Genomic DNA, 1,153,433 nt, shown 5'->3' with positions numbered 1-1,153,433 from the left:
AATATGCGCCAACTGCAGTGAGCCAGTTTTTGCAAACTCTGCCCTCACTAAAGATGGCACCCAATCAGACAGCAGCCCACCTGATGATACATACAGAAGCATTAGAAGATTGGGTATTCCCCCTGTTCTCCACTCTCCCTGCAATGTGGATACAACAACACCACCTGTGTAGGGAGGTCAACCTGCACCTGCCTACACACTGCTGCTCTGCAAGTAGTGGTCCTCTATTTGTGACTTGCAATGAGAAGGCCCTCCATTCAGGGTTTTCTCATTTCAGGGGCCAGTGAGGGCAACCAGTGGACCATAACTAGCTTGTGGTTATAGTATGGGGAGTGCTGGTGTAGATGAAAACATTTTATAGTATTAAAAATAATAAGAAAATCTCTATGTGGCTTACCAGTTCCTTTTATACAGTGTCATGAGTGTGTTCCTTTACTCTTTTTTTTTATAATTCTTTTTTATTTGAAACAGTTTCAACACAGTACAGATATAGGTACAGAAACACATTCCAATGGGTGTTACATAAGAACCAATACCAGATACATATTAAAAATATATAGGATTAAACCAGCCTATATCCCCGCGCTCAAGAAATGGTGAAAATATTGGTATAAAAAATTAAATTAAAATTAATAAACCAGTAATTAAACATTTAAACCAAGCTGCCATTTTAAATAACAAAAAAAATCTATAAACAGTGACTAAATAAAGTAAACATAAACAGCGCTATGTGAAAACACAATGTCCAATTGATATAAATGGATAAAAGAAAGAAAAAAACTTCCACCAAAAAAATAGAAAATAAAAATATAATGTGAAAAAGTTCAATTCATTCCAGTGGTAAGTGTCTCTTTAAGATAAAGTGATCCACCATCCATGTGATCCTGCAATGATTAACACCCCATTGGATTCAACACTCACCAGAAGCTGGTGCGTAACCAGCAGTGGAAAATTAATAGGAATTAAATCTCCTTAATAACGAATGGTTGTGCAATCTCGAACTTGATAATCAGCCAGCAGCCCAAAAGGACCTCCAATCAATAGATTATTAGTATCTCATACTTCCTCATTCAGATTGGGAAATATCAATTCCATATGTGGGCAAAAAAAAAACAGCCACATAGTGTGATACCATAAAAACAATCATTGATTCCCATAGAAAAGCCCCCTTAAGAAAAGCACTCACATTGAGTAACATGGTATTGCACATTGTATATATACTTCCAATAAAATGGCCGCCGACCACAGCAGCTAGTGACAGTCTCACCGCACACTGTAACTAAGATCTTAAAACAACGATCACACGCTCTCACCACGTGGTCCCAGCGTGCGTGCTGACGTCACTGATGGTCACGCCCTAAATATCAGATACAGAACAGCATTAGCCCAAGGAAGCCTGCAAAAAGCAAGGCCAGTGAGCGTCAAGATATCGCAGCCAAGGCCACGAGCGGTACCAGATCACTGTCACGGTAAAAAAAAAAGGTCAACTGGTGTTCTAATATTCTTTATATTTTTGGGTAATATCTAAAATTGATGGTCACCGGAGGAGGAGAACGGAGAAACTAAACTAATCTATTGGATAGGATGTTTGAAAGCAAAGGTATTGAACTCTGAAATGTAACTGTTGTGTTGATAATAGCTGACTCCGTTTATGTATATCATACATTTCTGTATTATTTTTCAGTAATGTCATAGACTTGATAGATTATAGTAACATTGTATGTATCTTGAAGTGTTGATATATTTTGCTCTATTGTAACAATACTTCCTCTCATCTCTCTGTAGACCCTTTTATTGTGACAAATAAAAATTCATATGTGTACCATTCTCTGTGGCCTGGTGCTTTTACCTTTTCATTTCATATAAGGTGACTTTCCCAGGGACTCTGTTATGTCCTCATTGGACAATATAGAGCTGCCACAGGTTAGCAATCATTTGATTTCTTCAGAATTTCCACCAATGCTCCAGCACCCTCATTCCGAAGTGCTCTTGTATACCTATACCCAGGGGTGGACTGACAACTCATGGGGACCCCCGGGCAATAGGGGATCATGGGGCCCCTGTTTCCTCACCAACACCCAAAAAAGCCTATGAAAAAGCCAATGAAAGGTACCAGGGGCATCTCATAGGGCCCCCCACTGACCCCAGGCCCTCGGGCAGTGCCCGAGTGTTCGAATGGTCAGTCCGCCCCTGCCTATACCTACCTAAAATATTTAATGATTTTTAAGACACAATTTGTAAAGCACTTCTGCTTGTAAAAAGGAATGGTCACAAATATTTGAATTTATGTCAGTTAGATTTGATCTTCTCTAAGAGCTGAAGAGGCTCACAAGAGGTGGAGTCGTGAAGTGCTGTTCATTGGCAAGAAAGTAGCATGCCCATAACAAATATGGTTACTACAGTCAAATGAACAATTGTGTTGTGGTAATGTTTTCTCCAATGTTTCAAAGTCCTCCAATGTACTGCCTTCTGCTGTCATACTCATAGTATACATTATCTGCATCTCAAAGTAGAAATTAAAGTAGAACTAAAGGCAAAACTTTTTTTTCCATTTTGGATAGAGTAAGCAAGTAAGTAAAAAAAAAAAAAAAAATCTGACAGGGGTTATAACCCTATAACCCCTGTCAGATTTTTTTTTTTTGCCGTCTGTGTTCAATTGCAGTGCTTTCCCTTCACTACGTGTTCCATAGCCAAATAGGAGGTAAGCGGCAATCCCTGCATATTAGGGGAATTCATTGGGGTCCCCCAGGTCACCAGAACTAGTGTCCCCATAGGAAGATTTCCCCTTTATTATGTTTCTGGGGACAGCCCAAAATTTGGGATTTTTTTTTACCTTCACTTTCAATGATAATGGCAAACAGGTCAAATAGAGTGGGTGAATCTCCCTAACGGGGGCACAGACACCAATACAAACTGACAAGTGATCTAATCCATCTCCATTCTATCCAAAACTAAAAAAAAAGTTTTGCCTTTAGTTACACTTTAAATCTGAAACAGACAAACTTGTGTTTTCATCTATATGCTGAAATGATGAATTGAGAATTTTTTTGGATATTGGACTTACTGCTGCCTTCTGTCACCTTGTGAAGTACAAAAAGGAGCACTGACTTGCACCATGCTAGCTTCCAAGGAGATGGCTTGAGCTGAGCAACCAAATACCATTATGCCAGTTACACAAACTCTAACCCTTAGGGCTCGTTCACACTAGGCTGTTTTGCCAACGCTTGCCAAACGCCCCTATAGCGTTTGGCAAGCGTTGGTCCGGTGTTTGCGGAGCGTTTTTAACGCTCGGCAAACGCTCCGCAAACGCCGCATGCGCGGTTTAGCGGCGGTTGCTAGGCGTTTGCCGAGCGTTAATAACGCCCCACAAACGCCTATAATGCATTTGAGTGGTGTTACCGCTCCGCAACCGCGTCGCAACCGCACCGCAAACGCCGGCCGGGCGTTTGCGGAGCGGCACCATAGACGAGAATAGGAGGCTTCAAAGCCTCCTGACTCGACCAGAGGCGTCCGTTTTGCCGCGACGCAACGCGACGCGACGCAAACGCTCCTGTTAGAACAGCACCATGTGCTGTAATGTGCAGAATTGGCAGAGGCGTTTGGGAAGCGGTAAAAACGCTTCCCAAACGCCTCTCTGCCGCCTGCACACAAGGCTAGTGTGAACGTAGCCTTAAAGTTGAACTACAGGCAAAACTTTTTTTTCATTTTGGATAGAGTAAAGAAGGGTTATAAACCCTGTCAGATTTTCTTTTCATCATCTGTGTTCCATTGCGGAGATTTCCCCGCACATTCTGTCCCATAGTCAAACAGGAAGTTCGAGGAAATCCCTGCAAATTAAGTGAATTCTTTGGGGACCCCTAGGTCACCAAAACTAATGTCCCCATTGGAAGATTTCCCCCCTATTACTTATCTGGGATTTTCTTTTGCTTTCACTTTCAATGATAATAGTAAACAGGTCAAATAGAGAGAATGAATCTCCCCAATGTGGGCACAGACAGCAATAAAATCCAACAGGTGTTCTACCCACATGAAAGAAAAATATATTTGAAATATTCTTCCCAAATATATTGCCTTATATTTGAAATACTACAATTCTGGCCATATTCAATATATTTCAAAATCTATTTCAATATATATATATATATATATATATATATATATATATATATATAAATCTGCATTTTTGTAATGCATTTACAAATGTTTAAAAATATATATTTTTTTAATATATTCTTCAGATTTTTTTTAACATAAAAATTTTAACATATATTTTTACATATATTTGTAAATACATTCCAAAAATGTAGATTTGTATTTTTAAAAACATACAGTATATTTGAAATGTATTTTTAAAAATATTTTTCATATATTTTGTAATAAAAACGCATTTCAACATGCAGTATATATATATATATATATATATATATATATATATATATATATATATATATATATATACTGCATGTTGAAATGCGTTTTTATTACAAAATATATGAAAAATATTTTTCTACAAAAACTACAATTTTGGCCATATTCAATATATTTCAAAATATATATCAATAAATATATATATATATATATATATATATATATATATATATATATATATATATATATATTTATTGATATATATTTTGAAATATATTGAATATGGCCAAAATTGTAGTATTTCAAATATATTTTTCTTTCATATGGGTAATCCCTCTCCACTCTATTCAAAGCAAAAAAAAAAAGTTTTGCCTTAAATTATATTTTAAGGATTGCATAAAAAAACAGTAACTTCTATGTTCTCTGTATCTTACCTGACAGTGCTCCCTTCAGCTTTTTAGGCTATCCCTATCTGTTTTTGTTAGAACCAAGAATTCAGATGATAATAACATCTAGTATTTTGGGGGAGATTTACGAAAACTGGAGCACTCAGAATCTGGTGCAGCTGTGCATGGTAGCCAATTAGCTTCTAACTTCAGCTTGTTCAATTAAGCTTTGGAAATAAAACCTGGAATCTGATTGATTTCTATGCACAGCTGCACCAGATTTTGCACTCTCCAGTTTTAGTAAATAACCCCCTATGTTTCCTCCTTCAGACAAACTATTAACCACTTGCCCTCCAGAGGATTTACCCCTCTTCCTGAGCAGGCCATTTTTTGCGTTACGGCACTGCGTTACTTTGAAAAATGCGTGGCCATGCAACCCAAATTACATTTACGTCCTTTTTTCCCATGAATTGAGCTTTTTTTTGGTGGTATTTGATCAACTGTGCAGTTTTTATTTTTTGCGCTATAAAAAAAAAAGACCGACAATTTTGAGAAAAAATTTTGAGAAATTCAAAAAACGTGTATATATACGGGATTTTGTGCACAGCTGCTGCCCTGTAGCAGTATTTCTGCTAAGGGGCAGAGCTGAAGCAGTTAAATATTCCAAGTCTATGACTACCAATAATATATGGGTACCACATCCCAAAATACTACATAACAAAAAGAAAAGAAAAGAAGCTTGGGGTTCTCTAGGTACCAATCAACAACACAATTAGAGTAAAAAATTCAATATTTTATTGAACAAAGTTAGACATATACATGTGACACAAAATAGACCAATTTATATTTTTTTATATCACTTATAGAATAAGTTGATTGGGTTCCAACTGGAAAAATATCTTTAGATGGAGAGTAGGACCTTGAAACCTCAGCACGTTTCAGCTGTTAATGAGCCTTCATCAGGATGGAAAGATATGGTCCACAAAGATAGTGTATAAAAGATACAAAGAGAGATGTATGTTCTATATCAGGGGTCTCTTTATCTGGCCCTTGGGGTACTATTCCTCCCACTGAGACCAACAATGGAGCAGTACTTCCTCCATTGAAACCAATGATTGTGTACTATTCTTCCAGGAACTATTCCTCTTACTGACCATCAACCCTGAGGCCATGTTTATTCTCACTGATGTCGGGAGCCAGGACATTTTCTGTCCTTGCTGGTCTTAACCTGGTCCTCTTAAAGTCTGAAGGACAGTATACTGGCCCTTTGCTTGAAAAGTTTGGAGACCCTTGGTCTATATGGTGAACCTCCAGTGAGATCAGGTGAAGTGCAAAGAGGATAAACCCATCCAAATGAGACAACGGGCCTTCCAGATTGAGAGTGTCATAAGATATAGTTTTGAGGATTACAACATGGTCCCTAAAGTAGTAAGTCCACCACACTTAGAGCCTCACAAAGTGTAGCTTTAAGGGTCACACAGATGATTACAAAGGAACCACGGCACTGAATAATACTTCTGCATGCACCAAAACAGGCCACTTGGTGAGGTCCCAGAAGGAACTCAGCAACTAATCCATCATCATGGAGGGAAAGCATCTTAAGCTGTCAGAATATCAGCATAGAAATGTGGAGCTTCCTGGACCACCTCAATGGTTCCAAACAGAGCCGTAGCTTCAGACACTCTGCCTTTTGAAACTTGCACTCCCTTTAAACCAATGATTTTGATTTTGTCTAAAGTTCCTCTCGTTATGACAGCTACCCATCGAACACTGGGGATAGATTGCTACGATGACCAATCAAAATTTTATGAAGAGTTATTGCTTCATAGAGGCAGACATCTTAGTTAGGCAGTTCAGCTAACTGCAAAAAAGGTTTGCGGCTGAGTGGAGGAACCATTTTAATACGCTGGTGTGGCTAATACGACTGATCTGCTACTTTTTTCCTTTCTGGGGAGCTTCAGCCAATTTGAAATATTGGTATTAATTTACCTGGTAGCTTCAAATGTGTTTTTCTTTTCTTGTAGTTCACCGGTTTCTGTTGGATGGGGGAAGAATGCAGATCTGTCCTTGTCAGGAATGAGCTGATTACTGTGATAACTGGTGTATGGTGGAGAACACGGTCATTTCTAGTGTTAGATACCGGGGAGGCCTGAATGGTAGAATTCAGGTAAAAGCCTATTGCATGACTGTGTTAATGAAACTATGAACATCGAGTGATAATACAAGTCAACACTGGTCAATACCTTTGACCACTGGTGCTTAGTATTTAGAATCAAAGGAATTTCCATGTTCCTTGTTGTAACCCATATGGAAGAAAAATATATTTTAAAAATATTTCTATTCTTCCCAAATATATCAACATACATTTGAAATGCTACAATTTGGGCCATATTCAATATATTTCAAAATATGTAGCAATATATATATATATATATATATATATAAACTGTATGTTGAAATGCATTTTTATTACAAAATATAGGAAAAATATTTTTAAAAATACATTTCAAATATACTGTATGTCTTTAAAAATACAAATCTACATCTTTGGAATGCATTTACAAATATATGTACATATATGTAAAAATATATGTTAAAATGACTTATTTATATGTTAACAAAATCTGAAGAATATATTTAAAAAAATATATATTTTTAAAAATATATATTTTTTAAAATATATTCTTCAGATTTTTTTTAACATATAAAGAATTCATTTTAACATATATTTTTACATATATGTACATATATTTGTAAATGCATTCCAAAGATGTAGATTTGTATTTTTAAAGACATACAGTACATTTGAAATGTATTTTTAAAAATATTTTTCAGTGATGCCTGTCAATGCCCATCAGTGCCACCTACCAGTGCCTCCTCATCAGTGCCGCCTATCAGTGCCCATCACTGCAGCCTCATTAAGGAGAAAAATTACTCATTTAAAAAATTTTATAACAGAAACTAAGAAAAAAACTTTTCTTTTTCAAAATTTTCTGTTGTTTTTGGTTTGTTTATAAAAAAAAACCCCAGTGGTGATTAAATACCACCAAAAAAAGCTCTATCTGTCTCAAAAAAAAATATAAAAGTTTCATATGGGTACAGTGTTGCATGACCGTGCAATTTTCATTCAAAGTGCAACAGCGCTGAAAGCTGAAAATTGGCCTGGGCAGGAAGGGGGTGAAAGTGCTTGGCAGGCAAGTGGTTAAGGACCATTCTTTTGCTGCCACTTTCTGTTCACACGTAACAATAATTTTTTTTGCTAGAAAATTACTTAGAACTCCCAAACATTATACTGTACATTTTTTAAAGCAGAGACCCTAGAGAAATAAATTGGTGGGTTTTTCTATTTTATATGTCACATGGTATTTGCACAGTGGTTTTTAAAATAATTTTTTTGGTGAAAAAAACCACACTTTTTTTCATTTTAATGCAAAAGAAAAAAACCACATTACTTAACCCAATTTTATTGTAAAATATAAAAGTTGATGTTACGTCAAGTAAATACTGTATATACAAAACATGTCACGCTTTAAAATTGCCTGGCGACAAACAAAGAAAATTTTGCTGTCCATAGGCAACACTTTAAAAGCCTTTACAGGTTATCACATTAGATTTACAAAGGAGGTCTGGTGCTAGAATTACTGCCCATGATTTGACATTTGCTGTGATACTTCACATGTGTGGGATGATCGTTGTTTGCATGCATACGGGACCAACATGTGCCTTCGTCTTTCCACGCAAACAAGGGGGAGGGGGGAGCACAGTTTTTTATTTTTTTTTTTTACATTGCCACTTTTTAAAAAAAAATCACTTTTATTGCTGTCACAAACAATGTAAACATCCCTTGTGACAGCAATAGGCCTGTGACAGGCATTCTTTATGGAAAGATCTGGGGTCAATAAGACCCCAGATCCCTTCTCTGCTCTTCAAAGATTTCAATCACACCAAGATTGGTGTGATTAAATGCTTTTATTTTTTTTTTTTTAAATGGCGCAGATTATTTTCCAGTAAACCAGAAGTGATGTCAGGTCCTGGTGGGATGGGAGATGCTGTGAAAGCAATGGAACGTAGGGGAGTCCCCTCCCGCTTCTTGTAATAGCAATAAAGCGGCAAGTTAGCTGCTCCAATTGCTATTACAAGAAAGCCAACCGATGGCTGTGAATAATGGTACGTGGATGATGCCACTTGAACTCCGGAGACGTACCAGGTATGTAACTGGTGGGCAAGCATTGTTTAGCTACCGGTGTCTGTCACAAGCAGTTGCATAATCAGGATTACAGTGAAGAGTTGGTCCTTAATGTGAATAATGAACAATCAGTCTATCAAATCACAAGAAGTGTTGTGGTGGATCAACAGTTCATTTCCTTTGAAATATGTCAAAGCCACCTAAAGACAGTTGACACTTCATGCTGGAGATACATACAGAAAACAACAAAGCAACATTCCCAGCTCACTTACCAGCCAGCCTGCAACAAACTGAATTAACCCTGCCTAACAGTTCACATAAAAACCAAGGGGTTTCGTTTGCACACATTTGCAAATATATGCGTAAACTTCAGAGGTCATGTCACGGCATCCCAATGTACAATTTGAGAGTCTTCTGAGTTGGAGCACATATATAATAATGGATAGATTAAGGGCAAGTATGTCTGGAGGGAGCCCAACCCCCCTTAAAGGTATAGGGATACAATGGACACCCAGCAATAGCACAATGGCAGCGAAGGTACCCAGTGCATCCCACTCACCAATTTACCAACGGTAGAAACAAATGACAACCACCCCAACCTATAACTGGCCTTTGCAGCACATGGAGCACATGGAAGGGTTATACATGTCAAAAAAGAACAAACAAAAAAAACCCAGTTCACTTACCAGCCAGCCTGCTGAATTCACCCTCTATAACAGTTCACATTAAAACCAAGGGATTTAGGTTGCACACATTTGCAAGTATATGGGTAAACTTCAGAGGCCATCCCAATGTACAATCCCAGCTCACTTACCAGCCAGCCTGCAACAAACTGAATTAACCGTGTCTAAGAGTTCACATTAAAACCAAGGGGTTTAGTTTGCACACATTTGCAAATATATGGGTAAACTTCAGAGGTCATGTCATGGCATTCCAATGTACAATTTGAGAGTCTTCTGAGTTGGAGCACATATATAATAATGGATAGATTAAGGCAGGTATGTCTAGAGGGAGCCCAACCCCTCTTAAAGGTATAGGGATACAATGGACACCCAGCAATAGCACAATGGCAGCGAAGGTACCCAGTGCATCCCTCTCACCAATTTACCAACGGTAGAAACAAATGGCAACCACCTAAACCTATAACTGGCCTTTGCAGCACATGGAGCACATGAAAGGGTTATACATGTCAAAAAAGAACAAACAAAAAATCCCAGCTCACTTACCAGCCAGCCTGCAACAAACTGAATTAACCCTGTCTAACAGTTCACATTAAAACCAAGGGGTTTCGTTTGCACACATTTGCAAATATATGGGTAAACTTCAGAGGCCATGTCACGGCATCCCAATGTACAATTTGAGAGTCTTCAGAGTTGGAGCACATATATAATAATGGATAGATTAAGGCAGGTATGTCTAGAGGGAGCCCAACCCCTCTTAAAGGTATAGGGATACAATGGACACCCAGCAATAGCACAATGGCAGCGAAGGTACCCAGTGCATCCCACTCACCAATTTACCAACGGTAGAAACAAATGACAACCACCCCAACCTATAACTGGCCTTTGCAGCACATGGAGCACATGGAAGGGTTATACATGTCAAAAAAGAACAAAAAAAAAAACCCAGTTCACTTACCAGCCAGCCTGCTGAATTCACCCTCTATAACAGTTCACATTAAAACCAAGGGATTTAGGTTGCACACATTTGCAAGTATATGGGTAAACTTCAGAGGCCATCCCAATGTACAATCCCAGCTCACTTACCAGCCAGCCTGCAACAAACTGAATTAACCGTGTCTAAGAGTTCACATTAAAACCAAGGGGTTTAGTTTGCACACATTTGCAAATATATGGGTAAACTTCAGAGGTCATGTCATGGCATTCCAATGTACAATTTGAGAGTCTTCTGAGTTGGAGCACATATATAATAATGGATAGATTAAGGGCAGGTACAGTATGTCTGGAGGGAGCCCAACCCCCCTTAAAGGTATAGGGATACAATGGACACCCAGCAATAGCACAATGGCAGCGAAGCTACCCAGTGCATCCCACTCACCAATTTACCAATGGTACAAATAAATGAAAACCACCCCAACCTATAACTGGCCTTTGCAGCACATGGAGCACATGGAAGGGTTATACATGTCAAAAAAGAACAAACAAAAAAATCCCGGCTTACTTACCAGCTAGCCTGCAACAAACCTAAGTAACCATTTCTAACAATTCATGTTAAAACCAAGGGGTTTATTTTTGCACACATTTGAAAATACATGCATAAGCTGCAGCAGCCACGTCACAGCACACCAGTGTACTGCAGTCCTAATTCTATACATTTGTGAGTCTTATGAGTTGGAGCACATATATAATAATGGATAGATTAAGGGCAGGTATGTCTATCCGTCACCTTGCCAGATAGCATAGCCAGGTCTTGAGCATCCCCTGCAGTATACACTGCAGTTAAGTAATACAGCCTACTCCAGCCTATGACTATGCAAGAAAGGAGCAGCAGCACACTACTGAGTTCAATCCTGTGCTCTTCCCACCTGTAAAAAATGTTTAGTGTTACTGACAGCTGCATGTATTGAAATAGATTAAACTAATTGGTTCATAGTGCTGCCTCTTTCTCTTCCAGTGTAAGTGCAGTGCAGACTGTTGCATGGTCTGATAACAAGACCAATTCACATTTATATATGCGAGGCCTTTTGTAACTGTTAGTAATTTTATTGGTTTTTACTGAATGTGTAATTTTGCATGTCGGAAAAGTCCTTACAAGACAAATAGATGTTTAGGATCTGCTTTGGATTTTTTTTATCTCTTATATGAACCATGATCTTGACTCCACTGTAGACATTTTAAAAAACAATGAAGCTTCTTGATCATTTCCATTCTTTTGACATCTACAAAATAGGAGTCTTGTATGTCAGGGAATGACAGGCGAGTACTGTTGTGCTTGTAGCTTTTGTCTCATCATTTCCATATTTTACCTCCAATAATTTGTGTTATGTGTAACTTAGTGCCTAATTAAAGAGAATCAGTTACAATGAAATTAACATGTGGTACACAGCAACTGGGTAGCCTTAGCGAGAGTCAGTCTCATGTTGGTTCATGTTGGTAACCCTTTCAACACAGAACATAACTTTCCAGTCTCAGGGAAACTCCTGATGAAAAAATATTACATCTACAACTCATGGTGCATTAGTGTGATGATCAGTGGTAAGAAAGCCCCTTACACTTGTGGTCATTGGAAGAGGCTGAGACCAATAGGTGGTACTTTTTTCAGTCAAGAATATACAGTATATACAGTATAATAGATCAGAATTTCTTTGTCAGCCAGAGTTTAGTTTCACTTAAATCCTATGTGATTGCACCTACTTAAAAACTGGTTATTGACACATATTTTATGACTGTACTCTTGTATAGTTGTCCTTTAATCAATTCTTCCTACCCCCTATAGGTTGGTTCGCCTAGACAAATACATACCTTCCTCTGCAATCCAACGATTTTCACTGTACGGGCCAGGGGCAGACTGGGTCCATGTGCTTTTCTAAGCAATACAGGCAGAATAGGCTGGTGGGGAGAATCAGCAGTATGCTGTACATAATATCACAGTGCCCTGCCTTAGTAGTCCCCTCAAGAGCCTTAAGCCTTAATGTTAGCAGGGGGTTGGGTCTTGGGAGTAGTTGGAGGAGTGGCAGGGGCGGACTGACAACTCATTGGGCCCCCAGGCAATAGGGGATCATGGGGGCCCTGTGTCCTTGCCCAAACTCAAAAAAGCCTATGAAAAAGGTACCAGGGGCATGTCATGGGGCCCCCTACTGACCCCGGGCCCTCGGGCAGTGCCGGAGTTTCCAAATGGTCAGTCCGCCCCTGGTACGGGCCTACCTGGCACTGTGTGGCCTTTCTAGCAAAAGCATCCTTACCAGGTCTTCCTTGCAGTGACCATGTGAGATGTAGCCCCTTTTCTTCGTATGGGTAAGCCATACTAGTGGTAGCCTCCAAACTTGCTGAGATGAAGATAGAGAGAATAATTTTTGTAAGAAAGACTGTGCAACACTGTGCAGAGCCGCATAGGAAAGAAAACCATATTCAAGAGGAAACTAAGCCTTTTTTCCAAGTGGTCAGCACCAATAAAATGTCTTCTGTTTTATGATGTACATAGGGTTATCCTTCCTAGCCTCTTTTCTGTCTCCTCACTGTAAATGTATAGGCTTCATGCACTGCCAGGGTATACAATCAACTAGAATGAGATATATCAAGCAGAAGTTAAGGGGGATTATCATTTTCACAATGAAGTTGTAGCAAGTCAGAGAAAGAATTTTGAGTTATGACCCTGACCATCCTCTAGGTTGGATGAACAAGATTAAATATCTAAGTATTACCATCAAGCCCACTATTTATGACTTTTGTGAATTGAACCTACAACCCTTGTTGCAAAACATGTTGTCTAGGATGAAAGTGTGGGCTATTTTACCCCTGCCCCTGGTGGGACATATTAATCTCCTTTGAATGCAAATTCTGCCCACCATTTTATATATGCCAAAGTTATTTAATTTGACTATCACTTCCTTTCTGTGAGGCTCGAGACACTAGCAGTTTAAGATGGTGGTGCTTCAAAGGCCCTGGACGCAGGAAGGTTTAGTTTTCACCAACCTTAACAAATATTTCTCAGCGGCCCTGCTCTACCATGTTTGTAATTGGCTGATCTTGAACGAATCTAATGCTTTGGTAGTCCTAGAGGTCTCTTGCTTAGGTTCTTATGAGGCTCTGAAGAATCTCCTATATTGGGGTCCTGCTCGGCCCTCCCATTAATGACCTCAATGAAAGACGCTCTGAAAGCCTGGTTGGTGGTGCACCCAGAGCAGACTACAGCTAGTAGACAAGTTTAATTCCATACTCCCCTCTGGTTGAATCCTAGGCTATTGGAATTTCTGTGATATCCCAATCACATCTGCCAGGGGGGGCACATTAAAACTCTTTGATAATCTTAAACAGCAGTTTGACCTCCTGATCATGTCACTTTGTCATGCTTTCCACTCAGCTTGGTGCTCACCACTTCTGCAATGGAATCCCTTCTTAGAGATGAGGCATTAATCAAACCATTATCTAACAATTATAAAGCTCTACTCCCCTCTGTACATGAAGGGCTTGAGACTTTTGGATCTAAATGGATTACAGATGTCCCAGAGCTGGATGGAGAGGACTGGGAGGAGATGTGGGAATGCTCCTTCCTTCAACTGGTTTCAGCTGGAGATAAAATGATAGAATTTAGGATCCTGCATAGGATTTACCTTACCCCAACTATGTTAAATAAGATATACCCTGCTGTGCCTCCCAAGTGTTGTTGGTGTGCGGTGGTCTCAACAGACTACATCCATATTTTTTGGGTGTGTCCTCAAATAAAGGCTTTTTGGTTGGTCATCTTAACTTTTGTTTCCTCCGTAACTACTATTTAGATTTCACAGACTGTGGATGTTTGTTTGTTGAGATTGGTGAACCCTCTGGCTTCCCACATGGGTTGCATCCAGAACTCTCCTGGGCCTCCTTGTATTATATGCCAGGAAGGCAATTGTATTAAAACTGATTTCTCCTTCTGCTCCCACCTTAGATTTTTGGAAATGGCTGGTTAACTCAGTCTTTCCACCTATTACTCCAAAGGCTGCCTGAAAAAAATCGATAAGCTTTGGGACATATGGTTAGAATCTCCATCTGCTAATGCCTCTTCCAAAACCCCTTTTTAATACTTCCCTCATATGATGAGCATTGGATATAATGAGAGCCTCCGCAGTTCCTTTAACACTGTTTGTGGTCTCCCCTGGATGGTATTTGTATTGAATGTGTCTTTCCTACCTACTTTCTAAATTGGACCGGAACCCAAAGCATTTTTTAAATTATACCCTTTTAACTACTCCTAATTGATGGTCTCAAGCGTACTTATGGTATTATCAGTGAAGTTGTCACCTAGTATATTTTGTTTTTGTTAGTTTTACTTGTATGTTGTTTATTGTGTATGCTATGAGCCAGGGTATGCCCAATTGGCTATATTTTGTACTTAAACATTTTTACTTTAAAAATGACTAAAGCGAAATTAAGTAAAAAAAAAAATCTGAGTTGGCCTTGGGCAGTTTAAGCAAAACCGAGGTCTCAGTCAGGCAGAAGGTAGGTCAGGAAGGTCTGTATAAGGGCACTACAGGGAACATGTAGAAACACAAACCCATATACAGGCACATTTCCAGTTGAAAATGGTAAATCCATACAAAGCCTGGGTAATCCAATTTGGGTTTTTTGGATTAAAGTGGTTGTAAAGGCTCAAGGTTTTATACCGTCATACATTCTATGCATGAAGGTAAAAAACCTACTGTGTGCAGCAGCCCCCCCTAATACTTACCTGAGCCCCATCACGATCCAGCGATGTGCATGAGAGCCTCAAGAGCATTGGCTGAGTGAGCATTGGCTGAAACAACAGTGGGAGTCATTGGCTCTCATTCTTGGCAATCACAGACCAGTGAGCCAATGAGAAGAGGTGGGACAGGGGCCGGGCCGCTGCTATGTATGTGAATGGACACGCAAAGTAGTGTCTCAGGGGCGAGTCTGCTTGGGTACCCCCCTAGCAAGCTGCTTGCACTGGGAGCACTTGGCAGGAGGTAGAGGCCCGGAGTGCCAGAGGGGGACCTGAGAAGAGGAGGTTGGGGCTAGTCTGTGTAAACGCACTGCACAGAGCAGGTAAGTATGACATGTTTGTTTTTTTGGATTTTTAAATGCCCTTAATATCACTTTAAGGTATTAAAAAGAGATATATAAATGGACTTGTTATTATGTGACGGGAGTGACTTTTTGGGGGTGGGGGGACCCCTGTTGTTCCTCTTATGTGCAACCCACCCTGTGCCTGTTAGGGGTACAGGGTGGTCTGTCCTGATATTGTGTATTGGTGCGGGGGTTGTTCATTGTTCACTGCAACCTGGTTGTTTCATTGTTCTATTGTGTCTTGCTTGCCAGAAAACTATTATGGGATCAGGGGCGGACCGACAACTCATGGGGCCCCCGGGCAATAGGGGATCATGGGGCCCCTGTGTCCTCGCCCACACTCAAACCACACCCAAAAAAGCCTATGAAAGGTACCAGGGGCATTTCATGGGGCCCCCTACTGACCCCGGGCCCTCGGGCAGTGCCCGAGTTTCCGAATGGTCAGTCCGCCCCTGTATGGGATGTATGTGTCCCTGTATTGTCTGCTGCCAAGTGGTGTATCCCTTTGTTCTATTGTGTGTCTTGGTTTGGTGGGGGGTGTTTCCGCCAGCCCCTCCCCCTGAAGGGATGACCTGCTGATGTGTTTCCTGTTCCTGGCTGTATTTCCCCGCCCTGTGTATATATCTTGTGTTTGTGTTAAAATAAAGCAGTTCTACTTCCTGTCTTAAGAAGCCTGGTGCTGTCTATTTCCTGTATGGTCAGCGGTGGTGTCCGTGGATAATGTTCAGATAGGGAAGCGAGAGTCTAACAGAAATACCCTAGCGCAGTCGGGGTCCGGTTCCATTACACTTGTTATATCAGTTTGGATAGAAGGATTTAGTAAGATTTTTTAATAGCACCAGAAATAATCAGAATCTTGAAAGACAATTTTAAGACATGGAGGAGTTGAATAAATTCCTAGAACATTATATTTGACTGTCATGGCTGTCAAGCTTGCCTATTGAAGCCAATGGAAATGCTCTGCAACCTCATACCAAATGCAGATATGGTGATTGCAGTGTGGTATTGAATGTAAAATCCCTATTGGGACAGATCAAATCCCCCTGAGGATCAATCTAACAGGCATGCAGAAGGTGGCAGTATTGCTGCCTGAATATTAGTAAACTGGCTGTCATCTATAGTCTAAAAGTGATCTATTGAGGATCACTTTTCAGAGGATAGCAAAGTCTGCTGGCAGAGTAAAAGAGGCCAAAGTAGAGGACCTGTGCAGGCTTGTTGTATTGAAGTTGATCCATTGATCAGTTTTCAGTACAACCAGCCTGACAGGTTTTTTTTTTGCCGAATTCCTGCCAGCCGCTTTAGCCTCATGCTCCCTGCTGGCAGAACACAATAGCATTGTGGGAGGGATTTCCCCAGCAACACTAATTGTGTTGATGAGGGAACCCAGCAATTTTCTTTCCTGCAGCCCATGGTTAAAAAAGAAAATGACATAAAGTATTACTTGCCTTACACAAAAGGCTGCTTTCCTTTTCCTGTTTCCACCATCACCACTGCAAGGTGTCTGAGCTGGCAGCTTTGTCTAGGGTTTGTAAAGAACCCTTCCTGACCTTATACAAAGATAAGGTGGTATTTTATTGGTAAAATTGCCAGTATAACTCATTAAGATCAATCCGCATGGAAGTAACAAACAAACAGTCCGGACTTACAAAGATGGCCGCCGATTCAAATTCTGGAATTCGGATTGGCGGCCATCTTTGTAGGTCCGGACTGTTTGTTCCACGAGGATTGATCTTAACGTTTTATACTGACAATTTTACCAATAAAATACTGCCCTCTATACCTGTGTTTGGGCTCCGTGGTGTAAGCTCCCTTTTATCTAGGGAACCTGACTGGTGGCCACAGATGGGAATGCTGGGGAGATGGTCTGGGTTATACAGCAATAGCTATACTACATGCCTCTGTAATTTAGCTCTCTGGTGAGTGCATAAAGGTGGAGAACTGTACACGGATTGGTAGAGTAGAGAGCTCATTTCGTGTACCTGGGGACTTTTAGCATGTCGTATCGGAAAGGATCTGATACAACTCTCTAGATATATATGTATATTTTGGGTCACTGTACTTTTGAAATAGCACTTTATGGCTGATGTATTTGTGGCACTGCCCCCTTAGGAGTCGCTGAAGTTTTGGATGCCCCTATAGTCCTGCACAGCCAGGGAACACACATCCTCCCATCCAGACTTGCATCCAGGAGTCAGTAACCAGTCCTAGAGCTTGTGTTTTGGATTTTATTAGGGGAATTGAACTTGGATAGGATAAGGGGTGTATGGGAAATCCAAGGGTATGGCAACAGAGGGCAGTCTTTCTGAACTGTGTACAAGTCTCTTTAACAGCAAAACAAAATATATCCTTCTTCTTGGAGAGCTAGCCAGCATCTCCTGTAGTACCACCCCAGACCCTAGATACTCCAAATCCAGCTGTTCTGGGTGAGTCCCTGGGCAAGGGATCCAGTGCCTGTCACTTTAAGGGAAGACAGCCTCAGGTAGTAGCTAATCCAGTTTCCCACCAGAGTGCTCCTTCCCTTTACTGGCCCAAGGGGGTACAGGTCTACTCACTTAGTCCTTCTTCTATGTTGCTGGTGGGTCAGTGGCTGCTCTCAGGCCTTCTGCTGAGCCTCTTCTTCTTTGCAGCATAGATGGTACTCACTCTGCGGGCCAGTGAAGCCCTGAGTTTCCTTCTTCCAAGCTTCCCTGCCTGTAGGTGAGCCCCTCTCTATCTGGGCTCCTTCCCAGGCTCCTACTCTCCATCCTCACTTCTCCATCTACCACCCAAACTCTCCTGCTGCTGAGCAGGCTCAGAAATGCTTAAGGGTTGTCCTTGCCTCATGCCAAACCTCTTGTTGGGGATTGGCCAGGATCCCTTGAGAGTGCAGACCAGCCACTCCTCACCTCCGCCCACTGCTTCTGGAACTTTCTCCAAAGTTCTAGTGCAGGGGAAGTCTCAGAAAGCTGGTCTGCAGAGCCTCTCAGCTCTGACCGCAATTTGACCTTGCTCTGACTGTTACACCTGGGCTGCTACTCAGCCCCGATCTACAAATTAAAGTTTAGCTCCCCATAGCTACCTAGGAGGGTGCTACATATTTATATTGCACTATATGAGGTATTAACCCTTCATACACTTGTACACACCATAATCCCCCCTCCACCAAACTACACTTGGCACAATGCAGTCAGGCAATCACTGTTCTCATGGTAACTGCCAAACCCCGACACATCCATCAGATTGCCAGAGAAGCATGATTCCTCTCTCCAGAGAACACGTCTCCACTGCTCTAGAGTCCAGTGGTGATTTGCTTTACACCACGGCATCCAACGCTTTGCATTGCACTTGGTGAGGTAAGGCTTAGATGCAGCTGCTCGGTCATGGAAACCCATTCCATGAAGCTCTCTATGTACTGTTGTGCTAATCTGAAGGCCACATTAAATGTGGAAGTCTTTAGCTATTGACTCTGCAGACAGTTGGCGACTTCTGCACACTGTGCGCTTCAGCGTGCGCTGACCCCGCTCTGTCATTTTACGTGGCCTACCACTTTGTGGCTGAGTTGCTGTTGTTCCCAGTTGCTTCCACTTTGTTGTAATACCACTAACAGTTGACCGTGGAATATTTAATATCAAGGAAATTTCACGGATGGACTTATTGCACAGGTGGCAACCTATCATGGTACCACGCTTGAATTCATTGAGCTCCTGAGAGTGACCCATTCTTTCACAAATATTTGTAGAAGCAGTCTGCATGCCTAGGTGCTTGATTTTATACACCTGTGGCCATGGTGGTGATTGGATCACCTGAATCAAATGATTTGGAGTGGCGTCCCATTACTTTTGGCAATATAGTGTGTACATATGTATACAGTATCTCACAGAAGTGAGTACACCCCTCACAGTATTCCAACATGAAAACGACCCCAAACACACCTCCAAGATCAACACTGGCTTGCTAAAGAAGCTGAGAGTAAAGGTGATGGACTGGCCAAGCATATCTCCAGACCTAAACCCTATTGAACATCTGTGGGGCATCCTCAAACGGAAGTTGGAGGAGCGCAAAGTCTCTAACATCCACCAGCTCCGTGATGTGGTCATGGAGGAGTGAATGAAGACTCCAGTGGCAACCTGTGAAGTTATGGTGAATTCCATGTCCAAGGGGGTTAAGGCAGTGTTAGAAAATAATGGTGGCCTCACAAAATATTGACACTTTGGACCCAATTTGGACATTTTCACTTAGGGATGTACTCACTTTTGTTGCCAGCAGTTTAGACATTAATGGCTGTGTGTTGAGTTATTTGGAGGGGACAGCAAATTTACACTGTTATACAAACTGTACACTCACTACTTTACATTGTCGCCAAGTGTCATTTCTTCAGTGTTGTCACATGAAAAGATATAATAAATATTTACAAAAATGTGAAAGTTATACTCACTTCTGTGAGATACTGTGTGTGTATATATATATATATATATATATATAACCACTTTGTTAATTCAAATGATTAAAGTGTTACAATAAAAATAAGTTTATAATCTAATATGAAGGCTTTGAAATGAAAATTATGTGCCAAAGATATTTGTGGCTTTCAAAGAAGACTTTTTTTATTGTACCTTTTGTTTTCACCTAATAACCATCCCCCTCACATGATTCATGGTCATTACAACAAAAATGAGTGTACACTGTGATTTAATATGACAGCCACATACAAAATAAGGTTAACATGTGACAGCTGTGACATTTGAAGTCACGTAACAGAATACAGCACAATAGAATGTATTGAGGACATGCAAATTTCAACCCTTCCTGAAATGTATTAACTGACGACAAAACTGACACCCATAGAATACATACGGGATGAAGTTGACTTTCCACTATTCATTATGTAACCTAGATAATACAAAAAAAAATATATATATATATATATGTTCAATTATTGTTTCTAATTGAAGTTATTATGATAAAATAAAAATACTATCAATGTCCCTGTTGAATGACCACTGTGACTAAATCAGTAACAAAATAACCCACTTAAACGTGAACTTCAGGCAGATATAAAAATTAGAGTTGCACTGATGCTGGTATTGGTGCCAACAGCAAGTATTTGCACGAGTACTTATACTCATGCAAATGCTCCAATACCTAAAACATATAGCTTCGCGGTGCTATTTGAGCACATACAAAATAAATGGGCTCAAAACGAACTGCAAAAAATAGCAAGCAATTTAAACTGAAATGGGGTGCGATTCCTGTCCCATTCATTTTGTATGGGTTCAAATCGCATTGCAAAGGTATTGGTAATTGGTATCAGCGAGTACTTGAGTACATGTATCTGTACTCATACTCGCTGGTAAAAAACAGGCATCGGTGCATCCCTAATAAAAATGCGGTTGTGTATTCCTCATAATGAAAATATTTAAAGCAATATTAAACCAAAAATATATTATATTGCAGCTTACCAGTCATTAGATGTGGTGACTGCATTAGTTTTCTTTTCTTTGACTTTTTTCCCCCTGCTTTCACCTACTGATTTGGCCAGCAACACACGTCCCGTATTAGTGAGACACCACTCTGGAAGAATGAGCACAGGACACAGCAGACATCAGTATTGTCAATCTGGAGGATGGGGAGTGTTAAATGTATTAGCAGATTTGAATACAATAACAAAGTGAATCCAAACTCCAGCTAATACTTTATAATCAGTTACAGCCAGTAATGTATCTAGGTTTTGTGCTGCCCTAGGCAACACAAAAATCATCTGCCCCCATGGACATTGACCAACACCCCCCCCCTTCCCTCTCCTGCGGAGAGAGCTTGATATTGCTGACAATGACCAACAACACTCCTGCCCCCCTCCCGTGAAAGCCTTCCACTAACCCCCCCTCCGGCGATAGAAAAAAAGACACTCATCTTCACAGCTCCGGACATCCCCAGGAACGAGAGTCAGGCTCTACATACACCATCAAGCAGCTCGCAGCCTCTCTTGGATCCCACCTGGTTCCCATAGCGCATGTGTCCTTACTTTCATCCCTTCTTCTGGGGGGAGATGCTGCTCCCCTGAAAACTGCCGCCCTAGGCAAGTGCCTTGTTTGCCTTGTGGTAAATACGCCCCTCGTTACAGCAAACAGTTTTTTTTTCCTTTTTGGATAAAGATTTTACATGAATAAATAAAAGCTGATCATTTTAATCACCCCACATCAGTGGTAAATGGATTGTCTCATCCATGTAAGAGAGAGATTCCGCTGGAGAGCTTGGACTTCTGAAAAACAGCTGGCTAAATCACCAGATGAAAATAGAAAAAAGCCTAAAAAAGGAAACTAATACAGCCTAATGCAAGTAATCACATATAAGCAGGGGCGGACTGACCATTTGGAAACTCGGGCACTGCCCGAGGGCCCGGGGTCAGTAGGGGGCCGCATGAGATGTCCCTGGTACCTTTTTCATAGGCTTTTTTGAGTTTGGGCAAGGACACAGGGGCCCCATGATCCCCTATTGCCGGGGGCCCAATGAGATGTCAGTCCGCCCCTGCATATAAGCATTAGTAAACTGCAATATAATACATTTTTGCTTTTGGGTTTAACCACCTCCCGTCTGGCCGTTGTATATAAACGGTCAGACGGTGGCAGTGCAGGGTCGGGTGGCCGTTTATAAACGGCTTTCTCGGCCCCCTGCTTGTGCACGCTCCCTGGGAGCATGCAGCACTGCGATCGGGTGCCTGCTGTGTCCTCCGGACACAGTGAAACACCAATCGTCGGAGGGACCTCCGTGTGAGGTCCCGATCATGTGATCACTGATTGGCCAATCAGTGATCACATGCAGAGTAGTAAGCATTATGTCATTGCTTACTATTCACAACAGCCTTGTACCATGTGACAAGCTGTGACTAATCACAGCTCACTCAGTAGTTCTCAATGGCTGCAGGAATGCAGCTAGAGAGAAGGAGAAATGATTGCTTTTACATCCTTTATAAGTGTAAAAGCAATCAGTGTAAAAAAAAAAAAAAATCTTCATCACCCCCCACAAGTAGTATAGTGTCACTATGGTGACACTGTACTGCTAGGGTGACAGTATGTAAAAAAATAAAATAATTAAATAATAATATTAAAAAAAAAAATTTAAGAAAATTAAAATTTTTTTTTTAAAAATTATAATTTTTGGTTATAAACTAATTTGGGTTATTTTTTTTTTTTACTAAAAATATAACAGAATACATTTTTGGCCAAGATATATGATGAAATAATATTTATTTGCAAAGTTTTATAAGAAAAACACTTTTTTTCCAAATTTTTGGACATTTAATTTACATAGCAAAAAAAATAAAAATCCCAGTGATGAATAAACACCACCAAAATAAAGCTTTATCTGTCTCAAAAAAAATGCTAAAAAATTCATATGGGTACAGTGTTGCATGACTGCGCAATTGTCATTCAAATTGTGATGGCGCTGAAAGCTGAAAATTGCCCTGGACAGGAAGGGGGTAAAAGTGTCCGGACTGGAAGTGGTTAATACTACTTTAATGTATTTTTACATCTAGCACCTAAGTCTTGAATTCAGATACTGCCTTTCTTTGCACAGCAACACTCAGACTGGGAAAGGGATGGGCAACGCTAAAATTAGCCATACACTATACAATTTTCTGTTCAATTTCTGCCCAATTTCCTTCAGATTTACCTTCAACTATGTAGTGCAAGAGCCTGCCTAACTGGATACAACTGAAAGTGTTGTCAGATTTGACATATTATATGGTTTTTGGTAAATCTAAACCAAAAATCTCGAGACAATTGTATAATGTATGGCCAGCCTTAGAGCCAACCTCCTATATACAGGTGTGCGGATCTATCAATGTGCTGTTGCTCCTTCACTTTCTAGTCAGCAGAAAGGCAATGACACCACTATTTCTAATAGAGATAGTAGTGTCACTTTCCTGGCTGTGCTGTCTGGTAGAGATGTATGAATCTTAAATTTCGACAGATTTGCAAATCTTTTGTTAGATACGACAGTTAACAGATACATATTTCAATAGTGTAGCTGTTGGCCTGGAGTTCAACTTCAAGGCTTAATTCACTAAGGTGGGTGACATACTCTACCATAGTTTATTACATATCATCTCTTAATCATTTTCTCCTAAAGATGTTCAGCTCACAAAGATCAATATAGCTGTGGAGAGTTCTCGTAAATCGTAATATTATCTCACAAAATGTTATTTTATCACCACCACCAATGGTTCCTTTTCCTGTCCTCCATCACTAGACAGGGAAATTCATGGTTATCACCAACCTGGAGCAATCATCCATGCAATTATTTTTGTGAATTGACTGCTTGATGAGCTTTCTATAGAAAAGATTGGAAAAAAGCAATACATGCTCAGTGTAGTGGCCCAAGAATACAGAAGTAGATCTCAGCGTTATTCAGGGGTAGACTGCAACTTCTGCACTGAGGAGTTTATTATGTACACTGGTGATCGAGCTGGTGTGGGGGGGGAGCCCAGATGAGTGCATTTAAATGACTAATACTTAAAGTGTTACTAAATCCCACACCCGGCATTCACTATATCTGGTCTCCCACAGTACACACAACATGGACATACAATTATTTTAGTAAATATAAACTGCTAAATACCTTTTCTCATCAGCAGTGTTGTGACTTCTATCAGTGTCCAGCCGAGCACTGGTTAAAGTTTGTAGGAGGAGTTTTCATTCTGCCCTGATTGCCCTGTAAGGCTGCATAACCCCTGACCTCTGTCTGGACAGCGCTGATTGGCCCTGTGCCGATCACATTCACCCTAACAAAGAAAAATAAAACTCTTTAGCCGTACACACTAAACTAAGCATGTGCAGAGTGACTTCTAGAGCTCTGTACTATCAGCAGATGGATTGGGGACAGTAGAGGAAGGGAAGGATCAGAGAAGACAGGTTAAAGCTTGCAGGAGGAGTTTTCATTCTGCTGTAGGAGGATGCAGGACTCCTGACCTCTGTCTGGGCAGTGCTGATCACATGCACTCTCCCAAGAAAAAGAAAAACCTCTTTAGCAATACACACCAAACTGAGCATGTGCAGAGTGAGTCCACACGATATGTCTTAGCAGGAGATAAGAGGGAGACACTGCTGCACTATAGCGCACGATGAGCACAGCAACAATAGTGCTCACTAGTAGCCAAGTAGACAAGAGGTGAGAAATGAGAATGTATGCAGAATTGTACATTGTAATGCAACCATACAGCAAAGCTCAAGTTTGTTAGAGTTTGTGCTTAAAGTGTTACTAAACCCCGGACCCTGCATTCACTATTTCTGGTGTCCCAGGACCCTGCATTCACTATATCTGGTGTCCCAGGACCCTGCATTCACTATATCTGGTCTCCCTGGACCCTGCATTCACTATATCTGGTCTCCCCGAACCCTGCATTCACTATATATGGTCTCCCCGGACCCTGCATTCACTATATCTGGTCTCCCCGTCCCTGCATTCACTATATCTGGTCTCCCCGGACCCTGCATTCACTATATCTGGTCTCCCCGGACCCTGCATTCACTATATCTGGTCTCCCCAGACCCTGCATTCACTATATCTGGTCTCCCCGGACCCTGAATTCACTATATCTGGTCTCCCACAGTACACAGAACATGGAAGTGCAATTATTTTAGTAAATATAAACTGCTGAATACCTTTTCTTATCAGCAGTTAGAGCGGTCTTGTGACTTCTATCAGTGTCCAGCTGAGCACTGGTTAGAGCTTGGAGGAGGAGTTTTCTTTCTGCTCTAGGAGGATGCAGAACCCCTGACCTCTGTCTGCACAGTGCTGATTGGCTCTGTGCTGATCACATGCACTCTCCCAAGAAAAAAAAAACCTCTCTAGCAATACACACCAAACTGAGCATGTGCAGAGTGAGTCCACATGATATGTCTTATCAGGAGATAAGAGGGGGACACTGGAACAAGGGGGGGATCAGAGAAATCAAGATCAAACAGCCATTTTTACGCAATACAGAGGATTAACCCCTTAGGTTCCATAGTGTAGCATGTACAAATGTAACAAGCATGCTTTACTGCATATACAGACTGATTTAACTGTTGTAGGTATAGTAACACTTTAAGGAAGAGCTCCTGGAAACAGTGTTTGTATCTAAACTGGTTTTGCAGAAAGAGCACTTCTTATTTTTGGGATTCTCTCGGCTATAATTGTCCCTGAGGAGCCGAAAAAAAAAAACATTAAACGTGTATGTGAGTACCCTCTTTCTTTGCATACCATTACAAGAAGCTCTGTGTCATACAGTAACACACAAAACTTAGTATTCCTTCTGTACTGGCTATTGCACGGTCACGCAACGCTGTACCCAGATTAAATTTATACAATATTTTTCACACAATTAGAGCTTTCTTTTTGTGGTATTTTATCACCACTGACTAATTTACATTTTATTATACAAAAGAAAAAAGACCAAAAATTAAAAAAAAAATTTTTTTTTTTACTTTCTGCTGTAAAACATATCCAATAATAAAAAAAAAATCTTCATAAATTTAGGCCAAAATGTATTCTGCTACATGTCTTTGGTATAAAAAAAAATCCTATCATGCACATATTAATTGGTTTGTGTGAAAGTTATAGCGTCTACAAACGATGGTATATATCGGGACTTTTTATCTATTTATTTTATACTAGTAATGGTGGTGATCAGCGACTTATAGTGGGACTGTGATAGTACGACGGTCAATCTGACACTAACTGACACTTTGAGGGAAATTACTAACTGCCACTGACATCTCCAGTGACACTAATACAGTGATCAGTGCTAATAATATAAACTGTCACTGAATGGGAAGGGGTTACCATCTAGGGGCAATCAAATGGTTAACAATGTGCCTATCAATGTGTAAAGTGTATAAAGTGTGCTGTTTTTACTAATGGATGTGCAGGGGAAAAAAAACAGTCACATCTCTACACTGGTAGAAGCTCTCTTCTGTCATACGCTCAGCCGATCAGTGGCTCCCGGCCATAAATCATTGGCCGGGACACACTGATCGTCTTGTGGTGTAGCGATTCATAGCACAGCCGGGGCACCAGGCGCACCTGCCCCCCTACCGGGAAATGCTGGATCATGTACATGTACGTAATCCGGCACAGAAGAGCTGCCGCTCCGCAATGCAAATACATGGGGCGGTAGAAGAGCTGCCACTCCGCAGTGTAATACATGGGGCGGTAGAAGAGCTGCCACTCCGCAATGTAAATACATGGGGCGGTAGAAGAGCTGCCACTCCGCAGTGTAATACATGGGGCGGTAGAAGAGCTGCCACTCCGCAATGTAAATACATGGGGCGGTAGAAGAGCTGCCACTCCGGAGTGTAAATACATGGGGCGGTAGAAGAGCTGCCACTCCGGAGTGTAAATACATGGGGCGGTAGAAGAGCTGCCACTCCGGAGTGTAAATACAAGGGGCGGTAGAAGAGCTGCCACTCCGGAGTGTAAATACATGGGGCGGTAGAAGAGCTGCCACTCCGCAATGTAAATACATGGGGCGGTAGAAGAGCTGCCACTCCGGAGTGTAAATACATGGGGCGGTAGAAGAGCTGCCACTCCGCAGTGTAAATACATGGGGCGGTAGAAGAGCTGCCACTCCGCAATGTAAATACATGGGGCGGTAGAAGAGCTGCCACTCCGCAATGTAAATACATGGGGCGGTAGAAGAGCTGCCACTCCGCAATGTAAATACATGGGGCGGTAGAAGAGCTGCCACTCCGCAGTGTAAATACATGGGGCGGTAGAAGAGCTGCCACTCCGCAGTGTAAATACATGGGGCGGTAGAAGAGCTGCCACTCCGCAATGTAAATACATGGGGCGGTTGGCAAGTAGTTAAAGATTATGTAAATCCAACATTTCATATTCTTGATTTTTGGCTGCTGTACCATGTACTTTTATGAAGAAGTATTCAATTCTTTTTGTATTGCTTCCTTTGTGTGTGAAATATCTGGCATTCCTACCAGTCTCTCTGCTTTCCTATCAAAAACTGACCACACTATGCATGAGAGAGTGGTCAATTCTCTAGCTGTGCTGGGAACTCAGCACAGCAAAGAGTATGTGATTACTTACAAAAAAAAAGTGGGGGGAAGGGTATTTATAATGTATTTTCTATTTATTTATCATCATCAAAAATGTTTTACCATTCATTTCTATCACTTGCCCTCCAGAGGATTTACCCCCCTTCCTGACCAGGCCATTTTTTGCATTATGGCGCTGCATTACTTTAACTGACAATTACGTGGTCCTACAACACTGCACCCAAATTAAATTTATGTCCCCCGCTCCAAGAATAGAACCCTCTTTCGGTTGTATTTGATCGTCTGTGCAGTTTTTATTTTTTGCGCTATAAAAAAAAAAACGACAATTTTGAGAAAAAACTATATTTTTGACTTTTGCTATTAACCGTTTTCCCGCCACCCTATAGCAGATATACTGCTAGAGGATGTCAGAGATGTGCAAAATCACGTATATATAGGTGATTTTGCGTATCCGGGTAGGGGATGCACGTGAGCCCTACCCGTGCTATTCGTGGCCTTGGCTGTTAATCATCGGGTCTCGGCCAGTGATTACTCGCCGGCACCCGGTGACTGAGGAGCATTACCGACAGAGGAAGAGAACTGTAGGTAAATAATACAGTTCTCAATCATGCACACTGCTTTGTATGGCTTTGCATAGCAGAGCCATAGAAAGCAGTGTGTTTACAGTGAAGCACACACACACAGCACAAAGTAAAACAACACACAGTTAACCCTTTGATTGCCCCACATATTAACCCCTTCCTGCTCAGTGCCATTAACGCTCCGCAAACGCCTCGCAACCGCGTCACAACACACTGCAAACACCGGTACAAGAGGAAACAGAGGGCCCTGTTCGTTAGAGCTTACAATCTAGGAGCATGCTCCTCGATCACCGGGTGCCTACGAGTAATCACCAGCCATCCACAACACTGCTCCTAGCTACATCGCCAACCTCATCCACAGATATCGGACAAATCGCTCCCTCCGCACCTCCCAAGATATCTTCCTCTCTAGCTCCCTCATAACCTCCTCCCGCACTCGGCTCCAGGACTTCTCCAGAGCCTCTCCCATCCTCTGGAACTCCCTACCACAGTATGTCCGGTCAGCCCCCACCCTGTCTGCCTTTAGGTGATCTTTGAAAACTCACTTCTTCAGGGAAGCCTACTCCACCTCCAATTAAGAACCGTACTTGAATCACCTCCGCCAGATCATCCCCCGCAGCTATCACCTTTTGTGTCACCCAGGGGCAGCCTGACCATTTGGAAACTCGGGCACTGCCCGAGGGCCTGGGGTCAGTAGGGGGCCCCATGAGATGCCCTGGTACCTTTTTCATAGGCTTTTTTGAGTTTGGGCAAGGACACAGGGGCCCCATGATCCCTTATTGCCCGGGAGCCCCATGAGTTGTCAGTCCGCCCCTGGTATCCCCTCCCCCTTCCTTTAGAGTGTAAGCTCCACAAGCGGGGCCCTCCTATTCCTTCTGTACTGAAATGTATTGTAATTGTACTGTCTCCCGTTATATTGTAAAGTGCTGTTCAAACTGTTGGCACTATATAAATCCTGTATAATAATAATATAATAATTATGTATACTGTATATATCAAAAAAAAGTTAAATACTGTTAATATAACTATATTTGTTAAATTGAAAAGTGTCGTGGCCTCCCGGCTTTTGCTACAAACCCTAATTTTATTAGTATCATAAATCTCAAATTGTAGCCTATTCATATGCTAATTCATATTATTTGTTAATGCTGATAACAGATCTGATGAAGGGCACACAGCCCACAACATTGTTTCGTGTGTTTGCCATGTTTGTGCTATAATAGATTGGCCTCAGGGGAGAAGCAGTAAAATAGTAATATTGCTTTAAATAGCTAGCGACGTGGTGTGTTTCTGCATCTCATTACATGTCATCTGACAAAACCGGACTTGGTTGCTCCAGCCCTGATCAGAATGTGCCAACAAAGCAAATGTGGAGATTAGAATTTCTTCCATTGTTACAAAATTCAATTATACTGCAAATCAATACAGAGCATTAGTAAATGTGCTGTAAAACACTGACATCTTGTGGTATCGGATAATCCTGGGAGATTAATAGGACATTGTTTAGTGAAAGGTTGGAAAGGTGGAAGATAAAGCCAGTGACACCCCGGTCACACTGGATGCAAATTGGCATGCGATTTGCATGCCATGAAACTTGGAAATCGTATGCCAATTCGCACCCTATTGTCTGTAATTACAGCGGTCATATTGGTGCGGTTCAGAGCCGCACCGATTTCTAAAGTAGTACATGCACTACTTTTGGTGCGATCTACATAGACATCTGTGTCAGATGTCTTGCAAATCACACCTGAAATCGACGTGTCACCTGACTTTGAAATCATGCGACTTCACTGTAAACCGAACGATTTCAAAGTCGAGTTTGGGTGTAATAAACATTAGATGGTAATTAGTTATCAGGTCTGTATTGAGTCAGTCATGGACCAGTGCCTTAGGTATTAGGGATACAGGGCTCAGTATCGAGACTAAAAACACACACTGAAAACATTTTTCCTCGTTATGTGTCTCTTATCTGACTATACATGGAAGTTTGTGCGCAAATTCAGCAAAACAATTGTAGGTAGTATAATGGTGAAGGATATGTTGAATGTTCTTAAAGCGGAGTTCCACTCACTCTGTAAAAAAATAAAAGTCAGCAGCTACAAAAACTGTAGCTGCTGACTTCAGCAGCACAGTGGCTAAATGGTTAGCACTTCCACCTGGCAGTACTAGGGTCATTGGTTCAAATCCCAACCACGGCACCACCTGCCTGGAGTTTGCATGTTCTCCCTGTGCCTGCGTGGGTTTCCTCCGGGTGCTCAGGTTTCCTCCCACACCCCAAAGACATGCTGGTAGGTTAATTGGCTCCTGTCTAAATTGGCCCTAGTGTGTGTATGTATGAATGTAAGTTAGGGACCTTAGATTGTACACCTCTTGAGGGTTAGGGACTGATGTGAATGTACAATATATATGTAAAGCGCTGCGTAAATTGATGGCATTATATAAGTACCTGAAATAAATAAAATAAAAGTTTTTCTATAAGTACCTGAAATAAATAATAAATAAAATAATAAAACAGCCATTATCCTGCATTGCCCCCCATCCTGTATACCAGGTGCCAGCATCTTCAGTGTGGGCACCCGGCTGTGACAGCTTGCAGCTTCACAGCCGGGTGCCCACTGCGCATGCACGAGCAGCGCTGTGCCTCCTGAACAGCCCTGTCGTCTCCTGGGACATGTCCCACAAGACCTTGGGGAGGGAGGGTAGGAGGGCAACTTCCGCTTCTGATCACCTAGGCAATCACAGCAGAAGTGGGAGCGGATACCTGTCAAATTCAGGTATCCGTCCCCCCCCCGCTCACCAAAGGTTCTGATCCTTTATGGGGAGCGGAGGAAACCAATCTTTAAAGCGGAACTTCCCCTTTTGGCTGGAACTCCGCTTTAAGCTATATCCTCTGTAGATGGAATGTGTTAATGGAAACCACTGTATTGTGGCCACTGGATAGAGCTGAGGAGCATACTTATTTCCTAGAATAGGTAGCGCCACCTAAAGACCAAAATGCAGTACATTCGATCAGCAGAGAAAATAGACTGACCATTTGATTTTGCCCGATTGCCACAAAAATAATTTACATGCAGTTTCCATGGAAATGAAAGGCTATACATATATTTAAAAAATATACAACCAGGTGTCCATAAGCCAGCATTATGTCTAAATAAAGACCTTGGAACATTATCAAGCTGCCTAATTATCCTCTCTTTTTCAAATCATTACACAATGAAAAAAAAAAGGATTTCTTTTAGATACACGTTAATAAAGCATATTCAAAATTTTACATATAAAAAAATCAATTATTATGATTGAAATTTTTAAAAATATTTTTTCTTATTTAACCACTTGATCAGCACGTTAAACCTCCTTCCTTTTTAGGGTATTTGTTAATTTTCAGCACTGTAATATTTTTACTGACATTTAGGCTCCATTTACACTTGTACGACTCCAAAGTCGTGCGAATTACATTGCGACTTTACATTGGGACTTTGATACAACTTCAGATGGATGCGACTTGGATCCATCTTCGGGTGTTGAATTTGGCTTTGACTGTTGCACAACTGTCGCATTGTTAACATTAAGATGCAACTTTTATGTGACTTGAGAGTTTACATTGTAGTCTATGACACTTGAGTTGCATGAAAATCACTTCAAAGTAATGCAGGAACCTTTTTTAAAGTTGCCGTGACTTTAAGTCGCATAGATTTGATCAGCTTTTGTTGGAATACATGGTCTGCAACTTGTCATGCGACTTTATGGGGTTTATTTACTAAAGCTGGAGAGTGCAAAATCAGGCTCACTTCTACATGGAAACCAATCAGTTCCTAACCTCAGCTTGTTCAGTTAAGCTTTGACAATAAAACCTGGAAGCTGATTGGGTGAGCCAGATTTTGCATTCTCCAGCTTTAGTAAATAAATCCGTATGTGTCCAAAGTGTCATAACAAGTCGCACAAGTGGAGTCTCACTCGATCATGCAACACTGTACCAAATTTTATATCATTTTTTTAGACTGATAAAGCTTTCATTTGGTGGTATTTAATCACCACTGGGTTCTTTTTTTATTTTTTACTATATAAAGGAAATCATTGACTCAAAAATCAGAACTCCAGAAATCAGGCAGTACAGTAGAAACAGGCCCACATTCGGCCTGTGTGTATAGTTGCCCATCCGACCGACTTCCAATCAGCAGCAGTCAACCGGCTTCCATTCAGCAGCAGTCAACCAGCTTCCATTCAGTAGCAGTCAACCGGATTCCATTCAGCAGCAGTCGACCGGCTTCCAATCAGCAGCAGTCGACCGGCTTCCAATCAGCAGCAGTCGACTGGCTTCCAATCAGCAGCAGTCGACTGGCTTCCAATCAGCAGCAGTCGACTGGCTTCCAATCAGCAGCAGTCGACCGGCTTCCAATCAGCAGCAGTCGACCGGCTTCCAATCAGCAGCAGTTGACCGGCTTCCAATCAGCAGCAGTCGGCCGGATTCTAATCAGCAGCAGTCGACCGGCTTCCAATCAGCAGCAGTCGACCGGCTTCCAATCAGCAGCAGTTGACCGGATTCCAATCAGCAGCAGTCGACCGGCTTCCAATCAGCAGCAGTCAACCGAATTCCAATCAGCAGCAGTCAACCAGCTTCCAATCAGCAGCAGTCGACCGGCTTCCATTCAGCAGCAGTCGACTGGCTTCCATTCAGCAGCAGTCGACTGGCTTCCATTTAGCAGCAGTCAACCGGCTTCCAATCAGCAGCAGTTGAGCGGCTTCCATTCAGCAGCAGTCAACCGGCTTCCAATCAGCAGCAGTCGACCGGCTTCCATTCAGCAGCAGCCGACTGGCTTCCATTCAGCAGCAGTCGACCGGCGTCCAATTAGCAGCAGTCGACCGGCTTCTAATCAGCAGCAGTCGACCGGCTTCCAATCAGCAGCAGTTGACCGGCATCCAATCAGCAGCAGTTGACCGGCATCCAATTAGCAGCAGTTGACCGTTATCCAATCAGTGCTGTCAGCCAATGCTCTTATATTGATATGGTGCTCCACTTGACAGTGCTGTCTGTGCCCTACATGGACTTCCACTCACCCTATGTTGGTGACCAACTATCACTAGTATGGTCAGCAGCACTTCCCCTATACAATCATCTCTGTTCCGTTATCCAGGAAATGTGCAGCATGCCAGAACGAATTCACTCAGGAGAAGAGTAACAGGAAAAAATATCCCATAGTGTAAAACCAATAAGTATTTTTATTAAATAAAATCATACTGTAAGAGTTTGCATGTTCTCCCTGTGCCTGCGTGGGTTTCCTCCGGGTACTCCGGTTTCCTTTCACACTCCAAAGACATGCTGGTAGGTTAATTGGATCCTGTCTAAATTGGTCCTAGTATATGTATGTATGAATGTGAGTTAGGAACTTTAGATTGTACGCCCCTTGAGAGTTAGGGACTGATGTGAATGTACAATATGTATGTAAAGCGCTGCGTAAATTGACAATGCTATATAAGTACCTGAAATAAAGAAATAAATAATTAAGAGTTACACTCACATATAGTATTGCCTTTGGACCAGCACCTAGTATAATCAGTTCATATACAGGGGGAAGATGGCTGCTAACCACTCCGATACCAAAAGCAGGACACATTCCACTGTGCGGAAACCACATGACCGGACGTTGTGTCACCAAGTCTCAACGCGTTTCAACCTGATTGGTCGTCCTCAGGAAGCTTGGTTTATGCCATTTTGCTTACTGGTTTACATACCCCTCAGGCATTGACCCTTTAATTTCCAATTCTGATAGACCGGGAATTTAACCAACCATATGTTTTTTTAATGTTTTTCATACCTATATTTTTTTCACTATAAATAGATATCCTATGTCAAATTTACAAATATCTGCTCTCAGCCAATGGCTGTTGCCACTGTTCTGAGTGGTCGCTCTGTCAGAACACAATGGTACAGCAAAGGAAGATTGCACATGTTTTGTTTTGGTACAGCGATATGTCAGTTTTTGTTGTTCAGCCTGCTGGGTTGAACAAAACAACCCTTAGTGTGTACTAGGCTTTACATCTGCTCAATAGTCATACAAATACGAGGAAAGCAACAGGTAAGTAATATCTACAGATCGACAGGTGGTTCGTACAGAGTCTGCATCAAATAAGAATTCCAGGTGTGGAATTTTTTTCATAGTTACATTGTACCAGCTTGAACCAATGTATCTATGCATACAGTTGCAAAAAAAAGTATGTGAACCCCTTGGGATTACGTGGAGTTTTGCATGAATTGGGCATAAAATGTGCTCTGAATGTCATCTAAGTCAGTGTTTTTCAACCTTTTTTGTGCAAAGGCACACTTTTTTCATGAAAAAAATCACGAGGCACACCACCATTAGAAAATGTTAAAAAAATTTACCTCTGTGCCTATATTGACTATATATAAAGTAATTCTCTTGAATAGGAATCAAACACAAAGAAATTATTTTATAATTACTTTATTATGAAATAATAAAGTATTTTATAATTGGACCCGGGGGCCGGACCAAGAGTAGATGAATGATGTGTATGTGTCATCCATAGTAAGTATAGTAATATTCCCCCATAGTAAGCATAGTAATTAATCCCCCATATAGTAATTCATCCCCCATAGTAATTAATCCCCCATATAGTAATTCATCCCCCATAGTAATTCATCCTCCATATAGTAATTCATCCCCCATAGTAATTCATCCCCCATAGTAATTAATCCCCCATATAGTAATTCATCCCCCATAGTAATTCATCCCCCATAGTAATTAATCCCCCATATAGTAATTCATCCCCCATAGTAATTAATCCCCCATATAGTAATTCATCCCCCATATAGTAATTCATCCCCCATAGTAATTCATCCCCCATATAGTAATTCATCCCCCATAGTGTAATTCATCCCCCATAGTGTAATTCATCCCCCATAGTAATTCATCCCCCATAGTAATTCATCCCCCATATAGTAATTCATCCCCCATATAGTAATTCATCCTCCATATAGTAATTCATCCCCCATAGTAATTCATCCCTCATATAGTATTTCATCCCCCCATATAGTATTTCATCCCCCCATATAGTATTTCATCCCCCCATATAGTATTTCATCCCTCATATAGTAATTCATCCCTGATATAGTAATTCATCCCCCATATAGTATTTCATCCCCCCATATAGTATTTCATCCCTCATAAAGTAATTCATCCCTCATATAGTATTTCATCCCCCACAGTACTATTCCCCCCCCCCCCTTCTAGTAAGCCAAGTCCCCCGTGTCAATTCACTTACCTTTTGCGTTCCTCTCGCTGTCTTCCCGCGCCGTTCGGGTCTTCAGGGCGGACTGTGAGAGGAGCCTAGCTCCCCTCCCCTCACGTTCGGCACGCTGCCCCGCCTACACACATCCTGACAGCCACATCCGCAAGCCGGATTAAAAGGTCCGCGCGGACTTTTGGGGCTGCCAACCGAGAGGAGGCAGGGGAGCGGCCGACCGAGAGGAGGGAGGGGAGCAGGCGCCCGGCACACAGAAGAGCCGCATTAGACTGGGTAAAGAGCCGCATGTGGCTCGCGAGCCGCGGCTTGCCGACCACTGAATCATTAGATTCTAATGATTGGTCTATTTGTGAGCCGAAGCCACATGTTACAGATGAAATTGGAATTTTTCCCACGGCACACCAGACAATATCTCACGGCACACTAGTGTGCCGCGGCACAGTGGTTGAAAAACGCTGATCTAAGTCACAACAATAGAAGAACACAGTCTGCTGAACATAATACTACACAAACATTAGATGTTGCCATGGTTTAATTGCACATAAAATGTAAAAATTCACAGTGCAGGGAGGAAAAAGTATGTGAGGCCCTAGCCTAATGACTTCTCCCAGGAGTGAGCCAACCTTGACTCCAATCAGTGTGATGATATTGGATGTGTTGCTGACAGCTGTCCTGCCCTTAAAAAACACACACCTGTTTTGGGTTTACTGGTTTCAAGAAGCACTGTCTGATGTGAACCATGCCTCGCAGAAAAGAGCTTTTAGAAGGCCTACGATCAAGAATTGTTGACTTGCATGAAGCTGGAAAGGGTTACAAAAGTATCTCCAAAAGCCTTGATGTTCATGTGTCCACGGTAAGACAGACTGTCTACAAATGGAGAAAGTTTAGCACTGTTGCTACTCTCCCTAGGCGTGGTCGTCCTGTAAAATTGACTGCAAGAGCACAGCGCAGAATGCTGCATGAGGTAAAGAAGAATCCCAGAGTGTCAGCTAAAGACCTACAGAAATCTCTGGCACATGCTAACATTTTTGTTGACACATCTACAATAAGGAAAACATTAAACAAGAATGGAGTACATGGGAGGACACCACGGAGGAAGCCATTGCTGTCCAAAAAAGAATATTGCAGCACGTTTGAAGTTTGCAAAAGAGCACCTGGATGTTCCACAGCACTACTGGCAAAATATACTGTGGACAGATGAAACCAAGATTGAGTTGTTTGGGAAGAACACACAACACTATGTGTGGAGAAAAAAAGGCACAGCACACCAACATCAAAACCTCATCCCCACTGTAAAACATGGCGGAGGGAGCATCATGGTTTGGGGCTGCTTTGCTGCCTCAGGGCCTGGACGGATTGTTGTCATTGATGGGAAAATGAATTCCAGAGTTTATCAAGACATTTTGCAGGAAAACGTATGACCATCTGTCCGCCAACTGAAGCTCCGCAGAGGATGGGTGATGCAACAGGACAATGACCCAAAGCATACAAGTAATTCAACAAAACAATGGCTGCAACAGCACAGAATATGCCTTCTGGAGTGGCCCAGTCAGAGTCCTGACCTCAACCCGATTGAAATGCTGTGGCATGACCTTAAGAGAGCGTTTCACACCAGACATCCCAGGAATATTGCTATACTGAAACAGTTTTGTGAAGAGGAGTGGTCCAAAATTACTCCAGATCATTGTGCAGGTCTGATCTGCAACTACAGGAAACGTTTGGTTGAGGGTATTGCTGCCAAAGGAGGGTCAACCAGTTATTAAGTCCAAAGGTTCACATACTTTTTCCTCCCTGCACTGTGAATGTTTACATGTTATGTGCAATTAAACCATGGCAACATCTAATATTTGTGTAGTATTATGTTCAGCAGACTGTGTTCTTCTATTGTTGGGACTTAGATGACATTCAGAGCACATTTTATGCCCAATTCATGAAAAACTCCACGTAATCCCAAGGTTCAAATACTTTTTTTGCAACTGTAGGAGGTCAACTGTTTAGCATAGGTGCCATTCAGAGAATGATTTGCATTTTCTCAACAAATGCAAAGCATTCTCTTTTTTGGACAAGGTGAAGAGTGTGACATCATGGCAATCTACCTCATCCAATCAGAGATTGCTTTGCATAAAAATACTATACCTGGAATTCTTCTTTAAGCAACTTACAGGGTAATATTGTAATAAACTTACATAGATATATTTCATACAGTCATTTAGTCAACCAGATGGATAATAAAGTCAGTTACTTATGTCTATTGTTTGCTAATGAATTTAATTAGATCTTCTTGTAGATGTAAGCAGTAATATCAATAGAAAGGATGGTGTTTCATCTGTTCTCCTTTTTGCGTTTCTTTCATCTGTGTGTGTGTGGTGGAAGAGGGAAATAGATGTGGAGTCAGTGAGGAATGGGAGGTGGGAGTGCAGGAATAATATGGAGATCAGCTTTGTTTGAGAAGGTGAAAGAATGGGGAGAAAGAAAGAGGAGAAAAGGGGAGTAGGAAGGGTAGAGTTACAGTGCCCTGGCAGGTAATGTAGGCTTCCCTTAGACAACATCTAAGTGACAACTGGTCTTCACCAGAGCTCCTGAAGGTGGAGATGGGCTGGAGACCCTAGTGGTCTTGGTTTTCTTGCTTGAAAATTGTTGCCAGGTCACATCCCTTGGTAATGCCCCACCCAGGAGATAGCAGGAACTGAACTGCTACAACGTTGAGACTGTACACTAGGTGTCAGGCAGAATAGTAGTCAGGTCCAAGCAGACAGTAAATGAGAGAGTAGTCAGGTCTAGGCAGAGGTCAAGGCAGGCAGTACATGAGAAAGCAGTCAGGTCTAGGCAGAGGTCAAGGCAGGCAGTAAATGAGAGAGTAGTCAGTTCTATGCAGAGGTCAAGGCAGCCAGCAATCAAGTGAATTGTCAAGTTAAAACAGGTCAGCAACGGTCAAGCGATTTTGCAGGTAGCTAACAGAGCTCTTTGTAACAAGGAGTAGCTGGTGAGAAGACACATTAGACCTTTTAAATGCCGGAACGTAACCCCTTTGCACTAGCGCCTCCTGGCCCTTTAAGGGATTTGTGATGCTGGGAGGCAGGGCAGGGTTTAGGGTCATGATTGGCTGTCTGTCAGGGTCCTGTCCACGCAGGAGTTCTGGAAGATCTCACATTTCTGCCAATACTCTACATGGCCACAGAAGTACACATCAGCCTCAGTCTGGTGCCAGACGGCCTTTATAAGGAGGCTCATCACTTCCTCTTGTTGCTGGATGATCTATAGCTCCCCGTACCCTGTTCCTGTTTCTTGTTTCCTGTGATTCTGACTTGTGATTTCCTGTTACCAATTCGGCTTGCTCCTGGACCTGTCTACTCTGATTTACCCCTGATCTGACCTCGGCTTGGCTTACGGATACTCTCTCTCTCTTGCTCCTCTCTGAATAACCTCGGCTATCCCATCTGACTACGACCGCTCTGATTCCCACCTGGTACCTAACCTTGGCTTGAACCAGCTATCCAGTAAACATCCAAATCCCGGAAGGGCTTGCATACCACTCACAGGCGCCTCCTGTCTGCAGACCTATCTCCAGCTGTGCTTCTGAGTGGACCACCAACCAGCACTCCTACAGGCGACCTGTGCAACTTTGGGCCAGACTCCTGTTGTCCCACTCTGAGGGGAGTCCGGAACTTAGCCGCAAGGGAAGCCCTCTCTCCATTGGCCTCCATCACCAAGTACGTGATACTGTCATAGCAGTCACATGATCGGAAAAGCTCATGATCGCTGCTACCTTTCCGTGAGGTGCCAGTGAATGTGCCGGGAGGGCACAGGGCATGCGCTCTCAGCACATGTTTGTTTACACTGAGTACGCAAATATTTGGCCTCTCTGCATCAAGGCCCAGCCACCAAGAGGTCGCATGCTTGCATACCATCAGCGCCAAAGAGTTAAAAACCATTTTGGTCAGAGGATACTCCTGGTATGGGGAACTCTGGAAATTCTTGCAGGGTTGCTGCTGTGCCATTGGAAATCCTAGCAGGAATTCTATGACAACCATTTGAAGTGCTGGCAGGGATTCTGTGACTGTCATTGGAAGCGCTGGCAGGGATTTTATGGGAACTGTAACTGGCAGTCAGGAAAACAAGAGGAAGAAATAGAAAAAAGGGGGTACCAGTCAACCATCTGGGTGGTGTTGATGCAGGTGAAGTATGTCAGAATTTCAATGGCTCTCTGCCTGAGCTTGGGTTATGGAATCTTTGAGGAGGTGCCAGGGTGTCTAAATCTATAAGTACTTTTATTTTTATTTTTTCATGGTTAAAGCGGATACTCCATTTGCTGGATCTCATTTACCACTGAGTCTTATTAGGTGGTTCCATTTTTTTCTACATTGGAAGTATGCAGATCTTATTGGAATAAAGGAGATGTTTGAGAAGTGAAAAAAGATCCTTTTTTTTTTAGAAATATTTCATTTAAAATAATATGAAAGAGAAACATTAATATCTATAAAGTTGTAGACAGTTGTACACAGGGGCGGACTGACAACTCATGGGGCCCCCGGGCAATAGGGGATCATGAGGCCCCTGTGTCCTTGCCCAAACTCAAAAAAGCCTATGAAAAAGGTACCAGGGGCATCTCATGGGGCCTACTGACCTCGGGCCCTCGGGCAGTGCCCGAGTTTCCAAATGGTCAGTCCGCCCCTGGTTGTACAGTATGTACAGTATCAATTTACAATGAATATATGTTATGTATACTCTGAACCCTCATTCAGCTCTCTGATTTGCATATTATTATTATTAGGATTTAATTTGTGCCAATAGATTGTGTAGCACTTTACTAAACTGAGGGAGACAGTACAGTTACAATAAAATTCAATACAAAATGGATCAGGGGCCCTGCATATTATTTTCCTCTTTATCCTTACACTCCTTCTTTGCCTTTAGGCAAGGAGTACCAGTGGGACAAGGAGTTCCTATCGCATTTCTCAAAACATAGGTCTGCTTCATCAGGAGTCATAGGAGTTATCTTAACCACTTACCCTCCAGAAGAATTACCCCCCTTCCTGACCAGACCATTTTTTGCGCTATGGCGCAGTGTTACTTTAACTGACAATTGCGCAGTCATGCAACGCTGCACCCAAAATTAATGTACATCCTTTTTTTTCCAACAAATAGACCTTTTTTTCTGTGGTATTTGATCACTTCTGTGGTTTGAGGACAAATATTTTGAGGACAATTTTGAGGAAAAAAATCTATATTGTTATATTGTCACTCTGCAGCTGACCGTCTGTACGACAGTATCCTTCCACTGTCATGCCCTGACCTGGCCACTACTGCGTATAACGACTCGCTGTCAGCTGCCTTAGACTCCTTAGCACCCCTAACCACACACAGCATTAGACCCCAACTGCTTCAACCCTGGCAGAACGACCACACTAAAAATCTTAAACGACGCAGTCGCGCGCTGGAGCGATTACGGCGCAAAACCAGATCCCCTCGAGTGTTCTCCCGCTACAAATCCGCCTTCCTCACCTACACCTCCTCCCTCCACGTCGCCAAACAAGCCTACTTTATAACCCTCATCAACACCCTCTCCACCTGTCCTCGCCGGCTCTTTTCCACTTTCAACTCCCTACTCTCTCCCCCCCCCCACCTCCACCCAGTACCTCACTCACCGCCGTCGAGATTGCCAATGACTTCCAAAACAAGATCGATGCAATCTGTAAGGACATCGACAATGCTCAATCTACCTCCCCACCTAGCCTCCCTCCCACTATAACCCCATCAACTCTCCCCTTCTCTGACCTCGCAACCACCCTGCCCCCCACCACACCTAACATCCCGCACACTATAACCTCACCAACACTCCGCTCCTTCAGCCTTGCTACCACTGAGGAGGTCACTAAGGTCTTCTCAGAAGCCCGCCCCACCACTTTCCCCCTTGACCCTGTCCCCACACAACTCATCCGGTCACCCTCCTCCTCCATCCTACGCTCCCTCACCCACATCTTCAATCTCTTCCTCTCTACTGGTGCATTCCCCTACCCCCTAAAGCACGCGCACATCACCCCCATACTCAAAAAACCCTCCCTGGACCCCGCCGCCTGAACAACCTTAGACCCATCTCCCTGCTGCCATTTACATCCAAGCTCCTTGAGCGTTTAGTCTACAATCGCCTAAGCTCCCACCTCACTGACAACAACCTCCTCGATCCCCTACAGTCTGGCTTCCATCCCCTACACTCCACCGAAACCGCCCTACTCAAAATCACTAATGACCTGCTAACCACCAAAGCTAATGGCCACTACTCAGTCCTCCTACTCCTCAACCTCTCTGCGGCCTTCGACACAGTCGACCACCCCCTTCTCCTTAATAAACTACACTCCCTTGGCATCAGAGACTCCGCTCTCTCCTGGCTCTCCTCCTATCTATCCCAACGCTCCTTCAGCGTTACCTATAACGCTACCACCTTCCCCTCTCTCCCCCTCTCTATTGGAGTCCCCCAAGGCTCTGTCCTCGGCCCCCTTCTCTTCTCCATCTACACCTCCTCCCTCGGCAAACTGATACACTCCCACGGCTTCAACTACCACTTCTACGCCGATGACACGCAAATTTACCTCTCCACCCCTCACCTCACCCCTCAGTCTCCGCCTGTATCACCCACCTACTGAACGACATATCAGACTGGATGTCACTCCATTTCCTCAAATTGAACCTTTCCAAAACCGAGCTCCTAATTTTCCCCCCCAGCCCACGCCCCTCCCCCATCCTCTCCATCACGACCAACAACGCCACTATCAGTCCCACCCCACAAGCCAAAGTCCTAGGTGTCACTCTAGACTCAAACCTGTCCTTCCAACCCCATGTCCAATCACTGGTAAACTCATGCAGGCTCTACCTCTGCAACATCTCCAAAATACATTCGTTCCTAACCCCAGACACTACTAAACTACTCGTTCACTCCCTTATTATCTCACGTCTGGACTACTGCAACTCTCTTTTCACCGGCCTATCCCAACACAGGCTATCCCCGCTTCAGTCTATCCTGAACTCAGCGGCCAGACTCATCCACCTTACCAACCGCTCCGCTTCTGCCACCCCCCTCTGTCATTCCCTCCACTGGCTTCCAATTGCCCAACGCATAAAATTCAAACTACTAACATTGAAATACAAAGCCATTCATAATGCTGCCCCAAACTACCTCACCGACCTGATACCCAAATACCACCCAACCCGTAATCTTCGCTCCTCACAAGACCTCCTACTTTCTAGCTCCCTGGTCTCCTCCTCCCACGCCCGACTGCAGGACTTCTCCAGGACTTCCTCCATCCTCTGGAACTCACTACCCCAATCCATCAGACTGTCACCTACCCTCCTCACCTTTAGGCGCACCCTAAAAACCCATCTCTTCAGGGAAGCCTATCCCACCCTCACCTAACAGCCGATCTCCTCCACTCCTCCTACCACTCCATCCCCCACAGCCACTTCCTCCCGTACCACTATCCCCTCCCTCCTAGATTGTAAGCTCGAAAGAGCAGGGCCCTCGAACCCCTTGTGTATTGTTTTGTTACTGTATTATCTCATGTACTGTCCCCACTATAATGTACAGCGCTGAGCAAACCTTTTGGCGCTATATAAATACTGTATAATAATAATAATAATAAAATTGTTGACTTTTTAAACATGTCCAGTAAAAAAATTTTAAAAATCAAATTTCAACATAAATTTAGGCCAAAGTGTATTCTGCTGCATGCCTGTGCTAACCATCTACAAATGGTGGTATATATACTGATTTTTTACTAGTAATGGTGGCGATCAGTGACTTATAGCCGGACTGCGTCGGGCATTCTGACTCTGTGGGGAACTGACTCGGTGTCACTGACATCTCCAGTGACATCAATACAATGATCAGGGCTAATAAAAAGCATTGACACTGTACTTATGGCACTGGACAGGAAGGGGTTAACATGTGCGGCGATCAAAGGATTAACTGTGTGCTGTGCGCTGTTTCACTGTGTGCTGTGTAAGTGCTTTATACTGTAAGCACACTGCTTTGTATGGCTGTGCTATGCAGAGCCATACAAAGCAGTGTGTGGGAGCTGACAGGGGAGAGATCTGTGTTGTTTATACACAGGTCTCTCTCCCCTCGGTAATTTTTGTAGATTGCTGGGTGCCGATGGGGAATCACTGGCCGAGACCTGGTGATTGACAGCTGAGGCCACGAATGGTGGTGAGGGTAGGGGGCGCACATATATATATATACATGATTTTGCGTACTCATGCCACCCTGTAGCAGTATTTCTGCTATAGGGCAGTGCAGAAGTGGTTAATCAATAAATATACATACTGATATTATTAAAGACCACCAATAAACAAATTAATTGTCAAAATTGTCTTAACATTTCCAGCCTAGTGACAGCTCTGAGTTTGCAAATGCAAAACCTTTTTTTGGTGAAATATAAAAGATGAGGTTTGCCGAGTAAATTGACACCGAACATGTCAAGATTTAAAATTGTGTGTGCCTGTGAAATGGCAACAATATTTGGTTCTTAAAATATTTCCATAGATAACAGTTTACAAGCTCCTACAGGTCACCAGTTTACGGTTACCTGTGAATGATGGCCCCAGAATGATTGCTCTCACTCCTGCATGAACAGCAATATGTAAGCTGTGTAGCAATTGACATTTTCATACATAGGTGCCCCTGACAAGTGCATTTATGTATATGTGTGTATGTAGGGGCAGGGGGGCTGCAAATTTTTTGGAGGGGGCTTTAAGTGCTTGGGCGTACCTTTCATTTTTACACTTTTTTGCTTTAATGAGACAACTCATCTATTAGAACAGATCACACTCCATTAGCTTTTTAACCGTCCACAGTCCAAGTAAAGTGACAGTGGAAACCAACAGTGACTAAATCCTTGTCGCTTCCAGGTTCTTACTACCCAGAGGAAATAAGCAAATAGTCACTTATAAATTTCACGTATGATAAACATATACCATTGTTTGTAGAATCTATAATATAATCACACAGTATATTCTAAATAGTATACACTTACTGTATTTGGGCAGAATGCATGTAAACATGTAAATTAATTGGTTTATGTGAAAGTTATAGCGTCTACAAATGGCGGTATATATACTGAAATTTTTTTTTTTATAATAGTAATGGCAGCGATCAGAGACTTATAGCGGGATTGCGGGACTGTGGTGGGTATTCTGACACTGGGTATGGACTGACTAACTGCCACTGACATCCCAATGACACTAATTCAGTGATCGGTGCTAATAAAAAGCACTGACACTTTACTAATGACACTGGGCAGGAAGGGGTTAACATCTGGGGTTAACTGTGTGCTGTTTTACATTATGTGCTGTGTATATGTAGGGAGACATGCTGCTTTGTATTTGCTGTGCAGAGAAATACAAAGCACCATGTTACTGCTGGCAGGTGAGAAACCTGTGTTGTTTACACACAGGTCTCTCCCCTGTCAGCTTTGCCTGGTGCCGGCGGGGAATCTGCGGTATGGACCCGGTGATTGACATCCCTAGCCGCCAATGGTGGCACAGGTAGGGCAGCGCACGCCCCCTACCCGGAAATTCAAATCACGTATATACAGTCAGGTCCATAAATATTGGGACATCGACACAATTCTAACATTTTTGGCTCTATACACCACCACAATGGATTTGAAATGAAACAAACAAGATGTGTTTTAACTGCAGACTGTCAGCTTTAATTTGAGGGTATTTACATCCAACTCAGGTGAACGGTGTAGGACTTACAACAGTTTGCATGTGTACCTCCCACTTCTTAAGGGACCAAAAGTAATGGGACAATTGGCTTCTCAGCTGTTCCATGGCCAGGTGTGTGTTATTCCCTCATTATCCCAATTACAATGAGCAGATAAAAGGTCCAGAGTTCATTTCAAGTCTGCTATTTGCATTTGGAATCTGTTGCTGCCAACTCTCAAGATGAGATCCAAAGAGCTGTCACTATCAGTGAAGCAAACCATCATTAGGCTGAAAAAACAAAACAAACCCATCAGAGAGATAGGAAAAACATTAGGCGTGGCCAAAACAACTGTTTGGAACATTCTTAAGAAGGAACGCACCGGTGAGCTCAGCAACACCAAAAGACACGGAAGACCACGGAAAACAACTGTGGTGGATGACCGAAGAATTCTTCCCCTGGTGAAGAAAACATCCTTCACAACAGTTGGCCAGATCAAGAACACTCTCCAGGAGGTAGGTGTATGTGTGTCAAAGTCAACAATCAAGAGAAGACTTCACCAGAGTGAATACAGAGGGTTCACCACAAGTTGTAAACCATTGGTGAGCCTCAAAAACAGGAAGGCCAGATTAGAGTTTGCCAAACAACATCTAAAAAAGCCGTCACAGTTCTGGAACAACATCCTATGGACAGATGAGACCAAGATCAACGTGTACCAGAATGATGGGAAGAGAAGAGTATGGAGAAGGAAAGGAACTGCTCATGATCCTAAGCATACCACCTCATCAGTGAAGCATGGTGGTGGTAGAGTCATGGCGTGGGCATGTATGGCTGCCAATGGAACTGGTTCTCTTGTATTTATTGATGATGTGACTGCTGACAAAAGCAGCAGGATGAATTCTGAAGTGTTTCGGGCAATATTATCTGCTCATATTCAGCCAAATGCTTCAGAACTCATTGGACGCCGCTTCACAGTGCAGATGGACAATGACCCAAAGCATACTGCAAAAGCAACCAAAGAGTTTTTTAAGGGAAAGAAGTGGAATGTTATGCAATGGCCAAGTCAATCACCTGACCTGAATCTGATTGAGCATGCATTTCACTTGCTGAAGACAAAACTGGAGGGAAAATGCCCCAAGAACAAGCAGGAACTGAAGACAGTTGCAGCAGAAGCCTGGCAGAGCATCACCAGGGATGAAACCCTGCGTCTGGTGATGTCTATTCGTTCCAGACTTCAGACTGTAATTGACTGCAAAGGATTTGCAACCAAGCATTAAAAAGTGAAAGTTTGATTTATGATTATTATTCTGTCCCATTACTTTTGGTCCCTTCACAAGTGGGAGGCACATATGCAAACTGTTGTAATTCCTACACCGTTCACGTGATGTGAATGTAAATACCCTCAAATTAAAGCTGACAGTCTGCAGTTAAAGCACTTCTTGTTCGTTTAATTTCAAATCCATTGTGGTGGTGTATAGAGCCAAAAATGTTAGAATTGTGTCCATGTCCCAATATTTATGGACCTGACTGTATATATATATATATATATATATACACCTGATTTTGCTCAGCCCTGTTGCAGTAGTTCTACTATAGGGCAGCAGGACATCAGTTAAGTGTTTGTAAATGTATGTATTGGATTGAAAATAAAGTACTATAGTTTTGATTGCCACTCAAATGCTTAATTACGTTTTTCCTTTTTGTTTCTTACAATTGCATACCTGTCCTAACCTCCTCCTGTGCAGTATGTTTGTAATAAATGAAAGGTGCACTTTGAATAATGGAGGTGAACACTTTGCTGCCCTGACATGAAACATGCAATTTTTCTCAAATACGCAAAAAACAATCAGCAAAAAAAAAAAAAAAAAAAAAAAAGGATCACATGCTTCAAAATAATTAGTTTCCCTTAAAGCCTACCATCCTCTCCTTCCACATATGGTCTCTTGATATGTGCTGCAAAAATAAAATCTAAATATGCTTGACACATTATTTTGATATGATTGAACAGATTTCCAATCTCTAAGTAAGGTAAGTGCTATGCACAAACAATTACACAGAAGTGTCAAACTGTAGACAGATTATAGCTCGGTCTGCATTTGTAATGTTATTTGCTACATTTTGACAACACTTTGCCACATCATTCATTTTGCTTTCTTCAATCCCTAACAGATTTTCTTTCCTAAAAAAAGATCTAGCAAAACTGACACAGAAAAACGTTTGTTTATGGTGGAAATCCTAAACAGAAACAAGCAAAAAGAAAACACTAAAACAATTATATTTCGGAGTGAAAAAAGGGAGTGGATTTTTGGCTAAGAGTAGTTCTTCATATTAGTCGGCAGTTATAATCATTAGGCCCTCTTCAGATCTATGTGTATGCGTAGAAATGCATTTTTCCCAGAAAACTACAGGAAAACTACGGGACCATCCACAAAGAGCAGCTCTACTTGCGCATGCAATCCGATTCTGCACATCGCACTGCGTTTTGCAGACCGATTTCTGGGTCTTGTTAACTTAACATACACACCCGCAGTGGTTTGCATGAACGGGGTGCGGTTCTGAATTCGCACAGAAAACACTGCAAATTCCGCACTGCATCAGTGTGAACCCAGGCTGAGCCGTTTCTGCATTGCGTTTTGCACTTGTGTTTTTGATGCGTTTTTTTTTTATTTTGAAAAAAAAGTTCTTGTTGCTAGGCAGATTTACACTGTGTTCCAAATTATTATGCAAATTATATTTTTCTTATTTACCTAAATAATTGATGTAAATAACAGTCAGCATAATTCTCATGTTATCAACTATTAAGAGTACAATTCACATTTTATTGAACAAACCTCCTAATGAAAACAGTATTTTTTTTAAACATAAAACATTTACAATGCAATGTTCCAAATTATTCCGCACAGAAAGTTTCAAAACACGTTATAGGCTGTAAAGAACTGAAGATTGTCATTTGTTGTGTTTGCAGCATATTTACAGAAATCCAAAGCTATTTCAATCAATTTTTAACAACATTTTAACTTTTTAAACATTTTAACGGGTCACGTTACATTGTAACATAGGACCCCTTATTTGATAGCAGCTTCACAAGTCTTGCATCCATTCAACTTGTGAGTTTTTGGACAGTTTCTGCTTGAATTTGTTCGCAAGATGTCAGAATAGCCTCCCAGAGCTGCTGTTTGGATGTAAACTGCCTCCCACCCTCATAGATCTTTTGCTTGAGGATGCTCCAAAGGTTCTCAATAGGATTGAGGTCGGGGGATGATGGAGGCCACACCATGACTTTCTCTCCTTTTATCCCCATAACAGCCATTGATGCAGAGAAATTCTTTGCAGCATGAGATGGTGCATTGTCATGCATGAAGATGATTTCATTACGGAAAGCATAGTTCTTCCTTCTGTACCAGGGAAGAAAGTGGTCAGTCATAAACTCCACATACTTTAGAGAGGTCATCTTTACACCTTCGGGGACCCTAAAGGGGCTGACCAGCTCTGTTCCCATTATTCCGGCCCAAAACATGACTCCACCACCGCCTTGCTGACGTCACAGCCTTGTTGGAACAGGGTGGCCGTCCACCAACCATCCACTACTCCATCCATCTGGACCATCCAGGGTTGCACGGCACTCATCAGTGAACAGGACTGTTTGAAAATTAGTCTTCATATATTTTTCTGCCCAATGCAGCCTTTCTGCTTGTGAGCATTGGTTAGTGGTGGCCGAATAGAAGGTTTATGCACAGTTGCAAGACTCTGGAGGACTCTACACCTTGATGTCCGTGGGACACCAGAGGCACTAGCAGCTTCAAATACAGTGAGGAACAGAAGTATTTGAACACCCTTCGATTTTGCAAGGTCTCCCACTTAGAAATCATGGAGGGGTCTGAAATTCACATTGTAGGTGCATTCCCACTCTGAGAGACAGCATTTAAAAAAAAATTCAGGAAATCACATTGTATGATTTTTACAGAATTTATTTGTCTTGCACGGCTGAACATAAGTATTTGAACACCTGAGAAAATCAGTGTTAATATGTGGTGCAGAAGCCTTTGTTTGCAATTACAGAGGTCAAACGTTTCCTGTAGTTCTTGACCAGGTTTGCACACACTGAAACAGGGATTTTGGCCCACTCCTCCACACAGATCTCTTCTAGATCTGTCAGGTTTCGGGGCTGTCGCTGAGCAACACGGAGTTTCAGCTCCCTCCAAAGATGTTCTATTAGATTGAGGTCTGGAGACTGGCTAGGCCACTCCAGAACCTTGATATGCTTCTTATGGAGCCACTCTTTGGTTATCCTGGCTGTGTGCTTCGGGTCGTTGTCATGTTGGAAGACCCAGCCAGGACCCAACTTCAATGCTCTGACTGAGGGAAGGAGGTTGTTGCTCAAAATCTCACAATAAATGGCCCCATTCATCCTCTCCTTAATACAGTGCAGTCGTCCTGTCCCCTTCGCAGAAAAGCACCCCCAAAGCATGATGTTACCACCCCCATGCTTCACAGTAGGGATGGTGTTCTTGGGATGCAACTCATCCTTCGTTTTCCTCCAAACACAAGTGAAGTTTAGACCAAAAAGTTCTACTTTGGTCTCATCTGACCACATGACTTTCTCCCATGCCTCCTCTGGATCATCCAGATGGTCATTGGCAAACTTAAGACAGGCCTGGACATGTGATGACTTGAGCAGGGGAACCTTCCGTGCAATGCATGATTTGAAGCCATGACGGCGTAGTGTTCTACCGACAGTGACCTTTGAAACAGTGGTCCCAGCTCTCTTCATGTCATTGACCAGCTCCTCCCTTGTAGTTCTGGGCTGATTCCTCACCTTTCTTATCATCAGTGATACCCCACCAGGTGAGATCTTGCATGGAGCCCCAGTCCGAGGGAGACTGACAGTCGTCTTTAGCCTCTTCCATTTTCTAACAATTGCTCCAACAGTTGATCTATTTTCACCAAGCTGCTTGGCAATTGCCCCGTAGCCCTTTCCAGCCTTGTGGAGGTCCACAATTTTGTCTCTGGTGTCTTTTGACAGCTCTTTGGTCTTGCCCATGGTAGTAGTTGGCGTGTGACTGACTGTGGGGTAGACAGGTGTCTTTAAAGACCTCAGACAGGTGCTACTAAGTTAGATTAATGAGTGGAGTAGAGGTGGACTTTTTAAAGGCACAGTAACAGGTCTTTGAGAGCCAGAATTCTTGCTGTTTCTTAGGTGTTCAAATACTTATGTTCAGCAGTGCAAGACAAATAAATTCTTTAAAAATCATACAATGTGATTTCCTGAATTTTTTTTTTAATTCTGTCTCTTAGAGTGCGGATGCACCTACAATGTGAATTTCAGACCCCTCCATGATTTCTAAGTGGGAGAACTTGCAAAATCGCAGGTGTTCAAATACTTCTGTTCCTCACTGTATGTTTGCTGCTATGTAATGGTATTTTAGCAGCTGCTCTCTTGATCCGATGCATGGATCTGGCAGAAATCTTCCTCAATGTGCCTTTATCTGCACCAACCCGTCTGTGCTCTGAATCAGCCACAAATCTGTTAATAGTGATATGATCACACTTAAGTTTTCGTGAAATATCTAATGTTTTCATACCTCGTCCAAAACATTGAACTATTTCACTCTTTTCGGCAGCAGAGAGATCCTTTTTTCTTCCCCATATTGCTTGAAAATGGTGCTCTGCTTAATAATGTGGAACACCCTCCTTTAGTAGTTTTTCCTTAAATTGGGCTCTCCGGCCAATCTAATTATCACAGGTGTCCCAGATTGTTTTCAGTGATCAAAAGAGCCCTGACACACAATGCCATCCATGAGTTAAACTGAAAAACAAAATATTTAATCTTTGTGACACTTAAATAGAATTTGCATAATAATTTGGAACAGGGTGTAAAACGCATAAAAAACGCACTAGATGCTTTCCCGCAGCATTTCCATTCAGGTCTATAGAAACAAAAACGGAACTTTTTGCGATCAAAAAAGTCCCTGACCCTTTCCAGAAAACGCACAGGTGTGAACATGTCCCATAGGAAATCATGTTAAATGGACTGTACTGCATACCTGCAAACCGCTTAGGTAGGGCAAGTCCATAGCCAGTGTAGTGGGCTACTTGGTAGCAGGGACGGACTGACCATTTGGGAACTCGGGCACTGCCCGAGAGCCCGGGGTCAGTAGGGGGCCCCATGAGATACCCCTGGTACCTTTCATAGGCTTTTTTGGGTGTGGTTTGAGTGTGAGTGAGGACACGGGCCCCATGATCCCCTATTGCCCAAGGGCCCCATGAGTTGTCAATCCACCCCTGGTTGGTGGCATATATTTGTACTCTCTCTGGGGGGAATTGACCAAACCTGGAGCAGATTTGCATATCAACCAATCAGCTTCTAGCTGCAGCTTGTTTCTAAATGAAAGCTACATGCTGATTGGTTGCTCCAGTCTCAATAAATCCCCCTCATTGTCAGATATGGAAAGTTCCCCTTCCCAGCTGCAGACAACAAGCATGCAGCTGATAAACCTTCTCTGTCACATGGTGTAGACCCCGCCCACCCTGCCTGGGGAGTAATACACAGAATCTGCCAGTCATTCAACACGTGGTTGTCACTTAGGAAACAAAACAACGTGACGTCATCGGAGTGGGCCGGAGCATGACGGGGCAGAACCGGTGTAGAGAGCTGGAAGGTTCTAGGCGGAAGATGAGTCGGCAATTCAGGCCGGTTACTCAGCATGGGGGCGGGCGGCTATATAATACTGAATGTGGGCGGCCGGGCCCGGAGATACCGAGGACTGCTGGACCACAACGAGGTAGGAGAGTGTCCTGGATATGAGGGGTCTGTGTGTATACTATGTGGTGTCCTGTGTAGGAGGGATCCCATGTACAGTGTGTGTGGTGTCCTGTGTAGGAGGGATCCCATGTCCAGTGTGTGTGGTGTCCTGTGTAGGAGGGGTCCAGTGTGTGTGTGTGGTGTCCTGTGTAGGAGGGATCCCATGTCCAGTGTGTGTGGTGTCCTGTGTAGGAGGGGTCCAGTGTGTGTGTGGTGTCCTGTGTAGGAGGGGTCCAGTGTGTGTGTGGTGTCCTGTGTAGGAGGGATCCCATGTCCAGTGTGTGTGGTGTCCTGTGTAGGAGGGATCCCATGTCCAGTGTGTGTGGTGTCCTGTGTAGGAGGGATCCCATGTCCAGTGTGTGTGGTGTCCTGTGTAGGAGGGATCCCATGTCCAGTGTGTGTGGTGTCCTGTGTAGGAGGGATCCCATGTCCAGTGTGTGTGGTGTCCTGTGTAGGAGGGATCCCATGTCCAGTGTGTGTGGTGTCCTGTGTAGGAGGGATCCCATGTCCAGTGTGTGTGGTGTCCTGTGTAGGAGGGATCCCATGTCCAGTGTGTGTGGTGTCCTGTGTAGGAGGGATCCCATGTCCAGTGTGTATGGTGTCCTGTGTAGGAAGGATCCCATGTACAGTGTGTGTAGGAGGGATCCCATGTCCAGTGTGTGTGGTGTCCTGTGTAGGAGGGATCCCATGTCCAGTGTGTGTGGTGTCCTGTGTAGGAGGGATCCCATGTCCAGTGTGTGTGGTGTCCTGTGTAGGAAGGATCCCATGTACAGTGTGTGTAGGAGGGATCCCATGTACAGTGTGTGTGGTGTCCTGTGTAGGAGGGATCCCATGTACAGTGTGTGGTGTCCTGTGTAGGAGGGATCCCATGTACAGTGTGTGTAGGAGGGATCCCATGTACAGTGTGTGTAGGAGGGATCCCATGTACAGTGTGTGTAGGAGGGATCCCATGTACAGTGTGTGTAGGAGGGATCCCATGTCCAGTGTGTGTGGTGTCCTGTGTAGGAGGGATCCCATGTCCAGTGTGTGTGGTGTCCTGTGTAGGAGGGATCCCATGTACAGTGTGTGTGGTGTCCTGTGTAGGAGGGATCCCATGTACAGTGTGTGGTGTCCTGTGTAGGAGGGATCCCATGTACAGTGTGTGTAGGAGGGATCCTATGTACAGTGTGTGTGGTGTCCTGTGTAGGAGGGATCCCGTGTACAGTCTGTGTAGGAGGGATCCCGTGTACAGTCTGTGTAGGAGGGATCCCGTGTACAGTCTGTGTAGGAGGGATCCCGTGTACAGTCTGTGTAGGAGGGATCCCATGTAGTTTGTGTGGTGTCCTGTGTAGGAGGGATCCCGTGTACAGTCTGTGTAGGAGGGATCCCATGTAGTTTGTGTGGTGTCCTGTGTAGGATGGATCCCGTGTACAGTCTGTGTAGGAGGGATCCCATGTAGTTTGTGTGGTGTCCTGTGTAGGAGGGATACCGTGTACAGTCTGTAGGAGGGATCCCATGTAGTTTGTGTGGTGTCCTGTGTAGGAGGGATACCATGTACAGTGTGTGTGGTGTCCTGTGTAGGAGGGATCTCGTGTACAGTCTGTGTAGGAGGGATCCCGTGTACAGTCTGTGTAGGAGGGATCCCGTGTACAGTCTGTGTAGGAGGGATCCCGTGTACAGTCTGTGTAGGAGGGATCCCGTGTACAGTCTGTGTAGGAGGGATCCCGTGTACAGTCTGTGTAGGAGGGATCCCGTGTACAGTCTGTGTAGGAGGGATCCCGTGTAGTTTGTGTGGTGTCCTGTGTAGGATGGATCCCGTGTACAGTCTGTGTGGTGTCCTGTGTAGGATGGATCCCATGTACAGTCTGTGTGGAGTCCTGTGTGGGAGGGATCCCCTGTACAGTCTGTGGATGAGATGTTTATGTATGCACATGGTATTCTGTGTATGAGGGAACCCATGTAAGTATATGAGGTATTCTATGTCTATATGCAGGGCTTGGACACACTACATGGTTTGCAGGTGTGGCAGTGACGACATGTTTCACGTTGAAAGTGATGGAACGTACTTTTGTCACTGCTGTGTGATGAGACACCAGGTGGGAAGGCTCACTTTCATCATTCACTGTGTGCGCTGCTAGTAATATGGAGTCATGTCAGAGCTTACTCGGCTTCATGGAGGGTGAAGTGTTGGTGGCGGCTTAGCTGGTGCCTCTGTGGCTGAGGTTGGCAATTCATATGCCATGTTGTGAGGTCCAGGATCAAAGATTATGACGGTATAGACAGGTTCTGGGAAATCGATGTCTGATAAGCATAGGCATGGTTGGCGTGGTCAACTGACCGAAAGAGCCACAAAGGACATTGTGCAGGATTGTGACCCGGAATAAGAAAACAACTGCTGCAAAAGTGACTGCAGAGCTCAATCTCAGTCCTGGGAAGACTGGGCCCTTGGAAGACTGAGATTGAGCTCTGCAGTCACTTTTGCAGCAGTTGTTTTCTTATTCTGGGTCACAATCCTGTGCAATGTCCTCTTTTTGTGTCTTTCAGTCAGCTGACCACGCCTATGCTTATCAGGCAGCATTTTCCCAGAAACTGTATGTCATCATAACCTTCAATATTGTACCACATGACACGGCAAATTAATTGGCAACTTCTACTTTTTCTATAGAGATGCATTGATGTCCACATATCAGAGGTATTTTTTTTTTTTTTTTTTAAAGTACTAGATCAATGCTTTTTTTTGATCTAATGCTTTACATTGTAGAGGAGAGATGTGGGGTCTTATTGACCTCATAATCTCTCCATAAAGAGAACCTGTCACTAATTATTTCTATCACAAGGAATGCATGCATTCCTTGTGATAGGAAATAAAGTGATGACTTTTTTTTTTTTTAAGGGACAGATAAAAAAGTTCAAATTGTCCCCCCGTGCACGCACGTAGTGAGGCCACGCACACATATGTAAACTATGTTCAAACCACACATGTGAGGTATCGCCACGAACGTCAGAGCAAGAGCAATAATTCTAGCTCAAGAACTCTTCTGTAACTTTACACTGGTAACCTGTAGAAATTTTAAAAGCGTCACTCATGGAGATTTTTAAGTACCGTAGTTTGACGCCATCCCACGAGCATGCGCAATTTTAAAGCATGACATGTTTTGTATCTATGTATTCAGCATAACATAATATTTCATAATAAATTTTATAAAAAGTGATTATATATATTCTGTTTTTCCTTTTTTCCCTTCATGCCGGCGCCTCCTGGCCCTTTAAGGGGTTTCTGACGCCAGAAGGGGGGTTTAGAGTCATGTGACCACCGTGGTTGGCTGTCACGGCAGTCACATGATCGGTAATGCCCCGATCGCAAGGAGAGATTGTGACCTTTCCGTGGGGAACAGACACAAGTGCTGGGAGCGTACAGGGCGCGTGCTCTCAGCAAATATTTGTTTACAAATTGTATGCAAATATGCGGCCGCTCGGCGTCATGGCCCAGCCGCTGAGAGGCCGCATATTTGCGTACTGTTGGCGTGAAGAGGTTAATCATTAAAATCTTCCTCCCAAAAAATTGCCTTTGAAAAAAATATTAATTTAATTTTCGGTCAAGTGCATCCTGAATTTTCGGTACCAGAATTTTCATTTCGGTGCATCACTACTTTCTATAGTGTGCGTGCGTGTCTGTCTCTATCCATCTCCAGTCATACAGTTGCAAGAAAAAGTATGTGAACCCCTTGGGATTACGTGGAGTTTTGCATGAAGTGGGCATAAAATGTGCTCTGAACGTCATCTAAGTCACAACAATAGAAGAACACAGTCTGCTGAACATAATACTACACAAACATTAGATGTTGCCATGGTTTAATTGCACATAACATGTAAACATTCACAGTGCAGGGAGGAAAAAGTATGTGAGGCCCTAGCTTAATGACTTCTCCCAGAGCTAATTGGAGCCAGGAGTGAGCCAACCTTGACTCCAATCAGTGTGATGATATTGGATGTGTTGCTGACAGCTGTCCTACCCTTAAAACACACACCTGTTTTGGGTTTACTGGTTTCAAGAAGCACTGTCTGATGTGAACCATGCCTCGCAGAAAAGAGCTCTCAGAAGACCTACGATCAAGAATTGTTGACTTGCATGAAGCTGGAAAGGGTTACAAACGTATCTCCAAAAGCCTTGATGTTCATGTGTCCATGGTAAGACAGACTGTCTACAAATGGAGAAAGTTTAGCACTCTTGATCATAGGTCTTCTGAGAGCTCTTTTCTGCGAGGCATGGTTCACAGCAGACAGTGCTTCTTGAAACCAGTAAACCCAAAAGAGGTGTGTGTTTTTTAAAGGCAGGACAGCTGTCAGCAACACATCCAATATCATCACACTGATTGGAGCCAAGGTTGGCTCACTCCTGGCTCCAATTAGCTCTGGGAGAAGTCATTAAGCTAGGGCCTCACATACTTTTTCCTCCCTGCACTGTGAATGTTTACATGTTATGTGCAATTAAACCATGGCAACATCTAATGTTTGTGTAGTATTATGTTCAGCAGACTGTGTTCTTCTATTGTTGTGACTTAGATGATGTTCAGAGTACATTTTATGCCCAATTCATGCAAAACTCCACGTAATCCCAAGGGGTTCACATACTTTTTCTTGCAACTGTATCTCACAATTGGCAATGTCTGATTCCATAGAACTTTCTTGGTGAGTTTCCTCAACCCTCCCGAATTGCTCATCTTGGGACCAGCATGCAGAATATGATAACACATGCATAGTCAATTTATAGACACAAATAAGGACCAATTTACCTACCACCATATCTTTGAAGTGGGAGGGACCTGGAGCACACAGAGGAAACTCCTGTAGGCACAGGAGGAACATGTAAATTCCATGCAGGTAGTGTTCTGGTTGGGATTCATAGAACCTCAGTGCTGCATGGCCGTGGTGCTAACTACTATGCCACTGTTCTATCCCTGACTACAATAACACTCCCTCATATGATCAGGTAACGTTACACTGCTCTAATGCTTCCTGTTCATTAGCATTAAAGGAATAGGAGGGCCCTGCTCGTGGAGCTTACAATTGAGGAGGGGGAGATGGTCCAAAATGTATTAGCTGTGGTGGATGATCTGATGGAGGAGACTCAAGTACGGCTTTTTAGGTGGAAGTTGGGTAGGCTTTCCTGAATCAGTGAGTTTTTCAAGAATCGCCTTAAGGCGGACAGGGTAGGAGCTTACTGGACATACAGGAGTAGGGAGTTCCAGAGGATGGGAAAGGTTCTGGAAAAGTCCTGGAGGCGAGCATGGGAGAAGGTAATAAGAGAGCTAAAGAACAACCACATTTTGGGAGGACCAGAGAGGACAATTTGGGCGATATCTGCAGATAAGGTGGGTGATATAGCTGGGGGCAATGTTGTGGATAGCATTATATGTTGTGGTTGGTATTTTGAACTTTATACATTGGACTAGTGGGTGTCAGTGAAAAGCTTGGCAGAGGGAGGCAGGAGTCATGGATCGGTTAGTAAGATGTATAAGCCTGGCATCCGCATTCATATTAGAACAACATTCATAATAGCATTCATAATATATCATTAAAAATGTTTTCTTATATAATTTCAATATGTGTTGATCCTGCCAGAAATCCGGTGTTCTGTGAACCCTAAAGTGTATATCAGACTGTCAGCCTTGCAGCACAGGTTACCACAGAACCCCCCCTCCCCCCCATGTTATGGATTTAAGAATAGTGGGAGGGATTCCTTAGTCCTGACACACTTCCTCTCCTAGGGTGACATTGATGCGCCTTAATAGATATAATTTAGGGAGTGAGCATTGTCATCCTAGGACAGGAAGTGAGTTACTGGCAGGATCACCAGTTGAAAGTAAAGGGAGAAGATGCTTTTCTTGAATATATCTTGTGTATTCTATAACATGATTGTGGGCTTCTCAGCCCTCTGCCTTATAATGTGCCATCTGGACCCCTGTGTGGGCCTTGTGTATTCCTGTGTCTCTGTATGGTGCTTCCTTGACCTCTGTTGTCTAGTGCTGCTTTGTATGTGAGTTGTCTTGGTTTGTATGTTTTTCCCACTATGTTTAATAAAACTTTTGGTGCAAGAAAGTAAAGGGAGAAAAACCTGAAAAAAAAATAAAAACAAATGCAGCCACCACATCTAAGCACTGGTAAGCAACAATATGTTACATTTTTGTGCTTGGGTTAGGATCACTTTAACTATGAGGGATGGTTATATTGCATACATATGCTAATCTTTCTCCTATTTCACTTAAATGTCTTTTATTTTTACAGGATTTTCAGTTGCCAAAGAAAGTAACAGCATTGCAAAATGGAATTTCCAGACTTGGGAAAACATTGCTCAGAAGTCACCTGCAAACAGCTAGGTAAATGATCATTTGCTTCTACCTGTCGGTCTCCTGTGATTAGATGGTGTAGGTTAGGGTGGCCATAGATACATTCATCGTAATGGGTGGTGAGAGTATTTCACACTCTCCTTGAATTGCGTGGTCCTGAGATCCCTTCCATAATAGCCAGGGGCAGACATGGTTCAAGGCTTGCTCTACTGTTTGATTATTTCCATGCTGTTAAAGTTGAACTCTTGGAATTACACAAAAATACCTTTTGGCAGTGGGACCCCTGTCCTCCCGTATGGCAGGGGTAAATGTTCCTTAACCACTTCCCGACCGGCCGTTGCATATAAACGGCCAGACGGTGGCAGTGCAGGGTCGGGTGGCCGTTTATAAACGGCCTCCCCGCCCCCTGCTTGTGCGCGCTCCCTGGGAGCGCACAGCACCGCGATCCGGTGCCCGCTGTGTCCTCCGGACACAGTGAAACACCGATCGTCGGACGGGACCTCTGTACGAGGTCCCGATCATGTGATCACTGATTGGCCAATCAGTGATCACATGCAAAGTAGTAAGCAAGATGTCACTTGTGACATCATTGCTTACTACGTGTGAAATCTGTGAATGATCACAGAGGTCACATGGTACAAGGCTATTCACAACAGCCTTGTACCATGTGACAAGCTCTGACCAATCACAGCTCACTCAGTACTTCTCAATGAGTGCAGGAATGCACACAGAGAAAGAGAAATGATTGCTTTTACATCCTATATGGGTGTAAAAGCAATCGGTGTAAAAAAAAAAATCTTCACCCCCCACAAGTAGTACAGTGTCACCATGGTGACACTGTACTGCTAGGGTGAGAGTATGTAAAAAAAAAATAAATAAAAAACAATAATTTAAAAATGTAAAAAAAAAAATGTTTAAAAATTATAATTTTTGGTTATAAACTAATTTTTTTTTTTTTTTCTACTAAAAAGATAACAGAATAAATTTTGGCAAAGCTTTATGATGAAATATTATTTATTTGCAAAATTTTATAAAAAAAAACACTTTTGTTCAAAATGTTTGGACTTTTTCATTTACTTAGCAAAAAAATAAAAATCCCAGCGGTGAATAAATACCACCAAAATAAAGCTTTATCTGTCTCAAAAAAATGGTAAATTAATTTGGGTACAGTGTTGCATGGCTGCGCAATTGTCATTCAAAGTGTGATAGCGCTGAAAGCTGAAAATTGCCCTGGACAGGAAGGGGGTAAAAGTGTCCGGTCTGGAAGTGGTTAAGTCTAGGGGTAGAGAAATAAGCTATGATGCTTGCCTTATTCCTCTCTCCAGCAGGCGTTTGTTCGACACTCTATACTGTGGGTGAGCCGTCACCATATTTTCATACAGTGCAGGACTATTGGTCCTGCATTGTGTTTGATGAGATCAGCGTGCACCTGTTGACACGAATGCCACAGAGAAGAGGCTTCATAGGACTGTTTACACACATGAATGGATCTTTCCGGAGTGAGGAATGAGGTTTTGTAACATTTTCAACCTGTGGTTATAAGGCCTCCCAACAGGAAAGGGATGCTTCATCCTGAGATCTTTTGGTTTCTCTGTCTATGGTTACCTTAAACTCTAGCCCCCTCGTCCCCCCCACTCTTATGTTCTAGCTAGAGTAGGGAAGGCTGTGATCTATTGTGTTTTTATTGCTGTGATTCCCTTTTGGAAACATATGCACTCATTTCGTGTTCTGTGGACACAGCGGGATATAAGGAAATCTTACCATCTGGAATACACTCAGCAACAAAAACAGGGAAGATGTTCTAAACATTCCCCAATCTTCTAGTAAGATATTTTTATTGAGGTCTATGACGAGACCTATTGGTGACAGAACAGGAAGTGAGGTGAAATCTCCCCAAATGGGCTACAAACAGTAACAAGAGCCTGACAGGTCTGAAATGTTTTGACTAGAACTATTTCAAAATTCTAGGAAGATTAAAAATTGTTGGGGAATTTAAAATGACAGAATTTAAATTGACAAAAATGCAGTCTGGCAAGACCATACAGATTTAAAAGATTTGATTTCCCCTTTTTTTTTTTTTTTTTTTTCCCCCCAATACTTTCCATAATCTTCTGGGAAGATTGTTTTGGGAAAAGTATTAGTATGCATACAGAATATAGAATTAGTGTTTGTGTTGATGGGCTTGTCAGTTCTACCTCTCTACCTATACAAGTCTATGGGAATACAAAATAAGCTGAAGGTTAACAGCACTTGTAGTGATTTCTAAACGATGTCTGAAGCATTCTTCATTTGTGCTTTGAAGCCTGTCAGAACAGGCTCTTATGCAGGCCATAGATGGGTCGAAAATCGGACGATTTTTCGGCCGAAAATAAAATCAGCCGATTTTCGGATCGTTAATGGGCTAATTGTTCAGCTGTTTTTTTGTATTTTGGCAGATTTTTTTTTTATCGGTAAAGTTGGAAAAAAATCATCCGATTTTGCCGATCGGCTGATTTTCGCGGCAATTATGGGCAAATCAGCCGATCTTTTTACTGATTAAAAAAAATCTGCGCATGAGCAGTGACCAGCAACAGGAAGACAAAAAGAAGAAGAGGATGATGAAGAAGAGGAATTCCAGTCCTGCAAAAAGTGTCCCTGCACAGAGCTCCGCTATTTCTTTGACAGTTCCTTGACATTTATAGCGGTTGCAACAATGTATCTATTTGTTTCCGAATAAAAACATCCGTATCCTAAATGGATACAAATAGATACATTGTTGCAGCCGCTATAAATGTCAAGGAACTGTCAAAGAAATAGCAGAGCTCTCTGCAGGGACACTTTTTGCCGGCTGTAGATGGGATGAAAATCGGCCGTTTTTTTTTTTTTTAAACCGTTCCTGGTAACATCGGCCGCTTGAACAACAGATTTTTAGTTTTTTTAAAGAAAAATCGGCCGATTTTCAGCCCATCTATGGCCTGCATTAGTCTGTTAGACACTCCATCTTGTAATAGCAGTGGCTGGTTATGGGCTTTACTACTTGTCACCTAATATTCACAGCTACCAAAAATGTAGTACTGTGTTTTTTTTTTTTTTTTCTCTAATCTGATTGACATTCTAATGTTTTCTTTGAGCCTTGGCACAAAATGCATAAAGATCCAAAAACCTGTGCTGCATTTCGATCCATTAAAAAAAAAAAAAAATCATGTGCATGCACATAAATGCTCTACATGTGTAAGTACGTAAAATGCAACCTACAAGGCTTTGATGTCTCTCTTTTTCAGATTTTCTTCCACTGAAATGTGATTCTTGTGGGGACCTATTTTGCAAGGACCACATAACCTATGACCAGCATAAGTGTGCTTCTGCATACAAGAAGGTATGTTTGCTGTGGTTCCCCCAAAATACATATGTGATTGAATGTGCTTACCAAGCCTAGACAAACTACAGCTCTCAGGAATGGTCCGAATAAACCAACTTGGATGATTGTGATAAATCTACCAAATTAATGGATCGTAGAAAATGGGTAAAAACTAAAAGTACTAAATTAAAAAAAAAAAAAGAAGGGATGAAAATTGTGAAAAAGTGAATGACAAAACGATTGATGTATCAACAGTATTAAAAGGTTTGCATAGGATAGCGCAAAGTGCTAAATATAGCTAAAACTAGGAGCTGCAGCTAGAAGACCAGAGAGGGCGCTCTCTATCCAACCACTGGAAGAAACCAAAAGAAACCGCGGAACCCTATAGCGTAGCAAAAAAAAGTATGACGTGCAGGGCATGGGATAAAGGTGAGTTGGCACCAGAAGTGTACGAAGGGCAGCCAGAGGACAACCAACCTTGGCCACCGGCTGGGGATGAAGCGTGCTGACAGGATCAGCCTGTTTATGCTAATGAAGATCCCGACCAGCTTCAAAATGCTTCCAGTGTCTACACTTTGCACAGTTATTAATCAAGTTGTATTTTTGAGGATTATTTCATTATTGAACAACTACAGTGCTCTCGGTCAATCCAAAATGTTAATAAACCTCACACCTAAATACTAAAGAAAGTAAAAGTGAAGTTTTGGCTTTCTTATGCATGAAGAAAAAAGTTTCCCATCTCACTTGTTGGTTTTCATCTGTTTAACCATTTCAATACCGGGCAATTTTACACCTTCCTGCCCAGGCCATTTTTCACGTTTCAGCGCTCACACACTTTGAATGACAATTGCGCGGTCTTACAACATTGTACCCAAACTAAAATTTTATCATTTTCTTCACACAACTAGAGCTTTCTTTTGGTGGTATTTAATCACCGCTGGGGTTTTTATTTTTTGCTAAATTAACAAAAAAAGACCAAACAATTTTTTTTTTGAAAAAAAAACACGTTTTTCTTTGTTTCTGTTATAAAAGTTTACAAATAAATAATTGTTCTTCATAAATTTTAGGCCGAGATGTATTCTACTACATGTCTTTGGTGAAAATAACCCAAATTAGGATGTATTATTTAGTTTGTAGGAAAGTTATAGAGTTCACAAACTATGGTATAGTTTGAATATTGGTCAATCCTGAAGTACTGACAGCCAATCTAATTTCTTGAGGTCCAAGAATGTCAGAATAGTACAGATATCCCCCAAATGACCACTTTTTGCAGAGTAGACAGTCCGACGTACTTCATAAGAGGAATGGTGAGTTTTTTGAAGTTGTATTTTTTTTTTTGTCACAATTTTTCGGAAAATGAGATTATTTTCACTATTTATTTATTTATTTTTTTACATACTGTCACCAGTGCAGTACAGCGTCATCATATAAATGGCATGGCGGTGAACAGGGACACTGACTGGTGACAGTATGAAAAAAAATTATATTTATATATAATGTATATACATTTTTTTTTATTTTTTTATTTTTAATTTTTTATTACATTTTTTTTGTTTTTTGTTTTTTTAAGATTTTTTTTTTTCATATTTTACTATGACCAAAGTAGTATAATGTTACCATAGTAACATTGTACTACTTTGGGGAAATGATCAGTATTTTGTTTTTTTTTGTTTTTTTACACAATTTGCTTATAGCAAAGAATTACTTTGCTATAAGCAAGCGTTTACCTGAATGACATCGATTCATTCAGGTGTTTGTTTTTTTTTTTTTTTGGTTTTTTTGTTGTGCTTAGCTGTGATTTGGCCACAGCTAATCACATGACATGTGCATGTGACCTGCTGTGACCATTCACAGCTAGGCACTAGTATACAATGGGTGGCATGAATGAAGCCATCCATTGTATACAACTGTCATGTGACCTGCTGTGATTGGTCACAGCAGGTCACATGGTACCGGCAACAGGGGCCGGTTCTCAGATCTGTCATCGGCCGTGTCCGAGGTACACGGCCGTTGACAGATCGCTCCGCTGCGCGGCTCTGCAACCGTGCGAACTGCGCATGTGCGGGAGGATGCCAAATGGCGTGCACCCGGAAAGCTAGAGCATTTTTGCGGCCGCCAAACGGCTATAGGCCGGGTAGCTAATGGTTAAAGTGAGAATAATAAACATCAATGATCAACTTTTTGTGCAGCAGCAGCTACAGCCTTGCAGACACTGTTCAGAGACTTTTTTCCTTCACCGTAAATCTCCTGCTTTAAGAAGGACTCACAATTTCAAAATAGGGTTTAGGTCAGGTGAGGAAGGGGGCCGTGTCATTATTCTTTCATCTTTTAGGCCTTAACTGGCTAGCCACGCAGTGGAGTACTTGTATACTATGATGCATGCGCAGGAGCATTGTCCTGCATAAATATCATGGCCGTCTTGAAAGATGCAGACTTAACTGTGCCACTGCTGGAAGAAAGTGTCTTCTAAACACTAGCAGTATGCTTGGGAGTTGATTTTGAGTCCATCCTCAACCTAAAAAGGTCCATCTAGCTCACGATCAATTATACCAACCCATAGCAGTACCCCACTTTGCTGGCATCTGAGTCAAAGTGGAGTTCTGTGCCCATATTTGATTCGGCCACGGGCCCATCCATCTGATCTGTCAAGAGTCACTCTTATCTCATTTAGTCCATAAAACCTTTGGAAAATCTGTTTTCAGATATTTCTTGGCCCAGTCTTGATGTTTTTCTACATATGTGTCTTGTTCAGTGGTGGTCAGGTTTCAGCCTTCCTTACCTTGGCTGTGTCTCTGAGCACTGAACACCTTGTACTTCTGGGCACTCCAGGTAGGTTGCAATTCTGGAATATGATGGCACTAGAGGATAATGGGTTCCTGGTAGATTCACGTTTGATTTTTCTCAAATCTTTTGACAGTTCTTTTTTCTTTTCTTTTTTTTCTCAACACATTTCTTGTGACCCTGTTGACTATTTGCAACAAAACACTTGGCTCTGTGATCATGCCCCAATATTTTAGCAGTTTCAAGAGTTTTGCATTCTTCTGGAAGACCTTTTTACAATTTTTGACTTTTCAGTCAGTTGAATCTCTTTTTTGGCCCATTTTTCCTGAGGAAAAGAATAATTATGCACACCTTGATATAGGGTGTTAATCTGTATAGGCCTCACCCTCCCTCATTACAAAAATACACATCATCTGATATGCCTAAATCCAATAAGTATTCACGTTTATGCAGCTTGGAGTTGGACAGTATGCATAAAAATGATGATTTGGTCATAATACTGACTAGCCCAGCAATGGGCAAACTACGGCCCGGCGGACCTTTTAATCCGGCCCGCGGAGCTAGGCTCCCGCTGGGCTCCTCTCACAGTCCGCCCTGAAGACCGGTGTAGCATGAAAATCTGTCTCCTATGAGGATCTGTCCCCCTCGACGTATCTGCGCATGTGACGGAGATCGCTGATCGACTGCTAATGCCTGAAACTGGCACATGCGCAGATACGTCGAGGGGGGCAGATCCTCATAGGAGACAGATTTTCATGCTACACCAGAACGGCGCGGGAACACGGCGAGAGGAACGCGCGGAGCAAAGGTAAGTGATTTGACACAGGGGGGACTTGGGGACTTAATATGGGGGATGAATTACTATAGGGGGGATGAATTACTATGGGGGATGAATTACTATATGGGGGATGAATTACTATGCTTATTATGGGGGAATATTACTATACTTACTATGGATGACATATACACATCATTCATCTACTCTTGGTCCGGCCCCCGGGTCCAATATATGAACCCATTGCGGCCCTCAAGTCAAAAAGTTTGCCCGCCCCTGGACTAGCCTAATAATTGTGCACAGGGTGCAGTATGTGTGTCTACACTGATGTTGAGGATTCCAGTCGTGGGTTGATCACCCACGCAGTGACAAGCGACTTCCTTTACCTTCAGCATGCATCATCCCCAGCCGATGTCCAAGGCTGCTGGATTTCTGGCTGCCAAGTCCTCTGTATGCCATGCCATGCCATACACGTGTAAATTTGTGAGTGCATTTCTGTTTAATAAATTGCCATTTATTTTTAATGCTACATTATGGGGTTGCACTTTTGTCTTTTTTTTATAAAACCAAAATATTAGCTTAGTTTACCAAGGTATGGTATTTTTTTTTTTTTCCTGCTCCTAGAAGCTAAATAGTGTTAGCCTAAGTAGTGTGCCTGTTCACATAGGATATTAGCATTTTTTTGAGCTTCAGTGGCTAGTAGCAGAAAGAGAATTTTTTTTTTGTTTACTTTTTTTTTGAGAGTTTTTCCATCAGAAAAAAAGCTAAATGTTCCTAATGGCTTTTTTTTTTTTTTCCCCTCTGTAGTGTTTTATTAGCATTTTTACCGTACATGTACTCTTAAATACTACTAAAACGATGCTAAAAAAGCTAGTACTAGTGGTGGTTTTTTTTTTTTTTTTAATCGAGTTTTTTCCAGCATTTTATTGAGCCTAAAAAAATACTAGTGTACGGAGCTTTGTATATATGTCTGGTATAAGATATAGGGGTTGATTTTCTTAAGGCAAATAGTGTGCAAGGCAAATGATGTGCAAGATCTGAGGGGAAGCTCAAAAATTAAGGAAAGCTCTGCTGATTTCTTTCATCCAATCATGGGCAAGCAAAACACGGTCTTATTCTTGCATGTTTCTCTCAGATTTAGAGCAACTGCACTTGCAGTGCACAGACTATTTGCCTTTAGGAAATCAACCCCATAGATAGTGTGGGCCTAAGGAATAAAGATCTAGCCTGTTTTTTTCCTGTCCTCTTTTTCCTAATTCCCAAACATTCGCAAGTGGTGAATTACTCACTTTTTATAATAAAACAGTCACTAGGAAGATTCATCTGAATTGAATGTTTGGTGAATGTCATATTTACTGCTCCAGTAATGTTGTCTCTAGCAATACACATGTAGAGTATGCATGCCATGCATCAGTGTTAATATTTTTTTTTTTTTTTTTTTTCTCTCAAGGATGTGCAAGTACCTGTCTGTCCACTGTGTGGCGCCCCTGTACCAGTAAAGAAAGGAGAGCTGGCAGATATTGCAGTAAGCCAACACATGGACAGAAAGTGCAGTTCAAAGCCAAAACAAAAGGTTTGTTTTCTTCACTCTGGATTACAACTTTGCATCTGGAAACATTACTTCTTACTAGAAATATCTGCCCTGTTATTTTAGTATTTTTATTTTATTTTCCGTGTGTGTGTGAATTCATGATGAGATCTCCAGTTTCAAGCTTCCTCCTCTAACCAACATACCAGGCTCAACAATCTCCTCCTTCAACCCCGTTACCTCCAAGGAAGTTACCGAACTCCTTTCCAAGGCCCACTTCACCACCTGTCCCTTGGATCCTGTCCCCTCAAGACTGTTGCACCCTCCTTCCTGCTCTATCCTAAACTCTCTAACCCACATCTTCAACCTCTCACTCTCCATGGGCACCTTTCCCTCCCCACGCAAACATGCACTGGTTACCCCCATCCTCAAAAAAACCCTCGCAGCACCCCACCTGTTTGAATAACGTAAGACCTATCTCCCTGCTCCTGTTTGCCTCCAAGCTTCTCAAGCGCCTTGTTCACAACCCTATGAACTGCTACCTCACCGACAACAACCTTCTTGATCCCCGACAGTCTGGCTTCCGCCCACAACATTCCACAGAAACTGCCCTACTAAAACTCACTAATGACCTACTAACTGCTAAAACCAATGGCCATTACTCCATAGTCATACTGCTTGACCTTTCCGATGCCTTTGACACAGTCGACCACCCTCTCCTCCTCAGTAAGCTCCACTCCATCGGCCTCCATGACTCTGCTCTCTCCTGGTTCTCCTCTTACCTTTCTCAGCGCACTTTCAGTGTCATACAACTCCTCCTCTTTCTGTTGAGGTACCCCAAGGTTCTGTTCTTGGGCTGCTCCTTTTCTCTCTCTATACCTCCTCCCTGGGCCAACTGATAACCTCCCATGGCTTCCAATACCACCTCTATGTTGATGACACCCAGATCTATCTCTCCACTCCCCAGCTCACCCCCTCAATCTCCTCACGTATCACAAATCTACTAAGCAACATATCAGCATGGATGTCACATCACTACCTTAAACTCAATCTTTCAAAAACTGAGCTAGTAATATTTCCTCCTCCCCGATCCCCCACTCATGACTTTACCATTAAGATCAACAGCAGAACTCTTGGTCCTTCCCCTCATGCCAGGGTGCTAGGCATAATCCTAGACTCTGACCTCTCCTTTGGGCCCCACATCCACTCACTGGCTAAATCCTGCCGCCTCAACCTCCGGAACATTTCCAAAATCTGCCCCTTCCTGACCAATGACACCACAAAACAACTCATCCACGCCTTGGTTATATCCCGCCTCGATTACTGCAACTCCCTCCTCACTGGTCTACCGTTACACAGGCTATCCCCCCTTTAGTCTATTATGAATGCTGCCGCTAGACTCATACACCTTACCAACCGATCAGTGACTGCTGTCCCTCTCTGCCAATCCCTCCACTGGCTTCCACTAACCCACCGTATAAAATTCAAAATACTAACCACAGCTTACAAGCCATCCACTGCACTGCCCCTAGCTACATCACCAACCTCATCCACAGATATCGCCCACTCCGCTCCTCCCATGGTATCCTCTTCTCTAGCTCCCTCATCACCTCCTCCCATGCTCGCCTCCAGGACTTCCCCCGAGCCTCTCCCATCCTCTGGAACTCCATACCACAGCATGTCCGGTCCGCCCCCACCCTGTCTGCCTTTAGGCGATCTTTGAAATCTCGTGTGTGATTTTTGCGCACCCCTGCATCCTTGTAGCAGTATTTCTGCTATAAGGTGGTCGGTAAGCGGTTAACATATATTTCTACGTATCGCATTGAAAAAAAAAAAAACACTTCATTTGTAAATAACTCTCCAGTGCTTTGTGCCAGAATTATAATTATGTAATTTTAAACAGGACAAATTACAGAATAAAATGCACACTTTTTATGTGAAGTAACAATATTTATTTTTAAACTAACAATACTCAAAGAACCGCGTTTTGTTACATTTATTGTCTAATGATTGCGAAAAATCAATCATTTGTTGCAAGACCATATTCACGAAAAGAAGACCTTGTTTGTACTTAACAACGTAATACATATATTTTGTTTTTTTGTTTTTTTTATCTTAAGTATTGTAATGACAAAGTTATCACCAAATAAACAGGTCTATATCAGAAATGTAAAAAAAATCCTCCATAAGGGGTGAATAGGTGTGAGAGGGGAAGTGGCTGGCTCTCATTTTTAAATTTGGATGTATTTTACTTTTACCCTTTTTTTTGGAATGAAAGAAAGAGAGCATTACATTATGACACTCTTAATAGTGAAGCATTGTTCTGCCATGAAGGACTTATTTGGAGGGCTTAATAACTGAAATGCAATCCCAGGAGTCGTTCCATTCAGCTTCTGATCTAAGGGTTGGACTGTGGCTGGGCTTTATAGTAGCTGGTTACAGCACCATAGCCATTTGTGTGCACCACTAGTATAGACACTGGTAATTATTGTGAAGGTTTATTACCTATACAGGAAAAATGTTTTCTATACCTGCTAATTTCTATAGGAGTATATACTGAACCCTTATTTTTTATAGAACGGGAACATTTTACCCAAACCGGTTACTGTTGTAAGTCAATAACCGGTCAAAACATTATCCACTGTTATAACTCCAGAGGACTTCTTCCTACTTGCTATAGCCATTGTGAGGAAAATTTGATATTAGTATACTGCTAGCTTCTATGCAGAAAATATTGCATTCATAACCATTTGCTCACACACAGTGCCAAGGTATTACACAGAATGATCTTATCTTTTTGTGGTTTTCATAATTTTTTTTTAACTTCTCAAATTTACTTAATCTCCAGATTTTCACAAATCGTTGCTGTAAACCAGGATGCAGAAAGAAGGAGCTGATGAAGATTGAATGTGATCAGTGTCGCAATAATTTCTGCCTATCTCATAGACACCCAGTAGATCATGACTGCAAGACCACAGGACCAGCACTTTCAAAAGCTGGGTGAGTCTGCTCTGTCATTTTCCAGAAAGAGAAGATGATTGGCTACAGAGTTTGCACTCAATATCCACTCTATTCCTAAGGTAGGATCAGCCTAATGGAAAATCAAAAGGAAGGCTTAAACAGAAGAGAAATTTGAACATATGTAATATAACATAAGGCTCTTTACAGAAAAAAGCTAGCCTGTCATATCCATTGGATGGATAGATATTTTAGTTAGATTAGTTTTCTGTTTAAGTGAACTGTATAGTGTTTGCTCAAATATGTAAGGTGTTTTAATTACATGTAAACCAAATCATGAAAATGTCATATGAGCTTTAAAGTGTTACTAATCTCATAACTGTAAACTCAGTCTGTAAATGCAGTAAAGCATGCTTGTTATACTCACTGTAGAACCTAAGGGGTTAATACTTTGTGTTTAAAACAAAAAACTGATCCTGTGTTCTCTGATCCTCCTGTCCTTCTACTGTCCCCAGTCTATCTGCTAATAGTACAGAGCTCAAGAGTCACTCTGCACATGTTCATTTTGATTTGGGGTTATGCAGCCTCATAGGACAGTCAGAGCAAAATGAAAACTCCTCCTACAGGATTACCCAGTACTTGGCCGGACACTGATAGTCACAAGACGGCTATATACTGCTGATGAGAAAAGGTGTTTATCAGTTTATATTTACTAAAATAATTGTATTTCCATGTCCTGTGTACTGTGGGAGACCGAATATAGTGATTGCAGGGTCCTGGGTTTAGCAACACTTTAACAAGTTAGTGTATTTTCAAAAGGTCAGTTTGCATTGCTTCAAATATCTGGTGATCCATCCCTCCTGTGTTACTCTGTCACACATGTTTCTCAAGGAGTCTTCAATTGGTCTTTTAAAGGTATATTATGCTGGCATGAACTAAGAAATGCAATGCAGCTATCACTGCAATTTGTGCATTTAGACAGGAAGTGGCGGCAGGATATTTGCTTCGAGATGCAGCGAAGGGTGCAAAAATTAAAACATGAAAACAAGTATTTTATTTAAAAATTATTGCAATTGTATGATACACAGTAATTTAGAAAACAAAATGTAATTCAGTAATGGTTACTTTGAGACCCCTTTCACACCTTTTTTTTAGTGTTTTGCAGGTTATAATTCCAAAAGGCATGAGCTGAAAAATCCCATGGTATACAGTTGTGCATGTTCACTTGAAGTTGAAGCTTGTAGCATGAAACCGTACAGGAGTTTCTTTTGAGCTACAAGCTTCAAGCTCTTTTAGCCCCAATAGACTTCAATTGAATGGCCAGAAAAAACATGTAAACGTGCAAATCAGAAAATAGTTAAAATAAGAAACCATCAAAGACGCCAACAAAAACACATGTGCTAAGTCTGTAAAAATGACCGAAGAGGCTCAGCTCAAGTGTGAATGCAGCCTGATTTTAGCTTTGGATTTGAGGTTTCCAAAAATGTTGTTTACTTTTTTTTTTTTTTCTTTTGCAAAGACTGTAGTTACAGTACTTACTTTTTACTGTTTGCAGATATGCCGCTTTGATGCGATATCAGAAGGCTTCTGAACAAAATATAGCAGCAGTTAAAAGACCGTTAATTTCTCAGAAAGTGCCTGAATCCTGTGGGGTTGAAGCAAAAAGGTAATGAACAACTTATGGTTGCAAAATGCTTCTCACATAGTGATCTATACAATTGTGACTGGCCATCACTTTTTCAATAAACGAGGCCTCCAGCATATAACTTTCGTCTGTGATCAGCCTGCTGTTGCAGCTCAGTGAGCAGTGGATGCCAATCATAGTTGTTGGTGGCTCTGGTTAGAGGCAGTTATCTTATGATAGAGCCAGCTATTTGTAAGCTCTTAAATTTTGAAGCATCTTAATAAGCAGCAAAGTAACCGTATTGTAATACAATGGGCACCGTAGGGGTGCCTTCTAACCTGACATTACTACCTGCTTGTCACGCTTAGTTCTAACACAGGTGGTCAGACACTATAGCTGGCTTCGGAGTTTTTTTACCTATAGCATTAGAAATTCTGAAAGAACCCTCTGCAAACTGCTATATACCCTTTCCAGCAAACTTCAATAAAAAGTAATCCCTTTTGGCCAGTCCTTCTCTGCTCTGCCTATGCAAATGCTACTCTGAACACAATGCCAACATAGGGCAAACAGACACAAGGTGGGGGAGAGCTACTGGGTTTAGGTCTGGCTACTGAGCTTCTTTACCTCTAGCAGCCCCCTTTCCCACAAGGCAAATGGGCCTACCGGTACTCTGTTGCTCCCAGGACTTATATACAGTGCCTGGCTACCACGCTGGGGCAAGCAAACTGAGCACAGCAAACAGGTACTTGCAGTTCGCAGACAGGCAGAGTGCCTGCCTTGTACCTGGACTGTCACTGAACCAAAGTTCAGGAAAGTCCAGAGTCAGTTTCGTAGTCAAAAGGCAGGTGGGGTTCAGAGAGAAGTTGATATCCTAACCTGGGTCATCAATGAGGGAATCCGTACAGCAGGACAGACAGACAGGGAGCTTGCAGCACATTTTGCAAACACAATATCACAAGCATGAGACTGCAGGCTTGGCTGGCTTAAATCAGGTTTGGTCTCTACCCAGAGACTGGCCCCATCAATCACCTTGCAGGTGGACATGCAGGGTGAATGTATCGCAGCCAAAACCAGGATGCTGGAGAGGACCAGCAGCTGTGATGCATCAGGAGCACTAGATGAAGCCCCTGCCCTCAAGGAGCTTGCAATCTAAGGACCTACCTGCATGTTTTTGGAGTGTGGGAGGAAACCCTCGCTGGCACAGGGAGAACATGCAAACTCTGTGCATGTAGTACCATGATTGGGATTTAAAGGAGAAGTTTAGTCAAAGCTATTTTGGCTATTCTTCTCCTGTAGGTCATAAGAGTGCAGTTCATTCTGCACCCTAGTGAACGTTTTCGGACGATGGCAAGCTAAAGTCTGCTGTCAGCTGACATCACTCAGTCGGTCCAGGCTCTGAAAAGATCTTGACCATATGGTTGGGATCCACCCTGAAGCCTGGACCAGCACCTTGCTCAAGCTCTTGGATATCTGCTGAGAGCCTGAGCCAGCCCTTCTCACCCCCTTCACTGCCCTTCAGTTCAGTTCCCACCCCCTCCACTGCACTTCAGTGAGCACTGGAGGGGCAGAGCATAGAGCCAGAAACTGACAGAGTGGTGGGGAGAACTGAGCAATCAGCAGGGATTTAATCACTCAGGTCTCACTACAGAACTGGTGGGGAACGGGTAAGTATAAGTTGTTTGTTTTTATTTATTTTCTCTGAATCAAATTTGCATTTTTTTTTTTTTTTTTTTTTTTTTTTCCGTTAGGGACCCTCTTGAGACTTCTGGAATAGCTGATCTTCACAATGGACTGGTAAGCTATTTCCTCATCACCCCTGAATTTGAAGGGGCAAACCGTTAGATGAGGCTCTGTCTGTGCCTTCACAAACTTGTGTATATTTTTCATTAAATTGCTGAAGTAGGGTTCTACCCAAGCAATGTTTGCAACTAAAGTTATGTTGATCCTGTAGCAGCACCAAAGTATTGTGTATAAATATTTAACTCGCATAAGAAGCTGCCACTCCCAAAACCACAATCATCTGGTTCTGCTCACAGGTGCCCACTCCTCTGAAGACTACTCCTTCCACACAATTCAGCAACATTCTGGAGCTGCTCACCACTTTCAAAGGGTAAAGTCAACTTTATTGTTCAGCACACCCCACCCAGGATCCTCCCTCTCTTTCACCCCGTATTGGGCCTTAACCATACAGCCTCAGAAGGGGGTGTATCCTTAGAGGGAGGATCCTGGGTTGATTGTCTGTGCTTGTGCTGAGCAATAAAGTTGATTTTATTCTATGGAAGTGGTTTGTGGCTCCAGAACTTTGCTGAATAAGGTATATAGGTAGTTGCGTTTACTGACAACAACAAAGCAACAGTAAGTACAAGATATAGAAGTCCCCATGGTTACATCCAACAGAGTACATGATGTACTACTTGTTACATTTATTAAAGAGAACCTGTGACCAGAAGAAAGTGTTTAATGTGCGATTTGCAAATAAGTAGCTGGCTCCTCTCAGAGGGAAAGGTGGGTCCCATTTGCAAGTTTTCAAGAAAGTAGGTCTGCTTTTGATTTGGATAGATGGGAATATGTGCAGATTAAACATTTGAGTCTATTTTATACATACCAAACAGAAAGTGTCTGTTGGATGACTGTACCCCATTTGGGAAACCTTGCCCAGAAGCGGCTCTGGTCAGCAGAATTATTTGTAAGATGTATGGATGGATAAATACACGTTTTTGTCTGAACTTCCTAAATTACTTCAGGAATGGGAGAGAGAGCTGTTGAGAATTCTATTGGATAAGCAGTGGTATAAAATATTTAAAGTGGTTGTTAACATGAAATATGAAAAAGCATATCCCTCTATAGTGTGTACTTGTCTCAAGAGCACGAAGGTGTCCTTTTATGAAACTGAGATCAGCGACGATCCTGGTGATCTCTGATCATTAGTGGGTTAGGAAACTGAGATGATCAGTGGAGAACATGTTCTCTGATGATCATCTCAGCACATAGACGGCCAGTGTATGAAGGAGCAATGCCATCCCTTCACTGGTGATCTATGGGCAAATTCTCCCTCCAGATTCCCAGAGGTGGAGAATCGGGGGAACCGCAAACGAAGCAACAGTAATTTACCACTGCTTACTAAACTGTATTTGACTGATCTTACTGTAATCTCGCGAGATTACACTAACAGCAGCTGTTTTCAAGTGTTTGTAGATTGCTTCTCTCCTCATTAGAAGAAGCGAGCTACACCGCTTCATGAACAGGCATTCAGAGGAGAATGGTCTCCTCTGAGAATGTCAGAGAACTGAGCAGTGGTTCCTTTACCACTGCATGATAAAAGGACACCTTTTAGTGTCCCTTCTATCTGCTGTCTAATTCCTTTTTGTTGTCAGCATGAGTCACTTCTGACAAGTTTTCCTGTGTGGGAGGGGGGGGGGGGTGTCTCTTCCCTTCAACTCCCAGAACTCTCCTCATTGAGCTCTGCAGAGTGTAATTCTTTATTTTTTTTTTTTTCCTGAACTGTCAGACAAGCTTTATAAATTCAGCACTTTGGCTGTAAACAAGGGAAGACTACTAATAAGCAGCTACAACTTATGTAAGATGATTTGTTTTATCTGTGTATCACCTGAGGCCAGTCACTTCACTGGGTATATGTAAGGTTTGCAGCCACTTTAAACTTTCATTTAAATCTTTTATATCTTCTAGAATACAAGGGAGTAGCTGTACATTCCTTTTTCTGCAGCAGTACACGCTGCAAAGATTGCATGCAATTTTTGCAGATCTGAGTGAAAATTGTTGGCAATATAACATAGGCCCAGGACCCCTTGTGCATATGTTTTGGTCTTTCTCTAATCTAAAGCAGTATTAGATTTCTGTAGTAAACTTTATGGTAAATATAAGTGGGAGGAGGGCCCCCTTTTAGATGCAGAATGCCTACTTTTATTTCCTAATGAAAATGTCCACCTCCCTTAATGGTACACACAATGCCCCTCAAGAGTTATCTTTAAAGTGGCTGTAAACGTTTAAAATGACAAATGAACAAAGCATATCTCTCTCTATAGTGTGTACTAGCCTCAGTCCAAAGCATCTAATTTGGTTTCTACGTGTTCTCGCCCTTTTTTCTCTCCATGAGTCACTTCTGATAAGTTATGCAAACACCATCTCTCCAGCACACAGAATGTGATTGATAGCCTCGGCAGAGCATGTTTCATTATGAGACTTTGTAGAGGGCGGGATGTGTGTTTATTCCCTATACTCAGCTCTCCGATTACACTCTTCTCCCTGCTCTGCGGTGTGGCCTCAGATCCCCACCCCCTACTGGGTAGAGAATTGAAATGCTGTGTAAAAATCTGTTTTTTAAGATGTTGTAGAGAAGAGATTGCTGAAGATAAACTGGTACAACCTACAGTATGTAGGAAGATTTGCTTCATCTCTGTAGATCTGAGGCCAATCACTTCACTGGGTATATGTGAGCATTTACAACCACTTTAAAGAACATTACTCGTTCGAGATGTCCTGCTCCCACATCCTAGGCCTATGTATTGGTTGAGAAAGTCATCCGTCAAAGTACTGGGTCAGAAAGATTTCACATGCACCTCGAAGAAAATTTCCAGAGGCATTGTACAGTATCAGAAAATCACAGCTGGCTGCAGAATGGTCTCCAAATGCCATTTTCATGAACTCCAAAACTGCAGACAAAGCATGTGTAGCAATTATGCACATCCCCTTTTTATTTTAGATTTATACAAAGTGGGGAAGACATAAAACCCCTGTCAGGGTCATATATAGCCTGTTTTATTGTCATCAGTATCCCAAGTGGGGAGATCCCTTTCTGTCCCCATAGGTAGTATGACGTAATGAGAAATCTTAGCAGTGTGGACCCAGCCATTGCCTTCAGTACAGTGGGGAAGGGTCACACCCTCTGAGGTTGGTGTTGCTGACCCACCATGTCCCCAGCCTCTTCCTTCATTTCCTTTCCAGCTGCCTAGGCTCTTGGAGGGATGATAGGTGAGGTGAAATGTTTACAACAGGGTCACAGACCTGCTAAAAGGTTGAAAAGTGTTTAGTCTTCTTTAGTTCTTCTGGAAATAATGTTTTGGTTGGTTATAGGCTTTGTTATATTTGTTATGTATTTGCAATTAGGTGGATGTGCTAAAAAGGTAAGATCCTGACTTACAAAGACGATTTATAGAAATCCACCATTTTTTTTTTTTTTTTTTTCTGTATTCCAGAGTGAAGATGAAGCTCTGCAGAAGGCTCTGGAACTATCCTTACTGGAAGCTGGAATAAATAACCTCTTGACGATGAGGCAAGTTATTTTCGAAGTTCTGCCTGGAATTCCATTGCCTGTCTGTCTCAGCAATTCCAGGTTCTGAGAAAATTAGGTTTAATAATTATTTGCATAACTTTTTTCTTGAAGCATTCTCTTCTAGGAATACCATAAAACACACAACTGTCATTTTTTGCATGGTTCTGTTTGAGCACTCTTCCTGATATGTAAATTTACTAAGGTCAGCTTGGGTAATCATGTTTATAGCTCATGTTTTTGATATCTGTCAAAAAGTTGAATTCAAAACCAGCCATAGACGAGCGAAAAACCATACGAAAATTTCTAATTGTTCGTTTTTCGCATCATGTGCCAGCTACAATGTGCTATTTTCGTGCCGCAGTCGAAGGTGCCTGATCCAACATTCTAGATTTTTTTTTTTTTTTTTTTTTTAGTAAAATGAAACAAACGATGGCACAATCTTATATGCTATTTGGTGTTCATATTTTCTATGGCCTGCCTAACTACATGATTTGCCTTCATAAAGCTGAACCTCATGCTGATGGGGCTAGGTAGTCTAACCAACTTCCCTTCTTCCTAAGGACACCTAAAAGCTGGCTATAGATGGTTCTGTCTCACACTCGCTGTCAGAATACACTGATCAGCAGCTGCAGATTCAATGACAAAACTCTTGCACTAAATACTTGCTTAAAAACATATAAATAATCTCATATAAGTGATAATGAACCAATATTGGACACTGCTGCCCCCTTTGGAATAAAATGAAGTAACTACATAAATAAACACAAATAATCCAGTGACGGTCTAACGAACTAGTAAATGAAACACATTCTACAGTGACAAAGTGAAATGAAATAAAACCGTCATATAATATAAATCAATCCATTAATGTGAACATAAAGTCCATAATAACATATAGAAGTCACTTCCAGTGCTTTAATCTTCCTATTACTCAGTATCCAAAACCAAAATACCACGTGCTCGTGATACAGCCTTCCCTTCCAATCGCTGTACGGGACCTCTGTGTGAGGTCCCGATCATGTGATCACTGATTGGCCAATCAGTGATCACATGAACAGTAGTAAACAAGATGTCACTTCTGACATAATTGCTTGCTACTTGTGAAATCTGTGAATGATCACAGAGGTCACGTGGTACAATGCTATTCACAACAGCCTTGTACCATGTGACAAGCTGTGACCAATCACAGCTCACACAGTATTTCTCAGTAGCTGCAAGAATGCAGCCAGAGAGAAGGAGAAATGACAGCCTTTATGGGTGTAAAAGCAATATGTGTGTAAAAATAAATAAAAAAATAAAAATCATCACCCCCACAAGTAGTAAAGTGTCACTATGGAGACACTGTACTGCTAGGGTGACAGTATGTTTAAAAAAAAACCCCACTAATAATAATATAAGAAAATAAAATGTAAAAAAAAATTATAAAATTTGGTATAAACTAATTTGGGTTTTTTTTTTTTTTTTTCTTTTTTACTAAAAAGATAATTGAATATATTTTGGCCAAGATTTATGAAGAAAGATTTATTTGCAAAATTTTATAAGAAAAAACACTCTCAAAATGTTTGGACTTTTTCATTTATATAGCAAAAAAACTAAAAATCCTAGTGCTGAATAAATACCACCAAAATAAACTTTTATCTGTCTCAAAAAAATGCTAAAAAATTCATATGGGTACAGTGTTGCATTACCGTGCAATTGTCATTCAAAGTGTGACGGTGCTGAAAATTGGCCTGGGCAGGAAGGGGGTAAAAGTGTCTGGACATGAAGTGGTTAATTTGCATTTGGTGTCTGTGTATGGTCAATGAGTTTTTGCTCACACGCAGATGCACTGAGCAGGCTGGATACTGAGCCATGAGGAGCACAAATAAAATACCTGTGTAACAAGGTAATGAAACTGTATAGAGATGGAAAAGGATCTAAAAAAAAAAATATCCAAAGCCTTGAATGTGACAGTCAGTACTGTTAAGTCACTTATTAAGAAGTGGAAATCTCAGGGATCTCTTTATACCAAGCCAAGGTCAGGTAGACCAAAAAAGATTGCAGCCACAACTGCCAAAATGTTTTGGGATACAAAGTCAAACCCACAGGTAGCCTCAGGAGAAATACAGGCTGCTCTGGAAAAAGATGGTGTGGTTGTTTCAAAGAGGACAATACAACGATACTTGAACAAAAATGAGCTGCATGGTCGAGTTTCCAGAAAGAAGCCTTTACTTCATGAATGCCACCAAAAAGCACGGTTACAATATGCCTGAAAACACCTTGACACGCCTCACCAGTCATTGTTTACAATAATACTGCAATGTACATAGGGGAGCACTGGATTTCCATCAGGATTAGCATTTTCTTTACACTTTGTAAATGGGTACAACAAAATTCTTTCAATGGTATATTTTAGCAGATCCCAAAAAGGGGGGGGGAATAAGGAGTTAATTGTTGGTTTTATTGATTCATATTTATTAACCTCCTTATTTATTTTTTCCCCCACAGACATCCACCCATGAATACAGTAAAAACAACGGGATAATGAACTCTGAGATGCTTTTGATTATTAAAAAAAAACAAAAAAAAACACTTCTTTTTTTTTTCCAATTTTGAAGAGTGATTGCATTTGATTTCCAAGCACATTCTCCCATGAAATGGCTGAACTTGTATATAGAACAGCAACGGCTTGAAACTGGTTGGATGCTAGCAGCCACTCTGGATACATTCAAATAAACTGTAATTAAATTTGTCCGTATTGGAGGCCCTGTCAGCACTGCAACAAGGTTTGCTGAGGACTCTTTAAAGTGGCACAAGTGACACAGCTCCCAGCAAGGGAGTGTTCCATAGTGCTGACTGGGTACCACAAAATGGAGAAGTAAACCATTGTAATCCCTCCACTGGCTTCCGATTGCCCAACGGATAAAATTCAGAATGCTAACATTGACGTACAAAGCTGTTCATAACACTGCCCCAAACTACATCACCGACCTGATATCCATTTACCACCCAAAACGTACTCTCCGCTCCTCGCAGGACCTCCTACTCTCTAGTTCCCTGGTCACCTCCTCCCATGCCTGTCTCCAGGACTTCTCCAGGGCCTCCCCCATCCTCTGGAGCGCCCTACCCCAATCCATCAGACTATCACCTACCCTCCTCTCCTTTAGGCGCACCCTGAAAACCCATCTCTTCAGGGAAGCCTACCCCGCCCTCAGCTAATTGCCGATCTCCTCCACTCTTCCTACCATTCCATCCCCCACAGCTATTTCCTCCTGTACCACTATCCCCTCCCTCCTAGATTGTAAGCTCCAAGGAGCAGGGCCCTCGAACCCCTCGTGTATCGAATTGTATTGTTACTGTACTGTCTCGTATACTGTCTCCCATTGTAATGTACAGCGCTGAGCAAACTGTTGGCGCTATATAAATACTTTATTATAATAGTTTTTCATCTAGGCCATGTTTTAAGGACAGGTCTACCTTCAACTAAAGTATTGGTAACCAAACCCCCCCAGTCCAGCTAAGCTGCACTAATACCCCCACATCAGCTGTTTGCTTCCAACTATTACATAGTCGTGACCCGCTCCCTTTGTTTCCATCCTTGGTGGTGAAAACTCTTCAGTGTTAGCAATACCTATACACTGAGTCCCCACTGATTTTTGAATGGAGCTGTATGCCAAGTATTTCTAGTCTCCATATAAGTCTCCCATTCAGGTCAGTGACTTTTATCCCCAATAATGTAAGAATTGCAGCTTTGCAATTTAGTGAAGTATGCAGGTTGGGGTTTAATGCAGTTTAATTTACAGTGGCTAGGGCTGGATTATCAATAGTTTAGTTAAAGGTTGACCTATCCTTTTTATGATGCGTTTTGAACTGCATCCAATCTTAAATGTGAAATAACATTGCTTCCTACGGTGCCTGTTCCCGTATGTCCGGTGCACTGGCAATGTGGATTGAAAAAGAGTCCTGTCCGATTTCTGAGCAGCGCAGTTCGATTCAGGTGCGGTTTACAGGCTATTGACTTCTAGGGTAACTGCTTCTGAATCGCACGTCATGAGTTTGTGAACACTATTTCAGGCTGGCTTTCTCTCTTCATATCCTGACCTGAACTGCTGAACGATCGCTTTTCAATGCGCACTGAAAGTGTGGCTGTCAGGCTGCACTGCACATATGTGAATCGACACTGAGTTTGACCCATGTAATTCATTGTTGCTGGTGAATTCAGTTTTCTTATTGACTCGCTTTGTTTGGTCTGAAAGTAATATCTAGTGTTACAGGAAACTTGTACTGAGAGAAATGTGTAGGCTGCCACCGCTGGGCTACTTCTGAAAATGCTTGGTGCCTGGCTGTCTGCTTCCACAGTTTGTGTTGCTGATCAACCAGAAGTACACAGATTACAAAATCAGAAACCAGATCTGCTAATCTGTATACTTGTACTAATCCGATAAATTAGTACTTTTCAGGAATAAAAGCTACTGTAGAGAAATGGTATTTTCAGAAGGCTAGGCTGGCAATGGCAGCTTTCATATAGGGTCCATTTAGGGCCCATCTGATTTAGGGCCTACCAACAGTCTACAAACGATCAGTCAACTTTCCTTCTTGGGACATGACTGCAAATTTTTCACTTTTTTTTTTCTTGCTTTTTAAGGGCTGTTTTTTTGCTTTTAAATCAGTGTATTTTTTTCTAATGTACTTTATTGGATGAAATTTATATTTTCAAAAGTGTAATAAAATATTTTATATTTCCATATTTTGTGTGTGTGTTTATAGATTGGTCTTGCCAAGTCTGTGAACAATGAATTCTTTATGGCTAGTTACCATAGCTGATATTGATAGTAACTGGTCTCACAAAAAGCTATTCTGGGCTTATATATGTCTTAGCTGACTACACAACCTCCAGTGCAGATTTACAGCTGGAACCTTTTGTATAAAAGGAGCTGCTCTGTTTATATAGCGTCCACGTGTAACATAGCGCAGGTACCAGATCAACAGTTGACATGAAGCCTTTCTATATATCGCTTACTGATATTAAAAATCTTCCGCAGCAGCAGAGCGGAATTACCAGCATTGTATACCAACAAACAATGCTACAGTGGGCTTTGGGGGGGTCTTGTCTAAATACTGCTCCAGCAAATGGGCAGCAAGGAATGGCTGTGTGCATTGCGTCTGAATGCTGCTCTGTTGGGACCATAAGAGCCTGTCGCTAATGGAAAATCATTTTGCAATGCATCCTACACTGCTCCAGGATAGGTAGAAAATGAGCAGTGAAGAGGAATTGCTGGCATTGTACACAAACTATGCTAAAGTGGACTGCAACACATCATTTGCATTTCAGATAATCACCCCAGTAAAGGAGCAAATCACTGTGTATATGAACACTGCTCTATTGGGACCACAAAGAGCCTACACTGCTCCAAAGTGGGCATAAGGCAGTGGTAAGGGGGAATTGCTAGCACTGTATACAAACAAAGCTACAGTGGGCTTTGGGGGGGGGTCTGTCTAAATACTGCTCCAGCAAATGGGCAGCAAGGAATGAATGTGCATTGTGTCTGAATGCTGCTTTGTTGGTAGTACCAACGGGAAATCATTTGCAATGCACTGTACACTTTTATGTAAAATTTTATAAAAGGTTGTATCAAGTAAATAGATACCAAACATGCCAAGTCCTGAAATTGCTTGTATCACAAAAATCTCCATAGATGACACTTTAAAGCTTATACAGCTCATCAGTTTAGAGTTAACCAGATCTTGTGCTAGAATTATTGCTCTCACCCTGTGACACCCTGGGCGTGCGTTTGTTCATGTGTGCAAGGCAAAGGGGGTTACAGTTTTTTTTTTTTTTTTTTTTTTTTTGTGCACATATAATTTGTTTGCTAGCAAAGGGTAAATAAACCAAAAATGTTATTTAATTCATTTTTATCATGTATTGAAAGCAAACTCCCCCATCTATCCATGTCTTCATGCTTTATTTTGCAGAGAAATCACTTTGAAAAACATCCCCTAGCAGTTTTGGCTGCAGCCATCTTGCTGGCGGCAGATAATTGATGTAGCATTTACTTCCCGGAATCCATCTGCCCTTAAGCTCAGGCATGCAGGCAGGAGGGTGTGCTTAGCTGACCTTACATCAATGCAGCAGGAGATCTCAGAATTCTTCACTCTTGATTGTCATAGTACAGATCCAGCCATGAATTATTTTATGTTGGTATGCACGGTGTAAGAATCCATTTTCTGTGATGAAAACGCAGCAATCCTTTAACAATCATGTAGGTTTTGTAACCTTTTCAGCCAATGGTGATGAGGGCTTCCAACACTTATCCATGTTTTAAAGCATGTTGAACCTGTATGTAATGTTGAATTTGCAAGCGACGTTCAATCCTGAAATGCTCTTTAAACCTTTACAATCTATGGTCTCCTCTTCTTCTCAAAACAGAACTCCACCAGAGTAGGAAAGCTTGAGAGCATCTGTCTGTTTTCTCTTTTTTTTTTTCTCCTGTATGCATCCCCCTTGGGGAGATTTACCTTTGCTTCTTAGCGCACCCCTTAAATAGCCACTGGTGTATTTGGGCCTATTTCCCCCTTTTTAGAGCGCACACACAGCCAGGTACAAAGAATTTTTGTCATTCTTCCTCTGGCTCAAGAATCAGTCTAGGGGTTGAGGAAAACATGAGGCCTGCTTAACTTCTGTCTGCTCTTCACAACTCTTGAAGGCCTGGCACAACTTTGACTACACTGTACAACTCCTGACTGTATTGCACAACTGCTTAGCTGTACTGCAACTTCTGGTTGCACTTTCCTGGCAAAGTCCCATAGAATCTCCAGCTGCCTGTGACCTGTATTTCACCCAAAGTACCTCACTATCAGCCTTGCAGCACTGGGGTCTTGTGCTCACTTGGCCACCAGGATGATCGGATGCCTCCTGCCAATATCCCTCCAGGCTTCTCCTAGTGATGGAGATAGAGACGCACGCTGCCTCTGAATAACTTGGGCTCTTTCCAACAGCTTCCTACTGGCTCTCACCCATGAGCTGTCTCCTGACCTTCCTGATTTGTGGGTTCCATTGTGACTAAGCCTCCCAGATAAGCCTAGCTGGGACCGTGGTGTCTTCAGGCTGGCTTCCTTCCCTGGCTTTTGCCTAGGAGTGCACGGCACCTGCAGCCTCGACTCAGCAACACTGCCTTACACCCACATATACTGCAAGCTGTCCTTGCTGCTCAGGACTCAAGCTATTTATGGGCTCTTCCCCAACTCCTCCCCAGGGATTGGCTGAAGTGCCATAAATATTCAGGCTGCAGCCTCCCTCCCACTATGTTCCAGAACACTCTGGAAGACAGGAGGAAGTGGCAGAGCAGCAGCCTGTGAAACCATGAGCAGGCTCAATTAATCATGCCCTACTCCTCTGATTACAGAAGAGCCAAAACTAAATTTACCATCATGCAAGCAGTTAACTTAAATATTCAAGTTTAAAATGGATCGCATGTGGTTCCCCATGTGACCAACATACATATATTACTCATAGTTTAATTCAAAAGGCTGCTTTGTGCAAAACAACACTATATTGCCAAAAGTATTGGGACGCCCCTCTAAATCATTGGATTCAGGTGTTCCAATCACCTCCATGGCCACAGGTGTATAAAATCAGGCACCTAGGCATGCAGACTGCTTCTACAAACATTTGTGAAAGAATGGGTCATTCCCAGGAGCTCAGTGACTCTAAGCGTGGTACCGCGATAGGTTGCCACCTGTGCAATAAGTCCTTCTGTGACATTTCTTTGCTACTAAATATTCCACGGTCAACTGTTAGTGGTATTTCAACAAAGTGGAAGGAACTGGGAACAACAGCAACTCAGCCATGAAGTGGTAGGCCATGTAAAATGACAGAGTGGGGTCAGCGCATGCTGAAGTGCACAGTGTACAGAAGTCGGCAACTGTCTGCAGAGTTGATAGCTAAAGATCTCCATACTTGGTTTGGCCTTCAGATGAGCGCAACAGTAGTGTGTAGAAAGCTTCATGAAATTATTATTATACAGTATTTATATGGCTCCAAAAGGTTTGCTCAGCGCTGTACATTATAGTGGGGGACAGTACATGAGACAATACAGTAATAGAACAATACATGAGGGGTTTGAGGGCCCTCGAAATGGGTTTCCATTGCCGAGCAGCTGCATCCAAGCCTTACATCACCAAGTGCAATGCAAAGTGTCGGATGCAGTGGCGTATCTTTTTTTTTAATTTAAATATTTATTCATTTTCCATATAAAATACATGTTCCATCATTACTCTCATATAGTATTCAAAACCATCAATTATATCCCTTTCTGTCACTATTACCATAACCCCCCCCCCCACCTATCTAAATCCCAACCCCCCTCATAAACCACCCACTCTGCATTTCTCCACTATATCTCTCCCTAAGCAAGGGGCACTTTCACATATCCCACTCTACTGCTTCATGTATTTCACCTTGGGCACAAAATCTTCCCATTTTCCCCACCTCATATAATATAACCCCATCTTGTCTTCTTGCATATAATACAGTTTCTCCATCCTACATATCTGATTCACTCTTTCCACCCAATCCTCCTTGCTCAGCACCTCTGACCTTTACCAAAACTTAGGTATCAGACCCTTTGCTGCATTTAAATAATACCATATACCCGAATCCTTATATTTGTTCACTGATAGTTCTGTACTATGTAATAGACACATCTCTGGATCCAATCCCATCTTTATCTCAGTAATTATCCCAATTAAGTGAACTATTATCTTCCAAAAACCTTGCATTTTTGGGCACTCCCACCATATGTGATATAACGTGCCTATCTTTCCACACCCCCGCCAACACTCTGGTGAATTCTCTCCACTCATCTTGTGTTCGATATTCGGTGTAATGTGCCATCTTTTTAAACACTTATAATTTACCTCCACCTCTCTCATGCTTACGTTCTCGTGTGTTAGTCTATATATCTTCCTCTGTTTGTCCTCATCTATCTCCTTCCCCAAATCCCTTTGCAGTGACCTGTCTGATGGATGTGTCTGGGTTTGTTGGTTAATAGAACGGTACTTGCCTGACTGCATTGTGCCAAGGGTAAAGTTTGGTGGAGGGGGGGATTATGATGTGGGATTGTTTTTCAGGGGTAAGGCTTGGCCCCTTCGTTCCAGTGAAGGGAACTCCTAAGGCATCAGCATACCAAGACTATTTCATTTCATGCTCCCAACTTTGTGGGAATAGTTTGGGGATGGCTCCCTCCTGTTTCAACATGACTGCACACAAGTGCACAAAGCAAGGTCTATAAAGACATGGATGAGCGAGTTTGGTGTGGAGGAACTTGACTGGCCTGCACAGAGTCCTGACCTCAACCCGATAGAACACCTTTGGGATGTCTGCAATCCATGCCTTCACGTCCGACCTCAGTGCCTGACCCCATAAATGCACTTCTGGAAGAATTTTCAAGCATTCCTATAGACAGAAGCCTAAGCCTTGTGAAAACAGCCTTCCCAGAAAAGTTGAAGCTGTTATAGCTGCAAATAGGGTTTCCACCTCATCCCTTTAAAACCGAACACGTATCATTTACACAGGTTCAGTGGCTGATTAAGGTTCAGGGGTGGACTGACCATTTGGAAACTCGGGCACTGCCCGAGGGCCCAGGGTCAGTAGGGGGCCCCATGAGATGCCCCTGGTACCTTTTTCATAGGCTTTTTTGAGTTTGGGCAAGGACACAGGGGCCCCATGATCCCCTATTGCCCGGGGGCCCCATGAGTTTTCAGTCTGCCCCTGTTAAGGTGTTAATTAAACTCACTCCTCATCTGCAATAAATTAGCCTCAGAACCTGTGTAATTAATGTTTGGTTTTAAAGTACAGCGCTGAGCAAACCTTTCAGCGCTATATAAATACTGTATAATAGGAATAATAATAAAGGGATGAGGTGGCAACCCTACCTGCAAAGGGTGGGCCAACTCAATATTGAACCCTACAGACTAAGACTACGATGTCATTAAAGTCCATGTGTGTGTAAAGGAAGGCATCCCAATATTTTTGGCAATATAGTGTATGATCTGGCTAAATCTGAGCTTTAACCGTTTCAATACCGTGCAATTTTACACCTTCCTGCCCAGGCCAGTTTTCAGGTTTCAGCGCTCTCACACTTTGAATGACAATTGCGCGGTCATACAACATTGTACCCAAACTAAAATTTGATCATTTTCTTCACACAACTAGAGCTTTCTTTTGGTGGTATTTAATCACCGCTGGGGTTTTTATTTTTTGCTAAATTAACAAAAAAAGACCAAAAATTTTGAAAAAAAACACATTTTTCTTTGTTTCTGTTATAAAAGTTTACAAATAAATAATTGTTCTTCATAAATTTAGGCCGAGATGTATTCTGCTACATGTCTTTGGTGAAAATAACCCAAATTAGGATGTATTTTTTAGTTTGTAGGAAAGTTATAGAGTTCACAAACTATGGTATAGATCTGAATATTGATCAATCCTGAAGTACTGACAGCCAATCTAATATCTTGAGGTCCAAGAATGTCAGAACAGTACAGATATCCCCCAAATGACCCCTTTTTGCAGAGTAGACAGTCCGACGTACTTCATAAGAGGAATGGCGAGTTTTTTGAAGTTGTATTTTTTTGTCATAATTTTTTGGAAAATTAAAAAATTAAAAAAAAGTATTTTTACTATTTATTTTTTTTACATACTGTCACCAGTGCAGTACAGCGTCATCATATAACTGGCATGGCGGTGAACAGTGACACTGACTGGTGACAGTATGAAAAAAAAATATATATATTTTTTTTTTATTATATTTAATTTTTTATTACATTTTTTTTTTTTTTTAAGATCTTTTTTTCATATTTTACTATGACCAAAATAGTACAATGTTACCATAGTAACACTGTACTACTTTGGGGAAGTGATCAGTATTTTTTTTTTTTTTTTTTTTTACACAATTTGCTTATAGCAAAGAATTACTTTGCTATAAGCAAGCATTTACCTGAATGAAATCGATTCATTCAGTTTTTTTTTTTTTTTTTTTTTGTGCTTAGCTGTGATTTGGTCACAGCTAATCACATGACATGTGCATGTGATTAGCTGTGACCATTCACAGCTAGGCACTAGTATACAATGGATGGCATCATGAATGAAGCCATCCATTGTATACAACTGTCATGTGACCTGCTGTGATTGGTCACAGCAGGTCACATGGTACCGGCAACGGGAGCCGGTACTCGGATCTGTCATCGGCAGTGTCCGAGGTGCACGGGCGGTGACAGATCGCACTGCTGCGTCGCTCTGCAACCGCGCAAACCGCGCATGTGCGGGAGCACGCCAAATGGCGTGCACCTGGAAAGCCGCAGCGCTTTTCAGCCGCCAAACGGCCATTGGCCGGGCGGCTAATGGTTAATATATACATAACTACCGTGTTTCCCTGAAAATAAAACATCCTCCGAAAATAAGACCTACTTACAGGTTTCCTTCTGGGTGAAATATAAGGCATCCCCCCGAAAATAAGGCCCCCCTAGGCTCTGTCTCAGAATGAAAATTAATTTACCGTAAACTGGTTGCTAGGGCCGCCCCAACTGGCGTCTAGCAACCAGTGACGTTACGTGGAGTCCTGACGTCACTGCTGTGTGGAGGCGGAGCGGAGGTCGGAGTGAGCGGTAAACGCAGGGCGGGAGAGAGGAGGAAACTTTCGCAGATGCGTGTAGAAGAACAGGAGGATCAGAGCGGACGGGACGCGGCGAAGGTGGTGAGTGCTGGTCTGTCTCTGGTGACACTGCCTGTTATGATGATTGTTATGATGATGTTCCAGAAGATGATGACATGATTGTCATTGAATAAATGAGTTAATTCTTGATACTGTAGGATTCACAGTTTGTCTGGTTTGTGTTGACAACTACCGTACTACCGTACCGTATACAGGTAATAAATTTCCTTTATTTTCATTTAACAATAAATGTGTACCGTATTCTTCTTCATGGAAAAATAAGACATCCCCTGAAAATAAGACCTAGTGTGTTTTTTGAGCCAAAAAAAATATAAGACAGTGTCTTATTTTCGGGGAAACACGGTAGTACATGAATGTTATGTACAGGATATGTGATAATACTACTTGTGCAAGTACCTGTATGTCCACTATGTGGCGCCCCTGTACCACTAAAAAGAGGAGAGCTGGATTGCAGTAAACCAACACAGAAAATGCAGCTCAATGTCAAAACTAAATTTTAATTTGTTTTCTTCACACTTCACTCTGCTTATTGATGTACATTAAGACCCCATTCACACTATGATGAAAATACAAATAATGTCCTATGTATCAGTAAGTCATTCAAATGATAGTTGTGTGAAAACCAAACAATAGGTGAGCAGGTGCTGTGCAATTAGTAACAGAAAAACAGGTGATCACATCCAGGTGACCCCACTTGGATTTCCCACAATCATTTTGTCTCTTCTGCGAAAGGCATGAGCAGACTTACCCAGCTCTTGATAGTGATGGTCCTTACAGTCATGATCCAATGGGTGTCTATATTGTGTAATATAGTGTGTGTGCAGAAGGCTTAGGCAGCAAAGGTTCCCTTCACACTTTATTTCTATCATTTTCATTCATTTTGCCTAAAGCTATTATCCTGTTCACATTCACATATTTATTTGCTTAGTCTCAAGACATACAGGGAAATCCTTAGGTGTCAAAAATTACTTTTTTCTATTTTTCTTTTTTTCCACTTACATCCGTTTTTATTTTTCTACAGATTTTCAGAAATGGTTGCTGAAGAAGAAAAAGGAGCTGATGAAAACTGAATGTGATCAGTGTCACAATAATTTCTGCCTGTTTTATAGACACCTATTGGACCATGACTGTAAGACCACAGGGCCAGCACTATCAAGAGCGGGGTAAGTCTGCTCAGTCATTTTCCAGAAGAGACATAATGATTGGCTGTAGAGTTTGACTCCAGCTCCTGCCAGCTTGCTTCCAAAAGGATATTAGTAATAGTTCACATCATCAATGCAGACTATTGTGGGACTGGGGTGATTAAACTAAAGCAGTAGATGTGTTTACAATGAGTTGCGCCAGTCGGAAACTGTATTTTACACATTATGCACAAATGAAAATACCAAGCCACCTGGCTCACTTGTTGGTAGCCCTGCTGCTTCTCTCACCAGTTGCTTTGACTGTGTTGTCCAGCTTTCCTGGATACTTGGCTCTCTAGGCTTGAATCACAGCACCCTGTTGCATGGTCCACCTCTGGCCCATAGATTGGGGGTCTCCTGACACCCCCATAGGAGGAGCAGACCTGACTCTTGGAACGAGACCTGCTGTCTCCGGGGTTCTGGCATGGGCACCTCTAATCCCTCAGTTAGACCCACTGTTTCTTGGCATCTGGCTGAGGCCCCTTGACCCCAGGTGAGAACTTCTGTCTCCCACACTGGGAGTGGCCTCTAAACTGGAAGTTGTCTCCAAACTTGGAGCTCTGATCCTCAACCCTGAGTATATAATGATCCCGCACACCTGTGTACACAGATTGCAGGCACCTGATAAACTCCAGCCACAGGATTGAAAGTCCAAACCAGAACTACAGAATCTGGAGAAATGATAGTCCAGAACCTCGCATTAACCCTTAATTCGAATCCTGTGTCACATTTTCCTGTATTCTCTCAGTGGCAGAGCCTCCCTCTGTCACACTATCTATTACTAATATCCTATTTCCAAGTTAGGTTCAACCTATGAAAATGGACAGGTTAAGGAAGGCTTAAAGGAAAGGATTAAAAACATGTAGGCAGGTGCTTCACAATCTTTAGGTGCATACTCATGCAGATCCAAATCAGTAAATCAAACCTTCAAAACAATCGATTTCCAAGGTGACTCCAACTCCACCATCTCTGTGCCGCAGTAGACTTACTGTATATGTTTAACAAAAACTTTGCAATCACTGAATGAATGATAGTTCCCTATGGTTGTATTTGTAAGGTTATTTAAACTATACCTCCTTAGGTGGAATCCTGGAAAGAAAACATTCTCTGGATCACTGTTAAAGCTTTCTCTGTCATCCTTGTCTGATACTTTAACCACTTCAAGACCGGGCACTTATACCCCCTTCCTGTCCAGGCCAATTTTCAGCTTTCAGTGCTGTCACACTTTGAATGACAATTGCGCGGTCATGCAACTCTGTACCCATATTAATATTTCAGCATTTTTTTGAGACAGATAAAACTTTATTTTGGTGGTATTTATTCACCACTGGGATTTTTATTTTTTGTTTTTGCTATATTAAATGAAAAAATTTGAAAAAAAGTGTTTTTCTTATAACATTTTGCAAACAAATAATCTTTCTTCATAAATCTTGGCCAAAATGTATTCAGTTATCTTTTTAGTAAAAAAAATAACCCAAATTAGTTTATAATTTTATAATTTTTCAAAAATATTTTTTAAATTTTTTTAAATATTATTATTTTTTTTAACATACTGTCACCCTAGCAGTACAGTGTCACCATAGTGACACTGTACTACTTGTGGGGGGTGATGAATATTTTTTTTTTTTACACTGATTGCTTTTACATTTTTTTTTATATTATTTATTTATTTTTTAACATACTGTCACCCTAGCAGTACAGTGTCACCATAGTGACACTGTACTACTTGTGGGGGGTGATGAATATTTTTTTTTTTTACACTGATTGCTTTTACATTTTTTTTTATATTATTTATTTATTTTTTAACATACTGTCACCCTAGCAATACAGTGTCACCATAGTGACACTGTACTATTTGTGGGGGGTGATGAATATTTTTTTTTTTACATTGATTGCTTTTACACCCATGTAAAAAACAATCATTTCTCCTTTTCTCTGGCTGCATTCTTGCAGCCATTGAGAAATACTGTGAGAGTTACGTGGTGCAAGGCTGTTGTGAAAAGCCTTGTACCATGTGACCTCGGTGATCATTCACAGATTTCGCACGTAGTAAGCAATGATGTCAGAAGTGACATCTTGCTTACTACTATTCATGTGATCACTGATTGGCCAAATCAGTGATCACATGATCGGGACCTCACACAGAGGTCCCGTACAGCAATCGGTGTTCCGGATTGTGGTGCCGCGTGCTCCCAGGGAGCGTGCACAGCTTGAAAATGCGGGTGCTGTTTATGAACGGCAACCTGCTCCTGCATGCTCCTGTTCGGCAGTTTATGTACATGGGCTTGACGGGAAGTTTTTAATAATCATACTTTTTTTTTTTAAATCATTTTTTTTTTTTCTGCTATAAATTATTTTGGCAGTGACTATCTTACCTGAAACTCACTGTCAGGTTCAGACATGCAACCATTTTTGTGTGGGCTAACAAGGCTTTCAAATGGCTGGTACTCTGAATGAAACCCAAGGCAGTCTGTGCTTGTAGACCTTGCACTTTGTTGATCTGCTTGCTCAAGAAGTTGATATTCAAAAGCTTGGCAGACAGATGTAAAATCATATTGTTGAACTGCTTGGTTCAAATGTTGATGTTTATCCACTTTGCCTACATAGGTAGGAGCACATTGTTGAGCTGTTTCATTAAAGATTTGGGATCCAGAAGCCCTTTGTTGATTTTCATCAGAACTTTCAACTTGACACACAGGGGATGTAGGACTTTGTTGAATTACTTGATCACAATGGGAGGAAAATACTGGGTTTTCACAACTTTGTATTGTGGATTGTGAGATTTTAGATTTTGCTGTTATATTTGTTGGACAGTTCTCTTCCACGGTATGCGATAAATGACAGTGCTTAGTATTGTAATAACAAGTATTATGTGAATTTTCCCCTAAATGTTGGCAAGTAGGTTTGTTAGGTGTGCTTTTTGAGAAACTGTCCAAACAAATCATGGATATGGAGCATTGTTCTGAATTTGTAGTAGCTTCCACTAGAGTAGTATTAAAGTTGTAGTTAAGACATGCCTTCTCTCCACACTCCAATGGGTAGTCCTTTTCAAGACTGAAGAGTGAATCAAAATAAAGAGTCTTAATATCATCTAACTTTGTTTGAAAATCATTAGATGAGTCACAATAACAATGATACCTTAATTCTGGGTGCAATTCATTCTCTTCCATTTGGTCTTGAGTATAGCTGTTCAGTTTATTTGGCCAAAAGATTCCAAATGTATTTTCTACATTTAGGTCACCCAGTGCTTTCAAGTGTAAATCTGATGAATCACATAAAATATCACAAAACATCCTGGCTATAGACAGATCTCCTTCAAGTAGGTGATCATCAGTACTGTCTTGTTGTTTCTGTTCTTGGACAGGGTTATCTTTGCTGTTTACTTTGGGGCACAGTTCCACACTGCTCTCAACATCATCATCCTTGGGTTCAAAAACTATTTTGTTCAAATTAGTATTTCCATTTGGATAGTGTTTGCTGTTAGTTTGAGGTTCTGCTTTAGTCTTCTTTGTGCCATTGATCAGTTTGCTTAAGCAGCTACTGCTTAAGGAGAGAGAGAGACAATTAACCTATGACTTACAGAGTTACAAAATTAAACATACTGGAATATGCAAAAACTTACCAAAAAATGTTTGGATTGTTACCATCTGCTTTGGATTGTTGCTTCTGAAAAAACATAATATTCTAGTCAAAAAGAATATATTTTAAAAACGAGGGTCTGGCACAAATGAGGGTGTCTTACAATGTATAGGTTTTTGTATATTGCCTGAGAGTGTCTTCAAGCCACCCCCATATCACCTTCCCTACTAATTATTCCAGTCCTCAAAAATCCAGTAAGTATGCTGTCTGAAGTGAGTTACCCATTCAAAATCTTTAATACAGACCAAATATTGCATATTTCCCAAAATATTGTTGTCATGGGTGTGACCAGGGGTGTATTTACCACAAGGCAAACAAGGCATTTGTGTAGGGTGGCATTTTTCAAGGGGGGGGGGGGGGCAGCACTGCCCCTCAGAAGAAGGGACAGAAGAAGGGACACACGTGGCATGGGGACCTGGTGGGTTCTGAGAGAGGCTGTGGGTTTCATGACGGTGTATGCACAGCCCGACTCTCATTCCCAGGGATGTCCAGAGCTATGAAGGTGAGTGTCTCTCTCTCTCTCGCCATGGGGGATGGTGGCTGGTGTATGGGGGCAGTGGTAGCAGAAGGCTTTCTTGGGTGGGAGGCAGGGGTGTTGTTGGTCAATGTCAGGCTCTCTTTGTGGGGGGCGCCGATTTTTGTGTTGCCTAGGGCAGCACAAAACCTAAATACATCACTGGGTGTTACTTGAGACTATCTTTAGCGCCAACTTCTAAAAATCATCTATACAGGACAAAATATTGCAATTGTGCAGGACTTTCAAAGCACTAGATTCCACAAACTACCAGAAATTAAAAAAAAAAAATTAAGTCTTTGTTATCATGACATTAAAACCAAACATAGATAAAAGATCATGTGTAGGCTATCTACCAGGCATACATTTATGCTTTCCTGAACACAAATGTACAATCATGACTTGTTCAAACAATATTATTGCATTAATAGTGCCCTATTTGCCCCATATAGTGCCCCATCACTGTTTGAAGAATTTGTAATTGTAAGTTTGCGTTCCACAGAGTATGAATATATGTCTGATGTCCTGTCTACACATGATCTTTTATCTATGATTTTTAATGCCATAATAATAAAGGCTTAATTGTTTTTAAAATTCTTTTTGTTTGTGAAATCTAGTGCTTTGAGAGTCCCACACACCTGCAATATTTTGCTCTGCATAACTCCCAAAATGTTCAGCTATAAAATAAGGTTTATTTTGCTCTGATTTACTCAAGCTGCACCCCATTCTGCCCTTTTCTGAGCAAAACTGCACCACTGGTGGACACACTCTATAGAGAACTCCTGTGTATAGTAACAGTTGGAGTGCCTGTTTGACAACTATCACATATTACCCTGGTGCTAGAATGTTATTTGACACCATTTGTGTCTGAAAGCTATGGGCATGATCCCACCTTGTCACCTTGGTAATGCCATTCAACCTTTCTCGATTGTGTCGCCCATTATTATTATTATACAGTATTTATAAAGCACCAATAGTTCGCTCAGCGCTGTACATTACAAAGGGGGACAGAACATGTGACAGAACAATAACAATACAATGCAAAACATGAGGGGATTGAGGACCCTGCTCTTTCGAGCTTACAATCTAGGAGGGAGGGGATGGTGGCACAGGAGCAGATAGCTGTGGTGGATGGAGTGGTAGGAAGAGTGGAGGAGGTCGGCAGGTTAGCAGGGGGTGGGGTAGGCTTCCCTGTAGAGATGGGTTTTCAGGGTGCACCTAAAGGAGAGGAGAGTAGGTGATAATCTGATGGGTTGGGGCAGGGAGTTCCAGAGGATGGGTGACACCCTGGAGAAGTCCTGGAGGCGGGCATGGGAGGAGGAGACCAGGGAACTAGAGAGAAGGAGGTCTTGTGAGGAGCGGAGTGTGCGTGCTGGGCGGTACTTGGATATTAGGTCGGTGATGTAGTTCGGGGCAGTGTGGTGGACGGCTTTGTACGTCAGTGTTAGGATTTTGAATTTGATCCATTGCGCAATCGGAAGCCAGTAGAGGGATTGGCAGAGGGGGGTGGCGGAGATGGAGCGGTTGGAAAGGTGAATGAGTCTGGCTGCCGTATTCAGGATCGACTGAAGCGGGGATACCCAGCGGCGAGGCAGGCCAGTAAGGAGGGAGTTGCAGTAGTCGAGTCATGATATGATGAGGGAGTGGATGAGCTGTTTAGTGATTTCTGGGGTTAGGAACGCGCGTATTTTGGCGATGTTGCGGAGGTGGAGTCTGCACGAGCTTGTTAAAGATTGGACTTGGGGCTGGAAGGATAGGTTGGAGTCCAGACTGACATTAAGTACTCTGGCCTGCGGGGCGGGTTTGATGGTGGCGTTGTTGGACATGATGGAGAAGTCAATGGGGGGTGGTGTCCAGGCTGGGGGGGAAGACAAGAAATTTGGTCTTGGAGAGGTTCAGTTTAAGGAAGTGGAGCGACATCCAGTCAGATATGTCGCTCAGTAGGTGTGTGATTCGGGCGGAGACCGAGGGGGTGAGGTGGGGGGGTTGAGAGATAGATTTGTGTGTCGTCGGCATAGAGGTGGTAGTTGAAGCCGTGAGAGTGTATGAGTTGGCCAAGGGAGGAGGTGTAGATGGAGAAGAGAAGGGGCCCGAGGACGGAGCCTTGAGAGACCCCAACAGAGAGGGGGAGTGAGGGGGAGGTGGTAGCATTATAGGTAACGCTGAAAGAGCGTTGTGACAGGTAGGATGAGAGCCAGGAGAGAGCAGAATCTCTGAGGCCGAGGGAGTGTAGTTTTTTTTGAGGAGGAGGGGGTGGTCGACTGTGTCGAAGGCCACAGAGAGGTCAAGGAGTAGGAGCACTGAATAGTGGCCGTTATGTAACATTGTGGTTATGTGGTCATTATCAGTTCACCTCATTCCTCCTGTTCACAGCATATAGATTTGTAACCCCCTCCCACTGACAGCACTGGCTGTCCTTAGTGGTCTTCATTAATATCCCAATGATCAGATTATACTTTTGGGTTTGCGTGCATCACCTGTGTAGTATGTTCACTCTCCCAGCCACATCCATTTTTATAATCATCAGCCTGCTTTGTGTTTAATCGCAAATGGTAAAGACTTATGCGCTGCTATGTTCCAATTAAAGTGATATCAGGGAAGAAGATTGCTGCACTCACTACTCTGGTGTACTCACACTCCAAATTAAATAAATGAAACAAATGTGGTGTGCTGTCGCCTCATAAAAACCCCCCATAAATTTTGAGAACATAAAGTGACAGTGATAATGAATGTCCAATCCATTATATATTGTGTTAACATCCAGCAATAATCAACACCGTGCTTGAATTGTGGTCCCACTCCCTGCTCACCTTAACCATTGACCTATAAGTTATAATAGGCCAAAAACACTTTATAAGGAAAATGTGTCTCCAAATTTCTGATCCGTGACATGTTCCTTCCACATATTATGCCTCTTTAAACTACAGATCCGTGCAAAATAAAATAAAAACACCCTTACCCTGAAGAAGTCATGTGACCTGTGAAGCAACGCATTGAGCGGGGCCTAGTGATGTCACATCCGGTCATGCTCAAACCGCCACGCACGAGTGAACCATTTTGATTGATGGCTATGATATGCTTTTGATTCATTACCTTTATGAGTGCACATTTTTACTTGAATAAAAGTGTTTACATTTTATGGATTTGCACAATCTATAATCTATTCCTTTTATCTTTGATCATATACACCTTAATCCCACTGGATATCTGAAAGTATGTTCCGTTAAAGGGCCAGAACGAATGAAGTACCTAATAAGCACTGGCAGCGGATAAGCAGAATTTGGTATCATCCCTAAGCGTGTATGACCTATCTGTTAGGTCAGGGAAGAAGGTGAGTGCATGGTGCACCTACCCGGTGATGGGAAACACCACACTATAGTCGGCACGGTGGAATTCTACATATTATTGTTCACCCTAATTCGGAGTAACATATAATTTGCTTAATGTGAGTGGATATTGTAGCACGTTTAATTTTCGGTTATACAAAACCGTATTGCACTATTGTATGTTTTTCTTTTATTTTGCACGGATCTGGAGTTTAAAGCGGAGCTCCACTCAAAAGGGGAAGTTCCGCTTTAAAGACTGGTCCCCTGCTCCCCATTAAGGATAGGCACCTTTGGGGGGGCAGGGGGGAGCGGGCACCCGAATTTGACAGGTACCCGCTCCCACTTCCACTCCAATCGCCTAGGTGATCAGGAGTAGAAGGTTTCCTCCCTCCCCGTAGTCTTTTGGGACATGTGACAGGTTCCAGAAGACTACAGGACCATTCAGGAAGTGCAGCGCTACTTGCACATGTGCAGTGGGTACCCGGCTGTGAAGCCGCAAGCTATCACAGCTGGGTGCGCACACTGAAGATGCCAACACCAGGGAGAGAAGACGGCCGGCAAAACGGGCTGCAGAGGACACACTGCGGGACTCAGGGACAGGTGAGTGTGTGTTTTTTTAACTACAGCAACTACAGTTTTTGTAGTTGCTGACTTTTATTTTTTGGCAGCGTGAGTGGAACTCCGCATTAAAGAGGCATAATACGTGGAAGGAACACATCATGGATCAGAAATTTGGAGACACGTTTTCCCTATAAAGCGTTTTTGGCCTATTATAATTTATAGGTCAGTGGTCAAGGTGAGCAGGGAGTGGGACCACAATTCAAACACGGTGTTGATTATTGCTGGATGTTAACACAATATATACTCGATTGGACGTTCATTATCATAATTCTGTCACACATTTCTTTGGACTGTCACTTTATGTTCTCAAAATTTATGGTTTTATTTATGAGAAAATAGCACACCACGTTTGTTTCATTTATGCTTTGTGTTTAGTCCAGATTAGCTCTTGGTACATCAGTCCAAGACAACCTAATTGTCAGAAGCAGTCAAAGATAATGTACTCAGCGTATTTTATTTATTACAGGTACTTGTATAGCACCATCAATTTACGCAGCACTTTACATACATATATTGTACATTCACATCAATCCCTAACCCTCAAGGAGCGTACAATCTAAAGATTCTGTGATACCATCTGGTCTAATCCTATTTAATGAATGTCTAAACCTCCTTTACTCATCAGTGTTCTCATGTTTCACCAACTCACCAATCTTAATCTATCCTGGTATATCTTGCTTTTTGCAGGATCTGGAATACTATTCCACCATTTCTTTTTGCACCTGAATATAAAGGAAACAGAAATGTATGTTTGAATGTGTACTGTTATTGATAAAGTAGGGAAACACTCTAATGTTACCTTGCATTACTTTTATTTTCACACAACCAAATTCTTTAGACTTCTGTAACAAGGACCTTAACAACATTTGAAAGTCATGCCAGGGGTTTGGGAGGGGGAAGATTTATTCTGTAAGGGGGATTGTGGGGGTATAAAAGTATTTGTGCTAGAAGAAGGTATTGGGGGAGAGAAAAGGATTTGTACTTGGAGGATTTGGAAGATTCATACTAGGAAGGATGATCGGGGGGGGGGGGGAATTTGGAGGATTTGTGTTGGTGGTGGTGGGGTGGGGGGAGTGGAAGAAGACTTGTTTCAGAAGGTTGGATTGGGGGATGATTTGTGCTTGGGGATTTGGAGGGGAAGGTGTATTATACTAGAATGGTGAATTGTAGGAGATGGAGGAGGATCTGTGCTGGGAGGGAGGATTGGGGGGATTTATGCTAGAGGATGAGGGGATTTGTGCTGGGAGGGGGAATTTTTAAGGAGAAGATTTATGCCAGAAGTAGGGATTAGGATGGGGTAGGTGGAAGAGGTGATAAGATTTATGGTGGGTGGAATTTGGAGAACATTTGTATTGGAAGTGGGGAGAGGATTTGTGCTTGGAGTGAGGGAATAAGAATTGATAAAAATTGTGCTAGGAGGGGTTTTAGGGGGATTTTTTTTGCTGGAGTGGGGAATTTGGGGGCAAGAGGATTTGTACTAGAAGGAAGGTTTAGGAGGGAGATTTGTGCTGGAAGTAAGGAAATGGATAATGTAAGAGGAATTGTGGTAGAAGATTACACTGGGAGGGGAGGGGGGAGGATTGGTGCTGTGGGAATTTGGAAGGGAAAAGGATTGATACTAGAAGGGAAAGTTGTGGGGGACAGGGAAGGGATTTATGTTAGGAAGAGGGATAAGAGAAGATTTGTGATGGAAGCAAGAATAGGGGGAGAGAGAATTTGTGCCCGGAGGGAGAATTGGGAGGTGAAAGAGATTTGTGCTAAGAGGGTTGATTCGGGGAAGTACTTGTGCTAGAAAGAGGAGTTTGGGGGGCAGATGATTTGTACTAGAGGGGAATTTGGGGAGAGATGATTTATCCTGGGAGGGGAAGAGGGTTTATGCTGGAATGAGGGGGGGGGGGGGGTTGAGGAAAGTAAGAGGATTTGTGCTAGAAAAAAGAGTTGGGCAAAAAGGAATTGTGGGGAGAGAAAAGGATTTATACCAGAAGGAAAATTTGAGGGGAGGATTTGTGCTGGCAGGGGATATTTGGGATGGAGAAGATTTGTGTTGGCACAAGGTATTGGGGGGATAAGCGGTTTTGTGCTGGAAGAAGGAAATGGAAGCAGGAAGATTTGCAAAGAAAAAGAGGATTTGAGGATTTGTACTAGAAATGGGATGGAGGAGAGAATTTACAGTATGTTTGGAGGAAGGATTGGGGGGAATTTGCGCTGGGGGAATTATGGTAGTGGGAGGACTTGTGTGAGAAGGGTAGAATGGAGGGGGGGGGTTTGTACTAGAGAGGGGATTGGTGAAAGGCAGAGGAGAATATTGATGGGAGGGGGATTTCAGGAGATTTGTGTTTGAAGGGGGAGAGGATTTATGCTCAGGGGAGGAATTAGGAGAAGAGGATTTTTGCTGGGAGTAGGGATTTGAAGAGGTGGAAGAGGATTTGTACTGGGAGGGAGGACTGGGGGAAGAGAGAATTTGTGCTGGGTGGGGGGATTTGGCAGATATAAAATTTGTGCTTGGGTGAGTTTGGATGCAAGAGCATTTGTATTAGATGGGGAGGGAGTATTTGTAGTTGGGATGGGGGTTTGGGGCTAGGACAATAACTGGAATTGTGCTAGAAGAAGGGATCTGGGGGGAGGATTTATGCTGGGAGGGGGGATTGGTGGGGTGGAAGAGGATTTGTGCTGGTGGGGAATTATGAGGACTAAGGATGATTAGTGCCCAGAGTGAAAATTGTGGGAAGGGAAGATTTGTGTTAGAAGGTGGGATTAATGCTAAGTGGGGAGATTTGTGCTGGGAGGAGAGATTTGTTGGGAAAGAGGATTTGAGGGGGAGAATGTCTGTTGGAAGGGGTGGGGGAATTTAGGGAAATAGGACTTGTGCAAAAAGGAAAGTTTTTGTGCTGGGGGAGAGGGTTGGGGAATATTTGTGCTAGATGGGGGGAGGATTTGAGCTTGGAGGGGGATTTATTTGGAAACGGGGTTGGGGTGGATTTGTGCTGAGATGAGAGGAAAATTGGGGGGGATAGGATTTGTGCTAAAAGGATGGGTGGGGGAATTTATGCTGGGGGGGGATTTGGAGGGGAAGAGATTTGTATTAGAAGGGGGATTTGTGGGAGACAGCAATAGGATTTGTGTTGGGAGGGGGAATGGTGGGATTTCTGCCACAAAGGGGGATTTAGGTGGGTGGAAGAGGCTTTTGTGTTGGGAGGGGGGGTGAGAAACGATTTGTACTGGGAGGGAGAATTGGGGAGGAGAGGATCTGTGCTGGGAGGGTGGCTTTGGCGGTAATTGTGGTAGATGGGCGGAGGATTTGTGCTGGGAGTGGGGACTGGGAAGCAGAGGTTTTATGCTGGGAGGGGGAAATTGGGGGGGATGGAAGAGGATTTGTGCTAGAAGGGTAGGGATTTGTGCTGGGGGATTTGGAGGGAAAGATTATTTGTGTTAGAGGATTTGGGGGAGGCAGGGAGATGAGGGATAGTATTTGTGCTGGGAGGGGACATTGGGGGTAGATTTGTTTCAGTAGGGTAATTTGAGAGAGGTAAGAGTGGACATGTGCAATTGCACAGGAGAGGAATTGCGGAATTGCAGGGAAAGGATTTGTGCTAGGAGGAGGGAGAGGGGGAACTGGGGAGTGAAAGAGGATTTTTGCTGGAAGGGAGATTGAGGGGATTTATGCTGAGAGTAAGTATTGGGGGAGAGAAGAGGATTTGTGCTAGAAGGGGGATTGGAGGGAGTAGATTTGTGCTGGGAGGAGGATTTAAGTGTAGAGAAGATTGTGCTGGGGGGGGGGGGCTTGAGCTAGAAGAGTGGGAATTTGTATTAGAATGAGGATTTTGGGGATGCAGGAAGATAATTTTTGCTGGAAGGGGGAGGATTTCTGCTGGAAGGGGGGTGGTGAATTGGGGGGGAGAATGTCTGATGGGAGGGCGATGGAGGGGGGGAAGGAGTAGGGTGGAAAATTATATTTGCTGGGAGGAGTGTTTGTGGGGATTTGTGTTGGGAGGGTAAGAGGATTTTCTTGGGAGGGGAAATGGGGGGGGGGATTTGTGCTGTGAGGGGGGATCAAGGGCAAGATAAGAGTATTTGTCCTAGAATGAGGGGTTGAGGGAGAGGATTGTGAGGAGAGTACAGGATTTGTACTACGGGGGATTTGTGCTGGGAGGGAGATTTGGGGGAGAGAGGATTTGATGGGGGGGGGGATTTGCTCTTGGGGATTAGGAGAGCAAGAGGATTTGAACTAGTAGGGAGATCTGGGAAAGGCAAGAAGAGGATTTGTAGTGGGAGGATTTAGGGGGAGAGAAGATTGTGCTGGGGGGGCTTGAGTTAGAAGGGTGGGGATTTGTATTAGAAGACCAGAAAACAGTGATGGCTAATCTTTTAGAGACCGAGTGCCTAAACTGCAACCCAAAACCCACGTATTTACCGCCCACACTGCATTTAAACCTGAATACTGAGGTTTTGGTTTTAGAAAAAACAACCCATACATTAACATGTTTTGTCTTAAAAGAAAAACACGATAACAGAGCTTCCACTGATCACCAGCACATGGGGGCAAAGTTCCACTGACCACCAGCACAGAGGGGCAATGTTCCACTGACCACCAGCACAGAGGGGCAATGTTCCACTGACCACCAGCACAGAGGGGCAATGTTCCACTGACCACCAGCACAGAGGGGCAATGTTCCACTGACCACCAGCACAGAGGGGCAATGTTCCACTGACCACCAGCACAGAGGGGCAATGTTCCACTGACCACCAGCACAGAGGGGCAATGTTCCACTGACCACCAGCACAGAGGGGCAATGTTCCACTGACCACCAGCACAGAGGGGCAATGTTCCACTGACCACCAGCACAGAGGGGCAATGTTCCACTGACCACAAGCGCAGAGGGGCAATGTTCCACTGACCACAAGCGCAGAGGGGCAATGTTCCACTGACCACAAGAGGGACAATGTTCCACTGTCCACTGACCACCAGTACAAGGGGACAATGTTCTACTGACCACCAGCACAGAGGGACAATTTTCCACTGACCACCAGCACGAAAGGGCAATGTTCCACTGTCCACAAGCACAGAGGGGCAATGTTCCACTGACCATAAGAGGGACAATGTTCCATTGTCCACTGACCACCAGCACAAGGGGACAATGTTCCACTGACCACCAGCACAGAGGGACAATGTTCCACTGACCACCAGCACAAAGGGACAATGTTCCACTGACCATCAGCACAGAGGGACAATTTGCTACTGACTACCAGCACAAAAGGGCAATGTTCCACTGTCCACAAGCACAAAAAGGCAATGTTCCACTGACTACCAGCTTTTGGCCTGCTCTGAAAAAGGAATCTGATTGCATTACCTACGTTGTGGGGGCTTCTGCTAAAATCACAGCCAGTCCAAGCAAAGATATACAGTATATATAATTTCCTTGGCAGCACACTGACCGGCCATGCAAAATCTTGGAAGTGTCGCAGCAAATGAGTCGTGGCTGGTGACGTCATTGCCTAGTGCTGCTACTCCTTTCTGAGCATGTGCATTGGCCCCTATGTGTGCTGCTATCCGATGATCGGCTGCTGGGCGACTTGGCTAGCGACTTGGCTAGCGTGCTGACAGAGAGGACTGTGTGTGCCCACTGAGGCACACGTGCCATAGGTTCGCCACCATTGGCCTAAGAACTCCTCAGTCTCAGAGCTACACCACTGGGCAGTGAGATGAGAGCAAGGAGAAGCTGTCTTGATTCCTGGTGAGCACTGTACTGAGACTGAGGTGTGAATTCTAGGCAGACTGAGGGCAAGGGGACATTTCAGTTCTAGACCTTTTCTCTCCTCCTCAGAACCCCCCCACCCCAAGATCCCCTTAGCTTCCTCTCTCCCTTAGGGCTTGTTAACACTTGTGATAGCCCCCCGAGTGATCTGCGGTGGATGGATTTTCAGAGAGCCTTTGACAGCCGGGGAGGAGGTGTTATGTTGCCTCCTCAATGCCTGTTTTAACCCCTAAAATCCAAATTTGCTGCTTGCACCACTCTTAAGCCTAGTACACAGTATTAGTTTTTATTTTTCGTTCAACAAAACGGGCTGAGCTGAAAAAACTGACAGCTCAGGAGAATCCGCTGTACTATCCGTTGTTAGTACAGAGATCTCCCCTACTGTGCTATTGTGTTCTCATGGGGAATGGGGGGGGGGGATTTGGGGTGGCACAGCTACCCCGCCAGAACACTCTGCTCAGTGCTCTCAGCCATTGGCTGAGAGTGATGATCGGGAGCCGATCGGCAGACCTCTTTTTGATCATGCCCCTTTGACAGAAGCCGGCCGAACAGCTTGAAAGAATATCAATACATTGGCATTAACATTGCCAAATTCCCCAATTTTCCCAAACATGCACTTATTAGAAATATACTATACAGTACGTTGCCTTCTCATGTATAAGAAATTAACAGTTGCTTGTATCAATCAGACTACTTTTATAGCTTTTTGATGCAGAAGGAAAGTAAAAGCTGATACCTGCTGGTTCCCATTGAAAACATTAATATTCTTCTGCTCTATAAATTTGCTCCAGTGTGTGTGAAAGTATTACTGAAGTTATTCAACAAATATTTAGTTCACACTTCTTTTTATTATTACCTGGAAAAACAGAAGTAGCTTGGTAACATCAGGCATAACATAACTAAACAGAAAACCGGGATAAGGATGTTTTTTAGTTCCACTATGGTAAGACTGTACTCTGTATAAAAGAAAACAACAGTGAAATTTCTTTAATTATATGGATTTAGAGTTTTTATGTTTAAATGGGAAATATATCCCTTTTCAGATGCCAGTGTACAAAAACATGATAGCACAGGTGACGACTCTTTTTTTTTTTTTTTATTGACACCTGTTTATACCAGTGGTGGTCAACTTTCTCAATGTAGGAGTCTAAGATCTGGTCCCTGATATCTCCAATGCATATGATATTCCATGAATGTTAAACTACAGAAAACTGTCAGAGACTGCAGACATGTAACATGAGCTCATCAGATTTTAAACATGCTGCAGGTGATGGTCAGAGACCATGAATATGTTATAGGAGTGTTTGAGGACTAGAGACATGCTTCAGGAGAGTGATAGACTGCTAGAGATCACTACTATTACAACCCCTTTACAAATCAATGCTTCCACACAGGCCTGGACTGGGACAAAAAATAGGTCCTGGCATTTTAGACTGAGCAGCCCCAAGGCTGAGGGTCCTTCCCTTGGAGACCGGCGGCAGAATGCCAGGTTCTGGTCACAAGTGCAACCTTCGTGACCCTGGTAGTTCCACCACTGGTGTCAGTTTTTTTAAAATTTTATTTTATTTTTTTACAATTTTATTTTTTATTATTATTTAAAAATGTTTTTAGGAGTTCTGTGAGGGGGCTTTGGTTAGATATCAGGGGTCTAAACTGACCCCTGACATCTCACCTGTGAGACAAAGAAAGGAGATTGAGGACACAGCCTTCAATCTCCTCATCTGCAGCCTCAGCTGCCCAGAATGTATGGACAGGAATAACTCTGTACAGAGCTTCATAACCTCACGTATAGTAAACACATACTGGACAAAGGAATGGATAAAGTCAGTGATTGGTACCAACACTTATGACATATTTACTTGCCCCTTCCCCACTTTACAGATCCCCCGCAGCAGACAGTGGGATGAGGAGGGGTGGCAGCTGAAGTTGGATAGGAAGGGCATTGGGGCAGCATATAGAGGAACCAATCTGTCCATTACTCTTCTGCAGCCTCTGAATGTCTGCATGAAGGAGAGGAGGAGAAGTGGGCACTCAGCACCTGCAGTAGAGAACTGGACAGATTGGTTTCTCTATATGCTGCCCCGCCTCCCCTCCTATCCAGGCAGCCCCGGCCGACAGGCAAATGCCTGGTGTGCCTATGGCCAGTCTTGGCCTGCTTCCACATGTGTGCTCCCACCAGTTCATTTAGAAATTATTTGTGCAAGATTCATTAGAAAAAAAAACATAGAAAAGAAAAAATAAATAGGGAAAAGGAATAGACAGCATAATTCATAATAGCATAAAGACAATAAACCAAACTATACAGTGTATGTACTAGAAACCAATTTAAAGAATCTTTTTTTTTTTTATCTGACCTGAGTAAGCAGCTAGGTAAGGAAAACACTGACTACTGTCTACAGGGGTTCCAATGGCGCACAATAAGTGCTGAAGGGACTCCTGCTGGGAACTAGATGCCTAAACAGTCATGGACATCTCAAACGTTTATGGGAAATTCACCACAACAATCTTAAACTGACTATAGTTATAGTATAGAGTCATTTTTTAGGTTTCCTGTGCGAAACCTTGCATCTTGCTTACCCCATTTGGGGTGCCATTAACAATGTCATACATTTCAAGCATGGCATGCATTTTTTTGGTGCGCATTCAGGAGATGATTACACAAGATTAAATGTAGGCTTACATGGAATTATTGTGTGATAAAGGAGTAATACCCACATTGGTTGGTCTCACACTACAGGGAGCTCAGTGTCACTATCAGAGGGTTCCTAATATTTGTGTGGCATTCACCCAATACATTTCCAGTTTGGTATTGAGCTGAAAAAATAGACTGGCTGATAAGTAACAGCTGAACATAAAAATTTTCAAAGACTTCATAGACTTTTTTTTTTGACTGTTTCTAGATTGTTGAAAAATTGTCAACCCTGAATTCTCACTTTTAACACACTACTTGTATAGTATATCTCCAGCCAAAACACTTGTTCCTGTTTGTGTCCCTGCTGACAATAGCTAACATTACCACTTTTCCTGAGGACCATTGTCACCAAAATAGTGCATCAATACGCTGATCTGGCTCTAATTAGTGTGCCACATCCTTATAATGATGAAGATATCACAATGAAGGAGGAAAATTGGTTGGACTTTTGAGGCACTCCATAAATTAGAGATAATTTTCTTCAAAGGCCCCATTGCCTGCATATAGAGATGAGCGAATTATTCAAAAATTTGATTCGGCTGATTCGCCGAATTCGCGGAATAAATTCGATTGGAGGCGAATATATTCGCTGCGAATTTAACTTATAAAAAGGGTGTTTCTAGGCTTCAGAGAGCCTTTATATTAGTGCAGAACACTGTACCTTTAATTTAAATGCCCTTGGAGTCTGCTGGGGAAGAGAACTAATACTGTCAGTCAGTATGACATGCAGATGAGTGCCGTCGATCTTAGAATCACCGCACACTTCACTCATTTGGGCAGTCACGGGGCCAAAACCAGAGTGTGGAGCCACAGTGTGGCGGTGGAGGCAGCAGCAATGGGAGGCCATACAGCACCCTATGACAAAATGGAACCCATCAGCAGTGTGAGGAGACCTGAAAGTGGCACATGGCAGAGTGTGGCGATGGAGACAGCAGCAATGGGAGGCCGTACAGGGACCCATGACACACTCTGGACCTGGCAGCAGCATGAGGAGGCGGTACAGGGGCCCATGACAGATTACGGGCCTGGCAGCAGCAGTGGGCGGGCGGTGGATGCAGCAGTATTTGGAAGCCAAACACAGGCCTCGGTTAAAAAGCGGAAGCCGTCAGCAGCGTGAGCAGACGACAGAGGCACATGGCGCAGGGTGGTGGTGGAGGCAGCAGTATTCGGAAGCCATACACAGGCCTAGGTTAAAAAGCGGAAGCCGTCAGCAGCGTGAGCAGACGACAGAGACACATGGCGCAGGGTGGCGGTGTAGGCAGCATTATTCTGAAGCCATACACAGGCCTAGGTTAAAAAGCGGAAGCCGTCAGCAGCGTGAGCAGACGACAGAGACACATGGCGCAGGGTGGCGGTGGATGCAGCAGTATTCGGAAGCCAAACACAGGCCTCGGTTAAAAAGCGGAAGCCGTCAGCAGCGTGAGCAGACGACAGAGGCACATGGCGCAGGGTGGCGGTGGAGGCAGCAGCAATGGAAGGCCATTCAGCACCCTATCACAAAATGGAACCCACCAACAGTGTAAGGAGACCTGAAAGTGGCACATGGCAGAGTCTGGCGATGAAGTCAGCAGCAATGGGAGGCCGTACAGGGACCCATGACACACTCTGGACCTGGCAGCAGCAAGAGGAGGCGGTACAGGGGCCCATGGCAGAGTGGCGAAGCGTAAGCAGCTTAAATTGAAGGCCATACAGAGGCCTATGTTAAAAATAATAACATGTTTGGGGCATGATTCATGGCGGATTTAGTCAGTTGTGTCAGGAACTGGTAGTTTGAAATCCAGACTAATCCACGCCTGATTCATTTTCACAAACGTGAGTCTCTCCACACTTTGGGTGGACAGTCGTGTCCTCCGCGGAGTTACAATACCTCCTGCCGCACTAAACACGCGCTCCGATGCCACGCTACTGGCCGGGCATGACAGCCTTTCAAGGGCAAATTCAGCTAGTTGGGGCCAAAGGTCAAGTTTCGTTGCCCAGTAGTCAAGGGGATTGTCTACCTCGGTTGGCAGGGTGCTGTCCAAGTAGGCCCGAGCCTGTTGTTTGAGGTCCTGCTCCAGGTCCACCTGATGCTGCTGCTGCTGCGGCTGGTTAGTAGTTTCCTCACTGCGCTGGTGAAGAAAGCTACTCATCATCGACTGCAGACTGAGGCAGCCGCTGCTGGTGGAGCTGCCACTGCTCCTACCACCCCACCCCTCCCCTGCTGCCATGGCAGCGGAACGCGAGCGCACAGGGCCCACAGTGTCTGAGGATGGACGTTGGCGCAGAAAGGCAGAGACCAACTGACTACATAGGTGGTTTTTATAGTACTTTATTTTGGCCTCCCTCTCAGCAGGTGTGAAAAAGGCCACCATTTTTGAACGGTAGCGAGGGTCCAACAAGGTGGACAGCCAAAAGTCATCCCTCTGTCTGATGGTTATTATTCGGCTGTCGCTACGCAAGCAACCGAGCATGCTATGGGCCATTTGTGCCAAGGAATGCGAGGGACTCCCTGCCTCCATCTCCACAGCATACTGCCACGGTGCGTCTGGGTCCTCTGTCTCCTCCTCCTCCTCCTCTACCAGATGCTCCTGCTCCTCCACTCCTGTCCGCTGAGTGGAAAAACCACCCATTTCACTCAATAATTCCTGAGCACCAATGTCCTCCGCTACCTCCTCCTCTTCTTCCTGTCCTGCCCCCACAGGGGTCATGTGGCGTTGAGATCTGTGCGCCACGTCTACCGCACCCTGACCAGCCATTGTTAACAGCATTTGTTCCAGGACGTGCAACAGAGGATTGACGTCGTTCATCCCATAGTCCTGCCGACTCACGAATAGCGTGGCCTCCTCAAAGGGCCTGAGCAAGCGGCAGGTGTCACGCATGAGCTGCCAATGGCTGACATCTAAGTTACACAGGGGAGTACCTTTATCCGCTTGTAACATCAGGAAATCGGTGATGGCCTTTCGCTGTTCGTAAAGGCGGTCTAACATATGTAGGGTTGAATTCCACCTTGTTGCAACGTCGCAGATCAGGCGATGCTGTGGAATTCCGTTCTGCCGCTGCAGCTCAAGGAGGGTGTGCTTTGCGGTGTAGGAATGGCTGAAATGCATGCAAAGTTTACGTGACATTTTAAGGAGGTCTTGCAGTGGGATGGTGGATTTTAGGAACCGCTTGACAACCAGATTGAACACGTGAGCCATGCATGGCGCATGGCACAACCTTCCTTGACGCAGAGCAGACACCATGTTCTTTCCGTTGTCGGTCAACATGGTTCCGATTTTCAGTTTGCGCGGAGACAGCCATCTGTCGATTTCTCTGTTCATTACACTCAGAAGTTCCTCCCCTGTGTGACTACGTTCGCCAAGGCATACCAGGTGCAGCACAGCGTGACACCGTTGCGCCCTGCACATGTGATATGCCGGTCGGGTAATGGGACTTGGCACGGGGGTGGCGGCTGAGGACACGGCGGAAGAAGAGGTGGTAGAGGCGGACATCTTTGCTGGACCAAGGACGTGCAAACGTGGAGGCAAAAGCGGCGTGACCTGTCCAAGTTGCTGGTGCGGCTGTGCCGGCACCACGTTCACCCAGTGGGCCGTAAATGACATGTACTGTCCCTGACCGTAGTTACAGCTCCACACGTCGGCGCTGCCGTGCACTTTGGCAGAGACCGACATGCTCAAAGACTGGCCCACCATCTCTTCTACATGTGAATGCAGGGCTGGCACTGCCTTTTTGGCGAAGAAATGCCGGCTTGGCACTCTCCACCGCGGCTCGGCACAAGCCATCATTTCTCGGAAAGGTGCTGAGTCCACCACTTGGAAAGGGAGGGACTGCAGCACCAGCAACTTGGACAGGAGGACGTTCAGCTTCTGCACCGTCGGGTGCGTGCTCGCAAACTGTTGTCTCTTGGAAACGGATTCCAAGAAAGACTGCTGACGGAATCCGTGAAGAGGAGTAGCAGGAGAAGGAGCATCTGAACGAGCGGAAGATGCCAACGAGCGACAACTCCCCTCAGCAGAGGTGTTGGAGCCTTGACTGGCTGATAGAGGGCGATTGACGTCGGGTGACGGAGCAAGTAACGGAGCGGGTGATGGAGCGGGGGCTGGGGCAGGCAGAACCGCCGTATCTTTATCACGGTTTTCCCAGGCCACCGAATGGCGACGCTGCATATGCTGACGCAACGCTGTAGTCCCAACATGGGCCCCCTGGCCACGCTTGACTTTCTGGCCACATAGTCGACATACGGCTACGTTTACTTCCTCGGGCGGCTTGACGAAAAATTGCCACACCGCCGAGTAGGAAACTTTGCCCCCGCTACTCCTCACTGGCTGACTGCTACTTCCTCCGTGCACACCGGCACCACTACTGGCCGTGGTGGTAGGCTGCAGTGGAGCTGGTGCTCTACTCCGTGGCCGTTTGCCTCCACTGACACTGCTGCGACCCTGCTGCCTCCTGGGCAACCCACCGACTGTTTTGCTCGCTGCCAAGCTGCCACCCTCTTCTCCTGATGATGCGGAAGCAATAGCCTGATGACGACGAGGCTGCCAAGTGCGATCAGCCTCATCATCATCAATTAGGGTCTCTGCGTCACTACTAGCCCCCTCGGCTGCGTGTGGGTCAGGAGACAGACCTGTCTCTAGACCGGCTACCGAGCCACTCTCCTCGCCAGTACTTCTTCGCCTGGCTGCTGAAGAGGCGGATGTCTCCCCCCGTTCCTGACCGCCCTCTGTTAGCTCTTCCTCACTGTACAGTGGGGCTGAGCCCACAGCATGCGATACTTCGCTTGGTGAGGGAACACCAAAGGACAGGGGCAGGTAGAGGACACGTGATTTCAGTGGGCTTGCTCCCGGGCCATGCCAACTAACGGTTGTGTCTGACGTACCCACCGACCGTTGGCTGAAGGTGTCAGAGGTGACCTGGGAAGAGGAAGACGACCGAGTCAACCAATCGATGACGGCAGGGTTGTCGGTGGAGACACGACCGCTGGATGACACCGGGAGCACTGGCCTCTGGCTGCGACTAGTGCTGCCTCGACCCCTTCCTCTGCTGCCACGTCTGCTCACTCCTGAAACATTGCCTCCTCTGCCACTCCTCTGCGTGTTGTCTGACATACTCTTTAATTCAATAGTGGTTGTGAAGCAGAAAGTAACGATTCTGTGTCCCTGAGTAACGATTCTGTGTCCCCGAGTAACGATTCTGTGTCCCCGAGTAACGATTCTGTGTCCCCGAGTAACGATTCTGTGTCCCCGAGTAACGATTCTGTGTCCCCGAGTAACGATTCTGTGTCCCTCAGTAACGATTCTGTGTCCCTCAGTAACGATTCTGTGTCCCCGAGTAACGATTCTGTGTCCCCGAGTAACGATTCTGTGTCCCCGAGTAACAATTCTGTGTCCCCGAGTAACGATTCTGTGTCCCTCAGTAACAATTCTGTGTCCCACAGTAACAATTCTGTGTCCCTCAGTAACGATTCTGTGTCCCTGAGTAACGATTCTGTGTCCCTGAGTAACGATTCTGTGTCCCTGGGTAACGATTCTGTGTCCCTGAGTAACGATTCTGTGTCCCTGAGTAACAATTCTGTGTCTGTCCCTGAGTAACGATTCTGTGTCCCTGAGTAACGATTCTGTGGCCCTAAAGTCTCTGTGGCCCTAACTCTGTCCCTAATACAGACAGGTCTGTCTCTCTTGAATGACCGGAGGCTAATGGAGAATTCTAAGATGGCCGCGATTTATAGCTCCACCATTACACAGTGCTGGCTGGCTGGCTGCTGATTGGCTAATGCGATCACATGTCATGAATGAATGCTTTATGGGTCAGCGCGCCTTGTCTGCGCGCCTTCCCAGAGATCCCCGCTCCGTCGCCACACATGTCGCCGCATTTTTGGGAAAATTCGATTCGTGCATCCGAAGTTTGCTAATTTTCGGATTCGGCGCGAATGGAATTTTTCCTAATCTTCGAAACGAATTCCACTTCACCATGTTCGATTCGCTCATCTCTACCTGCATATGTCAAATTTGATGAAGGGTAACAACTAATATCTCTCCTTGTAGTGCATTCCAGGACCCCATAATATGCTTGTGCTCCACATCAAAGGTGCTCTTTTGTCCACCGCACATGTGCTGCCACAGTCTGCTAGCCATTATAATGGCTTGTAGTTAAAAAGTTGGATGAAACCAATTTATAATATTGTCAGGTTGCAGTAGACTGTGTCAGATATTATTGAGTACAAAACTCAACACATTCCTCAGAAGACTATAGCAGCTACAGGCTAGATGCTGTCTTTATCTGGGAACAGCATTTAAAACTTGTCAGAGGTGCTAACCTTCCTAATTTATCTAAATATCAAATTTGTTTGACTGGAGTTGCTCCCTTTTATTTGTACAGTGTGATTCCTGTAGCCCCTAGAGTTCATAGCTTTATTTCAAAATTTTTGTCAAATCTTGTACTGAAGCATAGACTTAAAATACAATGATTTTCCACAGAAGACTTTGTGTTTCCATCACTGTATCTCTCTCCACCAAGTACTGTAAAGGACAGTGAAATGAAGGTCCTGCTGTTTGGAATTGTGAGAGGTGGAAGCCAAATAAAAGAGATCATGTATTATAGGATACCCTGCCAAGCAGAATAATTGACAATTTTACCATTTCTCCACATGACTTCTTGGCTCCATTCACTCCAAAATCCTTTTAGGTCCTTTCCCTCTGCAGGCTTTGCTCTAACTCTTATTACATGATCTTCTCGTTTCAGCTGCCTCTTACTGAACAAATATCGGAACCTTCCTTGTGTGAGGGTGTCCTCTAAAGCCTGGCAAAGCAAATATAACAGCTTGGAATAGAAAACAGACCTTGTGTGAAATAACTCAATGTGTTCAGTAATGTTAAGCATGTATAAAATGCATTCATGAAATGAATTTAAAGTACACCTGTGTCCAGACTATGCAAATCCAGCTATTTACAACATTTTGACAAGTGCTAAAAGAACTTTAAGACAAGCCATTGTTCACCTGTGTAGGTAGAAGCATTGAAGAAGAATTTTCAATTTTCACAAAAACTCTTGCTCCGTTAGCAGTTACCGGAAGGACTTAAAAAAAGAGGCCATACCTCTAAAACAAGTCATCCTGACAACTGCTATCCAATAAGGTATCTTGGACATCCAGTTGAGGTGGAGAGTCCAGACATCACCCTTGCCTGAGCCACGTGTGCAATATACATCCTAAACAGGTTAAGAACCAGAGGTAGCAGGAAGAGGGAAGGAACATTTTTAAACATGGTTAGGGTTAGGGAGGAATTCTACTTGAAGAACCATTGACAATGGGAAATTGTAGTGTATAGTAGCGGTGTGCAAATGCATAAAAATTAAAATGCTGCATGAATAATGTAGGCATTGCCATTGGAAATAGTCAGGGCAATTTATTTAGCAGTTAAACAGTTTAAGAGAAGAAAATATGTATGTACAGTTAGATTTTTAGTTACCATTTTACGGTCTTCCTTGGAGAGGATTTGGAGTTGAAAGGATAGGAATGTTTTTATAAAATTGTATTCGTAGTTTACGTCCCAGGATACTACACCCATCTCAGGATCACTTAAATTAACGTGCACATTGGATGGAGGCTTTGGTTTGACTGCAGACAGCAAAAAAATCAATATCCTTGTTTAATAGCACATTAAGACAAATGGGAGGAGATGGGAATACACATTACACCATGTAAAACGGGAATATCGGACATTCTAATTTTCTTTAGTACATACTGTATATATTAACTAACACACCAAATAAAAGGAGAATTCAGAAACTAGTAAAATAAGTTCAGACAATATTCAATGTTGACTTGAGTTAACTCCTAACCCTGGTATTATAAGTCAACAGAATATTATCACAATATACACAATGCTATCATGACATTGAAGCCACAAATATAACTCCTGATACTGAGAAAGTCTGAAATGATAATGTGTTTACCATTTTACTGTTGGCAGTGAAGGTGAATATTTCAAATAAGATGTTTCTATTTTAGAGTATCATTAACCAAATATGTTATTTGTGGACTAGCAGTGTTCAGGATTGGATTGTGTTTGTGTGTTTTTTTTCTGTGGGTTTTTATAGTGGGTTGTGGTATGGTATGGTGGGTCACGGATGTTGTTTATCGTGATTGACACGGACCTGCATCTTCGTTCAATGTGATTGATGATGGATTTAAATTATGGGACTTTTTTGTTTTGTTTAATAAAGGACTTGTCAAAAACTGTGTGTCTGCTTTTATTGACTTTTTTTGTAAGTGAGTAGGAATGGTCTAATTAGCGTATTACACACAGAGCAGATATTTTTTTGCCACCCCCCTGCTCTATATAACAAAATAATTTCTAGTAATAATTTTGAAACAAAACAATTGTGATGTCCCCTTTTATTAGTTGAGTGACCCTTCTATTAGTGGTTAGTGCAAAATTGTCCATGTAAACAAAAGTTGTACGTGTAAATGGCATATCAATTCACCATACAATTCATCACACCTTACTCTCATCCTCAGGGGGAACTCCAGATTCCTCGGAACTCTGGTTGAGAAAGGTTGATATACATCAACATTGGAAGTTGTACACATTTTTTTTAATGGGAGAACCATAGCTTTACTCTATGTGAATGACCAAACTACATGTTATCAAATACATACTAAAGCAAACTCCTACTTATCTTTACCTTTAGCGTACACAGGAATGGTAGTTTTGTTCACAGACTGGCCATGAGATTCAACTTCTATTGGGATCTCTTGTGATGCTATAAATGCTGCCAGGGTTATGTTGCATACGCATTTGTTTAGAAGCCTGAATCCTTGATGATGATCATTTTCCAGAGTTTGGCATGTTTTTGTTCTGGAAAATCAAAATGTAAATTGAATGTGATAATAATAAGCTTTATAGATGTTAAGAGTGATTGTAAACCTTTTTTTTTAATAATAAACACATCATACTTACCTGCTCAATGCAATATTTTTGCACAGAACAGCCCTAATCCTCCTCTTCTAGGGTCCTGGTACCACCTCTTTGGCGACTGCCCCCATCGGAAGCAACTTCCCATGGGGGCACTTGTGCAGGCTTGATCCCAAGCCACACTGCTTGTCAAAGACAGTGCGGCTCAGCCCCAACCAACACTCCCTCATCACAAAATTTGATTGACAGCAGCAGGAGCCAATGACTCCTGCTGCTATCAATCTGTCCTGTGAGGAGGGAGAAAGAGATGAGAGCTTCTGCTGCGCACAGTGCAGGAATGGGATTGGGTTCAGATAAATATAAGGGGGAGCTGGGGGGGGGGGGGTTCCTGTGGCACAGAAGGTTTTTGGTAAAAAAAAACCTTAAGCCTTAAGAATCAGTGTAAGAGATGTGCGGAAAAATTTTAAAGACTTTAGGTTTTTTTTGGACTAGGGTTGTAGTCTAGGATTGAGCTCAGGTAACCCATATAAAATACCACTTATTTTCTACTCTATTGAAGGTTACTGTGGACTCACTTGACTTGAAGATTCTTGGGCATTTTTAAGATGCCTACTAAGTTTGAGCAATATGGAAAATTTTTATTTTCTCAAAATGTTGTATAAAATTGGGATATTTCCATACAATGTTGTTTCAAGGGTCAAAATTAGATTTTCTCCCTTTCTGCCAACATAGGTGGTCCAGAGAACATGCAAACAACAGAAACTAAAATAGTGAAGATGTAAAAAGCTCACATTTCAGGTTTTTGGTGCATTAAAAATGTCTCCTTAATAATAAAATTCTCCTTAATAATAAAGTAACTCCTTTTAAAATTCTGTAAAAGAGGATCAGGAAGTGAGGGAAAATATTCTTACTGGGGACACAGCAACACAAACTGAACTATTGTTCTAACTCTTCCCATTCTTCATCAGACGTATACTATTCTAAAATCCATTTCACATTTTATTGAGAGAGCTATCATTTAGCTGTGGACAGGAGGTGAAGGAGGGGACTCTGGTAATATAGTAACAGTATAGTATATAATCTGATTACTACATTAAAATCCTTTAAAAAAGAAAACATAAATTAAAACTTACGTTCCATTGTAATCTGTGTATTTCAGCTGAAAGTCTTCCCCACAGCTACTACTTGAGTTAACAACTTCCCAGAAGCAAACTAATTGCTTTTCATAATCTGTGAAACAGTCAAAGTTTGCAATCTTCTTTATGTTTTTATCTGAAAAAAAAGTAAAATCTCATTGGCCTGTATAAAAAGAAATCTACAGAATGTCTTTGTTCCTTCATATTTTCATTTCCGATTAGCCAAAAAAATGGAAGAATTTGATTGGGTTCTAAGGACAGCTCAGGTGATTATGTTTTTAAACATATTTCTAGATTATTAATTTTTTCCAACCATATATCTAAGTATTTCCACCTATTTTTTAGAAAATGTTACATAGGATGAAAAGTTATTGGCAAGTACACTTATAGTTAGGCTTGTTCTGAAATTTATAATTGTACAGACAATACTCACCATTACTTACTGCAGTCATCAGAACAGTGAACCACAGAAATCTGACGTTTGCAATTCTGTTAGACTCCATCCTGAGTGAATATTTCTCATCTAAACATCCTTCAATGACTTGTGGATAAGAACTGGACAGTTTTGAGTGATATGTTTGCCTTGGAATATTTTAGGGCTAGATCACTCTGGGCAAACAGGATATTGATGTAAAATGAAGAGCTGATGAAATAATTAACTACAACCAACTGACGCTCTTATCACCTTTTCCTGCAAAGGGGTGCCAACCGCATTTACTTCATCACACCGAAAGACATCAGCTTATAGATATTTAGGAGCTGAAGTTTTTTTTTTTTGGTCCAGAGCCACTCAACTATTACTTCCTGAGGAGGAGTTACTACACACTAAAAGGATAAGTTTGTTACTTGCGCGTGACAATTTACATAATCAATACAAAAATAAGGCTAATAAATGTAAAAGAGTAAATATAAAGATGATACAGATAATATTCTAATGTGTCACATCATTAAGGTAGCATTACATCTTCCCCTTTTTTTAATTTTCAAAATATTTTCTTACCTCCAAGCAACCTGCAGGATCAACTATTTTTGGAGATCTCCTAATACAACAAATTGTGGTTGGGACCAGGGGCGGACTAACCATTTGGAAACTCGGGCACTGCCCGAGGGCCCGGGGTCAGTAGGGGGCCCCATGAGATGCCCCTGGTACCTTTTTCATAGGCTTTTTTGAGTTTGGGCAAGGACACAGGGGCCCCATGATCCCCTATTGCCCGGGGGCCCCATGAGTTGTCAGTCCGCCCCTGGATGGGACTTTAGAGGTACCACTAAAATAATGCAAAATATATACGTTTTTATCTTAAAAACGTATAAGTTTATTACAAAAAATATATAAAAATTTCGCTTATAAGCTTTTATACAGTAGATAAAAATTATATTTTTTTTTAGGGTTAGTCCCAACCGCAATTGCTTGTATCTGGATTTCTACAGGATTCGGGGATGTGGTTACCCAAGAATATGCAACTATCCTGGTATTTTTTGCTATTTTGGAAAATATATATTCCCAATGTCTTAGTTTTTCTTGTCACTCGTGCCTTGCTCATCTATGCTACTAGCTTGAACTTCAGTTTGGTTGGGACATGGAGAGTGAGGAGTGCAAACTGTAAAGTTCACATGACTAGTCATGTCTACAGTATTACATCATCCCACTGATAACACAGCTCATGTGTGCCCCCGTCTCAGGCTCACCCTCATCAGATGTACATACTATAGCTCACTGTACAGGGTATTCTGATCCTTGTCCCAGACCCACCCATGTCAGCTGTACACATTGTCACTCATCCCTTTGATAAACTAGTACATTCATGCATTGCACCCACATTGAAATGCATGCACATAGTCGTTTCAACATGATCACATGACCACGCTCACCCCTAGTATTAGGATAACAAGGCAGGTGTACTTTGCCACAGGCTGAATTGTGCATGTAAGGGTGGCTCCACGGGACCCCGCAAGGTAGTGTAGTTCCCTCAAGAAGTAAGTGGAAAATCCAGAAAATTCTAAGGCAGAATGCAAATAAATTTCAAGCTGCAGAAAGAAAACAAAGAGCAAACATAGTGAGTGCTGAAATAGTCTCCAGTATCCCATTCTGTTACAACTTACCTGTTACAATACTTCCAGAATTCTTACAAGACCTTTCAAAATCCTAGCCAGTACTTCCAATGGTACTTACATAATCCCTGTTAGGACATCCAGAATTCCTGACAGTACTTCCAATGGTACTTGCAGAATTTCTGTGAGAACATCCATAGTTCCCTGAATGATGCTGGGCATTTCCTGTTACCCAAAAAGGCTGTTTAGGTTTCAGCCTGGTCTGTGTCTTTGAACTGGCTACTGATGAGCAAGAGCAAATACTGAAGCCTGTTACCTGTTGTTGGTGATGGATTGCCAGGCTATTCCCTCATCATTTGCCTTGTCTTCTGCTTTCTTTGTTGGTGCTCCATACTGTCTGACTTTCCTTTACTTGCCACCTGCCAAGACCCCTGCCTGAACTTGACTACTCTCTCGTCTCCAGCTTAGTTTACCCCCGACACATTGCTGACCTGGACTGTCGGGCTTTTTTCTGCTTGCGAACTGCTTGATCGCATCTTCCCTCTGGTCTCCTGTCTCTGTAGCTCTACTATACCATCCATCTGTGAGGCAATCCCAGGGGCCTGATGCCAGATGCAGCAGTTTTGAGGACTGCTAGGGTTTCAGACCCATCTCCACCATCAGGAGTTCTGTTGAGACCAGCTGGTATTCCATGCCCAGGGAGAGTACATATTACCTGCCAGAGGGTATTGTAACACATTAAGGGTTAAATAACATTTAAATTCAAGTAGTTCCTTTTCATTCAGTTAAAACATTTTCAGGTGACATGGAAACCAGAAAACAAAATATCCTCCCCCAGTTTACTCATTAGCAATCTTTTGTGGTGTGTTAGGTAGCACATTAATGTGTGTTGTGTTAAGGAAACCAATTCATTATGAATGGCCTGCAATGAATGAAAAAAATGCACTTGACTCAATTCTAGTAATGCAGCACATCACAACATTTGGGTAAGTAGTGCCCTCCTCTAGTTAGGCTGCTAGGCCAAATTTAGTTTTTTACTTCACTGCAGTCAGTAGAGCAGTGATTGACTGTTTTTGTCTGGTCAGGGTTTCCTAGGCTGGGTGTTTGATTTCCACCATCTGTTTCTGGAAGAAACTTCCAGAATATAGGTCAGGGAGATTCAGAAGACCAGTGTGAATATTTAATATGCCCCAGCCAATCCCTGGAAGAAGGCATCCAGGAGGTGGCTAGGAAGGTGATAAATGTTTGGGAAGCCTTTCCAGGGTGTTCTTTCCTCTGCAGAGAGGGTTCCAGGTCTCTTGAAACGTAACATTTGCATATCTATATAGTACCTGTACCTGTGTGCTTAGACCTGATGCCAGCAACTTTGTCACATACCTGTATGCAGAACCTGAGAAGATGAGGGTGGCTTTTTGCACAGCTCCTGTCCAAGCACCCCTGGTCATTGAGACAGGGTCTGCAGAGGAGAAGGAATGGCACAACTGCTAAGGGATAGACATTGTGGGCAGGAACTTGGGAGCACTGGTATCTGAAGAGCAGAGATAATGCTGATGATGTACCGTGGAGATGCCAAGAGCAGTTGAAGGTGGAGTCAGGCCCCAAACCTGATCGAGTGCTAGCCGAGTGGAAGGTCATCAGGATATGAGCTAAATCGGAGTCCGGAAAAGGCAGAATCATCAACAAATGGGCAGTGATGTACCAGTTCATTATACAAAAGCATGGTTAGTGGAAGCCGAGGTTAGTAGCGGAGGCAGATGAACATGAACAGAAAAAGATCATTCTAGAGCAAGGTCAGAAAGGAAGCTGGCTCAGTAACAGAATCAAGATGTGTATCATGAACTAGATAACAGGTACAAGAAGACCATTGAAGACCATTCAGCAAAGGGCTAGTGCAGAGTTCAGGTTTAAATGTACAAGCATGTGCACATGCTTGTACATGTGAGCTTCACATGTGATCTACGTGAAGTCTGTCTACTATACCTGACGTCTGGCACCATCTTCCTGCCAAATTCCTTATATGCAACAATTGTAAAATATATTACAGGGTACTTTATTTACATGGATCTCATAGTGAAGATCAGACATTACTTTAGTTTTCTTAATAATATCTTTTTTCAAAAAATAAAAGGGGTTAATACAGACATTTCAGTATAACATTAAAATGGTGTGGTACAATTTCTGTTTTGGTAAATAAAGAGTCATTGCTCATCAAACTTGCCTGAAAGTGATTTCTTTTCCCCAACACTGATTTTATAGATAGAACACACACAACAGATAGGGAAGACTAACAAGACAGTAAGGTCAATAGAGAGAGTAGGGGTGGGAAGAACTGGTCTGCTGGGGGTGGTAGGGAGGAGAGGTGGACAGGGAAGATTAGGATAAACATGCAAATCATATTAAACATTATACAGACTACAGGAAAATCACATGGTTGGTTCAAACAGACAGTATAATTACCTATTTTCAGTACATGGTTCTGGTTCTGGTTCTTGTTATTTGCGTTTGTAGGGACCTTAGTAGAGGTGAAGTGTAGTCAGATTGGCCAGATATCATGGAACTTGTCATATTGGTCTTTACAAAGCTGAACCCATCTCTTAGCCACCATGTTATTCACTTTATAAATCCATTTAGAAATCATAGCTGCTTTCTTCTTGTCTGCAGTGCAGGAGGATAAGACGTTTTGCTGCATTTGGCAAGTGGTGAAGTGAAGCTACATTTATATGCTTCTAAGGAGAGGGGGAAAGATGAAAAGGGATAGGTACAGGATCAGAAGGCAGGGGCTCACCAGTAATGTCTCTTACTAAAGATCAAATAGAAGCCAAGAAGGGTTTAATTTTGGGTCTCACCATAAGGAATTCACCACATTGGGCACAACCTGTCCAGCTGCTGTCTGAGATAGAAGGAGATATCCATAATATCTTGGTCAGAACCTTATACAATCTGGTAAAGAGTTTAGAACAGGATTTCTGTTTTCAGCATTCCAGGGAGGAAGCATGGATCAGGTGAATGATTTTGGCTTTCTAGAGATTGGTGAGAGGGAGGCTCAATCTGGACTCCCACTACCTGAAAATGTACAAGCAATGCCCATGAAGAGCCAACTTAAATGAGAGAGATAAGAGGACTTTGTAAATTGGTTCTCCTACAATGAGGGATTTAAAGGGAGTTAGAAAGTCCCTAGACCTTGGGCCTTGCATAGTGGAGATAAAACAATTCAGTTGTATGTATGTGTTGTGTGTATGTCCATGTGTTTAGTGCTACCCTACCCTTAGGTATGCCAAAGGGAAGCACCTGCATGTCTCTGACAAATTTACCACAATACATCTTTTCATCCCTGGCCCAAGAACAGAAGAATGACAGGTGTTCCCTAGGGAAACCAAGTCTCTTCTGCCATAAGAAGCTTTCGCTCACATTTTTTAAAATAAACTGACTTAAGTTCTATGCTAGGAACTGAGAAAAATTTTCAACCAAAATTCAGCTAGGAGATTCTAAAATGAAAAAAAAAGTCTTCTGTTGCTAAGCTTTCTTCTGCAAATACTGGCCACCAGTCTATCATTCTGATCCATTTAATGTATACTGATACATGAAGAAGCTTACACTTTATTCTAACTTTCTTTATCTGCATATTTGCCCAGTGATTCAAAAAGTTCTGAACTCACTGGATCAGCGTAACAGCCAGATGACTAGCATTTTCAAAGATGATCAGCAATGGTAACGTGCATATTACTCCCATAAGAGCTTTACGTTAAGCCAGATGCACGCTAGGCATTTAGCCTGTGTGTGCCAGGAAGGTGAACTGGTGAAAAATAGTAAAAGGATTAAGGACCCAAAATGGAACCAGTGTGTGGTGACAGAGGTGGCCATTCTATAAAAAATGTGCTTCCAAATGTATTTCTTCAATTTTGGGACCTTATCCTTTTTACCATTTACTCACAGTGTTATTCTGCAGAGAGCAGCACTGACACCATCACAACGACACCACTCTCTGCATCATCTGTCCAACACCAGTGTATCATATGACTAACCTGAAAATATCATGAAAAGGTAATAATAAAATAAAACATAACACAATACCAGAGTCACGTTGGGGGATAGAGGGCAATTTGGGACAAGAGGCTGCAAATGCCCTTCAAGTTTCAATTAGAGACAGAAAATCTGAAGACAAACAGCTTCTGCTTTGCTCTTTCTCTTTTTAGAAAACTCATAACTGTAAATTATGGAGTTTGAGGCATTTTGTGCCCAGAACATTTTTAAGGGCATAAAATTAACCAAATCTAGGTGGCAAGTGACATCAAAAAGTAATATGCCAATGCCACTTAGCAAACATTGCAACTGTTAAAATCAGAAATATTGCTCCATTTACCTTAATGCACAGTAAATTGTGTATAACCTGAAATGTATCAGTTTTCACAATGGTAAGGACTGCAGGCTCTTATCATATGATTATTTGTGGTGTAACCAGTAGACGTCCTAGTCCTTGGCCTGTATTAGGAGTATTAGGATGTGGATTTATGTATGGAGCAGCCAGGTAAAAAGCTAAATTTCAAAAGTAGAAGCTGCTTAGCAGGCAGTCTGTGCTCCTTGGGTCATTTTAATGTAAAATATTCATCTTTATTAGCAACTTCCTCTGCGCCTGGCATTTGCAGAATATTTAGATGTGTCTGATCATTTGACCATAAGCACATGCTTGTATTTTAGATGATAACAAATCACAATACAGATATGAAAGATTGGTATCTGACCTGCACTCTGCACATACACAAACATCCTTTGCAGTCTAATCATTAACTCGTCTCCAAGTAAGTCATTTGCCCACACAAAAACAAGCATTTCCATGGAGCAGAGAAGTGTTTCCCAATTTCTGACTTATAAGAGATAAAAACATTTCATGTGGTTAAGCAGATTTCTGTTTCCTATTTCACACCAGAACAATTATGCATAAGAGATAAAAAAAAATGTACAACAGGGGTGTCAATAGGAAAAGGGTCTAAAATGTAGTGAATTTGGTAATGCAAGTGACAAAGGAATTGCTGCTTATAAAAATGAATGTGTCCTCCCTCTTTCCTAATACATTTGGTGCACATCAGTGCACCAAAAGAAAAACAAAACTGTCCTAGAGGTTACAATGAATTCCCCCTACGATCAAGTGAGGAGGGAACACAGAGCTACATGTAGCAAACCGCCATATTCAATGCCTTATGCTGATCAATCCTGCCGGCAAAAAAAAGGCCTTTACCACCAAGTGTGACTTGGTGATAAATCTAGCAGGCTTTTCTCCATATTATTTATATTATATACCATTTATTATGGTGATACGGTACTTTTCCCTATTTATTAAACAGGTACATTCCTATTCCTTTCTCTGTTATTATCACCAAGAGTACCTGGTGAAGAGAAGGGATGAGATATTCTCTGTTTTTAACCTCTATCTGCAATTCTGCAATATTACTCTTTATTAACCTCCCTGGCGGTATGATTATTTCAGATTTTTGGTGCTGAAAGCGGTACCATTATTTTGCATGGAAATATGTAGTTTTTTTATTGTAGGCTGTAATATTTAGGAATAACTCACTGAAATCTGTCCGAACAAGAGTCTAGTAAACATCCCAGGTATGATAAAATTTTAAACACAAAATCATAAATTATAATTTAATAAATAATCATAAAAAATAATAATATAATATTAATACATTTAATTCAATAATATAATCAAACCAAAAACACTGAAATCTGAAATATAGCGCCAAGTTCACACATCACTGAGCAAAGTCTCAAAATTGTTTTCAGTGTTTGATGACGAATTTCTCCACGAATCATTATCACTCAATTCTGCAAGTGGTTCTGATTTACTATCGCTGTTCTCTAGCTGGTCTAAAACCGCTTTTGACATAAAGGGACGCTTTTTGGACGCCATGGACTTTTTTAAGTTTCCAGGCAGAAAGAACAGTCAAAATGCAGGCAGGGCACAAGACAAAGCACTCGGGACAAAATGTATGTGAAATGGTTTTAAACAGCAATGTTTTACTATGTAAAATTTGTTTTGAAAAAAATTACTTTTTTTTAAATTTTCAAATTTTCCGCCGGGGGCGCCCGTGCGTCCCGACGTCACAGGGACCGTAACACAGAAGCCGCATGCCGGCATCAGCCAGAGGAGATGGCCGGGGACGCTGCAGGGGACACATCGCGGGAGCGAAGGACAAGGTAAGCTCTGCAGGGACTCCCTATGCAGCGCCGCATGGTAAGCCCGAGTGTAGCTCGGGGTTACCGCTTTTGGTACTGACATTTTACCCAGAGCTACACTCGGGAATAGCACTAGGGAGGTTAAAGAATAGGTTCACTTAAAAAAAAAAATAATAAATGCACATTTTTTGCAGGTAGAACATGTCCATTTACTACTCTTTTTTTTGTAGGAGCCTAGAAAGCATTGCACCCGAGATCAGCTGATAGCGGTTGCCATGTAGGACTCCAACAGACAGTCAGTGTAAGTTGTCTGCCCCTACATTATACAGGTAGACAGTTTCACACTGACAGGGACAATCAATGAACTACCAGAGTGCTCAATAGTGCTCTGGTAGTTCATTGAGAACTAGAGGTCAACAGCCGCAAAGGATTTCCCATTCACAGAATGTTTTTTTTTAAATTGTGACAGCAAGGGGAGGAGAAGATCCCCCGCTCGCTATCACAATGGGGGATGGGGGGTTGTGGGGGTCAATGCTACAGTAACATGTTGCATCCTGAATATGGGTGTAATATGTAACATGTTACCATAGGTAAATTTATCCTTTAAGCACGTGTAGCACCCTCTTAGTTGAGTGCTTGGATGTGTATAGTTAGGTTAAGCATAGCTGTGTTTCTCTGCTTACCAGAGAGGCTGTCAGGTAAATTCAATGTGATAGTCTGCTTAACAGAGTGTTGTGATGGATTAGTCAGGTCTGCTCATGCTGCTCTGGTGCTGTTGGAGTTGGTCTGAGTTGTGCCTGCCTTCAGGAAGCTATGAGAACCTTCCATAACATGGGTTTGGGCTAGGCAAATGCACAGCATGAATATGGATACAGCCCTGGCCAACTGCAGGGGAAGGCAGTCCCACTTCATGCTAGGAGTGGTATTTATATTCTGAGGACACATCGATTCAGTATCTTTCCCGGGAGTGAATTGCACCAGCTGGGCTGGAGGCAGGCTGCCTTGTGGCCTCAGATGGATTGACCTGAGGGCCTGAAGTTAGAGAGAGTGACCCTGGTTCTTCAGTAAGCTGACAGAGGGGAGCTGTCTGGTATCATTGGAGGGTTTTGCTTAGAAGATTGGAAGGAGGTAACCATTCTGTTCTTGGGCCTTGTGAGTACTGACCATGAGGAATTTGGGAACACTGTTTGCTTGCTACCTCCCCTGGTGTTTGATAGTCACTGTGGGTCTGAGGAAAAAGGGAACACTGGCTAGTGTTCTGAAGAGCTTGTCCAAGTGTTGCTACTGCAAATGACTTTGCTCAGCTATGTTACCTTTGGGCTGTTGCAGTCTGTCATAACTGGCTTATACCTGAGGAGCTCAGCCCTGTGACTACTACTACTGCAAAAACGGACTTTGCTAACTCCTAAAACTATTTGCTGCTATATTTTACAAGAGAAGACTTTATAGGTGTTCAGCTAAGAGATCAGCTAGATGTCCTCAGTGTGAATATTTATGATTTTGGAGTATCCTACTGAATTCCCCATCCCTATCCCCAGTTCTACAGTAAACTCAAAAAACAAAACATCCCCTAGACTGGTCATTGAAGACAATGAGCGGAAGTGTGTGTGAATGTGTTTGGCTGCATAAATACACTGTGCCTTGCTGCGAGGCGAAGCAAGGGAAGCCCATGGAAAAAAATACAAGTGGCTCCTTTGGGGGTAGTGCTACACACGTGACTAAGGGCTTATGACATAATGTCATAGAGACTTATATCATAAGCAGTAAAAAGTGTTATCACGTGGGTAGCACAGTGTCTTAGCGGTTAGTACGCCTGCCTAGCAGCAATAGGGTCATAGGTTTGTATCCCAACATGACACAACCTGCATGGCATTTGCATGTTTTTCCTAAGATTGTGTAGGTTTCCTCCCACACTCCAGGGACATGCTGGTCGGTTAAATGACTCCTGTCTAAATTGGTCCTAGTATGTGTATGTATGAATGTGAGCTAAGGACCTTAGATTGTAAACTCCTTGAGGGCAGGAACTGATATGTACATTGTATATATAGGTAAAGTGGTGTAGGAAGTTGTTGGTCCTATGAAAATAACTATAATAATATCACAGACTTTTCACCTAAGTAGGACAATGTCACTCACGCTTTGCACATTTAAGGATCTGTTTACTCAGTACTGTCAGTAAGTAGTAACGTCAGGAACAGGGGTGGACTGACAATTTGGAAACTCGGGCACTGCCCGAGGGCACAGGGTCAGTAGGGGGCATGAGATGCCCCTGGTACCTTTTTCATAGGCTTTTTTGAGTTTGGGCAAGGACACAGGGGCCCCATGATCCTCTATTGCCCATGGGCCCCATGAGTTGTCAGTCCGCCCCTGGTCAGGAATAAAAAAACCTGCTGACAGTCAGGGTTTTTATACCCTAGAGGTCTTTTCTGTCATAAATGTCACCACTGCCTGTGAGCCAGTAATGTGATCTGAGTTGCACATGTGCAGTTCAGACCACGTTTACGGCCCACTCTGTATGCTGCACATGCATGGGAGTGACGTCACTTCGGCCTGGCCATTCAAGTGGCTGAAGATTCCAAACTCGTAAGAAGTAAGGGTGAAGATGGAAGCCACTGGGGATCAAGAAGACCTGTGACAGCGCAGAGCCAGAGGACTCTGTTTGTAGGTAAGTCTGTCATAATGTACTAGTATGCAGTGCATTCTAATACATTATGACTTAAACTTGCAGGGTTTCAATTGTGAACATGGCTTTACTATTGCTTTAATGGCTATATCTGGCCACACATATAGGCTCAATGCAAAGTAGCGTTTTTTATAAGCTCAAAAAAATGCTAGAAAAAAACTCTGGATGATTTTGTGCCAGCTTGTAGTAGTGTTTAGGAGTGTTAGCAATTTTAAAGTAGAAGAAGAAAAAAAACGCTTGAAAAAAGCTGTCAGGGGCGTCTAGAAGCATTAAGGAGCTTGTAAAATGCTTATAGCCTAAAATAGTGTGCATGGACACAAAGGTTAATACTATTAGCTTCTGGGAGCAGAAAAAAAAGCTCATAATAGCTTCTATTAGCTTAAAAAATGTGTGTATGGAGCCAAATAGATTTCTTTCATTCTGATTGGATGCAAGCACTGTTTTATGGAAATTTTCCTTTTCCTTTCCACTTGTTTTTTTATATTGATGATCAATACTTGTTAATTGACCCCACAAATATGTGGCTTTACAATAGTGATGATTTCTGTGAACTTGATACCCATAAACTTCTGCAGTTGTTGGGTGAAGAATGTGGATTTCTACATTACTCATCTTATCACAGGTCTGCCCAATGCTGGCCTCCAAATGGAACTCTCTGAGTTTTAAACCTGCAGATGCAGGAAGGTGCAAGCACCAGCTGTGTCATTTATTATCAGGGCTGACACCAGTAGTAAGCCTAAATTCTCCTTGGCTGCAGAGCAGGGGCGGACTGACAACTCATGGGGCCCCCGGGCAATAGGGGGTCATCGGGCCCCTGTGTCCTTGCCCACACTCAAAAAAGCCTATAAAAAGGTACCAGGGGCATTTCATGGGGCCCCCTACTGACCCCGGGCCCTCGGGCAGTGCCCGAGTGTTCGAATGGTCAGTCAGCCCCTACTGCAGAGTTGTTCAGTGGTATAGATGAGAAAATTTGCTAAAAAATATTCCTAATTTGATCCACTGATCTCCACTACAGAAGGTCAGATATGATTTTGATACAGCACTCAAGAAATTAAATCCAAAGCACAAGCCCAGTTATATATAGAGTAATGATCAGCAAGGGTATCAAGCTGTAGGCAGGGCAAGGTCAACAAGCAGGCCAGGATCAGCAATGGATGGAGTACCAAATCACAAGCCAGGGTTCATCTGTTAAATCAGTTAAATAAATTGGTAGAGAAGCAGAAAAATAAATTATTATTATTATTATTATACAGTATTTATATAGCGCCAACAGTTCGCTCAGCGCTGTACATTACAAATCCAAGCTCCCATAACAAGTCTGCTCACAACTGGTATCAAGATAGAGAAGAAAAAGAACAAAGGTACAAGGAGAAGGTGAGGATCTGACATCAAGGCTCACTGTAAAACACCAACAAGAAATTATGCGTTACTGAGCATTTGGCACCTACTTCTTATGCTGATATATATAAATAATAAGTGGGCAGATACCCATTAATACACAACATGCATGCCTCGAGACATTTATACTTTAAATATGCATATAATATATGTAGGATCAAGAACATAAATTAATCAAAAATGTTACTCAATTGGTGATATGCAGAAACCTCTGTTAACCACAGAGAAGAACAGTAATGGAAGCAAACTATTTTTTGACTGTGGCTTTCTTGGAACTTCACAGATATCCTTAGTACCTGGAATAGATCAGAACTAGTAAACACATAAAACTTTACAATCAGAATATTGATTATGTTTTTTCCTTCTCATGACTGTTCACCAACCACAGTTTTCTCTTTTGCTGCTCTCACCACATCCTAAGGTTTTCTATTACTGCAGATCAAAGGCAGGATCAACTAGCCTACTATATTTTTCTTGTTTCCTTTTGAACTGTGTAATCACAAAATTTCCCAGTACTGACAAGCACATGGTGAGTGGGAACATGGAGAATTTACACCGGAGCTCTGGAGACTTTAGACCAGAGCCTCGGTTTTGTTAAAAAAAAGTTAAATATTGTAATACTGTACATATACTGTAGCTGCTAATTTTAAATAAAATGCTCTTACTAGCTCAGGGATCCAGCTCTGTCTTCACCGAGGATGGTTCTTCACTGGTCTTCAGGTCCATGGTGACGCCATGTTGACTACGGGAAGCTGACCGAGACTTCCTGCTGGCTCACAGCCGGCTTCCTACTTTTCATGTGTGAGATGCTCTTGTGTCTCCGGAGGTTGAGGCCAGGGAAGTGGGGTTGAGCCTCTTCCTAGGTGAGACAAGCGGATGTGCGAGGAGGTACCTGTGAAAACTAGGCACCGTTCCTCCCAAAAAAACAGAGTGTACAATGAGCAGAAAGGAGGGGTGGAGAAGGAGGAAAGCAGATCTTTTCCTTTTCAGGTGAATATCTGCTGCTGTACGACTTCAGTCATTCACTTCAGTTAGCTTTTTTCATAATTCAGACTTGGCAATGTCTTCAAATTCCCATTCATAATGTGGACCTAAGTCTCCTAGGCATCCTATTACTTATTTTACAGGGAGCTTTTGATAGGGTAATTCAAACTGAATGTACTGTATGCAAGGTATAGTAATTCATAATTAGATCTTAGAGCACTTTTTTGTATTTTAAATCCCTGCTGCTTGCAAGCAATAAATAAATAGACAGTGCACTATGTAATAAATAGGTCCAATGCGGTCAGCCCATTCAAGTCTATTAGGATGGAGTGACTGCAGGGACACAGCTGCTCATCCTAATGTGACAGGCATGCAGGTGCATGAGGGACACTCACCTGCACCCGCAGAAGATTTTAATACCTATGTTGTGAAATTTGAAAATTAATTTCTCCTCAATTTATATAGATGCAGAACTGTTTAAGACCCTGTTCACACCTATGCATCACAACATGTGCATTAAGATGCATCAAAATACATGTTGCTTAGCATACAATTGTTTTCAATAGGTCTGGTGCACATAAAATATGTTTTACCTTGCAGCATGTCATAGAACAAGGTTGAAGTACACTTTTTCATTCGTCAAGGAGAGGCCCAAATAAGTCAATGGCTAAATATGAAAATGCATGATATGAATTTTCATGTGATGACAGTACATGGTTACTGAGACCTGTTCCTGGAAAGTGGCAGGCTCTTCCTATACCTCCCTAGATGCTGAGTACATAATTCCAAAACACTCTAAATGAAAACGCACAAAAATACGTGAAAATACACAATGAAACATGGATGAAAAACCATGAAAACAGAAGCGAATAGGGCTAAAGCCTGCCTTAAAGTGCTACTTCCGCTTGTCCAGAATGCGGTGTAAATAACTTACATACATGATATGGCAAAAGGTTCACTAAAAAGCTGAATTCCAGGTGTGTTTTTTTTGCATAGTTGCATTGGTCCAGCTTGGGTTAATGTAAGTATGTATGTGCCATACCTGGCCAATCCCAGTAAAAGCTTGAAATCACTGTAGTAGGCACTGAATGGGCAAGGTGGAGAGGCGGGGCAGTGATGTCATGATCTCCACCTCATCTAATCAGAAAATGCAAAATGTCCTCTGAATGGCGCCTTTGCCTAGCATGTGACCTCCTGTGATTACACTGCTCATCATGGAACCCAAAAGCTAGCAGCAATCAATGGAGTAGCAATGTCTACTAGAGTGATTTCCAGCTTGCACTGGGATCCCACAAGTATGGCACATACATACTGACATTGGTCCAAGTTGTGAAAATTGCAATACCAGGAATTCAGATTTAAGGAAACCTTTATTGGGAGGAATACAAAGCCTGACATTACTGATCATCTTCAGAAAAGGGCAATAAAATTGCAAAGCTGAAATTACCTTACAGTGAGGACCTTTGAAGTATTGAACTTTGTGTACAGTGACCAGTGCAGCGCTACAAAGTAAAAGAAAAACACAACCTAAATCAAAATATCAATGAAAATATTAAATAAAAAGTCCAAGAATCTTCTTTATAGTACTTCCATCCTTCTGCAATCACCAAGTGCTCCAAGCATAAAAGTGCAAGATTCCACCACCAGATGTCTGCTCACCTCCAGCAGTGTGACCTCACATAGTAGTATGTTTGGTCTAACTGCACTTTTGGTCCCAAAATGGACACTGAAGATCAGCTTGAGGGATTTCAACTGTGGATCACACCTTGTTCGGAATACAACTCCCACCATCACTTCACCTCATAAACAAAAGACTCCATATAAACTGCATAAAATGTTTTAAAGTGCATAAACTTTAAAACATTTTAATATCAAAATAAATACAAAATGCGCACTCACATGTATAAGGTGCCCAATCGCACAGAGTGTATTAAGCCTCTGATATAAATTGCTCCGCAAAATGGAGAAACTGTGCCATGAGGAGTCAGCAGTAATAATGCTACAGCAGTGTGCCCTCCGATATTACAGTCCTTCCATATAACAGATCAAAATAAACTGCAGGTGCGGTAATGCTCACCGGCTCTCAATGGCAGTGTGTCCTCTGGTGTAATCGTATATGGATCAGTGTGCCCCACTACCGCCGTAGTATTTGCCGACTCCGTATTGCGTCGGGACATCATCCAAAGCTACTTTCCAATGCGTTTCGGTGCTGGACTTTCTCAAGGGGAACATGATTGGACTGTCCGATGCTGAACTCTTATATATATAGACCTCAGCGCCATTTTGTTGTGGACAATTAAGTCACACCATTTTAAAGTAGTGTATACTCTATCCTAATAGGACTTAAACTGAAATGAAGGATTTATCCAATTTCACTGAGACTACACCTATATTATTACCAGGGGCGGACTGACCATTTGGAAACTGCCGGAGGCCCGGGGTCAGTAGGGGCCCCCATGAGATGCCCCTGGTACCTTTTTCATAGGTTTTTTTGAGTTTGGGCAAGGACACAAGGGCCCCATGATATCCTATTGCCCGGGGGGCCCCATGAGTTGTTAGTCCGCCCCTGATTATTACTCAGAAAGGGATGAGCCGCCACTGCACAACACAGAATCTCAGATGGCCAGAGCGGACAAACATAAAATAATGTGAAACTTTATATATGGAATACATATCTTATCTTCCCCCTCCAATTAACAATGACGCTCATCATATAGAACATCCAGAAAAGAGAAGAAAAAGGGTTTCCTGATCAGTAGCCAACATCCCCAGAATTACAAGATAAATAAAGGGAAAAGACCCCCTATAGGACTTGGAACTTTGAAGGCATAAATATATACTGAAAAATGTTTTATAAAAAGTACAAGCTTTTTATTCTGTAAAAAAATTATTTTAACATGTAGACATACCATACAATGCATCATCCAAAGTCATAGTACAGCATCACCATCAAAGTATTAATTGCATGATAAGGATACCCAGTATGACTATGTTAGACTAGCCATTAAAAATGTTGTAACATCACCATCCAAACATATGATTAAATAGATAATAGCTCTGTAATCATATGTATGGATGGTGATGTTACAGGGTCTTTTCCCTTTATTTATCATATGGAACGTCTATTCTTAAAAATTAATTTTATTTTTAATAATTGTATTTGTAGTGATAATCCCCACAGTGACTTAGGGCTTCGATGAAACTAAATATCAAAAAACCCCAAGTCACTGTCATGAATGTAAAGGGATATTCAAAAAACAAAAACTACCTCTTTTACATGAAATACAAAAATACAGAATATAAAGTAATAAATCAAATGTTAAAGTAATACAATACAAATAAAACCCGTTCCCTTTTAATAATCACTTACAAAGCAATTTAAATCAAATTCTTTGTTCATTCTTTGTTTTTTGTTCATTCAAGCTTATTGCTGAACCATAAAAATGCACAAGATTTTATTTATTTATTTTATTGACCTTTTTAAGCTGTCCTGTGGGCCCAATGGACTTTGGGGCTCTGGGCAACTTTAATATAATCTGTCACTAGTTTCTAAGCCTTGGTTCACATATATGCGGCCATGCGGGCCGCGTTTTGCACGTGCACGAGAGCCCATTCATTTGAATGGACTCCTGTGCCCCGTGACATGCAGAGAAGAAGTCCCTGCACTTCTGAAAACGCAGCCTGCACGGGAACCTTGGTTCCCAGTACGGTTACGTTTTCCAGTGCGGGCGGCATGCAATTAGAACTAATGGCACCCACCCGTGGGTCCGCATTCCTCTGTGCGGGTGGTGCGGCTGCATGGATTTTCGCGTGGATCCGCAGCAACACCACCCGCACAGATGTGAACCTAGCCTAACCCTTGTGTCCCCACTGCAGAGATTGCACTCACTTCTTGTCCTGGTGTCCACGTGGGAGAGAACGCGGACTTGAGTACCACAGTTTCGGTATCATCGTCACATTTGCCTATGCACAGACTCACTAATTCTGATACTGAATGGTAATACCCCACACTTTAGGAAATTCTACATCCCTTTGTTATAAACAAGAGTCACAAAGACATAATAAAACAAGTCATTACATAGCTTGCGGTTTATTTGGTGGGAAATATTACAATGTATATAAGTTATCAGTGTACAATATCTTTCTTTTTCATTTTTGTGACAATTATATGAGAATCTTCCCTGACCTATAATAGTGATGTGCACAGTTCTGGGTTTTCCTGTTCTGTGGTTTCCTTCTATCACCTGCTCTGTATTTTTACCTACAGTTTTTGTAGAATCCGCCTACAGGAGTACAAATGCTGATACATAAGGGTGTAGGATGAATTTTTACTCACTTCTTTTTCTTGTGGAAAGTGAAAGTTTGGTTCATTGTATATTCATTTCATATTGCCACCATAGTGACATTAAACTCTGGTTTGAAAAAAAATCTATAAAATGGAGTATGTATTCTTACAGCAGATTTAAACCCAGGAGCAAACATTTGCAGCTTACCAATTCTTAGATGTGATGACTGTATTAGTTTTCCTTTTAAGGATTTCTTTTTTTTTCTATTTTCATCTGGTTATCCATCCAGTAAGTCTGTTGTTTTTCCAAAGGAACACACTTTCTTTTAGATGTATCAATTTACAGGGATAAGACAAACAACTTAACACTGGCGGGTGTGCTTACAATTAGAGATGAGCGAAGAAATGAAAAATTCGATTCGACTGATTCGGCGAATTCGTGGACAATATTCGATTCGAGTCGAATAAATTCGCTGTGAATTTAACTTAAAAAAGGGTGTTTCTAGGCTTCAGAGAGACTTAATATTAGTGCAGAACACTGTACCTTTAATTTAAATGCCCTTGGAGTCAGCTGGGGAAGAGAAATAATACTGTCACTCAGTATGACATGCAGATGAGTGCCGTCGATCTTAGAATCACCGCACACTTCACTCATTTGGCCAGTCACGGGGCCAAAACCAGTGTTTGGAGCCACAGTGTGGCGGTGGAGGCAGCAGCAATGGGAGGCCATACAGCAACCTATGACAAAATGGAAACCAGCAGGAGTGTGAGGAGACCTGAAAGTGGCACATGGCAGAGTGGGAGCAATGGGAGGCGGTACAAGGACCCATGTCACACTGTGGACCCAGCAGCAGCGTGACGAGGCGGTACGGGGGCCCATGGCAGATTTGGGGCCTGGCAGCACCTATGGGAGGCCTGTAATCTGACAGCAACCTATGACAAAATGGAAACCAGCAGGAGTGTGAGGAGACCTGAAAGTGGCACATGGCAGAGTGGGAGCAATGGGAGGCGGTACAGGGACCCATGTCACACTGTGGACCCAGCAGCAGCGTGACCAGGCGGTACGGGGGCCCATGGCAGATTACAGGCCTGGCAGCAGCAATGGGAGGCCCGTAATCTGCCAGCACCCTATGACAAAAAATGGAACACACCAGCAGTGTGTGAGGAGACCTGAAAGTGGCACATGGCAGAGTGTGGCGATGGAGACAGCAGCAATGGGAGGCCGTACAGGGACCCATGAGAGACTGTGGACCTGGCAGCAGCATGAGGAGGCGGTATAGGGGCCCATGGCAGATTAGGGGCCTGGCAGCAGCTATAGGAGGCCCGTAATCTGCCAGCACCCTATGACAAAAAATTGAACACACCAGCAGTGTGTGAGGAGACCTGAAAGTGGCACATGGCATGAGAGACTCTGGACCTGGCAGCAGCATGAGGAGGCGGTATATAGGGGCCCATGGCAGATTAGGGGCCTGGCAGCAGCTATGGGAGGCCCGTAATCTGACAGCACCCTATGTCAAAAAATTGAAAACACAAGCAGTGTGTGAGGAGACCTGAAAGTGGCACATGTTTGGGGCATGATTCATGGCGGATTTAGTCAGTTGTGTCAGGAACTGGTGGTTTGAAATCCAGACTAATCCACGCCTGATTCATTTTCACAAACGTGAGTCTCTCCACACTTTGGGTGGACAGTCGTGTCCTCCGCGGAGTTGCAATACCTCCTGCCGCACTAAACACGCGCTCCGATGCCACGCTACTGGCCGGGCATGACAGCCTTTCAAGGGCAAATTCAGCTAGTTGGGGTCAAAGGTCAAGTTTCGTTGCCCAGTAGTCAAGGGGATTGTCTACCTCGGTTGGCAGGGTGCTGTCCAAGTAGGCCTAAGCCTGTTGTTTGAGGTCCTGCTCCAGGTCCACCTGATGCTGCTGCTGCTGCGGCTGGTTAGTAGTTTCCTCACTGCGCTGGTGAAGAAAGCTACTCATCATCGACTGCAGACTGAGGCAGCCGCTGCTGGTGGAGCTGCCACTGCTCCTACCACCCCACCCCTCCCCTGCTGCCATGGCAGCGGAACGCGAGCGCACAGGGCCCACAGTGTCTGAGGATGGACGTTGGCGCAGAAAGGCAGAGACCAGCTGACTACATAGGTGGTTTTTATAGTACGTTATTTTGGCCTCCCTCTCAGCAGGTGTGAAAAAGGCCACCATTTTTGAACGGTAGCGAGGGTCCAACAAAGTGGACAGCCAAAAGTCATCCCTCTGTCTGATGGTTATTATTCGGCTGTCGCTACGCAAGCAAGCGAGCATGCTATGGGTCATTTGTGCCAAGGAATGCGAGGGACTCCCTGCCTCCATCTCCACAGCATACTGCCACGGTGCGTCTGGGTCCTCTGTCTCCTCCTCCTCTACCAGATGCTCCTGCTCCTCCACTCCTGTCCGCTGAGTGGAAAAACCACCCATTTCACTCAATAATTCCTGAGCACCAATGTCCTCCTCTACCTCCTCCTCTTCTTCCTGTCCTGCCCCCACAGGGGTCATGTGGCATTGAGATCTGTGCGCCACGTCTACCGCACCCTGACCAGCCATTGTTAACAGCATTTGTTCCAGGACGTGCAACAGAGGAATGACGTCGTTCATCCCATAGTCCTGCCGACTCACGAATAGCGTGGCCTCCTCAAAGGGCCTGAGCAAGCGCAGGTGTCACGCATGAGCTGCCAATGGCTGACATCTAAGTTACACAGGGAGTACCTTTATCCGCTTTTAACATCAGGAAATCTGTGATGGCCTTTCGCTGTTCATAAAGGCGGTCTAACATATGTAGGGTTGAATTCCACCTTGTTGCAACGTCACAGCATGAGGAGTCGGTACGGGGGCCCATGGCAGATTACGTGCCTGGCAGCAGCAATGGGAGGCCCGTAATCTGCCAGCACCCTATGTCAAAAAATTGAACACACCAGCAGTGTGAGGAGACCTGAAAGTGGCACATGGCAGAGTGTGGCTATGGAGACAGCAGCAATGGGAGGCCGTACAGGGACCCATGACACACTCTGGACTTGGCAGCAGCATGAGGAGGCGGTATAGGGGCCCATGGCAGATTAGGGGCCTGGCAGCAGCTATGGGAGGCCCGTAATCTGCCAGCACCCTATGACAAAAAATTGAACACACCAGCAGTGTGTGAGGAGACCTGAAAGTGGCACATGGCAGAGTGTGGCGATGGAGACAGCAGCAATGGGAGGCCGTACAGGGACCCATGACACACTCTGGACTTGGCAGCAGCATGAGGAAGCGGTATAGGGGCCCATGGCAGATTAGGGGCCTGGCAGCAGCTATAGGAGGCCCGTAATCTGCCAGCACCCTATGACAAAAAATGTAACACACCAGCAGTGTGTGAGGAGACCTGAAAGTGGCACATGGCAGAGTGTGGCGATGGAGACAGCAGCAATGGGAGGCCGTACAGGGACCCATGAGAGACTCTGGACCTGGCAGCAGCATGAGGAGGCGGTATATAGGGGCCTATGGCAGATTAGGGGCCTGGCAGCAGCTATAGGAGGCCCGTAATCTGCCAGCACCCTATGTCAAAAAATTCTACACACCAGCAGTGTGAGGAGACCTGAAAGTGGCACATGGCAGAGTGTGGCGATGGAGACAGCAGCAATGGGAGGCCGTACAGGGACCCATGAGAGACTCTGGACCTGGCAGCAGCATGAGGAGGCGGTATATAGGGGCCCATGGCAGATTAGGGGCCTGGCAGCAGCTATAGGGGGCCCGTAATCTGCCAGCACCCTATGTCAAAAAATTCAACACACCAGCAGTGTGTGAGGAGACCTGAAAGTGGCACATGGCAGAGTGTGGCGATGGAGACAGCAGCAATGGGAGGCCGTACAGGGACCCATGAGAGACTCTGGACCTGGCAGCAGCATGAGGAGGCGGTATATAGGGGCCCATGGCAGATTAGGGGCCTGGCAGCAGCTATGGGAGGCCCGTAATCTGCCAGCACCATATGTCAAAAAATTGAAAACACAAGCAGTGTGAAGAGACCTGAATGTGGCACATGGCAGAGTGTGGCGATGGAGACAGCAGCAATGGGAGGCCGTACAGGGACCCATGAGAGACTCTGGACCTGGCAGCAGCATGAGGAGGCGGTATATAGGGGCCCATGGCAGATTAGGGGCCTGGCAGCAGCTATGGGAGGCCCGTAATCTGCCAGCACCCTATGTCAAAAAATTCTACACACCAGCAGTGTGAGGAGACCTGAAAGTGGCACATGGCAGAGTGTGGCGATGGAGACAGCAGCAATGGGAGGCCGTACAGGGACCCATGAGAGACTCTGGACTTGGCAGCAGCATGAGGAGGCGGTATATAGGGGCCCATGGCAGATTAGGGGCCTGGCAGCAGCTATGGGAGGCCCGTAATCTGCCAGCACCCTATGTAAAAAAATTGAAAACACAAGCAGTGTGAAGAGACCTGAATGTGGCACATGGCAGAGTGTGGCGATGGAGACAGCAGCAATGGGAGGCCGTACAGGGACCCATGAGAGACTCTGGACCTGGCAGCAGCATGAGGAGGCGGTATATAGGGGCCCATGGCAGATTAGGGGCCTGGCAGCAGCTATAGGGGGCCCGTAATCTGCCAGCACCCTATGTCAAAAAATTCAACACACCAGCAGTGTGTGAGGAGACCTGAAAGTGGCACATGGCAGAGTGTGGCGATGGAGACAGCAGCAATGGGAGGCCGTATAGGGACCCATGAGAGACTCTGGACTTGGCAGCAGCATGAGGAGGCGGTATATAGGGGCCCATGGCAGATTAGGGGCCTGGCAGCAGCTATGGGAGGCCCGTAATCTGCCAGCACCCTATGTCAAAAAATTGAAAACACAAGCAGTGTGAAGAGACCTGAATGTGGCACATGGCAGAGTGTGGCGATGGAGACAGCAGCAATGGGAGGCCGTACAGGGACCCATGAGAGACTCTGGACCTGGCAGCAGCATGAGGAGGCGGTATATAGGGGCCCATGGCAGATTAGAGGCCTGGAAGCAGCTATAGGAGGCCCGTAATCTGCCAGCACCCTATGTCAAAAAATTCAACACACCAGCAGTGTGTGAGGAGACCTGAAAGTGGCACATGGCAGAGTGTGGCGATGGAGACAGCAGCAATGGGAGGCCGTACAGGGACCCATGACAGACTCTGGACTTGGCAGCAGCATGAGGAGGCGGTATATAGGGGCCCATGGCAGATTAGGGGCCTGGCAGCAGCTATAGGAGGCCCGTAATCTGCCAGCACCCTATGTCAAAAAATTCTACACACCAGCAGTGTGAGGAGACCTGAAAGTGGCACATGGCAGAGTGTGGCGATGGAGACAGCAGCAATGGGAGGCCGTACAGGGACCCATGAGAGACTCTGGACCTGGCAGCAGCATGAGAAGGCGGTATATAGGGGCCCATGGCAGATTAGGGGCCTGGCAGCAGCTATAGGGGGCCCGTAATCTGCCAGCACCCTATGTCAAAAAATTCAACACACCAGCAGTGTGTGAGGAGACCTGAAAGTGGCACATGGCAGAGTGTGGCGATGGAGACAGCAGCAATGGGAGGCCGTATAGGGACCCATGAGAGACTCTGGACTTGGCAGCAGCATGAGGAGGCGGTATATAGGGGCCCATGGCAGATTAGGGGCCTGGCAGCAGCTATGGGAGGCCCGTAATCTGCCAGCACCCTATGTCAAAAAATTGAAAACACAAGCAGTGTGAAGAGACCTGAATGTGGCACATGGCAGAGTGTGGCGATGGAGACAGCAGCAATGGGAGGCCGTACAGGGACCCATGAGAGACTCTGGACCTGGCAGCAGCATGAGGAGGCGGTATATAGGGGCCCATGGCAGATTAGGGGCCTGGCAGCAGCTATGGGAGGCCCGTAATCTGCCAGCACCCTATGTCAAAAAATTGAAAACACAAGCAGTGTGAAGAGACCTGAATGTGGCACATGGCAGAGTGTGGCGATGGAGACAGCAGCAATGGGAGGCCGTACAGGGACCCATGAGAGACTCTGGACCTGGCAGCAGCATGAGGAGGCGGTATATAGGGGCCCATGGCAGATTAGGGGCCTGGCAGCAGCTATGGGAGGCCCATAATCTGCCAGCACCCTATGTCAAAAAATTCTACACACCAGCAGTGTGTGAGGAGACCTGAAAGTGGCACATGGCAGAGTGTGGCGATGGAGACAGCAGCAATGGGAGGCCGTACAGGGACCCATGAGAGACTCTGGACTTGGCAGCAGCATGAGGAGGCGGTATATAGGGGCCCATGGCAGATTAGGGGCCTCTCAGCAGCTATGGGAGGCCCGTAATCTGCCAGCACCCTATGTCAAAAAATTGAAAACACAAGCAGTGTGAAGAGACCTGAATGTGGCACATGGCAGAGTGTGGCGATGGAGACAGCAGCAATGGGAGGCCGTACAGGGACCCATGAGAGACTCTGGACCTGGCAGCAGCATGAGGAGGCGGTATATAGGGGCCCATGGCAGATTAGGGGCCTGGCAGCAGCTATAGGGGGCCCGTAATCTGCCAGCACCCTATGTCAAAAAATTCAACACACCAGCAGTGTGTGAGGAGACCTGAAAGTGGCACATGGCAGAGTGTGGCGATGGAGACAGCAGCAATGGGAGGCCGTATAGGGACCCATGAGAGACTCTGGACTTGGCAGCAGCATGAGGAGGCGGTATATAGGGGCCCATGGCAGATTAGGGGCCTGGCAGCAGCTATGGGAGGCCCGTAATCTGCCAGCACCCTATGTCAAAGAATTGAAAACACAAGCAGTGTGAAGAGACCTGAATGTGGCACATGGCAGAGTGTGGCGATGGAGACAGCAGCAATGGGAGGCCGTACAGGGACCCATGAGAGACTCTGGACCTGGCAGCAGCATGAGGAGGCGGTATATAGGGGCCCATGGCAGATTAGGGGCCTGGCAGCAGCTATGGGAGGCCCGTAATCTGCCAGCACCCTATGTCAAAAAATTGAAAACACAAGCAGTGTGAAGAGACCTGAATGTGGCACATGGCAGAGTGTGGCGATGGAGACAGCAGCAATGGGAGGCCGTACAGGGACCCATGAGAGACTCTGGACCTGGCAGCAGCATGAGGAGGCGGTATATAGGGGCCCATGGCAGATTAGGGGCCTGGCAGCAGCTATAGGAGGCCCGTAATCTGCCAGCACCCTATGTCAAAAAATTCTACACACCAGCAGTGTGTGAGGAGACCTGAAAGTGGCACATGGTAGAGTGTGGCGATGGAGACAGCAGCAATGGGAGGCTGTACAGGGACCCATGAGAGACTCTGGACCTGGCAGCAGCATGAGGAGGCGGTATATAGGGGCCCATGGCAGATTAGGGGCCTGGCAGCAGCTATAGGAGGCCCGTAATCTGCCAGCACCCTATGTCAAAAAATTCTACACACCAGCAGTGTGTGAGGAGACCTGAAAGTGGCACATGGCAGAGTGTGGCGATGGAGACAGCAGCAATGGGAGGCCGTACAGGGACCCATGAGAGACTCTGGACCTGGCAGCAGCATGAGGAGGCGGTATATAGTTGCCCATGGCAGATTAGGGGCCTGGTAGCAGCTATAGGAGGCCCGTAATCTGCCAGCACCCTATGTCAAAAAATTCAACACACCAGCAGTGTGTGAGGAGACCTGAAAGTGGCACATGGCAGAGTGTGGCGATGGAGACAGCAGCAATGGGAGGCCGTACAGGGACCCATGACAGACTCTGGACTTGGCAGCAGCATGAGGAGGCAGTATATAGGGGCCCATGGCAGATTAGGGGCCTGGCAGCAGCTATAGGAGGCCCGTAATCTGCCAGCACCCTATGTCAAAAAATTCTACACACCAGCAGTGTGTGAGGAGACCTGAAAGTGGCACATGGCAGAGTGTGGCGATGGAGACAGCAGCAATGGGAGGCCGTACAGGGACCCATGACAGACTCTGGACTTGGCAGCAGCATGAGGAGGCGGTATATAGGGGCCCATGGCAGATTAGGGGCCTCTCAGCAGCTATGGGAGGCCCGTAATCTGCCAGCACCCTATGTCAAAAAATTGAACACACCAGCAGTGTGAGGAGACCTGAAAGTGGCCCATGGCATAAGAGACTGTGGACCTGGCAGCAGCATGAGGAGGCGGTATAGGGGCCCATGGCAGATTAGGGGCCTGGCAGCAGCTATGGGAGGCCCGTAATCTGCCAGCACCCTATGACAAAAAATGGAACACACCAGCAGTGTGTGAGGAGACCTGAAAGTGGCACATGTTTGAGGCATGATTCATGGCGGATTTAGTCAGTTGTGTCAGGAACTGGTGGTTTGAAATCCAGACTAATCCACGCCTGATTCATTTTCACAAACGTGAGTCTCTCCACACTTTGGGTGGACAGTCGTGTCCTCCGCGGAGTTACAATACCTCCTGCCGCACTAAACACGCGCTCCGATGCCACGCTACTGGCCGGGCATGACAGCCTTTCAAGGGCAAATTCAGCTAGTTGGGGCCAAAGGTCAAGTTTCGTTGCCCAGTAGTCAAGGGGATTGTCTACCTCGGTTGGCAGGGTGCTGTCCAAGTAGGCCCAAGCCTGTTGTTTGAGGTCCTGCTCCAGGTCCACCTGATGCTGCTGCTGCGACTGGTTAGTAGTTTCCTCACTGCGCTGGTGAAGAAAGCTACTCATCATCGACTGCAGACTGAGGCAGCCGCTGCTGGTGGAGCTGCCACTGCTCCTACCACCCCACCCCTCCCCTGCTGCCATGGCAGCGGAACGCGAGCGCACAGGGCCCACAGTGTCTGAGGATGGACGTTGGCGCACAAAGGCAGAGACCAACTGACTACATAGGTGGTTTTTATAGTACGTTATTTTGGCCTCCCTCTCAGCAGGTGTGAAAAAGGCCACCATTTTGGAACGGTAGCGAGGGTCCAACAAGGTGGACAGCCAAAAGTCATCCCTCTGTCTGATGGTTATTATTCGGCTGTCGCTACGCAAGCAACCGAGCATGCTATGGGCCATTTGTGCCTAGGAATGCGAGGGACTCCCTGCCTCCATCTCCACAGCATACTGCCACGGTGCGTCTGGGTCCTCTGTCTCCTCCTCCTCCTCCTCTACCAGATGCTCCTGCTCCTCCACTCCTGTCCGCTGAGTGGAAAAACCACCCATTTCACTCAATAATTCCTGAGCACCAATGTCCTCCTCTACCTCCTCCTCTTCTTCCTGTCCTGCCCCCACAGGGGTCATGTGGCGTTGAGATCTGTGCGCCACGTCTACCGCACCCTGACCAGCCATTGTTAACAGCATTTGTTCAAGGACGTGCAACAGAGGAATGACGTCGTTCATCCCATAGTCCTGCCGACTCACGAATAGCGTGGCCTCCTCAAAGTACCTGAGCAAGCGACAGGTGTCACGCATGAGCTGCCAATGGCTGACATCGAAGTTACACAGGGGAGTACCTTTATCCGCTTGTAACATCAGGAAATCGGTGATGGCCTTTCGCTGCTCGTAAAGGCGGTCTAACATGTGTAGGGTTGAATTCCACCTTGTTGCAACGTCGCAGATCAGGCGATGATGTGGAATTCCGTTCTGCCGCTGCAGCTCAAGGAGGGTGTGCTTTGCGGTGTAGGAATGGCTGAAATGCATGCAAAGTTTACGTGACATTTTAAGGATGTCTTGCAGTGGGATGGTGGATTTTAGGAACCGTTTGACAACCAGATTGAACACGTGAGCCATGCATGGCGCATGGCACAACCTTCCTTGACGCAGAGCAGACACCATGTTCTTTCCGTTGTCGGTCAACATGGTTCCGATTTTCAGTTTGCGCGGAGACAGCCATCTGTCGATTTCTCTGTTCATTACACTGAGAAGTTCCTCCCCTGTGTGACTACGTTCGCCAAGGCATACCAGGTGCAGAACAGCGTGACACCGTTGCGCCCTGCACATGTGATATGCCGGTCGGGTAATGGGACTTGGCACGGGGGTGGCGGCTGAGGACACGGCGGAAGAAGAGGTGGTAGAGGCGGACATCTTTGCCGGACCAAGGACGTGCAAACGTGGAGGCAAAAGCGGCGTGACCTGTCCAAGTTGCTGGTGCGGCTGTGACGGCACCACGTTCACCCAGTGGGCCGTAAATGACATGTACTGTCCCTGACCGTAGTTACAGCTCCACACGTCGGCGCTGCCGTGCACTTTGGCAGAGACCGACATGCTCAAAGACTGGCCCACCATGTCTTCTACATGTGAATGCAGGGCTGGCACTGCCTTTTTGGCGAAGAAATGACGGCTTGGCACTCTCCACCGCGGCGCGGCACAAGCCATCATTTCTCTGAAAGGTGCTGAGTCCACCACTTGGAAAGGGAGGGACTGCAGCACCAGCAACTTGGACAGGAGGACGTTCAGCTTTTGCACCGTCGGGTGCGTGCTCGCAAACTGTTGTCTTTTGGAAACGGATTCCAAGAAAGACTGCTGACGGAATCCGTGAAGAGGAGTAGCAGGAGAAGGAGCATCTGAACGAGCGGAAGATGCCAACGAGCGACAACTCCCCTCAGCAGAGGTGTTGGAGCCTTGACTGGCTGATGGAGGGCGATTGACGTCGGGTGACGGAGCAAGTAACGGAGCGGGTGATGGAGCGGGGGCTGGGGCGGGCAGAACCGCCGTATCTTTATCACGGTTTTCCCAGGCCACCAAATGGCGACGCTGCATATGCTGCCGCAACGCTGTAGTCCCAACATGGGCCCCCTGGCCACGCTTGACTTTCTGGCCACATAGTCGACATACGGCTACGTTTACTTCCTCGGGCGGCTTGACGAAAAATTGCCACACCGCCGAGTAGGAAACTTTGCCCCCGATACTCCTCACTGGCTGACTGCTGCTTCCTCCGTGCACACCGGCACCACTACTGGCCGTGGTGGTAGGCTGCAGTGGAGCTGGTGCTCTACTCCGTGGCCGTTTGGCTCCACTGACACTGCTGCGACCCTGCTGCTGTCTCCTGGGCAACCCACCGACTGTTTCGCTCACTGCCAAGCTGCCACCCTCTTCTCCTGATGATGCGGAAGAAATTGCCTGATGACGACGAGGCTGCCAAGTGCGATCAACCTCCTCATCATCAAGTAGGGTCTCCGCCTCACTACTAGCCCCCTCGGCTGCGTCTGGGTCAGGAGACAGACCTGTCTCTAGACCGGCTACCGGGCCACTCTCCTCGCCACTACTTCTTCGCCTGGCTGCTGAAAAGACGGATGTCTCCCCCCCGTTCCTGACCGCCCTCTGTTAGCTCTTCCTCACTGTACAGTGGGGCTGAGCCCACAGCATGCGATACTTCGCTTGGTGAGGGAACACCAAAGGACAGGGGCAGGTAGAGGACACGTGATTTCAGTGGGCTTGCTCCCGGGCCATGCCAACTAACGGTTGTGTCTGACGTACCCACCGACCGTTGGCTGTAGGTGTCAGAGGTGACCTGGGAAGAGGAAGACGACCGAGCCAACCAATCGATGACGGCAGGGTTGTCGGTGGAGACACGACCGCTGGATGACACCGGGAGCACTGGCCTCTGGCTGCTAATAGTGCTGCCTCGACCCCTTCCTCTGCTGCCACGTCTGCTCGCTCCTAAAACATTGCCTCCTCTGCCACTCCTCTGCATGTTGTCTGACATACTCTTTAATTAAACGATTATGTGTCCCTGAGTAACAATTCTGTGTCCCTGAGTAACAATTCTGTGTCTGTGCGAGTAACAATTCTGTGGCCCTAAGTAACAGTTCTGTGGCCCTCAGTAACAATTCTGTGTCCCTGATTAACGTTTCTGTGGCCCCAAGTAACAGTTCTGTGGCCCTCAGTAACAATTCTGTGTCTGTGCGAGTAGCAATTCTGTGTCTGTGCGAGTAACAATTCTGTGGCCCTAAGTAACAGTTCTGTGGCCCTCAGTAAAAATTCTGTGTCCCTGATTAACGTTTCTGTGGCCCCAAGTAACAGTTCTGTGGCCCTCAGTAACAATTCTGTGTCTGTGCGAGTAACAATTCTGTGTCTGTGCGAGTAACAATTCTGTGGCCCTAAGTAACAGTTCTGTGGCCCTCAGTAACAGTTCTGTGTCCCTGAGTAACAATTCTGTGTCTGTGCGAGTAACAATTCTGTGTCTGTGCGAGTAACAATTCTGTGTCTGTGCGAGTAACAATTCTGTGGCCCTAAGTAACGGTTCTGTGGCCCTCAGTAACAGTTCTGTGTCCCTGTGTAACAATTCTGTGTCTGTGCGAGTAACAATTCTGTGGCCCTAAGTAACAGTTCTGTGGCCCTCAGTAACAATTCTGTGTCTGTGCGAGTAACAATTCTGTGTCTGTGCGAGTAACAATTCTGTGGCCCTAAGTAACAATTCTGTGTCTGTGTGAGTAACAATTCTGTGGCCCTAAGTAACAATTCTGTGTCTGTGCGAGTAACAATTCTGTGGCCCTAAGTAACAGTTCTGTGGCCCTCAGTAACAATTCTGTGTCTGTGCGAGTAACAATTCTGTGTCTGTGCGAGTAACAATTCTGTGGCCCTCAGTAACAATTCTGTGTCTGTCCCTGAGTAACAATTCTGTGTCTGTGCGAGTAACAATTCTGTGGCCCTAAGTAACAGCTCTGTGGCCCTCAGTAACAGTTCTGTGTCCCTGAGTAACAATTCTGTGTCTGTGCGAGTAACAATTCTGTGTCTGTGCGAGTAACAATTCTGTGTCTGTGCGAGTAACAATTCTGTGGCCCTAAGTAACGTTCTGTGGCCCTCAGTAACAGTTCTGTGTCCCTGTGTAACAATTCTGTGTCTGTGCGAGTAACAATTCTGTGGCCCTAAGTAACAGTTCTGTGGCCCTGAGTAACAATTCTGTGTCTGTGCGAGTAACAATTCTGTGTCTGTGCGAGTAACAATTCTGTGGCCCTAAGTAACAGTTCTGTGGCCCTCAGTAACAATTCTGTGTTTGTCCCTGAGTAACAATTCTGTGGCCCTAACTAAAGTTTCTGTGGCCCTAAGTAACAATTCTCTGGCACTCAGTAACAATTCTGTCTGTCCCTGAGTAACAATTCTGTGGCCCTAATAACGTTTCTGTGGCCCTAAGTAACAATTCTTTGGCACTCAGTAACAATTCTGTCTGTCCCTGAGTAACAATTCTGTGTCTGTGCGAGTAACAATTCTGTGGCCCTAAGTAACAGTTCTGTGGCCCTCAGTAACAATTCTGTGTCTGTCCCTGAGTAACAATTCTGTGTCTGTGCGAGTAACAATTCTGTGGCCCTAAGTAACAGTTCTGTGGCCCTCAGTAACAATTCTGTGTCTGTCCCTGAGTAACAATTCTGTGGCCCTAACTAAAGTTTCTGTGGCCCTAAATAACAATTCTCTGGCACTCAGTAACAATTCTGTCTGTCCCTGAGTAACAATTCTGTGGCCCTAATAACGTTTCTGTGGCCCTAAGTAACAATTCTCTGGCACTCAGTAACAATTCTGTCTGTCCCTGAGTAACAATTCTGTGTCTGTGCGAGTAACAATTCTGTGGCCCTAAGTAACAGTTCTGTGGCCCTCAGTAACAATTCTGTGTCTGTGCGAGTAACAATTCTGTGTCTGTGCGAGTTACAATTCTGTGGCCCTAAGTAACAGTTCTGTGGCCCTCAGTAACAATTCTGTTTCTGTCCCTGAGTAACAATTCTGTGGCCCTAACTAAAGTTTCTGTGGCCCTAAGTAACAATTCTCTGGCACTCAGTAACAATTCTGTCTGTCCCTGAGTAACAATTCTGTGGCCCTAATAACGTTTCTGTGGTCCTAAGTAACAATTCTCTGGCACTCAGTAACAATTCTGTCTGTCCCTGAGTAACAATTCTGTGTCTGTGCGAGTAACAATTCTGTGGCCCTAAGTAACAGTTCTGTGGCCCTCAGTAACAATTCTGTGTCTGTGCGAGTAACAATTCTGTGTCTGTGCGAGTAACAATTCTGTGGCCCTAAGTAACAGTTCTGTGGCCCTCAGTAACAATTCTGTGTCTGTCCCTGAGTAACAATTCTGTGGCCCTAACTAAAGTTTCTGTGGCCCTAAGTAACAATTCTCTGGCACTCAGTAACAATTCTGTCTGTCCCTGAGTAACAATTCTGTGGCCCTAATAACGTTTCTGTGGCCCTAAGTAACAATTCTCTGGCACTCAGTAACAATTCTGTCTGTCCCTGAGTAACAATTCTGTGTCTGTGCGAGTAACAATTCTGTGGCCCTAAGTAACAGTTCTGTGGCCCTCAGTAACAATTCTGTGTCTGTGCGAGTAACAATTCTGTGTCTGTGCGAGTAACAATTCTGTGGCCCTAAGTAACAGTTCTGTGGCCCTCAGTAACAATTCTGTGTCTGTCCCTGAGTAACAATTCTGTGGCCCTAACTAAAGTTTCTGTGGCCCTAAGTAACAATTCTCTGGCACTCAGTAACAATTCTGTCTGTCCCTGAGTAACAATTCTGTGGCCCTAATAACGTTTCTGTGGCCCTAAGTAACAATTCTCTGGCACTCAGTAACAATTCTGTCTGTCCCTGAGTAACAATTCTGTGTCTGTGCGAGTAACAATTCTGTGGCCCTAAGTAACAGTTCTGTGGCCCTCAGTAACAATTCTGTGTCTGTGCGAGTAACAATTCTGTGTCTGTGCGAGTAACAATTCTGTGGCCCTAAGTAACAGTTCTGTGGCCCTCAGTAACAATTCTGTGGCCCTAAGTAACGGTTCTGTGGCCCTCAGTAACAATTCTGTGTCCCTGTGTAACAATTCTGTGTCTGTGCGAGTAACAATTCTGTGGCCCTAAGTAACAGTTCTGTGGCCCTCAGTAACAATTCTGTGTCTGTGCGAGTAACAATTCTGTGTCTGTGCGAGTAACAATTCTGTGGCCCTAAGTAACAGTTCTGTGGCCCTCAGTAACAATTCTGTGTCTGTCCCTGAGTAACAATTCTGTGGCCCTAACTAAAGTTTCTGTGGCCCTAAGTAACAATTCTCTGGCACTCAGTAACAATTCTGTCTGTCCCTGAGTAACAATTCTGTGGCCCTAATAACGTTTCTGTGGCCCTAAGTAACAATTCTCTGGCACTCAGTAACAATTCTGTCTGTCCCTGAGTAACAATTCTGTGGCCCTAATAACGTTTCTGTGGCCCTAAGTAACAATTCTCTGGCACTCAGTAACAATTCTGTCTGTCCCTGAGTATGAATTCTGTGGCCCTAACTAGCGTTTCTTTGTCCCTAAGTAACGATTCTGTGGCCCTAATTAACAATTCTGTGTCCCTGAGTAATAGTTCTCTGTCCCTAAGTATCGTTTCTCTGTCCCCAAGTATCGTTTCTGTGGCCCTAACTCTGTCCCTGTCCCTAATACAGAGCGGTCTGCCTCTGTTCAATGACTGCAGGCAAATTAAGAATTCCAAAATGGCCGCTATTTATAGCTTGACCATTACACAGTGCTAGCTGGCTGGCTGCTGATTGGCTGATGCGATCACATGTCGTTGAGGAATGCATTATGGGTCAGCGCGCCTTGTCTGCGCGCCTTCCCAGACATCCCCGCTCCGTCGCCGCACATGTCAGCCGCCATTTTCGGAAAAATTTCGATTCGCGCGTCCGAATTAGGCTATTTTTCGGATTCGGCGCGAATCGAAATTTTTCCGATATTCGACTCGAATTCCACTTCGGCTACTTCGATTCGCTCATCTCTACTTACAATGATCAGCTTTTATTTATTCATGTATATCCTTTGTCCTAAAAGGGGAAAGACTGTTTGCTGTAACTGATTATAAAGTTAGCTGCTTATATAATTTTTTACTGTATCTAAATCTGCTAGTACATTTAAAGTGGTTCTACCTTCAAGCAGAGTGTGTTTAGCAGCCCCAACCCCCCATAAAACTTACCTGAGCCCCATCCCGATCTATTCTCTCACTCCTGATTGGCTGAGGCAGCAGGGGGAACCATTGGCTCCAGCTGCTGTCAATCACAGCTAGCAAGTCAATCAGGAGAGGGTGGGGGTGGGTCCGAGCTGTGACTCTGTGTGAATGGACATGCAGACCCACGGCTAGGGAGCACGCCTGCTCGGGTGCCTTGCTATGGGGTTACCTGACAGGAGGGAGGGGTCAGGAGCGCAGGCAGGGGACCTGAGAAGAGGAGGATCCAGGCTGCCCTGTGCAAAACCACTGCACAGAGCAGGTAAGTATAACATATTTGTTATTTTAAAAAAAACAAGACTTTAGTATCACTTTAACACTGCCCCCCCCTTCCCAGACTGACAATGCTGCTGTCTGCTGTGCCCCCTCTGCTCCTTCATCCAGAGTGGAGGCACCCTAATACAGGAGGTGTCCAGATCACTAGGTGAAAACAGAGGGGAAAAAGCCTAGGAAAGAAAACTAATGCAGCCACCACATCTAATGATTGGTAAGCTGCAATATATTCCAGTATATATATATATATTATTTTTTGGTTTGCATTTAATTCTGCTTCAATTCTCTCTATTGCTCTTAGCCTCCTCCAGATTTCTTTTTTGGTGCTGTGATCCATTTTCCTGTTAAGGGGCGCTATGTTCATTCTCCATGGTCCCACTATATGTAGGAACATAGCCACCCTCTTTTGCTCACTCTTGAAATGGACAATGAATTATGGGATGTAACGTGTGTATAGAGCAGTGCATTTGACTGTAACTAACATACACTTCTTGTTTCTAGTGAGCAAGGGGGGAAATTGAAAGGTTTGGGAGCTCATAGGAGACATTACAAGCAGGTGTAAAACACTGTAAGAAGCATTTGTAGAGTGTCTAAGTGGTAAGCACTTCTGACTGGCAACACTTGGGTTGTTGGTTTGAATCCCAACCACAATTCTACCTAGAGTTTTCATGTTCTCTCTTTGCTTGTGTGGGTTTCTTTCCACACTACATGCTGGTAGGAAAATTGGCCCTAGTATGAATGTGAGTTAGAAACATGGAACAGTGAAGGCAGAAAAAGACCAAGTCCCGTTTCTGTCATATTTATATAGTATTTTTATGTTTGTTTAAACTTTTTTTTGTGCGAGGATAGATCCATATTTGTCCCAAGCATATGTGAATCTACCAACTGTTAGGGCCCATTGAATGTAAGCTCCTTGTGGGCAGGGACTGATGTCATTGTACAATATACAAATAACTGTGCAAATTGTGCTATATCAATACCTGTAATAAATACAATTCATGAAAAATAGATGACAGGACTATTGTAATAGGTATGTTTTTTTTTTTTACGATAAGGATATCATTTGACGTCTCTTTTAAACTTTCATTATTTGGTTAAAGTTTTAATATTTTTAATAACACATTTTTAGAATTTAGCTTTGTATTTTGATATATTTATGATGGCATCAAAATTGGAACAATTAAGGCTTCGTGCACACTATATTCTTTTGATGCTTTTTTCTCTTACAGGAGTTTAGTAGCAAAATATGGTAATTTTTTTTTTTTTGCATTTACGTTCCCATGTCTAGTGTTAATACATTCTACTGACCAGAATTCTTGACATTAGGATGAAGTAATGTGGAAACTCTCCTGAAGCTCCTCTCCTGAAAACACAAGTGATGGTAGAAATGCCCCTGCCTCTGCTCTCCTATGTGTGTATGGACACATGGTTTAATATGGAAGGGAATTTAGAAGCAGAAAAACAAAAGATCAAAACACTTGTAAAAGCAGCATTTTGAGCTCAAGTGTGCATGAGGCCATAGAGATATCCAGTTGTGTTCTATTGGTGAAAGGAGCAGCATAGTGGTTAGCTTCGACCTTGTACCACTAGGGTTGTGGGTTTGAATCCCAATCATGACACTACTTGTTCAGCATTAAATAATTGTCAGTAACAAATAAAGTTTGACTTTTTTTCTAGGGACTATCAGGGGCCAGTCTGTGGATGGGGCCATACGCCCTGCACATGGAGAGTACGTTTGCCATGCACATGCTCACCAATGCCTTGAACCAGGTGGGACTGCGTTCATGTGAAAATCAAACGTTATGGCAGTACCCTGGCTTAGAGATGAGCCATACGCCCTGTGTAGCTGTGTGACCTACAGAGTTCCTCTGTGAAATCTTCTGTCCTGTGTCACTACACACACTACTTCATACTTGAAGTGTATTGTATTTAGGAGGGACACCACTAAACCCATGTCCTGTCTACCTGTCCTGCATACCTCTGCCACCTCACTCCAGGTGACAGCATCGTGTCCCGCCGAGCACGTGTGAAACAAGAAACAAGATATCCCAGAGGTGTTCTATTGGATTTAGGTCAGGCGACCGTGGGGGCCATTCAGTGGTATTAATTCCTTCATCCTCCATGAACTGCCTGCATACTCTCACCACATGAGGCCAGGCATTGTCGTTCACCAGGAGGACCTCAGGACCCACAGCACCAGCGTAGGGTCTGACAGTGGGTCCAAGGATTTCATCCCGATACCTATTGGCAGTCAGGGTGTCATTGTCTAACCTGTAGATGTCTGTGCGTCCCTCCATGGATATGCCTCCCAAGACCACCACTGACCCACCACCAAAATGGTCCTTCTGAACAATGTTAAAGGCAGCATAATGTTCTCCATGGCTTCTCCAGACCCTTTCATGTCTGTCACATGTGCTCAGGGTGAACCTGCTCTTATCTGTGAAAAGCACAGGGTGCCAGTGACGGACCTGCCAATTCTGGTGTTCAATGGCAAATGCCAATCGAACTGTATGTTGCTGGACAGTGAGCACAGGGCCCGCTAAAGGATGTTGGGCCCTCAGGCCACCCTTATGAAGTCTGTTTCTTGCACAAAGGAGCAGATATCGGTCCTACTGATGGGTTAGGGATCTTCTACAGCCCTGTCCAGCTCTCCTAGAGTAACTTCCTGTCTCCTGGAATCTCTTCCATGCTCTTGAGACTGTACTGGGAGACACAGCAAACCTTCTGGCAATGGTACGTATTGGTGTGCCATCCTGGAGGATCTGGACTGTCTGTGCAACTTCTGTAGGGTCCAGGTATCGCCTCATGCTACCAGTAGTGACACTGACCCTAGCCAAATACAAAACTAGTGAAAAACAGTCAGAAATAATGAGTAGGGAAAAAAATGTCAGTGGCATCCACCTGTAAAACCATTCCTGTTTTGGGGGTCATCTCATTGTTGCCCATCTAGTGCACCTGTTGTTAATTTCATTAAAACTAAAGCAGCTGAAATTGATTAACAACCCCCTCTTACTACTTAACTGACCAGATCAATATCCCAGGAGTCTAATTGACTTGATGCTATACTCTGATTAAAAAGCGTTCTTTTCATTTTTTAGAGCAGTATATATATATATATATATATATATATACATACATACTGGAATTTTTATTTATTTATTTTTATATTAGTATTGGCAGCGATTAGCAAATTATAGTTGGACTGCCATAGTACGACGGACAATATGACACTAACTGACACTGACCTCCCCAATGGCACTAATACAGTGATCAGGGCTAATAATATGCCCTGACACTGTACTAATGACACTGGGTAGGAAGGGGTTAACATATGGGGCAATCAAAAGGGTTAACTGTGTGTTCTGTGTGCTGATTTTACTAAGGGATCTTGTTGTTTTTTCCCTGCTTAGCATACACCATACAGAGCTCTGTCTTTGAATGACTGAGCCAATCAGCGGGTCCTGGTGGTCATTCATTGGCTGGGACCTGATGATCAGCTTGTGCTGTAACGAATCACAAAGCCCGAGGAGGTTGACCCACTCCTAGACCTGCTAGCTGACATCTAACATCTCAGAGCCGCAATTTGAGGCTGGAAGAGATAAGTAGTGTAGCACCCTCTTCGGTTGTAAATGTTTATTAGATAAACTTAGTTGGCTCCTCTGTAGGCAGAGGAGCAGTGAGTGGTTGATTAATTAGGGCTGCTCAGGGTTTCACAGGCTGCTGCTCTGCTACATTCCCCTGTGTTCTGGAACTATTAGGCCTTCCAGTACATAGTGGGTGGGAAGGCAAAAGTTGCAGCTTGAATATTTATGACACTTCCACCAATCCCTGGGGAGGCGGTGCCCAGTAATTGGGGGAAGAGCCCTTAAGTAGTCTGTGCCTGAGCAGCAAGGGGTACCTGCAGCATCCTGGTATAAGGAAGCATTCCAGGGCCCAGCCAGGAGGAGACCCCGGTTGAGAGGCCTTGCCCTCCTGGACAGAAGCCAGGGAAGGAGCCAGCAAGAGGAAAAGAAAGTCACAGGCTTAGCTGGGGGACCTAAAGAAGTGGCATTCCCAGGAATCCAAGGATCCAGGAGAGAGCTCACAGGAGGAAAGCTGGAAGAGAAGCAGTGGGAGAGAGAGCCCAAGTTGTCCTGGAGGCTGAATGAGTCTGCATCTCCCTCACAAGAAAAAGGCCTGGTGGATATGGGAAGGAGGCAACCTGGTGGATATCAGAAGGAGGCAACCCCAGTGCTGCAAAAGTGACTGTTTAGTGCTTTAGTTCCAGTGGGAAGGAGTGAATAGGCACAGCCAAAACTCCAGGGTGGGATCTGCAGCCGGAAGGTATGTTGGATTCCACAAGAGTTGTAGGAAACCTGCAAATGGCCCAACCTGCAAATGACCCAACCTGCAAGGATCACAGACAGCATAGAGATTCTTTGGGGACTTGCTGCTAAAGCAAAGTACAGATTGAAGTGTGCCAGTACAGCCAAACAGGGGTGTAATACAGTTCAGGTGTTGAACAGGTACAGCTGAAGGAATACAAATTCTTTTTTGCTGCTTTTCATAAAGTATACAAGCTCAGCCAGAACGTTAGTAGTTCTCAACCTGTTGAAGTTAAAGTGTCTTCAAATTTGGAGTATCCCATGCTCCCATCCCGATCCAAGAACAAAACCCCTAGACTAATTATTAAGCCTGTGGAAGAGTGTGGAAAGTACCGTGTGCCTGGCTGTGGGTGTTGTAGAGGGGGAAAAAGGTCCAATCACCAGCGGCTCCTGGGGGGTAGCGCTACAGTAGAGATGACCTTGGGGGTCTTCCCAACTCATTTCTATCTAAACATCATAATTGTGCTTATTTTTTTAACTCCAACAGTTGACTGTTGGCCAGGTCATTCCCTGCCCCGCAGCACACATAGACAAAGGGGTGGGATGCTGGCAATCTCAGTGTCCATGTCTAAACACATGCTCATATTTAATCAATGTTATTGGCTGATTAAAAAAAGTGCAATTTTGATGTTCGATTTGAGATGAACTAGTAGGACATCCATGCTCAACTCTAATGGCAGGTCTGACCAGGGATCAGATATTTAAAGAATACCCAGCAGCTATCACTGACTGCAGGTTCTGGTCTTATTGAGGTCCACATGGGAAAGTAGCTTTACTTAGGTCCACTAGCTCAATGTATATTATTCTTAATTGTTCAGGGGCAGGATGCATTTCTTCATACAGTATGTAGGTCTACATCTTCTATTAAGTCACTGTTCTGACAACTTGCTGTTTTACTGGGAGAAATGTGGATGCAATAATTGATGGTTTCTTATTCTCACAGTCAGGATGTGGGCTGGATGATGATGACTCTGGCTTTATCATTTTGAATTAATAAAGGAGAATAATTACACATGTAGACAAATGTCAAATGTATACTGTATGCTGTTATTGTATTATGTTTCCTCATGTTATTAATTTTGGGTGTGATGTAACTGTCAAATTTCTTAATTGCTACAGGGTCAGGTTGTTTATGACTTATTTCCTCTGAAGATGTGTCATATCCTCTCTTTTCTGGGGAACACACAAATCAGCCATAAATTTATGACCATTGACAGGTAAAGTGAATAACATTGATTACAGTCAGGTCCATAAATATTGGGACATCGACACAATTCTAACATTTTTGGCTCTATACACCACCACAATGGATTTGAAATGAAACGAACAAGATGTGCTTTAATTGCAGACTGTCAGCTTTAATTTGAGGGTATTTACATTCAAATCAGGTGAACGGTGTAGGAATTACAACATTTTGCATATGTGCCTCCCACTTATTAAGGGCTCAAAAGTAATGGGACAATTGACTTCTCAGCTGTTCCATGGCCAGGTGGGTGTTATTCCCTCATTATCCCAATTACAATGAGCAGATAAAAGGTCCAGAGTTCATTTCAAGTGTGCTATTTGCATTTGGAACCTGTTGCTGTCAACTCTCAAGATGAGATCCAAAGAGCTGTCACTATCAGTGAAGAAAGCCATCATTAGGCTGAAAAAACAAAACAAATCCATCAGAGAGATAGAAAAAACATTAGGCGTGGCCAAAACAACTGTTTGGAATATTCTTAAAAAGAAGGAACACACCGGTGAGCTCAGCAACACCAAAAGACCCGGTAGACCACGGAAAACAACTGTGGTGGATGACCGAAGAATTCTTTCCCTGGTGAAGAAAACACCCTTCACAACAGTTGGCCAGATCAAAAACACTCTCCAGGAGGTAGGTGTATGTGTGTCAAAGTCACCAATCAAGAGAAGACTTCACCAGAGTGAATACAGAGGGTTCACCACAAGATGTAAACCATTGGTGAGCCTCAAAAACAGGAAGGCCAGATTAGAGTTTGCCAAACGACATCTAAAAAAGCCTTCACAGTTCTGGAACAACATCCTATGGACAGAGGAGACCAACATCAACTTTTACCAGAGTGATGGGAAGAGAAGAGTATGGAGAAGGAAAGGAACTGCTCATGATCCTAAGCATACCACCTCATCAGTGAAGCATGGTGGTGGTAGTGTCATGGCGTGGGCATATATGGCTGCCAATGGAACTGGTTCTCTTGTATTTATTGATGATGTGACTGCTGACAAAAGCAGCAGGATGAATTCTGAAGTGCTTTGGGCAATATTATCTGCTCATATTCAGCCAAAAGCTTCAGAACTCATTGGATGCCGCTTCACAGTGCAGATGGACAATGACCCAAAGCATACTGCAAAAGCAACCAAAGAGTTTTTTAAGGGAAAGAAGTGGAATGTTATGCAATGGCCAAGTCAATCACCTGAACTAAATCTGATTGAGCATGCATTTCACTTGCTGAATACAAAACTGTAGGGAAAATTCCCCAAGAACAAGCAGGAACTGAAGACAGTTGCAGTAGAGGCCTGTCAGAGCATCACCAGGGATGAAACCCAGCGTCTGGTGATGTCTATGCGTTCCAGACTTCAGGCTGTAATTGACTGCAAAGGATTTGCAACCAAGTATTAAAAAGCGAAAGTTTGATTTATGATTATTATTCTGTCCCATTACTTTTGGTTCCTTAACAAGTGGGAGGCACATATGCAAACTGTTGTAATTCCTACACCGTTCACCTGATTTGGATGTAAATACCCCCAAATTAAAGCTGACAGTCTGCAGTTAAAGCACATCTTGTTCGCTTCATTTCAAATCCATTGTGGTGGTGTATAGAGCCAAAAATGTTAGAATTGTGTCGATGTCCCAATATTTATGGACCTGACTGTATCTTGTTACAATTGCACCTGAAAGTGGGTCGTATCTATTAGGCAGCGAGTGAACATGTAGTCCTAGAACAGTGGTTCTCAACTTTCCTAATGTCGTGACCCTTTAATACAGTTCCTCATGTTGTGGTGACCCCCAACCATAAAATTATTTTCGTTGCTACTTCATGACTGTAATTTTGCTACTATTATGAATCGTAATGTAAATATCTGATATGCAGGATATATTTTCATTGTTACAAATTGAACATAAAGCATAGTGATTAATCACTAGTAGTTGATGATTTTACAGTACATGATTTTACTTTTACCCAGTAATTATAATTCACGAAGTGTCGTTTTACCTCCAATACTGCTGCTTTCAACACAATAGCTGCTTTTAACAGAGTAGCTGCTTTCAACACAGCAGCTGCTTTCTACACAGTAGCTGCTCTTTACACATGTGTGACTGGTCCACATAAGTACATTATGGCGCCAACCCTGTCACATACACCTGTATTTGTACGTGGTGTATGTGATGGGGTTGGTGCGATGATGTCATTACGCTGGGTACTCGTATGTGGGCGTATCTGCATGTGGGCAGACCCGCCTAGAGACGGATAGAAGAGCGGTGTCTCGGTTCCTAAGACCATCTGAAATATGTGTTTTCCGATGGTCTTAGGCGACCCCTGTGAAAGGGTCATTCGACCCCCAAAGGGGTCACGACCCACAGGTTGAGAACCGCTCTCCTAGAAGTTTGATGTGTTTTAAAGCTGAAAAAAGGGGCAAGTGTAAGGTTTTGAGCAGGTTTGACAAGGGACAAATTGTAATGGCTGAACAACTGGGTTAGAGCAACTCCCAAACTGCAGCTGTTATGAGATGTTCCTGGTCTGCAGTGGTCAAGACCTAACAAAAGTAGTCGAAGGACAACTAAACTGGTGAACAAGCAACAGGGTCATGGGTGGCCAAAGTTCATTGATGCACATGGGGAACGCAGGCTGGCCCGTGTATTCCGATCCAATAGAAGCACTACTGAAGCTCAAATTGCTGAGAAGGTTAATGCTGGTTCCAATAGAAAGATGTCAGAACACACAGTGCATCGCAATTTGTTGTACAGGGGGCTGCATATCTGCAGGCCAGTCAGGGTGCCCATGCTAAAATGTGTTCACAGCCAAAAGTTGCTACAATGGGCATGTGAGTATCAGAACTGGACCATGGAGCAATGGAAGAAGGTGGCCTGGTCTGGTGAATTACATTTTCTTTTACATCATGTGGATGGCCAGGTGCGTGTGCGTCACTTTTGCCTGGGGAGGAGATGGCACCAAATGCAGTATGGGAAGGCAAGCCGGTGGAGTGATTGTAATGCTTTGGGCAATGTTCTGCTTGGAACCCTTGGGTCCTGCCATTCATGTGGATGCTTCTGTGCCATGTACCACTTGCCTAAACACTGTTGCTCACCAAGTACACCTCTTCATGGAATCAATATTCCCTGATGGTAGGCCTCTTTCAGCAGGATCATGCTCCCTACCATACTGCAAAAATGGTTCAAGAATAGTTTAAGGAACACAAAAACGAGTTTGAGGTGTTGACTTGACCTCCAAATTTTCCAGATTTTAATCTAATTGAGCGTCTGTGGGATGTGCTGAAAAAACAAGTCTGATCCATGGAAGCCCTACATGGCAACTTACAGGACTTTAATGATCTGCTACTGATGTCTTGGTGCCAGATTCCACAGAATACTTTCAGAGTTCTAGTGGAATCCATGTTCAATGGATAAGGGCAAAATGGGGACCTACTCAATATTAGGTTGGTGGTCATACAGTTATGGCTGAGCCATGTATATCTGCAGGGGACCAACCTCTGAAAAAGTCCAATGGGAGTAGATCTGTGAGGACCAGCTTCCTTCTCATGTTTGCCACTATTCCTTCATCTGTCCAGTCTTCAAGGACTCTGTGTGTCATGGTGTGTGGTTGATATGGACATTTCCAACTGAAGTATGGGCTGCACTGAAATCTCTATGCATCTATCCTATGTAAACTGCTAGGGACAGTATATCACTTTAGAAGCACAGCTAATCTACCTCAGCAATATTTCACAGCCAGTTGTATGCTCATTAATTGTACATGTATAGGAAGATGTATTGAAGAATGATGGGATGAGCTATGTTAAAGTTTCTAGTCTGCAAGTAAAGAGGAGTTTATTTAAGTAAAGAAGTTGTCCATGTCTCTTACTGGGATGAAGTGTTTAAGTAAAACACAAGTGTATGGTGTATCAGAAGAGCAATCTCCTTGGGAGACAAAGCCATTGTGCTGCTGCAGAACATTTGTACCAGGTTAACCCGTGGTTAAAGCGAAACTATAATTACATAAACTCCAGCGATGTGCCATCCCAGAACTTCCCGCCCAGCCACTGACATCGTAGGCCGGCTTCCTGATCTTCATTTTATGGTTTGGTCAGCACATTGAAGCCTACTGTGACACAGGTTCAGCTCAGAGATCTGGTCTGAAAAGTCACAAGAGCAAGGCCTTGCAACAGTAAAAGTACAGTGGTTTCCAGTGGTATGTGCGTAAAACGGTGAAGTGAATTTCAAATACAGAGCAACACTCTTGAATCAGGAGTAGGTTGTCAGGAGGAGACACAAGAAGCTGGTGGAGATTGGAACATGTTCTGCTTTCCCATTTTTTTAAAGTTAAAGAATTCAGAGAGAGAGAGGTTGGGTCTACAATATCTGTTGGTTCCGGGCATGAAGAGATTAATGACTTAGGAACCAAAATGTGTAGTGCTACTAAAATGGCTTATGGTTATCCAACCTGCAGCTAGCTGTTGATTCCCCCTCAAGCAGATAAGGAATTCCAAGGTTACCCAACTTTCCTGATCTGCAGACTCAACGTATTGGAACCAGTTTGGTAACATAACAAATTGTCATCATTAGGCAAAGGAGTGAGAGGAAATCTCCCATATCGGGACACAGGCAGTAAAAAACTAACAGATGTTGTAACTCTTCCACAATCTACTAAAATATTTTTTTTTATTGCTGTCTTGAGATCTCCCAAACAGGGACACAGACAGCCAAAAAAAGTTGACAGAGGTTCTAACCCTTTCTTATTTGATATAAAACTGAAAAAAAATGTTTTGCTTGGAGCTGAGCTTTAGCCTGGGTTCACACTTTTGTAGTTCATGGTGTTATTGCACAAGCTATTATGTGCATTTCAGCCAGGGGTGGTGGTAGAGGAAGTGGTGTTGCAAGCAGCACAGCTTTTGTGACACCTCATTAGCTGGATACCTCTTCTTCACTGATTGGCTAAAGTTTGCAGGAGACGGCTTCGTTTTCAGCTGACATCATTCAATCCTGTTTGGGGACAGTGACAGCAGGACCCAGAAGTTACTTTTTATATGTTTCATCAGGGTCATTAACAGGAAGGGGAGATCAGTGAGCATAGTTAGATAGTTAGTCTGGCTAATAAAAAGACAAAAATTCATCTAGTTCAGCCATAAAATAAATAATTATAAATAAATAAATGTTATATTCCTATACCCACAGTTGTTCCAGAGGAAGGCTGTTCACTGATCTCCCTTCTACCGGTGGCACCCACCATGCAGGTCTAAGGTCCACTGATGGTTGCGGAGCCTGAGAAGCATGGCAGGGCACATGAGGTTTATGGAAGCAATCTGGAGGCTGTACAACTGTTGGATCATTTTACCATGATGGTCAGCCTATTAGATTTACACACACTAAATGAGATGCTTCCTGTTAGTTCTTATTTACACTTGTGTTTGTGGGACATCGCCAACCAGGGGCGGACTGACAACTCATGGGGCCCCCAGGCAATAGGAGATCATGGGGCCCCTGTGTCCTTGCCCAAAGTAAAAAAAGCCTATGAAAAAGGTACCAGGGGCATCTTATGGGGCCCCCTACTGACCCTGGGCCCTCGGGCAGTGCCCGAGTTTCCAAATGGTCAGTCCACTCCTGCCCCCAACCACTCCCCATTATTCTGCAAAGGCACTGCGACCATAGTACGGCAGTTTTGGGGGGGGGGGGGGGGTTTACACACTGCCTATTGCCATACTAAGGTAACAGTGCCTTTACAGCATATTAGAGAGTGGTTGGGGGATAGTAATAGTGTGGCTCATTGCACATGTTTAATGTTCCTCAAACAAAAGTGTAAATAAGAACTAACAGGAAGCATCTCTGTGCTTATGTGATCATCATTTTCATGATGATGATCTCACAGTACAGAAGGTGCTGTATGTCTCTCTTTATACTGCGTATGGCTGTATCTCTGCCTGTGCCTCAGAAAACAGAAATTGTGAGATTGCCTAGGCACCAGCTTTCCATTGCCTGTGCCATCAGCCAACTCTCTGTTGAATCACCTTCCACCACCGGGCAGCTTCGCCTTCTGGTTTCCACAGGGGAGGAAGGGATAACCACTCTGCCAGTGAAAGTCTGTGAGCAGCCGCAGGCGACTGCCTCTGATCAGCGTTGCAAAACACCCAAAATTAAAAAAGAGTCCCTCTCTCCTCCTCGCCTCTTGGGCCCCTCTGGTGAACTGTTGTGGCCCAGTTGTGGCCTCTGGTGAAGTGTTGTGGCCCAGTTGTGGCCTCTGGTGAACTGTTGTGGCCCAGTTGTGGCCTCTGGTGAAGTGTTGTGGCCCAGTTGTGGCCTCTGGTGAAGTGTTGTGGCCCAGTTGTGGCCTCTGGTGAACTGTTGTGGGCCAGTTTTGGCCTCTGGTGAAGTGTTGTGGCCCAGTTGTGGCCTCTGGTGAACTGTTGTGGCCCAGTTGTGGCCTCTGGTGAACTGTTGTGGCCCAGTTGTGGCCTCTGGTGAACTGTTGTGGCCCAGTTGTGGCCTCTGGTGAACTGTTGTGGCCTAGTTTGCCTAGTGGTAGCACCGGCCCTGATAACAGCACACATTAGTGCGTGTTGTACTAAAGCAGCCCATTCATTATGAATAGATTGCTAAAACACAGCAACAGACAGAAAATTGCCATGGAGGGCAGCAGAATGCAGGGCATATTTGCTGTAGGGCGCAGCAGCATTGGTGATTTTCCTGATATTTTATTAGTGCAGATTAGTGTGTCATGGTGCAATTCAACACGCACATTGCTGCATGCTGTGGCAGTACCGCTACACATACACTATATTGCCAAAAGTATTGGTTGGGACACCTGCCTTTACATGCTCATAAACTTTAATGGCATCTCAGTCTTAGTCAGTAGGGTTTAACATTGAGTTGGCCCACCGTTTGCAGCTATAACAGCTTCAACTCTCCTGGGAAGGCTGTCCACAAGGTTTAGGAATGTTTGACCATTCTTCCAGAAGCGTATTTGTGAGGTCAGGCACTGATGTCAGATGAGAAGGCCTGGCTCACAGTCTCCGCTCTGATTCATTCCAATGGTGTTCTATCGGTTTGAGATCAAGACTCTGTGCAGGCCTCCCACAAAGTTGGGAGCATGAAATTGTTCAAAATATCTTGGTTTGCTGATGCCTTGAGAGTTCCCCTCACTGGAACTAAGTAGCCAAGCCCAACCCCTGAAAAATGACCCCACACCATAATCCCCCCTCCACCAAACTTTACAGTTGGCACAATGCAGTCAGGCAAGTACCGTTCTATTAACCGCCAAATCCAGACACATCCATCAGATTGCCAGAGAAGCATGATTCATCACTCCAGAAAACATGTCTCTCCTGCTCTAGAGTCCAGTGGTGGCATGCTTTACACCACTGCATCCGACGATTTGCATTGCACCTGGTGATGTAAGGCTTGGATGCAGCTGCTCGGCCATGGAAACCCATTCCATGAAACTCTTCATGCACTGTTGCTGTGCTAATCTGAAGGCCACATGAAGTTTGGAGGTCTTTAGCTATTGACTCTGCAGGCTGATGGCAACTTCTGCGCACTGTGCGCTTCAGCAGTCGCCGACCTTGCTCTGTCATTTTATGTGGCATACCACTTCGTAGTTGAGTTGCTGTTGTTCCCAGTAGCTTTCACTTTGTTGTAATACCACTGAAAGTCGACTGTGGAATATTTAGTAGCAGAGAAATTTTACATATGGACTTACTGCACAGGTGGCAGCCTATCACGGTACCACGCTTGAATTCACTGAGCTCTTGAGAGCGACCCATTCTTTCACGAATGTTTGTAGAAGCAGTCTGCATGCCTAAATGCTTGTTTATGTACACCTGTGGCCATGGAGGTGATTGGAACAACTGAATCCAATGATTTGGAGGGGTGCCCCAATAATTTTGGCAGTATAGTGTATATCCAAATGGGCCCCAAATGTTACCAAAAATTATACATTTCAATCTGCAGCCTGCTGTGGATTTCTCAAACTACCCCCTTCACTTTCATTTTGGCTGAGATATTTTAGAAGGCTTTTTTATGGCTAAAGGAATGCTGATAATGATCTAATTACAACACAGATTTCTTAGTTGCTAATGATGTAGGTAGACCTTCCCACACCCCAGTCTGAGTAAGAACATAATGAGGCAAACATTACATTCTGCAGAAAAGAGAAGATGACAAAAATTTGCTAAAAACTTTGCAATATATTGTTTAACCAAGCAGAATGTTTCTTTTTTTTTCTTTACAAAACTGAAATTTTAATTGAGCCATCCTATATTATTACTATAATGCAGTCAGGCTGCATAAACAGTAATTAATATGAGCCTCTTTTTTATTTTTAACACTATTTTTGGTGCAGCAATAGTTGAAATATCCTGTACTAGCGGCATGTTAGAAAACCAGGCCTCTGCTCTACACAACGCGCAGCAGTCGGGGTCTTGAGTGGTCCAACACATCCCCTGCCCAGTGCTTCAATCAATGCTTTGCTCGGGGAACATGAGCATTGTTGATTATAGTAGTGAGTAGAGATGAGCGAATCGAACTTGGCGAAGTGGAATTCGTTTCGAATATTAGGAAAAATTCGATTCGCGCCGAATCCGAAAATTAGCAAACTTCGGATGCACGAATCGAATTTTCCCCAATCGGCCGATTTTCATCCCTTCTACAGCCGGCAAAAAGTGTCCCTGCAGAGAGATCCGCTATTTCTGACAGTTCTCTGACAGTTCCTTCACATTTACAGCGGTTGAAACATTGTATCTATTTGTTTCCATTTAGGATACAGATGTTTTTATTCGGAAACAAATAGATACAATGTTTCAACCGCTGTAAATGTGAAGGAACTGTCAGAGAACTGTCAGAAATAGCGGAGCTCTCTGCAGATACACTTTTTGCTGGAATGGAATTCTTCTTATTTTCATCCTACTTCTTCTTCTTCTTCTTCTTCTTCTTCTTCTTCTTCTTCATCCTCATCTTCTTCATCCTCATCCTCTTCTTCTTCATCATCCTCTTCTTCTTCTTCTTCTTCATCCTCATTCTCTTCTTCTTCATCCTCATCCTCCTCTTCTTCTTCATCCTCATCCTCATCCTCTTCTTCTTCTTCCTCATCCTCATCCTCTTCTTCCTCATCCTCATCCTCTTCTTCTTCTTCCTCATCCTCATCCTCTTCTTCTTCTTCCTCATCCTCTTCTTCATCCTCATCCTCTTCTTCTTCTTCTTCATCCTCATCCTCTTCTTCATCCTCATCCTCTTCTTCTTCATCCTCATCCTCTTCTTCTTCTTCTTCATCCTCATCCTCTTCTTCTTCTTCTTCATCCTCATCCTCTTCTTCTTCTTCTTCTTCATCCTCATCCTCTTCTTCTTCTTCTTCCTCATCCTCATCCTCTTCTTCTTCTTCTTCCTCATCCTCATCCTCTTCTTCTTTTTCTTCTTCTTCTTCCTCATCCTCTTCTTCTTCTTCTTCCTCATCCTCATCCTCTTCTTCTTCATCCTCATCCTCTTCTTCTTCATCCTCATCCTCTTCTTCATCATCCTCATCTTCATCCTCTTCTTCATCATCCTCATCTTCTTCTTCTTCTTCTTCATCCTCATCCTCTTCTTCTTCTTCATCCTCATCCTCTTCTTCTTCTTCTTCTTCATCCTCATCCTCATCCTCTTCTTCTTCTTCTTCATCCTCATCCTCATCCTCTTCTTCTTCTTCTTCCTCCTCATCCTCATCCTCTTCTTCTTCTTCTTCCTCATCCTCTTCTTCTTCTTCTTCTTCATCCTCATCTTCTTCTTCTTTTTCATCCTCATCCTCTTCTTCTTCTTCTTCTTCTTCATCCTCATCTTCTTCTTCTTTTTCATCCTCATCCTCTTCTTCTTCTTCATCCTCATCCTCTTCTTCTTCAATTGAAGCTGCTTCTGCTCCGCCACTCTGCCATTGGACTCTTGATAGTCGTCTCCCCACACTGCTGCTGGGGGGACTTTTTAACATAGGCCTCTGTATGGCCTTCAATTTAAGCTGCTTACGCTTCGCCACTCTGCCATGGGCCCCTGTACCGCCTCCTCATGCTGCTGCCAGGTCCAGAGTGTGTCATGGGTCCCTGTACGGCCTCCCATTGCTGCTGTCTCCATCGCCAGACTCTGCCATGTGCCACTTTCAGGTCTCCTTACACTGCTGGTGGGTTCCATTTTGTCATAGGGTGCTGTATGGCCTCCCATTGCTGCTGCCTCCACCGCCACACTGTGGCTCCACACTCTGGTTTTGGCCCCGTGACTGCCCAAATGAGTGAAGTGTGCGGTGATTCTAAGATCGACGGCACTCATCTGCATGTCATACTGACTGACAGTATTATTTCTCTTCCCCAGCAGACTCCAAGGGCATTTAAATTAAAGGTACAGTGTTCTGCACTAATATAAAGGCTCTCTGAAGCCTAGAAACCCTTTTAATAAGTTAAATTCGCAGCGAATAAATTTGCATCGAATCAAATTTATTCCGCAAATTCGGCGAATCAGCCGAATTGAATTTTTGAATAATTCACTCATCTCTAGTAGTGAGCAGCAGTCGTGTCATTACTTTAAATCTAATCATTAAAGGAAGAGTATATTGAAAAAATGTGCTGAGGGGTTTGATCTAACAATGTTTCTGACTTTCAGTAGTTGCATAGGCAGTTTCAAGGACATTCAAGAGGCTCAGCATATTCAAGGGGAGGAATATTCGGGAACCTTATGGGGTTTACGTCTATATGAAAGACTTGGTGTATACTGTCTTTATCATTACACATTTACGTAAGGAATTGCACTAAATGAGAATATGCAAAGTGTAATAATTAATAGCAACCAACAACACATCTCTACTGAAGGATGAGACCACAGTAATCATAAGGACCTGTGCCCGTAGCAGCATGAATCAGACAGATGCAGCTTAGAAACAGGTCAATAAACTGTGAATAAAGTGTCTCAAACTGGACTCCAATGTAAGTGGAATGATCCTGAAAGCGCACTGCATTTTCCCATCTTCGCAAACTCTAGTCCTGTCCACACAGGCCCTAAATCTGTTTGGTTGCAGTGAATTGTTGCATTTTTGACAACATTGTTCTTTGCACTGAATGTAAATCCTTTTGTCTAAAAAGCCAATTGTTTGGAACAGCATTGTTTGAACATGGTCTTATGTTCTGTCAAGGGTATATGAATTTACTGCACTGAAAACAACTACCCTTAGAATTGGAAAACACTGGCTGAAAGCGGTTTATATTCTGCAAACAGAGTACACCCCGGTACACGGCTTACACAGTCACATGAACAAAATCGTTAATCTTGCAACTCAGTGCTTGTTGGGTAGGTGCAGTGTGGTGCGGCAGCAGTAAACAAACAGAGGCCCAGAATGAAGTATACAATGTATTGAAGAACTTGTAAACAGTACAACAGCCTGGTGGGAAAGCCTCCCGACTGGGAACTTACAATCAATGGAGCAAAGAGTCAGCGGGGAGTATGCCTGAACTGAAGGCAGCATCTGCCAAGGGGTGTGGAATGTGGCTTGGCTGGTCCAACCAAAAAGGGGAGCTTTCAGATGTTGCAGACTTAGGCCCTGAGCTTTTTCCTACTCCTCCGGAACCTCTCCCTGATGCTAGTGCTGTCCCTGACAGATGGGTGTGCTCTCTCTACACTAGCCACTTTGCAAATGCATTCCAAAACCTGGGCACAAGGACTAAAAAAGACTTTGCATGACCAAGATGGCCATCAGGGTCACATGGATGCAGCGTACTCTGAATCAGGGAACTGAGGGAACTATAAAGAAACCAAGTTTCTCTTGACTTCCCTTCCAGCTGTATTGCCTCTATGGACAAGTGCCACCTGCAGTGGAGAGATAGGCTGCACCTGCCTACATGCTAAACAGGTGATCTTGGTAATATTAGTACAGTACATTGGAGCAATAAAGCAACACGATAGAACTGATGAAATTGTTAAGTGTCCTTTTAATAAAGTTATAATTTAAATACTCACTTCCCCCCTCATAAATCCCGATTCCTACACTTGCCTGTCTCCACCCTTTATAGACCTTTACTGTGTAAAAATGCCTTGGACCACACAGCCTCCTTAGTAAAATCCTCTATACTTGCATACATAATGGAATGGCCATTCAAACGTCATCCATCAGGATACAGTGAATGGTGAAATCGAATAAATACAAAGGCCTCATGCATACAGCACATTTTATTTCCTTCCCTAGATGCCTATGCACCATGGGAGGAAAAAATCAGCATTAAAACTTCTCCTAAAGCCACATTTTGCAAACACGTTTAGGCACGTCAAGTGCTTGAGCGTACATTCATTCCATTGTCCAAAATAATAATTTATTCTCACAATTGGAATGAATGAACGATCAAGTGCTAAATGCACCTAACACTTAAGAGCATTTACATAGTGCTTACGTGCTCCTCTCCTGAATTTGCTGGCTCTGTAAACACCTATGTGTGCAAGGACACATAGGGGTTATTTACTAAAGGCAAATAATCTGTGCACTGCAAGTGTACTTGCAGGTGTACTTGCTCTAAATCTGAGGGTAGGCTCTGAAATGAAGAGAAGCTCTGCTGATTTCTATCATTCAATCATGTGTAAGCAAAAAGGCTGTTTTTTTTTTAATTATTCTTGCATGTGATTGGGTATTCTTTGCAAAGTGAAGCTTTACCTCATTTACTAAGCTCTGGAACAACTGCACTTGCAGTGCACAGTATATTTGCCTTTAGTAAATCAACCCCATAAGCCAACATAGAGGGGCATAAATGTCAAAAGCCCTAAAAGTGGCATTTTTGACTTCCTGTGTGCATGAGGCCTAACAAGCTAGACAATTTTATATGTATATATATATCAAACCTACATATGTCTATAAAAAGTGCAATATTGTATGCAAAAGAATAATCATGTACCCAAAAAAGAAGGTAGGAAGTGGATACACTGGGTGAAGAAAACCATCCCTGCCTATTTTTCACCCAGCATATCCAAGCTGATGGTAGAGGCGTGGGGGTGAGAGCTAATGGTGGACAGCAAGGATGGAAGTTGATGATGGGGCAGGAAGGAGGAGCTGATATGGGAGGATGGAAGTTGATGATTGGGTATGGAATGGCTGCTGATGGTGGAAGGGAGAAGATGAATGTCGCTGGTAGTTGGGGAATACAATCTGATGCTGTGGGGAGGAGGATGGAAGGTGATGATGGGGTAGGGAATGGTTGCTGATTGTGGAGGAGGAAAAATGGAATTTGATAATGGACAGGAGAATGAGAGGTCATGCATGAGGAGAAGAGTAGTCGATCGTGGGATAGGGAATGGGAACTGATAGTGGAAGGGTGAGAGCGACAGGACCTGATGGTGCTAATTTGATGGGAGTTAAGAGAATGTGCAGTCATTTTTTACATGATTATATTCACCAAACAGGTGCAGATATGGGCTTCTTTTTTCATGTGTTTACTATTCTATTTTTACCTGCTCTGGTAAAAAAATACTTTGTTTACCATGCACAATATCTCAAGCTGAAATTTACACATTCAGTTAAATGAGTCAAAGGATTTACTCATCTCTGTTCTCTTCTCCTCTCTACCTGGGCAATTCAGATAGGATCATATGAAGTTTTAATCATAGAAAAAATCTAAAAGCAAATGGCCTCAGTGTCAGTGGTGCAACCTGTATTAAATATTATTCTACATGCATACTATAAAACAGATATAAAACATTAGATTCCGACACTTCATGTGCCTGTGTCTGCAGCAGTGTCATATTTTGTATTACGTATGGGTGAGGCATTTCATACATGTTCTGAAAGAAGACAATAATGATAATGGGGATAGAGAGAGATGGGGTGCTAAGAGATAGAGCACAGAGAACTTTGGAAGAAGGGTACAGAAGAGGAGCATTTAAAAAAAAAACACCTTTTTTGAGTCGGAAATGCGGGCACAGCAGCCCATTGAAATGAATGGGTTGCTGTACACAGGCAAACGTGAGCCACACAGTTTGCAATAGTGTGAACCAAGCCTAAGACGGAAAGTGTGTTACTGGCAAGAAAAACGTTTGTTACTAAAAGGAAAAAAAGCCTAACAAAAGAAAACTAATACAACCATCACATCTAATGAGCTGCAATATATTGCATAATTGTTTGGGGTTTAAAACTATTTAAAATGTATCTAAACCCAAAAACAAGAACTGAGAGTGTTGCTGCTTACTTTTCTTTAATGTTAATAGTTTTCTTTTTTCGCAGTGGTCACCCTGCCGGGAACACACTGGCATTCAAGAACGGTATCCTCAAGAAAGGAAGTGTGTTAGGACTAGATAACATCTCCCTCTCTCCAGAACATGGAGGGGGGGAGGGGGCAGGGGCGGACTGACAACTCATGGGGCCCCCAGGTAATAGGGGATGTGTCCTTGCCCAAACTCAAAAAAGCCTATGAAAAAGGTACCAGGGGCATCTCATGGGGCCCTCTACTGACCCCGGGCCCTCGGGCAGTGCCCAAGTTTCCAAATGGTCAGTCCACCCCTGGAGGGGGGGGGGTAGTCAAATGAGATAGTGGGAAACAATGCTAACTGATAACAGTCCAGAAAACAGAGATCACTGAAAGTTATCAACTTACAGCTTTTTGGCTGGATGAACAGATTTTTTTTGGATTTGTTAAACAGACATAACAAAATACTTTCATTAGCAGACCATAATGGAGCATATAGGAAAATTTAGCACATAAGGGAAATGTATTGTTAGAGTTTATATACAGTGCATAATTTGTTAGACATGCATTTCTTTTGAATTTTTAGTTGCTATTCTGTCTCTCAGTGTTACAATACACCTACCATTCGATTTTTAGACTGATCATTTCTTTGTGAGTGGGCAAACATTCAAAATCAGCAGGGGATCAAATACTTATTTCCTTCACTGTAAACTTTAAGAAGCAATGCTGTAAAAACTGGAATGGAAGACAAAGGGGAAGAACAAATAGAGAAGATACGCATGTTCCTTGAGGGTGTAAAACTAAATGTATACAAAAACCCTCTACCAACACTGATAGGAAAACACCAGAAGGGGTGCACTAGGACCACGCACCAAACCCACCATGACCTAAAACGTAACTTTTCTTAAAAAGCTATAAAACCCATGGGGTTTATAGCTATTTTATAAAAGTTAAGTTTGGAATTTAAAATCCTAAATGAAACCTATCATAAAGAAGGTCATGCTCATGCAGTGACTTTAATTATGAACCAATAGAAAGAGAAATGGGAAATGTTGAATTTTTCACAGTTTTTGTTTGCTGCTTGTTGTTTTGGGTCAGTAACGTAAAAGTATAAATGTCAAGCAACTAATATTACTAATTCTGTCTTTTACAAATGTTCATGACAGATGTGTCCCAAAAATATATTATGTGTTTAATTGCATCAGACTTAGTTTATTACTTATGCTGGGTACTGCAAAATGGCAGATTTCCTGTGTTGACACCTGTCACTTCAGGGCTGGTAGCAGAACTGGTATCTATGTTGATATTTAAAGTCTGAAGTCATTAACTATTTATAACGAGATCACGAGTTTAATCATTGTGTGTATACACCATTTCTACCTGCAGAGTATGTAGGTTCCTTGTCTGCTGCTCTGTCAATGTTCACACAAGCATCAATGTTCTTCAAAAAAATAGGGGTTGATAATAAAACAGTTCTGTAAAACACAAACATATTTCCTAAAATAATACTAAATATAATATATTGGCAATTGGCCATAGAATGTAAATGCATCTTCAGCCATCATTCTGCAACTGGAGATTTGAAAATGAAATGAAACATTTTTTCTTGTGGGTCTAGTGAATAGTAAAAAAAAACTTAAAAAAAGGCACAAAATACATAAAATAGCATTTTACAGGGGTATTTACTAATGTGGAGACTTACATAATAAAGCTGAACCGCAGGCAGACATAAAACACCATTTAATGCAATTGTCTATTCCTTTAATGTGATTAAATTTTTAGTCCTCATGCGCACTGGACGTTTTTACAGCGGCTGTTTTTGGCTTTTGACGTTTTTTTCTACAGCCAGTAAACTCCCCAGCATGTTATCCTATGTGTCCATGCACACATGGACTGTAATCAACGTTTTTTGGCAGGGACGGTTGTTGGCTGGAATAAACCCCAGGACTAGAGGGTTTCTAGAGGAGTTTATTAGCTGTAAAAACGCTCTAATGCTGAAAAATGCAGCAAAACACGGTAAATTGCAGTAAATCATGGCAAACCAGTGTTTTTGGACTTTTTTTTGGTAAAAAAACATAAATGCAAAAAAATAAGGCAAAATGCCGCTAATGCAAAAACGCTGAAAAACTCAGGTTTTTGACATGGCTATACACATGGCATTAAACACCCAGTGTGCATGGAACCTTACAGATCACATTAGTACCTGAATCTGTCTTGATATCAGCCTGTATCATCCCGTGCACAGCAGCATTAAGTTTGGTAGAGGGAGGGGTAGAGACTTTAGCCAATCAGACTGTGCTGCATGCACATGTGCAAAACAGGAAAAGTAGACAGGAAGAAAGAGAAGAGAAGAGTGAGTAACATGATAAGTAGTAATAAAGGTGGATCGAGGTGTGCAGCCGCTCGGAGTATTTCTTTTTACATCACTGTGTGTAGCTGACAAGCTGGGCTGAGTACAGTTACCTGGAGCAGTGTTTCCTATACATAAGCAAGGTCTACACATCTACACAATTCACAACTTGTTTCCTGTCTGCATAGAAGTTTTGGGTTTTCCCAACTCCCTTTGCTTGTTCCAACTCATCTAAATGCATTCTACAGAACAGGGGCGGACTGACCATTTGGAAACTCGGGCACTGCCCGAGGGCCCGGGGTCAGTAGGGGGCCCCATGAGATGCCCCTGGTACCTTTTTCATAGGCTTTTTTGAGTTTGGGCAAGGACACAGGGGCCCCATGATCCCCTATTGCCCGGGGGCCCCATGAGTTGTCAGTCCGCCCCTGCTACAGAGTATAAAACAACAAATATGTAGCACTACCCCCTTAGGGATTGCTGATGAATTTGGGTCTCCCTATAGTCCTGCACAGCCAGTCAGTTAGCATTTTCCACACAGCTGTGATTTACAGACATAAATCAGGCCTTTAGTGTTGTTTTTTTTTTTATTGAGGGGATTAAACTTGGATAGGGTTTAGGGATGCCCTAGGGAACTGAAGTCTGAGGACAACCTCCTGAACTATTCACACCTTCTTCTCTCTCTAACACACAGTCTCTATTGGAGTGCTAGCCAGCAGCTCCAGTTGTACTACCCCAGACTCTAGATGACTCCTCTTCACCCAACAATCTGAAAGTGTTCTTCCTGAGCAGGAGATCTGGCTCCTGTTCCCTTAAGTAAGGTGCACAGTCACTAGCAGAGGGCTAATATGGTTTCCCACCAGAGTGCTCCTTCCCCTATCCACGCAGGGGGTGCAGGTGTACTCACTCAGATCCTCTCCTGTACAACTTGTGGAACGGCTGCTGCTACCAGCCCTATCAGCTGCTCCTTGCCTGCCATACAGGTGGTCCTTGCTCAGGGGACCAGTGAGTCCTGAGATTTCCTCCTTTCCAGCTCCGGGCTCGCAGGAAGGTCCCATCCCAGCAGGCTTCCTGGCAGCGTTCTTGCTCCATCCTCACATCTTCCTGACTCACAGTTCTCTCCCACCACCATTCTCCAACTCCTTCTACTGAGCAGACTCTAAGACCTTTTAAGGGAGTCCAGCCCTTGCCAAGCCTCCTGTTGGGGATTGGCTGAGGTCCCTTAAAGGTGCAGCCTACCACCCTCAGATCCACCCACTACCTACAATGCCCTCCTTCGAAAGCCTCAGAGCAGGGGGAAATTGCAGGGGAGCTGGCCTGCAGAGTCTCTCAGCCCTTGACCTGAATTGTACCCCTCTGGCTATTGCACCTGAGTTGCTATTCAGCTCCTGTCTAACCATTAGGAATCTAGCTCCACCTAATGTAACTAGGAGGGTGCTACAAATACAACATGGAAGGTAGGACCCCATGATAAAAGTCCACAACAAGTATGCAGACCTGGGAACTCAAAAGCTCTCCTACAGTTATAATAAATTGCTAGGTTGCTTTGTTTCCCAGTAATGAAACCTCCTAAAGGGAATTCTTTCTTTTGTACTGTATGAGAATACATTTTCATGACAACATTTTTATGTTCTCTACAACCTAAAATTTGTTAAAATTCTGCTCAGGGCAGAAGTTCAGTCTGGAGGACAATGTTTGTAGTAGGAGCTGAATTCCAGGTATGGATATGCTTCCATACATCAGTCCAGCTTGAACCAATATACGAATGCACATTCTATACCTGGGCAAACGCTGTGGAAGCTGGAAATCACTTTAGTAGGCACCCCTACCAGAGTTATCACTTCTAGTTTCTGGGTCCCTTGCTGAGTTGTTGCCCTGCTGCCTAGTAAACCAGTTGTTCACTCGGCACATGTGCCATACTGTTATGATCCGCCAGGTGGTGCCTCAGGCTGCCAACTGACAGGCCTACCCAGAGCGTGGGGTCTAAGCCCGGGCTGTGCTTTCACCAGGGCCCCTGATGGTGGGGATGGACTTGTAACAGACCCGGGCCAGGTCACGACCTCCGAGCAGGCCCACCAGTGGCAGAGGAAGCCTTCGGGGACGTATGCAGGTACCGGGAGAGCCAGATGTGAAGAGAATGGCGGCCCTAGCAGGGTGGTAACGGACCGTGGTCCCGAGGGGGTAAGCGGGGTACCGAATCGGCGGGCAAAGAGTAGTCAGGTCACACGCAGGATCAGCAGGGTAAGTCAGTCCGTAGAATGGTCAGACAAGCCGGGGGTCAGGATAGGAGAAGGCAGAGTAGTCAGGGCAATCCGGGTCAATCACAGGAGAAGGCAGCGTAGTCAGGGCAATCCAGGTCAAATCACAGGAGAAGGCAGCGTAGTCAGGGCAATCAGGGTCACTAGAACGGATACAGGAACTCAGGATCACAGATAGACCTTGCGGCAATCTGTGACAGTGCAGGGCATCTTTAAATAATGCACCCTGCACTGTCATTGGCCGGCCAGGACGCGCCCCCGGCTGCTATTGGACGCCTGAGGCGCGCCCGCGGCTCCTACTGCGCATGCGCGGCATCCTGTCAGCCACGGCTCGCCGGGACCTAGTGCCTGTGTCCCGGCGTGATCTGTCGCCAGTACGCATGCGCGGGGAAAGAAGCCGCGATCCCTGACCCTGGAGCCGTGATCCCTGACACATACAAAGTGTAAATGCAAATTCATGCAAATGCAAAGTGTTCTGTGAATGGTACCTGTTCAGAGCAAACAACCTCCTGTGTTCACTAAGCAGCAGGAGTGACGCTTGGCACAGGACCCAGAAGCTAGCAGCCATTACTATAGTAGCGGTGTCTACTACAGTAATTTCCAGCTTCCACACGGATCCACCTGGTATGGAACAGGTATACTTACGTTGGTCTACTGTAACTATGCAAAAATATTCAAACCTGGAATTTTAGCTTCAAATTAATAATTTCCAGACTGCGTTTTATTTATCAATGCTGTAATGTAGGTATGCTACATTTGTAAGCAGGTACTGCTGGTGCAAACAAAAATATTTTACGATATGAAACAAAAAAAAACAATAAAAGAGAGAGTACAAAAATAATATTAATGACCCTAAATTAATATTTATTAACACCTAAACCTAAAACAACCCTGTGCTTTTCCTATTCGGTTAAATACAATTAGAATTTATTATTATTACTATTATTATTATACAGGGTTTATATAGCACCAACAGTTTGCGCAGTGCTTTACAATATAAAGAGAGACAGTACAATTACAATACAGAAAGTGTACAAGAGACACAGGAAAACTCTGAATTTCTAACATGATCAACAGATATAACCAAACACATTAAAGTTTACAAATAAACCACTAATTTTCTCCCTTTTGATCTGTTAAGTATAAAATTGAAAGTGTTTGGTTATATCTGTTGATCATCTTAGAAATTCAGAGCTTTCCTGTGTCCTTTGTACACTTCCTGTGTTATGTCAAGGAATACTCCCAGTTCTTATCTTGCAACTACATAAAATTTACAGTACATTTTATAGCACCTTCTGTGTCTTGTTTTCTCCGTTTCTATAGCTGGGCAAAGTGGAGGAGGGCAAGGAGGTAACACGGTGCAGTGTTCCTTGCTCAGAATGCATTCTTGCAAGGTTGAAAAGAGGATCCAGCTCTGACTTGCTATTGGAAGACCACTGCAAAGACTGACCCCTGTTGGACCATTTTTTTTCTTTGTATAGGGCCTGTCTTTAGCTTCCAGTTGACTGGCTTGCCAGGTGGGAGCCCAAGAACCCCATCAGTTCTGCTGATGGATTTCAGCATACATATCTGCCAGTAACATGAGGCAGGAGAGGGGAAAATAATTATTGTAAATAAAAAGAAATTTTCTCCATGTGGTGCCCCTCTTTCTTTCTCAACCTGCCACCAATGGCACCAGTTCACAGGTGCCATTATGGTAAAGAGGGCCATGGTGCCAGCGCTAGTTGAAACTTCTCCTTTCCACTCCTTCCTATTGGCTCATCATAGTAATGTGGGACATTACGGGCTAATTAATAGGTGCTGCATCCTAGGATGGGCTTAGTGCCATTACCATTACTATCAAAAATACTTTAAATAAGAATTCCAGACTAAAGTAAGCCATAGAGGATACAATTTTCTTTCCTTCCACCATGGGTGGAAGGAAAGAAAATTGTATGATTCCCCCATCAACACAGTCAGCGTTGATGGGGGAATCCCTGCAGCAGCGCTATTGTGTTCTGCCGGCGGGGAGCCTTCCCTACTGGCAGTCCATATGCAATATGCACATGCATAACGCACATGTTCCTGAAAGTGGCTGTTCATTATTGCTGGGTGCTGTAGTGATCATATGCTAGGAACAATCAAAGTGAATAAATGTCACCAGAACGCAAAGAATACCTCAAACGGGTCCAACGCTTTATTTTGTGGTCACATGGTAAATACAAAGGCAGTGTTTCAGAGCCTGCTGGCAGGTCACAATGATCACTGCTAGTGGCTATAGCCACAGCAATGAGCACATGCAAAAAATCTAACAGGCTGCTTGTATTGAAGTTGGTTGATGGATTGACTTCAGTACAACCAACTTTCCCAAAGATGGATCGAATCCCAGCCGGACCTTGCTGAAGAGATTCAACCCATCTATGACCAGCTTAATGAAATTTAAAAAAAGGTACATAAGGAAACATTTTTAAACATTGGAGTTGGACACACTGTTCATTTGAGCTTGTATTTTATCTGTCTGTTGTTATGATAGAATGCTTGGGACAGGTTGGGGACTCAATCATCATTGTAGATTATGTAAGATTTACCCTGTTTTCCAAACCATGCTGTAATTTACATTTTATTATCCCAGGATTATTTATTTGCTTTCATTGTAATTTCTAATCTAAGCTTTGACTGATCAAGCTCCAAAGAATGAGTGCAGTAAAGCATAACAGTAGCAGTCATGCAGAAAAGCAAGGAAATGGATTCTGTGCAGCAGTTTTAGTAAATCTCCCCCACAGTGACACCAACAAGGCAACAACTCCACTAGACAAACTCCAGGGTCCACTAGACCCCGCAGTGACATGGATCCCGGAACTAATGCTTTTCTTGAAAGACAAAAAGGAAAGTGGTCAGTCTGTTATCTGCAATGTTGCCAGTGCTGCGGTATTACTCCTGAGAAACCAATTTGAAGGTGAAATAGTTCTTCGCTGTATCAGAATGGTATATGACCATTTTCTGATAATATCTGAGCCCACCATTTTCTTTTAGAGACAGTAAATAATGTCAAATATCTTCAGGTTTACCAGCAGTCAAGTGATGATTATGACTGCTTAGTACACTCAGTTACCAACACAATTGACTCCTGGCAGAAATCCAAATTTTTCGTAAAAGAAGAAGCTCATGAAAACATCTCATCAAGTGTCGGGACAACAAACAATCACAGGTTTGAATTTTTGTTTTTGCTCATTATATGGTAATTTTTTATTGTTAGGCAATTTGTTTTATCTATCTGCATTTTCTCTTATCATCCTCAACTAGGAAAATTATCCTCCCACTCCTCGAAATTAACCTGTGATTTACCCGAGCAGGAGAACTGAACACGTGTTCCTAAACCTAAAGCAGTTGTTCATCATCTTATATTTCTGATTTTCATTATTCTTTATTACATCTCTGTTTGCAGAAAATTCTTGATGGAAATATTGATTAGACAGGTTACAACCCGATTGCTATGCTCTGTGAATTTACAGTCATAAACTGAGTGGAAGGACTCACATCTTTTGGATTTCTGCCATATTATATCACATGTATCTAAAAAATAAGTAAATGGTGCACTGTTCTCTTAAATCAAACCACAATCCATACTAAACTAATCAAAGCAATGCTAAATATTTTCCTAATGTGCTAATATTGAAATATACTCCTGTGTTAAAAACACATAAATAGTACCATGTTCAAGCGCTTCAACTTATCTCTCTTATTGCATGCAAAACCCAAACCAAAAATAAAACTCTAAACTCAATCAATTACATGTTAATCCAAAATAAATCCTTCAATAAATGTTGATTTGTCATTATATTCATTGTTCAAATTGTCCAAGTGTTTCTGGTACCCTGATGAAGTCACATGACTAGTGGCATCACTTCCTGTCATTCGTATATCGGACGTGTGGTGAGATATTCCATGTTTTTAAACTGTGTGAGCAATAAAGGCTTTCTAATTATAATACGGGGTGCGCTATGAGAACATTTTTTAAATTTTTACTAACTAATATACTTGTTCATTTTCATCTTTTTATTAAAACTCACAGTGCTCTTCTCACTCTCTCCTCTTCTTTTCTCTACTCTTCTCCAATATTTCACACCCGTGCTATCATTGTCCCCCTGTATTATCCTTTGACTTATTCCACCAATTGTCCTGTGACCTCCTTCCACATCTTTCCACTACAAATATAATTACCCAATATATCGTGAAAGCTTAACTTGGTAAATTTTTTAATATGGCCTCTTAGAACTGTACCCAGAATCCTGCAGTCAATCAAAGCTTTTACACCTCCATTCCTAAACCTCCCACCAAAATAATCACTTGGAATGTCAGAGGACTTAATATCCATGAAATGCATTTTAGAGTTTTACGGGCTGATGGAGAAAGTACAAGTAGCCTTTTCCGAAAAATCTTATTTTCAAACTGTAAAAATCCTGAAATTATGCAAACTACTATTTCCAACAGGATACTTTTCCAAACTGTAAATTAAATAGGGTAAGCGCTCTTATAGCTTGGAATGCTAACTGGGTATTCCTAGATCCACAAACAGATGAGCAAAGTTGCTTTCTCTTTCTGAAAGGCACTCTAGAAGGTTCATTGGTGGCCTATTACTAACCAAATAGGTTTTCTAGAGGCCTGTCTGGACAATCTTTCTGGAGTTGTGAATGAATCTCTAGAATTGGTGGAGACCTAAATGCTGCATTGGACCCACTTCTTGATATTTCTGTTATGCATCTCATCTATTCCATTTGTCTCTTCATTAATTTGAAAAGCTACTACATGTGGAATACTTGGTAGATATATGGCGTAAACATGAAATAGATTATATTTTCTACTCCACTATACATCATTCTTATTCCAGAATTGTTTATCTCTTGCTCAGACAAAAGGATCTTCACCACATTCAGTCAACATCAATCAGGATGAGTACTCTTTCAAGTCATGCCCCAGTCTACAATGAAATTTGTAGGAACTTTGATGAACTGGCAATGAAAACTTAACTAATCCCTCCTTCATGACAAACAAATCAAATCTATAGTGAAGTCAGAAATCTCTACTTTCGTAGAACTCCATCGGCACTTACATGTCTCTCCATTGCCAATCTGGAGGCCTGCAAATGCTATGTTACATATATCTTAATCTCCCAAAGTGCTAGACCTAAAGAATTAAGATCTAAACAAAATTCAGAGCTTCTGACCAAAATTCATAATTTGGAAACAATACACAAGAAATCTTTTGCACTATCTGTTCTATCTGAATTGCAAATCTTAACAGGAAAGTTTAACAACATAAAACAAAAGATCAGCCAATCAAAACCAGGAAGCTTTTTTGAATGGGATAACATACCCAAAGAATCTATATTACAGTCTTTCATCCAAAACATAGATGCAGGAAAAGAGGAGCTATTCTAAAGAGATTGCCAGAGGCTTAAAAGAATGTTATAGCGACTTAGGTAAATCATCTCTGACCTTACCACAGTTCATACTAAGGGCATAACTAGATAAAATGAACACATACTTACTTCAGTTGTGCATGCCTTGCATAAAACCCAAGGAAAGAGAAATCATAGGCATCCCAATTACAGAAGATACATTGGATGGGTTGCATAAGAGATTCTAAACCGCATAAACCCCAGGTTTAGATGGTTTCACTGGATTATAATTTTAAAAATGTTAACAAAATATTAATGTTGGGCTAGATGTTTGACTCGAACATCAGCCATTCGGTGAATACATGAACAGTAAGGGCTGTTAGATGGCGGGAGCCAGCATCAACAGCGGAGCATTTCTTTTTTCAGGTCGGCGGTGGCAGCGGGCATCGTGATTGACATTGGATCTACTACAGGGGACATTTTTTTCTATTTTTGTTTTTAACAAAGGACTTGACAAAGACTGTCTACTGTCATTTTTTACATTAAACTTTTTTTTTATTTGTGAATGAGTAGCAGTACCATGTACCCCATACTCATTCATGTGAAAAAGGGGCTGGATCTGGGGGATCTTGTTAAAGGGGGCTTCCATATTCCGATAAGCCCCCGCCCGCAGAACCCCATAACCACCGGCCACAGTTGTGGAGAAGAGGCCCTTGTCCCCAGCAACATGGGGACAAGGTGCTTTAGGGGGAGCCCCCTGCCCCAAAGCTTCCCCAAAATTTGAGGGCATGTGCCCTGGTATGGCACTCACTCATCCCCCCCTTCCTGACCTGCCGGGCTGCATGCCCGTGGTTATGGGGTGGGGGGGTCCACGCCGTTTAAAAAAAAAATTTGTCATGGGGGTTCTATTCAAAATCCATACCAGACCCGAAGGTCTTGGTATGGATGGGGGGGGCACGCGTTTTAAATTTAAAAAAATTTTAATTGCCGGGCAATGCTGCCACCCCTGCTGACAGCTGAAACCTGAAAGAATGTTTTTAGTAGCTGTGTGGTATCTTACCAAATACTCAGATGTAGTAAGATACAGCTTAGTGAACTGTCCCCTTTGTTCAAAGTTCGAGGTCGAACTTTTGTTAGGTTCAAATGTTCGACCACGAACCGAACTACATTACTACAAAAATATGTTGAAAACCAACACTTTCCTCCAGACACATTGAGGGCCACAACTTATGTTATTTTTGAAAGAAAGCAAAGATTTGATCCAATGCTCTAACTGTCCAATACCATTCATAAATATAGATTTAAACCTGTTCACAAAAATTCTAGCCAACAAACTGATTCCAAAAATCCAGGGAGTCATCCATAAAGTTCAGGCAAGTTTTTTCCTCAAAGGGAAGTGAAAGATGACTAAATGTTATAGACTAAGCTGACTGTAAAAAAAAAAATTATACACTTCTTTCAACTGATGCCCTTTACGACTCCCCTAACCAGATTCTTTTACATTTCAGATATCTGTTGAAGATGCCCTACTCCCTGTCCAATACCATTCATAGATGTAGGTTTAAAACTGTGCACAAAAATTCTAGCCAATACACTGATTCCAAAAATACAGTGAGTCATCCATAAAGTTCAGGCAGGTGTCTCCACCAAAGGGAAGTGAAAGATGACTAAATGATATAGGCTAAGCTGACTGTAAAAAAAAATGATACACTTCTTCTTTCAACTGATGCCCTTTATAACCCCACCTAACCAGATTCATATACAACATTTAAGATGTCTGTTGAAGATGCTCTTCTCCCTTTCCATTTTTCCCATGCAGTTTTCCTTGTTTATTTATTTTTTTAATGTAGTTAATGTTTTATTTGCTTTAAAAAATATTGCAAGGTGCCCAGCAGTACAGTTAAATTATTTTATAATATATACCAAAGTATTCTTACAGCATTTATTATTGAGTTCAACTGATATTCATCTTCTGTTACCAAATGAAATGAAACTGTTCATTTAACATTTAAAAATGTGTCTGTAATTACTACAGCTCTTCTCCTTGACAATGGCCATGCACATGTACAGTAAATGTATGCTGTAGACTTGTGAATTCAAAATAAATAAAATATATAAAAAAACAGTGGAGCTATTAGATATAAGACCTTTTATTTTTTGTTACACAACCAGTCACCTCTCTTCCAAACCTCCTCTTAAAAAGAAATATAGTACATTTTCTGGTTTTAAAATTAAACTTTAAAAATTGGAAGCACTAAACATTAATATCCGTCCAAACACACCTGATAATATGAAACTCACTTTTCTTTCAAATGGGCACAAGATCAAACTAGGTACTTAGGTGTTAACCATACATCTTCTATTGATTCATATTTGCAGAAAATGTTTCACCTTTTTTTTACAACAATAAGACCTCAGAAAATGGGACTCTGATTCCTTCTTGTGCTTTGGAAAAAATAGTGTCTTAAAAATAAATATTATCCCATGACTTTTGCATCTGCTTCAAAAACTTCCCACAAGTATTCCAAAGGCTTTTCTTAAAAAAATTTGTGGGGAATTTAGATAGTTTCTTTTGTCACCATTAGAGATGAGCGAATCGAACTAGGCGAAGTGGAATTCGTTTCGAATATTATGAAAATTTCGATTCGCGACGAATCCAAAAATTAGCATACTTCGGATGCGCGAATCGAAATTTTTCCTAAAATGGCGGCGACATGTGCGGTGACGGAGTGGGGATGTCTGGGAAGGCGCGCAGACAAGGCGCGCTGACCCATAATGCATTCATTCATGACATGTGATCGCATTAGCTAATCAGCAGCCAGCCAGCCAGCACTGTGTAATGGTCGAGCTATAAATGGCGGCCATTTTAGAATTCTCCATTTGCCTCCAGTCATTCAACAGAGGCAGACCTGTCTGTATTGAGGGAGAGAGTTAGGGACACAGAAACGTTACTTAGGGACACAGAAACGTTAGTTAGGGACACAGAAACGTTACTTAGGGCCACAGAAACGTTACTTAGGGACACAGAAATGTTACTTAGGGCCACAGAAACGTTACTTAGGGCCACAGAATCGTTACTTAGGGCCACAGAATCGTTACTTAGGGCCACAGAAACATTACTTAGGGCCACAGAAACGTTACTTAGGGCCACAGAATCATTACTTAGGGCCACAGAAACGTTACTTAGGGCCACAGAAACGTTACTCAGGGCCACAGAATCGTTACTTAGGGCCACGGAAACGTTACTTAGGGCCACAGAAACATTACTTAGGGCCACAGAATTGTTACTTAGGGACAGACACAGAATTGTTACTGAGGGACACAGAATTGTTACTGAGGGACACAGAATTGTTACTGAGGGCCACAGAACCGTTACTTAGGGCCACAGAATCGTTACTTAGGGCCACAGAAACGTTACTTAGGGCCACAGAATTGTTACTTAGGGACAGACACAGAATTGTTACTGAGGGACACAGAATTGTTACTGAGGGCCACAGAATTGTTACTTAGGGCCACAGAACCGTTACTTAGGGCCACAGAAACGTTACTTAGGGACACAGAATTGTTACTCAGGGACAGACACAGAATTGTTACTGAGGGACACAGAATTGTTACTGAGGGACACAGAACCGTTACTTAGGGCCACAGAAACGTTACTTAGGGACACAGAATTGTTACTCAGGGACAGACACAGAATTGTTACTGAGGGACACAGAATTGTTACTGAGGGACACAGAACCGTTACTTAGGGCCACAGAAATGTTACTTAGGGCCACAGAATCGTTATTTAGGGCCACAGAAACGTTACTTAGGGCCACAGAAACGTTACTTAGGGCCACAGAATTGTTACTTAGGGACAGACACAGAATTGTTACTGAGGGACACAGAATTGTTACTGAGGGCCACAGAACCGTTACTTAGGGCCACAGAAACGTTACTTAGGGACACAGAATTGTTACTCAGGGACAGACACAGAATTGTTACTGAGGGCCACAGAACCGTTACTTAGGGCCACAGAATCGTTACTTAGGGCCACAGAAACGTTACTTAGGGTCACAGAATTGTTACTCAGGGACCGACACAGAATTGTTACTGAGGGACACAGAATTGTTACTGAGGGCCACAGAACCGTTACTTAGGGCCACAGAACCGTTACTTAGGGCCACAGAAACGTTACTTAGGGACACAGAATTGTTACTCAGGGACAGACACAGAATTGTTACTGAGGGACACAGAATTGTTACTGAGGGACACAGAACCGTTACTTAGGGCCACAGAAACGTTACTTAGGGACACAGAATTGTTACTCAGGGACAGACACAGAATTGTTACTGAGGGACACAGAATTGTTACTGAGGGACACAGAACCGTTACTTAGGGCCACAGAAACGTTACTTAGGGCCACAGAAACGTTACTTAGGGCTACAGAAACGTTACTTAGGGCCACAGAATCATTATTTAGGGCCACAGAAACGTTACTTAGGGCCACAGAAACGTTCCTTAGGGCCACAGAATTGTTACTTAGGGATAGACACAGAATTGTTACTGAGGGACACAGAATTGTTACTGAGGGCCACAGAACCGTTACTTAGGGCCACAGAAACGTTACTTAGGGACACAGAATTGTTACTCAGGGACAGACACAGAATTGTTACTGAGGGAAACAGAATTGTTACTGAGGGACACAGAACCGTTACTTAGGGCCACAGAAACGTTACTTAGGGACACAGAAACGTTACTTAGGGCCACAGAAACGTTACTTAGGGCTACAGAAACGTTACTTAGGGCCACAGAACCGTTACTTAGGGACACAGAAACGTTACTTAGGGACACAGAATTGTTACTCAGGGACAGACACAGAATTGTTACTGAGGGACACAGAATTGTTACTGAGGGACACAGAACCGTTACTTAGGGCCACAGAAACGTTACTTAGGGACACAGAATTGTTACTCAGAGACAGACACAGAATTGTTACTGAGGGACACAGAATTGTTACTGAGGGACACAGAACCGTTACTTAGGGCCACAGAAACGTTACTTAGGGACACAGAATTGTTACTCAGGGACAGACACAGAATTGTTACTGAGGGACACAGAATTGTTACTGAGGGACACAGAATTGTTACTCAGGGACAGACACAGAATTGTTACTCAGGGACAGACACAGAATTGTTACTCAGGGACACAGAACCGTTACTTAGGGCCACAGAAACGTTACTTATGGACACAGAATTGTTACTCAGGGACAGACACAGAATTGTTACTCAGGGACAGACACAGAATTGTTACTGAGGGACACAGAATTGTTACTGAGGGACACAGAACCGTTACTTAGGGCCACAGAAACATTACTTAGGGACACAGAATTGTTACTCAGGGACAGACACAGAATTGTTACTGAGGGACACAGAATTGTTAGTGAGGGACACAGAATTGTTACTCAGGGACAGACACAGAATTGTTACTGAGGGACACAGAATTGTTACTGAGGGACACAGAACCGCTACTTAGGGCCACAGAAACGTTACTTAGGGACACAGAATTGTTACTCAGGGACAGACACAGAATTGTTACTGAGGGACACAGAATTGTTACTGAGGGACACAGAACCGTTACTTAGGGCCACAGAAACGTTACTTAGGGACACAGAATTGTTACTCAGGGACAGACACAGAATTGTTACTGAGGGACACAGAATTGTTACTCAGGGACAGACACAGAATTGTTACTCAGGGACAGACACAGAATTGTTACTGAGGGACACAGAATTGTTACTGAGGGACACAGAATTGTTACTCAGGGACAGACACAGAATTGTTACTCAGGGACAGACACAGAATTGTTACTCAGGGACACAGAACCGTTACTTAGGGCCACAGAAACGTTACTTATGGACACAGAATTGTTACTCAGGGACAGACACAGAATTGTTACTCAGGGACAGACACAGAATTGTTACTGAGGGACACAGAATTGTTACTGAGGGACACAGAACCGTTACTTAGGGCCACAGAAACATTACTTAGGGACACAGAATTGTTACTCAGGGACAGACACAGAATTGTTACTGAGGGACACAGAATTGTTAGTGAGGGACACAGAATTGTTACTCAGGGACAGACACAGAATTGTTACTGAGGGACACAGAATTGTTACTGAGGGACACAGAACCGCTACTTAGGGCCACAGAAACGTTACTTAGGGACACAGAATTGTTACTCAGGGACAGACACAGAATTGTTACTGAGGGACACAGAATTGTTACTGAGGGACACAGAACCGTTACTTAGGGCCACAGAAACGTTAGTTAGGGCCACAGAATTGTTACTCAGGGACAGACACAGAATTGTTACTGAGGGACACAGAATTGTTACTCAGGGACAGACACAGAATTGTTACTCAGGGACAGACACAGAATTGTCACTCAGGGACACAGAACCGTTACTTAGGGCCACAGAAACGTTACTTAGGGACACAGAATTGTTACTCAGGGACAGACACAGAATTGTTACTCAGGGACAGACACAGAATTGTTACTGAGGGACACAGAATTGTTACTCAGGGACACAGAATTGTTACTGAGGGACACAGAATTGTTACTGAGGGACACAGAATTCTTACTCAGGGACAGACACAGAATTGTTACTCAGGGACAGACACAGAATTGTTACTGAGGGACACAGAATTGTTACTGAGGGACACAGAATTGTTACTCAGGGACAGACACAGAATTGTTACTGAGGGATAGACACAGAATTGTTACTGAGGGACACAGAATTGTTACTGAGGGACACAGAATTGTTACTCAGGGACACAGAATTGTTACTCAGGGACACAGAATTGTTACTGAGGGACACAGAATTGTTACTGAGGGACACAGAATTGTTACTCAGGGACAGACACAGAATTGTTACTGAGGGACACAGAATTGTTACTCAGGGACACAGAATTGTTACTGAGGGACACAGAATTGTTACTGAGGGACACAGAATTGTTACTCAGGGACACAGAATTGTTACTGAGGGACACAGAATTGTTACTGAGGGACACAGAATTGTTACTCAGGGACACAGAATTGTTACTCAGGGACAGACACAGAATTGTTACTCAGGGACACAGAATTGTTACTCAGAGACACAGAATCGTTTAATTAAAGAGTATGTCAGACAACATGCAGAGGAGTGGCAGAGGAGGCAATGTTTTAGGAGCAAGCAGACGTGGCAGCAGAGGAAGGGGTCGAGGCAGCACTAGTCGCAGCCAGAGGCCATTGCTCCCGGTGTCATCCAGCGGTCGTGTCTCCACCGACAACCCTGCCGTCATCGATTGGTTGGCTCGGTCGTCTTCCTCTTCCAAGGTCACCTCTGACACCTACAGCCAACGGTCGGTGGGTACGTCAGACACAACCGTTAGTTGGCATGGCCCGGGAGCAAGCCCACTGAAATCACGTGTCCTCGACCTGCCCCTGTCCTTTGGTGTTCCCTCACCAAGCGAAGTATCGCATGCTGTGGGCTCAGCCCCACTGTACAGTGAGGAAGAGCTAACAGAGGGCGGTCAGGAACGGGGGGAGACATCCGCCTCTTCAGCAGCCAGGCGAAGAAGTAGTGGCGAGGAGAGTGGCTCGGTAGCCGGTCTAGAGACAGGTCTGTCTCCTGACCCACACGCAGCCGAGGGGGCTAGTAGTGAGGCGGAGACCCTAATTGATGATGATGAGGCTGATCGCACTTGGCAGCCTCGTCGTCATCGGGCTATTGCTTCCGCATCATCAGGAGAAGAGGGTGGCAGCTTGGCAGCGAGCAAAACAGTCGGTGGGTTGCCCAGGAGGCAGCAGGGTCGCAGCAGTGTCAGTGGAGGCAAACGGCCACGGAGTAGAGCACCAGCTCCACTGCAGCCTACCGCCACGGCCAGTAGTGGTGCCGGTGTGCACGGAGGAAGTAGCAGTCAGCCAGTGAGGAGTATCAGGGGCAAAGTTTCCTACTCGGCGGTGTGGCAATTTTTCGTCAAGCCGCCCGAGGAAGTAAACGTAGCCGTATGTCGACTATGTGGCCAGAAAGTCAAGCGTGGCCAGGGGGCCCATGTTGGGACTACAGCGTTGCGGCAGCATATGCAGCGTCGCCATTTGGTGGCCTGGGAAAACCGTGATAAAGATACGGCGGTTCTGCCTGCCCCAGCCCCCGCTCCATCACCCGCTCCGTTACTTGCTCCGTCACCCAACGTCAATCGCCCTCTATCAGCCAGTCAAGGCTCCAACACCTCTGCTGAGGGGAGTTGTCGCTCGTTGGCATCTTCCGCTCGTTCAAATGCTCCTTCTCCTGCTACTCCTCTTCATGGATTCCGTCAGCAGTCTTTCTTGGAATCCGTTTCCAAGAGACAACAGTTTGCGAACACGCACCCGACGGTGCAAAAGCTGAACGTCCTCCTGTCCAAGTTGCTGGTGCTGCAGTCCCTCCCTTTCCAAGTGGTGGACTCAGCACCTTTCCGAGAAATGATGGCTTGTGCCGTGCCGCGGTGGAGAGTGCCAAGCCGTCATTTCTTCGCCAAAAAGGCAGTGCCAGCCCTGCATTCACATGTAGAAGAGATGGTGGGCCAGTCTTTGAGCATGTCGGTCTCTGCCAAAGTGCACGGCAGCGCCGACGTGTGGAGCTGTAACTACGGTCAGGGACAGTACATATCATTTACGGCCCACTGGGTGAACGTGGTGCCGGCACAGCCGCACCAGCAACTTGGACAGGTCACGCCGCTTTTGCCTCCACGTTTGCACGTCCTTGGTCCACAAAAGATGTCCGCCTCTACCACCTCTTCTTCCTTCGTGTCCTCAGCCGCCACCCCCGTGCCAAGTCCCATTACCCGACCGGCATATCACATGTGCAGGGCGCAACGGTGTCACGCTGTGCTGCACCTGGTATGCCTTGGCGAACGTAGTCACACAGGGGAGGAACTTCTCAGTGTAATGAACAGAGAAATCGACAGATGGCTGTCTCCGCGCAAACTGAAAATCGGAACCATGTTGACTGACAACGGAAAGAACATGGTGTCTGCTCTGCGTCAAGGAAGGTTGTGCCATGCGCCATGCATGGCTCACGCGTTCAATCTGGTTGTCAAGCGGTTCCTAAAATCCACCATCCCACTGCAAGACATCCTTAAAATGTCACGTAAACTTTGCATGCATTTCAGCCATTCCTACACCGCAAAGCACACCCTCCTTGAGCTGCAGCGGCAGAACGGAATTCCACAGCATCGCCTGATCTGCGACGTTGCAACAAGGTGGAATTCAACCCTACACATGTTAGACCGCCTTTACGAACAGCGAAAGGCCATCACCGATTTCCTGATGTTACAAGTGGATAAAGGTACTCCCCTGTGTAACTTCGATGTCAGCCATTGGCAGCTCATGCGTGACACCTGCCGCTTGCTCAGGCCCTTTGAGGAGGCCACGCTATTCGTGAGTCGGCAGGACTATGGGATGAACGACGTCATTCCTCTGTTGCACGTCCTGGAACAAATGCTGTTAACAATGGCTGGTCAGGGTGCGGTAGACGTGGCGCACAGATCTCAACGCCACATGACCCCTGTGGGGGCAGGACAGGAAGAAGAGGAGGAGGTAGAGGAGGACATTTGTGCTCAGGAATTATTGAGTGAAATGGGTGGTTTTTCCACTCAGCGGACAGGAGTGGAGGAGCAGGAGCATCTGGTAGAGGAGGAGGAGGAGGAGGAGGAGACAGAGGACCCAGACGCACCGTGGCAGTATGCTGTGGAGATGGAGGCAGGGAGTCCCTCGCATTCCTTGGCACAAATGGCCCATAGCATGCTCGGTTGCTTGCGTAGCGACAGCCGAATAATAACCATCAGACAGAGGGATGACTTTTGGCTGTCCACCTTGTTGGACCCTCGCTACCGTTCAAAAATGGTGGCCTTTTTCACACCTGCTGAGAGGGAGGCCAAAATAACGTACTATAAAAACCACCTATGTAGTCAGTTGGTCTCTGCCTTTGTGCGCCAACGTCCATCCTCAGACACTGTGGGCCCTGTGCGCTCGCGTTCCGCTGCCATGGCAGCAGGGGAGGGGTGGGGTGGTAGGAGCAGTGGCAGCTCCACCAGCAGCGGCTGCCTCAGTCTGCAGTCGATGATGAGTAGCTTTCTTCACCAGCGCAGTGAGGAAACTACTAACCAGCCGCAGCAGCAGCATCCGGTGGACCTGGAGCAGGACCTCAAACAACAGGCTTGGGCCTACTTGGACAGCACCCTGCCAACCGAGGTAGACAATCCCCTTGACTACTGGGCAATGAAACTTGACCTTTGGCCCCAACTAGCTGAATTTGCCCTTGAAAGGCTGTCATGCCCGGCCAGTAGCGTGGCATCGGAGCACGTGTTTAGTGCGGCAGGAGGTATTGTAACTCCGCGGAGGACACGACTTTCCACCCAAAGTGTGGAGAGACTCACGTTTGTGAAAATGAATCAGGCGTGGATTAGTCTGGATTTCAAACCACCAGTTCCTGACACAACTGACTAAATCCGCCATGAATCATGCCCCAAACATGTGCCACTTTCAGGTCTCCTCACACTGCTGGTGCGTTCCATTTTTTGTCATAGGGTGCTGGCAGATTACGGGCCTCCCATAGCTGCTGCCAGGCCCCTAATCTGCCATGGGCCCCTGTACCGCCTCCTCATGCTGCTGCCAGGTCCACAGTGTCTCATGGGTCCCTGTACGGCCTCCCATTGCTGCTGTCTCCATCGCCACACTCTGCCATGTGCCACTTTCAGGTCTCCTCACACTGCTGGTGTGTTCCATTTTTTGTCATAGGGTGCTGGCAGATTACGGGCCTCCCATAGCTGCTGCCAGGCCCCTAATCTGCCATGGGCCCCTGTACCGCCTCCTCATGCTGCTGCCAGGTCCACAGTGTCTCATGGGTCCCTGTACGGCCTCCCATTGCTGCTGTCTCCATCGCCACACTCTGCCACGTGCCACTTTCAGGTCTCCTCACACACTGCTGGTGTGTTCCATTTTTTGTCATAGGGTGCTGGCAGATTACGGGCCTCCCATTGCTGCTGCCAGGCCCCTAATCTGCCATGGGCCCCTATACCGCCTCCTCATGCTGCTGCCAGGTCCACAGTGTCTCATGCCATGTGCCACTTTCAGGTCTCCTCACACTGCTGGTGTGTTCCATTTTTTGTCATAGGGTGCTGGCAGATTACGGGCCTCCCATAGCTGCTGCCAGGCCCCTAATCTGCCATGGGCCCCTGTACCGCCTCCTCATGCTGCTGCCAGGTCCACAGTGTCTCATGCCATGTGCCACTTTCAGGTCTCCTCACACTGCTGGTGTGTTCCATTTTTTGTCATAGGGTGCTGGCAGATTACGGGCCTCCCATAGCTGCTGCCAGGCCCCTAATCTGCCATGGGCCCCTGTACCGCCTCCTCATGCTGCTGCCAGGTCCACAGTGTCTCATGCCATGTGCCACTTTCAGGTCTCCTCACACTGCTGGTGTGTTCCATTTTTTGTCATAGGGTGCTGGCAGATTACGGGCCTCCCATAGCTGCTGCCAGGCCCCTCATCTGCCATGGGCCCCTGTACTGCCTCCTTATGCTGCTGCCAGGTCCACAGTGTCTCATGGGTCCCTGTACGGCCTCCCATTGCTGCTGTCTCCATCGCCACACTCTGCCATGTGCCACTTTCAGGTCTCCTCACACACTGCTGGTGTGTTCCATTTTTTGTCATTGGGTGCTGGCAGATTACGGGCCTCCCATTGCTGCTGCCAGGCCCCTAATCTGCCATGGGCCCCTGTACCGCCTCCTCATGCTGCTGCCAGGTCCACAGTGTCTCATGCCATGTGCCACTTTCAGGTCTCCTCACACTGCTGGTGTGTTCCATTTTTTGTCATAGGGTGCTGGCAGATTACGGGCCTCCCATAGCTGTTGCCAGGCCCCTAATCTACCATGGGCCCCTGTACCGCCTCCTCATGCTGCTGCCAGGTCCACAGTGTCTCATGGGTCCCTGTACGGCCTCCCATTGCTGCTGTCTCCATCGCCACACTCTGCCATGTGCCACTTTCAGGTCTCCTCACACTGCTGGTGTGTTCCATTTTTTGTCATAGGGTGCTGGCAGATTACGGGCCTCCCATTGCTGCTGTCTCCATCGCCACACTCTGCCATGTGCCACTTTCAGGTCTCCTCACACACTGCTGGTGTGTTCCATTTTTTGTCATAGGGTGCTGGCAGATTACGGGCCTCCCATTGCTGCTGCCAGGCCCCTAATCTGCCATGGGCCCCTGTACCGCCTCCTCATGCTGCTGCCAGGTCCACAGTGTCTCATGCCATGTGCCACTTTCAGGTCTCCTCACACTGCTGGTGTGTTCCATTTTTTGTCATAGGGTGCTGGCAGATTACGGGCCTCCCATAGCTGCTGCCAGGCCCCTAATCTGCCATGGGCCCCTGTATCGCCTCCTCATGCTGCTGCCAGGTCCACAGTGTCTCATGCCATGTGCCACTTTTAGGTCGCCTCACACTGCTGGTGTGTTCCATTTTTTGTCATAGGGTGCTGGCAGATTACGGGCCTCCCATAGCTGCTGCCAGGCCCCTTATCTGCCATGGGCCCCTGTACCGCCTCCTCATGCTGCTGCCAGGTCCACAGTGTCTCATGGGTCCCTGTACGGCCTCCCATTGCTGCTGTCTCCATCGCCACACTCTGCCATGTGCCACTTTCAGGTCTCCTCACACACTGCTGGTGTGTTCCATTTTTTGTCATAGGCTGCTGGCAGATTACGGGCCTCCCATTGCTGCTGCCAGGCCCCTAATCTGCCATGGGCCCCTGTACCGCCTCTTCATGCTGCTGCCAGGTCCACAGTGTCTCATGCCATGTGCCACTTTCAGGTCTCCTCACACTGCTGGTGTGTTCCATTTTTTGTCATAGGGTGCTGGCAGATTACGGGCCTCCCATAGCTGCTGCCAGGCCCCTAATCTGCCATGGGCCCCTGTATCGCCTCCTCATGCTGCTGCCAGGTCCACAGTGTCTCATGCCATGTGCCACTTTCAGGTCGCCTCACACTGCTGGTGTATTCCATTTTTTGTCATAGGGTGCTGGCAGATTACGGGCCTCCCATAGCTGCTGCCAGGCCCCTAATCTGCCATGGGCCCCTGTACCGCCTCCTCATGCTGCTGCCAGGTCCACAGTGTCTCATGGGTCCCTGTACGGCCTCCCATTGCTGCTGTCTCCATCGCCACACTCTGCCATGTGCCACTTTCAGGTCTCCTCACACACTGCTGGTGTGTTCCATTTTTTGTCATAGGCTGCTGGCAGATTACGGGCCTCCCATAGCTGCTGCCAGGCCCCTAATCTGCAATGGGCCCCTGTACCGCCTCCTCATGCTGCTGCCAGGTCCACAGTGTCTCATGGGTCCCTGTACGGCCTCCCATTGCTGCTGTCCCCATCGCCACACTCTGCCATGTGCCACTTTCAGGTCTCCTCACACTGCTTGTGTGTTCCATTTTTTGTCATAGGGTGATGGCAGATTACAGGCCTCCCATAGCTGCCAGGCCCCTAATCTGCCATGGGCCCCTGTACCGCCTCCTCATGCTGCTGCCAGGTCCACAGTGTCTCATGCCATGTGCCACTTTCAGGTCTCCTCACACTGCTGGTGTGTTCCATTTTTTGTCATAGGGTGCTGGCAGATTACGGGCCTCCCATAGCTGCTGCCAGGCCCCTAATCTGACATGGGCCCCTGTATCGCCTCCTCATGCTGCTGCCAGGTCCACAGTGTCTCATGCCATGTGCCACTTTCAGGTCGCCTCACACTGCTGGTGTATTCCATTTTTTGTCATAGGGTGCTGGCAGATTACGGGCCTCCCATAGCTGCTGCCAGGCCCCTAATCTGCCATGGGCCCCTGTACCGCCTCCTCATGCTGCTGCCAGGTCCACAGTGTCTCATGGGTCCCTGTACGGCCTCCCATTGCTGCTGTCTCCATCGCCACACTCTGCCATGTGCCACTTTCAGGTCTCCTCACACACTGCTGGTGTGTTCCATTTTTTGTCATAGGCTGCTGGCAGATTACGGGCCTCCCATTGCTGCTGCCAGGCCCCTAATCTGCCATGGGCCCCTGTACCGCCTCTTCATGCTGCTGCCAGGTCCACAGTGTCTCATGCCATGTGCCACTTTCAGGTCTCCTCACACTGCTGGTGTGTTCCATTTTTTGTCATACGGTGCTGGCAGATTACGGGCCTCCCATAGCTGCTGCCAGGCCCCTAATCTGCAATGGGCCCCTGTACCGCCTCCTCATGCTGCTGCCAGGTCCACAGTGTCTCATGGGTCCCTGTACGGCCTCCCATTGCTGCTGTCTCCATCGCCACACTCTGCCATGTGCCACTTTCAGGTCTCCTCACACTGCTGGTGTGTTCCATTTTTTGTCATAGGGTGATGGCAGATTACAGGCCTCCCATAGCTGCCAGGCCCCTAATCTGCCATGGGCCCCTGTACCGCCTCCTCATGCTGCTGCCAGGTCCACAGTGTCTCATGGGTCCCTGTACGGCCTCCCATTGCTGCTGTCTCCATCGCCACACTCTGCCATGTGCCACTTTCAGGTCTCCTCACACTGCTGGTGTGTTCCATTTTTTGTCATAGGGTGCTGGCAGATTACGGGCCTCCCATAGCTGCTGCCAGGCCCCTAATCTGCCATGGGCCCCTGTACCGCCTCCTCATGCTGCTGCCAGGTCCACAGTGTCTCATGCCATGTGCCACTTTCAGGTCTCCTCACACTGCTGGTGTGTTCCATTTTTTGTCATAGGGTGCTGGCAGATTACGGGCCTCCCATTGCTGCTGCCAGGCCCCTAATCTGCCATGGGCCCCTGTACCGCCTCCTCATGCTGCTGCCAGGTCCACAGTGTCTCATGGGTCCCTGTACGGCCTCCCATTGCTGCTGTCTCCATCGCCACACTCTGCCATGTGCCACTTTCAGGTCTCCTCACACACTGCTGGTGTGTTCCATTTTTTGTCATAGGCTGCTGGCAGATTACGGGCCTCCCATTGCTGCTGCCAGGCCCCTAATCTGCCATGGGCCCCTGTACCGCCTCTTCATGCTGCTGCCAGGTCCACAGTGTCTCATGCCATGTGCCACTTTCAGGTCTCCTCACACTGCTGGTGTGTTCCATTTTTTGTCATAGGGTGCTGGCAGATTACGGGCCTCCCATAGCTGCTGCCAGGCCCCTAATCTGCCATGGGCCCCTGTATCGCCTCCTCATGCTGCTGCCAGGTCCACAGTGTCTCATGCCATGTGCCACTTTCAGGTCGCCTCACACTGCTGGTGTATTCCATTTTTTGTCATAGGGTGCTGGCAGATTACGGGCCTCCCATAGCTGCTGCCAGGCCCCTAATCTGCCATGGGCCCCTGTACCGCCTCCTCATGCTGCTGCCAGGTCCACAGTGTCTCATGGGTCCCTGTACGGCCTCCCATTGCTGCTGTCTCCATCGCCACACTCTGCCATGTGCCACTTTCAGGTCTCCTCACACACTGCTGGTGTGTTCCATTTTTTGTCATAGGCTGCTGGCAGATTACGGGCCTCCCATAGCTGCTGCCAGGCCCCTAATCTGCAATGGGCCCCTGTACCGCCTCCTCATGCTGCTGCCAGGTCCACAGTGTCTCATGGGTCCCTGTACGGCCTCCCATTGCTGCTGTCCCCATCGCCACACTCTGCCATGTGCCACTTTCAGGTCTCCTCACACTGCTTGTGTGTTCCATTTTTTGTCATAGGGTGATGGCAGATTACAGGCCTCCCATAGCTGCCAGGCCCCTAATCTGCCATGGGCCCCTGTACCGCCTCCTCATGCTGCTGCCAGGTCCACAGTGTCTCATGCCATGTGCCACTTTCAGGTCTCCTCACACTGCTGGTGTGTTCCATTTTTTGTCATAGGGTGCTGGCAGATTACGGGCCTCCCATAGCTGCTGCCAGGCCCCTAATCTGACATGGGCCCCTGTATCGCCTCCTCATGCTGCTGCCAGGTCCACAGTGTCTCATGCCATGTGCCACTTTCAGGTCGCCTCACACTGCTGGTGTATTCCATTTTTTGTCATAGGGTGCTGGCAGATTACGGGCCTCCCATAGCTGCTGCCAGGCCCCTAATCTGCCATGGGCCCCTGTACCGCCTCCTCATGCTGCTGCCAGGTCCACAGTGTCTCATGGGTCCCTGTACGGCCTCCCATTGCTGCTGTCTCCATCGCCACACTCTGCCATGTGCCACTTTCAGGTCTCCTCACACACTGCTGGTGTGTTCCATTTTTTGTCATAGGCTGCTGGCAGATTACGGGCCTCCCATTGCTGCTGCCAGGCCCCTAATCTGCCATGGGCCCCTGTACCGCCTCTTCATGCTGCTGCCAGGTCCACAGTGTCTCATGCCATGTGCCACTTTCAGGTCTCCTCACACTGCTGGTGTGTTCCATTTTTTGTCATACGGTGCTGGCAGATTACGGGCCTCCCATAGCTGCTGCCAGGCCCCTAATCTGACATGGGCCCCTGTATCGCCTCCTCATGCTGCTGCCAGGTCCACAGTGTCTCATGCCATGTGCCACTTTCAGGTCTCCTCACACTGCTGGTGTGTTCCATTTTTTGTCATAGGGTGCTGGCAGATTACGGGCCTCCCATTGCTGCTGCCAGGCCCCTAATCTGCCATGGGCCCCTGTACCGCCTCCTCATGCTGCTGCCAGGTCCACAGTGTCTCATGCCATGTGCCACTTTCAGGTCTCCTCACACTGCTGGTGTGTTCCATTTTTTGTCATAGGGTGATGGCAGATTACAGGCCTCCCATAGCTGCCAGGCCCCTAATCTGCCATGGGCCCCTGTACCGCCTCCTCATGCTGCTGCCAGGTCCACAGTGTCTCATGGGTCCCTGTACGGCCTCCCATTGCTGCTGTCTCCATCGCCACACTCTGCCATGTGCCACTTTCAGGTCTCCTCACACTGCTGGTGTGTTCCATTTTTTGTCATAGGGTGCTGGCAGATTACGGGCCTCCCATAGCTGCTGCCAGGCCCCTAATCTGCCATGGGCCCCTGTACCGCCTCCTCATGCTGCTGCCAGGTCCACAGTGTCTCATGCCATGTGCCACTTTCAGGTCTCCTCACACTGCTGGTGTGTTCCATTTTTTGTCATAGGGTGCTGGCAGATTACGGGCCTCCCATTGCTGCTGCCAGGCCCCTAATCTGCCATGGGCCCCTGTACCGCCTCCTCATGCTGCTGCCAGGTCCACAGTGTCTCATGGGTCCCTGTACGGCCTCCCATTGCTGCTGTCTCCATCGCCACACTCTGCCATGTGCCACTTTCAGGTCTCCTCACACTGCTGGTGTGTTCCATTTTTTGTCATAGGGTGCTGGCAGATTACGGGCCTCCCATAGCTGCTGCCAGGCCCCTCATCTGCCATGGGCCCCTGTACTGCCTCCTCATGCTGCTGCCAGGTCCACAGTGTCTCATGGGTCCCTGTACGGCCTCCCATTGCTGCTGTCTCCATCGCCACACTCTGCCATGTGCCACTTTCAGGTCTCCTCACACACTGCTGGTGTGTTCCATTTTTTGTCATTGGGTGCTGGCAGATTACGGGCCTCCCATTGCTGCTGCCAGGCCCCTAATCTGCCATGGGCCCCTGTACCGCCTCCTCATGCTGCTGCCAGGTCCACAGTGTCTCATGCCATGTGCCACTTTCAGGTCTCCTCACACTGCTGGTGTGTTCCATTTTTTGTCATAGGGTGCTGGCAGATTACGGGCCTCCCATAGCTGTTGCCAGGCCCCTAATCTACCATGGGCCCCTGTACCGCCTCCTCATGCTGCTGCCAGGTCCACAGTGTCTCATGGGTCCCTGTACGGCCTCCCATTGCTGCTGTCTCCATCGCCACACTCTGCCATGTGCCACTTTCAGGTCTCCTCACACTGCTGGTGTGTTCCATTTTTTGTCATAGGGTGCTGGCAGATTATGGGCCTCCCATTGCTGCTGTCTCCATCGCCACACTCTGCCATGTGCCACTTTCAGATCTCCTCACACACTGCTGGTGTGTTCCATTTTTTGTCATAGGGTGCTGGCAGATTACGGGCCTCCCATTGCTGCTGCCAGGCCCCTAATCTGCCATGGGCCCCTGTACCGCCTCCTCATGCTGCTGCCAGGTCCACAGTGTCTCATGCCATGTGCCACTTTCAGGTCTCCTCACACTGCTGGTGTGTTCCATTTTTTGTCATAGGGTGCTGGCAGATTACGGGCCTCCCATAGCTGCTGCCAGGCCCCTAATCTGCCATGGGCCCCTGTATCGCCTCCTCATGCTGCTGCCAGGTCCACAGTGTCTCATGCCATGTGCCACTTTTAGGTCGCCTCACACTGCTGGTGTGTTCCATTTTTTGTCATAGGGTGCTGGCAGATTACGGGCCTCCCATAGCTGCTGCCAGGCCCCTTATCTGCCATGGGCCCCTGTACCGCCTCCTCATGCTGCTGCCAGGTCCACAGTGTCTCATGGGTCCCTGTACGGCCTCCCATTGCTGCTGTCTCCATCGCCACACTCTGCCATGTGCCACTTTCAGGTCTCCTCACACACTGCTGGTGTGTTCCATTTTTTGTCATAGGCTGCTGGCAGATTACGGGCCTCCCATTGCTGCTGCCAGGCCCCTAATCTGCCATGGGCCCCTGTACCGCCTCTTCATGCTGCTGCCAGGTCCACAGTGTCTCATGCCATGTGCCACTTTCAGGTCTCCTCACACTGCTGGTGTGTTCCATTTTTTGTCATAGGGTGCTGGCAGATTACGGGCCTCCCATAGCTGCTGCCAGGCCCCTAATCTGCCATGGGCCCCTGTATCGCCTCCTCATGCTGCTGCCAGGTCCACAGTGTCTCATGCCATGTGCCACTTTCAGGTCGCCTCACACTGCTGGTGTATTCCATTTTTTGTCATAGGGTGCTGGCAGATTACGGGCCTCCCATAGCTGCTGCCAGGCCCCTAATCTGCCATGGGCCCCTGTACCGCCTCCTCATGCTGCTGCCAGGTCCACAGTGTCTCATGGGTCCCTGTACGGCCTCCCATTGCTGCTGTCTCCATCGCCACACTCTGCCATGTGCCACTTTCAGGTCTCCTCACACACTGCTGGTGTGTTCCATTTTTTGTCATAGGCTGCTGGCAGATTACGGGCCTCCCATTGCTGCTGCCAGGCCCCTAATCTGCCATGGGCCCCTGTACCGCCTCTTCATGCTGCTGCCAGGTCCACAGTGTCTCATGCCATGTGCCACTTTCAGGTCTCCTCACACTGCTGGTGTGTTCCATTTTTTGTCATAGGGTGCTGGCAGATTACGGGCCTCCCATAGCTGCTGCCAGGCCCCTAATCTGCAATGGGCCCCTGTACCACCTCCTCATGCTGCTGCCAGGTCCACAGTGTCTCATGGGTCCCTGTACGGCCTCCCATTGCTGCTGTCCCCATCGCCACACTCTGCCATGTGCCACTTTCAGGTCTCCTCACACTGCTTGTGTGTTCCATTTTTTGTCATAGGGTGATGGCAGATTACAGGCCTCCCATAGCTGCCAGGCCCCTAATCTGCCATGGGCCCCTGTACCGCCTCCTCATGCTGCTGCCAGGTCCACAGTGTCTCATGCCATGTGCCACTTTCAGGTCTCCTCACACTGCTGGTGTGTTCCATTTTTTGTCATAGGGTGCTGGCAGATTACGGGCCTCCCATAGCTGCTGCCAGGCCCCTAATCTGCCATGGGCCCCTGTATCGCCTCCTCATGCTGCTGCCAGGTCCACAGTGTCTCATGCCATGTGCCACTTTCAGGTCGCCTCACACTGCTGGTGTATTCCATTTTTTGTCATAGGGTGCTGGCAGATTACGGGCCTCCCATAGCTGCTGCCAGGCCCCTAATCTGCCATGGGCCCCTGTACCGCCTCCTCATGCTGCTGCCAGGTCCACAGTGTCTCATGGGTCCCTGTACGGCCTCCCATTGCTGCTGTCTCCATCGCCACACTCTGCCATGTGCCACTTTCAGGTCTCCTCACACACTGCTGGTGTGTTCCATTTTTTGTCATAGGCTGCTGGCAGATTACGGGCCTCCCATTGCTGCTGCCAGGCCCCTAATCTGCCATGGGCCCCTGTACCGCCTCTTCATGCTGCTGCCAGGTCCACAGTGTCTCATGCCATGTGCCACTTTCAGGTCTCCTCACACTGCTGGTGTGTTCCATTTTTTGTCATACGGTGCTGGCAGATTACGGGCCTCCCATAGCTGCTGCCAGGCCCCTAATCTGCAATGGGCCCCTGTACCGCCTCCTCATGCTGCTGCCAGGTCCACAGTGTCTCATGGGTCCCTGTACGGCCTCCCATTGCTGCTGTCTCCATCGCCACACTCTGCCATGTGCCACTTTCAGGTCTCCTCACACTGCTGGTGTGTTCCATTTTTTGTCATAGGGTGATGGCAGATTACAGGCCTCCCATAGCTGCCAGGCCCCTAATCTGCCATGGGCCCCTGTACCGCCTCCTCATGCTGCTGCCAGGTCCACAGTGTCTCATGGGTCCCTGTACGGCCTCCCATTGCTGCTGTCTCCATCGCCACACTCTGCCATGTGCCACTTTCAGGTCTCCTCACACTGCTGGTGTGTTCCATTTTTTGTCATAGGGTGCTGGCAGATTACGGGCCTCCCATAGCTGCTGCCAGGCCCCTAATCTGCCATGGGCCCCTGTACCGCCTCCTCATGCTGCTGCCAGGTCCACAGTGTCTCATGCCATGTGCCACTTTCAGGTCTCCTCACACTGCTGGTGTGTTCCATTTTTTGTCATAGGGTGCTGGCAGATTACGGGCCTCCCATTGCTGCTGCCAGGCCCCTAATCTGCCATGGGCCCCTGTACCGCCTCCTCATGCTGCTGCCAGGTCCACAGTGTCTCATGGGTCCCTGTACGGCCTCCCATTGCTGCTGTCTCCATCGCCACACTCTGCCATGTGCCACTTTCAGGTCTCCTCACACTGCTGGTGTGTTCCATTTTTTGTCATAGGGTGCTGGCAGATTACGGGCCTCCCATAGCTGCTGCCAGGCCCCTCATCTGCCATGGGCCCCTGTACTGCCTCCTCATGCTGCTGCCAGGTCCACAGTGTCTCATGGGTCCCTGTACGGCCTCCCATTGCTGCTGTCTCCATCGCCACACTCTGCCATGTGCCACTTTCAGGTCTCCTCACACTGCTGGTGTGTTCCATTTTTTGTCATAGGGTGCTGGCAGATTACGGGCCTCCCATAGCTGCTGCCACTCCCCTCATCTGCCATGGGCCCCTGTACTGCCTCCTCATGCTGCTGCCAGGTCCACAGTGTCTCATGGGTCCCTGTACGGCCTCCCATTGCTGCTGTCTCCATCGCCACACTCTGCCATGTGCCACTTTCAGGTCTCTTCACACACTGCTGGTGTGTTCCATTTTTTGTCATTGGGTGCTGGCAGATTACGGGCCTCCCATTGCTGCTGCCAGGCCCCTAATCTGCCATGGGCCCCTGTACCGCCTCCTCATGCTGCTGCCAGGTCCACAGTGTCTCATGCCATGTGCCACTTTCAGGTCTCCTCACACTGCTGGTGTGTTCCATTTTTTGTCATAGGGTGCTGGCAGATTACGGGCCTCCCATAGCTGCTGCCAGGCCCCTAATCTGCCATGGGCCCCTGTACCGCCTTCTCATGCTGCTGCCAGGTCCACAGTGTCTCATGGGTCCCTGTACGGCCTCCCATTGCTGCTGTCTCCATCGCCACACTCTGCCATGTGCCACTTTCAGGTCTCCTCACACACTGCTGGTGTGTTCCATTTTTTGTCATAGGGTGCTGGCAGATTACGGGCCTCCCATTGCTGCTGCCAGGCCCCTAATCTGCCATGGGCCCCTGTACCGCCTCCTCACTCTGCTGCCAGGTCCACAGTGTCTCATGCCATGTGCCACTTTCAGGTCTCCTCACACTGCTGGTGTGTTCCATTTTTTGTCATAGGGTGCTGGCAGATTACGGGCCTCCCATTGCTGCTGCCAGGCCCCTAATCTGCCATGGGCCCCTGTACCGCCTCCTCATGCTGCTGCCAGGTCCACAGTGTCTCATGCCATGTGCCACTTTCAGGTCTCCTCACACTGCTGGTGTGTTCCATTTTTTGTCATAGGGTGCTGGCAGATTACGGGCCTCCCATAGCTGCTGCCAGGCCCCTAATCTGCCATGGGCCCCTGTATCGCCTCCTCATGCTGCTGCCAGGTCCACAGTGTCTCATGCCATGTGCCACTTTTAGGTCGCCTCACACTGCTGGTGTGTTCCATTTTTTGTCATAGGGTGCTGGCAGATTACGGGCCTCCCATAGCTGCTGCCAGGCCCCTTATCTGCCATGGGCCCCTGTACCGCCTCCTCATGCTGCTGCCAGGTCCACAGTGTCTCATGGGTCCCTGTACGGCCTCCCATTGCTGCTGTCTCCATCGCCACACTCTGCCATGTGCCACTTTCAGGTCTCCTCACACACTGCTGGTGTGTTCCATTTTTTGTCATAGGCTGCTGGCAGATTACGGGCCTCCCATTGCTGCTGCCAGGCCCCTAATCTGCCATGGGCCCCTGTACCGCCTCTTCATGCTGCTGCCAGGTCCACAGTGTCTCATGCCATGTGCCACTTTCAGGTCTCCTCACACTGCTGATGTGTTCCATTTTTTGTCATAGGGTGCTGGCAAATTACGGGCCTCCCATAGCTGCTGCCAGGCCCCTAATCTGCAATGGGCCCCTGTACCGCCTCCTCATGCTGCTGCCAGGTCCACAGTGTCTCATGGGTCCCTGTACGGCCTCCCATTGCTGCTGTCTCCATCGCCACACTCTGCCATGTGCCACTTTCAGGTCTCCTCACACTGCTTGTGTGTTCCATTTTTTGTCATAGGGTGATGGCAGATTACAGGCCTCCCATAGCTGCCAGGCCCCTAATCTGCCATGGGCCCCTGTACCGCCTCCTCATGCTGCTGCCAGGTCCACAGTGTCTCATGCCATGTGCCACTTTCAGGTCTCCTCACACTGCTGGTGTGTTCCATTTTTTGTCATAGGGTGCTGGCAGATTACGGGCCTCCCATAGCTGCTGCCAGGCCCCTAATCTGCCATGGGCCCCTGTATCGCCTCCTCATGCTGCTGCCAGGTCCACAGTGTCTCATGCCATGTGCCACTTTCAGGTCGCCTCACACTGCTGGTGTATTCCATTTTTTGTCATAGGGTGCTGGCAGATTACGGGCCTCCCATAGCTGCTGCCAGGCCCCTAATCTGCCATGGGCCCCTGTACCGCCTCCTCATGCTGCTGCCAGGTCCACAGTGTCTCATGGGTCCCTGTACGGCCTCCCATTGCTGCTGTCTCCATCGCCACACTCTGCCATGTGCCACTTTCAGATCTCCTCACACACTGCTGGTGTGTTCCATTTTTTGTCATAGGCTGCTGGCAGATTACGGGCCTCCCATTGCTGCTGCCAGGCCCCTAATCTGCCATGGGCCCCTGTACCGCCTCTTCATGCTGCTGCCAGGTCCACAGTGTCTCATGCCATGTGCCACTTTCAGGTCTCCTCACACTGCTGGTGTGTTCCATTTTTTGTCATAGGGTGCTGGCAGATTACGGGCCTCCCATAGCTGCTGCCAGGCCCCTAATCTGCAATGGGCCCCTGTACCGCCTCCTCATGCTGCTGCCAGGTCCACAGTGTCTCATGGGTCCCTGTACGGCCTCCCATTGCTGCTGTCTCCATCGCCACACTCTGCCATGTGCCACTTTCAGGTCTCCTCACACTGCTGGTGTGTTCCATTTTTTGTCATAGGGTGATGGCAGATTACAGGCCTCCCATAGCTGCCAGGCCCCTAATCTGCCATGGGCCCCTGTACCGCCTCCTCATGCTGCTGCCAGGTCCACAGTGTCTCATGGGTCCCTGTACGGCCTCCCATTGCTGCTGTCTCCATCGCCACACTCTGCCATGTGCCACTTTCAGGTCTCCTCACACTGCTGGTGTGTTCCATTTTTTGTCATAGGGTGCTGGCAGATTACGGGCCTCCCATAGCTGCTGCCAGGCCCCTAATCTGCCATGGGCCCCTGTACCGCCTCCTCATGCTGCTGCCAGGTCCACAGTGTCTCATGCCATGTGCCACTTTCAGGTCTCCTCACACTGCTGGTGTGTTCCATTTTTTGTCATAGGGTGCTGGCAGATTACGGGCCTCCCATAGCTGCTGCCAGGCCCCTAATCTGCCATGGGCCCCTGTACCGCCTCCTCATGCTGCTGCCAGGTCCACAGTGTCTCATGGGTCCCTGTACGGCCTCCCATTGCTGCTGTCTCCATCGCCACACTCTGCCATGTGCCACTTTCAGGTCTCCTCACACTGCTGGTGTGTTCCATTTTTTGTCATAGGGTGCTGGCAGATTACGGGCCTTCCATAGCTGCTGCCAGGCCCCTCATATGCCATGGGCCCCTGTACTGCCTCCTCATGCTGCTGCCAGGTCCACAGTGTCTCATGGGTCCCTGTACGGCCTCCCATTGCTGCTGTCTCCATCGCCACACTCTGCCATGTGCCACTTTCAGGTCTCCTCACACTGCTGGTGTGTTCCATTTTTTGTCATAGGGTGCTGGCAGATTACGGGCCTCCCATAGCTGCTGCCAGGCCCCTCATCTGCCATGGGCCCCTGTACTGCCTCCTCATGCTGCTGCCAGGTCCACAGTGTCTAATGGGTCCCTGTACGGCCTCCCATTGCTGCTGTCTCCATCGCCACACTCTGCCATGTGCCACTTTCAGGTCTCCTCACACACTGCTGGTGTGTTCCATTTTTTGTCATTGGGTGCTGGCAGATTACGGGCCTCCCATTGCTGCTGCCAGGCCCCTAATCTGCCATGGGCCCCTGTACCGCCTCCTCATGCTGCTGCCAGGTCCACAGTGTCTCATGCCATGTGCCACTTTCAGGTCTCCTCACACTGCTGGTGTGTTCCATTTTTTGTCATAGGGTGCTGGCAGATTACGGGCCTCCCATAGCTGCTGCCAGGCCCCTAATCTGCCATGGGCCCCTGTACCGCCTCCTCATGCTGCTGCCAGGTCCACAGTGTCTCATGGGTCCCTGTACGGCCTCCCATTGCTGCTGTCTCCATCGCCACACTCTGCCATGTGCCACTTTCAGGTCTCCTCACACACTGCTGGTGTGTTCCATTTTTTGTCATAGGGTGCTGGCAGATTACGGGCCTCCCATTGCTGCTGCCAGGCCCCTAATCTGCCATGGGCCCCTGTACCGCCTCCTCATGCTGCTGCCAGGTCCACAGTGTCTCATGCCATGTGCCACTTTCAGGTCTCCTCACACTGCTGGTGTGTTCCATTTTTTGTCATAGGGTGCTGGCAGATTACGGGCCTCCCATAGCTGCTGCCAGGCCCCTAATCTGCCATGGGCCCCTGTATCGCCTCCTCATGCTGCTGCCAGGTCCACAGTGTCTCATGCCATGTGCCACTTTCAGGTCGCCTCACACTGCTGGTGTGTTCCATTTTTTGTCATAGGGTGCTGGCAGATTACGGGCCTCCCATAGCTGCTGCCAGGCCCCTAATCTGCCATGGGCCCCTGTACCGCCTCCTCATGCTGCTGCCAGGTCCACAGTGTCTCATGGGTCCCTGTACGGCCTCCCATTGCTGCTGTCTCCATCGCCACACTCTGCCATGTGCCACTTTCAGGTCTCCTCACACTGCTGGTGTGTTCCATTTTTTGTCATAGGCTGCTGGCAGATTACGGGCCTCCCATTGCTGCTGCCAGGCCCCTAATCTGCCATGGGCCCCTGTACCGCCTCTTCATGCTGCTGCCAGGTCCACAGTGTCTCATGCCATGTGCCACTTTCAGGTCTCCTCACACTGCTGGTGTGTTCCATTTTTTGTCATAGGGTGCTGGCAGATTACGGGCCTCCCATAGCTGCTGCCAGGCCCCTAATCTGCAATGGGCCCCTGTACCGCCTCCTCATGCTGCTGCCAGGTCCACAGTGTCTCATGGGTCCCTGTACGGCCTCCCATTGCTGCTGTCTCCATCGCCACACTCTGCCATGTGCCACTTTCAGGTCTCCTCACACTGCTGGTGTGTTCCATTTTTTGTCATAGGGTGATGGCAGATTACAGGCCTCCCATAGCTGCCAGGCCCCTAATCTGCCATGGGCCCCTGTACCGCCTCCTCATGCTGCTGCCAGGTCCACAGTGTCTCATGGGTCCCTGTATGGCCTCCCATTGCTGCTGTCTCCATCGCCACACTCTGCCATGTGCCACTCTCAGGTCTCCTCACACACTGCTGGTGTGTTCCATTTTTTGTCATAGGGTGCTGGCAGATTACGGGCCTCCCATTGCTGCTGCCAGGCCCCTAATCTGCCATGGGCCCCTGTACCGCCTCCTCATGCTGCTGCCAGGTCCACAGTGTCTCATGCCATGTGCCACTTTCAGGTCTCCTCACACTGCTGGTGTGTTCCATTTTTTGTCATAGGGTGCTGGCAGATTACGGGCCTCCCATAGCTGCTGCCAGGCCCCTAATCTGCCATGGGCCCCTGTACCGCCTCCTCATGCTGCTGCCAGGTCCACAGTGTCTCATGCCATGTGCCACTTTCAGGTCTCCTCACACTGCTGGTGTGTTCCATTTTTTGTCATAGGGTGCTGGCAGATTACGGGCCTCCCATAGCTGCTGCCAGGCCCCTAATCTGCCATGGGCCCCTGTACCGCCTCCTCATGCTGCTGCCAGGTCCACAGTGTCTCATGCCATGTGCCACTTTCAGGTCTCCTCACACTGCTGGTGTGTTCCATTTTTTGTCATAGGGTGCTGGCAGATTACGGGCCTCCCATAGCTGCTGCCAGGCCCCTAATCTGCCATGGGCCCCTGTACCGCCTCCTCATGCTGCTGCCAGGTCCACAGTGTCTCATGGGTCCCTGTACGGCCTCCCATTGCTGCTGTCTCCATCGCCACACTCTGCCATGTGCCACTTTCAGGTCTCCTCACACTGCTGGTGTGTTCCATTTTTTGTCATAGGGTGCTGGCAGATTACGGGCCTCCCATAGCTGCTTCCAGGCCCCTAATCTGCCATGGGCCCCTGTACCGCCTCCTCATGCTGCTGCCAGGTCCACAGTGTCTCATGGGTCCCTGTACGGCCTCCCATTGCTGCTGTCTCCATCGCCACACTCTGCCATGTGCCACTTTCAGGTCTCCTCACACTGCTGGTGTGTTCCATTTTTTGTCATAGGGTGATGGCAGAATACAGGCCTCCCATAGCTGCCAGGCCCCTAATCTGCCATGGGCCCCTGTACCGCCTCCTCATGCTGCTGCCAGGTCCACAGTGTCTCATGGGTCCCTGTACGGCCTCCCATTGCTGCTGTCTCCATCGCCACACTCTGCCATGTGCCACTCTCAGGTCTCCTCACACACTGCTGGTGTGTTCCATTTTTTGTCATAGGGTGCTGGCAGATTACGGGCCTCCCATTGCTGCTGCCAGGCCCCTAATCTGCCATGGGCCCCTGTACCGCCTCCTCATGCTGCTGCCAGGTCCACAGTGTCTCATGCCATGTGCCACTTTCAGGTCTCCTCACACTGCTGGTGTGTTCCATTTTTTGTCATAGGGTGCTGGCAGATTACGGGCCTCCCATAGCTGCTGCCAGGCCCCTAATCTGCCATGGGCCCCTGTACCGCCTCCTCATGCTGCTGCCAGGTCCACAGTGTCTCATGCCATGTGCCACTTTCAGGTCTCCTCACACTGCTGGTGTGTTCCATTTTTTGTCATAGGGTGCTGGCAGATTACGGGCCTCCCATAGCTGCTGCCAGGCCCCTAATCTGCCATGGGCCCCTGTACCACCTCCTCATGCTGCTGCCAGGTCCACAGTGTCTCATGCCATGTGCCACTTTCAGGTCTCCTCACACTGCTGGTGTGTTCCATTTTTTGTCATAGGGTGCTGGCAGATTACGGGCCTCCCATAGCTGCTGCCAGGCCCCTAATCTGCCATGGGCCCCTGTACCGCCTCCTCATGCTGCTGCCAGGTCCACAGTGTCTCATGGGTCCCTGTACGGCCTCCCATTGCTGCTGTCTCCATCGCCACACTCTGCCATGTGCCACTTTCAGGTCTCCTCACACTGCTGGTGTGTTCCATTTTTTGTCATAGGGTGCTGGCAGATTACGGGCCTCCCATAGCTGCTTCCAGGCCCCTAATCTGCCATGGGCCCCTGTACCGCCTCCTCATGCTGCTGCCAGGTCCACAGTGTCTCATGGGTCCCTGTACGGCCTCCCATTGCTGCTGTCTCCATCGCCACACTCTGCCATGTGCCACTTTCAGGTCTCCTCACACACTGCTGGTGTGTTCCATTTTTTGTCATAGGGTGCTGGCAGATTACGGGCCTCCCATTGCTGCTGCCAGGCCCCTAATCTGCCATGGGCCCCTGTACCGCCTCCTCATGCTGCTGCCTGGTCCACAGTGTCTCATGCCATGTGCCACTTTCAGGTCTCCTCACACTGCTGGTGTGTTCCATTTTTTGTCATAGGGTGCTGGCAGATTACGGGCCTCCCATAGCTGCTGCCAGGCCCCTAATCTGCCATGGGCCCCTGTACCGCCTCCTCATGCTGCTGCCAGGTCCACAGTGTCTCATGCCATGTGCCACTTTCAGGTCTCCTCACACTGCTGGTGTGTTCCATTTTTTGTCAAACGGTGCTGGCAGATTACGGGCCTCCCATAGCTGCTGCCAGGCCCCTAATCTGCCATGGGCCCCTGTACCGCCTCCTCATGCTGCTGCCAGGTCCACAGTGTCTCATGCCATGTGCCACTTTCAGGTCTCCTCACACTGCTGGTGTGTTCCATTTTTTGTCATAGGGTGCTGGCAGATTACGGGCCTCCCATAGCTGCTGCCAGGCCCCTAATCTGCCATGGGCCCCTGTACCACCTCCTCATGCTGCTGCCAGGTCCACAGTGTCTCATTGGTCCCTGTACGGCCTCCCATTGCTGCTGTCTCCATCGCCACACTCTGCCATGGGCCACTTTCAGGTCTCCTCACACACTGCTGGTGTGTTCCATTTTTTGTCATAGGGTGCTGGCAGACTACGGGCCTCCCATTGCTGCTGCCAGGCCCCTAATCTGCCATGGGCCCCTGTACCGCCTCCTCATGCTGCTGCCTGGTCCACAGTGTCTCATGCCATGTGCCACTTTCAGGTCTCCTCACACTGCTGGTGTGTTCCATTTTTTGTCATAGGGTGCTGGCAGATTACGGGCCTCCCATAGCTGCTGCCAGGCCCCTAATCTGCCATGGGCCCCTGTACCGCCTCCTCATGCTGCTGCCAGGTCCACAGTGTCTCATGCCATGTGCCACTTTCAGGTCTCCTCACACTGCTGGTGTGTTCCATTTTTTGTCAAACGGTGCTGGCAGATTACGGGCCTCCCATAGCTGCTGCCAGGCCCCTAATCTGCCATGGGCCCCTGTACCACCTCCTCATGCTGCTGCCAGGTCCACAGTGTCTCATTGGTCCCTGTACGGCCTCCCATTGCTGCTGTCTCCATCGCCACACTCTGCCATGGGCCACTTTCAGGTCTCCTCACACACTGCTGGTGTGTTCCATTTTTTGTCATAGGGTGCTGGCAGACTACGGGCCTCCCATTGCTGCTGCCAGGCCCCTAATCTGCCATGGGCCCCTGTACCGCCTCCTCATGCTGCTGCCTGGTCCACAGTGTCTCATGCCATGTGCCACTTTCAGGTCTCCTCACACTGCTGGTGTGTTCCATTTTTTGTCATAGGGTGCTGGCAGATTACGGGCCTCCCATAGCTGCTGCCAGGCCCCTAATCTGCCATGGGCCCCTGTACCGCCTCCTCATGCTGCTGCCAGGTCCACAGTGTCTCATGCCATGTGCCACTTTCAGGTCTCCTCACACTGCTGGTGTGTTCCATTTTTTGTCAAACGGTGCTGGCAGATTACGGGCCTCCCATAGCTGCTGCCAGGCCCCTAATCCGCCATGGGCCCCTGTACCGCCTCCTCATGCTGCTGCCAGGTCCACAGTGTCTCATGCCATGTGCCACTTTCAGGTCTCCTCACACTGCTGGTGTGTTCCATTTTTTGTCATAGGGTGCTGGCAGATTACGGGCCTCCCATAGCTGCTGCCAGGCCCCTAATCTGCCATGGGCCCCTGTACCACCTCCTCATGCTGCTGCCAGGTCCACAGTGTCTCATGGGTCCCTGTACGGCCTCCCATTGCTGCTGTCTCCATCGCCACACTCTGCCATGTGCCACTTTCAGGTCTCCTCACACTGCTGGTGTGTTCCATTTTTTGTCATAGGGTGCTGGCAGATTACGGGCCTCCCATAGCTGCTGCCAGGCCCCTAATCTGCCATGGGCCCCTGTACCGCCTCCTCATGCTGCTGCCAGGTCCATAGTCTCTCATGGGTCCCTGTACGGCCTCCCATTGCTGCTGCCAGGAGGCAGCAGGGTCGCAGCAGTGTCAGTGGAGGCAAACGGCCACGGAGTAGAGCACCAGCTCCACTGCAGCCTACCACCACGGCCAGTAGTGGTGCCAGTGTGCACGGAGGAAGTAGCAGTCAGCCAGTGAGGAGTAGCGGGGGCAAAGTTTCCTACTCGGCGGTGTGGCAATTTTTCGTCAAGCTGCCCGAGGAAGTAAACGTAGCCGTATGTCGACTATGTGGCCAGAAAGTCAAGCGTGGCCAGGGGGCCCATGTTGGGACTACAGCATTGCGGCAGCATATGCAGCGTCGCCATTCGGTGGCCTGGGAAAACCGTGATAAAGATACGGCGGTTCTGCCTGCCCCAGCCCAGGGTTCCATTTTGTCATAGGGTGCTGGCAGATTACGGGCCTCCCATTGCTGCTGCCAGGCCTTAATCTGCCATGGGCCCCTGTACCGCCTCCTCATACTGCTGCCAGGTCCACAGTGTCTCATGGGTCCCTGTACCGCCTCCCATTGCTGCTGTCTCCATCGCCACACTCTGCCATGTGCCACTTTCAGGTCTCCTCACACTGCTGGTGTGTTCCATTTTTTGTCATAGGGTGATGGCAGATTACGGGCCTCCCATTGCTGCTGCCAGGCCCCTAATCTGCCATGGGCCCCAGTACCGCCTCCTCATGCTGCTGCCAGGTCCACAGTCTCTCATGGGTCCCTGTACGGCCTCCCATTGCTGCTGTCTCCATCGCCACACTCTGCCATGTGCCACTTTCAGTTCTCCTCATACTGCTGGTGGGTTCCATTTTTTGTCATAGGGTGCTGGCAGATTACGGGCCTCCCATTGCTGCTGCCAGGCCCGTAATCTGCCATGGGCCCCCGTACCGACTCCTCATGCTGCTGCCAGGCCCGTAATCTGTCATGGGCCCCTGTTGTCGCTTGTTGGCATATTCCGCTCGTTCAGATGCTCCTTCTCCTGCTACTCCTCTTCACGGATTCCGTCAGCAGTCTTTCTTGGAATCCGTTTCCAAGAGACAACAGTTTGCGAGCACACACCCGACGGTGCAGAAGCTGAACGTCCTCCTGTCCAAGTTGCTGCTGCCAGGCGCGTAATCTGTCATGCGCCCCTGTACCGCCTCCTCATGCTGCTGCCAGGTCCAGAGTGTGTCATGGGCCCCCGTACGGACTCCTCATGCTGCTGCCAGGCCCGTAATCTGTCATGGGCCCCTGTATCGCCTCCTCATGCTGCTGCCAGGTCCAGAGTGTGTCATGGGTCCCTGTACGGCCTCCCATTGCTGCTGTCTCCATCGCCACACTCTGCCATGTGCCACTTTCAGGTCTCCTCACACTGCTGGTGGGTTCCATTTTGTCATAGGGTGCTTTATGGCCTCCCATTGCTGCTGCCTCCACCGCCACACTGTGGCTCCACACTCTGGTTTTAGCCCCGTGACTGCCCAAATGAGTGAAGTGTGCGGTGATTCTAAGATCGACGGCACTCATCTGCATGTCATACTGACTGACAGTATTATTTCTCTTCCCCAGCAGACTCCAAGGGCATTTAAATTAAAGGTACAGTGTTCTGCACTAATATAAAGGCTCTCTGAAGCCTAGAAACACCCTTTTATAAGTTAAATTCGCAGCGAATATATTCGACTCGAATCAAAATTTTTTCACGAATTCGCCGAATCAGTCGAATCGAATTTTTGAATAATTCGCTCATCTCTAGTCACCATCTTAACCTGGAACTTTTATCACAACCCAAACAGAGTGGCGGTATCAGTTTTCCTGACCTTAATAAATACAAGTAAATTAGATTGACACAGTAAGGAAAAAACAAACAATTGGTCCAACTGAAATAATCATTTACCAAGATAACACTTAGCTGTCTCCCCTGAATTAGTAAGGGGCTCCCTCATCATATCAAAAGTCACACCTTGAACTAAACTACTCTCAAACTCTTTTCCAATGACAAACTGTATATATTTGGTTAGCTAGATTTATCTTCCACAAAGACCCTAATTATTGGTAACCCTACATTTCCACTTGGTATACAGATTTAATCCTATTTTCCTCTTCTTAAAGTGGTAGTAAACCGTACCCTAAAAAGTTAAAAAAATCCCCTGCAAGGTAATGCCTTAATGTGCTAGTATGCATTGCATATTAGCACAATATGAAGGATTTATCTTATCCTCCCTAGCGGTATGATTATTTCAGATTTTGGTGCTGAAAGCGTTACCATTATTTTGCATGGAAATATGTATTTTTTTTATTGTAGGCTGTAATTTTTAGGAATAACTTACTGAAATCTGTCCGAACAAGAGTTTATTAGACATCCCGGGTAGGATAAAATTTGAAACACGAAATCATAAATTATAATTTAATAAATAATCATAAAAAATAATAATATAATAATACATTTAATTCAATAATATAATCAAACCGAAAACACTGAAATTTGAAATAGAGCGCCAAGTTCGTACATTGCTGAGCAAAGTCGCAAAATCGTTTTCAGTGTCTGATGACGAATTTCCCCACGAATCATTATCACTCAATTCTGCAAGTGGTTCTGATTTACTATCGCTGTTCTCTAGCTGATCTTAACCCGCTTTTGACCTGAAGGGACGCTTTTTGGACGCCATGGACGTTTCTCAGTTTCCAGGCAGAAAGAACAGACAAAATGCAGGTAGGGCACAGGACAAAGCACTAGGGACAAAATGTATGTGAAATGGGTTGAAACAGCAATGTTTTACTATGAAAAATTTGTTTTGAAAAAAATGACATTTTTAAAAATTTTCAAATTTCCCACCGCCGGCGGCACCCGTACGTCCTGACGTCACAGGGACCGGAACACAGAAGCCGGATGCCGGCATCAGCCGGAGGAGATGGCCGGGGATGCTGCAGGGGACACATCACGGGAGCGAAGGACAAGGTAAGCTCTGCAGGGACTCCTTATGCAACACTGCATGGTAAGCCCGAGTGTAGCTCGGGGTTACCGCTTTTGGTACTGACATTTTACCCCGAGCTACACTCAGGAATACCGCCAGGGAGGTTAAAATGAAGCCCTCCAGTGGCACGCTGTCAAACATTGCAGAGGCTTCAGTCTTCCCTCCAGGTTCTCAAGCTCCGGCTGACTGACTGGCTGAGCCACCATGGCACAGTGCTCTGAAAGAACAGCACGGGTATGCTGTTCCTTCAGAGCACATGCGCCGGCTGTTAAAAAAGAGCAAATATATTTATTATAAGCTTACTTGTAGGTAAAAGTATACAAAAAGAGTTTACTACCACTTTAGGTTTAAAATCCTTCTCTAATATAAGAAAAATGATGCTTCTTAGAAAAGCTGTTTTTTTTTTTGTGAGATTTCTTCACATAGACCTTTGGGGAAATACAACCCTCGACACCTCCAACCTCCTTTGAGGAAATCTATTTGTATTCCTCTCTAATGCAACATGGTATCTCAAGATTCCTTCTCCCCACCTTACCTTTAAATGAGGGCAAGACATGGAAATCAGCTTTACAAAAGAGCAAAAGGCAATCATACTTCAGTTTATCCATGATGATGCATCTATGTTGAGCAAAACCTAAAAATCAGGTTTTAAGATCTTGTCTTGTGGTTATAGGGTACCAAACATTTGCACCTTTGGATGTCTATTGCTTGCAAAAAATCAATTTGTAAAAACCATCAAAAAACAAAAAATGTATAATAGTGACGGCCTCAGCTTTAAACATACACTAAATCAAACACAGTGTACCATAAGTGATCAAATGTAAACCAAGCATATCACAGACATTGTGATATGTCGCAATATTGTGATTTGAAAAATAATACAACAGAAATGATACATAAGAAAAAAGTCCAAATATAAACCCAATGTGTAAAACATGCCAGTGCTCTTATAAGAGTATAGTGCTCCACTTGACTGTGCTGTTTGTGCCCCACATGGACTAATGCTCACCCTAGGTAGGTGACCAACTATCACTAGTATAGTCAACAATGCTTGTGGGGCATTCCCCTATGCAGTCACCACCATTCTATTTGTCCAGAAATTATGTAGCATACCTGCATTTCCATGTTCTGTGTACTGTGGGAGATCAGATATAGTGAATGCAGGGTCCTGGGTTTAGTAACACTTTAAAACCATTCAAATGAATCTAACTTAAAGACATAAAATTACATTCACATATTGTAGTGACTTTGGAACCGGCACCCAGTGTAATCAACTCGCGTAATGGGGGAAAGATGGCTGCTATCCATTTTGGTACCGGAAGGAGGATGCGTTCCACCATCCACAGAAGGTGCTTTCTTCAGATGTGGGAGATGTAGCCCTGAGAAGTAGCAGACTCTCAATTGTATACAGACAGCCCTGATCCTGCCCTCAGCATCCCTATACAGACAGCACTCTGACCACATGGCAGTGTTTTGTTTGAGGTGGAAAAAAGGTTAATGCTATCTATTCTTAAAAATATTCCCTTCCCTTGATCCTATCTATCCTGCATACCCGTGTACTTTCCTATGTGATCCATCAGCTCTGACTCCACTATCAGTGATCAGCTGCTGCAGGGGAGAGGAGGAAGGGTTGACAATGACTCGGCCATGGAAGCGTATAGGTGATGTCATGGCTCTCAGAATTGTCAGCCATTGTCAGGCTCTGAATGATGAGGACTGGTATAGCTGGCTTTCGTTATACCGAATAATAAAATTTATTGAGTAAGTAAAATGTGCATGTAAAATGGCTTATGCATTTCAGCAATAAGCCTTAGTTATAGTCATGGCTATTACTAAGGCTTATTGCTGAAACGCGTAATCCATTTTATATGCACATTTTACTCGATCAATAAACTTTTTTCTTTTTTTTTTTCCAAAAAAGTATTTGATCAATTAACTTTATTATTCGGGAAGACGAGTGCCGGCTATGCCAATCCTCATCATTCAGTTGCATCTGTGCTCAGAGGACACACAGAGCCAGAGCACCGACATTCCACCTCCGTGAGGATTATCTCTGCGCGAAGCACCTACTTGCTCATGATTGTCAGGCTATCCCGTACACAGGGGAGCTAAAGCTGCTGAATCAAATGACCTGGCCAGATTAAAAAATGATAATTACACACATTTTTTTTGTAGAGAGTATTCAGGATAGGCAGGATAGTTGGGAAAAGTGGGGAGAGAAATGTTTTTAAGAATAGTTAGATTTAGCCTTTAGGATTTTCACTTGAAGGGGACATTGCAAAGGAATTTTCCCTGGGGCTTAGTGAATTCGGTGAAATTTCTGTATACCCCATCACATGCATGGAAAAAAAACAGTATTTTTTTCCCCTTGATTGGATGATGGAAGACTCCTTCACTTAGCTCTGGAGAAAATTCTATTTTCCTTTAGTAAATCAACCCCAATAGGTCCTCACTTTGAATTCCCCTAATAATAAGGTCCAGAATTGTATTTTTTCCCTCAGTGCAACAGATGGTATCCTATCTCCCCATACTTTTCCATCCTTGTTCTAATCCACCCCCTTTCCCTCTCTTATACCTTTTCTGCTTTCCCCTCATTTTACATTCCCGTGTTCCCTGTTTTAAAGGCAAATTTGTCTTTATTAGGTTTTGTAGCAATTTAAACAGTACATAGCAAGAAAATAATAAGAGTATCAACAACGGAATGGGCAAAAAAACAACAACATAGATATCAGTATGATCCATGAGGATGAAGGAATATGAATCCAAACATAACTACAAAGGGGGCATCCCCAGACAGGCGGTGTTCAACAATAATGAGATAATTCCATAAAACCATGAGAATACACCCAGACGTGTTCCCTGTTTTAAGCGCAGCAACCCAACAGCTCTTGCAGAAAATACTGTGATTAACAGCAATGACAGTGCAAACACATTTGGAGCTGCTGGTTATATCAAGCCCTCCAAGCCTGTCTAAGGTGAAACAACTCCATAGCTGCTAATAACACTTACCGACCCACCAGTGGTGACCTATAAAATGACTTCCACAATGCTGGTCTTTTGCTTGCAGAGAACTTATTTAACAATTTTTGAAGGAAAGAGGGTTAGGACACAGGACAACACCAAGGTCACAGCAGACTTTGGTATTTATACAAAAAAGCACAAAATGTACTCTAACCTCCAACAGGTAAAGAAACTTTAGGCCAAACTGGCATCTTCAGAGTTTAAGCACTGGACTGTAGAGTAGTTGCGGTAAGCTCTGGGGCAGGACCTCATATTTCTGACAAGGTCCCAAATTTCCTGTCTAAAAGTCTTCCACGGTTGCTACTTGTTCAGACACAAGTACACATCCTCTGGGAAGACCAAATCCAGCAGGGCAGTGCGAGCCTAGGCCCAAGACTCCGGCCTAGTCTCCTGTCCTAGTCTCCCTTGCCACCCACAAACAGCAGGCCTAGGAGCAGGAGACACTTAACTCAGATAGCAGCCCAGGGGGAAAGAGAGTTCCAAGGTCACACCAATATACTTCTGTCTTCTCCCAGTCTGCACCACTGGCAATAAACCTCCTAGTGGTTTGCCAGGGAGGAACATAAATATCCATAACCCCCCCCATACACACACATACACAGTGCCTAATGCCCCTGGCACTCGGAGAACAAGCCAAAAGATGCCATGCATGCACAGTAATGTGCAAGCCTCGCATTGTGATCAAGGGACACAATCGTCATGGGACAACAGACCATAAACAGCACTGTCCTGGCAGGTCCAGATTAGTTGGAAAGTATTGTACTGCACATTTTTACCACTAGGAGCAGCAAAGGCAAAGAGAGGAATGAACTATGCATAGATATTTTCCCTTACAAAAATTGGAGTTTCGTCGCTTTGTGGATGGAGCCCTAAACTGATAAAGTGTATGGGATGTTGTTGATCTTTTCTATTTATTTCAGGTACCTATATAGCACAGAACTTTACATTCACATCAGTCCCTGTCAGGGGCGGACTGACAACTCATGGGGCCCCCGGGCAATAGGGGATCATGGGGCCCCTGTGTCCTTGCCCAAACTCAAAAAAGCCTATGAAAAAGGTACCAGGGGCATCTCATGGGGCCCCCTACTGACCCCGGGCCCTCGGGCAGTGCCCAAGTTTCCAAATGGTCAGTCCGCCCCTGGTCCCTGCTCTCCAGGAGCTTACAATCTAACTCATATTCATATATACACATACTAGGGCCAATTTAGGCAGGAGCTAAGTAAGCTACCAGCATGTCCTTGGAGTGTAGGAGGAAATCCACGCAGGTATAGGGGAAACATGCAAATTCTGGGTAGGTAGTGTCACTGACCCTAGTGCTGCCAGGCAGAAGTCTTATCCACATAGTTACTGTGCTGGCTGATCTTTATGTGTTTCCTTGCAGGTGATAATAGAGTCTACTAGAATACACATTTAAAGATACACAATTTGAAGTTATTGTGATTTTACACTATACGTTAGTCAGCAGTAGGGCAGTAGGGATACAATGTGCAATTTAGTCATTGGAAATAGTGTAATGCATATTCATGTCTTGTCCCCCTTCTCTGTTTTTCAATAGGACAAGAATTTAAATAGTCAGAGAGGAGCTCAGCGACACCCCATCCCATAAAATATACTGAAAACAAGAAAAAAGAAGAGAGACCTTCCCAAATTAAGGGGAGGCGGTGGGATTTTTAGGGTGCCATCAAGGATAAACACACCAACACATAACTTCTTTATGGATCAATAAAAAATAGTTAATTTTAGTTTTTTGTTGTGTTTGTCATTGATGGCACCCTAAAAATCCAGCCGCCTCCCCTTAACTTGGGGGGTCCCCCTTCTTTTTTCTTCTTTTCAGTTTTTCAATAGTTTAACTTCCCCCATTCCAAAGAATGGTATTTTTCAGGTCTGCAGGGATAATCTGTATCACATTACCTGCCAGATATTCAGATGAGAAGGTTTCAAAGTCCTGTGTTAGGGGTAGGTACTGTTTTCTCTTTCAGCTGGTGAGCCTCTGGTGGGCTTGCCAATAGTGGGTTTGGCTTAGCTTTGATAAAACAGGGAGACAATATTCTAAAAGGATTCTTTTGTAGCTGTCCTGATTAGGGACTACTAGCTGAGGAGTTTTGGGAGCCCCTTGGAGTTTCTGGTGTTCCTCCTTCTCTTCTCCTAACTTTCTGCTATAAAGTAGGAATAAATATATATTATCTACCCAAGTTTGGACCTGCAATCCTTCTTCTTACCAACTCAAACAGAGCTACATATAATTTGATTTTTTTTGTTAGATTAAAGTGCAATGGGGGACTCAAAGAAGGGCCTGGGGTATTATGACAATTGTTAAACCAGAGTTCCTTTTTAACTTCAATTTTATACTCAGAATTATATAAGTAACTTTTTCTTCATATTGGGTGTATAAGGGCTGTCAATAGTTTTTTTTCCCCAGGATCGAAATGTATTCAAATACATCTTCTGCAGTTCCTATTTAGCTGTCAGTTTCCGCTTTCTTGCTGGTGGCAAGATTTTGCAGATGGTATTTCAGTAGTCTCTCTAGAGGATTGCAGAACTTGACATCCTGTTCTCTCTATCTTCTGATATAACATTGTGAAACATAAAAAAAAAACCTATGGGTTGATTTACTAAAGAAGCTAAGAATCTCATAAAATGTTAGGTGTATCCTCTTTGAATACACAGTCATGTGCAGATAAAATAAAGAAACTGGAATTTTATTTTCATGTGATTGGATAATTAGTGAATTTATTGAGTGAATATTCTCATATCCTTTACTAAATCAGCCTCATTGTATTATATCTAGAGGTGCCTTGCAGTGTTACACAAATTTAGTTTTTGCATGTGTAACAAAATATGGAAAAACATATTTGTGCGTAAAGTTAATTTTTAAACTTACAACATGCAGCATCTAGTTAGATTTTTATTCCAGCTTCTAGACATGCTTACATTTAAAAAAAAGAAACATATTGCAAGAATGGTTTGTTCCTGGAAAGGTAATCATTATAGCAGAATTCCAGAATAAACTAATCTTAAAAATTACCTTCTCCTAACACTTATGATTTTTAAGCACTTCTAGTCCACGCCAATTCTAACATTCCTTTTCTATGTGTAAAAATCAGCATTTTTTGCTAAAAAACTACTTAGAACCCCTCAAACACTATTTATTTTTAAACAGAGATCCTAGAGAATAAAGTGGTGGCTGTTGCATATTTTGTTGCAGCGTTTTTTCAAATGCAAATTATTTGGAAAGTATATATTAAATATACTTTAATGAAATTTAATGTGCAAAAACACAATATAATATGAGAAGGTGTTACACTGGGTAAATAGATACCAAACTTGTCATGCTGTAAAATTGTGTACGCCTGTGGAACGACGCCAAAGTGACAGTCTCCATAAGCATTGGTTTATAACCTTTACAGATTACCAGTTTAGAGTTACACAGGAGGTCTGGCACTAGAATTATTGCTCTTCCTCTGATGTTCATGGTGTTACCTCACATGTGCAGCTTAATCACTGTTTACATATACATATACATACGGGCCAATTTTTTTGCTGTCACAAGGGATTGACAACTTACCAAAGGATTACCTTATCATGCTCCTCTACTCATAATGTTTGTGAGTAGTTTTAATACCCTATGTTATTAATAAATTAATAACCCTCTACACTCAGATTGGCGCCCCCTTCTTTCCATGTTTTGTTATATGAAGAATGTGCCCTAATGCTTGCTAAAAAATGCGCAAATAACACCACCCTAAAAGGTGTGAAGGCTTGTTTGGCATGTTTCTTGCTGCAAGAAAAATGCAAAAAAAAAACTGATTGAGGGAATGCGCATTTCCATAATGCTTAGTGTGAATGGGCCTAAAAGTTATAGCCAGCTGTGCGGATATTGTTTTGTTTTCCAGTGTGCTGTAATGTTCATTATTGTAACTACTACAACTCTGCACTGTTACTATAAAACTAGTACAGTGCTAAGACCATGCATGTGCTAAGACCATGCCTACAAACCAATACTTTATATGTCTGTACAGACTAAAACAGGAACAACTGAGTACTGTCCGTGATACTTTTTTTTATATTTGCACAATAAAAAAAGTATCACGGACAGTACTCAATTGTTCCTGTCGCAAATGCACTAATACGGCTACAATCACCTCATACAGACTAAAACCAAACGAAGTAATCTCAAAGCTGCCAAAGATACATGACTCCCTCAAACAACAGACCTCCAAGTAACTGCACGCCTCTTTAGGTTTCCTATTGAACACCCCTGGAGCCCCACACCCCTGGAAGCTTGGGTATGTTCTAATGGTATCAGCTTGGATCTAACTCTTACTACTTTCCTCATATTACTACGGGTCTATCCCTGTGATGGAGGTCTTGCCTGGTTAATGGTAATGCGCAAGAAGCAGAAAGAGGAGGAACCAGACTGTTGTTTATTGAGTTGTGTAAAATAATAGCCCCCTGAGATTTGGGGTTCTAGGGTCAAACAGCAGGTAAACTACAATGACATATAGGCACCTGGATATGCCTGATACGGTAAAGCACTGGAGCTTTGATGGTTTCAGTCACATCCACAAAGTTGGAATTACACTTTTGTTTTTTGATCTTTTTTAATTCTCATTAGATTCTTTCTGGAAAGGGAGTGGACACATCCGTAGATTTATTTTTGTACTAGAAAGCAGCCTAATCAAATAAACATCAACAAAGTGATGGGTCTGCCTACAGCTACTGCCATAAAACACAGAAACATCTTCCTGTTCTTTGACTAAAACTATGCAAAAGACAATTCAGATAGCTTTAATCATGTTCATCTCAATCATGTGACTGTAGTTTTCAAATTTCATTAAAATTAGCTGAAAACCCACTGTTTTAAAAAAAAAAAAAATGCTTACCCTGGTGTGTTAGCCTCATGAATTGTCCCTATAGCAGTCATTTTCTCTGCCTAAAACTTTGATAGTTCAAAAAAATTATGATACTTCCCATAAAGGCAAACTCATTTTGAATTTAAAAATTGACAAACATGTAGAATAATAGATATGCATAAATATTATTTCCTGATGGGAAATGGGCAAACATTTCATATATATATATATATATATATATATATATATTTACATTTATAGATGAAAATGGTCTAATACAGATAATTCCTATGAAAATTCTTAGACAAGTAAATACTGACTTTCATAAAACCCATTTTGTCAGACTGCTATTTTGCGTGTCAGAGCTGAGAAAATTACTTTCTCCAGCCTGCAGGATGAATGAAAAAAAGATTTAGCAGATTCCTCCATCTATGCTAAACAGTGCAGATGTAGTATTCTCCTGCAGCAGTTACATTTTATAAAGAAGCTGATGATGATGTATTCATCAGCAAATATTTTTAATAAAAAAAACAGCGCTATCACCTCATAATTAGTGATGGGCCGAACACTCCCCTGTTTAGCTTGCGGTCGAACATTCGACGGCAAACTTTGATCCGGGACAATTGTGTATTTTCTCGCATCCGAGTATGTGGTAAGATACCTCACAGCTACTAAAATACTGCATGAGTTATATTATTAAGTCATGCAGTATTTTAATAGTGAAAACATTAATGTTTTTAGCTGTGTGCGGGGTTCCTCACTGACAGCAGAATGTAAGAATTGCCAGCAATTAAAAAATTAACAAGAAAACAGTGTGGGATCCACATCCATACCAAGCCCTTCAGGTCTGGTATGGATTTTGAAGGGAACCCCCACACCAAAGTTTTTTAAAAAATGGTGTGGGGGTCCCCCCCAAAATCCATACCAGACCCTTATCCGAGCATGCAGCCCAGCAGACCCCCATGTGAATGACTATGGGGTACATGATACTGCTACTCGTTTACAAAAAAAAATTGTAGTGTAAAAAATGACAGAAGACAAGTCCTTTATTAAAAACAAAATTAAAAAAGGTCCCCTGAAGTAGATCCTATGTAATCATGATGCCTGCTACCACTGCTGACCTGAATAAAGAAAAAAAAAATGTTCCACTCTTGACGCTGGCTCTCACTATCTGACAGCTGTGCTGGCCTGACAGTTCTTAATAACCTAAATATCACCCAATGAAGTCACTCCACCCCCTTGTGACGTCATCATGTGCTGTGAATCACAATACACTGTCAGGGGGCACACTCATACCATTCGTGTGTTCACCGAACACACGAATAGCTGATGTTTAAATCGAAGTTACGTTCAACTCAAACATCAATTTCGACTCTACTCATGATACACCATTTCATAGAATGCATCAATGTAAACTCTTAAAATATAAAGTGTGTATGAGCAATCAAGTGCACAAAAATGGAAAGTGCAAAATTGTCCTGTGCTATCCCTGAATGCAATAAATAAATTTAAAAAACAGTCTGGGACAATAGATGTATGAATTTTTTCCGTAATTGTAGTACAGAAAAATCCGACTTCTATTGCATGCTTCATCTTCAATGCAGACTCCACCAACAAATCTACAAATCACTCAACAGAACTCCAGGATCTTTGTTGACGAAATGCGTAGGGAGGGGCTATGGATGTAATGTCACCATGTCCGTGCTCACGGGCAGAGGATGCAGCTGGAGATGGTTGGGTATCAAGAGATTGTGCACTATACCAGTGCCAGTTGTGGCACTATTCTTTGTAAGTATTTGGTTCACGGATTTTAAAAATAAAAATTGTGATGGTTTTACACTATGAGATTTTTTCCTGCTGCAGATCAGGTCTGTATGGTTGAATGATCACTGAGGGGAAGTGCTAGTCGATGACAGTGCTGTGAAGAGATCCATTAAACCCTGAAGAGAGGTATGTGTTATTGCTGGTTTTTCACATTACCAGCCATGAGATCTGTTGAGTGATTTAGTGGATTTGTTGGTGGAATTTGCACAGAAGGTGAAGCATGCAACAAAAGTGGGATTTTTTTGCACTACAATTACAGAGATAATACCTTTATGCAGGGGACACTTTATTGTATTGAAGAGAAGATATTCATACATCTATTGTCCGGGACTGGTTTTCAAATGCATTTATTGTGTTCTGATAGCACAGGATAACACTTTTTTGCACTTTTTATTTTTGTGCACTTGATTGCACATAGGCAGTTTATAGTTCATGAAATTATATTGATGAACGTTATGAAATGTTATATTATGAGGTCATAATGCTATAGGTCATAGGTAGAGATGAGCGAATCGAAGTAGGCGAAGTGGAATTCGAGCCGAATCCGAAAAATAGCCTACTTCGGACGCGCGAATCGAAATTTTCCCTAAAATGGCGGCGGACATGTGCGGCGACGGAGCGGGGATGTCTGGGAAGGCGCACAGACAAGGCGCGCTGACCCATAATGCATTCCTTAATGACATGTGATCGCATTAGCCAATCAGCAGCCAGCCAGCCAGCACTGTGTAATGGTCGAGCTATAAATAGCGGCCATTTTAGAATTCTTCATTTGCCTCCAGTCATTCAAGAGAGGCAGACCGCTCTGTATTAGGGACAGAGTTAGGGCCACAGAAACGTTACTTGGGGACAGAGAAACGTTACTTAGGGACAGAGAAGCATTACTCAGGGACACAGAATTGTTAATGAGGGCCACAGAATTGTTACTTAGGGCCAAAGAAACGCTAGTTAGGGCCACAGAATTGTTACTCAGGGACAGACAGAATTGTTACTGAGTGCCAGAGAATTGTTACTTAGGGCCACAGAAACGTTAGTTAGGGCCACAGAATTGTTACTCAGGGACAGACACAGAATTGTTACTGAGGGCCACAGAACTGTTACTTAGGGCCACAGAAACGTTATTAGGGCCACAGAATTGTTACTCAGGGACAGACAGAATTGTTACTGAGTGCCAGTGAATTGTTACTTAGGGCCACAGAAACGTTAGTTAGGGCCACAGAATTGTTACTCAGGGACAGACACAGAATTGTTACTGAGGGCCACAGAACTGTTACTTAGGGCCACAGAAACGTTAGTTAGGGCCACAGAATTGTTACTCAGGGACAGACACAGAATTGTTACTGAGGGCCACAGAACTGTTACTTAGGGCCACAGAAACGTTAGTTAGGGCCACAGAATTGTTACTCAGGGACAGACACAGAATTGTTACTGAGGGCCACAGAATTGTTACTTAGGGCCACAGAATTGTTACTCAGGGACAGACAGAATTGTTACTGAGTGCCAGAGAATTGTTACTTAGGGCCACAGAAACGTTAGTTAGGGCCACAGAATTGTTACTCAGGGACAGACAGAATTGTTACTGAGTGCCAGAGAATTGTTACTTAGGGCCACAGAAACGTTAGTTAGGGCCACAGAATTGTTACTCAGGGACAGACACAGAATTGTTACTGAGGGCCACAGAATTGTTACTGAGGGCCACAGAAACGTTACTCAGGGACACAGAATTGTTACTGAGGGCCACAGAACTGTTACTTAGGGCCACAGAAACGTTAGTTAGGGCCACAGAATTGTTACTCAGGGACAGACACAGAATTGTTACTGAGGGCCACAGAATTGTTACTTAGGGCCACAGAAACGTTACTCAGGGACACAGAATTGTTACTGAGGGCCACAGAACCGTTACTTAGGGCCACAGAATTGTTACTCAGGGACAGACACAGAATTGTTACTCAGGGACACAGAATTGTTACTGAGGGCCACAGAACCGTTACTTAGGGCCACAGAAACGTTACTCAGGGACACAGAATTGTTACTGAGGGCCACATAACCGTTACTTAGGGCCACATAATTGTTACTCAGGGACAGACACAGAATTGTTACTGAGGGACACAGAATTGTTACTGAGGGCCACAACCGTTACTTAGGGCCACAGAATTGTTACTCAGGGACACAGAATTGTTACTGAGGGCCACAGAACCGTTACTTAGGGCCAGAGAATTGTTACTCAGGGACACAGAATTGTTACTGAGGGCCACAGAACCGTTACTTAGGGCCACAGAATTGTTACTCAGGGACAGACACAGAATTGTTACTGAGGGACACAGAATTGTTACTGAGGGCCACAGAAACGTTAATCAGGGACACAGAATTGTTACTGAGGGCCACAGAACCGTTACTTAGGGCCACATAAAAGTTAATCAGGGACACAGAATTGTTACTGAGGGCCACAGAACCGTTACTTAGGGCCACAGAATTGTTACTCAGGGACAGACACAGAATTGTTACTGAGGGACACAGAATTGTTACTGAGGGCCACAGAACCGTTTCTTAGGGCCACAGAAACGTTAATCAGGGACACAGAATTGTTACTGAGGGCCACAGAACCATTACTTAGGGCCACATAAACGTTAATCAGGGACACAGAATTGTTACTGAGGGCCACAGAACCGTTACTTAGGGCCACAGAATTGTTACTCACGGACAGACACAGAATTGTTTCTTGAGGGACACAGAATTGTTACTGAGGGCCACAGAACCGTTACTTAGGGCCACAGAAACGTTAATCAGGGACACAGAATTGTTACTGAGGGCCACAGAACCGTTACTTAGGGCCACGTAAACGTTAATCAGGGACAGACACAGAATTGTTACTGAGGGACACAGAATTGTTACTGAGGGACACAGAATTGTTACTGAGGGCCACAGAACCGTTACTTAGGGCCACAGAATTGTTACTCAGGGACACAGAATTGTTACTGAGGGCCACAGAACCGTTACTTAGGGCCACAGAATTGTTACTCAGGGACACAGAATTGTTACTGAGGGCCACAGAACTGTTACTTAGGGCCACAGAATTGTTACTCGGACAGACACAGAATTGTTACTCAGGGACACAGAATTGTTACTGAGGGCCACAGAACCGTTACTTAGGGCCACAGAATTGTTACTCAGGGACACAGAATTGTTACTGAGGGCCACAGAACTGTTACTTAGGGCCACAGAATTGTTACTCAGGGACACAGAATTGTTACTGAGGGCCACAGAACTGTTACTTAGGGCCACAGAATTGTTACTCGGACAGACACAGAATTGTTACTCAGGGACACAGAATTGTTACTGAGGGCCACAGAACCGTTACTTAGGGCCACAGAATTGTTACTCAGGGACACAGAATTGTTACTGAGGGCCACAGAACTGTTACTTAGGGCCACAGAATTGTTACTCAGGGACACAGAATTGTTACTGAGGGCCACAGAACTGTTACTTAGGGCCACAGAATTGTTACTCGGACAGACACAGAATTGTTACTCAGGGACACAGAATTGTTACTGAGGGCCACAGAACCGTTACTTAGGGCCACAGAATTGTTACTCAGGGACACAGAATTGTTACTGAGGGCCACAGAACTGTTACTTAGGGCCACAGAATTGTTACTCGGACAGACACAGAATTGTTACTCAGGGACACAGAATTGTTACTGAGGGCAACAGAACCGTTACTTAGGGCCACATAAACGTTAATCAGGGACACAGAATTGTTACTGAGGGCCACAGAACCGTTACTTAGGGCCACATAATTGTTACTCAGGGACAGACACAGAATTGTTACTGAGGGACACAGAATTGTTACTGAGGGCCACAGAACCGTTACTTAGGGCCACAGAATTGTTACTCAGGGACAGACACAGAATTGTTACTCAGGGACACAGAATTGTTACTCAGGGACACAGAATCGTTGAATTAAAGAGTATGTCAGACAACATGCAGAGGAGTGGCAGAGGAGGCAATGTTTTAGGAGCGAGCAGACGTGGCAGCAGAGGAAGGGGTCGAGGCAGCACTATTCGCAGCCAGAGGCCAGTGCTCCCGGTGTCATCCAGCGGTCGTGTCTCCACCGACAACCCTGCCGTCGTCGATTGGTTGGCTCGGTCGTCTTCCTCTTCCCAGGTCACCTCTGACACCTACAGCCAACGGTCGGTGGGTACGTCAGACACACCGTTAGTTGGCATGGCCCGGGACCAAGCCCACTGAAATCACGTGTCCTCTACCTGCCCCTGTCCTTTGGTGTTCCCTCACCAAGCGAAGTATCGCATGCTGTGGGCTCAGCCCTACTGTACAGTGAGGAAGAGCTAACAGAGGGCGGTCAGGAACGGGGGGAGACATCCGCCTTTTCAGCAGCCAGGCGAAGAAGTAGTGGCGAGGAGAGTGGCTCGGTAGCCGGTCTAGAGACAGGTCTGTCTCCTGACCCAGACGCAGCCGAGGGGGCTAGTAGTGAGGCGGAGACCCTAATTGATGATGAGGAGGTTGATTGCACTTGGCAGCCTCGTCGTCATCAGGCAATTTCTTCCGCATCATCAGGAGAAGAGGGTGGCAGCTTGGCAGCGAGCGAAACAGTCAGTGGGTTGCCCAGGAGGCAGTAGGGTCGCAGCAGTGTCAGTGGAGCCAAACGGCCACGGAGTAGAGCACCAGCTCCACTGCAGCCTACCACCACGGCCAGTAGTGGTGCCGGTGTGCACGGAGGAAGCAGCAGTCAGTCAGTGAGGAGTATCGGGGGCAAAGTTTCCTACTCGGCAGTGTGGCAATTTTTCGTCAAGCCGCCCGAGGAAGTAAACGTAGCCGTATGTCGACTATGTGGCCAGAAAGTCAAGCGTGGCCAGGGGGCCCATGTTGGGACTACAGCGTTGCGGCAGCATATGCAGCGTTGCCATTTGGTGGCCTGGGAAAACCGTGATAAAGATACGGCGGTTCTGCCCGCCCCAGCCCCCGCTCCATCACCCGCTCCGTTACTTGCTCCGTCACCCGACGTCAATCGCCCTCCATCAGCCAGTCAAGGCTCCAACACCTCTGCTGAGGGGAGTTGTCGCTCGTTGGCATCTTCCGCTCGTTCAGATGCTCCTTCTCCTGCTACTCCTCTTCACGGATTCCGTCAGCAGTCTTTCTTGGAATCCGTTTCCAAGAGACAACAGTTTGCGAGCACGCACCCGACGGTGCAAAAGCTGAACGTCCTCCTGTCCAAGTTGCTGGTGCTGCAGTCCCTCCCTTTCCAAGTGGTGGACTCAGCACCTTTCCGAGAAATGATGGCTTGTGCCGCGCCGCGGTGGAGAGTGCCAAGCCGTCATTTCTTCGCCAAAAAGGCAGTGCCAGCCCTGCATTCACATGTAGAAGAGATGGTGGGCCAGTCTTTGAGCATGTCGGTCTCTGCCAAAGTGCACGGCAGCGCCGACGTGTGGAGCTGTAACTACGGTCAGGGACAGTACATGTCATTTACGGCCCACTGGGTGAACGTGGTGCCGTCACAGCCGCACCAGCAACTTGGACAGGTCACGCCGCTTTTGCCTCCACGTTTGCACGTCCTTGGTCCACAAAAGATGTCCGCCTCTACCACCTCTTCTTCCGCCGTGTCCTCAGCCGCCACCCCCGTGCCAAGTCCCATTACCCGACCGGCATATCACATGTGCAGGGCGCAACGGTGTCACGCTGTTCTGCACCTGGTATGCCTTGGCGAACGTAGTCACACAGGGGAGGAACTTCTGAGTGTAATGAACAGAGAAATCGACAGATGGCTGTCTCCGCGCAAACTGAAAATCGGAACCATGTTGACCGACAACGGAAAGAACATGGTGTCTGCTCTGCGTCAAGGAAGGTTGTGCCATGCGCCATGCATGGCTCACGTGTTCAATCTGGTTGTCAAGCGGTTCCTAAAATCCACCATCCCACTGCAAGACATCCTTAAAATGTCACGTAAACTTTGCATGCATTTCAGCCATTCCTACACCGCAAAGCACACCCTCATTGAGCTGCAGCGGCAGAACGGAATTCCACATCATCGCCTGATCTGCGACATTGCAACAAGGTGGAATTCAACCCTACACATGCTAGACCGCCTTTACGAGCAGCGAAAGGCCATCACCGATTTCCTGATGTTACAAGCGGATAAAGGTACTCCCCTGTGTAACTTCGATGTCAGCCATTGGCAGCTCATGCGTGACACCTGCCGCTTGCTCAGGCCCTTTGAGGAGGCCACGCTATTCGTGAGTCGGCAGGACTATGGGATGAACGACGTCATTCCTCTGTTGCACGTCCTTGAACAAATGCTGTTAACAATGGCTGGTCAGGGTGCGGTAGACGTGGCGCACAGATCTCAATGCCACATGACCCCTGTGGGGGCAGGACAGGAAGAAGAGGAGGAGGTAGAGGAGGACATTTGTGCTCAGGAATTATTGAGTGAAATGGGTGGTTTTTCCACTCAGCGGACAGGAGTGGAGGAGCAGGAGCATCTGGTAGAGGAGGAGGAGGAGGAGACAGAGGACCCAGACGCACCGTGGCAGTATGCTGTGGAGATGGAGGCAGGGAGTCCCTCGCATTCCTTGGCACAAATGGCCCATAGCATGCTCGGTTGCTTGCGTAGCGACAGCCGAATAATAACCATCAGACAGAGGGATGACTTTTGGCTGTCCACCTTGTTGGACCCTCGCTACCGTTCAAAAATGGTGGCCTTTTTCACACCTGCTGAGAGGGAGGCCAAAATAACGTACTATAAAAACCACCTATGTAGTCAGTTGGTCTCTGCCTTTGTGCGCCAACGTCCATCCTCAGACACTGTGGGCCCTGTGCGCTCGCGTTCCGCTGCCATGGCAGCAGGGGAGGGGTGGGGTGGTAGGAGCAGTGGCAGCTCCACCAGCAGCGGCTGCCTCAGTCTGCAGTCGATGATGAGTAGCTTTCTTCACCAGCGCAGTGAGGAAACTACTAACCAGCCGCCGCAGCAGCAGCAGCAGCAGCATCAGGTGGACCTGGAGCAGGACCTCAAACAACAGGCTTGGGCCTACTTGGACAGCACCCTGCCAACCGAGGTAGACAATCCCCTTGACTACTGGGCAACGAAACTTGACCTTTGGCCCCAACTAGCTGAATTTGCCCTTGAAAGGCTGTCATGCCCGGCCAGTAGCGTGGCATCGGAGCGCGTGTTTAGTGCGGCAAGAGGTATTGTAACTCCGCGGAGGACACGACTGTCCACCCAAAGTGTGGAGAGACTCACGTTTGTGAAAATGAATCACGCGTGGATTAGTCTGGATTTCAAACCACCAGTTCCTGACACAACTGACTAAATCCGCCATGAATCATGCCTCAAACATGTGCCACTTTCAGGTCTCCTCACACACTGCTGGTGTGTTCCATTTTTTGTCATAGGGTGCTGGCAGATTACGGGCCTCCCATAGCTGCTGCCAGGCCCCTAATCTGCCATAGGCCCCTATATACCGCCTCCTCATGCTGCTGCCAAGTCCAGAGTCTCTCATGGGTCCCTGTACGGCCTCCCATTGCTGCTGTCTCCATCGCCACACTCTGCCATGTGCCACTTTCAGGTCTCCTCACACTGCTGGTGTGTTGAATTTTTTGACATAGGGTGCTGGCAGATTACGGGCCTCCTATAGCTGCTGCCAGGCCCCTAATCTGCCATAGGCCCCTATATACCGCCTCCTCATGCTGCTGCCAAGTCCAGAGTCTCTCATGGGTCCCTGTACGGCCTCCCATTGCTGCTGTCTCCATCGCCACACTCTGCCATGTGCCACTTTCAGGTCTCCTCACACTGCTGGTGTGTTGAATTTTTTGACATAGGGTGCTGGCAGATTACGGGCCTCCTATAGCTGCTGCCAGGCCCCTAATCTGCCATAGGCCCCTATATACCGCCTCCTCATGCTGCTGCCAGGTCCAGAGTCTGTCATGGGTCCCTGTACGGCCTCCCATTGCTGCTGTCTCCATCGCCACACTCTGCCATGTGCCACTTTCAGGTCTCCTCACACACTGCTGGTGTGTTCAATTTTTTGACATAGGGTGCTGGCAGATTACGGGCCTCCTATAGCTGCTGCCAGGCCCCTAATCTGCCATGGGCCCCTGTACCGCCTCCTCATGCTGCTGCCAGGTCCACAGTGTCTCATGCCATGTGCCACTTTCAGGTCTCCTCACACTGCTGGTGTGTTGAATTTTTTGACATAGGGTGCTGGCAGATTACGGGCCTCCCATAGCTGCTGCCAGGCCCCTAATCTGCCATGGGCCCCTATACCGCCTCCTCATGCTGCTGCCAAGTCCAGAGTCTGTCATGGGTCCCTGTACGGCCTCCCATTGCTGCTGTCTCCATCGCCACACTCTGCCATGTGCCACTTTCAGGTCTCCTCACACACTGCTGGTGTGTTCAATTTTTTGACATAGGGTGCTGGCAGATTACGGGCCTCCTATAGCTGCTGCCAGGCCCCTAATCTGCCATGGGCCCCTGTACCGCCTCCTCATGCTGGTGCCAGGTCCACAGTGTCTCATGCCATGTGCCACTTTCAGGTCTCCTCACACTGCTGGTGTGTTGAATTTTTTGACATAGGGTGCTGGCAGATTACGGGCCTCCCATAGCTGCTGCCAGGCCCCTAATCTGCCATGGGCCCCTATACCGCCTCCTCATGCTGCTGCCAAGTCCAGAGTCTCTCATGGGTCCCTGTACGGCCTCCCATTGCTGCTGTCTCCATCGCCACACTCTGCCATGTGCCACTTTCAGGTCTCCTCACACTGCTGGTGTGTTGAATTTTTTGACATAGGGTGCTGGCAGATTACGGGCCTCCCATAGCTGCTGCCAGGCCCCTAATCTGCCATGGGCCCCTATACCGCCTCCTCATGCTGCTGCCAAGTCCAGAGTCTGTCATGGGTCCCTGTACGGCCTCCCATTGCTGCTGTCTCCATCGCCACACTCTGCCATGTGCCACTTTCAGGTCTCCTCACACACTGCTGGTGTGTTCAATTTTTTGACATAGGGTGCTGGCAGATTACGGGCCTCCTATAGCTGCTGCCAGGCCCCTAATCTGCCATGGGCCCCTGTACCGCCTCCTCATGCTGGTGCCAGGTCCACAGTGTCTCATGCCATGTGCCACTTTCAGGTCTCCTCACACTGCTGGTGTGTTGAATTTTTTGACATAGGGTGCTGGCAGATTACGGGCCTCCCATAGCTGCTGCCAGGCCCCTAATCTGCCATGGGCCCCTATACCGCCTCCTCATGCTGCTGCCAAGTCCAGAGTCTCTCATGGGTCCCTGTACGGCCTCCCATTGCTGCTGTCTCCATCGCCACACTCTGCCATGTGCCACTTTCAGGTCTCCTCACACTGCTGGTGTGTTGAATTTTTTGACATAGGGTGCTGGCAGATTACGGGCCTCCTATAGCTGCTGCCAGGCCCCTAATCTGCCATAGGCCCCTATATACCGCCTCCTCATGCTGCTGCCAGGTCCAGAGTCTCTCATGGGTCCCTGTACGGCCTCCCATTGCTGCTGTCTCCATCGCCACACTCTGCCATGTGCCACTTTCAGGTCTCCTCACACTGCTGGTGGGTTCCATTTTTTGTCATAGGGTGCTGGCAGATTACGGGCCTCCCATAGCTGCTGCCAGGCCCCTAATCTGCCATAGGCCCCCGTACCGACTCCTCATGCTGCTGCCAGGCCCGTAATCTGTCATGGGCCCCTGTTGTCGCTTGTTGGCATATTCCGCTCGTTCAGATGCTCCTTCTCCTGCTACTCCTCTTCACGGATTCCGTCAGCAGTCTTTCTTGGAATCCGTTTCCAAGAGACAACAGTTTGCGAGCACGCACCCGACGGTGCAGAAGCTGAACGTCCTCCTGTCCAAGTTGCTGCTGCCAGGCTCGTAATCTGTCATGCGCCCCTGTACCGCCTCCTCATGCTGCTGCCAGGTCCAGAGTGTGTCATGGGCCCCCGTACCGACTCCTCATGCTGCTGCCAGGCCCGTAATCTGTCATGGGACCCTGTACCGCCTCCCCATGCTGCTGCCAGGTCCAGAGTGTGTCATGGGTCCCTGTACGGCCTCCCATTGCTGCTGCCAGGCCCGTAATCTGCCATGGGCCCCCGTACCGACTCCTCATGCTGCTGCCAGGCCCGTAATCTGTCATGGGCCCCTGTACCGCCTCCTCATGCTGCTGCCAGGTCCAGAGTGTGTCATGGGTCCCTGTACGGCCTCCCATTGCTGCTGTCTCCATCGCCACACTCTGCCATGTGCCACTTTCAGGTCTCCTCACACTGCTGGTGGTTTCCATTTTTGTCATAGGGTGCTGTATGGCCTCCCATTGCTGCTGCCTCCACCGCCACACTGTGGCTCCCCACTCTGGTTTTGGCCCCGTGACTGCCCAAATGAGTGAAGTGTGCGGTGATTCTAAGATCGACGGCACTCATCTGCATGTCATACTGACTGTCAGTATTATTTCTCTTCCCCAGCAGACTCCAAGGGCATTTAAATTAAAGGTACAGTGTTCTGCACTAATATAAAGTCTCTCTGAAGCCTAGAAACACCCTTTTATAAGTTAAATTCGCAGCAAATATATTCGACTCGAATCGAAATTTTTCCACGAATTCGCCGAATCAGTCGAATCGAATTTTTGAATACTTCGCTCATCTCTAGTCATAGGTCATAAGTGCTGTCTTTTTAATTGAAAATACCAGCTATATTTTGCAACTTGGTGGTGCAGGGTGTCAAAACACTGTATCAGATTATAGGCAGCCACTGTTTGGCCAACAATTTTCTTCCTGACTCCTTCAATTATTTAATCAAGAATGTTGGATGTGGGGGTGCTGATAGGGCCATCCACAAAGCAAATTTTGTCTGGTTCAACAGGAACCGGAAATTCGAACAGTATATGGCCAGCTTAAGATTCTGATGGTGGACATTGGGGTAATGGCCAAATATGCCCTCTGGGGTATTTACAAGACATCTGTTTTACTGAAGCAAACCTAATGATCACTACCTAATCGTGTTTGACTACTTCCACAAGATATACCTTTTGATTGGAACAAAGGATGATACTGAGATGTTATGATCTTTTGGATAGCCTTCCTTAAGGGACAAATTGCTGGGACCTGGCCATGGAAATTGTTCAAAGGTGGACCATGTGTGTGTACTGTTGAGAGGGAGGGTGGTTAGCTATGCCTTGCTTTCCCCTTCCTTTACCTATTACCTTAAATGATTTGCGTTGTATGTACACCCCTATTTTATCAATAAATCAAACCCTTATTTTAACAATCCAATTGTCCACCATTTATGTTGTTACCCAAAACAGAGCACATTCTACTTTATGTCTACAGGTAGCCTGTGACTGGCTATAGATGAATAGACATCTTAACACGGGCTATGAGACGTGAGATACTGTATGTGCTTATCCTCTGTTGCTTCAGAGGACCCCCTAGAGGACCCCCTAGACTGCCTTTATCTCCATCAAAGAGATATAATCAGTGCATGGACAGTTTTCACTTCCTTCTCTTTTCTCAAAATCATCAGCACCAGGGTGCATATTTGGACAAGCTCTGTGCACAATAACACACACTTTTGGTAGCTGAAAAAGAACACATGAAAGCCTAGATGGCCTCCTGAAAATGATCCAAACCATGCAATGATACTCATGTATGGTCAAACTACGAAATTCCTAATAGAATTATTGTATTATTTTGTTTGCTCTGTACATTGGAAATGTGAAAATGTGTTTTTTTCTCTCTTGTTCATTATTATGATTTTTGTTTAGTATTATGATTTTAGAGGCACTGGTACATGTTTCTCAACTGTAATATATCATCTACTGTATATGTCACACAACATCTGCATATCATATCATACAACTCCAAGGGTGTAATTATATTTGTAGTGGCCCAGACAGCTGCTATGGAGCCCTAGGACAGGGGAGGGTTTGTGTGGAAGGTAGCGGACACTAGTTAAAAATCATCAGTGGTGGATAATAAAGACATGCATGGCTGCACAGGAACACATTCTGTCCTTTTCCTAGCCTGAATTACCTGCATACAATTAAATGTGCTCAATAGTCACATGGTTACCCGTGTTCAAGTATCACCGAGCATGGCCCCACAGTTCAGTAACCAAGCCAATCTGCAATACGAACTCTCCCACCCAGAAGGGGAAGCCAGTAACAGAAATCTGAACTAATGTGATCTGGGTCTCCTACTTCCAGCTTTTTTTCTCATTCATTTGAATGGTGATGCACATTTGTAATGCACATCACTGTGTATTTTTTAAAAACATATATTAATGGAGCCCTTCTTGTCAGTATCACTTTTCTGGGAAGTCTCTCTAAGTTCCTGTAAGGCAGTCCAGGGTAGATCTTCCAATGGCAAGCTCCCACTGTTTACTGGCGCATTTGGCATTTGAGTACTCATCACCTGATATTCAGCTCTTTCCCATTGAAAGTGTTGGACATTTATTTTTTATGAACTCCAATAATTTTTAGTTACACTACAAACCAATTACAGAGTAGAAGAGGTGGAATAAAAATTATCCGATAAAAAAAAAAAATTAGGTGTTTAGTAGGTGCCTGTGAGTTTACCTTTCTCTCTTTTGGTCTTCACCGCAGGAGAACTCTCTGGGGATACTGCCTGGTACAAAGTGCATTGGTCGGGTTCAACAATACATCTTTCTCAATTAGGCCCTGACTGGGACAAAAAAAAGCCCAGGCATTTTAGACTGATTAGCCAATTTTACCAGGGAGAAAGGAGTTCGCGAGAGCAGATGATTATGGAATATTCATGGAGTCAATCCTCCGCACTATAATTTAAAGAGGCACTGTGATATAAAGAGGACTGCACTGTAAAAGGGTACTGTATTGATAAAGTCCCCTTTATATCACAGTGCTCCTTTACATTACAGTGCACCTAGAAATCACAGCCCCCCATCACAGTGCCCCTTGCAGTCATGCCCCCCTCCTTTTCTCTTTATTCACAGTGCCCCCTATATATTCAGCAAAGAGATGGCCAAATCCAGCAAAGAGACATCCAAATCCAACAAAGAGACATCCCCATATAGCAAAGAGACAGTCCAATCCAGCAAAGAGTCATCCCCATATAGCAAAGAGACAGCCTAATCCAGCAAAGAGAAATCCCCATATAGCAAAGAGACAGCCCATTACAGCAAAGAGACATTCCCCATCCAGCAAAGAGACATCCCCATAAAGCAAAAAGACAGCCCAATCCAGCAAAGAGACATCCCCATCCAGCAAAGAGACATCCTCATATAGCAAATAGCCAAATCCAGCAAAGATATATCCCCATATAGCAATGAGACAGCCAATCCAACAAAGAGACAGCCCAATCCAGCAAACAGACATCCCCATCCAGCAAAGAGACATCCCAATCTAGCAAAGAGACACCAGAATCCAGCAAAGAGATATCCCAATCCAGCAAAGAGACAGCCCAGTCCTGCAAAGAGACATCACAATCCAGCAAAGAGGCATCACAATCCAGCAAAGAGACATCCCATCCAGCAAAGCGATATCACAGTCCAGCAAAGAGACATCCAGTCCAGCAAAGAGACATCCCTTCCAGCAAAGAGACAGCCCAATCCATCAAAGAGAGATATTCATCCAGCAAAGAGGCATCCCCATAAAGCAAAAAACAGCCTAATCCAGCAAAGAGACATCTCATTCAGCAAAGGATCGAGGAAGTGAGGGTGGCTATGTTCCTACAAACAGTGAAAACAAGAAGAAAAACATAAATCATCACTAACAGCAGCAAAAAAAGAACTTTGGTGATTTGGAGGAGGCTGAGAGCAGTCAAAGGTACTTTTTGAGTTAAGAATACTTGAATATAATTTTTTGCTATTAAACCAGAGTTTAGTGTCACTTTAAGGGAGCACTTTATGTTCAAACCGGACAATGGACAAACTGAACAGAAATTCATAATCTGCATCCCTGTGTTGTATCTCCAATGTCCACAGTGGCAAATTAGCCAAGATCAAGGGTGGTTGGTGCTTTACTCTACTCCAGTGAAGTGATAATGCCATTTTAACTGCTTCTCGTCCGCCCTACAGCAGAAGTACTGCTACAGGGTGGCACGGTGCGCAAAATCACATATATATATATGTATATATATATATATATATATACATATATATATACATGGTTTGCATTTCTGGGGAGGGGACACGCACGAGGCAGGCTCACGCTCTACCAGTGCACACAGTTAACCCTTGGATTGCTCCACATGTTAACCCCTTTCTGCCCACTGCCAATAGTACAGTGTCAGTGCTTTTTATTAACACTGATCACTGTATTGGTGTCACTGAGGATGTCAGTGACACCAAGTCAGTTCCCCCCAGTGGCAAAATGTCTGCCGCAGTCCCGCTATAAGTAGCTGATCGACGTCATTACTAGTAAAAAAAAAAAAAAAAAATTCCAGTATATATACCGCCATTTATAAACGCTATAAATTTCACGTAAACCAATGAATTTACATGTATTGGGATTTTTTTAGCACAGACATGTAGCAGAATACATTTTGCCATAAATTTATGATGACATTTTTTTTTTATTTTTTTTTTACTGGACATGTTTTATAGCAAAAAGTCATATTGTTTTTTTCTCAAAATAGTCTTTTTTTAATAGCAAAAAAATAAAAAATGCACAGGCGATCAAATACCACTGAAAGGAAGCTCTATTTGTGGGGAAAAAAAGACATAAATTTTATTTGGGTGCAGTGTTGCATGACCACGCAAGTTGTCAGTTAAAATAATGCAGCACGGCAACGTAAAAAATTGCCTAGTCAGGAAGGGGGCAAATCCTCAGGAGGGCAAGTGGGTACCCCCTTGGCGCCGGTGCCCCAGGCCCTTTAAGGGTTTCAGAAGCCGGGAAGCGGGGTGGGGTTTTAGGATCATGTGACCACCGTGATTTGCTGTTACGGCGGTCACATGATCGGGAAAGGTCCCGATCACAAGAGGAGATCAGGACCTTTCCGTGAGTATCGGACATGTGTGCTGGGAGTGCGCAGGGCGTGCGCTCTCAGCACATATGTTTTTATTAATTGCACGCAACTGTGCGGCCAGCGCCAAGAGGTTAAAGTGACGTGTATGATGCAGCCTATCACTAACAATAACACAGCAGTTTATTCCTTGTCTGAGAACCCCCTGTAACCCTAGGTACACAACTAAGCATTTTCTGCAGCAATTTTCAGAAATGTACTACAGTCCATTTAACATGATTTCCTATGGGACATGTTCACATCTGCGTGTTTTCACCCGCTGCATTTTTTGGAGAGGGTCAGGACTTTTTTAATGCAAAAAGTTGCATTTTTTGTTCTGTAGACTTCAATGAAGATGCTGCAGAAAAGCATGTATTGCGTTTTTGATGTGTTGTTTATGCCATGTTTTTGAGTTTTGTGTTTTAAAACTGCCTAGGAACAAGAAAACAACAAAACCAAAATGCATTAAAAAAGTGTCAAAAACGCAGGTGCAAAAATGCAAAACGCAATGCAGAAACTGCTCAAATGCAACCTGCATAGGTGTGAACCTAGCCTAACTGTAGTTTAGGTTGAACAAGCTTAACAAGAAACATAGAGCCATTTTACTGTAAATGTCATTTGAAACCTGTCTTAGATAAATGTGACTGGGCAGACGGGAACAGTTCATTCAGTTGACTGTCCAGGATGTGTTGAAAGAATGTGGTTTTCATGAGACTGCATTTTGAAAGACTTTAAAATTAATTTACCAGCAAAAGTGTGCTTTTATCAAAGATGCAATTGCATGGTGGTCAGCTTGTCTGAGTCCTGAAAGATGGGGAAAAATGAGCAGACGCTCAGTGACTAACAGGTTAACTGTAATTGAAAAAATATTCCATTGACTGTACGGTGATTAGCTGGGAGAGATATTTAGGTAGTTTTAGGGCTCACGTACACGGGGCGTTTGGAAAACTCTTCTGAATGACGGAAACTGACTGCTGGAAAATGTAGGTTAAAAAACGTTAGTTTAGCCGCGTTTGCATACCGCGTTTATGTACGTTTATGAACGTTTGCGTTTAGAAGCGTTTTTAAAAGGTAACCTCAGGAGACCTTCCCAAATGCCCAGAATGCCCTGAGAAATAGTAAATAATTAACTATTTCAGACATTTTGAGAGAAATAGAGAGAGCAGAAGCAGAGAGAGCAGTATGTGTTGAGATGACCTGTCTTTTCTGGTTGTATTCACTATGGATCCCATCATGAGCATAATGCACCACGTTCTACCATTTCTTCCTTCACGCAAAACCTGGAACTGACTGCATTGGTGTACTAGCTCCATTTGAATACATGGAAAACGCTTTGCATGCATTTCTGATGATGAAAAACGGCTCTGGACAGCATCTGGACATGGAACAGTTAAAAACCACTTCTAAATGCAAACGCTTATAAACGCAGTTAACTGCGTTTATAAGTGTTTACACATGTTTACAAACGTTTGAAATGCCAGTAAAATCTACTCCTGAACGCAAGTTGGTGCGTTCAAAAAAACGACTGTAAACTCAACTGCCTGTAAACGACTATGAGTACATGGACACATAGGAAAACATTAGGGAGAGTTCAGGGGCTGCTGAAAAAAATGCTGAACAGCTCCTGAACGTCAGTTTAGCAGCTGCAGAGTACATGAGCCCTTAGTTTCAGACAGGTCAAAAAAAAAAACATAGTCCTAAAAGTTCAGAATCCAATTGACTGGGCTGTCTCTTAAAGCAACCCTGTTGCAGAAGCAGCCTCAGGTAAAAGAGGAATGTTCACCTTCCCAGTGGACAGTACATTAGGTCTCCACTCTTTTGCAGAGGTCTGTGCACAACTGCTATTGGACAGTGCTATAAGACATCTCAGATAGCATGTCCACCAATGGGTGCTATGTATTGATGTATTTAGGTCTTGTGCTGCCCTAGGCAACACAAAAATCGTCCGCCCCCACGGACACCGACCAACACCAACCCCCACACGTTGTCCCTCTTGTAGAGAAAGCCTGGCATTGACCAACAACACCCTGCCCCCTACCTGGGAGAGCCTTCCACTACTCTTCCTGGCGAGAGGGAGAAAGACACTCATCTTCATCTCCAGACATCCCCGGGAATGAAAGTCACGCTCTACATACACCATTAAGCAGCCCGCAGCCTCTCTCAAATCCCACGTGGTTCCCATGGAGCATGTATCCCTTCTTTTATCCCTTCTTCTGGGGGGAGGTGCTGCTCCCCTGAAAAATGCTGCCCTAGGCAAGTGCCTTGTTTGCCTTGTGGTAAATTTGCCCCTGGTGCTATGGTTCTTTCCACTGATCCACATTTTTTGGAGTTCATTGAGGGACGCAGGAATTGAGAGACTGTTGGGTTATATTGCCACCCATAGAAGGATTTGGAGGGAATGTCCTTTGAATAAAGTCCCTCTGCTCTCTTTCCTCCTCATTTGTCCTTCATTTTGGTCCTGTATAAAACATGTACTAGTTATCTATCAAAAAATGCTAAACCCTATTCCTTCTGTATTGAACTGTAATTGTACTGTCCCCCTTTATATTGTAAAGCACTGCATAAACTGTTGCCCCTATATAAATCCTGTATAATAATAAAATTTATAAACCTTTCATCTCATTTCTAACAGGTTATATTTGTAAATTTCAAAAGCCAGTATATAGGAATAGTAGAGGTGGAAAAAGCACTTTGTGTGTTTAACTGATCATTTTTTTGTGTATTAATTCTTCATGTAACAGGAGTGTGACAGGATCTGTCCTTTACCCACCTACTTTTTGCTACTAGGTGGCCCACTTTCCTATCATAAAAAGTTGGAAGGCATGGGTAAAGGGGCCATTTATCAGTCACATACGGGAAGATTAAGGAGTTAATGCTAAGATAAGGGAGGTGAAGAGACTAATGTACAGTTTACATAGATGCTGCATGGGGCTGAGATATATAGAGGAGGAGTTAAAAGGGTTAAAGTATATTTACATAAAAAACAGGCATATATTCAGACCGGTCACTTTATTACAAGTCGTCTGATATATTACACCCCCTAGCTGACACAAACAGGAGAGCAGAAAATTATATCTCCTTAACCATCCCAGCAGGTATGGTATATTTCATATCTAGACGTTCAGCAGATGCGTCTGCATGTTAATCTACTAGTGGCAAGGCTGCTAAATGCACCGAGAGTAAGTTATCAACCAGGACATCAACTGGGAGGGTTTTCGGTTCTAACTTGGGTCTCCGCCCCAAAACCCCTCCCCAAATGAGGCGATTGGTTCTCTGCTGTAAGGAGACACCCTGCTGAGTTCCTAGAAAAAGGCTGTTATGCTTGAAGCAAGCTAAGCTGAGTTGAGCTAAGTTAAAGATTCTCCCTTTTAACATCGGAACTAACTTTGTGAGATAAGGCACCCTTTTGGCTCAGGAAACTTGATCTGCTTAAACCAGGACATTTGGCAAGTACTTTACCTCCCTAAATTTCTTTCTGTTATCTCTTTGCTGTGTTATTGCTCTCTGTATATTTATATATATATATTGGCTACATCTTTTTCTGTAAATATTTTTATTGCACCCTTTTTACCTTTTAGTAATAAATCTTACTTTCTGAAAGTGTTGAACTGTTTCTAAAGCTCTTTAATGCAAACTAAGAACCCCTGTCCCTAAAGAGCACTACTGTGTGTTTTAAACGTCTGCATACATCTGTCTGCGGTGACATTGCGTATACAAACGATTATTCAAACATCATAATGTTGTTGCTGATATTGCCGAGTTTCCTCTTTCTCTGTACAAAAAGGAGGTGGTGGCAGTGTGAAGGGTTAATTGCGTAATTAACCTGACCCAGTAACAATCGCTCCCAGTACACAGATTGTGGTCCATTAGCTGGAAAATCTTTGTGCAGGGTGCAGCTGGGCATGGCATTGTTACGCACGTGACAGCACGGTTTTAGATTGGCTAGTCCTTCGGTCACGAGTTTGGTGAGAAGGGCTGGGATCTGACGCCGCGATTGTCACACCCATCACAGATGGCGAGGGGCAGGGGAGGGTCAAACTAGGATGCTGTGCAGGCAACTGATGATGTAATTGGTTGTCAGGAAGCCAGTGGCTAGAAGGTCCTAAAGGTGCACAATGAAAACCTGTGACTTTGTATAACTAAAAGGCAGGCTTGTTCCACCTGCTGGCTTGTATACAAGTTTTGAGCAATTTTTAGACATTTTGCTAAGGCACCCCTGAAGAAACCTCAAGGCACCGCAGGGTGCCTGGGCACCTGGTTGAGAAAGGCTGCACTAGAAAATACCAATAAAAATTTGATTTCCTGTCATACTAAAGGAAGTCTTTGGTCACAGCATACACTTTTATAACGTCAGTATTGTAATAACAATACAAACAATAGTTATCTTTGACAATCCAATGTAAGCCTGCTAGAAAAATGTCCTTCATGTTGCGAGTGCTGCCTGTCTGCTGGTCATTTCTTTCCACAATTTCCTGGGTTCTCTGCATGCATTATAGCTGTTCCTCTGCTATTTCTAAGGACTTCTGTAAGGTAAACCGTATATGCAGGATCAGAAAACCAATGCAGACTTATGCTCGTGCTCATGCGCATTACACATTTGCTCGTATTTCTATGCAAAAAGGCAATATCAGATGTAACGTGCCGGTCCACCATATGTGCATGTAGCAATTAGCGTGCACACTTGGCACCCAGTGGCCTATTTAAACTGATCTGTCACTGAGAGAAGTTGCTGAATGGTCTTCAGCTTGTTGCGTTCCTGAGACCTGATCCACTATATTTGCCTACCTGTTTATGACCCCCAGCTTCTCTCTGGACTTTGCCTCTGCCTGCTGTCTCAAAACCTGCTCATCTGGTTCCCCTTGACCCTGACCTGATTACTGGACTCTCCTATGCCTACGGATTCTGTACTTCTATGCCCTGCTGTTACCGACCTTGACTCGCTTCCTGGACTTACTCTGCCTGCTTAGTCGATCCCTCGTTGCACATTTGTTGCAGACTGCTGCCTGCTTCCCGCCTTCCACTACCACCTTCTGCTCTGGCACCAAGTTTGTAGGCAGGTGCAGTCCCAGTTCTCCAATGTAGGTTACACTTTGCCAGAGCGATATTACAGCTGGAGAGGAAGTCAAAAGAAGCTTTCTTTATGGTTTTCTTGGTCTCCTAAGGTAGCGTTCTGGTTGACTACGCTGCTTACAGGGGACCCTGGCAGATCTTGGGTCAGCAGAGCCTTTTTAAGTGCCTTCTTCTAGGATTTGGCCCATATGTGGATGTGGATAGCATAGGTACAGTGCACCCATCTGTCAGGGAGAGGGAACAGTGGTAGGGAAAGTTTCTGGCCAAGGAAGGACAGGCTAGTGACATGCCATCTTTCTTCGGAATCCTCCCCTTTGGGCTCAGACTGGCCAAGTCAGAATCCATCCACAGATACTGTTGGTGCCTCAGAACAATCTACAAGTTTGCACAGAACTGTGACTGTCCTCAACTGGGCACTCTCCCAATGGGCTGTTTATATCTTTGGGCTGTTCCTTCAATACAATTTTGTTCATTGCCACTACACCACGCTGCACCCCCTCACAAGCTGCTTCTGAATCCTGTCCCAAGGACTGAGACTTCCAGCTCTACCCACCTAAAGAGCAGACAACAGCAACCAGCTACTCCGGCACTCATGCCACTCCCTGCCCTCAGACTCTCTGTCTACATCTTCAGGAGTGCTGGGCAGGAGGTACAAAAGATGTTCAGACTAATAAGAGTAGGCTAGAAATAATTGAAATAAAATGTAGAAATGGATGTAAGATTTTACATTTTGACCATGGATATTCTTTTAAAAATATACTTATGCCTTAATATAGCCTGGAGATGATTTGATTGGGGATGTTTTAGATAAAAAAAAAAAGTACAGGCTAAAAGACAAGTAGGAAACCACAGAACAGGAAAACAAATCACAATACATATGTCTGGTTTAGGCCGGGACATTTGATCAGCAGCAGTGTTACAATAGTTGAATAAAAGATGATTGCAGTAGATAATAATTATTTATGCAGACACCTTTTCTTATCTGTTCAGATAAACCCAGAATAGCAAGTTACAGAGGACTTTCAGTCCTTTTATTTTTTTTTAATTTTATTTGATTATTATACAAATAAATATTAATACACAAAAACATTAAATATACAAATATTTCATACATGATCAATTAACCCCTATCTCTCCCCCCCCCCCACCTCCCCTTATCCCTTAACCCTCCCTCCCCCCATCCCCTCCATTCACAATCTAATATTTCTATCATGTCTAGCTATATCCAAGTCATCTCTTTCTCGTATGTGCTATTGTGGCTATTTTTTAGTTTTTAAACTTCCCCTTTGCTCTAATCAATTCTGTGTATATTTCCGTTTTTTAAAATTTCATCCAGCTACACCATGTTTTCCTAACTTTTTCCATCTTATCCTCTTCCATATGACACAGTTCCTCCATTTTAATGATACTCTCCACTTTATCTATCCAGTCTCCAATCCTTGGTGCCTCGATCTCCTGCCAAAACGTAGGGATTAAACCCTTTGCCTCACTAATCAACCCCTTCACGCCGATGCCTCCTGGCCCTTTAAGAGTTTCAGAAGCTGGGAGGCGGGGCGGGGTTTAGAGACATGTGACCGCCGTGACGCGCCGTCACGGCGGTCACATGATCGGGAAAGGTCCCGATCGAAAGAGGAGATCGGGACCTTTCCGTGAGTACCGAACATGTGTGCTGGGAGCGTGCAGGGCGCACGCTCTTGGCACATATGTCCTTTTTTAATAGAACGCAAATGTGCAGCCACTCGGCGTCTAGGCCCAGATGCCGGGAGGTCGCACATTTGCGTTCAGCCGGCATGAAGAGGTTAAATGATACACTTCCCTATTTTTATGTGAATCCAATGCAGGCTCAAAATAATAAAATAAACACTTCCACGGATCTCTCTGAAAATGTATCTCATATATTTTCTGAATAAGTTGGATTATTTCCCTCCAATAATTCTGTATTTTCGGGCTAGGACCAGGGGCGGACTGACAACTCATGGGGCCCCCGGGCAATATGGGATCATGGGGCCTCTGTGTCCTTGCCCAAACTCAAAAAAGCTTATGAAAAAGGTACCAGGGGCATCTCAAGGGGCCCCCTACTGACCCAGGGCCCTCAGGCAGTGCCTGAGTTTCCAAATGGTCAGTCCGCCCCTGGCTAGGACTTTCAGTCTTTAACGTTCTGTAAATATACACATGAAAAATTTAAATGTAGAAAACCTTATCAATGCATTCTAACCTTTTAAAAGTTTTGTTGATGTGCATAGCTTGTAATTGGATATGAACACAGGAGCAGCCATAAGGCTCCATTCACGCTTTGTGGTTTTGAATCATGGGCAGAATCGCCGCAACTCCAAAACATGTGGCAATCATGGCACAATGCGCGGCACGCACTTGGGTGGCGTTTTCCAATGATGGCACGCCAAATGCAATGGCAAACCGTACCTTAAAAAATCATGTAAAGCTTGCTGCCTGAAAAGAGCTTGAGATTTTTTTGTTCGACAAACGCGCATAGGGCAGCCATTTAAATGAATGGGCTGTCCTACGTGCAGCCCACAAAAAAAGTGCAAATCGCTCAACCAAGATTGCGAGATGGAATGCGAATGTGTGAATGCAGCCCAATAGTTGTAACTTGCTGGTACTTTTATCTCAATGCAAATCTCCCACACAGTGACTGTGAGAAAACTAGCACTATTTAGTCTTTAACGGCATAAACACCCATAATGCTCCTGGTAGCCAGAGACCATGTGATCTTAGTAAAACATGTATCAAAACACAAAACTAAAAAAATTTATTTATTGCAACTTACCATTCTTAGATGTGGTGGCTACATTATTTTCTTTCTTCAGTTTTTCAGGTTTTTTTCATTTATTTTCAGTGATCCTGCCAGTAACACACTTCTTGTCCTAGGGTGACAATGGCAACTCACTGTACAAAGAGTTTCCAGATATTTAATGGACACTTGTCATGCATGAGCCCAATGTTCTGAAGAAGCTGTGTTAACCACAAAACGTGTCAACGACAACTTTAACTGATACTATGTTTTTGGTTTTGAGATCAATATCTATATTATATATACAGTGGGGCAAAAAAGTATTTAGTCAGACACCAATTGTACAAGTTCTCCCACTTAAAAAGATGAGAGAGTCCTGTAATTGGCATCATAGGTAGACCTCAACTATGAGAGACAAAATGAGAAAAAAAATCCAGACAATCACATTGGCTGATTTGGAAAGAATTTATTTGCAAATTATGGTGGAAAATAAGTATTTGGTCACCTACAAACAAGCAAGATTTCTGGCTCTCACAGACCTGTACCTTCTTCTTTAAGAGGCTTCTCTGTCCTGCACTGTATCAACGGCACCTGTTTGAACTTGTTATATAAAAGACACCTGTCCACAACCCCAAACAGTCACACTCCAAACTCCACTATGGTGAAGACCAAAGAGCTGTCGTAGGACACCAGAAACAAAATTGTAGACCTGCACCAGGCTGGGAAGACTGAATCTGCAATAGGCAAGCAGCTTGGTGTGAACAAATCAACTGTGGGAGCAATAATTAGAAAATGGAAGACATACAAGACCGCTGATAATCTCCCACGATCTGGGGCTCCACGCAAGATCTCACCCCGTGGGGTCAAAATGATCACAAGAACGGTGAGCAAATATCCCAGGACCACACGGGGGGGACCTAGTGAATGACCTGCAGAGAGCTGGGACCAATGTAACAAAGGCTACCATCAGTAACACACTACGCCACCAGGGACTCAGATCCTGCAGTGCCAGATGTGTCCCCCTGCTTAAGCCAGTACATGTCTGCGCCCGTCTGAAGTTTGCTAGAGAGCATTTGGATGATCCAGAAGAGGACTGGGAGAATGTCATATGGTCAGATGAAACCAAAATAGAACTGTTTGGTAGAAACACAACTCGTCGTGTTTGGAGGAGAGAGAATGCTGAGTTGCATCCAAAGAACACCATACCTACTGTGAAGCATGGGGGTGGCAACATCATGCTTTGGGGCTGTTTCTCTGCAAAGGGACCAGGACGACTGATCCATGTACAGGACAGAATGAATGGGGCCATATATCGTGAGATGTTGAGTGCAAACCTCCTTCCATCAGCAAGGGCATTGAAGATGAAACGTGGCTGGGTCTTCCAACATGACAATGATCCCAAACATACCGCCCGGGCAAAGAAGGAGTGCCTTCGTAAGAAGCATTTCAAGGTCCTGGAGTGGCCTAGCCAGTCTCCAGATCTCAACCCCATAGAAAACCTTTGGAGGGAGTTGAAAGTCCGTGTTGCCCAGCAACAGCCCCAAAACATCACTGTTCTAAAGGAGATCTGGATGGAGGAATGGGCCAACATACCAGCAACAGTGTGTGCCAACCTTGTGAAGACTTACAGGAAACGTTTGACCTCAGTCATTGCCAACAAAGAATATATAACAAAGTATTGAGATGAACTTTTGATATTGACCAAATACTTATTTTCCACCATAATTTGCAAATAAATTCTTTCCAAATCAGCCAATGTGATTGTCTGGATTTTTTTTCTCATTTTGTCTCTCATAGTTGAGGTCTACCTATGATGCCAATTACAGGCCTCTCTCATCTTTTTAAGTGGGAGAACTTGCACAATTGGTGGCTGAATAAATACTTTTTTGCCCCACTGTATATATACACACACACACACACACAGTGCTCGGCATAAATGAGTACACCCCAACAGATTTGTCAGAAAACCTTTCCTTTCCTTTCAGAATCAACATTTTCTATGGGACACTGTACTACAAAATAATCCCACAAATGTGGGCCATTGATTGCAAACAAGATTTGTTAATTTGCACACACAAAAAAATATTTTTCCTAACAAATTCATTCAAGATCATGTTGCAAAAACAAATATACCCCAATGAAAGTCTTAGGAGCAAAGCTAAATTTTAGACATCAAAATCCTAATTAACTAGAATTCAACTACACTATTCATTAAACAGGTGTCCAGCAGACAGTTGATTATAAAAAGGGGTTACTTAACAAAAGAAAAAACCCTCCCCATTTCATGTTGTCAGCAATGGCACCACATGGAAGAGAAATATCACAAGGCCTGAGACAGAAAATAATTTCTTTACACGAGAAAGGCTGCAAGATGATCAGTAAAGCTTTACTTATCAGTCAGAATACTGTAGCTAAAGTGATACAAAAATTTAACATGGAACTGCAGCCATCTCACAGAGACGTCCAGGCCAGCCACGGAAGTTAACACCTCGACAGGAGCGTTTTCTGATGAGAAGAATTGCCACCTATGGGGAATTCTGAAGAGACAAGTGAGCATCACTGTCCATCCAGCATCCAGGCTCTAAAAAGAGGTCGTTCTTGGAGAATGGAGAAACATTGATGTTGCAATATGTCGCCAACTTGTTCATTCCATGCCTAGAAGACTTGCTTTCCTTACAAATCATGGTCATACAAAATTGAGTCATTTTTGTTGTGGGGTGTCTTCATTTTTGCATCAACTAATTTGAGTAAAATTAAAGATTTTGTAACCTGAGTTATATTATTAACCTTACTTTCATGTAAGGAGCATGTTACACTTTACACCCATATGTCACTTTTTGAGTTCAGGCACTGATGTTGGACGAGAAGGTCTGGCTTGCAGTTTTTGCTCTAATTCATCCCAAAGGTGTTCTACCAGGTTGAGGTCAGGACTTTTTGCAGGCCAATCAAGTTCCTCCACCCCAAACTCGCTCATCCATGTCTTTATGGACCTTGTTTTGTGCACTGGTGTGCAGTCATGTTGGAACAGGAAATGACCATCCCCAATTTGTTCCCACAAAGTTGGGAGCATGAAATTGTCCAAAATGTCTTGGTATGCTGATGCCTTAAGAGTTCACTTCACTGGAACTACCCCTGAAAAACAATCCCATGCCATAATCCCCCCTCCACCAAAACTTTGCTCTTGACACACTGCAGTCAGGCAAGTACCGTCCTAGCAACCACCAAACCCTGACACATCTATCAGATTGCCAGACAGATAAGCGCGATTCAGAGAACTCCAGAGCATATGTCTCCACTGCTCTAGAGTCCAGTGGCGGCGTGCTTTACCCCACTGCATCTGACGCTTTGAATTGCACTTGGTGATGTAAGGCTCGGATGCAGCTGATCCGATATGAAAACCCATTCCATGAAGCTGTTCACTGTTTTTGTGCTAATCTGAAGGCCACACGAAGTTTGGAGGTCTTTAGCTTTTGACTCTGCAGTTGGCGACTTCTGTGCACTGTGCGCTTCATCATGCGCTGACCCCGCTCTGTTATTTTATGTGGCCTACCACTTCATGGCTGATATTGCTATTGTTCCCAGTTGCTTCCACTTTGTTATAATACCACTAACAGTTGACTGTGGAATATTTAGCAGCAAGGAAATGTCACGGATGGACTTATTGCACAGGTGGCAGCCTATCACGGTACCACGCTTGAATTCACTGAGCTCCTGAGAGCAACCCATTCTTTCACAAATGTTTGTAGAAGCCGTCTGCATGCCTAGGTGCTTGATTTTATACACCTGGGGCCATGGAGGTGATTGGAACACCTCAATTCAATGATTTTGAGCGGTGTCTCAATACTTTTGCCAATATAGTGCATGTTAATCTTGGCTGTCTGTGAGCTGTTTCAATATGTGATTTGGTAATTCCATGTTGATTAATGTACAGTGGTCATTTAATGATAGTCTACTATAGTGTATAAAAGTGAGCACCTTTATATGAAAGATTACCTCCTTTTTTTTACATTTCTGTATGATAGTAAGAAAAACAGACCAACAAACACATCAGATGATAATATCTATAGGTTGTTTTTCCAAGATACTGCATGCATTGCCATTTGTGCAAATTTCCTGGCTCTGTTACAAGCAGCATGCAAAAAACTCACAATAAGCTTGCTGTAAACCATACAGGCTTAAACCAGTAGTAACCTCAGGTAATGGAAATCCAACAAAAATGTCCCCTTGCAGTGTTATGTCATAATTTACTAGCATGAGATGCATACTAGCTCATTAAAGCAGACTTATGGAGCAGAGCCCTCCAGCACTGCTCTGTCTCCATTCCCGCCATTCCATCTTCACCCCATCTTCCGTCTGGTTTTGCTCTGACCACTTGAATGCATGGGCCACGATGACACTAAACCCGCGCATACATGCAAGAATCACAATCTACATTGACAGCACACTCAGCGGTAGATTTAATAAAACTGGTGCACTCTGAATCTGGTGCAGCTGTGCATGTTAGTCAGTCAGGTTCTAACTTCAGGTTGAAATATGCAAAACCTGAATTTGTGAACCCGACTGAAATCTATAGGGCGTGAACCTTGATACTAACTTTTGGCCATTTTTAAAACTAATATGCAAACTATTATCAAAAGAGGTCAAGGTGAGCTGGGTCCTGCCACTGGCTGACTCATTTCAGACTACTACTCAACCTCTATCTAACAAAAAAAAAAAATTATCTAGCTAACCTGGAGGGCATTACATTTTAATAAAAGCTAAAGATATGAAAAAGTGCAATGACTTTTAAAATGACATTTAATGGTAAAACTTTTATGGTATTTTAGTGATTGGGTTTCCATGAACTTTAATGAAAATTTTAGACAGATAAATTGTTAGTTTGTTTTTTTCATTTCATATCCTTTTCACTACTCAACTCATGGGATGTTTCTAAATGAATACAGATACTTGCTACAAGTTTTGAGTTCAGGTTAGGCTCAATTATGTGTAACACATTCCTAGATAGGTGTTAGAATTTGTATAGTTAGGATGAGTATAGCGGTGTTCCTCTGCTTAACAGAGAGACTGTTAGGAAAATCTAATGGGCTCCCAGGACCTGGGAGGGAACTAGGCAAATGAACAGCATGAATATGGATACAGTCCCAGCCAACTGCAGGGGAGGGTGTCCCCATTACATGCTGGGAGTGTTGTTTATGTTCTATGAGCACATGAATTCAGTGTCTTTCCCTGGAGAGGATTGCACCAAGCCAGGCTGGAGGCAGGCTTGCCTCGTCTGGCACTTGCTGCCATGCAGGCCTCAGGTGAGCGACCTGAGGGCTTGAAGTTAGGATAGTGACCCTGGTTCTACAGTACGTTGACTGAGGGGAGCTGTCTGTCAAAGATCTGTCTGGTATCACTGGAGAGAGAGTCACTTGGAAGACTGGAGGAAGGCTGTCATTCTGTCCTTGGACTTGTGAGTACAGATACTGAGAGATCTTGGGGACCTACCCCTTCGGTGCTTGATAGTCAGGGGTCTGAGAAAAGGGAACACTGACTGGTGTACTGAAGAGTTTGGCCAACTGTTGCTAATGCAAAGGACCTTGCTCAGTTCTATACCTTCTGGACTGACAGTCTGCCATAACAGGCCTGTATCTGAAGAGCTCAGCCCTGCAACTACTACTAATGCTAAAGGGACTTAGCTCACTCCTAAACTAAATTTCCCATTCCTATCCCCAGTTCTACAATAAGACTCCTAAAACAAATATCCCCTAGATCCCCATTGAAGACATCGAGCAGAAGTGTGTGTGTACCTGGCTGTGAAAAATACCTTGTGTCTGGCTGTGGGGCTAAGCAAGGGAAAACCTGGGAAAAATATACAAGCAGCTCCTCCAGGGGTAGCGCTACATATGTTCATTTGAAAGTGCAAGTATTTAATGTTAATTTAATATAATTTAATGTGCAGGGGTTTACAAGGTTGTTCTGAGACAGTAGCCTCTATAGGGAAGATACCGACACAGTTTAGCAGCTAAGAATTCCTAGAAATTATTTTGAGATTCTGGAGACTGTGAAATTTTGATCAGGCAATGCAAAAACTCTCCTAATAAAATAAAAAAACACACAGACTGCTCAGAACCAATAATAATTGTATTTGAACTGTATAGTAGTACGAGTTGTATGCCCAAGCTATGTGTGAGAAATATCCTTTTAAATTGGCAACTTTGTGTAAAAAAAAATAATTTAAATTTTCTTTACGCATTTTCCAAAAACTTTAGGCAAAAAATTAAGTCTTTAAAAGACTCACCATGTCTCTTAAAAATACCTTGGGGAGTTTACTTTCCAAAATGTGTTCAATTTCTGAGTGTTTCCACTGTCCTGGTTTTCCAAGGCCTCCAAAAATGTTGTCAGGAAATTAGACGTGTAATTTATGCCCCTAGAAAGCCATAAGGTGCTCCTTGGAAATTGGGTCCCTCTGTTTGGCTAGGCTGTGTAAAATTCTCATGCATGTGGTATTTCCATACTCAGGAGGTGTCAGGGATGCGGGTGTGACCAGAAGTGTGTGGACTGACACAGGGAAACGTAGGCTTCAGATATAGTAAATAATATAATTTATTAAGACTAACAATACAAACGCAGTGCAAAACTAAACATAACACAGTGCAAACAAACTGAACCAAACCTCCAACAGATAACAAACATACAATACAAGAGTAGTCAGGCAGGCCGGGTCGGTAGCAAACGGGCAAACGGAGTACCAGGAGCAGGCGGGAGAGTGGTCAGGACTAGCCGAGGTCAGTACTGGCAGAGTTCAGGCAGCGTCAGGACAGCAGAAACAGGATCAGGAAACCAGGGCCAAGCAAACAGTACAACAAGGCACAGACTGCAGGTCTGGCCATCCCTTAAATACACCACCTGCAATCAGCCCCAGGTGATAGCTAATTGCCGAAGTGAGCCTCTGGTTGTTGAGAGCACCCGCTGGCCAGCCCTGGTACTGCAGCCCACAAGGCAGGTGAGTCCCACCACTATTGGCAAGTCCATTCCTGACAGGAGGAGTAGTAGAATGTGTTTAAGGGTATATTTCTCAGTTTGCCAATGATGTGTGTTAGAAATATCTTATAAATTGACAAACTTTTTATTTCCACATTTTCCAAAACTTGTGGCAAAAATGACATTCCTAAAAGACTCACTATGCCTTTCATAAAATACTTTGAAGTGTTTACTTTCCATAATGGGGTAAATTAGATGCGGAAATTATGCTCCTTGGATTTTTTGCCCCGCTGAGCATCAAAGCTGTGCAAAACGCTCACACATGTGGTATCCCCATACCAGAATGTATTTTGGGGAAAATGTAATTATGCCTATGCTGTGTGAGAAATAAATTAATAAAATTACAACTTTGTGAAAAAAACTATTTTATTTAATTTCTTCATTTTCCAAACAAATTTTGACAAACAATAATAACTTTGAAAACCTCACCATGCCTCTTACTAAATACCTTGGGCTGTCTACCTTCAGGGGCATTTGTACTGTCTTGCATTTTAGGGCCAAATGAGAAAGGCAGTCAGTACATGAGGACTGATCCAGTTTTCTAATATATATATACTATAGTTTGTAGACTTGATAACGTTTACACAGACTAAATAATACACACTGATTTGGGTTATTTTTACCAAATACATGTACAGGAATACATTTTGGCCTATATTTATGAAGAAAGATTATTTATTTACAAAGTTTCTTAACAAGTAAAATGTGTGGGTTATTTTTTCGAAATTGTAGGTATTTTTTTATTTATATAGCAAAAAATAAAAACAAAAACAGTGCTGATTAAATACCACCAAAAGAAATCTCTTTCTAAAAAAAATTATATAAAATTAATTTGGGTACATTGTTGCATAGCAAGTAATTATCATTCAAAGTGTGACAGCACTAAAAAATGGCCTGGGCAGGAAGGGGGTTAACAGTTTAGACTATGAAGTGGCAGGGCTCCGGGTATGACCAGAGGTGTGTGGACTGACACAGGGAAACGCAGGCTTCAGGTATAGAGTAAACAAGACAATTTATTAAAGACTAAACAACACAAACGCAGTGCAAGGTAAACATAACACAGTGCAAACAACCCAACCTCCAACAGATAATCATATATACAAATCAAACGTAGTTGGGCAGGCCGGGTCGGTAGCAAACGGGTAAACGGTACCAGGAGCGAGCGGAAGAGTGGTCAGGAATGGCCGAGGTCAGGACAGGTGGAGTTCGTTCAGAGTCAGGATCAAAGCAGAGTCAGGATCAGGCAGGAAGCAGACAGGATGCAGGTACAGGGGCTCATGGGAAACATACACCAAGGCACTGACTGCAGGCCTGGCCACTCCTTAAATACACCTCCTGCAATCAGCCTCAGGTGATGACTTGATTGCAGGAGTGAGCTTCTGGCTGCTGAGAGCACCCGCTGGCCAGCCCTGGTACTGCAGCCCACACGGCAGGTGAGTCCCACCACCAGTGGTGAGTCCATTCCTGACAGGCTAAGGCAGTGTTTTTTTTGTTAATTCTTTTTATTAAAATGTGCAGTGTAATGCAAAATTACCACGTATACTGTAAAATGTACAAGTATTAGCAGATACCTGTAACAGTCAACCTACTGTTCTCCACTCCTACCTGTCACACGAAACTCTTCATATATTATGGAAGAACTGACATAACAAAGTCAAATGCTTGGGGCCAATAGAAGCAGTAATTAATCCCTAATACTAAGGTAATATGGTGCATTGCGATCTCAACAGCAGACCATGTTCCAGAGGAAAACACAAGTGAATCAAAATGTAATAGGAGGTGTGCAGTGAAGTGGGAACAACTTACATTAGAAGTAGATGTAATAATTATTTAACTAGAACATGAGACTTTCCAACCATGAAGACTGAAATTTGTCAAGTTGGGCTGAACATCCCCTGCAGTTATATGCAGCTTTATAGACTGGAATTGATTGACTATTTCAATATATCCAAAAAAGGGGGAGCTTGAAGTTTCCAAAGAAGCATAATTGTTTTCTTAGCATAGATTAGCAGCAGGCTAAGTAGTGTTCTGGTCACTTTTCTAACGGCTAGGTGTTCCACCAGGCCCAAATGACAGACCCCTGGATCCTGAGGGATCATAATCTTGGTCAAAGAAGAAATATATTTCAGAACTTGAGACCAGTAGGTAACTATCTCACTACAAGTCCATAAAAATATGAATGAATCTGCAACTGCAGAGGGGTATCTCCAACATACAATAGAAAAACTAGCTGAGAATGTTTCCAATCTTGTTGCTGTGAGATAACAATGATGAACAATTTTAAACTGTATAAGTCTGGCCATGGCTGAGATCAATTGTTAAAACAGATAATCCCAGATGCAGTCCTAGTCATCATTATCTAGATTGATTAAATACTGTGTCCCTTTATCTGCAGAGGTTTTAGGTAATGACTCAAAAGGGATTCCAGTCTCGTAGTAGACAAGCTAATTTTTTTTTAAATGACAGGTGTAATTTAATGAAACAAAACAGGTATCAGCTTGCATAAGAGTATTGAGTTTTAATGCAATAAACAAGAGAAGTTTATAATTTACAAACAAATCTTCCAAAACCTTAATGCCCCTTGATGCCAAAATGACTAGCCGTGATCTGAAAAAAATGGGGAAATTTAGGATTGTTCCACAAAGGAGTATGAGAGGACCATTAGTTAGAAGAAAGTTTATGGAGGACTTGAGTCCTGTTCCATGGTTTAATTGTAGTTCTCATCATATGGGTGAGGTTGTCAGGAGTGTGGCAACCTTTGTATAAAAGTAACTGTTGTACCTCATAAGGCTGAAGCTTCCATTACATCCGAAGCATTGTCTTTCTTAATCATAAGCTAGTTGTGAGCACCACTAAGAAATATTGAAATAAATTTTGGAGAGCCAATTCTTCAGATGGTAAGGGTTGTCTCCTAAAGTAGCTAATAAAGCAGTCTTTTTAGAATTCTGGAAATCCAAACATTGGCTTTCAAAAACATTTGCACACCATTGTCCCATTGGCATGATATCCATTTTAACTCTTGCTGTTTTGCAGACATTCCAGTCTCCCATCACTTCCTGCTCTGTTCAGCAGTTAACCAAGAGTCATTAGGGATGATTTATTAAGGGATGTACAGTTGCAAGAAAAAGTATGTGAACCCCTTGGGATTACGTGGAGTTTTGCATGAATTGGGCATAAAATGTGCTCTGAACGTCATCTAAGTCACAACAATAGAAGAACACAGTCTGCTGAACATAATACTAACAAACATTAGATGTTGCCATGGTTTAATTGCACATAACATGTAAACATTCACAGTGCAGGGAGGAAAAAGTATGTGAGGTCCTAGCTTAATGACTTCTCCCAGAGCTAATTGGAGCCAGGAGTGAGCCAACCTTGACTCCAATCAGTGTGATGATATTGGATGTGTTGCTGACAGCTGTCCTGCCCTTAAAAAACACACACCTGTTTTGGGTTTACTGGTTTCAAGAAGCACTGTCTGCTGTGAACCATGCCTCGCAGAAAAGAGCTCTCAGAAGACCTACTATCAAGAATTGTTGACTTGCATGAAGCTGGAAAGGGTTACAAAAGTATCTCCAAAAGCCTTGATGTTCATGTGTCCAGCACTACTGGCAAAATATACTGTGGACAGATGAAACCAAGATTGAGTTGTTTGGGAAGAACACACAACACTATGTGTGGAGAAAAAAAGGCACAGCACACCAACATCAAAACCTCATCCCCACTGTAAAACATGGCAGAGGGAGCATCATGGTTTGGGGCTGCTTTTCTTAGCTCTGGGAGAAGTCATTAAGCTAGGGCCTCACATACTTTTTCCTCCCTCCACTGTGAATGTTTACATGTTATGTGCAATTAAACCATGGCAACATCTAATGTTTGTGTAGTATTATGTTCAGCAGACTGTGTTCTTCTATTGTTGTGACTTAGATGACGTTCAGAGCACATTTTATGCCCAATTCATGCAAAACTCCACGTAATCCCAAGGGGTTCACATACTTTTTCTTGCAACTGTATCTATACACAAACTCATCAGTCATGTTTGGGTAACCAAATCATGTCCTCGTAGTATTTATGATGTGCCTGAGCTATAAATGTACAATGCACCATTTGCATTTATAAACAAGTATACACACCAGTGTCCCAAAGTACGCTGGCCTAGCCATGGCCGGCTAAAAATAAAAATGTAATTTTCTCTAATGTTTTTGTATCCACTGCTAACTTATTTTTATGTAGAAATAAATGAAGCACCCTCCTAGTTTAGCTAGGGGGGACTAGACCCTGATGGCTAGTGAGGAGCTGATTCGTAGCTCAGGTGAGATAGTCAGAGGGGTCAAATTTTGTTCAGGACTGAGGGACTCTGCAGGCCAGCCCTTCTGGAATTTCCCCCTGCTCAGGCTTACCATTGTCTTTGTATTCACCATATAAGGTCCCTTTCATATGAGCTGTCCGTTTTTCAGGCGGACCCTCCACTCTCCTCTATGTGCAGTCGGATGTAAACAGACTTGTATTCATTAACCCTGCCTACCTTCCAATCAGAACCGATCCGGCAAAAAAATTTAAGGAAATTCATTCCCCTGCCGAATCGGATCAGAGGGCAGTTGGGTGTACTGCCGTTTGTGGTCTGTTTACATCTGACTGTCCATAGAACAGAGCGGGCTGTGTCTGCTCTGCATAAGCGGAGCGGACAGGAACCTGTCATTCAGCTGCTCTGCTCAGCTCAGCAGGAGATCAGCGAACAGATCCCCTGCTGAGCAAAACAGATCTGGCCTGTCTGAAAGGGACCTTACTTACATTTTAGCATTAATATTAATAATATTACTCAATATTAATTTTCTGCAAGCTTTTTCTATTTATTAATAAACATATTTTTTCCTGCAAGCATATGAACATATAGGGAAAAAAAATTAAATAAAAACAGAATCACTGAGTTGGAAAATGGATCCTCCACTTGTGTCAGTGTTTTTTGAACCACCTTTTGCTTTAATTACAGCCCTTAATCTGTTGGGATATGTCTCCAATAACTTTACATATCTAGACTTTGCAATATTTGCCTTTCTTTGCAGCACTGATGAAGTTCAGTCTAATTTGATGGTGACTATTTGTTGACTGCAGTCTTCAAGTCATTCCAAAGATTCTCATTGGGATCTAAGTCTGGGCTCTGATTAGGCCATGCAAGGACATTCACCTTTTTCTCCTCCAACCACTGTATGGTCATTTTTGCTGTGTGCATTGGGTCATTGTAATGTTAGAAGGGAAACCTTCTTCCCATTGGCAACTTTCTCGCAGAGGGCAGCAGATTGTCCTCAAGAATTTGACGGTATTTCCCCCATTAATTTTCTTCTATCCTGACAAGTGCTCCAGTCCCTGCTGCAGAGAACCCCTTGCCCCATAACAGGAACCCACCTCCATGCTTTACTGTAGGAAAGGTGGTATTTGGATGGTGAGCTGTACTTGATCTCTGTCACACATATTGTTTAATGTTGAAGCCAAATTATTAAATTTTATTCACATCTGACCTTACCACCTTTTTTCATGTGTCCCAGAATCTTCAAGGTGCGTTTTGGCAAAGCTCAGTCACGACTGTATATAGGCTTTCTTGAGGAGTGTTTTTTTCTTGCATCCCTCCCATACAAGCCACATTTGTGAAGAATTTGTGATATTGTTGTTACATGCACACAATGACTGCTCTTTGTCATCAATTCCTGCAACTGCTTCAGAGTTGCTGTAGGCCTCTTGGTAGCCTCTCTGACCAATTTCCTTCTGGCTCTTTCATCCAGTTTGGAGAGATGTCCTGATCCAGGGAGGGTCTGTGTTGTACCAAATACCTTCCACTTCTTATTAATAGACTTCACTGTGCTTCTAGGCATTGATAGATTTTGAATTTATTTTTTGTATCCATCTCCTGACTTGTGCCCGTCCACAACTTTATCCCGGAGATCTCTTGACAGTGCCTTGACACCCATAGTTGATTGTTTGCTTCAGTTGCACTACCAGGGACTGAAATGCTCCAGAAAAGCTTTTTTTCATGCTGAGTTAATCAAAATAACCACAGCTGTCCACAGTTGAAGGTCAAATGGCTTTGTGTGCCATTGAGAAGGTGAATAGCTACACCTGATTTAGTATACATGTAATTTTTAGTGTGGGGGGGTGATCCTTTTTCCAACTCAGTGTTTCTGTGCTTGAATTTTTTATATTTTGTTCCTGACATGTTGGTGTTATATCTTTCACTTGGATGTAATAAGTTGCACTGAGCAAATACAGCTGGATAAAACAAAAACTGCGTCTTCATTTCAAACTGCAAAGCAACAAAATGTGATTATTTTAAAAGAGGGGGAGGTTCTTTTTTAAACCCTCTGTATATGTGTCCAGGGGCGGACTGACCATTTGGAATCTCGGGCACTGCCCGTGGGGCCTGGGGTCAGTAGGGGGCCCCATGAGATGCCCCTGGTACCTTTTTCATAGGCTTTTTTGAGTTTGGGCAAGGACACAGGGGCCCCATGTTCCCCTATTGCCCGGGGGGCCCCATGAGTTGTCAGTCCGCCCCTGTATGTGTCTCAAAGGTACATGAATCAGGCACAAGCACCAACAATTTCCGTGCTGTGTGACCCAATTGAATTCTAAGGGGTGTCCACAAATTCCCCCACCATCTCCAACACACATTTGTGTACTACTAGGAAAAGAAAAAAAAATCAACTAAACAAAAAATAATTACATTTTCTTTGTTGTTGACCAAATAATCTTAGTTGTAGTCAGATTCTAGCACATTTTCCTGATTCAGACTTCCCTGCTGCCAGTATAAAAACAAATAAAACTATTGCTTTGCTGTTGGCCAATAAATTATAATTTTGAAGATTACTTTTTCCTAAAAGTTTTTCCACCACAAATTAAATTTGTATTAAAGGCAATTTTTTTTCTTCAAATAACAAACATGTTATACATACATGGTTTGTGTTGTGGTTTTGTACAGAGCAGTCCTGATCCTCCTCTTCTTGGGTTGGCACTCCTGGCCCATCCTTCCTGGCAAGTACCCCCAGAGCAAGCAGCTTGCTATGGGGGCACCCAAGCAGGCTTGCTCCCAAGCCGCTGTTCTGTGTGTCCATTTACACATGGAGCCATGGCTTGGCCCCGACCCCTCTCTCATTGGCTCACTGGCTGTGATTGACAGGGAGAGTCCCCGAGGAGCCAAGGCTCTCCTGCACATTGCTGGACTGCGATGGGTCTCAGGTAAGTATTAGGGGGTGCTGGGGGGGCTGCTGCACACAGAAAGTTTTAAAACCTAATCCTTTGCAACCACTTTAAACCTGAACTCCAGGTAAGAATCCTCCCATGTCAATGCTATATAAATACCTGTAATAAATAAAATATTTGTTACAAGGACAGAAACTGATGGGAAATCCAACATTTTACAGTTGTGCAGAACAGAAATAGGGGGAATCTTTATTCTCATGGTGACTGTCACTTTGGAGAGATGTTCTGTCACTTCCTGTTGTTTTTCCAGAAAATAAAGGGAAATCTCCACAGTGAGACAAACAACTGTAAGCTATCCAAAACATAATAATTATTATATAATATATTGTAGCTCACCAATCATTAGAAGTGCTGGCTGCATTAGTTTTTTTTAGGCTTTTTCCCCTCTGTTTTCAACCTGTGATCCAGCCAGTAACACATCTCCTGTATTACACTTGGTTCACATCTGTGAGGGTGGTGCCGCTGCAGGACCCGCACAAATACCTGCAATCGCATCACCCACACAGAGGAATGTGGGTGCCATTAATTCCAATGGCACAAGGCCCTCACTGGAATTCACAGCCATACTGGGAACCGAGGTTCCTGAGCGGGCTGCGTATCCCAGGTGATTGGAGTCCATTCAAATGAATGGGCTCTCATGCCTGCACAAATCGCAGACCACACGGCCACACATATGTAAACCTGACCTTAGAATGCCTCCACTCTGGGTGAAGGAGCACAGGGGGCACCTTTGGACAGCAGCATTGTCAGTCTGAGGAGAGGGAAGTGTTAGATGTACTAGCAGATTTAGAGACACTAACAAATCAAAACCAAACTCCAGCTAATACTTTATAAGCAGTTACAGCAATTTTTATTTTCCTTTTGAGATAAGGATTTTACATACATATGTTGATCATTGCAGTCCCCTCTGCCAGTGTTACATGGTTTGTCTCATTCCTGTAACTGATATATTTGCTGGAAAGCTTGTTCTTTTGAAAAACAACAGACTTACTGGCTGGATCACCAGATTTAAAAAAAAAAGAAAGCCTACTAAAAGAAAACTAATGCAGTCATCACATCTAAGAATTGGTATGCTGAAATATAATAAATGTTTGCTTTTGGGTATAATTTATTATTTAAGGTACTTTTATAGCACTGTCAATTTACGCAGCACTTTACATATTTGTTGTACATTCACATCAGTCCCTAACCCTCAAGGGGTGTACAATCTAAGGTCCCTAACTTACATTCGTACATACACATACTAGGGCCAATTTAGACAGGATCCAATTAACCTACCATCATGTCTTTGGAGTGTGGGAGGAAACCAGAGTATCCGGAGGAAACCCACGTAGGCACAGGGAGAACATGCAAACTCCAGGCAGGTGGTGCTAATAATGCTTTAAACTCCCTGGTGGTAATCCTGAGTGTGACTCAGGGTTAATTTACAGTACCAAAAGCGGTAACCCCGAGCCACACTCGAGATTACACTATAGTACTTCTCCTGCAATCCCCCCGAGTCTTACCTTGTCCTGCGATCCCGTGATGTCCTCCCGCTGTGTCCTCCGGCCAATGCCGGCATCTGTCTTCTGAGTTCCGTTCCCTGCGAGAGTCAGGATACAGGGGAGCGGAACCAGCGAGAGATTCAAAAAAGTAAAAATATGACATACACACAATACATTGTGATCTGTTAGGATTACATTACTGTATCAAACCATTTCACATACATTTTGTCCCGAGTGCTTTGTCCTGTGCCCTGCCTGCACTTTTACCGTTCTTTCTGCCTCGATACTTGAGAACGTCCATGGCATCCAAAAAGTGTCCCTTTAGGTCAAAAGCGGTTTTAGACCGGCTAGAAGACAGCAATAGTAAATTAGAACTACTTGCAGAATTGAGTGATAATGATTTGTGGGGAAATTCGTCATCAGACACTGAAAACGATTCTGCGACTTTGCTCAGTGATGTGCGAACTTGGCGCTCTATTTCAAATATCAGTGTTTTTGGTTTTATTATATTATTGAATTACATTCATTATTATATTATTATTTTTTATAATTATTTATTATATTATAATTTATGATTTTGTGTTTCAAATTTTTTTCATACCCGGGATGTTTACTAGACTCTTGTTTGGACAGATTTAAGTGAGTTATAACTAAGAATTACAGGCCTACAATATAAAACAACAAATTTCAATGCAAAACAATGTACCACTTTGACATTCAAAAATATTGATTAGTTAGACCGCCAGGGAGGATAATAAGTCCAGTCTGGAGGAAATAAGGGAAAGGGGAGACATGGCCAAAACCTTTAAATATATCAAGGGGTGAATAAGGTTCAGGAGGGCATATGAAGCCAAGTTCAAGAACACGGGGGCAAGACCTCAAACTAGCAGGGGGAAAGTTCACAACTGATCTTGGACAAATATACCGAAAAAGAAGTTGATGCTGGGAACAGGCTTCCGGCAAGTGGATTCAGACCTGCTTAGGACAAATATACAGTAGATCTCTATTCAAGCAAAACTAAAAAAATAAAAAGGGGGCAGACTTGATGGACCACTTGGTCTTTCTTTCTGCCGTCACTATTCTATGTTTCTAATTGCAGGATCCTCACTCATCTGTTGCATGCATGCTGCTTGGCTCCTAGGCGCTCTGCCAAGTTCATTTCCTACAAGGGACTTCTAATGAAAATGTTTAGCTCAGCCCAGCTGCCATTGTAGGTGAACTTTGTTCCCAATGATACTAGTTTCGAAATGTCCTGATATCGCTCTTCCTAGGAAGTGTGTTTTGGAGAAGATTCGCTAGGGGAATTCCAGTATGTGAGAGACGTAGCAGCTTTCCAAGCTGGAGGAGATGAGATTTGCATAGTGTCCTGCCCACGATATGTGTCAGTGCTGGGAAGCAGTGTGATCACAAAGTACAGAAGGAAAAAAAAACAAAACAAATTTAATATGGTAGGCTGGGCAATCCTGCCTGAGAGCTGAAGAGGAAATACGTGTGATGTTTAGATAAGAACTGTAAGAAACGCATCTTCGGCCCATGGAGAGATATAACGAGAAAAGAACAATTTCGCGGAAGGCTATTGATCCAGGTAACAGCTGCTCCATGGGCAGATTGTAATGTAAGTTTACCAAATGTCATCTGACATGACTATAGATCAGTGTTTATCAAAAGCAACAAGATTAATAAGATTGTGTCTGATTAGAGGAATTGTGTGAGTTGAATAGATGCAATCGTGAGACAATCTGATTGTGTATGGACACAAGCAGGGGCGGACTGACAACTCATGGGGCCCCCGGGCAATAGGGGATCATGGGGCCCCTGTGTCCTTGCCCAAACTCAAAAAAGCCTATGAAAAAGGTACCAGGGGCATCTCATGGGGCCCCCTACTGACCCCGGGCCCTCGGGCAGTGCCCGAGTTTCCAAATGGTCAGTCCGCCCCTGGACACAAGTGATTTCAGGAGATCAGCTCCAACTATAAGCAGGTTATACGAATTTGTTTTGGGGGATCCTGACTGCTTGCACAGAGGTAAGAAGATGGCCAATATGCCACTCGCTGCGGAGAAGTTGCATTGGGGTGTTTTACAAAAGGTTGTACACTCCTAGATTGTAAGCTCCCAGGATCAGGCCCTCCTATCCCTCTTGTATTGAACTGTATTATTGCTGTATTGTCTCCCGTTATATTGTAAAGCGCTGAGCAAACTGTTGGTGCTATATAAATCCTGTATAATAATAATAATATTGCTTGTAAATAAAATGAACCCGTGTTCACTTCGAATACCCAATCATGAGCACGGAGAGTAAAACAATTGGATTTATGTTAATATGTAATTGGGTATCCAACGTGAACACAGCTTTACTTTATTTACAGAATAGATGGCAGAAAAAAACATGGTCTCAAATGTTTGTGTATTTATTTATTTATTTTTATTTTATTTTTTTCTTAATATTTTTGTAGAAGTACAGTAGAGTTGCTTTACCCCAGGTTCACTCCTAAGCATTTTCCAGAAACGCAATACAGTCTATTTAATATGATTTCCTATGGGACACGTTCACATCTCCGTGTTTTTTGGAAAAGGTCAGGGACTTTTTTTAAAGCAAAAAGTTGCGTTTTTGGTTCTATAGACTTCAATGGAAATGCTGCAGAAAAGCATGTAGTGCAATTTGCATTTTTAATGCGTTTTGCATTTTGATCTGCTTAGCAACAAGAAAATAAATAAATAAAACCACAAAATGCATGAAAAACGCATATGCAAAAGCGCAAAATGGACCACAAAAAGCACTGCAGAAACGGATCAAACACAAACTGCTTAGGTGTGAATTTAGCCTTCTCCAAAGCATATTAAATTCACTTTGCTGTTTTCTGATTCAGTGAAGCTGATTTTCTAAAGGAGTTGAGAAGGTTCACTCAAATGTTCAGATGCAGTAAGTAACCAGGAATTTGATTTTCATATGATTGGAAAATTGAAGTGAATGTTTCACTTTTTCTTTTTTTGAGTGACAATTCTCAACCGCTTTAAGGTTTGTTCACATGTGCAGCCAGCGGTCAGTAAAGCCAATTGGTTGAGCCGTGGTTTTACTGCCTCCCAGCCACCCACCTGTACACAGACATGTAGCTGATCAGGGCTGTACACATGCCATAGCAATAAAAATTAACTAACATATCACATTCAGGTTACTGCCACCGAACACAACCCATGCAAGTCTATGGGGCTGTGCCGCAACTGCATGCAATGCACACAACTGCAGCACAGTGGTGCGACATTTACAGAGTAATTAAATCAGGCAGTGAGGAGGCACCATATCAACTCATCAACACCTTTCAAAAACCTCAGTAAAGATATCTAGTGCTTTTGGGGGGGGGGGGGTGGCGAGAACTGTTGCTCATGTGAATGAGCCCTCAGACTAAGTTCAGACAGCCTGGGTGTGGCCAGGGGCAGCGTGATCATTTGGAAACTCGGGCACTGCCCGAAGGCCCGGGGTCAGTAGGGGGCCCCATGAGATGCCCCTGGTACCTTTTTCATAGGCTTTTTGGAGTTTGGGCAAGGACACAGGGGCCCCATGATCCCCTATTGCCCGGGGGCCCCATGAGTTGTCAGTCCGCCCCTGGGTGCGACCAGCAGCAGCTGTCAGATTTTCAGATTTGTACTCTGCCCAGCACCACTGCTGTTCACATACGTATAACTACTCATCTCCAACTGACCCTGGACACAGAGCCCATGATCGGCATTTCTATGGAGTTTTGTTCACATACACACTGGCTAATCGGCCACTGTGTATCAGGCTATAGCACAAAGTGTTGCTGTGTCCAGCTTTCTACCTCTGCTGGATACCAATTGTAAGTACTTAGTACTCTTTCGATAGTTTGAGGTCATGTCACCATGTTCTTGATCTCATCTTCTTACTGAAAATACTACCTTCCTGAACTTTATTTACACCCTTAGTGTATTTAAACAACTTAATCATGCCCCCTTTTCCTTCTTTCCTTCTAGCTGTACATATCAAGCTCCTGCAATATCTCATGATATGTTTTTCCTTTAGACCAGGGGTCTCCAGACTTTCTAAATAAAGGGCCAGTTTATGGCCCTTCAAACTTTAGGGGGGCCAGAGGGAGTGAGAATTTTCCTGGCATCAGTGGTGGTAAACGTCGCCACATCGCACATCATATTAGGGGGAGGAACAGTACCTCATCGTTGGTATCACTGGGAGGAATAGTGCCCCATTATTGATGTCTGTTGGCAGAACAGTGTCTCGTATTAAGGTGAGGAATAGTGCCCCATTATTGATGTCTGTTGGCAGAACAATGTCTCGTATTAAGGTGAGGAATAGTGCCCCATTATTGATGTCTGTTGGCAGAATAGTGTCTCGTATTAAGGTGAGGAATAGTGCCCCATTCTTGATGTCTGTTGGCAGAACAGTGTCTCGTATTAAGGTGAGGAATAGTGCCCCATTGTTGATGTCTGTTGGCAGAACAGTGTCTCGTATTAAGGTGAGGAATAGTGCCCCATTCTTGATGTCTGTTGGCAGAACAGTGTCTCGTATTAAGGTGAGGAATAGTGCCCCATTCTTGATGTCTGTTGGCAGAACAGTGTCTCGTATTAAGGTGAGGAATAGTGCCCCATTATTGATGTCTGTTGGCAGAATAGTGTCTCGTATTAAGGTGAGGAATAGTGCCCCATTATTGATGTCTGTTGGCAGAATAGTGTCTCGTATTAAGGTGAGGAATAGTGCCCCATTCTTGATGTCTGTTGGCAGAACAGTGTCTCGTATTAAGGTGAGGAATAGTGCCCCATTATTGATGTCTGTTGGCAGAATAGTGTCTCGTATTAAGGTGAGGAATAGTGCCCCATTCTTGATGTCTGTTGGCAGAACAGTGTCTCGTATTAAGGTGAGGAATAGTGCCCCATTATTGATGTCTGTTGGCAGAATAGTGTCTCGTATTAAGGTGAGGAATAGTGTCCCTTTATTGATATCTGTTGAGAGAACAGTGTCTCGTTTTAAGGTGAGGAATAGTGCCCCAAGGGCCAGATAAAGGCAAGTGAAGGGGGCATCCAGTCTCCTGGCCGCAGTTTGGAGACCACTGCTTTAGACCTTACACAATTTTTTTTGCCAATCTTTGGACATCTACCTTATCATTGACCTATCTCATCAAAAACACACCTTTGCTAAGTAAATGTACACTTTGAACAGCTGCTACTTCTTTAGTAATGGGAACATGTTATAAAATCTGTGTGCCATATTTTCCATTTAACCCCTGTCCATCCCAATTGTTATAAATGATGCCATGGTATTGCTCTGCTTATGGTTGACCAGGCTGTGATATAATCAGAAAGAGTTTGTAGTAAATGAAGGCTTGCTTGGTAGTTTATTTCTAAAAGATCAAAGCACCAACATCTTACTGGTTCTGATGTAGAAGAAAATCAATCCTTGCTTTAACTGTTGTGTACCATAAACCTGAAAACAATATTATGACAGGCATTTTTTTGGCAAACATACAGTTAATACACCACTCCCTTATCGTGAGGAAGAGAGAAGAATACTTAATCGGTCACAGCTGTTTACTTCGGAAGGGTGCTGTAGAGTTTCATGTTGTGATTGTTTATTATCTCACCCAGCAGACCTCAGCATTAGTGATCAATTACTCACAGCACATAACCCTAGGTTCACACTTATGCAGCTTGCGTTTGAGCCATTTCTGCAATGCGTTTTGTGTTGCGGTTTTCGTTTTTGCCGCGTTTTGTGGGAGGTGTTTTTCATTTTTTTAAACTTTTCTTGTTGCTAGGCAGATTTAAAACGCATCAAAAACGTGGCAAAAACGCAGCAAAAATGCAACAAAAATGCACCGCATGCTTTTCTGCAGTGTTTCCACTGAAGTCTATAGAACCAAAAACGCAACTTTTTGCATTCAAAAAAGTCTCTGACCCTTTCCAGAAAACATTTCTGCAAAACGCTGCAGATTATGCTTTTTTTCCCCTTGGAAATGGTTGGGTATTCTATGCATTTAGAGCCACCTCGTTTACTATGCTAAGTGAAAATTTGCAAAGTAAACACACTCAACTCCTTTAGTAAATCAACTCCAGTGTGTTCACATTGTAACAATTGTCTCTTAAATTCCTACAGTGACACTAAACTTAGAATTCTTGACACTAAATGATATTCTAAGAGAAAAAAAAAACCTACATACACGTCCACTGCTTAAAGCGATTGTAAAGGCTGAAGGTTTTTACCTCAGGGTTGCCACCTCATCCATTTAAACCTGACCACATATTAATTACACAGGTTCTGTGGCTGATTAATGTGGTAATTAAACTCACTTAGGGCTCGTTCACACTTGGCTGTTTTACCAACGCTTGCCAAACGCCCCTATAGCGTTTGGCAAGCGTTGGTCCGGCTTTTGCGGAGCGTTTTTTAACGCTCAGCAAACACTCCGCAAACGCCGCATGCGCGGTTTAGCGGCAGTTGCTAGGCGTTTGCCGAGCGTTAAAAACGCCCCACAAATGCCTATAATGCACTTTGAATGTTGTTACCGCTGTGCAAACGCCGGCCGGGCGTTTGCGGAGTGGCACCATATACTAGAATAGGAGGCTGCAACGCCTCCTGACTCGACCAGAGGCGTCCGTTTTGCCGCAACGCAATGCGACGCGACACAAACGCTCCCGTTAGAACAGCACCATGTGCTGTAATGTGCAGAATTGGCAGAGGCGTTTGGGAAGCAGTAAAAAGGCTTCCCAAATGCCTCTCTGCCGCCTGCACACAACGCTAGTGTGAACGTAGCCTTAGAGCCTTATCTGCATTAAATTAGCCTCAGAATCTGTGTAATTGTTATGTGTTCGGGTTTAAAGGGATGAGGTGGCAACTCAATTTTACCTTAAAGCGGAGTTCCAGTCATCCTGTCAAAAAATAAAAGTCAGCAGCTACAAAAACTGTAGCTGCTGACTTTTAAAAAACAGCCACTTACCTGTCCCTCGGTGTGTCCCCCGCAGGCCATTTCACCAGCCATCCTGTATTCCAGGAGGCAGGCATCTTCGGTGTGGGCAGGCCGGCTGTGATAGCTTGCAGTTTCACAGCCGGGTACCCACTGCGCATGCGGGAGTAGCGCTGCACTTCATGAATGGTCCTGTAGTCTTCTGGGACCTGTCACGTGTCCCAAAAGATGACAGGGAGGGAGGACACCTTCCGCTTCTGATCGCCTAGGCGATCGGACCATAAGTGGGAGCGGGAACCTGTCAAATTCGGGTACCAGCCCCCAAAAGGTGCCAATTCTTAATGAGGAGTGGGGGAGCAGTCCTTAAAGCGGAACTTCCCCTTTTGGGTGGAGCTCCGCTTTAAAGTGGAACTATAGGCAAAACTTTTTTTTTTACTTTGGAAAGGGCAAAGGAGAGTTATAAGCCCTGTCATTTTTTTTTTTTTTCTCACTGTGTCCCATTGGTGGGATTTCCCTTCACTTCCTGTCCCATAGCCAAACAGGAAGTGAGAGGAAATTCCTGCAAATTAAGGGAATTCCTTGGGAACTCCCAGGTTACCGGAACTAGTGTCCCCATTGGAAGATTTCTTCTCTATTACTTTTCTGGGGACAAGCCAATATTTGGGATTTTCTTTTACTTTCAATAATAATGATAAACAGTACAAATAGAGAGGGTGAATCTCCTTAACAGGGGCACAGACAGCAATAAAAATTGGCAAGAATTCTAATCCCTTTCCACTCTGTATAAAACTAAAAAAAAAAAGATTTGCCTTTAGTTAGACTTTAATGCATTCTCTGCATTAAACTTTAAAAAAAACTTCTATTGTTAGGCCCCTGTCCCCCAAATACTTACTTGAGCCTGATCTCGATCCAGCACTGTGCCTGAGTGCAGCAGTTCTCTTTCTCTCCCTTCTCACTGAACTCAATGAGAGCAGAGGAAGCCATTGGCTCCTGCTGCTGTCAGTCAAATCCAGCGATGAGTGAGGGGAAGGGCCAAGCCACACTGTGTGTGTCAATGGACAAACAAAGCAGGACTGAGGATCGAGCCCACATGAGTGTCTCCATAGCAAGTGGCTCCCTATGGTGGCACACGAAGAAGGGGAGGAGCCCAGAGCACCAGCAGAAGAACCCAGAAGAGGAGGATTAGTGCTGCTTTGTGCAAAACCATTTCACAGGTAAATATGACATGCTTGTTATTAAAAAAAAAAGTTTACAATCATTTTAAAACTTTGTCATCTATTTTTTATTAAATCATTTCCTACTGTGTTTTTCTGCCTTCATGTAATATTCTCTGTAAGCTCCTCTTCCCCCTCACTTGCATTTGTTTGTAACAAGCAGTGCACAATGGTTTCAGCCATGTTCAAAGCAGTGCCCTATGTGCACTACACATTCCATAGTCCATCTCAGGGCAAGCAAGAGAGGGTTCCTACATACAGTGGGGCCATGGAGAATGAACATAGCCACCCTCTAAGTACAGATTCACACATGTCCGGTGCAAACTGAAGTTCCATTTTCACAGCTAATTGACAAAGTAGTTGTTCAGCGGTTCAGGTCTGGTTTAGATCAGGATCAAGTCAGGTTTATATCAGGATCAGGAGAGAAAACCGGCCTGAAATTGTGTTCACAAACTCATGAAATGTGCGATTCAGAAATGGTTCCCATAGTAGTCAATTAGCCTGTAATTCGCACCTGAACCAGACCGCACTGCTCAGAAATCGGACATGACTCTTTTTCAATCCGTACTGAATCCGCACTGCCAGTGCACCAGACGTATATGACAACATAGGAAGCAATGTTATTTTGCATGTTGTGGATTGGATGCGGTTCAAACCGAAGCCAAACCAAACAGAAGCAAAACAAATGGAGATTTGGAAGAAGCTGAGAGCAATAGAAAGGACTTTTTTGATTTAGGAATATATACTTGAATAGATTTTTTTAAATCCAGAGTTTAACATCACCTTAAGCAAATGACAAAGTAAATGTTATAGTTAATAACTGCAATACTAAACACAGTACAGGTAAGAGTGTTTGGTCACATACGTCATCTTATTGTCTGTTGCGTTGCTGTTGATGCTAATAGGAGTGTATTCTACAGCACAAATTGTGAATTTGTTTGTATCAATCTGATAACTTTAAAACAACTTTTCTCAACTGGAGTTCTTTGGAACCCTGGGTCCTCCAGATGTTGCTAGGTGTTCCATGGGCAATCAGTAATTTCTACTTCTCAGATAAGTTCCCACTGACACAATGAACTTTTCAATTATCTGTAAGAGGGTAATTCTTCCCAATGACCACAAACGTAAGGAAAATATTTCCCATGGAGCAGCCTAGTAAAGTACAGTGAGTTGTAGGCACAGTAATTATTATCAGGGGCTCCTGGATACCAAAACATTTTTTCAAGAGTTTCTCTGTGTTTTAAACAGGTTGAGAAAGGCTGCCTTAAAGACAAATGTTAATCAGAAGCAGGGCTGGAATTCCCAGTAGGTACTGTGCCTACAGGCACCCTTCCTAGAGAGGCGCCCCTCTAGGGGCAGACTGGGCCAGGGGAAATGGTGACAATTGCCCCCCCCGGGCCTCTCTGATGCCCCATAAAAGGCAACACAACATGCGGTCAGGGTCGGTGCGCAGGTGACATTGCACAGGTTGTGGATTCATAAATGCAACACACCGCTCTCAACATCCAAAGCAGCTCTTGCCGGTGGCAGAGGCAGCGCCTTGGACAGCACTTTACGAGGGTCCGAGGTCAGTATGGGGCCCCATGAGAGCCAGAGATAATTCAAGCAGCAAGGACTAGAGCAACCATGGAGGAGGCTGACTAAGATCCCTGGATAAGGGAAGAGATTGGAGAAGAGGAACCAATGATGGGACTGAGTGAGTAATCCTTCTTCCTTATGTAGCACCCTCTAGTGTTCTACTAGGATAGTGTAGGTTAATTTATTGTGTATGACTCATGGTAACTGTGTGAGTATGCAATTAGGTCGAGTTACTGCAGGTCAGGCTGGATGGCTTAACAGATTGGGACTCTATCGCCTCCACCTGATTCTGGAGGACCATGTAACCTTCCAGAAACCAGTGGTTGGAGACCTAATCTGCATATTTATGGGAGTCTAATCAATTCCAGGTTTGGAAGCCCAGGTAGAGTGATGAGACCAACCCATAAATATTATTATTATACAGGATTTATATAGCGCCAACAGTACAATTACAATACAGTTCAGTACAGAAGGAATAAGATGGCTTTGCTCATAGAGCTTGCAATCTAAATATGGGAGAGTCAGGCTGGAAGGGGAGTTGGACTTGGAGATCTTCAGAACAGCCAGGAGGGCTAGTAGTGTCTGCAGGCTGTGGAGCTGGGAGCAGTTCTACATGGGAGATGAGACACTGTATGTCTGCAAGTAGTTTGCAGCAAGCTAAGCTAACTTTTAGAGGAGCTGCGAGCCCCTAGCCTGTAAGGGGCTGTTGCTGCTGATCCGCAAAGACTGGCTGTTTTCAAGGAAAAGAACAGATCAGGATCTGTTTTGGTAAATAGGAAGGACGTTGTCCCCGTGCACTGATTTAGTCAATTTGGTGTCCCGTAATCCCTATTACCTTATCCAAGTTATTTCCCCTTATAAGATAACAAAAACCAAGCTCATAGACTGTTCACTGACTGTGGATGCAGGTGTGGACAATGCATGTTGCCTGGCTGTGCGGGACTTAGGGGTATCTAGAAACACAGCGGCCCTCATGAGGGTAGCGCTACACTTACAATACTCAGCACTGTACACGGCTCAGTCCAGGTACACACACACAGCACATGCCATTCCCTCAGATGAAGTCTCAAGCTGTGCTATCTGTGTCCCCAATGAGGATGACAGTGCCGGCTGTGTGCCTGGACAGGATGTGCAGGAAGCAGCTGCTGAGGAGTAAGGGGCCGGGGGAAGATGAGGAGGGAGAGTCTCACCCCTCTCTCTTTCTCACCTCCCCCACCACACTCTCCCCGTCTCTCACCCCCCCACTCTCTCATAATCCCCCGCACCTCCACCCCCTCTCTCTCACAGTCACCCTCTCTCTCACCTCCCCTCCTCCCCCTCTCTCATCACTCCCTCAACACCCACCCCCTCTCTCACTCACTTCCCACTCCCTCTATATCTCACCCCCCATCACCTCACTCTCACCCCTCACCCCCTTTCTCTCTCAATCACCCTCACCCTCCTCTCTCTCTCACTCCCCCACCCCCTCTCTCTTTCTCACCCCCCCACCCCACCCCATCCCCTCTCTCTCTCACTCCTCCCTCACTCCTTCTCTCACGCACCCCCCAACCCCCCTCTTTCTCTCTCACCCCCCCGTCACCCCCACCCCCTTTCTCTCTCAAACCCCCACCCCCTCTCAGTTACCCCCCACCCTCCCCTCTCTGTCACCCCCCACTCCCCCCTCTCTGTCACCGCCCACCCCCTCTTTCTCTCACCCCCCACCCCTTCTCTCATCCACCTCTCCCTTTCTCATCCCCCTCCCTTTCTCCACTTCCTCTATCTCTCTCCTATTTTCCCATTTCCCCCATTTCTCTCCCTCCTATTTTTATCTCTCCTCTCCCTCCTCCCTTTTTCCCTCTTATGGCGAATTCACACTGAAACAGCATGAAATCGCAGAGCAGCTGAAGCGATTTGGCACTCCAGCCACTCTGTGTAGGCTCTTAGGGGGCAGTGTGATGCATTGTAAGGGGAACCCTGCAGATTCTGATGTAAAGTAGAACTTTGGGGACTCTGATGTAAGGGTATCTCTGGGGATTCTTGTATGTGGGGGGGGGGCTCTGGTGACCAGAGACCCCCACACATCAAAGTTCCCCTTTATATCACAGTCCACAGTGTTCCCCTTTACATCAAAGTCCATAGCATTCCTCTTTATACCAAAGTCTGCAGCATTCTCCTTTACACATGTGAATATTTATAGAAAAATATTTTATCAAGAAAAAAAAAGTTGGCCTCCCTGTCCTTTTTTTATTGGGGGGCTTCAGAATTCTCTGCCTATAGGCTTCTAAGATGTAAATCCGGCTATTATCAGAAGCTGAACTCGGTTGAAAGTCCCTTAATATATTTATCAAATTAATGCCAGGACAAATTGATTACATAGAAATGATGAAAATTATTTCCCAGCCCATCCAGCCAAAGTCAACTTTGACTTCGACCTACCAGTTCCATTCTGCATTTGCCCTTTGGCTTCCTTTAACCTGCCATTTACGGAGCTAATTTCAGCTGCTGCCAACGTATGCAGGTGCTGGCTATCAGAATGCAGTCGTTGGCAGTAGGGAATTGCTTCTCCCACGCTGGTTAACGTGAATGGGGAAAAGCGACAGATTCCTCTTGTTCAGCCAAAGGCCTGAGAAAGAAAAATCTGAGAGTACATAAGCTAGCTTTAGCCAGATCTTTGTAGAGTTGAGCAAAGGGGCTGAGTATGTTCTACTGTTAGGCGAAGATAGTGGCAGCTGCCAGTGCATGTGTGACTTGTTTCTGGATGGGCAAATGCAGAGACATAGCAGTGTGTGATGAGGCCCCATGGCAGACCCATTAAGGAGTCCCCATCTCTGTATTCTACATCCTGGAGGCACTTCCTCTACAGAAAAAGCACTGTGTAGCAGAAAACTCCAACCACCCCCCCACAACCAACACCGTGCATCTGGGCCCCATAGCAATTTGTAGAGTTGAGCAAAGGGGCTGAGTATGTTCTACTGTTAGGCGAAGATAGTGGCAGCTGCCAGTGCATGTGTGACTTGTTTCTGGATGGGCAAATGCAGAGACATAGCAGTGTGTGATGAGGCCCCATGGCAGAACCATTAAGGGGTCCCCATCTCTATATTCTACATCCTGGAGGCACTTCCTCTACAGAAAAAGCACTGTGTAGCAGAAAACTCCAACCACCCCCCCACAACCAACACCGTGCATCGGGGCCCCATAGCAATTTCATGGTCTTCTTTGGTGCTATAATTGATCATGGAAGAAAACAGATCAATAAAATGCATTTGAGATGGAGTTCAGATGTACAGATATAGCCATACCAGGGTCTCCAGCCTGGTGTTTTTTTTAAATACAGTAACCCAGAATATTATGGGCAACTCAAAACTTTTACAGACATTTCACTATGAAAAATGTAGGATATCTATAATTATTGTCTATATTCTATTTTCTAGTCTGATGCTGTATGGCTACATGGAATCAGATTTTTCTTAGTTTTCATCTGTTAAGCTGACCATACACTGCTTGGATTTTGGTTGATTGCTGCTGAATAGACCAAAATGTGAGCTGTGGGTGGCCCTGTCAACCAACCCCTTCACTGTACTTTGATTTGTGGCAAAAGAGCTGGTCCAAAATTCTCAAACTGTTCATGTATTCAGCAGTCACCAGAACAGAAGTTGTTGAATACAATAGCCAGCCACTGACTTTCCTCTATTCAAGCTTACTATGTATGGGAAAATAGACCGATTTCTATCATTTCACCCAATGGGACTGAATGAAAGAATGTAAGCATGTGCACCAGCTTTAGATACTGTAAGCCAAATTTAGCAATAACTGTGTATGAGAATTACCATCATTGAATATTACTGAAATGCATTGTCAGGCAAGTTGTAATTTTTAAGATCTTTCTCTTTTTTTTTAGTTTTTGTTAGTATAAAAATATGTTTGTCCCATGCATGTTTGAAGTCAGTCAAAAGTAAGATTCAAACATCCTTTGAACAAACATGATTCTGTACTCTGATAAAAAAAAAGGTGTTTTGGCAGGAAATGTGCAGGTTTTTCAGAGACTAGAGCATGTACAGTGCATGTGTTTGATATGCTGCCATTTTTTGCAAAAAAAACCATCAAAAGTTTTCTAGAATACAGCACCGCTTATACTTGCTCATCTCAATGGCCACTGGCAACTTTTTGTTTTTAGTTGCCCATTCACACCTGAGCGCCCTGCGGCGACTTATCACCTGAAAAAATGCATGAGCTTTTTTGGGGAAGAATGGTGCATTTTTTGTACATCTGAAAATGCAAGACACAACATTTTTTGCTTTTTTTTGTACCTAACAGCCTGTCTCCTTCTTGCAACCTCAGTCCTGTGAACACAGTGGAGTATTCGGGATGGAGGATAGTTTCTGTGCTGCATTTGGTGATTTTTATCCACCTGGGAAGGGCCCACAAGAACTTCTATAACACCAGTGATGGCCATTACAAGATATGTGGCAAGTGGCAGGGGGCCTGGGAAGGAATTGGCATTGGCACCATTGAGTTTAAAGGGAATCTTCATGTTAAGTATTGTTGCACTTCAGGAAATGCTCAACACAGCAGTGCAAACAAGGCTTGGACAGATGAGGCAACAGTTTTTAGAGAGACTATTATTATTATATTATTATACAGGATTTATATAGCGCTAACAGTTTGCTCCGCGCTTTACATTATAATGGGAGACAAAACAGCAACAATACAGTTCAATACAAGAGGGAAAGGAGGGCCCTGCTCCTTGGAGCTTACAATCTAGGAGGGAGGGGCTAGTGGTACAAAAGGTAGTAACTGTGGGGGATGGACTGGTTGGAAGAGTAGAAGATTCCATTATTAGCTGAGGGCAGGATAGGCTTTCCTGAAGTGATAGGTTTACAGAGATCGCCTAAAAGTGAGCAGAGTAGGCGATAGTCTTGATAAATTGGGGTAGAGAGTTTTAGAGGATGGGGGAAGCTCTGGAAAAGTCCTGGAGATGAGCATAGGAGGAAGAGACAAGGGAGCTAGAGAGCAGGAGGTCTTGCGAGGAGCGGAGAGTACGGTATAGGTGATATTTGGAGACAAGATTGGTGATGTAATTTGGGGCAGAGTTATAAATGGCTTTGTATGTTATTGTTAATGTTTTGAATTTTATCCGTTGGACAATGGGAAGCCAGTGGAGGGATTGGCAGAGAGGGGTGGCAGATACAGAACGGTTAGTAAGGTGGATAAGTCTGGCAGCAGCATTCATGATAGACTGAAGAGGGGATAGCGTGCGATGAGGTCGGCCAATGAGGAGGGCGTTGCAATAGTCAAGGCGAGATATAACAAGGGAGTGAATAAGTTGCTTAGTGGTTTCCGAGGTTAGGAACGGACGTATCTTGGAGATGTTGCGGAGGTGAAGTCTACAAGATTTGGACAGTGATTGGATTTGGGGGTGAAAGGACAGATGGGAGTCTAGGATTACACCTAGTATCCTGGCATGAGGGGAGGGAATGATAATTGTGTTCTTGATGGAGAAGTCTGGGGAGGGGGCATGGGCTGGGGGGAATACTAAGAGCTCAGTTTTGGAAAGATTGAGTTTGAGGAAGTAGAGTGACATCCATGCCGATATGGATAGTAGGTTAGTAATGCGAGAGGAGACTGAAGGGGTGAGGTTAGAGCATGTACCTGTGTTTCATGTGCTGTCATTTGTTTGCAAAAAAACATCAAAAGTTTTCCATAATAAAACACAATTTATACAGTACTTGCTCATCTTAATGGCCACTTGCACTTTTGTTTTTAGTTTTTGAGTAGGAAAATGTTAGGACCTTTGTTGGGTTTTGATAGCTGTCTGTGCTCTCGGTTTGTAGATTTCCTTTCACTTCCAGTCAAGTCTGACTAGGGTTGCACCAATCTTCCCAAATTATTGAGATGAGAAAGAGAGACACCTTTTGGCACAAAGTATGGAGGCAAAGGATTTGCAACTGCCACACCTTCAGTTATGCAAATCATGAAGAAATAAAAGGACAGACATGATTGGTTGAGCCCACCGCTACTTTCCCTGACTTTTTACAACAAAAAATGCTATCATTTAGAGATTGTATGTAAGGCCCATTTCACTGTAGCAGAATCTTTCCTCTAATTCTGGCTGAGAATGCGGATGATAGCTCCGTGTCTGCTCTGAATATGCAACGTGGGCAAAGCCCACTGTCCTCTATGGGGTGAATGTAAGTGAACTGTTTGTCCATTTACATCCGACTGTCATCTGATCCAATCTGCTAGATGGATGGGGAACAGGCCCTCGTCTGTCTGATTTTTATCAGATAGGATTGGGTGCAGGGCCCTCCATAGAGGGCAATGGATGGTCCAGTTGGGTCCGCCTGAAAAACAGATAGGTGGACCTGATCAGTCCACCCGTGTGAAAGGGGTCTAAAGGTTAATGCCTCTTATAGGTAATTATAACAATATTTTCTTTACAGGGTTAGATAGAATAGCTTTAGAATGAAGGTGGGAGTAGGTTTAGCATTAGTTAGGTAATCACTGGAATTCCACTTTAACTGTCAGAAGTTACAGCTAACAGCTCAGCCTGGGACCAGACCAGAGTGGCTTCAGTATAGGTAAGTATAGTGATCTTTTCTTTACATGGTTCGATAGAACAGCTTTAGAATGGGGATGGGAGAAGGTTTTGCGTTAGTTAGGTAATGATTGGAATTCTGCTTTAAAGTGTATCTATGGTCAAAATGTAAAATTATACATTTATTTTCACATTGCAATTATTTCTAGCCTACTCCTTTAGACTGAACAGTCTTGAAGTTGTTAAATTTACTTTGTGAGGATCGCCACAAATTTCCTTCTTTGAATTCTGTGATACATTTACGTATATTCATGAAAGGAGATTTTTCAAGTAAGCTTCTATTGGATTTTCAGATTTAATTGTTGTTTGTATTGTTATTACAGTGCTGATGTTATAAAAAGAAATTGTTTGCTGTGACTATAGATTTTCTTTAATAATACATTTTTTTATACCTGGCTTCACAATTAACCAAAAACTAAGGAGGAATGATGTGAGAGATATGGTTCCTAAACACAGACAGTCCATGTAACATGTAGGCAGCACAGTGGCTAAATGGTTAGCACTTCCACCTGGTAGTACCTGGGTCGTTGGTTTGAATCCCAACCACGGCACCTCCTGCCTGGAGTTTGCATGTTCTCCCTGTGCCTGCATGGGTTTCCTCCGGTTTCCTCGCACATTCCGAAGATATGCTGGTAGGTTAATTGGCTCCTGTCTAAATTGGTCCTAGTATGTGTATGTATGGATGTGAGTTAGGGACCTTAGATTGTACGCCTCTTGAGGGTTAGGGACTGATGTGAATGTGCAATATATGTAAAGCGCTGCCTAAACTGATGGTGCTATATAAGTACCTGTAATCAATAAATGAGTTAGAAGCTATGGATGCACTTTTAAGTCCCCAAAGTCTAGTGGTGTTTAGTTTAACTATTTAAGCTCTTTCACCATACTACATGTCACAGAGTCACAATATTGTCAGGATGCACCAAGATTCCTGATCGGCAGCTTGCTCAGCATTACAGTGCTGCCCTGAGAGTCACCGTTCTTTGCTCAGAGTGGGCTTGAGAACTGAGCGATCAGTGTGGAACAGCTGCAGCATCTGACTGAAGCTGCAGCCATATAGGTAAGTACAGTGAAGGAAATAAGTATTTGATCCCCTGCTGATTTTGAATGTTTGTCCACTTACAAAGAAATGATCAGTCTAAAAATCGAATGGTAGGTGTATTGTAACACCGAGAGACAGAATAGCAACAAAAAAAATTCAAAAGAAAATCTCTTCTGAGATGTGTGCAAACCTGGTGGCCAACTACAGGAAATGTCTGACCTCTGTGATTGCCAACAAAGGATTTCCCACCAAGTACTAAGTCATGTTTTGTGAAGGGGATCAAATACTTATTTCCCTCATGAACATGCAAATCAGTGCATAATTTGTTAGACATGCATTTCTTTTAAATTTTTTGGTACTATTCTGTCTCTCTCTCTGTGTTACAATACACCTACCATTCAATTTTTAGACTGATTATTTCTTTGTGAGTGGGCAAACATTCAAAATCAGCAGGGGTTCAAATAATTATTTCCTTCACTGTATGTGTGTTTGTTTTTTTTGTAATGGTTCCCAAATTCCCCCTTTAACAGCTGAAGTATCTGACTGAAACTGCAGCCATATAGGTAAGTATGCATGTTTGTGTTTTCATTGTTTCCCAAAATTTTCCCTTAATGCAAATTAGGTATAAATTACGTGTAATAGGTTATCTAGCGAGCACTACCTTAAAAACTGTTAATGATATGACAGAAAAGCAGCTGGAACACCAAAAAAAGGTAACCAATACACCTTCCAGAAAAATATAGACAGTATATAGGTGCAGCGCTATGAATAATATAGACATGTAAGCCCTGCACCCTATGAATACGTGCTTAGCACGAAACGCGTCAGAGGGCTACAGCTTCTGGACATCTAGCCACCGCTGGTGGCCATCCTGAATTTTTGGTCAGTATCTGTCTTTTCTTATCTGATTTACATCAATAAAGTTCCTTAAACAGTATCACACTATGTGATGTCCCTTATTGGGCTCTCTCTGGGAGCGCAATCCTCTGCAGTGCCTGCTGTAAAGGTGACTTGATGATGCTGTGAATGAATAAGGAAAAGTTGAACCCCAGGATCCTGTCCTATGACCAGATAGTTGGTAGTGAATGCAGCTTGTTCGGAATATAGAAGGACCTTCACGTGCCAGATAAGACGGATGATTTTCCTAAGGCGGATTTAATACGCACTTCTGGTGAGTGCGCATTCTATTTCATTATCTATCACCTCTGGATCACGTATTCCCACTACAAATTGGGATTCTACAGGATCTTCTTATCACATCGTTTTATTTGGACGTTATACCATATATCTTGTATTACTTTAATCACCACGCTATTGCACGCTGATTATTGTCATTGGTTTATTACATGTCTATATTATTCATAGCGCTGCACCTATGTACTGTCTATAGGTATAAATTATGTTATTTGATGTTTGGATGCTGCCTTACCGTGTTCTTGAATTAACAGACAAGTGCAGGAATTCAGGTCGAATTACGTCTTTGTGGTTAAGTATTCTTATGTGTATTACACAGATCTCAACAAAGCCTGCCAAACAGAGGACCCCACCAAGGCTTAAGATGGGATTAAAAAGAATTGCACAGATCAGCCTAATTTGGGTTGCCATATCACTAACTGCATTGAGCAGATGTAAGTATATTTAACATAAATGTCAGGTCAAAATAAAAAAATAAACAAACATATACAGTACATCTCTGCAATACATGCACATTTCCCCGTGTCTGACCCCTTAGAAGACCATGCAAATAAAGCAAAATATCTATGATCTTCAGAAATATATTCCAATTTCCTCTTGTGAACTTATAATACAAGCCTTTTTCTGGACTCAAATTGTAAGGAATGGTGTCAGCCCTACCCAGTTGTCTGTTGGCAGATTATTGAATCCCGCCCTCTCTTTTCATCCCCACAAGGAAGGCTCCTTTCACACTAGTGGCATCGTTTACCCATGGTGGATCGTGGGAAAGTGGTAAAACTCCTATTAGTTTACTTTTTCTTCTTTTGGAGACCTGGCAGGAAGAGAAAATCTCTATAATAGACAAGGGCGACAGTTCATCTTTCAACAGGACAACGACCCTAAGCACACAGCCCACATAAGAAAGGAGTGGCTATGGGCCAACTCTGTGAATGTCCTGGAGTGGCCCAGCCAGAGCCCAGACTTGAACCCGATTGAACATCTCTGGAGAGATCTGAAAATGGCTGTGCACGAACACTCCCCATCCAACCTGATGCTTGAGAGGTATTGCAAAGAAGAATGGGAGAAATTGCCCAAAACTAGGTGTGCCAAGCTTGTAGCATCATACTCAAAATGACTTGAGGATGTAATTGGTGCTAAAGGGGCTTCAACAAAGTATTGAGCAAAGGCTGTGAATACTTATGTACATGTGTTTTTTTTTTTCATTTTTTAATTTTTAATAAATTGCAAAGATTTCAAAATGAACTTCTTTCACATTGTCATTATGGGGTATTGTTTGTAAAATGTTGAGGAAAAAAATTAAATTAATCCATTTTAGAATAAGGCTGTAACATAACAAAATGTGGCAAAAGTTAAGCGCTATGAATACTTTCTGGATGCTCTGTACTTGCACTGTGCATGAGACAGAAGGAGGTAGTGGAGAAATGTGCTACTACACTCAAGAAATGTGCTACTACACTCAATGCAAATAACCATAACATTCATTTTATGTTCTCAACTCTACAAAGACCCCTTTTTGAATTTAGCCACTAGTATTTAAACACAATGCCTATGCAATGCCAAATTTACATAGGAGAGTATACAGTATATATGTAAAATTCCATTGAAAGGTGTCCTATTGCTGAAAATGTGATAACTGTTCAGTCATTCATCCGAACGTTGCAGCCACTGGGATGTCTGACCTGTTCTAAGCAGAAACAAGGTGGATATTTAAAGAGCTGCAGATCCTATTCAGCCAGCAGAATGTGTTCACAGGTATTATGCTCCACAGACCTACAGATAGCAAGAACAAGGGAAAGCCTTGACCATGGGTGCCATCCCATTAACAACAATACCAAGGAGTACCTTAGGTATGAAAGTTTGACAGGAACTGAAGCCTCATTATTCTGTATTGCTATAACTATGTGACCCCCAATTGGATTAGCACTGTCCCTTTTACCAGACAGGCATTGCCGATGGTCAAAAGTGTGTTAAAAGCTCACTGGGAGTACCCCTCTTTCATTTTTGTATGCACCAACTCATCATCCACTTTGTGGATGCCAACCTGTAACCTAAACACTATTAACAACACAACGTGGGGTTCAATATGCAAAGCAAAAAAGAAGTGCAGTATAAACTATAAAGCATAATAAAACAATTTCCATATTCACTTACCCCATTAATAGTTACAGTTATAGTGTTGTCATAAAACCACCTCCAAGTATTGTTGACCCTGCCTCCATTGTAGTTGCTTCCACACTCAACAGGACCTTGGTTTCCAGATAACCAGGGATACACCTCACCTTTTTTGCAGATATGAGCTTTCCCCCTTGCCAGGCAAGAGTTAAAATGAAGCTGATCTAAAAGAGTGGAGATTTGCCATGTTATAGGGAACATTCCGAATTGTGCCTTAGCAGTACCCTGAAAAAATAACTAATTGTCTAGAATTACTCCAGAAAAGTAGCAGCATTCTTCCCTTTATGTGAGGGTGCCTAAGCACTCCTGTGCCTAATGCCTCATTTGCTGTGTGAAACCTATGGCACTGCTGCCTCTCACTGCTATTATTAGGAGTGAGATTTGGTGATGTACCTACTGTACTGCTCACTGTTATACTTCCTGGAGGCTCTGACATGAGGAAGCAAAGGGTTGTCACTAACAAGATGGCCACCTCTACACAGATACACCATGCATAATAAGGCATCAAAGCCTGTAATGGGGAAAAGAACATCTGTAGGGAGACCACAGGCAATATTGATGACTAGTTGACATGTACCTGTTTGGAGAGAACAAGATAACAAGGGTAGCCGCTGATGCAGTTCCCTTCTAAGAACCCCTGGAATTTGAGACAGGGTCTGCAGATGTGAAAGAAAGGTACGAGTGTTAGGAAGAACCTTGTAGACTAAACCTTGAGAGCTCTGAAATCAAATGAGCAGGGTCAGCTGGTAGCACACCGTGGAAACAGCAGGTTCAGTTAAAAGTGGAGTTGGATCACAAGCCTGTTCCAGTAACAGCTGACAAGGCATCAAATCGTAGGCATGATCAGAGTCAGAAACAAGCAGAGGTTTGCAAAGTGCAAGGCATGTGGTACAAAGGCAATCAGCAGAATCTTGGTCAAAAGTGTAGGCCGAGGTTGGCAATGGAGATGGACAGCAAACACAGCCAGACAAGAGTAATCCAAAAGCAGGTCAGGTGGAAGCCAAGTCAATAACAGGGCCAATATGCATATTGGGGTCAGGAGCACAGGAGCATAGACTGAAAGACCATTCAACAATGATCCAGTGCAGAACTTGGGTTCTTACATGCATCTCAGGCAGTGTGAGGTTCTCAAGGCTCAGGAAGATTTTTCTACCTATTGGTAAATCCCCCTGCAAGTGTATACTAATCTTTCACAATTTTATGTACAGTGCGTGCCCTTGCTGTCAGGTGGGCATTGCAGTGAATGAACACATAAGGATAGCCAGACATCCCACACTTTCTTCTTTTTGGGATATAACTGTAGCACCCCTCTAATTAGCCAGGGCAAGCAAGCTAGGTTTTTCAGTTAGAAGCTGAATAGCACCCTGGTATGAGTCAGCCTGGGATGAGTCAGCCAGGTTACTCTGGGTCAGGGCTGAGGGCTCTGCAGGTCAGTTTCCTGATATCTCCCTCTGATCTAGAAGCTTGAGAAGTTTCTAGAACTGATTGGGTTGGGGCGAGGAGGTGGTGATCTGCATACTCAAGGAATTTTGACCAAGCCCCAAGGAGGAAGCTTGCATTGGGGTTAGAACAGCCCTTAAGTATGAGAGAGCCTGATGGTCAATGTTGGGTGGAGAATGATGTTACAAGGGTGGAGTGTGGAGCCTGGGAGGGGGTCCAGAGAGGAGCCTACCTGCAGGCAGGAGCTGGAAGGGATGATCCCTCAGCCTCAACTGTCCCCTGAGAGAGGACAGCCTGGGAAGCAGGGAGGAGCCAGCCCAGCATAAGGCCTGAAGGCCACCATTGACCCATAAGCTTGCAGGAGAGGACTGAAGGAGTAATCCCACACCCCCTGGGCTAGATAAAGAGAGAGAGGGGAGTGAGGTGGCCAACCCAAATAGATCCTCATCTGGAGTGTCAGTTTCTGGGTCACCTTGCCCAGGGATTCCCTCAGTCAGCTGAGTGAAGAAGAGATTTCATCTGGGTCTGAGGTGGTACACCAGGAGAGCTGGAGAGACTAAGAAGAGAATCTTGGTCTGTGGACTTGTACATAATTGCTAAGGAGTTGTCCTCAATTTGTAGTTTCCTTGGGCATCCCATACACCCCTCAACCCTATCCAAATTCAATACCCCTTATTAAAACCAAAAAAAACAAGCTTAAGGACTATTTACAGTCTCCAGTGTACAAGGTCTGAAGAAAATGTGCGTTGCCTGGCTGTGCAGGATTATAGGGGGACCAAAAACTCAGCAACTGCTAAGGGGGTAGTGCTACATAATGTTTCTATTTGTGGTCCAACTCAGGCCCCTTGCAGAGCCAACTTAAAATTTTACTCTTGCCTCATGACAGATGTTGCTTGAGTTTAAGGATGTTCCTTCAACCTGTAGATGTCTGGAAGTGGAAGGTATTTGAAAAAATTGATAACATAAAGTCTTTCTTTCATTTCAGCTCAGACCATTCCAACCATTAAAAATTTAGGCTGCTTCAATGATTTTAAAGAGAAAATGTTTTGTTTTTGGGAAATTGTTGGTTCAAGCAGCAATTGCAGTGAAGATTTTACCTTAACATATGTAAACTTTCAAAAAACGTAAGTTCATATTGAAGCTCTTCTTTTACATATAAGAAAAAATGAATTATAATCACAGATATACATTTCTATAAACATATTTGAATACAAAATTGTTAAATAAGCAATTTAAAAGGGCTTGTTCACACATGTGGTCAAGGAGGGCAGTAAAAACAGGTGGTTGAGCCCCGGTTTAAAATCCCCTCATCCACCCATCTAAAGAAGGGATGCAGCTGCTCAGATCTGTACACATGCCGCAGCACAAATTATACCACGTCACATTTGGCGGGCGATATACTGTGGGGAGTAAGCTGTGTGTGCTTAAGCACAGATCTCACTGGTAGTGGGGATACTAAGGAATGTGCTGTACATGCTGCGGTACCAATTTCACAGGTGGAATGGACACTAGAGAGTGAGCTGCACATATTGGGGTGAAGGTTTAACTGGTGGTGTGGATATTGGAGAGTAAGCTGTGTGTGCTAGCGTGCAGATCTCTTTGGCAGTGTGGATATTAGTAAGTTGCCAACCATCAGTATTTTTACTGGCAGCCAGTAAAAGGCACTTGTCATCTGCCAGTAAATGCCTGTAACAGGAAAAGTTTGCCAGTTCAAAATATGACTGTGACGCTCGGCTCGGAACTGTACATGTTCAGTTCTGGTCTGTTGCTAGCCGAGACCAACTGAGCGCCTGCTACAATGCGGTGCCAGCAGGGGGAAGGCAATGCCGAGCATGGTGCAAGGGAGCCGTGGGGGAGTTGCTGAAGCCACATGTGCAGGACTTGAGCAGGGCAAGCCGGGAACGGGGCTGTTAGTGCCCTTTGGACTGGAGTGGACTAGAGGGACCACCTGGCGTGGAGAGAGACTGTTACTGTGACTCAGGAGGGAACATGTCATATCTGAGAGGTGTCATCATCATCTGTGCTGCTGCACACTGCTGTCAGTGTGCAGCAGCACAGTCAATTTCATGTGTGTGTGTGCCTGCCTATTCTAATTTATTGCCCTCCTTAGTCCTGTCCCTGAGCTACTATATTGAAACTAAAATAAGAAATATGTTTTTTACCTTAATATCTACCTTAAATCACATTGCTAATTGCATAATGTACTTGTTTGTAGCCTAAATACTGAAATTTGCACTTAAAACTGTAATTTTTTACTTTTAGAAATGCCAGTAAAAACTTGGCTGTGCTATTAAAATTTGGGTGTTGTGTCAGTAAATTTCAACCATGTAGATTGGCAACACTGATACTAGTGTAGCGCAGACCCAGGACTGGTCTGGCTATTTGGCCCCAGGTTCTATTCCCTGATAGGCACATGACAGCCAGGCACACAATAGTTCACAGTCACTCAAGTCAGTCTTTTTGGAGTTTATTTGCTGATTAAATCTTGGATGGAGTAAGGGTGAGCCTTAGGATATGCCAAAAATGTCTAACTAGTGTAACAACCTCCTAGTTAGCTAGGGGGAGCTAGAGTCCTGATTGTTAGAGAGAAGGGCTGAGTAGCAGCCTAGGTGTAATAGTCAGGAGGTCAAATTATGGTCAGAACTGAGAGGCTCTGCAGGCCAGCCCCTCTAGAATTTTCCCCTGCTCTAGAGCTTTGGAAGAAGGTCTAGAAGCAGTGGGTGGATCTGAGGAGTGGCTGGCTTGTACACTTGAGGGATCCTGGTCAGTCTCCAACAGGAGGCTTGGCAAGGGGCCAGGACAACCCTTAAAAGTAAGTGAGCCTGCTCAGCAGCAAGAGAGTTCGGGTGGAAGACAGAGAGGAAGATTTTAGACTGAAGGCAGAAGCCTGGGAGAGGGCCCAGATTGAGAGAGGGTCTCACCTAAAGGCAGTGGAGCTGGGAAGGTGGAAAACTTGAGACTTTACCGGTCCCCTGAGAGAGGACCACCCATGTGGTAGGTAAGGATCAGCCCAACTAGAAGGCCTGGTAGCAGCCACCAACCCACCATCCGCATGGGAGAAGGACTGAATGAGTAGACCTGCACCCTCTGGGCTAAATATGGGAAGGAGCACTCTGGTGGGAAACCAGATTTGCCACCTACTGAACTGTCTAATCTTTTAAAGGGACAGGCACCGGATCCCCTGCTCAGGGATACCTCCAGCTGGGTAGAGGAAGAGGAGTTTATCTGGGGTCTGGGGTGGTACATTAGAAGACGCTGGCTAACTCTCAAGCAGAGACTGATTTGCAGTGGAGGCTTGTAAATAGTTCCAGGAAGTTGTCCTCAGTTTATCGGTTCCATTGTGAATCCTGTACACCCCTAACCCTATCCTCATTCAAATCCCTTAATAAAAATAACAAAACAAAGCTCGAGGACTGATCTCTGACTGAGCACAGATCTCTCTGGGAAGTAAGCAATGCATGTGTAGAAACCAGATACTAGGCAGAAAAGAACGTGGGTGGTGAGGATGTCATCTGTAATGTGGAGCATGCTCCTAACAAGTGGAAAAATAATCCAGTTAAAAAACAATAGTTACAGGACATTAAAATAAAAAAAACTTTGATTAACTCTTCTACTAAAGTAAGTTGTGGAATACATTTATTTAATTTTAGCCACAAAAACTTCTTCATTTTGGATTTATGTCTTTTCAGCAAAGAAACATGCCCTGACCTGCAAAATGAGCAGCTGGATGGTTCTGCAGTGCCTAATAAATGTATATGCAATATTGCTCGGCCTTTTTTTATATCTGGTGAATTCTATGAAATAGAAGTGAAATCACATGGACAACCAGTGGGCAATACAAAAATTGACATTAACTCCACAGGTAAGTAAGAACTGTTGGGGCTCTGGGTGGAGTCCAGAAAGATAATAAAAACATTTATACAAAAGCTGCATACTCTGACAGATATAATCATCGTACAATCTTTTATGTCACCAAATATATCAACATCATGTCGTACATGCAGTTTTTAACTTATAAGATTCTCAAAATTGCATAACAAAGGAAATCACTTGTTCATGTTATTGGAGAAGCACTAGTAGACTGATTATATATGGGTGTACCTAAAAGGCAACTCCATCCAAAACTGTTATATCACCATAGCAGTGCACACAGGGTGTGCCAGCACAGAATCCTCCTGCTGCCGCTGATCTACTGACACAAATGTCTGCCCTACTGACCCATCCACTGCAATACTAACACCATTCACAACCCTTCTGACTCCATCCACTGCTCTTCTGACACCATCCACAACCCTTCTCACTCTGTCCACTGCCCTACTGACACCATCCACAACCCTACTGGCACCACCCATTGCCCTACTGACACTGTCCGCAGCTCTACTGACACCATCCACAAGCCTACTGACTCAATCCACTGCCATACTGACACCGTTTACTGCTGTACTGGCACTGTCCATGTTTTAATACATTTTTAAAAATGTGTTTATATTTATTTATGAGTATATATATATATATATATATATATATATATATATATACACACTCTTATAAATAAATATATATATATACACAATGCCTTAAAAAAGTATTCATACCCCTTATAATTTTCAACATTTTGTCACGTTATAACCGAAAATGTAAATGTATTTTATTGGGATTCTATGTGATAGACCAATACACAGTGGCACATAATTGTGAAGTGGAAGGAAAATGATAAATGGTTTTCAAAAGTTTTTACAAATAAATATCTGGAAAGTGTGGCATACATTTGTATTCAGCCCCTCTTAGTCAATACTTTGTAGAACTAACTTTCACTGCAAATACATCTGCAAGTCGGGGATGTCTCTACCAGCTTTGCACATCTAGAGAGTGATATTTTTGCCCATCCTTCTTTGCAAAATAGCTCAAGCTCTGTCAGATTGAATGGAGAGCAGTTCTGACCAGCAATTTTCAAGTCTTGCCACAGATTCTTAATTGGATTTAGGTCTGGACTTTGACTGGGCTATTCTAACACAAGAATTTGCTTTGATCTAAACCATTCCATTGTAGCTCTGGCTGTATGTTTAGGGTTGTTGTCCTGCTGGAAAGTGAACCTCCACCCCAGTCTTTTGCAGCATCCCCACAACATGATGCTGCCACCACCATGGTTCACGGTGGGAATGGTGTGTTCAGGGTGATACGCAGTGTTAGTTTTTCACCACACATAGCATTTTACTTTAAGGCCAAAAAGTTCAATTTTGGTCTCACCTGACCAGAGCACCTTCTTTCACATGTTTGCTGTGTCCCCAACATGGCTTCTCACAACCTGCAAACAGGACTTCTTATGGCTTTCTTTCAACAATGGCTTTCTTCTTGCCACTCTTCCATAAAGGGCAGATTTGTGGAGTGCACGACTAATAGTTGTCCTGTGGACAGATTCCCCCACCAAAGCTGTGGATCTCTACAGCTCCTCCAGAGTTACCATGGGCCTCATGGCTGCTTCTCTTACAGGTGGACTCTATTTACTAATTGGGTGACTTCTGAAGGCAATTGATTCCACTAGATTTTCATTATTGGTATCAGAGTAAAGGGGGCTGAATACAAATGTACATTACACTTTTCAGATATTTATTTGTAAAAAATGTTGAAAACTATTTATCATTTTCCTTACGCTTCACAATTATGTGCCACATTGTGTTGGCCTATCACATAAAATCCCAATAAAATACATTTACATTTTTGGTTGTAACATGACAAAATGTGGAAAATTTCAAGGGGTATGAATACTTTTTCAAGGCACTGTATATACACATACACACGCATGTGCGTTTGAACTTTGGGGTACACATTCTAAAGCAATAGGCTGTGCACATCTACGTATATCACCCTTGTTAGCCAGTACTGGGAAGTCATGTAGATACCGTATATAGATTCTCCTAGAGATATAACAAATAAATTTCCTTCAGCTGGCCATAACCCTGCAAATTGAAAATATCCTTTAAGGTGGAGTTTACCTTAAAAGTGACAGTCCACCTCAAAAAATGTTATCACATTTGCGGTCTTATATTAATAAATGCTTAAAGGGTAAAAGGTCTTTAGGCAGCCTCATGAAGTCCTTGGCTGCCTTGCAAACAGTATATAAGTGTTGTAAACCTCAGACATAAAATATGGACAAAGAATATCCCTGTATAGTGTGTACTTGTCTCAATCCGGAGCATTAAGTGCCATTTCTCTCTGCTGCTTCGTTTCTCTGCCATTAGTATGAGTCACTTCTGATGAGTTTTCCTGACACCAAGAGAAAAACAGTGACAGGGGAGGACATGGTCTTCCATTGATGGCTCTGTTCCTGTGTGCTGTATAAAGGGTGTGTGTCTCTTCCCTCCAATCAGCTATCAGAGCTTTCTTCATTGATGCAACTTCAGCTCCCCACCCCGTTTTTCAGAGCTGAAAGATCCGATGTAACTTCTGCACTTTAAATGGATGTAGGGTAAAGATGGCTGTAGATAGACAGGTACAACTTATGTAGGAGGATTTGTTTTATCTCTGTGTATCACCTGAGGCCAGTCACTTCACTGGGTATATGTGAGGGTTTACAACCACTTTAAGGGCCAGACCCTTCTGATACCCTGCGTCTATTTTGTGTGACCTGCTTGTCTTCAGAAGCTACACAAGTAGACAGGGTCTACCTTGGCCTGGACATTTTTTCTAGAAGGCAGCCCCAGGTGGACCCCACCATTTATCCACAACCTTTTGACTTTGCTGGGTGCATGTAAAAGGGGCAGAAAGGAGTGGCTGCTAGTACTGCATGCCATGCAGTGCAACAGACCTGCTTCTAAGTAAATATTACATAACTACAGTATACTGTTTTTCAAGCCAACCAAAGATTCATTGAGGGCTGTTTCTTCATTTGTACAGTTGCACTTTAACCTCCCTAACGGTATTCCCGAGTGTAGCTCGGGGTAAAATGTCAGTACCAAAAGCGGTAACCCCGAGCTACACTCGGGCTTACCATGCGGCGCTGCATAGGGAGTCCCTGCAGCACTTACCTTGTCCTTTGCTCCCACGATGTGTCCCCTGCAGCGTCCCCGGCCATCTCCTCCGGCTGATGCCGGCATCCGGCTCCTGTGTTCCGGTCCCTCTGACGTCGGGACGTACGGGTGCCACCGGCGGCGGGAAATTTGAAAATTTAAAAAAAATGTAATTTTTTTCAAAACGATTTTACATAGTAAAACATTGCTGTTTCAACCCATTTCACATACATTTTGTCCCTAGTGCTCTGTCCTGTCCCCTGTCTGCATTTTGAATGTTCTTTCTGAATGGAAACTTAGAAAAGTCCATGGCGTCCAAAAAGCGTCCCTTTAGGTCAAAATCGGGTTTAGATCAGCTAGAGAACAGCGATAGTAAATCAGAACCACTTGCAGAATTGAGTGATAATGATTCGTGGGGAAATTCGTCATCAGACACTGAAAACAATTTCGCGACTTTGCTCAGCGATGTGCGAACTTGGTGCTATATTTCAAATTTCAGTGTTTTTGGTTTGATTATATTATTGAATTAAATGTATTATTATAATATTATTATTTTTTATGATTATTTATTAAATTATAATTTATGATTTCGTGTTTCAAATTTTATCATACCCGGGATGTTTACTAGACTCTTGTTCGGACAGATTTCAGTGAGTTATTCCTAAATATTACAGCCTACAATAAAAAAACTACATATTTCCATGCAAAATAATGGTACTGCTTTCAGCACCAAAAATCTGAAATTATCATACTGCTAGGGAGGTTAAAGAAAACTGTATTGAAAGAACAATGAATGCTGCCATTGTTAACCTCTTCTAAAAACTCCAAATGTTTTCATCTTTTCTGTGCAGGATCACTTTAACCACAAACTGACCATACTTGAAAAACAACTGCAATACTGCTAATCTTATCTTTGTGCTGTATCTACTTCCTCTGTAACTTGTTTCTGTGGAAACAATAGTATTTATTGTATGTTTTGCACAGTTAAACCAAGGGCTCCATCAAATGTCCAAGTTGAATTTCAAGAGGAAGTGAACGGTCTAGTGCAATGGAATATCGGTTATGAGGGCAACTTTATCAAAACCAAGCTGTCCTTTCATGTACAGATCCTCTTCAAGCATGGCAGAGAAGTGGTAAAATTATATTTTTTTTGTTTTCTTGTGCACATTGCAATCACATAGAACTGACCACAGAAGTTGAACTGCCTTTTCTTTTTTTTTTTTTTGGCTCCGCCGTCTTCTTTAATGTGATCCTGCCACCAGACTATTTATTTCAACAAAAACTTTCCATAAGATAATATGTACTTTTAACATATTTTAGACATGTCATTTACCTGTAAAAGCCTCACTTGTGTAAACATCCAAATGGTCTGCTGCTGGGTGCCACCATTTCTGATGTGATATCAGCAGCCCCCGCAGTTCCAGAGCTGGTCTAGATCTAGAGCAGGGGTCTCCAAACTTTTCAAATAAAGGGCTGGTTCACTGTCCTTCAAACTTTAGGAGGGCCGGACTATGACTAGTGAGGGTAGAGAATGTCCTAGACCCAGCATCAGTGAACATAAACATGTGGTACTATTCCTCCCATTAATACCCATCATTGGTATTCATGGGAGGAATAATGCCCCATCATTGGTAACATTGTAAGAAATAGTGTCCCTCTGTTGGTGTCAGTGGGAGGAATAGTACCTCATTTCATTGGGAGGAATAGTGCCCCAAGGGCCGGATAAAGACTAGCAAAGGGTCACATCCGGCCCTTGGGCCGCAGTTTGGAGACCCCTGATCTGGAGTATGGAAGTAGCTTCTGCTTTTACTTTTAGACAACAACATGGATGAGCACTAAAATTGTTTCATTTTATGTTTTATGACCTTGTGTAGCACCCTCCTAGATAGGTGCTAGGTTTAGATAGATAGATTTAGTGTGTGTTTTGATAGGTAAATTTAGGTGTCACACTGTAGACAATGTGCTTGCAATTGCTGTGTTCTGCTAGGTAGGTCTGCTCAGTGTGTTCAACTACTGCCAGCCTGATAGCACCCTCTGCATTCAGAAAGCTTGAGAAGCTTCTGGATTATAGGGTATAGGTTATGCAGATGGCAACATGAATGTTAATACAACCCTGGCCTATCCTAAAGAGAAAAGCTTTGAAGGCATGTTGTGTAACTGTATTTTGTGAGCACACTGGGCTCTGGGTCTTTCCTGTATAGGATTGTTCCAGCCTGGGGAGGGCACACTGTCTTCCCAGGAAATGCTGCTGGATCTACTGCTGTACACCTCAGGTGGGTGACCTGAGGGCTTGAATGCCAGGACCCAGGTTTTGCTAAAGCTAACTGAAGGGTTGTCTACTGAAGATCTGGTCTGGTATCACAGGGGAAGGCAACCTGCTGTTCTTGGGCCTTGTGAGTACAGACACCTCTGAAAAGCTCATAGAGACTGTGTGCTGCTTATCCCCTTCTGGTGCTATGGAGTCAGCTGCAGGTCTAGCTAAGGGGGACACTGGCTGGCGTTCCGAAGCTTTGTCCACTTAATCTCCTACCTAAAGGGACTGTGCTCTAGTTGCTACTACTACTACTACTGCCTTAAAGCTGAAGTCTACTGCTTGTTTCAAGCACAGACTTTGTAATAGTTTAACTGAAAGAATACATCAAGTCCTCAACTATACATAGTTTCTGTTTTTGGAATATCCCACCTAATCCCTCACCCCTATCCAACTTTTTCAAAAATAAAAAACAACAAAAACAACACCCCTAGACTGCTTATTGGAGAACCGTGTGAATGAGCCTATGTGCCTGGCTGCAGGGCAAAACTTTTGGGAAAGACCTGAACAGTACTCCTGCAGCTGATACGGAGTAGCCCTACACTTGTATAATAATAAAAGTAATTATTTTTATTATTTAAAGCTGAACTCCAAGGAAAGAAAAAAATCATCCCTTGCACTGGGGATACCCTGGCAATGCAAAGGTTAAATGCTTGTTTAGGTCTAGAGGACATGAAAAAGCACTTTTACTTACCTGTTACTCTGCTCCCTCAGATTATCTCTGCACTTCTTGATCGGTCCCCACAGGCTTTTTCCCCTTATGTTTCTGCAGTTATAGGCCCTCAGACATCATCAATAGAATGCAGAGTCCATAGCCTTGCACTGAAAAAGACGACACCAAGGAACAGTCCCTCACTGGAGGGTTGGGTAGAAGAGGAGAGAGCTGGCTGCTGGGGTAGTAGCAGGGGTGGACTGACAACTCATGGGGCCCCCGGGCAATAGGGGATCATGGGGCCCCTGTGTCCTTGCCCAAACTCAAAAAAGCCTATGAAAAAGGTACCAGTGGCATCTCATGGGGCCCCCTACTGACCCTGGGCCCTCGGGCAGTGCCCGAGTTTCCAAATGGTCAGTCCGCCCCTGGGTAGTAGAGATCTTGGTAAATAAAACTGATTTTTCAAGCCCCTAGACCTAAATGAATATTTTACCTTTGCGGTGGTAGTGGTGGGGGGCATCCCTGCTATAATGGAGTATTTTTACATTCCCCAGAGATAGGCTTCAATGTAGAAGTCTGCAAATAGTTACCTCCCGTTAATTCATCCAGGTGACAGTTTTTAGCTGCCATGATTGGCCCCTGCGGGATAATGCGGCAGTTCAGTTATCCCAGCAGCATGCCAAAAATGTAAACTGATCTGCATATTTGCTTCATCTGTTTGCATCTGGAAGGTCCTTTTCATATATATAGACAAACATTTATGTGACTGGTTCAATCTGTTCTGCCAGGCAAAAGAGGATTGGCTTAGACGACTGGAGCCCCGATATCAATTCAGCAAACGGCAACTGAAACGAGGGGAAGAATATGTAGTGAGGGTCAGGTCAAAGCCAGCAGAAAACCTAGGATTCCAAGGAAGTTGGAGCGAATGGAGCTCAGAAGCTAACTGGAAAAACGGTAACATTCTGTGATTGAACCTCTTTAGAGTATTATCTAGAACAGAACCATAAGGCCTCACACACACTGGGAATTTGGCTATCTCTTCTAAAAACCTTTTTCCTGGTAGGAAAAAAGCAACTTAAAAAACACGCCTAAAGTAATGTTTTTATAAACGTGTTTGGGTACATTTAACTGCGTCAAGCGTTTGGGTGTTTATTCATTTCAGTGGCCAAAATATTTATTCTAACCATTGAAATGAATGAATGCCCAAGAGCTTACTGCCCCTAGCGCGTAAGCATGTTTGGACACATTTATGTGTGTTTTAGGCACACCGGGTGTTTTCTCTGCCTGAACACTGTGGCTCCTGAATGCGATGGCAGAGGATTTTTATTTCTGCTTCTAAAAGCCTGTAAACGTTCTTTGGTGCATGGACACATAGAATAACAATGAAAGAGCAGCGTTTATAATGCCCTGTGTGCATGAGGCCTTAAAATGATGATGTTGGTTTTACTGAAAACCTTTATGGTTGAACATGAAATTGGATGGCCAAGAGTATAAACAAAATAAAAACACACTGTTGATGACGCATTGGGGGTCATTTACTAAAACTGGTGTAGCCAGTGCAAAATCTGGTGCAGCTCTGCATAGCAGCCAATCAGCTTCCATTTTTTGTTTTGCCAAAGCTTAATAGAACAAGCTGAAGTTAGAAGTTGATTGGCTACCATGCACAGCTACACAAGACTCTGAATGCTCCAGTTTTAGTAAATCTCCCTTAGTCAGTCACTAGCATTACTGCAGTCATTATTTGTTTTTCTCAATCTCCCACCGTAAGATTGTTTTATTACCTGTTCATTCTGCCAATAAAGCTGCTATTTTTCACTTTTTTTAACAGGGTGACAACTGCTTGTTCTGCAGTAAAAATTGCACAGTAGCATTGTCAGCCTGTGGACAGGGTAGTCTAAGATGGACATGTGTTTTTCATATAGAATTTAAGTAAGTGATACACAAATTAGGCCCACACTAAGATTTTTTTTTTAAACCTTTTAAAGCCTATTGTTTACTATTGGGACACAGCAGTTGCAAGGACAAAGCCGATGTGGATGCCAATGCTTGTCCCAAACTCACCCTGGGAGCTTTCGGGGCCGTACACCTTCACCCACAAGGATGTCATATTGGGCAGTGTTTGTGTCTGTGAAGCCATTGCATCCCAATGGAAAACAATGGGACTGGTTGCACTGGGATGAACGCAACACCTGTGCATCCTCATGTTGAAAAAACACAACCCTGAATGGGACACAGATGTACAATAATCGTTCCATGTGAACAAGACCTAAAACCACAAAGGTGATGGATATATTTCAATTCAATACAGGACTTTTTAAAATCGTTATCAGTTGTTTGAACATGTAACCATGCTAGAAATGCTAGTCATCCCACTGACACCAATGATGCGCCACTATTCCTCCCTCTGATATAAATAATTGGGAACTATTCCTCCCACTGAAACCAAAACCTTTTCACCGCTGGCCACAGTCTGACCCTCCTAAGGTTTGAAGGGCAGTAAACTGGCCCTTTGTTTATAAAGTTTGAAGACCACTGATTTAGACCATAGCCACAAAAAGGTACCTTACTAATGCCACATTTATTTTACTTATTTATGAAGCCATGACATTATTTTTTTTATTTATTTCAGGTACTTATATAGCGCCGTCAATTTACGCAGCGCTTTACATATATATTATACATTCACATCAGTCCCTAACCCTCAAGGGGTGTACAATCTAAGGTCCCTAACTCACAGTCATACAGACACATACTAGGGCCAATTTAGACAGGAGCCAATTCACCTACCAGCATGTCTTTGGAGATGTCTTTGGACATTATGTTATTTTATTGTGAACATGACCACATCCTAGAAATATAGATAGCGTGTACTCAGGAAGAAATAAAAGGATTATGAGTAGATGAAGCACTGCTGTTATGTGCAAGAGTTGCTCTGAAAATCAGCCTATATAAAATATATAAATATATAAAATAACACTGAAACTGTCAGAAGTGGTAGAAAATTAAATTTTCCTACACTTTTCTATTTAGTACTGTGAACATTAAAACTGTTCTTTTTTTTACAGATTACAGGCTTACCATACTGGATCTGAAGAATGTCATTATCCCAATCACATGTATAATGTCATTAGGCATGATTATTGCGACCTTTGTCTGCCTTTCCAGGTAATCAAAATCATTATTATGTTTATTACTTAACCACGTATTTAGTAAGAGGCATGCTGAGTTTTTTGAAGTTGTGTTTTTTTTTTTGTCACAATTTTTTGTAAAATGAAGAAATTAAATAGAATTGATTTTTTTTTACATACTGTCACCAGGGCAGTACAGCATCATCATTTGATTGGTTTGGCGGTGATCAGGGATACTAACTGGTGACAGTATGTTAAAAAAAATTATTGTAATTTTTTACATTTTTTTTTACACTATGATTGCTTATAACAGTGGTGATCACTGTTATAACCAATCATTTTTATGAATAGCATCCATTTATTGTCAGTGTGTACTATTTTGATAGCTGTGATTGGCCACAGCTATCACATGATACAGATGCACTGTGATTGGCTGTGTCTCTACCAATCCGTGCCTAACCACAGAGATTATCACAATAGTGTACAATGAAAGCCTATGACTGAAATCCATTCATTGTGTACAACTGATATGTGATGGCCTTGACTGGTCACAGCGATTACATGGCTGTTCTGTTAAACAATCTCAGTCATCACACAGATTGACAGCAGGTGATAGATAAAGCCACAATGCAGCTGCTAGAGTGTGCAGGGGGTGTGTGCCTGGAGGATGTCATATGACATCCACCCAGGATAACACTGCTCCCACTCAGCCATTTTTTTTTCCATAAGCCGGGTGGGAAGTGGTTAAAATGAGCACAGTGGAGTATTAGCCCATTCTGACATGGAGATACCTGGTCAGATTCAGTCATTGTCAGAGGCAGGGTCGGACTGACCATTCAAGCACTCGGGCACTGCCCGAGGGCCTGGGGTCAGTAGGGGGCCCCATGAAATGCCCCTGGTACCTTTTATAGGTGTGCTTTGAGTGTGGGCAAGGACACAGGGACCCCATGATCCCCTATTGCCCAGGGGCCCCATGAGCTGTCAGTCCACCCCTGGTCAGAGGGTTACATTTATAGCACATTGCCCTCTACATAGCTGCCCTTATACAGATCTTAAACCTAATCTAATTTTCTCCAGCTGTACCCTCACTGGTATGACTAGAATCATTCAATTATTTTCTTTGACAATAATGGCATTAATTGAATCAGTCTTAAATTAGAACTATGGCCTCCCATTAAAATGTATTGTTGCAGCAATTAAAGGAGTTTGTTGGCATAGGGGTTAAGTCCAACAAGGTGCTTTCCATTTCCTGTAATGAACTCTTTTATTGACTTTCTTTTTACTGAGAAACACATATGGGCTTCAATGCTTGACCTTCAGGTCTCCAATCCTGTAGCTGCCGAATCGCATGCAGCCGCTCTTCCCCTCTACCCCTCCTCTCCTCTTGACTAGTCATGAAAGAGTTTTTATAAATGACACCATGCACAAAACTCAAAGTATTCTGTGAATGTACAATGGAAGAGCAGCCACCCAATGCAGTTTTCTGTGATGAGGTGGGCAATGATGCCACACTGTCTCTGAATTCAGGCCTGCTTTCCCTACAGTGGGTAGGAAGATGTTTTAGGAGGGTGGATATCAGCATTGTCACAGCTGATTCACAAGCCTGTAGCTTCTCAACGTATGATCTCCTACTATTATGCAGTACTTGGGCATTAAGGGTCTATTGTCACGCTTTTTTTTTTTCTAATGAAATCGTGGTGGTGCAAAACAAAACACCTAAGGCTAGGTTCACACTGATGCGGTGTGGTATATCGCATGTGATTTGCACAGGATCCGCACCGCATTCCTGTGCAAATTGCATCCGAATTGTGTGCGGTGTGATTGGAGCCATACATTTTGTATGGCTCTAATTGCACCGCACCCGCACCAGAAACATACAGGACCCTTTTTTGGGACCGCACTAGAATCGGATTGCATGGGTATTCACACCTATACGATTCAATTGTGAACATCGCACCTCGTTTTACGGACCGATTTCAGGGTTTTGTTAACTTAACATACACACCCGCATTGGATCGCATGAACGGGGTGAGATTCTGATGCGGTGCGGAATTCGCACAGAAAACGCTGCAAATTCCGCACCGCATCAGTGTGAACCAGGGCTAAGTGTACAAAAACAGTGCATTTAAAAACCAGACAAAAAAGTGCACTTAAGAGTGTGTCTCTAGTCCATCTCCTGAAGAAGTAGAACTCTACCCTGACCCCCCAGGGTGCAAGGCCCCTGACAGAGACAAGACACACTTTGTTTCACCTGGCCCAGGGGTGTCCAAACTTTTTTCAAAGAGGGCCAGATTGGATGAAGTGAACATGGTGGAGGGCCGAACATTTTTCCAAACATTCTTTGAACCATTACAATTAAATGCAAATAAATTATTTTATGCCAAGTTAATTGCAAACGACATACTTTTCATTTCATAACATTAAGATCAATTGACAGCTGAGTTTTCACAAAGTATTGAAAATAAATTAAAAAAAAAAACTTACCTGCACCAATGTGAAGGGTGAAAAAGGTAGCTGGAGCTGAAGTCTCTGCTCGGCAGCCGGGAGGGGAAGAGAAACACACTTCACACTGGAAGCCCGGCCCTGACGTCACCGCCCTCTGTCGCTCCCAGCGCGGCGCAGTCACGCATGCGCACTGCTCTCAAGCAGAAGAGTGTCTGCCACAGAAGGGAGGGCCGTGCGACAGCCACATTTACACAGACCAGGGAGAACGCGCTGCAGTCAGGCATGCGCACTGCCCTCTGCTCTCAAGCAGAAGACTGTCTGCCATAGAAGGGAGGGCCACATTACACAGAGCAGGGAGGGCTGTTGGAGGGCCGTATTAAACCGACCCCCGGGCCGTAAATGGCCCGCGGGCCGGACTTTGGACATGCCTGACCTAGCCAAACCGCCTGGCGGAACCTGTCTTCATGGTTAGCCAAAGCTGACCACGAAGTACTAGGAGTTTAAGGGGGTTCTGTGTCTCCACTGTGGAGCAAGCATGCACAAGTGCCACCATTGCAAGCAGCTTGCTAGGGGGTCACTTGGCAGGGGGGAGGGATCAGAAGCGCTAATGCAGAACCCAAGAAGAGGATGATCAGGGCTGCAATGTGCAAAACCATTGCACAGAGAAGGTAAGTATACCATGTTTGTTATTTTAAAAAAAAAATGGTACCTTTAGGGCTCGTTCACACTACAATGCAGTGCTGGAGAGCCACAGTCCCATTTGGCTTCCTGCACCGCTGGGGGGTTCAGTTAAAAGTTAACACCACCCCAAACACAGGTCACAAACGCATTGCGTTTGCCCAGACTAGCCTGAACCAAATCGCAAGGTAGAAAGTACAATACGATACAGTTTCTGTGCATTTCAAAAATTAGTGCATGCACTACTTTTGGTGCGCTGCGATTTCAGCCCATTCAAATCAAAGAGCTTGAAATTGCACCTTACAGAGCTGCAGATGAATTGCACAGGAATGCACAGTGTGTTCCTGTCTGATTCAGCTCGGGGCATAGTGTGATCCAGCCCTTAGAATCACTTTCACAAATCCCCATGTGATAGCTTTGGGCAGGTGACAGGTACTCTTTATGGAGACATTAGGGGGTCTAATAGACCACAATGTCTCCCCTGTTCTCCTGAGCGACTATCCAAGCAGAGATCTGTGCCACTGGGCAGTAAAGAGAAACAGGGCACAACCTAATGGTTGCTACTACAGTCATCAGCATGTTCTTAGCAGCTTGCTTCATTGGCTGTACTATGCATGTCCAAAAACCTAAGAATAGGTTTAGTCATTTTGTTTTATTTAAGTTTTTGGTACCTTTTGCAGATCTGAGTGTTCTGCGTTCAACTGACCTGTCCAGATCTCTAGTACTAGCTGCACCTAAAAAAGAAGTACACACGTATAAGGGTATTTCAGTATGATGAGCTGTACAATATGTTAAGTGTTACAGATCTGTTTAGTGTGTGCCTTTGTATGCTCTGGGATTTACCTGAATATTTGTTTATTTATTTATGTACTTACGGTATATAGCGCTGTTAATTTAGCAGCGCTTTACATATATATTGTACATTCACATCAGTCCCTAACCCTCAAGGGGCATACAATCTAAGGTCCCTAACTCACATTCATACATACACATACTAGGGACAATTTAGACAGGATCCAATTCACCTACCAGCATGTCTTTTGGAGTGTGAGAGTAAACTGGAGTACCCAGAGGAAACCCACGCAGGCACAGGGAAAGCACGCAAACTCCAGGCAGGTGGTGCCATAGTTGGGATTTGAACCAGTGACCCTAGTACTGCCAGGTGGAAGTGCTAGCCATTTAGCCACTGTGCTGTATTTATAATAGAATTCATACTAGAAAACACCAAATTTACAAATACTATATGCTGTCTGTTATTCACAATACACATGCTTCAAAAGCATTCTTAAATAGACTACCATTATTATTAATTTTACAGTATAGAAGTAGTAGTAGACATTTTATGTTCTTGTGTTTGTATTCAGATGCAAAAAGAAGTGGTGGAATAATATCCCCAATCCAGCAAAAAGCAAGCTTGCCCAGAGCAGTCTACTACAGGTGAGTTAGGAATAACCAGACGATCAGTTTTATTACAGTGGTACTATAGCCTTTTAGATGTATTAATATATAAATTTGAAAAGATCAACTTTGTACAAATAATCTAATAATTGTGTGATCATTTATGGTTAAGTCGGCCATATGGGGATTGAAATTCGGCCAGTTCAGCATTGGTTGAATGAAATAAAACTGTATCATCTATGGGTTGCTTTAGTAAATTCATATGTGCACAGAGGAAGCCATATTTACTATTTTAGATATAAAATATGCAGGCTACCTGGTCGATCCTTGCTGAACCACTGGTCTCCCAGTAAGGGTCTAAAACAGCAAAAGCTCTGTAGACTACTGTAGAATGATGAAAAACATCCACAATGCTTCTGGTACTCAGAGACCATGTGATTTTTGCCTAGTCATCAGGTCCCATGATTGCGATCAGGAGCAAAGATTTTTTTATTCATAAGAAAAAAAAAGGTATTTCTTTCCAAATGAATAATGTGACATGATAATACTGACTATTTCACATTAAATTTAAAGTAAATGATAGGTCCTCTTTAAATAGTAGACTGTCATTCGCAAGTCAAAAGGAAGATTGTGAGACCTGGAGACCACATTTAGGCTCCATTTGTTCACATGAAAAGTTGCAGCCCATTGTTTTCAATGGCACTTGTTCGGATCTATGCAACTTAAAGTTGCAGCAACTTTGAAAAGGTTCCTGCACTACTTTGATGCGACTTGAAAATCGGGAAACTTTGGAGTCGCACAATTGTGAACTGAGCCTCAAGAACATTTTTTTTTAAATTCACTTTCACTATAAAAATGATAGAACCTTTAAAACTGCTGATTTGTATTTAAATGTTAAAACAAATGACTGTTTTCAAAAAGTGGCAAATGATTTAAACTATGCTAAGCACGGTAACACTGGGAGCATTCTGTACTATGTTCCTGCATAGATTACTGGGTAGCAGGGGCAGACTGACCATTTGGAAACTCAGGCACTGCCCGAGGGCCCGGGGTCAGTAGGGGGCCCCATGAGATGCCCCTGGTACCTTTTTCATAGGCTTTTTTGAGTTTAGGCAAGGACACAGGGGCCCCATGATCCCCTATTGCCCAGGGGCCCCATGAGTTGTCAGTCCGCCCCTGCTGGGTAGGTTCCAGAGATCTCATTACTGCTTATGTATTTTGCTCACTGCTTTTGCCAGAAATGTGCATAGGTTTGCAGGCACAATTTCAAGCCTCCTAGCACTGTCCATAGGTTGACTTCTTTAGTTTTCAGTAAGTTGCAGATTTTCTCTCTGTACATCTGTAATGATCTGTTAAAATTGTCAGCTATCTAGTGCTCTGGATGCAGTTCCCAGCTCTAAATATCCAAATATTCTACCTCTTTACGTCTGGAGGAAAAGAGTGAGGATGCAAATTCCCCCAGAAACCCCCGAAATCACCGCAGGCAGACATTGGGATCACCTGGGGGCCAGCAAAGGGAGCAAAAGAAATCAGAAAAATGAATTGTATATTTTATAATATCTGAAAGCAGTTCCAAAAAATCCACCTACCTGAAAGGTATGGGGGGAGAGAAAAAAGAGACAGAAGAGGGACTTCAGAACATCCAGATGGCAAAGAATGCATTCCGCAATTGCATGGATCTTCCTGACTCTGTTATCCCCCACATTAGGGTCTGTAAACAATTATAATGCAATAAAAAAATAAACAACCTGAAAGTATTCATAAATCCAATAAATTAACGCTATATTTATAATATTAGTTCCCCCAATTAATGTATTCAATACTAGAGAGCCATTGGGGCGTCCATGTAAGGGTAAAAGTATTAAACAAAATCCCCAAAAGGTTCAGCAGGGTGGATGACAGGGGGTCAGCAAGGCAGAGAATTAGGTCAGCAGGACATAGGACCGAGGTCAGCAGGGAGGAAAATGAGGTCAGCAGCGCAGTGTGCAGGGATCAGGGGTCTTCAGGAAAGAGGATGGGGTCTACAGGGCAGGTGTCAGTGATGGAGCAGGGGATAGGGGTCAGTGGGGCATAGAACAGGGGCCTGTGGGACATGGGACACAGGATGGGGTCAATGGGCAGAGGACCAGGTCAACAGAGCAGAGAATGGGGTCAGCAGGGCAAAAGATGGGGTCAGCAGGGCACAGGACAGGGGAAAGTAGGGTAAAGCATGGGGTCAGTGGGGCAGGGGATGGGGTCAGCAGGGCAGAGGATGAGGTCAGCAGGGCAGAGGATGGGGTCAGCGGGGCATACGACGGGGTCTGCGGGCCATAGGACATGGTTAGCGAACATTGGACATGGTCAGCGGGACATATGATGGGGTCAGCAGGTCAGAGGACGGGGTCAGTAGGGTATAAGACGGGTCAGTAGGGCAGAGCATGGGGTCAGTAGGGCAGAGGATGGGGTCAGTAGGGTATAAGACGGGTCAGTAGGGCAGAGCATGAGGTCAGTAGGGCAGAGCATGGGGTCAGTGGGCAGGGGATGGGGTCAGTGGGACATAGGATGGGGTCAACGGGGCACAGGACATGGTCAGCGAGCATTGGACATGGTCAGCATAACATAAGATGGGGTCAGCAGGGCAGAGGACGAGATCAGCAGGGTAAAGAACAGGGGTGAGTATGGCAGAGCATGGGGTCAGCGGGCAGGGGATGGGGTCAGTTGGGGATAGAACATGGTCAGCAGGACATAGGATGGGGTCAGCAGGGCAGAGGACGGGGTTAGCAAGGTATAGGACAGGGGTTAGTAGGGAAGAACATGGGGTCAGTGGGGAAGGGGATGGGGCCAGCAGGGCACATTATTGGGTCAGTGGGGCAAAGGATGGGATCAGCAGGGTATATGACAGGGGTCAGTAGGGCAGAGCATGTGGTCAGTGGGGCAAAGGATGGGGTCAGTAGGGCATAGGACAGGGTCAGCAGAGCAGAGAATGAGGTGAATAGGGTATAGGATAGGGGGTCAGTAGTGCAAAGGATGGGGTCACTCAGCAGAGCTGCTCCTTCCCATAGCTGAGGTTGGATTTTTGTACAAACACAGCCTCAATCTGTACAGTGTGTAGCTGGCTGTTTCAGCTGTGAGGAAGGAGCTGAGGATATGAGGATTTCACAGGTCAGAACTGCAACAGCCAAATACACACAGTGCAGATCGAAGTTTTATCTGTACAAGAATCCAGGCTGTGGAGGAGGAGCAGCTCTGCTGCATGTCCTGTGTGAGGCTAAGTACAGTAGGAGAATGGGGGGAGGAACTTACCGATCCTGGCACAGCATCCATGGGGAGGTTAGGGGGCACGCACGACCCCCTAGATCCAGCTTTCCTCAACACCGCTTAAGTGTCAGCTGCGAGCAAGCCAAATGAGGTAGGCGAGAATGGAGACAGGTGGCAAATGAAGTGAAGGACCAGCCGTGCTCCCTCCTATGTTGCCAGCTGCAACTGTCAGATGCCTTTGCTGATGTGTGGGAGGTGGGTGAGCCAAGTTTCTCTCACCTGCGTGCCTTCCCCTGCAGGAGATTGAAACTCTAGTGACAAGGAGGAAGTACGGGAGCATGGGCCCCCCCTGGAGTGTGGGAGAGTTCACCATTGCCCTGTGACCCCTAAAGCTACACCAATGCATTTATTCCCCTGCCAGCTGTTGTATTTAGCAGCTGGTTCTCCAGTGGTTGCATCCGATTATATGCAAGCACTGTTCAGTCGACAGTTTTCGGACTGGCTTCTTTGGCAAAAGTCAATTTAAAAAATCAACTTTTGTTGAGTGAATTTTGTCTATACAGCAAGAAACATCTGAAATTCAAGCAGTGTATGGACATCTTTAGCAGTCTGTTTAGGAAAGTGTAAAAAATCTGGAATGAAGTTTGGTCAAATCTTTAAAATGTATATAACTGACTCAAGGAGGTATTTTTTACCTAAAGTACACTTTACTTTAAAACAGAAAATGAGTTTAGTGTTTTTTTCTTGTCCTCCATTCTAACATAGGTCATTTAGAAAGTTTGGAAACTTCTATTATTCATTTTATTGTCCCGCACTAATAGAAAAAGCTATTCCTGGCAATGTGCTTTATACACTATGGGCCTGATTTATAAAGCAGCAATATAGCCTTATCTTGGTCATTATTATTATACAGTATTTATATAGCGCCAACAGTTCGCTCAGCGCTGTACATTACAATGGGAGACAATACATGAGACAGTACAATAACAATACAATGCGATACACGAGGGGTTCGAGGGCCCTGCTCCTTGGAGCTTACAATCTAGGAGGGAGGGGATAGTGGTACGGGAGGAATAGCTGTGGGGGATGGAGTGGTAGGAAGAGTGGAGGAGATCGGCAATTAGCAGAGGGCGCGGTAGGCTTCCCTGAAGAGGTGGGTTTTCAGGGTGAGCCTAAAGGAGAGGAGAGTAGGTGATAGTCTGATGGATTGGGGTAGGGAGTTCCATAGGATGGGTGATGCCCTGGAGAAGTCCTGGAGGCGGGCATGGGAGGAGGAGACCAGGGAACTAGAGAGAAGGATGTCTTGTAAGGAGCAGAGAGTGCGTTTTGGGTGGTATTTGGATATTAGGTCAGTGATGTAGTTTGGGGCAGAGGTATGGACAGCTTTGTACGTCAGTGTTAGCATTTTGAATTTGATCCGTTGGGTAATCAGAAGCCAGTGGAGGGATTGGCAGAGGGGGGTGGCGGAAACGGAGCGGTTGGTAAGGTGGATGAGTCTGGCCGCCGTATTCAGGATCGACTGAAGCGGGGATAGCCTGTGCTGAGGCAGGCAAGCGAGGAGGGAGTTGCAGTAATCGAGTTGTGATATGATGAGGGAGTGGATGAGTTGCTTAGTAGTTTCTGGGGTTAGGAATGGGAGTATTTTGGTGATGTTGCGGAGGTGGAGCCTGAATGAGTTTGTTAGCGATTGGACTTGGGGCTGGAAGGACAGATTGGAGTCTAGAATGGCACCAAGTACTCTGGCTTGCGGCGTGGGACTGATGGTGGCATTGTTGCTCGTGATGGAGAAGTCGGGGGGGGGGCGCAGGCTAGGGGGAAAACTAGGAGCTTGGTTTTGGAGAGGTTCAGTTTAAGGAAGTGGAGCGACATCCAATCTAATATGTCGTTCAGTAGGCTAGTGATTCGGGCGGAGACTGAAGGGGTGAGGTGAGGGGTCGAGAGATAGATTTGCGTGTCGTCAGCATAGAGGTGGTAGTTGAAGTCATGTTGCTGCTTTTAAAGAGACTCTGCCTCTGGACCATTCATTTTAACATCAGTTTTCCTACAAAATAATATGTGTCTTAAACATATTATAGGCATGTCATTTATGATTGTAGATGCGCAAGCCTCCCTAGTGTACCATAAAAATCCAAACGCCTGTCCTGGTTGTGATGTCAGCAGACTTAGAGCTGCCACTCAAGTTACACTCTATAGCATTGCCCTTCTTTCCTCCCTTGGCAGCTACTGAAAAGTTTATGCATGGAGGCAATAGGCAGAGAAGATAGACAGTATACAAAGAAAACAAACAGAGGGCACACCGGCCTAGTGCATTATCGTAAACAAAATGTATTGAAATGATAAAAAATAGGTATCGTACTCACAATTTACATTGATGTCAAAGGCACATAACAAACAACAGCACTGTCCAATTCACACTACATGTAAATCCGCAATAGGAACCCTGGGCTTCCAACAGCCTAACGCATTTCGAGGGCTTAGCCTCTTCCTCAGAGCCAATGCCAGGTGTTGGCTCTGAGGAAGAGGCTAAGCCTTCGAAACATGTTAGCCTGTTGAAAGTCCAGGGTTCCCATTGTGGATTTACATGTAGTGTGATTGGACAGTGCTGTTCTTTGTGATGTGCCTTTGACATTTATGTCAGTTGTGAGTATGATACCTTTTTTTTTATCATTTCAATAAAGGTTTTTTACGATAATGCACTGGGCCGGTGTGTCCTCTTTTTGTTTTCTTTGTATCCAGTGCATTTGGACTACCCTGGTCCATTGAAGGCAGCAAAGAGTGCATATTACAGGACATTCGAGATGTAGCATAGTCGTGAGTCCATCCCCAAGAACAGGAGTATTTGAGCGTGCTGTAACTCAGACAGTAGTTGGACACTCCCAGAAAAGGAGATGGTTGTGACGTGCAGGGGGGGGGGGGAGAAAGGCAGGTGCAGTCTGAATTCTCCACTGCAGGTGGCCCTGGGCTGTAACGGCAATGCAGAGGGGAGAGGAAGTGGAGGTAAACTGATTTTCTCTATGACTTCCTCAGTCACACGGGACAGTGATCTGGTTGGATGCTGGTGGCCATCTTAGGTCAAGCAGAGTCTATTTGAAGACTTTGACCCTGGGTTTTGGCAGGTTTCTTGTGAGTGGCTAGTGTAGGGACAGGTTCCCCATCTGTCAGGGACAGCACTATCAATGGGTAAAGCTTCTGGTGGAGTAGGGGGAGAGCAGGGACTACCTTCTTAGAAAGCTTGTCCTTTGAGTTGGACCGACCAGGCCACACTTGTGCCAGACATTAACGGCAGTATTTAGTCTACATACCACTGTCTCTATACTGCACTGTTGTGAGTGTTCCCAGTTGGGTGAGCCTCCCTACCAGGCCTTGCAGTACTGTTGAATAATTTATACAATATATCATCTTTGGCTAATCGAGACTCTGTGTGGTTACTGCCCGCCCCACCACGATGCACCTTCCCAGCAGGCTTGTGCTAGAAAATGGACCCTTCCTGAATAAATCAAATATTCTAGTACGTTCGAAAGGCAGAATGCAAATGAATAAACAAATACTTGTCTCTGTAGTGCTATACAGAGAACATTTCATAGAGCACTACAGGTTCCACAAAAAAACAACAAAACAAAAAAGTGTATGAGTATTTGAATTTGCTTTGACCCTTTATTTTTCATGGCAAAATAATGTGTTTTATTTCCTGTTTAGAAACAATCTTTCAATCCAGATGAAAAATCTGCAAAAAAAGTATCTTGGTAAGTCCAAGCTTCCTATTATACAATGCCTTTAAAGCCTATCTCCACCTGTTGCAAAAATAATACATGCACTCATATTTACTGAACAAAATGTGCATTTTTTTGTATTTTGCATATGAGCCTGTAATGCATTGCAAAAATCTGTGGATCGTGGTGCAATGTACAGGTTCCTATAGACTCTTCCTCGAGCTCTATGTTAATAACAAAGTACGAACTTGTAACTTTTAATATTAGTTCGGTGATCATTGCACTTCTGTACTATTCAGATTTACAAGTCTGTCTGCAGCAGTAGCAGATGGGACTTGTGACTTATTCATATGCAGATGACTGACATGAGGGACATGGCTGTGTGAGCTGAGTAAAACTAAAGGTGACAGCTGTCACGGGGGAGAAGAACCTCCCTTGCTGTCAGGGGGGGTCAGTTTGGGGGTAGTGGAGGGTATGTTTGTAACCATGTTACATGTTAAACTCTAAAAATTTGAATAACTTTAAATTTTGATTTAATTTTTTTTATAGATTAACACACCTCTTTCTCTTCTCAGTGCAAGTTTTATTAGCAGAATCGTCAAAGCCCACAAGTCCAGATGTGACATGCTCACCCAGCAGCAAAATGCCGAAGGCTATGTCAATATCTGTGGAGGTCAGTACTATAAAAAAGTTTTTTTTGAACCTGAGGATGAAGATATTGAGAGATGTGAAATGTTCCTCATAAAGAAAAATGAAAACCCAGCTCAAAAAGACAAAATGGAACTTAAGGTCGAAGATCACCTGTTGGAACTTGGAGACCTGTCTATTGCTAGGATGTTTTTTGATATACTTTGTGATTCATCAGGCATAAACGTAGACACATTTGAATCCTTTAACACAGGGAACTCACTTGGTTGTTCAGGCTGGATGGACAGTTTTGGCAAAAAGGAAATACATAGGTGCAATTCAGATATCTCAGCATATCAGGAATCAGGATATAACAGTTATGGCTTACATGATTCTCCAATTGATTTTTTAGACATAGATAGGCTCAATACCTCATACTTTTGCCAACTGTCTGACAATGAAGGAGACTGTATTCCTAAATCTCCACCAAGTAGTGTCAAGGATAACTGTTTATATCAGAAAGAAGAAGAGCATTCAGAAAGTCCTGGCTATAACAACTTTGCCAATATTCTGTATGCAGGAAAGGATTTCATTATTGATACATCCAAAACCTCTTGTCTGGATAATTTATCAAACATAATGCTTTCCAAAATAAACAGCCACAAAGGCCTTCTTACTAGAAAAGGTAATCTCTATTATAATACAAAATATTTTTTTTCACACGAGGACCGATTTCAATCAATCATAAAACCAAAGCCTGAAGAGGTTTCTGAACTTACATTACAATTCTATAAAATCAACTGTAACCCAACATCTATCTGTCATGTATCCGAATATCAAAGCTTTGATCAAGCTGTTCAAGAAAATGATCCAGAGTTTGGCAGCCACATGTCTGGATATAAAGGTTTTGATCAAGCAGTTCTTGAAGGTGAACCAGATTCTGGGTGTCAGGTGTCCGGATACCAAAGCTTTGATCAAGCAGTTCAACAAGGCGATATGACTTCAGTTTTTCAGGTTACTGGATATCAGAGTTTTGACCAAGCAGTTCAGCAAAATGAAACCCCAGGATCAACAAATTGCTCTGTGGTTGAGTCAGAATACAAACCTTTAGAAGATCTTATTTTCCAAAACAGTGACTATTCGGTTAAAGATGTGTCTGAAAATGATAGACAATATAACTTGGGAGATAGTCACTGCCAAAATAATATAGAATATCAACAAACAAAGAAGTTAATTAATGGTACAGATAACAATAACAACAAGGCCATTCACAACAGCCAAAAACATGAACTTTCCTTTGCCTCAACCCAATTATGGTTGGAGAACTTTCTAAATTCAACAACGGAAAAATACCATCCATCTAAAGATTTTTCAGATAAATCTTTTGAGGCTTTAAAGCTAGAAATGGACACTTATCTTGACAATGACCTGGCAATAACACATGAAAATGTTCCTTTGGCATTGACTTTTGACATATGTGAGCATTTGAAGAACTTGAAAATCATGCATGGGCATTGGGTGCCTCGCAACAGCTTAATATTTCCCTGCCATCTTGATGATGTTGAGTTAGTTCAAGAAAAGCTCACAAGTAACAAAAAGCTCACTAGCCAAAAATGCCCTTCAACAAAGTTTGACACTTTTGAGAATTTGTCATATTTCTTTCCTTTCTGTGAGGCCTTGGGTCCAAACCAGCAAACTAGACACTTATTAGTACAGCAAATCAATGTAGATAAAGATGGCAACTCATACATGAAGTTAGCATTACCGTAACACAATGTCAAAGATATTTGGGGATTTCCACTTTTTAGATTAAGAGGACAACCAACTGAAACAAAATGCAGTTATCATTCCATCTAAAATCCTAATCCACCCGGTCAGTTTCTACAGCCTTGGTTTAAGAAAGATAAGGTTTCATCAAGATCAGTGTTTCTGGGTATATCTGTTTTGGCAGCCTTTTTTCATGATATCATAAATATTGGGGCACTAAATGAAAAGAGCATGCTCATTTGGCAAAGTGGATGTTGATTTTGCAAAGTGAACGTTCACAATACTTAGTGAATAAGGTCAAGCAGTGTTCGTTTCGATCGTCCAATTGTATGCAAGCAAAAATCCTGTGTTTTTTTATTTTTCTTTGCACATGAATGGGTTTTCAAGTTACGGTAATGTTTTTTTCTTATTTTTTTTAAATTAAGTGAACATACACTTTGCAGAGGGAGCAGTCACTTTGCTAAGTGAACAGCATTTATATTTTTAGTAGATCAACCCTATTTGTTTCATTAGCATGGACGCATTCAGTCCTTTCATAATGTACATGGTAGCAGGGAAATAAAGGGAGAGAGGTTAGAACTGGTGGTCAACTTGTAAGAAGTGATAACCTCCTTTGATAGCTTTTTATTAGTATATTAAAGAATGTTTATTTTCTATTGATTTTTCTTGAAAACAGCCCTATGAATGTATTGTTAAGTGGGCAATGCACAGAATGGGCTTTTCCTAATATAAGCATTGAATGAATCAAGATGTGAAGTTAAATTCAGCCTATGTAGTCTCATACATGGCTGAGGATATAGGTAGAATGTAGAAATGTAACATTCACCTTACCTTGAACATCTGCTGTTCTACTACTTTACACCGACCTTCGGATCCAAAGTACAATAACCCCTAGTAACCAACTAGTGCTCTGGTTTCTGCAGTCAGATGATAAAAAATTAAATCTTAATTAGTTGCTTAAGTTACTTCATATGCACAAAAAGATTGCATACTGCCCTGCCTAATTTATGTCTACTACACAATTGTTTTTTTAACTTTCAAGCCAGCTTTAAGATCTCACTCCCATGCAGGGGCGGACTGACAACTCATGGGGCCCCCAGGCAATAGGGGATCATGGGGCCCCTGTGTCCATGCCCAAACTCAAAAAAGCCTATGAAAAAGACACCAGGGGTATCTCATAAGGCCCCCTGCTGACCCCGGGCCCTCGGGCAGTGCCCGAGTTTCCAAATGGTCAGTCCGCCCCTGCACCCACTCCTTGTCCTGGCCCTGTCTGGGTCTATACAGATAGATCTGAATTGTTGGCAGGATCTCTACTCTTCTAGTGATCAGTTCTAGGGTCAACTGCCACTTGCAGTCACTTAACTCCCAAATTTGGTCCACCTTGTGTGCCTATGGCTTCTAAATTTGTAGTGTATGCAGAGTACCTGTTCTCTGCTATCAAAATGTAATTGTGGGATGTTGGTACCATAACAGACATGTTTGGGGCGATATGTCCATATATACTAATGAAGTATTTTTTTTTAGTGTGATACCAATGTTGGCCAGACAACTGGAGCAGGAAGCCATCCTACATACATGTGTACCTTCTAAATACAGCTCATCATGGGGAAGCATTAATGAAACTCCAGTATGTTTTCACATCTTTTCAATTCATAGTTCTCTTATTTCTAGCTAAGAGCTCATTTAATTATCATATACATATTTTATTTTTTTTAGCATTAAAAGGCTGCAAAAATATAATCATGTAACGTTCCTGAAAGAGCCTGCAGGTGCATATTTTGGACAACAATAGGTCAAGAAGTCTTTTTTGCAGACGTTAAAAGGTCATTTCAAGCTCTCTTAGTAACTATATTATTTGTCCTTTCAAATGTATTTGTTAATATTCAAAACCCACAAAGGGAAATCAGTTGTAAATGCAATGCTAACTGCCACGTGGGAACTTTAGATGCAGCTGTAGTGTCGTCTGCACATATTTATATTTCATAGGGACCCAGAATTACTACGTGCCCACATTTGTTCCATTGCAAAAAGAAAAATGTGAACATTTCTGTTTGGGCGCAAATGATTCTTTGACAGAGGCGGAACAAGATGACTGTTACTTCACAAAGTATAGCTGGCCATACACTAGTAGATTTTCGAACAAACTTTTGTACATTCATATAAAAATTTGTACAAAGATTCTCTGTACATTCGGCTTGACAAATGTCCTTCAAAAGTATTTCATTTGCTTGTAACATGATTATGGAACAAATGGACTTTACTGAACAAAAACCACTTATACTTTTAGAAATTAACCCATTGGTGCCGGCGCCTCCTGGACCTTCTACGGGTTTCAGAAGCCGGGTGGCAGGGTGGGGTTTAGGGTCATGTGACCACCATGACATGCCGTCACGGAGGTCACATGATTGGGAAAGGTCCCGATCGAAAGAGGAGATCGGGACCTTTCCGTGAGTACCGGACATGTGTACTGGGAGCGTGCAGGGCGCATATGTTTTTCTTAATTGCACACAAATGTGCGGCCACTTGGCGTCAAGGCCCAGATGCCGGGAGGCCGCACATTTGCGTGTGGCTGGCGCCAAGAGGTTAATTTGTTTGAAAAACATTTTCCATCCCGCACTTTAAAAATTTCTGGTCACTGTGGTTGAAAACAAACATCAATTTGATCCCACTAATGATTAACAAGTTGAAGGAACGTTCTTAGATCCTTCCACAAAAAATGAGAAGGGGGCGTCCTTGTTAACCTCCTTGTAAAAATGCTAACTGGAATTTCTCCTCTTAACGCATGCTTCATGAATTATTTTTAAGACTGCGAACACTGTTTTTGACTCATGCACTTTTTTACATCAGCATTCGCTATGTGGCCATAGATCTCTATTAGTTGCCTTTTGTTGCTTTAAAGACTCACATAGCAAAATGCTAAATTCTTGTATAGATGACTGACACTACTAATTGGTGATCAATATAACAAAACTCATCTTTGCAGTTGGATCTGTAGCTATGGTTTGGTTCAAATCCTTTGTGTGGTGTTTGTGTTATTTTTCCCACTCTAATGTTATCAGTCTATTCTCTTCCCTAAAGCTGGCTATGCAATATCATTATATCAACCAGGAAGCTGAACGAAAAAAATGACCAGATTTCCCAAAGCACACCTTCCCCTGTGCTATTGTGTTCTGACAGTAGGGAGCCATCCCCGCCATCAGAACACACTAATCAGTGTTGCTGGCTATAGCCAGTAGTTGTTTTTGTAGAACAGATGAAAACTGCAATGAAAAGCTTTGGCAAAGCTAGTGTGAAGAACATCTTATGCATATTGTACTAGTTATTTAGTGTCAATTGTAATGCAAAAGCACTGTACAACATTGTACTTCAATAAAAATTATATTAAAGCCATTTGCAACAGCAAATTATTTTTCAGGAAACCTTCTTACTAAAGACTGATGCTAAGTATATTTTGTTTTTTTAGCATTTAAAATGTTTCTTTGGAAAAGCCTGAAAAAAATAATGTACATGCTGTATATGCCAAGTATTGGTAAAAAATTTAACACAGGTTCTCTGGGATTGTAAAATCATGGGTTCAGCATATTTTGTATCTTGTTTGGGTCAGTTTCTGTTGCATAATACTGTAGTTGCTTTCTCATTCAAAGCAATGGATATTAACTTGATATCTGGTTGTATTTTATGTTTTTAAAATAAAACTTAATTAAAACAAGAGACTATATGAATAATCTGGTACAGCCTTTCTTAACCATTTTACCCAATGAAATAATGTTCAGCTGGCATCTATAGTTCATGGCACAAAAGTGTTATCAGTATACTGTAGATATAGGAATAAATCAAAGAATACAGAATTTGGCGTATCTAGAGAATCTGATTCCCAGAGCGTATTGTTAATGATCATCATGAACTGAAACAGTGGAAAAAATCCCGTTTACAGTTTAGGAGATGAATCTAGGAACTATATAAGGAACCCCTAGCACCCTTTGGAGCAGGGGCGGACTGACAACTCATGGGGCCCCAGGGCAATAGGGGATCATGGGGCCCCTGTGTCCTTGCCCAAACTCAAAAAAGCCTATGGAAAAAGGTACGAGGGGCATCTCATGGGGCCCCCTGCTGACCCCGGGCCCTCGGGCAGTGCCGAGTTTCCAAATGGTCAGTCCGCCCCTGCTTTGGAGAAACCCTAGGGTTCCACAAAACCCTGGACAGAAAGGTTGGTTTAGTGAGTGGCCCAGTAGTCAAATACTTTAATAATTTGTATCTGTTTCCTGTATTGCCCTCCATGAAGACAACATCTCATGATAGGGAAATTATTTATTGTGGTCCCACTGATGGCAATCAGACATATTTAAATGCATGAACCATATATTTTATGGCAAGCAGATACAAAAGTTGTGAACAAAATAATTTTAGAAGGGAGAATGAAAGAAATTAAGGCTGATATCACAGCAGCAATCCTCTGGTAGGCAACAACTCACCCGAAACATTATCACTACCCATATGGAAGAAAAATATATTTGAAATATATTTTAAAAATATTCTTCCCAAATATATTGCCATGTCTTTGAAATGTAACAATTATGGCCATATTCAACATTCAATATATTTCAAACTACATGTTGAAATGCATTTTTATTACAAAATGTATGAAAAATATTTTTAAAAATACGTTTCAAATATACTGTATGTCTTTACAAGTACAAATCTACATTTTTGGAATGCATTTACAAATATATTTAAAAGTATATGTTAAAGTGACTTTTTTATGTTAAAAAAATCTGAAGAATATATTAAAAAAAAAAATAAATATATATATATATATATATTTTTTTTTTTTTAATATATTTTTTTCAATATATTCTGCAGATTTTTTTAACATATAAAAAAGTCATTTTAACATATATTTTTACATATATCTGTAAATGCATTCCAAAAATGTAGATCTGTATTTTTAAAGACATACAGTATATTTGAAATCTATTGTTTAAATTTTTTTCATATATTTTGTAATAAAAACGCATTTCAACATGCAGTATATATATGTGTGTGTATGTATATATATATATATATATATATATATATATATATTTATTTATTGAAATATATTGAATATGGCCAAAATTGTAGCATTTCAAATATATGGCAATATTTTTGGGAAGAATATTTTTAAAATGTATTTCAAACATATTTTTCTTCCATGTGGGTATGCAGAACAGAGTATATACTAACCAGGTTCCACGGGTTGCTCCAATGCTGCTCAGAGCAGAAACCATATTCTGCAGGGTTTTTCTCTGTAATAGAGCATTGGATTGGTCATTCAGCGATAGAGCAATGTGTGGAACCAGGGGAGTATTTACTTTGCTCTGCAGAGATATAAATGCATCCTGTCCTGGTAAGTTGTTACCAGCAACAAGATTGCTAGTATGAGATGTTCCTAAGCTATGAACGAGATAGGAAGTAGAAAAAAGTATATACTTAAAGGGAACCAGTAGTTTATTCAGGGCAAATTACAAGATTTGCTTGATAGCCTTCATGCTTAGGTATTGATGCTTACCTTAGCTGACCTCCCCCTCCTTGGGAAAAAGACCTGCATTTGATCCCGATCACAGCTTACAAAGCACTTATGATCCATCCCCACATAACAATACTGAAATAAATGATTTCTCAGGCAATTAATGCTGCATTGTAGAAGAAAGGAGAAAGAGTCACATGTTCAGGTAGTTCACATAGTTCTAGTGAGCAATTGAGGCAGTGGTGTGGTGTCGGGAATATGGAGGTAGAAGTGATACAAGAGAACACATGCTTGACAAAGTAACATTTTTAGGGTATCCTACACACTTGTTCCAATGATCTAGCTTCCAAACATCAGGTACATCCAAATGTTAAAGTTTATGGAATGATCAATATTATTACCTCCAATACACAATATGGGACTTGCCTCGTCCCCCATGATATCAGTAACTCAATCCATCATATTAAAATATATATATATGTTTCTTCACAGTAAGAGCTGTGAAAATGTGGAATAGATTCCCTCAAGAGTTGGTTCTGGCCAGCTCAGTGGATTGCTTTAAAAAAGTCCTGGATTCTTTCTTGGATACACAGAATATAACTGGATATAATATTTATAGGTAAAGTTGATCCAGGGAATATCTGGTTGCCTCTTGGAGGATCAGAGGATCAGGAAGGAATTTTTTTTCCCTGCAGGAGCAAATTGGATCATGCTTTGCTGGGTTTTTTGCTTTCCTCTGGATCAACTGTGGGTATAGGATTATAACTTTTTTTTTTTTATGGTTGAACTGGGTAGACTTTTGTCTTTTTTCAGCCAAACATACTATGTAACTATATTTTTTTTTTTAATAAATAAGGCTTAAAATTCATACAAAAGCATAACAAAAGCCAATGCAAGTTCTAACACAAGCAATGAATAACAACGTCTTCTGCCAGCAGTGTCCAACATAATTACAGTGATAAATCACTATACACTTGATGCAGTGTGTTCGATCTCCATGGATGGAGACTACATTTCTTTACCGTGGGTTCACTTACTCAACAAGATGAAGATGGGGAGGAAGAACACAAAGATTAAAAGGGCACAGGACTACAGGCTGCTTGGATGAGTTGTTAAATCTCTTTTTTGGGAAAATTAATTAATTTAAAAAAATGTAATATATATATATATATATATATATATATATATACTGCTGTACATAGGATTAATGTGTGGCATCGTGTGTACAAAATCTAGCTGCCTAAAACAGGAGGAAGTCCCTGGTGTTGCAAACTGACATGAAATTTGTTTCTCGAAGAGTTCTACATCCTGTAATGACCTTTGATGTCTGAAAAGGAGAACAGAAACCTAAGTTGAAAGAAGAGAAAAAAAGTTCTCACTATTTTCTATCAAAAAGCTTTATTTTATCATCATCTTAAATCATACGTCTGCACAAGCCAAGAGGAGAGGAATGGGGAAGACCACATAATATCGGCATGTAACATCATAAATAGCCCTGGACACAGCTGGAAGCAGATACACCCCTCCCTTCTGCTTTAAGCCAGTCACAGAAATGTTGCTAAGCTGGATAACGCTATAGCTGCCTGGGATGCGGACGCTGATAATAACGTTGGAAAGAATTCAGGGCATGTTTTTTTTTATTTTTTTTAATTATTTTAAGAAGAAGAACAATAATAGCTGGATTGACCATGCAGGGGCCAATGTAATTGCACAAGATAGGTGAAAGATAACAGGCAGTTGAGCCCAAAGCACATGCTTGCTAATAGTAGGCTTGGATTCAGTTAGGCCCAAGAAGGCTAGGTAACCACACCTGAGTATTGAACAAAAACAAGGAATTTGAAGCACCTTCTAAAGCTGGCCATACACGGTTAGTATTTTTTCATTGAGCCAATGAGCTGACAGAAAAAAAAACAGATTCCTCCATCCAGGGTTGCTGACAGAAGCCATGGGGCCCCATACAGCAAACCAGACAGGGCCCCACCCCGCCCCCAAAAAAAAACAATTTACTATGCTTCAGTTACGAACGAACACAGCGAGTGATCAGTACCAATCACTCATTGTGTTCATTCAAGAAAGGAGGCGGCAATTATTGGAACCAATCCCCTGTATGGCTCTCTCTGCAGCAGCTGAAATCCAGCGGGAGGAAGAGGAGAAGAAGCCGGCTTTCAGCTGCTGCAGACAGAGCCATACAAGGGATTGGTTCCAGTAACTGTCCCCCACACTGTGCTGATCACCTTCCCTGCCCATTTCCGATTCACATAGCTGCCTGGGCCCCACTGCTGGCCTGAGCCCCATACAGGAGGGCTGGTAATACCCCCTTATCTACTGCCCTGCCTCCATCCACAAAAATGAAGTGAATGGAAGATTCCCCTTGCCAGGACATTAATTCTGACAGCTGTACCCGTTGCTGTCAAAGTACACTGATCAGCATCTGCAGCTGATCAGTGAAAACATTTTCAACTTGTCAGATCGACAAAAATCAGTCAAATAATTGACTTCTGTTGAGAAGGGTTTGCCACACACTGATTGGAATTTCTATAGTCTCTCCTGAACCAGTCAAATTTTGGCCAGCTTACAGCTTCGTCACTTTCTATTTGATATAAGGGGGACAGGGCATATCTCAAAGTAAAGAAAGCTGGCTTTTATTATTTAATAGCACCAATATATAAAATGCAGCAGTGGTATGAGTGTCAGAATTGTGACATGTTCCTTTTACCTTACTGTGGAAATCATATCCAGCACAGGTAATAGAAGATATAATCGTAACTGATTTCATTGGATTGTCCATTAATTCCAAAGAAAAGCCCATACTTCAGAGTATGGACCTTTCACTGAAATGATTTGAGATTGTGGCGAACATGCACAAGAGGAGCATAATCTAACAATGAAGATCTCCAAGACATCCCAAGCAGGCTGCACAGTGAAAATCTTGGTAAAATGCTGACAGGTATGCATGTCACTTGGCAAACGTGAGGAAGGTGGACTTGAACTTTTATTTCTGCCATAACAATACCAGGAAAATGTAAGCATGAGGGAAGGTAAATGTCAGGGATCGCTGCGGCGCCTCTCCCGGCGCACGCGCACTAGCGGCGGCTCACGCTGGGACACAAGCACCAGGTCCCAGCGGGCCGCAGCTGACAGGACGCCGCGCATGCGCAGTAGGAGCCGCGGGCGCGCCTCAGGCGGCCAATGACAACCCGGGGGCGCGTACTGGACGGCCAATGACAGTGCAGGGTGCAATATTTAAAGATGCCCTGCACTGTCACAGATTGCCGCAAGGTCTATCTGTGATCCTGAGTTCCTGTACCTGAATATTGACCCTGATTGCCCTGACTACGCTGCCTTCTCCTGTGCTTTGACCCGGATTGTCCTGACTACGCTGCCTTCTCCTGTGTTTGACCCGGATTGCCCTGACTACTCTGCCTTCTCCTCTCCTGATCCCCAGCTTGTTTGACCAATCTGCGGATTGACTTATCCTGCTGACCCTGCATGTGACCTCACTACTCTTCGGCTGCCGATTCTGTACCTCGCTTACCCCACGGGACCACTGCTCGTGACCCGTCCTGCTAGGTCCCGTCGTCCTCCTCACATCTGGCTCTCCCGGTACCTACATACATCCCCGGAGGTTCCCTCTGCCACTGGTGGACCTGCTCAGAGGTCGTGACCTGGCCCTGGTCTGTTACAAGTCCATCCCCACCATCAGGGGCCCTGGTGAAAGCACAGACCAGGACTTAGACTCCACGCTCTGGGTAGGTCTGTCAAGTGGGCAGCCGGAGGCACCACCTGGTGGATCATAACAGTATGTGTGCATGAAGGATCCATGTTGGATGTGAGCATCGAACTCACACGGACCTAAAAATTCACTTTTATTTTTTATATTAACATTAATTGCTGGGGAAAGCACCTGATTTAACCACTGTACACCCATGCTTCCTACAGAGAATTAACAGATATAAGTCTCTGCTGACTGCCTTAATGTCTCTTTTTGAATAACTTTTCCATCTGTTCAATGGAAATTTCAAAAAATAGAAAATGTTAGTGCCAATCAATGTGCTCCACAATGAACATGTTTCTTCTTTAACAGCTTAATCAGGGGTGATATAATGTAATGTTTTTTGCTGTAAAGGGTACAGCAAAAGTAAACCCACACAAATAATGGCCTCATCTCTAGTAGTATAGAATAATTCATAGTGAGGTATGAAGTGTACATTGAATATGGAATGGAGGTTGGGTCAGACAGTCAACTAAGGAGAACAGGCCTCCCGTGATTTACTGTGTACTGAGATAATGTCTGCGGTTCTCACTAATGCTGGTCTTCTGAACGGAGATATCCCCCAGTGGAACTTTTGACGTTAACGAAAGACCTCATCACACCCGCCTACAACAGGAACCTCAAAGGCAGCATGACAACTCCTAAGGAGCATGCTTTGACCCAGTGCTGTCTCTATTGCTTTGATGAGAAGTATTTTCATGTCGAAAAAATCCAGGAGGAAGGTGGGTGAGTTCCATTTTGTACAGGAGACCCAAGAGAACTGCTAAAAACTGTGTGAGAAGTGTTTAGGAGAGGGATACCACATGCCATACTTCTTTTATCTGCTGCACTTTCCATTACAGATGACAGGTACTAATCACTTACCAGAACAAAACATTACAAAGAATGTTTACTTATATGAGGCAGAAGGTTTCTTCCATACAACAATCTCTGACACTCTGTATTACATTCTTCAGGGCCCCTTTCTTTGGGCGGAGTGCAGAAAACAAGACTGCAGCTATGTTTGGGAAAACCGCTGAGCAGTTATTGGCAGTGTACATAGATACGGCACTGTAGGCCTATTGTAAAATGCAGTTTCCTGTAAAGAGCAGAGTTACTTTGCCCTGCACCCAGAAAGACTCAAAACCCCTGGAGGAGCACCATGTTCCCTCTGAAATGGGGAAACCCTGAATAGCATCTGCATAGTGTCTTCTCATTTGGTGTTCTTTTTTACATTTTGGAGAGGGTGGTTGGGTATTTTATTCCTATCCAGAGTTTAATTAGAGAGTTTTCCTATCATTTCCTGTCCAGCTGACAATGGTTTTATCAGATAGGAAGTGAAGGAAAATTTGCAACAGAGACATAGAGATAAAAAACACATTTTTGTATTCCTTGTGTAACCGATTGACATGTTATTACTTGTATGTAATGTAATGTATGTAATGTCCATTAAGACGGACATTACATGACGGTGGCCTGCCATTCAGGGTGACTCACATGGACAGAACAGCCCTCTGAAACTTGTATGCTGAACAGCAGGACTCAGCTGGTGAGAAAGGCGGTCAGTGACTACATTTCCCAAGAAAGGTAGCATGTGGTCAGGGGCATATAAATATTCAAAGAAGCTGTATGCAAAGAAACAAACAGAGGGTGCACGGGTAATGCCTAGTGCATTACCTTCTAAAAATTAGATTTATTGAATAAAAAGTAGTATACTCATTGTGAGCTGTGCTCTGAGGAAGAGGTTCTGCCTTGAAATGCGTCAGCCATTTGGAGGCCTACAGTCCCCCAACAGCCACCATCTAGGGAGACTGGACCATGCTGTCTTTTTTGTGTTGTGCCTTTGATTTTATTCTTTTGTGAGTATACTACTTTTTATTCAATCAATCTCATTTTTAGAAGGTAATGCACTAGGCCCGTGCGCCCTCTGTTTGTTTCTTTGCACACAGCTCCTTTGGATTTCCCTGGTCCGTTGAGGGCAGCAAGGCTTGCATTCCCAAAAAGTACACCATGTGGGGTTGCTGACATTGTAGAGCTCATCCTCTAGAAAAGGAGTTTCAGCATTCATTTGCTCATGCTTTTTTATAAAAATATTCAAGCCCAGGAGATTGGACGGGAGAGTGCGGGGAGAGACTGAAGAAGGTGGTGTTCTCATGGCTGAAGTGCTGAACTAAAAAGAAATAATCTTTCTTCATTAATATAGGTCGAAGTGTATTCTGCCATATTTCTTTGGTAAAAATAACCCATATCAGTGTTTATTATCTAGTCTGTAGGAAAGCTATAGAGTCTACAAACTATGGTATTTATATTTGAAAATCGTTCAATCCTGATGTGATGACAGCCATCTCATTTCTCGAATGCCGAAAATGCCAAGACAGTAGAAATACCCCCAAATGACCCCTTTTTGGAAAGTAGAAAGTGCAAGGTATTTAGTAAGAAGCATGGTGAGTTTTTTGAAGTTGCAATTTTTTGTCACAATTTTTTTGAAAAATGAAGAAACTAAAAAAAAAATCATCATATACCTGGTGTGGCAGTGATCAAGAACACTACCTGGTGACAGTATGTAAAAAAAATATATATATTTTTTAATTATTTTATTTTTTATTGCGTTTTTTTACAAATTTTTTTACACTGTGACCAAGGCAGTACAGTGTTACCATAGAAACACTGTACTACTCTGGGGAGGTGAGCAGGCTTTGTTTTTTTGGGGGTTTTTTTACACACGATTGCTTATAACAGTGATAAACAACCATTTGTTGTGAATGAATCCATTCATCAAGTGTGTATTATTGTGATTAGCTGTGGTTGGCCATAGCTAATCACATGGTAAAGATGGGCTATGATTGGCCCTTTCTGTACCATGTGATCACTGTGACCAATCACAGTGAGCAACACAATAGTATAGAATGAATGGCTATGAATGGAAGCCATTCATTGTGTGCAATTGCCATGTGATCTGCTGTGGTTGGTCACAGTGATCACATGGTATTGGCAGTCGCCCAGTACACTGATTTGTCATCTGCTTTGTCTGGTGGACACAGAGGGTGCAGATCACTCCGCAGCGTGATCCGTGGGGCGTGCGCAAGGCGTGATCTTTGGAGGACATCAAATGACTTCCACCCAGGATGGGAGAGATTCCACTCAGCCGTCAATTGACTATAGACTGGGTGGGAAGTGGTTAACCTCCCTGGCGGTATTCCCGAGTGTAGCTCGGGGTAACATTTCAGTACCAAAAGCGGTAACCCCGAGCTACACTCGGGAATACCATGCGGCACTGATCCGGCAAGTGTTCTTCACTTACCTTACCCTGCGCTCCCGCGATGTGTCCCCTGCAGCGTCCCTGGCCATCTCCTCCGGCCGATGCCGGCATCCGGCTTCTGTGTCCTGTCCCTGTGACGTCGGGACGTACGGGCGCCGCCGGCGGCGGGAAATTTAAAAATTTTAAAAAATGTCATTTTTTTTTTTTTTCATTTTACACAGTAAAACATTGCTGTTTCAACCTATTTCACATACATATTGTCCCTAGTGCTTTGTCCTGCGCCCTGCCTGCATTTTGTCTGTTCTTTCTGCCTGGAAACTGAGAAATGTCCATGGCGTCCAAAAAGTGTCCCTTTAGGTCAAAAGCGGTTTACATCAGCTAGAGAACAGCGATAGTAAATCAGAACCACTTGCAGAATTGAGTGATAATGATTCGTGGGGGAAATTCGTCATCAGAAACTGAAAACGATTTTGCGACTGAGCTCAGCAATGTGCGAACTTGGCGCTCTATTTCACATTTCAGTGTTTTTGGTTTGATTATATTATTGAATTAAATTTTTTATTATTTTTATATTATTTTTATGATTATTTATTAAATTATAATTTATGATTTTGTGTTTCAAATTTTATCATACCCGGGATGTTTACTAGACTCTTGTTCGGACAGATTTCAGTGAGTTTTTCCTAAAAATTACAGCCTACAATAAAAAAAATACATATTTCCATGCAAAAAAATGGTACCGCTTTCAGCACCAAAAATCTGAAATAATCATACCGCCAGGGAGGTTAAAGTATAACTAAAGGTAAAACATTTTTTTTTTGCTTTAAATAGAGTGAGAAGGTATTAGAACATCTGTGAGGTTTTCATTGCTGTATGTGCCCCCCTGTTGGGGAGATTCCTCTCTGTTTGTCCTGTTTACCGTTATCACTGGGATTGAAAGTGAAAGAAAAACCCAAATGGGTTGTCACCAGAATAGAAATAGAGGGGAAATCTTCCAATGGGCTCACTAGCTCTGGTGACCCTGACTTTTCACTGATTATGGAGGGATTTCCTCTAATTTCCTGTTTTAACTATGGGACAGGAAGTGAAGGGAAATTAACCTTATGGGACACAAAACTGACAATGCTTATAACCTTCACTTACCCTATCCCAATACCAAACCTGACCACTAGGGGTATTGTGATGTCCATCTCAATACCAAACCTGACCACTAGGGGTATTGTGATGTCCATCTCAATATCAAACCTGACCACTAGGGGCATAGTGAGGTCATATCTCAATACCAGACAACCAGTTTTTTATTGAACAATAAGGGACACGGCATGCTGGGGAGGATGAGAGGAGATGTCACTATACACAGGCAGAGGGCACTCCATCCTGACTGCACTCTCTGGTATCTAAGTAACCGGGACAGTCAGTGTGTGTGGGGGAGGGGAGCGACTCGCTCATCAGGATAAGATAAGAGCCAGCAGTAGGAATATATACTAAATCACAGATTACTCCGCCCTCTATATAGTGAAACTAACCAAGTATAGTTGCTGCATATAAATCTCCCAATTTATTGAAATATTCTGGGCTTGTTAGTAATTAAAGGGTTAGTTCACCTGCTTATGTAGATAAGGGGAGTCTGTAGATAAAAACAATCTGTGCAGCTTTGACTAAAGTTAAAGTGGTTCTAAAGGCTCAAAGTTTTTTACGTTCATCAATTTTATGGTATAAAAACCCTCTGTGCAGCATCCCCCCCAACCCCCCTAACACCCCTAAAACCCACCTAAGCCCCCCTCTCAATCCAGTGATGTGCAATGGAGTCTCGGCTATCCAGGGACTGGCTTATCCCAATCACGGCCAATGAGAAAAGGAGAACAGAGAGGAGGTGGGGCCGAGCCGTCGGCTGCTTGCTGTGGGGGCACCAAACAGGATGGAAGGGCTAGGAGCAATGGCGGGGGACCCAAAAAGAGGAGGATCCAGGCTGCTCTGTGCAAAACCATTACAGAGCAGGTAAGTATAAATATGTTTTTTTTTTTTTTTTTTTATTTAAGCTTTTATAATCACTTTAAATAATAATAAATAATGCCCTTGCTATAGATGTAGGCCATTTACATATCATCTGAAGCCTGACCTGAAAACTCCCTGCTAGGACGTTGCTAACCACTTAATGACCCTGTAATCTATTTTTCATGCATTTGTTTATTACTGTGTTTTTCTTGCAAAATCCTATGTGATCTCCTGAACTTCTCCTTTTCTCTCTCACTTCTGTTTGTTTGGAATGAGCAGTGCACATTACTACTAGTACTAAGTGTACTCTCTGGAGGTACAAAGGATGCACTCTGGATGATGTAAGGGAGCACTGTGGTAGTACTAAGTGTGCACTCTGGAGACACTAAGACATTCAGGAGGAGACATTGATGTAAAGGGACACTCAGGAGGATGTAAGGGTGCACACTGCAGGATGTAAGGTGGGACTCTGGAGACTGTAATGTAAGGTGGCACTCTGGGGACAGGGATATAAGGGAGGACTCTGATTTATAGGGGGAATGCTGAGGAATTTGATGTAAGGGTGATGTGAATGTGGAGCTCATCCTGACTGCTGCACTCTATATGTTGTTTGGTTTGTTACTTATACCTGTCTCCTGCTGCCTTCCTCCTGGGTAAATGCACCTTTCTCCTACCTCCACTCTTAACTCCAAAACGCATTGTCTCCTGCTATATTCAGAAGAAATGGTGTATATATATTTGTGTATGTTGACCAGTTCTCACCTCCAGCTGCACCCGTTTTATGATCGTGTCTGTTTCCTGAGAGAATCATCCCCCCACTACTCACTTGATCCTTATCAGCTTCTAATTGGGGTGGAGTTGAATGCTCATTTGAGCATCCCCCTATAAATTTAGATCAGCTCATGGGGGGAGATCTCTGATGGGGGTGCTGCTTCAGAGTGAGTGCGGCTTAGAAGGAGTGCATAGAAGAAGCAGTTAAACACAGCAGTTGAACTAAAGCAGGAGAACTTAAGCAGCAGGAAGACACAACAGCAAGAAGCTCTACTGCATGCTGGAAGACTGCAAGCAAACACCCTGGGAAACATCTTACATACCTGAGACCCACTCTGTGTACCTTTATATAATACGCCCCTCTTCTCCTTATCATATTACTATCCTCTGTTCCCAAATCTCATTTCTTTACCACTCTGCTCCACCCCACAACCTGTACATCTCACCCTCACTGCTATCATCTCTCTACTATTGCTCTCTTCACCTCCCCAAAATGCCTCTTCCACTCCTCCTTCTCATTTTCCTCTCCTCCATTCCCAAAATCCATTCACTATATCCCTCTGCCCCTCCCAAACAATTGTATATTGTGTCCTCACTGCTTCCTTCGCCCCTCTATGGCACCCACCACCTCCTCCTATCACTCCACTCTCCCACTGACCCCAACACCTCCACTAGTAGTTTCTCACGCTCCTGCACATCCTGCTCCCATGCCACCTTTCTCACCCTTCTCCTCCTCATAACCGCGGGGGACATCTCCCTGAATCCTGGCCCTCAACCACCTCCCTCACCCGCACAAAACCCTCCCGCCTCCACGTCCTACTGCAACCCCCACAACTTAGTATCTGTCCCCCTGCTCCCTAAAATCTCCCCCCCGTTTTCATGTGCACTCCTGAACGCCCGATCGGTGTGCAACAAGCTTACCGCCATCCACGACCTCTTTGTTTCCCGCTCCCTCAACCTCCTAGCGATCACGGAAACCTGGATCCAGCCCACTGACTCTACCTCCCCTGCTGCACTCTCCTACGGAGGTCTCACCTGGACCCACTCACCCAGGCCTAACGGTCGTAAAGGTGGTGGGGTTGGTCTGCTCCTGTCACCGAAGAGCACCTTCCGAGTCCTCCCAAACCCACCCTCCCTATCCTTCTCCTCCTTCGAGGCCCACTGCGTCCGACTATTCTCCCCAACCCCCCTGAAGATTGCTGTGATATACCAGCCTCCTGGATCCATACCCCGCTTCCTGGATGACTTCTCCTCCTGGCTACCCTTCTTCCTCTCCTCTGAGCTACCCACCATCATCCTTGGGGATTTCAACATCCCTGTCAACCTCGACAACCCAGACACAGCCCGTCTCCTCCACCTAACCTCCTCCTTTGCACTTGCACAGTGCATACAATCCACCACCCACTCCGACGGAAATATCCTCGACCTTGTCTTCTCCAACCGCTGCGCTCCCCACAACCTCACTAACACCCCCTTCCCTCTCTCTGACCACAACCTGATCACCTTCTCTATCTCCTCGTCCTCCAATGCCTACCCCTCCAAATGTCACACTACTACCAGCCGTAACCTTCGCAACCTTAACCCTGCCTCCCTCCACTCTGCAGCTGATCAACTCCACGACCGCATCCTCCCCCTGTCCTGCCCCGACTTGGCTTTGACCGCCTACAACAATGCGCTCTCAACAGCCCTTGACTCACTAGCGCCTTTAACCACATGCAACATCAGACCCCGACCGCTCCAGCCCTGGCAGACTGATAACACCAAAACCCTCAAACGACAAAGTCGTGCCCTGGAGCGACTATGGCGCAAAACCAAATCCCAACAAGCTTTCACCTGCTACAAATCTGCCTTCCACACCTACACCTCCTCCCTCCATGCTGCCAAACAGGCCTACTTCTTGACCCTCATCAAGGCCCTCTCCTCCAATCCTCGCCGACTCTTCTCTGCCTTCAACTCTCTACTCTCTCCACCCCCCCCTCCACCCAGCACATCACTCACTGCCCTTGAGATTGCCAATCACTTCAAAAACAAGATTGACACAATTCGCAAGGACATTGCCGCAACTCACACACCCTCTCAACCCGTCCCCTCTCACACAGCTACCCCCTTATCCCCCCTCCCCCTCGACATAACCCGCAGGGACTTCGTCGCTGCTCAAACTCTCTCCAACCCCCTTCACCCTCACTCAGCTACCCCCTCATCACCCCTCTCCCATGGCCCCACCACTGCTCTGACCTCCTCTTCCACCCCACCCTACATTCCTCATACCGAAGCTCCCCCCACACTCCGCACCTTTGACCTTACTACCATCGAGGAAGTTTCCAAGATCCTCTCTGATGCCCGCCTCACCACCTGCCCCCTCGACCCTATCCCCTCACAACTCCTACGACCTTCCTCCTCCTCCATCCTACGCTCCCTCACCCACATCTTCAATCTCTCCCTCTCCTCAGGCACTTTCCCCTCCCCTCTGAAACATGCACACATCACCCCCATACTTAAAAAGCCCTCCCTGGACCCCAATGACCCGAACAACCTCAGACCCATCTCCCTGCTCCCATTTACATCTAAACTCCTCGAGCGCCTAGTCTACACCCGCCTATGCTCTCACCTCAACGACAACAACCTCCTCGATCCCCTACAGTCCGGCTTCCGTCCCCTACACTCCACCGAAACCGCCTTACTCAAACTCTCCAACGACCTGCTAACCGCCAAAGCTAATGGCCACTATTCAGTGCTCCTACTTCTTGACCTTTCTGCGGCCTTCGACACAGTCGACCACCCCCTCCTCCTCAAAAAACTACACTCCCTCGGCCTCAGAGACTCTGCTCTCTCCTGGCTCTCATCCTACCTATCACAACGCTCCTTCAGCGTTACCTATAATGCTACCACCTCCCCCTCACTCCCCCTCTCTGTTGGGGTCCCTCAAGGCTCTGTCCTTGGGCCCCTTCTCTTCTCCATCTATACCTCCTCCCTTGGCCAACTCATACACTCTCACGGCTTCAACTACCACCTCTATGCCGACGACACACAAATCTATCTCTCAACCCCCCACCTCACCCCCTTGGTCTCAGCCCGAATCACACACCTACTGAGCGACATATCAGACTGGATGTCGCTCCACTTCCTTAAATTGAACCTCTCCAAAACCGAGTTTCTTGTCTTCCCCCCAGCCCGGACACCACCCCCCATTGATTTCTCCGTCACATCCAACAACGCTACCATCAAACCCGCCCTGCAGGTCAGAGTACTTGGTGTCATTCTGGACTCCAACCTATCCTTCCAGCCCCAAGTCCAATCTTTAACAAACTCGTGCAGACTCCACCTCCGCAACATCGCCAAAATCCGCACGTTCCTAACCCCAGAAACCACTAAACAGCTCATCCACTCTCTCATCATATCACGACTCGACTACTGCAACTCCCTCCTCACTGGCCTGCCTCGCCGCTGGCTATCCCCGCTTCAGTCCATCCTGAATACGGCTGCCAGACTCATTCACCTTTCTAACCGCTCTGTCTCCGCCACCCCCCTCTGCCAATCCCTCCACTGGCTTCCGATTGCGCAACGGATCAAATTCAAAATCCTAACGCTGACGTACAAAGCTGTCCACCATACTGCCCCGAACTACATCACCGACCTAATATCCAAGTACCACCCAGCACGCACACTCCGCTCCTCACAAGACCTCCTTCTCTCTAGTTCCCTGGTCTCCTCCTCCCATGCCCGCCTCCAGGACTTCTCCAGGGTGTCACCCATCCTCTGGAACTCCCTGCCCCAACCCATCAGATTATCACCTACTCTTCTCTCCTTTAGGCGCACCCTGAAAACCCATCTCTTCAGGGAAGCCTACCCCACCCCCTGCTAACTTGCCGACCTCCTCCACTCTTCCTACCACCCCATCCCCCACAGCTATCTCCTCCTGTGCCACCACCCCCTCCCTCCTAGATTGTAAGCTCGAAAGAGCAGGGCCCTCGAACCCCTCGTGTATCACATTGTATTGGTATTGTTCTGTCATATGTTCTGTCCCCCTTTGTAATGTACAGCACTGAGCGAACTATTGGCGCTTTATAAATACTGTATAATAATAATAATAACTAAAACATTTCGCTTTTGATTTTATCTGTATCCTAAAAGTAATATGAATAAACTTTAGGATTACTTCTTTTTAACATGTTATATTGTGTCATCCCAGGTACCAGCAAAATCTGTATAAATCCTTTTTTTTAAATGTTCTACTAGGACGTGGTACAAATGGGGGTAAGCGTTTTCTTTTTGAGTTGCAGAATATGTAAACCCGACATTTCATATTTCTGATATGTTCATTTTGCACCCAGGGGCGGACTGACAACTCATGGGGCCCCCGGGCAATAGGGGATCATGGGGCCCCTGTGTCCTTGCCCAAACTCAAAAAAGCCTATGAATAAGGTACCAGAGGCATCTCATGGGGCCCCCTACTGACCCCGGGCCCTCAGACAGTGCCCGAGTTTCCAAATGGTCAGTCCGCCCCTGGTTGTACCATGTACGTGTGTTCTCTTTGTATTGCTTCCTTTGTGTAAAAGCCTTGGTGCTCCTACCAGTCCCTCTGCTTTCCTATCAAAAACTGACCACACTAGGCAGGACAGCATTTCTCTAGCTGTGCTGACCCCCCCACACACACACACAACCATTCACTGGGAAGACCAGAGTAAAGTTGCTTCTCATTCCCCACGTCTCTGAGATCCTTCGGTAGCTGAAAACGGAGGGCGTCTGATCACTTATAAAAAGGGGGAAAAAAAAGTTTTTTATACATTTTTTATATCTATACACAAATGTTTTACCTTTCATTTCTATTTTAAACTTAGTGGATTGTTTTACAAGGTTAGTATTCACATATCTGTATAGGCTCCATGCACACTGGGCTTAAAATAAAAATGCAGAAAACTACATTGATATAGAGCGTTTTGGTACACAGTTTAGGCGAGTTTAGGAGAATTAGCGTTTTTTTTCTGCCATAAAGCTCCAATCAAATACACAGACCAGAAGGGTTTTTTTTCCTGCCTCTAAACGTTGAGATTAAAATATGCGTCTAATCATCTGAATGTGCATGGACACAGGATATCACTGAGCTGATGCTACAGGCAAAACTCCTGTAGAAGCAGCGATTTTTAAGCCCAGTGTGCATAGCGTCTAACAGTAAGTCCCTGTTCACACTAGTTGTGATTTATTGTGCATGTGCCATTGTGCTGGTATACAGGATAACAGAAATAACATCATTCTCTATGGTATTTATTCATTCACATCAACACAACACGGTGCATCTGCTTCCTTGTGTGTTTTTGGCCCCATAGTCTTTACCCGCTTTTAGTCCGCCCGCCTGCAATGTGCTGCGGATGGGCGGCAGCAGCAGAACTAGCGACGTATCTGTACATCATTTCACTCTTCCAGGTTTAAAGCATGCGCGCTCCCCACTGGCTGACCCCCGGAGTCATTTGCTATGAGAGATGCATGTCAGCGGGTCTCGTCCAGTGATTTTTGGCTGGGACTCTGCTGATCTCCTACAGCGAATGCAGAAGCAGAGCTATGTCTGTATTTGTAAATACAGGCACAGGATATAGCTGGATCTTCTTTCCCTGGAACCATTTTGTTCCAAGGAGAGAAGAAAGAGTCATTACACCTGAGTAAAAGCAGCACATTTGCACCCACACTTTAGATAGACACATTTTAACGTCATGTTTAATCTTTTGAGTGCATCCTGTCACCCTGCCAGTGCCATTAGTACATTGTCAGTGTACAGTATTTTCCACTGATTGCTGTATTAGTGCCACTAGTGATGTCAGATAGTACATGGGTCAGTTAGCGCCCTTCCCAGCCAGGGTCAGTTAGCGTTAGATTGCCCGCACTCTACTGCACTCACGCTATAGGTCGCTGATCACCGTCATTTCTAGAATAGTATTTGTACGGATCAATATATTGATCACGAACAGAACTATACCAGTGCCCCCTTAGTATCAGTGTCTCCAAAAATGCAGTGTTAGCAGGATCACCCGTTTGCTGCCAGCTCTAGTGTTTAGCCCCAACGCTCCCCCCCCACACCCCTAACAAGAAGTGCAGTGTCAGCGTCATTTTTTATCACTGTCGCCTGTGATACATTGCACACAAAACTGCAGCGTTAGCAGAATCAGGCCGGATCTCTGATAGCACTAGCAGGTGAATTTTATTGGTAGCGGTTTAAGCAGTTCCTGACAGGCAGGTGCACTAGATACCTGTAAATTTAGAGCCCAAAATGTCCCAAAAAAGGTACACTAGGGAAAAGGCCTACAGGATTCCGAGCATGTCAGATGAGACCGAAGGGGAAGTCTTTCTGACAGAAACTGCCTCAGATTACAAACCTGTAAAACAGGTGCACCCGACCCCATGAAGCTGAAGTGCTAGGAACACATGACTTTTCTTATATGCAGCAAAGTGCCAGTACTAGTGCCGCACTACCTTTTGGTGAACTGGCAAGAACCAGCAGCCTAGTACATCCTGGTCTTTTTCATACCAGCACTGCCATATCACTTTGTGATGTGGCAAGTCCCATAAGTGCAGTATAAGCTGGTGAGGTGGCAAGCACAAGTAGTGTCCCGCAGCCACCAAGAATTCGAACACAGGCTCGTTAGAGCCCATAATATCCTTCTGGACGTGCATGCAGATCCTGATTGGCAACCCACAGATTCTGCAGCACCGTACTGCCCAACCCGCAATTCAGGTGGAAACAGAAAACGTAAGTACTCCCCTTGATTTTTTGGAGCTCTTTTTCATAGAAGATTTGTATAATTTGATTATGGGCCAAAGCAATATATACACACAACAATATATCGCGGCCAACCCAAATTCAGCTCTTACCAGAGCATTTGCATGGAAATCTATTACGGTTTCTGAATGTAAAACTTTTTTGGGCAGAAACCTCAACATGGACATTACAAAAAAGAATGAGCTGCCTTGTGTAAGTGAAGTAGAGCCCCTTGACTTCCCAGACTACATGGAAAGCAGTGGCAAGATAGTATGGGGCTTGGTGTCATCTTTGTTCCGCAAAGGGTACCACTTAAATGTGGACAATTTCTATACAAGCGTGCCGCTATTTAAACATTTGTACAATCTTGGAATTGGCTCATGAGGCACTGTGTGACCTAATCACTGGAGCTTTCACCAAGGGCTTGTAAACACCCGACTTAGAAAGGGGAAGAAAGCCTGCTTGAGAAATGATGAATTGCTTGCAGTGAAGTGGAAGGATAAATGTTATCTTCCTGTCTTCCATTCACACAGACATGATGACCCAAATTAGCATGGCATCTAGCGTTGTTGAGAAAACTGTCTGTGTCCACGACTATAACCTTAACATGGGAGGGGTGGACTTCAACGACAAAATGATGAATCCGTACCAAGTTCGACACTGGTACAGAAAGGTGACTATTTATTTATTTCATTTGGCTATATATAACCCTTTTGTAATTTACAAAGCAACTGGATGAAGTGGATCCTTCCTAAAATTTCAGCCCTTTTGTATCCAGAAGGTGCTGTGGCCCAATTCCCAAATCCAGATGCAGTGAGGCAGCTGCATGAAAGGCATTTTCCAGATGTCCACTCTGGTACCCCAACCCAAAGGTCACCCCAAAGAAGATGTTGTGTCTGTAGCAGATACGGAATAAAACACAACGCTTTTTTTTGCCCCTTCTGTCCAGGCCAATCTGGGCACATATTCACCATTTTCATACAGGGTCTCGAAAGATGTTAGATAGTCAGGAAACTGTCTATCGCATTTTGAGAGACCTGAAAATCAGAGCCTGTTCCTAAAAGTTACAAAAAAGTTGAAAAAAACATTAATAAAGTAAAAAAAAAAAAAAAACCCATTCAAATAAACATAAAACTCCAAAAAAAAGTTGTCATTTTATTATCAGTTAAAGCGGAGTTCCACCCAAAAAGGGAAGTTCTGTTTTAAAGATTGGTCCCCCGCTCTCCATTAAGGATTGGCACCTTTGGGGAGCAGGGGGGGGAACGGGTACCCGAATTTGACAGGTACCCGCTCCCACTTCCGCTGCAATCACCTAGGCGATCGGAAATGGAAATTGTCCTCCTACCCTCCCTCCCTGAAGTCTTGTGGGACACGAGACAGGTCCCAGAAGATGACAGGGCCATTCAGGAAGTGCAGCGCTACTTGCGTATGCGCAGTGGACACCCCGCAAGCTGTCACAGCCGGGTGCCCACACTAAAGATGCCGGCACCTGGAATACAGGACGGCCGGTGGAACAGACTGCGGCGGGGGCAACGCGGTATCGTGGGACAGGTAAGTGGCTGTTTTTAAAAAGTCAGCAGCTACAGTTTTTATTTTTTTACAGAGTGAGTGGAACTTCGCTTTAATGTTCTATTGTTACTGTGTTTTATTGTTAACTGTTGTTGTTTGCTTTGCAGGAACACCTTTCAGCTGCAGCACCGATCTGTTTATTCTGACAGCAACAGGGTTTTGCTCTCAGAATATATACGTGAGTGCGTGCAGCTCTACTAGATGAGATTTTTCATCCACAGTTAAAGAAAACAACATATATATATGCCCAAGCATGAAGGCCAGGGGTGGTCAGTGGGTGAAAAAAAAAAGAACATTACATATTCCCAACAAGGTCCAGTGATGTACTGGTATGTAACTGCACTGTGAGTAGTTGTATCTGGATGATTCCTGCAGCTACCGGCATCATCCTGGTATCGTTTTTTCAGCTAGCGGCCAGCTTTCATGTAAAAAAGCAATCCTAGTTGCTAGTTAGCCACTGGATTGCTTTTACAAGCAGCGGGAGGGGTGGTGCCAGCCTTCCACGACTTTCCCCGGGGTACCAAAGAATGCAGCCAGTGGATCTGCCTGCTGACCATAAGGCTGATTATAGACCAGAACGGCTCCAATCATCTCTAACAAACCGGAAGCTCCGAACATTTCATCACTTTGGTTGCACCGGATATAAACAGCGCCATTTTTACATTTGGAAAGCATTTGACACACTAATCTTGGTGTAATCAGATGCTTTAAGGGCAGTGGAGAGATCTAGAGTCTAATAGACCTCAGATTTCGCAGAAAAAAGTACCTGTCACTGCCTATTGCTATCATAGGGGATATTTACATTCCCTGTGATAACAAAAAAAGTGATTAAATAAATAAACAAAAGGGACAGTGCAAAAATAAAAAAAATTAATTAAAAAAAATAAATAATTAAAACACTCCTGTCTCTGTCATTGGCGCTGTGTCAATATGTAAACAGTGGTTGCACCATGCATGTAAGGTATCGCCGCGAATGTTAGATCGAGGGCAGTAATTTTAGCACTAGACCTCCTCTGTAAATCTACAGTAGTAGCCTGTAAAGGCTTTTAAAGCATCACTCATGGATATTAAAAATGTATGTAGTCTGTTGCACGGGTCTTGTGCAGTTTTAATGTATGTCATGTTTGGTATCTACTTACTCCGCATAATATCATCTTTTATATCTTACCAAACAATTGGCCACTATATTGTGTTTTTGTGCACTGCAATTTAAAAAAGTGCATTTTTTCCAAAAAATATGCGTTTGAAAAATTGTTGCGCAGGTACTGTGTGACATAAACATTTGCAAAACCCACAATTTTATAGGGCCTCTGCTTTAAAAAATATATAATGTTTGGGGGTTCAAAGTAATTTTCTAGCAGAAAATACAGATTTTTTTTTCATATGAACAAAGAGTGTCAGAAAAGACCTCGTCTTCAAGTGGTTGGAAGAGTGGGTGATGTATGCTAATGCTGGGCATAAAATGCCAGGATGGCACACCCACCCAAATGATCCCTTTTTGGAAAGTAGATACCCCAAACTATTTGCTGAGAGGCATATTGAGTCAATAGAAGAATTTATTTTTAAAGTTTTGGGAAATGACAAAAAAAATGTATACACAGTATAAATGATATATTGCTCACACATGCCATGGGTATATGTGGAATTAAACCCAAAAATACATTCTGCTACTTCTCCTGAGTATGGGGATACCACATGTGAGAGACTTTTTGGCAGTCTAACCAAGTACAGCACCTTCAGGCTTTTAAAGAGCTTTATTTCCTCATTACACTTCCTGACTACCTATCACGGTTTCAGAGGCCCTGAACTGCCAAAATAGTACAATTACCCCCCATCCCCAATGACCCCTTTTTGGAAAGTAGACACTCCAAGGTATTTGCTAAGAGGCATGGTAAGTATTTTGCAGATCTCATGTAGCAGAATACACTTTGGCCTAACTTTATGACTACATTTGATTTTATTGGATCTTTTTTTATAACAGAAAGTAGAAAATGTAGTTTTTTAAGAATAATTCAGTCTTTTTTTGTTTGTATCACAAAAACTAAAAAACTCAGTTGGTGATCAAATGCCACCAAAAGAAAGCTCTATTTGTGTGATAAAGAGGACATAAATGTTATTTGGGTACAGCGTTACATGATCGCACAATTACCAGTTGAAATAGCTCAGTGCCTAATAGCAAAAAATGGCCTAATCATTAAGGGGGGTAAATCTCCTGGAGGGCAAGTGTTTAATGGGAGCACAAAAAAACTGCATTTATGTGCTGTTTTGTGCCTATATTTCTGATAGCAGCAAGATTGCAACAGATATTACTAATCTCCGTCCAAACCAAAAATGCATACAGCATGAAAATGCATAAAAATTGCACAAAAACACTAAAATGCACTGAAAGAAGCATGATTATGCAGCAACACTAGTGTGAACATAAGCTAAGTGAATTTAAACATGCCTGGGACAAATATAGATGAATACTCAAACACAAAGGCTGATGACACATGGGGAATTTTTTTTTGCAGAGATTAATCACTTCTACAGATTGCTAATGCCAGCAATTAGCTGTGATTTGTAGCCAGGGATTTACAGAGTATGTAGACTGAACATTTTATATTTCTGATATGTGCCTGCTGTACTATGTTCTTGTATGAAAAAGTATCCTGTTCTCTTTGTATTGCTTCCTTCGTGTGAAATCCTTGGTGTTCCTGCTAGTCCAGAGGTGTAGATAGGGGGGGGCAGGGGGGTACATATATACCCGGGCGCCAAGGTACAGGGGCGCCAAAATGAGGTCACAAGATCACTGCAGCGGCTGAAGCAGACGTGTCATCTGATACGTCTGCCATCCACAGTGAGTTTTGAGAGGAGAGAGGAGCCGGCCGGAAGAGGAGAGGAGAGGAGGGCAGTGAGCCGGGCATGTGCCGGAGGGGACGAGGGGAGAGCCGAGCCGGGTGAGTAGTGCCATGGATGAAGGGGGGGGGGGCAATGTGATCAGGACGGGGGGGTGTCTACAGGGACCATATGAAGCGGGGGGGGGGGGGGCATGAGGTGGCCGTTTGTCCTCGGACGCAAAATATCCTAGCTACGCCTCTGTGCTAGTCCCTCTGCTTTCTTATTAAAAACTGACCACACTTAGCATGAGAGCACAGCGTGGGCAGTTCTCTAGGTGTAAAACAATGGCTATATGAGCGCTGGGTAACATAGAGCAAATATATAAAATCAGCCGCCAGCAAAAAAGGAGGAAATACCTAAATCCTCTAATGGAATGTACAATAATCAATAAAATGCAGCGCTTGATATTGCAGATAAAAAAATTACATAAATAAATGGATGAATGAAAGTCTTAAAGAGTGCAACGTGACAATCGTGGTTCTTTAGGTGGCTGTTAAATTATCGTGACTTCCGTGGTTCGTAAGAAGTGAGTTTACAATGCACTAACCAGATAGCACAAGGTTTTGTGCGTTGGAGTAAATAAGACCTACTCCAAGGTACTCTGGGAACCGGAAATCTGCAAACAGGTGAAGTCGTCAGGTGGGGTCATCAGAGATCATCATCTCTGGACTGAGGCATTGAAGACATTGAGGCACCTTGCTACAGCCCCCCTCCCTTAAGGTGCTCCATGGTAGGAGACTTACACTAAAGTGCATGATCCCCCCGGTGGCTGAAATCCATACTGCATGATGTATCCAATATGATGATTACACACTATATTGGAATGAGGAAATCTGCACTGGTCTGATGACATCTGGTGACTCAACCCCACCTGATGACTTCACCTGTTTGCAGAGTTCCGGTTCCCAGAGTACCTTGGAGTAGGTCTTATTTACTCCAACGCACAAAACCTTGTGCTATCTGGTTAGTGCATTGTATGCTCACTTCTCACGAACCACGGAAGTCACGATAATTTAACAGCCACCTAAAGAACCACGATTGTCACGTTGCACTCTTTAAGAGTTTCAGTTCTCTAGGTGTGCTGCTCTCCTCCAATGATCAGACTTCTGCTGACACCCTCCCCCCCTGCACAGCCTTTCACTGAGAAGATCAATGTACTTATGTTTCTACTCTTCCAGCTCTTATGCAGCTGAGAACAGAGGATATGTGATCTGATATGTGTGCGGGAAGGTGCAGACAAACACACAGGCATTTGTGGCCCACATTTGGGGTGTTGTTAACATTTTATTGACACCCACTGCAGATCGCTAATGCAGTACATTTTGCATTTGGTTTGAATTGCACAGGAACCCATGTGTGTGATGCATGGCAAGTGTTACTAAACCCACAACAGTAAAATCAGTCTGTATATGCAGTAAAGCATGCTTGGTATACTCACTGTGGAACCCAAGGGTTTAATCCTCTGCATTGTGTAAAAAGGCTGTTTGATCCTGTCTTCTCTAATCCTCCCCTTCTTCTACTGTCCCAAATTTATCTGCTGATAGAACAGAGTCTTGGGGACAAGCTGCACATGTTCAGTTTGGTGTGTACTACTAGAGAGTTTTTTTTTTTTCTTGGGAGAGTGCATGTGATCAGCACAGGGCCAATCAGCACTGTCCAGACATGGGGTCAAGGATCCTGCAGCCTCATAGGACAATCAGGGGAGAATGAAATCTCCTCCTACAAGCTTTAACCAATGCTCTGCTGGACACTGATAGTCACATGACTGCTCTAACTGCTGATGAGAAGAGGTATTTAGCAGTTTATATTTACTAAAATAATTGCATTTCCATGTTCTGTGTACTGAGGGAGACCAGATATAGTGAATGCAGGGTCCTGAGTTTGATAACACTTTAAGATCGATTTTGCCAGCAAGCTGAAATGCTGATAAATCTTGATCGCTAAGTGACACAGCAACAAATCGCATTAAAAATTTGTTAGGGATTCTATACAAATTTATGATTTTATTAGCAAGAAATCACTGTGACTAGAGGGATGGATCTCTCGGGTGTCCTCAGCCAATAGGTTAACCTCCCTGGCGGTTTTCCCGAGTGTAGCTCAGGGTAAAGTTTCAGTACCAAAAGCGGTAACCCCGAGCTACACTCGGGCTTACCATGCAGCGGTGCATAGGGAGTCCCTGTAGCGCTTACCTTGTCCTTCGCTCCCATGATGCTTCCCCTGCAGCGTCCCCGGCCATCTCCTCCGGCCGATGCCGGCATCCAGCTTCCGTGTTCCGGTCCCTGTGACGTTGGGACGTACGGGCGCCGGAATCGGAGGCAAATTTGAAATTTTTAAAAAAATTTCATTTTTTTAAAAATGATTATTACATAGTAAAACATTGCTGTTTCAAAACATTTCACATACATTTTGTCCCTACTGCTTTGTCCTGTGCCCTGCCTGCATTTTGACTGTTCTTTCTGCCTGGAAACTTAGAAAAGTCCACGGCGTCCAAAAAGCGTCCCTTTATGTCAAAAGCGGTTTTAGACCAGCTAGAGAACAGCGATAGTAAATCAGAACCACTTGCAGAATTGAGTGATAATGATTCGTGGGGAAATTCGTCATCAGACACTGAAAACGATTCTGCGACTTTGCTCAGCGATGTGCGAACTTGGCGCTATATTACAAATTTCAGTGTTTTTGGTTTGATTATATTATTTAATTAAATGTATTATTATATTATTATTTTTTATGATTATTTATTAAATTATAATTTATGATTTTGTGTTTCAAGTTTTATCATATCCGGGATGTTTACTAGACTCTTGTTCGGACAGATTTCAGTGAGTTATTCCTAAATTACAGGCCTACAATAAAATAAAATACATATTTGGTACCGCTTTCAGCACCAAAAATCTGAAATAATCATACCGCCAGGGAGGTTAAAACAAAAACAGTTTGTTATTAGCGCATACCTTTTAATTAGGATTATTGTTGCCAAAATTTATTTTGGTTGGGATATGCTGCTGACATTTTGGTGTTTTTTGTAAGTGGCGCTTTTTTCTTTTTTAATTTGAAAAACAGAAAAAGGGCTGACTTGACGGACCTCTTGGTCTCTTTCTGCTGTCACACTTTTATGTTTCTATGAGTTGGGTGTTGTGAAGTTTACATGCTTCTGGTTTATAAATCTGATCCTGATGCAGTAAAGTTTACTTTTACTAATCCCAAATATATGCAGATTTCGTCACACTTCCTCAATTCCTGGGAAATGTACGCAGTAAAAGAGCCTCTAGGGGGATTCCTGTAAGAAACATGCAGCAGCTTTCCAAGCTGGACGAGAGCAGATTTGCATACTGCCTGCCCACAATATGTGTCAGTGCTGGGAAACAGTGTAATCACAAAGTACAGAAGGAAAAAAAAAAAAGAAGACTGTAACAGTAGGCTGAGCAATCCTGCCTGAGAGCTAAAGAGGAAATACGTGCAGGGTGTTGATAAGACACATTTTCGGCCCATGGGGAGACATGAAGAGCGGAGAACATCTCACCTAACTCTGGTGCTCTAGGTGACAGCTGCCGGATGGGTAGATCAATATGTAAGTTCACCAAATGGCAACTTTTTTTTTTCTTAAGAAATCTCATAAGAATATTACTGGGACTAATGACTGTGGGTTGAGGACTCCCAAACACGGGCACATATTGTATGATCAGAAAGGTTCCCAAGCAATCAAACAACTCGGTGTATGGGCAAAAATAAGTGTCAGTTGTCTTGCTGTGGATTAACAGTGTAAGAAGGTTTTTGAGTGACTGACATTTGTTTATTGCCCAATAAACATGGATAAGAACATATGTCGTCAGCACACCATGGACAGTCCATAATCAATAGTCCAAATGTTTGTTGATGTGATCACATCACAATAAGTGAAAGGTTTTGAGGCCACAAAGGAAACCTTCATCAGGTATGGCTCCGAAACGTTGCACTTATTGTGATCACTGCAATAAACATGTGGACTATCAAATATAGATCCAAGGTGTGCTGGCGACATTTTATGTTCTTATCTGTCGACCCACTGGTGGTTGCACAGCATACACCTCTTAATACAGGCCTTGCCCAGGAAAATGAAAGATGGGAATATATCTATTCTGCTATAGGACACTACTTATGATACATTCCATTAAAAAAAAAAAAATTGAAGAAGCACAAGGGCAAAGCAAAGGCAATGTTCTCTTTAAAGTAATTGTAAACCTCTGACATGAAATATGAACAAAGCATATCCCTCTATAGTGTGTACTTGTCTCAATCCAGAGCACTAAGTGTAATTTCTGTCTGCTGCTTCACTCCTTTGCTATCAGCACAAGTCACTTCTGACAAGTTTTCCTGACACCAAGAGAAAAATGGTGTCAGAGGAGGAACCTCTGGCAGATTGACAGCTTCAGCTCTGCTTCTGTGAGAGGTGTGGAGGGGGTGTGCCTCTTCCCTCCAATCACCTCTCAGAGTTCTCGTCACTGAGCTCTGCAGTGTGTAATTTCAGCTCTCCGCTCCTTTTTTCTGAACCTCAGACAAGCTGTATACGTTTGAACGGTTGTGGAGAAATAGATAGGTATAACTTATGTAGGAGGATTTGTTTCATCTCTGTGTATCACTGGAACCAGTCACTTCACTGGGTATATGTAAGAGTTTACAACCACTTTAACCACTTGCAGACCGACCGCCCGCAATGTACTGTGGACAGGTGGGCTGCACAGGTGAAGCAACATACCTGTACGTCGCTGCCTGTTTCCAAGTTTGTGGCGCGCATACACATACACCCTCCAGAACCTGCTGTAATTGTACACAGCAGGAGCCTGTCTGTAAGTCCCAGCCAATGATTCATGGACCTGTTGATTGGCAGCCCAGAGCTCTGTGTTGACAATCAACACAGAGCTCTGTACAGAGGGAAGGATCTCTGTTTCTCACCCCTGCTTAAACGAAGGATCTATTAGTAAAAAAAAGCACACTTTACACATAGTACACATATTTAGGCACACACTTAACCCCTTGAGCACCCTAGATGTTAACCCCTTCTGAGCCAGTGTCATTAGTACTGATCACTGTATTAATATCACTGGTGATGTCAGTGGCAGTTAGTCACCCCCCCCCCCAGCGTCAGATTGCCCGCCACCCTATCGCAGTCCCATTATAAGTCGCTGATCACCATCATCAGTGGTATTACCATAGTTTGTACTGTGGGCTGCACAGGCAAAGCGACTTACTTGTACGGCACTGCCTGTTTCCTGGTCTGGGGTGCGCATACGCCCAACCCCTCCAGCACCTGTTGTAATTGTACACAGCAGGAGCCTGTATAGCAGAATACATTTTGATCAAAATTTATGGAAACATTTTTATTTTTGAATTTGTAGCAGAAAGTAAAAAATATTGTTTTATTTTCATAATTTTCAGTCTTTTTTCCTTTATATTGCAAACTAGTAGTGATCAAATGCCATCAAAAGAAAGCTCTATTTGTGTGGAAAAAAAGATATATATTTATATATATATATATATATATATATATATAGTTTGGGTACAGCATTGCATGACCGCGCAATTACGAGTTATAGTAGCGCAGTACTAAATAGCAAAAAATGACCTGGTCATGAAGGGGGTAAAATCATCCGTAACCTAAGTGGTTAAGGAAAAGAGTAAGACTGCTGACTGATTGCAAAGATTTGATGGGAACATGAAGGCAAATCTGTGAGCAATAACAAATGCATGGTCACAAGTGTTATTTCTTTGAATCCCTGCACTGCCTGACTGTCATGAGAGTCCTAAAGTGGAACTTCACCCCAAGGCCCCATTCACACTTGGGGACCGTTCGTTTCATCAGTTCAGGCAAAGAAAAAAAATGGATTCGTTTACATCAGTTTTACATCAGTGTTTTACATCACTTTTTTACATCCACTACCAGTGCAAAAATGGATGCAAAAACAGTCTGTTTTTTAACAGCACAAAATTAGGGCTTTGATCCATTTGAAAAAATGGATGTTGACGGATATGGATGTAAACAGATGATCACCCGTTTACATCCATTTTTCCATAGTCTTCAGAGATAGCTGGGAGCAATGTAACTGATAGTAAAGCATCAAAGGCAGAATGCACAGAATGTTATCAGCTGACCAAATTTCGGAAAGAATCAACAGATATTTTTCAGCACTTATTGAGGAGATACAACAAAATGGTTTCAATTGTACATTTAATGTACTAAAAGGGAGAAAATAAGAAGTTTATTGTTAGGGTTTACATACTCGTTAAAGTGTATGTAAACCCTAGCAATGCACTTCTCCTATTTTACCTCTTTTGGTCTATTGGAGGCATTTTGTTATATTGGTTTTATTAGTGCCAGAAAATGCCTGTTGATCCTGTCAGAAATTTACAGCTGTTCTGTGTCCTGTGCACACTTCCTATCCATGTTCGTATCTCAGACTTTGAGTCAATGATTGCTTATGCTCTTGATAAGACAACAGCGGGAGTGGTTGAGTAGTTCAGCAAAAGACACTGGGCAGGGCTGACACCTGGGTGGGTTAACGTACCTGTATGTCAGCCCACATCAATGGCTTCTGCGCAGCTGCCAGAGTGTGCACCCGCACATTACCGCTGTATTCAGGTGATCACATGGTATTTTACCATATGACTGCTATGACCAATCACAGCAATCACATAGTAAACAATGAAAGTGAAAGTAAAGATCAGTTTTCTCTGCTCTCTGTGTGAGAGCAGAAAGAACCAATGCTGCAGCCTATGAGGGTACAACAGCCTGTCAGGCTGCTTGTACACTCACAGAATGCAATGCCAGTCAGCCCCAGTGTCCCTGATCACTGCCCCAGTGTCCCTGGTCACTGCCCCAGTGTCCCTGATCACTGCTCCAGTGTCCCTGGTCACTGCCCCAGTGTCCCTGATCACTGTCCCAGTGTCCCTGGTCACTGCCCCCAGTTTTAGAATAATAAATAATACAGCCAGCCCATCACCTGTCCCAGTGCCCACAATAACTCTGCCATACACCATACCAATGTCCTGATTACCGTCAAACCCCATACCAACATTCTGATCACCCCATAGGCCATAACAGTATCCTGATTAATGGCATTCCTGTACCAGCATTCTGATCATCCCATATGCCATACCAGTATACTGATCACCGCCATACCAGTGTCCTGATCATCTCCATAATCCTTACCAGTGTCTTGATTACTGCCATACTTCATACCAACATCCTGATCACCAAATATGCCATACCAGTGTCCTGATCACCACCATACCACATTCCAACATCCTGATTAATGCCATACCCCATCCCAGCGTCCTGATCACCACCTACCCCATACCAGTGTCCTGGTCACTGCCATACATCACACCAGCATTCAGCATTTTATGGTCTAAGCCAGGGGTGGGCAAACTTTTTGACTTGAGGGCCGCAATGGGTTCATATATTGGACCCGGGGGCCGGACCAAGAGTAGATGAATGATGTGTATGTGTCATCCATAGTAAGTATAGTAATATTCCCCCATAGTAAGCATAGTAATTAATCCCCCATATAGTAATTCATCCCCCATAGTAATTCATCCCCCATATAGTAATTCATCCCCCATATAGTAATTCATCCCCCATAGTAATTCATCCCCCATGTAGTAATTCATCCCCCATAGTAATTCATCCCCCATAGTAATTCATCCCCCATATAGTAATTCATCCCCCATAGTAATTCATCCCCCATATAGTAATTCATCCCCCATATTAATTCATCCCCCATATAGTAATTCATCCCCCATAGTAATTCATCCCCCATATAGTAATTCATCCCCCATATAGTAATTCATCCCCCATAGTAATTCATCCCCCCTATAGTAATTCATTCCCCATATTAATTCATCCCCCATATTAAGTCCCCAAGTCCCCCCTGTGTCAATTCACTTACCTTTGCTCCGCGCGTTCCTCTCGCCGTGTTCCCGCGCCGTTCCGGTGTAGCATGAAAATCTGTCTCCTATGAGGATCTGTCCCCCTCGACGTATCTGCGCATGTGCCAGTTTCAGGCATTAGCAGCCGATCGGCGATCTCCGGCACATGCGCAGATACGTCGAGGGGGACAGATCCTCATAGGAGACAGATTTTCATGCTACACCGGTCTTCAGGGCGGACTGTGAGAGGAGCCTAGCGGGAGCCTAGCTCCGCGGGCCGGATTAAAAGGTCCGCCGGGCTGTATACGGCCCGCGGGCCGTAGTTTGCCCATTGCTGGTCTAAGCTGATGAATTTTCAAATATACACTATATTGCAAAACTGTTGGGCCCCCTGCCTTTACACGCACAAGAACTTTAACCTCCTTAGCGGTGTTCCCGAATGTAGCTCGGGGTAAAATTTCAGTACCAAGAGCGGTAACCCCGAGCTACACTCGGGCTTACCATGCGGCGTTCTCCGGGGGTCCCTACAGCACTTACCTTGTCCTTCGCTCCCACGATGTGTCCCCTGAAGCGTCCCCGGCCATCTCCTCTGGCCGATGCCGGCATTCGGCTTCCGTGTTCCGGTCCCTGTGACGTCGGGACGTACGGGCGCTGGAACCGGCGGGAAATTTGAAATTTTTAAAAAATGTCATTTTTGTTGTCATTGCTGTTTCAATGCATTTCACATATATTTTGTCCCTACTGCTTTGTCCTGTGCCCTGCCTGCATTTTGACTGTTCTTTCTGCCTAGAAAAGTCCATGGCATCCAAAAAGCGTCCCTTTACGTCAAAAGCGGTTTTAGAACAGCGATAGTAAATCAGAACCACTTGCAGAATTGAGTGATAATGATTTGTGGGGAAATTCGTCATCAGACACTGAAAACGATTTTGAGACTTTGCTCAGCGATGTGCGAATTTGCCTCTGTATTTCAAATTTCAGTGTTTTTGGTTTGATTATATTATTGAATTAAATTTATTATTATATTATTATTTTTTATGAATATTTATTAAATTATAGTTTATGATTTCGTGTTTCAAGTTTTATCATATCCGGGATGTTTACTAGACTCTTGTTCGGACAGATTTCAGTAAGTTATTCCTAAAAATTACAGCCTACAATAAAAAACTACATATTTCTATGCAAAAAAATGGTACCGCTTTCAGCACAAAAAATCGGAAAGAATCATACCGCCGAGGAGGTTAATGGCATCCCAATCTTAGTCAGTAGGGTTCAGTATTGAGTTGGCCCACGCTTTGCAGCTATAGCAGCTTCAACTCCTCTGGAAGGCTGTCCACAAGGTTTAGGAGTGTGTCTATAGGAATGTTTGACCATTCTTCCAGAAGCGTATTTGTGAGGTCAGGCACTGATGTCGGATGAGAAGGCCTGGCTCGCAGTCTCCGCTCTAATTCATCCCAAAGGTGTTCTATTGATTGAGGTCAGGACTCTGTGCAGGCCAGTCAATTTCCTCTACCCCAAACATGCTTATCCATGTCTTTATGGACCTTGCTTTGTGCACTGGTGCGCAGTCATGTTGGAACAGGAAGGGGCCAAAACTGTTCCCACAAAGTTGAGAGTATGAAATTGTCCACAGTGCCTTGGTATGTTGATGCCTTAAGAGTTCCCTTCACTGGAATTAAGGGCCCAACCCATGAAAAACAACCACACCATGATCCTCCCTCCACCAAACTTTACACTTGGCACACTGCAGTCAGGCACGTACTGTTCTCCTGGCAACCGCCAAACCCAGACACGTCCATCAGATTGCCAGACAGAGAAGTGTGATTGGTCACTCCAGGGAACACGTCTCCACTGCTCTAAAGTCCAGTGGCGGTGTGCTTTGCACTTGGTGATGTAAGGCTTGTATGCAGCTGCTCGGCCATGGAAACCCATTCCATGAAGCTCTCTACGCACTGTTGTTGTGCTAATCTGAAAGCCACACAAAGTTTGAAGGTCTTTAGCTATTGACTCTGCAGACAGTTGGCGACTTCTGCGCACTGTTCGCTTCAGCATGCGCTGACCTCGCTCTGTCATTTTACGTGGCCTACCACTTCATAGCTGATGTTGCTGTTGTTCCCAGTTGCTTCCACTTTGTTATAATACCACTCACAGTTGACGTGGAATATTTAGTAGCAAGGAAATTTCACAGATGGACTTATTGCACAGGTGGCAACCTATCACGGTACCACGCTTGACTTCACTGAGCTCCTGAGAGCGACCCATTCTTTCACAAATGTTTGTAGAAGCAGTCTGCATGCCTAGGTGATTGATTTTATACACCTGTGGCCATGGAGGTGGTTGGAACACCCGAATCCAATGATTTGGAGGGGCGTCCCAATACTTTTTGCAAAATAGTGTATATTCCATAGTTTGTAGACTCTATAGCTTTCACACAGATTAAATATTATACACTGTTTTGGGTTATTTTTACCCCAAAAATCTAGAATACATTGTGGCCTAAATTTATGAAGAAAGATTATTTATTTGCAAAATAAATTTTATAAATAAATAAATATTTCACATTTTTGTGTTTTATTTTTAATTTATATAGCAAAAAATAAAAAACCCAGTGGTGATAAAATAAATACCACCAAAAAGAAACTCTGCCTCATAACAGGATAATAATTTCATATGGGTACAGTGTTGCATGACTAGTAATTGTCACTTAAAGTGTGACAGCGCTGAAAGCTATAACTTGGCCTTCGAAGGGAATGAAAGTGTCTGGACTTGAAGTAGTTAAGAGCTGAGTGCATTTCTGGCAGATCAACTGGTATTTTTCTGTATTTATAAGGAAAAAACATGGGCAAATGTTGCCTATCACAAGGCCTCATGAGATTTTAGTGTCAACTGTGGCAAGAATCCAGCATATTCCTGCAGCTGGACCCAGAGGAGGGTGCAGATAGTTGTGGCAATATAAAGCAAGACAGTCTACAGGACAGGATGTGAAAGGAATTCTCCCTAATGAGACACAAATGACCCCCAAAAAATAAAAAAATCACAAGATGACGGCTGCATCTCTGCCCAGGTGTATAGCTTGTGTCTAGGGGGCGATCATCTAACCACAGGTAATCGCTCCAGCAAAGGACAGCAATGCAACAAACAGATGTGAACTAGCGCCATAAAATGTGAGATCTCTGCACACGTAACACCAAGTGTTACAAGGCTCGTATTAAAACACTTAGATGAATATAGCTCCTGAACCAATCCACACTTGTAGGTGCAAAGGACTGTACCTGACTTCTTCTTTTTTGTACTTTGGCACACATACAGTTAAAGAGCCACTCCCTTTACTGTAAAGAATGCAGAACAAGAGTTTCACAACTCTGATGAAAAGGTTTGTTTAATGATATCTATTGTGGACTCAGTTATCACCAACGATAATCAAAACAGTCACCAATGAACAGGCTGAGTATCTGCTTTCTAGAAGAGACAAAAGAAACAATTACAAAAATAATACACAGTCGATCAGCCATAACTTTATGGCCACTCACCTAATATTAAGCAGTTCCCACTTTTGCTACCAAAACAGCCCTGACTTCAGTGGTGTATGTTGTTTTTGTGCTGCCCTAGGCAACAATGAAATTGGGTGCCCCCCCCAATTAAAAAGAAAAAAGCGACCCTCCCTGCAACAACCCAAGCAGCCTTATGCTGGCACCTGTCCTGGATACTCTCCACCCCAATATACACCCCCCTATAGTTTATCCCACCTACCCCAGAGGAATCCACCCCATACATATACCCCAGTGCATGCCCTTCTGATCATCCCCCCGAAATATCGACAACCTGATCACACACCTCCACATACCACCAACCTGATCACCTTCCACATACCTCCAACCTGATCACACCCCCCCACATACTGCCAACTTGATCTCCCCCTCCCCCCACATTCCGCCAACCTGACCACACTCCCTCCTCTGATCATATCCCCAGATCCCTCCATTCTGATCACCCCCCACATACCCCCAACCCTTGGGTCCCCTGCAGGTTCTCCTGGCTCCTCCTGTCTGTCAGGTGCCCCCACAGCAAGCAGCTTGCTATGGGGGCACCCGCTTCTCTATGTGTCCATTCACATAGGGAGCCACGGCTTGGCCCAGCCCCCTCTCTCCTCATTGGCTGACTGGCTAAGATTGACAGCAGCAGGAGCCAATGGCTCCCACTTAATGTCTCAGCCATTGAGGAGGTAGAGGCTCAGGTAAGTATTGAGGGGGCTCGGGGAGCTGCTTCACACAGAAGGTTTTTTACCTTCGTGCATATAATGCATGAAGATAAAAAACTTTGAACCTTTACAACCACTTTAACCTGTCTGTGGTCATACTGTTATGGCTGATTGATATATTGTGCAGAAGTAAATTACCAGAAATACTGCTAGCATAGCAGAGCAATACAAAGCAATGTGTTGATGCTGTAAAACACACACACAGCACACTGTTAACCCTTTGATCGCCCCAGATGTTAATCCCTTCTTGCCCAGTGTCATTAGTACAGTGTAAGTGCTTTTTATTAACACTGATCACTGTATTGGTGTCACTGGGGATGTCAGTAGCAGTTAGTCAGTTCCCCCCACAGTGTCAGAATACCCGCCTCAGTCCCGCTATAAGTCGCTGATCGCTGCCATTACTAGTATAAAAAAAATTCTAACATATATCGCCATTTTAGACGCTACAACTTTCACGTAAACCAATTAATTTACACATATTGGGATTTTTTTTTAGCAAAGACGTGTAGAAAAATAAATTTTGCCCTAAATTTATGATGAAATTATTGGACATGTTTAATAGCAAAAAGTCAAAAATATTTTTTTCTCAAAATTGTCGTTTTTTTTTTTTTATAGCACAAAAAAAAAAAAACCGCAGAGGCGATCAGATACCACCGAATGAAAGCTCCATTTGTGGGAAAAAAAAGGACATACATTTAATTTGGGTGCAGTGTTGCATGACCGTGCAATTGTCAGTTAAAATAACGCAGCGCCGTATGGCAAAAAATGGCCTGGTCAGGAAGGGGGGTAAATCCTCTGGAGGGCAAATAGTTAAATTAAACGTGTCAGTCTTTCACGGGCAATTACAATCTTACAGACCTCATAAGGCAGTGCAAAAAAAAGCAGTGGTGATTTGCAAAATGCAGTAACCCATAGCCTCCATGTTTAAGTCAGATTGCAGGACAATGAATTCTCCTAGATTGTAAGCTCCGAGGAGCAGGAGCGCTGAGCAAACTGTTGGCGCTATATAAATCCTGTATAACAATAATAATTCTGTTGGGTTGCTATAGATATTATCACTTGGCTCTAAATAAAGGATAAGTGCTTTTTAAAACAAAGTGCACTTATCCTTATTGCCCCTTTCCCTTCACCTAACCTAACACACCGTCCCCCTCCACAGTTGCATACATATTGAGATCCAGCAGCCGCCACTCCAGGAATTTGTTTACATCCTGGCCATGCCTGTGCATTACTGCCCCATATAAGTCTATGGTGGCCATCTCCCTTCCTGTCTCCAGCCTCATGACAATGCTCCATAGAAGTCTATGGTGGCCATCTCCCTTCCTGTCTCCAGCCTCGGGACAATGCCCCATAGAAGTCTATGGTGGCCATCTCCCTTTCTGTCTCCAGCCTCGTGACAATGCCCCATAGAAGTCTATGGTGGCCATCTCCCTTCCTGTCTCCAGCCTCGGGACAATGCCCCATAGAAGTCTATGGTGGCCATCTCCCTTTCTGTCTCCAGCCTCGTGACAATGCCCCATAGGAGTCTATGGTGGCCATCTCCCTTCCTGTCTCCAGCCTCGGGACAATGCCCCATAGAAGTCTATAGGACTGTAATGGGCAGGATGTAAACAAACATCTGAGGCTGCAGTCCTCTGATCTAGCTAAGTATGCATCTGTGGTAATGGAGGATAGTTTGCTTATGTTATAGTAAAGGGTCAAAAGGGATAAATGAACTTCAATGTAAGTCCTCATTCACACGGGACGTTTTGATAACGCTGGTAACGTTAGCTGTGCAAGGTCACGTTAAAAACGTGAGCTTTTCAACTTTTCTTTGTGTTTTTGAATTAGAGTTTAGTGGCCTTTTGCCGTGACTAGCGGCATTTTCCCGCGTTTGCGGTTTTTAGTGTTTTTTTTTCATCCAAAAAAAGAAAAATTTTGGGGGGTCAAAAAAAGTCCAAAAACGCCGGTTTGCGGCGGTTTACCACGTTTTGCCACATTTTTCAATGTTTTTAGAAACCCACTAGTCCTGGTGTTTTTTTCAGCCAAAAACGTTAATTACAGTCTATGTGTGCATGGACACAGGATAACATGCTGGGGAGTTTACTAGCTGTAGAAAAAAATGTCAAAAGCCAAAAACAGCCGCTGTAAAAATGTCAAGTGTGCAGGAGGACTAACACTGAACTTTGGGCACACAATTGCCTCAATATCCAGAAAGGGTAAAAATCCACTTTGTGTGCAACCGAAATCTCTGCAAACCCAGATATTACCTGCAGTCAGGAAAGTTCATGCGCCATGCTGATTGGGGAGCTCTGGCTCTGACTCAGCCAGGAGTGTGTTGGACCTCTGCAAAGAGACCACTGCTTAAACACAGAAAGCAAGGGTTCTTCTATACAGCATGCTGGCAGATGATAGGCTTTTCTACTTAAAGTGGAGTTCCACTCACCCTGTAAAAAAAAAAGGTTAGCAGCTACAAAATCTGTAGCTGCTGACTTTTAAAAAACTCGGTCCTGTGGTGTGTCCCTCGAAGCCTGTTTCACCAGCCGTCCTGTATTCCAGGAGGCCGGCATCTTCAGTGTGGGCACCCGGCTGTGATAGCTTGCAGCTTCACAGCCGGGTGCCCACTGCGCATGCGCGAGTAGCGCTTCATGAATAATCCTGTAGCCTTCTGGAACCTGTCACGTGTCCCAAAAGACTACAGGGAGGGAGGACACCTTTTTCGCTACCGATCATGTAGGCGATCGGACCGGAAGTGGGAGCGGGTACCTGTCAAATTCGGAACCTGCTCCCCCCCCCCGCCCCCCAAAGGTGCCAATCCTTAATGGGAAGCGGGGGAGCAGTCCTTAAAGCGGAACTTCCCCTTTTGGGTGGAGCTCCGCTTTAAGCAATGACTGCTATCTAATGAAAAAGTACTCAATGCCTTGGAATATCACCACCTTGACACCCAAATCCACTGCCAAGCTGCATGAGCTTCCTGTGAAAGTTTCCCCTTAATATGTATTCATCCCCGTTCCCATTTGTCACCAATTTGCACTGCATTGTAGGGAGGTGCGTGAGGGTCATACGTTCCCCCCATACTGTACCTCCCAACTTTCTGAGATGGGAAAGAAAGGCACCCTTTAATACAACTAGAACTAATTACCGGTAAGTATTATAAAAAAAATGATTGTCTAAATTCAAAGATGCTTTTTCTATAATGTTTCCTTTAAACAGGCTTTTTAAAACAACAATACAAAGTGATAGGTTTAGTGTAGCATGCCACTTATGGCAGATATGTATTGCATTCGTTACATTGGCCTTCACATCTGTCCAAAATGAGGGACCACAGAGAAGGAAATCTAGGCAGAAGGTTTTGGCTCCAAGAGAGGGACAGTTGGGAGGAATGTCATATAGATAAGTACTGAATGTTTCTGCAGGCTCTGGTAGTGCAATGAGGCAGCAGAGGAGCATTGCAAGGCAACATATACTCTTAACAGCTTCTTGACCATACTATACCCGAATGATGGCTACAGCACTGTTGTCCAGTTCTTGGAGGGCGTCATATGATGTCCTCCCAGAATGCGCCCCCCTGCACACCCCCAGTGGTGTGCACCTGGAACTCTCTGTAATCTCTGAGTCCTTTGGACACAGCTGATTACATGACAAGGCAAAAGGCCAATCACAGCGGACTTTTACCATGTGATCAGTTGTGTCCAATCAGAGCTGATCACCATGTAAAAACACAACCGCCGGTTATCGGTAGTACTGCCAATAAGCGGCAACTGTCAAGGGAGAAATATAGTGATAATCAGGGTACTGATCAGTGCAGCCCCAAACGTGCCTATCAGTGCACAATAGCGCTGCACATCAGTGCTCAACAGTGCAGCCCAGCAGTGCTTCCAATCTGTGCCCAGCAGTGCTTCCAATCTGTGCCCAGCAGTGCTGCCAGTCAGTGCCTCCTCTTCAATGCCCACCAGTGCCGCCTCATCAGTGCAGCCTATCAATGCTTATCAATGCTGCCTAACAGTGCCGCCTCATCAGTGCCCATCAGTGCTGCCTATCAGTGCCCATCAATGCTGCCTTTCAGTGCAGCCTCATTAACGCACACCAGTGAAGGAGAAAATTACCTGTTTGCAAAATTTTATAATAGAAACAAAAGAAAAATTGAAGGGGAAAAAACCCCAAAGAGAAAATGGACTATCTCCCCATTTTGACAGCTAGTGGGGGGATCCCCAAAACCCCTGCCCCAGCTAGCGGTCAAATTTTCTGCGAAAGAGAAACTACAATTCCCGACAGCCTTAGCGGCTGTCGGCTTGTAGTACTCAATTATTTACCATGGCGCTGTGAAGCACCGTGATAGTTCATTCATTCTTCCTGTCAGTATATCTGCTTGCTTGTACATCCCATATGGAAAGCAGATATACTGACAGGTCTGCAGGAGACCACCCACAGCCTCTTGGGACATGTCACAAGTCCCAGGAGGCTGAAGGACCATCCACAAATCGCAGTGCGGCTCGTGCATGTACAGTGGGTAGCAGACTGTGAAGCCACAAGAAGTCACAGCCAGTTTCCCACAGTTAGCATGGCGGCACTGGTGACCCGAAGACTGTTGAAGAATTTTTTTGGGTGAGGGCAGCGCTGGATCCCTGGACAGGCAAGTGTCATTTTATCAAAAGTCAGTAGCTACAGTGTTTGTTGCTGCTGACCTTTAATATTTTTTTTTGGGGTGGGGGGAAAAGAACCTTATTAAATTGGAGTTCCAGCTGTATAAAAGAAACAATACAGACACTTACTTGTCCCTCAGCCCAGCGGTGTCCTCACCACCGCTGCTTTCACCAGCCATCTTCTCTCCCCAATGCTGGCATCTTCAGTGTGGGCACCCGGCTGTGACAGCTTGCGACTTCACAGCTGGGTGCCCACTGTGCATGCGCGATAAGCGCTGTGCTTTGTGAATGACCCTGTAGTCTTCTGGGACCTGTCACGCATCCCAGAAGACTACAGGGAGAGAGGAAAGGGAGGACAATTTCCACTTCCGATCGCCTAGGCAATCGCAGCAGGGAGCGGGTACCTATCAAATTCGGGTATCTGCTCCCAAAAGGTGCCAATCCTTAACAGGGAGCGGGGGACAAAGGCTTAAAGTGGAACTTCCCCTTTTGGGTGGAGCTCCGCTTTAAGCTGCTTGTTTATGAATTAGGTTATTGTAAATGTGCTGAAACTTATGAGTTCCAAGTTTGTTTCTCTCATGTTTCCCACATAGGTCCCTGTGCATCCTACTGATGAGATGACAACTGCAGTGCTCAAGATGGAGAAAAATGGAATTACTCAGATCAGCTTCATTTGGGTTATCATGTCACTAACAGCATCAAGCAGATGTAAGTATAATTGGCAACTGTTTGCTTCCTTTACTATGTATCAATATATCTGCCCCCAAATAGCTTCCAAGCTAGATTTAGATTAAGAGCCCCCTAGACCCCTAAAGTGGATATGAACTTAAAAAGTGAAAATGTTCTGTCTTGTAAGGAATAAGGTGGCTGGAGAAGGGAGTATAGATCATGGGTCACTCCTGGTATATTTTCATGGCTGGATGTTTTTGCTTCATGAGCCTGTGAAAGGAAGACCCAGTACTTTGATACATGAGGCTGAATATGAGAACCTCATCTGTTGCAAGAGAACAAACATTTTCACTTTGTCTTATGATAGAAACTTGCTCAATGTGTATGTGACGCACCCCTGTTGGTTTTGAATGGTCCTGTTTCCCCACTTAGTACACATGCAGCCAGGCACACTGTATTTTCTTCTCTTTCTCTCTGATTCTCTGATTAAGACAAGGGTATCTTTTATGTTTTTATTGCTGAGCAAAGCTTGGATTGGTATGGGGTAACCAAAGGAATCGAAGTAACTAAGGACTCTTCTCATTATACTGGCAGAGGCACTACTTGCTTGGAGGAATGCTTTAGATTAGTCCCTGTGTGGAACTAGTGGCTGCTTACAGTCTCTAGAGCCCAGAACCTGGGTCGCAGGCTAACAGTCCTCAGGATCATCAGCTACCATCTTCTGACATCCACTGGGCACTAAGTGAGGAAGACGTAGACTGATGATATCACCAACCATTGGACCCTCTTCTGTCCAGCCTCCACCAGGTATCCTTAAGAGTGCTTCTCTAGACCATAAAAAAGAAACCCCAGATTTTGAGGAATAGGCCCCCAAGCCTAAGCTATGGCTGGGACATTGATAATGTCCAAAATGCGTCTCAGCACACAGCTCATAGGGGCAGAGCCCCTCAGGCAGGGGACTCCTTTGGCAGGGCTAACCTAGGATCCAACCTCTACTCTGGTGCTTCAGACTGTTTAAGGGCTCTCCAACTACTTTCTGAACACACCTCTCGAGGGATTGGCTGGGTTTCCACAAACATTCAAGCTTCTCTACCATTCTTCTGGCTCTAATTCTAGAATCTTCCAAAATGCAGGGGAAAGCATTTAGACCAGCAGCCTGTGTAACATTGAGCAGACCAGAACAATCAACCCCTGCTTCACTGTTACAGAGGAGCTGGACTAAGTTTACCCAGCAACCTGTGCTAACTAGGAGGGTGCTACATGTAGTTGTCTGGAAGCAGCAGGTACTTGGAACTATTAACAATATACTGTCCTTCTTTCCAGCTGACATTCCAAGAATAACAAATCTGGAATGCCTCAATGATTTCCATGAGAAAATATTTTGTCTCTGGGATGTTGTTAATCTAAACAGCAATTGCAGTGAAGATTTTGTCTTATCGTATAAGAACTTCAGAAACCTGTAAGTTGCTTTGAGAGATTTTTTACAACATAAATTACTATATGATTTCTTTTCATTTCCTACATAGGATCCATTTACATGATTGCATTGCAGTATTGCACCTTATATACAGTTGTGTCCAAAATTATTCAACCCCCAATGCTGTAAAGGGGTTTAGGGACTATAGTGTACATTTGGAATTGTATTCAGAATCAAATCCTACAAGGACGTTGTAACTACCCAAATGCAACTAAAATGACATCAATTGTTTATGTAATACAGTAGTAAATGGTTCTTATGTGGTTTCTTCATTGCCACAATTATTCAACCCCTTAAAGACTACCACTCTGAAGAACAGAGGTTCATACAGGTGCTTTCCATCAGGTATTGAAAACACCTGTGGATGTCACCGAGCAGCAATCAAGCATAATAAGCACCAATTAGGCAGCTTTAAAATGACTGTGATACTCAGCTCCTTCTAGACATTTACTGGTGTGGTTACAAACATGGTGAAGGCAAGAGAATGGTCCAGGAAGACAAGAGAAGAGGTGATTTCTCTTCACAGGAAGGGCAATGGCTATAAGAAGATTGCAAAGATGTTAAACATACCAAGAGACACCTTAGGAAGCATCATTCGCAAATTCAAGGCAAAGGGCACTGTTGAAACGCTACCTGGTCGTGGCAGAAAGAAGATGCTGACTTCGACTGCTGTGCGCTACCTGAAGCGTAGAGTGGAGAGAAGTCCCCGTGTGACTGCTGAGGAACTGAGAAAAGATTTGTCAGATGTGGGTACAGAAGTTTCAGCCCAGACAATAAGACGCACACTGCGTAATGAAGGCCTCCGTGCCAGAACTCCCAGGCGTACCCCCTTGCTGTCTCCAAAGAATAAGAAGAGTCGACTGCAGTATGCCAAAAGCCATGTGGACAAACCACAAAAGTTGTGGGATAGTGTTCTGTGGACTGATGAAACAAAATTAGAACTGTTTGGGCCCATGGATCAACGCTATGTTTGGAGGAGGAAGAACAAGGCCTATGATGAAAAGAACACCTTGCCTACTGTGAAGCATGGTGGAGGGTCAATCATGCTTTGGGGCTGTTTTGCTTCTGCAGGTACAGGGAAGCTTCAGCGTGTGCAAGGTACCATGAATTCTCTTCAGTACCAGGAGATATTGGATGGAAACGTGATGCAGTCCGTCACACACCTGAGGCTTGGGAGACGTTGGACCTTTCAACAGGACAATGATCCCAAGCATACCTCCAAGTCCACTAGAGCATGGTTGCAGAGGAAAGGCTGGAACATTTTGGAGTGGCCATCGCAGTCACCAGACTTAAATCCGATTGAGAACCTCTGGTGGGACTTAAAGAAAGCAGTTGCAGTGCGCAAGCCTAAGAATGTGACTGAACTGGAGGCCTTTGCCCATGAAGAATGGGCGAAGATACCCGTAGATCGCTGCAAGACACTTGTGTCAAGCTATGCTTCACGTTTAAAAGCTGTTATAACTGTAAAAGGATGCTGTACTAAGTACTAAGATTGAATGTCACTTGGGGGTTGAATAAAACTGATAATGCTGTGAGCACAGAAAAGACATTTGTGGTTATTTCATTATAACTGTTATGTTATATTTGTCTGACTTACAAGTGCCTCTTTAATGTAAATGTAAGCAAGATGACTGAATGATCAAAAGCAATGTCAAACTGGCCAAAACACTCAATTTCAGTGGGGGTTGAATAATTTTGGACACAACTGTATGTTGCTGCGTTGTGGTGGCTTTAATTTTTAAGATCGCCTAAGCGTATTAAGGCACCACACATGTATCATATGGTACGTTGAGTTACAAATTTTGTGACACATCCTATTTTTGTGACTTTTCAGTGCATTGGTAGCCCATTATTGCTTTCATGCAATGCACAGTAATGCAATTTAACACATGACAAAAATGGAAATGGGCCCTTGAGCTTCTATGCCTGCTCATCTTTTCTCATGAAGTGGCTGTAACATTCTGATGTTAAAGTTTCTTCATTTCCACCTTGAAAGTGACAGCAACAGGCTACCATGTTCATCAGTGATATTTTGCAAACATGACATCACTCAACTTCTCTTTTAGTGAAAGACCAAATTAACTTTCTGTTTAAATCTGCTAAATAAATCATCTAAATTCCATGAACATTAAAACAAAAGTGTGTAAAGTCTGTTAAATTTCTTGAAGAAGCCACCAGTGAGTAGAAAACTTTGTGTCCTGCCTGCATGCTTGTAGGCTGGTGTTGTCTGTTTCCACTGTAGGTGGTGCCTAACTGAAGTGGTACTGCAGCTAGAGAGGAAGGTAAGAGGAAGCTGGTTTCTCTATGGTTTCTTCAGACCCCTGAAGCAGTGTTCTGGTTGGCTATGCTGCATCCAAGTGACCCTGGCAGCCATCTTGGGTCAAGCAGAGTCTTTTTAAGTCCCTGCCCCCAGGTTTTGGAGCGCATTTGCAAAGTGGCTAGTGTAAGAAGAGCCCACCTGTCCATCAGAGACAGCACTTTCAGTAGTGAAAGGTTCCTGAGGAGTAGGGAAAGAGTAGCGCCTTCACCTACAGTTCTGCAAGTTCCCTCTTGGTTCTGGACCAGCCATGCTGCACTCCACCTCCCTTGGTAGTGCTCTTTTCAGCTCAGGCCTACCACTGCCGTGAAATCTGAGTTCTCGGATGGGCGTTACTCCTCACTGATTTGTTGTAACTCTTTTCGAGTCCCTCAATACATTGTTTTACCATCATCCTGGCCCCTGTGTCATTACAGCCGCTGCACCGCACTGCACCCACCCCACATGCTGCAGAACAGGAGATCTCTCTGTGTGAAAGCTATGGCCTCTCTCTAGAGATCCAGCACACGCCTTGCAAGTAACTTTGTAATCAGCCTAACTATTGCTCCTTTGCTGATTGGAGAGCTAAAGCTCTGACAGCAGGGTGTGTTGGACCTTTGTAGAGAGACCACTACTTGTGAACAGAGAGCAAGAGTCCTTCTTTACAGCATGTTGGCAGGAAACTAGTGTTTCTACTCAGGATGTGACTGCTTTCTAAAAAGAATGAGCTGTAATATTTTGAATAGCTTTGGTTTTGAATCACCTAGAATGTATTGAGCAGATGTTAAGTAAACGTTAATTGGGTGTTAACAGGTTAGTTCAGTTGGGCCTGTTTGAAGCAGCACAGGCAGCAATCCCTGCAGGCAAAAAGACTGAGATGCATTTCTGCAGCCTTCAGTATAGTATCAATATTATTTTCTCTTTCTCTCTCTTTCTTCATAAGTATATTACTTATTTCTACATAAATTCATTGTCCTGGAAATAGATATTGTTCTAGATCTTTTTTTTTTGCCCCACAGACCTCCTAATTTGGGATTTATGTTTTTTACAGAACTGAAATGTGTCATGACCTGCGAAATGAGCAGTTTGGTCATTCTGTGGTGCCTAATAAGTGTTTATGCAATATCCCTGTGAGTGCTTTTGCAATTTCGGAAAGCTATGAAATAGAAGTGGAATCACATGGAGTACTTGTGGACAGTACAAAAATTCACATTGGATCCACAAGTAAGACAGAAGCTAAAATTAAAACTTTACTATCTTATATCTCATACCCATAGAACATTATCTAAAGACAGAGTTAAATGTGCTGCTCTTTAACCACTTCCAGACCGGACACTTTTACCCCCTTCCTGACCACGGCAATTTTCAGCTTTCAGCGCTATCACACTTTGAATGACAATTGCACAGTCATGCAACACTGTACCCAAATTAATTTTTTACCATTTTTTTGAGACAGATAAAGCTTTATTTTGGTGGTATTTATTCACCGCTGGGATTTTTATTTTTTTTGCTATGTAATTGAAAAAGTCCAAAAATTTTGAAAAAAAGTGTTTTTTTTATACAAATTTGGAAAATAAATAATATTTCATCATAAATCTTTGCCAAAATTTATTCCGTTATCTTTTTAGTAAAAAAAAAATCCAAATTAATTTATAACCAAAAATTATAATTTTTAAACATTTTTTTTTACATTTTTATTTTATTTTTTTATATTATTATTTTTTATTTTTTTTTTACATACTGTCACCCTAGCAGTACAGTGTCACCATGGTGACACTGTACTACTTGTGGGGGGTGATGAAGATTTTATTTTTTTTTTTACACTGATTGCTTTTACATCCATATAGGATGTAAAAGCAATCATTTCTCTTTCTCTCTGTCTGCATTCTTGCACTCATTGAGAAGTACTGAGGGAGCTGTGATTGGTCACAGCTTGTCACATGGTACAAGGCTGTTGTGAATAGCCTTGTACCATGTGACCTCTGTGATCATTCACAGATTTCACATGTAGTAAGCAATGATGTCACAAGTGACATCTTGCTTACTACTTTGCATGTGATCACTGATTGGCCAATCAGTGATCACATGATCAGGACCTCGTACAGAGGTCCCGTCCAACGATCGGTGTTTCACTGTGTCCGGAGGACACAGCGGGCACCGGATCGCGGTGCTGAGTGCTTCAAGGGAGCGCGCACAAGCAAGGTGCGGGGAGGCCATTTATAAACAGCCACCCGACCCTGCACTGCCACTGTCCGGCCGTTTATATACAACGGCCGGTCGTGAAGTGGTTAAAGGATAAGTTCACCTTTGGAAACATGTTAAATGTCCCACTCGTTTTTAGGGTGGAGAATGTAACATGCTCCCACTCCTGCAGCCGCTGCCTCTAGTGACAGCAAGTGGGGAATCTTCTTCCCAGGCTTGCTGTCACTGTTTTTAAAAACAGTGGCCGTGTGGGGCTCTGGCCACGTTATTCATTCCTATTCACAGGGCTGTGGATAAGAGGCAAACACCAGTCCTCCTATACGGGGCCCAGGCCAGCAGGTGGGCCTAGGCAGATGGGTGAATCGGATGTGGGCAGGGAGGATGATCGGCACGATGAGAGGGAAATTACTGAAACCAATCCCTTGTATAGCTTTCTCTGCAGCAGCATATAGTTGGATTCTTCTCTTCTCCCTCCCACTGACATTCAGCTGCTGCAGGGAGAGCCATACAGGGGATTGGTTCCAGTAATTGCCCCCGTCGCACCTTATCACTCTCCCTGTGCACCATATGTTTCCCCATGCTGCTCAGGCCCCCTGTGTGCCCCCACCCCCACAGTGCTGCCAGATATCCTCCCCTCCTTCCTAACAGCAGCTGCAAGCACACAATAGGATCCTTCAGGATGGAGAGTGGTGGAAGGGTCCGGTAGAAATGTCACACTTACCAGCCCCTTCCTGCCCTGGATGAACACAGTGAGCACTCAGTACCGGTCACTCACTGTGTTCTTTCATAACTGAAGCATAGTAAACGGTTTGTTTTTTTTTGGGGGGGGGCTATCAGGTTGGCTGTATGGGGCCCATGGACGGACTGACAACTTATGGGGCCCCCGGGCAATAGGGGATCATGGAGCCCCTGTGTCCTTGGTCAAACTCAAAAAAGCCTATGAATAAGGTGCCAGGGCATCTCATGGGGCCCCCTACTGACCCCGGGCCCTCGGGCAGGTTTACAAATTGTCAGTCCGCCCCTGCTGGGGCCCCGTGGTTTCTGACATGAGCCCTGCCTATTCAGACCTCCACATACATCACAGAGTGCACATTCATGTGGATCAAAAAGCAGACACACTGTGTTATGATCTGTGCATCGAACCTGCATAGATGTATACTCTGTGCACCTGTGTGAGTGAAGTAGAAGTCATAGACTGGACAATTATGCAGATACTATGACCCCCACTATGACCCCCCCCACCCCCAAAAAAAGGCATACTATTATAGCTTACATCTAAATGAGGGCATGTAATGCATCTTTAGTTTCTTGAGGTGGGGAGGTGAATTTAGCTTGAAAGCCCACCCAAACGTCAAAAAGCATATATACCTTTTTTCTAAAAGTTTGCTGATGTCAGTGGTCCTTTCTTATCCCCAATGGCAGTAGCGTTGGGAGGTTTTTCTTGCTGCAATGAATGGCACTCATGTAATAAACACAGTTCAGTGCAGTAATACTCTGAGCTCAGGCTGTATATCAAAGTTGCCCTAAAAGCAGCCCATAGATTATGCAATTTTATACCATCAACAGATTCTCCCATCAAGGCAGTCAGTGTTTATGGTGGAATCACTCCCTCAGTGCTATTTTGTTCTGCCAGCGGGGAACCTTCCTTGCCAGCAGAACATGATAATCACTTCTAGCAGCTATCACATGAAAAAAATCTAACAGGCTAGTTGTGCTGAAGACGATCGATGTATTGACTTCAGTACAACCAGCCTGCCCATAGTTCCTGCTGAACCTACCAAGATTTGATCCATCTATCACCGGCTTAAGATGCCAGAAGACTGGCACCTAGAAGAAGCCGGGTAGAAAATGCTGGCGAGGGACATTACAGGTTGCGGACTATTGGAGCAGAGGTAAGTCTTTCTTCCTTTAGTCCTACTTTAACCTGGAAAAAGGAGGATATCTAGGGAATTATTGTGGTTTTGCAGAGCAGCCTGGATCCTCCTTTTCTTGGGTTCCCCACAGGCTCTCCTGGCCCCTCCTTCCTGTTGGGTGCCCCCACAGCAAGCAGCTTGCTATGGGGGCACCCATTGTTCCGTGTGTCCATTCCCACACAGAGCCGTGGCTTGTCCCCGCACCCTCTCTCTTCCCATTGGCTCACTGGCTGTGTTTGAAAGCAGTGGGAGCCAATGCCTCCCTCTTCTGTCTCAGCCAATGAGAAGAGGGAATCCAGGATAGCAGAGACTCCAGTGCACATCACTGGACCGAGAGGGGGCTTAGGTGAGTGTTAGGGGGGCTGGGGGTGATACTGTACACAGGAGGTTTTTTACCTTCATGCATAATGTAAAAAACCTTGAATCTTTAGAACCACTTTAAATGTAGTGCTCACCCCTGAAAGGGCCCTCTGTTTTCCCCAGATTCTTTTCCCAAACTAGTGTAGCAGCAGCCTGAGGCATAGCAACAGTCACTCTTCTGGTTCAATGATCACTCTAGGGGTGTCTTTTTTATATTTATTTTTATTGCTGAATAACCTGGATGGGGATCAGAGGAGCAGAGGGATACTCCACTAACACAATGCAGCAACACAAGGATACTCGTATTTTATCAAGCATCTTAGTATGATCCCTCTAGGAGCCAATAAGGAACTGAGCAACACTGAAACTCCGAAGGGAATGTCCCAAATGTAAGTAAACTGATGCACAAGGGACAAGGGTCACTAGGATCCTACAGATCTGTACTCACAATGTCCCCCTGATACTTGGATGCCGCCTTCCAGTATCAGCTAGACATTTCTGCTGTGAACTTTCCACACCAGATCCTCCGTGAAATCCATTAATCAGTTCCAGCAAGGTTCAGCAGAATAGGCCCCACAGCTTTAGCACAGATGGGATCTCCTCCTGGGCAAGATCCTTGCTGCCCCAGGCCTCATACTATTTATGCACTCCCCAGCCACCTACTGGGCACCCTTCGACAGGGATTAGCTGGGACCACATAAATATATAGGCTGCAAATCTGACTCTCCCATCCCACTACATTCCAGAATCTTCCAGAAGACAGGTCCAACCTGCAACCAGTGAGACCCAGAACAGCCCAAAGTAATCACAAGCTGCTACAGCGATTACAGAGGAGCCAAAACTAAATTCTAGGAGGGTGCTACATAAATATTGCAGCAAAAGTTGCAAAATTTACTTTTCGAAAAGTAATATAGTTTTAATTGATGTAGCCCTGTTCGCCTATTATGACAAGGAATTTCCTCAGGTAAAAGCTGTCAGCAAAATTTTACAGGGAGGAGGTTTCTAAAGGTATTTCTATATAAACACCAACTATGTTCCCTGGCCCCAATCAAACATTATTAACCCCGCTCATGGCCAAAACCTTACATTTTTCTTTTTAGCTGTCTTCTGCAGGTTGATCATAGCTTGATTCTTTTTTAAGAAATAATTATTTCTTCTGCAACATTTTTTTTTGTATCTTATCTGTGTTCAGTTCTGTATTTGCTTCTGTGGGAGTAATGTCAGCTGCCCTATATTTTGCACAGTTAAGCCGAGAGCTCCATCAAATGTCCAAGTTGACTTCAAAGAGGATCAATATGGTATAGTGCAATGGAACACTGGTTATACATCATCCGTAATCACAGATAACCTGTGCTTTCAAGTTCAGATCATCTGTAAGCACAACAGAGAAGTGGTAAGATTCATTTTTATTATTTCTATGTACACAATACTGCCTTCTCTATATCTGGGCAGAAAATGCCTCTTCTCCTGTTGCAGCTCTCCACCATTTTTGCTCAACAGCTGGGACTGAACACTGTTCAGAAACATCATTCAGAAATCCAATGTAGCAGAAATAAATTTACAAACTGATGGCAGTTTAACCGTTAAAGCAATCCTACCAGAATTTTTTTTCAATCCAAATTTGTTCCTACTTAAAATGTTAACTGCCAGTTTGCCATCTAAGGCAACCCAATTAGGATTTTTTTAATACATTGTTCAAAAAAAATTAAAGGAACACTTTGAAAACACATCAGATCTCAATGGGGAAAAATATCATGCTGGATATCTATACTGATATGGACTGGGTAATGTGTAAGGAACGTAAGGATGCCCATCGTTTGATGGAAATGAAAATTATCAACCTACAGAGGACTGAATTCAAAGATACCCCGAAAATCAACGTGAAAAATGATGCAGCAGGCTAGTCCATTTTGCCGAAATTTCATTGCAACAACTCAAAATGGTACTTTGTATGGCCCCCATTGGGGCATGCTCCTAATGAGACGACGGATGGTGTCCTGGGGTATTTCCTCCCAGATCTGGACCAGGGCATCACTGAGCTCCTGGACAGTTCGAGGTGCAACCTGGAGGCATCAGATGAACTGAAACATGATATCCCATAGTGTTCTATTGGATTTAGGTCAGGCGAGCGTGGAGGCCATTCAGTGGTATCAATTCCTTCATCCTCCAGTAACTGCCTGCATACTCTTGCCACATGAGGCTGGGCATTGTCATGCACCAAGAGGAACTCAGGACCCACTGCACCAGAGTAGGGTCTGACAATGGGTTCAAGGATTTCATCATGATACCCAATGGTAGTCAGGGTGCCATTGTCTAGCCTGAAGAGGTTTGTGCTTCCCTCCATGAATATGCCTCCCCAGACCATCACTGACCCACCACCAAAACGGTCATGCTTAACGATGTTACAGGCAGCATAACATTCTCCATGGCGTCTCCAGACCCTTTCACGTCTGTCACATGTGCTCAGGGTGAACTTGCTCTCATCTGTGAAAAGCACAGGGCGCTAGTGGCAGACCTGCCAATCCTGGTGGCCAATCGAGCTCTATGGTGCCAGGCAGTGAGCACAGGGCCCACTAAAGGACATTGGGCCCTCAGGCCACCCTCATAAAGTGTGTTTCTGATTGTTTAGTCAGAGACATTCACACCAGTGGCCTGCTGTAGGTCATTTTGTAGGGCTCTGGTAGTGCTCATCTTGTTCCTCCTTGCACAAAGGAGCAGATACTGGTCCTGCGGATGGGTTAAGGACCTTCTATGGCCCTGTCGAGCTCTCCTAGAGTAACTGCCTGTCCCCTGGAATCTCCTCCATGCACTTGAGACTGTGCTGGGAGACAAAGCAAACCTTCTGGCAATGGCATGGTATGGCCTCATGCTATCAGTAGTGACAGTAGTGACCCTATACAAAACTAGTGAAAAACAGTCAGAAAAGATGAGTAGGGAAAAAACTGTCAGTGGCCTCCACCTGTAAAACCATTCCTGTTTCGAGGGTCGTCTCATTGCTGCCCATCTAGTGCACCTGTTGTTTATTTCATTAACACCAAAGAATCTGAAACTGATTAACAACCCCCTCTGCTACTTAACTGACCAGATCAATATCCCAGGAGTTTCATTGACTTGATGCTATAATCTGATTAAAAAGTCTTCCTTTAATTTTTTTGAGCAGTGTGCATATATATTTGTTCCTACTTAAAATGTTAAATCCTAAATGATATTAACCACTTAGAGACCACTTACCGCAGATTTACTGCAGCCGTTGCGCTGGATCACTAAACATGTAAGTGATCCGGCATTTTTCTCCGCCCTGGTGTTCTGTTATTCGCTACAGCAAAAGCTGATCAGCGGGTCCCGGCCAATGATTTATGGATGGGAGCCGCTGATCGGCCGAGTGAATTACAGGAGAGAGCCTTGTGTTGGTAAACAACACAGGGCTCTCTACAGAGTGCAGCAATGTGGCTGTTTTTTTTTTCTTTCTGCAAAGCAGGGAGTAAAAACAGGCACATTGCTTAGCAAAAGCAACACATTTTACACTTGTTAGGCACACGGTTAACCCTTTGATTGCCCCTAGATGTTAACCCCTTCCCAGCCAGTGTCACTAGTACATTGACAATATATATTATTAGCACTGATCACAGTATTAGTGCCCCTGGAGATCAGTTCCCACAAAGTGTCAGATTGCCCACTATCACAGTCCCACAGACATTACTAGTATAAAAAAAAAATAGAAATTCCAGTATATATAGCAGCGTTTGAAAACGCTATAACTTTCATGCAATCCAATTAGTATATGCATATTTTATTTTTACCAAAGACATATAGCAGAATACATTTTGGCCCCTAAATTTATGTAGAAATTATATTTTTCATTTTTTTTATTGGATATGTTTTATAGCAGAAAGTACTTTTTTTTCTTCAAAATTGTCTTTTTTCGTTTATATAATAAAAAATAAAAATCCCAGTGGTGATCAAATGCTACCAAAAGAAAGCTCTATTTGTGTGACACAATTATGTAGATTTCATTTGGGTACAAGGCTTCATGACCACACGATTACCAGTTAAAGTGGAGCAGTGCTAAATAGCAAACAATGGCCTTGTCATGAAGGGGGTAAAACCTTCCAGACCATAAGTGGTTAAAACCCAGTAACAAAATGTTAATACATTGCAGCCTCTAATGGCAGCCTAAGACTGAACAAAGGAAAACAAAAGTGATCACCTTATGTAAAGACTGATCAGATTTAATGTATTACATTTTTGTGTTCGGGTTTAGATACGCTTTTAAGTAGTTGTGAATTTAGAAGGTTTTTTTCTTAATGCATTCTCTGTAATAAGGTAGAAAACCTTCTGTGTGTAGTTTCCCTCCCTATACCTACCTGAGCCTCATCTCGATCCATCGCTATGCCTGAGAGCAGTGGCTCTCTCCTCACTGGCCATGTGTGACACAATTATGTAAATTTAATTTGGGTACAAGGCTTCATGACCACATGATTACCAGTTAAAGTGGAGCAGTGCTCCACCATTGGGGAGATTTACCTTCACTTCATATCCCATAGCCAAAACAGGAAGTGAGAGGTAATCCCTGAAAATTAAGGGAATTCCTTGGAGACCCCAGGTCACCAGAACTGGTGTCTCCACATTCCCCTCTATTACTTTTCTGGGGAGAACCCAAAATTTGGGGTTCTCTTTATTTTCACTTTCGATAATAATGGGGGCACAGACTATAATAAAAACCTAACAAGAAAAAAAAGTTTTGCCTTTAGTGATACATTAAGCTATAACCAGCCCTAATTAACTCCTTCTTCACCTTCTTCCATTAGCTATTATTTTTCTGATTTTCAAATTTTTTAAACTAACATTGGTAAAAGTAGAAGAAAAAACTATTTGTCTATTATTGCTTAAAAATTTAAATATATTTTCCAAGACAATTTTACAGAAGAAATGCTTGTTTTCCCCCCAAAAAATATATTTTTGTAATATACCTAATAAGATACAATTTGAAATACCTAATATTTAAAAATTGCTGTTCCACAAGGGGTGATGGGGTATACAGATGTGAGAGCTGAACTAACAAATGGTAAGTATAGGTAGACATAAAAGGCAGCCATTTAATCCACAATTTAATTGGCTGCTATGGTGTTCCCTGTAAAGCTAACTTTTCAGTTTTACTGTCTATAGTCAAAGTACAAATTTTTTTACAATGTCAATATACAATTGTCTTTTATTTTTCATATTAGTTTTAATAGGGCAATGTTTCCCAAAATATGAATGTGTAACACAGAGGTATTTCTTCATTGAAAATGGTACATTTCCACTCACAGCCATTGTGCGTGCCTTGTTGGATAGGCCTGGTATATTACTTAGTTGCAGGTTGTTTTCTATATCCCAGTCTTGATTATTACCAGGCTTTATCTCCTCACGCAAATTTTTTTTAGTCATCACTTCGCACTCATATACTGCCCTATCAGCATCGGCTAGCAGGTGGTCTTGTTGCCGGTACATTTGGGCAGGGCCCCTTCAGGAGGCATTTGGGCGGCATTTATCCTTTGCTGGTTTTCAGTTTTTCCTTTATTTCTTGTTCTGTCATTCTTGCCTGAGATATATGAGAAGTCCTTGGCTGTGTTCATGTGAAATTAGTTCTTAATTTTTTGGCGGTTTTCAGCTCACATATGTCATGCCTTCTTGAGCACTTCTGAGGAAGAGATTTCTGTTGATCTCGAAACGCGTCAAGTGCGATTTATGCATAACCCATGTCTAGATTTGCAATACCATCTTTGATGACACCACCGCAATCTGTATTGTAGCTTGATGTTTGTTTTATCATTGCAAGATTAAACTGCATATTGTTTTAACCTCCCTGGCGGTATTCCCGAGTGTAGCTCGGGGTAAAGTTTCAGCACCACAAGCTGTAACCCCGAGCTACACTCGGGAATACCCTGCAGCGCTGCTCCGAGATCCCTCGATCACTTACCTTGTCCTGCGCTCCCGCGATGTCCCTCCTGCAGTGTCCCCTGCAATGTCCTCCGGCCGATGCCAGTATCTGTCTTCTGGGTTCTGTTCCCTGCGACGTCAGGACGTACGGGACGTACGGGGGATGAAACCGGGGGGGAAATTTAAAAATGTGAAAAAGTGACATTCACTAAATACACTAAAATCACATAGTAAAACATTACTGTATCAAATCATTTCACATACGTTTTGTCCCGAGTGCTTTGTCCTGTGCCCTGCCTGCATTTTTACTGTTCTTTCTGCCTGGAAACTGAGAAACGTCCATGGCGTCCAAAAAGCGTCCATTAGGTCAAAATCGGTTTTAGACCAGCTAGAGAACAGCGATAGTAAATCAGAACCACTTGCAGAATTGAGTGATAATGATTTGTGGGGAAATTCGTCATCAGACACTGAAAACGATTTTACAACTTTAAACTTACAGAAAATCCCCCTGCGCTCCACAGAACCTAGTGACCAAAAAGTCAGCTGCTATCACCTCTTCTTTATACCTCAAGATAGTGCACACAAATAATATTAATGGTGAAGCGCTCAACTTATATAAAAGTGAAAATTATCTCCTACCTAAATATTAATAAATTATTCCCAATAAAATATCTAGTGCAACGTCCCCACATATAAATTATACACCCCCTGGTGGTATAGTGATAATCAACTAATGCTTTATGAACTGTGCAAAGTGATACATATATCCAAAAACAATTCAATGAAAAATCAAATGCAAAATAATTAGTGATGCCACACTGTGCAAAAATAATGAAAAGTGTTCAATAACTCCACTCCATGCTGTAATTGTGCTCTTCGTGATAATCTTGATGTGACTCCACTCAATAATAGCCAAAGTGCCCCCTCACCTTCCAAATTCGACCCTTGCGGGTCACAAAGCTTTATATATAATATATTTCTGCCAGGTTTTTCCTCCTCCACTGCCTCCACCGACTTAATCCTCCTCCAGGCAATGAGTTCCACTCAAATCACAGCATGTCTTTGGAGTGTGGGAGGAAACCGGAGCAAACTCAGGCAGGAGGTGCCATGGCTGGGATTCGAACCAACAACCCTAGTACTGCCAGGTGGAAGTGCTAACAATTTAGCCGGTGTGCCTCTCTCTCTCTCTCTCCATAGACTATAAAAGTCTTTTTATCTCACTTTTCCCAATCAATTCTTAGATGTGATGGCTGCATTCGTTTCCCGTTTTCTAGGTGTTCTTTCCTCTATTTTCACATGATGATCCAGGCAATAAGTCTGCCGTTTTCCAAAAGAACAAGCTCTCCTCTAAGTCCCATGCCACGAGCCACGTTATTCCTAAAAATTACAGGCCTACAATAAAAAAAATACATATTTCCATGCAAAAAAATGTACGACTTTGAGCACAGAAATACTGACATAATCAGACCACTAGGGAGGCTAAAAAAATCTTTTTTTTTAAACTGTTTAAATTGATTATATAAGAGAATTGTGCAGTTAAAGTCCCATCCAAAAGAGGACTCCTACCTTTGTATTCTTTAGGGATGTTGGCACTCTGTGTATTATATCCCTTCCTTATTTTGCGTATTAGTTTTAATAGGGCAATGTTTCCCAAAATGTGAATGTGTACCACGGGCATTTCTTCATTGAAAATGGTACATACCAAACAAATTAGGACTTGGAATGGTATTCAAGGGACTGGTCAGGCATTTACCCTATAATCACTTGAGAAGGTAATGTATACAGGATTGGACATTGATTAATCTAGTTAAAAATGTAGGGGTTGATTTAATAAAGGCAAATAGATTGTGCAGTTGCTCCAGAGCTTGGAAAATGAGTTTCACTTTCCAAAGAATACCCAATCACATGCAAGGAAAATAAATAAAACTGCATTTTGCTTGCACATAATTGGATGATAGAAGTCAGCAGAGCTTTCCCTCAGTTACTAAGTTCTGGAGCAACTGCTCTTGCAGAGTGCACAGACTATTTGCCTTTAATATATCAACCCCATAGTGCTTACAGAATGTAGGAAAGAGAGAAAGCAGAGTGTCAACTGGCAGCATCAGTTGCTATAATTAAAGAGTTACAGGTCTAGCAGTGTACAAGGGCACCATGTTCAACCTGCAGAGGTTCTCATCTAACGTGGGAACATTGGCATGCTTACCTACAACATTTGGGAGATACTCAGATTATACGAAGGTGATGTTGATGTGCCACGCCTGTCCTAGTATGGGTAACTCAGTAGTAGATAAATAGCTATGGGAAATGAGATATAGGGTTAGTTGGTCAGTGTTCTTAGTATTTCAATTTACACAGTAGAGATGCAGAGAAGATCCGGCAAATCCAAATTCATATAAATTGCTTAATTTCCACATCGTAATCAGTAAAAAAACGAACGCGTTTCTTCAGATAGCCTTGTTCACAGCAATTCAATTTGCACAAATGTAATATTTTAACACTAATTTAATATGATTTCTCAGGCAATGGAGTACAACGTCAGACAAACAAAACCTGAATATCACTTCAATAAAAAGCAGCTGAAACGAGGAGAAAATTATGTAGTGAGGGTCCGAACAATCCCAGTAAATGAATTCCAAGGAAACTGGAGTGAATGGAGTTCAGAAGCTGAGTGGAGAAATGGTAAAATTCTATGACTTCATCATCTTTACCGTATCAGATAGAACAGAGCCAGAAAAGAGGTTATGTCTGTTTTCATAATGTGGTGAATATTGTTGATAGTAAGATTTGCCTCCACCTTCCCTGGCAGTCCCCTCTGTCACTGAGTCACATTGGTTTAGCACATAAGGTCAAACACTACATAAATGAGTAGACCTCATTCAGTACAGCACATTTTTAGGCCTCTTTTACACGCGCAGACTCCACCAGCGGATCCGCCTGCTCAGCGGGGTATCCGTCTAGGCAGATGTCTGTCCGATTGCAGAGTGGACACGGACACAGTCTGCTTCCATCTATGGACGGTCTGATGGAAATGGACTGCCTGTCCATTTACACACGACTGTCACCCGATCCAATCTGCCCAGACGGAAAGGAACAGATCCCCCATCCATCTGTTTTTGGTGGATCAGATCGGATCGGATGCAGGCAAGCGTAAACGGACACATCCGTTTACATCTGCTCTTCCATAGAGGACAAAGGATGGTCCAGTTGGGTCTGCCTGAAAAATGGACAGGTGAATCCGATCAGTCCACCTGGGTAAAAGGGACCTGAAAGGGAACCTGAACTGTGGAATCTGAGATTTTCCACCATTGCTATCTTACCAGGCCTTGTTCTGCACCGTTGTGTCTCTGTGTGAAATATACTGTATATATATCAATGGTTTATCAGATGTTTAGGCCGTCAGGGCCAACGAGGCCTTCTCTGCTGGCCTAAACATCAGAATCACGCACTTACATTTTAATATAATTTTTCCATGAATGTATTATTCCCAAAAGTCTCTTTAAATCATAGCTTTCCTCTTGGTTTTGCTGCATCCAGTAGTGTATGTTTATGTTAGAGCTTTTATCCAATTATATTTCAGCCATGATGAAGGCCATGAGGTCTTCAGAATCAACAGTGCTGGCTCCTGTAGCTTACATCAAATGGCAATGAATCTGTAGCATTAACCAATCAGATTTTGAGTTGGTAACATCTTACAATCACATCGGTATTTTAACGACCTTTGATTGGTTTTCCAAACCTAAATGTGACAGATCAGAGGTAACCTGATGTAAATGGACACAGCAGACCTCTGTGTTTCCCTGCTTCTGTAGCCTTCTGGGATATGTGATTGTTTTATATGTATAAATAAAAGCACCCCTATTAGTGGTAAATGGTTTGTCCCATCCTTGTAAACTGATACATCTACAAGAGGTCTTGTTCTTTTAAAAAACAACAGACTTACTAGCTGGATCACAGGATGAAAATAAAAAAGAAAGCCTAAAAATTAAAACAAATGCAGCCATTGCATTTAAAAATTGGTAAGCTGCAATATAATAAATATTCACTTTTGGGTTTAATACCACTGGATTAATTCAGAAAGAACATCACTGAAGGCCCAGTTGTGAAATGCATGGCCCACCACTGATTTATATACTGTATAAATATCGGACTCATTTTGGTGTGCTGGCTTCTTTTATGATCAGCGATAAAAATATGACAGGGGCTCTAACCCTTCACCACTTTGGCTGTAGATACATTTAAAGAAGAACTTCGCCCTCTCACTCAACACTGACTATATTTAATCATTAAACTGCTAACTTTGGTAAATAGATAAGAAAGTATATCATATTTACTCGTTTAAAACCTTTTTTTTTTTTTTTTACATTTCTTTGGTTACTTTCTAATTTCCATGCCTAGGCAAATGGTGTCATACATCCCAGGAGTCTTCAGGAGGGGGGGAGTGGTTTTCTCAGCTAAGCTCCCCCTCCTGCCTGCATGCCTGAACTAAGGGCAGATGAATTGCAGCAAGTAAAAGTGTTACTAAACCCAGGACCCTGCATTCAGTAAATCTGGTCTTACGCAGTACACAGAACATGGAAGGGCAATTATTTTAGTAAATATAAACTGCTAAATACCTTTTATCATCGGCAGTTAGAGCAATCTTGTGAGTTCTATCAGTGTCCAGCAGAGCACATGTTAAAGCTTGTAGGAGGAGTTTCCATTCTGCTCTAGGAGGATGCAGAACCCTTAACCTCTGTCTGGACAGTGCTGATTGGCCCTGTGCTATTCACATGTACTCTCCCAAGAAGAAAAAAAACTCTCTAGCAATCACACTAAACTGATGTGCATGCCTTCAGTTCAGTTTGGAGATAAGAGGAGGTCGCTTGAAAAAGGGGAGGAACAGAGAAGAAAGGATCAAACAGCCTTTTTACACAATGCAGGGGATTAACCCCTTAGGTCCCACAGTGAGTATAACAAGCATGCTTTACTGCATATACAGACTGATTTTACAGTTGTGGGTTTAGTAACACTTAAATGCTACATGAATCATCTGTCCTTACTCAAGATGGACACGGCCAGAAATGCCAGGGGGTGTTTTTCAACATGATTTCTTAGCAAAATAAAGCATGAAGATATGGATGAATGAGGGAGTTTGCTTTAATTATTAAAAATGAATGAAACAGTGTTTTTAGGTTGTGGTGCTCAGATGCTGTGAAGTTGCACTTTAAGCTCCAAGCTGGATACAGTTCTGTGTTATACATCTGCAAGGTATATGCATATCTTCAAAAAAGATGACCACCTCTTTTTTCTTCTTCCATTTACATATTTACAAACATGACCTTGCTATCTGAAAATGCTACCTGTCTGGCTGTATGTTGATCCATTGGTTTTAATAGCTAGCTTTACTACCCAGAGCAAGTAAAGAAGTCAGACGTTCCAACTTCATTCTGACTTTAATGTACAGTACAAGCTTGTTGCAGGACTGTGAATGAAATAGTGGCTATGCCAAAGACAGCCAGGTAACTAGCATTCCCAGGTGGAGGCCAGCAATCATAGTTCCAGATTACTCTCAGCACAAGTTTCCTTTAAATGTCTTGCAGGCTAGTGATGGAAAAATTAGTTAGGTTCACTCTAAATTGTCAGTAAATGATAATAAAATTCTTATGTGCAGATTACAGCCTCACCGCACTGGATCTGATAGATGTCATCATCCCAATTACCTGCATAATGATATTATGCCTGATTATAGTGAGTTATGTCTGCTTGACCAGGTAATCCTAATCATTTTTTAATATCTAGTACATAAAGCACAAAATATATTGTGTAATTAAACGGCGCTGTCACCCTCAATCTCTCTCTAATATAGAGTTGAATGTGTCTAGTGATTTAATGTAGCAAATTGTATATATGTGACAATATAGTAAGTATAAAAGTTATATAAGGGCTTATTTACATTTGCAATTGAGGGTAGTAAAACCCTGTGGTTGAGCCTCATTTTTAACACCCCTCAACCGCTCCCGATTTTGCTGCAGAGATGGCGACTGGGGATGTAGACATGCTATGGCCACAGCCGGATTTATAACCCCCTGACCCATGTTTACCGCCCACTGAGCGTGACCCATTCAAGTTAATGGGGCCACGCTGCAACCGTACCACAACCTTACACAGAGCATTCGGTTGTCCAATATTTAGGAGTTAAAGCAGGCAGTGAGGAGGAGATAATGCTCTCTCTGAATAGCAATCCGAATGGAGATTGCTTCTCAGAGAGCAAAGCAGGTGTAAATGAGGCCTATTACAGTCAGGGTTGGTGCTTCCACTAGGCAAACTAGGTGGCTGTCTAGGGCACACTGCCACCTGGGGGTGCCTGGGCACAACACAAGCCAGCACAATCTCTGTGTGGGATGCTGCCATGTCCCAAATGATCCTCCAGTTGAGGGGAGGGGTGGCAGAGAGGAGGAGAGTACAGAGAAGGACAGAGAAAGGTGTCTGGGGCCAGTGTAGCAGATGTGCTGCCGATCCTTCCAGTGTTCCTCTCAGACTCAGTCCCTTACTGCAAGCCAGCTAGCGGCGGATGATCACTGTTGAGTTCAAGCCCTTCTTTTCTCATTCATCAGCGGAGGCAGAGCTGTGCCTGCAGAGGAAGGTGATGTCTCATGTCTGTGTGAGTGTACCCGGCCAGCTAGCCATCCATCACATGCAATGTGTTAGCAAGTGATGACATCATCACGATCCCCCAGCCTGCCCTTCTAGTGCCTGCTGATCTGTGTCAGTATTGGTGGTGGTGTGTTGTGTCAGATGTGTCACTGTGTGGGATCGCTCAGTTCAGGTGTTCTCTGTATGTGGGGGAGGGGTTGGGGCTGCCTGCTGTCACAGCATTTTATCTCCCCCCATTGCCTGGGGAATTCCAGCCTAGAATCTGTCAGAGTGTGGATCCATTATCCTCTACTCACTGCAACTGTCACCCTGCCACTGCCAGCCACAGATACAGTCCATCCGTGACACAAATTTTGTCTTTAATGCTGGTGCTGGTGGCATCTTATGGCATTTATTTTTTCGAATTACAAAATGAAAAGAAATTTAGCAGTTTCATGTTTTATTGAGTTAATATTTTCTACTGTTTTAAAAAAAAATGTTTTTTTCTGTGGGGTGGGGCGCAAGTAGCTGGTCTTGCCGAGGACACAAAATAGTCTAGCACCAGCCCTGATTACAATCTAGTTCTAAAAGACTCCAACATACAAACAATACAAACAGTGTTAAAAGCTGAACTCCTGGCTGGAGATAAAGTTACCCTTGCAGTAGGATCCCCCTCCACGATGGAAGGGGTAAATGTTTATTTTATCTAGGGGGATTGCAAGAAGGTGAAATTCTGGTGTTGCAGACATTAAATCAACACTGTAACAAAAATAAAGCTTGATATAACAAATATACCTGTACAGAAAATGGTGAATTATTATCTGTTCTGTTTTCTTAAAGAGAAATCATGCTCCAAAGTCTCTGCAGAAACTTATGCAGGCCATAGACAGGTCGAACATCGGCTGATTTTTCTTTTAAAAGAACGAAAAATTGGTCGTTCAAGCAGCCGACGTTACCATCAACGGTAAAAAAAATCAGCCGATTTTCTACAGCCTGCAAAAAGTGTCCCTGCAGAGAGCTCCGCTATTTCTTTGACAGTTCCTTGACATTTATAGCGGTTGCAACAATGTATCTATTTGTATCCATTTAGGATACAGATGTTTTTATTCGGAAACAAATAGATACATTGTTGCAACCGCTATAAATGTCAAGGAACTGTCAAAGAAATAGCGGAGCTCTCTGCAGGGACACTTTTTGCCGGACTGGAATTCCTCTTCTTCTTCATCCTCTTCTTCTTCATCCTCTTCTTCTTCATCCTCTTCTTCTTCTTCATCCTCTTCTTCTTCGTCCTCTTCTTCTTCTTCATCCTCTTCTTCTTCATCATCCTCTTCTTCATCTTCTTCTTCATCTTCTTCTTCTTCTTCATCCTCTTCTTCTTTTTCATCCTCTTCTTTTTCATCTTCTTCATCCTCTTCTTCATCCTCTTCTTCTTCTTCTTCATCCTCTTCTTCTTTTTTCTTCTTCTTTTTGTCTTCCTCTTGCAGGTCACGGCTCATGCGCAGATTTTTTTATCGGTAAAAGATCGGCCGATTTGCCCATCATTGCCGCGAAATTTTTTTTCCAACTTTACCGCTAAAAAAAATCTGCCAAAATACCGAAAAACGGCCAAACATTTAGCCCACTAACGATCCGAAAATCGGCCGATTGTCGACCCATCTATGGCCTGCATTACACTTCTAGGCATTACTACAGGACACATTAATGACGGAGGGGTTAGTGGGGGGAACCAACAAGTGCAGTAGGACAAACAGGTGATCAATTCTCCCAGAAGTGTTGATTTCTACATAGACTTCGAGAGGATTCCTCTTCAACAAAGCACTATTCGGCAGCAAAGGCAGGGGGAGAGATACATACAGTATTTAGTCACATTAATTAAGGATTTTTGATTGATTGATATCAGCCACATTAATTAAGGTTTTTTTTATTTATATTCATCCATTCCTAATTGATTCACAAGTCACAGAGATTCACAATTTATTTATTTCTTATTCACTAATCACAGTGATTTATGTATTATCTCTTTAGGTATCAATTTATGTATTTATTAGAATGAGAGTAGATTCGATTTAGCTATATATATATAAAAATAGGAGCGCGGCACTATAAATATTTATATTACTGTACAAACACTAGCAAGTGAGTCTGTGTAAGTGCCAGCGCACCAAGCACATTATATTAGTAGATAATTATTTATAACCCACTGAATACCTCATTCATAATAGCTCACAAGTATTCACAATTTACTACACACAGTATTTACCTTCTTCCTTACAGGTACATCTGTCACTTCAACCTTCATTTTTTGACAGTCACTTCAAAGTGAGCCTGCTACTTTAACTGTATTGGCAATGTGTATGTTTACTTTAAAATGGATTAGAAGGCAAAATATTAAAGTGTTTGCAGGTCAATTTTTAAAAAAATAATACACCTTATACTTACCTGCTCTGTGCAATGGTATTGCACAGAACACCCCCAATCCTCCTCTTCTCCCCTGTGTGTCCTCTGCTAGCATTCCTGGCTCCTCGTCTTCTCATTGCGTCACCATAGAAAGCTGCTTCTTATTGTGGCACACCTGTAGGCTTGATAATGAGCCCTGCTGCCTGGGTCTATAGACACAGACAGCGAGGCTTGGCCCCGCCGTCCACTCCCTCCTCACAGGATTTTACTCACAGCAGTGGGAGCCAATGACTCCTGGGGAGAAGAGGAGAGGAGAGAACCACTACAGATAAGCACAGCACTGGTTCAAGATCTGGCTCAGGCAAGTAAAAGGGAGAGTGAGGGGAAAATATACATTCTAAAATATTTTTTACCCTAATGCAGGGAAAGGGGTGCTTTACACCACGGCATCCGAAGCTTTGCATTGCACTTGGTGATGTAAGGCTTGGATGCAGCTGGTCGGCCATGGAAACTCATTCCATGAAGCTCTCTGCGCACTGTTGTTGTGCTAATCTGAAGGCCACACAAAGTTTGGAGATCTTTAGCTATTGACTCTGCAGACAGTTGGCGACTTCTGCCCACCTTGCGCTTCAGCGTGCGCTGACCCCGCTCTGTCATTTTACATGGCCTACCACTTCATGGCTGAGTTGCTGTTGTTCCCAGTTGCGTCCATTTTGTTCTAATACCACTTATTGGTATTATACCAGTTGACCGTAACAGTTAACAGTAGACGGGTGAACTTATTGCACAGGTGGCAGCCTATCACGGTACCACGCTTGAATTCACTGAACTCCTGGGAGCGACCCATTCTTTCACAAATGTTTGTAGAAGTCTGCATGCCTAGGTGCTTGATTTTATACACCTGTGGCCATGGAGGTGATTGGAACACCTGATTCCAATGATTTGGAGGGGCGTCCCAATACTTTTGGCAATATAGTGTATCTCAGCTCTGCAATCGCTTACTGAACTAATTTCTGGGCAGATTTTTTTGCACATAGGGCAAGTAAATTCATATGAGATCCTGAGCCCATTCTGGAGTTCAGCTTTAACCCAGGTTGTTGTTCACATTTGCAACTATACAGATATCAACTGTGTGTTTGGAGCTCTGATAATTTATTTTAATAATGCAGGTCTCTAGTACTTACTGTACATTTTACAAGTAAACAATATAAAAAATAAGGGTAATTACAGATGATGACTTTAACAATTTTATGATTCTTTTTGTTGATCACAACATACATGCCTTTAAATTGACAATGCCTACATGAAAGGACTATAATTGTATTTTCACATTTGTTTATATTCAGATACAAGAACAAATGGTGGGATACTATTCCAAACCCAGCAAAAAGCACAATTGTCAAGAGAAAACTGATACAGGTGAGCTAATAATTATAATATTAACCTGTAATATTAACCCGACAGTACACAACTGGGCCAGGCCTTGACGTGCCCTGCACGCTCCTGGCACATTTACCGGTGCTTCATGGAAAGGTACCATTATTGGGGACCTTACCAATCGTGACTGCTGTGACAGCCAATCACAATGGTCACATGATCCTAAATCCGCCCTGCCTCCCGGTGTCACAAACCCCTTAAAGGACTGGGAGGCGCCGGCGCCAAGGGGTTAAGATTGATTTGTTAAAGGGCCAATTAAACATATCTAAATTTTCTTTTAATTGATACCTACATAACACAGATTGCTGCAATTGGTAAGCCACAAGAATAGGCTGTATTTTATTTTGGATTGTAGCATTTGAAATTCTGGCACTGTAAATGCAAAGATTATCTTTTGCTTGACTGAACTTCACCTGTAAAGGAAACTGCAGACATTAGAAACCTATTTCCATTTATGGTCAAAGTACATGTCTGTTGGCTGTATGAGACAGTAGAATAAGCAGAAAGATGACCTCATCAGGCTCATGCTACTATTTAACTGCCCAATGAACAGGCTAGAGGTAGAGAAAGAACTGCATTCCTTCTTTGGTTTGTAACTGTAATACAGAAAGTGTGTGTCATCTGCCTGGCAGAGGCAGGTAAAACAGCTGCAAATATGTATATTATATCTGGGTATTTAGCTGTTTGCCTGGAGTTTAGTTTTAGGAATATTGAAAATCTCTATCCAGATCTTCACTGTTCCCCAAAAATCGGAAAATAAAAGCTTAAAGCCATGTTTTGTATTCTCTGTACTGGTAAACAAAATGCCCTCCTCTGGTAATATAATAGACACTAAAGAGTGTATGTTTATATTTTTATTTCTTTCAATTTCCCTCTAAAATAAAGCTATCATTTTACTATTTAGAAACATCGATCAATTCCACCTAGAAAATATGCTGCAAAAAAAACTTGGTAAGTTCACACTGTATTTTTTGATGGCCTTTAAACATTGCTTTTGTTATCAAATTAACATCCTCTCTTTCTCTTCACAGTGGAAGTTTTTCCAACAGAATTGTCAAAGCCCACAAGTCCAGATGTGGCCAGCTCACCCAGCATTACAATGTCCAACACCCTGTCAATGACATTTTAAATTCAGATTGTAAAAAGTTTATTTTTGAACCAAAGAATGAAGATATTGAGAGATGTGTTGAAATGTACCCCAAGGAGGAAAATGAAAACAACCCAATTCAAGAAGACAAACCAGAACATAAGGCTGAAGATCACCAGCTCGAAGATCTATCTATTGCTAATATGTTTTTTGCTATTCTTAATGATTCATCAGGTTTGAAGATAGATACATTTGAAAACCTAAACACAGGATCTACTGGTTGTCCAGCTTTGATGGATAGTTTTGATAAAGAGCACAAACAGCAGAACAATTTAAATGTCTCAAGGCATCGGAAATTGGGATACAACAACTATGACTCTAATGATTCTCAAGTTGACTCTTCATCTAACATAGGTGCGGTCAAGATGCCATGCATTGACCAATGGCCGGACAATGAAATAGGCTGTATACCATACACCCCACAAGTTAATACCAAAGACAACTGTTCATATCAAAGTAAGGGGGACACTTTAGCAAGTCCAGGCTATGACAGTTTTGCCAGTGCTGTATCTGAAGCACGAAAATATTTTATGGTCGATACACCAAAACCTTTGAGTCCAAATAGTATTTTGTATTACAACACAAAATATCCTTGTTCACACATTCGTGAGGACAGTTTTCAACCAAACATAAAGCCAAAACCTGGAGAAATCATATTGCAATGTCAGGAAAGCAAAACCAGTCCAACTTATTTATGTCCAGTGTCAGGATATCAAAGCTTTGATCAAGCAGTCCAAGAAAATGAACCAGAGCTTGGGTGCCACTGGACTGGATATAAGAGTTTTGACCAAGCAGTTCTACACAGTGAAGAAACTTCTGTCAGTGAATTGAATGGCTATCAAAGCTTTGATCAAGCAGTACAAGAAAATAATCCAAGGTCTTCTTGTTACATATCTGGATATAAAAGTTTTGAACAAACTGTTCAGGAAGGTGATGACATTTCTGTGCATGAAGTTAACGGATATCAAAGCTTTGATCAAGCAGTACAAGAAAGTGAAACCTCAGGATCAAGAAACTGTTCCATTCTTGACTCAGGATACAAACCCTTTGAAAGTCTTATATGCCAAAATAATGATTATTCAGGTAAGAATGGTTGTATTTGTGAAAGTGATCACTTAAGGGACAGACAATGTGAAAATAGCACAAACATTGACAACAGTCGAGATTATAGACTTCTCTCCTCCGGGTCAATGGAACTCATATATAAGGATTTTGTAAAGGCAACAAAGGAAAAATATCCTTCTTTTGTAGATAAACATTTTAATGTTTTAAAGATATCAATGGGTGATAACCATAACAACGGCATGACATCAAAATATGAAGGTATACCGTTAGCCTTGACTTTTGATATATGTGAGCATTTGAGGAACATGGAAAACATGCATGGACATAAGGTGCCACTCATCAACCTAGAAAATGGTACAATCCCCATAAATGGGACAATATTTCCCTGCCATCTGGTTTCTTTCTCTCAAGAACAGCTCTCAATTAAAAAGAATCTTAGTCTTCAAAAATTCCCCTCAACATCATACACTTTTGAGAATGCATCTTTTCATATGCCTCTGTATGATTTAGATATCATAGATTCAAGTCAGACAACTAAACATGTATTAATACAACAAAGCAGTTTGGATAAAGATGGCAACTCCTACATGAAGATAAAGTAGATAACCATTATTGATGTCCAGAGTTGCAAAACAAAATTGCTACCCCGAGCCAAACACTAAGGCTGGCCAAAGATGGATTATTTACTTTCAGGCAGCCAGTAGGCTGATCAAAAAAAAAATTCCCCAATTCTTCCCCACTGTGCTATCACATTTTGACAGCAGGGACTCCTCCACTGTCAGAGTACATTGATCAGCACTACAGCTGATTGGCTGCATGTGCTAATCAAATGGACATTTTCCAACATTCCCATTCGAGAGAAACCAATCATTAAATCAACTTCTCTTGAGTGGGAACAGTTATAGACAGATCCAAATTCAGCCAGTCCTTGCTGAACTGAACAACTGTAGATACATCTATGGCCAGCTTTATTCCATCAGAAAGTTTGCCACGGGATGGATTTCATAATAGAATTCATCTGGATTAATGTAGCAAGTAAAGCCTGATATGACCGAACATCTGATGCTTCTATGAATAAGTGATCTTCCATTTAAAAGTACATACAGCAAAACATGAGGGGCATATTTTTTTCTTCTTAGTGCTGGGAGTCTGATGCTGGTCATTTTGGTGTGGAGTTCTCAGTGCTGAGATTTAGTTTTCATATTGTTGCAGACAAGCTACAGTAACAATGTTTCTCCTACACTAAAGCACCCCAAAACACTTTACTCTTACCTTCTTGAGTAGTTAACACTTCACCAAACCATACAACCAGCCCTGACCACCTAATTGCTAAATACAGCTTTTAACACTTATTCATCCCATTCCTAACACTTAACCCAACCACTAAATAAGTTCTTAACACTTCATTTCCCAACCCTAACCCTTAAAAGGATCCCTTAGGACTTAAAGTGTTTGTTACCCCAACAAATCATATTCCTAATGTGTATTTTTTACCTTGTACTTGTGTTAAAAATTATCCTGTTCTCTTTCTATTTCTTCCTTTGTTTGAAATACCTGGTGGTCCAGCCACTGTCCCTGCTTTCCTATTTTAAACGCACTATGCTAGGTGTAGAAGCACCTCCATCCCAGCATGGTCAGTTTTCTAGCTGTGCCGGGAGAACAGCCTGCCTGTCCTCCAATGGACACAACCTGTGCTGACATGCCCCTGCACGTCTTTTCATTGGGTAGATCAGTGTCCTGCTGTTTCTCTGCTTTCAGCTGACACACCCCCTGCAGTCTCCACTTCATCACTCTAAAGCCCCCTATGCAGTTGAGCACAAGGGTATGTGATCACATACAAAAAAAGTATTTATAATATTTGCTATTCATAAACACACATTTTTACCTTTGCATTTCTATTTTAAACTGAATGGGTTGTTATACAAGGTGAGGGTTCACATATTCTTTAACTCCCCTCCTCTTCCCCATCATAACCCTAGTGTTTACCTAGCCAACAAACCAATCCCTTAACACTCCCCCAATCCTAACAACCTAACCATCTAACACTAACCCCTATTCTGTTGCACACTCACCCAGGGGCGGGCTGACCATTTGGAAATTCGGGCACTGCCCGAGGGCCCGGGGTCAGTAGGGGGCCCCATGAGATGCCCCTGGTACCTTTTTCATAGGCTTTTTTGAGTTTGGGCAAGGACACAGGGGCCCTATGATCCCCTATTGCCCGGGGGCCCAATGAGTTGTCAGTCCACCCCTGCACTCACCTTATCCTGTGCCAATAGCAGGCAGCACCAAAATCCTGGCACCAGATTAACTAAATCCATTCCATGTACAGTAATATTGCAGAATTGTTAAGCTTCTATTTATCACTCTTCAAAAGAGATCTATCAATGTATTCCTAATTGATGAATCTGTGGAATTGGTTTGTGCTCTTTTATAGAGCTATGGAATACACCGAAATGTATGAATGTACATAGAGTTTTCTGCTATGGTTTACTGTACTTTGCACACAGTCATTGCACTTTGCCTTGCCTTGTTAAGACCTCATACACTCTGCTGATTTTCAGCTTTGAAAGGCAAGAATTAACATCAGTTATTTCCTTAGGTATTGTGATCATTTTCATTTTATTTTCTCCACATTGTCCTGCTTTTTCAAATAAAATACTTCTAAAAATCACATGTGATTCTATCAGTTAAGGAACAAAGCAAATGTTGGTGTGTATGAATTATTGAAAGAACCGTTAAAGTGTTACTAAACCCACAACAGTAAAGTCAGTCTGTATATGCAGTAAAGCATGCTTGTTATACTGACTGTGGAACCTAAGGCGTTAATCCTCTGCATTGTGTAAAAAAGCTGGTTAATCCTGCCTTCTTTGATCCTCCCCTTCTTCTACTGTCCCCAAACCATCTGCTGATAGTACAGAGCCTAGGGGCAAGCTGCACATGCTCAGCTAGAGAGGTTTTTTTTTCATGGGAGGGTGCACGTGATCAGCACAGGGCCACTGCCCGGACAGAGGGTTAGAGGTCCTGCAGCCTCATAGGACAATCAGAGGAGAATGAAAACTCCTCCTACAAGCTTTAACCAGTGCTCAGCTGGACACTGATAGAAGTCACAAGATGCAATATGCTGCTGATAGGAAAGGTATTTAGCAGTTTACATTCACTAGAGTAATTGCATTTCCATGTCCTGTGTACTGTGGGAGACCGGATATAGTGAATACAGGGTCCTGGGTTTAGTAACACTTTATGACATTATGATATGTTTCTGTCAATCTTCTTCTAATATTGCTTCTACTAGTCCCATCCATCTGGATGGTACAGAATACCTTAAGACCCGTTCGCACCTTATGCTATGATTTAATGTGGTTGTGATTTGTTACAGCAGCCTTCTCATTTGAATGGGCTTCCAAAACACCAGAATGGACAAAAAAATGCCCCTGACCCTTTTTCCCAAAACAGTACCCCACAACACACAGTAATGAGCTGTGGTGTGCTTCAACGCAGTGCACTGCCGTAGTCTGTTGAAGTGTTATTGAAAACAAATTGCACAGCAGTGCCTTAACTTGCATTACCGCATAAATGTGAATGGGCTCCAAGTCTGCATTCACACCCCTCCATCTTTAGGTCCATGTATCTTCTACTGAAATCAATGGCAGTGTATGAGAATGCTTGATCATACACTGTTTAATGTACTGCAATTCCAGTTTGTATTGTATGTCACACATGGTAACACTTCACAACAAAAAAAGTAGAATTTCATGAACAGCCCACCTTCATTGCACACAACCACAGCAAAATGAATGTTTGGCTAAAGTTTTTACCTTTATGCCAGTTGAGCATTAATGGTGGTTCACAAAAGCCTACTTGTAGACTACTGTTCATTTATCATTTTAACCAGATGTTTAGGTAAGGCCCCTTCCTCCATGAGTCCGCTTGCTCAGTGGGGAATCTATCTGCTGATCCCCACTGAGCAAGTGTATGGCTGATCCGTGTCTGCTCTGCTTATGCAGAGCAGACACAGCCTGATGTCCTCTATGGACGGTCAGATGTAAACAGACTGCCTGTCTGTTTACACCTGACTGCCAACCAATTCGCTAGAGGGGTGGGGAACGGATGCCAGACAGCATCCACCTATGGATGACCTACAATCCCGTGGCCAATGGGAGGTAGATGTAAAAAATGAGGTGTCACCACTTCCGGAAATCACTGTAAATCTTTGGATTCCAACAGCCTCTGTGAAATGCCGGTCAATGAGATCTGTTGGCCGGAACTAACGCACACACAGCGCCAGGAAATGACGTCACAATGCTGGTGGAAGGAGCCGGAACCCTTCCCTTTTTCCAGCTACTTTTGTCAGCACTGTAACATAATTTCCGGGCACCATGTTGGAACCTACAGGGATTTACAGTGATTTCCGGCCGTGGTTTTTTTCCCCATCTACCTCTCGTTGGCCATGCGATTGTGGGTCATCCATCGGTGGATGCTGTCCAGCACTGTCCAGTCAGGTTTGGAACATCCATACCTGTAAGTAGCCTCCTCTTTGGAAGTTTTTGTTATGATCAAGTTTCATGGTCCTAATAAATCTTGCATATGTCATTCATCTCTTGGGCTCTGTTTATAACACTCTTGCACCTGGAACGGTGCTCCTTGCTGATCTTTTTACTTTCTACATAGAATGCATTACAGTGATATTAAAGATGTTTGTTTAAAACAAAAACTAACAAATATGTTACACTTAACTGCTCAGTGTAATGGTTTTGCACAGAGCAGCCCCGATCCTCCTTTTCTCGGGTCCCCCACTTCTACTCTGATCCTGGCCCCTCTCTCCAAGCAGGCTTGCTCCTGAGCCGTTGCTCTGCGTGTCTTTTCACACACACAGCCGTGGCTTGGCCCCACCCCCTCTCTCTCCTAGGTGGCCTAAAGTCCTCATTGAGATTTAACATTGGTCCCATGCACCTAGTGCTGCAAATTTTCTACTTATTAAAACTAGTGATTCAAAAACAAATACAGAAGCTGGAATGTGCATGGAATCAGTCTATTTTAGGCCCTGTTCAGATATCACATTGTGGGAATGAGCGGTCCTGCTTGTGATTCTAAAAGCACGATCTGAATGTGTTTCTATGTGTCGTTCATAGGGCAGCCCATACACTTCAATGGGTTTACTTATGCATGTTTGTTGCCCAAAGAAAGCTCCTGCTCCTTTTTGGACAACAAGCTTAGAGTGATTTTTTAAACTCGTCATGTTTCACATGACTGTCATATGCCTTTAAGTGTTTTCTGTATTTTGTCTTTGCTACTCCCTTTCCTTTGGTTTAGTTAATGTTGTATAGATAGCCCACCCCTTTTCCCAGTAAGGCATTGCAGCTCTTGCCTCATGTCATGAAGCAAGAAACATTATGATCTTTTGACATATCGAATGTTCATTGTTGTAAGATTCTCTCAGTTTATGGAATAAACATCACAAGATGTCTTCTAGATTGAGTCCCTGACTGTGGTATCCAACTGAGATTGGGGTTATCGATATCTCATCACAACTGTAAGTTACAGAGATCACACTTTCAATGCTTAGATTGGAGAGACAGAACACAGCCTTGCCACGTGATTCTGCCGCACAATTGCGGCAGAATTGCGCTGTGTTTGGTGTGCTATTAAGCATAGTGGCACCCAAACGAGCATCATGCCTTTTGCCTCCATTTGGAACTGCAGGCAGAATAGCCGTGATTTTGCCTGCGATTCCATATTGCCTAATATGAACAGGGCCTTAGGCCTTTGCATTAACATTTAACTGGCGGCACAGTGGCTTAGTGGTTAGAACGTCTGCCTTGCAGTAATTGGGTCATGGGTTCGATTCCTGACCATGGCGCCTCCTGCATGGAGTTTGCATGTTCTTCCTCTGCTTGCGTGGGTTTTCTCCGGGTGCTCCAGTTTCCTCCCACACTCCAAAGACATGCTGGTAGGTTGATTGGCTCCTGTCTAAATTGGCCCTAATATGTGTATGTATGAATGTAAGTTAGGAACCTTAGATTGTACACCCCTTGAGGGTTAGGGACTGATGTGAATATATAATATATATATATGTTAAGCGCTGTGTAAATTGACAGCGCTATATAAGTACCTGAAATAAATAAATAATAAACTGTGCATGCGTGTAGAGGTTCTGCCATGCACATACAGCAAGAGTGTCACATACGGGGAAAAGCACCATGTATTCATGCACTGGTAATTGCAGATGCAGGTGCTTACCTGATAATGGCTGCATACTTCCATTCACCTGTATTGGTAGCTGAATGCGGCACATGCAGATCCCGAGGCAACAGAAAGCATCAGTGATTTTCTGCCTGAGCACACAGAAGCTGCTAAGTATTTGTGTACATGAGGCCTTCTAGGTACAATATACAGAGCATCCAGAAAGTATTCATAGCGCTTAACTTTTGCCACATTTTGTTATGTTACAGCCTTATTCCAAAATTGATTAAATTCATTTTTTTCCTCAACATTCTACAAACAATACCCCATAATGACAACATGAAAGAAGTTCGTTTTGAAATCTTTGCAATTTATTAAAAATAAAAAATGAAAAAAAAACACCACATGCACATAAGTATTCACAGCCTTTGCTCAATACTTTGTTGAAGCACCTTTAGCACCAATTACAGCCTCAAGTCGTTTTGAGTATGACATATTTTTGGGCAATTTATCCCATTCTTCTTTGCAGTACCTCTCAAGCTCCATCAGGTTGGATGGGGAGCATTGGTGCACATCCTTTTTCAGATCTCTCCAGAGATGTTCAAATCAGATTCAAGTCTGGGCTGTGGCTGGACCACTCCAGGATATTCACAGAGCTGGCCCGTAGCCACTCCTTTGTTATGTGGGCTTTGTGCTTAAGGTCATTGTCATGTTGAAAGATGAACCGTCACCCCAGTCTAAGGTCCAGAACGCTCTGGAAAAGGTTTTCTTCAAGGATGTCTCTGTACATTGCTGCATTCATCTTTCCTTTGATCCTGACTAGTCTCCCATTTCCTGCTGCTGAAAAACATTGCCACAGTATGATGCTGCCACCACCATGCTTCACTGTAGGGATGGTATTGGCCAGGTGGTGAGCAGTGCCTGGTTTCTTCCAGACATGACGCTTGGCATTCAGGTCAAAGAGTTCAATCTTTGTTTCATCAGACCAGAGAGTTTTGTTTCTCATGGTCTGAGAGTCCCTCAGATGCCTTTTTGCAAACTTCAGGCGGGCTGCCATTTGCCTTTTACTGAGGAGTGGCTTCCGTCTGGCCGCTCTACCATACAGGCCTGATTGGTGGAGTGCTGCAGAGATGACTGTTCTTCTGGCAGATTCTCCTCTCTACAAAGAAACATTGCAGCTATTTCAGAGTGACCATTAGGTGCTTGGTTACCTCCCTGGCTAAGGCCTTTCTCCCTCGGTGGCTCATTTTGGCCAGGCGGCCCACTCTAGGAAGATTCCTGGTGGTTCCAAACTTCTTCAATTTACAAATTATGGAGGCCACTGTGCTCATTGGGACCTTCAATGCTGCACAAATTTTTCTGTACCCTTCCCCAGATCTGTGCCTTGATACAATCCTGTCTCGGAGGTCTACAGACAATTCCTTGGACTTCATGGCTTGGTTTGTACTCTGACATGTACTGTTAACTGTGGGACCTTATATAGACAGGTTTATGCCTTTCCTAATCATGTCCAATCAACTGAATTTCCCACAGGTGGACTCCAGTCAAGTTGTGGAAGCATCTCCAGGATGATCAGTGGGAACAGGATGCACCAGAGCTCAATTCTGAGTGTCATGACAAAGGCTGTGAATACTTATGTACATGTGGTTTTTTTTGTTTTTTATTTTATGATAAATTGCAAAGATTTCAAAACAAACTTCTTTTACGTTGCCATTATGGGGTATTGTCTGTAGAATGTTGAGGAAAAAAATGAATTTAATTCATTTTGGAATAAGGCTGTAACATAACAAAATGTGGAAAACGTTAAGCGCTTTGAATACTTTCTGGATGCACTTTATGCCCCTGTAAATGGCAGTGTAAATAAATATTCCTGCAGCTCCCTCTGTAAACTGTGGGTGGCAGTCACGTTTTATTTAGGACTACTTTGTATTGTTCTTCTTTTCTAATACCTCTGTTTTCCCTATGTAAAGACTATGAAAATTATTCTCTTCACAGATATGGAAAAATTCACTTTCCGAAGGGATTTTGCATTTTTAGAAACAAGTAAAATTAGTGTGCACATCTCTCCTAACCAATAAACATAAACAGACACCAAGTAATGGAACTCTCTAGTTAAGAGAAATGTAAATAACTACATGGACCTATTATATGTCTCTCTTTTCTTTCATTTCCACTCTTAGGGAGAGATTTACTAAAACTGAAATATGGTGCCGCTGTGCACAGAACCCCCCCCCCAAAAAAAACGGATTCTGTGCTCACTAACAGAAAAACAGTTTTGGCTAGACTTGCCAACATTAAAGTACAGCTAAATGGAAAGCGTTTTAAAATTTTGGGTAAAGCAATGGAGGGTTATAACCCCTGCCAGGTTTGTTTTTGCTATCTGATTTCCATTGGGGAGATCTCCCTTCACTTCCTGTTCAATAACCAACAAAGGAAGTGGTAGGAAATCCCTTCAAAGTGATGGGAATCCCTGGCTGTGACCAGATCTAGTATCCACATTGGAAAATTGTCCCTTTACTTTGACTTTCAATGATAACAACATACAGGACAAATAGAGAGGGTGAATCTCCCTAACAGGGACACAGACCACAATAACAACCTGACAGGAGTTCTAATCCCTACACACAAAAAAAAGTTGTGCCTTTAGTTAAACTTTTAAAGTGAAGCGCTACCGCAACAGGAGCCACTAGAATATTTGGGTTTTCTGTTCATCACTGAGCCCTGGGCAGAGCACCACCCCTGCTAACTCCACCAGTACCTTGGCCAGATAGTTCTCTAGCTTTCACACAAAGGAAAATACTCACACTTGTAAAACAAATACCGGTAATTAGGTTGTATTAAGATCAAAGAATAATATGGCAGGCAAGGAATACAGTTGCCCGAAGTTATCAATAAGCGAGGTAGTATAGAAGCAGAACAATGCAACACGGTACAGCACCCCTTTAATACACACCCACCTGTCCTGACTGAAGGTGTAAATGACAGTTCTCAGACCATGGGATTTTTCCCAGGTGAGCAAAAAGGAATAACAAAACACAAAGCTAGCTCACTTGTAGACCCTCAGTCAGAAGAAACTAAGTTTAGGCTTCAGGAAGCTGGTCAGAGATAACACCCACAACTAAACTATTAATTGGGTTCTTCTGCCGGCTTAGTTGTGGCCCTTTTGTCGACACGCAGTGGAGAATAACATCCTTTTAAGATGTAAAGAAATCAGAAGAGTCCCATTTAGCTGTAAAGTAATTAGCAGAGTTCTCCTTAATATATGAAATAGATGAGAAAAGGTGACTTTAAAGTGGAGTTCCACTCAAAAGTGGAAGCTCCACTTATTTGCCTCCCCCCCTCCACTGCCATATTTGGCACCTTTTGGGGGGGAGGGGGCAATGGGTACCTGGTTTTGACAGGTACCCGCTCCCACTTATGGCTCAGTTCGCCGCAGCAACGTTCAGCCCCATTCTTGCTCCCGCAGTCTCCTGGGAACTTTCACAGGTCCCAGGACCCTGCTGGACCAATCAGGAGTAAAAAAAAAAAGAGTTCTGCCTAGCAGAGGGATGATAGGGTTAATTCAGTTAGATAACCTGCAGGCAGTATTTGTAGAAGCTGTTAGGAACAATAGACTGCAACAATCGATGGTTGCACAAGAATGGCATACTGTAGAAGTGTATTGGAAATGGAATTTGTACTGATTGCAGCGGCCTGTACTATGCAATGTCCTTAACTTGAACTGTCTAGAACAGCAAACACACTTGCAACAACAGTATTTAAAGTGGGTTAGGAACCCGCTCACCTGGTCCTTATGCAAAGCAGGGCGTAGACATGAGCATCCTACTGGGGGCCTCCTTTGTTCTTTAGAGAAGTAGCTGTGATGATGAAGATGACCTCCCAGCAGCAAGCAGGTCTCCACCAATCTGCCTCTCAGGTTACCCAGGTTTCCGATGACACACGGGGCTTTCTGGCCCAACCGGGTCTGGTCTAGGTCCACCTGGCTTCACACAGTTCTCCCACGCACGTCCTTACAGTCTCTCTTTCTCGCCCCTCATGTTCCCGAGGTTTTTTCTTTTTATTCTCCAGCCCCCTGCAATTGCTCCTGGGCTGTGTAGTTTGATCTCAGCTAAACTGTAGGAAAAGCTCTTCTTCCAGCATACAAGTCCCAGTGGTCTCTGCACTCTTGTACTGGCACATGTGATGAACACAGTTGTTGAACACTGCCATCTTCTGGTCAAAATAAAGATCTGCATTATAGTAACATTGCACAAGGTCACATAAGGTTAGCAAAAACTTTTATTTTGGAGTAGGGAATAAATATGACACTTCTTTTTTTTTTCCATCTGTATTTCATTAAGGGGGATATCCCATTATTTGCAGTCCTTTAGACGCAACTAGGAGTGAGATGAAATCTCTCCAAAGTGAGGGGCATCCCTATTTTGACAGCTGTCACCGAAACAAGTGTCTCCAGTAGAATATTTCCCCTCTGTTTTTTTCCATAGACAACTGGAAATTTTAGATTTTTCCCCACCTCCAGTCCCAGTGACAATGGTTGTGAGGACAAATAGAATGGGCTGTCGTATGAGACACGCAAAATTGCGTGAACATCACATGTCAAAATTGTGTAGTGGGAACGCTCATTCCTGCTATCCGATAATGTGCACGGGCCTTAATGATGCAACCATAGTAGAAGCAATTAAACAAAACAACGCTGTTCGTCCCTTGTTTCGAATACTGTTTATAGTATGACATACAGTATATGATAAATGATACAATATACAAAAAGATTCACGTGTCCCCAAAGGAATCAACAAAAAAAAACCCAAACAATTAGCGGTGCACTAAAATAAATCTGGTGCCAAAACTGAAAATTCAGGATGCACTTGGACGAAAACCGAAACTGAAACTATAATGGACAGTTTTTAAAAAGTAATATATTTTTCAAACGCAATTTTTTCAGAAAATGACTTTAATGAATAAAAAAACCCCCACAATATATATACAACAATTTTTTAGTAAAATATGAAAGATAATGGCACACCGAGTAAATAGATGCTCATGCCGTAAATTGCTGTAAATTGTGATGCTCGTGGAATGGCGTCAAACTACGGAACTTAAAAATCTCCACGAGTGACGCTTTAAAAATTTCTACGTTATCAGTGTAAAGTTACAGAGGAGGTCTAGTGCTAGAATTATTGCTCTTGCTCTGGCGTTCATGGCGATACCTCATGTGGGGATTGAACACCCTTTACATATGTGGGCCTGGTCTACGTATGCATTAACCACTACATGTGAAGGGACGGGGGCACTTTAAACTTTTTTATTATTATTTATTTTATTTTTATTTTTTTACACTGTCCCTTTCAAAAAAAATTTAATCACTTTCATTCCTATCACAAGGAATGCATGCATCCCTTGTGATAGAAATAATTAGTGACAGGTCCTCTTTATAGAGAGATATTATTATACAGTATTTATATAGCGCCAGAAGGTTTGCTCAGCGCTGTACATTATAGTGGGGGACAGAACATGAGACAATACAGTAACAAAACAATACACGAGGGGTTCAAGGGCCCTGCTCTTTGGAGCTTACAATCTAGGAGGGAGGGGATAGTGGCACAGGAGGAAGTGGCTGTGGGGGATGGAGTGGTAGGAGGAGTGGAGGAGATCGGCTGTTAGGTGAGGGTGGGGTATGCTTCCCTGAAGAGATGGGTTTTCAGGGTGCGCCTAAAGGTGAGGAGGGTAGGTGACAGTCTGATGGATTGGGGTAGTGAGCCAATAAGACCCCACATCTCTCCTCTACAATGTAAAGCATTAGATCAAAAAAGCATTGATCTAGTGCTTTAAGGAAAAAAAATGGCCTTGTTTACAAAGCGCTGGAACAGGAAGTGACATCGCTCCGGTCCTCCAAGGACATAGAGATGAGTGAACGCCATCTTTCCTTCACTTATCTCTATGCCCAGCACCAGGATCGTTCGGTGGTTTCTCAGGTAAGCGTGAGAGCATCCAAGCAGCGACGGGTGGCAGCAGCGGTAGGTGGGCAGCGGCAAGGGGGCGGGGTTATTTTCAGCACCTGTATCTGTAATTATGTTCATATTGGCCAATGGCAGATAGGGGTGTTTTTTCGCCTAAACGTTTTGGCCACCGAACTTTCGGTGCATCCCTACAAGCAATCATAATTATTATAAATATATAAAAATTATATATATTCAATTGATTGTTTTCCCCACACTCAGGATTTAAAAGCAGTAAAAAAAAATAAACTACTCATATAAGATGGCGTAGCGTGTTTTTGGTGAATTTACATTTTAGGCTACATTCGCCTGTCCGTAAAAATTTTACTGATGTTTTAGTTCCTGTGCAAATGATACTTGTGTAAAAAATTTTCCTTTTTTTAAATACCAGAATGCATGGTACATGTACATGCATGTACTCAAGACAATTTAGGATTTTGTGTTATGGATCTAAACACAGTGGATGTTGGCATTGGCGGCACAGTGGCTTGGTGGTTAGCACTTCCACCTGGCAGTACTGGGGTCTTTAGTTTGAATTCCAACCACGGCACCACCTGCCTAGAGTTTGCATGTTCTCCCTGTGACTGTGTGGGTTTCCTCTCACACTCCAAAGACATGCTGGTAGGTTAATTGGTTCCTGTCTAAATTGTCCCTAGTATGTGTATGTATGAATGTGAATTAGTGACCTTAGATTGTATGTGTGCCCCTTGAGGGTTAGGGACTGATGTGAATGTACAATATATATGTAAAGTGCTGTGTAAATTGATGGCGCTATATAAGTACCTGAAATAAATAAATAATAATGAATGAAAACAATGCAACTGCATTCAGATCTGTAAATAACAATGCTTATAAATGCATTTTTTTTCTTTTTTTTTTGCCATGTGAATAATGCCTTAAAAACAGAATTGAAAGTAATTTTTTTTTTCTTACCTGTTGATCTTGCCAAAAATCGTGTAATCTGAGGACTACAGAACCAAGAAGTTTTGTTTTACTTGGTCCAAATTGCTGTCTCTCCTTTGCTGTTGCTTGGCCTGCAGGTACATGTGAAGACCATAAATAAAGGCTTGTGATATAAAAAAGCGCATTCACATACGGTATTGCAATTATCAGGATACAATATTTTCCAAGATAATGGTCCTTTAAGTGTAACTCTGTATTAAACCAAAAACTAAAAATGTAATATATTGCAGCTTACCAATCATTAGATCTGGTGTCTGCATTAGTTTTCCTTTTTTAGGGTTTTTTCCCTTAGTTCTCATCTGGTGATCTAACCAGTAACACACCTCCGGTATTAAAGTGCCACCGCACTGGTTAAAGAAGCAACAGAGACATCTTTGGACAGCACCATTGTCAGTCTGGGAGGAGGAGGGTGTAAAATGTACTAAGAGATTTAGATACTCTAAACCAGGGGTCTCCAAACCTTTCAGCTGGATTTTGGCTAGTAGTTGTAGGAAATGTTTCGGGCCCAGCATCAGTGAGAATATACATGTCCTCAGGGTTGGTGGTCAGTAGGAGGAAGAGTAGTGTCCCATCATTGGTATTAATGGGAGGAATAGTACCCCATAAGTGTTATCAGTGGAAGAAATAGTGCCCCATTGTTGGTGTCAGTGGTAGGAATAGTGCTTCATATCGTTAGGAGGAATAATGGCCCAAGGGCCTGATAAAGGCTAGCAAAGGGCCACATCCGGCCCTTGGGCCACAGTTTGAAGACCCCCTGCTCTAAACAAATTGAATCCAAACTCCAGTAACACTTTATAATCAGTTACAGCAACAGTTTTGTTCCTTTTAGGATAAAGGTTTTAAATAAATTAAAACTTTTCATTGTAAGCACCTCTGTCAGTAGTAAATGGTTTGTCTCATCCCTCTAACAGCTACATCTGTAGGACAGCTTGTTCTGTTGAAAAACAACAGTTACAGTAGATCACCAGATGAAACTAAAAGAAAGAAAAAAAGCTTAAAAAAAGAAAACAAATGCAGCCATCACATCAAAGAATTGGTAAGCTACAATATAGTATATGTTTGCTTTTGGGATTTATATCCAGTCCAATTTAGAAACATCCTATTTGGATCAGTGCCAAGAGTTAAGCTAGCCATACATGGATTGCAGTTCATTAATGTAATGAATGCACTACAACCGTGCGGCAAGCGTCTGGTTCACAGTTGCAGCATGGCCCTATTGACTTGAATGGGCGGGTTTGACAGGCGTGGGCACCTGTCAACTCGACAAACTGCATTAAATTTGTTGCAGTAGTGACTCAAAGACTGGGGTTACAGCATGTGTACAGCCCCCTCCAGCTGTATGTTATCTTTTACATAGGCAGTTGGGTGGCTGCAAAAACATGCCTCAACTGCCTGTTTTTATTACCCCCCCCTTGCCGCCCATGTGAAAGAAGCTTTACTACTTGAGAATTTTAAATGTAAAAAATATATATATCAAAATACTTAAAAAAAAATCTTTTCTCCCCCCACCTCCGCTCCCTCAACCCCCCCCCCCCCCCACAGACACACACACACACAAAAGCTGTTGCAGCTGGGAATTGCTATGTATTACATAGTAGGAGCGGCTGTCTAAATGAATACAGCATCTCCATATATTTAATTATATTTAAGTAATTAATATATAATTTTATTTTGCAGATAGTCTGCATTGAGCAATGATGTAACAATGTATTGTCGCATTGCATTTACTATTTTTTTTATTAATTTAATTTATTTTATTTATTTCAGGTAGTTTCAGTATATAGCACCGTTAATGTAAGCAGTACTTTACACATATATTTTGTACATTCACACCAGTCCTTGCCCATAAGGAGCTTACAGTCTAACTCACATTCATACATATACAGTACATAGAAGGGCCAATTTAGACAGCAGCCAATTAACCCGTGTCTTGGAGAAATAGATCAAAGATAAATATCTCAACAGCTACGCTCCTTTCACATCTGGGTGTTCTGTATCGCGGGCAGAATCACCACAATTTTGCCTGCAATTCCAAAATGCTGTGCAAAAATGACAAATCGCACCATGCGTGTTCACGTGCCATTCATTTTCAATGGCACCTAAATTGCAGTGCGATTCTGCTGCAACTGACGCAAGATAAATCATGCCGCAATTGTGGCAAACTGTACTGCGTGAAGCTTGTCGCCCAAAAAAGAGCAGGAGCGTCTTTGGGGGCAACAAGCTTCACGCTATGCGGTTTGCATGATGGCAGCACGATTTATTGTGCAAAAATGGCGGCAGAATCACACTGCGTTTTAGGTGCCATTGAAAATGAATGGCACATGAACTCATGTGGTGCGATTCATAATTTATGCACAGCATTTTGAGATCCCAGCTGGAGCTTGAAAGAAATATTACAAGTAAAAACAATGGATTTTTTTAAATGAAATGTATTTGTATTTAACCCCTATTAGTCCATAGGTAATACTAATCAGCCCTAATAAACCCTTTGCTCCCCTTAGCTATTATTTGTTAGATTTTTTTTTTAGCATTAATATTTGCATTTTTTTTATTAGTTTTTTTTTTGGGGGGGGGGTGTTTGGTTTGCATTTTTTCAGCTTGCACCACTCCTTTTTCAGCTTGCACCACTCCCCTGCATCACAATATGGGGCATATAGGTTGCCCAATTCACTCCTCTCACAACTTGGCCATTATCTGCCAGATGTTCTGCACTCTTCCTGGAACACTGGCTAAATCTCACTCTGGATCCTCTCCATTGACTGTTTAAAGAAGGCAGACAGATTCTCCGGTAGAGGCAAAACCCACCTTGATACAAATGCAATGATGGAACTCGTACAACAGATGCCAAAAATGGATGATTTACCATCTATTGCATCTGAAATTAAGAACACTCTATCTGTAGTTGTATCAGACCTTAAAGAGGAGCTCCGGGGGCTTGCTGAAAGCCTGATGAAAATGGCGTAGACTGCTGAGCAACAGGGCTCTGATATACAGTCAAGACAAAACTTAATGGCACAACATTCACAACACCTTATCAATACAAATCGTAAACTAGAGGACTTACAGGACTTTTCAACAATCTTCTAGAGCACCCCCAAGACTCCCCTGTAGAGCTGGAATGAGCTCATAGAGCATTCAGGCCATGTGGCAACAGATTCTGATCCCCCGAGGGATATTACATGCTGTTTCCTGGATTTTCGCTTAAAAGAAGAGATAGTGCAGCAGGTGTGGGGGCAGGAGGCATTTACTTTTATTGGTTTGGACATGAAGGTCTTTCAAGACCAGGGGCAGACTGACCATTTGGGAACTCGGGCACTGCCCGAGGGCCTGGGGTCAATAAGGGGCCCATGAGATGCCCCTGGTACCTTTCATAGGCTTTTTTGGGTGTGGTTTGAGTGTGGGCGAGGACACAGGGGCCCCTTGAGTTGTCAGTCCACCCCTGTTCAAGACCTTTCTCCCATGCAAAACTGTACAGCCTTATGCCCAGTACTCGCTGTCTTCAGGGAACTTAACATTGTCTACAAATGGAAGTTTCCCTTTGGTTTGGCGGTGATGCATCATAGCAGGACAGCCACTATACAGACACTGGACAACCTTCCACAGTTCTTTCAGCACCTAGAAATCCCTCCAGTGCAGGTACCAGAGTGGTATTAGGAAATCCTAACACTGGAAGTGAAAAATGTACAAGCCAGCTGGAACTGGATCAGGAGGTGCCCCAAACTCCTCTGGAACAGCGCACCATGAGACAGAAAGATCGATCAGTTCAACCCTTCTACAGATGCTGGAACTTTGATCGCTTGGGTGTAGACGTAGCCAGCCTGACTGCCCTCTGCTGCTCTAGGCAGTATATACTTCGGCAAAAGTTCTCTCTTACTGAACGCTTTAGAGACATTTTTTCACCGTTTTTTCACTGGGCTCCTTGCTATTGTTAGTTACTTTAAAGCCAACCATAGATGGTTTGAATCTTGGCCGGTTTAGCAGGGACTGGCCGAGATTTGAACCATCTATTGGCAGGCTGATTGTACTCAGTTCGATTGTAGTACATCTTGGGTACAACCAGCCTGTCAGATTTTTAGCATGGAATTATTGCCAGCAGCTATAGCCGCTGAGAATAATCACTTTGTTCTCCTGGTGGGAGCTCTGCGGGAGGGATTCCCACATCAACACTGACTCTGTTGATTAAGGAATCTGTGGTTGCCGAAAGAAAATCGCATTATCTATGGCCTGCCTATGAACATCTGCAAATACAGAAAACATCCAGTTACTTAGCCAAATTGCAGTGTCTTTGTCTCTTCCTGTGAGCTGAACTGAAAAATCTTATCTTTGTTTTGTTAATTACTAATCTCATTATGCCCCAAGTAATGGAAATGAACAAAGGCAATCATGGTGAATTCCAGCCTGGGTAACAATCACGGTTCCTTCCATAGATACAGTGGAGTGGTGAGCATAGCCACCCTTGGACAGGAAGTATGTTATTTGAAGGATTACCAGGTGAAAATACAAGGACAAAGGTCTGAAAAAAGACAATTAATGGAGGGACTGGTAAACTGCAAACACTTCAGTATTTCTAAATACACATAAATGGATTGGAAAGCGCCACCAGCATTTTTAAAACATACAAAGATAAAAGTGCTGATGTGTGCTGAATTTGTTATTAGTTAGTCCAGTGCAACAAAGCAAACTACATTCTTTGTAAAAACGTCAGCAAGTGACAACCTGCAACGTTCCAGTTTTTACTAAACTCTGTATTTTCAGTGTACCTGAGCTAATCTATATTTTGGTGCTGGTACTCAGGGTCTACATCTAAGAATAACTTGTATCAGATGTACCATTCCAAAGGAAAGCCTTACTTTCTTTAAAAAGCATCCACACCCCTGTCCTGGCTATTGATCATTTGGACCTCTGATTAATCAACATACAGACTAGGGATGAGCAAATCTGCTGGGGTTCATTCTGTGGCCTGTTTCATGGGATGTCCCCAAAATCAGAAATATTCAAATTTTTTTCCTGGGGCTGGTGGTGTGTGTGTGTTGGGTGATCTTGATATTTAATTTGCTCCTTATTGGGGTTAACAAAAAATGTTTTTCAAAAAAGGGGCATAGGTAGCTGAGCACTGCCATGGGAAACACATACCAATGGCAAAGTAACATTAAAAATAACATGCAGCAGGGAGAGGATCCTGGTTCACATACAGTGGATGTAAAAAGTCTACACACCCGTTAAAATGTCAAGTTTCTGTGATGTAAAAAAAAGACAAAGATAAATCATTTCAGAACTTTTTTCTTCATTAATGTAACCTATAAACTGTGCAACTCAGTTGAACAACAAACTGAAATCTTTTAAGTAGAGGGAAGTAAAAATAAAAAAAACTAAAATAATATGGTTGCATAAGTGTGCACACCCTTAAACTAATACTTTGCTGAAGCACCTTTTGATTTTATTCCAGCACTCAGTCTTTTTGGGCATTAGGATACCAGCATGGCACATTTTGACTTGGCAGTATTTGCCCACTCTTCCTTGCAAAAACACTCAAAATCTGTCAGATTGCGGGGGCATCTCCTGTGCACAGCCCTCTTCAGATCACCCCACAGATTTTCGATCAGATTCAGGTCTGGGCTCTGGGTGGGCCATTCTAAAACTTTAATCTTCTTCTGCTGAAGACATTCCTTTGTTGATTTGGATGTATGGTTTGGGTCGTTGTCATGCTGAAAGATGAAGTTCCTCTTCAAGTTCAGCTTTCTAGCAGAAACCTGAAGGTTTTGTGCCAATATTGACTGGTAAAATTCCCTCTACCTTGACTAAGGCAACAGTTCCAGCTGAAGAAAAACAGCCCCAAAGCATGATGTTGCCACCACCATGCTTCACTGTGGGTTTGGTGTTCTTTCGGTGATGTGCAGTGTTGTTTTTGCTCCAAATATATCTTTCGGAATTATGGCCAAAAAGTTCAACCTTGATTTCATCAGACCATAACACATTTTACCACATGCTTTTGGGAGACTTCAGATGTGTTTTTGCAAAATTTAGCCGGGCTTGGATGTTTTTCATCGTAAGAAAAGAGTCTTGCCACTCTACCCCATAGCCCAGACATACGAAGAATACGGGAGATTGTTGTCACATGTACCACACAGCCAGTACTTGCCAGATATTCCTGCAGCTCCTTTAATGTTGCTTTAGGCCTCTTGGCAGCTTCCCAGACCAGATTTCTTCTTGTCTTTTCATCAATTTTGGAGGGACGTCCAGTTCTTGGTAATGTCGCTGTTGCGCCATATTTTTTCCACTTGATGATGACTGTCTTCACTGTGTTTTATGGTATATCTAATGCCTTTGAAATTCTTTTGTACCCTTCTCCTGAATGATACCTTTTAACAATGAGATCCCTTTGATGCTTTGGAAGCTCTCTGCGGACTGTGACTTTTGCTGTAGGATGTGACTAAGAAAACGTCAGAGGCACTTTAATTGATGGCAGGTGTGTACTGAATCCTATTTAACATGATTTCGAATGTGATTGAATGTCCATAACATTTCCTTGGACCCCTAAAGATGGTAGCATCGATTTACTTTTTCTAAATTTATGGCTCACAGGCCAAAGCACCCAGTATTGCATTTTCCGATACTAGGATTATAGTTCTGGCCAATAACAGACTCCAAGGGGCGGAGCTTGGTTTCTGGTCCTATACTGTATGCCCGCAGCTAGTCTAGTCTGCAGTTACTGCTCACTGCTCCCAGGTGCCTCTTTACATATGAGTGATGACTGAGCACAGCAGAGGAAGTCTTCCTGCACAGATTATACCTAAAATTGGATTCTTTGTTATTTGCATCTGTGAGCTGCAAATGAAGTTCATGAAGGAAGACTTCCTCTGCTGTGCCCAGCAAGTGCAGATATGTGCCAGGGGTAGGTGAGGGGATGAACCAGTTATTTTATCAATTAACAGCTGCTGAATGGGGTCTATGGAGAGTACCACACAGTGTGATCTAAGAATCAAGTCAAAGCAGGTCTAAATGTGCTATACCATCGCTTCAGACTTGAGAGACAGTCAAAAGTAGAGAAAAGTCTTTAGTGGGTGTAATTTAGGGGGAGAGTCTGTACTGGGAATGTTGTACACACTGGCACTGTATTATCCACCTCTGAGCCCTGTGCAATGCACATTCCTGAGCACCCACTCTTGAATCCTCTACTCCATGCACTATGCACTCCTGATCCCTGCAAAACCTGAGCCCAGCACCCTGTGTGATACACATTCCTGAGCCCTGCAGCCTGTGCAATGCATACTCCTGAACTCTATACTATATACTCTATATACTCTATACTCTTTGCAATATGGGGGTGAGTACCTGCACCTATTCTCTGAGAAAAAAAGCACTGGGTACTGGCACATCTTATTGCTGAGCATTGGGCTCAACCCTGCTACAGAGCCTAACCACCGGCCCCATTCGGGCATTCTCAAACACTGCAAGAACAAGAGATCCATAACAAGGCACCCCTACTGTGTAAATACAGCAGTACTCCACTGCTACAAGCAAAGTGGCCATTGGCTAATACAAAGACTACCCACTGTCTCTGCATACTCAGCAGAATGCCGAGCAAAATCAACCTCAAGTACCTTCAGCTTTGCAATGAGCCCTCCAAAGCAAACCAACACTGATCCTCCTGACCCGAATCTCCACTGGTCTCTGCCCAACAGTGGTGGGCATACGGCCTCAACAGAGAGAGGTGTGCACTGGTGATGGAGATCTGACAGCAAAGACAGCTCCTCTAATGGTAAAGTTTTTCACTACCCCTTAAAAGGCAGCAAGCAGCATAGAGAAGTCAACAGACATGTTTCTGAGTCAAAATTCAGACAAAATTCATGTTATTCAGAGATTCGAATGTATCCAAATTTCCGAGTTATGGGGCGCATGCGCAGCGATACAAGATAGCAGACATTTGAAGGGTGAGCTCCGTTGACCCTCAGCCTTCACAGACCTCCTGATATGCTCCTGCATCAGCCACAGACCCAGGAGAGCTCTCCCCCAAGTCAGGATACCCAAAGGCACATTCATGGGTAAAACCGGGCATTGGAATCCGCCCACACTACCTCCTCTGGATCCCCAGCCTTCCATGCTGGATCACTTCTATACTAGGCCTACATCCCCGGTCTTGAGTAGTTGCAGTGGTCCGAGTGAGTGCTCCGGAGGGTCCGCTGAAATGGAGGGGACGGACACAGATGGCTCTGCTGTTCTGCTTCCCACCCCCCTGGTGGTCCCCTCTCTGACGGTGGATATCCTGGAGGACAAAATGCAAGTATTCTTACACAATATGTCCATGTCTGGAAGATGATAATGTGAATCTGAAACACTCCGTGTCTCAGTTACAGCTCCAGCAGGAAGACCTGGAAAACAGGGAACGCCGCCAGAATATTCCCTGACTCCCAACTTCAGCGTTACTTGCTGTCTCTGTTTACCATTCTGGCCCCAAATGTCCCAGATGTTGATCGGTGCATGGACCGGGCCCATAGGTCATTAGGTCTGAATAGTGGTGCACCAAACTGTGGTCAGCTGTTATTTCGCTCTCAAACTCTAGATAAGTTATGTTCACTATCTACTCCATGCATGATTGTTGGGGGGGGATTTTAACCTGGTTATGTCCCCTCATAAGGATAGGAAGGTGCTTTTTGCACCCACTCCAACAATGAGACTATGCTTCTCCTCGACTGCTTTCTGTAAACTGATTCAGGAGCATTGCCTCTTTGACGCCTGGCGGGTCAAACATCCTCTCCATAGGCAATTCACATTTTATTCTGCTCTACATCGCATGTTCTCTCGATTGGATCATTTATGCCACTGGCGCCTCAATGGGAGTTTCTGCACTCAGAACAACTTCGAGAGGATCTCTCTCGGGGCCTGGATGCTTATTTTCAACTTAACGTTGGCTTGGTATCTTCATCCTCAACCCTCTGGGAGGCCCATAAGGCTGTCTTCAGAGGCCTCTGTATTTCCATGGGCACTTGTTTAAAAAAGGCCTCTCTTTGTGCCAGAAAATTCTTCTTACACCAATTATCCTTATCCAAATGTCGATTGCTAGATAACTCATCTATACCTCAGCTCCAGAATGTTTTCCCTATACAGGATCAAATTAGGGATGTTGACCTGCATAAAACTGCTCAGTCTCTCACCTGGGCAAGGCAAAAATTTTATGAGTTTTCTAATAAACCACATCACATGCTCATAAATAGACTTAAATCTCAAACATCCCCCTCACTACAGGGCTACCTACTCCAGTCTGATCGCAAACCCACATATGACCCGCATGTTATGGCAACAATATTTGGGGAAAACTATGAGAAGCTTTATAATTGCCTAGCCCCTGATACTCACCCTCCCCTTCAGATGGCTGCTTTTGACGCTTTTTTTGACTCCTTACAATTGCCGTGTTTGTCACCGTCCGATGTTACAGCTCTGAACGCAGACATTTCCATTGAAGAATTATTGGATGTTGTCAAACATCTTCTTACTCACAAGTCCCCAGGACCGGACGGTCTCCCTTACTCAAAGTCCTTTATTGGCATTTTAGGCCCCCATTTTCTGACTTTGTTTCGGATCTCCTGAAGGGGTTGCATCGACACAATAATTTTACATGTGCATACATTTCTGTGATCCCCAAGCCAGATAAGGACCATTCCCTTCCAGATAATTATTGTCCTATAGCTTTACTAAATTCTGACTACAAGATTTTTACAAAAATACTAGCTAATAGACTGGTCAAATGTATCTTCAAGCTTATACATAGAGACCAGGTGGGCTTTGTCCCAGCTTTGGGTTTAGTGATCCGTTTGTAGCTGCTTTAAGAGCCCTTTACTCCGCTCACTCTTCCCAGGTCAAATTAGCATTATTCCTATCCCCTTCTTTTCGGATGTCCAATGGTACACGCCAGGGATGCCTGCTTTCCCCCTTGTTGTTTATCCTCTCTTTGGAACCCCTGGCTATAGCTATCAGATCCAATCTGGATATCCATAGGATATGCACCCACAATAGTGACTTTAAACTGTCTTTGTTTGCTGATGATATATTGCTGACACTGATGGAGCCCCACATTACTCTGCAGGTCTTACATCGTACTGTACAGCTTTACGGTGCCCTGTTGAGTTATGAGGTTAACGTGTCTAAAACCAAAGCATTACTGATCCACATACCATCTACCATTTTATCTTCTCTTCAGTTAAATTATCCCTATCGATGGTGCCCACACGCCTTGAGGTATTTAGGTACCAACCTTACCTCCTCTTACCACTCACTTTATGAAGCTAATTTCTCCCCTCTGTTTCATGCTATTTCTCAATCCTTAAAATCTTGGGACAATCTTGCCATCTCCTTCCTTGGAAGGATTGATGTGCTAAAAATGACCATACTGCCCAACCTTCTGTATCTGTTTGAGATGCTTCCTGTTCCTATTCCCATGCCCAAGTTGTGTTCCCTTCAGAAATCCTTCCACCACTTCATCAGGCATAATAATTTTCACTGAATTGCTCGTACTGTCCTTCTCTCTCCTCGATCTAGGGGAGGTCTGGCGGCCCCAGACATTGTGTCATATTATTTGGCTACTCACCTCGGTACTCTTGTCTTGTGGCCCTCCCAGCACCCCCCTAATAAATGGGCCAAGATTGAATGGCTACAATTACGTCCAACGCACCCTTGTTCTCTACTCTGGTCTATGACCAACATTGAAATCGCCTCTCACAAACATCTCCTGCTTGGGCCAATGCATTTTACGTTATCTATATGGAGGTGGTGTAGAGATAGATTTGCCCTGTCTTCTTTGTGTTCCCCCCTGAGCAAGGTCATACTTAATCCCAGTCTCCCAGATAGTTTGGCTTTTGCTCACGTGAATACCTCGGCCAGGGCCAATCTATTTTAATTGCGACACTTGGTCCACCCAGTGACCTGAAGGCTTAGACCTTTTTCTGAGATTCAAAAAGCTACTTGTATGTCACCTCACCAATATTATGTTTACCTACAGATACATCACATTTTCTCCTCCAAAGCCCCCTCTCCAACCCTAGAGAAGCCTACTCTCTTTGAACGCATCTGCATTCAGGGTCCATACCAACGGGGCATAATTTTCTCTACTTATAAGCTGCTTCAAGACGCCTGTCCCCTTTTTATTGATACACACCTTTATATGCGCAAATGGCCCCAAATCCTTCAACGTGATATTGCCTTGGATCAATGGAGCAGGATTTGGGAGGCTGTCTCCAGATCTATTATTTGTGTGGTATATAAAGAAAACACTTATAAAATACTGATGTTTTGGTATAAGACCTGTGAGGTTCTCCATGCTCGCAATCCGAGTGTTTCTCCTGTCAGCTGGTGATGTGGCAAGGAAATTTTCACTCTCTTCCACATTTTATGGACTTTCCAACACATTGCACCTTTCTAGAGAGAGGTCCTTAACCTTTTGCAGCTACTTTTACAGGCTTGTATTTAATTTGAGCCCATCCACTTCTTGCTGGGTCTACCTTTTCCAGGCCTGTCCAAATTTGCCAGGAAACTATCCTCTCATGTTTTAACAGCAGCCAGGAGAACCATTCCCGTGCATTGGCTTTCTACTACTCCTCCTACACGATCGGAATTGGTGAAGGTTATAGCAGAGATTAGAAGAATGGAGCATCTCACTGCTTTGCATGCTAACTCTGTCCCCATCTTTGAAGCAGTTTGGTAACCGTGGGATCTTTCCGTTTCCGATTTGCCTACTCAATTTTCTGAAAATTATGTCTAATTCAATGTTATGCACTGACATTGTATGTACCTTTATGACTTTCAGCGATGAGCCTATTTCTTTCTTCTCTTAATGACTTGTGATTGTTATTTCTCAATTCTATGTAACTCTGTTTGTTATACACTCTTTAAAAATAAAAAAAAAAGTAGATTATTAAAAAAAAATTCCGTGTTACAATAGTAACAAATTTAAACAATTCCTAAATAATGAAACTAAGTTTTGTCGGAAATAACAAATTATCCTAATTTATAAAGTTGCTGTGATTCCTCTACAATGATGCTATGATTGGCCCACAGCTATCACATTGTACCTGGGCCAATAACAACACCCTGTACCATGTGATTAGCTGAAACAAATCACAGATCACTAATAATCACAGCTTTCATGTATGTAACCCATTCATTTCAGTGCAAATCATTGCTATTACCAGTGATCATCACTGTAACAGCAAATAAAGGTGTCAAAAGAAAAATCCCTGATCACCCCCCCCCCCCCATGCCACCCCCAGAGTAGTACAGTGTACAGTAAATTGTAAAAAACATAGTAACATTTTTTTTAATGATAAAAAAAAGAAAAAAATGAACAAAAAATATACTAATTATTTATTTATTTTTAAACATACTGTCACCAGTCAGTGTCCATGATCACTGTCACACAACTCTAATGATGAAGCTGTACTGTGCTGGTGACAGTATGTAAAAAAGCATTTCAATTTATTTTTTTTAATTTCAATTCTTTATTTTCCAAAAAATTGTGACAAAAAAATTACAACTTCAAGAAACTCACCATGCCTCTTACTAAATACCTCAGACTGTCTACTTTGCAAAAAGGGGGCATGTAGCAGAATACATTTAGGCCTACATTTATGAAGAAATTTGATTTTCGATTGGATATTCAATAGAAAGGATGGGACTTTCAAGGTGCATGAACATGAATACCAAACATATTTAAAAGATATATAATTTTATTTCACATTTTTTTAAATCAAAGAAAGAAATACAGAAACATAAAAACAATTTCAGTACTAAGTGTGGAACCAAAATTTGAACTTGATTATATAATTGTAGTTACTCCCTACATGTTTCGCCCTCACTGGCTTCTTCAGGGATATTTTTGAAGAGATTTCAACTGCCGAGGCAGTCTAAAAGTATATAAAAAAAATTATACAATTACCAAACAACTTTAGTGTATCCAATACAAGCAGTGTATCAATCAAATATATATATGGGAGTCAATAGCTCACCCTGGATGTTAAGGCTCGCAGAGCTAAAAGGAAATAACCTATTGAAGACCTTAATTGGCCTACACGTCCAAAGCAGTTGTAGAGGATATAATGGGCATCAAAAATCCATCTAGGCATATTAGGATAAACATAAAAAACCAAAAATAAATTTAATTTTATGGAGGATATGAGGAGGAGGTCATAATTCATTAGGTGGTTAAGGTTAACTTAAGCAGTTTTACCTGTTGAATGTTGTAGAAGGATATATAGGTTTAACCTAACAAGGATCTAATTGACCTATACATCCAAAACCGTAATAGAGAAAATAATGGACATCAAACATTCATCTAAATATATCTAAATATAATAGGATAGACATAGAGGGATCAAAAATCAATGTAATTTCAAGAAGGATATACGGAGGAGGCCAAAAGTTGTTGATTAAAATTAACTTTAGCGGTTTTACCTGTTGAAAGTTGCAGAAGGATATATGGGTATATTCTGTCAATAGATCTAATTGGCCTATAATGTCCAAAACAGTTGGAGAGTATAATGGGCATCAAATATCCATCTAGGCGTAACAAGATAAACATAAGGGAATCAAGTATTCATTTCATTTCAAAAAGAGGTATAAGGAGGAGGTCATACATTATTAAAGGGTTAAGGTTAACTTAAGTGGTTTTACCTCTTATATGTTGCAATTCAAGTAACAAGGACAGTGTGGGGAAAAAAAGATTTTAATTGAAGATCAATTTCCAAATCCGCCACTAGCTGTCAGAAAAGGACACCAGTCCAGAGGATATTAGCTGAAAAGACAATTCACTTCTGTAAGAATGCAATATAAAGCAAGCCCTTAGGTGATAGAGAAGTCACCATTTTCTTGAAGTCCACCCATTTGAATAGATCAATCAAAATACCTTCATACGGTTCCAAAACAGCTTCCAAGATGCTGAGTGCACACTGGTGATTAGCAGAAAGGCCATTTTAAAATTCCCGCCCTCTTTTATATCCTCCACGCCAGCGTATGACGTCATCGGCCAGGTGTGGAAGTCCGGGATACAACTGTACATGTGTGAAGGCTCCAATGCGCATGCGCGAACCAAAAATAGACTGCTGCAATGAAAACCAGCTGACAAGACATAGATCGTTAAGGGAGGGAGCAATACAGATGAGATTAAGGGAGGGAGCAATACAGATGAGATTAAGGGAGGGAGCAATACAGATGAGATTAAGGGAGGGAGCAATACAGATGAGATTAAGGGAGGGAACAATACAGATGAGATTAAGGGAGGGAACAATACAGATGAGATTAAGGGAGGGAACAATACAGATAAGATTAAGGGAGGAACAATACAGATGAGATTAAGGGAGGGAGCAATACAGATGAGATTAAGGGAGGGAACAATACAGATGAGATTAAGGGAGGGAGCAATACAAATGAGATTAAGGGAGGGAGCAATACAGATGAGATTTCTGAAGAGCTGGCCTGAATAGACCAGACCTCAATTCTATTGCCATCTTGTGGCTGAAAAAGAAAATTACAGCGTAAGAGAAGGAAAATAATAAGAAATTGGTCAACAAAAAAATATATCACTAAATAAGAGAAACAGAGCACAATAACATAGATAAGCAAATTAAAAATGAATCCAAATAAACTAACCCTTTGCTCTATTGCCCCCTGGATACTAGAATCACAAATTACTATAAAAAAGGGATAAATAAATAATTAAATGGCACAAATTCAATGGATTAATAAAAGTGAACCAGAAGGCGCACTTTATATATCCTGCACTTAAGGAGGTAGTAATAAACACCTAGGCAGATTGTAGTTCTTCTAAATTGAACATATTTTAATTCAAAATAATCAATAAAAATGCAGAGCTAAAATGTACAGATTAAGACGACGTAAATAAATAAATAAATAAATAAGAGTCTTTAAAAAAAGTGCAATGTGATAATCGTGGTTCATTAGATAGCTGTTAGGTTATCGTGACTTCCGTGGCTTGTGAAGAATGAGTAAACAATGCACTAACCAGATAGCACAAAGTTTTGTGCGTTGGAGTAATTAAGACCTACTCCAAGGTACTCTGGAAGCGGGAACTCTGCAGACAGGTGAAGTCGTCAGGCGGAGTTGAGTCCCCAGATGTCATCAGACCAGCGCAGATTTCCTCATTCCAGTATAGTGTGTAATCATCATATTGGATACCTCATGTAGTATGGATTTCAGCCACCGGGGGGATCATACACTTAAGTGTAAGTCGCCTTCCATGGTGCATCTTGAAGGAAGGTGGGGGGGGGGCCTCAAAATATCCAAAACAATGAGCATCCAGGAGTAAATAGAGTAGCATAACAGGTCAGTAATCCATGCACAGGGGGGTCTCAACTGACGCGTTTCGTGTAATCACACATTATCACACATTTGCACCTTCAGAGTTTGGGGCAATACCGCAGAAGTTAGGAGTAGCAGGAAGGTATGGGAGGTGAGGTGGGATCGGGATTTATATGTAGGCAAAAGCCCCATTGATTTTTGAAGATGTGACATTGTGTGGGGCTCAGAAACAACATGAGATGATAGGTACAGTAATATTAAGAGGACAGAAGTGAGGGTGATATGCGTAGGTTGTGGGGTGCGGGTGGGCGGTAAATAAGTGAAAAATTGCAGAGATAAGGCACTATTGCAAGAAGGAAAGTTAGTGTTTATGATGGGTTCTTTGTTCTGCCATGACCTGAACTGACACACCTGTGTAACTTAGATATTAATAAGCTGCCACTCTATAGTCATGCACAGAAAATAGGCCACAAGCAGCTGGATGGTAGACTGAAAGAATATATTATGCCACTGCAGTTAAACAATGCATGAATCAATAAACAGGCAACTGAACAGGCACTAGATAATGTGAACACTAGCCTATAAGATGGCAATAAACTGAACAGCAGCGATGCTAAACCAAATTATACATGGTTCAAACGGAGATAAAAGTTTCAGCATTAACTAATGCAAAAATAAAAGGTCCTTGTGTGCACATTACACATACAACCCCAATAGTGGGTGGGTGTATGCGTTCCTTACAAAGGGGTACCCCTGGAGGTGACTACAAATACCTAGCGCCTAATTGCCAGTATTAGCCGACTTTTGTTGGAGCCCTTCTGTAAGGTGGTGCATGTTTAAGAGTGTGCATTGGATGGCTGATGAGCGGCTATACAAGGAACAGTCTGCATTGCATTAAAGCATTATTAAAACCATTTTTTTAAATTTAAAATACCAAATATGTTATACTCACCTGTTCTGTGCAATGGTATTGCACAGAGTGGCCCCAATCCTCCCCTTCTCATGTCCTCTGGCAGTGATCCTGGCTCCACCTCTTCTTCCTCTATCCCCATAGCAAGCTGCTTGCTATGGCTGTACACAGTGTCTGCACGCTCCTGAGCTATGTGTCTATGGAGCTGCGTTCCATAGACTTACACAGCGGGACTTAGCCCTGCCCCCCACTTCCTCTTCACTGCATTTGATTTTGACTGCTGCTCAGGTGCTGTGTGAAGAGGAGAATAGAAGTAATACTTGGATTGATACTTGGATTGATATTCGGCCCCTTCAGCAGGGAGCGGACAAATTTCAGTCCATGTAAGGGCAGATTGGTTGTACACAAGTGACATCACATCCTCTCGCTGGAGCGCACGCTGGGTGCACAAAATGACGCCTGAGATCATATGAGATCACTGACACTGTTTATATGAAAATGCACTGGCTTTTAATTACTTTAATAATAAAACATTGTTTCATGATGAGAGGCTCATCTCCCTTCTCTTTATGTGATTACAAACGTATCTGGTCCAAATGTGAGCAATTGAAGCTGTGTATAAGACCACAGTGGTTTGGCAATTGAAACATTGGATACTTCCACCCTTGAGACCCTTGAGACTCTAACACAAGGGGTAATTCTTTCTGGTGAGTGCGGTGCGTAGTTGGGGGTTCACTTTTTTAACTGCTTCCCCACCACTCTCTAGTAGAACTACTACTACAGGGCGGCAGGGTTGCACAAAATCATGTATATATACGTAATTTGCATTTTTGGGTGGGGGGTGCGCGCACGCTGCCCTACCTGTGCTGCCATTGGTGGCTACGGATGTCAATCACTGGGTCCCGGCCCCGAGATTCCCTGCCGGCACCCGGTGATCGCCAAGTAAAACTGACAGGGGAGAGAAATGTGTGTAAACAACACAGGTCTCTCTCCTGCCAGCAAGGACATGCTGCTTTGTATTTCTCTGCACAGCAGAGAAATACACTGCAGCATGCTTACCTAGTAAAATACACAGCACATGATGTAAAACGGAACACAGTTAAGCCTTTGATTGCCCCAGATATTAACCCTGTCCTGCCCAGTGTCATTAGTACAGTGTCAGTGCTTTTTATTAGCATTGATCATTGTATTAGTGTCACTGGGGAAGTCAGTGGCAGTTAGTTAGTTCCCACCCAGTGTCAGAATGCCCGCCACAGTCCTGCTATAAGTCGCTGCCATTACTAGTATAAAAAAAATTTAAATTCCAGTATATATACCGCCATTTGTAGATGCTACAGCTTTCACATAAACTAATTAATTTACACGTATTTGGATTTTTTTTTCTAGCAAAGACATGTAGCAAAATATATTTTGGCCTAAATTTATGAAGAAATTTGATGTATTAAATTTTTTTTACTGGATATGTTTTATAGCAAAAAGTCAAAAATATTGTTTTTTTTCACATTCTCTGTCTTTTTTTTTATAGTGCAAAAAATAAAACACGTACAGGTGATCAAATACCACTGAAAGAAAGCTCTATTTGTGAAAAAAAGGAAATAAATTTTGTTTTGTACAGCGTTGCACGACCGCGCAATTGTCAGTTAAAGTAAAGCAGCGCCGTATAGCAAAAAATGGAATGGTCAGGAAGGGGGGGTAAACTCTCTGGAGGGCAAGTGGTTGAGGGTGTCGAGGCACCAATATAGAAGACATCGTACAGATGAATCACATATGTATCACCATTGGTAATACATTTTGAGTGTCACAGAGCAGGGTCACTGGCTTGGACATTTAGCACATTGGATATTATGATTGCACTTGAGTATTATTATACACATTATTGTCACTTTTTCATTTCACTTACATTGTTGCCTGTAATATTCACATTATTAATTTAGCTTTATTTTGGTGGTGGTTGGGGGGGGGGGTTATCAACAGTTACAATACTGTAAATCTTAGCAAGGCAGATGTCACTTATAGTCATGTTCAAGAGATTGAGGTTTGAAAGATGAATGGCATCAGTGGTTACTAACGGCAACAGCAAGGTAGATGACGCTTTGAGTCATGCACAGTAGGTTGGTGTTTCAGAGATTATCTGGATGAAGGTGGATCACTCTTTCTTGTACTTTCTGTGCATGCATCCAGCTGAGCTGATGGATTCCAGCACTTTGTATTCTGTCTCAGACGCTCCAGCAGGGCAGTAAGTGTGCACAGTGCACACCCAGCACAGCAGCCAGGTACAGAACATGCGCACTGCCTGTTAGTCTGACTGTAAGGGCCGGTTCATATTAGAGAAACGCAGTCCAGATGCGTTTTTTTACCCGTTTTTGGCACGTTTTTATTCGTTCCAGTGCGTTTTTATGCATTCCAGTTCATTGTTTCCCCTCTCTGCTTTCATATCATTACGGACATGTACGTTCCAGTGAGTTTTGGTGCATTTTTGATGCATTTTCCAGTACAGTTCTGTGCAGAAAAAATGCAGCCTGTTCTTTTTTTTTTCTGCATCCAGACTGCACTGCAATTGCAAACACTGATGGGAACTATGACACTGACAACCATATAACCTACTTTCTGTGTGGTTTGGATGCAGAAAAAAAGCAACTGAAACGCAGCTTCATGTTAGAGCTGCAAAACCATTGACCATTGTTGGATAAACATTATCATTGTATTCAATTGACCGTCCGCTGGTCTGAGTCCCTGAGCGCAGGAGGTGGTGGATGTGTGATGCATGCTGAGATTCCCTACAGACAAAGACACTGTACCAGTGAAGGAGGTGGTTGTGACATCGAGGATTTGATAATGCTCAAAAAGCACAACCAAAGTGCCGCTTTGTCTGCATACCCCATGTGACCAAATGAGGCATCGCCTAAGGGAAAATTCTCAGGCTACCTCTGTATAAGGATCACCCTGAATACAACCCAAGCATTTTGATTGTATGGATCAGAGGCTTATACATTGTTTTCTTGGCATTAACATGGCAGCATGCATGTGCTACATTGATACGGATTGTTAAGTATAATGGAATTTTCTGTTTTCCTGGCACCAACATGGCAGCATACTGTCATATGTATCCTGCCATGGAAAATTACCAGGTAATTATGATAGAACTTTCCATTTTAGATCCACTCTCCATTGCAACGATCAACTCATATAACAGCCATGTCCACATCAGGCACTTCAATGCTCCCCCCATTCTTCATTCAGCATTTAGTAGAGGAACGGAAAATGAACATGTAAAATGGATACAATAAACAATTGCCACAAGAAAATGGAAGTAATGCACCTGTCTCCTATAGAAGGGATCAGAGGTGATGTGATCCATAGGTGGGCTTTAACTGCTTTGAACCATGTTTCCATTTGTGTTCCTTGGATATGTTGGGGGAGACAGGAGACACTGTTACTTGGAGCAGCATTGGCCCAGTGCTACTTCCTCCTCTGTAGCCATCCCTAGGGCCAGATTTAAACCCTGGGGGGCTTGGAGGAATTCAGGTTTGGGGGGCCCCTTATACACAGAGTTGATTTACATTCTCTGTGACAGTCACACATAGGGATGCATCAATACCAGTTTTTTGAGAACAAGTACGGGTACCAATGCTTTTCATCAAGTGCTCACTGACACCAGTTACCAATACGTAGTTTTTTGTGCAGTGTGATTTGAGCCCATAAAAAATGAATGGGCTCAAATCTCACTGCAAAGAATCGCATGTGATTTGAACAGGAATGCAGTGTGATTCCTGTCTGAGCCACATTTGGTTTCCCTGCAAGTGCGGTGCGATTTGAGCCATACAAAATGAATGGCTCAAATCGCACTGCAAATCACACTGCACCCACAGGGAAACGGCATGTGATTCAGCCAGGAATCGCACCACATTCCTGTTCAAAACAAATCTGATTCTTTGAAGTGCGATTTGAGCCCATTCATTTTGCATGGACTCAAGTCGCACCACACAAAAAAGTATTGGTTTTAGGTATTGGCGTATATTGGCGTATTGCATAAGTACAAATACTTACAATATAATAAATACAAACTTGTCAGCACAGTGGCTAAATGGTTAGCACTTCTGCCTGGCAATACTAAGGTCGTTGGTTTAAATCCCAACCACGGCACCACCTTCCTGGAGTTTGCATGTTCTCCCTGCGCCTGCGTGGGTTTTCTCCGGGTACTCCAGTTTCCTCCCACACTCCAAAGACATGCTGGTAGGCGAATTGGCTCCTGTCTAAATTGGCCCTGGTATGTGTATGTATGAATGTAAGTTAGGGAGCTTAGATTGTACGCCCCTTGAGGGTTAGGGAATGATGTGAATGTACAATATATATGTAAAACGCTGCATAAGTTGACGGTGCTATATAAGTACGTGAAATAAATAATTAAATAAAATACCGGTATCAGTGCAACCCTAGTTACACATTATTAAAATGCATGACACAGCATCATTCTGAGGTCACATGTGCACACATACACAGTCATAGTGCTCTATGGGGTTGATTTACTAAAACTGGAGAGTGTAAAATGTGGGGCAGGTCTGCACAGAAACCAATCAACTTCCAGATTTTTTTTTGTCAAAGCCTAATGCAATTCTAAAGCTTATTTATTTATTTTTAAATAACAAATATGTCTATACTTACCTGCTGTGTGCAGTGATTTTGCACAGAGCAGCCTAGATCCTTCTATTCTCAGGCTCTCCTAGCCCCTCCCTCCTGACGGGTGCCCCCACAGCAAGCAGCTTGCTATGAGCGCACCCGCTGCTCTGTGTGTCCATTCCCACATTGAGTCATGGCTTGGCCCTACCCCGCTCCCTCTCTCTCCTCATTGGCTGACTGGCTGTGATTGACAGCAGTGGGAGCCAATGGCTCCCGCTTGCTATCTCACCCAATGATGCGGTAGAGACCAGGGACAGCCGAGGCTGTCCTTCACACTGCTGGGTCACAACAAGGCTCAGGTAAGTATTGGGGGGGGGGCACTGCTGCACACAGAAGGTTTTTTACCTTCATGCATAGAATACATGAAGGTAAAAAACCTTCAGCCTTTTCAACCACTTTAATTGGAAAAGCTCAAGTTAGAAGCTGATTGGCTACTTTGTAGAGCTGCACCAGATTTTGCACTCTCCAGTTTTAGTAAATCAACCCCATAGAGCACTATGACTGCGTGTGTGTATGCAGGTGTGACCTCAGAATGACGTTGTGCCATGCATTTTAATAATGTGCAACTAGGGTTACCTGTATCAGTGCCGATACTAAGCATTTGCACGAGTGCTTGTACTCATGCAAATGCTCTGATACCTAAAACTGATACTTTTTTGTGCAGTGCGATTTGAGCTTATACAAAATGAATGGGCTGAAACCGTAGTGTAAAGAACCACATTTGTTTTGAACAGGAATGCGGCGCAATTCCTTTCCGAATCAAATGTGGTTTCCCTGCGGGTGCGGTGATCTTTGTCAACTCCTATGTGCGTTCACTTCACGTCAACATTTGTTTTTTAAAATGATACAATATACCAGTCCAGAGTAAAACTTTTTACAGATGATAAAATATTACTCCCCAAGATAGTTAATAAAATGTAATTTTTTAAATACATTTTATATTTATTATTTATTTTTGTATTTGATATAATTTTTTGTATATTGTTTTATATAATTTTTATATAAAGGGGGGCCATTCTGTTAGGGGAGCTCATTGAAGTTGCCCCTTTTTGCCCTCTTATAAATCTGGCATCTCCAAGGCTCCCCCATTTGGCACCTACTCCTGGAAGTGCGGAGGGGTCATGGGCTCCACTGAGAACCAGGGAGGAGCCAATTGGGGAAGCCTTGGTAGGCTGAGAGGTCATATACACATTCCATCTAGGTCTATGCAGCAGTTTTTTCTGTGTCCCTGTGCAGTCAGCTGATATCTTTCTGATTCCTGCAGGAATGCATGTCCAATCCTCACTCCTGGCTGTGGTGATCCATGTGGTCAACTGACAGCGGTCAGCTGACCCCCTGGTTCTCAGTGGATGACGCCTCCGCACTTCCGGGAGTAGGTGCGAGCCCACGCTCCAGTGAACCGCACAAGCCGGTGTGAGCTCCAGGAGAGTATTCCTCCTATCCATCTGTGAGAGACACTTGGCCGCTGATCATTTGGGTTCATGAGCAGAAGCACACTGCAGCCTGTCATGTCCATCTGAAGGTTTATGACTACAATACACGTTTTCACATAGGAGATGTGAGTCATCATTCACTTGTGACATTTGCTGTAATCAGATTTATACTGATGTCCATGTAAACTTTGTTCATATGTTAATCATGATCAACATTATGATCTTTGTGAATCTTTCAGCATGAGTACTGGCTATAGACATGGATGTATTGGGTGAATCTAAATTGTATCCAGTTTATACAGTATTATGCAAGTAAGCCTTTGATGTATATAGGTGTTTTTTATTCACTTGTAAGAGTTTTACAGATCATTGAGCATTCACCACACACACATTTTTAGCAATGTTTACAGACTGGATTTTTACCCCATCTATGGTATCTGGAAGGGCGGTACTTGTGATAATTGTCTCATGACCCACTTGTAGTGTCTGCACTAGACACTAGAGAATATATAAGAGAGCGTGCAGGCATTCTATGTGTTGGCAAAGAACCAGCAAACACAAATGCTCCTGCACTTGGGGATGGACTCGATGCAGGCTACAAAAACATTACAAATGTCCTGGAACATGCACACCTTGCTGCCCTCAATAGACCGGGGAAATCCAAATATACTGAATGAGGAAAGAACAAACAGAGGGCGCATAGGCCTAGTGCATTACCATAAAAAAATGTTTAGTAAGAAATAAAGTAGTTGTTGTACTCACAAAGGACAATAAAGTCAAGGCACATCATAAAAGAACAGCTGGGTCAACACCGCGCTGAGTAACAGTCCTCAATAGGAAGTATAGACATCCAATAGGCTGAGCCACAGTGGCTCTGAGGAAGAGGCAAGTCCTCGAAATGTGTCAGCCTATTGGATGTCTACACTCCCTTTTGCGGACTATTACTCAGCGCGGTGTTGACCCAGCTGTTCTTTTATGACATGCCTTGACTTGTCGTTTGTGAGTACAACACCTACTTTATTTCTTATTAAACATTTTTTATGGTAATGAACTAGGCCTGTGCGCCCTCTGTTTGTTCTTTCCTCATTCTATATTTTGGCTCTTAGGAAGAGGCAAGCCCTCGAAACGTGTTAACCTTTCGGAGGTCAAGGGTTCCCATTGTGGGACATCACTAAGTGTTAGCAAAAACATGTAGCAGTAATAATTTTGGGCTAAATTTATGACGAAATTTTATTTTTTTTAATTTGTTTTATTGGATATGTTTTATAGCAAAAAGTCACAAATATTGGGGGGGGGGGGGGTGTTTCAAAATTGTTGGCATTTTTTTGTTTACAGAGCAAAAAATAAAAAACACAGAGGTGATCGAATACCACGGAAAGGAAGCTCTATTTATGGGAAAATGACATAAATTTCATTTATGTACAGCGTTGCATGACCGCACAATTGTCAGTTAAAGTAACGCAGTGCCGTATTACAAAAAATAGCCTGGTCACAAAGGGGGTAAATCTTCTGGAGGGCAAGTGGTTAAGAAAAGTCCTGTAAACATATATAAATAAAGGATTTACAGTGCCAGTTTTAATGAGGCCTTAACCTTTTGCCGTCCGCCTGCTGTTTATAAACGGCAGGGCGGTGGCAGTCCAAGGTCGGGTTGCCGTTCCTAAACGGCACCCGCCTTTTCTAGCTGTGCGCGCTCCCTAGGAGCGCGCACCACCGCGATCCGGTGTCCGCTGTGTCCTCCGGACACAGTGAAACACCGATCGTCGGACGGGACCTCTGTACGAGGTCCCGGTCATGTGATCACTGATTGGCGAATCAGTGATCACATGCAAAGTAGTAAGCAAGATGTCACTTGTGACATCATTGCTTACTACGTGTGAAATCTGTGAATGATCACAGAGGTCACATGGTACAAGGCTATTCACAACAGCCTTGTACCATGTGACAAGCTGTGACCAATCACAGCTCACTCAGTATTTCTCAATGACTGCAAGAATGCAGACAGAGAGAAAGAGAAATGATTGCTTTTACATCCTATATGGGTGTAAAAGCAATCAGTGTAAAAAAAAAAAAAAAAATCTTCATCACCCCCCACAAGTAGTACAGTGTCACCATGGTGACACTGTACTGCTAGGGTGACAGTATGTAAAAATAAAAAATAAAAATAAAAAATAATATAAAAAAAAATAAAATAAAAATGTAAAAAAAAATGTTTAAAAATTATAATGTTTGGTTATAAACTAATTTGGATTTTTTTTTTTTACTAAAAAAATAACGGAATAAATTTTGGCCAAGATTTAGGATGAAATATTATTTATTTGCAAAATTTTATAAAAAAAAACACTTTTTTTCAAAATTTTTGGACTTTTTCATTTACATAGTAAAAAAAATAAAAATCCCAGCGGTGAATAAATACCACCAAAATAAAGCTTTATCTGTCTCAAAAAAATGGTAAAAAATTCATATGGGTACAGTATTGCATGACCGCGCAATTGTCATTCAAAGTGTGATAGCGCTGAAAGCTGAAAATTGCCCTGGACAGGAAGGGGGTAAAAGTGTCCGGACAGGAAGTGGTTAAGAAAGGGAAAGTTGCTCTAGCACTGTGTTTGTATCATACAACTATTTACTCTGAAAAAAACAGCCAACGAAAGAAACTGGGTAGGACAAAGCAATGAGCAACGCAACAGGAAATTCTTCACTTGGATTAAAAGGTAAAAGCGGTAGCAGATGAGACTGAGATATGAAGCAGGACAAGAACCAGCTAGTGCCGAGCACACAAACGTAGAAAGACACGTAAGTTTGATAATTTTACTGTTGGATATAACTGGAGATATTTAAAAAATAACAATTGGATAGCCAAAAATAGTCACTTGAAACCCCTAGAGACTATATTTTCCTGCTGGGCTAGACATAGATTGCAAGATTATTTATCAGTAACGGGTAGGTAACAGCATCAGGAGACTCAAATATGGCCCCTAATTCCACTACAGTGACAAATTTATTTTTTATAGAATACATGTATTGATAGTATTTAGTATATGAAATGCATATATTTATATTTTTACCCACACTTACATACAGACCAAGCTATTCAGCAAAAGTGACAGTGACAAGGGACAAGGAGACACTACAACACGCATAAGGGTGCGTCAGTGGTTGCAGCAACATTTTTTTTAAAAGGATATTTAAAGCGAACCTTTCTTCCCTTTCCCTAAATTTTACGTTAGTGTGCAGCTCTGTATGCTGGTGTCAAATCATCTGTTCTTCTTCTTTAAATGAAATCATTTTGTTGTTATTTGCCTTTTGTGTGCTGCAGTTTCTTGGTTTTTCTTAGGCACTTAGCTCCTGGGAAGCCATGTCACCAGTGCCTCCAAGGGAAATCTTGCACCTAATCTGCAAGATCTTTAGAGTTTAGAAATGAGAAAAAGGCTTTTTTTCCAACAGATGAGAGTATATGCACAAGATGAACCACATGACAATATGTGCACCATCTCACACATGCACCGCGCTTCAATAAAAAAAAAAGAGATTCCCCACCCCTATCCCTAAGATCTCTGGAGGAAAGGCTTTTTTAAAGATGAGACTCTGTCACATGTGTGGGCTGCCGACTTTTTTTTTTTTCGAAGGTGGCATGAGATTCTGACTGGGACATAAACTGCTGAAAATGGGGAAATGGAGCAAGGACGAGGCAGGTAGGCACTACTAGCTTTATGAGTTTTAGCAGGTAGATTGTAATAATGCAGTTGGGTTATTATAGGGTTAAGGGGGCTCTTCTTCATCTAAACTCAAATACATCAAAATATATAGTAGCTTACTCTCTAGATGAGGTGGTTGCATTAGTGATTTTTTTTCTGGATTTTTGCCCTTTTAATCCTGTACAAAGGACGATTCATGTTTCTTCATGTCTACACTAATTTCTCCACTGTATCAATAATGCAGCCATGGTCATCATACGAGCTGTATTTCAAATATGTCTGCCTTTGCTTATGTCCATTCCAAAATGTATTGATTAACAAAAAATGAACGGTGTACCCTTTAAATAATTTCCCAATTGCACCTAAACACTTTTCACCCCAAAAAGTGTATCATCCAAATATATACATATATATATATATATATATATATATAAAGTGCTAATATACTAAATAACACTAATGAATAAATAAATACTACTGTCCAAAAATGATATTGTCCACAATAAAAAATAAAGTCAAATAAAATAAACAGAATAGACAAAAATCCTCCAGAAAGACAGTCCGCAAAAAGGCTTCCAGCCGAATGTAGATCCAGTGATTATGGAGATCGAACCAGAACATGGATATAACAAGCATGTAAGTCCCAATCCAAAAATGGCTTTTCAAACTTAGCAAGTGGGAAATTCCTCCTCCATTACCATATAGATTCCCTCCAAAGCTGAGCAGATTATACTGATAAAGTTCATGTAAAAACTCATCCAGTCATGTCCTCAATGACTCCGGATAATGCCACCACAAACAGCACTAGGAAGTTCTTCAATACCACATAAATTTTATTGCATAAATGTTACATCATATTAAAATTACGAACAGACCCTCCATAGATCCTCAGGAACACTCCTCCTGTGTCTCTGAATGGAATTTCCAGGATCATTGAGGACATGACCGGATGAGTTTTTCAAATCCACCCAGACCAGCGAATTTATGAAATGAATGCCGAGGGTACAAAACGAATTCAGAAAACAAATCCTTTAAACATAACAAATATGATAAAACAAAATTCTTCAATCTACGAATGCATCCGAAAAAGAAACCTAAATTTCTGGCATGCACGTCTAGTTTTGATTACATGGGGATGATGAGATTAGTAGTTTACAGAATAAAGATAGGGATGTTTGTACTTTCATTTCAGTTTACGTAAAATTACAGGGACATGGCATTTCTGTACTTGTAGAAAATTTGATTTGCCTATTAAAAGAAAGCTAATGCAGCACCCACATCTAAGTACTTGTAAGCTGCAATATACTGCATTTTTGTTTTCGTGTTTGAATAAACTTTAAGGCCTCATGTAGATGAGCATTCTTTTCCTTTAGGATTTTAAATGCATTGATTAATTTTAGATTATTCATTTCATTAAAATTTTTGCACAATTATATTGCATGAGAACATGTGGGAGATTTGAGGTTATATATTAAATATCCCATTTATTTTTTTATCTTTCATGTAAATTAATAAATTCACACTTTATGATTGCGTGGATTATGGATTTTGATGTTTAGGAGTTCTAAGTATTGCACTGCAATCAATTCTAATCTGTTTTAGGGTCGTGTTATAGTGTTTAAAGTACATACTGTATCAAATGTGCAGATGTTTATTTTGCAATGTACTCATATTCTATTCACAATTGATTCTGCAAGCTTTAACTCAGAACGGATTGCTGTCTAGGTTATAGTACCAAACTCCAAAATCAGCGATGTAAGTATCCAAAATAAAAGTAAAGGATCATCGAGCAGAAGCTCTTTAAAATTTAATAAAAGAGCTTACATAATATGCAAAATTAATACAGCAGTGAAGATAGCCTTTGCAGAGTAAAGGCAGCAGTAAAAAAAATTGGCCTTATAGCTCACTATTCTCAATGGGAAGTCTGGACCTCATCCAAAATGGCAGCTGCAATACTTCCGGTAACGTCTGACATCACTTCCTGAGGACAGCATTGGACAGCAATCCATTCTGAGTTAAAGCTTGCAATACCTGTCAATCTGGTAAGGATTTGGGTTGACAGGTGACATATTTAATTTCATATCACATGTGTTACTTGATCACTTGTTTGTTGGGGCACGGATTCACATTACATGAAGGATAACTGACTATGGTGTCAGAAGGATCCTGGAGCAAGAGAGTCTGTTTATAATAAAGTTTGCACTACCTGTCTATCTGGTAAGGTTCATTGATTGACAGGTGTCACATGATTTGATTGCACTGTTTGATCCCTTATTGTTGTGTGGCGTGGCACTTACACCACATGGAGAAATATTGATTACATAAGAGAGTTCCTACCAGGGGCGGACTGACCATTTGGAAACTCAGGCACTGCCCAAGGGCCCAGGGTCAGTAGGGGGCCCCATGAGTTGCCCCTGGTACCTTTTTCATAGGCTTTTTTGAGTTTGGGCAAGGACACAGGGGCCCCATGATCCCCTATTGCCCGGGGGCCCCATGAGTTGTCAGTCCGCCCCTGGTTCCTACTCAATTTGGATAAAAGCAGGAACCCCAATCACTGGATGTATATGTGATCACTGGTCACGGGTTGTGTGAATATTTGGAAGCACTGCACCGTTTATTGTTGTGTGTAAGGTTAATGCACTGTTAATGTTTAGTTTATGTTTTTTTAGGTACTAAGGGTAGAAGAAGATGTATTACTCTGAGGAATTTTGGAGATTTTAACCCCTTGATGCCGACGTCACACCAATATGCGGCCTCACAGAACTGGGCTTTTTTTCCGTGGGGCCTCATATTTGTGTACTTGTCTTTGTGCTGGGAGCGCGCCGCTTGGCACGCTCCCAGCACAAAGACCGCGGTTTCACTGAGAGCCCGGGTCCCATTCTAACAATCGGAACCCGGGACTCCCGAGTCACATGATGGCTGTGATAGCCTCTGATTGGCTATCACAGTGATCAGTCACTGTACAGCCTGGCCCTCTTGCTTTTTTTTCTCTCTATGAATGGAGACGAGAGATACATTGTATCTCTCTAAGTCCTGGCATAGAGAGAAAAAAATGTTTGTAAAAAAAAAAGATAAAGAAATATTAAAAAATAAAGAAAAATACCTAGATCAAGGTTTGATCTAGTTCAGTGCCAGGGTTAGTGTTTGGGTCAAGGTCAGGGTCAAAAGTCAGGATTTAAAAAAAAATGGTATCAGTGTCAATTAGTGTCAGTGTCAGTGTGCTTTAGATAAAAAAAAAAAGACAAAAACAAAATGCGCACTATTGTTTCTGGGCTTTACTATGGGTACAAAAAACAAATAACATACACATATATGGTATCGCAGCGATCATCAAGAGCTGGATAATTTATTTTGGGTTGTTCTTTGGTGGTAGGTTATAGTAATAACAAGAAACACATAGCTAAATAAAAAAAATTATTTTTTTTTTTACTATTTTGGGTCAGATTTCCGTTGATAATAAAACAAATATCAGGAGCTATCCATTACCATTTACCACCAAATGAAAGCTCAATTTCTCCTGAAAAAAATCAAGGTATAATCCACCTGGATGTACAAAGTAGTTGTGATGATATGTACGGTTTTACTAACACATGTCAACATTGCAGAATTGTACTTAGGCATTTAGATTTGTTTTACCCTTAGGCGTGAAGGGGTTAAGGATCATTAAGAACTGGTGGATTTAAAGAAGACTTTATCAGGGTACATGGAGAACTTTGCAAAGGCGCTCATTATTTATTTATTTGGTTGGACACTGACTAATTTGTTAATATAGCGACCTTTATTGCCTGTACCTATATTTGCAGCTTCTGGGGGAAGGTATTTATGCATTGGGTCTGTGGGGGATTTCACTTTCAGCTAGGTGTGGTTTTGTTATATATATATTGAAGAGTTAAACAGATTGTACTGAATCGGCAGGTGACCATACTGCCTGGACAGATTGAGATCTATGGAGGTATGTCAATTTACAGGTGAAACTCAAAAAATTTGAATATCGTGCAAAAGTTCATTTATTTCAGTAATGCAACTTAAAAGGTGAAACTAATATATGAGATAGACTCATTACATGCAAAGCAAGATAGTTCAAGCCGTGATTTGTCATAATTGTGATGGTTATGGCTTACAGCTCATGAAAACCCCAAATCCACAATCTCAGAAAATTAGAATATTACATGCAATCAATAAAACAAGGATTGTACATAGAACAATATCGGACCTCTGAAAAGTATAAGCATGCATATGTACTCAGTACTTGGTTTGGGCCCCTTTTGCAGCAATGACTGCCTCAATGCGGCGTGGCATGGAAGCTATCAGCCTGTGGCACTGCTGAGGTGTTATGGAAGACCAGGATGCTTCAATAGCGGCCTTCAGCTCTTCTGCATTGTTGGGTCTCATGTCTCTCATCTTTCTCTTGGCAATGCCCCATAGATTCTCTATGGGGTTGAGGTCAGGCGAGTTTGCTGGCCAATCAAGCACAGTAATCCCACGGTTGTTGTGTATGCTATTTGTTGTTTGTACCCGTAGTACAGCCCAGAAACAATAGTGCGCATTTTGTTTTTGTCTTTTTTTTTTTTTTTTTACCTAAAGCACACTGACACTGACATTGACACTAACTGACACTGATACCAATTTTTTTTTTAAATCCTGACCTTTGACCCTGACCTAAACACTAACCCGGGCACTGAACTAGATCAAACCTTGATCTAGGTATTTTTCTTTATTTTTTATTTTATTTTTTAATATTTATTAATCTTTTCTTTTTTTTTACAAACATTTTTTTTCTCTCTATGCCAGGAGTTAGAGAGATACAATGTATCTCTCTTCTCCATTCATGAACTTTTGCACGATATTCTAATTTTTCGCGTTTCACCTGTATGTGAAACTGAACATGAAGAGAGGGTTCATGACTAACCAGGTCTGTTAGATTGCTGAGTGCACGAGACTTTGTGGTCAAATACTGGTTCCCTTTGGACTGCACACTCATATTTATCCAGAAAATGTGTCATTACTGCAACATAAACATAGAGGTAAGACTGAAAATGGATATTGTTAGTACAATGTCTGTCAGACTGAATATCTATTTCTGTTACTTCAATTGGACTTGAATACCTAAAATGCTACAACTGAAGAGAGTATACAGTATTTATGTCAAATGCCTATGCACTAATGGAAGATTGTGGGTGTCAGGTTTATGTTTTTCTAGAAGTCTTTAAAAAATGTTATTATTTATTCTCAGAACAGAGTGCACAAATTACTGTTCACAACTGATTTTCCTGAAAATGTTGGAAAGAATTCTAACAATCATTGTTGTTTTTATTTATAGGTCAGGTAGTGGCTCTGATGTCTGCCTGAAAGTCAGGAGAAAATTGAGGCTTTGTGGAGCTGATGGACTTCTACTCAGATGGAGAATACTGTGAGGATGTCAATCAGCTGCCAGGTTGTGCAAATAATCTTCCTGTTGGCTGTTATGATGGCAAATGCACATTGTAAAGGTATGTTTCAGTTTTCATATTCTCTTTTTTTATAGCTGGGCAATCAAGCACAAGGTTCTATATTACTATAACATTTATTTTTAACTTTAAATAGTAATTTGTTAGCAACAGATATAGTCATCTAATTTTTAAATTGCGTGTAAGTGCATATTTGGGGCAGCACAGTGGCTAAATAGTTAGTACTTCCACCTGGCAGTATTAGGGTTGTTGGTTCAAATCCCAACCATGGCACCACCTGCCTAGAGTTTGCATGTTCTCCCTGTTTCTGTGTGGGTTTCCTCTAGGTACTCCAGTTTTCTCCCACACTCCAAAGACATGCTGGTAGGTGAACTGGCTCCTGTCTACATTGGCCCTAGTATGTGTATGTATAAATGTAAGTTAGGGACTTATTGTACGCCCCTTGAGGGTTAGGGACTGATGTGAATGTGCAATATATATGTACAGCGCTGCGTAAATTGACAGTGTTATATAAGTACCTGTAATAAATAAATATTTGAAAAAAAGATCACTTTTTGTAGTATATATTATTGCTATCTTTTTAGTAGTAGTAGTATATTTAATTGCTACCATAGTGCTCTGTGATCGCTTTGTTCTTCGGACACAGTTGATAACCGATTACAGTAAAGGGCCAATCACAGCGGCCCTTTACCATGTGATCATCTGTGTCCAATCACAGCTGATCACATTGTAAACAAATTTTGCTGGTTATCAGCAGGCCTTTTCTTCACACGCTGACACAACGTGAGGAGAGGAGAGCTGGTAACCAGCAATTCACACAGGGGAATGTTTACACTGATAATCAGGGCCCTGATTATCAGTGCAGCCCCATTAGAGCTGTCCATCTGTGCTGCCTATCAGTGCCCATAAGTGTGCTTATCAGTGCCTCCTCATCAGTGCTGCCTATCAGTGCCCAGCAGTGACACCTATTAGTGCCACCTATCAGTGCCCATCAGTTGAACCTATCAGTGGCGCCTCATCAGTGCAGCCTATCAGTGCCTATCCCTGCAGCCAGGCCCGGACTGGCCATAGGGCACACCAGGCATTTGCCTGGTGGACCAGGGCCGTGTGTCCTAGGAAGAGCGGCCTCTGGATGACCGGACTGCACAGCGGGAGGTAAGTGGTGACCGTGGTCTGGACAGGGTTAACACAGACCGGGCCCACTGCTTGCCTCCCGCTATGCAGTCATGCCTACAGAAGGGCCAGTTTCAGCAAACTACAGGGTGCAGAAGAGGACCTGCAAGCAGGGGATACACCTCCCAGGCCGGCCTCTGAAAATGCACTGCACGGGATCTCACCTAACCATGACGGCTGCACAGGGGAGGAAGGTGAGTGCAGTGCAGGCACACATCGTGCTCTGTAGCAGTGGTGTGTGTGTAGAGGGAAGGTGGATTAGGCTATCTCTGTGCTGGATTGGGCCATCTCCTTGCTATATGGAGCTGTCTCTTTGCTATATGCAGCTGTTTCTTTGCTGGATTGGGCCATCTCTTTGCTATATGGAGCTGTCTCTTTGCTGGAGTGGGATGTCCCTTTTCTGGATTAGGCTGTCTCTTTGCTGGATTGGGCTGTCTCTTTGCTATATGGATTTGTGTCTTTGATGGATGGGGCTGTCTCTGCAATGGATTGGGCTGCCTCTTTGGTATATGGAGTTGTCTCTTTGCTGGATTGGGCTTTCTCTTTGCTTGATTGGGATGTCTCTTTGCTGAATTAGGCTGTCTCTTTACTGGATTTAGCCATCTCTTTGCTATACAGAGTGGTCTCCTTACTGGATTAGGCTGTCTCTTTGCTATATGGAGTTGTTTCTTTGCTGGATTGGGCTGTGTCTTTGCTGGACTGGGCCATCTTTTTGCTATATGGAGCTGTCTCTATGCTGGAATGGGATATCTCTCTGCTGGATTGGGATGTATCTTAGTTAAATGGGACTGTCTTTTTGCTGGATTGGGCCATCTCTTTGCTATATAGGACTGTCTCTTTGGTAGATGGGGCTGTCTCTTTGCTGGATTTGCATGTCTCTTTCCTTGATTGGGATGTCTCCTTCCTCTATGGGGATGTCTCATTGCTGGATTGGGCTGTCTTGTTGCTGAATTGGGCTGTCTTGTTGCTGAATTGGGCTGTCTCTTTGCTACATGGGGATGTCTCTTTGCTGGATTGGGTTGTCTCTTTGCTATGTGGGTATGTCTCTCTGCTAGATTGGGATGTCTCTTTGCTGTATAGTGATGTCTCTTTGCTGGATTGGTATGTCTCCTTGCTGGATGGGAATGTCTCTTTTATAGATGGGAGATTTCTCTTTGCTGGATTAGGATGTCTCTTTGCTGAATATATGGGGTTGTCTCTTTTCCAAAGGTAGAACTGTGCAGGGGAGGCAGGGAGTAAAAGGGGGCACTCTGAATAGAGAGAAAAGGGGGGCATAACTGCAAGGGGAACTGTGATGGGGGGGAGGGCTGTGATTTGCTAGGGACACTGTAATGTAAGGGGGACTACACTGTAAAGGGACACTGTAATGTAAGAGGGACTGCACTGTAAAGGGGCACTGTAATCAAAACAGTGCCCTTTTACAGTGAAGTCCCCTTTTATATCATAGTGCCCCTTTACATCTCATTGCAGAGGACCCAGACTCCATGAACATCCCATCACCAACTGCCCCATGAACACCCACCCACTGTCCCATTCCACCCTCCCCACCCCTGGTCCCTTGGCTGCTTAGTTTAAAATGTCCAGGCCTATTTTATGTCCCAGTCCGGACCTGCCTGCAGCCTCATCAGTGCACATCAGTGAAGGAGAAAAAAATACTTATTTGCAAAATTTTCTAATAGAAATTAGGAAAAGCTTTTTTCCAAAATGTTCATATTTTTTCATTAGTTAAGCAAAAAATAAAAAATCCCAGTGGTGATTAAAAAGCACTAAAAGAAAACTGTCTAAAAAAATGATAAAAAATAGTTTGGGTACAGTGTTGCATGACCGTGCAATTGTCATTTAAAGTGTGACAACGCTGAAAGCTGAAAATTGGCCTAGACAGGAAGGGGTGAATTTGCCCAGTATTGAAGTGGTTAAACAGTTTCTGGTTACCTCTATAACATAGATGTTATAAATAGCAGGAATTTTGCTTGTTGTATTAACATCCCCACTACTTTGACAAATATATATTTATTTCCTATTAAACACTGACTACACTAAGCAGGAAAGTACAGTGTGGTTAGTTCTCTAGCTGTGCTCGCCTCCAATAAACAAACTTCTGCTCACATGCCCTTCTCTGCAGTCATTCACTGAAAAGCCCTGTGTACTGATGTTTCTCCTCCCCTCTCTGTTCTCTGCTATATAAGGAGCTTAGAAGGTATGTCATCACCTATAAAACAGGGAACAAAAAGGTATTAACTGTATAATGTTTTTTATATCCACAAATGTTTTGCCTTTCAGTTCTAACTTAAACTGAATGGGTTATTTTACAAGGTGAGAGTTTGTATATACTTTTAGGAGAGATATAAAATATTCAAATTCAGAATTAGTCATTAATACATCATTCAGTTTATTTTTTTAATGCAAGTTGTGTAAATTCTTACATTTGACTTGGTATCATCATTTTGCAGTCCCTGTAGAGGAAAGCTCAGACTAGGGGGGGGGGGGGGGAGAATCAGACTAGGGGGAGAGAGAATCAGACTAGGGGGAGAGAGAATCAGACTAGGGGGAGGAAGAATCAGACTAGGGGGAGGGAGAATCAGACAAGGGGGAGGGAGAATCAGACTAGGGGGAGGGAGAATCAGACTAGGGGGAGGGAGGATCAGATTAGGGGGAGGGAGGATCAGACTAGGGGGAGGAAGAATCAGACTAGGGGGAGGAAGAATCAGACTGGGGGGAGGGAGAATCAGACTAGGGGGAGGGAGATTAAGACTAGAGAAAGAGAGAATCCGACTACGGGGAGAGAGAATCAGACTAGGTTGAGGGAGAATCAGCCTAGAGGGAGACAGAATAAGACTAGAGGGAGGGAGAATCAGACTAGAGAGGGGGAGGAAGAATCAGACTAGGGGGAGATAGAATAAGACTAGGGGGAGATAGAATAAGACTAGGGGGAGGAAGAATCAGACTAGGGGAGGAAGAATCAGACTAGGGGAAGGGAGATTAAGACTAGGGGGAGGGAGATTAAGACTAGGGGGAGGGAGAATCAGACTAGAGGGAGAGAGAATGAGACTAGGGGGAGAGAGAATGAGACTAGGGGGAGAGAGAATCAGCCTACCTTACCCCTTACTAAGTGAACGCACTGCCCTTGCGATCTGCATGCATGTGCCAGTGTATTGCTAATGGCACCCCAAATGCAGATCACAAGCACAGTGTGTTTGTGGACACCAGATATCATGATATTGCAGTACCATGCAGTTTTGTGCCCTGCATTTTGAAAAAAGTAGCACTTGCACTACTTTTTCCATGGTTCAGTGCATTTTGCTGCCCATTCAAATGGATCACCTGTCAAAATGCACCACACAGGAATGCACACATCGGGGTGTGAATCTGCTCTAATTGCATTTTCATACAGTAGAGTAGTAACCTCTCCAAAAAAATTAACAAATAAATAGAAGAACGGGTGGTGAACATCTTAGGAGAAAACGGAACAACAAATTCTAGTCTTAATGAAATGTGACATTGATATTGTTTTATTGATATATGAAAAAACATTTATTAAAAAATTACGTTTGGCAAAAAAAGTGAACAGAACTTTGGCAGCAAAAAGGTTAAATGTTGATGTTGTTTTTACAAGGGAGTGTGAATATACTCCAACTGAATGTACAGTCTTTTGTGGTGTCTGGGCTGTGAAAAATATCCATGTTTAATGGTATCTTAGTGACGTTTGGAGAGAACTGTGAAGTGTTTTATTAAAATGACAACTTAAAGCTCCAAAGAATCCTCTTGAAGCGGAACTAAACTTGAACACATACAGTACTTTCTATAACAATTATTAGTCAGCATAAATCATTATGAATGTAACAGGATCCATTGTAACCAGGGGCGGACTGACCATTTGGAAACTCGGGCACTGCCCAAGGGCCCCGAGTCAGTAGGGGGCCCCATGAGATACCCCTGGTACCTTTTTCATAGGCTTTTTTGAGTTTGGGCAAGGATACAGGGGCCCCATGATCCCCTATTGCCCGGGGGCCCCATGAGTTGTCAGTCCGTCCCCTGATTGTACCTAAAATATGCAGGTTTTATAATGCATTGCCATAGTTAACATTCTTTACATGATGTTCCTTTTTCCACCCCAAGATGGAGCTCTCAAGACTTAGCTTTCGATTCATTCTCAGCTAGAGCACAAAACCCTGGGAAATGTAGTTCAAGCCAGGAGAGATGTCATTACTACCACAGGCACAGAAAACTACAAGACCCAGCATGCCTGAAGGCAGGAGAGGCCAAATCAATGTAAATGCCTGGAAAAGTTCAGGGAAGTTGGGAGACAGCTGCCGGTGTGTGCACAGAGAAAGGTTCTTTTGCGGAGAGAGAGAATTTGAGCCAAAGGTACATTTGGAAATATCAGATCAAGAGCCTGTCATTTTCGAAGGGTGGGGAGATCAGCTGTATCCTGCAGGACTGAGTCAGTGTGTTGCTGTCTGCTGTGATCAAGCTCTGTCCAGAGTTCTATCACTGGAATCACCAGGGGCCCAGAACTCGTCAGGGACCCAGAACAATAGATTCAGACTTGCTGAATGTTGCTGCTGCCACAGAAGAGGGTGTCCCATGAGGATTCACTACTGTATCACAGAAACCATCATTCATCACTGTGTTTCCGGAAGCCAACAACAGCTTAAAGGGCCCCCCACCAAGGAAATAAAGCCTGATTCTATCGATACCGGAGGCTGGTGAGTGGTTTACAGCCCTTTCTAGTAATTCATCAGTTGACTCTGTGATGAGCCACTAGGAGATTGTAACTGTCCCTTTCATCTTCATTGACACCTCTCATCTTGCCTGGCCATCCCTTCATCAGTGCTGTGAGTTCTTTGTTCCTATACTGACTGTTTGCAGAGACATTCCTCTTTCCTTTCTTGTCCATTAGGCATGCCAACATCGTCAATGGGCCCCAATGTAGCCGGCTGAAGATTTACCTTAGAGACTGCATCTAAATTTCCTTCTGTTGAGCATAATCTACAGTCTATTTTTGTCTATCAGTCTTAAAGTAAGGCCTAGGCCTAGCTTTCTCACCCCAAGTGACTATAGGCAACTTAGCCACTATCTTTATTGGTACCAACTTGTTGTTGCCTTAACCTGCTAATTTAGTGAGCAAAGCTACAGTTTTTGCTGATTCAGTTTCAATTGAAGGTAGCACTATAATCTCATCAGTTGAAGTTTTATAATTGTGTGAGCTGCAAAGTGTTTCTCAGTACTATACTCTGTTTATTTGAGCATTATTTGTCAGTATACATTATTACCTTACCACAAGGTCATGAGTCTCACTTCAGGGTGACCCTAAGATGTTAATCAAATTTATCAATCTCTACCGATTGACGTGTACACCCGAGGTGTAAGTAGTGTTGAGGTCTTTACCAAGGTCGAGGTAAAAACAGAGGACCAAATTTAACCAGTGGCTCCTGATGGGTAGCAATACATTAGGTGTTACCCAGAACAATTTCCTCAATTTATGCAGATTTCGAAATGCAAACACTACAGGCCACACAAAGCCCTTTGTCTCTAAAACCAGCACTATCTTTGAGAATACCCTTGTCCTCTTCATCTGGGTAGCTTCATCTGCCCAAAGTCAATGTCTAACTAAATTACATGCATGCACAGTACAGTGCCCTTATTACCCCCTTCCCATCTCTGCCTCCCGACCATTTAACTGGATTGAAAAGCTGGGAGATGGAGACAGGGCTTTTCGTTCACGTGACTACTGTGATTGGCTGTCAGTTGTTAGCTTTTGTGCGGGAGAGCACATGTATGCGGGCCGCTCAACATTAATGCCTACCCGCCGAGAGGCCACGTGCAACGTTGGCAGGAAGAGGTTCAGAGCATTGCTTCCCCTGCTGTGTAAACATTGCCACAGAAACACTGAGAAGTAGTACTGATGTCAGCTGCCACTTCAATGACCGCTATTATGAGAGGATACTCATCTGCCGGAGAAGGTCAGTTACATCCCCAGCACAGCATACATTGATTTTGGAGATGCCAGCTTGTGGACAGGACCAATGAGCTAGTACCAAATGTGGAAAAATGGCATATGGAGACCAAGGAAAGCGGTAACGTGATTATTTTGTTACATTGTAGATAAACATGCAACAAGTGAAGTATCAGTGACAAGGTACAAGGTACAACGTGCTCAGCAATGTCAGCGACACATTGGCAAGGTTCCAGCAATTCAAAGGTTGTCACTTTTGGAAGGTTTACATTACTGGAGCAGCATCTGAATAGATGGGTAGCTGTAGGCAGAATAGTGATGCAAATGGCAACTAGAAGATTCAGGACCAGGGCGGACTGACAACTCATGTGGCTACTGGGCAATAGGGGATCATGGGACCCCTGTGTCCTTGCCCAAACTCAAAAAAGCCTATAAAAAAGGTACCAGGGTCATCTCATGGGGCCCCCTACTAACCCCGGCCCCTCGGGCAGTGCCCAAGTTTCCAAATGGTCAGTCCGACCCTGTTCAGGACATATCTAAATCTCAGCTCAGGAGGACTGGGAATTGTAGAGCTGGCAGCGGTATGTCTATTCTGTCTCTCCTTATCAGGAACCTTTCCCTAGGGTTAATTATACTGACCATTCCCAGTGCGGATTCTATCCCTACTCTAACCTATTCACAACAGCACACCAACCGCAGTGGAAAAGTGCTGTTTATTAGCAATGCCCTAACTCAAGATGGCCACTGAGGTCATCCATTGTTGCAGCATCAAATTGCACCACTGCTCTCCTGGTGACACATATGGAGGCTGAAGAGGAACAATGTTCCTCTCATTCTCCATTCCCTCTGTACAGCACTTAGCAACACAACACCACCTACAGAGTGGAGGATAAGCTACTCCAAAAAGTGGCAACCACCCCAACCGATATAACCTATAATAGCTTTAAAGGATAAGTTCACCTTTGTAACATGTTCCCATAGCCACTGCCACCCCCTCCCTCTGACAGATAAATGGGAAGAAGTCCATACCATCTGTCAGATTTGAAAACGCGTGGCCCTGCATGGCTCTGCCCACATGGCTGCATCACTCATTCACGGAATTCTGTGAATGAATTAACTGCAAGTCCTAACAGCCTTAGCTGCTGTGGGCTTGTAGTTTTCAATGAACTACCACAGTGCTGTGGAGCCCCGTGATAGTCCATTGAAATTTCCTGTCAGTATGTCCGCTTGCCCGTACATCCCATACAGCAAACAGATATTCTGACAGGTCTGTAGGAGACCTGCATGACATCACTGATCTACTGATCGCTGGTGCAATGCTTTCCAGGCTCCTGTAGACATAAATAATAAATACATATTTTTTAACCTGCAAAAGAATGTGCATTTATTATTTTTGTCCAAAAGGTGAACTTATCCTTTGACCACCTCCTGATGGCCATATAAGGTAATGACAGGAGCGCGGCGGTTCCCTTGTTCAGTGGTGTATTTAGGATTTGTGCTGCCCTAGGCAACACAAAAATCAGAGACCTCCCCACCGTCAGAGACAGCCTGACACCGACCAACAGCGGACCCCCCGTGGAGAGAGCCTGACAGTGACCAACAACACCCCTGCTCCCCCCCACCCGCAAGAGCTTTCCACTAACACTTGCCCACTCCCTCCCCCAACAGCAGAGGGAAAGACACTCACCTTCACAGCTATGGGCTTCCCCGGGTACGAGAATCGGGCTCTGCATGCCCCAGTAAGCAGCCCGCAGCCTCTGTCGGATCCCTCCTGCTCCCCATGCCATATATGTCCCTTCTTCCTGGGAGGGTGCTGCCCCTCTGAAAAATGCCGCCCTAGGCAAGTGCCTTGTTTGCCTTGTGGTAAATACACCCCCGCCCTTGTTCTGTGGGGACATCGTATGACCTCCTCCAACTCTAACCGCGCATGCGATCAGCGGAAAGAGCCGATGACATCAGCTCTGTCATGTGATCAGCTGTGTCCAATCACATGTGTCATGTGATCGCTGTGTCTGATCACATGTAAATAAGGAAATGCCAGTTATCGGCATTCCTCTCCTCACGAGTTGTCACTCTGACAGCTCATGAGGAGAGGAGAGGTGGTAATTGGCATTCCTCAGAGGGGACATCTACACTGAACATCAGGGCACTGATGATCAGAGTAGCTCCACCAGTGCCACCTGTCAGTGCCCATCAATGCCACTTGTCAGTGCCCATCAATACCACCTGCCATCTGAGGAAATCTAGGATGGAAAAGGATCTGGGGGTCCTAGCAGATCATAGGCTCTGCAATAGCATGCAATGCCAAGCTGCAGCAAGCAAGGCCAGCAGACTATTCACATGCATTAAAAAGGGTATTTACTCAAGAGCTAAAAAAATGAATTACTTCAAAACTCTGGTTCAGCCGCATCTTGAGAATGCTGTCCAGTTCTGGTCACCCGTCCTTAGGAAAGATGTGCTGGAACTGGAGAAAGTCCAGAGAAGGGCAACAAAGCTAATAAGGGGACTGTATGACCTCAGTTATGAAGAATGACTACAAACATTAAACTTTTTCTCCCCTGAGAAGAGATGCTTGCGAGGAGATATGACTGCAATAAACAAATATCTTGTTAGAAATTCTGTATATAGCTCTACAGAACAGACAGTGTACAGTCCACATGTAATTTTCTGCTTCACTGCAACAAGGAAAGAGGAAACTTTGTTCAGAGAAAAGACAGAGTATACCATAGATGCAGCTACAAACTTATAAACACTGCCATCTACTGGTGGAACAATATATCTCTACTGAATACTGATGTAGTTGTTGCACAAAATACATGAGCACTGTATTCCAACACCCTCACTCAACAACTCCTTATATTAGTCATATTTCAGATCTCGGTTCTATAAATCTGCTTCTTGTAAGCAGTATTGTCAAAGCATCTGCAATCATGTTATTTTGCAGTTCACAAAGAGATGTCATCACTTCATCAGCAGCTCTGATTCACTTTTGTTTCTCATGGATTGGACGTTTTTGCATCTCATCTCATGAATCTGGCTCTGGTTTTAATGCTGTAGAGCGACATACGACAGACATTTAGCTGGGATGCTTCTGGTGGATTTCCTTATTGAAGCCTCTTGTGGCCTGGTTTCTTTTACAGTATTTGGATTGTTTGCATTGATGTCTATTTCTGTGCCATTTTGTTGTTTATCTTCATGTGACACGGATGTGGAATTTCTCTCAGTTTGAAACGTTCGTGTTAGTTTCTGAAATTTTGAACACACTGAAGTTTCACAGAAAATTCCCATATAACTGCATTTGTTAAAATTCCTATCTAAAAGTTTTTCTAATGAATTGCACTCCCTGCTGTCATTACCAACTGCGGAGAGTGAGAAAATACCTCTTCTTTCCCATAGTCAATTTTTTCATTGGACCACAGAGATCTGAATGAATTAAGTCCAGAGGTGTTTTAGCTCTCCTGTTACCCTGCTTTGGAAAGGCTTTTCTTGTCATTTTTTCTTTTATACCGCTGGTGCATGTCATTGTTAGATCACATAAACTAATTTTTGATCCACTTGCATAGTCATTCTCAATTTTTTCATTCTCAGTTAATTTCTTTATTATGTCAGGACTTCTGTGCCCAAGTCGTCTGTGCCATGTGTGAACGCAGTTTGAATGTTTTTCCTCCTTGACAGTATTAACTACCTCATTACAGTTCAGCTAATTCAGTTCATCTGTAATTTTAGCCTTTGCAAGTATAATATCCCCTTTTGTGATGGCACATCTGTCACCTTGGTAGGTCACTGCACTGCTTTGTTTTGTGAGCTTCTTCATTGACAAATGTTTCATGCAGGACACTTTTCACAGGAATCTTACTGGTGACACTCTGGGAATTAGGGCAGTATGGAAAACTGTTTCCCATTCCTTCTGATTCCATTATGTGCCCATTAGTTGTGGTATTTTTTTCTGTTTTACTCTGGTCAAGGTGGATAAAGACATTTCTGTCATTTGTCATGCGACTCCTAGCTCCTGCATCAACACACCATGCTTGCAAAGATGAGGTGCAACTTTTGGAATGCAAAACATATTTAATATTATGTCTCTTAAGATGACACTCAATGAAGTTGATGAGAACCGATTTAACCATAAATTTCATAAGGGGTTCTTTACTTTCAGAGTGGAAAGGATGTGGAACCTAATTCTGCAGTTGGTCGTGACAGCAGGGAGTGCAATTCATTAGAAAAAAAATTTAGATGGGAATTTTAACAGTTATATGGGAATGGTAATTAATCTGAGGATACAAGGACTATGACCGCATGCTGCCATCCAGGTCACAGGGCAAAAGGAAGTTGAAAATGGGAAATGTTCAGAAAGAAGTAAAGTAGTAGTGGTGTACCACAAGAATTAGTATTGGATCCAGTTCCTCTTAGTCTATTTACTAATTGCCATTTTTGCAAAACTTTAAAGAAATAATAAAAATCAGCAGGATAGTCCCATTATACAAAAGGGCTATTGTAAAATATAAGAGGGTACTGTAAAATGGCAAAAGATTTATTTTAAATATATTTAAAAACCATATAAAAGAAAATTTTTATTTTGCTTTGGCTAGAGGAGGGAAGGGTTAGAACTTCTGACTAGAGTGGGGAAGGGTTGAACCTCTTTCTGTGCCCTACTTGGATAAGTTCACCCTGTTTGTCCTGTGGTACATTATGACTGAAACTGATAGTGATGGGAAATCCAAAAATTTGCAGTTGTCACCAGAACAAGAAGTGAAGGTGCATCTTGAATTGAGAACACTTGTAAGAACTGTAGAGACTTCCACTCACTTCCAGCTGCATGTGCAGGACAAAAGGAACCATTACACTAAGACATAGACATAAGATATACAGTGGCCAAAAGTTTTGAGAATGACACAAATATTAATTTTCACAAAGTCTGCTGCTTCAGTGTTTTTAGATCTTTTTTCCAGATGTTACTAAGGCATACTGAAGTATAATTACAAGCATTTCATATGTGTCAGAGGCTTTTATTGACAATTACATTAAGTTTATGCTAAGAGTCAATATTTGCAGTGCTGACCCTTATTTTCAAGACCTCTGCAATTCACCCTGGCATGCTGTCAATCAACTTCTGGGCCACATGCTGACTGATGGCAGCCAATTCTTGCATAATGTATGCTTGGAGTTTGTCAGAATTTGTGGGTTTTTTGTTCACCCACCTCTTGAGGATTGACCACAAGTTCTCAGTGGAATTAAGGTCTGGGGAGTTTCCTGGCCATATACCCAAAATGTTGATGTTTTGTTGCCCAAGCCACTTAGTTATCACTTTTGCCTTATGGCAAGGTGCTCCATCATGCTGGGAAAGGCATTGTTCATCACCAAACTGTTCTTGGAAGGTTGGGAGAAGTTGGTCTCGGAGGATTTTTTTTGTACCATTCTTCATTCATGGCTGTGCAAAATTGTGAGTGAGTCCATTCCTTTTGCTGAGAAGCAACTCCACACATGAATGGTCTCAGGATGCTCTCCTGTTGGCATGACACAGGACTAATGGTAGTGCTCACCTTTTCTTCTCCGGACAAGGTTTTTTCTGGATGCCCCAAACAATCAGAAAGGGGATTCATCAGAGAAAATGACTTTACCCCAGTCCTCAGCAGTTCAATTCCTGTACTTTTTTCAGAATATCAGTCTGTCCCTGATGTTTTTCCTGGAGTGAAGTGGCTTCTTTACTGACCTTCTTGACACCAGGCCAACCTCCATAAGTCTTCACCTCACTGTGCATGCAGATGCATTCATACCTGACTACTGCCATTCTTGCGCAAGCTCTGCACTGGTGGTGCCCCAATCCCGCAGCTGAATCAACTTTAGGAGATGGTCCTGGCACGTGTCCTGAATCCTTCTTCACAACAATTGAACCTCTCTCCTTGAAGTTCTCGATGATCCGATAAATGGTTGATTTAGGTGCAATCTTAGTAGCAGCAATATCCTTGCCTGTGAATCCCTTTTTGTGAAAAAGCAATGATGACCGCACCTGTTTCCTTGTAGGTAACTATGGTTAACAGAAGAAGAGCAGTTATTTCATGCACCAACCTCCTTTTAAAGCTTCCAGTCTGTTATTCTAACTCAGTCAGAATGACAGTGTGATCTCCAGCCTTGTCCTCGTCAACACTGACACCTGTGTTAATGGGGGAATCACTGACATGATGCCAGTTGGTTCTTTTGTGGCAGGGCTGAAATGCAGAGGAATGTTTTTTTGGGGATTAAGTTCATTTTCATGGCAAAGAAGGACTTTGCAATTAATTGCAATTCATCTGATCACTCTTCATAACATTCTTGAGTATATGCAAATTGCCATCATAAAAACAGAGGCAGCAGACTGTGTGAAAATTAACTTGTGTCATTCCCAAAACTTTTGGCCACGGCTGTATATATAAACGTAAAAACAATTGCAGCTCACATACAAAACTCTTGCTGACCAGGATTGTCTGTGACTTGCAACTGTTGTTAAGCTATATACAGTTGTGTTCAAAATAATAGCAGTCAGACATCACTAACCTGATCAATCACTGTTTTTGGTAGAAATGATATTTCTACATGGCAAATAATTTACTAGCAGGTGTAGTAGAGTAATAGAAATCCAACAAACCCAACAGTCATGACATGCATGCTGCTGATTCTGTGTAATTGAATCACTAATTGAAAGGGGCATGTTCAAAATAATAGCAGTGTGGAGTTCTATTAGTGAGGTCATTCATTCTTTGAAAAACAGGTGGCAATTATTGCCCTTATTTAAGGAAGGAAGGCAGCAAATGTTGTACATGCTAGTTACAGTGCATTTCTCTCTGAAATTCTGAGGAAAATGGGTCGTTCCAGACATTGTTCAGAAGAACAGCGTACCTTGATTAAAACGTTGATTGGAGAAGGGAAAACATATAAAGAAGTGCCGAAAATGATAGGCTGCTCAGCTAAAATGATTGCAAATGCTTTAAAATGGCAACCAAAACCTGAAAGATGTGGAAGAAAGCGAAAAACTACCATTCGAATGGATAGAAGAATAGCCAAAATGGCAAGGACTCAGCCAACAATCAGGTCCAAGAAGATCAAAGAAGGTCTAAAGTTACCTGTGAGTGCTGTTACAATTAGAAGACACCTATGTGAAGCCAAGCTATCTGTAAGAAGCCCCCGCAAAGTCCCACTGTTGAAAAAAAGACATGCTGAAGAGGTTACAATTTGCCAAAGAGCACACTGACTGGCCTAAAGAGAAATGGTGCAACATTTTGTGGACTGATGAAAATAAGATTGTTCTTTTTGGGTCTAGTGGCCGGAGACAGTTTGTCAGACGAGCCCCAAACACTGAATTCAAGCCACAGTACACTGTGAAGACAGTGAAGCATGGTGGTGCAAGCATCATGATATGGAAATGTTTCTCATACTACGGTGGTGGGCCTATTTATCGCATACCAGGGATCATGGATCAGTTTGAATACATCAGAATACTTGAAGAGGTCATGCTGCCTTATGCTGAAGAGGAAATGCCCTTGAAATGGGTGTTCCAACAAGACAACGACCCCAATTACACCAGTAAACGTGCAACATCTTGGTTCCAGACCAGCAAGATTGACGTTATGGAGTGGCCAGCCCAATCCCCGGATCTTAATCCAATAGGAAACTTGTGGGGTGACATCAAAAATGCAGTTTCTGAGGCAAAACCAAGAAATAGAGAAGAACTGTGGAATGTAGTCCAATCATCCTGGGCTGGAATACCTGATCACAGGTGCCAGAAGTTGGTTGACTCCATGCAACACAGATGTACAGCAGTTCTCAGAAACAGTGCTTATACAACTAAATATTAATTAAGTGATTCAAAGGAAAGCAAAATCTTCAAACATTTTTCAGTTTATATAGTGAATGTTTGAGTTTGCAAAGAAGAAACACTGCTATTTTTTTTTTGAACAGTCTAATATTCACTTTTCTTCAATTTTTTTAGAGGAACAACACAAATTTGAAATATTTTTCTTCATGTTTTGATTTGGAATAGAATGTGTAGTGTTCCCAATGCATTTGTGTGTATGGAAATAAAAGCTATTAGAAGGATTTTGAGCTTTATTCACTTTTTTCACACAGTGCTATTATTTTGAACACAAAATACTCTATACCTGTCCTTTTATATGGATGCAATGCATGCGATCTTATTTTAAATAAAATATTACACTATTGCTGCATTTATTGGCTCAGTTGTGAGCTTTATTTGCTACAAGACAGAATATTACAAGCTTAAGAATATTACAAGCTTAAAACATAATATGCAAAAAACATCAGCAATACTCAACATAATATAATCAGCAATAAAATATCTGTGTAAATTAAGTCCAAAGCGAAAAACCCAAATATGTATTAAATATCACCGCAGAGAAAGTGTCTTCCACCAACTAAAGGAAATCCTCCTCTCCACCACACATGAGCAACAGAACTAAAATGCACTGACCAACATTAAAGTTGCCACAGGAAAGCAGCAGCATACGCGTTTGTGTCAATAGGATCCCTTACACGTGGTCCACCAACTCTGTTGGGCACACTTGGCAGTACCAATACTCACCAATGGGGACAGTCAGAAGGTTTACTTGATACTGTAAAAAAAGTCACTAGTTCCAAGAATGGAAGTGGCAGCAAGACGTCACCGTGTAGCTCCTGCTACAGCCTGCATTGACTTATGCTCCTGTAAGGAGGAGAAATATTCTTTTTGTGTGTTTTTTTTTTTAATATATATCAATCTTTTTATGCCAACAGCCATCTTCCTACCACAGTGCAGCCTAAACATCCCAAAAAAAAAAACTAATGGGTTTTAACTCTTCCCTACTCTAAAACTAAAAATATGTCTGGTCTACTGAGGAAGTTTGGCCTACGGACGTAATGTGTACAGGGGCATAGCTTGTTTTTATTAGTATTAAAAAACATTATAAAGAGAGCACTATTAGTCCTCTTTTTGCTTTCTATATGCCAATATTTGTATGAGCGGTGTGTGTGCAGTGAAGCAAAGCAGAAATTGGACAACCAGGTTCCTGCAACAACCCAGAGGGTGATGCAAAGTACTTTTTGACCTCACAATTTCTGGTCAAAGCAAGAGGTGAGCATCTCATCATTACCTGTGGTGGATGCATGCATGGCATAACAGTTTATTGAGTTTTAGAAGAATTCTTCACGTTTGTCAGTGGCAATAGGCAGTACCAGTCATTTATGGACTTTATGTTATTTCACTTAGACTTTTAGTACATGATGTGGTTACTTTATGTGTTACTTGCTCTACACCATTTATGAAGTTTTGTTTGATTTAAGGGGTGTTGTGAAATTACTCTGACAGTGTTATTTGACTGTGCTGATTGCTTTTTTTTTTTTTTTTTTACACTATTTGAGTATACACACTTTAGTTTCTTGTTAATGACTACAAAGAAGAGCATATCTTTCTTGACCTTTATTTTTATCTACACAGCCCAAGGAAGACTTAACATTACAGACTTGGATTGCTTCAATGACTATCTTACTGAAATGTTTTGCTCTTGGCGAGTCTCAGACCCCAGCATCTCCTGTAGTCATGAGTTCCAGCTGGAGTATAAAAAACGCAATTTCAGTGTGTAAGTTCATTAGTTGTCTTTGAATGTCCATATCCATGGTGTCACCTGCACAGGGGCGGACTGACAACTCATGGGGCCCCTGGGCAATAGGGGATAATGGGGCCCCTGTGTCCTTCCCAAACTCAAAAAAGCCTATGAAAAAGGTACCAGGGGCATCTCATGGGGCCCCCTACTGACCCCGGGCCCTCGGGCAGTGCCCAAGTTTCCAAATGGTCAGTCCGCCCCTGCACCTGCACTATGCTGCAATCCAACGTATGTTTTCTTTATAAAACAAATAGCCGCATATGACTGGATACAGTTGCTGTTTGGCTGAAAATGTTTTGCCCAGCTCCTTAGATTTTTCAATCAAAGAATGAAAGGTGGGAGGGTGCCAACATGGCCACCCTCAAAGCAAATTTCGACTGGATCGTCAGGAACTGACTAAAATTTGATCAGATGAGATGAGACAAGGGAAACCGGTTACACAATCTCTGTTCTGTTTTTCTAGAATGAAGGCTCAGTCAAGCCAAACCCCTGGCTGCAATGGGAGGCAGCAGTATTACTACCGCTGCTAAATGTGACACCTTCTCCATTGGGGCTCCTGATTTTTAGGAAGCCAGTAGTCCCAAATGGCCTGGTATGAAATTTTAGGAGAATACCACACTGTTTTTTTTGGATGGGGTCAACCTTCTAATCCATACCAGACCCTTATTAAGATAAGGTACTGGTATGTATTTTTAGGGGGAACCCCATGCTGTTGTATTTTTTCCTTTGTGTGTATATATATATATATATAATTTATTTTGCATGGGGCCCCCTATTAGCATTTATGCCAGGCCTTCTTCTAAGAGAAGGGTCTGGTATAGCTGAAGGAAATGGCACTTTTGTAGTAGTGCAAATGTACTTTATTATTTAAAGGAATTTTGCAATTTTAATGTTGCCCTTTAGCTGCTACCTGTTAAATAGCTTTTTATTTTATTTATTTTTCATTGGCCCCTAGGGCAGTGCCCACACACCACCACCCCCACAAAGAGTCAGTTCAGTGGGGTTTGAATTAACATTGAGGACATAGGATCAGTTTTTCACGCTCTCTCACTTTCCTCTCTTCTACCCTACTCCCCCCTATCCCATCTGTACTGCTTTGTATGGAACCCCCATATGATTACGAGTGGAACTCGCTATTTAGTATATATTCGGATCCTATTTGCCAACATACTTCATACTGGATAGATGTGCATTATCTGATTATTTATGTAAACAAAAAGGAGGTAGAAAATAAGGTACATTTTAAAAAATACTGTAATACAGTATCAGCCTAAAAACCTGAGTGCCGCAATAGCGGAGAACCCCAGCAGAATGAAAATGACTTTAGGTCGCCACCATTTGTTAGAGTTTAGTTCATGTGGCAAAATCTCTAGAAAGGTTATATAGACAAATGTCCCAGCAGCCAAGCCTTCTAGAATACTCTGAACCAAACTGCTTCCGTCTTCTTGATTCTGCATCACGCCAATACTTCTTCGTTTTCTGTGGTTCCACATAACGCGTTCTCATATGTATTCCCCCCCCCCCCTTTTAGAGGACATTATTTCTGCCTGTTGACACTTGTATCTGTATGTATATATATATATATATATATATATATATGGATTGTCCCAAACTTGTATTTCCTTGCCTTTGAAATAATAAAATGTTTGAACCAGAGAATATAGGATCAGTTAAGTGTACATCCCATGAATTGAACCCATGTATGTTCATCTCATGCCTGCGTATTAGTTACACTGTTCTCAGGTATCTCTGAGAACTACAGAACCGTGCCCCTCTTCTATGTAGAATAGGAGAGGGGTTCCATAGTCCAACCTTGTTGCTGTTGTCCTGATAGGAGCTGGAAGTGCAGCTCCACACTGTACTCTCTAGTACTGCTCACTGGGGCTTTTTAACTGCTAAATAAAGAAAAATCAGTAATGGATTTAAAATAACAGTTTTTTTTTCCATTTTGGATACAATTCTGGACTAGCAGAAAATTATACAGAATAAGAGTAACAGAATAATGTTTTTTTTTTCTTCTACAGACCTTCACGCTGTGTTCCAGAGAATATAGCTGTGTCTGATCCTATGTTACATACAGGATGTATCTGCTACATTAAAGCCAATTTCTTTGTGGCTGCCGACAAGTATTATATTCAGATTAAGTCACATGGAATTTCCATTGCAAACATCATTATTTCAGCAGCACAAAAAGGTAAGAGTGAATAATGCCAACTAAATGAAGAATAATGAAATTGAAGTGAAGAGGACATTGTTGTAAGAAATGTTTTACTCTCATCATACTGTATTTACAATGTAATAATATTGTGTCATGATCGAGTAGTTCAGTAGGTTGATCATGTTAATACCAACTATTTGAAGAATACTTAAATTAAAGTCGATAGGACATCGTTGTAAGAAATGTTTTACTCTCATCATATTTACCGTGTAATAATATTGTGTCATGACCTAACAGTTCAATAGGTTGCTCATGCTGAGAAGTGTAGTAAAGACTGACTATAATGATCATGGCCAGTGCTCAGATCATTTTGGGTGGTCTTTATTTTATGTCTTGTGTGATAAAGGGCAGCGCTAAACATTAAATGTTATTAAGTGCAATAAAAGCACATGAACAAACTTGCTGATAAAGTGTGTAAACAATAACACTGAAGTAATTAAGTGATATATATATCCATCCAATAATAACGTAAAGTGTGGAGACACTAATGAAGAAAGTGTCCGTGGTACTACAAGTCACAACAATACCAGTGTGAAATATCCAAAAAAGTGCTCTTAATCCAGTGAGGGAATCCACCACCACTAATGGCTATGCACTCACCAGAAAGCTACTGGTAAAGTACCCCTGAGGACGTGCATGTGCACCAAACGCGTTGGGTGGAGCCTTACGTGCTGACATCATGCCACCGCGTCTGTGACTTGGAGCGGCGGCCATCTTGGTATGTGTTTGTAACACATGGTATATATCTTTCCACGTGGATTGTTTTTATACTCCTTTTTAAATAGATACTACACTATATACCAAATCCTGGGCTCCTGTGGAGAAGTCCGGTTTGCACACATGGATCCTTGAGGTTTTCACCTATGTGATCAGCATTAATGCTACTTTACCAGACCTGTGACCAATGGGGTCTGGGCCTATCACCAGTGAGACAGAGCCTGTGCAGAAACCAGTGTACAAGGACTAAGTCACTGAAGGGTCTTTTGGCTGTGCAGAGCTAGAGCAGTGCAGATGCGTGAGTGGAGTGCCTACACCTGACTGCAGAGTCTGAGCCTTGGGAGAAGCAGAGAGGCAGTGTTGTAAAAACTATCTTGCATGTGAATGCAATTGCTTTTGATGGTGAGCGTATCCCTAAATCTTGCACACTGTACGTAGTGCACCCCTAAACCCTGTACACCATATGTAGCACATCCCTAAACCCTGCACACAATCTGTAGTGCGCCCCTAAATCCTGCACACAAGCCGTAGTGCACCCCTAAACCCTGCACACAAGCCATAGTGCACCCCTAAACCCTGCACACAAGCCATAGTGCACTGCTAGAATCTGCACACTGTATGTAGCGCACCCCTAAACCCTGCACCCTGTACGTAGCGCACACCTAAACCCTGTACACTGTATTTAGTACATCCCTAAACCCTGCACACATCCATAGAGCACCCCTAAACCCTTCACACTGTACGTAGTGCACCCCTAAACCCTGCACACAATCCATAGTGCACCCCTAAACCCTGTACCCTGTACGTAGTGCACCCCTAAACCCTGCACACTGTATGCAGTGCACCCCTAAACCCTGCACACTGTACATAGTGCACCCCTAAACCCTGTACACAATCTGTAGTGCACCCCTAAACCCTGCACACAATCTGCAGTGCACCCCTAAACCCTGCACACCATATGTAGCACATCCCTAAACCCTGCACACAATCTGTAGTGCGCCCCTAAACCCTGCACACAATCTGCAGTGCACCCCTAAACCCTGCACACCGTACGTAGCGCACCCCTAAACATTGCACAATTTATGTAGTGCACCCCTAAATCTTGCACACTGTACATAGCACACTTCTTTACCCTGTGCACCATATGTAGCACATCCCTAAACCCTGCACACAATCCGTAGTGCACCGCTAAACCCTGCACACTGTACATAGTGCACCCCTAAACCCCCTGCATACTGTACATAGTGCACCCCTAAACCCTGCATACAGTATGTAGCACATCACTGAGCCCTGACGATACATAGTCTTACAGATACAGCCAGCTGATGTGGCCCCTGTTGAATTTGAGTTTGACACCCGTGACATAGGGACTGACCATCTAACAGCCTTTCCAACTGCATGCAAAGCTCGCTGGGACTTTACTAATATGCGCCACCAAAAAGACTGGGCCACATCATTAGCCAGCTAAAGAATTAGGGCAAAGGACTGTCTTCTCAGATAGCTGTTCTAGAAGAACTTTACTTGTTGTCCAGAGTGAGAGGTACTTCTGTAGGAAGGTCTGGGTTTAGCGTAGCAATTCATACAGAGAGCTCTTTAGGTAGCATAGCTTACTGTTCGGAAGAAAATGATTGCAATGTTGATCACAATTGTCATGAATGTTTCTATACCATTGATCATTGCTGAGTTATAGATTAGTATAGAACTCCATTCTAAACTGCTGCAACCTAACGATCATATTGTTTAATGAACTGTGGTTGACCTGTTTCTCTACTTGCTCATTTATGTACATGCTGCCATTTACCTCAACCCATTACAATATAGTGAGTTCATTTGCTCTTAGATTGTAAGCTCCCAGGATCAGGCCCTCCTATCCCTCTTGTATTGAACTGTATTGTTGCTGTATTGTCTCCCGATATATTGTAAAGCGCTGAGCAAACTGTTGGCGCTATATAAATCCTGTATAATAATAATAATTTACTATCAACCAATCTGGGGTTTATTTTCTTGTACTTAACTGCAGCTGGGTGCATTGTGACCATACTGGTGTTGCAATAAGTGTTTGCATCAACTTTGTTCAACCAGATGTGTCAGAGGGGCCGTGATTATTCACAGTATCAAGGCAAAAGAACAGAGAACCCAATCTACCATACGGCTCCTGCAGGAGAAGAGCTACATTAGTAATAACTGCGCCAGCCTCAGTGGTTAGCATAATATCCCATCATTAATGTTCAGTGATGGAAACGTTACTCAGGATTAGCAGTTGGCAAGATTTTTAAAGTCCCTCAATTATGTCAGTGGAATCCTAAATGTGCCCTTCAGCACTGGTGTCAGTGGTACCAGTAATGCCCCCCCCCCCCAGCATTAGTGTCAGTGGGACCCTAACGTTAATATTTGGAGAGGAGTTATCAAATGGTCTGGAAGTTAACCAAGATGTGAGACACTGATACAATATAAGGACCAAAATTCATCCAGTTCAGCAGGGACCTACCAAATTTTGATCCATGGACTAGCTGGTTGTACACAATGCGATCAGTTTGACTTGTGTACAACCAACCTGTTGGGTTTTTCCTGAACTATATCCAGCAACACTGATCATTGTATTCTGCTTACATAGAAGGCGCCCCACTGGCAGAATATAATAGCTCAGAGGGAGCAATTCCCCCCTCCACATTCAATGTGTGGACGAGGAATTTATTCTTTTTTTTTCTTCACTCAACCTGCAGATTGAACAAAAATGGTCTACTGAGAACTAGACATCAACCCTGGGTGCAAATATTGTACTTGGATAAAACAGAGCATTGCTTATGCTGATGGCCATGATATGTTACCTTGAGAGCTCCAAGTCTTTAACCACTTGCCACCCACCAGGTGGCATGTGCAGGAACCGTCACTAACCTATACATCAGCACCTTCCTCCACATTCACCCTTCCGGCTCCCACTGTGATTGGACACAGCAAGACTTTGTCAGCAGGTTTCAGCCAATAATTCATAGCTGAGACCTGCTGATCAGTTGTGTCTAATCACAGCCCACAGCCCTGTGTTGACAAACACACAAGGCTTTGTACAGATGGAACAATTGTTATGTTCTTCTCCCTGCAAAGCAGCAAGAAGTAACAGATTTTTAGTAAAAAAACAACACATATTGCACACATTAACACACTTAACCTCTCGATTACCCCAAGATGTTAACCCCTTCTCAGCCAGTGTCATTAGTACAGTGACTGTGTATAGTACCATCACTGATCGCTGTATGCTGGTGATGCCAGTATCAGTTAGTCTACCTCCCAGTGTCAGTTAGTATCAGATTGCCCACCGCACTATCACAGTCCCAGTATAAGTCACTGATCATCACCACTAGTAGTATAAAAAATAAATAAAATACAAATTCCAGTATGTTTACCATAGTTTGTAGACACTATAACTTTCACACAAACCAATCAATATACACTTATTGGTACTTTTTTTTTTTACCAAATACATGTAGCAGAACACATTTTGGCCTAAAGTTAGGAAGAAATTTGTTTTTTACATTTTTTTTATTGGATATGATTTTATAGCAGAAAGTGAAAAATATTGTTTTTTCCCCAAAATTTTCGGTCTTTTATCATTTATAATTTAAAAAACCCAGTGGTCATCAAGAACCACCAAAAGAAAGCTCTATTTGTGTGAAAAAAAGGACATACATTTCATTTGGGTAGAGTGCTGCATGACCGTGTAATTACCAGTTAAAGTAGCACAGTGCTAAATAGCAAAAAAAGACCTGGTCATGAAGGGGATAAAACCATCCAGAGGTCAAGTGGTTAAGGAATGGTAAGAATGAAGCGCATCAGAAATGATCCTGTAACAGTACTGCACCAAAAACAAGTATTTTTTTCTTTGGAAAAACAAATAATATATTGTATATGCCTTGGATAAATCAAACCCCTATGAATCAGAGAAATGAGTCCATTTACATTTCTGGGATCCAGTGTGTTGCGTTGATGTGCATTATGTTAAGGCGACCCATTCAAATGAATGGACTGGCAATGCATCACAACTTTCCAAAAAACTGACATTTTGACAAAGCCGTGTACCACAACACATGGTAGTGCATCGCAGTGTGCTGCAACATGTGCATTGGAGCTGCATTGCCTTACTGCACACAATGGCGCACAACGTACATTGCAGTTTCATGCACTTCACTGCACTGCAAAGGCCCTTTAAGCCCTCCTAAGAACTTTCGTCTGTTTTAGACCTTTCTATCATTTTTACTGCCTATCAGTAAGTTAGATCTCATGCTTCACTGCCAAGCAGGAATGCTGTATTACTCCTCTATACCATGTACCCAGCATGTGGGAACTGATCATTACTGGTACAAATGACATATTTGGCTTCTTTCACACGCAAGACGTTGACAAGAAAGGTATCTGTGGCCTGTCAAGTACCTTGCTCACATTTCATAATACAGTAAAAGTGGAATAGTAAATATCTTCTGGAGCCAAGTTTGGCAAACAAAAAATCCAGGGCTTAAAATTTCAAGTCCTGAGCTACTAGCCAGGCCTTAAGAGTTACTCGCCACCAGTTGCCCCACCCAACCCCTACCCTGCTACACCCCTAATTTCCCCCTAAACACGCCCTTGTAAATTATTTCATCAAATTACACTGTTAAATGTTACCCACATTACACCAGGGCCTCCAGAGTCCCCCCACATTACATCAGGGTTCCCAGAGTCCCCCCACATTACACCAGGGCCTCCAGAGTCCCCCCACATTACATCAGGGTTCCCAGAGTCCCCCCACATTACATCAGGGCCTCCAGAGTCCCCCCACATTACATCAGGGTTCCCAGAGTCCCCCCACATTACATCAGGGTCCCCAGAGTCCCCCCACATTACATCAGGGCCTCCAATGTCCCCCTAAACACTCCATCATACTTAGACCATGCACCGCATACAACCATAAGCCCCCATAATCTTTCACTCACAAAACCATATCTCTACTAAGCATATCCTACCTACTATCCAACCCAGCAATACCTCAAATGTCCCATACTCTACCACCCATAATAACCACATCATCATGAACCTGACCAAACCAACCATACTTGTAGTTTTACATACAGACACATGTACATACACACATACAAACAGACACCTGTACACACGCACAGAAACATGTACACACAAGCACAGAGACACATGTACACACACACACACACACACACACATGTACATACACAGAAATACATACACATGTACACACACACACACACATGTACATACACAGAAATACACACGCACATACACATGTACACACACACAGACACATGTACACACACACATACATGTACATACACACAAACACACACACAGATACACACACACAGACAGCCCTATAAAAATTTGCAGCATATCGTTACCTTCACTCACAGAGCCGGGTACTGCACTCTAGGAGGAGGCAGAGAGCACAGCACACAATCCTTCCTTTGCTTTCATTTTGCTCAACTATTGAGCAGTCTGATGGCTCCCAGTGCGAGTGACAGATCTGACCCTGAGCTCTGAGCCTGCTCAGCAAGATGGTCCTGGGGACACACTCGCCCTCACCACAATTTCCACTCACCAATGCGAGCAGGCAAGTGGAAATTTCAAGCCCTGAAAAATCAATACATTTATTACAGGTCCCAACCACAGCACCACTTGCCTGGAGTTTGCATGTTCTCCCTGTACCTGTGTGGGTTTCCTCCAGAAACTCCGGTTTCCTCCTACACTCCAAAGACATGCTGGTAGGTGAACTGGCTCCTGTCTAAATTGGCTCTAGTATGTGTATGTATGAAAGTAAGGTAAGGAACCTCCTCAAGCCAACCCTCATCCAACAACCTGGAACTTCCACCTGGACCCTGAACCCTGCCAAGCAAATCTCCACAAAAGCACGAACATCCTCCCGCAAGAAACAGCCACACAACGCTCCAGATCTGACCACCCAGATACCACTCACGCCTACCCCAGCCCAGCTTGACCCAAAGGAAAAGAACTCTAGCTGCAGAAAGATACTACAACAAGAAACTCCACTGCATGCTAGACAATCCGCAATCAAGCGTCCCTGGAAACCCTCTCTCCATACCCGATCCCCACTCCCTACACATTTAAATGCCTCCTCTACTGCTCCTCTTCATAGTCCTTTATTGTGTTCCCAAAACCTCACTTCTCCGTCCCTCTGCTCCACCCAAAAACCTGTACATCTCTCCCTCACAACTCCTATCTCCTCACTACTGCTCTCATCACCTCTTGCTAATACTTCATTCTCCTGCTGACCCTAACGCCAGGACTGGAAGGCATGCGCACCCGTATACATCCCGCTCACATGCCACCTTCCTCACCTTTCTTCTCCTCCTAACCTCTGGGGATATCTCCACGAACCCTGGTCCTCCTCTACTTCGCCCACACACTAGACATCCTCTTTCCCCTGGGAATCACCGCAATCCCCTCAATCTTGTATCTGTCCCCTTGCTCCCCAAAACCACCCTCCTGTTTTCCTGGGCACTCTGGAACGCCCGTTCTGTCTGCAATAAACTCACCTCTATTCACGACCTCTTCGTGTCCCGCTCTCTTAACCTTCTTGCCCTCACCGAAACCTGGCTCCAAGCAGCAGATACTGTCTCCCCCCCAGCACTCTCCTACGGTGGCCTCATCTTGGCCCACTCACCCAAGCCCAGCGGTCGGAAAGGAGGCGGGGTTGGTCTACTTCTGTCACCACTAACCACCTTTCAAGTCCTCCCTAATCCTCCCTCCCTCTCTATCCTTCTCTTCTTTTGAGGCCCACTGAATCCGGCTATTCTCTCCAATCTCCCTGAGGAGGGGGAGGAATGACAGTCAATGGAGAGCGGAGTCGTCGCTGAGCTGGCCTGGCTACCTGCGGCAGGTCAGTGTGTGTAATCCCCAGCCAAGTGACAGCACTGTGATCTCTCCTGCCCAGTGTCTGTCCTCACCATAATACCCCGGATTTCTATATTCCATATACAAAACACTGATATCTGAACACTGAGTGGCACTAAGTGTACAGATATCAGTGTTATATACAGGGAATAGCACTCGGTGTACATATATCAGTGTTATATACAGGGAATAGCACTCGGTGTACAGATATCAGTGTTATATACAGGGAATAGCACTCAGTGTACAGATATCAGTGTTATATACAGGGAATAGCACTCGGTGTACATATATCGGTGTTATATACAGGGAATAGCACTAAGTGTACAGATATCAGTGTTATATACAGGGAATAGCACTCGGTGTACATATATCAGTGTTATATACAGGGAATAGCACTCGGTGTACAGATATCGGTGTTATATACAGGGAATAGCACTCAGTGTACAGATATCGGTGTTATATACAGGGAATAGCACTAAGTGTACAGATATCAGTGTTATATACAGGGAATAGCACTAAGTGTACAGATATCAGTGTTATATACAGGGAATAGCACTAAGTGTACAGATATCAGTGTTATATACAGGGAATAGCACTCAGTGTACAGATATCAGTGTTATATACAGGGAATAGCACTAAGTGTACAGATATCAGTGTTATATACAGGGAATAGCACTCAGTGTACAGATATCAGTGTTATATACAGGGAATAGCACTAAGTGTACAGATATCAGTGTTATATACAGGGAATAGCACTCGGTGTACATATATCAGTGTTATATACAGGGAATAGCACTCCGTGTACAGATATCGGTGTTATATACAGGGAATAGCACTCCGTGTACAGATATCGGTGTTATATACAGGGAATAGCACTCCCTGTACAGATATCAGTGTTATATACAGGGAATAGCACTCAGTGTACAGATATCAGTGTTATATACAGGGAATAGCACTCCGTATACAGATATCAGTGTTATATACAGGGAATAGCACTAAGTGTACAGATATCAGTGTTATATACAGGGAATAGCACTCCATGTACAGATATCAGTGTTATATACAGGGAATAGCACTCCATGTACAGATATCAGTGTTATATACAGGGAATAGCACTCCATGTACAGATATCAGTGTTATATACAGGGAATAGCACTCCCTGTACAGATATCAGTGTTATATACAGGGAATAGCACTAAGTGTACAGATATCAGTGTTATATACAGGGAATAGCACTAAGTGTACAGATATCAGTGTTATATACAGGGAATAGCACTAAGTGTACAGATATCAGTGTTATATACAGGGAATAGCACTCAGTGTACAGATATCAGTGTTATATACAGGGAATAGCACTCCGTGTACAGATATCAGTGTTATATACAGGGAATAGCACTCCGTGTACAGATATCAGTGTTATATACAGGGAATAGCACTAAGTGTACAGATATCAGTGTTATATACAGGGAATAGCACTCAGTGTACAGATATCAGTGTTATATACAGGGAATAGCACTAAGTGTACAGATATCAGTGTTATATACAGGGAATAGCACTCGGTGTACATATATCAGTGTTATATACAGGGAATAGCACTCCGTGTACAGATATCGGTGTTATATACAGGGAATAGCACTCCGTGTACAGATATCGGTGTTATATACAGGGAATAGCACTCCCTGTACAGATATCAGTGTTATATACAGGGAATAGCACTCAGTGTACAGATATCAGTGTTATATACAGGGAATAGCACTCCGTATACAGATATCAGTGTTATATACAGGGAATAGCACTAAGTGTACAGATATCAGTGTTATATACAGGGAATAGCACTCCGTATACAGATATCAGTGTTATATACAGGGAATAGCACTAAGTGTACAGATATCAGTGTTATATACAGGGAATAGCACTCCATGTACAGATATCAGTGTTATATACAGGGAATAGCACTCCATGTACAGATATCAGTGTTATATACAGGGAATAGCACTCCATGTACAGATATCAGTGTTATATACAGGGAATAGCACTCCCTGTACAGATATCAGTGTTATATACAGGGAATAGCACTAAGTGTACAGATATCAGTGTTATATACAGGGAATAGCACTTCATGTACAGATATCAGTGTTATATACAGGGAATAGCACTCCGTGTACAGATATCAGTGTTATATACAGGGAATAGCACTAAGTGTACAGATATCAGTGTTATATACAGGGAATAGCACTCAGTGTACAGATATCAGTGTTATATACAGGGAATAGCACTAAGTGTACAGATATCAGTGTTATATACAGGGAATAGCACTCCGTGTACAGATATCAGTGTTATATACAGGGAATAGCACTCCGTGTACAGATATCAGTGTTATATACAGGGAATAGCACTAAGTGTACAGATATCAGTGTTATATACAGGGAATAGCACTAAGTGTACAGATATCAGTGTTATATACAGGGAATAGCACTCAATGTACAGATATCGGTGTTATATACAGGGAATAGCACTAAGTGTACAGATATCAGTGTTATATACAGGGAATAGCACTCCGTGTACAGATATCAGTGTTATATACAGGGAATAGCACTCGGTGTACAGATATCAGTGTTATATACAGGGAATAGCACTCGGTGTACAGATATCAGTGTTATATACAGGGAATAGCACTCAGTGTACAGATATCAGTGTTATATACAGGGAATAGCACTCCGTGTACAGATATCAGTGTTATATACAGGGAATAGCACTCAGTGTACAGATATCAGTGTTATATACAGGGAATAGCACTCAGTGTACAGATATCAGTGTTATATACAGGGAATAGCACTCCCTGTACAGATATTAGTGTTATATACAGGGAATAGCACTAAGTGTACAGATATCAGTGTTATATACAGGGAATAGCACTCCATGTACAGATATCAGTGTTATATACAGGGAATAGCACTCGGTGTACAGATATCAGTGTTATATACAGGAAATAGCACTAAGTGTACAGATATCAGTGTTATATACAGGGAATAGCACTCCCTGTACAGATATCAGTGTTATATACAGGGAATAGCACTAAGTGTACAGATATCAGTGTTATATACAGGGAATAGCATTAAGTGTACAGATATCAGTGTTATATACAGGGAATAGCACTCAGTGTACAGATATCAGTGTTATATACAGGGAATAGCACTCCGTGTACAGATATCAGTGTTATATACAGGGAATAGCACTAAGTGTACAGATATCAGTGTTATATACAGGGAATAGCACTCAGTGTACAGATATCAGTGTTATATACAGGGAATAGCACTAAGTGTACAGATATCAGTGTTATATACAGGGAATAGCACTCAGTGTACAGATATCAGTGTTATATACAGGAAATAGCACTAAGTGTACAGATATCAGTGTTATATACAGGGAATAGCACTCAATGTACAGATATCAGTGTTATATACAGGAAATAGCACTCAGTGTACAGATATCAGTGTTATATACAGGGAATAGCACTCAGTGTACAGATATCAGTGTTATATACAGGGAATAGCACTCCGTGTACAGATATCAGTGTTATATACAGGGAATAGCACTAAGTGTACAGATATCAGTGTTATATACAGGGAATAGCACTCAGTGTACAGATATCAGTGTTATATACAGGGAATAGCACTCCATGTACAGATATCAGTGTTATATACAGGGAATAGCACTAAGTGTACAGATATCAGTGTTATATACAGGAAATAGCACTCCATGTACAGATATCAGTGTTATATACAGGGAATAGCACTCGGCTTACAGATGTCAGTGTTATATACAGGGAATAGCACTCGGCTTACAGATGTCAGTGTTATATACAGGGAATAGCACTCCGTATACAGATGTCAGTGTTATATACAGGGAATAGCACTCCGTATACAGATGTCAGTGTTATATAAAGGGACTAGCACTCTGCGTACAGATATCAGTGTTATATTCAGGGAATAGCAGTCAGTGTACAGATATTAGTGTTATATAACACTGATATCTGTACACTTAGTGTTAATGCCTGTATATAACATTAGTATCTATACAGAGAGAGCCTTTCCCTATATATAACACTGATATCTGTACACTGACTGTCATTCCCTATATTACACTGATGTCCATACAAGGAGTGCCATTCCCTATTCCGACTCTATATCTAATAGTACTGATTTCTATATACTGTACACTGAGTGCACACTGATATCTGTACACTGAGTGGCACTCAATGTACATATGTCAGTGTTATATTTAGGAAATTACACTAAGTGTAAATATATCAGTATTATATAACACTGATATCTGTACACTGACTACTATTCCTTATATATATCACTGACGTGTACACTGAGTGCCATTCAGTGTTCAGATATCAGTGTTTTATATAGGGAATAGCATGCATTGTATGGAAATCAGTGTGTTATACTGTACATAGGGAATAACAGTCAGTGTACAGATGACAGATATTTTTTTGCACAATAAACAGAAAAAAGAGCAAAAAAAAAAAGAAGTTTTTCTTTGTTTCTATTATAAAATTTAGCAAACAGGTAATTTTCCTCCTTCACTAATGTGCGTTGATGAGGCTGCACTGATAGGCAGCACTGATGATCACTAATGAGGTGGTAGAGATAGGCAGCACTGATGGGCACAAATGAGGTGGCAGAGATAGGCAGCACTGATGGGCACGGATGAGGTGGCACAGATAGGCAGCACTGATGATGGTGCACTGATATGCAGTAATGATGGGCACTGATAGGCAGCCTGATGGGCACTGATAAGCGGCACTGACTGACGACACTGACTGATGGCCCTGCTGGGCAGCACTGGTGGGTGGCACTGCTGGGCACTGGTGGATGGCACTGCTGGGTGGCACTGCTGGGCACTGGTGGATGGCACTGGTGGGTGGCACTGCTGGGCGGCATTGCTCATTACTGCACTGATCATCAATGCCGATCTGTTCTCTGACAATTGCCTACAGTGAAACATGATGGTGGCAGAAGTGTCCTTCTGTAGGGCTGCATGAGTGCTGCTGGTGTCGGGGAGCTGCATTTCATTGATGGTATCATGAATTCACAGATGTACTGCTCTATATGGAAAGAGAAGATGCTACCATCACTCCGTGCCCTTGGTCGTCGTGCACTTTTCTAACATGAAAATGGTCTAATACACACATCTAAGGCCACTGTTGCATTTCTGAAGAACAGGGTGAAAGTGATTCAGTGGCCAAGTATGTCTCCTGATCTGAACCCAATTGAACACCTATGGGGAATTCTGAAGAGACAAGTTGAGCATCACTGTCCATCCAGCATCCAGCCTCTAAAAGAGGTAGTTCTTGAAGAATGGAGAAAGAGGTGTTGCAATGTGCTAATTCCATGCCTAGAAGGCTTAGTGCTTTCCTTACAAGTTTTGGAGGTCATACAAAATACTAGATATTCAGTAGTAGTTTTGTTATGGGGTATATTAATTTTTGCATCAACTAATTTTAGTAAAACTGTGTAATTTGTATTCTGAGTATTCTTATTAACCTTACTTTCATGTAATGAGCTAAACAAATGTTCTATAAAACTCAGTTTTGTCAACATTTTGGAAATTGTTCTTGTGTTCATTGAGATATTGATTAAAATCTTACTTTTCAAAAGGGGTGTCCTCATTTATGTTGAGCGCTGTATCAGCAAATACAGGGGATAGCGAAGAAGGCAGATAAATGCAGAAGTTGTGTCAATAAAAATGAAACCAACTTATCAGGTAGTTTACATGCAACATTTTTGTGTTTGAATGGATTGTAGCTTTAGGTATAATATGACTGTGTTTTTGGTGTTTTAGTGGATTGTACCTTTAAGACCTACTGTGACTGTTTTTTCTTTCATTATACAGTTAAACCTAGAAGTCCAGTAAATGTCACCATAGAGCATAATGGTGAGACTGCAAAAGTTCACTGGGACAGTGGTTACACAAATGAGGACTATTTATTCCAAAAGCTGAACTATGATGTCCAAATTACCTCTAAACAAGAACCAACAGAGGTAATATTTTTCAATCCTTGGTAAACAAATATGTAATAGTGAATAAAACGGAAAATTTCCTATCAAATCCTTACTGTAATTTTCCTTTCCTGATGGACTCCATGGCAGCATACGTGTGAGTTAGTCCCGCACTCTCTTCTATAGGACCCCACTCCCATAAGTCTTTGCTCCTCATCAGAGGCCGTGTTCCATAACTAGCCTACTCGTGGCATTGGGAGGATACTCCTGCTGCCATGGAGTCCATCAGGTAAGGAAAATTACGGTAAGTATTTGATAGGAAATGTTCCGTTTTCCTAACAGACTCCATGACAGCATATGTATGGGAAATAACTAGCCATACACACACGGGTGGGCAGTTACTCAAAGACTTTAATTTGCCCGGTCAACCGACAGGACTTTCAAACCAAATTTAACCGAGGATAAGGAGGCAGGCTTTACACAGTAATGAGCTGTTGATTGAGATCATCTCAGTGGCGATATGCTGGGAAGCCACCCAGGACGTAGCCACACTTTTGGTTGAGTGTGCAGTCACCATCCCTGGAGGCGCCAAGCCTTTAACTCTGTAGGTCATTTGGATGGCCTGGAGGATCCAGACCACGATTGACCTGGGAGATGCCCGGTCCCCTTTACTCTTCCCATGGAAAATGATAAATAGACGGTCTGACCTGCAGAAGGATGCTGTGACCCGCAAGTATAGCCTTAAGGTATCATCTACGTCTAGGGGGTAAGCGTCATCAACTCCCGAGGCTCTAAATGTTAGCCGGACAATCTCTTGGTTCTCGTGGAAGATCGAGGTCACGTTAGGATTAGAACCTAGCATAGGGATCAGGACCACGCAAGCCACGAAGAATGTCAAAAAAATAAATGAGTGTACTTGTGAGCTACTATGGTGTTTGTCTAAACTATTACCAGACAAACAAAACAAAACACAATATATGATACACCTGTGGTTCGCTGGCACTCACACCTACTCATTAGACAGTGTTCTGTGAGAAAATTAAATATATAAATTGTGCCGCGCTCCTGTGTATAAATAATTACAATATTCACTATTTCAAATGACAATCCAAAGTAAAAAAAAAAAAAAAAAAAAAAAATGAAAAAATGATATATATATACTTATATCTAGTGTATAAAATACAATTATCTTCTGCTTATAACATCATAAATAAATACCATATACTGTGCTGGTGACAATAGTAAATAGTGATAGTGATAAAAACAATATATATGAAAAAGTGCTCATAGACAGTCCTCTTTCAATTTAAATAATGATGGTGCAATCCCATAATCCACGTGCAGTGTGATTTTATTATGCGCTCACCTCAGGTTTTGCCTTATAAAAAGGCAAAACTAGCTTTTTGTCCTTATAGGACTGCTGGGATGATCCTCCTGCTTAGGATATTCCTGATGACAAATGGGATGATTATGCTCGATCTTAATCCATAGCAGAAACTGCAGGACAGGCTGAAACTGCCTTACTCTGAAGCCTATGCTAAAAACTCTGTATGGAACTTGCAGCAGCAAATAAAGCCTTAATTTTAAAAGAATGTCAAAAACTGTTCTTTACAGCCAAGGTTCCTGATTTTGGAGACTCTTTTGCCAATGTATCTGCCACCAGAAAGGCGCCTTGATGGAGAGCTCCCTCACTATGGGAGGCCCAGCTGATTCTGGCACGCCTCCAGAGAAGAAGTCGAGGACAAGCCGCAGGTCCCCATTTTGGGAACCTCAGTTTCCTTTGGGGCCTCAACGTCACTGCCCCTTTGGAGAATTGCCAAACCAGAGAGTGGTTGGCCCATGATACTCCAGTGAAGGCACTGACTGCAGAAATCCCAGGACATCCTGAACCCTTGGATTACTTAAGGATCCATCCACGGTCGAGATGTAGTCTACGAACTTAGACCAGACTCTCCCATAGACCCTGTTCATACTTGGTCTTCCGGCATACATCAGGGTAGGGATGACTTCAGCCGGACAGCCTAATGCCTCCGACCTCCCACTCTCAAGAACTAGACCATTAGCTGAAGCCGGGCTAGGCAAGAGTGAAGAATGGCCCCATGCGACAGCAAGTCTGGCACGAGAGGGAGAGGAACCAGATCCCGGAAGCTGAGCTGCGCCAGTAATGGAAACTATGGTCTGTTCCACCAGCATGGAATTACGGCCATTACCACCGCCGCTTCTGCTCTGAGCCTCCAAAGAAACCGGAAGATGACAGGGACTGGGGGAAATGCATAGACTGTGTGAAATTCCACTGATCTATCAGAGTATCTACCCCGGAGGGCTGGGGACAGCAATTCCTGGTGTAGAACATCCCCAGCTTGCTGTTGTATGGGGAGGCAAAAAGGTTGACTGATCCCGACGGTCAATATCCACTAGAAAACCCCTGTGTTGAGAGACCACTTGTTGTTGTCCAATTGAATCCTGGAAAGGAAGTCTGCTTGCGAGTTCTGGACTCTGGGGATGTATACTGACGATATGTTGGACAGGTCTCTGAGCCCAAGCCATGATGGGCTCTGCCTCTCGTAAGAGGGATAGGCATTGGGTCCCTCCTTGTCTCCTTATGTAGGACACTGCTGACATATTGTTGGACCTCAGTAGGACTGATTTCCCCTGTGTTAGGTGCTGGAAGACCTGTAGAACACAGAGCTCCACTCGTAATTCCAGGACATTCGACCCCAACCTGTGGGAGGGTAAGTTCCATCTGCCCTGAGCTATCTCTGACTGGAAGAGAACACCCCATCTGGAGTTGCTGGTATCCGTAGTGATTGTGACCAAGGATATGGGGACAATTGAATGGCAATTGAGCAGGTTCTTCTGCTGCAGCCACCAAGGAAGGCCCTCCTTCATGGAGGGAGATATGTAGATGACCTGGCCCATGCTGCCTGGAATCCACTGTTGAAGAAAGCCCTTCTGGAAGGGTCGCATTCTCTACTGTGCCCACTTCACCATGGTGCCAATGATCTTCAGGCATTGGAGGGCCCGAACAAGTGAGGAATACAGGACAGGTAGTATTCAGCTCCAGATCACCAGAATCTTCTCCACAGGCAGGGAGATGGTGGCGCTGTTTATGTCAAAATGAGCCCGAAGGATAATTAGAGTAGGCTCCAACTGGCTCTTCCCCGAATTCAGCAACCACCCGAACCCGATAAGGGTCGAGATGACGTGAGCCCTGTGGTGTAGTAGCTGTACTCTGCCCTGTGATAGTAGGAGCAGGTCGTCTAGGTAATGGTGCAGGCGAATGCCTCTGGTTCTGATCAGGGCCACGACTGCCAAGAAGACTTTTGAAAACACCCGAGGCGACATAGAGAGCCCAAAAGAGGAGACACACGAACTGTAGATGCCGATGGCCCACAGTGAACCAGAGGAATCTCTAAAAGACTCTTGCAATGGGCATATGAAAGTAGGCATTTCTCAGATCTATAGACAAAAGCCAGTCACCTGGCAGAATTGCTTGTTGAATTGTGAACAGCGTCTCCATCTTGAATTTTGACTTCCGGATAAATTAAATTAGATGGGACCCAAAAAGAGGGGCGAGTACACGCCCTGGAATTCTTCGCCCTCCGGAATAGGCATGATAGTGCCCTGTGCTATAAAAAAATCAAAATTTTATACACAAATGTAAAAGTGACTAGTACTTAAATAATATATGTGCTAAAATCCTGAAGAAGCCACGTAACAGTGGTTGAACGCGTGGAGCTCATTGACGTCATTTCCGGGTGGAGCTCGGTGATGCACTTCCGGTAACGCACTTCCGGTTTTCGGCAAACACGATTTCCTATTACACCCATAGGATATGGGGAAACTGCTTGTACACTTCTAAGAGCATGTGAGTTTTCCATCTGCTTTTTTCTTTATAATAAAACTACATATTGCGCTATGGAGATCTCTCTTTGTGCTTAAATGTTCCATGGTCCATGGACATATGGCTGAGGCATCGTATATATTGAGATTTTGAATCGTGGGGCAAGTTATATCCTGATGTCGTTTTTGGAACATCATTTAAATAAATGATTTGTGACCTCTAGGGGTCGAATGTTGGAGGTGAGGAGGCACTCTGGATATTTAGGATTGATTCACTGGAGTGACACTTTGGTCTGAGCACTATTTGAATGAAAAAGCACTTCTATATATATATTTTCTTCACAGAGGAGTGATAGCATGTTTTTTGCACATGATTATACTATATGTATATTGATTGTTATTTAAACACTTGGCACTTTTATGATTATTCACTGTGATTTTTATAATTTTTTTATATTTATTAAGACACTATTTATGTACCTAAGCACCTGGTCACTTTCTATTTTGTTGTGTGTGCACATGTATAACCAGTTTTAGCCATTTGGGGGCAGACTGGTCTTATATGAATTTTTATATAATTTTAGCACATATATTATTTAAGTACTAGTCACTTTTACATTTGTGTATAAAATTTTGATTTTTTTATAGCACTATTATAGCAGAGCGCTTCATCCAATATTTTGATACTTATTTTGTGTGTCCCATGGTATAGGGTGTAGATGATAGCAGCTAGCTATATTTAAGGAGTCTGTGGAGCGCAGGTGGATATTTTTATTTAGTCTATGATAGTGCCCTGTGCCAGCAGAGAGTCCACATAGGACAGCAGGATTTCCCTCCTTTCTTTGGAATGTGGAAGGGCCATAGGGGTGAACCTGAGATGAGGAGGGCTCTTGAATGCCCAAACATGCCCTAAGGATACAGTGTTGATGGCCCAGGCATCCCGGTTTGAAGCCGCCTAGACATGCTGAAAGTGGCAAAGGTGTGCCCCCACCTGGCCTGCCTGAGCGGGCCCAATCTCAAAAAGACTTTGTGGCCTCATGACCTCCAGAGGTTGAGCCCTTGGAGGATTTCTGAAAAGATGATCAACTTCTCCTCCAGCTCCTCTTGAATTCGCGCCCCAGCTTGTAGAGGCGTGGGTTCCTAGATCTTTCTGAGCCTTGACTTGTGGGCTGAGCCCTCTTCTGACCTAGCAGGCACCAATCTAAGGGCAGGAAACTGGACCTCTCGCCTGTAGCCCAGGCTATAGAGCTGTCCAGTTTGATCCCAGACAGCTGTAGTGTAGCTTTGCTTGAGATCAGAATCGATTCTCCTTTCCAGGTTGTCCTTGAAAGACACCGAATCTTTGAGATTGAGGGTAATGTGCTTGGCTAGTCTCATCAAGGCCGTATCCACCAGAGGGGCCAATTCTAGATGTTTGACGTCCTCTGACTTGAACGGATAAAGCTTGGCCGCTTTATTCAGCAAGGAGGCTTTGGCCACTTTGACTAAGGGCGAGACCAAGGTGAAACTTCAATCTCCGCCTTACTGTCTGAGGCTCCAGCTGACAGGTGGCTAGGTTGTGAATGCTCCAATCCCTCTTGGGGATCTTTTGGAGGGGAGCAAACCCCGACTGATGGGCTGCGGGTATGACTAGTCCCAATTTCTCTCAGGGATTCTTGAACAATCCATCTGACCAAAGCCTATACCTGTTGGTTGGCACTTTCTCTCTCGCTGGTCACCAGTGCAAGTCACATAATTACCTGTTGTCGGGAACCTGAGAATCACACCCCCAGCAAGTTTCCCTATTGGAGCAGCTGGAGTTCCCCTTAACATGATACCTGGAGGAGGAGCGGGAATTTCTACGATGACACCTAGACTGGAAGTAGACCTGTGGCATCTGGATTTGGAGGACGAATGATGACGTCGAGACATTGATGCACTTCCGTCAATGTGCGCTGTATAGTGGCGTTCAGACCAAGAAGGGCTGAGAAAGAGAAAAACACACCAAAAAAAAAAAAGACACAGAATGAGGGATAGTTAAAAGCCAGAGAAAAGCACCAATGGGGGATCAAGGGGCTAAAGCCGTATGTCCACACCTACTGAGCAGGGGCTGGCCACAAGGAGGGGACACATCAATGCCGGGTCAGCTGCGAAGGCAACCAAGCTGTAAAAAAAAAAACATGACATGCAGAATCCCAGCAGACCACCAGGAGGGACAAGAGGGACAGGTACTGACCTTCAAACTGGACCACAGCACTTGGGGAAGCTGGCTCACTCAGCCCGCAGGTTTCCCAAAAAAACCAGCTCTGACAGCTGTTTAAATTTGCCGCCAAAGCTGTGATGTCACCACCGCCATACTGAGCATGCGCCAGACCCCGGGACACCCACGCGCATGTTGAGCAGCGCCATCTTGCCGTACTGCACGCGCGCGAATGCCAAGCCTCATTCCGAGGCCAACTCGCGCATGTGCAGTACACCGGAGACAGCTCCGGACCCGGAAGCAGCGGCCTGAATCGCAGCATTGTGCTCCAGGCACTCACTAGCACCAGGGAAAGAAAACTAAAGACAAAAAGGATCAAAAAACATGGGCAAGGGCACTGCTTACCAACCCCGCACAGTCACGACCACCTGTCTTGGAGACCGCCTCATCCGATGGGGTCGATACATGGCCACCCGCTATTAGCAGCTATCCGGCCCAAGTGCTGCTCGCCCGCCATTGGCAGACCTGAGCTCTTCCAGGCACCGACTCCTGCTTGCTCATTTCCACCCTGCTTTAAGCTTGGGAACACTGGAATTGATGAGGGGACGCCTTGCTCCACCACACCCAGCACCATATCCATCTGCCGCGTCCTAAACCCCACCTTTTGCGGGAACCAGGTAAGACTTGCACTAGGTCCATAAGAGGAGGACAAAAAAGGAACACAGCCTCTGGCGAAGAGCAGGGGTGGACTGACAACTAATGGGGCCCCCGGGCAATAAGGGATCATGGGGTCCCTGTGTCCTTGCCCACACTCAAAGCACAACCAAAAAAAGCCTATAAAAAAGGTACCAGGGGCATTTCATTGGCCTCCCTACTGACCCCGGGCCCTCGGGCAGTGCCCGAGTGCTCGAATGGTCAGTCTGCCCCTGGCGAGGAGCAAAGATTTATGGGAGTGGAGTCCTAGAGGGCAGGACTAACCCATACGTATGCTGCCATTGAGTCTGTCAGGAAAGGCAATTTTCCATAGCAGTCTGACACACCTTTTACTGAGTCCCAACACCCACTCAAGACCTGCTCCCACTTTAATCTCCAGATTACTGGCACAGGTTCCAAAAAAGCTTGTTTTTTCTTCCCATTACATGTAAATATATATCTAGGAACCACACTCTAACTTGTGTTCTTCCAAATCACTATATTGGGTCATGCACAGCCATACTGAATCCACCCAAAGAAACCATCTCCTCCTATTGTGTTTCACTACATAGTGGCTTTATCAAGCCTAGTCAAGCCAAGGATGAGATTTTTTTTGGGGTGGAATCAGTATGGCTGTAACCTATTGTAGATGACCCATTAAAGTGACTTGGAAGAATACAAGGTGAAGTGCAGTTCTTATCTATACACCATCATTTGAGTTACCTCTATAGCTCTGATCTCTGCAGGTAGCGTTAGTGTCAAACCGCTGTACAGAGACTCAGATTCAGAATACCTTATTAATCGCAAAAGGAAATTACTGAAACCGTTGCTCTCACACAAATCACAGAGGTCTTTAGCTGCTCATCAAAGCTAGTCATACACCAGTAGAATTACCTTCAAACATTCATACGGAAATTCTGAAAAAAAAACATGTCAGAGCATTCAATCTTGCCACCATTGAGTAAGGTAATTTCATTCAAAAGCCCTTAAAATGTTGTCAAGACGTGCTACTTGAATGGAATCCCAGACATATTAAACAGATTTCTTTTGTACGCTTTTTCCCAAACAAAACCATTATAATTTAATTTGAGAAAAAAAAAATTTCCATCCTGCTCCTTCAAATTTTCTCACCACTATGGCCAAAATCAATCATTGATATGACCCCACTATTCATTAGAAAATGGAATGTTTCCAACAAGATTCTACTAGTGCATGTTCAGCTTAATGCCTATTTGCTGGGGCTTGGCAGACTTTAACCGAATCAACAATAAGGTAATAACACCTATTGTTTGTATGCACCCAACCTAATTTTTATGACGTTCACTTAAACTACAGTTGGGCTTTAATCAGACACTGATATAATACATATAATAAGTCTACAGTAGTTAATGCTGAACTTCAGGGTTTAAAAAAAGTGCCCCTGCAATGGGCCTTAACGTAGGTTCACACCTAAGATTTTTCCCCAGCGTTTTGCAGAAATGCACTACAGTCCATTTAACATGATTTCCTATGGGACAGGTTCACATCTCTGTGTTTTCACCTGGTTCATTTTTTGAAAAGGGCTAGGGACTTTTTTAAATGCAAAAAGTTGCGTTTTTGTTTCTATAGACTTCAATGGAAATGCTGCAGAAAAGCATGTAGTGCATTTTGCCGCGTTTTTGCTGCATTTTGCGTTTTAAACCTAGCAAAAATAAAAAAAATGAAAAACGCAAAACACATAAAAAACACACGCACTGCAGAAATGGATCAAATGCAAACTGCATAGGTGTGAACCTAGGGTTACAGGACAGGCTTTCGCACAGTGAGATGGAAGCCTGCTGGAACAGGTAAATTGATAAATAGTACATCTTATTCCTGTACCCTTAGCTGTAACAAGCATTTAACCATTGGTAAGCAGGGGGGTAGTACAGGGTTTTGGTTTTTTTTTAAACCCAAGTTTGGCTTTAACTGGCAAACTGATACAAAGACTAACATATATTCCTGTACACAAACAGGTGAAAAGGATTACACTGAATTACATGGAATCTCACTACATAATCAGGAAGAGACTTTTCAGGAAAGGACATGACTATTCAGTGAAGATCAGATCAATGCCAAACATCCATCATTATTATGCTGGTGTCTGGAGTGAGTGGAGTTCAGAAGTACAGTGGCATAATGGTAAGAGGGCAAACATTCTTTACACAAAGAAATTGTAGTCAGGTGCTTGACTAAAAAGGGAGAGTGAGAAAAACACTGGCTGCAGCTGCTTTTTGCAGTTGCTGACCTTCAGTGCTGAACTGGTTAACAGCTATATCAGCAAGAGGAGGGAGCTGCAGAGCAGGAAGAGTTTAACACCTTCGCGCTGGTGCCTCCCGGCCCTTTAAGGGTTTCAGGAGGTGGGAGGTGAGGCGGGGTTTAGGGTCATGTGACCGCCGTGACACTCCGTCACATGATCGGAAAAGGTCCCGATTGAAAGATGAGATCGGGATCTTTCCGTGAGTACCGGACATGTGTCCTAGGAGTGCGCAGGGCGTGAGCTCTCAGCACATACGTTCTTTTTTAATAGAACACAAATGTGCGTCTGCTCAGCGTCTAGGCCCAGACGCCGGGAGGCCGCACATTTGCGTTCAGACGGCGTGAAGAGGTTAATAAACTGAGTCAGGCAGCCCTGCACTGTGGGAACTGTAATCCAAAGGACAGAGACTCTACTGTAAACAAGAGCTTTTGAACTGCATTCTCCCAGAGGAAGATTGCCAGAACAAAGGGAAAGAGTTGCATTTTCTCAGGCTGTACAGGACATAGCTTCCCTTTCTGTGAGGGAGCCCAGCGAGTGCACTTCGCTGTCTAATGTACACCCCCACTTCTGCATACCAGCGGCCTGAACAGGATCCAAAGTGGTGAGACCAGGTGTGCTAACAGCCAGAGTCACCTGGGTGTAGAGAAGAGAGTGGACCAATCACTGTTTGTGGTCTGATGGTGAGCTGTGAAATCACTGGAACTGGTGAGATGCTGCTGAGCTTATTTACTATCTGCTGCTAGAGAGACTGAGCCCTTTAGGAACTGAACAAACAGCCATCTTGTAGCCTTATTGCTGCCTGAAGGCTTGACTATGGTTATCCTCAAGTGCACCAACTGTACAACTGGGCCCCAAGGCTAGCCGGCTGAAGAGTTAGGATTAAAGATTTTCCCTTTACAGCTACTACACAGAGTCTTCTACCTATTGCTTACACTAAGAGGTACCTCTCAGGGGACATTGCACCATATCCTAGCCAGTCTCCTAGAGTGCATTCTAGACTAGTTATAGTATTATTCACATTGTAGTTAATACTTATATACACTATTTTTTGCTGACTTAGCTGATTCATGAGTTAATCCCACTCTAGTGGTACAGAACTCTATTCTAAGTTACCTTGGCATTGTAGTAGTTATACTGTCTAGAGGACTGTGTCTGAACCTACCTGAACATTAATTTACCACTAAATGGTACTATTTCCTGGTGCTAATTCACAGCCAAGTTAAAAGTTAGCTATACTGATGTCCTGATAAATGCTTGCAGTCATTTTCATTCAATCATGCTTGTCAGAGTGGCTGAAGGTGTTCTTGGAGTCAAGGCACAGAACAGAGAACCCAAATTACCAAACAGCCCCTTCAGAGGTAGCGCTACATAATATACGGTAATCAAATTCATTGCTTTGATTGCTTATAATCCTCTATACAGTACCAGTATTTACTGCAAACCACAGAAAACGCACACAGTGATTTATTTAATGTTAAAATGGCGGGTGGGCAATGCTCACAAGAGCTTACAGTTCATTGCTTCTTCAGTTTAGTATTAGCTGACTTCAGAATTTAATTTTTCCTATTGCGTGTTGATTGGGCATCGCATGCTCCCTGACAGAAATGCTGTTGAAAGTCACTTGCCAGAGAGAGACACCTTGCTCATCCAACAATGAAACAACCTGTACAGACCTGAATAGCAAGTTGTTGCCAGTGATAGGATCTGTAATATCATGTCAGCTTACCCTGATATTGACCCATTGCAGTGAAAGGCATCTCATCTCACTATAAACACATTCCTAACTTACTGCACTGAGGATGAGTCAAACATTGGTATAATGCATGGGGGCTGTGCATTCAAAAAACCTTTAAGGGTAACCCCACTTTCATGAAAAAAAAAAAATAGTAAGAAAAACAAATTACATATCACACACAATTGCTACGCAAGCATTACTGTATTTGATGTTACTCAGTCTGCAGCACTGTAATTTTCTATAAAATTCAGTGCAATAGGACAACCTAGAGGCACAATGCCTCCAAAAGTGTAATTTCCTGCTCTGCACTAGTCAGGTTTTGGGCATCCTCTGCAACAAAAAGGTAATTTATGGTGAGTTCACCCCTTCTAAAGGGATGCAGATACTGCAACTTTTCTTATTAGAACACTGAGAGAGAACCAGCTGATTATAATGAACTAGTCCTTTACATTCAGAATCAGTATCCAGAGAACATGGTCAAACAATGAGCTATTTTTTCATAGCAGAAAAACGTAGGAATCTGCAACAAAATTTGTTATCATTGATCATCCTGAGGGGATTGTTTTTTTCTCAGCAAAAGTGGAGTTAAGCTAGCCACACACAAGACCCTTTTTTTTTTTCATTTAGCAAGCAGGTTGATTAAAAAAAAAAAATCGAATGCGTGGATGGAGGAAATTCTCCCCTCTGCCATTGTATTCTGACAGTGGGACGTGCCCGCCAATCAGAAGTGCTGATCAGCACTTCTGATTGGCTGCAAGCGTCGATTAAATGGAAATTTTCCAGCAGGACCATTCATGAGAAGTCGATCAATAAATCAAATTCTCATAGATTCATTCATTTTCAATTCATGTATTGCCAGTTTTACTCTTTAAGGCTCCATTAATACCTGAGCAATTTGAAATGCTGTTTGAAGTTTCACCAGAAGCATTTCAATGTTCAATGCCATTTGTCATGTTTCACATGACTGTCATATGTCTTTAGGTGTTTTCTATATTTTGTTTCTGCTCCTCCCTTTCCTTTGGTTTAGTTAATACTGTATAGATAACCCTCCCCCTTTCCCAGAAATGCATTGCAGCTCTAGCCTCATGTCATGGAGCAGGAAACATTATGATCTTTTGACCTATCGAATGTTCATTGTTGTAAGATTCTCTCAGTTTATGGAATAAACTTTACAAGATGTCTTATCAATTGAGTCACTGACTGTGGTATCCAACTGAGGTTGAAGTTATTGCTATCTCATCACAACTGTAAGTTACAGAGATCACACTATCAGTGCTTAGATTGCAGAGACAGAACATCATTATATATTGAAGGGTGCCTGTTCACCCCTGAGGGTAGTGTCACTTGAAGTACATTGCTTGAAAAAGTAAAGTAGTTTAATTTGGGGGCAGAATCACCCATTTTAGCCCCAGTAGACTTCAATGGAAGCACCTGGAAAATGTGCGTAATAATACCTGAAGAACGACCAAAGACGCTCAAGTGTGAAAGGTGGAGCAGTACATAGTAAAGCAGTGTGAAGTATATGATGTACAGCACCGTGTACTGAGGGCAGAATATAAGATTCAGTACACAGAAGCAGTGTGGAGTATATAGGATTGCCACCTCATCCCTTTAAACCCAAACACATATTAATTACACAGGTTCTGAGGCTAATATAGTGCAGATAAAGCACTAAGTGAGTTTAGTTACCACATTAATCAGCTACAGAACCTGTGTAGTTAATGTGTGTTCGGGTTTAAAGGGATGAGGTAGCAACCCTAGGAGTATATAAGGTGCAGCATAGTTATCCAACTCACCTGTTAGATATGGTGAATGCACAATCTTAATTTTTTTGTAAAAATATATATTTTGTTGTATTTTTTATCTACAGATTATGATCTCTCTGCATATGATATAGTAGGAAACACGATGCCAGTGATTGGACCAGCAATCGTTATTTTCATTTTACTGTGCTTTGTCTGTGCTCTAATGTAAGTAATCCATATCGTAATTCCTTAGAAAAGGATAACATCATCATGTTAATATGTTTTTCCTATAAGAAATATCAACGCTGTCATTTTTGCATATTTATTAAAGCCGAGCTCCATGAATAGGAAAAAATGCTACTTTGCAGCGGGGTTGTCCTGAGGTCCTAAGGGGGTAAATGCTGGTTAGGTCTGGGGAATAAGGAATAAGCTGTAACACTTTCCTGTTTTCTTGATCCGTAGGCAGTCAGCTCTGCTTTTCCCTATGATGCTCCAGGTTGTAGGTGGACCCGGAAGATAGCAGCAATCACTGTGGTAGCTGTAACTACCAGCCTCCACGGAGATCGCACATGTATGATGTTGTCATACTAACATTGGTCCAAGCCTGGACCAATGTAACTATGCTATAAAATATATACTGGAAATTCAGCTTTAACCATTGCACTGCCAGGGCAACCCCACTGTTACCCTAGGTTCACACCTATACAGGTTGCATTTTGTGCGTTGCTGCATTGCGTTTTGTTTTACATTTTTGATACGTTTTGGGGGGTTTTTTCATTTTTTTTTTCTTGTTGCTAGGCAGATTTTAAACGCAAAACAATACTCTTCTGTAGCGTTCCCATTGAAGTCTATAGAACCAAAAACGCAACGTTTTGCATTCAAAAAAGTCCCTGACCCTTTTCAAAAAACGCACCAGGTGAAAACACAGATGTGAACCTGTCCCATTGGAAATCATGTTAAATGGACTGTACAGTGTTTCTGCAAAACGCTGCAGAAAATGCATAGGCGTGAACCTAGGGTAAGGGGGAATTTCTACTTTCCCTAGAGTTCAGCTTCAAACAAATGTTTAATTTAGCTTACTATGCTTTTACTCACCCCCCCCCCCCCCCCAAACTCTTTATTTATGTACGGGATCACATATACATAGACAAGTAAGCAATAACTGTGTCCAATTAAGTCATTTGTCATTTCAATTCTCTATAGGTGTATATATGGTCAGCTTTAAAATGGAATTATAGGCAAAACATCATTTTTCATTTTGAGTGAAGTAAGAGAGAGTTATAACCCCTGTGATTTTTTTTTTCGCCATCTGTGTCTCATTGCAGAGATTTCCCTTCACTTCCTGTCCCATAGAGAACCCCTGTGAATTTTTTTTTTCGCCATCTGTGTCTCATTGCAGAGATTTCCCTTCACTTCCTGTCCCATAGAGAATGTATATATGGTCAGCTTTAAAATGGAATTATAGGCAAAACATCATTTTTCATTTTGAGTGAAGTAAGGGAGAGTTATAACCCCTGTGAATTTTTTTTTTCGCCATCTGTGTCTCATTGCAGAGATTTCCCTTCACTTCCTGTCCCATAGAGAAACAGGAAGTGAGAGGAAATCCCTGCAAATTAAGGGAATCCCTTGGGGTCCCCCAAGTCACCAGAACTAGTGTCTCCATTGGAAGAGTTCCCCTCTTTTACTTTTCTGGGGACAACCCAAAACTTCGGATTTTCTAAACAGGACAAATAGAGAGGGCGAATCTCCTTAACGGGCACAGACAGCAATAAAAACTGACCAGGATTCTAATCCCTCTCCATTCTATCCAAACAAAAAAGAAAGATTTGCAGTTAGTTATACTTTAACAAAAAAATTTAAAAAGACTATACATACATACATACACAGTATATACCCATACACACAGTATGTGTGTATATTTATGTGTATATATATATATATATATATATATATATATATATATATATATATTTATCAGGCAAAATAACTATTGAATGCATCACCATTAGATTTATATATAAACATATTTTTGAAAGTATTGACACTAACATTTTACCACATGTTGGTAACAATCCATCCGTACATACAAAGGAACCAAAACAAATAAGTTCAGAAATTAAGTTATGTGTAATAAAATGGAATGACACAGGGAAAAAATATTGAACACACTAAATGAAATTTATTTAATACTTGGTACAAAATCCTTTGTTGGTAATGACAGCTTCAAGACACCCCCTGTGTGGAGAAAGTAGACGCATGCATGGCTCAGGTGTGATTTTGGCCCATTCTTGCACGCAAACAGGCTTCAAATCTTGAAGGTTCTATGGGCCTCTTTTATGACCCTTTAGTTCTTTCCATAGATTTTCTATTGGATTCAACTCAGGTGATTGGCTGGGCTAGTCTAGCAGCTTTATTTTCTTTCTTTGAAACCAATTGAGAGTTTTATTGGCTTTGTGTTTGGGATCATTGTCTTGCTGAAATGTCCACCCTCATTTCATCTTCATTATCCTGGTAGATGGCAGCAGATTTTTATCAACAATGTCTTGGTACATTTTCCATCCATCCGTCCTTCAATGATAGGACGTTTGCCAGTACCGTATGCTGAAAAACAGCCCCACACCATGATGTTCCCACCTCCAAACTTCACTGTTGGTATGGTGGTTTTGGGGTGATGTGCAGTGCCTTTTGACCTCCAAACATGGTGTGCATTATGGCATCCAAAGAGTTGAATTTTGGTCTCACCTGACCAGATTATATTCTCCCAGTATTTCACAGGCTTGTCTAAATGTTGTGCAGCAAACTTTAAATGAGCTTCAGCATGCTTTTTCTTCAGCAGTAGAGTCTTGCATGGTGAACGTGCATATAGGCCATGGCATTGAGTACATTACTTATTGTTTTCTTTGAAACAATTGTACATGCTAATTCCAGGTCTTTCTGAAGCTTTCCATAAGTGGTCCTTGGCTCTTGGATAACTCTATTGAAAGTTCTTTTCACTCCTCTGTCAGAATACTTGCAAGGAGCACCTGGTCGTGGCTGGTTTAGGGTGAAATGATGTTCTTTCCACTTCTGGATTATGGCCCCAACAGTGCTCACTGGAACATTCAGAGGTTTAGAAATCCTTTTGTAACTAATGCCATCAGTATGTTTTACAACAATAAGATTGTGAAGGTCTTGAGAGAGCTCTTGGTAATGAGACACCTTTTTATAGGCCATCAGTTGAGACTGAATCAGCTGATATTAATTTGCACTGACAAGCGGCAGGATTGCTTTCTAATTACTGATAGATTTCAGCTGTTGTCTTGGCTTTCCATTCCTTTTTGCACTTCCCTTTCTTCATGTGTTCAATACTTTTTCCCTGTGTCATTCCATTTTATTACACATAACTTAATTTCTAAACTTATTTTATTTAGTTTCTATGTATGGATGGATTGCATGGGTTGTTACCGACATGTGGTGACAATTTCATGTCAATAGCACCCTTAGAAATACATTTACTGAGAAAAACGGTGATGTATTCAAAACCCACTGTGTGTGTGTATATATATATATATATATATATATACTTATATATTAGAATGCAGGAAGCTCTCACCTTCAATCCACTGATGCGTGGCTAAGGAGCATTACCCTCCACTCCAATATGTAGAAAAAAGTCCATGATAGTAGTTCTGCAGCACCTCAAGTACTTGAATTTCTTGCAAAATCCACAAAACTCTCATGTGATAAAGCCATTCAATATATACAATAGTTTTGGACCTTTCATGGTCCTTTCTCAAGTAAGGCATGTATGAAACTGAGATTAGTACACAGTCATACTGAATTGGAATCGCATCTAATGAATGTGAATGTCCGTGTCTTAATATGTGCAAATTGCTGCAACATGATTTCTAAAGTAGTTCTTGCATTACTTTTTCTGAAGTTTTGGTGCAATTTCACATACATGGAATATAATGGACTGCGCTGCAAATTGCAAGAAATTGTTAAAAGGCTTCACAAGTAGCAATAAAGTCTTCAGAAATCGTACCTAAAATTGTGCTGAAATTGCACACAAATCATGCGATTTTAAATTGCAGTGGTGTGACCAGTGACTAAGACCCTGGTCACACCGGATGCAACTTGGCATGCGATTTGTCATGCCATGCGACTTGCAAATCACATGGCAAGTTGCACCCTATTGTCCTCAATTACAGCGGTCATATCGGTGCAATTACAACTTGGTCGGAGCCGTACCGATTTCTAAAGTAGTGCATGCACTACTTCAGGTGCGACCTGCATAAAAATCTGTGTCTTGCAAGTGTGCCTAGCCAGTGTTTATATGTGTACTATGTGGTGTTTTCACTAAGCCATGTGCTGGATTTTTTTCTCTGCTTTGCAAGGAAACAAAATCTAGCACATAACCGCTGATAGGACACAGCTCTGTCTTGTTTGCATAGGTAGAACTGTGTTCTGTCTCTCTCCTTATCTATCAGCGGGTGCCAGCGGTCATCCATTGGCTAGCACCTACTGATTGGCTTCTGCTGTGACCGGGGGTGCGCGTCCTACCAAGAAGTGCAGAATTACATATATACATGATTCTGCACACAGTAAAGCTGCTATAGGGCGGTCGCCAACTAGATAATATATACATCTCTCAATCCAGAGTACTAAGTGCAATTTCTGTCAGTTGCTTCATTCCTCTGTTATCAGCATGAATCACTTCTGACAAGTTTTTCTGACATCAAGAAAAAAATGGTGACAGGGGAGGGACCTCCAGCAGATTGACAGCCTCAGCTCTGTTCCTGTGAGCTGTGGAAGGGGTCTGTCTCTTATCTCCAATTAGTTCTAAGAGCTCTCCTCACTGAGCTCTGCAGTGCATAATTCAGCTCTTCGCCCGCTTTTTTCTGAACTCTGAGACAAGCTTTATACATTTTGCACTTTGAATGCATTTAGAGAAGAGAAGACTGCAGATAAACAGGTGCAACTTATGGAGGAGGATTTGTTTAATTTCTGTGTATCACCTAAGGCCAGTCGCTTCACTGGGTATATGTGAAAGTTTAAAAAACACTTTGGATAGCAGAGTTGGATGCTATACAACCCAAATGGTTAACCATTGATTTGGATTTATTCCTACTTTTGTGAATCATATAAGTATTTTTTTTTGCATTGTGTGTTACAGTGTGCTACTAGGATTCGTGAAGGTAAATGTATTGAACATGACTCATGGTAATTGTGTGAGTCTGTGATTAGGTTGGGTTACTGCAGTAAGGCTGGATGGCTTAACAGGTTGGGACTCTATTGCCTTCACCTGGTTCTGGAGGACCATGGCAACTTCCAGAAGCCAGCGGGCAGAAGGGGTGGAGCCATAATCTGCATATTTATGGCAGTCTAACCAATCCCAGGATTGGAGGCCCTGGTAGAGTGGTGAGGCCAATCCATAAATATGGGAGAGTCAGGCTGGCAGAAGAGTCGGGTGGAAGATAGAGTGCTGAGGAGACTGTTGATGGCCTGGGTGGGGTCCCCTAGGTCTAGGGGGCTGGCCTCCAGGCTGGGCTGGCTCAGAAGGATCCATTCAGTATCACGGTATGAACAGGAACAATGCCTGGGACCAGTGGGAGCAACCAGGACAGAGCAAGTACACCAAAACACCCATTTACAAGGGGAAAGACTGCCACATGTAGCAAGCTTTTAAAGGGCAGCGCTGGGCTCAATCCTTTATCCTTCTCCTGGGAGATCTTCAGAACAGCCAGGAGAGCTGGTAGTGTCTGCAGGCTGTGGGGCTGGAAGCAGTTCTACAGGGGAGAGAGGACATCTCTGCATCTAGTGTGCAGCAATTTAAGCTAACTTTCAGGGGGGCAGTGAGCCCCTCTCCCGTAAGGGGCTGTTTCTACTAATCTGTAATTACTGACCAGTTGTGATTAATATTTAAAACACAACTCTGGGCATTTTTTTTCCTATGGAGTGAGGCTGTGCCCACACTGCAGGGGTTAACTGCTCGTTTTGTCTAGGGGTAAACACAGAGCCTATACTCACCCAAACCTTCGGAAAACTGCGCTCCCCCACATCCAGCAGCAGACCATTCCTGCCGTCCTCATGTCCAGACCTAGTTTATGGGTGTGGTGACAACAGGTACAGTCCACCGCACAAGACCACTAGACTGCAGGGAGACAGGGACAAGTCTTGCACTGGGGGGGATCGGTGAATTAGGTGAGTATATTTCAGGTCTCCAATCTCCTAGACCAGCCTTTCTCAACTTTTTCAACATGGAGGAACCCTTGAAATAACTTTCCGGTCTTGGGGAACCTGTGCTAAAATTTTGAATTAAAACTCATAAATTTCCCACATGAAAAGTCAACCTTTCACCCTTGAAAGTGCATAATTCAATAACCTTTTCATAATCTACAAACAAATACCATAATCTCATATACACAAAATAATGTCCCTCTTCCACTTTAACTTGGGCAGTTTCCACCCTCCATCCAAGCTGCTGAGCCTCGTACTCCCAGTTCAGAACAGTCCAAACTTCATGCTTTCCATTCTACTGTGAAAATGACAGTGATGGAGGCTAGGGGAAAGAACTGGTGCCTAAATGGTGCATTCGTGGGTCTGGATGGGACAGTGTGACAGGAACACAGGTATAACCTTACTGGCAGGAAAAGATTCCATGTGAAGCTAAGCTTATAATGCTCGCCGACTTTTGTTCCCATCAGACAAGTCTTGCATTTCATACAAGTCAATAGGAATGCAAAATCAACTTTAGATCAAATGCACCTGTCAATGAATTCTATCTCAGTGGCATCACAAACTGATATCAAACTCGTACTATACACACGCCCAAAGCCTGTCATTAGATGCTCTATGAAGGATTGTGCTGAGCTTTCTTTGTCTCTTTCAGCTGTAAAAGGAAATGGTGGAATAATATCCCAGATCCCGGAAAAAGTAATCTGGCAATGACAATGCTACGGGTAAGTGGTGCGAGGATGTTTTGGGAAAAAATATATTACAATATTAGCAGCCTTCTCATTTTATTTATTACAGGAACCTATATAAGCTCCAAGGAGCAGGGCCCTCCTATCCCTCTTGTATTGAACTGTATTGTCTCCTGTTATATTGTAAAGTGCTGAGCAACCTGTTGGCATTATATAAATCCTGTATAATAATAATATATAGCAACGACTTTTTACGTAGCTCTTGACATACATTATATTGCCAAAAGTATTGGGTTGCCTGCCTTTACATGCTATTGAACTTTATTGGCATCCCAAGTCTTAGTCTGTAGGGTTCAATATTGAGTTGGCCCACCCCTTACAGCTATAACAGCTTCAACTCTTCTGTGAAGGCTGTCCATGAGGTTTAGGAGTGTGTCTATGGGAATGTTTGACCATTCTTCCAGAAGCGTATTTGTGAGGTCAGGCACTGATGTCAGATGAGAAGGCCTGGCTCGCAGTCTCCGCTCTAATTCATCCCAAAAGTGTTCTATCGGGCTGAGGTCAGGCCAGTCAAGTTCCCCCAACCTCAAACTCGCTCATCCATGTCTTTACAGACCTTGCTTTGAACAAAAAGGGGCCATCTCAAACTCTTCCCACAAAGTTGAGAGCATGAAATTGTCTAAAATATCTTGGTATGCTGACACCTTAAGAGTTTCCTTCACTGGAACTAAGGGGCCAAGCCCAACCCCTGAAAAACAAACCCGTACCATAATCCAATCTCCCCTCCACCAAACTTTACACTTGGCACAATGCAGACAGGCAAGTACCATTCTCCTGGCAACCGCCAAAAGCAGACACGTTGCCAGAGAAGCATGATTTGTCACTCCAGAAAATGCATCTAGAGTCTAGAAACTGCTCTAGAGTCCAGTGGTGGCATGCTTTACACCACTGCATCCGATGCTTTGCATTTCACTTGGTGATGTAAGGCTTGGATGCAGCTCCTCAGCTATGAACACCCATTCCATGAAGCTCCCTACGCACTGTTGATGTGCTAATTTGAAGGCCACACAAAATTTGGAGGTCTTTAGCTATTGACACTTGACTATTGATAGTTGGCGACTTCGGTGCACTGTGCACTTTAGCATGCACTGACCCCGCTCTGTCATTTTACATGGCCCACCACTTTGTGGCTGTTGCTGTTGTTCCCAGTTGCTTCCACTTTGTTATAATACTACTAACAGTTGACGTGGAATATTTAGTAACAAGGAAACTTCACAGCTGGACTTATTACATAGGTGGCAAACTATCGGAGTACCACGCTTGAATTCACTGAGCTCTTGAGAGCGACCCATTCTTTCACAAATGTTTGTAGAAGCAGTCTGCATGCCTAGGTGCTTGATTTTATACACCTGAGGCCATGGAGGTGATTGGACACCTGAATACAATGATTTGGAGATGTGTCCCAATACTTTTGGCAATATAGTGTATATTCACTTAAGTCCCTACCCTCAAGCGGCTTACAATCTAAGGTCCCTAACTCATATTCATACATACACATACAATAGGGCCAATTTAAAAAGGAGCCAATTAACCGACCAGTATGTTTTTGGAGTGTGGGTTTAAAGTTCCTGAAGGAAAACAATGCAGGCACAGGGAGAACATGGATGGGACTCGAACCATCAGCCCTAATGCTGCCAGGAGGAAGCACAGTATCAGCAGCCTCCTCAGTTCTTTACAGCCTGTCCAACAATAATCCTTTTACACTTGCACACTGATTCCCCATAGACGTGACTAGAGCCATAGACCGAATCTCAATATACAGCCCATTCAAACCTATGGGCAGTTCGTGAGCAGGTGTTTCCAGCGCTGAAATTATTTTCTTTGCGTGGGTTGTAGATATGAGTAGGAATGGAGTCCAGACCCACCTGAGCTATCCTGCGGGAAAGCTGTAAAAGCTGACAGCTAGTCATGCCCTGAAGTCGCATTGATGCGTGTATATGTGCAGTTGAGGGGAGGGGAATAACTCCGCTGCCTATGATTGGCTGTCAGCTTTGACAGCTTCCTGGCAGGATAGCTCAGGTAAGTGTGCAATTGAGGAGGCTGCAGCTCTGGAACTAAAGCTGGCTTTAGATGGATCAGAATTCATCTGCTTCAGCAGAGACCGGAGAAATTTCAATCCATCAATAGCCTTCTAGGGAAGTCAATCTAACAGTCGTCTTCTCTCAAACAGGCTTGTTTCAAAAATTTCCTCTGTTTGGCTGCAGCGCTGTTCAGTGTAGTCTGCCAGTGGAGGAGTCTCTGCTATCAGAATACATTAACCCAGTGAGAGTATTCCTCCATCCACCTCGTCTGTGTGGATGGTGGGGGAACTCATTCAATTTTTTTCAGTTAGCTCACTGGCTGACTGAAAAAACTGATCCATGTCAGCCTAAGGTAAGCAAGCAGATGTGAAGTAGGAGGGTGGGGGGCTGATGTAGTTTAGCTGGGAAGGGGGGTAGCTTGGCGAAGGTTCAGATAAAACTAAGCTGCCCTTTAAATGTTGCTATGCATGGCCCAAATTTTGACTGATTCATGCTGAACTGGCTGAAATTGAGCCATGGGTGCCATTGTCAAATGTTCAATCAACTTTTGTTGAAGGAGCTTTGTGGAAAATGGTCAAGCAGTAGTGATGCATACAATCAGATGCAGGCACTGTTCACATGTTCTGACAGCTGTGGGTGTGGAATGTCAGAATACAACAGCCAGCAGGGTAGGTTCCTCCATCCTATATACCAGGGGTCTCTAAACTTTCCAAAGTGCCAGTTTACTGTCCTTCAGACTTTTGAGGCGCCGCATTATGGCCAGTGAGGGTAGAAAATGTCTCAATGCCTCATGTGGTGTTCATTTGCAGAGTGCCTGTGGTCAGTAAGAGGAGGAATATTGCCCCGTCATTGGCATTAATGGAATAGTGCCCCATAGTTGGTGTCAGTGAGAGGAATAGTGCCCCATCATTGCTACCAGTGGGATAAATAGTGCCTCGTCATTGGTGTCAGTTGGAGGAATAGTGCCCCATTATTGCTATCACTGGGAGGAATAGTGCCCCATCATTGGTGTCAGTGGGAGGAATAGTGCCCCATCATTTCTATCACTGGGAGGAATAGTGCCTCATCATTTCTATCACTGGGAGGAATAGTGCCCCATCATTTCTATCACTGGGAGGAATAGTGCCTCATCATTGGTGTCAGTGGGAGGAATAGTGTTCCATCATTTGTGTCAGTGGATGAAATACTACCCTATCATTGATATTAATGGGAAGAATAGTGCGCTATTGTTGGTGTCAATTGGGGGAAATATGCCTCACTGTTGGTGTCAGTGTTAAGAATAGTGCCTCAAATCAGTGGGAGGAATAGTGCCCCAAGGGATGAGTAAAGGCTAGCAAAGGGCCATATCCAGCCCTCGAGCCGCAGTTTGGAGACCACTGCTCTATACAATAGGAAACGTATTATTCTGTGTTCACTATATTACTTTCACCTCCAGTCTTCACTGTGTGGCCTTGTTCAGATCTGCACAGACTTTGTTCTAAAAAAGGCAGCTTCTTACTGAACATGCGCACAGCAGCCCTATTCATTACTGTAGGAAAGCTAATGAAGTGCCCATTTTAAGAGAAAAGGCTGTGAAGGTCTGAGTGGGTCCCCACAGTGAAACCTGCTGTATCAAGGCTCAAAGTAAGTATACCAAATGGACAACTCTCACCTCACCAGCCGCTCCACCTCTGCCACCCCCCTCTGCCTCTCCCTCCACTGGCTCCCTATCGCCCAACGCATCAAATTCAAACTACTCACTCTGACCTACAAAGCCATTCACAACACTGCCCCTAACTACCTCACCGACCTGATTCCCAAGTACCACCCTACCCGTACCCTTCGCTCTTCACAGGACCTCCTTCTATCTTGCTCCCTGGTCTCCTCCTCACACGCACGTCTGCAAGACTTCTCCAGGTCCTCCCCCATCCTCTGGAACTCACTACCCCAATCCATCAGACTGTCACCTTCCCTCCTCACCTTCAGGCGCTCCCTGAAAACCCACCTCTTCAGGGAAGCCTACCCCACCCTCACCTAACTGCTGCTCTCCTTCATTCCTCCTACCACTCCATCCCCCACAGCCACTTCCTCCTGTACCACTACCCCCTCCCTCCCAGATTGTAAGCTCGAAAGAGTAGGGCCCTCTTACCCCTCGTGTGCTGTTCGTAGCTGCTGTAATGTTTCATGTATTGTCCCCCCCTCTATTGTACAGCGCTGAGCAAACCCTTTGGCGCTATATAAACTCAATGTAATGTAATGGAGTGGGGGTGGGTGGGCAATAATTAAAAAAAATCAACTACAGTTGACCTTTAATACAGTTTTGATACTTTTACTAAATCCTGATATAATAAAGGCATCATTATACACATTCAAATATCTTTCCATTTCTTTAGGTACCAGGATTCAAATCTGATGTGAATTGCCGCATTTTACCATTTGAGAACAAAAGAAAAAATAAGAAAACTATTTGGTAAGCTCTTTCTCAATTTTATATACTGAAAAGGTTCTCAACATACATGTTTAATGTATTATTGGAGAGAGGACGGCCTGCAATACTAGAAATACTACACCCATAGAGCTACAGTATCCTGTTTTTGTCCTAAAATTTTAAAACAGGATGATTGGGTAGGTTCATTTTTAGGGACTTCACTAATCACCAGCCGCTCAGCCATAACTTTACTGCTGGTAGCAATTTTGTAAGGAAAAGACAGGCTCATGTATTATGGACCTTATCACAGTCTAACACACAAAGGTATTTTGATTTTGCTGTGATTGTGGCTTCAATTGCAACATGAAAGAGAGTAGGTTCCAAAGAGGGACCAAAACTGGAGGAATAGAGCAAGCCAAGGGAATGGTAATATGGGGTACTGTAAGGTCTGGAGCTACTGTACACTTAGGCTTTATGGGTAGTCACCCTTGGTCCAATGTTCAGGCTACTGGGTAGAAGGGCCTGAAGAGGAACTGGGGAAGAGGAGATATTGCAAAGAACTAGGGGAGAATCCAAGAAGATGGCATGAAGTGAAAAGCAGAGGGAAACAACAAAGAGTTTGGGAGAGGTGGGTGTTGTGTCTAAGCAGTACACTGCTCTGGTCACCATCTTTATTAACCACTTGCCCTCCTGAGGATTTCCCCCCCCCTTCCTGACCAGGCCATTTTTTGCATTATGGCACTGCATTACTTTAACTGACAATTGCGCGATCATGCAACGTTGCACCCAAATTAAATTTATGTCCTTTTTTACCCACAAATTGAGCTTTCTTTTGGTGGTATTTGATTGCCTGTATGTTTTTTTTTATTTGTTGAGCTATAAAAAAAAAAAGACAATTTTGAGAAAAAAAACAATATTTTTGACATTTTGTTATTAAACATGCCCAGTAAAACAATTTAAAAAAATCAAATTTCATCATAAATTTTGGCCAAAATGTATTCTGCTACGTCTTTGCTAAAACAAATCCCAATACATGTAAATTAGTTTACATGAAAGTTATAGTGTTTACAAATGGCGGTATATATACTGGGATTTTATTTTTTGCTAGTAATGGCGGAGATCAGCGACTTATAGTGGGACTGAGGCACACATTCTGACACTGGGGGGAACTGACTTGGTGTCACTAACATCCCCAGTGACACCAATACAGTGATCAGTGCTAAAAGAAAAAGCATGACACTGTACTAATGGCACTGGGCAGGAAGGAGTTAACACGAGGGGCGATCAAAGGGTTAACTGCGTGCTGGGAGTGTTTTACTAGGGGGCGGTGTCTGTGTGCTTCACTGTAATCACACTGCTTTGGATGGCTGTGCTGTGTACAGCCATCCAAAGCAGTGTGCCCGAGCTGACAGGGAGGAGAACTGTTAGTAAACAAAAACGTTCTCCTTCCCGTTGGAGATCCTCAGAAATCACTGGGCGCTGGTGAATAATCACCACCAGGGACCCGGTGATTGAATGGTGGCGCGGGTAAGGCGCACGCGCCCCCTACCTGGAAATGCGAAATCACGTATATATACGTGATTTTGCGCACACGTGCCTCCCTGTAGCAGTATTTCTGCTATAGGGCGGTCAGGAAACGGTTAATCAACTTCCAGCTCCAATTCCTCCTATCTTCTCTTATAGCAGAAATGCCATAAAATTTTCTTAAAAACTTAGCAAATACACAACAGTGGAAGGGGACTCCAGATGATAGGGGGAGGAAAGCATCAAGGCTTCCGGGAGCTGGTTGCTTAATTTGGGCGGCATGAAAATGTAGCTGTGGAGGGGAGAAAGATCACCTATGGGAAGGCAGGAAAGAAGGGGAAATGGTGAGCAGTATATGTGAGGAGCATAAGTAGGACAAGTGTGGACCTCAGTATATTTCCACCATATTGCCACATCAATCATATTGCTATGGTAATTTTGAAAGTATAGATTCCACCACATTGTCTATAGTACCTTACTGTAACTCACTTTAATTTTACCTTTCCTGTGCAAGACATATTAATAAATAATTTGTATTGGGTTTCTGGATCCCCTAATGCCTAGACCTTCTGTTCTTGAATTACTTGAACCCAAGCTGGACATACAGTATGTCTGGCTTCCCACTTATCTTTACAATGCCCTTTGGACTTTATTGTTATGTTATGTGAGGCCTTACGACCTGTTTTGTAGATGGCACAATGTTGAACTCTAACTGTATTCTACAGAGTGTTTTGCTTTCCCCATTCTACCCATTCTCAGTGCCTTTTTTGTGCACTTTGTTTTCCTTTGGGCTTTGTACTGAAAAAGGTATAAAAGAAAAAAGATTTTAATGCAATATTTTGTCTTTAGCTGTGTCCTCCTACATGACCCCTCATCCTCCACCACAGTGTGCTCCACAGTATACAAAAAAATCAACCAAGGCCATCTTTAAGCTTCATGCACACTAGATGAAAAATAAGCTCCTAGCAGGTATTTATGAGGTTTTTTTCTGCCCAAAGAAGCAAATAGTGTTATCTTTATGTGTCCATGCACACAATTGTAGTCTAGAAGCATTTCTGAAGCTACAGCTTCTAGGAGCAAAAAAATACTTTTTTTTTGTGTTTGTTGGAGCAATTTGTCGGCAGAAAAAATGCTGAATGCTCCTTAACGTTGCTAAGAGCTGGTTTACATTTTTTTTCTTAATACTTCCTAATACCGGCCGCTGCATCCTTAACAACAGATGACTCATCAGCTGTCAGAGGGGTTCCCCGTTGAAAGCTGAATGTAAACAAAAGAATTGCAGCTCCTTTGTCTCCTCCTCCCATGCCCGTCTCCAGGATTTCTCAAGGGCTTCACCCATCCTCTGGAACTCCCTACCCCAATCTATCAGGCTATCACCTACTCTGCTCCCTTTTAGGCGCACTCTAAAAACCCATGTCTTCAGGGAAGCCTACCCCGACCCCAGCTAATACTGGAATCCTCTAATCTTCCTACCACTCCATCCCCCACAGTGAATTACCTCTTGTACCACTATCCCCTCCCTCCTAGATTGTAAGCTCCAAGGAGCAGGGCCCTCTAATCCCTCTTGTATTGAACTGTATTGTTACTGTACTGTCTCCCTCCATAATGTAAAGTTCTGAGCAAATTGTCGGCGCTATATAAGTCCTGTATAATAATAATAATTGCCGGCAATAGAAATTAAAAAAAAAAAAACAGCGTGGGGTCCCCCCCAAACCCATACCAGACCCTTAGGTCTGGTATGGATTTTGAGGGAAACTCAATGCCAAAATTTAAGGCATGTGGTCTGGTATGGTTTAGAAGAGGGAGGGTTTTCGTTTGTTCCCCCCTCCCCCTTTCCTGGCCTGCATCATGCTCACATAGAAATCTCCTTTGGTTTTTGTGGTGACTCCCACGCCATTTTTTTTTTAATTTAGGAGTGGGGTTTTCCCTCCAACTCCATACCAGACCAGGGTCTGATATGGATTTCGGGGGGGACCCTACACCGTTCTATATTTTTTTTCAATTTTGGCATGGGGTTTCCTGTAAAATCTATACTAGACCTAAGGGTCTGATATGGATTTGGGGGGGGGCCTACACCAATTTTTTACATTTTGGCATGGGATTACTCATAAAATTTACACCAGACTTGAAGGGCCTGGTCTGGATTGGAGGTGGGGCCGCCACACTTTTTTTTTTTCCCTCACATTTTAATTGCCAACACATCTTTTGCTAAACATTCAGCTCTCAGTGGGGATCCCTGCTGACACCTGATGGGTCATCAGTTGTTAAGGACTCCTTAACAACCAGCTATATACTGCTTAACGCCAGCACAAAACGGAAAAACAATGGGAAGCAACACACATGAGCGTTTTTTTAGCCAGTGCTTTTCCGGTGTGCTCCTAGTGTGCATGGAGTATTAAAGTATATTAAAATATATCAAATATATCTATTACAGTTTTGAGAACCATCAACTAGTAGTACCAAAGAAATTAAATTGCATTTATTTCATGTTTCATTCTTTTAGCGATAAATGGCTTAAAAAGCTGATCTTAAGAAACCAAGATGACATTGACAAGCAACCCAAGAATCACAAATCAACTCAATATTATAACTGCATTGATCACGCAGCTGTAAAAAATGTTTTCATACCAGAAACGATAGTGGTTGAAAGATCTTTAAACCTTACCTCCTTAGTAGTTGATACAGCCTTAGAGAATGAACCAAAAAATCCAACAGAAAACAATGAAGAATTTCAGCCATTGGAATGTGATTTTATCAATAGATTGTTTTTTGAAATTTTAAAAGATGATAGCAAACAGGAAAAAGGGATGGATTATTCTGGCAACTTGGGAACAGAAAACATAAATGATTCCTTGCTCCTCGAGGATGTCTGTTATGAAGATGGGAAACACATAAGCTTACTCTCCAACTACACCCGAGTAAAGTCACCAGCAGAAACACAAAGTGAAGATTTTAATAAAGGCCAAGAATCTAGTTTTTGGAAAGACTTATCAGTCTTTGTGCCCACGCTGATCTCCAATAAAAGCCATTCAGAAAATGACTGCCAATTTGGCAGGTTTTCGGGCTCAGACTATGAAACTTTTGCCACAGCTGTATTGCAATACAAGACAACTTTTGATAACTCCTACAAAACGATGGAGTCAGATCTTCCACAGTCCGAAGACAGTTAATTGCGATAATCACAACTTAAAGCAGAAGGCAGAAGCTTGTATGATTATACCTGATACATTGTGTAAGAAGCTCCAAATCATTTTGGAATCAAATTCTGACTGTTTGACACCTGCAAATCTGAATGAAGCAATAGCAGGTTCTTTAGAAGGTTGTCATGCTGATATTTTCATGGAGTAAGAATATAGACAATTTGATGAGGTGGTCCACCAAAATAAAAATTCAGGAAGGAACAATCCCAGACTTGCACAGTGCCCGCTGCTGGAAACAGGGTATAAGCCTTTTAAATATGTTGTTTAAATCAGATTATTTTTATTGACAGAATAAAAAATACTCCAGATTTTGTGCTTTTCCACAAACAACATAGAAAAAGTAGTTAAAGCAGTAGTAAAGCCTCAAGAGCAAATTAAAATAAATGGTCCCCTGGTAGGTTTAAGTCATAATGTACTAGTATGTGCTGCATGCTACTACATTATGACAGACTTAACTACAAACGGAGCCCTCTAGCGATGCGTTGTAAGGGCTCTCCTTGGTCTCCAGCGCTTCCATCTTCACCCAGTCTTCCTTCTGGGTTTTGTGTTTTTGGCCACTTGACTGGTCAAGCTGAGGTAACATCACTCCCATGCATACACACGGGAGTCCCATCACTGTGGCACATGGAGCGGGCTGTAAGCCCTGGTTCACACTGATGCGGAATTCTCGTTTTCTGTGCGAATTCCGCATCACATCAGAATCGCACCCCGTTCATGCGAACCGCTTCGGGGGTGTATGTTAACACCCTGAAAGCAGTCCGCAAAATGTGGTGTGATTTACAGAATCGGAATGCATAGGTGTGAATACCCATGCAATCTCATTCTAATGCGGACCAAAAAAAGGGTCCCGCACCTTTTTGGTGAGGGTGCGGTGTGATTAGAGCCATACAAAATGTATGGTTCCAATCGCACCGCACACAAATTGCATGTGATTTGCACAGGAATGCGGTGTGGTGCGGTGTGGTTCCTGTGAGAATCACATGCAATATACTGCACTGCATATATGTGAACCCGGGCTTAATGTGGTCTACACATGTGCGGCTCATATCACATTACCCGCTGACAGGCAGGAGGGACATTTATAAAAAGCTTGCCTGTCAGATGATTTTTAAATGAATGACTTTATTACCACTTTAAAGTAAAATTAAAGGAAAATCTTATCTTCATTTTGGGGGCGTAAGGACGGGTTATAAGGGTTTTTTTTGCCAACTGTGTCCCACAGGGGAGATTTCCCTTCACTTTCTGTCCTGGAGCCAAAACAAGAAATAAGAAATCCCTCCAAAGTTAAACGAAAATTTGAAGTACTTTTGATCGACATTCATCAAGTCATCAAATGTACTGAGATTTTTCATACAAATGTTCATAGGAATATTAAACGTTGTTCAAAAATCTACTAGTGTATGGCCAGCTGAAGTATTTCAGCAGGAGTTGCTTTTTTTTACTTTTACTTTAACTTCTCCTACCTTTCTTTTCTTTTGGGTAACCTGAGGTTTGGCTTTAACCACTGTTAAAAATAGAGAATTGCAATACAAATTGATCTATTGATAAATGTTTTCACACAAGCCAGGGACTGATCTTACTAAACCCAGGACCCTGCATTCACTATATCTGGTCTCCCACAGTACACGGAAATGCAATTATTTTAGTAAATACTAAACACCTTTTCCCATTAGCAGTTAGAGCAGTCTTGTGACTTCTATCAGTGTCCAGCAGAGCACTGGTTAAAGCTTGTAGGAGGAGTTTTCTTTCAGCTCTAGGATGCAGAACTCATGACCTCTGTCTGAACAGTGCTGATCACATGCACTCTCCGAAGAAAAAAAACCTCTCTAGCCATACACACTAAACTGAGCATGTGCAGAATGGCTACGGGTTCAGTCTGTCTTATCAGGAGCGAAAGACAAAGACATTTTAACAAGAGGAAGGGCAGAAATGTCAGGATCAAACAGCATTTTTACACAATCCAGAGGATTAACCCCTTAGGCTTCACAGTAAGTATACAAAGCATGCTTTACTGCATTTACAGACTGATTTTAGTAACACTTTACCTTGCACCCTTTTAATGATGCAGGAAATTTCCAAAAGTGGTGTGCACCACATTAACTATGCAGATAAACCTGTTTCAGGTGTTTTGCTGTAGCCCCCCATGCACACATGTTCCATCGCTGTACCCTTCTGCACACAGTCACCATGGATGGTATACAGGGCTCAATGTAAACTATGACAGAGTGGCTCCTGGCTCTCACCCCACCATTCTCTAGGCAGCATATTGTACTTTCTACACAGCTTGGACTTTGGGAGGCGGCAGGTGCAGCACTGAGTGATAGGGCAGCAGACCAATCAGCGTCCGCTGCATTCAAGCGAATCAGCAGTCAGACATCCTGCTGGGAGGCGGGACTATTACCATAGCTGTGTAGGAGGGGCATTTGGAGGCCCTGTCCTTCTCACCGAATAGAGATATAATGTGAGCGAGTCACGTGCACAGCCTACATGACGACGGTGCTGCTGAGCCCACGCCGACCCAGCCCAGAGTCCTCTCACTGGTTCGGGAAGTGTCCTCCTCCTTCCCTGCTCTCTCAGCCTTTCTCTCCTCTCAGGATCAGACCCAGAGTTGGCTTACTCCATCCATCCCGCCCTGTCCTCTCAGGAGCCTCTCATGGGGCCCCCCTGGCCCTCGGGCAGTGTCCAAGTGGTCTGTCCGCCCCTGGGTAAGGGATGTAAGCTGTCAGCAGACAGTTTACATCCCTCTCTGCACGTGCGGTGATTACACTACATGAGCGGAGCTAGCAGGGTTAACAACCTCCATCTCACTTTGAGCTGAATAGGGGGCAGGGATGGACAGAGAGAACAATATATATTGCATATATGCAGCTCCAGCTCTCCTGTACTCTCTGTTGTATCTGTCACAGAGCAGAACAGAGAAGTGATCACTCCTAATCAGCAAAGGGGCTTGTGCTAGATTTGTTAATTAGGAGTAGAATCTGCCTATTTTTTTATTTTTAGAAGGGCAGTGCAAGCATTATTGTCACAGATTCCCCACACACCACGCCCACAGCGACTAGCTAACCGAGGTGCGCACATGTGGCCGTGACTGGGGGTAAGAGGGAATAAAGGGGACTCAACTATGAATATATAAAACCGTATATAAGATCAGCCGTGATACACTTTTACAAACCTCTGGCCACCACCGGAGGGAGACTCCACTCCAATCCAGCTAGCTGACCATACACATGGACAGATATGATCTTACATACAATCTGGTGCACTAATTAGGGTTGAGGAGCAGCCTAGCGATTGACACACCCTTCTAGGATTCCTCCAGCTATCCTACAAGCCAGAACCCCCGTGTTAATCACTATTCCACTGTCCACACAACCCCACACCAGACACATCACAAAAAGGTAGCCTACCACCACCCAGCAGTTTATCCGCAGAACGGTCTGCTGAGACACCCCACACACACAGATGTTACCTTTTACAATCTGCATGCAATCTGCCCACACGCAGTGCAATTGCATACAGATTGGCAATGAGCTTGACCGAGCGTTTAAAGGCACTAACATACAATACAATCTAATCTCTCCAATCTAATCTCTCCGAAGATATGAGCCCGTGCTTAAGTACATAGAAGTCACTAATTAATTTTAAGATTTAATTTCCCGAAAGTGGGCAGTGCAAACAAAATGTACAAAATATAAAAAGCTACAGAAATACAAAAAATACAAGACACACAAATGACTATTCACTATAAAATAAAAGGGAATAAAAAAACGGAGATAAAACTTTTACTAAGATCTATCCTGCAACTGGAGCAAGTCAGGGAGAAACAGCAATCCGTTGGTCGATCGAACCAGCTCCATACAAATTACCATGTCCCAATGCCTGGGTACTCAATTTATGGGGATATGGATGTAGGCGGGACATTAGTCTTCGGCCAATTGACCCTGGGGGGTGTTACTGTACCCACCCACAAGATGTTCTGGGTGCTGACCTGCCCAAGGTCAATCGGACCAAGACCGGCTTTAAACACCAAGTCGGGGATTGGATTTCCGACACCAGCGCATCAGTCCAATCACAACAGTACCATTCACTGTTCGACTGTCGCACTCCAGCGCCACCTAACCATTTCCTGCATTTTCCTGGCCTTCTACCTAAGCCACAAATACGGTTTTTATACGTCGGTGTGACTCACAAGGTGCCCAATCGGAAAGGAATTATTTTCATCTCTCTGCAACTAATATTTTAGCTGTTGAGAGATGAAACATTTCCTTTGATGTATGTATATTATTTTACAGCTCCCAATGTCAGATCGGAGACAATCTGTCTACAGCCATTTCCTTCAAACCGGTTTCCCCAGAAGGTGACAAACTCTTATTAGCCTCCAGGTACCACTTCCATAGGAAGCTAGGCTTTTGAGAAGTTGACAAAATCTTATTAGCCCCCAAGTGCCACTTCCAGAGGAAGCTAGGCTTTTCCAATGTTAATTGATGACCATTTGTCTGAGTACCTATGACTGAATATTTCTTTAATGACAAGGACTGAAACTACATCTATGATTACATTGTCATATCTTATCTACTCAAATCTGTACATTCATGTCACATATACGTCACAATTATGCTTGCACTTTTTGTTCAGTTTTCTCAAGAGTCAAACTTCCACAAGAATCACACATTTTTCCCATTAATCTAAACAGAAACATGAGTGAATCTTGGATGAAAGTTGTGGGAAAACATTTATAAATAGACCCCATAGACTTGCATTGTGAATAGGAACAATGAAACACAACCATTGTGTAACACTGGAAGACAGGAAGAAGAGTCTAACAATGTAATGAGGAAATATACCTCATGTATGAGAGTCCTTATTAAGTTTTAAATCAAAGTAACTTTATTTGTGTAGCTAGTGTCAGGACAAGGTGGTCCAGCTCCCAATGCAAAGATACCGAACTGCACCCTCCTCCTTCACAATGTGTGAGCTTAATCGTCTTCTGCAACTGAGATCCCACTTCCAGCAGCCACCCATTTGTCTCAGCATTACTGTGTAGGTCCAGATCTCTCAATCAAGTTTCATGTGAATCCGAAAGTACACAGTGTCAGGACCTGGATCACCTGCTGATGGCACTGTGCTTCTCAGAGTGTAAGGTTCTAATTTTTGAGTCTACCAATGGGTGTCTCCCAGCAACCAGGAGATGCCAGTAATCAGTTCCACCCGATATTGGCTGCTGGGTGGATATTTAGTCTCTCCGCTACTAGTGCCTCCAGCTTAAGTGTTTTGATTGCTCTTCCCCTGTAAGGCTACTTTCACACGGATCCACAACAAAAACATATTTTTGCTATGGTTTTACCGTGTTTGTGTAGCATTTTTTAAGGGACGTAGGACTCAAAAACTGCACCAAAAAGGCAACACCGGTGCATTTTTGCCGTGTTTTCCTTTGATTTCAGTGGGGAGGTTCATTTTTAGTGCGTTTTTTTTTCTACGGCACCAAAAATGTTTCAAACAGGACTTTGAAAAACACACAGTACCCTCAACGGATCAGCATGAAGCGTTCCATAGGAATACATGATCACATGTTTTTCTTTCGCTTTTTTAATGCAAAGCAGGGAAAAAAACAGGTCAATGTGAAAGCAGCCGAACTGTATACAGTTTTGCTGTGCTGCCAGACACTGCTAGCCTTTTATCCTTCTGCTCCTGATTGTGCTCTTTGCCTTGTACGGATACCCTGATCCCCGCTGCCTTGTTCCTACTCCCCCTTGTACCTGATCCCAGTTTGGTTCTCCGTTACTTTATGTTCCCTGAACCTCCAGTTTTACCCCGTTTGTTGTGTTCCCCATTTGTATATAGTCATTTCGCTAATTAGATTTTCTGTTACTTTATTGGGTTGTTTAGTTAGGCATTTTTGGTTCACTTGTATCTTTATTTGCTGATATTTGGATGGATTTTGGTTTCACTGTAAAGAAATCTTACTGTAAATATTTATGGTCTGGTCCCAGTATACTTGAGTGTAGCTAAACAGATTGGGCCATCTCTGCTGCTGATTCCTGACACATAGGGGTTTATTTACTAAACCTGGTTGACTCAGAATCTTGTCCACTTCTGCATAAAAACCAATCAGCTTCCAGGTTTTATTGCTGAAGCTTAACTGAACATGCTGAGGTTAGAAGCTGATTGGCTACCATGCACAGGTGCCCAAGATTCTGAGTCAACCAGGTTTAGTAAATAAACCCCATAGTGTTGTTGTGCGACCTTCCTGCTATGTGTATTCTCTGCCTCTATGTGTGTGTGTGTGTTCCCTGCCTCTGCTATGTGTGTTCTCTGCTATGTGTGTGTGTTCTCTGCCTCTGCTATGTGTGTGTGTTCTCTGCTATGTGTGTGTGTTCTCTGCCTCTGCTATGTGTGTGTGTTCTCTGCCTCTGCTATGTGTGTTCTCTGCTATGTGTGTGTGTTCTCTTGCCTCTGCTATGTGTGTGTGTTCTCTGCCTCTGCTATGTGTGTTCTCTGCTATGTGTGTGTGTTCTCTGCCTCTGCTATGTGTGTTCTCTGCTATGTGTGTGTGTTCTCTGCCTCTGCTATGTGTGTTCTCTGCTATGTGTGTTCCCTGCCTCTGCTATGTGTGTGTGTTCTCTGCCTCTGCTATGTGTGTTCCCTGCCTCTGCTATGTGTGTGTGTTCTCTGCCTCTGCTATGTGTGTTCTCTTGCCTCTGCTATGTGTGTGTGTTCTCTGCCTCTGCTATGTGTGTTCTCTGCTATGTGTGTTCCCTGCCTCTGCTATGTGTGTGTGTTCTCTGCCTCTGCTATGTGTGTTCTCTGCTATGTGTGTTCCCTGCCTCTGCTATGTGTGTGTGTTCTCTGCCTCTGCTATGTGTGTTCTCTGCCTCTGCTGGCCACTTTGTGCTGATTTGGAATAACACTGGATGACCAGCCAGAGGCAAAAATAAGGCAAACCAAGCATGCCAGCCACAGTAGTTTGTAGATTAGAGAGAAGTGTAGGGTCATTTATGTTGGCTATGAATAAAGCATGTAGTAGCTAATAAGTTCTGGAAAAGAGGGCTTTAAAATAGCAACTTTTATGCTTTTAAAACTAGGCACATACTTGTGGTGATGTATTTAAATTTTAAAAGTTGCTTTGGACTTTTTTTTCTTTTTGTCTACAATAGCTCAAATAATAAAATACAGCACAAATATGCAAAGGACATAAAAGTCATTTTATGCTTTTGTTTTAATCATTTTTTTTTTTTTTTACATTTATGAATGGCTTTGTGTTTGTCAGCAAAGCCATTCATAGTTCTGATCTCTAAAGTGAGGGTGATTTTATTTTGTATATGCAGTTTTTTGGATGATCTTAGGGCGAGGTTTACAAATGCAATAATTTTTGTAACTGAGCAGCCAATGAATGTTTTCAAACATTCATTTTTTGTGCACTCAATGCCTTTGCAAACCCAGATATAACCTTGTAGAAGTGATATCATCACTCTCCTGTAGCCTGTGCAGACAGCAGAGTTGTGGGAGCGGCCCAGCGGGTCCAACCACTACAAGCAACTACAGGAGGAGGGCGGATACAAGACAAGTCAATCTGCATAAGGAGAACAGCAGTGACTGGAAGTTCCTGCACTAGATCTTTCATGAAGTATTACTGCACAAAACATTCACAAAGCACACCGAGATTCAAGCAAGTAACACAGATGCCTCTTGTAATCAAACCGTAACGCCCCCTTCAGATGGGCGATTACATGCATACACAATGCTGGAGGCAATTTACAGCACACAATCATTTTTGTAGCATAATGTGAAACATATTCTTCTAGCTAAAGAACACTGTTTTTTATCAAGTAGTTATGAGTCAAGTTCTGCTTTAGGACAGTCATGCATGGATCGAAATTTGGTCGGTTCAGCAGGGACCGGCTGAGTTTCAATCCATGTATGGTCACTGTGGATCTACTGATCGACTTCTGTACAACCGCCCTGTCAGATTTTCTCCAATCAGTGCTGCAGGCTATAGCCTGCAATGCTGCTCACTGTATTCTGACTGCAGGGAAGTCTCCCTGCTGTCTGAATACAATAGCTCAGTATGGAAGATATCTCCATCATATCAAATGTGTGAATGGGGGAATCAGCTGGTTTTTTTTGTCAACGCAAAGGCTGAATGAGAAAAAAAAACTGACCAATATATAGGTGGTCTTACTATGCTTTGTTCAGCATTTTGTCTCTGTGTGGAAGTGGTTATCTTGATAGAGGTAGGAATTTCCTCCTTTATGTCAAAACTTTGAAAGTTTTCCAACAGTCCCGTTCGAGAGAAGTCAATCAATAGATCAAATTTTCAAGAGCGGGAATGGCCATAGATGGATCAAAATTTGGCTGGTTGAATTTTAATCCATCTATGGTCAGCTTAAGGTTAAGTGTGCAGTCATTCTGCTCTCTTCATCTTTCCACACAGAGCCCATGGAGATGTTCTGAAGCAACTGCAGGGATTAGGTAACAATGTGTATCACAGGTGATAAGTACACAGATCAGAACTAAAGATCTACAGTATATCTGTGGCTGAAGTCACTTGCCAGTAAACTCAACAGCCACGCAAAACACACAAGGAACGATTTCGACATTTAAATTGTGAGACAATACCCATCTGCCTCAAAATCTACCAAGTGACTTCTGTTTTTATACTTGCATTTAAATTGTACCTGTTTGCATCGTGTTTATGTGTAATGTAAGGCTTTTGCTTTGTTTTAACTTTAAATATTTTGAAAAAATGTAAAGAAGGGCAATAAAATTGGTTTTCTGTACTCACAGCAAACCCTTTTCTTGGAGTCCATTGAGGGACATAAATCCTCAGGTACTATATTGCTGCCTACAGGCAGCTTGGATATTGGCAAACAAAAACTGTAGGCTAGTTTAGGATAACCCTCCTATTACCAGAATGCCTCCATTTTGCTGCAAAAGCAGCACTATGGGCATGATCATAAATATAGAGGGGTGGGCCTTATGCCCCTCAATGGACTCCAACAGAAGGATTTTACAGTGAGTATAAAAAAACATTTTTTTCTTTATTTGTGGATAAAGTATTTATCCTTCAGGATGTCCAAAAAGCAGTCCAACTTAGAGGTGGGCAACATATCAAACAAACTCAAACAAATCCAAGAAATACAAAATAAATGACTGGCCTGCTTGAAGAACCTTACACCTGAAACTGGCACCAGACAAGGCTGAAAAATCTACACATCTAGTAGCGTATGCTTTGACAGGAAACGGTGGAACCTGATCCTTGGGACCATAGGCTTGAATGATGGTCTGCCTAAAGCTGGGTAAGAACGGAATTGGCGCTGGGAGGGAACCACAAGTAGGGAGATAGTAATGTGAATAAAAATGTTCAACCTATCCTCCCACACCCTCTCCCCTACTGAAGTTTCCCTCTTACAATGAGGTTTAAATTTCGCGCCCAACTCCCGACCCAACTCCTTCACTCAAATATTTAAATAGATTCATCCGCAATTTAACTCTAAAAAGGTACTTCAACATCCAGGACTCCAAAAATCCCAAAACAGGTGCTACTAACCCCAATTCACCTGAGTTGCCCTCAACTTCACTTGATGAATCCACCCTCCAAAACCTATGCGACCTATGGGATAGCATTGACAACCTTATCCTCTTGTCACAACACCCCAACATATCCCGGCCGACCAAACATACACACTTCAAACCCAAATCAGTATTTAACCCCACACAATCCAAAGGACCATATATTGAGACCTTTTACCAAATAGTGTTCAGCAAACTCACTAAGATGTGTAAGAAGGAAACATACAAAAAAAACAAAAAAAAAAAACATACCACATCAAACCTATCACAAAAAACAGCCCTCAGCACCCTCAGTCACTAACCTTATAAAATCAGCAGATAAAGGTGGTGGGATAGTAATCCGAGAAAGAACCGATTACCTTACTGAGGCCCATAGACTCCTATCTGATGACCACACCTACGCCCATCTAAAAACAGACCCATTCCCCGGTTTCGTTGTAGAATCCCAAACCATTATCAATAAGGCCCTCGAAGACGGCATATTAACCAAACTGGATGTTTGCTCTCTGTACACATCCATTCCCCATGATGTAGGCCTAAGAGCCGTTTCACATTTTCTAATGGAAGATTCCTATCTCAATACTGACCAAATTAACTTCCTACTCACAGCTACCAAATTCTGCCTTGAACACAACTATTTCACTTTTGATGGTGACTTTTATTTACAAATACAGGGCAGAGATGTGGTAGCTAATTTCGCTACCAATTATGCCAATCTAACCATGGGCCTGTGGGAAAACCAACACATCTAGAAAAACAAACCCGTTTAGTCAACATCTGGTATTTTACGGCCGATACATCGATTATATCATAATCATCTGGGACGGCTCCTGTTCCCGCTTATTGGAGTTCGTAGAATTCTGCAATTTCAACCTTTTCGGCCTCTCTTTCACCCATGTAGCTGACCCCACCTCACTCTGCTTTCTAGACCTGGAACTTACACATTTCAACTCCACCGTCATCGCCAAGAACTACAATAAACCCACTGCTGGTCATTCTTTCCTTCACTTCTCCACTTGCCATCACCCTAGATGGATCCGTAATATCCCCAAAAGTCAATTTCACCACCTCAGACAAAACTGCACCAGACTTACAGATTACCAGACACACAGCTTGGTTCTCAAAAAGAAATTCCTTGAAAAAGGATATCCCCATGAGCTCATAGAAGCCTGCTCCAATTATCTGACTGAGTCTCTCCCCCATGCCAAAAACAATCCCGAACCAACCATCAGGTTCGTGACACAATACCACTCCACCTGTGAAAAAATGGAAACCATTTTCAAAGGACATTGGCCCATCCTATCCCAAGATCCACACTTTGCATCATCCATCTGCCCAAATTTGCTTATAGGAAAGCACTTAGCCTCAGAAATAAGATTGTGCCGAGTAAAATCCCCAGGAAAACCAACAAAACCACCTCTAGACAGCTCACTCTCATCCCAATCACAAGGATGTTCCGCTGCAATAAAACTCTATGCCTCACCTGTGCCCACGTTCCTCATGGTAACAAAAAACTTTTTGTACTAATGCCAAAACTTATCCCTTCACAGCTGTTTATAACTGCTCATCCACTTATGTGGTTTATTACATCTCATTGCATGGGGCCTTTTCACCATGCAATTTCCTTGTGATTCCCATAATCGCACTGCGTTTTTAGATGAGTGGGGGTGCCATTAAGAATGATGCAGGTGGTTGTGGGAACAGGTGTAATTCCCACACCCGGAACCACCTGGGATAGTGTGAACCAGGCGTAAGCCACATAGAAAAGGAGTTGGACAGAGGCACAGAAGTACAATGTCCTGGTTGAGGTGAAAGGCAGAAAGTACAATGGGCAGGAAGGAAGTTCTAGACCCCAAGAGAACCTTGTCCCAAAAAAAAAAACAAAAAAAAAAAAACAAAATGCCGCCAGTTCACAGAGGTGGTGGCTACAATAAATACCACCTTGTGGGTGAGAGGAGAAAGAAGAAGGTCTCAAATTGGTTTCAAATTGAAGTTTGTAAAGCCCAGAAAGAACTATATTCAAATCCCACTGAGTCACTGGGCACCACATGGGGAAGCCACATCGGCAACCCCCTGTACAAAGGTCTTGATCAAAGAGTGAGAAGCCAGTGGTCTCTTAAACAATATAAAGGACAGAAACCCGAGCCTTGATAGTAGGATCACTTACTTGGCTGCAGGAAAGAGAGAAACTCCTGGGGTGGAAGCTCTGAGGCTCACAACAAGTGAAGTATGCCTTCCTTGTCTATGGTAGACTTTGCAGGAAGTAGACTTTCTAGTTTTTAGCATACTCAGAGATGCCCGTCCCACAGAATTGGTCCCTGTAATGGAATAGTCTTTGTTGTAATCTTTGAAGATCTTTTATTGCTTGTAAAGAATATTTAAATATTTACCTATCTATGGGCTGGGCACAGGTTCACTTTAAGCTTCAATTAGGAAGTGCAGACTAGAGACATTAATGGGAGCCCCAGCTGTAGTTTTTTTTTAAATATTTTCCATCAGAAGGTTTTTATTTGAGGTTCTTAACAATTTTTGGTCTGACAAAGTTATTAAAGAATATTAAACATATTGCAGAACAGAACAAAGTGGCTTGTAGTACACAAAGAAACATATGTGCAGTCACTGATTTTCCACATGCAGAGATAACCTGCAAAATCCTTCTTTAAAACCAGAAGTTACACTATGTTAACACTTCCCAACTGTAGCTTTATATACGCTTTTGGTAAGCGTCTGGCAGTGCTGATGCTTTTTGAAACCTACTAAAATGTCTCCTGAGCCTGGACCCCAAGAAAAGGCAAATACAATGTCATATGTCCCTATATTTCTAACTACTAAAGATCCATTTACAATCTATATTCAACAAACCTAGAGATAGAGTCTGATATGGATTTCTAGACAGCTGCCAAAATTTTCTTAAAGTGAACTCTTCCATTCCACAAGCATGTAAACATATTGGTGCTGACATAATCTGGTCCAAACTAATTCCTCCTTTCCTTGAAACACAGAGCTTAATAAGACTAAACAGCAATGTTCCACCTGTAACCACCCCCCCACCTCACCTAGTCACTTCCGTGCAGAAAGCAGTGACATATGACTGTCATAGGAGGATACAGATGAGAAACAAATGGTGGTGTGCAATTGGGGATAAACAGAGTCTCAGGGGATATATTATATACAGATTTTGTAAAACATTTCTTGTAAGCAGAAGTTTGTATTTGGTGGCACTTTCTGCAAACATTGGAAAAGCAAAGGGTTGCTTTAAATGTTTTCTAACGTCTTTGTGAATAATCCTAACAATCAAAGTGTCTGCAGTCCAGAGGATATTTGTATAAGACTGCAAAGGACAGAACTAAAAAATGCAAGCAGAGAAAAAAAAAATGTTATAACAATATTTTCAGGAAAATACACAAAACTGTAAGAAAGCACACACTGCATATATACAAAATCAAAACCACAAATTATTTATGTCGTCTTGTCCTAGTGGATGCCGTTGAAACATTTCTTCTCCCTTCTTCCACTCTGGACACCTGGGAAGTGGATGGTGTTTCAGAACTGGCCTGGGAAAATCCTGTCAACACACAGAATATCCCCATTATGTAAAAGAAAAATAATAACATTGTAGTATTTTGGCAAGAGTGCAAAAAGAAATATTCAAACATCGCAAAAATAAAAAATTATATAAAATATATAATGTGCTTCCCTCAAAAATAATATATCATGACATATATAAATATAAATATTAGTAAAATTGATAGAAAAAAGTCCCACTCCAAAATAAGTGAAAAAAATCTTTAAAAAAAAAAAAAAACACAGAAAGTCCTCTTTCCAAAGAAATGTGCTTGCACCAGGAATAGTGCTCAAACAATATATACCGCACTCACCAGATAATGGTGAAAAAAATGCCTTTTAGGTTTTATTTGGGGATCCTAGACCCAGTTGATATGCCTCCAGATCTCCACTCCACCCAAGAATTGCCAACCTCCAGGATCATCAGACTTCACTCTCCAAGAACACTCAGTGCAATGTAGGGAAAGACAAAATAATATAGCGTAATACTGCAATACTTGGTTGCACTTTGAATGACAATTGTGCGGTCATGCAACACTGTACCCATATGAAATTTTTATAATTTTTTTCACACAAATAGATCTTTCTTTTGGTGGTATTTACTCACCACTGGGTGTTTTATTTTTTGCACAATGAACAAAAAAAGCAAAAAATTAAAAAAAAAAAAATTCTTTGTTTCTATTATAAAATTTTGCAAACAGGTAATTTTTTTCCTTCACTGATGTGTGTTGGTGAGGCTGCACTGATAGGCAGCACTGATGGGAACTGATGAGGTGGCACAGATAGGTAGCACTTAAAGGTGGCACTGATGGACACTGATAGGCGGTACTGATGACACTGACTGGTGGCACTGCTGGGCAGCAGACTTTTTCCCTGTGTCATTCCATTTTATTACACATACTTACTTTCTGAACTTATTTGTTTTGGTTTCTTTGTATGTATGAATTGCATGGGCTGTTACCGACAAGTGGTGAAAAATTCATGTGAACAACACCTTTAGAAATATATTTACTGAGAAAAATGGTGACGTGTTCATTACTTATTTTACCCGCTATTTATCTGAAAATTGATCAATCCTGATGTACTGAGAGCCTATCTCATTTCTCGAGGCCCTAAAATGCCAGGACAGTACAAATATTCTGCACATGACCCCTTTTTGGAAAGTAGACAGTCGGAGGCATTTAGTAAGAGGCATAGCACGTTTTTTTGAAGTTGTAATTTGTTTTGTCACAATTTTTTGAAAATGAAGAAACTGAGTAATTATTTTTTTTTTTTTACAATTTATTTAATTTTACATACTGTCACCAGTGCAGTACAGCGTCTTCATATGACTGTTGTCGTCAGGGACACTGACTGCTGACAGTATGTTAAAAATACTTTCATCTGAGTAGTTCAGAGTCATCAGAGTAATACTGTACTACTCTGAGGGGGTGGTCAAGGATTTTTTCTTCACATTTCATGACAGTTTTCAACTGTCATGAATGGGTCACATTCGCAACAGCTGTGATCACTAGTGATCTGTGCTACAGCTAATCACATTGTACAGGGTGCTGTAATTGGCCCAGGTACCATGTGATAGCTGTGGACCAATCACAGTATATGAAACACAGCTGGTATGAATGAATCCATTCATAACCGCTTTGTTAACACTGTGATCACATGCTCACCGGGCCCCAAGTCGCGTGTGGGGGAAGAGGGACACAGTGCTCCCCTTAGCCAGAGAAGGCATAATGATGCACATGTACATGACTATGACTGCACGTGCCGCCCCACCGCAGTACCTTTTTCCTATTGTAGGTTCACAACTATGCAGATATGATAGTGCACCTGTCTCTTTGCACATTTAAGTGCATTGCGTTTAGTGCAGCTTCAATCGTTTTAATAGGCTGTCCTATGCATGACAATTACACAAAAGTAGTGAGGGAAGATTTTGTTTGCTTATCACATTGCACTACAACTCTTGGCAATAAGTCACCACGCACTTGGGTGTGATTCAGCTCACAGTTATTGGCTGGTGCATTTGGGCTACCATTCAGAATATATGAGTGGTGTAGGAGTGGATAGTTGATGTTAATAACACTCTCCCGCTAAAGAAATTGATATATATTCATAGAGATTGCCCTGCCAAACATAAGAAAATGTGGGACCATTGACTGCAATCTGTTGACACATGTACACATATGTATTAACTCACATAATGTACCTTCAATGAGATGGGGAAGACATATCTTTCTTATATGGGCATGTGTTGATTGTTTTCTGCCACCAGCTACTCAATCTTTTTCACTGCAGGTTTCACTACTGTGATATGATCATTAACATACCTTTATTGTCACCATTGGGTTGTTCCCTTTTTTTTGTTTGTTTTTTTGTAATCTTTAATGTTCAGCTATGTACAACTTTATACTGTAACCTCTTGTCTTTATTTATTTAATAAAACATTTTGCCTTCTTGATAGAAAAAAAAAAAAAAAGGAATGAATGAAACGGTATGCACTTGGCAGAATACAGCATATTTTCATCTACTGCGGAAACTCGTGCAGTATTGAATACATTGCTACATCGCATAAGTGTGAATGGGGCCCAGCTGGACTGTCCTTAGTTGAAAAACCATATATATATATGCATTCAACTAATTATAATAAATCTTTTTCTATTTTCTAAATAACCCACCATATTCCATAAACTCTTTTATTACTTTATATGAAAATTCATATAGTGAGAATCCTAGAAACTAATTAATGTACTGTAACTAGTTGTGCAAATACACTAAACAGAACTATCCTGTGTAAACAAATATCAAAATCATTATTTAACCAATTGGTAACTGCTCTATAGCCAAATGACGGCTATAGCGCAGTTACCCAGTTCTGGGAGGGCGTCTTATGACATCCTCCAAGAACATTCCCTCCTACGCACCCCCACGGGCATGCACCTGACTATCTCCATGATCGCTGTGTCCGTAGGACGCAGCTGATCACGTGATGAGGTAAAAGGCCAATCACAGCGGCCTGTGACAATGACACAGCAGATCACGGAGTAAATACAGTTGCCTGTTATCGGCAGCACTTTCCTCACACTATCACTATTGGCAGCTGTCACAGAGGAGATCGGCACTGATCATCAGTTCCCTGATGATCAGTGGCCTGCAGTGCCACCCATCAGTGCCACCAGCAGTGCCGTCAGTCGGCGACGCCTATCAGTGCAGCATCGTCAGTGCCATCTCATCAGTGCAGTCTATCAGTGCAGCCTCATCAACGCAAATCAGTGAAGGAGAATAATTACCTGTTTGCAAAATGTTATAATAGAAACATTGAAAAACTTTTTTTTTTCAAATGTTTGCTCTTTTTTTTGTGTATAACGCAAAATATAAAACACCCAGTGGTGATTAAATACCACCAAAAGAAAGCTATTTCTCTGAAAAAAATAAAAAATTTCATATGGGTAAATTGTTGCATGACCACGCAATTGTCATTCAAAGTGCGACAGCACTGAAAGCTGAAAATTGGCCTGGGCACGAAGGGGGTATAAGTGCCTGGTAGGCAAGGGGTTAATATAAGGAATGGGTGGATAGTTTATGTAAAATCACAAACTAAAGAAACAAAACAAAAACAGTATTTTTGTTTGCTAATGATTTGACAATGTAAGTCAGCATAGCTTCAACTTATTCACTAAGGGAATTTTATGCTTCAGTTTTGACTGGAGTGTACTTTTAAACCACAATAGAAGTTAAATCAACATACTTGGAATTTCTTGCATCCATGGCTCTGTACACTGAGGGCATCTTGGCCCCGACTGTCCTTTGAAATACTTTTCCACGCATGTCAAGTGAATCTTGATACCACAGTTTTCACAAATTTTTCCCTAAGCACACAAATTATAACCCAAAGTAAGGAATGCAGTTTACAAGTACATTCTTTGTGGGCTATTATACACTGCTCAAAAAAATAAAGGAACACTTTTTAATCAGAGTATACCATCAAGTCATTTAAACTCCTGGGATATTGATCTGGTCAGTTAAGTAGCAGAGGGGGTTGTTAATCAGTTTTATCTGCTTTGGTGTTAATGAAATTAACGGCAGGTGCACTAGATAGGCAACAATGAGACGACCCCCAAAACAGGAATGGTTTTACAGGTGGATGCTAGTGACATTTTTTTCCCTACTCATCTTTTCTGACAGTTTTTCACTAGTTTTGCATTTGGCTAGGGTAAATGTTCCTAATGGTAGCATGTGGCGATACCTGGATCCTAGAGAGGTTGACCAGGCAGTCCAACTCCTCCAGGATGGCACATCAATACGTGTCATTGCCAGAAGGTTTGCTGTGTCTCTCAGCACAGTCTCAAAAGCATGGAGGAGATTCCAGGAGACAGGCAGTTACTCTAGGAGAGCTGGACAGGGCCTTAAAACATCCTTAACCCATCAGCAGGACAGGTATCTGCTCCTTTGTGCAAGGAGGAACAGGATGAGCACTGCCAGAGCCCTACAAAATGACCTCCAGCAGGCCACTGGTGTGAATGTCTCTAACCAAACAATCAGAAACCGACTTCATGAGGGTGGCCTGAGGACCCGACATCCTTTAGTGGGCCCTGTGTTCACTGCATGGCACCATAGAGCTCGATTGGCATTTGCCAATGAACACCAGAATTGGCAGGTCCACCACTGGCGCCCTGTGCTTTTCACAGATGAGAGCAGGTTCATCCTGTGACAGACATGAAAGGGTCTGGAGAAGTCATGGAGAACGTTATGCTGCCTGTAACATCATTCAGCATAACCGTTTTGGTGGTGGGTCTAGGGAGGCATATCCATGGAGGGACGCACAGACCTCTAGAGGCTAGACAATGGCACCCTGACTGCCATTAGGTATCGGGATTAAATCCTTGGACCCATTGTCAGACCCTAAACTGGTGCAGTGGTTCCTGGGTTCCTTCCTGGTGCAAGACAAAGCCTGGCCTCATGTGGTGAGAGTATGCAGGCAGTTCCTGGAGGATGAAGGAATTGATACCACTAAATGGCCCCCACGTTCACCTAACCTAAATCCAAAAGATCACCTCTGGGATATCATGTTTCGGTCCATCTGACGCAGCTAGATTGCACCTCAAGACTGTCCAGGAGCTCAGTGATGCCCTGGTCCAGATCTGGGAGGGTATACCGCAGGACACCATCCGTCGTCTCATTGGGAGCATGCCCCAACGTTGTCAGGCATGCATATAAGCACGTAGGGGCCATACAAACTACTGAGTACCATTTTGAGTTGCTGCAATGAAATTACAGCAAAATGGACTAGCCTGCTGCATCATTTTTTCACTTTGATTTTCGGGGTATCTTTGAATTCAGTCCTCTGTAGGCTGATAATTTTCATTTCCATCAAACGATGGGGCATCCTTACATGCCTAACACATTACCCAGTCCATATCAGTATAGGTAAGCAGCATGATATTTTATTCCCATTGAGAACTGATATGTTTTCAAAGTGTTCAATTTTTTTGAGCAGTGTATTTGTAATGGCATCACTATTTATTGCATTTTAAAATGCATTTAATTTACAAGCCAAACTGTAGCTACAGATATACAAAGTGGGGTTGATTTACTAAAAGGTAAATATACTGCACACTTCAAGTGCAGTTGCTCCACAGCTTAGCAAAGGAGATAAAGTATCACTTTGCACAGAATACCCAATCACATGCAAAGAAAATAATAAACAGCATTTTTGCTTGAACATGATAGGATGACAGAAATCAGCAGAACATCCTCTCATTTTAGAGCTTCCCCTCAGATCTAGAGCAACTGCACTTGCAGTGCACAGACTATTTCACTTTAGTAAATTAACCACCTTATCTTCTTTACTTCAAAATAGATTGTACACCCCTTGAGGGTTAGGGACTGATGTGAATGTACAATATATATGTAAAGCGCTGTGTAAATTGACAGCCCTATAGAAGTACCTGAAATAAATAATATACGATTTTTTTGTATTCACCATAAAATTGTTTTTTTTTTTCAGTTTATTGACAGACACAGATCCCTTAATCATTACAGTTGGGTTATAAGGCCACCTGCAGGAGTAGGACACCATGCACCAGACAGAAGCTCAACCTACCGACAGCCCCTGCAACTGTACAAGACCCTCCACCTCCTGAAGGGCTCAGTTACTGAACAAGCAGAAAAAGTACAAAAGAAACACTCAAAATATGGGCAACAGACTAGAAGGGCAGGTGCTGAGTCTATCTAAGAGAAAGGGATTTTAACATGAGTTTTCTCTTTTATTCATTGATGGGCATAGCTCTCCTAAACTTTACAACTGGAACTTCCAAAGCAGTGCCTACAGAGATGGGCAACCGTAAAAAAAAATAAAATTGAGAAACTGAAGTTTTTCTCCAAGGCAGGAGCATTCACAATGGCTTCCAGAAAACTTTGTGACCAAAACTAGCATCCAAATATAAAAGAACCTATAAAACATATCATGTCTCTTCAAGAAGTGTTTGTTTTGTACCTAGTGTCCTGCTGCTGGAGGTGGCAGTTTAACCAAATTGTAAAGGGAGCGGTGTTCATCGATGATTAAAAAATAAGCAATTAATAGTTGTTGCTTCAAAAATTCCCACACCAAATGCCATGCAGTCACTTCTTTTAGGGCTTCTGTCCAGGGGTAAAAATTTACTGAGATGGCTAAATTACATTCTATGAGGCTACTGCATATATCAGGAGCTTTATTTCCTGTCACTTACTACTGGGGTGTATTTCTGGGGCGCAATTCAGACCTGCTTATTTAGGGCTCATTCAGAGTTGACATGTTGAATCCTCAACGCCTGTTTTAACCCCCTAAATGCAGCATCACAGCACCACAGCCATGTGCAATGCCTACGGTTGCAGGGCGGTTACAGAGTGGCCCCATTCACCTAGTGGTACACTTCCTGTCACGGCCACAGCATATGTACGAACTCTGCAAATAAAGGGGGAGAGCATTTGGGGGTGGTAAAAACACAGCTCAACCACGTGGCTTTACTGTACCCCAATCTTACATGCGAACAGGCCCTTGGATTACAACTGTGCAGGCGCGGGCTGTGTGTACAGCAGTCCATTCATTTCAGTGGGCTGCCCTGCCTGTAGAAACGCAGGGACAGAAGTCCCCAAACCTTCTTTTAAAATCATGCTGAACCAAAAATGCATAGCGTTTACCAATACGTTGGGGTACTATTAAGAATGAATGGCACCTCTGCACATCTGTTAAAGAGCAGCCCGTTTGTCTGCATGTCCAGAACATGGGCGATTTTGCATCCATTCCCAACACACAATAATGGGAACCAAACTTTAGAATGGGGTGCCTCACGAATGAAAATACTTTTCAAGGGCACCCTGAGTGGATAAAGGTTGAGAAACATTAATTTAGACCAGTGATTCTCAACCTGTGGGTCACGACCCCTTTGGGGGTCGAACGACCTTTTCACAGGGGTCGCCTAAGACCATCGGAAAACACATATTTCCGATGTGTAAAGAGCAGCTACTGTGTAGAAAGCAGCTGCTGTGTTGAAAGCAGCTACTCTGTTAAAAGCAGCTATGTTGAAAGAAGCAGTATTGGAGGTAAAAACGACACTTCATGAATTATAATTACTGGGTAAATAATTTTATGGTTGGGGGTCACCACAACATGAGGAACTGTATTAAAGGGTCACGGCATTAGGAAGGTTGAGAAACACTGATCTAGACCATGGTGACAGTTCTTAGCTGAGCACACTCACATCATCATGGCACTGCTGCATAATCACTCTGAGGTAGCATACAATAGAAAAGGACAAATGACACATCTGGATGCAGCTACTGAGTCGCTGGGGATTAGGAAATGCAGGACATATTTGCCCATATAGTAGAGACAAAAACAGGTATTTCTGATCGTAGAGGGAATGCGTTTGACAATAAACCAATACTGACCAAATTTATAAGCAACTTTTTAGCACCACATCAGAATAGAATGGAGTGCAGTAATTCATAGCAATCAAGCAAATTACCATTTTGTAAATGGCTGCTATAAGCCTGATAGCGTGTACTCACAGCTATGCAAATTATGAACAAATTATTATAGACCCATAAAATCAAAAGTTATACCTGAATTGCAATATTGTGGCAAATGTTGCATGTTTTGACCATATCTTGGTATGTACTCTGGATATAATGTTCCATTTCCATGATACATCGAGTATGAAGACTGTACTCTCCATCTTTCTAATAATCAAGAGAAGTAAGAGGATGAGTGGAAGACTTTACAAAGACTTATTCTGAAGTCAGTTAACCTGTTAATGCAAGCTACAGCACACAGCTCCTATGAAGCTACAAATGCAGGAGACATTTTAGTAGTAAAAAGAAAAGTAGAAGAAACCCTTATATTATGAGTGACCTCTGGATCTGAGCTGTAAAAGAATGGAAGCCACTGTGCTCCCTGTATTCTAACACCACTGTCTTTTATAGGAGAACCACATGACAAAAAGGTACGATGACTTGAATTTCAAACATTCAGGTTACTTACTACACTTTTAGAGCTAGCGTACACAGGCGTCTTACTTTTACTTTTAGGCATCAGTTTGTGAAACATTTGAAAAAATCTTTAAAGCAGTGTTTGAGTTGAAACTTATGGAGGAGGGTACATTTAACCTGAGCTCCATTTCATTTACCAGTACTAAAAAAAAATACAAAGACTGTCATTGCTGATCTCTCCTATTAACAATAAAGCTTTTTAGATCACTAACCCAACACAAATATGCAGATCAGTTTTTTATATGACTTTTGAAGGTACATGCATATTCCAGGTCAGTACTGAGTTCAGAGACAGCCAGAAATTTTCAGAAAGAGGTCACCAACCGCAGCCTATTGCAGAACTGCTCTCTGTACAGATTTCCTTTAAAAACATTAACAAGGTTCACTTTAAAAACATAACCAAGTTCACTTCAATGTAAACCTGAGAGATATATGTGTGCTGCCATTTCTGACCCTCCCAAAAATGCTAGTTGTCTGGCTGTATTTTGCCCCAGAACCTAGCTTACAGCATTTTCAAAAGGAGTTCAGCAATGATCACCTACATATTTTCTCACAGGCTACCTGTAAATGAAAGGTGCTGTATAAAAGTAGAGGTATAGAAGCCTGCTATTCTCTAAAGTATATGTACATTGAACTTCTCTTATTTGCGCTGAATATCCCATTGAAAGTGTTTTGCTATATCATAGAAGTGCAAAAAAAAATATGCGTTGATCATATCAGAAATTCAGAGCTGTCCTGTGCACATTTTTTGTGTTATCTGAAGAAGCCTAATTATCCCGCTAAATTCTTATCTTTGGACTACAGAACAATTACCCTTTATGTTGAAAAGTACAGAAGGGAGGTTCTGTATAATTTAGCAAAAGACACCTAGGCAAGGCTGACACCATTCAGTCCACAATAGAAATGAGGAGTCTACGTGCATTTCTAGCATATCACTAGGTATTTTTCTGTACTTGAATGGTGTCCAAAGGGATACAACTGATGAAATATCCATGTATTGCAGATTTGTGTTGTGTATGTAAGCATACTGTATGTGTGTAATCGCAGTACACAAAACAATGTACCGTTAACTATACACTCCAATGGGGACCCTCCAAATGCACAGAAGAAGGTATTTAATGGTATGCAGCTTGTGGCCTCTCCTCCTAGGCAGAACTTTTACACTCGCTATACATGTTACAATCTGACCACCATACAATCTTTGTACAATCAACTTTGGAGTTACCATAACTACACAATAGCTGATGACAGATCTAAAATAGATTGTACAGTTAGATTGTGATGTGTGAGTGTGGTGAGCTTAAGTTTAAATATTTGCTTTTAATTTGAGTTACTGTGACAATTGCCAGATCTCTGCCTTATTAATCTTCACCATAAGGTAAACAATCTGCACACCTATAAAGAACTGTAAAAGACATGGGCGCAAATTTTTCCCTAAACATTTTCAAAAACGGACAGCTAGAATGGTAAAGGTCTACAATGCTGTAGCTGTAAATGCAGGATTCATTGACAGAAGAGAAAAAAAAATGACTAAACCAGTTACAGGGAATAAAAGGAATGTTAATGATATTTTCTGTGTACTCATATAAAATTTCTGATCAATGCAATGTTTCTTTGGTGAACTTTTGAATGTTAATATTTGTATAAGGTTCGGTTCACACTGCTGCGACTCCAAAGTCGCGTGACTTGATTGAGATTTCTTTGCAACTTTTTTTTTTATTTCCTTGTGACTTTTGTAATTTAATATTGCAGCCTATGGCTGCTCAAGTTGCACCAAAGTAACAGATCAGTAGTGCAGGAAACGGTGTTTTTTTTCTCACTGCAACTGGAGCTGCACTGATTAAGACGGCACCCACTGAAATGAGTGTTTTGACTTGTCATGCGACATTATGGGGTTGATTTACTAAAAATGGAGATTGCAAAATTTGGTGCAGCTGTGCATGGTACCCAGTCAGCTTCCAGCTTCAGCTTGTTCAATTAGGCTTTGACAATGAAACCTGGAAGCTGACTGGTTTCTATGCAGAGCTGCACCAGATTTTGCACATTTCAGTTTTAGTAAATCAATCCCAATGTGTCACAAGTTGCATGATAAGGGAGAATGTGACCAGTACACAGAGGATCACCAATATGGGTCCAAAAGTTTTAATAAATAATCACATAGTTACAGCAAGGCAACATTTCGGAGTCTCGCAGGACCCCTTCATCGTCACATGCCTAATGAAGGGGTCCTGCGAGACTCTGAAACGTTGTCTTGCTGTAATTAGTGATCGTTCATTAAAATGTTTGGATTCATATTGGTGATCCTCGCTGTGCTGATTCTGTTTGGTTCCAGCCGACGGTCACTGCAGCACCCACTTATACACACAGCCATTTTTAATGCAGGAACGTGTGCGTTGGATTGTACACTTGCACAAGTTGCATAAGTCGCAGCAGTGTGAACCGAGACTAAGAGTAGAGGATTTTTAGTGATCATGCATTTGTACTAAATGTGCCCCCAAATTACTGTAATATACTGTAAACAAAGATATATTTTGCAAGCCATGATTAATTCCTTGTTTCCATATCAAACAAAACAATCTTTACATTTTCTGATAAAAGTTTAGGCTGCTGCATGTAAAGCACAGTTGCATATCTATGGTAGATGCAGCAGTATTTTTCTATAAAAGCCAACAAAAAAAAAAAATGGGCGGACTCGATGGACCACTCTGTCTTTTTCTGCCATCATTTTTTCTATGTTTCTATGTGGCTGTGTATACACCTCATGTAATAGACTCTTATTTTGTCTCGTTTGCTCTTCTGGGTGGCTGCATGAGTCGACATGCAGCAATGCCTCAATTCTCCAGAAAAACAGGAAACTCTAATGAAGAACTGAAGACCAACTCTTGCAGTCTTTGGCTGTTGTCCACTCTCTTGCAATTTGATTTTGGATGGTGGGAATTGCAATCAGTGATTTGTCCGTGGTAAGGTAGAGACTATTAAATATGACAGCGGTTTCCATAGAAAACCCTGTGTTTCTGGGGTGTAGGGGGTTGCAGGGAACTCTGCAACATTCGGAAAGCTCATGCAAGCACTTGGAGGTGCCAACTAGACAAAAAAGTGGTCTATACACAATATCTATGGTAGCAGGTTCCCTTTAAATCAACAGTTTTTTCTAGAACGAGCCTCTAAAAACCAACTGTTCTGCCATAACAAATGCTTCTTGCCAACCAACACACCTCAATCAACCACTTGTCTTGCACAAACTGCTGCAATAGCTGTTCAATTTCTTTCTTCTTCATTTTTTTGGTTTGAAGCTGGTCAGCAAGGTTCAAAATGTTTGTGGAAGATGCAAACCCACTGTCAGACTCAATAATCAGATCCATCTGCTCAGAAAAAGAAACAGCAAGAAAACTGAGTAAGAAGTGAAAATTACTTGTTAAACATTTTGCAATCCAGACGAGGGTAACAAAACATGAGCTAATAATGATGAGCAAATATAATTTATACATGGGTCTGTTTCTATAAACCAATACCAAGAACAAAGATACACACAAATGCTGTTGAAGCACAAGACTGTCCCTAAGAACTTAAACTGAAGAGGACAGGTGCTGTCACACGACTAGCATTGTACAGGAAAATAGTGAAGAGCCAAGCAGAACTCACTCTTCCCTGTTTAACAGCTGTGCAAAAAGTGGACAGCCAATCAGAGCTCATTGGAGAGCTGTACAGAAAGTAGAGATCAGTAGCATCACAGTGCACACTAGAGAGTAGGCAAAACATGACTGTGCTCTGCGTCTGGCCTCAGTTACTTTTCAGTGCAGCTTTACTAGGTAGAAAATATGACAGCACCTCTTCGCTTGCCAAGCTCTTTCAATAGGCTGAAAGACAATAAAGTGATGTTCCTGTTTTGCTTCTGTCCTGCAGGAGTGGACACATAACTGTTATATAGATAGCAGTCAGAATAGCAAACTCTGAGCCAAGCCCCCTCCAGTCTGTACACCTGACAACACATGTACTCAATCCCAGTCAGAAAAGAAGGGAGAGAGCATTCATAGCACTGCTGGCACTATAAACAGTAGGTGAAAAAAAAAACATATTTTACCGTTTTTCTGAACAGTTCCAGTTCATTCTCTACATAATCTGTAGCCATTTTAGTAACATCATTTTCTGCAAGGTTAACCTAGGGAAAAAAAAAAAAACATTACGATACTAAGAATTTAGTCCAATCGGGTTAACACACCCCCCCTACACTAAACACAACTTCAGACTGCATGCTATATAGGCCATTACATACAGCAATGATTAAGTAAAACATCAAGTTGTAGGCATTCCAACATGTATAACTACACTGAAACTGAACAAAGATCTATTATCCTCTGGCATTGTCTACAGCAATCGATACATCTAGGAATCTAAACCACCCCGACACCACCTTCAAAAAAAATGAACCTTCAATGTTCATCTCTGTATATGGGCTGTTATTGTGCAATTATAACAGGGATATACAGTATATCTGCTCTTTGATATGCTCCCTGTGGTCTTCTTTAGCACTAGGCAAGAGTTCTCTAACACCTTCTCACCTGGCACTTGGAGTTTACCTTACAGATCCGAGTGAAGTGGAGTATTTAGAAGATGAATGCCGCCCTCAGTACCAAAGCATAATTAAACTGTGGCTTCACAGACCATCTGGAATGCTTGTAGCCCAATGGTGGTCTGCAAGCAATACTGAGAACCAATGCCCTAAAGGTCTGAATCCAAAGGGCTCTGTCTTTGAATGTGGGTTAAAAGCACACCTCCAATTTTGTTAAACATAGAATTAACCACTTCCTGTCCAGGACAATTTTCAGCTTTCAGCGCTATCACACTTTGAATGACAACACGCAGTCATGCAACACTGTACCCATATTAATTTTTTTAGCATTTTTTTGAGACAGATAAAGCTTTATTTTGGTGGTATTTATTCACCGCTGGGATTTTTATTTTTTTTGCTATGTAAATTAAAAAGTCCAAAAATTTTTTAAAAAAAGTGTTTTTCTTATAAAATTTTGAAAATAAATAGTATTTCATTATAAATCTTGGCCAAAATGTATTGTTATATTTTTAGTAAAAAAAAACCCAAATTAGTTTATAACCAAAAATTATAATTGTTAAACTTTTTTTATATTATTATTTATTTTTACATACTGTCACCCTAACAGTACAGTGTCACCAAGGTGATATTGTACTACTTGTGGGGAGTGATGAAGATTTTTTTTTTTTTCTTTTACACTGATTTCTTTTACACCCATATAGGATGTAAAAGCAATCATTTCTCTTTCTCTCTGTCTGCATTCTTGCAGCCTTTGAGAACTACTGAGTGAGCTGTGATTAGTCACAGCTTGTCACATGGTACAAGGCTGTTGTAAATAGCCTTGTACCATGTGACCTCTGTGATCATTTACAGATTTCACACGTAGTAAGCAATGATGCCAGCAGTGACATCTTGCTTACTACTCCGCATGTGATCACTGATTGGTCAATCAGTGATCACATTATCGGGACCACGCACAGAGGTCCCGTCCGACGATCGGTGTTCCACTGTGTCCCAGGGAGCGCGCACAAGCAGGTGGCGGGGAGGCAGTTTATAAATGGCCACCCGACCCTGCAATGCCACCGTCCGGCCGTTTATATACAGCGGCCGGACGGGAGGTGGTTAAAATGCAGACCACAAATATTTAAAAAAATAGCAGTGCTGGTAGCTACTCGACTTCCACCTCATCTTCCTATTGGCCAGCAACAGTTTCCATCATTATGATGGGCAAAAAGGAAGGTGGTGGAGACAGCGGGGAAGCAGATGCCTACATCTTAATCCTTGGGAGCAGCCAAAACTAATAATACAATGGCACTTCCACATAATTGAATTCAACTGAACATTACCAAGTAATCTTGATAAACCTAGATATTGATCTGAAGCTAAAGCAGATAACAATGGTGCAGTCTGCCCCATTCAGCAAATTACGGGTGAAGGCCCATTCACTCTGCCTGTACACTAAACTGGAACAGTTTAGTGTGCAGGCAGCTGTCAGCTTTGGCTGCAGAGAGCCACGGTGAGGGGTGGTGTGATGTGCATTTCATTGCATCACACAGATTCTTCTTTTCTGTCAACATTATTTGAAGTGCACAAAGTCACAATACTTCATTCCTATCACTGCACAGCAGCATTGACTGTCGTGCTGCTCTGTGGTGACACACTGGGGTTGATTTACTAAAGGCAAATAGACGGTGCACTTTGCGAAGTGCAGTTGCCCCAGAGTAGGTAAATGAGCATAAGCTCTACTGACTTCCATCATCCAATCATGTGCAAGCAAAAATGCATTTTTTTTTTATTTCCCTTGAATGTGATTGGGTATTCTTTGCAAAGTGAACCTTTATCTCATTTACTAAACTCTGGAGCAACTGCACTTGCAAAGCACAACTGCACTTTACAAAGTGCACAATCTATTTGCCTTTAATAAATCAACATCACAATGCCTACAATGTGCAGCATAATAAAATGCAGTATGTCTGCATTTTATCACAGCTCTGAACTGCACCTCCAGGCTGCATTAGTGCAAATGGGGTACATAGAAAACAATTGTTTTCTAGGAGCCCTAGTAGTGACTGGCATTTGTCCATTGTGAAAAATCTCCAGTCACTGCGCTGTAAATGGGCCCTAAAGCTACAGGTTGTGTAAGCCCATGGCTTCAAACTCAAACACGGTCTTGTTATAAGTGAAAAGAAGAAACAGCTTTTATGCAACAGAATAACACTGCAGCGGTAACCTTTTTTGCACAGGATAGGAAATAAAAACCAACTGGCTGAAATGGATAACATTTCCATTTCCCTTTACTCCATCTTCATACTTACCTGTTCTATTACCATACTTAACGTCTACTCAGACTTTAGGATAATTTATCAGACCCAAGGCAAAAACATTTGGAACAATAACAGAGGTTTTACTCATGGTAACCCTTCAGGTTGTAACATTCACATCCTGTGAAAAAGGTTGCCAAGACCAATGGATTGTTTTTACATACCAGAGCAAAGTATTTTTTTCCATCATTTTCATCAGTTCCTTTTCTAATCTGCATGAACACAGGCTGCAAATGTTTGTTGATGACAGAAACAAAATCATCTAGCTTGTCATGAATATAGTGGACTGAAAAACAAGAAATATGCATTATCCATCAAAAGTCTAAGTACAAGGTGCCGTGTTTGCAAATGTACCAAACTGCAAGAAGACCTTAAAGGAGTTCCATAATCACAGCACACACTTTCCTTTTATAACATCTGCATTGTAATCTAAATACACTGCTCAAAAAATGAGTATAGCATGAAGTCAGTTAAACTCCTGGGATAATGATCTGGTCAGGTAAGTAGCAGAGGGGGTTGTCAATCCCTTTCAGCTGCTTTGGTGTTTAATGAAATTAACAACAGGTGCACTAGATGGGCAACAATGAGACAACCCTCAAAACAGGAATGGTTTTACATGTGGAGGCCACTGACATTTTTTCCCTACTCATCTTTTCTCACTAGTTTTGCATTTGCCTAGGGTCAGTGTCACTAATGGTAGCATGAGGTGATACCGGGACCCTACAAAGGTTGCACAGACAGTCCAACTCCTCCAGGATGGCACATCAATACGTGCCATTGCCAGAAGGCTTGCTGTGTTTCCAAGCAGTCTCAAGAGTATGGAGGAGATTCCAGGAGACAGGCAGTTACTCTAGGAGAGCTGGACAGGGTCGTAGAACATTCTTAACCCATCAGGAGGACAGGTATCTGCTCCTTTGTGCAAGGAGGAACAAGATAAGCACTGCCAGAGCCCTACAAAATGACCTCCAGCAGGCCACTGGTGGGAATGATGTCTCTGACCAAACAATCAGAAACAGACTTCATGAGGTGGTCTGAGGGCCCAACGTCCTCTAGCGGGCCCTGTGCTCACTGCCTGGCACCATAGAGCTCGATTGGCATTTGCCATTGAACACCAGAATTGGCAGGTCCTCCACTGGCACCCTGTGCTTTTCACAGATGAGAGCAGGTTTACCCTGAGCACATGTGACAGACGTGAAAGGGTCTGGAGAAGCCATGGAGAACATTATGCTACCTGTAACATCATTCAGCATGATTGTTTTGGTGGTGGGTCAGTGATGGTCTGAGGAAGCATATCCATGGAGGGATGCACAGACCTCTACAGGCTAGACAATGGCACCCTGACTGTCATTAGGTAGTATTAAATCCTTGGACCCATTGTCAGACCCTACGTTGGTGCAGTGGGTCCTGGGTTCCTCCTGGTGCATGACAATGCCCAACCTCTTGTGGTGAGAGTATGCAGGCAGTTCCTGGAGGATATCATTGAGAGGCCCCCACGCTCGCCTGACCTAAATCCAATAGAACACCTCCGGGATATCATGTTTCGGTCCATCCGACGCCGCCAAGTTGCACCTCAGACTATCCAGGAGCTCAGTGATGCCCTGGTCCAGATCTGGGAGGAATACCCCAGGACACCATCCGTTGTCTCATTAGGAGTATTTCCCGACATTGTCAGGCATACAAGCACGTGGGGGCCATACAAACTGCTGAATTCCATTTCGAGTTGCTGCAATGAATTTTAAGCAAAATGAACTAGCTTGCTGCATCATTTTTTCACTTTGATTTGCGGGGTGTCTTTGAATTCAGTCCTCTGTAGGTTGATAATTTTCATTTCCATTAAACTATGGGGCATCCTTACATTCCTAACACATTACCCAGTCCATATCAGTATAGATATCCAGCATGAGATTTTTCTCCATTGAGATCTGATGTGTTTTCAATGTGTTCCTTTAATTTTTATGAGCCATGTACAAACAACAGTTATTTTGACGATCTAATATAAGCTTACTGAAAAAATGCGATGCAGCTTCTCCTCTGCTCATTCCCTTGGTTTACTGTCAAATTCTAAGGGCTATATAGTCCTATGGTACCTTGCTGCCTGCTAGCAGTAATTCCTGTACTAATAGATTACAGTTTATCCAATCCTCAGATAACGTGGCTGCATTAGTTTTCTTTTTTTAGGCTTTCCACCCTTCCGTTTTTACCTGGTGATCTGGCTAGTAACATACCTCCTTTATTAGGGTGCCTACACTGTGGGAGAAGGAGCACAGGGGTCACATCTGGACAGCAATATTGTCAGTCTGGGGGGGAGGGGAGTGGGAAATGTACTAGAGGATTTGGATACACTAACAAACTGAAGCCAAACTTCAGTTCACACCGCAGTTACAGAAACTGTTTTTTCTCCTTTTTGGGATAAAGGTTTTATGAAAAAAAAAAAAGGTTTTGTGAAAAAATAAAAGCTGATCATTGTAAGCATCTCTGTCAGTTGTAAATGGTTTGTATCAACTCTGTAACTGCTACAGCTGCATGACTGTTGTTCTGTTGAAAAACAACAGACTTACTAACTTGGTCACCAGGTAGGAAGGAAAGCCCAAAAAAAGAAAATGATTACATGTAAGAACTGGTAAGCCTCAATATAATAAATGTTTGCTTTTGGGCTTAATACCATTTAATGCAGAAATTAATATATGAATCTGCATAAGAGCACACAAAAGAATGTGATTTACAAATTACCCCTCTACAGTATAAGAATCTAATTGTTGATGGAGAAGAGATCTCTGCTGGAAAGAATTAAAGGTGTGTAATGGCTAGTTTGTTGCCTAAAAGGTGGAGGTTTTTAGACATAGATTTTACTTCCTGCTAAAGCCCAAGAATTTACTTTCAAGCAAAAAGCAGACCTAAGTAAACATGTTTACAACTGGAAGCTTTGATTAGCATTCTTTAAATCCTTCCTGATTAGCAAACACACATATAAGGCCTCACTGAATTGGGTCTTCTTTTGTAGAGTCACGTATGTGGGTATGTGTGTTTGTGCTAAGAGCACATTGCGGAGTGCACTCTCAGCACAGAGACTGAGCTGTCACCAACAGCTTCTGGTCTTGTACTTATGATCGGGAGGTGGCAAGACTGGCTGTCAATCACTTTATTGCTTCCATAGGATATGGATGGCTATCAGAGATCAGTAACTGTACATCTTGCCCCTGTGTTCTTTCACCTCTTGAATGGAGAAAAAGATATATTGTATCTTTTTCTCCATTCAAGAAAAGAAAGAACACAGGAGAAGCATGTAAACAAAAAAATGTGTATAAACATAAATACAAAATAAAGATAAATACTCTAGAATAGGGTTTGATCTAGGTCAGGGTTAGGATCAAATGCCATTTTTTAGAGTCAGTGTGTTTTAGGTAGGATTACATTTTTTTAACTTAGTATCAGTGTGTTTAATGTAGGATAAAAAAGTGAAGTCTGCACTATTTTTTCTGGGATTTACCACAGGTACGCAAAAAAAAAATAACAAACATATGTTGTAATGCAGTGATTCCCAGGAGTAGAAGAATTTGTTGTGGGTAGTTCTTTGGTGGTAGATCATTGTATTGGCAAGAAATATACAGATAGACTTCAAAAAAAATTTTTTTTTACTACTTTGGAACAGATTTCCATTGATATTAAAAAAAATACAAGAGGAATCTAGTACCATTTACCACCAACCGAAGGCCCAATTTATTCTGAAAAAGACATGGTATAATTCAGCTGGATACACCAAGTAGTTGTGGTGATATGTACAGTTTTAGTAACACATGTCAAAGCTGCAAAACTGGGCTCAGTTGTTAAGATTTGTTTTATGTTTGTCATGAAGGGGTTATAGACCAGCTTTGCTTTCTGACAAATACACTACTGAAGGCCCAGGATGTCAAATCATCAGCTTTGGAAATAGATCTTACTTGGGATGACATGTTCTGCGGCAATTTACAGGCAACTTGTTATATATATTATGATAGTGTACTGCTACTTCCTCATTGTCAAATCAGCAGGATGTCAAATCAGAGACCTTGACCAAGCTGTATTCCTCAAGTGCCTTAGAGATCAAGGATATGGTAATACAGATTGGCAAGGGCATGTAAAATGGATAGCAAATGGTAGCTAAAACAGGACCACAAAAACAGCAGATCTGGCCCTCCAGAAATGGTAGATTTTCTGGATTTGCAGGTGTTGTGTACACTTCAGGTTTGTGAGCCAAGGAATGCTTCTCTTTACGGAGATATAAAACATGGGCATGTTTTGACATAAAGAAACTTAAAACATATGCAGCTATTTTACGTGAGACAGTAGCACTCCTTTAATCACTTCAATACCTAGCACTTTTAGCTCCCTCCTGCCCAGGCCAATTTTCAGGTTTCAGTGTTGTTGCACTTTGAATGACAACTGAGCGGTCATGCAACACTGTACCCATAAAAAAATGTTATTTTTTTTCACACAAATCGAGTTTTCTTTTGGTGGTATTTAATTACCACTGTTTTTTTAATTTTTTTGCGAAACTAAAAAAATTTTTTTCAAAAGTTTTTTTTTTTTAGTTTTGTTATAAAATTTTGCAAATAAATAACATTTCTTCATAAATTTAGGTCAAAATGTATTCTGCTACATTTCTTTGGTGAAAATACCCCAAATTAGTGTATATTATTTAGTGTGTAGGAAAGTTATAGAGTCCACAAACCATGTTTATACATCTGACAATTGATCTATCATTTATTGAGGCCCAAAACCGCTAGCATAGTACAAATACCCCCAAATTACCCATTTTTGGAAAATAGTCCAAGGTTTTTGGTAAGAGGCATGGTGAGCTTTTTGGAGGTTGTCATTTTTTGTTAAAATATTTAGCAAAATGTAGAAATTTAAAAAAAAAAAAAAAAAAAAAAAAAAAAAGAAAATTAAAATTTTTTTTTCCCCACATATTGTCACCAGTCTAGTACAGCGTGATTATATAACTGGTGTGGCGGTGATCAGGGACATTGACTGGTGACAGTATGTAAAAGAAAATTAAAATAATAATGTAATTTTTTTTTTCTTTCAAATTTTTCTATTTTTTTATTACATTCTTTTTTCTACTATTTTTTTTTCAACACACTGTGCCCAAAGCAATACAATGTTACCATAGTAACACTGAACTACTCTGGGCAAGTGATAAGGATTTTTTATTTTATTTTATTTTTTTTTTTTTACACGATTGCTAATACCAATGTATTTCATTGATATTTGCAATCATTGTTACTGAATGAAACGGATTCCTTCAGTCTTTTGTTTTGATTAGCTGTGATTGGGCAAAGCTCATCACATGATACCGATGGGCTGTGATTGGCCCTGTCTGTACCATGATCTTTGATCAATCACAGCTAACAACACAATTGTATACAATGAATGGCATGACAGGAAGCCATCCATTGTATACAATTGACATGTGATCTGCTGTGATTGGTCACAAAGGTCACATGATACTGGCAATGGGCCGGAGTAGTGATATGTCATCGGCTGTGTCCCGTGGACACAGCCGGTGACAAATTGCGCCGCTGAGTGGCCCCGTGAACAGCTGTTTTTGTCAGGACGTCACATGACGCACAGTCACAAGGAGTGCCCTGTCTGGCCTATAGCACATTCACAGCCAGGCGGGACACTCCTCATTGTAAGGTGTTAAATAATCTACAAAGTTCAAACCTTTTGTCGTGTGCTCACTTCAATTTTGTGATTTGTGTACAAAGTTTAAAAAAAAAACATAGACAATTACATCAAAATCCTGTTATTGATTACACACGAACCTTCATGAACCTCGCAGCAATGTTTATGCAACTTTCTTGCAACAGATGCTTCCAATATGCCATGGGACACTAACACCTGGAGGAACCTCTGGTGACTTTGGGTCATGGCCATCTTCCACTGCAAAATAGATGAAAACACATTACGACATAGATTTCCAATTCACAAAAGAAATGTGTTACACTTTGTGCAAGGGTCTTCAAACTTCCTAAACAAAGGGACACTTTCCTGCCTTTCAGACTCTAGGAGGGCCGGTCTGTGGCCAATGGGAGTAGAAAATGCTCCAGCATCGAATCCACAATATCTCAGGCTTGGTGGTCAGTGGGATTTTAAAAATGTGGTTACTAAGAGAAGGTATAATATCCCATCATTGGTATTAGTGGCCGGAACAGAGCACCATTATTGGTGTCAGTGGGAGGAATGATGCCCCATCATTGGTATCAGTAGGAGAAGTATTGCCCCACTGTGGGCGTGCGTCTTCATTGGTTCCAATAGCAGGAATAGTGCCTCAAAGGCCAGACAAAGACAAGCCAAAACGCCTATGCGTTTTTGAGGCATTTTTGCGACGGATCAGTGTGAACGTAGCCTAAGTGATCATTTGTTTTATGACAACATTTTCCTGTAAACTGACACCCATATAAAGTACACACAATATGCTGCATTCAGGAGGAGGGAAGAAAACACTCTAGCAGCAATGCTGTAGGTGGACCTGTCCTCCCTCATATTTGTCTTCATTGAATCGCTTTAAGGATCCATGCATACTAGCATTTTTTTTTCAGCTCCTAGAAGCTGTTATCGGTATTTTTTCTGCTCCTAGAGGCTAAATAGTGTTATCCTATGTGTGCATGCACACTATTTTAGGCTAATAGTGTTTTTCAAGCTTCAGCGTTTAAGAGCAGAAAAAAAATGTTGTAGAGTTTTTGGGAGCGTTTTTCCAGCAGAAAAAAAAAATTAAAAAAAAAAAGATCGCTAAACGCTCTTAAAACACTCCTAACAGCTTTTTACTAGCTCTTTTTTCCCCTACATGTACTGTAAAAGCGCTAATAAAGTGCTAACGCTCCTAAAAACGCTATTACCAGTGTTTTTTATCCAGTGTTTTTTCCAGCATTTTTTTTTTCGTTAAAAAAAAAAAAAAAAAAAAAAAAAAAAACGAGCGTGTGCATGGAGCCTAAAAGCAAAATGCCGGAAAAATGATTCAAAATGTCAGCATCCATGTTGCCAGTCTTTAACAGCCTACAATGGCACACACATTTTACACAAATAATAAAGTCACTTAGTACTTGGATGAGATGAAACTGAATCACAATGACAGGAGACATGTAACACAAGACTGCCCCCCCCCCCCCCCCCCGTGGCACACTGATCCCCCATGTGCCAGTCCCACAGAAAGGAATGTGATAAAAAAGCAATCACCCCATTCATACTATGCATTGCATTATATCACTGCTTGTGGTGAGGTGCTCTGCATTGAAGAGTATGGAAACCCAACATTTCACATTCCTGATCTGTGCCTGCTGTACTATGTACCTGTATGAAAAAGTACCGTTCTCTTTGTATTGCTTCCTTTGTGTGAAATCCCTGGTGTTCTTGTCAGTCCCTCCTGACCACACAAGGCATGAGAGCACAGCATGGTCAGTTTTCTGGCTGTGCCAGGAGCTAATATAACAATCAGGTTTGTGCTGATATGCCCTCCCTTTGCACAGCCATTCACTGTGAAGACCAGTGTACTGCTGTCCCCCCCAGCTACTTATGCAGCTGAGAACAGAAGGAATGTGATCACATAAAAGAGAGAAAATAAAAGGGATTTATAAATCTATACATAAATGCTTTGCCTTTCATTCCTATTTTAAACTGAATGGGTTGTTTCACCAGAAGGTTTACATATTCTTTACAAGAGCCCCCCATTTTGATTGGACTGGCAGCACACAGCACAGCCATCCACAGCAGTGTGATTACAGCGAAGCACAAATACACCACCCCCCAGTAAAACACTCCCTGTACACAGTTAACCCTTTGATCGCCCCTCATTCCTGACCAGTGCCATTAGTACAGTATCAGTGCTTTTTTTTTTAGCACTGATCACTGTATTGGTGTCACTGAGGTTGTCATTGACACCAAGTCTGTTCCCCCCAGTGTCAGAATGCCCGCCGCAGTCCCGCTATAAGTATCTAATCACCGCCATTACTAGTAAAAATAAAAATTCCAGTATATATACCGCCATTTGTAAACACTATAACTTTCATGTAAACCAATTAAATTACACGTTTTGGGATTTTTTTTTAGACATGTCGCAGAATACATTTTGGCCTAAATTTATGACAAAATTTGATTTTTTAAATTTTTTTACTGGACATGTTTAATAGCAAAAAGTCAAAAATATAGTTTTTTTTCTTAAAATTGTCTTTTTTCTTTAATAGTGCAAAAAATTAAAAAACGCACAGGCAATCAAATACCACTGAAAGAAAGCTCAATTTGTGGGAAAAAAGGACTTAAATTTCATTTGGGTGCAGTGTTGCATGACCACGCAATTGTCAGTTAAAGTAACGCAGCGCTGTAACGCAAAAAATGGCCTGGTCAGGAAGGAGGGTAAATCCTCAGGAGGGCACGTGGTTAATCAGATATGCCAATGTAGATTTCTGCTGTGTTTGTATTCATATTCTGCTTTCTAGGGCATGCACAGAGCATGTTACATTTAAATTGTCAATGTACTTGTGTCAGCTCTTTACCTGTCTTCTAAGCTCTCAAAGGGCCAGTGTCAGTCAGTCACCTGTGCAGCCTCCTGGAAACTTCTAAATAGAGATTAAGATGGGACGGCCCCAGCGCATAGAAGGGTTTGATTTTGCTTAAGCCTGGGTTCACACCTATGCGTTCTTTAGTGCATTTTGCATAAACGCAGTACCGTCCATTTAACATGGTTTCCTATGCATCTAGTTCAGCTTTTCTAAATCTTTTTTCAGTCAAGGCACCCTTTGGAAGTATGCACAATCTCAAGGTGGTTTATGCTTCCAAAGTAAATACACCTTTGCACGCTGGTACTGACTAGTACACCTGAGTTTTTCTTCCCCCTCAGTTTCTCTATCTCTCAGCTAATGTGACCCCAATGCTGATGGAGAGGGCAGACAAAGATGCTGTGCAGGCGCCCAGTATATTGACTTATCAACCGATGACTTCATTGGTTGTTAGGACACTGGTGGCTAGAAAGTTGTAACTGAGCACAATGAAAGCTTGCAGCTTTTTGTAACTAAAAGGCAGGTTTGATCCACTTCCTGGCTTGTATACAATTTTTCAGCAATCTAGTTATTTTGCCAAGGCACCCCGGAAGAATCCTCAGGGCACCCTGGTTGAATAAGGTTGATCTAGTTCACGTCTGTGCGTTTTGAGCCAGTGCGTTTTTTGGAAAGGGTCAGGGACGTCTTTTTCCCACAGCAGATTGAGATGTAAAAGACTTCAATGGACCCATGCCAAAAAGGCAAGTGTTGCATTTTTAATGCATTTTGCTTTTTTTTCGTCTAATAGGAAAGTGTGACAGTTCTGTTCATGTAGTGAGACTACTTTGATGCTACTTGAGTGCCAGAGTGTTTAATGTTGCATCAAAGTCGCACTACATGAACAGAACGGTCATACTTTCCTATTATCCAAAAAAAAAAAGCAAGATGTAAAATGCATAAAAAATGTGTTCAAAAATGCAAAATGGGCCGGAAAAACACATCAACCGCAACGTGCATAGATGTGAAACTACCCTAAGGGCCAGGTCACACAACATGCGTTTTGGTTACTTTTTTTCTGGATCCAAAACGCACAGAAAGTAGGTTATATGGTTGTCAGCGTCATTTTTTCTGCACAGAACTGTACTGGGATGCAGTAAAACACATACAAATCGCACTGGAATGCACATGTCCCTATTTAAATTGAAGAAAATGAAAGGGGAAAAAAATTAACTTGAATGCAGAAAAAACGCACTGGAACATGTCAGAAGGGCATCACAAATGCACTGGAACACATCAAAAACGCGCATGCGGAAATGCATCCGGAACGCATCTGGACTGCGTTTCTATAGTGTGAACCGACCCCAACGGTATAAACTACTCTGCCCAAATGACAGTCTTACAACACACAGTCTAGCCACAGCAGGGCTCAGGCACACTGGCAGTTTGGCCCGTCAGCATGAAGCCCCTTTCACAAAGATGTCAGCCGTTCAGTCATGTTTCTAAAAAGGGATTCAGTTTACATCAGTAGACATCCGTCTTCCGTTTAGTTCCGTTATATTTACATCCATTTTTCATCTGCTTCTATTTATTTCAAATGGAATAAGAATACAGGCTTGTTCCGTTTAAAAAAAACAAACAAAAAAAAAAAACACACGCCAGAACGGAAATGGACAAAAAACAGATGTATGTAAACGGATGAAAAAACGGACAGACGGAAGACCTGTGTGAAAAGGGGCATTAGAGATGAGCGCTGGTGTGTTTGGATACGAGTCTAAACCTGGCTGAGCTATCCCACTGGGAAGGCAATCATGGGCAGCAGAGGCATTCCCCATCCTGTGGCGGCACATGCACAAGGGGTGTGTAGAAGTGCCGCTGTGGGGTGGGGGATGTCTCTGCTGCCTAGGATTGGCTGTTGGCTTTGGGGGATGTCTCTGCTGCCTAGGATTGGCTGTTGGCTTTGGGGGATATCTCAGCTGCCTATGATTGGCTGTTGGCTTTGAGGGATATCTCTGCTGCCTATGATTAGCTGTTGGCTTTGGGAGATATCTCTGCTGCCTACGATTGGGTGTTGGCTTTGGGAGATATCTCTGCTGCCTACGATTGGGTGTTGGCTTTGGGAGATATCTCTGCTGCCTACGATTGGGTGTTGGCTTTGGGAGATATCTCTGCTGCCTACGATTGGCTGTTGGCTTTGGGGGATATCTCTGCTGATTACGATTGGGTGTTGGCTTTGGGGGATATCTCTGCTGCCTACGATTGGCTGTTGGCTTTGGGGGATATCTCTGCTGCCTACGATTGGCTGTTGGCTTTGGGGGATATCTCTGCTGCCTACGATTGGCTGTTGGCTTTGGGGGATATCTCTGCTGCCTACGATTGGCTGTTGGCTTTAATAGCTTCTCAGAGGGATATCTCAGGCGGTTGTGACTGGTCAGCATCCAATCCCAGTGTTTTCATGTGCCCGGGTACACAGGTACAGCGTCTAGCCCTGCCACCAGCGGCCTTCTGTGACAGACTGAAATACCTGGTGGCTGGATGCTGTACTGTGAGCTCCTCACACTTAGTCCTGGTTCACACACGTGTTTTTGGATGCGTTTTGAGCTTACGAATTCACATAAGTTGAATGTGTTTGCATGAAGGACGTTCACATAGATGAGTTAAGGGTCTAATTGTGTTTTTGAAAAAGGGTCCTGTGCAGTTTTGGTGTTTTAAAATGCGATTTCACAGTCTATGGACTACAATGGGAGTTATGAGAGATCCAAAAACACAGAAGTAGCTCAATCGCTGTAAAATCACATTGCTATTCAAATAGAAACACATTTGCTTTGCTCCACAAAACGCAGCGATTTTACAACACATATGTGTGAACCTAGGCTAAGGGACATATGCAGGGATCAGCAGGAATACACACCCTGGTGCACCCGGGCCGTACACCCACATGGATGTCACACCGGGAGCAGTGACTGTGTCCATGCAGCTGCTGCATCCCAAATGACAGCTATGGGACTGTCGGCATGGAGATGCATGCAATACCTGCGGATCCCCACGCTGGTAAAACACATCCCTCCACAGGGCACAGATGTCATCACCCCACGTGAATGAGGTCTAAAGGGGGAACAGTAAAAATGTGACTCAACTATGTGGCTTTACCTCACCCAACATCACCTATGACTGACCCCTCAGCAATTAAAGCAGGCATTAAGGAAGAGACAGATCACCTCCTCAATGCTCTCTGAGAAATCCACTGTGGATCACTCTTCAGAGGGTGACCCCAGGGTAAATGCCCCTTTAGGCTCATTAAAAACAACAACACATGGCTCCATAGCAACCAATTCCACTACAGTCAGACCAGTGACTGGGCTAGGATTGGTTGCCCCTAGATACAACCCCTCCATACAGACACACAGCTCATTGGCCAGTCTAAGGACAGGACACAAGCACATTATCCCCCTCTATCTTCCGTCACACAAACCCCCAGCAGCGGCTCTCACCACACCCAGACATAAAATCACATGTACGGAACATACAGTCCACGAGAAAATGGCGGGAACACAGACGGACACTGGAGCTGCCAATAGCGTCAAGGAAGAGGGAGCTAAGCACAGCGCATGCGTACTAAACGTATAATTTGCGCGCTCATTAGTATTAGTTGTAGTTCTGAACATTACCAGTAGATGGCACTGTGTTACTGTGTAATGCTGGTCAGTAACTCAACCAGCGACAAGTGGCGTCTGATGAGGTAGAACAAAGTCAAACATTTCCCTGAATACTACAATGTCCGGAGAGTTGTGCCTGATGGGAAATGGTGTGTAGGCATGTTTAGTAGGACGGTCACAGTGGTGGCTGGTGGGTAAGTGTGTGGAGGGGCAGTGGTGGTCAGGGGAGAGGTGGGTGGAGGTAGGCGGTAAATTTGTGTATCTCCCCTGAAGCAACTGCGCATGTGCCGTAGTAGTGTCAGTGACTGGGGGGGCAGTGACATGGGGGAGTAGTGTCAGTGACTGGGGGAGCAGTGACATGGGGAGCAGTGACATGGGGAGCAGTGTCAGTGACTGGGGGGTGCAGTGACATGGGGGGGCAGTGCCAGTGACTGGGGGGGGGGCAGTGCCAGTGACTGGGGGAGCAATGTCAGTGACTGGGGGAGGCAGTGCCAGTGACTGGGGGAGCAATGTCAGTGACTGGGGGGGGCAGTGACATGGAGGAGCAGTGTCAGTAAATGGGGGGGGGGGGACAGTGACATGGGGGAGCAGTGACAGGGGGAGGGGCAGTGGCAGTGATATGGGGGCAGAAGCAGTGACATAAGGGGGGGACAGTGTCAGTGACATTGGGGGGGGGCAGTGACATGGGGGGCAGTGTCAGGCACATGGGGGACAACGACGACAATGTCAGTGACATGGAGGTTAACGTCAGTGACATGGGGAGGACAGTGTCAGTGACATGGGGGGCTAGTGTCAGTTACTGGGGGGGCAGTTTCAGTGACTGGGGGGGCAGTGACATGGACAGTGGCAGTGACATGGGGGCAGAAGCAGTGGCAGTGACATATGGGGAGGCAGTGGCAGTGACATGGGGGGGCAGTGTCAGGCACATGGGGGGGACAGTGACATGGAGGTTAACGTCAATGACATGGGGGGCAGTGTCAGGCACATGGGGGGGCAGTGACATGGGGGATAGTGTCAGTGACATTAGGGGGCAGTCAGTGTCAGTGACATGGGGGGCAGTGATAGTGACATCGGGGAGGACTGTCCTCCCTGATGTCACTATCACTGTCCTCCCCATGTCACTGCCACTGTACTCACCATGTCACTGCCACTGCCCCCTCCCCCCCCCCCCCCTCCCCCCGTCACTGCCACTGTCCTCTCCATGTCATTGCTACTGCCCCCCGTTACTGACACTGCCTTCCCATGTCACTGCTCTCCACATGTCACTGCCACTGCCCCCCCCACCCATGTCACTGCCACTGTCCTCTCCATGTCACTGCCCCCCCCCATGTGCCTGACACTGCCCCCCATGTGCCTGACACTGCCCCCCATGTGCCTGCCACTGCCCCCCCATGCCACTGCCCCCCACCATGTCACTGACACTGCCCCCCCCACATGTCACTGACGTTGTCCTCCCTGTGTCACTGACACTGCCCCCTCATGTGTCTGACACTGCCCCCCATGTCACTGACACTGTCCCCCCATGTCACTGTCCTCCCCTTGTCACTGACACTGCCCCCCCCGATGCCACTGCCACCCCCATTGCACTGACACTGTCCTCCCGATGTCACTGCCCCCCATGTCACTGCCACCCCCATCCCCCCATGTCACTGTCCCTCCTCATGTCACTGCCACTCCTCCATGTCACTACCCCCCTATGTCACTGCCACCCCCCCATGTCACTGTCCCCCCAATGTCACTGCCAGTCCTCCATGTCACTACCCCCCTATGTCACTGCCACCCCCCCATGTCACTGTCCCCCCAATGTCACTGCCAGTCCTCCATGTCACTACCCCCCTATGTCACTGCCACCCCCCTATGTCACTGTCCTCTTTCCAATCCATTATAGTGATCCGTGGGATCAGCTTCAGTGGTTTGCAGCCTGTAAGGGGTTAACTGTGGCAGCTCTGTGCTAAAGTCGGACATCAGCGATCAGCTTCTCCGTCCTGAAACCAGCACATGCGCAGTTGCTTCAGGGGATACATATCTTCATGGGATACACAAAATACCACTACAGGGGCAGTAGCAGTCATTGAAGAAGTGTGTAAGAACATTGGTAGTTGGAAGCCAACTGAGCAGGTGTAGTTGCGATCAGTGAAGTGGGTGGGTGAGTGGAGAAGTGGGTGGGTGCAGTGGCGGTCAGTGGAGAAGTGGGTGGGTGAGTGGCGGTCAGTGGAGAAGTGGGTGGGTGAGTGGCAGTCAGTGGAGAGGTGGGTGAGTGGCAGTCAGTGGAGAGGTGGGTGGGTGAGTGGCGGTCAGTGGAGAAGTGGGTGGGTGAGTGGTGGTCAGTGGAGAAGTGGGTGGGTGCAGTGGCAGTCAGTGGAGAAGTGGGTGGGTGCAGTGGCTGTCAGCGGAGACGTTTGTGGGCACAATGGCAGTCAGAGTGAAAGTGTATAGCAACATTAGTGGTTAGTAGCAAATTGTGTGTCCAGTGATGGTCAGAGAAGTGTCAGCACAGTGTCAGTGCCATAGTATGGAGGTGCAGTGGTGGTCCATAGCAATGTGTGCAGAGCCAGTGGTGAAGTGCACAGGCACATTGGTGCTAAGTGGAGATGTCCGTAGGGACAGTGGAAGACAGCGGAATCGTAGGCACAGTGGCACAGCGTGCAGGTACAATAACAAAGGTCATGGGCCCAGTGCAGTTCAGTGCAATACTGTGCAGCAAAAAATGTCACCCTAAAACTTCAGCCAAGTTTTTTTTTTGTATAGCACCCTCCTAGCTGGAGTATGCTGCTAGGAAATTTTCGTTTGGCTTTCCTGTGGTCAGAGGAGCAGGGGATTGATTACTTAGGGTTGCTCAAGGTTTCACAGGTTGCTGCTCTGTTGTTTCCCCGTCTTCTAGAGATGTCTAGAACATAGTGGGAGGAAGGACAGCGCCTGCATCCTGAATATTTATGGCACTCCAGCCAATCCCTGGCAAGGTGTGCCTAAATGGTGGTGAGAGAGCCCATACATAGTCTGAGGCCTGAACAGCAGCGGCAGTGTTCTTGGGCCCAGTTCTGCAGAAGGACAACCCTGTTGAGGGCCTCTGCCTCCTGGGGCAGAATTCTGGGAGGAAGCCAGCCTGAAAACACTGGGATCCCAGCTAGGCAAAGCCAGGGGGCCTATTTACAAGTCCTAGTTCAAGGATCAAGTTGAGCCAAGAGAAAGCTCAGGAAATAGCTGTGAGGAAGCTGTGGGAAAGAGCCCAAGCTGTCCAGAGGTGGTGTGAGTCTACATCTCCCCCACTAGTAAGAGCCTGGTGGACAATAGCAGAATGCAACCAATGATCCTTTGGTTGAGTACAAGACCCCAGTGCTGCAAGTGTGACAGTGTTGTGCTATGAACTCTGCAAGGAGTACAGGTCACAGTCAGCCTAGAGACCCAGTGGGATATTTCTTTGTGCAAGTGCAGCCCGTAGTTGAGGAGTCCCCAATTTGTACAGTTTTACAGCTCCGCAGTATCCCATGCCCCGTATACCTATCCAAGTTCATCGTTCCCCAATGAACACACAGAAACCCCTAGACTGATCTTTGAGCCAAAGAAGAATGCTGGAAAATGCTGCGTGCCTGGCTGTGAGTGCTCTTAGGGGAAATGGGACTAAATTCCCCAGTGGGTCTTTTGGAGGTGCGCTACCTTACAAACAAATGGCAACTGCCCCAACCTATAACTGGCCTTTGCAGCAAGGAGCACATGGAAGGACAGCGCATGTCAAACAACAATAAAGAAAAATTCCCAACCAGCCTGCAACCAACCAAATTGTCATGTTTAACATTTCACGTTAAAAATGGGTTTAGTTTGCACACATTTGCAAATACATGTATAAGTTGCAGAGCCTCTTTGCGGCACCCCAGTTTTCTGCATGCATTTGCAAAGGTGTGCAAACTAAACCCGTTTTTAACGTGACCTGTTAGACAAGACAATTCACTTGGTTGCAGGCTGGCTGGAAAGTGACCCGGGAATTTTTCTTTGTTGTTGTTTGACATGTCACCCTTCCATGTGCTTCTTGCTGCAAAGGCCAGTCATAGGTTGGGGCAGTTGTCGTTTGTACTGTTGGTATATTGGTGAGGGGCGCACTGGACACCTTCGCTTCCAACAATAAAAAATAAAAGAAAAAATGATCCTACCAGGCTTATGTCTTTGAATATATAAATAAAGGGAGCAGAGCTCACCACAAAGTCAAAAATACTCTGCAAATAAAAGATGGCTTTTGCTCAACATCTCAAACCCAAAGTATTTGAAAAAAGGAATTTCATTTGTGATTGAATATGGACAGAGGTCATTCATAGCAATAGTGAACCTTTATTGATTAAAATAACACATAAACACAATACTAACCCAATATAAAAGAAAATGATGGGTCAGAGGTAGTAACCATGGATCCAGGGAATCAAATGTCATCCATATAATTCATTAGTAATTACATTTTATAAATAATTATTGGTTGGACTGAGAGCTCTCAGAGAAGAGGGACAGACATAGAGAGCAAAGAAATGCAGAAAAAAGAGTGGCCACTAAAAAATGTGGCTGCTATATTGGTGTATTCCTCTCTGTCTATGTGAGGATTGACACTCCACCCAAGATTCTCCAACTAACGCATTTCAGGCTCTACTGGGCTTATTCATAGAACTGTAACGGGACCAGGAAAATATGAATAATGGGATCATATGTCCAGAATCAGTGGCATCAAACCTTAAAGTAGCTGTAAACCCTTACATATACCCAGTGAAGTGACTACCCTCAGGTGATACACAGAGATTAAACACATTCTCCTATGTAAGGTGTACCTGTTTAGTTTTCTTTAGACTTCTCTTCTCTACATATGTTCAAAGTGCAGAATTTTTAAAGCTTGTCTGAGGTCTCAGAAAGCAGGGGGCAGGGAGCTGAAGTTACACTCTGCAGAGTTCAGTGAGAGCTAACTGGAGGGAACATACACCCCCCCCCCTTCTTCACACAGGAACAGAGCAGAAGCTGTCAATCACAGTCTGTGTACTGGAGCTCCCTCCTCATCATAATTTTTTTACTTGGTGTCAGGATAACTTTTTAGAAGTGACTCATGCTGATAGCAGAGGAAGGAGGCAGCAGACAGAAATGACACTTAGTGCTCTGGATTGAGAGAAGTACACACTATAGAGGGATATGCTTTGTTCGTATTTCATGTCTGAGGTTTACAACCACTTTATTGTGGACTTAAGGAGACAGCTGGGCTGATCTGCACCAAATGGAATACAATCTTGTGTTCACTGTGGCTTGCTTAAATAATGAAGTCAGATTGTTTGACATGTGTGTGGGTGGGGTGTGGGTAGGACATGGTTACTTTTTTCCATGTTTTCCCACTTAACTCATTGGACGCTAAGCCTGGGTCACATAAAAAGACAGCCCTGGGGGGTGAGTTCTTCTGGGCTACACTAGGCAACTGCAACAGAATTGCTGTCCTACACTTGGGGTACCTTTTGCTTTGGTGCCGTTTTCACCAATATCCTCCAGTTGACTATTGGTCCCCTTGTAAATGTATGTCTTCCAACTACAGCTTGCAGTTATGAGGACCATGCCGAATAGTAACCACAAACACCTGTCCAGTGCTTTCCACTACTGTCCCCAGTAGCAAGGTGGGTAGAGAGTAGCTAGCACAGACTCCAATGTGCACTTGACTTTAACTCGTGAGTTTCTGTACCTCTGAACAGGTTTGGAACCTCTGTGGTGTAGATCTGCTCCTGTTGCCATGGAATACGAAGCACAATGTAGGGAGTGCCGACTGTCTCCCTTGCTGCTGATGGCTGTTCCACCTATGACAGGTACATGCTATCAACAGGCAAACGACTGACTGTAGATCTCCATTGCCCATGGCAACCACCTCATGTAGAACTTGTATTAGGATGACTTTAAATGCTGGCTTGACTCTTCATACCCAATGTGCTAGTGACCCACGGCTTGAAGAAGTGTGCTAGTTACTTGCATTACACCCCTTTAACCACCTTCCGCCCGCCCTACAGTACAATGACGGGCGCAAGGTGGTTCTCTCGTTCTGATAGGACGTCATATGAGGTCCTACAATTCTCACTGCGCATGCGCGGCTCAGGGAGCCTGCAGCGCGGCGATCGCCAGTGTGCTGTGTCCCTCGGACACAGCAGATCACGGAAAGAGCCGAAGATGTCGGCTCGGTCATGTGATCAGCTGTGTCCAATCACAGCTGATCACATGTAAGCACGGAAATGCCGGTTATTGGCATTTCTCTCCTCTCGAGCTGTCACGCTGACAGCTAGAGAGGAGAGCCGGTAATCGGCTTTCCGCGGAGGGGACATGTACACTGATTATCAGGGCACTGATGATCACTGTGGCCCCAGAAGTGCCACCTGTCAGTGCTCATCAGTGCCATGTGCCAGTGCCCATCAGTGCCACATACCAGTGCACATCAATGCCACATATCAGTGCCCACCTGAGCTGCCTTTCAATGTCACCCATCAGTGCCAGTCAGTGCCACCTATCAATGCCAATCAGTGCTGCCAATCAGTGCCACCTATCAGTGCCAGTCAGTGCTGCCTAACAGTGCCAGTCAGTGCCGCCTATCAGTGTCATGTATCAGTGCTGCCTTTCAGTGCCCATCAGTGATGCATGTCAATGCCCATCAGTGCAACCTACCAGTGCAGCCTATCAGTGCCCATCACTGCAGCCTCATTAGCGCACATCAGTGAAGGTGAAAAATCACTTATTTACAAAATTGTATAACAAAAACTAAGAAAAAACTTTTTTTTTCTCAAAATTTTCAGTGGTTTTTGGTTTGTTTAAGAAAAAATAAAAATCCCAGAGGTGATTAAATACCACCAAAAGAAAGCTCTATCTGTCTCAAAAAAATGATAAACATTTCATACGGGTACAATGTTGCATGACTGTGCAATTGTCATTCAAAGTGTGACAGCGCTGAAAGCTGGAAATTGGCCTGGGCAGGAAGGGGGTATAAGTGCCCTGTAGGCTAGTGGTTAAATAATGTCAGACCAGGCAGAAAGCAAGGTTTAACACTTTACTTAATAAAAGTGCCAAAAACATGACAAAGTCCCATGAACAAGAACAGTCATTTTTCCTAAGTCCTTAATATTACTCAGGCTATGTGCTGCACTGGCATATCTGCAAAGGTAGTGTCCATGTGAATAGAGGTCCATCAGTGGCATTCTCCAGGAGCTGGTGTCTTCGGGGCAAACCCCAGGCTCCAGTGGGCCCTTACAAAGTGACGGGCTTCCAGACGTTAGCAGATGTTAGTAACTTCAATCGGCTGAGGATCAGCAGCACAGAAGCCGGAAGAGAGCTCAGAGTTCAAGCTCTTTCTCTCTCGCTTCTACTCCCAGACTCTGGACCACTGTCCCTTTTTATAGTGACAGGACCAATGGGGTCAGACCCAAAAAAACTCCAAATACAAGACCTGGGAAATACAGTTAACCCCACACCTCCTGTCCAGGGCAGTACCTAAATAACTAATTTCAACCCACTTAGAGACGTTCCTCTGTGTATCCTTTCACACTTTTAGTTTGGCCCTGACCACAGTGGAAGTTGGGTTTTCAGAGGTAGTACCAGGAATGCAGTACTCTGGGATGAAGAATTTGCCTCACATACACAGAGAATGACCTATAGGCTCACTGACCCAATTTATAATGAACAATTTCAGCATCAAAGGACAAAATTCATTTTAGGAATGTAGGAATCATAGTGGAATTTAGTTTCTCAACACTGGAACAGAAAATGGTCCAGAGGAGTATGCTTGAGTACAGAAAGCACAATCCGTAATGAAGTTGTCAGGGCTCCCGGGTATGACCAGAGGTATGTGACTGACGCAGGGAAACGCAGACTTCAGATATGTTATAAACAATATAATTTATTAACACTAAAAATACAAACATAAACGCAGTGCAATACTAAAACATAACACAGTGCAAACGAACCAAACCAAACCACCCACAGATAACAGTACATACAATGCAAGCGTCGTCAGGCGGGCTGGGTCAATAACAATCGGGCAGGTAGGTACAGGGGGAGCAAGCGGAGAATGGTCGGGGTCACAAGCCAGGTTCAGCAGGTAGCGGGCAGCGTGGTACAGAGGGTCAGGCAGAGGGATGGTCAGGAACGAGCCGGGGTCAGAGCAGGAGAGGGTCAGCGTAATCAGAACAGGCAGAGTTTGGCAACAAGGAAATGTACTAGCAGGAACACAGGAACAAGAATGCAGGATTACAAGATACAGGGCCCAGGAAAAACACACACACCAAGGCAAAGACTGCAGGTCTGGCCATCACTTAAATACACCTGCATAAGCAGTTTCAGGTGTTTGGCTGGCTGCAGGGTGGAGTCTCTGATTGCTGGGAGCACCCGCTGGCCAGCCCTGGTACTGCAGCCCACAAGGCAGGTGAGTCCCACCATTACTGGCAAGTCCATTCCTAACAGAAGTATTTAATAACCTGTTTGGATCCTGTTTATGCTAGGTCATAAATATGTTCTGAAGTCCTATGGCGTCCATGATGTCCGGACGTTGTAGAACTATAGCCCCAAGCCTGCAAAGACAGGCAAAAATGGCTTCCCAGGTAGTAGCTTTTCAACTTGAAGGAAAGCGTTTGGAATAAATGCATGCTGGGTTGATTATGGGTAGGCTCAGGATTGGATCTACTGGATGGAAGAAGAAAATCGTTTGTCTTGGTTCTTCTATGAAGGACCAAAAATCACCACAAAATGAAATCTAAAGTGAAACAGTGGGCTTCACGGGCATTCAATCTCTGCGCAAGGTATAGCATTTTTGTGGTTTTTATCTATAGTGACAGGGCAATTTGCCCCCTCTAACAGCCACTGTTGGAGAATACATTTTACAGCTAGCAGTTCAGTTTCTGAAAGAACAATTCTACACTGGTGTGAAGAAGACATGGGGATGTGATTTCAAAAGAAAAATTGGAACAGATTGCTTTGACCTCTTACAGAAGTATAGACCTGCAAATTGAAGAACAGCTAACATCAGGAGGTTTCAATAAAAGAGCAAGTAAAAAAAACTCCTTCAAAAGCCTACATGGCTTCCATTTAGTAACAGTAGTGATTGGGGAAAAAATAAAAGAGAAATCAGTTGAGAGTTTTGTTTCCGCAAAATTTCTTCTAGAGCAGAATTGGTCATTTTTGCAGTTTCTCTGAAATTATTACACTCATCCCTAGTTGTTTAATTGAATGTTTAAAATGTTTAATTTTATGAAAGGATATTGCAGATTTTTCATTTCCTTTGACCTTGCAACCTTTATTTGAATAGCTCCCACCTGTCTCAGCCTTTAGGAAAATATTACCAACATACATATCAACCATCTCTTGTGAGTACTGGAAACGAAAGGAAAACTATCATTTTTGTAAGTTTTTGAACTGATGTGTTATATCTGTTGTTTTGTCAAATGTATATAATCTTTGTTTTATAAATGAGCATTTAATATACTGTACAACAAAGGATTTCCAAAGCACTATAAGAATTAAAAAGAATAGCTTTGTCTGATTTAAAGCTCAAAAAAGCTGTCCAATTTGGATTGAGTCATTTATATGACTCATTCATTTGCTGCATCGCCGGAGACATTCTGCACCTCTGAGGGGTTCCCAACTGACAGCTCTTCTGCTGTTGTCCCACTCTCTACCTCCAGTCTCCATGCCTGTACACACAGGTGGATCTTTCAGCTAGTTTGCAGACCTTTTTCTGATCTTGCTACTGCTGTGTCCCTCCTGAATTGATGGCCTCCCCCCCAGGCAGCTGCTTCCCTCTTTGACTCTGTGACATCATGTGCCACCACTGGGCCCTGCTGTGACTGCCTGCCCCTTCCTGCTGGGACCCCTCTCTGTCTCTCTTTTGTGACCCCTCCACCCACCTCATTTTCACTCACCCTCATACCTGACCCTCCCATCAACATCTCTTCCTCATACCTGACCCATCCACCTACCTACCCTCCTAACACCTGTCCTGTACACCTACCTTCTCATACCTGACCATCCAACTACCTCCTCATACCTGTCCTGTCCATTTGCTTTCTCATACCTGACCTGTACACCAAGCTCCTCGTACCTGACCCATCCACCTACTTCCTATTACCTATCCTGTCCATCTACCTCCTCATACCTGTCCACTTAGCTTCTCATACCTGACCTGTCCATGGTGAGCCCCCAGGGGGCCACAGCAAGTCATCATGACCCCCAATTTCCACCATATGACTGCACTGTTTCACAATTGCTGTTGTATTGTCATTATTACCCCTTTGTTGTCCATGTATTCTAACAATTGCAGTGACAAAAACATGGGCAGTCGTGACATCAGTACCCGTGGAACTCATCAGCAAATGCAACGCAATGACAAAGTACAGTGAGTACAATTTAGGGAAGGGAAGGAAAATTTGTGCTGGAAGTGGTTTTGTCATGGGGGACGGGGGGGGGGGGGATGTTGTACTGGAAGGTGAAAGGAATTTTTGCCTGGAAAGCACTCTGAGGGAAATTTTATGAAAGCTGAAGCAGCTGGAACCTAAAGCAGCTTTTTATTTTTCATTTTTAACTGAACAAGCTGAAGATGGAAGCTAATTGGTTCCAGTGCACAGCTGCTCCTGATTGTAGCTTCTTCACTTTTGATTAATTTCCCTCCTCTGTGTTTTATTTACTTTTTACCTCTGCATTGTGTGCAATACCAACTCCTGACCTCTGTGTGTAACTTACTACAAGCAGCATATAGAGTGCATCAGTCAGGATGAACCCTCTGTTCATCAGAGTCACCCTTTACATCAAAGTCCCCAGCATTTCCCTATAGGTCATAGTTCCCAGAGTCCCTCCTTACATCAGAGTCCACAGTGTTCTCTCTTACACCAGAGTGCCCCCCTAACATAAGAATTCGCAGAGCCCCCCTTAAATCAGGGTTTGCCTTGGGGACCCTCCTACACCGCCAACCACCCCAGGGTCCTCTTCTCCTAACCTTGGACTACCCAAGGGCCCTGTCCTCCACCAAACCTCCAAGGACCTGCTGACCAACCTGGGGCCTTCTCCTTCTCCACCAATTATCCTAGGGCCTGCTCCTTATCTGCCAACCTCCCAGGGGTCCTCTCCTCCTCCCTCAATCACCTTGGGGGCCCTCTCCTCCTCCCCCAGGTGCCCTCTCCTACCCCAGGTGCCCTCTCTCCTCCTCCCCCAACCACCTTAGTGGCTCTCTCCTCCTCCCCCAACAACCCATGGACCCTTTCTTCCTTTACCAATCTTTCTGGAGCCCCATTCTCCTCCACCAACCATCTTAATCACCACCTTAATCAGCCACAGAACCTGTGTAATTAATGAGTTCAGTTTTAAAGGGATGAGGTGGCAACCCTACCTGGGACCCGCAACAGCCAAGCAAGGTGGAGAGGGAGCAGGCAGACCAGACAGACCGTGTAACCACTACCGTTGCAAGGACACACCCACCACCCAAATCCTCCAATAGAATGTCATTGGACAGCAAAACTCCAGACAGAGAAGGCTAGATGAGTGTCAGCGCACAGTAGTGACACCTGGTGGCTGCAGCAATGGAACTCCAGCGCACTGCTCCAATCACTATATCCTTGGATCTAAAGCAATCTACAGCCTGTTCAAGTGATAACCTCTGAAGTCTTATGGCGTCTTCCTCTCTAAATGTTGCGCGACCACACCAGCTGCTCCCCGCACGCTATCCCACTACACTCTCCTACCTTCGAAGCTGATCCAGTCTGCTAAAAAAAAAACAGGAGGGGATTCATCCTCTTAGACTGATCGGATAGTAGTCAGGAGTAAACAGACAGCGAAGTTCATTTACTCCCGGCTACCCATAGAGTAGAGCAGTTTCTGTCCATGTCCACTCTGCATACACTGAGAAGATACTGATCTGTCATCTGCCCGCTCTGCTCCGATCAGCAAGGGAACTGTGAGTTGATCCCCTGATGATAGGGACAGAGTCTGCCCTGCCTTGGGATATTGCCATTTTTTAGTGTGACTTTAAGTGTACTTCTGCCCAGACTGCAATGTGTTTGCTACTTACTACATGTCTGTGTTAGTGATTTTTCATAACAAAGTTACAATATTCAAAGAGCTATTTTGAGTTTTCACATACATGTGATAATATATTGTCTCAGATAGAGGACACCTTATTGGCCATGTGGTGGTAATTAGTATTTTTTGTAATTGGTTTTCTCAAAATAATGTTATGAAATACAAATTACAATCAGTTCCTCTTTAGATAATGTGATAAAAGAACCCCAGTAAAGGTATTACTCCTTTATGAGAACTTTTTATACATGAAAGTAGTTATTGGGGTTTTAATTAATGACACACCGCTGTAAAACCACAGCATATTGCACTCCAACCCTGAAATGCACATAATCACTAACTGAATCACAGTCATTTCCTTAACAAGTAAAAAACTCCCTGCTTCAAATTTACATGTGATGCAGGGGTCCTTTCCTAATTTAGCATCTCAGCAACTTAGTTCTGCTTTTGCTTTCCTGTGGACGGACTTTTTAATATACACATATGTATAGTCAAAGGTTAATTTAAGCTATTTATTCATCTATAAAGGGAGTCAGATTTTACTCAGGACAGCTGTGGAAGTTCTCACCAAGTGAGGCTTGAAAAACCCCATTTGTAATTAAAAGACATCAGCCACAGTTAGGCTTATGCAAGAGTCTTAAAGGATAAGTTCACCTTTTCTAACATGTTACATATGACACTATTCAGGGCGTCACATGTAACATGTTAACTCTGCAGCTGCTCCAGCACCCTCTCCGAGTCTCCACTGTGACAGTAGACCAGGGATCTTGTCCCCATGTCTGCTATCTCAATTCAAAAAAGACACAGTGGGTCTCTGCCAGGGCCGCTGCTAGACTATTTTGCACTCTAGGCAAGGTCTGCTACTTGCACCTCCCCACCCCCCCCCCCCCATTTTCCGTAAGTCCATTAAAAACCAGAAACCTCAGTGGCAGCCATTATCAGATTATGTCAGCTCTCTATGTGAGGGCAAAAAATTAAAAGATAATCAGTTTAAGGCTCAACCAGGATTGTATAGGCTTTTTGTGTAAATATTTGTGGCCAGAGCATAATAAACAATTCTCTTTATTGAGCAATCAACTTATAAAACACTTAAAAACATTTCCATGATCTCCTAGATGTACTGAGACTGGGGTTGATTGCTGCTTACTTATAAATATAAACTGTCAGAGTATTGCTTAATCATTATAAACACTTGTGGATGATAATAAAGATATTCGTAATATATGGAAACTAAAGTCTCCCCTGTAGCTGATGGGCTTGCATTAATGATAAATCGTCCAAAATCAATATCCAAGGTTGTAATCCCAAAGTGCTGTCAATCTTCTTAGGATAGCAATGGTAGCGCTACAGTTCCATGAGTGGGTCGCCACAGATAACAAGGACCTGTGATTCCAAAGAGAGGCAGTAGTCTCTATAATGAATTTCCTCCAACGGATTCTCCCCTCTACCATACTGGATACAAAATGTACAAAGACAATGGTGTATGGACTTCCAAGCTTGTAGAGTGTGTGTGGGGGGGAACTCAAGTATAATCCAAGTGAGGAAGATGACGGACACGGACACACACACGGACACACACACACGGACACACACACACACACACACACACACACACACCACCCCCCCCCCCATAAATTGGCGACTCATATAGAATGTGCGATCATTTTCAATGAAACATGCAATGTAGATGATAAAGTTGCTAAAGATAATAATAATATATATGTTTAATTTGAGGGTATGGACATCCAAATTGGAGGAAGGGTTTAGGAATTACATCTCTTAAGAGTAGCCATCCCTCCCTTTTTCAAGGGACCAAAAGTAATTAGACAATTGAATCAAAAGTTGTTTCATGGCCAGGTGTGGGCTACTCCTTCAATATTTCTTTATCAATTAAACCGGTAAAAGGTCTGGAGTTGATTCTAAATTTGCATTTGCATCTATTGCTGTGAACCTACATCATGCGTTCAAAGGAGCTGTCCATGCAAGTGAAACAGGCCATTGTAAGGCTTTAGAAACAAAACAAATCCATCAGAGAGATCGCAGCAACATTAGGAGTGGCCATATCAACAGTTTGGTACATTCTGAGGAAAGAAGAACCATCTGGTAAGCTCCGCAACATAAAAAGGCATGGACGGCCACGGAAGACAACAGTTGTGGATGATCACAGGATCCTCTCTATGGTAGATAAAAACCCATTCACAACATCCAGACATGTGAAGGATACTCTCCAGGAGGTGGGTGTATCATTGTCAAAGTCTACAATCAAAAGAAGACTTCAGGAAAGCAAATACAGAGGGTTCACCACAAGGTGCAAACCATTCATAAGCCTGAAGAATAGAAAAGCCATATACGTTCAAATGAGAAAAAGGAGAGAAGCGCCTCTAAGTGCAATAAGTCTTTTAATTCAAGTCTAAATGTAGAAACACTCACATGTGTGAAGTAATCATAAGCATAAAAACCGTGGTTAACAATAGTTAACGGTGGGGTGGTAACCCGGGTGAAGAGCCGTCATCTCTCTGCGATGTGGGGAGGTCAGCTCTCGGCTGGAACAGCGTGGTGGCTGGAGGGGGAACAGTGGTGAGGCCAGCCTTCATGCACGTCCTCCCTCAAAGCCGGATGGAACGCACGCTGGAACGTAGCGGCGGCGTGGCCGTGATGACGTCAGATCCCAGGGTGCACTGCGACGCGTTTCGGAGCATGCACTGGCCGTGGAAGGCGGAAGTGCACTCCTTTTTCAAGCAGGGGGAAGTGGATGAACAGGGGTGAATATATAGGGAACGTGAGTCTAATTGATCAATTAACCAGTGATTGACCATTGCTGTCAGGTGAATAGTGTAAAGTCATGGATGTTAACTGGGGGGTAAAAGGAAACCAAATGGAAAAAAGAGAGGATGTAATAAATAAGAAAACGGAAGACGAAAGAAAAAAAAAAAAAAAAAAAAAAAAAAATTATGTTCTGGGAGATTAGTGGGGTAAAATGTTCACCTTGCAGCACTGGCACATCAATTATGTAACAGTAGTGAGCAGATATTTAGTGGTAATACAGCATGATTGCAAGATGATACAGCATGATTGCAAGATGATAAACATATTGGTAATAATACATGCAGATGACATTATAAAAAGTAAATTGCATTGTAAAAAATTGTAAAAAATAGAATAAAATATAAATAATGAACAAAAGGTTATAAATAATAAACTAAAAATTGGATAAAAAAAAAAAAAAAAAAAAAAAAAAAAATTCGATAAAAAATTTGATTAAAAAATTCGATTAAAAAATTCGATAAAAAAAAAAAAATTATAAAGAAAGGGGGGGGGGGGAAGTATCATTGTGAGTGTTGAGTGGCTGTGAATGGGAGATTGTAGTGTTTATAGTATAGTGTTAATGTCTAATTCCTCGTTGAGTCCGCCTGGGGACAATGTATCTAATGTAAATATCCAATAAGTTTCTTGTGAACAGAGTTTTTTGAAACGATCAGACTCAGAGAGATTGTTGTGTATGGATTCTAAGACCCATACTTGTAGGCCATCAGTGGATTTTTGGTGATATTCAAGGAAGTGGCGGGGGACGCTATGTTTGTCTTTACCATCTTCAATAAGACGTCTGTGCTCGCCAAACCTGGCGCGGAGGGGTCTGATGGTTCGTCCCACATATAGGAGGCCGCAAGGGCAGGATATACAATAGATCACATGATCAGTGGAGCAGTTGTAAAATTCTTTGAATGAATAGGTTTTTCCTTTTGTGGTGAAGTTTTTTTGTCCGTGTTCTTCACCACAAAAGGAAAAACCTATTCATTCAAAGAATTTTACAACTGCTCCACTGATCATGTGATCTATTGTATATCCTGCCCTTGCGGCCTCCTATATGTGGGACGAACCATCAGACCCCTCCGCGCCAGGTTTGGCGAGCACAGACGTCTTATTGAAGATGGTAAAGACAAACATAGCGTCCCCCGCCACTTCCTTGAATATCACCAAAAATCCACTGATGGCCTACAAGTATGGGTCTTAGAATCCATACACAACAATCTCTCTGAGTCTGATCGTTTCAAAAAACTCTGTTCACAAGAAACTTATTGGATATTTACATTAGATACATTGTCCCCAGGCGGACTCAACGAGGAATTAGACATTAACACTATACTATAAACACTACAATCTCCCATTCACAGCCACTCAACACTCACAATGATACTTCCCCCCCCCCCCCCTTTCTTTATAATTTTTTTTTTTTTTTTTTAATCGAATTTTTTAATCAAATTTTTTATCGATTTTTTTTTTTTTTTTTTTTTTTTTTTTTTATCCAATTTTTAGTTTATTATTTATAACCTTTTGTTCATTATTTATATTTTATTCTATTTTTTACAATTTTTTACAATGCAATTTACTTTTTATAATGTCATCTGCATGTATTATTACCAATATGTTTATCATCTTGCAATCATGCTGTATCATCTTGCAATCATGCTGTATTACCACTAAATATCTGCTCACTACTGTTACATAATTGATGTGCCAGTGCTGCAAGGTGAACATTTTACCCCACTAATCTCCCAGAACATAATTTTTTTTTTTTTTTTTTTTTTTTTTTCTTTCGTCTTCCGTTTTCTTATTTATTACATCCTCTCTTTTTTCCATTTGGTTTCCTTTTACCCCCCAGTTAACATCCATGACTTTACACTATTCACCTGACAGCAATGGTCAATCACTGGTTAATTGGTTAATTGATCAATTAGACTCACGTTCCCTATATATTCACCCCTGTTCATCCACTTCCCCCTGCTTGAAAAAGGAGTGCACTTCCGCCTTCCACGGCCAGTGCATGCTCTGAAACGCGTCGCAGTGCACCCTGGGATCTGACGTCATCACGGCCACGCCGCCGCTACGTTCCAGCGTGCGTTCCATCCGGCTTTGAGGGAGGACGTGCATGAAGGCTGGCCTCACCACTGTTCCCCCTCCAGCCACCACGCTGTTCCAGCCGAGAGCTGACCTCCCCACATCGCAGAGAGATGACGGCTCTTCACCCGGGTTACCACCCCACCGTTAACTATTGTTAACCACGGTTTTTATGCTTATGATTACTTCACACATGTGAGTGTTTCTACATTTAGACTTGAATTAAAAGACTTATTGCACTTAGAGGCGCTTCTCTCCTTTTTCTCATCTACAGAAGTTGCTACAGCTTATTTGGAAGCCTTGCCCTCAGTGCCACACGGAATCCTACGCTCTTCATACAGTAGCCACTAATACCACCATCACCCATACTACCATTTCCCAGGACTTTGCAGTGTTTGCGCTGTTACAACCCTTCCTCATTTTTTCTGAATCATATACGTTCAAATGAGCTGTCCATGCAAGTGAAACAGGCCACTGTAAGGCTTCAAAAATGAAACAAACCCATCAGAGAGATAGCAGCAACATTAGGAGTGGCCAAAGCAACAGTTTGGTACATTCTGGGGAAAGAACGCACTGGTGAGCTCAGCAAAATAAAAAAGCATGGACGGCCATGGAAGACAACAGTGGTCCACCATTTGAATTTGTATAGGTGTTAGTATTGGAATGATATAAGCAACATAAGAGTTAGCCATTTATACTGATAAAACGACATGCACAGGGGATATATATATGGGGCGTTCAGGTCAAACTAGGACTTTTAATTTTACAGGTATAAAAAGGGATGCTAGTGTGGTGGTACTACACGCAGTAGTAAGTGGCATGTGTGTCCTATTACTGATAGGCGGCACACACGCCATGGGCCAGTTCAGAGACCTATAATCAAGATGGCAGACACCAGTGTTAGTGCGTGTATGGAACAGTGCGTGGTGATGAAGTTTCTTGTGAACGAACGTGCAAAACCCACAGTTAACTACAGAAGACTTCAAGCACAGTATGGTGATGAGACGCTCAGGTGCAGAAAGACATTTGAATGGTGTAAATGTTTCAAAGATGGCCGTACATCCATCAGTGATGATCCTGGCCGTGGTGGTTCCCAGCCCACAGCAGTCATTCCTGTGAACATGAAGCACGTGGAGTGCCTGATTCTGGATATTCGACACATAACCTGTTGTGAAATCGCACAAGAGACGATTCTTTCTGTGGGAACGCTGAACGCAATGACAATGATGAAGCGAAGCAGGCTGTTCTAGGATGGTTCAAGTGCACTGACAAATCTTTCTATGCCGAAGCTTTCTAGGCATTAAACACTGCGATACATGTATGAATGTAGCAGGGGAGTATGTTGAAAAATATATGCAGTGTCCACTCCATGAAATTTGTTCTTTTGTTATATAAACTCAAAAGTCCCAGTTTGACTTGAATGCCCTTATTTAAAGAATATCTATGGTCAAGATGTAAAATTTACAATACGTATATTCATTTCTACATTTTTTTTCAATTATTTCTAACCTACTCCTACCGTATTACTCTGAATGATCTTGAAGTTTGTAAACTTAATTTGTGAAGATCCCAACATTTACTTCCTCGAATTCTGTGACACGTATTCACTATGTCCTGAGAGTAGGCACTGCTGTGTCACACATTTCACAGAGCCTGCCTTCTGAACTAAAGAGCTGCTAAGAGGAGGAGTTTCAGTAGTGGATTTAATACAGGAATTGCAACTTGCAAGCAGCAAGGTACCAAGGGATATGCAGTCCTTAGAGATTGAAATTAAATAACAGAGAAGCTGAAAAGCTTGTAGAGCATCCAGGAAGTTGCGGAAAGAGACACCCAGGAGACAGGCAGTACTCACAACGTGAAAGGAAATTTTTCTAGTAAGCTTCTGTCGGATTATCAAAAATCACAATTGTTTGTATTGTTATAACAACTCTGATGTTAAGAAATGAAAGTGTATGCTGTGACCATAGATCTCCTTTGATTATAAGAATTAAGACGTGGGTAGTAAAACAGAAAGATGAAGCTCTCCAGTTTAGGTTCTTTATACACACATGCATACATGACAATTATGGCCTGTTTGAGGAAAAGATGACCACAGTTTGAGGAATAGAAATGCAGAACCAGTTTGTAGTGAGGAAGAAGGCTTTGCATCTTTTCAGGTTGTAAATACAGTATTGTTATACAGATGCTCATGAACAATGACTGTTATTTTCTGGGGAAATGATTTTCATATAGTATGTGATGCCATAACTTATGATGGTCATGATGAGTAGAGGTGAACAGACCAAAAATCGTTCAGATTTTAGTCTGCATGAATTGATCCCAAAACCTTCTGTCAAATATGTGTCCTGCAAATTGGCAAATCAGCAAAATTAGGTTTTATTGTATTTTAGGTGTGTGTATGTGGAGAGGTGTTGGTGCTGGAGTGGGGCAGGGGAATACTAGATCACTACTTGTCACTGGTCCCGCTTGCAGACTCAATAAATTATGGGATCATTAGTTATGCATGGAGCAGTCCTGATAAGTTAGGACCAACCTGTCCAATCGCAATTACCACAGAAATGGTAGATTTACAGAGAAGTTACATTGTGGTTTATTCAAAGTCTATAAAGTGGGTCAAATTAGGAGAGACATACACCTTAACCACTTGCCATCCTGAGGATTTACCCCCCTTCCTGACCAGGCCTGTTTTTGCTATTCAGCGCTACACTAATTCAACTGATAATTGCGCGGTCATGCAATGCTGCACCCAAACGAAATTCTCGTCCTTTTTTTCACACAAACATAGCTTTATTTTGGTGGTATTTGATCACCTGTGCGCTTTTTATTTTTTGCGCTATAAACAAAAAAAGACCAAAAATTTTGAAGAAAAATTATATTTTTTTTACTTTCAGCTATAAAAAATATATAGTAAACTCAAAGTTAGTTATAAATTTAGGCCAAAATGTATTCTGCTACATGTTTTTGGTAAAAAAAAATCCCAATAAGTGTATATTGATTGCTTTGTGTGAAAGTTATAGCGTCTACAAACTATGGTATAGATACTGCAATTTACGCCATTTTTTTGCTATACAGTGCTGCACTAGTTTAAACGGACAATTGCACGGTCATGCAATGCGGCACATAAATTAAATTTACGTCCTTTTTTTCACACAAATAAAGCTTTCTTTTGGTGATATTTGATCACCTGTGCGCTTTTTATTTTTGGCGCTATAAAAAAAAAGTTTTAAAAAAATTTGTTTTTTAAAAATATTTTCTCATTTCTGTCATAAAAAAAATCCAAAAAACTAAAATTTCGTCATAAATTTAGGCCAAAATGTATTCTGCTACATGTTTTTGGCTAAAAAAATCCCAATAAAGTGTATATTGATTGCTTTGTGTGAAAGTTATAGCATTTACAAACGATGGTATAGAGTGGAATTTACACAGCTTTTACTTTCTGTTTCTTGAGGTGCTAAAATATCAGGACAGTACAAATATGACAATGACCCCTTTTCGGAAAGTAGACACCCTAAGCTATCTGCTGAGAGGCATATTGAGTCCATGCAAGATTTATTTTTTGTACACAAGTTTTTGAAAAATGACAAAAACATTTTTTTTTTTAACACAAAGTTGTCATTTAAGTTATATATTTTTCACACAAGCCATGGGTATATGTGGAATTACACCCCAAAATACATTCTGCTACTTCTACCGAGTATGGGGATACCACACGTGAGACTTTTTGGGAGTCTAGCCAAATTAAAAAGAGAAGAAATCTCTTTTTGGGATGTACTGCCATGTGCATTGATCATGTCCAGGAACTTAGCCCCGGTTCACATATATGCGGCCGTGTGGGCCGCGTTTTGCGCAGGCACGAGAGCACGTTCATTTGAATGGACTCCCATGCCCCGTAACACGCAGATAAGAAGTCCCTGAACTTCTTCCAAAAATGCAGCCCGCACAGAAATCTCAGTTCCCAGTATAGTTGCGTCTTCCAGTGCGGGCGGCTTGCCATTAGAACTAATGGCACACGCCCGCGGGTCCGCATTTCTCTGTGCGGGTGATGCGGCTGCACGGATTTTCATGCAGATCCGCAGCAGCACCACCTGCACAGATGTGAACCTAGCCTTAGACTTTTGAAACATATTAATGAAGTGGTAGAAAAACTGCACTTGGAGCTTTGCATCTAACAAAAATCTAAATCCAAGCTCCCCCAGCTGTCTTCACCAACCACACACAATACCACTGCTGAAGCAAAATTAAAAGGAATTGTGCTGTGTTACTAAATTCGATGTGTTGGTTATATGTATCCCAATACAAAGGATCATAATAGTATTCCAAAAAATGTGGCATGTGTCTGAACATAGCCATATAAATGATGAAAAAAAAATTCGGAGAGTGACACACCAATAAAGAAAAATATCAATTCATAAATCAATAAACATAGTACCATATAGAAGTTCACCACCTATATGTAAATGTCCAAATAAAATGAGTGAGTTGCTCATTAACATTTCTTTTGTTTCCATGGGTGGGAAAGGTGTCTGGTGGAGGGAGTCATTAAGGTCACCTGGCAGGGGGTCTTCATGAAGAATTTGAGGTGTGAATGGTAAATAACATATCCTTTGTTTCCAAGGGTGGGAGAGGTCTGAGGAGTGAATTAGTCATTACAATGTGTGACAAGCTTGGTAGGAATATCCTCTGCTCAGTGTTTTTGCCATTTGAGTACCTTGAAAACACTTTGCATGCATTCTCCATAATGAAAAAAGGCTCTGGACAGCATCAGGAACTGGAAGAGTTAAAAAAAAATTCAAACGCAAACGCTTATAAATGCGTTTTGCTGCGTTTAGCCGTGTTTACAAGCATTTTGTGTTTGAAACCCTGATAAAATCGACTGCTGAAAGCAAGTTTTCTGCATTCAAAAAAATGACTGTAAACTCAAATGCCTGTAAACGACTGTAAACGAAGATGTGTACATGGACACATAGGAAAACAGGGTGAGTTCAGGGGCTGCTGAAAAAAATGCTGAACAGCTCCTGAGTTTATCAGCTGCAGTGTACATGAGCCCTAATGCTACTTTCACAATGATCTGCCACAAAAACACATAGGCATTTTTACCGCTCTGAGCGTTTCAAAGGACGCATGACTTTTTAAGTCATGACTGCACCAAAAACGCTTCTCAGAGGCGTTTTCCATTGATTTCAATGGGAAGAGGCGTTTTGGGGGCTTTTTTTAACTCACCAAACATGCCCCAAAGATGCTGCAAGGAGTTTTTACACCGCACTGCAAGCGCACCGCCTCAGTGTGAAAACATCTGGATGGCCGGTCAGTGTGCGTGGTCTATGTGCGCTCATCTTCCTCTTCTTGCTGGCGTGCCCACTGAGATGGCTCTGCGTGCCATAGGTTCGCCATCACTGCCCTAAGCTATCTCCAGAGAGGCATATTGAGTCCATGGAAGATTTATTTTTTTTTCCCACAAGTTTCTGGAAAATGACAAAAACATTTTTATTTTTTTTTTACACAAAGTTGTCATTTAAATGACATACAGTCAGGTCCATAAATATTGGGACATCGACACAATTCTAACATTTTTGGCTCTATACACCACCACAATGGATTTGAAATAAAACAAACAAAATGTGCTTTAACTGCAGACTGTCAGCTTTAGTTTGAGGGTATTTATATCCAAATCAGGTGAACGGTACACGAATTTCAACAGTTTGCATATGTGCCTTCCACTTGTTAAGGGACCAAAAGTAATGGGACAGAATAATAATCATAAATCAAACTTTCACTTTTTAATACTTGGTTGCAAATCCTTTGCAGTCAATTACAGCCTGAAGTCTGGAACGAATAGACATCACCAGACGCTGGGTTTCATCCCTGGTAATGCTCTGCCAGGCCTCTACTGCAACTGTCTTCAGTTCCTGCTTGTTCTTGGGGCATTTTCCCTTCAGTTTTGTCTTCAGCAAGTGAAATGCATGCTCAATCGGATTCACGTCAGGTGATTGACTTGGCCATTGCATAACATTCCACTTCTTTCCCTTAAAAAACTCTTTGGTTGCTTTTGCAGTATGCTTTGGGTCATTGTCCATCTGCACTGTGAAGCGGCATCCAATGAGTTCTGAATCATTTGACTGATTATGAGCAGATAATATTGCCCGAAACACTTCAGAATTCATCCTGCTGCTTTTGTCAGCAGTCACATCATCAATAAATACAAGAGAACCAATTCCATTGGCAGCCATACATACCCACGCCATGACACTACCACCACGCTTCACTGATGAGGTGGTATGCTTAGGATCATGAGCAGTTCCTTTCCTTCTCCATACTCTTCTCTTCCCATCACTCTGGTACAAGTTGATCTTGGTCTCATCTGTCCATAGGATGTTGTTCCAGAACTGTGAAGGCTTTTTTAGATGTCGTTTGGCAAACTCTAATCTGGCCTTCCTGTTTTTCAGGCTCACCAATGGTTTACATCTTGTGGTGAACCCTCTGTATTCACTCTGGTGAAGTCTTCTCTTGATTGCTGACTTTGACACACATACACCTACCTCCTGGAGAGTGTTCTTGATCTGGCCAACTGTTGTGAAGGGTGTTTTCTTCACCAGGGAAAGAATTCTTCGGTCACCCACCACAGTTGTTTTCCGTGGTCTTCCGGGTCTTTTGGTGTTGCTGAGCTCCTGTATCTAGGCTGAGCACCCATCCAACCTTAAGGGGACCTCTGGACCTAGCAACCATATCATACATCTTCCAAGGCAGCATGACCTATCTATAGAAGGAAGCTCACCCACTCTAAGAGATCCTGGTGGTTATTTATTATACAGGCATTATCCATGCGCGTCCGGTGAGTGCGCAATTCTATTATTGGTTCCTGTTCTAACACCTGTCCTGGAAACTTGCTAAAGTGGATCATTCGAATTACAGTTATATTCATGAACTTTTTCATCATTAATTTTTATCTATATTTTGGAAAGTAGTTATTTATCTCTCCCAATCATTTGAAGCACTGCACTTTACGTATCTTGTCTTTGTATAAGGTTTACTGTGATTACCTTCAGTGCAATAGCCACTGACACTAGAGCGCTCATTTTGTATATATATGCTGTATCTGCTAACCCTTGTTACTAACAAAAGTCAATTGTTCTACTCATACAACTCCTAACTTTGATATAATTTGTTTAATCATGTAGAAAGAAATGCAGCCTCCTGCTTACCATAATCAGAAATGTGTGTGGGAACAGGGGTGGGGTGGACAGTGGTGCTATGTTGTGGTGGGGTTTTTTTTTTGTATACCCTGTATTGTTTAAGAATCTTGCACCTAACAACATATTGGTAGGGTGGTGAGATTTCTTGTACATTGTAAAATGTGTTGCTTGGTTAATATTAGCTTTATTTTGTTCCCAGCTGTACACTGTGAAAGTTAAGTTGTGATGCCGCCTTTTAGACTGTAAGCTCTTATGGGCAGGGCCCTTCTAACCCTCTTGTAAAGTGCTGTGCAAAATGTAGCATCATGTTTCTTTTTGCACAAGTAAATGAATGTACCTAATTGTGTTGCTGCTGTCAAAATAAATGTAGAATATGAACTATTTATGTATTTGTTGAATCAGTAAACCTTTTTTTCCCCTCAAGTGCAATGTATTAACATCCATAAAAATTTACAAAATAAACATTTTATTCTGCACACATGCAAGGTGTTACATAAAAATACCCCCCCCCCCCAAAGAAAAATAAACCTTAAAGCGGAGTTCCATCCTTTTTTTAATGTCCCTCTGTTAACACTGTTCCTGTGGCATCCAGCAAAATTAGGGTAATCATATATTGTTTTTCATATTGTAAAAACCTTAAAATCGTGTTTAAAGACTGCACTCCTGGCCCCGGCCGCCTAAGCGATGACGTATGAAGGCAATTCGCAAAGCCTCCTGGGATGTCGGTCCTGTATCCCAGGAGTCCTTTGGGTTCCTAGTTGCTGACTATTGCATTACTGAAAAAACAGAAATGACGCGAATGGGAAGAGTTTGGCGCCATTTTACTGGAGTCCTATGTGTGGAGAGGAAGTGTAACAGCTGTGTTGCGGACTGTGCTGGGCTATGTAAGCTGTACATGCAGAGTGTGTTTATTGCGCATTCTGTGAATGTAATTTGGGCACTTTGGTGACACTTTGGTGTCATTACTGCACAGGCGCAAGATCGAGTGGTAAAAAAAAAGAAATGATAATCAGTGCAAATACTGGAACCAAGTCCGAAAAGTCTAATAGTGGAAATAGTCTGGGTGACTTGGATTGGGGGGGTCCATATGGCTTTAAGGGCAAGCTTCATGCGGTACTGTAGCAGACTCTGTGTAGTAAAGGAGAAAAGAAGAAGCGCCTCTAAGTGCAGCAGACCACTTTAATTCAGCATAGAAGTAGGAACACTCCCATGTTAGTAGAGTAATACAGGCATGTTTAGTATAAGGTGTGGAAAACACCGTGTAGAACTGCTGTCACTGGTGCCTAATACATCCGCGTCTCACGCCTAATACGTCCTGCTACCACGTTTCTTCCAGTGAGACGCAGACGTATTAGGCACCAGTGACAACCGTTCTACACGGTGTTTTCCACACCATATACTAAACATGCCTGTATTACTCTACTAACATGTGAGTGTTCCTCCTTTTATGCTGAATTAAAGTGGTCTGCTGCACTAAGGGCTCGTTCACACTTGGCTGTTTTACCAACGCTTGCCAAACGCCCCTATAGCGTTTGGCAAGCGTTAGTCCGGCGTTTGCTGAGCGTTCTTTAACGCTCGGCAAACGCCGCATGCGCGGTTTAGCGGCGTTTGCCAAGCGTTAAAAATGCCCCACAAACGCCTATAATGCAGTTTGAATGGTGTTATCTCTCCGCAACCGCACCGCAAATGCCGGCCGGGCGTTTGCGGAGCGGCACTATAGACTAGAATAGGAGGCTTCAACGCCTCCTGACTCGACCAGAAGCGTCCGTTTTGCCATGACGCAAATGCTCCCGTTAGAACAGCACCATGTGCTGTAATGTGCAGAATTGGCAGAGGCGTTTGGGAAGTGGTAAAAACGCTTCCCAAACGCCTCTCTGCCGCCTGCATACAACGCTAGTGTGAACGTAGCCATAGAGGCGCTTCTTCTTCTCTCCTTTGCAAGATCGAGTGGTGCATGCTGGGATAGCCAGCAGCACCAACTTCAGGAAATAAAGACTTGTGGGCTTCAGATGCCCACAACCATCATGGCGCCTGCCTGCTTCCGAGATCCGGTAAACTTTTACTTATTTAAAACTAATTAGAAGGCTATAACAAATAACTTTATCATTTTTTAATGTTAAAGAATAAGCAATCCTCGGTCAGCTTTTAAAAAATATTTGTTATGCAGACTGGAGCTCCGCTTTAACAGCTCCAAAGCTGAATGTCAGGGAAAACTGTATTCAGCTGGTGGATAGGTAGAGTATTTAACATGTCAACCTGGGCCTTTGTTGTTGTTTTTATTTCATTAGTTGCAATCAGAGGAACTAAAGCCATAGTTTTCATAATAAATATATTGCACATAAAAAAATCTATTTGCATATGTATGCCATGATTACGCATGAAAATTAGTTATCACACACAAATGGTCTCAGGGCCAGCTCCCAGACTGGAATTGTGTCATCACATTTGCAGAAAAACAGTTGCATGCTCCAGAGACATAAGAACAAAAGTTCAGTTCCTTGGCCAAAAGTAAACACAGCAGATGGAGACGGGTGACACCAAACTTAAAAACACCAGAGATGTCAATTGCGCGTATTTATTCACGTCACTGACCACTTCTGCCTCACGCCTGAAGAGAAGGTGGCATCGCTGCTGGCTATGTTTGCCAGAGCCTGCTGCAAACCATAGAGGAGGGATGCACATGGCATGGCTTTTTTGAACCATGTGCATATTTCCTGGATGTCCATTGCAGATTATGCTTAGGGCAAGAAGCAATTATACACCTCTATGAGCTCAACCCTACCCTCAAGGAGCTTACATTCAGACTAGTGCCAATTAACCTATCAGAATGTCTTTGGAGTATGGGAGGACACCTAAACAGGTGGGAGTTGAACCAATGACCCTAGTGTTGCTTGGCAGAAGTGCTAACCACTAAGCCACCATGCTGCCAATAACATTAACTGGAATATATAGTAGTACCATAATTCCAGAATTAAGATATATAATTATAAGTAGATATTATAAGAAAATATGAATTAGACATTAAACATTATTTGTCATATAACAGAGATATAACTGTCATGGATTTGAAGGGGAACCCCTTAACCAAAAAAGTGTGGCTTCCCCCCAAAATCACTAACACACCCTTATCTGAGCATACAGTCTTGCAGGCTGGAAAAAGGGGGTAGAAGAGCAAGCCCCCCCCCCCCCCCCCCAATACAGACTTTTTATTTGTAATGTCAGCTCATTTATCTACATTATGTGAAACTTTATAAAATGGATCAGATGTGCAAAAAACATATATATATAAATAAATGTGCATTTTTATTAGTTCAGGTACTTCTATAGCGCCGTCAATTTACACAGCACTTTACATACATATTGTACATTCACATCAGGCCCATTCATATACTAGGGACAATTTAGACAAGAGCCAAAACAAATACCAGCATGTCTTTAAAGCAAGGGAGGAAACCCACACAGGCAGAACATGAAAACTCAGGATTCAAGCCACAATGCTGACCATAGCAGTATCTAGAATATATAGAAGCACAATGATTCAAGAATTAAGATATATTATTATAAGCAGATATAAGAAAATTCAAATTAGACTTTAAACATTATTAGTCATATAACAAGATACAACAGTAATTTTTTTTTTAGTGTAGTGTGTCAGATAGAGAAAATCAACAGATTCCTCCATCCACGCTAACAGCATGAATGAAGGAATCTCCACTGCTGGATACTGTATTCAGACAGCCATGACATACACAGCTGCCAGGATACCTGAACAGTGACTTCAATTGATAGGGCTGATTTTTAAATTGGCTTTTGTTGGGCCAAGTGGTACTGTCAAGGTCACCCATGGATCCAATTTCAGCTGATTCAGAAGGAAAACTAGTTCTACACTGAATGTACTGTATTTTTGGCTCCATAAGACGCACCTGACCATAAGATTCACCTAGTTTTTAGAGGAGGAAAACAAGAAAAAACAATTTTCTGAAACAATGGACTGCAGACATAGTACAGGAAATGACCAGAGACTGCGGAAGTACTACAGGAGATGACCAGAGACTGCAGACATAGTACAGGAGGTGACCAGAGACTGCTGACATACTACAGGAGATGACCAGAGACTGCGGACATACTACAGGAGATGACCAGAGACTGCAGATGAAATACAGGAGATGACCAGAGACTGCGGACAAAGTACAGTAAGTGACCAGAGACTGCAGACACAGTACAGGAGATGACCAGAGACTGCGGACACAGTACAGAGGATGACCAGAGACTGCGGACACAGTACAGGAGATGACCAGAGACTTCGGACATAGTACAGGGGATGACCAGAGACTGTGGACATAGTACAGGGGATGACCAGAGACTACGGACATAGTACAGGAGATGACCAGACTGCGGACATAGTACAATGCTTCTCACGCATGCACAGTGGGCACCTGGCTGTGATGCCGCAAGCAGTCACAGCTGGGTGCCCACACTGAAGATGCTGGGGAGAGAAGATGACCGGTCATGAGGACACCGCTGGACCGAGGAACAGGTAGGACCAAGGAGCAGGTTCTGCTGCACAGAAGAGCCGAGTGGCCGACCTGGTATTCTAACACAGCGATGGCGACAGGGGGCTCCATATTTGCTCCATATTACCCACAGACATTTTCCCCATTTTTTGGGGAGAAAAAAGTGTCTTATGGAGCGAAAAATACAGTAAGTTATTTCTTAATAAAAACAGACAACAGTAGAGGTAATGCATTCTTTGTGGCAGCAAAGTGGTGTGTATTGTGGTGGTGTGGTTCACTCATTATCTGTATGCATGTGAAGTGGCTTGACCTGGAGCAACGGTGAGGCCACATTCACACGTTTTGAATAGCTGGGCAGAATCGCCACAATTCTGCCCACAATTTAAAACACTCTGCTAAAATGACAAATCGTGGAACCACGTGTTCTGGTGCCATTCATTTTAATGGTTCCTGAAAATGTGGTGTACTTCTGCAGCGAATGTCACGCGATAAATAGTGCTGCAATAACGGCAAACCGCTTTGCCCAGAAGAAGTCCCTGCCCATGATTCAAAACGCCTTAGTGTGAATGGCGCCTGAATCAACGGGGTCAATTCACTAGTCACATATTCAATATGATATATCCAGTTTTGTATTGTACACTTAAAAATATAGAGTTCTTTTCCTCTCTAGGTCATGTTGTGTATAAAATTAAAAAAATTCAAATGACAAAGCGAAAATCATTTACATTTTTTTTAAAAGCAATTGTGTGGCCATTTTTCAAACGGAAAAGGCAACATTGATTTGAAGAGGGGTAGTTGGAGTGATCACAACTAGCATCATGTAACGTGTCTCCTGACTTTCACTGTCTTCTGCAGCATGTCTCTAGTCTCCATCCACACTAGTATATCTGCAGTTTCTCACCATCATTTCCTGTAGCATGTTTGCAGTCTTTAAAACAGAAATGTACTCTGTCAATCAACACTGACTATTTTTAATCCTTATGCTGCTAGCATTAGTAAATAGATAGGAAAGTATATCATATTTACTTGTTTTATTTATTTTATTTACATTTCTTCAGGTAATTTCTGGTTTCCAGGCTTAGGCAAATGATGTCATACATCCCAGGAGTCATCAGGAGGGGAGGATGGGATTTCTCAGCTAAGCATACCCTCCTGCATGCATGAGGTAAGGTCAGATGGATTCCAGGAATTAAATGCTACATGAATCATCTTCCCTTACTCAAGATGGCCATGTCCAGAAATGCTGGGAGGTTCAAAGTGATTTCTGTTTGCTTTGAGTATTAAGAATGATTTAATTTCCATTTTTTGTTTATGGTGTTCAAATGTAGTGTAGTTCCACTTTAACAGTCCTCCCTACCATTACAATTTTACAACATACTGAACATCCTGTGTTGCCATCGTTCAGTCCCCCTTATACCTTGTAAGTTATCATCCACTGATTTTCAGATTTTTTTTGGACAGCGAGGGAAGATCTCAAATATTAATATATTACTGCTTTCTTTTGCTTTAATATTTTGTACAAATTTTCCAATAGATAAATTCTTTTAAAAACAGAGAGGAACCAATTTTATGATATATTTACAATGCGATGTACAGTTTATGTTGAATGCCTTACTGTGTCCACTTTTTTTTCTTTTTGGGTTGATGTTTTGTTTCACTAGCCCATTCTAAAAATAATATGGCCTTAAAGAATGAGAGATATAAAAAAGGAAAAGACACACTATATTGCCAAAAGTATTGGGACGCCTGCCTTTACACACAGATGAACTTTGAATGAATGTCTTGGTATGCTGACTCCCTAAGACGTCCCTTCACTGGAACTAAGGGGCCAAGCCCAACCCCTGAAAAACCATAATCCCTCCTCCTCCAAACATTACACTTCGCACAATGCAGTCAGACAAGTACCGTTCTCCTGGCAACCGTCAAACCCAGACAAGTCCATCGGCTTGCCAGACAGAGAAGCGTGATTGGTCACTCCAGAGAACACATTTCCACTGCTCTAGAGTGCAGTGGTGGCGTGCTTTACACCACTGCATTCGACGCTTTGCATTGCACTTGGTGATATAAGGCTTGGATGCAGCTGCTCAGCCATGGAAACCCATTACATGAAGCTCTCTATGCTCCGCTGTTGTGCTAATCTGAAGGCCACATAAAGTTTGGAGGCCTTTAGCTATTGACTCTGCAGACAGTTGGTGACTTCTATGCACTGTGCGCTTTAGCATGCGCTGACCCCGCTCTGTCATTTTATGTGGCGAGTTGCTGCTGTTTCCAGTTGCTTCCACTTTGTTATAATACCACTAACAGTTGACTGTGGAATATTTAGTAGCGAGGAAATGTCACGATCGGGGGGGGACTGACCATTTGGGTGCTCGGGCACTGCCCAAGGGCCAAGGGTCAGTAGGGGGCCCCATGAGATGCCCCTGGTACCTTTCATAGGCTTTTTTGGGTGTGGTTTGAGTGTGGCCGAGGACACAGGGGCCCCATGATTCCCTATTGCCCGGGGGCCCCATGAGTTGTCAGTCCGCCCCTAGTCACGATGTTTAAAGTGCAGAATCTTGTGAACTGCTATGCCGTATAGTGATACAAAATATTAAATGGAAAATACAATATTGATAGAAAATAACTATAAAATTGTGAATCGCTCACACCATTTACATTCCAATACAAATGTTCTATATAACATAAATATAAATAAAGTACAGCGTTCCACTTCTGATTTAAACCAAAACAATCAGCATAAACGTCTCTTAATAAGTGTTCATGCATTGGTATTCTATATAGTTGTATATTTTCACAGATGCTTGAATAGCAAATAACTTCTTAGAACACCTCGTGCGATTATACACTGCAAACCAACGTGTGTATACCTCCACCAGATGTGCTCTCACCTGGTGTATATGACCAAACCACTAAGTGAGGTCATATATAGCATGTGTCCCTTATATGGACTGATATAAGATGTCCGAGATGTCCAATAAGCATGAGTCTCCTCCACTCTCCTAGCTGTCCTCCTCCATACGTATGGTGTATAATACCGCGTCTTACAAAGTAACTCCAAAGAGGCACTGCTACTGGTATGGATCCTCCAACCGCTAACCTTCAGCCAGCTGTCAGGCACCGCCCGGCGGAATCTCTAGTGATCCACAGAACAGGATTCCCCAGGACGCGGAGTCTAAGTCCCAGTCTGCCTTTTCACCAGAGCCCGATGGTGGGGATGGACTCCTGAGTGCACCCAACTGTGGTAGAGGGGTCCCGCCGAGGATACGTGCCGGGGGAGGGGGGGGTGAGCCTGCTGTAAAGAGGCTGACAAGTCCAGGTCCCGAGCGGGATGGATGGATGATAGTCAGGGATGAGCGTAGTCAGACTAGCCGGGTCGGTAACGGTGGAGGCAGGTAGGTACTAAACAGTAGACAGAGAGCAGCCGGGTCACGAGCCAAGGTTCAGCAATGGGAGGTCCAATAGTAATATACAACAGGCAGGAGAGTAGGCAGGGACGAGCTGGGGGTCAGAGCAGGAGAAGGTCAACACAAATCAGGACAAGCAGGATCGGCAAAAGGAACACACTTCAGAACACGGGTACAGGAACTAGACCTTGCGGCAACCTAGTCACCGTCTGGCCAGTTTAAATAGTGCGCCCTGCACCATCATTGGTGCAATTGCCGATGCCCAGGTCCTAGTGCCTGCACATTAGTGCACCTAGGCAATCTGCGTATGCGCAGATCTGTGCGCCGCTGCGAGACCCGCAGTCCCTGACACCAGCTGTACCGCTCTCTTCTATCCTACAAGCGTTGTAATGTCAAAGCTCCTCCCCAACATGTTACACCACCTGGTCACATTATTTCATCAGGGGGATTTCCCCTGTCATTTCGGACATCTTATATTAGAGACATTTATGCTGATTGTTTTGGTTTAAATCAGTGAAGAGCGGCACTTGATTGATACTTAAGGAATTGTCACGGATGGACTTATTGCACAGGTGGCAACCTATCACGGGACCACGCTTGAATTCACTGAGCTCCTGAGAGCTACCCATTCTTTCACAAATGTTTGTAGAAGCAGCCTGCATGCCTAGGTGCCTGATTTTATACAAAAAGAAGAAAAAATGCCATTATTAAGGGTGTAACCACTCATCAGAAAAATTTCCCCGACTCACCCTTATATGGTGTGGATTCTAAATTTATGGCAGGTCTGCTCTAGTCAGCTGCTAACCTTTTTCTTATAAGCTTGATATTATACTATACTATACGATATTATACTATACTGTCCTGCCCTGACCTGGCCACTACTGCTTATAACAACTCGCTGTCAGCCGCCCTACACTCCTTAGCATCCCTAACCACACGTAACATTAGACACCGACCGCTTCAACCCTGGCAGAACGACCACACTAAAAATCTTAAACGACGCAGTCGTGCGCTGGAGTGATTATGGCGCAAAACCAGATCCCTAGAAGCGTTCACCCTATACAAATCTGACTTCCTCACCTACACCTCTTCCCTCCACACTGCCAAACAAGCCTGCTTTGTAACCCTCATCAATACCCTCTCCTCCAGTCCTCGCCGGCTCTTCTCCACTTTTAACTCCCTACTCTCTCCCCCCACCTCCACCTAGTACCTCACTCACCGCCCACGAGATTGCTAACCACTTCGAAAAATAGATCGACGCAATTCGTAAGGACATCGCCAATGCTCAGACTTTCACCCCACCTAGCCTCCCTCCCATGATAACCCCCTCAACACTCCCCTCCTGTGACCTTGCAACTGCCCAGACCCCCACCCCCCGCACACTAAAACCCCCCCAACACTCCACTCCTTCGACCTTGTTACCACTGAAGAGGTCACTAAGGTCTTCTCCGAAGCCCGCCTTACCATCTGCCCCCTTGACCCTGTCCCCACACAACTCCTACGGTCACCCTCCTCCTCCATCCTACGCTCCCTTACCCACATCTTCAATCTCTCCCTCTCTACTGGTGCATTCCCCTCCCCCTTTAAGCACGCGCACATCACTCCCATACTCAAAAAAGCCCTCCCTGGACCCCACCGACCTGAACAACCTTAGACCCATCTCCCTGCTGCCAATTACATCCAAACTCCTCGAGCGCTTAGTCTATAATCGCCTAAGCTCCCACCTCAACGACAACAACCTCCTTGATCCCCTACAGTCTGGCTTCCGTCCCCTACACTCCACCGAAACCGCCCTACTTAAAATCACCAACAACCTGCTAACCGCCAAAGTTAATGGACACTACTCAGTCCTCCTACTCCTCGACCTCTCCGCGGCCTTTGACACAGTTGACCACCCCCTCCTCCATAAAAAACTATACTCTATTGGCATCAGAAACTCCGCTCTCTCCTGGCTATCCTCCTATCTATCCCAGCGCTCCTTCAGTGTAACGCTGCCACCTCCCCCTCTCTCCCCCTCTCTGTTGGGGTCCACCAAGGCTCTGTCCTCAGGCCCCTTCTCTTCTCCATCTACACCTCCTCCCTTGGCCAACTGATACACTCCCACGGCTTCAACTACCACCTCTACGCCGATGACACGCAAATCTACCTCTCTACCCCTTGAATCACCTGCCTACTGAACGACATATCTGACTGGATGTCACTCCACTTCCTCAAATTAAACCTTTCCAAAACCGAGCTCCTAGTTTTCCTCCCAGCCTGCGCCCCCCCCTATCCTCTCCATCACAACCAATAACGCCACCATCAGTCCCACCCCACAAGCCAAAGTTCTAGGCGTCACTCTAGACTCCAATCTGTCCTTCCAGCCCCATGTCCAATCGCTGGCAAATTCATGCAGGCTCCACCTCCGCAACATCTCCAAAATACGTTCGTTCCTAACTCCAGACACTACTAAACAACTCTTTCACTCCCTTATTATCTCACTACTCAACTACTGTAACTCCCTCCTCACCGGCTTACCTCATCATAGACTATCCCCGCTTCAGTCTATCCTTAACTCAGCGGCCAGACTCATCCACCTTACCAACCGCTCCATATCCGCCACCCCCCTCTGTCTCTCCCTCCACCGGTTTCTGATTGCCCAACGCATAAAATTCAAACTACTAACATTGATGTACAAAGCTGCTCATAATACTGCCCCAAACTACCTCACCGACCTGATATCCAAATACCACCCAATACATACTCTTCGCTCCTCACAAGACCTCCTACTCTCTAGCTCCCTGGTCTCCTCCTCCCATGCCCGACTCCAGGTCTTCCCCCATTCTCTGGAACTCACTACCCCAATCCATCAGACTGTCACCTACCCTCCTCACCTTTAGGCACACCCTGAAAACCCATCTCTTCAGGGAAGCCTACCCCGCCCTCACCTAAAAGCCGATCTCCTCCACTCCTCCTACCACTCCATCCCCCACAGCCATTTCCTCCTGTACCACTATCCCCTCCCTCCTAGATTGTAAGCTCCAAGGAGCAGGGCCCTCGAGCCCCTCATGTATTGTATTATTACTGCATTGTCTCATGTACTGTCTCCCACTATAATGTACAGTGCTGAGCAAACTTTTTGGCGCTATATAAATACTGTATAATAATAATTATACACCTTTGGAGTGTCTAGTTTCCAAAAAGGGGTTATTTTGGGGAGTAATTTTACTTGACTAGCATTTTAAGGCCTCTAAAATGAGATAGGTTGTCAATACTTTAGGACTGATCAATTTTCTCATACAGTGTCTTGAAAAAGTATTTGTACCCCTTGAAAGTTTCAACATTTTGTCATGTTAAAATCCAAATGAAATACAGTTACGTTTTTGGTTGTATGTGATAGACCAACACAAAGTGGCACATAATTATGAACTGGAAGGAAAATGATTAATGGTTTTAACATTTATTTTACAAATAAGTATGTAAAAAGTGTGGCATGCATTTGTATTCAGCCCCCCGGAGTCAATACTTTGTACAACCACCTTTGCTGCAATTCCAGCTGCAAGTCTTTTTGGGGATGTCTCTCCCAGCTTTGCACATCTAGAGAGGGACATTTTTGCCCATTCTTCTTTGCAAAATAGCTCAAGCTCTGTCAGATTGGATGGAGAGCGTCTGTGAACAGCAAATTTCAAGTCTTGCCGCAGATTCTCAATTGGATTTTCGTCTGGACTTTGACTGGGGTTATTCTAACACATGAATATGTTTTGATCTAAACCATTCCATTGTAGCTCTGGCTGTATTTTTAGGGTCGTTGGAAGGTGAACCTCCTCCCCATTCTCAAGTCTTTTGCAGACTATAATGGGTTTTCTTCTAAGATTGCCCTGTATTTGGCTCCATCCATTTTCCCATCAACTCTGACCAGCTTTCCTGTCCCTGCTGAGGAAAACATCCCCAGAATATGATGCTGCCACCACCATGTTTCACAGTGGGGATGGTGTGTTCAGGGTGATGTGCAATGTTAGTTTTCTGCCACACATAGCATTTTGCTTTTAGGCCAAAAAGTTCAACATTGGTCTCATCTGACCAGAGCACCTTTTATTTCAACAATGGCTTTCTTCTTGCCACTCTTCCATAAAGGCCAGATGTGTGGAGTGCATGACTAATAGTTGTCCTGTGGACAGATTCTCCCACCTGAGCTGTGGATCTCTGCAGCTCCTCCAGAGTTACTATGGGCCTCTTGGCTGGTTCTCTGATTAATGCTCTTCTTGCCCGGCCTGTCAGTTTAGGCGGAAGGCCATGTCTTGGTAGGCTTGCAGTTGTGCCATACTCTTTCCATTTTCAGATGATGGATTGAACAGTGATCCGTGAGATGTTCAAAGCTTGGGATATTTTTTTTACAACGTAACCCTCCTTTTAACTTCTTCACAACTTTATCCCTGACCTGCCTGGTGTGTTTCTTGACCTCCATGATGCTGTTTGTTAATTAATGTTCTCTAACAAACCTCTGAGGGCTTCACAGAACATCTGTATTTATACTGAGATTAACCACTTGCCTTCCTGAGGATTTACCCCCCTTCCTGACCAGGCCATTTTTGCGTTACGGTGCTGGGTTTCTTTAACTAACAATTGCGTGGTCACGCAACGCTGCACCCAAATGAAATTTACGTCCTTTTTTTTCCACAAATTGAGCTTTCTTTCGGTGGAATTTGATCACCTGTGTGTTGTTTATTTTTTGCGCTATAAAAAAAAGTCCCGGTTCCCGACCGGCCTATAGCCAGATGGTGGCCTCCAAAACACCTTGTCCCTCCGGGTGGACGCCACAGAGCATCCTTTCAGGCATGCGCAGTTTGCCTGTCCGCAGAGCCGTGCAGCAGTGCGATCTGTCACCGGCCATGTACCTCGGACACGACCGATGACAGATCTGTGTACTAGCCCCGCTGCCAGTACCATGTGACCTGCTGTGACCAATCACAGCAGGTCACATGACAGTTGCATACAATGGATGGCTTCCTTTCATGTCATCCATTGTATACAAGTGTGTCTAGCTGTGAATGGTCACAGCGATCACATGCAAAAGCTGGGTTAATCACAGCCCAGCTGTGTCATGTGATTAGCAGTGGCCAAATGACAGCTAAGCACCAAAAAAAAACCCCTATGGTAACATTGTACTACTTTGGTCATTGTGAAATATGAAAAAAAAATCTTTAAAAAAAAATGTAATAAAAAATTAAAACTAATAAAAAAAATAAAAATTTTAAAAAATTATAATTTTTTTTTCATACTGTCACCACACAGTCTCCCTGATCACCGCCATGCTAGTTATATGATGATGCTGTACTGCACTGGTGACAGCATGTAAAAAAAAAATAGTGAAAATAATTTTTTTCATTTTCGGAAAATTATGACAAAAAAATTACAACTTCAAAAAACTCTCCATGCCTCTTATGAAGTACGTCAGACTGTCTACTTTGCAAAGAGTGGTCATTTGGGGGATATCTGTACTGTCCTGACATTCTTGGACCTCAAGAAATTAGATTGGCTGTCAGTACTTCAGGATTGATCAATATTCAGATATATACCATAGTTTGTGAACTCTATAACTTTCCTACAAACTAAATAATACATCCTAATTTGGGTTATTTTCACCAAAGACATGTAGCAGAATACATCTCGGCCTAAATTTATGAAGAACAATTATTTATTTGCAAACTTTTATAACAGAAACAAAGAAAATGTGGTTTTTTTTTAATTTTTGGTCTTTTTTTGTTAATTTAGCAAAAAATAAAAATCCCAGTGTTGATTAAATAGCACCAAAAGAAAGCTCTAGTTGTGTGAAGAAAATGATAAAATTTTAGTTTGGGTAAAGTGTTGTATGACCGCGCAATTGTCATTCAAAGTGTGAGAGAGCGGAAACCTGAAAAATGGCCTGGGCAGGAAGGGGGTAAAAGTGCCCGGTATGGAAGTGGTTAAACATGTCCAGTGAAAAACATTTTTAAAAAATCAAATTTCATTATAAATTTAGGCCAAAATGTATTTTTTGTCTTTACTAAAAAAAATCCCAATATGTGTAAATTAATTGGTTTACGTGAAAGTTATAGCGGTTACAAATGGAGGTATAGATACTGGAATTTTTTTCTTATTATTTACTAGTAATGACGACGATCAGAGACTTATAGCGGGACTGCGGCAGACATTCTGACACTGGGGGGAACTGACCTGGTGTCACTGACATCCCCAGTGACACCAATACAGTGATCAGTGCTGAAAAAAAGCACTGACACTGTACTAATGGCAGTGGGCAGGAGGGGGCGATCAAAGGGTTAACTGTGTGCAGGTAGTGTTTTACTAGGGCGCCGTTTCTGTGTAGTTCACTGTTAGCACACTGCTTTGGATGGCTGTGCTGTGCACAGCCATCCAAAGTAGTGTGCCCGAGCTGACAGGGAGGAGAACTGTTAGTAAACAAAACAGTCCTCCTTCCCGTTGCAGATGCTCGGTAATCACCGGCTGGGACTCGGTGATTGACAGCCGCAGCGGCGAATGGCGGTCCGGTAGGGTGCACGCCCCCTACGCGGAAATGCTATATATATATATACACACACACACGTGATTTTGTGCACCTGTGTCGCCCTGTAGCAGTATTTCTACTATAGGGCGGTTGGGAAGCGGTTAAATTACACACAGGTGTAATTAGGGGACTTCTGAAGGCAATTGGTTCCACTAGATTTTAAATTGGGGTATCAGAGAAAAGGGGGCTGAATACAAATGCACGCCACACTTTTCAGATATTTGTAAAAAAATTTGAAAACCATTTATCATTTTCCTTCCACCTCACAATTATGTTCCACTTTGTGTTGGTCTATCACATAAAATCCCAATAAAATACATTTACGTTTTTGGTTGTAACATGACAACATGTGGAAAATTTCAAGGGGTATGAATACTTTTCAAGGTACTGTATATACTGTATACCCTAGATTGTGGACTTTAGAACTTCACACAACATAAATAATATACACTGATTTGGGTTATTTTAGAAATGTAGCTAAATACATTTTTGCCCAAATTTATGAAGACAGATTATTCATTTGCAAAACTTTATAAGAGAAACAAGAAAAACACGTTTTTTTTTTTTCAAAATGTTCAGGATTATTTCATTTATAAAGCAAAATATAAACCCAGTGGTGATTAAATACCACCAAAAGAAATCTCTATCTGTCTTAAAAAATTCTAAAAATGTAATTTGGTTACAGTGGGGTAGATTTACCCCTGGTTCACATATATGCGGCCGTGCGGGCTGCGTTTTGCGCGGGCATGAGAGCCCATTCATTTGAAAGGACTCCCGTGCCCATGACACGCAGGGAAGAAGTCCCTACACTTCTTCAGAAAACGCAGCCAGCACAAGAACCTCTGTTCCCAGTACGGTTGCATTTTCTAGTGCCATTAGAACTAATGGCACCCGCCCGGGGGTCCGCATTCCTGTGTGTGGGTGGTACGACTGCACGGATTTTCGTGCGGATCCACAGCGGCACCAAGCCTTACTAAAACTGGAGCAGTCAGAATCTGGTGCAGCTGGGCATGGTAACCAATCAGCTTCTAATTTCAAGCTTGTTCAATTAAGCTTTGGAAAAAAACTTGGAAGCTGATTGGTTTCTCTGCAGAGCTATACCAGATTTTCAATGCTCCAATTTTAGTAAATCCCCCCAGTGTTGTATGACTGAGTAATTGCCAATCAAAGTGAGGTAGCACTAAAAGCTGAAAATTGTCCTGGGCAGGAAGGGAGTGAAAGTGTCCGGTATTGAAGTAGTTAAAAACAGCTGAGTTCTACTGCAAAAGCCATATATATATTCAGTGTGTGTGTGTGTATATATATATATATATACACCGTATTTTCCGGCGTATAAGGCGACTGGGTGTATAAGACGACCCCCTAATTTTCGAGTTAAAATATAGGTTTTGGGCTATACTCGCCGTATAAGACTACCCTCCTTCCGAGGCAACACCATTTAAAAACACCAGATTTTTTTAATTGAAATGGTTATGACTTACCGGTACTTAAAATCCTTAAAAATCCTCATGTTCACCCTCTGACATCATAAGTTCATGAATGACATCTTGTGATACCGCACATACAGCGGGCTGACAGATTAATCTGTCATAGGGACATTTGTTTGGAGCCAGCGCGGTATACTGTATGTACAGTATTACCACACATCCAGCCACCTTGACCCAAACAAACTCAAGGTTCACATTTTATACCCCGCGTATAAGACGACCCCCAATTTTTGGGGTATATTTTTAAGTATAAAAAGTAGTCTAATACGCCAGAAAATACTGTGTGTGTATATATATATATATATATATATATATATATATAATGCATATACACACACGCTTTTGTGCAGCAGCAGCATTACTGACTTAGAGAAAAAAGAGATTTCACTATTAAACATCAGCATCAAGAGTCTGATGCAAATCATTGCTTGTAAGGCAGTGACTGAAGTTGAAACCATTCAGAAGAAGAATTTCTCCGTACTGTTAGGGGTTTGTGGTTTCTTTTACACAAAAGGGTGGACTTTTTCTTTCAGTTTTTAGATTTTCTTGCTGTGAGATATTTTACCTTCAGCTGGAACATATGCCATGACTACTAATTATAACAGGTCAGTAATTCATAATTATTTATTTGCTAATTATCTTGTTTTTGCTTTTTCATTTTACCTATATAAAATAGACAAGTGCAGTCATAACACAGAAACAGTCACAAGAGAAACATAGAAGTTTCTATTGCTGATCTCTCCTGGAAATTCTAGTAGCCTGATTGTCCTGCTGACTTTCAGGTGTCAATATAACTGAATCTCTGATCTGGAACAAAGATAGTCTAGGTTCATACCTATGCGTTTTCCATTGCGTTTTACAGAAAAAATGCACAGCAGTTCATTTAATGTGATTTCCTATGGGACAGGCTCACATCTCCGTATTTTCACCCAGTGTGTTTTTTGTTAAGGAACAGGGACTTTTTTAAACGCAAAACGGTGCGTTTTTGGTTCTATAGACTTCATTGGAGATGCTGTTTTTGATGCGTTTTGTGTTTTAATCTGCCCTGCAACAAGTTGGAAAAAAAATGCGTGCAAAAATACAAAACACACCGCAAAAGCACTGCAGAAATGGATCAAATGCAAACTGTATAGGTGTGAACCTTGCTATAGTAACTGCTGACTCTCCTAATCTGTGTACATATTCCTGGTCAGTGACTTGAAAGTATTAAGTATTACAGCCAAAGACTGAGCATAGCAGCCAGCAGTTAGCATTTTTAGAGGGAGATCTGCAGAGGGAGTCCCCTAATTTAATGGAAAACTTTTCCTTTAACATATTACTTATATATGTCTATTATATGTTTTAATAAACATGTATGTATGTATACATAATAGTTATGCTTCAATCAGTGTTGCTTTTTAGACATATTTTGCAAAAGCAACATTTTACTGTTTTTGCTATATTTTTTTTTTTTATCATTTTGCCTTTTTTATTTTAATCACCCATAAAAAAGAAGGTATTTGATTACATCAGAGTTTCACTGTTTTAACCTAGCAAGCAGGGGCGGACTGACAACTCATGGGTCCCCCGGGCAATAGGGGATCATGGGGCCCGTGTCCTCGCCCACACCCAAAAAAGCCTATGAAACAGCCAATGAAAGGTACCAAGGGCATCTCATGGGGCCCCCTACTGACCCCGGGCCCTTGTGCAGTGCCTGAGTGCTCGAATGGTCAGTCCGCCCCTGCTCGCAAGTATCACCATTTTAGTAAAGCTTGAATTGGTATTTTGTTGCATTTGTTTTCCCCTAAATTATAATTTTTTTCATTTTAAATGTTATTTGTATAATATTTTATGTTTTATTTTTATCTGGATGCATTTTGGTAAAGGTTTTGACAATTTTTCCTATAACATAGAAACATTCCTTATTCCTCAGGTATTATAGTATTAGGATTAGTGGTTACATTCACTTTCATTGTTAAGCTTGGTATACATGCAGGGGCGGACTGACAACTCATGGGGCCCCCGGGCAATGGGGGATCATGGGGCCCCTGTGTCCTTGCTCAAACTCAAAGTACACCCAAAAAAGCCTATAAAAGGTACCAGGGGCATTTCATGGGGCCCCCTACTGACCCCGGGTCCTTGGGCAGAGCCCGAGTGCTCGAATGGTCAGTCAGCCCCTGTATACATGCATAGATTTTGTTGAAAATAATCGAACAGATTTCTCCATCCATGCTAAATGGGACTAATATATTCTGACAGCCACAGCCAGCACCTGTCCGAACACCCAAACAGTGACCGTATCTGACTGGATGCGGCTGAAGTGCGGGTGACAATTTTCTGCCCAGCTCATTTGATTTTTCAATTGATTGATGTCGGGTGGAAGGTGGCACACAGGGCCATACACATAGTGAATTTTGGACAGTTCCATCGTGTTCCCAGGACTAGTTAAGATTTAAGGGTTAGACTGAACATGTCATGCATGGAGGGTAAAAGCAAATGCTAAAACTCTTAGACTGACTTTGCACCATTGCATTGCAATAAAACACCTTAAACACGATACTTTGCAGTGCCATTCACCTGCATTGTAGTACACCACAAAGCTCAGTAACACACCATAGTGTCTTGTGGTGTGCTGCTTCAGTCCTCATGCACACTGTACATTTTTACAGCGGCTGTTTTTGGCTTTTGATGTTTTTTCCTACAGCTAGTGAACTCCCCAGCATGTTATCCTATGTGTCCATGCACACACAGACTGTAATCAACGTTTTTTGGCTGGAAAAAAAAAACAACTAGTTGGTTTCTATAGGGGTTTTTTAGCTGTAAAAATGCTCTAAAGCTGAAAAACACGTCAAAATGCGGTAAATCGCGGCAAACCAGCGTTTTGGCTGTTTTTTTTTTTTTAAAACCGTGGAAAACGTTGCTAAGCACTAATACAAAAATGCTGAAAAACACGTTTTTAATGTGACTTTACACAGTTAACCTTACCAGCGTTATTAAAATGCCCAGTGTGCATGGAGCCTTAGAAAAAAAAAATTCAGGTTGATTTTTTGTCCATTCAGGTGTATTGGCTGCCTTGAATGAACTGCCTTATTGCAACACAATGCATGTTAATGTTTGTATATTAATGCTAGTTACTAGACTGCACAGGTGTGAAGGGGTCCTAAGAGTTATTGTGGAGGTTAAAGTGTTAATAAACCCAAAAGCAAACATATATTAGATGGTAGTCAACCAATTCTTATATGTGGTGGCCACCTTAGTTTTCTTTTTTAGGTTTGTTTCCTTTATTTCACCTGGTAATCTATTCAGTAAAACTATTGTTTTTTCTACCAGAACAAGCTGTCCTGCAGATGTAGCAGTCAGAGGGTTGAGAAAAGCCATGTAACACTGACAGGCGTGTTTATAGTTGTCAACTTTTTTTATTTATGTAAAACCTTTATCCCAAAAGGAACAAGACTGCTGCTGCTGCTTATAAATTGTGAGCTGGAGTTCAGCTTCAGTTGGTTAGTTTATCTAAATCTACTATTCCATCTAACACTCCCCTCCCCCCAGACTGACAATGCTGCTGTCCAGTGGTGCCCCCTGTGCTCCTTCATCCAGAGTGGGGGCACTATAATACAGGAGGTGTGTTACTGGCCAGATCACCAGGTGTAATCGGGGGGGAAAGCCTTAAAAAGGAAAACTATTGCAGCCATTGATAAGCTGAAAAATATTACGTGTAACCGGTTACAATGCTGCGATTTAAAATTGCGTGATTTGTGTGCAATTTCAGCGCAATTTCTGAAGACTTTATTGCTACATGTGAAGATTTTCAACGATTTCTTGCAATTTCCATTATATTCTATGTATGTGAAATCGCAACAAAACTGCAGAAAAGTAATGCAATAACTACTTCACATTTATTAGATGCGATTTCAGGTGCAATTTCAATTCGCAAATCACACCTGAAGTTGCACCAGTGTGCATTAATACTGCTTTAATCCGTGCCCTGATAATGGCGGGCAGAGCAATAGGTTCACGTTAATGCTAGGGATGACACCTCATCCCTTTAACCACTTCCCGACCGGCCGTTGCATATAAACGGCCGGACGGTGGCAGTGCAGGGTCGGGTGTCCGTTTATGAACGGCCTCCCCGCACCCTGCTTGTGCGCGCTCTCTGGGAGAGCGCAGCACCGCGATCTGGTGCCCACTGTGTCCTCCGGACACAGTGAAACACCGATCGTCGGACGGGACCTCTGTACGAGGTCCCAATCATGTGATCACTGATTGGCCAATCAGTGATCACATGCAAAGTAGTAAGCAAGATGTCCCTTGTGACATCATTGCTTACTACGTGTGAAATCTGCGAATGATCACAGAGGTCACATGGTACAAGGCTATTCACAACAGCCTTGTACCATGTGACAAGCTGTGATCAATCACAGCTCACTCAGTACTTCTCAATGAGAAAGAGAAATGATTGCTTTTACATCCTATATGGGTGTAAAAGCAATCAGTGTAAAAAAAAAAAAAAATCTTCATCACCCCCCACAAGTAGTACAGTGTCACCATGGTGACACTGTACCGCTAGGGTGACAGTATGTAAAAAAAATAAATTAATAAAAAATAATATAAAAAAAAAATAAAAATGTAAAAAAAAATGTTTAAAAATTATAATTTTTGGTTATAAACTAATTTGTTTTTTTGTACTAAAAAGATAGCAGAATACATTTTGGCAAAGATTTGATGAAATATAATTTATTTGCAAAATGTTATAAAAAAAACACTTTTGTTCAAAATGTTTGGACTTTTTCATTTACATAGCAAAAAAAATAAAAATCCCAGCGGTGAATAAATACCACCAAAATAAAGCTTTATCTGTCTCAAAAAAATGGTAAAAATTTACTTTGGGTACAGTGTTGCATGACTGCACAATTGTCATTCAAAGTGTGATAGCGCTGAAAGCTGAAAATTGCCCTGGTCAGGAAGGGGGTAAAAGTGTCCGGTCTGGAAGTGGTTAAAGCCGAACACATTAATTACACAGGTTCTGTGGCTGATTAAGATGGTAATTAAACTCACTTAGTGCCTTATCTGCAATAAATTAGCATCAGAACCTGTGTAATTATTACATGTTCGGGTTTAAAGGGATGAGGTGGCAACCCTAGTTAACGCAGATCACTGCTGCTGATTATGCTTAATTTAATATTCCCCTTCACTTCCCACCAATATGTTTTCCCAGGTAAATGAAATGACGTACCCATTACTTTCATGTGTGGGGAAACATTTAGCTCACTTCCTTTCCTCAAATATGATAGCGCTGGAGCACCTACTGCTGTCATATATGGAATATGTTGGAGCCCTCAGTGTAAGCTCCAAACTGGGAAATAGAAGGGATCAGTAAAGTCTTCCTCCTCTGATGGCAGTGGATTAGGACTATCTGAGGCTGCCTCTGCATGCCAGATCATCGTCCAAGTCAGGATAAAAAAATTAAATCAAGAGACTGTTATCTAAGTTTTATGGACACTTTTCGGACTGCAGAACTGAAAAGGACTTCCTATATCTGAATGGTTCCTACATCTATTTTTAAACTGTTGAAAACAGCCCTTCACTTTATTTTACCACTAATGTTTTGCCTTTTTTATGGCACCCTTGATAAGGCATAAGCCATTGATTTTGCTATCTTACTTTCGTTTTTTACACACTGCCCTTCAAAGACTTAATTTTTTATGCTGTATAAATACCTAAACAGGGAACTTGTGAAATCACAAGTACAGCATCCCATTCAAGTGAAAAGGCAGGCCACACTGACAGCATATGTGTGAACCAAGCCTTAAGCTGCACCCACACCAGATGCAGAAGGACTGCATGGGGTGGCTATTCCAGCACAGTCCCACAGCAGTCCTAACACAAGACAAGGCAAAAAGCCTTATCTCCTACCTGGCGGGTTCACACCATCCACACCATTGCAGCAGTAGGCACTTTTATTTAAAAATAAGCGAAGTGCAAGGTAATCCAACATCTAGCACAACATGGCAGCCAATAGAACTTAATGAAATGTCACTGTTGACATTTCAATTAAGTTAATTTAAAAAAATTAACAGTGCCTTGGTGCATCTGCACTGCTGTCATCCCACCGCACACCTGCCAATGTGTTGTAATGCTGCTGCTGGTGTGAATGTACTCTGAACTGTAAAGCCATGTTTAAACCTGAGCAATAACCCATTACAGTGTACAGGGTCGTCTTTAAGGAGGTGCAAAAGGGGCAGCTGCTCTGGGCCCAGTCATTGTTGTGGGGCCCAAAGCAGCTGCCCCACACTTGCCAACTGTCTTAGTTTACAGGATGGTGATGATGTGTGTGCAGTAACCTCTAGCAACAAATCAGTGAACAATAGTGATCTGCTATAATCTCTATCAATCAATCAGTGAGCAATAATGATGTGCAGTAACCTCTAGTAACCAATCAGGAGTTATGATGTACAGTAACCTCTATCAACCAATCAGTGAGCAGTAAGAATGTGCAATAACCTCTAGCAACCTATCAGTGAGTGGTATGGATGTGTAGTACCCTCTAGCAACCAGAGAGCAGTAATTATGTGCTGCAACATCTATCATCTAATCAGTGAGCCGTAATGTGTACTGCACCCTCTAGCAACTAGTCAGTGAGCGGTAATGATATGCTTTAACCTCTGACAACCAATTGCTGCCTGATCTGCTGCAGTAAACTAATTTCAAGTCTAGCTCCTATTTATTGTATGTCTCAGAGCAGGTGGAGAGCAAAAAAATAAAAAAAATGTTTACCCAATTTGGGACCAATCAATATTAAAGATGGCCCTGACAGGGTATGATTATCAAACTATAGATATAATTTATTAATATAACTGACACATACATGTGTACATTTGTTATTAATCAGGTTTTTTTTTTCAACCAATCATTAACCATACCCTTAAAGCACACTCATACTATTTAAAAAAAGTTATTCTGGTTCAAATGACAACTTATCAACAGTTTGCATTATTTCTGGTAAAAGCTGTTTAGATCTCTATATATCATCTCTTAGCATCCAATATGCAATTACGTTTCTCTCCTGAAAGCAGGCTGCTAGCGTAATTTGTTTTCTGTGCTTGTATGTACGGTATGTTTATTAAAATCGGATTTTTTTTTCTCTACAATGGCAAATTGGATCACTTTGTTGGATTAGGCAAATCACTTACAGAGTGAACTTTCCTTCATTCACTTTTCTATAGTAAACATTTTGTGTGTATTTGTCTAGTTGATGATAGTGATATTACTGGGTATAGTTTTCCGACATGTAAATTGAACTGTGCATTTCAAATATCAAATCATGATTATTCAGCTATGAGTGTAAAGTTCTCTTTGTCCGGATTTGATCCTGTTTCTGCTAGCTCTCCATGTTTTCCATTATGCTATACTGATTATTTTCCTGACTTTTGTTGCACTTGGCTCTGGCCATGGCCATCCTTGTACCTCCTGATCACACTTGTGCCATTTCCCACTCTGTGGTTTCATTAATGGTCTGTTATTTGCTATGAGCCTCTTGATGGAACATTGATGTGATTATCCTTGCGATTAGCTGGTAGTCAGCATCCAAACTTTGCTACTATGTGCTTTCTTGTTTGGAAATCCTTGTCCTGAACACTTGCCTTGTTTGGAATTCTAGCCTTGCCTTCTCTGTTGTTCTCTTTTTGGGTCCATCTCATGGTTTGGTTTCCTTATTCATACTCCCTTGTGCAAGTCCTCAGTTCTTGTTAAAGCAGGTTTTCACTCACTTACATCTGTTTTGCATTGTACTCCTCCTTCCCCTTTCGGCAAAGTGCTTCTGCCCTTCTTGCCTAGGTGAGAATGACGTATCCCCTGCTCAAAGCTTCTTGAGATACCCATGTCACAAATCCTAGGAAGTTTTTGGGGCTCTGTAGAATACACTATCCATCCACAGAGAAACATCATCAAGGGACTGGCTGCCAGAACCCAAAAGAGGCAGCCAGCCTCTTAATGACATCAGCAAAATAGATGGCAGCGTGGGACCTGGCATGCAGAGGATGACAGCAGGACAGCACTGGAATTGCTGGGCAGGTATGTGATTTCTGTTCAACCCAGAAGACAAGGTGATAGGATGGTCATGATCAAAATGAATCCTGAGGGGGTAAAGTTCCTCACTGACTCCTTTCTGTTTTTTAGACCAGCAACCAGCCTTTGTTGCTTCTGTTTAGAATTTGCCTTGCCTTGTTTTCTTCTAACTGGCAGCTCTTGGTTACCACCTGTTCCCTTTTTATTACTGCTCACTGGCAAAGACATTCTACAATATGCAGGCAATGGTGCCAAGCAAACATCTTCTCTAATGAAGACTGGATACCCTTTGGTTATGTGCTTCAGCGAGAGCCTTTATCATTGTCTGGTAACTTGTTTGTCAGTTTATTTCAATCTTCTAGTCTCCTGGCTGCGGCTATGCTTGTCTGTTCTTTATATCATTGATAATCCAGGTTCTGACCTTTGATTTCCTTCTTAGATGTTGATTTGAGTTACAGACATTATTTCTGCTAGCTGTATATTTTGCCCCAGAGCAGTGTACAACTCCTTTGTCCTGGTCAGCATTCTCTTTCTGGCAATTACACTTCAGTATAGTTTGTCATAATTGGACCAGGGTGGAGCCTACTGTGACGTCATCATGTAACCAGAAGCCCGCTGGAGGCCATTTTTCTTATTGGCTGTATTGTTTGTTTATACACGCTATTGTGATCCTGTATATGTGAGTGTTTTACCGTTTTAAATAAATACTTGCTGAAAGGTTTTACACTATGTAAAATTTTCCATTTCTATCTTATATACTACTTTGATAGACGGATGATTATCTGTGAGTGTCCCAGCATAGAAATACTTGCCGATCCAAGTACAACTTGTAAGGGATACCCTAGAGGAGACCTCTATGGAGTTTATATACCAAAGCATTCCATGACCTTTCTTTAATCAGAGGGTCATACAGTTAGGTCCATATATATTTGGACACAGGCATACTTTTCATACTTTTGGCTCTGTATGCCACCAGAATAAATGAAAATTAAACAATCCAAATGAATTTGAAGTGCAGACTTTCAGCTTTATTTCAAGGGGTTGAACATATATATAAAGCACAAATTTTAGTAACTGGAACCATTTTTATACACCGTCCCATTTTCAGGGTCTCAAATGTAATTGGACAAATGAATGTAATCATAAAAAAATTTTAGTTTTTAATATCATGTTGAGAATCCTTTACTGGCAATGACTGCCTGAAGTCTGGAACCCATGGACATTACCAATGACTGAGTTTCCTCCTTTCTGATGCTTTGCAGGCTCTAACTGCAGCAGTCTTCAGTTGTTCTTTGTTTGTGGGTCTTTTTGCCTTTAGTTTTGCCTTCAGCAAGTGAAATGCATGCTCAATTGGGTTGAGATCATTTGATTATATCGGCCATTTCAGAATATTCCATTTCTTTTCCTTCAAAAGCTCCTGGGTTGCTTTTGTAGTGTGTTTTGGATCATTGTTCATCTGTACTGTGAAGCGCTGGTCAATCAACTTTGCTGCATTTGGCTGAATCTGGGCTGACAGTATATCTCTAAACACTGCAGAATTCATCCGGCTGCTTCTGTCAGATCATCAATAAACACCAATGACCCAGTGCCACTGGAAGCCATGCATGCCCATGCCATCACATAGCCTCCACTATGTTCTACAGATGACGTTGTGTGCTTTGGATCATGAGTTGTTCCAAGCCTTCTCCATACTTTTTTCTTCCCGTCATTCTGGTACAGATTAATCTTAGTTTCATCTGTCCAAAGAATGCTTTTCCTGAACTGGTCTGGCTTTTTAGATGTTTTTTCGGCAAAGTCTAATCTGGCTTTTCTATTCTTCAGGCTTATGAATAAATCACCTTGTGGTGAACCCTCTGTATTTGCTCTTGTGAAGTCTTTTTTTGATTGTAGACTTTAACAATGATACGCCCACCTCCTGGAGAGTATCCTTCACATACCTGGATGTTGTGAATGGGTTTTTATCTACCATAGAGAGGATCCTGCGATCATCCACAACTGTTATCTGCTGTGGCCGTCTATGCCTTTTTATGTTGCTGAGCTCACCAGGGCTTTCTTCTTTCCTCAGAATGTACCAAACTGTTGATATGGCCACTCCTAATGTTGCTGCTATCTCTTTGATGGATTTGTTTAGTTTCCAAAGCCTTACATGGACAGCTCCTTTGAACGTATGATGTACAGTTGTGGCCAAAATTATTCAACCCCCAATGCTGTAAAGGGGTTTAGGGACTATAGTGTACATTTGGAATTGTATTCAGAATCAAATCCTACAAGGACGTTGTAACTACCCAAATGCAACTAAAATGACATCAATTGTTTATGTAATACAGTAGTAAATGGTTCTTATGTGGTTTCTTCATTGCCACAATTATTCAACCCCTTAAAGACTACCACTCTGAAGAACAGAGGTTCATACAGGTGCTTTCCATCAGGTATTGAAAACACCTGTGGATGTCACCGAGCAGCAATCAAGCATAATAAGCACCAATTAGGCAGCTTTAAAATGACTGTGATACTCAGCTCCTTCTAGACATTTACTGGTGTGGTTACAAACATGGTGAAGGCAAGAGAATGGTCCAGGAAGACAAGAGAAGAGGTGATTTCTCTTCACAGGAAGGGCAATGGCTATAAGAAGATTGCAAAGATGTTAAACATACCAAGAGACACCTTAGGAAGCATCATTCGCAAATTCAAGGCAAAGGGCACTGTTGAAACGCTACCTGGTCGTGGCAGAAAGAAGATGCTGACTTCGACTGCTGTGCGCTACCTGAAGCGTAGAGTGGAGAGAAGTCCCCGTGTGACTGCTGAGGAACTGAGAAAAGATTTGTCAGATGTGGGTACAGAAGTTTCAGCCCAGACAATAAGACGCACACTGCGTAATGAAGGCCTCCGTGCCAGAACTCCCAGGCGTACCCCCTTGCTGTCTCCAAAGAATAAGAAGAGTCGACTGCAGTATGCCAAAAGCCATGTGGACAAACCACAAAAGTTGTGGGATAGTGTTCTGTGGACTGATGAAACAAAATTAGAACTGTTTGGGCCCATGGATCAACGCTATGTTTGGAGGAGGAAGAACAAGGCCTATGATGAAAAGAACACCTTGCCTACTGTGAAGCATGGTGGAGGGTCAATCATGCTTTGGGGCTGTTTTGCTTCTGCAGGTACAGGGAAGCTTCAGCGTGTGCAAGGTACCATGAATTCTCTTCAGTACCAGGAGATATTGGATGGAAACGTGATGCAGTCCGTCACACACCTGAGGCTTGGGAGACGTTGGACCTTTCAACAGGACAATGATCCCAAGCATACCTCCAAGTCCACTAGAGCATGGTTGCAGAGGAAAGGCTGGAACATTTTGGAGTGGCCATCGCAGTCACCAGACTTAAATCCGATTGAGAACCTCTGGTGGGACTTAAAGAAAGCAGTTGCAGTGCGCAAGCCTAAGAATGTGACTGAACTGGAGGCCTTTGCCCATGAAGAATGGGCGAAGATACCCGTAGATCGCTGCAAGACACTTGTGTCAAGCTATGCTTCACGTTTAAAAGCTGTTATAACTGTAAAAGGATGCTGTACTAAGTACTAAGATTGAATGTCACTTGGGGGTTGAATAAAACTGATAATGCTGTGAGCACAGAAAAGACATTTGTGGTTATTTCATTATAACTGTTATGTTATATTTGTCTGACCTACAAGTGCCTCTTTAATGTAAATGTAAGCAAGATGACTGAATGATCAAAAGCAATGTCAAACTGGCCAAAACACTCAATTTCAGTGGGGGTTGAATAATTTTGGCCACAACTGTAGGTTCACAACAATAGATTCCAAATGCAAATACCACACTTAGAAACAACTCCAGACCTTTTACCTGCTTAATTGATGAAGAAATAATGGAGTAGCTCACACCTGGCCATGAAACAGCTTTTGATTCAATTGTCTAATTACTTTTGGTCCCTTGAAAAGGGAGGGATGGCTACTTTTAAGAGCTGTAATTCCTAAATCCTCCAATTTGGATGTACATACCCTCAAATTAAACCTAAGAGTGTGCACTTTCCGCCCATATCCATTATATAACTATAGCTTGAATATGTTTTCGTAAATACCTGAAAAAACTAAAATTGTGTCTGTGTCCATATATATATATATATATATATGGACCTAACTGGAGATACAGTCATGGCCGAAATTGTTGGCACCCTTGATATTTCTCCAGGAAATCATGTATTTCTCACGAAACGTATTGCATTAACACATGTTTTGCTATACACATGTTTATTCCCTTTGTGTGTATTGGGACAAAACAAAAAAAGGGAGGAAAGAAAGCAAATTCGACATAATGTCACACAAACCTCCAAAAATGGGCTGGACAAAAGTATTGGCACCCTTTCACAACTGCGGATAAATAAGAATGTTACAAGCATGTGATGCTCCTGTAAACTCACCTGGGGCAAGTAACAGGTGTGGGCAATATAGAAATCACACCTGAAAGCAGATAAAAAGGAGAGACGTTCACTTAACCTTTGCATTGTGTGTCTGTCTGTGCCACACTAAGCATGGACAACAGAAAGAGGAGACGAGAACTGTCTGAGGACCTGAGAACCAAAATTGTGGCAAAATATCAACAATCTCAAGGTTACAAGTCCATCTCCAGAGAACTAGATTTGCCTTTGTCCACAGTGCGCAACATTATCAAGAAGTTTGCAACCCATGGCACTGTAGCTAATCTCCCTGGTCGTGGACGGATGAGGAAAATTGATGAAAGATTGCAACGCAGAATAGTCCGGATGGTGGATAAGCAGCCCCAAACATGTTCCAAAGACATTCAAGCTGTCCTGCAGGCTCAGGGAGCATCAGTGTCAGCGCGAACTATCCGTCGACATTTAAATGAAATGAAACGCTATGGCAGGAGACCCAGGAGGACCCCACTGCTGACACAGAGACATAAAAAAGCAAGACTACAGTTTGCCAAAATGTACTTGAGTAAGCCAAAAGCCTTCTGGGAAAACGTCTTGTGGACAGATGAGACCAAGATAGAGCTTTTCGGTAAAGCACATCATTCTACTGTTTACCGAAAACGGAATGAGGCCTACAAAGAACAAAACACAGTACCTACGGTAAAATATGGTGGAGGTTCAATGATGTTTTGGGGTTGTTTTGCTGCCTCTGGCACTGGGTGCCTTGACTGTGAGCAAGGCATCATGAAATCTGAGGATTACCAAAGGATTTTGGGTCGCACTGTAGGGCCCAGTGTCAGAAAGCTGGGTTTGCGTCCAAGATCCTGGGTCTTCCAGCAGGACAATGACCCCAAACATACGTCAAAAAGCACTCAGAAATGGATGGCAAAGAAGCGCTGGAGAGTTCTGAAGTGGCCAGCAATGAGCCCAGATCTAAATCCCATTGAACACCTGTGGAGAGATCTTAAAATTGCTGTTGGGAAAAGGTGTCCTTCCAATAAGAGAGACCTGGAGCTGTTTGCAAAGGAAGAGTGGTCCAAAATTCCGGGTGAGAGGTGTCAGAAGCTTATTGATGGTTATAGGAAGCGACTGATTTCAGTTATGTTTTCCAAAGGGTGTGCAACCAAATATTAAGTTAAGGGTGCCAATACTTTTGTCCAGCCCATTTTTGGGGTTTTGTGTGACATTATGTCATATTTGCTTTTCTGCCTCTGTTTTATATTTGTTCCAATACATACAAAGGGAATAAACATGTGTATAGCAAAACATGTGTTAATGCAATACCTTTTTTGTGTGAAATACTTGATTTTCAGGAAAAATATCAAGGGTGCCAACAATTTCGGCCATGACTGTATCTGGTAAGCATGTATGGCAGAGGTGTCAAACTGGCGACCCTCCAGCTGTTGCAAAACTACAAGTCCCATTATGCCTCTGCCTTTCAGAGTCATGCTTGCAACTGTCAATCTTGCAATGCCTCTCCAGCTGTTGTAGTTTGGCAACAGCTGGAGAGCCGCCAGTTTGACACCCGAGGTGTATGGTGTTATTTGGTGGAGGCCCTGTCTCACTTCCCCAGGACATCTATTCTGCAATCAGCTGCTCTACCTTGGATGTGGTCATAATTCCCAATTCCTTTCTTTGGTTTCTGGACGCTTATACTTTTTCTCACACTGAAAATATGTCACGTTTGGACTATTCATTTATAATTTTGTGATTTTTTTTTTTACTTTATGCTATTTTTTTTATTTTTGTATTTATCTGTTTTTTGTATAGCAAAGCACATTTTTGTTTTCCACACATGACAGGATCAGCCGGTCTCATGCCAGGCATTAGAAATGAAACTGAATCTTCCCAATAGAGACATTGTTAGTGGCTGAAAGTACTTTATGGTAACCAGCGCACACAGTTCTTACGGTATATGCCCAGGAAGACTTACGTATGACTAATAACACAATCTCAAAATGTTCAATGAAATTTGTGTCTTAAAGGTCATTGTCTCACTCAGTTTATCATTAAGCGTCATCACATTTCCAGGACACTGTATTCACAGGCTTTTCTTTCTATCAGAAGACAGCGGAATTAAGTGACTATGACTTGTCCTCGGCTTTCACCTATGTGTGGATTATATGACAGTTTGGCAACATTTTGATGTGAAGGCTTGTACATGACATCTTTGATTTTGGATACAAGCACATTGACAAGGTATCCCATCATTGTGAGTGAAGGTAAAGACTAAAAATACACTCATACAATAACTCTGTGATGGCTTCTACCTACATGAAAAGTTTTTCTTCTTCTGTTTAGCCAAATCAGAAACTGGCTATACACGTATTAAATTTCATTGTGCTGAATCTGCCAAGATTTACACTGTGGGTGGCCCTGTCTGCAATATCTACATCAACAAAAGTCAAACTTTCAGTTCAGCAATTTTCATTCAAAGAAGCTGGGTAGAAAATTGTTGAACAAATAGCACCTGCATCCAATCAAGTGCAGGCACTGTTCAGGTATTCTGACAGCCGGCGATGGAAGATTTGTCTTTATATTCTGTTTAGCATGGATGGATGGAGGAGTCTGTTGGTATAAGTAAAGAGTACAGATATGTTTTTGCAATGAGCGATATAACTTTCTATTCGAAAGAGATTCTGTCCTTGGCACTTTTACTGTAGATCCATGGGCTGAAGAAAACATAAGCCAGGTGGAATGTTCTGATTTTGTTAAAGGAGTATTTCCCTAACGCCTCATGCACACTTGACGTTTTTACAGCGGCTGTTTTTGGCTTTTGACGTTTTTTTTCTACAGCCAGTAAACTCCCCAGCATGTTATCCTATGTGTCCATGTACACATAGACTGTAATCAACGTTTTTTGGCAGGGGCGTTTTTGGCTGGAAAAAAAGGCCAGAACTAGTGGGTTTGTAAAGGAGTTTTTTTAGCTGTAAAAATGCTCTAATGCTGAAAAATGGGGTATATGGCAGTAAATTGCAGCAAACTAGCATTTTTTGACATTTTTTTTACCCAAAAAAAAAAGGGGGGGGGGTGAAAAACCGCAAACGTGAAAAAACACGGCAAAACGCCAATACAAAACCACTGAAAAACTCATGTTTTTAGCATGACTTTACACCGCTACCGTTACCAGCGTTGTTAAAACGCCCTAAGTGTTAGCTCATGCAAATTCCTATCCATGTTCGGGAATGTTGATGTGCACATCTCAGCATTTATTCAATGGTAAGCTCCCCAACTCCTGCATACAGCTGTTTTCATGCTCCTGACATGGTGGATATTGCATGTCTTATCGCCATAACAAAACTGCACTGTCAAAAGTCATTTGTATTTTTGACCTGTGGTTTCCAGCATGAATCTGAATCCGTTCCAAAACAAAAAAGCACAAAAGTAGAAGAGAGTGCCAGCAGATTAACCACCAGACAAAATTCAAATTATTGCATCACAAATTATTGTATCACATACGTCTCACACTACCAGTACTTTGTGCTTGAAGAACTACCAAATATAATGAATATTGCTAATAAAGGATTGAATCATATAAGTAACTTAAAATATATCTAAGGCCAAAAGCGATGAGAGGTTAGAACCTCCATTGAATTTTATATTTTTTGCTGTCTGCAGCTTTATTGGGAAGATTTACCATCTGCTTGTCCTGTGACTGTTGCCACTGAGATTGACAATATTTTTGGGTTTTTACCAAAAAAAAGGAACAGAGGAAAAATCTTCTAAACAGGACACACATTCCAATGACAGCTGTCTAATAGGGGAATTATCTTAGTTCTGAGAGATTTATTTTCATTTCTACTTGTGCCAACAAGATCGGAAATAAGGGAAAATTTCCTAAATGGGAAATAGATGGCAAACAACTTGTAGTGGTGTTAACAATTTTCTGCTCTATCCAAAATGAAAATGGAAAAATGTATCTTTATATATACTCTAATAATAAAAAAATTATTATACCCTATGAGCAGAAAATCTATATCAGGTTTTATATAGTATATAATATTTAAATGCAATAATATTTCTGTAAATAATAAAGAAAATTATATATATATATATATATATATATATATACACACACACAGTATGTATATATATATATATATATATATATACTATATTTTGGTATATTTTCAGTCTTGCTCTAGGCACCCAGAAGTAACTCATCAGGCTGCTCAACTGCTTGGTTTTTTTATATGAATATAAATATATATATATATATATATATATATATATATATATATATATATATATATAAAATGTAAAAATATTTTTTTTAATATACACTGACCATTTGTGCAAATAATAATACGATAAGATTTTTTTATACTGACATGTAAGTGGTCACAAACACATTCTGTTAATGATTTTCTGGTGCAGCCATCAGATTTTATTTGAAAATCTTTAGATATGAACTTGTATACAATATATAATTTAGATAGGATTAGGAATACAATGCTCAAAGTATTGTTGTCTGTACATTTAGATCCATAGTTATATGCACTCCAAGCAGGAGCCTTTCTTGGATGTTCCTTAACCGGTTCTACAAAATTACTATAATATAAATGTCACCTACTGCTGGTGTCCTGCTAGTTTCTACCCCAATATCAACTCTTTTTAAGATTTCTATTAGCTACCTAAGCAGTATATGATTTACTTTGCTATAGATATGATCTTTAGCGCCTGAGCATTAAGCAGGTGCAAAATGAATCACTCGCCCACTGTTTTCCCATTTATGAAGTGATCTTTATAAATAAAATGGCAGTTTATAATTAAAAGGAAAAGTCCAGATTGCTTGGATAAACTTGCAAATAAATCTAGTGAAATAGAATACAATTGGTGACTTTAGACAGAACAAAAGGGAGAGGCATGCACTACAAGTAATTAGAAAATCCTGTGCTATAATTCTGCAGTAATCCTGCAATGTTTTTCCTAATTATTTGAGTTCCAAGGACCTTTTCTACCTATCAATTTGAGTTTTTTTTCTCCTTCATTTTATCGATGTCTTCTGCACAGTTTTGCACGTTAAATCTTTTAAGTTTTGTAGTCTACACTTTGTAGTTAATGTATTATATATTATTTTGTGGTACATATAGGGTTTTAATTGTGCAGCAAATTTGAATATATAGTATATATTTTTATTGCTGAAGCTCGTAGCCTCAAAATAAACCCATGTACTTTTTCATGCTAGAAGCTCTATTCTCAGATGTGAACAGATAAAACTGAAAAACCTGGGATTCTGGATGTTGACCATTTTGGAGATGCAAGCTCCAAAGTGCTCAGAAATGATATATCGAGCCTTATGTAAAATATGACTTATTAATATTTACAAATTAATTTGAAAAAAAAGCCTGGAATTTATTAGTACTGAAAATCTTTAAAAGTGATATGAATCAAATAAATTCCAAGACACAGTGGACCTTCCAGTCCAGGAATAATATGCTGAAACACTTTGCACTGCCGCTTTTAAGACTGGCCTTATTAGACAAGTGTTTCTCTGGGAATAGGGAGACGTTTGCCCATTCTGAATTGCACCAGGACCCACCAATGATTTAGTGCATTGCCCACTGAGAACAGGACACAATCAGCTAGTTTGCTCAGATATTTTCTGTCAAACATTAGAAGGACCCATGAAACATTTTAAAATACTTCCAACTTCAAAGTAAAATTTGCCAAAACCCAATATCTTTTCAGTTTACAATAAATTTTATATTGAACCTTCTGAACTCAAATTTCATGATACGTGCTATAGACATAACTTATAGACTTCAACAGAAATCCATGTTTAATTATGGATGAAGTGCAGTAATCCATAGACAACTAACAGAAGTGAGGGTTTACTTACATTTGCAACCTTTAGACACAAAACAGAAATAAGTGTTTGCATATGTTCAAAATTAAACATTGCTTTAAACCACACAAATCCTTCTTGGTCACTGCTTCAAGCACATCAGGTGATGATGAAAGAGCCTGTTGGCACCCCATGCTCCACCGCATACCAATGACATCACTCTTAGTAAATCTTTATTGGGTCAGAAAAAACACACAGAGGGGTTGATTTACTAAAACTGGAGAGTGCAAAATCTGGAGAAACTATGGATGGTAACCAATCAGTTCTAACCTTAGCTTGTTCAATTATGTTTTGACAAAAAAAACCCCAAAAAACTGGAAGCTGATTGGATTCTATGAACAGCTGCATCAGATTTTGCACTCTCCAGTTTTAGTAAATCAACCCCAGAGAGTCCCCACCTGCAAGCTGGCCCTCCTTACGGGCTTAGAGATGTGGTGAATGGATACATACACACTTCATGTACAAGAGCCAAACACACTTAAAAGGGAGTTAAGGAACGAGTAGAAGAGAAAAACCACTTCAAAGGGAGACGTATCTATCAACTATGACCAAAGTTGTGGTGGTAGAGACTCATGATAATAAGTTTTGCCCATTTGTAGTTCATCTTCCTGGATATGCAGGTACTGTATCCAACTAAAAATCCAGAATACCCCTTTTACTTAAAAAGAAATGACTACCCTCTCTAATGGGTTGTTTGACGCTTTAAATTATTTGCACTTTAAGAGATTCTGGGGTTGATTTACTAAAGGCAAATAAACTGCACTTTGCAAAGTGCAGTTGATCCAGAGCTTAGTGAATGAGGTTAAGCTTCACTGTGAAAAGAATACCCAATCACGTGCAAGGAAAATTGATAATACGGCACTTTTGCTTGAGCATGATTGGAAGATGGAGGTCATCAGAGCTTCTACTCATGTACTAAGCTCTGGAGCGTCTGCTCTTGTAGAGTGCAACTGCACTTTGCAAAGTATGTAGTCTAGTTGCAATCCATGATATTTTACAAGTGTCTAGCTAGATTTGTGTTTTCATGTTCTAGCATTCGATAGGTGATCCATCATGTGGTCATGTCTGGTCATCCTCTTCATGTATTGTGAATGAGGTCAGATATATCCTATATCTTGTCTGAAAGTTTACAAACTTGTTAGGGGGTGTTAGGGGTGAATAAATACCAATAATTGTAGGATTTTGCTTTTCATTAAAGGTGGTGGTGGGGGGTTAAGGTGCCACTGGCCACCAATGAACGTGGGGTTGGTTTTAAAGGTCAATAAATAAGAGGTTTATATAGTAAAAAGTGCTTATTAAAGTGTTACTAAACCCAGGACCCTGAATTCACTATATCTGGTCTTCCGCAGTACACTGAACATGGAAATACTATTATTTTAGTGAATATAAACTGCTAAATACCTTTTCTCATCAGCAGTCCATAGCAATCTTGTGACTTCTATCAGTGTCCAGCAGAGCACTGGTTACAGCTTGTAGGATTATTCATTCTCCCCTGGTTATCTTATGAGGCTGAAGCAACCCTGACACTCTGGACAGCACTGATTGGTCCTGTGCTGATCACATGCACTCTCCCAAGATAAAAAAAATAATTAAAATACACACCAAACTGAGCATGTGCAGAGTGCCCCAAAGGCTCTGTTCTATCAGGAGATGGATTTGGGGCAGTAGAAGGGAAGGATCAGATAAGTCAGGATCAAACATCCATTTTACATAATGTGGAGGATTGACCCCTTAGGTTCCACAGTGACTATAACAAGCATGCTTTACTGCATACACAGACTGATTTTAATGTGGGTTTTGTAACACTTTAAAGATCATATATATATTCCCCCAAATAAGATATAAATTAATTTGGGTACAGTGTAGCATGGACAAGTAATTGTCAGTCAAACTACCACGGCACTGAAAAGTGGCCTGGTAATGAAGGGGTATATACGGAATGGTACTCAAGTGGTTACCCTATTTCCAGGTTGCAATATTAACAGGCAAAGAGCAGAAAGATGTTGTGGACTATAATAGATTAAACAGGGAAATTGTATATCCTGCTTATCGTGTATTGTACAATACATTACAACCTTGTTTGAAGACTCAAATACTTCACATACATTCCTCCTGTACTGAATTATGTTTATTTCTATAGTAAAGAATTCATAAATTAATAAGTGTTTGCTGTGAATTTGGTTGATGACTCTGACATCACAGTGAATATGTATTTTTTCACCCACTTTCTCAGGCAGACGTACAACATGTAGGTGCAGTATTATCTATACATCCCACATCACCACATCCTTATGTATGACACTAGTGACAATTACACAGAAGCCGACTGATATGCATAACATTTTTTGTCTCTTCATCTGGCTGTTTTGTGTTAGCAGAGTCACTACACCTGCCTGTGACCGTCTAAGTAGACCCTTCACAAGAATACAAGATGGACAATTAAGCACAGGTAATTTTTTAATTTGTCGCCAATGACCCATCTACCTTTTGAATGAAACTCTGTATCTGTATAGTTGGTTATCATTTATGTGTAAAGCTTCCCATTTACTAGTAATTATCTTTTTTTTTTTCAATTCTTGTTTTCAGAAAAAAAAATTTATTTTCAAATTATTTTGAGGTGAAATTGGTGTTAATATTGGATGAGAAATTTTGAAGGAGCAGGATAGAAATCTTTTCTGGAACAATTGCATTTCTAACAGTGTATGTAGTTTTCATTTGAGAAAGTCCAATCATTCCAAAAACTTGAATGTGAATATTAAGCAAATTTTCGAGGCACTTTCAAACAACATTTGTCGAGTTGTCAGATGTAATGGTCAGAATTTTTGTAGTAATGTTTGTGTGAACACTCGTTTGAAAATCAACTAGTATATGGCCAAGTGAAAAGTTTTTTTAGCTTTAGATTGAGAGCTGAAGAATTAGAACCATTTTAGGTCTTTATTGTTGAACATTTTGCCACTTGTCTAGCTGCGAGTGGAAGAAGAACATGAACACAGATCCCAATACAGTCCTAAGGGGGGTTCAAGCCCTTCCCTACGCTAATAGAAAAAGGATTTTATTTTTGTATGTGTTCCCTCTGCAATCGTCATCTATCTCAGTGACTACCATTGCCACGATAGTAAGTGAGAAGATTGTTCCCTATACGGACACAGGAGATGCTGATTCCTTCCCACTTTTTTTTTTTTATTCAACATTTCTCATTTTTAATATATGTACAAGATGCGACAATGTAATTTCTGGAATGCCCGCTGTGTAGCCCTATGGTGGTGAGTCACACAGCCAATTGCGCTTGAGCATGTTCTGGCATATTCTAACTTGCACTCACTTGGGTCGCAGACCAGTTGACTTAGTCTATATAGAGTATAGCATGAGTGTGTGTGTTGCACTGCTGGCAGAAAATAAGTAACAGGAATCTCGTGCAGAGGATTAACATCAAATTCTATGTGAAAATTGGCAAAAGTGCTCTGTTACAACACACTTATGGTGAACATTCCATAAAGAAATCAAATGTTTTTGAATGACACAGGCAGTTTAAGGAGCAGCAGGAAGATGTCCACGATGGTGCAAGAAGTGGGCAGCCAAAAACACAAAGGACTGATGCAAATGTGGCAAAGGACCAGGTTAGGGGAATGTTTGGGGGAAAACACCAGAACTCTAATCTGACAAGGATTCTCCACAACAATGCTCCTGCACATAATACGTTAAGTGTTTGCGAGTTCTTGTCCTAGAAATCCATTCCGAAATTTGTCCAACCCCCTTATTCCCCTGACTTAGCACCCTGCAACTTTTGGCCGTTTCCAAAATAAAAAATGCTTTAAAAGGACACAGATTTGATGACATTCCTGAACATTCAGCGTGCAGTGATAAAGATACTGTGCAGCAATCCGTAAAACGGATTCCAGGAATGTTTCCAGCCATGGCACAGTCGTCTAAAAAAAAAAAAAGCATTGCTTCTCAAGGGGGCTACTTTAAAGGTGACAACACCCGCTAGTGTATAGGTAAGAAATTTTGTTTTCTTTTTTTACAGCCCATTCTGAGAATTAAATTGTTGCACCTTGTATAGTTCCATTTCTAATACATCTGTAGTTCATTAAACATTTTTTGCAGGCATCCATTATATTTAAATGACTATTTTAATTTATAACTGAAACCACATTCGTTATTTTCTTTTTTTCAATATCATTGTATTTGAAATCATACATTTTCTTCATTCATTGTTCCTGATATACTTGTATTCATGTGTTTGTTACAGAATGTTAGCTGGATATGAGACCTGAGATTGATAGGCATAGAAATTTAGTGCGGGTTGGGAACATGTGCATATTCATGTGTATTCCCAAGCCGCACAACAAGCTGTACTTTAGTGGAAGCATGGGGGTGCCACGAATTCTTCAAGGCACCCCCACGCATTGGCACCTATGGCGTGGTTTTGCCTGTACCCAGCCACATGGTGATGCAGTAGGATGCGACTAGGTCTAGTGTGATTTTAAAGAAATAGTCTGGGACTTCTTTCCCCGTATTTCTTGCAGGTACAGCAGCCCATTGAAATGACCACAGGCATGCATATATATGTAAACCAAGGCTTAACAAATGAGAATTAGGAACTAATGAGTACACAGCTTGCTAAACACTTCACAATCTGAATGTACTTTGCACATAAATGTCCTTTACATTTATCAAAACACTGAAGAGAACTTACCTAAACTATTCAATGAATCTGTATACTACTAGGAAGGACCTTGGACTACAGAGTTGTTGGTAGACCATCAGAGTGAGAATATTAATTCTAGCACAAGAACTCTTGGTTAACTCTAAACTGATGAGCTGTAAAGGCTTTTAAATTGTCACCTATAGAGATTTTTGGATGCCGTGTTTTTTTTTGCGATATCACGGGTGCAAGCAATTTTAAGACTTGGCATATTTGGTATCTATTAACTTGCAACCTTGCCTCTTTATATTGTACCAAAAACTGGTATTTATATTGTGTGTGTTTGCACTAAAATTCATTTTATTATATTTTTCCTTGAAAATTTGCATTTAATAAACAGTTGCGCAAATATCATATGACAAGTTTAAAAAAGTTTAAAACTATCATCTTTTTATTTTACAGGGCCTCTGCTTTCAGAAAATATTTAATGTTCTGGGGATTTAAGTAATTTTATTGTCAAAAAATTAAGATTTTACATGTGTACAAAAAAATGAAAGCATTCTCTCTAATGCTGAACTAGTTAAAGTAACATTAAAGCTTAGCTTTTTTTTTTGTTTAAAATAGTAAACATAGGTCATAACAACATACATAGGTAACATACATAACATAGATCATAACAACATACATAGGTAACATACATAACATAGGTCACAACAACAGGACATACCTACCTGTTCTGTGCAATGGTTTTGCACAGAGCAGCTCAAATTCTTTTCTTGGGTCTGCCGCCGGAGCTGCTGGCTCCTCCTCTTTGGCAGGTGCCCCTGTAGGAAGCTGCTTCCTATGGGGGCACTCGTGCAGGTTTGTTCCTGAGCCGCCTTGTATGCGTCCATTGACACAGGGTGGCTTGGCTTCACCCCCTGCTCCCTCGTCAAAGAATTTGATTGACAGCAGCTGGAGCTGATGGCTCCCGCTGCTATCAATCTGTGCAGTGAAGCAGCATGGAGCCAGGAGAGCTACGGCTCTCAGGCACATCAGTGGATTGGTATAGGACTCAGGTAAGTATAAAGGGGGTGAGAGGGAACACATGCAGCACAGAAGAGTTTTTACCTTAATTCATAGAATGCAGTAGAGTGCTACTAAACCCAGGACCCTGCATTTACTATATCCGGTCTCCCACAGTACACACAACATGGAAATGCAAATATTTTAGTAAATATAAACTGCTAAATACCTTTTCTCATCAGCAGTTAGAGCAGTCTTCTGACTTCTATCAGTGGCCAGCAGAGAACCGGCTACAGCTTGTAGGAGGAGTTTTCTTTCTGCTCTAGGAGGATGCAGGACCCCTGACCTCTGTCTGGACAGTGCTGATTGGCCCTGTGCTGATCACATGCACTCTCCCAAGAAAAAAACAAAAAAAAACAAAACTTCAGCAACACACACCAAACTGAGCATGTGCAGAGTGACTCCACACGATATGTCCTATCAAGAGATAAGAGGGGGACACTGGAAGAAGGGGAGGATCAGAGAAGGAAGGATCAATCAGCCTTTTCAAACAATGCAAAGGATTAAGCCCTTAGGTTCCACAGTGAGCATATCAAGCAATCAATTTTTTTCTAATGGTTAGAAAGATCAAACAGTCATTTTCAACTGCAGTGACGAGAAAGTTCAAAGCAGCAGGATGGAAATTTTTTTCTCGAAGAAACAGTGTATGTGGTTTTCATTCTGGAAAAGCCATTCGTTCCAGAATTGAATGTATAAAGCACAGGAAATGTCAACTCATCAAATGTACTTTTGTATGAATGCTCATCGAAAACCTACAAGGGTATTGCCAGGTTAACTGACAGGCAGCCAGGATTGTTTTTACATTTGTTGCTAATTTGCTTGATAAATGTCCCTCTGTGCCAAGACAATTTTCAGTCATCCAAGGGAGAAAAAACATTAGAAGTTCTGGCTATAAAAGTGTGAACAGGTTTGGCTGTAGCTGCAGGTCTTAGTCTAGGTTCACACCGAAGTGTTTTGCGGTCCATTTTGCAGAAACGCACTACAGTCTATTTAACATGATTTCCAATGGGACACGTTCACATCTCCGCCATTTTACCTGGTGCGTTTTTTGCAAAGGGTCAGGGACTTTTTTTAAATGCAAAACGTTGAGTTTTTGTTTCAATAGACTTCAATGGAGATGCTGCAGAAATGCATTTTTATGCATTTTTTATGCGTTTTGCGCTTTAATCTGCCCAGCAACAAGGTGGGAAAAAAACTAACCACGGTGCGTTTTTGCACATGCATTTTTGATGCGTTTTGTTTTTTACAACTTGTTGCTGGGCAGATTAAAATGCAAACTGCATAAAAAACGCTCTACATGCATTTCTGCAGCGTCTCAATTGATGCCTATTGAACGTTTTGCATTTAACAAAGCCCCTGACCCTCTCCAAAAAACGTACCGGGTGAAAACGTGGTGAATCTGTCCCATAGGAAATCATGTTAAATGGACATCTGTGTGTTTCTGCAAAACGCGATGGAAAACACATAGGTGTGAACCTAGACTTACTGCCAAGAATAGATGACAGTGTCCACCTCATGGTGTTGTGGCCGTCCTGCTAACCTACAACACTGTGTGGGTGTGAGGACATGTCATTAGTGACAGACGTAGTCACACATGACACTACATCTGTCATTTCCTGCAACCCATTATTTTACATTTAGTATTCTACTTTTGAATGTATTGTTTCACAAAAATGAGTCATCTTTTAACATTTAAATGAATTGTCTGTACTAAGCCTGGCCATAGATGAGTAGATGCCTACTGCCAATGAGAGGCCATTGGACATGTGTACTCTAGGTAGACCAGGGGCGGACTGACAACTCATGGGGCCCCTGCGTCCTTGCCCAAACTCAAAAAACCCTATGAAAAAAGGTACCAGGGGCATCCCATGGGGCCCCCTATTGACCCCGGGCCCTCGGGCTATGCCCGAGTTTCCAAGTGGTCAGTCCGACCCTGAGGTAGGCCATGTGTGATATAATTACTAGCTTGTGTTACTGGCGCACACAGCGCAAGCAATATTTGTATGAAGAATATTGCTTACATGGACAAGGCTGTACATTGCTGCACTAAATCAGATGTTTCTGAAATTTCAGACTATCAGTGATGGTCTGAAATGCACCATGTACAGCAGGCATTGCACAAGCGTCAGGTGTTTAACCACTTGCCCTCCGGAGGATTTACCCCCCTTCCTGACCAGGCCATTTTTTGCGTTACGGTGCCGCGTTACTTTAGCTGACAATTGTTTTTTATTTTTTTGCGCTATAAAAAGAAAAGACCAACAATTTTGAGAAAAAAAAACATTTTTGACTTTTTGCTATTAACCACAAGCCTACAAGGCACTTATACCCCCTTCCTGCCCAGGCCTATTTCCAGCTTTCAGCGCTGTCACACTTTGAATGGCAATTGCGCGGTCATGCAACACTGTACCCATATGACATTTTTATCATTTTTTTGAGACAGATGGAGCTTTCTTTTGGTGGTATGTAATCACCTCTGGGATTTTTATTTTTTCTTAAACAAACCAAAAACCACTGAAAATTTTGAAAAAAAAAAAAAGTTCTTAGTTTTTGTTATACAATTTTGTAAATAAGTGATTTTTCTCCTTCACTGATGTGCGCTAATGAGGCTGCAGTGATGGGCACTGATAGGCTGCACTGATGGACACTGATAGGTGGCACTGATGAGGAGGCACTGGTAGGTTGCACTGATGGGCATTGACAGGCATCACTGATGGGCACTGAAAGGCAGCACTGATACATGACACTGATATATGGCGCTGATAGGCGGCACTGACTGGCACTGATAGGCGGCACTGATAGGCGAAAATGACTGGCACTAATGGGTGACATTGAAAGGCAGCTCAGATGGGCACTGATATGTGGCATTGATGTGGCACTGGCACGTTGCACTAATGAGCACTGACAGGTGGCACTTCTGGGGCCACACTGATCATCAGTGCCCTGATGATCAGTGTACATGTCCCCTCCGTGGAAAGCCGATTACCGGCTCTCCTCTCCTCTCGAGCTGTCAGCGTGACAGCTCGAGAGGAGAGAAATGCAGATAACCGGCATTTGCGTGTTGACATGTGATCAGCTGTGATTGGACACAGCTGATCACATGACCGAGCCAACAGCTTCGGCTCTTTCCGTGATCCGCTGTGTCCGAGGGACACAGCGCACTGCCGATCGGCGCGCGCTCCCTGAGCTGCGCATGCGCAATGAGAATGGTAGGACCTCATATGACGTCCTATCAGAACGAGAGAACCACCTTGCACCCGTCATTGTACTATAGGGCAGGCGGAAGGTGGTTAAACATGTCCAGTAAAAAAAATTTAAAAATCTAATTTTGTCACAAATTTAGGCCAAAATTTATTCTGCTACATGTCTTTGCTAAAAAAAAAATCCCAATACGTGTAAATTAATTGGTTTATGTGAAAGTTATAGCGTTTACAAATGGTGGTATATATACTGTGATTTTTTATTTTTACAAATAATGGCGGTGATCAGCGACTTATAATGGGACTGTGGCGGGCATTCTGACACTGGGGGGAGCTGACTTCCCCAGTGACACCAATACAGTGATCGGTGCTAATAAAAAGCACTGACACTGTACTAATGGCACTAGGCAGGAAGCGGTTAATGTGGGGTGATCAAAGGTTTAACAGTGTGCTGTGTGTGGTTTTACTAGGGGCTGTGTCTGTGTGCCTCACTGTAAGCACACTGCTTTGCATGGCCATGCAGAGCAGTTTGCAGGAGCTGACAGGGGAGAGAACTGTTTTGTTTACAAACAGTTCTCACCCCGTCGGAGAAGCTCAGCAATCACTGGGCACCAGCAAGTAATCACCGGGCCAGAAAAATACACAGCAGCATGTCTATTAAAATACACACAGCACATAATGTAAAACAGCACACAGTTAACCCTTTGATCGCCCTAGTTGTTAGACCCTTCCTCCCCAGTGTCATTAGTACAGTGTCAGTGCTTTTTATGAGCACTGATCACTGTATTAGTGTGACTGGGGATGTCAGTGGCAGTTAGTCAGTCCCCCCCAGTTGCAGAATGCCTGCCACAGTCCCGTTATAAGTCGCTGATCGCCGCCATTACTAATATGAAATAATAAATAATTCCAGTGTATATATACTGCCATTTGTAGATGTTAGAACTCTCATGTAAACCAGTTAATTTATATGTATTGGGAGTTTTTTTTAGCAAAGACGTAGCAGAATAAATTTTGGCCTAAATTTTTGATGAAATTTGATTTTTCATTTTTTTACTGGATATGTTTTATAGCAAAAAGTCAAAAATATAGCTTTTTTTTCAAAATTGGTGGGATTTTTTGTTTATAGCACAAAAAATGAAAAAGGCAAATACCACCAAATGAAGCTCTATTTGTGGGAAAAAAATTACACAAAATTTCATTTATGTACAGCATTGCATGACCGCGCAATAAAGTAACGCAGAGCTGTATCGCAAAAAATGGCCTGGTCAGGAAGGGGGGTAAATCCTCTGGTGGGCAAGTGGTTAATAAGAATGTATTATCACAAACGCATGTATCAGTATAGAGTGCTGTGTTTTTCCACGTGGAAGGAACAGGTAGTCCATGCAGGTTAAAATCACAAATGGATCTTCATTATTATTATTATACAGGATTTATATAGCGCCAACAGTTTGCTCAGCACTTTACAATGTAAAGGGAGACAAAACAGCAACAATACAGTTCAATACAAGAGGATTAGGAGGGCCTGATCCTAGGAGCTTACAATCTAAGAGATGCCCTTCCTTTAGTGTACATCTGTGCAGAACCAATGCATGGCTCTTAACACCACCTATCTGCATTCAAAGCAGCACATTGGTCCAACATGGAAATGCATGAAAATCAGTGAGCATCCATGCAGCAATATACTATGGGCACTGGTGTGCACTGTGAAGAGAGTGATGCCAATCTGTCATAAATGATGCTTTACACTGGTTTTTTACTCTCAACTTCATTGAAATATCACAAAGTGACATTTCATTCATTGTTGCTCACTGTAGATGCAGTGTATTGTGTTGAAATATGCTGCACAGAAAAGAAAAGGACAGCATGTTCTATTTTTCCTCAGTGTACACCGATGCTGCGCACTGGTGTAAACCTAACCATTAAGGGGCGGTTCACACTATAAAAACGCAGTCCAGATGCTTTCCGGGTGCATTTCTGCATGCGCATTTTTGGTGTGTTCTGGTGCATTTTTATGCATTTGACGTGTTCTGGTGCATTTTTGATGCCTTTTTGATGTGCTCTTGTGCATTTATGATGCGTTTTTGACGTGTTCTGGTGCATTTTTGATGTGTTCCAGTTCATTTTTTCACCGTTTCTTCAATTTAAATAGGGACAAGTGCGTTCTTGATGTGTTTTACCGCATTCCACTACAGTTCTGTGTAGGAAAAATGTAGCCTGTTCTTTTTTTCTGCATCCGGAACGCACTGGACCTGCAAGCACTGAAGTGAACTATGACATTGACAACTACATAACCTACTTTGTGTGTTTTGGATGCAGAAAAGAAGTACACTAAAACACATGTAGTGTGAGCTGACCCTAAAACATAAGGCCTAGCACAGCACTTTGAAGAAAAATCCCAAGGCTGCAGTCACTGCGATTCTGCCCGACATCCCAAAACACTAGATGTGAATGCAGCCTAAATGTTGGGTTTCACCAGAACAGCAATAGAGGGGAATCTATTAGTGGGGACACCTATTCTGGTGATAGCTGGCAAATTGCACTGGAATAATGGCAAAAAGCACCATGCATGTTCAAGTGCCATTCCTTTTCAATGGTAACTAAATGCTGTGTGTTTTTGCCACGATCGTTGCATGATAAATCACAACGCACGAAGCAGGAGCAGGACGATGTTTTGGGTGGCAAGCTCTGTGCGTTGTGGTTTGCTGCGAAACCGCCCTACACTTAGGTGCCATTGAAAATGAAAATCACCCGAACATGGTGGCACATGGTGCGCTCTGCCCTTCTGCCTGAGGGATTTTGCATTAGATTCCAAAACACCAGACGTGAATGCAGCCTAAATGTTGGGTTGTCACCAAAACAGCAATAAAGGAGAATCTTTTAGTAGAGACTCCTAATCAGATGACAACTGTCTAAGAGGGAATTATCCTCACGTTAGGGAGATTTACTCTCACCTACTGCTGTGTCCGCAGGACAGGAAGTAAAGGGAAATCTCACCAATGGAGCACAGATGGCAAAAAAGAAACCGACAGGTTTTACCCAAACCCTGCACTATCCAAAATGGTTTGGCTTTGTGTATACTTTAAGATAAATGTGAACAGCTATGGAGCTCTGGTATTTGTTACTGTTGGGCACACTAGGAAGCTGGGAGACGATGTGTAAGGTCAGGGAGGTGACAGTACAGCAATTTTCAGAATACAGGTGAGCTCTTCCTTACTGAAGAGTCAGATTCAAGCAAAGGTTTTTCTTCATTAGAACATCTGTCCAACAATAATAAAACCCTGGACTTTTGGAGTCTGATTTAGCATTAAAATAGTAAACTTCAAAACATACAGTGACTTCTGCATTATTCTCTACTGTAAACCGTTCTATAATCTAGTCTATAATTGTGCTTCCTGTTACGCAGCCTAATTTACACTCTTTTTTTTTATTTTTAGGTGTAGGGCCCTTTTACACTGCTGCATTTTACCTTGCTAAAAGCGCAAGAAAAACATAAGAAACATATTCCTATGGGACTTTTCACACCACTGTTGCAGGTGCACTGCATTTTGAATAGTCCTGCATGCTGAATTTGTGGTGCACTTTTCAAATCTGCACCAAAAACAGAGCTCCCCATTGAAACTAATGGAAAATGCATCAAAAACGCACCACTCTGGCATTTTTGGTGCATTTTTTGAGGCACGTGTCCATTTTTCACAGGTGCACGCCAACCACAAAAAATGGACCAGAAATGCGTTTTTGCAACAGAACAGTGTGAAAGCACCCCTTACCCTATGTCAATAATTAAAGACTGTATTTGAAAATAACAAGATGATGATGTATGAAAGGTCTGCTAATAAGAATATTTCTTAATACTCATAGCAATAGCCAGGACTCCCATTTGGTTTTCAGACCTGGACTGCAGAAATGACAGTTGGAAGCGGATTGGTTGTGATGGGCATTTCATGTAACACACATCTTTGTATGTAAATGTGTTATTTTTGGAAGGTGTATGGAATGGGTAGAGCTCCGGTGAGGTTTTTAATGCTGTCTGCAAACTACCCCTTGTTTTCTTTCTACACAAACAACAACAAAATCATCTTTTCAGTTGATTGAATTAGTGAGGTTCATATTTTATACTTTACCCCATTAGGGAGATCTCCCTACACGTCTGTCCTGGTGACACTCTGGGGTATATTTACTAAAGCTGGAGAGTCCAAAATCAGACTCCCTTCTGCATAGAAACCAATCAACTTCCAGGTTTCATTGCCAAAGCTTCATTGAACAAGCTGAGGTTAGAAGCTGATTGGTTTCTATGCAGAAGGGAGTCTGATTTTGGACTCTCCAGCTTTAGTAAATAAACCCCTCTGTGTTCCATGGCTTGACATGGTGTCTCCAGTGAAGCAAGGACAAGGACAAAAATCCCTCCCCTACTGGATCCAAAACGAATCGAAGGTTTATGTAAACCTGTCACCTTTTAATAGTAATAAAACTGAGATGTAACAGCTCAAGTTGGATCTGCTTATATTTTGTTTTCCCTCATCAACACAATAATAAAATTGTTAAATTAAACCTTTGTTTTCACTGCATACCTTATTGTGGAGGCAGTGACATCATCACTGAGTCTCTATGGTTCTCTATGCAATGCAGGAAGATAATGACTGATGGGAGAGGCCAGCAGGGTGCTGTACATAGCATCCTGAAAACATTACAGCACCCTGCCTCTGTACTTCTCCCAAGCACCATCAGGATTGATGCAAGCAGTGGGCTGGCTCTTGGGAGGAGTTATGCAAATAAAAAAGGTCTTGCTGGGTAGATGTCAGTTTGGAGGAATGGGCATTCCTCGGCTGGTGGTATTTGCATGCAGACCACCTTCACCCATATGTAATGCGTGATTGAAAGGACTGAAATCTAGTGAATGAAAACGGGGGCCAAGGACAGTCAGGCTGGGGAGGAAAGATTTAGATGATACTGCACAATAAATATTAACGGCTGTAGTGAGTGTGGATAGAGGGGGTCCCATAAAAAGTTACAACCAAAGAGAAAAATGCTAACGGGACTTTACGAGGCACACAAGGTATGTTACCAAAAGTCGCATTTTATTGAAAAAAAACATGTTAGAAACTTTCAAAGAATGAATATACAAAACATGATAAACACATCAAGCTCATAATATATATAAAAGTAAAGATGATAGCGCATACACAATCTGCAGAATTAATATGTTATAGGAAACAAGCTCTTGCATAGGATCTCAATGCGTTTCAGGTAGCAGCATTCACCCTCATTGTTTGCCTGTCAGAAAATACCTGCTAATCTGGCCAAAAATGCATTGTCCCTGTCACTTCCTGTGAGCTGAACTGAAAGCACAGGCAATCTTATCTTCCTTCCAAACTATTTTCCGCAAACTACTTATTCCCCTATCTCCACATCTTGGAGAGGAAAAGCGGAAAATACGTCTGTAGTCCAATCAGGATTGCAGCCTGAATGACAGTCATGGCTATCTATGGAGATAAAGTACAGTGAGCCATCCTAGGACAGGAGTTATCCTATTTACAAGATCACCAGGTGAAAATAAAGAGAAAAAGAAATGCCTAAAAAAGAAAACTAATGCAGCCACCACATCTAAGAACTTGTAAGCTGCAGTGTATTATGCTATTGCTTTTGGATCTAGATCAGGGGTGGGCAGTTCATTTTCCCAAGGGGCTACATAAGAAAATGAGACCCAGGGGCGAACTGACAACTCATGGGGCCCCCGGGCATTAGGGGATCATGGGGCCCCTGTGTCCTTGCCCAAACGTAAAAAAGCCTATGAAAAAGGTACCAGGGGCATCTCATGGGGCCCCCTACTGTCCCCGGGCAGTGCCCGAGTTTCCAAATGGTCAGTCCGCCCCTGATGGGACCGTTCTGTTTGTGGCTGGTACCTCCTGTTACATGATTCTGTCATCTACAGACCACACCTCTAGGCTCTGAATGTGTGTGTGTTTTATTGTTTCAATTTTTTTTTATTTACTTGACCTGCATCTGAGCACCACAAACCAAAAGCGATATTCAATTAATTTTTAATGTTCAAAGCAAACTCCCCCGTCCATCCATGTCTCCATGCTTTATTTTGCTGAAAAATCACTTAGAAAAAAAAACACCCCTCTAGCATTTCTGCCTATGGCCATTTTGAGTAAGGACAGATGATTCACGTAGCAATTACTTCCTGGAATCCATCTGCCCTTAACCCAGGCATGCAGGCAGCAGAGTGTGCTTAGTTGAGAAAATACCTCCTCCCCTCCTCATGACTCCTGAGATGTATAACATTTGCCTAGGCATGGAAACCAAGAAGTACGAAATGTAACTGTTTAACTCCTGGTTCACATATGTGCAGCCGTGCAGGCCGCAATTTGCACGGGCATGAGAGCCCATTCATTTGAATGGACTCCCGTGCCCCGGGACATGCAGGGAAGAAATCCCTGCACTACTTGGGAAATTGCAGCCCGCACGGGAACCGAGATTCCCAGTGCGGTTGCGATTTCCAGTGTGTGTGGCGTGCCATTAGAATTAATGGCACCCACCAGCGGGTCCTGCATTCTTCTGTGTGGGTGGTGTGGGTCCCGCAGCAGCACCAACTGCACAGATGTGAACCAAGCCTAAAGCAAATAAATGTGATATACTTTCCTATCTATTTACTAATGCTAGCAGCATATGGAATAAAATAGCCAATGTTGATTGAGAGAGTAAAGTTACACTTTAATAACCTTTTGGCAAAACCATCCCCCCTAAAAATGTCTTTTTTTGATTTCAGGAAAGGACATCAGCCATTAGAAAGATGAAGAGGAGAAGTAAAGCAATCGTGGTCCTGTTATTATCTATCTGCAGAATAACAATGACAGGTAAGTATATAGTTAAGTACTTTGTGCTTTCAGCGCGCTGCTGCTACTACTTTAACCACACCTACACTCTAGATGATTTTTTCCCCGTTATGCCACATCAATACAAATCCTCCAAGCAAAAACCTGTGCTGACTCAGATACTGACAGCAATAAATGTTTCAAAGAAATGACTCATTGCCAATCATTAAGTGAAATTCATATTTTTCTGCATCAACTCATTTTTCACTGTTAAAATATTTAAAGGTCCTATTCATAAAAACTGCTACTTCAAAATATTTATTTCTCAGAACACTTACCAGCTAGCCAGCAAAAAATAAATAAAAATATGCTGTCTACCAATTTGCATTAAAAATAGAGGTTTTATTTGCTGATACTTTGTTTGTGGCTGTATGCTGATTAGGTCTCTTTTGAACTTTGGTGGAAAAGTTTTGCTGCCAGATTGGCTGCCTCTGCTCTGCATGCCCAACACAGCAAAACACTTTTCCCCTGCGCTGGGAATGGACTTGGTGGAACCAGTAAAGATGTTCTGAAATATGCACTGCTTGCTGCCCTCAACAGACCAGGTTGGTCCAACTTCACTGAATGCAACTACAGTTGTGGCCAAAATTATTCAACCCCCACTGAAATTGAGTGTTTTGGCCAGTTTGACATTGCTTTTGATCATTCAGTCATCTTGCTTACATTTACATTAAAGAGGCACTTGTAGGTCAGACAAATATAACATAACAGTTATAATGAAATAACCACAAATGTCTTTTCTGTGCTCACAGCATTATCAGTTTTATTCAACCCCCAAGTGACATTCAATCTTAGTACTTAGTACAGCATCCTTTTACAGTTATAACAGCTTTTAAACGTGAAGCATAGCTTGACACAAGTGTCTTGCAGCGATCTACGGGTATCTTCGCCCATTCTTCATGGGCAAAGGCCTCCAGTTCAGTCACATTCTTAGGCTTGCGCACTGCAACTGCTTTCTTTAAGTCCCACCAGAGGTTCTCAATCGGATTTAAGTCTGGTGACTGCGATGGCCACTCCAAAATGTTCCAGCCTTTCCTCTGCAACCATGCTCTAGTGGACTTGGAGGTATGCTTGGGATCATTGTCCTGTTGAAAGGTCCAACGTCTCCCAAGCCTCAGGTGTGTGACGGACTGCATCACGTTTCCATCCAATATCTCCTGGTACTGAAGAGAATTCATGGTACCTTGCACACGCTGAAGCTTCCCTGTACCTGCAGAAGCAAAACAGCCCCAAAGCATGATTGACCCTCCACCATGCTTCACAGTAGGCAAGGTGTTCTTTTCATCATAGGCCTTGTTCTTCCTCCTCCAAACATAGCGTTGATCCATGGGCCCAAACAGTTCTAATTTTGTTTCATCAGTCCACAGAACACTATCCCACAACTTTTGTGGTTTGTCCACATGGCTTTTGGCATACTGCAGTCGACTCTTCTTATTCTTTGGAGACAGCAAGGGGGTACGCCTGGGAGTTCTGGCACGGAGGCCTTCATTACGCAGTGTGCGTCTTATTGTCTGGGCTGAAACTTCTGTACCCACATCTGACAAATCTTTTCTCAGTTCCTCAGCAGTCACACGGGGACTTCTCTCCACTCTACGCTTCAGGTAGCGCACAGCAGTCGAAGTCAGCATCTTCTTTCTGCCACGACCAGGTAGCGTTTCAACAGTGCCCTTTGCCTTGAATTTGCGAATGATGCTTCCTAAGGTGTCTCTTGGTATGTTTAACATCTTTGCAATCTTCTTATAGCCATTGCCCTTCCTGTGAAGAGAAATCACCTCTTCTCTTGTCTTCCTGGACCATTCTCTTGCCTTCACCATGTTTGTAACCACACCAGTAAATGTCTAGAAGGAGCTGAGTATCACAGTCATTTTAAAGCTGCCTAATTGGTGCTTATTATGCTTGATTGCTGCTCGGTGACATCCACAGGTGTTTTCAATACCTGATGGAAAGCACCTGTATGAACCTCTGTTCTTCAGAGTGGTAGTCTTTAAGGGGTTGAATAATTGTGGCAATGAAGAAACCACATAAGAACCATTTACTACTGTATTACATAAACAATTGATGTCATTTTAGTTGCATTTGGGTAGTTACAACGTCCTTGTAGGATTTGATTCTGAATACAATTCCAAATGTACACTATAGTCCCTAAACCCCTTTACAGCATTGGGGGTTGAATAATTTTGGCCACAACTGTAGAAAAACAAAAAAGGGGCGCACTGACTTAGTGCATTATCGTTTAAAATATTTATTGAAAGAACAATGTAAGTATTATACTCTCAATAAACATAAAAACACAAGCATATCACACCGAACAGGATAATAAATCCAAGCAGCATCTGAGTCTATACGATGGAACCCTGGATGACCAACTGGCTAACGCTTTTCGAGTCCACAACCTCTTCCTCAGAGCCAGACTCTGAGGAAGAGGTTGTGGCCTTTCGGTGCGCCCCTTTGTTTTTCTAGTTGCATTCTGCTCTGCATGCCCCTTACTTCTTCTATTGCAATCTTTATTTAAAAAAAAAAAAAAACATGCAAGACCCTTACACAGGGCTGCTAATAGAAACCATGGTGCCCCATACAGCTAGCCTCTGACAGGGCCCCAACCGCCCCCCCCCCCCCCCCCCCGACACACACACACAGTTTACTCTGCTTCAGTTTTGAATGGACACAGTACCGATCGCTCATTGTGTTAATTTAGGAAAGGAAGGGGATGGTAAATGTGACATATTTCCCAGACATTTCCCCCACTCCATCCTGACCGATCTTATCATGTGATTGCAGCTGCCAGAGGGAAGGAGAGGATGGAAGCTAGCAGCACTGGGGCACTCAGGGCGAAACATATGGTTCACATGAAGGCTGATGAGTGCGGCGGGGGCAATTACTGGAACTGATCCTCTGTATGGTTCTCTCTGCAACAGCTGAAAGCCAGCGGGAGGGAGAGGAGAAAAAGCCAGCTGCTGCAGGAAGAGTCATACAGGGGATCAGTTCTAGTAATTGCCCCACCCCCCGCTGTGGCAATCGTCCTCCCTGCCCACATCAATTTCACCCAGCTGCCTGGGCCCTTTACAGGAGGCCTGGTGGTACCCCTTATCCGCAGACCTGCCCTTACATATTGGTAAGCCAGTGGTGGATTGGTCATACTGGCATCCACTCATTTGTATTTAGGGCTCATTCACACAGGTGCTCTGCCCCATAAACCATGAAGAGCTGCTTTAGCACTGAGCTGCATGCAGACAGCCCATGTAAATGAATGGACACGCATCGGCTGCACTGACTCACCTGTACAGCTGAGTTTGATAGGTCCACAAGGATGGCTGCCATACAGGGGAGGAATTCGTAGAGCTCAGTGGAGCACAAATATGGTAATATCACAGCACTCTTAAGCCATCCAAGGCAAACAGCACCACTCTAGACCTGTACCTCCTCTCCACTACGGACGCTCTGGGTGCTGACACCAGTGCTTATGATCCAAGGTCCTAATAATCATGAACTGCACACTGGGATTGACTCCTTCATACACCATTATTAATCCGCTAGTCACATGCAAAACATCCCTTCCCAGGGACCACCCCACTTGGTGCATTTCACCATAATGGGAGCAGGGTCACAATTGCAAGATGTCCCCTCTAATATTCTGGGGACTACCCAAAATTTGGGATTTTCTCTCACTTTCACTTACTGGTATAGTCTCCTTGTCCTAAACAAGGACTAGTATGTGAATTTTGTTTTTTTGGCTGGGCCGCAGTTAGCTCAGAATGATTGTATAGTTTTTTCACCTGGTTTTTCCCTAAGCTTAAACCAATTTTTGTATCTTTTACCTACCGGTAACCCTTTAATAAGGCTTGCCTGTAGGTGCCTGCACCATTTAGGAGATATTTAATGTAGAAATGCCTGTGATGTCACGGGTACATGCGCACTGCACTCTCAATGGACAGCATGCCATCTATTGAGAGAGCCATGCCGTGGCTGAAACTTCAACAATGTCAGGGCAGGGTCACGCACTGACTGACGACAACCACCACCCACAGACCAGAGTCCCTCGGGGCGCGGAGTCTAAGTCCCAGGCTGCCCTTCACCAGGGCCCCTGATGGTGGGGATGGACTTGACGCAGCCAGGAACCAGGTCGCTGCCCCCGAGACACCCCAGCTGCGGTAATGGCCGCCGCCAATGGCGTGTAGCTGGTAGGGACCAGATAGACAAAGAGTAGTCGGACAGGCCGGGTCGATAACAACGGGACAAACGGTACAGAACGGTAGACAAGAATAACAGGTCACAGGCCGGGTTCAACGACGGAAGGTCAGATCAATGGAAAACGCAGAGAATGGTCAGTCAAAAGCCGAGTCAGATTCCAGGAGAGCCACAAGAGTATAAACAGAGCTATAGTCACACTAACACACAAGACTCGAATGCAAAGGGCACATGCGGACAACAGGCTTATATGTGATCAACCACACCCCTCTGGGGAATGGAACGCAGAGGCCTGAAGGCATAAAAGACCCCCACCATGCTCTGCAGAAATCCAAGATGGATGCCAGCACATGGAGCAGCATAACCTCTGGGAAAAGGTAAAACCTTGACACACGTGCATATATGTGGGAGTGATGACATCGTGGTCAATCAGATAGCTGCAGCTCGCGAATCCGGAAGGAACACCGGGTGAAGATGGAAGTTTCGGGGAGCCATGACAGCACTCTGTTGGAGGGCTTTATTTTCAGGTAAGCTCTTAACTTGCAGGGATACGATATTTATTAGGGTTTTTTTTTTTGTGGTTTACGACCGCTTTAAGTTGCCTTGTGATTTCTCACTGTCACTAGTATCACTGGTTATAGTATGAGATTTCACAAACAAAAGTAAGTTATGGATATTTATATTTCCTTCAGCTAATCCAGTAGGAGGTTTATGCCGCTGGTGCATGCTGGGGGAGGATATAAATAATTGGGACAGACCAGGTGTTCTCTCTCTTGCCTCAGACTGAGGCCTGAGGAGGTGCTACTAGATGGACACCTGCTGTTAGACCCAATAGCCTGTTTTGGGGCCTAACGTGTGCTGAATTGGTCCTGCTGGGTTTAGAGGAAGCTGTGCCAAGGAGAAGGTCCAGGAGAGGCTCCACAGTGGAGAGAGCCAGGAAGAAAACTGGTCTCTCAGAAGGTCCTGGTGACTCATTTGGAGGATGCACTAAAATTTAGGAATGTGCTTATAGTGTTGCCATTGATCTGGAGAGTCTGTACTTGATCTGCTATGGTATCTGGGACCCCCTACTCCTCACTTCCTTAACCGATCTGCAATAAAATGTTAAAAAGACAAAAGTGACTGGTGCCCAATATTTCTCAGACCCCAATTTTACTAATGGACTGGGGTGAAATGCTAACCAGCCTCTGCCTCTGGAAAGCTACCTTTTGGGGTGTCAGGGGGGTGCTACAATGGTAAACAGGACAAATAGAGGGGGTGAATTTCCCTAACTGGGTTTCAGACAATAATGAAAACGTGACAGGTGTTCTAATCTGCAATTTATCCAAAACTAAAAAAAAAAAGTTTTGCCTTTAATTATACATTATTGGTAAGGATAGATCATGTCCTTTGGAATAAATCCTATTATGGTGAACACATCAAGCAGGCACTCCTTACATTTTGTATGTGCCTCTGCCACTTGTGTATAAATAAAGATGTATGAAGGAGTCAATCCTGGTGTGTGGTTCTTGATTATTAATTTCACAGCCCTCATCATTAATTGATTACATTCTGCAGCTCCAAAACTGAAGGTCCATACCTCCAAAGGGATCAGGAGCTGAGGGAATAGTCTGCAGTAGCCTGTGCACTGCACCTGCAATGCATTGATCATGGGTGCAATGCTCTGTAGACTCCAATGCAAAAAAAAATAAATAAATGCACGTTTTTTTCTTTCATTTGTGCAATTATAATTTTTTTACAATAGGTGGATAATGCCTTTATTACAGATAAAACAACAACAAACAACAGATATATGCTTTAAGTCTACCCCACTAATTTTGGCTAAAGCTGTACTGAAAGCCTTTATAGTACATTTGCATGCACATCTTTTTTTTTTCAATGCTTATTTGTATGTCTTGATCTCGCAGTTGCAGGTTGTGAAGATCTCCTCTGTTATGTCGATTACATAGACACCTTGACGTGTAAATATAACGACAAAGATGGAACCAGCATCAATTTAAATTCCGCAGTTGTAGAATGGTAAGAAGCATATTTATTGAGAGCAAAAATGTCCTAACTTATACTGTATATGCCCCCCCCCCCAACACACACACATACCTTCTTGGACAACAGTATACCAGCCTTGTTATGTATTAAAGAACTCTAGGCATGGTCTTAAAGAAGAATTCCAGGTATTGGACAAGGTGGAGAGGCTGTGACACACAATCTCCACCTAAGCCAATCAGAGAACGCTTTGCAATCATTCAGGATATGCAAAGAATTCTTTGAATAGCCCCCATGCCAAGTGGCTGACCTTCTGTGTTCACAATGCATCGGGCCGGCTGCTCAGCACAGAACATGGAAGCAAGTGGAAATCACTGGAGTAGCTGTATCTATTTCAGTGTTTTCCAGCTTCCAGGGGCATCAGCCATTTCTGGTACTGTATATACATAATTACATTGGTTCAAGCTGGACCTCTTCTAACTATGTAGAAATATACCATGCCTGGAATACTTCTCTCCTATATGTAGCACTAGTATAATGACCAGTGGCAGATTTCCCTCCATAACAATGAACAAGGATACTACAAGGCACAGGGATAAAATGGAGGCTACTCCATATAATCCCAATACAGCACTGATTGTTTTGCCATTAGGATTGCCATGTATTAAGATGTTTATTCAAACGCAGGAAAGATAATTTATGAAGGCCATATAACAATTTGAAAAATACAGAGGTACTTACAAGCCTTTTAGTACAGTTAGGAAAAGATGGGGCTTCTGTTATATTTCTGTTGCTGTCTGTACTCCTGTTGCAGAGATTTTACATCATGACCAGCTGTCACTGAAACAGGAAGTGAAGCAAAATCTCAACTGTGGATCCAGACAACGAAAAACTGGCAGAAGTTCTAATTCTTCCCTGTTCTACCCTAAAATAAATAAAAATACTTGCCAAAGAGCAGACTCCATGAGAAGCCTACAATTATATTTATTAGCCAGTAAAACTTCAGTTTGGCCCTATGTGATGGGAGCTTATGCTAAATCCTGTAGTCAAAAAACAGTTAACACTCAAGCATATCATGTATTGTGTAGACCCGCCTTTTTCAATAAGGGTGCCTTGAGGTTTCTTCAGGGGTGACTTGGCAAAATGCCTATAATTGACCAAAAATTGTATACAAGCCAGTGGAAGATAAAGCCTGCCTTTTAGTTACACAAAGTCACAGGTTTTCATTATGCACCAGGGGCAGACTGACCATTTGAGCACTCGAGCACTGCCCGAGGGCCCGGGGTCAGTAGGGGGCCCATGAGATGCCCCTGGTACCTTTTCATGGGCTTTTTTGGGTGTGGGCGAGGACCAGGGGCCCCATGATCCCCTATTGCCCGGGGGCCCCATGAGTTGTCAGTCTGCCCCTGTTATGCACCATTACAACCTTCTAGCCGCCAGCATCCCAACAGCCAATTACATCATCAGTTGATAGGGAGGATGTTGGTCCTCTGCACAGCATCCTTGTTTGACCTTCCCCTGCCCTACTCCATCACCACTGGGGTCACATTAGCTGAGTGATGGAGAAAAAGTTAGGGAGAAGAGAAACATTGGAATACTAGCCAGTACCAGTGTGCAAAAGTGTATTTTATTTGGGAGAATAAATCACCCTCAATTTTAGAGGGTGCCTTGAGATTGTCCATAATTTTAACGGGTACCTTCACTGAAAAAAGGTTGAGAAACACTGGTGTAGACAGCAATTGTGTGTGTAAGAAAGCATCATTTCTACACCCAGTTGTGGGTAAAACAAAAGTATAGATCAGTAGTCAGGAAGTAATTTATGTATTTATTGTCTTTTTTAACCTTAACGTTGTTGATTTTAAAGAGACCTGGGCACTGCTGCAGATTTTTTAAATATGGAAAAATGAGGGAAACCTTCACACCATCCCTACTGCTACTTTGTTACACTTCAGGTACTGTGGGGGTGCATTTCCTTAAAAGAGAAGTATGGCTAAGTACCAGTTCACATATATGCAGATTGGATGAGGTTTGAACCGCATCCAGTCCTCATGACATGTGAAATAATATTGCTTCCTATGGTGCCTGTTCGCATATGTCTGGTGCACTGGTTGTACATTAAGTACAGATTCAGTGTGGTTTGAAAAAGAGTCATGTACGATTTCTGAGCAGTGCCTTTAGGTTCAGGTGCAGATTACAGGCTATTGACTTCTATGGGAACCATTTTAAACCACACGTGTGAACAGGATAAGATCCTGAGCTAATCCTGTCCTGAACCTGATGTAAACCTGACAACTACTGTATTTATTAGCTGTGGAACCTAAGCTTCAATCTTCACCACCCATGTGTGAATCAGCTTTAAAACTTTTTTGGTCACACTTCTCTTATGGGTCACAGTAGAGCACTTACTTTTTCACTCCTGTGACCCAGAATCAATCAACAGCAGGTTAAAGCCATCAAACAGAGCTGCTTCAAGATCTGGCAGAATCCCGATAATATTATCGGAATCCACCCAGCTGCTCGATCGAGCAGCTGGCTCTGGCTCTCAGCACACACCTGAGAGCCAAAGCCAGCTGTGCTTGCCCCTCTTTCCATTCCAGCATTCCAGTGAGCACTGCAGGGGCAGAGCAGAGAACAGTGACTGACAGTGCTCACATCATCCATAGCAATCTGTCAGAATCCAGTATCTTTAACTTAGTGTAGGTAAGGGAATGGAAACGAAGGCAGGCCATAGACGAGTTGAAACTTGAAAATTCTGTAGCGCATTAAATGTTTAATTTTTATTTTTAAAAAATCCATCATGCTAGATGAGGCAGTTTCAATTGCGGCATGAAAATCACATGTCACAGCTGGCACACTAATGATGCGAAAGACTAATGATTCAAAATGTTCATGCGGTTTTTGCATCATCTGTGGCCTGCATAAATTTTGATTGGTTGCCCTAATAACAAAGATTTCCCAGTCCCTTTCTTATCCCCCCATCTAAAGCCCAGCTTTCCCTTTCCTACTAAAATATTACAGATGCAAAATATCTATGATCGGCTTATTGTTTTATGTTTTTTTAAAGGAAACTTGAAGAGGAAAATGAGAACTGTGAACTGAATGCATCAGATGGCGAACTTGAGTATATCTGCACCATTGATATGACAGATTTCAGTTATAGCACTGAATGCACAATTTTCCTAACTGCAGCCATCAATGAGAATTATATTTTAAATAAAACCTGTGGACCATTCATCATTGGAAACAAATGTAAGCCAGCAGCCAAGCTGTATTTTGTATTGTAGTAGAAGTCGACTATAACAAAACATGTTTTCTACCATAGAAATATGAGGTCTGGAGGGATTGCTGACTACATCCTGTTGTATATTATTCATTCTTTCAGTGGTGATTCAGCAGAGGGTTATCTACAGTCTTCTGGATTCCAAATCCAAATGCTTCATTATTACTACCCATTATAACCAGCATGAAAGCATCTGACTATTAAACACCTTAGAGAGTTGCTACTTACATTGAGGAATAATACAGTAATTCTATAGTCACTCTTTAACCCCTTCCCGTCTAAGAGTGAAAAAAATGTTAATGCCTAAGCACAATTACAATTTTGCCACTTTTACATGCGTTAGTAAAACTGTACATATCGCCAGAGCTACATTTTGTATCATATATATATATATACACACACACACATTGCATCATGTCCTTTGCTGATTTTAAGGCTTTAAGTGAAGATTATCAACTCCTTTTAATAAATCAACCTGGTGTTCCAAATACAGTATATTCTCATTGATATACTATATATTCATAACCTAGATATCCATGATCCATAATACAAAAGCAGCTTACAAATTTTTGATACAGTACTGTCATATAACAGTCCCCTGTGGTAAAGGCACTTTCTTTTGGAAATACTAGTTGCCTGGTTGCCTGTGTGCTCCATACTTTCTAGGACACAAATTAATAAAATGACAGGAGCCAGCAGGGAGAAAATTGAACTTGGCCTATAAGAAAACTGTATAAAGTGGGGCATGATGCCAACAATACTGAAAGATAGATTTTGGGTTTACATAACCTTTAAATAAAAACAAAAGAATGTCTAGGAATAGGAAAAAGTTGTGTTTATCTTTTTTGTCCAGAGTTCAGCTAGAAATCTCAAAGAAAAAGTGGTGTCACTGTCTTCACTGCTGTCTGGCAGAGGTGTATCAATCACAAAAGTGGCTGGACAGAATTACAAATCTTTTGGTAGATGACACCCTTCCCAATGATGTACTTCAATAGTGTATTTAGCTGTTTGCTTGGAGATCAGCATTAGTACAATATTCATATTTTAATTGTTACCTTCTTCACCAACAGTTAAACCACGGGCACCACTCAATCTAAACGTTTCTTTTTCTGAGAATTACAATTTTTCCTGGAGAACAGTCTATGACTCGGATATATATAGAAGTAATACACTGGTCTATGAGTTGAGCTATAAGAAGGATACCGGATCTTGGCTGGTAAGAGTATTTGCACACATTGGATTTGTCTGTGATTGAGCAGTGGCTACAGAGCAATTCTCCTATTATTGTGTTTTTATAGAACCAAAAGACTGTCCAGCTTTATGAAGATGAGAAAAGCATGGTCCTCTTGCGATCACTATTTGAAGATGATGAAATATATGTTGCCAGGGTCCGGGCTCAACCAAAGACCTTATATCAGGGCCATTGGAGTAGCTGGAGTACACCAGTATCATGGAGAACCCCAGCAGATGGCATCAGCACTGGTACTATGCAGTAACATATAAATACCGGTCATAATTGGTTATACAGCAAAATGAGGTCAGATGTCAAAACCCATTGTCACGATATGCGGTCAGGTTCAGAGACCAGTTGCTACAGCAGTTGTAAGGCTTACCTGAAACCAGCAGGATAGGTACACCAGCAGGTCCCCCTGGGAATGACGCAGGCTCACCTGATGTGCGGGGTCTAAGTATTAACCGGTTTTCACCAGAGCTCCTAATGGTGGAGATGGATTGGGCTGCGTGTTAATACCAGGTCGCAGATCTCAGGATCACCCCACCAGGGAATGAGCAAGCTGGAAGCCAATAGCAGATCAAACAGTGTAGGAATCAAATGGAAGCAGAGTCAGTCACAAGCCAAGGGTCGGTCACGGATGGTAGTAGATTAGGATGAGGCAAAATCGTAGTCAGTAGCAAGCCAAAGGTCGGTAACGAAGATGTAGACAGCAGCAGGAAGGATGAGCGGGATATTGGCTGGGAAGGCACAATAATCTGGCAAGGAAGAAGTGCATGGACATGGCTTTTATAGGAAGTTCCTGGGAGGAGCAAGGAGTTCAGGGTTCAAGGCAAACAGGGCCAAGGCAGGATCATCCAAAGAATTGTCAAGGGAGCTGTCCAGCATTCCAGATGGCTCAGTGAGAAGAAACATTGCCTCTCACTGCAGAAGGCCCACGTTCAATCCCAGGCTCTGACACCCATCTTCATCCTGTAAACCCACCTACTTGTTTTTTTCTTTTGCACTTATCGGCTTACATTTTAGCTGATATTTTTTTTTTCTACTATAGTTAAGTGAATTTTGAATTGAAGCACCACATTGTGATATTCAAGTCCAAATACTATTTTCCCCATCATATTGGAATAAATTGCAAACAAACTGCAACAAATGTGTATTTGGACTTGATTATCACATGTGGTGCTTCAATTCTAAATTCCCTTATTCACAACCCGTTGTGGAAGGCCTTAAGTGTGAAGAAGCTTGCAGGCCAATATTCAACTTTTTTTTATTTAGTATTGCCATACTACATCATGACAGCAATAATAAAAACAGCATTTAAAGAAACCAGCTGTTTGCCTACTTTCCCAAGCTTGTTGATTTTAGTTAGCGTGTGTCAGCTCAGTGTAATAAAAAAAAAAATAGTTATAGAACTGTGTGTGAATTTATAAAAACAACGCTAACCCACTCCCAACTCAATAAATGCTATAAATCACAAAAAAATCAACTACAACACCCTCTATACATACTGTGCTATTTATACCATATTTTCCCCAAAAAAAAGTGCAATCACTAGTTTTGCATATGGCTAGGGTCAGTGTCACTACTGATAGCATGAGGCGATACCTGGACCCCACAGAGGTTGCACAGCCAGTCCAACTACTCCAGGATGGCACATAAATATGTGCCATTGCCAGAAGGTCCTCTAGTGGGCCATGTGCTCACTACCTGGTACCATAGAGCTCGATTGGCATTGGCCATTGAACACCAGAATTGGCAGGTCCACCACTGGTGCCCTGTGCTTTTCACAGATGAGAGCAGATTAACCCTGAGCACATGTGACAGACATGAAAGGGTCTGGAGAAGCCATGGAGAAAATTATGCTGCCTGTAACATCATTCAGCATGACCAGTTTGGTGGTGAGTCAGTAATGGTCTGGGGAGGCATATCCATGGAGGGACACACAGACCTCTGCAGGCTGGACAATGGCACCCTGACTACCATTAAGTATTGGGATGAAATCCTTGGACCCATTGTCAGACCCTATGCTGGTGCAGTGGGTCCTGGGTTCTTCCTGGTGCACAACAAACTACTGAGTACCATTTTGAGTTGATGCAGTGACATTTCAGCAAAATGGACTAGCCTGCTGCATAATTTCTTTACTTTGATTTTTGGGGTATCTTTGAATTCAGTCTTCTGTAGGTTGATAATTTTCATTTCCATCAAACGATGGGCATCCTTAAGTTTCTAACACATTACCCAGTCCAAATCAGTATAGATATCCAGCATTATATTTTGCCCCATTGAGATCTGATGTGTTTTCAAAGTGTTCCTTTCAAAGTGTTCCTTGAGCTGTGTATTTGGCCATTAGATGCCATTCATTGCATGATTGCACTTTTTTGGGGGGAACAGATGGTATAAATAGTACTGTATATATAGGGGGTGTGGTAGTTGATTTTTTCTGATTTATAGCATTTATTAAGTTTTAGTTATAGAACTGGATAAAAAAATATTTTTACGTGGTATATGAGTGAAATAAATGATGTATTTGTTTTGAGTTTTTCTTTAAAAAAATCATTTTTTTATTTCTTATTTCAGAAAATTCCTGGCACAACTGGGTCATTTCATTAATGGTGCTGTGTCCATTTAGTGTGGCAGTTATTCTTTTTGCTTGCAAATGGCCAAAGTGGTATGTTTTTTTCTTTTTTTTGGAACTGCAGGGGAAATACAAATGTTAATGCCTGAACACAATTCTGCAACTTTGACATGTGTTAGTAAAACTGTACATATCATCACAACTACTTTGTGTATCCAGATGGATTGTACCTTGTTTTTTTTTTTTCCATTTGGTGGTAAATTGTAATGGGTATCTCCTGATTTTTTTTTTATTATCACATGAAAACTGGCCCACAATGGTAAAAAAAACCCTTTTTTTTAAATTTAGCTGTATATTTCTTCCTATTACCATAATTTACCAACAAAGAACAATCCAAAATAAATTCTCCTGTTCCTGTTTGTACCCGTAGTAGGGCCCAGAAACAATGGTGTGCACCTTGCTTTTTTATCCTGCCAAAAACACACTGCACCTGATACTAATTTTAAAATATACTGACCCTGACCTTTGACCCCAACAGTTGACCTTGATCTTTTTACCTCTACCTTGACTTTTGACCCTTACCTTGGCCATAACACTAACCCTAGTAGTGTCCTAGATTAAACCTTGATTTAGCTATTTTCTTTCTTTATTTTTCTTGTTAGTACAAGACCCGGACCTCTTGGAGAGAGCCCGGTCTCTGTGCTGGGAGCGTGCTGTGTGCACGCTCCCAGCACAAAGAGAGGTGTGCATATATGTGGCCCTACAGATAAAGGCCCACTTCCATGAGGACGCATATATGCGCACCACCAGCGGGAAGAAGTTAATATTATCAGGTGTGATTACAACAGCAGTAAGTATTTAGTTTTGTTCTGGATTATTTATCAAGAAACTTTGATGACCTAGGAGGGACAAATTTCCAGTTTACATATGGTATAAATAAATGATTGTTATAATATTGTGCTGCATTTGGAAGCATGTGATACTGATTGCAATAAATACAATAAGTACTTCAAGTAGAACTATAGGAAAAACCTTTTTTTGCCATCTGTGTCCCATTTTGGAGATTTCACTTCACTTCCTGTCCCAGAGCCAAACAGAAAGTGAAAGGAAATCCCTGCAAATCAAGGAAATCCCTTTGGGACCCCCAGGTTAACAGAAGTAGTGTCCCCATTAGAAGATTTCACCTGTCTTACTTTTCTGGGGACAACCCAAAATTTTAGATTTTCTTTTACTTTCAATGATAATGGTAAACAGGACAAACAGAGAGGGTGAATCTACCCAATGGGGCCACAGACAGCTATAAAACTGACAGGTGTTCTAATCCTTTTTCACTCTTTTTTCAGAACTAGAAAAAAATAGCCTTTAGTCATACTTTCTTAGCATTCCTAGAACCCCATCAAGCAGTAAAAGTATAATCTCTTAGCTGTGGTATCAGTTGTCTTCAAGTATGATATGTCATATATGTAAATAGAATTTCCAGTTGTGAAGATGTCTAATGAAATGTCACCATACTGTACTTAGTTTGCTTTGCTTTTATTGGCATGACCAACAGCTACCGTGATATCTTGTTTATTGAATGAGGAAAGAACAAACAGAGGGCATTACCATAAAAAATGTTTATTAAGAAATAAAGTAGATGTTGTACTCACAAACGACAATAAAGTCAAGGCACATCATAAAAGAAAAGTTGGCTCTGAGGAAGAGGCAAGTCCTTGAAACGCGTCAGTCTATTGGATGTCTACACTCCCTATTGCGGACTGTTACTCAGCGCGGTGTTGACCCAGCTGTTCTTTATGATGTGCCTTGACTTTATTGTCGTTTGTGAGTACAACACATACTTTATTTTTTATTAAACATTTTTTATGGTAATGCACTAGGCCTGTGCGCCCTCTCTTTGTTCTTTCCTCATTCAGTACATTTGGATTCCCCCGGTCTATTTGAGGGCAGCAAGGTGTGCATGCTCCAGGACATTCCTAATGTGGTTGTACCCTGCATCGAGTCCATCCCCAAGTGCAGGAGCATTTGTGTTTGCTGGTTCATTATATCTTGTTTATTGTTAACAGAACTACTGTAATTGATAATTTCATTCCACAGTCCTTAAAGGATAAGTTCACCTTTTCTAACATGTTACACCCATATTCAGTGTGTAACATGTTACTGCCGCAGCTTCCCCCCCCCCCCCCCCCCCCCCCGAGTCCCCGCTGTGACAGCAGACCAGGGATCTTCTCCAAGTGTCTGCTGCCACAATTCAAAAAAAGACATAGCTATCATGTATTCTCTGAATGGGAAACTACAACTACTGACAGCAATTGCAGCTGTTGAGTTGTAGTTCTCAGTGCACTACCATGGCGCTGTTGAGCACTGTGTTAGTTCATTCAGGCTTCCTGTCAATGTGTAAATGACTGCTCATACGAGATACACGTCTGCAAGAGCCCTGCATAGCATCTACGATCTGTTAATCTGTTACAGCACATGTGTCAAACTTGCGGCCCTCCAGCTGTTGCCAAACTACAAGTCCCATGAGGCATTGCAAGATTGACAGTTACAAGCATGGCTCCCAAAGGCAGAGGTATGATGGGACTTGTAGTTGTGTAGTTGTGCAACAGCTGAAGAGCCACCAGTTTGACACCCCTGCTTTACAGGATCCCAATAAAAAAAAACAAATAAATAAATGCACATTTTTTTACCTGCAAAAAAATGTGCATTTATTTATTTTTATTTTTTTAAAGGTGAACTTATCCTTTAAATACTGTATATATGGACCTTTTATAGAACAGCCAAAATGATAATTAGAGGAAGGGAGGGTTCTTCTAAGTCTTGACCAATTGGCCTCTATTTGACTTTCTCTATGTACCTGTGATAGACCCATTTATTTATTTGGGCTCAAAGGAAGCAGCACAGACAGTATGCCCACTCCACCCTTCTGTCAAGATATATGCTGATGGTCCACGGTATATTTTGTAGTGAACCTGCACTTACTGTATAGACATATGACATCTCCTATATTATTATTATTATTACTATTAATAATATGAATATATTAATAAAGGAATCTTGTAGTAAAAGAAGTAGATGGGCTACTGTTCTCTGTTTAAAAAGAAAAAAACTAGTTGCTCAGTTGTCAGTGATAATCCATTGGGTTTCGTACTTTCACAGTCACTAGTCCAGAACAGAAATGAGATAAGGACTTCTGGTTTTTCATTGAATTTCTTTTCCCGCATATTTGTCCTGAGTCTATGACTCAGAAGTATTAAAAAGCCAGACCCAGCCAGGGAACCAGCATTTTAGGAGCAGGTTAGCAATGGCATCTTCTATTATGACAAGTTAATGTTAAAGCTGAATTCCAGGGATTATATTTTTGCACTTACATTGGCCTTGGCACACATTCATTTTCAATGAATAAAAGGTGTTCTCTGATCAGGGGCGGACTGACCATTTGGAAACTCGGGGACTGCCCAAGGGTCCGGGGTCAGTAGGGGGCCCCATGAGATGCCCCTGGTACCTTTTTTCATAGGCTTTTAAGAGTTTGGGCAAGGACACAGGGGCCCCATGATCCCCTATTGCCCGGGGGCCCCATGAGTTGTCAGTCCGCCCCTGTCTCTGATTGGATGATGTGGAGAACACCACATACAAGGTGTTCTATGAATGAAAGGAAGGAATCTCCTGCATTCAGTGAGTAATGAAACTCGCAGGCAACCAAAGAATAATGCCACATAGCGTGATACTGTATTCAATGGGGTAATTTTATTCCAACAAAGTTAAAATACATACAAGGTAAAGAACTGACCATGTGTAGCAAGATGACCGCCAAAGGCGGTGGGGACGTCAAGGTGCTGTAGCCCTTTACCCTAAGGGTAACCCCCTTACCCCTGATTACCCCATTAAATGCAGTATCACGCTATGTGGCATTATTCTTTGGTTGCCTGCGAGTTTCATTACTCGCAGAGACCAGTTTAGAGGTGTCTTGAAACCGTGATACCAGTGGAGGGGTCCTCAAAGATGCAAGCCTGGGAACCTGACTACGCCTGGAAGCAATTATCCTGACTGACCTGATGAGACGAGTATGTTCTCAAATGCGTTTTGATAACGCACTTCTGGTGAGTGCGCAATTTATTCATTCATCTCTATAATTTTCTCAATACCATTATATGGTAAGAATTACAGTCCTCGAATCTTGAACTGATAGAATTCAGAGTTTATAACCTGCAATTCAAAGACTTTAACCACCCACAGGTGGTAACATACCATTGTCTGAAATTTATTCATAATATCTTCTATTCACAGGATCATTTTTTATACACAGCGCTGCACTATTCCTTTTACGCTATTGATTTTGAGGGTTCTGTGGTACCTATAAGTGTCCAAGCTGCTGTCGCTTTATATTAGCGCTCGCATATACCTATTGCTTGATTACAGGTATAGAGCATTGTCACTCTATAACAGGAATTGTCTGCACAAGGACATTGATGGTAGGATCACCAGATAATGAATAAATCAATGTGTGAAATGATATCAACATTATAAACCTCATTTGAGATTTTAGTGACTGGGAATAGATCTACTTTATGTACTATTAAAGGAAACATATGTGACCTACTATTGTTGATTTCCTGAAAATGCTAGTTAGCTGTCACTCATGCTAATCCAAAGGTTCAATCATTTCACTGTCACTGATTTAGAACAAGTATAGGGATAAGGTATTCTGACCTTTCTTTGATTTTCATTTGTAGCCTACTTAGTATGGTCAGCGATTCAGAAGTATTAAACGTCTAAAGTCACTGTATGGGTATTTTGAGTGTACTTTATAACGTAGGAAATGACCTTGTGTCAACCTTGCTAACAACATAAGTAAATGTCTTTATCTGCTTTCTGGTTTTTTTTTCATTAGTCTGTGGAAGAATGCGTGGGTATACATACCCGACCCTGCGCCTTTCTTTAAGCCACTCTACATGGTTCATCATGGAGATTTCAAGGTAACAAAATACATCTTCTAAAATGTTCCATTATGATTCATTAGAAGCTTTAGCATTCAGTGATATTATAGCAATGACTATGGTTTTATATATAGAAGAGGTCTGTGGGGGTGAGATGATGCATAGAGTGGGTGCAAAGGTTAGCATGACTTAAACCTGCTAGGGCTCTGACGTTTGCTGCTTAGCTCATTCTTCAAGTAATCATACTATAAGTAGATCTACAAGCATTATATACAAGAAATCACATGATCTGTAAAAAATGAGCATCTACTTCCCCATTTCATTTTCTATATGTTGAGTATATTACATGTTTGATAAAAATAGTCTCTGATGTTGCTCGTACTGTATTAGGTTTTAATTGTAAAACTGAAAGAATTGATTGAATACGTATTCAGTTACAGGCTAGTTGAAAGGCCATGTGCCACAAACTAGTGCAACAAGTATTCTTGGGGTGCCAACCTGCTATTAATCCATTATATCAAATGCTGTTCCTAAACTGCAAGCAATAAACAATAAATTGCCGTTTTGGTAATATGCTATACACTTGTACTACATTTTTCTTGCAGCCTCACAGAGTTTTAATTGTAGGTATTGTACCTTTTAAAAACGGCTGAAATTAGCTCATTGCTGTGTCGTGTATAGTAACTGGCTGATTTTTATTTTCTAATCCACATGACATTATGATTGGTTGTTTTGGAAAATACAGACAGACTTGTTTCTCCAATCCTCAGCAGTGCATATTTTGTGGTCCTTATAAATCAACTTTAATTTTCGCACACACCATGAGAAAATCAGAGGAAAAATACAGCTTTCAGAGCGATTGTCTGATAATCTGATGGTTAGTACACAACTTTCAAGAGCCAATCAAGACAGTTCATGTGAAATTATCCGAAGGGACAAGCACAAAAATTGTTCTCTTATGATAACAGAACAAAAAAAATTTGTTTAATCAGTACAGTATTTGTCCATAAAAAAATTGAGTCATCAAGACCGTTCATGCTCGGAACCCAAGGAATACTTTACAGTACATTACATCATCACAGGAAAGTTGTACTCTGATTTACGAGAAATATTGTAACTCTAGTAACCTATTCATTTTTGATATAAGACTAGCATGCAAAAATAAAACGGATTATTATTTGTCCGATATTCTCATCATGTGTACCAGGCTAAAGGCCCCTTTCACACAGGGCGTGCTCCGTTTAGATCAGCAGGGGATCTTTCTGCTAATCCCCTGCTGATCGAAGCAGAGCTGGCGGATGACAGATCCATGTCCATTCAGTATCTGCAGAGTGGACACCAACACAGCCTGCTCTGCTGTATGGGTGGTTGGGTGTAAACAGACCCCACTGTCCATTTAGACCTGACTACCCTCTGATCCGATCCACCTAGACTAAAGGAGACAGATCCCCTTTGTTTTTTTTTGTTTTTTTTCAGTGGACTGGATCGGGTTGGATGTAGGTTTAAACCGAGACAAGTCAGTTTACACCCACTGATCCATAGTGGTCAATGGACCGCCCGATCAGGACTGCTTGAAAAACTGACAGGTGGACCATATCAGACCCGCCATGTGAAAGGGACTCTAAAGGGATCAAATATTTCCACTGAGTGGAATTACTGCATACAGTGTTAAAAACAAAAATGGCAGACACGAAAGCTGAGATTTGATCACTTATAAAATGCCCAATTGCTTAACCACTTGCCGTCCGCCTGCTGTTTATAAACGGCAGGACAGTGGCACTCCAGTGGTGGGTTGCCATTCATAAATGGCACCCGCTTTTTCTAGCTGTGCGCGCTCCCTGGTAGCGCGCAGCACTGCAATCCGGTGCCCGCTGTCTCCTCCGGACACAGTGAAACACCGATCGTCGGACGGGACCTCTGTACGAGGTCCTGATCATGTGATCACTGATTGGCCAATCAGTGATCACATCCAAAGTAGTAAGCAAGATGTCACTTGTGACATCATTGTTTACTACGTGTGAAATCTGTGAATGATCAAAGAGGTCACATGGTACAAGGCTATTCACAACAGCCTTGTACCATGTGACAAGGTGTGACCAATCACAGCTCACTCAGTATTTCTCAATGGCTGCAAGAATGCAGACAGAGAGAAAGAGAAATGATTGCTTTTACATCCTATATGGGTGTAAAAGCAATCACTGTAAAAAAAAATCTTCACCCCCCACAAGTAGTACAGTGTCACCATGGTACTGTACTGCTAGGGTGACCGTATGTAAAAAAAAACAAAACCCATAAATAATAATATAAAAAAATAAAATAGAAATGTAAAAAAAAGTTTAAAAATTATAATTTTTAGTTATAAACTAATTTGGCTGATTTTTTTTTTACTAAAAATATAACGGAATACATTTTGGCAAAGATTTATGATGCAAGATTATTTATTTGCAAAATTTTATAAGAAAAACACTTTTTTCAAAATTTTTGGACCTTTTCATTTACATAGCAAAAGAAAAAAAAAATCTCAGCGGTGAATAAATACCACCAAAATAAAGCTTTATCTGTATAAAAAAAATGGTAAAAAATTAATATGGGTACAGTGTTGCATGACCGCACAATTGTCATTCAAAGTGTGATAGCGCTGAAAGCTGAAAATTGCCCAGGACAGGAAGGGGGTAAAACTGTCCAGACAGGAAGTGGTTAAATTGTATGGTCGTTCAGGGTTGTTGTGTAGTGTACCAACCAAAAATGTTTTTATCTAATATCTATGGCTATATTAAAACAAGCCTTCTCCATCTCTACCCACTTTCTGTCATTCCATTTAAATTTTTTTTTCAGAAATCTTCCCAACACTTCCTGCATTTTTGCCTACATTTCATGCCCTGCAGCACATCATCAGGGGACTAGCTGTCACTACCTAGTTCTTGCAGCTGGCCCATAATGCTGCACTGCTTTGACACTGCACACCCCATCTCACACCTCCATCTTCTTCTCTGATGTCATCAGGGGGCTAGCTGCAAGAACCTGGAAGAAACAGTAGGCCAACTGATGTCATAGAGGAATATGGTGGTGCTGAACCTAAGAGCGTTGGCTCGCTAAGCTTGTATGTTTTTTGTGCATAACCCAATGCAAAAAAGTAAGGGGGGAAATGTGGTGGTAGTGCAATTCTCCTTTAAAATGATCGTAAAGCCTTAAGGTTTCTTACCTTACTGCATTCTATGCATTAAGGTAAAAAACCTGTGGCTGGGATCCCCCCCCCTTTATATATACCTGAGCCCCATTGTGATCCAGTACTGTGTATGAGAGCAGCGGCCCAATTGGCTCTTTTCCTCCTCACTGGGCAGACAGCAGTGGAAGCCATTGGCTTCTGCTGCTGGCAATCAAGCTCCATTACCAGGGTGCGGTAAGGCTGTGGCCGCTGTTTGTGTCTATGGACGCAGGCAGCGGGGTTCGGGAGCGAGCCTGCACAAGGGGCACTAGCTGAAGAGAAGGAGCCAGGAGCACCGGCAGGGGTCCAAAGAAGAGGAGTATTGGGGCGGCTCTGTGCATAACCATTGCACAGAGGAGGGAAGTATGACATGTTTGTTATTTTAAAAAAATACCTTTAGATTTACTTTAAGATAGAAGGTATAATTGTGTATAATATTGCACACTTTTTTGTGAAAACATATTTTTTGTAGCTTTTGCACACAATAAATATGTCAGCTTCCTGCCACTTCCTCAAAGGAAGTCATTAGCCAGAAGAAAATAACAGTCGCGTGACTACAAACCATGCCACTTAACCATATACAAAAATCAGATGTGGCAGTTTTGCAGCATTGCCTTATTTATTATTGTCAGTTTTGTAATACAAACAAAAGAACACTCCAATAAATATATGAAATATGAGGTATAAAATACTATTACTGAAAGCTATCAAAGAAATTGAAATGTTCATACCGTATATCTTATGTCATCACTTTTCGGGGATTTACTTTACTATGGAGAGATTTCTTCCCACTTCCTGTTTCCCCAGTGCAGGAAGTGAAAGAAGAGCTCCTCAATTGGGCACTAGTAAGACAATAGTTATTAGCCACTTGAGGACTGCCCTATAGGCACTTTTACAGCTACAGGGTGGCCCTCCTGTGCAAAATCATGTATATACGTCATTTTGCACTTCCACCACACGGGGGCGCACCACCAGTGGATCTCTGAACTGTCACAGCAGAAGCTGATCTGTGAGTTCAGGTGCTGGCACCCATCGTTTGTCGAGAAGGGAGGAAGAACAGAGCTGGGCTAGGTTTACATAGATACAGGTCTGTCGTGACAGGGGAAAGTGATCAATCCTGTCTACCTGCAGTGTTTGGATCCATCACTTTCCCTTGTACCTGCACCAAGCACATAGATTGGCACACACTTAACTCTTTGATCGCCCCAGATGTTAACCCCTTCCCAATCAGTGTCATTAGTACAGAGTCACTGCATATTTTTAGCACTGATCACTGTATTATCGCAGTCCCACTCTAAGTCGCTGATCACCACCATTACTAGTATAACATTTTTTATTTAATCCCAGTATATGTCCCATTGTTTGTGGACACTATAACTTTTGTGCAAACTAATCAATATGTGCTTATTGGGATTTTGTTTACCAAAAATATGTAGCAGAATACATTTAGGCCTAAATTTATGAAGAAATTGAATTTTAATTTTTTTTATTGGATATGCTTTATAGTAGAAAATAAAAAATATTTGTGTTTTTTTTTTTCAAATTGTCAGTCTTTTTTTGTTTATAACGCAAAAAGTAAAAACCACAGAGGTGATCAAATACCATCAAAATAAAGCTCTATTTGTGGGGAAAAAAGGACATAAGTTTCATTTGGCTACAGTGTTGCATGACCACGCAAATGTTAGTTAAATAACACATCGCTGCTTCGCAAAAAAAAGGGCCAGGTCAGGAAGGGGGGGTAAATCTTCTGGAGCTGAAGTGGTAAAAAAAAATACAATTCTTTTATACCACCACTACCTACGTTTATTCCATCCAAAACTAAAATAAAAGGGTTGTAGAAAATGTAAGGGTTTGTAGCTGACTGATTTGTAGCAGAAAACTGGGGGATATGTTTTGCAAATTTATCTGATTACTAGAAATGTATGGTTTTTAATGTATTTAACCACTAGCCTACAGGGCACTTATACCCCCTTCCTGCCCAGGCCAATTTCCAGCTTTCAGCGCTGTCACACTTTGAATGACAATTGCGCAGTCATGCAACACTGTACCCATATGAAATTTTTATCATTTTTTTGAGACAGAGCTTTCTTTTGGTGGTATTTAATCACCTCTGGGATTTTTATTTTTTCCTAAACCAAAAAACACTGAAAATTTTGAAAAAAAAAAATGTGTTTCTTAGTTTTTGTTATACAATTTTGTAAATAAGCGATTTTTCTCCTTCACTGATGTGCGCTAATGAGGCTGCAGTGATGGGCACTGATAGGCTTCACTGATGGACACTTATAGGTGGTACTGATGGCCACTGATGAGGAGGCACTGGTAGGTTGCACTGATGGGCATTGACAGGCATCACTGATGGGCCCTGAAAGGCAGCACTGATACATGACATTGATATATGGCACTGATAGGCGGCACTGATAGGCAGCACTGACTGGCACTGATAGGCGGCACTGACTGGTGACACTGATAGGTGGCAATGATTGGCAGCACTGATAGGTGGCACTGATTGTCATCGATAGGTGGCACTGACTGGCACTGATGGGTGACATTGAAAGGCAGCTCAGATGGGCACTGATATGTGGCATTGATGTGCACTGATATGTGGCATTGATGTGGCACTAATGGGCACTGGCACGTGGCACTGATGGGCACTGGCACGTGGCATTGATGGGGCCACACTGATCATCAGGGCACACTGATCATCAGTGCCCTGATGATCAGTGTACATGTCCCCTCCGCGGAAAACCCGATTACCGGCTCTCCTCTCGAGCTGTCAGCATGACAGCTCGAGAGGAGAGAAATGCCGATAACCGGTATTTCTGTGTTTACATGTGATCAGCTGTGATTGGACACAGCTAATCAGATGAACGAGCCGACATCTTCGGCTCTTTCCGTGATCCGCTGTGTCCGAGGGACACAGCGCACCGGCATACGCCGTGCTGCGCGCTCCCTGAGCCGCGCACTCCCTGAGCCGCGCATGCGCATTGAGACTGGTAGGACGTCATATGACGTCCTATCAGAACGAGAGAACCGCCTTGCGCCCGTCATTGTACTGTAGGGCGGGCGGAAGGTGGTTAAAGTGATTGTAAACTTCAGACATGAAATATGAACAAAGCATTTCCCTCTATAGTGTGTACTTGTCTCTATCCAGAGATCTAAGTGTAATTTCTGTCTCCTGCTTCATTCCTGTGCTATCAGCATGAATCACATCTGACAAGTTTTCCTGACACCAAGACAAAAATGGTGACAGGGGAAGAACCTCCAGCAAAGTGACAGCCACAGCTCTGTTACTATGAGCTGTGTGGAGGGGGGGGGTGTCCTTTCCCTCCAACCAGCTCTCCTCACTGAGCTCTGCAATGTAATATAAGCTCCCAGCCCCCTGCTTTCTGAAAGCTCAGACAAGCTGTATAAATTCTGGACTTTGAATGGATATGAAGAAGAGAAGATTCGTAGATAGACAGCTACAACGTATGTAGGATAATTAATCCCTCTGTAACACCTGAGGCCAGTCACTTCACTGGATATGTGCAAGGATGTACAACCACTTTAAATCACATTTGCCAACTGTGGAGGCTTGCGCTAATCCCATAGTTAAGCTAGCCAATCATGGTTTAATTTTTGGCAGATTCCTACTAAATTGGACTAAATTCTAACTGTCAGTGGCTCTGGGGGCCCCCCTCCCCAGTTCAACAAACTTTAAATAAATTGAAGGAGCTGGGTGGAAAATGGTAAGCCAAACAGTGGCTACATCCCTTCATATGCATTCACTTTTTGGGCATTCAAGTAGCCGTGGGTGCAGCAGCTGGGGTAGTTGTAAGGTGCTAGGATGGCTGGGGTGGCGGGTTGGAGACGTAGTAAAAAGTTCCATAAAAGGCATTATGTTGATTCCTCACTAAGAAGAAAAAACAAGGAGTGCTGCCAGGTGTAGATATATTGATGAAACAAAAGGAAAAATGAAACATTTCTCTCACATTCTCTATGCACACTGGGTGTTTTAATAACGCTGGTAGCGTTAGCTGTCTAAAGTCACGTTAAAAACGCTAGTTTCTCAGCGTTTTTGCATAAGCGTTTAGCCGAGTTTTCCTACGTTTGCGTTTACGGTTTTTACAAAAAAATTAAATTTTACTCACAAAAAATGTACAAAAACACCGGTTTGACGTGTTTCTCAGTGTTAAGAGCATTTTATACTGCTAAAAAAATCTTCTAGAAACCCCCTAGTTCTGGGTTTTTTTTCTAGCCAAAAAACGCTGAATAAAGCCTATGTGTGCACTGACACATAGGATAACGTAGAAAACAACGCCAAAAGCCAAAAACAGCAGCTGTAAAAACATCCAGTGTGCATAAGGACTATTGTGCAGATAAAAGCCTGTAACATCCACTGTGCAGAACTGCAGAGCTTGGCAGGGTCATGGCTGAGTAGGCACTGCTATTAACAACAGGTCCATTCGACAGAAGTCCATACAGTGATTGGCTTCTGATGAACAGAGAGGGCTACACACAGATCAAACTTCAGCCAATCCCTGTTGAACCAGCTGAAATTTTGATCTGTATGTACCAAGCTTTAGTTATTGAAGTTTATTGAAGAAGAAGTGTCTGCTAATAGACTTGTTTGTTTAAAGTGATCCAATCACTAAGGCTGACAATGAAAGTAAAGCTCCCCTGTAAAAAGAAATTCTGTATATTTATCTTTCCACTGGCCCATGTTTTAATATTTCCCAGTGTTGTGATCCCCATTGGCTGTAGGTATTAGCACCTCCAGGGGTGCCAAATACCTGCTACCCCCCCAACATGCAGTGGCTCCTTCCTCTAGCTCAGGGGTGGGCAAACTTTTTGACTTGAGGGCCGCAATGGGTTCATATATTGGACCCGGGGGCCGGACCAAGAGTAGATGAATGACGTGTATGTGTCATCCATAGTAAGTATAGTAATATTCCCCCATAGTAAGCATAGTAATTAATCACCCATATAGTAATTCATCCCCCATAGTAATTCATCCCCCATATAGTAATTCATCCCCAATTTAGTAATTCATCCCCCCATAGTAATTCATCCCCCATAGTAATTCATCCCCCATATAGTAATTCATCCCCCATAGTAATTCATCCCCCATAGTAAGCATAGTAATTAATCCCCCATATAGTAATTCATCCCCCATATAGTAATTCATCCCCCATATAGTAATTCATCCCCCATATAGTAATTCATCCCCCATAGTAATTCATCCCCCCTATAGTAATTCATCCCCCCTATAGTAATTCATCCCCCATAGTAATTCATCCCCCATATAGTAATTCATCCCCCATATAGTAATTCATCCCCCATAGTAATTCATCCCCCATAGTAATTCATCCCCCATAGTAATTCATCCCCCATATAGTAATTCATCTCCCATATAGTAATTCATCTCCCATATAGTAATTCATCCCCCATATAGTAATTCATCCCCCCTAGTAATTCATCCCCCATATAGTAATTCATCCCCCATATAGTAATTCATCCCCCATAGTAATTCATCCCCCCTATAGTAATTCATCCCCCATAGTAATTCATCCCCCATATAGTAATTCATCCCCCATATAGTAATTCATCCCCCATAGTAATTCATCCCCCATATAGTAATTCATCCCCCATAGTAATTCATCCCCCATATAGTAATTCATCCCCCATATAGTAATTCATCCCCCATAGTAATTCATCCCCCCTATAGTAATTCATCCCCCCTATAGTAATTCATCCCCCATAGTAATTCATCCCCCATATAGTAATTCTTTCCCCATATTAAGTCCCCAAGTCCCCCCTGTGTCAATTCACTTACCTTTGCTCCGCGCGTTCCTCTCGCCGTCTTCCCGCGCCGTTCCGGTGTAGCATGAAAATCTGTCTCCTATGAGGATCTGTCCCCCTCGACGTATCTGCGCAGGTGCCAGTTTCAGGCATTAGCAGCCGATCAGCGATCTCCGGCACATGCGCAGATACGTCGAGGGGGACAGATCCTCATAGGAGACGGATTTTCATGCTACACCAGTCTTCAGGGCGGACTGAGAGGAGCCTAGCGGGAGCCTAGCTCCGCGGGCCGGATTAAAAGGTCCGCCGGGCCGTTGTTTGCCCATTGCTGCTCTAGCTTCTACATAATTACTAGCAAGTGGGAGGAACCAGAGCATTCAGCAGGGGAGCAGGCATTTGACACCATAAATGTAAAGTATACAGCATTACTTTTTACAGGGAGGATTTGTATTTCATGTTGACCACTTTAGTACATAATTATACCTTATATTAATTTTTTGATAAGAAAAAAAAACAATTAATGGTTTGGCAGTCAAACTCATCATGCAAAGCAAACCGCTATCTAATGTATGTGGCTATTACTGGAGGTTTGGTTCAACTTTCCAAAAGGAGAATAAGCAAAAGGTTAAAAAAATGATCTTTTTTTTCTCAAACATGCAACTACTAAATTACGAAAAACAACTAACCAAACCACTAAAAAATGTTTAATACTTTTTCCACGCACATGCTTTTTATTGTGAATGTCACTTCACACATGAAGGATGTGGTTTATCAAGGTTAATACAAAATACATACTAAGAGTAACCATTAACCATCAATTGTATTTGTTTTCTATCAGAAATAAAGATGAAAGGCCTTATGTACACCTGCAGGACTAGCAATGAACATATATTTCCTTTGTTTGCTGTTTTTTGTTAGATGTACAGTAGTAGCGTTTATGTGTATTGCTTTAAAAGTTTTTTAAAAAATTTTTTTCGTTTTTGTAATCTTAATTTTTATTCAGCCAGGTAAATACAAAATATGATATATAAATAGTTTGTATTAACTACTTTCAGTTTTGATATATGCTTACTTGCCTAACCCTAGCTGTTTTTCGCAATATACTGTAGAATAGACTATATTCAGCAAGTACAAATGTGGCTGGATGAGCCTTACTGCTGGTACTTGCCCACAGTATTGATAGAGGAGTGCTGTCATTTTTTAAAAAGGAAAGGTGACCTAAAATGATAACGCAAAATCGATTTCTCTTATAGAAAATCTTCTATAAACTGTATCATGCGCTGTTGTCAAGTGGAGGAAACCTGGAGGAGATGTTTGGGAACAAAGGAAATTTGCAGTACTAGTATGATTCAGGGCCAAGCAAATATCTAATTCTCTTTCTTGAGGCCCATCTGCAACTCAGATAAAATGTAAAGCTAGTGGATTGGGCACCAGAATGGTATTGTAAAATCACGTTTTGGTAACTGTTGTATCCTGTAGTCTAGGATGCGAAGTAATTTTAGGGGAAACTTACTGAAATTGGAGTAGGCAATCTGAAGTAGCTACTCATAGTAGCCAATCAGTTTCTAGCTAAAGCTTGTTAAAGCGGAGCTCCACCCAAAAGGCCTTTAAGGCTTCCTCTGCTTTTGTTAAAGAATTGTCACTTCAAGGCGATCGGAAGCTGAAAATGGCTCCCTCCCCGCAGTCTTTTGGGACACGTGACAAGTCCCAGAAAACTGCAGGACCATTTACAATGAGCAGTGATGCTTGTCCATGCACAATGGGCACCAAGCTATGAAGTCTCAAGCTGTCACAGCCGTGTGCCTACAGTTAAGTTGCCAACTCCGGCAACCCCTTGGGTGAGCACATCGGAGGATCCTGGTACAGGTAAGTGTCTGATTATTAAAAATCAGCAGCTACCAGTTTTTGTAGCTGCTGACTTCATTTTAAGAAAACTGACTGGAGCTCCTCTTTAAGTTAAACATTGAAAATGAAAGCTAGAACCTGATGAAAAGCTGGAACTAACTTGAATATAGACAAAAGTATACATGTAAAAACTGTAAATAAATTACGTCTACAGGTCAGAGGTATGAAGTTTGCAGTATACTTACTTTTTTTGATATAGGCCTCGATCACATGGGACATACAATATTTTATGCCCATGCAGGGCCATGTTTACCTGCACGAGGATGCATAGGTGTTCCACACATTCCGTGCAGGCAGGCCCATTGATGTCTATTGGGATACAGGGGCTGCACGGACATAGCCGCTGTGTCTCAATATGACATTCTTGTGGGTACGGGTGAGTGTCCCCGAATGCACACAGGCATACTCACACCAACATGGCTGTCACATTGGGAAACAGCAGCTGTGTCTGTAAAGCCACTTTATTCCAATAGTAGGGCTGCCTGCATGAAACACCTGGCCCTACACAAGTGCATGATATTGTATGCCCCGTATGAACGTGGCCATAGAGTACAGTATGTGCTTCTTTGATATGTAGGTATACACTTCCAAATAAAGGTGAAATCCCTAATTTCACTGGGTTTCCTCCATATGTATATCCTAACACTCCATAGGTTCGTACAGCAGCAGCACCAAGATGCCTGTTCTGCTGAAGTTTGAAAATTTGCCAGGCTAAGATTATAAAAATTGAATGAATCTATTGGATCCTGCAATCTACACAATCATTAGACATTGGCATTAAAGCCTATACAGTATTTAGTTAAATTAAAAAAAAGATCATTACAAGGGACAGTACTGACATTCAAGAAGTGTCCCCTGTACTGGTGACTGCTGTCTTCCTTAAACTCTTCAGTCCTCTGCACCCCCATACCCCTGCAGCTGCTGGACCTGTCATAAGCTCTCATTAAGAGTACTATCTATGACCACCCTTTCTGCTCCCCTCCTCCACTTATAGAAGCTGTACTATAGCTTCCATCAATGAAAAGAACTCTATAAATGGAGAACAGACGGATGAATGAAAGGTTCACTTCTCTACTCATAGAGCGCTTTACATTGATGGAAGCTATAGTACAGCTTCTATGAATGAAGGGGGGGAGCAGAAACCTGATGCATGTTTTTACAGGCCCATCGACTATATTAACCCCCACAGCACTAGAAGCCACTGTGGGGGTATTGGGGGGGCAGGGAACTGAGGAATTCAGTAGCCACTAGCACAAGAGACATTTATCACTGAACATAACATCTCTTTTGCTGATATTATTTTTCTATTTTAACTAAACTAAGGTTTTAATACTAAATTTCACCACAGACATGACCAAAAAGTGTCTTCTACTGCCACATAATCAATGATTTATTTATTTTCAGAGCTGGCTGGGTGCTTCATACTACCAAGCAACACCATTTGATAGCATGGCATTCTCAGAATACTTTGAAGTCTACAGCCAACGTTTGCTGAAGAATGCATCCAGGCAGGATCTCAACAGCTTGGAAAAACAGAAGTTTTTACTTACCAAGTCATGCCCAAGTCAAAACCTACCCATAGGCATTCATCCTTGTCCTCACTTCAACACCAGGGATGGTCTTGAAGCTCCCATGGATGAGAGTGGAGATGACAGCTACCCTTATGTTAACCTTGTCAGCGACAACAGCAACATGTTGAACCCCATGCTTGACCAGGAATCAGATTCTCAAGCTGCCACAGACTCTTCAGTTCACTCTAACTTCCATCGACAAGAAGACTTCCTGGGATCCAGTATAAATATTTTGGACCTGGTGCCAGATTCACCAGAAGGATGGGAGTTTCAAGATTCTCCAAGCCAGGATGATGATGAAAATGTTTTTTACAATGACAATTATAATGCCCTTTCTCCAGACTCAGGGAATACTGCTGATTTTGGCTATCCTAGGATTTGCCTAGATATGGACACCATTGACAGTGGTTTCTGTGATTCTGAATGCGGGAGCCCAGTGGACAGTGATTTTGGAAACAATGGCACACCACCAAAACCACTCAGCTCAGACACCTACAGTAGAGAAGAAACATATGAAAGAAATTATGTAAAACAGTGGGTGCCAAGTCATTCTGTATTAGCTGAATCCACAACAAAAAACCTAACAGAGTAAAGTATCTCTACTGGGTCTTTAAATAATTGTGTTTCTTTGGATGCAATGGTTTGATCTATGCAGGCACTTAATGAAAACAGCCAGAGCCATTTTTTGTATAAATTCCACTAGGAATAGTAAGATGGTAGGGTGGGACCTGGTGGCACTGACAGTCAAGCTAAGGTCATCCATGCAACAACAGGGGCACATATAAGGCAGAAACAAACTTCGATAAGGCTTTTGGTCCCTTTCTCTCTGAAACCATTTGAAAATCCAAACTGCTAAATTTAATGTGAATATTGGGAATTTGGTCAGGATTTTTATATTCAGAATCGTGAAAGTGTCATCCAAATTTTGGAGATCAAGTCTGCTCCCAACTGGGGACACAGACAACAATTAAAGCCTGATAGAGGTATTGACCCTTATCCACTTTTTCCAAATCAAAACATTTCAGATAAAGTTACACTGTAAGCTGAAATGCCTACAAATAAATTCATGTCTTTGTACATTTTCTATTTTGAATATTTTGCTTTAGCTTAACTGAGCTTGCCTTTTCTCATGCAGTTGAAATTCCATAGATGTAGCAAATACCACCTACTCTGATTGGAGATAAAGCAGTAGCTCTCTCCATTCAGATATTTCAATTCTATTCTAAGGTTACAGTATTGGAAAAATAGCTACCCATAACTCCTTGGTAGGGTTTGCCATTGCCATTGCAATGGCCTTTTTTTCAAATCACACAAGATAGTCGTTCCACCCACTGCATTCTCAACTGAATACTACAATAAATGTGTTGGAGACTTTGCCTGGCTTCTATCTAAAAAGATCTGTTTGCTAAGCGCTGAACACAGTTCATAGCTAGCATGTATTAGTGAAAACTGCCAGTGAATGTATGTAGGGTATGTGCTGTAATTAAGACATGAACACCTGAGGTGCTGAGATCTCTCTGTATTGGTAAATGGAGGGTTGTCTCTTGCTAATCTTGCTTGTTCACTGCTTATCGGGAGTATTAGTAACCATTTTTTGTTTTTTGGGAAACTGCAGCTTGACATAATTACAAAAAAGAAAAGGTTACAGCAATAAAACTGGAGTTATTGCCAATAGTGAGCAATTCCCTTATTGATTTTTCCAGGGAACAACAATTATACTTGTGTTTCTATGTTCTTTTCTCCACTCTTTATAAAAAGGCCCTTTATTGAGGCTTGTTCATCAGTGGTACTGTAATGGACTGGCTGTTTTTGGAGGTGCTGTCATAGATACCTATTCATGGCTAGGAAAATCAATGGCAGCACCTACCCTAACAACTAGATCTTCTCAGCAGGGCTGGTGTCAGGTAAGGGCTCACACTTCAAACAGCCAAGTAAGTGGAAACAGTATAAGCATTTGTGTCTATGTGCAAATACTTTAAAGGACATTCTACTTGCATTTGAGATCAGTTTCTGAGATCATTTAGAATTAATTGACAGGTGCATTTGATACGAAGCTGACCTTCTTCTGGCCTGGCCACAAATTTGACCTCATTTTAAGCTGCTTTTGTATTCCCAAATGGGGAAAGCAGTTCTATGAACAGAAGCCCCGTGCCACAGGCTCTACGGCTTTCCCTAAAAACCTTTTATAAACTGGACATATACTGTAAAGCTGACCATACACCAGTAGAGTTTTGTTAAACAAAATGTCATTTTCCGAATATTTGTCTGCTCCATTCAGCTTCCAGGAGTGAGTAAAAGAAGCCATGTGTAGGTCCTGAGTTGCTTTGGTCAGGGGTAACACAGGGCTGTTACAAGAGAGGAATGGGAGCGAGTCACATGCTGAGAACTGTTGCCCTAATCCCTTCCATACCAGGCGTTTTCTTCACTTGCCATAGCTGAATGGAGGAGAGGGGGGTGGGAAAAGTGAAAAAAAAGAGTACATGATGCTGAGCGAGGGGCAGTAAAGCAAACCTGGTGATTTGGCCTGCATAGGCAAGGCATAGGTTTGCCATTAACTGATAGTAAACTTATCTCTAATAGGGATGATCTTGAGTTTGGTTTGAACTCCTGTTACTCAACCCAGAAGGAAGCTGTCACTGCCGGCCAGTCAGCTGCAGCCAAATCATTTCCTGCCATACAGCTGCACATATACAACCATTAACCTAATATGGCAACATGGCTGAAGTTTTGAAAATTCTTGTATGACAGAATACAACTTCGGAAGTGATGTAATGTGTTGTATTGTATTATAATGTATTCTTTCGTTTCTAAGCACTCGTGATCTTGCTCTTCCATTGTTTTTTTTCTGATGAATATTGTACGGTGTAGCACAAACATTTTTGTGTTTGTCACTTCTAATAATTTCGGACGAAAGCTGTGTACTAGCGATCAGATTAAAGCCTAGTACACGCGATCAGATTGTATGATAGTCTCTAATAATTACACACTGTTACAGTCCTGTTATGGCTGCCTTTGCCCCTGACTTTGTAAATAACCAACAATGCACATAAAGCCCAGATAAAGGTCCTACAGTTTCTTTAACTGCTTCCCAAGTGCCCTATAGCAGAACAACTGCTACAGGGTGGCAGGGCTGCCCAAAATCATGTGTATATATACGTGATTTTGCATTTCCAGGTAGGGGGTGCGCACGCACACCACCCTACCTGCGCCGTTATTAGCGGCTACAGCTGCCCATCATCGGGTCCCAGCCGGAGATTCCCCGCTGGCACCCTGCGATCGCCAAGGAACACTAACAGGGGAGAGGTCTGTATGTAAACAACACAGATCTCTCTACTGTCAGCACCAGCATGCTGCTTTGTATTGCTCTAGATAGCAGAGCAATACAAAGCAGCATGCTTACATAGTAAAACAGCACACAGTTAACCCTTTCATTGACCCATATGTTAACCCCTTCTCACCCAGTGTCATTAGTACACTGTCAGTGCTTTTTATTAGCACTGATCGCAGTATTAGTGTCACTGGGGATGTCAGTAGCAGTTAGTCAGTTCCCACTCAGTGTCAGAATGCCCGCCGCAGTCCCGCTATAAGTCATTGATCGCTTCCATTACTAGTATAAAAAAATAAACATTACAGTATATATACTGCCATTTGTAGATGCTATAACTTTCACATAAACCAATTAATTTACATGTATTGGGATTTTTTTTTTAGAAAAGACATGTAGCAGAATACATTTTGGCCTTAATTTATGACAAAACTGGATTTTTTTAATTTTTTTTACTGGATATGTTTTATAGCAAAGTCAAAAATAGGTTTTTTTTCAAAATTGTGGGTCTTTTTTTGTTTATAGCGCAAAAAATAAAAACCGCAGATGCGATGAAATAGCACCGAAAGAAAGCTCCATTTGTGGGGGAAAAAAGGATGTAAATTTCATTTGGGGGCAGCGTTGCATGACCACGCAATTGTCAGTTAAAGTAAGGCAGTGCCGTATTGCAAAAAATGGCCTGGTCAGGAAGGGGGGTAAATCCTCTGGAGGGCAAGTGGTTAAAGGAATATGAAAATGGACATACAGTGTGAGATTACACCTATATTTTATTTTCAACTCCACTTTTAGAAGTGAATGCCCCTGTAAATAGCTACTTGTATATGTATACTGTATATCAGATGAGAAACAAAATATATAAATTCTGACTGATGTGAATGTACAATATATATGTGTAAAGTGCTCCGTAAATTGACGGCGCTATATAAGTACCGTATTTTCCGGCGTATAAGACGACCCCCTACTTTTCCTGTTATAATATAGGGTTTGAGCTATACTCGCCGTATAAGACTACCCCTCTTCCAAGGCACACCAAATAAAAATGAAAAAACATCAGATTTGATTTCAATATGGTATGCTATTTCAGTATGGTATTCCAATGATGGGGTGCTATTCCTCCCACTGACACCAATGATGAGGCACTACTCCTCCCACTGACACCAATGATGGGGCACTATTTCATCCACTGACACCAATGATGGGGCACTATTTCATCCACTGACACCAATGATGGGGCACTATTTCATCCACTGACACCAATGATGGGGCACTATTCCTCCCACTGATACCAATGATGGGACACTATTCCTCCCACTGACACCAATGATGGTGCCCCATCATTAGTGTCAGTGTGTGAGGAATAGTGCCCCATCATTAGTCAGTGGGAGGAATAGCGCCCCATCATTGGTGTCAGTGGGAAGAATCGTGTCCCATCATTGGTGTCAGTGGGAGGAATAGTGTCCCATCATTAGTGTCAGTGGGAAGAATCGTGTCCCATCATTGGTGTCAGTGGGAGGAATAGTGTCCCATCATTAGTGTCAGTGGGAGGAATAGTGCCCCATCATTGGTATCAGTGGGAGGAATAGTGGCCCATCATTGGTGTCAGTGGGAGGAATAGCGGCCCATCATTGGTATCAGTGGGAGGAATAGCACCCCATCATTGGTGTCAGTGGGAGGAATAGCGCCCCATCATTGGTGTCAGTGGGAGGAATAGCGCCCCATCATTGGTGTCAGTGGGAGGAATTGCGTCCCATCATTGGTGTCAGTGGGAGGAATAGCACCCCATCATTGGTGTCAGTGGGAGGAATAACACCCCATCATTGGTGTCAGTGGGAGGAATTGCGTCCCATCATTTGTGTCAGTGGGAGGAATAGCGCCCCATCATTGATATCAGTGGCAGGAATTGCGCCCCATCATTGGTGTCAGTGGGAGGAATAGCATCCCATCATTTGTGTCAGTGGGAGGAATTGCGCCCCATCATTGGTATCAGTGGGGAGAATAGTGCCCCATCATTGGTGTCAGTGGGGAGGAGGAATAGTGCCCCATCGTTGGTGTCAGTGGGGGAGGAATAGTGCCCCATCATTGGTATCAGTGGGGAGAACAGTGCATCGTTGGTGTCAGTGGGGGAGGAACAGTGCCTCATCGTTGGTGTCAGTGGGGGAGGAACAGTGCCTCATCGTTGGTGTCAGTGGGGGAGGAACAGTGCCTCATCGTTGGTGTCAGTGGGGGAGGAACAGTGCCTCATCGTTGGTGTCAGTGGGGGAGGAACAGTGCCTCATCGTTGGTGTCAGTGTGGAGGAGGAACAGTGCCTCATCGTTGGTGTCAGTGTGGAGGAGGAACAGTGCCTCATCGTTGGTGTCAGTGGGGGAGAGGAGCGGCTGCCCCTTCTTCCAGTGCGGCCGCTCGATTTTCACGGGGCCGCTCGGCTCCGCCTCCTCGCCGGTGATTGGTCGCCTGTGTGCTTTTCCAGTGCTGGCGCCCAATCACCGGTGAGGAGGCGGAGCCGAGCAGCCGCGTGACCATCGAGCGGCCGAACTGAAAGAAGGAGCAGCCGCGCTTCCTGGACCGGATCGTCGTGGGACCGGAGCCAGGTAAGGTACAGCAGCCCCTCTGCCCACCCCTGTACTTGGTGTCCGTTGGAGGAGGAGGGGGGGCGGCGCCGCGCCGCTCCTCAAAAAAGTGCCGCCCTGACACCCGCTCGCACCGGCGTATAAGACGACCCCCGACTTTTCAGAAGATTTTCAGGGGTTGAAAAGTCGTCTTATACGCCGGAAAATACGGTACCTGAAATAAATAAATATAAATTCTCATAACAAATTAATTATGAATAGTATTTCACTGAAGCAGTAGAAAGGAGAAAATCCTAAAACCATGATGTGAAAGGTCCCCAGGACATGTGCAGGGTACCCACAGGGAGTTCTTTTGTTTTCTAATTCAACTCAGCGGGCTTAATGGAAAAAACACTGAGGGGTGGTTATACTAACTAAGCAATGTTAGTGTGGCGACCTCTCCAGCTGAGCTATTGTGTTCTGAAAGGGGGATTGCCCTCCCGCCAGGACACACTGATCAGCCATTGGCTGCAAGCGCTGATCGAATGCTGATTTTCCAGCATGCAGTTCAATAAAAGCTAATTGTTGTACTGGCATCTGTCGGACAGACTGTTGCACACATGGGTCGAATGTTGGCTGGTTTCTGTTGAACTGGCCCATATTTAGCCATTATGTACCAGCATTTAATAGCAACGTCTCCAGCAGCAAAAGGAATAAATGACTCTTCATAATTATCTTCTTTTTACGTGCTCTTGATTGCTTTACTCTTTAACTTATTTTATAAAGTGACTTGCTTTTTACTAAAGATTTATACTTGCCTTTAAATGGAATGGATTTATGTGACAAAAGCGGACAATCCAAATAAAAGATTTTAGTTGTAAGTGTTGCTGTTTTTGTTGTTGCTTTAAATAATCACCAGAACCTGATCTGCAGTTGAATAGGGATGAGCCCAGGAAGCTGTCGCTGTTCTATGTCAATCATATGTGGACAAGGCATTTCCTGCTTTGTAGCCACACTTACTGTATACATGCCCCTTGTATATGTGCATGACGTATACCACCGGCATGTACAGGATGCCTCAGCTGCTTATGACTGGCATATAACAGTGACAGCTTTATGGCGGGATCACTCACATGGGTTCAGACTATGATCCAAACTCATCCCAACAGTTGAATCATACTGATGATTTTATGCTTCATGCACATAAATGTTTAACTTTGATGTCCTCAAGTATAAAATCTCCAGCTCTTTTCCCCACCCAAGTCGCTGCATGTTCTGCCAATACATGTGAATTGCTGTGCTTATATTTATGTAAATGCCAACAGCTTCTGTATTCTGTGTTTACCCATGCATGCCTGTGAGGCACATTTCCCCAAACGCCCTTTTCTTGTTTGGGGAAATACACTGTACACGCATGTGCGGGTAAACACTGCTGCAGAAATGATTGGCATTTCCATGAGTACGGCCACATACAACCATTCACTTGTATTGGTGTGTGTACGCAGGACATTTAGCTCCTCAGGTACAAGAAAGCCCCTGAATGTTTCCGTTTGAGGATTTTGGAGCTAATAAACTTCCGTGTGACCCTAGGTTCACAACGTGCGGGCCACGTTTTGCATGGGCACGAGAGCCCATTCATTTGAATGGACGCCTGTGCCCCGTGACACGCAGGGGAGAAGTCCCTGCAATTCTTCTGAAAACGCAACCTGCATGGGAACCTCTGTTCCCAGTATGGCTGTGTCTTCCAGTGTGGGCGGCGTGCCAATAGAACTAATGGCACTCGCCCGCAAGTCCGCATTCCTCTGTGCGGGTGGTGCGGGGGAACGGATTTTCGTGCGGATCTGCAGCAGCATCACCCGCACAGATGTGACCCTAGCCTTAATCAGGTCTCTAGCAGTGTGAACCTACACAAGGGGACTTTGCTCCACTCCGAGCCACATTACTAGTAAAGGCAAAAGGAGAAAATGCCCTTTAAAAAGGTCCTGCCTAAGGGTTGATTCACACCTGATTCAGCCAATTCATTTGCATGGGCTTAAAATTGTACCGATTCACACCATAAGTAGTACATGCACTACTTTCTAAACACACACTGCACAGGATCGCATGGTACCATAGTACCATGCAATCTGGTACAGTTAAGTACACTGCATTTGCAATCTGCTTTTGAAGTGTCATTAGGATTATATTGACATCCACAGAAGATCTGTCACCCAGTGTGTTTTAGAACGCAGTGCAGTAAAAGCTCATGGAATGCAGGTTTACCATACTGCGTTTCGATGTGAACAATCCAAAAGAGCAGGCACCAAAAAATTCCTGCTATTTAATCCCAAAAGCTTTCTCTGTACCCTACTCTGATTTCATATTCCATTTTTACTGGGTCTTCTTAATTTTCCCTGATGTTAGGGTAGATTTTTTTCAATTGCCACACTGATGTCGAATGTCAGAACCCTTTGACTGGCCATGCGGTATACAATTTTCTTGTACAATTTTCTTTTAGATTTACAAAAACCATATAATACAAGGTCAAACCTAAACACTTTCAATTTGTATGCAATCAGGCAGGACCTTGCACTACATAGACCAGTGTTTCTAAACCTTTTTGCAGTCAAGGCACCTGTCATGTTTCATATGACTGTCATATTGACTGTCATATGCCTTTAAGTATTTCTATATTTTGTTTCTGCTCCTCCCTTTCCTTTGGTTTAGTTAATGCTGTATAGGTAGCCCTCCCCCTTTCCCAGAAATGCATTGCAGCTCTAGCCTCATGTCATGGAGCAGGAAACATTATGATCTTTTGACCTATCAAATGTTCATTGTTGTAAGATTCTCTCAGTTTATGGAATAAACTCACAAGATCTACAAGATGTCTTATCGATTATGTCACTGACTGTGGCATCCAACTGAGGTTGAAGGTTTCGCTATCTCATCACAACTGTAAGTTACAGAGATCACTCTATCAATGCTTAGATTGGAGAGACAGAACAGCACCCCTTTAAAATTCTGCACAATCTGAAGGTACCCCATTCTAATATGTAAAAAAAACGATTCTACAAACATCCCTTACACCCAACATTGGAGTTGATTTATTCTTCCAAAGCAAATACATCTTTGCACACTGGTATTGACTAGTATTCCAGAGCGTCTCTGTTTTTCTCCCTCACTTTGCTAATGTGACTCCAGTGCTGGTGGAGAGGGGCAAACAAAAATGATATGCATGCACCCCACATCTTCCTTATCAACTGATGTCATTGGTTGTTGGATGCAGGCAGCTAGAAGGTCATAGAATTGCACAATGAAAACCTGTTGCTTTGTGTATTACCTGCCAAGGTACCCCTGAAGAAGCCTGAAGGCACCCTGGTTGAGAAAGGCTGACATAGACCATGTATAATGTATGGCCAGCTTTACTGACTACAAATACAGTCTCATTAACAGTAAAAAGACAGTTCACGGGCCTTAACCATCAAGTCTGTGAAACTTTGATTACAGTAACAGAGTACAACTGAATCAGAGAGCGGAATAGAAAAGGTTTTTCTGTAGGGATTTCTAGTAAAGGTAATAGTAGGCATCTTAAGGTGTTGGGTCTTAGGCGGGACCAACCATTCGAAAAGTGAATAAAACAGAATATAGATAGGATACAGACCTTTGATCCCAGACAGCCCAAAGCTCCCAACTGTCCCTGATTTTGAGGGACTGTCCCTCATTCGGTACCAAAAGTTCCTCTGTCCTGCTTTCCTCCTCATCTGTCTCTCATTTTGGTTTGATCTATATAGTTGTAGATAAAATGCACCACTTAGCTATCAAAAAGTGTTACACAGTGTTAAACCTTTCATCCAATTTCTAAATTGTTGCATTTGTAAACTTCAAAAGCCAATATAAAGGAACAGTAGTTGTAAAAATGCACATGTCGGTTTAACCTAACATTTGGTACATTTCTCCTTTAGGGGGTCATGGCAGGGCGTGTGTCCTTTGGCTACATACTTTTGTTAATAGGTGTCCCTCATTCCCATCTCAGAAAGTTGGGAGGAATGTGAAAGTGGCCAAAACTTCCAGTGGTCAAACACACCCACAGTCATGGCCAGATCTAGGGGGTGCTGGGGTGGGCTGCTCCCCCCCAGATTTCTGTTGTGCCCCATCCCCCCCGGCTGATGACCGAGTACCTTTCCCCATTCTCAAACTCAGGGCTGGCCCGGGACGTGAGTGCACAGCACGGTGCAGTTATCAGGAGAGAGGCTGTGTGGTGCCCTCTCCCTCCTGTCAGTGCAGCGCTCCTCCACACAGCACATCACACTGGATCGCTAGCTCGGATTGCACACAGTTTAATTACCTGCACCCTGCACACATTTCCTTCTGGAGGAGGTAGGGTGCAAGTAAAGTGTGCAGTTTGGACTAGTGATCCTGTGTGTGTGTGTGTGTGTGTGTGTGTGTGTGGGGGGGGGGGGGGGGGGGGGGAATTTGTTGAAGATTAGAGGTGGAGGGATTACTGACTATTTGCACTGGGGAGGGATATTTACTAGGAGGGGGATTGGAGGGGAATATGTGCAAGGAGGAGGTATTGGTGTGTGTGTTTGTGTGTGGGGGGGGGTTATACAGTTGCAAGAAAAAGTATGTGAACCCCTTGGGATTACGTGGAGTTTTGCATGAATTGGGCATAAAATGTGCTCTGAACGTCATCTAAGTCACAACAATAGAAGAACACAGTCTGCTGAACATAATACTACACAAACATTAGATGTTGCCATGGTTTAATTGCACATAACATGTAAACATTCACAGTGCAGGGAGGAAAAAGTATGTGAGGCCCTAGCTTAATGACTTCTCCCAGAGCTAATTGGAGCCAGGAGTGAGCCAACCTTGACTCCAATCAGTGTGATGGTATTGGATGTGTTGCTGACCGCCGTCCTGCCCTCAAAAAACACACACCTGTTTTGGGTTTACTGGTTTCAAGAAGCACTGTCTAATGTGAACCATGCCTCGCAGAAAAGAGCTCTCAGAAGACCTACGATCAAGAATTGTTGACTTGCATGAAACTGGAAAGGGTTACAAAAGTATCTCCAAAAGCCTTGATGTTCATGTGTCCACGGTAAGACAGACTGTCTACAAATAGAGAAAGTTTAGCACTGTTGCTACTCTTCCTAGGTGTGGTCGTCCTGTAAAAATGACTGCAAGAGCACAGCACAGAATGCTGCATAGGGTAAAGAAGAATCCCAGAGTGTCAGCTAAAGACCTACAGAAATCTCTGGCACATGCTAACATTTTTGTTGACACATCTACAATAAGGAAAACATTAAACAAGAATGGAGTACATGGGAGGACACCATGGAGGAAGCCATTGCTGTCCAAAAAGAATATTGCAGCACATTTGAAGTTTGCAAAAGAGCACCTGGATGTTCCACAGCACTACTGGCAAAATATACTGTGGACAGATGAAACCAAGATTGAGTTGTTTGGGAAGAACACACAACACTATGTGTGGAGAAAAAAAGGCACAGCACACCAACATCAAAACCTCATTCCCACTGTAAAACACGGCGGAGGGAGCATCATGGTTTGGGGCTGCTTTGCTGCCTCAGGGCCTGGACGGATTGTTGTCATTGATGGGAAAATGAATTCCAGAGTTTATCAAGACATTTTGTAGGAAAACCATCTGTCCGCCAACTGAAGCTCCGCAGAGGATGGGTGATGCAACAGGACAATGACCCAAAGCATACAAGTAATTCAACAAAACAAAGGCTGCAACAGCACAGAATACGCCTTCTGGAGTGGCCCAGTCCTGACCTCAACCCAATTGAAATGCTGTGGCATGACCTTAAGAGAGCGATTCACACCAGACATCCCAAGAATATTGCTACACTGAAACAGTTTTGTGAAGAGGAGGGGTCCAAAATTACTCCAGATCGTTGTGCAGGTCTGGTCTGCAACTACAGGAAACGTTTGGTTGAGGTTATTGCTGTCAAAAGAGGGTCAACCAGTTATTAAATCCAAAGGTTCACATACTTTTTCCTCCCTGCACTGTGAATGTTTACATGTTATGTGCAATTAAACCATGGCAACATCTAATGTTTGTGTAGTATTATGTTCAGCAGACTGTGTTCTTCTATTGTTGTGACTTAGATGACGTTCAGAGCACATTTTATGCCCAATTCATGCAAAACTCCACGTAATCCCAAGGGGTTCACATACTTTTTCTTGCAACTGTATGTGCAAAGCGGAGGATTAGGGGGGATACTGTATGTGCTAGGAAGAGGGTGATAAGTGCAAGGAGGGGGGCTGGGGAAGTGATATTTGTAAGAAGGAGGATTAGGGGCATATGTGCAAGGATGAGGATTAGGCGGGATATGTGCAAGGTTGAGGGATTTGGGGGGGGGGGAATATGTACAAGGAGGAGGGATAAGGGGGGATATGTGCAAGGAGGGGGGTTGGGGGGGTTTGTGCAAGGAGGAAGGATTGGGGGAAACATGTGCAAGGAGGAAGGATTGGGGGAGATACATGCAAGGAGGGGGGATTAGGGGGGATACGTGAAAGGATGGGGGATTGGGGGGATATGTGCAAGGTGGAGGGTTTATGGGGGGACATGTGAAAGGAGGAAGGATTGGGTGGATACGTGCAAGGAGGAGGAATTAGGGGGGATATGTGCAAGGAGGAGGGATTAGGGGAGATATGTGCAAGGAGGAGGAATATGTGCAAGGAGGAGGTTTTAGGGTTCAAATGTGCAAGGAGGGGGGATTAGGGGAGATATGTGCAAGGAGGAGGGATGTGTGCAAGGCCAGCTACATACTGTGCAGATGGATGCTGTGTCTGTAAGAGAATCTGATCTCGGCTATGTGCTGTACCCAGGCTGTTTGCAGTGTGGGGAAGAGAGGAGGAGACCTGCTGAGTGCTATACCCGCAGTGACCCTGTCCTCTTCTTTGCCGACCAATGTCTTATGTCAGTAATAAAGGAAAAATGGTTCAAAAATCAACTCGCCAGCCAGTTTGCCAACAACCAAACTGACCTGTCTAACAGTATGCGTTAACAGCAGGGGGCAGGGGTTTAGTTAGCAAACATTTGCAAATACATACGTAAGCCACAGAGCCACATCACGGCACCCTGATATTCTGTGGTCCTAACTCTACAAATTCACATCCTCTGCCCCCCCCCCCCCCCCCCCCGAGATTTTGTACTGCACCCCTACATCAGACAGTCTACATTCGGCCCTGCCCACCGTACAATGTTCCGGTCAACAACCTTCAGACTCCCTAAGCAGCCTGACTGCATCAGAGTAAAAGGATATGTCCACCTGAGATATCCTGTACACAGGCAATAAAACTCAGCTACCCGAAGAACTGGTTAAATACAAAACTGCTGTGTGAATGGCATTGACAGGCTGCACCGTATATGTTATGTATGATTTTGGCCATTGCTACACTTTAATGCTACAGTCCAGACATCAGAACTACTGAACCTGTTTTGGCTGTTTGAGCAAAAATTCCTACACAAACACTGCAAATTCTGGAGCAAAGCCATCACAGGAGAGAGAAGGCTGTGATAGCTGCAAAGAGGTGGCCAACTCCATATTAACACCCATGGTTTTGGAATAGGGCGTCCAACAAGCTCATATGCATGGCCAGGTGTCTACAAACATCTGGCCATATTGTATATGGTTAGAAAAATATAAATCTAAGTACTCATTTGTGTAAAGCTGAACTCCAGGCAAACATCTAGACAGATTCAATACATACATGGAGCTACCTAAATATTTGTATTTCTGTCCAGTCAGTCCTGGGATTTAGACAGCTCTGCCACACAGCGCAGCCCCATCCAGCAAGGAAGAACACCTGATTTTACTCTAACTTGTTCTTCCCCAACCTGTGACTGGACAGTAAAGGAGAAGCAGCGCTGTAATAAACTCATCTCTCTGTCACTTCTGCTTCACCATCCCCCCCCCTTCTCCCCGAAGCTCCGCTGTACAGCATCTGCAAGAAGCTGATACAAGGTCAAATCAAGGTACTTACTCTGCTTACATTAAAAAATACAATAAATGACATTTTAACCGCTTACCTATAGCTCTATAGCAGATATACTGCTACAGGGCAGCCATTCTGCGCAGAATCAGGTAAATATACGTGATTTCGCATTTCTGGGTAGGGGCACACGTGTGTGCCACCCTAACCGCGATGCAAATGGTTGCAGCGGATGTCAATCACCGGGTTCCGGACGCCGATTCTCAGTGTGTAAACAACACAGATCTCTCTCCTGTCAGCATGGACATGCTGCTTTCTCTCTCTGCACAGCATGTCTCCCTAGTAAAACAGCACACAGTGGAAGCAAAACACAACACACAGTTAGGCCTTTGATCACCCCAGATGTTAACCCATTCCTGCCCAGGGTCATTAGTACAGCGTCAGTGCTTTTTATTAGCACCGATAACTGTATTAGTCTCATTGAGGTGTCAGTGGCCATCAGTTCCCACTCAGTGTCAGAATGCCCGCCACAGTCCCGTTATAAGTCACTGATCGCACCATTACTAGTCTAAATAAAAAAAAATTCCAGTATATATACTGCCATTTGTAGACGCTACAACTTTCACGTAAACCAATTCATTTACACGTGTTGGGATTTTTGTTTAGCACAGACATGTAGCAAAATATATTTTGACCTAACTTTATGAAGACATTTTATTTTTCTAATTTTACATTGGATGTTTTATAGCAAAAAAAAAAAAAAAAAACCCCAGAGATGATCAAATACCACTGAAAGAGAGCTCTATTTGTGGGAAAAAATGACATAAATTGAATTTATGTACAGCGTTGCATGACCGTGCAATTGTCCTCTGGAGGGCAAATGGTTAATAAAAATACAGGCATGTGCTAATTTGTGTTTTTTATATACAGTAGGTATGGAATTTAGCTTTAAATATTCAAATTCCAAAAAAAAAAATGACTGAAATAAAAAACATGACACATCAATCATTTAACCCAATGACAACAGATAAAGAAAATACAATTGTCTCACCCCAAACCCCCCATTCACAGACAGCCAGCAAAAACTTCACAGATCTAGGTAGTAGACTACTAGTTGCCAAGCCTGTCTTCATGAAGCAATGACTGTAAAGTAATTATAGAGCAACCCTCACCGCCATTGATCCCGGGCTTTGCTGCCCTTCCTGTAGGCCCGGGATGGCCATGGCGTGTGCCAGCGGCTAGAGGGAATGGTGATCAGAGAACATCAGTTCACCAATTGTTCCTCAATTGAATAAACTCAGAAATAACAAGCATTTTGACACTTCCAGGTTTTAGTGCTTGTCATGACTTGTGCTTCATTAACATGTTACCCCAAAGCTGAAGATTTCTGTTATGTGTTGGGTTAAACCTATAGCATGTCAGGCCTGCACAGGGTGTCCCTGTATCCCCTGTAGTCATCACAGTTTTGGGGGGTTTTTTGCAGTAAAAGCAAGTTCAGCAAGGGATTTAGCTGCCCCGTATTATTCCTGCCTTTTAAACTACTGGGGTCACAAACACTTTAACTTCAGTGGAGTGCAGGGGAGACATTAAGAATCTAATAGACCCCCAAAGTTTCCTTAAAGAGAACCTGCCACCTCATATACAGTATGCTAACACATAGGGGGCCTGGCATCCCTTCCAGGGGGTTGATGGCACAATCTCACCTGTTATATTTGACCAGAAAACTGAGTCATATAAAGTGTCTGTGTACACTAACATTATCTGTAGTGTATGCTTTTACTAAACATAAAGGGTTTAATAAACCATTATGCTAATATCGTATGACATAAAAAAAATGTAGACTAACACTGTTTATCCTCCAGGGTCTCTGCTTTCAGAAAATATAGAAGGTGTTGGGGGTTTTAACGAATCTTTAGGTCTAGAATGTGCATTTTAATGTGTATTCAAAAAATGAAAACGGGATAAAAGGCTGTGGCAGTGAAAGGGTTACATCATGGGACTTGGCTGAGAATAACTGTCACTTTTTGAAAATGAGGCTGCGGCTTGTTTATCACGTGTGCAGCTTGTTTATTGCAGTGCCTGCCAGCAGGAGCTCATGGAATCGCAAACAGCAAATCGCTTCGGCTTAACAGAAATGCATAAATAAATTCAACAAATTTCCTTTTGTGGATTAACAATGGCCGCGGCCTTTATTATTGGTTTACCCATTACATATTATAAGAATTATAGTTCATAACAACATAAGAATCTGTCATTTATGTGTCAAATAACAAAATAGCATAGCTATTGTAGGGGGCCCCAGATTTCTAGAATGTTCTGTGACTACAGTAGGTTTCCAGGCCCCCCAAACCCAGCAGTCACAAGGCTCCCCCAAATTCAAATCTTTACCGGACTTTTGGGGGGGGCCTGGAAACCGTTGTTGCTGCGATCACATGACCACAGGGGGGCCTTAGAACTGCTTCCCCCTTTGTTTGGCATTGCGGAGAGAGAGATTGTGGAGGACAGAAGTGTGTGATTTTGCTCGTGATTCTAGCGATTCCTGCTCTATTTCCAACTGTATCTATTTCCAACTGTATTCCTATACAGGATTGAGGATCGTCTGACTCTAATTTATCATCCTTAGAGTTCGGATCACTTACCGCTCTATTTCATTGTATTTAGAGTGCAGGATTGTCTGACTCCATATCCCACCTTTGGAGTCGGGGACAATTCATTTTCCAGTTCAGAGGGGCTGAGTTCATTTCTGATTGTGTGACTATTATCATCACTAGAGTCATATCCATAGGAAATTTTCAGACTCCTCCATCATCAGAGGTGAGGTCTGTCTACATCAACCAGACGATGAAGACAACCACACAGAAAATGGGAGATGGACAACTAGCGACAACAAGTAGGTTTTCTAGTTCATTGTAGCATTGTGTAGTTAGTAAACAGGTTCAGCACACCATACAGCCCAAGTGTACATTACAGCAAGCAGTTCATATGGTGACCTCTCTGCTGCCGACTGCTAAGATGGGGGGAAGGGGGGAACCAGAGAAAAGCTTCTCCATGGCTGCACAAAGCAGTGCAGGATCTGGCGAAGGAGTTCTGTTCTCCTGTCTGCTGCCAATTGCTGAGAAAAGGTGGGGGCAGAGGTGAGGAGAGTGACAAAACCGCAGGAAAGGTGCGAAGACCACATGAAATGGCCTGGTGGGCCGGATTTGGCCCCCGGGCCTTGTGTTTGACACATGTGAGGTAGACAGACAGGTATACGTGAACCCGGTTTTTCTCAGGATAATGCCTTTCTGCTTTTATGGATCCTCTGACAGGGTCAATAGAAGAGGATTTTCAATGTTCACATTTAGGACTCATTCACACGGGCAAATGCTTATTTTCTGGTTTAGGTTCTTGCTGGCAGAGCTAGTAGAAGATTCTGTGTAAAATATGGGCCTAAAATACCTGTATTTAGACGCATTCATACGTACACTCTGCAGATCTGTGTGGTCCCGGAAAAAGCCGTGTCCTACTTTTTTGTGCACAGCTAAATGCTGCACACATTTTTGCATGCGGGGCTCATTCACATGGGTAGATTTTCTGCATGAACAAAAAGGTCTTTGCTGGCAGATCTAGAAGATCTTGCATGAAATACGTGCCTAAAGTACTTGCATTTATACATGTACATGTGTAAAATCTTCAGATCTTTGGGGGTAATCTCTGCAGCTGTGTCCTACTTTTTTGGGCCTGACCAAGGGCTCATTCACACTAGAATGCAGTGCGGGAGAGCCGCGGTCCCTCGCGACTTCCCGCACACCATTCCAATCGCAATGCCCTTGCGATCTGCTGAGTGGCTCAGTTAAAAGTTAACGATGTCCAAAGAGCAGGTCAGAAATGCATTGCATTTGCCCACGCTGGCCCATGTCAATTTGCATGGCACTTTCTGCCAGTGCGGGCAAATGTGTTTCAAAAAGTAGTGCATGCACTCATTTTGGTGTGGCATGGTACAATTTCAGCCCATTCAAATGAATGGATTTGAAGTCGCGCTGCACAGAGCTGCAGATGACTTGCACAGCAATGCACAGCACGTTCCTGAGCAATTCAGCTCGGGCATACTGTGAACCGGCCCAAAATGCAGTACATATTTTGAGTTGTGGACGCAGGTGTATGGGCTCAGTAAATACTATAGTTCTGAGTTTTGATGCGCACAAAACTATACACCGTACGGATCTAAACGCAGTGTTTTTCACTTCCCGTGTGAATTAGCCCTGACTCAAGGACTGTTTATGGGATGGCCAGACAAGTCAACCCTTCAAATCTGATACAATCTGGGGGCTTGTACCTGTTTATTGATGAATATTAGGAACAAATGTCATTCAAATGAACATTTCACTTTTATTTTTCTGCTGTTGTAATTCTTTTCTAATATTGTGTATTCTTACAGGTGGGACAACATGGTCTACAAAAAAACCACATCCCTTGGTAAACCAACATTATCAACGGAATTCAATGAAAAGAATAAGACCATCGTGGGACAACAACCAGGATGACAACCCACAGAAGAAGTTTCAGAGACTTCACCCCAATGCCGACTGGCTCCCAAAATTGGGCCTTAGCAAGAAGGACAGGGCTGACATTGAGGATGGAAAGACTGTCTCGTCTCATGTTGCCCAGGCTGCAGTCGCTATACTGAGAAATCAGTTTAAAGAAAAGGAAGGTCATCCGTGTGTAAGATCTGTTGGCATACATGTCACACCAGTGTTAAAGCCCACTATACAGTTACACTACGACTGGCATGTCGGACATGTGTTTGTATCTGCCTGTAATGGCAAAACGGTAGCGATGGCAGACACCGATCTTGCTATTGATTATAGATCATCACTTAGCTTCCAACAGATGAAAAAAAGCTATTCATCTCTTCTGAATGACCCACTAAACTGCATTCAATATCAAAATGTGCAGCAGCAGGAAGCTAATGGTAACAGCTGTGTGATGTACTCAATTGCCAATATGTTTGAGATGTTGACCCCTGGAGGCAATCCAGAGTGTACCTACAACAAACATCTCTTAAGACCTCATTTCATCAAGTGTCTGGAAAATGGGAGATTTACAGAGTTTCCCAAAGTGCGCAAACCTTCATCACCACCAAGTTTCAAATGCTACAAATCCAGCTTTTGAGCATACCAGCATGGACTATGCTGGTTCTAGATGGTGAGACCGTTTCACAACTTCACTGTTGAGTGCAAGTCTGTACATTATGGCATTCAGGCATACAGAGTCAATCAGCTACTTGCTTAATAGGCTGGACCTGTATTATGCCCGCCAGATAATGGATAGACAGGCTCCGGTGATGGAGTGCTGTCAGGGACTGCGGGTCTCGCAGCGGCGCACAGGTCTGCACATACACAGATTGCCTAGGTGCACTAATGTGCAGGCCCTAGGACCTGGGCGTCGGCAATTGCACCAATGACTGTGCAGGGCGCACTATTTAAACTGGCCAGACGGTGACTAGGTTGCCGCAAGGTCTAGTTCCTGTACCCGTGTTCTGAAGTGTGTTCCTTTTGCCGATCCTGCTTGTCCTGATTTGTGTTGACCTTCTCCTGCTCTGACCCCCGGCTCGTCCCTGACTACTCTCCTGCCTGTTGTATATTACTATTGGACCTCCCATTGCTGAACCTTGGCTCGTGACCCGGCTGCTCTCTGTCTACTGTTTGGTACCTACCTGCCTCCACCGTTACCGACCTGGCTAGTCTGACTACGCTCATTCCTGACTGTCATCCATCCATCCCGCTCGGGACCAGGACTTGTCAGCCTCTTCACAGCAGGCTCACCCCCCGGCACGTACCCTCGGCGGGACCCCTCTACCACAGCTGGGTGCACTCAGGGGTCGCGACCTGGTTTCAGTCTCGCACAAAGTCCATCCCCACCATAAGGGGCTCTGGTGAAAAGGCAGACTGCTACTTAAACTCCGCATCCTGGGGAATCCCGTTCTGTGGATCACTAGAGATTCCGAAGACAAGTGTGCCTGACAAGTGCAAGTCTATACATTATGGACTTCGGGCATACAGAGTCAATCAGCTACCTGCTTAGTAGGCTGGACCTGTATTATGCCTGCCAGATTATGGATAGACAGACTCCAGTGATGGTCATGAGGATATAGAGCATAGCGGCATACCTACTACAGTTATTACCTCTTGGAGGTATCTAGGTTGCCCCGCACTACTTGCTCTCCTCTCTTGTGGTGGAACTATACCTGTGGATCCATATTCCATGTATTTCTGTACCTATGTGGACTGTTCTTATAAGCCGGATATAAAAGTTGATTGGAGAGGGGAAAACATATAAAGAAGTGCAGAAAATGATAGGCTGCTCAGCTAAAATAATCGCAAATGCTTTAAAATGGCAACCAAAAACTGAAAGACGTGCTAGAAAGCAAAAAACTACCATTCGAATGGATAGAAGGACTACCAAAATGGCAAGGACTCAGACAACAATCAGCTCCAGGAAGATCAAAGAAGGTCTAAAGTTACCTGTGAGTACTGTTACAATTAGAAGACGCCTATGTGAAGCCAAGCTATCTGCAAGAAACCCCCGCAAAGTCCCACTGATGAAAAAAAGACGTGCTAAAGAGGTTACAATTACAAATTACAAAGAGCACATTAACTGGCCTAAAGAGAAATGGCGCAACATTTTGTGGACTGATGAAAATACGATTGGTTTTTTTGGGTCTACTGGTGAGACCGTTTCACAACTTCACTGTTGAGTGCAAGACTGTACATTATGGTATTCAGGCATACAAAGTCAATCAGCTACTTGCCTATTAGGCTGGACCTGTATTATGCCCGCCAGATTATGGATAGACAGGCTCCGGTGATGGAGCACAAGTCTGTACATTATGGCATTCAGGCATACAGAGTCACTCAGCTACTTGCTTAATAGGCTGGACCTGTACAATGCCCGCCAGATTATGGATAGACAGGCTCCGGTGATGGAGTGCAAGTCTATACATTATGGCATTCAGGCATACAGAGTCAATCAGCTACCTGCTTAGTAGGCTGGACCTGTATTATGCCCGCCAGATTATCGATAGACAGGCTCCAGTGATGGTCATGAGGATATAGAGCATAGAGGCATACCTACTACAGTTATTACCTCTTGGAGGTATCTAGGTTGCCCCGCACTACTTGCTCTCCTCTCTTGTGGTGGAACAATACCTGTGGATCCATATTCCATGTATTTCGGTACCTATATGGACTGTTCTTATCAGCCGTATATAAAAGTTGATTGGAGAGGGGAAAACGTATAAAGAAGTGCAGAAAATAATAGGCTGCTCAGCTAAAATAATCGCAAATGCTTTAAAATGGCAACCAAAAACTCAAACACGTGCTAGAAAGCGACAAACTACCATTCGAATGGATAGAAGAATAGCCAAAATGGCAAGGACTCAGACAACAATCAGCTCCAGGAAGATCAAAGAAGGTCGGTCTAAAGTTACCTGTGAGTACTGCTACAATTAGAAGACGCCTATGTGAAGCCAAGCTATCTGCAAGAAACCCCCGCAAAGTCCCACTGATGAAAAAAAGACATGTGCTGAAGAGGTTACAATTTGCCAAAGAGCACATTAACTGGCCTAAAGAGAAATGGCGCAACATTTTGTGGACTGATGAAAATACGATTGGTTTTTTTGGGTCTACTGGTGAGACCGTTTCACAACTTCACTGTTGAGTGCAAGACTGAACATTATGGCATTCAGGCATACAAAGTCAATCAGCTACTTGCCTATTAGGCTGGACCTGTATTATGCCCGCCAGATTATGGATAGACAGGCTCCGGAGAGGGAGTTCAAGTCTGTACATTATGGCATTCAGGCATACAAAGTCAATCAGCTACTTGCCTATTAGGCTGGACCTGTATTATGCCCGCCAGGATATGCATAGACAGGCTCCGGAGAGGGAGTTCAAGTCTGTACATTGTGGCATTCAGGCATACAGAGTCAATCAGCTACTTGCCTATTAGGCTGGACCTGTATTATGCCCGCCAGGATATGCATAGACAAGCTCCGGAGAGGGAGTGCAAGTCTGTACATTGTGGCATTCAGGCATACAGAGTCAATCAGCTACTTGCCTATTAGGCTGGACCTGTATTATGCCCGCCAGATTATGCATAGACAGGCTCCGGTGATGGAGTGCAAGTCTATACATTATGGCATTCAGGCATACAGAGTCAATCAGCTACTTGCTTAGTAGGCTGGACCTGTATTATGCCCGCCAGATTATCGATACACAGGCTCCAGTGATGGTCATGAGGATATAGAGCATAGCGGCATACCTACTACAGTTATTACCTCTTGGAGGTATCTAGGTTGCCCCGCACTACTTGCTCTCCTCTCTTGTGGTGGAACTGTACCTGTGGATCCATATTCCATGTATTTCTGTACCTATATGGACTGTTCTTATCAGCCATATATAAAAGTTGATTGGAGAGGGGAAAACATATAAAGAAGTGCAGAAAATGATAGGCTGCTCAGCTAAAATAATCGCAAATGCTTTAAAATGGCAACCAAAAACTCAAAGACGTGCTAGAAAACGACAAACTACCATTCGAATGGATAGAAGAATAGCCAAAATGGCAAGGACTCAGACAACAATCAGCTCCAGGAAGATCAAAGAAGGTCTAAAGTTACCTGTGAGGACTGTTACAATTAGAAGACGCCTATGTGAAGCCAAACTATCTGCAACAAACCCCCGCAAAGTCCAACTATTGAAAAAAAGACGTGCTGAAGAGGTTACAATTTGCCAAACAGCACATTGACTGGCCTAAAGAGAAATGGCGCAACATTTTGTGGACTGATAAAAATACGATTGGTTTTTTTCAGTCTACTGGTGAGACCGTTTCACAACTTCACTGTTGAGTGCAAGACTGAACATTATGGCATTCAGGCATACAAAGTCAATCAGCTACTTGCCTATTAGGCTGGACCTGTACAATGCCCGCCAGATTATGGATAGACAGGCTCCGGTGATGGAGCACAAGTCTGTACATTATGGCATTCAGGCATACAGAGTCACTCAGCTACTTGCTTAATAGGCTGGACCTGTACAATGCCCGCCAGATTATGGATAGACAGGCTCCGGTGATGGAGTGCAAGTCTATACATTATGGCATTCAGGCATACAGAGTCAATCAGCTACCTGCTTAGTAGGCTGGACCTGTATTATGCCCGCCAGATTATCGATAGACAGGCTCCAGTGATGGTCATGAGGATATAGAGCATAGAGGCATACCTACTACAGTTATTACCTCTTGGAGGTATCTAGGTTGCCCCGCACTACTTGCTCTCCTCTCTTGTGGTGGAACAATACCTGTGGATCCATATTCCATGTATTTCGGTACCTATATGGACTGTTCTTATCAGCCGTATATAAAAGTTGATTGGAGAGGGGAAAACGTATAAAGAAGTGCAGAAAATAATAGGCTGCTCAGCTAAAATAATCGCAAATGCTTTAAAATGGCAACCAAAAACTCAAACACGTGCTAGAAAGCGACAAACTACCATTCGAATGGATAGAAGAATAGCCAAAATGGCAAGGACTCAGACAACAATCAGCTCCAGGAAGATCAAAGAAGGTCGGTCTAAAGTTACCTGTGAGTACTGCTACAATTAGAAGACGCCTATGTGAAGCCAAGCTATCTGCAAGAAACCCCCGCAAAGTCCCACTGATGAAAAAAAGACATGTGCTGAAGAGGTTACAATTTGCCAAAGAGCACATTAACTGGCCTAAAGAGAAATGGCGCAACATTTTGTGGACTGATGAAAATACGATTGGTTTTTTTGGGTCTACTGGTGAGACCGTTTCACAACTTCACTGTTGAGTGCAAGACTGAACATTATGGCATTCAGGCATACAAAGTCAATCAGCTACTTGCCTATTAGGCTGGACCTGTATTATGCCCGCCAGATTATGGATAGACAGGCTCCGGAGAGGGAGTTCAAGTCTGTACATTATGGCATTCAGGCATACAAAGTCAATCAGCTACTTGCCTATTAGGCTGGACCTGTATTATGCCCGCCAGGATATGCATAGACAGGCTCCGGAGAGGGAGTTCAAGTCTGTACATTGTGGCATTCAGGCATACAGAGTCAATCAGCTACTTGCCTATTAGGCTGGACCTGTATTATGCCCGCCAGGATATGCATAGACAAGCTCCGGAGAGGGAGTGCAAGTCTGTACATTGTGGCATTCAGGCATACAGAGTCAATCAGCTACTTGCCTATTAGGCTGGACCTGTATTATGCCCGCCAGATTATCGATAGACAGGCTCCGGTGATGGAGTGCAAGTCTATACATTATGGCATTCAGGCATACAGAGTCAATCAGCTACTTGCTTAGTAGGGTGGACCTGTATTATGCCCGCCAGATTATCGGTACACAGGCTCCAGTGATGGTCATGAGGATATAGAGCATAGCGGCATACCTACTACAGTTATTACCTCTTGGAGGTATCTAGGTTGCCCCGCACTACTTGCTCTCCTCTCTTGTGGTGGAACTATACCTGTGGATCCATATTCCATGTATTTCTGTACCTATATGGACTGTTCTTATCAGCCGTATATAAAAGTTGATTGGAGAGGGGAAAACATATAAAGAAGTGCAGAAAATGATAGGCTGCTCAGCTAAAATAATCGCAAATGCTTTAAAATGGCAACCAAAAACTCAAAGACGTGCTAGAAAACGACAAACTACCATTCGAATGGATAGAAGAATAGCCAAAATGGCAAGGACTCAGACAACAATCAGCTCCAGGAAGATCAAAGAAGGTCTAAAGTTACCTGTGAGGACTGTTACAATTAGAAGACGCCTATGTGAAGCCAAACTATCTGCAACAAACCCCCGCAAAGTCCAACTGTTGAAAAAAAGACGTGCTGAAGAGGTTACAATTTGCCAAAGAGCACACTGACTGGCCTAAAGAGAAATGGCGCAACATTTTGTGGACTGATGAAAATACGATTGGTTTTTTTCGGTCTACTGGTGAGACCGTTTCACAACTTCACTGTTGAGTGCAAGACTGAACATTATGGCATTCAGGCATACAAAGTCAATCAGCTACTTGCCTATTAGGCTGGACCTGTATTATGCCCGCCAGATTATGCATAGACAAGCTCCGGAGAGGGAGTGCAAGTCTGTACATTATGGCATTCAGGCATACAGAGTCAATCAGCTACTTGCTTAATAGGCTGGACCTGTATTATGCCCGCCAGATTATGCATAGACAAGCTCCGGAGAGGGAGTGCAAGTCTGTACATTATGGCATTCAGGCATACAGAGTCAATCAGCTACTTGCCTATTAGGCTGGACCTGTATTATGCCCGCCAGATTATGCATAGACAAGCTCCGGAGAGGGAGTGCAAGTCTGTACATTATGGCATTCAGGCATACAGAGTCACTCAGCTACTTGCCTATTAGGCTGGACCTGTATTATGCCCACCAGATTATGCATAGACAGGCTCCGGTGATGGAGTGCAAGTCTATACATTATATACATTATGGCATTCGGGGGGGGGGGGTACAGTATGTTCTCCTTACATATTCACATGAGAAGGGGCTTCCAGATTCCGAGGGGGCTCATCCTCACCTCTTTCCTGGCCTGCCAGGCTGCATGCATAAATTAGAGCCTGGTATGGATTTTGGGGGTAGGGAGGACATCATGCCATTTTTTTAGGGACTGACCAGAGAGGGATTACTTTGACGCAGTTGGCCAGCTTAAACATGTATTGCAATGCATGTGAACTAAAAATCCCTGTTTTTATGCAAAGTTTTCATTCAGAATTTTTAAATTTTACTGGAAATGACATCCTACACATAGCTTCCAGGTTCTTTCTATTTAGAGGAGATCAGCAAATGCATATTTACTATTCTCTATGCCTTCTAACCAACGACACCCACAGGTGGTACAGTGGAGCCTGGGAAACATGGTGGAGGGGAAGTGGGGGCACACTTCCAGGGTCACAGAAACCAATCAGGTGCCTGTACAGACATCCGATTGCTTACATTAGAAAGCCAACAGTTGGCATGTGGAGTGCACACACACCACAAGCTGCTGCTGGAATGTGTGCAAAACTCCTTGCTGCCGTCGATGTAAGGCATACAGCACTGGCAGTAAAAAGGTTAGCCCATTTGTTTCAAAAGCATAAAATAATACCAATGTATTTGTTAGTTTATTTTGTTCTGGACATTAACACTGACATTTTAGAGATAGGCAACTCCTATCCTCATATTCATTAGTGGTTCCAAATGAATAATAACTACTGTAGTAGGGAACAGACACAAAAAGATACACTCAGCATCTCTCCAAATCACTGTTCTGTTTATTCGGCGCATTTGAAGTTTTTTTATACACATAATTACGTAGGTATCACATTAATATTACAATAGTACTTTTATGGTAAGAAGGGGCGTTACATAGGCAGGCTAATTTCTAATCAGGACTTGAAGGCATGCAAACGTAATCAAAACATTATTAGTGCCATGTGCACAATGAGTGCAGTGTGCAATACGTAGGTAAAGCATACGAAATAGAATCGATTTTGTACACAATTTACACATTTCCTTTACAATCTCCCCTCTTTTGATCAATAGTTTACATTCTGATCACAGACTACACCTATCATGTCCTTTAACCTGGAACCTCCTTCCATTTAGGAGCAACTAGTCCCGGCCTAGGAGGCAAATGCCACTGTAGAGAATCTAATAGCTGAGAGCAGCTATATCATTACAAATGACCTTTAATTGGGACTAAAACGTACAGAAAAAACAAATGATTGATAAGAAATATTTACAGAATAATTGGCTGTACACTCAGTTCCTGTGGCCAGAATGGCCTTGTAGCTTTATTGTGGACATGCTGACTTATCAGCATAGTTACATACAGACAATTCTACATAAAATGGAAGATATATAAAAGACAACATGACTTTCACATGGCTGAACTACTTTTCAAATCACATTTAATATACATATATCCCTTACTAATATATTTATTAAAGCATTTGAAACCATGGGTCGCAAACATACACCAGACTGTGATTCCAAACACAGAGATACTTTCATGTAGTCATTTTTGCAGTGTCTGGTGTGTGACTTTTCCTTCACGTTTTGTAAACCGTACATGAAATAGACACTGTATTGATTCCTCCAACCACTTCCTTATATATGTATATATACATATACATATATATACACATATATATATATATATATAATATACATACATACATACATATACACAAACACACATACACACACTTTGCAGCCAAAGTGAACCTTATTGGCATCCCAGTCTCAATCCGTAGGGTTCAGTATTGAGTTGGCCCACCCCTTACAGCTATAACAGCTTCAACTCTTCTGAAAAGGCTGTCCATGAGGTTTAGGAGTGTGTCTATGGGAATGTTTGACCATTCTTCCAGAAGCGTATTTGTGAGGTCAGGCACTGATGTCAGATGAGAAGGCCTGGCTCGCAGTCTCCGCTCTAATTCATCCCAAAGGTGTTCTATCGGGTTGGGTTTAAAACTCTGTGCAGGCCAGTCAAGTTCTTGCACCCCATACTCACTCATCCATGTCTTTATGGACTTTGCTTTGTGCACTGGTGCGCAGTCATGTTGGAACAGGAAGGGGTCATCCCTAAAGTGTTCCCACAAAGTTGGGAGCATGAAATTGTCCAAAATGTTTTGGTATGCTGACGCCTTAAGAATTCCCTTCACTGGAACTAAGGGGTCAAACCCAACCCCTGTAAAACAACCCCGTACCATAATCCCCCTCCTACGAACATTACACTTGGCACAATGCAGTCAGGCAAGTACTCTTCTCCTGGCGCAATTGCCAAACCCTGACTCGTCCATCGGATTGCCAGACAGAGAAGCGTGATTCGTCACTCCAGAGAACACATCTCCATCGCTCTAAAATCCAGTGGCAGCATGCTTTACACCACTGCATCAGACGCTTCAGTATTCGCTGACCCCGCTCTGTCATTTTACTTGGCCTACCACTTTGTGGCTGAGTTGCTGCTGTTCCCAGTTGCTTCCACTTTCTTATAATACCAATAGCAGTTGACGTGGAATATTTAGTTAGTAGCAAGGAAATTTCATGGATGGACTTATTGCACAGGTGACAGCCTATCACGGTACCACGCTTGAATTCACTGAGCTCTTGAGAGCGACCCATTCTTTCACAAATGTTTGTAGAAGCAGTCTGCATGCCTAGGTGCTTGATTTTATACACCTGTGGCCATGGAGGTGATTGGAACACCTGAATCCAATGATTTGGAGGGGCGTCCCAATACTTTTGGCAATATAGTGTATATCTCAATGGTTTGCTTTTTCCTACCATGCTCTTTGTGTAAGAACTCAAGTTTCATGTTCTAAAAGGACAGCCTTTTCCTGGCAATATTATCATTTCTCTTTGTTTGCTCTGATGTTAATTTTAGGTAGATAACACAAGTTCTTCGTTTCTATCTTACATATTTTCCTGATGTCACAACATAATATATGATAACAAGACACCCACGAGTCCTGAAAGAATTGAGCTCTGTCATTTCAAAGCCAACATCCCAATAAGTGTATATTGATTGCTTTGTGTGAAAGTTATAGCGTCTACAAACTATGGTATAGATACTGCAATTTACGCCATTTTTTTGCTATACAGTGCTGCGCTAGTTTAACGGACAATTGCATGCAATACGGTACATAAATGAAAATTATGTCCTTTTTTTCCACACAAATAGAGCTTTCTTTTGGTGGTATTTGATCACCTGTGCACTTTTTATTTTTGGCGCTATAAACAAAAACATTTTGAAGAAAAAATTTTTCTTAGAAAAAAACAATATTTTCTCATTTCAGTCATAAAAAATATCCAAAAAAACTAAAATTTAGCCATAAATGTAGGCCAAAATGTATTCTGCTACATGTTTTTGGTTACAAAAAAAAAATCACAGTAAGTGTGTATTTATTGCTTCGTGTGAAAGTTATAGCGTCTACAAACTATGGTATAGATAATGGAATTTACACAGCTTTTACTTTCTGACTGCCCATCACATTTCTTGAGGTGCTAAAATACCAGGATAGTACAAACACTCTCAAATGACCTCTTTTCGCAAAGTAGACACCCTAAGCCAGTGATGGCGAACCTTTTTGAGCCCAAGTGCCCAAACTGCAACACAAAAACAACTTTTTTATTTCAAAGTGCCAACACTGCAATTAACCACTTGCCTACCGGGCACTTCTACCCCCTTCCTGCCCAGGCCAATTTTCAGCTTTCAGTGCTGTTGCACTTGACAATGACAATTGTGCGGTCATACAACACTGTAACCATATGAAATTTTTATCATTTTTTTCACACAAATAGAGCTTTTTTTGGTGATATTTAATCACCACTGGGTGTTTTATTTTTTGCACTATAAATGAAAAAAGAGCAAAAAATTCAAAACAAAAAAGGTTTTCTTTGCTTCTATTATACAATTTTGCAAACAGGTAATGTTTCTTCTTTGATATGCGTTGGTGAGGCTGCACTGATAGGCAGTACTGATGGGCACTGATGAGGTGGCACAGATAGGTAGCACTGATGAGGCGGCACTGGTGGGCATTGATGAGGAGGCACTGTTGATGCACTAATATGCAGCAATGATGGGCACTGATAAGCGGCACTGACTGATAGCACCAACTGGAGGCACTGACAGACGGCACTGACCGGTGGCACTGCTGGGCATCATTGATGGATGACACTGATGGGCAGCACTGATGGGCAACACTGCTGGGCACTGACAGCCAGCACTACTGGGCAGCACTGACCGGTGGCACTGCTGGGCAGCACTGATGGGCAACACTGCCTGGCACTGATGGGTGACACTTCTGGGTACTAATGGATGACACTGCTGGGCACTGCTGAACGCCACTGATAATCAGTGCCCTGATTATTAGTGCAGATCTCTACTGTCACCTTTGCCGGTTATCTGCAGTACTTTCTTCAATCTGTGACAGCGTGAAGAAAGTGCAGCCGATAACCGGCAACTGTATTTACATTGTGATCTGCTGTGTCATTTGATACAGTTGATCACGTGGTAAAAGGCTGCTGTGATTGGCCTTTTACCTTATCACGTGATCAGCTGTATCCGTAGGACACAGCGATCTCCGGCAGCGCAGGGTGTGTGCCACTGGGTTCGCGTTCTGGGACGCCCTCCCAGAACTAGACAACCGTGCTGTAGCCATCTTTCGGCTATAGCATGGTTGGCAAGCACCTCTTACCTCTGGCAGTGTCAGTGTGGCTTCCAACCCAGCAGCTCATTCCCATCCACGCTAAACATGTCGCCGCTGGCCCCGGAGCAGTGTGGGAGCCTCTTCCGCTCTTCCACGCCCATCCCCGGCTACATCCACCCTGGTGCCAGAGCCGCATAGGAGCCGTTTTCCTCTCGTCCACGCCCACCCTGGCCCCAGAGACATGTGGGAGATGTAGTTCAATGGGGGTCCAGTGCGGATGAGATCTGGATGGCCGGTCAGTGTGCGTGGTCCATGTGCGCTCATCTTCCTCTTCTTGCTGGCGTGCCCACTGAGATGGCTCTGCGTGCCAGCTCTGGCACGCGTGCCATAGGTTCGCCATCACTGCCCTAAGCTATCTCCTGAGAGGCATATTGAGTCCATGGAAGATTTATTTTTTTTCCCACAAGTTTCTGGAAAATGACAAAAACATTTTGATTTTTTTTTTACACAAATTAAAACAAATCAGGTGAACAGTGTAGGAATTACAACAGTTTGCATATGTGCCTCCCACTTGTTAAGGGACCAAAAGTAATGGGACAATTGACTTCTCAGCTGTCAGCTGGCCAGGTGTGTGTTATTCCCTCATTATCCCAATTACAAAGAGCCGATACAAGGTCCAGTGTTCATTTCAAGTGTGCTTTTTGCATTTGGAATCTGTTGCTGTCAACTCTCAAGATGAGATCCAAAGAGCTGTCACTATCAGTGAAGCAAGCCATCATTAGGCTGAAAAAACAAAACAAACCCATCAGAGAGATAGCAAAAACATTAGGCGTGGCCAAAACAACTGTTTGGAACATTCTTAAAAAGAAGGAACGCACTGGTGAGCTCTGCAACACCAAAAGACCCGGAAGACCACGGAAAAACACTGTGGTGGGTGACCGAAGAATTCTTTCCCTGGTGAAGAAAACACCCTTCACAACAGTTGGCCAGATCAAGAACACTCTCCAGGAGGTAGGTGTATGTGTGTCAAAGTCAACAATCAAGAGAAGACTTCACCAGAGTGAATACAGAGGGTTCACCACAAGATGTAAATCATTGGTAAGCCTCAAAAACGGGAAGGCCAGATTAGAGTTTGCCAAACGACATCTAAAAATGCCTTCACAGTTCTGGAACAACATCCTATGGACAGATGAGACCAACATCAACCTGTACCAGAGTGATGGGAAGAGAAGAGTATGGAGAAGGAAAGGAACTGCTCATGATCCTAAGCATACCACCTCATCAATGAAGCATGGTGGTGGTAGTGTCATGGCGTGGGCATGTATGGCTGTATATTTTTTGATGATGTGACTGCTGAAAAAAGCAGCAGGATGATTTCTAAAGTGTTTCGGGCAATATTATCTGCTCATAATCAGTCAAATGCTTCAGAACTCATTGGACGCCGCTTCACAGTGCAGATGGACAATGACCCAAAGCATACTGCAAAAGCAACCAAAGAGTTTTCTAAGGGAAAGAAGTAGAATGTTATGCAATGGCCAAGTCAATCACCTGACCTGAATCCGATTGAGCATGCATTTCACTTGCTGAAGACAAAACTGAAGGGAAAATGCCTCAAGAACAAGCAGGAACTGAAGACAGTTGCAGTAGAGGCCTGGCAGAGCATCACCAGGGATGAAACCCAGCGTCTGGTGATATCTTTTCGTTCCAGACTTCAGGCTGTAATTGACTGCAAAGGATTTGCAACCAAGTATTAAAAAGTGAAAGTTTGATTTATGATTATCATTCTGTCCCATTACTTTTGGTCCCTTAACAAGTGGGAGGCACATATGCAAACTGTTGTAATTCATACAACGTTCACCTGATTTGGATGTAAATACCCTCAAATTAAAGCTGACAGTCTGCAGTTAAAGCACTTCTTGTTCGTTTCATTTCAAATCCATGGTGGTGGTTTATAGAGCCAAAAATGTTAGAATTGTGTCGATGTCCCAATATTTATGGACCTGACTGTATTTCTCGCACAAGTCATGGGTATATGTGGAATTACACCCCAAAATACATTCTGCTACTTCTACCGAGTGTGGGGATACCACATGTGTGAGACTTTTTGGGAGCCTAGCCACATACAGGAGCCTGAAATCCAATGACCACTTTGAAAGCCTGAAGGTGCGTAACTTCCTCATTTCACTTCCTCAATACCGATCACAGTTTCGAAGGCCCTGACATGCCAGGATAACACCAAACCCCCCCCCCCCCAAATGACCCCTTTCTGGAAAGTAGACACCCCAAGGAATTTAAAAAGAGGCATGGTGAGTATTTTGCAGATCTCATTTTTTATCACAAGGTTTTGAAATATAAAAAAAGAATAGAAAAAATATGTTTTTGTTTTTTTTCTTCATTTTCCAAAAACTTGTGGCAACAAATGAGATCTGCAAAATACGTACCATGCTTCTTATCAAATTCCTTGGGGTGTCTACTTTCCAAAAAGGTGTCATTTAGGGGGGTTAGGTGCTATCTTGGCATTTCAGGGCCTCCGAAACTGTGACAGGTAGTCTGGAAGTGTAATGAGGAAATAAAGCCCTTTAAAAGCCTGAAGGTGCTTATTGGATTTTGGACTTTCAAAAAAACAAAAGGGACCAACAATCTGTGTATGAAAAAAAACAGAAAACCATCAGCCAGATCAAAAAACTATAAAACAACCGGCTGCAAGTGGCATCTATCCTAACAGGGTGCATGGAATTGGTGAGATGCGTCTGTGATTTTATTTATTACTCCCACATCACGGACAGCACATCATGCTATTATCAGACCTTTAGATCTCATTTTTATAGAACATTTTCTCATGTATCCTGTCCATTTAGGCTCAGTTAAGTATTAAGACAGCTGCAATATAACCACCTCATGGTAAACTAAAGTAACCCCATATCCACCCTATTAGATTGGAAGCTCTTATGAGCAGGGTCCTTTCAATACTCTTTGTTTTTTATTGTATTGTAACTGGACCAGCTCCCGTTATATTGTAAAGTGCTGCGCAAACTGTTGGTACTATATAAATCCCGTATAATAATAATAACAATAATAATAGTTACAGATTGTCCCAATAACCTATATTCCATTTCCAAACAAAGTTTGTCTAAACCAATTAAAATATATCTATATCATTAATACCATTGTTAAATGCAGTCTCATTAACAGTACAAAGACAGTTCACGGGCCTTAACCATCAAATCTGTGAAACTTTGACTACAGTAACGGAGTACAACTGAATCAGAGAGCGGAATAGAAAAGGTTTTTCTGTAGGGATTTCTAGTAAAGGTAATAGTAGGCATCTTAAAGTGTTGGGTCTTAGGCGGGACCAACCATTCGAAAAGTGAATAAAACAGAATATAGATAGGATACAGACCTTTGATCCCACACAGCCCAAAGCTCCCAACTGTCCCTAATTTTGAGGGACTGTCCCTCATTCGGTACCAAAGTTCCTCTGTCCTGCTTTCCTCCTCATTTGTCTCTCATTTTGGTCTGATCTATATAGTTGTAGATAAAATGCACCACTTAGCTATCAAAAAGTGTTACACAGGGGGGCGTGTCCAAGATGGCGCCGGGAGCAGATGTTTCTCCCTGAGGCTCCGGCACCCTGATCCTCCATCCGGGGTACGGAGGACGCCCACAACGGATCCCCGGCTGCCAAGACCTTGCTCGACATCCGAGGAGGGGTGTCGGGTTCCTCTGCCCCTTTTCTGAGCATCTGGGGCGCGGGGCGGATTATGGCCTACCGCGGCGTGTGAAGCCGCGGTGTTTTCTAGATCCGCGGCTGGAGCGGATCGCCGCCGCGGCCGGACCGCCGCACTGCCGCCCTGCCCACCAGGGTCTGGACACAGGTCAGCTAGTGGGTTCCCCTGATCCTCCTGGTGGCCCTGTGGACTACACATTATCCCTGCAGGATCCCAGCAAGATACTGGGGATCTGATCTGCTGCAGGAATGGTGCTGGATGGGGGAAGGAATCTCTCTTAATAACCCCCTTCCCCAGTGGATAGATCAGGGGTGTCTGGGATATTTTTTGACAGCCTCTACACAGTCTGCATACCCGGCCTATGTACCATAACCATCTACATTTCACTGACTGTAGCATTATGTTAAACCTTCTGTGAATACCTCCCCGGTGGGGGACACGTACACGAGCCAAGGGGGAAATGCCAGAGTGACCTCCCTGTGCCGTGCCACCGAGACATTCTTCTCGGCCTTTGGGCTTTTACACCCTAACATATCACTTCAATAGTCTGAGGGTGCCTTGGAAACCTGTGGACCACTCTCGGCAATGCACCGCACTCCCCGCACTAAACTTAAACACCGGGCCCGACAGCAATCCCCTTCGCAGGGCCACATCGCTAAACTGATACCTAGCCTGCCTGAGCCTGATGATAACACCCAACTTCCAGGTGACCCTGAGTCTGACGGCGATAGTCAGCGGCAATTCCCATCGGGGATGGCTGATTCTCTTGAACACAATCCCGAAACCTTGCTACACAAATTTCATGCTATAGTGCGAGAGGAGATTACTGCTGCCTCACGTAAATTATCTTCTGATCTGGCGAGAGGCCTAAAGGAGTTGGGCCTTCGCGCCCACCAATTGGAACAACGTATGGATCTGGCGACTACAGTTTTGGAGGGTCACGAACAAGAAGTGGAGGATTTACATGCTGAGCTGGACACTTTGAAAGATAAGTTGGAGGATGCTGAGAATAGAGCTCGCAGGGATAATCTCCGCATCCGCGGAATCCCGGAGGCAATCACTGATTTGCAGGGCACTGCAACTGCTCTTTTCCAGGAGCTGGCCCCTGAGATCCCTATGGAACGTCTGGAGTTTGACCGTATCCATAGAGCTCTAGCACCTAAGCCCACGGAGGGTCCTCCCAGAGACATTATAATTAAATTCCACTTTTATCGCACTAAAGAACGTCTACTGCAGGCGGCTCGGAACCGTTCGGTTTTGGAGTTTCAAGGTCACTCTGTTCATCTGTTTGCGGATCTGTCCCCAGTCACGATTGCCAAACGTCGTACCGTGAGACCTTATCTTCAGATTCTTCAGTCAGCTGATATCAAGTACAGATGGGGCTTCCCTTTCAAGCTTTCATTCTCCTTTCAAGGTCGTCAATTCCAGGCTTCTTCGCCAGCGGATCTTCGGCGTCACTTTCGGGAGCTCAACTTGGAGTTGCCACAATCCCAGAGTGAGGAGACTTTAATACCTACGCGTCATCGAAATTCCCAGTCTTCGCGTAAATCTCCTCCTAGTCAAAGTGGTTCACAGGCCCTTCGATCCCTACAGGCCCAGCGCTTTCAGGAAATCTCTGCGACTTGATGTTTAGAAGCTGGCCGCCAGTATGTAGATATTTAAGTTTCTACGGGCTCGCCAAGTTGACATTGCTTGTTTGCAAGAAACCCACTTCTCCACTACCTCTGCCCCAAAATATTTTGATGCACGTTACCCTCAGATATTTCAGGCTACTGGTCCCACTAAACAGAGAGGCGTATTGGTTGCCTTCCATAGTAAAACTCCGTTTGTCTGTGTGAGGCGTATTGCTGATCCCAATGGCAGATACCTTTTGCTCCAGGGCACGATCCATGGAATAGATGTTACCATAATGTCCTACTACGCTCCTAACGTCAACCCCGGACCTTTTCTGTCACACCTATGTTCTCTCCTGGCCACACATCAAAGGGGTACGCTTCTGATGGCTGGGGATTCAAATTTAGTGCTAAATCTTGCACTGGATAAATATCCAGCGGAGCGCTCTGACCCTTCCACATCAGCGAAGTCCTTTGTACGGACGTTAATTACCCATGATCTGGTAGATTTATGGCGTGAATTTCATCCTCAGGGGAAAGACTACACTTATTATTCACACCCTCATCATTCTCATTCCAGAATTGATCATGCCTTCGTTTCACGTAAACACCTCACTTTGGTTCGTTCCATTTCTATCCTAACGGTCCCATGGTCAGATCATGAGCCTATTTTGGTAGTCTGTCGATCTCTCCTTTGTAGGCCTACCTTCTCTTCGTGGATAATGAATGACTCCTCGCTTTCGCTGAAGGAGATTCAGACGGAGCTACATCGGAAGTCTCAGGAATATTTTCAATTAAACTCGGGTTCTGTCTCTTCTTCAGTAACTTTGTGGGAAGCGTACAAGGCAGTTCTTAGGGGACATATTATCCAAATAGCTGCAAGGCGAAAGAAGGAAAGACAGCTTAAACAACGTCAGTTGGAATCGAAGTTAGCTTCCGCGTCAGCCCAGTTTAAACAGTCATCTTCTCCGTCCAATCGTAGACTGTTGGATCAGGCTCGTTTGGAATTGGACCTGTGTTTAACAGATGAGGCTGAGCGCTCCTTACGTTGGACTCGCCAGAAGTGGTATAGCAAAGCAAACAAACCAGACTCTATGTTGGCCCGTAGACTGCGTTCTTTTGTGCAACACCCCAAACCGATATCTTTACGTACTCGTCGCAATACCCTTACGAGCAACCCTGTAGCGGTTTTAGAGGAGTTCCGGCACAGACTAGCTAAACTTTACTCTGATCCCACCCGGGCTGACCCCCAGTCTATTTCTGACTTTCTATCTAGTTTGCCCTTACCTACTTTAACGTCGGCCCATAAGGATTTGATGGACCGTAATATCCAAGTATCTGAGGTTTTGCAATGTATAACAGAACTGAAAACGGGCAAACGCCCAGGTCCTGATGGATACACGGCACTATATTATAAGAAATTAGCTGATGTGCTCGCTCCCCACCTTGCCGCTATGTTTAATGCGGTGAAGGGAGGTTCGAATTTTTCCCCGGACTCCTTAACTGCTAATGTGGTTATGATCCCTAAACCGGATCGAGATCACTCTTCCTGGGCTAATTATAGGCCTATCTCTCTTATCAATATCGATATGAAGATTCTTACTAAGATTTTGGCTACTCGATTGAATTCCTTCCTTTCTCGTCTGATCAAAAAGGACCAGGTGGGATTTGTTCCCCACAGGCAGGCCGGCGATGCTATCAGACGTATTTTACAATTGCAACATATGGCCCATACTCGTAAAATCGACATGATGCTCTTATCCTTAGACATTAATAAGGCCTTCGACACTTTATCCTGGCCATATCTCCTGTCGGTCCTCCACCGTTTTGGCTTTGGCCCTTCCTTCTTACGATGGATCTCTTCGCTATATACATCCCCTCAAGCGAAGCTTAGATACTACGGATTTGAGTCTTCTACGTTCTCGGTTGCCAGAGGTACTAGACAGGGTTGTCCGCTTTCCCCTTTACTTTTTATCCTAGCTTTGGAACCGTTGGTAGAAGCCATCCGTATACATCCTGATATTAAGGGAATTGATGTGGCAGGCTCCCAACATAAATTGTCGTTGTTTGCGGATGACATATTATTGTCAATATCGAATCCGGGGGTTACTTTGCCTAATTTGCTCGCAGTTCTCGATTCCTTTGCCACCCTCTCAGGTTTACATGTCAATCCAGCTAAATCAAGAGCTATGTCGGTTACCCTCCCACCATCACTATTGACTACTTTGAAGCAAACGTTCCCTTTCCAATGGCTTTCGGCCTTACCATATCTAGGAATTAAGCTTACCCCGACATATGATGGACTGTATCAGGCTAACTTTCCCACTGTCTTTCATGAGTTGACCGAGCTATTGTCCTCTTGGTCTCATTTCCCGCTATCGTGGTTCGGCAGAATTAATGCAATCCGTATGACCTATCTCCCTAAACTACTTTACCTATTTCGTGTTCTGCCAGTTTCAGTACCTTCGCATATATTGCGTATACATCAGCGAAAACTTTTGTCCTTTATTTGGAACTCCTCTCGACCCAGAATTAGCAAACATATCTTATTCGCGCGGCGGAGTGCGGGCGGGTTATCTGTTCCAAATCTCCAGTCTTACTATTTGGCGGCTAACATTGCCCCTTTAGCTCATATTCATGCATCTCACCATTTCCCCCTGTGGGCTGTAGTAGATATGATGGATTCTCACCCGATACCGCTCTGCTCCCTATATCCCAACGTCCATCTACCCTTAGCCCAACGCTGACGCTTTCGCTTCGTCTTTGGGATTCTATCAAATACTCCGCTGGCCTTATCTCTCCTCACCTGCCTCTGATACGTCTATTGCATAACCCATTATTCCCTCCGGGGAAGGATAATCCTAGACAGTTTGCCTGGTGGCAGGCGCATGGTTTTTATGATGTTCACTCACTCCTATCTCCCACTAGAATAATTACCTTTGACACTCTGCGTTCTTCTTATAACATTCCTCTCCGAGAACATTTTGGTTATCTTCAGCTTCGTCACTTTATTCATACTCTAATACGTACGCATCCAGGACCTTATCGTCTATCCCCTTTTGAAAGCCAGTGCAGACATAGACCTCATGCTCCGGGTCTGATCTCCTTGATTTATTCTTCCATTATATCTTATAGAACCCCTCCGGTTCGTTCCTATCATCAGCGTTGGCAGTCTGAATTAGGGGGGACCTTGGATCAACAGGACTGGCAGAACATGACCCAAACACTATCTAAGTGTTCCAGGAATGTCATTATCCTTGAGAATGCCAACAAAATTCTATACCGATGGTATTATACGCCTGCTCGTTTAGCTAGTTTTATCCCTACCTATTCCCCGGTCTGTTTTCGGGGATGCCAACAATTGGGCACCATGGCCCACATTTGGTGGACTTGCCCTAAAGTAAGCAGGTTATGGATTAGAGTGTATGCCGTCCTCCGCACTATTCTTCATACAGACATTAAGCGTAACCCGTATGAAGCGCTTCTGTTTAAACCACTAGAGGGCCTTCTCCGCTCTGAACGGCAGCTAAAATCACACTTATTTATGGCAACTAAATTGACAATTGCGAGGGCTTGGAAGACTCCTGTCCTTAGCTTTGAGGCTGTCAAAAATCGGATGAACTTCATAATGGTTAATGAGAAATTGACGGCCATACTGTTGGATACCCATACAAAATTTCTGCAGATATGGCGTCCCTGGCTGGATATAGCTCAACCCTCGAGATTCGACCAGTCCCTTCTGTCGATATGAGGATGGATTTTGCTGTGATCCCCTTGGAGCCCCTCCCTTACCCTTTTTTTTTTTTTTTTTTGTGTTGTGTGTGTGTGTGTGTTGTCCGTGTCTCTCTACTATTTGTCTTTTTCTACTCTCCTGTTTAATCTGTCCTTAAACATATTTTACGGATTGTGCCTGCTGTTTTCTGCGCTACATCCGCAATACTATTTCTGCAATCTAGATTTTTTTATAAACTCTAGGTCATGAACATGTACTGTTTTTTGGTGAGGCCTCTTTTCGTGCCTCTCCCGTTTTCTATAATGTTGATGTAGCAAAACTTCCCTTTAGAGCAGCGGTTCTCAACCTGGGGGTCGCGACCCCTTTGGGGGTCGAACGACGCTTCCACAGGGGTCGCCTAAGACCATCGGAAAACACATATTTCCGATGGTCTTAGGAACCGAGACACCTCTCCTCGCCGCCGCCGCCGCCACCGCCGTCTCCAGGTGTGGGCGGGATGACATGTCGCCCCTGTCATCTGGACACACCTCGAGATCAATCCTCGCCTGTGATTGGCCGCCGGCACTGTAGCTCAGGCACACAGGCGGCCAATCACCGGCAAGGAGGTGGAGCTTGGAGAGGAGGGGCCAAGCGGCACCGCGAAGATCGAGCGAGTGAAGAGGAGGAGAGCGGCCGGAGAAGGAAGACAGCTGACAGGTAAGTGTCTGTACCATGGGAGAGAGGGAGCGAGCGAGCCCAGGCTGGAGCAGGGGTCTGCAAGGTAAGTATCACTGGTGTCAGTGGGAATAGTGCCCCATCATTGGTGTCACTAATACCAATGATGGGGCACTATTCCTCCCACTGACACCAACGATGGGGCACTATTCCTCCCCCCACTGACACCAACAATGAGGCACGATTCCTCCCCCAAATGACACCAACGATGGGGCACTATTCCTCCCCCACTGACACCAAGGATGGGGCACGATTCCTCCCCCCACTGACACCAACGATGGGGCACAATTCCTCCCCCCACTGACACCAACGATGGGGCACAATTCCTCCCCCCACTGACACCAACGATGGGGCACAATTCCTCCCCCCACTGACACCAAGGATGGAGCACAATTCCTCCCCCCACTGACACCAAGGATGGGGCACTATTCCCCCCCCCACTGACACCAAGGATGGGGCACTATTCCTCTCCCCACTGACACCAAGGATGGGGCACTATTCCTCCCCCCACTGACACCAATGATGGGGCACTATTCCTCCACCCACTGACACCAATGATGGGGCACTATTCCCCCCACTGACACCTATGATGGGGCACTATTCCTCCCCCCACTGACACCAAGGATGGGGCACTATTCCTCCCCCCACTGACACCAAGGATGGGGCACTATTCCTCCCCCCACTGATATCAATGATGGGGCACTATTCCCCCCACTGACACCAATGATGGGGCACTATTCCCCCCACTGATACCAATGATGAGGCACTATTCCTCCCACTGATACCAATGATGGGGCACTATTCCTCCTCCCACTGATACCAATGATGGGGCACTATTCCTCCTCCCACTGATACCAATGATGAGGCACTATTCCTCCCACTGACACCAATGACGAGGCACTATTCCTCCCACTGACACCAATGACGGGGCACTATTCCTACCACTGACACCAATGATGGGGCACTATTCCTCCCACTGACACCAATGACGGGGCACTATTCCTCCCACTGACACCAATGACGGGGCACTATTCCTCCCACTGACACCAATGAAGGGGGCACTATTCCTCCCACTGACACCAATGACGGGGCACTATTCCTCCCACTGATACCAATGACGGGGCACTATTCCTCCCACTGATACCAATGACGGGGCACTATTCCTCCCACTGATACCAATGATGGGGCACTAGTCCTCCCACTGACACCAATGAAGGGGGCACTATTCCTCCCACTGACACCAATGACGGGGCACTATTCCTCCCACTGACACCAATGACGGGGCACTATTCTTCCCACTGACACCAATGACGGGGCACTATTCCTCCCACTGACACCAATGACGGGGCACTATTCCTCCCACTGACACCAATGACGGGGCACTATTCCTACCACTGACACCAATGAAGGGGGCACTATTCCTCCCACTGACACCAATGAAGGGGGCACTATTCCTCCCACTGACACCAATGATGGGGCACTATTCCTCCCACTGACACCAATGACGGGGCACTATTCCTCCTACTGCAAAATTACAGTTATGAAGTAGCAACGAAAATAATTTTATGGTTGGGGGTCACCACAACATGAGGAACTGTATTAAGGGGTCGCTGCGTTAGAAAGGTTGAGAACCACTGCTTTAGAGTTTACATTATCATTGACCCACAAAGGTTTGTTACCCGTTCCCTTCCAATCCTTTCCCCCATCCTTTCCCTTAGGGCACCTATGTAAACTTTTCAGATTATGCTTTTATTGATGCATGCCTTGAACCAGCTTCCCTTCATTTAATACAATTTGTAAATGTTGGTCATTGAATTTTTGCTTTGACTGTCTGTTTATCTTTGCTTACTATTCAATAAAGCTCTTTGTAAAAGAAAAAGTGTTACACAGTGCTAAACTTTTCATCCAATTTCTAAATATGTGCAAGGAGGAGGATTAGGGGGGATATGTGCAAGGTTGAGAGATTTGTGGGGTGGATATGTGCAAGGAGGAGGGATTGCGGATATGTGTAAGGAGGGGGTTGTGGGGGGGTTGTACAAGGAGGTGGGATTGGGGGGGATATGTTCAAGGTGGAGGGAGTAGGTGGGATATGTGCAAGGAGTAAGGATTGGGGGGGATACGTGCAAGGAGGAGGAATTAGGGGGGATACGTGCAAGGAGGGGGGAATAGGGGGGATACGTGCAAAGCGGAGCGTTTAGGGGGGGACATGTGCAAGGAGGAAGGATTGGGGGGATACGTGCGAGGAGGAGAAATTAGGGAGGATATGTACACTGTACACTGTCCTACAAACGAATAACCCTGTAGACTGCCCTATAAACCGCTGATTCTATCCTCTGCCCACCGTACAATGTTCCGGTCAACAACCTTCAGACTCCCTAAGCAGCCTGACTGCATCAGAGTAAAAGGATATGTCCACCTGAGATATCCTGTACACAGGCAATAAAACTCAGCTACCCGAAGAACTGGTTAAATACAAAACTGCTGTGTGAATGGCATTGACAGGCTGCACCGTATATGTTATGTATGATTTTGGCCATTGCTACACTTTAATGCTACAGTCCAGACATCAGAACTACTGAACCTGTTTTGGCTGTTTGAGCAAAAATTCCTACACAAACACTGCAAATTCTGGAGCAAAGCCATCACAGGAGAGAGAAGGCTGTGATAGCTGCAAAGAGGTGGCCAACTCCATATTAACACCCATGGTTTTGGAATAGGGCGTCCAACAAGCTCATATGCATGGCCAGGTGTCTACAAACATCTGGCCATATTGTATATGGTTAGAAAAATATAAATCTAAGTACTCATTTGTGTAAAGCTGAACTCCAGGCAAACATCTAGACAGATTCAATACATACATGGAGCTACCTAAATATTTGTATTTCTGTCCAGTCAGTCCTGGGATTTAGACAGCTCTGCCACACAGCGCAGCCCCATCCAGCAAGGAAGAACACCTGATTTTACTCTAACTTGTTCTTCCCCAACCTGTGACTGGACAGTAAAGGAGAAGCAGCGCTGTAATAAACTCATCTCTCTGTCACTTCTGCTTCACCATCCCCCCCCCTTCTCCCCGAAGCTCCGCTGTACAGCATCTGCAAGAAGCTGATACAAGGTCAAATCAAGGTACTTACTCTGCTTACATTAAAAAATACAATAAATGACATTTTAACCGCTTACCTATAGCTCTATAGCAGATATACTGCTACAGGGCAGCCATTCTGCGCAGAATCAGGTAAATATACGTGATTTCGCATTTCTGGGTAGGGGCACACGTGTGTGCCACCCTAACCGCGATGCAAATGGTTGCAGCGGATGTCAATCACCGGGTTCCGGACGCCGATTCTCAGTGTGTAAACAACACAGATCTCTCTCCTGTCAGCATGGACATGCTGCTTTCTCTCTCTGCACAGCATGTCTCCCTAGTAAAACAGCACACAGTGGAAGCAAAACACAACACACAGTTAGGCCTTTGATCGCCCCAGATGTTAACCCATTCCTGCCCAGGGTCATTAGTACAGCGTCAGTGCTTTTTATTAGCACCGATAACTGTATTAGTCTCATTGAGGTGTCAGTGGCCGTCAGTTCCCACACAGTGTCAGAATGCCCGCCAGAGTCCCGTTATAAGTCACTGATCGCACCATTACTAGTCTAAATAAAAAAAAATTCCAGTATATATACTGCCATTTGTAGACGCTACAACTTTCACGTAAACCAATAAACTACTGGGTTCGCAAACACTTTAATTTCAGTGGAGTGCAGGGGAGACATTAAGAATCTAATAGACCCCCAAAGTTTCCTTAAAGAGAACCTGCCACCTCATATACAGTATGCTAACACATAGGAGGCCTGGCATCCCTTCCAGGGGGTTGATGGCACAATCTCACCTGTTATATTTGACCAGAAAACTGAGTCATATAAAGTGTCTGTGTACACTAACATTATCTGTAGTGTATGCTTTTACTAAACATAAAGGGTTTAATAAACCATTATGCTAATATCGTATGACATAAAAAAAATGTAGACTAACACTGTTTATCCTCCAGGGTCTCTGCTTTCAGAAAATATAGAAGGTGTTGGGGGTTTTAACGAATCTTTAGGTCTAGAATGTGCATTTTAATGTGTATTCAAAAAATGAAAACGGGATAAAAGGCTGTGGCAGTGAAAGGGTTACATCATGGGACTTGGCTGAGAATAACTGTCACTTTTTGAAAATGAGGCTGCGGCTTGTTTATCAGGTGTGCAGCTTGTTTATTGCAGTGCCTGCCAGCAGGAGCTCATGGGATCGCAAACAGCAAATCGCTTCGGCTTAACAGAAATGCATAAATAAATTCAACAAATTTCCTTTTGTGGATTAACAATGGCCGCGGCCTTTATTATTGGTTTACCCATTACATATTATAAGAATTATAGTTCATAACAACATAAGAATCTGTCATTTATGTGTCAAATAACAAAATAGCATAGCTATTGTAGGGGGCCCCAGATTTCTAGAATGTTCTGTGACTACAGTAGGTTTCCAGGCCCCCCAAACCCAGCAGTCACAAGGCTCCCCCAAATTCAAATCTTTACCGGACTTTTGGGGGGGGCCTGGAAACCGTTGTTGCTGCGATCACATGACCACAGGGGGGCCTTAGAACTGCTTCCCCCTTTGTTTGGCATTGCGGAGAGAGAGATTGTGGAGGACAGAAGTGTGTGATTTTGCTCGTGATTCTAGCGATTCCTGCTCTATTTCCAACTGTATCTATTTCCAACTGTATTCCTATACAGGATTGAGGATCGTCTGACTCTAATTTATCATCCTTAGAGTTCGGATCACTTACCGCTCTATTTCATTGTATTTAGAGTGCAGGATTGTCTGACTCCATATCCCACCTTTGGAGTCGGGGACAATTCATTTTCCAGTTCAGAGGGGCTGAGTACATTTCTGATTGTGTGACTATTATCATCACTAGAGTCATATCCATAGGAAATTTTCAGACTCCTCCATCATCAGAGGTGAGGTCTGTCTACATCAACCAGACGATGAAGACAACCACACAGAAAATGGGAGATGGACAACTAGCGACAACAAGTAGGTTTTCTAGTTCATTGTAGCATTGTGTAGTTAGTAAACAGGTTCAGCACACCATACAGCCCAAGTGTACATTACAGCAAGCGGTTCATATGGTGACCTCTCTGCTGCAGACTGCTAAGATGGGGGGAAGGGGGGAACCAGAGAAAAGCTTCTCCAAGGCTGCACAAAGCAGTGCAGGATCTGGCGAAGGAGTTCTGTTCTCCTGTCTGCTGCCAATTGCTGAGAAAAGGTGGGGGCAGAGGTGAGGAGAGTGACAAAACCGCAGGAAAGGTGCGAAGACCACATGAAATGGCCTGGTGGGCCGGATTTGGCCCCCGGGCCTTGTGTTTGACACATGTGAGGTAGACAGACAGGTATACGTGAACCCGGTTTTTCTCAGGATAATGCCTTTCTGCTTTTATGGATCCTCTGACAGGGTCAATAGAAGAGGATTTTCAATGTTCACATTTAGGACTCATTCACACGGGCAAATGCTTATTTTCTGGTTTAGGTTCTTGCTGGCAGAGCTAGTAGAAGATTCTGTGTAAAATATGGGCCTAAAATACCTGTATTTAGACGCATTCATACGTACACTCTGCAGATCTGTGTGGTCCCGGAAAAAGCCGTGTCCTACTTTTTTGTGCACAGCTAAATGCTGCACACATTTTTGCATGCGGGGCTCATTCACATGGGTAGATTTTCTGCATGAACAAAAAGGTCTTTGCTGGCAGATCTAGAAGATCTTGCATGAAATACGTGCCTAAAGTACTTGCATTTATACATGTACATGTGTAAAATCTTCAGATCTTTGGGGGTAATCTCTGCAGCTGTGTCCTACTTTTTTGGGCCTGACCAAGGGCTCATTCACACTAGAATGCAGTGCGGGAGAGCCGCGGTCCCTCGCGACTTCCCGCACACCATTCCAATCGCAATGCCCTTGCGATCTGCTGAGTGGCTCAGTTAAAAGTTAACGATGTCCAAAGAGCAGGTCAGAAATGCATTGCATTTGCCCACGCTGGCCCATGTCAATTTGCATGGCACTTTCTGCCAGTGCGGGCAAATGTGTTTCAAAAAGTAGTGCATGCACTCATTTTGGTGTGGCATGGTACAATTTCAGCCCATTCAAATGAATGGATTTGAAGTCGCGCTGCACAGAGCTGCAGATGACTTGCACAGCAATGCACAGCACGTTCCTGAGCAATTCAGCTCGGGCATACTGTGAACCGGCCCAAAATGCAGTACATATTTTGAGTTGTGGACGCAGGTGTATGGGCTCAGTAAATACTATAGTTCTGAGTTTTGATGCGCACAAAACTATACACCGTATGGATCTAAACGCAGTGTTTTTCACTTCCCGTGTGAATTAGCCCTGACTCAAGGACTGTTTATGGGATGGCCAGACAAGTCAACCCTTCAAATCTGATACAATCTGGGGGCTTGTACCTGTTTATTGATGAATATTAGGAACAAATGTCATTCAAATGAACATTTCACTTTTATTTTTCTGCTGTTGTAATTCTTTTCTAATATTGTGTATTCTTACAGGTGGGACAACATGGTCTACAAAAAAACCACATCCCTTGGTAAACCAACATTATCAACGGAATTCAATGAAAAGAATAAGACCATCGTGGGACAACAACCAGGATGACAACCCACAGAAGAAGTTTCAGAGACTTCACCCCAATGCAGACTGGCTCCCAAAATTGGGCCTTAGCAAGAAGGACAGGGCTGACATTGAGGATGGAAAGACTGTCTCGTCTCATGTTGCCCAGGCTGCAGTCGCTATACTGAGAAATCAGTTTAAAGAAAAGGAAGGTCATCCGTGTGTAAGATCTGTTGGCATACATGTCACACCAGTGTTAAAGCCCACTATACAGTTACACTACGACTGGCATGTCGGACATGTGTTTGTATCTGCCTGTAATGGCAAAACGGTAGCGATGGCAGACACCGATCTTGCTATTGATTATAGATCATCACTTAGCTTCCAACAGATGAAAAAAAGCTATTCATCTCTTCTGAATGACCCACTAAACTGCATTCAATATCAAAATGTGCAGCAGCAGGAAGCTAATGGTAACAGCTGTGTGATGTACTCAATTGCCAATATGTTTGAGATGTTGACCCCTGGAGGCAATCCAGAGTGTACCTACAACAAACATCTCTTAAGACCTCATTTCATCAAGTGTCTGGAAAATGGGAGATTTACAGAGTTTCCCAAAGTGCGCAAACCTTCATCACCACCAAGTTTCAAATGCTACAAATCCAGCTTTTGAGCATACCAGCATGGACTATGCTGGTTCTAGATGGTGAGACCGTTTCACAACTTCACTGTTGAGTGCAAGTCTGTACATTATGGCATTCAGGCATACAGAGTCAATCAGCTACTTGCTTAATAGGCTGGACCTGTATTATGCCCGCCAGATAATGGATAGACAGGCTCCGGTGATGGAGTGCTGTCAGGGACTGCGGGTCTGGCAGCGGCGCACAGGTCTGCACATACACAGATTGCCTAGGTGCACTAATGTGCAGGCCCTAGGACCTGGGCGTCGGCAATTGCACCAATGACTGTGCAGGGCGCACTATTTAAACTGGCCAGACGGTGACTAGGTTGCCGCAAGGTCTAGTTCCTGTACCCGTGTTCTGAAGTGTGTTCCTTTTGCCGATCCTGCTTGTCCTGATTTGTGTTGACCTTCTCCTGCTCTGACCCCCGGCTCGTCCCTGACTACTCTCCTGCCTGTTGTATATTACTATTGGACCTCCCGTTGCTGAACCTTGGCTCGTGACCCGGCTGCTCTCTGTCTACTGTTTGGTACCTACCTGCCTCCACTGTTACCGACCTGGCTAGTCTGACTACGCTCATTCCTGACTGTCATCCATCCATCCCGCTCGGGACCTGGACTTGTCAGCCTCTTCACAGCAGGCTCACCCCCCGGCACGTACCCTCGGCGGGACCCCTCTACCACAGCTGGGTGCACTCAGGGGTCGCGACCTGGTTTCAGTCTCGCACAAAGTCCATCCCCACCATAAGGGGCTCTGGTGAAAAGGCAGACTGCTACTTAAAACTCCGCATCCTGGGGAATCCCGTTCTGTGGATCACTAGAGATTCCGAAGACAAGTGTGCCTGACAAGTGCAAGTCTATACATTATGGACTTTAGGCATACAGAGTCAATCAGCTACCTGCTTAGTAGGCTGGACCTGTATTATGCCCGCCAGATTATGGATAGACAGACTCCAGTGATGGTCATGAGGATATAGAGCATAGCGGCATACCTACTACAGTTATTACCTCTTGGAGGTATCTAGGTTGCCCCGCACTACTTGCTCTCCTCTCTTGTGGTGGAACTATACCTGTGGATCCATATTCCATGTATTTCTGTACCTATGTGGACTGTTCTTATAAGCCGGATATAAAAGTTGATTGGAGAGGGGAAAACATATAAAGAAGTGCAGAAAATGATAGGCTGCTCAGCTAAAATAATCGCAAATGCTTTAAAATGGCAACCAAAAACTGAAAGACGTGCTAGAAAGCAAAAAACTACCATTCGAATGGATAGAAGAATAGCCAAAATGGCAAGGACTCAGACAACAATCAGCTCCAGGAAGATCAAAGAAGGTCTAAAGTTACCTGTGAGTACTGTTACAATTAGAAGACGCCTATGTGAAGCCAAGCTATCTGCAAGAAACCCCCGCAAAGTCCCACTGATGAAAAAAAGACGTGCTAAAGAGGTTACAATTACAAATTACAAAGAGCACATTAACTGGCCTAAAGAGAAATGGCGCAACATTTTGTGGACTGATGAAAATACGATTGGTTTTTTTGGGTCTACTGGTGAGACCGTTTCACAACTTCACTGTTGAGTGCAAGACTGTACATTATGGTATTCAGGCATACAAAGTCAATCAGCTACTTGCCTATTAGGCTGGACCTGTATTATGCCCGCCAGATTATGGATAGACAGGCTCCGGTGATGGAGCACAAGTCTGTACATTATGGCATTCAGGCATACAGAGTCACTCAGCTACTTGCTTAATAGGCTGGACCTGTACAATGCCCGCCAGATTATGGATAGACAGGCTCCGGTGATGGAGTGCAAGTCTATACATTATGGCATTCAGGCATACAGAGTCAATCAGCTACCTGCTTAGTAGGCTGGACCTGTATTATGCCCGCCAGATTATCGATAGACAGGCTCCAGTGATGGTCATGAGGATATAGAGCATAGAGGCATACCTACTACAGTTATTACCTCTTGGAGGTATCTAGGTTGCCCCGCACTACTTGCTCTCCTCTCTTGTGGTGGAACAATACCTGTGGATCCATATTCCATGTATTTCGGTACCTATATGGACTGTTCTTATCAGCCGTATATAAAAGTTGATTGGAGAGGGGAAAACGTATAAAGAAGTGCAGAAAATAATAGGCTGCTCAGCTAAAATAATCGCAAATGCTTTAAAATGGCAACCAAAAACTCAAAGACGTGCTAGAAAGCGACAAACTACCATTCGAATGGATAGAAGAATAGCCAAAATGGCAAGGACTCAGACAACAATCAGCTCCAGGAAGATCAAAGAAGGTCGGTCTAAAGTTACCTGTGAGTACTGCTACAATTAGAAGACGCCTATGTGAAGCCAAGCTATCTGCAAGAAACCCCCGCAAAGTCCCACTGATGAAAAAAAGACATGTGCTGAAGAGGTTACAATTTGCCAAAGAGCACATTAACTGGCCTAAAGAGAAATGGCGCAACATTTTGTGGACTGATGAAAATACGATTGGTTTTTTTGGGTCTACTGGTGAGACCGTTTCACAACTTCACTGTTGAGTGCAAGACTGAACATTATGGCATTCAGGCATACAAAGTCAATCAGCTACTTGCCTATTAGGCTGGACCTGTATTATGCCCGCCAGATTATGGATAGACAGGCTCCGGAGAGGGAGTTCAAGTCTGTACATTATGGCATTCAGGCATACAAAGTCAATCAGCTACTTGCCTATTAGGCTGGACCTGTATTATGCCCGCCAGGATATGCATAGACAGGCTCCGGAGAGGGAGTTCAAGTCTGTACATTGTGGCATTCAGGCATACAGAGTCAATCAGCTACTTGCCTATTAGGCTGGACCTGTATTATGCCCGCCAGGATATGCATAGACAAGCTCCGGAGAGGGAGTGCAAGTCTGTACATTGTGGCATTCAGGCATACAGAGTCAATCAGCTACTTGCCTATTAGGCTGGACCTGTATTATGCCCGCCAGATTATGCATAGACAGGCTCCGGTGATGGAGTGCAAGTCTATACATTATGGCATTCAGGCATACAGAGTCAATCAGCTACTTGCTTAGTAGGCTGGACCTGTATTATGCCCGCCAGATTATCGATACACAGGCTCCAGTGATGGTCATGAGGATATAGAGCATAGCGGCATACCTACTACAGTTATTACCTCTTGGAGGTATCTAGGTTGCCCCGCACTACTTGCTCTCCTCTCTTGTGGTGGAACTATACCTGTGGATCCATATTCCATGTATTTCTGTACCTATATGGACTGTTCTTATCAGCCATATATAAAAGTTGACTGGAGAGGGGAAAACATATAAAGAAGTGCAGAAAATGATAGGCTGCTCAGCTAAAATAATCGCAAATGCTTTAAAATGGCAACCAAAAACTCAAAGACGTGCTAGAAAGCGACAAACTACCATTCGAATGGATAGAAGAATAGCCAAAATGGCAAGGACTCAGACAACAATCAGCTCCAGGAAGATCAAAGAAGGTCTAAAGTTACCTGTGAGGACTGTTACAATTAGAAGACGCCTATGTGAAGCCAAACTATCTGCAACAAACCCCCGCAAAGTCCAACTATTGAAAAAAAGACGTGCTGAAGAGGTTACAATTTGCCAAAGAGCACATTGACTGGCCTAAAGAGAAATGGCGCAACATTTTGTGGACTGATAAAAATACGATTGGTTTTTTTCGGTCTACTGGTGAGACCGTTTCACAACTTCACTGTTGAGTGCAAGACTGAACATTATGGCATTCAGGCATACAAAGTCAATCAGCTACTTGCCTATTAGGCTGGACCTGTACAATGCCCGCCAGATTATGGATAGACAGGCTCCGGTGATGGAGCACAAGTCTGTACATTATGGCATTCAGGCATACAGAGTCACTCAGCTACTTGCTTAATAGGCTGGACCTGTACAATGCCCGCCAGATTATGGATAGACAGGCTCCGGTGATGGAGTGCAAGTCTATACATTATGGCATTCAGGCATACAGAGTCAATCAGCTACCTGCTTAGTAGGCTGGACCTGTATTATGCCCGCCAGATTATCGATAGACAGGCTCCAGTGATGGTCATGAGGATATAGAGCATAGAGGCATACCTACTACAGTTATTACCTCTTGGAGGTATCTAGGTTGCCCCGCACTACTTGCTCTCCTCTCTTGTGGTGGAACAATACCTGTGGATCCATATTCCATGTATTTCGGTACCTATATGGACTGTTCTTATCAGCCGTATATAAAAGTTGATTGGAGAGGGGAAAACGTATAAAGAAGTGCAGAAAATAATAGGCTGCTCAGCTAAAATAATCGCAAATGCTTTAAAATGGCAACCAAAAACTCAAACACGTGCTAGAAAGCGACAAACTACCATTCGAATGGATAGAAGAATAGCCAAAATGGCAAGGACTCAGACAACAATCAGCTCCAGGAAGATCAAAGAAGGTCGGTCTAAAGTTACCTGTGAGTACTGCTACAATTAGAAGACGCCTATGTGAAGCCAAGCTATCTGCAAGAAACCCCCGCAAAGTCCCACTGATGAAAAAAAGACATGTGCTGAAGAGGTTACAATTTGCCAAAGAGCACATTAACTGGCCTAAAGAGAAATGGCGCAACATTTTGTGGACTGATGAAAATACGATTGGTTTTTTTGGGTCTACTGGTGAGACCGTTTCACAACTTCACTGTTGAGTGCAAGACTGAACATTATGGCATTCAGGCATACAAAGTCAATCAGCTACTTGCCTATTAGGCTGGACCTGTATTATGCCCGCCAGATTATGGATAGACAGGCTCCGGAGAGGGAGTTCAAGTCTGTACATTATGGCATTCAGGCATACAAAGTCAATCAGCTACTTGCCTATTAGGCTGGACCTGTATTATGCCCGCCAGGATATGCATAGACAGGCTCCGGAGAGGGAGTTCAAGTCTGTACATTGTGGCATTCAGGCATACAGAGTCAATCAGCTACTTGCCTATTAGGCTGGACCTGTATTATGCCCGCCAGGATATGCATAGACAAGCTCCGGAGAGGGAGTGCAAGTCTGTACATTGTGGCATTCAGGCATACAGAGTCAATCAGCTACTTGCCTATTAGGCTGGACCTGTATTATGCCCGCCAGATTATCGATAGACAGGCTCCGGTGATGGAGTGCAAGTCTATACATTATGGCATTCAGGCATACAGAGTCAATCAGCTACTTGCTTAGTAGGGTGGACCTGTATTATGCCCGCCAGATTATCGGTACACAGGCTCCAGTGATGGTCATGAGGATATAGAGCATAGCGGCATACCTACTACAGTTATTACCTCTTGGAGGTATCTAGGTTGCCCCGCACTACTTGCTCTCCTCTCTTGTGGTGGAACTATACCTGTGGATCCATATTCCATGTATTTCTGTACCTATATGGACTGTTCTTATCAGCCGTATATAAAAGTTGATTGGAGAGGGGAAAACATATAAAGAAGTGCAGAAAATGATAGGCTGCTCAGCTAAAATAATCGCAAATGCTTTAAAATGGCAACCAAAAACTCAAAGACGTGCTAGAAAACGACAAACTACCATTCGAATGGATAGAAGAATAGCCAAAATGGCAAGGACTCAGACAACAATCAGCTCCAGGAAGATCAAAGAAGGTCTAAAGTTACCTGTGAGGACTGTTACAATTAGAAGACGCCTATGTGAAGCCAAACTATCTGCAACAAACCCCCGCAAAGTCCAACTGTTGAAAAAAAGACATGTGCTGAAGAGGTTACAATTTGCCAAAGAGCACACTGACTGGCCTAAAGAGAAATGGCGCAACATTTTGTGGACTGATGAAAATACGATTGGTTTTTTTCGGTCTACTGGTGAGACCGTTTCACAACTTCACTGTTGAGTGCAAGACTGAACATTATGGCATTCAGGCATACAAAGTCAATCAGCTACTTGCCTATTAGGCTGGACCTGTATTATGCCCGCCAGATTATGCATAGACAGGCTCCGGAGAGGGAGTGCAAGTCTGTACATTATGGCATTCAGGCATACAGAGTCAATCAGCTACTTGCTTAATAGGCTGGACCTGTATTATGCCCGCCAGATTATGCATAGACAAGCTCCGGAGAGGGAGTGCAAGTCTGTACATTATGGCATTCAGGCATACAGAGTCAATCAGCTACTTGCCTATTAGGCTGGACCTGTATTATGCCCGCCAGATTATGCATAGACAAGCTCCGGAGAGGGAGTGCAAGTCTGTACATTATGTCATTCAGGCATACAGAGTCACTCAGCTACTTGCCTATTAGGCTGGACCTGTATTATGCCCACCAGATTATGCATAGACAGGCTCCGGTGATGGAGTGCAAGTCTATACATTATATACATTATGGCATTCGGGGGGGGGGGGGGTACAGTATGTTCTCCTTACATATTCACATGAGAAGGGGCTTCCAGATTCCGAGGGGGCTCATCCTCACCTCTTTCCTGGCCTGCCAGGCTGCATGCATAAATTAGAGCCTGGTATGGATTTTGGGGGTAGGGAGGACATCATGCCATTTTTTTAGGGACTGACCAGAGAGGGATTACTTTGACGCAGTTGGCCAGCTTAAACATGTATTGCAATGCATGTGAACTAAAAATCCCTGTTTTTATGCAAAGTTTTCATTCAGAATTTTTAAATTTTACTGGAAATGACATCCTACACATAGCTTCCAGGTTCTTTCTATTTAGAGGAGATCAGCAAATGCATATTTACTATTCTCTATGCCTTCTAACCAACGACACCCACAGGTGGTACAGTGGAGCCTGGGAAACATGGTGGAGGGGAAGTGGGGGCACACTTCCAGGGTCACAGAAACCAATCAGGTGCCTGTACAGACATCCGATTGCTTACATTAGAAAGCCAACAGTTGGCATGTGGAGTGCACACACACCACAAGCTGCTGCTGGAATGTGTGCAAAACTCCTTGCTGCCGTCGATGTAAGGCATACAGCACTGGCAGTAAAAAGGTTAGCCCATTTGTTTCAAAAGCATAAAATAATACCAATGTATTTGTTAGTTTATTTTGTTCTGGACATTAACACTGACATTTTAGAGATAGGCAACTCCTATCCTCATATTCATTAGTGGTTCCAAATGAATAATAACTACTGTAGTAGGGAACAGACACAAAAAGATACACTCAGCATCTCTCCAAATCACTGTTCTGTTTATTCGGCGCATTTGAAGTTTTTTTATACACATAATTACGTAGGTATCACATTAATATTACAATAGTACTTTTATGGTAAGAAGGGGCGTTACATAGGCAGGCTAATTTCTAATCAGGACTTGAAGGCATGCAAACGTAATCAAAACATTATTAGTGCCATGTGCACAATGAGTGCAGTGTGCAATACGTAGGTAAAGCATACGAAATAGAATCGATTTTGTACACAATTTACACATTTCCTTTACAATCTCCCCTCTTTTGATCAATAGTTTACATTCTGATCACAGACTACACCTATCATGTCCTTTAACCTGGAACCTCCTTCCATTTAGGAGCAACTAGTCCCGGCCTAGGAGGCAAATGCCACTGTAGAGAATCTAATAGCTGAGAGCAGCTATATCATTACAAATGACCTTTAATTGGGACTAAAACGTACAGAAAAAACAAATGATTGATAAGAAATATTTACAGAATAATTGGCTGTACACTCAGTTCCTGTGGCCAGAATGGCCTTGTAGCTTTATTGTGGACATGCTGACTTATCAGCATAGTTACATACAGACAATTCTACATAAAATGGAAGATATATAAAAGACAACATGACTTTCACATGGCTGAACTACTTTTCAAATCACATTTAATATACATATATCCCTTACTAATATATTTATTAAAGCATTTGAAACCATGGGTCGCAAACATACACCAGACTGTGATTCCAAACACAGAGATACTTTCATGTAGTCATTTTTGCAGTGTCTGGTGTGTGACTTTTCCTTCACGTTTTGTAAACCGTACATGAAATAGACACTGTATTGATTCCTCCAACCACTTCCTTATATATGTATATATACATATACATATATATACACATATATATATATATAATATACATACATACATACATACATACATATACACAAACACACATACACACACTTTGCAGCCAAAGTGAACCTTATTGGCATCCCAGTCTCAATCCGTAGGGTTCAGTATTGAGTTGGCCCACCCCTTACAGCTATAACAGCTTCAACTCTTCTGAAAAGGCTGTCCATGAGGTTTAGGAGTGTGTCTATGGGAATGTTTGACCATTCTTCCAGAAGCGTATTTGTGAGGTCAGGCACTGATGTCAGATGAGAAGGCCTGGCTCGCAGTCTCCGCTCTAATTCATCCCAAAGGTGTTCTATCGGGTTGGGTTTAAAACTCTGTGCAGGCCAGTCAAGTTCTTGCACCCCATACTCACTCATCCATGTCTTTATGGACTTTGCTTTGTGCACTGGTGCGCAGTCATGTTGGAACAGGAAGGGGTCATCCCTAAAGTGTTCCCACAAAGTTGGGAGCATGAAATTGTCCAAAATGTTTTGGTATGCTGACGCCTTAAGAATTCCCTTCACTGGAACTAAGGGGTCAAACCCAACCCCTGTAAAACAACCCCGTACCATAATCCCCCTCCTACGAACATTACACTTGGCACAATGCAGTCAGGCAAGTACTCTTCTCCTGGCGCAATTGCCAAACCCTGACTCGTCCATCGGATTGCCAGACAGAGAAGCGTGATTCGTCACTCCAGAGAACACATCTCCATCGCTCTAAAATCCAGTGGCAGCATGCTTTACACCACTGCATCAGACGCTTCAGTATTCGCTGACCCCGCTCTGTCATTTTACTTGGCCTACCACTTTGTGGCTGAGTTGCTGCTGTTCCCAGTTGCTTCCACTTTCTTATAATACCAATAGCAGTTGACGTGGAATATTTAGTTAGTAGCAAGGAAATTTCATGGATGGACTTATTGCACAGGTGACAGCCTATCACGGTACCACGCTTGAATTCACTGAGCTCTTGAGAGCGACCCATTCTTTCACAAATGTTTGTAGAAGCAGTCTGCATGCCTAGGTGCTTGATTTTATACACCTGTGGCCATGGAGGTGATTGGAACACCTGAATCCAATGATTTGGAGGGGCGTCCCAATACTTTTGGCAATATAGTGTATATCTCAATGGTTTGCTTTTTCCTACCATGCTCTTTGTGTAAGAACTCAAGTTTCATGTTCTAAAAGGACAGCCTTTTCCTGGCAATATTATCATTTCTCTTTGTTTGCTCTGATGTTAATTTTAGGTAGATAACACAAGTTCTTCGTTTCTATCTTACATATTTTCCTGATGTCACAACATAATATATGATAACAAGACACCCACGAGTCCTGAAAGAATTGAGCTCTGTCATTTCAAAGCCAACATCCCAATAAGTGTATATTGATTGCTTTGTGTGAAAGTTATAGCGTCTACAAACTATGGTATAGATACTGCAATTTACGCCATTTTTTTGCTATACAGTGCTGCGCTAGTTTAACGGACAATTGCACGCAATACGGTACATAAATGAAAATTATGTCCTTTTTTTCCACACAAATAGAGCTTTCTTTTGGTGGTATTTGATCACCTGTGCACTTTTTATTTTTGGCGCTATAAACAAAAACATTTTGAAGAAAAAATTTTTCTTAGAAAAAAACAATATTTTCTCATTTCAGTCATAAAAAATATCCAAAAAAAACTAAAATTTAGCCATAAATGTAGGCCAAAATGTATTCTGCTACATGTTTTTGGTTACAAAAAAAAAATCACAGTAAGTGTGTATTTATTGCTTCGTGTGAAAGTTATAGCGTCTACAAACTATGGTATAGATAATGGAATTTACACAGCTTTTACTTTCTGACTGCCCATCACATTTCTTGAGGTGCTAAAATACCAGGATAGTACAAACACTCTCAAATGACCTCTTTTCGCAAAGTAGACACCCTAAGCCAGTGATGGCGAACCTTTTTGAGCCCAAGTGCCCAAACTGCAACACAAAAACAACTTTTTTATTTCAAAGTGCCAACACTGCAATTAACCACTTGCCTACCGGGCACTTCTACCCCCTTCCTGCCCAGGCCAATTTTCAGCTTTCAGTGCTGTTGCACTTGACAATGACAATTGTGCGGTCATACAACACTGTAACCATATGAAATTTTTATCATTTTTTTCACACAAATAGAGCTTTTTTTGGTGATATTTAATCACCACTGGGTGTTTTATTTTTTGCACTATAAATGAAAAAAGAGCAAAAAATTCAAAACAAAAAAGGTTTTCTTTGCTTCTATTATACAATTTTGCAAACAGGTAATGTTTCTTCTTTGATATGCGTTGGTGAGGCTGCACTGATAGGCAGTACTGATGGGCACTGATGAGGTGGCACAGATAGGTAGCACTGATGAGGCGGCACTGGTGGGCATTGATGAGGAGGCACTGTTGATGCACTAATATGCAGCAATGATGGGCACTGATAAGCGGCACTGACTGATAGCACCAACTGGAGGCACTGACAGACGGCACTGACCGGTGGCACTGCTGGGCATCATTGATGGATGACACTGATGGGCAGCACTGATGGGCAACACTGCTGGGCACTGACAGCCAGCACTACTGGGCAGCACTGACCGGTGGCACTGCTGGGCAGCACTGATGGGCAACACTGCCTGGCACTGATGGGTGACACTTCTGGGTACTAATGGATGACACTGCTGGGCACTGCTGAACGCCACTGATAATCAGTGCCCTGATTATTAGTGCAGATCTCTACTGTCACCTTTGCCGGTTATCTGCAGTACTTTCTTCAATCTGTGACAGCGTGAAGAAAGTGCAGCCGATAACCGGCAACTGTATTTACATTGTGATCTGCTGTGTCATTTGATACAGTTGATCACGTGGTAAAAGGCTGCTGTGATTGGCCTTTTACCTTATCACGTGATCAGCTGTATCCGTAGGACACAGCGATCTCCGGCAGCGCAGGGTGTGTGCCACTGGGTTCGCGTTCTGGGACGCCCTCCCAGAACTAGACAACCGTGCTGTAGCCATCTTTCGGCTATAGCATGGTTGGCAAGCACCTCTTACCTCTGGCAGTGTCAGTGTGGCTTCCAACCCAGCAGCTCATTCCCATCCACGCTAAACATGTCGCCGCTGGCCCCGGAGCAGTGTGGGAGCCTCTTCCTCTCTTCCACGCCCATCCCCGGCTACATCCACCCTGGTGCCAGAGCCGCATAGGAGCCGTTTTCCTCTCGTCCACGCCCACCCTGGCCCCAGAGACATGTGGGAGATGTAGTTCAATGGGGGTCCAGTGCGGATGAGATCTGGATGGCCGGTCAGTGTGCGTGGTCCATGTGCGCTCATCTTCCTCTTCTTGCTGGCGTGCCCACTGAGATGGCTCTGCGTGCCAGCTCTGGCACGCGTGCCATAGGTTCGCCATCACTGCCCTAAGCTATCTCCTGAGAGGCATATTGAGTCCATGGAAGATTTATTTTTTTTCCCACAAGTTTCTGGAAAATGACAAAAACATTTTGATTTTTTTTTTACACAAATTAAAACAAATCAGGTGAACAGTGTAGGAATTACAACAGTTTGCATATGTGCCTCCCACTTGTTAAGGGACCAAAAGTAATGGGACAATTGACTTCTCAGCTGTTCCATGGCCAGGTGTGTGTTATTCCCTCATTATCCCAATTACAAAGAGCCGATACAAGGTCCAGTGTTCATTTCAAGTGTGCTTTTTGCATTTGGAATCTGTTGCTGTCAACTCTCAAGATGAGATCCAAAGAGCTGTCACTATCAGTGAAGCAAGCCATCATTAGGCTGAAAAAACAAAACAAACCCATCAGAGAGATAGCAAAAACATTAGGCGTGGCCAAAACAACTGTTTGGAACATTCTTAAAAAGAAGGAACGCACTGGTGAGCTCTGCAACACCAAAAGACCCGGAAGACCACGGAAAAACACTGTGGTGGGTGACCGAAGAATTCTTTCCCTGGTGAAGAAAACACCCTTCACAACAGTTGGCCAGATCAAGAACACTCTCCAGGAGGTAGGTGTATGTGTGTCAAAGTCAACAATCAAGAGAAGACTTCACCAGAGTGAATACAGAGGGTTCACCACAAGATGTAAATCATTGGTAAGCCTCAAAAACGGGAAGGCCAGATTAGAGTTTGCCAAACGACATCTAAAAATGCCTTCACAGTTCTGGAACAACATCCTATGGACAGATGAGACCAACATCAACTTGTACCAGAGTGATGGGAAGAGAAGAGTATGGAGAAGGAAAGGAACTGCTCATGATCCTAAGCATACCACCTCATCAATGAAGCATGGTGGTGGTAGTGTCATGGCGTGGGCATGTATGGCTGTATATTTTTTGATGATGTGACTGCTGAAAAAAGCAGCAGGATGATTTCTAAAGTGTTTCGGGCAATATTATCTGCTCATAATCAGTCAAATGCTTCAGAACTCATTGGACGCCGCTTCACAGTGCAGATGGACAATGACCCAAAGCATACTGCAAAAGCAACCAAAGAGTTTTCTAAGGGAAAGAAGTAGAATGTTATGCAATGGCCAAGTCAATCACCTGACCTGAATCCGATTGAGCATGCATTTCACTTGCTGAAGACAAAACTGAAGGGAAAATGCCTCAAGAACAAGCAGGAACTGAAGACAGTTGCAGTAGAGGCCTGGCAGAGCATCACCAGGGATGAAACCCAGCGTCTGGTGATATCTTTTCGTTCCAGACTTCAGGCTGTAATTGACTGCAAAGGATTTGCAACCAAGTATTAAAAAGTGAAAGTTTGATTTATGATTATCATTCTGTCCCATTACTTTTGGTCCCTTAACAAGTGGGAGGCACATATGCAAACTGTTGTAATTCATACAACGTTCACCTGATTTGGATGTAAATACCCTCAAATTAAAGCTGACAGTCTGCAGTTAAAGCACTTCTTGTTCGTTTCATTTCAAATCCATGGTGGTGGTTTATAGAGCCAAAAATGTTAGAATTGTGTCGATGTCCCAATATTTATGGACCTGACTGTATTTCTCGCACAAGTCATGGGTATATGTGGAATTACACCCCAAAATACATTCTGCTACTTCTACCGAGTGTGGGGATACCACATGTGTGAGACTTTTTGGGAGCCTAGCCACATACAGGAGCCTGAAATCCAATGACCACTTTGAAAGCCTGAAGGTGCGTAACTTCCTCATTTCACTTCCTCAATACCGATCACAGTTTCGAAGGCCCTGACATGCCAGGATAACACCAAACCCCCCCCCCCCCCCCAAATGACCCCTTTCTGGAAAGTAGACACCCCAAGGAATTTAAAAAGAGGCATGGTGAGTATTTTGCAGATCTCATTTTTTATCACAAGGTTTTGAAATATAAAAAAAGAATAGAAAAAATATGTTTTTGTTTTTTTTCTTCATTTTCCAAAAACTTGTGGCAACAAATGAGATCTGCAAAATACGTACCATGCTTCTTATCAAATTCCTTGGGGTGTCTACTTTCCAAAAAGGTGTCATTTAGGGGGGTTAGGTGCTATCTTGGCATTTCAGGGCCTCCGAAACTGTGACAGGTAGTCTGGAAGTGTAATGAGGAAATAAAGCCCTTTAAAAGCCTGAAGGTGCTTATTGGATTTTGGACTTTCAAAAAAACAAAAGGGACCAACAATCTGTGTATGAAAAAAAACAGAAAACCATCAGCCAGATCAAAAAACTATAAAACAACCGGCTGCAAGTGGCATCTATCCTAACAGGGTGCATGGAATTGGTGAGATGCGTCTGTGATTTTATTTATTACTCCCACATCACGGACAGCACATCATGCTATTATCAGACCTTTAGATCTCATTTTTATAGAACATTTTCTCATGTATCCTGTCCATTTAGGCTCAGTTAAGTATTAAGACAGCTGCAATATAACCACCTCATGGTAAACTAAAGTAACCCCATATCCACCCTATTAGATTGGAAGCTCTTATGAGCAGGGTCCTTTCAATACTCTTTGTTTTTTATTGTATTGTAACTGGACCAGCTCCCGTTATATTGTAAAGTGCTGCGCAAACTGTTGGTACTATATAAATCCCGTATAATAATAATAACAATAATAATAGTTACAGATTGTCCCAATAACCTATATTCCATTTCCAAACAAAGTTTGTCTAAACCAATTAAAATATATCTATATCATTAATAACATTGTTAAATGCAGTCTCATTAACAGTACAAAGACAGTTCACGGGCCTTAACCATCAAATCTGTGAAACTTTGACTACAGTAACGGAGTACAACTGAATCAGAGAGCGGAATAGAAAAGGTTTTTCTGTAGGGATTTCTAGTAAAGGTAATAGTAGGCATCTTAAGGTGTTGGGTCTTAGGCGGGACCAACCATTCGAAAAGTGAATAAAACAGAATATAGATAGGATACAGACCTTTGATCCCACACAGCCCAAAGCTCCCAACTGTCCCTAATTTTGAGGGACTGTCCCTCATTCGGTACCAAAGTTCCTCTGTCCTGCTTTCCTCCTCATTTGTCTCTCATTTTGGTCTGATCTATATAGTTGTAGATAAAATGCACCACTTAGCTATCAAAAAGTGTTACACAGGGGGGCGTGTCCAAGATGGCGCCGGGAGCAGATGTTTCTCCCTGAGGCTCCGGCACCCTGATCCTCCATCCGTTGCCATCCGGGGTACGGAGGACGCCCACAACGGATCCCCGGCTGCCAAGACCTTGCTCGACATCCGAGGAGGGGTGTCGGGTTCCTCTGCCCCTTTTCTGAGCATCTGGGGCGCGGGGCGGATTATGGCCTACCGCGGCGTGTGAAGCCGCGGTGTTTCCTAGATCCGCGGCTGGAGCGGATCGCCGCCGCGGCCGGACCGTCGCACTGCCGCCCTGCCCACCAGCCTCTGGACACAGGTCAGCTAGTGGGTTCCCCTGATCCTCCTGGTGGCCCTGTGGACTACACATTATCCCTGCAGGATCCCAGCAAGATACTGGGGATCTGATCTGCTGCAGGAATGGTGCTGGATGGGGGAAGGAATCTCTCTTAATAACCCCCTTCCCCAGTGGATAGATCAGGGGTGTCTGGGATATTTTTTGACAGCCTCTACACAGTCTGCATACCCGGCCTATGTACCATAACCATCTACATTTCACTGACTGTAGCATTATGTTAAACCTTCTGTGAATAGCTCCCCGGTGGGGGACACGTACACGAGCCAAGGGGGAAATGCCAGAGTGACCTCCCTGTGCCGTGCCACCGAGACATTCTTCTCGGCCTTTGGGCTTTTACACCCTAACATATCATTTCAATAGTCTGAGGGTGCCTTGGAAACCTGTGGACCACTCTCGGCAATGCACCGCACTCCCCGCACTAAACTTAAACACCGGGCCCGACAGCAATCCCCTTCGCAGGGCCACATCGCTAAACTGATACCTAGCCTGCCTGAGCCTGATGATAACACCCAACTTCCAGGTGACCCTGAGTCTGACGGCGATAGTCAGCGGCAATTCCCATCGGGGATGGCTGATTCTCTTGAACACAATCCCGAAACCTTGCTACACAAATTTCATGCTATAGTGCGAGAGGAGATTACTGCTGCCTCACGTAAATTATCTTCTGATCTGGCGAGAGGCCTAAAGGAGTTGGGCCTTCGCGCCCACCAATTGGAACAACGTATGGATCTGGCGACTACAGTTTTGGAGGGTCACGAACAAGAAGTGGAGGATTTACATGCTGAGCTGGACACTTTGAAAGATAAGTTGGAGGATGCTGAGAATAGAGCTCGCAGGGATAATCTCCGCATCCGCGGAATCCCGGAGGCAATCACTGATTTGCAGGGCACTGCAACTGCTCTTTTCCAGGAGCTGGCCCCTGAGATCCCTATGGAACGTCTGGAGTTTGACCGTATCCATAGAGCTCTAGCACCTAAGCCCACGGAGGGTCCTCCCAGAGACATTATAATTAAATTCCACTTTTATCGCACTAAAGAACGTCTACTGCAGGCGGCTCGGAACCGTTCGGTTTTGGAGTTTCAAGGTCACTCTGTTCATCTGTTTGCGGATCTGTCCCCAGTCACGATTGCCAAACGTCGTACCGTGAGACCTTATCTTCAGATTCTTCAGTCAGCTGATATCAAGTACAGATGGGGCTTCCCTTTCAAGCTTTCATTCTCCTTTCAAGGTCGTCAATTCCAGGCTTCTTCGCCAGCGGATCTTCGGCGTCACTTTCGGGAGCTCAACTTGGAGTTGCCACAATCCCAGAGTGAGGAGACTTTAATACCTACGCGTCATCGAAATTCCCAGTCTTCGCGTAAATCTCCTCCTAGTCAAAGTGGTTCACAGGCCCTTCGATCCCTACAGGCCCAGCGCTTTCAGGAAATCTCTGCGACTTGATGTTTAGAAGCTGGCCGCCAGTATGTAGCTTAGTCCCATGTGGATTTTTTTTTTTTTTTTTTTTGCTGCCACTCTCTAGACTTGAATCTAGATCTGTTCAGGGATTTCATATTTCCGTGTGTTTTATCTCTTCCAATCAAGAGTGGATGTTACTTTTCCCTGCATTGATTGGTTGAGATCTCTATTGTCCTGCGAGTTTTGGATTGCCTATTCACAGGTGTATTAGCCTTAGTTGTTTGTATAATATTTTTACATTTTATATTAATGCCGAGTTGTTCCGATGGATGGTCGTGTCCCCCATCGAGCTGGCTAGCGGTCTGGTCTTCTGTCCCGCCCGCTACCTAGCCTTTATGTGGGTGTTTTACCCACAGTTGATTACTATATTGTTTGAATCAATCTCCATGCTTTACAGATATCTTGCTTGTATATTAGAGGTCTTCTTGTCCTCTCCTCTCTTTTTCGTTTCTTTCTCTTTGTCCTTTGTTATGTATGTCTTGTGTTTTTGTAAAAAAAAAATTTCCAGGGCTGCCGGGGATCGTGGTGGATTTAATCTTCCTTTCTTTTAGATCGCCATGTCGTTGAACTGGTTATCACTGAATGTCCAGGGGATGAACTCTACACAGAAACGGGTAAAGATATTTAAGTTTCTACGGGCTCGCCAAGTTGACATTGCTTGTTTGCAAGAAACCCACTTCTCCACTACCTCTGCCCCAAAATATTTTGATGCACGTTACCCTCAGATATTTCAGGCTACTGGTCCCACTAAACAGAGAGGCGTATTGGTTGCCTTCCATAGTAAAACTCCGTTTGTCTGTGTGAGGCGTATTGCTGATCCCAATGGCAGATACCTTTTGCTCCAGGGCACGATCCATGGAATAGATGTTACCATAATGTCCTACTACGCTCCTAACGTCAACCCCGGACCTTTTCTGTCACACCTATGTTCTCTCCTGGCCACACATCAAAGGGGTACGCTTCTGATGGCTGGGGATTCAAATTTAGTGCTAAATCTTGCACTGGATAAATATCCAGCGGAGCGCTCTGACCCTTCCACATCAGCGAAGTCCTTTGTACGGACGTTAATTACCCATGATCTGGTAGATTTATGGCGTGAATTTCATCCTCAGGGGAAAGACTACACTTATTATTCACACCCTCATCATTCTCATTCCAGAATTGATCATGCCTTCGTTTCACGTAAACACCTCACTTTGGTTCGTTCCATTTCTATCCTAACGGTCCCATGGTCAGATCATGAGCCTATTTTGGTAGTCTGTCGATCTCTCCTTTGTAGGCCTACCTTCTCTTCGTGGATAATGAATGACTCCTTGCTTTCGCTGAAGGAGATTCAGACGGAGCTACATCGGAAGTCTCAGGAATATTTTCAATTAAACTCGGGTTCTGTCTCTTCTTCAGTAACTTTGTGGGAAGCGTACAAGGCAGTTCTTAGGGGACATATTATCCAAATAGCTGCAAGGCGAAAGAAGGAAAGACAGCTTAAACAACGTCAGTTGGAATCGAAGTTAGCTTCCGCGTCAGCCCAGTTTAAACAGTCATCTTCTCCGTCCAATCGTAGACTGTTGGATCAGGCTCGTTTGGAATTGGACCTGTGTTTAACAGATGAGGCTGAGCGCTCCTTACGTTGGACTCGCCAGAAGTGGTATAGCAAAGCAAACAAACCAGACTCTATGTTGGCCCGTAGACTGCGTTCTTTTGTGCAACACCCCAAACCGATATCTTTACGTACTCGTCGCAATACCCTTACGAGCAACCCTGTAGCGGTTTTAGAGGAGTTCCGGCACAGACTAGCTAAACTTTACTCTGATCCCACCTGGGCTGACCCCCAGTCTATTTCTGACTTTCTATCTAGTTTGCCCTTACCTACTTTAACGTCGGCCCATAAGGATTTGATGGACCGTAATATCCAAATATCTGAGGTTTTGCAATGTATAACAGAACTGAAAACGGGCAAACGCCCAGGTCCTGATGGATACACGGCACTATATTATAAGAAATTAGCTGATGTGCTCGCTCCCCACCTTGCCGCTATGTTTAATGCGGTGAAGGGAGGTTCGAATTTTTCCCCGGACTCCTTAACTGCTAATGTGGTTATGATCCCTAAACCGGATCGAGATCACTCTTCCTGGGCTAATTATAGGCCTATCTCTCTTATCAATATCGATATGAAGATTCTTACTAAGATTTTGGCTACTCGATTGAATTCCTTCCTTTCTCGTCTGATCAAAAAGGACCAGGTGGCATTTGTTCCCCACAGGCAGGCCGGCGATGCTATCAGACGTATTTTACAATTGCAACATATGGCCCATACTCGTAAAATCGACATGATGCTCTTATCCTTAGACATTAATAAGGCCTTCGACACTTTATCCTGGCCATATCTCCTGTCGGTCCTCCACCGTTTTGGCTTTGGCCCTTCCTTCTTACGATGGATCTCTTTGCTATATACATCCCCTCAAGCGAAGCTTAGATACTACGGATTTGAGTCTTCTACGTTCTCGGTTGCCAGAGGTACTAGACAGGGTTGTCCGCTTTCCCCTTTACTTTTTATCCTAGCTTTGGAACCGTTGGCAGAAGCCATCCGTATACATCCTGATATTAAGGGAATTGATGTGGCAGGCTCCCAACATAAATTGTCGTTGTTTGCGGATGACATATTATTGTCAATATCGAATCCGGGGGTTACTTTGCCTAATTTGCTCGCAGTTCTCGATTCCTTTGCCACCCTCTCAGGTTTACATGTCAATCCAGCTAAATCAAGAGCTATGTCGGTTACCCTCCCACCATCACTATTGACTACTTTGAAGCAAACGTTCCCTTTCCAATGGCTTTCGGCCTTACCATATCTAGGAATTAAGCTTACCCCGACATATGATGGACTGTATCAGGCTAACTTTCCCACTGTCTTTCATGAGTTGACCGAGCTATTGTCCTCTTGGTCTCATTTCCCGCTATCGTGGTTCGGCAGAATTAATGCAATCCGTATGACCTATCTCCCTAAACTACTTTACCTATTTCGTGTTCTGCCAGTTTCAGTACCTTCGCATATATTGCGTATACATCAGCGAAAACTTTTGTCCTTTATTTGGAACTCCTCTCGACCCAGAATTAGCAAACATATCTTATTCGCGCGGCGGAGTGCGGGCGGGTTATCTGTTCCAAATCTCCAGTCTTACTATTTGGCGGCTAACATTGCCCCTTTAGCTCATATTCATGCATCTCACCATTTCCCCCTGTGGGCTGTAGTAGATATGATGGATTCTCACCCGATACCGCTCTGCTCCTTACCATGGCTCCCTATATCCCAACGTCCATCTACCCTTAGCCCAACGCTGACGCTTTCGCTTCGTCTTTGGGATTCTATCAAATACTCCGCTGGCCTTATCTCTCCTCACCTGCCTCTGATACGTCTATTGCATAACCCATTATTCCCTCCGGGTAAGGATAATCCTAGACAGTTTGCCTGGTGGCAGGCGCATGGTTTTTATGATGTTCACTCACTCCTATCTCCCACTAGAATAATTACCTTTGACACTCTGCGTTCTTCTTATAACATTCCTCTCCGAGAACATTTTGGTTATCTTCAGCTTCGTCACTTTATTCATACTCTAATACGTACGCATCCAGGACCTTATCGTCTATCCCCTTTTGAAAGCCAGTGCAGACATAGACCTCATGCTCCGGGTCTGATCTCCTTGATTTATTCTTCCATTATATCTTATAGAACCCCTCCGGTTCGTTCCTATCATCAGCGTTGGCAGTCTGAATTAGGGGGGACCTTGGATCAACAGGACTGGCAGAACATGACCCAAACACTATCTAAATGTTCCAGGAATGTCATTATCCTTGAGAATGCCAACAAAATTCTATACCGATGGTATTATACGCCTGCTCGTTTAGCTAGTTTTATCCCTACCTATTCCCCGGTCTGATTTCGGGGATGCCAACAATTGGGCACCATGGCCCACATTTGGTGGACTTGCCCTAAAGAAAGCAGGTTATGGATTAGGGTGTATGCCCTCCTCCGCACTATTCTTCATACAGACATTAAGCGTAACCCGTATGAAGCGCTTCTGTTTAAACCACTAGAGGGCCTTCTCCGCTCTGAACGGCAGCTAAAATCACACTTATTTATGGCAACTAAATTGACAATTGCGAGGTCTTGGAAGACTCCTGTCCTTAGCTTTGAGGCTGTCAAAAATCGGATGAACTTCATAATGGTTAATGAGAAATTGACGGCCATACTGTTGGATACCCATACAAAATTTCTGCAGATATGGCGTCCCTGGCTGGATATAGCTCAACCCTCGAGATTCGACCAGTCCCTTCTGTCGATATGAGGATGGATTTTGCTGTGATCCCCTTGGAGCCCCTCCCTTACCCTTTTTTTTTTTTTTTTGTTGTGTTGTGTGTGTGTGTGTGTGTGTGTTGTCCGTGTCTCTCTACTATTTGTCTTTTTCTACTCTCCTGTTTAATCTGTCCTTAAACATATTTTACGGATTGTGCCTGCTGTTTTCTGCGCTACATCCGCAATACTATTTCTGCAATCTAGATTTTTTTATAAACTCTAGGTCATGAACATGTACTGTTTTTTGGTGAGGCCTCTTTTCGTGCCTCTCCCGTTTTCTATAATGTTGATGTAGCAAAACTTCCCTTTAGAGCAGCGGTTCTCAACCTGGGGGTCGCGACCCCTTTGGGGGTCGAACGACGCTTCCACAGGGGTTGCCTAAGACCATCGGAAAACACATATTTCCGATGGTCTTAGGAACCGAGACACCTCTCCTCGCCGCCGCTGCCGCCACCGCCGTCTCCAGGTGTGGGCGGGATGACATGTCGCCCCTGTCATCTGGACACACCTCGAGATCAATCCTCGCCTGTGATTGGCCGCCGGCACTGTAGCTCAGGCACACAGGCGGCCAATCACCGGCAAGGAGGTGGAGCTTGGAGAGGAGGGGCCAAGCGGCACCGCGAAGATCGAGCGAGTGAAGAGGAGGAGAGCGGCCGGAGAAGGAAGACAGCTGACAGGTAAGTGTCTGTACCATGGGAGAGAGAGGGAGCGAGCGAGCCCAGGCTGGAGCAGGGGTCTGCAAGGTAAGTATCACTGGTGTCAGTGGGAATAGTGCCCCATCATTGGTGTCACTAATACCAATGATGGGGCACTATTCCTCCCACTGACACCAACGATGGGGCACTATTCCTCCCCCCACTGACACCAACAATGAGGCACGATTCCTCCCCCAAATGACACCAACGATGGGGCACTATTCCTCCCCCACTGACACCAAGGATGGGGCACGATTCCTCCCCCCACTGACACCAACGATGGGGCACAATTCCTCCCCCCACTGACACCAACGATGGGGCACAATTCCTCCCCCCACTGACACCAACGATGGGGCACAATTCCTCCCCCCACTGACACCAAGGATGGAGCACAATTCCTCCCCCCACTGACACCAAGGATGGGGCACTATTCCTCCCCCCCACTGACACCAAGGATGGGGCACTATTCCTCTCCCCACTGACACCAAGGATGGGGCACTATTCCTCCCCCCACTGACACCAATGATGGGGCACTATTCCTCCCCCCACTGACACCAATGATGGGGCACTATTCCCCCCACTGACACCTATGATGGGGCACTATTCCTCCCCCCACTGACACCAAGGATGGGGCACTATTCCTCCCCCCACTGACACCAAGGATGGGGCACTATTCCTCCCCCCACTGATATCAATGATGGGGCACTATTCCCCCCACTGATACCAATGATGGGGCACTATTCCCCCCACTGATACCAATGATGAGGCACTATTCCTCCCACTGATACCAATGATGAGGCACTATTCCTCCCACTGACACCAATGACGGGGCACTATTCCTCCCACTGACACCAATGACGGGGCACTATTCCTCCCACTGACACCAATGACGGGGCACTATTCCTACCACTGATACCAATGACGGGGCACTATTCCCCCCACTGACACCTATGACGGGGCACTATTCCTCCCCCCACTGACACCTATGACGGGACACTATTCCTCCCCCCACTGACACCAATGACGGGGCACTATTCCTCCTCCCACTGACACCTATGACGGGGCACTATTCCTCCTCCCACTGATACCAATGATGGGGCACTATTCCTCCTCCCACTGATACCAATGATGGGGCACTATTCCTCCTCCCACTGATACCAATGATGAGGCACTATTCCTCCCACTGACACCAATGACGAGGCACTATTCCTCCCACTGACACCAATGACGGGGCACTATTCCTACCACTGACACCAATGACGGGGCACTATTCCTCCCACTGACACCAATGACGGGGCACTATTCCTCCCACTGACACCAATGACGGGGCACTATTCCTCCCACTGACACCAATGAAGGGGGCACTATTCCTCCCACTGACACCAATGACGGGGCACTATTCCTCCCACTGATACCAATGACGGGGCACTATTCCTCCCACTGATACCAATGACGGGGCACTATTCCTCCCACTGATACCAATGATGGGGCACTAGTCCTCCCACTGACACCAATGAAGGGGGCACTATTCCTCCCACTGACACCAATGACGGGGCACTATTCCTCCCACTGACACCAATGACGGGGCACTATTCTTCCCACTGACACCAATGACGGGGCACTATTCCTCCCACTGACACCAATGACGGGGCACTATTCCTCCCACTGACACCAATGACGGGGCACTATTCCTACCACTGACACCAATGAAGGGGGCACTATTCCTCCCACTGACACCAATGAAGGGGGCACTATTCCTCCCACTGACACCAATGATGGGGCACTATTCCTCCCACTGACACCAATGACGGGGCACTATTCCTCCTACTGCAAAATTACAGTTATGAAGTAGCAACGAAAATAATTTTATGGTTGGGGGTCACCACAACATGAGGAACTGTATTAAGGGGTCGCGGCGTTAGAAAGGTTGAGAACCACTGCTTTAGAGTTTACATTATCATTGACCCACAAAGGTTTGTTACCCGTTCCCTTCCAATCCTTTCCCCCATCCTTTCCCTTAGGGCACCTATGTAAACTTTTCAGATTATGCTTTTATTGATGCATGCCTTGAACCAGCTTCCCTTCATTTAATACAATTTGTAAATGTTGGTCATTGAATTTTTGCTTTGACTGTCTGTTTATCTTTGCTTACTATTCAATAAAGCTCTTTGTAAAAGAAAAAGTGTTACACAGTGCTAAACTTTTCATCCAATTTCTAAATATGTGCAAGGAGGAGGATTAGGGGGGATATGTGCAAGGTTGAGAGATTTGTGGGGTGGATATGTGCAAGGAGGAGGGATTGCGGATATGTGTAAGGAGGGGGTTGTGGGGGGGTTGTACAAGGAGGTGGGATTGGGGGGGATATGTTCAAGGTGGAGGGAGTAGGTGGGATATGTGCAAGGAGTAAGGATTGGGGGGGATACGTGCAAGGAGGAGGAATTAGGGGGGATACGTGCAAGGAGGGGGGAATAGGGGGGATACGTGCAAAGCGGAGCGTTTAGGGGGGGACATGTGCAAGGAGGAAGGATTGGGGGGATACGTGCGAGGAGGAGAAATTAGGGAGGATATGTACACTGTACACTGTCCTACAAACGAATGACCCCTGTAGACTGCCCTATAAACCGCTGATTCTATCCTCTGCCATGCTGGCCCACTGTACACTGCTCTACTGACCTCACATCCACTGCCCCCCCCCCCCCCCCGAGATTTTGTACTGCACCCCTACATCAGACAGTCTACATTCGGCCCTGCCCACCGTACAATGTTCCGGTCAACAACCTTCAGACTCCCTAAGCAGCCTGACTGCATCAGAGTAAAAGGATATGTCCACCTGAGATATCCTGTACACAGGCAATAAAACTCAGCTACCCGAAGAACTGGTTAAATACAAAACTGCTGTGTGAATGGCATTGACAGGCTGCACCGTATATGTTATGTATGATTTTGGCCATTGCTACACTTTAATGCTACAGTCCAGACATCAGAACTACTGAACCTGTTTTGGCTGTTTGAGCAAAAATTCCTACACAAACACTGCAAATTCTGGAGCAAAGCCATCACAGGAGAGAGAAGGCTGTGATAGCTGCAAAGAGGTGGCCAACTCCATATTAACACCCATGGTTTTGGAATAGGGCGTCCAACAAGCTCATATGCATGGCCAGGTGTCTACAAACATCTGGCCATATTGTATATGGTTAGAAAAATATAAATCTAAGTACTCATTTGTGTAAAGCTGAACTCCAGGCAAACATCTAGACAGATTCAATACATACATGGAGCTACCTAAATATTTGTATTTCTGTCCAGTCAGTCCTGGGATTTAGACAGCTCTGCCACACAGCGCAGCCCCATCCAGCAAGGAAGAACACCTGATTTTACTCTAACTTGTTCTTCCCCAACCTGTGACGGGACAGTAAAGGAGAAGCAGCGCTGTAAAAAACTCATCTCTCTGTCACTTCTGCTTCACCATCCCCCCCCCTTCTCCCCGAAGCTCCGCTGTACAGCATCTGCAAGAAGCTGATACAAGGTCAAATCAAGGTACTTACTCTGCTTACATTAAAAAATACAATAAATGACATTTTAACCGCTTACCTATAGCTCTATAGCAGATATACTGCTACAGGGCAGCCATTCTGCGCAGAATCAGGTAAATATACGTGATTTCGCATTTCTGGGTAGGGGCACACGTGTGTGCCACCCTAACCGCGATGCAAATGGTTGCAGCGGATGTCAATCACCGGGTTCCGGACGCCGATTCTCAGTGTGTAAACAACACAGATCTCTCTCCTGTCAGCATGGACATGCTGCTTTCTCTCTCTGCACAGCATGTCTCCCTAGTAAAACAGCACACAGTGGAAGCAAAACACAACACACAGTTAGGCCTTTGATCGCCCCAGATGTTAACCCATTCCTGCCCAGGGTCATTAGTACAGCGTCAGTGCTTTTTATTAGCACCGATAACTGTATTAGTCTCATTGAGGTGTCAGTGGCCGTCAGTTCCCACTCAGTGTCAGAATGCCCGCCACAGTCCCGTTATAAGTCACTGATCGCACCATTACTAGTCTAAATAAAAAAAAATTCCAGTATATATACTGCCATTTGTAGACGCTACAACTTTCACGTAAACCAATAAACTACTGGGTTCGCAAACACTTTAATTTCAGTGGAGTGCAGGGGAGACATTAAGAATCTAATAGACCCCCAAAGTTTCCTTAAAGAGAACCTGCCACCTCATATACAGTATGCTAACACATAGGAGGCCTGGCATCCCTTCCAGGGGGTTGATGGCACAATCTCACCTGTTATATTTGACCAGAAAACTGAGTCATATAAAGTGTCTGTGTACACTAACATTATCTGTAGTGTATGCTTTTACTAAACATAAAGGGTTTAATAAACCATTATGCTAATATCGTATGACATAAAAAAAATGTAGACTAACACTGTTTATCCTCCAGGGTCTCTGCTTTCAGAAAATATAGAAGGTGTTGGGGGTTTTAACGAATCTTTAGGTCTAGAATGTGCATTTTAATGTGTATTCAAAAAATGAAAACGGGATAAAAGGCTGTGGCAGTGAAAGGGTTACATCATGGGACTTGGCTGAGAATAACTGTCACTTTTTGAAAATGAGGCTGCGGCTTGTTTATCACGTGTGCAGCTTGTTTATTGCAGTGCCTGCCAGCAGGAGCTCATGGGATCGCAAACAGCAAATCGCTTCGGCTTAACAGAAATGCATAAATAAATTCAACAAATTTCCTTTTGTGGATTAACAATGGCCGCGGCCTTTATTATTGGTTTACCCATTACATATTATAAGAATTATAGTTCATAACAACATAAGAATCTGTCATTTATGTGTCAAATAACAAAATAGCATAGCTATTGTAGGGGGCCCCAGATTTCTAGAATGTTCTGTGACTACAGTAGGTTTCCAGGCCCCCCAAACCCAGCAGTCACAAGACTCCCCCAAATTCAAATCTTTACCGGACTTTTGGGGGGGGCCTGGAAACCGTTGTTGCTGCGATCACATGACCACAGGGGGGCCTTAGAACTGCTTCCCCCTTTGTTTGGCATTGCGGAGAGAGAGATTGTGGAGGACAGAAGTGTGTGATTTTGCTCGTGATTCTAGCGATTCCTGCTCTATTTCCAACTGTATCTATTTCCAACTGTATTCCTATACAGGATTGAGGATCGTCTGACTCTAATTTATCATCCTTAGAGTTCGGATCACTTACCGCTCTATTTCATTGTATTTAGAGTGCAGGATTGTCTGACTCCATATCCCACCTTTGGAGTCGGGGACAATTCATTTTCCAGTTCAGAGGGGCTGAGTACATTTCTGATTGTGTGACTATTATCATCACTAGAGTCATATCCATAGGAAATTTTCAGACTCCTCCATCATCAGAGGTGAGGTCTGTCTACATCAACCAGACGATGAAGACAACCACACAGAAAATGGGAGATGGACAACTAGCGACAACAAGTAGGTTTTCTAGTTCATTGTAGCATTGTGTAGTTAGTAAACAGGTTCAGCACACCATACAGCCCAAGTGTACATTACAGCAAGCAGTTCATATGGTGACCTCTCTGCTGCCGACTGCTAAGATGGGGGGAAGGGGGGAACCAGAGAAAAGCTTCTCCATGGCTGCACAAAGCAGTGCAGGATCTGGCGAAGGAGTTCTGTTCTCCTGTCTGCTGCCAATTGCTGAGAAAAGGTGGGGGCAGAGGTGAGGAGAGTGACAAAACCGCAGGAAAGGTGCGAAGACCACATGAAATGGCCTGGTGGGCCGGATTTGGCCCCCGGGCCTTGTGTTTGACACATGTGAGGTAGACAGACAGGTATACGTGAACCCGGTTTTTCTCAGGATAATGCCTTTCTGCTTTTATGGATCCTCTGACAGGGTCAATAGAAGAGGATTTTCAATGTTCACATTTAGGACTCATTCACACGGGCAAATGCTTATTTTCTGGTTTAGGTTCTTGCTGGCAGAGCTAGTAGAAGATTCTGTGTAAAATATGGGCCTAAAATACCTGTATTTAGACGCATTCATACGTACACTCTGCAGATCTGTGTGGTCCCGGAAAAAGCCGTGTCCTACTTTTTTGTGCACAGCTAAATGCTGCACACATTTTTGCATGCGGGGCTCATTCACATGGGTAGATTTTCTGCATGAACAAAAAGGTCTTTGCTGGCAGATCTAGAAGATCTTGCATGAAATACGTGCCTAAAGTACTTGCATTTATACATGTACATGTGTAAAATCTTCATATCTTTGGGGGTAATCTCTGCAGCTGTGTCCTACTTTTTTGGGCCTGACCAAGGGCTCATTCACACTAGAATGCAGTGCGGGAGAGCCGCGGTCCCTCGCGACTTCCCGCACACCATTCCAATCGCAATGCCCTTGCGATCTGCTGAGTGGCTCAGTTAAAAGTTAACGATGTCCAAAGAGCAGGTCAGAAATGCATTGCATTTGCCCACGCTGGCCCATGTCAATTTGCATGGCACTTTCTGCCAGTGCGGGCAAATGTGTTTCAAAAAGTAGTGCATGCACTCATTTTGGTGTGGCATGGTACAATTTCAGCCCATTCAAATGAATGGATTTGAAGTCGCGCTGCACAGAGCTGCAGATGACTTGCACAGCAATGCACAGCACGTTCCTGAGCAATTCAGCTCGGGCATACTGTGAACCGGCCCAAAATGCAGTACATATTTTGAGTTGTGGACGCAGGTGTATGGGCTCAGTAAATACTATAGTTCTGAGTTTTGATGCGCACAAAACTATACACCGTACGGATCTAAACGCAGTGTTTTTCACTTCCCGTGTGAATTAGCCCTGACTCAAGGACTGTTTATGGGATGGCCAGACAAGTCAACCCTTCAAATCTGATACAATCTGGGGGCTTGTACCTGTTTATTGATGAATATTAGGAACAAATGTCATTCAAATGAACATTTCACTTTTATTTTTCTGCTGTTGTAATTCTTTTCTAATATTGTGTATTCTTACAGGTGGGACAACATGGTCTACAAAAAAACCACATCCCTTGGTAAACCAACATTATCAACGGAATTCAATGAAAAGAATAAGACCATCGTGGGACAACAACCAGGATGACAACCCACAGAAGAAGTTTCAGAGACTTCACCCCAATGCAGACTGGCTCCCAAAATTGGGCCTTAGCAAGAAGGACAGGGCTGACATTGAGGATGGAAAGACTGTCTCGTCTCATGTTGCCCAGGCTGCAGTCGCTATACTGAGAAATCAGTTTAAAGAAAAGGAAGGTCATCCGTGTGTAAGATCTGTTGGCATACATGTCACACCAGTGTTAAAGCCCACTATACAGTTACACTACGACTGGCATGTCGGACATGTGTTTGTATCTGCCTGTAATGGCAAAACGGTAGCGATGGCAGACACCGATCTTGCTATTGATTATAGATCATCACTTAGCTTCCAACAGATGAAAAAAAGCTATTCATCTCTTCTGAATGACCCACTAAACTGCATTCAATATCAAAATGTGCAGCAGCAGGAAGCTAATGGTAACAGCTGTGTGATGTACTCAATTGCCAATATGTTTGAGATGTTGACCCCTGGAGGCAATCCAGAGTGTACCTACAACAAACATCTCTTAAGACCTCATTTCATCAAGTGTCTGGAAAATGGGAGATTTACAGAGTTTCCCAAAGTGCGCAAACCTTCATCACCACCAAGTTTCAAATGCTACAAATCCAGCTTTTGAGCATACCAGCATGGACTATGCTGGTTCTAGATGGTGAGACCGGTTCACAACTTCACTGTTGAGTGCAAGTCTGTACATTATGGCATTCAGGCATACAGAGTCAATCAGCTACTTGCTTAATAGGCTGGACCTGTATTATGCCCGCCAGATAATGGATAGACAGGCTCCGGTGATGGAGTGCTGTCAGGGACTGCGGGTCTCGCAGCGGCGCACAGGTCTGCACATACACAGATTGCCTAGGTGCACTAATGTGCAGGCCCTAGGACCTGGGCGTCGGCAATTGCACCAATGACTGTGCAGGGCGCACTATTTAAACTGGCCAGACGGTGACTAGGTTGCCGCAAGGTCTAGTTCCTGTACCCGTGTTCTGAAGTGTGTTCCTTTTGCCGATCCTGCTTGTCCTGATTTGTGTTGACCTTCTCCTGCTCTGACCCCCGGCTCGTCCCTGACTACTCTCCTGCCTGTTGTATATTACTATTGGACCTCCCGTTGCTGAACCTTGGCTCGTGACCCGGCTGCTCTCTGTCTACTGTTTGGTACCTACCTGCCTCCACCGTTACCGACCTGGCTAGTCTGACTACGCTCATTCCTGACTGTCATCCATCCATCCCGCTCGGGACCTGGACTTGTCAGCCTCTTCACAGCAGGCTCACCCCCCGGCACGTACCCTCGGCGGGACCCCTCTACCACAGCTGGGTGCACTCAGGGGTCGCGACCTGGTTTCAGTCTCGCACAAAGTCCATCCCCACCATAAGGGGCTCTGGTGAAAAGGCAGACTGCTACTTAAACTCCGCATCCTGGGGAATCCCGTTCTGTGGATCACTAGAGATTCCGAAGACAAGTGTGCCTGACAAGTGCAAGTCTATACATTATGGACTTCGGGCATACAGAGTCAATCAGCTACCTGCTTAGTAGGCTGGACCTGTATTATGCCTGCCAGATTATGGATAGACAGACTCCAGTGATGGTCATGAGGATATAGAGCATAGCGGCATACCTACTACAGTTATTACCTCTTGGAGGTATCTAGGTTGCCCCGCACTACTTGCTCTCCTCTCTTGTGGTGGAACTATACCTGTGGATCCATATTCCATGTATTTCTGTACCTATCTGGACTGTTCTTATAAGCCGGATATAAAAGTTGATTGGAGAGGGGAAAACATATAAAGAAGTGCAGAAAATGATAGGCTGCTCAGCTAAAATAATCGCAAATGCTTTAAAATGGCAACCAAAAACTGAAAGACGTGCTAGAAAGCAAAAAACTACCATTCGAATGGATAGAAGAATAGCCAAAATGGCAAGGACTCAGACAACAATCAGCTCCAGGAAGATCAAAGAAGGTCTAAAGTTACCTGTGAGTACTGTTACAATTAGAAGACGCCTATGTGAAGCCAAGCTATCTGCAAGAAACCCCCGCAAAGTCCCACTGATGAAAAAAAGACGTGCTAAAGAGGTTACAATTACAAATTACAAAGAGCACATTAACTGGCCTAAAGAGAAATGGCGCAACATTTTGTGGACTGATGAAAATACGATTGGTTTTTTTGGGTCTACTGGTGAGACCGTTTCACAACTTCACTGTTGAGTGCAAGACTGTACATTATGGTATTCAGGCATACAAAGTCAATCAGCTACTTGCCTATTAGGCTGGACCTGTATTATGCCCGCCAGATTATGGATAGACAGGCTCCGGTGATGGAGCACAAGTCTGTACATTATGGCATTCAGGCATACAGAGTCACTCAGCTACTTGCTTAATAGGCTGGACCTGTACAATGCCCGCCAGATTATGGATAGACAGGCTCCGGTGATGGAGTGCAAGTCTATACATTATGGCATTCAGGCATACAGAGTCAATCAGCTACCTGCTTAGTAGGCTGGACCTGTATTATGCCCGCCAGATTATCGATAGACAGGCTCCAGTGATGGTCATGAGGATATAGAGCATAGAGGCATACCTACTACAGTTATTACCTCTTGGAGGTATCTAGGTTGCCCCGCACTACTTGCTCTCCTCTCTTGTGGTGGAACAATACCTGTGGATCCATATTCCATGTATTTCGGTACCTATATGGACTGTTCTTATCAGCCGTATATAAAAGTTGATTGGAGAGGGGAAAACGTATAAAGAAGTGCAGAAAATAATAGGCTGCTCAGCTAAAATAATCGCAAATGCTTTAAAATGGCAACCAAAAACTCAAAGACGTGCTAGAAAGCGACAAACTACCATTCGAATGGATAGAAGAATAGCCAAAATGGCAAGGACTCAGACAACAATCAGCTCCAGGAAGATCAAAGAAGGTCGGTCTAAAGTTACCTGTGAGTACTGCTACAATTAGAAGACGCCTATGTGAAGCCAAGCTATCTGCAAGAAACCCCCGCAAAGTCCCACTGATGAAAAAAAGACATGTGCTGAAGAGGTTACAATTTGCCAAAGAGCACATTAACTGGCCTAAAGAGAAATGGCGCAACATTTTGTGGACTGATGAAAATACGATTGGTTTTTTTGGGTCTACTGGTGAGACCGTTTCACAACTTCACTGTTGAGTGCAAGACTGAACATTATGGCATTCAGGCATACAAAGTCAATCAGCTACTTGCCTATTAGGCTGGACCTGTATTATGCCCGCCAGATTATGGATAGACAGGCTCCGGAGAGGGAGTTCAAGTCTGTACATTATGGCATTCAGGCATACAAAGTCAATCAGCTACTTGCCTATTAGGCTGGACCTGTATTATGCCCGCCAGGATATGCATAGACAGGCTCCGGAGAGGGAGTTCAAGTCTGTACATTGTGGCATTCAGGCATACAGAGTCAATCAGCTACTTGCCTATTAGGCTGGACCTGTATTATGCCCGCCAGGATATGCATAGACAAGCTCCGGAGAGGGAGTGCAAGTCTGTACATTGTGGCATTCAGGCATACAGAGTCAATCAGCTACTTGCCTATTAGGCTGGACCTGTATTATGCCCGCCAGATTATGCATAGACAGGCTCCGGTGATGGAGTGCAAGTCTATACATTATGGCATTCAGGCATACAGAGTCAATCAGCTACTTGCTTAGTAGGCTGGACCTGTATTATGCCCGCCAGATTATCGATACACAGGCTCCAGTGATGGTCATGAGGATATAGAGCATAGCGGCATACCTACTACAGTTATTACCTCTTGGAGGTATCTAGGTTGCCCCGCACTACTTGCTCTCCTCTCTTGTGGTGGAACTATACCTGTGGATCCATATTCCATGTATTTCTGTACCTATATGGACTGTTCTTATCAGCCATATATAAAAGTTGATTGGAGAGGGGAAAACATATAAAGAAGTGCAGAAAATGATAGGCTGCTCAGCTAAAATAATCGCAAATGCTTTAAAATGGCAACCAAAAACTCAAAGACGTGCTAGAAAACGACAAACTACCATTCGAATGGATAGAAGAATAGCCAAAATGGCAAGGACTCAGACAACAATCAGCTCCAGGAAGATCAAAGAAGGTCTAAAGTTACCTGTGAGGACTGTTACAATTAGAAGACGCCTATGTGAAGCCAAACTATCTGCAACAAACCCCCGCAAAGTCCAACTATTGAAAAAAAGACGTGCTGAAGAGGTTACAATTTGCCAAACAGCACATTGACTGGCCTAAAGAGAAATGGCGCAACATTTTGTGGACTGATAAAAATACGATTGGTTTTTTTCGGTCTACTGGTGAGACCGTTTCACAACTTCACTGTTGAGTGCAAGACTGAACATTATGGCATTCAGGCATACAAAGTCAATCAGCTACTTGCCTATTAGGCTGGACCTGTACAATGCCCGCCAGATTATGGATAGACAGGCTCCGGTGATGGAGCACAAGTCTGTACATTATGGCATTCAGGCATACAGAGTCACTCAGCTACTTGCTTAATAGGCTGGACCTGTACAATGCCCGCCAGATTATGGATAGACAGGCTCCGGTGATGGAGTGCAAGTCTATACATTATGGCATTCAGGCATACAGAGTCAATCAGCTACCTGCTTAGTAGGCTGGACCTGTATTATGCCCGCCAGATTATCGATAGACAGGCTCCAGTGATGGTCATGAGGATATAGAGCATAGAGGCATACCTACTACAGTTATTACCTCTTGGAGGTATCTAGGTTGCCCCGCACTACTTGCTCTCCTCTCTTGTGGTGGAACAATACCTGTGGATCCATATTCCATGTATTTCGGTACCTATATGGACTGTTCTTATCAGCCGTATATAAAAGTTGATTGGAGAGGGGAAAACGTATAAAGAAGTGCAGAAAATAATAGGCTGCTCAGCTAAAATAATCGCAAATGCTTTAAAATGGCAACCAAAAACTCAAACATGTGCTAGAAAGCGACAAACTACCATTCGAATGGATAGAAGAATAGCCAAAATGGCAAGGACTCAGACAACAATCAGCTCCAGGAAGATCAAAGAAGGTCGGTCTAAAGTTACCTGTGAGTACTGCTACAATTAGAAGACGCCTATGTGAAGCCAAGCTATCTGCAAGAAACCCCCGCAAAGTCCCACTGATGAAAAAAAGACATGTGCTGAAGAGGTTACAATTTGCCAAAGAGCACATTAACTGGCCTAAAGAGAAATGGCGCAACATTTTGTGGACTGATGAAAATACGATTGGTTTTTTTGGGTCTACTGGTGAGACCGTTTCACAACTTCACTGTTGAGTGCAAGACTGAACATTATGGCATTCAGGCATACAAAGTCAATCAGCTACTTGCCTATTAGGCTGGACCTGTATTATGCCCGCCAGATTATGGATAGACAGGCTCCGGAGAGGGAGTTCAAGTCTGTACATTATGGCATTCAGGCATACAAAGTCAATCAGCTACTTGCCTATTAGGCTGGACCTGTATTATGCCCGCCAGGATATGCATAGACAAGCTCCGGAGAGGGAGTGCAAGTCTGTACATTGTGGCATTCAGGCATACAGAGTCAATCAGCTACTTGCCTATTAGGCTGGACCTGTATTATGCCCGCCAGATTATCGATAGACAGGCTCCGGTGATGGAGTGCAAGTCTATACATTATGGCATTCAGGCATACAGAGTCAATCAGCTACTTGCTTAGTAGGGTGGACCTGTATTATGCCCGCCAGATTATCGGTACACAGGCTCCAGTGATGGTCATGAGGATATAGAGCATAGCGGCATACCTACTACAGTTATTACCTCTTGGAGGTATCTAGGTTGCCCCGCACTACTTGCTCTCCTCTCTTGTGGTGGAACTATACCTGTGGATCCATATTCCATGTATTTCTGTACCTATATGGACTGTTCTTATCAGCCGTATATAAAAGTTGATTGGAGAGGGGAAAACATATAAAGAAGTGCAGAAAATGATAGGCTGCTCAGCTAAAATAATCGCAAATGCTTTAAAATGGCAACCAAAAACTCAAAGACGTGCTAGAAAACGACAAACTACCATTCGAATGGATAGAAGAATAGCCAAAATGGCAAGGACTCAGACAACAATCAGCTCCAGGAAGATCAAAGAAGGTCTAAAGTTACCTGTGAGGACTGTTACAATTAGAAGACGCCTATGTGAAGCCAAACTATCTGCAACAAACCCCCGCAAAGTCCAACTGTTGAAAAAAAGACGTGCTGAAGAGGTTACAATTTGCCAAAGAGCACACTGACTGGCCTAAAGAGAAATGGCGCAACATTTTGTGGACTGATGAAAATACGATTGGTTTTTTTCGGTCTACTGGTGAGACCGTTTCACAACTTCACTGTTGAGTGCAAGACTGAACATTATGGCATTCAGGCATACAAAGTCAATCAGCTACTTGCCTATTAGGCTGGACCTGTATTATGCCCGCCAGATTATGCATAGACAGGCTCCGGAGAGGGAGTGCAAGTCTGTACATTATGGCATTCAGGCATACAGAGTCAATCAGCTACTTGCCTATTAGGCTGGACCTGTATTATGCCCGCCAGATTATGCATAGACAAGCTCCGGAGAGGGAGTGCAAGTCTGTACATTATGGCATTCAGGCATACAGAGTCAATCAGCTACTTGCCTATTAGGCTGGACCTGTATTATGCCCGCCAGATTATGCATAGACAAGCTCCGGAGAGGGAGTGCAAGTCTGTACATTATGGCATTCAGGCATACAGAGTCACTCAGCTACTTGCCTATTAGGCTGGACCTGTATTATGCCCACCAGATTATGCATAGACAGGCTCCGGTGATGGAGTGCAAGTCTATACATTATATACATTATGGCATTCGGGGGGGGGGTACAGTATGTTCTCCTTACATATTCACATGAGAAGGGGCTTCCAGATTCCGAGGGGGCTCATCCTCACCTCTTTCCTGGCCTGCCAGGCTGCATGCATAAATTAGAGCCTGGTATGGATTTTGGGGGTAGGGAGGACATCATGCCATTTTTTTAGGGACTGACCAGAGAGGGATTACTTTGACGCAGTTGGCCAGCTTAAACATGTATTGCAATGCATGTGAACTAAAAATCCCTGTTTTTATGCAAAGTTTTCATTCAGAATTTTTAAATTTTACTGGAAATGACATCCTACACATAGCTTCCAGGTTCTTTCTATTTAGAGGAGATCAGCAAATGCATATTTACTATTCTCTATGCCTTCTAACCAACGACACCCACAGGTGGTACAGTGGAGCCTGGGAAACATGGTGGAGGGGAAGTGGGGGCACACTTCCAGGGTCACAGAAACCAATCAGGTGCCTGTACAGACATCCGATTGCTTACATTAGAAAGCCAACAGTTGGCATGTGGAGTGCACACACACCACAAGCTGCTGCTGGAATGTGTGCAAAACTCCTTGCTGCCGTCGATGTAAGGCATACAGCACTGGCAGTAAAAAGGTTAGCCCATTTGTTTCAAAAGCATAAAATAATACCAATGTATTTGTTAGTTTATTTTGTTCTGGACATTAACACTGACATTTTAGAGATAGGCAACTCCTATCCTCATATTCATTAGTGGTTCCAAATGAATAATAACTACTGTAGTAGGGAACAGACACAAAAAGATACACTCAGCATCTCTCCAAATCACTGTTCTGTTTATTCGGCGCATTTGAAGTTTTTTTATACACATAATTACGTAGGTATCACATTAATATTACAATAGTACTTTTATGGTAAGAAGGGGCGTTACATAGGCAGGCTAATTTCTAATCAGGACTTGAAGGCATGCAAACGTAATCAAAACATTATTAGTGCCATGTGCACAATGAGTGCAGTGTGCAATACGTAGGTAAAGCATACGAAATAGAATCGATTTTGTACACAATTTACACATTTCCTTTACAATCTCCCCTCTTTTGATCAATAGTTTACATTCTGATCACAGACTACACCTATCATGTCCTTTAACCTGGAACCTCCTTCCATTTAGGAGCAACTAGTCCCGGCCTAGGAGGCAAATGCCACTGTAGAGAATCTAATAGCTGAGAGCAGCTATATCATTACAAATGACCTTTAATTGGGACTAAAACGTACAGAAAAAACAAATGATTGATAAGAAATATTTACAGAATAATTGGCTGTACACTCAGTTCCTGTGGCCAGAATGGCCTTGTAGCTTTATTGTGGACATGCTGACTTATCAGCATAGTTACATACAGACAATTCTACATAAAATGGAAGATATATAAAAGACAACATGACTTTCACATGGCTGAACTACTTTTCAAATCACATTTAATATACATATATCCCTTACTAATATATTTATTAAAGCATTTGAAACCATGGGTCGCAAACATACACCAGACTGTGATTCCAAACACAGAGATACTTTCATGTAGTCATTTTTGCAGTGTCTGGTGTGTGACTTTTCCTTCACGTTTTGTAAACCGTACATGAAATAGACACTGTATTGATTCCTCCAACCACTTCCTTATATATGTATATATACATATACATATATATACACATATATATATATATATAATATACATACATACATACACACATACATATACACAAACACACATACACACACTTTGCAGCCAAAGTGAACCTTATTGGCATCCCAGTCTCAATCCGTAGGGTTCAGTATTGAGTTGGCCCACCCCTTACAGCTATAACAGCTTCAACTCTTCTGAAAAGGCTGTCCATGAGGTTTAGGAGTGTGTCTATGGGAATGTTTGACCATTCTTCCAGAAGCGTATTTGTGAGGTCAGGCACTGATGTCAGATGAGAAGGCCTGGCTCGCAGTCTCCGCTCTAATTCATCCCAAAGGTGTTCTATCGGGTTGGGTTTAAAACTCTGTGCAGGCCAGTCAAGTTCTTGCACCCCATACTCACTCATCCATGTCTTTATGGACTTTGCTTTGTGCACTGGTGCGCAGTCATGTTGGAACAGGAAGGGGTCATCCCTAAAGTGTTCCCACAAAGTTGGGAGCATGAAATTGTCCAAAATGTTTTGGTATGCTGACGCCTTAAGAATTCCCTTCACTGGAACTAAGGGGTCAAACCCAACCCCTGTAAAACAACCCCGTACCATAATCCCCCTCCTACGAACATTACACTTGGCACAATGCAGTCAGGCAAGTACTCTTCTCCTGGCGCAATTGCCAAACCCTGACTCGTCCATCGGATTGCCAGACAGAGAAGCGTGATTCGTCACTCCAGAGAACACATCTCCATCGCTCTAAAATCCAGTGGCAGCATGCTTTACACCACTGCATCAGACGCTCCAGTATTCGCTGACCCCGCTCTGTCATTTTACTTGGCCTACCACTTTGTGGCTGAGTTGCTGCTGTTCCCAGTTGCTTCCACTTTCTTATAATACCAATAGCAGTTGACGTGGAATATTTAGTTAGTAGCAAGGAAATTTCATGGATGGACTTATTGCACAGGTGACAGCCTATCACGGTACCACGCTTGAATTCACTGAGCTCTTGAGAGCGACCCATTCTTTCACAAATGTTTGTAGAAGCAGTCTGCATGCCTAGGTGCTTGATTTTATACACCTGTGGCCATGGAGGTGATTGGAACACCTGAATCCAATGATTTGGAGGGGCGTCCCAATACTTTTGGCAATATAGTGTATATCTCAATGGTTTGCTTTTTCCTACCATGCTCTTTGTGTAAGAACTCAAGTTTCATGTTCTAAAAGGACAGCCTTTTCCTGGCAATATTATCATTTCTCTTTGTTTGCTCTGATGTTAATTTTAGGTAGATAACACAAGTTCTTCGTTTCTATCTTACATATTTTCCTGATGTCACAACATAATATATGATAACAAGACACCCACGAGTCCTGAAAGAATTGAGCTCTGTCATTTCAAAGCCAACATCCCAATAAGTGTATATTGATTGCTTTGTGTGAAAGTTATAGCGTCTACAAACTATGGTATAGATACTGCAATTTACGCCATTTTTTTGCTATACAGTGCTGCGCTAGTTTAACGGACAATTGCACGCAATACGGTACATAAATGAAAATTATGTCCTTTTTTTCCACACAAATAGAGCTTTCTTTTGGTGGTATTTGATCACCTGTGCACTTTTTATTTTTGGCGCTATAAACAAAAACATTTTGAAGAAAAAATTTTTCTTAGAAAAAAACAATATTTTCTCATTTCAGTCATAAAAAATATCCAAAAAAACTAAAATTTAGCCATAAATGTAGGCCAAAATGTATTCTGCTACATGTTTTTGGTTACAAAAAAAAAATCACAGTAAGTGTGTATTTATTGCTTCGTGTGAAAGTTATAGCGTCTACAAACTATGGTATAGATAATGGAATTTACACAGCTTTTACTTTCTGACTGCCCATCACATTTCTTGAGGTGCTAAAATACCAGGATAGTACAAACACTCTCAAATGACCTCTTTTCGCAAAGTAGACACCCTAAGCCAGTGATGGCGAACCTTTTTGAGCCCAAGTGCCCAAACTGCAACACAAAAACAACTTTTTTATTTCAAAGTGCCAACACTGCAATTAACCACTTGCCTACCGGGCACTTCTACCCCCTTCCTGCCCAGGCCAATTTTCAGCTTTCAGTGCTGTTGCACTTGACAATGACAATTGTGCGGTCATACAACACTGTAACCATATGAAATTTTTATCATTTTTTTCACACAAATAGAGCTTTTTTTGGTGATATTTAATCACCACTGGGTGTTTTATTTTTTGCACTATAAATGAAAAAAGAGCAAAAAATTCAAAACAAAAAAGGTTTTCTTTGCTTCTATTATACAATTTTGCAAACAGGTAATGTTTCTTCTTTGATATGCGTTGGTGAGGCTGCACTGATAGGCAGTACTGATGGGCACTGATGAGGTGGCACAGATAGGTAGCACTGATGAGGCGGCACTGGTGGGCATTGATGAGGAGGCACTGTTGATGCACTAATATGCAGCAATGATGGGCACTGATAAGCGGCACTGACTGATAGCACCAACTGGAGGCACTGACAGACGGCACTGACCGGTGGCACTGCTGGGCATCATTGATGGATGACACTGATGGGCAGCACTGATGGGCAACACTGCTGGGCACTGACAGCCAGCACTACTGGGCAGCACTGACCGGTGGCACTGCTGGGCAGCACTGATGGGCAACACTGCCTGGCACTGATGGGTGACACTTCTGGGTACTAATGGATGACACTGCTGGGCACTGCTGAACGCCACTGATAATCAGTGCCCTGATTATTAGTGCAGATCTCTACTGTCACCTTTGCCGGTTATCTGCAGTACTTTCTTCAATCTGTGACAGCGTGAAGAAAGTGCAGCCGATAACCGGCAACTGTATTTACATTGTGATCTGCTGTGTCATTTGATACAGTTGATCACGTGGTAAAAGGCTGCTGTGATTGGCCTTTTACCTTATCACGTGATCAGCTGTATCCGTAGGACACAGCGATCTCCGGCAGCGCAGGGTGTGTGCCACTGGGTTCGCGTTCTGGGACGCCCTCCCAGAACTAGACAACCGTGCTGTAGCCATCTTTCGGCTATAGCATGGTTGGCAAGCACCTCTTACCTCTGGCAGTGTCAGTGTGGCTTCCAACCCAGCAGCTCATTCCCATCCACGCTAAACATGTCGCCGCTGGCCCCGGAGCAGTGTGGGAGCCTCTTCCTCTCTTCCACGCCCATCCCCGGCTACATCCACCCTGGTGCCAGAGCCGCATAGGAGCCGTTTTCCTCTCGTCCACGCCCACCCTGGCCCCAGAGACATGTGGGAGATGTAGTTCAATGGGGGTCCAGTGCGGATGAGATCTGGATGGCCGGTCAGTGTGCGTGGTCCATGTGCGCTCATCTTCCTCTTCTTGCTGGCGTGCCCACTGAGATGGCTCTGCGTGCCAGCTCTGGCACGCGTGCCATAGGTTCGCCATCACTGCCCTAAGCTATCTCCTGAGAGGCATATTGAGTCCATGGAAGATTTATTTTTTTTCCCACAAGTTTCTGGAAAATGACAAAAACATTTTGATTTTTTTTTTACACAAATTAAAACAAATCAGGTGAACAGTGTAGGAATTACAACAGTTTGCATATGTGCCTCCCACTTGTTAAGGGACCAAACGTAATGGGACAATTGACTTCTCAGCTGTTCCATGGCCAGGTGTGTGTTATTCCCTCATTATCCCAATTACAAAGAGCCGATACAAGGTCCAGTGTTCATTTCAAGTGTGCTTTTTGCATTTGGAATCTGTTGCTGTCAACTCTCAAGATGAGATCCAAAGAGCTGTCACTATCAGTGAAGCAAGCCATCATTAGGCTGAAAAAACAAAACAAACCCATCAGAGAGATAGCAAAAACATTAGGCGTGGCCAAAACAACTGTTTGGAACATTCTTAAAAAGAAGGAACGCACTGGTGAGCTCTGCAACACCAAAAGACCCGGAAGACCACGGAAAAACACTGTGGTGGGTGACCGAAGAATTCTTTCCCTGGTGAAGAAAACACCCTTCACAACAGTTGGCCAGATCAAGAACACTCTCCAGGAGGTAGGTGTATGTGTGTCAAAGTCAACAATCAAGAGAAGACTTCACCAGAGTGAATACAGAGGGTTCACCACAAGATGTAAATCATTGGTAAGCCTCAAAAACGGGAAGGCCAGATTAGAGTTTGCCAAACGACATCTAAAAATGCCTTCACAGTTCTGGAACAACATCCTATGGACAGATGAGACCAACATCAACCTGTACCAGAGTGATGGGAAGAGAAGAGTATGGAGAAGGAAAGGAACTGCTCATGATCCTAAGCATACCACCTCATCAATGAAGCATGGTGGTGGTAGTGTCATGGCGTGGGCATGTATGGCTGTATATTTTTTGATGATGTGACTGCTGAAAAAAGCAGCAGGATGATTTCTAAAGTGTTTCGGGCAATATTATCTGCTCATAATCAGTCAAATGCTTCAGAACTCATTGGACGCCGCTTCACAGTGCAGATGGACAATGACCCAAAGCATACTGCAAAAGCAACCAAAGAGTTTTCTAAGGGAAAGAAGTAGAATGTTATGCAATGGCCAAGTCAATCACCTGACCTGAATCCGATTGAGCATGCATTTCACTTGCTGAAGACAAAACTGAAGGGAAAATGCCTCAAGAACAAGCAGGAACTGAAGACAGTTGCAGTAGAGGCCTGGCAGAGCATCACCAGGGATCAAACCCAGCGTCTGGTGATATCTTTTCGTTCCAGACTTCAGGCTGTAATTGACTGCAAAGGATTTGCAACCAAGTATTAAAAAGTGAAAGTTTGATTTATGATTATCATTCTGTCCCATTACTTTTGGTCCCTTAACAAGTGGGAGGCACATATGCAAACTGTTGTAATTCATACAACGTTCACCTGATTTGGATGTAAATACCCTCAAATTAAAGCTGACAGTCTGCAGTTAAAGCACTTCTTGTTCGTTTCATTTCAAATCCATGGTGGTGGTTTATAGAGCCAAAAATGTTAGAATTGTGTCGATGTCCCAATATTTATGGACCTGACTGTATTTCTCGCACAAGTCATGGGTATATGTGGAATTACACCCCAAAATACATTCTGCTACTTCTACCGAGTGTGGGGATACCACATGTGTGAGACTTTTTGGGAGCCTAGCCACATACAGGAGCCTGAAATCCAATGACCACTTTGAAAGCCTGAAGGTGCGTAACTTCCTCATTTCACTTCCTCAATACCGATCACAGTTTCGAAGGCCCTGACATGCCAGGATAACACCAAACCCCCCCCCCCCCCCAAATGACCCCTTTCTGGAAAGTAGACACCCCAAGGAATTTAAAAAGAGGCATGGTGAGTATTTTGCAGATCTCATTTTTTATCACAAGGTTTTGAAATATAAAAAAAGAATAGAAAAAATATGTTTTTGTTTTTTTTCTTCATTTTCCAAAAACTTGTGGCAACAAATGAGATCTGCAAAATACGTACCATGCTTCTTATCAAATTCCTTGGGGTGTCTACTTTCCAAAAAGGTGTCATTTAGGGGGGTTAGGTGGTATCTTGGCATTTCAGGGCCTCCGAAACTGTGACAGGTAGTCTGGAAGTGTAATGAGGAAATAAAGCCCTTTAAAAGCCTGAAGGTGCTTATTGGATTTTGGACTTTCAAAAAAACAAAAGGGACCAACAATCTGTGTATGAAAAAAAACAGAAAACCATCAGCCAGATCAAAAAACTATAAAACAACCGGCTGCAAGTGGCATCTATCCTAACAGCGTGCATGGAATTGGTGAGATGCGTCTGTGATTTTATTTATTACTCCCACATCACGGACAGCACATCATGCTATTATCAGACCTTTAGATCTCATTTTTATAGAACATTTTCTCATGTATCCTGTCCATTTAGGCTCAGTTAAGTATTAAGACAGCTGCAATATAACCACCTCATGGTAAACTAAAGTAACCCCATATCCACCCTATTAGATTGGAAGCTCTTATGAGCAGGGTCCTTTCAATACTCTTTGTTTTTTATTGTATTGTAACTGGACCAGCTCCCGTTATATTGTAAAGTGCTGCGCAAACTGTTGGCACTATATAAATCCCGTATAATAATAATAACAATAATAATAGTTACAGATTGTCCCAATAACCTATATTCCATTTCCAAACAAAGTTTGTCTAAACCAATTAAAATATATCTATATCATTAATAACATTGTTAAATGCAGTCTCATTAACAGTACAAAGACAGTTCACGGGCCTTAACCATCAAATCTGTGAAACTTTGACTACAGTAACGGAGTACAACTGAATCAGAGAGCGGAATAGAAAAGGTTTTTCTGTAGGGATTTCTAGTAAAGGTAATAGTAGGCATCTTAAGGTGTTGGGTCTTAGGCGGGACCAACCATTCGAAAAGTGAATAAAACAGAATATAGATAGGATACAGACCTTTGATCCCACACAGCCCAAAGCTCCCAACTGTCCCTAATTTTGAGGGACTGTCCCTCATTCGGTACCAAAGTTCCTCTGTCCTGCTTTCCTCCTCATTTGTCTCTCATTTTGGTCTGATCTATATAGTTGTAGATAAAATGCACCACTTAGCTATCAAAAAGTGTTACACAGGGGGGCGTGTCCAAGATGGCGCCGGGAGCAGATGTTTCTCCCTGAGGCTCCGGCACCCTGATCCTCCATCCGGGGTACGGAGGACGCCCACAACGGATCCCCGGCTGCCAAGACCTTGCTCGACATCCGAGGAGGGGTGTCGGGTTCCTCTGCCCCTTTTCTGAGCATCTGGGGCGCGGGGCGGATTATGGCCTACCGCGGCGTGTGAAGCCGCGGTGTTTTCTAGATCCGCGGCTGGAGCGGATCGCCGCCGCGGCCGGACCGCCGCACTGCCGCCCTGCCCACCAGGGTCTGGACACAGGTCAGCTAGTGGGTTCCCCTGATCCTCCTGGTGGCCCTGTGGACTACACATTATCCCTGCAGGATCCCAGCAAGATACTGGGGATCTGATCTGCTGCAGGAATGGTGCTGGATGGGGGAAGGAATCTCTCTTAATAACCCCCTTCCCCAGTGGATAGATCAGGGGTGTCTGGGATATTTTTTGACAGCCTCTACACAGTCTGCATACCCGGCCTATGTACCATAACCATCTACATTTCACTGACTGTAGCATTATGTTAAACCTTCTGTGAATACCTCCCCGGTGGGGGACACGTACACGAGCCAAGGGGGAAATGCCAGAGTGACCTCCCTGTGCCGTGCCACCGAGACATTCTTCTCGGCCTTTGGGCTTTTACACCCTAACATATCACTTCAATAGTCTGAGGGTGCCTTGGAAACCTGTGGACCACTCTCGGCAATGCACCGCACTCCCCGCACTAAACTTAAACACCGGGCCCGACAGCAATCCCCTTCGCAGGGCCACATCGCTAAACTGATACCTAGCCTGCCTGAGCCTGATGATAACACCCAACTTCCAGGTGACCCTGAGTCTGACGGCGATAGTCAGCGGCAATTCCCATCGGGGATGGCTGATTCTCTTGAACACAATCCCGAAACCTTGCTACACAAATTTCATGCTATAGTGCGAGAGGAGATTACTGCTGCCTCACGTAAATTATCTTCTGATCTGGCGAGAGGCCTAAAGGAGTTGGGCCTTCGCGCCCACCAATTGGAACAACGTATGGATCTGGCGACTACAGTTTTGGAGGGTCACGAACAAGAAGTGGAGGATTTACATGCTGAGCTGGACACTTTGAAAGATAAGTTGGAGGATGCTGAGATTAGAGCTCGCAGGGATAATCTCCGCATCCGCGGAATCCCGGAGGCAATCACTGATTTGCAGGGCACTGCAACTGCTCTTTTCCAGGAGCTGGCCCCTGAGATCCCTATGGAACGTCTGGAGTTTGACCGTATCCATAGAGCTCTAGCACCTAAGCCCACGGAGGGTCCTCCCAGAGACATTATAATTAAATTCCACTTTTATCGCACTAAAGAACGTCTACTGCAGGCGGCTCGGAACCGTTCGGTTTTGGAGTTTCAAGGTCACTCTGTTCATCTGTTTGCGGATCTGTCCCCAGTCACGATTGCCAAACGTCGTACCGTGAGACCTTATCTTCAGATTCTTCAGTCAGCTGATATCAAGTACAGATGGGGCTTCCCTTTCAAGCTTTCATTCTCCTTTCAAGGTCGTCAATTCCAGGCTTCTTCGCCAGCGGATCTTCGGCGTCACTTTCGGGAGCTCAACTTGGAGTTGCCACAATCCCAGAGTGAGGAGACTTTAATACCTACGCGTCATCGAAATTCCCAGTCTTCGCGTAAATCTCCTCCTAGTCAAAGTGGTTCACAGGCCCTTCGATCCCTACAGGCCCAGCGCTTTCAGGAAATCTCTGCGACTTGATGTTTAGAAGCTGGCCGCCAGTATGTAGATATTTAAGTTTCTACGGGCTCGCCAAGTTGACATTGCTTGTTTGCAAGAAACCCACTTCTCCACTACCTCTGCCCCAAAATATTTCGATGCACGTTACCCTCAGATATTTCAGGCTACTGGTCCCACTAAACAGAGAGGCGTATTGGTTGCCTTCCATAGTAAAACTCCGTTTGTCTGTGTGAGGCGTATTGCTGATCCCAATGGCAGATACCTTTTGCTCCAGGGCACGATCCATGGAATAGATGTTACCATAATGTCCTACTACGCTCCTAACGTCAACCCCGGACCTTTTCTGTCACACCTATGTTCTCTCCTGGCCACACATCAAAGGGGTACGCTTCTGATGGCTGGGGATTCAAATTTAGTGCTAAATCTTGCACTGGATAAATATCCAGCGGAGCGCTCTGACCCTTCCACATCAGCGAAGTCCTTTGTACGGACGTTAATTACCCATGATCTGGTAGATTTATGGCGTGAATTTCATCCTCAGGGGAAAGACTACACTTATTATTCACACCCTCATCATTCTCATTCCAGAATTGATCATGCCTTCGTTTCACGTAAACACCTCACTTTGGTTCGTTCCATTTCTATCCTAACGGTCCCATGGTCAGATCATGAGCCTATTTTGGTAGTCTGTCGATCTCTCCTTTGTAGGCCTACCTTCTCTTCGTGGATAATGAATGACTCCTCGCTTTCGCTGAAGGAGATTCAGACGGAGCTACATCGGAAGTCTCAGGAATATTTTCAATTAAACTCGGGTTCTGTCTCTTCTTCAGTAACTTTGTGGGAAGCGTACAAGGCAGTTCTTAGGGGACATATTATCCAAATAGCTGCAAGGCGAAAGAAGGAAAGACAGCTTAAACAACGTCAGTTGGAATCGAAGTTAGCTTCCGCGTCAGCCCAGTTTAAACAGTCATCTTCTCCGTCCAATCGTAGACTGTTGGATCAGGCTCGTTTGGAATTGGACCTGTGTTTAACAGATGAGGCTGAGCGCTCCTTACGTTGGACTCGCCAGAAGTGGTATAGCAAAGCAAACAAACCAGACTCTATGTTGGCCCGTAGACTGCGTTCTTTTGTGCAACACCCCAAACCGATATCTTTACGTACTCGTCGCAATACCCTTACGAGCAACCCTGTAGCGGTTTTAGAGGAGTTCCGGCACAGACTAGCTAAACTTTACTCTGATCCCACCTGGGCTGACCCCCAGTCTATTTCTGACTTTCTATCTAGTTTGCCCTTACCTACTTTAACGTCGGCCCATAAGGATTTGATGGACCGTAATATCCAAGTATCTGAGGTTTTGCAATGTATAACAGAACTGAAAACGGGCAAACGCCCAGGTCCTGATGGATACACGGCACTATATTATAAGAAATTAGCTGATGTGCTCGCTCCCCACCTTGCCGCTATGTTTAATGCGGTGAAGGGAGGTTCGAATTTTTCCCCGGACTCCTTAACTGCTAATGTGGTTATGATCCCTAAACCGGATCGAGATCACTCTTCCTGGGCTAATTATAGGCCTATCTCTCTTATCAATATCGATATGAAGATTCTTACTAAGATTTTGGCTACTCGATTGAATTCCTTCCTTTCTCGTCTGATCAAAAAGGACCAGGTGGCATTTGTTCCCCACAGGCAGGCCGGCGATGCTATCAGACGTATTTTACAATTGCAACATATGGCCCATACTCGTAAAATCGACATGATGCTCTTATCCTTAGACATTAATAAGGCCTTCGACACTTTATCCTGGCCATATCTCCTGTCGGTCCTCCACCGTTTTGGCTTTGGCCCTTCCTTCTTACGATGGATCTCTTCGCTATATACATCCCCTCAAGCGAAGCTTAGATACTACGGATTTGAGTCTTCTACGTTCTCGGTTGCCAGAGGTACTAGACAGGGTTGTCCGCTTTCCCCTTTACTTTTTATCCTAGCTTTGGAACCGTTGGCAGAAGCCATCCGTATACATCCTGATATTAAGGGAATTGATGTGGCAGGCTCCCAACATAAATTGTCGTTGTTTGCGGATGACATATTATTGTCAATATCGAATCCGGGGGTTACTTTGCCTAATTTGCTCGCAGTTCTCGATTCCTTTGCCACCCTCTCAGGTTTACATGTCAATCCAGCTAAATCAAGAGCTATGTCGGTTACCCTCCCACCATCACTATTGACTACTTTGAAGCAAACGTTCCCTTTCCAATGGCTTTCGGCCTTACCATATCTAGGAATTAAGCTTACCCCGACATATGATGGACTGTATCAGGCTAACTTTCCCACTGTCTTTCATGAGTTGACCGAGCTATTGTCCTCTTGGTCTCATTTCCCGCTATCGTGGTTCGGCAGAATTAATGCAATCCGTATGACCTATCTCCCTAAACTACTTTACCTATTTCGTGTTCTGCCAGTTTCAGTACCTTCGCATATATTGCGTATACATCAGCGAAAACTTTTGTCCTTTATTTGGAACTCCTCTCGACCCAGAATTAGCAAACATATCTTATTCGCGCGGCGGAGTGCGGGCGGGTTATCTGTTCCAAATCTCCAGTCTTACTATTTGGCGGCTAACATTGCCCCTTTAGCTCATATTCATGCATCTCACCATTTCCCCCTGTGGGCTGTAGTAGATATGATGGATTCTCACCCGATACCGCTCTGCTCCTTACCATGGCTCCCTATATCCCAACGTCCATCTACCCTTAGCCCAACGCTGACGCTTTCGCTTCGTCTTTGGGATTCTATCAAATACTCCGCTGGCCTTATCTCTCCTCACCTGCCTCTGATACGTCTATTGCATAACCCATTATTCCCTCCGGGGAAGGATAATCCTAGACAGTTTGCCTGGTGGCAGGCGCATGGTTTTTATGATGTTCACTCACTCCTATCTCCCACTAGAATAATTACCTTTGACACTCTGCGTTCTTCTTATAACATTCCTCTCCGAGAACATTTTGGTTATCTTCAGCTTCGTCACTTTATTCATACTCTAATACGTACGCATCCAGGACCTTATCGTCTATCCCCTTTTGAAAGCCAGTGCAGACATAGACCTCATGCTCCGGGTCTGATCTCCTTGATTTATTCTTCCATTATATCTTATAGAACCCCTCCGGTTCGTTCCTATCATCAGCGTTGGCAGTCTGAATTAGGGGGGACCTTGGATCAACAGGACTGGCAGAACATGACCCAAACACTATCTAAGTGTTCCAGGAATGTCATTATCCTTGAGAATGCCAACAAAATTCTATACCGATGGTATTATACGCCTGCTCGTTTAGCTAGTTTTATCCCTACCTATTCCCCGGTCTGTTTTCGGGGATGCCAACAATTGGGCACCATGGCCCACATTTGGTGGACTTGCCCTAAAGTAAGCAGGTTATGGATTAGAGTGTATGCCGTCCTCCGCACTATTCTTCATACAGACATTAAGCGTAACCCGTATGAAGCGCTTCTGTTTAAACCACTAGAGGGCCTTCTCCGCTCTGAACGGCAGCTAAAATCACACTTATTTATGGCAACTAAATTGACAATTGCGAGGGCTTGGAAGACTCCTGTCCTTAGCTTTGAGGCTGTCAAAAATCGGATGAACTTCATAATGGTTAATGAGAAATTGACGGCCATACTGTTGGATACCCATACAAAATTTCTGCAGATATGGCGTCCCTGGCTGGATATAGCTCAACCCTCGAGATTCGACCAGTCCCTTCTGTCGATATGAGGATGGATTTTGCTGTGATCCCCTTGGAGCCCCTCCCTTACCCTTTTTTTTTTTTTTTTTGTTGTGTTGTGTGTGTGTGTGTGTGTTGTCCGTGTCTCTCTACTATTTGTCTTTTTCTACTCTCCTGTTTAATCTGTCCTTAAACATATTTTACGGATTGTGCCTGCTGTTTTCTGCGCTACATCCGCAATACTATTTCTGCAATCTAGATTTTTTTATAAACTCTAGGTCATGAACATGTACTGTTTTTTGGTGAGGCCTCTTTTCGTGCCTCTCCCGTTTTCTATAATGTTGATGTAGCAAAACTTCCCTTTAGAGCAGCGGTTCTCAACCTGGGGGTCGCGACCCCTTTGGGGGTCGAACGACGCTTCCACAGGGGTTGCCTAAGACCATCGGAAAACACATATTTCCGATGGTCTTAGGAACCGAGACACCTCTCCTCGCCGCCGCCGCCGTCTCCAGGTGTGGGCGGGATGACATGTCGCCAATGTCATCTGGACACACCTCGAGATCAATCCTCGCCTGTGATTGGCCGCCGGCACTGTAGCTCAGGCACACAGGCGGCCAATCACCGGCAAGGAGGTGGAGCTTGGAGAGGAGGGGCCAAGCGGCACCGCGAAGATCGAGCGAGTGAAGAGGAGGAGAGCGGCCGGAGAAGGAAGACAGCTGACAGGTAAGTGTCTGTACCATGGGAGAGAGAGGGAGCGAGCGAGCCCAGGCTGGAGCAGGGGTCTGCAAGGTAAGTATCACTGGTGTCAGTGGGAATAGTGCCCCATCATTGGTGTCACTAATACCAATGATGGGGCACTATTCCTCCCACTGACACCAACGATGGGGCACTATTCCTCCCCCCACTGACACCAACAATGAGGCACGATTCCTCCCCCAAATGACACCAACGATGGGGCACTATTCCTCCCCCACTGACACCAAGGATGGGGCACGATTCCTCCCCCCACTGACACCAACGATGGGGCACAATTCCTCCCCCCACTGACACCAACGATGGGGCACAATTCCTCCCCCCACTGACACCAACGATGGGGCACAATTCCTCCCCCCACTGACACCAAGGATGGAGCACAATTCCTCCCCCCACTGACACCAAGGATGGGGCACTATTCCTCCCCCCCACTGACACCAAGGATGGGGCACTATTCCTCCCCCCCACTGACACCAAGGATGGGGCACTATTCCTCCCCCCACTGACACCAATGATGGGGCACTATTCCTCCCCCCACTGACACCAATGATGGGGCACTATTCCCCCCACTGACACCTATGATGGGGCACTATTCCTCCCCCCACTGACACCAACGATGGGGCACAATTCCTCCCCCCACTGACACCAACGATGGGGCACAATTCCTCCCCCCACTGACACCAACGATGGGGCACAATTCCTAACCCCACTGACACCAAGGATGGAGCACAATTCCTCCCCCCACTGACACCAAGGATGGGGCACTATTCCTCCCCCCCACTGACACCAAGGATGGGGCACTATTCCTCTCCCCACTGACACCAAGGATGGGGCACTATTCCTCCCCCCACTGACACCAATGATGGGGCACTATTCCTCCCCCCACTGACACCAATGATGGGGCACTATTCCCCCCACTGACACCTATGATGGGGCACTATTCCTCCCCCCACTGACACCAAGAATGGGGCACTATTCCTCCCCCCACTGACACCAAGGATGGGGCACTATTCCTCCCCCCACTGATATCAATGATGGGGCACTATTCCCCCCACTGACACCAATGATGGGGCACTATTCCCCCCACTGATACCAATGATGAGGCACTATTCCTCCCACTGATACCAATGATGAGGCACTATTCCTCCCACTGACACCAATGACGGGGCACTATTCCTCCCACTGACACCAATGACGGGGCACTATTCCTCCCACTGACACCAATGACGGGGCACTATTCCTCCCACTGACACCAATGACGGGGCACTATTCCTACCACTGATACCAATGACGGGGCACTATTCCCCCCACTGACACCTATGACGGGGCACTATTCCTCCCCCCACTGACACCTATGACGGGGCACTATTCCTCCCCCCACTGACACCAATGACGGGGCACTATTCCTCCTCCCACTGACACCTATGACGGGGCACTATTCCTCCTCCCACTGATACCAATGATGGGGCACTATTCCTCCTCCCACTGATACCAATGATGGGGCACTATTCCTCCTCCCACTGATACCAATGATGAGGCACTATTCCTCCCACTGACACCAATGACGAGGCACTATTCCTCCCACTGACACCAATGACGGGGCACTATTCCTACCACTGACACCAATGACGGGGCACTATTCCTCCCACTGACACCAATGACGGGGCACTATTCCTCCCACTGACACCAATGACGGGGCACTATTCCTCCCACTGACACCAATGAAGGGGGCACTATTCCTCCCACTGACACCAATGACGGGGCACTATTCCTCCCACTGATACCAATGACGGGGCACTATTCCTCCCACTGATACCAATGACGGGGCACTATTCCTCCCACTGATACCAATGATGGGGCACTAGTCCTCCCACTGACACCAATGAAGGGGGCACTATTCCTCCCACTGACACCAATGACGGGGCACTATTCCTCCCACTGACACCAATGACGGGGCACTATTCTTCCCACTGACACCAATGACGGGGCACTATTCCTCCCACTGACACCAATGACGGGGCACTATTCCTCCCACTGACACCAATGACGGGGCACTATTCCTCCCACTGACACCAATGAAGGGGGCACTATTCCTCCCACTGACACCAATGAAGGGGGCACTATTCCTCCCACTGACACCAATGATGGGGCACTATTCCTCCCACTGACACCAATGACGGGGCACTATTCCTCCTACTGCAAAATTACAGTTATGAAGTAGCAACGAAAATAATTTTATGGTTGGGGGTCACCACAACATGAGGAACTGTATTAAGGGGTCGCGGCGTTAGAAAGGTTGAGAACCACTGCTTTAGAGTTTACATTATCATTGACCCACAAAGGTTTGTTACCCGTTCCCTTCCAATCCTTTCCCCCATCCTTTCCCTTAGGGCACCTATGTAAACTTTTCAGATTATGCTTTTATTGATGCATGCCTTGAACCAGCTTCCCTTCATTTAATACAATTTGTAAATGTTGGTCATTGAATTTTTGCTTTGACTGTCTGTTTATCTTTGCTTACTATTCAATAAAGCTCTTTGTAAAAGAAAAAGTGTTACACAGTGCTAAACTTTTCATCCAATTTCTAAATATGTGCAAGGAGGAGGATTAGGGGGGATATGTGCAAGGTTGAGAGATTTGTGGGGTGGATATGTGCAAGGAGGAGGGATTGCGGATATGTGTAAGGAGGGGGTTGTGGGGGGGTTGTACAAGGAGGTGGGATTGGGGGGGATATGTTCAAGGTGGAGGGAGTAGGTGGGATATGTGCAAGGAGTAAGGATTGGGGGGGATACGTGCAAGGAGGAGGAATTAGGGGGGATACGTGCAAGGAGGGGGGAATAGGGGGGATACGTGCAAAGCGGAGCGTTTAGGGGGGGACATGTGCAAGGAGGAAGGATTGGGGGGATACGTGCGAGGAGGAGAAATTAGGGAGGATATGTACACTGTACACTGTCCTACAAACGAATGACCCCTGTAGACTGCCCTATAAACCGCTGATTCTATCCTCTGCCATGCTGGCCCACTGTACACTGCTCTACTGACCTCACATCCACTGCCCCCCCCCCCCCCCGAGATTTTGTACTGCACCCCTACATCAGACAGTCTACATTCGGCCCTGCCCACCGTACAATGTTCCGGTCAACAACCTTCAGACTCCCTAAGCAGCCTGACTGCATCAGAGTAAAAGGATATGTCCACCTGAGATATCCTGTACACAGGCAATAAAACTCAGCTACCCGAAGAACTGGTTAAATACAAAACTGCTGTGTGAATGGCATTGACAGGCTGCACCGTATATGTTATGTATGATTTTGGCCATTGCTACACTTTAATGCTACAGTCCAGACATCAGAACTACTGAACCTGTTTTGGCTGTTTGAGCAAAAATTCCTACACAAACACTGCAAATTCTGGAGCAAAGCCATCACAGGAGAGAGAAGGCTGTGATAGCTGCAAAGAGGTGGCCAACTCCATATTAACACCCATGGTTTTGGAATAGGGCGTCCAACAAGCTCATATGCATGGCCAGGTGTCTACAAACATCTGGCCATATTGTATATGGTTAGAAAAATATAAATCTAAGTACTCATTTGTGTAAAGCTGAACTCCAGGCAAACATCTAGACAGATTCAATACATACATGGAGCTACCTAAATATTTGTATTTCTGTCCAGTCAGTCCTGGGATTTAGACAGCTCTGCCACACAGCGCAGCCCCATCCAGCAAGGAAGAACACCTGATTTTACTCTAACTTGTTCTTCCCCAACCTGTGACTGGACAGTAAAGGAGAAGCAGCGCTGTAAAAAACTCATCTCTCTGTCACTTCTGCTTCACCATCCCCCCCCCTTCTCCCCGAAGCTCCGCTGTACAGCATCTGCAAGAAGCTGATACAAGGTCAAATCAAGGTACTTACTCTGCTTACATTAAAAAATACAATAAATGACATTTTAACCGCTTACCTATAGCTCTATAGCAGATATACTGCTACAGGGCAGCCATTCTGCGCAGAATCAGGTAAATATACGTGATTTCGCATTTCTGGGTAGGGGCACACGTGTGTGCCACCCTAACCGCGATGCAAATGGTTGCAGCGGATGTCAATCACCGGGTTCCGGACGCCGATTCTCAGTGTGTAAACAACACAGATCTCTCTCCTGTCAGCATGGACATGCTGCTTTCTCTCTCTGCACAGCATGTCTCCCTAGTAAAACAGCACACAGTGGAAGCAAAACACAACACACAGTTAGGCCTTTGATCGCCCCAGATGTTAACCCATTCCTGCCCAGGGTCATTAGTACAGCGTCAGTGCTTTTTATTAGCACCGATAACTGTATTAGTCTCATTGAGGTGTCAGTGGCCGTCAGTTCCCACTCAGTGTCAGAATGCCCGCCACAGTCCCGTTATAAGTCACTGATCGCACCATTACTAGTCTAAATAAAAAAAAATTCCAGTATATATACTGCCATTTGTAGACGCTACAACTTTCACGTAAACCAATAAACTACTGGGTTCGCAAACACTTTAATTTCAGTGGAGTGCAGGGGAGACATTAAGAATCTAATAGACCCCCAAAGTTTCCTTAAAGAGAACCTGCCACCTCATATACAGTATGCTAACACATAGGAGGCCTGGCATCCCTTCCAGGGGGTTGATGGCACAATCTCACCTGTTATATTTGACCAGAAAACTGAGTCATATAAAGTGTCTGTGTACACTAACATTATCTGTAGTGTATGCTTTTACTAAACATAAAGGGTTTAATAAACCATTATGCTAATATCGTATGACATAAAAAAAATGTAGACTAACACTGTTTATCCTCCAGGGTCTCTGCTTTCAGAAAATATAGAAGGTGTTGGGGGTTTTAACGAATCTTTAGGTCTAGAATGTGCATTTTAATGTGTATTCAAAAAATGAAAACGGGATAAAAGGCTGTGGCAGTGAAAGGGTTACATCATGGGACTTGGCTGAGAATAACTGTCACTTTTTGAAAATGAGGCTGCGGCTTGTTTATCACGTGTGCAGCTTGTTTATTGCAGTGCCTGCCAGCAGGAGCTCATGGGATCGCAAACAGCAAATCGCTTCGGCTTAACAGAAATGCATAAATAAATTCAACAAATTTCCTTTTGTGGATTAACAATGGCCGCGGCCTTTATTATTGGTTTACCCATTACATATTATAAGAATTATAGTTCATAACAACATAAGAATCTGTCATTTATGTGTCAAATAACAAAATAGCATAGCTATTGTAGGGGGCCCCAGATTTCTAGAATGTTCTGTGACTACAGTAGGTTTCCAGGCCCCCCAAACCCAGCAGTCACAAGGCTCCCCCAAATTCAAATCTTTACCGGACTTTTGGGGGGGGCCTGGAAACCGTTGTTGCTGCGATCACATGACCACAGGGGGGCCTTAGAACTGCTTCCCCCTTTGTTTGGCATTGCGGAGAGAGAGATTGTGGAGGACAGAAGTGTGTGATTTTGCTCGTGATTCTAGCGATTCCTGCTCTATTTCCAACTGTATCTGTTTCCAACTGTATTCCTATACAGGATTGAGGATCGTCTGACTCTAATTTATCATCCTTAGAGTTCGGATCACTTACCGCTCTATTTCATTGTATTTAGAGTGCAGGATTGTCTGACTCCATATCCCACCTTTGGAGTCGGGGACAATTCATTTTCCAGTTCAGAGGGGCTGAGTACATTTCTGATTGTGTGACTATTATCATCACTAGAGTCATATCCATAGGAAATTTTCAGACTCCTCCATCATCAGAGGTGAGGTCTGTCTACATCAACCAGACGATGAAGACAACCACACAGAAAATGGGAGATGGACAACTAGCGACAACAAGTAGGTTTTCTAGTTCATTGTAGCATTGTGTAGTTAGTAAACAGGTTCAGCACACCATACAGCCCAAGTGTACATTACAGCAAGCAGTTCATATGGTGACCTCTCTGCTGCCGACTGCTAAGATGGGGGGAAGGGGGGAACCAGAGAAAAGCTTCTCCATGGCTGCACAAAGCAGTGCAGGATCTGGCGAAGGAGTTCTGTTCTCCTGTCTGCTGCCAATTGCTGAGAAAAGGTGGGGGCAGAGGTGAGGAGAGTGACAAAACCGCAGGAAAGGTGCGAAGACCACATGAAATGGCCTGGTGGGCCGGATTTGGCCCCCGGGCCTTGTGTTTGACACATGTGAGGTAGACAGACAGGTATACGTGAACCCGGTTTTTCTCAGGATAATGCCTTTCTGCTTTTATGGATCCTCTGACAGGGTCAATAGAAGAGGATTTTCAATGTTCACATTTAGGACTCATTCACACGGGCAAATGCTTATTTTCTGGTTTAGGTTCTTGCTGGCAGAGCTAGTAGAAGATTCTGTGTAAAATATGGGCCTAAAATACCTGTATTTAGACGCATTCATACGTACACTCTGCAGATCTGTGTGGTCCCGGAAAAAGCCGTGTCCTACTTTTTTGTGCACAGCTAAATGCTGCACACATTTTTGCATGCGGGGCTCATTCACATGGGTAGATTTTCTGCATGAACAAAAAGGTCTTTGCTGGCAGATCTAGAAGATCTTGCATGAAATACGTGCCTAAAGTACTTGCATTTATACTTGTACATGTGTAAAATCTTCAGATCTTTGGGGGTAATCTCTGCAGCTGTGTCCTACTTTTTTGGGCCTGACCAAGGGCTCATTCACACTAGAATGCAGTGCGGGAGAGCCGCGGTCCCTCGCGACTTCCCGCACACCATTCCAATCGCAATGCCCTTGCGATCTGCTGAGTGGCTCAGTTAAAAGTTAACGATGTCCAAAGAGCAGGTCAGAAATGCATTGCATTTGCCCACGCTGGCCCATGTCAATTTGCATGGCACTTTCTGCCAGTGCGGGCAAATGTGTTTCAAAAAGTAGTGCATGCACTCATTTTGGTGTGGCATGGTACAATTTCAGCCCATTCAAATGAATGGATTTGAAGTCGCGCTGCACAGAGCTGCAGATGACTTGCACAGCAATGCACAGCACGTTCCTGAGCAATTCAGCTCGGGCATACTGTGAACCGGCCCAAAATGCAGTACATATTTTGAGTTGTGGACGCAGGTGTATGGGCTCAGTAAATACTATAGTTCTGAGTTTTGATGCGCACAAAACTATACACCGTACGGATCTAAACGCAGTGTTTTTCACTTCCCGTGTGAATTAGCCCTGACTCAAGGACTGTTTATGGGATGGCCAGACAAGTCAACCCTTCAAATCTGATACAATCTGGGGGCTTGTACCTGTTTATTGATGAATATTAGGAACAAATGTCATTCAAATGAACATTTCACTTTTATTTTTCTGCTGTTGTAATTCTTTTCTAATATTGTGTATTCTTACAGGTGGGACAACATGGTCTACAAAAAAACCACATCCCTTGGTAAACCAACATTATCAACGGAATTCAATGAAAAGAATAAGACCATCGTGGGACAACAACCAGGATGACAACCCACAGAAGAAGTTTCAGAGACTTCACCCCAATGCAGACTGGCTCCCAAAATTGGGCCTTAGCAAGAAGGACAGGGCTGACATTGAGGATGGAAAGACTGTCTCGTCTCATGTTGCCCAGGCTGCAGTCGCTATACTGAGAAATCAGTTTAAAGAAAAGGAAGGTCATCCGTGTGTAAGATCTGTTGGCATACATGTCACACCAGTGTTAAAGCCCACTATACAGTTACACTACGACTGGCATGTCGGACATGTGTTTGTATCTGCCTGTAATGGCAAAACGGTAGCGATGGCAGACACTGATCTTGCTATTGATTATAGATCATCACTTAGCTTCCAACAGATGAAAAAAAGCTATTCATCTCTTCTGAATGACCCACTAAACTGCATTCAATATAAAAATGTGCAGCAGCAGGAAGCTAATGGTAACAGCTGTGTGATGTACTCAATTGCCAATATGTTTGAGATGTTGACCCCTGGAGGCAATCCAGAGTGTACCTACAACAAACATCTCTTAAGACCTCATTTCATCAAGTGTCTGGAAAATGGGAGATTTACAGAGTTTCCCAAAGTGCGCAAACCTTCATCACCACCAAGTTTCAAATGCTACAAATCCAGCTTTTGAGCATACCAGCATGGACTATGCTGGTTCTAGATGGTGAGACCGTTTCACAACTTCACTGTTGAGTGCAAGTCTGTACATTATGGCATTCAGGCATACAGAGTCAATCAGCTACTTGCTTAATAGGCTGGACCTGTATTATGCCCGCCAGATAATGGATAGACAGGCTCCGGTGATGGAGTGCTGTCAGGGACTGCGGGTCTCGCAGCGGCGCACAGGTCTGCACATACACAGATTGCCTAGGTGCACTAATGTGCAGGCCCTAGGACCTGGGCGTCGGCAATTGCACCAATGACTGTGCAGGGCGCACTATTTAAACTGGCCAGACGGTGACTAGGTTGCCGCAAGGTCTAGTTCCTGTACCCGTGTTCTGAAGTGTGTTCCTTTTGCCGATCCTGCTTGTCCTGATTTGTGTTGACCTTCTCCTGCTCTGACCCCCGGCTCGTCCCTGACTACTCTCCTGCCTGTTGTATATTACTATTGGACCTCCCGTTGCTGAACCTTGGCTCGTGACCCGGCTGCTCTCTGTCTACTGTTTGGTACCTACCTGCCTCCACCGTTACCGACCTGGCTAGTCTGACTACGCTCATTCCTGACTGTCATCCATCCATCCCGCTCGGGACCTGGACTTGTCAGCCTCTTCACAGCAGGCTCACCCCCCGGCACGTACCCTCGGCGGGACCCCTCTACCACAGCTGGGTGCACTCAGGGGTCGCGACCTGGTTTCAGTCTCGCACAAAGTCCATCCCCACCATAAGGGGCTCTGGTGAAAAGGCAGACTGCTACTTAAACTCCGCATCCTGGGGAATCCCGTTCTGTGGATCACTAGAGATTCCGAAGACAAGTGTGCCTGACAAGTGCAAGTCTATACATTATGGACTTCGGGCATACAGAGTCAATCAGCTACCTGCTTAGTAGGCTGGACCTGTATTATGCCTGCCAGATTATGGATAGACAGACTCCAGTGATGGTCATGAGGATATAGAGCATAGCGGCATACCTACTACAGTTATTACCTCTTGGAGGTATCTAGGTTGCCCCGCACTACTTGCTCTCCTCTCTTGTGGTGGAACTATACCTGTGGATCCATATTCCATGTATTTCTGTACCTATGTGGACTGTTCTTATAAGCCGGATATAAAAGTTGATTGGAGAGGGGAAAACATATAAAGAAGTGCAGAAAATGATAGGCTGCTCAGCTAAAATAATCGCAAATGCTTTAAAATGGCAACCAAAAACTGAAAGACGTGCTAGAAAGCAAAAAACTACCATTCGAATGGATAGAAGAATAGCCAAAATGGCAAGGACTCAGACAACAATCAGCTCCAGGAAGATCAAAGAAGGTCTAAAGTTACCTGTGAGTACTGTTACAATTAGAAGACGCCTATGTGAAGCCAAGCTATCTGCAAGAAACCCCCGCAAAGTCCCACTGATGAAAAAAAGACGTGCTAAAGAGGTTACAATTACAAATTACAAAGAGCACATTAACTGGCCTAAAGAGAAATGGCGCAACATTTTGTGGACTGATGAAAATACGATTGGTTTTTTTGGGTCTACTGGTGAGACCGTTTCACAACTTCACTGTTGAGTGCAAGACTGTACATTATGGTATTCAGGCATACAAAGTCAATCAGCTACTTGCCTATTAGGCTGGACCTGTATTATGCCCGCCAGATTATGGATAGACAGGCTCCGGTGATGGAGCACAAGTCTGTACATTATGGCATTCAGGCATACAGAGTCACTCAGCTACTTGCTTAATAGGCTGGACCTGTACAATGCCCGCCAGATTATGGATAGACAGGCTCCGGTGATGGAGTGCAAGTCTATACATTATGGCATTCAGGCATACAGAGTCAATCAGCTACCTGCTTAGTAGGCTGGACCTGTATTATGCCCGCCAGATTATCGATAGACAGGCTCCAGTGATGGTCATGAGGATATAGAGCATAGAGGCATACCTACTACAGTTATTACCTCTTGGAGGTATCTAGGTTGCCCCGCACTACTTGCTCTCCTCTCTTGTGGTGGAACAATACCTGTGGATCCATATTCCATGTATTTCGGTACCTATATGGACTGTTCTTATCAGCCGTATATAAAAGTTGATTGGAGAGGGGAAAACGTATAAAGAAGTGCAGAAAATAATAGGCTGCTCAGCTAAAATAATCGCAAATGCTTTAAAATGGCAACCAAAAACTCAAAGACGTGCTAGAAAGCGACAAACTACCATTCGAATGGATAGAAGAATAGCCAAAATGGCAAGGACTCAGACAACAATCAGCTCCAGGAAGATCAAAGAAGGTCGGTCTAAAGTTACCTGTGAGTACTGCTACAATTAGAAGACGCCTATGTGAAGCCAAGCTATCTGCAAGAAACCCCCGCAAAGTCCCACTGATGAAAAAAAGACATGTGCTGAAGAGGTTACAATTTGCCAAAGAGCACATTAACTGGCCTAAAGAGAAATGGCGCAACATTTTGTGGACTGATGAAAATACGATTGGTTTTTTTGGGTCTACTGGTGAGACCGTTTCACAACTTCACTGTTGAGTGCAAGACTGAACATTATGGCATTCAGGCATACAAAGTCAATCAGCTACTTGCCTATTAGGCTGGACCTGTATTATGCCCGCCAGGATATGCATAGACAGGCTCCGGAGAGGGAGTTCAAGTCTGTACATTGTGGCATTCAGGCATACAGAGTCAATCAGCTACTTGCCTATTAGGCTGGACCTGTATTATGCCCGCCAGGATATGCATAGACAAGCTCCGGAGAGGGAGTGCAAGTCTGTACATTGTGGCATTCAGGCATACAGAGTCAATCAGCTACTTGCCTATTAGGCTGGACCTGTATTATGCCCGCCAGATTATGCATAGACAGGCTCCGGTGATGGAGTGCAAGTCTATACATTATGGCATTCAGGCATACAGAGTCAATCAGCTACTTGCTTAGTAGGCTGGACCTGTATTATGCCCGCCAGATTATCGATACACAGGCTCCAGTGATGGTCATGAGGATATAGAGCATAGCGGCATACCTACTACAGTTATTACCTCTTGGAGGTATCTAGGTTGCCCCGCACTACTTGCTCTCCTCTCTTGTGGTGGAACTATACCTGTGGATCCATATTCCATGTATTTCTGTACCTATATGGACTGTTCTTATCAGCCGTATATAAAAGTTGATTGGAGAGGGGAAAACATATAAAGAAGTGCAGAAAATGATAGGCTGCTCAGCTAAAATAATCGCAAATGCTTTAAAATGGCAACCAAAAACTCAAAGACGTGCTAGAAAACGACAAACTACCATTCGAATGGATAGAAGAATAGCCAAAATGGCAAGGACTCAGACAACAATCAGCTCCAGGAAGATCAAAGAAGGTCTAAAGTTACCTGTGAGGACTGTTACAATTAGAAGACGCCTATGTGAAGCCAAACTATCTGCAACAAACCCCCGCAAAGTCCAACTGTTGAAAAAAAGACGTGCTGAAGAGGTTACAATTTGCCAAAGAGCACACTGACTGGCCTAAAGAGAAATGGCGCAACATTTTGTGGACTGATGAAAATACGATTGGTTTTTTTCGGTCTACTGGTGAGACCGTTTCACAACTTCACTGTTGAGTGCAAGACTGAACATTATGGCATTCAGGCATACAAAGTCAATCAGCTACTTGCCTATTAGGCTGGACCTGTATTATGCCCGCCAGATTATGCATAGACAGGCTCCGGAGAGGGAGTGCAAGTCTGTACATTATGGCATTCAGGCATACAGAGTCAATCAGCTACTTGCTTAATAGGCTGGACCTGTATTATGCCCGCCAGATTATGCATAGACAGGCTCCGGAGAGGGAGTGCAAGTCTATACATTATGTCATTCAGGCATACAGAGTCAATCAGCTACTTGCCTATTAGGCTGGACCTGTATTATGCCCGCCAGATTATGCATAGACAAGCTCCGGAGAGGGAGTGCAAGTCTGTACATTATGGCATTCAGGCATACAGAGTCACTCAGCTACTTGCCTATTAGGCTGGACCTGTATTATGCCCACCAGATTATGCATAGACAGGCTCCGGTGATGGAGTGCAAGTCTATACATTATATACATTATGGCATTCGGGGGGGGGGGGTACAGTATGTTCTCCTTACATATTCACATGAGAAGGGGCTTCCAGATTCCGAGGGGGCTCATCCTCACCTCTTTCCTGGCCTGCCAGGCTGCATGCATAAATTAGAGCCTGGTATGGATTTTGGGGGTAGGGAGGACATCATGCCATTTTTTTAGGGACTGACCAGAGAGGGATTACTTTGACGCAGTTGGCCAGCTTAAACATGTATTGCAATGCATGTGAACTAAAAATCCCTGTTTTTATGCAAAGTTTTCATTCAGAATTTTTAAATTTTACTGGAAATGACATCCTACACATAGCTTCCAGGTTCTTTCTATTTAGAGGAGATCAGCAAATGCATATTTACTATTCTCTATGCCTTCTAACCAACGACACCCACAGGTGGTACAGTGGAGCCTGGGAAACATGGTGGAGGGGAAGTGGGGGCACACTTCCAGGGTCACAGAAACCAATCAGGTGCCTGTACAGACATCCGATTGCTTACATTAGAAAGCCAACAGTTGGCATGTGGAGTGCACACACACCACAAGCTGCTGCTGGAATGTGTGCAAAACTCCTTGCTGCCGTCGATGTAAGGCATACAGCACTGGCAGTAAAAAGGTTAGCCCATTTGTTTCAAAAGCATAAAATAATACCAATGTATTTGTTAGTTTATTTTGTTCTGGACATTAACACTGACATTTTAGAGATAGGCAACTCCTATCCTCATATTCATTAGTGGTTCCAAATGAATAATAACTACTGTAGTAGGGAACAGACACAAAAAGATACACTCAGCATCTCTCCAAATCACTGTTCTGTTTATTCGGCGCATTTGAAGTTTTTTTATACACATAATTACGTAGGTATCACATTAATATTACAATAGTACTTTTATGGTAAGAAGGGGCGTTACATAGGCAGGCTAATTTCTAATCAGGACTTGAAGGCATGCAAACGTAATCAAAACATTATTAGTGCCATGTGCACAATGAGTGCAGTGTGCAATACGTAGGTAAAGCATACGAAATAGAATCGATTTTGTACACAATTTACACATTTCCTTTACAATCTCCCCTCTTTTGATCAATAGTTTACATTCTGATCACAGACTACACCTATCATGTCCTTTAACCTGGAACCTCCTTCCATTTAGGAGCAACTAGTCCCGGCCTAGGAGGCAAATGCCACTGTAGAGAATCTAATAGCTGAGAGCAGCTATATCATTACAAATGACCTTTAATTGGGACTAAAACGTACAGAAAAAACAAATGATTGATAAGAAATATTTACAGAATAATTGGCTGTACACTCAGTTCCTGTGGCCAGAATGGCCTTGTAGCTTTATTGTGGACATGCTGACTTATCAGCATAGTTACATACAGACAATTCTACATAAAATGGAAGATATATAAAAGACAACATGACTTTCACATGGCTGAACTACTTTTCAAATCACATTTAATATACATATATCCCTTACTAATATATTTATTAAAGCATTTGAAACCATGGGTCGCAAACATACACCAGACTGTGATTCCAAACACAGAGATACTTTCATGTAGTCATTTTTGCAGTGTCTGGTGTGTGACTTTTCCTTCACGTTTTGTAAACCGTACATGAAATAGACACTGTATTGATTCCTCCAACCACTTCCTTATATATGTATATATACATATACATATATATACACATATATATATATATATAATATACATACATACATACATACATACATATACACAAACACACATACACACACTTTGCAGCCAAAGTGAACCTTATTGGCATCCCAGTCTCAATCCGTAGGGTTCAGTATTGAGTTGGCCCACCCCTTACAGCTATAACAGCTTCAACTCTTCTGAAAAGGCTGTCCATGAGGTTTAGGAGTGTGTCTATGGGAATGTTTGACCATTCTTCCAGAAGCGTATTTGTGAGGTCAGGCACTGATGTCAGATGAGAAGGCCTGGCTCGCAGTCTCCGCTCTAATTCATCCCAAAGGTGTTCTATCGGGTTGGGTTTAAAACTCTGTGCAGGCCAGTCAAGTTCTTGCACCCCATACTCACTCATCCATGTCTTTATGGACTTTGCTTTGTGCACTGGTGCGCAGTCATGTTGGAACAGGAAGGGGTCATCCCTAAAGTGTTCCCACAAAGTTGGGAGCATGAAATTGTCCAAAATGTTTTGGTATGCTGACGCCTTAAGAATTCCCTTCACTGGAACTAAGGGGTCAAACCCAACCCCTGTAAAACAACCCCGTACCATAATCCCCCTCCTACGAACATTACACTTGGCACAATGCAGTCAGGCAAGTACTCTTCTCCTGGCGCAATTGCCAAACCCTGACTCGTCCATCGGATTGCCAGACAGAGAAGCGTGATTCGTCACTCCAGAGAACACATCTCCATCGCTCTAAAATCCAGTGGCAGCATGCTTTACACCACTGCATCAGACGCTTCAGTATTCGCTGACCCCGCTCTGTCATTTTACTTGGCCTACCACTTTGTGGCTGAGTTGCTGCTGTTCCCAGTTGCTTCCACTTTCTTATAATACCAATAGCAGTTGACGTGGAATATTTAGTTAGTAGCAAGGAAATTTCATGGATGGACTTATTGCACAGGTGACAGCCTATCACGGTACCACGCTTGAATTCACTGAGCTCTTGAGAGCGACCCATTCTTTCACAAATGTTTGTAGAAGCAGTCTGCATGCCTAGGTGCTTGATTTTATACACCTGTGGCCATGGAGGTGATTGGAACACCTGAATCCAATGATTTGGAGGGGCGTCCCAATACTTTTGGCAATATAGTGTATATCTCAATGGTTTGCTTTTTCCTACCATGCTCTTTGTGTAAGAACTCAAGTTTCATGTTCTAAAAGGACAGCCTTTTCCTGGCAATATTATCATTTCTCTTTGTTTGCTCTGATGTTAATTTTAGGTAGATAACACAAGTTCTTCGTTTCTATCTTACATATTTTCCTGATGTCACAACATAATATATGATAACAAGACACCCACGAGTCCTGAAAGAATTGAGCTCTGTCATTTCAAAGCCAACATCCCAATAAGTGTATATTGATTGCTTTGTGTGAAAGTTATAGCGTCTACAAACTATGGTATAGATACTGCAATTTACGCCATTTTTTTGCTATACAGTGCTGCGCTAGTTTAACGGACAATTGCACGCAATACGGTACATAAATGAAAATTATGTCCTTTTTTTCCACACAAATAGAGCTTTCTTTTGGTGGTATTTGATCACCTGTGCACTTTTTATTTTTGGCGCTATAAACAAAAACATTTTGAAGAAAAAATTTTTCTTAGAAAAAAACAATATTTTCTCATTTCAGTCATAAAAAATATCCAAAAAAACTAAAATTTAGCCATAAATGTAGGCCAAAATGTATTCTGCTACATGTTTTTGGTTACAAAAAAAAAATCACAGTAAGTGTGTATTTATTGCTTCGTGTGAAAGTTATAGCGTCTACAAACTATGGTATAGATAATGGAATTTACACAGCTTTTACTTTCTGACTGCCCATCACATTTCTTGAGGTGCTAAAATACCAGGATAGTACAAACACTCTCAAATGACCTCTTTTCGCAAAGTAGACACCCTAAGCCAGTGATGGCGAACCTTTTTGAGCCCAAGTGCCCAAACTGCAACACAAAAACAACTTTTTTATTTCAAAGTGCCAACACTGCAATTAACCACTTGCCTACCGGGCACTTCTACCCCCTTCCTGCCCAGGCCAATTTTCAGCTTTCAGTGCTGTTGCACTTGACAATGACAATTGTGCGGTCATACAACACTGTAACCATATGAAATTTTTATCATTTTTTTCACACAAATAGAGCTTTTTTTGGTGATATTTAATCACCACTGGGTGTTTTATTTTTTGCACTATAAATGAAAAAAGAGCAAAAAATTCAAAACAAAAAAGGTTTTCTTTGCTTCTATTATACAATTTTGCAAACAGGTAATGTTTCTTCTTTGATATGCGTTGGTGAGGCTGCACTGATAGGCAGTACTGATGGGCACTGATGAGGTGGCACAGATAGGTAGCACTGATGAGGCGGCACTGGTGGGCATTGATGAGGAGGCACTGTTGATGCACTAATATGCAGCAATGATGGGCACTGATAAGCGGCACTGACTGATAGCACCAACTGGAGGCACTGACAGACGGCACTGACCGGTGGCACTGCTGGGCATCATTGATGGATGACACTGATGGGCAGCACTGATGGGCAACACTGCTGGGCACTGACAGCCAGCACTACTGGGCAGCACTGACCGGTGGCACTGCTGGGCAGCACTGATGGGCAACACTGCCTGGCACTGATGGGTGACACTTCTGGGTACTAATGGATGACACTGCTGGGCACTGCTGAACGCCACTGATAATCAGTGCCCTGATTATTAGTGCAGATCTCTACTGTCACCTTTGCCGGTTATCTGCAGTACTTTCTTCAATCTGTGACAGCGTGAAGAAAGTGCAGCCGATAACCGGCAACTGTATTTACATTGTGATCTGCTGTGTCATTTGATACAGTTGATCACGTGGTAAAAGGCTGCTGTGATTGGCCTTTTACCTTATCACGTGATCAGCTGTATCCGTAGGACACAGCGATCTCCGGCAGCGCAGGGTGTGTGCCACTGGGTTCGCGTTCTGGGACGCCCTCCCAGAACTAGACAACCGTGCTGTAGCCATCTTTCGGCTATAGCATGGTTGGCAAGCACCTCTTACCTCTGGCAGTGTCAGTGTGGCTTCCAACCCAGCAGCTCATTCCCATCCACGCTAAACATGTCGCCGCTGGCCCCGGAGCAGTGTGGGAGCCTCTTCCTCTCTTCCACGCCCATCCCCGGCTACATCCACCCTGGTGCCAGAGCCGCATAGGAGCCGTTTTCCTCTCGTCCACGCCCACCCTGGCCCCAGAGACATGTGGGAGATGTAGTTCAATGGGGGTCCAGTGCGGATGAGATCTGGATGGCCGGTCAGTGTGCGTGGTCCATGTGCGCTCATCTTCCTCTTCTTGCTGGCGTGCCCACTGAGATGGCTCTGCGTGCCAGCTCTGGCACGCGTGCCATAGGTTCGCCATCACTGCCCTAAGCTATCTCCTGAGAGGCATATTGAGTCCATGGAAGATTTATTTTTTTTCCCACAAGTTTCTGGAAAATGACAAAAACATTTTGATTTTTTTTTTACACAAATTAAAACAAATCAGGTGAACAGTGTAGGAATTACAACAGTTTGCATATGTGCCTCCCACTTGTTAAGGGACCAAAAGTAATGGGACAATTGACTTCTCAGCTGTTCCATGGCCAGGTGTGTGTTATTCCCTCATTATCCCAATTACAAAGAGCCGATACAAGGTCCAGTGTTCATTTCAAGTGTGCTTTTTGCATTTGGAATCTGTTGCTGTCAACTCTCAAGATGAGATCCAAAGAGCTGTCACTATCAGTGAAGCAAGCCATCATTAGGCTGAAAAAACAAAACAAACCCATCAGAGAGATAGCAAAAACATTAGGCGTGGCCAAAACAACTGTTTGGAACATTCTTAAAAAGAAGGAACGCACTGGTGAGCTCTGCAACACCAAAAGACCCGGAAGACCACGGAAAAACACTGTGGTGGGTGACCGAAGAATTCTTTCCCTGGTGAAGAAAACACCCTTCACAACAGTTGGCCAGATCAAGAACACTCTCCAGGAGGTAGGTGTATGTGTGTCAAAGTCAACAATCAAGAGAAGACTTCACCAGAGTGAATACAGAGGGTTCACCACAAGATGTAAATCATTGGTAAGCCTCAAAAACGGGAAGGCCAGATTAGAGTTTGCCAAACGACATCTAAAAATGCCTTCACAGTTCTGGAACAACATCCTATGGACAGATGAGACCAACATCAACTTGTACCAGAGTGATGGGAAGAGAAGAGTATGGAGAAGGAAAGGAACTGCTCATGATCCTAAGCATACCACCTCATCAATGAAGCATGGTGGTGGTAGTGTCATGGCGTGGGCATGTATGGCTGTATATTTTTTGATGATGTGACTGCTGAAAAAAGCAGCAGGATGATTTCTAAAGTGTTTCGGGCAATATTATCTGCTCATAATCAGTCAAATGCTTCAGAACTCATTGGACGCCGCTTCACAGTGCAGATGGACAATGACCCAAAGCATACTGCAAAAGCAACCAAAGAGTTTTCTAAGGGAAAGAAGTAGAATGTTATGCAATGGCCAAGTCAATCACCTGACCTGAATCCGATTGAGCATGCATTTCACTTGCTGAAGACAAAACTGAAGGGAAAATGCCTCAAGAACAAGCAGGAACTGAAGACAGTTGCAGTAGAGGCCTGGCAGAGCATCACCAGGGATGAAACCCAGCGTCTGGTGATATCTTTTCGTTCCAGACTTCAGGCTGTAATTGACTGCAAAGGATTTGCAACCAAGTATTAAAAAGTGAAAGTTTGATTTATGATTATCATTCTGTCCCATTACTTTTGGTCCCTTAACAAGTGGGAGGCACATATGCAAACTGTTGTAATTCATACAACGTTCACCTGATTTGGATGTAAATACCCTCAAATTAAAGCTGACAGTCTGCAGTTAAAGCACTTCTTGTTCGTTTCATTTCAAATCCATGGTGGTGGTTTATAGAGCCAAAAATGTTAGAATTGTGTCGATGTCCCAATATTTATGGACCTGACTGTATTTCTCGCACAAGTCATGGGTATATGTGGAATTACACCCCAAAATACATTCTGCTACTTCTACCGAGTGTGGGGATACCACATGTGTGAGACTTTTTGGGAGCCTAGCCACATACAGGAGCCTGAAATCCAATGACCACTTTGAAAGCCTGAAGGTGCGTAACTTCCTCATTTCACTTCCTCAATACCGATCACAGTTTCGAAGGCCCTGACATGCCAGGATAACACCAAACCCCCCCCCCCCCCCAAATGACCCCTTTCTGGAAAGTAGACACCCCAAGGAATTTAAAAAGAGGCATGGTGAGTATTTTGCAGATCTCATTTTTTATCACAAGGTTTTGAAATATAAAAAAAGAATAGAAAAAATATGTTTTTGTTTTTTTTCTTCAATTTCCAAAAACTTGTGGCAACAAATGAGATCTGCAAAATACGTACCATGCTTCTTATCAAATTCCTTGGGGTGTCTACTTTCCAAAAAGGTGTCATTTAGGGGGGTTAGGTGCTATCTTGGCATTTCAGGGCCTCCGAAACTGTGACAGGTAGTCTGGAAGTGTAATGAGGAAATAAAGCCCTTTAAAAGCCTGAAGGCGCTTATTGGATTTTGGACTTTCAAAAAAACAAAAGGGACCAACAATCTGTGTATGAAAAAAAACAGAAAACCATCAGCCAGATCAAAAAACTATAAAACAACCGGCTGCAAGTGGCATCTATCCTAACAGGGTGCATGGAATTGGTGAGATGCGTCTGTGATTTTATTTATTACTCCCACATCACGGACAGCACATCATGCTATTATCAGACCTTTAGATCTCATTTTTATAGAACATTTTCTCATGTATCCTGTCCATTTAGGCTCAGTTAAGTATTAAGACAGCTGCAATATAACCACCTCATGGTAAACTAAAGTAACCCCATATCCACCCTATTAGATTGGAAGCTCTTATGAGCAGGGTCCTTTCAATACTCTTTGTTTTTTATTGTATTGTAACTGGACCAGCTCCCGTTATATTGTAAAGTGCTGCGCAAACTGTTGGTACTATATAAATCCCGTATAATAATAATAACAATAATAATAGTTACAGATTGTCCCAATAACCTATATTCCATTTCCAAACAAAGTTTGTCTAAACCAATTAAAATATATCTGTATCATTAATAACATTGTTAAATGCAGTCTCATTAACAGTACAAAGACAGTTCACGGGCCTTAACCATCAAATCTGTGAAACTTTGACTACAGTAACAGAGTACAACTGAATCAGAGAGCGGAATAGAAAAGGTTTTTCTGTAGGGATTTCTAGTAAAGGTAATAGTAGGCATCTTAAGGTGTTGGGTCTTAGGCGGGACCAACCATTCGAAAAGTGAATAAAACAGAATATAGATAGGATACAGACCTTTGATCCCACACAGCCCAAAGCTCCCAACTGTCCCTAATTTTGAGGGACTGTCCCTCATTCGGTACCAAAGTTCCTCTGTCCTGCTTTCCTCCTCATTTGTCTCTCATTTTGGTCTGATCTATATAGTTGTAGATAAAATGCACCACTTAGCTATCAAAAAGTGTTACACAGGGGGGCGTGTCCAAGATGGCGCCGGGAGCAGATGTTTCTCCCTGAGGCTCCGGCACCCTGATCCTCCATCCGTTGCCATCCGGGGTACGGAGGACGCCCACAACGGATCCCCGGCTGCCAAGACCTTGCTCGACATCCGAGGAGGGGTGTCGGGTTCCTCTGCCCCTTTTCTGAGCATCTGGGGCGCGGGGCGGATTATGGCCTACCGCGGCGTGTGAAGCCGCGGTGTTTCCTAGATCCGCGGCTGGAGCGGATCGCCGCCGCGGCCGGACCGCCGCACTGCCGCCCTGCCCACCAGCCTCTGGACACAGGTCAGCTAGTGGGTTCCCCTGATCCTCCTGGTGGCCCTGTGGACTACACATTATCCCTGCAGGATCCCAGCAAGATACTGGGGATCTGATCTGCTGCAGGAATGGTGCTGGATGGGGGAAGGAATCTCTCTTAATAACCCCCTTCCCCAGTGGATAGATCAGGGGTGTCTGGGATATTTTTTGACAGCCTCTACACAGTCTGCATACCCGGCCTATGTACCATAACCATCTACATTTCACTGACTGTAGCATTATGTTAAACCTTCTGTGAATAGCTCCCCGGTGGGGGACACGTACACGAGCCAAGGGGGAAATGCCAGAGTGACCTCCCTGTGCCGTGCCACCGAGACATTCTTCTCGGCCTTTGGGCTTTTACACCCTAACATATCACTTCAATAGTCTGAGGGTGCCTTGGAAACCTGTGGACCACTCTCGGCAATGCACCGCACTCCCCGCACTAAACTTAAACACCGGGCCCGACAGCAATCCCCTTCGCAGGGCCACATCGCTAAACTGATACCTAGCCTGCCTGAGCCTGATGATAACACCCAACTTCCAGGTGACCCTGAGTCTGACGGCGATAGTCAGCGGCAATTCCCATCGGGGATGGCTGATTCTCTTGAACACAATCCCGAAACCTTGCTACACAAATTTCATGCTATAGTGCGAGAGGAGATTACTGCTGCCTCACGTAAATTATCTTCTGATCTGGCGAGAGGCCTAAAGGAGTTGGGCCTTCGCGCCCACCAATTGGAACAACGTATGGATCTGGCGACTACAGTTTTGGAGGGTCACGAACAAGAAGTGGAGGATTTACATGCTGAGCTGGACACTTTGAAAGATAAGTTGGAGGATGCTGAGAATAGAGCTCGCAGGGATAATCTCCGCATCCGCGGAATCCCGGAGGCAATCACTGATTTGCAGGGCACTGCAACTGCTCTTTTCCAGGAGCTGGCCCCTGAGATCCCTATGGAACGTCTGGAGTTTGACCGTATCCATAGAGCTCTAGCACCTAAGCCCACGGAGGGTCCTCCCAGAGACATTATAATTAAATTCCACTTTTATCGCACTAAAGAACGTCTACTGCAGGCGGCTCGGAACCGTTCGGTTTTGGAGTTTCAAGGTCACTCTGTTCATCTGTTTGCGGATCTGTCCCCAGTCACGATTGCCAAACGTCGTACCGTGAGACCTTATCTTCAGATTCTTCAGTCAGCTGATATCAAGTACAGATGGGGCTTCCCTTTCAAGCTTTCATTCTCCTTTCAAGGTCGTCAATTCCAGGCTTCTTCGCCAGCGGATCTTCGGCGTCACTTTCGGGAGCTCAACTTGGAGTTGCCACAATCCCAGAGTGAGGAGACTTTAATACCTACGCGTCATCGAAATTCCCAGTCTTCGCGTAAATCTCCTCCTAGTCAAAGTGGTTCACAGGCCCTTCGATCCCTACAGGCCCAGCGCTTTCAGGAAATCTCTGCGACTTGATGTTTAGAAGCTGGCCGCCAGTATGTAGCTTAGTCCCATGTGGATTTTTTTTTTTTTTTTTTTGCTGCCACTCTCTAGACTTGAATCTAGATCTGTTCAGGGATTTCATATTTCCGTGTGTTTTATCTCTTCCAATCAAGAGTGGATGTTACTTTTCCCTGCATTGATTGGTTGAGATCTCTATTGTCCTGCGAGTTTTGGATTGCCTATTCACAGGTGTATTAGCCTTAGTTGTTTGTATAATATTTTTACATTTTATATTAATGCCGAGTTGTTCCGATGGATGGTCGTGTCCCCCATCGAGCTGGCTAGCGGTCTGGTCTTCTGTCCCGCCCGCTACCTAGCCTTTATGTGGGTGTTTTACCCACAGTTGATTACTATATTGTTTGAATCAATCTCCATGCTTTACAGATATCTTGCTTGTATATTAGAGGTCTTCTTGTCCTCTCCTCTCTTTTTCGTTTCTTTCTCTTTGTCCTTTGTTATGTATGTCTTGTGTTTTTGTAAAAAAAAAATTTCCAGGGCTGCCGGGGATCGTGGTGGATTTAATCTTCCTTTCTTTTAGATCGCCATGTCGTTGAACTGGTTATCACTGAATGTCCAGGGGATGAACTCTACACAGAAACGGGTAAAGATATTTAAGTTTCTACGGGCTCGCCAAGTTGACATTGCTTGTTTGCAAGAAACCCACTTCTCCACTACCTCTGCCCCAAAATATTTTGATGCACGTTACCCTCAGATATTTCAGGCTACTGGTCCCACTAAACAGAGAGGCGTATTGGTTGCCTTCCATAGTAAAACTCCGTTTGTCTGTGTGAGGCGTATTGCTGATCCCAATGGCAGATACCTTTTGCTCCAGGGCACGATCCATGGAATAGATGTTACCATAATGTCCTACTACGCTCCTAACGTCAACCCCGGACCTTTTCTGTCACACCTATGTTCTCTCCTGGCCACACATCAAAGGGGTACGCTTCTGATGGCTGGGGATTCAAATTTAGTGCTAAATCTTGCACTGGATAAATATCCAGCGGAGCGCTCTGACCCTTCCACATCAGCGAAGTCCTTTGTACGGACGTTAATTACCCATGATCTGGTAGATTTATGGCGTGAATTTCATCCTCAGGGGAAAGACTACACTTATTATTCACACCCTCATCATTCTCATTCCAGAATTGATCATGCCTTCGTTTCACGTAAACACCTCACTTTGGTTCGTTCCATTTCTATCCTAACGGTCCCATGGTCAGATCATGAGCCTATTTTGGTAGTCTGTCGATCTCTCCTTTGTAGGCCTACCTTCTCTTCGTGGATAATGAATGACTCCTTGCTTTCGCTGAAGGAGATTCAGACGGAGCTACATCGGAAGTCTCAGGAATATTTTCAATTAAACTCGGGTTCTGTCTCTTCTTCAGTAACTTTGTGGGAAGCGTACAAGGCAGTTCTTAGGGGACATATTATCCAAATAGCTGCAAGGCGAAAGAAGGAAAGACAGCTTAAACAACGTCAGTTGGAATCGAAGTTAGCTTCCGCGTCAGCCCAGTTTAAACAGTCATCTTCTCCGTCCAATCGTAGACTGTTGGATCAGGCTCGTTTGGAATTGGACCTGTGTTTAACAGATGAGGCTGAGCGCTCCTTACGTTGGACTCGCCAGAAGTGGTATAGCAAAGCAAACAAACCAGACTCTATGTTGGCCCGTAGACTGCGTTCTTTTGTGCAACACCCCAAACCGATATCTTTACGTACTCGTCGCAATACCCTTACGAGCAACCCTGTAGCGGTTTTAGAGGAGTTCCGGCACAGACTAGCTAAACTTTACTCTGATCCCACCTGGGCTGACCCCCAGTCTATTTCTGACTTTCTATCTAGTTTGCCCTTACCTACTTTAACGTCGGCCCATAAGGATTTGATGGACCGTAATATCCAAGTATCTGAGGTTTTGCAATGTATAACAGAACTGAAAACGGGCAAACGCCCAGGTCCTGATGGATACACGGCACTATATTATAAGAAATTAGCTGATGTGCTCGCTCCCCACCTTGCCGCTATGTTAATGCGGTGAAGGGAGGTTCGAATTTTTCCCCGGACTCCTTAACTGCTAATGTGGTTATGATCCCTAAACCGGATCGAGATCACTCTTCCTGGGCTAATTATAGGCCTATCTCTCTTATCAATATCGATATGAAGATTCTTACTAAGATTTTGGCTACTCGATTGAATTCCTTCCTTTCTCGTCTGATCAAAAAGGACCAGGTGGCATTTGTTCCCCACAGGCAGGCCGGCGATGCTATCAGACGTATTTTACAATTGCAACATATGGCCCATACTCGTAAAATCGACATGATGCTCTTATCCTTAGACATTAATAAGGCCTTCGACACTTTATCCTGGCCATATCTCCTGTCGGTCCTCCACCGTTTTGGCTTTGGCCCTTCCTTCTTACGATGGATCTCTTCGCTATATACATCCCCTCAAGCGAAGCTTAGATACTACGGATTTGAGTCTTCTACGTTCTCGGTTGCCAGAGGTACTAGACAGGGTTGTCCGCTTTCCCCTTTACTTTTTATCCTAGCTTTGGAACCGTTGGCAGAAGCCATCCGTATACATCCTGATATTAAGGGAATTGATGTGGCAGGCTCCCAACATAAATTGTCGTTGTTTGCGGATGACATATTATTGTCAATATCGAATCCGGGGGTTACTTTGCCTAATTTGCTCGCAGTTCTCGATTCCTTTGCCACCCTCTCAGGTTTACATGTCAATCCAGCTAAATCAAGAGCTATGTCGGTTACCCTCCCACCATCACTATTGACTACTTTGAAGCAAACGTTCCCTTTCCAATGGCTTTCGGCCTTACCATATCTAGGAATTAAGCTTACCCCGACATATGATGGACTGTATCAGGCTAACTTTCCCACTGTCTTTCATGAGTTGACCGAGCTATTGTCCTCTTGGTCTCATTTCCCGCTATCGTGGTTCGGCAGAATTAATGCAATCCGTATGACCTATCTCCCTAAACTACTTTACCTATTTCGTGTTCTGCCAGTTTCAGTACCTTCGCATATATTGCGTATACATCAGCGAAAACTTTTGTCCTTTATTTGGAACTCCTCTCGACCCAGAATTAGCAAACATATCTTATTCGCGCGGCGGAGTGCGGGCGGGTTATCTGTTCCAAATCTCCAGTCTTACTATTTGGCGGCTAACATTGCCCCTTTAGCTCATATTCATGCATCTCACCATTTCCCCCTGTGGGCTGTAGTAGATATGATGGATTCTCACCCGATACCGCTCTGCTCCTTACCATGGCTCCCTATATCCCAACGTCCATCTACCCTTAGCCCAACGCTGACGCTTTCGCTTCGTCTTTGGGATTCTATCAAATACTCCGCTGGCCTTATCTCTCCTCACCTGCCTCTGATACGTCTATTGCATAACCCATTATTCCCTCCGGGGAAGGATAATCCTAGACAGTTTGCCTGGTGGCAGGCGCATGGTTTTTATGATGTTCACTCACTCCTATCTCCCACTAGAATAATTACCTTTGACACTCTGCGTTCTTCTTATAACATTCCTCTCCGAGAACATTTTGGTTATCTTCAGCTTCGTCACTTTATTCATACTCTAATACGTACGCATCCAGGACCTTATCGTCTATCCCCTTTTGAAAGCCAGTGCAGACATAGACCTCATGCTCCGGGTCTGATCTCCTTGATTTATTCTTCCATTATATCTTATAGAACCCCTCCGGTTCGTTCCTATCATCAGCGTTGGCAGTCTGAATTAGGGGGGACCTTGGATCAACAGGACTGGCAGAACATGACCCAAACACTATCTAAGTGTTCCAGGAATGTCATTATCCTTGAGAATGCCAACAAAATTCTATACCGATGGTATTATACGCCTGCTCGTTTAGCTAGTTTTATCCCTACCTATTCCCCGGTCTGTTTTCGGGGATGCCAACAATTGGGCACCATGGCCCACATTTGGTGGACTTGCCCTAAAGTAAGCAGGTTATGGATTAGGGTGTATGCCCTCCTCCGCACTATTCTTCATACAGACATTAAGCGTAACCCGTATGAAGCGCTTCTGTTTAAACCACTAGAGGGCCTTCTCCGCTCTGAACGGCAGCTAAAATCACACTTATTTATGGCAACTAAATTGACAATTGCGAGGGCTTGGAAGACTCCTGTCCTTAGCTTTGAGGCTGTCAAAAATCGGATGAACTTCATAATGGTTAATGAGAAATTGACGGCCATACTGTTGGATACCCATACAAAATTTCTGCAGATATGGCGTCCCTGGCTGGATATAGCTCAACCCTCGAGATTCGACCAGTCCCTTCTGTCGATATGAGGATGGATTTTGCTGTGATCCCCTTGGAGCCCCTCCCTTACCCTTTTTTTTTTTTTTTTTGTGTTGTGTGTGTGTGTGTGTGTTGTCCGTGTCTCTCTACTATTTGTCTTTTTCTACTCTCCTGTTTAATCTGTCCTTAAACATATTTTACGGATTGTGCCTGCTGTTTTCTGCGCTACATCCGCAATACTATTTCTGCAATCTAGATTTTTTTATAAACTCTAGGTCATGAACATGTACTGTTTTTTGGTGAGGCCTCTTTTCGTGCCTCTCCCGTTTTCTATAATGTTGATGTAGCAAAACTTCCCTTTAGAGTTTACATTATCATTGACCCACAAAGGTTTGTTACCCGTTCCCTTCCAATCCTTTCCCCCATCCTTTCCCTTAGGGCACCTATGTAAACTTTTCAGATTATGCTTTTATTGATGCATGCCTTGAACCAGCTTCCCTTCATTTAATACAATTTGTAAATGTTGGTCATTGAATTTTTGCTTTGACTGTCTGTTTATCTTTGCTTACTATTCAATAAAGCTCTTTGTAAAAGAAAAAGTGTTACACAGTGCTAAACTTTTCATCCAATTTCTAAATATGTGCAAGGAGGAGGATTAGGGGGGATATGTGCAAGGTTGAGAGATTTGTGGGGTGGATATGTGCAAGGAGGAGGGATTGCGGATATGTGTAAGGAGGGGGTTGTGGGGGGGTTGTACAAGGAGGTGGGATTGGGGGGATATGTTCAAGGTGGAGGGAGTAGGTGGGATATGTGCAAGGAGTAAGGATTGGGGGGGATACGTGCAAGGAGGAGGAATTAGGGGGGATACGTGCAAGGAGGGGGGAATAGGGGGGATACGTGCAAAGCGGAGCGTTTAGGGCGGGACATGTGCAAGGAGGAAGGATTGGGGGGATACGTACGAGGAGGAGAAATTAGGGAGGATATGTACACTGTCCACTGTCCTACAAACGAATGACCCCTGTAGACTGCCCTATAAACCGCTGATTCTATCCTCTGCCATGCTGGCCCACTGTACACTGCCCTACTGACCTCACATCCACTGCCCCCCCCCCCCCCCCCCCCGAGATTTTGTACTGCACCCCTACATCAGACAGTCTACATTCGGCCCTGCCCACCGTACAATGTTCCGGTCAACAACCTTCAGACTCCCTAAGCAGCCTGACTGCATCAGAGTAAAAGGATATGTCCACCTGAGATATCCTGTACACAGGCAATAAAACTCAGCTACCCGAAGAACTGGTTAAATACAAAACTGCTGTGTGAATGGCATTGACAGGCTGCACCGTATATGTTATGTATGATTTTGGCCATTGCTACACTTTAATGCTACAGTCCAGACATCAGAACTACTGAGAACCAGCAAACACAAATGCTCCTGCGCTTGGGGATGGACTCGATGCTACAACCACATTAAGAATGTCCTGGAACATGCACACCTTGCTGCCCTCAAATGGACCGGGGGAATCCAAATATACTGAATGGGGAAAGAACAAAAAGAGGGCGCACAGGCCTAGTGCATTACCATAAAAAATGTTTAATAAAAAATAAAGTAGGTGTTGTACTCACAAACGACAATATATTCAAGGCACATCATAGAAGAACAGCTGGATCAACACCGCGCTGAGTAACAGTCCACAATAGGGAGTTTAGACATCCAAAAGGCTGACGCGTTTCGAGGACTTGCCTCTTCCTCAGAGCCAACTGACCAAATGTCTGCTCCCTCTTTTATATGCTCACTACTAGTTAAACCAAAGGTCACATGGGCCGTCCTGGACACTCCCCTGTGCAGGTGGAGGAGTCACAGGGGCCATCGACATAATGTAAGTAAACACGAAAGGTCTATAAAAAATACATACACATATATATATATATACACGCACAAATAAAACCATTGAAACTAGTGACAATCATAAAATCATATGAACCATAAGAAGTGTGCACAGTGGAAAATAAATAAATAAATGGAAAGTTACACATATATAAAAAATAATAAAAATCCTTCCCTGGTGATGCACTGCACTGCTCGCCTTTAAATAAATAAATGGATGGATGAGCAACGCTACGAAGCTGCCTAGAGCTCTGCTTGCCATAGACAACCATGGGACATGGATTTAATATAGAGAGTAGATCTGAAACCCAGCAGAGACACTTATTAATTCATAGAGATGCAGCCTACAGGGTGTGTGCTTATCATTCTAGTATAGTCATATGATGAAACGTAGGTATGTGTGGCAATGTAGTGCACCATGGATGGATATGCATATGCAATACTATATACAAGAACAAAGGAGATAAATCACTAGTAAAACATAAATGTTGATATAAAAAGTTACAAACAACTTCTTAATATGGCTCACAAAGTTTAAATAAAATAAAATAAAATTAAATAAGTATTGTTATAATATAGTATAATATCTGGTAAAATGGTATAGTGTATGGTATATGTGTGCATGCATAGACATGGAAGCATAAGAAATATAAATATATAGGAAAAAAGAAAAAAAAAAAAAAAAATTTTATAATAAAAAAAAATAAAAAAAATAAAAAAAATAAAAATAAAATAAATAATTATATAAAAAAATGTACAAAAGATGTATATATGTGTTATATATAAGAACTATATAAAAATGTCAAAGGCGCTATGGAACAAGCACTTGCTGGATAAGAAAGCAGTGCTCGAAGAGAGCTCACTGGACAACATGCGTGCGCACATGTGTGTGTAGCACATCCACATGAGCAACTGCTTTTAAGTAAAAAACATGTCTATACATACACACATAAACCCACACACACATATGGAAACTGAATTAAAAAATGGGTGACCAATGAATGACCCATAGACACAAGCGCATGGGAATGCGGTCATACGCAAGCGCCTAAGGGTGACACAATAAATATGAAGTGAGCAACCTAATGTGTAAGGATGCAGGGTAATGGTAGCTATACTGATGATACTATAGTAATCATAGCTGATGAAAATGAATATATCTAAAGCATACATCTGTAGTGGATGGTGTACCCACTATAGGTCACAAGGGAAATGATGGAACTAGCACTAAAGAGGGGGGGGAGAGAAAGGAAAAAAAAAAAAAAAAAAAAAAAAAAAAAAGGAGGGGGTTTGGGAGAGAGACAAAAAGGATGAGAGTAGGACTCTAGGGAACATGTGCAGCTCAGCAGAAGGTGCCTATGCATAACGGGGAGTCAGTGGATGACCCCATGTATCTCAAGATCTTCATTAAGCCCAGTGGGTGAGAGGGAACCCAGAGTGAAGATCCAATAGGTCTCCCTCTTACATAGTCTTTGGAATTTTCTTCCACCATCTGAATCTCCTGTGATGGATTCAATCCCAAATACTTTCATGCCCGATGGGTCACCACTGTGTGCCTCCTGAAAGTGCCGTGGTACGGAATATTTGTTTTTGCCTTTATTGCTCTCCTTGTAATTAATGATGTTACATTTGTGTTCGCCAAACCTGACCCTCAAGGGGCGCATGGTTCGGCCAACATATAGGAGGCCACAGGGACAGATGAGCCCATAGATCACAAAAGAAGTACCACAGTTGATGAACTGCTTAATCTTATATGTACGGCCATTGGTGGCAGCCACCTCTTTCTTTCTGTGGCACATGTATTTGCAGGTTCCACAATTGCTCACACCGCATTTGAAACTGCCACTTTGATCAAACAGGGCAGACCAAGGATTGACCGTATTCCTGGCACCAGCAGGAGGCTTCTTAATTCTACTGGGTGCTATGTGACTCCTGAGATCCCTAGGTTTCCTGAACACAATTTCGGGTCTGGGGGCAAGGCTCTGACCAAGAACTGGGTCCTGCTTAAGAATTTTCCAATGCTTTTGGATGCTTCGCTGTATGTCGAAGGCTTTAGTATTGAACCTGGTGCAAAACCTGACCTGGTTATTAAATTTATTGTTGGGGTCTTTAGTGGCTTTTTTGGCAGCTGTGTGTGGTGTATGCAGTGGACTCTCTTCATATTGGCCCCAATACTTCTGGTATGCTTCCTCGATGTGGACCTCACTGTAGCCTTTTTCAAGGAACTTGGTCCTCAAGATGGCGCTCTGTTCCTCATAATCACCTCTGGTGGTGCATGTTCTCCTTAACCTGCAGTACTGACCAAAAGGGACATTACGGATCCATTTGGGGTGGTGATGGCTACTAGCGTGCAAGTAGGAATTGCCTGCGCTAGGCTTAAAATGCGTTTTAGAGCAGATGTTGCCAACAGAGCGCCATCTTGAGGACCAAGCTGCTTTCTTATCCAGCAAGTGCTTGTTCCATAGCGCCTTTGACATTTTTATATAGTTCTTATATATAACACATATATACATCTTTTGTACATTTTTTATACAATTATTTATTTATTTATTTATTTATTTTAATTATAAAATTATTTTTTTTTTTTTTTTTTCTTTTTTCCTATATATTTATATTTCTTATGCTTCCATGTCTATGCATGCACACATATACCATACACTATACCATTTTACCAGATATTATACTATATTGTAACAATACTTATTTAATTTTATTTTATTTAAACTTTGTGAGCCATATTAAGGAGTTGTTTGTAACTTTTTATATCAACATTTATGTTTTACTAGTGATTTATCTCCTTTGTTCTTGTATATAGTATTGCATATGCATATCCATCCATGGTGCACTACATTGCCACACATACCTACGTTTCATCATATGACTATACTAGAATGATAAGCACACACCCTGTAGGCTGCATCTCTATGAATTAATAAGTGTCTCTGCTGGGTTTCAGATCTACTCTCTATATTAAATCCATGTCCCATGGTTGTCTATGGCAAGCAGAGCTCTAGGCAGCTTCGTAGCGTTGCTCATCCATCCATTTATTTATTTAAAGGCGAGCAGTGCAGTGCATCACCAGGGAAGGATTTTTATTATTTTTTATATATGTGTAACTTTCCATTTATTTATTTATTTTCCACTGTGCACACTTCTTATGGTTCATATGATTTTATGATTGTCACTAGTTTCAATGGTTTTATTTGTGCGTGTATATATATATATATGTGTATGTATTTTTTATAGACCTTTCGTGTTTACTTACATTATGTCGATTGCCCCTGTGACTCCTCCACCTGCACAGGGGAGTGTCCAGGACGGCCCATGTGACCTTTGGTTTAACTAGTAGTGAGCATATAAAAGAGGGAGCAGACATTTGGTCAGTTGGCTCTGAGGAAGAGGCAAGTCCTCGAAACGCGTCAACATTTGGATGTCTAAACTCCCTATTGTGGACTGTTACTCAGCGCGGTGTTGATCCAGCTGTTCTTCTATGATGTGCCTTGAATATATTGTCGTTTGTGAGTACAACACCTACTTTATTTTTTATTAAACATTTTTTATGGTAATGCACTAGGCCTGTGCGCCCTCTTTTTGTTCTTTCCCCAATCAGAACTACTGAACCTGTTTTGGCTGTTTGAGCAAAAATTCCTACACAAACACTGCAAATTCTGGAGCAAAGCCATCACAGGAGAGAGAAGGCTGTGATAGCTGCAAAGAGGTGGCCAACTCCATATTAACACCCATGGTTTTGGAATAGGGCGTCCAACAAGCTCATATGCATGGCCAGGTGTCTACAAACATCTGGCCATATTGTATATGGTTAGAAAAATATAAATCTAAGTACTCATTTGTGTAAAGCTGAACTCCAGGCAAACATCTAGACAGATTCAATACATACATGGAGCTACCTAAATATTTGTATTTCTGTCCAGTCAGTCCTGGGATTTAGACAGCTCTGCCACACAGCGCAGCCCCATCCAGCAAGGAAGAACACCTGATTTTACTCTAACTTGTTCTTCCCCAACCTGTGACTGGACAGTAAAGGAGAAGCAGCGCTGTAAAAAACTCATCTCTCTGTCACTTCTGCTTCACCATCCCCCCCCCTTCTCCCCAAAGCTCCGCTGTACAGCATCTGCAAGAAGCTGATACAAGGTCAAATCAAGGTACTTACTCTGCTTACATTAAAAAATACAATAAATGACATTTTAACCGCTTACCTATAGCTCTATAGCAGATATACTGCTACAGGGCAGCCATTCTGCGCAGAATCAGGTAAATATACGTGATTTCGCATTTCTGGGTAGGGGCACACGTGTGTGCCACCCTAACCGCGATGCAAATGGTTGCAGCGGATGTCAATCACCGGGTTCCGGACGCCGATTCTCAGTGTGTAAACAACACAGATCTCTCTCCTGTCAGCATGGACATGCTGCTTTCTCTCTCTGCACAGCATGTCTCCCTAGTAAAACAGCACACAGTGGAAGCAAAACACAACACACAGTTAGGCCTTTGATCGCCCCAGATGTTAACCCATTCCTGCCCAGGGTCATTAGTACAGCGTCAGTGCTTTTTATTAGCACCTATAACTGTATTAGTCTCATTGAGGTGTCAGTGGCCGTCAGTTCCCACTCAGTGTCAGAATGCCCGCCACAGTCCCGTTATAAGTCACTGATCGCACCATTACTAGTCTAAATAAAAAAAAATTCCAGTATATATACTGCCATTTGTAGACGCTACAACTTTCACGTAAACCAATAAACTACTGGGTTCGCAAACACTTTAATTTCAGTGGAGTGCAGGGGAGACATTAAGAATCTAATAGACCCCCAAAGTTTCCTTAAAGAGAACCTGCCACCTCATATACAGTATGCTAACACATAGGAGGCCTGGCATCCCTTCCAGGGGGTTGATGGCACAATCTCACCTGTTATATTTGACCAGAAAACTGAGTCATATAAAGTGTCTGTGTACACTAACATTATCTGTAGTGTATGCTTTTACTAAACATAAAGGGTTTAATAAACCATTATGCTAATATCGTATGACATAAAAAAAATGTAGACTAACACTGTTTATCCTCCAGGGTCTCTGCTTTCAGAAAATATAGAAGGTGTTGGGGGTTTTAACGAATCTTTAGGTCTAGAATGTGCATTTTAATGTGTATTCAAAAAATGAAAACGGGATAAAAGGCTGTGGCAGTGAAAGGGTTACATCATGGGACTTGGCTGAGAATAACTGTCACTTTTTGAAAATGAGGCTGCGGCTTGTTTATCACGTGTGCAGCTTGTTTATTGCAGTGCCTGCCAGCAGGAGCTCATGGGATCGCAAACAGCAAATCGCTTCGCCTTAACAGAAATGCATAAATAAATTCAACAAATTTCCTTTTGTGGATTAACAATGGCCGCGGCCTTTATTATTGGTTTACCCATTACATATTATAAGAATTATAGTTCATAACAACATAAGAATCTGTCATTTATGTGTCAAATAACAAAATAGCATAGCTATTGTAGGGGGCCCCAGATTTCTAGAATGTTCTGTGACTACAGTAGGTTTCCAGGCCCCCCAAACCCAGCAGTCACAAGGCTCCCCCAAATTCAAATCTTTACCGGACTTTTGGGGGGGGCCTGGAAACCGTTGTTGCTGCGATCACATGACCACAGGGGGGCCTTAGAACTGCTTCCCCCTTTGTTTGGCATTGCGGAGAGAGAGATTGTGGAGGACAGAAGTGTGTGATTTTGCTCGTGATTCTAGCGATTCCTGCTCTATTTCCAACTGTATCTATTTCCAACTGTATTCCTATACAGGATTGAGGATCGTCTGACTCTAATTTATCATCCTTAGAGTTCGGATCACTTACCGCTCTATTTCATTGTATTTAGAGTGCAGGATTGTCTGACTCCATATCCCACCTTTGGAGTCGGGGACAATTCATTTTCCAGTTCAGAGGGGCTGAGTTCATTTCTGATTGTGTGACTATTATCATCACTAGAGTCATATCCATAGGAAATTTTCAGACTCCTCCATCATCAGAGGTGAGGTCTGTCTACATCAACCAGACGATGAAGACAACCACACAGAAAATGGGAGATGGACAACTAGCGACAACAAGTAGGTTTTCTAGTTCATTGTAGCATTGTGTAGTTAGTAAACAGGTTCAGCACACCATACAGCCCAAGTGTACATTACAGCAAGCAGTTCATATGGTGACCTCTCTGCTGCCGACTGCTAAGATGGGGGGAAGGGGGGAACCAGAGAAAAGCTTCTCCATGGCTGCACAAAGCAGTGCAGGATCTGGCGAAGGAGTTCTGTTCTCCTGTCTGCTGCCAATTGCTGAGAAAAGGTGGGGGCAGAGGTGAGGAGAGTGACAAAACCGCAGGAAAGGTGCGAAGACCACATGAAATGGCCTGGTGGGCCGGATTTGGCCCCCGGGCCTTGTGTTTGACACATGTGAGGTAGACAGACAGGTATACGTGAACCCGGTTTTTCTCAGGATAATGCCTTTCTGCTTTTATGGATCCTCAGACAGGGTCAATAGAAGAGGATTTTCAATGTTCACATTTAGGACTCATTCACACGGGCAAATGCTTATTTTCTGGTTTAGGTTCTTGCTGGCAGAGCTAGTAGAAGATTCTGTGTAAAATATGGGCCTAAAATACCTGTATTTAGACGCATTCATACGTACACTCTGCAGATCTGTGTGGTCCCGGAAAAAGCCGTGTCCTACTTTTTTGTGCACAGCTAAATGCTGCACACATTTTTGCATGCGGGGCTCATTCACATGGGTAGATTTTCTGCATGAACAAAAAGGTCTTTGCTGGCAGATCTAGAAGATCTTGCATGAAATACGTGCCTAAAGTACTTGCATTTATACATGTACATGTGTAAAATCTTCAGATCTTTGGGGGTAATCTCTGCAGCTGTGTCCTACTTTTTTGGGCCTGACCAAGGGCTCATTCACACTAGAATGCAGTGCGGGAGAGCCGCGGTCCCTCGCGACTTCCCGCACACCATTCCAATCGCAATGCCCTTGCGATCTGCTGAGTGGCTCAGTTAAAAGTTAACGATGTCCAAAGAGCAGGTCAGAAATGCATTGCATTTGCCCACGCTGGCCCATGTCAATTTGCATGGCACTTTCTGCCAGTGCGGGCAAATGTGTTTCAAAAAGTAGTGCATGCACTCATTTTGGTGTGGCATGGTACAATTTCAGCCCATTCAAATGAATGGATTTGAAGTCGCGCTGCACAGAGCTGCAGATGACTTGCACAGCAATGCACAGCACGTTCCTGAGCAATTCAGCTCGGGCATACTGTGAACCGGCCCAAAATGCAGTACATATTTTGAGTTGTGGACGCAGGTGTATGGGCTCAGTAAATACTATAGTTCTGAGTTTTGATGCGCACAAAACTATACACCGTACGGATCTAAACGCAGTGTTTTTCACTTCCCGTGTGAATTAGCCCTGACTCAAGGACTGTTTATGGGATGGCCAGACAAGTCAACCCTTCAAATCTGATACAATCTGGGGGCTTGTACCTGTTTATTGATGAATATTAGGAACAAATGTCATTCAAATGAACATTTCACTTTTATTTTTCTGCTGTTGTAATTCTTTTCTAATATTGTGTATTCTTACAGGTGGGACAACATGGTCTACAAAAAAACCACATCCCTTGGTAAACCAACATTATCAACGGAATTCAATGAAAAGAATAAGACCATCGTGGGACAACAACCAGGATGACAACCCACAGAAGAAGTTTCAGAGACTTCACCCCAATGCAGACTGGCTCCCAAAATTGGGCCTTAGCAAGAAGGACAGGGCTGACATTGAGGATGGAAAGACTGTCTCGTCTCATGTTGCCCAGGCTGCAGTCGCTATACTGAGAAATCAGTTTAAAGAAAAGGAAGGTCATCCGTGTGTAAGATCTGTTGGCATACATGTCACACCAGTGTTAAAGCCCACTATACAGTTACACTACGACTGGCATGTCGGACATGTGTTTGTATCTGCCTGTAATGGCAAAACGGTAGCGATGGCAGACACCGATCTTGCTATTGATTATAGATCATCACTTAGCTTCCAACAGATGAAAAAAAGCTATTCATCTCTTCTGAATGACCCACTAAACTGCATTCAATATCAAAATGTGCAGCAGCAGGAAGCTAATGGTAACAGCTGTGTGATGTACTCAATTGCCAATATGTTTGAGATGTTGACCCCTGGAGGCAATCCAGAGTGTACCTACAACAAACATCTCTTAAGACCTCATTTCATCAAGTGTCTGGAAAATGGGAGATTTACAGAGTTTCCCAAAGTGCGCAAACCTTCATCACCACCAAGTTTCAAATGCTACAAATCCAGCTTTTGAGCATACCAGCATGGACTATGCTGGTTCTAGATGGTGAGACCGTTTCACAACTTCACTGTTGAGTGCAAGTCTGTACATTATGGCATTCAGGCATACAGAGTCAATCAGCTACTTGCTTAATAGGCTGGACCTGTATTATGCCCGCCAGATAATGGATAGACAGGCTCCGGTGATGGAGTGCTGTTAGGGACTGCGGGTCTCGCAGCGGCGCACAGGTCTGCACATACACAGATTGCCTAGGTGCACTAATGTGCAGGCCCTAGGACCTGGGCGTCGGCAATTGCACCAATGACTGTGCAGGACGCACTATTTAAACTGGCCAGACGGTGACTAGGTTGCCGCAAGGTCTAGTTCCTGTACCCGTGTTCTGAAGTGTGTTCCTTTTGCCGATCCTGCTTGTCCTGATTTGTGTTGACCTTCTCCTGCTCTGACCCCCGGCTCGTCCCTGACTACTCTCCTGCCTGTTGTATATTACTATTGGACCTCCCGTTGCTGAACCTTGGCTCGTGACCCGGCTGCTCTCTGTCTACTGTTTGGTACCTACCTGCCTCCACCGTTACCGACCTGGCTAGTCTGACTACGCTCATTCCTGACTGTCATCCATCCATCCCGCTCGGGACCTGGACTTGTCAGCCTCTTCACAGCAGGCTCACCCCCCGGCACGTACCCTCGGCGGGACCCCTCTACCACAGCTGGGTGCACTCAGGGGTCGCGACCTGGTTTCAGTCTCGCACAAAGTCCATCCCCACCATAAGGGGCTCTGGTGAAAAGGCAGACTGCTACTTAAACTCCGCATCCTGGGGAATCCCGTTCTGTGGATCACTAGAGATTCCGAAGACAAGTGTGCCTGACAAGTGCAAGTCTATACATTATAGACTTCAGGCATACAGAGTCAATCAGCTACCTGCTTAGTAGGCTGGACCTGTATTATGCCCGCCAGATTATGGATAGACAGACTCCAGTGATGGTCATGAGGATATAGAGCATAGCGGCATACCTACTACAGTTATTACCTCTTGGAGGTATCTAGGTTGCCCCGCACTACTTGCTCTCCTCTCTTGTGGTGGAACTATACCTGTGGATCCATATTCCATGTATTTCTGTACCTATGTGGACTGTTCTTATAAGCCGGATATAAAAGTTGATTGGAGAGGGGAAAACATATAAAGAAGTGCAGAAAATGATAGGCTGCTCAGCTAAAATAATCGCAAATGCTTTAAAATGGCAACCAAAAACTGAAAGACGTGCTAGAAAGCGAAAAACTACCATTCGAATGGATAGAAGAATAGCCAAAATGGCAAGGACTCAGACAACAATCAGCTCCAGGAAGATCAAAGAAGGTCTAAAGTTACCTGTGAGTACTGTTACAATTAGAAGACGCCTATGTGAAGCCAAGCTATCTGCAAGAAACCCCCGCAAAGTCCCACTGTTGAAAAAAAGACATGTGCTGAAGAGGTTACAATTACAAATTACAAAGAGCACATTAACTGGCCTAAAGAGAAATGGCGCAACATTTTGTGGACTGATGAAAATACGATTGGTTTTTTTGGGTCTACTGGTGAGACCGTTTCACAACTTCACTGTTGAGTGCAAGACTGTACATTATGGCATTCAGGCATACAAAGTCAATCAGCTACTTGCCTATTAGGCTGGACCTGTATTATGCCCGCCAGATTATGGATAGACAGGCTCCGGTGATGGAGCACAAGTCTGTACATTATGGCATTCAGGCATACAGAGTCACTCAGCTACTTGCTTAATAGGCTGGACCTGTACAATGCCCGCCAGATTATGGATAGACAGGCTCCGGTGATGGAGTGCAAGTCTATACATTATGGCATTCAGGCATACAGAGTCAATCAGCTACCTGCTTAGTAGGCTGGACCTGTATTATGCCCGCCAGATTATCGATAGACAGGCTCCAGTGATGGTCATGAGGATATAGAGCATAGAGGCATACCTACTACAGTTATTACCTCTTGGAGGTATCTAGGTTGCCCCGCACTACTTGCTCTCCTCTCTTGTGGTGGAACAATATCTGTGGATCCATATTCCATGTATTTCGGTACCTATATGGACTGTTCTTATCAGCCGAATATAAAAGTTGATTGGAGAGGGGAAAACGTATAAAGAAGTGCAGAAAATAATAGGCTGCTCAGCTAAAATAATCGCAAATGCTTTAAAATGGCAACCAAAAACTCAAAGACGTGCTAGAAAGCGACAAACTACCATTCGAATGGATAGAAGAATAGCCAAAATGGCAAGGACTCAGACAACAATCAGCTCCAGGAAGATCAAAGAAGGTCGGTCTAAAGTTACCTGTGAGTACTGCTACAATTAGAAGACGCCTATGTGAAGCCAAGCTATCTGCAAGAAACCCCCGCAAAGTCCCACTGATGAAAAAAAGACATGTGCTGAAGAGGTTACAATTTGCCAAAGAGCACATTAACTGGCCTAAAGAGAAATGGCGCAACATTTTGTGGACTGATGAAAATACGATTGGTTTTTTTGGGTCTACTGGTGAGACCGTTTCACAACTTCACTGTTGAGTGCAAGACTGAACATTATGGCATTCAGGCATACAAAGTCAATCAGCTACTTGCCTATTAGGCTGGACCTGTATTATGCCCGCCAGATTAAGGATAGACAGGCTCCGGAGAGGGAGTTCAAGTCTGTACATTATGGCATTCAGGCATACAAAGTCAATCAGCTACTTGCCTATTAGGCTGGACCTGTATTATGCCCGCCAGGATATGCATAGACAGGCTCCGGAGAGGGAGTTCAAGTCTGTACATTGTGGCATTCAGGCATACAGAGTCAATCAGCTACTTGCCTATTAGGCTGGACCTGTATTATGCCCGCCAGGATATGCATAGACAAGCTCCGGAGAGGGAGTGCAAGTCTGTACATTGTGGCATTCAGGCATACAGAGTCAATCAGCTACTTGCTTAATAGGCTGGACCTGTATTATGCCCGCCAGATTATCGATAGACAGGCTCCGGTGATGGAGTGCAAATCTATACATTATGGCATTCAGGCATACAGAGTCAATCAACTACTTGCTTAGTAAGCTGGACCTGTATTATGCCCGCCAGATTATCGATACACAGGCTCCAGTGATGGTCATGAGGATATAGAGCATAGCGGCATACCTACTACAGTTATTACCTCTTGGAGGTATCTAGGTTGCCCCACACTACTTGCTCTCCTCTCTTGTGGTGGAACTATACCTGTGGATCCATATTCCATGTATTTCTGTACCTATATGGACTGTTCTTATCAGCCATATATAAAAGTTGATTGGAGAGGGGAAAACATATAAAGAAGTGCAGAAAATGATAGGCTGCTCAGCTAAAATAATCGCATATGCTTTAAAATGGCAACCAAAAACTCAAAGACGTGCTAGAAAGCGACAAACTACCATTTGAATGGATAGAAGAATAGCCAAAATGGCAAGGACTCAGACAACAATCAGCTCCAGGAAGATCAAAGAAGGTCTAAAGTTACCTGTGAGGACTGTTACAATTAGAAGACGCCTATGTGAAGCCAAACTATCTGCAACAAACCCCCGCAAAGTCCAACTGTTGAAAAAAAGACGTGCTGAAGAGGTTACAATTTGCCAAAGAGCACATTGACTGGCCTAAAGAGAAATGGCGCAACATTTTGTGGACTGATAAAAATACGATTGGTTTTTTTCGGTCTACTGGTGAGACCGTTTCACAACTTCACTGTTGAGTGCAAGACTGAACATTATGGCATTCAGGCATACAAAGTCAATCAGCTACTTGCCTATTAGGCTGGACCTGTACAATGCCCGCCAGATTATGGATAGACAGGCTCCGGTGATGGAGTGCAAGTCTATACATTATGGCATTCAGGCATACAGAGTCAATCAGCTACCTGCTTAGTAGGCTGGACCTGTATTATGCCCGCCAGATTATCGATACACAGGCTCCAGTGATGGTCATGAGGATATAGAGCATAGCAGCATACCTACTACAGTTATTACCTCTTGGAGGTATCTAGGTTGCCCCACACTACTTGCTCTCCTCTCTTGTGGTGGAACTATACCTGTGGATCCATATTCCATGTATTTCTGTACCTATATGGACTGTTCTTATCAGCCGTATATAAAAGTTGATTGGAGAGGGGAAAACGTATAAAGAAGTGCAGAAAATAATAGGCTGCTCAGCTAAAATAATCGCAAATGCTTTAAAATGGCAACCAAAAACTCAAACACGTGCTAGAAAGCGACAAACTACCATTCGAATGGATAGAAGAATAGCCAAAATGGCAAGGACTCAGACAACAATCAGCTCCAGGAAGATCAAAGAAGGTCGGTCTAAAGTTACCTGTGAGTACTGCTACAATTAGAAGACGCCTATGTGAAGCCAAGCTATCTGCAAGAAACCCCCGCAAAGTCCCACTGATGAAAAAAAGACATGTGCTGAAGAGGTTACAATTTGCCAAAGAGCACATTAACTGGCCTAAAGAGAAATGGCGCAACATTTTGTGGACTGATGAAAATACGATTGGTTTTTTTGGGTCTACTGGTGAGACCGTTTCACAACTTCACTGTTGAGTGCAAGACTGAACATTATGGCATTCAGGCATACAAAGTCAATCAGCTACTTGCCTATTAGGCTGGACCTGTATTATGCCCGCCAGATTATGGATAGACAGGCTCCGGAGAGGGAGTTCAAGTCTGTACATTATGGCATTCAGGCATACAAAGTCAATCAGCTACTTGCCTATTAGGCTGGACCTGTATTATGCCCGCCAGGATATGCATAGACAGGCTCCGGAGAGGGAGTTCAAGTCTGTACATTGTGGCATTCAGGCATACAGAGTCAATCAGCTACTTGCCTATTAGGCTGGACCTGTATTATGCCCGCCAGGATATGCATAGACAAGCTCCGGAGAGGGAGTGCAAGTCTGTACATTGTGGCATTCAGGCATACAGAGTCAATCAGCTACTTGCCTATTAGGCTGGACCTGTATTATGCCCGCCAGATTATGCATAGACAGGCTCCGGTGATGGAGTGCAAGTCTATACATTATGGCATTCAGGCATACAGAGTCAATCAGCTACTTGCTTAGTAGGCTGGACCTGTATTATGCCCGCCAGATTATCGATACACAGGCTCCAGTGATGGTCATGAGGATATAGAGCATAGCGGCATACCTACTACAGTTATTACCTCTTGGAGGTATCTAGGTTGCCCCGCACTACTTGCTCTCCTCTCTTGTGGTGGAACTATACCTGTGGATCCATATTCCATGTATTTCTGTACCTATATGGACTGTTCTTATCAGCCATATATAAAAGTTGATTGGAGAGGGGAAAACATATAAAGAAGTGCAGAAAATGATAGGCTGCTCAGCTAAAATAATCGCAAATGCTTTAAAATGGCAACCAAAAACTCAAAGACGTGCTAGAAAGCGACAAACTACCATTCGAATGGATAGAAGAATAGCCAAAATGGCAAGGACTCAGACAACAATCAGCTCCAGGAAGATCAAAGAAGGTCTAAAGTTACCTGTGAGGACTGTTACAATTAGAAGACGCCTATGTGAAGCCAAACTATCTGCAACAAACCCCCGCAAAGTCCAACTATTGAAAAAAAGACGTGCTGAAGAGGTTACAATTTGCCAAAGAGCACATTGACTGGCCTAAAGAGAAATGGCGCAACATTTTGTGGACTGATAAAAATACGATTGGTTTTTTTGGGTCTACTGGTGAGACCGTTTCACAACTTCACTGTTGAGTGCAAGACTGAACATTATGGCATTCAGGCATACAAAGTCAATCAGCTACTTGCCTATTAGGCTGGACCTGTATTATGCCCGCCAGATTATGCATAGACAGGCTCCGGAGAGGGAGTGCAAGTCTGTACATTATGGCATTCAGGCATACAGAGTCAATCAGCTACTTGCTTAATAGGCTGGACCTGTATTATGCCCGCCAGATTATGCATAGACAGGCTCCGGAGAGGGAGTGCAAGTCTATACATTATGGCATTCAGGCATACAGAGTCAATCAGCTACTTGCCTATTAGGCTGGACCTGTATTATGCCCGCCAGATTATGCATAGACAGGCTCCGGTGATGGAGTGCAAGTCTATACATTATATACATTATGGCATTCGGGGGGGGGGGGGGTACAGTATGTTCTCCTTACATATTCACATGAGAAGGGGCTTCCAGATTCCGAGGGGGCTCATCCTCACCTCTTTCCTGGCCTGCCAGGCTGCATGCATAAATTAGAGCCTGGTATGGATTTTGGGGGTAGGGAGGACATCATGCCATTTTTTTAGGGACTGACCAGAGAGGGATTACTTTGACGCAGTTGGCCAGCTTAAACATGTATTGCAATGCATGTGAACTAAAAATCCCTGTTTTTATGCAAAGTTTTCATTCAGAATTTTTAAATTTTACTGGAAATGACATCCTACACATAGCTTCCAGGTTCTTTCTATTTAGAGGAGATCAGCAAATGCATATTTACTATTCTCTATGCCTTCTAACCAACGACACCCACAGGTGGTACAGTGGAGCCTGGGAAACATGGTGGAGGGGAAGTGGGGGCACACTTCCAGGGTCACAGAAACCAATCAGGTGCCTGTACAGACATCCGATTGCTTACATTAGAAAGCCAACAGTTGGCATGTGGAGTGCACACACACCACAAGCTGCTGCTGGAATGTGTGCAAAACTCCTTGCTGCCGTCGATGTAAGGCATACAGCACTGGCAGTAAAAAGGTTAGCCCATTTGTTTCAAAAGCATAAAATAATACCAATGTATTTGTTAGTTTATTTTGTTCTGGACATTAACACTGACATTTTAGAGATAGGCAACTCCTATCCTCATATTCATTAGTGGTTCCAAATGAATAATAACTACTGTAGTAGGGAACAGACACAAAAAGATACACTCAGCATCTCTCCAAATCACTGTTCTGTTTATTCGGCGCATTTGAAGTTTTTTTATACACATAATTACGTAGGTATCACATTAATATTACAATAGTACTTTTATGGTAAGAAGGGGCGTTACATAGGCAGGCTAATTTCTAATCAGGACTTGAAGGCATGCAAACGTAATCAAAACATTATTAGTGCCATGTGCACAATGAGTGCAGTGTGCAATACGTAGGTAAAGCATACGAAATAGAATCGATTTTGTACACAATTTACACATTTCCTTTACAATCTCCCCTCTTTTGATCAATAGTTTACATTCTGATCACAGACTACACCTATCATGTCCTTTAACCTGGAACCTCCTTCCATTTAGGAGCAACTAGTCCCGGCCTAGGAGGCAAATGCCACTGTAGAGAATCTAATAGCTGAGAGCAGCTATATCATTACAAATGACCTTTAATTGGGACTAAAACGTACAGAAAAAACAAATGATTGATAAGAAATATTTACAGAATAATTGGCTGTACACTCAGTTCCTGTGGCCAGAATGGCCTTGTAGCTTTATTGTGGACATGCTGACTTATCAGCATAGTTACATACAGACAATTCTACATAAAATGGAAGATATATAAAAGACAACATGACTTTCACATGGCTGAACTACTTTTCAAATCACATTTAATATACATATATCCCTTACTAATATATTTATTAAAGCATTTGAAACCATGGGTCGCAAACATACACCAGACTGTGATTCCAAACACAGAGATACTTTCATGTAGTCATTTTTGCAGTGTCTGGTGTGTGACTTTTCCTTCACGTTTTGTAAACCGTACATGAAATAGACACTGTATTGATTCCTCCAACCACTTCCTTATATATGTATATATACATATACATATATATACACATATATATATATATATAATATACATACATACATACATACATATACACAAACACACATACACACACTTTGCAGCCAAAGTGAACCTTATTGGCATCCCAGTCTCAATCCGTAGGGTTCAGTATTGAGTTGGCCCACCCCTTACAGCTATAACAGCTTCAACTCTTCTGAAAAGGCTGTCCATGAGGTTTAGGAGTGTGTCTATGGGAATGTTTGACCATTCTTCCAGAAGCGTATTTGTGAGGTCAGGCACTGATGTCAGATGAGAAGGCCTGGCTCGCAGTCTCCGCTCTAATTCATCCCAAAGGTGTTCTATCGGGTTGGGTTTAAAACTCTGTGCAGGCCAGTCAAGTTCTTGCACCCCATACTCACTCATCCATGTCTTTATGGACTTTGCTTTGTGCACTGGTGCGCAGTCATGTTGGAACAGGAAGGGGTCATCCCTAAAGTGTTCCCACAAAGTTGGGAGCATGAAATTGTCCAAAATGTTTTGGTATGCTGACGCCTTAAGAATTCCCTTCACTGGAACTAAGGGGTCAAACCCAACCCCTGTAAAACAACCCCGTACCATAATCCCCCTCCTACGAACATTACACTTGGCACAATGCAGTCAGGCAAGTACTCTTCTCCTGGCGCAATTGCCAAACCCTGACTCGTCCATCGGATTGCCAGACAGAGAAGCGTGATTCGTCACTCCAGAGAACACATCTCCATCGCTCTAAAATCCAGTGGCAGCATGCTTTACACCACTGCATCAGACGCTTCAGTATTCGCTGACCCCGCTCTGTCATTTTACTTGGCCTACCACTTTGTGGCTGAGTTGCTGCTGTTCCCAGTTGCTTCCACTTTCTTATAATACCAATAGCAGTTGACGTGGAATATTTAGTTAGTAGCAAGGAAATTTCATGGATGGACTTATTGCACAGGTGACAGCCTATCACGGTACCACGCTTGAATTCACTGAGCTCTTGAGAGCGACCCATTCTTTCACAAATGTTTGTAGAAGCAGTCTGCATGCCTAGGTGCTTGATTTTATACACCTGTGGCCATGGAGGTGATTGGAACACCTGAATCCAATGATTTGGAGGGGCGTCCCAATACTTTTGGCAATATAGTGTATATCTCAATGGTTTGCTTTTTCCTACCATGCTCTTTGTGTAAGAACTCAAGTTTCATGTTCTAAAAGGACAGCCTTTTCCTGGCAATATTATCATTTCTCTTTGTTTGCTCTGATGTTAATTTTAGGTAGATAACACAAGTTCTTCGTTTCTATCTTACATATTTTCCTGATGTCACAACATAATATATGATAACAAGACACCCACGAGTCCTGAAAGAATTGAGCTCTGTCATTTCAAAGCCAACATCCCAATAAGTGTATATTGATTGCTTTGTGTGAAAGTTATAGCGTCTACAAACTATGGTATAGATACTGCAATTTACGCCATTTTTTTGCTATACAGTGCTGCGCTAGTTTAACGGACAATTGCACGCAATACGGTACATAAATGAAAATTATGTCCTTTTTTTCCACACAAATAGAGCTTTCTTTTGGTGGTATTTGATCACCTGTGCACTTTTTATTTTTGGCGCTATAAACAAAAACATTTTGAAGAAAAAATTTTTCTTAGAAAAAAACAATATTTTCTCATTTCAGTCATAAAAAATATCCAAAAAAACTAAAATTTAGCCATAAATGTAGGCCAAAATGTATTCTGCTACATGTTTTTGGTTACAAAAAAAAAATCACAGTAAGTGTGTATTTATTGCTTCGTGTGAAAGTTATAGCGTCTACAAACTATGGTATAGATAATGGAATTTACACAGCTTTTACTTTCTGACTGCCCATCACATTTCTTGAGGTGCTAAAATACCAGGATAGTACAAACACTCTCAAATGACCTCTTTTCGCAAAGTAGACACCCTAAGCCAGTGATGGCGAACCTTTTTGAGCCCAAGTGCCCAAACTGCAACACAAAAACAACTTTTTTATTTCAAAGTGCCAACACTGCAATTAACCACTTGCCTACCGGGCACTTCTACCCCCTTCCTGCCCAGGCCAATTTTCAGCTTTCAGTGCTGTTGCACTTGACAATGACAATTGTGCGGTCATACAACACTGTAACCATATGAAATTTTTATCATTTTTTTCACACAAATAGAGCTTTTTTTGGTGATATTTAATCACCACTGGGTGTTTTATTTTTTGCACTATAAATGAAAAAAGAGCAAAAAATTCAAAACAAAAAAGGTTTTCTTTGCTTCTATTATACAATTTTGCAAACAGGTAATGTTTCTTCTTTGATATGCGTTGGTGAGGCTGCACTGATAGGCAGTACTGATGGGCACTGATGAGGTGGCACAGATAGGTAGCACTGATGAGGCGGCACTGGTGGGCATTGATGAGGAGGCACTGTTGATGCACTAATATGCAGCAATGATGGGCACTGATAAGCGGCACTGACTGATAGCACCAACTGGAGGCACTGACAGACGGCACTGACCGGTGGCACTGCTGGGCATCATTGATGGATGACACTGATGGGCAGCACTGATGGGCAACACTGCTGGGCACTGACAGCCAGCACTACTGGGCAGCACTGACCGGTGGCACTGCTGGGCAGCACTGATGGGCAACACTGCCTGGCACTGATGGGTGACACTTCTGGGTACTAATGGATGACACTGCTGGGCACTGCTGAACGCCACTGATAATCAGTGCCCTGATTATTAGTGCAGATCTCTACTGTCACCTTTGCCGGTTATCTGCAGTACTTTCTTCAATCTGTGACAGCGTGAAGAAAGTGCAGCCGATAACCGGCAACTGTATTTACATTGTGATCTGCTGTGTCATTTGATACAGTTGATCACGTGGTAAAAGGCTGCTGTGATTGGCCTTTTACCTTATCACGTGATCAGCTGTATCCGTAGGACACAGCGATCTCCGGCAGCGCAGGGTGTGTGCCACTGGGTTCGCGTTCTGGGACGCCCTCCCAGAACTAGACAACCGTGCTGTAGCCATCTTTCGGCTATAGCATGGTTGGCAAGCACCTCTTACCTCTGGCAGTGTCAGTGTGGCTTCCAACCCAGCAGCTCATTCCCATCCACGCTAAACATGTCGCCGCTGGCCCCGGAGCAGTGTGGGAGCCTCTTCCTCTCTTCCACGCCCATCCCCGGCTACATCCACCCTGGTGCCAGAGCCGCATAGGAGCCGTTTTCCTCTCGTCCACGCCCACCCTGGCCCCAGAGACATGTGGGAGATGTAGTTCAATGGGGGTCCAGTGCGGATGAGATCTGGATGGCCGGTCAGTGTGCGTGGTCCATGTGCGCTCATCTTCCTCTTCTTGCTGGCGTGCCCACTGAGATGGCTCTGCGTGCCAGCTCTAGCACGCGTGCCATAGGTTCGCCATCACTGCCCTAAGCTATCTCCTGAGAGGCATATTGAGTCCATGGAAGATTTATTTTTTTTCCCACAAGTTTCTGGAAAATGACAAAAACATTTTGATTTTTTTTTTACACAAATTAAAACAAATCAGGTGAACAGTGTAGGAATTACAACAGTTTGCATATGTGCCTCCCACTTGTTAAGGGACCAAAAGTAATGGGACAATTGACTTCTCAGCTGTTCCATGGCCAGGTGTGTGTTATTCCCTCATTATCCCAATTACAAAGAGCCGATACAAGGTCCAGTGTTCATTTCAAGTGTGCTTTTTGCATTTGGAATCTGTTGCTGTCAACTCTCAAGATGAGATCCAAAGAGCTGTCACTATCAGTGAAGCAAGCCATCATTAGGCTGAAAAAACAAAACAAACCCATCAGAGAGATAGCAAAAACATTAGGCGTGGCCAAAACAACTGTTTGGAACATTCTTAAAAAGAAGGAACGCACTGGTGAGCTCTGCAACACCAAAAGACCCGGAAGACCACGGAAAAACACTGTGGTGGGTGACCGAAGAATTCTTTCCCTGGTGAAGAAAACACCCTTCACAACAGTTGGCCAGATCAAGAACACTCTCCAGGAGGTAGGTGTATGTGTGTCAAAGTCAACAATCAAGAGAAGACTTCACCAGAGTGAATACAGAGGGTTCACCACAAGATGTAAATCATTGGTAAGCCTCAAAAACGGGAAGGCCAGATTAGAGTTTGCCAAACGACATCTAAAAATGCCTTCACAGTTCTGGAACAACATCCTATGGACAGATGAGACCAACATCAACTTGTACCAGAGTGATGGGAAGAGAAGAGTATGGAGAAGGAAAGGAACTGCTCATGATCCTAAGCATACCACCTCATCAATGAAGCATGGTGGTGGTAGTGTCATGGCGTGGGCATGTATGGCTGTATATTTTTTGATGATGTGACTGCTGAAAAAAGCAGCAGGATGATTTCTAAAGTGTTTCGGGCAATATTATCTGCTCATAATCAGTCAAATGCTTCAGAACTCATTGGACGCCGCTTCACAGTGCAGATGGATAATGACCCAAAGCATACTGCAAAAGCAACCAAAGAGTTTTCTAAGGGAAAGAAGTAGAATGTTATGCAATGGCCAAGTCAATCACCTGACCTGAATCCGATTGAGCATGCATTTCACTTGCTGAAGACAAAACTGAAGGGAAAATGCCTCAAGAACAAGCAGGAACTGAAGACAGTTGCAGTAGAGGCCTGGCAGAGCATCACCAGGGATGAAACCCAGCGTCTGGTGATATCTTTTCGTTCCAGACTTCAGGCTGTAATTGACTGCAAAGGATTTGCAACCAAGTATTAAAAAGTGAAAGTTTGATTTATGATTATCATTCTGTCCCATTACTTTTGGTCCCTTAACAAGTGGGAGGCACATATGCAAACTGTTGTAATTCATACAACGTTCACCTGATTTGGATGTAAATACCCTCAAATTAAAGCTGACAGTCTGCAGTTAAAGCACTTCTTGTTCGTTTCATTTCAAATCCATGGTGGTGGTTTATAGAGCCAAAAATGTTAGAATTGTGTCGATGTCCCAATATTTATGGACCTGACTGTATTTCTCGCACAAGTCATGGGTATATGTGGAATTACACCCCAAAATACATTCTGCTACTTCTACCGAGTGTGGGGATACCACATGTGTGAGACTTTTTGGGAGCCTAGCCACATACAGGAGCCTGAAATCCAATGACCACTTTGAAAGCCTGAAGGTGCGTAACTTCCTCATTTCACTTCCTCAATACCGATCACAGTTTCGAAGGCCCTGACATGCCAGGATAACACCAAACCCCCCCCCCCCCAAATGACCCCTTTCTGGAAAGTAGACACCCCAAGGAATTTAAAAAGAGGCATGGTGAGTATTTTGCAGATCTCATTTTTTATCACAAGGTTTTGAAATATAAAAAAAGAATAGAAAAAATATGTTTTTGTTTTTTTTCTTCATTTTCCAAAAACTTGTGGCAACAAATGAGATCTGCAAAATACGTACCATGCTTCTTATCAAATTCCTTGGGGTGTCTACTTTCCAAAAAGGTGTCATTTAGGGGGGTTAGGTGCTATCTTGGCATTTCAGGGCCTCCGAAACTGTGACAGGTAGTCTGGAAGTGTAATGAGGAAATAAAGCCCTTTAAAAGCCTGAAGGTGCTTATTGGATTTTGGACTTTCAAAAAAACAAAAGGGACCAACAATCTGTGTATGAAAAAAAACAGAAAACCATCAGCCAGATCAAAAAACTATAAAACAACCGGCTGCAAGTGGCATCTATCCTAACAGAGGGTGCATAGAATTGGTGAGATGCGTCTGTGATTTTATTTATTACTCCCACATCACGGACAGCACATCATGCTATTATCAGACCTTTAGATCTCATTTTTATAGAACATTTTCTCATGTATCCTGTCCATTTAGGCTCAGTTAAGTATTAAGACAGCTGCAATATAACCACCTCATGGTAAACTAAAGTAACCCCATATCCACCCTATTAGATTGGAAGCTCTTATGAGCAGGGTCCTTTCAATACTCTTTGTTTTTTATTGTATTGTAACTGGACCAGCTCCCGTTATATTGTAAAGTGCTGCGCAAACTGTTGGTACTATATAAATCCCGTATAATAATAATAACAATAATAATAGTTACAGATTGTCCCAATAACCTATATTCCATTTCCAAACAAAGTTTGTCTAAACCAATTAAAATATATCTATATCATTAATAACATTGTTAAATGCAGTCTCATTAACAGTACAAAGACAGTTCACGGGCCTTAACCATCAAATCTGTGAAACTTTGACTACAGTAACGGAGTACAACTGAATCAGAGAGCGGAATAGAAAAGGTTTTTCTGTAGGGATTTCTAGTAAAGGTAATAGTAGGCATCTTAAGGTGTTGGGTCTTAGGCGGGACCAACCATTCGAAAAGTGAATAAAACAGAATATAGATAGGATACAGACCTTTGATCCCACACAGCCCAAAGCTCCCAACTGTCCCTAATTTTGAGGGACTGTCCCTCATTCGGTACCAAAGTTCCTCTGTCCTGCTTTCCTCCTCATTTGTCTCTCATTTTGGTCTGATCTATATAGTTGTAGATAAAATGCACCACTTAGCTATCAAAAAGTGTTACACAGGGGGGCGTGTCCAAGATGGCGCCGGGAGCAGATGTTTCTCCCTGAGGCTCCGGCACCCTGATCCTCCATCCGTTGCCATCCGGGGTACGGAGGACGCCCACAACGGATCCCCGGCTGCCAAGACCTTGCTCGACATCCGAGGAGGGGTGTCGGGTTCCTCTGCCCCTTTTCTGAGCATCTGGGGCGCGGGGCGGATTATGGCCTACCGTGGCGTGTGAAGCCGCGGTGTTTCCTAGATCCGCGGCTGGAGCGGATCGCCGCCGCGGCCGGACCGCCGCACTGCCGCCCTGCCCACCAGCCTCTGGACACAGGTCAGCTAGTGGGTTCCCCTGATCCTCCTGGTGGCCCTGTGGACTACACATTATCCCTGCAGGATCCCAGCAAGATACTGGGGATCTGATCTGCTGCAGGAATGGTGCTGGATGGGGGAAGGAATCTCTCTTAATAACCCCCTTCCCCAGTGGATAGATCAGGGGTGTCTGGGATATTTTTTGACAGCCTCTACACAGTCTGCATACCCGGCCTATGTACCATAACCATCTACATTTCACTGACTGTAGCATTATGTTAAACCTTCTGTGAATAGCTCCCCGGTGGGGGACACGTACACGAGCCAAGGGGGAAATGCCAGAGTGACCTCCCTGTGCCGTGCCACCGAGACATTCTTCTCGGCCTTTGGGCTTTTACACCCTAACATATCACTTCAATAGTCTGAGGGTGCCTTGGAAACCTGTGGACCACTCTCGGCAATGCACCGCACTCCCCGCACTAAACTTAAACACCGGGCCCGACAGCAATCCCCTTCGCAGGGCCACATCGCTAAACTGATACCTAGCCTGCCTGAGCCTGATGATAACACCCAACTTCCAGGTGACCCTGAGTCTGACGGCGATAGTCAGCGGCAATTCCCATCGGGGATGGCTGATTCTCTTGAACACAATCCCGAAACCTTGCTACACAAATTTCATGCTATAGTGCGAGAGGAGATTACTGCTGCCTCACGTAAATTATCTTCTGATCTGGCGAGAGGCCTAAAGGAGTTGGGCCTTCGCGCCCACCAATTGGAACAACGTATGGATCTGGCGACTACAGTTTTGGAGGGTCACGAACAAGAAGTGGAGGATTTACATGCTGAGCTGGACACTTTGAAAGATAAGTTGGAGGATGCTGAGAATAGAGCTCGCAGGGATAATCTCCGCATCCGCGGAATCCCGGAGGCAATCACTGATTTGCAGGGCACTGCAACTGCTCTTTTCCAGGAGCTGGCCCCTGAGATCCCTATGGAACGTCTGGAGTTTGACCGTATCCATAGAGCTCTAGCACCTAAGCCCACGGAGGGTCCTCCCAGAGACATTATAATTAAATTCCACTTTTATCGCACTAAAGAACGTCTACTGCAGGCGGCTCGGAACCGTTCGGTTTTGGAGTTTCAAGGTCACTCTGTTCATCTGTTTGCGGATCTGTCCCCAGTCACGATTGCCAAACGTCGTACCGTGAGACCTTATCTTCAGATTCTTCAGTCAGCTGATATCAAGTACAGATGGGGCTTCCCTTTCAAGCTTTCATTCTCCTTTCAAGGTCGTCAATTCCAGGCTTCTTCGCCAGCGGATCTTCGGCGTCACTTTCGGGAGCTCAACTTGGAGTTGCCACAATCCCAGAGTGAGGAGACTTTAATACCTACGCGTCATCGAAATTCCCAGTCTTCGCGTAAATCTCCTCCTAGTCAAAGTGGTTCACAGGCCCTTCGATCCCTACAGGCCCAGCGCTTTCAGGAAATCTCTGCGACTTGATGTTTAGAAGCTGGCCGCCAGTATGTAGCTTAGTCCCATGTGGATTTTTTTTTTTTTTTTTTTGCTGCCACTCTCTAGACTTGAATCTAGATCTGTTCAGGGATTTCATATTTCCGGGTGTTTTATCTCTTCCAATCAAGAGTGGATGTTACTTTTCCCTGCATTGATTGGTTGAGATCTCTATTGTCCTGCGAGTTTTGGATTGCCTATTCACAGGTGTATTAGCCTTAGTTGTTTGTATAATATTTTTACATTTTATATTAATGCCGAGTTGTTCCGATGGATGGTCGTGTCCCCCATCGAGCTGGCTAGCGGTCAGGTCTTCTGTCCCGCCCGCTACCTAGCCTTTATGTGGGTGTTTTACCCACAGTTGATTACTATATTGTTTGAATCAATCTCCATGCTTTACAGATATCTTGCTTGTATATTAGAGGTCTTCTTGTCCTCTCCTCTCTTTTTCGTTTCTTTCTCTTTGTCCTTTGTTATGTATGTCTTGTGTTTTTGTAAAAAAAAAATTTCCAGGGCTGCCGGGGATCGTGGTGGATTTAATCTTCCTTTCTTTTAGATCGCCATGTCGTTGAACTGGTTATCACTGAATGTCCAGGGGACGAACTCTACACAGAAACGGGTAAAGATATTTAAGTTTCTACGGGCTCGCCAAGTTGACATTGCTTGTTTGCAAGAAACCCACTTCTCCACTACCTCTGCCCCAAAATATTTTGATGCACGTTACCCTCAGATATTTCAGGCTACTGGTCCCACTAAACAGAGAGGCGTATTGGTTGCCTTCCATAGTAAAACTCCGTTTGTCTGTGTGAGGCGTATTGCTGATCCCAATGGCAGATACCTTTTGCTCCAGGGCACGATCCATGGAATAGATGTTACCATAATGTCCTACTACGCTCCTAACGTCAACCCCGGACCTTTTCTGTCACACCTATGTTCTCTCCTGGCCACACATCAAAGGGGTACGCTTCTGATGGCTGGGGATTCAAATTTAGTGCTAAATCTTGCACTGGATAAATATCCAGCGGAGCGCTCTGACCCTTCCACATCAGCGAAGTCCTTTGTACGGACGTTAATTACCCATGATCTGGTAGATTTATGGCGTGAATTTCATCCTCAGGGGAAAGACTACACTTATTATTCACACCCTCATCATTCTCATTCCAGAATTGATCATGCCTTCGTTTCACGTAAACACCTCACTTTGGTTCGTTCCATTTCTATCCTAACGGTCCCATGGTCAGATCATGAGCCTATTTTGGTAGTCTGTCGATCTCTCCTTTGTAGGCCTACCTTCTCTTCGTGGATAATGAATGACTCCTTGCTTTCGCTGAAGGAGATTCAGACGGAGCTACATCGGAAGTCTCAGGAATATTTTCAATTAAACTCGGGTTCTGTCTCTTCTTCAGTAACTTTGTGGGAAGCGTACAAGGCAGTTCTTAGGGGACATATTATCCAAATAGCTGCAAGGCGAAAGAAGGAAAGACAGCTTAAACAACGTCAGTTGGAATCGAAGTTAGCTTCCGCGTCAGCCCAGTTTAAACAGTCATCTTCTCCGTCCAATCGTAGACTGTTGGATCAGGCTCGTTTGGAATTGGACCTGTGTTTAACAGATGAGGCTGAGCGCTCCTTACGTTGGACTCGCCAGAAGTGGTATAGCAAAGCAAACAAACCAGACTCTATGTTGGCCCGTAGACTGCGTTCTTTTGTGCAACACCCCAAACCGATATCTTTACGTACTCGTCGCAATACCCTTACGAGCAACCCTGTAGCGGTTTTAGAGGAGTTCCGGCACAGACTAGCTAAACTTTACTCTGATCCCACCTGGGCTGACCCCCAGTCTATTTCTGACTTTCTATCTAGTTTGCCCTTACCTACTTTAACGTCGGCCCATAAGGATTTGATGGACCGTAATATCCAAGTATCTGAGGTTTTGCAATGTATAACAGAACTGAAAACGGGCAAACGCCCAGGTCCTGATGGATACACGGCACTATATTATAAGAAATTAGCTGATGTGCTCGCTCCCCACCTTGCCGCTATGTTTAATGCGGTGAAGGGAGGTTCGAATTTTTCCCCGGACTCCTTAACTGCTAATGTGGTTATGATCCCTAAACCGGATCGAGATCACTCTTCCTGGGCTAATTATAGGCCTATCTCTCTTATCAATATCGATATGAAGATTCTTACTAAGATTTTGGCTACTCGATTGAATTCCTTCCTTTCTCGTCTGATCAAAAAGGACCAGGTGGCATTTGTTCCCCACAGGCAGGCCGGCGATGCTATCAGACGTATTTTACAATTGCAACATATGGCCCATACTCGTAAAATCGACATGATGCTCTTATCCTTAGACATTAATAAGGCCTTCGACACTTTATCCTGGCCATATCTCCTGTCGGTCCTCCACCGTTTTGGCTTTGGCCCTTCCTTCTTACGATGGATCTCTTCGCTATATACATCCCCTCAAGCGAAGCTTAGATACTACGGATTTGAGTCTTCTACGTTCTCGGTTGCCAGAGGTACTAGACAGGGTTGTCCGCTTTCCCCTTTACTTTTTATCCTAGCTTTGGAACCGTTGGCAGAAGCCATCCGTATACATCCTGATATTAAGGGAATTGATGTGGCAGGCTCCCAACATAAATTGTCGTTGTTTGCGGATGACATATTATTGTCAATATCGAATCCGGGGGTTACTTTGCCTAATTTGCTCGCAGTTCTCGATTCCTTTGCCACCCTCTCAGGTTTACATGTCAATCCAGCTAAATCAAGAGCTATGTCGGTTACCCTCCCACCATCACTATTGACTACTTTGAAGCAAACGTTCCCTTTCCAATGGCTTTCGGCCTTACCATATCTAGGAATTAAGCTTACCCCGACATATGATGGACTGTATCAGGCTAACTTTCCCACTGTCTTTCATGAGTTGACCGAGCTATTGTCCTCTTGGTCTCATTTCCCGCTATCGTGGTTCGGCAGAATTAATGCAATCCGTATGACCTATCTCCCTAAACTACTTTACCTATTTCGTGTTCTGCCAGTTTCAGTACCTTCGCATATATTGCGTATACATCAGCGAAAACTTTTGTCCTTTATTTGGAACTCCTCTCGACCCAGAATTAGCAAACATATCTTATTCGCGCGGCGGAGTGCGGGCGGGTTATCTGTTCCAAATCTCCAGTCTTACTATTTGGCGGCTAACATTGCCCCTTTAGCTCATATTCATGCATCTCACCATTTCCCCCTGTGGGCTGTAGTAGATATGATGGATTCTCACCCGATACCGCTCTGCTCCTTACCATGGCTCCCTATATCCCAACGTCCATCTACCCTTAGCCCAACGCTGACGCTTTCGCTTCGTCTTTGGGATTCTATCAAATACTCCGCTGGCCTTATCTCTCCTCACCTGCCTCTGATACGTCTATTGCATAACCCATTATTCCCTCCGGGTAAGGATAATCCTAGACAGTTTGCCTGGTGGCAGGCGCATGGTTTTTATGATGTTCACTCACTCCTATCTCCCACTAGAATAATTACCTTTGACACTCTGCGTTCTTCTTATAACATTCCTCTCCGAGAACATTTTGGTTATCTTCAGCTTCGTCACTTTATTCATACTCTAATACGTACGCATCCAGGACCTTATCGTCTATCCCCTTTTGAAAGCCAGTGCAGACATAGACCTCATGCTCCGGGTCTGATCTCCTTGATTTATTCTTCCATTATATCTTATAGAACCCCTCCGGTTCGTTCCTATCATCAGCGTTGGCAGTCTGAATTAGGGGGGACCTTGGATCAACAGGACTGGCAGAACATGACCCAAACACTATCTAAGTGTTCCAGGAATGTCATTATCCTTGAGAATGCCAACAAAATTCTATACCGATGGTATTATACGCCTGCTCGTTTAGCTAGTTTTATCCCTACCTATTCCCCGGTCTGATTTCGGGGATGCCAACAATTGGGCACCATGGCCCACATTTGGTGGACTTGCCCTAAAGAAAGCAGGTTATGGATTAGGGTGTATGCCCTCCTCCGCACTATTCTTCATACAGACATTAAGCGTAACCCGTATGAAGCGCTTCTGTTTAAACCACTAGAGGGCCTTCTCCGCTCTGAACGGCAGCTAAAATCACACTTATTTATGGCAACTAAATTGACAATTGCGAGGTCTTGGAAGACTCCTGTCCTTAGCTTTGAGGCTGTCAAAAATCGGATGAACTTCATAATGGTTAATGAGAAATTGACGGCCATACTGTTGGATACCCATACAAAATTTCTGCAGATATGGCGTCCCTGGCTGGATATAGCTCAACCCTCGAGATTCGACCAGTCCCTTCTGTCGATATGAGGATGGATTTTGCTGTGATCCCCTTGGAGCCCCTCCCTTACCCTTTTTTTTTTTTTTTGTTGTGTTGTGTGTGTGTTGTCCGTGTCTCTCTACTATTTGTCTTTTTCTACTCTCCTGTTTAATCTGTCCTTAAACATATTTTACGGATTGTGCCTGCTGTTTTCTGCGCTACATCCGCAATACTATTTCTGCAATCTAGATTTTTTTATAAACTCTAGGTCATGAACATGTACTGTTTTTTGGTGAGGCCTCTTTTCGTGCCTCTCCCGTTTTCTATAATGTTGATGTAGCAAAACTTCCCTTTAGAGCAGCGGTTCTCAACCTGGGGGTCGCGACCCCTTTGGGGGTCGAACGACGCTTCCACAGGGGTTGCCTAAGACCATCGGAAAACACATATTTCCGATGGTCTTAGGAACCGAGACACCTCTCCTCGCCGCCGCCGCCGCCACCGCCGTCTCCAGGTGTGGGCGGGATGACATGTCGCCCCTGTCATCTGGACACACCTCGAGATCAATCCTCGCCTGTGATTGGCCGCCGGCACTGTAGCTCAGGCACACAGGCGGCCAATCACCGGCAAGGAGGTGGAGCTTGGAGAGGAGGGGCCAAGCGGCACCGCGAAGATCGAGCGAGTGAAGAGGAGGAGAGCGGCCGGAGAAGGAAGACAGCTGACAGGTAAGTGTCTGTACCATGGGAGAGAGAGGGAGCGAGCGAGCCCAGGCTGGAGCAGGGGTCTGCAAGGTAAGTATCACTGGTGTCAGTGGGAATAGTGCCCCATCATTGGTGTCACTAATACCAATGATGGGGCACTATTCCTCCCACTGACACCAACGATGGGGCACTATTCCTCCCCCCACTGACACCAACAATGAGGCACGATTCCTCCCCCAAATGACACCAACGATGGGGCACTATTCCTCCCCCACTGACACCAAGGATGGGGCACGATTCCTCCCCCCACTGACACCAACGATGGGGCACAATTCCTCCCCCCACTGACACCAACGATGGGGCACAATTCCTCCCCCCACTGACACCAACGATGGGGCACAATTCCTCCCCCCACTGACACCAAGGATGGAGCACAATTCCTCCCCCCACTGACACCAAGGATGGGGCACTATTCCTCCCCCCCACTGACACCAAGGATGGGGCACTATTCCTCTCCCCACTGACACCAAGGATGGGGCACTATTCCTCCCCCCACTGACACCAATGATGGGGCACTATTCCTCCCCCCACTGACACCAATGATGGGGCACTATTCCCCCCACTGACACCTATGATGGGGCACTATTCCTCCCCCCACTGACACCAAGGATGGGGCACTATTCCTCCCCCCACTGACACCAAGGATGGGGCACTATTCCTCCCCCCACTGATATCAATGATGGGGCACTATTCCCCCCACTGATACCAATGATGGGGCACTATTCCCCCCACTGATACCAATGATGAGGCACTATTCCTCCCACTGATACCAATGATGAGGCACTATTCCTCCCACTGACACCAATGACGGGGCACTATTCCTGCCACTGACACCAATGACGGGGCACTATTCCTCCCACTGACACCAATGACGGGGCACTATTCCTACCACTGATACCAATGACGGGGCACTATTCCCCCCACTGACACCTATGACGGGGCACTATTCCTCCCCCCACTGACACCTATGACGGGACACTATTCCTCCCCCCACTGACACCAATGACGGGGCACTATTCCTCCTCCCACTGACACCTATGACGGGGCACTATTCCTCCTCCCACTGATACCAATGATGGGGCACTATTCCTCCTCCCACTGATACCAATGATGGGGCACTATTCCTCCTCCCACTGATACCAATGATGAGGCACTATTCCTCCCACTGACACCAATGACGAGGCACTATTCCTCCCACTGACACCAATGACGGGGCACTATTCCTACCACTGACACCAATGACGGGGCACTATTCCTCCCACTGACACCAATGACGGGGCACTATTCCTCCCACTGACACCAATGACGGGGCACTATTCCTCCCACTGACACCAATGAAGGGGGCACTATTCCTCCCACTGACACCAATGACGGGGCACTATTCCTCCCACTGATACCAATGACGCGGCACTATTCCTCCCACTGATACCAATGACGGGGCACTATTCCTCCCACTGATACCAATGATGGGGCACTAGTCCTCCCACTGACACCAATGAAGGGGGCACTATTCCTCCCACTGACACCAATGACGGGGCACTATTCCTCCCACTGACACCAATGACGGGGCACTATTCTTCCCACTGACACCAATGACGGGGCACTATTCCTCCCACTGACACCAATGACGGGGCACTATTCCTCCCACTGACACCAATGACGGGGCACTATTCCTCCCACTGACACCAATGAAGGGGGCACTATTCCTCCCACTGACACCAATGAAGGGGGCACTATTCCTCCCACTGACACCAATGATGGGGCACTATTCCTCCCACTGACACCAATGACGGGGCACTATTCCTCCTACTGCAAAATTACAGTTATGAAGTAGCAACGAAAATAATTTTATGGTTGGGGGTCACCACAACATGAGGAACTGTATTAAGGGGTCGCGGCGTTAGAAAGGTTGAGAACCACTGCTTTAGAGTTTACATTATCATTGACCCACAAAGGTTTGTTACCCGTTCCCTTCCAATCCTTTCCCCCATCCTTTCCCTTAGGGCACCTATGTAAACTTTTCAGATTATGCTTTTATTGATGCATGCCTTGAACCAGCTTCCCTTCATTTAATACAATTTGTAAATGTTGGTCATTGAATTTTTGCTTTGACTGTCTGTTTATCTTTGCTTACTATTCAATAAAGCTCTTTGTAAAAGAAAAAGTGTTACACAGTGCTAAACTTTTCATCCAATTTCTAAATATGTGCAAGGAGGAGGATTAGGGGGGATATGTGCAAGGTTGAGAGATTTGTGGGGTGGATATGTGCAAGGAGGAGGGATTGCGGATATGTGTAAGGAGGGGGTTGTGGGGGGGTTGTACAAGGAGGTGGGATTGGGGGGGATATGTTCAAGGTGGAGGGAGTAGGTGGGATATGTGCAAGGAGTAAGGATTGGGGGGGATACGTGCAAGGAGGAGGAATTAGGGGGGATACGTGCAAGGAGGGGGGAATAGGGGGGATACGTGCAAAGCGGAGCGTTTAGGGGGGGACATGTGCAAGGAGGAAGGATTGGGGGGATACGTGCGAGGAGGAGAAATTAGGGAGGATATGTACACTGTACACTGTCCTACAAACGAATGACCCCTGTAGACTGCCCTATAAACCGCTGATTCTATCCTCTGCCATGCTGGCCCACTGTACACTGCCCTACTGACCTCACATCCACTGCCCCCCCCCCCCCCCCGAGATTTTGTACTGCACCCCTACATCAGACAGTCTACATTCGGCCCTGCCCACCGTACAATGTTCCGGTCAACAACCTTCAGACTCCCTAAGCAGCTTGACTGCATCAGAGTAAAAGGATATGTCCACCTGAGATATCCTGTACACAGGCAATAAAACTCAGCTACCCGAAGAACTGGTTAAATACAAAACTGCTGTGTGAATGGCATTGACAGGCTGCACCGTATATGTTATGTATGATTTTGGCCATTGCTACACTTTAATGCTACAGTCCAGACATCAGAACTACTGAACCTGTTTTGGCTGTTTGAGCAAAAATTCCTACACAAACACTGCAAATTCTGGAGCAAAGCCATCACAGGAGAGAGAAGGCTGTGATAGCTGCAAAGAGGTGGCCAACTCCATATTAACACCCATGGTTTTGGAATAGGGCGTCCAACAAGCTCATATGCATGGCCAGGTGTCTACAAACATCTGGCCATATTGTATATGGTTAGAAAAATATAAATCTAAGTACTCATTTGTGTAAAGCTGAACTCCAGGCAAACATCTAGACAGATTCAATACATACATGGAGCTACCTAAATATTTGTATTTCTGTCCAGTCAGTCCTGGGATTTAGACAGCTCTGCCACACAGCGCAGCCCCATCCAGCAAGGAAGAACACCTGATTTTACTCTAACTTGTTCTTCCCCAACCTGTGACTGGACAGTAAAGGAGAAGCAGCGCTGTAATAAACTCATCTCTCTGTCACTTCTGCTTCACCATCCCCCCCCCTTCTCCCCGAAGCTCCGCTGTACAGCATCTGCAAGAAGCTGATACAAGGTCAAATCAAGGTACTTACTCTGCTTACATTAAAAAATACAATAAATGACATTTTAACTGCTTACCTATAGCTCTATAGCAGATATACTGCTACAGGGCAGCCATTCTGCGCAGAATCAGGTAAATATACGTGATTTCGCATTTCTGGGTAGGGGCACACGTGTGTGCCACCCTAACCGCGATGCAAATGGTTGCAGCGGATGTCAATCACCGGGTTCCGGACGCCGATTCTCAGTGTGTAAACAACACAGATCTCTCTCCTGTCAGCATGGACATGCTGCTTTCTCTCTCTGCACAGCATGTCTCCCTAGTAAAACAGCACACAGTGGAAGCAAAACACAACACACAGTTAGGCCTTTGATCGCCCCAGATGTTAACCCATTCCTGCCCAGGGTCATTAGTACAGCGTCAGTGCTTTTTATTAGCACCGATAACTGTATTAGTCTCATTGAGGTGTCAGTGGCCGTCAGTTCCCACTCAGTGTCAGAATGCCCGCCACAGTCCCGTTATAAGTCACTGATCGCACCATTACTAGTCTAAATAAAAAAAAATTCCAGTATATATACTGCCATTTGTAGACGCTACAACTTTCACGTAAACCAATAAACTACTGGGTTCGCAAACACTTTAATTTCAGTGGAGTGCAGGGGAGACATTAAGAATCTAATAGACCCCCAAAGTTTCCTTAAAGAGAACCTGCCACCTCATATACAGTATGCTAACACATAGGAGGCCTGGCATCCCTTCCAGGGGGTTGATGGCACAATCTCACCTGTTATATTTGACCAGAAAACTGAGTCATATAAAGTGTCTGTGTACACTAACATTATCTGTAGTGTATGCTTTTACTAAACATAAAGGGTTTAATAAACCATTATGCTAATATCGTATGACATAAAAAAAATGTAGACTAACACTGTTTATCCTCCAGGGTCTCTGCTTTCAGAAAATATAGAAGGTGTTGGGGGTTTTAACGAATCTTTAGGTCTAGAATGTGCATTTTAATGTGTATTCAAAAAATGAAAACGGGATAAAAGGCTGTGGCAGTGAAAGGGTTACATCATGGGACTTGGCTGAGAATAACTGTCACTTTTTGAAAATGAGGCTGCGGCTTGTTTATCACGTGTGCAGCTTGTTTATTGCAGTGCCTGCCAGCAGGAGCTCATGGGATCGCAAACAGCAAATCGCTTCGGCTTAACAGAAATGCATAAATAAATTCAACAAATTTCCTTTTGTGGATTAACAATGGCCGCGGCCTTTATTATTGGTTTACCCATTACATATTATAAGAATTATAGTTCATAACAACATAAGAATCTGTCATTTATGTGTCAAATAACAAAATAGCATAGCTATTGTAGGGGGCCCCAGATTTCTAGAATGTTCTGTGACTACAGTAGGTTTCCAGGCCCCCCAAACCCAGCAGTCACAAGGCTCCCCCAAATTCAAATCTTTACCGGACTTTTGGGGGGGGCCTGGAAACCGTTGTTGCTGCGATCACATGACCACAGGGGGGCCTTAGAACTGCTTCCCCCTTTGTTTGGCATTGCGGAGAGAGAGATTGTGGAGGACAGAAGTGTGTGATTTTGCTCGTGATTCTAGCGATTCCTGCTCTATTTCCAACTGTATCTATTTCCAACTGTATTCCTATACAGGATTGAGGATCGTCTGACTCTAATTTATCATCCTTAGAGTTCGGATCACTTACCGCTCTATTTCATTGTATTTAGAGTGCAGGATTGTCTGACTCCATATCCCACCTTTGGAGTCGGGGACAATTCATTTTCCAGTTCAGAGGGGCTGAGTACATTTCTGATTGTGTGACTATTATCATCACTAGAGTCATATCCATAGGAAATTTTCAGACTCCTCCATCATCAGAGGTGAGGTCTGTCTACATCAACCAGACGATGAAGACAACCACACAGAAAATGGGAGATGGACAACTAGCGACAACAAGTAGGTTTTCTAGTTCATTGTAGCATTGTGTAGTTAGTAAACAGGTTCAGCACACCATACAGCCCAAGTGTACATTACAGCAAGCAGTTCATATGGTGACCTCTCTGCTGCCGACTGCTAAGATGGGGGGAAGGGGGGAACCAGAGAAAAGCTTCTCCATGGCTGCACAAAGCAGTGCAGGATCTGGCGAAGGAGTTCTGTTCTCCTGTCTGCTGCCAATTGCTGAGAAAAGGTGGGGGCAGAGGTGAGGAGAGTGACAAAACCGCAGGAAAGGTGCGAAGACCACATGAAATGGCCTGGTGGGCCGGATTTGGCCCCCGGGCCTTGTGTTTGACACATGTGAGGTAGACAGACAGGTATACGTGAACCCGGTTTTTCTCAGGATAATGCCTTTCTGCTTTTATGGATCCTCTGACAGGGTCAATAGAAGAGGATTTTCAATGTTCACATTTAGGACTCATTCACACGGGCAAATGCTTATTTTCTGGTTTAGGTTCTTGCTGGCAGAGCTAGTAGAAGATTCTGTGTAAAATATGGGCCTAAAATACCTGTATTTAGACGCATTCATACGTACACTCTGCAGATCTGTGTGGTCCCGGAAAAAGCCGTGTCCTACTTTTTTGTGCACAGCTAAATGCTGCACACATTTTTGCATGCGGGGCTCATTCACATGGGTAGATTTTCTGCATGAACAAAAAGGTCTTTGCTGGCAGATCTAGAAGATCTTGCATGAAATACGTGCCTAAAGTACTTGCATTTATACTTGTACATGTGTAAAATCTTCAGATCTTTGGGGGTAATCTCTGCAGCTGTGTCCTACTTTTTTGGGCCTGACCAAGGGCTCATTCACACTAGAATGCAGTGCGGGAGAGCCGCGGTCCCTCGCGACTTCCCGCACACCATTCCAATCGCAATGCCCTTGCGATCTGCTGAGTGGCTCAGTTAAAAGTTAACGATGTCCAAAGAGCAGGTCAGAAATGCATTGCATTTGCCCACGCTGGCCCATGTCAATTTGCATGGCACTTTCTGCCAGTGCGGGCAAATGTGTTTCAAAAAGTAGTGCATGCACTCATTTTGGTGTGGCATGGTACAATTTCAGCCCATTCAAATGAATGGATTTGAAGTCGCGCTGCACAGAGCTGCAGATGACTTGCACAGCAATGCACAGCACGTTCCTGAGCAATTCAGCTCGGGCATACTGTGAACCGGCCCAAAATGCAGTACATATTTTGAGTTGTGGACGCAGGTGTATGGGCTCAGTAAATACTATAGTTCTGAGTTTTGATGCGCACAAAACTATACACCGTACGGATCTAAACGCAGTGTTTTTCACTTCCCGTGTGAATTAGCCCTGACTCAAGGACTGTTTATGGGATGGCCAGACAAGTCAACCCTTCAAATCTGATACAATCTGGGGGCTTGTACCTGTTTATTGATGAATATTAGGAACAAATGTCATTCAAATGAACATTTCACTTTTATTTTTCTGCTGTTGTAATTCTTTTCTAATATTGTGTATTCTTACAGGTGGGACAACATGGTCTACAAAAAAACCACATCCCTTGGTAAACCAACATTATCAACGGAATTCAATGAAAAGAATAAGACCATCGTGGGACAACAACCAGGATGACAACCCACAGAAGAAGTTTCAGAGACTTCACCCCAATGCAGACTGGCTCCCAAAATTGGGCCTTAGCAAGAAGGACAGGGCTGACATTGAGGATGGAAAGACTGTCTCGTCTCATGTTGCCCAGGCTGCAGTCGCTATACTGAGAAATCAGTTTAAAGAAAAGGAAGGTCATCCGTGTGTAAGATCTGTTGGCATACATGTCACACCAGTGTTAAAGCCCACTATACAGTTACACTACGACTGGCATGTCGGACATGTGTTTGTATCTGCCTGTAATGGCAAAACGGTAGCGATGGCAGACACCGATCTTGCTATTGATTATAGATCATCACTTAGCTTCCAACAGATGAAAAAAAGCTATTCATCTCTTCTGAATGACCCACTAAACTGCATTCAATATCAAAATGTGCAGCAGCAGGAAGCTAATGGTAACAGCTGTGTGATGTACTCAATTGCCAATATGTTTGAGATGTTGACCCCTGGAGGCAATCCAGAGTGTACCTACAACAAACATCTCTTAAGACCTCATTTCATCAAGTGTCTGGAAAATGGGAGATTTACAGAGTTTCCCAAAGTGCGCAAACCTTCATCACCACCAAGTTTCAAATGCTACAAATCCAGCTTTTGAGCATACCAGCATGGACTATGCTGGTTCTAGATGGTGAGACCGTTTCACAACTTCACTGTTGAGTGCAAGTCTGTACATTATGGCATTCAGGCATACAGAGTCAATCAGCTACTTGCTTAATAGGCTGGACCTGTATTATGCCCGCCAGATAATGGATAGACAGGCTCCGGTGATGGAGTGCTGTCAGGGACTGCGGGTCTCGCAGCGGCGCACAGGTCTGCACATACACAGATTGCCTAGGTGCACTAATGTGCAGGCCCTAGGACCTGGGCGTCGGCAATTGCACCAATGACTGTGCAGGGCGCACTATTTAAACTGGCCAGACGGTGACTAGGTTGCCGCAAGGTCTAGTTCCTGTACCCGTGTTCTGAAGTGTGTTCCTTTTGCCGATCCTGCTTGTCCTGATTTGTGTTGACCTTCTCCTGCTCTGACCCCCGGCTCGTCCCTGACTACTCTCCTGCCTGTTGTATATTACTATTGGACCTCCCGTTGCTGAACCTTGGCTCGTGACCCGGCTGCTCTCTGTCTACTGTTTGGTACCTACCTGCCTCCACCGTTACCGACCTGGCTAGTCTGACTACGCTCATTCCTGACTGTCATCCATCCATCCCGCTCGGGACCTGGACTTGTCAGCCTCTTCACAGCAGGCTCACCCCCCGGCACGTACCCTCGGCGGGACCCCTCTACCACAGCTGGGTGCACTCAGGGGTCGCGACCTGGTTTCAGTCTCGCACAAAGTCCATCCCCACCATAAGGGGCTCTGGTGAAAAGGCAGACTGCTACTTAAACTCCGCATCCTGGGGAATCCCGTTCTGTGGATCACTAGAGATTCCGAAGACAAGTGTGCCTGACAAGTGCAAGTCTATACATTATGGACTTCGGGCATACAGAGTCAATCAGCTACCTGCTTAGTAGGCTGGACCTGTATTATGCCTGCCAGATTATGGATAGACAGACTCCAGTGATGGTCATGAGGATATAGAGCATAGCGGCATACCTACTACAGTTATTACCTCTTGGAGGTATCTAGGTTGCCCCGCACTACTTGCTCTCCTCTCTTGTGGTGGAACTATACCTGTGGATCCATATTCCATGTATTTCTGTACCTATGTGGACTGTTCTTATAAGCCGGATATAAAAGTTGATTGGAGAGGGGAAAACATATAAAGAAGTGCAGAAAATGATAGGCTGCTCAGCTAAAATAATCGCAAATGCTTTAAAATGGCAACCAAAAACTGAAAGACGTGCTAGAAAGCAAAAAACTACCATTCGAATGGATAGAAGAATAGCCAAAATGGCAAGGACTCAGACAACAATCAGCTCCAGGAAGATCAAAGAAGGTCTAAAGTTACCTGTGAGTACTGTTACAATTAGAAGACGCCTATGTGAAGCCAAGCTATCTGCAAGAAACCCCCGCAAAGTCCCACTGATGAAAAAAAGACGTGCTAAAGAGGTTACAATTACAAATTACAAAGAGCACATTAACTGGCCTAAAGAGAAATGGCGCAACATTTTGTGGACTGATGAAAATACGATTGGTTTTTTTGGGTCTACTGGTGAGACCGTTTCACAACTTCACTGTTGAGTGCAAGACTGTACATTATGGTATTCAGGCATACAAAGTCAATCAGCTACTTGCCTATTAGGCTGGACCTGTATTATGCCCGCCAGATTATGGATAGACAGGCTCCGGTGATGGAGCACAAGTCTGTACATTATGGCATTCAGGCATACAGAGTCACTCAGCTACTTGCTTAATAGGCTGGACCTGTACAATGCCCGCCAGATTATGGATAGACAGGCTCCGGTGATGGAGTGCAAGTCTATACATTATGGCATTCAGGCATACAGAGTCAATCAGCTACCTGCTTAGTAGGCTGGACCTGTATTATGCCCGCCAGATTATCGATAGACAGGCTCCAGTGATGGTCATGAGGATATAGAGCATAGAGGCATACCTACTACAGTTATTACCTCTTGGAGGTATCTAGGTTGCCCCGCACTACTTGCTCTCCTCTCTTGTGGTGGAACAATACCTGTGGATCCATATTCCATGTATTTCGGTACCTATATGGACTGTTCTTATCAGCCGTATATAAAAGTTGATTGGAGAGGGGAAAACGTATAAAGAAGTGCAGAAAATAATAGGCTGCTCAGCTAAAATAATCGCAAATGCTTTAAAATGGCAACCAAAAACTCAAAGACGTGCTAGAAAGCGACAAACTACCATTCGAATGGATAGAAGAATAGCCAAAATGGCAAGGACTCAGACAACAATCAGCTCCAGGAAGATCAAAGAAGGTCGGTCTAAAGTTACCTGTGAGTACTGCTACAATTAGAAGACGCCTATGTGAAGCCAAGCTATCTGCAAGAAACCCCCGCAAAGTCCCACTGATGAAAAAAAGACATGTGCTGAAGAGGTTACAATTTGCCAAAGAGCACATTAACTGGCCTAAAGAGAAATGGCGCAACATTTTGTGGACTGATGAAAATACGATTGGTTTTTTTGGGTCTACTGGTGAGACCGTTTCACAACTTCACTGTTGAGTGCAAGACTGAACATTATGGCATTCAGGCATACAAAGTCAATCAGCTACTTGCCTATTAGGCTGGACCTGTATTATGCCCGCCAGATTATGGATAGACAGGCTCCGGAGAGGGAGTTCAAGTCTGTACATTATGGCATTCAGGCATACAAAGTCAATCAGCTACTTGCCTATTAGGCTGGACCTGTATTATGCCCGCCAGGATATGCATAGACAGGCTCCGGAGAGGGAGTTCAAGTCTGTACATTGTGGCATTCAGGCATACAGAGTCAATCAGCTACTTGCCTATTAGGCTGGACCTGTATTATGCCCGCCAGGATATGCATAGACAAGCTCCGGAGAGGGAGTGCAAGTCTGTACATTGTGGCATTCAGGCATACAGAGTCAATCAGCTACTTGCCTATTAGGCTGGACCTGTATTATGCCCGCCAGATTATGCATAGACAGGCTCCGGTGATGGAGTGCAAGTCTATACATTATGGCATTCAGGCATACAGAGTCAATCAGCTACTTGCTTAGTAGGCTGGACCTGTATTATGCCCGCCAGATTATCGATACACAGGCTCCAGTGATGGTCATGAGGATATAGAGCATAGCGGCATACCTACTACAGTTATTACCTCTTGGAGGTATCTAGGTTGCCCCGCACTACTTGCTCTCCTCTCTTGTGGTGGAACTATACCTGTGGATCCATATTCCATGTATTTCTGTACCTATATGGACTGTTCTTATCAGCCATATATAAAAGTTGATTGGAGAGGGGAAAACATATAAAGAAGTGCAGAAAATGATAGGCTGCTCAGCTAAAATAATCGCAAATGCTTTAAAATGGCAACCAAAAACTCAAAGACGTGCTAGAAAGCGACAAACTACCATTCGAATGGATAGAAGAATAGCCAAAATGGCAAGGACTCAGACAACAATCAGCTCCAGGAAGATCAAAGAAGGTCTAAAGTTACCTGTGAGGACTGTTACAATTAGAAGACGCCTATGTGAAGCCAAACTATCTGCAACAAACCCCCGCAAAGTCCAACTATTGAAAAAAAGACGTGCTGAAGAGGTTACAATTTGCCAAACAGCACATTGACTGGCCTAAAGAGAAATGGCGCAACATATTGTGGACTGATAAAAATACGATTGGTTTTTTTCGGTCTACTGGTGAGACCGTTTCACAACTTCACTGTTGAGTGCAAGACTGAACATTATGGCATTCAGGCATACAAAGTCAATCAGCTACTTGCCTATTAGGCTGGACCTGTATTATGCCCGCCAGATTATGCATAGACAGGCTCCGGAGAGGGAGTGCAAGTCTGTACATTGTGGCATTCAGGCATACAGAGTCAATCAGCTACTTGCCTATTAGGCTGGACCTGTATTATGCCCGCCAGATTATCGATAGACAGGCTCCGGTGATGGAGTGCAAGTCTATACATTATGGCATTCAGGCATACAGAGTCAATCAGCTACTTGCCTATTAGGCTGGACCTGTATTATGCCCGCCAGATTATGCATAGACAAGCTCCGGAGAGGGAGTGCAAGTCTGTACATTATGGCATTCAGGCATACAGAGTCACTCAGCTACTTGCCTATTAGGCTGGACCTGTATTATGCCCACCAGATTATGCATAGACAGGCTCCGGTGATGGAGTGCAAGTCTATACATTATATACATTATGGCATTCGGGGGGGGGGGTACAGTATGTTCTCCTTACATATTCACATGAGAAGGGGCTTCCAGATTCCGAGGGGGCTCATCCTCACCTCTTTCCTGGCCTGCCAGGCTGCATGCATAAATTAGAGCCTGGTATGGATTTTGGGGGTAGGGAGGACATCATGCCATTTTTTTAGGGACTGACCAGAGAGGGATTACTTTGACGCAGTTGGCCAGCTTAAACATGTATTGCAATGCATGTGAACTAAAAATCCCTGTTTTTATGCAAAGTTTTCATTCAGAATTTTTAAATTTTACTGGAAATGACATCCTACACATAGCTTCCAGGTTCTTTCTATTTAGAGGAGATCAGCAAATGCATATTTACTATTCTCTATGCCTTCTAACCAACGACACCCACAGGTGGTACAGTGGAGCCTGGGAAACATGGTGGAGGGGAAGTGGGGGCACACTTCCAGGGTCACAGAAACCAATCAGGTGCCTGTACAGACATCCGATTGCTTACATTAGAAAGCCAACAGTTGGCATGTGGAGTGCACACACACCACAAGCTGCTGCTGGAATGTGTGCAAAACTCCTTGCTGCCGTCGATGTAAGGCATACAGCACTGGCAGTAAAAAGGTTAGCCCATTTGTTTCAAAAGCATAAAATAATACCAATGTATTTGTTAGTTTATTTTGTTCTGGACATTAACACTGACATTTTAGAGATAGGCAACTCCTATCCTCATATTCATTAGTGGTTCCAAATGAATAATAACTACTGTAGTAGGGAACAGACACAAAAAGATACACTCAGCATCTCTCCAAATCACTGTTCTGTTTATTCGGCGCATTTGAAGTTTTTTTATACACATAATTACGTAGGTATCACATTAATATTACAATAGTACTTTTATGGTAAGAAGGGGCGTTACATAGGCAGGCTAATTTCTAATCAGGACTTGAAGGCATGCAAACGTAATCAAAACATTATTAGTGCCATGTGCACAATGAGTGCAGTGTGCAATACGTAGGTAAAGCATACGAAATAGAATCGATTTTGTACACAATTTACACATTTCCTTTACAATCTCCCCTCTTTTGATCAATAGTTTACATTCTGATCACAGACTACACCTATCATGTCCTTTAACCTGGAACCTCCTTCCATTTAGGAGCAACTAGTCCCGGCCTAGGAGGCAAATGCCACTGTAGAGAATCTAATAGCTGAGAGCAGCTATATCATTACAAATGACCTTTAATTGGGACTAAAACGTACAGAAAAAACAAATGATTGATAAGAAATATTTACAGAATAATTGGCTGTACACTCAGTTCCTGTGGCCAGAATGGCCTTGTAGCTTTATTGTGGACATGCTGACTTATCAGCATAGTTACATACAGACAATTCTACATAAAATGGAAGATATATAAAAGACAACATGACTTTCACATGGCTGAACTACTTTTCAAATCACATTTAATATACATATATCCCTTACTAATATATTTATTAAAGCATTTGAAACCATGGGTCGCAAACATACACCAGACTGTGATTCCAAACACAGAGATACTTTCATGTAGTCATTTTTGCAGTGTCTGGTGTGTGACTTTTCCTTCACGTTTTGTAAACCGTACATGAAATAGACACTGTATTGATTCCTCCAACCACTTCCTTATATATGTATATATACATATACATATATATACACATATATATATACAGTCATGGCCGAAATTGTTGGCACCCTTGATATTTCTCCAGGAAATCATGTATTTCTCACGAAACGTATTGCATTAACACATGTTTTGCTATACACATGTTTATTCCCTTTGTGTGTATTGGGACAAAACAAAAAAAGGGAGGAAAGAAAGCAAATTCGACATAATGTCACACAAACCTCCAAAAATGGGCTGGACAAAAGTATTGGCACCCTTTCACAACTGCGGATAAATAAGAATGTTACAAGCATGTGATGCTCCTGTAAACTCACCTGGGGCAAGTAACAGGTGTGGGCAATATAGAAATCACACCTGAAAGCAGATAAAAAGGAGAGACGTTCACTTAACCTTTGCATTGTGTGTCTGTCTGTGCCACACTAAGCATGGACAACAGAAAGAGGAGACGAGAACTGTCTGAGGACCTGAGAACCAAAATTGTGGCAAAATATCAACAATCTCAAGGTTACAAGTCCATCTCCAGAGAACTAGATTTGCCTTTGTCCACAGTGCGCAACATTATCAAGAAGTTTGCAACCCATGGCACTGTAGCTAATCTCCCTGGTCGTGGACGGATGAGGAAAATTGATGAAAGATTGCAACGCAGAATAGTCCGGATGGTGGATAAGCAGCCCCAAACATGTTCCAAAGACATTCAAGCTGTCCTGCAGGCTCAGGGAGCATCAGTGTCAGCGCGAACTATCCGTCGACATTTAAATGAAATGAAACGCTATGGCAGGAGACCCAGGAGGACCCCACTGCTGACACAGAGACATAAAAAAGCAAGACTACAGTTTGCCAAAATGTACTTGAGTAAGCCAAAAGCCTTCTGGGAAAACGTCTTGTGGACAGATGAGACCAAGATAGAGCTTTTCGGTAAAGCACATCATTCTACTGTTTACCGAAAACGGAATGAGGCCTACAAAGAACAAAACACAGTACCTACGGTAAAATATGGTGGAGGTTCAATGATGTTTTGGGGTTGTTTTGCTGCCTCTGGCACTGGGTGCCTTGACTGTGTGCAAGGCATCATGAAATCTGAGGATTACCAAAGGATTTTGGGTCGCACTGTAGGGCCCAGTGTCAGAAAGCTGGGTTTGCGTCCAAGATCCTGGGTCTTCCAGCAGGACAATGACCCCAAACATACGTCAAAAAGCACTCAGAAATGGATGGCAAAGAAGCGCTGGAGAGTTCTGAAGTGGCCAGCAATGAGCCCAGATCTAAATCCCATTGAACACCTGTGGAGAGATCTTAAAATTGCTGTTGGGAAAAGGTGTCCTTCCAATAAGAGAGACCTGGAGCTGTTTGCAAAGGAAGAGTGGTCCAAAATTCCGGGTGAGAGGTGTCAGAAGCTTATTGATGGTTATAGGAAGCGACTGATTTCAGTTATGTTTTCCAAAGGGTGTGCAACCAAATATTAAGTTAAGGGTGCCAATACTTTTGTCCAGCCCATTTTTGGGGTTTTGTGTGACATTATGTCATATTTGCTTTTCTGCCTCTGTTTTATATTTGTTCCAATACATACAAAGGGAATAAACATGTGTATAGCAAAACATGTGTTAATGCAATACCTTTTTTGTGTGAAATACTTGATTTTCAGGAAAAATATCAAGGGTGCCAACAATTTCGGCCATGACTGTATATATAATATACATACATACATACATACATATACACAAACACACATACACACACTTTGCAGCCAAAGTGAACCTTATTGGCATCCCAGTCTCAATCCGTAGGGTTCAGTATTGAGTTGGCCCACCCCTTACAGCTATAACAGCTTCAACTCTTCTGAAAAGGCTGTCCATGAGGTTTAGGAGTGTGTCTATGGGAATGTTTGACCATTCTTCCAGAAGCGTATTTGTGAGGTCAGGCACTGATGTCAGATGAGAAGGCCTGGCTCGCAGTCTCCGCTCTAATTCATCCCAAAGGTGTTCTATCGGGTTGGGTTTAAAACTCTGTGCAGGCCAGTCAAGTTCTTGCACCCCATACTCACTCATCCATGTCTTTATGGACTTTGCTTTGTGCACTGGTGCGCAGTCATGTTGGAACAGGAAGGGGTCATCCCTAAAGTGTTCCCACAAAGTTGGGAGCATGAAATTGTCCAAAATGTTTTGGTATGCTGACGCCTTAAGAATTCCCTTCACTGGAACTAAGGGGTCAAACCCAACCCCTGTAAAACAACCCCGTACCATAATCCCCCTCCTACGAACATTACACTTGGCACAATGCAGTCAGGCAAGTACTCTTCTCCTGGCGCAATTGCCAAACCCTGACTCGTCCATCGGATTGCCAGACAGAGAAGCGTGATTCGTCACTCCAGAGAACACATCTCCATCGCTCTAAAATCCAGTGGCAGCATGCTTTACACCACTGCATCAGACGCTTCAGTATTCGCTGACCCCGCTCTGTCATTTTACTTGGCCTACCACTTTGTGGCTGAGTTGCTGCTGTTCCCAGTTGCTTCCACTTTCTTATAATACCAATAGCAGTTGACGTGGAATATTTAGTTAGTAGCAAGGAAATTTCATGGATGGACTTATTGCACAGGTGACAGCCTATCACGGTACCACGCTTGAATTCACTGAGCTCTTGAGAGCGACCCATTCTTTCACAAATGTTTGTAGAAGCAGTCTGCATGCCTAGGTGCTTGATTTTATACACCTGTGGCCATGGAGGTGATTGGAACACCTGAATCCAATGATTTGGAGGGGCGTCCCAATACTTTTGGCAATATAGTGTATATCTCAATGGTTTGCTTTTTCCTACCATGCTCTTTGTGTAAGAACTCAAGTTTCATGTTCTAAAAGGACAGCCTTTTCCTGGCAATATTATCATTTCTCTTTGTTTGCTCTGATGTTAATTTTAGGTAGATAACACAAGTTCTTCGTTTCTATCTTACATATTTTCCTGATGTCACAACATAATATATGATAACAAGACACCCACGAGTCCTGAAAGAATTGAGCTCTGTCATTTCAAAGCCAACATCCCAATAAGTGTATATTGATTGCTTTGTGTGAAAGTTATAGCGTCTACAAACTATGGTATAGATACTGCAATTTACGCCATTTTTTTGCTATACAGTGCTGCGCTAGTTTAACGGACAATTGCACGCAATACGGTACATAAATGAAAATTATGTCCTTTTTTTCCACACAAATAGAGCTTTCTTTTGGTGGTATTTGATCACCTGTGCACTTTTTATTTTTGGCGCTATAAACAAAAACATTTTGAAGAAAAAATTTTTCTTAGAAAAAAACAATATTTTCTCATTTCAGTCATAAAAAATATCCAAAAAAACTAAAATTTAGCCATAAATGTAGGCCAAAATGTATTCTGCTACATGTTTTTGGTTACAAAAAAAAAATCACAGTAAGTGTGTATTTATTGCTTCGTGTGAAAGTTATAGCGTCTACAAACTATGGTATAGATAATGGAATTTACACAGCTTTTACTTTCTGACTGCCCATCACATTTCTTGAGGTGCTAAAATACCAGGATAGTACAAACACTCTCAAATGACCTCTTTTCGCAAAGTAGACACCCTAAGCCAGTGATGGCGAACCTTTTTGAGCCCAAGTGCCCAAACTGCAACACAAAAACAACTTTTTTATTTCAAAGTGCCAACACTGCAATTAACCACTTGCCTACCGGGCACTTCTACCCCCTTCCTGCCCAGGCCAATTTTCAGCTTTCAGTGCTGTTGCACTTGACAATGACAATTGTGCGGTCATACAACACTGTAACCATATGAAATTTTTATCATTTTTTTCACACAAATAGAGCTTTTTTTGGTGATATTTAATCACCACTGGGTGTTTTATTTTTTGCACTATAAATGAAAAAAGAGCAAAAAATTCAAAACAAAAAAGGTTTTCTTTGCTTCTATTATACAATTTTGCAAACAGGTAATGTTTCTTCTTTGATATGCGTTGGTGAGGCTGCACTGATAGGCAGTACTGATGGGCACTGATGAGGTGGCACAGATAGGTAGCACTGATGAGGCGGCACTGGTGGGCATTGATGAGGAGGCACTGTTGATGCACTAATATGCAGCAATGATGGGCACTGATAAGCGGCACTGACTGATAGCACCAACTGGAGGCACTGACAGACGGCACTGACCGGTGGCACTGCTGGGCATCATTGATGGATGACACTGATGGGCAGCACTGATGGGCAACACTGCTGGGCACTGACAGCCAGCACTACTGGGCAGCACTGACCGGTGGCACTGCTGGGCAGCACTGATGGGCAACACTGCCTGGCACTGATGGGTGACACTTCTGGGTACTAATGGATGACACTGCTGGGCACTGCTGAACGCCACTGATAATCAGTGCCCTGATTATTAGTGCAGATCTCTACTGTCACCTTTGCCGGTTATCTGCAGTACTTTCTTCAATCTGTGACAGCGTGAAGAAAGTGCAGCCGATAACCGGCAACTGTATTTACATTGTGATCTGCTGTGTCATTTGATACAGTTGATCACGTGGTAAAAGGCTGCTGTGATTGGCCTTTTACCTTATCACGTGATCAGCTGTATCCGTAGGACACAGCGATCTCCGGCAGCGCAGGGTGTGTGCCACTGGGTTCGCGTTCTGGGACGCCCTCCCAGAACTAGACAACCGTGCTGTAGCCATCTTTCGGCTATAGCATGGTTGGCAAGCACCTCTTACCTCTGGCAGTGTCAGTGTGGCTTCCAACCCAGCAGCTCATTCCCATCCACGCTAAACATGTCGCCGCTGGCCCCGGAGCAGTGTGGGAGCCTCTTCCTCTCTTCCACGCCCATCCCCGGCTACATCCACCCTGGTGCCAGAGCCGCATAGGAGCCGTTTTCCTCTCGTCCACGCCCACCCTGGCCCCAGAGACATGTGGGAGATGTAGTTCAATGGGGGTCCAGTGCGGATGAGATCTGGATGGCCGGTCAGTGTGCGTGGTCCATGTGCGCTCATCTTCCTCTTCTTGCTGGCGTGCCCACTGAGATGGCTCTGCGTGCCAGCTCTGGCACGCGTGCCATAGGTTCGCCATCACTGCCCTAAGCTATCTCCTGAGAGGCATATTGAGTCCATGGAAGATTTATTTTTTTTCCCACAAGTTTCTGGAAAATGACAAAAACATTTTGATTTTTTTTTTACACAAATTAAAACAAATCAGGTGAACAGTGTAGGAATTACAACAGTTTGCATATGTGCCTCCCACTTGTTAAGGGACCAAAAGTAATGGGACAATTGACTTCTCAGCTGTTCCATGGCCAGGTGTGTGTTATTCCCTCATTATCCCAATTACAAAGAGCCGATACAAGGTCCAGTGTTCATTTCAAGTGTGCTTTTTGCATTTGGAATCTGTTGCTGTCAACTCTCAAGATGAGATCCAAAGAGCTGTCACTATCAGTGAAGCAAGCCATCATTAGGCTGAAAAAACAAAACAAACCCATCAGAGAGATAGCAAAAACATTAGGCGTGGCCAAAACAACTGTTTGGAACATTCTTAAAAAGAAGGAACGCACTGGTGAGCTCTGCAACACCAAAAGACCCGGAAGACCACGGAAAAACACTGTGGTGGGTGACCGAAGAATTCTTTCCCTGGTGAAGAAAACACCCTTCACAACAGTTGGCCAGATCAAGAACACTCTCCAGGAGGTAGGTGTATGTGTGTCAAAGTCAACAATCAAGAGAAGACTTCACCAGAGTGAATACAGAGGGTTCACCACAAGATGTAAATCATTGGTAAGCCTCAAAAACGGGAAGGCCAGATTAGAGTTTGCCAAACGACATCTAAAAATGCCTTCACAGTTCTGGAACAACATCCTATGGACAGATGAGACCAACATCAACTTGTACCAGAGTGATGGGAAGAGAAGAGTATGGAGAAGGAAAGGAACTGCTCATGATCCTAAGCATACCACCTCATCAATGAAGCATGGTGGTGGTAGTGTCATGGCGTGGGCATGTATGGCTGTATATTTTTTGATGATGTGACTGCTGAAAAAAGCAGCAGGATGATTTCTAAAGTGTTTCGGGCAATATTATCTGCTCATAATCAGTCAAATGCTTCAGAACTCATTGGACGCCGCTTCACAGTGCAGATGGACAATGACCCAAAGCATACTGCAAAAGCAACCAAAGAGTTTTCTAAGGGAAAGAAGTAGAATGTTATGCAATGGCCAAGTCAATCACCTGACCTGAATCCGATTGAGCATGCATTTCACTTGCTGAAGACAAAACTGAAGGGAAAATGCCTCAAGAACAAGCAGGAACTGAAGACAGTTGCAGTAGAGGCCTGGCAGAGCATCACCAGGGATGAAACCCAGCGTCTGGTGATATCTTTTCGTTCCAGACTTCAGGCTGTAATTGACTGCAAAGGATTTGCAACCAAGTATTAAAAAGTGAAAGTTTGATTTATGATTATCATTCTGTCCCATTACTTTTGGTCCCTTAACAAGTGGGAGGCACATATGCAAACTGTTGTAATTCATACAACGTTCACCTGATTTGGATGTAAATACCCTCAAATTAAAGCTGACAGTCTGCAGTTAAAGCACTTCTTGTTCGTTTCATTTCAAATCCATGGTGGTGGTTTATAGAGCCAAAAATGTTAGAATTGTGTCGATGTCCCAATATTTATGGACCTGACTGTATTTCTCGCACAAGTCATGGGTATATGTGGAATTACACCCCAAAATACATTCTGCTACTTCTACCGAGTGTGGGGATACCACATGTGTGAGACTTTTTGGGAGCCTAGCCACATACAGGAGCCTGAAATCCAATGACCACTTTGAAAGCCTGAAGGTGCGTAACTTCCTCATTTCACTTCCTCAATACCGATCACAGTTTCGAAGGCCCTGACATGCCAGGATAACACCAAACCCCCCCCCCCAAATGACCCCTTTCTGGAAAGTAGACACCCCAAGGAATTTAAAAAGAGGCATGGTGAGTATTTTGCAGATCTCATTTTTTATCACAAGGTTTTGAAATATAAAAAAAGAATAGAAAAAATATGTTTTTGTTTTTTTTCTTCATTTTCCAAAAACTTGTGGCAACAAATGAGATCTGCAAAATACGTACCATGCTTCTTATCAAATTCCTTGGGGTGTCTACTTTCCAAAAAGGTGTCATTTAGGGGGGTTAGGTGCTATCTTGGCATTTCAGGGCCTCCGAAACTGTGACAGGTAGTCTGGAAGTGTAATGAGGAAATAAAGCCCTTTAAAAGCCTGAAGGTGCTTATTGGATTTTGGACTTTCAAAAAAACAAAAGGGACCAACAATCTGTGTATGAAAAAAAACAGAAAACCATCAGCCAGATCAAAAAACTATAAAACAACCGGCTGCAAGTGGCATCTATCCTAACAGGGTGCATGGAATTGGTGAGATGCGTCTGTGATTTTATTTATTACTCCCACATCACGGACAGCACATCATGCTATTATCAGACCTTTAGATCTCATTTTTATAGAACATTTTCTCATGTATCCTGTCCATTTAGGCTCAGTTAAGTATTAAGACAGCTGCAATATAACCACCTCATGGTAAACTAAAGTAACCCCATATCCACCCTATTAGATTGGAAGCTCTTATGAGCAGGGTCCTTTCAATACTCTTTGTTTTTTATTGTATTGTAACTGGACCAGCTCCCGTTATATTGTAAAGTGCTGCACAAACTGTTGGTACTATATAAATCCCGTATAATAATAATAACAATAATAATAGTTACAGATTGTCCCAATAACCTATATTCCATTTCCAAACAAAGTTTGTCTAAACCAATTAAAATATATCTATATCATTAATAACATTGTTAAATGCAGTCTCATTAACAGTACAAAGACAGTTCACGGGCCTTAACCATCAAATCTGTGAAACTTTGACTACAGTAACGGAGTACAACTGAATCAGAGAGCGGAATAGAAAAGGTTTTTCTGTAGGGATTTCTAGTAAAGGTAATAGTAGGCATCTTAAGGTGTTGGGTCTTAGGCGGGACCAACCATTCGAAAAGTGAATAAAACAGAATATAGATAGGATACAGACCTTTGATCCCACACAGCCCAAAGCTCCCAACTGTCCCTAATTTTGAGGGACTGTCCCTCATTCGGTACCAAAGTTCCTCTGTCCTGCTTTCCTCCTCATTTGTCTCTCATTTTGGTCTGATCTATATAGTTGTAGATAAAATGCACCACTTAGCTATCAAAAAGTGTTACACAGGGGGGCGTGTCCAAGATGGCGCCGGGAGCAGATGTTTCTCCCTGAGGCTCCGGCACCCTGATCCTCCATCCGTTGCCATCCGGGGTACGGAGGACGCCCACAACGGATCCCCGGCTGCCAAGACCTTGCTCGACATCCGAGGAGGGGTGTCGGGTTCCTCTGCCCCTTTTCTGAGCATCTGGGGCGCGGGGCGGATTATGGCCTACCGCGGCGTGTGAAGCCGCGGTGTTTCCTAGATCCGCGGCTGGAGCGGATCGCCGCCGCGGCCGGACCGCCGCACTGCCGCCCTGCCCACCAGCCTCTGGACACAGGTCAGCTAGTGGGTTCCCCTGATCCTCCTGGTGGCCCTGTGGACTACACATTATCCCTGCAGGATCCCAGCAAGATACTGGGGATCTGATCTGCTGCAGGAATGGTGCTGGATGGGGGAAGGAATCTCTCTTAATAACCCCCTTCCCCAGTGGATAGATCAGGGGTGTCTGGGATATTTTTTGACAGCCTCTACACAGTCTGCATACCCGGCCTATGTACCATAACCATCTACATTTCACTGACTGTAGCATTATGTTAAACCTTCTGTGAATAGCTCCCCGGTGGGGGACACGTACACGAGCCAAGGGGGAAATGCCAGAGTGACCTCCCTGTGCCGTGCCACCGAGACATTCTTCTCGGCCTTTGGGCTTTTACACCCTAACATATCACTTCAATAGTCTGAGGGTGCCTTGGAAACCTGTGGACCACTCTCGGCAATGCACCGCACTCCCCGCACTAAACTTAAACACCGGGCCCGACAGCAATCCCCTTCGCAGGGCCACATCGCTAAACTGATACCTAGCCTGCCTGAGCCTGATGATAACACCCAACTTCCAGGTGACCCTGAGTCTGACGGCGATAGTCAGCGGCAATTCCCATCGGGGATGGCTGATTCTCTTGAACACAATCCCGAAACCTTGCTACACAAATTTCATGCTATAGTGCGAGAGGAGATTACTGCTGCCTCACGTAAATTATCTTCTGATCTGGCGAGAGGCCTAAAGGAGTTGGGCCTTCGCGCCCACCAATTGGAACAACGTATGGATCTGGCGACTACAGTTTTGGAGGGTCACGAACAAGAAGTGGAGGATTTACATGCTGAGCTGGACACTTTGAAAGATAAGTTGGAGGATGCTGAGAATAGAGCTCGCAGGGATAATCTCCGCATCCGCGGAATCCCGGAGGCAATCACTGATTTGCAGGGCACTGCAACTGCTCTTTTCCAGGAGCTGGCCCCTGAGATCCCTATGGAACGTCTGGAGTTTGACCGTATCCATAGAGCTCTAGCACCTAAGCCCACGGAGGGTCCTCCCAGAGACATTATAATTAAATTCCACTTTTATCGCACTAAAGAACGTCTACTGCAGGCGGCTCGGAACCGTTCGGTTTTGGAGTTTCAAGGTCACTCTGTTCATCTGTTTGCGGATCTGTCCCCAGTCACGATTGCCAAACGTCGTACCGTGAGACCTTATCTTCAGATTCTTCAGTCAGCTGATATCAAGTACAGATGGGGCTTCCCTTTCAAGCTTTCATTCTCCTTTCAAGGTCGTCAATTCCAGGCTTCTTCGCCAGCGGATCTTCGGCGTCACTTTCGGGAGCTCAACTTGGAGTTGCCACAATCCCAGAGTGAGGAGACTTTAATACCTACGCGTCATCGAAATTCCCAGTCTTCGCGTAAATCTCCTCCTAGTCAAAGTGGTTCACAGGCCCTTCGATCCCTACAGGCCCAGCGCTTTCAGGAAATCTCTGCGACTTGATGTTTAGAAGCTGGCCGCCAGTATGTAGCTTAGTCCCATGTGGATTTTTTTTTTTTTTTTTTTGCTGCCACTCTCTAGACTTGAATCTAGATCTGTTCAGGGATTTCATATTTCCGGGTGTTTTATCTCTTCCAATCAAGAGTGGATGTTACTTTTCCCTGCATTGATTGGTTGAGATCTCTATTGTCCTGCGAGTTTTGGATTGCCTATTCACAGGTGTATTAGCCTTAGTTGTTTGTATAATATTTTTACATTTTATATTAATGCCGAGTTGTTCCGATGGATGGTCGTGTCCCCCATCGAGCTGGCTAGCGGTCTGGTCTTCTGTCCCGCCCGCTACCTAGCCTTTATGTGGGTGTTTTACCCACAGTTGATTACTATATTGTTTGAATCAATCTCCATGCTTTACAGATATCTTGCTTGTATATTAGAGGTCTTCTTGTCCTCTCCTCTCTTTTTCGTTTCTTTCTCTTTGTCCTTTGTTATGTATGTCTTGTGTTTTTGTAAAAAAAAAATTTCCAGGGCTGCCGGGGATCGTGGTGGATTTAATCTTCCTTTCTTTTAGATCGCCATGTCGTTGAACTGGTTATCACTGAATGTCCAGGGGACGAACTCTACACAGAAACGGGTAAAGATATTTAAGTTTCTACGGGCTCGCCAAGTTGACATTGCTTGTTTGCAAGAAACCCACTTCTCCACTACCTCTGCCCCAAAATATTTTGATGCACGTTACCCTCAGATATTTCAGGCTACTGGTCCCACTAAACAGAGAGGCGTATTGGTTGCCTTCCATAGTAAAACTCCGTTTGTCTGTGTGAGGCGTATTGCTGATCCCAATGGCAGATACCTTTTGCTCCAGGGCACGATCCATGGAATAGATGTTACCATAATGTCCTACTACGCTCCTAACGTCAACCCCGGACCTTTTCTGTCACACCTATGTTCTCTCCTGGCCACACATCAAAGGGGTACGCTTCTGATGGCTGGGGATTCAAATTTAGTGCTAAATCTTGCACTGGATAAATATCCAGCGGAGCGCTCTGACCCTTCCACATCAGCGAAGTCCTTTGTACGGACGTTAATTACCCATGATCTGGTAGATTTATGGCGTGAATTTCATCCTCAGGGGAAAGACTACACTTATTATTCACACCCTCATCATTCTCATTCCAGAATTGATCATGCCTTCGTTTCACGTAAACACCTCACTTTGGTTCGTTCCATTTCTATCCTAACGGTCCCATGGTCAGATCATGAGCCTATTTTGGTAGTCTGTCGATCTCTCCTTTGTAGGCCTACCTTCTCTTCGTGGATAATGAATGACTCCTTGCTTTCGCTGAAGGAGATTCAGACGGAGCTACATCGGAAGTCTCAGGAATATTTTCAATTAAACTCGGGTTCTGTCTCTTCTTCAGTAACTTTGTGGGAAGCGTACAAGGCAGTTCTTAGGGGACATATTATCCAAATAGCTGCAAGGCGAAAGAAGGAAAGACAGCTTAAACAACGTCAGTTGGAATCGAAGTTAGCTTCCGCGTCAGCCCAGTTTAAACAGTCATCTTCTCCGTCCAATCGTAGACTGTTGGATCAGGCTCGTTTGGAATTGGACCTGTGTTTAACAGATGAGGCTGAGCGCTCCTTACGTTGGACTCGCCAGAAGTGGTATAGCAAAGCAAACAAACCAGACTCTATGTTGGCCCGTAGACTGCGTTCTTTTGTGCAACACCCCAAACCGATATCTTTACGTACTCGTCGCAATACCCTTACGAGCAACCCTGTAGCGGTTTTAGAGGAGTTCCGGCACAGACTAGCTAAACTTTACTCTGATCCCACCTGGGCTGACCCCCAGTCTATTTCTGACTTTCTATCTAGTTTGCCCTTACCTACTTTAACGTCGGCCCATAAGGATTTGATGGACCGTAATATCCAAGTATCTGAGGTTTTGCAATGTATAACAGAACTGAAAACGGGCAAACGCCCAGGTCCTGATGGATACACGGCACTATATTATAAGAAATTAGCTGATGTGCTCGCTCCCCACCTTGCCGCTATGTTTAATGCGGTGAAGGGAGGTTCGAATTTTTCCCCGGACTCCTTAACTGCTAATGTGGTTATGATCCCTAAACCGGATCGAGATCACTCTTCCTGGGCTAATTATAGGCCTATCTCTCTTATCAATATCGATATGAAGATTCTTACTAAGATTTTGGCTACTCGATTGAATTCCTTCCTTTCTCGTCTGATCAAAAAGGACCAGGTGGCATTTGTTCCCCACAGGCAGGCCGGCGATGCTATCAGACGTATTTTACAATTGCAACATATGGCCCATACTCGTAAAATCGACATGATGCTCTTATCCTTAGACATTAATAAGGCCTTCGACACTTTATCCTGGCCATATCTCCTGTCGGTCCTCCACCGTTTTGGCTTTGGCCCTTCCTTCTTACGATGGATCTCTTCGCTATATACATCCCCTCAAGCGAAGCTTAGATACTACGGATTTGAGTCTTCTACATTCTCGGTTGCCAGAGGTACTAGACAGGGTTGTCCGCTTTCCCCTTTACTTTTTATCCTAGCTTTGGAACCGTTGGCAGAAGCCATCCGTATACATCCTGATATTAAGGGAATTGATGTGGCAGGCTCCCAACATAAATTGTCGTTGTTTGCGGATGACATATTATTGTCAATATCGAATCCGGGGGTTACTTTGCCTAATTTGCTCGCAGTTCTCGATTCCTTTGCCACCCTCTCAGGTTTACATGTCAATCCAGCTAAATCAAGAGCTATGTCGGTTACCCTCCCACCATCACTATTGACTACTTTGAAGCAAACGTTCCCTTTCCAATGGCTTTCGGCCTTACCATATCTAGGAATTAAGCTTACCCCGACATATGATGGACTGTATCAGGCTAACTTTCCCACTGTCTTTCATGAGTTGACCGAGCTATTGTCCTCTTGGTCTCATTTCCCGCTATCGTGGTTCGGCAGAATTAATGCAATCCGTATGACCTATCTCCCTAAACTACTTTACCTATTTCGTGTTCTGCCAGTTTCAGTACCTTCGCATATATTGCGTATACATCAGCGAAAACTTTTGTCCTTTATTTGGAACTCCTCTCGACCCAGAATTAGCAAACATATCTTATTCGCGCGGCGGAGTGCGGGCGGGTTATCTGTTCCAAATCTCCAGTCTTACTATTTGGCGGCTAACATTGCCCCTTTAGCTCATATTCATGCATCTCACCATTTCCCCCTGTGGGCTGTAGTAGATATGATGGATTCTCACCCGATACCGCTCTGCTCCTTACCATGGCTCCCTATATCCCAACGTCCATCTACCCTTAGCCCAACGCTGACGCTTTCGCTTCGTCTTTGGGATTCTATCAAATACTCCGCTGGCCTTATCTCTCCTCACCTGCCTCTGATACGTCTATTGCATAACCCATTATTCCCTCCGGGGAAGGATAATCCTAGACAGTTTGCCTGGTGGCAGGCGCATGGTTTTTATGATGTTCACTCACTCCTATCTCCCACTAGAATAATTACCTTTGACACTCTGCGTTCTTCTTATAACATTCCTCTCCGAGAACATTTTGGTTATCTTCAGCTTCGTCACTTTATTCATACTCTAATACGTACGCATCCAGGACCTTATCGTCTATCCCCTTTTGAAAGCCAGTGCAGACATAGACCTCATGCTCCGGGTCTGATCTCCTTGATTTATTCTTCCATTATATCTTATAGAACCCCTCCGGTTCGTTCCTATCATCAGCGTTGGCAGTCTGAATTAGGGGGGACCTTGGATCAACAGGACTGGCAGAACATGACCCAAACACTATCTAAGTGTTCCAGGAATGTCATTATCCTTGAGAATGCCAACAAAATTCTATACCGATGGTATTATACGCCTGCTCGTTTAGCTAGTTTTATCCCTACCTATTCCCCGGTCTGATTTCGGGGATGCCAACAATTGGGCACCATGGCCCACATTTGGTGGACTTGCCCTAAAGAAAGCAGGTTATGGATTAGGGTGTATGCTCTCCTCCGCACTATTCTTCATACAGACATTAAGCGTAACCCGTATGAAGCGCTTCTGTTTAAACCACTAGAGGGCCTTCTCCGCTCTGAACGGCAGCTAAAATCACACTTATTTATGGCAACTAAATTGACAATTGCGAGGTCTTGGAAGACTCCTGTCCTTAGCTTTGAGGCTGTCAAAAATCGGATGAACTTCATAATGGTTAATGAGAAATTGACGGCCATACTGTTGGATACCCATACAAAATTTCTGCAGATATGGCGTCCCTGGCTGGATATAGCTCAACCCTCGAGATTCGACCAGTCCCTTCTGTCGATATGAGGATGGATTTTGCTGTGATCCCCTTGGAGCCCCTCCCTTACCCTTTTTTTTTTTTTTTTTGTGTTGTGTGTGTGTTGTCCGTGTCTCTCTACTATTTGTCTTTTTCTACTCTCCTGTTTAATCTGTCCTTAAACATATTTTACGGATTGTGCCTGCTGTTTTCTGCGCTACATCCGCAATACTATTTCTGCAATCTAGATTTTTTTATAAACTCTAGGTCATGAACATGTACTGTTTTTTGGTGAGGCCTCTTTTCGTGCCTCTCCCGTTTTCTATAATGTTGATGTAGCAAAACTTCCCTTTAGAGCAGCGGTTCTCAACCTGGGGGTCGCGACCCCTTTGGGGGTCGAACGACGCTTCCACAGGGGTTGCCTAAGACCATCGGAAAACACATATTTCCGATGGTCTTAGGAACCGAGACACCTCTCCTCGCCGCCGCCGCCGTCTCCAGGTGTGGGCGGGATGACATGTCGCCAATGTCATCTGGACACACCTCGAGATCAATCCTCGCCTGTGATTGGCCGCCGGCACTGTAGCTCAGGCACACAGGCGGCCAATCACCGGCAAGGAGGTGGAGCTTGGAGAGGAGGGGCCAAGCGGCACCGCGAAGATCGAGCGAGTGAAGAGGAGGAGAGCGGCCGGAGAAGGAAGACAGCTGACAGGTAAGTGTCTGTACCATGGGAGAGAGAGGGAGCGAGCGAGCCCAGGCTGGAGCAGGGGTCTGCAAGGTAAGTATCACTGGTGTCAGTGGGAATAGTGCCCCATCATTGGTGTCACTAATACCAATGATGGGGCACTATTCCTCCCACTGACACCAAGGATGGGGCACTATTCCTCCCCCCACTGACACCAATGATGGGGCACTATTCCTCCCCCCACTGACACCAATGATGGGGCACTATTCCCCCCACTGACACCTATGATGGGGCACTATTCCTCCCACTGACACCAATGACGGGGCACTATTCCTCCTACTGCAAAATTACAGTTATGAAGTAGCAACGAAAATAATTTTATGGTTGGGGGTCACCACAACATGAGGAACTGTATTAAGGGGTCGCGGCGTTAGAAAGGTTGAGAACCACTGCTTTAGAGTTTACATTATCATTGACCCACAAAGGTTTGTTACCCGTTCCCTTCCAATCCTTTCCCCCATCCTTTCCCTTAGGGCACCTATGTAAACTTTTCAGATTATGCTTTTATTGATGCATGCCTTGAACCAGCTTCCCTTCATTTAATACAATTTGTAAATGTTGGTCATTGAATTTTTGCTTTGACTGTCTGTTTATCTTTGCTTACTATTCAATAAAGCTCTTTGTAAAAGAAAAAGTGTTACACAGTGCTAAACTTTTCATCCAATTTCTAAATATGTGCAAGGAGGAGGATTAGGGGGGATATGTGCAAGGTTGAGAGATTTGTGGGGTGGATATGTGCAAGGAGGAGGGATTGCGGATATGTGTAAGGAGGGGGTTGTGGGGGGGTTGTACAAGGAGGTGGGATTGGGGGGGATATGTTCAAGGTGGAGGGAGTAGGTGGGATATGTGCAAGGAGTAAGGATTGGGGGGGATACGTGCAAGGAGGAGGAATTAGGGGGGATACGTGCAAGGAGGGGGGAATAGGGGGGATACGTGCAAAGCGGAGCGTTTAGGGGGGGACATGTGCAAGGAGGAAGGATTGGGGGGATACGTGCGAGGAGGAGAAATTAGGGAGGATATGTACACTGTACACTGTCCTACAAACGAATGACCCCTGTAGACTGCCCTATAAACCGCTGATTCTATCCTCTGCCATGCTGGCCCACTGTACACTGCCCTACTGACCTCACATCCACTGCCCCCCCCCCCCCCCCGAGATTTTGTACTGCACCCCTACATCAGACAGTCTACATTCGGCCCTGCCCACCGTACAATGTTCCGGTCAACAACCTTCAGACTCCCTAAGCAGCTTGACTGCATCAGAGTAAAAGGATATGTCCACCTGAGATATCCTGTACACAGGCAATAAAACTCAGCTACCCGAAGAACTGGTTAAATACAAAACTGCTGTGTGAATGGCATTGACAGGCTGCACCGTATATGTTATGTATGATTTTGGCCATTGCTACACTTTAATGCTACAGTCCAGACATCAGAACTACTGAACCTGTTTTGGCTGTTTGAGCAAAAATTCCTACACAAACACTGCAAATTCTGGAGCAAAGCCATCACAGGAGAGAGAAGGCTGTGATAGCTGCAAAGAGGTGGCCAACTCCATATTAACACCCATGGTTTTGGAATAGGGCGTCCAACAAGCTCATATGCATGGCCAGGTGTCTACAAACATCTGGCCATATTGTATATGGTTAGAAAAATATAAATCTAAGTACTCATTTGTGTAAAGCTGAACTCCAGGCAAACATCTAGACAGATTCAATACATACATGGAGCTACCTAAATATTTGTATTTCTGTCCAGTCAGTCCTGGGATTTAGACAGCTCTGCCACACAGCGCAGCCCCATCCAGCAAGGAAGAACACCTGATTTTACTCTAACTTGTTCTTCCCCAACCTGTGACTGGACAGTAAAGGAGAAGCAGCGCTGTAATAAACTCATCTCTCTGTCACTTCTGCTTCACCATCCCCCCCCCTTCTCCCCGAAGCTCCGCTGTACAGCATCTGCAAGAAGCTGATACAAGGTCAAATCAAGGTACTTACTCTGCTTACATTAAAAAATACAATAAATGACATTTTAACTGCTTACCTATAGCTCTATAGCAGATATACTGCTACAGGGCAGCCATTCTGCGCAGAATCAGGTAAATATACGTGATTTCGCATTTCTGGGTAGGGGCACACGTGTGTGCCACCCTAACCGCGATGCAAATGGTTGCAGCGGATGTCAATCACCGGGTTCCGGACGCCGATTCTCAGTGTGTAAACAACACAGATCTCTCTCCTGTCAGCATGGACATGCTGCTTTCTCTCTCTGCACAGCATGTCTCCCTAGTAAAACAGCACACAGTGGAAGCAAAACACAACACACAGTTAGGCCTTTGATCGCCCCAGATGTTAACCCATTCCTGCCCAGGGTCATTAGTACAGCGTCAGTGCTTTTTATTAGCACCGATAACTGTATTAGTCTCATTGAGGTGTCAGTGGCCGTCAGTTCCCACTCAGTGTCAGAATGCCCGCCACAGTCCCGTTATAAGTCACTGATCGCACCATTACTAGTCTAAATAAAAAAAAATTCCAGTATATATACTGCCATTTGTAGACGCTACAACTTTCACGTAAACCAATAAACTACTGGGTTCGCAAACACTTTAATTTCAGTGGAGTGCAGGGGAGACATTAAGAATCTAATAGACCCCCAAAGTTTCCTTAAAGAGAACCTGCCACCTCATATACAGTATGCTAACACATAGGAGGCCTGGCATCCCTTCCAGGGGGTTGATGGCACAATCTCACCTGTTATATTTGACCAGAAAACTGAGTCATATAAAGTGTCTGTGTACACTAACATTATCTGTAGTGTATGCTTTTACTAAACATAAAGGGTTTAATAAACCATTATGCTAATATCGTATGACATAAAAAAAATGTAGACTAACACTGTTTATCCTCCAGGGTCTCTGCTTTCAGAAAATATAGAAGGTGTTGGGGGTTTTAACGAATCTTTAGGTCTAGAATGTGCATTTTAATGTGTATTCAAAAAATGAAAACGGGATAAAAGGCTGTGGCAGTGAAAGGGTTACATCATGGGACTTGGCTGAGAATAACTGTCACTTTTTGAAAATGAGGCTGCGGCTTGTTTATCACGTGTGCAGCTTGTTTATTGCAGTGCCTGCCAGCAGGAGCTCATGGGATCGCAAACAGCAAATCGCTTCGGCTTAACAGAAATGCATAAATAAATTCAACAAATTTCCTTTTGTGGATTAACAATGGCCGCGGCCTTTATTATTGGTTTACCCATTACATATTATAAGAATTATAGTTCATAACAACATAAGAATCTGTCATTTATGTGTCAAATAACAAAATAGCATAGCTATTGTAGGGGGCCCCAGATTTCTAGAATGTTCTGTGACTACAGTAGGTTTCCAGGCCCCCCAAACCCAGCAGTCACAAGGCTCCCCCAAATTCAAATCTTTACCGGACTTTTGGGGGGGGCCTGGAAACCGTTGTTGCTGCGATCACATGACCACAGGGGGGCCTTAGAACTGCTTCCCCCTTTGTTTGGCATTGCGGAGAGAGAGATTGTGGAGGACAGAAGTGTGTGATTTTGCTCGTGATTCTAGCGATTCCTGCTCTATTTCCAACTGTATCTATTTCCAACTGTATTCCTATACAGGATTGAGGATCGTCTGACTCTAATTTATCATCCTTAGAGTTCGGATCACTTACCGCTCTATTTCATTGTATTTAGAGTGCAGGATTGTCTGACTCCATATCCCACCTTTGGAGTCGGGGACAATTCATTTTCCAGTTCAGAGGGGCTGAGTACATTTCTGATTGTGTGACTATTATCATCACTAGAGTCATATCCATAGGAAATTTTCAGACTCCTCCATCATCAGAGGTGAGGTCTGTCTACATCAACCAGACGATGAAGACAACCACACAGAAAATGGGAGATGGACAACTAGCGACAACAAGTAGGTTTTCTAGTTCATTGTAGCATTGTGTAGTTAGTAAACAGGTTCAGCACACCATACAGCCCAAGTGTACATTACAGCAAGCAGTTCATATGGTGACCTCTCTGCTGCCGACTGCTAAGATGGGGGGAAGGGGGGAACCAGAGAAAAGCTTCTCCATGGCTGCACAAAGCAGTGCAGGATCTGGCGAAGGAGTTCTGTTCTCCTGTCTGCTGCCAATTGCTGAGAAAAGGTGGGGGCAGAGGTGAGGAGAGTGACAAAACCGCAGGAAAGGTGCGAAGACCACATGAAATGGCCTGGTGGGCCGGATTTGGCCCCCGGGCCTTGTGTTTGACACATGTGAGGTAGACAGACAGGTATACGTGAACCCGGTTTTTCTCAGGATAATGCCTTTCTGCTTTTATGGATCCTCTGACAGGGTCAATAGAAGAGGATTTTCAATGTTCACATTTAGGACTCATTCACACGGGCAAATGCTTATTTTCTGGTTTAGGTTCTTGCTGGCAGAGCTAGTAGAAGATTCTGTGTAAAATATGGGCCTAAAATACCTGTATTTAGACGCATTCATACGTACACTCTGCAGATCTGTGTGGTCCCGGAAAAAGCCGTGTCCTACTTTTTTGTGCACAGCTAAATGCTGCACACATTTTTGCATGCGGGGCTCATTCACATGGGTAGATTTTCTGCATGAACAAAAAGGTCTTTGCTGGCAGATCTAGAAGATCTTGCATGAAATACGTGCCTAAAGTACTTGCATTTATACTTGTACATGTGTAAAATCTTCAGATCTTTGGGGGTAATCTCTGCAGCTGTGTCCTACTTTTTTGGGCCTGACCAAGGGCTCATTCACACTAGAATGCAGTGCGGGAGAGCCGCGGTCCCTCGCGACTTCCCGCACACCATTCCAATCGCAATGCCCTTGCGATCTGCTGAGTGGCTCAGTTAAAAGTTAACGATGTCCAAAGAGCAGGTCAGAAATGCATTGCATTTGCCCACGCTGGCCCATGTCAATTTGCATGGCACTTTCTGCCAGTGCGGGCAAATGTGTTTCAAAAAGTAGTGCATGCACTCATTTTGGTGTGGCATGGTACAATTTCAGCCCATTCAAATGAATGGATTTGAAGTCGCGCTGCACAGAGCTGCAGATGACTTGCACAGCAATGCACAGCACGTTCCTGAGCAATTCAGCTCGGGCATACTGTGAACCGGCCCAAAATGCAGTACATATTTTGAGTTGTGGACGCAGGTGTATGGGCTCAGTAAATACTATAGTTCTGAGTTTTGATGCGCACAAAACTATACACCGTACGGATCTAAACGCAGTGTTTTTCACTTCCCGTGTGAATTAGCCCTGACTCAAGGACTGTTTATGGGATGGCCAGACAAGTCAACCCTTCAAATCTGATACAATCTGGGGGCTTGTACCTGTTTATTGATGAATATTAGGAACAAATGTCATTCAAATGAACATTTCACTTTTATTTTTCTGCTGTTGTAATTCTTTTCTAATATTGTGTATTCTTACAGGTGGGACAACATGGTCTACAAAAAAACCACATCCCTTGGTAAACCAACATTATCAACGGAATTCAATGAAAAGAATAAGACCATCGTGGGACAACAACCAGGATGACAACCCACAGAAGAAGTTTCAGAGACTTCACCCCAATGCAGACTGGCTCCCAAAATTGGGCCTTAGCAAGAAGGACAGGGCTGACATTGAGGATGGAAAGACTGTCTCGTCTCATGTTGCCCAGGCTGCAGTCGCTATACTGAGAAATCAGTTTAAAGAAAAGGAAGGTCATCCGTGTGTAAGATCTGTTGGCATACATGTCACACCAGTGTTAAAGCCCACTATACAGTTACACTACGACTGGCATGTCGGACATGTGTTTGTATCTGCCTGTAATGGCAAAACGGTAGCGATGGCAGACACCGATCTTGCTATTGATTATAGATCATCACTTAGCTTCCAACAGATGAAAAAAAGCTATTCATCTCTTCTGAATGACCCACTAAACTGCATTCAATATCAAAATGTGCAGCAGCAGGAAGCTAATGGTAACAGCTGTGTGATGTACTCAATTGCCAATATGTTTGAGATGTTGACCCCTGGAGGCAATCCAGAGTGTACCTACAACAAACATCTCTTAAGACCTCATTTCATCAAGTGTCTGGAAAATGGGAGATTTACAGAGTTTCCCAAAGTGCGCAAACCTTCATCACCACCAAGTTTCAAATGCTACAAATCCAGCTTTTGAGCATACCAGCATGGACTATGCTGGTTCTAGATGGTGAGACCGTTTCACAACTTCACTGTTGAGTGCAAGTCTGTACATTATGGCATTCAGGCATACAGAGTCAATCAGCTACTTGCTTAATAGGCTGGACCTGTATTATGCCCGCCAGATAATGGATAGACAGGCTCCGGTGATGGAGTGCTGTCAGGGACTGCGGGTCTCGCAGCGGCGCACAGGTCTGCACATACACAGATTGCCTAGGTGCACTAATGTGCAGGCCCTAGGACCTGGGCGTCGGCAATTGCACCAATGACTGTGCAGGGCGCACTATTTAAACTGGCCAGACGGTGACTAGGTTGCCGCAAGGTCTAGTTCCTGTACCCGTGTTCTGAAGTGTGTTCCTTTTGCCGATCCTGCTTGTCCTGATTTGTGTTGACCTTCTCCTGCTCTGACCCCCGGCTCGTCCCTGACTACTCTCCTGCCTGTTGTATATTACTATTGGACCTCCCGTTGCTGAACCTTGGCTCGTGACCCGGCTGCTCTCTGTCTACTGTTTGGTACCTACCTGCCTCCACCGTTACCGACCTGGCTAGTCTGACTACGCTCATTCCTGACTGTCATCCATCCATCCCGCTCGGGACCTGGACTTGTCAGCCTCTTCACAGCAGGCTCACCCCCCGGCACGTACCCTCGGCGGGACCCCTCTACCACAGCTGGGTGCACTCAGGGGTCGCGACCTGGTTTCAGTCTCGCACAAAGTCCATCCCCACCATAAGGGGCTCTGGTGAAAAGGCAGACTGCTACTTAAACTCCGCATCCTGGGGAATCCCGTTCTGTGGATCACTAGAGATTCCGAAGACAAGTGTGCCTGACAAGTGCAAGTCTATACATTATGGACTTCGGGCATACAGAGTCAATCAGCTACCTGCTTAGTAGGCTGGACCTGTATTATGCCTGCCAGATTATGGATAGACAGACTCCAGTGATGGTCATGAGGATATAGAGCATAGCGGCATACCTACTACAGTTATTACCTCTTGGAGGTATCTAGGTTGCCCCGCACTACTTGCTCTCCTCTCTTGTGGTGGAACTATACCTGTGGATCCATATTCCATGTATTTCTGTACCTATGTGGACTGTTCTTATAAGCCGGATATAAAAGTTGATTGGAGAGGGGAAAACATATAAAGAAGTGCAGAAAATGATAGGCTGCTCAGCTAAAATAATCGCAAATGCTTTAAAATGGCAACCAAAAACTGAAAGACGTGCTAGAAAGCAAAAAACTACCATTCGAATGGATAGAAGAATAGCCAAAATGGCAAGGACTCAGACAACAATCAGCTCCAGGAAGATCAAAGAAGGTCTAAAGTTACCTGTGAGTACTGTTACAATTAGAAGACGCCTATGTGAAGCCAAGCTATCTGCAAGAAACCCCCGCAAAGTCCCACTGATGAAAAAAAGACGTGCTAAAGAGGTTACAATTACAAATTACAAAGAGCACATTAACTGGCCTAAAGAGAAATGGCGCAACATTTTGTGGACTGATGAAAATACGATTGGTTTTTTTGGGTCTACTGGTGAGACCGTTTCACAACTTCACTGTTGAGTGCAAGACTGTACATTATGGTATTCAGGCATACAAAGTCAATCAGCTACTTGCCTATTAGGCTGGACCTGTATTATGCCCGCCAGATTATGGATAGACAGGCTCCGGTGATGGAGCACAAGTCTGTACATTATGGCATTCAGGCATACAGAGTCACTCAGCTACTTGCTTAATAGGCTGGACCTGTACAATGCCCGCCAGATTATGGATAGACAGGCTCCGGTGATGGAGTGCAAGTCTATACATTATGGCATTCAGGCATACAGAGTCAATCAGCTACCTGCTTAGTAGGCTGGACCTGTATTATGCCCGCCAGATTATCGATAGACAGGCTCCAGTGATGGTCATGAGGATATAGAGCATAGAGGCATACCTACTACAGTTATTACCTCTTGGAGGTATCTAGGTTGCCCCGCACTACTTGCTCTCCTCTCTTGTGGTGGAACAATACCTGTGGATCCATATTCCATGTATTTCGGTACCTATATGGACTGTTCTTATCAGCCGAATATAAAAGTTGATTGGAGAGGGGAAAACGTATAAAGAAGTGCAGAAAATAATAGGCTGCTCAGCTAAAATAATCGCAAATGCTTTAAAATGGCAACCAAAAACTCAAAGACGTGCTAGAAAGCGACAAACTACCATTCGAATGGATAGAAGAATAGCCAAAATGGCAAGGACTCAGACAACAATCAGCTCCAGGAAGATCAAAGAAGGTCGGTCTAAAGTTACCTGTGAGTACTGCTACAATTAGAAGACGCCTATGTGAAGCCAAGCTATCTGCAAGAAACCCCCGCAAAGTCCCACTGATGAAAAAAAGACATGTGCTGAAGAGGTTACAATTTGCCAAAGAGCACATTAACTGGCCTAAAGAGAAATGGCGCAACATTTTGTGGACTGATGAAAATACGATTGGTTTTTTTGGGTCTACTGGTGAGACCGTTTCACAACTTCACTGTTGAGTGCAAGACTGAACATTATGGCATTCAGGCATACAAAGTCAATCAGCTACTTGCCTATTAGGCTGGACCTGTATTATGCCCGCCAGATTATGGATAGACAGGCTCCGGAGAGGGAGTTCAAGTCTGTACATTATGGCATTCAGGCATACAAAGTCAATCAGCTACTTGCCTATTAGGCTGGACCTGTATTATGCCCGCCAGGATATGCATAGACAGGCTCCGGAGAGGGAGTTCAAGTCTGTACATTGTGGCATTCAGGCATACAGAGTCAATCAGCTACTTGCCTATTAGGCTGGACCTGTATTATGCCCGCCAGGATATGCATAGACAAGCTCCGGAGAGGGAGTGCAAGTCTGTACATTGTGGCATTCAGGCATACAGAGTCAATCAGCTACTTGCCTATTAGGCTGGACCTGTATTATGCCCGCCAGATTATGCATAGACAGGCTCCGGTGATGGAGTGCAAGTCTATACATTATGGCATTCAGGCATACAGAGTCAATCAGCTACTTGCTTAGTAGGCTGGACCTGTATTATGCCCGCCAGATTATCGATACACAGGCTCCAGTGATGGTCATGAGGATATAGAGCATAGCGGCATACCTACTACAGTTATTACCTCTTGGAGGTATCTAGGTTGCCCCGCACTACTTGCTCTCCTCTCTTGTGGTGGAACTATACCTGTGGATCCATATTCCATGTATTTCTGTACCTATATGGACTGTTCTTATCAGCCATATATAAAAGTTGATTGGAGAGGGGAAAACATATAAAGAAGTGCAGAAAATGATAGGCTGCTCAGCTAAAATAATCGCAAATGCTTTAAAATGGCAACCAAAAACTCAAAGACGTGCTAGAAAGCGACAAACTACCATTCGAATGGATAGAAGAATAGCCAAAATGGCAAGGACTCAGACAACAATCAGCTCCAGGAAGATCAAAGAAGGTCTAAAGTTACCTGTGAGGACTGTTACAATTAGAAGACGCCTATGTGAAGCCAAACTATCTGCAACAAACCCCCGCAAAGTCCAACTGTTGAAAAAAAGACGTGCTGAAGAGGTTACAATTTGCCAAAGAGCACACTGACTGGCCTAAAGAGAAATGGCGCAACATTTTGTGGACTGATGAAAATACGATTGGTTTTTTTCGGTCTACTGGTGAGACCGTTTCACAACTTCACTGTTGAGTGCAAGACTGAACATTATGGCATTCAGGCATACAAAGTCAATCAGCTACTTGCCTATTAGGCTGGACCTGTATTATGCCCGCCAGATTATGCATAGACAGGCTCCGGAGAGGGAGTGCAAGTCTGTACATTATGGCATTCAGGCATACAGAGTCAATCAGCTACTTGCTTAATAGGCTGGACCTGTATTATGCCCGCCAGATTATGCATAGACAAGCTCCGGAGAGGGAGTGCAAGTCTGTACATTATGGCATTCAGGCATACAGAGTCACTCAGCTACTTGCCTATTAGGCTGGACCTGTATTATGCCCACCAGATTATGCATAGACAGGCTCCGGTGATGGAGTGCAAGTCTATACATTATATACATTATGGCATTCGGGGGGGGGGGTACAGTATGTTCTCCTTACATATTCACATGAGAAGGGGCTTCCAGATTCCGAGGGGGCTCATCCTCACCTCTTTCCTGGCCTGCCAGGCTGCATGCATAAATTAGAGCCTGGTATGGATTTTGGGGGTAGGGAGGACATCATGCCATTTTTTTAGGGACTGACCAGAGAGGGATTACTTTGACGCAGTTGGCCAGCTTAAACATGTATTGCAATGCATGTGAACTAAAAATCCCTGTTTTTATGCAAAGTTTTCATTCAGAATTTTTAAATTTTACTGGAAATGACATCCTACACATAGCTTCCAGGTTCTTTCTATTTAGAGGAGATCAGCAAATGCATATTTACTATTCTCTATGCCTTCTAACCAACGACACCCACAGGTGGTACAGTGGAGCCTGGGAAACATGGTGGAGGGGAAGTGGGGGCACACTTCCAGGGTCACAGAAACCAATCAGGTGCCTGTACAGACATCCGATTGCTTACATTAGAAAGCCAACAGTTGGCATGTGGAGTGCACACACACCACAAGCTGCTGCTGGAATGTGTGCAAAACTCCTTGCTGCCGTCGATGTAAGGCATACAGCACTGGCAGTAAAAAGGTTAGCCCATTTGTTTCAAAAGCATAAAATAATACCAATGTATTTGTTAGTTTATTTTGTTCTGGACATTAACACTGACATTTTAGAGATAGGCAACTCCTATCCTCATATTCATTAGTGGTTCCAAATGAATAATAACTACTGTAGTAGGGAACAGACACAAAAAGATACACTCAGCATCTCTCCAAATCACTGTTCTGTTTATTCGGCGCATTTGAAGTTTTTTTATACACATAATTACGTAGGTATCACATTAATATTACAATAGTACTTTTATGGTAAGAAGGGGCGTTACATAGGCAGGCTAATTTCTAATCAGGACTTGAAGGCATGCAAACGTAATCAAAACATTATTAGTGCCATGTGCACAATGAGTGCAGTGTGCAATACGTAGGTAAAGCATACGAAATAGAATCGATTTTGTACACAATTTACACATTTCCTTTACAATCTCCCCTCTTTTGATCAATAGTTTACATTCTGATCACAGACTACACCTATCATGTCCTTTAACCTGGAACCTCCTTCCATTTAGGAGCAACTAGTCCCGGCCTAGGAGGCAAATGCCACTGTAGAGAATCTAATAGCTGAGAGCAGCTATATCATTACAAATGACCTTTAATTGGGACTAAAACGTACAGAAAAAACAAATGATTGATAAGAAATATTTACAGAATAATTGGCTGTACACTCAGTTCCTGTGGCCAGAATGGCCTTGTAGCTTTATTGTGGACATGCTGACTTATCAGCATAGTTACATACAGACAATTCTACATAAAATGGAAGATATATAAAAGACAACATGACTTTCACATGGCTGAACTACTTTTCAAATCACATTTAATATACATATATCCCTTACTAATATATTTATTAAAGCATTTGAAACCATGGGTCGCAAACATACACCAGACTGTGATTCCAAACACAGAGATACTTTCATGTAGTCATTTTTGCAGTGTCTGGTGTGTGACTTTTCCTTCACGTTTTGTAAACCGTACATGAAATAGACACTGTATTGATTCCTCCAACCACTTCCTTATATATGTATATATACATATACATATATATACACATATATATATATATATAATATACATACATACATACATACATATACACAAACACACATACACACACTTTGCAGCCAAAGTGAACCTTATTGGCATCCCAGTCTCAATCCGTAGGGTTCAGTATTGAGTTGGCCCACCCCTTACAGCTATAACAGCTTCAACTCTTCTGAAAAGGCTGTCCATGAGGTTTAGGAGTGTGTCTATGGGAATGTTTGACCATTCTTCCAGAAGCGTATTTGTGAGGTCAGGCACTGATGTCAGATGAGAAGGCCTGGCTCGCAGTCTCCGCTCTAATTCATCCCAAAGGTGTTCTATCGGGTTGGGTTTAAAACTCTGTGCAGGCCAGTCAAGTTCTTGCACCCCATACTCACTCATCCATGTCTTTATGGACTTTGCTTTGTGCACTGGTGCGCAGTCATGTTGGAACAGGAAGGGGTCATCCCTAAAGTGTTCCCACAAAGTTGGGAGCATGAAATTGTCCAAAATGTTTTGGTATGCCGACGCCTTAAGAATTCCCTTCACTGGAACTAAGGGGTCAAACCCAACCCCTGTAAAACAACCCCGTACCATAATCCCCCTCCTACGAACATTACACTTGGCACAATGCAGTCAGGCAAGTACTCTTCTCCTGGCGCAATTGCCAAACCCTGACTCGTCCATCGGATTGCCAGACAGAGAAGCGTGATTCGTCACTCCAGAGAACACATCTCCATCGCTCTAAAATCCAGTGGCAGCATGCTTTACACCACTGCATCAGACGCTTCAGTATTCGCTGACCCCGCTCTGTCATTTTACTTGGCCTACCACTTTGTGGCGGAGTTGCTGCTGTTCCCAGTTGCTTCCACTTTCTTATAATACCAATAGCAGTTGACGTGGAATATTTAGTTAGTAGCAAGGAAATTTCATGGATGGACTTATTGCACAGGTGACAGCCTATCACGGTACCACGCTTGAATTCACTGAGCTCTTGAGAGCGACCCATTCTTTCACAAATGTTTGTAGAAGCAGTCTGCATGCCTAGGTGCTTGATTTTATACACCTGTGGCCATGGAGGTGATTGGAACACCTGAATCCAATGATTTGGAGGGGCGTCCCAATACTTTTGGCAATATAGTGTATATCTCAATGGTTTGCTTTTTCCTACCATGCTCTTTGTGTAAGAACTCAAGTTTCATGTTCTAAAAGGACAGCCTTTTCCTGGCAATATTATCATTTCTCTTTGTTTGCTCTGATGTTAATTTTAGGTAGATAACACAAGTTCTTCGTTTCTATCTTACATATTTTCCTGATGTCACAACATAATATATGATAACAAGACACCCACGAGTCCTGAAAGAATTGAGCTCTGTCATTTCAAAGCCAACATCCCAATAAGTGTATATTGATTGCTTTGTGTGAAAGTTATAGCGTCTACAAACTATGGTATAGATACTGCAATTTACGCCATTTTTTTGCTATACAGTGCTGCGCTAGTTTAACGGACAATTGCACGCAATACGGTACATAAATGAAAATTATGTCCTTTTTTTCCACACAAATAGAGCTTTCTTTTGGTGGTATTTGATCACCTGTGCACTTTTTATTTTTGGCGCTATAAACAAAAACATTTTGAAGAAAAAATTTTTCTTAGAAAAAAACAATATTTTCTCATTTCAGTCATAAAAAATATCCAAAAAAACTAAAATTTAGCCATAAATGTAGGCCAAAATGTATTCTGCTACATGTTTTTGGTTACAAAAAAAAAATCACAGTAAGTGTGTATTTATTGCTTCGTGTGAAAGTTATAGCGTCTACAAACTATGGTATAGATAATGGAATTTACACAGCTTTTACTTTCTGACTGCCCATCACATTTCTTGAGGTGCTAAAATACCAGGATAGTACAAACACTCTCAAATGACCTCTTTTCGCAAAGTAGACACCCTAAGCCAGTGATGGCGAACCTTTTTGAGCCCAAGTGCCCAAACTGCAACACAAAAACAACTTTTTTATTTCAAAGTGCCAACACTGCAATTAACCACTTGCCTACCGGGCACTTCTACCCCCTTCCTGCCCAGGCCAATTTTCAGCTTTCAGTGCTGTTGCACTTGACAATGACAATTGTGCGGTCATACAACACTGTAACCATATGAAATTTTTATCATTTTTTTCACACAAATAGAGCTTTTTTTGGTGATATTTAATCACCACTGGGTGTTTTATTTTTTGCACTATAAATGAAAAAAGAGCAAAAAATTCAAAACAAAAAAGGTTTTCTTTGCTTCTATTATACAATTTTGCAAACAGGTAATGTTTCTTCTTTGATATGCGTTGGTGAGGCTGCACTGATAGGCAGTACTGATGGGCACTGATGAGGTGGCACAGATAGGTAGCACTGATGAGGCGGCACTGGTGGGCATTGATGAGGAGGCACTGTTGGTGCACTAATATGCAGCAATGATGGGCACTGATAAGCGGCACTGACTGATAGCACCAACTGGAGGCACTGACAGACGGCACTGACCGGTGGCACTGCTGGGCATCATTGATGGATGACACTGATGGGCAGCACTGATGGGCAACACTGCTGGGCACTGACAGCCAGCACTACTGGGCAGCACTGACCGGTGGCACTGCTGGGCAGCACTGATGGGCAACACTGCCTGGCACTGATGGGTGACACTTCTGGGTACTAATGGATGACACTGCTGGGCACTGCTGAACGCCACTGATAATCAGTGCCCTGATTATTAGTGCAGATCTCTACTGTCACCTTTGCCGGTTATCTGCAGTACTTTCTTCAATCTGTGACAGCGTGAAGAAAGTGCAGCCGATAACCGGCAACTGTATTTACATTGTGATCTGCTGTGTCATTTGATACAGTTGATCACGTGGTAAAAGGCTGCTGTGATTGGCCTTTTACCTTATCACGTGATCAGCTGTATCCGTAGGACACAGCGATCTCCGGCAGCGCAGGGTGTGTGCCACTGGGTTCGCGTTCTGGGACGCCCTCCCAGAACTAGACAACCGTGCTGTAGCCATCTTTCGGCTATAGCATGGTTGGCAAGCACCTCTTACCTCTGGCAGTGTCAGTGTGGCTTCCAACCCAGCAGCTCATTCCCATCCACGCTAAACATGTCGCCGCTGGCCCCGGAGCAGTGTGGGAGCCTCTTCCTCTCTTCCACGCCCATCCCCGGCTACATCCACCCTGGTGCCAGAGCCGCATAGGAGCCGTTTTCCTCTCGTCCACGCCCACCCTGGCCCCAGAGACATGTGGGAGATGTAGTTCAATGGGGGTCCAGTGCGGATGAGATCTGGATGGCCGGTCAGTGTGCGTGGTCCATGTGCGCTCATCTTCCTCTTCTTGCTGGCGTGCCCACTGAGATGGCTCTGCGTGCCAGCTCTGGCACGCGTGCCATAGGTTCGCCATCACTGCCCTAAGCTATCTCCTGAGAGGCATATTGAGTCCATGGAAGATTTATTTTTTTTCCCACAAGTTTCTGGAAAATGACAAAAACATTTTGATTTTTTTTTTACACAAATTAAAACAAATCAGGTGAACAGTGTAGGAATTACAACAGTTTGCATATGTGCCTCCCACTTGTTAAGGGACCAAAAGTAATGGGACAATTGACTTCTCAGCTGTTCCATGGCCAGGTGTGTGTTATTCCCTCATTATCCCAATTACAAAGAGCCGATACAAGGTCCAGTGTTCATTTCAAGTGTGCTTTTTGCATTTGGAATCTGTTGCTGTCAACTCTCAAGATGAGATCCAAAGAGCTGTCACTATCAGTGAAGCAAGCCATCATTAGGCTGAAAAAACAAAACAAACCCATCAGAGAGATAGCAAAAACATTAGGCGTGGCCAAAACAACTGTTTGGAACATTCTTAAAAAGAAGGAACGCACTGGTGAGCTCTGCAACACCAAAAGACCCGGAAGACCACGGAAAAACACTGTGGTGGGTGACCGAAGAATTCTTTCCCTGGTGAAGAAAACACCCTTCACAACAGTTGGCCAGATCAAGAACACTCTCCAGGAGGTAGGTGTATGTGTGTCAAAGTCAACAATCAAGAGAAGACTTCACCAGAGTGAATACAGAGGGTTCACCACAAGATGTAAATCATTGGTAAGCCTCAAAAACGGGAAGGCCAGATTAGAGTTTGCCAAACGACATCTAAAAATGCCTTCACAGTTCTGGAACAACATCCTATGGACAGATGAGACCAACATCAACTTGTACCAGAGTGATGGGAAGAGAAGAGTATGGAGAAGGAAAGGAACTGCTCATGATCCTAAGCATACCACCTCATCAATGAAGCATGGTGGTGGTAGTGTCATGGCGTGGGCATGTATGGCTGTATATTTTTTGATGATGTGACTGCTGAAAAAAGCAGCAGGATGATTTCTAAAGTGTTTCGGGCAATATTATCTGCTCATAATCAGTCAAATGCTTCAGAACTCATTGGACGCCGCTTCACAGTGCAGATGGACAATGACCCAAAGCATACTGCAAAAGCAACCAAAGAGTTTTCTAAGGGAAAGAAGTAGAATGTTATGCAATGGCCAAGTCAATCACCTGACCTGAATCCGATTGAGCATGCATTTCACTTGCTGAAGACAAAACTGAAGGGAAAATGCCTCAAGAACAAGCAGGAACTGAAGACAGTTGCAGTAGAGGCCTGGCAGAGCATCACCAGGGATGAAACCCAGCGTCTGGTGATATCTTTTCGTTCCAGACTTCAGGCTGTAATTGACTGCAAAGGATTTGCAACCAAGTATTAAAAAGTGAAAGTTTGATTTATGATTATCATTCTGTCCCATTACTTTTGGTCCCTTAACAAGTGGGAGGCACATATGCAAACTGTTGTAATTCATACAACGTTCACCTGATTTGGATGTAAATACCCTCAAATTAAAGCTGACAGTCTGCAGTTAAAGCACTTCTTGTTCGTTTCATTTCAAATCCATGGTGGTGGTTTATAGAGCCAAAAATGTTAGAATTGTGTCGATGTCCCAATATTTATGGACCTGACTGTATTTCTCGCACAAGTCATGGGTATATGTGGAATTACACCCCAAAATACATTCTGCTACTTCTACCGAGTGTGGGGATACCACATGTGTGAGACTTTTTGGGAGCCTAGCCACATACAGGAGCCTGAAATCCAATGACCACTTTGAAAGCCTGAAGGTGCGTAACTTCCTCATTTCACTTCCTCAATACCGATCACAGTTTCGAAGGCCCTGACATGCCAGGATAACACCAAACCCCCCCCCCCCCCCCCCAAATGACCCCTTTCTGGAAAGTAGACACCCCAAGGAATTTAAAAAGAGGCATGGTGAGTATTTTGCAGATCTCATTTTTTATCACAAGGTTTTGAAATATAAAAAAAGAATAGAAAAAATATGTTTTTGTTTTTTTTCTTCATTTTCCAAAAACTTGTGGCAACAAATGAGATCTGCAAAATACGTACCATGCTTCTTATCAAATTCCTTGGGGTGTCTACTTTCCAAAAAGGTGTCATTTAGGGGGGTTAGGTGCTATCTTGGCATTTCAGGGTCTCCGAAACTGTGACAGGTAGTCTGGAAGTGTAATGAGGAAATAAAGCCCTTTAAAAGCCTGAAGGTGCTTATTGGATTTTGGACTTTCAAAAAAACAAAAGGGACCAACAATCTGTGTATGAAAAAAAACAGAAAACCATCAGCCAGATCAAAAAACTATAAAACAACCGGCTGCAAGTGGCATCTATCCTAACAGAGGGTGCATAGAATTGGTGAGATGCGTCTGTGATTTTATTTATTACTCCCACATCACGGACAGCACATCATGCTATTATCAGACCTTTAGATCTCATTTTTATAGAACATTTTCTCATGTATCCTGTCCATTTAGGCTCAGTTAAGTATTAAGACAGCTGCAATATAACCACCTCATGGTAAACTAAAGTAACCCCATATCCACCCTATTAGATTGGAAGCTCTTATGAGCAGGGTCCTTTCAATACTCTTTGTTTTTTATTGTATTGTAACTGGACCAGCTCCCGTTATATTGTAAAGTGCTGCGCAAACTGTTGGTACTATATAAATCCCGTATAATAATAATAACAATAATAATAGTTACAGATTGTCCCAATAACCTATATTCCATTTCCAAACAAAGTTTGTCTAAACCAATTAAAATATATCTATATCATTAATAACATTGTTAAATGCAGTCTCATTAACAGTACAAAGACAGTTCACGGGCCTTAACCATCAAATCTGTGAAACTTTGACTACAGTAACGGAGTACAACTGAATCAGAGAGCGGAATAGAAAAGGTTTTTCTGTAGGGATTTCTAGTAAAGGTAATAGTAGGCATCTTAAGGTGTTGGGTCTTAGGCGGGACCAACCATTCGAAAAGTGAATAAAACAGAATATAGATAGGATACAGACCTTTGATCCCACACAGCCCAAAGCTCCCAACTGTCCCTAATTTTGAGGGACTGTCCCTCATTCGGTACCAAAGTTCCTCTGTCCTGCTTTCCTCCTCATTTGTCTCTCATTTTGGTCTGATCTATATAGTTGTAGATAAAATGCACCACTTAGCTATCAAAAAGTGTTACACAGGGGGGCGTGTCCAAGATGGCGCCGGGAGCAGATGTTTCTCCCTGAGGCTCCGGCACCCTGATCCTCCATCCGTTGCCATCCGGGGTACGGAGGACGCCCACAACGGATCCCCGGCTGCCAAGACCTTGCTCGACATCCGAGGAGGGGTGTCGGGTTCCTCTGCCCCTTTTCTGAGCATCTGGGGCGCGGGGCGGATTATGGCCTACCGTGGCGTGTGAAGCCGCGGTGTTTCCTAGATCCGCGGCTGGAGCGGATCGCCGCCGCGGCCGGACCGCCGCACTGCCGCCCTGCCCACCAGCCTCTGGACACAGGTCAGCTAGTGGGTTCCCCTGATCCTCCTGGTGGCCCTGTGGACTACACATTATCCCTGCAGGATCCCAGCAAGATACTGGGGATCTGATCTGCTGCAGGAATGGTGCTGGATGGGGGAAGGAATCTCTCTTAATAACCCCCTTCCCCAGTGGATAGATCAGGGGTGTCTGGGATATTTTTTGACAGCCTCTACACAGTCTGCATACCCGGCCTATGTACCATAACCATCTACATTTCACTGACTGTAGCATTATGTTAAACCTTCTGTGAATAGCTCCCCGGTGGGGGACACGTACACGAGCCAAGGGGGAAATGCCAGAGTGACCTCCCTGTGCCGTGCCACCGAGACATTCTTCTCGGCCTTTGGGCTTTTACACCCTAACATATCACTTCAATAGTCTGAGGGTGCCTTGGAAACCTGTGGACCACTCTCGGCAATGCACCGCACTCCCCGCACTAAACTTAAACACCGGGCTCGACAGCAATCCCCTTCGCAGGGCCACATCGCTAAACTGATACCTAGCCTGCCTGAGCCTGATGATAACACCCAACTTCCAGGTGACCCTGAGTCTGACGGCGATAGTCAGCGGCAATTCCCATCGGGGATGGCTGATTCTCTTGAACACAATCCCGAAACCTTGCTACACAAATTTCATGCTATAGTGCGAGAGGAGATTACTGCTGCCTCACGTAAATTATCTTCTGATCTGGCGAGAGGCCTAAAGGAGTTGGGCCTTCGCGCCCACCAATTGGAACAACGTATGGATCTGGCGACTACAGTTTTGGAGGGTCACGAACAAGAAGTGGAGGATTTACATGCTGAGCTGGACACTTTGAAAGATAAGTTGGAGGATGCTGAGAATAGAGCTCGCAGGGATAATCTCCGCATCCGCGGAATCCCGGAGGCAATCACTGATTTGCAGGGCACTGCAACTGCTCTTTTCCAGGAGCTGGCCCCTGAGATCCCTATGGAACGTCTGGAGTTTGACCGTATCCATAGAGCTCTAGCACCTAAGCCCACGGAGGGTCCTCCCAGAGACATTATAATTAAATTCCACTTTTATCGCACTAAAGAACGTCTACTGCAGGCGGCTCGGAACCGTTCGGTTTTGGAGTTTCAAGGTCACTCTGTTCATCTGTTTGCGGATCTGTCCCCAGTCACGATTGCCAAACGTCGTACCGTGAGACCTTATCTTCAGATTCTTCAGTCAGCTGATATCAAGTACAGATGGGGCTTCCCTTTCAAGCTTTCATTCTCCTTTCAAGGTCGTCAATTCCAGGCTTCTTCGCCAGCGGATCTTCGGCGTCACTTTCGGGAGCTCAACTTGGAGTTGCCACAATCCCAGAGTGAGGAGACTTTAATACCTACGCGTCATCGAAATTCCCAGTCTTCGCGTAAATCTCCTCCTAGTCAAAGTGGTTCACAGGCCCTTCGATCCCTACAGGCCCAGCGCTTTCAGGAAATCTCTGCGACTTGATGTTTAGAAGCTGGCCGCCAGTATGTAGCTTAGTCCCATGTGGATTTTTTTTTTTTTTTTTTTGCTGCCACTCTCTAGACTTGAATCTAGATCTGTTCAGGGATTTCATATTTCCGGGTGTTTTATCTCTTCCAATCAAGAGTGGATGTTACTTTTCCCTGCATTGATTGGTTGAGATCTCTATTGTCCTGCGAGTTTTGGATTGCCTATTCACAGGTGTATTAGCCTTAGTTGTTTGTATAATATTTTTACATTTTATATTAATGCCGAGTTGTTCCGATGGATGGTCGTGTCCCCCATCGAGCTGGCTAGCGGTCAGGTCTTCTGTCCCGCCCGCTACCTAGCCTTTATGTGGGTGTTTTACCCACAGTTGATTACTATATTGTTTGAATCAATCTCCATGCTTTACAGATATCTTGCTTGTATATTAGAGGTCTTCTTGTCCTTTCCTCTCTTTTTCGTTTCTTTCTCTTTGTCCTTTGTTATGTATGTCTTGTGTTTTTGTAAAAAAAAAATTTCCAGGGCTGCCGGGGATCGTGGTGGATTTAATCTTCCTTTCTTTTAGATCGCCATGTCGTTGAACTGGTTATCACTGAATGTCCAGGGGACGAACTCTACACAGAAACGGGTAAAGATATTTAAGTTTCTACGGGCTCGCCAAGTTGACATTGCTTGTTTGCAAGAAACCCACTTCTCCACTACCTCTGCCCCAAAATATTTTGATGCACGTTACCCTCAGATATTTCAGGCTACTGGTCCCACTAAACAGAGAGGCGTATTGGTTGCCTTCCATAGTAAAACTCCGTTTGTCTGTGTGAGGCGTATTGCTGATCCCAATGGCAGATACCTTTTGCTCCAGGGCACGATCCATGGAATAGATGTTACCATAATGTCCTACTACGCTCCTAACGTCAACCCCGGACCTTTTCTGTCACACCTATGTTCTCTCCTGGCCACACATCAAAGGGGTACGCTTCTGATGGCTGGGGATTCAAATTTAGTGCTAAATCTTGCACTGGATAAATATCCAGCGGAGCGCTCTGACCCTTCCACATCAGCGAAGTCCTTTGTACGGACGTTAATTACCCATGATCTGGTAGATTTATGGCGTGAATTTCATCCTCAGGGGAAAGACTACACTTATTATTCACACCCTCATCATTCTCATTCCAGAATTGATCATGCCTTCGTTTCACGTAAACACCTCACTTTGGTTCGTTCCATTTCTATCCTAACGGTCCCATGGTCAGATCATGAGCCTATTTTGGTAGTCTGTCGATCTCTCCTTTGTAGGCCTACCTTCTCTTCGTGGATAATGAATGACTCCTTGCTTTCGCTGAAGGAGATTCAGACGGAGCTACATCGGAAGTCTCAGGAATATTTTCAATTAAACTCGGGTTCTGTCTCTTCTTCAGTAACTTTGTGGGAAGCGTACAAGGCAGTTCTTAGGGGACATATTATCCAAATAGCTGCAAGGCGAAAGAAGGAAAGACAGCTTAAACAACGTCAGTTGGAATCGAAGTTAGCTTCCGCGTCAGCCCAGTTTAAACAGTCATCTTCTCCGTCCAATCGTAGACTGTTGGATCAGGCTCGTTTGGAATTGGACCTGTGTTTAACAGATGAGGCTGAGCGCTCCTTACGTTGGACTCGCCAGAAGTGGTATAGCAAAGCAAACAAACCAGACTCTATGTTGGCCCGTAGACTGCGTTCTTTTGTGCAACACCCCAAACCGATATCTTTACGTACTCGTCGCAATACCCTTACGAGCAACCCTGTAGCGGTTTTAGAGGAGTTCCGGCACAGACTAGCTAAACTTTACTCTGATCCCACCTGGGCTGACCCCCAGTCTATTTCTGACTTTCTATCTAGTTTGCCCTTACCTACTTTAACGTCGGCCCATAAGGATTTGATGGACCGTAATATCCAAGTATCTGAGGTTTTGCAATGTATAACAGAACTGAAAACGGGCAAACGCCCAGGTCCTGATGGATACACGGCACTATATTATAAGAAATTAGCTGATGTGCTCGCTCCCCACCTTGCCGCTATGTTTAATGCGGTGAAGGGAGGTTCGAATTTTTCCCCGGACTCCTTAACTGCTAATGTGGTTATGATCCCTAAACCGGATCGAGATCACTCTTCCTGGGCTAATTATAGGCCTATCTCTCTTATCAATATCGATATGAAGATTCTTACTAAGATTTTGGCTACTCGATTGAATTCCTTCCTTTCTCGTCTGATCAAAAAGGACCAGGTGGCATTTGTTCCCCACAGGCAGGCCGGCGATGCTATCAGACGTATTTTACAATTGCAACATATGGCCCATACTCGTAAAATCGACATGATGCTCTTATCCTTAGACATTAATAAGGCCTTCGACACTTTATCCTGGCCATATCTCCTGTCGGTCCTCCACCGTTTTGGCTTTGGCCCTTCCTTCTTACGATGGATCTCTTCGCTATATACATCCCCTCAAGCGAAGCTTAGATACTACGGATTTGAGTCTTCTACGTTCTCGGTTGCCAGAGGTACTAGACAGGGTTGTCCGCTTTCCCCTTTACTTTTTATCCTAGCTTTGGAACCGTTGGCAGAAGCCATCCGTATACATCCTGATATTAAGGGAATTGATGTGGCAGGCTCCCAACATAAATTGTCGTTGTTTGCGGATGACATATTATTGTCAATATCGAATCCGGGGGTTACTTTGCCTAATTTGCTCGCAGTTCTCGATTCCTTTGCCACCCTCTCAGGTTTACATGTCAATCCAGCTAAATCAAGAGCTATGTCGGTTACCCTCCCACCATCACTATTGACTACTTTGAAGCAAACGTTCCCTTTCCAATGGCTTTCGGCCTTACCATATCTAGGAATTAAGCTTACCCCGACATATGATGGACTGTATCAGGCTAACTTTCCCACTGTCTTTCATGAGTTGACCGAGCTATTGTCCTCTTGGTCTCATTTCCCGCTATCGTGGTTCGGCAGAATTAATGCAATCCGTATGACCTATCTCCCTAAACTACTTTACCTATTTCGTGTTCTGCCAGTTTCAGTACCTTCGCATATATTGCGTATACATCAGCGAAAACTTTTGTCCTTTATTTGGAACTCCTCTCGACCCAGAATTAGCAAACATATCTTATTCGCGCGGCGGAGTGCGGGCGGGTTATCTGTTCCAAATCTCCAGTCTTACTATTTGGCGGCTAACATTGCCCCTTTAGCTCATATTCATGCATCTCACCATTTCCCCCTGTGGGCTGTAGTAGATATGATGGATTCTCACCCGATACCGCTCTGCTCCTTACCATGGCTCCCTATATCCCAACGTCCATCTACCCTTAGCCCAACGCTGACGCTTTCGCTTCGTCTTTGGGATTCTATCAAATACTCCGCTGGCCTTATCTCTCCTCACCTGCCTCTGATACGTCTATTGCATAACCCATTATTCCCTCCGGGGAAGGATAATCCTAGACAGTTTGCCTGGTGGCAGGCGCATGGTTTTTATGATGTTCACTCACTCCTATCTCCCACTAGAATAATTACCTTTGACACTCTGCGTTCTTCTTATAACATTCCTCTCCGAGAACATTTTGGTTATCTTCAGCTTCGTCACTTTATTCATACTCTAATACGTACGCATCCAGGACCTTATCGTCTATCCCCTTTTGAAAGCCAGTGCAGACATAGACCTCATGCTCCGGGTCTGATCTCCTTGATTTATTCTTCCATTATATCTTATAGAACCCCTCCGGTTCGTTCCTATCATCAGCGTTGGCAGTCTGAATTAGGGGGGACCTTGGATCAACAGGACTGGCAGAACATGACCCAAACACTATCTAAGTGTTCCAGGAATGTCATTATCCTTGAGAATGCCAACAAAATTCTATACCGATGGTATTATACGCCTGCTCGTTTAGCTAGTTTTATCCCTACCTATTCCCCGGTCTGATTTCGGGGATGCCAACAATTGGGCACCATGGCCCACATTTGGTGGACTTGCCCTAAAGAAAGCAGGTTATGGATTAGGGTGTATGCCCTCCTCCGCACTATTCTTCATACAGACATTAAGCGTAACCCGTATGAAGCGCTTCTGTTTAAACCACTAGAGGGCCTTCTCCGCTCTGAACGGCAGCTAAAATCACACTTATTTATGGCAACTAAATTGACAATTGCGAGGTCTTGGAAGACTCCTGTCCTTAGCTTTGAGGCTGTCAAAAATCGGATGAACTTCATAATGGTTAATGAGAAATTGACGGCCATACTGTTGGATACCCATACAAAATTTCTGCAGATATGGCGTCCCTGGCTGGATATAGCTCAACCCTCGAGATTCGACCAGTCCCTTCTGTCGATATGAGGATGGATTTTGCTGTGATCCCCTTGGAGCCCCTCCCTTACCCTTTTTTTTTTTTTTTGTTGTGTTGTGTGTGTGTGTGTGTGTGTGTTGTCCGTGTCTCTCTACTATTTGTCTTTTTCTACTCTCCTGTTTAATCTGTCCTTAAACATATTTTACGGATTGTGCCTGCTGTTTTCTGCGCTACATCCGCAATACTATTTCTGCAATCTAGATTTTTTTATAAACTCTAGGTCATGAACATGTACTGTTTTTTGGTGAGGCCTCTTTTCGTGCCTCTCCCGTTTTCTATAATGTTGATGTAGCAAAACTTCCCTTTAGAGCAGCGGTTCTCAACCTGGGGGTCGCGACCCCTTTGGGGGTCGAACGACGCTTCCACAGGGGTTGCCTAAGACCATCGGAAAACACATATTTCCGATGGTCTTAGGAACCGAGACACCTCTCCTCGCCGCCGCCGCTGCCGCCACCGCCGTCTCCAGGTGTGGGCGGGATGACATGTCGCCCCTGTCATCTGGACACACCTCGAGATCAATCCTCGCCTGTGATTGGCCGCCGGCACTGTAGCTCAGGCACACAGGCGGCCAATCACCGGCAAGGAGGTGGAGCTTGGAGAGGAGGGGCCAAGCGGCACCGCGAAGATCGAGCGAGTGAAGAGGAGGAGAGCGGCCGGAGAAGGAAGACAGCTGACAGGTAAGTGTCTGTACCATGGGAGAGAGAGGGAGCGAGCGAGCCCAGGCTGGAGCAGGGGTCTGCAAGGTAAGTATCACTGGTGTCAGTGGGAATAGTGCCCCATCATTGGTGTCACTAATACCAATGATGGGGCACTATTCCTCCCACTGACACCAACGATGGGGCACTATTCCTCCCCCCACTGACACCAACAATGAGGCACGATTCCTCCCCCAAATGACACCAACGATGGGGCACTATTCCTCCCCCACTGACACCAAGGATGGGGCACGATTCCTCCCCCCACTGACACCAACGATGGGGCACAATTCCTCCCCCCACTGACACCAACGATGGGGCACAATTCCTCCCCCCACTGACACCAACGATGGGGCACAATTCCTCCCCCCACTGACACCAAGGATGGAGCACAATTCCTCCCCCCACTGACACCAAGGATGGGGCACTATTCCTCCCCCCCACTGACACCAAGGATGGGGCACTATTCCTCTCCCCACTGACACCAAGGATGGGGCACTATTCCTCCCCCCACTGACACCAATGATGGGGCACTATTCCTCCCCCCACTGACACCAATGATGGGGCACTATTCCCCCCACTGACACCTATGATGGGGCACTATTCCTCCCCCCACTGACACCAAGGATGGGGCACTATTCCTCCCCCCACTGACACCAAGGATGGGGCACTATTCCTCCCCCCACTGATATCAATGATGGGGCACTATTCCCCCCACTGATACCAATGATGGGGCACTATTCCCCCCACTGATACCAATGATGAGGCACTATTCCTCCCACTGATACCAATGATGAGGCACTATTCCTCCCACTGACACCAATGACGGGGCACTATTCCTCCCACTGACACCAATGACGGGGCACTATTCCTCCCACTGACACCAATGACGGGGCACTATTCCTACCACTGATACCAATGACGGGGCACTATTCCCCCCACTGACACCTATGACGGGGCACTATTCCTCCCCCCACTGACACCTATGACGGGGCACTATTCCTCCCCCCACTGACACCAATGACGGGGCACTATTCCTCCTCCCACTGACGCCTATGACGGGGCACTATTCCTCCTCCCACTGATACCAATGATGGGGCACTATTCCTCCTCCCACTGATACCAATGATGGGGCACTATTCCTCCTCCCACTGATACCAATGATGAGGCACTATTCCTCCCACTGACACCAATGACGAGGCACTATTCCTCCCACTGACACCAATGACGGGGCACTATTCCCCCCACTGACACCTATGACGGGGCACTATTCCTCCCCCCACTGACACCTATGACGGGGCACTATTCCTCCCCCCACTGACACCTATGACGGGACACTATTCCTCCCCCCACTGACACCAATGACGGGGCACTATTCCTCCTCCCACTGACACCTATGACGGGGCACTATTCCTCCTCCCACTGATACCAATGATGGGGCACTATTCCTCCTCCCACTGATACCAATGATGGGGCACTATTCCTCCTCCCACTGATACCAATGATGAGGCACTATTCCTCCCACTGACACCAATGACGAGGCACTATTCCTCCCACTGACACCAATGACGGGGCACTATTCCTACCACTGACACCAATGACGGGGCACTATTCCTCCCACTGACACCAATGACGGGGCACTATTCCTCCCACTGACACCAATGACGGGGCACTATTCCTCCCACTGACACCAATGAAGGGGGCACTATTCCTCCCACTGACACCAATGACGGGGCACTATTCCTCCCACTGATACCAATGACGGGGCACTATTCCTCCCACTGATACCAATGACGGGGCACTATTCCTCCCACTGATACCAATGATGGGGCACTAGTCCTCCCACTGACACCAATGAAGGGGGCACTATTCCTCCCACTGACACCAATGACGGGGCACTATTCCTCCCACTGACACCAATGACGGGGCACTATTCTTCCCACTGACACCAATGACGGGGCACTATTCCTCCCACTGACACCAATGACGGGGCACTATTCCTCCCACTGACACCAATGACGGGGCACTATTCCTCCCACTGACACCAATGAAGGGGGCACTATTCCTCCCACTGACACCAATGAAGGGGGCACTATTCCTCCCACTGACACCAATGATGGGGCACTATTCCTCCCACTGACACCAATGACGGGGCACTATTCCTCCTACTGCAAAATTACAGTTATGAAGTAGCAACGAAAATAATTTTATGGTTGGGGGTCACCACAACATGAGGAACTGTATTAAGGGGTCGCGGCGTTAGAAAGGTTGAGAACCACTGCTTTAGAGTTTACATTATCATTGACCCACAAAGGTTTGTTACCCGTTCCCTTCCAATCCTTTCCCCCATCCTTTCCCTTAGGGCACCTATGTAAACTTTTCAGATTATGCTTTTATTGATGCATGCCTTGAACCAGCTTCCCTTCATTTAATACAATTTGTAAATGTTGGTCATTGAATTTTTGCTTTGACTGTCTGTTTATCTTTGCTTACTATTCAATAAAGCTCTTTGTAAAAGAAAAAGTGTTACACAGTGCTAAACTTTTCATCCAATTTCTAAATATGTGCAAGGAGGAGGATTAGGGGGGATATGTGCAAGGTTGAGAGATTTGTGGGGTGGATATGTGCAAGGAGGAGGGATTGCGGATATGTGTAAGGAGGGGGTTGTGGGGGGGTTGTACAAGGAGGTGGGATTGGGGGGGATATGTTCAAGGTGGAGGGAGTAGGTGGGATATGTGCAAGGAGTAAGGATTGGGGGGGATACGTGCAAGGAGGAGGAATTAGGGGGGATACGTGCAAGGAGGGGGGAATAGGGGGGATACGTGCAAAGCGGAGCGTTTAGGGGGGGACATGTGCAAGGAGGAAGGATTGGGGGGATACGTGCGAGGAGGAGAAATTAGGGAGGATATGTACACTGTACACTGTCCTACAAACGAATGACCCCTGTAGACTGCCCTATAAACCGCTGATTCTATCCTCTGCCATGCTGGCCCACTGTACACTGCCCTACTGACCTCACATCCACTGCCCCCCCCCCCCCCCCCCCCCCCCGAGATTTTGTACTGCACCCCTACATCAGACAGTCTACATTCGGCCCTGCCCACCGTACAATGTTCCGGTCAACAACCTTCAGACTCCCTAAGCAGCTTGACTGCATCAGAGTAAAAGGATATGTCCACCTGAGATATCCTGTACACAGGCAATAAAACTCAGCTACCCGAAGAACTGGTTAAATACAAAACTGCTGTGTGAATGGCATTGACAGGCTGCACCGTATATGTTATGTATGATTTTGGCCATTGCTACACTTTAATGCTACAGTCCAGACATCAGAACTACTGAACCTGTTTTGGCTGTTTGAGCAAAAATTCCTACACAAACACTGCAAATTCTGGAGCAAAGCCATCACAGGAGAGAGAAGGCTGTGATAGCTGCAAAGAGGTGGCCAACTCCATATTAACACCCATGGTTTTGGAATAGGGCGTCCAACAAGCTCATATGCATGGCCAGGTGTCTACAAACATCTGGCCATATTGTATATGGTTAGAAAAATATAAATCTAAGTACTCATTTGTGTAAAGCTGAACTCCAGGCAAACATCTAGACAGATTCAATACATACATGGAGCTACCTAAATATTTGTATTTCTGTCCAGTCAGTCCTGGGATTTAGACAGCTCTGCCACACAGCGCAGCCCCATCCAGCAAGGAAGAACACCTGATTTTACTCTAACTTGTTCTTCCCCAACCTGTGACTGGACAGTAAAGGAGAAGCAGCGCTGTAAAAAACTCATCTCTCTGTCACTTCTGCTTCACCATCCCCCCCCCTTCTCCCCAAAGCTCCGCTGTACAGCATCTGCAAGAAGCTGATACAAGGTCAAATCAAGGTACTTACTCTGCTTACATTAAAAAATACAATAAATGACATTTTAACCGCTTACCTATAGCTCTATAGCAGATATACTGCTACAGGGCAGCCATTCTGCGCAGAATCAGGTAAATATACGTGATTTCGCATTTCTGGGTAGGGGCACACGTGTGTGCCACCCTAACCGCGATGCAAATGGTTGCAGCGGATGTCAATCACCGGGTTCCGGACGCCGATTCTCAGTGTGTAAACAACACAGATCTCTCTCCTGTCAGCATGGACATGCTGCTTTCTCTCTCTGCACAGCATGTCTCCCTAGTAAAACAGCACACAGTGGAAGCAAAACACAACACACAGTTAGGCCTTTGATCGCCCCAGATGTTAACCCATTCCTGCCCAGGGTCATTAGTACAGCGTCAGTGCTTTTTATTAGCACCGATAACTGTATTAGTCTCATTGAGGTGTCAGTGGCCGTCAGTTCCCACTCAGTGTCAGAATGCCCGCCACAGTCCCGTTATAAGTCACTGATCGCACCATTACTAGTCTAAATAAAAAAAAATTCCAGTATATATACTGCCATTTGTAGACGCTACAACTTTCACGTAAACCAATAAACTACTGGGTTCGCAAACACTTTAATTTCAGTGGAGTGCAGGGGAGACATTAAGAATCTAATAGACCCCCAAAGTTTCCTTAAAGAGAACCTGCCACCTCATATACAGTATGCTAACACATAGGAGGCCTGGCATCCCTTCCAGGGGGTTGATGGCACAATCTCACCTGTTATATTTGACCAGAAAACTGAGTCATATAAAGTGTCTGTGTACACTAACATTATCTGTAGTGTATGCTTTTACTAAACATAAAGGGTTTAATAAACCATTATGCTAATATCGTATGACATAAAAAAAATGTAGACTAACACTGTTTATCCTCCAGGGTCTCTGCTTTCAGAAAATATAGAAGGTGTTGGGGGTTTTAACGAATCTTTAGGTCTAGAATGTGCATTTTAATGTGTATTCAAAAAATGAAAACGGGATAAAAGGCTGTGGCAGTGAAAGGGTTACATCATGGGACTTGGCTGAGAATAACTGTCACTTTTTGAAAATGAGGCTGCGGCTTGTTTATCACGTGTGCAGCTTGTTTATTGCAGTGCCTGCCAGCAGGAGCTCATGGGATCGCAAACAGCAAATCGCTTCGGCTTAACAGAAATGCATAAATAAATTCAACAAATTTCCTTTTGTGGATTAACAATGGCCGCGGCCTTTATTATTGGTTTACCCATTACATATTATAAGAATTATAGTTCATAACAACATAAGAATCTGTCATTTATGTGTCAAATAACAAAATAGCATAGCTATTGTAGGGGGCCCCAGATTTCTAGAATGTTCTGTGACTACAGTAGGTTTCCAGGCCCCCCAAACCCAGCAGTCACAAGGCTCCCCCAAATTCAAATCTTTACCGGACTTTTGGGGGGGGCCTGGAAACCGTTGTTGCTGCGATCACATGACCACAGGGGGGCCTTAGAACTGCTTCCCCCTTTGTTTGGCATTGCGGAGAGAGAGATTGTGGAGGACAGAAGTGTGTGATTTTGCTCGTGATTCTAGCGATTCCTGCTCTATTTCCAACTGTATCTATTTCCAACTGTATTCCTATACAGGATTGAGGATCGTCTGACTCTAATTTATCATCCTTAGAGTTCGGATCACTTACCGCTCTATTTCATTGTATTTAGAGTGCAGGATTGTCTGACTCCATATCCCACCTTTGGAGTCGGGGACAATTCATTTTCCAGTTCAGAGGGGCTGAGTACATTTCTGATTGTGTGACTATTATCATCACTAGAGTCATATCCATAGGAAATTTTCAGACTCCTCCATCATCAGAGGTGAGGTCTGTCTACATCAACCAGACGATGAAGACAACCACACAGAAAATGGGAGATGGACAACTAGCGACAACAAGTAGGTTTTCTAGTTCATTGTAGCATTGTGTAGTTAGTAAACAGGTTCAGCACACCATACAGCCCAAGTGTACATTACAGCAAGCAGTTCATATGGTGACCTCTCTGCTGCCGACTGCTAAGATGGGGGGAAGGGGGGAACCAGAGAAAAGCTTCTCCATGGCTGCACAAAGCAGTGCAGGATCTGGCGAAGGAGTTCTGTTCTCCTGTCTGCTGCCAATTGCTGAGAAAAGGTGGGGGCAGAGGTGAGGAGAGTGACAAAACCGCAGGAAAGGTGCGAAGACCACATGAAATGGCCTGGTGGGCCGGATTTGGCCCCCGGGCCTTGTGTTTGACACATGTGAGGTAGACAGACAGGTATACGTGAACCCGGTTTTTCTCAGGATAATGCCTTTCTGCTTTTATGGATCCTCTGACAGGGTCAATAGAAGAGGATTTTCAATGTTCACATTTAGGACTCATTCACACGGGCAAATGCTTATTTTCTGGTTTAGGTTCTTGCTGGCAGAGCTAGTAGAAGATTCTGTGTAAAATATGGGCCTAAAATACCTGTATTTAGACGCATTCATACGTACACTCTGCAGATCTGTGTGGTCCCGGAAAAAGCCGTGTCCTACTTTTTTTGTGCACAGCTAAATGCTGCACACATTTTTGCATGCGGGGCTCATTCACATGGGTAGATTTTCTGCATGAACAAAAAGGTCTTTGCTGGCAGATCTAGAAGATCTTGCATGAAATACGTGCCTAAAGTACTTGCATTTATACTTGTACATGTGTAAAATCTTCAGATCTTTGGGGGTAATCTCTGCAGCTGTGTCCTACTTTTTTGGGCCTGACCAAGGGCTCATTCACACTAGAATGCAGTGCGGGAGAGCCGCGGTCCCTCGCGACTTCCCGCACACCATTCCAATCGCAATGCCCTTGCGATCTGCTGAGTGGCTCAGTTAAAAGTTAACGATGTCCAAAGAGCAGGTCAGAAATGCATTGCATTTGCCCACGCTGGCCCATGTCAATTTGCATGGCACTTTCTGCCAGTGCGGGCAAATGTGTTTCAAAAAGTAGTGCATGCACTCATTTTGGTGTGGCATGGTACAATTTCAGCCCATTCAAATGAATGGATTTGAAGTCGCGCTGCACAGAGCTGCAGATGACTTGCACAGCAATGCACAGCACGTTCCTGAGCAATTCAGCTCGGGCATACTGTGAACCGGCCCAAAATGCAGTACATATTTTGAGTTGTGGACGCAGGTGTATGGGCTCAGTAAATACTATAGTTCTGAGTTTTGATGCGCACAAAACTATACACCGTACGGATCTAAACGCAGTGTTTTTCACTTCCCGTGTGAATTAGCCCTGACTCAAGGACTGTTTATGGGATGGCCAGACAAGTCAACCCTTCAAATCTGATACAATCTGGGGGCTTGTACCTGTTTATTGATGAATATTAGGAACAAATGTCATTCAAATGAACATTTCACTTTTATTTTTCTGCTGTTGTAATTCTTTTCTAATATTGTGTATTCTTACAGGTGGGACAACATGGTCTACAAAAAAACCACATCCCTTGGTAAACCAACATTATCAACGGAATTCAATGAAAAGAATAAGACCATCGTGGGACAACAACCAGGATGACAACCCACAGAAGAAGTTTCAGAGACTTCACCCCAATGCAGACTGGCTCCCAAAATTGGGCCTTAGCAAGAAGGACAGGGCTGACATTGAGGATGGAAAGACTGTCTCGTCTCATGTTGCCCAGGCTGCAGTCGCTATACTGAGAAATCAGTTTAAAGAAAAGGAAGGTCATCCGTGTGTAAGATCTGTTGGCATACATGTCACACCAGTGTTAAAGCCCACTATACAGTTACACTACGACTGGCATGTCGGACATGTGTTTGTATCTGCCTGTAATGGCAAAACGGTAGCGATGGCAGACACCGATCTTGCTATTGATTATAGATCATCACTTAGCTTCCAACAGATGAAAAAAAGCTATTCATCTCTTCTGAATGACCCACTAAACTGCATTCAATATCAAAATGTGCAGCAGCAGGAAGCTAATGGTAACAGCTGTGTGATGTACTCAATTGCCAATATGTTTGAGATGTTGACCCCTGGAGGCAATCCAGAGTGTACCTACAACAAACATCTCTTAAGACCTCATTTCATCAAGTGTCTGGAAAATGGGAGATTTACAGAGTTTCCCAAAGTGCGCAAACCTTCATCACCACCAAGTTTCAAATGCTACAAATCCAGCTTTTGAGCATACCAGCATGGACTATGCTGGTTCTAGATGGTGAGACCGTTTCACAACTTCACTGTTGAGTGCAAGTCTGTACATTATGGCATTCAGGCATACAGAGTCAATCAGCTACTTGCTTAATAGGCTGGACCTGTATTATGCCCGCCAGATAATGGATAGACAGGCTCCGGTGATGGAGTGCTGTCAGGGACTGCGGGTCTCGCAGCGGCGCACAGGTCTGCACATACACAGATTGCCTAGGTGCACTAATGTGCAGGCCCTAGGACCTGGGCGTCGGCAATTGCACCAATGACTGTGCAGGGCGCACTATTTAAACTGGCCAGACGGTGACTAGGTTGCCGCAAGGTCTAGTTCCTGTACCCGTGTTCTGAAGTGTGTTCCTTTTGCCGATCCTGCTTGTCCTGATTTGTGTTGACCTTCTCCTGCTCTGACCCCCGGCTCGTCCCTGACTACTCTCCTGCCTGTTGTATATTACTATTGGACCTCCCGTTGCTGAACCTTGGCTCGTGACCCGGCTGCTCTCTGTCTACTGTTTGGTACCTACCTGCCTCCACCGTTACCGACCTGGCTAGTCTGACTACGCTCATTCCTGACTGTCATCCATCCATCCCGCTCGGGACCTGGACTTGTCAGCCTCTTCACAGCAGGCTCACCCCCCGGCACGTACCCTCGGCGGGACCCCTCTACCACAGCTGGGTGCACTCAGGGGTCGCGACCTGGTTTCAGTCTCGCACAAAGTCCATCCCCACCATAAGGGGCTCTGGTGAAAAGGCAGACTGCTACTTAAACTCCGCATCCTGGGGAATCCCGTTCTGTGGATCACTAGAGATTCCGAAGACAAGTGTGCCTGACAAGTGCAAGTCTATACATTATGGACTTCGGGCATACAGAGTCAATCAGCTACCTGCTTAGTAGGCTGGACCTGTATTATGCCTGCCAGATTATGGATAGACAGACTCCAGTGATGGTCATGAGGATATAGAGCATAGCGGCATACCTACTACAGTTATTACCTCTTGGAGGTATCTAGGTTGCCCCGCACTACTTGCTCTCCTCTCTTGTGGTGGAACTATACCTGTGGATCCATATTCCATGTATTTCTGTACCTATGTGGACTGTTCTTATAAGCCGGATATAAAAGTTGATTGGAGAGGGGAAAACATATAAAGAAGTGCAGAAAATGATAGGCTGCTCAGCTAAAATAATCGCAAATGCTTTAAAATGGCAACCAAAAACTGAAAGACGTGCTAGAAAGCAAAAAACTACCATTCGAATGGATAGAAGAATAGCCAAAATGGCAAGGACTCAGACAACAATCAGCTCCAGGAAGATCAAAGAAGGTCTAAAGTTACCTGTGAGTACTGTTACAATTAGAAGACGCCTATGTGAAGCCAAGCTATCTGCAAGAAACCCCCGCAAAGTCCCACTGATGAAAAAAAGACGTGCTAAAGAGGTTACAATTACAAATTACAAAGAGCACATTAACTGGCCTAAAGAGAAATGGCGCAACATTTTGTGGACTGATGAAAATACGATTGGTTTTTTTGGGTCTACTGGTGAGACCGTTTCACAACTTCACTGTTGAGTGCAAGACTGTACATTATGGTATTCAGGCATACAAAGTCAATCAGCTACTTGCCTATTAGGCTGGACCTGTATTATGCCCGCCAGATTATGGATAGACAGGCTCCGGTGATGGAGCACAAGTCTGTACATTATGGCATTCAGGCATACAGAGTCACTCAGCTACTTGCTTAATAGGCTGGACCTGTACAATGCCCGCCAGATTATGGATAGACAGGCTCCGGTGATGGAGTGCAAGTCTATACATTATGGCATTCAGGCATACAGAGTCAATCAGCTACCTGCTTAGTAGGCTGGACCTGTATTATGCCCGCCAGATTATCGATAGACAGGCTCCAGTGATGGTCATGAGGATATAGAGCATAGAGGCATACCTACTACAGTTATTACCTCTTGGAGGTATCTAGGTTGCCCCGCACTACTTGCTCTCCTCTCTTGTGGTGGAACAATACCTGTGGATCCATATTCCATGTATTTCGGTACCTATATGGACTGTTCTTATCAGCCGTATATAAAAGTTGATTGGAGAGGGGAAAACGTATAAAGAAGTGCAGAAAATAATAGGCTGCTCAGCTAAAATAATCGCAAATGCTTTAAAATGGCAACCAAAAACTCAAAGACGTGCTAGAAAGCGACAAACTACCATTCGAATGGATAGAAGAATAGCCAAAATGGCAAGGACTCAGACAACAATCAGCTCCAGGAAGATCAAAGAAGGTCGGTCTAAAGTTACCTGTGAGTACTGCTACAATTAGAAGACGCCTATGTGAAGCCAAGCTATCTGCAAGAAACCCCCGCAAAGTCCCACTGATGAAAAAAAGACATGTGCTGAAGAGGTTACAATTTGCCAAAGAGCACATTAACTGGCCTAAAGAGAAATGGCGCAACATTTTGTGGACTGATGAAAATACGATTGGTTTTTTTGGGTCTACTGGTGAGACCGTTTCACAACTTCACTGTTGAGTGCAAGACTGAACATTATGGCATTCAGGCATACAAAGTCAATCAGCTACTTGCCTATTAGGCTGGACCTGTATTATGCCCGCCAGATTATGGATAGACAGGCTCCGGAGAGGGAGTTCAAGTCTGTACATTATGGCATTCAGGCATACAAAGTCAATCAGCTACTTGCCTATTAGGCTGGACCTGTATTATGCCCGCCAGGATATGCATAGACAGGCTCCGGAGAGGGAGTTCAAGTCTGTACATTGTGGCATTCAGGCATACAGAGTCAATCAGCTACTTGCCTATTAGGCTGGACCTGTATTATGCCCGCCAGATTATGCATAGACAGGCTCCGGTGATGGAGTGCAAGTCTATACATTATGGCATTCAGGCATACAGAGTCAATCAGCTACTTGCTTAGTAGGCTGGACCTGTATTATGCCCGCCAGATTATCGATACACAGGCTCCAGTGATGGTCATGAGGATATAGAGCATAGCGGCATACCTACTACAGTTATTACCTCTTGGAGGTATCTAGGTTGCCCCGCACTACTTGCTCTCCTCTCTTGTGGTGGAACTATACCTGTGGATCCATATTCCATGTATTTCTGTACCTATATGGACTGTTCTTATCAGCCATATATAAAAGTTGATTGGAGAGGGGAAAACATATAAAGAAGTGCAGAAAATGATAGGCTGCTCAGCTAAAATAATCGCAAATGCTTTAAAATGGCAACCAAAAACTCAAAGACGTGCTAGAAAGCGACAAACTACCATTCGAATGGATAGAAGAATAGCCAAAATGGCAAGGACTCAGACAACAATCAGCTCCAGGAAGATCAAAGAAGGTCTAAAGTTACCTGTGAGGACTGTTACAATTAGAAGACGCCTATGTGAAGCCAAACTATCTGCAACAAACCCCCGCAAAGTCCAACTATTGAAAAAAAGACGTGCTGAAGAGGTTACAATTTGCCAAAGAGCACATTGACTGGCCTAAAGAGAAATGGCGCAACATTTTGTGGACTGATAAAAATACGATTGGTTTTTTTCGGTCTACTGGTGAGACCGTTTCACAACTTCACTGTTGAGTGCAAGACTGAACATTATGGCATTCAGGCATACAAAGTCAATCAGCTACTTGCCTATTAGGCTGGACCTGTACAATGCCCGCCAGATTATGGATAGACAGGCTCCGGTGATGGAGTGCAAGTCTATACATTATGGCATTCAGGCATACAGAGTCAATCAGCTACCTGCTTAGTAGGCTGGACCTGTATTATGCCCGCCAGATTATCGATAGACAGGCTCCAGTGATGGTCATGAGGATATAGAGCATAGAGGCATACCTACTACAGTTATTACCTCTTGGAGGTATCTAGGTTGCCCCGCACTACTTGCTCTCCTCTCTTGTGGTGGAACAATACCTGTGGATCCATATTCCATGTATTTCGGTACCTATATGGACTGTTCTTATCAGCCGTATATAAAAGTTGATTGGAGAGGGGAAAACGTATAAAGAAGTGCAGAAAATAATAGGCTGCTCAGCTAAAATAATCGCAAATGCTTTAAAATGGCAACCAAAAACTCAAAGACGTGCTAGAAAGCGACAAACTACCATTCGAATGGATAGAAGAATAGCCAAAATGGCAAGGACTCAGACAACAATCAGCTCCAGGAAGATCAAAGAAGGTCGGTCTAAAGTTACCTGTGAGTACTGCTACAATTAGAAGACGCCTATGTGAAGCCAAGCTATCTGCAAGAAACCCCCGCAAAGTCCCACTGATGAAAAAAAGACATGTGCTGAAGAGGTTACAATTTGCCAAAGAGCACATTAACTGGCCTAAAGAGAAATGGCGCAACATTTTGTGGACTGATGAAAATACGATTGGTTTTTTTGGGTCTACTGGTGAGACCGTTTCACAACTTCACTGTTGAGTGCAAGACTGAACATTATGGCATTCAGGCATACAAAGTCAATCAGCTACTTGCCTATTAGGCTGGACCTGTATTATGCCCGCCAGATTATGGATAGACAGGCTCCGGAGAGGGAGTTCAAGTCTGTACATTATGGCATTCAGGCATACAAAGTCAATCAGCTACTTGCCTATTAGGCTGGACCTGTATTATGCCCGCCAGGATATGCATAGACAGGCTCCGGAGAGGGAGTTCAAGTCTGTACATTGTGGCATTCAGGCATACAGAGTCAATCAGCTACTTGCCTATTAGGCTGGACCTGTATTATGCCCGCCAGGATATGCATAGACAAGCTCCGGAGAGGGAGTGCAAGTCTGTACATTGTGGCATTCAGGCATACAGAGTCAATCAGCTACTTGCCTATTAGGCTGGACCTGTATTATGCCCGCCAGATTATCGATAGACAGGCTCCGGTGATGGAGTGCAAGTCTATACATTATGGCATTCAGGCATACAGAGTCAATCAGCTACTTGCTTAGTAGGGTGGACCTGTATTATGCCCGCCAGATTATCGGTACACAGGCTCCAGTGATGGTCATGAGGATATAGAGCATAGCGGCATACCTACTACAGTTATTACCTCTTGGAGGTATCTAGGTTGCCCCGCACTACTTGCTCTCCTCTCTTGTGGTGGAACTATACCTGTGGATCCATATTCCATGTATTTCTGTACCTATATGGACTGTTCTTATCAGCCGTATATAAAAGTTGATTGGAGAGGGGAAAACATATAAAGAAGTGCAGAAAATGATAGGCTGCTCAGCTAAAATAATCGCAAATGCTTTAAAATGGCAACCAAAAACTCAAAGACGTGCTAGAAAACGACAAACTACCATTCGAATGGATAGAAGAATAGCCAAAATGGCAAGGACTCAGACAACAATCAGCTCCAGGAAGATCAAAGAAGGTCTAAAGTTACCTGTGAGGACTGTTACAATTAGAAGACGCCTATGTGAAGCCAAACTATCTGCAACAAACCCCCGCAAAGTCCAACTGTTGAAAAAAAGACGTGCTGAAGAGGTTACAATTTGCCAAAGAGCACACTGACTGGCCTAAAGAGAAATGGCGCAACATTTTGTGGACTGATGAAAATACGATTGGTTTTTTTCGGTCTACTGGTGAGACCGTTTCACAACTTCACTGTTGAGTGCAAGACTGAACATTATGGCATTCAGGCATACAAAGTCAATCAGCTACTTGCCTATTAGGCTGGACCTGTATTATGCCCGCCAGATTATGCATAGACAGGCTCCGGAGAGGGAGTGCAAGTCTGTACATTATGGCATTCAGGCATACAGAGTCACTCAGCTACTTGCCTATTAGGCTGGACCTGTATTATGCCCACCAGATTATGCATAGACAGGCTCCGGTGATGGAGTGCAAGTCTATACATTATATACATTATGGCATTCGGGGGGGGGGGGTACAGTATGTTCTCCTTACATATTCACATGAGAAGGGGCTTCCAGATTCCGAGGGGGCTCATCCTCACCTCTTTCCTGGCCTGCCAGGCTGCATGCATAAATTAGAGCCTGGTATGGATTTTGGGGGTAGGGAGGACATCATGCCATTTTTTTAGGGACTGACCAGAGAGGGATTACTTTGACGCAGTTGGCCAGCTTAAACATGTATTGCAATGCATGTGAACTAAAAATCCCTGTTTTTATGCAAAGTTTTCATTCAGAATTTTTAAATTTTACTGGAAATGACATCCTACACATAGCTTCCAGGTTCTTTCTATTTAGAGGAGATCAGCAAATGCATATTTACTATTCTCTATGCCTTCTAACCAACGACACCCACAGGTGGTACAGTGGAGCCTGGGAAACATGGTGGAGGGGAAGTGGGGGCACACTTCCAGGGTCACAGAAACCAATCAGGTGCCTGTACAGACATCCGATTGCTTACATTAGAAAGCCAACAGTTGGCATGTGGAGTGCACACACACCACAAGCTGCTGCTGGAATGTGTGCAAAACTCCTTGCTGCCGTCGATGTAAGGCATACAGCACTGGCAGTAAAAAGGTTAGCCCATTTGTTTCAAAAGCATAAAATAATACCAATGTATTTGTTAGTTTATTTTGTTCTGGACATTAACACTGACATTTTAGAGATAGGCAACTCCTATCCTCATATTCATTAGTGGTTCCAAATGAATAATAACTACTGTAGTAGGGAACAGACACAAAAAGATACACTCAGCATCTCTCCAAATCACTGTTCTGTTTATTCGGCGCATTTGAAGTTTTTTTATACACATAATTACGTAGGTATCACATTAATATTACAATAGTACTTTTATGGTAAGAAGGGGCGTTACATAGGCAGGCTAATTTCTAATCAGGACTTGAAGGCATGCAAACGTAATCAAAACATTATTAGTGCCATGTGCACAATGAGTGCAGTGTGCAATACGTAGGTAAAGCATACGAAATAGAATCGATTTTGTACACAATTTACACATTTCCTTTACAATCTCCCCTCTTTTGATCAATAGTTTACATTCTGATCACAGACTACACCTATCATGTCCTTTAACCTGGAACCTCCTTCCATTTAGGAGCAACTAGTCCCGGCCTAGGAGGCAAATGCCACTGTAGAGAATCTAATAGCTGAGAGCAGCTATATCATTACAAATGACCTTTAATTGGGACTAAAACGTACAGAAAAAACAAATGATTGATAAGAAATATTTACAGAATAATTGGCTGTACACTCAGTTCCTGTGGCCAGAATGGCCTTGTAGCTTTATTGTGGACATGCTGACTTATCAGCATAGTTACATACAGACAATTCTACATAAAAAAGAAGATATATAAAAGACAACATGACTTTCACATGGCTGAACTACTTTTCAAATCACATTTAATATACATATATCCCTTACTAATATATTTATTAAAGCATTTGAAACCATGGGTCGCAAACATACACCAGACTGTGATTCCAAACACAGAGATACTTTCATGTAGTCATTTTTGCAGTGTCTGGTGTGTGACTTTTCCTTCACGTTTTGTAAACCGTACATGAAATAGACACTGTATTGATTCCTCCAACCACTTCCTTATATATGTATATATACATATACATATATATACACATATATATATATATATAATATACATACATACATATACACAAACACACATACACACACTTTGCAGCCAAAGTGAACCTTATTGGCATCCCAGTCTCAATCCGTAGGGTTCAGTATTGAGTTGGCCCACCCCTTACAGCTATAACAGCTTCAACTCTTCTGAAAAGGCTGTCCATGAGGTTTAGGAGTGTGTCTATGGGAATGTTTGACCATTCTTCCAGAAGCGTATTTGTGAGGTCAGGCACTGATGTCAGATGAGAAGGCCTGGCTCGCAGTCTCCGCTCTAATTCATCCCAAAGGTGTTCTATCGGGTTGGGTTTAAAACTCTGTGCAGGCCAGTCAAGTTCTTGCACCCCATACTCACTCATCCATGTCTTTATGGACTTTGCTTTGTGCACTGGTGCGCAGTCATGTTGGAACAGGAAGGGGTCATCCCTAAAGTGTTCCCACAAAGTTGGGAGCATGAAATTGTCCAAAATGTTTTGGTATGCTGACGCCTTAAGAATTCCCTTCACTGGAACTAAGGGGTCAAACCCAACCCCTGTAAAACAACCCCGTACCATAATCCCCCTCCTACGAACATTACACTTGGCACAATGCAGTCAGGCAAGTACTCTTCTCCTGGCGCAATTGCCAAACCCTGACTCGTTCATCGGATTGCCAGACAGAGAAGCGTGATTCGTCACTCCAGAGAACACATCTCCATCGCTCTAAAATCCAGTGGCAGCATGCTTTACACCACTGCATCAGACGCTTCAGTATTCGCTGACCCCGCTCTGTCATTTTACTTGGCCTACCACTTTGTGGCTGAGTTGCTGCTGTTCCCAGTTGCTTCCACTTTCTTATAATACCAATAGCAGTTGACGTGGAATATTTAGTTAGTAGCAAGGAAATTTCATGGATGGACTTATTGCACAGGTGACAGCCTATCACAGTACCACGCTTGAATTCACTGAGCTCTTGAGAGCGACCCATTCTTTCACAAATGTTTGTAGAAGCAGTCTGCATGCCTAGGTGCTTGATTTTATACACCTGTGGCCATGGAGGTGATTGGAACACCTGAATCCAATGATTTGGAGGGGCGTCCCAATACTTTTGGCAATATAGTGTATATCTCAATGGTTTGCTTTTTCCTACCATGCTCTTTGTGTAAGAACTCAAGTTTCATGTTCTAAAAGGACAGCCTTTTCCTGGCAATATTATCATTTCTCTTTGTTTGCTCTGATGTTAATTTTAGGTAGATAACACAAGTTCTTCGTTTCTATCTTACATATTTTCCTGATGTCACAACATAATATATGATAACAAGACACCCACGAGTCCTGAAAGAATTGAGCTCTGTCATTTCAAAGCCAACATCCCAATAAGTGTATATTGATTGCTTTGTGTGAAAGTTATAGCGTCTACAAACTATGGTATAGATACTGCAATTTACGCCATTTTTTTGCTATACAGTGCTGCGCTAGTTTAACGGACAATTGCACGCAATACGGTACATAAATGAAAATTATGTCCTTTTTTTCCACACAAATAGAGCTTTCTTTTGGTGGTATTTGATCACCTGTGCACTTTTTATTTTTGGCGCTATAAACAAAAACATTTTGAAGAAAAAACTTTTCTTAGAAAAAAACAATATTTTCTCATTTCAGTCATAAAAAATATCCAAAAAAACTAAAATTTAGCCATAAATGTAGGCCAAAATGTATTCTGCTACATGTTTTTGGTTACAAAAAAAAAATCACAGTAAGTGTGTATTTATTGCTTCGTGTGAAAGTTATAGCGTCTACAAACTATGGTATAGATAATGGAATTTACACAGCTTTTACTTTCTGACTGCCCATCACATTTCTTGAGGTGCTAAAATACCAGGATAGTACAAACACTCTCAAATGACCTCTTTTCGCAAAGTAGACACCCTAAGCCAGTGATGGCGAACCTTTTTGAGCCCAAGTGCCCAAACTGCAACACAAAAACAACTTTTTTATTTCAAAGTGCCAACACTGCAATTAACCACTTGCCTACCGGGCACTTCTACCCCCTTCCTGCCCAGGCCAATTTTCAGCTTTCAGTGCTGTTGCACTTGACAATGACAATTGTGCGGTCATACAACACTGTAACCATATGAAATTTTTATCATTTTTTTCACACAAATAGAGCTTTTTTTGGTGATATTTAATCACCACTGGGTGTTTTATTTTTTGCACTATAAATGAAAAAAGAGCAAAAAATTCAAAACAAAAAAGGTTTTCTTTGCTTCTATTATACAATTTTGCAAACAGGTAATGTTTCTTCTTTGATATGCATTGGTGAGGCTGCACTGATAGGCAGTACTGATGGGCACTGATGAGGTGGCACAGATAGGTAGCACTGATGAGGCGGCACTGGTGGGCATTGATGAGGAGGCACTGTTGATGCACTAATATGCAGCAATGATGGGCACTGATAAGCGGCACTGACTGATAGCACCAACTGGAGGCACTGACAGACGGCACTGACCGGTGGCACTGCTGGGCATCATTGATGGATGACACTGATGGGCAGCACTGATGGGCAACACTGCTGGGCACTGACAGCCAGCACTACTGGGCAGCACTGACCGGTGGCACTGCTGGGCAGCACTGATGGGCAACACTGCCTGGCACTGATGGGTGACACTTCTGGGTACTAATGGACGACACTGCTGGGCACTGCTGAACGCCACTGATAATCAGTGCCCTGATTATTAGTGCAGATCTCTACTGTCACCTTTGCCGGTTATCTGCAGTACTTTCTTCAATCTGTGACAGCGTGAAGAAAGTGCAGCCGATAACCGGCAACTGTATTTACATTGTGATCTGCTGTGTCATTTGATACAGTTGATCACGTGGTAAAAGGCTGCTGTGATTGGCCTTTTACCTTATCACGTGATCAGCTGTATCCGTAGGACACAGCGATCTCCGGCAGCGCAGGGTGTGTGCCACTGGGTTCGCGTTCTGGGACGCCCTCCCAGAACTAGACAACCGTGCTGTAGCCATCTTTCGGCTATAGCATGGTTGGCAAGCACCTCTTACCTCTGGCAGTGTCAGTGTGGCTTCCAACCCAGCAGCTCATTCCCATCCACGCTAAACATGTCGCCGCTGGCCCCGGAGCAGTGTGGGAGCCTCTTCCTCTCTTCCACGCCCATCCCCGGCTACATCCACCCTGGTGCCAGAGCCGCATAGGAGCCGTTTTCCTCTCGTCCACGCCCACCCTGGCCCCAGAGACATGTGGGAGATGTAGTTCAATGGGGGTCCAGTGCGGATGAGATCTGGATGGCCGGTCAGTGTGCGTGGTCCATGTGCGCTCATCTTCCTCTTCTTGCTGGCGTGCCCACTGAGATGGCTCTGCGTGCCAGCTCTGGCACGCGTGCCATAGGTTCGCCATCACTGCCCTAAGCTATCTCCTGAGAGGCATATTGAGTCCATGGAAGATTTATTTTTTTTCCCACAAGTTTCTGGAAAATGACAAAAACATTTTGATTTTTTTTTTACACAAATTAAAACAAATCAGGTGAACAGTGTAGGAATTACAACAGTTTGCATATGTGCCTCCCACTTGTTAAGGGACCAAAAGTAATGGGACAATTGACTTCTCAGCTGTTCCATGGCCAGGTGTGTGTTATTCCCTCATTATCCCAATTACAAAGAGTCGATACAAGGTCCAGTGTTCATTTCAAGTGTGCTTTTTGCATTTGGAATCTGTTGCTGTCAACTCTCAAGATGAGATCCAAAGAGCTGTCACTATCAGTGAAGCAAGCCATCATTAGGCTGAAAAAACAAAACAAACCCATCAGAGAGATAGCAAAAACATTAGGCGTGGCCAAAACAACTGTTTGGAACATTCTTAAAAAGAAGGAACGCACTGGTGAGCTCTGCAACACCAAAAGACCCGGAAGACCACGGAAAAACACTGTGGTGGGTGACCGAAGAATTCTTTCCCTGGTGAAGAAAACACCCTTCACAACAGTTGGCCAGATCAAGAACACTCTCCAGGAGGTAGGTGTATGTGTGTCAAAGTCAACAATCAAGAGAAGACTTCACCAGAGTGAATACAGAGGGTTCACCACAAGATGTAAATCATTGGTAAGCCTCAAAAACGGGAAGGCCAGATTAGAGTTTGCCATCTAAAAATGCCTTCACAGTTCTGGAACAACATCCTATGGACAGATGAGACCAACATCAACTTGTACCAGAGTGATGGGAAGAGAAGAGTATGGAGAAGGAAAGGAACTGCTCATGATCCTAAGCATACCACCTCATCAATGAAGCATGGTGGTGGTAGTGTCATGGCGTGGGCATGTATGGCTGTATATTTTTTGATGATGTGACTGCTGAAAAAAGCAGCAGGATGATTTCTAAAGTGTTTCGGGCAATATTATCTGCTCATAATCAGTCAAATGCTTCAGAACTCATTGGACGCCGCTTCACAGTGCAGATGGACAATGACCCAAAGCATACTGCAAAAGCAACCAAAGAGTTTTCTAAGGGAAAGAAGTAGAATGTTATGCAATGGCCAAGTCAATCACCTGACCTGAATCCGATTGAGCATGCATTTCACTTGCTGAAGACAAAACTGAAGGGAAAATGCCTCAAGAACAAGCAGGAACTGAAGACAGTTGCAGTAGAGGCCTGGCAGAGCATCACCAGGGATGAAACCCAGCGTCTGGTGATATCTTTTCGTTCCAGACTTCAGGCTGTAATTGACTGCAAAGGATTTGCAACCAAGTATTAAAAAGTGAAAGTTTGATTTATGATTATCATTCTGTCCCATTACTTTTGGTCCCTTAACAAGTGGGAGGCACATATGCAAACTGTTGTAATTCATACAACGTTCACCTGATTTGGATGTAAATACCCTCAAATTAAAGCTGACAGTCTGCAGTTAAAGCACTTCTTGTTCGTTTCATTTCAAATCCATGGTGGTGGTTTATAGAGCCAAAAATGTTAGAATTGTGTCGATGTCCCAATATTTATGGACCTGACTGTATTTCTCGCACAAGTCATGGGTATATGTGGAATTACACCCCAAAATACATTCTGCTACTTCTACCGAGTGTGGGGATACCACATGTGTGAGACTTTTTGGGAGCCTAGCCACATACAGGAGCCTGAAATCCAATGACCACTTTGAAAGCCTGAAGGTGCGTAACTTCCTCATTTCACTTCCTCAATACCGATCACAGTTTCGAAGGCCCTGACATGCCAGGATAACACCAAACCCCCCCCCCCCCCCAAATGACCCCTTTCTGGAAAGTAGACACCCCAAGGAATTTAAAAAGAGGCATGGTGAGTATTTTGCAGATCTCATTTTTTATCACAAGGTTTTGAAATATAAAAAAAGAATAGAAAAAATATGTTTTTGTTTTTTTTCTTCATTTTCCAAAAACTTGTGGCAACAAATGAGATCTGCAAAATACGTACCATGCTTCTTATCAAATTCCTTGGGGTGTCTACTTTCCAAAAAGGTGTCATTTAGGGGGGTTAGGTGCTATCTTGGCATTTCAGGGCCTCCGAAACTGTGACAGGTAGTCTGGAAGTGTAATGAGGAAATAAAGCCCTTTAAAAGCCTGAAGGTGCTTATTGGATTTTGGACTTTCAAAAAAACAAAAGGGACCAACAATCTGTGTATGAAAAAAAACAGAAAACCATCAGCCAGATCAAAAAACTATAAAACAACCGGCTGCAAGTGGCATCTATCCTAACAGGGTGCATGGAATTGGTGAGATGCGTCTGTGATTTTATTTATTACTCCCACATCACGGACAGCACATCATGCTATTATCAGACCTTTAGATCTCATTTTTATAGAACATTTTCTCATGTATCCTGTCCATTTAGGCTCAGTTAAGTATTAAGACAGCTGCAATATAACCACCTCATGGTAAACTAAAGTAACCCCATATCCACCCTATTAGATTGGAAGCTCTTATGAGCAGGGTCCTTTCAATACTCTTTGTTTTTTATTGTATTGTAACTGGACCAGCTCCCGTTATATTGTAAAGTGCTGCGCAAACTGTTGGTACTATATAAATCCCGTATAATAATAATAACAATAATAATAGTTACAGATTGTCCCAATAACCTATATTCCATTTCCAAACAAAGTTTGTCTAAACCAATTAAAATATATCTATATCATTAATAACATTGTTAAATGCAGTCTCATTAACAGTACAAAGACAGTTCACGGGCCTTAACCATCAAATCTGTGAAACTTTGACTACAGTAACGGAGTACAACTGAATCAGAGAGCGGAATAGAAAAGGTTTTTCTGTAGGGATTTCTAGTAAAGGTAATAGTAGGCATCTTAAGGTGTTGGGTCTTAGGCGGGACCAACCATTCGAAAAGTGAATAAAACAGAATATAGATAGGATACAGACCTTTGATCCCACACAGCCCAAAGCTCCCAACTGTCCCTAATTTTGAGGGACTGTCCCTCATTCGGTACCAAAGTTCCTCTGTCCTGCTTTCCTCCTCATTTGTCTCTCATTTTGGTCTGATCTATATAGTTGTAGATAAAATGCACCACTTAGCTATCAAAAAGTGTTACACAGGGGGGCGTGTCCAAGATGGCGCCGGGAGCAGATGTTTCTCCCTGAGGCTCCGGCACCCTGATCCTCCATCCGTTGCCATCCGGGGTACGGAGGACGCCCACAACGGATCCCCGGCTGCCAAGACCTTGCTCGACATCCGAGGAGGGGTGTCGGGTTCCTCTGCCCCTTTTCTGAGCATCTGGGGCGCGGGGCGGATTATGGCCTACCGCGGCGTGTGAAGCCGCGGTGTTTCCTAGATCCGCGGCTGGAGCGGATCGCCGCCGCGGCCGGACCGCCGCACTGCCGCCCTGCCCACCAGCCTCTGGACACAGGTCAGCTAGTGGGTTCCCCTGATCCTCCTGGTGGCCCTGTGGACTACACATTATCCCTGCAGGATCCCAGCAAGATACTGGGGATCTGATCTGCTGCAGGAATGGTGCTGGATGGGGGAAGGAATCTCTCTTAATAACCCCCTTCCCCAGTGGATAGATCAGGGGTGTCTGGGATATTTTTTGACAGCCTCTACACAGTCTGCATACCCGGCCTATGTACCATAACCATCTACATTTCACTGACTGTAGCATTATGTTAAACCTTCTGTGAATAGCTCCCCGGTGGGGGACACGTACACGAGCCAAGGGGGAAATGCCAGAGTGACCTCCCTGTGCCGTGCCACCGAGACATTCTTCTCGGCCTTTGGGCTTTTACACCCTAACATATCACTTCAATAGTCTGAGGGTGCCTTGGAAACCTGTGGACCACTCTCGGCAATGCACCGCACTCCCCGCACTAAACTTAAACACCGGGCTCGACAGCAATCCCCTTCGCAGGGCCACATCGCTAAACTGATACCTAGCCTGCCTGAGCCTGATGATAACACCCAACTTCCAGGTGACCCTGAGTCTGACGGCGATAGTCAGCGGCAATTCCCATCGGGGATGGCTGATTCTCTTGAACACAATCCCGAAACCTTGCTACACAAATTTCATGCTATAGTGCGAGAGGAGATTACTGCTGCCTCACGTAAATTATCTTCTGATCTGGCGAGAGGCCTAAAGGAGTTGGGCCTTCGCGCCCACCAATTGGAACAACGTATGGATCTGGCGACTACAGTTTTGGAGGGTCACGAACAAGAAGTGGAGGATTTACATGCTGAGCTGGACACTTTGAAAGATAAGTTGGAGGATGCTGAGAATAGAGCTCGCAGGGATAATCTCCGCATCCGCGGAATCCCGGAGGCAATCACTGATTTGCAGGGCACTGCAACTGCTCTTTTCCAGGAGCTGGCCCCTGAGATCCCTATGGAACGTCTGGAGTTTGACCGTATCCATAGAGCTCTAGCACCTAAGCCCACGGAGGGTCCTCCCAGAGACATTATAATTCAATTCCACTTTTATCGCACTAAAGAACGTCTACTGCAGGCGGCTCGGAACCGTTCGGTTTTGGAGTTTCAAGGTCACTCTGTTCATCTGTTTGCGGATCTGTCCCCAGTCACGATTGCCAAACGTCGTACCGTGAGACCTTATCTTCAGATTCTTCAGTCAGCTGATATCAAGTACAGATGGGGCTTCCCTTTCAAGCTTTCATTCTCCTTTCAAGGTCGTCAATTCCAGGCTTCTTCGCCAGCGGATCTTCGGCGTCACTTTCGGGAGCTCAACTTGGAGTTGCCACAATCCCAGAGTGAGGAGACTTTAATACCTACGCGTCATCGAAATTCCCAGTCTTCGCGTAAATCTCCTCCTAGTCAAAGTGGTTCACAGGCCCTTCGATCCCTACAGGCCCAGCGCTTTCAGGAAATCTCTGCGACTTGATGTTTAGAAGCTGGCCGCCAGTATGTAGCTTAGTCCCATGTGGATTTTTTTTTTTTTTTTTTTTGCTGCCACTCTCTAGACTTGAATCTAGATCTGTTCAGGGATTTCATATTTCCGGGTGTTTTATCTCTTCCAATCAAGAGTGGATGTTACTTTTCCCTGCATTGATTGGTTGAGATCTCTATTGTCCTGCGAGTTTTGGATTGCCTATTCACAGGTGTATTAGCCTTAGTTGTTTGTATAATATTTTTACATTTTATATTAATGCCGAGTTGTTCCGATGGATGGTCGTGTCCCCCATCGAGCTGGCTAGCGGTCTGGTCTTCTGTCCCGCCCGCTACCTAGCCTTTATGTGGGTGTTTTACCCACAGTTGATTACTATATTGTTTGAATCAATCTCCATGCTTTACAGATATCTTGCTTGTATATTAGAGGTCTTCTTGTCCTCTCCTCTCTTTTTCGTTTCTTTCTCTTTGTCCTTTGTTATGTATGTCTTGTGTTTTTGTAAAAAAAAAATTTCCAGGGCTGCCGGGGATCGTGGTGGATTTAATCTTCCTTTCTTTTAGATCGCCATGTCGTTGAACTGGTTATCACTGAATGTCCAGGGGATGAACTCTACACAGAAACGGGTAAAGATATTTAAGTTTCTACGGGCTCGCCAAGTTGACATTGCTTGTTTGCAAGAAACCCACTTCTCCACTACCTCTGCCCCAAAATATTTTGATGCACGTTACCCTCAGATATTTCAGGCTACTGGTCCCACTAAACAGAGAGGCGTATTGGTTGCCTTCCATAGTAAAACTCCGTTTGTCTGTGTGAGGCGTATTGCTGATCCCAATGGCAGATACCTTTTGCTCCAGGGCACGATCCATGGAATAGATGTTACCATAATGTCCTACTACGCTCCTAACGTCAACCCCGGACCTTTTCTGTCACACCTATGTTCTCTCCTGGCCACACATCAAAGGGGTACGCTTCTGATGGCTGGGGATTCAAATTTAGTGCTAAATCTTGCACTGGATAAATATCCAGCGGAGCGCTCTGACCCTTCCACATCAGCGAAGTCCTTTGTACGGACGTTAATTACCCATGATCTGGTAGATTTATGGCGTGAATTTCATCCTCAGGGGAAAGACTACACTTATTATTCACACCCTCATCATTCTCATTCCAGAATTGATCATGCCTTCGTTTCACGTAAACACCTCACTTTGGTTCGTTCCATTTCTATCCTAACGGTCCCATGGTCAGATCATGAGCCTATTTTGGTAGTCTGTCGATCTCTCCTTTGTAGGCCTACCTTCTCTTCGTGGATAATGAATGACTCCTTGCTTTCGCTGAAGGAGATTCAGACGGAGCTACATCGGAAGTCTCAGGAATATTTTCAATTAAACTCGGGTTCTGTCTCTTCTTCAGTAACTTTGTGGGAAGCGTACAAGGCAGTTCTTAGGGGACATATTATCCAAATAGCTGCAAGGCGAAAGAAGGAAAGACAGCTTAAACAACGTCAGTTGGAATCGAAGTTAGCTTCCGCGTCAGCCCAGTTTAAACAGTCATCTTCTCCGTCCAATCGTAGACTGTTGGATCAGGCTCGTTTGGAATTGGACCTGTGTTTAACAGATGAGGCTGAGCGCTCCTTACGTTGGACTCGCCAGAAGTGGTATAGCAAAGCAAACAAACCAGACTCTATGTTGGCCCGTAGACTGCGTTCTTTTGTGCAACACCCCAAACCGATATCTTTACGTACTCGTCGCAATACCCTTACGAGCAACCCTGTAGCGGTTTTAGAGGAGTTCCGGCACAGACTAGCTAAACTTTACTCTGATCCCACCTGGGCTGACCCCCAGTCTATTTCTGACTTTCTATCTAGTTTGCCCTTACCTACTTTAACGTCGGCCCATAAGGATTTGATGGACCGTAATATCCAAGTATCTGAGGTTTTGCAATGTATAACAGAACTGAAAACGGGCAAACGCCCAGGTCCTGATGGATACACGGCACTATATTATAAGAAATTAGCTGATGTGCTCGCTCCCCACCTTGCCGCTATGTTTAATGCGGTGAAGGGAGGTTCGAATTTTTCCCCGGACTCCTTAACTGCTAATGTGGTTATGATCCCTAAACCGGATCGAGATCACTCTTCCTGGGCTAATTATAGGCCTATCTCTCTTATCAATATCGATATGAAGATTCTTACTAAGATTTTGGCTACTCGATTGAATTCCTTCCTTTCTCGTCTGATCAAAAAGGACCAGGTGGCATTTGTTCCCCACAGGCAGGCCGGCGATGCTATCAGACGTATTTTACAATTGCAACATATGGCCCATACTCGTAAAATCGACATGATGCTCTTATCCTTAGACATTAATAAGGCCTTCGACACTTTATCCTGGCCATATCTCCTGTCGGTCCTCCACCGTTTTGGCTTTGGCCCTTCCTTCTTACGATGGATCTCTTCGCTATATACATCCCCTCAAGCGAAGCTTAGATACTACGGATTTGAGTCTTCTACGTTCTCGGTTGCCAGAGGTACTAGACAGGGTTGTCCGCTTTCCCCTTTACTTTTTATCCTAGCTTTGGAACCGTTGGCAGAAGCCATCCGTATACATCCTGATATTAAGGGAATTGATGTGGCAGGCTCCCAACATAAATTGTCGTTGTTTGCGGATGACATATTATTGTCAATATCGAATCCGGGGGTTACTTTGCCTAATTTGCTCGCAGTTCTCGATTCCTTTGCCACCCTCTCAGGTTTACATGTCAATCCAGCTAAATCAAGAGCTATGTCGGTTACCCTCCCACCATCACTATTGACTACTTTGAAGCAAACGTTCCCTTTCCAATGGCTTTCGGCCTTACCATATCTAGGAATTAAGCTTACCCCGACATATGATGGACTGTATCAGGCTAACTTTCCCACTGTCTTTCATGAGTTGACCGAGCTATTGTCCTCTTGGTCTCATTTCCCGCTATCGTGGTTCGGCAGAATTAATGCAATCCGTATGACCTATCTCCCTAAACTACTTTACCTATTTCGTGTTCTGCCAGTTTCAGTACCTTCGCATATATTGCGTATACATCAGCGAAAACTTTTGTCCTTTATTTGGAACTCCTCTCGACCCAGAATTAGCAAACATATCTTATTCGCGCGGCGGAGTGCGGGCGGGTTATCTGTTCCAAATCTCCAGTCTTACTATTTGGCGGCTAACATTGCCCCTTTAGCTCATATTCATGCATCTCACCATTTCCCCCTGTGGGCTGTAGTAGATATGATGGATTCTCACCCGATACCGCTCTGCTCCTTACCATGGCTCCCTATATCCCAACGTCCATCTACCCTTAGCCCAACGCTGACGCTTTCGCTTCGTCTTTGGGATTCTATCAAATACTCCGCTGGCCTTATCTCTCCTCACCTGCCTCTGATACGTCTATTGCATAACCCATTATTCCCTCCGGGTAAGGATAATCCTAGACAGTTTGCCTGGTGGCAGGCGCATGGTTTTTATGATGTTCACTCACTCCTATCTCCCACTAGAATAATTACCTTTGACACTCTGCGTTCTTCTTATAACATTCCTCTCCGAGAACATTTTGGTTATCTTCAGCTTCGTCACTTTATTCATACTCTAATACGTACGCATCCAGGACCTTATCGTCTATCCCCTTTTGAAAGCCAGTGCAGACATAGACCTCATGCTCCGGGTCTGATCTCCTTGATTTATTCTTCCATTATATCTTATAGAACCCCTCCGGTTCGTTCCTATCATCAGCGTTGGCAGTCTGAATTAGGGGGGACCTTGGATCAACAGGACTGGCAGAACATGACCCAAACACTATCTAAGTGTTCCAGGAATGTCATTATCCTTGAGAATGCCAACAAAATTCTATACCGATGGTATTATACGCCTGCTCGTTTAGCTAGTTTTATCCCTACCTATTCCCCGGTCTGTTTTCGGGGATGCCAACAATTGGGCACCATGGCCCACATTTGGTGGACTTGCCCTAAAGTAAGCAGGTTATGGATTAGGGTGTATGCCCTCCTCCGCACTATTCTTCATACAGACATTAAGCGTAACCCGTATGAAGCGCTTCTGTTTAAACCACTAGAGGGCCTTCTCCGCTCTGAACGGCAGCTAAAATCACACTTATTTATGGCAACTAAATTGACAATTGCGAGGGCTTGGAAGACTCCTGTCCTTAGCTTTGAGGCTGTCAAAAATCGGATGAACTTCATAATGGTTAATGAGAAATTGACGGCCATACTGTTGGATACCCATACAAAATTTCTGCAGATATGGCGTCCCTGGCTGGATATAGCTCAACCCTCGAGATTCGACCAGTCCCTTCTGTCGATATGAGGATGGATTTTGCTGTGATCCCCTTGGAGCCCCTCCCTTACCCTTTTTTTTTTTTTTTTGTTGTGTTGTGTGTGTGTGTGTGTGTTGTCCGTGTCTCTCTACTATTTGTCTTTTTCTACTCTCCTGTTTAATCTGTCCTTAAACATATTTTACGGATTGTGCCTGCTGTTTTCTGCGCTACATCCGCAATACTATTTCTGCAATCTAGATTTTTTTATAAACTCTAGGTCATGAACATGTACTGTTTTTTGGTGAGGCCTCTTTTCGTGCCTCTCCCGTTTTCTATAATGTTGATGTAGCAAAACTTCCCTTTAGAGCAGCGGTTCTCAACCTGGGGGTCGCGACCCCTTTGGGGGTCGAACGACGCTTCCACAGGGGTTGCCTAAGACCATCGGAAAACACATATTTCCGATGGTCTTAGGAACCGAGACACCTCTCCTCGCCGCCGTCTCCAGGTGTGGGCGGGATGACATGTCGCCAATGTCATCTGGACACACCTCGAGATCAATCCTCGCCTGTGATTGGCCGCCGGCACTGTAGCTCAGGCACACAGGCGGCCAATCACCGGCAAGGAGGTGGAGCTTGGAGAGGAGGGGCCAAGCGGCACCGCGAAGATCGAGCGAGTGAAGAGGAGGAGAGCGGCCGGAGAAGGAAGACAGCTGACAGGTAAGTGTCTGTACCATGGGAGAGAGAGGGAGCGAGCGAGCCCAGGCTGGAGCAGGGGTCTGCAAGGTAAGTATCACTGGTGTCAGTGGGAATAGTGCCCCATCATTGGTGTCACTAATACCAATGATGGGGCACTATTCCTCCCACTGACACCAACGATGGGGCACTATTCCTCCCCCCACTGACACCAACAATGAGGCACGATTCCTCCCCCAAATGACACCAACGATGGGGCACTATTCCTCCCCCACTGACACCAAGGATGGGGCACGATTCCTCCCCCCACTGACACCAACGATGGGGCACAATTCCTCCCCCCACTGACACCAACGATGGGGCACAATTCCTCCCCCCACTGACACCAACGATGGGGCACAATTCCTCCCCCCACTGACACCAAGGATGGAGCACAATTCCTCCCCCCACTGACACCAAGGATGGGGCACTATTCCTCCCCCCCACTGACACCAAGGATAGGGGGCACTATTCCTCTCCCCACTGACACCAAGGATGGGGCACTATTCCTCCCCCCACTGACACCAATGATGGGGCACTATTCCTCCCCCCACTGACACCAATGATGGGGCACTATTCCCCCCACTGACACCTATGATGGGGCACTATTCCTCCCCCCACTGACACCAAGGATGGGGCACTATTCCTCCCCCCACTGACACCAAGGATGGGGCACTATTCCTCCCCCCACTGATATCAATGATGGGGCACTATTCCCCCCACTGACACCAATGATGGGGCACTATTCCCCCCACTGATACCAATGATGAGGCACTATTCCTCCCACTGATACCAATGATGAGGCACTATTCCTCCCACTGACACCAATGACGGGGCACTATTCCTCCCACTGACACCAATGACGGGGCACTATTCCTCCCACTGACACCAATGACGGGGCACTATTCCTACCACTGATACCAATGACGGGGCACTATTCCCCCCACTGACACCTATGACGGGGCACTATTCCTCCCCCCACTGACACCTATGACGGGGCACTATTCCTCCCCCCACTGACACCAATGACGGGGCACTATTCCTCCTCCCACTGATACCAATGATGGGGCACTATTCCTCCTCCCACTGATACCAATGATGGGGCACTATTCCTCCTCCCACTGATACCAATGATGAGGCACTATTCCTCCCACTGACACCAATGACGAGGCACTATTCCTCCCACTGACACCAATGACGGGGCACTATTCCTACCACTGACACCAATGACGGGGCACTATTCCTCCCACTGACACCAATGACGGGGCACTATTCCTCCCACTGACACCAATGACGGGGCACTATTCCTCCCACTGACACCAATGAAGGGGGCACTATTCCTCCCACTGACACCAATGACGGGGCACTATTCCTCCCACTGATACCAATGACGGGGCACTATTCCTCCCACTGATACCAATGACGGGGCACTATTCCTCCCACTGATACCAATGATGGGGCACTAGTCCTCCCACTGACACCAATGAAGGGGGCACTATTCCTCCCACTGACACCAATGACGGGGCACTATTCCTCCCACTGACACCAATGACGGGGCACTATTCTTCCCACTGACACCAATGACGGGGCACTATTCCTCCCACTGACACCAATGACGGGGCACTATTCCTCCCACTGACACCAATGACGGGGCACTATTCCTCCCACTGACACCAATGAAGGGGGCACTATTCCTCCCACTGACACCAATGAAGGGGGCACTATTCCTCCCACTGACACCAATGATGGGGCACTATTCCTCCCACTGACACCAATGACGGGGCACTATTCCTCCTACTGCAAAATTACAGTTATGAAGTAGCAACGAAAATAATTTTATGGTTGGGGGTCACCACAACATGAGGAACTGTATTAAGGGGTCGCGGCGTTAGAACCACTGCTTTAGAGTTTACATTATCATTGACCCACAAAGGTTTGTTACCCGTTCCCTTCCAATCCTTTCCCCCATCCTTTCCCTTAGGGCACCTATGTAAACTTTTCAGATTATGCTTTTATTGATGCATGCCTTGAACCAGCTTCCCTTCATTTAATACAATTTGTAAATGTTGGTCATTGAATTTTTGCTTTGACTGTCTGTTTATCTTTGCTTACTATTCAATAAAGCTCTTTGTAAAAGAAAAAGTGTTACACAGTGCTAAACTTTTCATCCAATTTCTAAATATGTGCAAGGAGGAGGATTAGGGGGGATATGTGCAAGGTTGAGAGATTTGTGGGGTGGATATGTGCAAGGAGGAGGGATTGCGGATATGTGTAAGGAGGGGGTTGTGGGGGGGTTGTACAAGGAGGTGGGATTGGGGGGGATATGTTCAAGGTGGAGGGAGTAGGTGGGATATGTGCAAGGAGTAAGGATTGGGGGGGATACGTGCAAGGAGGAGGAATTAGGGGGGATACGTGCAAGGAGGGGGGAATAGGGGGGATACGTGCAAAGCGGAGCGTTTAGGGGGGGACATGTGCAAGGAGGAAGGATTGGGGGGATACGTGCGAGGAGGAGAAATTAGGGAGGATATGTACACTGTACACTGTCCTACAAACGAATGACCCCTGTAGACTGCCCTATAAACCGCTGATTCTATCCTCTGCCATGCTGGCCCACTGTACACTGCCCTACTGACCTCACATCCACTGCCCCCCCCCCCCCCCCCCCGAGATTTTGTACTGCACCCCTACATCAGACAGTCTACATTCGGCCCTGCCCACCGTACAATGTTCCGGTCAACAACCTTCAGACTCCCTAAGCAGCTTGACTGCATCAGAGTAAAAGGATATGTCCACCTGAGATATCCTGTACACAGGCAATAAAACTCAGCTACCCGAAGAACTGGTTAAATACAAAACTGCTGTGTGAATGGCATTGACAGGCTGCACCGTATATGTTATGTATGATTTTGGCCATTGCTACACTTTAATGCTACAGTCCAGACATCAGAACTACTGAACCTGTTTTGGCTGTTTGAGCAAAAATTCCTACACAAACACTGCAAATTCTGGAGCAAAGCCATCACAGGAGAGAGAAGGCTGTGATAGCTGCAAAGAGGTGGCCAACTCCATATTAACACCCATGGTTTTGGAATAGGGCGTCCAACAAGCTCATATGCATGGCCAGGTGTCTACAAACATCTGGCCATATTGTATATGGTTAGAAAAATATAAATCTAAGTACTCATTTGTGTAAAGCTGAACTCCAGGCAAACATCTAGACAGATTCAATACATACATGGAGCTACCTAAATATTTGTATTTCTGTCCAGTCAGTCCTGGGATTTAGACAGCTCTGCCACACAGCGCAGCCCCATCCAGCAAGGAAGAACACCTGATTTTACTCTAACTTGTTCTTCCCCAACCTGTGACTGGACAGTAAAGGAGAAGCAGCGCTGTAATAAACTCATCTCTCTGTCACTTCTGCTTCACCATCCCCCCCCCTTCTCCCCGAAGCTCCGCTGTACAGCATCTGCAAGAAGCTGATACAAGGTCAAATCAAGGTACTTACTCTGCTTACATTAAAAAATACAATAAATGACATTTTAACTGCTTACCTATAGCTCTATAGCAGATATACTGCTACAGGGCAGCCATTCTGCGCAGAATCAGGTAAATATACGTGATTTCGCATTTCTGGGTAGGGGCACACGTGTGTGCCACCCTAACCGCGATGCAAATGGTTGCAGCGGATGTCAATCACCGGGTTCCGGACGCCGATTCTCAGTGTGTAAACAACACAGATCTCTCTCCTGTCAGCATGGACATGCTGCTTTCTCTCTCTGCACAGCATGTCTCCCTAGTAAAACAGCACACAGTGGAAGCAAAACACAACACACAGTTAGGCCTTTGATCGCCCCAGATGTTAACCCATTCCTGCCCAGGGTCATTAGTACAGCGTCAGTGCTTTTTATTAGCACCGATAACTGTATTAGTCTCATTGAGGTGTCAGTGGCCGTCAGTTCCCACTCAGTGTCAGAATGCCCGCCACAGTCCCGTTATAAGTCACTGATCGCACCATTACTAGTCTAAATAAAAAAAAATTCCAGTATATATACTGCCATTTGTAGACGCTACAACTTTCACGTAAACCAATAAACTACTGGGTTCGCAAACACTTTAATTTCAGTGGAGTGCAGGGGAGACATTAAGAATCTAATAGACCCCCAAAGTTTCCTTAAAGAGAACCTGCCACCTCATATACAGTATGCTAACACATAGGAGGCCTGGCATCCCTTCCAGGGGGTTGATGGCACAATCTCACCTGTTATATTTGACCAGAAAACTGAGTCATATAAAGTGTCTGTGTACACTAACATTATCTGTAGTGTATGCTTTTACTAAACATAAAGGGTTTAATAAACCATTATGCTAATATCGTATGACATAAAAAAAATGTAGACTAACACTGTTTATCCTCCAGGGTCTCTGCTTTCAGAAAATATAGAAGGTGTTGGGGGTTTTAACGAATCTTTAGGTCTAGAATGTGCATTTTAATGTGTATTCAAAAAATGAAAACGGGATAAAAGGCTGTGGCAGTGAAAGGGTTACATCATGGGACTTGGCTGAGAATAACTGTCACTTTTTGAAAATGAGGCTGCGGCTTGTTTATCACGTGTGCAGCTTGTTTATTGCAGTGCCTGCCAGCAGGAGCTCATGGGATCGCAAACAGCAAATCGCTTCGGCTTAACAGAAATGCATAAATAAATTCAACAAATTTCCTTTTGTGGATTAACAATGGCCGCGGCCTTTATTATTGGTTTACCCATTACATATTATAAGAATTATAGTTCATAACAACATAAGAATCTGTCATTTATGTGTCAAATAACAAAATAGCATAGCTATTGTAGGGGGCCCCAGATTTCTAGAATGTTCTGTGACTACAGTAGGTTTCCAGGCCCCCCAAACCCAGCAGTCACAAGGCTCCCCCAAATTCAAATCTTTACCGGACTTTTGGGGGGGGCCTGGAAACCGTTGTTGCTGCGATCACATGACCACAGGGGGGCCTTAGAACTGCTTCCCCCTTTGTTTGGCATTGCGGAGAGAGAGATTGTGGAGGACAGAAGTGTGTGATTTTGCTCGTGATTCTAGCGATTCCTGCTCTATTTCCAACTGTATCTATTTCCAACTGTATTCCTATACAGGATTGAGGATCGTCTGACTCTAATTTATCATCCTTAGAGTTCGGATCACTTACCGCTCTATTTCATTGTATTTAGAGTGCAGGATTGTCTGACTCCATATCCCACCTTTGGAGTCGGGGACAATTCATTTTCCAGTTCAGAGGGGCTGAGTACATTTCTGATTGTGTGACTATTATCATCACTAGAGTCATATCCATAGGAAATTTTCAGACTCCTCCATCATCAGAGGTGAGGTCTGTCTACATCAACCAGACGATGAAGACAACCACACAGAAAATGGGAGATGGACAACTAGCGACAACAAGTAGGTTTTCTAGTTCATTGTAGCATTGTGTAGTTAGTAAACAGGTTCAGCACACCATACAGCCCAAGTGTACATTACAGCAAGCAGTTCATATGGTGACCTCTCTGCTGCCGACTGCTAAGATGGGGGGAAGGGGGGAACCAGAGAAAAGCTTCTCCATGGCTGCACAAAGCAGTGCAGGATCTGGCGAAGGAGTTCTGTTCTCCTGTCTGCTGCCAATTGCTGAGAAAAGGTGGGGGCAGAGGTGAGGAGAGTGACAAAACCGCAGGAAAGGTGCGAAGACCACATGAAATGGCCTGGTGGGCCGGATTTGGCCCCCGGGCCTTGTGTTTGACACATGTGAGGTAGACAGACAGGTATACGTGAACCCGGTTTTTCTCAGGATAATGCCTTTCTGCTTTTATGGATCCTCTGACAGGGTCAATAGAAGAGGATTTTCAATGTTCACATTTAGGACTCATTCACACGGGCAAATGCTTATTTTCTGGTTTAGGTTCTTGCTGGCAGAGCTAGTAGAAGATTCTGTGTAAAATATGGGCCTAAAATACCTGTATTTAGACGCATTCATACGTACACTCTGCAGATCTGTGTGGTCCCGGAAAAAGCCGTGTCCTACTTTTTTTGTGCACAGCTAAATGCTGCACACATTTTTGCATGCGGGGCTCATTCACATGGGTAGATTTTCTGCATGAACAAAAAGGTCTTTGCTGGCAGATCTAGAAGATCTTGCATGAAATACGTGCCTAAAGTACTTGCATTTATACTTGTACATGTGTAAAATCTTCAGATCTTTGGGGGTAATCTCTGCAGCTGTGTCCTACTTTTTTGGGCCTGACCAAGGGCTCATTCACACTAGAATGCAGTGCGGGAGAGCCGCGGTCCCTCGCGACTTCCCGCACACCATTCCAATCGCAATGCCCTTGCGATCTGCTGAGTGGCTCAGTTAAAAGTTAACGATGTCCAAAGAGCAGGTCAGAAATGCATTGCATTTGCCCACGCTGGCCCATGTCAATTTGCATGGCACTTTCTGCCAGTGCGGGCAAATGTGTTTCAAAAAGTAGTGCATGCACTCATTTTGGTGTGGCATGGTACAATTTCAGCCCATTCAAATGAATGGATTTGAAGTCGCGCTGCACAGAGCTGCAGATGACTTGCACAGCAATGCACAGCACGTTCCTGAGCAATTCAGCTCGGGCATACTGTGAACCGGCCCAAAATGCAGTACATATTTTGAGTTGTGGACGCAGGTGTATGGGCTCAGTAAATACTATAGTTCTGAGTTTTGATGCGCACAAAACTATACACCGTACGGATCTAAACGCAGTGTTTTTCACTTCCCGTGTGAATTAGCCCTGACTCAAGGACTGTTTATGGGATGGCCAGACAAGTCAACCCTTCAAATCTGATACAATCTGGGGGCTTGTACCTGTTTATTGATGAATATTAGGAACAAATGTCATTCAAATGAACATTTCACTTTTATTTTTCTGCTGTTGTAATTCTTTTCTAATATTGTGTATTCTTACAGGTGGGACAACATGGTCTACAAAAAAACCACATCCCTTGGTAAACCAACATTATCAACGGAATTCAATGAAAAGAATAAGACCATCGTGGGACAACAACCAGGATGACAACCCACAGAAGAAGTTTCAGAGACTTCACCCCAATGCAGACTGGCTCCCAAAATTGGGCCTTAGCAAGAAGGACAGGGCTGACATTGAGGATGGAAAGACTGTCTCGTCTCATGTTGCCCAGGCTGCAGTCGCTATACTGAGAAATCAGTTTAAAGAAAAGGAAGGTCATCCGTGTGTAAGATCTGTTGGCATACATGTCACACCAGTGTTAAAGCCCACTATACAGTTACACTACGACTGGCATGTCGGACATGTGTTTGTATCTGCCTGTAATGGCAAAACGGTAGCGATGGCAGACACCGATCTTGCTATTGATTATAGATCATCACTTAGCTTCCAACAGATGAAAAAAAGCTATTCATCTCTTCTGAATGACCCACTAAACTGCATTCAATATCAAAATGTGCAGCAGCAGGAAGCTAATGGTAACAGCTGTGTGATGTACTCAATTGCCAATATGTTTGAGATGTTGACCCCTGGAGGCAATCCAGAGTGTACCTACAACAAACATCTCTTAAGACCTCATTTCATCAAGTGTCTGGAAAATGGGAGATTTACAGAGTTTCCCAAAGTGCGCAAACCTTCATCACCACCAAGTTTCAAATGCTACAAATCCAGCTTTTGAGCATACCAGCATGGACTATGCTGGTTCTAGATGGTGAGACCGTTTCACAACTTCACTGTTGAGTGCAAGTCTGTACATTATGGCATTCAGGCATACAGAGTCAATCAGCTACTTGCTTAATAGGCTGGACCTGTATTATGCCCGCCAGATAATGGATAGACAGGCTCCGGTGATGGAGTGCTGTCAGGGACTGCGGGTCTCGCAGCGGCGCACAGGTCTGCACATACACAGATTGCCTAGGTGCACTAATGTGCAGGCCCTAGGACCTGGGCGTCGGCAATTGCACCAATGACTGTGCAGGGCGCACTATTTAAACTGGCCAGACGGTGACTAGGTTGCCGCAAGGTCTAGTTCCTGTACCCGTGTTCTGAAGTGTGTTCCTTTTGCCGATCCTGCTTGTCCTGATTTGTGTTGACCTTCTCCTGCTCTGACCCCCGGCTCGTCCCTGACTACTCTCCTGCCTGTTGTATATTACTATTGGACCTCCCGTTGCTGAACCTTGGCTCGTGACCCGGCTGCTCTCTGTCTACTGTTTGGTACCTACCTGCCTCCACCGTTACCGACCTGGCTAGTCTGACTACGCTCATTCCTGACTGTCATCCATCCATCCCGCTCGGGACCTGGACTTGTCAGCCTCTTCACAGCAGGCTCACCCCCCGGCACGTACCCTCGGCGGGACCCCTCTACCACAGCTGGGTGCACTCAGGGGTCGCGACCTGGTTTCAGTCTCGCACAAAGTCCATCCCCACCATAAGGGGCTCTGGTGAAAAGGCAGACTGCTACTTAAACTCCGCATCCTGGGGAATCCCGTTCTGTGGATCACTAGAGATTCCGAAGACAAGTGTGCCTGACAAGTGCAAGTCTATACATTATGGACTTCGGGCATACAGAGTCAATCAGCTACCTGCTTAGTAGGCTGGACCTGTATTATGCCTGCCAGATTATGGATAGACAGACTCCAGTGATGGTCATGAGGATATAGAGCATAGCGGCATACCTACTACAGTTATTACCTCTTGGAGGTATCTAGGTTGCCCCGCACTACTTGCTCTCCTCTCTTGTGGTGGAACTATACCTGTGGATCCATATTCCATGTATTTCTGTACCTATGTGGACTGTTCTTATAAGCCGGATATAAAAGTTGATTGGAGAGGGGAAAACATATAAAGAAGTGCAGAAAATGATAGGCTGCTCAGCTAAAATAATCGCAAATGCTTTAAAATGGCAACCAAAAACTGAAAGACGTGCTAGAAAGCAAAAAACTACCATTCGAATGGATAGAAGAATAGCCAAAATGGCAAGGACTCAGACAACAATCAGCTCCAGGAAGATCAAAGAAGGTCTAAAGTTACCTGTGAGTACTGTTACAATTAGAAGACGCCTATGTGAAGCCAAGCTATCTGCAAGAAACCCCCGCAAAGTCCCACTGATGAAAAAAAGACGTGCTAAAGAGGTTACAATTACAAATTACAAAGAGCACATTAACTGGCCTAAAGAGAAATGGCGCAACATTTTGTGGACTGATGAAAATACGATTGGTTTTTTTGGGTCTACTGGTGAGACCGTTTCACAACTTCACTGTTGAGTGCAAGACTGTACATTATGGTATTCAGGCATACAAAGTCAATCAGCTACTTGCCTATTAGGCTGGACCTGTATTATGCCCGCCAGATTATGGATAGACAGGCTCCGGTGATGGAGCACAAGTCTGTACATTATGGCATTCAGGCATACAGAGTCACTCAGCTACTTGCTTAATAGGCTGGACCTGTACAATGCCCGCCAGATTATGGATAGACAGGCTCCGGTGATGGAGTGCAAGTCTATACATTATGGCATTCAGGCATACAGAGTCAATCAGCTACCTGCTTAGTAGGCTGGACCTGTATTATGCCCGCCAGATTATCGATAGACAGGCTCCAGTGATGGTCATGAGGATATAGAGCATAGAGGCATACCTACTACAGTTATTACCTCTTGGAGGTATCTAGGTTGCCCCGCACTACTTGCTCTCCTCTCTTGTGGTGGAACAATACCTGTGGATCCATATTCCATGTATTTCGGTACCTATATGGACTGTTCTTATCAGCCGTATATAAAAGTTGATTGGAGAGGGGAAAACGTATAAAGAAGTGCAGAAAATAATAGGCTGCTCAGCTAAAATAATCGCAAATGCTTTAAAATGGCAACCAAAAACTCAAAGACGTGCTAGAAAGCGACAAACTACCATTCGAATGGATAGAAGAATAGCCAAAATGGCAAGGACTCAGACAACAATCAGCTCCAGGAAGATCAAAGAAGGTCGGTCTAAAGTTACCTGTGAGTACTGCTACAATTAGAAGACGCCTATGTGAAGCCAAGCTATCTGCAAGAAACCCCCGCAAAGTCCCACTGATGAAAAAAAGACATGTGCTGAAGAGGTTACAATTTGCCAAAGAGCACATTAACTGGCCTAAAGAGAAATGGCGCAACATTTTGTGGACTGATGAAAATACGATTGGTTTTTTTGGGTCTACTGGTGAGACCGTTTCACAACTTCACTGTTGAGTGCAAGACTGAACATTATGGCATTCAGGCATACAAAGTCAATCAGCTACTTGCCTATTAGGCTGGACCTGTATTATGCCCGCCAGATTATGGATAGACAGGCTCCGGAGAGGGAGTTCAAGTCTGTACATTATGGCATTCAGGCATACAAAGTCAATCAGCTACTTGCCTATTAGGCTGGACCTGTATTATGCCCGCCAGGATATGCATAGACAGGCTCCGGAGAGGGAGTTCAAGTCTGTACATTGTGGCATTCAGGCATACAGAGTCAATCAGCTACTTACCTATTAGGCTGGACCTGTATTATGCCCGCCAGGATATGCATAGACAAGCTCCGGAGAGGGAGTGCAAGTCTGTACATTGTGGCATTCAGGCATACAGAGTCAATCAGCTACTTGCCTATTAGGCTGGACCTGTATTATGCCCGCCAGATTATGCATAGACAGGCTCCGGTGATGGAGTGCAAGTCTATACATTATGGCATTCAGGCATACAGAGTCAATCAGCTACTTGCTTAGTAGGCTGGACCTGTATTATGCCCGCCAGATTATCGATACACAGGCTCCAGTGATGGTCATGAGGATATAGAGCATAGCGGCATACCTACTACAGTTATTACCTCTTGGAGGTATCTAGGTTGCCCCGCACTACTTGCTCTCCTCTCTTGTGGTGGAACTATACCTGTGGATCCATATTCCATGTATTTCTGTACCTATATGGACTGTTCTTATCAGCCATATATAAAAGTTGATTGGAGAGGGGAAAACATATAAAGAAGTGCAGAAAATGATAGGCTGCTCAGCTAAAATAATCGCAAATGCTTTAAAATGGCAACCAAAAACTCAAAGACGTGCTAGAAAGCGACAAACTACCATTCGAATGGATAGAAGAATAGCCAAAATGGCAAGGACTCAGACAACAATCAGCTCCAGGAAGATCAAAGAAGGTCTAAAGTTACCTGTGAGGACTGTTACAATTAGAAGACGCCTATGTGAAGCCAAACTATCTGCAACAAACCCCCGCAAAGTCCAACTATTGAAAAAAAGACGTGCTGAAGAGGTTACAATTTGCCAAAGAGCACATTGACTGGCCTAAAGAGAAATGGCGCAACATTTTGTGGACTGATAAAAATACGATTGGTTTTTTTCGGTCTACTGGTGAGACCGTTTCACAACTTCACTGTTGAGTGCAAGACTGAACATTATGGCATTCAGGCATACAAAGTCAATCAGCTACTTGCCTATTAGGCTGGACCTGTACAATGCCCGCCAGATTATGGATAGACAGGCTCCGGTGATGGAGCACAAGTCTGTACATTATGGCATTCAGGCATACAGAGTCACTCAGCTACTTGCTTAATAGGCTGGACCTGTACAATGCCCGCCAGATTATGGATAGACAGGCTCCGGTGATGGAGTGCAAGTCTATACATTATGGCATTCAGGCATACAGAGTCAATCAGCTACCTGCTTAGTAGGCTGGACCTGTATTATGCCCGCCAGATTATCGATAGACAGGCTCCAGTGATGGTCATGAGGATATAGAGCATAGAGGCATACCTACTACAGTTATTACCTCTTGGAGGTATCTAGGTTGCCCCGCACTACTTGCTCTCCTCTCTTGTGGTGGAACAATACCTGTGGATCCATATTCCATGTATTTCGGTACCTATATGGACTGTTCTTATCAGCCGTATATAAAAGTTGATTGGAGAGGGGAAAACGTATAAAGAAGTGCAGAAAATAATAGGCTGCTCAGCTAAAATAATCGCAAATGCTTTAAAATGGCAACCAAAAACTCAAACACGTGCTAGAAAGCGACAAACTACCATTCGAATGGATAGAAGAATAGCCAAAATGGCAAGGACTCAGACAACAATCAGCTCCAGGAAGATCAAAGAAGGTCGGTCTAAAGTTACCTGTGAGTACTGCTACAATTAGAAGACGCCTATGTGAAGCCAAGCTATCTGCAAGAAACCCCCGCAAAGTCCCAATGATGAAAAAAAGACATGTGCTGAAGAGATTACAATTTGCCAAAGAGCACATTAACTGGCCTAAAGAGAAATGGCGCAACATTTTGTGGACTGATGAAAATACGATTGGTTTTTTTGGGTCTACTGGTGAGACCGTTTCACAACTTCACTGTTGAGTGCAAGACTGAACATTATGGCATTCAGGCATACAAAGTCAATCAGCTACTTGCCTATTAGGCTGGACCTGTATTATGCCCGCCAGATTATGGATAGACAGGCTCCGGAGAGGGAGTTCAAGTCTGTACATTATGGCATTCAGGCATACAAAGTCAATCAGCTACTTGCCTATTAGGCTGGACCTGTATTATGCCCGCCAGGATATGCATAGACAGGCTCCGGAGAGGGAGTTCAAGTCTGTACATTGTGGCATTCAGGCATACAGAGTCAATCAGCTACTTGCCTATTAGGCTGGACCTGTATTATGCCCGCCAGGATATGCATAGACAAGCTCCGGAGAGGGAGTGCAAGTCTGTACATTGTGGCATTCAGGCATACAGAGTCAATCAGCTACTTGCCTATTAGGCTGGACCTGTATTATGCCCGCCAGATTATCGATAGACAGGCTCCGGTGATGGAGTGCAAGTCTATACATTATGGCATTCAGGCATACAGAGTCAATCAGCTACTTGCTTAGTAGGGTGGACCTGTATTATGCCCGCCAGATTATCGGTACACAGGCTCCAGTGATGGTCATGAGGATATAGAGCATAGCGGCATACCTACTACAGTTATTACCTCTTGGAGGTATCTAGGTTGCCCCGCACTACTTGCTCTCCTCTCTTGTGGTGGAACTATACCTGTGGATCCATATTCCATGTATTTCTGTACCTATATGGACTGTTCTTATCAGCCGTATATAAAAGTTGATTGGAGAGGGGAAAACATATAAAGAAGTGCAGAAAATGATAGGCTGCTCAGCTAAAATAATCGCAAATGCTTTAAAATGGCAACCAAAAACTCAAAGACGTGCTAGAAAACGACAAACTACCATTCGAATGGATAGAAGAATAGCCAAAATGGCAAGGACTCAGACAACAATCAGCTCCAGGAAGATCAAAGAAGGTCTAAAGTTACCTGTGAGGACTGTTACAATTAGAAGACGCCTATGTGAAGCCAAACTATCTGCAACAAACCCCCGCAAAGTCCAACTGTTGAAAAAAAGACGTGCTGAAGAGGTTACAATTTGCCAAAGAGCACACTGACTGGCCTAAAGAGAAATGGCGCAACATTTTGTGGACTGATGAAAATACGATTGGTTTTTTTCGGTCTACTGGTGAGACCGTTTCACAACTTCACTGTTGAGTGCAAGACTGAACATTATGGCATTCAGGCATACAAAGTCAATCAGCTACTTGCCTATTAGGCTGGACCTGTATTATGCCCGCCAGATTATGCATAGACAGGCTCCGGAGAGGGAGTGCAAGTCTGTACATTATGGCATTCAGGCATACAGAGTCAATCAGCTACTTGCTTAATAGGCTGGACCTGTATTATGCCCGCCAGATTATGCATAGACAAGCTCCGGAGAGGGAGTGCAAGTCTGTACATTATGGCATTCAGGCATACAGAGTCACTCAGCTACTTGCCTATTAGGCTGGACCTGTATTATGCCCAGCAGATTATGCATAGACAGGCTCCGGTGATGGAGTGCAAGTCTATACATTATATACATTATGGCATTCGGGGGGGGGGGTACAGTATGTTCTCCTTACATATTCACATGAGAAGGGGCTTCCAGATTCCGAGGGGGCTCATCCTCACCTCTTTCCTGGCCTGCCAGGCTGCATGCATAAATTAGAGCCTGGTATGGATTTTGGGGGTAGGGAGGACATCATGCCATTTTTTTAGGGACTGACCAGAGAGGGATTACTTTGACGCAGTTGGCCAGCTTAAACATGTATTGCAATGCATGTGAACTAAAAATCCCTGTTTTTATGCAAAGTTTTCATTCAGAATTTTTAAATTTTACTGGAAATGACATCCTACACATAGCTTCCAGGTTCTTTCTATTTAGAGGAGATCAGCAAATGCATATTTACTATTCTCTATGCCTTCTAACCAACGACACCCACAGGTGGTACAGTGGAGCCTGGGAAACATGGTGGAGGGGAAGTGGGGGCACACTTCCAGGGTCACAGAAACCAATCAGGTGCCTGTACAGACATCCGATTGCTTACATTAGAAAGCCAACAGTTGGCATGTGGAGTGCACACACACCACAAGCTGCTGCTGGAATGTGTGCAAAACTCCTTGCTGCCGTCGATGTAAGGCATACAGCACTGGCAGTAAAAAGGTTAGCCCATTTGTTTCAAAAGCATAAAATAATACCAATGTATTTGTTAGTTTATTTTGTTCTGGACATTAACACTGACATTTTAGAGATAGGCAACTCCTATCCTCATATTCATTAGTGGTTCCAAATGAATAATAACTACTGTAGTAGGGAACAGACACAAAAAGATACACTCAGCATCTCTCCAAATCACTGTTCTGTTTATTCGGCGCATTTGAAGTTTTTTTATACACATAATTACGTAGGTATCACATTAATATTACAATAGTACTTTTATGGTAAGAAGGGGCGTTACATAGGCAGGCTAATTTCTAATCAGGACTTGAAGGCATGCAAACGTAATCAAAACATTATTAGTGCCATGTGCACAATGAGTGCAGTGTGCAATACGTAGGTAAAGCATACGAAATAGAATCGATTTTGTACACAATTTACACATTTCCTTTACAATCTCCCCTCTTTTGATCAATAGTTTACATTCTGATCACAGACTACACCTATCATGTCCTTTAACCTGGAACCTCCTTCCATTTAGGAGCAACTAGTCCCGGCCTAGGAGGCAAATGCCACTGTAGAGAATCTAATAGCTGAGAGCAGCTATATCATTACAAATGACCTTTAATTGGGACTAAAACGTACAGAAAAAACAAATGATTGATAAGAAATATTTACAGAATAATTGGCTGTACACTCAGTTCCTGTGGCCAGAATGGCCTTGTAGCTTTATTGTGGACATGCTGACTTATCAGCATAGTTACATACAGACAATTCTACATAAAATGGAAGATATATAAAAGACAACATGACTTTCACATGGCTGAACTACTTTTCAAATCACATTTAATATACATATATCCCTTACTAATATATTTATTAAAGCATTTGAAACCATGGGTCGCAAACATACACCAGACTGTGATTCCAAACACAGAGATACTTTCATGTAGTCATTTTTGCAGTGTCTGGTGTGTGACTTTTCCTTCACGTTTTGTAAACCGTACATGAAATAGACACTGTATTGATTCCTCCAACCACTTCCTTATATATGTATATATACATATACATATATATACACATATATATATATATATAATATACATACATACATACATACATACATATACACAAACACACATACACACACTTTGCAGCCAAAGTGAACCTTATTGGCATCCCAGTCTCAATCCGTAGGGTTCAGTATTGAGTTGGCCCACCCCTTACAGCTATAACAGCTTCAACTCTTCTGAAAAGGCTGTCCATGAGGTTTAGGAGTGTGTCTATGGGAATGTTTGACCATTCTTCCAGAAGCGTATTTGTGAGGTCAGGCACTGATGTCAGATGAGAAGGCCTGGCTCGCAGTCTCCGCTCTAATTCATCCCAAAGGTGTTCTATCGGGTTGGGTTTAAAACTCTGTGCAGGCCAGTCAAGTTCTTGAACCCCATACTCACTCATCCATGTCTTTATGGACTTTGCTTTGTGCACTGGTGCGCAGTCATGTTGGAACAGGAAGGGGTCATCCCTAAAGTGTTCCCACAAAGTTGGGAGCATGAAATTGTCCAAAATGTTTTGGTATGCTGACGCCTTAAGAATTCCCTTCACTGGAACTAAGGGGTCAAACCCAACCCCTGTAAAACAACCCCGTACCATAATCCCCCTCCTACGAACATTACACTTGGCACAATGCAGTCAGGCAAGTACTCTTCTCCTGGCGCAATTGCCAAACCCTGACTCGTCCATCGGATTGCCAGACAGAGAAGCGTGATTCGTCACTCCAGAGAACACATCTCCATCGCTCTAAAATCCAGTGGCAGCATGCTTTACACCACTGCATCAGACGCTTCAGTATTCGCTGACCCCGCTCTGTCATTTTACTTGGCCTACCACTTTGTGGCTGAGTTGCTGCTGTTCCCAGTTGCTTCCACTTTCTTATAATACCAATAGCAGTTGACGTGGAATATTTAGTTAGTAGCAAGGAAATTTCATGGATGGACTTATTGCACAGGTGACAGCCTATCACGGTACCACGCTTGAATTCACTGAGCTCTTGAGAGCGACCCATTCTTTCACAAATGTTTGTAGAAGCAGTCTGCATGCCTAGGTGCTTGATTTTATACACCTGTGGCCATGGAGGTGATTGGAACACCTGAATCCAATGATTTGGAGGGGCGTCCCAATACTTTTGGCAATATAGTGTATATCTCAATGGTTTGCTTTTTCCTACCATGCTCTTTGTGTAAGAACTCAAGTTTCATGTTCTAAAAGGACAGCCTTTTCCTGGCAATATTATCATTTCTCTTTGTTTGCTCTGATGTTAATTTTAGGTAGATAACACAAGTTCTTCGTTTCTATCTTACATATTTTCCTGATGTCACAACATAATATATGATAACAAGACACCCACGAGTCCTGAAAGAATTGAGCTCTGTCATTTCAAAGCCAACATCCCAATAAGTGTATATTGATTGCTTTGTGTGAAAGTTATAGCGTCTACAAACTATGGTATAGATACTGCAATTTACGCCATTTTTTTGCTATACAGTGCTGCGCTAGTTTAACGGACAATTGCACGCAATACGGTACATAAATGAAAATTATGTCCTTTTTTTCCACACAAATAGAGCTTTCTTTTGGTGGTATTTGATCACCTGTGCACTTTTTATTTTTGGCGCTATAAACAAAAACATTTTGAAGAAAAAATTTTTCTTAGAAAAAAACAATATTTTCTCATTTCAGTCATAAAAAATATCCAAAAAAACTAAAATTTAGCCATAAATGTAGGCCAAAATGTATTCTGCTACATGTTTTTGGTTACAAAAAAAAAATCACAGTAAGTGTGAATTTATTGCTTCGTGTGAAAGTTATAGCGTCTACAAACTATGGTATAGATAATGGAATTTACACAGCTTTTACTTTCTGACTGCCCATCACATTTCTTGAGGTGCTAAAATACCAGGATAGTACAAACACTCTCAAATGACCTCTTTTCGCAAAGTAGACACCCTAAGCCAGTGATGGCGAACCTTTTTGAGCCCAAGTGCCCAAACTGCAACACAAAAACAACTTTTTTATTTCAAAGTGCCAACACTGCAATTAACCACTTGCCTACCGGGCACTTCTACCCCCTTCCTGCCCAGGCCAATTTTCAGCTTTCAGTGCTGTTGCACTTGACAATGACAATTGTGCGGTCATACAACACTGTAACCATATGAAATTTTTATCATTTTTTTCACACAAATAGAGCTTTTTTTGGTGATATTTAATCACCACTGGGTGTTTTATTTTTTGCACTATAAATAAAAAAAGAGCAAAAAATTCAAAACAAAAAAGGTTTTCTTTGCTTCTATTATACAATTTTGCAAACAGGTAATGTTTCTTCTTTGATATGCGTTGGTGAGGCTGCACTGATAGGCAGTACTGATGGGCACTGATGAGGTGGCACAGATAGGTAGCACTGATGAGGCGGCACTGGTGGGCATTGATGAGGAGGCACTGTTGATGCACTAATATGCAGCAATGATGGGCACTGATAAGCGGCACTGACTGATAGCACCAACTGGAGGCACTGACAGACGGCACTGACCGGTGGCACTGCTGGGCATCATTGATGGATGACACTGATGGGCAGCACTGATGGGCAACACTGCTGGGCACTGACAGCCAGCACTACTGGGCAGCACTGACCGGTGGCACTGCTGGGCAGCACTGATGGGCAACACTGCCTGGCACTGATGGGTGACACTTCTGGGTACTAATGGATGACACTGCTGGGCACTGCTGAACGCCACTGATAATCAGTGCCCTGATTATTAGTGCAGATCTCTACTGTCACCTTTGCCGGTTATCTGCAGTACTTTCTTCAATCTGTGACAGCGTGAAGAAAGTGCAGCCGATAACCGGCAACTGTATTTACATTGTGATCTGCTGTGTCATTTGATACAGTTGATCACGTGGTAAAAGGCTGCTGTGATTGGCCTTTTACCTTATCACGTGATCAGCTGTATCCGTAGGACACAGCGATCTCCGGCAGCGCAGGGTGTGTGCCACTGGGTTCGCGTTCTGGGACGCCCTCCCAGAACTAGACAACCGTGCTGTAGCCATCTTTCGGCTATAGCATGGTTGGCAAGCACCTCTTACCTCTGGCAGTGTCAGTGTGGCTTCCAACCCAGCAGCTCATTCCCATCCACGCTAAACATGTCGCCGCTGGCCCCGGAGCAGTGTGGGAGCCTCTTCCTCTCTTCCACGCCCATCCCCGGCTACATCCACCCTGGTGCCAGAGCCGCATAGGAGCCGTTTTCCTCTCGTCCACGCCCACCCTGGCCCCAGAGACATGTGGGAGATGTAGTTCAATGGGGGTCCAGTGCGGATGAGATCTGGATGGCCGGTCAGTGTGCGTGGTCCATGTGCGCTCATCTTCCTCTTCTTGCTGGCGTGCCCACTGAGATGGCTCTGCGTGCCAGCTCTGGCACGCGTGCCATAGGTTCGCCATCACTGCCCTAAGCTATCTCCTGAGAGGCATATTGAGTCCATGGAAGATTTATTTTTTTTCCCACAAGTTTCTGGAAAATGACAAAAACATTTTGATTTTTTTTTTACACAAATTAAAACAAATCAGGTGAACAGTGTAGGAATTACAACAGTTTGCATATGTGCCTCCCACTTGTTAAGGGACCAAAAGTAATGGGACAATTGACTTCTCAGCTGTTCCATGGCCAGGTGTGTGTTATTCCCTCATTATCCCAATTACAAAGAGCCGATACAAGGTCCAGTGTTCATTTCAAGTGTGCTTTTTGCATTTGGAATCTGTTGCTGTCAACTCTCAAGATGAGATCCAAAGAGCTGTCACTATCAGTGAAGCAAGCCATCATTAGGCTGAAAAAACAAAACAAACCCATCAGAGAGATAGCAAAAACATTAGGCGTGGCCAAAACAACTGTTTGGAACATTCTTAAAAAGAAGGAACGCACTGGTGAGCTCTGCAACACCAAAAGACCCGGAAGACCACGGAAAAACACTGTGGTGGGTGACCGAAGAATTCTTTCCCTGGTGAAGAAAACACCCTTCACAACAGTTGGCCAGATCAAGAACACTCTCCAGGAGGTAGGTGTATGTGTGTCAAAGTCAACAATCAAGAGAAGACTTCACCAGAGTGAATACAGAGGGTTCACCACAAGATGTAAATCATTGGTAAGCCTCAAAAACGGGAAGGCCAGATTAGAGTTTGCCAAACGACATCTAAAAATGCCTTCACAGTTCTGGAACAACATCCTATGGACAGATGAGACCAACATCAACTTGTACCAGAGTGATGGGAAGAGAAGAGTATGGAGAAGGAAAGGAACTGCTCATGATCCTAAGCATACCACCTCATCAATGAAGCATGGTGGTGGTAGTGTCATGGCGTGGGCATGTATGGCTGTATATTTTTTGATGATGTGACTGCTGAAAAAAGCAGCAGGATGATTTCTAAAGTGTTTCGGGCAATATTATCTGCTCATAATCAGTCAAATGCTTCAGAACTCATTGGACGCCGCTTCACAGTGCAGATGGACAATGACCCAAAGCATACTGCAAAAGCAACCAAAGAGTTTTCTAAGGGAAAGAAGTAGAATGTTATGCAATGGCCAAGTCAATCACCTGACCTGAATCCGATTGAGCATGCATTTCACTTGCTGAAGACAAAACTGAAGGGAAAATGCCTCAAGAACAAGCAGGAACTGAAGACAGTTGCAGTAGAGGCCTGGCAGAGCATCACCAGGGATGAAACCCAGCGTCTGGTGATATCTTTTCGTTCCAGACTTCAGGCTGTAATTGACTGCAAAGGATTTGCAACCAAGTATTAAAAAGTGAAAGTTTGATTTATGATTATCATTCTGTCCCATTACTTTTGGTCCCTTAACAAGTGGGAGGCACATATGCAAACTGTTGTAATTCATACAACGTTCACCTGATTTGGATGTAAATACCCTCAAATTAAAGCTGACAGTCTGCAGTTAAAGCACTTCTTGTTCGTTTCATTTCAAATCCATGGTGGTGGTTTATAGAGCCAAAAATGTTAGAATTGTGTCGATGTCCCAATATTTATGGACCTGACTGTATTTCTCGCACAAGTCATGGGTATATGTGGAATTACACCCCAAAATACATTCTGCTACTTCTACCGAGTGTGGGGATACCACATGTGTGAGACTTTTTGGGAGCCTAGCCACATACAGGAGCCTGAAATCCAATGACCACTTTGAAAGCCTGAAGGTGCGTAACTTCCTCATTTCACTTCCTCAATACCGATCACAGTTTCGAAGGCCCTGACATGCCAGGATAACACCAAACCCCCCCCCCCCCCCAAATGACCCCTTTCTGGAAAGTAGACACCCCAAGGAATTTAAAAAGAGGCATGGTGAGTATTTTGCAGATCTCATTTTTTATCACAAGGTTTTGAAATATAAAAAAAGAATAGAAAAAATATGTTTTTGTTTTTTTTCTTCATTTTCCAAAAACTTGTGGCAACAAATGAGATCTGCAAAATACGTACCATGCTTCTTATCAAATTCCTTGGGGTGTCTACTTTCCAAAAAGGTGTCATTTAGGGGGGTTAGGTGCTATCTTGGCATTTCAGGGCCTCCGAAACTGTGACAGGTAGTCTGGAAGTGTAATGAGGAAATAAAGCCCTTTAAAAGCCTGAAGGTGCTTATTGGATTTTGGACTTTCAAAAAAACAAAAGGGACCAACAATCTGTGTATGAAAAAAAACAGAAAACCATCAGCCAGATCAAAAAACTATAAAACAACCGGCTGCAAGTGGCATCTATCCTAACAGGGTGCATGGAATTGGTGAGATGCGTCTGTGATTTTATTTATTACTCCCACATCACGGACAGCACATCATGCTATTATCAGACCTTTAGATCTCATTTTTATAGAACATTTTCTCATGTATCCTGTCCATTTAGGCTCAGTTAAGTATTAAGACAGCTGCAATATAACCACCTCATGGTAAACTAAAGTAACCCCATATCCACCCTATTAGATTGGAAGCTCTTATGAGCAGGGTCCTTTCAATACTCTTTGTTTTTTATTGTATTGTAACTGGACCAGCTCCCGTTATATTGTAAAGTGCTGCGCAAACTGTTGGTACTATATAAATCCCGTATAATAATAATAACAATAATAATAGTTACAGATTGTCCCAATAACCTATATTCCATTTCCAAACAAAGTTTGTCTAAACCAATTAAAATATATCTATATCATTAATAACATTGTTAAATGCAGTCTCATTAACAGTACAAAGACAGTTCACGGGCCTTAACCATCAAATCTGTGAAACTTTGACTACAGTAACGGAGTACAACTGAATCAGAGAGCGGAATAGAAAAGGTTTTTCTGTAGGGATTTCTAGTAAAGGTAATAGTAGGCATCTTAAAGTGTTGGGTCTTAGGCGGGACCAACCATTCGAAAAGTGAATAAAACAGAATATAGATAGGATACAGACCTTTGATCCCACACAGCCCAAAGCTCCCAACTGTCCCTAATTTTGAGGGACTGTCCCTCATTCGGTACCAAAGTTCCTCTGTCCTGCTTTCCTCCTCATTTGTCTCTCATTTTGGTCTGATCTATATAGTTGTAGATAAAATGCACCACTTAGCTATCAAAAAGTGTTACACAGGGGGGCGTGTCCAAGATGGCGCCGGGAGCAGATGTTTCTCCCTGAGGCTCCGGCACCCTGATCCTCCATCCGTTGCCATCCGGGGTACGGAGGACGCCCACAACGGATCCCCGGCTGCCAAGACCTTGCTCGACATCCGAGGAGGGGTGTCGGGTTCCTCTGCCCCTTTTCTGAGCATCTGGGGCGCGGGGCGGATTATGGCCTACCGTGGCGTGTGAAGCCGCGGTGTTTCCTAGATCCGCGGCTGGAGCGGATCGCCGCCGCGGCCGGACCGCCGCACTGCCGCCCTGCCCACCAGCCTCTGGACACAGGTCAGCTAGTGGGTTCCCCTGATCCTCCTGGTGGCCCTGTGGACTACACATTATCCCTGCAGGATCCCAGCAAGATACTGGGGATCTGATCTGCTGCAGGAATGGTGCTGGATGGGGGAAGGAATCTCTCTTAATAACCCCCTTCCCCAGTGGATAGATCAGGGGTGTCTGGGATATTTTTTGACAGCCTCTACACAGTCTGCATACCCGGCCTATGTACCATAACCATCTACATTTCACTGACTGTAGCATTATGTTAAACCTTCTGTGAATAGCTCCCCGGTGGGGGACACGTACACGAGCCAAGGGGGAAATGCCAGAGTGACCTCCCTGTGCCGTGCCACCGAGACATTCTTCTCGGCCTTTGGGCTTTTACACCCTAACATATCACTTCAATAGTCTGAGGGTGCCTTGGAAACCTGTGGACCACTCTCGGCAATGCACCGCACTCCCCGCACTAAACTTAAACACCGGGCTCGACAGCAATCCCCTTCGCAGGGCCACATCGCTAAACTGATACCTAGCCTGCCTGAGCCTGATGATAACACCCAACTTCCAGGTGACCCTGAGTCTGACGGCGATAGTCAGCGGCAATTCCCATCGGGGATGGCTGATTCTCTTGAACACAATCCCGAAACCTTGCTACACAAATTTCATGCTATAGTGCGAGAGGAGATTACTGCTGCCTCACGTAAATTATCTTCTGATCTGGCGAGAGGCCTAAAGGAGTTGGGCCTTCGCGCCCACCAATTGGAACAACGTATGGATCTGGCGACTACAGTTTTGGAGGGTCACGAACAAGAAGTGGAGGATTTACATGCTGAGCTGGACACTTTGAAAGATAAGTTGGAGGATGCTGAGAATAGAGCTCGCAGGGATAATCTCCGCATCCGCGGAATCCCGGAGGCAATCACTGATTTGCAGGGCACTGCAACTGCTCTTTTCCAGGAGCTGGCCCCTGAGATCCCTATGGAACGTCTGGAGTTTGACCGTATCCATAGAGCTCTAGCACCTAAGCCCACGGAGGGTCCTCCCAGAGACATTATAATTAAATTCCACTTTTATCGCACTAAAGAACGTCTACTGCAGGCGGCTCGGAACCGTTCGGTTTTGGAGTTTCAAGGTCACTCTGTTCATCTGTTTGCGGATCTGTCCCCAGTCACGATTGCCAAACGTCGTACCGTGAGACCTTATCTTCAGATTCTTCAGTCAGCTGATATCAAGTACAGATGGGGCTTCCCTTTCAAGCTTTCATTCTCCTTTCAAGGTCGTCAATTCCAGGCTTCTTCGCCAGCGGATCTTCGGCGTCACTTTCGGGAGCTCAACTTGGAGTTGCCACAATCCCAGAGTGAGGAGACTTTAATACCTACGCGTCATCGAAATTCCCAGTCTTCGCGTAAATCTCCTCCTAGTCAAAGTGGTTCACAGGCCCTTCGATCCCTACAGGCCCAGCGCTTTCAGGAAATCTCTGCGACTTGATGTTTAGAAGCTGGCCGCCAGTATGTAGCTTAGTCCCATGTGGATTTTTTTTTTTTTTTTTTTGCTGCCACTCTCTAGACTTGAATCTAGATCTGTTCAGGGATTTCATATTTCCGGGTGTTTTATCTCTTCCAATCAAGAGTGGATGTTACTTTTCCCTGCATTGATTGGTTGAGATCTCTATTGTCCTGCGAGTTTTGGATTGCCTATTCACAGGTGTATTAGCCTTAGTTGTTTGTATAATATTTTTACATTTTATATTAATGCCGAGTTGTTCCGATGGATGGTCGTGTCCCCCATCGAGCTGGCTAGCGGTCTGGTCTTCTGTCCCGCCCGCTACCTAGCCTTTATGTGGGTGTTTTACCCACAGTTGATTACTATATTGTTTGAATCAATCTCCATGCTTTACAGATATCTTGCTTGTATATTAGAGGTCTTCTTGTCCTCTCCTCTCTTTTTCGTTTCTTTCTCTTTGTCCTTTGTTATGTATGTCTTGTGTTTTTGTAAAAAAAAAATTTCCAGGGCTGCCGGGGATCGTGGTGGATTTAATCTTCCTTTCTTTTAGATCGCCATGTCGTTGAACTGGTTATCACTGAATGTCCAGGGGATGAACTCTACACAGAAACGGGTAAAGATATTTAAGTTTCTACGGGCTCGCCAAGTTGACATTGCTTGTTTGCAAGAAACCCACTTCTCCACTACCTCTGCCCCAAAATATTTTGATGAACGTTACCCTCAGATATTTCAGGCTACTGGTCCCACTAAACAGAGAGGCGTATTGGTTGCCTTCCATAGTAAAACTCCGTTTGTCTGTGTGAGGTGTATTGCTGATCCCAATGGCAGATACCTTTTGCTCCAGGGCACGATCCATGGAATAGATGTTACCATAATGTCCTACTACGCTCCTAACGTCAACCCCGGACCTTTTCTGTCACACCTATATTCTCTCCTGGCCACACATCAAAGGGGTGCGCTTCTGATGGCTGGGGATTCAAATTTAGTGCTAAATCTTGCACTGGATAGATATCCAGCGGAGCGCTCTGACCCTTCCACATCAGCGAAGTCCTTTGTACGGACGTTAATTACCCATGATCTGGTAGATTTATGGCATGAATTTCATCCTCAGGGGAAAGACTACACTTATTATTCACACCCTCATCATTCTCATTCCAGAATTGATCATGCCTTCGTTTCACGTAAACACCTCACTTTGGTTCGTTCCATTTCTATCCTAACGGTCCCATGGTCAGATCATGAGCCTATTTTGGTAGTCTGTCGATCTCTCCTTTGTAGGCCTACCTTCTCTTCGTGGATAATGAATGACTCCTTGCTGAAGGAGATTCAGACGGAGCTACATCGGAAGTCTCAGGAATATTTTCAATTAAACTCGGGTTCTGTCTCTTCTTCAGTAACTTTGTGGGAAGCGTACAAGGCAGTTCTTAGGGGACATATTATCCAAATAGCTTCAAGGCGAAAGAAGGAAAGACAGCTTAAACAACGTCAGTTGGAATCGAAGTTAGCTTCCGCGTCAGCCCAGTTTAAACAGTCATCTTCTCCGTCCAATCGTAGACTGTTGGATCAGGCTCGTTTGGAATTGGACCTGTGTTTAACAGATGAGGCTGAGCGCTCCTTACGTTGGACTCGCCAGAAGTGGTATAGCAAAGCAAACAAACCAGACTCTATGTTGGCCCGTAGACTGCGTTCTTTTGTGCAACACCCCAAACCGATATCTTTACGTACTCGTCGCAATACCCTTACGAGCAACCCTGTAGCGGTTTTAGAGGAGTTCCGGCACAGACTAGCTAAACTTTACTCTGATCCCACCTGGGCTGACCCCCAGTCTATTTCTGACTTTCTATCTAGTTTGCCCTTACCTACTTTAACGTCGGCCCATAAGGATTTGATGGACCGTAATATCCAAGTATCTGAGGTTTTGCAATGTATAACAGAACTGAAAACGGGCAAACGCCCAGGTCCTGATGGATACACGGCACTATATTATAAGAAATTAGCTGATGTGCTCGCTCCCCACCTTGCCGCTATGTTTAATGCGGTGAAGGGAGGTTCGAATTTTTCCCCGGACTCCTTAACTGCTAATGTGGTTATGATCCCTAAACCGGATCGAGATCACTCTTCCTGGGCTAATTATAGGCCTATCTCTCTTATCAATATCGATATGAAGATTCTTACTAAGATTTTGGCTACTCGATTGAATTCCTTCCTTTCTCGTCTGATCAAAAAGGACCAGGTGGGATTTGTTCCCCACAGGCAGGCCGGCGATGCTATCAGACGTATTTTACAATTAAAAAACTGGAACAAGGTGAGTGAGCGCAAATCACAAGACAGCAGCTAGCACACAAGGCAATCCTCAACACCAAAAAAACAAAATATACAAATGGTATGCAGCGCTAAATAGTATAGGGATTGCGGATATGTGCAAGGAGGGGGTTGTGGGGGGGTTGTACAAGGAGGTGGGATTGGGGGGATATGTTCAAGGTGGAGGGAGTAGGTGGGATATGTGCAAGGAGTAAGGATTGGGGGGGGGTACGTGCAAGGAGGAGGAATTAGGGGGGATACGTGCAAGGAGGGGGGATTAGGGGGGATACGTGCAAAGCGGAGCGTTTAGGGGGGGACACGTGCAAGGAGGAAGGATTGGGGGGATACGTGCGAGGAGGAGAAATTAGGGAGGATATGTACACTGTACACTGTCCTACAAACTAATGACCCCTGTAGACTGCCCTATAAACCGCTGATTCTATCCTCTGCCATGCTGGCCCACTGTACACTGCCCTACTGACCTCACATCCACTGCCCCCCCCCCCCCCCCCCCCCGAGATTTTGTACTGCACCCCTACATCAGACAGTCTACATTCGGCCCTGCCCACCGTACAATGTTCCGGTCAACAACCTTCAGACTCCCTAAGCAGCCTGACTGCATCAGAGTAAAAGGATATGTCCACCTGAGATATCCTGTACACAGGCAATAAAACTCAGCTACCCGAAGAACTGGTTAAGTACAAAACTGCTGTGTGAATGGCATTGACAGGCTGCACCGTATATGTTATGTATGATTTTGGCCATTGCTACACTTTAATGCTACAGTCCAGACATCAGAACTACTGAACCTGTTTTGGCTGTTTGAGCAAAAATTCCTACACAAACACTGCAAATTCTGGAGCAAAGCCATCACAGGAGAGAGAAGGCTGTGATAGCTGCAAAGAGGTGGCCAACTCCATATTAACACCCATGGTTTTGGAATAGGGCGTCCAACAAGCTCATATGCATGGCCAGGTGTCTACAAACATCTGGCCATATTGTATATGGTTAGAAAAATATAAATCTAAGTACTCATTTGTGTAAAGCTGAACTCCAGGCAAACATCTAGACAGATTCAATACATACATGGAGCTACCTAAATATTTGTATTTCTGTCCAGTCAGTGCTGGGATTTAGACAGCTCTGCCACACAACGCAGCCCTATCCAGCAAGGAAGAAAACCTGATTTTACTCTAACTTGTTCTTCCCCAACCTGTGACTGGACAGTAAAGGAGAAGCAGTGCTGTAAAAAACTCATCTCTCTGTCACTTCTGCTTCACCATCCCCCCCCTTCTCCCCGAAGCTCCGCTGTACAGCATCTGCAAGAAGCTGATACAAGGTCAAATCAAGGTACTTTGCTTACATTAAAAAATACAATAAATGACATTTTAACCGCTTACCTATAGCTCTATAGCAGATATACTGCTACAGGGCAGCCATTCTGCGCAGAATCAGGTAAATATACGTGATTTCGCATTTCTGGGTAGCGGCACACGTGTGTGCCGCCCTAACCGCGATGCAAATGGTTGCAGCGGATGTCAATCACCGGGTTCCGGACGCCGATTCTCAGTGTGTAAACAACACAGATCTCTCTCCTGTCAGCATGGACATGCTGCTTTCTCTCTCTGCACAGCATGTCTCCCTAGTAAAACAGCACACAGTGGAAGCAAAACACAACACACAGTTAAGCCTTTGATCGCCCCAGATGTTAACCCATTCCTGCCCAGGGTCATTAGTACAGCGTCAGTGCTTTTTATTAGCACCGATAACTGTATTAGTCTCATTGAGGTGTCAGTGGCCATCAGTTCCCACTCAGTGTCAGAATGCCTGCCACAGTCCCGTTATAAGTCACTGATCGCACCATTACTAGTCTAAATAAAAAAAAATTCCAGTATATATACTGCCATTTGTAGACGCTACAACTTTCACGTAAACCAATTCATTTACACGTGTTGGGATTTTTTTTTAGCAAAGACATGTAGCAAAATAAATTTTGACCTAACTTTATGAAGACATTTTATTTTTCTAATTTTATATTGGATGTTTTATAGCAAAAAAAAAAAAAACCCAGAGATGATCAAATACCACTGACAGAGAGCTCTATTTGTGGGAAAAAATGACATAAATTGAATTTATGTACAGAGTTGCATGACCGTGCAATTGTCCTCTGGAGGGCAAGTGGTTAATAAAAATACAGGCATGTGCTAATTTGTGTTTTTTATATACAGTATGTATGGAGTTTAGCTTTAAATATTCAAATTCCAAAAAAAAAAAAAAAAACGACTGAAATAAAAAACATGACACATCAATCATTTAACCCAATGACAACAGATAAAGAAAATACAATTGTCTCACCCCAAACCCCCCATTCACAGACAGCCAGCAAAAACTTCACAGATCTAGGTAGTAGACTACTAGTTGTCAAGCCTGTCTTCATGAAGCAATGACTGTAAAGTAATTATAGAGCAACCCTCACCGCCATTGATCCCGGGCTTTGCTGCCCTTCCTGTAGGCCCGGGATGGCCATGGCGTGTGCCAGCGGCTAGAGGGAATGGTGATCAGAGAACATCAGTTCACCAATTGTTCCTCAATTGAATAAACTCAGAAATAACAAGCATTTTGACACTTCCAGGTTTTAGTGCTTGTCATGACTTGTGCTTCATTAACATGTTACCCCAAAGCTGAAGATTTCTGTTATGTGTTGGGTTAAACCTATAGCATGTCAGGCCTGCACAGGGTGTCCCTGTATCCCCTGTAGTCATCACAGTTTTGGGGGGTTTTTGCAGTAAAAGCAAGTTCAGCAAGGGATTTAGCTGCCCCGTATTATTCCTGCCTTTTAAACTACTGGGGTCGCAAACACTTTAACTTCAGTGGAGTGCAGGGGAGACATTAAGAATCTAATAGACCCCCAAAGTTTCCTTAAAGAGAACCTGCCACCTCATATACAGTATGCTAACACATAGGGGGCCTGGCATCCCTTCCAGGGGGTTGATGGCACAATCTCACCTGTTATATTTGACCAGAAAACTGAGTCATATAAAGTGTCTGTGTACACTAACATTATCTGTAGTGTATGCTTTTACTAAACATAAAGGGTTTAATAAACCATTATGCTAATATCGTATGACATAAAAAAAATGTAGACTAACACTGTTTATCCTCCAGGGTCTCTGCTTTCAGAAAATATAGAAGGTGTTGGGGGTTTTAACGAATCTTTAGGTCTAGAATGTGCATATTAATGTGTATTCAAAAAATGAAAACGGGATAAAAGGCTGTGGCAGTGAAAGGGTTACATCATGGGACTTGGCTGAGAATAACTGTCACTTTTTGAAAATGAGGCTGCGGCTTGTTTATCACGTGTGCAGCTTGTTTATTGCAGTGCCTGCCAGCAGGAGCTCATGGGATCGCAAACAGCAAATCGCTTCGCCTTAACAGAAATGCATAAATAAATTCAACAAATTTCCTTTTGTGGATTAACAATGGCCGCGGCCTTTATTATTGGTTTACCCATTACATATTATAAGAATTATAGTTCATAACAACATAAGAATCTGTCATTTATGTGTCAAATAACAAAATAGCATAGCTATTGTAGGGGGCCCCAGATTTCTAGAATGTTCTGTGACTACAGTAGGTTTCCAGGCCCCCCAAACCCAGCAGTCACAAGGCCCCCCCAAATTCAAATCTTTACCCACCTGCCCTCCAGAGGATTTACCCCCCTTAATGACCAGGCCTATTTTTGCTACTCGGCGCTGCACTACTTCCACTTACAATTGCGCGGTCATGAAATGCTGCACCCAAACGAAATTTACGGCCTTTTTTTCACACAAATAGAGCTATCTGATCACCTGTGCGCTTTTTATTTTTCACGCTATAAACAAAAAAAGACCAAACATTTTGAAGAAAAATTATATTTTTTACTTTCAGCTATAAAAAATATATAGTAAACTCAAAGTTAATTATAAATTTAGGCCAAAATGTATTCTGTTGCATGTTTTTGGTAAAAAAATCCCAATAAGTGTATATTGATTGCTTTGTGTGAAAGTTATAGCGTCTACAAACAATGGTATAGATACTGCAATTTACGCCATTTTTTTGCTATACAGCGCAGTGCTACTTTAAGGGACAATTGCGCGGTCATGCAATACGGTACATAAATGAAATTTATGTCCTTTTTTTCAAACAAATAGAGCTTTCTTTCGGTGGTATTTGATCGCCTGTGCGTTTTTTATTTTTTGCGCTATAAACAAAAAAAAGGCTGACTATTTTGAGAAAAAAAAACCAATATTTTGGACTTTTTGCTATAAAACATGTCTAGTAAAAAAAACTTAAAAATCAAATTTTGTCATAAATTTCGGCCAAAATGCATTGGTTTTACATGAAAGTTATAGCATTTACAAATGGCGGGAAAGATACTGGGATTTTTAATTTTTTTTTATACTAAGAATGGCGGCGATCAGCGACTTATGGCGGCGATCAGCGACTTATGGCGGGACTGCGGCGGACATTCTGACACTCGGGGGGAACTGACTTGGGGTCACTGACATCCCCAGCGACACCAATACAGTGATCAGGGCAAAAAAAAAAAACTGACACTGTACTAATGGCACTGGGGAGGAAGGGGTTAACTTTTTTATTCAATGAAAGGGTAAACTGTGTGAGGGGGGTGTTTTACTAGGGGGCGGGGGAGTGTTCTGCATGGGGGACACACTGATTGAGAGAGATAAACTCTTCTCTCCTGCTCAGCATGTCAGGAGCTGTCAGTGAACTAACACAGAGCAAAGCTACTACAGCCCTGCTCTCTGTCAGTGATTGTCGCTAATCAGCGGGAAACAGCCGGTAACGACCAGCTGTGACTCGGCAACTGACATCCGCGGCCGTGATTGGCGGGACAGGTAGGGCGGCAGCACGCCTCGCGCGCCCCCTACCTGTTTTGCAAACACACATTTTAAAACGTGGTTTTGCCCAGCCGTGCCGTCCTGCCGCCATATTTCTACCACAAGGGGGCCTTAAAACTGCTTCCCCCTTTGTTTGGCATTGCGGAGAGAGAGATTGTGGAGGACAGAAGTGTGCGATTTTGCTCGTGATTCTAGCGATTCCTGCTCTATTTCCAACTGTATCTATTTCCAACTGTATTCCTATACAGGATTGAGGATTGTCTGACTCTAATTTATCATCCTTAGAGTTCGGATCACTTCACCACTCTATTTCATTGTATTTAGAGTGCAGGATTGTCTGACTCCATATCCACCTTTGGAGTCGGGGACAATTCATTTTCCAGTTCAGAGGGGCTGAGTTCATTTCTGATTGTGAGACTATTATCATCACTAGAGTCATATCCATAGGAAATTTTCAGACTCCTCCATCATCAGAGGTGAGGTCTGTCTACATCAACCAGACGATGAAGACAACCACACAGAAAATGGGAGATGGACAACTAGCGACAACAAGTAGGTTTTCTAGTTCATTGTAGCATTGTGTAGTTAGTAAACAGGTTCAGCACACCATACAGCCCAAGTGTACATTACAGCAAGCAGTTCATATGGTGACCGTTGCCTTCCTCCTGGGCAGGGTTTGGTGTGTGTATAAAATACGTGCTTAAAGTACTTGCATTTATACATGTACATGTGTAAAATCTTCAGATCTTTGGGGGTAATCTCTGCAGCTGTGTCCTACTTTTTTGTGCCTGACCAAGGGCTCATTCACACTAGAATGCAGTGCGGGAGAGCCGCGGTCCCTCGCGATTTTCCGCACACCATTCCAATCGCAATGCCCTTGCGATCTGCTGAGTGGGTCAGTTAAAAGTTAACAATGTCCAAAGAGCAGGTCAGAAATGCATTGCATTTGCCCACGCTGGCCCATGTCAATTTGCATGGTACTTTCTGCCAGTGCGGGCAAATGTGTTTCAAAAAAGTAGTGCATGCACTCATTTTGGTGTGGCATGGTGCAATTTCAGATTATCGATAGACAGGCTCCAGTGATGGTCATGAGGATCTAGAGCATAGTGGCATACCTACTACAGTTATGACCTCTTGGAGGTATCTAGGTTGCCCCGCACTACTTGCTCTCCTCTCTTGTGGTGGAACTATACCTGTGGATCCATATTCCATGTATTTCTGTACCTATATGGGCTGTTCTTATAAGCTGGATATTTAGTCTTGTCATTTTCACTTTTATCAGCACAACCACAGAGGGTCCTACCGGGGAGTGTCTCCGTCTGCATGAGATAGGGGGACTGCAGGGATTTTAGAGGGGTGGAGGGGTAGCCTTTGGTGCCCTGGTCCAGGCCCCCCTCCCCAAAATCCATTTTTTCCCCAAAAACTAGGTGTTTGCCTTTGGAAGCATTTTTCAGGGGAACGGCACCACCGCCCACATGCTCTAAATATCAGGGAAAGGGGGGGGGGTAAGTATGTACCCCTTACATATTCACATGAGAAGGGGCTTCCAGATTCCGAGGGGGCTCATCCCCACCTCTTTATTGGCCTGCCAATCTGCATGCATAAATTAGAGCCTGGTATGGATTTTGGGAGTAGGGAGGACATCATGCTATTTTTTTAGAGACTGACCAGAGAGGGATTACTTTGACGCAGTTGGCCAGCTTAAACATGTATTGCAATGCATGTGAACTAAAAATCCCTGTTTTTATGCAAAGTTTGCATGCAGAATTTTTAAAGTGTCACCTGAAACCGGAAGTGACATTCTACACATAGCTCCCAGGTTCATTCTATTTAGGGGAGATCGGCAAATGCATATTTACTATTCTCCATGCCTTCTACCCAACGACACCTACAGGTGATACAGTGGAGCCTAGGAAGCATGGTGGAGGGGAAATGGGGGTGCACTTCTAGGGTCACAGACAGAAATCAGGTGGTTATACAGACATCGGATTACTTTGATTAGAAACCAACAGTTGACATGTAGAGTTTATACACACCACAAGCAACTGTTGGAGATTGTGTAAAACTCTTTGCTGCCATTTTTGTACAGCATACAGCACTGGCAGTAAAACGGTTAATTAATTTGTTTCAAAAAATAAAAACACCAATAACATAAAACCAATGTATTTTTTAGTTTTTTTTCTTTTTTAATATTGTTTCTCTGCCCAGCCTTCATTAATCTGACCAACACCATAAGTAAGTAGTCCCCCCTCCAAACATCTCTACTACGGTTAAAATGCATCCCAGAAGCAAGCAATTTTTCCTTGAAAAATGCAACAGTTGACACGATTGACCAGAGTCCAAGGCCGGATCACGCTGAGGGTGAATGTGGGTCTGCAGTGAGAAGTGATTAAGTGGCTTTACAGCCACCAGAATCCCTTTTTGCTACACATGGAAAATGCAGATGGTTTTTATATGTTTAACAATAGTGAATCTGGCAGATAGAAAGCTAAAGTACCTGATCGCTCCTACCAACAAGCAGTAAGATGCCCTATCCCAGGTCCCAGTGGTTTCCAAGCTCTTTTGTATGCTCAACATCTCTGATGGCAAGTTCAAGATGGAATGATCAGTGAGTAAACGCTTCAATTAGACTGACCTAGAAGTGCTTTGCTCTTAGCACTTTCCGGGTTTAGAGCTTCAGAATCCCATAGGCAGATGCCTGATAAGTTTTAGATCTGGGACTCTGTGTTGTCCATCTACATGGACCACAGGCTTAGAATACATGCAGAGCCAATAAGGAGTGAGAGACCCAGGACAGCTGCTTCTCTCGTGCGCATCACTGGATCCCTTGACATAGTTCAATATTGAGAGTATAGTGTTGGGCAGAACTACAGAGGTAAAAGTTTTGGGGGTACTTATTTCAGATGACAGCAAACTGAGCAAACAATGTGGTCAGGCAGTGGCGAAAGTGAACAGAATTCTAGGATTTATCACTAGAGGAAAGGCCAGCAGGAGGAAGGAGGTCCTGACTCCCCTGTATAGATCTTTAGCTGTCATGACTGAACCCTTTAACAGCCCTGGCGGTATTCCTAAGTGTAGCTCGGGGTTAAGTTTCAGTACCAGAAGCGGTAACCCCGAGCTACAGTACACTCGGGATTACACTGCAGGGTTGCTCTGGGATCCCTGGATCACTTACCTTGTCCCGCGTTCCCGCGCTGTCCTCTCGCCGCGTCCCTGGCCATTTCCTCCGGCAGATGCTAACATCCGTCTTCCGGGTTCCGTTCCCTGCGAGCATCAGGACGTACAGGGGGTGGAACCGGCAGGAGATTAAAAAATTTCAAAAATTTACATACAAGTAATACACTAAAATCTGATAGTATTACATAACTGTAGCAAACCATTTCACATACATTTTGTTTAGTGCTTTGTCCTGTGCCCCGCCTGCATTTTTACTGTTTTTTCTGCCTGGAAACTTGAGAACGTCCATAGCATCCAAAAAGCGTCCCTTTAGGTCAAAAGCGGTTTTAGACCAGCTAGAGAACAGCGATAGTAAATCAGAACCACTTGCAGAATTGAGTGCTAATGATTTGTGGGGAAATTTGTCATCAGACACTGAAAACGATTTTGCGACTGAGCTCAGTGATGTGCGAACTTTGCACTCTATTTCAAATTTCAGTGTTTTTGGTTTGATTACATTATCGAATAAAATGTATTATTATTACTATATTATTATTTTTTATGATTATTTATTATATTATAATTTATGATTTTGTGTTTCAAATTCTATCATGCCCGGGATGTTTACTAGACTTGTTTGAACAGATTTCAGTGAGTTATTCCTAAGAATTACAGGCCTACAATAAAAAAACAACATATTTCCATTGAAAACAATGTACCACTTTGAGCACAGAAATACTGACATAATCAGACCGCTAGGGAGGTTAAATACATCAAGCAGGTGAATAAGGTTCCGAAGGGCAGTATTTTCAATATGAATCCAAGATCAAGAACACAGGGACATGACCTCAAACTAACAGGAGGAAAGTCCAAAAACTAATCTTGGAAAGTATTATGTTACTGAAAGAGCAATTTATGCTTGGAATAGACCTCCAGCAGAGGTAATGAGTCAATTACCAGTGTGGATTCAAACATGCTTTACACAAATATCTACTGTACACTCAGACAAAAAAAGTTAAACAAAATATATTTTATATATATATATATATATATATATATATATATATATATCAAACTTGATGGACTACTTAGACTGCTTTCTAATGTCCTTAGATAATCGGTCGCCTCCAATATCTTCCAGACCCTTTCTCCCAGTGATGACCAGACTAGAGTCTCAGACGAAAAGCCTCTCGGTCAGCTGCAGCAACTTTCAGCAAACTAGGCCCTCCAGCTGAGGTCTCTATGAACTGCAAGCACATGGCACACTTGCCTAGGGGTAAACAGCGCTCCTAGGCTGTGATCTCCTCCTCAGGGACAAGACCCCTCTATTCCAGGTATCAGGGTATTTATATATACTCCCAGATACCATCTGAGCAACTCTCCCCAGGGATTGGCCAGGGCTGCATAAATATTCAGCCATAAATATTCAGCTGCCAATTTGACTTTTCTAGACCACTATCTTCTAGAATAATTTCAGACAGATGGGGAAACAGTCAACCCTGACCCCAGTGAAATACAAAACAGACCTAACTAATCACATGCAGCTGTACTGATTACAGTGAGCCAGAACTAAATAACCCAACCTAGCACCTATCTAGAAGGGTGCTACATTCTTTTGGAAAGTGCAGCTAACCCTCACCAAACCCTCGGGTACATTGCACTGCTCCCACCGGGTGGTCAAGCAACACCGTATCAATGCAAAAGTAGCCTTGCTCTGAAGTATGAATTGGCAAGCAGTGAAAATTTTGAAGGAACCCTCTGCACGTTACTATATACCCTTTCCAGCAAACTGTGCACAGAAAATAGGTATATTTAGTTCACACATATTACAATACATGTTTAAGCTGTCCAACTGCATCAAACTAATCCCTCTATGGCCAGTCCTACTCTGCTCTGCCTACGCAAATGCTACTGTGGACACAAGTCCAATATGGGGCAAACAGACACAAGGTGGGGGGGAGCTACTAGGTTTAAGTCTGGCTACTGACCCACAATGCAACAAACAAGACATACCGGTGCTCAAATCCCAATAGCTTGTACATGCATTTACACATCAGGTGCTAAAGGGGTGTAACCACATATTGACACTAAAAATTCTGTAGGAACCCTCTCCACACTGCTCTATACCCTTTACAGAAAACTTTGCAATAAAACATCGGGATATTTAGTTCATTCAGAACTTTTAGTGTAATATGTGCTTACAGTATTGCGCACCTTCAGTTTTCACCATTTCACAAAAAGGCACAATTTAAAATGTACAAATATTTGTTATTTATTATACCAAAAGATGCTGCTCTGTGTGAAAATATTGTGTCATTAACTGATTAAACAAAATAAGTTTTATCTCTATATAACATTTGTAGCAAAATTCATATGTCAAATTGAATAAAGTGTCCACAGATCAACATAATCCAATGAATAAAAAGTGTCCATAGATCAACATAATCCAATGAATAAAAAGTGTCCATAAATCAACATAATCCAATAAATAAAAAGTGTCAACATAATCCAATGAATAAATAGATCAACATAATCTAATGTATAAAAAGTATCCATAAATCAACATAATCCAATGTATAAAAAGTATTCATAAATCAACATAATCCAATTAATAAAAAGTGTCCATAGATCAACATAATCCAATGAATAAATAGATCAACATAATCCAATGAATAAAAAGTGTCCATAGATCAACATAATCCAATGAATAAATAGATCAACATAATCGAATGAATAAAAAAAGTGTCCATAAATCAGCATATTCCAATAAATAAAAAGTGTCCATAAATCAATATAACCCAATAAATAAAAAGTGTCCATAAAATAAATCAACATAATCCAATAAATAAAAAGTGTCCATAAATCAACATAATCCAATGAATAAAAAGTGTCCAAAAAGCAACATAATCCCATGATAAGTGCTCTACCACTACCAAACACAGCCACTTACCAGAAAATTACGCCCCAGGCCATAGGAGGTCTGTACAGACATGAAGCTGTGTGTGATCCAACTTGGATTTTCCACTCCTAAGGTGTTCCGATGTTCTGATATCCTTCGTCTTTAAAAGTGAAGCACTAAAATGCAAAGAAAGATCTCTATAGTGAAGTACCACAATGGTTCATTGAAAAAAAACAAACAGATTCTACTCACAAAATGACAATTTAAAATATTGGGGGTCTTTAAAGGGAGGGGGCACTGATATAAGTAGGCCTTTCTGATCTATTGGAAGTCTTTTTTTAATCAATCATACATACCTAGGTGCACACAGTATTGATCCGATACTGCATCTGTCCTCCGCTGGCTCTAAGACTGAGAGCTGAGTGATCAAACACCACTGATTATTCAGTTCTCCCTGCCGCTCTGAGCAGAGAGTGGTGACTGTCTCACTGGAGCGCTGGGATGTGGAGGGGGGAGGGGGGCAGCTTGACTGAGGCTCTCAGTGGATCACTGTGATGCCGAGCTAGGTGCCAATGCAGACATTTGGGTGGATCTCGACTTTAAAGTTGTGTTCTATCTCCAGCATGGACCAGCCAACAGTAGACTTTAGCCTGCGTCACTCCTGCGATCCACAGCTTTGGATGTACTTCTCCTTTAAGGTGGTGCTAATATGAAGGGATGCTGAGCTAATGGGGGCATCTCTAGGGGGGGTGCCAATTGCTGATCTAGTGGTTGGTGACCAACCACTAGATCAGCAGTCAGCAACCCCCACCCCCCCTTAGAGACCCTCCATTAGATCAGAGTCTCCTTATATCAGTGCTTTCCCCTTAAAGACCACTTATTATATCAGAGTCACTTTATATCAGCACCCCCCTTACAGACCCCCATCTGATCAGAGTCCCTTCATATTAGCACCCCCCTTAGAGACCCCCCATTAGATCAGAGTCTCCTTATATCAGTGCTTCCCCCTTAAAGACCACTTATTATATCAGAGTCACCTTATATCAGTACCCCCCTTGCAGACCCCCATCAGATCAGAGTTCTTTCATATTAGCACCCCCTTAGAGAGCCCTCCTCATTAGATCAGAGTCCCCTTATATCAGCACCCCCCTTACAGACCCCCATTAGATCAGAGTCCCTTCATATTAGCACCCCCTTAGAGACCCCCAAATTAGATCAGAGTCTCCTTATATCAGTGCTTCTCCCTTAAAGACCACTTATTATATCAGAGTCACCTTATATCAGCACCCCCTTACAGACCCCCATCAGATCAGAGTTCCTTCATATCAGCACCCCCTTAGAGAGCCCCCCTCATTAGATCAGAGTCTCCTTATATCAGCACCCCCCTTACAGACTCCCATTAGATCAGAGTCCCTTCATATTAGCACCGCATTAGAGACCCCCCATTAGATCAGTGTCTCTTTATAGCAGTGCTTCCCCCTTAAAGACCACTTATTATATCAGAGTTACCTTATATCAGCACCTCCTTACAGATCACCATCAGATCAGAGTCCCTTCATATTAGCACCCCCCTCATTAGATCAGAGTCCCCTTATATCAGCACCCCCCCTTACAGACCCCCAATCGATCAGACTCCCTTCATATTAGCACCCCCTTTAGACAGCCCCCCTCATTAGATCAGAGTCCCCTTATATCAGTGCGTCCTCCTTAAAGACTACTTATTATATCAGTCACCTTATATCAGCACCCCCCTTAGAGACCATCAGTTGGTCTCTAAAGAGGATCGCTGATATAAAGCGACTCTGAGTCTGATCTAAAAAAAAGAAAAGAAAAACTCAGTAGTTAAACTAGTGCTGCTAGCACTGATGTGTGTTTCCACACTTCAAAAAACTACAAATTGAAAAAAATGCAGCCCACCCTCCCCCTATGATTATGGTAATTCATATGTGAAAAAATAATTGTGAATGATAATGGAAATCCCCAATGGTAAGCCAAGTATTAATGCACTCCAGTCTTACGCAATATATTGTATATACTGTGTAATCTCGCTACATATAATACTATATGAATAGTGGTGGGAACCTCCAATTTCATTCCAAAATGTGTTCTGCTAATCTCCAACTCAAAAGGACTTTATAAGTTGGAGCCAAGCCTCCCCTTGGCTAATTATAAATTACAAACTCCAGTGCCACAGAAGAACCACACCCCCAAAAAGGTATGAGCTGTTGCTGTACACTAGTGTAATACACCAAATAATATAAAACAATATAAATAGCGCAAATCAAAACCCATAAAAATTAAATATCAACCAATAAATCATATGAATAATAATATAATGTAAAATAAAAGTGCAAAAAATAAAATAAAAAAAAATAAAAAATATATAAATATAAAATAAAAGTGTCCAAAAGCACACATATAAAGTCTTTATTCCCAAATTCCTTAGTATTCCAACCAAAAAAAACTTTCTCCTTTTAGTATGTGCTTCCTCCATCCACCAGTGCTGTAACCAACATAAACCGCACTCACCAGATGCGGTGCGTTCCAATCGGCCATCTTTGATGTTGGTTTGAGATACACTCTGTCATCCTCTGCAAAAAGGCTGTGAAGTTTCTGAAGCTGTCCTTGGATGTTATGGGAACTATGTTTGGCCCGATGAAGGCAAATAAACAATGCTTTTACTGATTTTGTGAAATGTGAGTGGCCTGGTATTATTATTAATATTATACGGGGTATTAGCAATATTACACTATATACACTTTTTTTCTCTTGCACTACTGTGGAGCTGGCTTGGAAGGATATATCAGGAGTGATTGGAAGGAGAATCTAAGCCCTATATGGTGGAATGGAGTCCTGGAGGCTGTAGAAGGGGTACAGGATCCCCAAAAGTCGTAAAAGGCGTGTAATTCAAGAACATCTGGTGAGGGCGGTTTATGTTGGTTACAACTCCTCTTGGCTAAGCCTGAACTGCCACTGATAGACAGGCAGAAACAGCAATGCAGTGCCTATAATATTAGTCCTGCAGCACTGCTTTTGCCTGTCTGAGAGCGGCAGCTGCAAGATCCAACAAAAAAAGTCACACTGCTGCATTCACTTGATTGCGTTCAGAGGCAGTACTGCCTGCCAAACACAACAAGGGGGTTCATTTTTGCCCAGGTCATGAAGCAAAGCATCGCAGTCATGGCATGTGTACACACAACCTCTTCTGGCTTTTTTGCAGCTTAAGGGGGGGCAGTCAGAGGGCAGTAAAAACATGATGCAACCACCTGCTTTTACCGCTCCTCCGCCTTTCTGAACACAATTGTAAAAGAGTCCTGACAGGAATTTTCTGTACTTGCAGGGTCTTTAACTGGATGAATTCTGTAGAAAAGAAGATGTATTGCAGAGATGGACTGCTTCTGTTTTTTATTCTGGCATACAGTTTTACCCGCTTGCTGACCGCACTTATGAGTCTGCAGCAGAGCGGCTCTTCTGCACCGAATCACGTGTCGGATGCATGATCCGGATCTTCCGGGTAGGGGGTGTGCACTGGCCACCCTGGCTGAGCAGTGATTAGTCACAGCACAAGCCAGTCAGCGGGTCCTGGCCAATGATTGCTAGCCAGCACCCGCTGATTGGTGGAGAGGAAGACAGGAGAGAGTTCTGTGAATGTAAACAACACAGAGCTCTGCCCTATCAGCGGGGATGTGCCGGTTTTTGTTTCCCTGGCACATCCCTTTGCAAAAACAGCACACAGGTAATGCACCAAGCACTGTTAGGCACACAGCTAACCCTATGATTGCCCCTAGATGTTAACCCCTTCTCAGTCAGTGTCATTAGTACACTGTCAGTGTACTGTTATTAGCACTGTTCACTGTATTAGTGTCACTGGAGATGTCAGTGGCAGTTAGTCAATTCCCACAGTGTCAGTTAGTGTCATATTCCCATCCGTACTATCACAGTCCCGTTATAAGTCACTGATTGCCGCCATTACTACTATATAAAAAAAAAAAATTCAGTATTATTTATTTCAGGTACTTATATAGCGCCGTCAATTTATGCAGCACTTTACATATATATTGTACATTCACATCAGTCCCTAACCCTCAAAGGGTGCACAATCTAAGGTTCCTAACTCACATTCATACATACTAGGGACAATTTAGACAAGGTCCAATTGACCTACCATGTCTTTGGAGTGTGGGAGGAAACCCACACAGGCACAGGGAGAACATGCAAACTCCAGGCAGGTGATGCCATGGCTGGGATTCAAACCAATGACCCTAATACTGCCAGGCAGAAGTGCTAACCATTTAGCCACTGTGCTGTCCACAGTATCTATACCATACCAAAGTAGGTGCTATGACTTTTACGCAAACCAATCAATATACACATATTGGGATTTTTTTTTTTACCAAAAATATGTAGCTGAATACATTTTGGTCTAAATTTATGAAGACATTTTATTGTGTATGTATACTGTGTTTATGTTTTATACCGTTTCCCTTAATATGAGAGCTACCCTGAAAATAAGACCTAGTACTATTTTTGGGAATTGCTAAAGTATAAGACCATAGTTGCTAACATTTCAAAAAAGTTTGAAATTACACCTTTTTTTTCTGTGTGTCCAGAAAGCCACGGTAAACGGAGCATGTACTTTAATTAGGGGCAGAGCATTCGTTTAAAATGGACATGATTCTACAAGAAGCATATTATTAACATAATTTATTTGTTGCAGGTATATGTATAACGCCTACAATTTATGCAGCGCTTTACATACAGTATGTAACATTTAATTTTTAAAACACTGTACACAGGGAGATTTATAAGAATAAAGATGGAACACAGCATTTTTTTCCTAACAATATATGTTTTATAAACAGCTGTGCAAATATTGTACAACAAAAAAAAATTGCAGCTGCAATCATTTTATTCTACAGGGCCTCTGCTTTCAGAAAACCTATTATGTTTGGGGGTTCCAAGTAAATTTTAACTTGTGTATGAAACATTTAAAAATTGATCCAGATAGCATTAAGTGGTTAAGAGTTAAAGAGGACTTCCAGCTGAAAAAAAAAAAAAAAAGTCAGCAGCTACAAAAACTGTAGCTGCTGACTTTTAAAATACAGCCACTTACCTGTCCCTCTGCCCAGCTGTGTCCTCACCACTGCGGGTTTCACGGGCCGTCTTCTCTCCCTGGCGCCGGCATCTTCAGTGTGGGCACCCGGTTGTGACAGCTTTCGGCTTCACAGCCGGGTGCCCACTGTGCAATGTACGAGAAGCTCTGCGATTTGTGAATGGCCTGTAGCCTTCTGGGAGCTGTCACATGTCCCAGAAGACTTCCTTCGCTCTCTCATTTTTTATTTCCTTTTAACTCTCATTCTTTCCTTCTCTCTCTCGCACTCATTCTTTCTCTCTTTCCTTCTCTCTCGCTCTCATTCTCTCTCTCTCTTTCCTTCTCTCTCATTCTCTCTCTTTCCTTCTCTCTCATTCTCTCTCTCTTTCCTTCTCTCTCTCTTTCCTTCTCTCTCTTTCCCTCTCTCTCTCTCTTTCCTTCTCTCTCTCTCTCTTTCATTCTCTCTCTCTATCCTTCTCTCTCATTCCTTCTCTCATTATTTCTCTCTTTCCTTCTCTCTCATTCCTTCTCTCTCTCTCTCATTCTTTTTTTCTCCCCCCTCCCCCCCCCCCTCTCTCTCTCTCTCTCTCTCTATTTCCTTCTTGCTCTCTTTCTATATTTCCTTCTCTCTCATATTCTTTCTATATTTCCTTCTCTATCTCATTCTTTGTCTCTTTCCTTCTCTCTTTCTTCTCTCCCTCCCCATCTCCCTATTTTTATCTTTCCATTTCTCTATCATTTTCATCTTCCTTCAATCTCATTGCACTATTTCATGTTTTCTCTATCTCCTCATGCCTCTCTTTTGTCTTACTGCACATTGAAGAATATCTCTATTACACAATGTACATGTTCACATGATAACACGCAGTCAGTGTCCCAGTAATGTCCAGGCAAGTCTGTAGTGTAGCTAATAATATAGTATTGGTAACAGCGACCCTATGAACACATCGTTTAACCAGCTATACAGAGTATACAGAGTCTGTGGAGGTATTTCCATGACTCCTCTACACCGAGCAGTGAATAGACTGACCAAGCAAACTGTTTCAATGACTCCTGAACAGCTGCCATCCTGTTCTAGGTTATGCAGGCCATAGACGGTTTGTTTATCAGCCGATTTTTCGTCCGAAAAATGAAACATCAGTCATTCTGTTGCCACCAATGATTGCGAAAATCGGCTGTTTTTCACAAATTTTCCAGCATGATTGATAAAAGAAATGAGGAAGAACCGCAAAAAAAATCGGCTGATGCCATTTCCCCACTAACAGTGCGAAAATCTGCCAATTATTCTTTCGGACGTAAAATCGGCCGATAAACGAACCATCTATGGCCTGCATTAGACATCACAGGGAGGGTGAGGAGAGGGCTGGGCAAATGAAAACAACTTTGAAACAGCAATGGTTCTACTCACAAGTTAGTGGTGAGATGAGGAGAGCTCTGCAGTGGAGCAGAATAGTCCATGCTGGGGCTCCAGGCATCAGACGGCTGTCATGTGACAAGCATGGCAGGAGGTTGAAAATACAGCAAGAATGCTACACTGACTGTGACTGGACCAGCCTCCCAATGACATCACTGTTGGATTGTGCATAATGCAGGACGGCCACATCTCCAACCCCGCCCACTCATACAGCATAGCCAACAAGTAGGAGGCAGGCTCCTCCTAGGGGGTGTTCCTTTCAGTCTCTGTCCACATGAGCAGTAATGTAGAAAATCAATGTACCCCGATGTCTGTGCAGAGTTGTGGCGGTAATGACAGCCATCCAGTGTCCGTGAGCGGGTCTGATTTCCGGGACTCTGGCCAGGACAAGGACATGCCGGGACATTTTATTAAAATCCGTGAGCATCCCGTGAGTGTTGGCAACTATGTAAGACCTGCCCCGAAAATAAAACCTAGCTGTGATCAGGGCTTTTTTTCAGCCGGAATGCCGTTGCACCACCTCCAGCACTGGCGCTGTGCACACCAGCATCTACCGTCTCCTATAAACACAGAAGCACGGATTTTGTGTCTGCAAGTGACAGTCCCTCTTGTGAAAGCACCATGCGCTCCCACAGAACCTCCCTACTTCTGTACTCACTGTGGGACAGGGAAGGAACAGATATCTGCGGGCGCAGTGTGCAGTGTGTTTAGGGGCGGGGTATCTCCTCCTGCAGCCTAATTCATTGAAGCCGATGCCCCAGGGGTTACCGCTGGCCAGTGTGGAAGAGGCGGTAAATTGACAGGTGAGTTGCAGACAGGGTGCATAGGTGAGCTGCGGCTGGGGGGGGTTGCAGAGGTGAGCTGAGCAACCCACCTCTGCACCACCTGGCCTCAGCTCTGTACCCCCCCTGGTCACAGCTTGCCTCTGCACCCCCTGGCCACAGCTTGCCTCTACACCCACCAGCCACAGCTTGCCTCTGCACCCACCAGCCACAGCTTGCCTCTGCACCCACCAGCCACAGCTTGCCTCTGCACCCACCAGCCACAGCTTGCCTCTGCACCCACCAGCCACAGCTTGCCTCTGCAACCACCAGCCACAGCTTGCCTCTTCACCCCCCGGCCACAGCTTGCCTCTGTACCCCCCGGCCACAGCTTGCCTCTGTACCCCCCGGCCACAGCTTGCCTCTGCACCCCCCGGCCACAGCTTGCCTCTGCACCCCCCGGCCACAGCTTGCCTCTGCACCCCCCCGGCCACAGCTTGCCTCTGCACCCCCCCGGCCACAGCTTGCCTCTGCACCCCCCGGCCACAGCTTGCCTCTGCACCCCCTGGCCACAGCTTGCCTCTGCACCCCCTGGCCACAGCTTGCCTCTGCACCCCCCAGCCACAGATTGCCTCTGCACCCCCCAGCCACAAATTGCCTCTGCACCCCCCAGCCACAGTTTGCCTCTGCACCCCCCAGCCACAGCTTGCCTCTGCACCCCCCAGCCACAGCTTGCCTCTGTACCCCCCGGCCACAGCTTGCCTCTGCACCCCCCGGCCACAGCTTGCCTCTGTACCCCCCGGCCACAGCTTGCCTCTGCACCCCCCGGCCACAGCTTGCCTCTGCACCCCCCGGCCACAGCTTGCCTCTGCACCCCCCAGCCACAGATTGCCTCTGCACCCCCCCGCCACAGTTTGCCTCTGCACCCACCAGCCACAGCTTGCCTCTGCACCCACCAACCACAGCTTGCCTCTGCACCCACCAGCCACAGCTTGCGTCTGTACCCCCTGGCCACAGCTTGCCTCTGTACCCCCTGGCCACAGCTTGCCTCTGTACCCCCTGGCCACAGCTTGCCTCTGTACCCCCTGGCCACAGCGTGCCTTTACACCCACCAGCCACAGCTCCCTTCTGTACCCCCTGGCCACAGCTTGCCTCTACACCCACCAGCCACAGCTTGCCTCTGTACCCCCTGGCCACAGCTTGCCTCTGCACCCACCAGCCACAGCTCTCCTCTGCACCCCCAGCCATAGCTTGTCTCTGCACCCCCCGGCCACAGCTTGCCTCTGCACCCCCTGGTTACAGCTTGCCTCAGTACCCCCTGGCCACAGCTTGTCTCTGCACCCCCCGGCAACAGCTTGCCTCTGCACCCCCTGGTTACAGCTTGCCTCAGTACCCCCTGGCCACAGCTTGCCTCTGCACCCCCAGCCACAGCTCACCTCTGCATCCCCTGTTGGCAGCTCGCCCCTGCACCCTGTCTGTGGCTCATCTTTGCACCCTGTCTGTGGTTCATCTCTGCACCATGTCTGTGGCTCATCTCTGCACCATGTCTGTGTCTCATCTCTGCACCATGTCTGAAACTGTCATTTCACCTGTCAATTCACCTCTGCAACACCTAACTGCAGCTCACAACTGTCATCAGCCGGCCTTCTCTATAGTAACCGTCATCCACAACTGCCTTCAGCTCACCTCTGCACCCCCTGTCTACACCTGTACATTAAAAAAATAAGACATTCCCCGAAAAGAAGACCTAGTGTGGTTTTTTTTAGCCAAAAAAAATATAAGACATTGTCATATTTTTGAGGAAACACGGTAGTTGAAAGTAAAAAAAAAATTTTCCCCAAAATTTTCAGCTTTTATTCATTTATATCACAAAAAAATTAAAAGAAAAAACAGTTGTGATCAAGCACCACCAAAAGAAAGCTCTATTTGTGTGGAAACAATTATATAAATTTCATTTGGGTGCAGCGTTGCATGACTGCGCAATTGTCAAAGTAACACAGTGCCAAATAGTAAAAAATGGCCTGGTCATTAAGACGGTAAAACCTCACAGAGGTCAAGTGACTTTAGGACCATTTCACACTATAGATGTCCAGATGTGTTCCAGATGCGTTTCTGCATGTGTTTTTTACACTTTTTTGGCATGTTCCGGTGCAATTTTGATGCGTTCCGGTTAATTTTTTCCTCTTTCTTTTTCGTCGATTTAAATAGGGACATGTGCATTCCAGTGCGTTTTCGTGCGTCCTGGTGAACTTTTGAAGCATTTTACCGCGTTCCAATACAGTTCTGTACAGGAAAAATGCAACTTGTTCTACTTTTATTCTGCAACTGGAACGCACTGGAACTATGACACTGACAACCACATAACCAACTTCCTGTGCAGTTTGGATGCAGAAAAAAAAGCAACTGAAACGCGTGCAGTATGAACTGGCCCTTAAAGAAACACATTGCTGAGAGGTAGGAGGAGGCAGGTTTGTATGTTTTTGTTATGCGTCCAGGTTACACATTAACCACTTGCCCTCCAGAGGATTTACCCCCCTTCCTGACCAGGCCATTTTTTGCAATACAGTGCTGCGTTACATTAACTGACAATTGCGCGGTCATGCAACGCTGCACTCAAATGAAATTTACATCCTTTTTTTCTCACAAATAGAGGTTTCTTTTGGTGGTATTTGATCGCCTGTACTTTTATTTTTTGTGCTATAAACAAAATAAAAATATTTTTTACTTTTTGCTATTAAAAATGTCCACTAAAGAAATTTTAAAAATCACATTTTCGTCAAAAATGTAGGCCAAAATGTATTCTGCTACATATCTTTGCTAAAATAAAATCCCAATACGTGTAAACTAATTGGTTTATGTAAAATTGATAGCGTCTAAATGGCGGTATAGATACTGGAATTTAAATTAAAAAATGTCTTTGCTAGTAATGGCTGCAATCAGTGAAATTCCGACATTGGGTGGGAACTAACTTGGTGTCGCTGACATCCCCAGTGACACCAATACAGTGATCAATGCTAATAAAAAGCACTGACACTGTACTACTGGCACTGGGAAGGAAAGGGTTAACATGTGGGGCGATCAAAGGGTTAACTGTGTGCTGAGTGCTGTTTTACTACGTGGGCTGTGTCTGTGTTTCACTGTAAGCACACTGCTTTGTATGGCTGTGCTATGCAGAGCCATACAAAGCAGTGTGCAGGAGCTGACGGGGGAGAGATCTGTGTTGTTTATACGCAGGTCTCTCCCGCGTCGGTAATACTTGGAGATCGCTGGGTGGCGGTGGGGCGGTGGCAGCTGGGACCCGGAGATTGGCAGCTGAGGCCACGAATGGTGGCGATGGTAGGGCGAGCAAGCCCCCTACTCGAAGCTACAAAATCACATACATATACACACACACACACACACATATATATATATATATACAGTATATATACACATACATATATATATATACACACATATATATATATATATATATATATATATATATATATATATGATTTTGCACACCCATGCCGCCCTGTAGCAGTATTTCTGCTATAGGGTGGTGTGGAAGTGGTTAAGCTCTGCCCCTTTGGTAAGTGATATCACATAATCAGATTCGGTGTGCTCAGATAGCTGACATTCTGAGAGGACGGAAGTGTTACCAGAGGGCTGAAATGCTGAACACGGTGACATGGTAAAGGTGCAGCCTTGTCCATTACTAGGAGCAGCCTGCAATGATCTGCAGAGAACAGAGCTTCCCATAGGACACTGCGGGGCTCATACATCCGGCTGTAAAGCACGCAGCAATTTTCTCAGTACAATCAGAACACAGGCGTATTGTTTTCTATGGGCCCGTGCACACAGCTGCAGGAAGATCATTCACGCTGCCTTCAGATTTCCAAAACTAAAATGGAGAAATCTTGGCCCCTGGCCCTGCCTATGGACCATATTTCAGGCTCTTTGTACTAACGTTTATGTGCATACTGGGCAAACATCTCTATTGGCCTGCTCAGGGCCGACCTGTAAACATCAACCATGAATAGTCAGCTCCCACCGCCAGCAATACCCTCAGTGACATCACGCGCCCCGTGTACCTGAGCCCGTTACGGGGGCTATGGCTGGCGCTGATGTCACATCATTGGGACTTGTCGGTTACAGTCAGCTGATACTTGGACAATGGAATAATTTGGGCTGCCACACTATGAGCTGGCTTCCCTGCTGGGACTTGTAGTTCTACAGGCACAGATTGATATTAAAGTGTGTGTATAGCCTCCAGTTTTGGACAGGGAAGGGTTTAACCCCTGCCAGGTAGTCAGCACCTTGTGTACCTTTAGGAAGAATCCAGAGACAGCACAGGAAGTGAGAGGAATTAGAGCGGTGTCCCCATTGGAAGCTTTCACCTCACCTCCTTCTCCAGAGACAACACAGGAAGTGAGAGGAATTAGAGCGGTGTCCCCATTGGAAGCTTTCACCTCACCTCCTTCTCCAGAGACAACACAGCTAGGTCTCGGTCACACACGGTGTGGTGACTCCGAATGAGCGAGTCGCTCCCCTCCCCCACACACACTGACTGGCCCGGTTGCTTAGATACCGGAGAGTGCAGTCAGGATAGAGCGCCCTCGGCCTGTGTATAGTGACATCTCCTCTCATCCTCCCCAGCAGGCTGTTACCTAGGAGACAGGGAAGCAATGGCTGAGAGTATGTTCATCTAAGGCAGGGGTCCTCAAACTGCGGCCCGCCGAGCACATTCATCCGGCCTGCCGGCAGGGCACACTAAGTACAGGGGCGGACAGGGGGCTGCTGTCTCTTACCTGGCTCCGGTCCCACGACGATCCAGTCCAGGATGCGCAGCTCCTTTAATCCGGCCGCTCCCTCACTCGATGTCAGCGCTGCCGTTTGGCTCCGCCTCCTCACCGGTGATTGGGCGACTGTACTGTAGCTCAGGAAAGGCACACAGGCGGCCAATAACCGGCGAGGAGGCGGAACCGAGCGGCCCCGCGAACATCAAGGGAGGGAGAGGCCGAAGTGAAGGAAGACAGCTGACCGCCCGGTAAGTGTGCCGTGCAGATGGTACTGCTGCAACCAGGTATGCTGGCTACAGCAGCACTATGCTGGAACTGGGGTCGGCTAGTTAAGTGTCATTGCTGTCAGTGGGAGGAATAGTGCCCCATCATTGGTGTCACTGATAATAATGATGGGGCATTATTCCTCCCACTGACAGCAATGTTGGGGCACTATTCATCCCACTGACACCAATGATGGGGCACTATTCCTCCCCCCACTGACACCAAGGATGGAGCACTATTCCACCCCCCCCCCACTGGCACCAATGACATACTATTCCTCCCACTGACACCAATGATGGGGTACTATTCCTCCCACTGACGCCAAAGATGGGGTACTATTCCTCCCACTGACGCCAAAGATGGGGTACTATTCCTCCCACTGACGCCAATAGTGGGGCACTATTCCTCCCACTGACACCAATGATGGGGCACTATTCTTCCCATTGACGCCAATGATGGGGCACTATTCCTCCCACTGACGCCAACGATGGGGCACTATTCCTCCCACTGACACCAACGATGGGGCACTATTCCTTCCACTGACACCAACGATGGGGCACTATTCCTTCCACTGACACCAACGATGGGGCACTATTCCTCCCACTGACACCAACGATGGGGCACTATTCCTCCCACTGACACCAACGATGGGGCACTATTCCTCCCAATGACACCAACGATGTGGCACTATTCCTCCCACTGACACCAACGATGGGGCACTATTCCTCCCCCCACTGACACCAAGGATGGGGCACTATTCCACCCCCCCCCCACTGGCACCAATGACATACTATTCCTCCCACTGACACCAATGATGGGGTACTATTCCTCCCACTGACGCCAATAGTGGGGCACTATTCCTCCCACTGACGCCAGTGATGGGGCACTATTCTTCCCATTGACGCCAACGATGGGGCACTATTCCTCCCACTGACGCCAACGATGGGGCACTATTCCTCCCACTGACACCAACGATGGGGCACTATTCCTTCCACTGACACCAACGATGGGGCACTATTCCTCCCACTGACACCAACGATGGGGCACTATTCCTCCCACTGACACCAATGATGGGACACTATTCCTCCCACTGACACCAATGATGGGACAATATTCCTCCCACTGACACCAACGATGGGGCACTATTCCTCCCACTGACACCAACGATGGGGCACTATTCCTCCCACTGACACCAATGATGGGGCACTATTCCTCCCACTGACACCAATGATGTGGCACTATTCTTCCCACTGACACCAATGATGTGGCACTATTCTTCCCACTGACACCAACGATGGGGCACTATTCCTCTCACTGACACCAACGATGGGGCACTATTCCTCCCACTGACACCAATGATGGGGCACTATTCCTCCCACTGACACCAATGATGGGACACTATTCCTCTCACTGACACCAACGATGGGGCACTATTCCTCCCACTGACACCAATGATGGGACACTATTCCTCCCACTGACACCAATGATGGGACAATATTCCTCCCACTGACACCAATGATGGGGCACTATTCCTCCCACTGACACCAACGATGGGGCACTATTCCTCCCACTGACACCAATGATGGGGCACTATTCCTCCCACTGACACCAATGATGGGACACTATTCCTCCCACTGACACCAATGATGGGACAATATTCCTCCCACTGACACCAATGATAGGGCACTATTCCTCCCACTGACACCAACGATGGGGCACTATTCCTCTCACTGACACCAACGATGGGGCACTATTCCTCCCACTGACACCAACGATGGGGCACTATTCCTCCCACTGACACCAATGATGGGACAATATTCCTCCCACTGACACCAATGATGGGGCACTATTTTGCTCCATAAGACACTCTTGGGGGGAAATGTCTGTGCATCTTATAGAGCGGCCGGCCCAGTATTCCCGCCTCCGTTGTATGTCCGCAGTCTCTGAACAAATGCGGACACAGTACAGGAGATGACCATAGTTTTTTTTTTAAAACTATAGTCCGGCCCTCCAACGGTCTGAGAGACAGTGAACTGGCCCCCTGTTTAAAAAGTTTGAGGACCCCTGGTCTAAGGCCTGACACCTTCCTTGTAGTAGATGCAGCTGGAGCTATAACACAGCTAATAGGTCTGTGCTGAGTCGCTTTGATACTAAGGCCTCATGCACGCAGGGCGTTTTTGCAGCCACTGTTAGGGGCCACTGTTACCGCTCCCAAACAGCCCTCCATGTTATTCTATGTCTCCATGCACACATAGATTTTTAGTAGCAGTAGCGTTTACCAGCAGGATAAAACCCCAGGGCCAGCAGCCATTTGGCAGAAAAAAACGCTTGCCGCTGCTCAGCACTAGGCACGTTTAGCGCTTGAGTGTTCAGTTGTTTCAGTGGCTAGAATAAATTATCATTCTGGCCAATTAAATGAATTGAAGCCCAAGCACTTGATGCATGTAAATGCGCCTAAATGCTTAGAAAAGCGTTAGATACTTTCACAAGTGTCAGGCGTTTTTTGTCTGCAAAAATGCTGCTGCCAGAGGACAGCTTCTAGGACAGTATTTTTAACGACCCGTGTGCATGAGGACTAAACTTTATTGTTCAGTAACAAACCTGTCATCTGGTATTGGCAGCCATAGGACCTCACTATGCCCCTAGTGGTCAACTCCGATATTGGGATATGACCTCACTATGCCCCTAGTGGTCAACTCCGATATTGGGATATGACCTCACTATGCCCCTAGTGGTCAACTCCGATATTGGGATATGACCTCACTATGCCCCTAGTGGTCAACTCCGATATTGGGATATGACCACACTATGCCCCTAGTGGTCAACTCCGATATTGGGATATGACCTCACTATGCATCTAGTGGTCAACTCCGATAATGGGATATGACCTCACAATGCCCCTAGTGGTCAACTCCGATATTGGGATATGACCTCACTATGCCCCTAGTGGTCAACTCCGATATTGGGATATGACCACACTATGCTCCTAGTGGTCAACTCCGATAATGGGATATGACCTCACTATGCCCCTAGTGGTCAACTCCGATATTGGGATATGACCTCACTATGCCCCTAGTGGTCAACTCCGATATTGGGATATGACCTCACTATGCCTCTAGTGGTCAGGAGTGGTATTGGGATATGACCTCACTATGCCTCTAGTGGTCAGGAGTGGTATTGGGATATGACCTCGCTATGCCTCTAGTGGTCAGCTCTGGTATTGATATATGACCTCACTATGCCTCTAGTGGTCAGTTCTGGTGTGGGATATGACCTCACTATGCCCCTAGTGGTCAGGACTGGTATTGGGATATAACCTCACTATGCCCCTAGTGGGCAGGACTGGTATTGGAATATAACCTCACTATGCCCCTAGTGGGCAGGACTGGTATTGGAATATAACCTCACTATGCGCCTAGTGGTCAGCTTTGGTATTGGGATATGACATCACTATGCCTCTAGTGGTCAGCTGTGGTATTGAGATATAACCTCACTATGTCCCTAGTGGTTAGCTCTGGTATTGAGATATAACCTCACTATGTCCCTAGTGGTCAACTCTGGTATTGAGATTTAAGCTCACTATGTCCCTAGGGGTCAGCTCTGGTATTGGGATATGACCTCACTATGCCTCTAGTGGTCAGGACTGGCAGGGCCAGACTGGGACAAAAAATTAGGCCCAGGCATTTTAGATGGCGCAGCCCATACCAGGGGCAGACTGACAACTCATGGGGCCCCTGGGCAAAATCAGTCCCCATGAGGCCCCCTGTGTTCCTGCCCACACTCCAACCACACCCACACAAAGCCCCATCTATAAGGGGCATTTTAATATCAACTGCAGTATAGCCTGCTGTTTCTTTCCATAGAAGCTACTGGGCACTTCCAGGTTTACAGGTAGATCACACAGCAGCCATCTTTATGATGCCACCAGGGGAGTTTTATGAAAGCAGTGGGCTTGTGTGGTTGTGGTGTTTGGGGGCTGCAGGTAGTGATTACATAGTACATTAAAGACACCTGATGTTTGAGGGGTTACCTTGTGTGGCTGTTCAGCTCCAACTCAGCGCCTTCCTGACAGGGTTTACAACCCCCAACAACCTTTTTTGTTACACTTAGAAAACATGGAAGATCAACTGACAGAATACTGACAACCTAAAATATGAGAGAAACTCCTAATAGAAACTAAAAGTAGAGGAGGGGTGGGGGGACAGAGGCAAAAGTGGGGGAGAGGAAGGAGGAGGAGAGAGAGCTGGGGAGATGGGAAAGAGGGAGAAGTAACAGAGAGATGGAGGAAGGGAAGAGAAGGGGGGGAGAGAAAGGGGGTAGATAGAGGGGGGGATAGACAGAGAGGAGGGGGAGAGAGAGGGGAAAGATAGAGAGGGGGGAGAGAGCGGAGAGATAGAGAGGGGGGAGAATTAGTGAGAGAGGGGGGAGAGAGAGGGGGGGGTGAGTTAGAGAAGGGGAGGGGGGAAGAGGAGGAAGATTGAGAGGGTGGATAGAGGGGGTGAGAGAGAGAAAGAGAGAGGGGTGAGAGAGGGGGAGTGGGTGGGATAGGCGAGAGAGGAAGAAGATAGGGGAGATAGAAGGAGTGAGGGAGAGAGAAAGGGGGGTAGATAGAGGGGGGATAGAAAGAGAGGAGGGGGTGAGAGAGGACAGAAAGGGGGGGGTGAGAGAGGGGGGAGAGAGAGAGAAAGAGAGGGGGTGAGTGAGAGAGGGGGAGGGGGAAGGTGGAGGAGAAAGATAGAGAGGGGGGATAGAGCGGATCAGAGAAAGAGGGGGTGAGGGGGGAGAGAGAGGAGGAAGATAGAGAGGGTGAGGGAGAGAGAGAGAAAGGGGGGAGATTGAGAGAGTGAAGGGGCGAGAGAGAGAGGGGGTGGGAAAGAGAGGAGGTGGATTATCAGTATGTCTGCCAGTACAATTATAGCCTTTCCCATCATTATATGAAGTATAGTGCACCCCCCCCCCACCCACACACACACACAGATGACCCCCCATTACAATGTGCACAATCCCATCCTTAGGACACATGGAGGGTCCCCCTTAATGTTACAATACGCTCACCCCCTGACAAACACACACGTCTCCTCTCAGTGTGATCTCTCCCCGGTTCAGGTAGAAAGCAGGCTCTCAGGCTTTCACACTCCACTGTTCTCCAGTCCTTCTCCCTCCCCTCCTCCCACCATTAAGGCCAGAGTTCTCTTACCAGTCCAGGAAGTGTCCTCCTCCTCCCCGGGCTGTCCTCTCAGGACCGGACAAGAAGCCCACTTACTCCATCCATCCCACTGAAGCCATTCTGCGCCTTCCTCCCAGGAACCTCTCGTGGGTCCTCCTACTGGCTTCCGGCCCTTAGGCAGTGCCTGAGTGCCCGAATGGTCAGTCCACCCCTGGGGATGGGCCTTGTAGCTGTCACCGAGCAACTGCAGCACACGATGGAAGAAGGGAGAGGAGTGAAGCCATGGTTTCAAATGAACATCGGATTGGATTTTGATAGGACATGCGGCCCGACATGCTCGGCATGCCCTATGTCCAGTCCGGGCCTGAGGACTGGTATTGGGATATGACCTAACTATACCCCTAGTCGTCAGCTCTGGTAGTGGAATATAACCTCACTATGCCCCAAGTGGACAGGAGTAGTATTGGGATATGAACTCATTATGCCGATAGTGGTCAGCTCTGGTATTGGGATATAACCTCACTATGCCCCTAGTGGTAAGGACTAGTATTGGGATATCACCTCACTATGCCCCTAGTGGATAGGAGTGGTATTGGGATAAATATTCTGAGTGCACAGTAGAATTTGCACTCTGCAGAGCAGAGTACGGACTGGCCAGAGAGGGATTGTTTACATGCAGTTGGCCAGCTTAAACATGTATTGTAATGGATGTAAACAAAAAAGATTTTAGTGTAAAGAATTTTTAGTGTAACATGTGGTCACACCCCTTTAGCACCTCTCATGGTTAAGTCTGGTACTGGGATAGGACAGGGGTGCTCACCATTTTGAAGAGTGAAGGCCACTTAAGTGATTTTGTAATCCCAGGCCACAATGAAATGAAATGGTTCAGAATTTTGAATTTTTTATTTTGAATAGCATAATGAACATTTTCCTCCTGCAGCCACAGAATGCAAGCAGGAAGGAGAGGAGGAGTAGTCTGGCTTTCAGTGGTTGCAGAGGATTGGTTCCTGTATATGCCAACTCCGTTGCCACTCCTGTCCAAGTGTAAAACTGAATGTGACAGAGAGGCTGCACAGGCCCCCTGGAGTATGAGGCTGAGTCGCCATTGTAACCCTGATGCTACGTCACTGGTTGGGGGTTTGTAGTAAAAACACATCTCTATAGGGTTTTGCTGCCCTCCAAGCCGGAATGTCAATGAGCCCTTACTGTCCTGAGCCCCCTATAAGGCTGCTTTCACACTGATGTGCTGCGGTTTGCCTGCACTGTGGCTGCATCGCAGTGCACCTGTGGCTTTCCTGCGGGTTAGTTGCGCTATGACATAGACTTCTATTTTATTTTGTGGGTGTGCTGCACTTTTTGAAAGCCCACCAAACCCACAGGATATAACAGAAGTCTATGGCTCAGTGCAGCTAACCCTCAGGGCTGAATCCAAAGAACAGAGGTATACCCCTCAGGCAAACAATCCAGATCAATCCACGACAGGTTCAGGCTCTGACTTGCCACCACACATGACGTAACAGGAAGAAGGGTCAGCCGCACATCAGAGGATTGATGAATATAGTATATATTTATTGATCCATAGGACACACAGAATACCTGGACATCATAACTAATGATTAAGCACGAGATCGCGTGAAACGCGTTAACAGGTCCTGTATTCATGTCCTGGTGTTTTGTGTGTCCTATGAATCAATAAATATACACTATATTCATCAATCCTCCGGTGTGCGTCTCACCCTTCTTCCTGTTGCAGCTAACCCGCAGGAAAGACGCATGTGCACTGTGTTGCACCCGTGGATCAGTGTGAAAGCAGCCTAATAGTTATTAACCCTTTTATAGGTGCTAATATGCCCATTGCAAAAGTGCAGTGTATGTGTTGTTTAATACACTGACTTTCTTTTACTCTTCCAGCTGCTGCTGGCATCACTGTACAGGCTGATAGACAGGTCTCAGGCAAAGTGAACTTGGTATCACTCCACCTGGACAGGAGCCAGTACTACAGCGGACGCATCAGCTTATGCAGCTCCTGCTCCCTCTCTGGCCTGCCAGCACTGACTTAATGCACTCTGATGCTCTGGGATGGTGGGTCGGCAAGCCCAGATCACGATCAATGGGTTGCTGACATGTGCTTCCCTGGTTGGAGCCACAGCAAAGGGCTCTGTGGTGAAGAGTTGAGCAACCCTGGAATAGGATCTCGCTATGCCCCTACTCAGAGTCAGATCAGTATTGGGAGAAGTACCTCACTATGCCCCTAATATTCAAGTCTGGCTTTGGGATAGAATCTCGCTATGCCCCTAGTGGTCAGGTCTGGTACTAGGAGAAGTACCTCACCATACTCCTAGTAGTCAGGTCTGATATTGCAATAGAACTTCACTTTGCCCCTGGTGTTCAAGTCCAGTATTGGGATATTGGCATGGTATTGGCATAGGACCCTGATACCCAACATGCAGCCAGTCGGCCCTGTGCATGAGGCCCACAGATTATTGGGCATCCTTTAGATAGCAGAATGGCAGCAGTGTGCTGGGCCCAGAATGATCTTTGTGTTCCAACACCGGATACTTAAAGAAAACCTGTACTATGGGCAAAGTTATCTCCACTCACAGTACAAATAAAGTTCTGGTAAGCCTGGGGAAAGATAGAGATGGACATAGCAGCGTGTGATAGGTAAGTAATTGCCAATAAGGGGTTAACTTTCAGTACCATGAACAGTAATGGGGGGTTCACTTTCACTTCCATTACCACCAATGTGAAGGGGGATGAGGGGTTAACTTTCACTGCCATAATCACCAGTGGGGAGGTGGGGATGAGGGAATTGCTTTCACTACCATGACCACCAATGTGGGGGGAGATTAAATTTCATTCTTATCCTCAATGCAGGGGATGGGGGAGTTAATAGTACTAGCACCCATGCTGGAGGCTATTGCTGTATCCACTGTCACCAATGTTGGAGATTGTTATTGTTGTCACTGACACCAGTGTTGGTGATATTAATGCAATCGCTTTTACTTCCATTCACACCAATGTACAGGGGTTGTTTTGGGTTAAATTTCACTGCCATGGCCACTAATGCGGGGGAGAAGGGGGTTAAATTCCACTGCCACTGACAAACAATGCAAGAGGGTTTGGGGTGTTAATAGTACTGATACCAAAGCTGGGGGCGATTTATGTATCCACTGACACCAATGTTGGGAGATATCATTGCAGTCACTGACACCGATGCTGGGGGTTATTATTGCGGTCACTGAAACCAACACTAAAGGTTTTTACTGCAGCAGAAGACATATTAGTCCTATGCCAGGTTTACCTCCCCCAGCGCCAGAAGTAAACATTGATCGTGTGATCACTTTTTTTACTACTATCTGTAGCAAACTTGCTCATCACAGTTGGATGCGGAGTTCCCTTTTTCTTTCTTTTAGTGGAGTATTCCTCACACTCCCTACCCCCTCCCTTCCTGAGAGGGAAACGTTATCTCCTGACAGATGGGGGGGGGGCAACCACAGGCTAGGCATTCCTAGTTTGGTGCCAGCCCTCTGTGTAAGTGTAACCTTTTTCACCCATCATAAAAACAGATAATGCAGTTTCTCCCCGAACTTGAAAGTTAATTGAACATTCCTCAAGTCAGGCTTTCCCCCGATGTTTCATGTCATGGATTATGACAGATGTGGGTTCTAACTCAGAGTTCTCCTGACCCCTCCCAACACAGCGTAGTCAGAGCAACCCCCCTTTCAGAGGGATTTTTTAAAAAGAGACAGGCTAGCAAGCCTAGAAGTTGAGCTTAACACAGATCTTCCAGCTAACATCGTAACAAAAAGGAGATCAAAGAACCTTCCTGCTCTGCAACTTGGATCTGCAAACCAAGGCTTAAATTGGCAAGTAATTTAGCCCTGTAACTTCTGTCCTGTTATCCTTTTGCTGTATCTTTATATACATATATATATATATATTTTCGTGACATCTCTTTGTAAATATTTTATTACACCTGTTTGACTCTTTTAGTAATAAATCTTTCTTTCTGAAAGTGTTAAACTGTTTTTAAGCGCTTACTTGCAATTCACAAATTCCTGCCTTTTGAAGAGACGCTACTGTGTTTGTTTACTCCCTGCCCAATTGGCCTGTAGTTGACCATATTGGACAGGTGACTTTTCAATCATTATAGTGTATTTCTGACAGAGTTTCCGTCTTCTCTGTACCAAAGACGGTGGTGGCAGTTTGAAAGGGTTAGTTGCGTAATTAACCTGACTCAGTAACAAGCGCATTCAGGCTGCAGGCACCGATTGTGGCCCATTAGCTGGACAATCGCGGTGCAGGGTGCAGCTGGGTGGGGCCTTGTTACGCGCGTCACACCGCGGTTTTAGATCGGCCGGTCCTTCGGTCACGAGTTTGGTGAGAAGGTCTGGGGTCTGATGCCGCGGGCGGGACGTATTACTGTTAGTCGCGGTTGTGCGATTGTCGCATGTTGGTGGCGGCGACCGTGCGATCGTGACACTATCAGCTAACCAGAAAGTGACTGAGTGACCATCGGATCGCCACCTTACTTCCCGTTCTGTTGCCCTATGAAGCAGAGGCAGCAGCAACCACTCACCTACCTACAGGTATATTGTCTTCTCCAATTTACATTCATGCACATTCAGTCAGATTGCACAGCAGCAAACTGTATACACACTGACTGATTGGCATGACTTATCACTTACTGTTTGTACATAGAAATGTGCACATACATTATCATACATAAATACTCGAGACCTAATGTGTCAGGTGTTCATTGTTTATGAACAGAATGAGAGGTGTGGAGGTCTGTGAAATCCCTCTATTATCCATTACATAATCCTACCACCAAAGTATCACTGAATCTGGGACAAGTGTTAATATCTGGAGTCAGATGCCCAAAAGTGTAAATTGTCAAATCACCAGCAGATAAATGTTAAACTGACATTATATGTGAGTGAAACATGGCGTATCCCCTGGTATCTAGCACACAGTCCACAGGCGGCATGTGGTCCATTGGCTGTCTATGTGCAGCCCACTGCATCCAGGGCTGGGGGTGCCACCTGTTCAGTGCCTGAGGGCAGTTTGCAGACTGCCAGTGAGATTCCCAAGAGTGGCAGTTGGGGGTTATTAGTCACAGTCGCCAATACTGGGAGTTAATTTTACTGTCACTAACACATACAATAGGGATTATTTTACTCCTATTTTATCCTCAGTGAGCACTGCAGTGCATCACAAAAAGTGCTTCAGGACCAATAATTTGGTGCACTACAACCCATTACTTTTGAATGGGCTGCCTAACTTGACGCAATGCACCTTAAAGTGGTTGTCAACCTCAGACATGAAATATGAACAAACCATATCCCTCTGTAGTGTGTACTTGTCTCAATTAAGAGCACTAAGTATAATTTCCGCCTGATGCTTCATTCCTTTGCTATCAGCTGTCATTTCTGACAAGTTTTCCTGACACCAAGAGAAAAATGGTGACAGGGGAGGGAGCTCCAGCGGATTGACAACCTCAGCTCTGTTCCTGTGAGCTGTGTGGAAGGGGGTGTGTCTCTTCCCTCCAATCAGCTCTCAGAGCTCTCCTCACTGAGCTCTGGAGTGTGTAATTTCTACTGTTCACCCTCTTTTTTCTGATCTCTCAGACAAGCTTATAAATTCAGCAGTTTGGCTGTAGAGAAGAGAATACTGCAGACAGACAGGCACAGCTTTCACAGGAGGATTTGTTTCATCTCTGTGTATCACCTGAGGCCAGTCACTTCATTGGGTATACTGTATGTAAGTAAGTGGTTTACAACCACTTTAATAAAAAAAAAGGAAAGAAAAAAATTCTGTTGTGCAGCCTTCTGCAAGTGTCAAGAGATGCACTTGAAGCCCTGTATAATTTTCAGATTGATCACCACTGGTCTACCCAGATGGAGCAACCATGCCTGAATTGTATTAGGCTCAGCTTTCCTTGGAGTTTTGTATGACGGTGAAGAGGCAGCATATGATCTAGCTTCTTCTACAGATGAGATTAGTTTAATACAATTTTACTTTTTTTCTTAAAAAATGAAAATGGAACTGTAGATGGTTAGAGAGTGGTAACCCATAACAACCAATCACAGTTCAAAGACATTTCTAGGTGCTGTTGGTTACTGGACTTTGATGTAAATATCACATCTGTCTCATTTACGCTAAATGGTCATTTTGACACAGTTTTGATTATTTTCACTAAAAAGGATAGATCCTGGTAAATAATACAATCAAATTAACAAAAATTATGTTTTCTTGGCTACGCCAAGCATTTGTTTGTTATAATTAAATCTACAAGACGTTTCTCAATATGCGTATGGCCAGCATTAGAAACACTGATTTTATTACAAACTGCAAACAAGGAAACATACAAGAAAACAGGTGTCTACTTCTATAAATTAACCACTTGCCCTACAGAGGATGAGCGGAGAGGGAATAGGGGTTGAAGGGTAGGGTATTCTGTCCCTCCCCCCTGGTTAGACCAGCACATGAGAGATCCCGTCCACATGTGCTTATGCAGCATATATACCCAGCAGGGCAGGATCCCATTACCTCTGTGGCAGTCAAGAGCCTGATCATATCCATTTAAAAGAGCTCCCGAGGGGCGTATTTATAAAAAGTTCACATGCTGTTCATCCATGAAACTGCATGTAAATGTGTTCTGTGCAAATAGATTAAAATCAAATGTTCTCAAACTATATTCTCTGTAGTTGAAATGTGTGAAAGCGATAGTCAGACACAATTAGTGGCCATAATATGGTATTTTCCCAGCTCTCACATTCTCGATCTGCAGAGCATATAGCCTGAGAACATTCAATTTTGCCATTTTAGCACAGAAATATTTACATGCAGTTTTAATGGGTGAACAGCTAAGCAAATCCTTAATAATACACCCCCTAATGTACAAACTGCAGTATTACAAATGATTATGGACAACGTTTGTTGTCTTGACTCCTCCTATAATGCTCATACATTTCCACGTCTATGCTAATCAACACAACTAATTGTTTCCATTTAGTAAATGTGTAAATTCAAGCTAGTTAAACATATGAATGAGTAATAAGAAAACTCAAAAAAAGCACAAGACAATGTTTAGCAGACAAGTAAGCCTTTGGGTGGTCTACAGATGTAATGCGTAGGTGGGGTAAGTGATAAACTGACATTATTGCAAATGTCCCCTGTTCTGAGGCTAGGCTGTGGGCTCATTCCTGTAAATGTCATAGCTGGAGGAAATTTTACGCTTCTAAATTGATTGCATTGTCTTAACCACATACATGTCTAGGAGTCTACCTGCACGAGAAGCAGCTATGGCTAAGTCAGTAAAGAGGGTTTTCAATTTAAAATGAAATTAAAAGCATTTGTTTCCAGAACAAAAAGTTGCAAAATGATTAAACAGCAGGTTTGATAATACATATTTTTGTGAATATATGTAACGTATGTACAGTGCAGGAGTCAGGACAATGTAACCTACAGCAAACTGTAGAAGGTGCAGGGGACAGGTATAAGTTATATAGTACCCCTTAGATTGCTGGTCAGTAGGTGCAAAAATAAGCCCGATTGTCATTGGCTGCGGAAGGAAAATAATCCTCATCATCTGAGTTTTTGAAAGTTAAAATAAGCTCCATAATTGGTGTCAGTGAAAGTAAAATAAGTTCCAGTGTTGGTGTCAGAAAGTTTAGAAGTCCATCCTTGGTGCCAATAATAGGAAAATTAGTCCCAATGTTGGTGTCAGTGGGAGAAAAAAATCCCCATTGTTATTGTCACTGGGAGCAATATGATCCTTATTGTTGGTATCAATGGGAGAAAATATTTATCTCACAAATTGTGCAGCGCTTCCATAAATTTCTGATCAATGATCATGTATATACTGGAAATATATAGTAAACAACCCCATATAATGTGTAGTAGTGCTTAGTGACAGTCAAATATCAAACATATAAAAGTGACAGTCAAATATCAAACATATAAATTCGAATAGTGAATAAAAAGTCCAAAGTAAGTCCTTATATGAGTCCCATACACCATCTAATAATCATGCAATCCTAAATGAATATGCGATTCTCTTCCCAACAGATGATCTTTACCTTAAGCACACCACAGTGCCCTTCACCACACTTCATGGGTGTCCTCTCACCTTCTCTACAGGACCTCACTGTGCTAAAGGAGATCAATGGCACTTTATTAATACAGGGACACTGCTTCTCTCCATACCTCCACAAACCTGGATCATCAAGTCCTCAGTTTCAAACATGACATGAGGGAAGCAAGAAGTATACCAGATAGTGTGAATTGCTGATCCCCCTTTATTATACAATTAAAATCACATTCACATTTCAGAACACAAGGCACATGTCAAAGCCCTACTGTATATGGCATCCTAGCTCCGCCCAGCATGATGACATCAACACTGACGCGTTGTGCCCATATCATCTTTGTCAAAGAAGAAAATAACCCTCATCATTGGTGTCAGTTTAGCCACAGTGCAGCATTGCTGTGTAGTGGTACTACTCGCAGACTCCTGCACTGCTGCTTCTCTGCTGATGATGAAGCTGAAACTATACTTTTACTGTCAAATAGGAGATCACTCATCACAAGAGTGCTGGATACTGGAAAAAACGGCAATCGCTGCTCTGCACAGTGTTCTGGATACTGCTTGACAGCCTGCGGAATGCAAATCCAGCCCAGAGGAGGACTGACAACTCATGGGGCCCCCGGGCAATAGGGGATCATAGGGCCCCTGTGTTCTTGCCCAAACTCAAAAAAGCCTATGAAAAAGGTACCAGGGGCATCTCATGGGGTCCTCTACTGACCCCGGGCCCTCGGGCAGTGCCCGAGTTTCCAAATGGTCAGTCCGTCCCTGATCCAGCCTTACCTAACTATTCTTTGATTTAACACTCTTTAAAAATAAGGATCCTTAGTGCTGGTTCACATATATGCGGATTGCATACAGTTTGAACCGCATCCAATCCGCATGACATGTGAAAAAATATTGCTTCCTATGGTGACTGTTCACATATGTCCGGTGCGCTGGCGGTGTGGGTTCGGTGCGGATTCAGTATGGTTTGAAAAAGAGTCATGTACGTTTTCTGAGCAGTGCCTTCAGGTTCAGGTGTTGATTACAGGCTATTCACTTCTATGTTAACCGTTTCTAATCCGCATATGTATGAACAGGATAAGATCCTGAGCTAATCCTGTCCTGAATCTGATGTAAACCTGACATGAACCACTGAACTACTGTATCATTTAGCTGTGAGACCTGAACATCAATCCTCACCGCACACGTGTGAATCAGCTCTTACCCCATAGTTGTCTAGTGTCCCCAAATCCTGCAGAACAGTCCCAGGATTTTAGACACCAGGATTTTCAAACAGTATAAGAGCCTGTGTACACAGAAATTTGTTCGTAATTTCAGTGATTGGATGTGGGGCCAAAAGGAGAGTTCATAATCCAGGATTACATCTAGCACCTTGGCATGGGGGGACAGGTTGACAGCTGTGCCATTGATCTTGACAGAGAAGTAAGGGGCACATGGGGGAGGAAATAGTTTGAGTTTGGTTTTGGATAGATGGAGTTTGAGAAAGTGGTGTGACATCCAGACTGATATGTCTGTTAGTAAATTAGTGATGCGTGAGGAGATGGAGTGAGCTGAGGGGTGGAGAGATAGGTTTGGGTGTCATGTCGTCAGCGTAGCTGATACCCCTGGCCAGGTCTCCGGGACAGTTCACTGATGACACCAGGACCAGCCTGCTTGAAACTCTTATGCATTCTACCACCTGGCACCTATTATCCTTGTGATTACATTACATTTTGTTAATAAAGTTTGCTTTTAATACTACAATAAATACGGCCTTTGAGCTGTGTCTCCCCCCTTCCCCTTCGTATCAGAAAATGAGAACCACATGGCTAGATGATGCCTCATTCTGATTGTTCAACCAACATACCATTTTGTGCACAAATGATATCAACCCTATGTCTGTGGGAGCTATTCGTTTTTTTCCTCCTGAGTGTAGAAGACAATCATCCATGAAGCTTTCTTAGTAGGAAAATAGGAACAATAATGACGTTGAGTATTGTGTAGTTTTGTTACCGACCACTTTACAAATGATTGCACTGACATTTTGCCCGGGACAGTAAGTCTCTGCTAAACAGTAGAATTTTAAAGAATCACTAAATTAAAGCAATACATTCCTCCCAACCAAATAATGACCCACCATGTACCTGAGAAACACTGACACTCCAGGAACCTTTGAATGGGCATTGTTAAATGGTAAAAGGGCTGAAAGGGAAGTTGTGTTGGACAAATAAATACAGCAGTAAACTATACAGAAATAACAAAGCCAGGCAGCACAGTCTGGGAAACAGGCGCTGTGGTGACCATGGTATGGTATAGTCAATGGTAACTGTAAGGCCTGATCTAAAAATGGATAGGCCCTAACTGGACCACTGGCCAGCGGGGTTCACAGCTCAATCCTGGTCTCTTGAAAACTCGTAGAAGTGCTCATTTCCAACTGGGTGTATTTGAAATCCCAAGGTAAACATAAGGAAGTTTCCTTGGCGACAGTTCTCCTCGGCAAACATCGGACATGGCAACCACAACCAAATAAAAACATCTATGTTGCAATAGGTCTCTCCCCACTGCCATACTTTAGCAAAGTCCTCCCAGACTTGCTCATGGATGACTGCACCCACACACATGATGGATATGGACTGGTGCTAGGCTGCAGCTCCTGAGTGAGGAAGACTACAGCTCTGGTTCTCTCTCTTGGGTTCATGTATGTATCTGTGGAATTTCCTCTGAGTCTGATCTCTGTCACACAGCAACACGATACAGCAGCTCAGTCCTCTCTGGGTACCATAGCACAGCCCAGCAATGCTGTGGCAGCCACATGGTTTCTGCACTCAAATCACAGAAATTGCCAGTTCTGCCCTGGACTCTAGTCACACTGCCCAGTACAGCCCACAGCCATTCTCTCTCTGCCAAGCCTCTTCTGCAGTAGTCCTGGCAGCAGCCCTAAAGCCCATTGTTCATCAGGATGCTGGCCACAGATAACAACAGCTGCCTTGTGTCTCTCTGGCCTTGTTCCCTAGGCTCCTCCACACTCCTTTTGTGCAGTGGGCAGGACCATGCACCTGGCTGCAGTGGCAGCCAGTCAGAATCCTCCTGGCCCCATTGCTAAGGACAGACACAGTCCTAGGCTGCGGCAGAATCCAATCGCAGTTCTTCTTTGTCTTTCCCTGTGCTCTGTTGGTCCATATGAGGGGGGGGGGCAAGAAATTGTGGGAGGGTGCAAAGTCTTGCCAGATGGCTTAAAGGATAAGTTCACCTGTTGGAAAAAAATAATAAATTATTATTTTTGTCCAAAGGAGTCTGTAAAGCTTTGCACCAGCGACCAGTAGATCGCTGATGCCATGCAGGTCTCCTGCAGACTTGTCAAAATATCTGCTAGCCATACGGGATGTACGACCAAGCAGATATTCTGACAGGAAGCTTGAATGGACTACCACAGCGCCATGGTAGTTCACCGAAAACTACAAGCCCACAGCCGCTAACACTTGTAGGCACTCATTCACAGAACTCTGTGAATGAGTGACGTGGCTGTGTGGGCGGAGCCCTGCATGGCCACGCTGTTTTCAAATGACAGATAGTGCAGGAAGAAGTTTCCCCAAACTATCTGTCGGGGGGGGGGCAGCGGGTGATGCTGCAGCTATGGGAACATGTGACATGTTCCACCCTAAAAACAGGTGGAACATGTAACATGTTCCAAAGGTGAACTTATCCTTTAAGTGGACTACCGGCAGGTGTTACAAAAAGGTTCTTTCAATAGAAAAGGTATAATACCTTTCCAGTGCATGGCAAGTCCTAATTTCACTCTCCTAAAGAGCTTCAGCATTTGAAAAATTTGCAGAATCTGAAATGTCGGGATGGTGTTGTTGGCCATCGTATATAAAAAACAGTGAAGAGCGTAGACAAATAAGGAACAGCAGAGGGTGCTATTCTAAGTGTAGCAATGAGACACATTTATTAAATAATAAGACAAATGGCAGCTCACGCAATTGCCATTTGTCTTATTTATTAACCACTTCCTGTCCAGGGCAATTTTCAGCTTTCAGCGCTATCACACTTTGAATGACAATTGCGCGGTCATGCCATACTGTACCCATATGAATTTTTTACCATTTTTTTGAGACAGATAAAGCTTTATTTTGGTGGTATTTATTCACCGCTGGGATTTTTTTTTTTTTTTGCTATGTAAATGAAAAAGTCCAAAAATTTTGAAAAAAAGTGTTTTTTTTTATAAAATTTTGCAAATAAATAATATTTCATCATAAATCTTGGCCAACATTTATTCCGTTATTTTTTTAGTAAAAAAAAAATCCAAATTAGTTTATAACCAAAAATTATAATTTTTAAACATTTTGTTTTACATTTTTATTTTATTTTTTTATATTATTATTTTTTATTTATTTATTTTTTTTTACATACTGTCACCCTAGCAGTACAGTGTCACCATGGTGACACTGTACTACTTGTGGGGGGTGATGATGTGAGATTTTTTTTTTTTACACTGATTGCTTTTACACCCATATAGGATGTAAAAGCAATCATTTCTCTCTGTCTGCATTCTTGCAGTCATTGAGAAGTACTGAGTGAGCTGTGATTGGTCACAGCTTGTCACATGGTACAAGGCTGTTGTAAATAGCCTTGTACCATGTGACCTCTGTGATCATTCACAGATTTCAGACGTAGTAAGCAATGATGTCACAAGTGACATCTTGCTTACTACTTCGCATGTGATCACTGATTGGCCAATCTGTCTGAGATCCCGTCCGATCAGTGTTTCACTGTGTCCGGAGGACACAGCGGGTACCGGATCGCGGTGCTGCGCGCTCCCAGGGAGCGCGCACAGCTAGAAAAGGCGGGTGCCGTTTATGAACGGCAACTCGCCCCTGGACTGCCACCGCCCTGCCGTTTATAAACAGCAGGCAAACGGCAAGTGGTTAAATGTACAGTATCTCATTGCTACACTTAGAACAGTACCCTCTAGTGATCCTTTTCTATAGTGCTTAGAGATTTACTTCAGTCTCTTGAGGAGCAGCTATAAGTGCCTGCGATGACACAGAATTAACCCTGAACTTACCATATGAACTTTAAAGGACTTTTTAAACCTATGTACAGTTATAATTTAAAAAAGAAAACTAGTATACTCTTATTGTGTGCCACTTTGTGTTTTTTATTAACACATGCACTTGCACATGTCCTGGCAGGTGGCCCTGCTTTGGACCTGTGTCGCAGCCACATGGTGTGTGCCTTTTGCTGTGTGCATGTGGATGCACATACAAACTAAAAAATCCCAGCGCCAATCAAAGAAAGTATACAATTATGCAGCTGTGCACCAGTGAAAACCACCAATAATGAATAACACAAAAAACAGCGCAAAAATTAAATAAATAAAAATAATCACAAATAAATAAATGTCCGTGCAAAAATAAATCAAACATAAGTCCTTATTTTCCCAAAAGGATTTTCAAGACAATGTTCCAAAATGTGCTTCCACCTAATCACCACGTGAAAAATAATATTGACCGCACTCACCAGATGGAGGTGAGTAATAAGCCTCATAGGATATAAGGGATCCTATAGCCCCTCAGGAGGAACTCAAATCGCCTTCACCCTGCTTAGATACAGCAATCGACTCCACTCTACTTCTCCATGGAATCCTCAATAATGTGCAAGGAAAGAAAGGCTACATAGTGTAATACTGCCACTCAATACCATATAAATCCATAGAATAAGGACACTCACATGTTTCAATAAAATAACAGGCCTTGTTTAATAGCCTCAAAGGCTTCAAAGGAACAAGTTTCCAAATTGTAAATATAGGGATCTCACGCTTTAAGAATCACCGTAGAAGATGACCAGCTTTCCACCTCTAAAATGGCCGCTTGAACCGCAAAAGTCGGCGTGCGTTCCAAATACCGGAAGTGACGTAGGCCAAGATGACGGCAGACCGGAAGTGCGTCAACGCGTTTCGCCCCACCCACAGGGCGGTCTCAAGCTTGATGATGGTGGTGATTAGGTGGAAGCACATTTTGGAACATTGTCTTGAAAATCCTTTTGGGAAAATAAGGACTTATGTTTGATTTATCTTTGCACGGACATTTATTTATTTGTGATTATTTTTATTTATTTAATTTTTGCGCTGTTTTTTGTGTTATTCATATGTGGATGCACATGCCCAATGTCGACATTGGTGCCAAAAGGCTTGTTTAAGGCCTAGCTCTGCAACTGGGAGTAGTTGGATGGTCTTCAGCTACTAACCTGTGACCTGTAAACCTAAATTTTGTCAGCTTTACTTGTGACCTGCTTGTACCTTTGACTTTCCATTACCTCGATTTTTGCTAGAAAATGATTGGTTTGCTGAAGTGAATACAGCTTCAGCTTAAAGCAGTAGTAAAGTCAAATTTGCCCCACAGGTAAGAGTATAACAAATCTTACCTCTAGGTGCCTTTGAAACAGCTTGAACTTGTGCTGTTTAGTAAATAGTGACACTGGCTCCAGCCGATGGCATAACAGATGCATGAGCAGTACTTTCTGCATTCACGGAACACTGAGTGTACCATGAAGTCAGAGAGCACCGTGACACAAACCTGACATGCATGGAAGTGACATTATCACACCCTGACCATTCAAATTTCTGGAGAGCGCAAACCCGGAAGTAACTCCGGGCGAAAATGGAAGTGCCGGGAGTGATGACAGTGTGCCACTAGAGGGCTTCATTTGTGCATGCTAGCACATTATGGCATTAACTTGCAAAGGACCATTTACATTTTTTTTTTATTCGCTACCACTTTTATTATTAAAGCAGAATTCAAGGAATTATCTTTAGTTCCAACTTTTTTTTTATTGTCCAGCTTTGAATGCAGTTATACATATCTTATATCTAGAGTAGCCTTTCTCAACCAGGATTCCTGGAATTCTGGGGTTTGGGAACTACAGAGATTTCTAGGGGTTCCTCCATCAATGAGCATCTTCTTCCTCTTCAGATAAGCAATGACTGACACCAACGATCTTATGTTTAGCTATCTGTAAGGGGGAATGCATTTAGGGTCATCCACTGACTCTAAATGTAATGACCATTCTTCCCTTTTCACCATCATACAAATGTTGCTGTGAGCTCTAGATAAAGTAATTATTATTGGGGTTCCCTAAAACCAGGAAGGTATTTCAAGGGTTCCTCCAGGTTAAAAAGTTTGAGAAAAACTGATCTAGAGAGCTGCTAATGCAGCTGAAACTACTGTAGTAGCATGGGCTACATACAGTGATAGTCACAATCTTCCAGGTCCTGCTCCTCCAGTTTCAACCCGTCCTCTTCACCTGGTCAATAGGGATTTTCAAAAGTCTTTACTTTCATTTTTTATATTCAACTTATTTTTATTTAAGTTTTGCAAGTAACAGTACAAAATGATAACCAGGACTACATTAGGTTCACAGTTGTACAGGTGAATACAGTTTTGAAAAGAGGCAGTTTTAATATATGCATTATAGTGTAGAAGGGGAATAAATGCAGAGAACTGACCTCATAGGGACGTGTACAGCAGGAACCATAGGAAGAGGGGGGAGAGAATGTTGAGGGAGGGGTGGGAAAGGGAAGGGAGAAGAAATAGTCAACTATTATAACAGAGTAACAAAGTAACAATACCAGTCGAGAAAAGTTATTGTGATACTCCAAATGGTGTGTGCTATCAAACTCGAACTGTACATTTGGGATTAAGTGACCATAGGGCCCAAGAGCTGCAAGATCTGGAGTTGGAGAAGTGATTGAGGAAAAATCTCCTTTCCATATCGCATTGGGTGTTCAGATCAGAGATCACTCTGGTTGTAGACGGTGTGACTGTGGATTTCCATAATCTAGTGAATTAATTTTTTCTGTGTAAAGGATTTGTATCAGAATTGTACGTGATTCAGGAGGGAATTTGTCTAATCCAATGTGGAATAGGGCTAGCAATGGGTTGGTTCTCACTATAGTGACTGATATTTCTGAAATCACAGTAAAGACGCTATTCTAGAAAGAGCTAATCGATTTGTTGGACCAAATTATATGAAGGAGGGAGTCTAGCTCTCCGCATTGTCTCCAGCATTGCGATGAGCAGGTTGGGTATATTCTGGATAGTCAGAGAGGAGTTAGGTACCATTGGTGTAACAGTTTAAGGTATGATTCCCAAAGTGAGGCACAGTGGCAGGCTTTGTAGGTTATGGTAAAGGACTTACTCCACATTTGGTCTGAGACAGTTTGGGACATTAGGGCTTCCCAATTTGTCAGAGAGGTCGTCCTCAAGTTATATTTTGACTCAATAATGAGGGAGTAAAACATTGATATTCCTTTACCAGGGTATTTGGCTTTGTTAAGGAATTGAAGCTCTTGGGAAGGTAGTTTAGTACTGCAGGGAATGTTATTAGATTTAAGGCAGTGAACATTCGAAGATAATTAAATCTTTCATTTGAGAGAAGTGAAAATTTGTGTTGGAGGTGGTGGAAGGGGGCTAGGTTTTGGTTTATAAATAAGTGGGATAAAGAAGATATACCATAGGATTCCCATCTGGTCAGGTTAATATGTGAGATTAGGATGTAAAGGACATTGAAGGGGGTAGAAATCTTTCCAGAATTTGGAAGGGAATTGATAATAGGACTGACCATGCTTCTAAGGAGGCCTTAATACAAGGGTGGTGAAATGGAAGGGGATTATTGTCAGTGGTGCGCAGGATGAGGTGGGTCTGTGGTGTGGTGTGGTGGGATGGAAAAGTTAGAATTCCATGGTGAACCAAGCCTTTTCTATGGAAGGGTGCCACCAAAAGTAAAGCTGGTCGAGTAATGTAGCTAAGTAATATGTATGTAAATATGGAAGGTTTGTTCCTCCTCTGTGGTGTGGGTGAATTAGTAGGTTATTAGTGCACCTGGGTCATTTGAATTCCTATAGGAACAGGGAAAATTGTCTTTGAGCCGCGTGAAAGAATTTTTAGGGGTACGGAGATGGGGAGGGTCCTAAAGATATACAGCAGTTTGGGCAGGATAAATATTTTCAGAGCGGCTATGCAACCTAGTTTAGAAAGACCATAGGTCCGGAGCAAATGGATTTCTTTGGGCAGATATTGAAGGAATGGTTTATGGTTAAGATCATATAGTTGGGTTGTAGAAGCAGTTAGGTTGATTCCTAGGTAGGGTATTGAATAGTCAGCCCAAATGTATGGAAAATCTTTGGAAAGAAGCAATTGTTTTTTTTTCGATGTATACAGGTTTAGTGTTAAGGATTTTTGTTAAGTTTATAATATGATACAGCAGTATAGGAGGCTAGAATCTCCCTAGTCCTGTGTAGAGAACGGGAGGGGTTAGTGAGTATTAGGATAATGTAATCAGCAAATAGACTTATTTTATGTTCAGAGTTGTGAAATTTAATGCCTGTTATCGGTTGGTCTTCCTGGATTTTTGCGGCAAGCGGCTCGATTAGTAATGCAAATATGATTGGGGATAGTGGGCATCCCTGTCTAGTACCATTTGTGATTTCAAACGGTTTTAATAGTATACCGTCTGTAAGGACTCTGGCCGATGGAGATGAGTATAGAGACATAATAGCCTTTTGTAACCATCCTGCAATGCCAAATTTTTGTAAAACCGATTGCATGAATGCCCAATTAATGCGGTCGAACGCCTTCTCTGCGTCAAGTGATAAAAGCAGGGAAGGCGTTCGGTGGTCTTGTAAGTCATGACCATCCTGCAATGCCAAATTTTTGTAAAACTGATTGCATGAATCCCCAAAGAATGCGGTCGAACGCCTTCTCTGTCTCAAGTGAGAAGGCATTCAGTGGTCTTGTAAGTCATGAATTAAAGAGATTAAACATCTAGTGGCGTCCGGGGCCAGCCGTCCCAGAATAAACCCTACTTCGTCTGGGTGTACCAAGGAGGGAAGTAGAGGAAGTAATCTACAAGCTATTAACTTGGCATACAATTTTACATCAGTAATAATAAAGGATATAGGTCTGTAATTTTGCACCTGTTGGGGATCTTTTCCTGGTTTAGGAATTGTTGTTATGGTAGACTAGCATTTCTTTGGGCATTGAGCCCGAGGAGGCAGCAGAATTGAAGAGATTAGCTAAGTGTGGAGAGAGGATATTGGCAAATTGTTTGTAGTATTCATTGGTATAGCCATCACTACCTGGGGATTTATTAAGTGGTAATGTGCGAATCACTGATTCAATTTCTGTGGTATTGAAAGGTTCTGAGATATCCTGTAATTGAGTTGAAGAGAGGGTTGGGAGTTGGGAGAGGGAATGGAGTGTAACAAAGCTTGAATAGCATCAGAGGAAGATTGAGGAGTCTCTTTATCGTCTTTGAGATTTTAGAGGGACTGGTAGAAGTCCGAAAATGTGTTAGCTATATCCAAAGACTTGGACAAAAGATCATTAGATCTCAGTTGGTGAATTGACTATTTTTTTGGTTTTAAGACGTTGGTGTTTAACCGACCTGGCTAGGAGGGAGCTCGCTTTTTTATTCAGAGAGTAGTATTTGGCCTTCGCTTTTTTAAAGTTAAGGTCATATTGAAATAGTCGAAGGGAACAAAGCTTTTCCCTCTCAGCCAATAGGGAGGAGGATATATTTTCAGAGGGATTATTTTTGTTTATATCCTCTTTAGTTTTTATAGAAGCCAAGAGTTCTTCAATCTGGAGCCTACTACAGGTGAATACTTGAGATGATAATTTTATAAGTATCCCTCTCATAAATGCTTTGTATGTAGACCATTAGGTACTAATAGATATGTCAGGAGTACTATTAGTTTTGAAAAAAAGAGCATGAGCTTCCGTAATGGTTTTCTTGTGTTCAAGTTCCGTTAAGAGCATGGAATTTAGTCTCCAAGTGTAGGAATGGGTAGTCTGCCACGTGTGGCAAGTAAGATGGGATTGGTGCATGGTACGACCAAGTTATGGAACCTATGAGGAGGAAATGTGTCGTAAAATCCATTTATCTGTGAGGAAGAAGTCTATCCTGGAATACAAAAGTTGGGAAGGACCGTAGTATGAATAGTCCCTCTCTGAGCCTTGGTGACATCTCCAAATATCATATAAATCGTTGTTGTGGAGGAATTGATTAAGACTGTGTTTTGGAGATCGTTTGCCAGATGATGAATCCAGTTGGACATTGTCCACTATATTGAAATCTCCTCCTATTAGCAGACAACCTTTCTTAATCGGGGTGATTTTGGCCATTAATTGGTTGTAGAATCGGATTTGATCTGAGTTGGGACCATATACATTAGCAAGCGTAAAATGGGTATTGTCGATAAGACATACTAAAATGTGAAAGCGCCGAAGGGGATCGGCTTATTCTGAAGAGATTTGAAAGTCTTTGATTGCTGTCATGACTTCATTTACTTTTTTATGGTGGGAAGCTAGAAATCTCATTGAAACATTCTTCAGCTTGAAAAGAGGTGTTTTAGATACAGCAAAGTGAGTCTCCTGAATAAAGATGACATCAGCATGTAGGGTGGTAGCTTCTTTATTTAGTGATGATCTCTTAAAGGGAGAGTTGAGTCCTCTGATGTTAAGTCATACTACATTAAGGATTTTTTAGATATAGTATATAGTGTTGTGGAAAGGATGAAGTAGGGCGTATCATTGAAGGACTTTTGAGTGATTTATTATATGCGTGAGAGACGCAATTTCAACGTACTGGAAAGGTGCAGGGTGTGTTCTGTGGTGTCGGTGAAAAGCCATGCGGCAGATAATGTCATTTGTAAGTTGAGATTGTAATGATGACTGCCAAAAATATAGCATATACAGTAGAAGTGGAGCAGTAATGACTGGTAGGAGCAATAGAAAACAAAGTAGAAACTTGTATATAAAAAAATCTTGTGGAAAATGCAAGAGAAATGGGTAGCCTGGATGACTCCTGTCATACGGGGGCAGTGCGGTACACATGACAACATCCAGTTGTCACTAGGCAGTGGTAAAAAAGGAATATCGATCATTAGAAGTAGGCAAAAGCCATGCAACAACATATGTAGGTGAGTTGGGTCGGGAAGTTGACTTATGAAAAGACAGTGTTCAGGTCCAGTCATCCACCATTTGGTGAGGCTGCTGTGGGTTTTGATGGCGGTCGTCTACAGGAAGTATATTCCACTCCTTAAGGAGATCTATGCCGTCATCTAGACTCCTGATAGTAAAAGATTTGCCCTGGTGTTTTATGAGAAAATTTTGGTAGGGAAGCCCCATTGATATTCTATACCGTTGTTTCTTAGGGCTTTGGTGATAGAGATCACTTTTTTCCTGTTAAGGAGAGTCTCTTTGGAGAGATCAGCATACAATTTGATACCTGTATCAGAAGTAGGGAGTACTGAGAGGTTTCTAGCAGGCATCATTAACTTTTCTTTGATATTATTAAAGTGGACCCTAATCAGTACGTCTCTTGGAACTGATGCTGGCAAAAATGACGGTTTTGGTATTCTATGTGCTCTGTCAATTGCAGCTTCAATTGCGTTGATTGACGGAATGAGGTGTTTCATCATTTGTTGTATGTATGGTAGGAGAGTGTCAGGAGTGACCAATTCTAGAATTGCCCAAATGTTTATGTTATTTCTTCTAGAGCGGTCTTCTGGGTCTGCTATCTTGTTTTTTAGTTGTATGATCTCAGATTCGTGGGCAGCATGTGTGTCTACAACTGTGTTATGGGCCGCAAACATGTCAGACATCTTGTTTTCAATATGATGTATATGTTTGGTGTGGTCAAAAATTGCGTTTGATAGGGAGGTTATCATATTGGAAATATCATTGTGTAGGGTCTGCCTTAAAGAGATCAGCATACTTTTCATAGTCAATTCAGATACAGGTTGATCAGAAGCTGGAAATTCTTCAATGGCATATTGTATTTGTAATGTAGGGGTATAAGGGACATCTGAGGAGTGTGGATCGTTATGTGATGGGACCTCTATCCTGCGCCTAGACTTAGCAGGGCTTCTGGATGTAGGAGAGCGAGGAGGAGAGGACTCACCCGGGTCACCATCATATATGGGAACGAGGAGCCTGGGGTCCAGCGTCTAAGTTTTCTGCTTTGTTGCAGAGAAGGAGCGGCCGCTCTGTGAAGCGCCGGCACCTTCTTGGGATCTGCAGTCCCGGGCCAGATAGAAATTTGTGAGCCTCTGAGGCTGTGCAGGAGATTTCCTTCTGCGTGGCATGCCTCCAGAGGGTGTGGGGGATTATACCCCTCAATTTAGAGAGTCGGGGTCAGCGTGTAGCAGCTGCAGTGGCGGAGGTGTCAGCAGAGAGATTTTACATTGTGGCCATCTTAGGTGCCGGCCGCGCATGCGCCCCCTACTTTCATTTTTTAATATACCCTTTTTGAAACACCCTAATAATATTTCCTAAACTTCGGAAAGGACTGAATGAAAGCGTATCACTCCAAAAGAAGTATAGCTCGTCAAAAATTAAATTTTCATTTTTTTATATAAAATTCCAGTAGATGGCACCACGAACTTATGTTTCTGTGTATGCAGGCGTGTGAAAGAGCGTAGGTGTATGTGCACCATGTACTCAATTCATAATAGTCTTTCTGAAGATCTCCGAATATTTCCAGAATATAATTTGATAATTCTTCTATAATGCCTGTTCAGGTGCCATTCATTTTCAACAGCACCAAAAGAAGGCACAGTTCTGCAACGATTGTTTCTCTGCAATTGCTGCAAACCGCATCACACAAAGCTTGTCGCTCAAAAAGGAGCAGGAGCTTCTTTTGGGTGACAAATTTTGCGCAATGTATTATCATGGTTGCTGCACGACATTTTGGTACCACTGAAATGATCGTCACCTGAACAGGCGTTGTGTGATTCGTCATTTTTGCAGAGTGTTTTGGGATTGCGGGCAGAATCACGGTAATTCTGCCTGAAATTGTAAATGCCCAAGTGAAAATTATTTTCAAAAGGTTTAAATCTGCAGCTTAAAGTGGTTCTAAAGGTTTATTTTTTTCTTAAGAAAAAATTAACAAACATGTCTATACTTACCTGCTGTGTGCTAATGGTTTTGCACAGAGCAGCCAAGATCCTCCCCTTCTTGGGTCCCCCGCCTACGCTTCTGGCCGCTCCCTCCTGTCAGGTGCCCCCACACCAAGAAACTTACTATGGGGGCACCTGCTGCTCCGTGTGTCCATTCACACATGGAGCTGTGGCTCGGTATCGCCCCCTCTCTCTTCTCATTGGCTCACTGGCTGTATGTGAAAGCAGTGGAAGCCAATGGCTCCCACTTCTGTCCCAGCCAATGAGAACAGGGAGTCCTGGGACAGCCAAGACCCCACTGCACATCACTAGATCTAGAGGGGGCTTAGGTGAGTGTTAGGGGGGCTGGGGGGATGCTGCACACAAGGTTTTTTACCTTAATTCATAGAATGCATGAATGTATAAAATCTTGAGCCTTTAAAACCACTAAATTCATTTATTAATAGCAGCTAATCCTGTTATGAAGGTCTTTGTTTAGGCACTTCCTGTTATGAGGTGACAACAATCTCCCTTTATAACAAATTCCTTTCCTAGATTGTCAGCCTCTCACATGTACTTCAGTGGAACCTATGAGCACCCATGCTGATGCACATTGCCAAGACATGGTCCATTACTGTCACTATTAGGAATCCTGCCTTAGGCAAAAATATGCATGTTTGTACACAGAAAGTGCTTGCAAGAAGCTGGAGTATATAAGCAGCACTGACATGCAACAAAGGATAAAAAAATGTGAGAACAATACTTTCTAAGAGGAAAAAATCTATTGCTTATGAAACGCAGTGCTTTAGTAAACCATCACCTGGTTTTTGGGTTTTCATCTACTTTAAAGCTCAATTTTTACCCATTCTTTCCCCCTTAGATTTGAATAGAGTAGGGGAAAAGTAAAAATTTCTGCCAGGTTTTTAGCTCTGCGACCCCCTTGGAGAGATTTGTCTTCCTGTCCCTGTGACACCAGTTCCTGAACAGTGCCCAATGCGCAGATGTCAAATTATGCCTGCCCATAATTCCCCCCCCTGCTGTGTGTGCTAAATCTTCTGTAGCTGGGATCCCACTCCCAGTTGCCACCATGCTTGTCTCACTGCACAATATAGAGGCAGCACACACCTGCGCACATGCAGCAATTAGCCAGAGGTGGCAGTAATGAGCCCAATGTGAGCTCAGTGACAGGAATGCAGCAGTGCCTCCTCTGTGGTGTACAGAATGAAATCAATATAGAGAAAGGCAGGGTGGCCATGCAGCACCCCTCCCCCAAATAAAAACCCTGTGCCCGGGGCTGCTGTCCCTCATGTCCCCCCTTGTCTCCTCCCTGGATGCTGGTAATACTAATGTAACACCCTCTAAGTTTATCTAGGGAGAGCTAGCCCTGATGCCTACAGAGGAGCTGATTAGCAGCGCAGGTGGGATAGTCAGAGGGGGCAAATTCTGCTCAGGACTGAAAGACCCCCTGCTCTGAGGCTTTCGAAGGAGGGCCTTGGAGGCAGTGGGTGGATTTGAGGAGTGGTTGGCTGCATATTTGAGGGACCTCAGTCAATCCCCAACAGGTTTGGCAAGGGACTGGACTCCCTTAAAAAGTGTTGGAGCCTGCTCAGTAGCAGAAGAGGAGTGAGAAGCAGGAAGATGGGAGGCTGAAGGAAGAAGGCTGCCAGAAAGCTTAGTGAGATGGGGCCTGCCTGTGAGACTGAAGCTGGAAAGGAGGAAAACTCAGGACTCACTGGCCCCCTAAGAGAGGACCACCTGTATAGCAGAGAAGGAGTAGCCCAGCTGATAGGCCTGGTAGCAGCAGCCATTCCGCAAGCGGTACAGGAGAGGATCTGAGTGAGGACACCTGCACCCCCTGGGTTGATAGAGGAAGCACTCTGGTGGGAAACCAGATTAGCCCTCTGCTAGTGACTGTGCACCTTACGTAAAGGAACAGGAGCCAGATCTCCTGCTCAGGAAGAAAGTCTTCAGACTGCTGGGTGAAGAGGAGTTCATCTACGGTCTGGGGTATTACAACTGGAGCTGCTGGCTAGCACTCCAACAAAGACTGTGTCAGAGAAAAGAAGCTGTGAATAGGTTAGGAAGATGTCCTCAGATATCGGTTCCATTGGGCATCCTATACACCGCTTACTCGATCCAAGTTTTATCCCCTCAATAAAATAACAAAACCAATGTTCAAGGCCTGATTTGTGTCTATGAATGAAAACTTGTGTGGAAAATGCTAACTGACTGGCTGTGCAGGACTATAGGGGGACCCAAATTCATCAGCAATCTCTAATGGGGTAATGCTGCACTGGTAAATGAATGCACAGACAGCAATAAAACATCATGAAAAGATCTAACCGTTGCGTGTTCTACTAGACATCTATTTTTGTAGAGGTCCCTGTTTTTCCATTATACCTGTCCCAACAAGACATGAGAAATAAATCTCCCCAGTAGGAAAAGCAAAAAAAATTGTCAGAGCTTCTAGATTTTCTCTGAAATGTTTTTTCTGAGATTAGGCTTGTGGCCATTACAGCATGTTCAGATTATGCACAGAGATTTTTTTTAGTTTGAAAAAAGCTTTTATTACCTATAGTTAGTCTTTCCAACCTACACTGAACAATGTAAACATAATTCATAATAAGTAATCAGATTGCAAGACTCAGGGAGATTCCCATGGTCTATTTCCCATGCTCTGATTGGTTAATTCGATCATTCAATAAGAAATATTGCAGTTACAAAGAATACGCTGTAACCACACTACATCCTGTCAAATAGGTAAATGAACACGTTTGACTCTTTACTCTTGATGGGATTTTTTTTGCACACATGAGTAAGCAAAGGACAAAAATGAAGAGCATATGATTGTTTTTGTAATTTTTTTTTGTGTACTGGAAATTTTTGTCTAATAAAAACATTTTAAAACTGACACCAGTGTCTTTTTTAATACTTTAAATGAAGACTTTTACATACATATTTGAAATACACCAATCAGGCATAACTTTATGACCGTTGAGGGTTTAAGTGGTTATTGGCTATTTTGTTATGATGGCATCTGAAAGTCGGTGGGATATTTTAGGCAGCAAGTGAACATGTTGTCTCTGAACTTGAATGCTTGAATACCTGAACTCTGAATGCTGACCTGTGTCCACAGCTGAAAGCACCACAATGGGCACATGAGCATTAGAACCGCACCACAAAGTAATGGAAGAAGGATGGCTGGGTGCGTGTGTATCACTTACCTGGGGAAGAGATGACACCAGGAGGTAGAATTGGAAGAAGGCAAGCCAGGGGAGGCAGTATGATGCTTTGGGTAATTCCACTGGGAAACCATGGGTCCTGCCATCCATGTGGATGTTACTTGACATGTACCACCTATCTAAACATTGTTTCTGACTAAGTACACCCCTTCATGGAAACAGTATTCCTTGATGGCAGTGGCCTCTTTCAGCAGAATAATGTACCATGCCACATTCTAGAAATGGTTTAAGAATGGTTTGAGGAACACAACAACAAGTTCAAGATGCCAGATACCATAGCATACCTTCAGAGGTCTAGTGGGGTCCATGCCTTCAACTTGTTATGTTGGGTGGTCATAAGGAAGGTTGACAGGCAGCTGGGAGGCAATATGTTACCTCCTCACTGCTTGTTTTACCCCTGAAAAGCCTGCACCACTGCACATTACATTCAAGGCGGTGAGAGAATGGCTCTTGTTCGGTGGCGAAACTGCCCACTAAATACAACATAGGGTATAATTTTTGCCTTTGTGCTAAAAAAAGTATTGCAACCTTGGCATATGTACAGCCCTGAGTGGCTGCATGTTCTTTTTTAGGTGGACAGAGAGGGAGGGGGAGGGGTTTAAAAACAGGTGGTTGAGCCAGGTAGGTGACACCCTTATTTCTTTATTAAGTTTTGCAGCTCGCTTTTGTATGTCCCCTCTTTGCTTCCAGCCTATTCAATGGACAACGAATCGCATCATTTCCTCTATCCAGTAAGAAGGCAGATGTCACAGGAAGCTTTAAAGGGGACTTATCTTCTTGACTATGCAGTACAGCGGAGAACTGTAAATCCCTCAGAAAAAATTCAACTTGGAATTCAATGGCTTCACTAAATTTGGCGTTTATGTTAGATTAAGAGTTTTTTTATTTGGTGTGGGGTGCTGGCTTACTTTACTGGCTTATTTTATATTTTCCAGTTTTAATATATATTATAGATTCAATAAAAAATTTGATGCCTTGAAAAGCATAAAGAATAAAGATGATAAAAATAGTGTTTGGAGGAAGGTCCTTTTCTGGGGTTTCCACATCACTATCTTGGTGACAAGGACACTTCCAGTTGGTGAACCAGCTAACATTCCACTTTTTATTCAATAATTGAATGAAAACACTCAGGGATTATCCTTCACCGGTCAAACTCAACACTATTCAATTTTTGGATTTGGTTTTTGGAGACAGGGAATCCAGATAGGTAAATCACCATCATGTTTTTAAAACGCTAACTGTTAATTTCTAATGCTAATTTCATTATATACCTTGGCTGCAGAATTTACCATATAGCAAATTTAAAATGTTTACAGAGGAATTGTACTTGAGAAACAGACTGCATAGATCAAGAAGAAACCTTTAAGAAAAACTAAAATTTTTTTTACATAGAACTATCCAGGGACATTAGTGGAGAGAGTCTTGAAGACAGTAATTGGTTTATCCTAAGATTTTGTCTTTAAAAAGCTACCTCTACATTTTCTTGGACTTCTGTCAAGAATATTTCTGGTTTTGGATGATTCTTCCTTTTAGGGGAGAGGGTCTGAAGAAGGTAAATAACATTATTAGGAGAAGATGTTATTGATGTTTTTGTATTTTGCATTATATTACTATAAATATATACTATTAAATATAGTATATGATGTATGGCCAGGCTTACAAATACCCTAGCCCCTAGCAAAATCCACTCCACGTGGATGTCTAAATTGTCTAATCTTTAGTCAAAATGCCACCATAATAATATCCTAGAGTAAAGAAATCCGCTGTCCTATCAAATGTTTTCGTCAACTATTCTTCCCTATATGTAATCTATGTTTAATCATGCCCCTGACACCTACAATATGTGGACAGAACAAGCCAGAACAAGAACTTTTCAACAGAAACTCAACCAACACCCATCTGACATCAGAGTAGGCGTCAAAGAGCATAGTATCTCGAGACATTTCTTGACACACCACGGTATGGATTATAATCTCAGAGCCTCAATCATTGAAGATATTCCCAAATCAAATTATTTAAACAGATTCAATGTTATACAAATATGAGAGTTTCTGATTATATAGGCTCAATACACTGCTTCCTGATGGTTTAATTGAAGCTACTGAAACTTTTCAATATTCCTTTGAACACTTTCATCTTTAGCATTCTCACTTGTGTGTTTATCTAACTGCTTTCAAGTTCATTTCTCAGCAACCACCATTTCCACCAACTTTTTTTTTTTTAAATCTATTTCCCCTATTTTTTCTCCTATTGCTGGACACGTGTTATTGTATTGATTTATGATAGTCTGATTAGTGTTTACACAGATTTATTAGTTTGCACCAAACCATCAAAGTTATCTGCCTTCTTCATTTTTCCAAATCGGCTTCTCACACTGACCATTACTTTATGTTTTAAGTGCTGTTTGTTGTTTTTCCTATTTTGGTTCAGCAAACATTTTTAGTAGAATTCGATATAATTTTTTTTGGTGTGGCTGTTTCTATACAGCCCACACATTTTTCAATAAACTTGACATATCTTGGCTGCTCTTTAACTTTACATATTGATTAAGTATCACTGTCTGCTGCTTCAGCATTGTCGGTTCTGACCACTCAATTATTCACAGTCTGGCCGGGTATAGTATTGCATAAGTGAGGTGAAGGAGTTGAAGCTGTTTCTTAAAGTCTGAGAAGGTGGCACGTTGACATTGCACCTCAGCTGAGTAGTCAGGATAGAAAGATACTTTTGTACCATTGTAGCGAGTATCTTGGTGCTCTCTTGCCAGTTGGAAAATGATTTCATGGTCCTGGTAGTTGAGTAATGTAGCAAGGAAAGGTCCTGGAGGGTATCCAGGCTGGAAAGGGTGAGTCGGGGTTCTGTGGGACCTTTCAACCACGAAGAGCGGCATAAAAGAGTCTTTGCCAAACAATTGTAGTAGCCATTGCTCAATGAAATTTGTCGGGTCTTTGCCTTCAATGCATTCTGGTAAGTTGACAATTCTGACATTGTTTCGCAACAGGCAACTCTCAAAATCTTCATTGCTCAATGAAATTTGTCGGGTCTTTGCCTTCAATGCATTCTGGTAAGTTGACAATTCTGACATTGTTTCGCAACAGGCAACTCTCAAAATCTTCATTGCACAAGTTGTTAGCTTTGGCTAATTGTGAAGTAGCACGGGACTCCTGAACTAGGGGTGGCAGCTTGTCCTTAATGTCACTGACCCTGCTTTCCATGGCTGTGGTGTGTTTTCAGATCTTTTGCAGGTCCTGTCTCAGTAGGGAAACTACTTGATCCTCAACCTCTCTACTTAATCTTGGACTGACTGTACAGAGTCAGTGCAACTGTGCCTTGAGTATGTCACTGGGGGTGGGTTGGGGAGCATCTTCCTCCACCTCATCCAACCTGGCTGCACCCCGTCTCCTGCTCCTGGTCTGTGTCAAGCCCTGAGTCAAGGAGGTCCTCCCATGGCAAAGGCAAGGCATGGGCAGCAGCGAAAGTGGCGTTTAAATCCCCCTGCACTTCCTGGCTATGAGCTCCTGCCAGTTTTTGTGTGTAGAAGAGCATGTCCTTGGGGGGGTCTTTGCCCATGGAGTGGTTTGAATCAGCAGACTCACTGCATCTTTGGGCTTGTCCACATGGTGTGCACTGAGGAAGTGGGGGTTGGGCGCCATTTTGGTCCTCCGATGCATCAACATCTTCTCTATTTTTTCAGGTCATCTTGTAGAAGCACAGAGCAAGAGGAACTACCCAGCTGTGTCTCAGGTCCCTTAAGAAGGGGCCTGGATTGATAACAGCAGGTAAAAGTGTCGGTAGCAAGATCAATATGCGGATCAGTGTTGGGAGCTCTGTGAGATACGTCTGCTCTCATGACCGTCTAGGCCACGCCACAGCTGTGCAACTGTGCCAGTTATCATTAATAGCATGCCCTAATGTAACTGTAGTGGGCAAAAGTCAAACTGATGGGTTTAGTTCCGCTTTAAAGGGGAACTAAACCTTTCAGCTCTTTACAGCCAAGGAAGCTGTCTTCCTAACCTCTGTTTGATCTGCAGTTGTCATTGTGCTGCACATGTTATCAGCTATGACACCAGCCATTTGACGGCTTGGCAGTTAGGTTGAGAGCTAACATAAGCACATTGGTAACTATGATAGTTATCATTCATGGTTTGCTCTGTATGTAACTTTTTTGGGTTCAGTTCCACTTCAGTCTAGAAAACACTGGAAATTCTAACAATTCCGTGTCAAGGAAAGGCTAAATGTTGTAAGGGGTTGTTTAGATCTTATGTGCTCACTGGATACTCTAGACTCTATAGTGTCAACCAGGGTTTCATAGAACCCTAGTGTTCCTTTAGAAGTTGCAAGGGGTTCCTTGAGCTGTAGTTGAATGACATCCTTATTGACAGTGCCTACATACAGTAGTTCCAGGACCAAGGCCTCTAGGTAAAGCCAGCAGCAAGACACCAATGATCTTTTTAGTTTTCTTTAAGGATGGTATTCTGATTACCACTGTAAGGGCTGCATACTTCCTACTTGCCACCAATGCAAGGGACATTTTTCTCATTGACCCCCAATTCACTGGTGTTTGTAAGGGTTCCCCAAGACTTAAAGATTATTTTAGATGTTCCCCTGGGTTGAAAAGGTAGAGTAAGGGTACTCTAGACTATGCATACCCATTAGCATTGTTTGGTGGGAAGATGGTGGGAAGTTTCACCTAGCCTAAGACAAATGTGCATTTCAATCTTCAGTCTGGTACACCCTGTACGTTTTTTTTCGTTCAGCTCTGAGGAGCTCACAAGGAAGTTTCTGTACTAACAAAGTGACATTAGTACAGTGATCTCCCCGCTAAGCTTTTGTGTTCTGACAGGGGGAACACCCCTGCCAGAACACATCGGTCAGTGCTCACATCTGTCAGATGCCGATCAGCTGCTGATTTTCTGGCAAGCTCGTTCAACAGAAGCCGGCCCTGAGATCGACTTCTGTCAAACAAGGACCTGTGCACATGAGCCGAATGTTGGCTGTTATCTACTGTACCGGCTGAATTTGGCCGATATTTGGCTCATGTGTACGAGTCTTAAATCCTGTGCAGTGCACAGTCAAAACTTTCTGTACAAGCTTGTGCAAACTGAAGTTGTTAGACATCACACATGCTATCTTTATGGTAAAAATATTGGGGAGTTACTAATATTTAGGTCTTTTGTGCCTGTATTGGTTCTTTAGGGCATAAAGCAAAAGAGCTTGATATCTACACATAACAGAACTACAGCTGGAACCATTACACTTGCTTTCAAATCCATAATTCATAACTGGAGAGTATCAAAAACAAAACAAAATACAGTGTTTCCATTGACCCACTACTCAGATGAAAGGGTACTCCAGTCTTACAACTATAATAATATTGAAGGCTCTTCCTGAGTGTGCAGTCTGTAAATAGGAAATGTAGAAGAAAGGAGGAGCTATCACCTAGAGGGAAAAGGGCTAAGTGTGTAAGAGAGGGGGTAGAGAGAAGTAGGAAAGGAGGTACTATCTAAGAGCAAAGCAATAACCAAACAGATAATTTCCTGGCTGGGCAAACATCTGATATGTGCATTATTTTCTTTATATATATAAGTAAACTGTCATAATCATTGCAATAATTCTTTGTACAAGTCAGAGGACAAGAAGTCCAACCATAAGCCCAGATTTTAAAGAACTTGTTGTAACTGTTTGCACATTGATGCCGCCACTCCTCGGCTTCCATTATATCCTGTACCTTCAGTAACCATTCTTTCAACGATGGCACTTCCTGAGACTTCTAGTGAAGTGGAATAAGAAATTTTCCAGTATTGAGGAGGTGAGGCAGCAATTGTATAAAAATCTCAAAAGCGGTCGGCTATCTGGGAAGGATAGTGTAGTTTGTCTCCAGTCTGTGAGCATATAAAAGGGACATGCATGTGAGCTGTTTTCTTTTTAAGAGCTCTAGCTAACATTGTGTCACACTTGTTACCCTGTTCATAGAACTCATGTGTCATAAATATAAATTTGCGGGCACTGGAGTCCAAAAATTTACTCAGTTTAGTTCTCAAGGCAGCCAGGCAGTCGCCTATTTGGGGGTCGCCCCCCTTCTGATGTTGAAAAGAGAGATCCACAATTTGGGACAATATGTTTGTTAAATCAGAGTTCAATTGTTTTATTAATTGTGTTGCCTGGGCAATGAGGGCACCTTGTTTGACAGCTTTATGGGCCATACCACACTCTCTGAAACCTTTCCAGTGGCATTTTTCTGTAAAGTATTGTTCGATAGCCTTGCATATCTCCCCTGCTACAGCAACGTCATCCAACAAGTTCTCATTTAAGCACCATGACTGGCAGGATTTTGGTTGCAGTTGAAGGAGTTCCACTGGGGCATGGTCCGAGAGAGGTGGGTGGATTTAGGGTGACCCAATGCTGTCACCCTAAATCCACCCACCTCTCTCGGACCATGCCCCAGTGGAACTCCTTCAACTGCAACCAAAATCCTGCCAGTCATGGTGCTTAAATGAGAACTTGTTGGATGACGTTGCTGTAGCAGGGGAGATATGCAAGGCTATCGAACAATACTTTACAGAAAAATGCCACTGGAAAGGTTTCAGAGAGTGTGGTATGGCCCATAAAGCTGTCAAACAAGGTGCCCTCATTGCCCAGGCAACACAATTAATAAAACAATTGAACTCTGATTAATGTCATAGGGTGGATTTTGGTTGACCCAATGCTGTCAAGGTGAGCTTGATCAACTAAAAGCATATCGATTCGGGAATAAGACTGGTGTACCTGTGAAAATAAGAAAAGTCTTTTTTGTTAAGGAAAACTCACCAGCAGTCCTCCAGTTACAGCTCTCGAAAGTATTTGGAAATGTGCTTCCAAACAGCTAACGATAGAGTAGATTTACCCGAAGATGTGTCTAGGCAGGGATCTAGGGAAGCATTAAAGTCATCCCCGATGATCAGGAACCCGGAGGAGAAGTCATGTAATACATTAAGGACTGTGTCCACAAAGAACACCTGTTCTGAGTTAGGGGCATAAATATAGCCAGTGTCACAGGATTACCGTAAAACTGTAGCTTTAACCAGAACATATTTGCCTTCAGGGTCTTCCAAGTGCATCTCTGAGATTAATGCATAGGTCTTATGGAGTGCTATAACCATAACATTGAAGTGGGTTTCTTGTAACATTAGAATCTGGGGTTTAAGAGCACGAACCTCCTCCCAAACTCTACTATGCTTGGAAGGTGAGCCGGACCTCTGACATTGTAGGAGATCACCTTGATATCAGACATTGCAGAAAACAAAAATTTTAACATCTTGCAATACACAAAACTCTAAATGTAGGCTGCGTGGCACCGACCCCCCCTGAAACAGCAACAAGGAGCATCGGCTGCATAGAATCTACAGCCCCATAGGGTCCCTCCTGTATAAAACCAGAACAGGGTGTACCTATATTGGGGAAGCAAGTAAGTCATGCCCAAGCCGGCAACTTCATTCAGAGCCACCCACTGCATGTAATGACAGAGTATAGAAAAAACCACCACCTATGACCGGAAATACGTCGACGCATTGCGCCACGATCACGTGGCTTCTTCAGGATGCATCCTGAAGAAGCCACGTGATCGTGGCGCAACGCGTCAACGTATTTCCGGTCATAGGGGTGACGTACTTCCGGTTCCGGGTTCGGACGCCATCTTTGTACACCTGAATATACCCATAGCACATGGGGAACTGCTTCTCTCTGTTGGAGGATATGTGAGTGCGTTTTTGCTATATATCTCTGAGTGCATTAAAACAGTGTTGCACTATGGAGGTCTGCTTTTTCTTGCATATGCTCCCTGTGTCTGAGTCCGTATTGTGAGAGGAGTTATTTGAGTGGAACTCATTGCCTGGAGGAGGATCTTGATTAAGTCGGTGGAGGCAGTGGAGGAGGAAAAACCTGGCAGAGATATATAATATATATAAAGCTTTGTGACCCGCAAGGGTCGAATGTGGAAGGTGAGGGGGCACTTTGGCTATTATTGAGGGGAGTCACATCAAGATTATCACGAAGAGCACAATTGCAGCATGGAGTGAAGTCATTGAACACTTTTATTATTTTGCACAGTGTGGCATCACAAATAATTTTGAATTGATTTTTCATTTAATTGTTTTTATTTAATTGGATATATGTATCACTTTGCACAGTTTAAGAGGCATTAGTTGATCATCACTATACCACCAGGGGGCGTATAATTTATATGTGGGGATGTTGCACTAGATATTTCGTTTAGATTGATTATTTAGTTTGTATATTTGGAATAATTTATTATTTAGGCAGGAGATAATTTTCACCTTTATATAAGTTGAGCGCTTCACCATTAATATAATTTCCATGATCCCTTATTGCCCGGGGGCCCCATAAGTTGTCAGTCCGCCCCTGGGCCAGGCATAGAGGTCTCAGCAAGGGATAAGTCACTAATACAACAGTTGGGGTCAGATTATTAAGGACTGAATTTTGTTTTGAAGACCATTACATTGTAGGAGATACTTTCATAGATGGGTTAGTGAACATTTTTAGAAAATACATTTTAGCGTTTTTTGAAAGAATTTGACCTGTTAATTTGCCCCCTTTCAATAGAGGCCAACATGTTTACTTATTCTCTGAACAAAGTGAAAAATACAGAAATAGATCCTTATCCCCATATGTTGCTAAGAGGTTTTCTGCTTACCCAACAGTCCCCTTCTGTACAAATTTCTAACCTCATCTGTACTCTAAAAGTAGGTCTTTGGGTAACCTTGTCTAGATATTGTAGTGTCAGTATGTCAGCTTCATTAGCAAACATTTAACTATACAATATACAGAAACTGTTTCTTTTTTTTTTTTCAGAAAAAAAAATCTACTTTTTACAATTGTAAAGTAGTTTTTGTGACCCAGTCCAGTAACGTTTGCGTAGACTGAGATGATGTTATCTCTCTTTTCTAAGCAAGATGATGTAATTTCTCAGTCTTCTCATCCCCATTGATCAGATTGCTAGATTATAGTTATGTAGCAAGTGATGAACTGCAGCACGGCTGATCTGTGTCAGACATTTGTGAACATAGGATTTTATTGATTGTGTCATCTCTCAGCCAGCATCTCAGTCCAAGAAGTAGATGCTGAATCTGGATACCACCTGAATAAAGATGGCTATATTCTTCTGGAGACAAAACAGATTATGGCATTGTCAGGGGGAGCACTGTGATTTCTTAGAAGTAATAAATACCTGCATGTTTTACACATCATGTAGTATGCATGTACTTAAACTCAAGGCAAACAGCTAAATACACTGATGAAATACATATAAGAGAGCTGTTTATTTGCCAAAGTTTCTGTCCATCTGGTCCTGAACACTCGCTGATTATACCTCCAAATAAACATAATGTCCTTGATATAATGCTCCCAGTAGAAAAAGGTTTGCATTGATCTTGTTGGAGATTCTCTATATAGCCCTACAGAGCAGACAGTACACAGTCCACATGTGTTTATTTACTGCTTCTCTGCAAACAACTTTATTATAGAGACATAGAGTTTAACCATACATGCAGCTAGAAACATATAAACACTGCAATCTACTGGCTGAAGAATATATCTCTACTGAACACTGACCCTGATGTAGTTGTTGTACAAAAGTACATGAACAATGTATTACAACACCCCACTCAACAACTAATCCTTATATTAGTTCCAATTCAGATCTCAGTTGTATAAATCTGTTTCTTGCAAGCAGTTCTGTCAAAGCATCTGATCCATTTTAGTTTCATGGGTTGAAAGCCTTTGCATCTCATCCCATGAATCTGGCTCTGGTTTTAATGCTACGTGAGCAAAATTCTTGATTGAAGCCTCTTGTGGCCTGGTCTCTTCTTTTACAGTGTTTGCATTGTCTGTTTTTGTTTATCCATTTTTTTGTGTCATATCAATACAAACAAAAGAAATAAACATGAGAATGCCTAAACATTTGTAATCGCAACAATTTTCTGGGTATAGTGGTGCATTATCTGACAGAAATGTAGGCGTGCCAAGATTTTTGGCCATGACTGTAACTCTCTGACCACTCCAATTGTGAAAAAAAAATGCTATACCTTTCAAATTATCAGAGGTTTATAAATCATTTTCTTGTAAACATACATTGACATAGTAGGAAAAACTGGCCCTGAAGAATTTGATGCCAAAAACAATGTGAAGATGCAAGGGATCTTTTAAAATTATTAGACATATTTAGCAGCTAAAGAAAAAGCAGAGTATGTTAGCAATAAAGTCATACTCAGGTATCAGTTAGATCTGGTTTTAATATCTTGTCTCTCAAGAGTGTATTACAGTGGACCTTGCACCAAAAATGTAAGATCTGCTTACTGATAGTGCTCCTCTCCCACATGCCATAAAGCTGACTTCTGCCTGCATCACCAAGGCAAAGATGCATTCATCCATCTTCCAGTGAGGTTGCAGGGAATGCTGAGTACCCCAAATCTCACGAGAACATACCCTTGCCATGTTTAAAGGCTAAGTTCACTTTTGGGAACAGCTGACTTCTGCCTGCATCACCAAGGCGGGGATGCATTCATCCATCTTCCAGTGAGGTTGCAGGGAATGCTGAGTACCCCAAATCTCACGAGAACATACCCTTGCCATGTTTAAAGGCTAAGTTCACCTTTGGGAACAGCTGACTTCTGCCTGCATCACCAAGGCGGGGATGCATTCATCCATCTTCCAGTGAGGTTGCAGAGAATGCCGAGTAGCCCAAATCTCACGAGAACATACCCTTGCCATGTTTAAAGGATAAGTTCATTTTTGGGAACATGTTACATGTTCCACCCCTTTTTTAGGGTGGAACATGTAACATGTTCCCGATGCTGCAGCCGCTACCCGAACCCCTACACCCCCCTTTACAGTAGTACAAGCAGAAGTTCCCCGTACTAGCTGTCAGTTTTTTAAAACAGAGCTGTTGTGCGGGGCTCCACCCATAGGGCCGCGTCATTCATTCACATTGTTCTATGAATGAATGGACGACAAGTCCTGACAGCTGTCAGCTTGTAGTCCTCAGTGAACTACTTCAGATATACTGGCAGTAGTGAGGACCTCAGACTCCTTGATGAGGTATAAGCAATGAGCAGCACAGTGGCCAAGTGGTTAGCACTTCCGCCTAGCGGCACTAGAGTCATCGGTTTGAATCCCAACCATGGCACTACCTGCAAGGACTTTGCATATTCTCCCTGTGCCTGCATGGGTTTCCTCCCACACTCCATGCAATCCTATGGAAAGACAGGTGTAAACGGACTTGTGTCAAATACAAAACACAGTACAAAAAAGAGATAAAGAGTCAATGTATACAGGAACTGTATTTCCGACAGCCAAGTTCCTTAGAACATAAATAAACTTCTTGCCTCGTGTTACTTGTACTGATGTACAGTGAATCATCACATCATGGTGTCATCTGGGTTTAAGGTGGAACATTGCCATTACACAAGGCTTTTTGTGTTGATGATTTATTAATGGCATCATTATCAAGCATTGCATTTCCTGTGAAAGGACACAGTCAAACTGAACATTTGGCACCTAACTCAATACCTTTGTGGTTTTCCTGAGCAATGGAAAATCTTGTGCCAGTATGTAGTTTCATACCTTATAGCCTTATCCAATGGACTATCTTGATCTGTTTCAATAAGCAGTAGTAGGTTGAGCATCGACAATGACACATCTACGATGGAAAAATCTGACAAGATTTGACATAAAATTTTATCCACTCTCACCTCACACATTTTAGGTTTTTGAGAATTCAACTAAAGTTACACTGCCCTTGAATTCCCCTCAACCATCTCACCAGAGTCATCCCGAACCTCCACTGAGAATGGTGGGCTTTGTTGCTTTATTATGAAAATTAGGGGCTTCTTTTGATTTCTAAAACCTTTTCCAACTTGGTTAATGTCAGAGGATCATTGGTTTAATTTCTTTAGCCGCCTTATCAAGTGACAACTTGCAGAACATTGCTAAACTCTGCAGCATCTACAGCACAGCTTCCTGTGTTGATCAGTACAGCACAAACCCTGCATTTGCTTGTTGGTCACTATAGTTTGTTGTAAAAGCAAATATGGATTTCTCAAGAAAAAACAATTATCAAGTTATCAGCACCTTAAAGCGGCAACAATTATATATTGTATATTGTTGATCCCTAGATGTGATGGCTGCATTAGTTTTCTTTTTTATGCTTTTTTCCCTTTATTTCACCTAGTGATCCTGCCAGTAACACATTTCCTGCCTTAAGCTGGTCATATATGGATCAAAATTCGCCCGGTTCATAGAAACATAAAAAAAAAGTGACAGCAGAAAAATACTGAGTGGTCCATCGAGTCTGCCCATTTTTTTGTGTGTGTGTGTGTGTGTGTGTGCTTTTTTGTGTTTTCTTTTTTTGTTGTTTTTTTGTTTTTTTGAGGAGGAGGGGGGGGGGGAAGGTTTTTTTTTTTGTTAACTCTGTGGGCTGAGTATAGATCTATGCTTTTCCAAGCATATTTGAAGCTATCTATTGTTGACTGGCTCACTACATCTGCTGGAAATTTATTCCAAGCATCAACTACTCTTTCAGTAAAATAGTACTTTCTGAGATTAGTTTTGAACTTTCCTCCAGTTAGTTTAAGGTCATGTCCCCGTGTTCTTGATTTTGATTTCATGTTGAAAATACTGCCCTCCTGAACCTTATTCACCCCCTTGATAAATTTAAAGGTTTCAGTCATGTCTTCCCTTTCTTCTTTCCTCCAGACTGTACATGTTAAGTTCCTGAAGTCGCTCTTGATATGTTTTATCCCCCAGACCTATCACCATTTTTGTTACCCATCTCTGGACTCGTTCTATCTTATCAATATATTCTTGTAAGTGAGGTCTCCAGAACTGGACACAGTATTCTAAATGAGGTATAACTAAAGATCTATATAGGGGAATCAGGACCTCCTTCCTCCTGTTGGTGACCCCTCTAGTGATGCATCCTAGAATTCTACAGTATTTGCTTTCCCCACTGCCTGGCCACACTGTTTGCTCATTTTGCAATCATCTGGAATAAGTACCCCCAAATCCTTTTCCTCTGAAGTGCTGGCCAACAATGTACCAGCAATGTTGTACTCTCTCAAGGGATTCTTTTTCCCTAGATGCATTATTTTACATTTAGTGACATTGAACTGCAATTTCCACTTTTTTGACCAATCTTCCAGCAATGCCAAATCATGTTCCATGTTACAGACACCTCCAGGGATATAAACCCTATTATGCACCTTTGTGTCGTCAGCAAAAAGACATACCTTACCCAACAAACCTTTAGTTATATCACTTAAATATAGATTAAATAGAACAGAACCTAGTATAGACCCTTGTGGTACTCCTCTAGTGACTTGTCTCTGTTCCGAGTGAACCCCATTTACAGTGCCTTGAAAAAGTATTCATACCCCTTGAAATTTTCCATATTTTGTCATTTTACAAACAAAAAGATAAATGTATTTTATTGGGATTTTATGTGATAGACCAACACAAAGTGGCACATAATTGTGAAGTGGAAGGAAAATGATAAATGATTTTCAACATTTTTTACAAATAAATATCAGAAAAGTGTGGTGTACAATTGTATTCAGCCCCCCGGAGTCAATACTTTTTAGAACCACCTTTTGTTGTAATTACAGCTGCAAGTCTTTTTGAGGATGTCTCTATCAGCTTTGCACATCTAGAATGTGAAAGTTTCTTCTTTGCAAAATAGTTCAAGCTCTGTCAGGTTGGATGGAGAGTGTCTGAACAACAATTTTCAAGTCTTGCCACAGATTCTCAATTGGAATTGGTCCTGGACTTTCACAGGGCCATTCTAGTGCATGAATATGTATTGACCATTCCATTGTAGCTCTGGCTGTATGTTTAGGGTCGTTGTCCTGCCGGAAGGTAAACCCCTGCCCCAGTCTCAAGTCTTTTGCAAACTCTAACAAGTTTTCTTCTAAGATCGCCCTGTATTTGGCTCCATCCATCTTCCCATCAACCCCGACCAGCTTCCCTATCCCTGCTGAAGAAAAGCATCCCTACAACATGAAGCTGCCACCACGTTTCATGGTGGGGATGGTGTATTCAGGGTGATGTGCAGTGTGTCTTCTGCCAGTTATAGCGTTTTGCTTTTAGGTCAAAAAAGTCAATTTTGGTCTCATCTGACCAGAGCACTTTCTTCCACATGTTTGCTGTGTCCCCCACATGGCTTCTCGCAAACTGCAAACAGGACTTCTTATGGCTTTCTTTCAACAATGGCTTTCTTCTTGCCACTCTCCTATAAAGGCCAGATTTGTGGAGTGCACGACTAATAGTTGTCCTGTGGATAGATTCTCCCACCTGAGCTGTGGATCTCTGCAGCTCCTCCAGAGTTACTGTGGGACTCTTGGCTGCTTCTCTAATTAATGCTCTTCTTGTCCAGCCTGTCAGTTTAGGTGGATGGCCATGTCTTGGTAGGTTTGCAGTTGTGCCATACTCTTTCCATTTTTGGATGATGGATTGAACAGTGCTCCGTGAGATGTTCAAAGCTTGGGATATTTTTTTATGACCTAACCCTGCTTTAAACTTCTCCACAACTTTATCCCTGACCTGTATGATGTGTTCCTTGGCCTTCATGATGCTGTTTGTTCACTAATGTTCTCTAACAAACCTCTGAGGGCTTCACAGAACAGCTGTATTTATACTTAGATTAAATTACACACAAGTGGACTCTATTTACTAATTAGGTGATTTCTGAAGGCAATTGGTTCCGCCATATTTTTGTTAGGGGTATGAGAGTAAAGGGGGGCGAATACAAATGCACAACACACTTTTCAGATATTTATTTGTAAAAAATTTTGAATACCATTTATCATTTTTCTTCCACTTGACAAAATGTGGTAAATTTCAAGGGGTATGAATACTTTTTTAAAGCACTGTACAACCACACTCTGGTATCTATCAATTAGCCGGCTGCATATCCACTTTCTCTCCACCTCCCACCTTCCCCTTATCCATTGTATCTTTCTAGGTAGCAAACACCTTTTGGGAGATTATCCTTGTTGCCATATTTACTATTTCTATCTCATATACAGATTAATTATAATTAAAAATTATTCACAAGGTATGATTAGCCTGCTGGTGGAATGTATGATGTCTTAACAATTTCCATATACTATACAATATATACTAATTATGACTCAGATTGATTATGTTTTTGGAATTGTTATCCATATAATTTCTTTTTCTTTTTGTTGTCTTTACTGTAAATAGCATTTTGCAACGCCAGCTGATGATATACCATTTCTTGGAAGCTTTCTGTTTGTTGGATATACATCCCTTAATTTTCGGACCATTTTGTTAGTATTATTTATGTAACCTTATCTCTGGCCAATTATATGGCCACTCCTGGCCAGGTTTTTCAAAGGGTGTTTTCTTCTACCAACATTTGGTTGTTTTACCTCAGGGGTTATGCCTTAACGTTTATCCATTGCATTTGCCTCCCTCTACAGTATTTATTCCTCTTTGAATGGCTGTTTATTTTGTGTATGGTCTCTTTAAGATGGCCATGACGTTTTTGGACGTCTTATGTCCCTTGTGTGACATAATGATGTCGTACATCATGACGTCATCGTCGTGCACCACCCATGTCATCGCAATGTACATCTTATTTCCTTAATTGCCATTGTGTAAGGCAATCTGTGTTTGGCTATGTATGATGACCTACAGTATACTACCTGAGCATTCCATTCTTGTTTTGATTGGTATGTATCTGGATGGATTATGATTTTTATACTTCTGATTGTGATTGTTTACCTATTACCTAGGGGATCTCATTAACAATATATCTTTTTGTTCATATAAAAAACTTTTTCCGTCCCCCCCCCCACTTGTTTTCGTCCCTCTCTTAGATTCAGATTCTTCTTGACCAATTCTGGGGAGTAGGGGTGTAGTTGGTATTGTGGATTGGGGGGGGGTGATTGTTATCACCTTTTTATATTTTTGCTTTTTTTGATTAATTATATTGTGTAATCCCCCAGAATGTTGACTTGGTTTCCACAAGTCTTCAAATACATTTGAACCCTGTTTTGATTGATAACCCTTCCTTGTGGTCGTTGGAGGCTTCTACCTGTTCACCCAGATACCATTGATCTATAGCTAGTAGGAGCTATCTCAGAGTGTGCTGATATCATCGACTGGTAATTGCTGTTGTTTTGTTTGTTTATATTTTGTTTTGTTGTATATATACTGTATGCATTTGTTCTATATAATTTATTGATTATATGTTTTTTGGTTTGCTTTTGTTTTCTTTTTCTTTGATTCATTGTAGATACTCATGTTTTGCCCTCTTTCCCTGAAGAAGTGGGTTTCGTCCCACGAAACGCATTGGAATCTATAACGCAAAGCATTTGTCATGGTGGGTACTGTATTACCAGTTTCACCAACACCTATTATGGCCTATGGTTGGGTGTTTTTTGTCTATATATGTGTATATTTCCACTGATAACCACTTACCATTTCATATACTATCTGTACAGTTGAGTCTACCTTGCTCTAAGTTAGTGGCTGCAGTTCGCCATTGCCGATACTCATGATGTTCTTTACGTCTTGGGCAGTGGCCGTCACCTACTATAGCCACCCCTTGTTGATTTTAATCATATGCCTTTTTGTGTCTATGTCTGACTATATGTCTTTCTGTGTCTATGTCTGATTAACTTTTTCCACTGATGGGTTTTTTTTTTAACCTAATTAAAGGGTTTCATTTTTATCTACCATTTTCATGCTTTCGCTTCATTTGTACTGGTACGGTATGGTACCTTTAAAGCCCCATTAGCTTTTGAGGTTATGGTTCTTGTTTTAATATATATAGTGCAGGGGTCTGGAGTGGGTAAAGTACATAGTGCAAGATTCTGGGTTGGATAATGTGCATACTGCAGGAGTCTGGGGTGGGTAATGTACATAGTGCAGGAGTCTGGGGTGGGTAATGTACCTAGTGCAGGAGTCTGGGGTGGGTAATGTAAATTGTGCAGGAGTCTGGGGTGGGTAATGTAATTAGTGCAGGGATCTGACATGGGAAATGCTTATTGTGCAGGAGTCTGGGGTGGGTAATGTAATTAGTGCAGGGATCTGACATGGGAAATGTTTATAGTACAGCAGTCTGGGGTGGAAAATGCACATAGTGCAGAAGTCTGGGGTGGATAACATACAAAGTGCAGGAGTCTCAGGTGGGTAACACATATAGTTCAGGGTTCGGTTAGGTAATGCATAGAGCGTGGGGGCCAGGTACGTAATTTACATAGATAAGGAGTCTAAATATATATAGCCCAGTGAGCACACAGCACCCCCTGTGATTCTTTTCCTCCCATCCGCTTATACATTGCACAGCAGTACCACCTATGTAAATATATACACATGCATACAACATGCATACACATGCATGTAACATACATGCAATATACATACACACTGCATACACATACATGCAACATGCATAAATACACATACACTGCATACATATATATAACATACAGTACATACTGTATACAACCCACATACAACATGCATACACAATCAAATACTCACCAATCAGGTGGCATCTTCAGTTCCCAGTATCCCCCTCCTGCTGATGACATTTGTTTCCACCCTGTGGGCAGCTCATCCTCACCTAATTCACATGTATAGCTCTAGCCCTAGTACCAGTTCCAGACTAAGTTCTAGTTCCAGTTACAGCACCAGTTCCAATTCCATTTCTTGCCCCAAGTCCTCCCCTTCTTCCTCTTCTCCTGGCAGCCAGTATTTGCTGGCATTTACCAGTAAGGTGCAGCATGCGTGACTCAGAAAAATGACATCATGCACAGTGTACTCTTTTTACATTGCTGGAATGGAATTTAAAGAGATATAATCAGTCTGGTAATGAACCAGCAACTGAAACTACATTCCAGCATTGCTGGGTCAATTCCAGCAAGCTCCCAGCTATGGTGATCCTGCGATCTTGTGTCATGCGAACCTTCAGACTGTCATAGTCTAAGGCAGTGGTTCTCAACCTGTGGGTCGCGACCCCTTTGGGGGTCGAATGATCCTTTCACAGGGGTCGCCTAAGACCATCGGAAAACGCCTATCCGTCTCCAGGCGGGTCCGCCCACATGCAGATAGACTCTATGAGGTAGTGGTGAGGGCGGCCAGAGGGGCTCGACAGGGTGTCCCGCACTCCCGGCTTGCTGTGAGCCTCTCACGCTGAACTAACACCAGCACACTGATTGGCCCGCTCCCTCTTCCCTGTGCGTTATGAGCGGCCAGCCAGGCTGGAAGCTCCTCCCCTGTAAGGGGCGGGTCGGAGGTGCCCCACTGCCACCCATTGGCTGTCCTTGCACCTGCTGCATGTTTCCCCGGGCGGGCAGCTGCTCACAACAGCTGTATAGATGTGAGCTGGGCCCCCCTTTGTCTTCGGGGAAGGGGGATCTGGTTACCCGCAGAGCGTGTGCCCTACAGCCGCTCACCTCCCATGCAGGCTTCTCCTCACAGCACTTGTACGAGGGCTGGCACCAGGGCACACGGCCCGCTAGAGGGAAGTACACAGCGACCTGCAACCCCAGACTTTACGGGGTCATACAAGGAGCCTCAGGGCAGACGACTTGGTGTGGGAGAGGGCTGATACTAAATACACACAGATACTATTAAAATACATAATGTAATAGTAAGTCACTTCTAATAACCTTGACATAACTACCAGATACTTTATGCCTAAATATAGTATACTCAACCTTCAACTGATTTAGCTAGTTCAGCTTAACTTATTCATATCTTTTTTAGTCTCAGTTTAATTGAAGAATACTAATACTACCATTTGTCAAAAGACCATTTACACATATTATTATTAATTATGACTAATCATAAAAACCAAATATTTTGCAAGCTTGCCATCAATATAAGTGCCGAATCATAATTTAGATTTATTAACAATGTTCTTGTACAATCACAGAAGGAACTATTGAAAATACATCCTGCATATTAGATATATACATTACGATTCATAATAGTAGCAAAATTACAGTTATGAAGTAGCAGCGAAAATAATTTTATGGTTGTGGGTCACCACAACATGAGGAACTGTATTAAAGGGTCGCGGCATTAGGAAGGTTGAGAACCACTGGTCTAAGGTATGGTCTAGGCTTACAATTCTTGCTGTATTAAAAGGTGAAACCATATTGGTCACTGTGGACTCCAGTTTTCCTTTTTCTTTTCTTTTGAACAGTTTTACTCAGTGGTTCAATTGCCTTCACTGGAAAGTTATTGACAGAGTTCTCTCTATAGAACTACATTAAAGGAGCAGTACATACCCTAGCTGTTCTACTAAACAGGATGCATGTGTATTTACTGAACATGATGAAAAGATGTCTTTAACCACTTGCCGCCCAGCCACCACATATAAACGGTGGCAGGGCGGCACTTGTAGGCAAAAGCACCTTTTAAAACGGCTGCCTTCAAAACAGGTAGGGGGCGCTACCTGTCCCGCGGGTGTCAACAGCGGGTGTCAGCCGACGGGTCACGGACGGTTTTTACCGGCCGTTTTCCCGCGATTGCCGGTTATCGCTGACACGGAGCAGGGCTGCATTGTTTACACACAGCCCTGTTCTGTGTCAGTTCTCTGACAGCTTGTGAGAAGCTGCAGAGTTTCTGTCCCTCGATCAGCTCCCCCCTCCCTCCCCTCCGTCCAGTACACACCCCCGCCCCCTAGTAAAACACTCCCCTTACACTGCAAATTCTAAAAATGTTAACCCCTTCCTCCCCAGTGACATTAGTACAGTTTCAGTGGGTTTTTTTCACTGATCACTGTATTGGTGTCACTGGGGATGTCAGTGACCCCTAGTCAGTTCCCCCCCAATGTCAAAATGTCCGCCGCAGTCCTGCCATAAGTCGCTGGTCGCCGCCATATGTCGCTGATTGTCACCAAAAGTCGCTGATCGGCGCCATTATTAGTATAAATAAAAATTAAAAATTCCAGTATCTTCCCGCCATTTGTAAATGCTATAACTTTCATGTAAACCAATTAATTTACACGTATTGGGATTTTTTTTAGCAAAGACATGTCGTAGAATGCATTTTGGCGGAAATTTATGACTAAATTTGATTTTTGCATTTTTTTTTTACTGGACATGTTTTACAGCAAAAAGTCCAAATATTGTTTTTTTTTCCTCAAAATTGTCAGCCTTTTTTTTATAGCTCAAAAAATAAAAACCGCACAGGCGATCAAATACCACCAAAAGAAAGCTCAATTTGTGGGGAAAAAAAGGATGTAAATTTCATTTATGTACCGTATTGCATGACCGCGCAATTGTCTGGCTGTATAGCAGAAAAATGGAGTAAATTGCAGTATCTATACCATAGTTTGTAGACGCTATAACTTCCACACAAAGCAATCAATATACACTTATTGGGATTTTTTTACCAAAAACATGTAGCAAAATACATTTTGGCCTAAATTTATAACCAACTTTGAGTTTACTGTATATTTTTTATAGCTGAAAGTAAAAAATATTGTTTTTCTTCAAAATGTTTGGCCTTTTTTTGTTTATAGCGTGAAAATTAAAAAGTGCACAGGTGATCAAATTACACCGAAAGAAAGCTGTATTTGTGTGAAAAAAAGGACGTAAATTTCGTTTGGGTGCAGCATTGCATGACCGCGCAATTATCAGTTGAATTAGTGCAGCGCCGAGTAGCAAAAAGAGGCCTGGTCAGGAAGGGGGGTAAATCCTCTGGAGCTCAAGTGGTTAAGGAATCAAAAATAATTAATTTTGAATGCACAATGTTACATTGATTCCATTGTGTTTCTGCAGCATTAAAAAAATATGTTTGTAAGTATGGACGGGATGTTAATATACAATTATCATAAGCAATTAATAATTGCTTATGATATAAAAATAATAATAAAGCATTAATAGAGGATTCACCTCCCTCTTATTCTAAGACACAGGCTGGATGGGTGTGGCACAGCCTATGACTAGCAGAAATCCACCCTCACCATGTTATTTCCACAAAGTATTAAAGATTTTATTTCCAATACATATTTGTATGATGATTTTAAACAGTTTATTGATATTTTTTATTTATATTTGCTCAGTATTCCAAAGGCTTTTTTAATTTATTTTAAACATGTGACCAGCAGCAGAGGACTCCTGCTTAAGTTTCCCTGCAGACAGGCTGGGAAAGAGCTGGTTCATGTGACAGCTGTATGTCGATTAGGAAAAAGGTATTTAGATTTTTTTTAATTAAAATAATTACAGTGCCATCATCCCCATACACAAATAGAGGGACAATGTAAATTAAACAGTATGTGTTTAGTATCACTTTAAGAGAAAAAAAAATCATACTCACCTTCCTCCAGCTTCCATGGTGTAGGGGAGGACATCACCATCCTTGATGAGATCCTGGGGCAAGCTAAGTACTACGAAGCTGCTTCTAGCACAGTTCTCAATGGGATTTGGAAAACTCTTTATTCCCAGATCTCATCAGAAGGAGGATGATACACTATACACTATATTGCCAAAAGTATTGGGACTCCCCTGCAAATCATTGGATTCAAGTGTTCCAATCACCTCCATGGCCACAGGTGTAAATAATCAAGAACCTAGGCATGCAGACTGCTTCTACAAACATTTGTGAAAGAATGGGTTGCTCCCAGGAGCTCAGTAAACTCAAACGTGGTACCTTGATAAGTCCATCTGTGAAATTTTCTTGCTACTAAATATTCTATGGTCAACTGTTAGTGGTATTATAACAAAGTGGAAGCAACTGGGAACAACAGCAACTCAGCCACGAAGTGGTAGGCCACATAAAATGACAGGGCGGGGTCAGCGTATGCTGAAGCACACAGTGCACAGAAGTCGCCAACTGTCTGTTGAGTCAATAACTAAAGATCTCCAAACGTCGTGTGCCCTTCATATTAGTACAACAGTGCGTATAGAGCTTCCTGGAATGGGTTTCTGTGGCCGAGCAGCTCCATCCAAGCCATACATCACCAAGTACAATGCAAAGCGTCGGATGCAGTGGTGCAAAGCACTCCGCCACTGGACTCTAGAGCAGTGGAGACATGTTCTCTGGAGTGATCAATCACGCTTCTCTGTCTGGCAATCCGATGGACATGTCTGGGTTTGGCGGTTGCCAGAACAGTACTTGCCTGACTGCATTGTGCCAAGTGTAAAGTTTGGTGGAGGGGGATTATGGTATGGGATGTTTTTCAGGGGTTGGACTTGGCCTCTTACTTCCAGTGAACGGAACTCTTAATGTGTCAGCCAAGACATTTTGGACAATTTCATGCTCCCAACTTTGACACGGGTGAGCATGTTTGGGGTGGAGAAACTTGACTGGCTCCACAGAGTCCTGACCTCAACCCAACAGAACACCTTTGAGGTGAATTAGAGCGGAGACTGCGAGCCAGGCCTTCTCATCTGACATCAGTGCCTGACCTCACAAATTTTGGAAGAATGGTCAAACATTCCCATAGACACACTCCTAAACCTTTTGGGCAACCTTCCCAGAAGAGCTGAAGCTGTTATAGCTGCAAAGTTTGGGACAACTCAATATTGAATCCTACGGACTAAGACTGGGATCCCATTAAAGTTCATGTGCATGTAAAGGCAGACGTCCCAATACTTTTGGCAATATAGTGTATCATGCATACAATCTAATTTTTTTCCTTACAGGTATTTTTATGATTTTTTTGCCAGCAATTCAGCAAAGGGTTACCAAAGGGGGGAAAATGTAAATAGCAAACCTTGCATTTCAGGTACAAGGTCTGCTTTAAGGAAAATGGGTGAAAAATCTTTAATGTCAGTACTTTACTTTATAAATACATAAGCAGCTGACCTCAGATGGGGAGATATGGATGAGATAAAATATTTTAAGATAGCAGAGGAAATAACACTATTACTGCCCAGCCACAAACAGCTTAAAAGGTCAAAACTTGCATCTGCAGCTATTGACCTTTATATGTAGTTTGCAGCAAATGCTGTGCCCCAATTATTTGCAGTTGTCCTTTGAAGAAAGAATCAGTAAGATGCACTCATAGCAGGTCTTTATCAGGGCACCTAGAATAAAGACCGTGAAGCCAGTGCCATATTTAAAGTTAAACTCCAGGCAGATCGAAAAAGACACCGGTTGATACAGGTATGTGACCCTTAATAAATCATGTTTTTTAAGTAACTAGTGCATTTTGGAGTCCCCTGTACAGCTGAGAGTGAGAGGAAGCAGCATGACTAGGTGCTATATGGTTGAGCTGCAGTGCCAATACACTAGGAAGAGCAGAGTGAAGAGGGGGTCTTCAGTTTGTTGCCCCTTATTTGTAGACAAATCACAGGCTGGCAGAGGAAAAAATACCTACAGTAGTTGTATTACTTAACCACTTGCCCTCCTGAGGATTTACCCCCCTTCCTGACCAGGCATCTTTTTGCTACTCGGCGCTACACTAATTCACCTGATAATTGCGCGGTCATGCAATGCTGCACCCAAACGAAATTTACGTCCTTTGTTTCACACAAATAGAGCTTTCTTTCGGTGGTATTTGATCACCTGTGCGCTTTTTATTTTTCACGCTATAAACAAAAAAAGACCAAACATTTTGAAGAAAAACAATATTTTTTACTTTCAGCTATAAAAAATATATAGTAAACTCAAAGTTAGTTATAAATTTAGGCCAAAATGTATTTTGCTACATGTTTTTGGTAAAAAAACATCCCAATAAGTGTATATTGATTGCTTTGTGTGAAAGTTATAGCGTCTACAAACTATGGTATAGATACTGCAATTTACGCAATTTTTTTGCTATACAGTGCTGCGCTAGTTTAACGGACAATTGCGCGGTCATGCAATGCGGTACATAAATGAAATTTACATCCTTTTTTTCCCAAAAATTGAGCTTTCTTTCGGTGGTATTTGATCACCTGTGCGGTTTTTATTTTTTGCACTATAAAAAAAAAGCTGACAATTTTGAGAAAAAAAAACAATATTTTGGACTTTTTGCTATAAAACTTGTCCAGTAAAAAAAATGTAAAAATCAAATTTAGTCATAAATTTCTGCCAAAATGTATTCTGCGAAGTCTTTGCTTAAAAAAAATCCCAATACGTGTAAATTAATTGGTTTACGTGAAAGTTATAGTGTTTACAAATGGCGGGAAAGATACTGGGATTTTTTTTTAATATACTAATAATGGTGGCGATCAGCAACTTATGGCGGTGATCAGCGATTTATGACAGTGATCAGCGACTTATGGCGGGACTGCAGGACTGCGGCGGACATTTTGACACTGGGGGGGAACTGACTTGGGGTCACTGACATCCCCAGTGACACCAATACAGTGATCAGTGCAAAAACAAAAACACTGAAACTGTACTAATGGCGGAAGGGGTTAACTTTTATTAGGTAATGAAAGGGTTAACTGTGTGAGGGGAGTGTTTTACTAGGGGGTGGAGTTGCGTACTTCACAGGAACACTCTGATCCCGAGAGATAAAGTCTTCTCTCAGGTTTAGCGTGCTCTGAACTGACAGATAGCAGAGCTGCAATGTAAACACTGCAGCCGTGCTATCTGTCAGTGATTACTTGTAATCGCTGGCACCCGGCGGGAAATGACCCGCCCGGAGCCGGTGATGGACACCCGGTGCCACAATCGGCGGGACGGGTAGGAGGCGCGTGCCCCCTACCTGTTTTGCACAGCGACGTTAAAAGATGGCGCTGTGCGTACAGATGCCGCCCTGCCGCAGTAAAAACACTGCAGCGGGTCGGCAAGCAGTTAAAGGGTATCTAAACCCACAAGCAAAAATGTAGTATATCACAAAGTGAATATAAAGACAAAAAAGCCTAAAAAAGAAAACTAATGCAGACACCACATTTATGGATCAGTAAGCTGCAATGTATTTCGTTTTTGTTTTTGGGTTAAAGAAGTATGGTCAAAACTCTTTTAGTCATACTTCTCTTCAGCAGTTGCTGCAGCCCCGGTGTGGTGTGACTCCTTTCCTTTTTTAACAGTTGAGATAAGGGTATTGCTTTAATAAAACAACTAATTATCAATGTGAACATTCACAATGAGGCCTCATGCACACTGGACGTTTTTTACATTGCTGTTAGGGGCATCTGGTGTGTTTATTTCTTCTGTCTCTAAACGCCATGCATGTTAGCCTTTGTGTCCATGCACACATAAGAGTTTAGAGGAGTTCCAGTCCAGAAGCAATAGTGTTTTGGCAACGTGTGTTAACTCTAGGTGCATTTAGCTCTTGAGGGTAAATTCATTTCAATGGCCAGAATAAATTATTATTTTGGCCAATGAAATTACATGATGCGCCTAAATTTGTTATATGCATTTACAAGCGCCCGGTGTTTTTTCTGCCGAAAAGCTGCAGCCAGGAGCAAAAGCGTCTAGAAGAGATGGTCAAAATTCCAGTGTGCATGAGACCTTTAAAGGGCATGTTTACTTTACAAAATGAATGATGGTTAATAAGGTAAACCTACGTTCATGTTGAATGCCCAATCATGAGAAAGGGAATTTAAAAAAAACAGGATTTGTGCCAGCTCATGATTAGTGGATTAAAGGTAACACAGTTTTATCATATTTAAAAAACTCAGTTACAATTCAATTTTCTAAGCGAACATTCACTTTTCCTTTGGTAAATCAACCCCACTGTCTCTGCCATGCAGGGACTGCATTGTTTTTAATGAGTCAGTTGACTCTTAGGGTTCATGTACACTGCAGCTGATAAACTGACATTCAGGAGCTTTTCTGAGTTTTTTTCAGCAGCCCCTGAACTCTCCCTAATGTTTTCCTATGTGTCCATGTACACATAGTTGTTTACAGTCGTTTACAGGCAGTTGAGTTTACAGTCGTTTTTTTAACGCTCCAAACTTGTGTCAGGAGTAGATTTTATCAGTATTTTAAACATCAAATGCTTGTAAACACAGCTAATCGCGTTTATAAGCGGTTGCGTTTAGAAGCATTTTTTAACTGTTCCATATCCAGATGCTGTCCAGAGCCTTTGTTCATCATCAGAAATGCATGCAAAGTGTTTTCCATGTATTCAAATGGACCCAGAACACCAGCGCAGTCAGTTCCAGGTTTTGCGTGAAGGAAAAAATGGTAGAACGTGCCGCATTATGCTCATGATGGGATCCATAGTGAATACAACCAGAAAAGACAGGTCATCTCAACAAATACTGCTCTGTCTGCTTCTGCATTCTCTATTTCTCTCAAAATGTCTAAAATAGTTAACTTTTTTTCTGTTTTTTAGTGCATTCTGGGCATATTGGAAGGTCTCCTGAGGTTATCTTTAAAAAACACTTCTAAATGCAAACGCACATAAACATGCAAAAACGCAGTATGCAAACTTGGCTAAACAGACATTTTTTAACCTACGTTTTCCAGCAGTCAGTTTCCATCGTTCAGAAGTGTTTTCCCGTGTACATGAGCCCTAAGTGGTGATCTACTAAAGACATGGAGTATGTTCACTTCATAAAATAGTTCACAAGGCTCAGTAAATAAGGTAAAGCTGTGTTAGTTTCTTCCAACCAATCATGTGCAAACAAAAATCCATTTTTTTTTATTTCCGTCGAACATGATTGGGTTGTCCAAAGCACACTCCACCTATCATTTTTATACCTTATTCATTAAGCTAAATGAAAATTTATTTTCAAAGTAAACTCAGCCCTACAAAGTTGCAATCTGACAGGAAGCAGTAAAGCAATACTACTGACCAGCACTGCAAAACAGGAAGCAGCGCATGCATGTGTATTGAGCAAATATGTCTGTTCCCCTGTACATATATAATTATTTGAGCATAGGGACAAGATAAATAAAGCACTAAAGCTAAACTCCAAGGAGGACTCAAAACTACCCTTACAGTAACCTTCCCTCCCCCCCACTGCAAGGGTTACATGATAATTTTTGTCCAGGTTGTAAAGGTTCCTGATGCTTTTCCAAACCTAAAAAAATATATTTTTTGGCTAATTTTTAGGTAACTTAGTTCCTGAACTGTAGTTCCTGAACTGCTACGTGTAGAATGCATAGTATAATAATGTGATCTCAGATCACTACCTACTTGCCTCTGAAGATTACCGCACTAGTAAATCTTTTCTACCTGTTAAGCTGTTACTATTATTATTATACAGGATTTATATAGCACCAACAGTTTGCTCAGCGCTTTACAATATAAAGGGAGAGAATACAGCAACAATACAGTTCAATACAAGAGGGTTAGGAGGGCCTGATCCTGGGAGCTTACAATCTAAGAGGGAGGGGCTGCTGGTACAAAAGGTAATAACTGTGGGGGATGGTCTGGTAGGAAGAATAGAAGATTCTGTTATTACCTGAAGGCAAGATAGGCTTCCCTGAAGAGATAGGTTTGCAGAGATCGCCTAAAAGTGAGCAGAGTAGGCGATAGTCTGATAGATTGGGGCAGAGAGTTCCAGAAGATGGGGGAGACTCTGCAGACGTCCTGGAGACGAGCATGAGAGAAGACAAGATAGCTAGAGAGGAGGAGGTTGTGGGAGGAGCAGAGAGGACGGTTTGGGTGATATTTGGAGACAAGATTGGTGATGTAATTGGAGTTATAAATGGTTTTATATGTTATTGTTAATGTTTTGAATTTTATTAGTTGGGCAATGAGAAGCATTGAAGGGATTGGCAGAGAGGGGTGAAGGCCAGTGGAGGGATTGGCAGAGAGGGGTGGCAGATATGGAACGGTTAGTAAGGTGGATGAGTCTGGCAGCAGCATTCATGATAGACTGAAGAGGGGATAGCCTGCGATGAGGTCAGCCAATGAGGAGGGAGTTACAATAGTGAAGGCGAGAGATAACAAGGGAGTGAATAAGTTGCATAGTGGTTTCAGAGGTTAAGAACAGGCGTATCTTGGAGATGCTGTGAAGGTGAAGTCAATACTACCCTTCAACAAATATTGCATTAAAGAACCAAGAGAAAATCAGAAATACATGCAAAATATATCAAAATGAATGCAGGCCATACATGGGTCGAATTCAGAACAAATTTTCTTTAGGAAATCAGAAATTTTGTACGGTTTGTAATCCAATGCTGCCACCATTGATTTAGAAATTTAACCAACCAAGCCTTTCATTTCATGTTGCTACAGAAAAGAATTTCATAGCCAAGAATTTTCTTTTCTTTACAGGTCACATCTCATGCTCATTTCTTTTTCAATCACAATTCTCCCATCATTGGTTAGAAATTCATTTTTTAATAAATTTCCAACATGCCCGATCACTCAAATTTGATATTCGCTCGAAAATCGTCCATTGTTGTGGCCCACTAATGGTGCAAAATTCAAACGAAAATTCTTAGAAAAGATTTTCGAAAGAAAATTCTTTCAGAATTCGACCGATGAATGGCTGGCTTAAGGCTTGCCATACATTTTATAATTTTCTTTAAAAAGTTTGCTCTAGATTTACCAAAAACCATATGATATGAGGTCAAACCTAAACAACACTTTCAATTGTATCCAATTAGGTGGGCCCTTGCACTACATAGTTGAAGGTAAATCTAAAGGAAATTGGACAGAAAATTGTATAGTGTATGGCCAGCCTTAGGTTCCATTGCACAGATGGTTCATTCTAAAAATCAAGGACATTTCCAGGGACAAAACCTTGAGGGAACAATATTTTTCCTGAGGTGGATATTCACAACTTGGAATTTTTCTTGATCAGGAACAGACAGCTGCTTGGGTCGCACCTGTAATCTGGAGGAGGGCTTCTCTTATCCTCTTTGGTGTATTGGATTATATCAGTTGATTTTCCAAGAGTTGTGTCCATTATTCTCTCCTTATTCATGCTGCTTGGCTTATTCTGATAATCTGTTGGCTGTTTGGATTGATTAGCATTCTCTGCTTTGTCTTCTGTTACTTGTGGATTACCTTACCCCTCCCTCTGACAAATCAGATTACAGGCAGGCCCTCAGCATCCTCACTTACAGTGCTGGACTGTTGGTTCTGCATTGTACATGATGATGACATCAGAGTGCGACTGATGAATGAAGCACCAAGGAAGCTTTGCAGGACTCATTGCAAAGTAAGAAGCCTGTTGGAGCAAGGGATAAAACTGCATGTAAGTCTGTTGGAGTGAGGGATAAAACTACATGTAAGGTACCCTAACAAAAAAATAAGCATTTAACCCCTGCAAAGCGAATAACCCCACTTTAAGGGTATTTTTGAATTTTTATTGAGTTTTATGAGTTCAGCTTAAACTCATAATGGTAAGATTATTAACACCTGGCAAAGATTTCTTTCACATACTGTATATAGTTAAAAATAATATTGATTGTATGTTTTTCAAAGCCCAACTCTAGCCAACACTTCTTTCCTAGTTCTGAATGATATAAGAATAGAGTTAGAATTTCTGTTAGATTTTTGTGGCTGTGTATACTCCATTTCTCCTCCAATTTTTATCCCTGTGACACAAGGGCAAGAAATGGGGGGGGGGGGGGGGTCACAGAGACATTGGACTCAGGTGTTCCAATCACCTCCATGGCCACAGGTGAATAAAATCAAACACCTAGGCATGCAGACTGCTTCTGCAAACATTTGTGAAATAATGGGTCGCTCTCAGGAGCTCACCAAATGCAAGTGTGGTACCGTGATAGGCTACCACCTGTGCAATAAGTCCATCCGTGACATTTCCTTGCTACTAAATATTCCACGGTCAACTGTTAGTGGTCTTAAAACAAAGTGGAAGCAACTGGGAACAACAGCAACTCAGCCACGAAGTGGTAGGCCACGTAAAATGATAGAGCAGGGTCAGCGCATGCTGAAGTGCACAGTGCGCAGAAGTCGTCAACTGTCTGCAGAGTTAATAACTAAAGCCCTCCAAACTTGGTGTGGCCTTAAGTTTAGCAAGACAACAGTGCACAGAGAGCTTCATGGAATGGGTTTCCATGGCCGAGCAGCTGCATCCAAGCCTTTCATCACCAAATGCAATGCAAAGCGTTGGATGCAGTGGTGTAAAGAACGCCGCCACTGGACTCTAGAGCAGTGAAGACACGTTCTCTGGAGTGACGAATCACGCTCTTCTGTCTGGCAATCTGATGGAGGTATCTGAGTTTGGAGGTTGCCAGGAGAACGGTACTTGCCTGACTGCATTATGCCAAGTGTAGGGTTTGGTGGAGAGGGATTATGGTGTGGGGTTGATTTTCAGGGGTTGGCTTGGTCCCTTATTTTCAGTGAAGGGAACTCTTAAGGTGTCAGCATACCAAGATATTTTGGACAATTTCATGATCCCAACTTTGTGGGAATAGTTTGGGGATGGCCCCTTCCTGTTCCAACATAACTGTGCACCAGTGCACAAAGCAAGGTCCATAAAGACATGCATGAGTGAGTTTGGGGTGGAGGAACTTGACTGGCCTACAGAGTCCTGATCTCAACCCAATAGAACACCTTTGGGATGAATTAAAATGGAGACTGAGAGCCAGGCCTTCTCGTCCAACATCAGTGCCTGACCTCATAAATGTGCTTCAGGAAGAATGGTCAAACATTCCCATAGACACACTCCTAAACCTTGTGGGCAGCCTTCCCAGAAGAGCTGAAACTGTTATAGCTGCAAAGGGTGGGCCAACTCAATAATGAACCCTACGGACTAAGCCTGGGATGCCATTAAAGTTCATGTGCATGTAAAGGCAGGCATCCCAATACTTTTGGTAATATAGTGTATGTGCCTTGACTACCTCGACTACCATGCTGTCTTTATAATGACTTACTTACATTGGGTCTGGATGGTTCCCCATTGGGAAGTTGGTCCTTCTATTTTACAATTACGTTTACAGGACCGTTGACTGTATACTGAATGTACCTGAATTTCCCACCTGAGAGGCAGTGGCTTCACCTTGGCTTACTCATTTGTATCTCTATGGGCAACATGCACATGCTATGAATTCAGTCTACCCTACTGGCTGATATTACTCTATTAAAGTTAAGGAGTGGGTTCCAGTGTACTGATTCTGTCACAGGTCTCCTGAAGAAGACTTCCCAAAACGATTAAAGTCCACATGTGCACTGTAATTCGATTCTTTGGATGTTGTGAACCCCAATGCGGACAGTAATTGTTAAGTTTCTCTTCTATATATCCACACAAAGTCACATGACTAAATATACTGTTCATAGCTGTACATGGTTTTCTTTGATGTGGACATATAGCATACACAGTCTGGGTCTCCTGTTACAGACTTGTGACCATTCAGTCCTTTATTTCTATCAAACCCTGTTGTGAGCATAAAGTTTGTTGCAATAATGGTTAAACAAAAAGACAAATTCTGAATTAAAAATAGCTAAATCTAATAATGACCATCAGGAAAAAGGAGATTAATTCATTTGTTTTGTTATGAAATAATTATATCAGAATAATAGTATGATGTAACTGCCTGCAGTGCAGCTATTCTGCTAAGAGGCCATAACGTCAGAAATACTGCTATTCCAATTAACCTGAAAAGCCCTAGATTTGTATTTCCATTGAAATTCTAAGAAATTAGCCTTCACGTTCCCATTTCCTTTCCGTAGGTTATAGATAAGTATTTGACAGTGTTTTTGTTCTTATTATCATTATCTTGCTTCCTTCCTTTTATCACTGTCTGTTGGATTTGTCAAGGTCCCTTTATTTTTTGGATTACAAGGTCAAGTTCCTATTCACTCTAACATGCTGAGGATTCCAAAATGCCATAGCACTACAGCAGTGGTTCTCAACCTTCCTAATGCCGTGACCCTTTAATACAGTTCCTCATGTTGTGGTGACCCCCAACCATAACATTATTTACCCAGTAATTATAATTCATGAAGTGTCGTTTTACCTCCAATACTGCTGCTTTCAGCACAGTAGCTGCTTTTAACAGAGTAGCTGCTTTCAATACAGCAGCTGATTTCTATACAGTAGCTGCTCTTTACGCATCAGAAATATGTGTTTTCTGTGAAAGGGTTGTTCGACCCCTAAAGGGGTCGCGACCCACAGGTTGAGAACCACTGCACTACAGTGAAGAAACATTGTCCTTATTTACTCCCGCACACCAAGGACTGCAAAGTGATGTTTAATGGAGAAAGACACATCATGGCTAGGGTACTGAAGCTGAAGCCATGTCTAAACTTCATACAACACACACTCCACATTTTGTTTGGTATTTAACTGTCAAGGTCCTACCTTTCTTCAGAGCTTGTGCATCTCCATGAGCTGGCATCCATCTTGGATTTCTGCAAAGCATGGTGGGAACCTTTATGCCTTCAGGCTTCTGCGGCTCCTCCTCAGAAGGGTGTGGTTGAGCACATTTAAACCTGCTGTCTGCAAGTGTGCTCTGCACTTGTGTCCTGTATGTTGCCCTGTTGCAAGCTCTTGTGTTGTTCCAACAAATTATATTTATGATGAAGCGCTCAACTTATATAAAAGTGAAAATTTTCTCCTTCCAAAATAATAATAAATTATTCCAAATATAAAAACGAAATAGTCATCAATCTATACAAGATATCTAGTGCAAAATCTCCACACACAAATTATACGCCCCCTGGTGGTATAGTGATAATCAACTAATGCCTCTTGAACTGTGCAAAGTGATACATATATCCAATTATATAAAAAATCAATTATATAAAAAATCAATTCAAAATTATTTGTGATGCCACACTGTGCAAAAATAATAAAAGTGTTCAATGACTTCACTCCATGCTGCAATTGTGCTCTTCGTGATATTCTTGATGTGACTTCCCTCAATAATAGCCAAAGTGCCCCCTCACCTTCCACATTCGACCCTTGCGGGTCACAAAGCTTTATATATGTAATATATCTCTGCCAGGTTTTTCATCCTCCACTGCCTCCACCGACTTAATCAAGACCCTCCTCCAGGCAATGAGTTCCACTCAAATAACTTCCCTCACAATACGGACTCAAACACAGGGCGCATCTATGTCATGGACACACTTCCCGGGCCCGGGAATTGGCCTGTTTCCAGGTAATTTCTTCCCCGCACTACTCCGTGGTTTTGGGCTATCCCTGGCTTCAGAGGCACAATCCGACCTTTGATTGGCGATCGGCCGAGATTCTCTCATGGTCACCACGGTGTGGGGCTGGTTGCATCCGTGGTCCGGTTAAGGTGCTGTGCACCTCCTCGGACTCTGTGCTGCCCACTGAATATGGGGAGTACTTGAACGTGTTTGACAAGGTGCGCGCCGGTGCTCTGCCTCCTCATCGTCCATACGATTGTGCCATAACCTTACAAACTGGTGCCACTCCTCCGCGTGGCAGGGTGTATCCTCTTTCGGTGGCAGAGAATCAGGCCATGGAGGAATACGTTGCGGATGCGCTTTCCCGGGGGCACATTCGCAAGTCTACGTCTCCAGCAGGAGCTGTGTTTTTTTACATGAAAAAGAAGGGAGGTGAGCTGAGACCCTGCATTGATTTTAGGGGTCTCAATCGGATCACAATTAAAAATGCTTATCCTATTCCGTTGATCACCGAGTTGTTTGACCGCCTCAAGGGAGCAACGGTCTTTACTAAACTTGACCTTAGGGCTGCCTACAACCTCGTACGGATCAAGGAGGGCGACGAGTGGAAGACCGCGTTCAACACCAGAACCGGCCACTATGAATACCTGGTTATGCCCTTCGGGTTGTGTAACGCACCCGCGGTCTTTCAAGAGTTTATTAACGATGTCTTACGTGACTTGTTGCAGCAGTGCGTGGTGGTTTACTTGGACGACATCCTAGTTTACTCTGCGTCTATGGAGACTCATATCCAGGATGTTAAGCGGGTGCTGCAACGGTTGCTTGAAAACGAGCTTTTCTGTAAGCTCGAGAAGTGTGAATTTCACCAATCCCAGGTTGCCTTTTTGGGCTACATCATTTCCCCGGTGGGTTTTTCTATGGACCCTGAGAAGGTTTCAGCGGTTCTGCAGTGGCCTTGTCCCAGTGGTCTTCGGTCCATTCAGCGCTTTTTGTGATTTGCCAACTATTATCGGAAGTTTATCAGGAACTTTTCCACACTGTCCAAGCCTCTCTCAGACCTGACCAAGAAGGGCGGTAACCCTCATGAGTGGTCACCCGAGGCCATCTCAGCTTTCAAGGCTCTGAAAGCCACCTTCACTTCGGCCCCAATTCTGTCTCATCCCAATCCTGGGTTGCCTTTTGTTCTCGAGGTTGATGCATCTGAGACAGGAGTAGGCGCTCTCTTGTCCCAGCGTCGGTCACCCGAGGGACCCCTACTTCCTTGTGGGTTCTACTCCAAGAAGCTTTCCTCTGCAGAGTGCAACTACCAGATTGGAGACAGGGAGTTGTTGGCCATTATTCTGGCTCTCAAGGAATGGAGGCACCTGCTTGAGGGTTCTGTGGTCCCGGTCCTAGTTCTCACTGACCACAAGAACCTCACATATCTCTCGGAGGCTAAGAGGTTGACACCCCGTCAGTCCAGGTGGGCTCTGTTTTTGTCACGTTTTAACTATGTGGTCTCTTACTTGCCTGGTTCCAAGAATGTCAGGGCTGATGCCTTGTCGCGGCAATACTCTGAGCTGTCCAGGGAGGACACTGAGCCGACCTCGGTCATTCCTCCAAACCAGATCCTGGCTGCCATTCGTACCAACCTGACTTCTCCCCTTGGGGAGCAGATTTTGGCAGCTCAAACTAATGCTCCCCCTGCGAGACCGGTTGGAAGATGTTTTGTACCTGAGGTATTGCGTACCCGCTTGCTACGTACCTACCATAATTCTAAGACTGCCGGTCATCCTGGTAGGAACCAATTGTCCTGGGTCGTTTCTCGGTTATTCTGGTGGCCATCTCTCCGTTCTGACATCGCCTCATATGTAGCAGCTTGTTCGGTCTGTGCCCAGAATAAATCTCCTCGGCACCTTCCATTGGGCCTTTTGCAACCCATTCCCAATGGGGAGCGTCCCTGGTCACACCTGGGCATGGATTTTATTGTGGATCTTCCTGCGTCTCAAGGTCATACGGTCATTCTTATGGTGATCGATCGCTTTTCTAAGATGTGCCATTGCGTTCCGTTCAAGAAATTGCCGACTGCACAAGAACTGGCTACGGTTTTCGCAAAGGAGATCTTTCGCTTGCACAGGTTGCCCAAGGTGATTGTCTCGGACCGTGGGAGCCAGTTTGTGTCCAGGTTCTGGCGCGCCTTCTGCTCCCAGTTGGGTATCGAGCTTTCCTTCTCTTCGGCCTACCACCCTCAGTCCAATGGGGCTGCGGAGCGTTCCAACCAGGCCCTGGAACAATTCCTTCGTTGCTATATATCGGATCATCAGGACAACTGGGTCGATCTCCTGCCATGGGCAGAGTTTGCGAGGAACTCGGCTGTCAACTCCTCCTCTGGGATGTCCCCCTTCATGGCCAACTATGGGTTCCAACCCGCTGTATTGCCTGAGTTGTTCTCTCCACAGGACATTGCGGCTGTGGATAACCACCTGGCTGCGCTCCTCATGGGGGCAGATTCAGAGGTCCTTGAAGGCTGATCGTAGACGGTTGCCCGCTCCCTCATACCAGGTCGGAGATCGGGTGTGGTTGTCCACTCGCAACCTCAAGCTTCGGGTGCCCGCACCAAAGCTGGCCCCCCGTTTTGTTGGTCCTTTCCGCATTCTTCGCAGGGTGAACCCGGTTGCCTATGCCCTTGCTCTTCCTCCTGGGATGCACATCTCCAATGTCTTCCACGTATCCCTGTTGAAACCTCTGATTTGTAATCGCTTTACTGCCTCTCCGCCTCGGCCTCGTCCTATCAGGGTCGACGGCCATGAGGAGTATGAGGTGAGCCGCATCTTGGATTCTCGGTTGGTCCGCGGTCGGGTACAGTTTCTGGTCCATTGGCGTGGTTATGGTCCCGAGGAACGTTCCTGGGTTCCTTCCGCGGATGTTCATGCTCCTGCCCTCCTCCGCGCTTTTCACGCCCGATTTCCTCAGAAACCTTTTGTTGAGCCGCGGAGGGGGAGGGGCCCTTGAGGAGGAGGTACTGTCAAGGTCCTACCTTTCTTCAGAGCTTGTGCATCTCCATGAGCTGGCATCCATCTTGGTTTTCTGCAAAGCATGGTGGGAACCTTTATGCCTTCAGGCTTCTGCGGCTCCTCCTCAGAAGGATGTGGTTGAGCACATTTAAACCTGCTGTCTGCAAGTGTGCTCTGCACTTGTGTCCTGTATGTTACCCTGTTGCAAGCTCTTGTGTTGTTCCCATTGCTCTCCTGGTAACCGACTCGGCTTTGACAAGACTATTCTCTGTGTTAACCCTTTACCTGACCTCCCGTTGCTGAACCCGGCCCGTGACCTGAGTATTCTTTGCCTACCGTCTAGTACTGTCTGCTCCGTTGTTATTGACCTGGCTTGTCTGACTACTCTACTCGTGTTCCCATCTAGCTCCCACCAGCTGTACGCCATTGGCGGCAGTTGTTATCGCAGCTGGGGTCACTCGGGGGCCGCGACCTGGTCTCAGGCTGCGTCAAGTCCATCCCCACCATCAGGGGCCCTGGTGAAGTGTAGCCTGGGGCTTAGACTCCGCGCCCTGAGGGACTCCGGTCTGTGGGTAGTGGCTATCGTCAGTCGCAGCGTGACCGTACCATAGGCCTGCCTGCCCGTTCCAGCGTTCCTGCCCTGACATTAACAAGCCGTAGCAGTCATTTTATTGCAAATAATATAACATTATATACAGTATAACATAGATTTATAATAAAAACAAAGAACAAAACTGATATGCTGTGGTTTTAAAGGCATTTGAAGGCACTTTAAAATACTTTAATTGTAACTGCATAAGATGACAAGAACCAGAAGGTCCCCAGCTGTACAACACCACCTAAAGGTAATAGAGTATTCACATCACTCTATTAAAGGAAAAGATGAGTATTTACTCCTTTGAGGTTTGTTATGGTGAAGGGGGATTGTCCATCGAAATACATCAGCTGATCACAGGACATACATCTGAACTAGAGGAGCTCCACTACAGGACAGACCCTCAAATCTTGGTTTATGTACTGTGCGACTATCATTTTAAGTTTTGTGAGTATATATTCATTTTTTCCTTGAATAAAGTGCTGTGAATAATGCACTAGGCATTTGCACTCCTGTATTTCTAATTTTTGTTTACCTACAGGATTCCCCTGTCTGAAGAGGACTGCATCATCCATATTATCCAGTTGTGCTTGTGGGATACACTGAACACTTTTGTCAGTTGGTTCAGACTCTCTGGAAATCCCTAATGCTACAGTTAGAGATGAGCGAAGTATTCAAAAATTCGATTCGACTGATTCGGCGAATTCGTAGAAAAATTTCGATTCGAGTCGAATATATTCGCTGTGAATTTAACTTAAAAAAGGGTGTTTCTAGGCTTCAGAGAGACTTAATATTAGTGCTGAACACTGTACCTTTAATTTAAATGCCCTTGGAGTCTGCTGGGGAAGAGAAATAATACTGTCAGGCAGTATGACATGCAGATGAGTGCCGTCGATCTTAGAATCACCGCACACTTCACTCATTTGGCCAGTCACGGGGCCAAAACCAGAGTGTGGAGCCACAGTGTGGCGGTGGAGGCAGCAGCAATGGGAGGCCATACAGCACCCTATGACAAAAATGGAAACCACCAGCAGTGTGAGGAGACCTGAAAGTGGCACATGGCAGAGTGTGGCGATAGAGACAGCAGCAATGGGAGGCCGTACAGGGACCCATGACACACTCTGGACCTGGCAGCAGCATGAGGAGGCGGTACAGGGGCCCATGGCAGATTACGGGCCTGGCAGCAGCATGAGGAGTCGGTACGGGGGCCCATGGCAGATTACAGGCCTGGCAGCAGCAATGGGAGGCCGTACAGGGACCCATGACACAATCTGGACCTGGCAGCAGCATGGGGAGGCGGTACAGGGGCCCATGACAGATTACGGGCCTGGCAGCAGCATTTGGAGTCGGTACGGGGGCCCATGACACACTCTGGACCTGGCAGCAGCATGAGGAGGCGGTACAGGGGCGCATGACAGATTACGAGCCTGGCAGCAGCAACTTGGACAGGAGGACGTTCAGTTTCTGCACCGTCTGGTGCGTGCTTGCAAACTGTTGTCTCTTGGAAACGGATTCCAAGAAAGACTGCTGACGGAATCCGTGAAGAGGAGTAGCAGGAGAAGGAGCATCTGAACGAGCGGAATATGCCAACAAGCGACAACAGGGGCCCATGACAGATTACGGGCCTGGCAGCAGCATGAGGAGTCGGTACGGGGGCCCATGGCAGATTAGGGGCCTGGCAGCAGCTATGGGAGGCCCGTAATCTGCCAGCACCCTATGACAAAAAATGGAACCCACCAGCAGTGTGAGGAGACCTGAAAGTGGCACATGGCAGAGTGTGGCGATGGAGACAGCAGCAATGGGAGGCCGTACAGGGACCCATGACAGACTCTGGACCTGGCAGCAGCATGAGGAGGCGGTATAGGGGCCCATGGCAGATTAGGGGCCTGGCAGCAGCTATGGGAGGCCCGTAATCTGCCAGCACCCTATGACAAAAAATGGAATACACCAGCAGTGTGAGGATACCTGAAAGTGGCACATGGCAGAGTGTGGCGATGGAGACAGCAGCAACGGGAGGCCGTACAGGGACCCATGAGAGACTCTGGACTTGGCAGCAGCATGAGGAGGCGGTATAGGGGCCCATGGCAGATTAGGGGCCTGGCAGCAGCTATGGGAGGCCCGTAATCTGCCAGCACCCTATGACAAAAAATGGAACACACCAGCAGTGTGAGGAGACCTGAAAGTGGCACATGTTTGGGGCATGATTCATGGCGGATTTAGTCAGTTGTGTCAGGAACTGGTGGTTTGAAATCCAGACTAATCCACGCCTGATTCATTTTCACAAACGTCAGTCTCTCCACACTTTGGGTGGACAGTCGTGTCCTCCGCGGAGTTGCAATACCTCCTGCCGCACTAAACACGCGCTCCGATGCCACGCTACTGGCCGGGCATGACAGCCTTTCAAGGGCAAATTCAGCTAGTTGGGGCCAAAGGTCAAGTTTCGTTGCCCAGTAGTCAAGGGGATTGTCTACCTCGGTTGGCAGGGTGCTGTCCAAGTAGGCCTAAGCCTGTTGTTTGAGGTCCTGCTCCAGGTCCACCTGATGCTGCTGCTGCTGCTGCTGCTGCGGCTGGTTAGTAGTTTCCTCACTGCGCTGGTGAAGAAAGCTACTCATCATCGACTGCAGACTGAGGCAGCCGCTGCTGGTGGAGCTGCCACTGCTCCTACCACCCCACCCCTCCCCTGCTGCCATGGCAGCGGAACGCGAGCGCACAGGGCCCACAGTGTCTGAGGATGGACGTTGGCGCAGACAGGCAGAGACCAGCTGACTACATAGGTGGTTTTTATAGTACGTTATTTTGGCCTCCCTCTCAGCAGGTGTGAAAAAGGCCACCATTTTTGAACGGTAGCGAGGGTCCAACAAGGTGGACAGCCAAAAGTCATCCCTCTGTCTGATGGTTATTATTCGGCTGTCGCTACGCAAGCAAGCGAGCATGCTATGGGCCATTTGTGCCAAGGAATGCGAGGGACTCCCTGCCTCCATCTCCACAGCATACTGCCACGGTGCGTCTGGGTCCTCTGTCTCCTCCTCCTCCTCCTCTACCAGATGCTCCTGCTCCTCCACTCCTGTCCGCTGAGTGGAAAAACCACCCATTTCACTCAATAATTCCTGAGCACCAATGTCCTCCTCTACCTCCTCCTCTTCTTCCTGTCCTGCCCCCACAGGGGTCATGTGGCGTTGAGATCTGTGCGCCACGTCTACCGCACACTGACCAGCCATTGTTAACAGCATTTGTTCCAGGACGTGCAACAGAGGAATGACGTCGTTCATCCCATAGTCCTGCCGACTCACGAATAGCGTGGCCTCCTCAAAGGGCCTGAGCAAGCGCAGGTGTCATGCATGAGCTGCCAATGGCTGACATCTAAGTTACACAGGGAGTACCTTTATCCGCTTTTAACATCAGGAAATCGGTGATGGCCTTTCGCTGTTCGTAAAGGCGGTCTAACATATGTAGAGTTGAATTCCACCTTGTTGCAACGTCACAGCATGAGGAGTCGGTACGGGGGCCCATGGCAGATTACGTGCCTGGCAGCAGCAATGGGAGGCCCGTAATCTGCCAGCACCCTATGTCAAAAAATTCAACACACCAGCAGTGTGAGGAGACCTGAAAGTGGCACATGGCAGAGTGTGGCTATGGAGACAGCAGCAATGGGAGGCCGTACAGGGACCCATGACACACTCTGGACTTGGCAGCAGCATGAGGAGGCGGTATAGGGGCCCATGGCAGATTAGGGGCCTGGCAGCAGCAATGGGAGGCCCGTAATCTGCCAGCACCCTATGTCAAAAAATTCTACACACCAGCAGTGTGTGAGGAGACCTGAAAGTGGCACATGGCAGAGTGTGGCGATGGAGACAGCAGCAATGGGAGGCCGTACAGGGACCCATGACAGACTCTGGACCTGGCAGCAGCATGAGGAGGCGGTATATAGGGGCCTATGGCAGATTAGGGGCCTGGCAGCAGCTATGGGAGGCCCATAATCTGCCAGCACCCTATGTCAAAAAATTCTACACACCAGCAGTGTGTGAGGAGACCTGAAAGTGGCACATGGCAGAGTGTGGCGATGGAGACAGCAGCAATGGGAGGCCGTACAGGGACCCATGAGAGACTCTGGACCTGGCAGCAGCATGAGGAGGCGGTATATAGGGGCCCATGGCAGAATAGGGGCCTGGCAGCAGCTATGGGAGGCCCGTAATCTGCCAGCACCCTATGTCAAAAAATTCAACACACCAGCAGTGTGTGAGGAGACCTGAAAGTGGCACATGGCAGAGTGTGGCGATGGAGACAGCAGCAATGGGAGGCCGTACAGGGACCCATGACAGACTCTGGACCTGGCAGCAGCATGAGGAGGCGGTATATAGGGGCCTATGGCAGATTAGGGGCCTGGCAGCAGCTATGGGAGGCCCATAATCTGCCAGCACCCTATGTCAAAAAATTCTACACACCAGCAGTGTGTGAGGAGACCTGAAAGTGGCACATGGCAGAGTGTGGCGATGGAGACAGCAGCAATGGGAGGCCGTACAGGGACCCATGAGAGACTCTGGACCTGGCAGCAGCATGAGGAGGCGGTATATAGGGGCCCATGGCAGATTAGGGGCCTGGCAGCAGCTATGGGAGGCCCGTAATCTGCCAGCACCCTATGTCAAAAAATTCAACACACCAGCAGTGTGTGAGGAGACCTGAAAGTGGCACATGGCAGAGTGTGGCGATGGAGACAGCAGCAATGGGAGGCCGTACAGGGACCCATGACAGACTCTGGACCTGGCAGCAGCATGAGGAGGCGGTATATAGGGGCCTATGGCAGCTTAGGGGCCTGGCAGCAGCTATGGGAGGCCCGTAATCTGCCAGCACCCTATGTCAAAAAATTCTACACACCAGCAGTGTGTGAGGAGACCTGAAAGTGGCACATGGCAGAGTGTGGCGATGGAGACAGCAGCAATGGGAGGCCGTACAGGGACCCATGACAGACTCTGGACCTGGCAGCAGCATGAGGAGGCGGTATATAGGGGCCTATGGCAGATTAGGGGCCTGGCAGCAGCTATGGGAGGCCCATAATCTGCCAGCACCCTATGTCAAAAAATTCTACACACCAGCAGTGTGTGAGGAGACCTGAAAGTGGCACATGGCAGAGTGTGGCGATGGAGACAGCAGCAATGGGAGGCCGTACAGGGACCCATGACAGACTCTGGACCTGGCAGCAGCATGAGGAGGCGGTATATAGGGGCCCATGGCAGATTAGGGGCCTGGCAGCAGCAATGGGAGGCCCGTAATCTGCCAACACCCTATGTCAAAAAATTCTACACACCAGCAGTGTGTGAGGAGACCTGAAAGTGGCACATGGCAGAGTGTGGCGATGGAGACAGCAGCAATGGGAGGCCGTACAGGGACCCATGAGAGACTCTGGACCTGGCAGCAGCATGAGGAGGCGGTATATAGGGGCCTATGGCAGATTAGGGGCCTGGCAGCAGCTATGGGAGGCCCGTAATCTGCCAGCACCCTATGTCAAAAAATTCTACACACCAGCAGTGTGTGAGGAGACCTGAAAGTGGCACATGGCAGAGTGTGGCGATGGAGACAGCAGCAATGGGAGGCCGTACAGGGACCCATGACAGACTCTGGACCTGGCAGCAGCATGAGGAGGCGGTATATAGGGGCCTATGGCAGATTAGGGGCCTGGCAGCAGCTATGGGAGGCCCATAATCTGCCAGCACCCTATGTCAAAAAATTCTACACACCAGCAGTGTGTGAGGAGACCTGAAAGTGGCACATGGCAGAGTGTGGCGATGGAGACAGCAGCAATGGGAGGCCGTACAGGGACCCATGAGAGACTCTGGACCTGGCAGCAGCATGAGGAGGCGGTATATAGGGGCCCATGGCAGATTAGGGGCCTGGCAGCAGCTATGGGAGGCCCGTAATCTGCCAGCACCCTATGTCAAAAAATTCAACACACCAGCAGTGTGTGAGGAGACCTGAAAGTGGCACATGGCAGAGTGTGGCGATGGAGACAGCAGCAATGGGAGGCCGTACAGGGACCCATGACAGACTCTGGACCTGGCAGCAGCATGAGGAGGCGGTATATAGGGGCCTATGGCAGCTTAGGGGCCTGGCAGCAGCTATGGGAGGCCCGTAATCTGCCAGCACCCTATGTCAAAAAATTCTACACACCAGCAGTGTGTGAGGAGACCTGAAAGTGGCACATGGCAGAGTGTGGCGATGGAGACAGCAGCAATGGGAGGCCGTACAGGGACCCATGACAGACTCTGGACCTGGCAGCAGCATGAGGAGGCGCTATATAGGGGCCTATGGCAGATTAGGGGCCTGGCAGCAGCTATGGGAGGCCCATAATCTGCCAGCACCCTATGTCAAAAAATTCTACACACCAGCAGTGTGTGAGGAGACCTGAAAGTGGCACATGGCAGAGTGTGGCGATGGAGACAGCAGCAATGGGAGGCCGTACAGGGACCCATGACAGACTCTGGACCTGGCAGCAGCATGAGGAGGCGGTATATAGGGGCCCATGGCAGATTAGGGGCCTGGCAGCAGCAATGGGAGGCCCGTAATCTGCCAACACCCTATGTCAAAAAATTCTACACACCAGCAGTGTGTGAGGAGACCTGAAAGTGGCACATGGCAGAGTGTGGCGATGGAGACAGCAGCAATGGGAGGCCGTACAGGGACCCATGAGAGACTCTGGACCTGGCAGCAGCATGAGGAGGCGGTATATAGGGGCCTATGGCAGATTAGGGGCCTGGCAGCAGCTATGGGAGGCCCGTAATCTGCCAGCACCCTATGTCAAAAAATTCTACACACCAGCAGTGTGTGAGGAGACCTGAAAGTGGCACATGGCAGAGTGTGGCGATGGAGACAGCAGCAATGGGAGGCCGTACAGGGACCCATGAGAGACTCTGGACCTGGCAGCAGCATGAGGAGGCGGTATATAGGGGCCTATGGCAGATTAGGGGCCTGGCAGCAGCTATGGGAGGCCCATAATCTGCCAGCACCCTATGTCAAAAAATTCTACACACCAGCAGTGTGTGAGGAGACCTGAAAGTGGCACATGGCAGAGTGTGGCGATGGAGACAGCAGCAATGGGAGGCCGTACAGGGACCCATGAGAGACTCTGGACCTGGCAGCAGCATGAGGAAGCGGTATATAGGGGCCTATGGCAGATTAGGGGCCTGGCAGCAGCTATAGGAGGCCCATAATCTGCCAGCACCCTATGTCAAAAAATTCAACACACCAGCAGTGTGTGAGGAGACCTCAAAGTGGCACATGTTTGAGGCATGATTCATGGCGGATTTAGTCAGTTGTGTCAGGAACTGGTGGTTTGAAATCCAGACTAATCCACGCCTGATTCATTTTCACAAACGTCAGTCTCTCCACACTTTGGGTGGACAGTCGTGTCCTCCGCGGAGTTACAATACCTCCTGCCGCACTAAACACGCGCTCCGATGCCACGCTACTGGCCGGGCATGACAGCCTTTCAAGGGCAAATTCAGCTAGTTGGGGCCAAAGGTCAAGTTTCGTTGCCCAGTAGTCAAGGGGATTGTCTACCTCGGTTGGCAGGGTGCTGTCCAAGTAGGCCCAAGCCTGTTGTTTGAGGTCCTGCTCCAGGTCCACCTGATGCTGCTGCTGCTGCTGCGGCTGGTTAGTAGTTTCCTCACTGCGCTGGTGAAGAAAGCTACTCATCATCGACTGCAGACTGAGGCAGCCGCTGCTGGTGGAGCTGCCACTGCTCCTACCACCCCACCCCTCCCCTGCTGCCATGGCAGCGGAACGCGAGCGCACAGGGCCCACAGTGTCTGAGGATGGACGTTGGCGCACAAAGGCAGAGACCAACTGACTACATAGGTGGTTTTTATAGTACGTTATTTTGGCCTCCCTCTCAGCAGGTGTGAAAAAGGCCACCATTTTGGAACGGTAGCGAGGGTCCAACAAGGTGGACAGCCAAAAGTCATCCCTCTGTCTGATGGTTATTATTCGGCTGTCGCTACGCAAGCAACCGAGCATGCTATGGGCCATTTGTGCCAAGGAATGCGAGGGACTCCCTGCCTCCATCTCCACAGCATACTGCCACGGTGCGTCTGGGTCCTCTGTCTCCTCCTCCTCCTCCTCTACCAGATGCTCCTGCTCCTCCACTCCTGTCCGCTGAGTGGAAAAACCACCCATTTCACTCAATAATTCCTGAGCACAAATGTCCTCCTCTACCTCCTCCTCTTCTTCCTGTCCTGCCCCCACAGGGGTCATGTGGCGTTGAGATCTGTGCGCCACGTCTACCGCACCCTGACCAGCCATTGTTAACAGCATTTGTTCAAGGACGTGCAACAGAGGAATGACGTCGTTCATCCCATAGTCCTGCCGACTCACGAATAGCGTGGCCTCCTCAAAGGGCCTGAGCAAGCGGCAGGTGTCACGCATGAGCTGCCAATGGCTGACATCGAAGTTACACAGGGGAGTACCTTTATCCGCTTGTAACATCAGGAAATCGGTGATGGCCTTTCGCTGTTCGTAAAGGCGGTCTAACATGTGTAGGGTTGAATTCCACCTTGTTGCAACGTCGCAGATCAGGCGATGCTGTGGAATTCCGTTCTGCCGCTGCAGCTCAAGGAGGGTGTGCTTTGCGGTGTAGGAATGGCTGAAATGCATGCAAAGTTTACGTGACATTTTAAGGATGTCTTGCAGTGGGATGGTGGATTTTAAGAACCGCTTGACAACCAGATTGAACACGTGAGCCATGCATGGCGCATGGCACAACCTTCCTTGACGCAGAGCAGACACCATGTTCTTTCCGTTGTCGGTCAACATGGTTCCGATTTTCAGTTTGCGCGGAGACAGCCATCTGTCGATTTCTCTGTTCATTACACTCAGAAGTTCCTCCCCTGTGTGACTACGTTCGCCAAGGCATACCAGGTGCAGAACAGCGTGACACCGTTGCGCCCTGCACATGTGATATGCCGGTCGGGTAATGGGACTTGGCACGGGGGTGGCGGCTGAGGACACGGCGGAAGAAGAGGTGGTAGAGGCGGACATCTTTGCCGGACCAAGGACGTGCAAACGTGGAGGCAAAAGCGGCGTGACCTGTCCAAGTTGCTGGTGCGGCTGTGACGGCACCACGTTCACCCAGTGGGCCATAAATGACATGTACTGTCCCTGACCATAGTTACAGCTCCACACGTCGGCGCTGCCGTGCACTTTGGCAGAGACCGACATGCTCAAAGACTGGCCCACCATGTCTTCTACATGTGAATGCAGGGCTGGCACTGCCTTTTTGGCGAAGAAATGACGGCTTGGCACTCTCCACCGCGGCGCGGCACAAGCCATCATTTCTCTGAAAGGTGCTGAGTCCACCACTTGGAAAGGGAGGGACTGCAGCACCAGCAACTTGGACAGGAGGACGTTCAGCTTTTGCACCGTCGGGTGCGTGCTCGCAAACAGTTGTCTCTTGGAAACGGATTCCAAGAAAGACTGCTGACGGAATCCGTGAAGAGGAGTAGCAGGAGAAGGAGCATCTGAACGAGCGGAAGATGCCAACGAGCGACAACTCCCCTCAGCAGAGGTGTTGGAGCCTTGACTGGCTGATGGAGGGCGATTGACGTCGGGTGACGGAGCAAGTAACGGAGCGGGTGATGGAGTGGGGGCTGGGGCGGGCAGAACCGCCGTATCTTTATCACGGTTTTCCCAGGCCACCAAATGGCGACGCTGCATATGCTGCCGCAACGCTGTAGTCCCAACATGGGCCCCCTGGCCACGCTTGACTTTCTGGCCACATAGTCGACATACGGCTACGTTTACTTCCTCGGGCGGCTTGACGAAAAATTGCCACACCGCCGAGTAGGAAACTTTGCCCCCGATACTCCTCACTGGCTGACTGCTGCTTCCTCCGTGCACACCGGCACCACTACTGGCCGTGGTGGTAGGCTGCAGTGGAGCTGGTGCTCTACTCCGTGGCCGTTTGGCTCCACTGACACTGCTGCGACCCTGCTGCTGTCTCCTGGGCAACCCACCGACTGTTTTGCTCGCTGCCAAGCTGCCACCCTCTTCTCCTGATGATGCGGAAGAAATTGCCTGATGACGACGAGGCTGCCAAGTGCGATTAACCTCCTCATCATCAAGTAGGGTCTCCGCCTCACTACTAGCCCCCTCGGCTGCGTCTGGGTCAGGAGACAGACCTGTCTCTAGACCGGCTACCGAGCCACTCTCCTCGCCACTACTTCTTCGCCTGGCTGCTGAAAAGGCGGATGTCTCCCCCCGTTCCTGACCGCCCTGTGTTAGCTCTTCCTCACTGTACAGTGGGGCTGAGCCCACAGCATGCGATACTTCGCTTGGTGAGGGAACACCAAAGGACAGGGGCAGGTAGAGGACACGTGATTTCAGTGGGCTTGGTCCCGGGCCATGCCAACTAACGGTTGTGTCTGACGTACCCACCGACCGTTGGCTGTAGGTGTCAGAGGTGACCTGGGAAGAGGAAGACGACCGAGCCAACCAATCGACGACGGCAGGGTTGTCGGTGGAGACACGACCGCTGGATGACACCGGGAGCACTGGCCTCTGGCTGCGAATAGTGCTGCCTCGACCCCTTCCTCTGCTGCCACGTCTGCTCGCTCCTAAAACATTGCCTCCTCTGCCACTCCTCTGCATGTTGTCTGACATACTCTTTAATTAAACGATTATGTGTCCCTGAGTAACAATTCTGTGTCCCTGAGTAACAATTCTGTGTCTGTGCGAGTAACAATTCTGTGGCCCTAAGTAACAGTTCTGTGGCCCTCAGTAACAATTCTGTGTCCCTGATTAACGTTTCTGTGGCCCCAAGTAACAGTTCTGTGGCCCTCAGTAACAATTCTGTGTCTGTGCGAGTAACAATTCTGTGTCTGTGCGAGAAACAATTCTGTGGCCCTAAGTAACAGTTCTGTGGCCCTCAGTAACAGTTCTGTTTCCCTGAGTAACAATTCTGTGTCTGTGCGAGTAAGAATTCTGTGTCTGTGCGAGTAACAATTCTGTGGCCCTAAGTAACAGTTCTGTGGCCCTCAGTAACAGTTCTGTGGCCCTGAGTAACAATTCTGTGTCTGTGCGAGTAACAATTCTGTGTCTGTGCGAGTAACAATTCTGTCTGTGCGAGTAACAATTCTGTGGCCCTAAGTAACGGTTCTGTGGCCCTCAGTAACAGTTCTGTGTCCCTGTGTAACAATTCTGTGTCTGTGCGAGTAACAATTCTGTGGCCCTAAGTAACAGTTCTGTGGCCCTCAGTAACAATTCTGTGTCCCTGATTAACGTTTCTGTGGCCCCAAGTAACAGTTCTGTGGCCCTCAGTAACAATTCTGTGTCTGTGCGAGTAACAATTCTGTGTCTGTGCGAGTAACAATTCTGTGGCCCTAAGTAACGGTTCTGTGGCCCTCAGTAACAGTTCTGTGTCCCTGTGTAACAATTCTGTGTCTGTGCGAGTAACAATTCTGTGGCCCTAAGTAACAGTTCTGTGGCCCTCAGTAACAGTTCTGTGTCTGTGCGAGTAACAATTCTGTGTCTGTGCGAGTAACAATTCTGTGGCCCTAAGTAACAGTTCTGTGGCCTTCAGTAACAATTCTGTGTCTGTGCGAGTAACAATTCTGTGTCTGTGCGAGTAACAATTCTGTGGCCCTAAGTAAAGTTTCTGTGGCCCTAAGTAACAATTCTCTGGCACTCAGTAACAATTCTGTCTGTCCCTGAGTAACAATTCTCTGGCACTCAGTAACAATTCTGTCTGTCCCTGAGTAAAAATTCTGTGGCCCTAAGTAAAGTTTCTGTGGCCCTGAGTAACAATTATCTGGCACTCAGTAACAATTCTGTCTGTCCCTGAGTAACAATTCTCTGGCACTCAGTAACAATTCTGTCTGTCCCTAAGTAAAAATTCTCTGGCCCTAAGTAAAGTTTCTGTGGCCCTGAGTAACAATTCTCTGGCACTCCGTAACAATTCTGTCTGTCCCTGAGTAACAATTCTCTGGCACTCAGTAACAATTCTGTCTGTCCCTGAGTAAAAATTCTGTGGCCCTAATTAAAGTTTCTGTGGCCCTAAGTAACAATTCTCTGGCACTCAGTAACAATTCTGTCTGTCCCTGAGTAACAATTCTCTGGCACTCGGTAACAATTCTGTCTGTCCCTGAGTAACAATTCTCTGGCACTCAGTAACAATTCTGTCTGTCCCTGAGTAAAAATTCTGTGGCCCTAATTAAAGTTTCTGTGGCCCTAAGTAACAATTCTCTGGCACTCAGTAACAATTCTGTCTGTCCCTGAGTAACAATTCTCTGGCACTCCGTAACAATTCTGTCTGTCCCTGAGTAACAATTCTCTGGCACTCAGTAACAATTCTGTCTGTCCCTGAGTAAAAATTCTGTGGCCCTAAGTAAAGTTTCTGTGGCCCTGAGTAACAATTCTCTGGCACTCCGTAACAATTCTGTCCGTCCCTGAGTATGAATTCCGTGGCCCTAACTAGCGTTTCTTTGTCCCTAAGTAACAGTTCTGTGGCCCTGAGTAACAATTCTGTGTCTGTGCGAGTAACAATTCTGTGGCCCTAAGTAACAGTTCTGTGGCCCTCAGTAACAGTTCTGTGTCTGTGCGAGTAACAATTCTGTGTCTGTGCGAGTAACAATTCTGTGGCCCTAAGTAAAGTTTCTGTGGCCCTCAGTAACAGTTCTGTGTCTGTGCGAGTAACAATTCTGTGTCTGTGCGAGTAACAATTCTGTGGCCCTAAGTAAAGTTTCTGTGGCCCTAAGTAACAATTCTCTGGCACTCAGTAACAATTCTGTCTGTCCCTGAGTAACAATTCTCTGGCACTCAGTAACAATTCTGTCTGTCCCTGAGTAAAAATTCTGTGGCCCTAAGTAAAGTTTCTGTGGCCCTGAGTAACAATTCTCTGGCACTCCGTAACAATTCTGTCTGTCCCTGAGTATGAATTCCGTGGCCCTAACTAGCGTTTCTTTGTCCCTAAGTAACAGTTCTGTGGCCCTGAGTAACAATTCTGTGTCTGTGCGAGTAACAATTCTGTGGCCCTAAGTAACAGTTCTGTGGCCCTCAGTAACAGTTCTGTGTCTGTGCGAGTAACAATTCTGTGTCTGTGCGAGTAACAATTCTGTGGCCCTAAGTAAAGTTTCTGTGGCCCTCAGTAACAGTTCTGTGTCTGTGCGAGTAACAATTCTGTGTCTGTGCGAGTAACAATTCTGTGGCCCTAAGTAAAGTTTCTGTGGCCCTAAGTAACAATTCTCTGGCACTCAGTAACAATTCTGTCTGTCCCTGAGTAACAATTCTCTGGCACTCAGTAACAATTCTGTCTGTCCCTGAGTAAAAATTCTGTGGCCCTAAGTAAAGTTTCTGTGGCCCTGAGTAACAATTCTCTGGCACTCCGTAACAATTCTGTCTGTCCCTGAGTAACAATTCTCTGGCACTCAGTAACAATTCTGTCTGTCCCTGAGTAAAAATTCTGTGGCCCTAAGTAAAGTTTCTGTGGCCCAGAGTAACAATTCTCTGGCACTCCGTAACAATTCTGTCTGTCCCTGAGTATGAATTCTGTGGCCCTAACTAGCGTTTCTTTGTCCCTAAGTAACAGTTCTGTGGCCCTGAGTAACAATTCTGTGTCTGTGCGAGTAACAATTCTGTGGCCCTAAGTAACAGTTCTGTGACCCTCAGTAACAGTTCTCTGTCTGTGCGAGTAACAATTCTGTGTCTGTGCGAGTAACAATTCTGTGGCCCTAAGTAACAGTTCTGTGGCCTTCAGTAACAATTCTGTGTCTGTGCGAGTAACAATTCTGTGTCTGTGCGAGTAACAATTCTGTGGCCCTAAGTAAAGTTTCTGTGGCCCTAAGTAACAATTCTCTGGCACTCAGTAACAATTCTGTCTGTCCCTGAGTAACAATTCTCTGGCACTCAGTAACAATTCTGTCTGTCCCTGAGTAAAAATTCTGTGGCCCTAAGTAAAGTTTCTGGGGCCCTGAGTAACAATTCTCTGGCACTCAGTAACAATTCTGTCTGTCCCTGAGTAACAATTCTCTGGCACTCAGTAACAATTCTGTCTGTCCCTGAGTAAAAATTCTGTGGCCCTAAGTAAAGTTTCTGTGGCCCTAAGTAACAATTCTCTGGCACTCAGTAACAATTCTGTCTGTCCCTGAGTAACAATTCTCTGGCACTCAGTAACAATTCTGTCTGTCCCTGAGTAAAAATTCTGTGGCCCTAATTAAAGTTTCTGTGGCCCTAAGTAACAATTCTCTGGCACTCAGTAACAATTCTGTCTGTCCCTGAGTAACAATTCTCTGGCACTCAGTAACAATTCTGTCTGTCCCTGAGTAACAATTCTGTGGCCCTAATAACGTTTCTGTGGCCCTAAGTAACAATTCTCTGGCACTGAGTAACAATTCTGTCTGTCCCTGATTATGAATTCTGTGGCCCTAACTAGCGTTTCTTTGTCCCTAAATAACGATTCTGTGGCCCTCATTAACAAGTCTGTGTCCCTGAGTAATGGTTCTCTGTCCCTAAGTAACTTTTCTCTGTCCCCAATTATCGTTTCTGTGGCCCTAACTCTGTCCCTGTCCCTAGTACAGAGCGGTCTGCCTCTGTTCAATAACTGCAGGCAAATGAAGAATTCCAAAATGGCCGCTATTTATAGCTCGACCATTACACAGTGCTGGCTGGCTGGCTGCTGATTGGCTGATGCGATCACATGTAGTTGAGGAATGCATTATGGGTCAGCGCGCCTTGTCTGCGCGCCTTCCCAGACATCCCCGCTCCGTCGCCGCACATGTCAGCCGCCATTTTCTGAAAAATTTCGATTCGCGCGTCCGAATTAGGCTATTTTTCGGATTCGGCACGAATCGAAATTTTTCCGATATTCGACTCGAATTCCACTTCGGATACTTCGATTCGCTCATCTCTAGCTACAGTGTCAGGTTTTAGGTTTTATATTACAAGGCACCAAGACCAAGTCACTACAACCTGACCGCAAGGGATGCCATATCTGAGACAGGTCCCTACTTAAACAGTTTGATCATCTTTAAAGACCCTAAAATCTCCACCAAGGTAATTTACCTTGAAAAATCAAACCTTTAGTGGCTTACACCAACTACCTCCTTCTAGCTATTACCCCTTGATCTCTGCCTTTTCTTCCAACCCAGTCATGCAGGTCTTAGACTGAGCTTGTGCTTTTTTCTCCAGGACATTCTTCGCAAGCATTCCATAAGTGGGTACTAGAAATTTTTTAGTAAATCAGTTCAACTCTCGTACTTTTATAACCCTTAATGACCAGAGCAAATTTTATGTTACTGCTATGGGCTTATTAATTTGGCCAAAACTTTTGCACAATTAAGATAACAAAGAAATACATAATAAAGCTTAGTAATAATTGACACTGCAATTACAATTATGGTACAAAGCATTACAGAGTTATTTCCATATAACTAGGAAATAGTATAGGAAATAAAAAGTTATTTAAAAACATTTTTATCACAGCTACTGCTGTGCTACAGGGAACCCGAAAATCTTAGTTAGCAAAGTTAGCTTTTTATTGCTGTCTATGTCTCCTTTGGAGATTCACCCTCGCTTCCTTTCACAATGGCAATATTTTCACTGTGTCTGAAAGGGAAAGGGAGATCTTCCCAGCAGTACACAGACTGCAATAGAAATGTCTGGGAATATACTTTGCAATAAACATTTTGTGATCTGAAGTATTTGTGGATTTGGACAAGTGCTTATGTGCAAAATAAGCATTGTACACATAGTGATACACATGCACAGTGGGCCTTTAGTCTGTGTGAGTCCAATCCCATATATTGAAAATGAAGTATATAATCTTCGTATTTGTTGTAGCAAATGTGTTTTTTGTTTTTATTTTTGAGATATAAAATGTATTTACTTATACTCCTACTAGCTCCGAGGGTTACATTGGCGTAGATGATTATCATGAAATACTTGAGTGGAACATATACACATGCTGGATAAGGATGTGATGGGAGCTCAGGATGTTCGCTCAAATAGAGATTGAAGATTACCTTCAAATATCCAGTCATGTGAAAAGCAAATCCCAGTTTACTTTGGATACTCAGTCATGTGAAGATGGGCTTGCCATCACTTAATATTTGAAGTGAATATTAGTACAGTTTTTGAGTGAAGATTCCCAACTCTTTAAAAAATAAATAATCCAATAATTATGCAAATGCAGCATATAGTTATTATTATTATACAGGATTTATATAGCGCCAACAGTTTGCTCAGCACTTTAAAATATATAGGGAGACAATACAGTAATGATACAGTTCTATACAAGAGAGTTAGGAGGGCCCTGCTCCTTGGAGCTTACTGGAGAGTCCACTGGTGAACCTTGAGCAATGCACTCTGCCCTGGACATCATGATGGTTATGAGATAAGTCTTAATTCTTTGTACCTTATGAAAAAGTAAAATGATAAAATATCTGAACTCTGCAATATAGTTGTTTCTCTTAGATTATATAGATTAGCCTTTTTCAACCAGGGTGCCCAGGCACCCAGGGGTGCCATCAGGTTTCTTCAGGGGTGCCTTGCCAAAATGCCTAAAATTGTATACAAGCCAGCAGATGGAACAAGCCCGCATTTTAGTTACAATGCCACAGGTTTTCATTGTGCACCATTAAAATTTTCTAGCTGCTGGCCATATAAGAACCAATGATGTAATCAGTTTATAAGAAGGACATCGGGCACCTGCACAGCATCCTTGCTTTACTCGTCCCAGCCCCTCTTTGTAAGCACTGGGGTCACACTAGATAAGTGAAGGAGAGAAACTGAGGGAGAAGAAAAACAATGGTATACTAGTCAGTACCAGTGTGCAAAAATGTTTCCGCTTTGGAAGAATAAATCACCTCTAATATTGGGTGTCCTACATGTGCAGATGTTGCTGCGTTCTGTAAAACTATTTGTTTATTTTTTTGTATTTTGTAATGGGTGCCTCAAGATTGTGTAGAACTGTAAAGGGTGCCCAAGATTGTGCAGAATTTCAAAGGGTGCCTCGAGATTGTACATTTTAAAAGGTGCCTTGACTGAAAAAAGGTTGAGAAACACTGATATAGATTTCCAAAAAGAATTAGGAACAGGTAATTAAATGTCCTGCTAAATAAAGCTTGGAGGGCTTTCTAAAGTATAATTCCAAAAGCATAGCTTCTTCTTTCCCTGCACAAAGAGGTGATTCTACTTCAGAGTTGAAGATCAGGTACACATAGCTATACTCAATCCTCTGCATTAATAAATGGTTTAAGATTATAGTGCAGGACCTACTGGTATTTACATAGGCAGATGCAGTCACTTAGAAGGAAGCCCTTTAAATTTGGATGCCATCTTGAGTAGAACTAAACTTAACTTATATAAAACTGTGAGCAGGCAGCTCAGTATTGCACAAAATACATGCTATTCCCCACATACTATGGCTATGTTAAAATGACTGATTGCCATTTGCATAATCAGAATAATGTCATTCCCCCGCCAGTCAGTCAAGAGGCCAAAAAAACAACATCTGGAAGTAGCTGGAAGAAGATGACAGGGGTCGGTGATGGGTGTAACCGACACACCGCTGGAAGGTAGAGGTGAGTATTTTGGGGGGTTTAGTTTTCAGTATGTTGCAGCTTTATATATACAGTACTTTGTATAAAGAAAGCTGGTTGGAGCCCCAGTTAGTTGGTTGGTAACAGATGTGTAAAAGGATTCTTCCCTTGGTGAGCCAGCAGTCAGGACCACGTGAGTGCACCTAGTTCCAGGTTGTATACCCTCTTAGGAGGGCATCAGGACTTCTCCTTGTAGAGAGGGCAAGGGAACTGAATTACTATGACAATGTATGAAAGAGTGACATGAGTTTCTCCCATATGTTTGTAACCTCTCTTAAGCTCTGCGCCTCAAATAAGTCTGTGAGTCAACTATGGTTACCAGTGTATACCCGAGTAAAGCTTGACTTTTGGTTATTATGAGGGCCAGCCCAGTCTATCATTATTTACAAAAAGGGGAAGTTTCTCTTGATCATGAGTGTGTGTGGTGACAAGGAGACAGACACTGTTGAGCAATGTGGGTCCTACAGTGGCATTCTGACCTGGTTAGGCCAAGCTGTGCCTTGCTAAGAGTTCCCAAGGGGGGCGATGTCACTTTATTGTTCCCATCCATGAGAAACAGAGACTCCAGGATGCCCCAAGCAAGAAATCACAGTGGCCCCATGGGAAGAGAAACTGGGTTCAATGCCTGTCCTTACTCAAACTAAGTGACATGCTGAGCTTGAAAGGGTAAATTCCTCTGCGAGGTACCCCTCTGTACTTTCTGTTATTAACAGAATTATTCTCTGTCTCTAAATGTAGGACTGCGTTTGCGGACTTAAATATTTATTGAAACCCCTACAATACAAGTTTATGGTGTATACCAGCCTTTCTCAACCAGGGTGCCAAGGCACCCTGGTGTGCTTTCAGGCATCTTCAGGGGTGCCTTGGCAAAATGCCCAAAAATTGTATAGAAGCCAGCAAATGGATCAATCCTGCCTTTTGGTACACAAAGCACAGGTTTTCATTGTGCACTTTTATGACCTTCTAGCTGCTGGCATCCTAACAACCAATGACATCATCAGGTGATAAGGAGGACATGGGGTGCATGCACATCATCCTTGTCTGCCCCTCTCCGTCAGCACTGAAGTCATATTAGCAGAGTGAGGGAGAGAAGCAGAGAGACACTGGAATACTAGTCAGCACCAGTATGCAAAGGTGTATTTGCTTTGGAAGAATAAAATGACCTCTACCGTTGGGTGTGTGTAGAAAGTGTAGAAAAGTTTTTTTACATTTTAGAATGGGGTGCCTTGAGATTATGCAGAGTTTTAAAGGGTGCCATGAGATTGTCCCTAATTTTAAAGGGTGCCTTGACTGAAAAAGAGGTTGAGAAACACTGGTTTATACTATAAGTTCCCAGAATCTTAGAAAAAAATCACCAATCTATGCTGTGTCCCTCCTCTTTCAGGCTGATTGGAATCCAACGTTATTCAAGCCATTTCCTGTAAACCAAGGGCATCAAGGGGGCACACCCCTCACCCTGGACTTACAGAAGAATGCTGCACAGTCCAGTTCCACATCATTACCTGGTGCTGCCCTCTGCAGCATTCAGGATCCACCCACCGCCAAAGGAAAAAAGCATAAAGAGAACCTGTGATGTCGCACAACTACCTAAAAAGGCCTACAAAAAAGTTATGTATAAAGTGTTTTTTGTTTAGGGGGTCAAAGGTTGTTCCTATGAGGGTAAGAGGAGGAAGAACTGTTTATGTTTCCCACCAAAATAAATCAATGTAAATAAATAGATTTGGAGACTAAATGAGAATATGAATGCTTCAAATTTATAATGGATACAATAAAGAAAATGTTGTAGGTAGAATAGTGACTTTGTGTATAGAAAAACATACATATCTGACTGAATTGTAAGTTTCTGGAGAAATAGCTGTTGGTTTTAGATTTGGACATCCATGTTTTCTTTTTCATAACACCTTTATACAGATAAAATCTATTTAAACCACATGTTTAGTATTTATATCTTATATCTTACTTCCTTTTTACTTTGGGGCTAAAGCAATCAAGCACATGAGTACTTTTTGCTCTGGCTTATTTGCCCATAGCAGTTGAATTCTCCTTCCATTCTCTATACCGATGCTTTAGGTAAAATAAAAGACATGAATTAAGCCAGCCATACACTCACTGGCCACTTTATTAGGTACATCTGTTCAATTGCTTGGTAACACAAATTACTAATCAACCAATCACATGGCAGCAACTCAGTGCATTTAGGCATCTAGACGTGGTGAAGACGACTTGTTGAAGTTCAAACCGAGCATCAGAATGCGAAAGAAAGGGGATTTAAGTGACTTTGAAGAGGCGTGGTTGTTGGTGCCAGATGGGCTGGTCTGAGTATTTCAAAAAATGCTGAGCTACTGGGATTTTCATGCACAGCCACCCCTAGGGTTTACAGAGAATGGTCCGAAAAAGAGAAAATATTCAGTTGTGTGGACAAAAATGCTATGTTGATGTCAGAGGTCAGAGGAGAATGGGCAGATTGGTTCAAGATGATAGAAAGGCAACAGTAACTCGTCAATATGAACCAAAACATCTGAGGAACGTTTCCAACACCTTGTTGAATCAATTAAGCAGTTCTGACAGCAAAAGGAGGCCAACCCAGTACTAGCAAGGTGTACATAATAAAGTGGTTGGTGAGTGTAGATGATGTGATTTTTGCTCGATTCCCCCGACAACACAGTCAGTGTTGTTGGGAGAATCTCTCCCGTGGAGCTATTGTGTTCTCTCGGCTGGGTGTGGGGAGCTGTCCCTGCTGGGAGAACACAGTGATTGTTGCTATCGTCGCTGGCAATATTCGCATGAAAAATCAGACAGGCTGATTGTACCCAAGCCATACAACAATCCTGCTCATAGATGGTTTGAATCTCGGCTATTCATTGCTGAACCAGCCGAAAGTCATACCATATATGGCCGGCTTTAAATTTACCAGTCTAAAATTTGATGCTAGCAGCTGCCCAAAGAATGATAGATCACTCATAAGATTTGACAGACACATTGGTATAATGAAAATTATTTTATCTAATGTACAATGTTACTAATCACCAACAGCCCACCCTATGTCCAATTAGAGCAGGGGTGGCCAACCTGCGGCTCTCCAGCTGCTGTAGGACTACAAGTTCCATCATGCTTCTGCAAGTCAGTAACTTCCCATCTTTGCAATGCCTCATGGGAAATGTAGTTCCACAACAGATGGAGAGCCACAGGTTAGCCACCCCTGAATTAGAGTGTCCTTACCATCTACAGAAACAATCCGATTGGACAGTGGAATCGCAGTTGCAAAAGGGTATCCATGTATTTAGAGAAAATATACCATAATAACAAAGTGAAAACAATTCAGAGAGGTGTATAAAAGAAGTTGGCTGGCTATTAATTTAATAGCAAGCATTCTGCAGTATTTGTTTTTGCTATTAAATTTTAAAATGGGGTACAGTCACTTTAAAGTGTTTGTAAATAAAAGAACAAAATGTAATACATTTCAGCTTACGTTTCCTTATGATGGATGCAATAGTTTTCTTTGTTTAGAATGTTCTCGTCTTTCTGCAAGTAAAACTTCTGGTCCTAGGGTGAAAATGCTTACTCACTGTATTGTATTTATGGAGGAGCAGCACAGTCATCCTGATCTGGACTACAAACACCAACCCTTCTCACCTCCATAGCATAGGAGGTAGGTGTTCTGTAATGAATGGAGGAGAACTAGGTAAAACATTGTCTGACAATTTAGTTTAGTACACAGAATGTTGAAAGCACACTGGAATTGTGATAGGATCAACAGGTATTGGTTCTGTACTTACAGATAGTGTACTTAGCCTGAAAACAAATGAAGCCCCCACATTAAAGAAGTGGTGAGCTGCATTCTATATAATTTTTGTTGTTGAGTTTATACACACTTTAAATTGAACTTGAATGCCATTTTAAAATTTAAGAACTAAAAGACCTCATTAAAGAACAACTAAAGGCTCTTGTGTGGCAAGTAATCAAGTATCAAAACCAGTTACTATATGATGCACAAGCCAAATAAACGAAAGAAAAAAAACTTAATTTACCTTTCCCGACTAAGCCAAATCCTACTTCATTTGTGTCTCAAATGCTCCCCCTCCCAGACACTGCGGTTCACAATGGATCGGATTCAGCACCAAAGGCAGTGCTGTCAGTGCAGAAAACAGTGGGCAGGTCTATGTGTGGCCAGACAGAGGGTGAATTAACAGTGACATTGCTGATAGGTATGCCCCCTGCAACATCTCATCCCACTATAATGTACATAGGCACAGCCAACATGGGAGTTGCTCTGAATTCTGGAGCAGTACAGTATTGTTGTCACCTCATCAAAGGAAGCTGCATTGTGTAAACTTCACTGGCAGGTTCAACAGTAGTGATGGGCCAACACCCCCCTGTTCAGTTCACGGTCGAACATTCAAACCTACTGAAAGTTCAACCATGAACTTCGAACAGGGACAATTCACTAAGCGATATCTTATAGCATCTGAATATATTCAGGTATTTTAGAAGTGAAGAAATTCTTTAATATTTCAGCTATCAGCAGGGTTGCCCACTGACAGGTCTGGTATGGATTTTAAGGGGAACCCCCATGCCAAGATTAAACAAACAAAAATGGCATGGGGGTCCTCCCCATAATCCGTACCAGACTCTTATCTGAGTATGAAGCCCAGCAGATCAGGAAAGGGGGGGGACGAGCGAGCGCTCCCCCCGAACCAAACCAGGCCACATGCCCTCAACATGGGGGGGGTGCCATGTTGATGATTGTGGGGAAATGCGGGTGGGGGGCTTATCTGAATCTGGAAGTCCCCTTTCACAAGGGGGCCCCCCATATCCCGCCCTCCCCATGCAAATGAGTTTTGGGTACATGGTACCACTACCCATTCAGGAAAAAAAAAAGTGCAGGGTAAAAATTATTTGTTAAAGACAGAAGACAGTCTTTAACAAGTCCTTTATTAAAATAAAAAAAAGTCCCCAAAGTAAATCCAACATCAATCACGATGCTTGCCGCCCCGAAAAAAGAAAAATTATCCGCTCTTGACGCTTGCTTCCGCGTCTGACAGCTTTGGCGGGATGACAGTTCTTAAATACTATGAAGATGTCACAAGTGGGCAGGGTCACCCTCACTCCCTTGTGACATCATCATGCACTGTGACTGGCCAAAGCATTGCACCTGACCTGTGGTCAGGGACATTACTTTGGCAAATCGTAATGCACTGTCAGGGCACAGTGCTTTGTGGGGCGCAGCGGGCGAACAGACTGCTGAACGCCCTTACTGTTCATATGTTTGTTGAGCACACAAATGGCCAATGTTTGAGTCAAACTGAAGTTCAACTTGAACATGAAGCTCAACCCTAATCAATAGGTATTTGTGGGACTTCCGGTGGTCCAAGGGAAAACTATACAGTAGGTGCAGATGGACATGGAAATGTTTTAATACTCTGTCTTTCAGAAGTTTGCCAAGAATACTAGTGGACAGCAAGAGGGTCATGCTTTTTAAAATTGTAAACGTATGTAAAAAAAAAGTTGCGTAAAAGCTGCCTTTCTGCCTTATGGTGCAAATGTAGCACTGACAGTGACACATGAAGCTTCTAACAGTCGTGTGCACCTCTTACTTATTTCAGAACTAGCTTCTTTAGAAATTACAAGGCAGGTCCCTGGAGGAGATGTCAACTATATATAACTCTCAAATGATCGCAACGCCTCTCCAACAGGAAATGAAGCAGTGATTTTCCTGAAGATAAGAATCTTCTAATATTTCTCACCCTGACACACAGCAAACTTTCACAATATTGGGAAGGACACTGACAGGTATGATCTTTGTGTTTAATATTTCTTGCTAAAGCCTCAAAAGCATGCAGCTTGTGGTAAAAGTAAAGCAACACAACCTTTTTATGTAGTTAAAATGTAATATTTTAACTTTTTCTGTAAAAATTTGTCAAAACAAAATAATTAAATCAATTAATTTATTTAAAATTTTTTTAACTTTAGTCGATTTTTTTTATTTTTATTGTGTTACTGTCCATTTTTCAAATTTTAAAAATGATTTTATATGATGGTTCATAAACAACCAATAAAATGTGACAAAATGTTAACATCTGATTAGATTCCAGTAGGTTATGGTTTGCTTTACCTTGTTTTCTAAATAATAGACCTGATAAGAATATGTAAGAATAATTAGATATGTTTAAGATTTTTGGTTTTCTCTTTAGGAGATATTTCACCTATGTTGTTTCGGAGCTGAATTTTTGCATTAAGGGATACGTTCCAATGGTGTTTGATCATGTACCTTGCAAAGACCAATAATACCTATTTGAGTAGTCTGCAAAATGGTAATGGGGGGGATGTCATAATTAGCACTAGTGTTGGATTTTTGAAACTTTGCATAATTTATAAAATCGTTTTTGCTGACAATAATGGACATTGCTGTAACACATGTAGTTTAGACTTTAGTTGCACCTTTATAGATGTGAATGATGAGACCTGCTGTACACTAACAAGGCAGCATGTGCCAGAACAGGTCATACTACAGAGAGAATGCCTGCAATGTACTAAATTTACACTACAGCACTATCTGCTCTAAAACAGATTATTTTAAAAAAAAATAGAAAACCACTGCACTAACTATCAAAATTATACCGTGTCCACATATATGCAGCGCTATACACATAAACTGTTATATATAAAATCATATACAAATGCATATAAATAGCAAACAATAAATAAAAAGTTCCTCAAATTCCAAAGTCCCAAATACACTTCACTGTAACTTGTCACTGTGCAGAAACCGTTCACCATGAATCTTTGCCTATCCACTATAAATTATTCACTCTAAAATGAAAATGCCCTTTGCAATTAATTCCATGAATTTCATGTTTGCTCTTTGTTCTAATTTTCTGTCCATGATGAAATAACAGAAGTGGTAACGCACGTGGTCAGAATAGCACCAGTTGCACATCTCCCGATGTACGCAGGACAAGGTCTTTTGGCACACTGATTTTTGAAGGCTGGTACTCCCTGTGACTGTGCTTGCAGCCGTGTGGTACCATATGTTGGCGTGTTACAAAACTAGTCTTGAAACTTTTTGATACCACCTCGTATTATGTTGCCTTCCCTGATTTTGTTTACCATTTTTCACATATTCTATTGACATCTACTACATGTATAAAATTGACAATTTTATGATTTCTCCCCCAAGAATCTGCAAGATTAGTACACTGCTGTAACATTGACATGCATAATTACTTGTAGTGTTAGCCTGTCACTCTTCCACTGTATAGCTCGCCATACACATTACAATATAATTGAACAATCTCTATTAAAGACGCAAGGGCTTGCCAGGTTAGATATAAACTGGATAGATTAAATAGGCATTGCATTACATAACTGTGATAAATCTAAACAAAATTGTTCAGCGATTATACAAACATAGCATAAAGTGCATGACTATCTTAAAGCATATTTCCACTTTTGCAGTCAAGTTTGAGAAAACTTCACTATATGTTTATTATGGGTTTCCATTCACACACCATACTTAAAAATGTTATTTATTAATTTTTTTCCTACTTTTTAGATGTTTCTTAGAAGGTATCATTGTTGACTGCAAGGTTTTTTGAACAATGTCAGAGTAAGTCTGTACTAAAACAGGCCATAGACGGATCAATGACCAGTTTTGACCATATTTGACCAGTTCAACATGGTCCAGCCTCCAGCTGAATTTCATTCACCACGTGTTGTCCCTGTTAGTTAGATCATCTTCTGTCAACCTGACAAGTTGGAAAATGTTTGTCGATCAGTGACTGCAGCCATTCAGCTGCAACTGATGATCATTGATTTAGGACAGAGCTGGGTCCCAATGTCCTAATGGAGGGTTTCCTACATTCACCTTGTTTGAGTGGATGGATGAATCTGTTTGGTTTTTAACCCCTTCCAACCTGCCCTGGTGTCCACTTTATAAATTCTCAATGTCCAGGGAGGAGGGAAGGATCGGCAATCAATTGACCACTGTGATTGGCTGTCACAGTGGTCACATGATCAGGAACTGGTTCCACCGGCTACCGATGTTTACTTGGGACCAAGAGCTGGTTTCAATAGCTCTGTCTTTGTGCTGGGAGTGCGCAGGGAGCGTGAAGAGGTTAACTACCCATCTATGGCCAGCCTTAGCTTTTCCTCCTTAACATGCAATGCAAGAAGCTTAGGCTGTAAACCTTTAACCCTTTGTTAGGACAGACAGTGTTCAAATCTAGTTAAAATTGATAATGAAGATCTGCCTGCACAGAACAGACAGTGTTAATTGTGGCAAACACAGTTGCCAAGCCCCCTCATAAACAAAGACAGGATCTTTCCTTCCTGAAAGGTCCAGAATAAAGTATTTAAGCTGCAAATATATATATATATATATATATATATATATATATCTATATATTAGTATTTTTTTTTTTTGTCTAATGTATGGAACGTGAATGAGGACATGCAACAAATCTTCTAAAAGACGTGTTATCCAAATGTGACTGCAAAAGTGGAAAAACACTGTCCAGGTTGTCCAGGATGCTGGCTTTGATGCAGTTGACCAGTATTATTACAGACTTTCATGTTCCAAACATTTGCCAAAATTGTCTGCTTTATAAATACCTAAAATAGTTGCAAGTTCTAAAGAATATTTCGAATTGTGTTCCATTGAGCCCTGTATTGGGTGATTACACATACTGGGCCCTTTTTGTCCTCCCTCTCTTCTCTTTTCACTGTATTTATAAGGCTTTTTCTATCACGGTCTGCCACTTTTTTCCTAGCGTGTCTTATTTGTTTGTGGGAGTATCCTCATTCCTGAAATCTGGTATAGTGTTCTTTCCCTCTTCTTTATAGTCCCTTGGATCTGTGCAAATGCGTTTTATGCATAGGAATTGGCCAACAGGACTTCCATTTTTTAATCATTCAGGATGGTGACTATCAGCTCGCAGTAACATGTTGGTCACTGTCTCTTTTCAATAAGTCTTAGTTGATAATGTTCCATCTTTTACACTAATGCTCAGATCCAAAAAGGAAATTTGGGTTTTGATTAAAAGTATAGCTAAGATAAATGTTTCATATATATTCATATAGATGTGACATAAATGCATGTAAATCTTGTATGTCGCCCCTCCATATCAGTAGCGTATCATCGATGTACCTTAGCCACATTTTTATGTGGTGAAGGTACATCGGGGAGGTGTAAACCTCCTCTTCCTCCCATTAACCAAGATGGAGACAAGCATAGGCTTCTCAGGGTAGTTGAGGGCCAAGAATGTCTCTACTGTTCTAAGAACCCAAAAATGGGGTATTGAGGTATATAAGGATTCTACATCCACTTCTACTAGCCAACTGCCTTCTTCTACTTTCAATTCATCAATTTTTGCCAATACATCACGAGTAAGATTTTACATTTTCACCATCTCTTTAAGCAGAGAATCCAAATAGCCACCTATTCTTTACATTTGGCCCTTCACTGAGGTGACGATTGGTCTTCTGGGTGGGTTTTGTGGATATTTATGTACCTTTGGTATTATATAAAAGGTGAGTATATTGAATTAATTGATCTGGAGATTTTCAAACTCACATTTACTCAAGAGTCCTTCTTCCTTTGCCCACTTAAGTTTTTCATTTAGTAACAACACCAATTCTGGAAAAGGGTTATGATCTAAAGGTAAGTTTGTTGTTAAATCAACTAACTGACATTTGACCTCTTTCTCGTAAGAGGTTTCATTTATCAGAACGACATTGCCTCCTTCATCACTTCTTTTTATGTCAATTTGTTTAGCCTCTTTTAGTTCCTTTACCTTGCGTTCAATGCAAGATAAATTATCAAGGCCCTTCCAAGCTCAATCAATACTTTTTAGTTCCTTCTGTTCGATTTCGAGAAAGAGGTCAAGTCTCTTATTTTTACATAGACGAAGCATTTTTGTAGATCAAATTTTTAGATTTGCTTTCCTCTTTACTATGATGTTCATCCTCTTCATTGACATCTAGTAGTGAGGTAAGTATACCTAAAGTTCCCTTATCCTCGTCCAGTATTATAATTTCCTCTGAACTTATGGTATTTTTATCATATAGTGATCTAAAAATGACTTTTCCCAGGAATAGGGCTATATCTTTATACACAATCAAATCATCCATATTCACTACCAGCGAGAAAGACAGACCACGTTGTAATAATTTAATATGTCTTGGGGCTAAGAGAAAGTGAGATAAATTGATCACTTTTTTATCTTTATAGTCTTTCAGATCTGATTCCTTCCTAACTAGTTTTCCTGGCTCCTTCTCTGTGCTTTAACATCTCCTAGTTTGCCAGTTTTTACTCCATCCTTTCCTTTTCCCTGAGTTTTCTTGTTTAGAGCGGATTTGAGTTCTGTGGGGCAGCTTTCCACCAGCTCTCCCCCCTCCTGATCTAAAAATGTTACTGACCTACTTCTCCCCCTCCTGATTGTTAACTCAAAGATATCCCCTGTGTCCCAGTATGTCAAGTCTCGTCTAAATTTAGATTGTTTTGTGGTTTTTAAATTGCATTTCATTTTCTCTATTTCTTTTTTTAAATTTTAATTCTGTTTCTGAAATTCATCAGTATCTTTGAAAGGCTCCAAACCTCGAGAACTCCCCTCTAATCATGTTGCTAATTCACTTAGTTGATTTTTATCTCTTCTACTATTAGTCCCATCATGGCCTAGACCATGTTCTATACAGAGTGTTTTCCACTTCGTAAGAAATCTTTCACTATGAAGATGTTCTGCTGGGACCACTTTGTCCCGTAGTCCCTGCGGAATACAGAATTCCAAGAATGACACGTCCCATTTGCTGTTCAGTTGTTTGACCAGTAGTTTTTTAATGTTCTATAAATCTACTATATATCTTTCTCTTGGCTCAGGGATTGGACCGTATCCTTCTGGAATGCCGTCCTAATTTCCAAATCAATTTCTTCCCCCAGCAAATAGGCCATCACTTCCTCATAAAGTGGCTACGACAAAATACTACCAATTCTTGTATCCACTCTGGGGATAAGCACAACCTCAAAGGAAAGGGTAAATATTGAACCTATAAAAAAGCTTATTACTAAGAAAATAGCATCAGGTTAATTAATCCAATATGATTTTACCAGTTTACCCCACCTAAAAGTTTGATGTTGTCTTCGCAACACTTTATACACTACAGAACAACAAAAAAAACCCTTAGAGGAGGTATAGTGGTTACTTTTGAAGACAAAAATGGAGACTGATATAATAATTGTACTAATTGTATTATTATTTATCGAATCTCGTATCAAAGTATTAAATACCAAAAAAGTAGGAATATATTTAGAAATCACCAGTGTGAAAGACAAGCATTAATAGGCTTCTAACATGTATATAAAAACACTTGACTATAGACAAGTAGTTTGAAATATTATGCTATGTTTTCGGAGATTCGCCTGTGTGTTATCACCTGTATATTCAGTTCCATTGTCTGTGCACAATACACTCGGCATTTTGCCATATTTGTTGCTTACCTGAGACAAATACTGTTCAAGTTTCTCTGGTAATTCACCTTTGTTGTGTAACTGATATAGTATAGTATACTTAGAGTAATCATCTATAAAAGTGAGAAAATACCTCTTCTTTCCTTGAGTCATTTTTTCCATTGGACCGCAAAGATCCGAATGAATTAAGTCCTGAGGTTTCTTAGCTCTGCTGTTACTCGAAGTCTTTTCTTATTTTTTCCTTTATACAGCTGGTGCCTTTGATTGTTTGATCACATGGACTAATTTTTATTCATCTTGCATAGTCATTCTCAGTTAATTTCTTTATTATGTTTGAATGTTTTTTCTCCTTGACAGTATTAGCCACCTCATTGCAGTTCAGCTGATATAGTTCATCTGTAATTTTAGCCTTTGCAAGTAAGAAATTCCCTTTTGTGATGGCACAACTGTCATCTTGGTAGGTCACTACATTGTCTTGCTTTCTGGGCTTCTTCACTGACATAAGATTAGTTTCAAAAGCAGGGTCATACAGGACATTTTTCACAGGTATCTTTCTGGTGGCACTCTGGGAAATTGGACATTAAAGAAAACTGTTTCCTATTCCTTCTTATTCCAATATTTGCCCATTAGCTGTGGTGACTTTTTTCTGTTTACTCTTGTCAAGGTGAATAAAGAAATTTCTGTTATTTGCCATGTGACTCATAGCTCCTGAATCAACACACCATGCGTGCAAAGAATAGGTGCAACTTTTGGATTGAAAACATATTCATTATCTCAAGAAAAATCAGTTTCTTCCTTCACACTTTTGGCCTTTTGTAGTTTATTTTGTTTTTGCATGCTAACTCTCCAGATTCTGCTATCTGCTTTTAAATTACCTTGTTTTTTGCACACAAAGCAATCAAATGTTTATTGTTGCATGTTACTGTTTTTATTCCTATTTTTTGTGTTTAAAGCAGACTCTGAGACAAAGGCACTGTCACTATTAATGCTTACATTCATCCATAAGCTTACCCTGAACATATTTCAGTGTCAGTTTATCATTTGGATGTGCATCAAATGCTGTGACAAGCAATTCATAACTTTCTGGTAAACCACTAAGTAATAGTGCCGCAACATGAAAATCTTTTCTTTCCTCTCCTATATCTCTCAGGCGGTCAGCCATTTCCAAGGTGTGCCTTATGTAATCCTGCATATCCTGGCCTTTCATCAGCTTGGTTTGGTATAGTATTCTCTACAAACAGGAAACAGAAATTTTATTATAGAGAAAAGACATAGAGCACAACTATAGATGCAGCTACAAACTTATAAACACTGCCATCTACTGGGTGAAAAATATATCTTGAATACTGAAAATACCGAATACTGATGCAGTTGTACAAAAATACATAAACATTGTATTCTAACAGCTTGAAAATGTGTGTGCAGACTCAGGCTAAGTGTGCCATCGTCACATGCTGATAGTAGCGGTGAGTTTTGAGACAGCCACTGTCACATCGCTCACAGCCCAGAGTGGAGGAGAGAAGAGGAGGGAGTACCAGAGCCTGTCAAAACAAGGAGGACTAACTAATGGAGCTGCTTCTTCTTCCTTTACCCCCTAGAGTTAACCTTTGTTGTGCAAGAGGGTCCCATTGCAAGGGATTTTTTTTCCATCCCGGAGTTGGGCTTTGAATACCAGACTTACACTATATTGCCAAAAGTATTGGGACGTCTGCCTTTACACGCACATGAACTTTAATGGCAATCCCAATCTTAGTCCGTAGGGTTCACAATTGAGTTGGCCCACCCTTTACAGCTATAACAGCTTCCGTTCTTCAGGGAAGGCTGTGAACAAGGTTTAGGAATGTGTCTATGGGAATGATTGACCATTCTTCCAGCCGTGCATTTGTGAGGTCAGGCACTGATGTCAGACAAAAAGGCCTTGCTCAAAAGTCTCTGCTCTAATTCATCCCAAAGGTGTTCTATTGGGTTGAGGTCAGGACTCTGTGCAGGGCAGTCAAGTTCCTCCACCCCAAACTTGCTCATCCATGTCTTTATGGACCTTGCTTTGTGCACTGGTGCGCAGTCATGTTGGAATAGGAAGGGGCCTTCCCCAAGTTGTTCCCACAAGGTTGGAAGCATGAAATTGTTCAAAATGTCTTGGTATGCTGACGCCTTAAGAGTTCCCTACATTGGAACTAAGGAGCCAAGTCTAACCCTTGAAAAACAACCCCACACCATAATCCCCCCTCCACTAAACTTTACACTTGGCACAATGCAGTCAGACAAGTACCGTTTTCCTGGCAACCGCCAAACTCAGACATAGAAGCGTGATTCGTCACTCTAGAGAACACATCTCCACTGCTCTAGAGTCCAATGGCGGTGTGCTTTACGTCACTGCATCTGATGCTTTGTATTGCACTTGGTGATGTAAGGCTTGGATGCAGCTGCTCAGCCATGGAAACCCATTCCTTAAAGCTCTCTACGCACTGTTGTGCTAATCTGAAGGCCACCCGACGTTTGGAGGCCTTTAGCTATTGACTTTACAAACAGTTGGCAACTTCTGCATGCGCTGACCCCACTCTGCCATTTTACGTGGCCTACCAGTTCGTGCCTGAGTTGCTGTTGTTACCAGTTGCTTCCACTTTGTTATAATACCACTCACAGTTAACCATGGAATATTTAGTAGCAAGGAAATTTCACAGATGGACTTGATTTTATACATCTGTGGCCATGGAGGTGATTGGAACACCCAAATCCAATTATTTGGAGATGTGTCCCAATACTTTTGGTAATATAGTATACCTTATTGGTATCAAATCCTTACAGTTCTATGCCTAATTTCTGATGCAAACAAGAAAATTGAGCATGATTCATTTAGAATATCAGTTTAGGAACAGCTTTTATAAACTACATTAAATAAATAGACAGTTATGTACTCCTTTGTATTAAAATCTAACAACATTGAGAGCTATGGTTGTAAAATAGGAAATATTTCACTTTTACAATGGCCAAAAATAAAAGAAAAGTTTTGAATTTAGATACACTTGCATGTTGCATAGACTGGCTTTGGTTTAGGTTATACAATTTTACATATTGGTCTCTATTTTTGTATTACCACCCATCCTCCCTTGACCTCTTATGTCTCTTATGACCTCTTGCCCATGAGTTAATTCCCCATTAGAGTTGCTGCAAACCATTTTTCTGTTACTGTAGTCATACTTACTCTGTTTTGCTTGTACTGTTGTTTGTATGTTCAACAAAAAATTAAATAAGCAAAACATTCTTGAGCTTTCTGCAGTTCCTGGAATAATTTAAGGGTACGTCCATCCAAAACTGAGTTCTTCAGGGCCAGGGGCGGACTGACCATTTGGAAACTTGGGCACTGCCCGAGGGCCCAGGGCCAGTAGGGGGCCCCATGAGATGCCCCTGGTACCTTTTTCATAGGCTTTTTTGAGCTTGGGCAAGAACACGGGCCCCATGATCCCCTATTGCCCGGGGGCCCCATGAGTTGTCAGTCCGCCCCTGTTCAGGGCAGTGATTGTGGGGTAGTGGTCCTCAAAGGTGTGCAAAGAAAGGAGGAAGTAATGCTCCAAGGGTTCCACCAGAAAAATAAGAGAGGCGGGAGAGCCCTTATAGTGTAGTACATGGATGGTATTAGCAGGAAATATATATGGTTAGAGTAGGCCAGAAAGGCAACAATTTACATTTGACAAGGCTGCAAATGACCAAGTTACATGGCAGATGCAATCTTCATAGTAAGTGTGTGTCTCCATGCAGGAAAAAGGATACTTCAAGGAACCTGGTCCTAGGTCCTCATAGGGGACATCAGGGTGGTGTTAGGTTGGTTTATAAAGGAGGAAAGGTCCCATCAATTGTTCAAACAAGAAAGGCACCCATGGTAGAGTGTGTTGATGTGTAGGAATGGGTCAAAGTAGTTGTTTCTAATTTGGACACAAAATGTATTGACTACTTAAAGTGGAACTGGACTGCATCTGAGTACCAAAAACCAGAAAATGCCATATAATTCATTTTTAATATTCAAATCAAACACCCCCATCCATATCTCCATGCTTTATTTTGATGAGAAATCATTTTAAAAACTCCTCCTGGCATTTCTGGCGGTGACTGTCTTGAGTAAGGGCAGATGATTCATGTAGCAGTTACTTCCTGGAATCCATCTGTCCTTAGCTCAGACATTGGCTGAGCTAAGAACCCTCCCTCCCCTCCTGAAGACTCCTGGGATGTATACCATCATTTACCTAGGCATGGAAACCAGAAGGTAAATGAATGAATACAAATAAAAGGTTAATACAAGTGTATATGATATACTTTTTTATCTATTTACTAATGCTAGCAGCATAAGGATTAGAAATAGTCCAAGTTGATTGAGAAAATGAAGTTCCACTTTAACACCAAAGACATTTAATAGCTAAATTATGCCACTTCCACAGCTTTGTGGTGTTCAAACAAAGAGTTCTGCCCTTACTGGTTTCCATGTGCTCAGGAAGTCCTCAATCAAACTTAATTTGGGCAGGTTAATTTACCCCAACTTCTACAGATTCTTAGGATATTGCCTTTACGTGCTTCTGTGGCTGTCATAACTCAAAAAATATAAGGTATAAAATGCTACTTGATAAAATTTTTATGTTTCCTCCTTTTGCAACTGATTTTGGAGCGGTGGAGTTTTCCATAGCTTATAACGTTAATTATTTCTAACAGTTACTATGAGGCTGGACCAGAAATTATCGTGATATGTGATATAAATATCTAGGAAACCAGCCAGTCATAAAGTATTTATGTCTAATAGGTTGGGATGGCAAAGTGTTAAATATAAAGGATCTCTAAAACTGCTGGAGAGTTCTTTGCAAGTTTTTTGGTGTTTTTTGACAACTGTATTGCACCAAAGGCCTGAAAACATGTATGGAAGACACTTCTTAGCTGCCCTTTTGGGAGGAGGTGAGCCTGGATGGGCTAGGAAAAAAAACAATGGAAGATTTACTATTAACTTGTTTTTGCAAGTCAGAGTTAAACAAGGGAAAAACTGTTAGCTAAGAGGAAGCTGCTCAGTGTTTTGAAAATCAGAATATATATTTCTATAGAACACAGACTGTGCCTAGAGTTGTAACATTGGGCTATCCTGTTGGACCTCATTATTCTACTTCTGAATATAATGCATTTTACAAAACACTCTTAAACTTAATAAAACGACCAGTACCCAACATTATCTCAATAAATACCAAGGAGTGGACTCACCCTGGGTTTTAACATGACTTGAATACTCAAAATAAGTAGATGTAGTATGTTTAGAATGTGCAGCTTTACATTTTGAAGCCGAATGAGAGGCATGATTTTGTAACTAAAAGTACACTTGTCACATAGAAATTTTGGAGTCTGTCTTTTCTGACCACTCTTTTTGAGAATGTTAGTTCCCTGACTGTCGTACTGTTGCTTTGGCTTCAGCAGTTTGAATCAATAACTCAGAACAGACATAATGTTAAGTAATTAATTACAACTCTGATGCACATTTACCACTATTTTGATCCAGGTTTGTGATTCAAAATTATTGACCCCAAGCAACTTATGTCATCAGCATTTTTAGAAGGCCAGTAATGCTAACATTCTATTATAATGTAAATGCAATGTAAACGTAAATGTAATGTAAACCTGAACTTTTACTTTTGTAGTTACAGTTAGAAAAACCTTAGGGACTTAACTTTGTGGAATTCCTAAAGACATTTGTTCAAGAACACAGGAAAACTTTGTTTAGTTTATGATGTCTGATTTCAAAAGAAGATTTTGCATTTCAATCGTGTGGCAAAGGACTACCAGTCCTTGTTACTTTAACTGGCAGTGGAGGAGTTAACCAGCAGGAGGACTTTTGCACCAACCTACCATTTGAAAACCATCCTCCTAGATTAATGTTAGGGATCAAGAAGAAAAAGGGACTATAAGTAGGTAGTATCACTCTTGGAGAGAGCAGAGCTGTGGTTAAGGCACTTATGGATGAGTGGAGAAGGTTATGCCCACCCTCTCCATAGTATCAAGGTAACAACATAGCTTATGCAGAACCAAAAAAGAGGTATATTTTACCACATCACTAGAGCTGAACTATGTTCATATTCACACCTGCTTGGCTATTCCTTCTCAAGAAATGGAGCGGCCATGTACAGATCCTGTTTTAGTGAATTTTATTGACATGTACTTAACAGAGATAAATGTTTTATTACATAATGGATTGTTGTTCTTTATTAGGATTATGTTATATGGATATGCTACATGTAAATAGTATTTAGTTGAGATTTTTTTTCTTCTTCCCATTTAATGTAGTGATGCAAACAACTGACAAGTTCTTTTTGTACTTTTGTATTTGCAGTATTTATTTTAAAAATGAGGAACTGTATTGGGATCCTGTGTCTGCAGATTAGCATATTAGCAGATCTGACGTTGCATGATGGTATTTATGCATGCCCTGAAGGTAAATAGTGAAATGAATGAACCAAATAAAACTGGCAGCAAAAATTTATTTGACAGCGTGTGATTTGCAATTTTAAATCAGGACCAAAGATAAGTGATCAAGTCCTTGCTTCGGTAGGACATATATACTAAAATTGGATTGATATAGAGAACATTAGTATGGCTCCTGTGAAAGATAAGTGATCAAGATTGGGTTTACCAAGATTCAATTAAGATTATGTTCACAGTATATAATCTAGTGGGAATATTTTCTCAGTTATAACCTTTACTACCAACTTCACCTTTCTTATTGACAACTATATTATGTAAATATTTTATTTAGATCCAGAGGCAATTTTGGAAGGCAATACTGTCTTATTTAGATCCAGTGGCCTAGAAACTATAAAATTTACATATCACGAGCCTTCAAAGAAAGAGAATAAGATAGAAGTTTGGTAACTGAGTGGCAGGTAATTGAGTCCTCTCAGCATCTCTCACCCTATTTTTATTTTGTTATGATGCTGATTTTATCCAACTGTTGACCAGGTAATCTCTAGAAGGAATGGGTGCTACTTACATTAAAAGCTGTGGAGACTAACTTATTAAATGGAGAAACAAAAGATTTTGAGACCCCCAGATGCACGGTGCTTACCTGCTCCCTTATAAAGAAAAAACACCCTAACAGTGAGCAGAACAAGCAGCTCTTTCTCTGATCATAATAATGTTTGCTAAACAGTTACATTTGTGTATTTAAGATTTTCTTAGACTCTCCTACCTTTTTCTCTTCTCTCTCTTTCTCTATTCATTCATTTGTTCATATTTTATTTCATACAGGATATATGCCAGAAAATTTCAGGTGCTTTATTAACTTTATTAGTTATGCCAGCTGCACTTGGTACAGTGATTCACACCCTGGTGATGGACCTTTCAAAGTGTAAGTAAGTCTTTCTTCTTAAATATTGAAGTAAAAATGTCACACTTGTTAGCAGACTAGGTTGCACAGAAAAGCGTTGTTCTATTTTTTTCTGGGATGCCAGAACTAATTCTGCTGCACAGATATTTTGAGAAGGGTTCTTTTTTTGCATGGCTACAATAGGCAAAAATTATGTCACCAAATTACAAAAAAAAAAATATGTTGAAAGCCATAAGTTTTATCCTAGCTTCAGGGCTTCTATGGGCTAAAGTATTGACATGGTCCTTGCAGCATCAATAATGTTCTGGAGTGTCCAGTAGAGGAGGAAAGGATAGCAGGCATAGTGAATAATGGCTAGCCCTCCTTAAACCCCTTTCTCTGGAACACATGCTCACCCATTTACAAACCACAGGGAGCGCTGCAGGATGTAAATAATGTGCCAATCCTAAACAGACACCAAAGTTGGGGTTACATATTTTGCTTTATATGAACACACATACTGTACATATTAACCCCTTGCCTACAGGGCACTTATACTCCCTTCCTGCCCAGGCCAATTTCCAGCTTTCAGCGCTGTTGCACTTTGAATGACAATTGCACGGTCATGCAACATTGTACCCATATGAAATTTTTATAATTTGTTTGTGACAGCTAGAGCTTTATTTTGGTGGTATTTAATCACCTCTGGGTTTTTTATTTTTTCTTAAACAAACCAAAAACCACTGAAAATTTTGAAAACAAAAAAGTTTTTTCTTAGTTTTTGTTATAAAATGTTGTAAATAATTGATTTTTCTCCTTCACTGATGTGCGCTAATGAGGCTGCACTGATGGGCAATGATAGGCTGCACTGATGGACACTGATAGGTGGCACTGATGGGCACTGATGAGGAGGCACTGGTAGGTGGCACTGATGGGCATTGATAGGCATCACTGATGGGCACTGAAAGGCAGCACTCATATATGGCACTGATAGGCGGCACTGATAGGTGGCACTGATAGGCGGCACTGACTGGCACTGATAGGCGGCACTGACTGGCACTGTTAGGTGGCACTGACTGGCACTGTTAGGCGGCACTGATAGGCAGCACTGATGGCCACCGATAGGCGGCACTGATGCACACTGATAGGCGGCACTGACTGGCACTGATAGGTGGCACTGATTGGCAGCACTGATAGGTGGCACTGACTGGCATTGATAGGTGGCACTGACTGGCACTGATGGGTGACACTGAAAGGCAGCTCAGATGGGCACTGATATGTGGCATTGATGTGGCACTGATGGGCACTGAAATGTGGCACTGATGTGGCACTGATGGGCACTGGCAGGTGGCATGGATGAGCACTGAGAGCTGGCAGTGATGGACACTGACAGGTGGCGCTGCTGGGGCTACACAGATCATCAGGGCACACTGATCGTCAGTGCTCTGATGATCTGTGTACACGTCCCCTCCGAGGAATGCCGATTACCGGCTCTCCTCTCCTCTCCTCACGAGCTGTCAGCATGACAGCTCGTGGGGAGAGAAATGCCAATAACCGGCATTTCCCTGTTTACATGTGATCAGCTGTGATTGGACACAGCTGATCACATGACCAAGCCGACATATTTGACTCTTTCCGTGGATCGGTGATCCGCTGTGTCCGAGGGACACAGCGCACCGCCGATCGCCACACTGCGCGCTCCGTGCATGCGTGGTTAGAATGGGAGGGTGTCATATGATGTCCTCCCAGAACGAGAGAACCACCTTGCGTCCGTCATATTACTATATGGCGGGCGGGAGGTGGTTAATACCTTGGCAGCATATAAATTGTCTGTTTTATGGAAGAAGTAAAGCCAAACTATACCAAAACTGCTGGTGTGTGATTTATTCAGAAATCAGTTTAAAGTAATCTAAAGCCAAAATATTTTCACAATTTAATAGAGTACTAATTACATTGTAAAGTCACTTAAACATGTATACTCAGGTATATATAAAAAAAAAAAGCTTACATATTTTTATTTTGTCTTAGTGATTTGCAGACAAGTAATTGGGCTTAGCTCTAATACTGACTGCTTACCTCTAATATTTTGGTTTATTAAGAAGCGTGCATCAATTACTGAATTGGAAAGATTTTCTTGCATATTAGCAGTGACACTGTAGCATGACCTGATTCTATATAAACAATTCAGGGTGCCCATCATTTGATATATATTCAGAGGGAAACACTAGTAAGGTTTTATTATAAAAAAATACATTTAAATTATAGTTAAATATTTCACAGAAAATAAGCTAGACATATTGTACAGACTTGATGTGCAGTATGTAAACAGTTTTACTAGTCCTCAATTTCAGAGGTAGAGGCCAGGCAGGTTTTAGTATGAAATAAAAATTAGAATGTACTGTGCAAGCTCTGACCACTGATCCAGACTTGAAGGAGTCCATGAGGTATTCACTTAGAAAAGGTGATCATATGGTTTAGGTACATTAGTTGCACATGCAGAATCTCTGCGTTACATTGTGAATACAGGGGATTGCCTAATTTTATTAGCAGCTACAGCAATAATGGGATTGAAGACATGATGCTTTGTTCCACTTAATAATGTGGTGTTGTGATGTACTAAATTGTAACACACAAGTATGTAGTGATGTGCTGCAAATAAAGTGCAGTCTTGTCAGTGTCAGGAACAAGTTCATACTGATGACCCCAAAATAAAATACATAAACTCTACAAAAAATATGTTAAATCTGTAAAATATATCTCTCTGAAAAAATAAAACACTATACCCCAATCCTAAAACACTTAATTCTCAATATAACACCAAAAACTGTAAGGGGTGGGTTCAACAGCTAAATAGCAACCGAAGTTGCTGCAGACACACTAAAAGATAGTTGGATCTAAATAGTTAGATCTATGGACAGTGAACAGGAAGGGGGGGATGGGGGGGGGGGGGCGCGTACCCAATAGTCCACAACACTGCACTTCACTGTATTGTGGCACAATACAGCACTGGGTATAGCACTTTTCAGCAGTACTGTATATTATACAATTTCACAGAAAAAAAGCTATAAATGTACAGACTATTCACAATACACTATTAGGCTACAGCGTCACAAGGCGAGACTATGCAGCTTTTAATCATGAAATCAGAATTGAAGTGTATTATTCCATGGAGTAAATCCAGAAATATTGTATAAACTTAAAGCACGCTCTGTAAGCACTTTTACTAGTCCACAGTTTTAGAGGGAGAGACTAGACACGTTTTAATCATGAAATCACAATTAGAGTGTTATTTCACAGAAAAAAAACAAATATTTTACTAAACTCAATGCACATTATGTAAGCAGCTATAGGCCACAGTTTCAGAGGGAAACACTAGTAAGGTTTTATTAAATAAATACATTTAAGTTATAGTGTAATATACACAATAGTCCACCACACTGAACTTCGCTGTAATGTGGCACAATACAGCACTGGGTATAGCACTTTTCAACAGTACTGTATATTATATCTGCAGCTATCTCTACAAGCAAACACTGTCAGCTGTCCCTTTCTACTCCAGGTTTCTCTAACACATACACTGACTGCGCATAAGACCACTGCACTGTATATAACATTCTTCAACAACACTGTATAGTATAGCAGCAACTATCCCTCCCTGAAAACACTCTGTTGGCTCTACCTATCTACTCCAGGATTCTGTAACACACATTGACGCTGTATAGTGCCTCTTCACTGTATATAATGCTTTTTATCACTGTATAGTATAATAGCAAACATTTCTCCTTGCTAAAACTCTGCCTTTGTTAGCCCTTCTAAGGCACATAACCATAGTTCAGGGGTCCGGAAGTACATTGTTGGTAATTGAAACTGCAAATGACTTGGGTTCAGGTCAAACTCATATTTCACCCAAACCCAAAGCTAATCCTTTGCCAAATATATCTTTGCTTTCCCCTACTGCAAAAACCTAGAAGAACTCTATTTTACCATCAAATGGTAAACAATGCAGGAGGCTTTGTAAATACACTTTTTGGCTTTTTGTTTGATTATAGTGGTTACGGGATATCAGTGCTTTCCACCCCCTTCCCTTAATGCACCTGATCAAAGTTCACTGCTAGTAACCATGTATATTTTGTTTCGCTATGATTCTTCAGTTTTTAATTTATGACCTTCACTGTGGTTTTCAGCTGCACAAAATCCTGTCTAAAAAGGTCCTGCCGGATATTCCACTAATCATAGTTAAAGCTGCAGTTTATTTTTTTATTTTTTGCTAGGTAGCTCCTAGAACATAACATACCTATAATGAAATGTGTCCCATGTCTGGATGGCTGCAGCATACTATAAACATCTTCTTCCAACTACCACCAGGTGCTCCCAACAGTACTGGTCTTGTGGCACTAACAGGATTACCATCAGCTGCTGTGAGCGTGAAAGAGTTGTGTCACTCTCCTGCCCCTTCTACCAACTCCTCCATTCATGTAACTAGTAGCATTCTTTCTCAAAATGCAAGGAGTTCTGTGATTGGAGGAGGTGGATCATGCCATTCATCTGTCAGTTCTCCATTTCCAGAATGCTTTGCGTTCTGGAAAAGAATACTACAAGTTATATGAATGGAGGAGGCAGGAGGAAGGCTCAGCTCAGCTCAGCAGCTGATGTTGACGCTTGCAGAGCCAGAAGTTCACTGCTGTAGGGAGGACCTCGTAGCAGTGGGGAGAAGAGTTATACACTAAAGCAAGCTATAAATTATGCAATTTTCCTAATCGTTCGATTCACAGTCAGTGTTGATGGGGGAATCCCTCCTGCAGCGGTATTGTGTTATGGTGGTGGGGAGCCTTCCCTGCCGGAAGAACACAATGATTACTGCTGACATCCCCAGTGACACCAATACAGTGATCAGTGCTAAAAAAAAGCACTGACACTGTATTAATGGCACTGGGCAGGAAGGGGTTAACATGACGGGCGATCAAAGGCTTTACTGTGTGTTGTTTTACTAAGTGCTGTGTCCCTGTGCTTCACTGTAAGCACACTGCTTTGCATGCCTGTGCTCTGCACAGCCATCCAAAGCAGTGTGCAGGAGCTGAAAGGGAGGAGAACTGTTTTGTTTACAAACAGTTCTCCTCCTGGTTGTAGATGCTAGGCAATCACCGGGCGTCGGCGAATAATCACCGGCCTGGATCAGATGATTGACAGCCACAGCCGCGAATGGAAATGCATAAACTCATGTATATATATATATATATATATATATATATATATATATATATATATGTGATTTTGTGCACCCATGCCGCCCTGTAGCAGTATTTCTGCTATAGGGCGGTCGGGAAGCGGTTAACAGATGTGGACATTAACAGATGTAAACAGATGATCATCTGTTTAGGTTTTCTAGTCCATAGAAATACATGGGTGTCTGTATTTCATCCGTAAATGAACAGATGAAAAACGGACATATGGAACGCCCGCGTGAAAGGGACCTAAATCTGCGATGTTAGTACACTGAGCTATAATGTTGTGACAGCGGGACTACCCCCCGTGGCCTGAGCACACCAGTCAGTCAACGCTCACAGCCATTAGCTGAGAGCGCTGATTAGATGCCAATCAGCTGCTGGTTTTCCAGCATGCTCGCTCAACAAAAGCAGGTCATGAGATCAGCTTCTGTCAGACAAGGACCTGTACACACGGACCGAATGTCGGCCGGTTTCCATTGTACTGGCTGATTGTGGTCAATATTTGGCTTGTGTGTATGGGGCTTTAAAGAGAAATGGAATTACTTTTAAGTGCAGACTTAAAATATGAACCTGTGGAATGACCAAAACTATTATAGTAGCAGCTGTAAGAATTCAATTCAACATGTTCCAGTCAAATACAGACTTTCTTAAAACCTGCAATTAAAGAATTAAAGTAGGGTTGCCACCTCATCCCTTTAGAACCGAACACATATTATTTACACAGGTTCTGTGGCTGATTATGGTGTTAATTAAACTCACTTAGAGCCTAATCTCCATTAAGGTTCTAGGTACACACCTATGCAGGTTGAGTTTGATGCGTTTCTGCATTGCATTTTGCGTTGTGTTTTGTGTTTTTGCACTTGCGTTTTTGCCGCGTTTTTGATGTGTCTTGCAGGAGGTTTTTTCCATTTTTTTTATTTTTCTTGTTGCTAGGCAGATTTTAAATGCAAAACGCATCAAAAATGCATCAAAAGCGCTGAAAAAACACAGGTCTATAGAACCAAAAACGCATTTTACGTGAAAAAAGTCCCTGACCCTTTCCAAAAAACGCACCAGGTGAAAATGCAGAGATGTAAACCTGTCCCATAAGAAATCATGTTAAATGGCCTGTACTGCGTTTCTGCAAAACGCTGCAGAAAATGCTTAGATGTGAACCTAGGGTAAATTAGCCTCAGAACCTGTGTAATTAATATGTGTTCAGGATTAAAGGGATGAGGTGACAACCCTGAATTAAAGTGCACTTGATGCCTGCATGAAAAAAGCACTGGTTCTGTTCAAGGTCTAGAAATGAATGATCTAAGCCCATCCCACATTGTACAACTATGTAACAGCCTATCTATGCACCTGTCTCTTTCACAGCCCATTCCAGCCAACAGAGGGGGCTTTACACCTTACGCTGTTCACTAGATTGAATGCTCCAGGGGAATACCTGCCCTTCCTGGCAATGTGTTATGCTTCAGCAAAAATCCAATAATAGCTCTCTGAAGCACTGTACCATAAAAGAGCTTTAAAGCGTATAAAAAGCAAAACTTTTTATTTCTTGTTTTTTAGTTTAGAGTAGGGCACAGCTTAACTCTGGGTGCAAAATCTTTCAATAAAATATATTTCTCAATATCCGCAAAGGATGTAAATCTACTTTTTGTGTGCAAATTGCCTTTGCAAATCCAGATATTACCTTCTAAGGCCCCATGTACACGGAACACTTCTGAACAATGGAAACTGACTGCTGGAAAACGTTGGCTAAAAAAAGTCTGTTTAGCCACGTTTGCATAATGCGTTTATGCGCGTTTATGCACATTTATGTTTCTAAGCGTTTTTAAAGATAAGCACAGGAGAACCTCCCAAATGCCCAGAATATTTCAGGCTGCTTCAGAGAAATACAGAGAGTAGAAGCAGAGAGAGCAGTATGTGTTGAGATGACCTGTCTTTTCTGGTTGTATTCACTATGGATCCCATCATGAGCATAATGCGGCACGTTCTACCATTTTTTACTTCATGCGAAACCTGGAACTGACTGCGCTGGTGTACTAGGTCCATTTGAATACATGGGAAACACTTTGCATGCACATCTGATGATGAAAAAAGGCTCTGGACAGCATCTGGACATGGAACAGTTAAAAAACGCTTCTCAACGCAAACGCTTATAAACACGGTTAAGCGCGTTTACAAGCATTTACACGTGTTTACAAGCTTTTGGCATTTGAAACGCCGATAAAATCTACTCCTGAAAGCAAGTGGGAGTTGCTCATTAACATTTCTTTTGTTTCCAAGGGTGGGAAAGGTGGCTGGTGGAGTGAGTCATTAAGGCCACCTGAGGATATAAGGTGTGAATGGTCATTACCTTATCTTTTGTTTCCAAGGGTGGGAGAGGTCTGAGGTGTGAATTGGTCATTACAATGTGTGACAAGCTTGGTAGGAACATCCTGTGTTCAGTATTTTGTCCATTCCAGTACCTTGAAAGCGCTTTGCATGCATTTTTCATGATGAAAAAAGGCTCTGGACAGCATTGGGAACTGGAAGAGTTAAAAAAAAAATTCAAACGCTTATAAACGCGTTTACATGCGTTTTGCGTTTGAAACGCTGATAAAATCAACTGCTGAAAGTAGCAGTGATATCATCACTGTATATAGCCTGTGCAGAGAGCAGAGCTGTGGAAGGGACCCAACAGGCCCCACCCACTACAGGCTCCCTAGGAGGGGCAGATACAAGACTAATAACCGTGCACAAGCAGGAAGATCCTAGATATACTGCATGTAGTCAGGTGCTGGCTATATCAGGGACATTTACAGATGAGACTATGAATAAACCTTTTTCCCCCTAGTGCTCAGTACTGGAACTGCTACATAACATCCTGTTGGCAGACTGGATCCAGTTTTTTTGACAGCAGAGGATCCTGGGACCTGTAGTCCTATAGCCAATATATATTGCATTTCTGAGTGCTCATTGAACTACAACTACTAGAGAGCTGAGGAACCAGAAGGTTGCTGGGAGGGCAGATATATTCTACAGCAAAGAGGAACTGGCTCTTTTGGTGCAGGATTCAAAACTGAATACAGGGGGACTGTGGTTTCCCCCCCAGAGACAGATTGCTGGCTACTACTGCGGGGCTCTGAATACCATTTCAGCACAGCGGTGACATGGATCGCTAGACCGAGATCACATCAGCTTCTCTTCATCAAGACTGTCACTATCAGAGGCGTAGCTTAAAGTTTGTGGGCTCTGATGTAAAAGTTGACCTGGGGCCCCCACTACCACTTGCTGCTTCCACCTCACACCAAGATACCCCCACAAGTGGTGGGCTTGTATGTAAGCCTAGGTTCACACTGTGAACTGCATGTGAATCGCACAGGAATTGCACTGCATTCCTGTGCAATTCTGTGTGGTGCGATTTGAAGCCCATTCATTTTGAATGGCTCAAATTGCACCACATCAAAAAAGGATTGGGCAGCTTTTTTATTCTCACTGGAACTGGATCATATGGGTGTTTATACCCATGCGATCCGGTTCAGGCAAATGCATTGCATTTGTGACCTGTTTTTGAGGTGTCGTTAACTTGCCATTGATGCCCGCAGCACATTATATATATATATTTACATAATTCTTTACATTCCATATTGTGATGCTATATATTTACATATTTCTTTACATTCCGTATTGTGACGCTATATATTTACATATTTCTTTACATTCCGTATTGTGACGCTATATATTTACATAATTCTTTACATTCCGTATTGGGACGCTATATATTTACATATTTCTTTACATTCCGTTTTGTGACGCTATATATTTACATATTTCTTTACATTCCGAATTGTGACGTTATATATTTACATATTTCTTTACATTCCGAATTGTGACGCTATATATTTACATATTTCTTTACATTCCGTATTGTGACGCTATATATTTACATATTTCTTTACATTCCGTATTGTGACGCTATATATTTACATATTTCTTTACATTCCGTATTGTGACGCTATATATTTACATAATTCTTTACATTCCGTATTGGGACGCTATATATTTACATAATTCTTTACATTCCGTATTGGGACGCTATATATTTACATATTTCTTTACTATCCGTATTGTGATGCTATATATTTACATATTTCTTTACTATCCGTATTGTGATGCTATATATTTACATATTTCTTTACATTCCGTATTGTGACGCTATATATTTACATATTTCTTTACATTCCGTATTGGGACGCTATATATTTACATATTTCTTTACATTCCGTATTGTGACGCTATATATTTACATATTTCTTTACTATCCTTATTGTGATGCTATATATTTACATATTTCTTTACTATCCGTATTGTGATGCTATATATTTACATATTTCTTTACATTCCGTATTGTGACGTTATATATTTACATATTTCTTTACATTCCGTATTGTGACGCTATATATTTACATATTTTTTAACATTCCGTATTGTGACGCTATATATTTACATATTTCTTTACATTCCGTATTGTGACGCTATATATTTACATAATTCTTTACATTCCGTATTGTGATGCTAGTGGCCCAGTGGTAGCTGACCAATCAGTTAGCCTTTTCTTCCCCCTCCTTCTGCAGGTGTTGCAGTTACATAGTTACAACATACAATTTGTGACCATATTATATGAATTGGAGCTAAGACTTCTTGTCCAACAGCAATGACCTCACAGAAGGGGTAGCTGCCCTGGGTGAAGGGTTTTCATTTGGGAGAGCAGGCACCATGTAGCATCAAATGTGGAAGAAACTGTCCTGCCTGTCAATAGATGTGCTGTAACCTGCAGCATCAATCGCCCCCAGGCCAGCATGTAGGCAAGTGGTGCAGTCTGCTTCCTACACGGTAGCTGGCACTCAATAGAGCGGTACCGCAGCTGGAGAAGTCAGGAGAAATCTGGTTTCTCTATGGTTTCCCGATCCCCTGAGGCAGCCTGTGTGTTGTGTTCTTTACAGGCTCCTCAGTTTTTGGTTTTAGTTGTCATATAACACATAGGTCTCATGCACACTGTATTCTACTGACACCTCTCCTTCGGGAGTTTAGCAGCAGCAAACAATGTGGTAAAAAGCAGTGTTTATGTATGTGCGTGCATGCGCGTTCCCACGTCTGGCATTAATGCATTCTATTGGCAAATATTTTGCCCATTACGCCATGGGAACACGCATAAACACGCCTTGTGTTAATGAGCATTTTTTGGATCAAGAACTCTTCCTGAGTGCACAGGTGATGGGGGTTTTTTTTCTACCTTCAAATACCCCTGCCTATAAACACTTCTAAATTCCTGGACACATAGATTAACATAGAGGGGCTTGTAGTGTGCATGAGGCCTTTATCTGCTTTTCCACAGTGAATATAATTTATAAAAGAAATATGGTAATACACAAAGGTACTTTTTTTTTATTATCCTTCTCATTTCACTACAGACTTTTAGGTAACAAGCAGTGCACCCTAATAAAAATGGCACATGATGAAAATAAATTCAGCTGCAATATAACAAATCTATTGGGCGACACCTCTGATGATCCTTTTAATGTAATAGTGCAAGATGATACTACTAAAAGGATCCTGGCCGAGATTACAGAATTTATGACGACTTGTCACAGTAAGTACAATTTATTTGTATTTATATTGAAGTAGAATGTGGAGAGCTCATAAGCACAGGCCCTGTATAGGGAAGCGTATCCATTGTTGTGGCTTCCATATTGCTGTCTTCTTGGCAGAGGAACCTAAGAGGGGCCCATTCACACTGACGCATTCCATTGAAGTGCAGGAAAATTTGTGTTTAACTGCGAGTTACAAGTGTGATGAGGTTTCATTCTAAATAAATGCCAAAGCAATGCAGTGCATATCATATCATGCAGTAATGAGCATTGTAACACTTGTATAGAAGCTGCCAGAGCATCAGCAATACAGTGCCCACAATGCACATAGAATGCACATAGAATGCACTGCAATGCTCTGCATGCCAAAAAATGCATCAGCTGACCTAACTCAGTGCCTTAATGCATAAAAACGCAGTGACTGACCTTCACATGCTACATACCCACACTCGATGTTATTTATAAATGAATCAAATTTCAAGGTATGAATATGTTTTTTTTAAATCTCTTTTGTAATTAGACATGATTTAGGAAAAGAGAAAGAACTTCAGTAAAATAAAGCAAAAAAATTCTTAATAAATTTAAGCCTCATCAGGGTCCCCCTTTACAATAGAGTCCGAATTATGTTAAAGTCCCTTACAACAGGACCCCCATCAGAGCCCCCCCAGCATGTGTCCTCCCTTACATTGAGTCCTCCTTACCTCAGGTTCCTTATCCAAGTTCCCTTTTACAACAGGGTCCCCATCAAACCACCCCAATTACAACAGGGTCCCCATCAGATTCTCTGTTACATCGAAGTCCCCCTTATATCACAGTTTCCATCAGAGTGCCTCATGGGAATCTGTGCTTGAAACCGGAGGGGGGTGGGTTGTGAATGTAGGGGAAAGAGTGAAACATACACAGACCTGAATACTTGAAGGCTGCTGACCCTAGCTGTGGACCTGAAAAAATCTGACAACAGGCTGCATATGCCTTGTGGGCCATGGTTTGCAGACACTTGATTTATAGCAAGAGATGAGTGACCACATAAAATCCTTATAAATAGTAATAAAAACCTGACAGGGAGTGTAACCCTTCTTGACTCTATCCAAAACTAAAACGTTTCTAGTTGCGATATACAGTATAGTCAAGTATATCTCCTGTCACATTTAAAAATAATCAAAATAGCTATTGCCTCCACTATTGCCCCCTTGTTTTTGCAAGGGAATGAGCTAGAACACAGTGATAGTCACCTTACTCCACTGTCCTGCGACAGCCACCAACCCAGTCCAGTGATCCCCATTACCAGAATGGGGGTGAGCACTCCTAACAGTGGCCACATCCTATCAATCGATGACTTGATTTAGACTTTAAAGACAATGTAAACACAGAATTTCATATCCCTGATCTGTGCCTGATGTACTATGTAGTTGTATGAAAAAGTCTCCTGTTCTCTTTGTATTGCTTCCCTTGTGAGAAATGCCTAGTGCTCCTGCCAGTCCCTCTGCTCTCCTATTTTTTAAATTATACTTACCTAGGTGGATGCAGCATTGATCCTGTGCTGCATCTGTCCCCCGCCAGCTCTAAGGGTGAGAACTGAGTGATCAAACTGTCACGGATCCAAACCTACGCACACGCCCACAGCGACTAGCTAACTGAGGCATGCATGTCCAGCCATGACTTGGGGTAAAGAGGGAACGAGGGGACTTACTTTGAACATATAAAACTGGCCGTGATACACTTTCACAGCCAGCACTACCTCTGGCCACCACTAGAGGGAGACTCCACTCCAATCCAGCTGGCTGACCACACACAGGCAGATACGAATCTTATATACAATCTGGTACACTCTAAGGGTTGGGGAGAAGTCTAGCAATTGGCACACCCTTCTAGGATTCCTCCAGCTATCCTACAAGCTAGAATCCCGCTGTTAATCACTCTTCCACTGTCCACACACCCCCACATCAGACACACAACAAACGGTAGCTTTCCACCACCCAACAGTTTGTCCGCAGACTGGTCTGCTGGGCCACCACAAATCTCCGTCTGGCAGATCTACTACTTTACAATCTGCATGCAATCCGCTAACACACAGTGCATTTGCATACAGATTGGCAATGAACTTAGACCGAACATAGACAATACAATACAACAATCTCTCCGAAGATATGAGCCCAAGCTTACAGTACCCAGAAGTCACTTATTAATTCTATGATTTAATATCCCAAAAGTGGGCAGTGCATAAAATATGTACAAAGTATAAAGAGTTAGAGAAAATACAAAAAGACACACAATTGGCTATTCACTTATAAAATAAAAGGGAATAAAAACAGAAATAAAACTTTTACCAAGAGGCATCCTGCGACTGGAGCAAGTCAAAGAAAGTCCGCGATTCACCAGTCAAATAGAACCGGCTCTGTAGGAATCACACCGTCCATCTCTCAGGGTCCTCAATTTATTGAAATATGGACATGGGCTGGACATTAGCCCTTGGCCAATCAACCCTAGGGGGTGTTCCCATACCAGCCCACAGGACGTTCTGGGTTCTGAAGTGCCCAAAGTCAATTGGACCAGGAACAGTTTGAATCACCAAGTTAGGGATAGAATGTCCGACACCAGCGCATCAGTCCAATCGCGACAGTACCAATCACTGTTCAGCTGTCGCAATCAGGCGCCATATTACTAGAAGATAAAGTTGGGAGACAAACTGTCACTTATAAACACAGAAGCTGGACTTCTGCATTTACAAGTGATAGTGGGGAGCAGAGTTTCACCAAGTTCCAGCTGAAAAAAAGTCCTAGCTGTATATATGAGCAAAGCAAAGTATAGAAGTATAGAAGTAATGTACGATCATTACTTTTATTATTGTTATTATTGTTCTTTGCACAGTCAAGCTGGATCCACCAACCAATCTTTCATACAAGATCAATGGAACTATGTATAAGTTAATATGGAACGGTTATGAAACCTATTTTGGAGATGCCAATTTAAATTATCAATTACAGCTGAAGAAGGATACATCAACCTGGAAGGTAGCTCTTTGCACTCTGTTAATGGCCATATCAGATACATATTTACAGTAAAATTGTTATATAAATGTGTGCAACTGTGTGCAAAATAATGCAGATTCTAACATTATCTAGAAAACAAATGATATGGTACAAAGGATGACATATTTCAAGACAATTAGCCAGATTAAAAGAGTAGTGTGGGAATACCCATGGAGATCCCGGCTGCAGCTGTGTCAGGCTAGCTCTACCCCGAGAACTGAGTGATCAAACACAGCTGACCACTAAGTTCTCTGATCCACTCTGAGCAGAGAGTGGTAATTGTCAGTCACCGCTCTCTGCTCTGCTCCTCCAGTGCTCACCTGGAGCACTGGGCTGTGGAGGGGACAGTTGGGCTGGCTCAGACTCTCAGGGACTTGCTGAGAGGCTGAGCCAGCTGTCAGTCCAGGCATCTGGATCTTTACAGTCAGGATCTTTCCAGAGCCTGGACCGACTGAGTGATGTCAGCCGACGGCGAGCTTTAGCGGGTCACAGGAGTGCAGAAGGAACTGCACTTCTGTGTTTCATAGAAACATAGCCAAAAGAGCTTTGGCTATACTTCTCCTTGAAGACCAAATAGGGCCCTAGCAGACTATTTTACAATCTTTCCTATGTGTACTTTGTCCTATATAGTCCAATAAAATACCACACAAATGGTTTAATAAGGGGTTGTGAAGGCAGAAAGATTTTACCTTAATGCATTCTCTACATTATGGTAAAACAACCCTTCTGCATTCAGCTCCCCCTAGTCCCCCCTTATACTTACCTGAGCTTGATCTCAATCTAGCTATGTGCATGAGAGCAGAGGCTCTCTCCGCTCTCTCCTTCCTCATTGGCTCAGATACAGCAGCGGGAGCCATTGGGAGTCAATCACAGTCAGAGAGGAGGGAGCAGGGGGCAGGGCCAAGTTGTGCTCTGTGTGTCGTATGGACACACACAGCGATGGTTGGGAGTGAGCACACACGAGTGCCCCCACATCAAGCAGCTTGCTATGGGGGCTATCAGTGAGAGGAGGAGCGAGGAGCACAGGCAGGGGATACAAAAAAGAGGAGGATCAGGGCTGCTTTGTGCAAAAGCATTGCACAGAGCAGGTAAGTATGACATGTTTGTTATTTTAATTAAAAAAACAAATCTAGCACTTACAATTAAAATATATTCTTTATAACTACTTTTTGTTCTCTAGCTGACAGACCTATTTTACTTTGTGTACCACTTTCTTATACCTGATTGGAGAAAAACTTTTACAGTTTCTGTGTAATCCCTATATAACCTAATAGACTAAAAGCTCTTCCACCTTCTGCATCCCTCTATACTTTAATAGATTGTAAGCTTTTCCACTTTTTGTACCCTCCCTTATACACTATTAACCCTTTCACCTTCTGTACCCTCTCTTATACCCTAATAGAGTATAAACTCTTCCACCGTCTAAATTCTCTTGCATACCCCAATAGACTGGAAGCTCTTCTACCATCTCTATTGCTCCATTATACTTTAATAGATCATAAGATTTTCCACTTACTGTATCTTTCCTTAAGCCCCAATAGATTGTAAGCTTTGTGACAGTAGGCAGGTGAAATCACCTGGTTGCGTCCTGGATGGACGATATATTTGTCCGAGGTTCAGGCTTTATGGGGATTTGTACCACTAGAGGGAAGTGCTGAGTCCTTCAGCACTGAGGTAATGAGCCCAGCTGAAGGTAGTGGGCTCATTAAGACCTGTATAAAACTTCCCAGAGTGCTTAGGGAGTTGCTCCACCCTGGAACCGGATCTGTGCCTGAACTGTCTGGGGAGCTGACCTGTTATCTGTGTGCAGAGAGACCAAAGCCTGTGTGGCTAGCCTCCAAGTACTAGCAACTAGGTATAGCAGCAGGCTGTACCTAGTGGGTAGCTAGGGAAAGCTGTTGTTGCAGTAAGTAGCCAAGTTGGCCAGGATTTATTTTGATGTTTCTTTTTGGTTTACCATTTTTTCTGTAAATATTGTAAATAAATTGCACCTGTTTGTTTTCACCTCCACTATTGTTGTGCTGTGCCTATCTTTTTGTGTTGTGCACCCATCCAGGGGGTCACACACACCCGCTGCCGAGCTAACCCCGTTACATATGCGAGAGGATGCGGGCAGTTCTGGTAAATAAAGGCCAGCATGGAGGAGATAATAAGACAGTTGGCTCTGGCAAATGCCAATCAACAGCAGGCAAATGCCAATCAACAGCAGGCAAATGCCAATCAGCAACAGACTAATGCAAGTCTCCAGCAGAGCATTGCAGCCCAGCAGAAAGCCCTGGAGGCCCTCGTGAAGCAGCTCCAGCAGAGGCAACAGACTGAGGCTGGTAATAATTCTGGTAATACACCATAATTTTGTGTGGGCTGTTTATTGCCAAAAATGACTGGAGATGATGATCCTGAGGTGTTTCTAACCACATTTGAACGGACTGCTGAAAGGGAAAAGTGGCCTAAAGAACAGTGGGCTGGATTGATGGCCCCATTATTAACTGGAGAGTCGCAAAAAGCTTACTATGACCTGGAGCCGGACCAGGCCAAAAACTACGATGTGCTAAAAGCGGAAATTTTGGCCCGATTGGGTGTTACCCTCGCTGTCCGTGCTCAGCGGGTACATAATTGGACTTTTCGGCTTGGGAAACCTCCCAGGTCACAGATGTATGATCTCAATCACCTGAGCAGGAAGTGGCTGCAGCCAGAGACTTTGACCGCCCCAAAAATTGTGGAACGGGTCGTCATGGATCGGTTCCTAAGGTCTCTGCCTAATGCTATTCAAAAGTGGGTCCCCAGCGGCGGGTAAGATGACTACAAGGGGTGAGGGTGGAGAGAGTGAGAGGGTGGGAGTATTACCCAATGTCTGGCAAGAGCGGCCAGGAAGGCCAAGGCCGCAAGAAGCGGCGAAAAAATTTATTTGTTACCGCTGCCGGCAAGAGGGACATATTGCAGCTAATTGCCCAGTGGTGGATGAGCCTATGCAGTGTGACTTTCTGTGCAACAGACGTCAGTCGCTGTTTGCGACAGTGGTATGCACGGCCAGCCCGGGCACTGAGAAACATTTGTGCAAGATGACTGTTAATGGAAATAATATTGTGGGGTTGCTGGATTCAGGTAGCCTGGTAACCTTGATAAGGGAGGAGATGGTCACTACAAAGGTCTCTGGGCATAAAAAGGTGGCGGTGATTTGTGTGCATGGGGACACTAGGGAGTATCCCGTGGCTACTGTGTTTTTTGAGACCCCCAAAGGTAACCTGTCTCATCAGGTAGGATTGGTACCTCACTTACCACATGATGCCATTGTGGGGAGGGATTTTCCAAAATTCTGGGAACTCTGGGATTGTTCTGACCCCCCCACTGTCTCCCCTGCAGACCAGGAAGGTGAATCCCAGAAAACGTCTGAGTGTGGTGAGGTCTCTCCCAAGTTCCCCTTGTCGGTACTAGCTGGGGAGACCCAAGGAACTGGAGAGGAGCCCGCCTCCTCAGATGAAAATCTGTCGGTTGTGGAGTTCTCGGACTTAGAGGTGCATAGGGAAAATTTTGCCACCGAACAGCTGAAAGACCCCACGCTGATAAAAGCCCAGGAAAATGTAGTAAAAGTAGATGGCCAACTAGTGAGTCCTGAGAAAACTGCTGCTTATCCATACTTCCTTGTGGAAAGGGACCTACTCTATCGAGTTGCTCAAGGGGCAGAAGAAACCATTGAGCAACTGGTGGTGCCCAGACCTTACAGGAAGTTGGTGTTGGAGTTGGCCCATGGACCCATCCTTGGGGGTCATTTGGGGGCGGAGAAAACACGGGAAAGAGTACTGCAGCGGTTCTATTGGCCTGGGGTCATTAAGGAGGTAGAAAATTACTGTTCCTCTTGCCCTGTGTGTCAGAAGTCGGCCCCTATGCCCCATTTCCGTAGTCCACTGGTACCTCTTCCCATCATTGAGGTCCCCTTTGAAAGGATTGCCATGGATTTGGTAGGTCCGCTGGTGAAATCCGCTAGGGGGCATCAGTACATGTTGGTCATACTCGACTATGCCACCCGCTATCCAGAAGCAATTCCACTCCGAAATACCTCTGCCAAGACAATAGCTAAGGAGCTATTCCTCGTTTTCAGCCGAGTGGGTATTTCAAAGGAACTGCTGACGGATCAGGGAACCCCCTTTATGTCCCGGGTGATGAAAGAGCTGTGCAAACTGTTCAAGGTAAAACAGTTGCGCACCTCTGTGTATCATCCCCAAACTGACGGGTTGGTGGAAAGGTTCAACAAAACCCTGAAACAAATGCTAAGGAAGGTGGTAGATAAGGATGGAAAGGGTTGGGATTATTTAGTACCCTATTTGATGTTTGCCATCCGGGAGGTACCCCAGTCCTCCACAGGGTTTTCACCATTTGAGTTGCTCTATGGGAGACACCCAAGGGGGCTGTTAGATATCGCCAAGGAAACTTGGGAAAGTGAGAGTTCTCCCCACCGGAGTGTGATTGAGCACGTCGCCCAAATGCAAGATAGAATTGCCCAGGTCATGCCTATCGTAAAGGAACATTTGTCCCAAGCACAGTTAGCGCAGCAGAGGGTGTACAATCGGGGGGCCCAGACCAGGTCATTTGCTGAAGGAGATAGAGTGCTAGTGCTAATCCCTACGGTTGAAAGCAAATTCCTGGCCAAATGGCATGGCCCATACGAGGTGATTGAGAGAGTGAGTGAGGTGAATTACAGGGTCAGACAACCAGGAAGGCGGAAACCGGAGCAGATCTACCACATTAATCTGTTAAAGGCCTGGAGGGACAGGGAATCCCTAGTTGCTGAGGTTTTGTCACCAGCGCCATCTAACTGCTTGGTTCCGGAGGTTGGAATAGCAGTCACGCTGTCTACAATTCAAAAACAGGAGGCTAAAGAGTTTGTGCTCCGCAACACAGATGTTTTTTCTGAGCTGCCGGGACGAACCTCGGGGGTAGAGCATGACATTATCACCCCACCGGGGGAAAGGGTAAAACTGAAACCCTACAGAATCCCAGAGGCTCGACGGGAGGCAATACGTGGGGAAGTACAGAGAATGCTAGATTTGGGGGTGATAGAGGAGTCCCAAAGTGACTGGTCCAGCCCCATAGTGTTGGTGCCCAAACCAGATGGGAGCTGGCGATTTTGTAACGACTTTCGACAGTTGAATAAAGTTACAAAATTTGACACCTACCCCATGCCAAGGATAGGTGAACTAATCGACCGACTGGGAGCAGCCCAGTACATGAGCAGCCCAGTACATGACAACGCTAGACTTGACAAAAGGTTATTGGCAAATTCCCCTAGCTAAGTCAGCAAAGGAGAAGACTGCATTTGTAACCCCGGAAGGGTCATTCCAGTATAAAAGAATGCTGTTCGGGTTACAGAATGCACCGGCCACCTTTCAGCGAAAAATGGATCAGATTCTTCGTCCCCATCAGAAGTATGCTGCAGCGTACTTGGACGATGTGATTATCCATAGCGCAGATTGGGCCTCACATTTGCCAAAAGTTCAGGCTGTGCTAGACTCAATACGGAAAGCTGGGTTTACGGCCAACCCAAAGAAGTGTACGATCGGACAGGAGGAGGCCAGGTACCTTGGGTACACTATTGGGAGAGGGGTAATAAAACCTCAGATAAACAAAGTGGAAGCAATACAGAATTGGCCACGCCCAAATAACAAAAAGCAGGTACGGGCTTTTCTAGGAATTGCTGGCTACTATCGGCGATTCATTCCCCATTTTGCTTCTATGGCAGTACCCCTAACCAACCTGACAAAAGGGAAGGAGTCTGTCATGGTTAAGTGGTCCCCTGATGCTGAAGCAGCCTTCCAGTCTTTAAAAAGGGCCTTATATAGCCAGCCAGTGCTATACTCACCAGACTTCTCAAAAGACTTTGTGGTCCAGACGGATGCATCCAATGTTGGCTTAGGAGCAGTGCTGTCCCAGGTTTGGCAGGGGGAGGAGCACCCAGTAATCTATCTCAGCCGAAAGCTAAAGTCTCACGAGGAAAATTACGCCACGATTGAGAAGGAGTGTTTAGCGGTAAAGTGGGCCCTAGATTCCCTTCGGTACTATCTGCTGGGCAGACATTTTGACCTGATCACAGATCACGCTCCCTTGAAATGGATGGCTCAAAATAAGGAGACCAATAGAAGGGCAAATAGGTGGTTTCTGGCCCTACAGGAATTTATCTTCACGGTGAAGCATCGCCCTGGTGTTCAGATGGGAAATGTGGATGCTTTATCCCGGGTACATGCCTGCCTGGCTACTGGTGTTACAACCCCAAGGTTGAAACAAGGGGGGGGGGGGTATGTGACAGTAGGCAGGTGAAATCACCTGGTTGCGTCCTGGACGGACGATATATTTGTCCGAGGTTCAGACTTTACGGGGATTTGTACCACTAGAGGGAAGTGCTGAGTCCTTCAGCACTGAGGTAATGAGCCCAGCTGAAGGTAGTGGGCTCATTAAGACCTGTATAAAACTTCCCAGAGTGCTTAGGGAGTTGCTCCACCCTGGAACCGGATCGGAGCCTGAACTGTCTGGGGAGCTGACCTGTTATCTGTGTGCAGAGAGACCAAAGCCTGTGTGGCTAGCCTCCAAGTACTAGCAACTAGGTATAGCAGCAGGCTGTACCTAGTGGGTAGCTAGGGAAAGCTGTTGTTGCAGTAAGTAGCCAAGTTGGCCAGGATTTATTTTGCTGTTTCTTTTTGGTTTAACATTTTTTCTGTAAATATTGTAAATAAATTGCACCTGTTTGTTTTCACCTCCACTATTGTTGTGCTGTGCCTATCTTTTTGTGTTGTGCACCCATCCAGGGGGTCACACACACCGGCTGCCGAGCTAACCCCGTTACAGCTTTTCCACCTTCTGTATCACCTCTCGTACCCTAATAGATTGTAAGCTCTCCCACTTTGTGTATAGTTCCTTATAATGTAAAAGACTGTAAGCTCTTTCACCTTCTGTAACACTCTCATACCCTAATAGTTTGTAAGCTCTTCCACCTTCTGCATCCTCCCTTATACCCTGTTAGATTATAAATTCCTCCACCTTTTAAATCCTTCCTTATACCTTTATAGACTGTAAGCTCTTTTAATTCTCTATTGCTCCCTTATACTGTGTAGTACTAACCCCATATGAGTTGCTGAAGATTTGGGTCCCCCTATGGTCCTGCACTGCCAGGCAACACACATTTTCACATAGTCTTGCATCCAGGAGTCAGTGACCAGTCCTTGAACTGTGGTTTTGTAATTTTTATTAGAGTATTTGAACTGGGATAGGGTTAGGGGTGTACAGGATGCCTAATGGAACTGTGAGACCGAGGACAACTTCCTGGAACTATTCACAAACATTTACAGCAAAACAGTCTCCTTTGGAGAGCTAGCCAGTGTATCTGGTTGTACCACCCCAGACCCCAGATACACCTTTATCCAGCTGTTTTGTGTGAATCCCTGAGCAGGAGAACCAGTGTCTGCCACATAGTTGGTGAAACAGTCCTGAGTGGCAGGCTAATCCAGTTTCCCACTAGAGTGCCTTCTTCTGTTGTCTGGCCCAGGGGTTGCAGGTCTACTCACTCAGTCCTTCTCCTGTGCTGCTGGTGGGTTGGTGGCTGCTATCAGGCCTTTTAGCTAAGCCGCTCCTTCTCTGTCTAACTGGAGGTCCTCTCTCTGCCTGTAGGTGAGCCCCTCTCCACCTGGGCCCCCTTACAGGCTCCTGTTTTCCAGCCTCACATCCTCCTCTACTCTCCTGCTCCCACTCTCCCCCCTGCTGCTGAATAGGCTAAGTTACTCGTAAAGGCTGTCCTGGCCCCTTGCCAAGCCTCCTGTTGGGGATTCACAAGAATCCTTCAAGAGTACAGACCAGCCACTCCTCAGATTCACCCACTGCTTCTAGCTCTTTCTGCAAAGTTCTAGAGCAGGGGATAATTCCAGAGGGCTGGTCAGCAGAGCCTCTCAGCTCTGACCACAATTTGACCCCTGCTAGCTATCACACCCAGGTTGCTTCTCAGCCCTCCTAGCTAACGATTGAGGTCTAGCTCCCCCTAGCAGACTAGGAGGGTGCTACAACTGTAATAGATTGTAAGCTCTTCTACCTTCTGTAGCAGCCCTTAAATCCTAATAAAGATTTATACCCCAATGGATTGTAAGATACTGTATTCCTCCTTCTGTAACACCCCATCATACTCTAAAAGATTGTAAGCTTTCCTACTGTCTGTATCCTCTCTTATACTGTAACAGATTGTAAGCTCTTCCACTTTCTGTATCCTCCTATAGTCCAATAGTTTGTAAGCTTTTCCACTTTTTGTATCCTCCCTTTTACCCTATACATTGTAAGCTCTTCTGACTTTTGTATCCTCCCTTATATCCTCATAAACAGTAACATTTTCTTCCTTCTGTATGCTCCCTTATACATCAAGGGATTTTAAGTGCTAAAACATTTAAAAGGTATACTAAATAAAAGAGAACTGTATTCCCTATAAAAGTATATTTACTAATACAAAACATTATTAAGATACCATCATAATTCTCAATAGAATTCATTTTTTTTTCAAAATTTTCAGTTTTTGGTTTGTTTAGCAAAAAATTAAAACTCAGAGGTGATTAAATACCACCAAAAGAAAGCTCTATCTGTCTCAAAAAAGTGATAAAAATTTCATATGGGTACAGTGTTGCATGACCGCGCAATTGTCATTCAAAGTGTGACAGCGCTGAAAGCTGAAAACTGGCCTGGGCAGGAGGGGGGTATAAGTGCCCTGTAGGCTTGCGGTTAATAAAGGACTTGTTAAAGATTGTCTCCCAATTAATTTTTACACTACACTATTTTTTTTTTTTCGTGAATGGGTAGTGGTACCATGTACCCCATACTCATTTGCATGGGGGGGCCAGGATTCAGATAAGCCCCCCACCCACAGACCCCCACAATCATCAACATGGCACCCCCCCATGTTGAGGGCATGTGGCCTGGTTTGGCTAGTGGTTAAGGATACTATATCACATTCCCAAATATGTCTTGAACTGCTGAAGTAAATGAATATACTCAAAAGGGTCCTTCAGTGCCTATGAACAGAGCCGATGCTAATGTAGCTTCCTCCTAATTTAGCTAGAGTGAGCTAGATCCTAATGGACAGGAGCTATTAGCAACTTAGGTGTAATAGCCAGAGGGGTTAGGGCTGAGAGGCTCTGCAGATCACCCCCTCTGGAATTTCCCCCTTCTCTGAGGCTTTTGGAGGAAGGCCTTGGAGGCAGTGGATGGGCCTGAGGTGTGGCTTGCTGTACACTTGAGGGACCTCAGCGAATCCCCAACAGAAGGCTTGGCAACAGGCTGGGACTCCCTTAAAAGTGTTGGAGCCTGCTCAGTAGCAGGAGTGTGTGGTAGGAGGGGTGTGGAGAGTTGGAGGAAGATGTGAGTCTGAGGAAGGACGCTGCCAGGAGGCCTAGCAAGATGGTGGCCTGCATGCGAGCCAGGAAAAGAGGAAAGCTCCAAACTCACTGGCCCCCTGAGCGAGAATCACTTGTATGGCATGGAAGGAGCAGCCCAGCTGATAGGCCTGGTAGCAGCAGCCAACACACAAGCGGTGCAGGAGAGGATCTGAGTGAGTACACCTGCACCCCCTGGGCAGATAGGGGAAGGAGCACCAGTTTATCCCCCTACTAGTGGCTGTTCACCCATTTAAAGGGACAGCAGCCAGATTCCCTGCTCAGGGAAACCTCCAGATTGCTGGGTGAAGAGGAGAATTCACCTAGGGTTCTGGGTGGTACACTAAGGAGACGCTGGCTAGCTCTCCAACAGAGACTGTGCTACCAAAGAAAAGCTTGTGTATAATTCCAGGAAGATTGTCCTCAGTTGTCGGTTTCCTTGGGCATCCTATACACTTACCCTATTCCAGTTCTAAATCCTCTCAATAAACAAGACAAAATCTCAAGGACTGATTTCAACAGCCCCTACACTAATAATCCTTCAGAAAATATGGAACCCACAAATGCCAAGTGATTTCTCAAAGCCAGGAAAGTGCCTGGACATATATTTGAATTTGAACTGTGATACCCAGTCAGGATTTGGGACTCTCTTGTGGTGGTTTTCTACCTTGTTTTAAATAGGGATCTCCATTTACAAATGTTTTTTACTCACTTGCTCAGTTGCCCATATGTCTGCCAAATTCCAATGGGGGTCCATTCAATCGCTGCTGCTGCTACTGCAAATTTTCCTGGCCAGTCACTCAGTTTTTCTGGACATGGGTGGTTAAATTCTGTTAATTCCAATGGAGAAGCTGTCTGTTATACATCCTGTGATATTAAAACATAGAAACTAGTTGGTATCACAGATATTTTATGATTTCAGTGGTCAGTAGTGGACATCAGTTAGACAATTGTTCTCAAATAAAATGAAAAAGGACAGCATAAAATACAGCGGTTTGCCATGCAAGCTGGTATCACTGTGGGTTGCAGGAGGAGCAGTACGATGCATGACTGAGTGCATCACATTGCGTACTTATATTGCTTTCTTTAAATTTATTTGAAGTGTCACATAGTGACTTCTCATTTATGTCACTGCACAGCAGCAAAATGGTACCTGTAATAAATAAATAATAAATGTATTTTAGTAATAAAACTTTCTTTCTGAAAGTGTTAAACTGTTTCTAAGCGCTTACTTGCAAATCACGAATTCCTGCCTTTTGAAGAGACGCTACTGTGTTTGTTTAATCCCCTGCCCAATTGGCCTGCAGTGACTGTATTGGACAGGTGAATTTTCAACCATTACAGTGTATATTTGATAAAGAGAGTTTCCCCTTTCTCTGTACAAAAAGGGGTGGTGGCAGTGAAGGGTTAGCTGCGTAATTAACCCGACCCAGTAACAAGCGCATTTAGGCTGCAGGCACAGATTGTAGACCATTAGCTGGACAATCGTTGTGCAGGGCGCAGCTGAGTGTGGCATTTTTATGCACGTCACATCGCGGTTTTAGATCGGCCGGTCCTTTGGTCACGAGTTTGGTGAGAAGGTCTGGGGTCTGACGCTTCGGGCGTGACGTATTATTGTTGGTCGCGGTCGTGCGATGGTCGCATGTTGAGGGTGGCGATCGGGCGACTGTGACATCATCCATTGTAGACATGTTGCATTTTTCTGCGCTGCCTCACGCCACACACCACAATAGCATTGTGTAGTGAACAGGGCACATACAAAACAACCAAAAACGCATTTGATTTATGACACTATGGAAATGTTGGTAACAATTCGGTCCACGGCAAAATGGTGGCGACACACTGCGCATGTGCCGGGTAGCCGGAAAAATGGCGGGCGCGACATGCGCACACCCCATTTTCACAATAAATAGGATCATTTTGACGTCAGGCACTGTATGCATACCCCCTATGACTATGTGCTAGAGCAAGAAACGCGTCAGAGAGGAGCTACAGTGTATTGACGTCACGCCGCCGCAGGCGGCCATCTTGGGCACACATGGTCAGTCTGTTTGTTTTCTCTGTTGTTGCACCCTGATTTGGGAATAAAATCCTCTGATAAATACAGTATCACACTATGTGGCATCCTTTTTTGGGATCTCTGGGAGTCTAACCATTCACTGAGCCTACCTTAGAGGAAACCTGACGCTGCTGGTACTAATTGGAGGACCCTGAAGGGAAGAGGAACCTGGCTATCACCATAGTGGATGACCGGGCTGACCTGATGAGACAGTTATATCTCAAATGCGTAATTAAATCGCGCATCTGGTGAGTGCGCAATTTACCTATTATCGGTCACACCATCTACTATTTTGGAATACCTATTTTGAGATCCCCCATGATCCTCAAGTTCAATACATTGGACTTTCACCTATCACTTTAACCACTATATGTGGTTTTCATTGTGCACTTTATTTCAGTGTATTTACATATGTTTTAACACCTATGTCACTTTATTGTTTTGCACCATCAGCACTTTATATGTTTATGAGTTGAATGAGTCATCATTCTCCATCTGCATCAAGCACTTTTGCATATATTTATTTGTTATTAGCGCTGCACCCAATTTTAAGTTTACATACAAAACAACTGCTTTCTATATGTGTGTTTTCTATAACCCTGTGTTCTGATCTATGCACTTTGACATGCAATTGTGTCCGTGCAGCCGCTATGTGTGCATCCACTTCTAGGGGCTACCTGCATGCATTTCCAAGGTGGATGTACATGCATCTGTCAGCAGCTCTGCACAGAAGATGGGCTTAATAGCCCATCAGAATGAGCCCTAAGGGGTGATTCTACTCTTTTCTTATAACTTCTGTTGTTAAAAAAGGAGAATTCTTGCTCATGCAAGATTTGTAAGGCCAGAGATGTAGTTATACAAATACCTGCTTTGCCATCTACTGGCTAGAACTGGTATTGCAGTGCTAATGTGCATTTACAGGGTTGCACTCCAATGGTTGTCATAGGCCAGGGGTCTAAACAAACACACCTGGTATATTTCAAAGACTAGTACTCTACTATAGTACAGTGTTCTATAAATAAGTGTTAATACAGAAGTAATCCTAAAGGACAATAATGATACAAATAATGTGATTCCAGCTAAAAGGGTCAATGATATTAGGCATACTAATATTTGTGCCATAATATGATAAACTGGAAAGTCTTCATGTTTAATCCAAAAACCCTGATAGCAGCCTCAGCAGTGAACTTGAAGCATGTTCTGAAGCACATAAAAGAAAGCAGAAAAAGAGGCGTCTCTGAGTGTAGATTTTAGGAGTATACAATTTATTAACCTCTTGCCCGTCGCCCTATAGCAGAAATACTGCTACAGGGCGGCAGGGGTTGGCAAAATAATGTAGATATACGTGATCTTGAATCTCCGGGTAGGGGGCACGCACCCTACCCATGCCGCCTTTGGTGGCCTCGGCTTTAAATCGCCATGTCCTGGCCAGTGATTCCCCGCCAGCACCCAGCGATCACCGAATATCAGGGACCGGGGAGAGACCTGTATGTAAACAATACAGATCTCTCCCTGTCAGCTCCTGCACACTGCCTTGTATGGCTTTGCATAGCAGCATACAAAGCAGTGTGCTTACAGTGTAAAGCACTCACACATACTGTGAAACAGCACACAGTTAACCCTTTGATCACCCCAGATGTGAACCCCTTCCTGCCCAGTGTCATTAGTTCAGCTTTTAATTAGCAGTGATCACTGTATTGGTGTCACTGGGGATGTTAGTGACAATTGGTCAGTTCCTCCCAGTGTCAGAATGCCCGGCGCAGCGCCGTATCGCAACGCAACGCAGCGCCGTATTGCAAAAAATGGCCTGGTCAGGAAGGGGGGAAATCCTCTAGAGGGCAAGTGGTTAAAAGCTACAAATGGCAACTCACATAGGGTTAGGATAAAACAGGCACATCAGTATCCATCCCAAGGAAGGTTTCCTCGAATGTATCGTCATAAGCTCCGTCAGGTCACTGAGCTGCTCCCTTGATAGCGGTTCCTAGAAGGTGGCTGTAGATGGAGGGGATCCTGAACTAAGGCTTGGAACGCAACGTGAGGCGTAATGATGTCACGGGGTCTGCAACGCGTTTCTTGAGCTTGTGCACTGTGAGTGTATTGGCAGCCGCGCTCCTTTCTCAAGCTGATAGGATGGATGTCAGTGGGGATCACATATATACTGTGAGTCAAAAAGCATGCACAGCAGGTAGATCAATAACACCCAAAGGAGTCTTAAGCCACCCCTAATGTCTCAACCCCCCACCTCACCCCCTCAGTCTCCGCCCGAATCACACACCTACTGAGCGACATATCAGACTGGATGTCGCTCCACTTCCTTAAACTGAACCTCTCCAAAAACAAGTTTCTTGTCTTTCCCCCAGCCCGGACCCCACCCCCCATTGACTTCTCTATCACATCCAACAACGCCTCCATCAAACCCGCCCCGCAGGCCAGAGTACTTGGTGTCATTATGGACTCCAACCTATCCTTCCTGCCCCAAGTCCAATCTTTAACAAACTCATGCAGACTCCACCTCCGCAACATCGCCAAAATACGCACGTTCCTAACCCCAGAAACCACTAAACAGCTCATCCACTCCCTCATCATATCACGACTCGACTACTGCAACTCCCTCCTTACTGGCCTGCCTCGCCGCTGGCTATCCCCGCTTCAGTCGATCCTGAATACGGCTGCCGGACTCATTCACCTTTCCAACCGCTCTGTTTCCGCCACCCCCCTCTGCCAATCCCTCCACTGGCTTCCGATTGCGCAACGGATCAAATTCAAAATCCTAACACTGACGTACAAAGCCGTCCACCATACTGCCCCGAACTACATCACCGACCTAATATCCAAGTACCACCCAGCACGCACACTCCGCTCCTCACAAGACCTCCTTCTCTCTAGTTCCCTGGTCTCCTCCTCCCATGCCCGCCTCCAAGACTTCTCCAGGGTGTCACCCATCCTCTGGAACTCCCTGCCCCAACCCATCAGATTATCACCTACTCTCCTCTCCTTTAGGCGCACCCTGAAAACCCACCTCTTCAGGGAAGCTTACCCCACCCCCTGCTAACTTGCCGACCCCCTCCACTCTTCCTACCACTCCATCCCCCACAGCTTTCTCCTCCTGTGCCACCATCCCCTCCCTCCTAGATTGTAAGCTCCAAGGAGCAGGGCCCTCAATCCCCTCATGTTTTGCATTGTATTGTTTTTGTTCTGTCACATGTTCTGTCCCCCTTTGTAATGTACAGCGCTGAGCGAACTATTGGTGCTTTATAAATACTGTATAATAATATTAATAATAATTTTGCCACATTCAGAGGTGGCTAAACATCATTTCTGGATGCAGTAACACTCATGCAAACTAGCTGGTTAACTGCAGCCAGTTTGTGTGCAGCCTAAACACAGCAGGAACTCTGGCCGTGGATGCACACTGTCTGTGTCCAGGGTCAATAGTGGCTAAGCGGTTACATGCAAACAGCAGCAGTGTGTGCCATCAATATGTACAGGATACAAATCTGACAATCGCTGCTGACAGCTGCTGGACGCACACAGTATGTGCAAACAGCACTTACAACCACCATCAAGAATCTTCTGCATCTTGCCGGCCACTGCCCCTGGCCATCTGTTGACTAAGGCTAGGTCCACATTATTGTGGTTCTCCTGCAGCTGCGTTTGCGTGGGCAAAGTGGCTTGTTCATTTGAACGGACTTCTGTAGCTATGGAAAATGTAGGGAACATGTCTCTCATCTTCTCTAAAATCATAGCCATAGAGAAACCACATAGTGCTACATGATTCCCAGCACAGAAAAATGCAACGTGGTTTCTGCTAACAGCAGTGCATTTTTACTGCGGGCACAGGAAAGCGTGCGATTTACATGCAGTCCTGCACCCGCAGAGTTGAGAACCTAGCCTTATCAGAGGAAATATTCACTATGAAAAGGGAATAATAGTAAATAAAGCAAACCCATGTTCACCTTGAATACCCAGTTTGGTGTAAAGGAATTTAAAAAACAGGATACTTGTTGGAACATGATTGGCTGATTGAAGTGAATATAACTTTTATATTTACTAAGCTCAGAGCACATTCACAGTCCCTGGTCCTTTTGTAAATGAGCCAGAGTATGCTCTTCTTACCTACAGACTGATTTGTGACATCTGACAATAGTGACATGTGATAATGTGGTTTTCCTTCTGTTATGTTTTTACAGGAAGCAAAGAACAAGACATTCTGTGACAAAGATCGCAAAGAGCAGTCTGAGGAGTTACTGGCATCAGAGTTTGAAACGGGCTCAGATTATGATCTGCGACTTCGCTGTAAAACACAGGAGTTGGAGGAATATCACAGCCAATGGAGTGAGTGGAGTTCAGAGCTCAGGATACCTGCTCTAGGTACCACCAATCTACTCAGCTTTGATCTGTTACACTAAAGTGTACTATTTAGTGTTTTTACAAGTCTGCATGAATAAATTCCTGACTTGTCACAAAATACAGCAACAGTATCTTTTTTTTTTTAAAGTCTGAATAATTAAAAAAAAACGTCTTTGAGCTCCAGTTCAGTGACTGTACCTAGGCTGAAATTATGATGTCTTCAGTCTGCTGCAGGCAGGAACAAGCATTTCCTCAGTCCCCCCAGTGATCAGATCGAAACATTGTAGCATTGTAACAAGTCACTAGGTGAGAGGCTACAGCAGGGGCTGATCTGTGTCAGACATTTGTGAACAGTGACTGTGCCTAGGCTGAAATTATGATGTCATCAGTCTGCTGCAGGCAGCAACAAGCATTTCCTCAGTCCCCCCCAGTGATCAGATTGGAACATTGTAACTTTGTAACAAGTCACTAGGTGAGGGGCTACAGCAGGGGCTGATCTGTGTCAGACATTTGTGAACACAGCCAAGAACTGCACAGGTACCAGGATGAACATGTTTGTGTTATCTCCAGCCAAAGATATCTCTGCTTTCTGGAGAGAAAAGCAGACCAATGCATTTTCATGAGGAATACTACTGTGATCTCTGTGAGATGTAATAAACACTTGTACATTTCATAGCATGCATGCATTTAAAGTTGTTCTAAAGCCAAAACATTTGTTTACCTTAATGCATTGCCTGCATTAAGGTAAACATGTTTTATTGCTCTATGTCCACCCCCCTCCCTGTGTGAGGGGAGAGAGCGGAGCGGGGAGGAGAGATCCAGCACTGGGCAGGGCTGCATCTCTTCTCCCCTCTCTTCCCCTTCACAAAGGACTCTAGCAGCAGCTTTGGCTCCTGCTGCTGTCAATCAAATGCAGTAAGGAGGAAGCAGGGGCAGGGCTAAGCCCTGCTGTATGTGTCTAAGGAGCATGGCTCCGTAGACACACACAGCTTGAGAGTGAGCACACACTGTGTGCCCCCAGAGCAAACCACTTGCTATGGGGGCACACAAAGAAGAGGTCGCTGACAGGGGACATGAGAAGAGTAGGTTCAGGGCCGCTCTGCGCAAAAACCACTGCACAGAGCAGGTGAGTGTAACATGTTTATTATTTTAATTTTTAAAAGTTACCTTTAGTGTCACTTTAAAATGTAACTCCTTAGCTCTTTCGCAGCCACCTGGATTGTGCATAAAATAGACAGGCAGACTTCTGCCTGTTGGGTGGCTGGACTGCTGCCCAATTGCTTCCACACACCCCGGTAATGGCTCCTCCCTGCGCACGTGCGCGCACCACTGCCATTTATTCCAGACTCCGCTTGCCCATCTGCAGGCCCAAGGGCGACATGACAGGTGCCGGTGGCTGGAGGGGAGAGAGGAGAGCAGACGTTCGTCTACTCTCCTCCCCTTCTTGCTGTGACCCAGAAAGCAACATATACTGTATGATGTCATTTCTGGGTCACCCTGTCACTTTCCACAGCTGGAATAGTTGGGGAAGAATGTTTTGCAATGCGATCTGCATTGCAATACATTGAGTGGAGCTCAGAGGAGACATGCAATATGTCACGATCGCACGATCGCCGCCACCAACATGCGACTATCGCACGACCGCGACCAACAATAATACGTCACGCCCGCGGCGTCAGACCCCAGACCTTCTCACCAAACCGGCCGATCTAAAACCGTGGTGCGACGGACGTAACAAGGCCACACCCAGCTGCACCCTGCACAGCGATTGTCCAGCTAATGGGCTACAATCGGTGCCTGCAGCCTGAATGCGCTTGTTACTGGGTCGGGTTAATTACGCAACTAACCCTCTACTGCCACCACCACTTTTGTTGGAGACTGGGAAACTCCCGTTATCAAATATACACTATAATGATTGAAAAGTCGCCTGTCCAATACGGTCACCGCAGGCCGATTGGGCAGAGGATTAAACAAACACAGTAGCGTCTCTTCAAAGGCAGGAATTCGTAAATTGCAAGTAAGAGCTTAGAAACAGTTTAACACTTTCAGAAAGAAAGATTTATTACTAAAAGAGTCAAACAGGTGCAATAAAATATTTACAAAGAAAATGTAACTAGATATATATATATATATATATATACATATAAAGACCACAACACAGCAAAGAGATAATAGGAAGGAAGTTAAAGGATTAAGTTACTTGCCAATACGCCTTGGTTTGTAAGCAGATCCAAGTTGCAGAGCAGAAAGGGTCTTTGATCTCCTCTGTTACGATGTTAAAATCAGGAGATCTTAACATCCAAGTTAAGTTACATCCAAGCACACAATATCCCACCCCCCCAAAATAAAAATGTTGAGCCACCCCACATATACGAACAAACGTTATCAAATACGTTGGAGGCACCTACGTGAGAAACATCAATTGCAGTATGCATGTTACATATCGCCACGCATCCCGGAGTGAGAGCAATAATTCTAGCACAAGACCTCCTCCATAACACTAAATTGATGACCTGTAGGTGCTTTTGAAGCATCACCTATAGAAAATATAGGGTACTGAAGCTTTTATATATTTTAAATATTATTTATATGTATATATTTTATATTGTTTGTTTGCTCTAAAATTCACTTTAGTGTTTTTTACTGAAATTTTGCGTTTCTTAGACCTTCCCAGTAATATCTTGTGACATAAGAAATAGTGGAGCTACCACTATTTTATTCTCTAGGATGTCTGCTTTCAGAAAATATATAATGTTTGGGGGTTTTGAGGAATCTTCAAACCTAAAATGATTTTTTATACATGTGTGCAAAAAAGGCCCTGACAGCGAAAGGATTAAAGCAGAGCACCATACTTGCTTCTCCTTCAATGGTTTGACATCCCTGGCTGGCAGCGGCATCTTCTACCTGGCTTCATCCAGTTCAGTTTCTGGGCTATGACCATCTTCATTGGCTGGCATGGGGTGACATCACTCCTGCGCATGCACAGAAGTACATTATTCCTTGCACACCGGCACTGTGCCAGAATGTAAACCAAGCAGTTGTGCAATAAAGGTTGCTTGCTTGAAGTTTTTCAAAGTGGGTCTTTAGCTTCAATTTAACCTCTGGTTCACATTTATGCTGCTGGTTATGTGAGGGGCTGGTCTTTGGCCTGAATGGCACCCCAACGCAACACATTTGCGGGTGCAGGAACTGCAGGGAAATCTGGTCAAAAGGACCATGCAATTTCCCTGCGGGCTGCACACACGCAAAGGTGTGAACCAGGCCTAAACCCCTGTCAGGTTTTTATTGCTCTCCAGGGGTTGGTCAGGGTTTGTTTACATTTGCAGTTGGGTGGGGAGGTAAAAACGTACATATGAGCACCCCTCAACCGCCCCTCATAAGCTGCAAAGGCAGTGGATAGAGCTGTACAAATGCTGTAGCCATGATGCCTTGCAGGAATTAACCACTTGCCAACCACGCTATATCCGAATGACGGCTACAGCATGGTTGTCCAGTTCTGAGAGGACATCATATGAAGTCCTCCCAGGACGCGCCCTCCCGCACACACCTAGCAGGGCGCACCCGGCAATCTCCGTGATCACCAGTGTCCTATGGACACAGCTGATCACGTGACGAGGTAAAAGGCAAACCACAGCAGCCTTTTACCATGTGATCAGCTGTGTCCAATGACAGCGTAAATACAGTTGCTGGTTATTGGCTGTACTTTCCTCACAGCGTACCTGTGCAACAGGAAAGGAAAGTACTGCCGATAACCAGCAAATGTCACAGTGCAGATCGGCACTGACCATCAGGGCACTAATGATCAGTGCCCAGCAGTGCCGCCCAGCAGTGCCTCCCACCAGTGCCCAGCAATGCCACCCATTAGTGCTCAGCAGTGCTGCCCAAAAGTTGCACCCATCAGTGCCCAGCAGTGCCGCCCATCAGTGCCACCCATCAATGCCCAGCAGTGCTGCCTATCAGTGTCCATCAGTGCCACCTATTAGAGCCCATCATTGCTGCATATCAGTGCAGCATCATCTGTGCCTCTTCATCAATTCCCACCAGTGCCACCTCATCAGTGCAGCCTATCAGTGCCCATCAGTGCTGCCTACCCATGCCACCGCATCAGTGCCCATCTGTGCTGCCTATAAGTGCACACTCATCAACGCACATCAGTGAAGGAGAAAAATTACGGTACCTATTTGCAAAATGTTATATTAGAAACAAAGAAAACTTTTTTTTTTTTCAAATTTTTTGCTGTTATATGTTTTTAGTGCAAAAAATAAAATACCCAGTGGCAATTAAATGCCACCAAAAGAAAGCTCTATTTGTGTGAAAAAGTTATAAAAATTTCATGGGTACTACTGTATGTTGCATGACCGCGCAATTGTCATTCAAAATGTGAGAGCGCTGAAAACTGAAAACATCTCATCAGTGACAATGTTTATCAGCATCACTAAACAGAGGATGGTAGGGATTGGATGGTTGTGGCAGGCTGCAGGCATTAAGGCACAAGGAAGAAGATCCTGATATCTTTTTAACAGCTGGAGTGCCCCAAATATAATAAGACTTTCATACTAATCATTGTGGTAACACGCATGCATGGGTGTGTATTTATTTTTTCAAGCCAGATGGGTGACATCACAGCCTGTTTTTCAGTGGAGTGCAGTGGGAGTGGGGGGGGGATATTCTTTCAAGACTGAACGGTTCTTACACAATGACATGTGAATATTATTTAGCCCTGGAGTACTGTAGTGAATGACAGGCTGGGCTCATGGGAAAAAGGAGGAATAACACACGTGTTGTTGAGCTAGAAGAGGACTGAGAAGGAAGCCAGGAACAGTACTGGAGCTTGGAGAAACTTAGTAGAAATTGCAATTTTTCTTTTTTTGTATATGGGAGTAGCTGGGAAATCACCGCAAAATATTAGTTGGAGTTCTGTTTTATTGCAGCCCATTCCTTTTAAATGACACCGCAACACATGAAAAAATGTGCCTACAATATTTATATCAACGCAGCTTACCAGAATGCACAGATACAGTAGTTCACATGGTGCACTATTACCCAGGTCCATTTTGCTGTAGGGTATATGTGCGTCCAGATGTTATTTGCAACCGCAACACAACACATATATATATATATGAATTAATGTATGTTACGGTAATGTGCAGCAAACGGCATGATTTGATTTGGCATTCAGTGAGGAACAGAAGTATTTGAACACCCTGCGATTTTGCAAGTTCTCCCACTTAGAAATCATGGAGGGGTCTGAAATTCACTTTGTAGGTGCATTCCCACTCTGAGAGACAGAATTTTAAAAAAATCAGGAAATCACATTGTATGATTTTTAAAGAATTTATTTGTCTTGCACTGCTGAACATAAGTATTTGAACACCTAAGAAACAGCAAGAATTCTGGCTCTCAAAGACCTGTTACTGTGCCTTTAAAAAGTCCACCTCTACTCCACTCATTAATCTAACTTAGTAGCACCTGCCTGAGCTATTTAAAGACACCTCTCCACCCCACAGTCAGTCAGACGCCAACTACTACCATGGGCAAGACCAAAGAGCTGTCAAAAGACACCAGAGACAAAATTGTGGACCTCCACAAGGCTGGAAAGGGCTACAGGGCAATTGCCAAGCAGTTTCGTGAAAATAGATCAACTGTTGGAGCAATTGTTAGAAAATGGAAAAGGCTAAAGACGACTGTCAGTCTCCCTCGGACTGGGGCTCCATGCAAGATCTCACCTCGTGGGGTATCACTGATGATAAGAAAGGTGAGGAATCAGCCCAAAACTACAAGGGAGGAGCTGGTCAATGACATGAAGAGAGCTGGGACCACAGTTTCAAAGGTCACTGTCAGTAGAACACTACGCCGTCATGGTTTCAAATCATGCATTGCACGGAAGGTTCCCCTGCTCAAGTCATCACATGTCCAGGCCCGTCTGAAGTTTGCCAATGACCATCTGGATGATCCAGAGGAGGCATGGGAGAAAGTCATGTGGTCAGATGAGACCAAAGTAGAACTTTTTTGGTCTAAACTTCACTCGTCGTGTTTGGAGGAAAAAGAAGGATGAGTTGCATCCCAAGAACACCATCCCTACTGTGAAGCATGGGGGTGGTAACATCATGCTTTGGGGGTGCTTTTCTGCGAAGGGGACATGACGACTGCACTGTATTGAGGAGAAGATGAATGGGGCCATTTATTGTGAGATTTTGAGAAACAACCTCCTTCCCTCAGTCAGAGCATTGAAGATGGGTCATGGCTGGATCTTCCAACATGACAACGACCCGAAGCACACAGCCAGGATAACCAAGGAGTGGCTCTGTAAGAAGCATATCAAGGTTCTGGAGTGGCCTAGCCAGTCTCCAGACCTAAATCCAATAGAACATCTTTGGAGGGAGCTGAAACTCCGTGTTGCTCAGTGACAGCCCCGAAACCTGACAGATCTAGAGGAGATCTGTGTGGAGGAGTGGGCTAAAATCCCTGTTGCACTGTGTGCAAACCTGGTCAAGAACTACAGGAAACGTTTGACCTCTGTAATTGCAAACAAAGGCTTCTGTACCGAATATTAACACTGATTTTCTCAGGTGCTCAAATACTTATGTTCAGCAGTGGAAGACAAATAAATTCTTTAAAAATCATACAATGTGATTTCCTGAATTTTTTTTTAAATTCTGTCTCTCAGAGTGGGAATGCACCTACAATGTGAATTTCAGACCCCTCCATGATTTCTAAGTGGGAGAACTTGCAAAATCGCAGGGTGTTGAAATACTTCTGTTCCTCACTGTATAGCTGTCTTTATTTATTTCCAGACACTACTGTTTCAATGAATTTTAGATATCTTATAACTTATTTTTTTTTTAAGGAGCTAAAGATGAAGGCAAAGTCAACATCATTTATATAATAATGGTAGTATGCCCACTGGCAACGACGTGTATATTGGTGTACTTGGCTTTCTGTTCCAGCTTAGGCAGAAGGTAAGTAAAGAATGTAAGTCTGCCATAAGTGAGCACTGTACACATACATAGAAAACACACGTGTGCTTCTGACATCTCCAGAGGAAATCACAATAGCTTACTTTTTGTAAATTTGCTATTGCTATTCAATAAGAAGGAACTTCAACAAGTTTTTATTTTTTTAATTTAAAGTCAGCAGCCACAAATGCTGTAGCTGCTGACTTTTAAAACTAGGTATCTACTAGTCCACAGAGTCCAGCTCTGTCTTCTAGCAGCTGATTCCTCACACTGCTGAGGGTACCCTGCACCATCAACTTGGATTTGAGGGCAGGCTATGACTTCTTGATGAATCTCAGCCAGCATCCCAATGCACATGCACAAGATCAGGCAGAGCAAGGAGACTGGTCCTGCAGCCTCTTGGGATGTGTGATGTGTCCCAGGAGGCTGTGGGCAGGCAATGTCATCCCCTCCTAGACAAGAATTGAGAAAATGGGTGCAGGTACTGACAAAAGACAGTACTTCCTCTTCCCAAAATCCTGCAAATCAGTTACAGACTGGAGGAAGAGAGAGAATTAGTGGTACTTTCGCTTTTTCATTGAAGCTCCACTTTAGGATGGGTTTATAAAGAAATTAAAATAAAAGCATTCTACTTTTATTATTTTACTGATTGATGTGATCACAAAATTTTTATTTTCCCGTGTGGTGGGGCTGTGCCCACACTGAATCAGTTAACTGCTCATTTTTGCAGAGGGGAGATATAATCCCTCCAGGGCAGCACAGTGGCTAAATGGTTAGCACTTCCGCCTGGCAGTACTAGGGTCTTTGGTTTGAATCCCAGCCACGGCACTACCTGCCTGGAGTTTGCATGTTCTCCCTGTGTCTGCAAGGGTTTCCTCCGGGTACTCCGGTTTCCTCCCACACTCCACAGACATGCTGGTAGGTTAATTGGCTCCTGTCTAAATTGGCCCTAGTACATGAATGTGAGTTAGGGACCTTAGATTGTATGCCCCTTGAGGGTTAGGGACTGATGTGAATGTACAATATATATGTAAAGTGCTGTGTAAATTGACGGCGCTATATAAGTACCTGAAATAAATAAATAAGACTGGTTTTCCCTGGTGAATGGAATGTTCCTGATGTCATCACACCCAAAGACTGGCTCTGGACATGAGGATGGCAGTAACAGTCCACCACTAAACATGGGAAAGAGTTGTTTTCTGGAGGATTGAAGGATCGGGTAAGTATAGCTTTTCCTTGAACCCCTGGATAAAACGAGCAGTTAACCAATGCAGGGCGGGCACAGCCCCACTGCTTGGGAACATAAAAATTTTGTAATGATTAAGCGCGAATCTGTGTGAAACACGTCTGCTGTTCTTTGTCCTGCATGGAAGCAGCTGTGTCTGTATTGTGAAGATTTAAATAAATTTTGTTTTTTCCAACACTCCGTTGAAGTGCAGCCAACCCAGTGTGTTTATCAAAATAAAAAGTTCTTCTTTAACTAACTTTTATTCCATATTTTAATTCATTTTACTTTATCCACCTGAACTCATGGCTGCTGGAATTGCCCTAACCTTATTAACTCTACAATTAGACATAGGGAACCGTTACATTAAAATATGAAAGCTGTCACTGCTGTTTTATAGTCAGGAATTGACACTTGTAAGAATGTAAATTTCAACTATTAGTTGTATAGCGCCTACCCCCCTAGGAGCCACTGGACATTATGAGTTCTCTGTTCTGCCATGACTTTTTAAGCTGTTTAGGCCTCACTGACACACCTGATTATAGATAGAGGGCCTCTCACATCTGTATAACTTCAAGTGGAACTTCACTCTCTCAATCAACATTCACTATTTTGGATCCTTATGTTGCTATCGTTAGTAAATGGATAAGAAAGTACATCATATTTACCTGTTTTAAACTTTGTTTTTACATTTCTTAAGTTACTTCCTGGTTTCCATGCCTAGGCAAACTATGTCACACATCCCAGGAGTCTTCAGGAGGGAGGAGGAGTTTTCTCAGCTAAGCACACACCAGATGGATTCCAGGAAGTAAATGCTACATGAGTCACCTGCCCATACTCAAGATGGCCACAGCCTAGGGGGTGTTTTTCAAAGTGATTTCTCAGCAAAATAAAACAAACATGGATGGATGAGGGAGTTTGCTTTGAATATTAAAAATTAATTAAATAGTGTTTTTGGTTTGTGCTGCTTAGATGCTGTGAAGTTCCTCTTTAAAGGTTAATATGCAACAACTCTAACAGTGCACAGAAAATAGGTCACAAGCAACTTGGTGGAAAACAGAATAAGTGTATTAGGGCAAGCAGAGGTAGCACAAAGCACAAACCAATAAATGGGCAAATATCATGTTAGAATACATTAGGCTAGCTAATTTGAATACTAGCCTTAAATAAGGCAATTAGTTTAGAACATATTAACGCTAAACCAAACTAACATGGATTCCATGGCAATAGTAACAAACTGCATAAACAGTAAGGTATATAAAGGCAGTAATAACCACTTCAAATAAAGTGTCCTGGAGTGCACTCCGTAGAGATAACGGGCACTTAGTGTGAAATGTTAAGCTGGCCCATATGTGAGGCGGTGCACATGAAGTTGTCCCTTTAGTTGTCCCAAAGTGTGCAATGGATGGCTAATGGGCTGCTAAGTAAGGAGCAGCCTTTATTGCATTACCCGTGGCAGTGCTGAGATAAGCACAGGTGATTCTGCTCACAACTCCTAGTACACAAGAATCCAGAACACTTGGTGGTCTGCTGTCTCTGAAATCAGGTCCCAGTGGCTCAGTCTCTCAGCTCTGGTCCTCACAAGGCTCTGTCTCTCAGCTCAGGTGTAGGTTCTCACATGGCAAGAAGTCTCAAGACAGAGTGACTCTCTGTGGCTAAGTCCTCAGACGTTATGGGTGCTCACAAGGTCTCTAACAGGTGTAGCACCCTCCTAGGTTAGCTAGGGGGAGCTAGATCCTAATGGTTAGTCAGGAGATGGTTAGCAGCTCAGGTGAAATAGCCAGAGGAATAAGAGACTCTGCATGCCAGCCTTTCTGGAATTTCCCCCTGCTCTGAGGCTTTTGCAGGAGGGCTTTGGAGGTAGTGGGTGGATCTAAGGAGTGGCTAGCTGCACTCTTGAGGGACCTCAGCCAATCCCCAACAGAACACTTGGCAAGGGGCTGGGACTTCCTTAAAGTGTTGGAGCCTGCTCAGTAGCAGGAGTCGGGTGGAAGAAGAAGTAGGAAGATGTGAGGCTGGAGAAGGAAGACTAACAGGAGGCCTAGTGAGATGGGGCATGCCTGTGAGCCTGGAGCTGGAAAGGAGGAAAACTTGGGACTCACTGGCCCCCTGAGAGAGGACCACCTGTATGGCAGGGAAGGAGCAGCCCAGCTGATAGGACTGGTAGCAGCAGCCAGCCCGCACGCAAGTAGTACAGAGAGGATCTGAGTGCATACACCTGTACCCCCTGGGCAGATAGGGAACGAAGCCCTCTGGTGGGAAACCAGATTAGTCCTCTGCTAGTGACTATGCACCCTATTTAAAGGAACAAGAGCCAGATATCCCGCTCAGAAAGAAAGTCTCCAGATTGCTGGGTGAAGAGGAGTTTATCTAGGGTCTGGGATGGTACAACTGGGAGCTGCTGATTAGCACTCCAACAGAGAAAAGAAGCTGTGAATAGTTTAGTTCATCCTTTACCACCTTACCCTATCTAAGTTCTAATGCCCTCAATAAATACCAAAACCAAAGCTCAAGGACTGGTGTCTGTCTCTGGATGAAAGTTTGTTAGGAAAATGCTAAATGACTGGCAGTGCAGGAGGAACCCAACCCAAATTCATCAGCAATCCCTAAGGGCTCTCTCACCCCCGTACATAGGAACACAATTTCACCAGAATTGCTCAGGATAGGTTCTGTGCTCTCCACCTCCGTGTGGCAAGCAGTTCTGGGTATTAAAGTCTGCAGCTCCATTAGCCTCGATTGACTTGTATTGTGCAGCTCCCCTTTAAGAACTACAGTTTTCAGAATCCTTAGCATCTGCATAGTAAATCCTCCTTCCCTCTGATTGGCTCAGGTCCTCTAGTGGCAGGAGGGAGGGGGAACAGGAGTAAGGTAGGGAATTTCACACAGAGCCGCGCCGATGCTCACACAACAGGGAAGCTCAGGGTGAGAGCTGGCTGAACCCATACAGCCCATTCCATTTGCACAGCAACACATGAGATCACACAGCCGCCAGCAGCTACAGTTGTTATAATAATGCATCCTTATTTCTTGGGGATAGGTGTTTGTACTGTTAATCACTTGTAATCTCACCATGTCAGAGTAGAAATATGAGCTCAGTTACCTGCTGCATGGCCCCTTGGGGCTGTTTTGATTTTGTTTCATGGGTGATAACTGACACTGTGCCTGGACTGCTGGAGAAGGGCATCTCTGCCAATTAAAAATATAATAGCTTTCTACCATATAAGCCTAACTGCAGCTTTGTAGTATGATGTATTCTGAATGTTGGTTATTAGCTCAGGCAGGTGATAGAATCTTCAAAAAGTCCTAAAAGTACGATTACCTTTTGTACAAAGCACTCTTCCATACACTTTCAAGAACTTACCATTTGGTAAGCACTTCCTTCTGTTGCTATCAGAGAGGTAGCAGCCCAGGACCAGAACAGGGTCCACCCTTTCTAGACTTTAATCGCCCATTTACTTTACTGTAGATCCATTTTACTTCTACTGGTCCAGCACTATCACATACACACATCAGCCAGGCAGGAGATAAGACAGCCTTACAAACTGGCGCTCAGCCTGTCATTTCTCCTGTTACAGGGAGAGAGCATGGACATTAATTAAAAAAAAAAAAAGTAAAACAAATCTGTAAGGCTACACTATTAGCCTTTGGGGCTCTCATGCTGACCCTGGCTTTACTAACTAGTGAGTCCCTGACCTGAAACAAGTATGCAAGAGTTCGGACTTCAGATTTCACAGGCTGCATGCTTTTTCCAGGTTAACGCATCAGGTCGACAGCCCCAAAGCTTGTATATTTAAAGATAAGTGAATAATAGTAACTCACATACTGTATTTCTATCCTGACAGATTACCTTTATTTTTTGTTTCTGGTTTTGCTACAGTCTGATAAGTGTTTTTTTTCTAATTAAAGGTTAAAGATACCATTTTTAAAGGAGGTCCCTACAGCAGCCAACTTCTTTAAGCCTCTGTACATTGTACACAATGGCAATTTTCAGGTAAATACCATCTGTAAAATATGTTTTAAACTCATTAATATAAATATAGGAAGGGAATTTCTTGTTGGTGATGGATTCTTGTACATTTTCAATGTTATGTCCTCAGGGAATAACCACCACCTCTTTCTATGCTACACACACCTCAATGTTCCATTCCAACTTCTTCAACTGACCTTTTCAGTGTTTTTGCTTCTCCTGTGTGGTGAACATTCTTACCCAGGTAATTTTTTTCACCAATCTTCTACTCAGTTTCGTAAGGCTGGCCATAGATGGAAAGAAAATTGCTTGATTCCCCTATCAACAAGGTCAGTGCTGATGGGGGAATCCCTCCTGTGGAGCTATTGTGTTCTCCCAGTGGAGGGGTTGCTGGGAAATGAGAATTATTGTTAGTAAACAGAAAAGAAGAACCCACTCACATGTTCCCGTACACCCACATATTGGTAAGGAAGGAGGACTGCGGGAACATGTGAGTAGGTTCTTCTTTTCTGTTTACTAACAATAAAGAGTCTTGGCTAAAATACTACACTTAGAGGATTCCTTTTTTGGCTCACTGGGTTGGTGAGCAATTATTCTTCAGAAGCTTCCGGTCTGGGGTAATGGGAGTCCCCTAAGAGATCCACATCGTGAGGAGAGGTACTTGCCGTTAGGAAATAGGGATGCAGGGTGATCCTGAAAGGTGTTTGGCCCTTGGGGGTCACTTGGAGGAGGTGAGGAGACAATTTAGCCTTAGTAGGTGAAGAGTGTGGACACGCTCACGGAATACAAGCACTATTTGCACATTGCATGAATTTTATATCACTTGTGGATTATTTCATGGACATTTTGTTTGATTATTTGAGTGGTATTTGAAGTGTGGTCACTTTATTACACTTAAAGAACTGTTTAAATTATCCTCCTTTGTAGGGGGCTGTTATTATTTCTTTACTGTGTGGGCACTATTGTCAAGAGATTATTTTGAGTGGCACTATATATTTAAGATACATTTTATTCAATGATTTAACATATTTTAATATTATTTATATTATTTAATATTGACACATTTGTATGTGAGCATAGTTTTTGTACTGCAGTAGTATTGCTTCAAGCGCTGCACTATTTATCATTATTGCACACACTGTTTGGGTATCAGTTTAAGTGCTGGCAGCTTTCAGTAGGTAGACTTCCTTTCAGCGCAGGAGAACTCTTGTCTGTATTACAATAAATACATAGATATACAATGCTATTTTCTTTTTTAGGACTGGACTAAGTATCCAAATAAATGTGTCGAAAAGAAGCAAGAGACAAGATACCGTAGCTCTGTGGACTTGGTCTTTCAGGTTTCCACCACTTTATGCTTTCAGAAGGAGATCATTTCCCCTGTTAAAGTCGAAGCCCCTACTCTGACAAATGAAGTTCCTGTGACAGAGGAGTCATGTGAGGTCTCCTCAGGATCTAGTCTACTCCAAAACAAAGACATATCTTTGAGTGAGATTTATCCAGCTTTCTCTCCAGACATTTCCCTACTTAATGAGGAGGAAGAGCAAACTCTATCTGAGGTGGAATGCCCCACTGTCTATTTTTCATACAATGGGACTTACATTGTTAGTTCAGTAGAGGCAGTGGATTAGTTTAACATAAAACAATCTGCTTTGAGAAACACTATCTGTGAAGGCAAGATGGTGGTATTCATAGTGTATTTCATTCAGAAATGGTCATCAGATCTGCCTCAGCTGCCTTTCAAAAGCTGAGTGAAACTAGCCATGGAAAGCCATGGAAATGGACGTCGCTGAGTAACATCAATCTTCGGACGAAACACAAGAATATGTAATACAGTATATTCTGTACTCGCATGTTTAGTGAGTTGGTCTTTTTTTTTAATCAGCATTTTGGATGCACTGTTTTGGAGAGAATGGCCTGGCCCTGTGTGTTGTGAAACTTAGCATTAAATGCAAGATAGTTTGATCCAATAATGGACCCACCCACAACCAAAAAGGCTGTAATTATAAAATATAAATTCACCTGCTGGTAAACAATGGAATGTGTGAAAGACCCAATTAAAGCAGATCTAAAGTTTTCAATTCCTGCCTCTCCTTCAAGGTCCCACGCCAGCATATTCTACCTGGCTTTTTCTGTGTGCCAGGCTGTGGTGGGCTTTGTTGGCCGACGCACAAAGACATCACTCTTGTACATGCACAGGAGTTCATTCATCCTGACACACAGGATCTGATAATATCAGTGTACATCCCAAGAAAAACTTTGAGCAGGCAGGTATTTTAATACAGAAGAGGCAATGCAAAAAAAGAGTCTGCCTGCTCACAGTTTTTTAAATGGAGACTTTAGTTCCACATTAAATATTGCCCCGAGTAAGTACAGTGTAGCTACTGTAATCTAAAAAAGAGAAGGAAAAGACAAAAAATGAGAAGAGGAGTGTCCCACAAAGGACCAAAAGCATGTAACACTAAAGAAGACCTTTCCAAAAAGACAAGGTCCACTTATTGGATAGTGTCTCCTCCTCGTCTTAAAGGATAAGTTCACCTTTGGACAAAAAATAATAAATGCACATTTTTTTTGCAGGTAAAAGCATTGCATGAGCGATCAGCAGATCACTGATGCCATGCAGGTCTCCAGCAGACCTACAGTGAAGGAAATAAGTATTTGATCCCCTGCGGATTGTGAATGTTTCAAAAAACATATGAGAAGGGGCGCAGCGCTAAAATACAATATAGCTAATATACATGTATATATAGCAAACAGAATAAGTGATAAATGTGCCAAGAACTGTGCATAAAGGCAATATAGGTCCTGAAGTGATAGATGGTGACTCAAAAACGTGCGTCTTCCGGTGATCAAATTAATTGAATCATGCCCTCACCAGATGCATAATTCAAATATGCATATAGATGATATCCCGATATCCAAGCGGAGTTATCTCAAAACCGGATAAGGTCATCGTCTGGGTACATCAGTCCGTCCAGGTTTCTCCTTATGGATCGTGTGTTTCCACACTAAAACACCTCTCAGCTGTCACCTAGGTGGCTCTGCAAGTGATGGACTCAGCAGGGTCCCAAGAAAGAAAGCCAGGATGGTGTGATATCGTTTTAAATAAAAATTTAATGATCCAAAACAAAAACAAGGACTGCATATACAAAACTGACCATAAAGGTGTACAAAGATGGCCGCCGCTCCATGCGGTGGCGTGATGTCTAGGGTATGCTGCTCTTATCCACACATTTTTTTTGCAGGTAAAAGCATTGCATGAGCGATCAGCAGATCACTGATGCCATGCAGGTCTCCAGCAGACCTACAGTGAAGGAAATAAGTATTTGATCCCCTGCGGATTGTGAATGTTTGCCCACTCACAAAGAAATGATCAGTCTAATAATCGAATGGTAGGTGTATTGTAACACTGAGAGACAGAATAGCAACAAAAAATCTAAAAGAAATGCATGTCTAACAAATTATGCACTGATTTCCATGTTCATGAGGGAAACATGTATTTGATCCCCTTCACAAAACATGTACTTGGTGCAAAATCCCTTGTTGGCAATCACAGAGGTCAGACGTTTCCTGTAGTTGGCCACCAGGTTTGCACACATCTCAGGAGGGATTTTGGCCCACTCCTCTTGGCAGATCCTCTCCAAGTCATTAAGGTTTGGTGGCTGACGTTTGGCAACTCAAACTTTCAGCTCCCTCCACAGATTTTCAATCGGATTAAGGTGTGGAGACTGGCCAGGCCGTGTAAGCGGAGCCCTGCAGGGCTGCAGGTTTAATAAGTGACAGCTTGTACAGGAAACTTCTCCCTGTACTTATGTCATAGGGTGGGTCAGGCAGCAACTGCAACATTGGGAACGTTACATGTTCCACCCTAAAAAAAGGCTTTAGTTTAAAATAGAAATGAAAGGAAAAACATTTGTCTCTAGATATAAAAAAAAACTTTAAAAAACACTTTTTTCCCTATTCTATAAGTGCTCACATTCTCTCTGTTCTCAGCTGCATAGAGAGTTAGGCTGGCCATACACTATACAATTTTCTATTCAATTTCTGCCAAATTTCCTTTAGATTTGCGTTCAACTATGTAGTGCAAGGGCCTGTCTAATTGGTTACAATTGAAAGTGTTGTTTAGGTTTGACCTCATATATGGTTTTTGGTAAATCTAAAGCAAATTTCTATAGAAAATTATATAATGTATGGCCAGCCTAAGGGAAGGAGAAACAACAGAACACTGATCTTCCCAGTGAATGGCTGTGCAGGGGGGAGGGTGTCAGCTTAAATCTGATCATTGGAGGAGAGCAGGCTGAGTTCTCAGCATAGCTAGAGAACTGACCACCATGTGTTCTCCTGCTTAGTGTAGTCAGTGTTTAACAGGAAAGTAGAGGGACTGGCTGGAACACCAAGGATTTCACACATAGGAAGCAATACAAGTACATACAAGTACATGGTACAGCACACATGGTACAGCAGGCACATATCAGGAATATGAAATGTTGGGTTGACTTATAAATCCTGCCATTAAAGCTATTTAAAAAAATGGTGGAAAAAAAGAAAATATACTTACCCACGGCACCTTGGGGAGTATGATGACAATAATCCTACAAAGATCCTGGGAATGGTGAGGATCGCAATTCTTATGGAAGATGCAAATAATCAGACCTTGTCTTCTAGCACAAGGTAGGCTTAAACATCCATCAAGTAAACTAAAGATCATATAGCATTTGTTTGGAGGTTAAAGTGGTTTTAAACACAAAAGCAAACATTTTCTGTATTGCAACTTACAACTTCTTAGATGTGATGGCTACCGTAATTCTATTTTTTAGGCTTTATTTTTAATCTGTATGCATCTGGTGATCTGGCCAGTAAACCTGCTGTTTTTGAAAAGAACGAGCTCTCCGTCAGAATGTATCAGTTACAGAGATGAGACAAACCATTTAACACTAGCAGGGGTGCTTATAATGGTCAGCTTTTGATTATTTATGTAAAACCTTTATAAGCATTTACAACAGTTTTTTTCTTTTGTATAAAGTATTAGCTGAAGTTTGGTTTTAATCTGTTAGTGTATCCAAATCTGCTAGTACATCTAAAAATCCCCTCCCCCAGACTGAAAATTCTGCTGTCTAAATGTGTTCCCATTACTCATTCATCCAGAGTGTTACAGGATACAGGAGGTGTGTTACTCGCCATATCACCAGGTGAAAACAGAGGAAAAAAAGCCTTAGCCCTGGTTGATATTGGATCCGACTTTGAAATTGTGCGACTTCACTTGAAGTTGCACAATTGCAAAATTAGATGGCAGCACAACTTCACAGATATCTGTGCAACTTCACACACTGATAAATATGCAAGTCGCACCTGAAATCAGCAAAAGTAGTGCAGGAACTACTTTTCAAATCGGTGCAAATCCAACAAAGTCAGAGTTACACCGATTAGCATTGCCGATCATTGGATGCGATTTGTCATGCGATTTGAATGGTCAAATCGCATGACAATTTGCATCAGCGTGAACCAGGGCTAAGAAATGAAAGCTGATGCAGTCACCACATTTAATGATTGGTTAGCTTTAATATATTACATTTTTGGTTTTGGATTTAATATCGCCTTCAGATTTGTTGATAGTTGTCAATAGGGCTTGCAATCATGTTTTCATTATGCATAACATTTGTAACTTTAGCTACTATTGTCTGAAGGATACAAATAATCCTCTCCCATAGATTTGCTGGAGCGCAAAAATATGGCATTACTGTTTAAGAGATTTGGGATGTCTTGGATATTGTTAGCAAATCATTGATAACTTAACAAATATTTCTGAAATTTTCATTAAAGCGGAACTCCAGGAATTAACTTTATTGCCATACATTGGTCCAGCTTGGCATGCAGTAATTATCCATATCTTGTATTGGGACATGCTGAAAACCACTATAGCAGCCTGGGCTAACTGTGCAATAATGAAAATGAATGAAAGACTCCTGCTCTTTGACTTTGTTCAGGAACTTCCTGTGATAAAGACTGCACACTATTGCTCTCTCTATTTGTGCAGGGTGACTGGTCTTGTATCTGCCCTCCCATGTAGTCTTCTACAAGCAGTCAGTAGTGGATAGACCTGTTAGATCCCTCCCATAGCTCTGCTCTCTACATAGGCTAAATGCAACATGGTGATGATGTCACTGCTACTTTTACAAATGAATGTCTGGGTTTGCAAAGTCACTGGATGCCCACAAAGTGGATTCATATCCTTTTGGGGCCAATACTTTGTCCAATCCAAAAGAAAATGTGTTTGGATACAATAGAACATTTCTCTTATGTTCAAGCAAAATGCAGCTTATGGGCCTTTTAATTTTATCATTTCATATTACATTTTTTTACTATGTGTATAATTACTTTTAAAATGTTTAGAGAAAAAACTATTTCCCATAAGAAACAGGAAAGTGAGTGTTCAGTGCTGGAAATGCGGAAGTAAACAGAATTATTATTGTTCTTATTATACAGGATTTATATAGCGCCAACACTTTATGCAGCGCTTTACAACATAAGGTCAGACAGTACAATTACAATACAATTTAATACAGGAGAGAACAGAGGGCCCTGCTTATTAGAGCTTACAATCTAAGAGATGTATAATAAATTTGAATAAAGATTATGGTGGAATTGTGGCCAAGTCCATTTCGGACAATAACTAATTATATGTACATCCCTCATTTACAAAACTTGTAGAAGAGACTCTTGGTGGGAATGTTTAATGATCTTATTGTATTACTTATTTTATCTGTAAATAATATTTAACCTCCCTAGCGATATGATTATTTCATATTTTTGGTGCTGAAAGCGGTACAATTATTTTGCATGGAAATAAGTAGTTTTTTTATTGTAGGCTGTAATTTTTAGGAATAACTCACTGAAATCTGTCTGAACAAGATTCTAAATCATACATTTAATTCAATAATATAATCAAACCAAAAACACTGAAATTTGAAATATAGCGTTAAGTTTGCACATCACTGAGCAAAGTCGCAGAATCGTTTTCAGTGTTTGATGACAAATTTCTCCACGAATCATTATCACTCAATTCTGCAAGTGGTTCTGATTTACTGTCGCTGTTCTCTAGCTGATCTAAACCCGCTTTTGACCTAAAGGGACACTTTTTGGACGCCATGGACTTTTCTAAGTTTCCAGGCAGAAAGAACATTCAAAATGCAGACAGGGGACAGGACAAAGCACTAGGGACAAAATGTATGTGAAATGGGTTGAAACAGCAATGTTTTACCATGTAAAATCGTTTTGAAAAAAATTAAATTTTTTTTAAATTTTCAAATTTCCCGCCGGCGGCGGCGGCGCCCGTACATCCCGACGTCACAGGGACCGGAACACAGGAGCCGGATGCCGGCATCAGACGGAGGAGATGGCCGGGGACGCTGCAGGGGACACATCGCGGGAACGAAGGACAAGGTAAGTGCTGCAGGGACTCCCTATGCAGCGCCGCATGGTAAGCCCGAGTGTAGCTCGGGGTTACCGCTTTTGGTACAGACATTTTACCCCAAGCTACACTCGGGAATACCGTTAGGGAGGTTAAAGTGTTACTAAACCCAGTACCCGTCACTCACTATATTTGGTCTCCCACAGTACACATGCAAATGTAATTATTTTAGTAAATATAAACTGCTAAACACCTTTTCTCATCAATAGTATACAGCAGTCTCTTGACTTCTATCAGTGTCCGGCTGAGCACTTGTTAATCTTGTAGGAGGAGTTATCATTTTCCAAATTATTAAAGCACACAAGTGAGGTGAAGCTGTGTGTACAGCAGTGAGGTGTGGTGTATCTACCACCCTAAAAGAGAAAATGCAAACCAACACAAGAAAAGGGATTTCAAGGGTGACCTACCGGTATATGTACTGTATATAAGAAGTCAATAATATAGATATAAATGTATAAAACATCATTACAATTTTTATTCAACAAGATATAAAACCAACTACATATAATAAAAAAGTGAATGGATCGTAATTTAAAGTTACACTTTTTGTTGGCGATAATGTCACACTTGTTAGTGGTAATGACGCACTTCGCGGTAAAAACTGCTTTTTTTTTAGATTATTGCACTCAAGTGTGACAAATATTCATGGCATCTCTATAAGTGAAAAACAGACATATAAAATATATATACATGCTTAGGTAATATAACATAAATGATCAAAACATCAACTGGCCCATAGGAATAGAAGAGTGGCTATACAACCCCACACAAAAAAAGAGTAAAAAAAACTTACAAAATCAATGCGAGATATCTCAGGATGTAGTCACCTCCATCTAGGCCATGGGGAGGCATGCAACAGAGACCACAGATGGGCAGCGATGGGCACAATATCATCAATTTTCTAATGCCTACATATCTAAGTGTTTTCATTTTCCTCTGACTGTCCTATGAGGCTGCATGACCTCTGACCCTTTGTCTGGGCAGTGCTGATTGGCCCTGTGCCGATCACATGCACCCTCCAAAAAAAAAAAAAAACCTCTAGCAATACACACCAAACTGATCATGTGCAGAGTGCCACCAAGGCTCTGTACTATCAGCAGATGGATTGGGAAAAAACAGCCTTTTTACACAATGCAGAGGATTAACCCCTTAGGTTCCACAATGAGTATAACAAGCACGCTTTACTGCATATACAGACTGATTTTACTGTTGTAGGTTTAGTAACATTTTAATTAGGCTATGCATTAGTTGGCCACTGAATTATCAAATAACTTAGAATGCATGTTTTCAAGTTTATATGAATTTAAATGTACAGCAGAATCATCTCTATACTTTGCTTTTTTACTATTATTACTATCATGACTGAAATTATAAGTATCAATATTAGGCTTATCTGGCGTTATGTATTAATAAAACAAATGTTCCCATATTGCAATGTTGGCTATGTTTCCCTTATGGGGAAATTGTGGGTTACTCTCTTAGAGCTTTACTGAATACTTACAGTGTCAACTTTATTGTATGTATTTATTTTTTCATGTTGATGATGTTGTTTAACTCTGTTTACTATGTACAGTATATACAATATTTGTTTTACAAGAAAACATATAATACATGACAAAGGATTCTCAGAGCACTGCTGGTTATCTTGTTTTTAGATGTCTGTCATGACACTTTTCTTACTTCTTTTAAAAATAGGCACTTCAAGGCTGAACAGACAGTTTGAATTTTGTGCTAGGCCTTGATGACTTTAAGATTCACTTCTGATGACCATTATTTGGGCTATACTTATAAGCCTCTGACATTGTGCCCATTGCCTTCTACATAGACCTGCAGTGAATACCCATAAGTGTAGTTCCAAATATGGCTCCTAGAAGTACCGCTATCTACAATATAATCATGTAGCTCACTAGTGCACCAACCACTGTTTACCGCTAGTACACTAAAAAAGTATACAGCAACACTACAGTAATTACATATGCTTCCTCATCATGTATCACAATTGGTTAAGTAACTGAACTCATTTACCATCCAGACCCATTTTGGTTGCACTGCCAGTAATTCTGCACCAAAACCAACTTAATGATTTATATTTCGATCTTACAACTGAACAATAATACAACTAAACCTTTTTATTTACTCTCTTTGTCTTTTGCTTGAAACATCTACCACATATTTTCATACCTGCAGACACTTTTTACAAAAGACAAGTTATTGGGTTCTGTGTAAAACCACAGAATAGTTGTACTATGACGAGTGAGTCAAAACTGAGTTTTGTACCAGATCCTAATGTGATTCTAAGAATAAGAGAACATTACCAGGCCACTAGCCGTAAACAGCTCTGTTTTGATACTTTCCAGTATAGTCTTTGAGTTGCTAGTCTGTTATTTAGTATGTGCCAGTAATGCCCCAGGTTGACCTCAAAAGCTTGTGACTGTCTACCAGTCAGGTATTGTTTCAGCATTCAATTTACATATAGACATATGTCAAACAATGTATGTACCTATACATATATGTAGCATTCACCCCAAAGGAGCTGCTAGAATATTTGGGTTCTCTGTTCTTCACTGAGCCCTGGGCAGAGCACCACCTCTGCTGACACCACCAAAGTACCTTAGCCAGGTAGTTTCCTGGCTGTTACAGAGAGGGAGAAAAACATACACACCTATAAAATAAATGATTAGATTGTATTAAGAACGATGAATAGTACAGCAGGGAAAGAAACAGTGAACAAAAGATATCAACAAGTGCATTAGTACAAGAATGCAACACAGTACAGGTTCACTTTAAGACATGCCCACCATTCCTGCAGGACTGAAGATGTAAACGATAGCTCTAGGACTGAGAGATTTTCCTAAATTGAGTACAAGGGGGTGTACCAAAGCATAGGGCTAACTCACTTGTGGACCCTCAATTCGAAAAAGACAAAGTTTAAGCTTCAAGTTCTTCAAAGATACAACTCACAAATAAACTATGTATTGTGTTCTCCTGCTGGCTTAGTTGGAACCCTTAAGTTGGCACACAGCACTTTAGCCCTTTCTCTGCCAGGTCCAGACCTGACAGCAGGGGGGGGGACACACAATCCATTGGCTGCAGCCACCTGGGATTGTGTCTAAAACTGATAGGCAGACTACTGCCTGTCAGGTGGAAGCTGTCAGGTGGCTACGCTACTGCCCAGTTGCTTCCACAGCCCCCGGTAACGTGCCCCCCTACACGCTCCCACCATGTAATCCATGCTCCACTTGCCAATCTGTGACATGGTGGATGCCAGCAGGTGGCCAGCGGTAACAGTCTTTAAGCAGCAGCTTCTGGCGTCTAACCCTCATGAAATACTTCCATATCTGGAGCTAACGTCAAAGCGTTCCACCTCTTTAGCCGAGCTTCCAAATGCAAGTTTCCTTGCCCCTCATCCCATAGTATCTGCTGAGGCCTAGTAGTAGTAGTAGTAGCTTTCTCGGAACATACACACATGCACCCTCCCAAGGGGGAAAACCCCAGGGAAGAAAGTGACTGATCAGATCCTCCAAAATATTTATCTTCTCCCCAGCTACACCTTCTGGGTCAGTCTCCCAGGGATTGCCTAGAATCCAATAATCATTCATAACCCCAGTGACTGATCCTCACACTCCATTGCTGGAATACTGTTCCAGCAGCAGACAGAAGTAATCAACCACCAAATATAAGGAAAACCTGAGCAGCTCTGAAAAAATGAAATTACAGCTCAGCAGACTACAGCAGAGCTACTGTAGATACTACATTTAGCAACCCCGGGGCAAAGGAGCTGCATATAGTATATATAGATGAAACCGAGAAAAACAGAGCGCTGGAGGTGAAAACCTGAGTGATGATGCAATGACATACACAGCCAACAGTCAATATGCCCGATGCCAATGCTTTAATATATCAATAAAACCATAATAACCATATTCCAAGAATTGGTAGTATGGCACAAAATAAAATGAAGGACTGGCACAAGTCACATGCTGAAAGGAATAATGGGAGCGGCTTACTGAAAAGATGACATGGCCGTGTGGAGTCTGGATGGTGAACTCTACAGATGGAAGAATAGTAGAAGGGCAGCGGATGGTAAGGAGTGTGTCCACAAACCAACAGCCTGATGTAGTATCACTTGAGAGACCAGGAAGACCTCCTCGGTGTCACCGAAGATCGTGCATCGGAAGTGATGTCACAGCGTACCGGAAGTGACTTCAGGGAAGCCACCATGAACCCTCAGCAGGATTTTCGCATGAATCAGTGCTTTGTCACAGTCAATACATTGACTGTAACAAACCACTGATTCATAGGAAACACGTCATCATGGTAACCAAGATTTGTTTTGGCCAGTATGACTCCTGCTGAGGGTTCATGGTAGTGAAATGCATCATCATGGTAATCAGGATTTGTTTTGGCCAGTCTGACTCCTGCTGAGGGTTCATGGTAGTGAAATGCATCATCATGGTAATCGGGATTTGTTTTGGCCAGTCTGACTCCTGCTGAGGGTTCATGGTAGTGAAATGCATCATCATGGTAACCGAGATTTGTTTTGGCCAGTCTGACTCCTGCTGAGGGTTCATGGTAGTGAAATGCATCATCATGGTAATCAGGATTTGTTTTGGCCAGTTGTTGGCTTCCCTGCGCTTCACTGAGGTCACGTTTGGTGTGCTGTTATGTCACTTTCAGTGCGCGATCTTCGGTGACACTGAGGAGGTCTTCCTGGTCTCCCAAGTGATACTACATCAAGCTATTGCTTTGTGGGACACTCCTTACCAACCACTGCCCTTCTACCATTCTTCCATCTGTGGAGTTCACCATCCAGACTCCCCACGGCCATGTCATCTTTTCAGTAAGCCGCTCCCATTATTCCTTTCAGCATGTGACTTGTGCCAGTCCTTTGTTTTATTTTGTGCCTTACTACCACATGGAATTCTTGGAATATGGTTATTATGGTTTTATCGATCTATTAAAGCATTGGCATCGGACATATTGACTGTTGCTAGTGTATGTCATTGCATCATCACTCTGGCTTTCACCACGAGCGCTATTTTTCTTGGTTTCATCAATATCTCATCATACTCCTAACGGTCATTGGAGCAGCTGTGAGACCAGCCTCCCCCCCCCTTTTTGCCTTGTTTACCCCATGTTGGTTGTGGGATTTAGCACCTAGTGGTTTGTTTATATAATATATATTCCATATGACCAAAAGTTTCAGGGCATCTGATCCAGCATTTCACTGTCAACCCAAAAGTATAAGTATAAAGTTGATGAGTTTTGCTTTCATGCAGCCGCAACCTTTCAATTCATTCATTCCAAAGGTGTTCAGTAGGATTGAGGTTAGGGTTTGTGCAACTTAATGGCAAAACCATTAATGAGAATTAATATGGCTGTTTGACAATCAGTCCTGGCTTACAGTTGGTATTCTACAGTATTTCATTCCACAGGGGTTTATTGTTGCTGGGCTCAGACCAATCAAGATCTTCCACTTCCAACTCAGGAGGCAGCTCGAACAGGGCAGATATTAAATATACTGACTTCCTATGATTAATAGTGACTGATCTCTACAATATGACCCCATGTACAGTCAGTAATTGTTCCTGGAGACCTTAAACATACAAGATTCCTCCTGCATTGCTGTCAACTCATCATCTGACACTAGTAATTTATTAATATTTATGATTGTATCAAAGTTATGATTCACTTTTCCTATGTGAAATACACTTGCTTGTGCTATAATAATTAGTTTGTACACGAATTGTACTATATGGTCGGCCAGGTGTTTACTGGCAGAATTTTACATATTGTGTCACACTTTTTCCACAAAGTTTATTTTACACCTGGGTAGCTCTATCGGTAAACACACACACACACACACACACACACACACACACACACACACACACACACACACACACTTACTTCATTTGTGAATATAGCACCATTTAGCAAATGTGGCCCTGTTGGGTGTTTACTATATCAATTCAATAATATATTTGATTGATTTTTACTGTGTTACATATTTATTGTTTGGTTCACATACTTTTTATTTAGGTGGGTGGGGATTGTTTTATTTTAATTTTACCACGCATGTATTGATCTTTAGAATATTTTTATAATATTTTGCACTTTATGTTGGACCTATAGCACAACACAATTTATTGGTTTTGATAATCTTAAAGTGATTATAAACCCACACCTTGTAAAGCAACCCATTCAGTTTAAAATAGAAAGGAAAGGTAAAGGGTTTGTGTATAGATATAAATAACAGTATAAGTACTTTTTCCCCTCTGTTCTCTGAAGTTAAATAACAAATTATAGCCAAGCTACTGCTAATATTTGTTATGCACTTACAGCAAAAGTTTTTTTTACTATTTGGGATAAAGGTTTTACGTAAATTTATAAAAGCTGATCATTGTAAGCACACCTGACAGTGTCTAAAGGTTTGTTCCTGCCCTCTAACTATTGCCACTTTTGCTGGACAGCTTGGTCTGTTAAATGAAGTTGAAAAAAAAAAAAATAACAGCTTATTGGCCTGATCTCTAGGTGGAAATAAAGGAAAAAGCCATAACAAATTAAAACTAATGCAGCCACCATATGTAAGGGTTGGTAAGCTGCAATATATTAAATTTTTGCTTTTGGATTCAGATATGTTTTAATTCCCTATGCTAACATTAAGAGTAATTTAAACAATATACATATCTGGCAAAAGGTGTGTCAGTTTTTTCAACAGCCACTTACCTTGCACAATATTACAACGGGGATGAAAATTACAGCCACTTGTCAAACAGACTGTGACACCTAAGTAAATTTCAATGATAACTGCATGTTCCTGTGCCTTATTTGAAGAGGTGAATGCACTCTCCTTCCTTACTGTGGTCTGCAGCCCTCCAGAATCTGTTTGCGTGTTGCTCCCAGTCACCACTATATAGCATCCTTGGGAGATGATAGAGGGACTTAGGTGTCCTTTTATGACACAGAGAATAGCTGCCATTCAACAGATCTCAGCTATTCTCTGGTCATTCACAGTTTATGACACTCAGGAGATCATGTCAGCCCTTCTCTGGAGATCTGTTTTCTCCCTCCAGATTCTCCAGCCCAGAGCTGGAGAATCGGAGGGACCGAAAACTAAGCAGAGATAATTTACCTCTGTTTAGTAAACTGATCTTTTACTGTAATCTCGTGAGATTATAGTAAAATGAGCCGTTTTCCAGAGTTTGTAGACCGTTCTCCAGCGTTTGGAGACCGTTCTCCCTTCGTTCTGAGAACTGCTTCATAAACTGCATTCACAGGAGAACTGTGTTCTCCGAGAATGCCGGAGAACTGAGCAGCGATCTATTACCGCTGGTTCATACACGGACACCATAACATGCGGATGGCGCCCTGGCCCTTTCATGATAAATAGGAGTAAATACCCCAGTAGAGAACCAAAATGGAAAAAGACATTGGGAGACTATAGAATACTCCATTTTCTTCAAACAAATTATAATTTTATGTTCAGAATGAATGGATAATGGCGCTGAAAGTCCAAATAGTTAAATGCTAAAAATTCATATTTATCAGGAGCATACATTTAAATAAATGATTTGTAACTTTTACAGACACATATTTTCTGCCAGTTTACAAGATCTTCCACAAAGCATGGTTTTAAAGATTCACATTTGATTGTTCCTATCATTTTTGGCATCATTTATTTTATACGGATGTAAGCCCTTTTTGGTTCTATGAAAAACCGCATACCCTTTGTGAGCAATTTATGAGTCACTCGTGATTAAGATAACATCCACAATAATACATTTGCTTGAATGTGCTAACCTATGAAGCAATTTTTAGTAACACTACCGATACTACTTAAATAGCCCTTTAAAGCTGAACTCCGGGCTGCCCTTCCCGCACACACCCCCCACCCACCTCTAACTAATTTCTACACTAAAAAAATTCTCTAACTAATTGCCACTTTTAGGGCTTGTTCACATTTGACTGTTTTACCAACGCTTGCCAAACGCCCCCATATAGCGTTTGGCAAGCGTTGGTCCGGCGTTTTTCAACGCTCGGCAAACACTCCACAAACGCCGCAGGCGCGGTCTAGCGGCGGTTGCTAGGCATTTGCCGAGCGTTAAAAACGCCCAACAAATGCCTATAATGAAGTTTGAATGGTGTTACCGCTCCGCAAACGCCCCGCAACCGCACTGCAAACGCCGGGCGTTTGCGGAGCGGCACCATAGACTAGAATAGGAGGCTTCAACGCCTCCTGACTCGACCAGAGGCATCCGTTTTGTCGCGACACTAACGCTCCCATTAGAACAGCGCCATGTGCTGCAATGTGCAGAATTGTCAGAGGCGTTTGGGAAGCGGTAAAAACGCTTCGCAAACGCCTCTCTGCCGCCTGCACACAACGCTAGTGTGAACGTAGCCTTAGGGCTTGTTCACACAGGGCGTACTAAAGCCTAAGCCTGTGCGAAGGCCATGTTTACCTGCATAGGGATGCACAGGTGTTCTGTGCATCCCTGTGCAGGCAGTCCCATTAATGTCAATTGAAATGCAGAGGACACAGCCACTGCTGCCAATTTAATATCCAGCCCTTAACGATGACAGTGTGTGTTTGGGGCCATGTATCCACATGGATATCAAATTTGGAGCAGCAGCCATGCTGTCCATGCTGTCGCTGCATCCCAATTGACATCAATGGGACTGCCTACAAGGGGATGCATGGAACCCCTGTGCATCCCCATGTGGGTAAACATGGTCCTTGCATGGGCATATGCTGTAGAGTGCCCCATGTACCCCTCCCTTCATTCCACTCCTCTCATCCTTCCTTCTTTGCACCCTTCCTTCCACTCCTCTCATCCTTCCTTCTTTGCACCCTCCCTTCCTTCCACTCCTCTCATCCTTCCTTCTTTGCACCCTTCCTTCCTTCCACTCCTCTCATCCTTCCTTCTTTGCACCCTCCCTTCCTTCCACTCCTCTCATCCTTCTTTCCTTGCACCCCTCCCTTCCTTCTACCCTCCCTCCCTGCCTTCCTTCTTTCCACCCCTTCCTACCACCCCTTTCTCTCTTTCTTCCACCCCTCCTTTTCTCCCTTCCTTTCTTCCACCTCTCACTTCCTTCCTTCCATTTTCTGTCTTCCTTCCTTCCCTTCCTTCATTCTGCTTAAAACATTTAACAGTGCCATTTAATGATATAATTTACGAGGGCATGTTTAGGGGTGGAATTAAGGGCGGGGCAGGGTATGGGTTGGGTGGGGCAACTGGTGGTGAGTAACTCTTAAGTCCTGGCTTGTAGCTCAGGACTTGAAATTTTGAGCCCTGAATTACAGTATATTTTTGTTGATGCATTCATTTGTGCAATTCTATTTATGTTCTATTTATGTTGCTTTTTTAATTTTGTATAGAGTAGGAAAGGATTAGAACCCCTGTCAAGTTAGTTTTCTTGCTGTCTGTGTTAGGGAGATTTCCCCTCACTTACTGTTACAAGAACACAAATAGAAAGTGTGTTGTGTTCCCCCCAAAGTAAGAGGAAATCCCTTCGTTACACAGTTGTCACCAGGACAGTTTCCCCCATTTTACGTTTTCCCATCATCTCCTGTTCTGGTGACAGTTGCAAAATGTTGGATTTCCCAAATTCCTGTACTGATGCCAATTGCCAGTGAAGATGAATCTCCCCAGAAGCAACGTAGACACCATTAAAACCAAGTAGACGTTTTAACCCCCCACCACTCTACCCAAAACTGAAAAAAAAGCTTTGGCTAGAACAATAAAGCAACTCATTAAATATAATCAGGGAAAAAATGGTGAACACAGCTCCAGTTAAGAGAAATTGTCCCCTGAAGTCTCTTAAAAACTGACTCTGCCAGAGTTTGATCTCCTGTCTCCTGCACTGCACTTGGTGGTTCCTCCTGACAACTTCCATCACCTCAGCAAACAGTAGTGATGTAGAGCTTCGTAGGAAAAACCACTGAGAGCAGTTGTTTAGTTTTATCTGTTCGATAGGTGCAAATAATTGACTCTTGATCCTGTCAAAAATACAGCAAGCTGGCATATAAATGTGCTCTTTGCAGTGTTGTCTCATGCAATGTTATAAGCCCTCCCCAATTCACCTCTGTGAACTACAGAACACCCCCCATGTTATTAACCGCTTCCGCCGTATTGACAAATGATATATGGGTGAGAGCTCTCTTGTTCTGGGAGGATGTCATATGCCCATCAGTGCTGCCTATCAGTGCTGCCTATCGGTGCCGCCTGTCGGTGCCACCTATCAATGCCCATCAGTGCCACATATCAGTACCACATATTAGTGCCCATCAGTGCTGCCTGTCAGTGCCTCCTCATCAATGCTGTCGATCAGTGCCGCCTTTCAGTGCAGCCTCATCAGCGCACATCAGTGAAGGAGAAACATCATTTACAAACGTTTATAGCAGAAACTAAGGAAAAAACATTTTTTACCAAAATGTTTTGGGGTTTTTTTTTGTTTGTTTTGCAAATAATAAAAAATTAAATGGTGAAAAAATACCGCCAACAGAAAGCTCTATATGTCTAAAAAAGAAGATAACAATTTAGTTTGGGTACAGTGTTGCATGACCGTGCAAAGTGTGACAGCACTGAAAGCTGAAAATTGGCCTGGGCATAAAGGGGTTGAAAGTGCACAATAGGCAACTGGTTAAAGGAGAAGTACAGCCAAATCTTTTTTGGCTGTACTTCTGTGGATCACAGGAGTGCAGTTCGTTCTGCACTCCTGTGACCCATTTTCAGCTGACAGCGGACTGAAGTTCACTGTCAGCTGATGTCACTCAGCTGGTCCAGGCTGTGGAAAGATCCCGACTACAAAGTCGGGATTCACCCCAGAGTCTGGAGTGGCACCTGGCTCAGCCTCTCAGTGAGCCTGAGCCAGCTGTTCCTCCAGTGAGCGCTGGGGGGCTGAGTAGACAATGGTGACTGACAGTCCCGCTCTCTGCTCAGGGTGGAGAGGAGAAGTCAGTGATCAGCAGTCATGTGATCACTGAATTCTCACCTTTGGAGTCGGCAGTGGGACAGATGCATCATCGGAGCAATACTGCATCCACTTAGGTAAGTATAAATAGGAAAAATAAATGCCCTACTTCTCTATTGAGATAAAGATAGGGAGAGGTGTTCTTTAGTTTTAGAGTGACAACATTGCTTCTCTATAGATACAATTAAGTACATGAGCGTTGTCACCCTTGAACAGAATGTTTGTTACTGGCAGGATCACAGGGTGAAAATAACAGGAAAAAGACTGAAAAAAAGAAAACAGGAAAGGCAACAGCATCACATAGTGCTATAGAGGTCAGCTGAGACTCCCGCTGGTGGGCACCATTTTGGTAAAGACACACCAAAGATTTGCTGTAAATATTTACTGTTTGGTTAAACTATAAGACTATCCTGTATTTAGATTCTGTTGGCGGATGCTATTTTGGTAGGACAATGAGTTAATGAGTGTACATGTTGCTGTTCCTGTTTTTTCATCCACATACTTTTGTGGCTGTCTTTATCTTTCACTATCCCCTCCATCTATATCTTATCTCTGTATTAGGCCGGCCATACATGGGTCAACTTCCGAACGATTTTTCATTCGAAAATAGGACCTAAGAATAATCGGCCAATTTTCACTCTGTTAGTGGGGCAATGGCACCGGACGATTTTCGTGGTTCCTCCCCATTTCGTTTATCGGCATGCTAGAAAATTCATGAAAAACAACATTTTCGAAATCATTGCTGGCACCATCGGATTACAGAACGAACGATGTTTTAGATTTTTTGATCGAAAAATCGTTCAGAATTCAACCCTTGTACGGCCTGCTTTAGTACTTCCTTTTCTGATGTCCTCCTTGTGCGTGCTTCGACACCTCCTCCCCTGATCTCCCGTTTGCCATCTGTATGCCTCCTCCACCCTCAATGTTTGAAGTATATTTTCATCTTTTGTGATTGTTAATATTAAATTGGGGTTTAATTTTAAAAAAGTCTTACCTATTTAGTTGATTCTTTGGAGCAGATTTAAGCCAGTCATAGATGGATCGAATCAATGGATTAATTTGGGTGCAATCAGCCTACCCAAAGATGGATCGAATCTTGGCTGGCCCCTGCTGAAGTGGCTGAGATTTGATCCATCTATGGACAGGCTGATTGTACCATATCTGATCCATTTATCAACTTGGGCACAACCAGCCTGTTGGATTTTTAGCATGCAGTTGCATGCTACAACCACTAGCAGTAATCCTTGTATCTTACTGGCTGGAAAAGCTCCCCATGCACTCTACCCCACCAGCAGAATACAATAGCTCTGCTGGAGGCATTTCCCAATAAACACTAAGTGTGTTTATTGGGGAATTATGCAATTTTCTTTCCTTCCACCCATGAAAAACAAACAGGTGGAATTCCTTCTACAGGAAGCCCCTGCTACCATGGAGTTCATACTATTTATCAGCCACTCTAGCCACTTACAGGGCCACTCCTTCTAGGGATTGGCTGGTACTCAATAAATATTAAACTACATATTTGACCCTCCCCTCCCTATGATCCAGAAGCCTCTAGAAAGCATCGGGAGAATAGTCAAACCTGTAGTCCATAAAACCCAGAGCAGCCTAAAGATATCAAACGCTGATCAAATGACTACAGAGAAGCCAAATAGCTAAATTTACCTAGCATCCTATCTAGGAGGGTGCTAGGCTGCACCCCCTTGCCCCAATCTCTTCTAGTACTAGAATATGTAGGATACACTAGCTTCACCCATCATACGCACCCAGGGGAGGGACTCACTAAAAGGAAACTAACCCCTGCTTAAAAGGTCCCCCATTATATATACGGTGACCTAGTCACATCCCTCCTCTATACGTTGTTACATACTCCGTATCAGTCTCTACATGTTACTAAATGTCATAAGCTGTGTAACTCCCACTAGGTGGGGTTAGTGTAAGGTAAATTTATATTTGGCTTATAGTAGCTAGTGAGCCTGAATTACAGGGTGAGGTCAGGCTGGGTGACTCAGTAGGTTGGGACTCCACCTGGTTCTGCAGGTTCATGGAAGCTTCCAGAAGCCAGTGGGCAAAAGGGTGGAAACCTCAATCTGCATAATTATGGGAGTCTGACCAATTCCAGGCTAAGAGGCCCTTGCAGTGTGGGAAGATGAGCCCATAATTATGAGAGAACCATGCTAGCAGAGGAGTCGGGTGGAAGATGGATTGCTGAGAGCTGTTGCTGTGTAGCCTGGGAGGGAGATCTGAAGGAGGGGGATTCTGCTTCCAGGCTGGAGGCTGGAAGCTGAAAGAGGAAGCTCCACTGCCCTGCAGTCTACCAGGGAAGGACAGCCTGCAAAGGTTGGAGAAGAACCAGCCCAGCTGGAAGGCCTGAGAGCAGTTCCATCCAGAGCTGCAAGACAAGGATAGTGTGAGTATCTCTACACCCCCAGGGCCTAAAAGCGAGACGTCTGCTGGATGCATGTTCTGGCAAGTCTTCAGGGGACAGTTCATAGCTTACCCAATCCCTTGTCCTGGAATCAGAAACCGTAGCCAGGTGGGCTGGTATCCTGTGCACTAAGGGTATCAAGAGCTCCTACAAGTTGCGAGATTGCTAAAAATCCACTCAGGGGACACCAAGCTTCTAAAAGAGGTTTACTTTACTAAGGACTGTGATGGTTCTGGCTGGACATTTTTAGTGTACTAAAGCAGGAAATGGGTTTCCCATAACCCCTTTACCCCATCAAGTTTAACCCGCTAATAAAACACAAAAAAAAACCCAAGCACATGGACTGTTTCTTGTCTCTGGAAGATGCATGTTGCTTGGCTGTGCAGGAAAATAGGGGAACCCAAAACCAGCGGCTCTCAAGAGGGTAGCTCTACAAGTGAATGAACCAAAGAGACTTGTCACCACATCTTCTTTATAGATAACAAAACATACCTGACAAACTTGATAACCCTTCCCAAAAGCGAAAATGTTTAGGCTTTAGATGCACTTTTATTCCTCCAGTCAATACTATTAATTTTCAACAGGGTTACCCTTTACATTTTTGTGAGCACCAGATACAACCCCTTCTCTACTCCAGTTGGCACTAGGCAAGTAAAAAGCACACAGTTTGTTCATGGGGAATTCCGTATTGTTATCAAAACATTCATTTTGTGTGGGTAGGTTATCCAGATCTCCATCTTCTAACAGCTAACCCACAAGCCTGCAAGTGCGTCTGTGTTCTCTTTGCAGTACTTGTAAAAATTTAAAAAGAAAAAAATATCATTGTTTTTATGCCCTTTCCTGATGTATAAGGTTATTTAAACGTTTGGGCCATACATTTTAACTTGAAATGGGGGAGAGAAATACCTTTAGTTTAAAAAAAAAAAACTCTAATGAAATTATACAATGAATGTCGTTGACATTCTTTTTTTGACCGTCAGTACAGAATGACTTGTTCAAGGTTACAAAACCAGATGGTAGGTTGATAATAGCTCCTAAGACAGTGATCAATTACCAAGACACAACTGGGGCCAGTAAGACTTACCCACCTTACTAGTGAAAGACTGCCCTGGGTTTTTTTTTACCAACATCTACCTTTCTTCGATGGTTCTTATATTACTTATCAGTATATTAAAACATGTCTGATTATTGGGTATCAGAAACAATTGCTATACTTTTACTTTTTTTTAAATAAAATAATGTGTTCATCTCTTTCTTGACGTTTTTTGCATATAAGCACTGCCGATTTCTTGCTGCCTCTTTGCAATCATTTCTGCTCTATGTGCATGTATCTTTCACAACTGCAGCATGTCATTTCTCAGAGTGGTTTTCCTGATTTTGGTGGAACAGCAGAACATTTTTGTGCAATGTCAAGGCGGCTGCTTTATAGACTTTACTAGGGGGCGCGTGTTGGGAGGTGGTGGGCTGCCTTGCTCGTAGCCATAGCAAGCTGTCAAGCTGACACCCAATATAAACTGTCCTTCAGGGCAATGCAATACCTTTGCTCACAGCTCTCTCTGTGGATGTGTGGATGGTGGCAGGAGATCGACCTCCTTTCCACCCCCTTGACCACGCAGTTTCATCCCCTTACTCTCAGGGGCTTCAGACCTTTCCCAGGACCGATACCAGTGGAACACACTCTCTTCCGAGCAGCATTCAGAACGAATAAAGGCACCACAAGGCTGGCTGCGGATAACATCTTTACTTGAAAGTTTCAATTAATAATTAATGGCTTCAGTGGGTTGCAGACCCCAACACAATGGGAATACAGACTCTTGGTTCCAGACCCTGGTGGTGACTGTTTGTGTCCCTGCAGAAAGGCACTTACTTCCTGTAGGCCTGTTGTACTGAGGGGTAGCCCAACTTCCAAGGTCCTCACCTGGGCTTCCACTGACCCACTTTCACTGTCACTACTTCTCTCCTGAGGCTAGGATAGGGAGGGGGGAGCAGGAACACAGCAGCAAGATGGTGCTTCTTCCTCTTCCTCTGCAGTCTGACCCACTTCTGTTCTAGGTCCTGCCTAGACTCCCAGCCTACTCCCAGGGAAGGAGGCACCTTAATGGGGAACCTACTCTACCACCTGCCTACTGTACATGCATACGACAGGGTGGGATTACAGGAGAACAACTTGGACATAGGAACAGAACGTTGTCACCCTATAAGTGGAGTGGATGCAAAAGGACCTTCATGGCAGGATTACCAGGTATTCTTTGATAAGAGCTGCATAAAAAGGTTAAAACAACTTTTGAAATATTATTATCTTGTTTAGGCTTATATGAGATTTCAGTGATTGTTTGTACAGGGTATTTCTGATTTCACAGGCTGAACTATTGTTTTTTTACTTTTTATATCTTGTGGTGTGTAATCTCTAGCCCAGGTCAGCACCAGTTTGGCGCACATTAAGAAATGTCAACGGTACACCTCTGCCAAATTGTCTCGGATGAATCTAGTGACACAAGCTTGTTGCCCAAGGTGCGGAGACCCTTTAGGTAATCTACTACATATGTTTTGGGCTTGTCTCCACCTCTCCACCTTCTGGACTGAACTTTTTACCCTACTTAAGACCAGTCTGGAGACCAACTCCAAAAACTCTGAAAGTGTGCCTTCTGGGCATTCTCAATGATTCATTCTCAATGCTACAGTCGTTTTATGCTCTCTTTACCTTTCTTCCATACCAGGAAAGCTATTCTGCAGCATTGGAAAAGACCTACACCACAGTACAATATGCTTGTCGCCTGATAAACTCTACCCAAACATAATATGATCTATATGAGCTGAGCTTGCCCAAGAAAACTTACTAAGATATGACAGCCTTGGTTGGATATTTCTGTCTCTTAGTTGACTTTTCTGCCTCACAATAATCTATATGGTGTTTTTCTCCTTAATATGGTTCCTGCTATGATATGACGTTCTAGGTAGTAAATTATTTTATTTTTCAAATGGTTCATTGAAAAAATCAGATAAATACAGTAAATAGTTTCTTCTTCCATGCATTTGATATTTGAATTGTGTGCTTTTGTGTTATTCTTTTTTTTTTTAATGAAAGTTTTAATTGATGACAAAAGGGTGTTGTTACAGCAAAACATGGACAATGTATTGCTGTACACATATATAAAGTAGCATGTATACTTTCTATATTTAACATTATGTATATTGTAAATAGTCCTTTAGACAGCTTTCCAACACAAAACTACTGTAATATAATCAGGGCCAGGACAAGGGGTGGGCGGAAGGGATGGTTGCCCTGTGTGCAATGGTTTGCAGTAGGGATGGGGGCACCTTCTTTCTGTTACAAGAGACAGGAGTAGTGACAGTGGCAGTGATATTGGCAAGCTAGTGACAGCTGGGTGTCGGATACCCTAAGTCTGCACATCATGAACAACGGGGGAAAGGGGCGCAGTTTGACATCTTTGCCCTGGGCTCTGGATGACCTTGTCCCAACACTGAATATAATACAGAACTATAAGAGAAAATAATTGGTGCGTTTAGGGGGTGAGGGGGCAGGGTAAATAGGGAAGACAGGGCAGGGTAAATAAGGAAAAGCATTATCCAGGTCTTTAGTGATGAGAGGGATCAAGTCGTAGTTGTACATCATGCAGACAGGCTTGGTAAAGGGGGTTAACAGAGGGTAACTTTCTTGATTTTAGGGTAAGTTAACATAGCTGCAAATGAAATGGTTGATTTAAGCAGAATTCAATTGTACCTGAGCACCACAAACTGAAAATCTATCCATGTCTCTATGCTTTTATTTGTCGAGAAAACACTTTGAACCCCCCATAGCATTTCTCACCACGGCCATATTGAGTAATGGCAGATGATTCATGTAGCATTTACTTTCAGGAATCCATTTGCCCTCACCTCATTTTAGATCATTTGGGCTAGGCTAGAAACCAGGAAGCAACTGAAGAAATGTAAAAAAAAACCAAAAAGTTTAAAACAAGTAAATATAACATTCATCCCTAGTTATTTACTAATGCTAGTAGCATAAGGGATAAAAAAATAAATAATGTTAATTGGCAGGATAAAGTTCCACTTAAAAATTTCACAAAAACTGCAGTAGGCACAAAACAAAGCAAACCAAGCTCGACTGTTCTAGGGTGACAGAGCTGCTTTGGCATAGATATAGAACACTGAGTAAATGTTGTCACCCTAGGACTGGAAGTGTACTGCGGGCAGGATCACAAGATGAAAAAAGGCAGAAACAGCTTAAAAAAATAATGCAGCCACATCTAACTACTAGTGAGCTGGATTATATTACATTTTTGTTCTTGCTTTTAGATACATCCCCTGAAGGTTTGGTTTTGCATGGTTGCTGGGAATCAAACAGCTTACTGGTTTATAATATCATTTGGAGAGAACCACTGTCAAGCTACCACTGCCACAACTCCAAGCACCACTCAACCGCCATGGCTATTACAAAGCCAAATATCGATGTTAAACTCCCACAATGATTTCCATATAGTGAACCATATACATATTAACATGGCAGGAGCCGAGACACAAATAGTAGCAAATTCTCTTCATCAGTCACTTCCTTTGCTGAAATATATAATGACTACTGTTTTCCTATATGTGGTTTTGACATAGCCCCCTGCAGCACCAGTATAACATGTTTGGAGGCCTGCAAAATAGAATGAAATTGAAGCTGTACAACTGTTTATTGCTCAGTTTTTAACTTTAAAACCAATACTGAGAAAAGCAAGTCTCAGACATAATTTATGTTGATAGTGAGGTCCTTTTGAAATGTTCTTATAAGGCTTTTTACGAAAAAAAATGTTTTGGTAAATCATAAAAACATTGCAAGTGAGAGCTACGGTATCAGATGCTGGCTGCTGCCACCAATAGTTGACAGCAGTGGTGTCAGATCCCAGCCACTTCCACCAATATGTGACAAATGACAGGTCAGATCTCACCATGCTGTCACCAATATGTGACAATGGTACGCTTAGCCTTACCCAGCAGGGAATTTCTAGCTCACGCGACTACAATCTAAGTGCCAGCAGATGCGAGTGGTTGACCCACGGTTCAACTAACTTTGCTGTTAACCTGTTACACATCCAAAAAGCTGCCATTGAGTGTTTTATTTTCAGAAACACAATCTGTTCACAATATCTACAGTAACATTTCTGACTATTAAGAAATGTCTCTAATGCCCACTGTCACGACAGACAGGGATATGTCAGAGGTTTACAATTTAGTAACGCTCTTCAAAGAGACTAGTTTTCTTTAAGTTCTGGCTAAGGCTAGGTTCACATATGTGCGGTTGGTGCCACTGCGGATCCGCACAAAAATCTGTGCAGCCGCACCACCCACACAGAAAAATGTGAACCCGCGGGAGGGTGCCATTAATTCTAGTGGCACACCACCAGCACTGGAAATCGCAACTGGGAAGTGCAGTGCGCATACATGTGAACCGGGGGTTATTGCATTTGAAAACATATTATCGATCTTAAAATAGTGTTTAATAAAAGAAATGTAAAACCGGTGTGAACAAAATGTTTACAGAAAAAAGATATTGCAAAAGAAAAGAGACAATCACAACAGCAAATCAAAATGGGGATTAAGAGTGTAAGTATTTAACAAAAGTCCTAGGTTCTTCGGTTCTGGCAGAGGTCCAAGACTGCAAGTCTTTGGGGTTCTCAATAAATAAGACACATAGCAGATTTTCTTTGTTTCGGCAAAGGAGTGCTTCCAACTGATGATGTTCCCCTTTTCTGGACCCCAGGAAAATGTTGACAGAACTTACCTAACCAATCAAGAGGCTTGAGGGGTGGTCGAGGGGATGTAAAAATGTTTATGATCATGCAGCTGCCACTCCCTCAGATATAGTTTTCTAAAATCATTAATAATTTGATTATTCCAAGATCTAATTCCCATATGCCAAAATCTAATAATCCATATTTTATTGTGCAGCATACAAATACCCTGTGAACAAGACCACTCATGATCTACCCTAGAAATGCACCTTCCTAAGAAGAAGTAATGTACCTCACAGGAGTGCTGCCCCTGTAAGATGGTGGTGTTTAGTCTTATGGTAGTGATCCTCTAGATTTAGTAGAATAATCATTATTAACCTAATTTAATAACACCAGAATTTATGGATTAAGTACAGATTTTAGCTCAACCAGGAAATGTTCCTGCATTCTATCGCTTGCTAACCATTGATGATGAGCTGTAAAAGATGTATATTTCCTTAATGTGTTTTATTATCCAGGTCTGGAGAGAGGGGCACCCTGTTATTTGGTTTTATGGCCTCCAATTAATCATTACGACTACACCTCTTGACAGGTCTCATGTTATCTGGGACCCTCTTTTGGTAGCCATTAGAAGCATACAACGGTCAGTTAACAGTTTGCCATTTTTTTTTAATTAAACCTGTTTTCTAGTTGCAGTTTCACAGAGATTCAAAAGAGTAAATGCTAGGGTTTGCATGAAGTGAGCAAATAAAGGGGGCAAATATCAGGTAAAGTACATGGTTCTCCTACCAAATCCATGGACCTGCACATCCAAGAGAATCCAGCTTGGGTTTATGAGGCAAGATTTTCCACCTAGTATGATGTAACGTGTTACCCTTTAATAAATATGTGCACTTTCTAAGTGGGTATATTATGTCACAGGAAGTGGCAAATTTTCTCTAAAATCTTCTTTGCCCTAAAGTGGGATCCCATGGAATTCAAAGAAGCGCTTAACCAGTCCACAGAGTATATTCATTTCACCCCGTGAAGCACATCACTTATTCAGGTTCAGGCACAGTAATCCTTTCACTTAGTAGAATCATGCATGTTCATATATGTAATAAAATCAATGGCATTAGGCAGTTGGTTTCCAAATTGACTGGAATTTTCAGTATACGGAATTAGATTAATCTGATTTCTTCTATTTTCTCTATGACGTGTAGCACCCTCTAGTGTGCTAGTAGATCTAGTGAGCTAGAATAGTGTAGTGTATTGTATGTAAAATCATTGTGTATGACTCATGGTAACTGAAGTGTTTATTTACTAAAGCTGGTTCACTCAGAATCTTGTGCACCCGTGCATGGTAGCCAATCCGCTTCTAACCTCAGCTTGTTAAATTAAGCTTTAGCTATAAAACCTGTAAGCTGATTGGTTTCTATGCACAAATGCAAGAGATTCTGAGTGAACCAGCTATTGTAAATGAGTCTGTGATTGAGGTCAGGTTATTGCAGGTCATCTGGATGACTTAACAGCTTGTGGCTCTATCGCCTCCTCCTGACTCTAGAGGACCTAAGAACCTTCCAGAAGTCGGTAAGCAGGAAGGGGTGGAGACCTAAACTGCATGTTTATGGGAGTCCGCCCAATCCTAGGTTTGGAGGCTCTGGTAGAGTGGTGGACTGGCTCATAAATATGGGAGAGTCAGGTTGACAGTTGAGTCAGGTGGAAGATGGAGTGCTGAGGAGACTATCGGTGCCTGAGTGTGGTCCCCTAGGTCTGGGGGGGGGAGGGGGGCTGGCTTCCAGGCTGAGCTCGGGCTAGCTCAAAAGGATACATTCAGCAGTCTAGCATGAATGGGATTGTGAGCAGCAGGGAGCAAGGAGGACAGAGTGAGAACAGAAGCACTCTTTGTGATCCACAAGGGGAAAGACTGCCACAAGTGGTAAGTTTTCTAAGGACAGCGTTGGGCTCAATCCCTTATCCTTGTCGTGGGAGATCTTCCGAGAAGCCAGTAGGGCTGGTAGTGTCAGCAGGCTGTGGACCTGGGATCAGCTGTGCGGGGGGATAGAGGATATTGCTGCATGTACTTACAAGAAGCCAAGTCGATTTCTGGAGGGGCTGCTAGTTCCTCACCCATGAAGGACTGTTGCTACTGTTCTATAATGACTGATGGCTTTCAAGAAAAGAACAGTCCAGGATCTGCCTTTGTAAAAAGAAAGGAAGTTGTCTCCTCCTTCATTGATTTAAGCTGACTGAGCATCCCATAATCAATTAATAAAAAAATAAAATAAATAAAATAACAAAAAAAAAAACAAGCCTACGGACTGGTCACTGTCTCTTGGATTCAAGTCTGAGAAATACCTGTTACCTGGCTGTGCAGAGAGAGCTTAGGGGTACCTACAACACAGTGGCCCTCACCAGGGTAGCTCTACAGATGAATTATCAATATAGCCATGGACTATGGTGAATTACCATTTACTTCTAAAACTTCAATCCAGCCCCTAGGCATTGAATATATTTATATGGGGGCATACTCCTTTATGCCATATCCCTCTCTGTGCTATCTTTTTTCCCTTGCAGAACATGCCCTGTGCACTGATGCTGCTCATTATTTAGGAGTTCCATGTGGTAGGGCTGCTTTTGGTGGTGTTCTGTTAGTGGATCCTGCTCAGATGCTCACACACTGTAGTTAACAGGAGACATTTTATTAGGTGCTTCTAGCTGCCATTATACATGTGTCTGCCCTAGAACTACAACCAAAGAGAGGCAATAACACAGTTGTACCAATATCTAAGTAGTGAGACCCCTAGAGGCCATACACAGCATATGACATATTGCTACATCCTTTCTCTTTTAAATAAAAGAACAATGAAATATAACAAACACAAAATGGTGAAGTAGAACATAGCTATAAATTAGATATAATCCTTGAGGTGAGTCGGCTTTCTGATTGTTCTGCCAGCTCGCGTAACATATGAGGTTTCTTCTGATTCTGGCAGTCTATTTTCTGGGACTGTCTCTCTCTGCCTAGAGACCTCCCTATGCTCCTCAGCAGTTCCTGTTTCTTTGTTGCTGGTATTCATAGTCTCATCGCTTTGAGTGTCCATATACTGTTCCCAGGGCCCTGTATCATCTCCTTCTTGTGTTTTTCTCAGATGTCTCCGATTTCTCCTCCATCTTCTTCCTTCCTCTGTTATAATTTCATAGGACCGTGGTCCCAATTTCTGTACAACCTTCGCTTTTTTCCAGTGTTTGTCATATTTCCCTATTGGCTGAATCCATACATTGTCATTGCTCTGGAGAACAGGCAGATCTTTTGCAGATTTATTATAATAGAAAGTTTGCCTATCTTGATTCTTCGTTAGTTTGGCTTTAACATTGCCCACAAGCTTTGGCTTTAGTAGTTGACCTGCAGTTGGTAGGAGAGTCCTTGTACGTCTACTCATAAGCCGCTGTGCTGGACTGGTGTCTAGGCCTTGTGTGGGTGTGTTTCTGTGGTCCAGTATAGACAGGTATATCTCTGTACCTGCCTGTTTTGCCTTTTGCATGAGTCTTTTGGCTGTTTTTACTGCTGACTCGGCTTTACCATTACTCTGCGGATATCCAGGAGATGATGTCTGGTGCTCAAATTCCCACCTCTCCCTGAATTTTTTGAATTCTTCCGATGTAAATTGAGCGGCGTTGTCAGAGAACACAATATCCGGAATGCCATATCTGGCAAAATGGGCCTTGAGTTTTTTAATTACTGTTTTGGCCCTTGTGTCCTGTAAGTAGTCTATCTCCCAGAAGTTGGAAAAATAGTCCACAGTTACCAGATATTCCTTGTCGTTCCACGTGAACAGATCTGTTCCTACTTTTGACCATGGTCTGTTTGGAATTGTATGTGGTTGCAATGTCTCTTTCGGTTGCTTATCATTGCACGATGCACATATTTCACACTGTGCTATAAAGTTTTTTATGTGGTCATTCATTCCAGGCCAATAAACATATTCTCGTGCACGACGTAGACATCCTTCTACACCTAAGTGAGTCGAGTGCAATCTTTCTATAATGTCTCTTCTAAGTGATTGTGGTATGACAGCTCTTTCTCCTTTAAAGATGATTCCATGCTGCACAGAGAGTTCATCTCTTATGTGAAAAAATGGAGAAACCTCCATTGGAGCATGCTGCTTGTGTTTTGGCCATCCCTTCAAGATGACAGTCTTTAGGATCTGTAGAGTTTTATCTTCCGCTGTGCAGGTCTGTATTTGTTTCAGTCTGTCTTTTGAGACAGACAGATATTCACACATATTGATGCTTTCAATGTCTTTTTCTTCTTCATTTGTGATGGGTAAGTAAGCTCTGCTTAGGGCATCTGCAATCAGTAAATCCTTTCCTGGACAGTAACAAATGTTAAAATCATATTTCTGAAGCCTTAACAGCATACGCTGCAGTCTTTTTGGGGCATTCAGTAGTGGCTTCTTTGTAATACTTTCTAAAGGCTTGTGATCTGAATGCACCACCACTTGTCGACCGTAGGTGTACTGGTGAAATTTCTCTAACCCAAATACTACCGCTAGTAGTTCCTTCTCGATTTGAGCATATCCTTGCTCTGTTAGAGTTAACGCTCTGCTTGCATATGTGATTGGCTGTTTATCCTGCATTAGTGTGGCTCCAAGGCCGGTTTCTGAGGCATCACATTGTACTACCACTGCTTGATCTGGATCAAAATATTTTAGCGTTGCTGCGTCTGCAATAGCATTTTTCACTGACTGAAAAGCAGTTTCATGGCTTTCTGTCCATTCCCAGAGTACGTCTTTGTGAGTTAGCTGTCTCAGTGGCTCACACATGTCTGATAAATGCTTGCAAAATTTGGAAAGATAATTCACCATGCCCAGGAATCGTTGTACTCCACGTATATCTGTAGGTGTCGGCATGTCCTGTATCGCCCTCACCTTCTCTGGATCGACTTTAACACCATTTGAGGTAAGAAGATGTCCAATATATGGTACTTCTGTCATTTTTAGTTTGAATTTTTCCAGGTTCAGTTTGATTTGTTTTTTTCTACATCTGTCTAAGAATTGTATCATCTTTTTATCGTGATCCTTTGTTGCGGATTCTAGATCATCACCTTCCCCAACTATTAGTATATCGTCTGCTATTATTTTTACTCCAGACAGTCCTTCCAAAGCTTGCATCAATTTTTGTTGGAACACTTCTGGAGCTGGGCTTACTCCTATTGGCATTCTAAGCCACTTATAGCGTCCAAATGGGGAAGAAAATGCTGTTAATAAACTTGATTCTTTATCCAGTTCCACGTGCCAGAACCCATTTTTCACATCACATACCGAAAATATTTTAGCCTTTGATAGATCTGGTAGAATATCTTCTATTGTTGGCATTGGATAGTGATTTCTTTTAAGGGCCTTGTTCAGTGGCTTAGGATCAATGCATATTCTGAACTTGCCTGATGGTTTTTTCACTATCACCAAACTGCTTATCCAGTCTGTGCTTTCCTGTACTGGTGCTATCATACCTCTGCTGTGCAAATCCTGCAGTTCCTCTTTAAGCGGTTGCATTAAGGCTACAGGTACTCTTCTTGTAGGCAGTCTGGTAGGCTGTATTGTGTGATCAATTTCTAGTTTGTATTTACCTTCCAGGCACCCATCACCTTCAAATAAATCAGCATACTCTGTTTTTATGTGGTGAAAATCCAAAATGTATTCTGCCTTTTGTGTAGGATTTTGAGTATTGTCAGAAACTTCCAGAGCCATGATGTTATGGGACTGCACCTTTATTAAGTCCATAGCCTGAACTGCTTTAACTCCCAGCAAAGGAATGTGATCGTCCTCCTGCAACACAGTAAACTCCACTCTGTAGCTCTTTCTGTTACGTGGATTTCTTAATTTTAGCTTGCATGTTCCCATGGGTTTCAGAACACTTTTGTTGTACATGACCAGTACCTTATCAGTGGGCTCAATGGGAACCTGTTTGTTAAGCAGAGTAAATGGAATGACATTGCAGCTTGCTCCACAATCCAGCTGAAATCTTATGGGCTGTTCATCCACCATAAATATGGCAAAGAGCTGCTTTGCATCATTGGCTACTGGCTGTTTGACTACATTGACGTTCTCTGTTGCAGACTGCAGCTGCAGCCATGTGATGCCCTCTGTGCTGTCCTCGTCTGTGTCCTGGGTCACTGTGTGGACTTGTCTGTACTGTTTGCTGGTTTTGAATCTGCACACAGCTGAAAAGTGGTTCATCTTGCCACAAGTCCTGCAGGACTCCCCATACGCTGGACATTTCTCTTTGTCTCTTTCATGTCTTTTGCCACAGTATTTACACTGGACTGAGCTCACAGGGAGCCTGGACCTTGCTCTGCCTTTCACAGATACTGCATGTACTGAGGCATCACTGGTGCCCTCCATCATCTTCAGCCTGTCTTTAGTCAGCTCTGCAGCCCTGCAGATTTGTATACATTTCTCCAGCGCCAGCTCTTCCTCCCTCAGTAATCTTTCTCTGAGGTGAGAGTCTCTGATGCCACACACTATCCTGTCTCGGATAAGGGAGTCCCTGATGTCCCCAAATCCACAGGTTGCAGCCAGTCTCCTCAGCTCTGTCACATATCTGTCCACACTGTCCCCAATCTCCTGATTCCTTGAGAAGAACTTGTATCTCTCCACCATCTCATTCTTTTTGGGGTCACAGTGCTTATCAAATGCTTGCAGTATGTCTGTCAGTGCCATGCTGTCTGTGAGCAGGGTCTCGGCTAGTTCTCTGCCTTTTTCCCCAATCAAGTAATAAAACAGCTTTACTTCCCTCTGCTCATCTCTGGGTGCCACTGTCAGGTCCACATACAGAGTAAACTCTTCCTTCCAGTGTCTCCATGTCTGTGAGAGATTGGCAGAAGTGACATCCAGTCTCTGAGGGGGTTTCAGGCCACTCTCCATAGTGCAGTCTGATAGGGACTCTGTACTTACAGTTGCTGATTCTCTGTACAGTTCCAGTGTCACACAATCTGTATTTGTAGACAGAAGACTTGCTATTCAGAGGTTCAGTGCCCAGCTGCCACCATGTTCTGTTAGTGGATCCTGCTCAGATGCTCACACACTGTAGTTAACAGGAGACATTTTATTAGGTGCTTCTAGCTGCCATTATACATGTGTCTGCCCTAGAACTACAACCAAAGAGAGGCAATAACACAGTTGTACCAGTATCTAAGTAGTGAGACCCCTAGAGGCCATACACAGCATATAACATATTGCTACAGGTGGTGTCAGGGTACTGCTAGAGTCATGCCATTTGATGAAAATCTGATGCAATGGCAAGTGAGGAAGGCAGGTTGGCTTCCAGTGTTAGTTCTTGGAAGCAATGCACAGAAAATTGGAGTGGAAGCATCCACATCTGTGGTGTCACATTCGTGACTTTTTAGCCAGAGATGGTGAGGGTGACCTCTTGCACAATTCCTGTCCAAGCACACTTGGTGGACTGCTAGGGCAGCGGAAGGGAGCAGATGCCAGGAAGTTGGCTCAGCGAACTTGAACTTGGAGATGTTGAGGTAGGATAAGCAGAAGCAAAGAATCAGATCACAAGCCAAGTTTGGTAAGAGCCAGGCAGGTAGGTACAGAATTCTGCTCAGAATCCAGGTCAGAGAAAGGCAGGGGTTGGCAATACTGACTGGCAGCGAGGTACAAAATCAGCCTGCAGAATCTTGACGAAAGTCTAGACCAGGGATGGTAGCACTAACCAGTAGCTGATATAAAAGACAAATGGTACTAAAGAGAAGTGTCGGATGTAGCAAGATCAGCAGGCTTTCAGAAGTACAATATACAGGAACTAGAGCTGAAGACAATCCAGTAATGAGGCTCGGCAGACCTCAGGTTTAAATATGCTGCCGGGTGCCAGGATCTGTGGGCACAGCTGTGCAGGCATGTGTGCACCATGGAGTGTTCATGAACATGTGTACGTGCATTCTTGTCCTTCCATGTCTTCTTAAACTCATATGCTCATGTCACTGCGCATGCACACAAAATGAGTACGTGCTGCATGAGGTTTCTGACGTGGGCTTTGGAAAGACTGAATTCAACTGGAGGCCACCTACCCAAAGGAGGATTTGACAGCCATTTAGTGGTTGACCTGGGTGGATTTCAAAGTGGCAAATCTGCAAGCCTTGAGAATCCTTGAGTAGGCCAATGAACTGATGAATGAGGCAATTTTGGGGACATTTTCGGGAATGTGTTGTACACTTGGGTTGGATCACAAGGACAGCAAATTGAGGAGATAAATGATGATGTGTCCCCTGAAGACAGTGGCGCTGATGTATTGAAATGCCTAAGAGTAACTAAAAAGGGTTGAAATTCTGAAATATGGTGTTATACTCTTCTATCATACAAATGAGTGCTAAAGCTCTGGAAGGAGGTCCTGCTACTGGCCTTTGCAAGGACTCAAGACAAGCCTTTAATAAAGGTTATCTGTACTAATTGATGCTGTTGATATTTTGTGTTTATTATGTTTATTATCATTTGATGAATCTCTTTTAAGAATTATACTCAGCAGGGTAACTATAGCTGTAGACAAGGCTTTTTTTCTCAAAAAATAGGTGCAGGAACTCTCCCCTTCTGAGTCACTTGTCTCCACCCCCTCCAAGCACCATCACTTGGTTCCATTCCCTACCCACCTCCCAGTACCTCTGCTTTTAGAGAATACAGAGCCAAGTATAATTTTGTGGTGCTAAATAATTTGTATGAAATTTGTTATTGATAACAAGAAAGGAGAAAAAAAGATCCCCCACAGCCAGCAGCAATAGACCCCTCTAGCAACAATGGGTCCCCAAAACAAAATACCACCCCAGCAACAATAGACCCCTGGCAGCTACAACCGATCTCTAGCCACTTGCCCTCCTGAGGATTTACCCACCTTCCTGACCATGCCATTTTTTGCGTTACGGCACTGAGTTACTTTACCTGACAATGCAATGCTGCACCCAAATGGAATTTAAGTCCTTTTTTTAACCACAAATTGAGCTTTCTTTCAATGGTATTTGATCGCCTGTGTTTTTTTGCGTTATAAAAAAAAGACTGACAATTTTGAGAAAAAAACAATTTTTTTGACTTTTGCTATTAAACACGCCCAGTAAAAAATTTAAAAATCGAATTTCGTCATAAATTTACGCCAAAATGTATTCTGCTACATGTCTTTGCTAAAAAAAACTCCCAATACGTGTAAATTAATTGATTTACATGAAAGTTATAGCGTTTACAATTGGCAGTATATATATTGGGATTTTATTATTATTATTTTTCATTTTTACTACCAATAGCGGCAATCAGTGACTTATAGCGGGACTGCGATGGACATTCTGACATTGGGGGGAACTAACTTGGTGTCACTGACATCCCCAGTGACACCAATACAGCAGTGATCAGTGCTAAAAAAAAAGCACTGACACTGTACTAATGGCACTGGGAGGGAAGTGGTTAACATGAGGGGTGATCAAAGGGTTAACTGTGTGCAGGGAGTGTTTTACTAGGGGTGTGTGTGTATTATTCACTGTAATCACATTGCTGTGGATGGCTGTGCTGTGCACAGCCATCCACAGTAGTGTGCCCCAGCTGACAGATAGAACTGTTAGTAAACAAAACAGTTCTCCTCTCTGTCGGAGACTCCTCAGAAATCACCGGGCGCCTGCACCGGTGATTGACAGCTGCAGCCGCGAATGGTGGCGTGGGTAGGGCGCATGTGCCCCCTACCCAGAAAGGCAAAATCACGTATATATACGTGATTTTGCGCACCGCTGCAGCCCTGTAGCAGTATTTTTGCTATAGGGTGGTCGGCAAGCAGCTAGGCATCCAGCATAAATATACTCTCCAGCAGCCAGCAACAATAGACCCCTCCCTCAACAGTAACATAAGTAGGAGTCCAGCACTGGCATGGTATGAAATAAAATTATTATTCTTTATTTTTGATCAATCAAGACATAAAAAGAATCCTAAACAAAAAGCATGCGTTTCAGAAGCACCTGGATCCTTGACACATGACCATCAGTATGCATCAATTGACGATCTGAAGTTGAATGCAGTAGGACAGCATATATGTTCTACAGTAACAGTTGTTGTGAGTGAGATGGAGCACACATAGTGTCAGTTAGTGTCAGATTGCCCGCCACACTAGCACAGTCACACTATAAGTCACTGATTGCTGCCATTACTAGTAAAAATGAAAAAAAAATCCAGCATATTTACCTATAATCTTCTCGCAAACCAATTAATATACACTTATTGGGATTTTTTTTTACCAAAGACATAGCAGAATACATTATGGCCTAAATGTATGAAGACATTTTTTTTTCTATTGGATATGTTTTATAGTAAAAATAATTTTTTAACCTCAGCAGTGCCACAGGCTGATAGCTTCCATGCCATGCCGCATTGAGGCAGTAATTGCTGCAAAAGGGGCCCAAACCAAGTACTGAGTACATATGCATGCTTATACTTTTCAGAGGTCCGATATTGTTCTATGTACAATCCTTGTTTTATTGATTGCATGTAATATTCTCATTTTCTGAGATTGTGGATTTGGGGTTTTCATGAGCTGTAAGCCATAATCATCACAATTATGACAAATCACGGCTTGAACTATCTTGCTTTGCATGTAATGAGTCTATCTCATATAATAGTTTCACCTTTTAAGTTGCATTACTGAAATAAATGAACTTTTGCACGATATTCTAATTTTTAGAGTTTCACCTGTATAAAATATATTATTTTTTAATTTTAAGTGGCTAAACAGCTGCAACATTTTTAGTTATGCAATGCCCTCTAGTGGAGATCTGTAGAACCAGTGTTGAATTATCACTGTCATACAAATGTCAGGTTGTGAACCCGGGGAGTTTCCTTTTTTATTGTGAACCACAGCAATACAAAGTGCTGCCTGGTGCTTGAACTTCTATACATATGCACTAAAATATGCATGGATAGCTTTGCACACATCATGTAGTTTTATTCATATATTTAAAAATGCTAACAATGTTTGTCTCCCTCAAATTATAAAATAGTTTATCTAGTTGGTACCCCAAAGTCTGGAAAATTTTGGAGGCAACCTTGGGCACCAAAGGAAAAGAATGAGGAGGTGTGCTGCAGCAAATTGTGGGTTTGGCAAAACTGCACTAAAAAGCGGCTTAAAGGATAACTTCACCTTTGGGAACATGTTACATGTTCCACCCAGGAGCGAACTGACCATTTGGAAACTCAGGCACTGACCGAGGGCCTGGGGTCAGAAGGGGGCCCCATGAGATGCCCCTGGTACCGTTTTCATAGGCTTTTTTGAGTTTGGGCAAGGACACAGGGGCCCTATGATCCCTTATTGCCCGGGGGCCCCATGAGTTGTCAGTCCGCCCCTGGTTCCTACTGTTTTTAGGGTGGAACATGTAACATGTTCCCACTGCTGCAGCCGCTGCCTTATCCCCCCTCTCTGTGACAGCAGTATGGAGAGAAGTTCCCCATACTAGCTGTCACTTTTTAAAAACAGGGCAGCCATAAGCCTTTGTGTAGAGTGCAGGTTCCAAGAGTATGTATTGCATAACATGCAGGGGTCAGAGGTGTGTAAAGCACAGAGTGCAGAGGCTGTGGTTGGGAGAAGAAGCAAAAGGAAATCAGTCAGCGAAAATAGACTGTGTGGGAGCCTTGCAGCTCAGCTGAGGACTGTGGGGCAGTGCAGAACAATTGTGAGTGGGCATGGGTCAGGGTTGCTGCTTACTTAGGGATTGGCCTGTGAGAGAAGTGCCCAAAAGCAGACTGCAAATCTGAGCAGTCTTAAGCAGGAAGCAAGTGATGTCACAGCACAGAACTGCAGATCACTCTGTCTGGACAGCTGCTGCCTTGTGTTACATGGGTGTGTTCAGGTTGGACCCCCTAAACCCCCCTTATATCTACACTTCTGGTAGTCTGTATGTGTATCAATCACACCTTGAACGGCCTGATATCCATGATATTGACATTTGCATGCTCAAGTGCTGCTGTAATCATCTGGCATCACATATAAGTAATAATATTGACTTAAAGTGTCTGTATTGCCAAAATATTTTATTTAGTTTTGAATAGAATACGGAGAGGTTAGAACAGTTGTTTTTCCATATTGGGGAAATTTCTCTTCTTTTCCTGTCCCAATGGTCAATAGTAGAAATAGAGGGGAAAATCTCCCGATTCTGGAAACAGGCGATAATAAAAATCCCTCATTCTATGCCCTCCCCCCCAAAAAAAACTTTGAAATCAACAGTGGCTCCCATATTATTCTTCTTTGTAGCCCTACCCCCAAAGGAGACGCTGTAACTTCATCGGCTCTTTCCCAGAACTAGTGGAGAGGCAGCCAGGCATACAGCAACAGTGTATTCATTTTTGGCTCAGTAATTAATCTGGAGGATGTCTTTTTAGGAAAATAGATCAACTGTTGGAGCAATTGTTAGAAAATGGAAGAGGCTAAAGACGACTGTCAGTCTCCCTCGGACTGGGGCTCCATGCAAGAGCTCACCTCGTGGGGTATCACTGATGATAAGAAAGGTGAGGAATCAGCCCAGAACTACAAGGGAGGAGCTGGCCAATGACATGAAGAGAGCTAGGACCACAGTTTCAAAGGTAACTGTTGGTAGAACACTACGCCGTCATGGTTTCAAATCATGCATTGCACGGAAGGTTCCCCTGCTCAAGTCATCACATGTCCAGGCCCGTCTTAATTTGCCAATGACCATCTGGACGATCCAGAGGAGGCATGGGAGAAAGTCATGTGGTCAGATGAGACAAAAAAGAACTTTTTGGTCTAAACTTCACTTGTGTTTGGAGGAAAAAGAAGGATGAGTTGCATCCCAAGAACACCATCCCTATTGTGAAGCATGGGGGTGGTAACATCATGCTTTGGGGGTGCTTTTCTGCAAAGGGGACAGGACGACTGCACTGTATTAAGGAACGGATGAATGGGGCCATTTATTGTGAGATTTTGAGCAACAACCTCCTTCCCTCAGTCAGAGCATTGAAGATGGGTCATGGCTGGGTCTTCCAACATGACAACGACCCGAAGCACACAGCCAGGATAACCAAGGAGTGGCTCCGTAAAAAGCATATCAAGATTCTGGAGTGGCCTAGCCAGTCTCCAGACCTAAATCCAATAGAACATCTTTGGAGGGAGCTGAAACTCCGTGTTGCTCAGCGACAACCCTGAAACATGACAGATCTAGAGGAGATCTGTGTGGAGGAGTGGGCCAAAATCCCTGTTGCAGTGTGTGCAAACCTGGTCAAGAACTACAGGAAACGTTTGACCTCTGTAATTGCAAACAAAGGCTTCTGTACCAAATATTAACACTGATTTTCTCAGGTGCTCAAATACTTATGTTCAGCAGTGCAAGACAAATAAATTCTTTAAAAATCATACAATGTGATTTCCTGAATTTTTCTTTTTTATTTTGTCTCTGAGTGGGAATGCACCTACAATGTGAATTTCAGACCCCTCCATGATTTCTAAGTGGGAGAACTTGCAAAATCGCAGGGTGTTCAAATACTTCTGTTCCTCACTGTATATGCTGCAATCTGTCAATAAACCTAACGTAGCAGTGTTTTTTTTTTCTGATTTCCCCATAATAGTTTTGATACCTGTTAATTCTACCAATAGATCAGCTGATTTTCCACTACCTTTAACAGGGTTGTCTTAGATGGACAGGTAGTGTTAGATGACTTTAAGGAAGGAATAAACAAATTAAAGTCCAGCTCTAATTAAAAATTCATTAAACAGTTACAGCATTATTTTTTTCTTTTACAAACAGAGGCTTAAACCAAATTTATAAAGGCTTAAGGGAGTATTTATAAAAAAAAAAAAAATATTGCGTAGCTGTCATCCATCAAACTAGCGTATAAATTCTGTGTGAATGGGGAAAAGCAAAATATTCTCAGGAGATATTGCCTGCAAAGCGATTGTTATTTATTGAAAAAAAGTATGAAAAGGAGAAATATTGCATTATGGCCATTAGAAGGCGACAAGTATCATAAAAAATAAGCTTGCTCAGCACCATCTAGTGGCCGTAATGCAATATTTTTTATGAATAACTGAACAGCACAGAGTATAGTCTGAGAACTTTCGATTTTGCTCTATTTGCAGAAAATGAATTTACATGCAGTTTCTATGGACAAAAAGCTATGCATTTCTAATATAGAAAACAGTTACATACATAGCTGCATTGTTAGGCTGAAAAAAGACACAAGTCCAACTATTTCAAGCAATAGGAAAAAAAAACCTATACAGTATAATAGAAAATCTCCATATTCACAATTCTATAATTCACGGTTGATCCAGAAGAAGGCAAAACACCCAATTAAACATGATTCAATTTGATCCAGTGGGGGGAAAATAAGGGCTCATGTACACGGGGCGTTTGGAAAACTCTTCTGAACGATGGAAACTGACTGCTGGAAAACGTAGGTTAAAAAATGTCAGTTTAGCTGTGTTTGCATACCGCGTTTATGTGCATTTGCGTTTAGAAGCGTTTTTAAAAGGTAACCTCAGGAGACCTTGCCAAATGCCCAGAATGCACTAAAAAATAGTAAAAAATTAACTATTTCAGATATTTTGAGAGAAATAGAGAGAGCAGAAGCAGAGAGAGCGGTATGTGTTGAGATGACCTGTCTTTTCTGGTTGTATTCACTATGGATCCCATCATGAGCATAATGCGGCACGTTCTACCATTTTTTCCTTCACGCAAAACCTGGAACTGACTGCGCTGGTGTACTGGGTGCATTTGAATACATGGGAAACACTTTGCATGCACATCTGATGATGAAAAAAGGCTCTGGACAGCATCTGGACATGGAACAGTTAAAAAACGCTTCTCAACACAAACGCTTATAAACGCGGTTAACTGCATTTACAAGCATTTACACGCGTTTACAAGCTTTTGGCATTTGAAATGCCGATAAAATCTACTCCTGAACGCAAGTTTGGTGCGTTAAAAAAGCGACTGTAAACTCAACTGCTTGTAAAGGACTGTAAATGACATAGTGTACATGGACACATAGGAAAACATTAGGGGGAGTTCAGGGGCTGCTGAAAAAAACGCTGAACAGCTCCTGAACATCAGTTTAGCAGCTGCAGTGTACATGAGCCCTAATCCTTCCTGATACCCCAGGAGGCAATTTAATATTCCCTGGATCAACTACCCCTGATGGTATTACCCAAAAATGTTAGCATCTAGTTATATTTTGTGCATTTAGAAATGTATCTAGCTCTTTTTTTAAAACATTCTACTGAGCTGGTCAGAACTAGCTCCTGAGGGAAGCCTGTTCCATATTTTTACAGCTCTTACTGTGAAGAAGCCTTTCCATATGTGGAGATTAAATCTCTTCTCCTTCAGACTTAAAGAGTACCCCCTTGTCTTTTGTAATGACCTGAAAGGAGAAAACTCAACATCACATTCACTATATGCACCACCTACTTATGGTGTACCTATATATACCTACATATATGGGCAGCACAGTGGCTAAATGGTTAACACTTCCACCTGGCTGTACTAGGGTCGTTGGTTCAAATCCCAACCACAGCACCACCTGCCTGGAGTTTGCATGTTCTCCCTGTGCCTTTGTGGGTTTCCTCCGGGTACTCCAGTTTCCTCCTACACTCCAAACACACGCTGGTAGGTGAATTGGCTCCTGTCTAAAATTGTCCCTAGTATGTGTATGTATGAATGTGAGTTAGGGACCTTAGATTGTACACCCCTTGAGGGTTAGGGACTGATGTGAACAATATATATGTAAAGTACTGCGTAAATTGACAGCGCTATATACAGTATCTCAGAGAAGTGAGTACACTGCTCATATTTTTGTAAATATTAAATAATAAAATATTAACAAAAATGTGAGGGGTGTACTCACTTCTCTGAGATACTATAAGTACCTGTAATAAAATATAGATACCTATACATGTTGATCATATCCCCTTTAACCACTTGCCGCCCTGCCACTGCATATATACGTGTGCAGGGCGGCACTGGGGCGCAAAAGCACGTTTCAAAACGGGCTCCGCGCTCCCGACGTTTTCGCCGGCAGGGGGCGCACGCTCCCGCCGACCCGCGGGCGACACCATTTGATCCCGGAGGGATCAATCATTCGATTTCAGCCAGTGATGTCTGTCTGAAATCAGATGATTGGTCCCTGTCCTATCCTGTCCTGTGTTGACATTTACACAGGACAGGATATGATGTCATTCTTCTCTGCCTGGACACATTCCGTTCCAGACAGAGAAGAAGACATACAAACAGTGAGTAAAACAGCACATACCCACAGTTAGAACACTCTAGGACACATTTAACCCCCTGATCGCCCCCCCCCCCCCAGTTAACCCCTTCACTGCCCTGTCACCAGTGTCACTGATCAGTGAACCGATTTTTACTGATCACTGTATCAGTGTCGCTGGCGACTTCTGATAGTGTTAGCGCCCCTCCCAGATAGCGCCAGTTTGCCCGCTAGTACACCATTAATCCCATTTAACCCCTTAATCTCCCCCCCCCCAGTTAACCCCTTCACTGCCCTGTCACCAGTGTCACTGATCAGTGAACCGATTTTTACTGATCACTGTATCAGTGTTGCTGGCGACTTCCGATAGTGTTAGCGCCCCTCCCAGATAGCGCTAGATTGCCCGCTAATACACCAGTAATCCCGTCTAACCCCTTGATCGCCCCCCCAAGTTAACCCCTTCACTGCCCTGTCACCGGTGTCATTGATCAGTGAACAGATTTTTACTGATCACTGTATCAGTGTCGCTGGCGACTTCTGATAGTGTTAGCGCCCCTCCCAGATAGCTCCAGTTTGCCTGCTAGTACACCATTAATCCCATTTAACCCCTTAATCTCTCCCCCCCCCAGTTAACCCCTTCACTGCCCTGTCACCAGTGTCACTGATCAGTGAACCGATTTTTACTGATCACTGTATCAGTGTTGCTGGCGACTTCCGATAGTGTTAGCGCCCCTCCCAGATAGCGCTAGATTGCCCGCTAATACACCAGTAATCCCGTCTAACCCCTTGATCGCCCCCCCAAGTTAACCCCTTCACTGCCCTGTCACCGGTGTCATTGATCAGTGAACAGATTTTTACTGATCACTGTATCAGTGTCGCTGGCAACTTCCAATAGTGTTAGCGCCCCTCCCAGATAGCGCCAGTTTGCCCGCCAGTACACCAGTACCCACATACCCACAGTTAGAACACTCTAGGACACATTTAACCCCCCGATCGCCCCCCCCAGTTAACCCCTTCACTGCCCTGTCACCAGTGTCACTGATCAGTGAACCGATTTTTACTGATCACTGTATCAGTGTCGCTGGCGACTTCTGATAGTGTTAGCGCCCCTCCCAGATAGCGCCAGTTTGCCCGCTAGTACACCATTAATCCCATTTAACCCCTTAATCTCCCCCCCCCCCCAGATTTTTACTGATGACTGTATCAGTGTCGCTGGCAACTTCCAATAGTGTTAGCGCCCCTCCCAGATAGCGCCAGTTTGCCCGCCAGTACACCAGTAATCCCATTTAACCCCTTGATCCCCCCCACCCCCCACAGTTAACCCCTTCACTGCCCTGTCACCAGTGTCATTGATTACAGTGAACAGATTTTTACTGATCACTGTATTAGTGTCACTTGTGACTTCTGATAGTGTTAGCGCCCCTCCCAGTTTGCCCGCTAATGCATGGGATTTTTTTTACCAAAAACATGTAGCAGAATACATTTTGGCTTAAATTTATGACTAACTTTGAGTTTCCGATATATTTTTTATAGCTGAAAGTAGAAAATATTGTTTTTTTTTCAAAATTTTTGTGTTTTTTTTGTTTATAGCGCAAAAAATAAAAAGCACACAGGTGATAAAATACCACCAAAAGAAAGCTCTATTTGTGTGAAAAAAAGGCCGTAAATTTTGTTTGGGTACAGCATTGCATGATCGCGCAATTATCATTTGAATTAGTGCAGCGCCAAACAGCAAAAAAAGGCCTGGCCATTAAGGGGGGTAAATCCTCAGGAGATCAAGTGGTTAATCGCCTCTTCCCAAGAAAGAATAAATTCAATTCTGCTAAGTTTTTCTCATAACTGAGCTCCTTCATGTCTCTTGTCAATTTGGTTGCCCTTCTCTGCACTTTGAAATAAGAGGATAAAAAAGGAATTTACTGAATACTATTATTGTGGCTATTAAACCAATACAGTTAGCAGAATGCAATATTTTTTACTGTAGCGGTCTTTATTATTGGAGCTAAAGTCATCGATTTTAAAGTGCAATGTTTTTTGTGGTCCCTTCTTACCGCATTATCCAATTACACATTCAATTACATGTCAGGACATATAGTAACGTTTTAATAAGTTCCCTATAATCTTCATCCAAAATACATTTTTTTTCAATGAAGTGGTCTGTCCGCAGTGCAGATCATTACAGCCCCCTGTCACTCTGACAATGAGACTTTGCCGCACTCAACCCACAATGGAAACATGTGTTCTGAATGGGTCAGCTAGATACGAGAACACACATACCTCTTTTTAATGGACTTTGATTCTGACTTTGATTTTAACCTCCCTAGTGGTATGATTATGTCCATATTTCTGTGCTGAAAGCGGTACATTTTTTTGCATGGAAATATGTATTTTTTTATTGTAGGCCTGTAATTTTTAGGAATAACTCACTGAAATCTGTCCAAACAAGAGTCTAGTAAACATCCCGGGTAGGATAAAATTTGAAACACGAAATCATAAATTATAATATAATAAATAATCATAAAAAATAATAATATAATAATAATAATAAATTTAATTCAATAATATCAAACCAAAACACTGAAATTTGAAATATAGCGCCAAGTTCGCACATCGCTGAGCAAAATTGCAGAATCGTTTTCAGTGTCTGATGACGAATTTCCCCACGAATCATTATCACTCAATTCTGCAAGTGGTTCTGATTTACTATCACTGTTCTCTAGCTGGTCTAAAACCGCTTTTGACATAAAGAGACGCTTTTTGGACGCCATGGACTTTTCTAAGTTTCTAGGCAGAAAGAACAGTAAAAATGCAGGCAGGGCACAGGACAAAGCAGTAGGGACAAAATGTATGTGAAATGCTTTGAAACAGTAATGTTTTACTATGTCGTATTAGTTTATTAGAAAATGGCAGTTTCTAAAATTTTTAAATTTGCCGCCAATCCGGCCCCCGTACATCCCGACGCTTGCAGGGGCCAGAACACGGAAGCCGGATGCAGGCATCAGCTGGGGGAGATGGCCGGGGACGCTGCAGGGGACACATCGTGGGAGCGAAGGACAAGGTAAGCGCTGTAGGGAATCCCTGAGCAACGCCACATGGTAAGCCCGAGTGTAGCTCGGGGTTACCGCTTGTGGTGTTGAAATTTTACCCCGAGCTACACTCGGGAATACCGCCGGGGAGGTTAAGTATAATAAACATCGTCTAAGGCTCCATGTAAACGGGACGTTTGAAAAACTCTTCTGAACGATGAAAACTGACTGTTGGAAAACGTAGGTTAAAAACGTCTGTTTATCCGAGTTTATGTGCATTTGCATTTAAAAGCGTTTTTTTTTTAAGATAACCTCAGGAGACATTCCAAAATGCCCAGAATGCAGTGAAAAACAGTAAAAAAATTAACTATTTCAGACATTTTGAGAGGAATAGAGAGAGCAGAAGCAGAGAGAGCAGTATGTGTTGAGATGACCTGTCTTTTCTGGTTGTATTCACTATGGATCCCATCATGAGCATAATGCGGCACGTTCTACCATTTTTGCCTTTACGCAAAACTTGGAACTGACTGCGCTGGTGTTCTGGTCCATTTGAATACATGGAAAATGCTTTGCATGCATTTCTGTTGATGAAAAAAGGCTCTGGACAGCATTTGGAAGTGGAACAATTAAAAAATGCTTTTCATTGCAAACGCTTATAAACACGGTTAACTGCGTTTACAAGCATTTACAAGCTTTGGCGTTTGAAACGCTGATAAAATGTAATCCTGAACGAAAGTTTGGTGCATTCAAAAAAACGACTGTAAACTCAACTGTCTGTAAACAACTATGAGTACATGGACACATAGGAAAACATTAGGGAGAGTTCAGGGGCTGCTGAAAAATACACAGAAAAGCTCCTTAACGTGAGTTTATCAGCTGCAGTGTACATGAACCCTAAGTGTATATGTAGGGAGCATTCAAGTCACAATTTTAGCAATGTTCCATCAGATTTGACTTGTAAATAACACAGCAGTATACATCAAAGATCACAGCTACGCTCTGATGTATGTGTGAGCCCAAATTAAAAACACTTCAAATGATTCTCACCTTACAAAAAAACTTGACTTGTAATGAGCAAGAACAAAGAACACGGTGCAAAAAACTGCTGAGACTTATCACCTTTCTCTTCACTGCCTTTTCTAAAACCGAGGAGATGTGATAGCAAGTAAGCTGGCAGGGTCTCGTAAGGTAAACATATCTGCGGTGTCTCCACATCACACAAGATGTGATAACCACAGCCATTTTCCGTAATTTCCTTTCACATATTGCAACAAAACTGTAAATAAAAAAGCCAACAAAGCAACACAATCACCTGTTTGTATGATTATTATTCATTCTTTGCAGGTTTTCTGTAATTGCCATTATTTACAGTATATGGCAGCCTTTGGGCAATTCTGCATCATCATAGCAGTCTAAACTGTGCAGCCATAAAGCTGTGGACGTATGTTAGTGTAGCACCCCTCTGACACCCCAAAGGCAGGATATCACCTCCAGAGGCCAGGAGCGAGCTATCATTTCACCCCAGGGCATAGCTGCTAACATACCCAAAAAATATTTAGGGACATCTTTGTTAGCCATTGTAGGCGGAGCATGTGCTTTAATTAGGGGCTGGCATTCTTTTAAAATGGGAGTGGTTCTACAAGAAGCATATCATGAACATATTAATGTGTTTGTTGCAGACATTTGTAGTAGCTTCTACCCTCAGGGGCTCAAAGTCTTGATATAACTTCTCAGATATTGGAGGAACTACATGTCCCAGCATTGTCATTTATTCCACTGACCACCAGCACAAGGGGCAAAGTTCCTCTGACCACCAGCACAAGGGGGCAAAGTTCCTCTGACCACCAGCACAAGGGGGCAAAGTTCCTCTGACCACCAGCACAAGGGGGCAAAGTTCCACTGACCACCAGCAAAAGGGGGCAAAGTTCCACTGACCACCAGCACAAGGGGCAAAGTTCCACTGACCAACAGCACAGAGGGGCAATGTTCCACTGACTACCAGCACAAGGGGGCAAAGTTCCACTGCCCACCAACACAAGGTGCAAAGTTCCACTGCCCACTAGCACAAGGGGACACAGTTCCACTGACTAACAGCACAAGGGGGCAAAGTTCCACTGACCACCAGCACAAGGTGCAAAGTTCCACTGATCACCAGCACAAGGGGGCAATGTTCCACTGACCACCAGCACAAGGTGCAAAGTTCCACTGGCCACCTGCACAAGGGGACAAATTTCCACTGACCACCAGCACAAGGGGTCAAAGTTCCACTGACCACCAGCACAAGGGAACAAAGTTCCACTGACCACCAGCACAAGGGGGCAAAGTTCCACTGATCACCAGCACAAGGGGGCAAAGTTCCACTGACCACCAGCAGAAGCTAACATCTTGTGTTAATAAAAATGAAAGTATTAAAACTCACAGCCAGTCCAATATATATATAGCCTTGGCAGTGCACTGGCTGGCCATGCAAAAGCTCGCTAATGAGTCGCAGCTCGTGACGTGATAGCCTGGCACCACTACTCCTTTCTGAGCATGCACATGGCAGCTATGTGTGCTGTTATCCGATGCTTGGCTGCTGGGGTGATGCTGGGGTAACTTGGCTCGGGTGCGGATAGAGAGGGCTCTGCATGCCTGCTGCTGCATGTGTGCCTTAGGTTCGCCATTTTCCAGAAGCACAAAGTCCCTCAACATGTTCTCTGTGGAGGCATGTTGAAACATTGTGGTCATGCTGCAACTTGTAGTTCCTTAGCAGCAGCTTCTTCTCACTGGCCCTCCTGCTCACATCCTTCTGGTTGTTATTTTAGCAGCTAATTATAGGTGAAAAGGTTTCAGCTTTGCTGGAGACGAGGAATGTCAGATAACAGGCACAGGGTGTCATGGGAAGTCCTGCAGAAGCTCAGCATGAAGTGGACATTTCTTTACCTTATAGGAAGCCTAGCAAGCAATCATTTTGACAGCAGTGGGCAGCGGTACCAGCCCCATTTGTCCTGTATCCCGTGATGTGGGGCTGGGACAGCTACAGATTGGACTCTACTTCTCAGCAAACCTAGAGCAAATAAAAAAATAAAAAACATTCCCTTGTCCTCATTTGTTTATGTGCAGGGGGGGGGGGGGGCTGAGGCAAAAAGGGGACTATTTTTTCAATTTTTGGGTGCGGCAGAGTGATCTTTATACTCTGCTGCACCCGAAAATGGAAAAATAGTCCCCTTTTTGCATCAGAATTTTAAATTTTTTTCATTGCTCTTTGTTTACTGAGAAGTAGGGAGTCCTATCTGAAGCTGTCCTCATCCCCAGCCCTGATCCCAGATTCTGGGGCACAGGCCAGAACTGAGCAATGGGGGGACAGACTTAAACAAAAATTGTGTCTGTCCTGGGCAATCCATGACAATTGGCAAGTATGCCAGGGCTGAGTCCATGGCTAAAATGGAGGGACCGAGAAAGGATATTGGGCGCCTTTCACTTTTGTCTTTTTAAAGCTTTATTGCAGAACAGTTGAGGTGAGGGTTACGGGGCCCATATATTTGTAGCGCTAGCCCCTTTAGGGTTGCTTAGTAATTTTTGGGTTCCCTGTCAAACTGAACCTTTTGTTGAAAGCCCAACCTCTGACACCACTGTTCTCTCATGACAACTGTAAGATGGACTCACACACAAGTTAGGATAAACCAATATGAAGTTTATATTGGAATTTAAGGTAGATTGGTCACAAAGAACAAAATGACACTAATAGCTAATAGTGTAAATATTACTCTTGGCAGCTGTTAGCAAAAGTAATAACATTCACAGTAAAGTAACAATATTTGTTAGTAGGCCTGCTTTTGGAAATAATCCACTCCAAACTAAGATGACTGCTGAATCCCCAGTGAGCAGAAAACAACTATCAAGAAACAAGTAAACTTGCTGTGGGTCCTCAGAACTAGATGACAAGGATTAGATGTGAAGGAAAGAGAATTCTTATTTGAAATTGAGCACTGTCCCTTTAAGAACACTACAATGTCTTCTGCACGCTCGTTGGGGCCCAGTTGGAATAAAGTTGAGCTGAGGTGTGGAATATAGTTCCTTGGGATGGTAACACAAGAATAGTGAAGGAACAAGGGAGATTTACCACTTAGGGTGGGGTCTCCTTTAAATCACTAAATATGGGCAGCCATGGAATAATGAATAGCAACAACTGGCATAAATGTCTATAGGCAAGGACAGCTCCCTCTGTACATCAAAAGCAAAAATCAACAGTAATGGGAATCCTACTTTGTTGAAGAAGGGATACTCATTGTTTCAGTTGGCACTGCTGTATCCTGGTCTGCAACTGTACATCCTGAGATCAGCTTGTACAATAAACTGTATTGTTGATGTATCTCAACAATGGAAGAGCAGGGCCCTCAAACCCCTCGTGTGTTGTTTTGTTACTGTACTGTCCCCCACTATAATGTACAGCACTGAGCAAACCTTTTGGCGCTATATAAATACTGTAATAATAATAATAATGGGAGCTGGGAGAACTAGGCCACAAACTGAGGCAACTATATGTAATGTTCACAACTATGTGTAAGCAGATAGCTGAGCTGGCAAACTGTCAGTATTCACTTGATTAGTGGGTGCATGGGTCTCTCTCACCCGATCATAGTAGTCCAGCAGATCGTAGTGGTCTGTCTTTCTCTGCAAATAGGGTCAGTCTGCAAACTCTCTGGCTCAGACTCAGCGTCCCGTCTGGTCTCCTGCTGTCAGATTGGCCTGCTGGGCAACGTGGCAGACCGGGTGGTCACTAGTCTCTTTCTGGCCTTCCTCTCTCCAATCTTGGCTCTGCGGCCTAGTTCAGCACTACAGCCATCAGCACGCCTCCTCCTTCAGTCTCTCCCTGCACTCTTCTGGACAATCTTCCGGGCTTTGATATTTATATGCCCCCACCCACACGCTACCTACCCCTCCTGACTGCCCTGCTCACCAGCTGAGTTCTGCTGTGTAGCATACAAGTTCAAGAGAGCTGTTCTGTCCTTGTGAGTGACCCTGAATGGATCAGATTTAGGGATATCAAACAGGCATGTAGCAGGGCCATCTATAAAGACATACCTTTCAAAGGAAGCCCTCCAGCAGTGCACTGTCATCTCTGCTGGTGCTTCCACCTGCACCCGGTCTTCCTTCTGGTTTTATGCTCTCTGGCCATTTGAATGACTGGGCTGTGATGACGTCACTCCTGTGCATGCACACTGGAGCCCCGATTGCAGAACGACCCACTGCATTCTACAGCACCACTCTGAATGTGTTGCCCTGAATGCATGTCCTTGAGTGACATCATCAGTTATTGCCAATGTGAATATCTAAATGGTGCATGTTTATGAGATATTCATTGTACCTACAGCTAAGACGTATTGTAAACTTACCTGTAGATACAAGTTTAAAGTTGTAGTTTACTGCCACTTTATTATTATTAGCTTAGAGGCTCATTTATGGGATAATATAGTTTTACTTACTTTATCTACTCCTAAAACTTTAGGTAAAGTCTGGCAATTGCTACTCTGTCAACTGCCTGATATCATACACTGCACATTTAAAAAGAAGGGAAAATGTTGTGAAGTCAGTCAGCTGGCAAGTCACCAAATCTCAGACTTCAAGTGACCTCTGTCCTTTTCATTGGCGGAAGGCATTCTGCAGCTACCATATTTCTATTCTGATAGGTAACTTTGAAGCATCTTGTCACAAAGGGGTAGCTTGAAACTAGGCAAGAATGGGCCCAGCACCAGCACAAAGCCCCATAAGTGGCTCAACAGTATTGTACACTACCACTGATCCCTCCCCAGCAACCCCAGTTTCTCAAAACAATTACATCTAAAGAATTCAGTGAATGATAATTGTCATAGTTGCTTGTGCTCTCAACCAAATCGTCAAGCCAATGGCTGGTGTCATAATGAATAACATGCATAGGAGTGTAGCACTACGGCAGCTTCAGAGAGGGAGACTAAGATGGCAGCTTCCTTGGCTGTAAAGCATAGGAGGATTTAGTTCCACTTTAATAGCACTTTGAAATACAATTGCAATGCTAGAGACAACAGGAAGGCAGCTCATTAACTTTTCTTCCCTTACATGTGTTTTCCCCCTTGGGGCATATGACTATCCAGTGTCACATGTGATTGGGTGAAAGGTTTACATGAGAGACACAACTACCACATCAGAACCTGCTGTCAATGGCAGGTTTTTAAAAATATTATTAAACCACAACTAAAGCTGTAAAAATATTGCAAACAGGCGGTCTTTTTGTTGCAGAGCAGACATGCAGTGTTTCTTCTGCAATAAAATAAACGTGCCTGCCAATTTGCAATCTAATGCAGAATGTAAACTGAGCTGCGCATGCACACTGGGACTATGCCGGGATTAAATGACTTCTGCACACGCACAAGAATGACGTTATCCCGTGACAGTCGATCAAGACAGCCATAGACTGGCACCTGGAAGAAGCCAGGTGAACATGCTAGAAAGGGATCTCATAGGCGTTGGACCGGTAGAATGTAGCACCCTCCTAGGTAGGTGCTAGCATTTGTATAGTTAGGTTAAGCATAGCTGGTTTTCTCTGCTTAACAGAGAGACTGTTAGGGAAATCTAGTTTGGCTCTCTGCTTAACAGAGTGCTGTGATGGATTAGTTAGGTCTGCTCATTATGCTTTGGTGCTGCAGATTTTGCCTTGAGTTCTGAGAGCCTTACAGAACCTGGGAGGGAGCTAGGTAGATGAACAGCATGAATATGTGAACAGCCCTGGCCAGTTACAAGAAAGGGCAGTCCCTTTGCATGCTGGGAGTGATATTTATGTTCTGTGAGCACATGGGTTCAGTGTCTTTCCCGGGAGAGGATTGAACCAAGCCAGGTTGGAGGTAGACCTGCTTCGCCTGGCACTGGTTGCCATGCGGCCTCAGGTGGGTTGACCTGAGGGCCTGAAGTTAGAGAGAGTGACCCTGGTTCTACAGTATGCTGACTGAGGGGAGCTGTCTGCCAAATCTCTGTCTGGTATCACTGGAGGGTTTCGCTTGCAAGATGGGAGGAGTCAATCATTCTGTCCTTGGGCCTTGTGAGTACAGACATTGAGGAATTTGGGGACTCTGTGTGCTTGTTACCTCCCCTGGTGCTTGATAATCAGCATGGGTCTGGAAAGGAAAGGGAACATTGGCTAGTGTTCTGAAGATCTTGTCCAATTGTTGCTACTACAAAGGACTCTGCTCAGCTATTTTACATTTGGGCTGTTGCAGTCTGTTGTAACTGGCTTGTACCTGAGGAACCCATCCCTGTAACTACTACTACTGCAAAAAGGGACTTTGCTCACTCCTAAACTATTTGCTGCTAATTGAAGGGAGGTCCACAATCTACTTCAGTCAAGACTTCATCATTGATCAACTAAGAGATCAGCTAGATTGCCTCCTTGTGAATAGTTCTAATTTTGGAGTATCCTACTGAATGCCCCATCCCTATCCCCAGTTCTACAATAAAACTCCAAAAACATACATTCCCTAGACTGGTCATTGAAGGCAACAAGCTGGTGTGTGTATATCTGTCTGCAGGGTGAAGAAAGAGGGAGACCTGGGTAAAATACAAAAGGTCCTTAGGAGGGTGGCGCTACAGGAACAAAGGTAAGTATTTTTTAGGTATTTTTGATGTGCAGACTCAGAACACTCCCTGGGGTCAGTGATAGAGGAGGGTGACAACTCCATGTTTTGATGTCACCCAGTGGTATAACTAGAACCTTCAGGGCCCTGATGCAAGAAACCATGAAGAGCCCCCCTGACCCCCGGATGGTGCTCTGCCCTCCGAGCCCGGTGGCAGAACGCCAGGGTCCGGTGACCCTGATAGTTCCGCCACTGGTGTCAGTTGTTTTTTTATTTTTGTTATTTTATTTTAACCTTTTTTTTTTTTTTTTACATTTAGTTTTTAATAGGAAAGCAGAGGGACTGACAGGAAGACTGGGAATTTCACACAAAGCAAGCAATACAAAGAGAACAGGATACTCTTCATACAAGTACATGGTACAGCAGGCACATATCAGGAATATGAAATGTTGGGTCTACATATTCTTGAATTGGAAGCTAATAGCCCACATAAAGAGTAATAAGCAGTAGAATGTTTTGAAAGCCTCTTACCATAAAAGAGGGGGCTGGATGAAATATTTGTCCATTTATGGGGCAGTGAATACACTTTATCGGAAGATTAGGCCCAGCTTAACAAGCAGATCTCCACAATCATGGATTGAACAGGTATCTTTAAATCCAAGAACAAAAAATGTAATATATTAAAGATTATTTATTACAGGTATTTACAAATGAATGAATTAATTCTCAAGTTTAACAAAATATCCGACAGGATAATGGCAGGAGGGCTATCCACCAGCTGACGCTTAGTAGAAGTTGGGTGATACAACAGGACAATGACTCTAATCAGTGAAGCAAATCCACCACAGACTGAAGTCCAGAAAAGAAAATGTATTGAGTCCTGAGTTCAGGCCTTAGCCTCATAGAGATGCTGTGGAATGACCTCAAGAGATCCATTTACACCAGACAAATGTGTCTGAGCTGAAGCAGTTTTGTAAAGAGGAATGGTAAATAAATTTTGTATGTACATTGTACAGGTCTGATCAGGGGCGGACTGACAACTCATGGGGCCCCCGGGCAATAGGGGATCATGGGGCCCCTGTGTCCTTGCCCAAACTCAAAAAAGCCTATGAAAAAGGTACCAGGGGCATCACATGGGGCCCCCTACTGACCTCGGGCCCTCTGGCAGTGCCCGAGATTCCAAATGGTCAGTCCGCCCCTGGGTCTGATCCAGGGCTACCAAAAACGCTTGCTTGAAGTCATTGCTGCCAAAGGAAGTTCTACCAGCTATTAACTCCCAAGGTTCCCTTACTTTTTCCTCCAGCACTGTGAATGTTTAATGAGTGTGTTCAATAAAAACACGGGAAATTAGATTTGTTTGTGTGTTATTAGCTTAACCACATTGTGTTTTCTATTGTTGTGACTTACATGAAGATCAGATCACATTTTATGGCAAAATTACTGCAGAAAAACAGTTAAAGTGATTGTAAATGGCATTTTTGCTTATATTAAACATGTCATACTTACCTGCTCTGTGCAATGTTTTTGCATGTAGCAGCCCCAACTGTCCTCTTCTAGGACCCCCTCCCGATGCGCCTGGCTCCTCCTCTATGGCTCTTCCATAGGAAGCCACTGTGTCACAACTGTGTACTCAATTCTGAGCCGTGCTGCTTATGTCTATAGACACAGACAGTGTGGCTTGGTCCCACCCCCTACTCCCTTGTCACAAGATTTGATTAACAGCTGCGGGAGACAATGGCTCTCACTGCTATCGATCTGCCCTGTGAAGAGGAAGCAAAGGGTGGGATAGAGACGCTGCTTTTGGGCACAGTGCTGGATTGAGATCAGGCTCAGGTAAGTATAAGCGGGAGCTGGAGAAGGAACTGCACACAGAAGGTTTTTCACCTCAAAGTGGTTGTAAACCTCAGACATAAAAATATGAGCAAAGCGTATCCCTCTATAGCAGGGGTGGACTGACAACTCATGGGGGCCCCGGGCAATAGGGGATCATGGGGCCCCTGTGTCCTTGCCCAAACTCAAAAAAGCCTATGAAAAAGGTACCAGGGGCATCTCATGGGGCCCCCTACTGACCCCGGGCCCTCGGGCAGTGCCCGAGTTTCCAAATGGTCAGTCCACCCCTGCTCTATAGTGTGTACTTGTCTCAATTAAGAGCACTAAGTGTCACTTATGTCAGCTGCTTCATGTTTTTGCTATCAAACTTTCCTGACACCAAGAGAAAAATGGTGATAGGGGAAGGACCTCTAGAAGATTGAATGCCTCAGCTCTGTTCCTGTGAGCTGTGTGGAGGAGTGTGTGTCTCTTCCTGCCAATCAGCTCTCAGGGCTCCCCTCTCTGGGTTTTGCAGAGTGTAATTTCAGCTCTCCGCCCCCTTTTTTCTGACCTTCAGACAAGCTTTATAGAAACTGGACTTTGAACTACAGTATGTAGAGAAGCGAAGACTGCAGATAGACAGGTACAACTTATGTAGGAGGATTTGTTTCCTCTCTGTGTATCACTGGAAGCCTGTCACTTCACTGGGTATATGTGAGGGTTTACAACCACTTTAATGCAGAGAGTGCATTAAGGTAAAAAAAACTTCTGCCTTTACAACCACTTTAATTCCAAGGAGTTCATATTCTCTTTCTTGCTGCTGTATATTGCAACAACAATTTTTACACACCACTTTACATGCTGTACATTCACATCAGTCCTTGCCCACAAAGAGCTTACAATCTAAGTTCTCTATGTTACATGCATACATACTGAGGGTTAGAGATGTGCGTGACAAAAATATTTTGTTTGTTAGGTTAACCTCCCTGGCGGTCTGATTATTTCAGATTTTTGGTGCTGAAAGCGGTACCATTTTTTTGCATGGAAATATGTATTTGTTTTTATTGTAGGCCTGTAATTTAGGAACAACTCACTGAAATCTGTCCGAACAAGAGTCTAGTAAACATTCCGGATATGATAAAACTTGAAACGCAAAATCATAAATTATAATTTAATAAATAATCATAAAAAATAATAATATAATAATAACAAATTTAATTCAATAATATAATCAAACCAAAAACACTGAAATTTGAAATATAGCGCCAAGTTCGCACATCACTGCGCAAAGTCGCAGAATCGTTTTCAGTGTCTGATGACGAATTTCCAAATTTCCAAAATCGCAAATCATTATCACTCAATTCTGCAAGTGGTTCTGATTTACTATCACTGTTCTCTAGCTGATCTAATACCGTTTTTGACATAAAGGGACGCCATGGACTTTTCTAAGTTTCCAGGCAGAAAGAACAGTAAAAATGCAGGCAGGGCACAGGACAAAGCACTAGGGACAGAATGTATGTGAAATGCTTTGAAACAGCAATGTTTTACTATGTAATAATCATTTTTTAAAAAATGACATTTTAAAAAAATTTCAAATTTGCCCCTGGTTCCGGTGCCCGTACATCCCGACGTCACAGGGACCGAAACACGGAAGCCGGATGCCGGCATCGGCCGGGGACGTGGCAGGGGACACATTGCGGGAGCGAAGGACAAGGTAAGCGCTGCAGGGACTCCCTATGCAACGCTGCATGGTAAGCCCGAGTGTAGCTCGGGGTTACCGCTTTTGGTACTGAAACTCTACCCCGAGCTACACTCTGGAATACCGCTAGGGAGGTTAAAGCAATTCTAAAGGTTAATTTCCTTTTTTTTTTTTTGTAAAATAACAAACATGTCTATACTTACCTGCTGTGTGCAGTGGTTTTGCACAGAGCAGCCTGGATCATCCTCTCCTCAGGTCCCCCGCAGGCTCTCCTGGCTCCTCCTGTCTGTCAGGTGCCCCCACAGCAAGCAGCTTGTTATGGGGGCACCCGCTGCTCCGTGTGCCCATTTACATATGGAGCCGTATTTTGGCCCGCCCCCTCTCTCTCCTCATTGGTTGATTGGCTATGATTGACAGCAGTGAGAACTAATGGCTCCTGCTTTCTGTCTCAGCCAATGAGGAGGCAGAGACCCAGTGCAGCTGAGGCTATCATCGCTGGATCACGATGAGGCTCAGGTAAGTATTGGGAGAGCTGCTGCACACAGAAGGTTTTTACCATCATGCATAGAATGCATGAAGGTAAAAAACCTTCAGCCTTCACAACCACTTTAAACTTTTTGGTTTCATGATTCATTTTCGGAATTTGTTTCATATATTCGTTGCTCTGAATTGATTCTTATTTTCGGAAGTTATTTCGTAAGATTGGTCATATTCATTTTAACCTTTTTAATTTGTTATTTCAGGAGATTACTTTAGCAATCCGAGTCATCTCTGCTAGTCCAACTCACACAGAGCAATGGAATGAGCCGATTGGTTGATATCAAATGGAGTCACGGGCATCCGAACGTAACAAAATTAATTTAGGATTAATTTGTTATTTCATTTACTTTATTACAGGGACCTATATAGCGCTGTCAACTTACGCAGTGCTTTACACATGTATTGTACATTCACATCAGCCCCTATCCCTCAAGGGGTGTACAGTCTAAGGTCCCTAACTTACATCCATATACTAGGGCCAATTTAGACAGGATCCAATTAACCTACCAGCATGTCTTTGGAGTGTGGGAGGAAACCAGAGTACCCGGAGGAAACCCACGCAGGCACAGGGAGAACATGCAAACTCCAGGCAGGTGATGCCACGGTTGGGATACGAACCAATGACCCTAGTAATGCCAGGTAAAAGTGCTAACCATTTAGCCACTGTGCTGCCCATGTTATGTTATGATTTGGAGATTCTGATGGATCCACCTCCATCCAACCCAAACACAATAAGTAAAAATTATCTTATTTCACTTTTATATCTTACCGTATTTATTACAATATGTCATACAGTATGTAGTGCATCTTTTATAATAATGAAAAATGTTAATGCAAAAAGAATTGTCTGGTTATTAGAATATTCACACTACACTCACTAGAATAAAAACAAATAGATCCAAAACAAATCGGATCATTTGATATGTTATGTCATTATTTCGGATGCTTCAAACATTACCAAAAAGCCCAAACTATCACATCATGTCATGCAAATGAAACAAATGAATAAAAATTATTTATTGTTTCGTTATAATTTATTTTGGATTCACTGAAATTTGTTACAATTGTGATTTGGAAATTTGGATCCATCCAAATCCCTGAATAACCAAAATTTCATCCAAATTTCGATTTGTAACAAAACAAATCTCACATGTCTACTGAGGGCAATTTAGGCAGGAGCCAGCTATAGGTGATGCTTAGGTATGGTTATTTTTACATAGTTACATTGGTCCACCTTGTGCAGTATATACCTTAACTATGGGATCCCCATGGAAGCTGAAAATCACTGTAGCAGGTACCGCTACTATGGAGAGCTCACCTAGCATCTGGGTCCAGTGCCAAGCAATTTCCTTGCTGCTTATTGAACACAGGAGGTCACTCAATCTGCACAGGAGCCATTCACTATGCATTTTCTCAACTAATGAAATTTTCAAGAGTTGATTCTGGCCAGCTCAGTGGATTGCTTTAAAAAAGGCCTGGATTCTTTCTTACAGTTGCACGAAAAAGCATGTGAACCCCTTGGGATTACGTGGAGTTTTGCATGAATTGGGCATAAAATGTGCTCTGAACGTCATCTAAGTCACAACAATAGAAGAACACAGTCTGCTGAACATAATACTACACAAACATTAGATGTTGCCATGGTTTATTTGCACATAACATGTAAACATTCACAGTGCAGGGAGGAAAAAGTATGTGAACCTTTGGACTTGATAACTGGTTGACCCTCCTTTGGCAGCAATAACCTCAACCAAACGTTTCCTGTAGTTGCAGATCAGACCTGCAGAACGATCTGGAGTAATTTTGGACCACTCCTCTTCACAAAACTGTTTCAGTGTAGCAATATTCTTGGGATGTCTGGTGTGAATCGCTCTCTTAAGGTCATGCCACAGCATTTCAATCGGGTTGAGGTCAGGACTCTGACTGGGCCACTCCAGAAGGCGTATTCTGTGCTGTTGCAGCCATTGTTTTGTTGAATTACTTGTATGCTTTGGGTCATTGTCCTGTTGCATCACCCATCCTCTGCGGAGCTTCAGTTGGCAGACAGATGGTCGTACGTTTTCCTGCAAAATGTCTTGATAAACTCTGGAATTCATTTTCCCATCAATGACAACAATCCGTCCAGACCCTGAGGCAGCAAAGCAGCCCCAAACCATGATGCTCCCTCCGCCATGTTTTACAGTGGGGATGAGGTTTTGATGTTGGTGTGCTGTGCCTTTTTTTCTCCACACATAATATTGTGTGTTCTTCCCAAACAACTCAATCTTGGTTTCATCTGTCCACAGTATATTTTGCCAGTAGTGCTGTGGAACATCCAGGTGCTCTTTTGCAAACTTCAAACGTGCTGCAATATTCTTTTTGGACAGCAATGGCTTCCTCCGTGGTGTCCTCCCATGTACTCCATTCTTGTTTAATGTTTTCCTTATTGTAGATGTGTCAACAAAAATGTTAGCATGTGCCAAAGATTTCTGTAGGTCTTTAGCTGACACTCTGGGATTCTTCTTTACCTCATGCAGCATTCTGCGCTGTGCTCTTGCAGTCATTTTTACAGGACGACCGCGCCTAGGGAGAGTAGCAACAGTGCTAAACTTTCTCCATTTGTAGACAGTCTGTCTTACTGTGGACACATGAACATCAAGGCTTTTGGAGATACTTTTTTAACCCTTTCCAGCTTCATGCAAGTCAACAATTCTTGATCGTAGGTCTTCTGAAAGCTCTTTTCTGCGAGGCATGGTTCAAATCAGACAGTGCTTCTTGAAACCAGTAAACCCAAAACAGGTGTGTGTTTTTTAAGGGCAGGACAGCTGTCAGCAACACATCCAATATCATCACACTGATTGGAGTCAAGGTTGGCTCACTCCTGGCTCCAATTAGCTCTGGGAGAAGTCATTAAGCTAGGGCCTCACATACTTTTTCCTCCCTGCACTGTGAATGTTTACATGTTATGTGCAATTAAACCATGGCAACATCTAATGTTTGTGTAGTATTATGTTCAGCAGACTGTGTTCTTCTATTGTTGTGACTTAGATGACGTTCAGAGCACATTTTATGCCCAATTCATGCAAAACTCCACTTAATCCCAAGGGGTTCACATACTTTTTCTTGCAACTGTAGATACACAGAATATAACTGAATACTAACATTTATAGGCAAAGTTGATCCAGGGAATATCCAATTGCCTCTTGGGGGATCAGGAAGGAATTTTTTTCCCTGCAGGAGCAAACTGGATCATGCTTTGCTATGTTTTTTTGCCTTTCTCTGGATCAACTGTGGGTGTAGGATTATAATTTTTTTTTTTTATAGTGGTTGAACTGGATGGACTTTTGTCTTTTTTCAGCCAGACTAACTATGTAACTATGCAAAGCCTCTTATTGTACAGGGTGGAGAAAATGACATTGTCACCTCTTCACCTCTGAGTAGGCAACCAGTCACCATTAGACCCAAAAGCTAGTGGAGATCAATGTATTAGCAGTTTCTACTACAGTGACCTCCAACTTTCATGGAGATCCCACAGGTATGGTATATGCATAGTTACATAGGTACAAGCTGGAACAATGTAAATACTGTTTGAAAAAATTGCCATACTGGCATATCTTTAGAGTGTGGGATGAGACTGGCGCACCTGAAGGAAACCCATGCAAGCAAAGGGAGAACATGCAGACTCGATGCAGCTGCTGTTCAAATCCCTGATCTGGATTTGAACTGAGGATCTCAGTGCTGCAAGTCAAAAGTGCTAATCACTAAGCCACTGTGATATACAGCTGAACAGCTTATAGATGTGTTGGCTAACCATTTCTGTATATATATCGTCTGATCCTGCCTAATACCTTCTATCCTTATTACTTCCTGTGCACTCAGCTGAAATCTCAAACATTGGTATCATCCTCTATGACAGGCAGGATTACTAGGGGAAAATAAAGGGAAAACAATGAATGCAGCCACTGCATCGTAGACCTGGTAAACTGCAATATATTACATTTTGTTCTTGGGTTTAAATACTTCATTATGTATCTATGCGTACATTTTAACTTCTTCCCGTCCATCCTATTGTATGACCTCCTCCCAGGATCGCACCTTGCACAGGCCCCACGGGCTGTGCTGCAGCGCAATCTGTCACCCAACGGATGACAGATCACCGTACCGGGCCACTGCTGGTACGATGTGATCACAGTGACCAATCACAGCAGATCTAATGACAACTGTACACAATGGATGGCTTCCATACATGCCATTCATTGTGTACTATTATGTTAATCTCTGTGATTGGCCACAGTGATCACATACAGACAGGGTCAACCACAACTCATCTGTACCATGTGATTAGCTGTGGCCAATCACAGCTAATCACAATAGTACACACTGAATGAAAGGATTTCATTCAGATCAAATGGTGGCTTATAACAGTGAAAAAAATTCCCACCCAGGGTAGTACAGTGCTACTCTGGTAACAGTATGTTAAAAAAAATCATAAAAAAAGAAAAAAATGTAATAAAAAAAATGAAAAAAATTATTAATACTTTTTTTTTTACATACTGTCACCAGTCAGTGTCCCTGATCATCGCCACACCAGTTATATCATGACCCTGTACTGCACTGGTGACTGTGTGTAGAAAACAAAAGTGGAAAAAAACCCAATTTATTATTATTTATTCGTTTTTCAAAAAATCGTGACAAAAAAAAATTACAGCATTTAAAAAACTTGTCATGCCTCTTACTAAATACCTTGGACTGTCTACTTTCCAAAAAGGGGTAATTTGGGGGATATTTGTACTGTCCTGGCATTTTCGGGCCTCAAGAAACAATCAGAACATCAGAATAGATTGATATATACCATAGTTTGTGGACTCTAACTTTCCTACAGACTAAATAATTTACACTGTTCGGGTTATTTTTACCAAAGAAATGGAGCAGTACACATTTTGTCCTAAATTTATAAAGAAATATTATTTATTTGCAAAACAGAAGCAAAGAAAAATGTGGGTTTTTTTTTCTAAATTTGCAGCATTTTTTGGTTTATTTAGCAAAAGATAAAAAAAACTAGTGGTGATTAGATATCACCAAAAAAATCTCTATTTGTGTGAACAAAATGATAAAAAAATGTATTTGGGTACAGTGCTGCATGACCGTGCAATTGTCATTCAAAGTGTGACAGTGCTGAAAGCTGAAAATTGTCCTGGGCAGGAAGAGGGTGAAGGTGTCTGATATTGAAGTGGTTAAAGTAGTATTAAACTCAAAAACAAAACATTATTAAAATGTAGCTCACCAGTTCTTAGTTGTGGTGGCTGCATTAGTTTTCTTAGGCTCTCTTTCCTTTATTTCACCTGGCGATCCAGCCAGTAAGTCTTTTTTTTCAACTTACTTTAACAGACCAAGTACATACAGAGCCTTGAAAAAGTAATCATACCCCTTGAAATTTTCCATAACCAGATACATAAATGTATTTTATTGGCATTTTATGTGATAGACCAACACAAAGTGGCACATAATTGTGAAGTGGAAGGAAAATGATAAATGGTTTTCACTTTTTTTTACAAATAAGTATGTGAAAAGTGTGGTGTGCATTTGTATTCAACCTCCCGGAGTCAATACTTTGTAGAACCACCTTTTGCTGCAATTACAGCTGCAAGTCTTTTTGGGGATGTCTCTACCAGCTTTGCACATCTAGAGAGGGACATTTTTGCCCATTCTTCTGTGCAAAATAGCTCAAGCTCTGTCAGATTGGATGGAGAGCGTCTGTGAACAGCAATTTTCAAATCTTGCCACAGATTCTCAATTAGATTTAGGTCTGGACTTAGACTGGGCCATTCTAACACATGAATATGCTTTGATCTAAACCATTCCATTGTAGCTCTGGCTGTATGTTTAGGGTCGTTGTCCTGCTGGAAGGTGAACCTCCACCCGTCTCAAGTCTTTTGCAAACTAACAGGTTTTCCTCTAAGATTTCCCTGTATTTGGCTCCATCTATCTTCCCATCAACCCTGACCAGCTTCCCTGTCCCTGCTGAAGAAAAGTATCCCCACAACATGATGCTGCCACCACCATGTTTTATGGTGGGGATGGTGTGTTCAGGGTGATTTGCAGTGTTAGTTTTCCGCCACACATAGCGTTATGGTTTTAGGTCAAAAAGTTAAATTTTGGTCTCATCTGACCAGAGCACCTTCTTCCACATGTTTGCTGTGTCCCACATGGCTTCTCACAAACTGCAAATGGGACTTCTTATGGCTTTCTTTCAACAATGGCTTTCTTCTTACCACCCTTCTATAAAGGCCAGATTTGTGGAGTGCATGACTGATAGTTGTCCTGTGGATAGATTCTCCCACCTGAGCTGTGGATCTCTGCAGCTCCTCCAGAGTTACCATGGGCCTCTTGGCTGCTTCTCTGATTAATGCTCTCCTTGCCCGGACTGTCAGTTTAGGTTGACGGCCATGTCTTGGTAGGTTTGCAGTTGTGCCATACTGTTTCCATTTTCGGATGATGGATTGAACAGTGCTCTGTGAGATGTTTAAAGCTTGGGATATTTTGTTATAACCTAACCCTGCTTCTCCACAACTTTATCCCTGACCTGTCTGGCGTGTTCTTTGGCATTCATGATGCTGTTTGTTCTCTAATGTTCTCTAGCAAACCTCTGAGGGCTTCACAGAACAGCTGTATTTATACTGAGATTAAATTACACACAGGTGGACTCTATTTACTAATTAGGTGACTTCTGAAAGCAATTGGTTCCACTAGATTTTAGTTAGGGGTATCAGAGTAAAAGGGGGCTGAATACAAATGCACGTCATACTTTTCAGATATTTATTCGTAAAAAATTTTTAAAACTATTTATCATTTTCCTTCCACTTCACAGTTATGTGCCACTTTGTGTTGGTCTATCACATAAAGTCCCAATAAAATACATTTCTGTTTTTGGTTGTAACATGACAAAATGTGGAAAATTTCAAGGGGTATGAATACTTTTTCAGGGCACTGTATGTCAATTACAATCAATTTAAACATGTGCACAAATCAAACACATGCAGTTAAAATTCACTCTAAATATGTGTATAAGTCAAACGCATGTGCAATAAATTTTGATTGAATTTTAATTTAATTTATTTGATATGAGTTTTTGCACTGATGGAAATAATTTCTGAGGAATTTTTGTATGTACTATATATGACTTTTTAACATGATTATTTTTATTTTTATGTTACATGCTATGAATTTTATTGTACATGCATTTGACTTGTGCCCATATTTAGAGTCGATTTATTTCAATTGATTTTATTTATCATATGTACATACTTAAAGTGCATCCTTCTTAGTAGATTTTCTTGATATTGTGTATTCAGATATTGAGTTGCTGCATTCTCTTTAAGTGAAAGCTGAACCGTGAGTGCAGGTGGTTAGTGGATAATTTTAGTTTTATTGTCAAGACAAATTAGCAGTTAGAGTGTTGAGACAAACCATTTACCCTTGATAGGGGTACTAACAATGATCAGCTTCTACTCATTTGTGTAAAACCTTTATCCCAGAAAAAAAGAAAAAAATGGTTGCTGTAACTGCTTAAAAAGTGTACCGGAGTTCAGCTTCAACTTTTTTCTAAATCTGCTATTCCAATACTGCCCTCTCTCCAGACTGACAATAATGTGTCCGCTTTACTACTTCATCTAGAATGTAGACACCCTAAGACAGAAGTGTGTTACAGACTGGATCACCAGGTGAAATAAAGGGAAAAAAAGCCAAAAATAAAGAAACTAATGCAGCCATTACAACTAAGGATCAGTAAACTGCAATATATTACATTTTTTAAACCATATATGAACAGCAGCACTAATTAATTATCTGGTTGGATTCAGGTGCGGGCTTATTTCACAAAAAAATTAAATTTTTGGTTTGCGGTTTCATACCACTTTAAGTGAGACGTCAACTACATCATCCAACACTAGGGGGCCATAAAGCCTGCCTAAACAGTAGGCTCCTAGACCTAGATACTAACCATGTCAATTAGATACTGCCTTTGACACATTGCTGGGACATTTTGTCTTACAGATAGTTTTATGTTGTTAAGATCATTCAATATTCAAGTGATTTTCCAACAAATTACCAAAGTTGCACACACATCTATGTTTAGTGTGGAGAAGAGTTAAACCCTCTATCAGGTTTAATTGCTGTATGTATCTCCACTGGGGAAAGTCATCTTTGCATTTGCATTTGTCCTGGTGACTATAATCACAGAGTATAAAATGTAGGGGAAATTCAAAATGTTAAGGTTGTTTTGAAGTTTTTATTCTGTAAGATGTCTTGTTGTAACTTGTTGAGATTTTTTTTCATTTTATTATTTATGGTTTTCTATGATCAATAAAAATGAAAGGAAAATAAATGAACAATTATATAATACAGTTGAAACTCGAAAAATTAGAATATCGTGCAAAAGTTCATTTATTTCAGTAATGCAACTTAAAAGGTGAAACTAATATATGAGATAGACTCATTACATGCAAAGCAAGATAGTTCAAGCCGTGATTTGTCATAATTGTGATGATTATGGCTTACAGCTCATGAAAACCCCAAATTCACAATCTCAGAAAATTAGAATATTGTGAAAAGGTGCAATATTCTAGGCTCAAAGTGTCCCACTCTAATCAGCTAATTAAGCCATAACACCTGCAAAGGGTTCCCGAGCCTTTAAATGGTCTCTCAGTCTGGTTCAGAAGGAATCACAATCATGGGAAAGACTGCTGACCTGACAGTTGTGCAGAAAACCACCATTGACACCCTCCATAAGGAGGGAAAGCCTCAAAAGGTAATTGCAAAAGAAGTTGGATGTTCCCAAAGTGCTGTATCAAAGCACATTAATAAAAAGTCATGTGGAAGGGAAAAGTGTGGAAGAAAAAGGTGCACAAGCAGTAGGGATGACCGCAGCCTGGAGAGGATTGTCAGGAAAAGGCCATTCAAAAGTGTTGGGGACTTTCACAAGGAGTGGACTGAGGCTGGAGTCAGTGCATCAAGAGCCACCACACACAGACGGATCCTGGACATGGGCTTCAAATGTCGTATCCCCCTTGTCAAGCCGCTCCTGAACAACAAACAACGTCAGAAGCATCTTACCTGGGCTAAAGAAAAACAGACCTGGTCTGTTGCTCAGTGGTCCAAAGTCCTCTTTTCTGATGAGCGCAACTTTTGCATCTCATTTGGAAACCAAGGACCCAGAGTATGGAGGAAGAATGGAGAGGCACACACTGCAAGATGCTTGAAGTCCAGTGTGAAGTTTCCACAGTCTGTATTGATTTGGGGAGCCATGTCATCTGCTGGGGTTGGTCCACTGTGCATTATTAAGTCCAGGGTCAACGCAGCCGTCTACCAGGAGATTTTGGAGCACTCCATGCTTCCTTCCGCAGACGAGCTTTATCGGGATGCTGACTTCATTTTCCAGCAGGACTTGGCACCTGCCCACACTGCCAAAAGCACCAAAACCTGGTTCAATGACAGTGGGATTACTGTGCTTGATTGGCCAGCAAACTCGCCTGACCTGAACCCCATAGAGAATCTATGGGGCATTGCCAAGAGAAAGATGAGAGACATAAGACCGAACAATGCAGAAGAGCTAAAGGCCTCTATTGAAGCATCCTGGTCTTCCATAACACCTCAGCAGTGCCACAGGCTGATAGCTTCCATGCCACGCCGCATTGAGGCAGTAATTGCTGCAAAAGGGGCCCAAACCAAGTACTGAGTACATATGCATGCTTATACTTTTCAGAGGTCCGATATTGTTCTATGTACAATCCTTGTTTTATTGATTGCATGTAATATTCTAAATTTCTGAGATTGTGGATTTGGGGTTTTCATGAGCTGTAAGCCATAATCACCACAATTATAACAAATCACGGCTTGAACTATCTTGCTTTGCATGTAATGAGTCTATCTCATATATTAGTTTTACCTTTTAAGTTGCATTACTGAAATAAATGAACTTTTGCACGATATTCTAATTTTTCGAGTTTCACCTGTATATACGAGGGACGTTCAAGTCAAAGCGGGACTTTTGAGTTTAAATAACAAAAGAACACACTTAAAGTAGTTGAAACTGCATTTATTTTTCAACATACTCCCTTGCTACATTTGTACACTTATCCCAGCGTTTAACTAATGCCTGGAAAGCTTCGGCCCAGAAAGATTTGTCAGTACGTCTGAACCATCCTAGGACAGCCTGCTTCATTTTGTCATCATTGTGTTTACCATTTCCTCGGTCTCTTGTGCAACTTCACAAAAGATTATTCATCCATTATCCAGGATCAGGCGTTCCACGCGCTGAATATTCACAGCTGCTGTGGGCTGGGAACCACCACGGCCGGGATTGTCACTAACGGATGTATGGCCATCTTTGAAATGTTTACCATTCTAATGTCTTACTGTGGCCTTTGTTCACAAGAAACTTCATCACCACACGTTGTTCCATGCATGCTCTAACACTGTTGTCTGCCATCTTGATTAATGGTCTTTGGACTGCCCCGCGACATGTGTGCTGCCTATTAGTAATAGGACATACTTGCCACTTACTAATACCGCCATGCTAGAATCCCTTTTTATACCTGTAAAATTAAAAGTGCTGGTTTGACTTGAATGTCCCTCGTGTGTATGTATATATATATATATGTGTATATATATATATATATACACTGTATACATATACAGTTGCAAGAAAAAGTATGTGAACCCCTTGGGATTACGTGGAGTTTTGCATGAATTGGGCATAAAATGTGCTCTGAACGTCATCTAAGTCACAACAATAGAAGAACACAGTCTGCTGAACATAATACTACACAAACATTAGATGTTGCCATGGTTTAATTGCACATAACATGTAAACATTCACAGTGCAGGGAGGAAAAAGTATGTGAGGCCCTAGTTTAATGACGTCTCCCAGAGCTAATTGGAGCCAGGAGTGAGCCAACCTTGACTCCAATCAGTGTGATGATATTGAATGTGTTGCTGACAGCTGTCCTGCCCTTAAAAAACACACACCTGTTTTGGGTTTACTGGTTCAAGAAGCACTGTCTGATGTGAACCATGCCTCGCAGAAAAGAGCTCTCAGAAGACCTACGATCAAGAATTGTTGACCTGCATGAAGCTGGAAAGGGTTACAAAAGTATCTCCAAAAGCCTTGATGTTCATGTGTCCACGGTAAGACAGACTGTCTACAAATGAAGAAAGTTTAACACTGTTGCTACTCTCCGTGGTCGTCCTGTAAAAATGACTGCAAGAGCACAGCGCAGAATGCTGCATGAGATAAAGAAGAATCCCAGAGTGTCAGCTAAAGACCTACAGAAATCTCTGGCACATGCTAACATTTTTGTTGCCACATCTACAATAAGGAAAACATTAAACAAGAATGGAGAACATGGGAGGACACCACGGAGGAAGCCATTGCTGGCCAAAAAGAATATTGCAGCACATTTGAAGTTTGCAAAAAAGCACCTGGATGTTCCACAACACTACTGGCAAAATATACTGTGGACAGATGAAACCAAGATTGAGTTGTTTGGGAAGAACACACAACACTATGTGTGGAGAAAAAAGGCACAGCACACCAACATCAAAACCTCAACCCTACTGTAAAACATGGTGGAGGGAGCATCATGGTTTGGGGCTGCTTTGTTGCCTCAGGGCCTGGACGGGTTGTTGTCATTGATGGGAAAATTAATTCCAGAGTTTATCAAGACATTTTGCAGGAAAACATACGACCATCTGTCCCCAACTGAAGCTCCGCAGAGGATGGGTGATGCAACAGGACAATGACCGAAAGCATACAAGTAATTCAACAAAACAATGGCTGCAACAGCACAGAATACGCCTTCTGGAGTGGCCCAGTCAGAGTCCTGACCTCAACCCGATTGAAATGCTGTGGCATGACCTTAAGAGAGTGATTCACACCAGACATCCCAAGAATATTGCTACACTGAAACAGTTTTGTGAAGAGGAGTGGTCCAAAATGACTCCAGATCATTGTGCAGGTCTGATCTGCAACTACAGGAAACGTTTGGTTGAGGTTATTGCTGCCAAAGGAGGGTCAACCAGTTATTAAGTCCAAAGGTTCACATACTTTTTCCTCCCTGCACTGTGAATGTTTACATGTTATGTGCAATTAAACCATGGAAACATCTAATGTTTGTGTAGTATTATGTTCAGCAGACTGTGTTCTTCTATTGTTGTGACTTAGATGACGTTCAGAGTACATTTTATGCCCAATCCATGCAAAACTCCACGTAATCCCAAGGGGTTCACATACTTTTTCTTGCAACTGTATATACTGTATGCTTTTTTCTTTCACACATGGAACTTTTTAACTAGAATTATTATTTTATAGGCAGAAGGTATAGAACCTCTGTCAGAGTTTTATTGCTATCTTTGTGCAATGAGATCCCACTATTATTAAATATAATGGCAATTTATAAATAGTCAGACCACACTAAAATAATATTACAGCAAATATTCCACATATGTTCAATTTAGGCCTCTCTATAGGGTACCAGTGACTAATAACATGCTCATACACAATGAAAAAGAATGAAAAAAAGGAATTTGGGGATTTGGAGGAGACTGAGGGCAATACAATGTACTTGTGCCTATGGTGGCACAATGAGAAGAGAAGGAGCCTGGAGCACCGGTGTGGTACCCAAGAAGATGAGGATTGGGGCTGCTCTGTGCAATTTCATTGAACTTAGCAGTTAAGTATAGACATGTTTGATAAAAACAAAAACGATCAGACTTTACAATCACTTTAACAATACATACTTTAATAGAATTAGTTTTTTTCAATCAAGAGTTTAGTGTCACTTTAACTTTCAGTAAAGATCTTGGGGTACAGAGATGGCATTCTTGATATCATTTTAGGCCAATCCTCAGCAAGGTCTTGTGGTGTACAGACATCGCTCACTGCAGGTTGCTAAGTTTGTTGATCAGTGATGATGCTGACATGACCTCTCAGGAGACCCCCTAAGACAGGGGTGTCAAACTGGTGGCCCTCCAGCTGTTGCAAAACTACAAGTCCCATCATGCCTCTGCCTTTGGGAGTCATTCTTGTAACTGTCAATCTTGCAATGCCTCATGGGATTTGTAGTTTGGCAACAGCTGGAGAGCCGCCATTTTGATGCCCGTGCCCAAAGAAATCAGTACAGTTAAGTCTGTTATATGCTGCTGAAATGCAATGGCTTATCAACTTCTCAGTGCACTGTTCCTTCCAGACTGGGCATGTCAAAAGTGTGATTTAACACTGGTCAGCTAAGCAGCATTTGCTATTTTTGTTTTCCTATAGACTGATTTTTGTGGATTCTGGTTCTAATGCAGTCCAAGCTTATGATTTAATATGAAAATGAATCACTACATATGTTTTGCTATTCAGCACTGTGCTATTTTAACTGGCAATTGTACGGTCATGCAACACTATACCTAAAATTTCTATGATTTTTTCACACAAATAGGGCTTTTTGTTGGTGGTATTTGATCACCACTGGGTTTTTAATTTTTTTATATAAACGAAAAAAGACCAAAAATGTTGGAAAAAATTAATTTTCTATTTTCTGTTATAGAACATATTCAATAAAATCAAATTTCTTTAAAAATTTAGGCTAAAATGTATTCTACTACATGTCATACCACAAAAAAAATCCAAAAACTAGAGTATACATACTAGAACCTATGCTGCTATGATGCTATACTGGTAATGACGGTGATCAGGGACTTATAGTGGGACTGTGATAGTGTGGAAGGCAATCTGGCGCTAGCTGACACTGGCTGGGAGGTACATTAACTGACACTGCCGTCAATAATGACACTGATACAATGATCAGTGCTAATACTGTACACTGTACTAATGACACTAGCTGGAAAAGGGTTAACATCTAGAGGCAATCAAGGGGGTTAATTGTGTGCATAAAAAGTGTAATGTGTATAACGTGCTGCTTTAACTTTACCGCATGGATGTTTTTCCTGCCTTACAGGGATAAAAACAGCCAGATCGCTGTTTCCTGTACACAGAGTTCCTTGTTATGTAAATACAGAACTCTGTGTGTGATTGGCTGAAATCAGCTGGCAAACTTGTGCTGTGTCCATACCAGGAAGAAGGCTGATCACGTACATACTGTATATACGTGATCGTACCTGTACCTGCAGTCTGATTGCAGTATGTTAATCTTGAGCGGTCGGCAGGTGGTTAAATATTAATTTATCATTACACTGTGTCCCTACTAGGGAGATTTTACCCAATGGCTACATAGACAGCATTTCCATATTTTTAGAAGTGTGGGAAAATTCAGTCAGCGCTTCTATAACTGCAAATCCTCTGTAAATAGAATGTATATTTTCACTGACATTTCAACAACAGTATCCAGCGAGAGATATAAACTAGCTGTAGTTGCTGGATCCTGTTGTTACAACATCATTTAAATGCTGAATATACATGCTATTTACAGAGGATTTTCTCTGTGTATGCAGTAATGGAAGTGTTGACTGAATTTCATGTAATTTGAGAAAGATATACAGTACATGACTTGCCCTACCCCATCACCTTAAACATGGAAAAAGGCCAAAACAGCACGGCCCAGAAATATGTTTTAGAAAAAATCAGCCAAAAAAAAAAGCTCAGTGCACGATAATTATAAACTCAATACCAAATAGTCATTCTAAAGCGCCCCCCTCCATAAAGAAAATGGTGATACCCTATGCTTTTTCTTTACCTATTTTCTCTGTAACACATTTCATGTGATTTTTCCTTTAGATTGTAAGCTTCATGAGAAGGGCCCTGCAATGCCTTCTGTATCAAACTGTATTGCAATTGTACTGCCCCCCTTATAGTGTAAAGCACTGCATAAACTGTTGGCGCTATATACGTCCTGTATAATAATAATAATACCAGTGGATTTTGGGAGGATTTGTCATTTTAGGATTAGCTGCTCTATTTTCTAGTGTAATGCCCTCCAGGTTAGCTAGCTAGGCTGTTTGTTTTTTTTGTTCTTTTAGACAGAGGCTGAGTAGCAGCCTGGGATGAGTCAGCTGTGAGTGAGGTAGGAATTCACCTCAGGACAGGCTGATAGGCTCTATCAAGTCAGCGTTTCTGGAGCCCTACCACCTCTCCAGAAACCTGAGGGGTGGAGGAGGCCCAAATCTTGTTTGAGGGACCCTGGTCAATCCTCTGGCAGGATGTGGCAGATCCTAGAGCAGTGGTTCTCAACCTTATTAATGCCGCGACCCTTTAATACAGTTCCTCATGTTGTGGTGACCCCCAACCATAAAATTATTTTCGTTGCTACTTCATAACTGTAATTATGCAGTGGGAGGAGTAGTGCCACATCATTGGTGTCAGTGAGAGGAGTAGTGCCACATCACTGATGTCAGTGGGAGGAATAGTGTCCGATCCTTGGTATCAGTGGGAGGAATAGTGTCCCATCATTGGTATTAGTGGGAGGAATAGTGTCCCATCATTGGTATCAGTGGGAGGAATAGTGCCACATTGTTGGTGTCAGTGGGAGGAATAGTGCCCCATCATTGGTGTCAGTGTGGGAGGAATAGTGCCCCATCATTGGTGTCAGTGGGGGGGGGGATAGTGCCCCATCATTGATACTAGTGTGGGGGGGAATTGTGCCCCATCATTGGTGTCAGTGGGGGGGGATAGTGCCCCATCGTTGGTGTCAGTGGGGGGAGGAATAGTTCCCCATCGTTGGTGTCAGTGGGGGGGGGGAGGAAATAGTGCCCCATCATTGGTGTCAGTGGCAGGAATAGTGCCCCATCATTGGTATTAGTGACACCAATGATGGGGCACTATTCCTCCCACTGACACCAATGATACTTACCTTGCTGACTCCTGCTCCAGCCTGGGCTCGCTCCCTCCCTCTCCCATCTACAGCCAGCATACCTGGCTGCAGCAGCACCATCTGCATGCTACAGACACTTACCTGTCAGCTGTCTTCCTTCTCCGACCGCTCCCTTGCTCGATCTTCTTTGATCTTCGCACTGCTGCTCGGCTCCTCCTCCTCGCTGGTGATTGGCCGCCTGTGTGCCTCTCCTGAGCTACAGCTACAGCGGCCAATCACTGGTGAGGAGGCGGAGCTGTTGAGTGATCCCAGGGATGTGGCCAAATGACAAGGGCGGCATGTCATCCCGCGCACACATCGCGTCCAGGGAAATGTGGACGTATCTGCATGTGGGCGGACCCGCCTGAAAACTGATAGAGGAGCGGTGTCTCGGTTCCTAAGACCATCGGAAATATGTGTTTTCCGATGGTCTTAGGAGACCCCTGTGAAAGGGTTGTTCGACCCCCAAAGGGGTCACGACCCACAGGTTGAGAACCGCTGTCCTAGAGGGAGGTAGGCAGTGTCGGGTGGAAAATGGAGTGAGGAAGGCTGGAGTGTGGAACCTTGGGGGGGAGGGCAGGGAAGGGGCCTACCTACAGGCAGCTTGCTGGAAAAGAGGACCTCCAATGTGCAACCATCTCCTGAGGAGGACACCCTGAACAGCAGGGAAGAAGCCAGCCTAGCAAAAGGCCTGAAGGTAGCCACCAACCCACTAAGCTGACAGGAAAGGACAGTGTGAGTACTCTTGCACCCCCTGGGCCAGGTAAGGGGAGAGGGCAGTCAGGTGAAAGACGCAACTAGATACAAAAAAATGGCTCTGTGGAAGAGGCTGAGACCTCAAAGTGTCCAGGGTTCCATTTTTTATGGACTTATATGCAATGTGGATTGGACACCGCTGTTTAGTGTGATGTGCCTTTCACCTGTTTGCCTATTGTGAGTAGGGTACTTACTTTTTATCCTTCCAATAAATATTTTTTATGATAATGCACTAGGCCGGTGCACCCTCTGTTTGTTTTTCTTTGTATCCAGTGCCATTGGACTACCCTGGTCCATTGAGGGCAGCAAGGAGTGCATTTTCCAGGATATCTGTGATGTTACCATCCTGAAGCGCAGGAGTACAGAGTTTGCTGTGAGAGACCCAACTGTGTCTCTTATCTGGGACTGCTTGTGCTAAATTGGCAGCTTCTGGACCCCCTTGCCCAGGGATACCATCCGGCAGCTGGGTGAAGAGGAAGAATCATCCATGGTCTGAGGTGGTACACCAAAGTGCTCTCTCTAAGATGAGACTATTGCTATCTGCATTTTGTACAAAATTGCTAAGGAGTTGTCCTCATGTTCTACAGTTCCCCTGGGCATTCCATATACCCCTGGACTCCATCCATGTTCTTACCCCTTAATAAAATCACAAAACCAAGCTCAAGGACTGTTCTTTGACTCCAGTGTACAAAGTGTGGAAAATGTGTGTTGCCTGGTTGTGCAGTCCTTAGGTAAACCCAAACCAAATTCACCAGCCCCTAAGGGGGTAGTGCTGCACTAGTTTTTCCTTCTGTGGATTTGCTTTAGGAATTTTTTATTTTTTTTTGCTCATTCAGCTTTTAATCTGAGTCTTCATATGAAAGATATTCCCTCATCTCCTGTCTGGCTCAGGGGTGCCAGACAGCAAACATAAGGGAAAACCTGACCAGATGAACTACCTCCTCCATTCTCTATCCAGACCTGGAAATGTTTTGCTGAAGTTGAGCTAAGAAATAATAACAAAATAAGCAAAAGGTATCATATTTTTCATATTGTGGGCCCAGGACGGACATGGCTGGTGGAAGGGAGAGAGATCAACCAATGCTTGTTTGCTGATCTCCCCTCTGGTGAATGAACACGAAAGCCACATGTATTACTTAAAGGGTAACTCCACTTTTGTGGGGGAAAAAATGTGGGGAAAAAAATTAGATATACCATATACAATTGTGACACAAGTCATATTGTAATTGAATGTTATTTAAAATTACTCTTCCTTTTCAAGCAGCAGCGATGTAATTTTCTGTAAAATGCAGTGCAGTATGGCAACCTGGAGGAGTTCTGTACACAGATGGTGTACAAACAGCCCTGCAGAAATTTAATTTCCTGCTCGTGCAATTGGTTTACTGATTTTCTCCAAAGTCTGCACCAAGATACAAGTCAGATTTTGGGCATCACCTGCAACAAAAATGTAATTTTGGTGAGACACTCCTTAAAGTGGAGTTCTACCTGAAAAAAATAAATAAAAGTCAGCAGCTACAAAAACTGTAGCTGCTGACTCTTTAAATACAGACACTTATCTGTCCCTCGGCCTAGCGGTGTCCTCACCACCACTGGTTTCACCGGCCGTCTTCTCTCCCTGGCACCGGCATCCTCAGTGTGGGCACCCGGCTGTGACAACTTGTGGCTTCACAGCCGGGTGCCCACTGCTCATGCGCGAGAAGTGCTGCGCTTTGTGAATGGCCCCGCAGTCTTCTGGGACCTTTCACGTGTCCCAGAAGACTACGGGGAGGGAGGGGGGGAGGAGGACTTCCGCTCCCGATCGCCTAGGCAATCGCAGTGGGAGTGGGTAGCCCCCCCCCCCGCTCCCCAAAGGTGCCAATCCTTATTGGGGATCGGGGGACAAAGGCTGCAAGCGGAACTTCCCCTTTTGGGTGGAGCTCCGCTTTAAGTGAAATCACATGAAAAAGGGATGCAGACCCTGACACTATTCTCCTTAACCTCTTTGCAATGAGTGTACGCAAATATGCAGCCTATCAGTGGTTGGGCCTTGAGCGGCCGCATATTTGCGTACCATTGATAAACAAACATGTGCTAAGAGTGCATGCCCTGCATGCTCCCAGCACATGTGTCGGTGTCCCACAGAAGGTCCCAATCTCTCCTTGCAATCGGGACTTTTCAGATCATGTGACTGCTGTGACAGCCAATCACGGCGGTCACATGACCCTAAACCTCGCCCGCCTCCCGGTGTCAGAAGCCCTTAAAGGACTAGAAGCTGCCAGCGTGAAGTGGTTAATGCCCTGAATAATAATTATAAAGTCACCCACATATGGATTTACTCAGCACATGGGCACAGAGAAACAAACAGATATTTCTTCAGAATAACATTCTGGAATCTGGAGCAAAGTTTGCTAAAAACCTTGCAATGCACATCCCAGAGGGAAATTTTTTTTTCTTAACAAAAGTGGAGTTACTCTTTATCTTTCAGGTTCAACTATGCACCATTAGCTTCAGTGGAGGGCAGTGGAGACATCAGGAGTCCAAAGAGACCCTGTCATTACAGTGCGCTATCACAAAGGAAGCTATTGTCCCCTGTGTAAAAAAAAAAGTTAAAAATACAGAAAGTAACATATGATAAATAAAAAATTACAAAAGATTTTATTAAAGGCTCCCACCAACACCTACAATGATTTTGCTACATATGTTACATATCACTGCAAATTTCGAAGTGACAGCAATAATGCTAGGGCCATCACTCATAATAAACTCTAAAATGATAACCTGTAAAGGCTTTTAAAGCATCACCTACTATGGGCAATTTTGGGTACTGATGTTTTTTACTGTTTCACAGGCATGTGCAATTAGCAAATAACTTCCACATGCTTTGTACTAGAAATATAAAGCCCAATTTCAGCTTGGGCAAAAACTACAAAAAAGCATACCTCAGCATCTCTTTGAAATAAAAAAAAGCTGCTATAGTTACCTCCTCTCTGACACTGTCTCCTGCAGACTCATCTGCTCAACAGTCTTCCAGGTTGAATGCCGCCACGATCCTTCAGTCCACTTCCTGTGTGCCAGAGGCATCATTGCTCTGGCCTCCATCTTGGACTTACGGAAGAATTCTGTGGAAGTTTTGAAAGGATGGGAGTGCCACGCCAGCTTGAACTGACTTTTTACAGGTGAAACTCGAAAAATTAGAATATCGTGCAAAAGTTCATTTATTTCAGTAATGCAACTTAAAAGGTGAAACTAATATATGAGATAGACTCATTACATGCAAAGCAAGATAGTTCAAGCCGTGATTTGTCATAATTGTGATGATTATAGCTTACAGCTCATGAAAACCCCAAATCCACAATCTCAGAAAATTAGAATATTGTGAAAAAGTGCAATATTCTCGGTTCAAAGTGTCCCACTCTAATCAGCTAATTAAGCCATAACACCTGCAAAGGGTTCCCGAGCCTTTAAATGGTCTCTCAGTCTGGTTCAGTAGGAATCACAATCATAGGAAAGACTGCTGACCTGACAGTTGTGCAGAAAACCATCATTGACACCCTCCATAAGGAGGGAAAGCCTCAAAAGGTAATTGCAAAAGAGTTTGGATGTTCCCAAAGTGCTGTATAAAAGCACATTAATAGAAAGTTATGTGGAAGGGAAAAGTGTGGAAGAAAAAGGTGCACAAGCAGCAGGGATGACCGCAGCCTGGAGAGGATTGTCAGGAAAAGGCCATTCAAAAGTGTTGGGGACTTTCACAAGGAGTGGACTGAGGCTGGAGTCAGTGCATCAAGAGCCACCACACACAGACGCATCCAGGACATGGGCTTCAAATGTCGTATTCCTCTTGTCAAGCCGCTCCTGAACAACAAACAACGTCACAAGCGTCTTACCTGGGCTAAAGAAAAACAGACCTGGTCTGTTGCTCAGTGGTCCAAAGTCCTCTTTTCTGATGAGAGCAACTTTTGCATCTCATTTGGAAACCAAGGACCCAGAGTATGGAGGAAGAATGGAGAGGCACACATTGCAAGATGCGTGAAGTCCATTGTGAAGTTTCCACAGTCTGTGTTGATTTGGGGAGCCATGTCATCTGCTGGTGTTGGTCCACTGTGCTTCATTAAGTCCAGGGTCAATGCAGCCGTTTACCAGGAGATTTTGGAGTACTTCATGCTTCCTTCCACAGACGAGCTTTATGGGGATGCTGACTTCATTTTCCAGCAGGACTTGGCACCTGCCCACACTGCCAAAAGCACCAAAACCTGGTTCAATGACCGTGGGATTACTGTGCTTGATTGGCCAGCAAACTCGCCTGACATGAACCCCATAGAGAATCTATGGGGCATTGCCAAGAGAAAGATGAGAGACATGAGACCGAACAATGCAGAAGAGCTGAAGGCCGCTATTGAAGCATCCTGGTCTTCCATAACACCTCAGCAGTGCCACAGGCTTATAGCTTCCATGCCACGCTGTATTGAGGCAGTAATTGCTGCAAAAGGGGCCCAAACCAAGTACTGAGTACATATGCATGCTTATACTTTTCAGTGGTCCGATATTGTTCTTTGTACAATCCTTGTTTTATTGATTGCATGTAATATTCTAATTTTCTGAGATTGTGGATTTGGGGTTTTCAGAGCTGTAAGCCATAATCATCACAATTATGACAAATCATGGCTTGAACTATCTTGCTTTGCATGTAATGAGTCTATTTCATATATTATTTTCACCTTTTAAGGTGCATTATTGAAATAAAGGAACTTTTGCAGGATATTCAAATTTTTCGAGTTTCACCTGTAAATGATTTTATTTTGTAACAACCAATGCATTTCATGGGCTAAACACTCCCCCTTTAGCAGGGCTAAAAACGAAATGTGTTAATTACCAAAAAGGACATACATATTTCGGCCTTTAAAATCCAAGTGCCTGCATCCTCCTGTCGAACAATGTATGTCCTTTTTGGCTTTGATAATAACGTATTATGTTTTTAGCCCTGATGAAGGGGGATTGTTGAGCCCCTGAACTGCGTTGGCTGTTACAAAATAAAAAAATCTTTAAAAAGTCTGTACAAGCTGGCATGGTGCTCCCATCCTTCCAAAACTTCCACAAACTTCTCTGGGGATCTGGCAACACCCCACAGTTACTGGTGAGCAGCCTCCATAAAGTACCCACTGCATTAAAAACCACCCGCATAAGGTTCAGCACTCCTGCATCACAAAGATTACAGGAGAATGGTGCAGACATTGAATGGCACTGACCTCTGCAGCAGGATCAGCCCTCAGCCAGAGGAAGAGGTTGGTGCCAAGGAACATCATGGGAACAGGCCGAAGACACCCCTAAATGAAGGTATGTGAAAATATATTTTTTTATTAAAAAGTTGGGGGTGCTGTAATGGCAAAGGTCAGACAAATAGGAAAGGATTCTAAGCTCTGGGTTGGAATTTGTTTTTGAGCCATTATAAATGTAACAGATTACAAAAAATGCACTTTTATCTACAGAAACACTGGCTTTAAAACTCAAACGAAAGGTTTTTTTTTCCTTTTTGTCTATTTAATTCCATCGAAAATAAAACAAATTTTTTTCTTATTTTTGCAATGCAATATTGAGAAATAAAAGACTTGTTTGACCTGAAAATAGTTTTTACTATTCATTTCTTAATGTTTTTCACTTTTGTTGGTTTTATTTTTTTTTTTTGTAGTGCGCAATAAAAATACTTTGAGAAGGGGGGCGTGTCCAAGATGGCGACCGGACAAGTCGCATGACCTGGAGCTCCGGCGGCTCGCTCTGTAATCCACTGGCATCCAGGTCGTATAAGAGGGTAGGGTCGAGCGGGTTACTCACCCGTCCCTGCTACATTGCGGCCGGGCAGCCGGAGGCACTTTTGGAGCCGTCCTGGGGTGGCGATTTGGTGCGGCCTGTTGCGGCCGAGTGGAGCCGCGGAGCCCTCTGGCGCATGACGGGCCGGTCAGCGGTGGTGTGACGGTGGGTGCAGGATCTGGAAGGGGGAGGACTGATAACCCCTCTTCCCGCTCGTTCTGTGGTCTGTGCTCTGCTCCCTGTCATCCCTCCGAGCCGTTCTGGGGTGGCGATCTGGTGCGGCCTGTTGCGGCCGAGTGGAGCCGCGGAGCCCTCTGGCGCGCGACGGGCCGGTCAGCGGTGGTGTGACGGTGGGTGCAGGATCAGGAAGGGGGAGGACTGATAACCCCCCCTCCCGCTCATTCTGTGGTCTGCTGCCTGTCATCCCTCCGTGCCTGTCAGGACGTCCTGGAGGAGCATCCTGATCACCTTCCCTCCCCCCCATATGGGATACAGGGGTGGCGAGGATTAGTGCGGCCTAGTGGGCCCAGGACCTTTCCCACCCTACACAGGCTGGCTGCAATCACACCCAAAGGAGGATCACTTGCCAAGCTCACATACCTCATCCCTCAGACAACTACCAGCATTCCAGGGTCCATCGAGACATCCCCCACACAAACCCAGGGAACACAGGCTTATTGCGGAGACCTTGCTACAGCCCATAAAGAAGGAAGCTGTGCTGAGATTAGGCCTACGGTTGTTACATCACCCACAGATTCTTATACAGGGAAGGCAGCGATAGTCACTGCATTTCCACAGCAAAATAAGTGTCTTCCTTGTCTCGCCTTTAATCTCAAGCACGCGGAGACGTACAGTACAACTTAGGGCTTGTTTTCCACTATCTATCCCTATTTTCACTTTCCAGTTTTGGGGGACACAGTCTGACCCCAGAGAAAATGGTAATATAATTCCTTGAGCCTTGACACACGTAGGTGGGGCTACGCAATCAGAATCAAGACTCGCCGCCGACATGGGGAAAGCAGATAAGAAGGCTGTCACTCCTCGCTCCAGATCCCCTCGCCGTACAGGTGGTCCGGCTAATCGCAGCATTCCGGAATTATTTCGATCTCACACTCCGGATCACGCAGATTCATCCGCCCTTGCCTCCCCATTGCATTCGCCTGCAAAGGAGTCCTCTTCTCAGCCTTTGAGCTTGGCGGCAGCTGCCGCAGCGGGTCGTTCTGAACCTGCTCACCTCACCATAGGGGACTTGAAAGCAGTTGCGTCGGATATCAAAGAGTCTCTTTCCGCGGCAATAGCTGAGCTACACATTGACTTACAGGCAGTAGCCTATAGGCTGGACTTGGTAGAAGATAAAGTTAATTTGCAAGGCCTTGCTATCCATGATATGCGTAAGCAGGTTGACACACACACCATGCACCTAAGAGAACTCGATCGTCACATCGAAGATTTGGATAATAGGGGAAGAAGACACAATTTAAGGGTGCGCGGTGTACCAGAAGCAATTGAGCCTAGCCACCTTACCCAAGCTCTTCTCTCCATCTTTAATGATCTATTAGAAAGACCACATGAATCTCCAATTGAGTTTGAACGCCTCCGCAGGGCTTTGCGTCCTAAAGGCAGAGATTCTGACCCACCGAGACATATAGTTTGCTGTCTAGTCGACTTCCGACTTAAAGAGGACATATTACGCAGAGCTCGAGATAAACAACGCTTGTTGTATCAGGATTCCGAAATTAAACTATTCCAAGATCTTTCCCATCTTACTCTACAACGCAGGAAAGACCTACGCCCTTTACTAGATCTACTTCGCTCTAAAGGTATCGCCTACCGTTGGAAGTTCCCGTTTGGTCTCTCTGCAACACATTTGGGGAGATCAGCTCTCATGAGGTTTCCGGAGGATCTTGCACCATTCTGTGAAATCTTGAGTATCCCATTACCTGATATTCCAAATTGGTCCACTGAACCTTTTCTACAATCGCAGCCAGATGAAGGCCCTATGGAAGCACAATCTACTGGCCCCTCGAGCGGAGACAGACGACGCAAGTTAACACATCAAGCCTCAACTTCCCCGGTTCGTAGGAGGCTTATTACTGGAGACAGTCTACCAGCATCACCTGCACACCGCAAGGCGCGCCATGAATAACTTCTCCCCGTTACCATTTACTAAGGCGAAGGGGGATAAGCAACCCTGCACTTCGAGACTACTCCCCTAGTGGATCGAGTCTGCGCCTCTCTTTGTATTCTAGGTTCTGTTATATGTCCTATCTAACTTCTCTGGTATACCTGAAGTCTGGACTTAAGGGTATGTGTATCGCATCACGTTGTTAAAACTTTTACGTATATTATTTCTCAGTGATATATATTTGTCTTGCTGGCATATAATTGTTGTTGTACCCTCGGTTGTGATATTGCTGAGCTAGGTCAGGACAACCCTACTGATATTCTTGTGAATATCCCTACCAGTACTACAATTTACTAACGTGGTAAGTAAAGGCCCAACATAACACATGATGAACCCTGTCGGATATAGGAGCGAAAACGCGGTTGGGATCCAGAGACGCGGGCTAAGCCCTTGTTTGGGCTGCGGCCTGCCTCTCTGGATCCCACTATATTGAGAACATGTTACAGGTGGTTGGAGAGTCTTTCTGTTCCTACTATTTGCATCTTAATATTATGGTCTTTGAAAGTTCTCTGTCATGTCTATCTCTCTATAAACTGATTTGCCTTGGGCCTAGCCTCTACACATATAGTTACTGTATTGACAAAGGATAGCAGCCCATATGGCTTAATATTGCACGGAGAAGCGTATTTCGCTCCTACTGTATACTAAGACATGATGCTGTGATCTGGATTCCTGGGACTCCGGACCACCTTCATGTACCGTTATACATAAATTTCTCTGACCCTTATCTTTTAGTTTGATCATTGTAAACAATATTTTAATAGTATTCTCGCACGTCCCCATCGCTCTCCTTAAATGGTTTGCGTACTGCATAGCAATTGGAAATGCCTCAATATGCATTTTGGGCCCTGGCTTATTACATACCTTCTACTTAGATATGATTAGGGTGGTATCTCAGCTATGGGAGTTGGGACCGTCATATTTGATATTTACGTTAACAGTCTATTCCGTGGTCAGGTCTAGTTTGGCCCCAAAAATTTCGCTGCTCTGATCAGTAAAGGGATCATTTTGGGCCACGGATTTTTGGACACATCCCCCCCACCATCCTGTATCTGTTCGGTAAGCAACGGGGTGTTCAGCGATATATTACATCCCCGGATTGGGTCTCATATTTCTATTGTCTCTAGCATACGGTTTAAATAGAGGTTTGATCTGAAGCCTACACGCAAGTTTACTCATAAGTGATATTGTTGCTACTGTCATGTAATGTTTCATGTGAAGTAGATATCTTTTTTCGCAATTGAGATGGCTTATGGAAATCTCTCGTTAGTTGACTTGATTGTTTTTTTTGGCTTGGTTTACAACATCTTCACGGAAAAGACAGATTATATATTGCATTATGTTTTACCTGTGATAACATAACATATTTACAGTTAATTTAAGCTATGCGCAAGTGATTTGTACTTTCTCAGTATCTGTCCAAATTCACAGGTAGTACACTCATAACTTATGGTTTTTTTTTTTGTTTTTTGTTTTTCTCTCTGGTACACACTCAATACCGCTCCTATAGTTACACTTCACTGTTCTTGAGCTTTGATATGGTCCAAGTGGATGCATACACCATTTTGCTCAATATGCTTTGGCATATAATACTCTAGCCTTTATCCACCCCCTGCTACACATTATTTATCTCTCGTCTTCAATGAGCCATTTCCCACCTACGTTTATGTGTCAAGGACACCTCATGTTAGATTACTTCCCCTCTACACCTTTTACTCAGGAGAGTTAGGCCTCTTTCAGATTATTCTGTATTTTATCAAAATCGGCCATCTCTGGGTTTGAATACCCTCCGACTCTAATTTCAGACTCCCAGATAACATTTTGCAAATAACCAATTCTTGGGAGCTGTACTATGAGATAGAGTAGCTGGTCTATTCTACCTCTGGAATATAATCTTTAAAGGAAGTGGAAGGGAAATAGCCTCATACATACATTTGGGTTTATGGGGCATACACCTAACACTCCCTTTCTTCTTCTTCAAATCTCTTGAATCTTTCCTGTATGATTCCGTCTCTATTTTAACTTTTCTGTTACTTCATATTAGTCTCTTTCCAGTCTTTATACTATTCTTTACTCCCCTTTTCATCACCCCTGCCCCCCTCTGCCCCCCCCCCCTCTACCCCTCCCCCCCCCCCTTTTTTTTTTTTTTTTTTCTTTCTCTTCTTTCCCTACCCGCGTGATACTCTTCTGGTACACATATTGCCCTTAAGCAACCCTTTTGGGTAGATTACACAATGACGAACAACCACACATCGAATCGGTCAATTCGCACACTTTCCGTGGCCTCTCTTAACGCGAGGGGCCTAAACGTACCTGAAAAACGCTCGCAACTTCTTACCTACATGAAAAGCTTTCGTGCTGATGTGCTCTTTATCCAAGAAACTCATTTCCGAGCAGACCAAGTCCCTAGATTCTCCAATGTTCATTATCCCACGGCATACCATTCGGTTAACGCGGAGGTGAAAGCCAAGGGGGTATCCATTTTACTTTCCAAGACTCTTCCGTTTGAACTTTCTGAATCGCTCGAGGATCCTGAGGGAAGATTCCTTTTTCTTAAAGGCACCCTCTTTAATAAACCACTTACCTTGGTCAACATTTATAGTCCCAATACAGCACAAGTAGGATTTTTTCGTAACATAGCTAAGTTACTTGCTACATTTCAATCGGGTATTGTGATTCTAGGCGGCGACTTTAATGTAGCATTGAACCCATTGGAAGATACATCTTCGGGGGTCTCATCCACCCCGTTCCAAGCACTTAAGCAAATTAAAATTGAATTGAAAGACCTTCTCCTACATGATGCTTGGCGTACTTTGCACCCTTCGGACAAAGATTACACCTTTTACTCTGCGCCTCACAAACGCCATTCAAGAATTGATTATTTCTTTCTTTCGCAACAAGATTTATACGCCTTGAAGTCAGCCTCGATCGAACCGAAGATCCTTTCAGACCATCACCCGATTATGATCACTTTGCAATTCCTGGATACACCAAGTACTTCCAAAATATGGAGACTGGACCCATTTCTCCTAACGGACGCATCAGTTATTCCTCAGATCCGTAGTTCTTTGACGAACTACTTTCAAGAAAATGCATCCTCAGACACATCCCCTCTCGTACGGTGGGAGGCGCACAAATGTGTGATACGTGGAATTCTAATATCTATCTCGTCTGAGCGAAAACGTATGGCGCAAGCATCATTCAACGCATTATTGCACAAAGTCCGCACACTTGAGTGCTCCCATAAACGATCTATGGCATTAAGATCTTTTAATGAGCTGGAGCAAGCACGTAAACAACTCAGCGAGGTAGTGGAAAATAAATCTAAACGTAATTTTATTCTTCAACAAAAACTTTTCTACGAACATGGAAATAAGAGTGGCAAATTTCTTGCTCGGGCTTTACAATCCAAAAAGGCTGCTCGGCACGTATATCAGCTCCATTCCAAAAATAGACGCATACTGAAAACACCGTCGGATATTGCGGCGGAATTTGAGGAGTATTACTTTAATTTATATAATTTATCCCTACCGTCCAAACCAGCAGCGGATACTAGGCCACGTGAGGTCATTATACAGTCATTCCTCGCACAATATCTTCCTAAACCGATCTCTAGATCGCAAGCAAAAGAATTAGAGAGTGCTCTGACGTTAGCGGAACTACAACAAGCTATTACGCAGTTGAAACCTGGTAAAAGTCCAGGACCTGACGGTTTTATTAATTCTTATTACAAATCTTTTCTTGACGTATTAGCACTCCCATTTCTCCAGGCTTTCAATTCATTAACCACTCCGGGGCAGTCCATGCGCAATCTTTCCGAGGCTCACATTACAGTTATACCCAAAGAGAATAAGGATCACACGTCCCCAGCGAACTACCGACCTATTTCCCTATTGAATGTTGACCTGAAGATCTTTGCCAAGATTCTGGCTAATCGTCTGCTACATGTTATAGACTCCATCGTATCTCCGGATCAGGTGGGTTTTGTTCCGGGAAGAGAAGCCAGAGATAACACAATAAGGGCCATAAATATACATCATTGGTTAACCCAAAATCAACAGTCCGGATTCTTTCTCTCTTTAGATGCCGAGAAGGCATTTGACAGACTAGCTTGGGATTACCTAGAGGCAGTTTTGATTGGCATTGGACTGCCTTTGCGCTTTTTGACCTATATTATGTCTCTATATAAAGCCCCCACAGCGCGAGTGCGAGTGAACGGACACCTATCAGACTCTTTTCTGATCAGCAACGGGACCAGACAGGGATGCCCACTGTCACCTCTCTTATTCATTCTTACACTGGAACCCTTATTGAATTGCATTAAAGATAATGCCAACATTAAAGGGATTGTGATCAATGGCAAAACGCATAAAGTGGCAGCCTTTGCTGACGACATACTGCTTTTCCTGACAGATCCTCATATCACGATACCTAATTTGTTACAGGATTTCAAATTATTTCAGTATTTGGCTAACTTCAAAATTAACTTTTCTAAATCCCAAGCGCTTAATGTATCATTAAAACCGGAGGTGGTTAAACAAGCGACATCGAATTTTCCCTTTACCTGGCAACGAGAAACTATCACTTATTTAGGTATCCAACTACCCTCCCATCTTACCGAACTATATGCAACAAATTTTCTACCCCTCTTGCGTAACATTTCCAAAGACCTTCAGACGTGGAATAAACCTTGGTTCTCTTGGTTTGGTAGAGCAGCCATACTTAAGATGAACGTGCTCCCCAGAATATTATATTTACTACAAACAATACCCATTCAATTACCAAATTCATTCTTTCAATCATATAAAACGCTCTGCTCCTCTTTTCTTTGGTATAATAAACGCCCAAGAATCAGCTTCACCCAACTCACTATGCCCAAGAAGAATGGAGGGATTGGATTACCGGATATTTCTCGTTACTACAGGTCTTGCCACCTAGCCAGATTAGTAGACTGGACCACGAATCACATTCGTAAGATCTGGGTCGGTTTGGAGGCTGATTTTTCAAAGATACCACTTTCCACCTCCCCATGGCTGAAAACCGCCCATGTCCCTTCTGAATTTCGGATGCACCCACTTATAGGTCCCACTTTACGATGTAGCGCGCAAGTATTTCAGGAAAAAGTACTTTCTTCCTCTCCGAGCCCTTTCACTCCGATCAAATTGAACCCGGACTTTATTCCAGGGATGTCTACGACCTTTCTCGCTGGGTATAAACGGGAAGATAACCTAACAGTACGTCAATTTCTCAAAGATTCTAAGCTCCGATCTAGAGAAGACATTACAAAGGCGTGGCCAGCCCTTACCTTAACGCCTTGGATGTATAGACAAATCCACCATTTTCTACGTAACTCCCCACATCTAAAGGATTATTCAAGACCACTTACAGCTTTCGAAAAACTCTGCTTTACAGATCTCCCACAGAGGCATGTAATATCCAAATTATATTCCCTATTGGAAAGTTCCAATACATCTCACTCACTGAAGGCCTGTGCAGCCTGGCAGCATGATCTAGATATTTCCATCTCACCTGAGGAATGGAACCACATTTACGATCACATGCATAAAGGTTCCGTATGTGTTTCTACACAAGAAAGCAACTACAAAGTTTTTTCCAGATGGTACAGAGTTCCATCTGTGATTCATAAATTTGATCCTAAAGTGCCAGATTTATGCTGGCGATGCTCCCAGGCAAAAGGTACTCTTCTCCATATATGGTGGGAATGCCCGCTGCTACAGCCCTTCTGGAGAAAAGTTTTG

General features: G+C 43.7%; 6 protein-coding genes and 1 pseudogene across 11 annotated transcripts; 6 read left to right on the top strand and 1 right to left on the bottom strand.

Moving 5' to 3' along the window:
* Positions 1-51,878: 51,878 nt before the first annotated feature.
* Positions 51,879-81,400, top strand: ZFAND2A (zinc finger AN1-type containing 2A). 2 transcript variants are annotated; one of them, XR_016313455.1, is made up of 10 exons: positions 51,879-52,035; positions 58,320-58,411; positions 61,642-61,736; positions 66,725-66,847; positions 69,651-69,802; positions 71,316-71,426; positions 73,133-73,178; positions 76,598-76,674; positions 79,162-79,439; positions 79,490-81,400. XR_016313455.1 is itself a non-coding variant. In XM_089682250.1 (9 exons), exons 2-9 carry the CDS (start codon positions 58,357-58,359, stop codon positions 79,196-79,198), a joined length of 696 nt encoding a protein of 231 aa, XP_089538376.1. In that variant the 5' UTR covers positions 51,879-52,035; positions 58,320-58,356; the 3' UTR covers positions 79,199-81,400. The 2 variants fall into 2 exon arrangements, 1 of the variants encoding a protein (XP_089538376.1); XM_089682250.1 differs by having other exon boundaries at positions 79,162-81,400.
* A 180,996-nt stretch (positions 81,401-262,396) lies between these two features.
* Positions 262,397-313,661, top strand: LOC149473037 (uncharacterized). 2 transcript variants are annotated; one of them, XM_089682237.1, is made up of 10 exons: positions 262,397-262,766; positions 280,019-280,133; positions 284,297-284,435; positions 287,001-287,173; positions 291,303-291,451; positions 294,070-294,235; positions 296,347-296,446; positions 300,897-300,969; positions 307,864-307,910; positions 308,453-313,661. In XM_089682237.1, the coding sequence occupies exons 2-10, from the start codon at positions 280,064-280,066 to the stop codon at positions 310,272-310,274; spliced, it is 2,739 nt and encodes a 912-aa protein (XP_089538363.1). In that variant the 5' UTR covers positions 262,397-262,766; positions 280,019-280,063; the 3' UTR covers positions 310,275-313,661. The 2 variants fall into 2 exon arrangements, with proteins under 2 accessions (XP_089538363.1, XP_089538354.1); XM_089682228.1 differs by having other exon boundaries at positions 262,397-262,796.
* Positions 313,662-340,172: 26,511 nt separating this feature from the next.
* On the top strand, positions 340,173-383,694 carry LOC149473036 (interleukin-4 receptor subunit alpha-like). Its single transcript, XM_089682209.1, has 10 exons — positions 340,173-340,318; positions 354,123-354,237; positions 355,522-355,657; positions 359,023-359,195; positions 363,691-363,839; positions 370,885-371,044; positions 374,016-374,115; positions 378,721-378,793; positions 379,716-379,762; positions 379,843-383,694. Exons 2-10 carry the CDS (start codon positions 354,147-354,149, stop codon positions 381,623-381,625), a joined length of 2,712 nt encoding a protein of 903 aa, XP_089538335.1. The 5' UTR covers positions 340,173-340,318; positions 354,123-354,146; the 3' UTR covers positions 381,626-383,694.
* Positions 383,695-419,204: 35,510 nt separating this feature from the next.
* LOC149473035 (uncharacterized) lies at positions 419,205-487,138 on the top strand (annotated as a pseudogene). Its single transcript, XR_016313443.1, has 10 exons — positions 419,205-419,275; positions 425,498-425,666; positions 442,217-442,358; positions 444,407-444,576; positions 458,134-458,282; positions 466,950-467,115; positions 470,839-470,938; positions 477,585-477,654; positions 482,072-482,148; positions 486,134-487,138. The product of XR_016313443.1 is annotated as an uncharacterized LOC149473035 (transcript).
* On the bottom strand, positions 487,089-920,376 carry NSMCE1 (NSE1 component of SMC5/6 complex). Of its 3 annotated transcripts, none has more exons than XM_089682179.1 (9): positions 920,262-920,376; positions 908,253-908,377; positions 521,162-521,279; positions 515,522-515,643; positions 512,569-512,646; positions 511,703-511,849; positions 508,062-508,178; positions 503,707-503,827; positions 487,089-499,965 (listed from the first exon to the last, which is right to left on the bottom strand). In XM_089682179.1, the coding sequence occupies exons 2-9, from the start codon at positions 908,292-908,294 to the stop codon at positions 499,856-499,858; spliced, it is 855 nt and encodes a 284-aa protein (XP_089538305.1). In that variant the 5' UTR covers positions 908,295-908,377; positions 920,262-920,376; the 3' UTR covers positions 487,089-499,855. The 3 variants fall into 3 exon arrangements, with proteins under 3 accessions (XP_089538305.1, XP_089538313.1, XP_089538296.1); XM_089682187.1 differs by lacking the exon at positions 920,262-920,376 and adding an exon at positions 591,810-591,972 and having other exon boundaries at positions 908,253-908,373; XM_089682170.1 differs by lacking the exons at positions 908,253-908,377; positions 920,262-920,376 and adding an exon at positions 527,392-527,503.
* IL21R (interleukin 21 receptor) lies at positions 588,241-636,851 on the top strand. The gene is made up of 9 exons (XM_089682164.1): positions 588,241-588,379; positions 601,607-601,694; positions 607,805-607,916; positions 610,945-611,129; positions 612,231-612,376; positions 612,459-612,642; positions 614,969-615,059; positions 619,855-619,939; positions 632,196-636,851. Exons 2-9 carry the CDS (start codon positions 601,631-601,633, stop codon positions 632,952-632,954), a joined length of 1,626 nt encoding a protein of 541 aa, XP_089538290.1. The 5' UTR covers positions 588,241-588,379; positions 601,607-601,630; the 3' UTR covers positions 632,955-636,851.
* Positions 920,377-1,022,859: 102,483 nt separating the features above from the next.
* LOC149473032 (interleukin-9 receptor-like) lies at positions 1,022,860-1,067,499 on the top strand. Its single transcript, XM_089684225.1, has 8 exons — positions 1,022,860-1,022,958; positions 1,023,771-1,023,870; positions 1,034,492-1,034,670; positions 1,037,537-1,037,679; positions 1,053,339-1,053,519; positions 1,060,346-1,060,457; positions 1,065,586-1,065,670; positions 1,066,906-1,067,499. The coding sequence occupies exons 1-8, from the start codon at positions 1,022,871-1,022,873 to the stop codon at positions 1,067,275-1,067,277; spliced, it is 1,260 nt and encodes a 419-aa protein (XP_089540351.1). The 5' UTR covers positions 1,022,860-1,022,870; the 3' UTR covers positions 1,067,278-1,067,499.
* Positions 1,067,500-1,153,433: the final 85,934 nt, after the last annotated feature.

Source organism: Staurois parvus, unplaced genomic scaffold (assembly GCF_062004578.1).
Source record: "Staurois parvus isolate SC_StPar_1 unplaced genomic scaffold, SC_StPar_1.0 ptg000018l, whole genome shotgun sequence".
NCBI classification, from domain to species: Eukaryota; Metazoa; Chordata; class Amphibia; order Anura; family Ranidae; genus Staurois; species Staurois parvus.
The sequence above is the reverse complement of the archived record's forward strand: the minus strand, read 5'-3'. Positions and strand labels throughout refer to the sequence as shown.

Coding starts and splice junctions, on each gene's coding strand:
- IL21R (XM_089682164.1), top strand. CDS start 601,631: ATGAAGAGGAGAAGTAAAGCAATCGTGGTCCTGTTATTATCTATCTGC. Junction 607,917..610,944: donor AATTCCGCAGTTGTAGAATG/GTAAGAAGCATA, acceptor GTTTTTTTAAAG/GAAACTTGAAGAGGAAAATG. Junction 615,060..619,854: donor GCTTGCAAATGGCCAAAGTG/GTATGTTTTTTT, acceptor TTTTTTCATTAG/TCTGTGGAAGAATGCGTGGG.
- LOC149473032 (XM_089684225.1), top strand. CDS start 1,022,871: ATGAGGAACTGTATTGGGATCCTGTGTCTGCAGATTAGCATATTAGCA. Junction 1,053,520..1,060,345: donor GCTCAGGATACCTGCTCTAG/GTACCACCAATC, acceptor TTTTTTTTTAAG/GAGCTAAAGATGAAGGCAAA. Junction 1,065,671..1,066,905: donor TACACAATGGCAATTTTCAG/GTAAATACCATC, acceptor TTTCTTTTTTAG/GACTGGACTAAGTATCCAAA.
- NSMCE1 (XM_089682179.1), bottom strand. CDS start 908,294: ATGTCTGTACAGACCTCCTATGGCCTGGGGCGTAATTTTCTG. Junction 521,280..908,252: donor GCCTGGGGCGTAATTTTCTG/GTAAGTGGCTGT, acceptor TCTATTTTGCAG/TGGAAGATGGCCATGACCCA. Junction 499,966..503,706: donor ATGGATGCAAGAAATTCCAA/GTATGTTGATTT, acceptor GTGTGTTGACAG/GATTTTCCCAGGCCAGTTCT.
- LOC149473036 (XM_089682209.1), top strand. CDS start 354,147: ATGACAACTGCAGTGCTCAAGATGGAGAAAAATGGAATTACTCAGATC. Junction 354,238..355,521: donor ACTAACAGCATCAAGCAGAT/GTAAGTATAATT, acceptor CCTTCTTTCCAG/CTGACATTCCAAGAATAACA. Junction 359,196..363,690: donor AATTCACATTGGATCCACAA/GTAAGACAGAAG, acceptor TATTTTGCACAG/TTAAGCCGAGAGCTCCATCA.
- ZFAND2A (XM_089682250.1), top strand. CDS start 58,357: ATGGAATTTCCAGACTTGGGAAAACATTGCTCAGAAGTCACCTGCAAA. Junction 66,848..69,650: donor GTTCAAAGCCAAAACAAAAG/GTTTGTTTTCTT, acceptor CTTAATCTCCAG/ATTTTCACAAATCGTTGCTG. Junction 71,427..73,132: donor TGTGGGGTTGAAGCAAAAAG/GTAATGAACAAC, acceptor TTTTTCCGTTAG/GGACCCTCTTGAGACTTCTG.
- LOC149473037 (XM_089682237.1), top strand. CDS start 280,064: ATGGGATTAAAAAGAATTGCACAGATCAGCCTAATTTGGGTTGCCATA. Junction 284,436..287,000: donor TATGTAAACTTTCAAAAAAC/GTAAGTTCATAT, acceptor ATGTCTTTTCAG/CAAAGAAACATGCCCTGACC. Junction 287,174..291,302: donor AATTGACATTAACTCCACAG/GTAAGTAAGAAC, acceptor TGTTTTGCACAG/TTAAACCAAGGGCTCCATCA.